We start from the raw sequence: 1,001,105 nt of genomic DNA, 5'->3' as shown, positions 1-1,001,105 counted from the left end.
TGGCGGGCCATAGGTGCGTGGTTGTCATCTGGGAGAGTAAAATGGAAGGGAGGGATCAAAAGAAGAGAGAGAGAGAGGCTGTGGAAGTGTAGAATTGTATTTGGATAAGAGAAACACCGAGGCCCGGGGAACGGGAAAAAAGAGAAAGAACCAATTTCTATCTCATTCCAGGGTTGTGGGGCTTTCTCTGGACTGGGGCCTGCTGCTGCCCTGTTTGCACACTTTGGGAGGAGGAGAGCCATCCCTGGGCTGGGTAGCCAGCTCACAGGCGCAGTCAGAGAGAGCAGTCCTCTCTCTTGAGTGCTGCAGGAAGAAAGTATATAGCCCCCAAGGACAAAAGACCCTGCAGGCACCTGTCAACCAGAGGTCCTCTGTCGGCTGGCTGGGAAGAGGGCACTTCCCCAGAACCGGGTGTGTGTGGAATGAGATCCTTTAAGACTTTGCACAAAACGGCCTGCTCCTGCCCACGCAGCACTGTAAGGACAGCCTGAACATAGTGGTTTGGGACACCAGGTGGGTGGGCGAGAGACTGGGGTGTCACCATTTTTCTCTCCATCACCAACAAGGTGGGGCTTCAGGGAATGGACAGTGGGCCCATAGTGGAGGCGGGAGGCACCTACACAAAACCACGCCCCTCCATGCCTGGTATCTACCCAACAAGATTGACACTCACCGAACCAGAAGGCCCCTCCTCCAGACCAGCACAGCCACTGAGCTCCAAGGCACCATCAGATATCGGCCCAGCAGTTTTGCATTTTCTGATTTGATTCTTGGTCAGTTCTTACATATATATATATATATATATATATATATATATATATATATTGTTTTTGTTTTTGTTTTGTTCTTCTTTTTCTTCCTCTTATTCCTTCCCTTCTCTATTCTGGTTATTCTGGTTGTTGATTTGTTTAAGAAAACATTTTTAATCTATTCTTTGTGTCTCCTTCTTCTTTATTTTCCTCTCTCTTTTTTGGATTAAGCCGTATAGTTTCTCTGATTCTCTGGACAATTGTTTTTTCCTTTTCTTCTCCCCCACCCCTGTCATTTCTCTCTTTGTATGGGAGAAGGTTTCTTCCCCCTACTTTAAAAACATTTTTTTTCCAGGGTTACTTCAATGAACAAATCACAGCACACCTGGTGGAAGGTCCAAACCACCACTACGAGTAGGGAGATAAAGCAACCAGAGTCTCAACGACAGAGAGCACACAAGACATTCCAAAAACATTTCCTGAAGGGCCAGGCCCGGGACAGTGTATGACCCTCTTTTAATATAATAGTGCTCGCAGGTGCAGGACACATCATAAGCTATTAAAACACATAAGGGACAGAAAACTAACCAAAATGACAAAATGGAAGAATTCTCCTCAAAAGAAATCTCAGGAAGAAATGACAGCCAGAGACTTGCTCAAAACAGATATAAACAATCTACATGAGCAAGAATTTAGAATAATAGTCATAATAGCTGGGAAATAGCTTGAAAAAAAGTATAAAAGACAGCAGAGAATCTATTGCTGCAGAGATCAAGGAACTAAGGAAAAGTCATGAAGAATTCAGAAATGCTATAAATGAGGTGCAAAAGAAACTAATTGCAGTGACATCAAGGATGGAAGAAGCAGAGGGGAGAATAAGTGAAATAGAAGATAAAATTATGGAAAATGATGAAGCTGAAAAAAAGAGAGATAAAAAAATATTAGACCATGAGGGGAGAATTAGAGAACTAAGTGGTTCAATGAAATGTAATAATATCCATATTATAGGAGTTCCAGAAGAAGAAGAGAGAGAGAAAGGGGCAGATGGTTTACTTGAACAAATTATAGCTGAGAACTTCTCTAATTTGGGGAAGAAGGCAGACATCCAAATCCAGGAGGCACAGAGAACTCCCTTCAGATTTAACAAGAATAGGTCTTCTCCATGGCATATCAAAGTGAAACTGGCAAAATACAAAGATAAAGAGAGAATTTTGAAAGCAGCTAGGGACAAACCTGTCTTAACCCACAAGGGTAGACACATAAGCGTAGTAGCAGACCTGTCTGCTGAAACTTGGCAGGCCAGAAAGAAGTGGAAGAAAATATTCAATGTGCTTAGTAGGAAAAATATGCAGCCAAGAATCCTTTATCCAGCAAAGCTGTCATTCAGAATAGAAGGAGAGATAAAGGCTTTCCCAGATAAACAAAAACTGAAGGAGTTCATGACCACTAAACTAGCCCTGCAGCAGATCCTAAGGCGGACTCTGAGGGGAACGCTGCAAAGACTACAAAGTACCAGAGACATCACAAGCATAAAACCTACAGATAACACAATGACACTATATCCATATCTTTCAATAACTCTGAATGTCAATGGATTAAATGCTCCAATCAAAAAACATAGGGCATCAGAATGGATAAAAATACAAGGTCCATCTATATGCTGTCTATGAGAGACCCATTTTAGACATGAGGACACCTTCAGATTGAAAGTATCTATCATACTACCAGAAGTCAAAAGAAAACTGGAGTAGCCATACTTATATCAGACAAACTAGATTTTAGACTAAAGGCTGTAACAAGAGAAGAAGAAGGGCATTATATCATAATTATGGGATCTTTCCAACCAGAAGAGCTGACAATTGTAAATGTTCATTCCCCTAATTTGAAAGCACCCAAATATATATTCAATTAATCACAAACATAAGCAGTCTTATTGGTAAGGATATGCTGATTGCAGGGAACTTTAATACTACACTTACAACAATGGACAGATCATCTAGGCAGAAAATCAATAAAGAAACAATAGCCTTGAATGATACACTGTGCCAGATAGACTTGACAAATATATTCAGAACCTTTCATCCTAAAGCAGCAGAATACACATTCTTCTCAAGTGCATATGGGACATTCTCCAAGATAGATCACATACTGGGTCACAAAACATCCCTCGATAAATACAGAAGAATTGAGATCATACCATGCATATTTTCAGATCACAATGCTACGAAACTTGAAATCAACCACAAGAAAAATTTGGACAGCCTCCAAGTGCATGGAAGTTAAAGAACTTCCTACTAAAGAATGAATGGGTCAGCCAGGCAATTAAATAAGAAAGAAAAAATTATATGGAAGCAAATGAAAATGAACACACGTCACCCAAACCCTTTGGGATGCCGCAAAGGCAGTCCTAAGGGGAAAATACATTGCAGTCCAGGCCTATCTCAAGAAACAAGAAAAATTCCAAATACAAAACCTAACCTCATGTCTAAAGGAACTAGAAGCAGAACAGCAAAGAAACCCCAACGCCAGAATAAAAAGAGAAATAATAAAGATTAAAGCAGAGGGGGCACCTGGGTGGCTCAGTCAGTTGAGCGTCCGACTTCAGCTCAGGTCATGATCTCGTGGTTTGTGAGTTCGAGCCCCACGTTGGGCTCTGTGCTGACAGCTCAGAGCCTGGACCTGCTTCGGATTCTGTGTCTCCCTCTCTCTCTGCTCCTCTCCCACTCATGCTCTGTCTCTCAAAAAATGAATAAATGTTAAAAAAAATTTTTTTAAATAAAGTTTAAAACAGAAATAAACAATATAGAACCCCCCCAAAACAGTAGAACAGATCAATGAATCTAAGAGCTGTATTTTTTAAATAAACAAAATTGATAAACCCCTAGCCAGACTTCTCAAAAAGAAGAGAGAGAACCTAAATAGATAAAATCAGGAAGGAAAGAGGAGATATCACGACCAACACCACAGAAGTACAAACAATTATTAGAGAATACTATGGAAAAGTATATGCCAACATACTGCACAACTTCTACGAAATGGACAAATTCCTGGACACCCACACACTACCAAAACTCAAATGTGAAGAAGTAGAAAATTTGAACAGATCCATAACCAGGGAAGAAATTGAATCAGTTATCAAAAATCTTCCAACAAATAAAAGTCCTGGGCCATATGGATTCCCAGGGGGATTCTACCAGGCATTTAAAGCAGAGTTAACACCTATCATTCTCAAGCTGTTCCAAAAAATAGAAATGGAAGGAAAGCTTCCAGCCTCATTCTATGAAGCCAGCATTACCTTGATTCCCAAACCAGACATAGACCCCACTAAAAAGGAGAATTACAGGCCAGTATCCCTGATGAACATGGATGCAAAAATTCTCACGATCTCGCGGTCCGTGAGTTCGAGCCCCGCGTCGGGCTCTGGGCTGATGGCTCAGAGCCTGGAGCCTGTTTCCGATTCTGTGTCTCCCTCTCTCTCTGCCCCTCCCCCATTCATGCTCTGTCTCTCTCTGTCCCAAAAATAAATAAACGTTGAAAAAAAAAAATTCTCAACAAGATACTAGCAAATCGAATTCAATAATATATTAAAAGAATTATTCACCATGGTCAAGTGGGATTCATTCCTGGCCTGCAGGGCTGGGTCAATACTCACAAATCAATCAATGTGATGTACCACATTAATAGAATGTGCATCATCTGTCAATAGTTGCACAAAAGCATTTGACAAAATACAGCCTCCTTTCTTAGTAAAAACCCTCAAGAAAGATGGGATAGAAAGAACATACCTTAACATCATAAAAGCCATATATGAAAAGCCCACAGCTAATATCATCCTCAATGAGGAAATACTGGGAGCTTCCCCCCTAAAATCAAGAACACAACAGGGTTGTCCACTCTCACCACTGTTGTTTAACATATTGGGTTGGAAGTCCTGGCCTCAGCCAACAGACAACAGAATGAAATAAAAGGCATCCAAATTGGCAAAGAAGTCAAACTTTCACTTTTTGCAGATAACATGATACTCTACATGGAAAACCCAAGAGTCTCCACCAAAAAGCTGCTAGAACTGACCCATGAATTCAGCAAAGTCACACAATGCAAACTTAATGTACAGAAATCGGGTGCATTTCTATACACTAATAATGAGGCAACAGACAGAGAAATCAAGAAATTGATCCCATTTGCAATTGCACCGAGAACCATAAAATACCTAAGAATAAACCTAACCGAAGATGTAAAAGACCTGTATGCTGAAAACTATAGAAAAGTTATGAAAGAAATTGACAAAGGCACACAGAAATGGAAAAACATTCCATGCTCAGGGATTGGAAGAATAAATATTGTTAAAATGTCAATACTACACAAAGCAATCTACACATTCAATGTAATCACAATCAAAATTGCACTGGCATTCTTCTCAAAGCTAGAACAAACAATCCTAAAATTTCTATGGAACCACAAAGACCCCGAATAGTCAAGCAATGTTGAAAAAGAAAACCACAGTGGGAGGCATCACAATCCCGGACTTCAGCCTCTACTACAAAGCTGTAATAATCAAGACAGTATGGTATTGGCACAAAAATAGACACATAGACCGATAGAATAGAATGGAGAACCCAGAATTGGACCCACAAATGTATGGCCGACTAATCTTTGACAAAACAGGAAAGAGTATCCAATGGAACAAAGACAGTCTCTTTAGCAAATGGTGCGAGGAGAACTGGACAGCAACATGAAGAAGAATGAAACCGGACCACTTTCTTACACCATCCACAAAAATAAGCTCAAAATGGATGAAAGACCTAAAGGTAAGACAGAAAATCGTCAAAACCCTAGAGGAGTTTTATGACTGACCCTAGTTAACTTTTTCTATAAATGGCATACAGTAATAACAACTGTTTTGATGTCCTTGCTTGTTAATTTCAATATTTGCATCAGTTCTAGGCTCGGATATATGCAAAGGATGTATGTTTCTCCTGACACGGGCCATATTTTTGTGATTCTTTGCAGGACTCATAATTTTCATTGGATGCCAGACATTGTGAATTTTACCTTGGCCGTGCTGGGTATATTTTAATTGGGTTTTGCGTTGGTATGCGTTTAGATTACTTCAAATATTTAATCCTTTTGAGTCTTTCCTCGAGATGTGTTAAATGGTGTCAGAGCAATGCTCAATCTACTACTTACTCTGGGCACAAATGTAAGACCTGGTTATGCCGTGTCCTGTGATTCTCAGTCTTTTCCAGTCCCAATGGTGAGAAAAGGCACTATTCTAGCCCTGCGTGAGTATTGGACATGTATCTCCAATCCCTCCAGGTAGTTCCTTCTTTGACCACACAGAACTTCCTCACATGCAGGCACACATCACTAGTCTGTTGAAAATGAGGAAGGCTCTACAAATCTCCAGAGTTCTCTCCTTGTGCAGCTCTTTCTTCTTAGTTATGTTTTTTTCTGTGTATTATCTACATATGCTTGTGTAGATACTCACTATACATATCATAGACATATACATACGCGTACATGCATCCTATACATATGTGCATACATAGTTGTATCTATTCTGTACAGTTCTTGGTTGTTTCAGACTGCAGAGTAAATCCATTTTTTTTAAAGTTTTTTTTTAATGAGAAAGAGAGACAGAGGGCAAGTGGGGAGGGGCAGAGAGAGAGAGGGAGACACAGAATCAGAAGCAGGCTCCAGTCTCTGAGCTGTCAGCACAGAGCCCGACATGAGACTTGAACTTACAAACTGTGAGGTCATGACCTGAGCCGAAGTCAGACACTTAACCGACTGAGCCATCCAGGCGTCCCAACCATTTTCGAATTTACTTAGGATGGACAATTTGGAGTAGCTGTGTTGAGAGCAGTTATCCCTGCCTTTTTTTTTTTTTCTTTTTTGGGGACAACCATTATGTGTGTTAGTTACAGGTTCCTCATCTATACCCCTTATCAGATTAAAGATGACTACACCTTGTGTGCCACTGCTCTGAAGTTTATGAACACATCTTTACATCCTCGTGGTCACGGTCCGCACAATATCTTGCTACTTCATGCATCACGGGGGAGTCAAAGCTGTGCGCTTACGTTTACCCCTCCTGTCCTTGTGGTATTTACTTCTACATATTTTATAAAGCTCACGATACATTGTCATGTTGTACTTACACAGTGGGTTATATTAACTATGGCTGACGTCTTCTTTGCCCCATATTTAGCATTTCTGGCAACCTTCATTCTTGACGCATGGCAAGTTTCTCCTATTGTCCTTTCCCTCAATCCTAAAGTACTTTGTGACATCATTTTTCCACCCCTTTCTCTTTTTTTTTTTTTAACTTTTTTTAATGTTTATTTATTTTTGACAGAGAGAGAGAGACAGAGAGAGAGACAGAGCATGAGCGGGGGAGGGGCAGAGAGAGAAGGAGACACAGAATCGGAAGCAGGCTCCAGGCTCTGAGCCGTCAGCACAGAGCCCGACGAGGGGCTCGAACTCACAGACCGCCAGATCATGACCTGCGAAGCGAAGTCGGACGCTCAACCGACTGAGCCGCCCAGGCGCCCCATCCCCCTTTCTTTTATAAAGCAACCCAGATCCAGTGCACCAGGAAATCCTTTTCCTCTTTCTTCTAAATATCAACAGAACCCGAGCTCTTCTCATATTTTCCAATGTTAATACACTGACATAAGCTGCTCCATTCTGTTGTCTTAACTGTAGTCGCTGTCTGCTAAGTGGCCTTCTGCTTCCGCAGTGACCTCCCTACTCCCCAGTCAGCACAGCACCTACAGCCATCCTCTCAAGATACAATTTCATTGTTGTTTCCCCATGTGCCAAACTCTTCAATGGTTTCTGTTCCGTTCAGACTAAACCCCAACGGCTGACAATGCCCTGCACCTATCACTTCCTGTGACCTCTCTGACCGCGACTTCCTAGTCCTCTCTCCCCCTCCGACTTGACTCCAGCCACACGGTCCGTGTGCAACATGGTTTGACCTTTGGGGGAAAGTTTGACGGTTTCCTGCAAAGTAGGACCACAGACTACATAGCTCCGTCCCACTCTGGGATATTTAAACAAGAGAAATGAAAACTTTTATTCAAACAAAAACTTGTATCTCACTATTAATAATGGCTTTGTGATTAAGAGCCCCAAATTGGAAACACTCACATGGCCTTCAACTGATCAATGGATAAGAAACTGTGGTACATCCTTGCAGTGGAATACTATTTGTCAAGTGGAAGGAAAGGATAACCCACAGCAGTGTGGAGCAAGCTTCAATGCATTATGCTAAGTGCAAGAAACCAGACTCAGAATCTCCATATTGGATGCTCCATTTGTAGGCCCCCTGAGCTAACGTGGTGGCATTGACCGCAAGAGTGGTACATGGAGACTTTTTGGAGGGGATGGACGTGTTCTATATCTTCATATCTCAATTTGGGTTGGGCTTACAAGACTGTATGCCTTTCTCAAAAGTTGGCTAAAACCAAGAAAAGGAAATTTCTGCATGAAAATTATACCTCAGTTTCAAAAAGGGCTAAAGACATATTCAAATATCATTCCATAAAATTTGCATTGAATAAGTTATAGAAATATGAATATACATAATTATAGCCTTTGAACTATGGGAGAACTTAACTCTGTGGATTTAGCAATGGGCAGGCTGCAGATACTACATTAGCTCATCCTAACCATTATGGCACAGCAAGGATGCGTTCTTAATTAACACTAGAATCACATGGCCATTATATTTCCAATTTTTCTATTGTGTGGAGCTCACATATGTTCGTGTCAAAAATTCTAAGAATGCTTCTGCCCCAGGAATATTTATTGTCATGTAAATATCCCTGGTTGTGTTTTATAAAATCTTCAATTGTGGGCTTTTTTAAGTACTGTGAAGGTTAATGAGATACCGGAGTCAGCTGGACTGAACTTGTATTTTTAGTCACCTCCTGATTTCCAGTGGGATCCAGCTGCAGTTCTGATAAAATGAGGCCTGTACAGCACTTATTTTTATAAGGGAGTCAGCAACTTTGGAAAAGAAAATAAGGTACAGCCTGATGCTGTCTTCCTTTTATGCATTCTTGAGTGACAAAAGCTAGCTCTGTCTTATCGTCTAAGAAATACAGGGGTTTTTTTCCATCATCTTTTCTCTCTAGGAGAGCATCAAAACCATCCCATCCTGTCTACTTATGATATGTAGAACACTCAGCCTCAAAAACTGTTCTTATTTTCCATAGAGGGGCTACTTATCATTCTAGGGCCCCACCGTGGGTGAGGCTACCCGATGTAGGTATCTCTCCACGTAAAAATTTAGAGGAATTCTTGAATTGAAGATGCTCTGATGCCAGCAAAGGAGTATTTTGAGGATGACTGAGCTCACGATCTGAAATAAATATGTTGTGTTCATCGGTTGTAGTAATCCTTAAAGGCACACTTCATATCTGGCTCAGGAGGAAGAAAGTGATGAAGGTCTTCTGACCTGATGAAGAGTACGCTTAGGGTCCGATTCCTTGAATCCTTGCACTTTCACTTACTAGTTGGGTAAGTTTGGGAAAATGACTTAAAACCTCTTGGTGCCTTGATTTCCTCATTTGTGAAGATTGGTATCACACACTCCCAATGACTCCTTTTTGGAGCAGTTCAAGGAGCACATTCCCAATGACTCATTTTTGGAGCAGTTCAAGGAGCAGAGGATGATGAGTGAACACATATATAGTACAAATATGTGGACCCATTGTATCCATTTTGAGAAAGACAATAGCCAAGATCATTTGCCATGTAGTTTACATAAGTCCTACTCTAACTGAGCACTAAGATGGCCCCTTAGTTTTCCTGATAACTAGCAATTTAGACCCTATATTTAACTATCTTCAAGAACTCTGGTTGTTTACTTCCCATTACATATTTACTCTGGAAAATAGCACAGATTTCTCTGGGGAAGAATTGGGTGCTCAATATGCATGTGTTTGATGACATGACAGGATCCTTTCTCCAGAAGGCTGGTCTCCCCCTTGATCAATGGGTTATAAGACCATGAACTGCGTTAGGTCTGGGACCTGGATGTGATTTTGATTTTGTGATGTGCTTCTGTGATTTTCCATTCCAATGACTGATGTCAGGCCTTTGCTCACCAGATCAAATTTCTTCTTTCTGGTTTTAGAAATCAAGAAATACCCTATTAAGAACGCATCTACTGCCTTCCTGGAATATTATGATATATTTAGCCATAGCCATAGATTTGGTCAACGTACCATCGTTGTGACTCCAACCTTGACTCCCATTATATCTACTTTGCTTATGAAGGTTAAGTCTTAAAATCTGGCCTCTGCTAGTCCTGAATTCTATCATGTCCACGATATATCCAGGGGTTCAATTCCCAGGCCTGTAGAAGAGAATCTATCTCAAAGGTGCTAACAGCCCTCTCCTGGGTGCTTTCTTTATCATCCTAATAGGAAATATGTGCTCTCGCCTTCCAGGGAATACAGTCAAGTGATGGATTCTCAGTTTGAATAATGAATCCACTCTATCATTCTGGCCTCTTTAAGCTTCCTCAGTACTTCCTCAAGAGTACAAGAAGGAAGTTTTGAAATCTCTACTTGGATTACTGTTGGCTATTAATAAATCCAGACTTTAGAGCCATTCATAATATTACTAGTGGTAGTTTGAGACAGTTCTTCCCAGAATACCAAATCCAAAACATCTTAGTGCCCACATGTGAATGAATTCTTGTTTTTCCAGCATGATATTCCATGTTCTTGGGTTTAGGACTCTCAAACCTATCCCTACATGCACTCCCTCTTTTCCTGCTGGTATCTGTTAAGCAACTCCTATAATTCTTTTGAGATGTGCAGTATTTTTTTTTCTGGTTAAGGGATTATAATTTCCTTATTGGTTTTTGCTGAGACTCAGCTCTGATTGTTGTCTAACACTCAGTAAAGTGTGGTTGCATTAGGCACTGAAAAGAATAAGTATTATCTTGCACTACACAGCCCTGCGGTCGAAGAGATAGAAATCTCTTTAAAACTGCCATGGTGGGAGGACCTGGATAGCTCATTTGGTTAAGCATCTGACTTTTGATTTCAGCTCAGGTCATGATCTCACAGTTCCTGAGACTGAGCCCCACATCAGGCTCCCTGCTGACAGTGCAGAGACTGCTTGGAATTCTCTCTCTCCTCTCTCTCTGCCCCTCCTTGGCTCTCTCTCTCTCTCAAATAAATAAATATTTAAAAAATAAAATAAAACTGCCATGATGGCCTTCTGATTTTCATAGCACCCATGATGTCAGTAATTAACTGTGTTAAACCTTCCCTTTCCTGCTTGCTCCAATGCTGGCAAAAGGAGGTACCACACTGTATAATTCTTCAGTCATCTTTTCCTTTATATAGTTTAATACAGAAGCTACTTGATTCTTTAATGAAAATCTTACCCTCTGCTTCATGTGTTATTATCCACAGATGAACATTTTGATCATTGTAATGCCATTACGTGGCAGGGGTTATAAACACTGCACCTACCTGCGACAGCAGGTTTCCAATTGCTTCTAGAGAGTCGATCTTACAACTAAGTCTCAACCTCTAGGTCTGTTTTCTAGTACTACTCCTGGAACCAACTGTCTTAGCTCAGTTTCCCTAGTGAATGGCCTGAATCAAAGCTCAAAGGTTGATGGGCTTACTAGAAGATGAAATTCCAACAAAACAAGAAGAGCAGAAAAGGAAATAAAGCAGGGAAAGATTCAAGTTGGTGAATTATGGAGCCATCCAGACCTCCAGAAAAGATATAGCCCGCTGCCAGGTCATGTAGGGAGTGCCTAGTTAGGCTCTCAGTGGGAGGAATAGAATGGCGCGTGTGTTGGCTGTCTGCCATCTTCTCTCCCCAGTCGGTCAGATTTCACTGCATAAGGTGATGACTGCGCTGCGCTTTTCTGCATTTCACCGCCTGGCACTTCATGGAAGCTGCTCAGAATGTCATATCTCATGCTGTCTGGCATGGCATCTCACCCAAGACTAGGGTAAGAAGATCCCGAGTCTCCGTGGTCAGATCCAAAGGGCCTCAGTGCAGTAGCTACTGTGGTTCCAACCATTATTTGTATGACGAAGACAATGCAGGAGCCTGGTTCTCATCCTGGGAGTCCAGCGGAGCTAAGCTGATTATCCCTTATATTTTTCTTTCTAATACTTTTTCACGTAGCTGGGTTTTTTTTTTTGTAATACAATTATATCAAGGGTGGAAGAAATAAAGTGAAAATTCAGTCATACAGCCTTTGAAAGGCTAACTCTGATGCTAAAGAGCAGATTTGGGCCAAATAACAAGGACAAGGCTGACCTTAGGCAAATCCCTGGTTTTGATAGACATTTAATAGAATTTCTGTTCTAATGAGTGTCCTTTTAGTTAAAGTAATGGATCTCTTATTTAAGTGACAGGCATGTAAAACTGTTATTTGGTTTTTGGAAACCTGTATACATTGAATCATATGATCTAGAGGTTAACTATAAAGACATGTCTACATTTTTTTTTTTTAGTAGCGAGTCGTGAGTTGGCAAAGGAGGCTCACGCTTTTGCATAGAAACTTAATTGTAAAACAAAACAAAAATATACTTAAAAGGAGAAAAGCTTTATGGCACAATGATTTCTTGTTTTGTTAATTAAATATGGGCCTCAATGTCTGTTTATCTATCTGTCTATCTATCTATCTATCGTCATCATCATCATCTATAATCTTTCTTTATGCTTGTCTGTCTTTGTATACACACATACATAGATACCTATAGTCTTTCTTTCGATTAATCTTTCATTTCAAGGTCAAACACTCAGCTGGAGAAAAAGGGGGATTTAATTAAGAATGCTTACGGCCTCTAAAGGAAATTGCAGCTTCAAAATACAAACAGTTAGACATTGTTAATAGAAAGAGCCTTAAGGATTAACATCTATTAATAAGTTTTTTTGGTGACACTTACAGAATAACAACCTGCCACCATGAAGGTATTCTGAAAAGAACAGTAGATCAAAGTGACACCCAGTATTCATATTTTGACAAGCAGCTAGGGTTTGGAAAGCACATTGAGATACATATTAATATCTGGATTGAAAAAGGAATCTGTAACAGCGTTCTAAGTGCTTGACAAAAGCAGAGTGAGAGAAAATATTATAATCTCACAATGGAAATCAAACACCATTTAGTTAACATTTCCCATGTATCGGGCACAAGGTTAAACTCTACCCATATATTATCTCCTTTGATTTTTCACTGCATCTGTAAGTGTATGTATCATCATTTTACCAAATGAAAGCAAATTCCAGAGAGTTTTAAAAATTCATCCCATGGAGACAGTAGTTGAATGCAGGTCTGGGTGCTTAAGGCTCATGCTCTGAGGCACTGCTGTGGGAGCCCCCTCATTAGAATTGATGGTACTTCTCCAGTGTGGCACGTGCTTTGCAGTCATGATATCAGGAATCTTCTCAGCCACACTGTGTTCAGTGATGGGAACACTGGGTCTCAGTAAAGAAAAGAGGTTTTTCTAAACCACAGAGCTAGTGGTCAACAGAGGCCAGTACAGTTGAAAGCAACCTCATTCGGAATCCCCAACCTTTCCACTGCTCCGTAGTGTTGCCTAATCCCCAAACAATGCAGCTGGCTCAGCTTTGTGAAATCTGTCCATGGCTTCTTTCCACTCCATAGCTCATTTGATCCCACAAAATACATGTGCATGAGTGATTATAGTTGGATAAATATTAGCTAAGAGTCCCGATGATGACCGACATTCATTTAAAGGCACCATGCTTTTTCTCCAACTCTAAAAACTATCAGTGCTCTGCCCACCTGCCCAGTTTCCAGGCAAGGAAAAGTTTTAATCTCTCAAGCATTTCTGAATTCAAGTGGAATAGTAGAAAGTCAGGCTGTTACTTTGTTTTGCGATATCAACTTCAATGTTGAAGAAGAAGAAGAAGAAGGAGGAGGAGGAAGGAGGGGAGGAGAGGGAGGGGGTAGAGGGAGGGGAGAATGGGAGGGGAGGGGAGGAGGAGAGGCTGGCCATCTGAAGATCCAAAGGCAGCAGTATAAAAGGCAAGCTCTGCTTTCCTGATTCCCTGCAAGTGTTTGTCCCCAAATCTTAGCTCTCAACAAGGACTGAGGGGGTGAGGACAAGGGGATGGATCTATCATTTCTGATAGTGAGGGTATCAGACTGAGTCACCAAGAGAACCAACAGAGATTTTTATTTTCTAATGATGCCACCTAAAGCTGGTGATCATGTGGCAAAATGAGCTTTTTGAGCAATCGGTGGTGCGTATCACCCTTCTGGAAATCAATAGGCAACATGTAGAAAGAGCCTGCAAAATGTCTTCATCTGTTAGCATAGAAATTCCTTTCAGAAATCCCTCTCAAGGAACTGATTCCAAGTAACAATAGCTTCATGTGCCCAGATACTGTCCCGTTGTCATAGGGTGTTGGTGTGCTTGATGGACGGATGTCAACAGACAAGGACAAAAGCTATAGGTTCTTTTAATAGAGCTCAAAGATACGATTTACAGCAAAACAGCTCTGTCGAGCACAAAGGCAGCACTATCCCAATTAGAGGAGCTTGTTTCTCTGGCCTCGCCAAGGCCCCACAGAGGTGCTTACCCACAAACTGTGGGTGAGAAGTGTTGGGCTCTTTGGAACCATCCCTTTTCCGTTTTTCCAAGACCTGGACAGAGGGTAGAGAGTATTACTGATTCCCACCAGCCCTCCTGGAGACTAGCAACAAGGCTCTCTTCTCCCCAGAAGAAAGCAGCTGGTAACACTCTAGCACACGCGGGAGGTTTATGGCAAAACTGAATGAATCAAATGTAAATTTCCCTCCAGTTACCCACCGCAGCTGACTTATAAATCTGAACAGATCCTGTAACATGGAATGGAGTTCAAAGACATGAACTCGCTAATGTTGATCACGTTTAAGCTCCAAAAATGGCAGCATCTTACGGCTCAGTCTAATACATAATGGCGCATGCATTCAACAGAAAAGTATGTAACTGCTGAAACCCACGTGTATGAAGATTTCATATGCAGGGGCACCTGGCTGGCTCAGTCCATAGAGCAGGGGGCTCTTGATCTCAGGGTGGTGGGTTCAAGGCACATGCTGGGTGTAGGGCTAAAAAATTCATAAGCAACATGAAAAATGATTTTATTATCACATTAAGTTAAAAAGTGAGCAGAAATATTACAAATAAAAGACGGTCTCAAGCACGTAAATAAGGTTGCAAAGGAAAAACCCTGAAAACAAATGCATCTTTCCAACCCTCTACCCTCTCTTCTACTCTTCGCATCCTCAAAAACTAAAACACAGACAAACAAACCGAAATGTACTGAACTGAGAACTGGCCCACCTAACTATCAGTTTGGGCTGTGCCATCAACTATCTGGAGTTATTTGGAGGAAGAGCCTTTCAGACCTATCCATGCTTGGGTTCACTGGCCCATCCATCAAATAGGAGAGGGGTTCTACATGACATCTTAGGGCCCCAGAGCATTCAAAAAGTCAATTTAACTTGTGCCTTTTGGTGAACTATGACTCTGTTAGGCCCAGAAAGATGAAAAGCAGGGCATATTAAACTTTCTGGGATCCATGGAAAATAGAAACTGGTGCATTGCTATCCTCCCAAGTCAATTTTCTAACCTATTCAGGTTCATCAGCCTATTTTGTTACTCAGTTTAAAAAAATGTTCTTTAATTAAGTCATTTGAAATTGCTTAGCTTAATTGGATTCTTGATTCTCAGTGAGGCAAAAAGCCAGTAGATTTTCTTAGATGTCAACACATCAAGGGTTGCGAGGGGGATTGTTTTTGTTTGGGGCATGAAAACTGTTTCTTAACTATTTTACTTCTTAGTTTCTTGATATTTTGGTGTTATAAACAGAATCAGAGATAACTGGGTATATTCCAAGAACAGAGTTAAATGCTTCCATCAGAAAAAGTACTCCCAAAAGTATGTCACACCCTTTACTTTTTTATTATTTTATTATTTAAAAATTTTTAATGCTTATTTATTTTTGACAGAGAGAGAGAGAGGGAGAGACAGCATGAGTGAGGGAAAAAGCAGAAAGAGAGGGAAACACAGAATCAAGAGCAGGCTCCAGGCTCTGAGCTGTCAGCACAGAGCCCAACAGGGGGTTGAACCCACGAACCCTGAAATCATGACCTGACCTGAAGTTGGACGCTTAACCGACTGAGTCACCCAGGCACCCCAACACACTTTTTTTGGTCATTTTTGTTGGGTGGGAAGAGAAAGAGAGAGAGAGAGAGAGAGAGAGAGAAGGGCAGAAGGAGAGAGAATCCTATGCAGGCTCCGTGCCCAGTGAGGAGCTCGACACAGGGCTTGATCTCATGACCATGAGATCATGACCTGAGTATCACATGCTTTTAAAATAAGAATTTTGTTTAAATTGCACAACGACAGAAACAGGCAGACTTTGTTAGATACAGCCACTTCAAATGTTCAATTTGAAATAAGTTTTAATATACAACTTTTCCTTGACATGCTCAAATATCATGAGAATTTCTATTACCTTCCTTTTGAGTCTACATTCCAAAGTTAGAGTTGAAATTGACCAATTTATGCTTTCCCATCTATCTTGTTTACAGTGGAAGATATAAAATCAAACAACATCAATCCTGGAATACAATGTTGACATCCAGCAACATCAAAATCGATTCTCTCACATTTTGAAGAAATTTTAAAATCAGTATGTAGGGTTTTAAGGACTTTACTATTTTGACCACTACTTACGTGACACTTTCTGCACAGTGAACACCGCCCTGGACACGGGTACCCATCAGTGAACTCACGATCCAGTAGCAAAATCGGTTTTAAGAAAATAATTGCAAAAGTGATTATCATGAAGTGTGTGCATATTATAGTCATCTCTTCCCATCCAGAGGAGGAACAGGGCTCTCCAGAACATGCCCCTGAAAATAAGACCTTGTAGCCGACAACAGAGGAGTTAGTAGCCGGAACGAATCTCGTTCTCTCACACAAGGCCTATGAGAGACGTAGAATGTTGAGCTGAAAAGGAATTTGAGGTTTGATTGGTCTCACATTCGGATTTGACTTCCAAGGCCGGATGGCATGCGGATTGCAGTCAAAGCAGCAAATTTTCATACTCGGCATCTGCTACTTAATGGACAGGCAACAAGGGTGATCAATGGGACGGTTCCTTGACTCCCCTGGGCCAGTTCTTTTTATTTTTTCCCTCTTTTTTAATTTAAATTTTAGTTAGTTAACATTCAGTGCAATACTGGTTTTGGGAGTAGAATGCAGTGATTCATCACTTACCTCCAACACCCGGTGCTCATCATTACAAGTGCCCTCCTTAGTCCCCATCCCCCATCTAGCCCATCCCCCGTCCACCTCCCTCAAGCAACCCTCAGTTTGTTCTCTATCGTTAAGAGTCTCTGTGATGTGTTTCCTTCTCTTCTCTTTTTCCTCGCCTCCCATTTGTTCATCTGTTTTGTTTCTTAAGTTCCACAGACGAGTGAAATCACATCGTATTTGTCTCTCTGGTTGACTTATTTCACTTAACATAATACATTCTAGCTCCATCCATGTTTTGCAAATGGCAAGGTTTCGTTCTTTTTGATGGCTGAGTCATATTCCATTGTATACACTACATCTTTTTCTCCATTCATCAGTTGGTGGACACTTGGGCTCTTTCCATAGTGCAGTTGTTGTTGATAATGCTGCTGTAAACATCGAGGTGCCTGTACCCCTTTGAATCTGTATTTTTGTATCCTTTGGGTCAATACCTAATAGTGCAACCGTTGGATCACAGGGCAGTTCTAGTTTTAGTTTTTGGAGGAATCTCCATACTGTTCTCCAGAGTGGCTGCACTGGCTTGCATTTCCACCAGCAGCGCAAGAGGGTTCCCATTTCCCTGCAACCTTGCCAACACCTGTTGTTTCTTGTGTTGTTAATTTTAGCCATTCTGACAATTCTACTTATCAGTCGCCTTGTTCTACCATCACCACTGCCTCAGCGTGTTTCCTACTTTGCATAAAGTCTTTTATTTATTTTTTTTTATTTTTTAAAGTAGGCCCCATGCCCAGCACAGAGCCCAACATGAGACTTGAACTCACAACCTTGAGATCAAGACCTGAGCTGAGAGCAAGAGTCAGACACCCAGGACACTTGGGTGGCTCAGTCAGTTGAGCGTCTGCCTCCTGGTGTCGGCTCAGGTCATGGGATCAAGCCCTGAGACAGGCTCTGTGTTAAGCGTGGAGCCTGCTTAAGATTCTCTCTCTCTCTCTCTCTCTCTCTCTCTCTCTCTCTCCCCCTCTGCCTCTCTCTCCTCTGCTCATGCATGTGCTTCCTCTCTTTCTAAAAAAAAGAAGAAAGAAAGAAAGAAAGAAAGAAAGAAAGAAAGAAAGAAAAAGAAAGAGTTGGACACACAACTGACTAAGCCACCCAGGCACTCTGCACGAAGCTTTTTCTATCTATGATCTCATTGAACTTAACAACCTTGGGTGATGGGTACCACCCACCTTGTACAGGTAAGCTTGCAGCCACGGTTAATCACAGCTGAACAAGAGATCCCAGACAAGAACCACCCAACAAATCATAGAAAACCCACAAAAATGTAGGAGATAATAATAAATTGATACTTGTAGCCACTATGTTTGGGGGCAACGTGTTAATAGACAACCAACTGTTCCTTTCTGCTGGGGTTAAAAGCTTTCATAGGAGATGGGGACATTTGATGCTAAAAACCTGGACAGTTTCAGGCAAACCAGGGTGAAAACTCTAAACCTGCAGGTTCAAGAGTTTTAGTGAACCCTACACACAAGAAATGTAATGAAAATTATGCTTCAGTTATGCCTCAGAGGTTTTTTTTTAAAGTTATTTAAAGAATGGGACTCAGCAGAAACCCTCAATCCTCTGCTTCTGGAAACTTACAAGGTAGTGCTTGTATAGTCATCTTTTAATTGTGATTATTACTCTCAATCTCTGAGGAAGTGCCAGGAGCAGGCTGTGACAACAATTCTGTCTCCAGTTGTGCAGAAAATGCCAGAAATAAAGACCTTTGGCTCTCTCCGGTCACTGTGGCCCCACAGAAAAATCTGCTGATTAAAATCTCTCAACCAGTGTGGTAGAATGTACAAGAAATAAGCCACTGGACCAAACTCTTTTAGGTTTCAGGTTACCTACAATAATGGTCACAGGTTTAATTTTTTTTTAAGTTTATTTATTTTGAGAGACAGAAAGAGCAGAGGAGGGGCAGAGAAAGAGGGAGAGAGAGAATCCCAGACAGGTTCCGTGCTGTCAGCGTGGAGCCTGATGTGGGGCTTGAACTCACTAACCCTGAGATCATGACCTGAGCTGAAGCCAAGAGTCGGACGCTTAACCGACTGAGCCGCTCAGGCGCCCCAATAATGGTCACCGGTCTAAATATCTTTCCAAATATCTCTTGGTATCTTTGGATCCCCGATAAAAATCACTGCATGGCATACTCTTTCCCTTCCTGCACTGATATCATCCATCACTCACCTTCAGTCTTAATTCCCGCCTGTTGCAGAATCAATGAAAGTTCTATGTGTCAACATGTCAATAACTGTACCCATATCACTATAGTTTCAACTTACATAATTTTTAGCCTCTTATGATTGCCATATGGACTCTTGAGGATTAAATAATAGATAATATTTACAAGCATTTCCTGTGCTCTAGGTAACTAAGCACCTTACACAACTTATCTTACGCAACCTTCACAGGAACCTTAGGAGGTAAGTACAGTCGATTCCTACTATCAATGGCAGTTACGTTCTTGAAAGTCGATTCGCATTACTCACGGCAGTTGTTACTTTTTGCATCAGCAAACACTCAACTGGTATTTCTAGGGGAAATACAGGTTCAGGTTTCTGGGAGCCTCTGCGTGCAACATTTTTGTCAACTGATCAAGACCTAACCTTGGATTATGTGTGCCTCTGTTGACAGATACCTTATTTAATGTATATGGTTGATTCATTGACATTGAACTCACTGTCAACAAACAGCACTAGAATTTGTGACTGAAGCTTGTCTGATATGCTTAATTCCTCCAGAAGGCACATCACAGCATTCTTGAGCTCAGGAACAATAATTCATGCTTCAGCACCACACTGGGGGCATCTTAAACTGAATTCACTAACAAAAAGCACAAAAATGCAAAAAAACAAAACAAAAAAAAACAAAAACAAAAACAAACATGACACTAACTAGACCATAACAAGGACATTTGTTTACAATACAGGGGCTGAAACAAGAAGCTAGAGCATTGCCTTGTTCAACCTCAGCTGGAAACATGCACATCAGGGAACAAATTTTTCACCTCTCTGCACTTGGCCATGAGTGATGGTGAATACACCATGGGTGTGGATTTGGAGCCTACAAATAAACTTCAGCGAGTCAGTGAATTTGCAAATATGGAATCTAGGGGTAACGAGGATCACGTGTATAGTCATGTTCATGACCCACCTCTTACAGGGAAAGAAACACTCACAGAGTCGCTAATTTTCCCAGGGTTATATCGCTCCTACGTAACCGAGTCAGGACTCAAACTCCAGCATCCTGACTCCAGAGCTAAGCTTTTAACCACTGTGCTGTCTCCCATGATGCAGTACTTTCAATTGAATGGCACTCGGTTTCAATCAGCGATACTGAGGCGTAACAAAGAAATGTAAAATCTCGGTGGCTCACAACAACAGACACTGATTTATCTTGCAGCCAGATCTGTGGGTTGGCTGGGATTCTGCTGATCTCATTTAGGCTTAGCGGGGCCTGCGTCGGGCTGCAGTTTGGATTCGGGTCTGCTTCAGACTCCATTCTCCTTGAACAAGTGCCTACTCAAAACTTGTTCTTATCGCAAATAGCAGGAACGCAAGGGACCAAAGTGCTCAACGCAATGTATTTAATACAAACACATTTAAAGGCTCGATCCGTAAGTCCCTTCATGTTCAAAGCAAGTTACATGGCCAAGCCCAATGACCGTGGTTTTATCTACTCAAGTCACAGATACCCCAATGTCCCATGGCTCAGGCTGCAGAGGTAGAATTCTAACACAGAAAGGAAGGAAGAGTGGCAACAATGATTGTCTTCTAAACAACGTCTTTGGTTAGATTAAAAAAAAAATCACACTTTGGGGGCGCCTGGGTGGCTCAGTCGGTTAAGCGTCCGACCATTTCACTCAGGTCATGATCTCGTAGTTCGTGAGTTCGAGCCCCGCGTCGGGCTCTGTGCTGACAGCTGGGAGCCTGGAACCTGATTCGGATTCTGTGTCTCCCTTTCTCTCTGCCCCTCCCCTGCTCATGCTCTGTCTCTCTCTGTCTTGAAAATAAATAAACACTAAAAACAAACAAACAAACAAACAAACAAAAACATTGCACTTTTGCCAGGGCTCTCCCTTCTCTCTCTCTTTTTTAAATTGAAGTATAGTTAACATACAGTGTTATATGGGTTTCAGGTGTGCAATGTAATGGTTCAACAATGCTATATGTTGATAACTCAGTGCTCACCCCGATAAGTGTAGTCTTAATCCCCGTCGCCTTTTTCCCCCATTCCCCACCCACCTCCCCTCTGGGAACCACCATTTTGTTCCCTGTAGTTAACAGTCTGTAATTTTGTTCGTTCATTCATTTGTTTTGTTTCTTAAATTCCACATATGAGTGAAATCATATGGTATTTGTCTTTATCTAACTTATTTCACTTAGCATTTTACCCTCTAGTTCCATCCACGTTGTTGCAAATGGTTGAGATCTCATTCTTTTTCATGGATGGGGATTATTCCATTGTGGGGTGTGTGTATATGCGTGTGCGTATCACATCTTATTTATCCATCCGTCTATCCGTGGACCCTTGGGTTGCTTCCATATCGCGGCTATTATAAATAATGCTGCAATGAACACAGGGGAGCATTTATCTTATTGAATTAGTGTTTTCATTTTCTGAGGGTTCTTTTAGAAAGACAAGTGTTCATCCTAAACCCCTTACCTCAAGCTGAAGAACCATACTCACTCTCCTGATTCGTTTTGGTCCTGCTCTGGGACCGGGTACCTCTTGGCCTGAGAAGGATCCAGGCAGTGGTACCTTGAAGTTCAATAAAGAAGCCAAACACTCTGCAAATATGGTGTCAATTGTTACAGAACTGGGCACAATCGGAAAATTAAGTGCGTACTAGAGTTAAGCGTAATAGGCTGCCCACATGGAAGCGACAGTTCAAAGGTCAAAGACAATGTACTTATAAATCTTTGAACAGACCAGCCCCCGGCTGCAGTGGTTGTGGAGAAGGTCCTTGGGACAGAGGTTGCCGTGCGCATGCAAACTTCAGAAGATTGGCCAGGGGGCACCTGAGTGGCTCAGTCGGTTAAGTGTCTGACTTCAGCTCAGGTCACGGTCTTGCAGTCCGGGAGTCCGAGCCCCACGTGAGGCTCTGTGCTGACAGCCCAGAGCCTGGATTCTCTGTCTCCCTCTCTCTCTCTCTGCCCCTCCCCCACTCCCACTCTGTCTCTGTCTCTCTCTCTCTGTCTCTGAAAAATAAACATGAAAAAAAAAGAAAAGAAAATTGGTCCAAAACTGACCACTCAAGCCCCCGGTGCTTTGGCCTGTGCCAGTTAATTCCTCCTCCTTCTACCCTCTCTTAGCTTCCAGGAGACATCCATTGGCCCCGTTGCCATCACCTGACTACTGCTGCCTGGACCTCCTAACCCTGCATCCACCTGCTCCATTGCATCAGATACCCCATTCCTGGCTCCTTTGTGATCTGATACCTTCTAAGTTGAATCTGAGTCTCCTTTTCTCCTTTAGGACTTGCTTTGTGTTCTCCTCGTGGTAAATTGAGGAAAACCCTTCCATATAGTCTTACATTAATTATTAAATCTGTCCCTGTATGAGCCGGTCAAAACCCGGTTTCTTTCATTTGGTTGGCATTCCTGATTTACCTTGCAACGGGTATCAGGCCAGAGGAGGCAAGATGTGACGCGTGTATTCCCCTGCCCCTAAGCTCTCATCACACGACTGTTCTGTGGCATCCGATTGAGTGACGATCCCCTGGATGAGTAGTTCAGGGGCCTGCGATCTTGTGCTTCACCTCTAATCGATGACTTTGAGAAAACCAGCGCTCTGCTCATCTGCAAATGGGCTCTTCTAAAAATGTCTTTGATTGTCGACAACACTTGAAAAAATGAAATCTAAGGAAAGTACAAGATGATAAGAGCTGAGCTGTTCTGATTTAACACTGGGTGCTGGCCAGAGGTAGGAGGGAATGGGGGAGAAACCCACTTCAGGCTCTTCCTCTCCTGCTTGGGGTGTCCAAGACACCTTCTCAAGATGCTGAAGGCTTCACAGAGTGCAATTTAGAAACCAGGAGATACGACAGTGTCTGAACTCTAGTTTGGATCCACGGTTGCTGGAGTCTATATTTTCTTTTAAATTATGTATTGCACCTCGACTCTTGTCAAATCAAATAAAAATTCTAAATATCATCTCTTTTGATTTCAGTCCACCAACACAGAAGAATTAAATGAATCACACACCGGGTTTTAGCAATCTCTGTGCCACTCACTAGCTGGCTCGGGTCGCGTCGCTCATGCCCTGTGCTTTCATCAGTAACATGAGGGTCTCAGGTTAGAGGATCTCCAAAGTCCCTTATGTTTAGAACGCAAACCTTCCTCACCAATCCTTCCCCAGCGATTAGCAGCTCATTTGCTAGCACTGGTATAAAAGGACAAATTCTGGTGTAATGGGTAGGCGGGAAGTGTGTGCCCTCACAGCCCGAACACCACAAGCCTGTTTGTAAATATGCAAACTTCACATTCATGTCTACGAGGCCCCATTCGTCTTTTGGCATTTCCGATGAGTAAAACAACTCCAAACCAATTTGGAACAAGCAAAATATGTTATCATGAGATATTTGTTTTCTGGAACGATCGTACTCACAAAGTCTTTCTCCCTCCCTTCCCTCCCTCCCTCCCTCCCTCTTTCCCTCCCTCTCTTTCTGTCTGTTCTTTCTGAGTAATTACCAGGAAGCTGCAACTCTGGGATAACACAGATTCCAAACCCACGGAGATGGGAGAGCCAATGCACACGGACCATGTCAGAAAGGAAAAGGAAAAAAAAAAACGGGGAAGAACTAGAGGAGGAAAGCAAAAAACGTCCTGATTGACCAGAAACCAAACTCCCCCCAATCCCCCTTCTTTTCCCCCCTCATCAAACTTTCCAACCCAAAATACCCCCAGTAGTGGCTCCAGATGGCGAATGGCCGGCTTGCCATCTGCAGAGACAAAACAGCCCAGTGAAACTGCCATTTAAGGGTGAAAGTCATCAGAAATAGAGATAAATAACGTATGTCGGGATTGAGGGATTCGGTACAAAATCCTGTGCTGAGACACTGGGGTGTCTTTCTGTGGGTGTGTGTGGTTCACAGAGTGAAAGCTAAATCCTCCGACAAGCAGAAAGTAAAGAGTGGGGGACTCTTCGGGGCAGTAAATAGACGTTTGGTGCAAATCACACATTCCTGAGGAGGAGGTAGAGGGGAATCAACAGCTCTTGCCCTGCAGCATTTGGAGATTTTATGGGCCTAAACATAGGCATCACCCCCTGCAGCCTGGAAGTCCCCGTTCGGAGACTGCGGCTGTTGCATAAATAAAGAACATTAGGGCCAATTCAGAAAGCCAGCTGGGAAAAGGCCGCTGAGCATCGCATGGCGGTTCTAGAGAGTCTGTGATGGGGGTCATCCTCCAGGGGGATGGGGTGAGAACCGAGCCCCGCTGGCCTCATCTCCATCCCACACGCAGGGTGCATAGGAAAGGTTGTGGGCTTGCCAGTTAAGAAGACCTGACTTGGTACCTCCTCCTTGCCTGTCACTGACTGGGGTGCCTTGGGCAAGTCTCTTAAGCCATTTGTTCTCAGGTATCCCCATCAGTAAGATAAGGATCAGAGAGCCCCTGACTTGGCGCCAGGTCCCATTGTGAATGCTTCAGAGACATTAACTCATTTAATCCTTACAGCAGCCCTAGGAAAAAAGGTATCCTTATTAGCAGTGTTTTACAAACAAGGAAACTGAATCACAGAGAGATTAAGTGACTCACTCAAGGTCACACCCTAACTAATGAGCAGCAGAACCAGTGAGTTCTAGAAGTCCCGACTTGGGGTACCCACCCATCGCTCACGGTACTCCTGATCCCTGATGGGGATTTTGGAAAGCTCCGGACACAGTGGTTCGTGTTAGAAACTCAACAAATATTGGCATATTGGTTTTCTTTCTGGTCAATCACGTGTTCCTTTAATAAATATTGCTGCAGATGCTACTGTGTGCCTGTAATCATGCCAGATGATAAGGGTTAGCGTTTTTACTCTGTGTTCACTCAGTTAATCCTCATAACTTTCAGCACTTCTGATATCTCTCCCGGCTTTTATGCTGGCAGGTTCCCTTTGCTGGAAACGCTCTCCCCCCGTACGTCCGTGTGGTTCACTTCTATGCCGTCAAGGTCTCTGAAACATCGAACTTCATCATCCTCTCTCCCCTCGCCCTGCTTTATTTTCCTTTAGAATTCATGCAAACACCTGGCGTCGTTCTATCTATCCCTCTGTCTTTCTCACAGTGATGGAAACTTCATTAGAGCAGGCATTTTGCCTGTTTTTCTCCTGACCTTTGTCCCACATCTGCAGCTCCTAGCAGACACGGATTTATTGCATAAATGGATGATCGTCCCCATTTTACAGTTGCACGAGTGGACACAGAGAAGTTCATGAAATAACCCGAGGTACAGAGCTAGAAAGTGCCAGATGTGAGATCCAAAGGCAGGCAGCTCCCCCCGGAGCCCGTGTTCTTACTACCATGCCACTGCAGGGGATGCAAAGTCACACGACCCAGCTCCTGCCCTCCAGGACTCCACAGTGCACCGGCTCATACCCAAGAACTCTAGTGTATTATGCGTGCGTGCATTCGCCGAACATGCACGGAGCACCAGTCACAGGCTATCTTCAGTATCACTGGAGGGACACAGAACCATGTAAGACATTCTCTGCACTCACAGAACTTACGATTTAATTGGGCAAATTAGGATGTAGACAGTCTAGAAAAATATAAAACAAATGAAAAGGATAAACATTAATTGAAAACAAAAGTGGTATGTTACAGAACGCCTAAAAAGGAGAGCATTTTTTTTTTTTTAAGTCAACAGAGGAGGCAGTATTTTATTTAGTCTTGCACATGAAAAGAATCTTCATTCGGTGGGAAGAGGGATAAGGGTTGTAAGCCGAGCGTGTAGCCGGAGAAAATGAACTGAAGGATGAAAAACCGAAGGGTAATCTTTTTAAGAATTTCATGGAAGGGAAAAGAGCCATCAAAAAACCCCAAAAAACAACAACAAACAAAAAAACATCTGTTGAGACAAAGTCAGGAAGTTTCTTAATTTCCATGCTAGGGAGTTTGGACTTTATTCTGTTGGTTATATAGCATTGCGGGAGGTCTTTAGGGAAGAAAGTGCTATCTTTGAGAAGCATAACTGGCAGAAGGTAAGAAATACAAGAGCAGGGGAAAGGTACCACTATCTGGGAAACAGGATGGAGACTTGATTTAGGAGATGAACAGTGAAGAAAGAACGTGGAGGAAGTTGCATGAAGAGGTCCAATCTCTGTGCCTCTGTGTTAGCGGTTGAAAAGAGGAATGAGTTCAAGAGTTGGCAATTTGAAAACTGGCCGTATGAGACGGTAACTCCTTTAAGTGAAATTGAAAACATGGAAGGAAGGGAGGGGTCTGAATTGAGAGCTGGAGGCTAGGCAGCTAATCCACACAGGAGGCGCCAGAGCTGGGGCAGGAAAGCCAAGGCTGATCAGGCAGCCCACTGCTGGCTACCTGATTTCTTAGGTGATTCCTGCACTTTCGCACCCTCTCTCACGCCATGGCACCTGCAGAAAATAGTAATACTTGTAGGGCACACTGGGTAGACAGGAGGAGCTGGTTGTGCCCTGAAAACCTCATGCTGGCAGACTCCATCACCACCCCCCCCTCCAAAGCTCTGCGGCTGCATATCTGGCCACCTGCAAAACATTCAGGGCACATGGTTGAACCACAGGACACTGTTGAAAAACACCACGACACAGGATTTAGAGTTAAGGGAGCTTTCTTTGTATATAAGCAGGTAGTTCTTAATTTATAAGGAATGCCCTACTCCCCTTGCCGAGACGCTCCACGTGGCTTTAGTTCTTCTAGCAGCATGTGGACAGCAACACGGCACTTCTGGGGGAGAAGAAATACTGTACTTAAAATGACAGACTAATATGCTATTGTGGAGGTCGGGAATCACTTAAAAGGCCGACTACCTCTGACAGCTGCATGATTGTGGCATCCCAACGACGCCGGGTCAAATCCCCCATTGTGGACCCGAAAGTCCGATGGTCTCTAGGAGTTTAAAACTAAAAGAAGGAAAGAAAGAAAGAAAGAAAGAAAGAAAGAAAGAAAGAAAGAGGAAGGAAGGAAGGAAGGAAGGAAGAGAGAGATGAAAGAAAAAGAAAGAAAGAAACATTAGCCAACTATGACTATTGTCAATTGTTCTTAATCAAATCTCACCAAGAGCCAGACAACCCGTCACAAAAGATACGTCATGCATACTTCAATAAAGGGTAAAAGTATAGAACATTTGAAATATTTCGGGGCCAACCTTTTCTGTCTCTAAAAGTTGTATCTATTTTCTATATGATGGGCAAGAGGGGCCACCTCATTCTCTGTGCTCCGATGAAGTCATAAACACAGGTCTGGACATCACTTGGGCTTTAAGGAGCTAATGAAAGGTATCAGAATACCTGCCTCTTTTCAAGCCATGAGTTTTGGGTGAACCTCAGTGTGTCTGCCTTAAGTCCCCCTGAGTTCTGTCAGCTTGATGTCCACAACCAGATGGGACCATGAGGGGGTGGGGATGGGACCATGAGGGGGCGGGGGGGGGGCGGGGAGGGGAAGTCCCACCTTTGGTGGAAAGCTGAAAGCAACGCAGATAATTCCTGAACGTTGCTTAGCATCGTCTTGGATAAGAAGTTTGGAGACATTATTGCTTTCACTTAATGCCCTGAATCAAAGAAAAGCATGGCTGAGAAAGAGAAGGCAGCCCTAAGTTTTGGTTACTTCTAGAACACGTGAGGAGGTCACTGCTCTTCAACATCTTCATCAGAAAAATAATGAGATGGAAGTAACCACTGGTTTTCTGGAAGTGTCTCACTGGTGCTCTTAGTGACCCCTGGTGGAGATTGAGGGAATGCGTGGAGGCGGGGCTAACAGGGACATGGGCCGACAGGTCTCAACCCCAGCAGAGCAAGGAGAACAAAATAGCAATTAAATGCCCTCTAGCCATGTTGAAGAGCAACCCAGGAAGCAGAGGGTATGGAGCCCCCACTGATTGATTTTGAGTGAAATTGAGCAGAAGAGGGGATTGCAGGTCTTCTCAAAGTTTTTGTGCGTTGAGGGCAGCACGGCATGCTGAGAAGCTATACCCCAAAGCAACAAACACAGCCCAAATATCCCAGGAACACTTGGGAGCAGGGATAAAGCACTAACGTGTACAATGAAGTCAGCCCAGATTCCGAGTCTCCAGAGCACCTCAAGCTGTCTACACAGATAGTGCTTAATAGGGTGTCCCAGAGCATTTCCCACTCGCCGAAGTTCTTAGAATAATTTCGTTTCAAGACGGTTTATCCTCAATTTCAGGGATTAGCAGAAGGTCTCAGAATAAAAAAACTATACCACCTGACAGTTTCCCTTGAAGATAATGCCCAGATAGATTGTGAAAATCTGAACTGATCATGGCAGGCTGATTCTAGATATCCTCTGGTACTAAATTAGCCCCTCTGGACGGCTTCTAGGATGGAGTTTCTTACATCGTATTGTAATTGTTAGATTCCCTGACGAACTTGCCTACGGAAGGCCAAGAAATGATATTATTCATCAGTGTCGTCACAGCACCTGATAGAGAGCTTGGCACATAGAATATGTATAATACGGTTTTCACTGATGAATGAGTTATGGCGTCCTTAACTACAGTTGCATGCTTGCATCGTCCAAAATCAATTCTCCCTCGAAGCTACAAGGCTTTAGACAAGCCTTACTTCTTCTTATCTATGTATTTGTAAAATGAGGCTAATTCACCCGTCATTTCTTGACATGAGTCATTTGAGCTGACATAGCTCAGACAGACCCATCTTCCAAACACGAACTGTGGCTATGTGCCATTGGCTGGTTGGGTGGTAACGAACTGTCTCCAGCCCAAAGACGGATTGAAAATTCATTTCTTCCTTCTGGTTGGATTTTCTGGCTGTTTTAGAGAAGACAGTCCTAAGGCAGGGTTAAAAAGAGCATTCTTATGCTTCTGGACCCTGAGTTAACAAATGAGCGAGCCAAATATTTTAGCAAGCAAGAAACATAAAGAAAAACTCACCAAGTCAGGGTGGGGACTCGGCGCTAATCTAGCTGATTAGAAACAGAAACACCAGAGCAAAACCAGTGGAATAGAGAGAGGAGGAAGGGTCTGGGTTATGAGGAAATGGTAGAGATGACAGACTTTGAAACAAAAAGAGACACTGGGACCCACAAAGAGCCACATGAATAACAAAGACGAAGCCTATTCTTTAATACTTATTTCACAGCTACTATCCCAGGTCCTGTGTTAAGTATTCTAGAAAGAGACATGAAAAGATGTGGCCCAGCTTTGAAGGCACACACATGAATGCCCAAGGAAGGACACTAGGGGGCTGTGGTAGAGGCCAAGAGTGGGGATAATTAGACAGAGTCCTGGAAAGTTGGGGTCAGAGGGCATGCATTCTGAGCAGGGGGGAAAAAAAAGTGTTCACAGCCACAAATCTGTCAAAGTGTGTGACACATGTGGGGATTGTCAAGTAATGTGAGAGGAAGGTGGGCAGGGAGAATAGCAAGGACAGGAATGGGGCGTCATGTTGACACCCCTCGAATTTTGTATAAGGAGGTTTAAATATTTATCTAAGGTCGTGACAGGCTATGAACTTTTTCTTTTTTTTCTTTTTTTTTTTTTCAACGTTTTATTTATTTTTGGGACAGAGAGAGACAGAGCATGAACGGGGGAGGGGCAGAGAGAGAGGGAGACACAGAATCGGAAACAGGCTCCAGGCTCTGAGCCATCAGCCCAGAGCCTGACGCGGGGCTCGAACTCATGGGCCGCGAGATCGTGACCTGGCTGAAGTCGGACGCTTAACCGACTGCGCCACCCAGGCGCCCCTGAACTTTTTCAATCAAGTGATTATGTCTTTGCTTTAGAAGGAGGGAGACATTTTGAGAGCTAGAAATGGACATGCAGAGGAAGAAACATAACATAAACATCTCCCATCTAAGAACGCAGTTCGATTCATGGCAAAGTCAGTCTGATCAGTGCCCTAACCCCAAACATCTAAATATTCAAATAGCCAACAGGCATACTGTTGTGACATTCCAAAGCCTGCTGTATGTCATTCGCGTTCCCTGGAAGTCTGGGGATAGTCACATGCTCTCAATCTCGTGTTCACGTAGACTTCATACTGGGCTGGCTTCTGGGTGGCCGAGAGAGGAAGAGCGTGACCCAACCAGAGAGCAAACTCCTAACCAAACTTCAAAGTCAGGACCTGGTCCTCAAGGCTGGCAGATATCCACTGTCAGCCTGTCTAGTTGTCCCTGCTGGCAGCCACATGACAATATTTTAATGACTTGCCCCATTTGACTGACCCACAGTAAGAAGCCCTTTGATTCACTCTTATTTTCTGGAGGCAGACTCAAGGAAGGAACGCTGAAGCTTCCTGGTAGCAGAGAAGCTTGAACTCTGCTTTGGTGCCACAAAAACTGCTCGTTTTCCCCAAGTCCCCTGGGGAGAGAGCCAACAGCTTTGGGAATTCACCCAACATCATGCCAAGTCCTTACTGGGCATCCTTGAGTTTGAAGGCATCTAGATAAGCTGGGGTTCAAGCCCTAACGCCCCCCTTACTGGGCATGCAAACTTGATCAAATTAAAGCCTACACTTATTTCCTCACTGGTTCAATAAAGATAATGATGGTGAACACTCTATAATGTCACCAAGAAGATCAAATGCAATAAGGAAGGTTGCCATTGCTCCTGGTACATGGTAAGCCCTTAACGAGTGTTGGCAATTAAGAGTTATTCTATCATTTGAGAATGGTGACCACACATTTATTTTTGTATCCCAGAATCTAGCACAACACTTGATAACCAGTTGGCACTTGACCTTTTGTTACCCAAAGCTCTAGCAGACATCAGATGCCAAAGAAGGCTCTAGTCTCCTCAATTGTAAAATAGAACTACCCACACTCAACCCACACGCTGTTGTGCACAGGACACATGATAATTTAAAAATAAACACCCTCACAGGTCTTTGCGAATAAGGCAAGCCACCAGAGACAGTATTGGTGTGCCGTTTAGATAGTTTGTGGTCTTCTAAAAAATCAGCATATCTAACTGAATCAGGATCTCAAGAGCCAGCATCAGAACTGGTCCCAAAAAGCATGTTATGCCCATTTACTGGTGAATACACTGAGTCTCAGGATCAAAGAGCTGGCAGGGATCAGGACCCGGAGTGGAGAACCCAGGCTCCAATTCCAAATTGTATTTCCATTTCCTCCACTCAGACATGATGTCTCACAGGACATGATGGCTTTGAAGAAGTAACATAAACTTCGGTCTTACGGGACTGAACCCTTAACCTGTGGAATCTAATACAGTTTCTGGGTAGGTAGTGTCAGAATTGAGTTGAAGTTTCAGCCACCCCACCGGTATCTGAGAATTGCTTGGCACTGTGTGGAAAGCCACCTGCCCACCCCACCCAACAAACCCATTGGAATTGGGTACTTCCCCCATCACAAGTCAGCTGTGGGCTCTGAGCCAGTGGTTCTTCCTAAAGGAACCATGCTGGCAGGTCACCCACCATTCACACATCACTAGTAATTATACTGGGAGACAGAGACAGGAGCATAGGCAGTTCCAGCACTGGCGCTTAAAGCTTCCACCCAGAAGCCATGGCTGTCATTTCTGCTTACGTTTAACTGGCCAAAAGTCAGTCATCACAGGCATCCATAACTCAAGATGGTGGGAAGCTGCCATTCTGCCATATGCCCGGAGGCAGGACGGGAAGCATCCATGAACAGCATCAATGACTACCATAGTCTACTTCATTCTTCTTAATAACACTTGCTAGTGCCTGGAATTATATTTACTCTTTTTTTTAATGTTTCCTTATTTTTGAGGGAGACATAGCATGAACGGGGAGGAGCAGAGAGAGAGAGGGAGACCCAGAATCAGAAGCAGGCTCCAGGCTCCAAGCTGGCAGCACAGAGCCCGAGGCAGGGCTCGCTCGAACCCACAAACTGCAAGATCATGACCTGAGGTGAAGTCGGACACTTAACTGACTGAGCCACCCAGGTGCCCCTATATTTATTCTTTTTAAACATGGTCATTGTCTGATCCCCTACTAGAACCTGAGTCTCCAGAAGGCAAGGACCCAAGCTTTTAAATTCACTGTTCCTCCCTTAGCATCTTGAACAGTACCTGGAACAGAATAATATCAACTTCATACGTAATAAGAATAATCAACTTCATACATATTTGTGGATTATTAAAGCACTATTCAACACCGCAAGACGATTCCCAGTGAAAAATCAGGCCAAAGCATAGGGAAAATACTGGGTGATGTCTTAGTAAGCCCTGTAGAACTATAATTCAACAAAGTCTTTAACCACTTATTTATTAAATGTATTCTTCCATCCATTTACTCATTACTCAGCAAACATAACCAAGTCTCTGTTACGTGACTGGCACTATGCTTTAGTGCTGTGAATGGCACGACAAATGGGAACGAGTTCTTGAACTTAAGAACTAACCATCTAGTTAGGGAGACAGACAAGCAAACAAATGAATGCCACGCAAAGGCATCACCACCCAAGGAGAAATGACAGATTCTCTTTGAACTATTGGAAGAGAGGCTTCGCCCAGCCCTCCACCCCCTGCCCTGTGTAATAAAAGTGTAGAGTTAGACCGACTAAATTAGCCCGTCAATCTGGATATTTCTCTCAGGGCTCTAATTCTAACAACGTTGTCCAAATCATCCGTCAAGAGAAAACGGCAAAATTTTCCAGACAGGAGCTTCTAAGCAGTGTCTTGTTGGCAGAAGCAGAGCGGGGGTGATAATAGGGAGGGTGAACAAATTCTCTCGTATTGCACGAAGCACACATTTTTAAAACAACCAACACCTGCAGCTTATCACTGGCTAAAAGGAAGTGTTGTTTTGCAGTACCTGGGCTGTCCTTTCTCACCGGAACCACGACGTAAAAGGTACCATCAGGGCAGAGAATGGAAGCAATCAGTGAGAAAAATAGCTTGTCCTCAGAGTCACCAAGTCTTCCCTGGTGTCCCCGACCGTGCAAGCTGGGAGGGATGTAAGCGATCATACGTAAGCCCCCTTTTGCTTCTTACGGACAAAGATATGCCAGACCCAGAAAAGTTCCGAGGTCCAGGGCAAGAGCCATTCTGTGATAGAAAAATGCAGTCTCCTTGTTTTCTCAGCCTGAATAAACTACATTTTTTTCCCTCTTATCTTTTGAAATATTTATTTATTTATTTTTGAGAGAGAGAAAGACAGCAGGGCAAGGGCAGAGAGCAAGGGAGACCGAAAGTCCCAGTGCAGAGCCTGACGGAGGGCTCAAACTCACAAACCGTGAGATCAGGACCTGAGCTGAAACCAAGAGTCAGACGCTTAACCAGCCGAGCCACCCAGGCGCCCCATCTTTTGTCTTTTAATCAAGATCAGTCATTGTTTTCCTCCAGTTTCTAAAAGAAGTATCATCCATCAACCAGAACAGCAACAAGTCAATCCTACATACTTCACCCTTTACGTTGCCGTTTCGTTATTGTTGTCTTTATCCTTATTAGGCCAGGGGCCTAATAAAGACTTGAAGAGCTGAATAGATTATGGGGTTCAACCCAACTTCATATAAATTAAAAAAAAAAAAAAACCAGTACCAGCCTATAGAATAAATGTAAGAAAGACAGAATATTCCTGATTTTTTTTTCATGACAATTATTTAGACTTTTACATGACAAAGTAAATAATTTAAAAACTTGTTGTGTCAAGCGGTCATGAAAATGTGCCCCTCAGATCTCCTGCTCCAGGGAGCAAAGGTGGCTAATGATCCTAGCTGTTGTCCCTACTGTATATTAACGTTAATTCGGTAATACAGATCCACCATTGTATCTGTATTAAGGACAAGTTCAGCCAATAAGGGAGCATAAAAGAGAGACTAACACGGGCCCGCTGGGACTCCCAGTAGGTAACTTTGGTTTGAGGACTCATAGCAATTTGGATGAGCCTTTCTTGGAACAATCCTACGGTCTGAGACTTTTCTTACCCCTTCCTGCCCTCTCTCCTTCAAAGGTGTTGGACCCGCATTGCAGTCTGGAAGCTCCCCCACCTTCTCTGGCTTTCTCCTTTTTAACTTTCACAGGTGTCTCCCCCAATAAATCTCTTGTGTGTCTAATTACCTCTGCTTCCCAAAGGACTCAAACCAACACACGCGTGTGCACGCGTGGTATGCTTCAGTTTCCTTGCTGCCCTGAGCCCTTATTCTGTCTGTCTACTGGCCAGCCCAGACCCAGACGTAACACAAAGTAAAGATAATTACCTTTAATCATACCTAACGCCGAACCCTGGGTGCATGAGTTCGAGTGTCATTTAATCTCTATAGTTAGACCAGAAAAAAAAAAGTTTAGTTATTGAAAAAAGTCTCAATAGCTTTTGTCTTCCTGTCCGCAAGAAGACGGCAATAAGATATGGTACAAGAATTGACACATTTAAGTATACACGTTACCTTATCTAATAGCAATTTATAAATTATAAAATTTAAACATTTTTAATTCCTTATGCTCTTAGACTAAAGTCGGAGTGATAGTTATTTTTTTTAAATTATGGACCTCCAGTTCAATATGCAGGATTAACATTCTAAATCTATTTCTTCCTCCCCTCAAAACCTTTTTTTAAATGATAGTGTTTTTGCCTTTTTAAATGTAAAAACCTGGGGCGCCCGGGTGGCTCAGTCAGTTAAGCATCTGACTTGGGCTCAGGTCATGATCTCACAGCTCATGGGTTCGAGCCCTGCGTTGGGCTTCTGGGCTGACAGCTCAGAGCCTGGAGCCTGCTTGGGATTCTGTGTCTCCCTCTCTCTCTGCCCGCCCCCCCCCCCAGCCCCCACTCACACTCTGTCTCTCTCTCTTTCAAAAATAAATAAACATTTTAAGAAGTTAAAAAAAAAAACGGTAAATGTAAAAACCCAAAAAGACAGAGAAAATGGGGAAACAATAGAAGAAAAGCCTTGGAATATTTAGGAAAAAAAGGTGAGCAGAGAAGCAGGGACTGTAAATGAGGGGAAAGCAAACTCTGGCTGGGTGCTTTGATGGGGAGACTGAGTGAGGGATGATGCCCATTTCACCCCCAGGAGCCTCATAAGGATGAGCACGGAGACACAAAACACGTCAGAAGGCAGAACGAAAGGGACTTGTGGGAGTTCTGTGCATACAGAGTCAGTTAGATCCCACCTCCCGCCCCCACTGGCCCTGGAGGAGACCGCAGATTTGTTTCCTGGGGAGACTGGACATGAGAAGACTGAGGCTCAGGGACAGCCGGTAGAGTAAAGGGGGTCGGGGAGGCACAGGACTGAAAAAGTGGGATTTGGGAAAAGCCTTCCCCTGCCCTCAAAATGAGAGGAAAGAGTTCCTCTTCTCGTTCCTCTCATGTAAAATATTAGTGGGTTACTACCTGGAGAAACCCACAAGTCTTCGAGAGAAAAAAAAAATCTGGAGATCACCATAAGGAGGGACAGTTCTCAGTGGTTCTGGAACCAAGAAGAGGGATCCTTCGGTAACAAATACTTAAAAATGTTGAAGTGGCTTTGAAAGTGTTGAAGGTGCCTCCTGGTTTCTCCTTGCTGCTCATAGTAAAATGTGAGGTGCAAGAAATGTCCTGAAGAAGAAACTGTGAAGCAAAAGGGAACCAGCCCCGGATTAGTTGGGTTAGTCCCTGCCTAGGTAGATTGCAAAGGAGGTTAACGTTAGGACATTCACTGTTGGGGGGCGCCTGGGTGGCGCAGTCGGTTAAGCGTCCGACTTCAGCCAGGTCACGATCTCGCGGTCCGGGAGTTCGAGCCCCGCGTCAGGCTCTGGGCTGATGGCTCAGAGCCTGGAGCCTGTTTCCGATTCTGTGTCTCCCTCTCTCTCTGCCCCTCCCCCGTTCATGCTCTGTCTCTCTCTGTCCCCAAAATAAATAAACGTTGAAAAAAAAAATTAAAAAAAAAAAGACATTCACTGTTGGGAGGGCAGACTTTGGAGAGATGACCAGTGGTGTGGCTGGACAAACTTTAGCTGGAGAGCATAAGTGTCTGATGAATCCATTCAGTCATCTCGGTCTGGATCACGTCACGGTGGAGCCTAGCAGTAGATAGGCCCATTTTATGGACAGAAGATTTCAGTCCCTTCTCTAAATTATGAGATGACAGATAACCAGATATTTAAGAGAAATCTCTGACAAATGTGAAAGACCAAAAGAATCCAACAGCAATGACAAAAGAAGGAAACTGGAAGACACGAAATAATGTACAAGCTAGGAAAAAGTAAACTCTTCCCAACACATACACAAAATAACCCCATCTGGAATTAATATCCTGAGAAAGCTAAAAGATCCTGTTGCCTTCGTGAAATAAGAGTGAGCTATTGGGAAAAAAAAAACGAAAAAACACAGAATATTTTTCAAAGTACTTAAAATATAAAAATCCAATGACTGAAATTAAAATAGCATGAAAACGTTGGAAAATAATGTTGAGAAAATCTCCCAGAAAATAAGCTAAGAGATGAGGTATATGGAGTACATGAATATCAGAGCATCATTCTAGAAGGTATACTATCTTAAGAATGGGAGTTTAAAAAGGCAAGAGATTGAGACACAGTGAACAGAGAGAAGAGAAAGGAGGAAATTAACAATAACAAAAACTGAAGTATGGTTTCCCAGTATTGAAAACCCAAGTCTCTGATATCGTATATGTCTGGGGCTGAACCAGAAAAAAGAGGCACACACTAAGCATATTATTAAAGAATTTCAGCATAGCAAGGATAAAGAGAAAATGTTAAAATCTCCCAAAGAGAAAGACAAGTCATATATATAGGGTGAAAATTTCCCAAAGCAGTCATCTTCTTGACAGTTAACACTGCAAGTTGGGAGTCAGGATAGCAATGTTTTCAGTATTTTGAATAAAAATCATTTCAGTGGAGAAGTGTCTACACAGCCAATCTATCAAGCAAACTTGAAAGGAGCAAAAAGGAAGTTTCAAACGCGCAAAGATACCACATCAAAATTCATTTGCTATAACCTATCTTCATGAAACTATTAGGGAAAATAACCAGCAGCAGACCAAAGTAAGCAAAGAAAGAAGGCATATGATTGCGGCTCTAGGAGACCCAACATGGGCAAGTGATAGAGGGAAGGCCGTTGGTGATACTGTAGGGAAATGGATCGAAGGATGATGGTGAACGAGCAGCGGAATTAGGCAAATGGTCATGATGGCTCAGAGACTGTTCCAGGGAAAGAGGGGGGCTAATGATTTAGCCTGTAGGAAACATTAACAAGTGTGTGGAAGACGTGATGATCATTTCCCCAGATAAACGGAACCTTGTCAAGACAAGAGATGTACTCATACGGCGTGACGCAGTTCAGCAAAGAAGATGTGTGTCGTCATTATCGTGTAAATTCTGGTCTTTAATTTACTGAAAGATTAAGATAGCTGCTGGGAGGGGAAATAGGAAGCTATAGAAAAGCTTAGTTTGCCTCTGTCATTTCTCAGTGCCTAGAACTATTTTCTAACCAAAAATATAAGAATCCTCAAATGTCAGCATCTAATACCTCCACATTAGGTATGGAGACAAATGCTAGGCAAAAAAAAAAAAATCCAGAATTCTTGAAGTTACAACCTTGAAGGAGATGACCCGGGGTTGACAGGTAGGTACCAGGGACATTTTAGGACTATTTGCCTATTTAAAGCATGGACGTGTATGGCTTCTTCAAATTATAAATTAGTTAAAACAAAATACCTGGCCCAAATATAAAGTACCCTCCGCTAATCTGGACACAGAAAGTATGCCCCCACCCCCCGCCATGCCACAAATACATCTTGTAAGATCTGGCATCTTTGGAAATAAGGACAGACAAATGTGTAGGTATTTTAAGTAAAACCAATTGAGTGACATTGATTTCTATTGTTAAATAACTAATTTTGTGTGTATATTTATAGGCATGTGTAATATTTTCCGTTCGATCCCTTAGAACATCAAGAAAGAAGCAAAACTTCTCAGGCATTCCCCTGGTACAGCATAATGAACTAGCATTTTGCATTCAGAGGACAAACTTTTATTACTATCGATCCCAGCTATGGAAACCATAAACATCAATATGGTACATTCACTTCTCCTTCAGGCTTGACACCATGGTAGAACTAATTCTGTTATTTGAGTTAAAATTTAATCATAATGGTGTGCTCAGCACAGCAAACCCAATAAAAACCAAAAAAATGGATTAAAAGAAAAATAAATTGCAGGAAAAATAAAAACATTTTCCAATGCTTAGCTCTTCTGTACAAATGTTAATTCTTACTTTTGAAAATTCAATCAATTATGGAAATAATTATATTCACTTATCTAGATGATTTTAAAATTTGCAGGTCCAGAGAAAACGTAGTTTTTGCATTTTTTTCCCCGACTGATGGGGCAAAAATTGTGGTGTGCATTGTATACACATATGAACGAAAACTGATGAGCATTAAAATTTTTATTTTTTATTTTTTTAATGTTTATTTATTTTTGAGACAGAGGGAGACAGAGCATGAGTGGGGGGGGGGGGGGTTTGTGCAGAGAGAGAAAGAGACACAGAATCTGAAACAGGCTCCAAGCTCTGACTGTCAGCACAGAACCCGATGTGGGGCTTGAGATCATGACCTGAGCCAAAGTCGGACGCTTAACTGACTGAGCCACCCAGGCGCCCCTGCATTAAAAATTTTAAACTAACTCTTCTCTGTAAACAGATCTGGGCTCTTGATAAAAAATAATAATAATAATGAAAGTTGATTTATTTAGGCAACAAACATTTATTACGTATCTCCTCTGTGTCAGGCCAAGACTCTAAGTGCTGGGGTACACATGCTTATTACGGATGCCTAGCTGTTATAGTTCAAAGTTTTCCGCACAATGGCCCTTGCTATGGCTTGTCAGTCCTTGAATTTTGCTAATTTTACAAAGCTATGCGTTAATGGGGACAGTAATTCAGGGTTTAGCTACAGCAGAGCATGAGCGCAGCTGATAGAATGGATTCACCTCTCCATTTCACTCCACTGCAGTGACAACAATGGGTGAGTTTGCACCCTGAGTCAGGTGGATGACAAGCAACCTGTATCTTTGCATTTAATTGTAACAATGACCTTCTGAGATAGCCTCTGTAACCCCCGGTTTACAAATACAGAAACTGAGTTTGCAGATTTAATCCCCCTGGTGGGCCCAAGATTTAATGTTTTCCATTTTCCTATCCAAAATGGGCTTATTTCCATTATGCATCTGACCTCATTTCAATTCGCATTTCCTTGCGTATCTCTGTACTACTCAAAATTCGCCATCACAGCGTTCACTGGCTTTAGGACAATTGCAGATTTAATTGACCCGCTACTTGTCTGTGCTTTCTTGAGGTCAGGAACTGTAAATATTTTGGTCATTTCTGTGATTCTTGTGCCTGCCACATGGTATTGAATAACAAATATCGAATAAACGAGGGAACGTGCCAAGGACTCAGATACTGCAACCTCAAAACTGGTGCTTTTACCAGCAAAGCCACTTGTATACCCTGATTTTAAGGATGCTTCCAGATGGTGTGGACTGTTTGCTCAGAGAGGTGAACTCAAGTTTGTTAATTTTCCTGTGTCCGTCTGTGTGTCCGTGTGGGTTGTACATGTGTGTGTAAATGATTTCGAACGTTATTATTGGGACCAGATCTTTCCAGTTTAGTATCATGGAGGTGAAATTATGGTGGGACCCAAAAGGAAGCCATCTTCCCTTAATATTGGCTTTACTCTGACGGTTTAAGGACTATAACCGATGTCTTTGTAATCGTTTAGGACAAGCACTATAGCAAATCATATTTATTTGTAGTTGTTCACTGAAAACCAAACGTGTACAAATCTGCCGAGTTCCCCTTCGTTTTACCCCTTCTTTCTCCTTCCCTTTTCCCTCTTATTTTCTTTTTCTTTTGTTTCCTCTCCACTTCTAACACTAAGGACTGGTAACTTTTGGCGAAGATCACCTCTCCGAGTTTCTTCACCTGTACCATGAGGATAATGCATCCAGCCTACCGAAGCAAGGATTAAACAAGCGAATGTATGAGGAGTACCCAGCCTGTGGGATGCCAGTCACCTTTCCCATCCAGCCTTGAAAGTTGATGGAGACTTTATACACACCAGGTTCCGTCCTAGGCTCTTTTTTCCCAAAGATGGGTATAAGGCATAAATAACTTTTGTCCGAGGAAGAGCAAGTAATTCGGGAACAGAGATGTGGCTAGTTTTCATTTTTATTTTGTTTTCTTTGGACTTGTCCTCGAAAGAAGAATCATATTGCCATTCTGATTGTAGATATATAAGAGTCTTTAAAAGAATGACCTAGATTTTAACATCAGGGTGTTTCCTCAGCTAGGTTTTCTTTGACTGGCAGAGCAGCACGGATTCCCTTTCTCTGAGAACCAAGTGATACTCCTCCCTTGCCAAGGGAGGGATGGCAGGGAGAGGAAGAGAAATAGAGATGCCCCATGAAACAGTCATGACGAAAGTCATTCGATGGCTCCCCAGTGCTGTCAGAGGTCAAGGCCAAGGTCTACACACAGACTCAGTGGTATACCTGCTCTGTTTACCAAACACACTGATTGATTCCAGGGTGTGCCATAGCGGGACAAAACAGATGAAATGGATGTCTTAAGGAAAAAGACATAGCAACTTAGGAATCAAAGACTAGGCTATGGATTTCTTGACTCAAACTGCTAGATGTTTGTATAGGGACACAGGGTGACAAATCATTGTATTCCCCCAGGGAGCTCATTCTCTCCCTGAACAGGTGGAGGTAGGTACCGGAGAGTCAGCCAAGTGAGGTTGAAAATCTAAGGCCAGTTACTTCCTCGCCAGCAGAACGAAGCTCACTCCTCAGCCAAGAAAGGCTGTGCTTTTCTTCATAGGTTCACCAGGAATACAGGTTCCAAGGCCATGCTGAATGAGTTCAGATCCCAATTCTGCCAGTTATTACCGAGGCGATTGTGCGCAATAAGCTATTGATATCTCTGTGTCTGATTTTCTTCATCGTTAGAAATGAGGATGTTAACAGTGCTTAACTCCCAGAATTGCTGTAAGAATTAAACAAGGGGACTGATGTAGAGTCACATGGAGAGTGTCTTGTAAACACCCAATAATGTGAGCTGTGACGATTGTCAGCAAAATGGAGATAATAATATAATTCACGTTATTGGCATTAAAATCCAATAAAATAGTGGATGCCGAATTCCTTTTAAAGCCTCAAAGTACTGAATGAATATAAAGTATTATCACTTGCCTTATTATTTTTACACATCTAAGTGATTAGAGTACCTCAACAGCTATTATTTCCATTATCACTAACTTATATAAAATGAGTGGGTTGGCCCACACCATTCCTAATCCTCATCTTAGTTTTGACATCCTCTCACATCCCAGTTGTCAAACAGCAGCCGATTTAAAGAGCACATTTTAAGCATACAATGAGCTACGGCCTATGATTTCCTATTTGGCATTAAAAAAAATCTACCCAACTAAATTGCTGCTACTATTTTGGGGGAGAAACATGTCAGGACTTAATTAGCTGGTACCATCAGAAAAAGGAGCATTTCTAATATGTGGATGAAATAAGCAGGACAATAAATTATTCATTTCATCAATTAGTCATGCTTCGTTAAATTTCATTGAGTAAGTTTTTGCTGAACAATCTCTATGTGTATCAGGTCTTGACCAAATAGAGGTACCGGAGAGAGAGAGAACACAATCAACGGAGGGTGAAAATGTTGCCCTATCATAATGCTATACGTGCCAAAAATATTTATGGCCCGTTTCTCAATAGTCTCTTCTTCTCTTTTATTTTCCTTAAGCTTGCTTTTCGCCCCTTTGCAATGCTTTCCAGTAGCATTCCACTATAAAACCCATGAGGAATAGCAGAAGGTTTATAAGGAGATAATAGTCCCTCTTGTTCTATGGTTATAGAGGAGACAGTACTCTGCATGGTTCTGAAGAAACAGTGGTTTGAAATATTTACCAAACGCCAGGTGTATACTTCAGTCAATCGTGGAGACTTACGAGAAAATGTAGAATCCTGTTCTCTCTTTCTGGTATTAAATATATCTCAGCAATGCAGCATTAGCCTTAATTCACAGCCTGAGGGATAGACAGATAGGTAAATGAACCAAGGAGATTCCAGATGTAGACCCACACATATCTGGTCAATTGATTGTTGACAAATTTTCCACGGTAGTTCTTTGGAGAGAAGAGAGTTGATTTAAAAATGGTGTTAAGGGGCGCCTGGGTGACTCAGTCGGTTAAGCGTCCGACTTCAGCCCGGGTCACAATCTCGCGGTCCGCGAGTTCGAGCCCCACGTCGGGCTCTGGGCTGATGGCTCAGAGCCTGGAGCCTGCTTCCGATTCTGTGTCTCCCTCTCTCTCTGCCCCTCCCCCGTTCATGCTCTTTCTCTCTCTGTCTCAAAATAAATAAACGTTAAAAAAAAATTTTTAAAAATGGTGTTAAGATGAGGGGCATTGGGTGGCTCAGTCGGTTGAGTGTCTAACTCTTGATTTTGGCTCAGGTCATGAACCCAGGGTTGTGGGATTGAGCCCCATGTGGGGCTCTACACTGAGTGTAGAACCTACATAGTACTCTCTCTCTCTCTCTCTCTCTCTCCCTCTTCCCCCACACTCTCTCTGCCCCTCTCCCCCGCTCACACTCTCTCTAAAATAAAAATAAATGAAAAAATGACAAATGGTGCTAAGATGACTGAAAATCCATTTGCAAAATCAAACTGAACCTTGACCCTTACCTCACATCTTATGCCAAAACGAATTCAAAATAGATCCACTGCTTGAGATGTAAAAGCTAAAACCATATAAATTCTAGAAGAAAACATAGGAGAAATATCTTTGTAACCGTGGATTAGTCAAAAAAAAATAAAATAAAATTGAAATGTGTTCCCCCACTCACACACAGATAGATCAACGGAGTTGGAAGCCTTATGGGCCCAAGCTATTTGAATAGCGGACTTTCCTCAAATCCCTAGGTCACCTCTAAGCTGTGCAGAAACAAGACAAGCCCTAGAAAGCCAGGATAAAAACACCTGAGCAGACACACCTGTAGCCATACATGTGGGGGGTAGAGACTATGCAATTAAAATCCAAGCAAGTTCCTAAAAAAAAAAAAAAAGAAGAAGAAAACATAATGGCAATGAAGAAAATACTCTTAATTTCTTTTCAAAGCACAGAATTATTTAGATCAATACTTATCCTGCCGAATTTGAATTGTTGGCCTTATCTGATATATAAACATTGCCACGGTATTATAAATGTGAAAGGTGTTTATAACAAAGAGGTGTTATAAGCATGAAAATAATAGTACAATGGGGGAGGAAAGAAATAGAGCCATATTGTAGCAAAGTTTATATTTTTATCAAAATTAAATGTGTGTTATCCTGAATTGATTGTGTATTTTAGACCCTGTCTGTAGGAAATTAGCCATATCCCTAATGGCTAGTTACAGTGAACATCATTTCATAGGCTGATTTGCCATCTCTGTGTCTTTGGTGAAATGGCTGTCCATGTCTTTTGTCTATTTTCTAATTAGCTTGTTTGACTTTTAACATTCAGTTTTAAGATTTCTTTATATATTCCAGATACTCGTTCTTTTTTGGGTATATAGCTTGTGTATTTTATTCTAGTCCATACCTTGCCTTTTCATGGTCCTCACATGGCTTTCACAGAGAAAAAGGTTTTAATTTTGATGAGGTCCCATTTATCAGTTTTTCCTTTTATGGACCATGCTTTTTGTATAAAGTCTACGAACACATTGCCCAGCCCTTAATCTCAAAGATTTTCTCCTAAGGTCACTTTGTTGTTGTTGTTGTTGTTTTGTTGTTGGGTGGTTTTGTTTTGTTTTTTGTCTTTGAACCATCAGCACCTATCAAAGTACTAAATGAATGTTTTGGTGAAATTCCACAATGGCTTATTCATTCTTTGAATAAACAAATTTATTGGCTACCACAATATTCTAGAAAATGCACTGTGGGAACAAATCCAACAGCAGTGATTGCAAAGATTCTCTACAGGATGGACAGTCTTTAGAAATGAGGCAATCCTGTTGCAAGGGGAAATAGGGGATTTGTCCTGAGGTATAGAAAGTTCATGGCTTATATTTAGATTGTATCATTGTAAGGACATTTCAAATTTCTTGAGGATGGAAAGATGTTCTGATGGAGACTATGCAAAGGGTTTTGTCACCATTCTGCATACACCTGAGACACCCCCTGTCACTGCCACTGCTGAACAAGATGGCGGCAAATGGAAGCTTGGAACCACAGAGGAGGCTTGAGTCAGAAATTCTGCTTCTGTCTCCAGGGAGGTGAGTTTTGAATAAGGACTCAATTTGAAATAGAGGGGAGAGTACCCCCTTCTCTGTTCTTGAGATACCAGATGGTTGGATTATTTATAACAACTGACCTGAATCCTCCTGTCAGCCTAGCGTTGCTTGAATAGCTGTCGGTAAAGTGGAGGAAGATGTTCTCTACTTAAACATCACTGAGGGCTGCCTGCTTATCTCCCACTTCTAAGCTACAGCGTAGGTTGGAATGGAAGCAGGAACACAGGCACAGGACGATGCTACCTTTCAGTTATTGTGGCAAGAGTCATAATTGCCAGTCCCCATCAATCCAGAAAGCAGCTTATTTTTTGGATATAATGCAATAGAATAAATTCTTTCTTTTTCTTTCTTTCTTTCTTTCTTTCTTTCTTTCTTTCTTTCTTTCTTTCTTTCTTCCTCCTTCCTTCCTTCCCTCCCTCCTTCCTTCCTTCCTTCCTTCCTTCCTTCTTCCTTCTTCTCTTCTTCCTTCCTTCTTCCCTTCTTCCTTCCTTCCTTCCTTCCTTCCTTCCTTCCTTCTTCCCTTCTTCCTTCCTTCCTTCCTTCCTTCCTTCCTTCCTTCCATGAATATTCATCTCTCATGTTTTTTGCTGTTTTAAAAAATATTTTTCAAGAAATATTGTCATAGGTCTGTTTACAGAAATTAACCTACATCCCCCTCCCACATGACTCCGTTCCTGGAAACAATAAGTCTACACTTCACCTTGAATAGAGTCAGGGCTGAGAGTAGCAGATCCTTTTGCTTGTGAGGGAAAAGTGGATTTAAATATACATGCATACATACATACAGACGTATTTATGTATGACCAGAGAGAGGTACATATGTATATACATACATAGCAATAGTTGCTCTAGAAGAATCAAGATGTGAGCTGTTGAGAGGATACAGATTAGGAAGCAGCCGTTTCTTCCAGAAATGAATAAATCTTCCAAAAAGGAAGCTGATATTTGAATTTGACATTCAGAGATTGTCAGGAGTATGCTTGGACATCAGGAGAGGAATTTCCTAGTAGAAGTAGAAGCAGACAGAAAGGTAGGATAAACCGAGTAATTTGTGATTCGTTCCATCAGTCCAGAGACTGGAGTATGTAGTGAGCAGTGGTGAGACATAAGATCAGAGAGATGTGGAAACCTTAGATCAAGGTCGGACTTTTTATAAATTTTTATTTATTGTTGAGAGAGAGACAGAGTGCGAGCAGGGGAGGAACAGAGAGAGAGAGAGGGAGACACGGAATCTGAAGCAGGCTCCAGGCTCCGAGCTGTCAGCAGAGAGCTCGACGCGAGGCTCGAACTCACAAACCGGGAGAGCATGACCTGAGCTGAAGTCGGCCGCTTAACCTCCTGAGCCACCCAGACGCCCCTCAAAGTCAGTCTTCTATCTCATCTATACGGAATAGTATGGAACCCCCTGAAGTTTGTGAACGTAGGAGAAGCCAGTTCCAATGTGACTCTTGGAAGACCACTCTGGGTCTGCAAACCAGCACGCGCTTTTAACAGACTATCTCATCATATCCCAAAAGAAAGGACCCCCTCTCCTTTTAAAAAAAATAATGACTACTATTTGCCAACACCTCTGAGAATATTGTCCAGCCCCTCCTCCCCTAACCTCTTGCTTAAATCTGTCTTTTCCTGGAGTCTCTGGTGTTTGTCCTCTTAACTGGTTAACACCCCTTTTGTCTCTCCTTTCAGGTTGTTATTAGACTGACCAATAATCCACATGTGGCTCAGGCTTGCCATATTATATCAGCTCTCCCTCTCTTGCAAGCTGTGCCTCCTGCGGTCCTGTCCCACCCCAACTCAGGGCTGCTTTCGGGACGATAAGAATGTCTGGCCAAGAGATACAAATAGACACCAGCAGTGAGATGCATTGCAGCAGGAATGGACTGAAGAAATAATAATGTGGCTTTCATATTTGAGTAACTGTATTGAGCCATTATCGCCCTTTCTTAGAAAGACATTCAAAGTCAATATTATTGTCATCAGTTCCATTTTATGGAACGAGGAAACTGGGAAAGGCTACCTTTCTACAGTTAATCAGAATGAACTCAGAAAGGTTAAATAACCTGTCCAAGTTTACACAGTAAGTAATTGTATGCCTGGGATTTGAACAACAGTCCGGTCAGTGGATTCTCAACTACAGTGCTGCATCTGGAGATTTCCACAAAGGTCCAGGGAGCTGAGACAGGAGGAATGGCCGTGAAGAGAAAAGTCTTTGCCTGAGAAAGCATTTTGGGTAGAATATGTAGGAACTAATGTCCAGCCTCCTGACAGTGGGGCCATTTGAGCAAATGATCACGAGGGTTCTGGACACAACGGGAGAGTGGTAGGCTCATCTAGGGTCCAAAGAGCAGCTGACGGCAAGCTCTCCAGGGAGGGCAAGGGGCATACTGTGGGAGACTCGGGCAACTGCTGGCCTTCACTTCGGCACTGCCCATTTCCCCCCAACAAGCAGGAAGATCTTTCTAAGCGTCACAGCGAGCATGCTGTAACTCTGTTCAGAAATTTGCAGTGTCCTCCCCAAATGGCTTGGGGCTTGGGACCTACACCAAGCTTCTGAATAAGACCTAGACTCAGCTTCTCGATTTTCAGTGAATCCCTTGATACGATCTTGTTGCAATGCAGATTCTGACTCAGGGGGTCTAAAGTGGGATCCGGAATTCTACATTTCTGACTTGCACCAAGGGGATGCTCATGCTGCTGGTGCACAGACCACACTTGGCTTATTAAGGACTAACTCCTGCTTGCCTTCAGAGCTTCATCAGTGGACTCTGCCCCTTACCCTCCACCACACTGAACTTCTCCCAATCTTATGGATGTGCTGAGCTCTTTCCTGGTTTCATGCCTTGGCTGTGGCGTGCCATCCCTCTGGCTGGAACTGTCTTCATCTAGCTAACTCCTCGTGTCTTCAAGCTCAGCTCAGATGTCGCTTCTTCCAGTAAGCCTTCCCTGTTTCTCTAAGACTGAAATTTATACTTGCTATTTTGCCCCAAAGTACCCTGGAGAATACCACGTAAGGCACTGAATTATAATTACCTGTTTTCTAAAATATCTATCTATCCATTATTACATCGACTACGGAGATGCGGCTGAAGATACCGTCCATCAGGTCTCGCTGCACATTTCTGTCAAAGTCAGTTACACTTGCTATATCTATAGATATAGATAGATATAGATATAGATGATATAGATATAGAATCTCCATCCTCTGGATACCTATGGTGTGTAATCTCCATGACATTTCTTCTTTCATCCTCAGAGTCCGGAAAAGTACCTGACCTATGAATAGTACTCAATAAATGTGTCGAACGAAATGAAACGAAGGATGGCTGCATCTTTGTCATTGAGTTAGCCATCGCCTGGGGGTCTAGTCACAGACAGGTAGAACTCAGCTACTGGTCACGACTCAGCACAAGTCTCCAGAATATAGGAAACATGAGACAGTTTAGTACAAGGCGTTAGTCCTAAGGAGTAGGAGTTGGAAGGAAGTCCAGCCCATATCCTGGACCAACATGGAGTGGAGGAGGGGTCTGGAAAGAGAGGCATGACCTGTGAATCACTATGGTGCTTGACCTTCATGAAGAATTGAAACACTGCCTGGTCTCCGTGGGGGATAATATGGAAATTATCCCCCAAATCGGGAAACCGAAGGGGTTGGGATGTGTCCTTTCTTTGTCCAGCTTGGTGCTGGATCTGTCGGGTTTCCATCTTTCTAGCAAATGTTATCAGAGGACCCGCTAAAGGGGTCAAAAATGGTATTGCAGAGGAAATGGGGTTGTGCGGAGGAAGAACACAGATGAATGAAAAGCTCTCCTGGAAGAATTTTCTAACTAATAAAAATGTCCCAGAAAGGAATGGAATGCCTAGGGAGAAAAACCACTTGCCTAAAAATATGAATAAATTCTATTCTGGGTGGGGCATGTTTAATTAGAGGGATTCAACCTTCAGAATTCAAATGGAGACAAAGGAGGAGAAAGAGAGGGGAGGTTTAGACCACATACGCTGATGTGTTTGGCACAGTGCCTGCCCCAATGGAGGTGCACGGTAAATATTTCTTGAGTTACATTTAATGGACAGAAATCCTAGGAGGTAATAGATTCCTTTTACTTCTCGGTTGAGTAATCACTGAAGTGGAAGAAAATCTTGCAATTTCCTCAGGAAAAAAAAAAATAAATGACTCTGTCTGATACAGAATTAAGTAATTCTTATTTTTGCCACATGTAGTAGCTTCTTTACCTGTTCTTACATTCTGACTTTCAAAGCAGCCTAGAAAGTAGATTTATCTGGCACAGGCCCAATTTTAGGTTTTAATAAGTCTATTGTCTTTTCTGAAGCCATCCAACTAGTTAAAGGCATAAATATGATGGAAACACAAGGCCAGCATCGCCCCAGAGCACCATGGGTCTTCATTTCCTTTACGCAGATGCAGTCGATAGCGAGAATAGGCTATTTCAGTCCAGTGGGCTAAATGCCGTGGCCCATATTGAAAGATGTTCTGTGATACAGTTTTATGAAGTCCATTATTACATCGACCAAGGAGATGCGGCTGAAGATACTGTCCATCAGGTCTCACTGCACATTTCTGTCAGAGTCAGTTACACTTGCTGGGTACTTTCCCTGTTTTGACCACAAGGACTTAATCAGAACTATTTTCTTATACAGCTGCTAGAAGTCCTAGAGCCTTGTACATGGTCTGCCCCATTCTTGCAGTAGCCAATACGGGGCATTTATGGAAGTCAAGTTTCCGTTAACCTCACTGCTGCTTTACGTCGTATCTGCGCTCTTCTCACTCTCTTCTCTCTCCTGTTTCATTTCATTTCATCTTTTGGTATTTTATATAATCTTATAACCTACTCAAGTGTTTTAAGTAACAAGGCAAAGTAGAAATAAATAAATGCATCGTTTTTGATTTATGATGAGGAATCTCCAAATGTTCATCGAGGACGCAATCACCAGGTGAATTTGGTGCCCTTAATTACCGTATAAAGCGTTTTGCCTAAAAAGGCAGGATCCCTTGGGTTGGAGAATCCTGTTTGCTAAAATCCAGTTCTCTGTTTCACGTATGCAGAAACTACATGGAATATTTCAACGAATTTCACTGAGACTGGGGCCTCTTTTTAGAACATTAATTTCTGAAAGGCTTATGAATAATTATACAGAAAAAAAATCATCGTTTCTGTTAAAGGAGCAGTTCTAACATCTAACATTTTGGCAAATGTTAACCACCCTCCTCATACTGGATCCAATACCTGACCACTATGAATTCTTCAGAACCAAGAATGGCAATGTGCTCATTAACTCAGTTTTCACCCACACACTTCAACTGAGAGAATTAAAACTGTGCCAATTTAATAGTGACTCGTAAATTTGTGCTTGTCCTTGGCAAGACTTCCCCTGAGTCAGCTCTCTTTGCCTAGGTATTCAGATTGGCCAATTCCAGTCATCACTGGAGAGAATTAGATTTCATCATGGTATGCTTGGGCGAACATACGACCTTGATTGACAGAGATCATCTGTAACATGGAGTCCTGCTATATGTGGAAATAGGACACCTGGTACTTTAAGAATCTCACTCTTGAGAATTTCCTTCATTCTGTAGTAAAGCCTTAATTGGATGCAGTTTGCATGCGTGTTTTGTTTATTCATTGATTCAACACATTTTATTGCATACCATGGGCAAGATATTGTGCTCAGCACTTTTTCAGTTCAAATAAGTGAGAAAATAGGACCTTCGGTCACCAAGCAACTCTACCCGTGGCCACATTGGACCACATTATTATTTTTTTTAATTAGCTGAGAAAATTCTAGTCGCATCACCAAAATGAACACAAAGGCGGAAAGGAAGTGAATCAGCTCCTCAGAAAAGTGTCCAGTCTCTAGGGGCCCTTGCAGTGTTTCAGCAGTAACTCTGTAAACTTTCATTTGGAACCAATTGTTTAGCAGTTAATAAAGAATGCCGATGACTAACCCATCTGAGCAGCTCAGTGACAAGCCCAGCTGCTCAAGAGGGGGAGTTAATAGCTCCCTGGACAGTTCTGACTTAAAGGTTAATGCATTCAGCATCCAACCTTGAAGTCACAGACATGTAACCATAATCTTCTCATTTTTAAATTATGGAGTGTCACCAAAATATATGGAATGCACTTGAAGACTCACTTGGGAAAGATTGCTAGAGCTAAAATATACAAACAACAAAAACAAAATCACTAGAGCAAAGTTACAGCGTGGTCGGTGGAAGAGACGGAATGTCAATTCAGGAGAAGACGCATCGAGATCAGAATCCCAACTCTGTCGTACACGTGCTGTGGGACCTTGGGCAAGTCAATTAACCTCCTCTCACCCTTGATTTCATCATCGGTAAAGATGGTTGTAACAATCACGGTCTTGTGTGGTGGATTGCAAAAATGACTGAAATTTTCCATCATTCCTTGTATTATTATGATTTTTTTGCCATGTGATGTTGCAGGAACTCCTATGAAAATGTGGAATCTATCTTTCTGCCTTTGGATCCAGGGTGGCCTTACAACTGGCTCCGGCCAATAGAATGCAGAGAAAGATACTCCATGCTAATTCTGAACCCAAGCCTCAAGAGGAACTATAGATTTCTACCAATTTTTAAAAAATTAATTATCTCTCACATAGCTGCGTGCTGATTGGGTTCAGCTGGGTTTTCTTCTGTTTCACTTGATGCTGTCTGGAACTTGTAGTTATTTGGGAGCTCTGCTGGAATGGAAAACATGCTAAATGACTCACTTATATGTCTGGATGTCAGGTGCCTCAGAAGGGAAGGCTGAGATGATGGGGCAAATGGTATCCCTCCTTTCCCCTCCTCTCTCTCTCCTCCTTCCTTCTTTCCTTCCTTTTCTCTTCTTCCTTCTTCCTCTTTTCCTCCCCATTGTTCCCCTCCTCCTCCCCCCTCCTCCTCCTCCCTCCCATCCTCCTCCTTCTCCTCCTTCTTCTTCTTCTCCTTCTCCTTCTTCTTCTTCTTCTTCTTCCTCTTCCTCTTCTTCTTCTTCTCCTCTCTCCTTCTCTCTCCCCTGCCTCACTCTTTCTCAACTCAAGGCCTCTCCATGTTACCTTTCTGTTGTATCCCCATGCAATCTTTCCAACATGACCACTGGAGTCTTTATACGGCAGCCCAGGGCTTTCAAAAGGGTCAAAGTGGAAACTGTCAAGCTTTCGTAAGGCTTGGACTTCAAATCAGCAGTGTCGCCTTCTCTGCATTCTATTTGTAAAATTAGTCATAGGACCAGCCCAGATTTGAAAGCAACTGTAGGAGGACATGAATACCAAAGGCATAATTCACTGGGGACCACCTTTGAACACTAGCTGTCACATCATTTTATACTAGCCAGCTCCAGCCTATTCTCTAGGTACCCTAAGACATGAGTAAGTCCAACCAAGATTAGCCAAAACTGGCCCAGAAGATCTGTCCAGTTCAGCCCAGCCAAATATGCCAACCTAAAGAATCATGAGTTCAACACATGGTGGTTGTTATGTAGCAATTGCTAACCAATACACTCTTCTTGGTGTATCAAAATGTAAGTAATGAAAATGTAAGGAAATATAGTCAATGAAAGCACTTAGAGCCGGCCTCACATATATTAGGTGCTTATTTTTTAATTCAATTATAATGTTAAGAGTGTTTATATGAGCCGTCATTGAAGACGGTAGTTTTGGGTATAACAGTTCCTAACTTGAAGAAAAATTCCTACCTAAGGCAATAGGAAAGAATGTCATTTAGCATAAAAACACCAGATTAATTTATAGCTAACATAGATGAAATATTTAGAAAATAAGACCAGGTGAGACAAAATTTACTTCAGGGACAAGATGTTGTCTACCATCATTTTTTTATGCTCACAAGATTCGACACTGTTTTTCTTCAGGTAGAAGATTCGTGAAAAATACCTGTTGAATTGAGTAGAAGTGCTAGGTTACATAACACAGTAGGTTTTGAAGCTACAGGAATGAATTAGTGGGATGTCAGAGATAACAAAAATGGTAAAAAACAACCCCCAAACAACTAAGTGTTGACAAGGAGAATATATGTTGAGGAAAAGACCATAAGATTCATTAATTCAAACCCGGTTTGAACCTTCGCTGTGTTTCTCTGTGGCCTTGGCACGTAACAACTCCTGTGAAATTCAGTTTTGTCAGCTGTAACGTGGGGCTAATAGTGACTATTATGAAGGGCTATTGAGAAGATTATATACACTGGTTAAAAAAAATCATACTATAGGGCAGACATGCTCTAAATAATAATGCCATTGCTATTAACAATATTCCCATTTAAATTGTTACCTTAAAAATATTGTTGACTATTCATTATCCCCTGGATTCTGTTTTTGACTGCACTGGAAAATTAGAGCTCACTCAAGAAATCCACCTTGTGATTCTCACTTATGAAAGCTCTTGGCCTTGGATAATCAATTAGAACCTATTCAACATTTATAGCACGGAGAGCCAGGCACATCCATCAAGTGAAAGGGCAGGGGAGCAACAAGCTTTCAAGGAGGATTGGCCAAAGAGTTATGATTCATAGCAGATACTTGCACTGCCCTCTCAGCAACAGGTACTCTGAAAGGGGACACGACCCTGCCTTCCAGTGGGAGATGGGATTTGTGTTCAGAGGTCAATCCAATTATCTTCCTAGCCTCCCTTGAAAAGAATGAAGGTATATCGGCACCAGCCTTTATCCATCCGGTTTTTTCAGTGGGCCTGTGGGTGGACAGTCATGGCTGGAGATTCGAAGCCTTTTGGGAAGTTAATAGCAAAATCCCCTTGAGGATGGATAGGGCTGGACTCTGCAGCTTTCCCTATAACTTGTAGCTCTACAGAAGCTAGTAACTAGTGGATTGGGTCGGGGGCGGGGGGGGGGGGGGGGAAGGGGGCGGCGCGGAGTCATGAGCCCTGGATGGATTTCCCTCAGATCTCAGAAAAGCCTGGATTTTTACCTATGAGAGGCACAGAGAAGTATCAAGCTTAGACCTTTTGGCAGGAGCCGGTTCTCAAAGTTGTTATTTGAAGGGTGTGTGTGTGTGCATGCGTGTCACAGAAAGAAAGAGAGAAGGAAATGGGGGGGGGGGGGTGGAATAATGTCCTCTAAGCTCTAGTGTTCTACTCTGAAGGGACATACCATTGTGGCTGCCCTTAGGCTCCAAGACAAGTAGTGCTTACCAGCAGTATGGCCCGGAGGGAGGTGACCTCTCTGAATTTATTTCATCATATATAAAATGAAGATAATAACTATCAAGAAGGGATGCTTAGGAGACAATTACTCACAAGGTATTAGGGGGAGAAGCTCCAAATCACTTCCTGGCCTAGAAGGAAAAACGAGCTTGGGTCTTCAACTATTACATTTCTTTTTAAAACAAATATAAGGTGAAGCTATGTTCATGACCCTGGGGAAAGGATATAAATGAATTATTTGTGCTTGATAAAATCTGTGCCTTCCCGAAAGCACTTTCATAGTCTCAGCCATTCCCTGGGGTAATTATGGGGACTAGGGATTTTAAGATACCCCAGAGAAGAGGAAATTGAGAACCTACCTCCTTTCCCTTTTGAAAATCAGCATGATGAGCATTTCTCTGTTGAATTATAATTGTCCACAAGTGGCCTATCTGCAGGAAAGAACTCCACGCCCCCACGGAGGAGTCAGGGCAGCATATCTGAACCACTCATACATGCTCAACACCAAGGTGTTGGAGTTTCACGTCACGTAGGATGGGCTGGAAGCCCTCCTGCACCCTGGCTCAGCATCATGCTTTGGGATAATTACTAAATGTCCAGGTGAGAACAAAAAGGACCACAATGTGGCTCAGATGTGATACTCCACTGTGAGAATCAGAGGGAATGAGATGAACTCAGGCATCAGTACAGCAGCAGCCCAGACAAAGCAGGACCCATGTGGCCACAACCAAAGCCATTGGTATTAGACCTGTACCACTTTCTGTTTTTCTCCCTGCCTTTTGTTTGGAACATTTGAGACTGAGAAAGCTCCCAGAATAATTGGAAAATTTCAGGCCTGGAGGACAGTCAGTTTGTAAATACCGGAATTTCTGCTAACAAAGGCAAGTGGAGGTCCAAGGACCTGATTGGAAAACAAAGCAGATACATTAATATTTACAGTCCTGACAATAAAATGGATCAATTAACCGCACGGATATTAGGTTTAAAGCACCCGGCACTTGCATGTGTGAGATAAATTGTAGACATTGTCTCTACTCCTACTCTCAAAATCATAGGTATCCGTGAGTGTAATTTGATTCTCTAGCTCAGTCTTAGAACAAGGCAGGAGTAAAGCAGAGAGACTCAACGGACAGAGATGTCAACATTCATTAGGGTTAATAGTTGAAGGTCAAGTACTCTAAGGATATCAAAACATCTTCTCTTTACTCTTTGACAGTAGCAAACACCAGAAGAAGCAATGAGTAAGGGCGGATTGACAGAGAGCCGAAAATATTGACTTTGGACTAAAGTGAAAGCCACAAAGTCCTGACCCCCCCCCCCCCCCCATCGCAGTCCTGTGGGAGTGGTGGGTATGGCTTCTCTCACGGGGAATCAATCACAGCTACCCGCACAATGTAGCGCTATTCACCAATGGCACAACAGGAAACAATCACGGTAAAAGCTGCCAATATTTGACTGCCATAATGTGTTGGGCACCATCTTAAACATTTTCAACGGATTATCTCATTTCAATCACACAGAATCTCATGAGACAGTTACAGTTATTTTCTCTAATTTCAGGTGGGGAAGCCACAGACTAGAGAAGTCTACAGATACGCCATGTCATACCAGTAGTGAATGGTCAAGGCAAGATTTGGACCCAGTCCATCTGGTTGCATTGCCAAGCTCTTAACCCATGGGACGTGGCATCCCCTACATTGAAAGGGCATGGGACTTGTCATAAGAGGCTCTAGATTTGTATTTTGACCCAGAGCTCTTGGAACAACTGACTTAAAACTCCCTAAGCCTTAGTTTCATGTTTTATGGCTGCAGGATGACAGATAACATAAAACAAGTCTTTATTCTGAGTCTCAGCTTCCTGAGCTGTAAAGGGGAATAACAACATCTCTCTGTCTCTCCCTCTCTCTGCCTCCCTCCCTCGTTTTTTCTTGAAATGGTTGTTATTGACAAGTTTGGATCCCTGACCTTGAGAGGCTCACAGTTAAATAAGGAAACAGATTCACATACAGATGCGATGATATAGAGATGACAAAGAGGGAGTGGCCAGTTGGCCCTGATCTGGAAAAGGAGGTGACAGTCAAGGCCTTAAAGAAGAAAGGATCATTCAAACCCGTGGACTTTTCACTGTCGATGGACTGGCTTTGGGTCCCACACTCAATACTCTGATTTTAATAAATTTCCTATCTCTGTTCTAACATGAGACCACAGGCACTCACCCAAATTTATCTCGTGGCTGGATTAATAATAAAAATAATATCAACACTTATGCTGTTTAATGAAAAGTTAGACTTGGTAGAATGTAAGAAGAGAGAAGCTGCATGCCTTCTTCCTTCAGCCCCCTTAAAACTTCTCTGTTGAATTATTTGTCCCTTGCCCCTGGAGAGAATCTGGGAGGACCAAATAACATCGAGTTCCAGTTACATTAAGCACCGTATCTAGGTGCTCTCAGCTTCAAGAGAAGTTTAATTTCTCCCAGAGAGTTTCCAAAGAATTCTTGGAAATAATAATTCCAAACAATTCCAAATAATTCTTGGGGTGATGTACAAGATGAGTACCGTCCCTTAAGAACAATGGGTCGAACTCCAGTTGTGACCAGTCAGTTGTAGGCACTGCCATACTTAGTTCCTGTGGGTTATGGGTAGCACCAGAGGAAATCATAGTCATTATGTCTAACCAGCTCCTCATCAATTCTGCCCGCTCTAGTGAACTCAGCTGGAACATGTAGGTAGTACTTTCCCCTGACATGACTTTTCCCTTTTCCCTTGAAGAGACTCCCCTTCCATGCTTCCCTTCCCTGGCTCTTTCCTAGCCCCACCTGTTCATCTAAGCACAGAGCACATTTGAGTCAGAAGGCACCATCATGGGTTATGCTACCATAGTGCCATTTGGACGAGAGAGAAAAGTAAGCATGTTTCACAAGAAGGAAAGGGAACGCTTGTGCCCTTATGCCTCTGCATGGAGACTTTCACCTCCACAAACTATGGGTCCCATATGGTCTCAATGGCCCATGTATGATGCTCCGTTCTGATGGCCCCATATGGTCTCAATATGGGCCTCATGTATGATGGCCCCAGTGCAGTCTGAAGGACTCTGGTTTTCTTGACTCATTTTTTTTTTTGTTGTTTTTTGCAATAGTATATGAAAGGACAGTTCTTGGGTTGTGTAGAATTCAATCTATGGGCAATTGAGATTCTATCAGAGACTCAGATGATATATATATCCCCTATTAGCTTCAGGAAGTGCCATTGTGACATGCCAGCCCATCTTTTCATACTTTGAAGCTTTTGTTTGTTGTTGTCATGGAGGGTAGGTCATCACCCCTTGGAATACCTTAACCATCTTAAGGTTTATTATCAGACATTTGGGGTCACAGCTCTCTTCACGATCCCCTGTGTCATGGCTAGTGAAACTTGGAAGGCACATGAAACACAACCCGAGTCTTAATTACTTACATCACGGGTAAAGAAATAAGGGCCCAAAGAAGGATTCATATTATTTCCTCAGCTTCATGTCTCACAAGGTCTCTCTATTTCAGAACACATACTCCATTCATATGAAAAGAAAGTACATAACTCTACGTCAGTGCCCTCCATCTTACTCTGCGCCTTTGCAAACGCGATTTCCTCCACCAGCAATGTTTTTTTTCCTTCTCATACCCTCTCTGATCAACTACGTAACTTACATTCCTCTTTCATGCCTCAACTTAGCTTGTACTTCCTTGGACAATGCTTTCATGGCACCCATCTCCACTGCCTGAATTAGGTGCCCCTCATACTCATAAATACTGCCATTGCTCTAAGAATATATCCCCAGCAACGCGCTTATCCCTGTGCATTGTGAGGGCCTGTTCATGTCTTTGGTTTTCGTACCAGCCTGTGATTTCACAGGGAGCAGTGAGCAACGCTATGTTTTGCTGGCCTCACACAAAGCATGAGCAGAGTAGGGTTTGACTCACTGAATGAAATACTAACTGAAAGACTCTGGAAAACAGCTCAGGAATTTTGCCTCCTTGTTTGGGAAGCTTGGCTCTTCCTTCTCTGATACTTCCCTTTCAGGACATTGAGAGTCCAGCAGACATAGTAGCTAATGCTTGAAAGCAAAGTTTTGTTCACATTCATTTTTAGCCCAGCGTCCTGCGTATAGGATACTTTTAAATCTCAATATGATTAATTTTTATTTTTGTAGGTAGCACTGGATGACTATAAAAGCCAGACAGGGGAATGTATATTTAAAGAAGGTATCACAAGGGTGCCTGGGTGGTTCAGTTGGTTAAGCATCTGACTTTGGCTCAGGCCATGATCTCACGGTGCCTGAGTTTGAGTCCCACGTCGGGCTCTGTGCTGACACCTCAGAGCCTGGAGCCTGCTTCAGATTCTGTGTCTCTGTCTCTCTCTGTCTCTCCCTCACTCATGATCTCTCTTCCTCTCTTCCTCTCTCTCTCTCTCCCTGTCTCTCAAAAATATGTTTTCACTCATATGTTGATCCTTAACAGAAGACCATGGGGGAGGGGAAGGGGGAAAAAAAGTTACAGAGAGGGAAGGAGGCAAACCATAAGAGACTCTTAAATACTGAGAACAAACTGAGGGTTGATGGGGAATGGGGGAGAGGGCAAAGTGGATGATGGGCATTGAGGAGGGCACCTGTTGGGGTGAGCACTGGGTACTGTATGGAAACCAATGTGACAGTAAATTATATTTAATATTAAAAAATCAAAAATAAATAAACATTAAAAAAAGAAGAAAATATCACATACTAGGTAACTTTTGAGGTGAGTTTGAGAAATGTCTTAACTTGGGTTCTCTGGAAAATAGAGCCTGAGGTGAGAATTTAGTGCTACTGCCTTATTGGGAAGTACAATCCCAGGGCAGCAAAAATGGGGCAAATAAGAAACGGGACAATCTGATCAGGGGTTAATATCCAAAATGTATAACGAACTCATACAACGCAACACCAAGAAGCCAAATAACCCAATTTAAAAAAGGGCAGAGGAGCTGACTAGACCTTTGTCCGTGGCCAACAGACACATGAAAAGATGCTCAATATCGCTCATCATCAGAGAAATGCAAATTAAAACCACAATGAGGTTATCATCTCATACTAGTCAGAAAGGCTCAGACTAGTATCAAAAAGACAAGAAATAGAAAGTATTGGCATGGATGTGGAGGAAAAGGAGCCCTCGTGCACTGTTGGTGGGAATATAAATGGCGCTACTGTGAAAAACAATATGGAGGTTCCTCAAACAATTAAAAACATAAATACCATATGATCTAGTAGTTCTACTACTGGGTATTTATACAAAAAAATGAAAGTACTAATTCCAAAAGATATATGCATCTCTATGTCTATTGCAGCATCGTTTACAATAGGCAAGATAGGAAAGCAACCTTAGCGTCCGTTGATAGATGAATGGATAAAGAAGGTGTGGTATATATGCAATATATATAATTATATAATGGAACATTATTCAGCCTTAAAAAAGAACAAAATCTTGCCCTTCAGAGCAACATGAGTGGACCCAGAGGGTATTATGCTAAGTGAAATACGACAAAGAAGGACAAATACCATATGATTCCATTTATCTGTGCATTCTAGAAAACAAAACAAATGAACAAGCATACACAAAACAGAAAACAGTGTCATAAATACAGAGAACAAACTGTGAATTGCCAGCGGGGAAGGGTGAGGGGATGAACAGAATAGGTGACGATTAAAAGGTACGTCCTTCAAGCTATAAAATAAACGAGTCATGGGGATGAAACATAGAGCACGGGGATATGTTCAATAATATTGTAATGGCATTGGATGGCAACCATACTTGTCGTGGTTAGCATTAAATAATGTATACAATTGTCGAATCACTATGCAATCACTAATAAAACATTGTGCGTCAACCACGCTTCAGTTAAAAAAAAGAGGAAGAAACGAGCTAAGCAAAGAAAGCAAGTGCAAAATGATACGTTGCCACATCCACCATGGTTTCTTGGACGCCCTCAGCCCATCACTCCCCAGCTGTCCCTCCTTGGCCACACAGTCTGCCTCTTGGCTGGCAGAAAATCAGAGTTGATGCAGTCCGACGGAGAGAAGACGAGACAAGAATTTATCTGTTAGGTTCTTCCCCTAGTCCTTATTCCTTCGATCAAAGTATGCCCCACAGGTATTTAACTTTCTTGTAACTCCCGGCCCCTCTGGAAGAGAATGGGTACGGTGTTTCAAACAATAAGTGAGGCATAATCGTGACGAGAATTCTTGTAATGCATTGGTGTGCAGGACACATCTGGGGACTGGTGAATAATCCAGAATGTTGAGAGAGAAAGCCACATTGGAGGCAGCTGTGGAAGAATGGCAGGAATCCGACCCTGACGGCTTCTAAATGGCACGTAAAGGAGCTGGAAGAAAAGACAGTGCCAAGTGGCTTCTAGCAATATCATAATAGAGCTAACCCTTGCACAGGTCTCACGATGTGCCGGAAAGGGGTAAAGTCAGAGTCTGAATGAAAGCAGACTGGCCCCAAAAGCGTTATCTCTTCATCCCTGTACTGAACCACATCATTCACGGAGTGTGCGGCAAAGTGATGGCAAGGTCAGGTGAGGGGGCCTTCTCAGAGTCTTTGTTTCAATGATTAATCGATTTACTCAGATGCCAGTGTTTTCTCCAGGAACTGCTGGGGAAAATGTTGCAGTCAAAGCTTGCACCTGTTAATTACTGCACCTAAACAGCAGGGTCCAAAGTCATCATTGTGCGCCGTGGATAATTACAGCCCCACAATTGTAAGGCATCCTCTTGGCGCTTTTTCCACACAAATGTGCAGGCCTGGATGCTAAACAGGTGATGATGATTTGCAAGAATAATAATAAATGCTGGTGGGGGCACAGGTAATTAAGAGATTTGGGGCTGCAAACAACGTGTTCTGAGCAAGTCTGGAAACAGACCAGGAGAAACTGGGGAGGCTTCCATCCAGGCTAGACTGCATCTGAAAAGACTGACCAGCACATCCAATGAGTGCAATTTCTTTAATGCATGAAGGAGGCAGACATTAGGATCAGGATGGGGAAATTAACACATGCCATTTCCGGTCGAGCAAACAGGCATCCTGTCCACCTCTGGCTGGGCACGCAGGCAGGAAATGAGCAGGACTTGGAACAAGACGCTGAGGTGAATGGAACGCCATAAACCCATAGCTGATAGACATAATGGGGATGGCTAGAGACATCTGCCAGGCTGGGATGAAAGTGAAGCACCGAAATTAAAACAGATTTTCAAATTTCATTTAGGAACTTGGCATGTTAGTGATCCGAGAAGACAATGAACCATTCAGAATTTCATGTCCAAAGTCAAGCCTGTTGGCTACCGATATTTTGGGCTTATACATTTTGAAGTCAAGCAGATTCAATGATACTGGACTCCATTTTACCTTCTGACAGATGTGCCCTACATCTGAAACCCTAAATTCATCATAAGAAATCTGTGAGACAAACCTCGAGTGTCTTTGCGAAATTACTAACTTTTAGAACTTTTATAACAGATTTTTTAAATCTTGTTATTGCACAGCTATTGTGATCTGAATATTAAGTCAGAAACCTTGCTCAGAGCATTTCACATAATCTTCGGCCTAACGCTTTGGACCACATGCCATTATTCCCACTTTGTAAGTCAGAAAACTAAGGCTCGAGAAAGTTGAAAACTTCAAGTGAGTAACAGAGTTGACATTCAAATACATATCTTTATCACTTCAAAATTTGTGCTATTTCTGCTACGTCGTACTCACTTCCTGAGTTCCTTTCCTAGGCAGATGAGTGGCAAGTTTGGAAAACCGGTATCAGGTCTTCAAATCTTTCTGGATTATTCTTCACCCCACTTATACCCCTCTCCCTTGGTTCCACCAACTCCTGTGTTCCGGTCTTCCCTTTTTCTTCTTGGTGAAGGACTTAGATTTGCAAAATTATTTTGAAGATAGTACAAAGGGTTTCATATACTTCAAACTCAGTTAGCTTCTTATTAATATCTTAGAGTAGGATGGCACATTTGTCACAATTAATGAACCAATGCCAACACCTAATTACTTTTTTTTAATTATTTTTTTAAGCTTATTTATTTTTGAGACAGAGACAGAGCATGAACAGGGGAGGGGCAGAGAGAGAGGGAGACACAGAATCGGAAGCAGGCTCTAGGCTCTGAGCCATCAGCCCAGAGCCCAACGCGGGGCTTGAACTCACAGACCGCAAGATCGTGACCTGAGCTGAAGTCGGACGCTCAACCGACTAAGCCACACAGGCGCCCCACCAATACCTAATTATTAACCAAAGTCCGTACTTAATGCAGACTTTCTCAAGTTTTCCCCAAAGTCCTTTTTTTTTTTTTTCCAGTTCCAAGATACTGCCCAGATTATCACCCACCATGTAGTATTCATATCGCCTTAGGCTCGTCCTTTTTGTGACAATGTCTCAGGATTTTCTTGTGATAGGTGACCTTGACAGCTTGGGGGATTACTGGTCATATATTATAGAATGTACTTCAGTGGAGACTCACTGTTGTTGGAATAGAATTCACATGGCATAAAATTCAACTTTGTAGAGTGATTGCAACAATTCTATTTCTTAGTCTTTTCTTCTTTCTGCTTCCTTTTGGGCATAGGTTGTTCCAGTGGGCCCAGCATCTTAAAAGTGGGAGGTTAAGTAACTCATTTGGGATATAGAAGGAGAAAATTTTCTTTTTCCATAGAATAAGCATTTATAGCTATAGACTTCCCTCTAAGAAGTAATTTAACTGCATCTCACTGGTTTTGATATGCTGTGTCTTCATTGTCATTGATCTCCAAGAATTTTCTTTTTTTTTCTTAATTTTTTTTAATATTCATTTATTTTTGAAGGAGAGGGAGAGACGGAAAGTGAGCAGGGAAGGGATGGGGGGTGGGGTGCGTGGGACACAGAATCTGAAGCAGTCTCCAGGCTATGAGTTGTCAGCACAGATCCCAACATGGGGCTCAAACCCACACACCGTGAGATCATGACCTGAACCGAAGTCGGTTGCTGAACTGACTGAGCCCCTCAGGCGCCCAATCTCTAACCATTTTCTAATTGCCCATGTGGTTTCTTCTTTGACCACTGGTTATTTGGGAGTATGTCTTAATTTGTATATACTTGTGGTTTTTCCAGACTTCCATGATATTAATTTCTAATTGCATACAGTTGTGATCACATAATCATACTTTGTATGATTTCAATTCTTTTTAAGTTTATTGGGATTTGGGGCAGACCCAAACATGTCCTCTATTCTGGAGAACATTCCATGTGTACATGACAAGAATCTATATTCTGCTGTTGTTGAGCGATGTACTCTGTGGATGTCTGTTAGGTCTAATTGGTTTATGTTGTCATTCAAGCCTTCTATCCCTGCTCCTCTGTCTAGTTGTTCTATCCACTTTTCATAGTGGAATATTGATGCCTCCCCTATTATTGTTGAATTATCTACTTCTCTCTTCATTTATGTCAATCTTTGCTTGAATACTTTGACAAAAATAACTGAAGTATATTGTTATAATTTCTTTTTTTTTTTTTTTTTCAACGTTTATTTATTTTTGGGACAGAGAGAGACAGAGCATGAACGGGGGAGGGGCAGAGAGAGAAGGAGACACAGAATCGGAAACAGGCTCCAGGCTCTGAGCCATCAGCCCAGAGCCTGACGCGGGGCTCGAACTCACGGACCGTGAGATCGTGACCTGGCTGAAGTCGGACGCTTAACCGACTGCGCCACCCAGGCGCCCCGTATTGTTATAATTTCTAAAGCAACTTCACCTTCAATTTTAGTAACAAAACTGTGTGGATTACGATTTCATCTCCTTTTTATGGGCAAGGAAAAGAGCGTCCCCGCAGTTCACACAAATAATAAACAGCAGCACCAAGACTCCCATCCAGTCTTGGATGTCTCCCGCTCCCGAGCCATCTTCTCAATATCACACCCAGCCAACCAACTAACTGGCTGCAGACCTGAGGGGAAGCTCAGCCAAATGCAGAACTGTCCAGCTGAGACCAGCCCAGATGGCTGACCCACAGAATCGTAAGTTAAATGAATGGTCGTTGTTTTAAGTCACTCCATGTGGGAATGGTTTGTGATGGAGCAACAGCTGAGACAGTCCTCCTGTCTGCTGCCTACCCGCACTGAACCCGAGGGTCAAATTCTGTTTATTGCTATACTTGCATTATTTTCTTTGGGTACAGACGCATATTTTTAGAATTCGATCAGAAGTCATCCAAGACATTTGGGGTAGGTTTATGGAAATATAGTTGGCACACAACATTGTGTAAGTGTAAGGTGCACGATGTGAGGGTTTGATGCATGTATACATGTGAAATGACGACCGCAATAAACTTAATTAACAGCTAAAGCTTTCATCACTTCACCCAATTACCATTTTTCTGTGCGGTGAAAACATGAAGATCTACTCTCTTAACAACTTTCAAGTGTATAATACAGTCTTGCTAGAGCACTTGTCATCGTACGTCAGACCCCAGAGCTTCTTCATCTTCCAACTGGCAGTTTGTACCCTGTTTTCCCATACCTCCCGGCCCCTGGAGACCGCCATATTGTTTTCTGTTACTATGAGTTCCACCTTTTAGATTCCACATATAAGTAAGATCATACAGTATTTGTCTTTCTCTTCCTGACTTACTTCACTTGGCATAATGCTCTATATGCTCTATCTACAGGATTTCCTTTCTTTTTGTGGCTGAATAATATTTTGGGGTGTGTGTGTGTACATATGTATATATATGTACATATGTATATACATATATATATATACATATGTACACACACACATATATATGTATATGTATACATATATATATACATATGTACACACACACCTATATATGTATATGTATATGTATATGTATACATATACATATGTATATGTATATACATATGTACATATATATATATACATATGTACACACACACACACACACACACACACACATATATATCTTCTTTATCCATTTATCCATTGACAGATACGTAGGTTGTTCCCAAGTCTTTGTTATTATGAATAATGCTGCAATGTACATGGGAGTGCACTAATCTTCAAGTTAGTGATTTCATTTCCTTCAGTTGTATATCTGGGAGTAGGAATCCTGGACCCCATGGTAGCAAAAGTCAGGGATGATTTAACTAAAACGAATGCAGGAACTTTCTTGTTTCCAGCTCCCTTCACTCAATTCTTTTGCCGGCTTGGTCCCTATCGACAGGTCAGTTTCAGGTCTGCATGATTAAATACAACAGATTTGTTTTGGTGCAGGTTTTAAAACTATTTGTCCATATAATTTATCGTCAAATTGGCTAACATACAATGGGTACTTGGTTTGGGGGGTAGATTCCTGTGATACATCACTTACATACGACACTCAGTGCTCATCCCAACAAGTGCCCTCCTCAATGCCCATCATCCATTTTCCTCTCCCCCAACGCACCCCCATCAACCCTGAGTTTGTTCTCTGTATTTAAAAGTCTCTTATGGTTTGCCTCCCTCCCTCTCTGTTTGTAACTATTTTTCCCCTTCCCCTCCCCTTCTGTTAAGTTTCTCAAGTTCCACATGAGTGAAAACAGGCTGTCTTTCTCTGACTGACTTCTTCCACTTAGCATCAAACCCTCCAGTTCCATCCACGTTGCTGCAGATGGCAGGATTTCATTCTTTCTCACTGCCCACTAGTATTCTATTGTACACATAAACCACCTGAAGATATTTAATTCTGATCAAGAGTGCCCATATGATTTGAATGTGTGGTCCTACGTTTCAAATATTTGAGAACAGGTTGTTGCCTAATAAAAGAAAAAAAAACCCAGTGCTATATTGTCCCCATTTCGCAGCACAAGTTGTTGTTGTTCTTCGTTTCTTTCTTTTTTTTCTTTTGTGTGGGAGTGTGTGTGTGTGTGTGTGTGTGGATGTGGGTGTGGGTGTGCACGTTGGGGGAGGGGCAACCAGTCCTAAAGCTTCTAAGAAGAGTTCAATTCAAAATATTCCCGAATAAAAAGTGAGTTGTTTACTCACCTCTACACTGCAACAGCTGAGCACACTTTTTGTTTTCCAAGAGCATCGCAAAAGTAGCTTTCTCTGCTTAACCAAGAAACTTCTAAAACAATAATTTAAAACAGGTTCAAATTCGGTTTCATGCTTTGTGATGTGGGTGGCTGGGAGAGAGTAGAAAGTGGTCTCTGACCATTGGATTCGTTAATATTTTTTTTTTCTCTGTTGGGAGCTTTCATTCCTAATAAGGTCAGACAGAGTTCTGGGAGCCTACAAGTAAACTCCTTCTCCCCAAATTTCCACCAAACCTCAGTGAATGCACTGGGCTGTGATTTAAAAAAAGAAATAAGCGGGGCGCCTGCGTGGCTCAGTCGGTCAAGCGTCCGACTTCGGCTCAGGTCACGATCTCGCGGTCCTCGAGTTCAAGCCCCGCGTCGGGCTCTGTGCTGGCAGCTCAGAGCCTGAAGCCTGCTTCCGATTCTGTGTCTCCCTCTCTCTGACCCTCCCCCGCTCATGCTCTGTCTCTCTCTGTCTCAAAAATAAACGTTAAAAAAAAAAAATTAAAAAAAATAAAAAAAGAAATAAGGAAAAGAAAATGACAAAAATCATTTGGGGCTAATCACTGATTGCTTCCACATTAAAACATTCAAGAGACAGAAATTTAATCCAATGTTAAAACTATTTTCAAAACAAGAGGATTTTTTTGTATTGCCATACATTACTTTAGTTCACATTCTTCACAACTGGAAATATAAGTACATGATAGCTTGGGGAAGTGCACGTACTATTCTTTTATGCAGTATGTAATTTGTGCTGATATATACATATGAATTATGTATACGTACTATATATTATAAATTTCACACACACGGTGTATATACATATATACAGATATCTGTTAATAGAGTTAGAGAGAGAGAGGTAGGGAGAGAGAAATTAATGCCATGACGTATATTCTGGTACTCGTCACACTGAAGTACGTATGTCATATATATGCATAAGCATGCAAAAGGCCACTTTCTAAGCTGCTATTGTGTGCCAGAATTTTGGGAAGGTACCATACAATCTTGTTGCTTAAAACAGTAATCCCATGGGGTGCCCGGGTGGCTCAGTCGGTTGAGCGGCTGCCTTCGGCTCAGGTCATGATCTCGCGGTTTGTGAGTTCGAGCCCCGCGTCGGGCTCTGTGCTGGCAACTCAGAGCCTGGAGCCTGCTTCTGATTCTGTGTCTTCCTCTCTCTCTGCCCCTCCCCTGCTTGCTCTCTGTCTCTGTCTCTCTCTCAAAAATAATAAACATTAAAAAAAAAAAAAAAAACAAAAAACAGTAATCCCATGATTTAAACATTTTCACCCTCAAGGCGCCTGGGTGGTTTAGTCGGTTAAGCATCTGACTTTGGCTCAGGTCATGATCTCATGGTTCGTGAGTTTGAGCCTCACTTCGGGTGAGCCCTGCTTCTCTCTCTCACTCTCTCTTTCTCTCTCTCTCTGTCGCTGTACTCCTCACTCACTTGTACCCTCTCTGTCTCAAAAAAAAATAAATAAAACTTTTAAAAATAAATAAACATTTTCACCCTCACCTGACAGATACCGAAACCAAAGCCTAGAAAGGTTCAGTGAGGCCACCCTCATAGGAAGTGCTTCATCTGAGAATCAAAGCCAGGTCAACTGAATTCCAGAATCCGAGCTCCTGGCCAACCCTGCACAGCCCCTCTGGCTCTGCTGTGGGAGACAGAGGAGGTCAAGGAAGCCTTGGGAAAATAACGCTCCCTGATTTCAGATTTCAGAGCTGCAGGGCAAACAGGAGAATGAGTGGCAACCTGTTCCAGGCAGGGGCTCACTCCTGATGAGCTGCCCAGAGGCAGAGGTAAAAACCGGATCCTTTCATCTGTTTTTGTTTGTGTTTTTTGCAATCTCCAAAAGAAGGAGATAAGCAGAGATCCCTGCTCTTGGGAAGTGATTAGAATCATCACACTGCAAGCGTCTGGAGATGGAGAAAATCCACTGACCCAGAAGGAGAATGCTTCAGCTCTGTGAGTTTCCTCCTCCCTGTCGAGGGAGAAAAATAATATAGACATCAGTCTGATCTTTGATACATTTAAGATCAGAAGTTGAAACTGATAGCCAACCTGCAAAGGCATTTTGTTTGTCCTGCAGGGTGTTGCAAAACACAAATGGAATTAGCTGCCTACGTGAAAAAGTGAGAGATGTTGCACAAAAGACTCAGACTTCTGCTTTCTCTTTAAAAGGCCCAAGATTGCCCATGGGCTGGGTCCTGGCCGCCCCTTCAGGCGGTTTATACACTTCCTTGTTAACCACTGTCCCACCTTTTTCTGGCTACTATTGTTTTCTTACACCCGGCCTGCTTTACTCTTTCATTCCAATTTCCAGGTCCTGAATGCATTTAGTGTTAAGACCCTTGGATAAAGATGATCAACTCATTGATTCTTCAGTCCTAAAACAAAACAAAATGTCAGCATGCATGTCCCCAGAGTAACACTGAGTGATATCAGAACTACTGCCTACTTGCATGGGTTTGATAAACATTTGGCAGGTCACGGTGCCGGCATTGTCCTGTATCAGACTGTTGAATGGTGACGGTAACACTGCCTGGAATATGAGTGGGTGCAAGTCGGTGAAATTCCATCTGAGAGCTCGCGGATTTCAAAATCAAGTCTCAATGACTCTTAAAAACTGAGACTAAACTGAGGGTTGATGGGGGATGGGAGGGAGGGGGAAGTGGGGGATGGGCATCGAGGAGGGCACCTGTTGGGATGAGCGCTGGGTGTTGTATGGAAACCAATGTGACAATAAATTTCATATTAATAAATACATAAATACATATATAAATGCATAAATAAATAAATAAATAAAGTCTCGAGAATAAAATTGGATCACAATGATATACCCCTGGGACAGTAATATTTCCCACTTGTGGATGGCCAGATGGAATTTAGAAGTTGCTGCTCTGATCACTGAATAAACATATTATCTGCGTGTACTGCCCAGCAAATGTACCCTGACTTGTTAATTGCTTGGCCGCTCATTACTAATAATTGAAGAGTAGAATGCATTCTCACTGTGTAATTCAATTCTACACTTACCATTCAGGATAATATTCCCAAGAGCACTTCTCATGAGGAAACGCGTTAATGTACAGCTCTCTTAAAAATAAAAGCAAGAGTTCTTGTAAGTGGAAAGAGGAGATCTCTATGGGATCCAGAGGATGTATCAAAATAATTGTAATAGGGAGTACGAAAAGAATGAATGCAGGAGAAACATATTTATTGCGAGCCAGTCATGTGCCACACGTTGTGGTAGGTGTCTCGTATGAATTTATTTTATATAAACGTGCCAGTCAAATACGACTCCTAGTGTGAAAGGTGAAATGAAATGGAGTCACTTGTGTCAGGGGGTTTTACAACGGAGCCTGGACAAACCAAGAGACAGACTCTTAATGATAAAGAACCAGCTAGCCGTTACCAGAGGGGAAGTAGGTGGGGCGTATGGAGATAATAGATAATGGGGATTAAGAAGGTGCACTTACGGGGTGCCTGGGTGGCGCAGTCGGTTAAGCGTCCGACTTCAGCCAGGTCACGATCTCGCGGTCCGTGAGTTCGAGCCCCGCGTCGGGCTCTGGGCTGATGGCTCAGAGCCTGGAGCCTGTTTCCAATTCTGTGTCTCCCTCTCTCTCTCTCCCTCCCCCATTCATGCTCTGTCTCTCTCTGTTCCAAAAATAAATAAACGTTGAAAAAAAAAATTAAAAAAAAAAAAAAAAAAGAAGGTGCACTTACAATGAACACCAGATGCTGGATGAAAGTGTGGAATCACTAGATTGTACACCTGAAACTAATATTACACTATGTGATAGCTAAATACATTTTACATTAAAACTTAAACAATAAAATGGAGATAGAGAGATAGAGAGATAGATATGATAGATAGAGCCTGGAGGCCACTTAGGAGATGGGCCTTATACAAGTCCTCACCAGTGGAACCACGAACTTTTGAACGGGGCCAAACCACAAAGAGTCCAAGGATTTAGCCCAAATACCTGCAAGTTGCTATGGTAACAGGCTTAGCTTTGCGATAGCCTTAGCAACCAATGACGGTTGACCCTTGAACAACACAGGAGTTAGGGACACCAACTCCCTTACACACAGTTGCAAATCCGTGTGTAACTTTTGACCCTTCCCAACCGTAACTACTAAGGGTCTGCTGTTGAGTGGAAGCCCGATCTATAACAGAAACAGTCAACTCACCCGTATTTTGCATGTGCATTATAAACTGTAGACGTTCAGCTTCTCCGGGCCTCTCTCCAGCTTTCTCCAACTTGCAGACGGCAGACTGTGGGACTTCTCAGCCTCCATCATCACAGGAGGCATTTCCTTATGATAAATCACTCTCTCTTTCTCCCTGTCAATAGATGAGAGAGAGAGAGAGAGAGATTCTGTTTCTCTGACCATACAAAGGAGGATGTGTCAGGTAAAGGAATTCTCCTATACATACACCCAGCACTCTACCATCTTCAAATGATTTTGCGGGGAAATACTCCATCTGATCTGGGGAAGCACAGTAACTGTCCGCGGAGGTACTACTCCACTGACTTTACGCATATGAAATGCTACACGTTAAAGTTAATATTGTCATATAATAGGTGCCCAATAAAGCATAGCTATTTATATCTTTGCCCCAACATTTCATTGGTTATAGAGACCATGCCTGAAAATAATGGGCGTGATTTAGATTTTTGGATGTATAATCAACCATCAGTGAAAGCATAGAAAGGACTGGCAGATGATGATTGCTCATTCACATAACAGTTATTAAGCACTCACCCTGTGCCGGAACTGCGCTAAGATACAGGTAATTGAACAACAAATATGATAGTGCACATACCCATAAGAAGTTCATAGTCGCATTGAAATGCAAAGGGGAAAACAAAGGATCGTGACAGATAGAAAAGTGGGAGGGAACCCCTTAACAAAGTCTGCCGGGAGCAAAACAAGCTTGCCTGAGAATCTGAGGCTGGACCTTGGCACAGTGCACAGTTTTAAAGAGTTAACGTTCACCAACTGGGTAAAGGCGAGACAGGATAAAGTCATTCCTTCAAGCAAAAAGATAAGCCAAAGACTCGCATATGCGGAGGCCCAGAGGTATGAAAGAACATGAACCATTCAAGAGACAAGGGCGGGGGAACTAAGGGATGAAATCGAGCGAGAGAGAGCATGCCCAACTTTGAAAGGGTAGACAGGCATGCATGCTTTAGCACTTTTCCTGTCGAGAGCCTGCACTTAGAAGGGAACATTAATACGTCAGCCAAGGGCACATCCTCAGGGTCCAGCCCTGTGCCAGTCGCTGGATAGGATACAGAAATTAACACACGACCGTGACTGTGATCAAGAAAAGGTGGAGTTCAACCCCCATGTGTATTGAGCACTTATTATGTGCTACATTCTGATAATCTAAACAGGAGAAATGCCACTAACATCTTTAGGCGAGGTTTTGTTTCGTACACATTCCTCACCTTTTTTAGCAATCAGCATGTACTGAGGATACTGAAGGCTTTGCCAGGTGTTAGACGACAGGCTCCATTTGTAAGAGGGTGTAAATTTGAAGCACTGTGATAATAGCGAACGAGTATAGACTCGGGAGTTGGACAGATCTGGGTTTGCATTCCAGATCCGCTATTTTGCCATCTACACTTCTTGGGCAAATTTCAGCCGCAGTATCACATTAAATCAAGATGTCAACTCCCAACACATAAGTGCCTTGATGCAATTAAATAAGATGACTTATGTAAAGGTGCCCGGCATAGCACATGACAGGCACCCAAAACATGTTAACAAATCCATCCAAAAATTATTTGTGAGCATGATAATCAGGATGAGTCCCACATACCTGTAAAATGATTGTTATTGAGGAGCTCCCTTTCTGTCACATGTGGGTGGTCTAGGAGAGGCTGTCTCCTACTATTTAAAGAAATACATGGGGCGCCTGGGTGGCGCAGTCGGTTAAGCGTCCGACTTCAGCCAGGTCACGATCTCGCGGTCCGTGAGTTCGAGCCCCGCGTCGGGCTCTGGGCTGATGGTTCAGAGCCTGGAGCCTGTTTCCGATTCTGTGTCTCCCTCTCTCTCTGCCCCTCCCCCGTTCATGCTCTGTCTCTCTCTGTCCCAAAAATAAATAAACGTTGAAAAAAAAAAAAAAAGAAATACAGGGGTGCCTGGGTGGCTCAGTCGGTGAAGCGTCCGACTTTGGCTCAGGTCATGATCTCACAGCTCGGGAGTTCAAGCCCCGCGTCGGGCTCTGTGCTGATGGCTCAGAGCCTGGAGCCTGCTTCTTCCGATCCTGTGTCTCCCTCTCACTCTGCCCCTCTGCTGCTCGCACTCTGTCTCTCTCTCTCTCTCAAAAATAAATAAACATTAAAAAAATTTTTTTTGAACAAATACAGACTCACCAAGGGATGACAGATTTTTCAAGGAAAATTTCATCATCTACGAGGGTAAGACTTCCTGTTCACAACATTCCTCTTGCATCACATCTCCCATCTGACCCCCTCCCCGCCCCTCAGTGGTTTCCACAACCGCCTCCACTGTCCTGTAGGGATGAGCACCCAGATAAGTACCAACGTCCTTCTCTGCTACTAACCACTGATCAAAAGAAAGAAATCTTGCCATTTGCAACAACATGGATGGAACTGGGGGATGTTATGCTAAGGGAGAAAGTCAGAGAAAGACAAATCTATGATTTCACTCATATGTAGAATTTAAGAAGCAAAACAGATGAATGTAGGGGAAGAGAAGGAAAAATGGGATAAAAACAGAGAGGGAGGCAACCCATAAGAGACTCTTAAGTACAGAGAGCAAACGGAGGGTTGCTGGAAGGGAGGCGGGTGGGGGGATGGTTAGATGGGTGATGGGCATGGAGGGGGGCACTTCTTGGGATGAACACTGGGTGTTTTATGTAAGATGAATCACTAAATTCTACTCCTGAAACCAATACTACACTGTTTGTTAAATAACTTCAATTTAAATACATTGAAAAAATAATAGGTAAGGTTAGCAGGATTCTCCCAATACCTCTTGGCTCAGAGACCAGAGGAATTTCTATTCCTTGATATCTGAGGGTAGGGGTATCAGAGAACACGTACATGTTGTAGGCAGAGGTCTTTCCCGAGAGCCCTCATGAGTAACCAGGGAACCGTGTACCAGTCCCATTGAACACAAACTCTGCAGGGCCCCAGAAACACAGGAGCACTTGCCTCAACCCAACACTCCTCTTGCTCCCGTGCCTTTCTCCTTTGCCTTCTTTTTCTGTTAGGACTCTGGGAATAACCCAGCTGAAAGCCAGTCTTTCCTCCTCTCTCACCGCCATCATTCATTTCATGTATTAGAGCAGACAGAACACGAACTGTATTTCTCCTCTCCTGCTCTCAAGTACTTACAATCCCCCAGCACATTGTGCCACTATCCCTGTAGGGTAGGCAATACAACCAATCGCATGGGGGATTCAGAGCAAGCCTGATTATCCCCCATTTTGCAACCCAGGAAGCAGATCCAGACATACGAGGTCAACGGCCCAAAATCACATGCGAGCCAGCACTAGAAGTGAAGTTGGAACCCAGATCTTTGGATGCCAGAGCCCCGGGAACTCCCACTGTTTCAAACTACCCCTGGTCCAAGTCTGTTTATGTAAATAATGTGTGAGACAATTTTTAAAAAGAGGTTAGAGAAATCTCTTTCCATATCAAAAGAGTTGGGTGAGGAGTAAACAGTATCTAGTATATTAAGGTGTGGTACCTTTCTTTTGAGCACTGGCTAAAAGACGCAACAACAAAACAAAACAAAACAAAACAAAACAAAAGAACTGGGTCCAATTGGAATCTAAGATATAGCCACGAGCAATAACGATGCAGAGAAAGTTGCCCCTGTTACATTATCTGACTATAATGGAGAAAAGAAAAACTGAAACCAGCTAATAGCACCAGGAATACATGGGAACTAGAACAAGAGTGGAAAAAATGATGGCCAGAAATTGATAGAACAGACTTAACGACAGCCAGGGGAAGAGTGAAGTCCAGGAAGGAGTGGCTGACAAGAATTAATGAAGAGTTTAAAAAGGAACCGTGCGAGGGGATGATGTCCGTGAAAAGCAGTCACACTGGGGAGATGGCAAATTTCTTCTGACTGTGTTGGACCGTGATTAGAGCATACTTTTCTCCTTTCTACGATGATCAGCATCTCCTGATGGAAATGTCAGCTGAAATCCAAACCTTTCCTGGAAAAAAAAAAAAAAAAATTAAAATGTCTTCACTCAGGTGTAGGGAAAAGCCATGCTGGAATTCCTCACTTTCTTCCAGAGAATATTCATGTCCCATCTTGATGGGTTACTCTTCATTATCAAATTTAAACCCGTCTTCTGAAGACTCCTGAGTTAAAGGAGTTGAATAACTTTGCACGACGGTGATTCAATGAACCGAACTTGCAAATGGCTATAAATATTAAGAGATACACTTTGAAAATGAACAGTCCACAAGCGTTGTGACCACAAAAACTGATCTCAAAACCCACAGTTTTTGTGGAGTATAATTTTTGTCTTCTGGAAAATGAGAATTATAATATCTACCCCAAAGGATTTCAATGAATATGAAACACATTATCAGGCATTGATAGGTGCATCTGTTCTGAGCACCTTGTAACAGCTTAATAAATGTACGTCCCTCCCTGCCTCCCTCGTCTCAAGTTTGTTAAACTGGTTCTTGCCTAACGTGTGCCTAACGTGTGCCTTTTATTTTCCTTTTCTTATTTGTTTTTCCGTTTTCCTTTTCTCTTATGTCCTTCCCACATAACAATTTTTACCTCTATGGGACACAAGGGAAATATTTTTCAGACTATATCCTATTCCATTCCATTTCCATGAGGAAAATGCATCTTTTTATTAATACAGAATTAGACTTTCATAGTCTGAACCACTGTGGTTGTTCTTATAAGCTGGGTATGTCATTCACTCACAGGCACCGTTAGAACTTTTTCAGACAATCGAAGGCACGTATTTTCACCTTACACCGAGGGGACAGGTTATAAGCTGGCACGTCACAGCCCACCTTTGATTCTTCTGCTGGGCTTGAAGCAACAAACTGCGTATGGATTCTCCTCCCACTGAGAATCTAGACCCAGTAACCCTGACATTGGGAAACGTGAAGACTTCCTTCAACCCTCTTTATTGTTTTTTTTAATGTTTATTTATTAGTTTTGAGAGAGAGTGAGAGAGACAGAAGCAGAGAGAGAGAGGGAGACATAGAATCCGAAGCAGGCTCCAGGCTCTGAGCGGTCAGCACAGAGCCCGACGTGGGCCTCAAACCCATGAACCGCGAGATCATGACTTGAGCCGAAGTCGGATGCTCAACCGACTGAGCCACCCAGGAGCCCCTAACCCTCTTTATTGTTTTTCCTATAGTTGGGGCCCACATTTCAATAAAGTGTGAAACAAAGGGTCTGCTATAATTGATGATTAACTGTCCTTCCTTGTATCACCCTTTTGACGGGGTCAAAGTGCAAGCAGCCACACCCATCAGGTGAGAGACGGAGTCCCCAGCTCATGGCATCGAAGAGACCTGAGGCGGCAGGCAGGGCTGAGTTTGGGACTGGAGAACAGTCTCAGCGGGCCCAGCTCTAGGACCAAGCATGATGGTTCACAGGAGTAATTGAGAAACGTGATCCTTCGGGTGAAAGTAGGCTTGTGTCTACTTGACTTTATTCTGAGAGACACTCACTCTAACTTGACCTGAGTCTGAATCACTCCCCAACGAAAGCCAACCTTTCCCTCACTTGAGGTGAAAAAATCAAGCTTCGGAAGCCACCCTCAATAAGCTTGTTGTGTATGTCCTCAATCCTACTTGGCTGCAAATAATCAATACTCAGGGTGTCTGATACTGGATGAAGAGCTTGCAACCTCAGAACATTAAAGTGACCAAGAGATCTTGCCCTTAAAAAGGACTCTTCGCTCAATGGACATGACCACTGATGCCTAATTAAATGATGGCTTTGGTGGTCCCTAAGAAGCACTGAAAAGCACAAGCAGAAAGAAAGGAGCCCAAGATAGAAAGGTACCGATTTTAGGAAACACTTAACTCCCTCCACCCCCCAAGCAGCCGGCATTTTACAAAAAGCCGACAACAGTCGAGAATAAGTCATGTGAGAAAAATGGAGTTGTGGCCCCGTGTATCAAAGCATACAGTGTTTGGAATCAGATAGTTGTAGGATTGAACTCTAGCTCTTTTTTTTTTTTTTTTTTAATTTTTTTTTTTTTAATTTTTTTTTTTAACGTTTTATTTATTTTTGAGACAGAGAGAGACAGAGCATGAACGGGGGAGGGGCAGAGAGAGAGGGAGACACAGAATCGGAAGCAGGCTCCAGGCTCTGAGCCATCAGCCCAGAGCCCGACGCGGGGCTCGAACTCACGAACCGCAAGATCGTGACCTGAGCTGAAGTCGGCCACTTAACCGACTGAGCCACCCAGGCGCCCCGAACTCTAGCTCTTTAACCGACTGTATTTGTTTACCTCTCTGATGGTAACACCACACATGAGTATATGTATATAGGTATATACATATATACGTATATGTTACCGTATATGAACATATACATATATATGTTACCATATATGTTTATATGCAGGTACTTGGTAAGTATTAAACGGCTTTCCATTTGTCTTTCCTCTTATGTCCTCAACTGTTGACTCCTACCTTAAATCTTCGCTAAGTCAGATGAGCTGTGTCTGTCCCCCAAATTTAGAGACAGAGACAATGGTAAATACATAGTCAAACATAAATGGAAATGAGCTTCACAAAACAGTATCAGCATCGTGTCGAGTTTTAAGCATATGAGGATTTAAATAGACGGGACAATACTGCAAAATGAAGGAGTGAAGGAGTAAATGAATTGAATTGTTCTAAGGCCCCTGCCTTGTCAGGGGGGTAGTCAAATTATCCATTTGCCTTACATTCTAATAAGGTGTTTGTGTTTTAGTCTCCAAGGTAACCCCTAAAGTAAAGGTAAAATAATCCGTAACTAACCAGTGGAGGTGGGTAAAATAAAAACAAATCGCCCGACTGATCATAAATAAATAAATAACCAAGCGAAAATAGAAGGTAATAATGAAATAAACAAATGTATAGCATCAGGGAGGAGGATACAAAGAAAAACAAAATAGCTCAGGGCTTATAAAAAGTGAGCAGTGCGGGCTTCTGTTTTAAAGTCATCAGGAGTGGGGCGCCTGGGTGGCTCAGTCGGTTAAGCGTCCGACTTCAGCTCAGGTCACGATCTCACGGTCCGTGAGTTCGAGCCCCGCGTCGGGCTCTGGGCTGATGGCCCAGAGCCTGGAGCCTGGTTCCGATTCTGTGTCTCCCTCTCTCTCTGCTCCTCCCCCGTTCATGCTCTGTCTCTCTCTGTCCCAAAAATAAATAAACATTAAAAAAAATTAAAAAAAAAAAAAATAAATAAAGTCATCAGGAGAGATCTTAGCCATGAGACGGAAGTTTTGCAGAGAATTGACTGGCCTATAGAAGCCAGGCCTGCAAAGATATAGTATAGGTAGCCAGGCCTATCTCTAACTAGGCACTGCCTACAGAAGAGACAAAACCACAAAGGTGGAATTGAGCTTGGCATCTTGGAGGAACAGCAAGAGAGCTGGAGTGGTTGTGGGGTTGGACTATCCTCTCCTTGGCACGGAACCTGCCCTGCACAATATATTCCCAGCTTACAGTGCTGTGTCAGAACTCTAGGGGATAAATATTTTCAGCCCTAACTTGCAGAGGAGGAGATTGACACGCTGAGCAACTAGGCGAATCGAGGGGCATGACTGTGTATATCTTCTTCGCTTGGGTTTTGCAGACAAACATTGGAAAGTAGTCTGCCACTTACGAGAGCGACAGGGGAAAATAAGTGAAGCCTCACCTTGCGTGTTTGCAAAATAAAGAAGAGATAGCATAAAATGCCAGGGTGCGATGCGTGAGGACTAAATCAGATTTACAGCAAGTACTTCGCGAGATAGGTGAAATATATTGGTCAGGATTAACCTGTAAAATTATTGTCTAAGTTAGCCCCTACGATAAAAAAGGCAGGTGATCCTAACCCAGATTGTACTTCACAGAAGCCTCTGCTCCCTCCACCCCATGTCACAGTCTCCTGAAATACAAGTGGAGGCCACGAAGCTCTGGAAGAGAAGCTGGGACGCAGGGCTGTGAACAACAGGGAGACGAGGTAAATTCAGGCTGAGGGAATCGGGCTTCACCAAAGGCTTCCCAGAGGGAGGCATCTTGGAACTAGAACCTAGAGGATGAAGAGCCTTTTTGCCTCCCATTTTCTCTCATAGACTTTTGCTCTTGGAGAACTCAATTATGTTCTTTCCTGCATGACACGGCTAATATGGTTTCATCTTTGAAGGAATGTAACTACTTATGTATTGTCAGCTAATTGTTTTTTATGGTTACGGCTTGTCCTTCTTAATCCCTGAAGAGCAGGTAGCTTGCTGGGAGACAGCCCATTTTTCTTTTCATCACAATAAAGTGCCTGACACTAGGCTGGAGTGACATATGTGAAAGTTTTTCCCATGGCATTGGTATACAGTAGGCACTCAGCAAGGATAGCTGGGGTACAGCACATAATTAATACCCTTCATATGCTTATTAAGTTTATTTTGGATGGTAAATGGATCTAAAGATAGGAGGGAATTGACCATGTGGATGATGGGCGGATGGATGGATGCATGGATGGATGTGTGGATGGATAAGTATAAAGATACCTGAGTGGATAGAAAATGGGGAGACACCAGTGAGTTATTGAATTTCCCAACAATATTCATGGATTGTGCTAGCACTTTTGAGCTGTGCCTGATGTGTTCAAACTTCTAATGCATGTGGGAAAAGGCTTATAAAATTCATTTACTCTAACTTTTCTCCTAACTGCTATTGAAATGATGGATATTTCTTCTGTTCTCTAAGACTTTTGCTCCAGCGTAACATCAATTAACTAGGATATCAAATCACCTTTCATATATTTTTTCAATATCTTCAGCCTCCCTGTCTTTTTTTTTTTTTTCTGTCATAACAAATAATCCACTATTCCACAACGGGAGTAAACAATCCCCAAGAGGTAATCATACTAGTGATGATAATAATAATAATACAGAAAGTTGTTTACAAACAGAAGGAAAAGTTGATTGAAAAGTTGTCCATCTTGAAGGCAAACGTCAAACACTAAAAGCGAATATTTCAAAATTAGGTGGCTATGCTGGGAACATAGCTCGGCAGGAGGACACATGTTTAGAGCTAGCGAGACCTAGGTTTAAATTTGAAGCTGCCACTTACTAGCTGTGGGATTTAGGGAAACTTCCTTAATGCTTTTTAACCATCTATACTTTGGAGATACCATTCCTTCATGCTATGGTTGATGAATAAATTAAATGAAATAAACTAGTTTGTCCAAAAGACTCAATTTAATGCCGGGCACATACTAAGTTCTGAATAGAGATCAGGTGTTATTATCTTGATTCTTCTATGAAATTCATTTAAAATGGAGTTATCTAGAGCCAACTTAGATCTCTTATAGCACCTTACAAGTTATGAGCAGTATACACTCCTATTATTTAAATTTTATTTAACATCCCCATATTATAGTCAAGAATCGGTACCTCGGAGAGGTAAAGTAACTGACTTAAGTTCACACATCTGGAAGTAAAAGGAGAAGCCAGCGTACTGGACATTGCACGCCATGATCTTTTTTGTACAGACGTATTTCTTGGCTTCCTCACTCACATTCCACAATCTGTTATCAACAGGAGATATACCCACTGGACCAGAGCAGAGCCCACAAGACCTCCTTAGCATCTAGATTTCACTCTTACTTAGTTCTTAATCCTCACATCCCCCCAACAGCAGGACTGCAAGCCATAGCTCAGTATGGCAGACGTGTAAGTAGGTTAGGCGTCTGGTGCTTCCAACAGATCGTGGCACTTTATGATGGCCCGTGTGTCAACTCCTCTCCTTTGTAAAGCCTTCCCATGAGCTTCCATGTCTCAGCACAACAGTTCTCAAAATCAGTGAGTGTTGAAACGCCTGAGGATCTTCTCAACCCCCATCCTGAGAGATTTCGTTCCGTACGTCTTAGATAGGATCTGGAAGCTATATCAGCTGCACACTGGAGACCCCCTGATGCACAGCATGAAAACATGTATTTGTCCAGTATGGGTCAAATTTCTCAGGGTGTCTTCAAATCCTTCCATTATTTTGCCCTCAACTATCTCTGCAGTCTGAAACCCCATCCCTTCCCGCTTCGGCAATGAAGTTTCACCAAGGCCCAATTATTGGGGGAGACTTAGGACACACCATGCTTTCACCTCTTGTTCTCGTGTTCAGGCCACCTTCTTGCAACCCGACCTGAAATCCCCTTTCTCCTCTTCCATGTGAACTCCTATTCATCCTTTAAAACTCATCTCGTCCATTCCTTCCAGATACATCTCTGTCGCTAAACATCCACGTTATTTTACGATAGTCTGTTCATGTGTTCACCACCCTCACTAGATGACAAGCTCCCTGAGGACAAAGATTGGGCTTCTTTCATCTCTGGTTATATAGCACATCTATGAATAAATAAGTGGTGGAGATTAAGAAAGGCACTTGTGATGCGTGCTGGGTGTTGTATGTTAAGTGACGAATCACTAAATCCTAAACCTGAAGCTAATGTTACATGTGTATGTTAACTGATTGGAATTTGAATAAAAACTTGAGAAAAATACATACTTGCACCCATAAGCACATATAAAGCGCATATATAAATAAATATGTACACACACATATATGAATATACACACGCACACACACACACATACATGTTGTTTCTCCTGATCCTTCTCAGAATCCAAGCTTGGAGGAGACGTCTGGAAGATGTTTATGTCTTCTTCAAGACAGAATTATCATGGTCTCTCCAGTCGCCAGTGAAGATGATTTAAGATAAGGACAGGTTGGGGCGCCTGGGTGGCTCAGTCGGTTAAGCCTCTGACTTCTGCTCAGGTCACGATCTCGCGGTCCGTGAGTTCGAGCCCCGCGTCAGGCTCTGTGCTGACAGCTCAGAGCCTGGAGCCTGTTTCGGATTCTGTGTCTCCCTCTCTCTCTGACCCTCCCCCGTTCATGCTGTCTCTCCCTGTCTCAAAAACAAATAAATATTAAAAAAAAAAAAAAGATAAGGACAGGTATAAGAAAAGTGATTTTTTTTAACTGTTCAGGAAGGGAAGATATGATTTCTCATATATAGTCAATTCCATGAGCTGGGTACTGCATACCTGAGACATCTAAGACAGTTACTCTTGTGACCTTAACCTGCTTTTCTCATTTTCTTATACACCCAGTTCAGTTCCCCTTCTTGGAATTTCCCTGCCCATGCTGCTGAAGAAATGTCTAGAACTACGTGTTTGTACCAGATTATGCCTCACACTTGCCAAAGATAATTGGATGAATCACAGAACTGTAGTCCTGCAGTTGAGCCTCACTTTTGAAAATTGAGCTAATAAACACCAAAACGTGGGAAGGAAACCTCTAAGGTCATGTAGAGTGGATGGGTTTGGGCTCGCAGTTGACAGTGTTAATGTAAATCTATGAAGACTCAGAAACAAATGTTTTATCAGTAGGACCCTGGTCTACAAGGGAACCCTACAGAGAACACAGTGAAGGAGAAAATGTACCATCTCAGAAGAAGAGAGTGGCTGCCTAATGATTTTGATTATAACCAGAACAATGCTCATTGGTTAGGAGCAATCAATTGCTGCTACTGAAATTGAATGCAATTAATCATATGGCTTTGAGATGCTCAAAACCAATCCCATTACATCATGAATAAGAGTACCTGAGAAAAATGAATTAACAATGGGAAAAACAGGCATGAATAAACCTCTAAGTACTTTTGACTCATGTTTGAGTCATGGGCATTGCCTGCATACCAGGAGAAGGCCCTTTTGAATCACCACCATTATCCACAAAAATTTAATGAGGCCCATAGACAGGTGGAATTATAACAATGGCGCTAAGGTTAGCGAGTACCTGGATGTCCACATTAGTCATAATTTGATTTGTCTGAGGAGGAGACACAGGGTTCTTAGGTGAAGAAATCTGCTGAGGGCACATCAAGCTCAGATGCTTGTTTATGTCTCGCCCCATTTATTTCATAAGCTTTCTCTTTGGTGTCCCCACGACAAGCCTTCACCACGCGGATGCCACATTCTCCCAGTGGCCCGAGCGATCTTTTCAGAACCCAAGTCAAACAGTATCCCTTCTCTGCTGATAATTTTCCAGCTCTCACAGCATGGTTCTCAAACTTTCATGGGTGTAAAAGTCACCTGGGGAAGTTGTTCTACATACATGACTGTGGCCCACATTCCATGATTCCAATACAGTACGTCCCTGGTGGAGCCCAAATATGATATCTAATTGGCAACTCAGGGGATTTTAATCCAGCAGGCTAGAGATATTTGTATGGTCTTGTATGTGGCAATGGCTCATAGCATAGAGCCCATAATCCCTTTGCATGGCAAACAAGGAGCTGCATGACCTAACATTGCCCATAACCTGGCCTCATCTCCCAACTCTCTGTGTTTTACTCCATACGGCCTCCAGCAAAACCAAACCTCTCCAGGCTCCCCAGTTCCCCCACACCCTATCAGTGTATTTTCTCTTGGTATTCCCACTCTTTGGAAAGCCCTCTCCACTCATGTCTACCATGACTGGGTAAACGGTCGTGCGGGGTCTTACTGTACAAGGGTGAGTAGCTGAGGGACCTCAACTAGGAATGAAACACAGCCTGTCCCAGGGCTATGTCAGTCTGGTTGCAGGGACACTCAGAGGGCATATACTTTGGGGAACTCATCTACTCAAAGAGAATGGCTTTTCTAATTCTGGAAGTGGATTTGTGTCGGAGGAAGCTCTCAATTCACCTGGGTACAATTAGGTTCATTCTCAAGACAGCCCATTGCCACAGCTCGCTGGGTTGGGACCATTCCTCTCCATCCCTGCAAAACCTCTGTTCTTCACTCACCCCATACCACTATAATCACTGTGTCTGTTCTTGAGGCTGCGGTCACCTCAAATACCTGGCTTATGGTAGTTGCCCCATAAGTACGTGTAACAATGAAAGTAGCTCCACGGAAATTTCAGTCACTGGCTAACATTTCTGAGGCTAACACAAGCAACTGCTCTGGTCTCCACTCCCCTTTCAATATCCTTCAGCATATGTCATTGAAAGACAACCCTGTGCATAGTATTGCACCTGTCTCTGAGTATGGAAGAGAACTCTTTTCTATCCTGATCTTAAGATCGGAGTTCCTTTAAGTCTGTCCCTGAGTCAGTACTTTGGCTCCCTTGAAATTCATCTTCAGCCACGCCTTACCTCTTGTACACTGGCCTTCCCCTAGGTCCTCCAAGGTGGCCCACACTCGATCTCCATGGGGCCTTCACCCATGATGCTCCTCCATCCACCCCCATATTCTTGTCCACTATTAAAACAATCCATTATCCTTCAAGAACCGGCTCACGGTACATCTTTCCATTCTACTCCAAACAACACTTTTCTTGAGCACTAAATGTGGAGATGCCCCAAGAGGACATGTATGATTTCCCACCGTGCAAAAGTTGAGAAAGAGTGAGTGAGTAGCACCTAGCCCTGGTGCTTCCCAATATGCCTTACAGCCCGGCATGGGCTTTCCTTTGCACAGAGGGGCCTGATCACCATACCCTGTGCTCATGTGGTTTGTCTCCACCGTAGGGGCCCTTTTCCTAATTTAAACAAAGACTCGTGGAGTGGAAGCCTTCTCTTTTGCTTCTGTAGCACCTTGGAGCTTTCCTTGATTATAGCACATGGGATTCTAATTAGTATTTTTCTCTTGTTTCTGTTAGTACCCTGTGGGTCTGTTGAGGTCCGGGACTTTGCCTTACTAATCTGTGCATTCTCAAGCAAAGTGGTTGATTCAAAGGAGACACACAAGGGACATTTGTCAAATCACTGAAACTGTAAAGCTGGAGAAGCCTCCGAACCAATTGTAAATGTCCAGCCCGCTGATGCACTCGATCACTCGTGCATTTATTTATTTTTTATTAATTTATTTTTATTCACATGAGCCACGCTGGTTCCTAGTTTTCTCAACTATAAAATCAGAATGATGATCTCTCCTCCGATTCTTTCACTAGAAAGTTGAAGGTCAAAAGAGATAATGTTAGAAAGGCACCTATCCAACTGAAAAATAGGAAAAAATGCACTATGATGAACAAGGTTTTCAGACACGTAGACACATGTTAGCATTTCTTCATCTATGGAACTTTGGCATCCACGGACATTAAAATTTAAAATAGCAATATACGGGGCGCCTGGGTGGCTCAGTCGGTTAAGCACCCAACTTCGTCTCAGGTCATGATCTTGTGCTTGGCGAGTTCAAGCCCCACGTCAGGCTCTGCACTGACAGCTTGGAGCCTGCTTTGCATCCTCTGTACTCCTCTCTCTCTGCCCCTCCCCCACTTATGCTGTCTCTCTCTCTCTCTCTCTGTCTCTCTGTCTCACACACACACACAAAATAAACATTAAAAAAACAAAATAGCAATATCCAAGTAACTTTCACAGAACTGGGTATTTCACAGAAACAGAATTCTGTGGTTAGTTGAGTTTTTGCAACAATGCATTTTTTTCAAGGCAAGCTTTCTGACTGTAAGATTTTCAGAACCTTTAATAGGGCGATGCCATCATCGTACATGTCTGAGGGGTGACAGAGTGAGCAGGTTCTCCAGACTTAACTGACCAGAGAAACTTGTTGATGGCGAATTCGCTAATAAACCAGTCTCCCACCCCCAGAGCACGATTTGGAAACAATGGTCAGGAAAGGATTCTATTCAGACACACCGCTTTGGAAAACCTGGCACCGAATTCCACCCAGCAAAGGGATCAGTCGTTCACACTTATAAAATGAAAAGTTCTGGACAGCTAATGAAACTCTCGAAAGACACGGTAGTGTATTAGATTATTTCCCTGAAGCTCGCTAAAGCCACAGTATGTTTCAAACACAAGTTTATTTTTACATCTGCAACTGCATTTTGAAGTAGCTGAGATCCACTGCCGCCATCATTTTCTGTATTACCTTTGCCCCTCGCTGTTTTTCTCCATCTTTCTTAACCCCTGGCCACTTAAAGATAGACTCTTCTCTGCAGGGGGAGGCCCATCTAGAAAGTTACTGTCAATCAACTTGGTTCAACGCTACTGTCGAGCCAATTTATCTTGCCCCTTCCCTTTCTCTCCTCTCTTCTGTTCTCCTTTCCACACACCTATCGACCCACAAACATGTATCTGACGCCGTGTGAGGTGTTGGAAGTACGTACATGACTAAGACCTGTTCTTTGGTTACGAGAAGCGTAAATGGACAGATGTGTTGAGAGACAGAATCTACGAATGGACAGTGGTCAGCCCATTTATAAAAATAAAACTCTGACCCACAACCTGCAGCAACTGGCCTAGGAAACCAACTTCTTACCCATAAAGAACAACCTGGAAAGCCAACCTTCTACAAGTCAGACTTGCAGCAAGTCCAGTTGCCTTCTGCAGTGACGATCCAGGAAAGCTAAACAATAACTTCCATAACAATTAGTCCCCAATGGCCAGGACTTGATTAATAACTGGCAGCTTTCCTGATTTCTGCCCCTGCATCCAGTTTATGGCCAAACAGAGAAAGTCAAACACGCACCCCTAACCAATCACACGGAACCCCTCCTTTCTAGTTAGCCTGTCTCCGGCTTCCCCACGTCAAGAGCCTCTGATCAGGAAATACCTAAAGCCTTCTCTTTTTTCTACTCTCAAGTGTTTACACTCCCCTGCCTGTCTTTGAGTCTGTGCCAGAAGAGCAACGGTAGCCTACCCCCTTGCTATCGCAAGGTCAAAAGAAACAGCTTTTGCTTTTCTCTTTTGGTTGGCCTCCGTTTATTCCCACAACGTGAACAAGGAAATGTGCGATATGATCAGCTTAGAACAGAGGGATGTACAAGATACACTAGGTACACGTTCGCGCACACAAGACATAAGGAAGCGTCAAATCTTCTGCAGAGGATCGAAAGAGGAAGTAAGGTTGATCAAGGAACTAGTCCCAGAGAGATGCCTATGCGCTAAACTGGACTAATAATGTCACCACACCGACAAAAGCAAAGAAGGAAAAATGTGAGCGAGAGAGACACATGGGCTGGCAGGAGACACGTGTGCTGGAATAATAAGGGTTAACGTTTATTGGCGACATACTGAGTTGCAGACACAAGCTCTGGCGACTTACTCAATACCATTTTGAATTACTTTTCATGATTACGCCCATCAAACAGACAAGAAAACTGAAGCTGAGGGTCACAGAAGTAGTAAATGCTGGAGTTACAATACGAACCCATACATTTTGAGTTCAGAGCCTTGCTGTTAAATCACCATCGGATGTCTGGAATCTAGCAAGAGGGGTCGATAGTAGAGTCAGATGAAGCCACATAAGGAAGCAAGCTCACAGACGTCTCTTATGCCCCTGTTAAGTGTGCAGACAGTCCTCGATGCCTTCCGTGGCCACCCCAATTCACTCTCCTTTTCTGTACCATAGCGTGCACTCTTGTGGCCTTGGCATTTCCTTGCATGTGAGCTGCCCACAGCCCTTGAACTGGTCCCAGCCCTGGAACGGAACAACCTGACTGCTCTCATCTTCTGTCTCCCAATCCGATGGCGAGCTGTCCAGTGGCTGGCAGGGCATTATCGACTTCTCCCTTGGTGCCTAACATCGGACTCCACACAAAGCAGGTATTTCTTTGGGGTGGGGGGGGGGAGGGGGGAAAGAATGAACACCTGTAGCAGCATTAAAAGTAGTAACACGAGATTTTATCATGTATAGAGCATTTCCACATACCCGGCTGATTTAAGTTCTATTTTAGATATAAGGGAACTGAGGTCCAGGGGGTAGTTTAATAACATTCAAAGTTCACAGCAAAGCAAGTGGCAGGCATGAAAGTTGTGGAGGTGACATCTTCCAGTTTTCCCTTTCGTCGTAAGTCATTTTCAAAAATGCTCCAGCAGGGGACAGACATTTGATGGAATGGAGTCTGTATCGGCTGCATTGAACACCCACTTCCTGACAACTCCATTACCATCCCCGGAAGTTAGCCCCGATCCGGGTTTCCTTTGCTGCAGCAAAAGAACAGCTCCTGGAGGCAAAGATGGGTAATGCTGGTCGAGTTGCTTAGAAACCCAGAACATTTTTAAATATGCCAGGTCACTATCCTACAGAGAGACCAATGATATGTCATGTCTCCATAGTAACTCACTATAAGCAGGATGTGAGTTGAAAATAGAGGAAACTGAGAATGGTAATCAGTAATAAACCTAAAGACTGCTGAGTAACAGCTGGTTTGAAATGGTTAAAATACTCAGGGAGAATCAGTCAGCAGAGCCTGAGATCTGGGGCTAGGTCAGAACTGTATTCCCAGGACTGAAAGGCGTTAAGACCCAAGAGAACACCACAATTTTCTGAACTGTACGTTTCCCACCTGAGAAGTGAAAGTGGTAAGTATTATCCGACTGAACCCCCAAGAATGTTGTGACGTAAGGCCTGCACAGATATAAAATGTTTTGTTTTGTTTTAGTTTGGAGAGAGCACAAGTGGGGGAGGGGCAGAGAGAAGGGGAATCTGAACAGGCGACTGACAGCAGCAAGCCCGACGTGGGGGCTCGAACTCAGAGCCCGAGATCATGACCTGAGCCAAAGTCCAATGCTCAACCAACTGAGCTACTCAGGGACCCCTTGATACAAAATGTTTTTAAGGCATCATTAGTATCCTTGTCTTCAAAAGGGCACCTTATCTCACATAATCTGTGACAGTAAATAAATAGAAGTCCAAATTTTAATTTGGCTTCTATCATGCAGTAGAATTTTCTGTGTGCAATAGATTATCCTTCAGACTTTGCATGATTGGGCTGATGTTAAATTAATTGGTTGCAGGAAAGAACAGGTATTTGGAGATTTGAAACTGATATTTCATTCCATTTATTCCCTCAATTATTCGTATGATTCAGAGCAAGTCGTTTGGCCTCTTAAACTTGTTTGTTTCTAATGTAATGGTAGTAATATTAAGTACCACCTTTAGACTCTAACAAATGGGCCTCGGCCCAAACCCAGTGCCTCGGTGGGCCCAGGGCTTTGGAGTGCTTTCTCAAGTCTCCCTCCAGTGCCTGGAACCAGCTAAGGTCAGTAGTGCAACCCAGACAGAGGACCCTAATCCCAGACCAGGACATGTGTGGGCCTCAGTCCCCATTTCTTGCCTTCAGAGCACTATCTGACCATCTTCCCTGTTTTGGGTCAACCAGATGTCCCAACTTCCTCTGGCCTGTGTACCTACCTGGCCATTGCACCAATCGGCCCCATTTCTGGGAGGATGGCCTGGTGAGCACATCATTCCTACTGGCCAGTGTGATTTTTCTTTTATAGAGTGGGCTAAGGTTGACCTGCCAGAATTGTACTAACATGCTGATTTGGGGTGACTCTCATTCATGCCAAACACAGGACAAGTTCAGGGCGCAGGGCAAGCAACGGGTTAACAGGGTTCACTGCCAAGTCTTGGGCTCATACAGCATGTTACAGATCTGGCATCAGCTGCCACTCATCTATCAACCATGGTACATCCTCCTGTCTCAGCACCTCAGGAATGGCTGGGGTAGAGGTATAAGATATTTACCCTGTGTACCCTGTGCCGCTGGTACCCTGGGTGGCCACCCACCCCCATCACTCGCTTTGTGGCATGTGGTTAGGCAGTCGTCAGGAGTGGAGCAGGCCTATCTCATGAAGGTCTTTGGAGACCATTTTTTGGCAACATCAGCGAGCCCTTCGAGTTGTTTGCTTCTCTTGTCTTTGAGAGAGGCAGTAGGGTGATGCTCTCACCGGGGTTGGTTTTAAATCGTTCCGGACGAAAGACAGACATTTATTGTACTAATTGGGACGCTCTTGCTCCACCCACATTCTTACCTGCTGGTGGCAGTACGTACATGGGAGGTAGGAGTGTGGTCAACGTTAAAAGAGATCACATTCTAGGTATACACGCAGCCATTCTGGCCTTAAAAGTTCAAGAGAAGGCATACGGTGGGAAGGTGTACTGTCCTACCTTTACGATATAAAACTCTGTTCATGTAACATGGTCATAAAATAAAGCATCATTCCAATTTTCCTGCATACTCTGGGTAAGACTCGCCTCTGTTGTCATCATTAACAAAGCACAATAACGACGTTGGAGAGTCATTGGAAGCCAGTATCCAGAGGTGGCTTGAAGGGAGATATTGTACTTTGAGTTATGTCACAATCTGTAACTGGTGGTAAATGATATTACGGAACTACAGAGGTAGTTCCAAAGAGCCATGACATTATGAGTATGCTACGTGTTTCTTGCAGTGGGAAATATACAATTTGCAGCAATTCAATAACGAACACAGTGAGAAGGCTCCTGGACCTTAATATGGAGAGATGGCGTCCATGTACCACGAGGATCTTAATGTGCCATGATTAGAGAATAAACAAATACATAGTCTCTGTCCATTATTCTAGATCTCCATCAATAAAAAGCTGTGCTTCAGGTGAATGTGTTAACTTTTTAATGTATGTTTTAATCAGATTGCATGTATAGATAAAAATTCCCACCAAATATGTTTACACGGGGCCTCAGACATCATTGGATGACCCTGACATTGCCTATGCTTTTGCCATGATAATAAAAATACTGCTAACAATAATGATAATAGTAAACAAGTTAAGAAGTCAATCTTGACATATGCATTTCCCTTAATCCCTAATGGGATTTCCTAATGGGAAAAAGCTGACCATTTCTTCTTTTATGCCGCCTTTCTTCCTATTCACTGTGCCAGGAACATAGCACACTGCTTCTTGACATACATCCACACGAGTTTGGTGTATGAGCTTCAGAATGGGGTCACATACAGTTCTTTTCTGAATCTCCAGCACGTATCATTAAACCTGGTGCCGCTAAAAACACTCAATAAATGTTTGATGCATGAATGAATAATAGTGATTTAATTCATTTGTAAGTTCTAAAGTGAGATAAAAACGACAGTATGATTACAGTAAGCTTATCATTTCCTGACAGAATCATCCTTTAGGAAAGGATGAGTCAAAATGCCGAATTGAGGAAAGGATGCAAAGGTACAGAATTTATTTTTCAAGTGAAAAAAAGAATTAAAAGATATTTCATAGCAGGTACCTTAATCCAGTATTTCTATGACTCCTACCATCTCTTTGCCACCAGTAGATTCAGCTAAAATGTTTTATAAACACAGATTCCTGGAGCCCAAAGCAGTCCTACTGAGTCAGAATCTGTGGGCTTGGGCTGGGTAGTGATGAGTACGGAGGAGGGCAGTAACATACATACGTAACACATTTTTCAGTTGGTTCTTTCATACCCCCATGTTTGAGACTCATTTCTGGAGATTTGTGTTTTCAACATGAGATTTGCCATTCAGTTTCTGAATCCCATGAATTCTTAAACCTTTAATTAAAATTAAACAGAATCCACTACTGGGAGTCTCCATGAGTCATAAATTGGAATATGTCTCTTCATGACCAAATTAGACTTTTTAGAGCCCTGCACCTGCTCCTATGGCATCCCGTTGTTTTGGTATTATAGGATTTGTTGCATTTTACCTTAATTGCACGTGATAGTTTTCCTTCTTGTCTGAGGATATGGACCGTTTTGTTTATCACTGCCACGTTCAGTTTATCACTAATCATGAAAAATCAAGCTCTAAAATAATTAGAATATATATTGAGGAATATTTCCATAGCCTTGATTTGGATATAGATTTCTAAGACAAGAAAAACGAAAGCGGAAGTCATATTACAAAATGTTCACACACCAGACTACATTAAATTGAAAACCTTCTTTTGACAAAAGACAGCATGTACTGAACATGAGAAGATAAGATGCTGATTCCCATAGGATCCAGCAATCCTGTTTCTGGGTTCCCATCAGAAAAAAAAATGCAATCGGGGCACCTGGGTGGCTCGATCAGTTAAGCATCTGAGTCTTGATTTCAGCTCAGGTCATGATCTCACAGTTGGTGAGGTCAAGTCCTGAGTAGGGATTCTTTCTCTCCTCTTTTTCTGATCTCCCCCTGCATGTATGTGCACACTCTCTCTCTTTCTCTGTCTCTCAAAATAAACTGAAAGAAAGAAAGAAAGAAAGAAAGAAAGAAAGAAAGGCAGTTACTATCTAAAGAGGCATCTGTCAAAAAATAAATAATACATAAATAAAGAGGCATCTGTCAAAATAAATAAATAAATAATAAATAAATAAAGAGCCGTCTGTCTTCCCATGTTCACTGCAGTATTATTCATAATAGCCAAGACATGGAAACAGCCTACACGTCCATCGACTGGTAGACACACAAAGAAAATATGTGGTATGTATAAAATGAAACATAATTCATCTATAAAAAAAGAGACTCTTACCTTTTGTCGGGCGAATGTGGTAACCGCGACACTACGGAAACCTAACTGGAGAATCTTACCCTTTGTGACAACATGAACAAAAAAGCATCACGCTAAGTAAACTAAGTCAGAAGAAGACAAGTTCTATATGATTTTACTTAGATGTGAAATCTACAACAACGGAACTCATGGAAACAGAATAAATTGGTGGTCACCAGGGGCAGAGGGGAGGGAGGAGGCAGGTGTGAGGGAAATGGGTAGAAATTGTCAAAGGGTACAAACTTCCAGTATTAAGATGAATAATTTCTGCGGATCTAACAAATGTGTTGCACGGTGACTATAGTTGACAATACTCTATAGTATACTTACGGGATACTATAAGTTGTTGAGAGAGAAAATCTTAAAAGTGCTCATCATGCACACACACACACACACACAATATGGTAGCTCCGTGAGGTGATGGATGTGTTAATTCACCTTATTGTGGTGATCCTTTCCCAATATGTATGTATATCAAATCATCATGTAATACGCCTCAAACTCACACATTGTTATATGTCAATTTTATCTCAATGAAGCTGGGGATAAGGACAAATTTCTCCTTTTTGTAGGCACACCAGTCACATTGGATTAGGGAGTTACCCTACTCCAGGATGACCTCATCATAACTTAACTAATTATATCTGCAATGACCTTATTTTTAAATAAGATCACATCCCGAGGTCCTGAGAGATTAGGACTTCAAGTAATAAATTTGGAAGGGCTGGTCACAACTCAATCCACAAAGAAAATGCAAGCTCTGTGAGGATAGCAACCTTTTCTTTTGATCACTGCTATGCCTCTTAAACTTAGAAGAGGGCCCAACACCGAATAAGTGGTCAGTGCATATTTATTGACTAAATGCATGTATTAATCAATCAACCAATTACACCTACTTCTCTAGCTCCAAAGTCGGTGCTCTCTCCACTATGCAATTCTGCCTCATCTTCTTTTTATCTCATGTATTGCAGCCTCTCAAAAATTTATTCCTAATTAATCTCTCTGTAAATCTGCTCTCCCATTACTATTACAATAATCATCGCAATTAATCATTAACTCATAGCTACTACGATAATCACTAGCATACTCATTAGCTAAGCATTAAAAAGTTGTACTTTTTTCACTAGCATAATTATCATGAATTTTATATCATTCCAGAAGTGTGTGATTCTTAAGGAAGAGCAAAGGGGAAGTAAGTAGCAAGACATCAAATCTGCATAATAGTTGCCTTTGTAATGTACCGCCTGGTTTCCTCTCCTCTCAGGGCTGAAGCAACCCATTCCTTACCTGCAGGGTCATCTCTGTATGGACCTCTGGGGTCAATCCTAACCTACACAAGTGCAGATTTAAGGAACTTCTCATTAGACTGAAACACAAGTCATAGTTTGGGGCTTTTTTTGTTTTTTTTGTGCATTTTTTTTTTTTTGGTTTATTTATATTGAGAGAGACAGGGACAGAGACAGAGAGCAAGCAGAGGAGGGGCAGAGAGAGAGGGAGAGAGGGAGAATCCCAAGCAGGCTCCACACTGTCAGTACAGAGCCCGATGAGGGACTCAAACTCACAAACCATGAGATCGTGACTTGAGCCAAAATCAGGACCGATTGAGCCACCCAGCGCCCCACAAGTCATAGTTTAATAAATACATGGATAAATGATGAACTGCCTCCAAGAAAATGATCTTCAGGAAAAAAAAAAAAACCCAAAACTTCTAATGTGCCTAATATTTAGGGAAAAGTCCAGGTTCGGAATGCAGAACTGACACAAATAACTCTTCTAATTCCCAAGTAGTAAGAGGTGAAGTTCTATTCATTCAATCAAAAAGAAAAATGTTTGGGGGAACGTACTATATACCCAGCACGGTGCCACGGAATGGAAATACAACAGAAGACAGGACAGCCGTGTTTGCGACCTTTATGGAACTTGTAGTCTAGCAGAGAGGAGAATGCATCCTTGAGACAAGTGATTACACAAAAAAGTAACTGATATCAATTGTTAAGAAGGAGAATACAAGATAATTTAAGAGTGTATAACAGGAGAAATACTATTTATGGGAAATCAAGAAAGGCTTTCCCCAACAAAAGGTAATAATGATTTATAAAAGGGAATTAAGGACTACTTGGAATCTCTGAGATGGAAAGGTAAAATGATCACTTGCAATGGTCGACCAACAGGATTCACCATCGCTGGATTGTAATTGAGTGAAACCAAAGGCTGTGTCCAGACAGTATAACTGAAACACTGCTGTGCAGGTGTATGCACTTGCCAAAGGAAACACAGTCCATTTTTCTCTCTTCTTGGAACCTGCTCACCCTTGCAAAGTGAGCAAGGGTTCAACAACCATTACTACTGGCTCGAAACTTCTGAGGTCCAATATCTCACTAAGAAAGGCCCCACTCTGGCCCCACTCCCTCCTGATGGTGTACCAAAGTCACACAAGCTTCTGCCTAGATCCCACATCCAGTTATGTGCTGTACGTGTTTTCTCCATGAGAGGTCACAGGTGCTGTAAGCCAGACAAGTAGTGTCCAAGGGGCCAAGGATGGATAGATGTTGTCCCCTTTCCGCTTTTATTTGAATATGGATTTGAGCTAAGCTTCCATAAATCCAAATCTGAATGATCAAATCCTTTAGAAATAATAAGTGTCCTGGCACGTAGGTATATTCGTATACAAGAAAGAGAACACCTGTAGAAATTTCTTGAACTAGGTTCAGATATGCAAAACAGTTCACATTTAGTTTAAGAGGTGGGATTAAGAAAAACATAGCTGTGGGTTTGAATCATGGCTCTACTGCTTAGTGGCAATGTGACATTCTGAAAGATTCTTCAAATCTTTGAGTTTCCGTTTCCTAATCTGAAAATGGGGTTAATAATTACACTTACACAGTCTGAGACAAAAGAAGATAAAGCATGCAAAGTATTAGAGACAATATAAGTATCTGAGACACTTTATGTGTTTAATAAATATATATATGCTCTCCAATTATTATTCATGGTAGGATTTTTTTTATATTGTGTACCACTTAATGACAAAAGCAAGCCAGAGAAAAATAACGTTTATAACCCCTGGGTACCTACATTGCATCCCTGTTCTTCCAGGAGTGGACCCAGCCTTGCTTTTATAACATCTGATATATTAGATATATCTAGACGCCTTCAGAAATTCTCTCAGCCTCAACTGTCTCCCAGACCCATACCCCCTAGCTCTCTCCCAGCAACCACCGTAGACTTCTCGTGTGCTTAGCAGATCTATGGCCAGAGGCTGACCAGTTATGTGCTTGGAGTCACTGGCTTTTCTTGATTTTCCTATGTGCTGTTTCAGGTGAAAAACCACACTGTAAGTCATGGGACCTGGGTTCCCCAATAGCTGTCAAAGGGACAAACCAGGTGTGCAGGAGAATTAACTCCCTATGGGGTAAGACTTTGACCAGAGGGGCATGAAAACAGGGAGAGACTCTAGTTAATTTTCTTGTTTATTACTCAAATGGACAGTTTCAGTGAACTTATCCAAAGAGCCCGAGACCTACAAAAATGCTCACATGGCCAAACAGGCACACCCTCATAGCAACCAAGTGAGTCTCTTTGTGGCTTATCATGAAGCATCAGCCAGTGTGATCAACGCATTACTTTGCATTGCTTCCTTACCCTTCCCTGTTCTGTTCTTCCCTTCACTTTTCTCTCACTCTCGCCACCCTAGTTTTCTACTTTCCAAACGAAGCATCCCCACTAAATTGTTACCTCAGTTGCTGTTTCTAGGAAACCCTGCCTAAAACTATTGGTGACAAGAATAGTTCTACAAAGCAGACTATCAAATAAGATTTGGGACTGGCTTTCTTACTAGTCTACTAGCAATGAAATCTCCATTTGCAGGGGTGAGTGGGATGCACTGGCATCATGAGTGTAGGCTTTCATGAGGACAAGACTTTGAGAGATGGAGTAGATGTGATGCTTAGTCAATTTCCTGACAAAGAAAATATAAGGATTATGGAGTAGAGTGGTTTTGGGGGTATGGGCACAAGAGACTTTGAAAAACATATCCCAATTCTTCTAATTGCCAACTTAAAGCATGCTCTAAAATCCAGAATCCTCTATGATACATTAAGAAAACTTTCATCCCTTACAGCCCGAAGACAGATTATGCAGTAAATCAGGTCGTAGCGATGTAATAACTGCAAAGAAGACTAAATAAACAGTCTCAGCGAGTCTCATATGTCAAAATCACTACCCTGAAAAGGAAAGAGTAGACTATTCAGACCTGTGATCGGAATGTGTGTCTAGACAAGCCTGGGAATCTTGGACCCTAGTCCTCTGAACACTTCTCCTGGCAAAAGAAGCCTTGTACTCTTTGCAAGTGAGAACTTCTCTTCTCTTGTCTGAATCCCATGCAACGGATTCACCTGAAACTAGTGTCTCGCAAGATGATGCTTGATCTTCTAGCCCTCTCATTGCTTCTCTCTCTTCTGGTCTGGTAACCAGAGTCAGGGCTAGCAGAGCTCCGTAAAGGAAAGGCTACACTTGCAAGATCTAGCTAACCTACCCTGGCAGGACCCGAAAGAACACATATGAGAGTGGGTCTTGAGGGTAGCAAAGCAGAATATAACACTGGATAGGGAAGAATTCACTGGCATGGCGGCTCTTCCCCAAGACTTGAAATCCAAGTCTAGATGGACTTGGATTAGTCTTGAAATCTAGACTAATCTAAATAGCTTGCTTATATGAATGTCTATTCAAAGCCTGGCCTTAAGGATGGGTTACAGTAGAATAAAGTGCCAAGATTTCTTTGGCATAATATCAAATAAGGAGTTTCTATTGGATTTGATTCCGCTATCGCCCCAGAACAACACCCTTGCTGCTTCTCTGGCCAGACAGGTCTTAACGGTGGCTTGCTATCTTCCCACAGCTGCAATCCAGGTTGCTATGGCTGTCACAGCCAACACGAGAAGGAACCACACATGGAGCATCAGCTGGAAAAGAGACACTGGCCCACCAACATAATGGCTAAATGGTACCCATGGGGACATCCAGTCTATTTTGCTGGAGCAGAGCATCTTCCATTTGGCGGGAGACATACGATGACTTTACCAAATGCCTCACAAGGTAGCATTTGCTTTTCTTCAAGAGTTTTCCCCAGGAACCTTCATTACATCCAAGTGAATAACAAGGGTCAGGACTCAGCCCAATCTGAGTGAAGAAATCTAATCCCTGCTCCAGGGAAAATAGCCTCCACGCCAGAAGATCACATCAGAATGATCAGGGAAAATAGAATGTTGCAATGGAATGCAATGCATTCCCCAGGAAAGCAGTTTATTCCTTTTTTTTTTTTTTTGAGAATGAGGCATTTTATTGAGGATACCACAAAGCCACAGGGCCTTCTGTGATGGGAGGGTGTGACCACAGACTACGTACCAACGACATCACACCCATCACACACCCCAGTCACGCACACATGAGAGCCTCACCAGGCATGAGACGTTGCACACGCGCTCACATGGGCATCTCGCACATTCCCTAATTAAATAAGTGTTTATCTGCACGTAACCTATACTGTGGGTCAGGCTGAAGACCAGCTCTGAAAGGGGGGGGGCGGTGCCCAGAACACAGGGGAGTCAGGCACAAACACTGATGGCTACAGTCAGGTCAGGCACAGACTGGCCACTTGTTCATCGGTCCACTTGCTTCTTCCACCAAGGCAATGAGTAACGTGATGAAGGTGGAGCGGGCATCTTTAGAAGTTCGGCAGAGACTACTCTGTAGACTGGAATTGGGGGTTCACTTCTAGTTTGGAATTGCCTCCTAGAGAAAATCACCGGTTTATCCTTTCTTGGATCCCCTTGCATAGGGGTTGATAACTAAATACGTTCTCAAAAAACTGCCTCCATGTTTCACATAGATAAGCCAGCTATAGAAATTGTCTGTTGTGGAGCTGAACTTAAATGAACTCTGTGGTCTCTGTTTTCTTTATTCTAGTTTTATTTTAAAACACTTAAGTTTTTAGTACATCTCTCCCCAAGAAGTTTTTATTTCCAGAATAATCTGGTAAAAATAATGTCCATAAAATGACCTCATGCCTGCCTATCTGTCTCTGCAATACTATTTTCTCCACCTTGGCACTGGCTGGGATAGAAAATAGCAACTTTGAGCTCTTTGGTTCATTAAAAGCAGAAAGAGGCCACTGGAGCTCTTCTTTAGATTCTCTTCATTGCAATGGATGCAACTTTCAAAATTGGGGACAAGTCATTTTAAGCGAGCCACTGCAAAGTGGGATATTTCTATAAAATGGCACTGTTTTAAAGGATGCCCAGAAGCTTTTTTTAATTCTCTCAATAAAACCTCTTCCCACTTGTTTTCTATTTATAAAGACCCCCTCCATTTCCTCACCAAATGTTTGAGTTTTAACTCATCTCAACACCTGAAAGCCCAGCTGTCTTTGACACAGAGAAAAACAACCTCCTGTAGAATCTGAAATGGCTGCTCAGAGGACTGAGTCTCAGAATTCAAGCCTGTTTGCCCCCCTAGTGGCCCAGTGGCCCAGGAACTTCTCAAGGTAGAATGTCAGACTTTCATCTATGTGTATCCCATGACCAGCACTGGGTTAGCAATATGGGAAGCACTCAGTGAATCTTGCTGAGACCAAGACTAAGACTTGTTCTAGACATGTGAAGTTAGCAGCATGCCATTATTAACATCCTCACTTCTGTTAGTGCTTTCTGTGTGTCAGCCACTGTTCTTAGGGCATTGCATATCTTCCTTCATTTGACTCTTATAACCTACCCTTATCCCTAATTTCTAGATTAAAGAGAGAGAGGAAGGGGGGGGGGGCATGCTGTAGTTGGATGGTTTGTCTAAGGCTTTATGTAATAAAGCTTCCAGCCTTCTAAATCTCAGCTTAAGGAATGTGGATTACATTATTCATTTTGCAAATTATTCTTGGACACTAAACCATGTTCCTAAGACTGTGCTCTGTGATCAGAAAGATTTGCTCAAGACAGACCTGTCCTTGTCTTCATAGAGCTTGCAGTCAAAGAATCAGCGGTTACCAGTGCCCATCACAGAGGAGCTGTCCAACAGCCAGTAAAAACTAATACCCCTATTAGTAGTAACAAAGACATCATATATCTGTGTAACCCTTCGAATTTTACCAGTGTTTCTGTGGGCATTCACGCATTTGTCCTGAGGCGGATCATTGTCCTTCTCACCTTGGAGATTAGGCACTGAGGCTGGCACAGGTAGGAATTGCTGGAGGGCCACAGAATTGGTCAATAAAAGAGCCATGACTGGAACTAGAGAAATGACTGTAAAGGTCGGATGCAAAGAGTTAATCCCCTCTGTTGGTGCACAAATGAAAGAAGGCATTGCAATTCACAGGTAGCTCACAGCATGCGGTGCATAAGAAAGAACAATGAATTTAAAGTCCTACTAGATCAATAGCCTTGTGATCTTTAAAGTCACTTTATCCCTTTGTCTCTCAGTTTCCCAGGTAGGATTATAAAAACTAAGCTAAGCCAATTAGTGTATTCTTTCCCTCTGACCAGATAGATCACCTAGGGAAAAATATGTGACATAAGCCGGTCCAATCATAGTAAATCTTAGATAATACTACAAATGTTGAAACAAAGATGCTCTCTTTCCTGCAGGATATGAAAATGAAGGCATACGGTGCTAAGAAATTATTGCCAACAATTTTTTGTCTATAAGGAAAATCAAATTTACGTTGAAAAACGCAAGGGGCACCTGGGTGGCTCAGTCCGTTAAGCATCTGACTCTCGATTTCAGCTCAGGTCATGATCTCATGGTTTATGGGATTGACCCCGCATTGGGATCCGCGCTGAGTGTGGAGCCTTGACACTCTCTCTCTCTCTCTCTCTCTCTCTCTCAAAATAAATAAATAAACATTTTCTAAAGAAACTAACCCAGAAGAAAGTGCCAAGGAAGCAAGGAGTGTATAGATCTTAGCAACATTTATTTGTGCCTCTGTATCAAGCTGTGCCTGAAGCTGGGAATTGCCGAAAGCAATTAGGTAATGCAAGCAATTAAGTTTCCTTTATTTTTTATATCAGTTTGCATTAGGTTCTATATTACTGCGACCAAGGCAGCCATACAACTAGGGAAGCCGGTACTTAATGGTGAACTCATGAGGCTAGAAGAAGCTTACAGAAACAGAAAACTCTTGGGACAAAGGATAATGGCACAGTTCACAAGACTAATCTAGTAAAATTCCTGCCATCCCATTTCTCTCTTCAACCCCTGTCCCATTGGGGATGTTGGTGGACCAATGAATGGCAACAGAGTGGTGACAGATAACCAAATGGAAGCACCAAGTGAGGCTTGGTGTGTTGTCATGTTGAAATATGAAAGGTCTTTGTGAAAGTCTTTCTCTCTGAGTCAGCCTCAGCCTGGATATGACCTGGCTTCTCGGCATGGAGGTGCCATATGAGCCATAAAGTCTCCCAAGATTCAGCCAGGCAAACCAGCTCTGCCTCTTGTATCTTTTATACTGAATACAAGGGATAATTTCTTAAAGGCTAAACAAGCCTGGCGTGCCACTTGGAGCAGTTCATTAAAGAGAAAGGCACAATTTAATAATTCAACGCTATGAAAAAAAATCTGTCCTTCCTATGTCGGCAAGGTTAAAAGGAGAGCTAATTTTATGCCCCAAGGATTCTGCAAGACTCCTCACTGGCCTTGAGTGGGCTTTTCTTGTAAATTATACCTCAGTAAGTAATTCACTGAGGTAGACAGATGCATTCTTGGATTGCCCATTATTTTCTCTGTGATTGGCTTCTCAGTCTTACCTTCTCCAGTAAAGAAGATGCCTTTAATGAGACTGATGTACGGTACTATTTGCTATACTCTGAGATGTTACAGTACGAGGCTTCTATTTTCTCCATCTGTATATCCAAGCGCCCAGCAAAGAGCCTGTGACATTGTAGTTGTTCAATAAACGTTCGATGAGAGTAAGTAACAGAAAGTTCTACTCCACAAAGCTCACTCGTCAAATCAAGACTGATAGGTAGACTCTGTACCCAGACACATTGTCACAGTGGATCTCTGCACACCACCATTGTCCTAGTGCTTGCCTCGTTTCCATTGTTAATGGATCCATTTATCCAACCAATTTTACATTCATAGCATCTCTCAGGGGTCAAAGAAAGTGATAGAGTCTAAACATACAACAAAGTTTAAGACCTTTCCCAGGAGTCCCTAGTTTTAGGGGAGATAGAGAAGGGAACAGAAGTTAGAGCACTTGGTAAGTTTCCTTACAGCTGATATGTATTCCTGTGATGATGGGTCAACATCCCACTTACCATATCTTGAGTGCCATGGAGTCTGGACTCAGGTCTGGTTTTGCCCACAGTGGCATCCTCAGAGCCTACCTCAGCTCCTGGCCCAAGGCAGGTACTTAAATGCTTGACTGAAAATAACTGGTGTCAGTTCTAGTCACTGTCCTCCAGCCGGTGTAGAAAAAAGCTGGATTCCAATTCCTTCAAAGACCTGAGGAGAACATGAAGTCTTCCATGAGGTCCTGGCACTTACGTCCTCAGGGTCCTTTCTGGCTCCACATTCCCGTTTCGGATGAATGATGTCACCTTGCGTGTCACAGTGTCTTCCAGTAATACTTTTCTTCTTTCTCATCAGACGGAACTTTGCCATCGATGTTCACGTAAAATCAGCCCAACAATGTCAGTTACATTTGGCCACTGTGCGGGTAGCAGATTCTCCCAAACACAAATAGAAAGTGATCCTCTGACCAGGCTGGACCCACAGGTGCTTCAGCTGTCAGACAGGCACCACTGACAACATCCCGTGGAGCTCCTGGTCTTTCCACCTGGTGGTCTTCTTTCATTGTCTCTCCTTTTGTCTCTCATTCATCCCTTCCAATCGCCACCTTTCCTCTAACTTCGAATTATTTCTGTTCAATTATTCAGACTAATTGCTTATCCCTGGGCCCTCTCTTCTGATCCAGATCCAGAACCATCTTTCAAAAGTTCTAAGAGAAACCTCAAAATTTCAATCAAAAGTATCCACTCTTATGGTTTTTTTAAAAAATATTCATAATATAAAGCATTGAGGCAGCATTTGGGGGAATACAATAGGACAGAGCTCAGAACAGAGAGGGTCCAACTCCCATCTTGTGCCATCTTGTCAAAAGGCTTAACAGAGCAAGTGAATTCTGAACTGAGCCCTGAATGGTGAGCTATTATATTCCAGGTTGTGAATGGAGAGATGTACTCTAGACAGAGGTATCAGCATGTGAAAACGTGTGAAGGAGAAGGGGGCAGTGCCTAGGTAAATAAGTCTGCATAGCCAAAGACCGTGATTCACAAGTCAGAAGCAGGAGATGAGCTATCCGTAAATAGGATGGGCTAGATCAAGAAGTACTCAGAATCCCATCTTCCTTGCAGTACCCTTTTCTTTCCTTTGGATGCCTTTTTGCCCTTCCCTTCCTCCTTTCATCTTTCAGATCTTCTCCTTTCATCGCTATGTGAAAACTTAGTCTTTGAAAATCCATGACACTGAGAGGGAATAGGAAAAACCATGCTGCATTTAAATAACAATAGATTGTACCAAAAGCTAGGAACAAGGTTTCAAATGTGCTCCCGGAGAACATTGCTGGCGTGACCATATCGTTAGGCACTTTTATCTCCCATCTGCAGGTGAGGAAACTGAGGCTCAGAGAAGTTGAGCAGTGGTCTCTAGTACACAAGCAATATTAAAAATCATGACTCATTTTCAACTCTGCATGAGTTCCAAGGTCTTTCCATTACACTGTGACGTCTCCTAAGGAGCAGCAGACCTTCACAAGAATACTGTCCTACCCGGTGCATTCTAATGCAATTTCAACAGTGAGACAAACCAAGAACAGCATAAAATACCCGCTGACATGTCTCTGCTCCTTATGGCTTTCAAATTAGTCGACACAGATTTCATAGTAAATATTGACACGAGTTTTGTCAGTGAGACTAGCAAACTCTGTTTCACTCAAGTACTATGTTGTAAAAGAATGGCTCCAGTGGTAGAATGTGATGATATAACAGGTTTAACATTTATCGATCACCTAGTTTTCACCTATGGCAAGTTTTGCCCTTATAAACTTTTTCAATTTTTACCACCCTTTTACAAGCTACCTATCGTTGTCCCCAAACAATGTGGATGACGAATCCGAGACGCCGAGGGATAATGCCACTGGTCAAGATCATGCAGAAAGTCATTCATTGCTGAGGTTTGAACACATATTTGTTCATTTATCAAATATTTACTGAGCAACTACTATGTGCCCATCCCTTTGCTAAGTTCTAGGGACACAAGGCTTCTCCCCACCCCAAAGACAACAACAAAAAAAGAATTACGGATTTTACAGTGTAATGGAAAGTCAGTCAATGGAAAAAGAAACACCGCCACAGGGTGATGATTGTTATGGTGGGGATGTACTGGCTGTTTATTCACTGTATTAGTCTGGGTTCTCCCAAGAACCAACAGGAGATGATAGTTAGATAATATAGATACAGATATGAATATATAGATTTATTACAAAGTATTGGCTCATGTAGTTGTGGAGGCCAAGAAGTCCCAAGATCTGAAGTAGGTAGGATCCACAGATCCTGAAGGTCTAGAGACCCAAAAGAGCCAAAAGTATTGTTCTAGTCTGAGTCAGAAGGCCCGACAAACATAAGAGCTGATATAGTGTAGTTCCAGCCTGAGTCTGAAGGTGGGAGAATTCCCATGTCCCAGCTGGAAGAGTCAGGCAGAAACAGCAAATTCCCCCTTCCTCAAGCCTTTTTCTCCTATTAAGGCCTCTGGCAGAGGCCCATCCCATTAGGGAAGATGATCTGGTTTATTCAGTCTACTGATTCATATGTTAATGTCATCAAGAAACACCTTCACAGACACACCCGGAAATAATGTTTAATCAAACATCTGGGCACCCCATGGTCCAGTCAAGTTGCACATGAAATTAACCATCACGTTCGCCTTCCAATACAATGCATGGAATTTCAAGAAGGAAAACTCGTATACTTCCTCTTACCCAGTTTAGAAAACTCAAAACTCTTTGTCTGTAGAAGACTCTACCAATATATGGCACACTTCAGTGGGTTTCAATGCTCTGTGTCAAGGAGACACAGAGCGGTAATTGATTCAGGGAATAGCATTTAATTCACCCCCACATAATAAGTAAGCCCTCTTCCAGCACTGAGGATGTATGGGCAGGAGTCAAGCCATCTCAAGAATTAAGCCGTAAGTATAGCAAAAGCTTCAACTGTATAAGATAGAATAAAATGAGCTGCTTTATCATATTGTACGGGAAGCAAGGAAACTGTCGTCAGGTGGTTATTTCCACTCCCAATCCTACATTAGGAAACTGAAATCAGAGAGCTGAAAGTCTTGCTCAAGCTCACATAGTTTGTGTCAGTGGCAGCACAAGATTACACAGGTTCTTCTGACCCCACCTGCATTGTTTTTACCACTACATAAAGACAAAGAATTAGAATGAAGGCTGGACTCCACCAGGGGACTCTGCTTGTAGAAATAAAGTTGGCTCAATAAACAGCCAACATAGTAGAGTTTAGAAACCAATGGAGTCCGGTTATAGGGATAAAGCTGGTTCAATAGAGGACCAACACAATAGAGGTTAGAAGCCAAGGGAATCAGGTTATAGGGATAAAGTTGATTCAATAAAAGGCCAACACAGGGCAGATTAAAAGTTTACGCAGTGGACATGGCTGCCCTTTGAAGTAGACGTGTTCACTGGACGTGTTCCAGTAGGAATGATCAACACCTGTCCAAGATGGCTGGAGTGCATTCCAACTGGGAATAAGGACTATGTGCTCACCAAGGTCATGGATTGTATTCTAAATCCCATTTCACTCCCTTGCTTCCTTGCCATCGGAACAGGAGGCAAAAAGTCAGACTTGTGGGCTTTTGGAAGGCATGTAAATGGTTCTAGTTTATGTATATATTTGCAGAGTCTAGGACAATGCTTAGCACATAATGGTGCTAAAAACTTATTTTTTGATGAGTGAATAAACGTAAATAGTGACTTAAGTCACTAAAAAAGTATGAGCAAGGGGAGAAACTTCTTCAAATCTCTGCCAGACAAGGGAATAATCCTTCTTAATCTAGGTATATAGATTTCAGAAAGACGGAAAATATTTCTAATGATGTGTCAAAATCATCATTCAGCTTTATCATCTAATATCTCATCAAGTTTAGTTATTCCTTGGAAATGTTTTTAAAGTGGTGGTATTGCTTTCTTCTCTCAGCTTCGCATGCTCCCGGGAAACCCAGCAAATTTTTCCAGGCACCGCATTTTCTATAAACCATTTATTGAGCTCTTTCTGTGTATCAGGCACCTGACTAAGAGTTACTCCTGCTTCTGTTTTTCAACTCCTTCAATGGATCTACACGCATGAGGCATTTCTAATCCCCATTTCACAAATTAGAAAACAGGTTCTAAAAGGCAATTCCCACAAACATCACAGAGCTAATAATTGGTGTTGCTGGGCTAAACTGATGTTTATACAATTGCAAAGCTGTTCTGCTAAGGCGTCGAGAGGTTCGTAGGCACTGAGTGTTCATGAGTGCTCATGAGTCCCGCCTCACAGATGATAAGATCAATTTTACTATGGGGCAAACGTCCTATTCCCCTGCATGAATGACTGCTTGTTGTAATTGTGTAAAACAAGATAAACGGGGAGGAACTTTTTCATTCTTAGCATTTTACCGGTAAGGGGTAAGGGGCTTGGTCTTCTAAAAATGTTTGTTTTGCTTGGTCTAACAAGTTCTCTTGTTGTGTTGGGTTGAGGACATCAGGAATATCTTAGAGGAGGTTAAATGGTGGGTGGAGAGGTGGAGTAGAACTATTTTAACTTTAAAGGATCCTCTGCCATCAGTGCTTTTATGACTTTGAACCAACCACTTCGTTGCCCTGGGATCAGTTTCCTCATCTTCTGAAAGTGACACCTTGGAAACAAATAATCCCTAAGAACTCAGCCAGCACCCATAAGCTGAAGCTCAGCTTCTTCTGGCACGTGTCTGAAAAGGCCACAATTTATGACTGCTCTAAGACTCAGAATTCCCCCATCTGAAAAGATGCGTCCAATGGCTAATCCACCAACTGACTGAGGAAGCCCCCCAACCCATTGTAAGTTGCTTTTGTTGACCATGTACTGTATTAATGGAAAAGAGCTGTGAAGAAAGAAGTTCAAGATGAACTCGGGGTCGTCCAAGACGTCAGCAATACTGAGTGTCAGATGTGTTCAGGGTTGGGGAGGCACACAACTTGTGGGTGGATTCCTGCCTCTTACCAGCCAGGTGAATGCTGGTGACACCCTACCCTGTGTCCACGGCCCAGATCTCCCCCATTCTGGCTTGTAGAAACCACCAGATTATCTCACCGAAAGCTCAAGTTGGACACGACTAAAATGGAACGGATCGCTTTCATCCCTTCCCCAAATCCGCAGCTCTGGCCTCTTCGCAGGGAATCTATAACAGGGTTTGAAAGACCCATTTTTCCAGTCAACCCAGCGTAAGCCCGGCCTGGCTATTGTGTACTGTTGGTCTATGATACACACATGAAGCCATTCCCTGTAATGAGTCCCGGAACATACAAAAACCAAGCGTGTGTGAAGGTGAATATGAAGAAGACGAGAAGGGCGCCAGATAAGGCAAGAAGAGGTGAGGAGAACAACAGGCACAGAGAGGGAGTAGGTGTAGACGGGATGTGTGTTGCCCAGTGGCTTGTTTTCACACCTCACACGTGAAAGAAACTGTGACAAGAAAGGGAGCTCAATTCTGACATCCCAAAGTTTGAGGGTCTCTAAGTGAAGGGTTAGAGATGGATTAAAAGGACCTGGGAGTAAGCAACTCCTGGGTCCTGCCAGGAGTCATTCACAGTGAACTGTTCCACCTTCTCCTGTTCGCCTGTATTTGGTAGATCCCAAGAGATTGCAGGAAAACTGGACCAGCTTGCAAACGAAAGGCTTCCCATGCTTTAGGCTTATTATTATTCACTGGAATTCTCTGTTGGGTATTTGCTGGGCACCAGTGAGAAAACATTCACTGACTAGCCCCCAGACCCAAGAGGCATAGAAGGAATGGATGCTGTAACAAACTCCAACACTTTAAGATACTAGCCCCCTGCAATCAGCAGCATCCGGGCTCGGCACCTCAAAATTGTGCTCATTTTGTCCCGTGTGTGGAAACCTCCCTCAAAGAGAAATGGTAAGCTAAAGAAAGCCAACAATTTCCTGCTTTTCTCAGGGATTTTAACGAATGTATCCACCTCCCAAATTAGATCCTGAGAATTTTCATTTTTGAGATTTTCTGCTATTTGAAGAGTAAAGAATGGAAAAAGAAAGTATCGAGTGGGAGTAAAATCTCTCACCCCCAGGAATGGAATGTGGACGTCATTCAGTAGAAGTGCATGGTTCCTGATCGTTAAGGGGAAGACCTAGAAAATCTCCTTTCAGAGTCAAGATCTTCTAAAAGCATTTGGTGCTTAATAGAAGAAATTCTCAGTTCCACAGTGCCTGTGCCCCCGATCCCTTGGTACAGAATGAGAAACACTAACTAATGTTTGGGGATAACTACCATGTTCTATAGGGTGAACATCAAATCATATGTTGTTTACTAAGTTATTTATAGAGCAACTCATGCATTAGTCCATTCAACATTTCTTTATAAATCACCTAATGGATTTTATTCTCCAGTGACCATTCTAGGAACTGTTTCAGGATCTGAGGATCCAACAGAGATCCAAATAGACCAAATTCTTGCTCTCTATCGATGAGAGAGCCAATAATTTGGAGTGCAGAATTTATACAAGAGTTATTTTGAGACACCTCCGGATTAAAAGAAAAAGAAGAAAATAGTATCTTACATCCCATAGGAGGCTGTGTCAACTTGATGCAATGGCCCAAAGTCTCTCAAGGTTTCCCACCATTTTCCAGAGATTAATAGTAAAAGTAGATAAAACACAAACTATTTGAAAGGATTACCTCGTCTTTGGAGAATATGAAGAGGAGCTTCTTGGAGAAAGCAAGCATGAGGATACCTTCTGTCAGTGTCAGTTTTAACTGCATGGTAGGAACATGGTGGTCAAATGGGGGCAAGCATAGATGTTGGGACTGTCCAACTGGCTTTCTTCTGGGAATATGGTGGGTACCTTGTAAAGCTTGCCCTCGGGTACCTAAGCCCTTAATGATGTAACTGTGAGTTATGAGATTGAGATCAGGATGCCTTTAACCAAGTAGAGGAAGACTCAAGAGCAGTGGAAACAAAAGCCTTCACACTGTATCCTGCTCCATCAATCCAGGTTCTTCAATATTGAACTATCATTGAGAGTCTCCCTGTAATGACCCCTTATCTCAGTCCTCGCTGACCCCAGGGAGTGCCTCATTGTAAACACAGGAGGGAACTTTGGAGGACAAGAGATGGTCCCATAGGAAGACCAGGAGAGAAGAGGAACAACGCAGTTTGCAACAGCAGACAAACGTCAGAGAGCGAGACAGAGTAAATTTCAGGCCCTAAGATGGCCGAACTTGGGCAGGTTTCAATAATATGTGTATAGTGTGATGAGAAACACCCCCTGTGTATGCTGGTTCCAGACAAGACACCAAGGAACGGTGAGGTGGACCTAAGGGCTGTTTGAATGTAGTTTAGCAGCAGGATGCCAAATATTTCCGTAACAAAAATGTTCCTTTCTTCCAGACACATTCTTAAGTCCTAATGTTATCCTTAGCGATCTAGGACATTCGAGGAATGGATCCAATCTCCAGCAAAAACCAGTGGAACGTGGGGCTGCTCCCAAAGCTGTGCCTTTTCTCCTTTGTCAAAGTTCAGTTGCCTATATTTGTGTGGGTCTATTTCTGGACTATTTGTTCTTCCCCATTGATCCATCTGCCTCCTCTTCAACCAATGCCATGCTAACTTGATTAGTGTAGCTTGATATAGTGAGCCTTGAAGTTTATTTATTAATGTGAGCCCTCCAACTTTGTTTCTCTGCATTAGTACAGCCTTGGCTATTCTAGGTATTTTGCCTTTCCATATAAACCTTAGAACCTGTCGTTTCCAATATCTGAAACCAGAATTCTGGGATTTTGCCTGGGATTGCATTGAATCTCTGCAACAGATGGAAAAAGCTGACATGTTAATGATACTGAGCTTTAGAAATGCAGGAGCATGGAATGTTTCTTGGTCTTTCTTTGAGTTCTTTCATGAGGTTTTTATAATTTTTCATATTTAAATCCTGTATGTATTTTGTTGATTTATAACTAAGCTTTTCATTTTTTGGTGCTATTGTGAATGGTATTGCTTTCCAATATCAAATTCCAACTGCTCATTGCTGATATATAGGAAAGCAATTGGTTTTTGTGTATTAACATTGTATCCTGTTATGTTGCTATAATTGCTTATTACTGCCAGGAGTTTTTTCATTGATTCCTTAGAATATTCTACACGGACAAGCATGTCTTCTGCAAATAAAAACAGTTTCATGGCTTCTTTCCCAGTTCGTATACCTGTATATATTTTTTTCCTTTTTTTTTTTTCTTTTGGAACTAGCAGGACTTCAAACTATTGAATAAGAATGGTGAAAGGGGACTAATATTCGTGCGTGTGTGTGTGTGTGTGTGTGTACATGCGACTTCTTCTTTATCTATTCATCTGTTTTTTTGTTGTTTTTATATGTTTATATGTTTGTTTTTAGTACTCCATTGTGTATATAAACCACAATTTCTTTATCCATTCATCAGTTGATGGACATTTAGGCTCTTTCCATAATTTGGCTATTGTTGAAAGTGCTCCTATAAACATTGGGGTGCAAGTGTCCCTATGCATCAGCACTCCCGTATCCCTTGGGTAAATTCCTAGCAGTGCTATTGCTGGGTCGTAGGGTAGATCTGTTTTTAATTTTTTTGAGGAACCTCCACACCGTTTTCCAGAGCGGCTATACCAGTTTGCACTCCCAGCAATGGTGCAAGAGGGTTCCCGTTTCTCCACATCCTCGCCAGCATCTATAGTCTCCTTATTTGTTCATTTTAGCCACTCTGACTTGCGTGAGGTGATATCTCAGTGTGGCTTTGATTTGTATTTCCCTGATGAGGAGCAACATTGAGCATCTTTTCATGTGCCTGGTGGCCATCTGGATGTCTTCTTTAGAGAAGCGTCTATTCATGTCTTCTGCCCATTTCTTCACTGGATTATTTGTTTTTCGGGTGTGGAGTTTGGTGAGTTCTTTGTAGATTTTGGATACCAGCCCTTTGTCTGATATGTCATTTGCAAATATCTTTTCCCATTCCGTTGGTTGCCTTTTAGTTTTGTTGATTATTTCCTTTGCAGTGAAGAAGTTTTTATCTTCATGAGGTCCCAATAGTTTATTTTTGCTTTTAATTCCCTTGCCTTTGGAGATGTGTCAAGTAAGAAATTGCTGCAGCTGAGGTCAGAGAGTTTTTTTCCTGCTTTCTCCTCTAGGGTTTTGATGGTTTCCTGTCTCACATTCAGGTCCTTTATCCATTTTGAGTTTATTTTTGTGAATGGTATGAGAAAGTGGTCTAGTTTCAACCTTCTGCATGTTGCTGTCCAGTTCTCCCAGCACCATTTGTTAAAAAGACTGTCTTTTTTCCATTGGATACTCTTTCCTGCTTTGCCAAAGATTAGTTGGCCATACTTTTGTGGGTCCAATTCTGGAGTCTCTATTCGATGCCACTGGTCTATGTGTCTGTTTTTGTGCCAATACCATGCTGTCTTGATGATTACAGCTTTGTAGTAGAGGCTAAAGTCTGGGACCGTGATGCCTCCCACTTTGGTCTTCTTCTTCAAAATAACTTTGGCTATTCGGGGTCTTTTATGGTTCCACACAAATTTTGGGATTGCTTGTTCTAGCTTCGAGAAGAATGCTGGTGCAATTTTGATTGGGATTGCATTGAATGTATAGATTGCTTTGGGTAGTATTGAAATTTTATTTATTTATTTACTTTTAATTTTTTTAACATTTATTTATTTTTGAGAGACAAAGAGAGACAGAGCATGAACAGGAGAGGGGCAGAGAGAGAGAAGGAGATGCAGAATCCGAAGCAGGCTCCAGGCTCCGAGCTGTCAGCACAGAGCCTGATGCAGGGCTCAAACCCACAAACTGTGAGATCATGACCTGAGCCAAAGTCGGGTGCTCAACCGACTGAGCCACCCAAGTGCTCCAGTATTGACATTTTAACAATATTTATTCTTCCAATCCATGAGCACGGAATGTTTTCCCATTTCTTTATGTCTTCGTCAATTTCCTTCATTAGCTTTCTATAGTTTTCAGCATACAGATCTTTTACATCTTTGGTTAGGTTTATCCCTAGGTATTTTATGATTCTTGGTGCAATTGTGAATGGGATCAGTTTCTTTATTTGTCTTTCTGTTGCTTCATTATTAGTGTATAAGAATGCAACTGATTTCTGTACATTAATTTTGTATCCTGCGACTTTGCTGAATTTATGTATCAGTTCTGACAGACCTTTGGTGGAGTCTATCGGGTTTTCCATGTACAGTATCATGTCATCTGCAAAAAGTGAAAGCTTGACTTCATCTTTGCCAATTTTGATGCCTTTGATTTCCTTTTGTTGTCTGATTGCTGACGCTAGAACTTCCAACACTATATTAAACAACAGCGGTGAGAGTGGGCCTCCCTGTCGTGTTCCTGATCTCAGGGAAAAAGCTCTCAGTTTTTCCCCATTGAGGATGATATTAGCTGTGGGCTTTTCATAAATGGCTTTTATGATGTTTAAGTATGTTCCCTCTATCCCGATTTTCTCGAGGGTTTTTATTAAGAAACGATGCTGAATTTTGTCAAATGCTTTTTCTGCATCGATTGACAGGATCATATGGTTCTTATCTTTTCTTTTATTAATGTGATGTATCACATTGATTTGCGAACACTGAACTATCTATTCATCTGTTGATGTAACCTCGGGTTGCTTCCATAATTTGACTATTGTCAGTCAGTGCATAAGGCTGCAATAAACATGGGGGGGGGCATATTTTTGAAGTGGTGTTTTTGTATTCTTTGGGTAAATACCTAGTAGTGGAATTACTGGATCATGTGGTAATTCTATTTTTAATTTTTGGAGAAACACTTATATTGTTTTGCACAGTGGCTGCACCAGTTTGCATTCCCACCAACAGTGTACAAGTGTTCCTTTTCCTCCACATTTTCACTGACACTTACTGTTTCTTGTGGTTTTGATTTTAGCCATTCCAATACATGTGAAGTGATATCTCATTGTGGTTTTGATCTGCATTTCCATGATTATTAGTGATGTTGAGCATCTTTTCATCTGTTGTCCATCTGGACGTCTTCTTTGGAGAAATGTCTGTTTATGTCTTTTGCCCATTTTTTAATTGGATTATTTGGCTTTTTGGTGTTGAGTTGTATAAGTTCCTTATATATTTTGGATACTAACCCTTTATGAGATATGTCATTTGCAAATATAGTCTCTCATTCATCAGGTTGTCTTTTAGTTTGTTGATTGTTTCCTTTGCTGTGCAGAAGCTTCTTGTTTTGATGTAGTCCCAGTAGTTTATTTTTTATTTTGTTTTTCTTGCCTCAGGAGACATATCTAGAAAAAATGTTGCTACAGCCAGTAGCAGAGAAATTACTGCCTGTGCGCTCTTCTAAGATTTTTATGGTTTCAGGTCTCACATTTGTATGTTACTTTTTTATTCTGTCGGTATGATAATTACATCAATTAACTTTTAAATGTTCATCCACCCTCGCATACCTAGAGTAAATCTCACTTGGTCATGGTGTATAATCCTTCTTTTAGATTATTGATTTGCAATATCTTGTTGAAGATATTTGCATCTATGTTACGAGAGATATTGTTCTGTAGGCTTCCATTCTTGTACTGCCTCTATCTGATTTTGGTATTCTTGTAATGCTAGCCTCATAGAACGATTTAAGAAGTGTTCCCTCTCCTATTTTCTGAAAGAGATTATAGACAAGTTTGACAGAGAATTTCTTCCTTAAATGTTTGGTAGAATTCACCAGTGAACCCATGTGGCCTTCTATCTTAGTCCAAGACTGGGTAGCTTATAAACAGCAGAAATATATCACAGTTCTGAAGGCTGGAAGTCCACGATAAGGTGCCAGCCTGTTTCATGCCTGGTGAAGGTCCACTTCCTGGTTCATAGACTGTGTCTTTCTGCTATTCCTTATATGGGTAGGAGGGGTGAAGGGGCTCTCTAGGGTCTCTTGTATAAGGACACTAATCTCATTCATGAGGGCTCTGCACTTATTATCTATCTTCCTTAGTAGTTGTATCTTTCCAGAAATTTATCTATATCTTCTACATTATTAAATTGTGGGCATGAGTTGTTAATAATATTTGTTTATAGGGGTGCCTGGGTGGCTCGTTGGTTAAGCATCAGACGTCAGCTCAGGTCATGATCTCACAGTTCGTGGGTTCGAGCCCCGCATTGGACTCTGTGCTGACAGCTCAGAGCCTGGAGCCTGCGTCGGATTCTGTCTCCCTCTCTCTCTACCCCTTCCCCACTCATGCTCTGTCTCTTGCTCTCAAAAACTAAATAAAACATTAAAAATTAAAAAAAATTGTTTATAGTCCTTTCAATGTCCATGGCATCCATAGTAATGGCCTCTCTGTCATTTCTGATATTGGTAATTTGTCTCTATTTGTTTCTTCTGTCTTCTTTCTTGGTTAGCCTTACTAGAGGGTCACCGTTTTTATTGATCTTTTTAAAGAGCCAGCATTCAGTTTCATTGATTTTTCTGGTTTTCATTAAAAGTAAATTTTTAAGGAAGTAAAACACACATACATACACGGAAACTTCCAAATAATGCACTGATTAACAAGGAAATTAAAAGTCTCTTAGACTATTATAGAGAAGACAATTCATGCTGTACAAATTGAACCCTGTGAGATGATGCCATCTTTTAAGCCCAAAATAATTTCTTTTATGTAAAGAAATGGAGTGAGATTGGAAAAGAAGTAACACTGGAAATAAAGCAGTCTATTGAAGAAAGTAGAAAATGGATGACGATACTAACTTAAGGAGATCAAAAGGCAAGACTCAGGTGGAACTCGGGAATCAGAGACCAACAGAGTCCTGGGTCTAAACGTGTTAACTTTACTGGTGGGTAAAGTGAAATTAAGAGAAAGTTGCTGGACCAATGGTAACAATCAGTGTCACAACTAATTTGAGTTCATATGTGAAATATTCTGAATCTTCAACTACATTGCACTAGGAAAGGAAGGGAATGAGATTGGATATAGGCAGGAAGGCAGTCAACATATATGAACCTTTGGTAGGACTAACCCTTGAGGGGAGGAGAGGGAAGGGGCAGAGGTGAATTTTCCTGTAAGCAAAGAGACCTTCCTGAGAGCTAAGGTGTGCCACAGGCTGCTGTCAATTCCCAGTGGAGTCAGGAGGTTAGCAGTTGTCCAAATTGTGTTATAGCAAGACCTCTGCAGAGAAGAAGGTATGAGGAGTAGGATTGAATCCAACCACTCTGAGATATGAAAATGGCCCAGCAATAACTTCACATGCACTTAGGGACCTGAGAGGAAGTGCACATAAGTGAAATTGGCATATGTTAGCAATAGGGTGTAATGGTACTTTGGCAAACTGATGAGTGACATTCGTTTGTAAGAATCTAGTCAATAAGGACAGAATAGTGTGAAGCTGTAATTTGCCATGCCCTTGAATTCGTCTCAGGCTCATTGGATCCCAAGCTTTCAGCAGCAACGTTAGCTCTGTCTTCCCCCATCAATGGACTAAAGCTGATTATGTACTGCCGTCCCAGAGAGAATTGGCTGAAAATTAGTCAGAACCAACCACGTGGAAGGAAAGAATTATTGATTCCAGTTGAAAGAGGCTGACAGCTGATGCCTAACTCCTCATTGCTGGAGCCAGGTCCAATCTGGCAAGATGGCAACCATATGCATCCGCCCATGATTAGACCCCCAAACCAGAGAGACCAGCTGTGTTGTTGCCAAGGCATTGACAGAGGAGCCAGAGCAGGTACCCGTCAAAAATGCAAAAAACAAGGGGGTGTATGTTAAGACCAGTAAAAGAAGGAAAGCACTGACTTTCAAATCTAAAATATTTTTTTAAGGCCATAAGCATGGGCTGCGGAAAGAGGTCAAAAACAGCAGAAAATGTTAAGGAAAGGAGCCCAAGGTTTGACATAGAGAGGGAGCTCAGGGTGAAATCTGAATTGTCCCAAATTGGTGACATTTTATTTTTCATTAGGTACTAGCTACATGATGGTCCACTTTATTGTCTTGTTCAACAAACATTTATTCAGCGATCACTGTGGGCTAAGCACTGACTTACGATAAAACGGTCCATGAGACAAGGTCCTTCCTTCACGCCACAGGAAGTCTGTTAGAAGAAACAGCCAGAGGGGCGCCTGGGTGGCGCAGTCGGTTAAGTGTCCGACTTCAGCCAGGTCACGATCTCGCGGTCCGTGAGTTCGAGCCCCGTGTCAGGCTTTGGGCTGATGGCTCAGAGCCTGGAGCCTGTTTCCGATTCTGTGTCTCCCTCTCTCTCTGCCCCTCCTCCATTCATGCTCTGTCTCTCTCTGTCCCAAAAAAAAACAAATAAAATTTGAAAAAAAAAATTAAGAAAAAAAAAAAAAAGAAGAAGAAACAGCCAGAAAAGTTGTAATCACAATTCTGTGTGATATTATGGAGCGTGTGGTATACTCTGTAAAGTACCAAAACTTTTCTTGGATGGTCAAGGAAAGCTTCCCAGAAGAACTGATCAATTAACTGGGAGCAAAACTCCTGCCAGGTAGGAGTCAGTCTGGTAGAATGGGGTTGGGAGTGTTCGTCAGGCAAAGCATAAAGTCTGTGTAAGAGAAAATCAAGCACATTGCATGAAGTACGTGGCATTCAGGGCGATGACATCTCAGTGTAGATGTGTGTCATGCGTGTGTGTGGATGCAAGTCTGCGTGTGCAGGACAGAGGGGTGTGTGTGTATGTGTGTGTGTTCGCCTGCGTATATGTGTGTGTAGGGACCAAGTAGTGAGTGGTGAAGGTTGAGTGGTGTTCCGTGACCAGATCCCAAATGACCCACTGTGCAATGTTTGGTCCTTGTCCTAAGAACAATGAAGAATCTGTGGCTCTTCAGCATGTTTATTTGCAAGGATGCGGGTTTTGTTTTTTGTTTTGCAAATGACATTAACCCAACTCAAAATGGTCAGTAGAAGAAACTGGGTCACAGACCTGGGAGGGCAGCTGAATAAAGAGGTTTAGCCGGAATCAAAATCACTCCACGCCATAGAGCTCTACATAGTCCTTCTCACGTTTGGGCCTATCGGTCTTCTCTACCTTGGTAGACATGGTTCTTCACATGTGGACACGTGCAGCCGGACGGCTATAAAAAGAAGGAGGAGAATGTGGTAGGCAGAATGCAAGCATTTAATTAGGTCATGTTATACAGCACAGTTGACCTTAAGATAGAGAGATACACGAGTGGGACTGATCTAATTCCATGAGCTCTTTCAAGGCAGAAAATTTTCTCTATATGTTGGCCGAAGATGGAGTCAGAGATTCCAAATCATGAGAGTATCTGATGCGCTGTTTCTGGTTTGAAAATGGTGATGTGGCAAGGAACGGGGGCAGTCTCTAGGAGCAGCCCCCATTTGTTGACAGCCGGCAAAGAAACTGGGGCCAAAATGCAATAACTAAACCAATAAGCATGCCAACGAGGGGGCACCTGGGTGGCTCAGTCGGTTAAGCATCTGCCTTCAGCCCAGGTCACGATCTCCCGGTTCATGGGTTCGAGCCCCGCGTGGGGCTCTGTGCTGACAGCTCAGAGCCTGGAGCCTGCTTCGGATTCTGTCTCTCTCTCTCTCTCTCTCTCTCTGCCCCTTCACAGCTCACACTCTGTCTCTCTGTGTCTCTTGAAAATGAATAAACATCAGAAAATTTTTAGAAAAATAAAAAAAAAAAAAGAATGGCGACGAGAATAAGCACAGAAGTGGATTTTTTCCCAGAGCCTCCAGATGTGAACTCAGCGCAGGAAACACCTTTATTTCAGCTTCATGATTCCAACCTTCTTCAACCCCAGCAGAGAACGCAGCCACAACATGCCAGCCTTCCCACCTACGCAAGTGGGAGCTGCTAAATCATTATTGCATAAGCCACTAAGTTTACGGCAATTTGCTTTGCAGCCATAGAAGCTTAACACAGAGAGCCCTTGCCCCTTGAATCCTGCCTCTGCCCTACCTCCTGTTGGGTTTCAGAAAACTGCTTTGATTGACTTAGCTTGTGGCATATGCCTAAATCTGGGCCTCCCGCTGCGGGCAGAGTAACATAGGATTCTCCGATTGGCTCAGACCAAGGTGGTAAGCCACCCCTTGACCAGCCAATTGAGTCACAGCAGGAAGAACATCTTATAAATAGTAACTCTCATGTGAATCATTGTCAAACGTGTTAATGAGGCAAAGGATGAGCAGGTAAGTGGCTGCTGTTCACAGGAGATAGAAGGAATGTATGTCACAGCAAGGGAGAAGCGTTTTCCACATCACGATTGAGGATGATCATCCTGGTTGAAGAATGGAGAGAATATTAGCCGTGGACCAGACCGGAGACTGGAGACGTGAACAAGACCTAGACAACACTGTCTTCAGTGTGAAAACTCTGAACAGTCATCTCACGAAGGGATGGCTGTTACCTGAATACGAGCGGTGGTTCTAGAAAATAACACACCACCTAGCCTAGAGGCCGCCACAAACTAGGCACTCAAATTTTGTTGAGTCAATAAATTCGTGAATAAACGTATGAGTAAGCACGAATGGATGAGTGAGCGTGGAAATGGCGATGGCTTCTGCAGGTATTAAAGAGACTTACCCCAAATCAGATCAAAGCACTAAGAGAATCCATTTTTTAAAAATGTCTCCGTAGCTGTGCCAACTCTGTCTTCAGGGTCACAAATCCCAGGCTTCTTCGACAGAGCAGGCACGTTACACTGTGCACATCAGAACCCTCAGCGCCTTCATGCATCACTGGGGCATGATTACATAACACCCTGGATGCCTTCAATCTGCCTTCACAGACCTCTTGCTGTTATTTATGAATCACTGCATGCTGACATAACTTTGCATTTCCTCCTCTGCCATATGTCTCCAGTCCCTCGTCATCATTGCTCATCACCAAGGTAACCCCCTCTTGCAGCCTTTCCATTAATTTGCATGACTAAGACGCCTTCCCCATCAAATGAGTCCCCTTGTCCTCTGGCGCCTGCGGTAGCTGCCTTTGCTGAAAGCCCTCTCCTGGGCTGTGACCTTGTTTCACTCTGCTGTTTTCCACCTCATTAACACTGAAAATGTCTTCCGAGGGGCAAGGTACTTTCTCCCCATTAACTCTCCACAATATGGCCATGTGTTCAGATGAGGACCATATTAAGTAGCCAGAATTGGAAGTGAAGGGCTGGACCATTGGATTAGGGAGCGTCAGTTATTCTGGGTAAATTATTTGGTTTCTGCTGCTCAGAATGACTAATGTCTGGCTTGGGGCTGTCTTCTCTTTATCTATCTTGAGGGTGCAACACCTGAGTAGTATCGATGTTTCCAGTGAAGACCCACTCGTAGCACAGCAAGGCTTGAGGGCAACGACTGTGTTCAACAAAAATTTAAGAGGCTTTCGTGTATGTGGTCTTATGAGAAAGACTAAACAAATAATGACTTCTAAAATAAGCATGACTTCAGCTTTAATGGAGCTTCCAATTGAGTGGGACGATGAACGCTGGTCACATACTCAGACAAAGATAATAATCAGCTGTGAGAATGCTCTTTAAAAATATAACAGTTAAAAGGGTGCCTGGCCGGCTCAGTCCATAGAGCGTGCAACTCTTGATCTCGAGGTTGTGAGTCCAAGCCCCACACTGGGCGTGGAGATTACTTAAAAATAAAATCTTTCAAACGTTTTTAAAAGATAGTAGTAAAGAAAGTCTTACTGTCAAGAAATGACATTTGACCCAAGATAGGAAACACAAGCAGGGATTAAGTAGCTAAAAGGAGAAGAGAGGTCAGTGATCTTCCAAAGCTCTTCTGAATAAATTCATTCTCCCTTCCATATGAAAGCCGCCAAATAATATATAGATTTATCATATCCAAGTTTCTTTGTTTTTTCTTGAACGGAATAAGGACGTCATGCTAAGTCTAAAGCTCACTCTGACCATCTAAATCTTCTTTCTCTGGGTTATTTCTAATTTGTTTTCTGATGTCCTGATTGAATTTTCTCAGTGTCATTTCAGGAGTGGAGTCGATATAAAGAAGGAAATGAATATTTCTTGACCACTAATGTGTCAGACACCGTATTAGGCACTTTACATACATTTTATATAAACTTCAAGTGAGTGAGTAGTTACCAACTAGACTATTTTATAGACGATTCCACTGAGGCCATAGGATGCATCCAAGACCACACAGCTGAAGGTCTGTCTATGTTCTTTTTTAAGCCCTTACTATTAAAAATGAGCCAATAAGATTACATCTCATATCGAGAAGCAGAAATCCTGCATACTCAATTCCCATACTCTCAACCTCTTTTCCTGCCTTTCTGTCCTTAAAGATCCAAATCAACAGCCTCACTAAACTACCTGAAATGGTCTCAAATGCTCAGTGCCCTCCTGGGTCATTACTTCTAAGCACACATCCTAGTGTTTCCATGTCTGCCCCTTCCTCTGAACTCTTACTCAACAATCAAGGATGATACCTTCCCCAAACCCTACCCTCAAGCTCAATTAGCTGTTCCTGCTGTATGTTTCCTATGCCCAGAATTTATTCCTTGCATGGCACTTTTACACTGTACAGTAATCTCGTGATTTTTTGTTTCCTGGAAAGACTGAAAACAGCATTACCTTTCTTATCCATGAACCCGGCCTAACACATGGCATATTTTAACAGCTCGGTGTATGTGGATTGAATTAAAATGCCTTTAAGTGAATCAAGTGCGTTGCATTAGGCTCCACTGTGCCTTCTGTATCATGAGAAAGCAGGAAACAGGAAACGGATGTGCTGCAGACTCTCCCACCCTTTGGCATTGATCGGCAGGTCAAGAAGGGCAATAATGCTCCTTTCTAATGTGCTGTGTGCCAATTTCTGAAGAAGCCTGCCCTTCACCCTTTGCAAAGCATCTGTCAACTCATATTTCGTGCCTCCGGGAATAGTGACATGGAAACCAGCTGGCCAGGTCTATCACTCCGCCGGCACAGGGAGCAGGACAGGAAGCCACCGTGCAATTCCCCAGTCTTGAAGCAGCACTGATTCAGCTTCCAATACTGCCAACCAGTGACCCTGACCCTGACTGAGCCCCCTGTGTAACATCAGAGCAGAAAATACGAGTCTGGAAAATGACGTGCTCGCTCAATCCTAGATCCTCCACTTTGGCCATGACCGGACTTAGATTCGACCAAGATAATTTGAACATATAAGGTATGCTAGACCCTTTTCCTTATTCGATCATGGCTATCCCTTATATCCTATTAGCTCAATAGTATCCCCATTTCAAGAATGAGATGCTTAAGTTTCAGACGGAAAGTCACCGCTAGGACAACAAGGCACCTGTGGAACAGGTCATCGTTTCCTAGTGTCACCTCACCCTCCCCGTCACCTTGGGGACATTCTGGGAACTCAGTAAGAACCTTCCTTTGCCTTGCTCCCCAGAGCACCCAGCCTTTTTCTGTCCGTATCCATGGCTTGGTCATGATTTTCCTTCTTCCTGGAATATGCAATCTGGTCTAGACCTGTACTTCCAGAGCCATCTTTAGTTGTAATTGGTCCTTTCTGCCAGTAACTGCACCCGCTTCGTTTAATTTACCTTTATAAATCTCTGCAAGGTATGTGTCACTCGTTCCATTTTCGAGCTGAGGAAGCTGAGACGTAGAAAGATCGAACAACGTGCCCCCAAACATAGCTAATAAAGAGCACAGGGGGGATTCAAATTTAGGCTGTGCAATCCAGAGACACGGCTTTTAATCACCAAGCTGTACTATTTTGCTAGCTGAGCTACCGCTCATCCACAAAGCCCTCTTTGACCTTCTGGTCCACAGAACTCTCCCCTTTGGGGGAGTAGAAGCTCCGGATCCAAAGTGCTGAGATTCGATCCCCAGCTCTGTCAGTCACTAAGTGTGATTTCTAGCCAGTTACTTGACTTTTCCCCATTTTCCATATGTGTAAAATTGAAATGTTAATAGTACCTACCAGAAGAGGTAGCTGTATTGCGTTAATTTACGTATAGCATTTAGAAGATTGATCCCTACATGTTAAGCACTTTTAGGAGTTAATGACATTACCATGTCCACTATTGGCACGGTCCACTCTCTACTGCGTATTCTGTCTTCCCTCTTCCACTGTGAGGTAGCTGGGAGCAGCGATCTTATTTTATTTGTTTTCACACTCCCATACACAAAGGTACAGAATAGGAATTTAATAGGTGCTTATCGAATGATTGATAGCACGAGAGACCGGGAAGATTCTTTTCAGTACCTCACCAAGACTTGCACTACTCTACATCAGATCTCTCGGCAATTTTCCCTGAAGTTTAAATAAATTTTTTAATGTTTATTTATTTTGGGGAGACATAGAGAGACAGAGGGCAAAGGAGGGAGGGCCAGAGAGAGAGGGAGACACAGAATCCAAAGCAGGCTCCAGGCTCTGACCTGTCAGCACAGAGCCCAACGCGGGGCTCAAACCCACAAACTCTGAGATCATGACATGAGCTGAAGTCAGACACTTAACCAGCTGAGCCACTCAGGCGCCCCTGACTTAAAGTTTAGCAAACTTACCAACCTATTTATGCTAAGAAATAACTGATAACAATTAACTGTTGAGTCATCCGAGTTTCCTCACACCTCATCCCCAGAGTATCCGAATTTCAGAAAAAGATTCCATTTTTCCATTGCTACAACTAACATTTATTGAGCACTTACCATGTGCTAGGTACTGACCAAAGCACTAAAGGATTATACAAAGATAAATAACCTATGGAGTTTAAAGGCAATAATTTTCTTGTAGGAATAGAAAGAGTTTCACTCGTAATCAGACTACAAGAAAAGGAGTGAACTTGGAAGGGGGTGAAAGCCAACATTTCTTATTTACATTTTATGTGCCAGGCATTTTACATATATTATCTCATTTCATGCTTAGAACAATTATAATTAGGTAGGTGCCATTATCCCTGTTTTACAGATAGGAAAACTGAGATTCTAGGGAGTTAATTAAGTTGCCAAGAGTAATACAACTGGTAAGTGACAGGGCTAGGGTTTGAATCGATACCCATGATAACGCTGGTAAGTATCCTCAATGAGATAGAGCAAAATACCAGAGGAACACAAGGTATGGAAAATAACTCAAGGTTTTTATCTTTCCTCGGTCCTTTTCCCTTATCTACAAGGTATTGGTTAAATAGGTGATCTTAGAAACTTCTACTTGAAATAGGACCTTAAAGATTGTTGGAAGCATTGCTTTTCAGATGCTCCCCCCCCCACCACCGAAGTCTTCCAAGAAATATTCAAGTGCTCACTAAGTTGTAAATTGACTCCCAAGACTTAATTATCATCTGTATGTGCGCTTTAGAGCGTCATGGAACCTCTCCTTTTCCGCCTTTCTCTTCGTGATGGCCTTCCTTCCACTCTAAGCTAGAGAAAGCGTAGCCCTCAGCCATCCAGAATCCAATCATTGGAGAGTTGCTCCAGATATAAATATCTTTGGGGCACCAAATAAAGCAAGTGTGAAATATCACCTTCATGAAAGACTCCTTTGAAGATTCATTCTTCCACCAAAATCTCGTCCTCACCAGGAAGTCCTTTGATCTTTTGTGCAAAAAGCAAAGCATGGCTTTAGGAATTGGGTGATTGAGACTTTTTGACATATTCTGAAAGCAGGAAAATAGTTTTGGTAGTAGGATTCATGGTGACTTTTCTTTGATGACCGAAACTTTATTTCTTCCATCCCTGGACTATTGTGACAAAAATTCATTGCTTTTGTCAAGAGTCTTAGGAGAGCAAGTCAAAGAAAGCAGGTGGCATGTTTGAGAAACATGGAACCATGGAAATGGCATTTTTCATATATTTAGGTATAAGCGATTGTTTCCAGCTATTCTCAGACTCCTAAAGGTATGTCATCAGCTGGAAAGGAAAAAAAATACTTGAAAACAAGATAGATGTGTGATGCTAATTCTTTCAAATATAACGGAGATACATGCTGGGACTATAAAGGTTTTCAGGTTGTATTGGATGAAACCACCAAATAAAGATTTTATGTGACTTTTTTTAAATTGGGTGTGCATTGGTTAATTACATAGTTAAAACATATTCTATCAAATCATAATATAAAAAATAATGATAATTGCAATCTCATTTTATTGCATCTCACAAAATGTTTAATATTTTCTATTTCCTGTTAACAAAAGGTAAAGTTTCATGCCATTTGGACAAATTAGTTTTTAGCGATATGATCATGTCCCACGAATTGAATGGAATTACTTTTAAATTTGTGTATTGTTCTTATTTAATTATTTTCAAAGCCAAATGCTGTAGTTCAACAAATGCTTATAACGTGTATTTACTGAAGGGGCCATAACTTTCACGGTGCAACTTGCTCACAATTTCAGCTACATCAGATTGCCCTGTTGCAAATTAAATAATAAGAAGCAGAATACAGATTCATCTTGGTTTATTGCTTAACATTGCTAAACCAATTACGTTCGCTCTTCATTGTTTTAGTCATGATAGTTAATCATGCATCTTTTAAGATCAGCCTATAATTTATTTTCAATGTTTTTTATTTGGAGAGGAAAGGAGAGGATACTGTTTGGCTTCAGGACAATCCCCAATCCACCACGTGACTATTGTTTCTTGGTCTTTTATTCCCACACCTCCCGTCTTCACTTCCTTCTGTTCTAGCTTAGGTTGCATGGTCCGTCATGCAAATCACTTCCTCTCAATTCCTCTTCCTCCTTGATCCTTTGTCAAACTCACCTGGAAGAGTACCATCTAGGTTAAATGTCTCTCTACCTGCTTAGTTCCTGATCCAGCTAAGCTGAGCAGGGCTGGAAAAAAACCACATAAATGTGCAGAGACAAAAGTCCCTTTTAAAATTCCACGGTCACGCTCCTCGAGTGGACTCATAATCCTAAAAGCAATTCTGCTACATCTCCCTGTGGAGTTTCATTCCCAGTCACCTTCATGACTATTTCACACCTTCTCTATCCTCTGATCTGCAAGTTCCCCAGGGTCACTCTTATCTGGTGGCCTCACTTCCCATTTCCCTGAGAAAATAAAAACAAGCAGAAGAGAATTTCTTGCCTCCCACTGACCTCTGCAACCTGACTGCATTCTTACCCATACAGACTCTGCCTTCCCTTCAGTTTCTATAAATGCATCCTCCAAGCTTCTGTCCTAAATCAGCCATCAACTTGCAAACTAGCTATCAGCCACTGTCACCAACTCTAGGATGTATGTCCAGCAACTTCCCTCCTTCCGTCTCTGCATCATCAATATTCTTGTTCTATTAGATCATCCCATCATCACAGAAATATGCCTTAATACTGTCAGTCGTGACAAAAAAAATTTTTTTAACCTTTTTCTTGACCTACATATGTCTCTAGCCATCACCCTTCTTTGCTTCCCTCTATTTGGCTTTGGAAATACCCTTCTCTCTTGCCTCTTTTCTTGAATTGTTAGCGGCTCCTTCTGGGTCTTCTTTGCTGGCTCTCCTTCCCCTCCCTCAACCTGACCTTCGAAGAGTTCCAGAACTTAGTCTTCACAACCCTTCACCCCCACCATGATCCCAGCCAACGTCAAGGCTTTACATGCCTTCACATGGCCAGATGTCAAGTGTTTATCTGCAGCTAAACCTCTCTCAACTGCCCACTGACTCCAAACTCCTGATTTCTCCCTCAAAACCTATCCCCCACACAACAGTCTTCCTTGTCTTGTGAAAAGGTAGCTCTGTTCTCCCATTGGTTGGTCCAAACTCCTTGCTTTTGACCTTAACTCTTTCTTTCTTTCTTTCTTTCTTTCTTTCTTTCTTTCTTCTTTCTTTCTTCCTTTTTTCTTTCTGTCTCTCTTTTTTTTTATTGAAGTATAATTAACATACAGGGTTATATTTATTTCAAGTGTACAATATAAAGATTCAACAATTCTGTACATTTCTCAGAGCTCTTCAAGATAAGTGTACTGTTGACCCACTTATCTATTTCATTCATCCTCCTACCCACCTCCCGTCTGCAACCACCAGTTTCTTCTCTGTATTTAAGTCTGTTTTAAGGTTTTTTTCCTCTCTTTGTTCACTTGTTTTGTTTCTTACATTCGGCGTATGAGTGAAATCATGGTATCTGTCTTTCTCTGACTGATATTTCACATAGGATTCTCTTTTTTTTCAAAAAGCACATTCAGTCCATCGGCAAATCCTTGATTTCTACCTTCAGAAACATGCCATCTTACTGATTTGTCCACCACACATTTTCTTATGAGAGCTGCATCACTTGTCCCCTGGGTTTCTCCCCCATCTCCCCGCCTCTTCTCCATCCTCTCGTGTCTTTTCTCCAGTACGGCAACCAGAGTCTCTGCTCAAAACCTTCCGTGCTCCCATCCTACTCAAAGCAGAAGTCCTCAGGTATGGAACGACATTACGTCATTAGCATAGTTTCTTATATGCTGGTTGCCTCTTAAATTTCAGGGTTTAGGCAGTCAGGGACTATGTCTCACTCATGTTATGTCCCCGAACATTTGCCACTCTGAATTTACATAATGTGTAAATATTTACAATATGCATTCAACAAATGGAAAGCCATCAGATATTCCATCCACTAACCACACAGATATATTCTCCAAAGGAACAATACGCATGGTCCTGTTTTTATGCATAGGCATTTTACTTGTTAACTTTTGTGGGTTTCCTCCACCTAATTGTAAGCCTGTACATCTCAACATTCTGAAAAGCTTACCCATTAAAACATCTGCCATCAACCCTTGATGTATTATTTCTTAATTATTAAATTTAACGGTGATACGGCACAAACACAAAACAATCGAATGAGAGATTACAGTGTGCATTGCAGGAAAGAAAAGCAAACAACGGCTAAAGAATTCTGTTTGGGCTATGTGACCTTGGGAAAATTGCTTTGCTTCTCTGGGACTCAGTTTCCTCCGCTAATAAAATGAGAAGATTGTTTGAGTTTGATTCCCGATGCTAGGACCCTATCATTTAGAGAGTATGAGTTTGTTTTCTGTTCTTTTAAACTTCAGGGGAAGGATAAAAACCCACAAAGAAGGCATCCTTTTATCAGAAACATAAACCATCGTGTTACGAGGACATGGATGTCAGAAGACAAACTGGTATCCGTGAGAAACCATGCTCTCTCGCCATTGCTTAATGACGACACAGGAGCGTGGGAGTGCAAGAGGGAGCTATGACAGGTTATTAACTTCTTTCCAGTTAAGGGCTCCGTTCTAATTTGCATTCCTGAATATGCACAAAACAGCATTCCGCTGAAAAAGAATTTTGCCAGTTGTGACAAGGCCTTCACCAAAACTGTGACATGAGTGTTGAGTGAGGAAGTAGGATTTCCTTTTTCAAACAGGGACGTTGAAGAGCCCTCAAAGGATCTGGCAAGGTTTCCTGTTGGCTCTGTGGGCAAGTGTCTCACTCTCTAACAATCATCTCATGCGGAATCCATTTGGATTGGCTTCCTGTGGCAGTGGGGCTCCATGTGACATGGCTAACGACTTCTGCTTCGTATGGCAGCGGAAAGATTAAGGGACCAGACGCAGATCATGTATCTGCCATTAACTGTCTGTCTTGCTGAGCGAACCGCTGAACATCTTAGAAACTGAATTTCCCAGTATGAAATGAGGACGTTGATGCCATCCATGTTATTTGAGAAGAAGATAACATCATGACTGTGACACCACTTTGGAAGCACTGAAGGGCCAGCAAATCCAATGGCTTTTTACTAATTCACAAATGTGAGACTGTATTATTGCTAGCATCCAGAGTAGATTGAAATGAAAACAATATCATTGAATTTTGATTATATATTCCAATAATGAGTTGGGTTGGCATGGAAAGTAAGATGATATCCACAATGGATTGCCTACAAGTGTTGGGGTAGCGTACGTTCCAGACTACTAGGTAAGAATGCAGACCACCCCTACTTGCATAAATGCCAAAGAGTATCTCCAGGGTCTCTGTAAAGCCCACTATGGTGTCTTGTTAGGGTCACTAAACATTAAGACTCACAATCAAGTAGAGGTGCTTGGGTGGCTCAGTCGGTTAAGCCACCGACCTCGGCTCAGGTCATGATCTCGTGGTTCGTGAGTTCGAGCCCTGTGTCAGGCTCTTCGCTGACAGCTCAGAGCCTGGAGCCTGCTTCGGATTCAGTGTCTCCCTCTCTCTCTGCCCTTTCCTCGCTCTCTCTCTCTCTCTCAAAAATAAATAACCGTTAAAAAATTATTTTTTAAAAAAGGCTCACAATCAAGTAGAGATTTCAGTCACTGCATACAACAAAGAGTAGGACTTTACAGAATTAATCCAGGAAATTTACTACACAAACAGCAATAGCCAAAATAATAACTACAAACAGCAATAATAATAATGAGGGGAGAGGATTTTGTTACCAGAGTTACCGTGCTGTATTAATTTAAATACCCAGTTTTTAACAAAAAATTAACACAAATGCCAGGAATAAAGTATGCCCCATGCTCAGGGGGAAAAGAAGGACAACCAGTAGAAATAGGTCTCGAGGGAACCGAATGTTGAACTTACTGGACAAAGATTTAAAATCATTTATTTTATAGATGTTTTAAGAACTACAGAAAACCATGTCTAAAGTATGAAGGAAAGTATGAAAACAACAATGCCTCACCTGATGGAGAGTATCAATAGAGAGACAGAGTCATAAAAAAGAACCAAAGAGAGGGGTGCCTGGGTAAAGCATCCAGACTCTTGATTTCGGCTCAGATCATGATCTTGCGGTTTGTGAAACCGAGCCCCATATGGGGTTTGACACTAACAGCAAGGAAACTGCTTGGGATTCTCTGCCTCCCTCACTCTGCCCCTTCCCCTCTCTTGCACGTGCATGCTCTCTCTCTCAAAATAAATAAACATTAAAAAAAAAAGAAGAACCCAACAGAAATTATAGAGTTGAAAAATACAATAACTGAAATGAAAAATTTATCAGAATATTTGAGCTGGCAGAGGGAAAAATTAGTGAATGTGAAAATTGGTCAATTGAGACTATCCAGTATAAGAGACAGAAGGAAAAGGGGCGTCTGGATGGCTCAGTCGGTTGGGCGTCCGACTTCAGCTCAGGTCATGATCTCGCGGTCCGTGAGTTCGAGCCCCGCGTGGGGCTCTGGGCTGACAGCTCAGAGCCTGGAGCCTGCTTCGGTCGAAGTCTGTGTCTCCCTCTCTCTCTGCCCCTCCCGTGCCCATGCTCTGTCTCTCTCTGTCTCAAACATAAATAAAAACATTAAAAAAAAAATTCAAGAAACAGAAGGAAAAAAAATCAATAAGGAAAAGTTAACAGAACCTAGGACGTCCATGGGACAGCATCATATTAGCATGTGGATACTGCAAAATGGGAGTCACAAAAGGAGAAGAGAGCAGAAAGGGGAGAAAGGTTATTTAAAGAAATAATGGCTGAAAACTTCCCAAGTTTGATGAAAAATACTAACCTCCACACCCAAGAAACTCAAACCCAAGTAGAGAAGTTCAGAGATCCACAGGTGGATGCATCATAGTCAAACTGTCAAGAGACAAAGACAACGAGAGAACCCCGAAAGCATCAAGACAGAAACATGTCGTGACGTACAGGGAATCCTGCATAAGGTAAACAGTTTATTTCTTACCAGAAACCATGATGGCTGAAAAAGCAATGAAATGACGTATTCAGGCTCTTGCAAGCTCTCTCTCTCTCTCTTTCTCTCTCTCAAAAATAAATAAACTTAAGAAAAGAGAAAGTGATAGAGAGAGAAATATCCTCTTCTTATAAGACCACCAACCCTATCCGATTAGGACTCCACTCCCTTGACTTAATGTAACTTTAATTATTTCCTGAAAGCCCTATCGCCAAATATAGTTACACTGAAGATTAGGGCTACAACATTTGAATCTGGGTGGAGTACATAATTCATTCCTTGGAAATGTATAATAGCATATTCTATTATATTCATGTAGAGCAGTAGTGAGCAGTTAAAATATCCTGAAGTCAACCTGCCCCCAACCTCTTCTATGGAGTCTCATTCTGGAGCTGGTGTCTTTGACCTTGCTCTTTGAGCTGAGTTCCCAAGGTCAGGAAAATATGTGGACTTATCACTAGTAATCCATAAATCAGCCTCCACTTTCCCATTCCTCTTGATTTTGCATAAGGAGCCTCTTGTCCCAGCCTGACAGTGGTAGAAATAGAAATGTACCAATTAAATGATTGTTCTGCTTATCAAAATCCTCATTAGAATCTATTGGGCAGGAACTAATTTTCCCCTCTCTTATTTTCATGAATATACATAGGATTGAAACACTGAAGCCAAATACACATTAGTCAGACTCTATAACCAATGTGAGGGTGGCTCTAATTTATCTTTGAAACATTTTAGGGCCTGTGGAAAAAAAGGGAACAGAGAGAGAGATGACAAAGTTACCAAATATTCTTATAATGCCTAATAGTTTAGAAAGAACACACATATGTATTTTTCCTTGTGAAGGTGGTCACTACTTCGCAGACAAGGCTCTGAAATGTTAATTTCCCCCAAGATAATTCAGCCCTTAAATCACCAATGGCGTGAACTCGCTCCATTCGCTAATGCTAAAGCGTGCTTCTCTGTTGTCACTAACGGCATCGAAAAGTCAAAAGCTTCATTTTTATTTTGCTCTGCACTTTACACATTATTTTGACACCCGCTAGCTTTATCTGCTCCCAACAGCCCTGTGAGTTGGGCACAAGGAAATTGAGGAAAAGGTGTTTTCAGGAGACTGACTCACTCAGGAAAGGCTCCAGTTGATAGAGGTTAATTCTGGGCGTCAAACAGCCTGTCGTCGGGGCGCCTGGGTGGCGCAGTCGGTTAAGCGTCCGACTTCAGCCAGGTCACTATCTCGCGGTCCGTGAGTTCGAGCCCCGCGTCGGGCTCTGGGCTGATGGCTCGGAGCCTGGAGCCTGTTTCCGATTCTGTGTTTCCCTCTCTCTGCCCCTCCCCCGTTCATGCTCTGTTTCTCTCTGTCCCGAAAATAAATAAACGTTGAAAAAAAAAAAATTCAAACAGCCTGTCGTCATGGGATTCGCAGCATCCAGCCCACTCCTTTGCTCATCCGCCCCTGAAGCCTAGCGTGCCCTCCTCCTTTCTCCTGCCTTTCCTGTCCACTCTCTGTTCCTCTCTCAAGGTGCAGCTGGGGTCTACGATTTTCTGGGAAATAACGCAATCACTGGGCTGCTTACGGTGACCCTCTCTGGGCTTCTTTGTCCTTAAGGAATAGTGCTGGGACCGCACGAATCATTCTGTGGGATGATTACGTGTTTCTGATATGTCCCTCCCACTAGGGTGTCAGAGACTTGAGGGCAGGGATGCTAGGTCTCGTATCTCCTTTTCTACTCACGTGTGACACAGGACCTGGGACATGGCAGGTGCTCAATGCATATTTATTGAATCAATTGGAAGGGGAAGACATATTTAAGAACCATCTACAGTGGCAGCCTCTCCTCAGTAGATTCTCCACTTTCTGAACATAGGGATTTAAGGGACTAGCGTAAAGATACATAGCTAGTAAGTCATTAAGATAGTATTCATAACATCTATACTGTACCTTATTAGTCAGGGGGCTCCGGGTATCTCAGTTCCTGCCATAACAAAGTCCCACAATGGTGTGGTGGAAACAACACAAATTTATTTCTCATAGTTCTGGACCACGGAAGTTCAAGATCAGAGTGCCAGCGTGGTGTAAGGGCCCCCTTCCGGGGACTTGGTAGACTTTCGATTGTATCCTGCAGTGCAAGGGGCTAGATACTTCTCTTGAGCCTCTTTTTTAAAAATTTTTTTTAAGTTCATTCATTTCAAGAGAGACAGAAAAAGCGAGCAGGGGAGGGGCAAAGAGAGAGGAAAAGAGAGAGAGAGAATTCCAAGCAGACTCCCCACTGTCAGCACAGAGCCCGGTGCAGGGAACGTACCAACCATGAGACCATGATGTGAGCCAAAACCAAGAGTCAGACTCTTAACCAGCTGAGCCAGCCAGGCGCCCTTCTCTGGAACATCTTTAATGAGGCACTAATCTCACTCATGAGGGTTCTACACTCATGACTTAAGCACCTCCCAAAGGCCCCACCTCTTTTTTTTTTTTTAAACTTTTAATGTTTATTTATTTTAGAAGGAGAGACAGAGCACGAGCAGGGGAAGGGCAGAGAGAGAGGGAGACACAGAATCCGAAGCAGGCTCCAGGCTCCGAGCTGTCAGCACAGAGCCCAATGCAGGGTTCGAACGCACAAGCTGTGAGATCATGACCTGAGCCAAAGTCTGATACTTAACTGACTGGGCCACCCAGGCGCCCCAGGCCCCTACCTCTTAATGCCAGCACATTGGGTGTTAGGATTCCATCATACCAATTTGGGAGAGGTACAAACATTCTGATTGTAACATCAGAGTAACAGAACTAATGGAGGGTGTGTATGTGTGTGAAAGAGAGAAAGGGATGGGCAGAGAGAGATTTTAAAGAATTGATTCATGAGATTGTGGAGGCTGGCAAAATCTGGAAGTAAGCCAACAGGCTAGAGACCCAGGGAAGTGTTGAAGTTATAGTTCCAGTCCAAGGCAATCTGCTAGCAGAGTTCCCTGTTTCTTGAGGGAGGTCAATCTCTCTCCTCTTAAGGCTTTCAACTGCGTGGATGAGGCCCCCCTACATTGTGGAAGATAATCTGCTTTACTCAGGCCCTATTGATTTAAATATTGGTCTCATCGGAAAAATAGCTTTACAAAAACATCTAGAATAATTTTTGGCCAAATATCTTGGTACCCTGGCCCAGCCAAGCTGACATAAAATTAACCATCGTATCATCATGCAATCATCTTTAAGAAGAATGATCTAGCCTTTGGGGAGCTAGATTCCAGAGGTGAGGGCACGTCCACAGTACGGAACACTAACTTAGACACTCACTAAAGTGAAACTTTGTACTGTTCCAGATTGGAACCCACAGTTGCCCTAGAGGATGATGACGGAACTGAGTTCAATGAGGACAAAGTGGCGTAGGGTACAGCACCCTCGACTCTATGGACATTTTGGACTGGATAGGTATTTTTTTGGAAAAGGAGGGACTATTCCTTTGCAACGTAGCCTATTTAGCAGGCTCTCTGGCCTCTACCCACTAGACGTCAGTAGCACCTTCCCCCCAGCTGTGCCCACGACAACTGTCCTCAGACATCGGCACATGTACCTGGGGAGAGAAAACCGCGTTCAGCACAGAGCCACTGAGTTAGGCGTCGTGCTTCAGGGAACTCTAAACCACTTTTCCCCTTCCTCTGTTGACGGACCAGTGTGATAGAAACGTCACAGACTTCGACGTAAGAGCTGGACGTGCTTGGATTCAAATCCCAGCTCTTTCACTTGCTGGCTTATGCAAGATGCTTACCTCATTGTCCCTGGCAGGACGAAAGCGACAGCAGCCATCCATAGCTTTATGAAGCACCATCGGTAGCACGTGGAGAAGTCCATTCATATCGCTCCTCTTCTTTCTTAACCATAACGGTCTTTCCACCTGTTTCCAGAGCCCTCTACTCATTTCATGGGTGGATTTTTTTTTTTTTTTTTTCTGCCTCTGCACCAAAAGCACACTTTCTGGAACCACGACAATGCTAATTAAAACCGGGTGTGCGTATACCCATGTGTAAACTGATAAACTGATTCCGAAATTGTATGGAGTCGCAAGATGAGAGTAGTTTATGCTCTTAGATGTGAAGCCTTATTATAAAGCTGCAGTAAATAAGACAGTGTGATAGAGACACAAGGGTAGACAAATAGACGAACTGAAACAGGAGGTTTAACAGAAGTTCTACGTATTTATGGCAAAAGTGACAGGACGCTTTAAAATTTTTGTCTTAATGTTTATCTATTTTTGAGAGAGAGGGGAGGTAGGGGCGGAGAGAGAGGGAGGCACAGAATCCGAAGCAGGCTCCCGGCTCTGAGCTGTCAGCACAGAACCCGATGCGGGGCTTGAACCCGTGAACCACAAGATCATGACCTGAGGTGAAGTCAGACACTTACCCAACCGAGCCACCCAGACGTCCCATAGAAAGACTCTTTTAAATAAAAGGTGTTAATCCATTGAATATCTACTCAGGAAATATAAATCTCAAATCTTACATATAAATGATCAATTCCAGATCCACTGTAGATTTACAAGTGAAATATAAATCAATAAAGCTTCTAGAAAATATATTTATGATCTTTGGGTGGGCGAAAATGTCTTAAACAGGGTGTGAAAAGCACTAACCATAGGGGAAAGAATGACAAATGTAGACTGTATTTGTATTAAAGACTTCTGGTCCTCACAGTTACCATTAGGAAAGCAAAAGGCAAGCCAGGGACTGGAGGAAGATCCTATGCATATCAGTACCAAGGGCTCGTATCTAGAATATATGAAGAACTCCTATAAAGCAGTAAGAAAAAGACAAATAATCTTACAGAAAACAGGGCAAAGGATTTGAACAGGCACTTCAAAAAAAAAAAAAAAGATATATGCAAATGGTCCATAAACATGAACGTGTGCTCAGCCCCATTAGTGATGAGAGAAATGGAGATGAAGATCCTAAGATACCACCTCATATTCCTACAACGAGTAAAATGGAAAACTTCTGTGACACCGTGTTGGTAAAGATGTAGAAAGGGCGCTTGGAAACTCTGGTCTGCTGTTGGGAATATAGTTAGAACCGCTTTGAAAGGTAGCGTTATTTGTTATGGTTGAACGGTATAACCCCGATGATGCGGAAATGTCATTCCTAGACACATAACAAATGGACTCATTGCACATCGGCACAAAAAGACATGTAGAAGATTGCTCAAATTAATGTGCAATGGTCAAAAATGGGGGGAAACAGGGGTGCCTGGGTGGCTCAGTCAGTTAAGCTTCCAACTTCGGCTCAGGTCATGACTTCATGGTTCGTGAACCCCGCTTCGGGGTCAGAGCCTGGAACCTGCTTTGGGTTCTCTGTCTCCCTCTCTCTCTGCCCCACACCCACTTGCGCTCTGTCTCTGTCTGTCAAAAATGAATAACCACACCGAAAAACAAATAATTCAGGGAATAAATGGGCAGAAGACATGAATAGACACTTTTCCAAAGAAGACATCCAGATGGCCAACAGGCACATGAAAAGATGCTCAACGTCGCTCCTCATCAGGGAAATACAAATCAAAACCACACTCACATACCACCTCACACCAGTCAGAGTGGCTAAAATGAACAAATCAGGTGACTCTAGATGCTGGCGAGGATGTGGAGAAATGGGGACCCTCTTGCACCGTTGGTGGGAATGCAAACTGGTGCAGCCACTCTGGAAAACAGTGTGGAGGTTCCTCAAAAAATTAAAAACAGATCTACCCTATGACCCAGCAATAGCACTACTAGGAATTTACCCAAGGGGTACGGAGTGCTGATGCATAGGGGCACTTGTACCCCAATGTTTGTAGCAGCACTTTGAACAATAGCCAAATTATGGAAAGAGCCTAAATGTCCATCAGCTGACGAATGGATAAAGAAAATGTGGTTTATATACACAATGGAATACTACTTGTCAATGAGAAAGAATGAAATCTGGCCATTTGTAGCAACGTGGATGGAACTGGAGAATATTATGCTAAGTGAAATACGTCAGGCAGAGAAAGATACCATATGTTTTCACTCCTAGGTGGATCCTGAGAAACTTAACAGAAGACCATGGGGGAGGAGAAGGAAAAAAAAAGTTAGAGAGGGAGGGAGCCAAACCATAAGAGACTCTTAAATACTGAGAACAAACTGAGGGTTGATGGGGGGGTGGGAGGTGGGTGATGGGCATTGAGGAGGGCACCTGTTGGAATGAGCACTGGGTGTTGTATGGAAACCAATTTGACAATAAATTATATTTAATATAAAAAAATGAACATTAAAAATTTTTGTAGAAAGATTTAGTTTACATGTATTTTTAAATACATTATAAACAAAGGATAATACTAGGTAAGATATATAGAAGACAGAACAAAAAGAAGCATATTGGGGGGCACCTGGCTTGATCTCAGGGTCGTGATTTCAAACCCCACATTAGGTGTAGAGGTTACTTAAATAAATAAATCTTCTTTAAAAAAAAAAGCATATTGGCAAATGAAAATTTACAGCTGGAATAAATTCGCTATGAAAAAAGAATACAGGCTTTAGTTCACAAAACAGGGGCTAACATGTTATATATTGCAAGCCCTTCTAAAACGAAGAGAAGGAAAAATGTCAAAATGAAATCCATGATCAACAAATAACCAAACATAGACCAAGAACAAGGCAGGAGAACCCTTATAAATAGTAATAGACGAGGCTTAATTCTGAGTAAAAAGCATCCACTTGGATAAAATGGAATACTCTGTTAAAATAAAGAATAATTATTTTAGGGGTGCCTGGGTGGCTCAGCCATTTAAGGGTCAGACTTCAGATCAGGTCATGATCTTGCGGTCCGTGAGTTCAAGCCCCGCATCAGGCTCTGTGCCGACAGCTCAGAGCCTGCAGCCTGTTTCAGATTCTGTGTCTCCCTCTCTCTCTGACCCTCCCCCGTTCATGCTCTGTCTCTCTCTGTCTCAAAAATAAAATAAACGTTAAAAATTTTTTTTAAAAAAGTAATTCTTGGGGCGCCTGGGTGGCGCAGTCGGTTGAGCGTCCGACTTCAGTCAGGTCACGATCTCGCGGTCCGTGAGTTCGAGCCCCGCGTCGGGCTCTGGGCTGATGGCTCGGAGCCTGGAGCCTGTTTCCGACTCTGTGTCTCCCTCTCTCTCTGCCCCTTCCCTGTTCATGCTCTGTCTCTCTCTGTCCCAAAAAAAAAAAAAAAAAAAAAAAGCAATTCTTTTAAAAAGAATTATTACACTATATGCAGAATATGTAGCAGCCTTTCACTAACCAAGTTATTTGGCATCCAAATTCACAAAGCAAAACCTAAAGGGACTATAAAGGGTAAAGACAGAAATATAATAAAACTTACATGGCATAATTCATCTCCTTTAGCCCAAATTAGATCAGAGACCAATAGTTAAGTGAGTCTATAGAAGACTTAAGTTAAAAAAAAAAAAAATAGAGCCTATTTATTTATGACTAACTTAATGCCCCGCATTTAGAGAATAGAACATTTCCCTTCAAGAGTCTATGAAACATTTATGAAAATCAGTAATATATTAGGAAACAAAGAAAACTTTAATAAATTTCGAAAGGAATAAGAATATAGATAAAGTCTCAGATCACAGGACAATACGGTTTTTAGTTAATGTCAAAACTAGACAAAATATCCCATCCCATCCCATCAAAAAGTATAAAACTTTCTGAAACCGTTGGAAATCAAAAAATAAACTGACAAAAATTAATACAGGACTAGAAATTTATAATAATAAAAACACACGGCAGACCTGTGGGATTTAGTTACAGCAATGGTGGAGGAAAATTCATTATCGCAATATAAAACAAAGAAAAAAATGTAACTAAGTAAATTAAGCATTCGTCTGAAGAAGATAGATTAAAAAAAACAGTACTGGGGCACCTGGGTGGCTCAGTCTGTCAAGTGTCCAACTCTTGATTTTGGCTCAGGTCATGATCTCACAGTTTGTGAGATTGAGCCTCACCTTGGGCTCTGTGCTGACAGCATGGAGTCTGCTTGGGATTCTCTCTCTCCCTCTCCTTCTCTCTCTCAAAATACATAAATAAACATTCTTTTAAAAAGCAGTGCCAATACATTTAAAAACCTCATTCTTGCAGTGGGGGCAGGGGGGAAGAGACAATGAACCAGATAAAACATAACCAAATCAAATTGAGAAAGCAAACACACAAATACAAAAACAACGACCTTTTTTTTTTTTTTTTTTTTTTTTTTACGCATACAGTGAATAACAAAGAATTACAAAAGATCATTCTGTCAGGTGAAAAAATAAATAATTTTCTAAGGAAAGATATATCACCAACCCTCACTTCAGAAGGTATAGGGCATGTGCACAGACCCATCATTATAGAAGAAATAAGGACATTTGTCAAAACAATCACCCCCCTCCCTCAATAAAGCATCAGGCCCATATCGTTTTACAGATGATTCCAACCATGACGGAACAGAACATACACAAAAAAGTATAGTATCTTTATTGAGATATTATTGATATTATTTAAGACGTGTAACATGATGATTTAATACATGAGAGTGTATTATCACAGGACTGAAGGCATTGCCACAATACAAAAAAATCTGAACTAAAAAAAACAGAGTTGAAAGGTGGTTGCCAAGGGCTGGGGTACTGGACGTGGGGATGTGATGGACAAAGGGTACAAACCCATAACTAGGAAAAGTAGTAAGTTCTGGGTGTCTAATGTATACCATGGTGACTATAATTAAAAATATATTTAAAATGCTTCAGGAGTGGGGCACCTGGCTGGCTTAGTCAACGGAGCATGTGACTCTTGATCTCAGGGTTGTGAGTTTGAGCCCCACGTTGGGTATAGAGATCACTTAAAAATAAAATCCTTAAAAATAATGTTTCAGGGGGCACCTGGGTGGCTCAGTCGGTTGAGCGTCCGACTCTTGATTTTGGCTCAGGTCATTATCCCAGGGTCGTGGGATCAAGCCCCACCTTGGGCTCCATGCTGAGCCTGCAGCCTGCTTGAGAATCTCTCTCTTTGCCCTTCCCCACTCATGCATGTGCATGCTGGCTCTAAAATTAAAAAAAAAAAAAAAATTAATGTTTCAGGAGAAAAGACTACAAAATATTTTTATTTTATTTTATTATAATGAATCTAAGGGGGCGCCTGGGTGGCGCAGTCGGTTAAGCGTCCGACTTCAGCCAGGTCACGATCTCGCGGTCCGTGAGTTCGAGCCCCGCGTCGGGCTCTGGGCTGATAGCTCAGAGCCTGGAGCCTGTTTCCGATTCTGTGTCTCCCTCTCTCTCTGCCCCTCCCCCGTTCATGCTCTGTCTCTCTCTGTCCCAAAAATAAATAAAAAAACGTTGAAAAAAAAATTTTATAATGAATCTAAGAAAGGTGATGAATGTGTAAGGAACTTTTTTAATGAGAGAGAGAGTGAGGTGTTTTTAAATAGTCTTAGAGTGCAGATCTTTCTAAGAAACACATAAAACCCAGAGACAATTAAGGAATTAATACTTTCAACTATACTAGAGTTAAAAATCTCCACATATAAAAATTGCCATAAAGGGGGCACCTGGGTGGCTCAGCTAGTTAAGCATCCGACTCTTGGTTTCGGCTCAGGTCACAATCTCACAGTTTCGGGAGTTTGAGCCCCACATCGGCCTGCTTGGGATTCTCTCTCTCTCTGCCCCTCCCCCACTCGTGCTGTCTCTTTCTCAAAATAAATAAATAAACTTTAAAAAATTGCCATAAAGTCAAAGACAAAAGGCAAACAGGAGAGAAAATATTTCCAAGATAATACAAGGTACTATTTATGTAAGTGAAGAGTTTTAAATAGATAAGAAATTAGCATAAAAATAGGCACAGGACAAGGACAGAAATTTCACAGAAAAATAAATAAACTTTGCCTTTGAACATAGGAACACATACATGCTTACTATTAGTCGTAAATCTTAAAATGCAACAAAACAACAATAAGCTGTCATTTTTTACTTATCTGTTTGATGAAGATTATACAATTGGCATGGGGGAGGGGTGACTGGCGAAAGTGAATCCGCATAATCCCTTTGAAAGGCAAGTTGGAAATGCACAGTAACATGAAAATTCCCTAAACCCACCAATTCAGCAATCCCATTTGGAGATATTTATCCTACAAATGTCATGGGCACAAAGAAACATGTAGAAGAGCATTTACTGCAGTGTTGCCTGTATTCGCGAATTCTGGAAATAACCTAAATGTCCATCAAGAGACAATTGGTTCAGTACATCTTGACAACATCCATACACAATGCGATATATTGCCGTCACATTCTGTAGGTATTGGTAGGAAATGTTCTCCGCATCAGATTGCTAAGGAAAAGAAACAGGATGCAAAATAGTGTGCACCGCATGAACATATACGATATGTCAAATGCATTTGCATCAGTCATATTTCGGAAAGCTAATGGACTCTGGGAATAGTAACTGCCTCTCAGAGGGATCGGGGAAACCCAAGGTCTGTGTTGACAGACAAAGATTTAACTTTTGCTGTGTATCCTTCCGAATTTTCGCATATGTGTGGTTTCATATTTATTTAAATCCTAAAAAGAAAATAACCAGAGTGATGAACACAATGTGCCCCAGATAATTCTGATGCAAAGCCAGGTTTGGGCCCCTTGTCCTAGACTAAATCTGTGCTCAGTCATTTGACACCCCTGAAACCTAATCCCAGCGGAAGGGAGGATGTGCAACAGGTTACTGTGGCCTCTAGACAAGTAACAATTGCAAGGGTTATGCTGTGAGCCAGGGCCTCTGCTAAGCCCTGTGCATGCATGGTCTCATTGGGTCTTCATCACGAAGGGATGGAACGAGGTCTCGTTGGGTCTTCGTCATGAAGGGATGGAACGAGGTCTCGTTGGGTCTTCGTCACGAAGGGATGGAACGAGGTCTCGTTGGGTCTTCGTCACGAAGGGATGGAACGAGGTCTCGTTGGGTCTTCGTCACGAAGGGATGGAACGAGGTCTCGTTGGGTCTTCGTCACGAAGGGATGGAACGAGGTCTCGTTGGGTCTTCGTCACGAAGGGATGGAACGAGGTCTCGTTGGGTCTTCGTCACGAAGGGATGGAACGAGGTCTCGTTGGGTCTTCGTCACGAAGGGATGGTACGAGGTCTCGTTGGGTCTTCGTCACGAAGGGATGGAACGAGGTCTCGTTGGGTCTTCGTCACGAAGGGATGGAACGAGGTCTCGTTGGGTCTTCGTCACGAAGGGATGGAACGAGGTCTCGTTGGGTCTTGTCACGAAGGGATGGAACGAGGTCTCGTTGGGTCTTCGTCACGAAGGGATGGAACGAGGTCTCGTTGGGTCTTCGTCACGAAGGGATGGAACGAGGTCTCGTTGGGTCTTGTCACGAAGGGATGGAACGAGGTCTCGTTGGGTCTTGTCACGAAGGGATGGAACGAGGTCTCCTTGGGTCTTTGTCACGAAGGGATGGAAAGAGGTCTCGTTGGGTCTTGTCACGAAGGGATGGAACGAGGTCTCGTTGGGTCTTGTCACGAAGGGATGGAACGAGGTCTCATTGGGTCTTCGTCAGGAAGGGATGGAATGAGTACTAATACTGTTCTCATTTTACCAGGAGGACCATGAGGAGTAGAGTCTGGATTCTGAAACAAGTCAGTCTACCTCCAGTCTCACTGCCTCGCCATGCTGGAACCATGAAGAACAGCCATCATTTCCCCGTGCAGAAAACAACGTATTATCATAATGTTTCAATCCCACTCAAGGAAACAAAGTTTTGCAGAATGTCTGGAGCGGAATGTTCAGCCACCTTAGGCCAGAAGCCTACCGTTACTAGCTGCTGCCACATACTAGCTATTATCTGAGGCTCTGGACAAGTCCTTTTATCTCATCATCTGTAAAATGGATAGTATACGGTACAGCAAGCATTAACTTGCTTAGATGATCTCCTTTACTATACATCAAAAACTTAACGAAATAAATATTGGTGTGTTCCCCGTTTTACAGGAGGTATTTTATCCTAGGTAAGATCAAGTGAACCACTATAAAGGGCCACACTCAATCCGCCAAGGCCCCTGGTAAGGGGGACTGTAAGTAACTCTTCCAATAATGAGCAGGGCCTTTGGAAGTGATACAGAAACCAGGTAACTTCTAAAATCTAATACGATAATAGCCCTGCAGTCCATGTGTTAAAATTCTTGATTTCTACCATGTTATTTCTATTTCAAACAATTATTCCTCATTAAGAGGGTAAATTCTAAACCTTGACAGCCATCATGTTTAGAACTGCCAAGAGCGGGGTGCCTGAATGGCTCAGTTGGTTAAGTGACTGCCTTCGGGTCAGGTCATGACCTTGGTTCATGGATTCCAGCCCCACATCCGGCTCTCTGCTGTCCGCGCAGAACCGCTTCAGATCCTCTGTCCCCCTTTCTCTCTGCCCCTCCCCTCCTCCTCTCTCTCTCTCTCTCTTAAAAATAAATAAATAAAAATTTATAAAAAAGATCTGCCAAGGGAAAGATGTGTACCTTCCACCCACTCAAATCCAGAACTGAAAAAAGTTGCCACGGCTTTTCCCAACCAATACTGACTGAGACCAATTTTATACTCCACATGAGGTGCGGTAGTAGAGGAGTTAAGTTCGTCCGCTAGACTGTGAATTCCTGCAAAGTCTCCATGGCTGTTGTAGTACTGCCTTGAGCCTTTGTCCAACAAGCATTTGTTCACGGCTAGGCGGATGGATGGATGGATCGATGGCTAAATGAATATAGATTTTTTTTTACTGAAAATGGCAACTGCTTATCTTAGTTTATAATATAAAATATAATCCTTTTATAAAAGGCCATTGGTAGAAGGCAAAAGGCATAGGATTTGGAGTTCAGAAGCTTGGGATTAAAAATTCAGATACTGACTAGGGCTATTACCCTCAGCAATTTACATATACTCCATGAACTCCCAACTTCCTCCTCTTTAAAGTGTCAAATATCGGGGCGCCTGGGTGGCGCAGTCGGTTAAGCATCCGACTTCAGCCAGGTCACGATCTCGCGGTCTGTGAGTTCGAGCCCCGCGTCGGGCTCTGGGCTGATGGCTCAGAGCCTGGAGCCTGTTTCCGATTCTGTGTCTCCCTCTCTCTCTGCCCCTCCCCCGTTCATGCTCTGTCTCTCTCTGTCCCAAAAAAAAAAAATAAATAAACGTTGAAAAAATAAAAAAATAAAAAAATAAAGTGTCAAATATGAACACACTGTAGTCTAGTCATATCTTATAAAGTAGTTAGTTTCTGTAGTCTATAAATAAGACAAAAAAACAAAATTACCCTTGAAAACCTCTTAAATCAGGCACAGAATATCATATACATAGCTTTGTGATGCTGTATCATTTCCCGATACAGAGCCAGCTTCTCAGTTTACAGTTTCTTTGACTGAGTACCAGAAAAATAGTTCATATTTTAGAGCCAAGGGTATTAAAAAATGCCTTCACTGCCTTTTTTTTTTTTTTGCCCAGCATATGTAAATTAATTCTAATACGTTAATTGTGCATATGGGATAACTCTTCTACATGTGGTTTCATGTTTTATATATTGGCTTTGTTGAGGTACAATTAACATACCATAAAACTCACTCTGTTAAATTATACAACTCAATGGCAGTGGTTTTTAGTATATGTACTGAGTTATGTAATGACCACCACTATATAAATTGAGAACATTTTCATTATTCCAAAAAAGAAATCCATACTTTTATAGTTGCTCCCTCAGCCCCTGAAAACTACTGATCTACCTTCTGGCTGCATAGATTTGCTTATTCTGGACATTTATAGACATAATGAGACAATGTGCGCCCTTTCATGCCTGGCTTCTTTCATTTAACATAATGCTCTAGGGGGCGCCTGGGTGACTTAGTCCGTTGAGTGTCCAACTTAGGCTCATGGTCTCACGGTTCATGGGTCCGAGCCCTGCATTGGGCTCTGTGCTGATAGCTCAGAGTCTGGAGCCTGCTTCGGATTCTGTGTCTCCCTCTCTCTCTGCCCTTCCTCTGCGTGTGCTCTCTCTCTCTCTCAAAAATAAAGTTTAACATAGTGCTGTGTTCACCTTCACCGAAGCAGGTATCAGAATATCATTTCCCTTTCACAGCTGAGTAAATTCCATTGTTTGGATTTACCGCATTTTACTGATCCATCCATCGCTTCATGCATCTTTGCATTATAGTCACTCTTTGGTTATTAATAATATTGCTACGCGTGCGGCGCCTGGGTGGCGCAGTCGGTTAAGCGTCCGACTTCAGCCAGGTCACGATCTCGTGGTCCGTGAGTTCGAGCCCCACGTCGGGCTCTGGGCTGATGGCTCAGAGCCTGGAGCCTGTTTCCGATTCTGTGTCTCCCTCTCTCTCTGCCCCTCCCCCGTTCATGCTCTGTCTCTCTCAGTCCCAAAAATAAATAAACGTTGAAAAAAAAATTAAAAAAAATAATAATAATATTGCTACGCGTAAGTGTGGGAAAGTTTTGGTGTGGACATAGGTTTTAATTCTTTAGAGGAACTGTCAAACTGTTTTCCAAGGTGGCTTCACCATTTTGCATTCTTACCAACAGTGGATGGGCGCTCCAATTTCTCCACACCCTCAACCAACCCTTGTTACTGTGACTTCTTAATTCCATCTCTCCAAGTGAGTAGAAGGTAATAAATTGTTCAGATGTGTTTTTGATACATGTATCAAAAAAACAGATATATATCTTCTCATAGGGTTATTTATTTTTTTTTTCAACGTTTATTTATTTTTGGGACAGAGAGAAACAGAGCATGAACGGGGGAGGGGCAGAGAGAGGGAGACACAGAATCGGAAACAGGCTCCAGGCTCTGAGCCATCAGCCCAGAGCCCGACGCGGGGCTCGAGCTCACGGACCGCGAGATCGTGACCTGGCTGAAGTCGGACGCTTAACCGACTGCGCCACCCAGGCGCCCCAATTCTCATAGGGTTATTATAAGGATATAGAAGCCTGTGTTAGCCAGCGAGCAGCTATAAAATATTTGTATTATCATTGGTACTGAGATATTAGGCAAGGTTCTTCACAGTAAAATAAATAAATAAATAAATAAATAAATAAATAAATATGTATAAGCAAAGAGAGACTCTATGATAAAAGTAGAAAAATAATTTCTTGGAAGACTATCTGGGGGCCCACAGAATCAAAAGGAAGTATGGATAACATGGCTTAGAAGATGGTTAGGATCCATGATAAGCCAGGAGGGAATCTGATACCCTACCCACCATGAGGCTCTCAGCAGCCACTGCTGTAGAAATAAACTTTAAATATTTACCTCTTAGTCACTTATCCCAGACCAAAGTTCTTTTTTTTTTTTTTTTTTTTTTAAGTAGACTCCATGCCCCATAGAGGACTTGAACTCAAGATCCTGAGTCAAGACCTGAGCTGAGATGAAGAGTTGGATGCTTAATCGACTGAGCCACCAGGCGCCTCCCAGACTCCAAGTTCGGAGAGGAAACATTGAATTGCCAGTCTTAGGTGGTTTGTCCATTGTCAAGAGGAATTATCTCCCTCCCCTTAGCTTCCATGGCCAAATCAGAGCCAAAATTCTGATTACAGAGAACACATGGAAAAGCACACCATAATAGTTTAGTAAATGTAGATCTGTTCCTCTTCCTTTCCCTGTGACGTATGTGCCTCTCTCTGGGGCAGTGCTCACTAATACATACTGATGAGCCTAGCCCATGCCTTCGAAAGGCTGATAGGTCTCAAAGACTCCATTAATCCCAGGAGAGTTTAGTTGATTCCCAAGGGCAGTAGCCTTTCCAGGCTTTTAGTATTTGGGATTTTTTTTGGTTTTGTTTTGTTTTGGAGTCAGTGTTTAACCTTGCCACACATTAGAATCACCTGTAGAGCTTTTAAAACTACCAGTGCCTGGGCCCTATTCCCAAACATTCTAATTCAATTGGTCTCCGGTGGAGCCAATAGTTTTCTGAACTCCCCCAGTTGGTGAGGTCTTGAAAACCGCAAGTCTGGAGAAAATGGTTTTATCCCATCTGTGTTTGCTCTTTCTCAAAACTCCCTTTTCTCAGTTGCTGAGATGGGCATTTCAGGGGCACGTGCAACACGAAGAGAACTTGCCAAAACCCCCCGGGGAGGAGTTAGCCACGTGACGAAAGGGGAAAGCATTCAGATAGAAAAACCATCTCAAAAATCACTGTAGCACTTAGACTTCCAACTTGGAAAGCAAAAAGAGAGCAATTTTCTAACTTCCTAATGAACATCGCACTCAGCCAGCTGTCAAATATACAAATAGACTAATTTTTCATTCTAATTATTTGGGGACATTTTTCCTGGGCGGCATGATTATGCGGCTAGAAATCCTAATTCTCTGTGTTCATTAATTTGTAGGTTAATAATTCTCAAGCCCGGAGCTTACAACACACTGTGGCTGGGCTCCTTCCTAATGCAGCCAACCAGTGCGTTATTTCTGCCTCACAAACAGTACTGAGCTATCCAATCTCGTATAAATTCACAGTCCACCATCTTTAAGGAGAAGGTGAAAGGAACAAGCCAATTAGGAGGAGGTCAAATAAACGTATGAGGAGTTTCATCCTGTACCTGCCAGGCTCCTGATAGCTGAGGCAGAAGCAATGCTAATCAAGGAAAGTCAGGAGTCCAATGTCAGGGCAAGCAAGCATAAACATCACTCTAGTGGGTGAAGGCTGAACAACAGTGTGTACAGAAATAGGAATCGTGTGATAATTTCTGTTGTTTTCTCTCTAGGATTTTCCTGTTTGTGTTCTTACTTGTCTGTTTTGTAATAACACCCTGATTTTCCTTTGGGGAGTTATCGCTCCCGATTGCACAACTTTTTAGTGGGACTGTCCATCACGTTGTCCAGCCTTCCTTTAGCCAAAGGGGTGGAGAGGTAACCTAAAATGAAGCCAATCTAACATTCTCACCAGGGGATACGAGTGTTAAGGCCAGAAAAATGGACGGAAAGTGGCTGGAATTGATTCATATTGCCCAGTATTTTCTGCTCCAATCATCAGGGCTGACCTGGGTTGCCTTTCAGAAGCCTCGCTGTTCCGCTTTCCTTGTGATTCTGTTAGATACTCTAGATTCTTCCAACGAATTTATATTTGCTTATAATATATAATTAATGTAATTATAATATATAAATATTTATAATATAATATATTTTGCTTATAATAACCAGAGTTTATTTCTGTTGCTTGCAACAACCAGAAAAACCTAAATAATTATATTTGCAGGACATGATAGAATATGCTACAGTAACAGACAACCCCCCAGCTCTCATTGCCTTAAGACAGCTGTGTTATTCCTCATATACAAAGTCTCCTTTGGGTCCATCTGACTGTCTGGGACAGCTGTCCCACAATCCCAGCCACCTTGATCTTATGACCAAGAGGAAGATATTTCTTGGTATTTCCTACTTGTCTCTTAACAACGGAAAGAGTTTTGAGCTACACATTATTAAATACCTCACCATGTACATAATTTTGGATCTTGATTGCAAGAACTAAAACGACCACAAGGTACCTCAAGAAATTGGGGTTTATCTTAAAGGGCCATGGAGGCAGACATTTCAGGGACATTCAGGATCCATGATGCCATTTTTGCTTTATTATCAGCAACAGCTCATACCTCTTCCTTCCATTGCTTTGCCTTCAATAGCCCTCTGCTGGGTTCATGGCTAATACTTTCCTTGTGGCGTTTTCATCACACCTCTACTAACTACTGATTCCTCCCCACATTTTCTCAAATTCCAAATAAAAAGCCAATTCATGGAGGAAGTTTTTCATTATCTCTTTGTTAGAGTCCACCCCATCCGACCCCAAACCCACCCCACCACCACCCTTGCGCTCAGGTCCTCTCTTAAATCATCTAGATTGATTGTCCTGGAGTCAAATGCCAAGTACATTCCACTCACCCAAAGAATAGTCTAGGATCATCTCCCCTAGTGGAGACCCAGGAACAAGGCACACTAATGAGCTACTCTTGTAAGACTCCTACAGTTTCAAGGGGCACCATTGGGAAACAATGGAGTCTTCCCTCTTTTTTGCTTGGTTAGTCTACAGAATTGTCACTTTCGTTTATCTTTTAAAAAAATGAACTCTTAGGGGCACCTGGGTGGCTCAGTTGGTTAAGTGTCCAACTTCGGCTCAGGTCACGATCTCACGGCTCATGAGTTCAAGCCCCGCGTCGGGCTCTGTGCTGACAGCTCAGAGGCTGGAGCCTGCTTCATGTTCTGTGTCTCCTTCTCTCTCTGCCCCTCCCCCCGCTCATGCTGTCTCTCTCTGTCTCTCAAAAATAAATAAACATTTTTAATAAATTAAAAAAACCCAACTCTTAGTTTTGTTGATTTCTTTTATTATATTTCTATCCCATATTTCTTTTATTTCTGCTCTAACCTTTCTTATTTCCTACCTTTCACTAACATCAGGCTTAGTTTGTTCTTTTTCTAGTTCTTGGAGGCAAACATCTAGGTTGTTTATTTGAGATTTTTTTTTAACATAGTCATTTATTGCTGTGAACTCCCTCAAACTGCTTTAGCTGCCTCCCATTGTTCTGGGGATGTTGTGTTTTCATTTTCATTGGTCTCAAGATATTTGCTTACTTCCATTTTCATTTCTGTTTTGACTCATTTGCTGTCCAGGAGTGTGTTGTTTAATTTCTACATATTTGTAAACCATCCAGTTTTCCTTTTGCTATAGATTTCTGGGTTTTTTCCACCGTGGTTAGAAAAGATACCTGATATGATTTCAATCTTCTCAAATTTGTTGAGACTTGTTTTAACACATCATCTATCCTGGAGAGTTTCCATGTGTGCTTGAAAAGAATATATAGGGGCGCCTGGGTGGCTCAGTCTGTTGAGCCTCCGACTTTGGCTCAGGTCATGATCTCACGGTCTGTGGGTTCAAGCCCCATGTCAGGCTCAGTGCTGACAGCTCAGAGCCTGGAACCTGCTTCAGATTCTGTGTCTCCCTCTCTCTCTCTGACCCTCCCCCATTCATGCTCTATCTCAAAAATAAATAAACATTAAAAAAAATTAAAAATAAATTATAAAAAAGAGAAGAATATATATTCTTCCATGGTTGAGTGGAGTATTCTGTATATGCCCGTTAGATCCATTTGTTCCGTACTGTTGTTCACAAATATAAATTCAAACCCCACCCCAGCTGAGTGTTCCCAAAACACTTGATTTCTTTGGCTCTCTGATACCTCCTCCATAAAATGTGGATAACCAGTTGTATTCACATAATTTTAAAAGATCTATGAGAGTCAAGCATTGTGCCTAGTCAAGATCTAAGAGAGTCAAGCATTGTGCCTAGAAGTTGATGAGCATTCATATGATGGCCCCTATTTATTTTACTTTGTTATGAGGCAAAGTTCTATATTTTACTTTGTTATGAGGCAAAGTTCTATAACAACTAAGAATAAAATTTTGAAGACAAAAAAGATTAAAATTCCAGGTTCATTTTGCCCAATACGAAATCACCAGATGGTAGGCTGGTTTGTTACCTACCCACTCCTGCTGAATAACCTCATTAATTAAATAAAACAACAAATGCAATTTGGCTGATATTATAGACCTTTAAATAAACTATACCTTAACAAAGAAGGTTGGGTGATCTACCTACACTCGCAAAATAGTAAAATTATGATTCTAAATGAAAATACCCAGTCCTACAATAAATAGGCATAGGCATTAGGAGTCAGTTAAGTTTAAGCTATTCAACAGTGCTACTGCTTTGATTATATCTGTGTTTTAAGTTTGTTCTGACTTAAGTAATGCCAACTATTTCCCCACAGGTATGTAGTCCTTCATAGTTTGCAAAATCATCTCCCATAAAACACATCACCACATACCTATGAAAGAAGCTAATAAAGGTTTCAGGGTGGCTCAGTCAATTGAGCGTCCAGCTCTTGATTTCAGCTCCGGTCATGATCCCAGGGTCTTGGGATCAAGCCCCGTGTCAGGCTCTACTCTGAGTGTGGAGCCTTCTTAAGGTTCTCTCCCACCCTCTCTCTTTCTTTCTCTCTCCCCCTCCCCTGCTTGTGCACCCTCTCTCTCTCTCTAAAAAAAAAGAAAAAGAAAAAAGAAGGCTTCAACCTCAGTTGACTCACCCTTAAAGGGTCGGATAATACCGATCCCCACAAAATTACTCAAAGCAATAAAGGCCATCCCGTCTCCATGGTGTTTAGCATAGTATCTAGCCCAGTACAGGCACTCGATTGGTAATGAGCCCATTTCTTCTTTTCTGCCAGCTCTATACTAAATATCATTCATGCATTCATTCATTCATTCATTCATTCAATAACTCCTGTATTTATACAGCAAGAAATTATTGATGTGCCAGGCTCTATGCTTGGCACTGAGAATAACAAGATGAATACATTTCTGGCTCTCTTTCTTCTGACTCCTTTCTCTCTGCCGCACTCATTTATTTAAGCCTCTGAGGTTTTCCCCTGGAAATTGAGAATAATCCTTTTGCTGCGGTTATTACATCATCTACTCAGTTGGAAAAGGTCCCTCCCTGCTTCATCCTCTGCCCTTCCTTTGGCACCCATTGGCACAGCTGTTGGAGGAAGTACATTCCTCCTCAACAGATTGGACGTTAGCTCCGTAAAGGCAGGAGCCTGTCTCTTTGCACCTTGTGTTTTGTCTTCGTGCTCCGCCATTGCCCATCTTGACTGCTGTGTCCGCCACCTGTGATGGGTCCATCCTTCATGCTCCATCCAGTTTTCCGCTTTTCTCTTAGTGTCGGGAACACTCTGTCTGATAAAGGTCATATTAGCCATCCAAACATTTTCAGTGAGGCAGGATCACTGTCCGTGTACTTCCCATATATTTGGTAAATGTACTCCAGGAACTCAGTGGAATCCCCATCAGGTTGTTGTCGTTGCAATTCCTGTGTTTTATTAAGGCTCTTTTATTTAGGACCCCCCTCCCTGAGACCAACCAAAATGCACTTCTTGTAGTTACTCAGTCCAGACATGACCCTGTCATTGGGAGCCCAATTCGGTTCCAACAGGAAACGACAACACCAGCACGGGAGCTCCACCGGCATCCTATCTTTTTTTTTTTTTTTTTTTCTTTTTTAAGTTTATTTAATTAGTTTGAAAGAGAACATGAGTGAGGGAGGGGCAGAGAGAGAGAGGGAGAGAGAATCCCAAGCAGGCTCTGCGCTGTCAGCTCACATACTGTGAGATCATGACCTGAGCCAAAATCAAGAGTCAGACCGAGCCACCCACGTGCCCCCCCCCCGATTGGCATCTTCTAAATGGACCCACTGGGCCTCTTCCCAAGACTGCTCTATCACGAATCATTTCTCATCTGCCATGAGAAGCATATTTAAAGAGTTTGAATATCCACCCAAGAGGGTCAGCGAGTAGCAAATATTAAGGCCAATAATAGCTCAGTCATTTTAAGGGGGGGGGGGTCATCTCGGTGGCGGAGAGGGTGGGTTATTGTTCCTCCCATTGAACAGTTCTGAAGTAGAAAAGCAGTTGTTCATGCTAGTTTATACCACAGGCAGGGAACCCCCCTGCTCTGGCTGGAATTGCTACCTGGCCAAATTGAGTCCCTTGCGGGGTCTTATAAGGAAAGACTCCTCCAGGCCCTGGTGCTGCACTGGGCTCAAACCGAGGAGGAGTTGAAGTCGCGGAAGGTTCTGGAGGCTCAAGCATTTCAGCAGGAAGAGGCAGGAGTGAAAGGGGAGGTAAAAGATTTAGAACATGTGACACATCGTGTCTTCTTCCTCCCTTAAACTTCCCCCATCATCTTGTAGGACTAAGGGAAGAGCCTTGTACCCTGGTCTCTGTAGCATCAGCTTAGATCCCTCCCTGTCAGTCTCTCCGCTCAGAGGAGCATAAAGGCCTGCACGGCTCTCCTTCTCTTTGCCAGCTCTCTGGCAATACAACTGCGATTGCAAAATAGCATGTGATTCGAGGAGCTGTTTAAAGCCTATCCAAAGCATACTGTGCTACGATAGAAGATTGTTTTCTCCGACACAGGGGAATGACTGAAATTGGACCTTTTCTTCAAAATGCTCCAAGACGGGCTGTCTGCTGGAATAGACATCGATTTCCCATGACTGTCCCACACAATCACAAAAGAGCTGCTCTCCTGACAAACCAAAACCAAACTGGGTAAAAAGTCCAACATGCATTCTCACTCACCTGAACAGCTGCCTCGAACAACAGAAAACAAATGGCCTGGGGCCACAAAAAAGGATTTCCAGGTTGTACAAGCCAGAGCAACTCGCCCAGAAGGGGTCTTCTCCTTCCAATGGAAAGTGCTGGGGGCAGCCCACACCATGGTCTGACACCAAGGGACTGTCCCCAGAAGGAAGTAGTTCCTGCAGTTGGCCGGGAACATCCCCAAATTCTCTCCCCAGCAGCCGGCCCACCACGAGCAGCACACTGATGGCTGGCTTCCCAAAATTGTAATGGGATCCGGGCCCGATCTGCTCTGCTCCCTGCAGGACAGGCCAATTAGTCAAGAGACAAGGGCTTGGGGCAAGGCAATAGGTTTTATTCAAGAAAGGCTGCTAACCAAGAAGATGGCAGACTGATGTCCCCTAAACTATTTCCCCAGTGCAGGTGGGGGCTTTTAAAAGGGAAGGGAAGTCAATAAGAAAGAAAGAAAGAAAGAAAGAGAAAGAGGAAGGAAGGGAGAGATGAAAGAAAGAAAGAAAAAGAAAGAAAAAAGAAAGAAAGAAGAAAAAGAAAGAAAAAAGAAAAAGAAAGAGAAGAAAGAAAGGAAGGAAGAGATGAAAGAAAGGAAGAAAGAGAAAGAAAGAAAAAAGAAAAAGAGAAAGAAAAAGAAAAAGAAAGAAAGAAGGAAAAAGCAAGGAAGGGAGAGATGAAAGAAAGAGAAAGAAAGAAAGAAAGAAAGAAAGAAAGAAAGAAAGAAAAAAGAAAAAGAAAGAAAAAAGAAAAAGAAAGAAAAAGAGAAAGAAAAAGGAAAAGAAAAAGAAAAAAAAAAAGAACTGGCTGAAGCTGCCACTTGTAGGCTTGAGCAATGGGTCAGATGTGTTCAAATAACACTGATCAGGTTCTTCAAGTTCCCTAAAAAACTTAAACAGAATTGATCATCATGAGCTTGTCACATGCATGGGGGTTGACATGTAAGAGTGTGCTGATTAGCTTGTTTTGTGGAAAGCATCCTGTGTGTCTTCAATGCTCCCATTAAAATCTAAAAGTCAACTAGTTCCCCAGCAGGCTTACAATATGTAATGATTGCAATAGGTCTAATACGGAACAAGGAGGCAGGGAGAAGGGTTTGAGGCAAAATGAATTCGAAATGGAGTCAGTCCTGCCACGACACTTGTTAATAATATAAGCCAAAGGATCACGAGGAATGTAATTGTCCCATCCAAGGCAATGAAGAAGAAAGCACTAGCTGTCCCTGAGGAATTCCAAAGTTGGCTTTAAGGAAGGTGAAATGCCTAATTTCCAATGACAGAAGAGAACCAATCCTTTCCTGACACCGACAGTCCCCCATCGACTATAAATCCTACAACCATCTCCACAGTTTACCCTCAGGGTCACAGATTCCTCCGGGCTGGTGATCACTAAAGCTCTTACAATTACCCTGGAAACCAACCTGCAACCTGACTCTCCATATCTGACAGCAGCTGACTCCTTTTTCCTCCCTCTCCGCGTCTTTCTCTCCCTCGCTTTGTAAAACTTGTAAATTGACCACTAAAAATGTTCGTCATGTGGGCACTCCAGAAATATTTAAACCAGATGAACGTTTCTAACAAGAATAAATCAGATTATAAAGTGTTCAAGTTTCATGGAGCAAAAACGTGCTCCAATGGGCTTTATAGATAATAGTAATGAATTAAAGACTAATTTAAATTTCCAAAACAATAACTCCTGACGCTTTGTTTCAGATACTCTAGAAAACAAATTTTTCTGACCACAACTATGAAAATATGTTGACTCTGAGTTAGTTTAGAGGTTGTTACTAGGTTAACGGTGATTTTAAGAGACTCTATGGTTGAAATTTGCTAACAGAGATGATCTTAAGTGTTCTCAGCACACACACAAATCATAACTATGTCAGGGGATGATGTGTTAATTAACTCGAATATGGTGCTCATTTCACAATGGGTGTATATATCAGAACATCACATTGTACACCTTAAATATATACAATGTTTTTATTTTTTTATTTTTATTTTTGAGAGAGAGAGAGCGCAAGTGAGGGAGGGGCAGAGAGAGAGAGAGTGAATCACAGATCTGAAGCAGGCTCCAGGCTCTGAGTGTCAGCACAGACCCTGATGTGGGGCTCGAATCCACAAACCATAAGATCATGACCTGAGCCGAAGTCAGACGCTTAACTGACTGAGCCACCCAGGCACCCCAAATATATACAATTTTTGTCAAGTGTGTTTTAATAAATTTGAGGACAGAAACACTTATACAATAATGGTTTATAGATGAAGTGGTATAAACATTACACTTTTTAAAAATTCATTTGACTGTTCCTCTCATGATGATTTTTTGCACAAATTAGAGAGGCTTAAAAAATTTTATTGTAAACCAGCTCTGTCCTTTCCCGGATTTTGATGACACGTGAAAGTGATTTAATACAACATCATAATGTACGTAAGATGGGGTTTGTTTTTCTACAATTTAAACTTTTTAAATATGCTTTATTGATTTTAGGTGAATTCTCACCTTCAAAAATTGTTTAAGCCTATAAAAATAGAAAATCCTCTTTAGCCATGCGGACTCACTTAGTTCACTCTGATGGAATCCCTACAGCCCCACAGTGTTACAAATCTTAAAAGCTTCATTGTCAACTTATTCCTGATACTTGCACAATGGTCGACTCTAAAACTACAACTGAACTCAAGTAAACGATTCATAAGCCAGGCTCTCTGGAGATGTGATGCTTTGTAAAGCTGAGCTGTTACATCATATACTGCAGCGATCGATTGACAGGTTGGAAAGGATGAACTCCAGGCTTTAATTATGGTTATAAGCCTGTTTTGTTGTCGTCGTTTTGCAATGTGGTACACACACACACACACACACACACACACACACACATACACACACGCCATGAGATCTGCCCTCTTCGCAAATTTTGAAGTGTGCGGTATTGTTAACCTTAAGCACGGTGCTGTGGAGCAGGAGTGTAGACTTTTTTTCCATCTTGTGTGGCTGGAACTCAGCCTGCTTCACATTCTGTGTCTCCCTCGCTCTCTGCCCCTGCCCCACTCCGTCTCTCGGTCTCCCAAAAAGAAAGAAACATTTAAAAAAATATATTTAAAAAAAGAGCGTATAATGGCAAAGACGTGTCTGCATACAGCTGTGTGCACGTATGTGCGTGTATGCTGCCCCCCCTCCCCCGCCTTCCAGGCACTTCAAATACCCTCACGGAGTATTTAAAAGTCCACCACCAGGACACGAATTGGATTTCTTCCGATAAGAAGCCAGATGACAGTGTTTCCCAACTTTATTTGCCTGGCCCCATACAGTTACATCAGAAAAAAAATGAGGTCAGACACCCAGGACTCCCCCCCCCCCCCACAAAATCCAACAGAGGATAATTGTTATTTCGGGAGAGAAGAAGAAAGCATCCCAGGCAAAATTGGAAAAATATCTCTTAAATCTGCATTAAGACTTCAATTAATCATTATGCCAAGGGGAAAAAAAGTACATAGGAACTCTGCAGCTACTTAATAACCCATGAATATAAATCAGAGACTTTCAATTGCTCTTTAAATAAATATTTGGACACTCATCGTTATCGATAATTATATAGCTTATCTGACACAAGGGAAAATTGAAGGAAGCAGTTTGGGCTTGAGGTTCATTTAGCTCTCCACCGGCTTGCTTCTCTAAAGGACAAGCCCACCAGCGTGGCTGCCTAAATGGCTGCATTTGCGGGAGTTTTCCAACGACCCTGCTTGGCAAAAGATGGTTCCTTCCGTGACCTTCCAGCTTCTGAAATCCTAGTTGTCAATTCTTTGAATGAAGTCAAAGATGCTTTTATTTATTTGGACCAAGTAATCGCCGTACATTCGAATTAACTCCATTGTGAGAGTTAGCTTTCCAGGTGTCCCAGGGCTGAGAAGATGATATGTGTGGCCAAGAAAGAGGTGCATCCCTAACCCCGGTGGCTCTCTGAGGACATCTCACCGACCCCTCCGCCTGAGACGAGGAGTGTAAATTTGGGTTCAGACCGCAAACACCTAAGGCTTTTACTTTTTAATTTTTTTTAAAAAAAGGTATTGGAGTATAATTAATATACAATGCTACATTAGTTTCAGGGGTACCACATAATGATTCAACTTCTTTATACCTTGTGCCGTGCTCACCACAAGGGCGGCGACCGTCTGTCCCCATACAGGCCTATTACGATCTCGTTGACTATATTCTCTATGCTGTGCCTTTTATTCCTGTGACTTATTCATTCCATAACTGAAAGCCTGTATTTCCCACTCCTCTTCGCCCATTTTGCCCATCCCCACACCCGCCTTCCCTCTGGTAACCATCAGTTTGTTCTCTGCATTTATAGGTCTGATGCTGATTTTTGCTTTTTTCATTTGTTTTTTTGAGATTTCACGTATGAGTGAAATTATATGGTATTCGTCTTTCTCTGTCTGACTTATTTCACGCAGCATAATATCCTCTATCCTCTATGTCCGTCCATGTTCTCCCAAATGGCAAGATCACGTCCTTTTTATGGCTGTATAATATTCCATTACATATATATTTGCACACCACGTCTTCCTTATCTATTCATCTATTGACGGATGCTTAAGTTGCTTCAATTTGTAAATAATGCTGCAATAAACATAGAGGTACATGTGTCTTTTTGAATTAATGCTTTTATTTTCTTGGGATGAATACCAAGAATTATTGAATCATATGGGTAATTCTGTTTTTAATTTTTTGAGGAATTTCCGTACTGTTTTCCCCAGTGGTTGTACCATTTGCATTCCCACCAACAGTGCACGAGGGGTCCTTTTTCTCCACATCCTCATCAATATTTATTTCTTGCTTTTTTTTTTTCAATTGTAGCCATTCTGAGTGGTATGAGATGATATCTCATTGATTTGCATTTCCCTAATGATTAGTGATGTCGAGTATTTTTTCATGTGTCTGCTGGATATCTGGGTGTCTTCTTTGGAAAAATGTCTATTCAGGTCCTCGGCCCATTTTTCTAAATTTAAATTCAAGTTAGAGGCACCTGGGTAGCTCTGTTGGTTAAGTGTCCATAGAGGTACATGTGTCTTTTTGAATTAATGCTTTTTATTTTCTTGGGATGAATACCCAGTATTCTTGATTTTGGCTCAGGTCATGATCGCATGGTTTGTGAGTTGGAGCCCTGCCTCAGGCTCTGTGCTGACAGTGCAGAGCCTACTTGGGATTCTCTCTCTCTCTCTCTCTCTCTCTCTGCCCCTCCCCTTCTCACACACTCTCGTTCTCATTCTCAAAATAAATATTTATTTATAAATAAATAGATGATAGATAGAAAAATTCAAGTTAGTTAACATCTAGTGTAGCATTGGTTTCAAGAGTAGAACTTAATGATTCATCACTTACATATAATACTCAGTGCTCATCACAAGTGCCCTCCTTAATGCCCTCACCTATTTAGCCCATCCCTCCATGCACCTGCCCTCCAGCAACCCTCAGTTTATTCTCTATACTTAAGAGTCTCTTATGGTTTGCCTCCTCTCTGTTTTTATCTTATTTTATTTTTTCCTTCCCTTCCCCTATGTTCATCTGTTTTTTCTTAAATTCCACATATGAGTGAAATCATATGGTATTTGTCCTTCTCTGATGGACCTACTTCACTTAGCATAGTACATTCTAGTTCCATCCATGTTCTTTCAAATGGCAAGATTTCATTCTTCTTGATCACTGAGTAATATTCCATTGTGTGTGTGTGTGTGTGTGTGTGCATACATATATATATATATATATATATATATATATATATATGATCACATCTTTTTTATCCATTCTTCAGTGGATGGACATTTGGGCTCTTTCCATACTTCGGCTATTGTTGATAGCGCTGCTATAAACATGGGGGTGCATGTCCCCTCTTTGAATCAGCATTTTTGTATCCTTTGGATAAATACCTAGTAGTGCAATTGCTGGGTCCTAGGGTAGTTCTATTTTTAATTTTTTGAGGAACCTCCACACTGTTTCCCAGAGGGGCTGCACACGTTTGCACACCCACCAGCCGTGCAAAAGTGCATCCTCTCCAACATCTGTTGTTTCTTGAGTTGTTCATTTTAGCCACTCTGACTGATGTGAGGTGGTATCTCAGTGTGCTTTTGATTTGTATTTCCCTGATGATGAGCGATGTTGAGCATCTTTTCATGGGTCTGTTAGCCATCTGGATGTCTTCTTTGGAAAAGTGTCTATTCAGGTCCTCTGCCCATTTTTTAATTGGCTTGTTTTTTTTGTTTTGTTTTGTTTTTTTGTTTTTTTTGCTGCTGAGTTACATAAGCTCTTTATATATTTTGGATATTAAATCCTTACCAGAAATGTCATTTGCAAATACCTTTCCCACTCAGTAGGTTGCCTTTTTGTTTTGTCGATGGTTTCCTTTGCTGAAAAGGAGGGCATTTAGAACAACAGACCTGGGTGGATGGAGTGGGGGGTGGGGTAGGGCATCAGAGGGGAGACTTTGGTGACATAAAGGTCTTCGTTTCTTCTCACAGTGACTTCTTCTGGAATTTCTTGACCACTGGAAGTTATTTCCCTCTTGTACTCTTTTCTGTCTTTGACCTCCCTTTGGGGAATCTCGTTCTCCCTCTGACCCCATTCAAGGAGCATTTACTGAGGCCCCATGATACGTGCTGGATACGGAACACAAACATGAGTGAGGCAGCCACGGGCCCTGACTTCACAGAGCTGTAACCAGGAAGGACAGCAATTAGCCACCAAGTAATCCGGGGAAAGGAAGAGGAAGAAGAGGAGAAGGAAATGAGCAAACACGGGAGCACAAGAAAACCTTTATTCCAATAACACAGCTTCTTCCCAGAGGCGTAGAAAGCTCATAGTCCCCATGTAGGCCCCTCATTTAAGCCGTCATGACCTTTCTCACCTCCGTGCTTTTTCACACACTGTTCCCTCTGCCGGTAATGCTTTGCACACCACCTCTGGCCCTGAAACTCCCACTGATCCAAGAACCAATTTAGATGTTCTCTTTCCAGCGAGCCCCTCTCCTGTCCCTCCATCACCCCTGCCCCAGACGGAGTCGTTTGCTGGAGTCGATGCTGGCACTTAGCGCACACAACGCCATCCTATGACACGTCGTGATATATTCTGATGACTACTTACGCGATATATTCTGATGACACGTCGCGATATATTCTGATGACTACTTACGCGATATATTCTGATGACACGTCGCGATATATTCTGATGACTACTTACGCGATATATTCTGATGACACGTCGCGATATAGTCTGATGACTACTTACGCGATATATTCTGATGACACGTCGCGATATAGTCTGATGACTACTTACGCGATATATTCTGATGACACGTCGCGATATAGTCTGATGACTACTTACGCGATATATTCTGATGACACGTCGCGATATAGTCTGATGACTACTTACGCGATATATTCTGATGACACGTCGCGATATAGTCTGATGACTACTTACGCGATATATTCTGATGACACGTCGCGATATAGTCTGATGACTACTTACGCGATATATTCTGATGACACGTCGCGATATAGTCTGATGACTACTTACGCGATATATTCTGATGACACGTCGCGATATATTCTGATGACTACTTACGTGATATATTCTGATGACTACTTACGCGATATATTCTGATGACACGTCGCGATATATTCTGATGACTACTTACGCGATATATTCTGATGACACGTCGCGATATATTCTGATGACACGTCGCGATATATTCTGATGACTACTTACGTGTATGTCTGCCCTACCAAATGGTGACGCTCGCAGGCAGAAACTGTGTGCTGCTCATTTTTGTATCCCAGGATCTCGTGTGGGACGTGGCTCAGAGCTGGTGCTCAATAAATCCTTGTCGAACAGTCGTGGACTGAAGCTGCCTGCAGATCTCGACTAAGACAGGGAGTGAAAGGAGGAAGCTGGCGTATCTCTCACAGGCCACCACTCTCCCCCTTCCCTTATCCTCTTTTCAGGAAGACTTTATTCCTAATCCCAAGAGAGGCTAAGTAAGTATTTGCTGCCTACAGTCTCTGCCTGGGGCCTCGCACAGGCTCGCTACATTGAACTCACTTTCCCTCCCTCCCCCCTTCTTTCCCTCCCAGCCAGCGGGACTGGTAAGTAAATCCCAACGCAGAAGCATTTGCAGAACTGGCCACAAAGAGAGGACAGTAAAAGCCAGGCGCCCCTTGGGAAAGCAGTTTCCTGATTTTTCAAAGCTCACCCCATTTCTACAAACTCGAAATGCCCCAGTTTCCAATTCCCTCAGCTGAGATCTCTAGGCATCCAATGTCATATGCCTTGAAGCTCAGTCACGTCTTTCCTCCTTCTTCTCCCAAGCCAAAAGCAAAGAACCTCCCCTATGCCTGAGACCTCATCTCTGGATGTTAATAATTCAGCTCATATTTATTAAGTGATCACTGGGTGCGAGATGGAGTGTCATGGGCCATACGGGAGGACGGAATAAATGACATAATGGAATCAGAGAATGTCATAGTTCAAAGGGACTTAGGGAAATACCAACGCTGTTGTTCCAGAGAGGGAAACTGAGGTCCATGAGGAACAATGATTAAGACCTGGGCTGTGTTCTTTGACGGGAAGTAGTTCATCGCCCTTCAGGGAGACAAAATGTAAATACAGAAAAAATTAAGCAAAAACACAGCAAAGTTCACAGGCCTTTTAGATGGATTGTCCAATGTCCTCCGTATGCATTTATATGGACATCTGGAGGGTTAAAGTTGGGCAGAACGGAAGGGACAAGTGCTGTGATGTCAACACTCACTCATTCTTTCTTTCCTCCTTTTATTTATTCCTTTAGCACTTAATGAGGACCTAGTAGGTAGTTGACCCCCGTCCTAGGTGCAGAAATTTTAATGAGAAACTAGAATATCATGGTTTTCAATTGGAGGCCAGGCACTATATCAGACCCTTTTAAAGAAGTTAATCACTTCTAATCCTTAATTAACCCCACTCAAGGGATCTTATCGTTACCATGTGATGGGAGGGGGCAGGGGCTGGGGCTGAGAGTAGTAAAGTACATTTCCCAAGATCACACGGCTAACAAGGAATAGTTCAACCAGGATTTAACTCAGTCTACTCCAATGCCAGAAGAAAAAAATACGAGAGGAAAACAATACCCCCACTTTCCGTCTCAAAATCTCCCAGCATCTCGTTTCCTAAAGAGGCTGTGGTTAAATTTAGCACCCCACAGTTGCTGCTCAGGCCAGTCTGCGTGGCTGACTGCAAGATCCGGGGATGCTGCTCTTTGATGAGGGCATAGGAACAGACCGCTGAGCCACCCCGGCCCAGCACAATGGGGGCTCAACCGGGCAGTGAGTCAGGCAGGAAGCCCTCCCCAGCGTCAGGCACAAACAACCCAAAATAGCTGCCCACTGGGCATGAGGCTTCAGTAGCTGCCCCACATGTGCCAGCCTGTGAATTGGAGATGGCAGTGAGCTTGACAAGATAGGTCTGAGCCAAAAATAATCCCTGTCTGCTCCAGAAGGTTCCTGGGGAAGTGAAAGAAAAACTTCAGGTAGAAGCAAATTGGGAGCACTGGAAACTGACGAATTCACTATAGGTCAGAAGAAGCTCTATCCTGTGTGTTACCCATGACCAGCGGATGGGGCATGTCTCACCTGGGACCACGTTGAGCATCCCCAGAGGCCTTTAAAATTTTTTTAAATATCATTCTGAGGTCCTAAGCAAAAGAGAAAATAGACCGATTAGATTCAGAAGCCAGATTTCTCGCTGAACATGAAAAAGCAAGTGGGACCTGAAATTAAAAAAAAAAGAAGACATTCAGGCATTCAGACACCAAATACTTAATTAGGGCCAACAAAAGGGTAGGCCATGAACTTGGCACTGGAGACCCAATGATCGGCAATGCGTCCCTGAGCGCTGAGTTTCCAAGTCCAAGCTCCTCAACCAAATCCTCAAGGGTTGGAAGAAGGCATAATGTACTAATTAGGTCTCCTGGAGTCAACAGTAAGAGAAACACAACTCAGGTTAGATTAACGGAAACAAATAAATTTTTTGATTCATGTAACAGAACTCAAGGGTTGGCTTCAGGCACGGCTGGATCCGGGGGCCAAAGCAATGTCACCAAACTGTGCCGCTGGCTGCATTTCTCTGCTCCGCCTTTCTCTCTTTGGGTCCCATTGCGGGAAGATTTTGGGTGCTTTTCCAGTGGAAGGGGGACATACTTTAGGTGGACAAAACAACAGATGTATACAGTATTCGTGTAATAAGAACTTTCCTTTCCTGAAGGAGTTCCCAGTCGCAGCTGAATTCTATTCCTGGCCCTGCCATTAAAAAGCTGAGTAACGCCGGGGTTCCCCGGGTGGTTCAGTCGGTTGAGCGTCCGACTTCAGCTCAAGTCATGATCTCACGGCTCGTGGGTTCGAGCCCCACGTCGGGCTCTGTGCTGACAGCTCGGAGCCTGGAGCCTGCTTCGGATTCCGCGTCTCCCTCTCTCTCTGCCCCTAGCCCACTCGCATTCTCTGTCTCTCTCTCAAAAATAAATAAACATTAAAAAAAGATCCTTAAAAAGCTGAGTAACACCAGCCTTTCCTCTCCTTAGAGCCTCAACTTCTCTTTAAAAAAATGGAGGGATGTTCAAATCTCTCCGTAGTGGGATATTTTGTCCGATTAAATTCCATACAGAAACCTGATACTCGGTGGCACGTCAGCCACACAGGCACCCGCTTGTGTTGAATAGCAGGGAAACAGGGGAGGAGCATTGCCCCCAACTCTCCTGGGGTAACCCCCCGAGGCTCTTCTCTTGAGGACTTTGTGGAATATATCGACAACATCTTTTGAGCATTTTTGAGGTATTGCGCACGGCGGAGGGAAATGGCAGATAGCGAGGATGAGAAGGAAGTAAGCCAAAGGAGCATTGTCCAATGAATTGTCATTCTAGGCAACTGAAACTGAATCCCCCTGGGTCAACGGTGATACAACATACACATGCCTCGGACTTAGACCACCCGAGGTGTTTATCCACTTAGTTCCATCAGCCTTTGGCCGAGGACTGCACCCATAGGATGCGATGCCTTGGCAGCTGCAGGCTGCCCTGCTCGGGTGGCCAGAAAGGGCCCTCAGGCAAGAAGCAGCAAGAACTGTGTGTTCAAGGAATAGGGGAAAGGCATCAACAGGGTCTATTACAAGAATTAAAAACAATTATTAAATCAAATCGAATCGAATCTAATCTAATTTAATTTAATTTAAAAAAATGTGTTCAACATGCATTCATTGAGAACTACTCTGTTCCAAGGACCGTGTTTAGGATTACAGTAAATAGCAAGACGTCCTGCCTTCAGAGAGGTTACCATCTGACAACGGGTACAGATGTGTCAAGAGAGGCTAGTATAATACGACAAATGACAGTGCAGGAAGCGTGGGGCCACACAGCAGGAGGCTCGGGCTAGTGTTGGCAATGGAGGGAGTCAGGAGGGGGCTTGTGGCAGAAATGACATCTCAGCTGTAATTTTCCAATGGATCACTCACCCACTCTCACGACCACATTGGCCGAAATGGGTATGTTTGCTGGGGATGCCTCTTGTTGTCGATCAAATTGTGAACCCTAAAAATTCGTATGTTGACCTCATAACCCCTAGGACTCCCCAAAGTGACGCTCTTTGGAGATAGGGCTTGGCAGAGGTCATTAAGTACAGTGAGGTCATCAGGGTGAGCCCTACCCCAGTACGACCGGTGTCCTTATATAAAGGGGAGCTTTGGGGACAGACACGTGCTAACGGTACGGCATGTGAAGACCGGAATTTTGCTTCCACAAGCCAAGGAGCTGCCAGAAGCTGGATATGGGCCTAGGACAGATCCCTCCCTCCCAGCCCTCAGAAGGAAACAAGCCTGTTAACACCTTGACTTTGGACTTCTGGTCTCCACAACCGTGCAACAACTCTCTTCTCTTCCTTCAGCACCCAATGTTTGTTAATTTGTTATGGCACCCCAAGGAAGGGAACACACCTTCTGTCCCCCGAAGTCTTCAGGAATCTCAAGCCTTGTTCATTAAATACGGACTAGTAGTCTACTTCCAAATGCCCGAAGAGCACCAAAATTTCTGTGGCCTTTGCTTCTGTTGCCGGCACTGGACTTAGTGTAGACAAATGATCTCCAAGTGGGAAGCCATCCCTGCCCGTAGAGGGGAAAGACCTGGCTGGTGGGGTGGTGCCCCCTCAGAGGGCATGTACGGAGAGCAGCGGTGCTCTGCCCACAGCCAGGCGACAATTAGCTGTGGTTGTCTCGCTCCACCACGGGCAGGCCTAGCCTCCTGCCCTTCCCCGACCCAGGGGCTTTTCCAAAGCACATAAAAGATGCATCCCCCACAAAGGGTGATAGGTAACATGGTTTGCCTTGGACCGAGGCGGTTCTCAGGATGCAGCACTTTCTGTGCAGATTGGGACAAATAGTTCACCCTCCCGAAACCTCCCAGATGCTCTGAAAGTTGTGGCTCCTTGTTCTGCTTTTCCCTGCTCGGCTCTTACTAAAAATCGCAGCTACCACACCAGGGCGATCTGACCGGGTGGGGTTTCCAACAAGGGTGTGCTGCAGCCAGCTACACGGATTTGGGAGAACTGGTGGTTGGATAGTCAGGAATGTTCCACCCTATTGTAAAACCATAGATGTTATTAATCATTAAGTTAGATAATGTGTAATTCAATCAATTATACTCAAAGGTAATAAATATTCAAGAAGCACCACTTTCTAACCATTTTACTCCAGTTTAGTATTGTCTATACGTCTCTTAGAGTTATTTGTGCATCTGCAGAATGGAAAGAGTGCATACTGATGGACTCCTGGACATCTCTTTGGAACCCTGCATTCAGGGACATCATATCGGTAGCCCGAATCGGTGACGAGGGTGGGAGCGTTTACATCACAGAAATTGGAAGGTCCTATTGTTGACTGGGCTTCAGAAGGTGATGAAGAGGGGCGCCTGGGTGGCTCCGTCGGTTGAGCGGACGGCTTCAGCTCAGGTCATGGTCGTGCGGTTAGCGAGTTCAAGTTCGCAGTTAGTGCTGTTGTCAACATGGAGCCTGCTTTGGATCTTCTTCCCCCCACCCCCCGCCCCTCCTCCCCCTCTTTCTCTCAAAAACAAATAAACATTAACAAAAAAGAAGGTGCTAAAGAAAATAACTATGTAAGTTAAAATTAAAAGTGGGTCATATCTGTTGCCAATTACAAAAAACAAATTAAGGAACTATTCTTCCAGGGTTCAAAAACTACTACCAGTAAAGAAGACTCTTATCATTTATTTAGTCATTATACTTTCATTGTACCCATGAACATAAAGGAAAATATATGTACCTACTCACGTGGAGAGCTGACACTCATCCATAAATTGCAGGGTCAAGAGCTCGGACACAATCAACCCAAAACATTTTCTGACAATTAACTGGCTGTATGGGATTTACAATAAAGAGGATTATCTGTTTTTATTATTACCGATACGATGTGTGCTATACGTCTTTCACGTCAGTAGAAATGATCTAAAACTTACGAACGTTGATATGTGCGCACCTTTTGACGAGGGCCGGCTGTTGAACATTTGCTGGCACGACACTGACATCCAACCCCAGCCACACATCGTGCCAGGACCAGCTGTCCCCCCGTGAGGCAATCGCTGCAGTCCCCAGTGGCACCCACAGGTAAATATACCAACCTCCCTTTCTCCTTGGCGCTTTCTGTCTAGGCAGGACCCGATGGAGATGATCTCCAGCCAGGAAGTAAGATTTGCTGGCTGACTATCAACGCGACAGGCTTCAGAGAGCCTGAGTGCTCTTCCCCGGGGAGGCTACTCAGCTGCCCCTTCATGCCCAGAAACTTAGAGCTTCAGACCCAGGGGACTGAAAAGGGTAGCTTGACTAAGCCATCAAAGGGTCCCATCGAACTTTACGACTGCGTGTCATTATCGTAAATGAGAGAGGCGGACCCAGAGATTCTTTCCAGAACACAGGAGAGTCATTCTGTAGTCAGCCACTGCTTCAACCGCTGGAAGTAGGAGACAGACCTCCAAGGACAGACTCTCTGGAATTTTTAAAAAACGGGAATTAATATTATTTTAAGCCCTACCTCACCAGTCACTTTGATACAAATGCAGAATGCACAATGGCAGAAGATATTGCTGTGGTCTCGGCAATACGACGTCCCCTGGAGTAAAAGGAAAGAACTTTCTCGAATCTAGGGATGCTCAGATAAAGGGCTGTGACTTTACAGGGGGTGGAGGGCCCATATCCACTAATCTGCAGAAATGTGCGGAGCAGGGTGTGGGGAATGACAGGGGAACGCGTGGGGAAGGGGGTCGGTGAAATTTCCGTGCTGAAAGGGAGTATGGCTGGTCTCCAAATGCTGTCTTCCTCCCTCACCACCTGCTCCTTTCTTGGCTAACTCCTGTTCAGGAGATCCCACTCTAGGCGTAGCCTCTCTCAAGAAAAAATCCTGATTTTAAACCTTCCACTTCTTTTTTACAAAATTTTTATATGTCTTTATTTATTTTGAGAGAGAAAGAGAGAGAGCATGAGCAGGGGAGGGGCAGAGAGAGGGAGAGAGAGAATCTCAAGAAGGCTCCAAGCCCAGCACGGAGCCCTGCGTGGGCTGGGTCCGGCAAACTGCAAGATCATGACCTGAGTCGGAAGGAAGAGGCAGACGCTTAACTGATGGAGCCACCCAGGCGTCCCTAAACCTTCCGCTCGGGAGTGAATTTCCCTCCCACAAGCGACGTTAGCCGCCTGCATGCCTCCCTCTCACACGGGACGGTGGGTACCTATTTATTTGTCTGTCTCTCCCACTAGACGGCAAGCTCCCCCAGGCCAGGCCTCTCACCACGTTGCCTCTAGTGCACAGTTTGCCTGGCATTCCACCGGTGGACGCGGAATGAACTTGAGCCCAGAACTCTCTGCCACCAAAGCCTGCACACCACCGAGGGTGCCGTTGCTCTGGGACTCGAGTTCACCACCGGGGCTGCTGGTGCCCTCTGGCTTTCCTTACAAGCTCTCTCACCGCTCAGACCCCACTCTCTGCTCGCCCTCACCAGCTTCCCCGGGCCTTGTGAATCACCAAACCTGGCTCCCCAACCTCACCTCTGCTGCCGTTCTCACAGATGCCAGTTTGACGGGGGGTGATGGGTGAAGGGAATCCATATACCCCTGCCTCAAGACACGGGGTTGGGTCCTAGTTCCTGTGCTCTGGACAGGCAAGCATCATGGCGTCCCGGAACGGGCAACGGACTTGAAGCTCGCACACTCTACCTCAGTCCATTTCACTGGGAGACCAGGGGCAAGTCGTTTCACTGCTTTGAGCCTCCGTTTCCTCAGCTGTACCATACACAGGACTACCCCTGTCTAATTCATGTGCGTCGCGGTAAGCCTCGGTGAATACCGCATCTCGGCACGTGTGGCGTCTTATGAACAACGTGCTACCTGTGGGTACACGTGGAGCCCAAGCTCATTGTGCAAAAAGCACTGTAGATGAAGAGACTGCACGCTTTCGATGGCAGTCCAAGAACGCTGCGTCCTCGGCCCCCCTGACACCTCTCCAGTCTCCCAAGGGAGGTCCGATAGGATTCATTCTTCAGGTCAACCAGCTTCTCCCACGGGAATCCATGATCCCTGAAATAGCTTCTCAAAGCCAGGCCTCAAGTCACCACGCTAGATTGGATGCCGGGCTAGAGGAAGTACTAATATGAACCAATCCAATTACACAAAGCTCAAATGCCGTCTCTTCCCTGAAGTCTTCTCTGATTCAAACTGCCTCCCAAACCACCCAACAGCAAGACTCTGGACGCCCTCGCATCCTCCTCCAAATCTGCTCCCCGCCCTCGCCCCCCTAGGATTCCAGCTGTCCCTGAAGGTGACCAGTAACTTGGAGACATAAAAACAAACAGGCCAGAACAGAACAAGTTGAAGTGAAAATGTATTATTAGCCTCCACTTAATATACCTTGTGCAGGTGGGGCTTCCAGAAAGCGGCCCTTTACAAAGAGAGTGATAATACCAAAATGAGATGGTAAGTACCACCTGGGAACCGGAGGACCCAATCCCATCGATACCGCCACGGTATTTAACGGGACAGGTTTCAAGACGGCTCCATGCGCAGAGTATAAAGTCAGAGCTACGTACCTCCAATCCTAGCCTCAGTTTTATACCATTTATGTGATTTGGGGCAAGTCATTTACCTCACTGAGTCTCAGTGTCTTCATCTGTAAAACGGGAGGTGGTAATCGTTCGTAGCTCGGAGAGCTGTTGTGGCTGTTAAATGAGGTAATACTTGTTGAGGGCCAGACGTCAAGGAAATGATCCTTGAGCGTTAGCCGTGTTTATCGTTACTGTTTATTTCAGAGACTCGGATTCAAATTCTCGGGCCACTCAATGCCGTGACGTAGGCAGCTACAGCAACCTCTCTGGGAAGGGTTTCCGATGGCCCCGTGCTCCCCAGATGGAAGACGAGTCTTTCCCCTTTGTCTTGCATTTTTTGACACTCGGTGTTCTACCCCGTGTCCTAAAGCATGCTGTACATTTTCCACACAGTACTCATTCATGGCCTTGAATTATAGTTCTTTGTCTTCCTATTGAGATTCCGACTACCTCAAGGGCAAAGGCTCGGTCTCATTTGTGTGAGAAGCTCTGGAGAGCTCTACAAAGTATCCAGCACAACAGGGAAGCTGAATGTGTGTTAGGCTAATTAAAAAGAAGGACTATGAACCCGACCTTGCTCAAAGCACTCGCCGGGTAACTCAGCATGCCAAACTTTGTGCTAGGAAGTCTCTTTCCTCATCAGTCAGGAATACATTCAGGTACATGTATAAGCCAGCTAAGAGTGGCTTCTACAAACAGGGTTTATTTTTCGCCCACTTCCTAGGCGGGAAATTTTAGGTTTGGCTTCTACTCGTTTATTTGGTGCCATCTGGAGCCTGGAGTGTGCGATCTTTCTGCTCTGCAGTCTTCAGCTTTGTTCTCACGTTTACAAGATGGCTGCCACAGCTCCAAGCAACACTTCTACATTCCAAGCAGAAGGAAGTGGGGAAGAGACACCAGTCCTTTCCACCTCGTTTTTTTCAGGAAACCAAAAACTACTCCAGAGACCCAAAGTACAACTCCACTTAGGTCCTCCTTGCCAACTCCAGTATGGGGACGCTGTGAAAATGTGAGTATTTAGCTGGGCATTTGCTTTTCCTAAAAAATAAGCAAGTTTCTTCCCCCTGGGGTGTGAGGGGGGATATATTAGGAAGGCACGTAAGAGTTTCTGCTGCATTCCATGAAAACCTAATGGAGGTGGTGCTAATGACTCCAATGCAGAACCTGAACTTGAGTAAAGCCATCTAGGGAAGTGGAAATAGCTGGTCCCTAAAAAGCCGACAAGCTCCCGACTTACTGTCTGTGCTCTTTTCCATAAGCCACATTGAAAATGAACAAGAAAAATATACCTAAAGTTCTATTAATATATGTTTAAAACACACAAGCCTTCAGATTATAATTTTCTTATTCTTTTAGGAGGAGTTTGTTTCCGAAAGGAGGCAAACCCTTGACTCTCCTGCCACAAGCCTCAAATCCCAACCAAATTAGCCTCCACCCCTATTTTCTGCGTGCTTTATAAACCAGTCTGCCTAACTACTAAAACGTGTTCAGCCCAAGTTTTGAGAGTTGAAATGAACCACAATGAGGTTTTAAGAATTGTGCAGGGTGAAGAAACCATCCAGATTGACAAAAATAATAGCTTAATCCTGTTCATTTGAAGAAAACCTTGGATGAGTCCATTCAGCTGGAACTTTCTGACAGCTTAGAGCAATAAAATGCCTTTGTGGTCTCCCTAATCCATTTTTAATTTTTGAATAAAATTAATAACATAAATACCTTGGAGTACAAGCCGCCTTTCTTCCTAAGGATATAAGGCCCTTTCTCATATATATTCCCCACCTGTCTTGGCCAAAGCCTGGTGCAATTCGTAAAGAATAATTGTGTCTATTTTGCGGCTAGGGAATTAAGACACAGGGAAATTACAGTCACTTGGGAAAGAGCAGGCACCTGTTAAGAGTAATGCTGCCTTCTCACGTTTCCATTCTTGTTCGTCCCCTTCCCAACCAAAGAGAAAACTCTCGGTTTATTTGCTCTGGAGCTTTAGGTTCTCGGCAATTTGCCTGGTGCAGTTTCCTCATGCAAAATGGACAGGAGCATTTACACCGTTAAGGACTGGCACCTGGCCAAGACCCCCATGTATAAATCTGCCCCAGAAATCCACTGGCAGCTTCCCCTTCGTTCAACTCTCTGCCCCCTGAAACAAATACTTTATACACCTGATCGCCAACCCACCCCCAAGTTTTTCACCCTCCGTAAGATCTCATGCCCATAAGGAGAGTTGGGAGGAGTGAAAATGCCCTGTGCCAGCACTTTCCTGAAAAGGCAGAAGTGTTGAGAGAAGTTTCTGTCTCGCGGGGACATTGGAAAGAAGGGATGAGCTCTGCCCACCCTCCCTGTTGGCCGTGTGGTGAAGGTAAGCCTAGTCCCTCTGGCTTAGCACAAAGAGACAGGCTTCGGGAAAGAGCAAGACCGAGTTCAAGTCCTAGTCCTTATACTTGGGACCCCAGGTAAGCTGCTTGATCTCTCTTGAGTGTCAGGCACCATGTCTGTGAAAGCCGGTGTTGAAGCCAGGCTCACACAGAAGTCGCGTGAAGATTAGCGGAGATCGTGGCTCAGTGGCTCAGCAGGCATGTAATGGGCCTCCCAGATCCCAAGCAAAGTGAGATGAAGCTGCCATCATGGGCTACATCTTGTCTTCAGAGGCCAAGAGGGGGCTGTGCTGCAGGCAGAGGATGCTCTGTACTTCAGGCTGGAGAAGCTGCAGGCAGGATGAGCTGGGACGAGCGCTGGTTCAGATAACTCATCCTGGGAGCACGGAGACTCAGCCCTACAGGAAAGCAACACAGCCCTGGAAGAACGAAGTGAGTGGCCAGGGCCCAAAGAAAAGGCTGGGAATTAAACCTCCTCAGATCCCCTCTCTCCTCATCCACACACCCCCCCACCCCCTCCTCCTGTTTTCTGAACAGAGCCCCGCCCCCTCATTTAAAACAACCCCATCAAGAAGGTCTGCTAGATGGAGCAGAACTGGCTCCCAGGGAAATAGAAAGGACTGGAATGCACCAAAACCAGCCTCAATATCACTAAGGACCCAGGAAACGGGAATCCCAACAACAGCGAGCTGTCTCAGGAGGGTTTAGAGTGAGGGGGGCGGGGAATGTCTCCTGAACAAATAAACCTTTGCGTAGACTTTCAGGGTTGAATATGGCTCTTTGGGTATGTCTCGAGACATCAATAAGTCAAATGGCAAGTTTTCTTTTCCTTAAATCCTGAAGTAATGCAGCAAACAAACAGATCTACCTTCCGTTATTTATTTTTTACCTAAAAAGAGCAGAGAGGACCAACCTAACAATAACCTGCGTAAGAACCAGCTTCCTGGTGTGGGAGACCAAAGGTTGCGGGGTGAAGGCACTTTCTCGAGGTCTCTGCAGTTAGCGAGAAGCTCAAAGGGGGTGAATCCAAGCACATGGGGCTCCCCTGGGATCCAGGTTCCCACTGAGTCCGACAGAAGACAATGTCTCACATCTCACAGGGCACAAGTGTCTCTCCCTCCTTTCCCGCTCTCTCAACACAGAGTCAAATGACTCCCAGTGAAAATGTCATTTGGATAAAAATATTAGAGACATATTAAGGCATCTAAAATTGCACACAAGTCAAAGTATATGCAGTATTGTATCTTCTGGCTCCCCCTCAGGACTGTCATCAAAACAATAATGCCGCCATTTCCCACCTCCTACATTAACTCCACCATAATCAGAACACGGTAATAGATACACTTGAAACGAACACAACATTGTGTGTTGACTACACACGCAAAGAAAAGAGGAACCCAGTAATATATTTGCCTTTGCCACACTGGGATTTGTGCACTTATGAGCAGAAATGAGAACACTGGGTTTCAGAGAAACAGGCTCGTACCATTTTGGTATGACGGGTCGGGGATCTCTGGGCTTTAACTTAACTAGCAGATGACCGAAAGCCAAAGGTCCAGGTAGCACAGTATCACTGAGCCCACTGGGAAAGTCTTCCCTGAGCTCACCTGCCAAAAACTCTCCCCTCTACTCCAGATACCCGGAGCACCCACTGCTGATGTCTTCCAGAAGTTTTTTTAAACAGATGTTTCAGAGTAATGAAAAAAGAATAGGCATAGACAATGGAATATCACTCACCTATCAAAAAAAAAGAAAAGGAAATCTTGCCATTTGCGATGATGTGGATGGAGCCAGAAGGTGTTAGGCTAAGCGAAGTATGTCAGCCAGAGGAAGACGAACACCATATGATTTCACTCCCATGTGGAATTTAAGAAACAGAACAGATGAACATGTGGGAAGGGGGTGGGGGAAGAGGACAGAGGGAAACCACCACAAGAGACTCTTAATGATAGAGAACAAACTGAGGGTTGATGGAGGGAGGTGGGCGGGAGGTGGGCTAGATGGGTGATGGGGATTAAGGAGGGCGCTTGTGATGAGCACTGAGTGTTGTATGCAAGTGACGAATCACTGAATTCTACTCCTGAAGCCAATACTGCGCTGTATGCTAACCAACTAAAGTTTAAATTTAAAAAATATATACATGAAAGAAAACCCGGCCCATACTTTATCACATGAACGCAGCAGTCTTACTATGTCTGAGATCCAGACCGTAGGCGTGACATAGGCATCACTGCCTGAAACTGTTATGACACAACCACAGTCCCTAACATTTCGGTCAACAAATCATTTGATGATCACTTTGAGGACATGACTCCTGGCTGTTGTCTGAAACCTTTTTATGATACCACCTGGTAAGCGAGTAGTAAGATTGGGTCTAGGAAGATCAAGAAAGACCCAGGCAACTGAGCCCCACAACAGAAGCGTCCATCACCACAGCATGGACATGGAAGTAACAATGAAGATGATGGGGACCTGAGCCCGTTGCCTTCTCCATCCCGGACCGCCACGGAGGAAATGGAGCGATGGACGTGCCTGCAGCTCCCACTTGAGCGTGCGCAGTCTAGAAGAGCCACTCAACAACCTCAGCCACGTGAGACAGAGGAACTGATTCCCACTTGCAGAGAGACACGGGGCTGGCGAGTGACGCGGGCGTTCAGAGCAAGGAGTCTGCATCACGTTCTCTCAAAGCCCGAAGGCTGCCATCATGAAGGACACGGTCCGTGCAGCAGCCCCAGTGATGCCAAGTACATGACGATTTTCATTAAGCAGGTTACATCACGTGGTTGCCAATCAGAGGTTGGAAGAGAAGAACACACAAGAATAGTGGTCGGGATAATGACTGTTAGAAAATAAGGTCTTCGCAGAGTGCCTCTTGTACTTAAAACCATCACAAGTTGCCCAAGCCATAGAAAACTGTGATAGAAGCTGTAGACCCACAGGGGCTGAATCTACAATAAAGAATCCCAACCCTCTAAACAAGGGTTGCAGGAGTCGAGAAATATTAAGACATGAATCTATAAACAAGTTTCCATTTGAACAATAATCCAACATCCTGGATTCTGAGATGAATCATGTCAGTGTCCAGGAAACTGTCTCCAAACACTTGTCTGTTGGGTTACAAATCCCTTTCACTGAAAAGCAGTCCCCTGGTAATATTATTATAGTCCAGGATTAAATATTATGAAGGTAAGCAAGAACACTTAGCCTATAGTGATGGAATTGCTCCAAATATTAATGTACCATCAACCACATACACGGAATTCATAGACGTAGGTACTGTCCTGAGAATCTGAGAGGTGCCCTCTTCCATAATGATGGGGCCAGAAGTGGATAACCACGGAGCTGATGAAGTTGAAGCTTTAGGATTCCTCACCTGAAAGGCTCCTTCCAAGGCCCTATACCTAATTTTATATTGATAATTTAGTTTTCCTTTCCTTAAAGAAGGTGACAGTTGACAGGCCTACAGGATGCCCAGGAGCTGGTAAAACATCATTTCTGGGTGTGTCTGTGAAGGTGTTTCTGGAAAACATTAGCATTTCAATGTGCAGATAGAGTAATATAGACCATGCTCACCAGGGTGGGTGGGCATCATCCAACCTGTTGAGGTCAAAATGGAACGAGTGGAGGAAGGTGAATTTCCTTTGTTTGCTTGAGCTGGGACATCCATCTTCTGTCCTCAGACAGACGTTGGTGCTCCTAGGTTCTCAGACCCAGACTGAACTATGCCACCAGCCTCCCTGATTCTCTATGAATATGGCAGACTGTGGCACTTCTCAGTCTTCGTGTTGCATGAGCAATTCCTAAAACAAATAAATAAGTGTGTGTGTGTGTGTGCGTGTGTACTTGTAAGAACCAATAGGATTCCTATTGGTTCCATTTCTCTGGAGAACCCTGGCTAATACCAAGAGTGGTTCTAGTTTTGTATAAGTTTCAACATCCACAAAACCTGGACCTGCCCCTGGTCATGGAAGAAAGATCTCTTTGGAAAAATGGCAACCCAGAAGATACCTGTAGGTTTGTATCAATGACACGGAATATTCTAGAGCAATGACAGTTGTGTGATTTGAAGGAGGTTTGGACCAAGTCGCCTCAAAATCCTTATAGATGTTATATTTTGATCATGCAAAAGCATGAAATGGCAATAAAAATAAATTGTTGTTGGGTTTAACTTTCGTCTTCTACCTTTGTTGGATTTAAGGATATACTCTCTGGTTTTGGTAACCTAAATGATGCTTGCCTTGTATTGGGAAAAAACATAGACTCTGTCAAATATATCAGACAGAAACTTCATGCACCTGTTCAGAATCCCTCTTTTCTTCCCCCAATAGAGAGTCCTGTGGCCCAGACAATACCATCAGCTTTGCTGAGATCCTCAAAGCCAACAACAACCGTGAGCCCTACTCTTGCACCGAAAGAATTGCAATAACTCTCCAAAGTATATCCACAACATCCCAAGGAACACAGTGAACGTTGTGGCAGCTGTACCTACCTTGTGGGAAAAATATAAGACACAACAGAAAAAAAGTATTGGCCTGGGGGCCATCACGCTTTTCTCAAAATTTTTAATGTTTCAGAAAGATGCTAGAAATGAGTCCTAACAGTTGGACAGGGGAGCGTCTTAAAGCCTGGACTTAACGATAAACTCTAGTAAATGATGTGGAGAAACCGGAACATCCTTGCCACAGTATTGAAGACACAATGAAAAGGCTCAGGAAGGGAGGATCGCTAGAATGGAATTATCATATAAAGCCTGCAAGCCCACATCTGACTGTTCCTCAGGAGAACCCAGAGTGCACTTCCTTCGTTAGGGAGGTAAGCAATGCACTGACAGGAAACCAGGCAGTGGCTGTCTGCTGGAGGTCACGGCTGCCCACTGGGGTTGTGGCCGTGGAACTGAGCTCTCTAACATCAGTGGGGATGATGGAAGCCCAGAAAGGAAGAGGCCAAGAGGCAGTACTTAATGCTTGTAGGCCAAGTAGCAAGGCTGAGTGGCCTTCAGAGTGCCTGACTTGTAAGACTCATGCTTTTCCTACAAGGTGGATAGATGGAGTGCTGACTAGCATGTTATCAATTTATACATATAAATTTATATATAAATATAAAAAAATATATATGTGTTGTCAAATTATATATATGATATCATGTATATGTTACGCATGTACATGTATATGTTATGCATATTATATATATATATATATATATATATATATATATATATATATATATATCAGCAGAAAAATCAAGAGATGGAGACCCAAAAGCTAACAACAGCTCCTGATATGAAAAATTTCCCACCTCAGCCAGTTTCTCAATCTAAATTAACTCAAGGCACAGACCCCACTGATGGAAGAGGGAAGTGGAGTCTCATGGAGAAAGGACTCTACAACTCTACCACATATATATTAAGTAACTATTCCCCAACCCTCTCCCTGAGGGAACCTGCGGCCATTTGCCAAAGTAGCCATGCTTTGAGGAAAGAATATCCATAACTATTGGACAAAATATCTGTCCAGACACTGATACCAGGCCCAAACATCAACATGCTTCACAGGGTAACGTCAAGATTTATGGCGATTCAGGTGTTCAGTGAAATTTGGCCAAATGGATCCAGGTTGTCATTGCCCTGAGTCCCAAATATACAACTGGGTTATACATATTTGGCAGCTGGCAAAACCTTCCTACTGGTCTTCTGGCCCATTATGACCCATTATGGTATAAATATCCAAATGGAAGATCCTGAAACTGCTCCCTTTCCATGCCAAGACCGTGCCTCAAAAGCAATACTGCGTTCCTAGGGGAAGGGCAGCAAATGGTGCCATCCTCCAAAGAAAGAGCCAGAAAAAGTGGTGACTATATCCTATTCAATTGATTTGTCTTGACTCTGAAAAAAAAAATATACATGTATATGTGTGTATATACATATATATGTGTGTGTGTGTGTATACATATATGTGTGTGTGTGTGTGTGTGTTGGATGCTTAGCTGAGGCCCTATCTGAGGAACAACACTGTGTGGGGTAGCTACGGTTCTCTGAATATGGTACAGGCGCTGAGCCACCGACTACCACGTAACTCTGGGTCTCCTATACCTGGGATACGCAAGCCCCTGAACCAAGCGTGGAGGGACACGCCCCTCCCACCATCCCTCCCAGTGGAACACGCTCTTCCTCTCACACTCTAAAACCAGCACACATATGCATTAACTTACCTACTATGGAAATGATACACACTTGGGAGATGAAGCACTGTCCTTCCATAAGCAAGCCACATGCAAAGTCAAATAACATTGCCCGAGGAACAAAAAACCGTATCAACTCATTTTTTATATGCCTGAATGGTTAACGGCATTAAATAAGACCCTCATGCATTCCTCTTTGCAATGAGGATACCCTCAGATCCTTGTATAAGCAGAAAGGATCCCAGGACCGAGCCCTCCCTCTCTTCCGATCAGGGTTTGGACCGGTAACGCCTGAAGCTTCTTCCTTCATTGTCCCTCTTCTTTTTTTTTTTAAAGTTTATTTATTTATTTGGAGAGAACGTGAGACAGCACAAGCAGGTAAGGGGAAGAGAGAGAGGGAGAGAGAGAATCCCAAGCAGGCTCCTCACTGTCAGCACAGAGCCCCACACGGGACTGGAACTCAAGAGCCTTGAGATCCTGACCTGAGAGCCGAAATCAAGCGTTTCTCGCTCAACAGACTGAGCCACCCAGGCGCCCCTCCCTTTTGTTTGCCTCGAGTAACGGAACAATTATGTTTCTTTTGCTCTCTCCCACTTGCTTTAATAGCCAGACTCACAGAAACCAACTAGAAGCGTGTTTACTGGGGCCTGGGGGAGGGGAAATGGAGGCACCGGTTAAAGGTCACACAATTTCAGGGTCTCTGTGAGGCTACCTTCATGCTTTCAATTGTTAAGAGTCAAGATCTTTTGGTCTGATTGACAATCTGTCCCTGTAAAATGGCTTTGAATGTGTTCTCTTGTTAATTACGTATTGATTTCCCAGTTCAACTCTCGAGACAATCTTAAATTCTTATTTCCGGGTGGTGGAAGCCTTAAGCTACTTTAGGAAGAGTGAAATGAGAGGCTACAGCAGAGCATTGCTGACCAAGGACCATTTTTCACACTAAGACATGAACGACTCCCTGGAAATTTGAGCCAGTTGAATAGAAGGTAGAGGCAAGGAGAAGAAAAAGACTGAAGAGAATGGAGGGAGGGAGGGGGAGAGACAGAGAGAGAGAGAGAGACAAAGACAGAGAAAGGAAGGGAGGGGGAGAGAGAGAGAGACGGAGGGAAGGTAAGAGGGAGAGAGAGGGAGAGGAATGGGAAGGGACCATAAAGAAGACACAGCCATGGGGCGCCTGGGTGGCTCAGTCGGGTAAGCGTCGGACTTCGGCTCAGGTCACGACCTCACGGTTTGTGAGTTTGAGCCCCGCATGGGGCTCTGTGCTGACAGCTCAGAGCCTGGAGCCTGTTTCGGATTCTGTGTCTCCCTCTCTCTGCCCCTCCCTGACTTGTGCTTGCTCTCTCTCTCTCTCAAAAATAAATAAAATGTAAAAAAAAAAAAAAAAAAAGAAAGAAAAATAAAAGGAAGACACAGCCACTACGGTCTCCAGGAAGGCTTGTTTTGGTATAATTTTCTGAGAACAGTGTTCATGAAGAAATGATTAAAATGCAAAGATAAAACAGCTTCACTAGTGATCTATACAGCACTTTGTATGAGGCACCGAGCTAAGCACTTTTTTTCATCACCTATATGGTACTTATCGTGATTGTTCACACTTCACTTACAAGAGAAATGAGGTTTAGAGATGTTAAATCGTTTTCCTAAGTCATACAATGAAGAGGCAAAGCTGAGACCCAACCCTAGGCAGCCCTATTCCAAACCTTCTCTCTCAACCTCAGTGGAAATGGCTCCCCACCCCCACCACTCCCAGCCAATGTGAAAAGACCTATCTATTTACCCCCAGCGATGCTGTGCTTTTACTGATAAAATTGCTTTCTGAATATAGTCTGATTTTCCATCATTTTTATCTTAGTTGTACGTGAAAATTCTTCCCATCAAATTATTAATCCATTTCTTTAAGAAGTGAATTCTCTAAAAATGGACCACATGCTGTCCTGACCAAAGAGATTTTATGCAACCATCTACTTATCCACCATTTCTGCAGGAGTCCGTCCCCACACCCGTCAAAGCACCTTTATGCTCCATGAATTCTGGAAGTTTCTTCAAATAAGGTGTACTACAGCTGATAATGCTTTCTCAGCTTCTGTATTTGAAGGGGCAAGTGCACCCTCAAAGTACATGGGACACATTCCTGCACTTTTCTTTCTTTTTTTTAATGTTTATTTTTGAGAGAGAGAGAGACAGAGCATGAGTGGGGGAGGGGAAGAGAGACAGGGAGACAGAATCCGAAGCAGGCTCCAGGCTCCGAGCTGTCAGCACAGAGCCTGATGCGGGGCTTGAACTCACAAGCTGTGCGATCATGACCTGAGCCGAAGTCGGACGCTCCACCGACTGAGCCAGCCAGGCGCCCCCCTGCACTTTTCTTATGTTAAAGTCTATCCCACACATATCTCATCTCATATCCTTTCTGATCAGTGGGAAAATGAGTGCTATCGTTTTAAAAATTCACCAAGAAGGAAAACACAGGCCATGTATAATCCAGGGACACTGCACAAGTGGAAGTTTTATGGTGCAGTTTGAAGAGAATAGATCATGATCCCAGAAGAGCCTTGGACTGAATCCCAGCTCAGCCTCTAGCTGGCTTTACGGCCCTAGGACAACAGCCAATCTCTCTGAATCGCATTTTCCCTGATCTTTAAAGAATCATAATGGCTGTGTTTGTGTCTTCATTAAAAAATAACTAAGATGGGGCGCCTGGGTGGCTCAGTCGATTAAGCGTCCAACTTCGGCTCAGGTCATGATCTCGCGGGTTCGAGCCCCGCGTCAGGTTCTGTGCTGCCAGCTCAGAGCCTGGAGCCTGTTTCGAATTCTGCGTCTCCCTGTCTCTCTGACCCTCCCCCATTCATGCTCTCTGTCTCAAAAATAAATAAACGTTAAAAAAAAAATAACTAAAGATGTCCTCAGTTTGCTTCAGATAAAGGGAAGCATAGAAAACTGGGGTGGAGAAAGGCAGCTTTCTGGAGGAGACTAAGAATAACTGTGGATCCCGGGGTTTCTTTAAGACCAGAATGGGGAGACCATTCAGAATCCACGGAAGCTCTGTCATCCTAATTCCCTAGGGTCCCTAGGGTCCACGTGGCTGTGGTCACCCCCAGAGCAAGAGCACGTGACTCTTCACTCCAGGGACACAATAGCGTATCTCAGCTACAGTGGCCTCTACCTGCCCCTGTGTCACATCTTCCCTTTCCCCCATGACCAACTGCTGGTTCTCCCTGAACTTTGCAGGGTAACCTCCTGAGAAGGAGAATCCGATTAGATATCATCTCCACTGTAGTCAGGAAAAGGGTAACAGCGCTCCAAATTCAGTCCCTCTTGCTCGAGGAACGACTAAGGATCAATTCCTTCCTCAGGAAATGTGGGTGTGGCAGGAACCACACAATCTATCTTCCAAGCACACCAGTGGAAAGGCTGTTATAATGGGGCATGTAAAATGCCTGTCTTATAATTGTCTATACAAGAGATTATTACTATTTTGAAGAGAATCAAAATTGGATTCCAGCTCTCGGAAAACAGTAATTATGTGATGGATAGCCAGTCCTTAATTGAATGCACTATGCATGCCAAGGCACTTCCCTCAATCCCACTTCATCCTCGCAATAATTGAGAATCCTATCCTTACTTTAGAGAAAAGTGAATTCAGGGTCAGATGACAGAGCCGACCTACGGACACAAAGCTAACGATCTTGAATCCAGAGCGTTTCCATTGGAAAGTCCACAGCTATCCATACTGCCTCGGAGGAATGCGAAGCATTGTTCTGGGAGCCTTTTGGCCTTGCCGAGGTGACTGAAACTCTCTGGGCCTTGGGGTCCCATGGACCTAGGCAAGAAAGTGACCCTCAGCGATAAAAGACACTGGGTTACGAATGCGAAAATCTGGCTCCTCCTCTAGGCCCACCGCTTGCTGGATGTGTGGCTTGTACAGACCTGTCTCGAACTTTCTAACCCTTGGTTCCTTGAGCTGTACGTTGGCAGAAATATTACACGCTCTGTCAGCCTCACCGTGTGATTGATAGGAGGATGGGTTTCCAAATGAAACACCACTTGGAGGCAATTGCCTGGTAACCACTGAAATACCGTATGGATGTGAGTGGTAATTATCCAAAGTCCATCCGAACGAACATTTTATTGTTTGCAATCCTACAGTGGTATTGTTTAATGATGTTCCTCGGCTCACCTTGAATTATTCATTCTGTCTCGTATAAATCCGCTGACCACGTCCAGAAGCCAAGCGCTGTGAGAGGAATAGGAACACGGAGATGAATCAGGCGAGGTCTCTGTTCTCAAAGCTGTTCACGGTGCAGAGGGAGAGCGAGGCAACAGACAGACGCGTTCTGAGCCGCTTTGGAAACTGCTGTCTCAGGGGTAGAAACAGAGCAGCACAGGAGCAGAGGTAGCGAGGGGGTGGGGGGTGGAAGGTCTGCCTGGGAGTGGTCGGAGGAAGCTTCATTTGATCAAAGCGACATCTCGGCAGGATGGAAAGCGAGAGAGAAAGATGGAGGAGAGACCCCTGTGATGGGGCGGATTCTGCCAAGTAGCACCCGCACCCCCTGGTCTGTGTGCATTCTCCTTCCCTTCCTCTTCGGGAGAGGACCTCCTAGGTCCCTGCTGGGAATAGGACTACCCGGAAGTTTACGTTCCCCGCCTCCCTGGCAACGAGGTGTGGCCCTGTGACAACAAGAGGGGAGCCCAAGTGATGTGCACAACTTCCAGGTCATCTCCTGGAAGACAAAAGCCCTTGAACTGGAACGTGGAGGAGGAGGAGGAGGAGGAGACGACGTCCACCCCGGGCAATGACAGCAGCTGGGAAACCACAGGTCGGTAGGGCAGAAGGTTCCCTGGGAGCAGAGGTTCCTGTGGAGCAGAACTGCCCACTGACTCAGGACCACGCGCCTCTGTCTGTTCCATAAGAAAAGAATAAATATCTTGTCTTGTTTTAAATCCTTTGATTTTTAGTCTTTTTTTTTTTTTTTTAAGTAGCTTAACGTGTTACCCAACTAATGCATCCCGGTAGAGGGAAAGACCCGGAATCTTGAAGAGATGAGCCATCACCGGTATGAAAATGATTGAAAGTGTGGTTTGGTAGCCGCATCGGGACACAGGTGCCCACGAGGGTGTGAAATGATCCACAAGAGGGAGTCTGGGCCTGAGCAGTCAGGACAAATGTCCGCCAAACCTGGAATCTTAAACTCAGTCCCCTGGGAACCTGGAAGCCAAAGAGTTTCTCCTAAAACCTCTCCTCCTGGGGCACCTGGGTGGCTCAGTTGGTGAAGCGTCTGAGTCTTGATTTCGGCTGGGGTCATGATCTCATGGTTCACGGGCTCGAGCCCCACGTCGGGCTCCATGCCGACAGTGTGGAGCCTGCTTGGGATTCTCTCTCTCTTCTCTCTCTGCCCCTCCCCTGCTCTCACTCTCTCACAATAAATAAATAAACTTAAAAAAACAAAAACCTCCCCTCTTGACAATCCAACACTCAAGATCCTGCAGCATGAAGAGGGGAAGGAAGGTGGAAGGGGATGGGGAAGGGTCGCATGCCGGATGGATCTTTTTGATCTCTTTGGAACGAGGCTCCAGTGGCCCTGGGCTGAGGTTCTCGTAGTCTGCAGAAGCAGCTGCAAATCCAGACAAGAGCCCTGGAAGAAACATCTCTGGATTTTGGAGCACTGCCCACCCCTGCAGCCGTCTCCTCTCAGCTCCTGTCTCCCAAGAACAACCAGCTGCTTCTTTGCGGGATGGGGAAGAACGGGGTAAGTGGAACCGAGTGGACGTTGTGTGGGGGAAAAGGGCGTGGCCTGCACGAGACCCTTGTAAATGCTGTAGGCAAGGCTGAGTCCGCTATGTTAGTGGGAACGGGGATAATTAAAATTTCCTAGATTCTGGACACCAGACCTGCTCTGTCTGTCTCAGGAAAGCAAAGGACCACCCTTATCTAAAGGGGGCCAAGTCCAGCCAGGGAGAAAGCTAGAGCCAAGGCATGTTATTTGCCTGACAGGTGTGTGTTAGCCACAAGCTGCCCCACAGCTATCATTCCCTCCAGGACCCTACCTCCCCGTCTACTGGCTGAACCGCCTTTTAATTTTTTTATGTTGTTTTTAAAGTTTATTTATTCATTTTGAGAGTGGGGGGAGAGACAGAGAGAGAGAGAGAGAGAGAGAGAGAGAGAGAGAGAGAGAGAATCCCAAGCAGGCTCCATGCTGCCGGCACAGAGCCCGACACCGGGCTCGAACTCACGAACCGCGAGATCACGACCTGAGCTGAAATCAAGAAGTCAGACGCTTAACCGACCGAGCCACCCAGGCGTCCCAAACTGCCTTTTAATAGCAACAGTGCTAAAGTTTCCTTCACACATGTAGGTTTTCATGAAAACCAAACAAGGTCTGGGGAATGAAAGGAGTTTTGATTTACATTCCCTGCCAGCTGTTACGAGATTTTCAACACATTCCCGACCGGTGCCTTTGACGTCCAAGTACAGGGACACTGTGCTGATTATGGGGCCTGATTTCTATTCTGAGAGAAACTGTTAATTCCTTCTTTCTGTTTCCTCCAGTACTTTTCCATTCCTGCACCAATTACCAGAGGCCAGCTTCCCCTACTATTACACAGAAGCACTGGCCCAGTTGTGATCACCATAAAGAATTCACAATTTTTTCTGAGAATAAAACCCTGCTGGTATTTTTGTGAACGGTTTTTACGGTCGTCATGGCGGTGGCTTTGTTCGCAAAGGTGGTAGTGGCGATTCGATTGTTAAATAGTGGCCGACGGAGTGAGCAAGAACGTGGCGTGAACCGTGCTACCGGAGGGCCAGGGAGGGGGGTGGTGGCGACAAGACGGTGGCAGAGGAAATGCTGCGACTGAAGAGGGGCGTTGGCACAGGTGGTGACGGTGGGGGCACGTGGGGAAGATGGCCCTGGCAATGACGGTGGCAGGCGGAGGGGTATCGGTTGTGTTAGCGGACGTGGCGGCAGCTGCGGGGCAGATTGCACGGCAGGAACGATGTGAGACCTTGGCTCTGAGAGCCGGAGGCTGATGATGGAGCCAGTTTGTTGGTGCAAGTGATGGTCGGTCATGAATGCAGAGATGGTGGCAAGTGTAGCAGTGGGGAGACACATAGGTGGTGATAGAGAAATGTACGTGAAATATACACACGTCTATAAGCCTGTGTGTGCCTGTCTGTGCGCGCACACACACGCATATAATGTTTCTCACACAATTTTGTTCACCAAACTGTTTTAAGACTTCTCTTCTCAGGGGTGCCTGGGTGGCTCAGTCGGTGAAGCGTCCAGCTCTTGATTTCGGCTCAGGTCATGATCTCGTGGTTCATGAGTTCGAGCCCTGCATCTGGCTCCATACTCCCGACAACGCAGAGCCTGCTTGGGATTCTCAATCTCTCTCTCTCTCTGCCCCTCTCTTGCTCTCTCTCTCTGAAAATAAATAAATAAGCTTAAAAAAAAAAAAAAGATTTGTCTTCTCAGCCAAACTAAAACCAGAGCAAAGAGCAGCTCGTCTTTCCTCAGAAAGACATTTCCCTGCATTAATTCATAAAAAAACAAAACACGTGACAAAACCACCCCAAACCCTGGATGCATCGTTGGCCAGAAGAGCTAACAAGCTAGTGTTTGTCAGGTACCATCTGTAGTGACGGACTTCCAGCCGAGCCATTTTTTTTCCTCAAAGATCTTGCAGAAAGATAGAGTGGTAGGGAGGGAGAAGAGACTGTCCTAGGCACGAAGATGGAGGGAATTGTGTTGGAGATCCCAAGGCTACACCTAGGTTCAGCGATTGACTGAAAAGACCCGCAGACTCAGCAAACAGTTGTACTTCCTTTTTCTTTCCTTTCCTTTCCTTTCCTTTCCTTTCCTTTCCTTTCCTTTCCTTTCCTTTCCTTTCCTTTCCTTTCCTTCCCTTCCCTTTTCTTTCCTTTCTTTCTTTTTCTTTCTTTCTTTCTTTCTTTCTTTCTTTCTTTCTTTCTTTCTTTCTTTCTTTCTTTCTCTTTCTTTCTTTCTTTCTTTCTTTTTTTCTTTCCTTTCTTTCTCCTTCCTTCCTTCCTTCCTTCCTTCCTTCCTTCCTTCCTTCCTTCTTCTTTCTTTCTTTCTTTCTTTCTTTCTTTCTTTCTTTCTTTCTTTGCCAAATGATCCTTTACTGAAATATTTTCCTTCACTAGCTGAGCATTCCACGGCACCACTACTGATATCATCTGTGACGTCATGAGGGGGGCGGCCATCAACGTTGCAGCCCACAGACTGGGCGGTGCCCCGGAACCCTTTAATGTTTCCAGAGAGTTCCCTGGCTAAAGATCAGTGCTGCCTCTGTTGGGCAATGTTGACAATCTCATCAAAAGCGGTATTTCCACTGCGCTTAATGTTTTTCTGCTTCTTTCTGTCTCTCGGCGGTAACTTGAGGGCTTTGACAATCAGGACAGAGGCAGAAGGTACCATTTCAATCCAAGCCGGCCTGTGCTGAATGGTCAGTTTCACCGTAATCCTCAGACCCTCCCAATCACCGGTTGCCTTGGCGATGTCATCACCAACCTTTTTTGGAGACAGAACCAGTGAGCCGATCGATCTTCAGAGCCAGGGCAGACGCAGCACCTACTTCACCACCAGTGCACGTCAGGTAAACAACTTTGATTTCATCGGGGTCGAACTCAGGCGGCATGGTGGAGGCGGCTGGTGTCGGATGAACCCAGATTCTGGACGACCAAAGACAGTTGCACCTTCACCTCCTCCAAGCCGAAGGCCAAAAGTGTACTCCCGTCGAAGATTTATTACAGTGAAAGGATACAATGCAAAAGTGGCCAAAAAAGAGAAAGCACACGGTGCAAAGTCAAAAGGAAAATCCCTTGCAAGCCTCCAAGAGCCCTTTCCCAGTGGGGAGGCACAAGACATGCTTAATTTCTCCAGAGACAAGTAGGAGGCATGTGACAACACATGAGAAGTGCTGTCTTCCACGGACGCTCATTGGAAGTTCAGTCACCAACGTTGGTCACACAGGCATCCTCTGCCCGGCACATACCGGAATTCCAGACTCCCAGAAAGAAAGCAGGTGTTCAGCATAAACCCAGTTCCTGTACAAACCAGTTAGGCACAATGAGCCATTCTTTCCTTTCTGGAAAGTTTCATATCCACGTAGAGACTGTTTACCAGCTATGTTCCAAGACACCAACGGAGGGTCAACGTTGCAAGCTATGTTTCTACAGATAGCATCTCATCTTTTCTGCATAGGAGTCCGTACAAGAGAGAAGCTGGTGGCAACGGCTGAGAACCGGCCTCAGACACAGAAGATTTGTCTCAAAAACCTCATAAGCTCTTTGCAGGCAAAAGTGCAGGTGCGGCAACACTGCCCTTGACCTTATTGGGTTCCTGGATAATTCCAAAGCCCCGGGGATACCTTATCTTTAGTCCAGGCAAGGACCTTTGCTGGTATCACTTTATATTTTTCCCTCAGCTCTGACTCACTTCTCCTCTCACTCTCGCTCTCCCCACCAGCAGCTCCACACAGAAATGTGCCCGGAAGATGTCCATAGTAAATCCACACACCTGTAAAATGGATATAATAACACCTGCCTTGCTGACCTCGTTTTGGTTTTGAAAAGGAAAAAGAACAACAAAAAAAGATGCCTTAAAAACACCCATCAGAAGCACTATGTAAGTATCAGCTACATTATTCATTGTGATTGCTTTTCGGCCAAAAATCGCTTCTAACATATTTGTTTTAGGTTTCTGTGCCGTCTTTTTCATCCCTCCTGACAAATATTGGAGCAGGAACGCTGGGTCCTCCTCTGTTGTGAGTTAAACTGTACCACTCAGAAAAGACAGACTCAACTCCCAGCCCTGGTACTTGTGAACGTGACCTTATTTGGAAATGAATACTTTCTTCGCAGATGTAAAAAAGATCAAATGAGATCATGCTGGATTGGGATGTGCCCGATTCTGATGACTGATGTCCCCCTAATAGAGGAAATTCGGACAAAGAGGAGACACACAGGGACAAAGTCATGGACATTGGAGGAAGAGATCGAAGCGATGTATCGACAAGTCAAGGAACACCAGTGATCGCCAGCAACCACCAGAAGTGAGGAAGAGGAAGGAAAGATCCTCCCCCAGAGCCTTTGGAGAGAATGTAGCCTTCCCCAGATCTTGAGTTTAGACGTCTAACCTCCAAACTGTGAAAGAGTAAGTGTCTGTTGTCTTAAGCCTCCCCGTCTGTGTTAGTATGTTTCAGCCGTCCTAGGAACTCACAATTCATTGCCAGCCCCACCGCCATATCACTTAGTAGTTTTGGCCAAGATGCTTCAACAGGCCTTTGTATGCTATGCTCCAGCGGTCAGTCAGAGCACATATTAGCCTTGAGTCTGTGGGCTGTGGAAATAGCGAGACCTGAGCCATACCTCAGGAAACACCGAGGGAGCAATCCTAAGGGCGCCCGTAAATGTGGCTGCAGTGTTATACTCCTGGGTTTATGAGTGAGAAAACCAAGGCTGCAGGTGATAAAATGCCTCAGCTCTGGTTACACAGTAAGTTAGTGGCAGAGCCCAGGGGAGAGCGTGGGCCTTTGGCCTCTCGGTCCAGGCCCTCTCCCTCTCCTTCATATGCAGGATGCCCTTCTCTGTTTGACCCACGGCGTCAGAAGGAAGCAAAGAATAAGGAAGGCAAAACAACCTGTTAACGTTCTGGAGCAAAGGAGCCTGCTGCATGGTGCGTGATGTATAGGAGCTTTCGGTGGCAATAAATCATCTCTCTGTGTGTCAGCATCAGAAATGAAGGGCGGGAGGTGTTTTCAGGGGTCAGATTGGTTGGTTCGCTGTGGTTCAAGACCAGACACTGCTCTCCCATTAATTTTAACAGGAACTCAGTTCGGAGGGATTGATGACCAAGCAGTACAAAGAGTGATTTGAGTTACAGCTCGGCCTGGTCGTGTTCGGGAGGCAAGGGCAGAATGTTTCATTTTCCAGACTGCTGACTTTCTTTTTAACTCTCCTTCCCTAAAAACATAAATAAAGGTGAGACATTGAAAAACGATCCTGAGTTTCCTGGTGGTTGAATCCCACTTGTAATTTAAAGAATAAAAACACTGGGGCGCCCGGGCGGCTCAGTCGGTTAAGCGTCCAACTTCGGCTCAGGTCATGATCTCGTGGTCCGTGAGTTCGAGCCCTGCGTCGGGCCCTGGGCTGACAGCTTAGAGCCTGGAGCCTGCTTGGGATTCTGTGTCTCCCTCTCTCTCTGCCCCTCCCCTGCTCATGCTTTGTCTCTCTCTTCCAAAAAAATAAATAAATAAAAACATTTAAAAAAAATTTAAAGAATAAAAACAGAACAGTCAGAGAAGATAACCTGAGAAGGTCTGCAAAGATAGAGCTCTGGATCAGGAGGTGAGGGTTCTGCCGTGCCCCCAACTCACCAGTGGATTCTGGAAGCCACTTCCACAGCCTGGAAGTGTTTCCTAACCTATAATATGACAGCAGCAGAATCCGTGATCCAGCTGAGGGGTTCTGGTGTCACACGTTCTCTGGGTACATATCCTGACTCCATGGCTTACCAGCTCTATAACCTTGAGCCAACACTCAGTCTCTCCGTGCCTCAGTTTCCTCATCTATAAAACAGGGATAACAGTAAAGTCTATTCCATGAGGCTTATTTGGGAATTTAAGAAAGTAGCATTTGTGATGTGCTTAGAACAGTACCTGGAGCACTGCAATACCTTATGTGTCTGTTTAATGTAACAAGGGTGTGGACCAAGATGCTTTACAATGATTCTTTCTGCTTCCGCACTCAGAACTGGTTTCTGATTAGACACGTGGGGAAGCGAGGGAGGTGCCTGGGCACTGAGAATCTTGGGAAGGCTGAGGTCTTGAGAAGACTGAACTTGACCGGAAGAATACTGCATTTGAGTTGGGGGGCTTGTGACCTGGTTCCTGCTTTGCTGAGGACCCACGAGCATGGTCTCAAGCACATCTCCACATCTCATAAAACAGGAAATTAGGGGTGGACTGTCTTCGATGTTTTTTTTTCCATTTTTTGAATTGATTTTTAAATTGGGAACCAACAACCAAACTACAGGTACCCAGTAAAAGAACTAACTTCCCAGGGATATGAGGGGGACGGGGTGTGGTTCTGAGGCCTAAAACGTGCCATTCACCCACTTTCCCCAGAGTTCCATGCTGAGAGCACACTTGCAAATATAGTCAAATGGAAAACCGTATATTCGGAAAACATTACTACTGGCCACACAAAGGCCTGGAACTTGAACAAGGTGTTGGTGAAAGCTGGACTGCAGAAAGAGATGTAGGCTTATGACTGAAGAGGGACTCCCTACCCCCATCCATAATCCAAATATGGGTGCCCACGTGCTGGTAGGTGCCTTCAGGAGACAGAGATGGGCAGGACAGGGTCTGCAGAGCCAGGTGGATAGACATGGCTGACTGATGCTCTTGACTTCAGCTGCATTTTGCGAGGACTAAGGAAATAGTGCATGGGAAGCACTTACCACAGTGCCTGGAACATAGTAAGTGGCAATCAATTATAGTCATTATCCTTATCTTCCCAAAGTCACTCTCAGGAACCTTAAAAATGCACCCGGTTCTGCTTTTTCATACAGAAGACTTCCTGGTAATCTCCTTTTCATTATTTCAGTTCTCTCTAGGGGTCTCAAACTACAAATCTAATATTTTATTTCCTTTACAATCAAGCCGGTATTCCTCTGGTTCAAAAGAGATGTCTACCACTTTAATTTAAGGCCTTCTTTTTATTCTCGGAGACAACAAGGACAAAAAGACTCTCAGGGTCCTGCGTGTAAATCTCCATGTTCTTGAAGGAAGAGACTATGGGCCTTGGAGGCCAATGCTTACTTAGAGGCAAAGGCCCAAACGTCCATGGGAAAAAATGGGCTCATTTCTTGTCATAAAAGTATTTTGTTATATAACCAGAGGTTAAAATTACCCTAGAATTCTTGGCTGAGTATTCTACCGTGGTGACGCCATGCCAAAGAAGAAATAAAAAAGGAAAACATTTGAACGTGGTAGAAAGATGCCCCTATCAGCTTATTCTATATTTGTAGAGACCTGGAAATAATTCAAGTACCTAGTATTAATATATCACTGTAGATGCATATTCATTAGCAGTCAGGTCACTTGCAGAAGGGTCACTGTCTAAATCTCCACGGCATGTCCATTGTTGCCAGCCCAAGCCATTTATTTGTTCATTCAGCCTTTCCATCAACCGAGTACATTTCAAAGCTTATTATGTGAGAGACACTATGCTTGACCTTGGGAATATAATGGTAAACAGGACGTTCTGATCCCTTCCCTCACTGATCTTCATTCCCAACAAAGTAGCTAGGAAACTAATTAAATAAGGAATTATAAGGAAGCATGACAAAGGCTTTAATCTGGTAAACCATGACAAATGGACAGAACTGAGATTTGAACCTTGGCGATCTGGCTTCAGAGCGCACGGTTTCATTGTTATGTTGTCGGTCACTTACCGTGGTTAAACAGCAAGGGAGAGAGAGAGAGACAGAGCTAGGATTCATCTCTGGGCAACTTGACCCTTCCACAATCTTCATGAATCATCACTGTGCTCAATACTTCACAATACGGCTCAATACTGCTTGGTTTCAGGTGCCTGTGAAACAGCACCTGCAGATGCGTAAGCAGCACATCTGGTACTCGGGGAAAGAGACAGCTGGAGACACGGACTTAGGAGTCAGCAGCAAGGAGGAGCTCACCAGCAAAGGAGAAAAAGGCCCAAAGCAGAACATGGGAACAGCAATATTCAGCCGACAGGCAGATGGAACAGAAGAGGGAAAAAGACAAAGACAATTTTGAGGACAGAAATGGAAGAGGGGGAGGAGGGGGAGGAGGCAACGGAGGAGGAGGAGGAGGAGGAGTGTGATAGGAAGAAAGCCAAGATGTCAAAAAACCAGGAGAGGATGATGGTCAGCATCAAACGTTGATAAAAGGTCGAGACTTAGTACCTACCGCAGTCACTGCTAGCCTTGGAAAGGGGACTTTTGGAGAAGTAGCAAAAGAGAAACCCAGATCTGTGTGGCTTGAGTAGAGATAAAGAAATGAGGCAGTGACACAGCAGAGAACGTATGATTTTCTGATGGTGAAGTCCCAAGGAACTGGGGAGGCAGAGTCCTGGGGAGACAGGAATGACCACAAAAGGGAGAGTCATTCCATCCACTCTTAGAGAAGGGAACAGAGAAAGGCGGGGGGCTGACAGTGGCTAAAACTTACTGAGGTGCAACCACTTTAGAAAGCCATTTGGGAAAGGGCGCCTGGGTGACTCAGTCAGTTAAGCGTCCGACTCTTGGTTTCGGCTCATGTCATCTCACAGTTCATGGGTTTGAGCCCCGTGTCGGGCTCTGCACTGACAGTGCAGAGCCTGCCTGGGATATTCTCTCTCTCTCTCTCTCTCTCTCTCTCTCTCTCTCTCAAAATAAATAGATTAATTTAAAAAGAAAAAAAAAGCTATTTGGGAATTCCAATGAAGTGATCATACCCGGACTGCTGTAGACTGAATGCCTGTATCCCCCAAATTTCTTTTGTTGAAACCTAATCCTCAAGGTGGCAGCATTTGGAGGTGGGGCCTCTGGGAGATGGTCAGGGGGTGGGGGGCGGAGCCCCCATGCACAGGATGAGTGCCCTTGCCAGCGAGACCCCAGAGAGATCCCTCCCCTTCTCCCTGGGAAGACACAGTGAGGTGTTGGCCATCTGCACCATGTAAGAAGGACCTCCCCAGAATGGGCACCCTGACTCCCAGCTTCCAGAACTGTGAGAAATATAGGTTATTTTGTTGATAAGCCCCCTGCCCATAGTACTTTGTTATAACAGCCTGAATTAAGACATTTACCTTGGCCAGACAGTTCCTCTCCTGGGGACACACTCAGGAGAAATGAATGAATACGATCCACAAAAGACCTATTCAAGAATGTCCACGACCACATTTTTCATAACAGCCAAAACCTGAAAATAACTTAAATGTCGGCGAGCCGAATGGGAAGTGAACTTTGGCATATCCGTATAAAAGAATGCTACATGGCAATTAAAACGGATGAACCACGGCCCCATGCAGCAACAGGGATGAGTCTTACAAAGATTACACTTCAGCAAAAGAAACCAGACACAAAAGATTGTGTGCTGTGTGATTCCACTCACACGAAGTTCACAAACAGACACAACTCATCTGCGCATAGAAAGCAGGATAGCAGGGGCGCCTGGGTGGCGCAGTCGGTTAAGCGACCGACTTCAGCCAGGTCACGATCTCGCGGTCCGTGAGTTCGAGCCCCGCGTCGGGCTCTGGGCTGATGGCTCGGAGCCTGGAGCCTGTTTCCAATTCTGTGTCTCCCTCTCTCTCTGCCCCTCCCCCGTTCATGCTCTGTCTCTCTCTGTCCCAAAAATAAATAAACGTTGAAAAAAAAAAAATTAAAAAAAAAAAAATAAATAAATAAATAAAAAAAAAAAAAAAAAAAAGAAAGCAGGATAGCAGGTGCCTGAGGCAGCCTGAGGACCAGGTTAAAGAAGGGGAGGGGGTGTGGCAGAGGAAAAGTGACTTTGAAGGGGAACAAATGAACTTCCTGTCTCGACGAGAACATTCCTTATCTTGACGTGGGTGATGGCTACCTGGATACATACATTTGCCAGACTTAATCAGATTGGACTCTTCAATTTTGTCCCGGGTACCATATGCAAATCGTATCTCCATGAAGAATAATTCGCAGGCGATATAATTGGGCAACAATTAACTACAAAGGAATTATCCGAATTAACTAATCTGGTCACAATAACTCCACAAAGTAACTACCCCTACGGCCCACTTTTACAGGTGAAGAAACAGAGAAGGCTGAGTCCTCCCCGAGGCCATGCTTCAGGGAAGGGACACACCGACAAGGAGAAATGTGCAAGCTCAGTGGCAAGAAGTTAAAGACCTTCTCGGATATCCACTCGTGTCTCCTATAGGCGAAGACAAGGCCATTGTTGAAGGCGAAGGGAGGACAGGAGAGCCAAAGGTTTGAGATGGAAGGAGAAGATTGCAATTGCTTTTAGGAAAAAAGAGAAAAAGGAGAAACAACTGTCAGAAGCAGCGCAGTGGGAGTTGGGTCGAGCGACATTTGCCTTCGGTTCGTCTTTCATCTGACAAAATAACGTGCTTCTCACAAGGATTTTATACAAACGAAATGCGTGTAAGTGCGTCACCAACTCGAAAGCACTGTATACACGTATATTTTTCTTTTGAACTTATTGAACTCACAGAAGAATGAGTCCCCACGAGCCAAGGAATAAATTATTTTTTTTTTTCAAAATTAATTTTATTCTAGTTTTCATGTTTACTGACTTTTGAGAGACAGGGTGCCAGCGGGAGAGGGGCAGACACAGAATCCCAAGCCAGGCTCCAGGCTCTGAGCTGTCCACACAGAGCCTGATGCGGGGCCCGAACTCGCACACCGTGAGATCGCGACCCGAGCCCAAGTCAGACGCTGAACTGACGGCGCCACCCAGGCGCCCCTCAAAATTAATTTCAAAGCACATTTTCCAGTGTGATTTCTTTGAGGTCTTAATTTTTCTCTCTCCAGCCTCAGGTAACCACTTACTCATAGGTTTCTGCGTGAGCTGCAAAGTATATCAGAGCCGCATAGGAGGGAGACCCCCGATCCTCCCCGTCTCTGGTAGGCCCGCCCCTCTGCAGCAGGAAGACTCCACAGAAGAGTCTGTCCCCCTGGTCCTGAGCTCTGATGCCAGGAAAATGAGCGTCTGCTGGGGATCACTAGTGACACACTTCCTTCCAAGCAGTGAGGCTAGTGAAGGAGCTAGGCCACACCGTTTGGACTAACACTGAATCTGACCGGAATCTAGATTAAAACCCACAGATTTACAGTATATTGGTATGTCTATTTCCCTCTCTCCCCCATCTCCCTTTCCCATTTAACCCTTCGGTACATAAGTCATCGTCTCTTCTCTATGATCTCGCTCTTCGTCTACGACCTTTCCAAACCCCTCTCCAGACCTTCCCCCAAGAGAAGGCTAATTAGACCACAGGCATCTCCATCTTGAATTACCAGTTCGTTCATTTGCAAGTGTTTTTTCCTTGTTTTTCTCACATAGTATCATTACATGAGGTGGACCCCTTATCGTCAGGGCAACACGGAGTGAAAGAGTGACACACGCACACACAAAATACAACTTTTTTTTAAATGTTTTTATTTTTATTTTTGAGACAGAGACAGAGCATGAGCAGGGGAGGGGCAGAGAGAGGGAGACACAGAATCGGAAGCAGGCTCCAGGCTCTGAGCTGTCAGCACGGAGCCTGAAGCGGGGTCGAACTCACGGACTGTGAGATCATGCCCTGAGCCAAAGTGCTTAACCCACTGAGCCACCCAGGCGCCCCACAAAATACAACTCTTACCTGTACTTGTTCTGACCCCATTGTGATCTTGACCGTCTTTCGCTCTTAGGGTTCAAAAGAATGTCAAGCATCCCACAGTTCTGCCACTTTCTCTCCTGGTTGGGCTCTGCCTTTCTTAGGTTTGGCTATTTCACAGTCTTTTTTCCTGAAGAATTAATTTAACTACTTTTTTTTCCCTACCAACTAGCCTTATTGCCTTTCCCTTTCTGTGGAACACATTTCTTTACAGAGTAATAACCCCTTCTCCAGGAGAAAGGACAGATCCTCTAAAGTCAGACTTCGAAGAATTAAGAGGGAGAAAGAGTCGGGAGTTTCCCTCCAGGTAACACCTCTGTTTAGTCTTAAAGGATGAAGGCGATCATCCAATAAGGCCTCAGGCATTGCAGCTGGAGGGACCGCAGAAGAAGCTCCGTTTTGCTAGAACTAGAAATCCAAGATGGAGCTCAGCATCAGAAGGGGCTGGGTCAGGGTGCACCTGGAAGAGAGATGACGGACCTCCCGCCGAGAATTTGACTTTCATCCTGATGCTTTCGTTCGCGACACAGGCAAATTGGGGGCCAATTCCATCCTTTGCTCCGTTCAGAGTTTCAGAGGACAGGAATCACAGCTTCTATTTCAGTTGTCAGAAAGTCAAATGCTGGGACCAGGCAGGGGACCCTAAGGAAGTCAAGAGTATTTGGTATGTTTTCGTAAAACCTCATGTGGCCCCCATACTATCTTTCATTCCCCACTTATCCTAGAGATATGGGTATACAGAATCAGTTCTCTTTCATAAAATGAACTATATACATGTAATGACAAATGGCTGCTGATATTCGAACTAAGTCCTGGGAGCAATCGAATGTGGGGGAAACACAGTGAAACTGACACTGCACAGGGTAGCCTTACTCCACAACAGCCAACTGCTATCTCCTGGGAAGAGATGACCAGCATTGCCAGGGCTCCCGAGTCCTCAATCCTCAAAAGAAGTTGGGCATCTGTATTCGCATGTAAAGTTGGTCTGGTTCTAAAGACTGGCTTGCATTTAAACAAAAGAAAACAAAACAAAAAACACCCTGTAGCCCAGGGAAAACACACCTACAGAACAAACAACATGGGGCTTGCTAGTTTGCAACCTCTGTGCCACTTTCTTTAGCTTTTCCAACAGCGCGCCATCACCATGGGGACTCCATAATGTTTACTGGGTGGATGAATGGGAAGATGTGGGTCGTTCTCGTTCCTGCTCCAAAGTCAGTTCCCTAGCCTTCTGAGTCAAGGACCTGACTCATGACTTTGCCGAAGTCGGATGCTTAACCCCCTGAGCCACCCAGGTGCCCCTAAGCATCAGACTCGTGATTCTGGCTCAGGTCATAACCTCAGGGTTCGTAGGTTAGACCTGCGGCACATCGGGCTCTGCGCTGATAACGTGGAGCCTGGTTGGGATTCTCTCCCTCCTTCTTTCTCTGCCCCTCCCCACTCATGTGCTCTCTCTCAAAATAAATAAATAAACTTTTAAAAAAAGGAATTAAAAAATGTTAGACATTAAATGATTCTATTTGAAAACTCATTTGCAGAAAATAAGTTTATAAGTTTATAAGGTAATTTATACCGTGTCCATTAAAATCACTTCTCTATTATGTAAACGTTGAAAATTAAGATAAAGAGTAAATAATTTCATATATACGCATGTACTTTAAACAGTTTTTTTCCAGATAATGCATTTTTTTTCAACGCAGTGTTCCTTTTTAGACATTTTCACAACAAAAAAACTCAGAATTCTTTCAAGGTCTTTTTTTTAACGGAAGTATAGTAGACACACAATGTTACATTAGTTTCAGGTGTGCAACATAGTGATTCAACAAGGCTTTAATTTCTTTTGTAATTAAGAAAATTGAGAGACCCACGAGAAGAGTGACCAGGATAGAGGGGCTTTTTTCATGAGTTAATATTAAATGTAAAAGGAAAATAATTCAGCAGAACTATTTGTGCAATCAATTGGATTTTGTGCAATTTGAAAGACCTTTAAATTTTGGTTGATTTTGTTCAAAATAACCTGGCAATGTTCAATCCAAGCATTAACAAATGGGGGGCCCAAACGTCCGTATTTCAGAGTGGTAGGTAATAGCAATTGCTGAGAACAGAGCCTGCAAGCATTAAGACCTTGATGTCTATGTAGAATAAATCATGGAAGGAACTGAGCAAACTATATTGTGAGAACTCCAGTGGCGTACAAGATTTAATTTTGGAACTCTGAATATTTTAGGGTAATGTTGTGCATATGTAATTTCATGCATTTGTTTTATAACACAAATTTCTGGATGGCTCATTGGCTAAGGGTCAGACTCTTCATTTTGGCTCAGGTCATGATCTCATGGTTCATGAGATCGAGCCCCGTGTTGGGCTCCTCACTGAGCATGGAGTGTGCTTGGGATTCTCTCTCTCTCTCTCTCTCTCTCTCTCTCAAAAATAAACATTAAAAAAACTTTTTAAATAAAAGAAAATATGTCTAGTTTTTATATTTAAATGTCCTCCAAAAACTTCATATCAATTTCTACTAGCAAATACTTTTTAAAAAACTGCCTCTGAGTTAAAAAATTATGCTGGGGGCACCTGGGTGGCTCAGTTGGGTAAGTGTCCCACTTGGTTTTGGCTCAGGTCATGATCTCACTGTTCCGGATTCGAGCCCCGTGTCGGTCTCCCCACTGACCACGAGGAGCCTCCGTGGGATTCTCTCTGTCTCTCTCTCTTTTCTGCCCCTCCTCTGCTCTTGAGAGCATGCGTGTGCCTGCTCTCTCAACATAAGTAAAATTTAAAAAAAATTATCCTCAAAACGGGATTTCTTTTGCTCAGTCTTCCCACACCTATCAGTCACATGACTCAGTCTAGCAGAATGAGTAAAGGGTGGAGAAAGGCCACGCATACATTCAGGGGAAATTCCTTCCTCCAACACATCCTACGGTCCAGCTTTTTCTTTTTCTGTGGTGACAATATGGCACTAACATCCCAGACTTCTTTCTTCCCAGCTTGGCAACTCTAAGAGAATGGAAACATCTTTCTCCCAATGTCCATGTAACAACCCCAGAGAATGTATCTGACTGGTCTTGCTTGAGTCACCTGTCCACCCTAATCCGATCACTACAGCCAAGAGAATTCAGCCAAGGCTGAATCATGCACCTACCCTTGGGTTGCAGGGTGCAGGACCTATGTCCAAAAGAAAGGGGATGTGAAAATGTGCTGAACCATCTGTAGTGCTCATCATTCTGAATAGCATTCTGAATTTGGAAATACACAAATACTGTCATATTTGAACTTTAGAACCACCCCATGGTAGACCAAATGAAAAGGCAATGGTACCTGTAATTTAGACTGCAGGGCCTGGCACATCATAGGTACTCCATGAATGTTTGATGGATGAATAAATGGGGCAGCGTAGACAATCCCATGAGCTGGACACTACTCTCCTCACTTTACAGAGAAAACAAGGTCAGAGAGGTTAAGGAATTGTGCGAGTTTACACAGCAAACAGAGGATCCGGGAGTCAAACCTAGGCCTCATAGGCTGACATCCCTGCCTGGGGGGTTCTTGTCAGGACTGATGATTGTTTTGCACCAGAATTCAGGCACCTGGTGCCCATCAGTATTCTCCTGAGCCACTCCTGAGTTGCCTTTTCTCCCACACCTCAAATACAGAAGGTCTAGACAACAGAATTCTACTCCGGATCTAGACTCTTCCCTTCCAAGAAATTCTCAGACTTTAAGATTCTGATTTAATAGGTTTGGAGTGGGGCTCAGGAATCTGCATTTTATCCCAGAGCTCTGAAGTGGGAGATCTTGCAGAAGTCTGCACAACCAGCAAATACGACCACCACAGCCTCCAGAAAACAACGCCCTTTTCATTTCCGCCTTCCAAATGCTGCCCAAGTTCCTCTCACCGGTAAAAACCTACCCAGAACTGTTCAAGGAAGGAGATTGTGATGCCTGCCACGTTGACCACACACAGTCCAACACACACACACACACACACACACACACACACACACACACACAGACCCTTCCGTATCCCGTTTCAGGAGACGTACAGAGGGACTGTCCATAGATGATCACTGATTTGGAGTCTTCAGAGTTGGGTAGAAATTGCCCAACAAAACCATTTGCCTTCGCTGCACATTACTGCTTCGATTCCAGCTGTAACATTCCTGCCACACGGTAGTTCAGATGTTTCTTACAAGCCTTCCGCTAGGAAGCATGTGCTTCTCTGGAGGCGTAGACCATTTATTTTGATCCCAAATCCATGTACCTGCGGCTTTCACCCACTGGTCCTGGTTTGATCCCGAAAGCACACACATATCCAATCTAATCATTATTCAAATGGCAGCCCTTCAAACATTTGACGTCACTGGTCATGGGGTCTGGAAACTTCTCTTCTCCAGCCTATTACCAATTTTAAATATGTCTCATTTGACACGGCTACAGTCCCTTGAGCATCTCAGCTCTCATTTATTTAGCCAATACAATATTTGTTGGGCATCTTTGGTTGCAAGGAACCAAAGTGCATTCCAGAGAAAGAACTAGGCAGCTTGAGTTCTGATACTGGCTCTGAGACTTAGCTCAGTGTGTCGCTTGGGGAAATTTATCTCCTATCGACACCATGAAAGGGTTTGCTTAGATTCTCTTAGCTGTGTTCTATAACATCATCTTCTCTTCTGCATTTCTCCCACTGATACCTCCTTCTCCTTTTCTCTTCCCTCTGAATCATTGTTTTTTTTTTTTCCCCTGCCTTTCTGGCCCCTCTGGCTCTTCTCTCATCTTGCACGGTCCCTGTGTTTCACTGATTCTGTTTCTCTTTGTCTCCCTATATTTCCCTAACTCTACCTCCTTCCTGTCTCTCGGTCTACCTCTGTCTCCTGTATCTTTCTCACCTTGAAGAATAGTGTGTGAACAAGAACTTGCAGGAGGGAAAAATATCAAAACCAGGACAAAGTATCTTTGAGTGAGGTTCTCAGCAGCTGATGGAAAGTTTTATGAAGCCAAATCCAGCCCCATTAGCTGGATCTGTGCATCAGATTCCCAGACCATAGCCTCCTCCGCCAACCTAGCAGGTGATATAAGACCTGGGAGGCCAAGGATACAAAAAAAAAGTTACTCTGCCAAGAGCTAATGGACTATGAAATGAAAATGCCTGGCCCACCTGCTCCACGTGGCCACCTCACAGTGGGGACCCGCAGCTGGCCCAAACCAATGCTGAGGAAAGGCAGGAGGAAATTTGTCCCGGAACTGAGTCAACAGAAAACACCAAGAGAGTCTGCCAAATGCAAATAGCTCGAGCCAGGATTCTTCCCTCACCTCTGCCATCCAACCCTCCAAATGTGCCTCCAGTGTGAGGTTCGAAGGACCCCGAAGAGTCAGCGGACCTGGATTTGATTCACAGCTTTGCCACTAATTGACTGTGACCTTGGGTAGGCCATTTCTCCTTTCTGGGCCACCATGTTCTCATCTATAAAGGGAGAAGCACAAATCCCATGAACTAATTCTAGAGTTGCTTTAATTGTAAGGTTGTTGCCAAGGGATTTGGCCAATTTTGTTTCCCTGTAATTTAGTTTCTGCCACCTATCCATAAGCAATTATACTGCCTTTCCTTAGGACGAAGGAGCCAAGCAAGAAATAAACGACAAGAGGGAGTAGAGTTGTGAAAAGACGCGTATTCCTTCATTCTTACAAAGAAACCTAAGTAAGCTACCTAAGAGGCAGGGGCTACAGACACCTTCTTTGTGCTTCACAGATACTTGATCTACAAAGCACGGCTTCAGATTTCTGCTTTGTCTCTGTTTCAGCGTGCTAAATGCACCCATCATGGTGTCAGCCCCTTCTGGCTTCAACTACTGGCCTGCCTGTAATCCTCTGCTCAGGGAAGCAGCACTTCCAGAGTCTTTGATAAGGGAAGGCTTCTGCTTGAATCAAGAAGGAAATCCGGCCCAAGAGATTCCATCAGTAGCCTGGTCAGTGATCCTTGGGGGCACCCGGAGCAAAGTACTGAACGAGAGGGAGAATCATTAGCAAAACCACAGTAAAACTCCCCTGTGAAATTCAGGGTGGAGGTGATTGAGAGAACTGGCCAGCCACCAAAGAAAGGAGAATGGAGCAGGACTGGAAGAGCCATGGAGGTGCCTAGAGACAGACCATCTACTTCATGAGCAAGACAGAAATAGGAGTCACTGCATCCAGGTGGCTCCCGGCAGCATCCATCGCACGTGGGCAAATTTCCAACCTTCAGGAACCCGTTCAATGGTCTCGTTTTCTTATGGTGGCCCGAGGATAAGTGTGGCTGGCAACCCAAGGAGTCTCACCAACACACTTGGGTGAGAAGGGCATTCAAGCCCCAGGCGCTGGCACTAAATTCCTTAAAAGTTTAAGCAGGTAAGTAGCCAGTGACATTGGTGTGACCTCTGAAAATGTACACAAAATTGTACCTCTGGTGGGGCAACCTAGAGAAATTGGCAGCTTCCCCCAAACCTAGAAGACCTTCGTGCAACAAGTGTAAAAGAAACCCTACAGGCCATTAGTGCATTCAACTCTCCAACCTACGCCGAAGTGACCGGGGTTTTTTTTTTTTCGAATTAAACAAAAACAAAACATGCAAGTGAAAAGTTCAAATCTCTTAAGAAGGAGAAACGTGTTTGCCCAGGGTTTCATTAACAGCTGCCCTGTAGACCTTCCAGTCACATTCCTCGTCTCTTGGGGACAGGGCTGCAGTGAGATGCAGTCGGATATACCTACGTTTCAAAAATCGGACACACTCGGTCGTGTGACACTGGGTGGCAGTTGTTTTCGTCCCACTTTCAGGAGGCTGGCTTCCCTTGGCATTTTGCTCTCCCCACCCTTCCAGTCTTGCAATCCCCGCTGAAATGTTCTAACTCCCTGGCAGCCAGGAGGGTACGAGGGAGGACACGTGAGCTTGGGCAGCCAAGCAGAGGACCCAGTTCACCTGAGCACCGTTTTGGGCCTAGGAGCAAACACGTAACTTAAGCAAAGTTAATCAGAGTCATTCCTTAGGGTTGCCCAGAGTCAAACCTTTGGGTTGGAAGTGGAAGAAATGAGGCCTAGCTTTTCAGGTCACAAAACTGGTAATATATGAAATGAGGTTTTCTAGTAGGTGACTTCCCTCCATAAGGGAGGGGATAGTTGGAGAAGGAGAGAAGAACAATGAGGCGTGAGCAAATTATCTTGCTGGAGTCCCTAAAGTATGGGGCTATCAGATGCACTTTTAGGCATCATCATGTACAGAATTCTGTTTCTTCTGTGCCCTCAATACCTCCCTATGAAGTGCGGAACTTTCCCTCTATATGTCCACAGGTGTTCTGCTTCAGGTAGATAGAGGATAGGTAGAGCCGTAGATATAGAGATATAGATAGTACAGATATGTGTTCTCCTCTGTATAAACGGGAAAGGGTAGATATAGAAGACTGTGGGTTGACCAGATAGTTTCAGGAGAGGGAAGCTGAACCAAGAATAAGAAGGAGCGAAAGAAGGAACGGAATCCTGCCATTTGTAGCAACGTGGATGGAACTGGAGTTCCAATTCTAGTTCCACAATACTGGACAGTGTGATGCTAAGTGAAATAAGTCAGGCAGAGAAAGACAGATACCATATGTTTTCACTCATATGTGGATCCTGAGAAACTGAACTGAAGACCATGGGGAAGGTTGTTCATGATGACACGGGGTGCAAAAAGCAACCGCCTAAGAATAGAGGACAGGACAGTAAGAGGAACCGTAAAAAGGCGTTTTTTAAAAAATGTACTTATTTATTTTGAGGGAAAGAGAGAGTGAGCATGAGTGGGGGAGGGGCAGAGAGAGGGAGAGAGAATCCTAAGCGGGCCCTGCGCTGTCAGCACAGAGCTCAATGTGTGGCTCAAACCCACAAACCGGGAGATCATGATCAATGCGTGACTTGAACCCACAAACCGGGAGATTTCAGGCCGAAATCAAGCGTTGGACGCTTAACCGTCTGAGCCACGCAGGTGTCCCAAAAGGCATTTGGGATTTAGGCAAAGGATTTAGGCCATTAGATCGTCATCAAGTTTGAGGAGGGGAAAAAAAGATGTCAACTAGTTTCAAGGGTATCTACGTATCCCCAAACTCATCTAGTTGTACACGCGAAATATGTACCACCTCAATCATTTTTCAAAAATCCTACATCTTTGACTTACAACAAAAACACACACACAAAAATACACAAGCATAACAAAAGCCCTAAATAAGAAAACGAGCAAAAATAGAAGTACAATCATGACAAGTGTGTATTTTTCGATACACTCCTACCAGAACTGCAGGAGAACTGAGCAAAGCTGCAGATGTGATTCTGTCATTTTTTCGTGGTGCTTTATAGGGCACAGAGCACTGTCTCAGATGTCAGTGGGTTTGTCCCTCACAAAGAAAAATAAAGTAAAAATAAAAGACGGGGGATGCCGCCCGACTCTTGATTTCAGCTCAGGTCATGATCCCAGGCATGCCGAGCCAGGCATCGAGCTGCTTAAGATTTTCTCTCTCTCTCCCTCACTGCCTCTCTTGTGCATCATGCACTCTCTCTCTAAAATAAAGTCAAGCAATAATCAAAGATGGGGGCACCTGGGTGGCTCAGTTGGTTGGGCTTCCTTCCGCCTTCAGCTCAGGTCATGATCTCGCTGGTCAGAGTTCAAGCCCCGCGTCGGGCTCTGTGCTGACAGCTGGGAGCCTGGAGCCTGCTTCTGATTCTGTGTCTCCCTCTCTCTCTGCACCACCCCCCCCCCCCCCACTGCTCACACTCTGTCTCTGTCTCTGTCTCTGTCCCTCTCAAAAATAAATAGATAAACATTAAAATTTTAAAAAAATTAATAAAAGATGGGTGAGAGCAGGGATGTTTAGTCTATACCAAGGTTATCAAAGTTTACCTTCTCATTCGTTATAAAATTAAAACATGTTTAACCACCCCAAGTTTCTATACTTCTCAAAAACATCGGGGCGCCTGGGTGGTTCAGTCGGGCGTCCGACTTCGGCTCAGGTCACGATCTCGCGGTCCGTGAGTTCGAGCCCCGCGTCGGGCTCTGTGCTGACAGTTCAGAGCCTGGAGCCTGTTTCAGATTCTGTGTCTCCCTCTCTCTCTGACCCTCCCCCGTTCATGCTCTGTCTCTCTCTGTCTCAAAAATAAATAAACGTTAAAAAACAATTTCAAAAACATCAAATGTACTCTCACATATTAACCGTTTCTCTGTTGCTGGATACTGGTTGTTTCCAAATGTTTACTGTCACACGTGACTCTTTGATACAAATACATGGGCGGAAGAGCTGTTTTCCACTTTTTTCTTTTAGGCTATTAAACGTTTACATTGTCTCCAGAAGGGCTGTGCCCTTTCCTACTCACGTGTACAGATCCCCTGCCTAGAAGGATCACGGGTCAGTAGGACCCGCTCCAAATTCGTTTTCCTGGCTCACCTCAAGCATCGCCTGGCCCATACTTCGAGGCTCAGTAGTGTGATGCTCCCATATCCCCCTCCCCGGTCCCCCAGACCTGATGCTACCATAGTTTTTGTTGTAATGTAGGTTATTTATTTGACTAGAAGCTCCCTGAAAGACCAGTTGACTCAATGCCGTCGTATTTCTCGCGTGTGCTAATCTCAATGGGAGTGAAAGGCCTTCCGAGCTGGAATGCACCACAACAAGGTTAAGGGCGTCTTCTGTATCCTGAAAGAGCCCCAGTGCAGCCAGAGCGGTGGGGAGCACCAACCAGCATAGCATTCCCCGTGCCTCTCTTTCTCCGCTTCACCCCTGTGCCGTCTGCTCAGAACACGCAGCCAAAAGGCCAAAGCTGACCTCAGCAAACGCCTCCCTGCCCTTTCCTCCCCCGGAGTGTGCTATAGCCGTGGGGAAGGGCTCGCTCGCAGAGAAACGTGAACAGACTGTGACTTCCCAGTAAGATAGGCTGTTATTTCCTGGCCGTTCTAGAATCTCAGTAAATCATCCGTTACGTAGGCAAGGCCCAACCCTTGGGCTGACAAGCCAACTTTTTTCTGGGTTATAGCGAAGAATGGAAGGAAGACGCGGCCGGCCATATATTGTTTGTCATAGCAAGCCATGCTGACTAGATACGTTTTTTTTTTTTTTTTTTTTAATGTGTATTTACTTTTGAGAGAGAGACAGAGAGAGACAGGGTGTGAGCGGGGGGAGGGGCAGAGAGAGAGGAAGACACAGAATCCGAGGCAGGCTCCGGGCTCCAAGCTGTCAGCACAGAGCCCGACGCGGGGCTCGAACTTGAGGAGCGGGAGATCATGACCTGAGCCCAAGCGGGAGGCTCAACCGACTGAGCCAGCCAGGCGCCCCTGTGCTGACTAGGCTATCGCAAGTATCAGGGTACAGAGATGTATAAAGCTCAGAGCCTGCCCTCCAAGATCTAGAGCCTGATGGGCAGAAGGTGGCTTGCTGAAAAACCTTTGACAAGTGGCAGGTGGGCGGGGCCCTGTTTGACAGCAACTGCCAGTGTCTGGGGGAGAACACACTTACCAGGGCTGATCGCATTATTCGATTTTCATTCGCTCTCAACCAGCGCTTGGATGCCATCTCAACTGTCCTGGAACAGCCCCCGGGATCAGCGTGTGCATTGGACTTTTGCTTACATCAGCCCCGGGACTAAAAGCTGTATGTTTCAGAGCAGTTAGAGAAAAGTCTCTGAGCAGAAAACTTCAAACGTCGAGCCAGAGGCTGTTTTTTGTAACACTGATGAAATTTCATCTTCAGGGCTCTTTGCTCACACGTGCTCCTTCTAAATATATGTATCTTTGCATAGCTAATTTTGTATTTCAAATTTTGTATGCTGGTTTGTTTTTTTTTGTTTGTTTTCTGTTTTTTTTAAAGAGACCAGCCTAAACTGTATCAGCTTGAGACGCTCTCCCTGTTTGATCTTGTCAGTGTTTCTTTTTTTTCCTTTAGGGCCCACAGCAGACTGTAAAGTACCTTAGCCACTGTTCTTCCCCGTGAAACGCCGGATCTTGCTCAAACACGGACTCTGGCTCCGTAGGTGAGGGCGCGGGGCCTGAGACTTCGTTTCTAACAAGCCCCAAGCGATGCCAATGCCCGCGTGGACCACACGTTATTGTAGCAAGTTCTTCCAACAGGGTCTACACAGAATCACCCCGTAGGTCCAGCAGAGTTTTTCCTTGGACAGACACCCTGTGTGAGCTTACTACCTCTCTTGCCGCTGCGTGTGGCTAACTACCAGTGTTGTGTTCCATCCTGTCTCGTGCTAACCCTGTCTTCACCGCCTTCCAACCCAACCGGATCAGATTCCCGGGTTCCCTCTTCCGTGGAGGCCACTTGGTTAGAGTCAGACCCGATACTAAATCATGACTGGGTCAGGGCGCATGGGTGAAAACAACAGATCTCATTTCACGCGGTGAAAGCAGAGAAGAACCGATTATAGGGCACGAAGTACCTTACAGGAGTCCTAGGCGGTGAGCATAGATGTATTCTAACAGGAACAAAGAAGCCAGGGGACATGAACAATTTCTCTTCTGGAGACCCTGCGGTTCAGCTGTCTACCGCTCGGGGTTTATGATGCTAGAGACCAGAAGGCAAGTCAGTCCTCAGATCCTGGAGAACCGAACATGCTTAACCACCGCGCGTGTCAAAAGCTGCGATTTCCCTGCCTCGGCTGACACCTCAACTGGTCCGGTACAGAAGCTGGGCGGCACAGGAGCCCCAAAATGTAGCGTTTTGCTTCCTACACGGAACGGGAAGACAGGCTCGAAAGGGATTCGAGTGGATGCTGAATGGGCCAGTCTGCAGAAGCTGGACACTCAACCAATGTTCTAGAATAAATGAATGGATGTAGTCTGATTTCCTTTGTTCACTTGTGGCCCCTGATCTCCATGATAACATCACCTGACACGGGCCTTCGACTTATTCCGCGCTCACTCTGGCTCTACCCCCATGTGACTATTCATCTCTAAACTCCATCACCCACAGACGACGGTGTCCGGGTCCCTTTAGTTCAAACTCTCGGGAGAGAGAAAGGGTTTCCACTGGCCAGTAAGTCCGTTCTTCCTGGGTCACGTGTCGATCTCACCTTTGCTATTACAGAGGTGGAAATGGTAAAAATCCCATATCCTCAGCCTGCCTTTTCTCCTGGGAAGGGGAATTTCCAAAAGAAAAGGACTTTGAAGTACCAAAGTTACCCTGGAGGCTGTCAGCTATAATATCTGAGCTCAGTTTTAAAGGAGGATTAGCGATTCTCAGAATGGACAAAGGAGAAGACCTTTAGAGGCCCCGCAGACAGGCACAAAGGCACAGAGCCTTGAACTAGCTCATCAAGCATTTTATGATGAACCGGGTCTTTTTTTTTTCCCCACTGAATTCCAAATATCTTTGCTAATATTTGCCTTTCCCAAAACTTGCAAAGCAAATATTGGCTCTCTTTCCACAGCATACACTGAACTTAAAAAAAAAAAGGTAACTCTTATCTCTACCCTGTTCCCTTCATCTTTCTGCTTCTTCATAAGCCTCTGACAATTCGGAGGCACATTATATAACCTCATTAAGAGTTTCCCCATTAGGGGCGCCCAGCTGGCTCAGGGGGTGGGGCGTGCAACTCTTGATCTTGGGATCATGAGTCCGAGCCCCACACTGGGGGTAGAGTTTACCTATAAAAATAAAAAAATAAAATAGGAGAAGGTTTAAAAAAAAAAAGTGTCTCCATCTATAACATGGGGACCCCTGAACCTACTTCTAGGTTATCGTGAGAAGCAAATCGAATGAGGCATGTGAAAATACACATTGAACCCTAACACTCCTGCATCGATGGCAGTGATGGAAATGGTGACGGTGGCTCTAGCCCAGACTTTTCCAATGCCTCTTGACATTTCCCGGTTACTCCCTGTGTGTCCCTCAGGCAGCAAAGGATGCGAGGCAGGATGTGGCTCTAAGGAGCATCACGGCTTCCACCTGTGCTGGCTCAGCGGGTCTGCTACAAAGCTTGGCCCAGATGCCAGCGTCTTCACCTCTCAGCCCTCAGTGGGGCCTCGTGCCCACTCAGCCCTTATTCCTGGGACGGCCGCAGCTGCTCACCACAGAACAACCTAAAATACAGTCTAGGCTAAGCTGGGGCCAGCACACGTGCTTTGGGCTGCTACTGAGACTCAAGGGCAGTTAAAGCTGGAAGGACCTTACATGCTCTAACCTTGCCCAAACTCCATCTTGTCCGTTCCCAGCCAACGGCACCAGCAGTAACTCAAGCCAAAACTCTGATATCTGTCTTTCTTTGCCCATCTTCCCCATGCCCATCAGCGAGTTCTTTTAGCTCTGCCTACAAAGTATATCCCAAATATAATCACTTATTGAAAACTCCATTGCTGCCCCCTAGTTCAAGTCAAGCTGTCATCTTGCCTGCACTGTTGCAATGCCCCCCAAACTAGTCTCCGTTGACCCCCTTGCGCGGTAATCCATTCTTGGGAGAGGCTAGGGTGGCCTTCTTCTTTTTTTTCAATTTTTTCTTGTAACGTTTATTTATTTTTGAGACAGAGAGAGACAGAGCATGAATGGGGGAGGGGCAGAGAGAGAGGGAGACACAGAACCGGAACCAGGCTCCAGGCTCTGAGCCGTCAGCCCAGAGCCCGACGCGGGGCTCGAACTCACGGACTGTGAGATCGTGACCTGAGCTGAAGTTGGATGCTTAACCAACTGAGCCACCCAGGCGCCCCTAGGGTGGCCTTCTTAAAACAAAACCAGCTCAGAGGGTCCTTCTGCTTAGAACTCTGCCATGGCATTCTATGGTAGTTAGGTCAAAATCCATGATCTTTTCCATGGTGGACCCTTCCTCTCTTTCTGGTATCCCTCTTTTTCCCCACCTTCCAACCACATTGTCTTCTTCTGTTTCTCAAACAGGCAGAGCTCGTTACAGCCTCAGGCCTTTGCACTTTGCACTTTTTTTTGCTCCGTCTTGCACAGGGTGGGTACTCACTAGGGGTTTGGGATGGATGGATGGATAGATGGATGGATGGATGGATGAATGGATGAATGGATGCATGGGTGGATGGATGGAAAATAAAGTGATATCTTATAACCTCTATGGTTTTGTTCTCACAAATAGCACTATTTGTGGACTGGATGCTTTGAGGAACTTGGATCAATAAAGTCAAGGGAAGTCAGAGGATTGGGGAATCCAATTTTTAACAATGTTGAGAATGAGAGGCCAGATGTCAGGCAGCTTCTCATTTGGCCTGGCAGTTATGGGGAAGATATTGAGATCTTTCCAACCAGAAACCAGAGCCTGCCCTGAAGGAAAGAATTTGTTAAAGCCAAGGTAAGTCAAGACAGGCTCGAGGGCATGGACTTTCTCCCCAAACAGCACTTCTGTTTCCTCATAATAAACCATTAGATTGTAGCCCTGACAATGATGGAAATTCAGAGCCTCTAAGAAGCCATTATTCACCTTCCAATAAAATAAGTAGAAAACACTGATGTCATTCTCAGTTGCAGAAAGCAGATCGGAATGAAGGATCATCTTGAATTGGAGCTTTTACACTTCACTATTTCTTTCTCTTTCCTTAAGTATAACTTATTTCAAACTAGAACATTTAATTGCCTTCTAGCAACACCTTGAGGCAGGTCACAGACCAGAGAGAATAGTCCTGGATCATAGCAATTATTGGCTTCTGCAAAACCTAACCAAGATCTCACATGTTCTCACCCCCACTCCCTCCCGCTATCTCTCCCCAAATTACAGTGAATCTTGAAGTTGATATGAGATCTTCAGGATGGGGTATCAGAGGGGCCCTTCAAATGGCAAAGCACCAGAGTTCTCTATTACCAAATCATCTTCCTTTTTCTCTTTTCGAGAAGCATATTCTTAACTTCTTAGAGTGGAATGAGAAATTTAGAGTGCAAAGGAAAACTGAGTAGGCTTTGAATCCCTAACTCCGCTACTGTCCAGCTGTGTGACCTTGGAAGAGCTAATTTCCTTCCAAGGAATCATGTGTGGGAGAAGGAAAACAGCAGGGCTAGGAGGAAGAAATATGAGAGACCATATGTAAGGGCACATAACATGGTTCATGGCATGTAGCAGGTGCTTAAGAATATATCCTTCCTACCCTCCACCCTAATACTAAGTATTCCTTTCAAAACGCAAGGACAAGCCCAGATGTATGGTCAGGTATAGAAGAATAGGTGATAGATTATATAACTTCTCTTTGCCTTAGTCTCCCTTCTGTAATAATTCAACTGTTTACATAGGATTATTGTAAGCATCCAGATGAGTTATATGTGACATACTTATAACAGTGCCCAGATCGTAGCAAGCCCCTTATAAGTGTGAGTTAGGATTATAGGACAACCTCACTTTATTGAAATGCCCACCTGTTCTGTTGTCTGTCTTTCATTTGGATCATGATTATTCTTCTGTAGCCCAGGGGCCTCAGCACACACTTGGGGTAAGGTAAAATCTTTTCTGGGTAGGGCTTAATGATGCCAGGAATAGCCAATCTAGTGATGGAAGTCAAGTTCAAAGTGGAAAGGAGCAGGAATGCCCTTTTCTCAGTAGGTCTTGGGCTTTCTTGGAACTGGATTTCAGGGAGTCTAGAAGTCTGAGCTGTGCTCCTAAATTATTATCACAAAAAACAGGTGTGGGGCAAGGATTAATGGAGCCCCAGAGTCTCAGACAAGCATGCCAAATTTTACCATTCAGGTTACCTAGCTTTGGGTTGTTCTCTGCCTGTATCCTTCTTGTTATTTTTCAGCTAGCCAGGGTAAATGGCTACTGTCTTAAATACCAGCTCCATTCTGCAGGCAGAAGTTGCTTTATTAGCTGAGGACTGAGAAAAAGTCTGAGGCTGCATCTGGGTTCACCAGGAAACACGGCCAGAATTGACTGGCATCATCAGCCAGGTGTAAAAGATCAGAGAGGGGAACACATGGGTCCACTGGCGTGGTCTTCTTTGGTCTGGGTAGCCCTGCTTCAGGGCCCTGCCTCAACCCTCCTGCAGCATCAGAAGCGAAGAAGTCGCCAAACAAACAAAACAATTCATGTGACTCAGCCTGACCTGCTAGGGGCCCGTCTCTCCATCAAATAATAGTTCTATCATGTTTTTCAAATTAATCTTCTCAACCAATGCATGACGGATCCAGTCACTAAGACAACCGGTGAAGAGTAACCGATATTCTTTCACACCACGGTCTCTGCGTGTACCTCTGCATTCAGACCAAAGTACCAGGGAAAGTGTCCCGGGAAGAACCCAGGATGTCACATTCTTGGCTTTTATGTTTTAAAGAGCCACAAGACGGGGCTCAATCGGAGAGACGGAGCGCTCAGTAGGAGCATGCACTTCGGGCTGGCTGGCTTCAGACAGGGCTGGCCCTGCCACTGGACCCACACGTGGGCAAGTCACTTAACCTCTCCATGCCTCGATTTGTTCAGACATCAGGTGTGTAAGAACCAGAGTACTTCCCTCAGAGAGTCATGACCATCATATTAAATACATAAAACACTTGGAATAGTGCCTAGTACATCAATGACAGCTACGTTATTTTGGGGAATGTAAGCTAAAAGGACTTTTCCTTGCCTGCCACAACTTGACTAAAAAACATGACTGAGGGGCGCCTGGGTGGCGCAGTCGGTTAAGCGTCCGACTTCAGCCAGGTCACGATCTCGCGGTCCGTGAGTTCGAGCCCCGCGTCGGGCTCTGGGCTGATGGCTCAGAGCCTGGAGCCTGTTTCCGATTCTGTGTCTCCCTCTCTCTCTGCCCCTCCCCCGTTCATGCTCTGTCTCTCTCTGTCCCAAAAATAAATAAACGTTGAAAAAAAAAAAAAAAACATGACTGAAAAGAAGAAAAATATTCGAGAAGCTATACCAGAGCTAGATACTGACAGAATATTAGAAAGAGAGGGCCTCATCCGATCCTATCGCCCTCCCCCATCTGGAGTCAGCACCAAGGATGAGCAAGGGGTTTCCAATAGAACATCTCGGAAAGACTTGTGGTCCCTTCCGGACACTTGTGCTCTCTCCCCAAGTGGGTACCCAAGAAAGGAAGTGTGTCCCCAGAGTCGATCTCCCCGTTGAGCCAGTGTGGGGCAGGACTAGGCTGGGAGAGAGCCCAAGAGCCCCCTCGGTTTTCCCACAGCCCACGGGAAGTGGAGGGAACAACCCATCCTAATCTTTCCTAGGAACCCACAAAGGGCGAAGCAGGGACGGAAGACAGAGTCCTCTGGCCTGCACGGCCCTCACACTCAGAACAAAGAGATGAGCGTCGGCCATCACCAGACCGTAGACAATTCATCAACGCTGATTTGTGAGACTTGTGAGTCGCAACCTGGGAGGCTGGAGGCTGGCATTTGAAGGGCTGTTCCGTTTGGTTTAGTATGGTATACATCAACACTCAATGTGCAAAATGTGGCGTTCCAGCATGGGTGACTTCTACATGGTGACAATGGTCACTCATGGGAGAAGGCTCCTTCACATCTTTCTCTGCACCACTGAACGGCTGTTTCATTCTGGCGCCCCACCCCTTTACCCACACCCCTTCTTTTTCATGATCTAATTTCCCAAAGGCAACAACCAGCGCCCTCCCGCATTTGCTCCTGGGCTCAGAACCCTGTGCGTCTATTTCATGGGTCAGGAAGTGGCCCGGTCAAGACGTGACGCCTGTGGTCCCGGTCCCAGCGTGGTCCCGGCCTCTCACATGCCTGTTCATCTCTCACCCTCCACACAGGAGATGGGACACAGGAGAGTGAGGGAAAGAAAGCTTGCTACCAACTTCGGTGTTCCCACCACGAGCTGCGTGCTCTGGAACCAGTTTGTTTCTCTGTGACATAAATGTATTGGACCTCATTGTAGCCAAGCTTCTTGGGAGCTCTAAGAGTCCCTGACTTATTGTCATCCACTCAGCTGCCACTTTACCTTCCCTACGCTGCCCTTGGTCTCCTCTCCCTTTGACTCCTGCTCGTCCGTGCACTTGGCACTGGGAGTGACCCATGGCCCATCCCTGAGAAAGCATTTTGCCAAACTAGACTCAGAAGAAGAGCTCCCGCCGGCTGCTGCCACCTCCCGCCGTCTCCCGGTGCCAATCAGCCATGACCACGACATTTGCAGAAGGACATTTTTAGAAGGAGCCCTGTGCAGAGGGATAGGATTGCATAATCACTCCGTTTTAATGAAGGAGTTGGGGGGGGGGGAGGTGGAGAAGCAGGGAGATCTTGGCACAGACACAAGGTTTTAACGAATTGTTGAAGTCAGAACTCTCGGTGTGGAGATTCGAGACAAGATACAGGGCCTGGCAAATTTCTCATTTGCCATGGAAATACGTATGGGAGCACTGGTGCCCAAACAAGATTGTTTTGACTGAATCAACTAGACAGTTAAGTTAGACAGCTGGTCAATTCAATTGACTATTTACTTGTATGGGCTTTTTTTTTTTTTTTTTTTTTTTTTTTTTTTTTTTTTTTTAATCTAACTCATTTATCCACTGACTGGCTGGTTATTTTCCTAGATTGGTTGAGTAAACAAGTATGTAGGTATCTTTCAAAGGTCTGTTCAAACGTCCTTGTCACTCTGGTCCCAACAGTTAAAAGCGGAAGCCCGTGGAACTCTCTCCGGAAAACTCATAACACTGTCTAAGTACCTCCCTTGTCACCTATCATTTCTCCCTTGGACTATATCCCCCTTCTCAGTCCACAAGCTCCTCAACAGCAAGATCCATGCCTGATTCATATCTGTCCCCTTGACAGTGATGTTTTAATGCCAAGAACATGGTCCACATTTAATAAATGTTTATGAATGAATGAGCGCATAGAAAGTACCACGTTGGCATAGTGCGAATCTCTTTAGAAAAGTCTTGGGTGCTTAATTATTCCTTTATTCAACAATAAATACTGAGAAATTACGAGGTGCCAGCTACTTTTCTAGGTACTGGGAAAACAAGCGATAGATAAGAGACAAGAGCCCTGCCCCTTGGGCTCACAGGGCACTCAACTGATTTTTTTTTTTTAATGTTTACTTATTTTTGACAGGGAGAGAGAGACGGAGCATGAGCGGGGAGGACCAGAGAGAGAGGGAGACACAGAATCCCAAACAGGCTCCAGGCTCCCAGCTGTCAGCACAGAGCCCGACGCGGGGCTCGAACTCACGGACCGCGAGAACGTGACCTGAGCCGAAGTTGGACGCTCAACCAACCGAGCCACCCAGGCGCCCCTCAACTGATTATTCTTAAACATCAATACCCCTGAAAGGAAGGTCAGGAGGTCTCTGGGAAGACAAAGAGTGTATCACGGGCACCAGTTTGGGATTCCAGCAAACACAAGGACTCCGATGCCTGAACTTGGGTGGCAGTGCTAATGGCTACTATTTAGTAGAGACCAGTTCTGTGTCAGGCACTGTGCCTGATGCTCCCCATGCGTATAGCCTTTCGTCATCAAGCTAACCATGGCAGGAGCAGGAAGCCAAGGCTTGGAGAACTTGCACAACTTGCTTTTGGACTCCGTGTACAGATGAAGGAGGGAGAATTTGAGTGTCTCACAAATGTCCAAAAATGGCTTAACTCTGGGGCACCGGGGTGGCTCAGTCGTGGTTCAAGGGTTCGAGCCCTGCGTCATCGGGCTCCGTGTTGACAGTGCGGAGACCCGCTTGGGATTCTCAGTCTCTCCCTCTCTCCCTACCCTTCCTCTGCTTATGCAGGCACACTCTCTTTCTCTTTCAAGAGTAAATAAGTGAATTAAAAAAAACCAAACATTTAAAAAGTGGTTTAACTCTAAAACTCGGAAAGAAAAATGCTAGGTATTACTGTGGTGATTAACGGACGTTTGTAGGATTTTTATTTTTATCTTCTCTCGGTTTTCAGTTTAAAAAATTACCCTTAAGGAACATGTATTAATTTGAACATTTAAACATAAGCATTAGAGAAAAGTTTTAGCGGTAATGTGGTGATGCTTCTGATAGGGCTCATACAGTAAACAGCAATTTCTTTTTTTTAAATTTTTTCATAAAAAAGTTTTTGATAGAATTTATTGCCAACTTGGCTCACATTCAGTGTGTAAAGTGTGCTCTTGGTTTTTGGGGTAGATTTCTGTGGTTCATCACTTACACACAACACCCAGTGCTCATCAATGGAAATCTACTTGGCAATGAGAAAGAATGAAATCATGCCATGCTGCCGCCATTTGCGGCAACGTGGATGGACCTGGAAAGTACGACGCGGAGTGAAAGAAGTCAGTCAGAGAAGACAGGTATCATATGCTTTCACTCGTATGCGGATCTTGAGTAAATAGCAATTTCTAAGGAAAGTTCTGGAAATGGGTGAGTTAGTCCCTAGATTGTATGAGTTAGAACTCACCACGGGACACCAATCCTCTGGATGTTGGACAAATGTAAGTCTCGTTTTTTTAAGTCGTATCTTGAATATTTTCCCCCAAGGAGACCAAGGACAAGAAAAGGGCTAGCCACCTACTCAGAGTGATAGAAGCAATGCAGGAATGGGGTTTAGGAAGAGAAGAAACAAAAATTAAGATTAGACCTAATTTCTGGTCCAACGTTCTAGAGAACAAGCATGGTGCCTTAGGAAGAGCACAAAGTGACACAGTCCTGGGACTCAGTTTTCTCATCTATATGATGGGAATGACAGCACCCTATTGCTTAGAATGAGAAAAGTACCTACAGTGCCTGGTCCTATTCCTGGCTCATCTTGGCCACCCCTTCTATTCTTTTATTCCAAGCCAGCGTGGACATACCTGCAATAAAGAACAATGATATTCACAACCCACTTCTCATACCTTCCTGATTCTTTTGTGGAAATGGCTTCTGGGGGTTAAAAAAAATAGGGGATGCCTGGGTGGCTCAGTGGGTTAAGTGTCTGACTCCTGATCTCAGCTTGTCTTGATCTTAAGGTGGTTTCAAGCCCCACACTGGGCTCCACACTGGGCGTGCAGCCTACTTTGAAAAAAGATAGGGGAGGCTTCTGGGGAAAACTGTCCCAGCACCAGAAAGATCCCATTCTTTAGAACAAAGAGAAGTGACAGCAGCACTTTCTTTTCCAAGGTAAAAATACAAGTGCCTTCCGTGTGACACATCCTGCACTCCAGACTTTGCAAAGTGGCTTTTATGAAGAATTTCCGGAAAAAAAAAAAAATAAAGCCACTCATTCCTTTGACTCTAAAAGATGAAACTTAACGGTGTTTTACAGGTTCCAAAGAGTCCCATTTCTGCTCTGGCATTCTGCCCACCTCTTTAGAAAATATAAGTGCCTGTGCAAGGTTTCGAGGAACATCTCTCCCCCAACCTCTCTGTGAGGTTCTGTGATGCTCCTTAAAAGAACAAGGCTCTCCTGTCCCAACTGGTGGAAGCAAAAAGCCCAGATACGGTAGCCGGCCTGAAAGCTGAATGATACCGGAGACACAGCTTTCTGCATCAGCAGGAAGATTTTCTCCAACGTTCTTGGCCCTGCCAGGATGATGCCTGGGAGACGCCCCGGTCCTTGGTCACCCTTACTCCCAGACACGCCTCTCTCTTGTGCTTTATCTACTAAGACAACGTCCCTGCTGCAAGTTCCCCACACATTCCACAGGGAAGAGGCACGGGACATTTCTCTCTTCCCCGCCACGTTTGTTATTTACCATCCTTCCGCTAAGGACGCTTTCTTTTTCTTCTTGGCAAACACCAGCTTGTCTTCCAAGGCCCACCTCACCCATCACCTCTTCTGTGCAGCCTTCCTCCAAACCCTCAGGTCAAATGGATTAACTCCCAACTCCAGGCTCCCACGCTGCCTTTTAATCTGAAACGTCGTCTTCATTGTGCACCATTCTGTTTCGAGAAGCGAGAAGCAGGTGCAGGAGGGAATGAAGGCATTAAGGTTGCTGCTGTGGAAAGCTTTCTCTTCTCTTCACCGTCCTTCTGTATGGAAGATTCTGCCTCGATAGGCTTGGCCTTCTGCCTCCGCTCCTCCCCACAGTGGTGGAGCGAGCGTTGGAGGACAAGCCCATCGGCCCGATGTCTCAAGAAGCTGGAGGTAGCCTCACGAGCACCATGAACATTATTCTTTTGGTCTCTCCTATCTCCTGGGGACCAGCGAGAAGCAGAGATCTGGGTGTCTCCTTTGGATGCTCAAATTTTCCCTCAGACGGGCTCTTCCACGGCCTAGGCTGGAGGAACCAGCAAGTTCATCTTGGCTCTTCAACTAAGCAACATTCTCCCCAACCACACGTTCTCATTCATCAAGAGAGGTTTCGTTTCTCCGTCTTCCTGCCCAGTTTGCCTCATTTTGCAACTGGTTAGGAGGTCTGGTGGGAAGAGAGGACTGCTATATTTTGCAGGCTCTGGAAGAACTGCCTAGACAGGTGGGAGCTCCAGGACGCCCCAATGAACTTACGGCACGTGTCTGTTTTGTCTGCCTGCCTAGCATTCATCCCATGGTGTCGCACCCGCTTGTGATGGGACGCACAGGAGAGGCGATCCGAAATGAAGGCCATCAGCCCGGTTGGGAACAAGATGTAGCTGAGTAGGCAGCTCTTGTGCTCCTGAGACAGGTTCATGCTGTGGGTATAAGAGACATTGGTGCACGGGTGGAAATTAAAGCAACAGTGGGAAATCCCGTTCCCCCCACAAAAGGTGCTCCAGTTCCGAGAGCATCAGGCACTTCAATCTGGAAGCTTCCTGGGGGAGCTGCGGCTTTTCTGTGACTTTTTCCATACATGCTGACCTTGCTTTCAAAACCCTGGAGGTGGTGGGCCTCCTTCTCTGGCCTCACAAGGTACATGCATTTTCCCCCATGCTCCTTTGTCATCCCTTCGGGTGACAGTCCCCTGATGAGATTCAAGGCCACATGCTGGACATTTTGGCCACACTCCTCAGTGAGTCGCTGATTGATTTCAAGGCAATGTTGACCGGCGCGTAGGTGGCCATCTGCCCCATAATCACACCCTCCCCGCCAGAGACACAACCCACAGCCCGGTGCTCCCGTGATAGTTCTGATGATTGTGCCGCGTTTCAGAGTTACGGAAGCCTCAGTCGGTTAACAGTCGCCTGGCGTAAGGACGATGAGTGAGGAGACAGGTTATAAGAGAAGGAGGTAGGAAGTCAGAGACTAACACTAAAGAAATAGAGGAAAGTCACCAGGGCCAAAGGAGAAATTGAAAGCATGCAGTGAATGGGAAACAATCTCACCAAAGGAACCAAAACGGAGGCTCTTCTCTATGGCTCCGGAACGTTCCTGACCTTACTCCCGCCTAAAACGCCTTGCCACCCCTCCCCCCTCCCGTTTGTAGCATCTTCTATCTTCCCCGTTTTAGGAGAAGCCACAATCCTCAGCCCCGTGGCAGGTGAGACTTCCACCCTGTTCCTCCAGGGCAAAAACAGGAAGACGGAGCCTCTTTGTCCCACTTGCTTCACACCCTCCCCTGCACCCCCAAGAGTAGCTAACCCAATCGGTGCCGATCAGAGCCCCAGCCATGTTTCACCGAGGGACCAACGTGCCAGAAGTTGCCATTTCGCCCACGGTGCAGCCGGCCTCTGACGCTCCTTCACTGCCTGACTTGGGGTGGTAGGAAGGGCTCCCCTTCTACCTCCACTCCCCTGAAGTGAGCCCACCTGCTCGGGTCTTCCTTTGGGTGGACAGTGAAGGCCTGAGATTGTCTGGGCTTCTTAGTTTACAAGGTAGTCCTGCGATGCTGCAGGGAGTCGGCTGGGCGTCCCCTGCTTTAGAAGATCCGCCTCTCCCCCCACACAGGCTCCAAAGTCTGGATGTGGGGAAGACACATAGCCTACTCCGGCCCTCAGACCACATTCTCCAACACGGTTTACTGGAAAACTTGTACCGTGAGGCTTACGTGGCATTTTCTTGCCGCTCTAATAACGTATTTCTTTGACCCCCATTCAACTATCATGGGTTTTGACCCAGTTGGGCCACAATAGCTGGGGCATGCTGCAAAACGACCGGGAGGGCTTGCTAAACCACCGATCGCTAGCCACCATCCCCAGAGTTTCTGAATCAGCAGGGCCATGGATGGGGCCTGAGAATGAGCATTTCTGACAAGTTCCCGAATGAAGCTGCCAGTACTGATGTGGGGACCACACGCTGAAAGCCATTGGATTATACCCAGGAAAGGAGGAAAGGTAGCCAACATCTTTTCATTAATACTGGCCACATTTGTAATTCCTCGTGGAATGAAATTTCTCCCCCCTCCCCCCCCCCATTCCGGGAGGGCAGCGACTTTGTCTATCTTGTTTGCAACTGTGTCTCCGGCGCCTTGCACAAATCAGCAGCTCGGTGATGATTTGTGAATGCATTAGGCCGAGCACCTGTCCTTATTAACGGGGACACCTCGGGGCCCCCGGGTGGCTCAGCCGGTTAAGCCTCTGACTCTTGACTTCGGCTCAGGTCACGATCTCCCGGTTCGTGAGGTCAAGCCCCGCATCGGGCTCTGCACTGACAGTGCAGGACCTGCGTGGGATCCTCTCTCTCCTCGCTCTGCCCCTCCCCCATCTGAGAATAAATAAATAAACTTTCTAAAAAATGAGGACACCTCTATCACACAAGAACACTCAGTCCTGCCACAAGGCAGTGAAGTATTATTACATAGAACCCTCGCAGGAGGTGTGCAGGAACATACCGTAAGGCTTCAGAGAGCTCCCTCCCCAAAGCTGCAGCCTGGACATCATTGCCTCACCTTGTCCATTTGCATGAAAACACGCCTTCCGCTCAAACTGGAAGAGGAACAGAAGGAGATATTTCCTTGTTTAGCCGGTCACGTGAGGGGGTCTGAGCAGTCAGTGCCTCCCGCTTCCAGCCCTTGGTGAGAAAACAGCGCTCTGCGTTAATTGTTATTAAAGACGATGGCCATAGTGCGCCTCGTAAATTGTCTGCAGCGTTGCTAACAACCCCGAATGCCAATTGTTCATCAGTTTGTTCTGGGTACATTGGCATGCGGCTCAAGCTGTGATGAAGGAATGGTCTCAGAAACAAATCAGATTTGGTGCAGGAAGCCACATCTATATTTCATGTGCCTGCTTCTGCAGGACCGGCTCAGTAATTGGTTTAAAAATATCCGTGACATCTGTTGATTCTTCTACTTTTAAGTGCGAATATTTATCTTTGTCTCTTTTGCAAAACATTATGCTGCAAAGTGGAGAAAGGGGAGAAAATGTTGCAGTAGCTACAGCTAAAAAGCTTTGGTCCCTCCCAGCACTCAGAGCTCAGATCGATTTGCTACTCAGTCTGGCCTAATACAGAATCACAGCTCCCTCAGACCCTTGTGGGAATGAAACAGACGATAAATAAGTACATGGTATGACTATAAATGAGCACTCACTCGCTCGTACGTATGTCAATAATTTCCCAGTGTTGAAATGCAGGGGTTTATAATTCCAAATTTTTACATTTGTATCCCAGAACTAAGGGATCCCCAAACAAAGCCACGCCCCATCTAGCTTTCTCACTTGGGGAAGTCTTTCTGGAAAGCCTCGATTGTGCTCTGGCCAGTAACGTTAGATATAAAATGGGGATGATAGGCGGAGCCAGAAGTAGAATCCAGATCTGTCCATGCCTACAGTCTAGGCCTGGATGCCTGACTGAATCTTGCCCATTTTCCTATCATAACATTTGACTTTTTCTAGTTCATTTCTAAGCGTGCCCATATGTCCTTTAAAATAAAATTCACGGGGAGCCTCGGTAGCTCAGTCGATTAAGCGTCCGACTCTTGGTTCCGGCTCAGGTCATGATCTCGCGGTTTGTGAGATCGAGTCCCATGTTGGGCTCTGCGCTGACAGTGTGGAGCCTGCTTGGGGTTCTCTCTCTCCCTCTCCCTCTCTCTCTCTCTCTGCCCCTCCCCTGCTTTCTCCCTCTCAAAATAAAGAAATAAACATTTTAAAAAGGGGTAGATTTTTTAGAGCAAGGAAGGCATACGCTGAGGGAAACAGAAAGCCACATGGACACTAGACCCCCAAGAAAGGTGGGAAGATCATAGGGTCACAGTGTTCCCTGACTTCTGCTCTTCTCGTGTTTTCAATAACTCTATATGCCGTTAATTCCCTTTACGTAACGACTTTGGGCTTCAAGTCCCCAGAGAAGTCTCTGTTTCCGAGATGGACGGACAAGGGTTCTCTTCCCAGCCCTGCCACCACGGAGCGCTTCCCTTGAACTGGTGACTCCCCCTTCTCCATCTGTCAGATGTGGGGGGTTGGACTTGGCTGAATCTAAGTTCCCCTCCAGCTCTAACATGCTGGGAGCTGATAACAACAACAACAACAACAACAACAAACAAAAAAACATTCACACTAGGAAAGTATCTTCTGGCCTCTCCCTCCTCACTCCCTGACCTCAAAGCTGAGGGGGTTTCGTTTACCTTGTCAGTAGCAGCCATCACACTGAGAAACTATTTTTTACTGGTGAAACTGTATCCAGAACCAGGAAGAGGCGGATGTCAGACACACTCATGGGTGCCCGTTCATCCACCTTCCATTTCCCCTAGAAATTGACTTAACGCCCAGAAACATTTCAGTTAGTGGCTGGCTACCCGTCTATTGCCTTCTCCCCAGTGAAACCCAGTAACTTTCCCTGGACTCATCCTTAACCTACTCCAGAAAGATCTGTGCAGGCCCAGGCAGAACATTTGGGTAACTTTGAACACCGTGCATTGCTAATATTTCTTACTTTCCTTGCTGGCAGAAGGCAGCAGGCAGAGGACAGAGACCCTGTGGCCTCCCTGAATTAGGTTAGAGTCCTACCGTATTAGTCCGCTCAGGCTGCTGTAACAAATACCATCGGCCAGGTGGGTTAAAGTATAGACATTTATTTCCCATGGTTCCAGAGGCCAGAAGGCCAAAATCAAGGTGCCAGCAGATTCGGGCTCCTGGTGAGAGCCCTCTTCTTGGCTTGAAGACAGCTGCCTTCTCACTGTGTCATCACAGGGCAAATAGCCAGTCCTGGTCATTCTTCGTCATCTAAGGACACTAATCCCCTCTTGGGGGCCCACCCTCATGACCTCATGTAACTAATTACCTCCCAAGGTCCCGACCTGAAATACAATCACTCCTAAGTTTAGGGCTTCAACACTGAATTTTAGGGGGACACAAACATGCAGACCACAGCACCTGCTTTCTCCCTTCCTAGCTGGGATTCGGCTTACACCTCCTCAAGGACCTCTTCCCAGATACCTCTCTCATTCTAATGTCACAACGCTACGTGTGTCCCATTATGTCACTTCCTACCGCATCATGGGTTATCACGTGGCACAATACACCTCGCTCCCCAATAGGGAGGATGCTCCATGAAGGTGAGAACACGTAGGTCATTCACAGCTGTAACCCAGGACCCAGTGCAAAGCAACGTAAGATGAAGAAATGCAGGGTCCATGAATCTGGGACTTTGGATAATTTAATTAACGTCTCGGAGCCTCGCGTTCCTTGATAACAGTCACCTTGCTCTGCTCTTATGAAGGTTAAATGCAGTTGTGCATGGAAGGGATTAGCCATTAGCTATTGTGGGGAAGGGCTTGTACTTTGAAGATGGACAGATCTGGTGTTGGTTTGCTGTTGTTTATTTTAGATGTATGTTTATTTTTTTAATTTTTTTTTAAAATTTACATCCAAGTCAGTTAACATACAGTGCAATAATGATTTCAGGAGTAGATTCCAGTGATTCATCCCCTATGTATGACACCCAGTGCTTATCCCAACAAGGGCCCTCCTTAATGCCCCTTACCCATTTAGACTATCCCCCCACCCCAACCCCTCCAGCAACCCTCAGTTTGTTCTCTACATTTAAGAGTCTCTTATGTTCTGTCCCCCTCCCTGTTTTGATATTATTTTTGCTTCCCTTCCCTTATGTTCATCTGTTTTGTATCTTAAATTCCAAATATGAGTGAAGTCATATGATATTTGTCTTTCTCTAATTTCGCTCAGTGTAATACAATCTAGTTCCATCCATGTTATTGTAAATGGCATTCTTTTTGAATGCCGAGTTATACTCCATTGTACATATAAACCACATCTTCTTCTTTTTTTTAATGTTTATTTTTGAGAGAGAGAGACAGACAGAAAGAATGTGAGCAGGGGAGGGGCAGAGAGAGAGGGAGACACAGAATCCGAAGCAGGCTCCAGGCTCCGAGCTGTCAGCCCAGAGCCCAACGCGGGGCTCGAACTCACAGACTGCGAGATCACGACCTGAGCTGAAGTCGGATGTGTCACCGACTGAGCCACCCAGGCGCCCCACAAACCACGTCTTCTTTATCCATTCATCCGTCAATGGACATTTGGGCTCTTTCCATATTTTGGCTATTGTCGATAGCGCTGCCATAAACATCGGGGTGCACGGGCCCCTTTGAAACAGCACAGCTGTATCCTTTGGATAAATACCTAGTAGTGCCATTGCTAGATCGTAGGGTAGTTCGATTTCTAACTTTCTGAGGAACCTCCACGCTACCTTCCAGAGTCGCTGCACCAGTGTGCACTCCCACCGGCAGTGCAGGACCGATCTGGTTTTGATCCCAGCTGCCCCACTGACCGGCAGTGTGATCCCGGCGAGGTGGCTTCACCTCTCTGAGGCCTTGTTTAGTTTTTACATCAAATGGGAACATCAGGGCTGAATTCACTGGGCTAATGTCAGTATTCAGTGTAACACCTAGGGCAGCGCCTGGTCCACAGAGGTGTGCTGAAACATGTGCTCCTGCTGATAGACACAAGGCAGGCGGGTCTGCAGGCAACCATCTTGGAAGGGATCTCGGGAGGTTCTGTTAGAGACTCAAGGTCCAGGTGGCTCAACCTGGCTTCCTGCCTGCACGGAAACATCCACCAGCATCCCAGCTGCTCCTGTTTGCCGGCAATGTTCTTGCTTCATCACGAGGATGAAAACAAGGCAGGACTGGCCTCTTTGCCTCCATCGATCCACTGCACTGCGGTGCTCCCGGGACCAGCAGAGTGACTCCTGTGTCAGCACCAGTGACGGGAGTAAACCCAGCCGGAATGAAAATGTGACTAGCTCTCACACCTGCGGTGGAGGGCGCTTATTTATTTATTTTTAATTAATTTATTTTTTTATTTTTTTTTTATTTAAAAAAAAAATTTTTTTTTCAACGTTTATTTATTTTTGGGACAGAGAGAGACAGAGCATGAATGGGGGAGGGGCAGAGAGAGAGGGAGACACAGAATCGGAAACAGGCTCCAGGCTCTGAGCCATCAGCCCAGAGCCTGACGCGGGGCTCGAACTCCCGGACCGTGAGATCGTGACCTGGCTGAAGTCGGACGCTTAACCGACTGTGCCACCCAGGCGCCCCATAATTAATTTATTTTTATATAATTTATTGTCAACTTGGTTTCCATACAACACCCAGTGCCCCTCCCAACAGGTGCCCTCCTCGATGCCCATCACCCACTTCCCCCTCTCCCCCACCCCCCATCAGCCCTCAGTTTGTTCTCAGTATTTAAGACTCTCTTCTGGTTTGCCTCCTTCCCTCTCTGTAACTTTCCCCCCACCCCTTCCCCTTCTCCCTGGTCTTCTGATTAAGTTTCTCAGGAGCCACATATGAGTGAAGGGTGTTTAGAAACAAAACTCCTATGTGTTTTCCTGAGGTGCGGGCACTGCTCTTTTCTTATTTGTGTGACAAAGAGAAAAAGCTCTCGGGTACGTAAGGGAAGAAAGGAATGTGCGGGACGCCAAGATTTCCTCACATGATCTCAAAGGTCTCCTCAGTTTGGGAATTGTTTGATTCCAATAGCACCGTGCCAGGTAGTTTTAGGGGCCACTTCCTGTCCTGATTCCTGCTTTCCTTGTGCCTTCCTTACAAGAGAGACCCTCCTGCTTCAAGAAATCAACAGTCCAGCCAGGGACCAAGTGCTGAACTCGTGGTATTGCTTTTCTTTATGACCCTCGATCATTGGTATGGTCTTCGATTTATAGCTCAAGACACAGGAGCCCGAAGAAAGGGGCAGCATGCCAGGGTCCGCAGGTGTGAAGGGGGCATTGTGGGTCCCATGTTCTTGTACCCACGATGCTAAATCCCTGCCTTCAGTATTTTGCTCAGCAGAGAAAAGTGCACGATGACAGGAGAGGGAGAATGGAACCATCCATGGAGATAAACGGAAATGGGGAACCATGGAGACCCCGGAGAGAGGCAGAAATGTGTGTGTAACTTTCCAGCTCCCAGGTCCACGTGGCCCAACGGTACATTGTTTCCTGCATTTGACATCCATGAACTTGCCTCTCACGTCTCCTAAGACTCCCCCTTGACTTAGGCTGGCTTTAAAGACCTTTGGTTGACAAGAACATGCTAAGAACCCAAATCAGAATCACAGAGACGCATAGACATCATAGGAAGGACAGACTGTGTACCAGGCTCTGGGAATCATGAGTCATTTGGTTTGGCCGCAGTGATTTTTTTTTTTAACGCTTTATTTATTTTCGAGAGAGAGGCAGAGTGCGAGCAGGGGAGGGGCAGAGAGAGAGAGGGAGACACAGACTCTGAAGCAGGCTCCAGGCTCCGAGCTGTCGGCTCAGAACCCCCAAACGATGAGATCATGACCTGAGCCAAAGTCAGACGCTTAACCCACTGAGCCACCCAGGCGCCCCTGACTGAAGCAATTTTGGATTCAACAGTATCCCAGTATGCCCCCAATGGACTAGATACTTAGTTACTAAACAGACAAAAGTCTACAAAGGAACATGGATGTCCTCTCAGAGAACTTATTATTTATTCGTTTATTCTGCCACTTGCACCTGTTGTCCCAGGAGTAACAGTCTGGAAGCCGATGTTGCAGCACTCTCTGGCCGCATCTATGCAGGATCCCTCCACCTCCTTACTTGCCCAGGCCTGCTGCCTCAGGCAGGGCCCCTGCCAAGCTTGATTTACATAAGGTTCTTCTGTGTATGTATGCAATCCTGGGACTCCACGAACCCTCAGAACTGGAGCAGACCTTAGAGGGCATCCATCCATCTTCCCAATGTGCAGAAAGGCAGCTAAAGTCAAGCCAGGTAGAGTTACCGTCCCGAGGCCCACTGTTTGTGGGGGCCCCGCTGCGGATTGGCCCCAAGTCTTAAATGGAATGGATTTTCAATGGTAGAAATCCTGAATTCGTAGGAAACTTCTGCAAGCGTTTGAACTCATGCCACAAAGTGAAGAATTCGCGTTGTTCTTGGCAGCCATGCAAATTGTAACTCTCAGCTACATCCCATGAGGACACGACCATGGGTCAATCGCTCTATGATCCCTGAAGCTCGCTCCCAGGCTGTCATGAGTTCCGGCTGCACCTCCAGTTTGGAAGGGAACAGGCTGGATGGCCAATCTCAGACTTCCCTAGTTCCAAGGAATTTTGAAACTCATCCCTTTGCGCACACTGTCAGGTTCCCCTCTGTAGCGTCTCTGGCAGGCGGACATCCAGCCCCTGCTGGGATACCTCTGAAAATAAACAGTTTGCTGCTTCGTGAGTCACCACGTATACCTACCAGAGAGCTCAGATGGCTTTCCGGTATGAGTGCAGTTTTCCTCCCTGAATGTGACGGGGCAGCCCTGCATCGTCCTCCAGCCGGGTCTATTCCTTCAGCTCTCTGAAGACCTTCCGGCAATGCCAGTCTTTTCCATTCCATCTCCTCCATCCACACCCCACTCCTTGACCAGCTCCTCTGTGAGCGCCCACTTGCTTTTTCTAACCTCCGTTTCCACTCCTGCACTTTTCTCCAGGAAAGAAAAACAGGCATCAGAAAATTAGCTCTGGACTGCCAATTAGCCTCCCTAGGAGTGCAGAAGGAGCGGTTTATCATTTTGTCTTCTCAAAGTAAATTAGTACCATTTACCCTTCTCGACGTTACATCCTTTACCTGGATCTTCTTCATTAAGGGGTCGCACCTGCAATCCTGGTTAAGGAAATCTATGTTTACTCAGGGACTTCCATGAGGACACCGTGTGGAACAGAGAGAAGGCGACGGGCAGAGTGACTGAAGTCACCAGCAAGGAGAGCAGCAGTGAGGGTGGCTCCAGGAAGCAGGGGGAGAATGATTTGGTGGACACAAGGGAATGAACAGTGACCAGGGGTCTCAAGAAAGCGGACTGCGGGGGGGGGAGGGGTGCTCACCATTGTTTGTGGCCCATCTGGCACCGCTTCTGTCTTCCTCTGCTAACTTCTTCTGTGATCACCCCACCCAAGTGGCCAGGTGACCCTGGCTGGCCAGACACCGGGACAGAAACAGGTTGAGACCAACTAGGATGGAGACTTACATAGACCTGATTTAGAAAACACTGCAAAAAAAAGTGGGGGTGCCTGGGTGGTTCAGTCTGGTGAGCAGCGGACTTCAGCTCAGGTTATGATCTCGTGGTCCATGAGTTCGAGCCCCGCGTCAGGCTCTGTGCTGACAGCTCGGAGCCTGGAGCCTGCTTCGGATTCTGGGTCTCCCTCTCTCTCTGCCCCTCCCCTGCTTACACTCTGTCTCTTTCTCACTCAAAAATAAATAAACATTAAAAATTTTTTTTCAATGAAAATAAACATTCCAGGAGTGTCTGGGTGGCTCAGTACGTTAAGCATCCAACTCTTGGTTTTGGCTCAGGTCATGATCTCATGGTTTGTGAGTTCGAGCCCCACATCAGGCTCTGTGCTGACAGCCCAGAACCTACTTGGGATTCGCTCTCTCTGCCCCTTCTCTGCTTGAGCTCGTTCTCTCTCTCTCAAAAGTAAATAAATAAACATTTTTTTAAAAAAAAAAGAAGAGAAGCATTCCACTTTTCCTTGGAAATAATGAGCTGTGATGATTATATAGTCCTAGAACCAATGGTCTGTGGCTCATCTTTCCTGCCATGTAAAGAGAGCCATCTGGAGAACGAAATCAACACATGGAGGAAAGTTGAACAAGGATATTGTGGGATAGACAAATCCATGATGATCCCATTTCAGCCCCTGGATCTCATCACTCCCGAACTCACATTTCTGAACCTGAGACATTCCAGGTATAGGCAGTTATAAATCCTCATTTTACCCAAGCCGACCTTCAACCAAGAGTCCTGGCGAACACATGGGTTGAGATAAAAATCAGACCACACTGACAGGTGTAGGAAGAATTCCTCAAAGAATGTGAGGCATGAATTTGGCACACAATTTGGTACCCACTACCAAGGCTATGGCAGATCCTTGAATGTACCACTCCAGGGTTGGAAAGTTCGAGCTTTCCAATTATCCACTGAGAATTGCCAAATCGTCTCTCAGGAAAGGGAAACATTTTAGCCCAAAGGAAAGAAAAGCAGCAAAGCTTCAGATACTCACAGAAAGGTGAGCACTGTGTTCCCTCAATTATTCAGGTACCATGAATACAGCATAACAGCCGTATGTCTTGGGTTGGTAGGCTGAGGCAGTCTCCCGCAAAATAGCATCTGAACAGCCTTCTCCTGAGGCCCATGGGCAGACCCTTCTAGGACCTCATTTCGGACCCTCTTTGTGGAAATCGACTTACTCGCTTAACCGACATTATCTTGGCGCCTTCTGTGTTTCAGGCACTGCGCTTGGCATCGGGAAACAGCCATGCACAAGGACAGCAGAACCGCTGCCCTAAGGGCACTCACAACGGAGTTGGAGACATAATTTAACAAGCCATCACAATGTCACTGTGCTAATAAGAGAATAAGAGTTCCAAGGGAACACATAACGAAGGTATCTGTTTTCTATCGCTGTGTATGAAATTACCATCAACTGAGTGTTTGAAAACAGCACGCAGGGATAACCTCAGGGTTCTGTAGGTGGGAAGGCCCAGTGGATTGGGAGGTTCTTTGCTCAGGGTCTAGGAGGACAGAACGAAGGTATCAACCAGGCAAGGCTCTTATCCGGAGCTCATTCAGTTTGGCAGCAAAATTCTGCTCGGTGTGGTGCTGGCACTGAGGTTCCCGTGCCCTTGCTGGCTTTCCTAGGGGGGTGGGGGTGGGGGTGGGGGCGGGGGTGGGATGCTCTCTGCCCTTGGAAGCCACTCTCATTCTTTCCCACGTGGCTCTTTACATCTTCAAACCGGAAATGACACTTTGAGTCTTTGAATCTAACATCCCCTTTTGCCTTCCTCTTCAACCACCGGCCAAAGAAAGTTCTCTGCTTTTAAGGACATAGGTGGTTAGATTAGGTCAACCCAGAAAATTCCCCCCTTTTAAAATCGACTAACATAGGATTTTCATCAGATCTGCAACGCCTAGATTATCGTTTGACTAACTCACCAGGGAATGAAAATCTTGAGAGCTTCTTTAGAATTCTTACCACAGCAAAGCACCTAATCCAGGCTGTGGGAGTCACGGAAGGCTGCCTGGAGGAAGTGGTATGTGAGCTGAGCTCAGAAGTTAGCTAGAAAGCCAATAACAGGCAGAGCAAAGTTCCCAGTGAAGAATCAAGGGAGATCTAGGCACATAGGAGAATAGGTGGGGGAAATTCCGGATGGCTGGAGTGAAGCTTAGAGGAAAAAGCAATGAAAGATGAAATCAGAGGGCAGAGTAAGGACACCATCATAAAGTTTCTAGCAAGCGGGGCGCCCGAGTGGCTTAGTCAATAAAGTGTCTGACTTCAGCTCAGGTCATGATCTCACAGCTCGTAGGTTCGAGCCCCACATCTGGGCTCTCTGCTGTCAGTGCAGAGCCTGCTTCAGATTCTCTGACTCCCTCTCTGCCCCTCCTCCACTCCCAATTTCTCTCTCGTTCTGTCTCTCAAAAATAAATAAATAAATATTAAAAAAAGAAAAGGTTCTAGTAAGCTCTGCCCCACCTCCCACATCTCATTCAAGTGCATCAGGTTGGATAGACCTATGTTAGCTGCCGCTATATCTGAAATTAAAGCTTTTAGCTTTTTAGCCTCTGCAGGAGGCTGTGTGAGTACAGCGTTTCCGAGTCCCATACCCCGTAGGCACTAACAAAATGTTTCCCTTCTCCTTCTCATCATCTTTTTGTGTTCCTGTTTCCCTCGAATCCTAATTCACAAATTCATTCTTTCACAATATACTGACTGAGCATCTTTTCTGCCTGGAGCTGCTATGCACAGAAGATACGAAGATAAATAGATCCGTGTGGGTGCTTCTGAGGAGGCCACAGTCCAGAGGGATAAACTGATATGTAGTGTCAACAAATAAATCACAGAGCGCGCAGGTAATATCGTGATGGAGGTCGTGGGGTTTGGGAAGTATCCCTTCATAATTTACCCAATAATAATAATAATTTACCCATTAATACCCAACTTGTGGTGTGGATGTGGCCTCTAAAATAGTCAACCTGCAGGAACAGAGAGCAGAATGGTGGCTGGAAGGGGCTGGAGGAGTGGGGGAAATGGGGACGAGATAGTTGGTATTGTATACTTGAAACTTGCTAAGAGGATTGCTGCTATGTTTGGGGGTTTTTTAATGTGTGTGTGTGTGTGTGTGTGTGTGTGTGTGTGTGTGTGTGAACCAACCGATCCACCCAGGCATCCCAAACAGCTGCTCCGTTAAGTGTTCCGAACACCAAAAATAATGCTCTCCGGACGGAGTCTCCTCTCCCTCTGCAGAGAGGCTGACGGCATCTTCCTCATAGAGCTGCCGTGGGGGTGATATGTGTATTAGAAGTAAAGCGCTCAGGGGCACCTGGGTGGCTCATTCAGTTGAGCGTCCGACTTCGGCTCAGGTCATGATCTGGCGGTCTGTGAGTTCGAGCCCCACGTCGGGCTCTGTGCGGACAGCTTGGAGCCTGGAGCCTCCTTCCGATTCTGCGTCCCCCTCTCTCTGCCCCTCCCCCACTCACGCTCTGTCTCTCTCGGTCTCTCAAAAAATAAACGTTAAAAAAAGCAACACACACACACACACACAAAATTTAAACAAAAAGAAGTAAAGCGCTCAGCACCCGGCGTGGTGCATGGTTCAGGTTTTTGGAAGTGGTTGCTGATATAATTCACAGAACCAAGGTTTCTATATATATTTATAAAGTTGCATTAGGTGTACAAAACTGCCAATTTAGCAGGATTCCCCTTATAGGATTCTAGAGAGACCCTTTTCTCAATGTCTGTAGCTCATCTTAATGTTTTTTTAACGTTTATTAACTTATTTTTGAGTGAGATAGAGACAGCGCAAGCAGGGGAGGGACAGAGAGGGAGCAAGAGAGAGAATCCCAAGCAGGCTCCACGCTGTCAGTTCAGAGCCCGATGAGGGGCCCGATCTCAGGAGCCGTGAGATCATGACCTGAGCCGAAACCAAGAATCGGGTGCTCAACGGACTGGGCCACCCAGGCACCCCTGTCTGTAGCTCATCTCCGTCCAGCCTTTCCCTCGATGGCACCTGCTACAGTAACTGGGCGTATTAGACAGCACCTGCTTCCCTCCCCTTGTACAGACGGGTCCTCAGGAAAGTCTCCCACTTTCTTTCTAGCACAGCTCTTCAAATACGGGAAGACAGTGCTGTGGTCGGCCCCTCCACCTCTGTCCTTCCTTTCCATCTTCTTTCTCTCCCCGTCCTTCTCTTTTCCCTCGCATCCTTCCTGGCTCACTCCCTTCTTTTCTTAGTAAGAATTGCTATCGTTAAGGGCTGGACACATGTGCTAAGCACTCTACACAGATAATGTCAACGTTTGCCTTACGACAACCAGTTTAGTGGATACTATAATCCCTTTTGGCTTGTTTGCTGTTGACAGACCTTGAAAGGAAGGCTCAGAGTGGTGGCGAGGGAAGCCCAAGGTCACACAGCTAATGGAGAGAGGACCTGGAGTTTAAACATGGACTCCTAAGTCAAGTGGTTAATTAGACCTTTATTCTGTTTCTTATCCCACTATTTCAAAACTACAAGACAACGATCTTAAGCAGAATGCTTGAGGTCATTTCCCAAAGCGCACACGGTCGGAAGTGACTTTTAGGCTATGAAAATCAATCAAGGCAGCATTTAACCTACAGATTACAAAACCTCCTGACTGGAAGTGTTGAATTACCTTTCTACACCCAGATTGGTCTCAGCACGGGACCAGATATCGAGCTTGGCACACGACGGTCAAGTTGCAAGGGACCGTGAATGTCCACTGTGCGCGGCTGCAGAGCTGAGCTCTCACCCAGGGTGCTCCAGGACCAACTCCCCCCTCACGCTCAGCAGCCCCGCCTCTAACTCTGACCCCTTTATGGGGCACACAGATGCACCGGCACCTCCCATGTGCCAAGCACACACCGGGCATGTCCCCGTAGGCTGTTTTGTAACAGTGGAGAATGGATCTTCGGATTCGCTTTCCCCATCGGCACCCTGAGGCTTCAACACTATGGCACGCGGCTCTTACAGAGCTACGTACAGGGGCGCACGTATTTATTCAGGCAGAGGCTCGCTTGTGGGGGCAGAACGTATCGTCTTCTTCCCTGACTTCCCAGAGCCCATCCCAGGATACAGCAGGTGCTCAAGGCACGTGTGCCATGACGAAATCGGGCACATCTCTCCTCTACGGACTCCTTCGACAATGGCCTTAAGGCAGAGACAGGAAGGAATGGGTCTCATTTATAACGTCTCTAAAGATGACTGTGTCTGTTATTTATTCTTCCTGTGGCATAGCATTGTAGCCATTCATCACGTGTGCCAGTTCAGTTATTAAACAGCAGACTCAGGTAGGGTGAGTTATTTGCTTCAGTGTGTGTTTCAATTCCTGAGATTTATGGGGTGTGCTCCTGAATGCACACAGTGGAAGGAGGAGCCCTGGGGTTGATTGTGGCGGGGGGCGGGGCACGGAGGGAGAGAACTTGAAGTTGATAGAGCTTGCTCCTGCCTCCGTATCCTTGTGGTCCCTAGGATGGACCCACCCTTGCTGAATGGAATCAAGGGACAGGACATGGGGTTTTAGTACTTTATAAAAAAATGTTTTTTAATGTTTATTTTTGAGGCAGAGAGAGACAGAGCATGAATGGGGGAGGGGCAGAGAGAGAGGGAGACACAGAATGGGAAGCAGGCTCCAGGCTCCGAGCCATCAGCCCAGAGCCCAACTTGGGTTTCAAACTCATGGACCGCGAGATCGTGACCTGGGTCGAAGTCGGACGCTTAACCGACTGAGCCACCTAGGCGCCCCAGTACTTTTCAAAATAATCCTTATCTAGAGAGCAGGGCAGATACTCCAGCTTTGCACCAGACAGACCTGAGTTCAAACTCCAGCTTCACTAGATGACCCTCAGGTAGGTCACTGACCTGCTCTGAACCTCAGTTTGGTCATCTGTGAAATGGGGGGGGGGGTGATAATCCCTTTTTTCTTGTGTCACAATGAAGATTAAATGAGATGACATACTGAAAGCACTTAGCCTGTGCTCCTCCGCTAAATATTTATTCATTTATACAATGTAGGTGGATAGCCAAAAGGACAAATTTCCCTCAGCTGCAATATTTGTCGGCTCGAGCCATCATCGCAAAATACCGTAAATTGGGTGGCTTACACAAAACTAATCTATTCCTCACAGCTCTGGAGGCTAGAATCCCAAGTTCAAGGTGCCAGCTGATTTGGTTTTGCAGATGGCCACCTTCTCGGTGTGGGTGTGTCCTCACAAAGTGGGGACAGCTCTCGAGCCCCTTCCTCTTCTTATAAAGACACCAGTCCTGTTGGGTTAAGACCCCACCCTTATGGCCTCATTTAACCTTAAGTGCCCCCCAAAGACCCTATCTCCAAATATAGTCACATTGGGTGTAAGAGATTCACACCTCTTCACACCCTTCACAATCTATGGATCTGGCGGGGGGGGGGGGGGGACACAATTCAGTCCATAGAAGCTACTCTTTGAGAAAGTTGAGCATTAGAGGGAACCAGTCTGGAATTGGAAGGACCCGGGCTGCAGGCTAGGCAGGCAGTTGGCAGAGCAATGCCCTGGTTTGTCCACTTAGAAAACTCTTCCTCAGGGGGCACCTGGGTGGCACAGTCGGTTAAGCGTCCGACTCTTGACTTCAGCTCAGGTCATGATCTCACTGTTCGTGGGTTCGAGCCCTGCCTCAGGCTCTGTGCGGATAATGTGGAGCCTGCTGGGGATTCTCTGTCTCTCTCCCTCTCTCTGCCCCTCCCACACACTCTCTCAAAATAAACAAATAAACTTAAAAAAAAAAAAACACCTCTTACTCAGGCTCAACAGCTCTAATTTTTCTCTCCTCTGTGAAGACTCTTCTAACCTCTCTCCTCAAAACCAAGTACTTCGTCCTTTGAAGTAATACACGACTTCTTTCATGTATTAACTAACGTCTCACTCTGTATTGTGTAACTATTCACTCCTTTGTCTCCTCCACTGCAGTATAAACTCCTCCAGGGCCAGGACATTATTTTGTTCACCTCTGTGTCAGCCACGGTTATGACAACAGTTCAATAAATGGTGGATACATGGATGGACGGATGGATGGACGGATGGATGGAGGGATACATGGATATGTGGAAACATAGATGGACGGATAAATGTTTTCTCAACAGAAAGGCCAAAGGAGATTCTGAGGCTCAAGAATCTCAAGCAGGTAGCTGGTATCAGAGAGTTCTATCAAGGAGGAAGGAATCTCTCTTACTTCCTGAATTGGGTTTTAGGGCAAAGTCCCAATGTCTGGGAGTAGAGCTAGCAAGAGTGTGGCAGGGACTAGTGCCAGGAAAAGACTGAGGTAGAAGGCAGTTCACCAGAGAAGGAAAGAAGCAAAACCAGAAGGCAACTTCAGGAAGAAGTTCAAGGCAGAAGTCGCAGATGTAGCAAAGACCGTGCACCATCGGCCAAGCAGTAGAGAATCTTGAGCATGAACAGTGGATACCAGAGATGCAGGGCTGGTTAAATACTCCGCGATTTAAGGCAAGATTGGTCCTGGTAAATAGAATTTGAGCCACAGGTCTCAAGCTCTCAGTTATTAGAGTCATGAGACATGATCTACATGGTAGGCTGGGTAAGACAAAGTCCTTCGTGTTGGCCAAGGGCTGTGCTGGCCTCTGATAAGTGAGGAAAAGGCTAAACAAGCTTTGATCTCCTTGAGGCTAAAGACGTTCTACACACCCTCCGTGCCCGAGTGGGGCGGCTCAGACCCCCTGTGCGGGATAAGCTCAGCAGACAAGGGGTAGTTTGGTTTGAGATGGTTCTCTCTTCCTGTGGAAAACAGAAAACTTAAGTGGGAACAATCTAAATTCGGAAGAACAAAAGAGTGAATGAAACAAAATAGCTACCATTGACTAAGAGCCAGCTGAGTCTTTGGAAAGATGTTCCCTGTTCCTGCATAGCCTCTCATGTAACTGTTCACAGCAACCCTGTGAGGTGGGCAATGTTGCACTCACTTTACATGTGAGGAGATAAACTCAGAGAGGTTAAGTGACTTTGCCAAGATCACAAAGCTCACGACTAGAGAAATTAGGGGGAAAGCCCATTCTCTACATTGTTCTATGTTGCTTCTTCAGTATTGTGGGAGGCTGGATAATAATAGCCCCCCAAATATACCCACGTTCTAATCCCCAGGACCTGTGAATGTGACCTTATCTGGACAAAGGGATTTGTAGATATGATTAAGCTAAAGATCTTGAGATGAGATTATTCTGAACATCTGGGTGAGCACTCAATGTAATCACATAGCCACGAGTGTGCGGGGGGGGGGGGGGACAAGAAGGTCAAAGGAGGAAGTAAGAAATATGACAACAAAAGGTCAAAGGAGGAAGTAAGAAATATGACAACAAAAGCAAGAGGCTGGAGTGATTCTAGAAAGATCCAAGGAGTGCAGACAGCCTCTGGCAGCCAGCAGAGGCCAGGAAATGGATTCTCTCCTAGAGCCTCCAGAGGGAACCAGGCATGCCTGGTTCTATCAAGCTGGTTCACTCAGCTTCCGCCCAGTGAAACTGACCTCCAGAACTGTAAATACTGTATTTATGTTGCTTTAAGCCACAGCAGCCATGGGAAAATAATACAAATAATAAGATTAAAAAATTGAAAGATGGATGCTAAAAGTTTCTAGAGAAATTTTTTAATTATTTTTTAAGTTTATTGACTTTGAGAGAGACTGTGGAGGAAAGGCAGAGAGAGAAAGGAAGGGAGAGAATCCTCTCTCTCGAAACGATTCAAGGAACTGGACCTCATGACTATGAGATCCTGACCTGAGCCCAAATCAAGAGTCAGACACTCAACCAACTGAGCCACCCAGGCGCCCCTACAGAAATTTTTGAAAAAAAAAGGTGCTGGAACACCTGGGTAGCTCAGTGAGCTGAACATCTGACTCTTGATTTCAGTTCAGGCCATAATCTCATGTTTTGTGGGATCAAGCCCTGCGTTGGGCTCCACGTTGACAGCACAGAACTTGCTTGGGATTCTCTCTCTCTCTCTCAAAATAAATAAACTTTAGGAAAAAAAGAAAGATGTCAACTGATTTCATAATGGAAGATGTCATCGAGAATATGGCCTCCAACTTCAGCTGAAAAATAAAAAGTGTACTGATGACCTCCCACTCCTCCTAAATTCACAATATGCCCATTTCAACTCAACGGAGGCATTTTTCCCCCTGAATTTTCACGTATTCTTTTTTTTTAACGTTTATTTATTTTTGAGAGAGACAGAGACGGAATGCGAGTGGGTTAGGGGCAGAGAGAGAGGGAGACACAGAATCCAAAGCAGGCTCCTGGCTCTGAGCTGTCAGCACCGAGCCCACCGCGGGGCTCGAACCCACAAACCGCGAGATCACGACCTGAGCCGAAGTCGGACGCTCAACCGACTGAGCCACCCAGGTGCCCCTCACATATTCTTATAACCTATCTCACCACCCGAAAGCGTCACAGCCACTTATTCAAGTACGGCACAGGAAATGACATCCACTCGCCATTCAGGTTTGGGTGGTGGCCAGCCAAGAAATCCCAAAGCTGTTCACTGCTGGTCCGCTCGGCCCAGATGAGAGGTGTGTAAGGAAGCCCTCCCAGAACCTCGATCCTATTCAGCCCTTGCCATTAACCTTGTCAATCTGGCAGAACAGTGGTTATTTTTAACCACCTGTTTTTTCTATAGGGAAACTGGGACCCAGAGAAATCTGGTGCTCTGCTTAGCATTACACAATGGAGCCAAAATTAATGCTACACAGAAGAGCTCTGGGTCTATGTATTAGCCTGCTCAGGCTGCCATAAGAGAGTATCACAGACTGGGTGGCTTAAACAGCAGAAAGTGATTTTCTCACATTTCTGAAGCAGGAAATTTGCGATCAAGGTGTGGGCCGGGATGGTTTGGTTTCTACCGTGGCCTCGCCCGTTGGCTTGTGCAAGACCATCTTTCCTCTGTGTCTTCACATGGTCTTCCCTCTGTACCTGTGTCCTAATTTCCTCTTTTCAGGACACCAGTCAAACTGGATTAGGTCACCCTAATGACCTCATTTTTTAGCCCATTATGGTTTATTATAAAAGGTATAAATGAACATTCAGAAAAAGAGGTACATAGCGCACAGCACAGACACTTCTGTCCCGTGGAGTTTGGGTGATGCCCCCTCCCAGAACATGAATGCGTTTACCAACCTGGAAGTTCTCCAGACCCTTCTGTTTAGAGCTTCTGTGTGGAGGCTCCATTATATACTCATGATGGAGGAAGTTGTTGGCCGCTGGTGATTATCATGATCTCCAGCCCCTCACCCCTCTCTGAAGGGCTGAGGGATGGCATTGAAAATTTCAACCCTCTAATCCTGCCTTGGTCTGGTTTCTGTGGTAAACAGCCCCCACCTGAAGCTATGGAAGGGCCCACCAGGAGTCGCTTCATTATTCATTAGCATTCAAGAAGACACTCATTACTCTGGAGATTTCATGCCTAACGACCTCATTTTATTTTTATTTTTTTATCAAAAAAGTTTTAATGTTTATTTTTGAGAGAGAGAGAGAGGGAGAGAAAAAGTGCAAGCAGGGTAGGGGCAGAAGAGGGAGACACAGAATCCGAAGCCGGCTCCAGGCTCTGAGCTGTCAGCACAGAGCCCAATGCGGGGCTTGAACCCACGAACCGGGAGATCGTGACCTGAGCCGAAGAATCGAAGAATCGGACACTTAACTGACTGAGCCATTCAGGAGCAACCCCCCCCCCCCCCGCCCCAACAACCTCATTTTAATTTAATCACCTCTTTAGAGACCTTATCTCAAATACAGTCACATCCTGAGATACCAGGAGTTTGAACTTCAACACGTGAATTTTAGGGGGATGTATTTCAGCCCGTAACAGTCTTTAAGGTTCTGGACCTATGTTACTTTCTGTCTCTATCAAGCATCTCCAAGAATGACACAGTTACCTGTCCACAAATAACACCAACTAGCGCAGCCTTCTCAGGGTTAGCATCCCAGAGTTCTGGATTTCTACTTGGCACAGCCTAGCTTCAAGGAGGAGACACGGGGGGAAGAGTCTAGGCTATCAGAGTCCCAGACTAGTGACTGCACTCAAGTAATTCTTACATAACGGATACAGGAAGAGCCCTCTTCTGAAGCGGTGAAGCCTCCGCTGTCTGACAAGCAATTTGAACTCACAGAAAGCGGGATCCTGCAGTAAAATCAAAAGGGATCTATTCTGGTGCCTCCTCAGTAAGGGATTGCTCTATGCTTCTCTGACAGGTGACCTTTAAGCAAATGCAGTGCAGCCAGATTGAGGGGGCTCCTTCCCAGCAGGGACTGTGAGCGATGCGAGCAACGTGCCAGCCGTCCCCTCGTGTGCCAGCATAGACCCCATCACGGCTGAGGGATAAACAAACATCCCTTTACGAATGTGACCCCAGCTGGTCAAGCAATTTTCCAGTTTGATTACGTTTTCAATTAAGTTTTATTCTGAACAATATTTGGAAGTGATACCTGTGGTTCCTGCAAATGAAAAACCAAATTGCTCTGGCAGATTTAGATATTTCCTATGTGGACAAAAAAGGGGAAAAAACCCCAGCACTCAAGCTCTGGATGTCATAACCATTATGCCTCCAGGCAAAGACATTTTATAGTGCTTCCCACACCTTCCCAACCCTCTGCTTCCCCAACATACACACTGACACGTGCGTGCTTTCCGTGAACCTCAATTTCTATTTCTGATAGTGGCAAGCAATTATTTTTCTTTCTTGGAAAATCGGTCTAAGTCCTTAGGTTGAGAAAAGGGCCACTGTAGACCAGTCCATGCCAAAGACAACGTCTGGAATTATACTAGAAGGAGAGATAGGAGAAGACTGGAGAACTATTCATCTCTCTGTCTGTCCCCTGTCCCTCTGGCCACCCCCCATGAAAGCTGAAAGACAATGACTTCACAATGAATAATAACCACATCTATAATTGAAGGAGTACTGACTATGCACCACCCGCTGCACCGTATTCTTCACAAGTAATTTCCCATTCAATCTTTACAACAATTCTGTGTTGGTGATGCCGTTATGAGGCTCATTTTTCAGGTGGGAAACCTGAGACTGAGCAACTTCCCCCAAAGAAGCAGAGACAGTGATAGTGGCTGTGTTGGCAGAGTAATAGCTCCCAAAGATGTCCAGCACCTGGGTGGTTCAGTCGGTTGAGTGTCTGAGTCTTGATTTCGACTCAGCTCGTGATCTCAAGGCTCAAGGTGAAATCGAGCCCCGTGCCCGGCTCCATGCTGACAGTTCAGAGTATGCTTGGGACTCTCTCTCTCTCTCTCTCCCTCTCTCTCTCTGCCCCTCCCCGATTATGCTCTCTCTCTCACACACAAAAAAAAAAAAAAAAAAAAAAAAAAAAAAAATCTCAAAATGGGAAGATTATCCTGGATTACCTGGGTGGGCCCAACAGTAATCACAAGGGCCCTTAAAATAGGGGAAAAGGAGGGAGAAGAGTCAGAGGAGATGTGATAACAGAAGCAGAGGGCAGGAGAATGTGGTTGCTGACTTCAAAGCTGGCAGAGGGGGCCATGAGCCAAGGAACGTGGGCCGAAGCAGCTAGAAAAGGAAATGGACCATCCCCTGAATCTTCCCCAGGACACAACTCTGCCCACATGGCTTTGAGGTCAGTTCCATGAGCTTCATTTCCTGTGCTGACCCCCAAAACTGCACATAATACAGTTATATTACTTTAAGCCACCACATTAGTAGCAATTTGTTACAGAATCAATAAGAGACCACGTGCTGACCTAGCTCTCTCCTCTCGGGTCCAAAAATTGAGCAAAGAACAGCCTTCCATGTTTGTCGAAATCCTGCGGTGGTGGAGGCTCACCGCATTCTTTATCTCTTTGCACCCCCAAGGGCTCAGCGTTAGAGGGAAGGTCTGCGGCATCAATCGTACTTATCTAGGAGGGAGGCAAATGAGGATTCGTTGGGGTGAAGGACGAGAAAGCCTTATCCTACTGGACCGTGTGGGCTTCTTTGGGGCAGTGTCTACCTACACCGGGGACAGAAGAGACATCCAATAAATGTTGAGCAGTTGGATACACAGATGCGTGGATACACTGGTAGATGGACAAATGGCATGCATACCTCGCACGCAGAAAGTGCTCAATAAATAGCCACTGTTATGTGTTCGAGGCGAGGGCTGAGGGTATCAAGGTCACGATAGCAAAGGTGATCATATACCACCCTTCCTATCGTTCCTACCTCTCCAAAGAGTTCCCAGGGACACAGAGATACACGTGGCAAACGGGAAATTAAGTACAGTGCTACTCCACTGAGAACTGTACTGCCACCTGGAATCCCAGCTCAGGGCTCTGGTAAAGACACACGACTTAGGCTGGTGTAGGACAGATCCTCTACTTCTCCTCCCTTTAGGACCACCCCACCACCCCCACCACCTTTCCTACCCCAGAAAGCCTTAGAACCACACACTCTGAGACGATAAAGTGGGTGGAAATATTACCTGGCCTGTACAACCAAGCTCTGGGTTGACTGACGCACAGAGCCCCCCGTGAGTGGAAGGGAGCATTAGGGACCCGCTGCTATGCGCAGACCCTGGGCAAGGAGCGGAGCTGAGAGGTCTTTCCAATACAACCATGGGCCATTGTGACTTCACCTCTGCCTAACCAAATCAACTGCTTTTCCTCTGGTGAAGAGAAAATGTAAGAGGCTGGGGCAGAAACAGGTCAGGCAAGAGACAAAGGCAGAATTATTGCTCTTTTTATCATTACTACGACTAGTTCTGATGATGGACGGATGGACGGATGGATCCTCTGATACCCGTGGATCATAATGAAGAGGAAGCCAAGGCAAAATACGTGGAAGGTAGATTCTCTGTGGTAGCCCAAGGTTCTGATGAAAAGTATTTACCTGGTGTAGCAAACCCAAGTGGGGGTCAGGCTGTATCAACATAAAAAGGAGGGAAGGGTTGCTGTCACCTGAATACTTACCCCAGGCCGGGCACTGTGTGTCACACAGATAAAGTCTCAAAACAAATGCTGAGGGGCGCCTGGGTGGCTCAGTCGGTTGGGTGTCCGACTTCGGCTCAGGTCATGATCTCACAGTCCGTGAGTTCGAGCCCCGCGTCAGGCTCTGTGCTGACAACTCGGAGCCTGGAGCCTGTTTCAGATTCTGTGTCTCCCTCTCTCTCTGACCCTCCCCCATTCATGCTCTGTCTCTCTCTGTCTCAAAAATAAATAAACGTTAAAAAAAATTAAAAAAAAAACAAAAAAAAACAAATGCTGAGTGGAAGGCATTATCATCTAATTTTAAGGAAAAAAGTACAAGGCTTGTGGATGTACAACAACTTGCTCATGATCACTCAGCTGGGAATTGAGAGAGCAAACATTCAAACAGGTCTTTTAGCTTCAAAGCCATACTCTTCCCAAGATTCCCAGCGAGTTCTGCTTACAGTTAAGTTTAGCTGACTGGGGCCAGTCAAAGCAGACTGTTCAACAGCAGACTGTTCCTTTTGTCTCCTCAGCGCCAGTTTTCCCTTCTTCGGATACGAGCCCCTAGATTTTCCTGTGGGGAACGCCCCTCCCCATCTCTAGACATGTGGCTTGACCGGGGCTGACCCCTGCCTCCAGCTCTAGAGATGGTCATCTGTCTCAGGCTGGTCACATGATTGATGCTGGGAGGGACATGTATAATAGATGTCAATCACAGAACATTTGTGGGAATTGTTGGAGGATCTCTCTCTCTTTCTCTCTCTCTCTCCCTCTCATCTCATCTCACCTCAAGTCACTGAGAAGACAGGGGAGAAACTTGACACAACTGGGACCAGCACTAGGGCGAGACTGCCTGAGAAAGAAGTCAAGGTAGGAGGGACGGAGAAACTCCCAATGACGACGTGTGAGTACCTAGATCCGGCCAAGCCCAAAGTCAGTATTTCCTAGTCTTTGTTCGATTGCAAGAGACTATACCATAACTCATTTTGTTCCAGTGTATTTGAATTCAGATTTTGCCACCTACAACGAAAAGGCCTAAAGAGAAGCATGGGCAACATGATTTGGGTTATTTTGTGCATTTACCTAGTTTCCAAGTGGTAAGCTTATTCCTCAAGGAAGGAAAAGTCCAGGCCTCTGGAATAGGAGTCTGGTCCTAACTGTGCAAGGACATCAGGGCCTAGCCACACAGACTCGGTTTCCAGAAGACATTCAGTCCTCACCAGGCACTGGAGTGCCAGGCCTTGAGAAGAGAGCAGATGCTGGGGCCTAAAGATGGTATAGCCTGGAGGCGGTGAAGACGGCAAGCCAAAGTTCACCCTACCATACACACACCGTGTTCACGAGCAGAGACTGACTTCAACAGATGGTTGGACGGAGGCTTCTGATATACTGCCTGCCCCTGTTGGGTCCAAGTCATGAACTCAAGCAACCTAGGATTGCAGTTGGTGCCCAACCCCAAACCCCATGGTGGGAAGATGGGCAGAAAAAGGTTGAAGCTGAAAAGCAACAAGTATGGAAAGGGGAAAAGCAAGGGACTTTAGGGTCAACATACACCCAAACGCCTCGGCAAGTTCCCACAGGACACACTGATCTTAGAAAAGAAGTCAAGAGGTTATTATAAGGAAGGGCCAGGAGTACTTGCAGGTAAATTAACAAGGTTACACTTTGTAGCCTCTAGGGTGGAGATGATGGTGGTGGTGATGGGGGTGGTAGTCATGGTAACGGTGATGGTGATGGGGGTGGGGGTGGTGATGGTGGTTGTCGTAGTGCTGTTGGTAGTGGCTGAGGTGGAAGGACAGTCACCATACGTAAAATGTTTATTATGATCCCAGCATTGCATTAGCCCCATTATTTCATTTAATTCTTACAACAACTCAATGAAGCGTGTATTATAAGCCCCATTTTACCGATAAGGTAACAGAGTCAGGTTACATGGCTTGCCCAAGAGCATAGATAGTGAGTGGAAAGAGAAAGAATGTAAAGCCCCAGAGCACCTGACTGCAAAACCAGAGCCTTTAACCACTAGGCTTAACTCAACTTACACACAGTTCTTGGAAGCCTTTGGTCCTCTCCGCTGCCCCCTATGCTTCTCATCGGGCCTGAGCATAACAGTGATGCAGTACTTTGCGTTTCCCTAAGTTCAGGGCAGTTTTCAGCACACGGTTCTCTACACCTGTGCTTTCTAATCTTTCAAATAAGACAACTCCGTTTTAATGTCTACGTATCTTGTTGATCCCGATATGGGCGTACTTGTCTTTTTAGTACCCTTGACCAAATAAATAAATAAATAAGTAAACACATGAAAAAGAGCTACTCTAATAGCACACAACCTAACCATGTGGATGATCACAGTAGCATCTATCTATATTCGAAGAATAGTTAATCATGTATTTTATTTAGTAAACCTTACTTATTCAGGCCACAGTCGAGGCTTCATGCATGGAGGAATTGGCCAATAGCTCAGTGGGTGGCCAATTACCACTTCTGGATGTTGTTTCACTAGTTCCTTGGGACTTTCCCATGAAGAATGTAAAAGTAAATGGTGTTGATCCCTCAGGGAATGGCAGTGGGGTGGACGCTTCACCAGCTCAGCAATGTACAGAGAACTGGAAGCTTCTGTTTCCCCTTGTCACCCTTGGGGCTTTTGGGGGTTCCAAAGGTTTGGTTGACATAGCCAGGAATTAGGCTTTTTATCCCAGCTCATTTACTAACAAACACTGTATATCTGTAGCTCCGGGCATGAACTCCCATCCCCAAGAGCTTGGTTTCCTCGCCTATACAATGGGACCCTTGAGCCAGAAATCTATGGGTTCTTTCAAGGTGCAATGTCTGATGTTACTTATTCTTTTGCATCTGGTATGTTTCCCCAACCCCACTGCTTCAGCATCCATACTGGCCACCAAAAATAACCTGTATGGGGGTGCCTGGGTGGCTCAGTTGGTTAAACGTCTGACTTCGGCTCAGGTCATGATCTCGTGGTTTGTGGGTTCAAACCCTGTGCTGGGCTGTGCTGACAGGTCAGAGCCCGGAACCTGCTTTGGATTCTGTGTCTCCCTCTCTCTCTCCCCTCCCCCCCTTCTCTCTCTCTCAAAACAGTAAACATTAGAAAAGTAACCAGTGTGTTAAAATACAATGAAAAAAACTTCCAATAGAGAGGGTTTTTTTTAGAATATAATGTTCTACCGGAGAACTCGTGAATAATGCCACTGCCTTATTGAATCAATAGAACAGTTCATCAATCCCCTTCCAAAAACAAATGTGAGCACGAAAGGGCAATACAGTCTTTTGAAATAGTAGTTTGGGCTGTTTTAATGTTCTGGCCTATTTGCCTCTCCAAATATAAGAAGATACCGTCAAATGGTCTCTAGGGTACAGGTCTCGCCTAGACCCCTTGCCGCAGCATCGCCTCTGGAGAACGAGACGGTTCTCTTCGCACAGAGCCCAGGAAAGGATCTGACTGATGGTAAAAACCCACAAGATGTTCAGCTTTCCATTTTTTTTCATCAAAACCGTCGGCTATACGATCCAGATTCATTCTGCAATGCGTCCTCAACACGTGGCCAGTCCGAGCCGGCCGTCGGATAGAGCAGTGCTGTTCAAAGACGGTCCACATGTTAAGGATGGGAACTGAGAGGAAATATTTCGAAATATTTAAGGCAATTTGATATCATCACAATATCCTAGCGTGTGATCTTGTCTCTAGTAATTCATTTTTTATTGTAACGTACGAAAGTACTGCTCTGCAGAAGATGGGAACTTAAACAAACCTAATCCTCACTACGCGTATTCTGAAAAGCACCGAATGGGGCTTCGCTTATGTAACGGTAAAGGAACAGTCGTTGTGATTCAAAGTTCGCTCACTCAACACGTTTATCAGCCTTCACCGGGGCGGCGTGTCTGGTAGCAGGAGCACAGGATTCAGAGTCAGAATGCGTGGGTCCAAATCCTGGCTCGGACACTTAGCAACGAGGTAACCTTCACAAGTTCCTTAACTATTTGTGGGCCCAATGTTCGTATCCGTAAAACGTTTGGGCTTGCGTACCAGACTCATATAGTTGCCAAGGACGACTGGATGAGATAAAGTACATAAACTTGACTTAATGCATGGCAAGCACTCCGTCAGTGGTTGATGGTAAAAGGAAGAGTGAAGCACCCACCCCCCAGATGCTAGTTAGGTGATTGAATAAACTGTACCCCTATCCTCTGCAGGAAGACAATGTAAGTAAATCACCGCTATTAGTGGGGGTAGAGCCGAGGGAGCAGTAAAGGGGTGCATGATGGAGGGAGGGAAAAGAGAGGAGGACAGTTCTGCCTACGTGTTCAGGGTGGGCTTTACAGACAAGGTTTGCACCTAAATAAGGAAGGGAAAGCTTAGTGTTCCGGGAAGACAGGGGAAGGGGTGGGGAAAAATGCCAGGCAGAGAGAATAGCATGTTCAAAGGTCCGGGGTGGCGACATAATGGTAAATCTTAGCCCCTCAACAGTTCTGCATGGCTGGATTGTAGAAAAGGGTCAGAAATGGGGAGTCCCTTCAGAAAAAGGACGGGCATTCTTTCTTATAGGCTTCCCAGTGCTTACCACACACAGTCCCTGTGCACCGCCTCAATAAATGCTTACAGAATGAACGAGGCTGAATGTCAGACGCGCCGTGCTGAGAGTTTGGACCTTGCTGTGAAGCTAATGAGAAGTCACGAAAGGTGATGTGGGGAGTAGAGGGGGGACCACGGTGCTGATTTGAAAGATGGATCAGAGGTGAGGGAGGTGGGGGTCGGGGAGTCCAATCACAGCAGCTCGCTGAGATGGAGTTTTGTCATTCTCTTTCGCTCTGATTTACAGATGAGGAAACAAACGTTCAGAGAACTCACTGACTTGTCCAAGCGTCCATAGATTTCACGGACCCAGGTCTTCCTGACTTGGGTCCCATGCCTACCCTCACTTAGCCCACACAGGCTTCTTTCGGTTCCTACCCACAATCCTGTTTGCAGCAAGGAGAGTTCGATCTAGGGATTCCCTAACTCACTCTCAACTTACCGAGACGTAAATACCAGAAAGGAGAAAAGGATGGGTTTTCAGCCATTAGAGCGTGGCTGTGTGTCTGTGTCTGTGTATCCGTGTGCTGGAACATCAGCTACAATCCCCAAAACCCCTGGCAGAGGGAACGATGCCTGTGTGCACATATACCACCAGGGACCAACAGGGATGCAGAGGAACTCACCTTCGGGCCTGAGAGCAGACGAGCCTGAGCTGTTCAGTTCTGTAATAGGAGAGAAAGGCCAGTGTTCCCAGACGCAGCTGAGAAGAGGGACACGCTTGGGAAGGGATGGGAAGGAAAGAGGCGAGGACACACTCCAGGGAGAAGGAAGCCGAGGAGGTGGTAACAAGGCCAGTCGCCAACGTCTGGAGGCAACAAGAAGGTGCTGAGAACTGGACCCCATCGGGATCCTGGCTTCTAAGCTCAGCTCTGGTCTTGACTCACTGTGTAACCGTGGGGAGGTCGGAGGTGTAGAGCACAGGACAGCAGTCCCTGACTGTCGCAATATGCGGTAATTTGCAAACCCGAACCTTAAAAAATAAATGCGATGGGGCGACTGGGTGGCTCAGTCGCTTAAGCGTCCGACTCTTGATTTTGGCTCAGGTAGTGATCTCGTGGTCGGTGGGATCGAGCCCCACATCGGGCTCTGCACTGCCAGAAAATTCTCTCTCCCTCTCTCTCTCTGCTCCTCCCTTGCTCTCTCAAAAGAAATTTAAAAAAAAACATGATGTAACAAAAGGTAGATGCTTACTATCGAGAAAGGCTGAACTAGGCTCAGAGTTGTGTTCTCCCGTTTCTTACCTGTATGATCTTGGAAAACTACTTTCTCTCTCTGAGGCTCAACTGTCTTCTCTGCAAAGGAAGGACAACCATGGGGCCCAGCAAAGTTTGGGGTAAAGACTAAATAAAATCATGCATGAAGGGGCTCGACCAGGCGTCTGGCTCGCAGCCCTCAGTGGCTGGGGGCTGCGATGGTGACAATGAAAAGTAAGATGGAGGGGAGGGGGGCAGAAAGAACAGAGGGGAGCAGGAGTGGAGGAGGAGGGGGCGCCCCAGAGTCATCGCGCAGACCGCCTGGTGCCCTCCTGGCACATAAGCGTATCTCAGTACCTGTTAGACCTCCTTCTCCCTCTCCCGAGCAGCCTACACGACATCATCAGTCCTGAGACTGAGACCCCCGTGGAGCAAAGAAACAAGTCTGTCAAATGGTTCTTCAACCTCAGGACACAGAGGCAATGGCACCACCTACTGCACAACGGAGGTACTGCCTCTACTCCTCAAAGGGCTCTTTGGAACAAGCCTTTTTTTTTTTTTTTAAATGTTTATTTTTGAGAGAGAGAGAGAGAGAGAGCATGGGGAAGGGCAGAGCGGGGGGGGGGGGGGGGGGAGGGACAGAGAATCCCAAGCAGGCTCTGCGCTGACAGCAGAGAGCCCGACAGGGGGCTCGAACTCAAGAAGCGTGAGATCACTGAGCTGAAGTCGACTCTGAACCGACTGAGCCACCACCAGACAAGGCTTGCCTCCTGTAGCCTCCCGCCTGCTGTACCCCCTGTGCGGCCACGGCTGACAACAGGCCGAAACGTGGACGTGCGGCTGTGGACAAGAAGATGCCACACAAAATGTCACCTCCACCGGGCTCTGCTGTCTCCCGTCCTACCACTTCTCTCTCCCTAAAACGTAACTGAGACGGACAGATGTTTCACAAATTCCCTTATCTCAACAGAATCCTAGATCAATGTCCACAAGGGGAGAGCTAGGGAAAGGACAGAAGCCACATCCTATGGGATGCCTGAGCTAGGTCTCCAGTGCTGGTTCCCAGTTTACCAACTCCCAAGCTTGCCCAGCACAAACACGCTCTGGCTTTTCCCAGCACAAACACGCTCTGGCTTTTAGGGGTTGCCGGAAACCCTTCTCTAGGAAAGCACCCTCTCATGCCCTTCCCCTGCCTTTAATTATCCAAATTCTACTCATCTCTCCAGTTCTCACTGACTTCCCTTTGCTTTTTTTTTTTTTTTTTTTCAACGTTTATTTATTTTTGGGACAGAGAGAGAGACAGAGCATGAACGGGGAAGGGGCAGAGAGAGAGGGAGACACATAATCGGAAACAGGCTCCAGGCTCTGAGCCATGAGCCCAGAGCCCGACACGGGGCTCGAACTCACGGACCGCGAGATCGTGACCTGGCTGAAGTCGGACGCTTAACCGACTGCGCCACCCAGGCGCCCCAACTTCCCTTTGCTTTTAACACAATGCTTCAGGGGCACCTGGGTGGTTCAGTCGGTTAGGCATCCGACTTCAGCTCAGGTCATAATCTCACAGTTCGTGAGTTCGAGCCCCACGTTGGGCTCTGTGCTGATAGTTCGGGGCCTGGAGCCTGCTTCGGATTCAGTGTCTCCCTCTCTGTCTGTCCCTCCCCCACTCATGCTCTGTCTCTCAAAAATGAATAAACTTAAAAAAAATTAAAACAGTGGTGACTCACAGGGGCACTGGTATCCCAATGTTTTTAGCAGCACTTTCAACAATAGCCAATTCATGGAAAGAGCCCAAATGCCCAACAACTTATGAATAGATAAAGAAGATGTGGTTTATACATACAATGGAATACTACTTGGAGATGAAAAGGAATGAAACCTTGCCATTTGCAACAACATGGATGGAACTGGAGGGCATTATGCAAAGTGAAATAAGTCAGTCAGCGAAAGACAGATATGATATGTTTTCACTCAGAGGTGGAACTTGAGAAACTTAACAGAGGATCAAGGATACGAAGTGGTGCATTTTGTGTACGGCTGAAAAGAGACCACTTACACGTGTAAATAAATTAGAGGATGTTTTAAAGCAGGACATCGTTAGTTGCAAAGACGTATATTTGGGATTGAAGATGCAGAATGGATTGAGGCCATAGGGGCAGGAGAAGGGGAAAAGATGGGACTGTGACAGAGTTTCAGAAATTTCGGCGGGTGGAGGGCAGACAACGAAGGAGGAAATTATGACCAGGCTCACTATCTAATCAAAGCCACAGCTATGGGAATGAGGAGGCTGTGTTTGAGAAGCATTGACTCAACCATGGGTGAGGGGAAGGAAAAAAAGAAAGTTAGGGAGGGAGCCAAACCATAACAGACTCTTAAAAACTGAGAATAAACTGGGGGTTGTTGGGGGTTGGAGGGAGGGGAGGGTGGGTGATGGGCATTGAGGAGGGCACCTGTTGGGATGAGCCCTGGGTGTTGTATGGAAACCAATGTGACAATAAATTTCATATTAAAAAAATAAATAAAATGATAATTATTAAAAAAAAGAGAAGCATTGACTCAAAGTATTAAGAATTGTCCATAGCTGTGGTCGGGGGTGCCCCGAAATTGGTGAAGAAATCGCAATATTGTGTCAGCATAAATTCCGGGAAGACAATGGGCATCGTTATCTTCCTTCGGGGTTTAGTACAAAGAGCGTGAAATTTGGAGACCGATAAGCTTGTGCTCACATCCTGGGACCACTATTAATGAGTTTTATGGTGCTGGGCAAATGAACTGGCCTCTGTGAGTCTCAAATTCCCCGTGTGAAAATGAGACAAGCAAATCTTGCAATTGTCTGAGAAATAAACGAGATGCCACAGAGCAAACACTCAACGCATGTTCCTTTCTTCCTGGTACTCTTTTTGAGTCTGTGCCAATCCACTTACCCAATAAAATATCTCAACAAGGTCCCTGAATACCACACAATGTGGAACTGATATCAATGTCAGCTGACACAAAAGGAGCTCTTCAAGCTCAGGGTTATCAAAAGAAACCCCTACGAATCAGTCTGTAGATAGAGATCAAATTGTAACCTTGAGCAGGAACATACTGAAATATGCTGAAAAAACTGCAAATAACATACAGGGGTCACAGGCAGGGGAGCACGGTATGGATCACCTGCTCGTTCCTCCTCACAAGTGCAGAGACCTATACCCTTAGCCAGTATAGCAGGGCGCGATCTGTCCCAGGTCCACGTCCATTTCTGCGGCCGCTGCCCTGTCCTCCCTCTGCGCCTCCAATCCCAGCTGTCAGCACTGACTTCAACTGTGTCAGAGTCATTGCTGAAACTTACAAGCTTTCTGCAAACATAGAAATAAATGCTATTCCACTGCTCTTGCTTACACAGGAACAGTTAAGTGAAATGGCTTCCCTTTCATCAATATATTCTTTCCTTTTTCCTCTTTATGAATGCCTTTATTCCTTTTTATCCTCATATTCACCTGATCTCCCTCCCAACGGAGAACTATTCTAAAATTTTCAAACACATTCTGTTGCATTTCTGTTTCATTAACAGATCACGAGATAATGCATTTGGTCATTTTCAATTCTGCTTCCCCCTTGACTACCATCACCAGCCTGTGAGCATCTCAGTGATGGGCTCATGCCTTATTCATCTTCGTTTCTCCGTGGCTTAGGACAGTTTTCCACATAGTAATTCTCCAAGATAGATAGATAGATAGATAGATAGATAGATAGATAGAGGGGCGCCTGGGTGGCTCAGTCGGTTGAGCGTCCGACTTCGGCTCAGGTCACGATCTCGCGGTCCGTGAGTTCGAGCCCCGCGTCGGGCTCTGGGCTGATGGCTCAGAGCCTGGAGCCTGCTTCTGATTCTGTGTCTCCCTCTCTCTCTGCGCCTCCCCCGTTCATGCTCTGTCTCTCTCTGTCTCAAAAATAAATAAATGTTAAAAAAAAATAAAAAAAAAAGATAGATAGATAGATAGATAGATAGATAGATAGATAGATAGATAGATTCAAGTTCTACAATGTTCCAGAGCCTTAAAGCCTATAAGGCATATCTTGCAGATGTTGCAGGCGTGGTTCTAAACCCCCACAGTAAAGTGTGTCAAATGAATTCTCTGGTTTCCCAGGGCATATTAAAGCTATGCTTATGTGACTTAGCTTACTGTAGCAACTAAGTGTACAATAGCGTTATGTCTGAAAAAGCAACGTTCATACCTCAATTAAAAAATAGCAACCACCTTCTGAGCTTTCAGTGAGTCGTAATCACTGACAACAGATCACCGTAACGGATACAGTAATGGTGAAAAGTCTGAAATATTGTGAGAATTACCAAAATGTGACACTGAGACAGGAAGCCAGCAAATGCTGTCGGGAAAAATGATGCCAATAGATTTGCTTGACGCAAAACTGCCACGAACCTTCAGTATGCTAAAAAAACAAAAAAACAACAAAACAACAAAAAAAGCAGCATCCATGGAGCACAATAAAGGTAGGTACAATAAAACAAAGTACGGCTGTGCACAGGCGAAAGGTTCACGGCACAACTCAAATGATTTCATTACACCCGCCAGTGCAACCTGAGAATGCCTTCCCTGAACCCACTGCAAACTGAATGTTAAGAACCACTCTCGGCTGGGGTGCCCGCGGGGCTCAGTCGGTTAAGAGTCTGGCTCTGGATCTTCGGCTCGGGTCGTGATCCCACAGTTCCTGAGTTTGAGCCCCGCATTGGGCTCTGGGCTTGCAGCACAGAACCTGCTTGGGAAACTCTCTCCCTCCTTCTTTTCCTTCCCCTCCCGCCCCCCCACCCCCAGCTTGCACTCTCTCTCTCTGTCTCTCTCAAAATAAATAAATAGACCTAAAAAAAAAGAAGAAGAAGAAGAAGAAGAAGAAGAAGAAGAAGAAGAAGAACCAGTCTGGGCTCTGAGAGCAGACATGAGAAGTAAAGACAGGGCTTTGGCACAGAGCCATGACTGTTATTCTTATTATACATGTTCCCAGTTGATTTCTCAGCCTTTTTTGGTGGCCGGATCTTTTCACAAAGGTGGGAGGAGGAGTAGTATTATAAGAATTTGCATGTTAACGGAGCTGCAACTTGAAAGTAAAAAGTTATCAGGGATTCCTAGATGAAGGTGTTAGCTACGCTTCTCAATTGTTGAGGCCACATTATGGACAAGTGTGCTTCCGTGAGCGTGTGTGGGAGCAAGGGGTGGGTGTGGTGTACATGGGATACACACTGCTGTGACCATCGGGGTTGAAAACATTGAAAAGCACCCAGACGGGTTAATAAATAGCCTCCCTCAAATCCCACCCTCCTAGCCCAAGCCCCCCTCTCTTTCCGCTGGACTCTTTTGTAAGTTTCTGGACCTCCCTGCAATTCAATGGCTGAAGAGTGTTCCTGGGGGCATGGATGTCCCAGGACGTGCTCAGGTAGCAATCTTCCTGCCTCCGTTCTTGTTGATCATACCCTGGTTCTTTTGTCCTTATTTTTCACCAAGTTTCAATAAAACTTGATTTGCTTCCATTGTCTCGCCATTGACAGAAAACTGGCAAAAAGCTAAAACGTTTTGTGTTTACAAGGATAAACAGCCTCTTCACCCAGAGAAGTGAAAGCCTCAAAGGACCCCGGGGAAGAAAGAAACACCCTCCCCCACATGCCCTGAGCTGCCCTTGTTGCTTTAGACAAAGCCTCAGTCCACTGGCCAGGGACCCTGTACGTGACCGGCTCAAGGTAAGGGCGGAGAAAGCAGACCAATTCATTCCCATGATAGAAAGATGAATAGAAGCTATACCAAGGGCCAAGTGCCTGGATTTTACGGGATGCTGGAACCAGGTGGCCACTTATTAAAAAAAACAAAAAACAAAAAACAAAACAAAAAACAAGATTCATTTTAGGCACAGCTTTTTTTATGTTTTCTTTTGTTTCTAAATCGGTAAAAGAAACCCAGTCCTAGAACCCGCGCTCATTTTTTTTCAGTTTGTTTTTGTGTAAATACAATTAAGTGATCACACTGCTGTATACTTCATTTGCACAAAGTTCTGTGCCACACGTACTCATGTAGTAAAGTTACCCCTCCCCGTTCCCAGGGGAAAAACCTCCGGGGGTGCCTGGCTGGCTCAGTGTGTGGAGTGTGTGACTTTTTTTTTTTTTTTTTTTTTTTAGAGAGAGAGAAAGCTCAAGCACGCACGAGAGAGAGAGAGAGAGAGAGAGAGAGAGAGAATATCTTAAGCAGGCTCCATGGGGAGCCTGACATGGGGCTTGATCCCACGACTCTGGGATCATGACCAAAGCTGAAATCAAGAGTTGGACGCTCAACTGACTGAGCCAGCCAGGTGCCCCTAGAGCACACACCTCTTAATCTCAGGGTCGTGAGTTCAAGCCTCATGATGGGTGGGGAGCCTACTTTAAAAAAACGAAAACGAAAAAACGAAACCAAACTACTCTGGAAGATAATTTTCACTGAAACGTAACCGAAGTTCATTACATGGACTGTGAGAAAATTACAAATGGTATGAAAAATAGGCTGTTGGTTCTTCCCAACAGATGCAGCTGTGTGTGGGTGCGTATGATGGTGTCTGTGTCTGTGTGACTCTTCCTCGTTCCCTCTGCTTCTTCGAGGGTCCCGTTCTCCTCCAAATAAGGCTTCAGTGCTTACTCCAGGTCGTTCAGGGCCATCGTGGCCTCCCAGTGCCCTCTCCATATCCTGACCCACACATTTCAGCTCCCACTTCTAACCGCCAGCTTCAAATTCCTGGTGGCAGGCACCACGCGTACTTTTCCAGTCAATGTCATTTCACTGACTTAGCCACCCGGACCTGGCTTCCACGGCGGCAGGGGGAGAGGCGGCGAAAGGTCCAGGCTCCTTGGAAGGTATGGGGACGGTATGGATCTGCACGGAACGGATGGTTTTTGTAGGCATTAATTCTGAACTAACTCGTGGGAGTTCGCGTAAGGTCCGAAACATAGTCAAGAGCCAATAAATCCTTTCTGAATCGGACGCTGCGAGAAGCTAGAAACTGGACCAGTGGAGCCAGCTACCATGTGTGACATTGAGCCTCACGGAGGCTGTGGGCTTCCGGATCTCACGCTGCAGAGAGGAAGCAGAGGATTTCGGGTTTTATGGGGCTCTTGTGAGGCTGAGGTAAGAGATGCTGGGCACAGGGTGGTGGAGACAGTGGATCTGGAGGGCCATCAGACCTGCTCTCCCACTCCACAGGGTTGGGGGCAAATCACTCAACAGCTTACATCCAATACCTCCCCAAAATTGGAGATGGGGCTATCGGAAACCAAAACAAGCAAATCTGAAGCAAGCTCTTGGGTGGGCTGAAGGGGGCCGCCCAGCTGGAGGTGCCTGTGAGGCTTTTTTTTTTTTCCCCAGAGCAATGCCAGCTGATTTCCATGAAGAAGCATCTGATTGGCTCAGCTTTGGTTTGTCTCTTCCCCAAACCAATCAATCATGGCCCAGGGACAGCGGGTTGGGGAGAAGAGGGTTAGGGGCGGCTCAAGCCCTGGGGCAACCGTGCTGGGTCCAGATCAAATGACATCAAGCATTTACTTCCCTCCCTGACACATAACAGGCATTCAACCTAAGATTTTTGCATGATCGTGCTTTGCAAAGTGTAAGGAACTTGCTTCCTCGTCTGCTAGAACTTTGCTGAACTTATGCCACATTCCCCAGGGGAGAGAAAAGTATAGGAATGGCCCCTGCCTCCAGGGATCTTGGAGCCTTCATGAGAAAAGCATCAATACAGAATTAAGGGTTTGAGCTTATGATAGAGATCACAGGTGTCAAAAGTGATAGTGAAATACCTTTTTTTTTTTTTAAAAAAAAAAGACAGGGGTGGTGGTAAATGAAAGGGAATTCTAGGAGACAAATAGAAGTTTTGTAAGAAAAATAATTTGGAAAACATCGATTTTGAGGCTAGACTGGAAAGTGATTTTCTGTTCCATTTCCTTAGCCGTCTCATACCCATAACAAAAATAGACTTATTTATAATGCCATCGATTGCCTTGTGTATAGAACTAAGAATATAAAATAGGAGGGGGGTGCCTTCCATTTTGACAAATGCGGAAATAACAAGGAGAATGTACTGAACATTCCTCCACTGCTCCCTCTGGACCTTTTCTGTTCTCTTCCGACTCCCTGCCTTGCCGAGCAATTTAGTTTTATCCCCACGAATGAAGCAATTCACATGATTTGAGTTTGGCTTTGTTTGTGTATTACTGAGAAATGTCCTATACCTCTATCATCCATTACCTTGAACAACATCATGAGGACTTTTGAATATAAATTTAAGAAAAATGCACCACACACACACGCACACACACACTCCACACTGAGGCTATAGTATTAAGAGATAAATTAACATTCCCACTAATCTAAGTCAGGCTCTTTGCCTGTTTGCAACATGGAAATAGAAACATCTCCTAATAGGATGAGAGGGCTGCGCTCTGAATATGCTCCAGCCTGTGGATTTTTGCTAGGACTCTTGCCTTCTCACCTACACTTCATAGTCTATCTCACACAGGCATTTCAATATTGCCGCATCCTGATTTCCTGCAGCGAGAGGCGATTTCAATAATGAATGGCCCTACAATGCAACGAGACCTTAGGGTAGTTTGGATGTGACATCTTCGAAAGAGGTGGCTGTTGTACAGCTGAGAGGCTGGAGGGGTGTGTGTGTGTGTGTGTGTGTGTGTGTGTGTGTACGCACATGCAAACGTGTGTGTTATGCTGAGGCTTATTTAAAGCTCTTTAATCAAAGAGCTAGCTGGTCCAGGGAGAGTCATTCCAACCTTGTCTTTCCTTTATTCTACAAAAAAATACATACATATATAGCCAACATTTTTCATGCTTTCTCCCAGGTATTTTGTGCCTATTAACCCATTTAATCCTCAAAAACATTCAAGAAAGTACATATGATTATTATCACTGTTTTATAGATGAGAAAACTAAGACCCAGAGAGGTTAAGGAAATTGCTCAGACATAAGAGCTGGTGTGTTCTGGAGACAGGATTTGAACTTGGGCGATTTGGCTCCAGAGCTCATACTCTTACTGAATCCGTTCACTACACTGGCAGAAGACATTCTGGGGTGCCACTGACACACACATCAGAACCCAGGAGATTATTCTGAAAAAGCTAATTTAAAAGATAGTCATGAATTAAAACACTCAATTTCAGGGCACCTGGGGGGCTCAGTCCCTAGGCATTTGACTTTGGCTCAGGTCATGGTGTCACAGTTCATGAGATCAAGGCCCACATCGGTGGATGAGCCCGAGCCCTGCCTCGGGTGAACATGAGCCCCTTCAGGTAAACACAATCCTTATTCAGGTGAACCCCACTTCTCTCTCTCTCTCTCTCTCTCTCTCTGCCTCTCCTGGTATTCTCTCTCTCTTTCTGCCCCTCGCTCATTTACACTTTCTCTCTTTCAAAAAAAAAAAAGCTTCTAAAACACTCAATTTCAGCTCCTGGCTCCAGGCAAAATGGCTACACAGATCAATGAGAAACACTTCTTCCCCTCTGCCCCGCCTCCTCTCAATAAACTTGTACTCCAATGAACTCACACCAATGAACTCCCTGCTGTCCTAGTAGAAGAGCTCATACCCCACGGTATTCTGCAGAGGACTGGCCTCACTTAGGGTATCATGGCCCTTTGCGGGTGCCATGATTATTATTATATCTTTAGGTTGTGTTCATCATGTGCCAGCTTTCTTCTAAGTACTTAACATACATTATGGGATCGAAACCATGCCATCACTCTGTGTGGGTTACTCCTGCTACCCACATATTACATATTACACACTTTGAGAAGCCAACACTTGGAATTCAAGGCTGAAATGTTATCTTGCATGTAAAGCCCACTGCTCAGTGCCTGGTGCATAATAGGCACCCCAAAATGTTGGCAATTATTATTCCTACCACCCTCCTCATTTATCATGATTTTATTTTTTTAATGTCACTTTAAATGGTCTCTACATAGCTCACTGGGGATATAGTTCATATTAGGACTCAGAGCCATGTGCTTCCAAAACTTATGCCATGACTATATCCAAAAATTGGCAACAAAACTGTGACAGGCCTGACAGCATCTGAAGACTGGTTAATAGATAGAGTGTGTTCAGTGGGGTCTAGATAAGACTCAGGGAAGTCGAAATAATATTCTGTATATTCTCTTTTGCACTGGAGCCAATAGTTGAAACTTGGGAGGGGCAAATGCTTAACTCCACTTAGGGTACATTGTCATGATCCCCTCTGATCAATATTGAAATGGGATTTCCTTTGTTTGCATCCTATGGAATCTTAAAGCAGAAGACATGTAACCATTATCAGAGACTCTGGGAAGACTTTCTGTAAGGTAACGCCATGGAAGGGTTGGCTTCAACTCCTGCTTACAGATTTGAAATTCAACAATTTATAAAGGTCACGGTGCAGCCCAGGAAACACCCATTCCTTGTCCCAATCCAGACACCAAGCCACGGCCTTTTCTTTTGTTCATCTTCCACTCCACCTCTTCTAAGACTCAGGAGCTCAGAACTTACTTGATCAGTTAATGGTGCTGAGGTTTCTGGGTTTGGGTGAATCAATACGTCACCCCTTGTAGTGAAAACACACACACACACACACACACACACACACACACACACACACAGAAAAAGAAAATAAACACAACCCAAACTCTTAATTGAATGAATGAAACATGTTTACTAAAGACAATTAGAAAATATAAAGAAAAAGGTAATTCTCCCGTAATTCCTATGAATGTGTGGTTGTATAGTTTTCCAGTCCTCTTTTTTAACTTTTCCAATGTAAAAGATGAGTTCTTAAAATGCAGAAATGGCTTTAAATATAAGCATGTTCTGTGTAGTGACAGACTGGAAATTATACATATTTTCATTGCAGTATACCAACCACTGAGCACTTAACTCTGTGGCAAGCATTGTATCAGTTATTAGCAACATACAACCAAATAAGTCAAGATCCCTTCTGTCAATACGCTCACAGTCCGGTGCAGGAGACTGAAAAGTAAATAGAACCTAGTCAAGTATGCCTGTAAGGAGGGTTGTGGTAAAAAGAAGCACGTATGGGTTTATTAGGCCTCCTAAAAAGAATAATTGCCATCATCACACAAATTATGGTCATCATCACAGGAACTAACAGCACTCAAAATCTTCACATTTATTTTAGCTGATTTCAACTTTAAGACAACCTTCAGAGTTGGCAAGCATTTCTGGTTTTATCTCCACTTTTAGGAGGAAACACAGAAACGTAACGAAAGACCGTGGGCTTTGAGGCCAACCAGACTTGCGTCCAAATCTAGATCCAGGCTCTGACCAGCAACCTGGTCCTAACTCAGTTACTGAATGTATGCAACTACTTCCCAGGATTGGTCTCAGATTGATAAGTAGTATCTATAACGTGCCCGATGCATGGTGAAGTACTCCCTCAAAGGCAGCTTTTATTACCGACCAAAGCTCAGAATGAGTCAGTGACTTGCTCAAGGTCATGCAAGCAGTGGACAGAGCAGGCACACCAAAGTCTCTGATGCTAATCCTGTCTCCTTCTAGACGGCCCCAATTATAATGCTTAGGTAATCATCTATAGTTGGCAGTGGGCAGTGCCAGGAATAGAACAGGTACCGCATGTGATCTGTATCTGTATCTATGGATGCATTTAACATTAGTTTCTTTTTCTCTCTTAAGCGTTCAGAAAAAAAAAAAAAAGGTTACATCAAAGTTGTCTGATATGTTTCCCAGTAAAAATCTGCTGCCCAAATCCCCAGTCCATGATGTCAACACTAGAAACTACAATTAGAAGAGGGAATTAAACCTGTAGAGAAATCCATCCGAAAACTACAAAATCTACAAAGTCGTTCCTAGGACATGGCCCATTTGCCTTCTTGGCTGTGACTCCACCCTCCCAGGGACTGGAAAGAAGAGCCCACTGGGGACCTCTGAAGATACCAGCTAAGCATCTGTTTCAGTTTGGCGGGCAACGAGTTCCTTCTACAGAAGATGTTCATCTTCCTGAGCACCTGTTTAAAACGAAGCAGGACCGATAGAGAAAAGAATGAACAGTGATGGAGAAAAACCCCCGTGTCGACCAGGGAACTGTTTCCCGACTGTGAGTCAGCAGGGTATCACAGTGTTGTGTAACGTGAAGGCACAGTGCCAGAATGAGCCACAGCATCTGAGAATAACCACAGAATCTGGAGTTGGAAGGCCCCTTACAGCAGTCTTTTAGGAACAATTTTTACAGGGGCGCCTGGGTGGCTCAGTCGGTTCAGCGTCCGACTTTGGCTCAGGTCACGATCTCACAGTTCGTGAGTTCAAGCCCTGCATTGGGCTCTGTGCTGACAGCTCAGAGCCTGGAGCCTGCTTCTGATTCTGTGTCTCCCTCTCTCTCTGCCCCTGCCCTGCTTGCACTCTGTCTCTGTCTCTCAAAAAAGTGAATAAACATTAAAAATATATATATAAAGAAAAAAACCAGAAAAAAATTTTTACAATGCAATCGACAATAGGAAATATACTTCCCAAGTGCAACTCCATATACACATACAAATAAAGGAAATACATAAAACTCTTAAGAAATAATGTCTATCCTTACTACATGCGACGCATTCTAATATTGCCTATTTTAACCTATTCTATTCTTTTTCACTTCCCATTAATTTCTCAAGATGCTAACGGATAACAACCTACAGTTTGTGACAGGGTGGGGTGGGAGTCGGGGTGGGGGAGAGAACTGCTACGGAGAATATCTCATTCGATTCCCTGTGCAATACCCATGACAGATTCTGATTCATGCCAGCACAAGGTAATCTTTAGGAAGGTCGAAGTCGGGGCATCCAGGTGGCTCAGTCAGTTAAGCGTCCAACTTCGGCTCTGGTCATGATCTCAAGGTTCATGAGATTGAGTCCCATGTCGGGCTCTGCACTGACCGTACAGAGCCTGCTTTGGGTCCTCTCTCCCTCCCTCTCTCTCTGCCCCTTCCCTGCTTGCACTCTAAATAAATACATAAACAAACAAACTTAAAAAAAAAAAAAAAGGAATGCCAAAGTCATCAAGAAACTTGAGTTTACGGATAACGACACGACAATGGAAATACCGCCCACCGTTTAGAGCACATACTAGGTACCAGGCCCTACGCTTCTCTCAATGTCTGTACCATTTCGTCCTCACAGCAATGCTTTGCATGGTTCTGTCATCACTTCCATCTTACAGATGAGGAAACTGAGGCCTCCCCCAGAGGCTAACTACTTGTCACATATGGTCATCTAATCCATTTAGAGCTCAGCTCTTTGCAGGTGAGGGGGACCCGGACACCAAGGCTTCTGTGATTTCACCCTGCTTTCTGTACAGGAAGCATGGCGACCCGCGACCGGCCCCAAATGCCAACACTGATCCAACGAAGCATCCCTGCCTCTCCCCACTCCTCTTTCCTCCGCCCTCAGCCCTGTTGACCTTTACTGCCGGTGTCAGAAGCGCTACAGCGGCTCCAGGCATAATCCCACCCGACTGGCATCTAAAGCACACTGAGATACCACCTCACGCCGGTCAGAGTGGTTACAATGAACAAATCAGGAGTCTATAGATGCTGGAGAGGATGTGGTGAAACGGGGACCCTCTTGCACTGTTGCTGGGAATGCAAACTGGTATAGCCGCTCTGGAAAACGGTGTGGAGGTTCCTCAAAAAATTAAAAATAGATCTACCCTATGACCCAGCAATAGCACTGCTAGGAATTTACCCAAGGGATACAGGAGTGGTGATGCATAGGGGCACTTGCACCCCAATGTTTATAGGAGCACTTTCAACAATAGCCAAATTATGGAAAGAGCCTAAATGTCCACCAACTGATGAATGGATAAAGAAATTGTGGTTTATATACACAATGGAATACTACGTGGCAATGAGAAAGAAGGAAATCTGGCCTTTTGTAGCAACGTGGATAGAAATGGAGAGTGTTATGCTAAGTGAAATGAGTCATACAGAGAGAGACAGATACCATATGTTTTCACTCTTAGGTGGATCCTGAGAAACTTAACAGAAGACCATGCGGAGGGGAAGAAAAAAAAAAGAGGTTAGAGAGGGAGGGAGCCAAAACATAAGGGACTCTTAAAAACTGAGAATAAACTAAGGGTTGATGGGGGGTAGGACGGAGGGGAAAATAGGTGATGAGCATCGGGGAGGGCACCTTTTGGGATGAGCACTGGGTGTTGTATGGAAACCAATTTGACAATAAATTTCATATAAAAAAAATAAAGCCGGAAAGGAAGAGAGGAGGAGGACGTTTCCGTCAATGTTTTTAAGCTGGAAAACCCTTTTCTGAGAGACCTCAGGATTCTTCTGTTTACATCTCCTTGGCCAGATGCCAGGCACGAGCTCGCCTGGGACCAACCACGGCCATAACCGCTGAGTCCTCTAAGGTGGGCTCATTGCTGCTCGTACGAAATCATGATTCTCTCGGTAAAGACAAGGCATGGCCATGGGGAGAGCAACTCACAGTGTCTGCTTACCTTGGCTTTTTAGCATGTGGATCTTACCCACTTTTTCAGTCACATCTCTCCCCACTTCCTCCCAAGGCTGAATTACCCAAATTGTGCGGAACCTTTTTTTTTTTTTAAGCACTTTTAGTGTGCCGTGCCTTTTTTTTTTCAATATATTAAGTTTATTGTCAAATTGGTTTCCATACAACACCCAGTGCTCATCCCAAAAGGTGCCCTTCTCAATACCCATCCCCCACCCTCCCCTCCCTCCCACCCCCCATCAACTGTGTCTTGCTAACCTTAGGTCCTTCATTATTCTTCTTTCCTTTCTCTTGAAACATTCGTTAGCTCACCCCCATCTCTTGTGCCTAGCTACCCCCTACCTTTCTTTAAGGTCTCGGATAAAATGTCCTCTCCTGCGGGAAGAGGTGCCTCTCCGACCCACTCTCTCTGCTGGGCTGACATTGACTGAGTTCAGACACCAAGTCTTGTGCCCTCAATCCCTCCCAAGGTAACTGGTTTGTAATTAATGTTTATTTTTTCTTTTTATTTTTTTAATGTTTATTTATTTTTGAGAGAGAGAGAGAGAGAGAGAGAGAGAGAGAGAGAGGGAATATGACCAGGGGAGGAGCAGAGAGAGAGGGAGACACAGAATCCGAAGCAGGCTCCAGACTCTGAGCTGTCAGCATGGAGCCCGACACGGGGCTTGAACCCACGAACGCTGAGATCATAAGCTGAGCCGAAGTCCAAGTCTTAACCGACTGAGCCATCCAGGCGTTCCAATAAATGTTGACTGAATGAGTGAGTAAAAGTCACCATTATTAAGTAGAAAGGGTGCTGTATTTTAATATCATCTATTTTGAATATGTGCCAGAGACTTTATCAGACAATCATACATCACATAACAAAATTGCAAAATATATTCATCCTGATTGTATTCAATCAAAGGGATCAAGTTGCACGTTCAAGGCCACACAGCTTGCAAATGACGGAGACAGGATTCAAAGCCTGTCCTGATTCTAGAGCCCAGGGATTTTCCCCTCCACCACACTGCTGCCCGGATCTCTTCCAGCCCTAGTTTGTGGTATGACCTAGAATAGGGGCTGACAAATATTTTCTATGAAGGACCAGACAGTAAACATCTTAGGCTTTGAGGGACAGAGAGTCTAATCAACCTATTGTGGCTTGAAAGCAAACATGGAGAATACATAAACACAAATGAGCGTGGTTGTGTCCCACTAAAAATATATTTACAAAAACAAGTAACGGCTAAATTTGACTTACAGGCTGTAGTTTGGAGACCCCTGACCTAGAGCAATTCAGCTCCTTTTACCTAGCTTTGGGTTCTTCAACAGTAAAGTGGATGTTTGGATTCTATGCAACTAAGATGACTTTCTATTCAGAAACCCAATGATGAATTATTGTTCTGAAGCCCAGAAAACATCCTGTTATTAGTGATAGGAAGCATAAATGTAAAGGTTTACTCAATTAATACGTATGCTTCCAAAAAAATCAAAGAGAAATACACAGAGAATCAAATGAAGAGTTTAGCCAATATAAACTAACAGCGCAAAGAAAGGAAGGGTTAGCTACCTGTATGTTCTCCTTTATGCTTGCTTTATATTAAAGCAAATGCTTGCTTTGGCATTTTCTGCTGGATCGAATAACCTAACACCTTTTGAAAATACGATCTTTCAGGGCGCCTGGGTGGCTCAAGTTGAACGTCCGACTGTTGGTTTTCAGCTCAAGTCATGAGCTCACAGTTTGTGAGTTCGAGCCCCACGTTGGGCTCTGCAGCGACAGTGCGGCGCCCACCTGGGATTCTCTCTCTCTCCTGTGCTTTCTGCCCCTTCCCTGCTCGCACATGCACGCTCTCTCTGCCTCGCTCAAAATAAATAAATAAATAAGTAAATAAATATTTTTTTAAAAAAGAAAGAAAGCATAGTCTTTCCATTTTTAGCCTCTACCATCCCTAAGAACACAAATTCCGTATTTTCTCTAGTCTTAAACATCGATTCTTGCTTTGAGAAGTTTGGAATTCCCACATCCAGGAATAACTGTGAATAGGGTTGACACAGGCAAGCCGAAGGGACCCCAGGAGAGAAGTAGCTGTTTTTCTCCTTTGTTTCTTTTCCTGCTTCTTTTCTTGCTAGGACCTGCACCCCCAGCCCACTCCATACATGCCTTTTATCACAAATAGCGTAAGGGACAGGAAGTTGGAAGGACCAGGTGAGAAGACCTGACCTGACGAAGCCATCATATGTGTATTCCAGACCACGGGAGCTAGACATCGCTACACCAAGACCCTCTGGCTCCAAGGAGAAACACCTGGGCCCTTGTCAGGGTTCTAACCATTTCCTGGATGCCCCGGAGGACACGTAGGTATACCAGACCGCCATCCTCAATAAAAACCCTAGACCCGGAACAAAGACAAGACTCATGCTCTTTTCCTTTCCAAGTCTCCTGGTTGGTCAATCTGTATCTGCTCTCTCCATCTCTTCAATAAAGTCCGCTTTCACCTCCTGTTGGCTCGCATTTGATTCCCATCCTGCGTGAGGCCATGCCAAGGACCCTCTTGGCTGGTCCTACCAGTCCTACGGCTGGTCCCCCTCTGGTTCCTCAGACCCGGCCAGCCGGCATTAGACATATTCATTATAAATCTTCAGAAATCCATAAAGAAATATTTACTCATAAGATTGTCGTGAGTATTAAAGAAGATGATGTGCCCGGCACAAAACCGGACGGAAAGGAGGCGTTTCGTACACTGTGATTATCGGTGTGGTTATTAATATTCTTGGTTATTTTAACACTGATGTCAGAGGGGATGCCTTATTCATGAGAACGGCGGTCCTGAACTGGAGGCAATTTTGCCTCCCGAGGGCTATTGAGCTATACTTCAGGCATCTTTGGTTATCACAAGTAGGGGCACTTCTGGCATCCAGTGAGTAGACACCAGAGATGCTGTGAACATCCCCCATGGCACAGAAGAGCCGCCCACAGCAAAGAATCACCACAATCACAGGGGCAAAGAGAGCCTGGCACAGTCCCAAACATACCACAGAGCGGGTTGTCAACAAATGTTTGCGTTTGAAGGAATAAATAAATAAATGAGTAGATGAGTAAAGACAGTCACCATCACGGTCACATTTTGCCTCTGCCTTATACTTTGCTAAGGAAAACTGGGTCTGTTGATTCCATAATATCTGATGGATACACACACTACATTAAACGCTCCCCGTCGGCTGTGACCTTGTATGTATTGTTCAAAGCTAAACCTCCAATGGAAGGCAGAGTAATGACACACAACCTCTCTATTGACACTGGGGGAATAAATGGGAGTCAGAGAGTAACTGGGCCTCCTTTGCCTATGTACTAAAATCATTCATTCAACCATTACTTGAACTCTGCTTTGTCTCGCCTCTGTCCTTGGGGCTGTAATGATAAGAATTTCCTCGGGGCACCTGGGGGGCTCAGTCGGTTAAGTGGCCGACTTTGGCTCAGGTCATGATCTCATGGTCCGTGAGTTCGAGCCCCGCGTCGGGCTCTGTGCTGACAGCTCAGAGCCTGGAGCCTGTTTTGGATGCTGTGTCTCCCTCTCTCTGACCCTCCCCTGTTCATGCTCTGTCTCTCCCTGTCTCAAAAATAAGTAAAACGTTAAAAAAAAAAAAAAAAAGAATTTCCGTCTCACTCTCCGTCCCATCCCCATTCCACCCCCACCAAAGGGAAGGGTGGCACCTGAACCAAAAATTCCCTGTCGCTCTCAGCATTTCCACCAACAGGAAAAAAAATATCTGCGCAGCAAACCCCAGCAGCACAGAACAGCCCTGCTCGCTCCACACTGACAGGTTGTATGCATTTTTATGGGGTAGGAATAATATGTGGAGATAATTATGCAGAGAGAGCTGAGGCAGAAAATACAGGAATGGTGGCTGAACATGTAAGCACATAATAACTGGGGAATTTCACGGAGCTCCAGGTGGCCAGAGACTTCAGGCCCCCAGGGGATGATATGAGTGTTGTTTGTTGATAGAAAAGGCAGTTACTACAGGAGGTTTTTTTGTTTTCTGTTTGCGTTTTTGTTTTTGTTTTAAGCCACTGCCTTAAAGGAAGAAAGAGAAACACAGAAACATCAATTTTAAAAATCCCCCATCTGGGAGATTCTGTCTTACCACGAAATATTAACCTTGGATTTATTAACCCTTGGATGCCTACAGATGTACTGGAATCTACCATAAGGGAGGAAAACTTTTCCCCTTTCCCCTCCTAGGATCTTCGATCGGCCTACTCGCTAAATTGACATGAGACACATTAATAGGAGGAAAACAAATTTAATTTTGTACGTATGGGAGCTCATGGAAACAGGACACTCAAAGAAGTGACCAAAACAGGCCGCTTTTGTGCCTCTGAGACCAAGAAACAATTATTCGTGAAGATGGGACAAAACAGAGGGGTTTGGGCTTGGGGGGGCAAATGAACGAAGAAATAGCAATGTTCCTTATTCCCGCAAATTCTCTGTCTCAGGCAACGGATGCTCTCTCCCCTCTTGGTACAGGGAGGATACCTCCACAAGGCAGATTTATTTCCAGCTTTTAAGGGACAAAGGAGGTCACAGTGTCCTTGTATCTGCTGTTTTGTAGGTAACTTTAATTCAAAATAATCAGTATGCTGAGGTGAAGTATTCAGGGATGGCCTATTGTCCCCACCATACATCCTTGAAAGTTCATGATGTAAGGTTGTTTTTCAGATCTCGGTTTTTCACTGGATGTCTCTCATTAGATTCATGACCAAAAGAAAAGTTAGCAACCACTCAACCACTGCTCTAGAACCGCTCATTATAGCGATTAATGTTTTTGACAACTTAATATGAGCTAAGCATTGCAGTTAAGAATTGTATATTTTCTCTTTTCATTGCAAAAACAACTCTAACGTAGGCTCTTCTACTGTCCCGATGTTGCAGGTGAGGGGCAGAGCCTTGAGGAGCTGCTTGGACCAGAGCGAGTGTGGAGGCCAGGTTCCAACCACAGTGCTCCAACCTAAGTCCAATGTGGCCCCACCCACAGCCCACTGGTGCCACTGCGGCCACGGCTGAATCTCATTTGCTAACTGTCTACATGGCTTCGGGAAGGTGATCTAGCTCCTCCGATCGTTCCGTCGGGTTATCATGAAGACTTCATACCAAGAGTTTAGCAAAGTGTGTGTTACACAGAAAACAGGTCAAGGCGCCTGGCTCGGTCGGGTAAGGGTCTGATTCTTGGTTTTGGCTCAGGTCATGATCTCACTGCGCTGACAGTGCGGAGCCTGCTTGGGATTCTCTCTCTCTGCCCCTCCCCACCCCCTCTCAAAAATAAATAAATAAACTTTAAAAAAAATACTAAAACAGGTAATAGCTGGTAACTACGATTATACATTCCAACTATTTAATTTCCTACTGCAGAATGAAATCAGGAAGCACCTTGGCAGATAATCCGCATTCAAGGAGGAAACCTCAAGTGTCCTCCTGCGAATAAGGGGTGATTTCGGCTGTGCCTCAACTCCTCCAGCATTGGAGAAGCCGCCCTGCCCCAACCTGACAGGGGCCATCTGGAAGCAGGCAAACCCAAGGACACCAGGACAAGGCGATGATCAATCCAAACTTCACCACAGATATTTGTGAGCCTTAAAAACGACATTCAGCTGCTGCTGCACTTCTGGTTTTTTTCATTTGCTCCCGAGCGGTTCATCCAAATGAAATAAGAAAAGGGAAGGAAAGTTGAAGTTCTGTCTCTTGGTCAGAAAAATCCTGACGAGATCACTACCGAAATCACTCTCTCCGTGGAGTCGCATGAAAGGATCAAGCAGGCATGGGCTTTGAAATTTGACAAATCCTAGCCCTGAACCAAGCAAGCTGTGTGACCTTGTGTTTCAGCTTTGCTGACCATCACAACATGCAAGTGTAAAATGAGGTGAAATGTGGGGCGTCTGGGGGGCTTGGTCGGTCAAGCGTCTGACTTCAGCTCAGGTCATGATCTCGAGGTTCGTGAGTTTGAGCCCCACGTCAGGCTGTGTGCTGGCAGCTCGGAGACTGGAGCCTGCTTCAGATTCCGGGTCTCCTGCTCTCTGCCCCTCTCCCGCTCATGCTCTGTCTCTCTCTCTCTCTCTCTCTCTTCTTCCAGAATAAATAAACATTTAAAAAAATGCTACGAAAAATATGAGGTGAAATGTTGTATGTTCACTACACCGGCATTAAAATGTTATTAAATGTATGTATTCAGGAAAAGAAAAATGAGGTGAAATGGCCACAACAGCGTTGGCAGGGGAGTCAGATGAGATCACACAGGACACTTGGAAAACAGCTGAAGACAGGCTCTGCTGTCCAACAGGCCTCAGTTCGAATCCCGACTCCACCATTTCTGAGCTACATGATGGAGCACGATACTACACCTCTGCGAACCTCTTCCTCCTCCCAAGATAGAACAGTATGAGTCCCCACATCACAGGGTGGTGATGGACATTAAGTGAGCTGCTGTGCAAGTAGAGAACTCGGTAAATTGCCTGGCACAAATTTAGGTGTTCAATAAATGCTAACCACTAGGTATAATAAATGATCGTCCTTCACAATTTTTTTACTGAGCGCACATTGCTGATGACTACTTCTTTTTAATTTTTTAACATTTATTTATTTTTGAGAGACAGAGACAGAGCACAAGCGGGGGAGGGGCAGAGAGACAGGGAGACACAGAATCCGCAAGCAGGCTCCAGGCTCCGAGCTGTCCGCACAGAGCCCGACGCGGGGCTCGAACCCACAAACCATGAGATCGTGACCTGAGCCGAAGTCAGACGCTTAACCGACTGAGCCACCCAGGCGCCCCTGCTGCTGACTACTTTTGAACTGACCTGCACATTCAGTCATCCAGCATATGCTGAGGAAGTACCATATGCCAGATTTCACACAAGACTTTACACACCACCTTTAAAAGATTGGAGCTAATGCCTGAGAAAGAAAGCAACACAGAATTCAGGGGGATGTAAACAGTATCCTAAATATTTGAAGAACTATCACATAAAAGAGTTTAGCTTTTTTTTTTTTTTTAGTTTTATTTAATTAATCTCTACACCCAATGTGGGGGTCGAACTCATAACCCCAAGATCAAGAGTCACGTGTTCCATGTTCCTCCAACTGAGCTAGCCAGGTGCCCCCAAAAGAGTGTAGTTTTCATCTCGACATCTCCAGAGAAGAGAATGAAGGCCAAGCCATGAAAAATTAGGAGAGGACGTATTTTTGTTTTGCATAAGAAAGACTTTCCTACTGAATAGATCCATTTAATGACGGGACTGTTAATCTTGAAAAGCAGTGAGCTTCCCATTATCAGAACTAACATGGTTTCATGGACTTCCATTCCCTGCCGATGGACAGATTGGGTTTCCAAATATGCCATGCTATGTCACAGGTATCTCTGTGACTCGCACATGCTGCTCCCTTCCCTTAGAAAGACCTTCTCTCACCATGTATACATCTCCTAGTCAATACTTGAAGTTCTCAGGATCCCTCCCCAAAGTTATCCTACCTGCTGTGATGCTATGAGTTGTGTGTCCTCTACAAAAGCATTTCCACTGTTTAATTTCTACAATCTATGCCATCTTCAATTTGGCTGCTTTGGGGGCCAGGACTATGTCTCTCACCATTTTGTGTCCTTTTAGGGGCTGACACTCTGTCTGCACATGGGATCCTCAATCAATAAATGCTCAATGATAATCAGTACATTTCTGTATCTTGAGAATATCACAGAAGAAACGCTTTAAATCATTTTAGATCACTTCTATGTATGGTCTGTGTCAGTCGGGAGAGACTAGCCGTGTACTAAAAAACATACAATCCCAAATCTCAGGTATTAACCCCTATTAATTCCTCACTCATCCAGAGTTATCCATAGATCGTAGGCTGGGTAACTCTCCAGTGCACCTGTACTCCATGCGGTGACCCAGTGATTGAGGATGCTTCTCTTTTAAATTTTTTTTTTTTCAACGTTTATTTATTTTTGGGACAGAGAGAGACAGAGCATGAACGGGGGAGGGGCAGAGAGAGAGGGAGACACAGAATCGGAAACAGGCTCCAGGCTCCGAGCCATCAGCCCAGAGCCTGACGCGGGGCTCGAACTCCCGGACCGTGAGATCGTGACCTGGCTGAAGTCGGACGCTTAACCGACTGCGCCACCCAGGCGCCCCTGAGGATGCTTCTTGTTGTGACTTCACTGTCTCAAATCAAGGCCTCTGTGATCACCATGGCACTAAAATAAGGATTGGACGGGCGCCTGGGTGGCTCAGCTGGTTCAGCATCTAACTTCGGCTCAGGTCACAATCTCACAGTTTGTGGGTTCAAGCCCCACATCGGGCTTTGCACTCACAGCGCAGAGCCCGCTTGGGATTCTCTCTCCCTCTCTCTCTCTCTCTGCCCCTCCCCAACTTGTGTGCTCTCTCTCTCAAAGTGAATAAATAAACTTAAAAAAAAATGTAAAGAGAGATCGGAGAATCTCAAAGATGCTTTTTCCTGTATCAGTAAGAAGTAACACACTTCACTTCCACTCGCACTCCTGGCCAGAACCACTCCATGACCTCACCTAACCTCAAGGGGAACTGGGAAATACAAATTTCCATAGTCCTAGAAGGGAAGACTAAGAAGCAGGATTTGTTGAATTCATTAAGTATCATCTCTGCCACACGGTCATTGAGAGAAAGTATATTTTTTAGAGTGCTATCAATGTTTACCACTCTTCAAAAATAATGTCTTCAAGCCATTTAAAGTATGTACTGAATTAATGCAAATTGCAGAATATCCATGTCCCTAAATCTTAGGTAAGAATTAAAAGCTATATTAGAGAAAAGGTTTATAAAATATTAATATGGAAGTGTTGTAAAATAATATATAGAGCACATTTTCCATTTTGTAAAAGAGTGATTTTTGTGCACACAGACATAAGAAGGCTCAAAGGATGTACACCAATGAGTTAAGTCGGGTTATCTCCAGAAGGTGCCATTCCATATGTTTCCATTTCCTTCCTTGTGCTTTTCTGTATTTCCTTTTTTTTTTTTTTTTACAAGAAAAAATTATTACTTTTGTTATCAGGAAGAAAAGGAGTTTTTCCTTCTAATTTACCAAAGTAATGTACCTGCTGAGCCAAGAAACTATTAAATCACTCAAGAGTGGAATTATCTTTCAGTGCTTTTTGTCTGGGTACTCCGGGGGATTCGTGAAATCCGCCCAAAAGGAGCAGGGCTTTTGCCTTCTTCTAAAATGAAACGTCTAAAAATAATACCCTGCAGAGTTCAGACTTCACAGGTGAGAAAAGCCAACCCCGAATTTAAGAAGAAAACTCACCAGGCTGTGAAAATTTACAAGCACGGACCGTGCCAGGTGCAGGGATGGATGAGGGTGGCAGATAACCGAGCAGAGGCCCTGCGATGGCCGGAGAGGTCATCAGACCCATCGGGCGGGACACACAGAGAGCCTTGCAAAACGTGTAGCTCAGATGCACTTGAGGAAAGGGACAAGAATGTGGGAGAAGGTGAAAGAGAAGTCGGAAAAGGGGAGAAGGAGGGGGACTGGGGAAGAATGGGAAGACAGAATGAGCGATAGAATGTGGGAAAGGGGTGAAAGGGGAGTGGAGAGAGGAGAGAAGGGGACAAAGTGGGGGAGGCAGAGACTAACAGTCTGGGTTTTTGAAGTCCGCTACACCTCACTCCAGATCTCGTCCTGCCGCTTGCGACCTGTGACCCTTTTAACACTTGGTCTTTCGACTTCTCGTTTTTCACTTATTTCTTTGCTTGTTTTTAATCCACGTAATGAATGTGCTTAAGAAGCCTGATGGTTTCATGCCGCTAACAACTATCTAGCTGCTCTCTCCCTAATCCCATTCCCGAAGGAAACCACTTTCACCTTTCTGGGCATTTACCTCTCAATTTCCAAAGGATAGGCCACATCGAAAGTTCTTTTTCTTCTTCTTCTTCTTCTTTTTTTTAACTTTTTAAAAAAGATGTTATTTTTAAGTATTCTCCACACCCACAACCCTGAAATCAAGAGTCTCATACTCCGCTACCTGAGTCAGCCAGGCGCCCCGGAAAGTTCTTAATTCCTCCCATCTGACACATGACCTACTTGACTTCCTACTCAGGAAGATGATAATTTCCCTCCCCCCATATGGCCAGTCTCTGTTTCCCTGCCCCATCCCCCTGCCACTCCCAGATACAGAGACACTCACTCCCTCTGTGCCACCCATGTCTCAACTTTTGGTGAAATTAGCACTCTGTTTGATATCAAAATACCATTGTAAATAATGGGGGCACCTGGCTGGCTCAGTAGCACATGTGACTCTTGATCTCAGGTTCATGAGTGAATTTGAGCTCCACATTGGGCCTAGAGCTTACTTGAAAATATGTATATGTTATTCTTGGGACACCTGGGTGACTCAGGTCAGTTGAGCACCTGACTTTGGCTCAGGTCCTGGTCTCACAGTTCGTGGGTTCGAGCCCTGCATCAAACTTTGCATTGACGGTGCAGAGCCTGCTTCAGATTCTCTTTTTCCCTCTTTCTCTGCCCCTGCCTCGCTCGCTCGCTCTCTCTCTCTCTCTCACACACACACACTCACATATATATATTATTCTTCTAAAAAACAATTTTATTTTTAAGTAATCTCTACACCAATGTGAACTCACACCCCCCATGACCAAGAGTTTCATTCTACTCTGACTGAGCCAGGAAGCTACCACAAAAAATATATGTATATATGAAATTCATTGTATATGGGACAGTTACACTTTCATGGTTGTTTGACTTTTTATTTTTTCTCATTTTTATGTGCTTGGTTTTATGCACTAATGCCTAATTTTTCAGGTTTAAACACTACACAAGTATATTCATCTTTTAATGGGTCACACATCAGGTGATCTAGAAGCTTCTTTTTCCCTTGGAGCCATCTCTGTGAAAGCCCTCTCTACTCCCTGGTCCAACCTAGAGAAATCGCTTTTCCAGGCCTGCTAATGAGATATCATCCTGGGACGGGCTCTCATCATCAACATGGAGATTGTCTTTGTTTCTGTTCATTGTTGAATCCTGTTTGCTCAACTGCATATCTTTTTAAAGCTTGGGTTACACTCTCATTTAGGGGGAGAATATCCTCAAATTGTATCCTGAAAGAGTCATACAAAGCAACTTTTTCAGAACTTGAATGTCCAAAAATGCCTTTTTTCTATTCTTCTACTTAACTGGTAGTTTTGCTGGGTGAAAGGAAAGAAAGAAAGAAAGAAAGAAAGAAAGAAAGAAAGAAAGAAAGAAAGAAAAGAAAAGAAAAGAAAAGAAAGTTCTAAATGGAAAATCATTCTTTTTTAGAGATTTTGTGAAAATATTACAGCATAGGGAGTTCAGTCCATGGTATTGTAATCATATTGTATGGTGAAAAAAACAAAAAAATATATTATCCAATTAGCTATTAACTACTGGCTCTGAGGTTGAAAACTCTGACACCCTTCTGATTCTTCACCTCTTTCTTTATGCAAACTGCTTTGAGGGCTTTTGTCTATTTGTTTTCTGTATAATTTTTAGATGCTATTAGGTTCTTTTAATAATCCAGATCTCTTTCAGGGCTCCTGGGTGGCTTAGTCTGTTAAGCATCTGACTTCAGCTCAGGTCATGATCTCACAGTCCATGAGTTTGAGCCCCATGTTGGGCTCTGTGCTAATGGCTCAGATTCTGTGTCTCCCTCTCTCTCTGCCCCTCCCCCACTCGTGCTCTCTTTCAAAAATGAATAAATGTTAAAAAAATTAAGAACCCAGATCACTTTCAATCTGGAATATTAACTCATCCTTTCTAGGAAATGTATTAAACTTTTCTTGAGTAAATTCCTCATCTCTATTTCTCACTTCCTTTTCTGAACTTTCTATCATTCATATTTGGGACTTGCTGGTCTAACTCCACTTATTTTCTTATCTTTTCTAATTTCCTCTTATTTTCTTTTTACTCTACTTTCTGGAAAACTCCTTCAACTTTATTTGCAATCTTATTCTCGGAGTTTTTATTTCGGATTTCTCATTTTAACTTCTAGCTTTTCAAAGCATGCTGTTCTTATTTCATGGATGTGTTGACTTACTTATTTCTTTGAGAATATTAACTTATAACTTTTGCTTCTTTTAAACTTCCTCTCCTCCTTGAATTGACTATTTTCTCCAAGTTTCACTTTTCTTCTTGTGCCTCTTTTAGTTGGAGCTTTTCTTAAAACCTGGTGATCTTTGGCTGTTCATTCACTTGAAGAATGAGGCACTAAAGGTAACTGGGCAAAGCTTATTGGGTGGTAGCCTTCAACAGGGTAACGGAAAAGGGCCTGGACTTTCCACGTGGGACCGCCAACTGTCACTGTCTCTAGGTTATTGTGGCAGACAGTTTTCCCAGAGATAAATTCCCCAATCTCCTGCCTGAGAGAAATAAGCCCAGCTGTCAGCGTTCTCACAGCGAAGTGGGGAGTAGACTGAGGTCTTACTGTTTAGGATGAAAACTTTCATGTAGTTCCTCTTGTCTCAGACCAGCATCCTTGAATTCAGCCAGGCCTGATATTCCAGGGTTAAGTCCTCTGGTTAAATACCCCCAGAGAGTATATCACTAACTGTCTTTGGCTAGGAAGGGGGGAAATGTAACAATCCAAATAATTCTAGAATGAAGAAAGAAAGAAAGAAAGAGAGAGAAAGAAAGAAAGAAAGAAAGAAAGAAAGAAAGAAAGAAAAGAGAGGAGAAAAGAAAAGAAAACACTTTTAACCAATCTTACTGTTTTGCTACCAGTGTACCTATCTGTGGCTTATTTTTTTTATTTTTTTTTTATCTTTATTTATTTTTGACAGAGAGACAGCATGTGAGCAGGGGAGGAGCAGAGAGAGAGGGAGACACAGAATCTGAAGCAGGCTTCAGGCTCTGAGCTGTCAGCATGGAGCCCGACATGGTGCTCGAACTCACGAACCCTGAGATCATGACCTGAGCCAAAGTTGGACGCTCAACCGACTGAGCCACCCGGGCATCCCTTTTAAAAAAAAAAATTTTTTTTTTAATCTTTATTTATTTTTGAGAGAGAGAGAGAGCGTGTGAACAGGGGAGGAGCAGAGAGAGAGAGTCTATCTGTGGCTTATACTTCCCAAGCTGTTCCAGCCAGGATTCAACTGCACAAATTAACCTGTGCCTTGGCTTCCTCCTTTATGGATACTTAGCATTCAGCTTTCTCTGATATGGCCCCCCAGACACACTCGCCATCTGCTATCCACCTTCTGAATTTTCGTTGGCATCCCTACGTCATCTCCGTTTATGTGCTCTTGGTCCTTCGTGGGTCAGATCTTTTTTTACTCTAATTTTAGTGGCCAGAAGGCAAACAGTATTTCATCTACCATGTTTAAACAGTGTATGCCCTCGATTTATTTGTAAAATGAACATAATAGTACTGATATCATTCATTTTTTATTTATTTACTTTTAAAGCTTATTTACTTATTTTGAGAGAGAGAGTGTGAGTGAGGGTGGGACAGAGAGAGCGGGGGAGAGAGAACCTCAAGCGGGCTCCACACGCAGTGCAGAGCCCAACACGGGGCTCTGCCTCACAAGCCATGAGACCATGACCTGAGCAGAAGTCGAGAGGCAGATGCTTAACCAACTGAGCCACCCAGACACCCTATATCATTCATTTTTTAAATGAAACTAATGAAGTTTGGGGTGCCTGGCTGGCTCAGTTGGAAGAATGTGTGACTCCTGATCTCAAGGTTGAGTCTGAGCCCCAGATTCGGTATAGAGATTACTCAAGTAAACTTTAAAAAGTTAAAAAAGAAAAGAAAAGAAAAAGAAAAAGAAAAAGAAACTAACAAAGATTAAGGTGAATGAGATAATTCAGTGTTTGTCAAACTTCAGTGACTAAGGTACCACCTCATGGTTTTTCCTTATTTTTATTTTCTCCTAATATTTTCTTTAGATTTTTCTATAGCCTGACTTGTGATTTTTTTAGCTAAATAATATCATTTTAAAAGGAAACTTTATATCACAATCATCAATAGAAAGTTAGTACACAACTATTAAAATTTTAAAAATGGCTATCTATAGCTTAAAAACATCTCCCCTCTCATCATAGGTGTCACACGTTAGGAAATGATGTGCTTGTGAGAAATACTGAAAACAGTGCATAAATGGGAGGCATGAGAAGAATCAGAGTTTCCTCCCCGGCCAGTATACAATTCTGGACTCGTTTCCCTGGAGACCATACACAACACACAACCTGCACCTTACCATATTTACCTTTTCTCTGATCTAAAGTGGTTTGAGTGGTGCCCCGCACAAAAGATACGTCCACGTCCAGCATCTAGGAATGTGACATTATTCGTAGAAAGGGTCTTTGCAGATGTAATTAAGGGTCTCGTGATGAGATCGTCCTGGAGTATGCAGGCAGGCCCTACATCCAATGACAAGAGTCCTTGTAAGAGACCGAAGAGGAAACACAGAGAAAAGGCCACGTGAAGACAGAAGCAGAGATGACGCTGTTTTCCAAAGCCAGGCAGTACCTGGAGCCCCCAGAGGCCAGAAGAAGCAGGAAGGGATTTTTTTCCTTAGAGCCTCTGGAAGGCGGGTAGCCTGCCGACACCTTCATTTTTGGACTTCTGGTCTCCCCAGCTATGACGGAATGTATTTCGGTTGTTTTAAGCCACTCAGTCTGTGGTAATTGGCATCCACGGGAAACAAACATGAGACCCCAAATCTGGCAGAAACCACGTTGGGTAGTAAAATCTTGTCCCTGAGCTGGATAAACAGACTTTGGCAGCTCCTCCCTGCAAACTCCTAAAGCGTGTTTCAGAGGCTCTTGGCTCTGCATCTGGCATCCAGGATTCAGCAGGGAGCATCGGTCCCATGACTCTGCAAATGGACACGGTGCATGGAGTCAAAGCACCAAACCGTGGTTTCCATTAGCATGAAGTCTGGAAACTGGGCAAAGGGAAATGTCTGCTACCTCTGTGCCTGGGGACCAGGGATCCTGAGCCGGCAGGAGACACAGAGACCGATATGATGTCGATTTCTCTAAAGTTCTTGAAGAAGGTATAATAAAGGTCCACAGATCTGGCTCTGGAATGAGCAGTCAAATGGCCAGTTGTATTAGGAGGAATGTGCTCTTTCTCCAGAACAATAGAAAAATAAATCCCTTAGCAAGAGCCTCAGGAAAGCTTATTACTTTCATAAAATATTTTTTTCTTTCCTTTCCCGGGCTTGGTAAAGATTAAAAACGGAAGACAAATTACACTTCGCTGCTTGTTTTTATGTGTGCGAACCAAAAAATTCTGTAAAGATTCAATTAAAAAAATCAATAAAGCTTCTGAAAGAACTATGTAATCTGAAGTTCCCCAGTATAGACCATAATGGGGGGAGGGAGGGGTACACAGAAAGCTTGCAGAATCACTAATTAAAGAAATCGGCTACAATGGAATCATATTTCCCTGAAATGGTTCTGAATCATCAAGTCTGGGGGCTGGAGAAGGGACACAAGAGATCATTTTGTCATCTTCCAACTCAAACGCTAAACCAGAAAAATCCTTGTCTGTTCTTTTCCATAAGCCTCCAGAAAAGAACAAAAAAAAAAAAAAAAAAAATTCACTCTCCCTTGACAGTGCAGCCAGTGAGTGAGTCACTGAATTAATAACCACCGAGCATTTATTTTGCACCCAGTTCGATATTAATTGGAAAGAATCGGTCTTTGGTCAGGTTCAACAAATTCAGGTTGGAATGCCATTTGTTGGCAGTTCTATCACCCATCAACTACATATCAAGTATTAACGCGTCTACTTTTCACAACTGTTCTTTGAAGGAGTCATTCCTGTCGTTCTCTTCTTATGGAGAAGAAAAGAGATCTCGTAGAAAGCTAAGATATCTCAACCTAGTGCATGAAATCTAACTTGTATGGTTCGATCTTTTATGCTTTTTCCACCTCATGACACGCTTACCTTCTGCTTCCAGATGATTCTCAGCAGGTGCCTTCTTTTTTTTTTACGTAGGCTCTACATCCAATAGGGAGCTTGAACTCACAACCCCCAAGATCGAGAGTCCCTTTGGGGGGACTCTTCCAACTCAGCCAGCCAGGTGCTGCACAAGGTGTCTTCTTGAGACAACAGAGTATAGGCACAGAGCAAGTATATGAGAACTGCCTTCATAGGCCCTTGTAGATAATACAGACTCCACCACCCACCGGCTCAGCCATGAGAAATTGTCTGACCGCTGAATCTGTTTCTTCATTTAAAAAGAATCAGAGTTATGCCCATACTGAGTTGTACATAGTGAATAAAATACCACATATGAAAAGTGCTAAGCAAACAGCCAAGCACTCCATGAAAAGGTGAGCTACTGTTTTCATCTTCTCTGAGGGGCCTCTCCCCTCCACGTTGTTGTACCTCTTTTAAAGCAGTTAGTTCCTGGGGCACCTGGCTGGCTCAGTTGGCTGAGCGTCTGACTCTTGGTTTCAGCTCAGGTCATGAACTCGCGGTGGTGGGATTGAGCCCTGCATCAGGCTCTGTGCTGAGTGTGGAGCCTGTTTAAGTTTCTCTCTCTCATCTCTCCCACTATCTCTGCCCCTCCCCTGTTCGTGCGCCCTCTCTCTCTCTCAATCTCTCAAAAATAAGTAAATAAACTTAAAAAAAAAAAAAGGCAGTTAGTTCCCTCCACATGACCTGGTTATTAACCGCTTGGGTGTCTGGGTCTCCGACTAAATTTTAAACTCCTTGAGGACAGGTACCTACCTCATTTTCTTTTCCTCCTACCCCACAGTGCCCAGATTAACATCATGTACAGCACAGACTTGCATAAAGATGTGACAAATTCATTAAAGAATAAATGGCTCTCATATACTGCTCTCGGGGCTGTAAGTGGCACACCCGTTTTAGAAACTACTTTAGCAGTATCTGTTGCTGTGGAACACGCACAGAGCCAGTAATCTCGCAGTTCCGTTCCTAGGCATATACGTGGCAGAAATGCCTACGTGTACACAGGAAAACAAATACGCGCCGGCAGGACGCTTCGTGATAGCCAAAAGCTCAACACGGATCGCATGCCCAGCCATAGTTGAGTGGACGAACTGCCGTGTTTATGTAATGGAATATCGTACAGCAGTGAGACCAAGTGAGCTGTGATTCCACGTAACGACATGGATGAGTCTCGAAAACATAACCCGAAACAAGAGAAACCAGAGATACGGTAGCACATACTGTGCAATTCCTTTCACATAAAGATAATTTAATGGATGGCATTAGAGGCCAGGACTGTGATTGTTCTTCGTGAGGGGTAATAACTAAGAGAGTTCTAGAGAGCTTTGGGGTGCTTTTCAGGTTCTGTTTCTTCATCTTGATGATGTTTACATGGGCCCCACTCAACTTCTCAAAATTCCTCAAGTTTTGCACTTTTCTATATACATGTTTTATATCAACAAAAAAGCCTTAAGAAATGAATACATAATGGGGCACCTGGGTGGCTCAGTCGGTTAAGCGTCCGACTCTTGGCTTCAGCTCGGGTCATGAACTCACGGTTTGTGAGTTTGAGCCCCGCGTCGGGCTCTATGCTGCCAGCGGGGAGCCTGCTTGGAATCCCCTCTCTCCTTCTCTCTCTCTGCCCCTTTCCTGCTCGCTCCCTGTCTCTCAAAATAAATAACTAAACTTAAAAAAAATTAAAAAAAAAAAAAAGAAATGAATACATAACGAACAAATGAAGGCATCAAAAACAATGGAACACAGGGGCGCCTGGGTGACTCAGCGGGTTGAGCATCAGACTCTTGATTTCGTCTCAGGTCATGATCTCACGGTTCATGAGATGGAGCCCCGCGTCGGGCTCTGCACTGACGGCGTGGAACTTGCTTGGGATTCTCTCTCACCCCCTCTCTCTCTCTGCCCCTTCCCTGCATGTTCTCTCTCCCTTTCTCAAAATAAATAAACAAAGCAAACAAACAAAAGCAATGGAACACAGTAAAAGGAAGATTTAATAAAGACCAGGATTTGGAAGAGACCCAGAATGGTGTAGCTCCATAGGACCTCCATAATCCAGCTGTTTCAGACTTTTCTCACCTCGTATCTTCAATCTCCCATATACCGTGTCCTGCCGCAGATAACGATTCAGCGTGACCTACACAGATGATTTTATTGCATTGACTGCAAATTCACTGCAGATTCTTCAGTTACCTTGCATTTCCTGACCCCTTAGGGTATGATGTTGAAATCATTCAGGATATGCTGGCCAAAGGATTAGGTCCCAATGTTAGTTTGAACCTATTCACTTCCTTTTAAACTATGTGGATTTACTTTTCCTCCTAGGAGTAACTCAAGGTCCCAATGTTAGTTTGAACCTATTCACTTCCTTTTACACTATGTGGATTTACTTTTCCTCTTAGGAGTAACTCAAGTAACTCAAGTAACCCTAACCACCTCAATCACTTAAGCTAAAGGAATTATATTATTTTTAGCTAAAGACCGTTGTTACAACAAAAATGTTAAACACACAACAAATGGGGTGCCTGGGGGGCTCAGTCGGTTAAGTGTCCGACTTCGGCTCAGGTCATGACTTCACGGTTCGTGAATTTGAGCCCCACATCGAGCTCTGCACTGAACGCTTGCTCAGAGCCTGGAGCCTGCTTCGAATTCTGTGTCTCCTTCTCTCTCTGCCCCTCCCCTGCTCGCACTCTGTCTCACTCTGTCTCTCAAAAATAAATCAATGCAATTAAAAAAAATTAAACACACAGCAAAGCTATGTCCCCACTTGTCACGGATTGCTGGTGTCTTGCCCACGTGACCCTGTTCCAGCTGTTACCGTACAGGACTCAGTACGTCTGCCATCTGTCCCTCAAAATGCAGCGTAAGAGGAAATGCAGAGGCCAGGGCTCCAGTGGCAGGATGATTTATGTATTTATATCCCTTGACACCAACGTCTCCAACTAATGTCTTTACATCATTTATGTCATTTCTGCAAACTCAGATGGCCGTCATAAGAAGTGACCCCTGGCAGTTATTCCTTGGTTGACTGAAATGTACGCTATCATATTCTTTGATTTGCTTGCAAGGAAGGAAGAGGTCATCAATTAGACAGCTAAGAAAGACTTGTATGAGAAGCTATCCTCTGCAAATTTGACTGATTGCTTGCTTGGAGTTGTAGGATGCAGTGGAAATCAAATGCTCAAAGAAGTCCAGGGCAATACTTCATACGAGGGTTCTTTGTTTTGTATTTTACTAGCCACACCCACTTTACTTTCTTGAACTGAAAACCATGGCCGTTCCTCTAGTTGCAAAGATGGAACTATTAGGACTTGGAGGAAAATGGCGATGTTCTCCAGGGGCCTTGGCAGCTCTCGCGTGTTCTTGTGAGTGTTCTAAGTATTAGAGACACATGCTTTTTTCCCTAACTCTCCAATCCTTTCCCCTTGTTCTCTGATCAAATTCCTAAAGATTACTCAAGATTTTCCTTAGTAAAAGAGGTTTCCTAGACCTCCTCAGAAAGTTGTAGGGGCTCTAGATTTGTGCCACCATAGTCCTTTGCACATGACTGGATTAAAGCCCGTTAACCTTGATTTGTTTAATCCTGCCCATATCTTTCTGCCCCTACAAGAGTCTCCGTGTCTCACAGATGAAGGAGGGTTATCACAATATACCTGTTACCCACCATATGCACTAAGCATTCCAAAAATGTCTGCTGAATTATCCTCCTTACTGCAGAGAAGTTCTCTTCAAAAGAAATAAAAAGTCTCAGCAAAGTCCAAATATATGCTCTGTTTCAATTTTTCTATCACTCTGTCACAGAAAGAAAACAGACTAGTTTGATGTATCGATTCTCACAAAGCCACAGGGCTTTTTCACCCCAAACCCTGTGTTCTTATGGCTGCCTAGGAATTGATTTCTGGTGATAGATTCAGTTTGTTTGTTTATTTGTTTCACGGCATGACATGTTGATGGACCTATATCACGCCACACTAACCTTTTTCTCCTTTCATGGAAATGGACTTTAAATTGCCCCTTTCCCTCACTTTGTCCATGTTGCCCAGTCTTCATGGATCATTTACAATCGCTGCTCGTGGTTGTAATGTCCCACCCGGTCCTTGGGTAAATACAATATTGCTGATTGAGATGCATCCCACTTACTTAAAATGTAACCTAGGTTTCCCCAGGCCGTGCCAGCATTGCGGTTAAAACATGATTGTCCTAACGCTAATAAAGTCGTGTACTTCTATTTCACAAATTATGGTAAGACTCCATCTAATTCAAATTGCCCCCCACACCAGATTCCTGGGGGTCACGGAGTTTGTCTCAGATCTTTGCGAACAAGTCCTCCAGCCCTACCGTGCGGACCCACCATGTCCTTCCTCCTTTGTTCCTCTTGCTCTGATATCTCCTGTTGATTCTGGCCCTGGAACCATCATGGAGCTGCCCGATGTCTTCTGTGGTTCTGTTAATACCCGCTAAATACCCACTAACACCCACTCCTCCATTTGAGATAAAAGCTAGTTCGACTAGCTCCCAGGTGGCTGGGTCTGTGCTGTGCTTGGGAGTAACTCGGGACCGGGAAAATTCCCAGTCCCCATGCAACTCTCCACCACAGCAGCCTACAAACAGCACTACCTTAGGGACTCCACATCTTATGGCGCTTTGCTGGAACAGTTCTTTCAGGTTTTATCCTCAGTCCCCTCTTCTTAGGATCAGGCAAGAGCATGGTAGGTAGGTCATGAACAAGCTCAGTGGCAGACATGGGCACTATTCAAAATGACCTTGCACTCCTATATAAACCACTGTATTCCAGACAAAATCCTTTGTCCAGACCCTGTCTTTGCTCAGAGTATCTTCCCCAAGAGGCTCCTAGTCCATGGTGACTTTACAATGCTCGTGGGCATGTTCCAGAGATCTTTAGACACGGCAGTTACATCTGCATCACAGCATGACTGTAGTTTGGGATCAAGATGAGCCCCTCTTTACATAATAGAGACCTCGCAGCTACACCTCTGTGTTGTGTCTTCCGATTGCCCCATGCCGTAGGTTTCCCTGTCCATAGATCACACACCATGTTTAAAATTGTTCTGTTTCTGGGACTTCTGTTACCTGGTCAGCTCAATTCGATTCAGTAAGAATATACTCAGCACTTTCAATAAGCCAGGTATTTGCCAGTCCTATGAATGCAGCGATAAATAAAACAGGAACCCTGTACCCCAGGGCTAGTTTCTAGCCTCCTGGAAAGACGATTATTTACCATGAGGACTATAACTTTTACAATAGTAGTTAACTACAGATGCCATGAGAGCACAAGAGGAAAAATGTACAAAGGTTTTGTTGGCTTGGAGGTCAGAGGAGGCTCCCTGAAGGGGATAATGCCCAATCGGAGGGCTGAAGGACAAGTAGGCACCCCCTGAATCAGGAAGGTGGAAAGAACATAATGAACCAAGATGCTGAGGCATGAGCCTACGGAGTTCTTGGGGCAACTCCAAGTAATTGGGTATTACTGAATCACAGGTGAAGGATTAGGGAAGGGTAGTGGTAGGAGGTTGTATCTATTTGTGGCTGCTAAGGCTTACGACCACATCTTTATATTTAGTGCAATCCCCAGCTCCAAATCATGAGGATTTGCATCTTCTCTATGAGGTTTGCCAAAAGAAAATGTAACAATCCTAACCACCTGTCACTTAGATAAAAGAAGAGGCAGTCTTTCAATTAGGAAAATACTTGTCACGAGGGAAAAGCAAACAGCAAAGATAAAAATAGTTTCTGCTGTAGGTTCTTTTATCACTGGTGACCTACCTTCCACAGTTTTCTACTTACTGTTTCTGAAGGTCTTTAATGGTTGAGCACCTATGCCCCAGATTATTTCCAAGAAAGAGAATTCAGATGCCGGTACTCTATCAGTGAGGCAACCTGCCAAGCTCCCATCTTTGACCCAGATGACTCGAATAGCTATTAGGTTTGGTCAGATTTTTCATATGTTTAAAATTAGAAGGCTTGGGACACCTGGGTGGCTCAGTCGGTTAAGGGTCTGACTTTGGCTCAGGTCACCATCTCACGGTTTGTGGGTTTGAGCCCCATGTCAGGCTCTGTGCTGACAGCTCGGAGCCTGGAGCCTGCTTCGAATTCTGTGTCTCCCTCTCTCTCTCTCTCTCTCTCAAAAATAAATACATAAACATTTAAAATCAGAAGGCTGTTACCCAGAGTAAATGGGTCCCTATGAATCTGTTAGTCCAAATATGTAGTACAATACAAACGAGAGGGGTGCAATGTTAAATTAATTAGGATTGGCTAACCACTGTAACAACAAACAAGCCAGCAGATTAATACAATAACCACTTTCCCTTGCTCACGTTGTAGCCCAATATGGTGGACAGGGAGCCCTGATCCACACATTTATGTATCCAGGCTTCATGCACCTTGTGGCATGACCATCTTCAACAGTTGGTCTTTAGAATTGCCACAAAAGAGGAGTGTCAAAGGATCCCATGAGCAGGAAGGGTATATAGCTAGACATGGCATGCAACACTTTTGCATACATTCTGACTTGTGGAACTTGGATGCAGAGTCTTAATGGAATTGCAAGGGAAACTCGGAAATACGGTCTTCCTGGGTGCCCAAGAAGAAAATGAAACAGTTCAGGCCAAACACACAGCGCTGCTTCAAACACATTAAGGGAGAAGAGAGAACGAGGGCTGACCACTGACTTTTGCAAAGTTGATGGCTGACACAGAGAAGCAAAGAGAAAACATGGGAGTTATTGCCCCATTATATCTTTGTGTTGAACACCGGACCATTTGCAGGTGATGGACACACCATCCTAGGCATGCAGAATGGCAGACGAAAAACTTCTATACTTCTGTGCTGGGATATTTATGTTTGTGAGTTCAACATTTTTTTTGAATGCTTATTTATTTTTGAGACAGGGAGAGACAGCATGAACAGGGGAGGGTCAGAGAGAGAGGGAGACACAGAATCTGAAACAGGCTCCAGGCTCTGAGCTGTCAGCACAGAGCCTGACGCGGGGCTCCAACTCATGGACCGCGAGCGAGATCATGACCTGAGCCGAAGTTGGATGCCTAACCGACTGAGCCACCCAGGCGCCCCAGAGTTCGACATTTGAAAGAGGTCTGGAAAGCTGCTGGAGCAAACCAGAGAATGGAGTATGGAACTTTCTAAGCTCTAAGAGTTTGTGAGTTTTACTAGCAAATACTACAGTCTGAGAGATGGCCTTTAATATTTTCCATTCTGTGTCTATTACTTTTAAGACTGTTGGCAATTTTTTCCCATATAACAAGATGTCACATTCATAAGAACACTTGGCAACACCCATCTCCAAGGGCTGTTCCTCACTGCCCATGGTTGCAATAGAATCAAATTAAATTCGGGAGAAAAATGTACCTTTTTATCATCCAGGAGCAAATATCTACCTAATGATAGAGCCCATGTAACATTTACACATAGATCTAAAACATTAGCATCTTGGGGAAAATGACAGAAAACTAAGAAGGTCATTTTGGCTCATTAGATCAGCTTCTTGCAAAAAGCTTCACAGACCTTGGAGCTAATTCCACATTTTTTATGTTTACCATTTCACTGACTCACTATTTTGTGAAGATTAGCTTTTCTTCAATACCCCTAAAAAAGTCACAAAACCTCTTCTTATAAGCATGAGATATTATATGAAATACAAAGCAACAGAATAGTTTGTGGAGAGGCATTGTATCTCAAGAAATACATTTACGATGCCGGTGTGATACAGTTATTTTGTGTAGGAATTTTATATCTCAACATTCTTTCCCTTTCTGCCTTCCTTCCTCTACCTCTTGATAATTGTCATCATGAAGATTATTATTTTGACAGACAGGATAATGCATGTCAGTTTCTCACCATGCTGGCATAGGGATCAAGTGAGACAACATACACGTAATCATCTTTGAAGTACGAAAATGTTGCAGTGACTCTATCACTTGGCCCTATGCAGGCAGAGTGGGCCTCTCTCCACAGCCCTGTGTGCATTGGCCCATGACAGCCTTGTCCCCTTGGACCGTGAGTATCTATCATGGAGTCAGAACTCTGGGACAGACACGTGTTTGTGACTGGCTGGGGAAAGGGGTGCTGTGACAACACAGTGGGCATGCATGCGAAATGCGGTAGGCACCAAGTAGGGCCCCAGAATCAATCCATACCCCATCTGAGCATAGAGTTGTCAATGTCCTCTATCCTTAGGCAGGAAGACGTTAACTACCTCTCAGCCTACTTTCCGACTTAGGTCCATACGCTGGCAAGGAGAATTTCGCTTTTGCCCCCAACTCCAGAAATGTTGGAGAAAATTCATCTGATCTGGTCAATTTCTCCCTCCACAGGAGGTTGGGAGATTAGAAAGAGCATATGTTTTAGACCAGAAAGATCTATTTTCTAACTTTTTCTTCCATCCTCTTTGTTGTTTTTTCTGTCTGAGAATGGGTTGTGAGACAAGATTAACAAGTCTCCACACACCTGGATGGATAAGGGTACAGATCCAATCCATGGGCAGGTCCTTACTTTTCGATTTGGAGGAAGGTGGGAGGCAGAGGAAGAGAGAGGTTTATTTGAAAGAATCGATTCACATGTTATAGAGGCTGAGATTATAGAGGCTGCAGTCAGCAAGGGGAAATACAGGATGCCAGTTGTACAGTTTCAGTCTGAGTCCGAAGGCACGAGGATCAGGAAACCCAATGGTATAAGCTCCAATCCGAGTCTGAATCTGAAGGCAGGAAATGACCAATATCCCAGCTCAAAGACTGTCTGGCAGAAAGAATTCTTTCTTACTCCTTCTGATCAATTCAGGCTTTTGGTTGTTCTCAGTCTACACATTTCAACGTTGTTCTCATCCAGAAACACCCTGAGACACAACCCAGAATAGTTGGCACACAGACACAATGTCTCATCCTTTGCTAGGGAATTATTTGTCCTACGTGATTAAAGCTAGTGGCGAGACCACTGTTTGACTCCTCATCTCTTCTCAATGGGTTGGAACCCAGAGCAGAGGCGTGGTGAGGAGTTGGCTGCAGCAAGCAGAAAGGACCCTGTGCTGGAGAGCCTCGGTGATCACATGCGAGCAGAGTCGGGAAAGGCAGGCACTGGTAAAACCAACCACCATGTAGTCCTTCAACTCCACAAACACATATCCCATCCCTAGATAAGTAGGCAAATAAGATAATAAGTATATGCCTAGAACATTTGTTATAGGATAAATGGTGCTAAGAGATGTGCCTACAGGACAGGAGAACTCAACCCTTGGCGCCTTCAGGGTGTATCTAGATGATCCCCCCCAACATAATGGTTTCTTAGTTTCTTGAAAGTCTCTCCTCCGATGATCCCATCCCATCTTCATTACTCAAGCCTAGGAGCTCATCCTCAATCTCGTCATCACCCATAATGAACAACTCCGATTAGTTCATGCCCCCACCCTCCGACCGCCACCTTGTAAGTTCCACTCACTCATCCAATCCCTCCACCTCCCCCTCCGCAGTGTCCACTCCACTGACCCTCCCATTGACTTTCAGCCCTTAACATTCTGTCCTCCTCCAGGGGCACCCATCTGACTCTTGATTTTGGCTCAGGTCATGGTCCCAGGGTCGTGGGATTGAGCCCCAAGTCTGGCTCCCTGCCGAGTGCAGAGCCTGCTTAAGATTTTCTCTCTCTCAGGCTCCGGGGTGGCTCAGTCGGTTAAGCATCCGACTTTGGCTCAGGTCATGATCTCATGGCTCGTGAGTTCAAGCCCCCATATGGGGCTCTCTGCTGTCAGCACAGAGCCTGCTTCAGATCCTCTGTCTCCCTCACTCTCTGCCCCTCCCCCACTAGCTCTCTCTCTCTCTCTCTCTCTGTCTCCCTCAAAAATAAATATGCACTTTAAAAAAGAAAAAAGATTCTCTCTCCCTTTGCCTCTCTCCCTCCCCCTCTCTCTCTAATAAAATTTTTAAAAATTCATTAAAAAAAAATTCTGTCCTCCCAACCAGTTTCAATGCTACAGTCAGTTAGCATAGACCTGTGGTTCCTTCACCTCTCTGAACCACCCCTCACTTCACTCGCTAGAAAAACCACAAAAATCAACCAATCCATTCATGCTTGCCCTTGTGCAACTGAACACGCCTGGGGAGAAAACACCCAACCACTGTTAAATTGTTAAATCGACTGATGTCGATTTAAATCTATGACCAGGAAAAATCAGTCCATCAATCAATCAGTCAGTCTAACACCAGGAACTCAAAAGGGGCCTTAATACTGCTCAGCAATCATCTCAACCTTCCCTGCTCTACTCACTCCTCCACACTCCTAGATCACCATTCTAAAACTCCTCTCTCGCCAAATCTTTGCCATTGCCTCTCCTAAGCTCATTTTCAGTGGATAAGCTTGCTTTCTGCGTTGAAAATGGAAGTAATCAGATGAGAAACCCCACACCCTCGTACACATCTGCATTTCCCTCTAGGGGGTGACCATGGATGGGCTTCCCACAATCCTATCCAAGGCAGAGTCTTCCTCTTGTGCTCTGGACTGCATCCCTCTCGATAACATCTCTCCCACCTTTATTTAATCAAACTTCTCTCTTCTCTAGACCATTTATCTCCAACAGCTAGTGCTCTATGTCCTTGCTTCCTTTTACAGCAAACCTCCTTTAAAGTGTTCACTATATTTGCTGCCTCCATTTTCTCTCCTTAAATCCATTCCAGTCAAGATTTCAACTCCTGGCACCCTCAACGAAAGTGTTCTTTTCATGGCTGCACAAAGATTCTCGCGTTGTTAATCCACTGGTCAGTTCTCGGCCTTTTTACCGGACCCATCAGCATCGGCTGACACCACTGGTTACCTCCTCCTGCTTGACTTTGACACCTCTTTCTTCATTTGGCTTCCAGGACGCCACACACCCTTTTGTGTTTCTATCTAAAGGGGTGATCATTTTTGCTCAGTTGTCTTTGCTCCTTGCTCCCTACAGGTTCTTCCTGAAGTGTCCTTGCGCTCGGCCCTTGATTTCCTTCTCTCTTCTGTCTCCACTCACTCCCATGTGATCCCGATCCCGTCTTGTGGCTTTAAATACCAACTATACACCAACAGCTCACAAGTTCTTATGTCCAGCCCAAGCCCGTCTTCTGAACGCTAGACTCATATTTTCAACTTCACATCTCCACCGATTTGTAAACTAACATGTCTAAAACTTAATTCCTCATCTTTCCAACCCCCCCCCACAAAAAATGTGCTTTCATACACAACCCTCTTTATCTCAATCCATGGGAACCCCGTCACTGTGATTTCTCAGACCAAAAACACTAAAGCTCCCCGTGACTCCTTTCTTTTACTCTCCGATGTCAGGAAATCCTACTGGCTCTACCTCCAAAATACATGCACCGCCATCTCCTCACACCTGAATGGCTTTAATAATCTCCTAACTCATCTTCCTTCTGCTACATTTGTTTTCCGATGGTCTATTCTGGACACAGGAAGCAGAGGGGCCCTTTTTAAACATTAAGTCAGATTAAATCTCTGCTCTGCTCCCAATTTTAGAATTCTTACAAAGTCCTTACTCTAGCCTCCTGCGAGACCTTTCCTGATCTGGGCTCTGTCACTCCCTCGACCTTGTTCGCTCTCTCTATTCCAGCTACTATAGCATCCTTGCCCTTCTCTAGATATTCCAGACCTACTCCCGTCTCAGGACCTCTGTACTATCTATTACCCCTATCTGGATTATTTCTGCCCACATAAGTCCCTGGCTCACTTCCTCACCCCCACATGTCTTCACTACAATGCCACCTTCTTGGCGAGGCCTGCCATGGCCGCCTATCTGAAATGGCACTCGCCCCCCTCAAGTGCCATATTCCCTCACCATGTTCCACACTTTCTTTTTCTGTAGCACTACCACCTAACGTTTTGTGAAATTTACTTATTATGTTTATATTTTGTTTCCCTCCGCCTGGAATGCAACCTCTCAAAGAAAAATACCTATGGCACCTTTTGTTCACTGATGAATTCTAAGCATTTGAAATGGAGCCTGGCACATACGAGGCACTCAGTCAACATTTGTTGAATGCAGGAATGAATTCACAGACGCATGAATAAAAATAAATAGGAATTTGTGGGTAACGGGAATAGCAATGAGGCAGGAAGGAGCCCATGGCGAAACGTGCCCAGGGAGAAACCCCTGGGAACAGAGAAGGCTAAAGACTTCTAAGGGTGAATAAAATTAAATTTTCTATCATTGCCTCGCTGCACTATAGCCTTCTTTTTGGTGGTTACAAAAATGGCCATGAGTTCTTTAACACATCTCCCATTGAGAGGTAGGGGTCTATGTTCCCCATCCTTGAGTAAGTGCAGGCTTGTGGGTGCTCCGAGCAGAGGCTGGATCACACAAGATCGATCTTACGTTTTCTGACGGGTTGTCTCAAATGGTTGCTCTGGAGATCCCCCCTCTTGGAATCCAGCCTTGCTGTGAGAAGCATTAGCCACATGAAGAGGCCGTGGGTAAGCGTCCCAGTGGACAGTCCTAGCTGGGCACAGCCTTTGAGTCACACGCAGATGATTCAGGGAACCCCCCGACCCTACTCCACTCCACTGAAATTGTCACCCCCAGTTGAGGCCTCACGTATTGGGGAGTAGAGAAACCCTCTCCACAGGGCACTGCCCGCATTCCTGATTTTTTTAAAAAACAATGACCATAATAAAATTACTGCTGTTTCATATCATGAAGTTCCAGGCGGTTTGTGACATGGCAGTAGTTAACTGGGACAATCCCTCCTCCAGAGTCACACGCGGGACCAGTGTGACTGGAACACATGTTTGTGGAGAAGAGTCAGTGAGGGCAGAGAGTAAAGAACCAACCCAGAAGGTGAAACTAATTTAGAGACAAGAGTCTTCCAGAAGCCAAACCTCAGGGGCAGCCGTGACCAGACAGAGTACAAGTCTCTAGAAACTAGCAGAAATTTTGAGGAATCTGGACCGCATGGATGGTGCGGAAGGGGCTTGACGTCAGTGATGGCAGGTGGTCACCTGAGAGGAAAACAGAGGGTTTTGCATGTTTGGGCTGATTCTATGTTAGGTATTATTCAGGATCCAAGCGTGGGGTGTCGGAGGTTGCCCCGGTAATCCACTGCATCTACCAGGTGACCTTATGTCTCTCGCTGGAAATCTGGGCCTCTTTCCCCCACCCTTCTCTCTCCTTTGTCTAATCCTGGGGACAAAAGAGCAGAAGTAGTCAAGTGAGTGGCTTGGAAGTCAGCTTTCTGGGTCCGATTGTCCATCTGTAAAGCAGGGAGGCACCCAATTTTCAAACAACCAATGATCCCTCACTGCCTTAGAACGCCATCAAGGTCTGCCCACTTTCATGGCCCCAACATCACTGCTTTTCCCTCTTACCACTCTGATGCCTTTGCCTTTCTTCTTCTATCTGCACCGACTTTCCCCCCAAGTATTTGCTTCCTCTGCCGGCAATGTCCCCCTTCCCTCACTCTGTAACGTGGCCATCTGTGAATGAATGTCCTCCGCAAGGCATGCTGAAATCTTAGTGTGAACCACTGACAGAAACCTCAACTCTCAGACTTTTTTCCTGCTTTATTTTGAAGTAAAAGGGGGCGGGGGGAGGATGAAAGCACACCCACATCAGGAAAAATTTTTTACTCATTTATTTTGAGAGAGCAGAGGAGGGGCAGAGAGAGAAGAGAGAAGGGAGAGAGAGAATCTCAATGATGTGGGACTTAATCCCATGAACCGTGAGATCCTGACCTGATCCGAAATCAGGAGTCAGAGGCTTAACTGACACCAAGGCACCCGTAGAGACTGTTGTCAATAAGTGATTCCCAGGGGTCCCTGACTGGCTCCACCGAAAGAGCATGTGACTCTTGATCTCAGGGTCATGTGTTCAAGTTCCATAATGGGCGTGGAGCCTGCTTTTAAAAAAATTAATAAAAATAAATGATTCCCAGCTTCTTCTCTAAGAGCAGTTTATGGTGAACAACTTCCTGCTTCCGGAGGCCTACACTGGCCGACTCCTCTCTCACTCCTTCCTCCCAGCGTACAGCGACTAATAAGGAAAAGGTCGATATCACAATTGTGGGGGCACGTTTGTCCTCCCCACCCTAACCTCCTTGACACCTGCCAAGATGACACACACATGAACGGAGCACACACATGTGCGCGCACACACATCAGAGTGTGACATCATCATCTCTGACACACTATGTATTGGTTGTTGTTGTTTGTTGTCTGCTTCCCCCGCCTCCTGTCACCGAATTGTAAGCCCCCTGGGACTTAGTTTTTTGCTCACTGTTATATGTCTAGTGCATATATTATGCAACTCATAATAGGATTCATTCAATATTCAACAAGTGTTGAATGCAGAAATGAATGAATGTAATGAATGATGGATGGATGACTGAATGGTGAAAACAACTCACTAAACTTGTAAGAGCAGAAGGGTTGCTACTTATTAATTATGCAATCTTAAGCAGGACTTAAATCTTCTAACGAATGGATGATGGGTGGGTGGATAGATGGGTGGGTGGATGGATGGATAGATGGATAGATGGATGGATGGATGGTGGGTAGGTGGATGGATGGATGGTTGGATAGATGGATGGATAATGGGTGGGTGGACAGATGGATGGATAGAGGGAGGATGGATGGGTGGGTGGATAGATGGATGGGTGGATGGATGGATAGATGGATAGATGGATGGATGGATGGTGGGTAGGTGGATGGATGGATGGTTGGATAGATGGATGGATAATGGGTGGGTGGACAGATGGATGGATAGAGGGAGGATGGATGGGTGGGTGGATAGATGGATGGGTGGATGGATGGATAGATGGATAGATGGATGGATGGATGGTGGGTAGGTGGATGGATGGATGGTTGGATAGATGGATGGATAATGGGTGGGTGGACAGATGGATGGATGGAGGGAGGGTGGATGGGTGGATGAATAGATGGATGATGGGTGGATGGATGATGGAAGAACCCACTTAAGTCACTTAATCAGTAGTTCTGCTACTTCCTAGCTTCACAGTCTTAACTCAGAACTTACACCTGTGTGGGCCTCAGTATTTTCATCTGTGAAAAGGGCAGAGCAGCATTTTAAAAGACACACAAAAGTTACAGAAGAACTAAGTCTACCCATACCTCCCTGTGCAGCTCTAACACCATCATCACCATGTAGACTTTACCTGTTCCTCCAACAGCATCTGACACTCCTCTAGATTCCTCTACACCTTCTATGTGTCCTTAGTATGCATGATCACTGAGGGCCAAGAATGTGCTGTGGAGAAGAACAGAACTTAAAGACTGACTGAGAAGAGATCCCTGGAAGACTAAAGGGGGCCTTAGGAGAAAGCTAGAAATGCACTAGGTGGCATTAGAAGGACTTTTTGACAAAATGAAGAAAATTCACAGGAAGAAAGGAAAATAGAGAAGGCAATAAGGGGAAAAAAAAAAGCAGTAAATGCAGCCTCGACCTTCTTGAAATCAGAAAATTATCTGCATGAAAGTGGTAGAATTTTTTAGAGCAAGGAAGGCATAGGCTGGGGGAAACTAGAAGCCCCATGGACACTAGATCCCCATGAGAAGGATGGGAAGGCCATAGGGTCATTCATTACAGGCAAGGGCACAGGAGGGGATGCTTATGTGTCAGTGACTTTCCTGTGTCCCAGTAGAAACAGCAGCATTTATTTACAAAATGAACAAATTATGCAGGGCACCAGAGGCGGGTCTCAGGACTCAGCACAGTGTGGAAGGAGAGGGACCCTGTGTGTGGTCACCGGTATCCCAGTGAAGAGGAACAGTACCACCTAGCGTTCAGCAGCTTGCACCTACCTAGCTTTTAACATTTCACGACTGAAAGAATTTGAGAATCTCGTTCAGCTAAAACATATTTTGGACTGACGTATAAACAGTTGATTCATTGCCAAGAATAAATGATGCAGTCATTCCTTTTATGCTTTGAGAGAGGAAGGATGGATTGGAAAAGAGAAAGAGGGTAAGAGGGTGTTGAGGGTTCCAATTATGGGTCAGGATACAGCCCTGCAGAGCCTGTAAAGGGAGGCAATCAACCCACACAGGAGATCTCAAAGGCTTCTAATTTTGCAGAGGGCTGTCATTCAACTGGGCAAGGTTAAAGGGGACGTGTGTAGTGAGCTGTCCATTGTGCTAAGGCCTAGGGGACACAAGAGGGAGCTACGCCAAAAAACCCAAGATAGAAGTAAACATCAAAGTCTGTGGAAACAAAGAAGGGAGCAATTAACTTGACATGTATAAGGGACCGGGCGAACAGGGTCCTCTTCCCAGCTGTACCATTCCCTCACTGTGGGTCCTCAGACGAGTTACCTTAAGTCTCTCCGAGCCTCAGTTTCCTCCATGAAAATGATGATGGTAATAATGACCACACCGTATTGCAAGGATTAAAAAATGTATTTGAAAGAACGTAACACAATGTCTAACACCTACAAATATTCACTAAATGTGAATTCCTATTATAGAGGAGGCTTCAGGGAAGGTGTCATTGGACAAGTGACTTTTGAGCTAGATCTAAAAGAAGTAAGAGTTTCATTTTCTCGGCTGAAGAACTCTATCCCCCCTTAATTGAAGGAATAACTCGAGATGGATGTGCTTGGAGCAGTGAGGACTGATCGATGTATGTACCCCTCCTTCTAGACAGATAAATGACTTACTACAAGATGTCAGTGGGTGACAGCTGTCACAGGCAGATCACCCAGACCTCCCAAAGAACAAGCAGGTTACGCCCAGGTGGAGATAGCATACTTTCTGTTGCCAATCACCCTTCTCTGCAGAGCCATGGGTTGAGATTGGAGGCTGTGTCCCTGAGGGTGTTCACAGGCTGTGGCTGAAAACGGCAGGTCAGGGAGGTATTTACTACAGACAGCAAGAAAGGTTATTCTTGCACTTTCTGAGAGCAATCTGCTGTTTTTCTGCCTCTAATGGATTCAGAAGGCATTGTCACTGCAGAAGACCAGGCTGATTCCACCCCAAAGATACTTCTCAATAGCACCTGTGCTTTCCCGGCTGGTGCACAAGACACATTTAAAAATTCCTCGGCTTTAACGATGGAACTTGCAGATTCTTCCACATCCTAATCGATAATCACCGGAACACTTCAGGAAGGAGGAAATAGGTATCTGTTGTGAAAATGAACAGGCTTCTTTCCCTACACACGGCCAAGAGCAGGAAACCAGTTCTGCACATCTCTGTCTTGCTTAGAGCGCCACCTGCCGGTCCAGAGAGGTGCCTTCCTACCCAGGAGATCTTTTCCCTGTAGGAATCCTACAAAATTCATGCTCCTTCACAACCAAGAAAAATAGAGATCAGCACTGTACTAGGCATCAGTACATGCCAAACAAAGTGCAAGTGGCATATTCAACCTAAGAGACATCTTATTTCCAGCTAGGAGGGCAGGAAGAGACATCAGAGCAAAGAAATCAATTTGTGAATATATCAAAGTTAAACTTAACTCAATGTGAAAGCAATAATCGAGCCCAGCAATATATGCCTAGCATCGTTAGGTGCTGATAATACTGAAGGGGATACAGTGTTTTACCATCACAGAGCCAACTTCAATAATGAGTGACAATTAAAATACAGAGTGAGGGGGCGCCTGGGTGGCTCAGTCGGTTAAGCGGCCGACTTCGGCTCAGGTCATGATCTCGCGGTCTGTGAGTTCGAGCCCCACATCGGGCTCTGTTGCTGACAGCTCAGAGCCTGGAGCCTGCTTCAGATTCTGTGTCTCCCTCTCTCTCTGCACCTCTCCTGCTCACTCTCATGCTCTGTCTCTGTCTCTCTCTCTCTCTCTCAAAAATAAATAAACATTAAAAACATTTTTTTTAATAAAATAAAATAAAATAAAATAAAATAAAATAAAATAAAATACAGAGTGAGGGGGCGCCTGGGTGGCTCAGTTGGCTAAGCGTCCGACTTCAGCTCAGGTCATGATCTTGCAGCTCGTGGGTTCAAGTCCTACATCGGGCTCTGGGCTGACAGCTCGGAGCCTGGAGCCTGCTTCGGATTCTGTGTCTCCCTGTCTCTCTGTGCCTCTACCACCAGCTCTCTCTCTCTCTCTCTCTCTCTCAAAAATAAATATTTTAAAACTGTTTAATAAAAAAAAAAATAGAGTGATCATGTGACCCAATTATAAAGAGTATGAAGGGAGCCTAAAGAAGACAGAAGGTTGAGGGGTCTCTGAGTACAGTTCTTAAAAAGCTAGACAGGTAAAGGCAAAAAGAGGGAATGAAAGACGTGTTCAGTTTGTGGGGATTAATAGATATATTTAGGGGTGTAGATCAGAGCAGGGGTCATCCAGGGGGTGCCCCAAATCACTGATGGGGAGGCCCCAGCCGCACAGCCTGTACCGTATCCCCTCACGCCCCAGCCAGGGCTGAGTGGACTAGGAGGGAGCGCATTACCCAGCCTGAGCTGGGACGTTAGAACAGAGACTTCAGGGTCTCTGATTGGGAAGAAAGGTGTCTAACTTGAGGTGTCAAGAAGCCAGGACTGGCTGTGCAGGTGAAGCAGAAGAGAAATCAAGTCTTCAGGAGGAAAAAAAAAAAAAGTTCCATTCCGGTTCAGTACCTCTCTGCTACTGTTGTCTCTCTCCTGGGTTATTTTAGGAGCCTCCCCTAACACGCGTCCCTGCCTCTGCCCTCGCCCCTCTCAGTCTCCTTTACGGCAGGAGGTGACTCCGTCCCGACTCTAACCAGACTCCTTCGGTCCTTCCTTAATTGTGTCCTAGCGTCAGACCTCAGAGTCGAGACCTAAAACAATTAAAAAAAAACCCACATGGCCTCCCCCAGAATCACCGATCTAATCTCCAGCTAACTTCCCTCTGGCTCTCTCTGCCCTTCCCCCCACGCCTCTCTGCTGTTGCTGGAAATGCTGCCTCAGGGCCTTTGTGTTCCCTCTGCTCTCATCCTGGAATCTCTTCCTCCAGAGGGCCAGAGGGCCGGTAACGCAGGCATTCACCCCTTTAAGGTTTGTTTGAGTATCAGGGCACCAGGGTGGCTCAGTCCATTGAACGGCAGACTCTTGATTCCAACTTGGATCATGATCTCATGGCTTGTGGGATCGAGCCCCAAGTTGGGCTCTGTGCTGACAGTGAGGATCCTGCTTGGGATTCTCTCTCTCTCCCCCCCTCCCTCTCTCTCTCTGCCCCCCGCCCCCCCCCCCCCGCACGTCTGCGCTCTCTCTCTCTCTCTCTCTCAAAATAAATAAACTTAAAAGAAAAGATTTGCTCAAATATCAACTTTTCAGTGAGATCTCTATTCCCCAATTAAAAATTAAAACGCTGTATAATATCTCCTACCCCCTGTCCTTGCTGTATTGTTCCTAGAACTTATCACCATCTGACACACTACAGATTTTCTTTACTTAGATTGTATACCGTCTGGCTTTGGCCCCACCACCACCTCCAACTGTTACTAGAATATGGGGAAGAGATTTTAACCAATTGGTGCTAATTAATGCATTAGTGGAGTAGACGGGTGCATGGAGAAAGCTCCTTCTGGGTCCTAATTGTTGTTCTAGCTCTTAATTCACCTGCTCCTGACCCTGCCACATACCTGCCATTGGGTCCTAAGTAACCCCTCTGCACTTTATGAGAAATTCTTCTTTGGTTGCTTAAAATAATCTCAGTTAATTTTTGTTGTATAGGCAAACTAAAAAGTCCTACTGGATAAAATGAGAGAACAGTCTTTGAACATGCTCTATCTGAAATGACTTGTCCTCTAAATATCCTGAAGCCTTGCTCCTTTCCGTCACTTAGGTTTCCGATCAGGTGTCTCTGTTATTATAGAGGTCTTCTCTGACCATCTTCTCTAAAATAGCAACCTTCTAGAATGGATCTCAAGTGTTCTCACCACAAAAAAAAAAAAAAAAAAAAAAAAAAAGTACCTATGTGAAATGATGGATTTGTTAACTAGCTTGATTGTGGTAATCAAGGTATATGTACATCAAAACATCATATTGTAGGACCTAAATATATAGTTTTTATTTGTCAATCATAGTGATATACAACTGGGAAAGAAAATAAAACGGCGCCCTTCTGTCTCCCCATCACAGTCTATTCCGACCCAAACTTCACGTCTCTTCGTAGCACATATGGCTAGTCTGATGATATATTTATTTGTGTACTGCTCCCTCCACTGGAATGTAAACTCCAGGAAAACAGAGACATAGGGTTTTTATCGCTGGATCCTCTGTGTTTAGAATAGTCTAGCACCCAGCTCACACTCAGTACCTGTGTGTTCATCTATTCCACAAATACGTTTAAAATGCCAGTCACCGTTCCCAGTGCTGTGGAAACACCTGCCCTGCAGGAACCTACGTTCTAAGAGGAGATTTTTGTTAACTGTGAAGTGAATACACTCAGAGGTGAGAAATGCAGAGGCTGTGTTGAAGTGTTGCTGGACCTGAGAGTTGAGACAAGAACTGAACTTGAGAGACCACCATGGAGACCCTGGTGAGTCGTAGAAGGTTTTGGTTGGTTGCTTGCCCAACATCCACCTCCCCCCCCACACCAACAGAACACAGATTTTCTACTGGAGAACTACCCTCCCTCCAATTTCAGCAACACTAGATCGATACTACCTTCAGCTCTAGGAGCCGCGCTTCAATAGACGTAAGCAATCAGCATGTGACCCTTTGGCCACCAACGTTGGTTTGCAGTAGAACATGTGACTCAGTTCAAACTAGCAAGGCAGGAAGAAATATTTGTTGAAGCTTCTGGGCAGGAAGTGCCTCTCTTTTCCATAGGAACTAAAGGAAAGGAACCGCTTTCCTGTGGATAGCCAGGTTGAAGCTGTGTGTTCCAGAACCCTTGCAGCAAACATGGCTTCCAGAAGCTAAAGAATGAACAGTACAAGGTGGCATGTGGAGGGCAAAGCAACATATAGAAAATGGCAGAGTTCAGAGAATTGCCCTGATGATGTCAGAACCCCCTAGAACAAACTGCCTGAAGCACAACTTCTGAAGTTTGCTGTCCTACGAGCAAATACACGCCCTTTATGGATTAAACCAGTTTAATATTTGTCAAACTAGGAAAGGAATACATGCTTGTTGAAACATGAGAAATAGTAAAAAAAAATACGTAAGACAGAGCTAATCAGCTGCTTCTATGTTCCTTCTCACCCTATCTTCTGAAATATCCAATATTAACAGTTGGATGTTGGTATGGGTTGGAATGTGTCTCCCCAAAATCTCCTATGTTGAAGTCCTAAGTTCCAATATCTCAGAATGTGACTCTATTTGGAGATAGGATCTTTAAAAAGGTAATTAAGTCAAAATGACGACTACAGGTGGGCCCTAAACCAATAATATTGGTGTCTTTATAAGAAGAGATTAGGACAAACACACAAAGGGAAGACCATGTGAAGATATGAGAAGACAGCCATCTGCAAGGCAAAGAAAGAGACCTCAGAAGAAACGAATCCTGCCAACACCTTGGTCTTGGACTTCTAGCTTCCAGAATTGTGAGAAAATGAATTTCTGTTGCTTAAGCCATTTAGTATATGGTACTTTGTTATAGCAGCTGTTGCAGACTAATACACATTTGTATCTTTCCACACCTATCTCCTTGCTTTCATCTACACCTACAACGTATCTACACACAACCATGGATTCTGTCTTTGTTTCTATCAAAAGGTTCCTACAATACACCCGCTTTTGTCACAAAAAGCATGGGTACTGCTAAAAATCAGCTGAGACCAGTCCATCTCACCTATTTCCTAATTTTACATGCATGTGCATGTAAATAAATATAATTTCATATAAATGCCATTATATGCAACTTGGGGTCTGGAGGAAGAGTTTTTTGTTTTTCTGTTTGGTTTTCTCGTTTGTTGTTTGTGTGTTTTGTTTTTGTTTTTGTTTTTGTTTTGGGGGGGGGTACTGTTTTCTTTTACTTTCATTTCTTCCCCAAGGTTTGTCTCTCTTCTTTTCCTTCATACCCAAGATAAACCAAATGAACAACCTCATGTGTGTCCCAGCACCCACACTTTTCTCTGATACACGTAATCTTTTTATTGCCAAGTTATAGCATTCCAACCCAACTGCACAATCTCTAGGAGCTGATGGCTATAACACAAAGATGTGCCTTCACCCCATCCGGTCCAGTCCCAGGGTGGATCTCACGATAGTTCACGGTGGATCTCATTATGCCTTAGGGCTCAGGGGTTAAAATGAGAGCCCCAGATGTGGACTGTGCCCAAAGCCAGAAGCAGAAGAAACATGGCTGACCACAAGTGACCTTATGATTGCCTTTGTTAGCACACAAGAGACACCTGCTGGAGACCGTCAAGATTGGTGGGAAAAGCGAAATTGTGCCGTGGCTGCTGGATACCCTGTAGTAGTCGGAAAGCCCTACAAAAACTGTTTTGTTCTCCCCAATTTAACTCTCCCTGCCCCAACGTCGGCGTTTAGATGATAACATGGGAACAGACTAGTCTCCGAAAACAGCTCAGACGCACTGATGGCAATCGGTTGATCCTGTCTTTAGTGTAAACATGACTTATCTCTGTTAACAGCAAAATTACACAACCATGTTTTTGTGCCTTTATAGATCCGTAAAGTATGAGAATGAGACAAGAAGTTCCCATTTACCTTCCTTTTAAAGACTCGAGTTATGGAACCAGTCCTGTTGCACTTTGCTCAAGGTGATCTGTCTTCAGCAGGGTAAAGGCAGAATAGATCAGAGAGACTCCAGACCCAAGGAAGCGCTGTGAAGAAAACAGTGGAATTTCACACAGGATGGCCTCCAGGTACGTGCCATTCAGAAACCAGCTCTGCGACCGCTGAGCTCACAGTTTTAGGCCACACATCCACACACCAGCAGCCTGTCTGTGCCCTACCATGAGCTTTATTTATTTTATTTTTTTTTTTTCAACGTTTTATTTATTTTTGGGACAGAGAGAGACACAGCATGAACGGGGGAGGGGCAGAGAGAGAGGGAGACACAGAATCGGAAACAGGCTCCAGGCTCCGAGCCATCAGCCCAGAGCCTGACGCGGGGCTCGAACTCACAGACCGCGAGATCGTGACCTGGCTGAAGTCGGACGCTTAACCGACTGCGCCACCCAGGCGCCCCACCATGAGCTTTATTTTATGCAGCAGCTGATTCCACCTCTTTCTCCAGCGTGAGATAAATGCTCATTTGGGCTCGCACACTAGAAATATCCTGTATTTCAGAAACAGAGTGTTGGGGTGCCTGGGTGGCTCAGTCAGTTAAGCGTCTGGTTCTTGATTTCGGCTCAGGTCCTGATCTTGTGATTGGTGGGTTCGAGCCACACATCCGGCTCTGTGCTGACAGTGTGGAGCCTGCTTGGGATTCTCTTTCTCTGTCTCTCTCTCTGCCCCTCTGCTGCTTGCTCTAAGACGCATAAATAAACTTTAAAAAAGAAAGAAAGAGAAAGAAACAGGGGCGTCTGGGTGGCTCAGTCGGTTAAGCGCGTCCCACTTCAGCTCAGGTCATGAACTCGCATTTCGTGAGTTCAAGCCCTGCACTGGGCTCTGTGCTGACAGCTCAGAGCCTGGAGCCTGCGTCAGATTCTGTGTCTCCCTCTCTCTCTCTGCCCCTCCTAGCTCATGCTTTGTCTCTCCCTCTCAAAAATAAACATCAAAAAAATATTTTTTAATGAAAGTTTTACAAAAAATAAATAAAAGAAGACAAAATGGAGGGTTTTACAAATAGATAAACTCTTCAAAAGAGATTCTGAATAAAAGATATGCACAGGTTAACACATGTGAAGATGGAAAAAAAACAATGATAATCCTCTCAAGCAACAAGTGCAAATCAGAACCATAATAAAATATTTGGGGTCAATAAAACAGCAAAATAAAAGGTAATGTAGTGTTGGTGAAAATACAGGGAAACTGGATTGTCACACAGTCGATGGGAGAATAAATTCGTACAAGCTTTCCAAAAAGCAATTTGATAATTCATAAGCAAATAAACACGTGACTACTTTTGAACTGCAACTCTGTTTATGGATGTTAATTCTGGTATACAAATATTTATTGTCTTAGTAAGCTGTTCATAATACACGAGGCTGTTTTTCTTTATTTTTTAATTAGGCTTCAGACCCAGCATGGAGCCCAACACTGGGCTTGAACTCACAATCCTGCGATCAAGACCCTGCGACGAGAACTGAGCTGAGACCACGGGTCAGAAGCTTAACCAACTGGGCCACCCAGATGCCCCAATATATGAGGTTTTTAAAAATATGAATGGAAGAAGCTTATCGATGGGGGCATCAAAGGCAAGCTGAGGACAAAGCACAAGCTGACATGCCACACCCCCCCCTACACCCCCCCACCAGGTGGGACACCTGTGACATTCTTCAGGCTCTCCTGGCTACCCAAGAACAAAGGAAAGGGAAAAACAAGTGGTTAACTGATAGAGATCACAGTCCTGCGGGATGAGTCTCAATCAGTCTGCAACTTAATGATTTACAAAAACAAAACAAAAAAACAAAAAAACAAAAAAAAAACAGGCAATCTCCAGAAACCTATAGTCACAGTTTCCTGGAGCCCTAACATCACCCTCCCGTCCAGTGATGCAGGGAAAGAAGACAAAAAGAAAATGTAAATGAAATTAAATTCCTTTGTAAACTGGAGCCCACCGGACAGATGCTTGAGGCTGGTGGAGTAGAACATTTCTCCAGCAACTCCCTACTGTCTTCATGTTAATGCTTTGCTAGGGGGAAAAAACCACCTCAGCTTGACAATAGCTGGGCCTCCAGTATCTCAGGAGTTCTCTGTAGCACACGAGGTTTCTCTTTGGAAACCTGCCTTTTGCCTTTCCTTCCCCCAACTCCACAGTATTTAACCAGTCACCCCTCACCACCCCAGTGCAGCTCCTTCTGCCCACAGGTCCTGTCCCCGGGCTCTAATAAATCGTCTTTTGCACTAAGGAACTCTTAGGAACTCCTTTTTGGCCATCGGCTCCTGACCCTCACCCTCCCTCCGAAACTTCATCACCTTCCTTGATGTAGTTTTAATCCCAAAAGGCTAGAGGGATTCAGATCATTCTAAGTGCCTACTGACTGCACCTTTTAAAATGCTGCTACACCCACTGGTCACCATCGAAGCTACAGTAAGGAAGACAGTAGGCTAAAGACTTACTGCATTGGTAGACCGCTAATTCACCTTGTGAGAGTCCCAGACCCCCTGCTCTGGATGTTTTTAGCCTTCTCGTGCCCTCAGCTTGGACAAAGCAGTTGGCTTTGGAGTTAGACAGACTGGTCTCACACTTGTCACTCATGATCCATGTGTGAGGTCAATTGTCAGGCTTTGGGCCTCAAGGTCCTTATCTGCAAAAGGGGGGGTTATGTTCCCTGCCTCGGGGGGTTCTGCAAGGATTAACTGAAAGAGTGCACATTAAGTGCCAACCATGGTGCCTGGCGCTTAGGAGTAAATGGGCAATAAATATCCCCGTATGTGTGCAGTTGGGGACTGTCCAGAGCAGCAGTGAATTTCTTGGGCCTGTGACGGAGGGGCTGGCTAGTGTCTCCACTGTCCCCTTGTGAGTGAAGCATGCGATGAGTATGGTGTTCTCATGGGTCAACAGCCATTCCTGGTGCTTTTATTTTTACTGCCTTTGTAGCAGAACCTTGATAAATTACAGCTATTTGCACGAAACTGGATTGCACAAATTGGTATCTGTGTCCATGCTTTGCTTCAATCTCATGCTGAGGTAATATGATTATTACAAAGTCTGTGTGTGTGTGTGTGTGTGTGTGTGTGTGTGTGTGTTTATTCTCTTACTACGGTCAGGGTCTTTTCATCCATTTCTTACTTAGTAGACAGTAAAATCCTTTGGAAATAAGGACACAATGTTAGGGAAGCACTTCTTTCTTTCTTCTTTTCTTTCTTTTCATTAAAAATATTGTTTTAATGTTTACTTATTTTTGAGACAGAAAGAGACTGAGTGCGAGCAACGGTGGGGCGGAGAGAGAGGGAGGCACAGAATCCGAAGCAGGCTCCAGACTCTGAGCTGTCAGCGCTGAGCCCGACGCGGGGCTCAAACTCACGGACTGTGAGATCATGACCTGAGCCAAAGTCAGATGTTTAACCTACTGAGCCATCCAGGTGCCCCTCTTTTTTTAATTTTCAAAATTATTATTATTATTATTTTGCTATAGCACTCCTCAGTATCTGAAATGGTCGTATTTATTAAATGCTTAATTATTCACTATCTTTCTCATCCACTAGACTATGAGCTCCTTGAGGGCAGAGAGCACATCTGGTTGTTTTTTCACTCCCGTTCCTCTAGTACCTAGATCAGTATCTGGAACATAAGTGGTGTTCAGTAAATACTTGTCAAAAGAGAAATGTAAAAGGAGAATATGCTCTTGTGAAAAGATTTGACCAGCCTGAACCAGAGGAGCCACCCATGAGGCCCAGCTAATACGCTTTTTTGAAAAATTACTAGGTTACTGAACATCTATTAAAATCCTGAACAGGGGCACATGGGTGGTTCAGTCAGTTGAGAATCCAACTTCAGCTCATGTCATGATCTCACGGTTCATGAGTTCCATCCCCACGTCGGGCTCGCTGCTGTCCCAGCTTGGGGCCCACTTCGGATCCTCTAGCCCCCTTTCTCTCTGCCCTTTCCCTGCTCAGGCTCTCTCTCTCTCTCTCTCTCTCTCTCTGTCTCTCTCTCTCTCTCAAAAACAAATAAACGTTAAAAGAAATCCGGAACTTTTGCTTTTCTGGAAAATTACGTGACTTCTGGGAGCACAGTACAAACCCAACTTTTACTGTAAGCAACTGACACTGCTTCTGGGTGATGTGGACTCTTCTCCCCAGTTTCATCCCCACTAATGTGGAGAACAAAGGCAAAAGAAATACAGAAAAATATTAAACTTTCTGGAGCGCCTGGGTGGCTCAGTCGGTTAGGCATCGACTCTTGACTTCGGCTCAGGTCACGATCTCACGGTTCGTGAGATGGGGCCCTAAGACAGGCTCTGCACTGAAAGTGTGGAACCTGCTTGGGATTCTCTTCTCCCTCTCTTTCTGCCCCTCCCCAGCTCATTCTCTCTCTCCCTCTCTCTCTCTCTCTCTCTCTCTAATAAATAAATAAACTTAAAAAAATACAAATATTAAACTTCTTTGTAACTTACATCCCGTTGACAAATACTTGAGACAGACCAAGTGACCTTCCTCCAAGAACTCAGCTGCCTCAATGTGAATACTTTGCTAGCAGCAAAAGGCAACCTTAGCTTGACATAAACCTGACCTCCAGGATCCAGTAAGTCTTCTTCAGCATATAAAAATCCCTTCGGACTTCCTTTATCTCTGCCTATGCCCCGAGATATATGTTAACAATTATCCTGCAAACATATGGCCCACTGATACATATCTGAAGGGTCTCACGACTGAGACAGTAGTAAATGACCTTGTCCCAATAGCAGCAAGCCACTCAAGGGCCTAGAAACCTTGCTTACAAATTCCTTAGAGACTTACACTATCTCTAACCCCCTCCCAGCTTGAAAGTATATAATCAGTCACTTCTCACAATCCCAGTGTAGCTCTTCTGCCCACGGGTCCTGTCCCCGTGCTTTAATAAAACCACCTTGTTTGCACCGAAGACGTCTCAAGAATTCTTTCTTTCTTTTTTTTTTTTTTTTTTTTTTTTAGTTTTATTTATTTATTTTGAGCGAGAGAAAGAAAGAGCAGGGAAGGGGCAGAATCCTCCCTTGAGGTGGGGCTCAAAGCCACAAACCCTGATATCTTGACCTGAACCAAAATCAGGGGTCAGATACTTAACTGACTGAGCCACCCAGGCACTCCTCAAGAATTCCTTCCTGACTGTTCGCTCCCAGATCCCAACATTTCACATCACCTACCACCAAGTCTCCCTCTAGAGAACAGAAGAAAATATTTAAAAAAAAAAATTTTTTTTTTCAACGTTTATTTATTTTTGGGACAGAGAGAGACAGAGTATGAACGGGGGAGGGGCAGAGAGAGAGGGAGACACAGAATCGGAAACAGGCTCCAGGCTCTGAGCCATCAGCCCAGAGCCTGACGCGGGGCTCGAACTCCCAGACCGCGAGATCGTGACCTGGCTGAAGTCGGACGCTTAACCGACTGCGCCACCCAGGCGCCCCCAGAAGAAAATATTTTTAAAGTATCCCTGAATCCCAACATCCTTAGCAAACGCTCCTTATGCTTTTACGAAGTTCTTCGAGATTTCCATTGTGAAAACACGGTCAGATTTCATAGTTGTTGTTCATGGTGCAGCAATATTGTAGCAAGATTACAAACACATAGACAGTCTAAAAATATCTTTGTACATGGTCTGGAGAGAGATCTTCCAGAGTATCCTCTGAAATATCATTCAGAGTAAAAATGCAGTGAGGCTGTGCTCTCATTATTGTGGGTTTATTCCTTCTTCTCATTCACTTGAAGGTGAGAACATACTGACGACAAAGATGCCCTTAGGCTTTTGTTCTTCTACAAAGAAGTTTCCATGGAGTTCAACAGCTCTCAGTGAATCATTGTAAGACACTGTGTTAACTTCCTGTAGCACACCAGGGCCATCAAGGATTTTCAACACCTCTTAAGGAATGCAGAAACAAAATAGTTCTAACGCATACAAAAATTTTTAAGAAGAAAAACATAGTAAACGGCAGGGGGAGAGAAAAATTGCTAAAGGCTCCCTGCATTCCCCGTAAAGTTTTAATCAGGCACAATTCTGTTGAGCCTGGAATGGGAAGAGAATAATGAGCTTCTATTTCGGGAGGTTATGATAATCAGAAATCCTGACAATACTGATTTACTGCGAGGCACAAAAAAGCCATGGCCTCAGCTGGCAGGGTTGAAGTGCATCCAGTTCCAATCTCTGTGAAAAGGGGATTGGTGCTTGACTAATACACCAGATCCCTGCATTCCAGAGCTCATGACTGTCTAATCTATAAGGACTCAGGCACAGATTTCCTGTTTTTCCCCCATCTTTTCTAGTGTTTAAAAAAAAAAATCTATTCATTGATGCAGTGGGGAAGAAGCTGAGAGGACACACAGTCCACATCCTTTTTTCAACCAGTGGGGATACCGAGGCAAAGGAAAGTTCTTTCAAGTTCAACAAATAGGATGGACCCACCAAACGGCAAGGAGTTATTTCTACTCTTTGTTTTTAAAATGATAGGATAAATTAGCAAATTTAAAAGCAGCAAATCCTACCGTTCTCCTCAGTAGACAAGTTTCACCCATGTGTGCATAAAGAGTTTCGCCATTGGCATAACAAAGATGGTTATTTTCAATAAAATCGATATGGCTTGATCATGAGACCGGATGTGGAGGCAGAGGACGATAGAAGGTGCAGACCTCTAGAAATCTGATTGGGGTAATCTGACATAGGTAAACCCCTTATGCGTTCCGTCATACCGAGAAACATCCCGACAAAGAAGGCAGGACCTCATTTTCACAGCCTCCTTTTCAGCTAGACTCAGCCACGTGACTTATGCACCACCAATCAGATGCTCCAGAACAAGATGCCTATTCAAAAGTGAGAAGTGGGGGGGGGGGGGGGGGGTGGATGCCTGGGTGGCTCAGTTGGTTAAGCGTCTGACTTCAGCTCAGGTCATTTATCTCATGGTTCACGGGTTTCAGCCCCGCATCTGGCTCTGTCCTGACAGCTCGGAGCCTGGAGCCTGCTTTGTGGATTCTGTCTCCCTCTCTCTCTGCTCCTCCCCCACTCGTATTCATTCTCTCTCTCTCTCTCTGTCTCAAAAATAAATTTAAAAAGTTCAAACAAAATCTGGATGGGTCAGTTGGCTAAGTGTCTCTTTTTTTTTTTTTTTAATTTTTTTTTTCAACGTTTATTTATTTTTGGGACAGAGAGAGACAAAGCATGAACGGGGGAGGGGCAGAGAGAGAGGGAGACACAGAATCGGAAACAGGCTCCAGGCTCTGAGCCATCAGCCCAGAGCCTGACGCGGGGCTCGAACTCACGGACCGTGAGATCGTGACCTGGCTGAATTCGGATGCTTAACCGACTGCGCCACCCAGGCGCCCCTAAGTGTCTGACTCTTGATCTCAGCTCAGATCTTGGTCTCAGGGTCATGGGTTCAAGCCCCACATTGGGCCTCACTGTGGGCATGGAGCCTAACAAAACAAACAAACACACAAATAAGAAAAGGTGAGTAATAGAAGGAGGCTACCGGCACATGGAATTTATTTTTCCAGAGAAACTGGAGAGTAAAGTAGGAGAAGTTCAAGAATACAGAGGCTGGCAGGAGGCCTGGGTGGCTCAGTCCCTTAAGTATCTGACTTGGGGTCAGGTCATGATCTCAAGGTTTGTGGGTTCAAGCCCCGCATGGGGCTCTGTGCTGACAGCTCAGAGCCTGAAGCCTGTTTTGGATTCTTGGTCTCTCTCTGTCTCTCAAAAATAAATATACATTAAAAAAAAAAAAGGTTTTTTTTTTTTAAAGGAAAAAAAAAAACTTGGAATGTGTATATCAACCCTTTCGAAAACTAGAGAGGTCTTTCGTCAGCTTTATGACCTAGAACTGTCTTTCTCAAAGACCTGGGAGCCCTTTCTTTGTAGTGTAGACATGAAGGGGGATACCCCTGTTCCGGTTCCCACCCCAGCCCCTTCTGTCTGCCTCTATTTCTCTCAGAGGGTGGGAACCTAACTTGAGTGGGTGCCTTTTTCCAAGTTGTAAAATTATCTCCTGTCATAAAGATATCAGAAGTTTGTTATTCCTCTGGAAACAACCAATTAGCTAACGCAGAGGGTCGCCCCAATTACCTCGTAAAGTCAGGATGAAGCATGTGTGACAAATGGTGCCATCAAGTCCCCTGACCTGGGGACTAGGCGTTGTCGTTTATCTGGAGAACAGGCAAGTAACGGGTGGCATCTGCTTGGCCGTGGAAGAGGGTGAGACCCCTCCTCGCGATCACTTAGCAGAATGCGCCGACGTGCGGCACGTTCTGCTTTGGCACTTATTTGATAACAAGACTGTTTTCTTATCCTGCTACCTCTGCAGAGAGGTTTTCTGGGTTCGAAGATTTTGTTTTTAATTGTATTTCCCAGGAGGAGGCGCTCTGTCGGCCCGGCTGAGGTCCCCGATGACAGCCAGCTGCCCACCGTGGGAATGAGCCAGCCTGGATGTCAGGCCCAGTAAGCCCGCAGACGACTGTAGCCCCGGCCAATATCTGACCGTAATTACACGAGAGACCAGGCCAGGCCCCCTGGCTGGACCAGTCAATCGTAGAACCATGAGCGGTAGCGACAAATTATTGTTTTAAGCCGCTAAATTTTAGGGGAGTTTATTCTACAACAAGACATTACCAAAGTCACAACTAAGAGCTGACTGATACGTACAACCCCTTCTTCTGTGTGATGAGTATCTTCAGAGATAGGGGTCTGTTCCATCTCAAACACCTTTTGAAACGGGTGTTAACTTTTTGCACAGAGGGAGTTACTAATACCTATTTCTCTCAAATCGCTTTTTGGACAGATTGCAGTTTCAATCAAGTAAAAACAACAAATTGGATGCAATGCATGTCAGTCGAAATGAACTGAATGTTTTTATCTAACAACTGCTTCTAAAAAGCATTTTCTCCTGTTTACACACTCCACAGGTTATTTCCCTACAGTTGAAAGCCAATACATGGGAAAGTACAGGCAGGAAGTACCCAGACTTTTTCATTTATTCAAAACCATTTCATGCTTCTGTTCACGGCAGGTAGCACCATGTCGGGATCGTGTAACAATTGTTGGGTTATGTTTCCACAGATGCGGGGTGTCTCCTGAGCCTTGACTTTCCCACACCCCTGACATAATACTGACTCGCAGCCTCCACAGCAAAAGCAGTCCAGACGCTGCCTTTCTGCTTTTTCCAGGATGTGTAAATGCCTTTTAGTTGCAATTTAAATTGAATTTTGGAAACTTAGAACTGGTTTCCTTAGTTAACCTGGACCTTCCCAGCATGATTAGTCCCTGACACAGAGGCTCAGGAAGCACAGGTTCACGGCATCACTTTCCCATTCTTTTCCCCATCCATTTTTAAATTTTTTTTTTAACGTTTATTTATTTTTGAGACAGAAAGAGACAGAGCATGAACGGGGGAGGGTCAGAGAGAGAGGGAGACACAGAATCCGAAGCAGGCTCCAGGCTCTGAGCCGTCAGCCCAGAGCCCGATGCGGGGCTCGAACTCACGGACCGTGAGATCATGACCTGAGCTGAAGTCGGACGCTTAACCGACCGAGCCACCCAGGCGCCCCTCCCCATCCATTTTTAAAAGCCTCATGGCAAGAATCAGCAGACCATCCGTTTTTGGAGAAAGGACTGGAAAGATGTAGTGAGTGACAGCCAGACCACAAAGTCTGTTGCAGGCGACCACCTCGTGCTCTGCACTGATGGCGTGGAGCCTGCTTGGGATTCTCTCTCCCTCTCTCTCTGCCCCTCCCCCATTCACACACACGCTCGCTCTCTCTCAAAATAAATAATAAACTGTAAAATAAATAAGTAAATAAGCAAGTGAGTAAATAAAAATAAAAACACAAAATGTTATGGGCGCACCTGGGTGGCTCAGTTGGTTAAGTGTCCAACTCTTGATTTCGGCTCAGGTCAGGATCTCACGGTTCATGGGATCCAGTATTGCCTCAGCTTCCTTGCTGACAGCACGGAGCCTACTTGGGATGCTCTCTCTTCCTCTCTCTCTCTCTCTCTCTCTGCCCCTCCCCCTCCCCCACTCATGCTCTCACTCTCTCTCTTTCAAAATAAATAAATAAACTTAAAAAAAAAAAAGACAAAATGTTAGTGTGCACATCCCAGGGTTGCAGGGCAGCCTAAAAACAAGAATGTAGGCAATATCCTGAGTACTGTGTCTGGTTCCTTGCACAGGAGTAAATCAGTGTCACCTTTGATGACTGTCACATCCAGGGCAATACTGGGAGCAAGTTGGGGGCACTGTGCTCTAAGAGAGATATCACAAGATGTAGAACAACAAGAAGAGAAGGAGGACAAGGAAGAGGGGCAAGAAGAGGAGGAAAAGGAAAAGACAGAGGAAGGAGAGGAAGATGGCCAAAATGATGATGGGCCTTGACATAATGAGAACTGGGCAAGAGAAGAGACATCACATCCGGAGGGTATAAAGCATGAAGGTCGTGAGAACCTAAATGCCTCATTGCTAAGGAAACAGACCTCATCATTCAGCATTTACATACTGAATGCTGATCTTGTGCCCAGCATGTTCGCAATATTTTTAACAAATTTGTTAATGTTATTTATTTTTGAGAGAGAGACAACGAGAGAGAGAGAGAGAGAGAGAGAGAGAGAGAGACGGAGTGCAAGCGGAGAAGGAGCAGAGAGAGAGACACAGAATCCGAAGCAGGCTCCAGGCTCTGAGCTGTCAGCACAGAGCCCCACGCGGGGCTCAAACCCACAAACCCACAAACTGAGAGATCGTGACCTGAGCTGAAGTTGGACGCTTAACTGACTGAGCCACCCAGGAGCCCCGGCATGCCCACAATATTAAATGTAGATATGGTTACTTCCTGCATGGAACTTACAGTTGAGAAAGGGTAATATCAACCAAATACTAATGAAAACACACGTTTGATGTTCTGTTGTCTTTTGTACATTTAGAGTCCCTTGAAGTCCGTGGCATGACCTTCTCCTGATACTAAAGCAAAAGGTTATTTCTGAGTCAGTGGGAGATAAATTAGACATCACTGGTATTTTTTTCTTTATACATTTAGCTTCTGCGTTTTTCAGATTCTCTGTGATTGGTGTGTATGTCTTTTAAAAACATATCTTTTCCATTAGACAGATTGTATTTTCCTCTCCAGCTGGAGTCATTGGCACCTACAAAGATTTTTGGTTCATGCGATCAAAAACTATTTTCTCCTACTCTGCATCATTATAACAGCATTTGGAAATTGTAGTTGGTTTATGTGGGCTTATACTAAAGTTATTAACAGAATGTCTTAATATGACGGGGAAGATGTGTTTTATTTCATTGTTAGCACAATTACAAAACAAATAAAGAAGGTCAGATTATGTGAAGAACAATTTTACTGAATATTAGAATAAATAACTACAGGGGAAACTATCCTTAAAAGATTTGCAATTAAATTGGGCAATTTTCAAACTGACTTAATAAATGTGTAAACCCTGGCACCTGTCTAGTCATAGAAAATTGTATTACTTTACCTCCATGGTGAATGAACAACCATATCAACAAAATCAATGACATTTCTCTTTCCTTTTCCTCCATGGCTCATTCTTCATGCTGTGTTTGTTTATCTGAGTCATCTCCCGGTCCCTTATGCTCATACTTATGCATCCCCCCAGGCTTGCCTTTTCTGGTATCATTTGAAAGTGTACAAACTTCACTGTGGTTTGGGGCAGTTAGTCGCAAACTAAGCTTAATAGCAAAATGAGGGATTCCATTTGCCATTGCTCGTGACTCATGGGGGTTTGGGGCCAGCTAATCCCCTCTTGCGGAAAGAAGATTCCTATTCATTTTGCTGCTAAATATCTATTCCTGCAGACTTCTTTCCTCTCCACCTCATCTTTTCTTCATTTCTTCATTTTTACTCAGGTAAAAATTCTCTCTTCACCATTAATGATGATCATTAATCACCACACTCAAGGACCTATTCCTTTCCCCATTACAGACTTCTGTAAATGAGACATCATCTTCCTTTAAAAAGCAAATCTCAAATATTTTTTTAATGTTTACTTTTATATTTTTGAGAGAGAGAGAGCAGGGGAAGGGCAGAGAGAGAGGGAGACAGAAAATCCAAAACGGGATCCAGGCTCCAAGCTGTCAGCACAGAGCCCGACTCGGGGCTCAAACTCACAAATTGTGAGATCATGACCTGAGCCAAATTCAGATGCTTAACCAACTGAGCCACCCAGGCACCCCAATCTCAGATTCCTGAGGTTTGACAATTTGACGGGAGAACTTCACACGGTTGGGGAAGCTGGACCTGTAAGCCCTACCTTCTCCTAAACCTCACCTTCCTCTTTGAGAGACGCTTATCTCAGAGAGACCCAGTGGTGTCTGTGTTTTCACCGGGAGCCAATCATTTTTTAACAGTCTCTTTCTCTATATGACAAAAATACATTTAGTAATAATCTAAAAAAAATTTTTTTTTACCATTTATTCATTTTTGAAAGGCAGAGAGAGACAAAGCATGAATGGGTGAGGGGCAGAGAGAGAGGGAGACACAGAAACAGAAGCAGGCTCCAGGCTCCGAGCTTTCAGCACAGAGCCCGACGCGGGGCTCGAACTCTCAGACCACGAGATCATGACCTGAGCCGAAGTTGGCCACTTAACTCATTGAGCCACCCGCGTGCCCCTTTTAGTAATAATCTAATAATCAATAAAATCAAATATAATCTTGATTGATTTTTTTTCTTAACTTTTAATTTAAGGGGTGCCTGCCTGGCTCAGTCAGTAGAGGGTACAACTCTTGATCTCGGGGTCATGAGTTCGAGTTCCATGCTGGGTGTAGAGATTACCTAAAAATAAAATCTTTAAAAAAACATAAAGCAAGGGGCGCCTGGATGGCTCAATCGGTTAGGCGTCTGACTTCGGCTCAGGTCATAATGTCATGGCTAGTGGGTTCGAGCCCCACGTCAGGCTCTGTGCTGACCGCTCCGAGTCTGGAGCCTGTTTCAGATTCTGCGTCTCTCTCTCCTTCTGCCTTCCCCCACTGATTCTCTCTCTCTTTCAAAAATAAATAAACATCAAAAAAAAAAAACAAAAAACAAAACACATCAGTATGACTGCTCTGGGGGCTAAGGAAGAAATTAAGATAAGGCCTTTTAAAAAAATAAAGCAATTAATTTAAAAAGGATCTTTAAAATTAAAATATCATTCAAAATCAGTAAAATAGTTCATGTATAAACTGAAATGTAAAATGGTTCATGTATAAACTGAGATGTGCCTTTCCAAACAATATTATGTATCAGAGTTCACAATTTGCTGTTTTAAAATTTAGACACAAATAAAAGCTACAAGTTGTCACTTAGAATTGAAGACCCTCAAGTTTGCCTCTTAATGTTCACAGTCAACGCGCTATCATTTATTTCAATTTTACTAAATAGTAAATTGTTAAATAGTGTTAAATAGCGTTAAAAATTTTTAAATAGTGTTACGGAGATGTGTCGTAACACAGGATTTGGCGATGGGAACAGAACCAGAAGCTAGCTCGAGTAATTTGGAATCGCTCTGAACCCACTCTCTGAATGTGTGTCGCTGTATCCGTATGCGTGGAGGCTGATTTTTATAATTGGGAGCTCTTTAAAGTATTCCAAATTGAATATTATGTTTTATTGTAAGCAATAAAAATGTGCCAATTACATGTAAATTACTAGAACTCACAGTAACCACAGAAATTGATTAGACCTTAGACAAAAAACTTTTTCAGAGGGCATTTTATCACTGACTTTTTTTTATAATAGCTGGCACATGGTGATAATAAAAGCAAACACACTTTTAATATTTTTTTTTCATCGTGGTCAAGTCCTCTACAAAGAATGCCTCTTTTTATAGCCTGCGTCTGCAATGAACCACAGCCACCCGCGGCCTGGCCTTTGGTAAGCCAACGGAGAGGTCTTCTCCAGCCCTTCTAACTCATAAGCAGATCTCCTTCTTCCTATTCCCATTTCTTTTTATCACAGGACACTAATCCTTTGCTTTACAGCACTTAACACAATTCATAATTAGATATTTGTTCACGTACTTTCTTATTGTCTACCTTACTGTGCTGCAATCACCGTGAACTGGTGATAGTTGGCTGTGTCTATCCCAGCACCTGTTGGATACCTGGCATATAGCAAAGACTCAATACATTTTTTAAAATGAATGAACACATGCAAGAATGAATAAGCTAAAGTCTTGTTCAGTTAGCAGTGGCCGGGGGTGGGGGGAGAGGGGAGCGCAGATGAGATAATGTAATATAAGATTCTAATTTATCCAAAAATAAAGCAGTGATGTGGCATGACTTGGTGTGCCCTGACCAATATATCTACTCTAATTAAAATCATGAGAGATGGAAGTATATAAATCAAATGTCCACAGGTGAGAAATACAACTAACAGGAAGGGCAGGAGTTTGCAATGTTTCTTGTATCAAATATAGATGAGAAACCAAACCAAGGTAGCTTAGTAAACCTCAGGACTGGGGCCAAGAGAATTGATATACGCTTCAAATGTTTAACTCATTAAACATGTGAAATAAGTCATACAGCATGGTGAGTTATTTGGAAAAAGTCCCTAACGGTTGGGGGAAGGGAGGGAATGGACAGGTGGGAGCAATGCCTCATCTGTGCAAAAGGATACACAAAGAGTGTCTGAATCTTTGAGTCTGGTTCCCCTCCCTTAAGACCATTTTATATGAATCCACCAAAAATGCCTCTTTGGTTCTCCTCTTTCTACATGATATTGCTGATAGTTTCCTCTGTTGGCTAAAAATTTCTCTTGTAACTGAATCTGATGGAATGACTACCGGTTGTGTGGTCAGGTAGAACTGATACAGCATCCTGGCCCTGACAGCTCCCTGCCTCAGTTTCCTCATCTGTAACAAGTAGACAAATGACACCCATCTCACAGGGGGAGTGCGGGAATTCAGTGACAGATGGTGTTAGATTAGCCTGTTGTAAGACTTAGAGGCCCAGCTCACAACAATCACCTTCACTGTGCCTTTCACCCACAGGCGTGGTCCTCAGACATGAGATGTATACCGTCCACAGGGCTGTTACCTAGCCAAATTCAGTCAAGCTCAGTCCAGATCAGTGCCGCCATCCAGGGGACACATAAACTCATGACAACTAAGCATGATGGTTGTTTTAAGGCCCTGAGGTTTGGGGCAGTGTGTTTGTAGAACTATTTATAGCAAGAATAACTGCTGTGCCATCTGGATACCTCAGCTGATTGAAACAAGACGTGTATCTGACTCAAACCACACCGTGTATTTTCCGGGGAATGTGGGGCTAGAATGAACAGAGAAGAGTTCAACGCGGGTTGCTGGTATTTTGAGTACGGCAGATAAGAAAATCTGAGAGCTGTGGAATGACCATCTGTAGTCACGTGAACCGCGTAGCAAAACAATCCTTCTGCAGAGGAAGAGGCAAGAGAGAGCCGTGAGGAAGGTACATGACTTCCAATGTTCCTCATGACTTTCCTTTTAAAATGTATTTCTTTATTTTGAGGGGCAGAGAGAGAGACAGAGAGAGACAGAGAGAATGCCAAGCAGGCTCCATGCTGCCAGCACAGAGCCCAATGCGGGGCTCGAGCCCACTAACCCTGAGATCATGACCTGAGCCAAAGTCAGACGTTTAACCGACTGAGCCACCCAGGTGCCCCCTGATGACTTTCCTTTTAATTCCAAGTCATTTTGAGCTTGCTGCATCCTGTCTTTGTATTCTCATAATAAATTCCCTCTTCATGTGTGTGTGTTTAAACTAGATTAAAGTGATTTTGATGCTTGCAAATCAGATTTGTTTAGATACAGATTTTTTTTTTAATCTAGAAAATTACCTTGTATAGAGCAGGTACTTAAACAACAGTTCTAAGATCAACAATTGCATCAATTAGGTCATAGGTGAATTTGGTTTTCCTATATTTGGCTCAATAAAACTTTTTTTTTTTTTTTTAAGTAGACTCTACACTCAATATGGGGTTTGAACTCATGACCCTGGGATCAAGAGTCACATGCTCTATCCGCTGAGCCAGCCAGGCATCCTGGCCCAATAAAACTGTTTGGTTTTTTTTAATGTTTATTTATTTATTTATTTATTAATTATTTTTTTTTTCAACGTTTATTTATTTTTGGGACAGAGAGAGACAGAGCATGAATGGGGGAGGGGCAGAGAGAGAGGGAGACACAGAATCAGAAACAGGCTCCAGGCTCCGAGCCATCAGCCCAGAGCCTGACACGGGGCTCGAACTCACGGACCGCGAGATCGTGACCTGGCTGAAGTCGGACGCTTAACCGACTGCGCCACCCAGGCACCCCTATTTTTGAGAGAAAGAGCATGAGCAGGGGAAGGGGCAGAGACAGGGGGACAGAGGATCTGAAGCGGCCTCCATGCTGACAGCAGAGAGCCCAACGTGGGGGTCAAACCCACGAACTGTGAGATCATGACCTGAGCCAAAGTCAGATGCTTAACTGACTGAGCTACCCAGGCACCCCAAACTTTTGTCTTTAATATACTTTACCAATATAAGTTCACGCATTGCATTTCTTCCACTGTAAAATGCCATCAATTGCAAGATAAGCTATGGATTTAATCATAGTGTTTTGGGGAGAAACAAGAAACTCAATGAATGTAACTGTATTTTAAAAATCAATCAACAGAACATATATCGACCTATATAATTATAGCGTATTTCATATTAATTTCACAATCTAAGTTTGACTTTAAGCCTGCTTCACATTCAGCACCCAAAGGTTCTTCTGAATCACATGTGTCTCTCAACAGCTCTGCGTATAATCATGCAGACATGCTGCTTTTTCATGAACTTCATCTTGGCCTCTATTGCAACTGTTGCTTTGATAGCATTATTTGGAGGCTAATCCAAGTATACAAGAGTTTTAGCTACATTTGTTATTTGATTAAGTTCATAGCGTCATGTTTGTGTGTGTGTGTGTCACGTATTTTTTCCCTTAAATGTACTCTTGCCGAAAGTAAAACAGTTTCTCTTAGGACCAGTCAGAAGCATTTACAGATGGAACTGTGGATGATGAATGATGGCTTGCTGCATGATTTAGTCACAGCAATTCTCCTAGCTTTGCAAATTCTCGTTGTTGTTATCAATGTTCTAGACAGATGTGAGATCTACATGCGGAGATTGGCCATTTCTACTGTTTTTAGTTTTATTACCTGCATACGTGGTAACTTCTGTTTCATTTATTTAAAGTTTATTTATTTTGAGAGAGAGAGAATGCACGGGAGGAGCAGAGAGAAAGGGAGACAGAAAGAATCCCAAGCAGGCTTCACACTGTCATCACGGAGCCTCATGAGGGGCTCCAACTCATGAACCATAAGATCACGACCCGAGCTGAAACGAAGAGTCGGACGCTTAGCCAACTGAGCAACCCTGATAACTTCTGTTTTAATGCTGCACTCTAGCCTGGTCCTTTTGAGCTCATTTAAACAACAACCAGGAATGCACATTCACATTAAAATTCCACCACATGTGGTCCTATTAACGAGAGCAATGCTGGAACAGTCCACTGGGATCGACTTGTTTCAGGAAGAAACTTACACCGCTCCTTCCAAGGCTGGCCAGTTTCAGCTGACATCAAAAACATCAGGTGGATCCTTATTCCAGAAACACTCAAAAGCAAAAAGCATACATCTTAGCATTGAGCAAATCTGGTGCTCTGATTTTATAGCTTAACTCTTTGAGCCCTGAGCATTGCCTGATCTCACATTAGATACCTCCAAGGTAGGATATGTATGTTCTCTCTGATGCTCCCAGCACCACTGTACTAGCTTCTGTGCACATTTTGGATGCAGCAGGGTAGTTCGAATCGTGCACTAGCCAAAAGTACAGGGAATTCGTGTCTCCAGGTGTGAGACTGTGATTCACAGGAAATACGTATCTGGTCATTCACATGACCAATATATTGTATTTGGTGGTCGTCTGTGGTTCCTAGTTCACGGCTACTAGAATCTTTGGAATTTCCTGTGATGAGTGTGATAAAGATGTATTTTGTTATGTTCACAGGGTGACTTTTGTGGGTTTTTTTAAGTTTATTTCTTGAGAGAGAGAGAGAGAGAGAGAGAGAGAGAGAGAGAACGTGCATGTGTGAGCGAGCACACAAGTGGGGAAGAAGCAGAGAGAGAGGGAGAGAGAATTCCAAGCAGGCTCCTGACAGGCAGCGTGGAACACAACACGGGGCTCGATCCCAGGAATCATGAAATCAGACCCGAGCCAAAACTAAGAGCTGGATGCTCAACCTACTGAGCCACCCAGGCGCCCCAGGAAGGTGACTTTTGGAAAGCCCCAGGGAAACCCAAGGGTGGGGACTGGTGGCTAGGAGGACCAGCCACGTAAATAGAGGATTGGGACTTTCAGACCTTGCGCCCCCACCCCCCCACCACCAGGGAAGGCAGAGAGGCTGGAGACTGAGTTCAATTGCAGGTGGCCAATAAGTTAACCAACCATACCTGTGCAATGAAGCTTCCACATGAACCCAAAAGGGCATGGTTTGGAGAGCTTCTGGGTTGGGGAAGACGTGCAGGAAGAAAGAAGCGTGCCTGGCGAGGGCATGGAAACTCTGAGCCCTTTCTCCACACTTCGCCTTATGCATCCCGTCCATCTGGCTGTTCCTGAGTTATATCCGTTTATAGCAAACCAGTGAGCTGTAAGGAAAACGCTCCTCTGAGTTCTGTGAGCTTCTCTAGCAAATGACACTAAAGGAGGGGTTTGTGGAAACTTCTGACTTATGGCCAGTTGGTCGGAAGTACAGATGACAGGGCAGACTTGCAAGTGGCATCTGAATTGAATTGCCAAGGAGGGGTCGCGGGAACCTCCAATCTGTAGCCGCGTGGTCGTGATGCAGGTTGTCTGGGTCCAAGGACCCAGAGGAGGTCCTGCAGGACCTTGGCTTTGGGCAGGATAGAAATTAAACATGAGCTGATAGGAAGTAAGAGCGGAGTTTACAAAAGGTAGAGAGAGTGGAGACATAGAGTGTCTGGGAGAGTCAGAAAGGAAAGGAGAGCGGGTCTCCCTTTCGCCTGTGATCTGTCTGGTGCACACGTCTTCTCAGGCATTCGGGAACAAAGATGAGTGCTCAGGTGTCCTCCATAAGTCACCTGTACCCTGGATCCAGAGCTCTTGGTGAGTCAGTGCTCTTGGGAAGTTCATGGGGACCCTGCCTGGTCAAGATGTTACCTATTATGCTGGAAGACATCATTAACTCCTTGACCTCGACAAGGAGGACATTATGTGCCCTGTAAGGTGTGTATAAGGTGGGGGTGTAGGTCCTAGCAGGAATAGAAGCAGGAAGGGGCACCTGGGTGGCTCGGTCAGTTAAGTGTCTAACTCTTGGTTTTGGCTCAGGGGCCGATCTCATAGCTCATGGGTTTGGGCCCTGCATTGGGCTCCGTGCTGATGGTGTGGAGCCTGCCTGGGATGCTCTCTCTTCTTCTCTCTGCCCCTTCCCTGCTCTCTCTCTCTCTCAAAAATAAATAAACTTAAAAAAAAAGAGTAGGAGCAGGGAAAAGGAGCAAAAAAAAAAAAAAAAAGTGGCTTTTCATGGAGTCCCTCTGGTCTCCCTGTGTCAGGCAGAAGCAGAGGACGCAAGTCTAGGCTCGGGACGCGTGTCCGTGGCCAGGGATGGTGTGCCATGGCAGCGGCACTTTGTAGGACCGAGCTCTTCGCCCAAGGACACTGTCGCTATCCGGGGTAGCATCAGAATTGAGCCGAATTGTGGGACCCCCAACTGGTGTCCAGAAAACCGCTCGTCAATGTGGGGAAACCCTCCCATGCTCCCTCCCCTCCAACAGTGGTTCCTAAAATGCCGGGTTTGTCCTAATTCTTGCTCTTTTAAAACAAAAACACTCTGCAGTTGAAAATCCAAGATGCAGAAACACCTACAGGCCACTCAGACTCCTTGAGTCACCAGTAAGAACAGCGTTCCCCAACATTCTGGTGTTCCACCACAACTAGCTTCAGCCACCTGCTTGCGGGACTTTTTTCTTTTATTCTTCTCATCATTTCCAAACAGATCTGCCCCTCCCCACCTTCATTTCATTGGATAAAAAACTGTGTTTGGCTGCCACCAGGTTCCTGCTTCAAAGGCTTAAAGTTCTGGCTTTGTTTCCAGCTACCCCTCCCCCCACTCAAGGCTCAAGGTAAGTCTGATTAGTAGCGATATTGTCTAACTGCAACTGTTACCTTATTTGAGACAAATTCAAGAGGCAGATGTCTCTGTTTCTCACTCTCAACTGCTACACAAAGACTGGGAGAGCACAGTTTACGGACAAAGATTTCCTTTACGAACTTCACCAGCATTGCACATCCCATGGGATGTAATCTTTTAAAACTAAGTTTTTAAGTTTATTTATTTTGAGAGAGACAGAGAGAGAAAGAAAGAGAGCGTACGCCAGAGGGGAAAGGGCAAAGAGAGAGAGGGAGAGAGAGAGTCCTAAGCAGGCCCTGAGCTGTCGGCACAGAGCCTGACGCGGGGCTCCATCCACAAACCGCGAGATCCCGACCTGAGCTAAAACCAAGAGTCAGACGCTTAGCAGACTGAGCCACTCAGGTGTCCCTAAGAATTATTTTAACTTACTTGAAAACAATATTCAACTGTCACAGTTTATTTCCATCTTCTCAAACACAAGAGGAAATCCGACAACTCTGCGGTGATCCATGAAAGAGGACTTCACCTACTTCTGTTTGGACCTGGAACCTTCCTAACTGATTCTTTGCAGCTTATCTCTTAACTCAGGCAAAAGACCCTACGGGCCAAGCATCCTGTGATGGGAACAGAAACCACCCAACCTAACAAAAAGGACTGCCCTGAGCCAGCCAGACTGCATGTGACCCCAAGACACGGATCGACTTGACCTTCACTGCCTACCTGCACGTACTCACTGACCTGTGTCCCACACTTTCTTCCTGTAAACCTGGAAGTACTTCTGGCACTTTGGAGACTGTCTTTCGAGACAGATGTTAGTCCGCAGTCTTCCTGGTGTGGGCCTCATTGACACAAATTCCTTTCTGGTTTCACCTCCATTCGTCCCATGGCGAGCGGCTGAATTTGGTCTGTTTGGGACCCCTGGAACCAGGTGCCCTTGCAACCTGGCACCCGTCTACAATTACAATCGCAATTTCTCCCCCAAATGAGAACTGATACGAAACCTACTGGCTTTCCTAAGAGTCTTTGAAACAGTTGGAAAACATAATCGCTCTTCTGAAGGGCGTCACAGTTCCTTCAGCAGAGCAGACTGGAAGAGAGGCCATAATTGTTGTTACCTTCTGTTCATCTCTACCATCGCCTGCCAGGCCCTCTGATTTGCTCCGTGGTTGACTCTTTGGACTGTCTGTAGTTAGGAGTTTGGGCTTGGGGGCCCATGAACATAAGTTCAAATTCCAGGGCCATTATACCTACTCAATCTCTCCAAGCTTCACATATTAAAGCAATGGAGATACTCATCTACTCAATTTTTGTGAGGACCATGTCAGAAAATGCGTGTAAAGTTCTTAGCACGCTACTTGGCACAAATGAAGATCTTGATAAATCATACCTCCCACGATGATTTTTCTACAACGGGATTAATTAGCTACAGTTGTCGTGATAACTAATAATAGTTACAACTAATAGTTATAACTAATAACTAATAATTATGTAGTGATGATTAGCAATTGTGATTATGGGGTGCATAACTAACCACCCCAAACTTAAAATAAGTGGCCTTAACATACCTATTTTATTTAGCTCACGCTCCTCTGTGTTGACAGTTACGGCTCGTCTCAGTGGGGTGGTCTGATGTTGGTCTGGCCTAGACTCATTCTTGAATCTTTGCTGAGCTGGTGGGTTTGGCTGATTTACGGTGGCCTCATCTGGAATGGATGGAATGACTGGGGCCTCCCCTCCAAAAGGAAGCCCAGTCTTCACATTTTCTATGTCTCTGCCTGCCCAACGTTTGTCACTGTCCCATTGGCCAAAGTTGCAAGGCCCGCCCGGATTGAGTGGAGAAAGAATGTACTTCTGGGAGAAGTCAACTGCGAGAATGCATACAGCCAGGGGAAGAAATTGAGGCTGTTTTTTCCAATCTACCACAAAAAGCCTCTTCCAACACTCTGATTTACCTGTTTGCTTCTTGTCTCTATGTCCTTGAGGTTTCTCTCTTCACTCCTTCCGTGTTTTCTTCTTTTTCTCCTTCAAATGTTTACTGAGCACCTAATCTGTTCAACATAAAGGAGATACAGCAATGAATAAGATTTGATCCCAGTTGTCACAAAGGTCTTGGAAAGGACCTCACTGCCTACGGTGCCACGATATTTAAAGGAGTAATTTTTTTCTCTCTTTTAACAGCACCACTACACTCTGTGTTAAATGCTAAAGCTAGCTAGCATTTTGGTTAAGTGACAATAAAAGAGAATGCTTCCCTCTAATTGTTTAAAATGATAGTGTTTCTAAGGAATGGTTTCCAGCTGTTTTGGCTGATTTAATCAAGAGCTCTTAATTATCACCAGATTTTGCTCCCTATCCATTGGCAATGTCTTTACAATGCACAGAGGACTATGATAGTAGGCTAATGGGAGGATCGGGAGGTTGTGCCTCGCACGGTGTTCTAGTTGGCACAGAAAGGGTTGGTAATAACCTTCTGGATTAGAGGTTTGTCCTTTTGATTTGTTTTCATGCATGTTTGCAACTAGTTTGGGTAGCATATGAGTGCAAAATTTACTCTAGCATTCAGAGGGCAGTGATCTCAAAATGCATGAGCTTAACTGGCATCAGAAAGGGCTCAATGAGGTATATGACTCTGAATTAGAGCCTCATCTTGCTTAATTCTTTCCTAAGGCAACGGAACTCAACCTGGCTGCTTACAAACACCCGGGAGCTTTTAATCTAGGTCCAGGCCTAGGCCATGCGGCAGACTAACTACTTTAGAATCTCAGGAGTAGGACCCAGGGATGGGGCTTATTTAAAGCCCCCCCCCCACCCCGGGTGATTCCCAAAGTTCAGTCGAGCCTGAGAACTACTGCCTTGAGGAGATCCACCGAACATTACAACACAAGGGAACATCTCTTGATTTTGAAATTGAGGAAAATTAAGTCCAGGGAGGTCATGGATTGTCAAAAGGTCAGGGAAGGGGGAAGGCAGGATTCAAACTCAGGTTTTCTAAGTCTAACGTCTGTGCTTTTTTATGCCTCAGAAGAACTGGAAAGGCCCAAGTCACTATTAAGCAATGGCAGAAATAAAATGGAACAAAATGACACAAAAAGGGCACGTCATTGATATAAATACTAAACAATAAAGGAAACGAAGCAATGAGAGCATCACACTGCATCACGATGACCTTTTGGGAATAAACTTTTGGGAGAAGCCTCCTTGTAGTTAATTCCTATAAGCTGCCAATCTGCTGGCAATTACCTTTGACCACTAAAACATGTGCTAATTAAAAGTGCATGGTCTCTGTGCCTGATTTAGAAATTGGAACAAATAGCCGACTAAACTGGAAGCAGCTATTTTGGGCAATTTGGCTAAAAGCTAATGTTCCATGGGATGTCAATGATGATCTTCCCAGTATCACTTTAACTGACAGTACCAGGCAGGCGTTCTTTCTGGAAGAGGAATCTAGCAGCCCATCTCCGTGTCAGCAAGACGTGATGTGCACGTACAAGCACTAGGCAGTGTGGGGACTGATAGAGATGGATAAAGCCCAGTTCCTGCCAGCCCAAATTGGGCTTCAAAAGGGGAGCACTAGCAGAGGGGATGGAAGGGTGTTTGCCAAAGGGGAACAGAAGGAGTGGTCCCGGAGAGGCTACCACACTTAGATCAAGTCTAAAGAAGGGGGTGGCCGAATCAGTCCTCTCAGAAAAAAGGGGCAGAAAGGAGCACAGGCAGAAGGTGAAACAGAGGATTTGCGAGGGCACGGGGGTCTGTATGGTAACCGTGTTACCAAAAGCCCACGTGTAAACCCGAAAAACACTTATGTATGTTGTATGTGATCCTATAATTATGACGCAATTATTCCTGACTTTCAGCTGTCCTTCCTCCGAATCCTTTGGCTGCTGATTTTATTCCTGGCAACAATACAAACCAAAAGACCAAGGGGATTTAAAAAAAAAAAAAAAAAAAAAAAAAAAAGAAAGAAAAAAAGAACCAAACTCATTATGGGCCAGACTGTCTCAGGGCCTTTGGGATTTGCATCATTTTTCAGTAATGTAAGCAGAGATGTCTGTCCTTTGGAATCATATCCTCCTTCGGCTTACAGGGCACTGTGCCCTTTGGATCTCTTCTATCTTTCTTTGGCTCCACACCCTCCCTCGGCAGGCTTTCTCTGACTCCTGGCTTTAGCCTCCTGTCTGTGGGCCAAAGCTTCCCAAATCTCCAACCTTGAGATCCCTCCACCTGCTTCAGCCTGGTATGCCCAGCTGCCTTCAAAACTATTCACTGCCTTCAGAACTAAGCAAAGATGCCACATCGAGCTTAATGTGTCAAAGAGAAACTCACATCCTCTGTTCACACCCCTCCCCAAAGCAACATTCCTTCCCAACTTGTCTACTGCTCTCCCAGTATCATTCGTTTCCTTATTCCAGCCTTGGAGTTACATAACTAACAGATGCCTCTCTTTTGGTCCCAAGCCAGTAGCCGACAAATCCCAGGGATTTTTCTGCTGCAGTAAGATTCAGCTCATTCCTTTTTCACAGCCACCACTAAGACGAGGCACCGAATGCTCCCTTCAGTGTCAGTCCTAAGGACTCCCCTCTATGGTTAATGTCATGGTGTATACTCCACAGAACCCGGCTTCTGATTATTTAATGTCACTGTTCTCACAGAGAACCTAGAATGGTTTCCTAAAGGACAAATTTCAAGCTTGCAAAGTTGTTCATTAACTAGTTCTATCTTACCTGCTTTCTCCCCCCATATTCACCGAATACATATGGACGTTGTTAAGTAGTTATTAAATTAAAATGTCCTAGCCCCCAAACGGTGTGCCAGGCAGGGGATACAGAAATACGGACTATGGTTTTTGCCAGTTTCTGAAATGTGCCTAGTTCGGTGGTGGACTATAAGCACTGATGGCAGTTTAATTAGGAGTCAATGGGGAAAGTGGAGAGGCAAGTTAAGATACTGTGAAAGTCTCAGGGCAAAAACTGAGAGCAGGAAAGATGTTAGAGATGATAAAATATGCACCAGTGTATTGAAGTGTCCTCCAAGTACTTGGTAGTTTGGCATTTACCCTTTAGCAAGAGACAGTCTGGTGTATATCCACTGTATACAATCTCCTCTCATCTGCTTCTGTGACTCTTTTTTATATTTATTTATTTATTTTTGAAAAGGAGCAAGAGAGAGAGAGCACAAGCAGTGGGGGGTGGGGGGGGGGAGAGACACACACAGGGAGACAGAGGATTCGAAGCAGGCTCTGCACTGTCAGCACAGAGCTGGACGCAGGGCTCGAACTCACAAACCCTGACATCATGACCTGCTCTGAAGTCCCATGCACGACCCACTGAGCCACCCAGCCCCCCCCTGCACAGTATCATTTCTTAACCTTAGAACGCTGGCACTGCTTTCAAAGAAGAAGTTTCTCAAATTTAAATACTTATTTGAAACGTGTCGTTCAGTGGATTTAGTTCAAGACCTACGAATCTGCTTTTTGACAGGTTCCCAAGTGAATCAGGCATCAAAAAATCCTGAACCTCTTTGAGAATGTGTTTTAGACCTCTGTGGCTTGCTTCTATTTCTCCATGCATACGGTGCACTGCCCACGGGGCCTAGCAAAGTCTACGTGCTGTGCCGAATGTTGTAGGCTCCAGCTGTCCGCTCAGTTTGGTGGCTATTGGACACAACGATTACTGATGGCACTCAAGAGTCAAAAAAAGTGGCTCAGCCAAGTGGCGTATAATGCCTCCTGAGGCTTACAATGTCTCTGAAAGTCACCAGCAGGAGCAAGAGGAAATTACATTTTCTGTCCTCTCAAAAAAAGTGCTCAGCCATCACCCCGAACGACCTCAGCGCGTCTCAAATCATGCTTTCAGAGAATCAGAACGCACTGCAAGTTCAACAGTTTGCTAAAAAAAAAAAAAAAAAGTCTACTCATGCCCTCGATGCAATCACGCACACCCTCACAAACATTATAAGGCGGTGCAACAAATATCGCTGACGTACCGAGAGTAAGGACTCATGCAAACGACAAAACGAAGCTCGAAGTTACTCTAGACGACACTTTCTCTCCAAGTCCCCCACCTCCGCCCGCGCCCTGCCGCTCGGGTCCGTTCCTGGGCGGGGCTCGGCCGTAGGGCGGGGGCGGGGCGGGGGCGTCGGCGGCGTGCTGACGTCAGAGCGTGGGGACGCCCAACGCGGCGTCCGGCGCGCGGCTGGGCCGGCGGTGGCGGCTGTCGCTGGCCTCGTTGCGTGAGCCCCGGGGTCGGCGTCCGCTCCGTCCGCCCTTCGCCTTGCGCCCGGTCGGGGCCTCCGCGGCCCGGCGCCGGCCCGCCATGGTGCCGTTGGCGCGCCCTGCGCGGCCCCGCTGAGCCTGGGTGCGGCGGCGAGCGCGGCTCGGGGTCACCATGCCCACCCGTGAGTGGCCGGCCGAGGGTCGGGCCGGGCGGGGGGCGTTGGGAGGCGGCGGCCCGCACAGCGCGCGCTCCCGGGTGGTCCGCTGCGGCGGCGGGGAAGCCGGGCCGGACTGGGGAGAGCCAGGAAGTGCCAGCCGCCCGGCGAGTTACTTTCGTTTCGGCTCAGCCTGCCCGCGGGGAGGCGTGAGTCCGTTGCACGGACGGGGAAACTGAGGCCCGAGCGTTAAGCATGCCCGGGGAGTAAGTGGGAGAGCCGGAGTAACCTAGACCTGTGGGACTTCGAAGTCACCGCGGTCGCAGCGCCGTCGCCTGCTGACTTCCTCGGGGGGGGGGGGTGGGCAGGCGTCGCCTGGTGGGACGCGGGGTTCCTGGGGGGTCCGGCCCGGCCCAGAGCCCCTCCTCCAGGCTCGCGAAGTCCCAACAGCTTGAATTTCTCCCCGTTGGTAACTCGCCGAGGTGGCTGAAGTAGGTGCTCTTTTGGGAACTTGTTAGGCTTCTGTGCCCCAAAGTGTGGCTGTTGGACCACCTGCTTCAGATTCACTTGGCTGCTGATTACAAGTGCTGTTTGGGATTCTTCCCAAAGCACATTGACCCCGCAGCTCGGGCCCCGGAATCTCTGCGTGTTTAATAAGTGGCCTAGGTGTTACTGAGGGACTCTGAAGTTTGAAAAACATTGCATGTTGGGGACATCTTGGACAGACGGGGTAGGACAATATTACTAATGACCCATTTTAAAACGACCCGGAGAATTGCATTGTGACTTGAAACCTAGTGGCCCATATGTGTCTGTGCAAACTAAGGAAATTCCCTAATTTTGCACGGAGAGGAAGCATGAAGATGATTGATTTGAAACTGTTTTCAATTAGGGCTCTTTTGAGTAAGCGTTTCATATTGTAAAATGTGTAAACACTTGAGAAAATACGCTTCCAGTTAGCTCACATTTTTTAGAATTCATAACTCCTAACTGTCCTTATTTTGATAGGCATTAGGGACACTGGATTTCCAGGTCAGCCTCAAATGCATGTTTTGTTTACTGGTGGGTAAAGAGGAATTTTTTTCCGGATATTGAAAAAGGTTTATGTAATGCTGTGGCAAATCTTTAAATGATCTTGATGGAACGATTACTTTTAACCCGCCCTATTTATGTGGATAAGGTGGATTTTGTGTTCTGAACACAGTAATGTGTGTCCTTAACTCATGGTCTTGAAGTTTGTGTTCCTTAAATATGTCAATTTATGTTTTAATTGTATTCCTCTAGATTGGAGGAATATCATCATCATCATTATTGTTATTTCTTTTATATTTATGATTTCTGAATGTATGTTCTTGTTATCCAGGAATATTTGAGATGAGCATTGTGCTAATCTTACTTTGAGAAAGGAAAAGGGAGAGGCGGTGTAAACACCTACTCTTGAAAGTTAAGGCTTCAAGTGGAATTTATTGGTAAAATGGCAATATAAGTTATGCTGTGAAATTAAATTTTTAGTGCTAAGATTATCTAGCCTCATGGAGTGGATTCAGAAAACTTGTCTCTCTTTTTTTTTTTCCCCCAAATGTTAATTTATTTTGAGAGAGAGGGTGCCTGTGTTTGCACACACGAGTGGGGGGGAAGGGCAGTGAGGGAGAGAGAGGATCCCAAGCAGAGCTCCATGCAGGACTCAATCTCAGGACCAGGAGATCATGACCTGAGCCAAAACCCAGAGTTGGATGCTCAACTGATTGAGCCATTCAGGTGCCCCAGGAAACTTGTGTCTTTTAAAATATATGATTTACAATGCAAAATGAGGCAAGGATGAACCATGGCGTATTTGCATAGTTAATGATGCGGATTTTATGGCCCGATTGGAAGGCTAGTGAAATGTTTGAGTTATCTCTCATTATCGTTGGTCGTATTTATTGTGGTACAGTTTCTGTGATTGCGTAAACACCTAGTACCAGCTGGCAGGACTCAGGTGAAGTGGTTGAGTTCACGTTGCCTTTTGTCCCTCTTCGTGGCCAGAACCACCAGCATTGCTGGGATAGTTCAGTGGACCGTGGTACTTCTTAGAAATCCTGCGTGGAGAATAAATGTCAACATAGGCACTTTCTTTGGGGATGTTTTTAGGAAGGAATCTCTCTCCAAATCAACTGAACTTTTTAATTTATCTTTTTTAAATGTCAAATGAGTTCAGAGGCTCATTTGCAAGCTGGACCCGTTAATCCTTTAAAGCTTTAGTGAATAAATATATTGCTTTTCTCTTGGGGATGAACACTAGGGTCTCTCAGACTAGAACTGTGAAAGTGACCCTTGCTCTCAGCCTTCGAATTATTCTCCTATTGCTGTTTGGTTGCTAATTTGGAATATTGATACTCTCAGTCATTGAAACCAGTGTTAATAAGCAGAATCTGATGGAGCGTGGTATACCCCTGAAGGCTAAGCAATTGCATTATCCCATGAATGTTAACTAGTAGCTTGTTGGAATTATTTTGAAGAGCCGGCAACTCTTTTGCAGAAAGCAGCTACCTGGAAGGATGCCTGACAGGAAGCTGCCGCGACAGGAATAATTCTGTGGTTATGTCACTATATTCAGCCAGTCGTTTGCAGTAATCACTAAGCACAGATTTTAAGAATGTTTCACTAAATGGTCTTTTCAAACCTACAAGCCTACAATTTGATACATCATGTCTCTAAAGGCCTTTATTTCAGCTTCTCCTTTGAAGGGCTGTGAAGAAACATTTTGATCTTAAAGATTGTCAAACCCTGAGTCGGAATTGGAGTGGAAGCGATGTTACAGCTTAATCCAGCCATTTTATTTTCTTTTTCGTTTCAGGAGCCTGAGACCGCCACGAGCCTCAGTGACGTGGCTAAGGTCACACCTGGAACAGAGCCAGGGCTCCAGCACACATCTAGTCCCTAGAATCCTTCACTGCGAGGAGTGTAGATGAGGTTTAGTTTTGGTGTTTTAGCACCACGTTGATAGTAGTTTACCCTCCCCCCCCCCTTTATTCCCTGCGATTACACGAAGATAAAAGTGAGTTTAGCCAAAACTTAAGTCAGGCATGTAAACTTCTAAGAAAATTTGACATTTTTGCCTTTGCTTCTGTCTGGCCGCAGGACTCCGGGCAAAGAAGGCTGAGGGTTTCACCGGTGTAGTCAGCGGATACTTGGTTCTGTAGGCACAGTCTTCCCGTTTTAGTAAAACTGCTTATGTGAAAGGGGTTCCCGAGCTGACAATTGCCTCGAAACTGGTTCAGTAAAACGTGCTCTTTTATTATGTATGTAACATTATTGTATGTTGGCTAAGGGGAACTGAAACTCGTAACCATTGTTTGCTACAAACTATACTTTCAGTAATTTGTGGTTAATGCTTTCTTTTCTCATTTAGATGTTGGCATTGATATCTGGTCAGATTTGTTAAGCTGTGGTAACGTGGTCACTTCATGTTTGTTTTTTTCCCCACCGATGAGGCTGATTATATTTGACTTATTTTTCAGTCTGTTATGAAAGAGGTGCAAAGTACTGACGAATTGTGAAGCGAAAGATGCATGCTGGGTGGAGAGGTTCCATTTAGAAATGCATTATCAGCAAATGACGTATTCGCGGCTTGTGAGCTCTTTGTGTTCATTGGTTCTGTGCACCTCTCCTCCCCCTTCCACCCAGCACCTGTGTGTACTGCCAGAGTCCCAACTGAAGAATTTTCTTTCTCACAGTGACCTTTGGCCTGAGACTGGTGACTACTAGATCTCTTCTTTCAGTCTGTCCCCACTCATGGGGCATGGGACATCGAAGAGGGTGTAGATGGTGGGAGGTAAGGCTGGAAGAGATAGGAGCCAGAACTTGAAGGATCTTGTATGCCATGAATGAACTTGACCAAAATTGTGTTCATGCGGTCACAGTCACTGACTACCCTCTTTATAGGCATACTGGCTATTTCCAATATACTGATTACTTTATAGAAACTTAAAACTTGCTGTTAGTAATAGAGAATGAATTATTGAATGCTGTTGTGTGCCAGGCAGTATACTTTGTGCTTTACGAGAAATACCTTATTTCATTATTTTCTACTTTGTGGGAAGCCCTGATTGACATATTATGGAAATGGAGAGATTGAAGTCCAGGAAGAGTTAAGCATTTGCCTGATTACAGTGAATGGTAGAGCTGGGATGGGAACTAGGTGGGTCGGGCTTCAGAGTCCTAGCTTGTTTTCATCCTACACTGTTCTGAGCCAGGCAGGAGTTGGGTCTACCAGATACTATCAGATTCACCATTACTTTTGCTCAGCTCTGTGCTTAGTTACATAACAGGTGCTTGGTAAACGTTGAATCAGTGAATCTTAACTGGAGTCACAGAAGCTATTCTTTGGATACCAAAACCTGAACTAAACATTTTCCCATTAAAACAGTGTTATGAGAGTTCTATAATTCATGATTAGGTTCTTAGCAGGCCTGCCTCTAACATTTGTCAGGCTAAGAATACAGATGGAAGCTTGAAAATTGTAGTCTTAATCAGGATTTCTCAAACTTTGCTCTGTTGATGTCTTGGATTGGATAATGAATGTTTTGTTTGGGAGGTGAGGGCTGCTGTGTGCTTTGTGGGGTTTAGCAGCAACTTGGCCTTTACCCACTGGAGGCTAGTAGTAAATCTCCCTGTTCCCCAAAGTTGTGGCAGTCAAATCTGTATCCAGACATTGCCAAATGTCCCCTGGGGGAGTCATCATTGTCCCTGGGTTGAGAACCACTGATTTAAATATTTAAATGTTATAGATCAGGCTCTTCCTGCAGCCCAGCCTGCTTTCCTATCCAGGGTCCCTGTAGACATTGCCTTCTCAACCTGAAGGCCCAAAGGAACCTGCAGTCTGATCTAGTCAGTAGTGATCTGTCAGGTCAGGTCAGAGTCAGGGTCAGGAAAGACCCTTGACCTTGTCGGGCAACTTTGGGGAACCTAGGCAGGTTCCCCTTTGCCCATACCTTGCTTTTCCATCTCAATATTTCCACACAGTTCTAAGTACCTTCCAGAGCTATACCATGTGGATACAGGGGTAGGTGGGAGGAGTAAACCCAGCTTTCTGGAGAACTTATCTGCCACGGTGGGTGACCTGGAGTGAGCAGCTTGAACCAGCAAGTGCATCTTTCTCTGGTTTTCTAGGCAGTGATTTCTAATATTGCCTCTCCGCTTGCTAGCCCACAAATCCCTCTAAATGAAAAAAAGCCCATTGTTTTGGGAGGCAGAGGCCAATGATGGTACTATGTCAGGAGAAAGCTACATATTACCCATTACATAGCTCTGCTTTGGTATGGAATGACCCAGTTGTCATTAACAGCCTTCTGTAGGCATGGGATGGATTGCAGTGGACAGATCTGATTTCATGTAGTCTGTCATATCCTCCCTTTGCATATTTATTTACTGCTGTCCACCTTCCTTTAGGTATTATTAGATAACATGATTCCAATTTTTACTAAAGAAGGAATCACTGTGTAGGTATTTTTATTGTACTTATGAATCAGACAGTCTTTCTGTATGAACAGCTAGTTCTGCTACAAACTCCACTTTAAACTCCTTTGGAGTAGCCCCTGTGTAGACAATGAGTACCTCCTTATCCGATAGTGTTAGTAGAAGGTTTTATTGATGTTGAAGGAAACAGGTTCCTGGCATTCTCAGAAATGGAGAAGAGAGCACAGAAAATCCCAGTATGGCTCCCCCCACTTTAAGGAGGAAAGTGTCGACCAGTAGATAAGATGTGAGCTGTTTGTCTAGGTTAGGGCTTCTTCAATATTTTTGCAAAACAAACCCTGTTGAGAATCTGATGAAAGCAGATTTTCATATAAACTTTTGCATAGTTTCAAGAGATTCAAAAGCATCCTGAGACGTATCCCCTGCAAAAATGGAGATCACCAGAATGGCAGTTGTTCTTCGACTAAAGCTTTGTAATTCAGGTTGTAGAAGAATATCATCGTTTGCCAAATATATCATGCCATTTTTAATTTTATTTGTTTGTTTTTGAGAGAGAGTGTGTGCGCTCGTGTGTGTAAGGACGCAAGTGGGGGAGAGAGGCGGAGAGAGAGAGACAGAGAGAATCTTAAGCAGGCTTCGTGCCCAGCACAGAGTCCGACTGGGGGTGATCTCAGATCATGACCTGAGCCGAAATCAGAGTCTGATGCTTAACTGACTGAGCCACTCAGGTGCCCCCATGTCATTATTTTGTAAAGACTTAGACTTGTTGGTTCTAATTTTTATTTTTTAAATTAAAAAAATGTTTATATATTTTATATGTACTTTATGCACTTGTGTATGTTTTATATTTGTATATGTTTGTGTATATTCTAAGTACTTTTTTCTTCTACTTTATTGCCCCCTATTTTACATGCTTTTTATAATTTTTTCTTACCTCTCAGCTAGCCGACTGAAACCTTTTCTTATAATGTGGATGAATATTCATAAAGGCTTTTCTAAATTCAGCATGTATAAAGAGAGTTCATTTAGGAACTGTAGGATCACCGGAGAGGGAAAAATGAAATTGAATTGAATTTTACAGCTAAAAAGAACATTTAGTGCAATCATTAAGAGGAGGGTTAAACCAAGTAGGTTAAGTGTGAGTCCTGGAGGGTGTTCACAGCTACATACCCTTCATGCTGCCTTCATATGGGATAGAAGGATATATGATGGAAGTATTACTAAAATCTGTGGCTAAAGATGTAAAGGATTTAAAGCTAATGTTAAACATAAAAAATTCAATATTTGCAGTTTTTTTCTAAACCAAGGAGAACACCAATTCTGTGTGGTTAAAGCATACACCTATGCTTATAAAAGTCTACGTACAAACATTGATAAAGATTTTGGGGGAAATGATTACATTTCATTAATAAGGAAATGCAAATTAAAAGCTGGAATCATTTTCGGATTGTCAGGTTACCAAAGACTTTTTAATAATAACAGGCAAAGGTGGTGAGGTACAGTACAAAAGGTAGAAGTTTAAATTGGTACAGATTTTTTGGAAAGTTATCTGCAATATTTTATCAAGTGCTCTAATACTTCTGTTCATTGACCCAGTAATTTCACTTTTGGGAATCTATCCCTAAGAAATTACTGAAAACAGACTGTACCAAGGTTTCTGCACTGAGATGTTTATCGCAGTAATATTTATAAGATGGTGAAAACACAGAAACTTCTGTAGCCAATAATGAGGAAGTGAAATTGAATGAGGAACATTAATGCAACCATTAAAAATGATACTTTTGAATGTGCTGAGGTTATGAATTATTTTTATTTTCTTTGTAATTTGTGTTTTTCAGATTTTCTATATAGTTAGCAATCAGAAGAAGGTGCTTAAGGCTCTTTACAGCTTTAACGTAATTTTTAAAAATTTTTTAAATTTTTTTTAACAAAACTGAAATGAAACATTAAAATACTGCCCTGAACTGGCTTTTGCCTTAGCCCACGGAAAAGAATTTTGATTGATCAAATAGTGTTGGTTGTATATATATCTGGCTTAGGAGAACACTGCGTTTGTTGTCTGACTACAATTGCTGTCCTATGCTGGGAGATGTAAAATGCTGGGGATTACTTTGAACAGTGGTTGGTGAATAATGTTCTTTTTTTTTTTTTAAATCATTGGTAATTTAGTGTGAAAGGAGGAAGAAATCTGATTTATTAAGTGGTGGTTTCAATCATGAAAACCTGAAAGGTTAAGATGAGTCATTATGTGTGGGTTCAATTTATTAGGAGTTTGCAGGGTCTTTTTGAGTCGGGGCGGGGAATGATTGTGTGTTCTAGAATGAATACAGTTCTAGGGAAGTATGATCGTAAAATGAACGCTGGCAATTCCTCCTATGATTAAGATGTCAAACCTGTCAAAATTCTCTCATTTGTATTTGCCGGCTTCGTGCAGTTCTTGAAATGAGCTTGTTCTTGCATATGCTCTAAAGCAAACAGGAGCTACTGTTACTTTTCCTCTTTCCATGTAGGCTGTCATATTCTTCCTTCTGTATATTTATTTACTGCTCTTTAACTTCAGGGATTATTAGATAGCATGATTCTCTTTTTATTAAAGAAGGAGTCACTACTCAGATTTTTTTCATCGTACCTCCGAATTAAGAGTTTGCTGTGTTCTAAAATCAGGCATTAAATTTTTGCTCTGCAGTCTTCAAACAGACCTCTGTCCTCCTAAATGCTTTTTATTAATTTATTTATTTAGCTTGTTTTTATTCTTACCTGGTGGGTTATTCAGCTGTACCTTTTTCTTTTCACTAGCTGAACTCCAGGGTATTCCTGCTGCCGGAGTTTTCTGGGTAATGCTAAGTGTTCTTCACACCCCTGCTATTTAATTGACTTTCTGAACAGCTGTCTTGGCAATTTGCTACAGAGTTCTCTGTGCTGTGGATGCACTTAACTTTAAATGGATCTCACTCCTGCTGGGCAGAGAAAATGAAGTACAAGGTGTTCAAGTCTGCCATTGTCAATTCCTGGGACTTCATAAACTTTGTGGAAGGTACTGTGTCAGGCTGAAGGACTGGCCTGGAAGTTGAAAGGAGCGGCCCATTTATGAATATGACCCAAATGGACTTATGAACTTAGTTATAAGTATTTTTACTAGCTGTTTGACCTGATAAGTGGAAAATGATAATACCTCTCAGGGATATTTAGATGTAGTAGAACTTACGTAATTGTGCTTTAGAGGTAGAAATACCTCGTGAACGTGTTATTAGAATCAGTATGTGTAAGGGCAAGGTAGGTGCTTCTTGGATTATTACCATTTGCTGTCTGAGGTTCCAGGAGGGCTTCTGCAGACAAGAGAGCACTCCAGGCAGATGGGTAGTGGCTGGGATTTGGGGTCTGAGCCCCTGTGGCCTTCTCTTGTTCTCCTAGCTGGGCTGTACTGTGCAAACGTCAGAGGTCCACTTTCTTCTGCAGTTCACAGCCCTGATTAGAAACAGCTTACATGACTTGTCCACTCCTTGGTTCACCTTTTCTCTTGGTTCCATCCTGGTTCTTTGCTTGGTCTTCTGAGGATGGGAGCACCTTTGGGAGGCTCTCCAGGTTTGTCTTACTGCACCAGGTGCGTGAAATGGAACAATTCAGGGGCAGGAAGAGAGTGATGTACGTTTGCTTCAGTTCAGTTCTGTTTCTGTTACCTTTACAAAAGCTCCGTTCCCTGGCACAGATTCTCCTTGTTGGTTCCTAAGAATCCATGTTACTGATCCACATCGGAGGCTTGCACAAGGGAAGCTTGAGCTACCTTTAGAGCCAAAATTTTCAAAGTGTCTTCCATGAATGTATAATAGGGACTGTTGAGTGAGCAGGTGGGCTTCTCACCTGACCCAGCCACAGCTGGAGTAGCTTTTTGTGGGATTCTGCATTCGATTTCTGTAGGGAAATAATGTTGGCTGCTTTTTAAAAATTTAAAATTTATAATCTTAATAGAATATGCCCTCAGACAAAAACATAAGATGTTTTAGAATTAAAAGCTTAGGAACTGAGGGGCGCCTGTGGCTCAGTCGGTTAAGCCTCCGACTGTGGCTCAGATCATGATCTCGCTATCCGTGCGTTGGAGCCTGCGTTGGGCTCTGTGCTGACAACTCTGAGTCTGGAGCCTGCTTTGGATTCTGCATCATCTTCTCTCTGCCCCGCTCCTGCTCGTGTTCTGTGTTCCTCTCTCTCAAAAATGAATAAATATTTAAAAAAAAAAAAAAAAAAAAGAAAGCTTAGGAACTGAGAGGCAAAAACCAAGCCATCGACCTGATGGCGTCTCACCTTTTTTGCTCTGATGACCTCCAGGAGTGGAACTGTCTGATTTCTCCTTGTAGTCGTTTCAGTCATACAGTCATAGGTGCTGTCAGTGTGTTATTGGAGTCACAAATGTTCTCTTTCGGTTTTCTCATTTTCCTTTGGATTTCTCTTAGGGATTCATTCATTCAGCAAATTATTTTAGTGCCTATGTTGGCAGGGCACTACTGGGTGGGGAATATAGAGATGAATAAAGCAGTCTCTAGCTTTAAGAAGTTAATAGAACCTTGTGTAGATGGCTGTAACACAAAGGACGTGGTAAGCACCCTAAAATGGTGCTGTGGAGTCTAGAGAAGAGACTGCAAGGGGAAGGTGAGTGCAAGGTGCCATCAGAAGCCCGAGGAGTGATAGGAGAAGCATGGATTTGGGGAAAGTGTTTGAGGTGAGTCATATGGGGGGAAATAACTAGCAGCCAGTTGAAGTAAGTCATTGGTACTGGGGAAAGTGAAGACTTGAAGGTGTGTGCGTGTGTGTGTGCGCGTGTGTGTGTGCGCGTATTTGGTAATTTTGTCTTTTAATCAACACATTTATTCAATCCCTACTACGAGTCAGTTTTCATAGACACTGAGGGTACAGCAGTATGCTCATACTGGGCACAGTGGGCGTCATCATGGATGTCATGCCTGCTCTCATGAAGCTTAGTCTCGTGGGGAAGACAAGTCCAGAGCACGTAGTTACGCTGACCGGGCAGGGAGCTTTACGAGCACCTGTACCTGTTTCCTTTACCACTGTATGTAGCTTTTGCTTGGCCCATGATACACATTCCGTGTATGTTTGTAGAGTAACTCAAATTACTAAGAGAAACACAGATTACTATGGAAACACATAAGCAAGGTTGGAGGGAGAACTGTTAGAGGTTATTAAAGTACAGTAGCCTGAGCGATGGGCTTTGGACTTGGATGATGGTAGTGAGGCAGATTGCAGTGGACCAGTCTGTATACTGCTGGGGAAGTACAGTTGATAGAATTAATTGGATGAGGGGTTGAGGGAGAAGGAGGAGTCAGAATTCCTCCAGAGTTTCATGCTTGATCACTGGGGTGAACTGCTCTGGTTCATGCTTGATCACTGGGGTGAACTGAAAGTCATATAGGGACTTTCTGGAGGAAAGAGCAATTGGGGAAATTAGGATGGAACCTGAGTCCGTTTTAGGCTGTGATAAGTGTGTGATGCCTGAGAGGACATTCAGAGCGCATTTGTAGTGGGTGAGATTACTGAAGGATAGGCTGTAAAGAGAGTAAAGAGGCTCAGGGCAGATCCTTGAGGAATGTGTCCACTTAAGGCTTAAATAGGCAGAGGGACCAAAGAGGGAGCAGGTGGCACATAAGTCAAATACCGCTGCGACCAGTGCATGACAAGAGCTGTGTCAGACTCAGATGAAGGTCCATTTATTTATAGTAGCATCTGAAACATTCCAATATAGCAAGAAAAGGGGGGAAAGGTGTCTTACTGTTTGATCTGATGCTACGACAGTTTGTGAAGTCCTAGGAAAGAAATCTTAATTTAAAGCTTAGGGATCGAAAGACGATTGTGTATCGAAACCATGGTATGTACCGTCCTGTCCTTAAGTCCTTAACTGTCTTGTCACTGCTTTCTGGCTGGGGGAAGGGATCGTCATTCTAGGTTGAGAGGACGTGAACTGTTCTATGATTCCTGCATAAACGTGCTTAATTGTGCAGTTTGCAAGGAGAAATGAAGGCAGCTCCACATACGTAATAGAAAAATTTTCATGTGGAACTGAATTGTTAGTAACTGTCTCTTGTTGTCTTTTTTGGAGTTTCATTATTATGTGTGTGCGTGAAAGAACCGAATGCTTTGCTGGCAGCAGGTCCGGTGCTCACGTAGACTTGTCGATGAACTGCTTTCTCTCTCAGACGTGAGAGGTGTCTGCACTTGAACTGTCCCCTGAGAGCCTCCACTAGCTCTTTAAGTTCTCCACACGATTTTCTCCCCTTACACAGCTAATGCTGCTCTTTTTTCCCTCCGTCCATTGTTTTCTGTGTATTTGCTGACTGTAACTCAGTAAGCAGCCTCCATTCTTCTTTTAGAGAGCGTGAGGGAGGGAGAGGGCAGAGGGAGAAAAGAAAGAGAATCCCGAGCATCTCCGTGCTCTGCGTGGAACCCGACGCGGGGCTCCACTCCACAACCTTGAGATCATGAGCAGAAATCAGGAGTTGGATGGATGCTCACCCCGACCAAGCCACCCAGCACCCCTTGCAGCCTCTGTTCTTTATTTCAGCAGCATAGAAATATTGCTGCTCTTTTTGTTGCCTTGATAGGGTACAGCAGCATGCTGGTTAAGGGCTGAACAGCTTTTAAGAATTTTAATTCTTGTATAGTTAGCATACAGTGTGGTACTCGTTTCAGGTGTACAGGAGAGTGATTCAGCAAATCTGTACGTCACCCAGTGCTCATCAGGACAAGTGCACTACCTAGTCCCCATCACCTATTTCTTCTGCCCCCTATCCACCTCCCCTCTGACCAGCATCTTGTTCTCTTTGCTTAGGAATCTGTTTCTTGGTTTGTTCCTCTCTCTTTTTTCCCTGTGCTTATTTGTTTTGTTTCTTAAATTCCACATATGAATGAAATCATACGGTATTTGTGTTTCTCTGACTTATTTCGCTTAGCATAATTCTCTCTGGCTCCAGCCATGTCATGGCAAATGGCAAGATACTCTTTTTTATGGATAAATAATACTCCATGGTGTGTGTGTGTGTGTGTGTGTGTGTGTGTGTGTGTGTGTGTACTCATACGTACATACTACATCTTCTTTATCCAGTCATCTATCCCTGGACACTTGGGCTGCTTCCATAATTTGGCTCTTATAAATCATGCTGCTATAAACATAGGGGTACAATTTTAAAGGGCTGAACAATTTTAAAAGCTCTGTATCCAGTGATTCTGAGGACTAGGAAGGGATGAATATAATTAAGTGTGGTTTGGCTGCTGAGCTTTTGTTGGAATGGCAGTTGATTCCACCATGCTTAATTTTTTTTAACCTAAAATTGCATTGTATTTCAGCCTGCTAAACAATTTGAGTATTTCCATAAAAGATAATTTTCCATTGATTCTTTAAAATTCTCCAGTATAAGTATAATTAAATATAAATAGATATATAAGTATAATTTATATATTTTATAAATATATAAAAATATAAATACATTTCAACAGTTGCAGTAATAAAGTGACTAGTACAAATATATACAGATTTACAGGTTCTTGGTGTATAACATCACAGAAAGTTGCTGGTATTTTTTCTTCCATGCATTAGTAATAATGTTTTAAAAAAATTTTTTTGGGGGGAGGTGCCTGGGTGGCTCCGTCGGTTAAGCCTCCAGCTTTAGCTCAGGTCATGATCTTGCAGTTTGTGGATTCGAGCCCTGCATCAGGCTCTGCTGACAGCTCAGAGCCTGCAGCCTGCTTCAGATTCTGTCTTCCTCTCTCTCCGCCCCTCCCCTGTGTGCACACACACTCTCTCTCTCAAAAATAAATAAACATTAAAAAAAGTTTTAAAAAATTGGTTAAAAAATTTTTTTTGATGTTTATTTTTGAGAGCGCAAGTGCAAGTCGGGGAGGAGCAGAGAGAGAGGGGGACAGAGGAGCCAAAGCTGGCACTGCACTGACAGCAGGGACCCTGATGCGGAGCCCAAGTCTGATGCTCAGCCTTACTGAGCCACCCAGGTGCCCATAATGTCTTAGTTTTGAAATCGAAAATTTAGTAATCCTTGGAAGTCTTACGGGGCGTCAGATTTTACTTTATGATTCACTAAAAAATATGAGAAAAGATTAGATTGCCTTCTTAGCATTTTGATTAACTAAAAATCAATTGTATGTACTGACTGTGATGATAATGTGTGTGTGATAAATTAAAAGAAGTCTTAGGCTTTTGACTTTGTGTTACTAAAATCTCATGATTGGAGTGAATACAAAATGTTTAGAGTCTCCGCTTTAGTTAGAAGTTTGGGGAGACTATATCAAACACTGAAACTTGGAGGTAAATTAGGAGCTTAATATTTTTTTATTCAGCTTTTTACTTATTAGCAAGGCTTATCAACAAGTCTGTGGTATATTTTGCTCTCTTTAAACTTGGGATAAAAAATAACTTACAGTATGCATTCTGTTTAGGTACATAATTAATGGCGCTACCCCGTCTTTTCCTTTACTGTTTAATCAGAAGATGTAAACATCTCAATTCAGATGAAAATCTTTAACATATGGCATAGATTCTGTGGGTGTTGTGAAATTTATAAGACTCGGGGCTGTTGGTATATTAAATGTATTTGTAATTGTGGAAGTTACAAACATCCCCAGCAGATTTAACACTTTTGTTACTCTATGACTAATGGGGAAATAGGAATTTGTTAAAATTTAAGTAGTTGTGGGATTTTAAAGCTGATTTGAATTTTGCTTGATATAATTTATATTCTCTTGTGAAATATTCAGAGGGTTTTAATTAAAAATAATGCATATCTGGGGCGCCTGGGTGGCGCAGTCGGTTGGGCGTCCGGCTTCAGCCAGGTCACGATCTCGCGGTCCGTGAGTTCGAGCCCCGCGTCGGGCTCTGGGCTGATGGCTCAGAGCCTGGAGCCTGTTTCTGATTCTGTGTCTCCCTCTCTCTCTGCCCCTCCCCTGTTCATGCTCTGTCTCTCTCTGTCCCAAAAATAAATAAAAAAAAAACGTTGAAAAAAAAAAAAATAATGCATATCAACCTAGTTAAACTGGAAAAAGTTTCAGTCATTGTCTCTGGTAGATTCTTTTTGCTCTTAAGAGTGACAAATTATTATGTTTTGATTGAAGGGTTTATTTTTCTAGACTATAGTGCCTTAGTTTTTAAAAGTAGAAATGGTATTTGTTGGTGCTTTTTGGAAAAGAGCTTACTTTAAAAAGTTCAAAAACCATCACCTATCACTTTTCGTTATCCGTGTTTTCATTTTGTATAGTAAGGTAGCAGTAGGGTTTTAAACCATGACCTTAGTGTTACAGATGACATGTTAAGATCACAATAGGTCTAATGAGGGAAGTAATTGATTTTTAAAAACACCTTTATTGAGATATAATTTGCATCCCGTAAAGTTGACCTGTTTTAAGTGTATAGAAAGACTGGATCTTTATATAAACCAAAAACCCTGGGAATTACCTGAGCAGTGATTATAAACATGAATTTCCAGATGCCCCACTTTTTTTCCCCTCCAGATTTTGTTTCAGTAGGACTCACATTTTGATAAATACTAGGAGGCTTGCTAAAATGAAAGGTCTGAAATTCCAGTTCTTTTTAATCTCCTCATTGTAAAGAAGGTATTTTTATCTGTGCGTTTTTAAACTTGCATAGTATACCTTTAAGTTTAAAACTCTGAAATCATCCAGTATCAGATTACCATAATCACAATATAGTCATAGTTACCGAGGGGAGAAATCACTGTACTTTCTTCTCTGCCTGCTCTGTCTCTAAAGCAAAGGATTCCCATGTTATCGTTACAAAGTAGTGGGGGCTCTGGCTTCAAAACCGGATATTGCTTCAAGTACGGGTTTGCTGCTAGGATTTGGGGAAAGGTTGCACAGCATCGTTTCCATCATTTTCCTTATTGATTTGGGGACACTTGTGCCAGAGCGCGATGTTGTTACAAGCGGAAACTCAAGTGCACAGTGAATAGGAAAGCCTTTTAAGGAATCCCGGGCAGTGGTCATCATGTGGCTGTTTGTGAAGTCCTGGGGTTCTCCCCGCCTTTTCTCAGTAGTTGAGTCCTCCATGCAGCTCTTGCTTAGTCTCTGGTGTGCTGGAAATTTAGCAGTGACTTTTTGTGGAGGCGCTCTAAAAGCGTAACAAAAGCGTCTCCTTCTTTCCCCCTACGTATTCTTATATTCTTAGGGGCATCTTATTTCCTTTTTTTGTTTGTTTGTGTTTATTATAGCACAGGGAAAGGACCCATGAGCAGAAAGAGCTGCTTCTTAGGGACATTTTAGAGCTCAGAATAACATATAAGTAGGAAAAGAAGATAATTTCTAGAAGTGGAATGTTTTGTAATACGACACATTCTCAGGCTGGGTGTCACTTCTCCATTCTCTGCCATCTGACTTGGTTTTTGTACCATGGTAACAATAGTATAGTCTTTTGCCAGCTGCATAATATTTTGACTGTGTTACTTCAGTCTCTAAACGGTTCAGTTTTTTTTTTCTTTTTTTAAGCCATTTCAGGAAGACAGTGCGGTGCATAAACTGTTAAGAGCACAGGCTCTTAAATGGATTCAGCGGTTCTAGCTGTGTGACCTTGGATTAATCTTTCTTTCTTTCTTGCTCTCTTTCTCTTTTTTCTTTCTTTCTGTTTATTTTTGAAAGACCAAGAGAGACTGAGCACAAGCAGGGGAGGGGCAGAGAGAGAGGGGAGACACAGAATCTGAAGCAGGCTCCAGGCTCTGAGCTGTCATCACAGAGGCCAGCGCGGGGCTCAAACCCACAAACCGTGAGATCATGACCTGAGCCGAAGTCGGACGCTTAATTGACTGAGCCACCCAGGCGCCCTGGACTCTTACTTTTGTGATCCCCTATTTGTAACCTGTAAATGTTGATGATTCATAATAGGGTTCTTGTGAACATTAAGGAAGATAAAATCAGGAATATAGTAGATATTCACATATTTGTTAAATGCATTTTGAAAGAATCAGACCGGCAGATCAGGAATAAGAGCAGGGATCCTAGGGTAGATTAGGCCCCACGGTCATTTGGTTAGGTCTTCAGGTTTTCTACTCTTTGCACTATATCCTTGAAACCAGAATTTGTGTCTCACTGACCTTGCATTTAGCAGTGGGTGTTGTGTTAGTTTGCCTGGGGCTGCTATAACAGAGGAGCACAGACTGAGTGGCATAAACACTTTATTGGTTCACGGTTCCGGAGGTCAGAAGTCTGGAATCGGTGTTGGCAGGGTCTTTCCCAGTGCTGTGAGGGCAGCGTGTGTTCCAGGCCCCTCTCGCTGACTGGTAGATGCCCCCCTTCGTGTTCGCGTGGAGTTCTTTCTGTATGTGTGCCTGTCGCTGAATTTCACCTCTTTTACAGATACTTGTCGGATTAGGGCTGCTCTGATGACTTTATTCTAACCTAATTACCTCTGCAGGACTCTGTCTCTTAATAAAGTCACATTCTGAGGCACTGGGAGTTAGACTTCAACACCAGAATTTAAGGGGCGATACATTTGAACCTATAATAGGTATTTTTGAGACGTGAAAGTGAAAACTTTTTAGTTGTAAGTTTCCATTTTTAAAACCATGCTTATCTAATAAACTTTGATGTAAGCTGGTGGCATAGTCACTTTTTCTTTTACCCAGACCAAACAGTCATTTACTTAAACTTAAGTATATTTGGCTCCAGAAGAAAATTGGTGGAATTGAGCAAAAATTCTTTTTTTTTCATATCTGTTATTTTGTATGCTTCTGCTGGGATGGGGAAAGAATGAGTTTGAATGACTGGAATATCAAGGAATGAATTACAAACTCTGGGGGCTGACTTCAGGTCATTTTGGCATTGGAATCGATTTCAGAAAGGGCACATCGCTGCTAAGTAGAGAACTCATGGGTGTACATGCCATATGAAATTTTACTTGTGATAGTTTCCCAAGGCCGCTGGAACAAGGTACCACCAACGGGATGGTTTAGACAACAGAACATGCTCACTGTGCTGGAAGTTAGAAGTTTGAAATCAGGGTGTGGGCGAGGCCCTGCTTCCCGAGGCTCCAAAGAAGAATCTTTCCTTGCTTTGTCTAGCTCTGCTGCTTGTTGGCAGGCCTGAGTTCCTGGTTTGTGGCAGCATAACTAATCCCTTCCTGTCTTCTCCTCGCCTTCTTCCCTGTCAGTCTCCAGGTCTTTCTCTCTTTATAAGGATACTGGAAATTGATGAAGGGTGTGCCTTAATCCGGTAGGACTTCATTTTAACTTGATTAGCTGTGCAAAACCTGTTTCCAAATAAGATTACATTCCTAGGCATCAGGTTAAGACTTCAACGTATCTTTTTTTGGGGGGAACACAGTTGTTCCCACAGCATTTGTTCATTGCTTTAAAAAGTTAGCTTTACTTTTAATTTCTTTCTCTAATCTTTTAAGTATTCCTGACTAGTAAATGGACAACTTTGTTACCACAAATTAATGTACTTCAGCCTGATAACTCGGAACTGTCCACTGTCCTGACTGCTAACCCATTGCCTTGGTTTTCCAGGTAGAGAGTTATGGTTCATTTTTTGACTGTCTGTTTTAACTGTTTGTTGCAAATTCTTATTTTTTTAATTTCTCTTTCTTTCTTTTTCCTTTCTTTCTTTCTTTCTTTCTTTTTCTTTTTCTTTTTCTTTTTTGAGAGAAATAGAGTGTAAACAGGGGAGAGGGGCAGAGAGAGAGAGAGAGAGAGAGTGAGAGTCTCAAGCTCAGCTTGGAGCCCCACTCAGGGCTTGACCCCAATCCTGGGGATCATGACTTGAGCCGAACTGACTGAGCTACCCAGGTGCCCACGTTGCAAATTCCTTTTAAAGTTTCTTTTGTCTCATGCTTTCTTTATCAACTCAGTGTGATGAGTTATATTTGAAATTATTGAACCTCTTCATTTATAACCTGTAGTAGATTTCACTTCTAGGAGTCTGGTAATTGGAATGCATATTGACTACTGAATGCCTATAATTTTTTAAGATGGATTATTCTGTATAGATAGAATGGCATAAACAAATGAATGGGAAGAAAAAAGTTTGGGGCTTGATTTGAGAGCTATGAGTATTCACAGTTTTTATTGTGAAAGATGTCACTTATTTGGAAAGTAAGGCTGAAAAGGTGGAGACTGTGTCTAAGACCAACCTGGCAATGAAGCATAAACAAATTAGAGAGATCCTTATTTTGGCAAAGTTCAACTGACTTCATTTTTAAAATCTTTAAATAAATATGTGTGTATAGCTAAAATCGGCTATGAAATTAATCATGTCTGTTTTATAAATGAGTTATTTGGATTTTTTTGGTGTATTCTGATTAAACTGTCTTATACATTGTCTAATTGTGGATACTATATTAACCATCTTTTCCAGTATATTCTCAATATTTCTGACGTACAGTGAAATATTTCATATGTTCTTTGTGTTCATTTTGCCTTATAATTTCACGGCCTTTTCAAAGGCATATGGAAAATGTCAGTTTTTCTTTTTTTTCCCCCACTTTTACAAACTGAAAATGTCACATTCAGACAACTTCTGAGGAGGAATAAAGGCTGTTTCTGTGAATCTGGGTTTGAACCAAAAACTTCAGTAGACTTTCTTGTTACCTGCATGGCAAGTTAATGTAGAAGGAGAATACTAAAGCATGAAAATGAGGAAAAAATGGCAACCGACATCAGCTAACTAGGTCAGCTAACCAACCTTCTTCGCCAGAGTGCAGTGTGGGAAGCACTGCGTCCTCTAACCCAGCCGTATCTTCAGCTTTCCTTAGAAATCCGTGTCCTTTGACTTACAAGGAAGTGGGAAGAGTAGCGAGTGTAGATGAATGAAATAGACTCTGAAATTGTCCTTTGTAGATTTAGTAGTTTTTTCTTTTCTTTGAGTAATTAAAAATCTAAAATCTGCAGCACAGTGAACATTTTTATGTTCAATTTGAACATTTAGCTTGTGTTCTAAGTTCCTGTTGACTGCTTTACTGTAATTGCTGTATCGTGCTAAGAGTTGCTTATTCACATAGCCCTTCATAGGTCATAAAAAAGAATGTTTAAGGGTGCCTGGGTGGCTCATTCAGTTGAGCGTCCGACTTCAGCTCAGGTCATGATCTCGCCGTTCGTGTGTTCGAGCCCCGCGTGGGGCCCGCCGTTGTCAGTGCTGAGGCTGTCAGCACAGAGCTCGCCTCGAATCCTCTGTCCCCTCTCTGCCCCTTCTGTGTGTGTGCTCGCACTCTTTCTCTTTTTCAAGAATAAGTAAACATATAAAAAATGTTTAGTAGATTGTTTCTCATGAGAACTAAGGACCAGTATTACTGAAGTATGATTATTAGCTTTTTACACCATGGGAATAATTTCCAGATCCTGCCACCAATAATTTTGTATAGTCAGAAATGATATTAATTTACATCTAATTAAACTAAAGCTATTTTAATAGAAATCTGAAAATCTGATTCTATTACTTTTTTTTTTTAAGTTTATTTATTTTGAGAGAATTGCAAGCAGGTTCTGCACTCTGATGTAGGGCTCAAACTCATGAACCGTGAGATCATAACCTGAGCCAAAACCAAGAGTTGGACGCTTAACCAACTGAGCCACCCAGGCACCTTCTGATTATATTTTTAAAACTTTACTCTTTATGCTGAGTTTTGTACATTAAATGCTTTCAGGTACAGTTGTCTTAAATTATATGGGTTTTTTTCTAATGTTTAATTTAGAGAGAGAGCATGCACATGAGTGAGTGGGGCAGGGGTGGGGCGGGGCGTGGCGGGGCAGAGAGAGACGGGACAGAGGATCCGAAGCCGGCTCCTTGCTGAACAGCAGAGAGTCCAGTTTGGACTCGAACTCACAAATCCTGAGATCATGACTTGAACCAAAACCAGACACTTTAACTGCCTGAGGTACCCAGGTGCCCCTTAAATCATGTTTTAATAGAAAGATCTCCATACCTTACTTTGTCTTTGATTCTGCATTTTCCCTCATAGCTATGAAGGTAATTATCTTACAGTTTTTCAATGAGTGAGTTAAAAAAAAATTTTTTTTTGATGTTTGTTTATTTTGGGGAGAGAAAGAGAGACAGAAGCTCAAGTAGGGGGAAGGGGCAGAGAGAGAAGGAGACAGAATCCGAAGCAGGCTCCAGGCTCTGACATGGGTCTGGAACTCATGAGCCGTGAGATCATGACCTGAGCCGAAGTCAGATGTTTAACTGACTGAGCCACCCAGGCGCCCTATCCAAGTGATTTTTTAAATCCTTTGGCACAGTCAACAGACTACACTCATAATTACATTAGTTTCATAATGCCATTTCCCTGTCGACACATTTTGGATCGTTCATATTGTGTACAAAGTGAAACTTCTTGTCCATGTGTCCAAGATCTAAAGTTTCAAGGAGAGAGTGTATTAATATGTGCATTTGTACAGCTGCTTCTAGTTTATCTTACTGCTTTTTTCTCCTAGGCTCTACAGCTGAATCAGGAAGGTTAGTGATTTCGATACTCTAGGACAGCCTTTGTTTTCCTCAGCCTTTCTGGAATACCCTGTTACCTCTGTTTATTTTCTTCCTGTTCAAAGGCTGGCTCACAGTTCAGCTCTTTCGCAATGAATAGCTTTTTCCTAATCGTTTCAGCTCACAAAAATCTTTTCTTCTTCTGATCTCCACGGAATTGCCTATTCTACTTACTTTACGTTCATGCTTGGCAGAGCTCACTGTTCTCATCCTCTAAGAAGCAATCTTAGGCTTTTCTAGTTGGAATTTAATTTCTTATTTCGCTTATATTTTGTTAATACTGTTTATGTGTAGGTCTTTCTTCTACCCTTTCAAATGTATGAGTTCTTGTTAAGTAGTATTTTCCATTGCTGGTCTTTTCTGTACCTTCTGCAGTACCTTTTATAGTACCTTTCAAGTAATTGGTAGTCATTAATGATTGTTTGCATTTGGGCAAGAACGTCCTGTGCATTCAGTAGAGAAACGTTAGATTATTTAGACTGACTTTTAGTTCGACAGCAGCTGGTATATTATCCTGCGTGGAAGCTCTTAGGGAATTATCAGTAATTTTGCCTACTTCTATCCTGAGTTCTGTTCTTTGTGGGCATCCCATGATGTCATCATTTTTACATGATGTCCTCTCAGTGTTTGAGTAATACCTGATATTTTAACATTTACTGTTTGATATTGTGCGCTAAGCATTTTTTTTAACTAAAAGGTTTTTGTTAAGATTTATGAATTGCATTTAGTAGCTTCAAATATGCAGTGCCACAGTCCGTCCACAGTTGGTCAAACCAGTTTATTTTTGTAGTTTATTTTTTGCAGAATCTGTGAAGTAGGGCAAAACTCTCTTCAGTTAACAGTAAAATACCTTACTGGCTGTTGCAGGAAGGTAATGCATTGTGCCCATTTCTGACTAAAATGTGATGCAAGCATCCAGAGAATTCTATAGAAATGCTTATGAAGAAATTTTGATTTGATTTCAAAGTTCATTAAATAGAAAACACAAAAACAAAAATGATACAAATATACTTTTACAAATATCCCAGTGGAAAAATTCTCAAGAACAAGTAATTTGTTTTGTGTGGTAGAAGAAATTTTAAAACAAACAAAACCTCCAAATCTTCTCTCCTTCTGCAGACTTTGCTAATAAGGCACAGAACAGAGATCAGCAGTGTATACCGTGAACATTACCAGGGTCATGTTGCTAGGCAGCATGGCTTCAAAATTATGCATGCTTTGAAAATCAAGAAATGTACAGAATGGAACATTGGCTCAATATTAGTTCTTTTTCAGAGCACCTGGGCGGCTCAGTCGGTTAAGCATCCAACTCCTGATTTCAGCTCAGGTCGTGATCTCATGATGCTGAGATGTCCTGAGATTGAACCCTGTGTTGTGCCCTGTGGTGGGCATGGAGGCTGCTTAAGATTCTCTCCCTTCCTCTCCCTATACCCCCCCCCCCACGCTTATTCATGCACCTGTGCTCTCTCAAACAAAAATATTAGCTCTTGTTTATTTTAAGGTTTTATGTTTAAGTAACCTGTACACTCACTGTGGGGCTGATCTCTACACCCTACATGGGGCTTGAATTCACGACCTGGAGATGAAGAGTCACATGCTCCACCGACTGAGCCAGCCAGGCGCCCCCAGTTGGCTGTTTTAGAGGCTTAGTTTGTTGATCACAGATTACAGTGTTTTAGTCACAGAGTCTCAGAATGTATTATGTTGATTTTATTTATTAAAAAAAATTTTTTTTAATGTTTAATTTTGAGAGAGACAGAGCACGAGTGGAGGAAGGGCAGAGAGGGAGGGAGACACAGAATCTAAAGCAGGCCCCAGGCTGTCAGCATACAGCCCGACGCGGGGCTCAAACTTAACAAACGTTGAGATCATGACCTGAGCTGAAACCAAGAGTCAGACGCTTAACTGACTGAGCCACCCAGGCACACCTATTATATTGATTTTAAAAGGTTATTATTTATCCCTTCTGTGATTTCAAGTTTACTTAACTTCCTTATAAGCCTGTTGATATATACACATGTATGTACATATATGTGTATATATCGTTAAGATCAACAGACTGCGATACAGCTTTTTTTAAAAAAAAAATTTTTTTTTTTTCAACGTTTTTATTTATTTTTGGTACAGAGAGAGACAGAGCATGAACGGGGGAGGGGCAGAGAGAGAGGGAGACACAGAATCGGAAACAGGCTCCAGGCTCTGAGCCATCAGCCCAGAGCCCGACGCGGGGCTCGAACTCCCGGACCGCGAGATCGTGACCTGGCTGAAGTCGGCCGCTTAACCGACTGCGCCACCCAGGCGCCCCGCAGCTTTTTTTAATGTTATGGTACCACATTTTAAAGACAGTCACATTGACAGCGATGAAGTTTAAGAAAGGAAAAATGTGTTTGTACCTTATTTTTTTGTATGATCATGGAATAAAACCTTAAAGCTTTATTGTGCCAGAGTTATGCAAAATGAAGTATCATGCCATACACATGATGCCACATACTAAAAATTACATTTAAACTTTACTATTCTTACCTTAGACAGTTACTTGGGGCCTGTAAGGCTTTAGACACGGAAGCAAATATGGGCATCAAAATCCGTATGATGTTACTTGGTCATAAGGTGGATCTTACATATGCTCATAAGCAAAATAAAATGGCTTTTGGTGAGACATAGTCTTAGGAGCCAGAATAGGTTTATTAAGAACTCACAGGGGTGCCTGGGTGGCTCAGTTGGTTACGTGTCTGACTCCTGGTTTCAGCTCAGGTCAAGATCTCATGCTTTGTGAGATTGAACCCCACTTGAGGCTCTGAGCTCACAGCAGGAGCGTGCTTGAGAGTCTCTCTGTCCCTCTCTCTCTCTGTCTCTCCCTGCTCCTGCAAGCATGCTCTCTCAAAATAAATAAAAACTTAAAAACGAAAAGAACTCCCAAATCTTCAGTTAAATTATTCTGTATGTGTTAGTGGTTGTTATTTATTGATTTGTACTTTTAGATGTCTATTGGAAATTGAATTTTCATGTGTTCATTATTTCAATAAAAAAAAAAAAGCACTGTTAGGTAGATGAGTAAGATATAACCCCCAGTCTTCGGAAACCAAACTACTGCCAATACATGGAAGTAAGTGCGGGAACAGATATGGATGTGAGATTACAAAGCTGTGAAAGCCTTGTCAGTTCCCAGCCTTTTAGAACTTCCTGTTCATCATCATTTCCTGAACATTCTGACAGTAGTTCTGTAACCACAGTCTTAAAATTGTCTTTGATGATGAAAAATAGTGTGACAACTAGAGTCTTTTGAATTTTACCTTTCTAGATTAAGAACTTGAATACACGCTTCTTGCATTTCTGGCACCTTGCAAGCAGAAGATACTTCATAAACCTAATTTGGTTGGTTGGCTAGTCATTTGAAATAGTTAAAGTATTCTTTGAATGTCTGTCCTGGAAGAACTCCTCAAATGTGGCCCTTCTGTTAAACTGTATCTCCTGTTAGAATAGGATGAGTGCCTAATTCTCGACCTTATTAGGAGAACGGCCTGCTTTTATCATATGTTCAACACTAAGTGCTAAATGAAGGGTAGGGATTCTGCAGACATGGTAAAATTTCCTTCTGATCGTTATTTTAGTAGCACTTCTGTTTTGCAGTTGTCTCATTCTAGTCAATTTTTATTTTTATTTTTTAAATTTTTTTAATGTTTATTTTTGAGAGAGAGAGACAGAGACAGAGAGCAAGTGCACCAGTGGGGGAGACGCAGAGAGAGGGAGACACAGACTCTGAAGCAGGCCCCAGGCTCCGAGCTGTCAGCACAGAGCCTGACGCGGGCCTCGAACTTGGGAGCCGTGAGATCATGACCTGAGCCGAAGTGGGACGCTTAACCGACTGAGCCACCCAGGCGCCCCTCTAGTCAATTAGTTTATCCTTCACTATTTACTCGAAATGTCAGAACATAATCCATTTCTACATTTTAGGTAAAAGATTTGTATGTTACTGAAAATGACTTGAAACTGTTGAAGTATTAACTAGATCTTTATGAGAGATATTTTATATTATCTGTTTTTTTAGTGAGATTACAATCTTACTAAACAGTACAATCTTCCTATTTTAGTAAGTTTACAACCGTGAACCGTGTGATCAGTCTCTCTCCTACCTCAAGTGTCCAGTCTCCTGGACAGTGATTTGTAGTCTGGATATTCGTACTCGCCACTGGTGTCATTTGTGTTTGGTCAAAATGTTTAATCTATCATGAAATTTTAATTCACATTACCATTAAATCTGAGATTTTTTTGTTTTTAAAAATGATCTTATAGAGTGTTGTTTGAAGTTCTTGTGTCCTTTATTTACGTCATTGGTGCTTTTGTAGAAGGTACAAGATTTGGAAAACTTCTTTGTTTTTCTAACACTGTTCTTTCATAGTTTTCTTTCCGTTACTTCGTTGTCTTCTCTGTCACTTCCTCCTCTGCTGATCATCCCTTACACGTTTGCCTTACCAGCGTTCTCCCAAACTCCCTCCTGTTTTCCTTTGGCGACTCCCAGCTAGCTGCTTTGCTATTGCATGTTTTTAAGTTTATTTGTTATTTAAAAAAATTTTTTTAATGTCTTTAGTTTTGAAAGAGAGAGCGTGAGCGGGGGAGGGGCAGATAGAGAGAGAGAGAGAGAGAGAGAGAGAGGGGAAGAATCCGAAGCAGGCTCCAGGCTCTGAGCTGTCAGCACAGAGCCCAATGTGGGACTCAAACTCACAGACTGAGAGATCATGACCTGAGCGGAAGTCAGACGCTCAACCGACTGAGCCACCCAGGCGCCCCTCTCACTCTATTTTGTCACTCATTATTGAAGTTGGCTCTGTCAGCACAGAGCCCGATGTGGGACTCAGACCCACGAACTGTGAGATCATGACCAGAGCCCAAGTCGGCCGCTTGACCAACTGAGCCACCCAGGCATCCAGGTTATTTATTTGTTTTCAAAGAGACAGCACTGTGAGCTGGGGAGAGGCAGAAAGAGGGAGAGAGAGAGAATCCCACAGAGCCCGATGTGGGGCTTGAACCCACATACTGTGAGATCATGACCTGAGCTGAAATCAAGAGTCGGACTCGTGTGCAAAATAAAATTCTTTCTCTCCTTTTTGATACCCTCCTCCCACCCCAGGATGTATCTTCCTCTGTTCCTTGTTGGTCAGTGACACCACCATCCAGTCGTGTGTCCAAACTGTCCTATCTCCTTGTTATTTTGACTCCTCCTTCTTACCTTCTATGTTCAGTTGGTTTCCAAGTTGGCTTCATAGGTTTGTCTAGCCTTCTCTCTGAGGTTGCGGAACTTTGTGTATTTGCAAATTAAAACCACTCTTGTTTAAACCTCAGAGCTTTCACGTGTGTGGCTCCATCCACCTGGAATGATAATCCTCCCCTCTTTGACTAATTCCTAGTGTTTCTTCAAGACTCCGTCGTTACTTCTTGCGGGAAGATTAGATGTTGCACCGCTGTCCTCCCATAGCACCCTGGTGTGCCATAGCAGTCATTACACAAAGTAACAGTTCTCTCTGTGATGGTCTTTGACGACTAGAGCATGAGCTGCTGAAGGCCAGAGACTGTGGCCTGGGTTTGTGTGCCCTGCATTCAGCCTGGTACCTGGGGCGTGGTAGGCCTCATTATAAGCTTGCTAAAAGAATACATGGGATCGAGTATACAGGCTTTTCCCAATCAGATACATTTCTGAGGCATATGTATTTGTTGTGATTTTAAGAGGGTTGCAATGGCACCTTTGTCCCCCTCTGAGTTGGGAACCAACTGAGAGAAATCTAAAACTCAGTCTAATGCAAGTCAATATATTAGCTCTGTTACTAGTAAAGCTGGGTCAGAGGATGTGACTTGACTTTTGTCTGTCGTCAGGCTTGTTTATCACTTGCCCTCCAAATCTGGACTTTTTCACGGTGTGTCCAAGGGGCAATCCCAGGTGGGCAGAGCAGGCATACTGAGCCTTCTTCAGGGAGAGCATCCTGACTCCAGCTTCTTGGTGACCCCATGTGGCCATGTGGAAACAGGTTTCCGACCCAAATACACTTCTGCGTGATACCAAATATCACATAGAAGCAGGAAGAGTGGCTTGCAGAATGCAATCTGGAGAGAGACCCTCAAGAGTACATTTGTTCATTCATTCAACAAATAAGATGTGGAGCGCTCACTGTGTAAGTGGCGCTAAGAATGCGGGTTTGGTTGGGGCGCCTGGGTGGCGCAGTCGGTTAAGCGTCCGACTTCAGCCAGGTCACGATCTCGCGGTCCGTGAGTTCGAGCCCCGCGTCGGGCTCTGGGCTGATGGCTCAGAGCCTGGAGCCTGTTTCCGATTCTGTGTCTCCCTCTCTCTCTGCCCCTCCCCCGTTCATGCTCTGTCTCTCTCTGTCCCAAAAATAAATAAACGTTGAAAAAAAATTAAAAAAAAAAAAAAAAAATGCGGGTTTGGGGTTATGTTTAGGGCATGCCTAGTTCCTTCGTCCAGACTCCCCAGTAAAATAAGACATTCTTTCTCTTTCTTTTCTTTTATTTAGTGTTTATTTTGAGAGAGAGCGCGTGTGTGTGCCCTTTGAGAATCTCCCTCTCTGCCCCTCGCCCTGTGTGAATGCTCTCTCTCTCTCTTAATAAGTAAACATTAAAAAAAACAGGAATTCTGGTATCTCATCCTTAGAGATTGACTCAGAAGTCCTGGGTGGGGTCAGAGAGTATTCAGTTAAAAACAGTGCTCCAGGAGATTTTTCTTCAGCTGGCTTGTAAAGCACCCTAAGAAAAGCATTGATTGTACTGTGGGAACCTAGTTTGCTCTCCTAGGATTTCTTGTGAGGTGAGCTTATGAAGAGAATAAACACACTGACACAGTAGACGACTTGTGAGTGTTGACTTTGTTAGGGGAGTTGAGGACAGTGGTAGTTGTTTTCTGGTGTGATAGTGTTATGTGTATGGTGGAAAAGGCACCATAACTGGGTATACGTAATCCTCCCCAGAGACTGAAGGTGAATTCAGTCTGTTGCCGTCCTTATGATTTTGTGTGCATCTGTCTTTCGTTTTTAGTAAAAGAATTCTTGTTTCTGTAACCTTAATTCCTTATAATCTTGCATTTATTTACAATTCTTGATGTTAGCCAATTTTGTGAATTAACACATCTCACAATGCCTAGCTTATTAGAACGTTGACTGTGGTAGGCATTTTATAAAACATTTAATTATAAATGTCCAGGAAATTTATCAGTTAATGAGCTTTATACAAAAATTATTGCAACTGACAATTGAGATATTAAGGTTGTAATTAATTATCATATACTAGAAAAATTAAAGGTAGGTATACTCAATTTTTTTTTTTTTTTTTTTTTTTTTACTAGTTTTCTGTTTCTTTTTTTCTTTTATCTTTATCTTCCTTGGCTGGATTGTTGCTACTTTTCCCTTATTTTGTATTTAAAAAAAAAATTTTTTTTTAATGTTTATTTTTGAGACAGAGAGAGACAGAGCATGAATAGGGGAGGGGCAGAGAGAGAGGGAGACACAGAATCGGAAGCAGGCTCAGGCTCTGAGCCGTCAGCCCAGAGCCTGACGCGGGGCTCGAACTCACGAACCGTGAGATCGTGACCTGAGCTGAAGTCGGACGCTCAACCGACTGAGCCACCCAGGCGCCCCGAGAATCTTTTTTTTAATTAAATTTTTTTTAATCTTTTTTTTAATTAATTTTGAGAGAGAGTGAGTGCTCCTGAGCAGGAGCGGGGGAGAGGGAGAGAGAGAGAATCCCAAGCAGGCTCCGCATTGTCAGCACAGAGGCCAATGCAGGGCTCAATCTCACCAACCATGAGATTATGACCTGAGCCAAAGTCAAGAGTCAGAGGGTTAAGCAACCGACTGAGTCACCCAGGCACCCCGAGAGAGGGAGAGGGGGAGAGAGAGGGAGAGGGAGAGAAAATCTTAAGCAGGCTTCACGCTCAGTGTGGAGACTGATGGTGGGGCTCTGTCCCATGACTCTGGGATCATGACCTGAGCCGAAATCAAGTGTTAGTCACTCAATCTACTGAGCCACCCCAGGTGCCCTAATATTTTATATATCAAATAAGGGAATCCCATACCATTTCAGTTTTCAATTCTGCCTCATCTCATTACTTACCTCTGGATGTTGGCACACAGGAGTGCTGTGCTCCCCTTCCAAGACTGCCACCTGCGCACGTTTGAGGAAGGCCTGTGGTGTGCAGGGTCCAGGGATGTGGTCTTAGAAGTAGGGATGGACCACATGCTACGTCCTGACTGTGGTGGAGACAGGTGTGAGTGCTTTTCTTACCTGGCGGCAGCTCTGGTTTCAGTGTCATCCGTTGGATCCTTATTGTTGTGGAAGCCAACGTCCGGTGAAATGAAGAGACAATTACATTTTCTGATTTTGATATTTGTGGTAATTTTTTTCTGTGTGTTAATTCCAGGAGGTTTTCAAATGGAATCTTGGAGGATTGCATTTTCTAAAAGCCAGGATTATTCTATATTTTATTGCTTCTGTTTTGGGTAACTGCTGAGGAATACGTTTCGAATTAAGTATGATAGTGTACTATACTGTAAAGTTAAATGTAAGTATAAGTCCATAAATTGACTAAGTAGGAGAATGTTTAATACATATTTTTTCTTTAGAAATTGTGACACTGGGGGGAAACATGTTAAGTGTAGACTGGTCATTTGACTCAGAGAAAAGCTGTTTTTTCCTGTGGACAGTGGGTGTCTCCATGTAGTTTTGAAAGTATGTCAGAGATGTGTCTGTGTGATGCTTGTTGTAGACCAAGTATTGCAATGTAATGGAGAGAGAGAGTGTCTAATTGGGCCATTAGTCCCAGTATTGCCTTTGTTGTCCTCTTTTCCACGAGGGTTCTGTGCCTGGGGATAAAGGACAGGTAGTGAAATGGAGAATGAAAGGAGAGAAGGTATAGAATTACAAGTGGAAAGAGTTGTGTAATAAAATATTCCTCTAATGGATTAAAATCCTCTTAAAAGGAACACTTTCCTGACGATAAGACTATTTTGTTCCCGTTTCTCTGACCCCGTATCTAATTAGTCACCAAACCCTTCTGATGCCTCCTTTGTGCCGCCTCCCACATTCCTTCCTTTCTAAAAGCTGTGGGCCATTAGAAGATGCATTTTGGTTTTCCCATGTGTCATGCTCCGTAGTGAACTCTTGCATTGTTCCATCGGACTGTAATTGTCCTTCACTGTCCCCAGTTTATCCTTATAATTGAGTGCATTGGTTCTGCGTGGCAGCTCTCGGCTGAAGTCCGTGTCCTGTATAAAGCCTCTTCATGTGAGCTCCTGGTGCTTTCTGAACCTCTGTGGGTGACCCTTACACACTGGAGATCCCTTGTCCTTATCCTTTAATGTTGTCCGAATCTTGCCTTTGTCTTCTTAAGTAGATAGTTACATTTTTCTTTTTTCTTTTCTTTTTTTTTTTTTTTTATGTTTGTTTATTTTTGAGGCAGAGAGAGACAGCATGAATGGGGGAGGGACAGAGAGAGAGGGAGACGTAGAATCCAAAGCAGGCTCCAGGCTCTGAGCTGTCAGCACAGAGCCCGACGCGGGGCTCGAACTCACGGACCGTGAGATCATGACCTGAGCCGAAGTCGGACGCTCAACCGACTGAGCCATTCAGGTGCCCCGATAGTTACGTTTTTCATCCCATGTAGTTCTTCACACAGTGGCTGTGTACACGTTGAAGTACAGGCATAATAACATCCATGTTGTAGGCTTTGTATATAGCATGTACATGTATGTGCATATGTATATTTCTATATCAAGTTTTTGGTACTTGGGACGGGTATGTATGAGTGGGACTGTAATATTGAGTCCTTTTAATTGTATGAAGCAAACATCTTGTTCTGACACTAACTGAATACATAACTTGAATTTTAATTTTAACTTTGGAGAAAATTTTATGTGATGCTGCTGACCCTTAAAGGATTCTGGATACATAGAGCTACAGTTATTGAAGTGAGAGATTTTTAGAATCTTCTAATAGAAAAACAGTCTGTCCCTTTTCACCTTGATTATGGATGGCCTCCTGTAGGACTAAAAATAATGCATGAAGTGTTTAAAATGATTCAGTTGACATTGGCCTCTGTGTGTTGGAGAAATTCTATTGTTTTGGCATGTATTTAGCGTTTTGTGATGGACAGTATACTTTCTTGATGATAATTTTGATTCTTTCAGCACATATGTGAGCAGATACTAAGTTTGTTTTATCTATCCGTGAACTCTGGGTCCTTATTCATTTAGTGGAGGAATGTTTTAATAAATATCTGCTGGGGCGCCTGGGTGGCTCAGTCGGTTGAGCGTCCGACTTCGGCTCAGGTCATGACCTCTCGGTCTGTGAGTTCGAGCCCCGCGTTGGGCTCTGTGCTGACAGCTCGGAGCCTGCTTCGGATTCTGTGTCTCCCTCTCTCTGACCTTCCCCTGTTCATGCTCTGTCTCTCCCTGTCTCAAAAATAAATAAAAACATTAAAAACATTTTAAAAATAAAATAAAATAAAATAAATATCTGCTATATGCCAGACATGCACAACAATGAGTAAGATGTATGGACTTTGTGTTGGAGGGACTCCTGTTCTGTGGTAAAGACCGACATGTAGATAAATATGTAAATTACTGCAGTTGTAGAAATATACATTGAAGGCATAAAGAATCAAAATCCTGTAATCATAGCTGTTCCCATTTAAAAGTATGAAATTTAGTAAGCCTTAAATATGGCATTGAATTCCCAGTGTATTACTTGTAAGAATTGAGATAATGTAATTGCTGTGTAGAAGATGCAGATACTATTATATTCTGCTTCTGTAGATCATAAAAGAAACCTAATTTAAAGTCATACAGTTGGTTCTCATAATAGGGTCTAAGCATTCTTCAACTCCAGTGTCAGTGTTAGTAGTAACTTACTTTTGTTTTAGAGGATAGATTTATCTCAGGTACCCAGTGCTGTGTTGGTGTTTAGTAATAGAGACATTAATGGTTTAATAATGGAGACATTAATATTTCTAGTTAGATTTAAAAAATTTTTTTTTCAACGTTTATTTATTTTTGGGACAGAGAGAGACAGAGCATGAATGGGGGAGGGGCAGAGAGAGAGGGAGACACAGAATCGGAAGCAGGCTCCAGGCTCTGAGCCATCAGCCCAGAGCCTGACGCGGGGCTCGAACTCACGGACCGCGAGATCGTGACCTGGCTGAAGTCGGACGCTTAACCGACTGCGCCACCCAGGCGCCCCTCTAGTTAGATTTAACTTATCATTGGATAATATAGTTTATTGAAATAAGTAGCTTATTTTAAAAGGAGTCTTGGGGCACCTGGGTAGCTCAGTCAGTGGAGCGTCAGACTCTTGATTTCGGCTCAGGTCATGATCCCAAGGTCGTGGAATTGAGCCCTGCATTGGGCTCTGTGCTGAGCGTGGAGCCTGCTTGAGATTCTGTCTCTCCCTCTGCCCCTGTCCCCTGATCATACTTGCTTTCTCTCTTAAAAAAAGATAAGGAGTCTTTATTAATTATTCAGAACTCCTTCCCACCCCACCCCCAAACTCACACCCCCATAGCAAGCAAATGTTGTCACAAAGTACTCACTGGTGGGCCAGCCACTTGGAATACTGTCCCATTAAGCAGAATTCTCCCAGCACCTTTGTGTGCTCGTGTGCCTGATTCGACCTATTTTTAGTTCAGCTGTGAGGTTTTCTGTTCAACTAGCTACTCAGGTCCTTCCCTGAATGCCTCTGTGGGTAAAGATGGGTTGGAAATTAATTCTAACACCTCACCATCAAATTCTAACACAGAAGAAGGAGGCTGCCAGAGGTCAATGCACCTCACTCCTGCCTGAGATGAGGGCCAGGGGACATCGGTGAATCCGCATGAGAATGATGTTAGTAGGGAGTTAAGGAGGAGAAATTATCTTGGGGTGCCTTTAAAGAAGAAATGGTTAATTTAGGAGTATGCAGAATTTGCTAAAAAATATATTACATGTTTTTACGTGGCTTCTATGTTGCAGGCACTGCTTATGTATATTATTATAGTATCCCTAACCCTGAGAGCTAGTACTCAGCCCATTAATCAGGGAGCCCCATGAGCCTGCCTGTGTACTCATGCAGCTTGGCACTTCTTTGGGGTCAGTTTTTCTGTTTCCAGCTGCACCCATGTTCCATTTTCCCATAATTCTCTCACTTGAGACGTGCTGTTTGTACTAGCGTATCATAAGTAAAGTTCTGAATTCCTTCTCCAGGAGAATAGTGGACTCCCTTCTCCTTTTGTACTGGAATTAAATATAAAGGAAGAATCCTGTTGACTGCTCAGATTTGCCAACTGCTTGAGGCATTCTGTGATACGCTTAGTCCTTTGGAAAGAGAACGTTGAGAAGGGGTTAAAAATAGGGTGGTCTGGGGTTCAGACGAGTTTATTGGAAGGGATTAGAAGCGAGGATGGAGAGAGATTGAAGGAACGCTTTAAGGGAAAAAAGCGTGTAAGTAGCTTTATTTTTTTACTTCTTAAACTCTGAAAACCTGCTTTCATTGAACTAGCCACACGTACTTTTGTAGTATCTTGTTTAAACTCTTTGGTCTTGGCAGCAGAATTTGATATGGATATTATCAAGTTCTTGATAGCTTTACACTTGATGTCAGCAGCCAGTAAGATAAGTCACAGTGCATTAGTGCCCTCTGCTAATTAATTGCAAGTGATGTGAACTAGGCACGTCCTGAACAGTGGTGTAAGGATCCAGAAGCACAAAGATCGACTAGAAAGTAGTCTCTTACGACATGAAAGACTACGTTCAGGTACCTGCAGCTGAATTCGAAAAGCCCTACGAATTGACTTCGGCAAGGGAGTCATCCCCGTTTCTGTGGCTGAGTAGGTCAATGATTTCAGTTTACTTTGCTTCTTGTGATGTTTACAAGTACAGTGTTCTCTTCCTTAAAGTAGTTCATGTTACTTCTTTTGTGATTACTGTTGCCACAGTCATTTTGACATTATATTCTCTTCAACATGTTCTATAGAAATATGAGTACATTGAAAGTTTGAAGCCTGGTTTCATATGTCGTCTCTATAGTTGGTAGCTTTTCATTAATAGTAAGTAAGTAGTCAAGAAACTGTTTTGGTATCATTTTGGGTCTTCTGGAGAAACTCATTGTGATCCTTTCTTTCCCTGCATGGCTGCGCATTCCTGGTCTGTTCGTCACACTCATTCCTGCAGTCACGGTCGTGGTTTGGTTTAGCAACTGTCTAGTACTTGATTGTAGTGTGGCTGTTACCCTTTGAAGCCATCAGATCTGGGCTGGAATCTAGGCTCCGCTGCATTCCTTACCAGCAGGGTGCTATTGGACAGATGGCCTCCCTGAGCCTGTATCCTCGTTTATCCAAGGGAGATGGTAACCACTTCAGCAAGTGGGTGTAGGAGTAAGTGAGGAATGTTGTAAAATACTTTGTATAACGCTGCACACGTCATGTTCAGAAAATGACATTTTACTGCCTCCGCCCCCCCCCCCAAACTGGTACTGATACTGTTATGAAAGCTTATTGTGAACCATATGCAGAATTTGTTGAGATTTTTTTTAATTAAAAAAATTTTTTTTAATTTATTTTTGAAAGACCGAGACAGAGCACTAGTGGGGGAGGGGCAGAGAGAGACAGACAGACAGACAGACAGACAGAATCTGAACAGGCTCCAGACTCCACGTTGTCAGCACAGAGCCCAATGCAGGGCTCGAACCCATGAACCATGAGACTATGACCCGAGCCAAAGTCAGATGCTTAACTGACTGAGCCACCCAGGCGCCCCACCCCAATTTTTTTTAATGTTTATTTTATTTTTGAGAGAGAGAGAGAGAGAGAGAGAGAGCAGGGGAGGGACAGAGCGAGAGGGAGGCCGAGAACCTGAAGCGGGGTCCGGGCTCCAAGCTGTCAGCACAAAGCCCGACACAGGGCTTGAACTAACAAACTGAGAGATCGTGAGTTGAGCCAAAGTCAGATGGTTAACCAACTGAGCCACTCAGACGCCCCAAGATTTTTTTTAAGTTTATTTATTTTGAGAGAGAGAACAAGAGAGGCAGAGAATCCCAAGCAGGGCTTAATCTCACGAACTGGGAGATCATGACCTGAGCCAAAATCCAGAGTTGGACGCTTAATGCACTGAGCCACCCAGGCGCCCTTTGGTGTGATTTTTGAATGATTGGTTTACAAGCAAAGGTTTTCATACTGTCTTTAAGATTATCTCTAGGGCCCTCAGGCACCTTCTGCTTACCCATTGTAGTACTTCTCTTATTGCATTACTAATAATATCTACCTTTTATTGAATGCTTGGTATATATTAAAACTTTCATTTTTTAATTTTACCAGTAAGTATGAAGAAGGCATTTATTACACCATTAAACTGATGAAGAAACATAGGCATAGTAAGAAAAAGTAACATGCCCACCCAGCTAGACAGGAAGAGACCCTGAGGTCACCTTGGGCCTGTCTGACTGCAAAGCCCATTCCCTTTAACACCATCTGGCCTGTTTGGCATTTTCCTTTTTACTCCCGTTTCTTGCAGTGGACCTGAGCTTCCTGAAAGTAGGAACTGGATTTTGTGTGTATTCCAAGTTCACATTTTTTCTAAAGCCTCTGTAAAAGCAATGTGTACTATCCAAAAGTGTCAGTGTAAGTGAAACCTAATGGTATTGAGAATCTTTTCTTATCGAAAGTAACAACATACCATTTTGATGGGGACCTTGAAGCAGTAAGACTTGCTTTTCAGTCCGCTGCCAGTCTCTTTGCCGCCATAGCAGCTGGAGTGTGCTATTTTTGGCCTTGCGTAAGTGTTAGCAGAGCGCCCATCTTGATCTTCTTACCAGGTCACAGGCGTTTTTCATCATTGCACTCCCTAGCTCGGTGCTCTGCATAATAAGCACTCGATACGTATTTGATTTTAATTCTTCAGTGTGTTAATATTTATCTGAAATATTTTTATATTGTCGCGGACAGAAGTAGAACTTTTGCTTACTTGGCTCTTACCTCCCTCCCCTCCCCACTTCTTTTCCTCTAATAATAGGACCAGTGTTTTTTGCTTTAGGATTCTAAGAAGAGTTCAGGTGTTTTGGTGTTAGTTAATTGAAAAATTCGGACTCTTTAGAATTTTTTTTCTTCTGTTGAAGTAGAAAACATTCTGAACAATAGCATTTTTACATTATCAGCACATAGTGCCAAGTATATATTGGTGAAATTAATAAACTATTTTTTAAGTAAGTTTATAAACTCAAGAGCAGGGATCTTTTCTCTTTTATACTTTCTTGTATGTGTGGCATCTGGTATGGTCTTAGGCAGATAGTAGGTACAAATGCAATATTTGGGTGTTGACTGATTTGACCACGGGTATCTGTGGTGTTGTGGGAAGAACATGGGGTTACGGAGTTAGACATGGGATGCTCACTTAGCCACTGCTGTTGAGTAAGTTACTTGGTCAGTTCTGCTGTACATCCCACTCCTGTAAAGTAATGGTAATAATGCCTCACTAATTTGCTGGAAGTGTTACATAATGTATGCACAATACTCTGTGATCACTAAAGATGCTGTGCAGAGCTTAAGTCAGTCTTGTTTTTATCAGTGCTTTACTGACTCTGCTCTGCTGCAAATCTGTACTCAGTCTTACTTGTTTTGGCCAGTGCTGGGTACTCCGTTGACATTTAGTATGTGACTGCATGCATGAATGGTACATACTTCATGAGCAAAGTGAGATCTGGAGAAGTTGTCTCTTGCATAATCTTACTCTATGAGATAGTAGTAAAAGTCTGCTTAGATGTAGTTCTTTTAACTTCTAGCTCAAGCGGTCTTTCATACTATATTTTGGTTTGTAAATACATACAAATGTACACATAAACAGAGACACACATACCCTAGTTTCATAAATCATGGGAAGAATTTTATAGTGCCTCCAGACCAACATTCCTGTTACTAGCTTTCAGGACAAGAAAACTGATCCCTCTCAGTTACATGGTTCTTTCCAGATAGCTAATGTGCTTTACCCAAGGCCATGTAGGCACTTAAGTGTAAGACTTGGAATGTACCCAGATATTCTGGATCCCGATCCATTGCTCTTTCCAAGATACCAACACCTGAAACTATAATAGAGCAGGCTTGGAGCAGTTTTGAAATTCCTGGACTTCCCTTTGAGGTTTTTTTCCCTCACTAATGTAGTTCCTCATATGATGCCTTGTGTAGGTAACACATACTGAGTGTTTTTGCCAGCCACTAGGAGCAGACCTAGTATTTCAAGACCGCTGTGACAGGTGCTGTAGGTGGATTGGGCCAGGCAGTGGGAGAGTGGGGTGTGCAATGCAGAGAGTAGTGGGAGATGAGATTAGAAAGGGGTGATGGGGGTATGGATTATGTGTTTGCTTAAAGGGTGAATTTGGTAAGTTTTGTGTATGTGTGTGTACAAGCGCACACTTGCCCCCAAATGATTTGAAATGGAACTTTGGAATGGTTCATTAATATATTCATTTTGATGTGGTGTCTTTGGGGAGGGGAGAGGAGATTTAACTTTTTATTTCTTAATCGGTAATTGAATTCACATGCCTTTTTTTTAATTATTATTAGTGCCAGTTTGAAGGTTCTATTTTAAATAACTCATTAATATTCAGAAGCCTGAATTTCTAGGTCCGTTTACAATATGAATAATCTCGGTACTTTGTGTTTTTACTCTGTTTTGAACAGGAGTGTGTTGCTGCTGTTCTGCTTTGCGTCCTCGCTACAAACGCCTGGTGGACAACATATTCCCTGAGGATCCAAAAGTAATTTGATCTACATCTACTGATCCTTCTCTTTGCTGACCCATCCTTCCCCCCTGCTGACCTCCCTAAGGTTTCCCTAATTTCATTTCTCTACTTTTACTCCTAAATCTCATCCTGTACACTGCTATTTTTGTATTTCTCTTTTTCTACTTCAAAATGACCCATGCTGGCTTGTCTAATTTTCACTGATCCTTTTCGTAGATCAGTCTAAATTTGGCATGACGGACAGATGGCGTCCTCTTGTCTAGATAGTTCCTGTATTTAAGTGACACTTGACAAAAATTTATGAGCTGGTGCCGGATTATTTGTACGAAATGCTAAGAATACAGCTGTGAACACAGACCAGGTTTTCTGCTCTCGCCAAGCTCACAGACAAGGAAATTGGCAATTACAGTGCTGTGTGAAAGAATGTTATGATGAAGCACGCCGTGCTCCTGGAGCAGGTCGGAATGATACCTAACGTGGGCTTGGAGAACAGAGGCCTTCAGGAAATAAAATCTGCACTAAGATCCAAAGAATAAATGGGTTGGCCATTCAGTTTTCAGAAGAGAATTGAGAAGTAAAGGAAGCATGTTCCAGGCAGAGTTTGTTCTCTTTTTACTTAAATGCTTTAAAATGTTTTATAACCGTTAAACTTTATTATGGAAGATTGCAGTTTTCAAAGCAACTATATTTGAATGATTTTGTTTGACACCGTCCTGAATTTTCTAAGTTTCCTTTAGTCCAGGGTTAAATGGATATGAACAGAAAAATGTTACATGGGTTTGATTTCCCAAATTTGCTTTAAAATGTAGTCAGAGTGCCTGGCTGGCTCAGTTGGGAGAGCGTGTGACTCTTGATCTTGGGGTTTTAGGTCGAGTCCCATGTTAGGTACAGAGATCACTTAAAAATTAAAAAAAAAAAAATCTTAAAAAAAATTAAAATGTAGCTAATTACAGAAACCTTTGGTGATCTTAACATTAATTTATATATTTCATGGTATATGAGATATCTCATTTTAATGAAATCCGATTTAAACATTCAGCCATTTAGAAGAGGTTAATCAATTACATACTATTGACTGCCAGATATCCTGGATAATTTGTGACAGGTAAAAGCCCTAAGATATGATACGGTACCTGCCTTACATAACTTTCCATCCATTGACTGACATAAAGCAAAAGCGTACTAAATATTAAATCATAATGCATAAATTAGTAAGCAAAATGTTAAGTAAAACAGGTGGTAAAGTTTTTGCCTTTAAAGCAGAGAAGTTTTGCTGTGGGGTGGCAGTCTCTGGGAAGCATTCTCAGAGGAAATGAGATTTGCTGAGCTTTGAAGGATGTATGCCATCTGGAGAAGTGAGATTAGTCTCTTTGTTGCAAGTGAGGGGCCTGAAGAGAAAAGACAGAGGAGTGCAGGAGAAAGCAAGGGGTACATTTGAGGTGAAGACCCTTGAAGTGAAGGTTTAAATAGCTTCATTGCAGAGGGTAATGGGTGGTAATCGTGCTGACCATGATTTCTGATCTGAAATTCCAGACATGTCATTTAATAGACTGAATATTCAAGTCATTTCGTTGAGGAGTCTGGGACATATGGTTACTGAAGATAAGGTGCAGGCCAGATTATAGAGGAATGTGAATGACAGACCAGGCTTCTACTTTGTCTGCTTTAATTCCTCATAGGCAGTGGGGGACTTTTGATCACGGGAGTGCTGATAGGTGGATTAGATTAGTGATGACAGGTAGAGAATTTTTGCCAGCTGTTGACGGATTGATTGATTGCCAAGTATTAAATAAGATTTGTTTAAATGGAGACTTAAAAAATTTTACATGAACCTTGCATACATGTGGCAATCATAACCCAGTTGACCTTATTTGTTATTATTAATTTATGCAACAACAAAAAAAGATCTTGTGTGTCTAAAACAGATCAGGCAGTAGGTGGCCAGAGTGCAGGGGTCTACAGGTTACAGTCCCTGCCTTCAAAGAGCAATCTAGTGAGGGGGACAAATAACCAAACTGTTTCTTATCATTATTAGCCATGTGATCTTGGGCAGGTGCCTCAGTTTCTCATCCTGAAATGGAAATTATAAATAGTACCGATTTTATAAGGATCTCATGGATATTAAATGAGTTAATAGAATTCTTGGCTCACCCTTTCTTCCCTAGTGCCTATGACAGTGCCTGGCACATGGTTAGTGCTTGATTAGTATCTGCTTCACGAGTGAAAAACAGCGTGACGGAACACAGCGATGAGTGCAGTGCGCTGAGCTGAAGGAACGTTCAGAGGAGGGGCCTCTCAGCCAGGCTTGGGAGGGGGGTGGGAGGGCGCCCCGAAGGCTTTTGGGAGGACTTTGAGACCTGCAGGATGAGTAGGAGTGAGTCATCCCGGTGAGTCAGAGAAGCATCCTTAGGCAGAGGTGAGTTGAGTGACAGGAGTCCACAGACCAGTCAGACTGCTTTTTATAATGCTAAAAGGCGGAGCAGTGGTAGCCTGGAGAGGGAGGAGGGCTGCAGAGGAGGACATGACGAATCTTCTGCAAATGATAGAAATGTTTTGTGTCTTTTGTGTCTTTTTTTTTTTTACTGGTGGTTTCATAGATCTACGACTCTCATAGTTCAAATTATATACTTGGGTGTAGTTTATTTTTTATCTTATTTTAAAAAATGTTAATGTTTATTTATTTTGAGAGAGAGAACGAAAGAGCAAGAGAGAGAGTGTGCCAGGGAGGGACAGAGAGAGGAAGAGAGGATCCCAGGCAGAGCTTGATGGGGGGCTTGATCCCACGAACGTGAGATCATGACCTGAGCCAAAACCAGGAGTTGGCCACTTAACTGACTGAGCTACCCACGTGCCCCTTGGGTGTAGAGTATTGTGTATAAATTATTCCTCAATAAAGTCAGTGAGGGATTAAAAAAAAAAATGGATGAGAGGCAGTCATATTTAGCTGATGATGTGGAGGAACCAATACAGAAGGAGAAGTCAAAAAACCAGGAGGGGCCACCTAGGTGGCTTAGTCTGTTGAGCATCTGACTTCGGCTCAGGTCATGATCTCATGGTTGGTGAGTTCAAGCCCGTCGGCTTTGTGCTGATAGCACGGAGCCTGTTTGGGATTCTCGGTCTCCCTTTCTTTCTGCCCCTCCCCCGCTAGTGATCTCCCTCTCCCTCTCCCTCTCCCTCTCCCTCTCCCTCTCCCTCTCCCTCTCCGTCTCCCTCTCTCCCCCTCTCCCTCTCCCTCTCCCTCTCTCCCCCTCTCCCTCTCTCCCTCTCCCTCTCCCCCTCTCCCTCTCTCTCTCTCTCTCTCTCTCTCTCTCCCTCTCCCTCTCCCTCTCCCTCTCTCTCTCTCTCTCTCTCTTTCTCTCTCTCTCTCTCTCTCAAATAACCATTCAAAAATTTTTTTAAAACCACCACAACAACAAAAACCCAGGAAAGAGAGAGGCTAACTGATGGAGTCAAATCCTGGGCCGTATGAGGCAGACAGAAAGAGCATAAGCAAACGTTTCTCTAAGATGAGTCCTTTGGAAATAGGGGTCTTTTGTTTTGCATGGGGTAGGGTTTCTTAATTCAGGTTCTATTGACCTTCTGATCTAGTTAGTTTTTTGCTGTTGGGCTATCCTGTGCATTGTGGGATGTTTGCTAGCATCCCTGGCCTCTACCCGAAATGCTGGTACACCCCGTGCCCAGCTGTGACAACCCAAAATGTCTCCGGACATTGCCCCACGGGGTGCAGTCTCCCTGGTTGAGAACCACTGGTCTGGAGGGCACTGAGAAAACGGGGGTGGAGGGTTGCCAGTAAATTCTACTCCAATGGCTTCCATCTTCTGAGAAGGAGGAGAGGAGCTCATTTGATGTCAGAGAGGGAAGAGAGGTGGCCGTAGGAGCAAGTTTGAGGACAACCAAGTAGGTAAAAATAGGAGGGATTGACCCCATTGGTGATGGAGCAGTAGTAAGGCAAAAAGCCAGAGAATATGGAGGGGCCAGTAGAAAGCGCAGATTTATAAAATTTTCAGTTGTAGATTCACCATTTAACATAATTCTTTTTTTTTTTAAGTGACCTCTACACCCCATGTGGGGCATGAATTCATGACTCTGGGATCAAGAGTCGCGTGCTCTTCTGACTGAGCCAGCCAGGCGCCCCTAGCATAATTTTTCCGTCTTCCTTTCCACCTCCTCTGACAATCCTAAGGAACCCTTAGTTTCTTGGGCTATATATGACCAAGAAGTTTAGGCTGAGAATTGATTTGTTGTCTAAGGGTGGGGAGAACCATCGGACCTGTGGCCTGGGTCTCCCTGTAGAGGGCAGAGACAAACGAAAGTTTTCTGATCCCACACCAGGGGACTCTTGTTTTTTTTAGTATGTTGGATGAGCAGAGACACACGCAGTCCTTAATACATTCTCATTTATTAATTAAGGCTTTGTAATGATATCAGCAACTCTGAATCATTTTAACAACATGTTCACTGTCGTCTATGTAAAGGAGTAAAATCGACTTAACGTAACTGTAAAATTTTAAAATCGAAACAAATTTGTTTGAAATCTTTCCACATTTTAAAATACATCTCATTCCCTGCATATTGCAGTTAGTTGAGCAGTCTCTATTTAGGAAGGTGTTACAGTAATTCATCACTTATGAAGGTATATTTAAATGTTCTGCCTAAATGGGACATTTGTTTAACTTTCTGAAAATTCTGTATCCAGAATGCCATAAAAGGAGATTATCGCCAGAAAGTTTCAGCCTAAAGGATGGATTTAATCACAAATCCAGAAGGGGGCATGTGAAGCAAGCAATGCTTGGAAGTAAAAAAAGTATCTATGAAGATGTGGACAGCCTACTTACCTCATTCTTCTTCTTAACTTTTAGGATGGCCTCGTTAAAGCAGACATGGAGAAATTGACATTTTATGCAGTATCTGCTCCAGAGAAGTTGGATCGAATTGGTTCTTACTTAGCAGAAAGGTTGAGCAGGGATGTTGTCAGACATCGTTCTGGGTAAGAAAACTAATCGCTGCTAATACTGTATCTCTGAAAATGCTTCCTAGGCTAAATCATGCTATGAATTGTTTTGTCATGAAGTCACACAGAGATGCTCTGTGGAGGATAAAACTTTGTAATATTTTACAGGGAAATATGTCATACCATATAGATGCTTGCAGCTTTTAGTACTTTCCTGATGGTCGTGGGTTTTTTTGTTGTTTTTTTTTTTTAATTTTTATTTTTTTTTATGTCTATTTATTTTTGAGAGAGACAGTGTGAGTGGGGGAGAGAGAGAGAGGGAGACACAGAATCAGAAGCAGGCTCCAGGCTGCAAGCTGTCAGCACAGAGCCCCGTGCGGGGCTCGAACTCACAGACCATGAGATCATAACCTGAGCTGAAGTCGGCCACTTAACCGACTGAGCCACCCAGGCGCCCCCTGATGGTCATGTTTTAAGAATAGACTCATGTAAGTTAATGGAGTGGCCTTTAGCTTAAACATCCATTAGTTTTTGATATTTTAATATTTCTCTAATGGAAATAGTAGAAATTGACTCTCTTAGTGCATTAATGCGATATTATAATTTAAAAATCAGTCCCTAAATTTGAAACAAACAGAAAGACTCTGTTAACCAACCGATTTTTATCTATCAGTGGAATAATAAAAGAGATAATGAACGAGAACTACATTAGGCTTAGATATTAAAGGTCCAGAGTATGTAAGCATGCTGATTTGGAACTGTGCTGACTGTATCCCTACCTATAAATAAAGGTCTGCCTTCTTAGTCTGTTCTCTGTGGATGAACAGTACTAACTTGGATAGTTTGGATTATAAATAGTTTTCCATATTCATTTTATGATCCTAGTTTTCTAGAGAACTCCATTCTTCAAGTGATACTGGTTTTCTCTGCTTCCAAATTATTAACTGCTTAGAACACTATAGTGAGTCTTGATACAAAAAGTTCTATAATTATTGAAGCAAAGGTATCTAAAGTCAATTTTCATTTGTGGTATGAGCTTTAAAATCTGATGAATTATAGGGTCGAATTATGAGCTGTTTACTGATGATATTCTGTTGTTGCTGGTAATGGTTTTGTACACTTACATTTACAAATACAAGTAGATTATATTGGAAATTTTAGGCACATTGCTTATAGTAACTTTTGGGTTAGATACAGAGATAATATGGTTAGAAGTCTGGAAAATGGTAGATGTCCATGTTTACAAAGAAAAATGTACGCAAGCTAATGTTGAAGCTCTGGAAGAGTTTGGAGAGGAGGGAAAATGGTGCCATTTTGTATACTTCAGCATGAGGGTTATTGTATAATCTAAGATCGTTAGTACTTGTGAGAAGTAAGTTGTCACTTAGAAACTACTAAATTTGCCTTTCTCTGTCCTGCGCATTTACATTTAATTATTCCAGTAAAGAGCACCTAGGAGAATTTGGAGAGCTAGAAATGCTCTGACATTATTGTTCTCTTCTATTTAGGTATGTTTTAATTGCTATGGAAGCCTTGGACCAACTTCTTATGGCTTGCCATTCTCAAAGCATCAAGCCATTTGTAGAAAGCTTTCTGCATATGGTGGCAAAGCTGCTAGAATCCGGGGAACCAAAGCTTCAAGTGCTTGGAACAAATTCTGTGAGTAAAACTATTCTCTAACTTTCAGATTAATAAGCATCTTGAGAATTGGTCTCTTAGAATGTTTTTGCCTGGTAAAGACACCTGCTCTGGTCAGGGTGGTGGGGCAGACAGCACAGATGTGGAGGATTAGAACACTGGCTCAGTGGGCGGAGCATGTGACTCTTCATCTCGACGTGTGTGTTGGAGCCCCAGGTAAGGGTATGGAGACTTTTAAAAAATAAAATCTTAAAAAAAAGAAAAAAGAAAAGAAATGGCACCGTCTCTATCTTTTTTGTTGCTCCTTGTGAAACCTGCACTACCACCTGATCATAAAGAGCATTGGGAAATCTTTTGGCCATAAAGTCGTAAAAGTTCCTTATACTCGAAGGCAGCAGGAGCTGCTTATGTCAATGACGCCTTGGTCTGTACTCTAACTCGTGACTTTCAATAAATGGAAAGAGAATAAAGTTTCTCCTTCTAAAAATTTTCCAGAACATTCAGCTTTTGAATGGTCATTTAAAAAATTTCTGATTTATTTAAAGTAATATGCTTATCGTAGCAAATGTGGAAAGTTAAGAAAATATGAAAGAGTAAACAAGACGTTTGTAATTCCAGTTTCCGGAAGTAATCCTTCAGTCTTTTTCTTTTTTTAAAATATGTATTAGAAAGTGGGGAACATGTTATAGATAGACTTTGTGTGTTTTTTTTCCCACTTAGATTTTTTTTTAACATTTCCTGATATAATTTAAGGTTTATTTTTATGAAAAATATAAATCCTCAGTTTAATCTTTTCTGGAACATCACGCAGCCAGTGTGTAGTGTGAGAATCTTGAAAATTGGAGTCCGACCCCTACCCACCAATGCCTGCGTCACCACTTAACGTCAGTGTGGACAAATGATTTCACCTCTTGAATTTCAGTGTTGCTGTCTGTAAGATGGGGAGAAGGATATCTTCGTATGGGGCTGTTTGAATGATTAAACGGGAACTTGTGTGAACCACCTAGCACAGTCTCTGGCACAGAGTAGGTAATGAATGTCTGTTTAATCGCAACGAGGAGTAGTATTTGTGGCCCTTTTCTAGATAATATGAATCATAAAATTAGCATTTAAGACTGGTGACTTAGCTCCGGCAGAATTAATTTAGAAATGCCTTGGTATCATTTCATTTTCTCACATCTGTTCTATTCTTATTTCAGTTTAGTTTTCAGGAAAGTGTTGGTAAATCTGGTTGAATAATTCTTTTGGTGACAGCCTTTCGAGCCATCAGTCTGTATCCTGGCAGGTGTTCATATATATTTAAATTTGTAAGTAAAGTCACAGTGTTGCTTTAGGCGGTCTAGTACCCAGAAGTAACACATCACTGAGGGACTGGAAAGTTAATGAGAAAACAAAGTACACAATAAGGAACCTTAGGGCCAGGTCTGTGAACATGTAGGATATTTAAAACTTCCCAAATACATAGATTTTTTTTTTCATATCTAGAAAGGAGGTAGAATAAATTTTACCATCTCAGTACTTTTCTTCTCTATTGAGTGTACATTTCTTTCAGTTTATGTTCCCTTTCCTTGACTCATCTAAATGGTATAAGTACTACTCACGCAGGTGTTATGTCACAACTGTCAAGGAAGACTTCGTGTCCATGATTAAGGAGTAAAATTTTCTGCAGGTTTGGTTAGGCCCAACTGAGGTTATCATTGAAGCACTGTCTGTATCTAGGAAATGTAGAAGAGCTTTAGAGGAAGACCTTTCCTTCTCTCAGAGAGTGGGCTCACTCACTCAAACTGGATTAAAAAGTTAAATTTAATACTTATAATGCTATATTCCTGATTTTCTAAAGTTTATTAAAAATTTCCTTTTTTTTTTTAATTTTTTTTTATTTTTTTATTTTTGAGAGAGAGAGAACACGAGCAGGGGAGGGACAGAGAGAGGCCGAGAAAGATTCCCAAGCAGGCTCTGTGCTGTGAGTGTAGAGCCTGACGTGAGACTCGAACCTACGAATTGCAAGATCATGACCTGAGCTGAAACCAAGAATTGGACACTTAACTGGCTGAGCCACCACAGCGCCTCCAAAAGGAACTTTTAATTTTTAATTTAATTTAATTTTTAATTTTCTGTTTCTAATGTTTATTTATTCTGGAGAGAGAGACAGAGCACAAGCAGGGGAGGGGCAGAGAGAGAGACACCGAATCCGAAGCAGGCTCCAGACTCTGAGCTGTCAGCACAGAGCCCGACACAGGGCTCAAACTCACAAACTGCGAGATCATGACCTGAGCCGAATAGAGGCGCCTTGGTGGCTCAGTTGGTTAGGCATTCGACTCTCTATTTCGGCTCAGGTTATGATCTCAGGTCATGATGTTGCAGTTGGTGAGATTGAGCCCTGGGTCTGGCTCTGTGCTGTCCATACAGAGCCTATTTGGTATTCTGTCTCTCTTCCTCTCTTCCTGCCCTTCCTGCGCGCTCTCTCTTTCAAAATAAATAATAAAGTTAAAAAAATTCCTTTTGTATGTATGTGGCACTTGTGATATTTTATATATTTCATTTGCTACTTACTTGGATAGTTCTTGTTAACGTAACAAATATTGGATGAAAGTAAATGTGTTCCATACTTTCAAAAAGGTGATAACATGTTTATATTGTTGTTTTGTTTTTTAGTTTGTCAAATTTGCAAATATTGAAGAAGACACACCGTCTTATCACCGACGTTACGACTTTTTTGTATCTCGCTTCAGTGCCATGTGTCATTCCTGTCATAGTGATCCAGAGATACGAACAGAGTATGTATTTACTCTGGGACACAGGGAGCGGTTTATTGATGAGTACTGTGTTTGTATATTTCATAATGATTACCAAAGGAAGTGGGAAAATACTATACGTGCTTTTTTCCTAAAATAGGACTTTCTGTGGCTGTTTGAAGGATTGGGTGGAAAGAGTGGTTTCTCAACTTAGAGTAAACTTCGCAGTCTTCCCTGTCACCTGGAATGCCCTTTCCCCCCTCCCCTGCCATCCCATCATCATTTCTTGTTCCTTTTGCTCTAATCCAACCAGTGGTGTCTTTGCTGTTCTTGAACACATCGGGCGCAGTTCTCCTTCAGGGCCTTTGGACTAAGTGGTCTCTGCCTCGGATGATACCCTGGCTACCCATGGGGCTGTCCACCCTCCTTTGCTCAGCTTCCTGCCCACACGTCACCTCCTCAGGAGAGTCCTCCCCTGCTTACCTTTTACTTACTACATATCAACCCTCCCATCCCATTCCCAGTTCCTCTTTTATCTTCTTCTCATCTCGGTTTCTGTTCCTCCATAGAGTATGAATTCCAGGAGGACAGAGTCCTTGCTTTGAGGGCTATTCTATCACTAGCACTTTGCATAGTGCTGAGCACATAAGGGACTCTCGATAAGTACTTTTTGAATGAATACATAAGTGAATTGAATGAATGAATGTCTGTTACTGAATGTTGTCAGTCTGAAGTTATCATAACAACCGATTTGGGTATCTTTAAACATTTCTTCTAGATACTTCCTAGTAATCTGGAATCAAATACTTCTCTACAAACACAGTCTATAGATTGATATTTATGTGGAAATGAGAAGCTTTAAAGTTAATAATTACAATCAAAATGACCTTGGTAAATACATACAGTAGTTTGAGCTTTACCATACTACACTGATACAGACTAACCCGAATTCAGACAGTTATTATAGGCAGTTCATAGTCAAGATTTAGCTCGTTTGTAATTTTTACTTTTAAAATAAGGGAATGTGCGAAAATATAAAGAACTAGCTTTTAGTGTGCATGCTATATTGTTTACACAAACCAAAAAAAATGTGAGAAGTTATTTTAACTTGGAGAAAGAAAGCTGAGGTGATTTAATAGCTCTTATCAGATACAAACATGCTGTCTGACACACTGTATGTATAATTCTTCCTCAGTTTAGTATTGGCCATTTAGAGTTGCTGCTGTACCTTTATTAGGAGTGTAAAGCCTTAGAAAGGTAGAGATAACTGTAATCGTCTTGTTAATTTCCTCTTTCTTCCAGCCACGATTAAAATCTTTTTTTTTTTTCCTACCTGAAGGACATTTAAAAAGTGTTTTATAAAATTTGTCCCTGGAGTGCCTGGGTGGCTCAGTCGGTTAAGCGTCCGACTTCGGCTCAGGTCATGATCTCACGGTCCGTGAGTTCAAGCCCCGCGTCGGGCTCTGTGCTGACCGCTCAGAGCTTGGAGCCTGTTTCAGATTCTGTGTCTCCCTCTCTCTCTGACCCTCCCCCGTTCATGCTCTGTCTCTCTCTGTCTCAAAAATAAATAAACGTTAAAAAAAAAAAATTAAGAAAAAAAAATTTGTCCCTGTTCTCAGAGACTGACATTAACTTGTTAATGGGGCAAAAAGGTATAGATTGGCTAAAGAAAAGGACACTTTTTTTCAAGATTTTGACCATTTTGTTTTCTTAAAGTAAATTTGCATAATGCAGAATTTGTTTGGTTTGGTATTATAAATATTAGTAACCTCTACACAGACATTTCTCAAATTTTGGTTGAAGTGAATTTTACATATAAACTAGTGTAGGTGAAATGTGTTTGTGATATCCATAATATTTATGAAAGGGTACATTTAAGAAGTTCAAAAATTTATTATTTATGGTGTCTTATTTTTAAGTATTTACTGCCCCCTAGTGAAAGATTTTGTCTTGTGAACATATTTTCATGTAACATTTTTCTTTAATATTTACAAAAAGAAATTTGAAGTTTTGTAAATACAAGTGAAAAGCCTTGGGGTACATTTTTTTAATTCTGGGTCTTCCCAGAATTGTATGATATTTGAAATTCCGCAGTGACATTCCGTTTGAATGCTGAAACAAATGAGTAAACTAAAATGCTTCTAAGATACTTACAGGGTTTGATTTTTTTTTTGTTTTGTTTTTTGCCGCAGGTAAAAGTCCTTTTTACTTTTTTAAGTTTTTTTTAGGCATATTAGTATTCCTATTTAGCTTCTCGCGTAGTTACTTATAATTTCCTTTATTTTTAGCAAAACTATATCAAATAGAATTCAGGGGGGCTAGAATATGGGGCTGAACACTGTTATGATTTTCTTAAGATATTTGCCTTGTAGAAATGGTTCCCACCTGTAAAGTTGTACATCATAATCGTAAGCTCTAATTTCCTGAGCAGCCTTCAGTTAAGGGTGCAATCATCATCATCGTCATCAAAATGATGAACAGTAGTAGGGGCAGCTAACGCTTACCGGGTAACTACTGTGTGCCAATTTACTTAACATTTTATCGGCTAAACACGGTATGTGAATTAACTCATTTAGATCCTTATAACATTCCTGTGCCCCAGGCAAGTTCTATTTTACTGATAGGGAACCTATAAAATTCCTTTAAGGTCATGGCTGGAATATATTGGTTAGGCCAGATCTAGATCCAAATTGGAGGCCAGCTGTGTAGCCGTAGACGCCGTCGGTAGTTCACGCCTCCTTTGAATAAGGGCATCGCCATCTGCTGGGTCTTGCTGTGTCACGAGGCGCCGACCCACCCTCCTCCTGGCGTCTTGTTTGTTGCTGTGCTCTGTCCCACCTTTGCTCCGTCTTCTCATCAGCCGGGGGGTAGCAGCAGGCACACGAAGCAGACACTGTGGTAGTAATGCTGGGCTTGCCCACTTGTAGCTCTGTAAGAGTCTCTCGAGACTTTGTTTTAGAGAGTGGCATGTGTAGGTACAGCTTTGAAATAGGCAAAGTCTGTCTTTTTTTTTTTTTAATTAAAAAAAATGTTTTATTTATTTTGGGGGCAGAGAGTGAGCAGGAGAGGTGCAGAGAGAGGGGAGTACACAAAATCCGAAGCAGGCTCCAGGCTCCAAGCTGTCAGCACAGAGCCCGATGCGGGGCTTGAACTCACAGACCTTGAGATCATGACCTGAGCCAAAGTCGGACGCTCAACTGACTGAGCCACCCAGGCACCCTGGCAAAATCTGTCTTTCTGTCTCCTGTTCACTCTCTTACCTGCTCAGTATCCTGTTCTCCATCTGCCATTCCTGAATGCCTGTGTTATATCCCCATGGCTTTGTAAAGCATGGTCACCCCCTTCCCGGTATCTTTCATTCTTTAAAACCTACAGCTTTTGGAAGACTGCTGACTAAGCTGAATAAATCTCTGTTGATGAGTATTTCCAGTAGTAGCAAAAAAGGAAGTAAATAACAGTCAAACTGGGCCCAAAGGAAGTTGTTTTTGAGCAGTTGGGTGACCAGGTTAGCACTGTTGGTGAGATTTTTCCTCCTCAGCTTTTGTATCCTACTTTTTAGTCATTTTTCTTCTCATTCTTAAATCTAAAGGCTTTTTTTTTTTTAACGTTTATTTGAGACAGAGAGAGTGCAAGCGGGAGAGGGGGTGGAGAGAGAGGGAGAGGATCCCAGCAGGCTTCACTTTGTCAGCGCAGAGCCTGATGTGGGGCTCCAGCTCACAAATGGTGAGATCATGACCTGAGCCAAACTCAAATCTACTGAGCCTTCCAGGTGCCCCCAACAGGATTAAAAACATAAATAATTAAGAGTGAGGAAGAGCTTGAGGAAGTTGAGGGTTGTGGGTGGGGAGGGGAGGGGAAGGGAAGGCAGCCATCTCGCACTGTGTGGGTAGATCTTCAGTCACCCATGGACGGGTGTGTTTAAAATGGCTGAGCTGTTTGTACTCGTGTCATGATAGCTCTCATGTGTCACAATACCTTTACGGGAACCAGCTTAGTTTTCTATCCCCCTGGACTGCAGGAAGGGAGAGGCCCTTTGGGAGAAACACTGAACAGGTCTGAGGAAGCACTGAAAGGTGTTCAGGAAGAGAGAAATCCTGTTTTTACTCAGCTTCCCAGATTTCTAGGCAAAAAAGGAAAAGAATCTAGTTCACATTAGTTTGGATTATTGTTGTTCCTTAGGAAGGCCTAATGCTTTTTGATTGCATTCTTTTTTATTGAAAAATAATACATAGACTTGATATTAGTATATCTTATAGTCCCTTTAAACTTTAAGTGCAGATTTTAAAAAGATGTTATTCAAAGTAAATCTTGGGGTGCCTGGCTGGCTCAGTTGTTAGGGCAAGAGACTCTTGATCTTGGGGTTGTGAGTTCGAGCCCTGCATTGGGGCTAGACATTACATTAGTAAATTAAAAAAACCAAAAAATAAAGTAAATCTTTTTTGGAACTGCCATACCTCTATCTTAGATTTTTGAGATTTTAATTTTTTAGATTTATTGTATTATTTTCATATTGTTGACTTGAGATAATATTTACTTGGTCTTGATTCTTTTAACTAGACAGCCAGAGCAGACGTATTTAAATAACTTTTTTGGGAGGTGCCTGCAAGGAGCTCCTGCAAGGAGCCTGCTTGGGATTCTCTTTCTCCCTCTCTGCCCCTTCCCCATGCACGCTCGCTCTCTGTCTCTCTCTCTCTCTCCCCCCCCCAAATAAATAAACTTTAAAATGTTAAAAATAAATCATTTTTTTTCATGACACATTTTTTTTCTTTTTTGTAGAATCCGAATTGCTGGAATCAGGGGTATTCAGGGAGTGGTTCGCAAAACAGTTAATGATGAACTTCGGGCTACCATTTGGGAACCCCAGCACATGGACAAAATTGTTCCATCCCTGTTATTTAACATGCAGAAGATAGAAGAGGTTGACAGGTATTTAATAAAGATTTTCAGGTTGCGGGTGTGTTACTTTTGTACATGTGCATGTGTGCTTGCTTGCCCGATAAGAAAGTTGTGTCTTTGGTGTTACATAAAGAGTGGTCTCATAAATGTGAGGGAGTTTAAATATGTGCTCTTTTGAAAAATTACTCATCTTTAGTGATCACATTAGGCTTAGTGGACCACAGATTATTACTCATACACTTAAGGTTTTATTTCTTTTAGAATAAATTTACACTTGCTGCTTATTATTGAGCATCCAGTCGTACTAAAAGCTGCAAGTGTGAGAAGTGGAAGTTCTAGCCGAACATCTGTTATTCTGTAGACCTCCAGGATGCTCTAAGGTGGTTAGATCTAACCAAAATAATAATGGTAATAATAACCGCTATTCACCGTTTTAAACAAAAGGTTAGGCTGTGTTTATTTCCTTTATTCTTCTAAGATATTTGGGGATAAAGAGAAAACATTTGCACATTGCCGAGGACTCCAGTCTGTTAGCTGTTACAACTAGTGTCGGAATTCTTGCATACGGTTTTCTTCATTTCTCCTTTTCTCCTCCAGTCGCATAGGCCCTCCTCCTTCTCCTTCTGCTGCTGACAAAGAAGAGAACCCTGCCGTGCTGGCTGAAAACTGCTTCAGGGAGCTGCTGGGTCGAGCGACTTTTGGGAATATGAATAACGCTGTTAGACCAGTTTTTGCGTAAGGAGTTGATATTGTCCTGGTTATTTGTGATCGTGCCATGTCAATTCTGTGCTAATTCACTTACAGAGGACACATTTTGCTGGCATGAGTGCATTACTGGTAGAAAGTGTAGCATTGTGGGAGGGGTATAGGCGTGAGTCGGCCGCCGTATTTTTGAGTGCCGTTCCAGCACTGTACCAGCCTTTCCCCTGAAAAATGAAATCCGGTCAGTGCTTGATGTCATATGCATCATTCATTGTGAATTTTTCTCCCAGGCCTTGAGATGCATATGCAGAGTAAAATATTCAGCAGTGTCCAAATGTGATGTACCTCTTTTTAGTAACTTCTGTGGTCATTTTTCCTAGTCCCTGGTTCTGTTTCGTGGCTTGCTTTTTCCCGTGGCTGGATTGCCTTAGTGCACACGCACTTCTCTAAATTTCATCTTACACCTGGTGACTGGTCAGAGCAGGACTATTAAATATCTCACGGGTACTTAGACTCTCCCCCCAGGGAAAATACATGTGTGAACTTTGAGTTTCTCCACAGAAACATTATCGCTTAGGCCTTGTTGTCAAGCCTTCGTACTTGATAGATCTACTGTATCTACCAGATGATGATAGATCAGATGATAGATTTACTGTATAATAGGCTGTGTAATTTCTGGCCGTGTTTGCTAGTCTTTTGTTCATCGTTTGCCTCATCCTTTTCCCTTCCCAACTAATAATGTCTTCAGAGACATTATTTGACTACCGATTAGACTATGGTATTAGACTTTATACAGACTACTGGAACATAGAATTCTTTATTAAAGGCAGATATTTAAGTTAAAGTTGAGCTTTAGTTAATAAGAGTCTATAAACCACGAAATTGTACTAAAACTCATAGAATCATTAGATTTCCAAAGGGATCTCTGATTCTTCACTGCCTGAAAAAGAAAAATTGAGATTTTGTGTTTAATGACTCTGTGGACATATGGAAATGCTACTGAGGAAATAATCAAAATGGTGTCAGCTGTAACTAAAGGCAGATTTATTGTTCAGTATCCAGACATGCTGATTTAATAACGGAATTCTGGTTTTTATGTTAATACTCTTATTAAGTGAGAGGTAATCTCTAAGGCCTTAAAAATCTAGAGACTGATTGTAGAAGAAAGAAGCTACTAAGTTAACTGTGCTTGAGTTGGGTAACGTGAAGTGGGCTTTATTTTTACTATGTAGAACTTAGTGGACTTAAATCCTGATCAAATGTTAATTAAGTTTTTAATTAAATGTTAATTATATGTTAGCTATTAATTAGCTAATTAAATAGTAAATGCCTAAGATACCATGTATTTGGGGGAATAGATACATAAATAAAACTGTCCTCGTCTTCAGCAAACTTTTTTTTTTAAGTTTATTTTGAGAGAGCGCTCTCATGCACACGTGTGTGCACAGGGGAGAGGCAGAGAATCTTTTTTTTTTTTTTTTAATTTTTTTTAAATGTTTATTTTTGAGAAAGAGAGAGAGAGAGTGCACGTGAGTGGGAGAGGGGCAGAGAGAGGGAGGGAGACACAGAATCCGAAGCAGGCTCCAGGCTCCCAGCTGTCAGCACAGAGCCCTATGTGAGACCCAAACCCAGTAACCTCGAGATCATGACCTGAGCCGTAGTTGTTTTAGGTCTTCTCCCTTTTTACTTCCTGGCTCCTGAGCTCTCTAACGCATCATTCATTCCTTTGCTTCTCTGTGCTGTGTTCTAAGGTACTTTTCCAGATTTACTCATGAATTCTCTCTTCCTGCCTAATTTGCTGTTTAAACTGGTATTTAGTTTCTAGTTTGGCCCTGTATCTTTTATAAGTGAATGTTGTATTTGGTTGTTTTTTTTTTTTTCAAATCTGCTTGTCATCTTTGGTAGAGTTTTATTCAGTTGTCAAATTTTTATCACCTTTTTTTTTTTTTACTCTTTAAACCTAAAAGTAAACTTATTTTAAATTTTGAATCCATTAATTCCAGTGATACCTCCAGTCCTCAAAGATGAGACTCTGCCTCTCCTTCAAAGTGGCTCTTTAAATCCTAAGTTTGAGCTCACATTCAATGTAACTTTTATTTGTGGGACTTCTTTGAAGCCTGGATTTGTGGTGTTTCCTCCATAAGAGGCTTTATTTATTTTGCTTCTGCTGAAGGCACAGGCACAGGTGTTCTGCAGGCATCACTTTGAACTACATCCCTCAGTTTTTTGATCCACATGGATATTGTGAATTCTGGTAAACCACAGTGAAAGCCTGAGTACTGGGTGTATGGTTGAATTCTTTGGAGAGAATTCTATGGTTCCCCTCAGAGCCAAGACCAATGCGTGCTAGTTTCTTGATAGTTTTCTACAACAGAAAGTTCCCTGAGGCTGTCATCATTTAGGGGTCCTAAAATGATGCAGGGATTTCTGGTCTAATAGCTTGCCTTTCCTGAGTGGGCCCTAAGCTTGCTCTCCGGTCTCCTGTGTATATAACCCTTTACGTCACTAGCTGTCAGCCACCAGAGATCTGAAGATACGCCTAGGACAGCTGCTGACTTCACTGTAACTTAACCTCTCCAGATTCTTGCCTTCTGCGGGGTTTGAACTGAGGGACTTTCCTTTCTTGCCAGCTCATCTAGGTATTTCAGAGTCATATATTCCAGCCTTTTATTGTTGTTGTTTTATGAAAGGATCTGGCAGTTGGGGAAAATGTATCATATTTCTGAAAATGGAGACATGAACTTTCTTTTAGATAGTATTCTTATGATAGCTTTGCATATTGTCAGCTTCTAGAGGAAGAAAGCAGAATCGAAAAAGAAACTCTTTAACTTTCTTTAATTACAGGCATTTAGACCATCACAAACTATGGGATCCCAATGAATTTGCAGTTCACTGCTTTAAAATTATAATGTATTCCATTCAGGTAAGAATTGGTTAAGTATTTATCATATTTATATAAGTAATTTTGTTTTTGTATTGATAAGCATACCATTAGAGGTAGGTATACAACATGTTCTTAGTTTCGTTTTTTGTCTCATTTTAATTTACCACTTATTTTCTTATTTGTCAAGATGAAAAGATATTTAATAAAAAGTAAAATATCTTGTGATGATGTTTATGGTGCGTATATTTAAATATATTGTGTATTTATGTTTCACTGATAAACTGGTAATGGAATTGAAATTCATTACAGCAGCATATAGCTGGTAATAATCACTAGCATTTATTGAGTTTATTCTGTTAGAATAGTGCATGTATCAACTCCTCCAGCCTTTATAGAACCTAACGATGAGACACTCGACTCGACTGCAGAGGACCACACCTTAGATTTCCCCAAAACCTGAACAGACCCAGGTAGCTCTTAATTCAAGTGGGGATTTTAAGTCTTTTTTTTTTTTTTTTTTTTTTTTTTTTTTTAACACAATCCACATTTTTTTCTGCTTTAAAAAGTCGTCCTTAGTTCAAAGGAGATATGGTAGTAAGAAGCAGCATAGCTTTTACTGTAGGTCATACGAATATTTGCATCCTAGATGTGCTCTTTACTGGTTGTGTGAACTTGGGCAAATTATTCAGTCCCTCTGAGTTCTAGGTTTCTCGTTTCTGAAACAAAAATTATATTCAGGCACCGAATAATTCATTTATATTTTAAAATAGAAGTACCATTTATGAAGTGCTGGCTGTACTGTGTCCTGTGACTCTGCCAGTAACCTATATGCTGTCGTTTGATCCTCATTTTGTAGGTATTGTTATTATCCCTCCTTCGCAGATCAGAAAACTAATCTTTCGAGAGGTCAGATACCTCACCCATGGGCACGCAGGTAGAAAGTGAGGTCAGGATTGAAATTGTGGCCATTCTGTTCCACAAGTTTTGGTCTAAATCAACCAACCATTAAGTTAAAGTTAGCATTCCAAATGTGAGTTTTTGATAAGTGGTAGTTACAATAAAGCTGGTTTGGATGTGGTAGGATAATTTTAAAAATTTATTTTCTGCTTTTATTGGGTTGTAATTGATATATAACATTGTGTAAGTTTAAGGTGTACAACATAACGATTGGGTATACGTATATATTGTAAAATGATTACCACAGTAGTTTATTCAAGATCCATTGCCCCACATAGTGTTTTTTCCATCTTGTGAGAACTTTCTTGTAACATTTTATTATTTTTTTATTTTTTTTTTTAAAGTTTATTTATTTTGAGAGAGAGCAGAGGAGGGGCAGAGAGAGAGGGAGAGTGAGGATTCTAAGCAGGCTGTGCACGGTCAGCGCAGAGCCCGATGTGGGGCTTGAACTCACAAACTGTGAAATCATGACCTGAGCTGAAATCAAGAGTTGGACGCTTACCCAACTGAGCCACCCAGGCGCCCCTTATCAGAACTTTTGAGATTTTTTTAATTTAATTACTTAGTAGGTTAGAAGTTGATCTGACAATCTGTAGACGTAATTAAGACTGTTCTGGTCTTTTGTAGTCTTGTATTTCTTCATTTGCCCTCCTCGTTCACATTTTGTTATTAAATTGTTTTTTGCAAGAAGTAAATTAATAAAGTGAAAAAAACTTAAGGAGTTCAATGAACACTTGCTGATTAAATGTTAAGAAACTGCTGACCCGCAGCATATTTTTGGAAATAGCTTTAAGTATAGCATATGTTTTATGAAGTCCATTAATCAAAAATTAAATGGTCGTACCTAGTAGAATGGGAATTTGTTTGATAAAACTATCCTGATATAATTAAAACTTCTAGTAAAATTGTTTTCATTGCTGTTTACCTTAGAATTGTTTATAGGAATCATTCTTAGGTGACATTTCAAACTCTTTCCGTAAAATATTAAACTAGCTAGTCTGACCAGAGTTCATATTCTTAAGGGGTTACAATAGACGTAGTTTCAAACAGTTTCCCATATAATAGGACATTTGTAGCAAAGGGAGAATATTTAAAGCTCATCTTCTGTTCTAAATTGACTTGTTAAAGGTAATAAGATGTGGTGATTAAGAACCAGGCCCTGAAGTTGGACCAAGATCCACAACTCGGCCTCCTTAGCGTTTCTGTGTGACCTGCTTCACTCGTGCCGTGAAATGCACTGAGTGATTGGGGTTGGCTGCTTCCTGGTGTGGATAAAATGTGATAACACATATCCGGTGTTTAGAACAGTGCCTGGCACCTGCTTCTGAATCAAGTGTTTTCTGTTGTCATTATTGTTATGCTTAATGTTGTAATAATATGTGATCCCAGGAGTCACCAATTAAACGGTGGTAGTGGCTAGATTGAGCACATTTCCTGTGATAGACACAATTTTAGGTTCTTTACACAAACTCATTTAAGTGCCACAACAATCCTATGAAATAACTGTTTTTATTTTCTAAATATTGTAGGTGAGGAAAACTGAGGTACGGAGAGGTGAAGTAGTCCTCTCTCTTTTTTTCTTAAAGTTTATTTACTTTGAGAGAAGGAGCGAGCAAGTGTGGGCACACAAGTGGGGGAGGGGCAGAGACGGAGAATCCCAAGCAGGCTCCGCGCTGTCCATGCATAACCCGCAGCCCGTCACAGGGCTGAATCTCACGAACGTGAGATCATGACCGGCGCCGAAATCAAGAGTCGGACGCTCACTAGGCCACCCCAGCCCCCGGACGTAGGTGCCCCAAAGTAGTCCTCTCTTAAGTTATAAGCTGTTAAGGTATAAAGTGATGGAGCCTGAATTTGAATTTGGGCAGATCTGACACACTTAACCACTCTATCCTGTTGCTTCTTAAAGCTGCTCATACATTAATATTGTTTTAAAATTCCCTGTGAGGTGAGTTGTGTGGCAGGTACGCAATAGCCCAGTAAACCAGTGTCAGAAACTTACAACGCGAAGTGTAATCCACCGCATTGCTGTTTGTGCTCCTTTTCCAAGGTGGTATTCGCAAGCGGTTGTGAACAGGTGCTTTGCTTTGCTTTGCTTTGCTTTGCTTTGCTTTGCTTAGAATAGCCCTGCTTTATGTGGTGATTAATACTCACTCACTCTCTGAAGTGTCCGGGTTTGGACAGATCAAATTGCCATCCTGTTTATAAGACAAACTCTTACTTGAGTGAGCTTCATGCATCAGAAGCACCCAGCTTCCCGTGTGAGAAGTTCACTTTTGTGTTTTGCGTAAGTTTTGGCATTCCTCTGTTTTAACATAGCAGAAAGTAAAGGTGAAAATGTTTACCTTGGGTTGTTGTAAAAGTAGATGTGTTGTGACAGAAATGCCAGAAATACTTGGAGACGAATTCGGTTTTATTGATAGAGATGAAGAAGTTTTTTTTTTTTTTTTTTTTTTTGCTTTTGAGCAGAGTAGCCATAATGTGGGGCTAACATAATACTGCTTACTAGTATAAAACCACCCATTCCAAAGGAGGAAAAGGTGACCAGTCTGAAAATTCAGAGAGTGGTGAGGCCTATCAGAAGGCAAACACAGACCAGGAGATTCAGGGCCATAGTCCTTTTTATTTGTTTGTTTTTGTTTTTTTACAACTTGGTGGTAGACCCACTCATGACTCCTGGGTTAGTTATTAATTTAAAACAACACAGCTTTGCTACTCTGTTAAACAAAAAAAAAAAAAGAAATCGAAGAGTATGTAGTTAAACACTTTCTATATATTCTATTTTAGATTTAAGTCTCAGTAGCATTCATTGTGATTGATCAGATTTATCTGTGATAAAATTTCCTTTGTAAATTATAAATCGCAAAGCTTCTGATATCTCCTGGATTTAAATTTAATCAGGTGTACATTGATAACATTTTCCTTTTGGTACTGGCTTTTGATGAGATGGAAGTTTTGACTGTTTAGCATTAGATATCCATAAGGAGAAATAATATTTATCGAGTTTGGGTAAGAGAAAAGTGCTATAAATGTCATAATCTTGTTTATTTTTAAATACTGTATTTGTCCTATTGTCAAATTATAAGAGTATATAAATGCCTTTGAAATTACAGAGAAGTATGAAGAGAATAAAAACCTGTCATGAATCCTGGCTACTGTTGATATTTAGGTGTATATAATTCTAGTTCTCTATGTATTTTTAAAGAAACATTAAATTTTATTAAGCATAGTATTTTGCAACTTGTTTTTTTCATCCAGGGTATTATAAATATTTTCCGGTATCCCTATTTGTTCTTAAAAAGCATGGTTTTTAATGGCTCCATATTGTTTCGTAACACGAGTCCCAGCCTCCTGTAATTGGACATTTAAGTGTCACATGGTTTTTCACTCTGAGAATTCTGCCAGTGTGCGTATAACTGCTCATACGTTTTTCTATACTATTTTGCTTCTTTTAGGCTCAGTATTCTCACCACGTAATTCAGGAAATTCTAGGACACCTTGATGCTCGTAAAAAAGATTCTCCACGGGTCCGAGCAGGTATCATTCAGGTTCTATTAGAGGCTGTTGCCATTGCTGCCAAAGGTTCCATAGGTGAGTGTCCACCAAAAAAGCCCACAAAAAACCAAAAAGCTCAAATAAAAAAATTAATGCATTAATCTGTTCCAGAGGTTTTTTTAGTAGGTATAGCAGTGTATGGAAGACTCTTTAAAAATACCTTAATGTTTTTTTTTAATGTTTTCAAATGTGCTGTAATTTCTCTTGAAATTTTGGGGTCGCATGATTCTCAGACTTTTTTAGTGTACATGCGAGCATTTTCCTCCATATCAGCTTCTCCTTCCCTTCTTCCTTTTTTCTAATAAAGATTTTTGAAAACCAATTATATGTTACACGTTTGGGAGGATCTAGGTTTAAGACACTTATGGTTTACTTGGAGTTAGACAACTCTCTCTAAGGCTATAATTCAAGGCAGAATTTGTTCACATACCGTAAGAAAACCAGAATGCAAACCAGGAATGGAAAACAGGTTGGTAAGAGCAAAATGTTATGTAGCCCGTTTGGCTAGAATGTGTGGTAGAATGGAGGAAGTCAGAGAAGTTGCTTTAACGTTGTGGCCAGGTCGTGGACATAATTATACCGTTGATTGATACTCTTAAGAGAATTACTGTAATCATCAAAGATATGTAATAGGATAGATCATCTGGCTGCAAAACGTAGGGCACTTTGGAAATAACAGGTGGTTGTCATCATTGTAGGCACTAGGGAAAGAACTTGACCTTGGAGGGCAGCACAGGAATGGGAATGTAAACAGGATTCAATAACTGACTGACTACAGGGGTAATAAGGAGAAGGGACAGGTCATGTCATTTGAAGAATGGAAGAGTCCATAGTAGAATTACTGAAGTTAGAAGAAGAATCTGGTTATGGTTTCATTGCTTCAAAATCAAAGTAGAAATACATTAGCTACTCAAAAACTCTAATGTTCATTCAGTGTCAGCTAGGGAGTGGGCCTTTTGGATATGGACTTTTGTTGCTCATCTTGTAATTTATCTCAAAAAGATGGAAGCCGTCGTTTAACTGGAAAGTTACTATTTTGAAATATTAAATGAAACATAATATGTTGACTTATCACATTACTGTCTATTATGTACGAGGTACCATGTGCTAAGCTCTGTACATTTAAAGAAGTATTTGAACGTGGCTCCATGTCCTAGATAGAGAACATTGTAATTAAGAGTTGAAGGTGGACATAAAAACACTGATTAAACTATAGTGTTGTAGATGCAGTGACACATATGTGCAGAGTATTTATAGAACTGAAAGCAGAGAGCAGATTTCATTGACTTGAATCTGATGAGTTGGCAAGTTTCTAATAATGGAGGCAAATTCCTTCTTCAGCCTCAAAAGTTGCAAAATAAATTTCCAACTTTACAGTGGGCTATAGTACTGTAATCCCGTGGATTCTGACACAACAGTTAAGGTAAATATTGTCCTAATACACATTATTTGTCTAGTACACACGATTATATGGATGGAAAGTTTTTGGTAATATTTATATGCACATACACATTTTGTGTGGTTTGTACCAGAGGTTCAAGTGGTGAGTTGCCCAGAGATTCCCAGTAAATAACTGGGAAACTTTCTTATTTAGGTGTTTCTCATTTACTTTTTCACTACTCTGGAAATACCCAAAAATTTGAGAAATAGGAGAATTGGTTTCGAGTACATAATACTGGAAAAGCTCACAGTAGTGTTCATTTCCAGGACCCACGGTGCTGGAAGTCTTTAACACCCTACTGAAGCACCTGCGTCTCAGTGTTGAATTTGAAGCAAATGATTTACAGGGGGGATCTGTAGGCAGTGCCAACTTAAACACCAGTACCAAAGACAATGATGAGAAGATTGTGCAGAATGCTATCATCCAAACAATAGGTGAGTACGTTTCAAAACTATCGTGTAAGATCATGATTAAGAAAGCTCTCACTGAGAGTGGTCTCTTACGGTACATTAGTCAAAGGTGGATGAATGGTAGCTTAGACTTTTAAGAAACTTTATATTCAGAAAATAAGCAAACATAAGAATAGGACAAAGAACACTGTATACCCTTTGTTCAGATTCATCTGTTAATATTTTATGCTATTTATTTTACCATTTACTCTCCCTCCCTGCATTTCTCCGTGTGTGCACACATGCGTGTATATGTGCATATATACGTATATGTCCATATACAAATATAGACATGTAGAGAGAGGTAGGTACGTACATCCTTGTTTTTTTTCCCTAACCCATTAGATATTAAGTGCATATACACTATGGCCTTTTACCACAGAGTATTTTTCCAAAAAATAAGATATTTTTCTTATATAACCAGAGTACAGTTATTAACGTCAATAAATTTAACATTGGCGCAGTACTATAATCAAACTTCTGTATTTCAGTTTTGTCATTTGACCTAATGTCCTTCAGAGCATGTTTTTCCTTAGGTCTAGGATTCAGCCTAGGATCATAAATTGCATTTATTTCTAATATTTCTTTAGTTCCTTTAGCCTGGAACTTTTCATTTATTAAATGTGAGTTTTTAACTGTACACCACCCCCTTTGTAAAAAGAAAAAAAAAATTCCCATTTGTGTTTGTCCAGTGTTTGCCCATGGTTAAGTTTGTCTGTGCATTCCTGGTTGGATGCTCCATAAGAGAGAAAGTTCTTCTCAGAATGTTACATACAGAGGTGCACGGTGTGCTTTTGCTAGTCATTGGTGATGTTCGTTTTGATCACTCAAAGTGTTCTGTCTCTCTGCTCTACGGTTTCCGTTTTTATCCTTGCAAATAATAAACGGTCTCTGAGCATATACTTTTAGACCATGCAGATGTTCTGCTTTTCACCCAGACCTCCCCCTGAATTTAGTAACCGTTCATCCTTCCTACTGAACCAGTCTCTACCGTAATGTTGCAAGTGGATGGTCTGTCAGGTGGCACTCTGTGTTCTGTGGTGAGCGGTCCTTTTTTCTCCCCTGTGTATGTAGGTAGGAGTGCAGGTATTTATATCTTTGTTGGTATGAGCTTACGGACTTGTGTTTTCATGCTGCATAATTCATTCTGTATTATTACATCTTGGTGCTGAAGTTGTCCCAGATTTGGCCAATGGGAACTCCCCTCTTTCCAGGTCTTCGTAACATCCCATTTCTTTTGAGCACCGCCTTACTGGTTTAAGCTGTTAACGACTCATTTTATATTTCTTGCCCCAGCCATGGGATCCATCATTTCTCAAAGAGCTGTGGTTTCTTTTAGTGAGGAATGGTATTAGAAACCAAGATCTGGTACTCACTGACACCCTGGGCTTTAATTTCCTATGTCTTTTGTTGTTGTTGTTGTTGTTGTTCTTGTTGTTAAACATGATTAATGTACAAAGGGTAAAAGAATAAAGAACTTCAAAAAAAAAAAAAAAAAACATGGTACACCTGGGTGGCTCAGTTGGTTCAGCGTCCGACTTTGGCTCCTCGTGATCTCACAGTTCGTGAGTTCAAGCCCCACATCGGGCTCACTGCTGTCAGCACAGCACAGAGCCTGCTTGAGATCCTCTGTCCCCCTTTCTCTGCCCCTCCCCAACTTGTGCTCTCATTCATAAATAAATAAATAAATAAATAAATAAATAAATAAATAAAACTTTTAAACAGCCATGAGAATTTTGGGGGGGAAATAAAATGATCTGACTGTATTTAAATACAAAGTAAAGTAAGCAAATTCCTATTCTACTTTAACCTCCTCCTAATATCTTTAGAATTTCCAGATCACGTTTTAATGTAACTGTGTGATTGGTATAATAATTTCAAAATTGAGTTTTGTTTCTGGGACTTAGCACCTAATTTCTGATGGTTACTAATGGTTTCTGCTAAAAATAGAGTCATATATAAATTTATTCTGGAGCCCCGGTTGTGCCTTCTTTCTGGGTAATTTCCCTTAGAGTAGGCTACTTATATTTATAATAGTCCTTTGGAATGTTTAATACAAAGTTTATTTTTTTTATTTTATTTCTAAAGTTTTATGGACATGCATATGTGCATTATGGGTCTGCATTCTGCACTTAACTGTTGAGCGTGTGTATACACCAGGCCCTGTACTAGGGCTTTGTGATGCATGTGACTCTCCCCTTGTGGATGAATATGGTTTATCTGTTTGGTGTAGTACCTGTTTCACCTAGCTGTGATTTTTTTTTTTTTTTTTTTTTAATTTTTTTTTTTTCAATGTTTATTTATTTTTGGGACAGAGAGAGACAGAGCATGAACGGGGTAGGGGCAGAGAGAGAGGGAGACACAGAATCGGAAACAGGCTCCAGGCTCTGAGCCATCAGCCCAGAGCCTGACGCGGGGCTCGAACTCCCGGACCGCGAGATCGTGACCTGGCTGAAGTCGGACGCTTAACCGACTGCGCCACCCAGGCGCCCCTAGCTGTGATTTTATCATGTGCACGGGAATCGTCTTCATGAGGGCAAGGGCCCATGTGTGTCTTATTCAACACACTGACACATAGTAGGTGCTTAAGATTTTGGGGAGTGAAAAGACCAAAGAGAATGGAGGCCATTATTAATTACCATGACATCTCAATACAGCAGAGACATTCTAGATGTTGCTTAAAGCAATTTGATCAGTGTATTGGTAAACCTAGCTTTTATGATGACTCTTAAATTTATTTGGCTTGTTTATGGATTTTTATGATCTATTTTTTTTTTTAACATTTATTTGTTTTTGAGAGAGAGGGGGTTGCAGAGTGCGAGCAGGGGAAGGGCAGAGGGACAGAGGGAGACACAGAATCTGAAGCAGGCTCCAGGCTCCGGGCTGTCAGCACAGAGCGCGACCTGGGGCTTGTACTCTGGATCCATGAGATCGTGACCTGAGCCAGAGTGGATCAGTTACCCGACTGAGTCACCCAGGCGCCCCGGATTTTTTGTGATATTTTAAGATAGTATATCAAATCAATTCTTGTTTTCACAGAATTAATTAAATTGTGACTTCTGACTAATTCAGTGTTACTGTTTCACTCTAGAATATTTAATTTATTGTTTTTCAAGTATTTTGTTACAAAATAAATATACAGCAGACACAAGCAATATTTCTGTGATATAACACATTCAGAATAACATGAAAATTAAAACATGAGAGAAAAGAAATGCAGTGTGGCACGGTGAGTAAGATTTGTATTCAGTCACACTTCTGATTTCCTCAATATTTTCTTTGAGAAGTTCTCAGTACTCTGGTACTTATCAGGTCACGTGGATCATGCTGTTGGACTAGGGAGCAGGGCTGCTGTGCCTTTGGCACTTGAAAATGCGAGGCTGTTGTCAGCTCCTTTTTTTTATGGTAATCAAGAGTGCAGCTCCCTGCCTTGTTCCCCCTGGGGGCGGGCTCCTTAGCACTTCTGCTAGGTTCAGATACAAACAGTGGCTACAGAGAATGAGTTCCTTTCAGGACTGTCCTCCCAGTTGAGTATGTTGGAGACTTCCTGCCCTTGTGGTAATGACTGGCTTGCTTGGAACAGAAAATCAGTGTCTGGTTTTATACAATGATTAGGAACATATCTAATTGGGTTCTTGGAAAGTTAAAGGACCTTACAGGGAGGGAGGAGAGTGTAATAATAACATGGGCTTTGGAAATGAATAGCCCTCACCCAGGCCTTCATGTTAGGTGTGTAATTTTTTTTTGTTTGAGGGCTAAACCTCTCATTTCCTCATTTCCACGAGAGGCAATGAAGGTTCATAACAGTACCTAGACTCATCAGGTTGTGTGAAGATCCAAATACCTCTTAAATATGTGCTCTTGAAGTATTAGAATGATATTCTTTATATAGATTGAGCAGTGTTAAGATCATGAGATTTTTGATTGCTGAAGTGTATGATCATGGGGAAGGACTTTATCCCCAGATCCAATCAGGTGATAAATAGAACAGTTTGAGTTTGCATAGTTTGTAAATTCCAGTAATAGAAACTGAAGAGTTAAATTGAGAAACTATTCTTCAAGAAATATTAAAAATGAGAAGGTTTTTATAATGATTATGTTGCATTTTAAGAACTGAACAAAACTAGCATGATTTGATACCTGTTCTGGTCTTTCAAAGAAACAACAAAGTTTGAAGTTTGAGTAAGTGATAACTAAATGTCTTACTTAAGTCTTTTAAACTAGGAAGTAAACCATTAAAAGCCACAGCAGATAAATTTAAAATATCCACAAGACCTAAGAGTGCATGAGAAAAATGACAAGTAAATAAGTTATTACTATTTTTTTTGCATTAGTTGAGTTATACGTATTGAATTAACCCACTGGGTTAAAATGTAAATCTGGTTCTTTGTAATGACATTCTACAACATCTCAGCAATTTTAGGAAGCCAAAGTAGTGACCAAATTTTTTACTTCTTCACCAAAATTACCAAAATTGGCCTAATTACTGACTTCCTTACCAGAAAAAGAAGTTAAGCTCACAATATGCAAACAAGAATTTCATCAGAAATACTACCAAAGGTTTTTTTTTTTTTTTCCGTCCTTTTTCTAAAGGTCCAACTCAAATCGATGATAGTTTGCCACTGTAAACTATATGCAAAAGACTGTCAGACATTTACTGTTTTATCTAAGTATTAGTCTGTACTGCACATCTTCTACTATACATGATTAAGTGATTTTGGACAAAAGAAATTAGAATACCTTTAGAGTTAGGGGCACCTGGGTGGCTCAGTCGGTTAAGCGTCCGACTTCAGCTCAGGTCATGATCACATGGTCCGTGACTTCGAGCCCCGTGTCAGGCTCTGTGCCTATAGCTCAGAGCCTGGAGCCTGCTTCAGATTCGGTGTCCCACCCACCCTCGCCCCTCCCCCTCTCGCACTCTGTCTCTCTCTCTCTCTCTCAAAAATAAAATTAAAAAAAATAATAATATTAGTGTAATGTGTAACCGAAAGACATTGTTTTACCACATATTGAAAGCTTTGATTAAAAATGTGTTATGATTTTGTATTATGGAAAAATAACCTTTTCAATGTGTAAGATTTATCCTAACTTGATCCTAATATTTTCATAGGATTTTTTGGAAGTAACCTACCAGATTATCAGAGGTCAGAAATCATGATGTTCATTATGGGAAAAGTACCCGTTTTTGGAACATCCACTCACACTTTGGATATCAGTCAACTAGGGTATGATTATGTAGTTTTCCTATGTTCTCAATCTATAAATTTTAATTTAATCTTGGGTTTAATTTCATTGTGATGTTATAAAATGTTTTTTTTTAAATCATTAGTAATAAAAATCCTGTGGGAAACATTGTTTTTATGGCACTAGATTGCTAACCAGTTGCATCAACATTGTGTGATTTTAGAATCAGTTTTCAATATATCATACATTCTCAAGTTTTCTGTGTCTTATATTGAGTAGGTTGAAGGTTAATTTAGCTTGGACATTGTCTTTGTACCTACGTGATGTAGGGTAACACTTCAGATTTCCTGTCATAATTTTAAAGATGAATGTCGCTTTTGCCAGAATGTTGACTTATTCCTAGAATTTTAGAACTGAAAGTGATTTTAAAGATCATATGTTTTGGGGCGCCTGGGTGGTGCAGTCGGTTAAGCGTCTGACTTCAGCCAGGTCACGATCTCGCGGTCCGTGAGTTCGAGCCCCGCGTCGGGCTCTGGGCTGATGGCTCAGAGCCTGGAGCCTGTTTCCGATTCTGTGTCTCCCTCTCTCTCTGCCCCTCCCCCGTTCATGCTCTGTCTCTCTCTGTCCCCAAAATAAATAAACGTTGAAAAAAAAAAAAAATTTAAAGATCATATGTTTTGGCTTCCTCATTTTATAGTTTGATTTGATTTTACAACATGCTACAGCTTTAGTTTGTAAATATTTGTGTGTTTTTTTTTTTTTTTTTTTTTTTTTTAACATTTATTTTATTTTTGGGACAGAGAGAGACAGAGCATGAACGGGGGAGGGGCAGAGAGAGAGGGAGACACAGAATCGGAAACAGGCTCCAGGCTCTGAGCCATCAGCCCAGAGCCTGACGCGGGGCTTGAACTCACGGACCGCGAGATCGTGACCTAGCTGAAGTCGGACGCTTAACCGACTGCGCCACCCAGGCGCCCCAATATTTGTGTGTTTTTAATTTAATAAAGAAATGATAGTCTCAATTTGATTTATATTTCTTTGACATTAATTAGATAACCTTTTCCAGTTGTTAGCTCTTTTTTTGAATCATCTGTCCATTCCTGCTTATGGATACATGTTAAATAGTTACCATGTCAGTTATATTCAAGATAAATACGTTCTCCAATTTGTAGCATCTTTTAACTGGGGTTGTTCCATTGTGGGCTCATATGGTTGAATATCATTACATTATTGGTCTGTTTTCTTTGAGAGCTAATAGCTTTTTAATTTCTGTTTGAATTTTTGTGTTTGTGTTTTACATAGAACTCTTTAATTTATATGAAATTGACTTGAATATAAAGTGAGCCATGACTTTAGCTAGTATGAAAACAGTCTGTAACCAAAATAGAGTTTTAAAATTAACCAATAAAGGAAATAATGTTAATGTCGATAACTATTAATAAGATAATACCAGTATTTTGTATATCTTAGGGATTTGGGAACCAGGCGGATTCAGATAATGTTGCTGAGATCTTTACTTATGGTAAGGCATTTAAGATAAGTGAAGAATACACTTCCATTATTGAAGAGGTTAAAAGAACAGCTTGATGTTATCAACATTTTCTTGTACTGTAAGATACTATCTATTTATGGTTAGTCTTTTCCCTATGGCTTATATTCTTAAATATTTTATTTTATTCTTTTACTGTTTATTCTCACTTCTATCATCTTATTTTGACCTCCACAATGACAAAACATATAAAGGGTAGAAAGTATTGTGTTTCATACACGAAGATGCTTGGGCCCAGAGGCTTGGAGCTGAAGACTAGAACTCGAATGTGAAACCATGTTCTTGTTACAAATCAGGCCATTTCTTTCGTACACTGACCAAATAATGACTTCTTGTTTGGATAGCAATTCAGCTATAAATAGCTAAAAAGGAAAAGCATACCTAATATGTGAAGTCCTCTGAATATTTTATAGTAATTATTTTCATCTTTGATTTGACTATCTAGAACAAACTAGGAGCTGATTATTTGGAATGTGTGTCCTTTCCAAATCTTTATCTTTAAAGATCTTTAAAATCTGTTTTAGGAAATCTTCATTATACACATGATCCCATTTTTTAAAAGAAATATTTCATACCTAGAGATTAGGAATATCTTTTGTGTTTCATTTTTAATTCTGGTTATTGTGCTTGCCTTACAGAAGTTTTCAAAATATGCCAACATTTATCAGTCCTTTCATATGTTTTGTGCCTTCTTATTTGTATGCTGTTTAAGAACCCTTACCTCCTCGGGGCGCCTGGGTGGCTCAGTCAGTTGGGCGTTCGACTTCAGCTCAGGTCATGATCTCACAGTCCGTGGGTTTGAGCCCTGCATTGGGCTCTGTGCTGACAGCTCAGAGCCTGGAGCCTGCTTTGGATTCTGTGTCTCCCTCTCTCTCTGCCCCTCCCCTGCTCATGCTCTCTCTGTGTCTCAAAAATAAAAACATTAAAAAAAATTAAAAAAAAAAAAAAAGAACCCTTACCCCCTCTTATGATACTAATGCATTTTGTTTATATTTTTTTATAAAAGTTTCTCAAATTTGGCTCTTTTTTTTTTAATTTATTTTGAGAGAGAGAGAGAGAAAGTGCATGCTTAAGAGCAAACAGAGGAGGGGCAGAGAAAGAGAGAATCTCAGGCAGGATCTGTGCTGTCAGAGCAAAGCCCAGTGTGGGGCTCAGTCGCACAAACTATGAGATGATGACCTAAACCGAAATCAGAATCAGACACTTAACCACCTGAGCCACCCAGGTGCCCCTAAAATTTAGTTTTCCATAGCTGCATCTTTGAAGTTGATTTTTGTCTGTGATGTGAGTCTTGGATATATTTTTAACTTTTCTAGGTGGGTAGCAGTTGTCCTACCAATTTCCTTGCTTACTTATAAAATCACCTCCGTCCGAGGGATGCCTGGGTGGCTCAGTCAGTTAAGCCTCTGACTCCTGATTTCGGCTCAGGTCGTAATCTCACGGTTGGTGAGATCGAGCCCAGTGTTGGCCTCTGAGCTGAGTGTGGAACCTGCTTGGGATTCTCTCTTTCCTTCTCTTGCCCATGTTCCCCTCTCTCCCTCCCTCTTTCTCTCCCTCTCTCCCTCTCACTGTTTCTCTGTCTCTCTCAATAAATAAATAAACATTTAAAAATAAATAAAATCACCTCAAATTGTAGTAAGTGCCCAAATGTAAATGTCAGATGTTCATATTTGTAATCCTGAATGTAGAGATTCCCCACTTGGAATTTCTTTTGTTTTTAAGCCTTTTCATTAAAAACAAGTACCCTGAATAAATCATCTTGTCTCTAATCCTAATTGTACCACTTAGTCACCCGAATGAATGTCTATGTGGTATGGTTAAAATGTTTAATAGCATTTAAGTATTTTCTCTTTAGAAGCTTTAAATTTGGAACATGGAGATAACATCCGGAAATGTCAGAGCAAGTAATGAATAAAGTACAGCTTTCCAAAATAAAAATGTATTCCTGTTAACCTAAACTGTTTACTTTAGAAGAAAAATTTGCCAATTTAAATTTAAAATTTTGAGGTCTTACCTGTACTATTTGCTACCTAATACCTTGTGTCCATTTAGTACTGACTACCTGTCCCATAGATTCTTAACCCTCTCTGAGCCTCTTTTCTTCACCAAATGGGGGTATACACTGATGCCTGCCTCATAGGGATGAGGAGAAGATGAGGTTAATACTCATACAGTACATCTTTAGATTCATGCCTGGCACATGGTAAGCATGTGCTTGTATTAATTTTATTCTCTTCATTATGGTATTTTTGTAAATTCAGTAAAATCCTCACTACCTTAGAAATTTCCTCTTTGTTTTTCATTCAGGCTTATGTTCATAATTGCTGTTTCCCTAAGTTTATGGTTCTTATAAAAGAGTTTGAGCATTTTATCAAAGAAGGATTCATGACAAAGGTTTTTTGTTGCTTTGTTTTTCCTCCCTGTAATCAGGTAACCTCTGGATATAAAGCAAAGACAATTGTTACTGCACTGCCTGGGTCTTTTCTGGATCCTTTGTTATCACCATCCCTCATGGAAGACTATGAACTGAGACAGTTAGTCTTGGAAGTAATGCATAACCTCATGGATCGCCATGACAACAGGGCAAAACTTCGAGGGATCAGGTATTGGGCCATTTTGAAATAGGCTTAATGATAATGTTTTTAAATTTAATGTATTTAATATTGTGATTTTTTTAATCTGAGATTTTTAAGATTTATTCAAAGTTTAATTGGTATTGAGGCAATTTAATTATTAATTAAGAGAGCAAATGTTTAAAGGTCTTTTAATGTATTTGCAGAGATCTCGTCTATTAGTAATCGCTAGTTATGTGACTTTTATTTTGGCTTTGCTTTAAACTTAGGAATGACAGGAGTCAAGATGATTTTATGAAATTCCCCTTAATTGAGGTTGGTAATTCAGTAGTATCATTACATATAGGCTTATTTCAAATGCTCATTGAAATGTGTTGAAAAGTTCAAATTCCTGAGTATAACTAACTATGATATGCCCTAGAAGGTACGATTTTATAACTAAATGTGCTATTCATGAAAAATTGATCTGTTGTCTCTAGAATAATACCAGATGTAGCTGACCTAAAGATAAAAAGAGAAAAAATTTGTAGACAAGACACAAGTTTCATGAAAAAGGTAAGATTATTTTCATAAAAATAATGCATGATATAAGTTATAGCTGTTTGACTTGTTAGGTAGTTATATATTGATCTGTGACCTTAAAAGGAAGCCATTCAGGTTTGGAGTTGGAAGTCTCAAGCTGCCATCTTTTTTTTTTTTTTTTTTTTTAAGTTCGTTTTTGAGATGGGGGAGGGGCAGAGAGAGAAGGAGACACAGAATCTGAAGCAGGTTCCAGGCTCTGAGCTGCCAGCACAGAGCCCAGTGCGGGGCTCAAACCCACAAACTGCGAGATCATGACCTGAGCCTGAGCCGAAGCTGGATGCCTGACCAGCTGAGCCACCCAGGCGCCCCCAAACCATCTTTAGCCCTTCCACCTTACCACACCTATCTTGACAGTATCTCTTCTAGCCTGTGTTTAAGCATTGTTGGATGCTACGGTAGTTCTAAATTCTTCCTTTGAGTAAAATGTCTCCCCGTAATTTCTGTCCCACACTCCTCTCCACCCCAAACACACACACTGATTCCACTTTTAATGGCTTATTTTTGAAAATACTTATCACTATTGAAGAAATAAATATAATGAGTGTTTACTGTATTAGGCATTATTCTGTGCATTATTTGGGATATGAAGATGAGGTAGGCAGGATTTCTGCCCTTCTAAATCATACTTAACTAGATTTTCATTATGATTACTTAAATTTATTTATTTATTTATTTAGAGAGCAAGTGCACGTGCAAATGGGGGAGGGGCAGAGAGCAAGAAGGAGACACAGAGAGAGAGAATCCCAAGGAGGCTCTGCACTGCTAGCACGGAGCCCAATGCCGGACTTGAACTCACAAAGCTTGAGATCGTGACCTGAGACCAAAGTTGGACACTTAACCAACTGAGCCATCCAGGCGCCCCCCGATCACTTAAATTTTGTAGGTTTCTTGGCTGGTAGCTGAATTTAGAAAATCATGACACTTTAAAGTTATTTAGCATAGTGAATAATTTTTCTGTGTATTCTTCATCCAAAGCTTGAGTATTTGCTAGATTCTGAGCTCCACATTGAGAGATACAACAGTCTCCATGACACAAACATGCCAGCTGGCTTCAAGATAATCCCAGTCATGGTGGATAAGTGCTTTGGTCTTTAGAGGTGCAGGGAACAGCAGACAGCCCCATAGGAAGATAGATGCAGACGTCTATAACACCCGTTCTTTTTTTGGCTCATTACTAGGCCATGCTTTGTCCCTGTCACCATCTTTTATTTTGCTATTACTGTTGACTGCTGTGTTTCAAGTTAATGCCCCTACAGTTTATTTTTTTTTTTTTAATTTTTTTTTTTTTCAACGTTTATTTATTTTTGGGACAGAGAGAGACAGAGCATGAACAGGGGAGGGTCAGAGAGAGAGGGAGACACAGAATCGGAAACAGGCTCCAGGCTCTGAGCCATCAGCCCAGAGCCTGACGCGGGGCTCGAACTCACGGACCGCGAGATCGTGACCTGGCTGAAGTTGGACGCTTAACCGACTGCGCCACCCAGGCGCCCCGCCCCTACAGTTTAAAACTTCATTGAGGGCTCGCTCGCTCTGTCTCTCAAAAATAAATAAACATTTAAAAAATTGGAAAAAAAAAACCCTTCATTTGAAAATGATTTATAGGGGTGCCTGGGTGGCTCAGTTGGTTGAGCGTCCGACTCTTTATCCCTCAGGTCACGATCCCAGGGTCATGGGATTGACCTGTGTCAATCCCTGTGTCAAGCCCTCCTGCTCAGCATGGAGCCTGCTTCAGATTCTTTCTCTCCCTGTTTCCCCCACTTGCACGCGCTCTCTCTCTCGCTCGCTCGCTTTCTTGTTTTCTCCCTCTGCCCGTTTCCCTCACTCACAGATGCGTATGCTCTTTCTAAAATAATTTAAAAAATGATTAATGAAATACCGTCACTGAATTAATGGGAGTAAAATGATTCTTTGTTTGGCTATGTTATATATGAAAAAAATGGTTAATAAATAGGGCAAAGGCATTAACTCTTTCCAGCTTTTACTTTTTCAGTATTTCTTTATATTATCCAGTTAACAAAAGAAGTTGTTTCTCATCACTGAAGAAATTTTAATCATGATAAATAGAATGAATTTTGAAAACTCATTGATAGTTAACTTTTAGGTTTTGACTTTATATAATGACATTAATCAATCCTGAATTTGAGGACTGGATTCATTTTATTTTATCTAGTATGACAGTAACAGAAATACTCCTTTTCGTTGCTTAATTTTGCGAGCCAACCAGTTTGGAAGGGTCCAGTTGAACTGAAAGATTAGACTATTATTCCATGTCTAAATTATTGAAAGTTTTGAATTTTTAAAGTTCTCTGGATTAGTTATCCTTCCATTTTATAATATTAAATAACTGGCAAAGCATTTGGTACTGTTAGTATGAGCCATTTCTTTCTGGTATATCGTAGTGTAATCTGTTCATTTTTGTCAAATTCAATTTTATCTTTATAACTGGACAGCCTTTTTCATTTACCTTCCCGTTTATTCTGTGAGTCAAAATGTTGCTTGGTTTCTTATGCAACTTTAACTGGCACCTTGTGGCGATATCAGCAGAGGCCTAAAGGAAATAAAGTTGGGGCTGTCTAGTCAGGGGATGATGGATCGCCCTCTGGATATCACTACCCAGCCCAAGACTGCTCCATCCCCGCGCCTTAGGGACATCTTAGGCTTTGGGTCTGTGTTTGGAAAACCGCGTCCCAGGCAGGAAGCTTCACAGTTGACGTTGGGAGGCGCTCCTTCGCCTCTCATTTCCTGACGCGGCTGCACTTCCGGGCACAAGGAAGAGCCGGCGCTGCTCAGTGTCTGGTGCCCAAAGCTCTACTCCTGACCGAATGTCGCCACACGGGGGAGCTCTCGGGAACGTTGTCGGCAGTTAAGGGAATCCCGCAGAGGAAGAAAGTACGAGTTGTTTTGAAATGTAGCAGGTGGGGGCACCGTGCGGTTGGCCCAACAGCGGAGGCGCCGCCGCGCCCGGCCCACCACAGCCCCGTGTCTTCCTCGGCGGGAAATCCCTGTTCTTTCATGAAAACGGACTCGTTGCCTTTCCCCCCCCTTCACGGTTTGCCACCTACGTGTTCATCTGTAGCTCCCTGAACAATACAGTGGTAGGGTTTTGTCAGTTTTTGTATTTTGTATGAAAGGAACCAGGCCGTGTCACGTGTACTCTTAGGTCTCCTTTCGTTTAGCTCGCGGACCACGAACACACTAAGTTACGCATTCTCCTGTCGGGGACGTGTGAATGGTGCTTAGTTTGGGGCTGTCGTGGACCGGGCTGCCGTGAGTGTTACTGTATGCGTGGTGTGCGGTGGGCAGCCCGTTTCTCTGAGGCCCGTAGGAGAGGCCTTGCCAAGTAAGGGGTCATGGGTTCTTCAGATTTGCTAGACCATGCCAAACCGCTTCGTGAAGTCCTCACGCTGATTTGCACTCTGTTATCGTAGTACGTAATGTTCGATTTTCAAGTTATCTAACATGATGGGTATGCAGTAGGTAGAAAACCACCTTGAATCACTTAAGGAGCCCGGTATCTAAACTCCCACGTGTGCGAGCTTTAACATTGATCGTGTTCGGGAACCACAGGATTCTGGAAAGGGTCGGGGAGGGCCCAGTACATACACCATTGTCACACGCCCAAGCATAGAACCATTTTAGAGAGACTCTGGACTCAGGAGACTGTGCTGGTCTTGCCCATCGGCTCTTTCCCCGACGTGAACAACCAGATGAATCTGCTGAGAAACAAGTCCGGAGTGTTCAGGTCAAGTCCCCCCACGTCTGAAAGACTAAGCCCCTAGTTCTTAATCCCGGCTGCATGTCAGAATCACCTGGGGAGCTCTGTGCTTCAAAAATACCGAGGCTTGGGCTTCGTAACCATAAATCATATTGGGATGGGCAGCGGGGAGGGTAGAAACACAGTGGTCATTCCAGTCGCCCAGGGATTGTAGCTTCAGTTCGTGTGGAGAACCAGTGCAGCGAGTTGAGTTCATTACCACACGGTGACTTTAAATGGGAAACACGCTCCTGTTTTTGTTAGCTCTCACTTAGCAGTTGGCCCCGTACCCAGGAATGCTTTGGATAGGGAAAGCTTCCGTATTCTGTATCAACTTACTTAGATTAGTTTGGTTTGGGGGGACCCTTTTGCAGTCCCTGGAGTGGGATAACCTCTCCCTCGTATAGGGCTCTGGGCTGGCCTTTGGTCCCTCCATCGTCCCTCCACGGTCCCTCCATGCCAGAGTATAGCAGAACCTGCGGGTGCTCCTCCCTGACAGCCCCTAAGCCGCCTCACAGGAGACTGCCTGTGAAGGCCAGGAGCCCGAGTGCATTTCCCCGGAGCCAGATGTTTTGTTTTCTTTTATCCTTGCCAAGGCTGTGTTGCAGAAGTCTCTCCCATGATTCTGTCAGCTGTTTCACCTTTTTCCCGAATCAACCCATAAGTTGCTTTTGTCTTTTCAAATGATCGCTAAAAGCATTTTCATTTTTTACACTAGCACTGTTTCCTACTTGCTGTTTTTATTTATGATTCATTCTTCAACTCTGATGTTAGCTTGTAGTTCGTTTGTTGGTATTGATAGTCGTAATACAATATGATCATCTGATTATCAGCTTCAGTTTCTCTTCCATGTTTAGTTACGTAATAAGACCTACTGTGTAGGCGGTTCTGGGCATGGGACATCTGTCTGTACTACACTTTAAGCAAAGTCATCTTTTTCCTCTCTCATTTCCCTTTTCAGAATGGGCAACAACTATATCGGCACATATATTTGGGCTGTAAAGAGGAAGACAATGTTCAGAAAAACTATGAGCTACTTTATACTTCTCTTGCTCTTATCACTATTGAATTGGCCAATGAGGAAGTGGTTATTGATCTCATTCGATTAGCCATTGCTTTACAGGTATGCTTTTGTCATCTTTCATTGAAGAAAACATTTTTCTTTATGAACTAGATACCATCTTTATGGTGGTGTTGCCTTTATCCAACGTCATTAATTTCATTTTTATTTTTTTAAGTTTATGTATTTATTCTGAGAGATGGAGGGAGAGGAGAAGGGGCAGAGAGAGAATCCCAAGTAGGCTTTGTGCTAACAGCGCAGAGCGCAACTCAGGGCTCGAACTCATGAACCGTGAGATCAGGGCCTGAACTAAAATCAAGAGCCGGACACTTAACCGACTGAGCCACCCAGGACATGAAATTTAAAAGGGAGGCGTCTACTTTTAAATCTAAAATACTTGGGACGCCTGGGTGGCTCAGTCGGTTAAGCGGCCGACTTCAGCTCAGGCCATGATCTTGCGGTCCGTGGGTTCGAGCCCCGCATCAGGCTCTGTGCTGACAGCTCAGAGCCTGGAGCCTGTTTCCTATTCTGTGTCTCCCTCTCTCTGACCCTCCCCCGTTCATGCTCTGTCTCTGTCTCAAAAATAAATAAACGTTAAAGAAAAATTAATTAAAATAAATAAATAAAATAAATAAATAAATAAAAAATAAATCTAAAATACTCAAGGTTATGATCACATTCATTCTTTTAACAAATACTGAGTGAGCATCAGTTGTGTGCTAAATTTGTTCAAAGCCATGGGAATACTGTGATGAAAAAACAGCACGCCCCTCTGCCCATGCTCTCGGTCTGGCGGGGGAGAGGGTCAGTCCATAGCCGTTACGAATGTAGCTGTTTAATTGGAGTGTAAGCGTTATGTATTAAAAGGACGGCATGTAATGGGAATACATATCAGATGTGTATTTTAATATAAGATACGTGTATGTGTATGTGTGCATATATATACACGTGTGTCTTTTTGTGTATTTCCTGCCCCCGACCCCAAAAGACTTTCCTAAGACAGAGCTATTGAGAGATTTAACTCCTCTGTATATGGACATTTATTTTCCTTTTAGAATTCTTTAAAAAATAACTTCTTATAAGGTGACATTTTTATGAGCACTCCAAACGACCTGCCGTTTTTCAGCATAGTCATAGAGAAAATGCTGGTGGAGCGTAAGACCTTGATCTGTCAGCCGTGTTTGTTTTTTTATTAAAGGACAGTGCGATTATCAATGAGGATAATTTGTCCATGTTCCATCGCTGTGGAATCATGGCTCTGGTTGCGGCCTATCTCAACTTTGTAAGTCAGATGATAGCCGTCCCAGCGTTTTGCCAGCACGTCAGCAAGGTAACGTATTTAGGAAAGTTCTTCAACTTGATTTCTATATAAAAATGACTGATTTTCTTCCAGAGATGATGATTTTCGATTTTGATGATTGTGTCAAATTATAAAGATAATGCTGTAAAAATGTGCATCACTTTTTTAGTAGTGACTAATTGAAACTAAAACTACAGCTAGTGTTTATATTTTCTTTGGTGCCTGTTGTTTTATTAGAACTTTTTTGTGTGGTGGTCAAGTAGAATACGTGGTTGTCTTCTAGAATAAGTCACGTGAATTCTTACATAATTGTTTTCCCTTTAAACCATTATGAATCTTAGTATCGAAATTATTTTTTATTATACTGGTTTATACTATTTTAGTTATTGTTTTAAGCCAATCTGTTTGAGCCAGATCTCAGAGGTTGAATGTTTTTTTTAATGTCTATTTTTGGGAGAGAGAGCATGTGCACATGCACAGGGAAGGGACAGAGACAGAGGATCCTAAGCAGGCTCTACACTGTCAGCAGAGAGCCCAGTGTGGGGCTCGAACTCACGAACCGTGAGAAGTCGGTCGCTTAACCAGCTAAGCCACCCAGGTGTGCCTCCACAAGTTGAATTATTGGAGAAAACATTCAACTATGTTCAGCTTTTTTCAGCAGTACCTCATTTAATAGCTACTTGCACAATTTAATACATGTTTCACTTACCTGGCAGAGAAAGTCCACTCTAATTTTTATTCTTTAAAGATATCGGTCAAGGAGAGCCTTATTTTTATAATACTGGAAGCACATCTCAGTCCACGCTAAAATGTAGGTGTTCAGTGCATTCTAAGAAAGAAAACATTGATTCGTTAAGCAATTGTTTGAGCTAATACTTGATGGCTGTCATGAGAGATACAAATGTTACAAAAGCAGATTGCCCCCTCCAAGTTGCCCCCAGTGGGGTGGAGGGGACAGATCCCAGAAGCGCAGTGAGACCTCATGCATGGGCCCCAGAAGATGGCACAGGAGAGTGAGGGCCCAGTGCTTGGTCCAGGGCAGCAGCATTTGAGAAAATAGGTGTTCTTATTCTGTTGTGGTAGGCTTCATCAAATGTAATATGTTCTTGTTGTTTTTTACTATGTGTATTATTTTATTCTCATGGTTTTGAGACCTCCTGAAGTTTTGAAATAATAAATGTGAAATAATTTGAAATAATAAATGTGAAAATAAAATGAGCACTTGGGCTCTAAAATGTAGCTTAAATTCCAAAATAAAGTGCCGGTATTTTTAATAAATGTTTAATTTCTCTGTTTTTAGTTTCCCGAATTTTCAGAGCCAGGTTGTGAGGGGCGAGGTTTTCATTTTGTTTTGGTTTGTTTTTGGATATTTTTCAGGTGATTGAAATTCGAACTATGGAAGCTCCTTATTTTCTACCAGAGCATATTTTCAGAGAGAAGTGCATGTATGTTGATTCTTTACATTTTAAGGAAGGGGTACTACTGACTTAGAAACCAACCAATGGCGATTGTCAAGGATTACACTCCTGCTAGGATGGTTTCTCGTGGTTTATAACAGTCGTTTTGGATTTCTGTCATTTAACACATCTGACTTCTTCCTTTGCTATAACAAAGTTCTTGTACATTATAAATGTAGACTCATGCACACATGGAGTCTATCCTTGGTGAAAAACCTTACCTTGCCTTTTTTTTTAATATGGAGATATATCTCTAAAATATAACATGTTCTCATAGATAAAGAAGCCAGCCTTTAAGTGAATACAATACCCTGTTCGAGACTTTCAGTAAAAGAGAACAGTACTCGTCGCATGGTGGGAGAGAGAATGTTTTAAGGAGAGTCAGTGTTATGCCCTGCATTCTCCCTTGCTCTTCAAATGGAAGATATATGTGAACAATACTTTATTCAAACTTGAGGCTGCCAAAGCAGTGCGATGCTGAAAGTGTTAGCATAAGATAGTAAATGGCAGTTTGAACAGAAAGTGAACCTGGATGCTCGTCTTGGGCAAGTGCTTCCTAGCATTTAGCATCGTAATACGTGCTTCACTCATCATCAGTGAGCTGCACTTCTGATTTTCTTCTCTCAGTTTTAATTAGCATGGAAGTTAAAGATGAATTGATTCCTTTTCATCATCTGATGTGTGAAGACCCACAGAATAATTAAGGCTGACTTGCCCCATTGGGATGTTACTGGAGAAGGAATCCCAGCCGAATGCTTAACATATGGGACCACAGGCCGTGCGTTCTTGTGGTCCAATTAGTCACCAAAACGACACCGATTTTTCTGTTACTAATTACAGTTTAAGTTGTGTTTATCGTTGTCTTTAGGCATTGATCTGGAGTGCTTGCGTGTTAACTTATTTGTGCTCAGTAATTTAAATAATTCTGGTATGACTTTTGTTTTGATCACCCTGACAGGCTTCCGAAATCTTTAGAGAAGCATGACAAAAGTTTATGCTTTTTGACCAACAAGATCGCGGAGTCACTAGGCGGAAGCGGTTACAGTGTCGAGAGGTTGTCGGTACCATATGTGCCGCAAGTAACAGGTAAAAGGGGAGGGCAATTCGAACCCGACTCCGGTGATTACGTTTCAGTAACGTTTCCATGAACCCAGTTAGCAAGGTGCTCACTTTACAGACGCTTAAGAGGTTTCTCAAATGCTTAAGAGGTTTTATTTTCGCTTTAGAATTTTGCGCTTGAAAACCTTTAGCCAATCTCTTAAAGCCCTGTGATTTTATCATGAGCGGTTTGAGGCCTCACGTGATTGTTACTATACTTAATACATCAGTGTCGTACTTCAGATGAAGAAGCAAATGGAAATCTTTCCTCATTAGCCCATATTGTGTTTGGTTTATGGAAATTTATGTAACTTGTTTAATTAGTGATCTGTGCCTGTTGAGCTGAATGAATTAGGCAACTGTGGTTATTGGAAAGAGTGCAGACTGTTTGCTGTGGAAGAAACCTTCAGACGCTTTAATAGGTTTTCCTGTGTGTGCCGTGTATTTCTTTCTGTTCCTCTCATTGCCTGAAATAATTCTTGTTTTGAAGGCAAGACTGCATGGTATCTTGCATTTAATTTTTACCTTAAAAACGAAATCCAAGCATTTCTGTCCTACGCCTCCATTTTCATTTGATAATTGGATAAACATTCAGTTTTCTAGCACAACTAGTTCTTGCTTTGGAGTTACCTCTCTTGTATATGAGAACTGTTTGGTTTGAGTTAGGTAGCTCTCTGGATTAATCACTAAAAGTAGTACGATCTTGGTAACCAGCTGTCTTTTTTATAATGTGGATCCAAAATAGATACATTTATTACAAGGATATTTCATAATCATCTGAGATGTTAATGAATGCTTTTGCATTTTCTTTTACGTTCTGTACTGTAAAAGATTCTATACCTCATTCTGTAGTCCTTGCGGATATAAAAGTGCTAAGAATAAAACATCAGTACCGTTTTATAATTCAAAAGATTTTTTTTAAAAAAGACTTTTAAAATATTTCATTCTTATAATTTGGATTTAGCTCTCTTTCCTTCAGACAAAAAACCTCACAAACCCAGGCGCAAGCGCAAAGGTAAATCCAAGTGTCAGTTCGGCTTTTCCCCTTCCCTCCCCGTCCTCTAGGAAAATAGCTTCGTAAAATTTCCCTTGTAGAAATGGAGCCAGTGGCCTGTACATTTTATATGGTTATAAGTTCAGTTATTAAGTTTCCCTTCACCTTCCCAGTAGCCATAGTGTATTTTCACCCCCTGCTATTTCCTTTTACCATGTTCCTTTAACTCTGTAATGAGTAACAATTTTTAATGAAAACTATGGTGCTTTTTGGTTTTTTAACAGATGGTTTGCTCTCCCCCCTAACCCCCCAAGAGACATATTCTCTTTCTTAATGCCTTGCTATCATTCACTGGAAGAATTCTGAATATTTTTCAGTGTGTACTTAATTATGTAACTGCATAGAAATCCCTCAGTATGAATAAGATTTTTTAATTTATAAAGATTTTGATAGTTCTTAAGAGAGAGGGAGACAGAGTGTGAGCAGGGGAGAGGCAGAGAGGGAGACACAGGATCCGGAGCAGGCTCCAGGCTCTGAGCTGTCAGCACAGAGCCCGAGGCGGGGCTCGAATTCAGGAACCACAAGGTCATGACCTGAGCCAAAGTCGGACACAACTGACTGAGCCACCCAGGTGTCCCAAGACTTTGGTAGTTTAGAAACAGTCTGTGGCACATACGTCCTGCCTTAGCGCAGAAAGAGTCCGAAGATGCAGGGATACTTTATGGTATGATCAATTGGTTATTAAAATTTCTTTGTGTTGTGTAACCATCTGATATTTATTTTTAAAAGTAGGGGATTTAAGAATAATACCTTCAATAGAACGCAAAACGTGTTTAGTTTCTTGTGTACCATGCGTCTATACCTGTCATTAAAATATTAGCAGCTGTTTAGTGTGCCTTAACTCCATGCCAGTCACTGAGATAAGTGCTTGTATTCATTTTCTCATTTAATCTTAAAAATGATGAAGAGGGTAGCATTATCTTTGTTTACAAATGAGAATAATGAGGTTGAAATGAAATAATTTGATGAGGTAACACCACTAGAATGCACTGCCTTGCCTATTCAGGTAGGTGCTTAATCTCTTGATTTTGCTAACTCTTTTCCACGTACATCAAGATTGTTCAGTCATCCCTATTGATCCAGATGGATTTTTTCATGCATTCCACAAACCCTGACTGATTGCCTACTATATATCAAACATGGGGATTTTTGAAGATAGAGTGATATTATAAGGATTAAAATCTAGTAGAGAAGGCAGACACATGATTGAAATGTAATGGCAACTGGTTTGAAAGAAAGAGGAATGGTCTGCCTAAAGTTTGTCGAACCATTGGTGACTGACATCTAGTAAGCAGTCAATGAACGTAAGGTAGTTACAGCATTTTTCTTCTATCTCAACCCAGAATTTGAGTGAATAGTGCATGTCTCGGCATGTGTGAAATGCTCCTCCAGGAGGGGTACAGTAATACCCCTCAGCTAGATCAATCAGAGGTGCCAGTGGCTGTAGTAAACTTGTCTAATTAAGTACCTAGGAGTATTTACAGTTCTAGCTTCTGCACAAACAGAAACAGGAATGAACGAGATAGGTAGAAGCCTCTACTTTCACAAAACTGATAGTCTTCCTCAACGGGGTTCTTCATCTTGGACCACAGAACACGGAAGAGGTTTTGAGTGATTCTTTTCTCAGTTTTCCCAAGATGGTGTTTTACCAGTTTTGTGCCACGTGCATAGGAAAGAAGCTAATTCATGATACAGTTTGTCTCCCAACAGGGTAAATAACTGGGCAGTCACAACAGACCTTAACGGCTCCGATCAGAGAAGTTCAGGGGTCCCAGGCAGCAGTGAGGAGAGCATTCGGTCCAGGTTCGATGGGCCAGCGATGTCTTCCACAGGGAGAAATTCCTAGGCTGAGCCTGAAGCGAGTGTTAGACACGTGTTTCCCGCAGAAGTGACAGCACATATGAAAGAGTGGAGGGAGGCAAGAACATGGCTTTTTCAGGGAATTAGTATTAAATAAGTCTACTTGGACTGAATTGGAGGAATAGAGTTGGAAATTGTAGAACCAGGTCGACTAGTTTGCACTCTTCTGTGAGCAGTGGGGAGTCATTGAGTGATTGTCAGCAGGGGTAGGCACTGTAGAAGTATTCCTCTGTTGTAGCTTAGCACAGTGGAGACGGAGCACCGTCTTTAGAATGCTCTGTATTAATCTCCAGGAGAGATGACAGAGTACAGCCGAGTGGGTGGATTCTAGAAAAACGTACAAGAAAGAATTTGGAAGCAGTTGATTAATATGGGAGGGCAAAGAGAAAGCCAAAGATTTTGTCGGGGTTTCTGCCTTGGACGCTTGGGTAGGTGGCACCCCCCTGAGGGCAAGAGTGGAGCGAATTTGCTGCTTCATTTATTTTTGTCATTTGCTTTTGTTTTGGAGGGTTGGGTGATATGACTGAGTTTAAGCAAAGAAAGAAGAAACCATGCATTTCAGATGTAACTGTCTATGTGTAGTTTTGGGTCTCAGATGATAGAAGGAAGGAGTTTTTATTAACAAATGAATAGGAAAGAGTGGCTAGTTTAGGGGATTGGCCTCTTGTCGAGTATCTTTGACGCCATCCCAGTCGGGGGCCCTGTAGTCGGAGTCAGGGCTGGGGTTTGTGTGGGAGTTCGGAGGTTGTAATGAGAATTTTGAAATTAGCGGAATAGGGGACGCTACAGGAGGCCCAGGGAGGAGGCCTTCTCGGGGTGAAGGAGTGAAGAGAAAAAGAGGACGCGGGTTTGGCTCTGCCTTCGCCACACGGCCTTGGGCTTGTCCACTCATCTCTCATCTGTGAAGCAGGAACTGTAGCTGAGCCTTTTGGCTTAAATTGGTTAGATACGTGAAAGCACTTTTAAAAACAACAAAATGCCACATAAACATAATAGTATTAGTCGTTTTTCAATTTCTTCATTTTTTAGTCGGGATTTTGAATTTTGTTAATTTGTCCTATTGATCAAAAGCATTTATAACACAAGAATACCTTTATCTGTGTTATCAAAACCTTTGTTATATATCAATCAGTATATGCTTATAAAAGTATTTTCTCCTTTGGAGAAATAGTAGAGGTTCTGGTTTAAAATCTTTTTAAAAAAGGGATTGTCTTCTATATCACACTGACTTTTTATTCCATGGTGACAGTGACTTTTTAGTTGTTTTTATTCTGTAAATATGCATCAGCTCTAGATGGAATTTTGTGTTTTTTCTTTAGGGCCCGGAAAGTTGTATCTGTATGAGTCGTATTAGCATTAAACTATGACACTTTGAATTTTGTGTAAATTACGTGTGAAATTTCATTTTGCCACAGGTAGATTTTTAATGGAATCGGAGTGGTATAGCAGCTCTAATTACATTTGTGACTTAATATATACAGCGAAGTCGGTTCCTGTGTCTTACTTTTTTATAGAGCCATGGGAAATTACATTGAGAACAATTTCATGTAGTTCTGTGCCATTCTTGCATTCACACTGTCTCCTCTGTTTCTTAGCCATTTCAGTGCAGTTACGTACGTTATACACAGATAAACCAAGTGGCGGCAAAACATCACTGAAGGAAATTGGGCATAGCTCTAAGAATTGCTTCTAACATCCAAGTTCTAGTTAAAAACAAAAAGAAGAGATGATGATTACCACCGTGAGTAGCAGATCCAGGGTGCAGAGTAGCAGGCGGGATGGGAGAGTGGAGAGGGCACGGTGTCTGGGAGTGCCCCAGCCCCCCTTGAGGAAGGGAAGCCTGGGTCTCTCCATAGGGTGTATATATCAAGACACTGAGGTGGTGACAAGGCGGTTCTCTGGAGTCAGCAGAACAGTCCGTCCGAGAGGCTGCGGTGAGGTGGCATCTCAGGAGGCTGGGGAAGGGTCAGGAGCAGATGCAGGTGGCCCATGGGGACGAACGAGGGCATCATCCTTGTCAGCTTCCATCCTGGGAACTTTGTATATGAGATCTGATTACAGTTGGCACCTGTAAGCAGGTGACTGTGTAGGTCTAAAGAAAAAAGTTGTGAATATACAGCATTAGAGTTTCCCGTTACTTTTTTTTTTCTTCCCTTTAAAAATGTTTAATCTTCTTAAATCCACTCCCTCTGGACTATGTTCTCATTGATTTTGCCACTCAGTGATTCCTTTCCTGCGCCCATGCCTCTCTTCCCCCTTTATTTTTATCTTGGGCTTAAAGCTGACTCTTCCATACCATGTATCAGCCTATATATTTTAACCTAGAAATCCTTTTATGGGGTTCTTTGTGAGAAGCAGGTTGTTCCTCGTTGTGAGTTCTGAGGAGACCTTGACAGTTGGCCAGCTTCGAGGGCAAAAGCAAGTCAGCCATGACAGTGCCACTGATTCCATTGTGTTTGCTAATTTATATCTGCGTGGCAGATGCAAAGCACAGAGTCTGTCACTGAGCCCTGCTGTGGTTGATGAGAGAAGGTGTCTGTTTACATGTCTTAATACAAGGCCCGGGAAATGTTAGAAGGGCAATAATGACTGAAAGGTGATGGGGAAAGAGCAGTCGTAATGGATAGTAAATTTTTGTAGGTAGAGGAAAGAGGGGTAAGTAGAAATAATTGGAGTAATATTTAATATTATAAGGAAGTGATATTCAAGTAGGCCTTGAAAGACGAGAATTTGTATAGTGGTGAGGTTATAAAGAAGGGCAGGTAATAAAGTATTTCCAGTAGGGTTTTCTGTTTGTAGGAAAGTATGGAAGGTAGATAGGCCAAAGTATGCTCGGAGATGGGAGAATAGCACATTTAACTTGAACGCTAGATAAATTAGGGGGCAGTTGAAGTTACTGCTGGTAAGTCCAGAACGGCTTTTTAATTCCTCAAGAGGTGGGTAGCTTGGCGGAGTGATGTGGTTAGTGTTTTAAGGAGCTTATGATGTGATGGTGACATACAGGGAACATTACAGAAAGGGTTGCGATCAGTCAGGATGGACTGGGTCAGTGATTCTCAACTGAGGGTGATGTTGCCCATGCCAATGAATATTTGTGAGTCCCGGGGACATTTTTAGTTCTCACCACTGGGGCAAGGAGAGGTGGGGTAGCCCTACTGGCTTCTAGTGGGAGAAGCTGACATCGTGTAATACACAGAAACCCCAGCCCGAGAATTATCTGGCCCAGAGTGTCAGCGCCAGCGCTGAACCCTGGCCAAGTTATGTTGTGGTAACAAACTTGTAGGGTCTTGGTGGTTTAAAGTAAAGATGTGTTGCTCAGACTAACTGTGCGCGACTTCATGATCCCATTCGGAATCCAAGCCGAATGGGGCAGCTGCTCTCTGGAGCACTGCTTATACTGTATCGGCCAGAACTAGTTACATGGTCCCTCCAAACCACAGAGAAGCTGGAATTGCCTGCAAAGAGGGTGAACTACCACATGTGATTAACAGTGTTAATTACTACCGTGGAAAGCTCTCTTGGAGTAGAAAAGTAGTCGGTAAGAGAGAAACCAGTTTCTTCATCTCTGCCGGCCTTCATTTAGTTCTTCATTCTTGACCCTTTCAGTAGAAGAAAACCACAGTCTGTACAGAATAGGGTTAGAAAGATGGGGTATTGCCAGCATATGAAGTGACTGTGCTGTTAGACATGGGCTCTAGACCTGAGCTTCCCAGCTGTTGTTGGGAACATTCCCGGTGTGTGGATATTGATCTCCTCGGCACTTCTAGTAGCTGAGTGGGTCCTGGGGCCACCAGAGCCTGCAGTGGAGGCAGCCTCTTCCACCTATCGCTGACATGTTTTAAGCCCAATTTCAAAAGCTTGGGAAGCTTTACATTAGTCAGGGAGCCGTATTTGTTTTAAAATTATAATTGAGACGGAAAGTGATTTACTCTGGAAACAGTACACATAGCTGTTCATATAGAAGGGAGAGCAATTAGATCATCTAGGAAGCCATCCTAAGAATTGAGGCGAAAAAGATGAAGGATATTAATGACGACACTCTTGAAAATAAATAGGTCAGTGTGAGATAAAGATAGTTTATTAGAAATGCTAAAATTGGGTTTAGAACATGTGGAATAGAACTGATGAATAGAAAATTGGAAATAGTGAGCTGGAGCTCAGAAAAGAGAATGTACTTGTCCAATTCCAGCCATGGTTGAATAAACCTCTAATTCTGTGTATCGGGATCCTCAAAGTGGCTTCCGTTTTTCTGATGAAGCCATGACTATTGGATGTTCTCCTAGCACCCTGTGCTTCTCCATCACACCTCATCATTTGTGTAATTGTTTGTTTTCGGTCTTCGCCTTTAGTCTGGAGTGGACTTCATTAGGCAGTCTGCCCCTCACGGCGAACATGGTGCCTAATCACTTAATAGATGTGCTGAATGCGGAAAGAGAAAATTGAAGTAGGAAAGCATGTATGGAAGGAGATTATAATAAAAAAAAAATTGAAATTTCCATGAAGTAATTAGGCAGGCAGGGGGCTAAGGAGTAGCCATTGAACTGACTGGTTAGGAAGACACAGGATTTTTATGAAAAAAGGCCTCCTGAGAAGAGCAGTTGAGGGCAGGATTGTAACTCGGTCTAAGAAGACGAGGCGGTGGAAGGAAGATGAGAACAGTTGGTGGAGACCAAGCAAGTGAGCCAGTGTGCAGAAGGGAGGGGCAGGGGGCTGCGCTGGAGCATTGAAGCCAAGGGAGGGTTTTCGGACCAGGTGGTTGCCTTAAGCTACAGGTCAGGAGCCAGTGGAGTGGAGTGGCCGGGAAGGGTGGCAGGGAGCTGCTACCCGGGGCAGCAGGCCCTTTTGGTCCACAAGTGTGGTTCGTGGCATCCTCACAGACGTGGGCTCCCGAGTTGCCCCCTGGAACCAGTTAGTGCACAGCTTTCGCACTTTTGAGGAAACATGAGAGCTATAGGGGCAGTAGTGGGAGTTTTCAGCAAAAATGAACATACCCCATTTAGATTCTGTAATCCCTCCCTTTAGTGTTGACTTTTAGTTTTGATTACATTATCAGATAATGGTACTGTTGCTGTTCTGAATACCCCTTATTGAAAAATAAAACTATTAACCTTATTTCAGTTCACCCCACCAATTTTATTTTTTTAATCTGCTTGATGAAATTTAGGAGTCTGAGAACACAGTGCTTTTATTTAGAAAGAGTGAAACAGACTGTCTTTAACTTTCTAAAATTTTTTGAAATCTGAAGTAGAATTTATAAAGGACATACTATTTCTCACTAGCAAATAATGGGGAAAATACAATTTTTATTTTAGATGAAGATCGACTTTCTAGAAGAAAAAGTATTGTGGACACCGTATCCATTCAGGTGGATATTTTGCCCAACAGCATCCCTTCTGATGATGTGGTAAGTTGCTGAAGGTGTCCGGCAGAGGGCTTTCTTGAGAGAGACGTCAGTGTAAAAGAGTTTTGTGCCCCTCCAGGCTTTTGAACAGGAGCAAATAGAACTCTAAATTTCCCCCCAACTCAACAAAACTATTAGTACACTAATCCGATTTAGCCTTGAGCTTATTTTTTATTCATTTTATGAAACTCAGCTATCGGTAAAGATGCATAAACTTAACAGTATGTATTATGATGTCATTAGATCTTACATTGTAATTTAGTGTACTAAAAGCATCCGTGAAACAGAACTAAGTTTTTTTATCAGTAAAAAATACCACATAAGGCCTGTTATTATAAATTAGGAAGCTCTCCAGATCCTGTTTATTTTTAAAGATTTATGAAACCCAAATTTTGAGAATAAACGAAATTGTACAATCTCATGCGAAGGCAAATATACCTGAAAGGTTTCAAAGCCTCATCTATAAGGGAAAGTTTTTTTATCATTTGATAGTAACTGTAATGAGTTTCATGTAGGCTATGCTGTGTCGATGCCAGATGTAAGGACTGTGGCTTATTTGAAATGTCAGATTTGATGCTCTCCTCCTGTTTCAATGGAGCACAAAAGTGTACCCTCCTGTGCTTTAGGAAGAAAAAGCAGCTAGTATTGTCTACGACTTACTCCACACAAATCGCCAGAGAATTTTTTGATAGTCCGATAGAAATGCCGGAATACCAGCATGTCAAGCCAGCCTTCTCCTTGGGGCTTGCTTGCCTTCCTAGGTATTTCATTATTTCTCATGATACAGTATAAAGAAGAGATCATCCGTCTCAGAAAGGGGGAAGGAATTTGCCTGAATTCATGCTTTCACCTCCTTCTTCCCCACTCCCCCTCCCAATCCTTGTCAGCTCACCTTCGGGAATTAAAACTTATTAGTGGCCAGGCCACAGCTGACTGACTTACATCTTTTTATGCTGTTCAGTGCCCCACAGTAAGTAGAATTAATCAGCTTCATTAAGAAATTATAAGCAGAATGTCAATAGCAATTGAAGAGGCAGTTAGTATTCATTTTGAAATGTGGCAGATGTAATTTCTTGCCAGTTTAAGGCTCAAGAAAAATCATCTTTTCTAAATTCACCTCTTCAAAGCCATTTTAATTTATATACTTTTTACTAGTCAGGAAGGTATTGTGCTAGCTCTGTGTTTTAATGATCATGAATTTCCTGCTGTTACCTTTTGAGGGAAGAAATCAATCCAAAGCCTTAGTTTATATATTTTATCAAGAGTGTGCAATACATTTTATTGACTAGTATTCCATCCTCCTTTTGTTAACCATTTTTATTTAAAAACGTATATATATATAGCACTTCAGATTATTCTAAAGAGTCCATCTGTTATGATAAAATGAACTGAAGAAGCATTTGTACAAAGACTTAACTATAGTAAGATTCTTACACATAAATTTTGCAATTAAAAGTCCATTAATACATGTGTTAGCTTGTTAAAGATCCTGTTTTCTCTTTGCTCTAAGTCCTAAGTCAAATATGCTACACACTGAGCTGAAAAGTTAAGTACAGGTTATTAGAAGATTTACCTGAGCACGTTGCAGTTTCAAACTCGTTTACCATTATGGAATATGATTTTGCATTATTAGGAATGACTGTTCAAATACCGGAAGACAAAATAACATTCCCTTCTAGGCCAGAACTAATTAATTTCATGGTATGGACAGGAGAAATTCACATCAGTTAGGTGTTCACCTAACAGTTGATGGTGTAACAAAATATCAAACTATGGTTAAGTGTATTTGCTAACAATCAAATAAGAAAATCGCTCATTAAAAAACATTCTTGTATTTGATCGTAATTATTTGAAACTTTATGTACATAATCTCGGTTCATCCTCAGATACATCCCATGTCTGCTTTTAGAGCTTGTAACTTTTTTCCGAAAGTCAGATTATATAGCTGAGATCCTAGCAAACTTCTGTTTCCCTAAATAAGGACTCAGATTGTTAGCAGTAGTCTATTGAAATACCTGGGCTACTTGAGGTTTGTCACTAGTAGTGTTTGCAATTCAAACCTTTGCCCACCATGAATCACTTAGTGAACTTTATCTAAAAATTGCCCTAGATAGACAGATAGATAGATTAGAGATATCTATATACCTCTTATCTATATATTTATATAGAAATCTATATATCTATATAGATATATGGATGGAGATATATAGATGGAGAGATATCTAAAAATATTCAAGAAGATAAATGGCTAACATGGAATAGAAATGTCTCTGCCTCCTGAGATAAAATTATCAGCTTGACTAATAGCATAAAGCAGCATTGACATGATTCTTTGATCTCTGAGCATTATGGGCATGACTGATATGCATAATGGATATGAGTAGAACCTGAAATCACCACTTGGTTCTTCTCTCTAAAAGATAATAGTCGGTGTTTGATTATTTGGGGGAATGGATGGGAGGCTGTATGTGTAACATTGCATTTTGAGTGCATATTGAAGTTTTCTTCGTACAAAATTAAAGTCGCTGGCTGGCTGCAAAGAATTCTTGTTTAGTCCAGGACCAACAACAGACCCTTATTTTACATATTCATACCCTGCCTTTTCCCAAATGCAAGTAAAGAAGCTTGCATGTGTGCTAACAAAATAAGTCTAGTGTAATATCAGTCAGAGGCTGCTCTCCTAGGTGCCATAAAATTACTAAGGTGTCCGTGAAAGTAACAGAGCACCTGGACCGATCAGAAGAAGACCAGACAAACAGCAGATTTCACGCAGCCCCAAGGGCGTTGTACAGTCTAGGGTAGAGTTACAGATCGTGAATAAGGTTCAGGTTACCAAGAGTAAAAGGGGTGTTGAAACTCCCCGAGGCTTGTGCCTTTGCACCGTTTCTGCAGAGCCCCAGTGCAAGCGGTGTGTGCAAAGGCAAACACACTGGAGTTTGGTCAGGCGCCAGTGAAGGGGTGGCTTGTCTTCAACAGCTACTTGAGTGCATTGGAGTCTCAGGCTCGTTTACCATTATGGAATCTGATTTTGCATATTAGGAATGACTGTTCAAATACGAGAAGACAAAATAACATTACCTTCTAGGCTAGAACTAACTGTGTGAAAAATACGAATCATTAAACATTGGTATAAAGCAGTTGGTCCTTTTTCCTTTTTAAATAGGATTCAGATTCACAGAAGGGAAGGTGGGAAACAAGATGGAAGCCAAATTACAGAAGGCTTTGACACCCACCTGAGGGCTTTGTATGTAATCTGGTAGGAAGTAGGGACACCCTGGAATGTGGGGAGTGTCGTTATCGGAGCTATGCTTTCATGAGAGGAATCTCAGAAGCGTGACCAGGCTGAACTGGAAAGAAGAAACTGGAAGTAGAGAGGCCAATTAGTACATCCTTTTAATAGTCTCCACCTTGAGTAAGGAGGGCCCCGGGGTAGCCAGGCTGGAGATATGGAGGCAGGAGGGCAGTCGCCTGTTCTAGAGCAGAATGGGCAGGGCCAAGAGGTGACTTAAAAGGAGTCGGAGAAAGGTTAAAAAAAAGAAAGGAGAGGGACATCATGATCATGCGAATTCGGGAAGACAAGAACCCACAGAGAAGAAGGGTTTTTGGAATAAAGTACTTCAGCTTTTCACGTACCTGGGACCAGACAGGTAATCGTGACCAATTATGTGTCACAAGAATGCTGGCCTTGTAGCTTCTTCGGTGTTCTTTCTCCTGTACTGTAGCAGTTCCTCAAAAGCCTAAAACTCCTGACCAGTTGTAAGAATAACAGTGGTTTTTTTTTTTTTTTATTGAGATATTAGATTGCTTCTAAGTACCAGTAATGAACGAGCCAGAGCCTAATCCTGTGTCTCTGCTCCAAATATCTAGAACAAAGCAACTGAAGATTCCCAGGTTTAATCTGACTTCACCTAGAAATATGAGCCCTCAGTGGGAAAACGGAGGTAGTGGAGCCCTTGCTGCTTGATTTCCCGCTAAAGCCTTTGAGTTACAGAGAAGCTCAGGTGCCCGGCACGAAGTCTTGCTTTCGTTAGTCTTGCCGCCTTAGCCTTAGCAAAAGACGCTCGTGAGCTAAAATTAGGGACGACCAGAGGCCCAGGCAAGTACGCAGGTATCATTTCTTCACTTTCATTCGGAGGTACTGTAGTAGCTGGGTGTGTTACTCCCAAAAATGCACTCGTGCCGTAAAAACTATGACTGCCTTCTTATCATAAGGCAGTTGATTTCATGCCTTTTATGAAGGGTAGTTTTGGAGAGTAGGTCTTGGTGGTTGACCTAAGAACATCCAGAATGTAATTATTTTAAGATGTTGATTAGCTATAGTCATTGAACACTTGCCCGAGTAGCGATTCTTGCTTTTTCTTAAACCGTGTTAAAATTTTCAGTTTATTTTTGAATAGTAAACTGTACGTGGCACCGATAATATAGACGGTGGAGGGGTCTTGGTTTTCATGTTTTACATAGCTGGACCGTATGTACACTTGGTCTCTGCCTTAAATACCTCCAAGCACCATTTGCCTACGAAGCCTGGCTCAGCCAGCGGAACTCGGGCCTTACCCACGCGGCGATTGGGGATTGAGTTCTGTGACTCAGTGGTGCTTCGGCTGCCGGGAGGGGGTTGATGCCGCCAGCCTCGCAGTAGTCACTGCAGTAGACCCTTGTCACCACCAGGGACAGAGTGGATGTAATCACAAACCCGGCGAACACAAAGAAGGAAAAAATCTGTTGAAATCTGTTCTTAGATACTTGTAACTGGGTGAAGGTATTATTTGTGTTGACCTTTCGTAACTCTTTGTTTTACGCCAAATCACTTTTCCCTAGGTTAGTAACACTGAAGAAATCACCTTTGAAGCACTGAAGAAAGCAATTGGTGAGATTTTCGTTCACTCTCCTGATGCTTTGCCGGCTGGCTCACCGCTGTCCCCTTCCTGGATTAGGTGCCAGCGTGAACACACACGGCATGGCGTTTCTGTGTGGTTGTGTAATGGATTTACTCAGCCACATTTTTTAGACTTTTACACTTGTCCTGTCTTGTCATAGGTTATTCTTTTCCTTTGCAAAGAGTGACTTTCTTAGAACTGAAAGCACATCACTATTTCGATGCCACCCTTATCTGGTGACCAACTTGCGGGCTTCACGAACTTCACGAAAACAGCATGTTTCCTTTTGTAGGAGAGAGAGGGATGAAAATTCTGAAAAGACCTGAGAAAATTAAACAGTAACTTGTAACAGGCCTGTCATGTAGTGACAAGCGTGTTTCCAACAGGGTGAGAGAAAGAAGTGGCCTGAGGTCGTCAGGAGGCACGATAGCACCATGTTAACTCGTGCGGTTTTATAGGCGAGAACATTGGGGCGGAGAAATTAAACTCTCCTGAGGTCACATCGCTAGCAAATGCTGACACCAGCTTTCATACCCACATCTCACTGATTAATCTTTTTACTTCACATAACATAGTACTGTGGTTTTTTTTTTTTTCCTCTTTGGCCTTTATGGAAATAAATTATATCTGGTATTTTGCCTCTTTTTTAAAAGTTTGAAGTGGTTCCTTCAATTAAGTTTTGTTTTTTTTAATGTTTTACTGACTTTTGAGAGAGCACAAGCTTGGGAGGGATGGAGAGAGAGAGGGAGACAGAGGATCTGAAGTAGGCTCTAGGCCCCGAGGTATCGGCACAGAGCCTGATGTGGGCTTGAAACCCACAAACTGAGATCATGACCTGAGCTGAAGTCAGACGCTTAACAGACTGAGCCACCCAGGTGCCCCTAAATCAGGTATTAATAGAAATTACTACTAGGCTAATGGTGCCTTGTTCACAATTCATTTCTAATTGGCAAAGCAGTATAGAGTGGGAATTGGCTCTCAGAGATGTTAGTTTAAGAAAATCGGTGTCCAGGAAAGGTGGAGTGCTCTAGCACCCATCATACATGAAATGAAATCTGACCTTTCCTGGCTTAATCCGTGAGAGGATTTTTTTGTGACTGTAAGACCATGGCAAATTTGCCAAAATAAAATTGAACTCCGTGAGCGACTTTGAACCCCCATTGGAAATGTACAGTCTAGGGCAGTGGTTCTCATAGTATGACTGTGGCTCCTGGATAGCCAGTGGTGGCTCTTTCCGGGGACCGTTCAAGTGAAAAAGTATTTTCATCCTAACATTAAGGCACCGTTAGCCTTATACTGCATCGGTCAACAGGAATACAGGCAGTGGCATTACGCTAGACCGGCAGTGGTCGTATTCTTCAGCACACACGGTTATTTTAAAATGAGATTTTATTTAGGAATGCTCTTAATTATAAATTATTTTATTACATCTCAGCGCATGGGTACGTATCTTTGGGAAGTACACATAGAGCACGTGGATTGCCTTGATACGCAAGCTTACGCTAGTCGATTTTTATAAGGAACACCATTTTTACTTAAAAAAAAGACTGATGGAAAACCTATGGTATCTGGTAGACATTTTCTGGAAAATAAATGAAGCTGTGACTTCAAGAGAAAACACAAAACCATCCTCACTGTATTTGCTTCTAATGATAAAATCAGCACTTTGAACAAAATTAAAATTTTGAAACTTTTGTCTACGCTGGAGAGTTTGACAGGTCCCTAATATTTAAAGACATTTCCAATGAGATCAGCTGTAATAACTAACAAATATGATTTTAAAAATTGTATAATGAAACACGTCTGTATTTAGAGAACCTGCATAAATCACTGGGTCATTATTCCAAATGAGCGTTGCATGATGTTACAAAGTCGTGCATAAATAAGGATTATTCGGAGTGCAAAATAGATGAATAGATTTTACCATGACCAGTTACAAGAAATGTATTAGTAAGATTTCACATTTCATATTGCACTTTTTTTTTTTCATACTCATGTATTTTGAGAGAGAGAGAGAGAGAGAGAGAGAAGGGCAAACAGGGAGGGGCAGAGAGAGAGAGAGCAAGAGAGAGAATCCCAAGCAGGCTGTGTGCTGTCAGCATAGAGCCTGATGCAGGGCTCAAACCCATGAACTGGGAGATCACAACCTGAGCCAAAATCAAGTCACTTAACCAACTGAGCCACCTAGAAACCCCATATCACAACTAACTTTTAAGAAAACTACCACTTCTCGAGGACTATTGGAGTGTGCAAGAAGAAATTCTCACAGTTTTGTGAAAGGCTGTTAAAATACTCTTTCCCAATACATATCTGTGTGAGGCTGGATTTTCTTTACATACTTCAACGAAAATAACACATTGCGGTGGATTGGCTGCATTTGCAGATAGAATCCAGCTGCCTTCTGTTAAGCCAAGACATTAAAGAGATTTGCAAAAATATAAAACAATGCCACTTTCTTCACTCAATTTTTCATTTTGAAAAGGATGGTCATTTTTTTTTCATTAAGCAAATCTTGTTTATGTTAACATATAATGGTTTCATTATTTTTAAATGGTTTATTTATTTTTTTTTTAATTTTTTTTTCAACGTTTATTTATTTTTGGGACAGAAAGAGACAGAGTATGAACGGGGGAGGGGCAGAGAGAGAGGGAGACACAGAATCGGAAACAGGCTCCAGGCTCTGAGCCATCAGCCCAGAGCCTGACGCGGGGCTCGAACTCACGGACCGCAAGATCGTGACCTGGCTGAAGTCGGACGCTTAACCGACTGCGCCACCCAGGCGCCCCTAAATGGTTTATTTTTAAATGAATTAAATATTTTTAAAGTTTCTCAGTTTTATAACATGGAAAATATCAATGGATAGAATACATTTTTAGAATACTACTTGATTTCCTTGTAACTTTCAAGGATGTAAAAAGGACTCTTGAAGCCAGAAAGCTTGAGAACTGCCTAATGAGCATGGAAAACAAACTTGCTGTCTCCAGGCCAAGTTTAGGTGGAAATATTTGCAGAAATTGAATATTTAAGACCAGGTTGTATATGCCTCATCTTGCCCAAGTCCCCCTTATTTTCTGCTGCTTTTACCTGACCTGATTTAAACATGTATGTCTCCTGCCTGGCCTCTGGCACATTTGAATTGCTTGCCCCAGTCTAGGGAACAGCAGAGAGGTGGTCATAGTTCTCTGCTGATAGTCATTCAGAAGTATATACATTCTTCACCTTGGTTAATCTACCACAATTTCAAAGGAAAGTATGTAATGCCTGTTTCCTTTTGACCTGCTCTTTATGCTGTTTCCACTTTTTAAAACTAGCTAATTATTATCTGCAGTTATCTACCTGAAAAGCAGGCTGGTTTAAAGAATGTTGAAGACAGTGCATTTCGTTCTATGAAATTCTCCACCAGGGGAGCCAAACAACAACCTGAAGAATTGATGGGGCGTTAAACAGACCATTAATAAGCCAGAAAGTGTCCCTATTTTCATATTCTTCAGCAAATATACACACTAATCAGTATCAAGACAGGCATTTATTTACTTGACTGTCTCACAAACTTTGGTTGGACCACCCAGCATGTTAAGATAAAATGTCTTTCCAAATTGTAAACAAATGGAAAAGGCTACAACAGTGTGGTTCCAAAGGACTCTGTATTTCAGTTGTGCCATTCAGTATCAAGTATAGCAGACTTTTAATTTCGTATCTCCTATGTATGAGGGCATGAATATTCATGAGGGGATCATCTTTCAGGAAGGACCTTGAAGTTGTTTCACATGGAGGGAGTTGTCACCCTCCTATTTTGGTAAGAGAGACAAAGGGAGTCTTTGACAAAGGATCTTTTACTATGTGGCTTTAACCCTTAGATTAAGAAAAAACAATTATATATATGCGCTTTCTAGCCTTCTAGACATTTCATGGAGGTTGGGTCTTTTGCTTTTTTTCTTTTAAAATTAGTCCTGTAAATTACCTTTATTTTTGATTTATAGATTATTTGCTTTTCTGGTTATTGACAAGTTTCAATAAAAGTCTGTATTCCCTTTAATGGGTCTTTGTAAACATTTCTATAGATACCAGTGGAATGGAAGAACAGGAAAAGGAAAAGAGGCGTCTTGTGATAGAGAAATTCCAGAAAGCACCTTTTGAAGAAATAGCAGCACAGTGTGAATCCAAAGTAAGTGAAGAGTTGGTAAAGGGGGTGGGGGTGGGGTTTGATTTTTGTGACGTTTTGGTGATTAGTTGGTAGGTTCTGAACTTTACGCAGATCAGCGGGGCACGGGGTAATGTGTCAGATAGGGACTGAGGGCTGGCAGCCTGGCCACGAAGCCTAAGTGATGTCTTCACGTAACACAAACTGATGGAAATGGCAGGTCGCAAACCACACATGGGTGGTTCCTGTGGCCGTGGTACTTGTTGTGCAGTGGCTCTCCGGGATTTTGCTGTGGGTATTTTGTCTTGTGCGTCTGTGGTTTGTTTTTACGAATGAGACTAGGAAACGGATGAAAGAAACTTTACATTCAGTTCCAGCATGTGAGATAAAACCAAAACATGAAAGCCTTCTGTGCCATGAGCCTCATGGTTGTACTTATGCTTTGTCTTTTTTTTTTTTTTTAATGTTTGTTTGTTTGTTTATTTTGAGAGGGAGTGTGTGCACGTGTGGGGGAGGAGCAGAGAGAGAGGGAGAGAGAGAATCCCAAGCAGGCTCTGCACTGACAGTGCAGAGCCCGATGCAGGGCTCGATCCCATGAATCATGAGATCATGAGATCATGACCTGAGCTGAGATCAGGAGTCAGATGCTTAACCACCTGAGCCATCCAGGCGCCCCATATGTTTTGTCCTTTCAATTGCATTTGTGTTATTACAGGTGGGTATTGGGGAAATAAAATAATCCTTTCTTAACATTTTTTTTTTTTTCTCCCTTATAGGCAAATTTGCTTCATGACAGACTTGCTCAAATACTGGAACTCACCATACGGTAAGGATTTTATTACTACAAGAGCAATAAAGTCACAACAAAATAGAAACTGTTAAACCCTTGTAGAGTTGTGGCTGATTATGTTTAAGTAATTGTGCTTTTCACTCAGGGCAAACATGAGAACATGAGATCGTAGAGGTGCCTCCATCTTGGTAGTCATTCTGCTCCCTGGACAGACCTTGGTAGCATTGCTTCCAGTGTCTTCTACCTCTCCTAGCTTCCCTTTTTAGGTCCCTCCTTCTCCCTCCCTTCCCTCCTTCCCTCCCTCCCTCCCTCCCTCCCTCCCTCCCTCCCTTCCTTCCTTCCTTCCTTCCTTCCTTCCTTCCTTCCTTCCTTCCTTCCTTCCCCGTGGTCCCAAAAGATCTGGGTAATTTGGGAGACTCACGTTCTAATGATAAGCTTAACCAGATAATTTCTCATATTTAACCATTTTGATCTGCAAAAAAACTGCAGTTTCATACGGTTCAACCTCACAGTTCTTTCCAGGGCAAGACCGATTGTACCTGTGTGGATGGCTCACTACAATTGCTAAAGTTTCCTTGGGTGGTCCTAAGTCGTATCCATTTTAGTCCTGTTGTAAGTTATTTTATGTCCTAAACATTTGGTACCTAACACATTTGGTCACTCGGCTACTTGCTTGTGTTGGTTATTAAGTCGCGAAGCCCAAGACGGAGAAGCAGTGGCAGGTTCAGAGGGGCAGTGGCAGGTTCGGTCTAAGCAGACAAAAGCGCTCTTCTGCTGACCTCAGTGTGGAAGGGGACCTTCGTCTGACGTGGCACCGTGTTGGAGCCAGAGTTCAGAGCTGTGCTTTCGGAATTTTTTTTTATACATCAGCGGTATAATTTATATTTTAACTTGATTAGCTAAGCCTGCTTTGCTTCATCTCCAGTGTTCTGTAAACAGGAGAGGCAGGTACGTGCTGTGTGGTCCTCGTGTTCTTTTAGTTCAGCCTTTCTTCTGCCATTGTATGCGAAGTATGTTGTCATCAGTATCACATCTCATTCTAGGCATTCCCCCCACCATTCCTGCCACCCTCACTAAGCTACGAATTCCTCATTCACAGAATTTCAGAGCAGAGACTGAGACAGTAGTATGCAGTATGTGACATACCTTAGATTCAGAGAAAATCGATGTGTGTGGACACTTACTTACCTGCTGCCTGTTAATTATAACAGTAACTGTCTAGACTGTAATTGATCTTACACTACATGTTTTGTATCTGTTCCTTTTGCTCATTTTCACGACAGCCCTGAAAAACTTAGGTAAATGGCTATTTTTTCATTTTCTGGGTAAAAACTGAAGGCTTTAGAGAAATCCAGTAACTTGCTGAAGGTCATCCAGCTACTGAGTGGAAAAATCCGAATTCATATCCATAACTCATGTTCTTAAAAGGAATGTTGCTAGGACCCACCATATTACATTTAATCACACTGTCCTAGCTATGTGGCTTTAATATTTTAGAATAATGATTATGGCTAATTCTCTTTTATTGGCATTGCAAATCTAATAGCATTTATTGAACCCTTACTAATAGTTAATATTTATTGAACGCTTATGCTGTTCTAGGCACTGTGCTAAGTACATTATTTCATTTAATATTTATAACAGACCTTAAAAAGGTTAGTGATTAATTTTACTTGACAAGTATAGAAACAGACACATAGAAGTTAGGTAATTCATTCAAGATTACCTAATTAGGAAGGCGTACTTCTGGATAACTTACACAATAGAGTTTTGGGTTTTGTTTTTTTGAAAGATTTTATTTTTTTAAAGTAATCTCTGTACCCACTGTGGGGCTCAGACCCACAACCCTGAGATCAAGAGTTGCACGCTTCACCGACTGAGCCAGCCAGGCACCCCCCAGAGTTTTTGGTCTTGTTTGATATATTTCTTCTTGTTCATTTGCCTACTCTAATCACCGGACAGGGAAAAGGATTTGTATTCTCAAGAAAAGAAACAGAACAGTCTTACACTTCAAACTCCATCGTTCTTTCGTTCCCTTTGACCTTAGTGCAATGAAAGGAAATTACAAGAAATGCAAAGAAGTGTGAAAATACAATAAGAATAAACAGCCCCACAGGTGATCCAGTTATTGGAATTAGTAGACAAGAGCCTAAAAATACACACACATGCACATGTGCCACACGCACACACACGCCAAAGAATTTAAAGGAAAAGATCTACATGTTTGAGCGGAGAAAAGGAAACTGAAAAAGAACCAGATTGTAATGCAAGAACGGAGTGACACAGTATGTGAAAGACAAAATTTCATAGGATGAGGTATCAGTATACTGGACATTATAGAAGAACACTCCTACGTTGCTCACGGGAGAGAAAATGTGCAATCACTGTGTAAGACTTTAGTGGTTACTCACGGAGTTACACATATACCTGCTCTTGACCCTGTAATCCCATTTCTCAGTACTTACCTGGAGAAATGAAAACTTATTTCCACAGAAAGACATGTACATGAATGTGTTAGCAGCTTTTTTCATAATTACCAAATGTCCCTCAACAGGAGAGCGGATAGACAAGAGACAAATAGGGCTATCTTTAATAGAGTGAGGTACTATTCAGCAGTAAAAAGGAACGCGTTTTCTTCGGTTTTAAACAAACAAAAATGAGCAAAAGAAACCAGACAAAAGAGTATAGCTTGTGTGGACCATTTTTACAGGCTGTAAGAAATTCAGGAACCAGCAACACTGATCTTCAGTAGCAGAGATCAGAACATAGTTGGTAGATGTGGGCACATGGGAGTAGGGAGAAACTGACTGGTTAGGGACACAGGGGACCTTTTTGTTGAATGACAAAAGTGTTCAGTATCTTTACTGGGGTATGTTTACACCAGGGTATACATTTGTCAATTCTTGTTAAACAGTACACTTAAAACCTGCATTTCACTCTGAAAATTAACTCTCAGTAAAAAATAAAGGGATGTTACAAACTCTGGAATGGTGATTACAAAGTAATTGTTAGTTCCCAGAAATAGAATAATATACCAGGAAAATAGAATCAACTGAATAACTTGAGAACTGTTTACAGTTAGATAGTATTTGTGTGTACATTAACTAAATTCATTACCATATGGATGGTAATTAAAATTTATTTCTGTATGTTCATAACTCTAAATCACTAACAAACTCAACAGAACTGTATATGACTTATATGAAATAATTATAAATCTCTGAAAAACACACAAGAGCACTTGACAAATGGAAACTCATACCTTGTTTTGAATAGAAAGTTAGTATCTTAAAGACATTGTTCTCTTCAGATGAACCTGTAGTTTCAGTCAGAAATGTTCACACAGTCATTTTTTTATTCTTGAACAAATGATGCCAAAGACAGTGTGGAAAGACTCCAGTATAAAGCAGTGGGGAGCATGCTGTGGAAGAAAACAGACAGGGAGCTTGCTGGGTAGGAAAACATGATCTAGATCTTTGGTACTGACAGAGGATTGGACTTATGTGCAGGTAGGGGGAATTCCAGAGAAGGGTTTGGAAATACAAATATCTGTGGTAAAGATAAGAGTTTAGATTTTCAGGGAAAAGAGAAAAACGCTTAATAAATCCTGTGTGGGCAACTGCTAAAGACTGGTGACCAGCAAAGGAGGGAGCATGGGGGCATTCTTCACGAGTTTTACCAAAACAGAAAATTTTAACCCATTGTTTAGAAATACACATAGAAATACTAGAATTTATACAGGAAATTTTTTTAACTTTTTTTTTTTTTTTAATTTATTTTTTGAATTTACATCCAAGTTAGTTAGCATCTAGTGCAACACTGATTTCAGGAGGAGATTCCTTAGTGCCTCTTCCCCATTTAGCCCATCCCCCCTCCCACAACCCCTCCAGTAACCCTGTTTGTTCTTTAGCTTTAGCAGTCTCTTATGTTTTGTCCCCCTCCCTGCTTTTACATTAGTTTTGCTTCCCTTCCCTTCTGTTCATCTGTTTTGTCTCCTAAAGTCCTCATATGAGTGAAGTCATATGATATTTGTCTTTCTCTAATTTTTTTTTTATGATCTTAGTGTAGGGAAAGTTTTCCTTAGCATACACAAAACCTGGAAGTCATAAAATCATATTGATTTCTTTGGTAAGATTTTTAAGCATTTAGCAAAACAAAACCCAAAACACAAGGTTGAGACTCAAAACATAAACTCTGGAAAAGTATTTGTTTCCCACACACGCAAAAAATTAGTTTCCCATATTAAAGAGACAAAAACATCTGAGTACGACAGGTTGTGGACTTACAGAGACAGTTTATTTTAAAGGAAACAAAATCTACGAAGATACTTAGCACTGGTAGTAACCCAAAAATGAAAAATACGAATGAATTCCCCTCTGCCTGCCAGATTGGCAAAGATTTAAAACCAAGAACAACAAAAGCAAAAGAGAACAGGTACACTCCGGATGGAAATATAAATGCTGGTATTCTGGCAATATGTATCAAAGTCAGAATTGTGAGTATGCTTTGATTAAGAAATTCTCCTTGTAAACTGAAGACAGGATAAAATTGTGTACGTATAAGACCTGTGAACATTATTTATAGTAATGGAAAGTGGAAATGAACTTGCATTTATCCACTGGATCCGATCAGTTGCAGTATATCCACATGATGAGATACCATGCTGTCAGCAAAAGAGGACAACATATGTACATAAGGAAGATTTTTCTGCTGGTGAAACAAAGCAAGTTTGAACCAGAATGGGCATAGTGTCATCCTGTTATTAAAAGTCACATCTGCATATATTCAAGAGGCAACGTCTGGCTTAGACTTAAAACCAGCTTGGTATCCCCACCTCTTTTCCCAGCTAGCCTTGTAGCTGGCTGGCAGTGTGACAGGAGGAGTCTTGCTCTGCTGTTCGCGGGTAGTTGTTGGGATGCTCGGTGAAACGAACAGCCTTTAAATGGACCTGCTGACAGTGGCTTGTTCTTCTGTTTACAGCCCTCCTCCTAGTCCATCGGGAACACTGACCATTACTTCTGGGCATGCCCAGTACCAGTCTGTCCCAGTCTATGAGATGAAGTTTCCAGATCTGTGTGTGTACTGAGTGGCTCATGAAGACCTCAGCATAGGATCTAAAGCCTATAAATGAAGGCCCCGCTGAGTTTTCAGGGTTTACTTTAATGTGTGTTAACATGCTTCCTGGGAATAACGGTGAGACTTCTCTTCAACCAAATCTTGGCACGTACCGCATTAGAAACGGTGGAGCTGTATATGGTTGAGAGTACTTTTGAGGGTCGGTTTCTGTCATGATAGTTTCTTTTGAGCTTCCTGTTGGCTTCCAGAGTTGGAATTGGTCTCCCATCATTCCATAGTTCAACAGTGTATTTTAAACTTTTCACAAACAGGTAATTTTAAAAGATTATGCTTTCAGAGGGTTGAAGATGCATCAGGTGTCTACTGTATTTCTTAAACATCTACACAACTGCTTAGAAATAGAATTGCTTTTGTGTCTGGTTATCTGCAAAAGCAAATACATACAAATATATTGCTGATCTTGGGGCTGCAAAACTGTTCTGTGGCTTGTTGTCCCCATGTTTTAGATGTTGTGATCTGTAGTAACATGTGCTAGGCATTCCTCAACTTGTTTATGGTAAGAAGACATCTCTTGAATAATATTCCTAGAATATGACCAACCCTAAAATCGCCATACTTAAAAAGCGTCTAGTTTTCGTAATACTGTGTTGTCTGCCAAGAGTTGACCATTCTACTTGAGAGAAGCTTAGAGCTTACTCTTGGCATACCAAACCGTGCAATATTTTTTTACATCATAAGATGTATTAGTTTACAGAATATACTTTGAAACTATAGTAGTATTTTGCTGTGGCTCCATTAATTAAATGAGATCTGTATTTAGTGTAAGAAAAAAAAGACATTTAAAACAGCTACTAGTTCACCTGTGAAGAGTGTGTACATTTTGATTTCTTCCAAAGCACATTATTTACATTTTTATATTGTGCGTTGTTTTAAATCTTCGTAGTCAAAAGATTCTCCAAATGAGCTTTTAATTTGTAAGATTTGAACTGTAACTTGTATGCATCTGTTTAGGATTTGTTATATTACACTTGAAAAGAGTGCCTATGGCTTTAGTGATCAAGCGTGCTAAGGATTGTCAGCGGAAGCTTCTGTTGATTGAGGCCACCGGGACTACACGTGTAACATGTGCTCCCAGCCCCACAGTGTTTCCTTAAAATTATGTGCATTTTAGTGAATTCCATTACACAGAGAAAATGAGCTACTTTCTTTGCAACTCATATAAAATTCTCTTAGGTCATTTTTATAGAATAACCTGTTTATAATTATATTGCCTTTTCAGATTCAGTTTCTTTTTACAAAGAACAATATACATATCAAACATTGTAGCTCAAAAAACAATTCAGTTTTTACCTTTTTTGTTTGAAAAACTACAGTTGAGAATGGCATGTTAGAGGTTTGTGTATATGGTTGTTGGGCACCTTTGCAAGGAACAGAAAAATGTACGGAAGTGGCAAAAGAACAAGCCTGCCTCCAGTTTTTTAATAAACTGACGTACGGGGTCTCGAAGCCTCTTGCAAAAGGTCCTAGCTGTCTAGACCCATAAAATGATACTCGGGCCTCCCGGGCGGTGTCGTGAATGTTTATCTGCAGGATAACAGTGCAGTTGGCACAGGGGTTGGATGACCTTACTTCAGCTGCCACTGGAACTTTGCCTCTTGATCAGGTAAAATGTGTCACCACATAATAGGCCAAGTTTTATGCTTTCTATTCCCCTTTTTTTCTTCTCTATTTTTAAAGAAGGGTGTTAATTTTTGTGCATTTAAAAACATCTGAGCAGGGGGACACACAGAAACAACCATCATCCACTTGGATGTCATTTTATAGATGAACACTGTGTGCTTTTGTATGAAAATATATATAATTTAGTGGTATAAGTAAAGGAATTATATATTCATTTGCACTCAGTGCAAAACAAACTTTGCTCTACAAAATTTCATGTTTCTCTGTGATTTAAAAATGCATGTATTGCATGTAGAGGAAAACCATTTGAATTAATGTTTCTCACCCCTTTCTCTTGGTCTGTTTGTAAACTGTTGATGTGGGTTTTGCGGGGTTTTTTTTCTTGTTGTTTTTAAATCACAGTAGACTTCTATATATCCTAGATAAATAATGGTTCCCAAGAAGTGGATCTTTGCGTTATTTGTCCCTTCTAGGAGACCATAGGAGATCCTGCGGGTAGGGGGTCACGTCCAAGCCAGTTTGGAGACTGAAAGTTTACGATTTGTTGAAGTTCACTTGTATGGCTATATTTTTGTAGATATTTAAAACTCTTAATAAACTGTTAATCATTCTGTTTTTGCTGTGTACACTTGCCTCATTTTTTTTTCCTTGACATTGAATAGCTAACATATAAATGTTCCTTAGATTTGTGTTGCCTCTGACTGGTTAGAGTTTGTCATTGGAGTTGACCTGAATATACACGCACGCGTGCGCACACACACACGGTACACCCCTTGACGCTTCTGTACTCGTTATCTTTTAGAATAATACTACACTTCACCAGCAATTAGCATCTCTCTTCTTTCTGTCCAAAAATGGAACTGATTTGTCTTATTCATGCCAGTATATGTAGCAAATGTAACAAAGTGGGCTTCTTGTAATGTAAAAATTCCCATTGCAATTCCTATGGAAGCAATAAAACAAAATCAGATTACTTCTGTGTAAGTACATATTTATAATAGTGACTGCATTTACCAAGTCAAGTTTAATATTTTGCTTTCGTTAAAAATGAAGAGCTCTAGGAGGAATCAGGTTGCCAGGGGGCCGCATCCTCACATACGTCGAAGAACCAGAACGGCAACTGCCAGTCGTGATGAGATGTGGCGAAGGTGGAGCTCTCGGTGTGAGCCGGGAAAGCTTCGCTGCCCTCTCTGCACCAGGCTTCTGGTTTGCATCTCTCCTTGTCGTATAAATTCTCTCCGAAAAAAAAAGCGGCTCCAGGTCCCTCCGCCCCCTGGTTCGCTGATGCTACTTCCGGGAAGGTGCTGCATAGAAGGAGCAGCCTGTGTTATGTGCTGTGTCACTTGCTTTTCTTTCTAGCCCTAACTTGTTGGATCCTGTCAGCCATTCTGATGAATACTGATCTCAAGCACCAAGTTCAAATGAATGAAAAAGCAGAGCCAAGACAGAGCATCAAGCCCTGCCTTCTGTTCCGCTGTCTTTGCCTTGTACTTGCGCTTTGAGTCACAGGCAGACTCTGAGGAGGGCACGGTCATAGGCTGCTGTAGGAGAACCCGGGCTAAGACACAGGCTTGCACGCGGGGATTGTTCTGGGCGGCGGTCCCAGCAAACCTGGCCAGGGCCCGGAACAGTGCCGTGCAAGGAGAAGGGCTCGTTAGGGGTATTCATTTATGAATTGTGTGTCACTGTAGGTGACTGGAGGTCCATCTCAGCTCTGCCCACCCAGGTGATGAAAGCCGGGGAAGCGTGCCTTTCATTTTCCAGGGTGGCCTGTTGGCAGTAACTACCCCTTGCCCCGCCCCCATTTCTGGAATGTGTACCTGAGCACCGAGTGGTTTCCCACGGTGCCCCATGCTTCCTTCTCAGAGGAGTTCTGTGTCAGATCGCAAGGAGAATGGAAGTTCGGAAGGCAGATGTCGGACCCCACCTCTCCGAATGAGGCAGGTGGAAGCCTATGTGGAACCGGTTGTCACCGCGGTGTGCGGGTTAAGAGGTAGGGTTGGATGATGTAGAGTCAGGTAAAAGGCGTTCAACAGAGTACTGTCTAGTTTTGTATTTAAGCTAGGAGCATCAGATTTATAATTTTACACTTCCTTTAAATCAGTCAAGGGAGGGACTCTTAAAGATGGGAGATTTTAGGGCACGTTTGCATGTTGATTAGATTGTCATAGAAGAAAAGGGATAAATTGATTTTAAAAGGAAGTATTTACAGGGATCAAACCCTGGAGAAGGCAGTAGAGTGTTGTACGCAGGGCCTTGTGGGAGGGATTGACCTTCGATCCAGATTAAGGAGCACTTCATTGTAAGGAGACGGAAGAGAAAGACTACAGGTAATTTTGTAGCTTTGGCAGCAGGAAAGTGAGAGCGTTCCCATTAGAAACCTTCACTTTTTCAGGGTGGAGTGTCAGCTGAGACCATTGTTGCTGGACGATTCTCTCTGTGTCTCTTGTGTCCGTGCTGGTCATGTGAGCATGCAGACACCAACAGCCTTTATTTAGCCTGGACCACCTCCCCCAGAATGTAGTATAGCAAACAGACTATGGGAAGGTAGGGATGGTGTCTCCCTTTGGAGCCAAGGGCAGGCCTGCTCACTTTCATGTAGAAAGAGAATGTGTTCTGGGATAAAGGTCAGGTGGGCTTACAACCAGGATAGTTTTAGGTTACCTAAACTCAGCGTTCTCCCATGTAATGAAGCCGTGTGTGTGTGTGTGTGTGTGTGTGTGTGTGTGTGTGTGTGTGTCGTGTCTGCATCAGGGCTCAAGGGAGGAGCATAAATGCTGCTGGGGCTACTGCCTTTACTGTAGGTAATGAAGTCCTTTGTCTCTGACCCAGGTGTCTCGTGTCCTCTGCCAGCATCCTTGCAGTGCACATCAACTAAGCTGCAAGGAGGGTGAAATCTCAGGCCCTTCACGGTCCTCCAGAGTCATGAGCTGAGTGCGAGGGGAAGGTGTGGGGAGGTCTGAAGAGAGGAGCTAAAAGCAGACAGTTGTCCTGGAGAGCAGGAACATCAACTTTTTAAGAAGAAGTTGAGCACCCGCATGAGGTTTAAAGGTTGTCAACTACGAGAGTGAGGTGGGTCACGTCAGTTTTTCTTTTCCCTGAGCAACAACCAGCCGCCTCCGGTGAAGATGTGAAGGCAGATGGTCGCCATACAAGTGGTAGGCTGGCACCACGACTGCCAGTGGGAGCAGACAGTTGGTAAATCGCTTTGGGCTAAAGGAAGGAGGAACAAGCCAGCAACGTAATAGTTGGAGAAACTGCCATCAGCGACCGGCCTGCCTCTGCCATCGAATGCGTGCTGGCTGATGCCAACCGCTAGCACCTGCATTTCTTTGCCTGAAGGCTTTCTCTGGGCCCCGGAGCCCACTTCGCTCCCACGTGCCGCAGGCCAGAAGGCAATCTCTCCCTCCCCAGGAGTATTGGCTGATCTGCTAGAAGCCGACGTCCTGATCTCTCTCCTCTCTCCGTGCATGTATTCTACTTCCAGCTGTACCTGGTTTGCTAAGGCACCTTTCATTATCTTTCCTGTCCTGTTTCTTTGGTCTCCGGTCAGGCTTTCCCTCACTTTCCAACTGAACTTGCTCTCAAGTTCTTGTCAGAGGGTTCGCTTTGAGAACCCAAAGTTTAGTTTGGGAGAACCCAAACTTTGGCTGCTAGTTAAAGTCACCTGGTTGAAAAAGTGCCAGTGTGTTGGATTCATTGAAAGATGTCCTCACGTGATTGCCTTGGAAGGCAGGGAAGGATGTCCGCTGTTGGCTTCACACCACAACCTTTCAATTTCTTACCCTGGCCTCCCAACTTCAGAATATTTGTCTGCCGTGAGAAGGCCAGCAACACTGAACTCTAGCGGGTCCTGAGGAGCAGACAGGGACTCTTATCTCCCTACCAGACACGTGGTTTGTGGGGGATTGGGAACCTAGGATGTGATATGAACCAAGGAGTTTGTGTTCCTACCAAATATTGTGGGGGATTCTGGTAATACCCTGCCTTCTGCCTGGTACCCGGTCAGGTGAGTGGGTGGATGGAGGGATGGCTAACGTTTCAGATATTTTACAGCTACCGTGATACTAATTTGCCTCTGTCAGCATGGGCATTTAAACCCCCAAAACTTCCAGCCACTGGGATAAACCCTTTAAAAACAAACAGACAAAAAGTCCAGGACCTGAGACAAGCGTGAGCAGTGATCCTTCCTGGTGGTGGCCATGGCCCATGACACATGGCCACTCGTAACAACTAGAACGGCAAGTATGTTTTCAGGGCTCCTACAGGAAGGTGTGTTATCTCAGTTCTTCGTAGACATCCCCGGCGGGTCATTGGTGTCCCGTAGGTCATAAGATCGATTAAATAACGCTCCTTTGTTTTTAATAGAAGAAAAAGTCATCTTCAGTTATCATAGAGTGGAGATGATAATTTTTTGCTCCGTGGCTCTGTCTTACATTTGACATCTACCCATGCACCGGTATCTACATGTCGTGAAAACCAAACCAAAACCAACACTGATGGGAGTATTTATTGAGATGCCAAGGAAGTACAGAGCCCTCGTCCGCCCCCTCTAAATGCGCATTCCCACGTGGGCTGACACTGCCGTGCCAGGGTCGCCCAGGCCCTCTTCCCCTTGAGCCTGTGCTGAGGACAGAGAGGAGGATGCCTTAACGGGAGGAAACTACAGGGTGTGCTCGTCACTTCCTCTGGGGATCTGTCTGGGGCCATGTTGCGGCCTGGTCCCCACACCACCCGGCGGCTTCCCCAGAGACCTTCTGCTTCTTCTCAGGCCCTCCACGTGGGGCGTGGCCTCCTCGCTGTTCTCCTCAGAGCTGGAGCTGAGGGAGGAGGCCGCAGGCCCTCCGTGCGAGCTGTCCTCACAGGACGGCCTGTGGCCCTGGCACTCTCGTTTGCCCGAGGACTTGAGGCTTCCGTTAAAGAAGGCAGAGGCCATGCACTCGGCCGCCGTCCGGTCACAGGCACAAAGCAGCTTCGTGCACAGGCTCTGCCCCACACCTTTGAGGGCGAGAACAGAGTAGCAGACGTGAGGGAGGGACGTGGCCGGCCTGTCTGGCCCTCCGCCCTGTCCCCCCACCCGCCATCTTGTTACCCCCTGGCATCCAGCATACGTGATCTCCCTGCTGGGAATGTTCTCGCTTTCTCCTGGTTAACTCCTACCCGTTTGTCAAGACTCCCCTTGGCATCCGCTCCTCGAGAAAGCTTCCCTGACGCCCCTTAGTAAAGGGGGGGGGGTCTTTCCTGTGGACACTCATCAAATCCTAACTATGGTTCTACCTTCCAGCACGTTGTGTGTTAATAACATTGTGCATTAATCATCTGTTTCCACCTTCCTCTCCTGCTGGACAGAGGACCTTGCTGGCAGAGCCCATGTGCTCAAGCACCTAAGTAAGTCGATCCCTGACACCCATTTGCTGAGTTAGCACTCGGGAAATACTTGTTGGAAGGAACCGTTACTTCTCTGGGCCAGACTTTTCGCCTTCGTCAAATGGAAGTAGTTGCTGTCCAATCTGTTTTAACGTTGCCAGACAAAATACGGGATGCCCAGTTAAATGTGCATTTCAGACAAATGTGTTCGTATAAGTTATGTCCATTCAGGGCATGCTTACACTAAACAATTATTTGTTTATCTGAAATGCAAGTTCATGGATTTTTATTTGCTAGGTCTGGCAACCCCACCCGATTTCTCGAATGTTGCATGGCATGGGGTTGGGGGTGGATATCATGTGTGTGATGAGGAAATGAAGCCAGTTCTAAAAGCGGGCTCGAGGCGGTGAGAGTGACGCTCGCTCACAGGGACGCCAGTTCTCAGACGTCCCTGCTGAGGCTCCTGGGGGAGGGGGGAGGGGGCCGTAGGCACATCTCTCCCATTGGCCAGGGCTCTCCCTTTTTATGGGGTTCCTCGGGGGTCTCACTTGGGGAAAGATTTCTGCTTCTTAGGAAGAGAAGAAAAATGCCACGAGACCCTTGAGCACTCGAGCACGAGGACTCTGTCCTCGGTCCTCGGCAACATGGTTTTCCGGGCCTCACTCCTGCCACTGATTTGTTTCTGCCTGTGTGACCCTGGCCTTGGCCACCGCCTCATAAAGGGGAGACTCGGCGCCCCTTCAGAGGATAGTTGGGCGTATTAACCGTTAACACACCCTGTGATCTCAGACCAGCACGTGGTAGGCACTGCATATGCACGGGCTGTTGATGTTATCCCTGGTCCTCTCCTCGCCAGCTCTGCGGGCAGATGGTGACTTAGCCTCTTGAACTTCAGGGCCCTCGTCAGTATAGGGTCCTAACTGTGCCTCACGGTTAAGAGTGTTAAATCACATTCTAGATGAAAACGTGCTGGGGGACCATCAGTAGGCATGAGCCGTACGTGACGCTGACATGAAGGAAGGGAATGGCTCGCTGCACGGGCCCGCGGCACTTACACTTGGCTGTACCGTCCACGCACTCCACCGGTGACCGAGGAAGCCTCTCGAGCAGGCAGCCCAGCCTTCTCACCTGCTCCAAGCAGCAGTGGTGGGAAAAACAGCACCTAAGACCAGGGACAACCCAGCTGCCCAAGGCGCTCCTTCAAGGCCTGCTTCTCCCACAATCCCTGCAGCAGTGAGAGAAGCCAAGGCCGCCTTTCCAACGCACATAGGACCACCATGTGTGGCTGTTTAAGTTGTGCAATGCACAAAGATGCCACATCTAAGACCGTATGCATCTTATTAAAAATGTTCTTTTTTTGTATTTTTATCACAACTCTGTTGACTGCAAAGCTTTTCCTTTTTATTACAATAATTTGCCCACAGGTGGAAATAGTCTTGAGGAAGGGGTGCTGTCTTTCATTTACACAAAGGAACCACATGGATTAGTGACCCCACTGCCTCCAACCTTTCACATAATAGAATAATTAATCCCACATCCATAGGGCACCCCCTTGGCCCCCAGCCTTGAAAGAGAGCAGAGCATAAATGAAAAACAGCATCTAGAAAAGTGTCCCACATGGAGCAAGACCTCGGTAACCGTATGGGAATGAATGAAACAGTGTCTTGCTTTTTAGCCTGATAAAGCCTCACAGTTGCCAGTGTTAGCCACACGGACATCCGAAAGCATCTTGTGACACCTCCAGCCCATAGGAGATGCCACTCCCCTGAAATCCTCCCTTTGCAACTCGTCCCAGCCTTAAATGGTGCTCACGTGCTGTTGGAGACCACAGCCAGAGCAGGGCTCAGTCACAGCCTTTGGTAACGCTTGTGCTCAGCCAACGTATCAGCTTTGCCTGTTGCCAGCAACCCCAGTGTGCCTGTCACATTAGCTGGTGGCTGGAGGTCCACGTAGGCAGCCCCATTCAGCTGTTGTTACGGCTGAGCCCCACTGTCTGGTGCGTGCACCTGCCCGGGGTGGGGGGTGGCGGGTAGCTAAAATAATTGTTAAAATCTGAAGGCAGTGAGTGAATGAATCAGAAATCACGTATAATCAAAATGCCCTTAAAAGTCACCCCAGTTGCCCAGAATGTAAAGCATACGTGGTTTTGAAAAGACCCCCTTGCGGAAAATGGTATCAGTTTGAGAACCTCTTCCTCGGTCAAGGCTATGGCTGGCAGTGTTGATTCCTTCCCTGTGAATGTCAAGGAAGCCATATTGACTTCCTTGGTCAATATGCCTGGTCGTACCTCATGTTTTTGTGCAATATGGCCAGTGGTCAGGAGGCCTCCAAAAGCATCCCCCTATCCTTCCTAGGTTTCTACCCCTTGTCCCATCTGCCTGAGTGCTGTGGCCTCAGGGACAATAGTATTTACGTTCTCTGTCTTGGAGAGCGGAGGGCGAGCTGTTGAACTTCCGAGTGTAGACAATGTATGATTGTTATACACTCTGCTGGAATAAACACGTCTTCCGTGTCACCCGGTGGGAAGGAAGTTCGGAAGGTGGCCTGTGCAGCCAAGCCCCTTGCTTCCTCCCCACGAGATTCCCTGCAGCGGAGCTCGATGACGGGGTGAGGGCAGAAGGGCCCGTGGAGGTGAGTGACACGGGCGCCCAGACACCATCGCACCTACAGGTGACATGCCCCATGTGCCTGCCATCCCCGCTTCCAGGATGGTCTGTGGTTGTCGATTTCCCTTCGGTGGCCCCCCCATCCCAAGGGGCCTACGCCTCTTGAGCGCCGAGCTCTCCACTGGCCGGCCGTGGGCCTGGGCGGTCCTCATGTGCAGTCGTTAACGCCGTTATCAACTCTGCCCTCAGAATATTCCTGCAACTCCTGTCTAGGTCGGCTCCTGCCCCGTTTCCTCCGTCCCCTCCGTGGCATTTATCGCATTGCTGGTCTTTTTGTTGCATTGCCCGTCTCGTGCCCGGTGCAGCACTATTTGCTGTAATGGCACTGGCCGCGTGTTTCGATCTGCTTGGTTCGGGTGTAACCATTTGTGTGTCTCCCACATCTAGCACGGTGCCTGGCACCGAGCAAAAGCTCAAGAAATGCGGGCTGAGTGCATACGCGAGTGAATGGACATACTCATCAATGCACGAGGTCGCTGAAAATTCTTCCAGGAGTGGCGGCTATAAAACGTAGCGGTTAGACTTCAAAGTTATTGAGAAGCTGAATTTCACTGTGGCCACCTGCAGGGCACCCTGAGCTGGGGGGGGGGGGGGGGGCTGCCAATGTAACGTGTTGGTCGTTGCAAAATAGGCAGATTTGGGGTCGTTGCAAAATAGGCAGATGGACTCTCTTAGGGCAGCAGGGCAGTACCTGGGGCAGAGCTAAAAGAGCTCTAGACTCCCCACCTGGAAAGGTCCGGACCCGTGTGGGTCTGCCCCTTCGTAGCTGAACGGCCTTAGTCAAGGCTGAGCCTCAACTGCTCATCAGGAAACTGGGCCCATGATGGCAGCAAGCCGTCCTGAGTGGGCTAGTGCTTCTCTGTGAAGCCGCGGCCAGTGGGCCCTCTCAGCGACCGCTGTCCCGCCACCCTCGCTCGTCCCTACCTGTCCAGGGCATCCCTCGGCTCGCCTTGTCCTTCTTGCCCACAGTAGCAGCCGTAAGCTTCAAATTCCTCCGGGCATCGGGACGTCAGACAAAAGAGCATCTCTCCCAGCTGAGGCATCGCTCGCGTGATGTTCCTGCTTCCCAGGTGCAGGAAGGTGACCCTGTCACAGGCTGGCGAGACGCAGGACTGTCAGGAGAGCAGGGAACCCTGGGACAGCATTCACGGTGATTCACGTGGGTACTGAGGGTCCGGGGAAACTCTGTGTCCTTGCCTCCCCCGTTTCCTGGGAAAATCGCCACCGCCAGTACACCCCCCCCCACGCCCCCCCACCGCCCTGTCTGCTGTGTGGCACCAGTTGTGTTTCAGAGAGCAAGCCTTTCCCTCCAGGCTTCTGCGGCCCTCGCCCAGGCTCCTGGTCAAATCCCCCTGAGGGGTAAGGGGGCTGGTCAGGACTCCAGGTGCTTTTCGGCCACATCTGATTATGGAGTGGAGGGACTGTGTCCACCTGAGGCCCTGGCAGGGGCCCAGCGTCCTGGGGGCGTCCTGGCCGGCCTCCCAGGCTTCCTGACCCCACCAGGAACTCCCGCCTTCTGCCAGGGCTCTCCCTTCAGAGGCCTGGATTTTCTTTCTCTGCCTCCGCCTCTGTCCTCCTCCTGCACCCTCCTCCCCACCCCCATTCCCTGCCTCCCCTGCCTGCAGCTTTGGCCAACTTAGGCTACGGTCCACCGTGCAAACCCCGCGATCACATGGTCGGCGGGGGGGAAACTGAGGAACCAGGGGCCTTGCGAAGGGCTCCCGGCCCAGCCTCCCACTCAAATGCAGCTCTCTCCACTGCTCTGCTGGGAGGAGGGGAGAGAAAGGGAGGGTTAGGAACGCCCCGGTGTTTCTTTCTTTCCAACAACCGCGGTGTGGGTAATGCCACCCACGCTCTTCCCCCGGGGACCAGCGTGAGGGGTGGGAGCACGAGACCAGCGGGCCCCTTTCCCCGGCTCAGCAGCTGAGTGGCCACAGGCAGGTCAGGGCCTGTCTGTGTCTCCTGAGCTCACCTGGCAAGGAGTGGCCCCTTGAGGTAGCACCGACAGGAGGTCACAGCGTGATACCGTGGCCCGAAGGGCTCTGCTCCCGACCCACGTGGAGGATCTCAAGGCCGAGAGAGGCCACGTGCTTCTCTGTCTGCTCCTGCCTACCTTTTCCAGTTGTCTCCCCTGGGCCACTTTTGATGGAGGACGCAGCAAAACCCAGAGACTTCAAGCCAGCGGGGACGATGGTTACACCGGGTGCCGAGGCAGCTGTCTCTGCGGATCCTGAAAACACACAGCGTGACGGCTCGTGTTCAAAAGGTGGCCCAAGAAGACATTTGCAGGTGGACACACGATCAAGGCCAAATGCAGACGGGTGTTTCAGGAGAACAAAGTGTTCGGGTAGTGTCCTCGATCTGGGTTTGCAGACGTCAGGGCTGAGTCTTGGGGATCCGCGGATGTTGCGTGGGAATTTCCAAATGCCCGCGATAACCTCGAAGCGGACAGGAGCCCATGCCACATGGATGACCTCCCACAACGAGGACTGTCACAGCCTGCCAGGCCTGTGTGTGTTGTGTTAACCGCCATGCACCTGCCAAGCAGGGGGGCCTGGCATGGTGTTCACAAGTGAAGGAGTGGGGCCCCTCAGGTGGCTCAGTCGGGTAAGCGTCCGTCTTTAGCTCAGGTCATGATCTCACGGTCCGTGAGTTCGAGCCCCACGTCGGGCTCTGTGCTGACAGCCCCGAGCCTGGAGCCTGCTTCGGATTCTGTGTCTCCCTTCCTCTCTGCCCCTCCCCTGCTGACTCTCTGTCTCCCAAAAATAAATAAACGTTTAAAAAAAATTAAAAAACAACAAGTGAAGGGATAACAAGCACGGTGCATCCTGAAGCCAGCCCCTGGTACTCAGTAGTGTTGGCGAGCAGGACCCTGCCTCCGACTCCTCGGAATACGGGAGCAGCTTCTCGCCACACTCAGAGTTAGGTGCCAGGTCCTTGCTGTGGCCGTGAGGCGGCCAGGGGTCTGGCCCTGCCCATTCCCCCACCCCCAGGCTCCCTGGCACCGTCCAGATTTGCTCTGTGTCTGCCCCATCTATTCTTTTGGCCAGAGGTAGGGATGTCTCCAACCCAGTCTGGTCCAGACAGAGGGAGCCTCGTGGGCTCCGCCCCCACCATCTGTGGACCCAGAGCGCTGGGTGAGGCTGGGGCATCTCAAGGGCCCCCTGACTTGCAGTCTTTCCCCAGATCCGCCATGTTGGTTTGCTTCATATCCCTGGGCTTCTGTGTCCTTGCTCAGCACTCCGTTCCCTGGGGGTTGGGCACACAGCTTTAGAAGCCCTGTTGTAACCTCTGTCTGACATCATGCCCCCCTCTCCAATCCCGTAAACAGAAACCCACGAGCGGGTTTCTTTCCATCATGTTCCAAACTGCTGGGAGCTGACAGATTCTCTCCTTGACCAGCCTCTAGCCGGCCTCCTCTGGGCCTTCTTCTTGGCCAAGCCTCAACCTTGACCTATGAGAACTTCAAATTCACGGCACAAACTCTTTCATCCATGCCCTGCCCCCACACCAAGGAGACGCTCACCAACCCCAGCCTGGTGTCCCCAGGATGACCCAGCCTCCCGCTTCCCCTTGACTTCCTGCCTGAGAAAGCTCAAGGCAGCCAAGAGAACTTACAGCTTGAGACGCTCACTGACCCAATGCCCGCCTTTCCCTAAGTTTTCAGAAAACAACCCCCTCCCCCCATTTTGGAATTTTTTGCTTCCCTGATTCTGCAGGAGCTCCCAATAGCTGTCCGCCCTCCCATTCACCCTCTCAAAGGCCCTCTCACCTCCACCCAGATCCTAGCCAAGCTCAGGGACCCTGGAGTCTCCCCTCCCCACTGCAGAAACCTGAATAAAATTTGTCTTGCCACTTTTTTAAGTTTATTTATCCATTTGGTGGAGGGTGGGGAGGGGAAGAGGGAGAGAGACAGAGAGAGAGAGAGAATCCCACTCAGTGCAGAGCTCAACACAGGGCTCGATCCCACAAACCATGAGATCATGACCTGAGCCGAAGTTGGATGCTAACCTGACTGAGCCACCCAGGCGTCCCTAGCCTCTCTCAATCTTAATTTCCCCATTTCTAAAACTATGTTAATAATACCTGTGCTAAATGTTTATTTATTTTGAAAGAGAGAGAGTACATGCGAGTAAGGGAAGGGCAGAGAGAGAGAGAGAGAGAGAGAGAGAGAGAGAGAGAATCCCAAGCAGTCTCTAAGCTGTCAATGTAGAGCCTGATGCGGGGCTCGATCTCACAAACTGCGGGAGCATAACCTGAGCTGAAATTGAGAGTCGGACCCAGGGCCACCCAGGTGCCCCAATGATACCTGTTTTGTGTGTGAATAATCCTTCTAGCCGAATGCCTAGCAAGGAGGCAACGGTCTACAGCAGCCGTTAGAATCGCTCGGGGAGGGTGATGACACATCTGGTCTGGGGTTGGAGGCTCTCCAGGCGGAAAACTCTATCGGCAGATGGAGCCCCAGAAGCCCGTGTGTCTCTCTGCTGAGTCTGAGCGTCCTGCTAGAAGCCCTCCCCCTCTGAGGAAGAACTTTCTGGATCATTGGTGCTAATCAAACGTGAGACCCCCACCTCATCCCCTTAGAGGAGGGCCTGTGGCATCCCTCACCCTGCCTGAACGGCCACCCCAAATGCCTCTCGCTCCCCAACTCCCAGGCTGAGAAGGTCACTGTGCACCTGAGGGCAAAGTCGGTCCAAGTCTCAATGCCCTCAGCTCTGACACTGGGGACCCACCTCCATAAATTCGGTTAAGGTTTGGGAATTCTGGAGGCACCTGGGTGGCTCAGTTGGTTAAGTGTCTGACTCGATCCTGGCTCAGGTCATGATCTCATAATTCATGGGTTCAAGCCCCACGTAGGGCTCTGCTTGGGATTCTCTCTCTCTCTGTCCCTTCCCCTCTTGCACTCTCTCTCTTTCAAAATAAATAAACTTAAAAAAAAAAAAAAAAGATTTGAGAATTCTGTCCAGGCCTGGTCCAAAGCTCCCGGAGTGAGAGGCCAGCCACTCTTGGGTACAAAAACCACTCCTTTCAATTTTCCTCGGAGGGGAGAAGGAGGAAAAATGAGCTACCGTGGGTCTTTTTTTCTATTAAAACAATAGAGGTTTTTGTTTGCTTGCTTTTATTTATTTTTTTTTTAATTTTTTTTTTCCAATGTTTATTTTTGGGACAGAGAGAGACAGAGCATGAACGGGGGAGGGGCAGAGAGAGAGGGAGACACAGAATCGGAAACAGGCTCCAGGCTCTGAGCCATCAGCCCAGAGCCCGACACGGGGCTCGAACTCATGGACCGCGAGATCGTGACCTGGCTGAAGTCGGACGCTTAACCAACTGTGCCACCCAGGTGCCCCTGTTTGCTTGCTTTTAAATAATAGTACACGGTATTAGTCATGGGATCCACAGGTGAGGGCCAGTGTTTCTCCAGGGCAATTTGCTAACATGGGGCGAGCCCTCCAAGGATCACGCCCTCAGTAATTCAGCTTCTCAGCATTTGTGGTGACAAATGAATCCGAAGTGGTGGGTTTAAAGCCTAAATCTATTATTCACAATAACAGATGTTAGAGATAATTGGCTAAATACATTTATGGTCTTCCGTACCAGAAACTGTGGTACAGCCGCTCAAAATCATGTTATAGGAACATATTTAATATCAGGGGAGTATCACCTCATTAAAAAGATTTTTTTTAAATGTTTATTTTTGAGACAGAGACAGAGCATGAGCAGGAGAGGGGCAGAGAGAGAGGAAGACACAGAATCCGAAGAAGGCTCCAGGCTCTGAGCTGTCAGCACAGAGCCCGACGCTGGGCTCGAACCCACCAACCTCCGTGAGATCATGACCTGAGCCAAAGTCGGATGCTTAACCGACTGAGCCACCCAGGCACCCCGTCGCCTCATGTTTTAAGTGATAACAGCTCAGACTTGCAAAGCCACGGCACCAAGAGATCTTGGCTCATGTTAATTCATGTTAATTAAGGTCATAGAGCTGCCCCTGCCGGTGGGGAGACAGTAGAGGGAAATGCCTCCAGCTGTTGAAAGTGGCTGTCTGTATAATGTGACATTACAGGTGATTTAAATAGAAAACAATACACAGTTTTCTATATTTTTCTAAAAGCATCTCTTTATCAGGTAGGCTTCCCTTTCTTTCTACCCTTTCTTCCCTTTCTTTCGAAATGGACCTACCTTTTAACTTCATTTGTCTGCTCTTGGGAGAGGGTGTAAAAGGGAGTTGGTTTCCGTGATTGTTCCATGTTTTAGAAGACACCAGATCCCATAAACGTATAGGGATGACGGTTATATGCAGGCGGGAGGACCCGGTGTGCTTACCCGGAGCGGGTATGGTCTGAGCAGCTTCTGCGCCTTGCTGGCCTTGGCCCGCGCCTGCCCACAAAAAAAGAGAGACGGGATGAGTGTTGACTCCGGTCTGTCCCACCCTGGCTTCCAGAAGCGGTTGCCATCCCACGGGCACAGGAGGCAATGTGCTCGTTGCTCTGCCCCTGGTTACCTCCCAGGAGCTGGTGGTAATGGCTGGGTCGCTGCTAAGCCAAAGAGACTGCCCTCCCCAGACACGGCCTTGCTGGCAAAAGCAGCCGCGACCTGCAGGTCTCAAAGCAGGTGCATCTTTGAGCTACTTCTGGAGAAGCAGACTTCTCCAGAGTTTCGACAAACAAAAACCTTTTTTTAACCACGTATTTTTGAACGAAGAAGAACAAGGCAGCAGAAGGGCTCTAGTTGCCTGCTATGTGGCTTCCGGAGACTGCTGAGCCCCGGTTCCCTGCGAAATGAGATTGTTGTTGTTTAACTGCGATTAGGCTCCTACTAGGCTATAGACTGGGTGTTTGTGCTTCCCCCAAACTCATGTGTTGAAACCTGATTCCCAGCAGGATGATCTTGGGGACTTTGAGAGGCGATTAGGTCTGGAGGGGGGAGCCTTCATGAATGGGATTAGTGCCCTTATGAAAGAGACCCCACAGAGCTCCCTGGCTCCTTCCACCATGTGGGAACACAGCAAGAAGGTGGCTGTCTAGGAAGCAGGCGTCCCTGAACTTGACCATGCTGGTGTCTTGAGCTTGGACTTCCAGCCTCTAGAACCATGAGACATAAATTGCGTTGTTCACAGGCTACTGACATTTTGTTGTAACAGCAGGAACAGACTAAGACCTACTACAAGCCAGACACAGTATTAAGTGCGTTGCTCGTCCTAAACAACAACCCCACAAATTAGTACTGTGCTCACCCTCACTCAGAGATGAGAACAGGGGCACACAGAGAAGACAGGTCACTTACTGTAGGTCATGGAGCTAGGAAGTCACAGAATGCAGTTCCCGGGGCCACTTGGCCGAAGGTGGCTGTCCTAACCACTGAGCTAGGGGGCTGTTGCACTTCTGGCCGTACTACAGAGAGCCAGTGGTGGTAACTCCCAACACCATGGGGGAAGGAAGGAAACTGCCTTAAATTCAGTGTGTCAAAGGTCAAGATTGCCATGGTGATACGTCGAGATCAGGCTCACGAGTCTACTGATGTGGACACATAAAAGTGGACACAGAACCTCCGAGGTTCTAAGCCAGGAAGATGGTTCCCTTCAAAGTAAAATTCGCAGGCTCAGAATGAACGGAATACTATGCTGTCCTACCCCAGGCAAACGACTGCCCCTCAGAGCGCCTCCTTTATCTGTCAAATGGGGTCTCCTAGGACCAGGGGGATGAACCCAGAGGATGGGCGTAGGGGCTTAGGAACAGGCCGACACATTGAAGTCCTCTGTGATGTCGCTGCCTGTTAACCAAGGAATCTGTTTATTCATTCTTAGTAATTAGTAAATGGTTATTATGAGATATGTATGCTTATTAGTAAAGAGTCCATGGTTATTCATCACCACAAGTGAAGTAAATGATTAGATTACTTCTTCCGAGGACACGTTAGCCTAGATGTTTTTAGTGACGAGGCTGTTCTCTGTGAGTCACCACGACACGGAACAAGACAGAACGACAAGAGACAGAACAAGTCTTACAACCTGAGACTGGGTTAGAGACCACTCCAGCGAGTCTGGTACTGAACCACCTGTAACTTTTAACCTCCCAGAGCCTCAGTTTCCTACATCATCTGGAAAGTGCGTATACTAATGTGTCTTCTGGGGCCCATCAAAGAGCCGTCATCAGAACTGAGCATGTATATTTAGATGGCATGTCGCCACCGGATCCCGTGCTGTCCCCTCCTGCGGAGTCTTCTCTGCTTACTTGTCCTGGAGGGCGTGGTCAGCGGGTCGGCTCTGGTCTCAGTAGCCACTGTGGAAAGAAACCACTCAACTTCAATTACCCGCCCAGCTCAGCACGTAAGCCAGGCAGGGGTCGCCTGCAAACAAAACAGCTTTGGGGGCCGAGGGACTGGGGGGCTGAGGAGAGGAAGCCCATGGTGGTCTGATGAGGAATATGGACACGCTGGTCTCCATTAAGTGTTCGAGGGGCCACATTAGCACCAGACCTGCTTGTAGGCAAAGAGACCAGCCAATGGCCCCTTTGGAGAACGAGACACTATGTCCCCTTGCTGGAGCAGGTCCACGGGGGAAGGCACCCGAAGGGGGGGGTGCAGTCTAGCGGTAAGGACAGAACGCCATACAGGCCTCGAACCCCAGTCCGCCACCCAGCTGCATGTCTTGGACAATTTCTCTCTCCAGCTCACTTTACCATCTCTGTGTGGAGTTGATGATTTTACCAGGTTGTGTGAGTGTTAAATGAGATTTAATATTTGAAGCAAATTGTCCGGTGTCCTGCATCGCTTTTCCCACAGCCGCACCAGACTTCCGAAGAAGACACTGGCCCAGAATCCTCCCATGCTCTCTCTCATTTAATCCCCTGTCACCCCGGAGGACTGGTGTAACCATCCCTTTCCAGGGGCTGGTAAACCCTGGCTCAGCCCTCAGCCTGTTTTTGCAAATAACGTTTTAGCGGAACACGTTCACACCCATCCAGTTACCGATGTTATGGTTCCAATCCAAATGACCGAGTTGGGTCATTGTGACAGACACCCTATGGCCCACAAAGCCTAAAATATTTACTATCTGGCCCTTTACAGAAAAAAAAAAAAAAAAAAAAAGGCCAGTCGCTGCTCTCTGAAGTGAAATGGAAGATTAGAGAGGGCGAACCATACTTTCAGAGTCCTACAGCCGAAAAATGGGAGAGCCAGGAGTCCATCCCAAAGCTGCCGGACTCCAAAGCATGGTTGTTGCATGACACGATGGTGAGAACAGTCACGGGCCCTTTGTCTTTTTCCCTTGTGACTGAAGCTTCTTCCTGCATTCAGGCTCCCTCCTTTCCTGGAGGGCATTTGTGGGCACTGCTAGGTCATGGGTGTGCGTGCCTAAGTGCTGGGGGACCGACGTGTGAGTGCACGAACTCTCTTTCGCCAGTTAGACTCTAGGTTCCTTACGAAGCGTGTTTTCTCTGCACCATGCCCAGGGTGATGATGGCTCAGGCTGCAGAAAGTGGAAAATGTGCCAACTGAGGGTTATTCGGAGATTGTCTCGTGGGCAGCGAAGCCCGAGGCATAGCCTCGGTTCCTGATGGAAGTGGCCACTGTCGGTCATGCGGGAATGGTTGCCATGTGGGCGGGGCACAAGGTGAAGCTTTGGCTGGGTTCGGGTGCCATTTCCTCTTCTCCTAGACCTGGAGTCCAAGGCACGGGCTGCCCGAGAGCTGTTGGGGATGAGATGCCCTTGGACATGGAGGGCAGCCGGGGATCAGCTGCACAGTGAGCTTGTGCGTCTTTTCTCACGGCAGCAGCCACGGAGGAGAGAAAGGCTCAAACTTCTGGGAAGGTGGCGGTGCAGGGCGATCCCCCTGAGGCATAGAATTGCCAAGTGTGGCAAATAAAAAATACAGGATGCCCAGTTAAATTCAGATTTCACGCGAGCGACAGATCACTCTTCGGTATGAGTATATCCCATGCAAATTCTGCGACATACTTATACTAAAACAGTATTTGTGGCTCATCTGAAATTCAGCCTCAGGTGACCGAGGGTGACTATCATTCTACCAAGGTGGGAAGAGGAGTGTGGGAGAAAGCAGAGCAAAGAGAGAAGAGATGTGGGGGTCGGGAGGAACTGAGTGGCTCTGGAATGTTCTTGAGCAGTCTCAATGCAATCCCGGGCAGGGGGCATTTTAGGGGAAGTAGTCCCAGCAGGCAGGCAGATGGCACAACCACAGCGTGGGTATTTGGGCTACACGCCGGCCCCCTCGTGCTCACCTTCTCCCGAAACGGGCATCGCACTGGTGTCTGCGGGGTCCACAGGAACCACTGAAACAGAAAGCCCCGAAGCAATGACTGATGGAACACTGTGCCCAGACCAAGTGCCACGGGTCTCAGAGGACAGGCTGGGACTGCTGGCCCGAGACGGGAGGGGGCCGCGAGAGCTGTTGCCAGACAAGGGCTTTCGTTCTGTCTCAGGGTTTCCCTGTCTCCCCTACACCTCCCAGGACATAGGATGCTTACAGGGCCCCAGCACAGAAGGGACTGCAGCCCCTGCTGGGTTCTGGCCGGGGAAGGTGACCCTAGCAGACCCAGGTTGTGGCAATGAAAGGCCTGCAGACCTCGAAGGTTTGTGAACCGTGATATCCCGACTTAGAAAGACCTCCGTTCAAAAGGGAGGCAGACGGGGGGCGCCTGGGTGGCTCGGTCAGTTAAGGGGCCGACTTCGGCTCAGGTCATGATCTCACGGTCCGTAAGTTCAAGCCCCGCGTCAGGCTCTGTGCTGACGGCTCAGAGCCTGGACCCTGTTTCGGATTCTGTGTCTCCCTCTCTCTGACCCTCCCCCATTCATGCTCTGTCTCTCTCTGTCTCAAAAATAAATAAACGTTACAAAAAAAAATTTTTTTTTTTTTAAAAAGGGAGGCAGACGGCACGGAAGAAAGAGAACCAGACTCAGAAGATACATCGAAATAGGACACGCGCACACACACCCATAGCCATACATGTGCGCATGCCTACACCAGCACACTCCTGCGCACGTGCATGCTCACACGCGCGGGCGCGCTGACCTCAGCTTCTTTGACAAATGCCGCGGGGCTGGGAGGGAGACCCCAGCCCCAGGAAAGAAGGGGCGCTCTGCCAAAGCGCACCTCGAAATTCCCATCCCCGAGCACCCGTGGCGTCAGGACGGAGAGGCCGTGCGATCTTTGGTGAACGAGGAACGTCCGGCGTGAGCTGAACCCTCGCTTTTCCCGTAAGACACATGTTTTAGAGTAGGAATGAACACTTGCTGCCTTCAGTAGGCGGCCTGTCTTAAGAGGAGGGACAAAAAATAGCCTCCCCTGCAAGGAGCCCCTGTCTGGGCCCAGACTGCCCTTTCTGCGGTAAGTTCTGGAAGGCAGAGGAGGGAGGAAGCCTGTCTGCTCTTTGGAGGCCTCCGCGGCCAGGAGCTCACCCAGCCACGAGGAGCCTTTTCCTCCGTCAGAGCACTGGACCCTGTCCTGCCCTCATTGTACACCAGGGCCCTGACTCTAGAGCAAGAGAGAAAGCACCCGGGGTCTACACCTTAACTGGATTAAACGCACCCCTGTCCACGTGGCAAAGAACGATGTTTGCATGAGGGCCGTTTGCTGTTGGATGTTTGAACTGGGTTTCTCAGCAGTCATGCTGTCTCCTGGGCAGGGGAAGGTAGGGGGGGACATCTCCCAGTGCCACGGGTCACTCAGGCAGGCCCGGCGGGGATGGGGGGGTGGGGGGGTGTCTCCTAGTTCCAGCTGTAGCCTGGCCCCTGTGGGCCGAGGAGCAGCCTCCCTAGGAGGCCTTACCTCTGGGCGGAAGCGTGGTCCGCTCTCTCGTGCTGGGCGTCTCTGCAAAGAAACACATTGGGAAGCCTGTTCAGGGCAGCGGATTGGGGGACTGTCGGAAGGGGCCGGACTTGCATCTGAGGACACACGGCAACTAAGGCTCCCGTGCCGGCTCCCGCCTCAGCTTGTCAGGCCCCACCACCGACGCAGGGCCCAGTTCTTCCCACCTGGAGGCTGAGCCAGACAGAAGGAAGTGTCCAGAAGGTTCAGGGAAGAGTTGATGCTGGACTGAGCCAAGCACTCTATGGCAACCTTGTCGCAGGTACACAGCAGGTGCTCGCAAGGGTCCCCGGACTCTGTGCACGGAGCAAGGGCAGAGCAGGTGGGAGGATGTCACTGGGAATCCCAAGAGCTAATGCGACCTTCCACCCTGACCCCGATCTGCCTGCCAGGGTCCCGCTCCCCCTGTGGGCGTCCTGCTCTCACCGTGTTGGCTCCGTGAGCTTCGGCTGCGCAGGCCCAACCTGGGTTCTGTGCCCCCTCCTCTCACGCTCACCCCCGACCGTCGGGCCTCTACTTTCGACCTGTTTACAGTGTGACCACATGTCCCCACCTCCACACCCCTCCCTGGGCCAAGCCCCCATCTGCTCGTGCCTGGGCTCTGTCAGTGGCCTTCCCCCGCCCCCGCCCCCAAACCTACTGCCCTGTCCACGCTCATTGAGGACAAGCCTTTCGAGACTCAGGGCAAACCATGTCTTTGCGGGGGTTTAGAACCTTCTGACAACTTCCCAATGGACGTAAAAGCTGCGCTCGGAGCTCATCTCCTTCCTGCTTCCTCACCCCCTTTCTGACTGTCTGGCCTGTCTCCCAAGCACGGGGGGCACCGCGTACATCGAGGCACACCCACAAGCCGCTGGCATGGCGGTGCCCACCTCCGGGACGGCCGCCAGCTTGCTTCCCGCTGCTCCTCAGTCTTGGCTCCGCGGGCATCTTCTCAGGGGGCCTTCCCCCCCCCCAGCCCTCCCCTGCTTTATCTCCCTCCACGGCTCCTGTCGCTAACACACTCTAGCACTGGGTTCTGGTATTTTTACAGTGCCTGGCAGCCATGAGGAGATTTGAGAAGGTCAGGATATCCCCAGGACCTAGATATCCAGTGTGGGTAGGTGCTCCCAGTGTAGGTAGGTGCTCAGCATGCACCTGCCGAATGAATGAATGAATGGATGGATGGACGGTGTTTTCCGTGCTCACTGTGCAGGGATTTAGGCTCATGCCCCTCCTCACTCCTTTCCCGACGCGCCACACTTCAGCCAGTCCTCGCTAGCTGGACTTTGGGGTCAGTGGAACCCGGGTTCAAACCCTGACGCTGCTACTTAGCCACTTATGTGACTTTGGGCCAGTTGTTTAATTTCTCTGAGCTTTCCTGCCCTTATTTGAAAACAGGGAATAATGAGTCCATCTCATAAGATTGTTAGGACAATCGCATCTGCTGGGTATAAAGCCTTTGGCACATGATAGGTGCCCATAAAGAACGGCTCCAATGTACCGTGCCCCCAAGGTGCCATGCTCGCCCCCACGCCTTTGCCTCTTCTAATTCTTCTGCCGGGATCGTCTAGGGACGTGAAATACAATCCCTGGAGTGACATGGTGAGCAGGGTGGCGAGCTGAGATTTGAACCGACTCAGCAGCAACCACAAACCTCATCCGTCCATCACTCCCTCTCTTACGCTTCCACTGCTGACTTGTTAACATAGGCCAGTCACCGTGGTATCTGTTTCACACGGGAGCACTGTTTACGTTTAACAAAGGTACCCCTGTTTTACCTTGAAGCATTGTTTAACTCAATTCTCAAAACACATCTCTGCACGGGGTTTTCTCCTCCCCGGGCAGAGGTTCTGACTTGTTGAGTGACTGTTCCAACATCACACAGTGTGGGAGCTGCAAGCCATCTGCTTTCCCAAGCTCCCAGGGTGGCTACAGTATAAAATCGTAAATCACACAACCTGCGGATGGGCTATTCTCTCATGTCAAGAAGCATTTATGGTGCCTCGACTCCATGAGAGGTACAGATGCCATAGATCCAGCCCTCGAGGGGCTCGGAGCAGAGGCGATGATGTTGTCCGTGGCAGTGATGATCAGGGGGGACCCTGGGAGCCCTGGGCCTGGGACTTCCGAGCTGTCATTTCTCAGCCCAGCTCCCTGAGACACCGGGAGATGCTCACCACACGTGATCGTCTTGCTGACGCAGTTGACATCTGTGCTGAGCTTGGCAGGGTCCTGAAGACAGTCCATCTCGGCGGCTTCCTCGTAGCACCTGCGATGCTGGAAGCAGCAGCTGCGGCAGGTGGGGGAGGCCAAGGTGAGAGCGTGGGGGAAAGTTAAGAGAGGGGAGTCTGCCATTGTGGTGTCTCTGGATGATTCCTGGCAGTGATGTTTCCAATAGAGCTCTTTGCACACACACATGCATACACATGCGTGCACATACATCTGGGTGATGTCACCCGTGCAGCAGGTGCTATTATCATTATGAGCATTTATATACGTGGGGACTGAGACGTACAAGGCTCAGTAACTTGCCAAGGTCGAAGTCAATCTCAGAGTGAGGCTGACACTAAAATGAGGGTCAGGAGGCTCTTGTAATGCACACAGGAGGTCAGTGGAGACCAATGTAAAGAAGAAAAAGTACACAGGCAGCTCATAGCTTTGGGCAAGCTATGAAATTTCTCCAACTGCCTAACTCAAAAATTTGGGGGATTCAGGGAAACATCCATCAGGGGCGCCTTGGTGGCTCAGCAGGTTAAGCAACCGACATTTGTTTTTGGCTCAGCTAGTGATCTCATGGTTCGTGAGTTCAAGCCCTACATTGGCTCTGCACTGACAGGGCAGGTCCTGCTCGGGATTCTGTCTCTCTCTCTCTCTCTCCTCTGTCTGCACCTCCTGCACCCTCTCTCTCTCTCTCTCTCTGCCTCTCTCTCTCAAAATAAGTAAATAACCTGAAAAAATATTAAAAGTTAAAAAAAAAAAAGAAAACATCTATATAGATCTTACCGTGAGGTAGGCACTCAATAAATGATAGCAATTATTCTTGGAATCTGCTATGAAGGTTCAAAGTAGAAACATCCAGTCTTCCAGGAGTTTGGAGATCCCCACCCCCGTCCACTGAACTGTGTAAAGTAACCGAAATTGGGCGTGGCCCGTCATTCCACCGGTTGGGGGGGCCATCACTTCTTCCATCATTGAGACTGTGGTGGATTGCTGCTTCATTTCTTTGACTTCTGGCTAGGTGTCCTACGCATTCTAATAAGTCTAATAAGTAGAAAAAGTGGTAAGGGAGAACCTGAAAGGAAAATACATTCCCAGAAATGGTCCGAGCACCATGCCGCACGGATCAACCTCTTTCTGTCGGAATGTCAGTGAGCTGGTTCTGGGAGTCAGTTTGCTCCTGGTCCCAAAGTTGGGAAAGTGCCCTTCTGGTGCAGAGGCAACTGACATCCTCTCTTGGAGACGTGGAAATGAGAGAGAGCTCTTGCTTGATTCCGAAGCTGTTTTTCCTGCTCCAGCAAGGATATATCACTTTTTATGTAATTACTTAATTTTAATCTCCGAAAAGCAATTGGAGTTAATTTGCGGAGCTCCTACTATGTGCCCAGTGCTGTGGTCCACAGTGGGGGTGCACAGAAATGACATGGTGCAGCTCCCCGCCCCCACCCTCCCGCTTAGAGTTTGTTGAGTGGAGCGTGAGACAGACCGTGTGCATGCGCTGTCCCACGTGGTGGGTGTAGGGCAGGGAAGGGCAGGTTTGGGGAGCATGGAGGTTGCATTCAAAGAGGGTGTCCTAATGGAGAGACTCCGGGAAAGACAACGGGCTGTCCCATCTGCTACTAAGGGGAGTCCTTCCCACTTCTATGAGAGCACGCACTCTGTCACGCTGGCTTTGGGCACAGGTGCACACGAGTGGGTGGGGACATGGATCCCGGGGTAGAGGTGCCCTCCCGCTGCCAGTAAACCTTTTGCCAAATCCCTGCCAACACTTGATGCATCTAACATTTTAACTTTTCTTCCTAACCTGATGTGTAAAGGTAGATGATTTGTTGTAATTTCCCCTCCCTTGTGTGCAGGGAGGGCACGCACTGTCACGGGGCCCCTTGTGTCTCCTCTATAACCCCCACTAGCTACCTACGTCTTTGAAGCAGGGATAGGATTCTGTCTATGTGTATATGTCAAATATTTATTTATATATTTTAAGAGAGAGAGCGAGAGCGGGAGAAGGGCAGAGACACCGAGAGAGAGAATCCCAGGCAGGCTCCCTGCTGTAAGTGGAAAGCCTGACGGAGGGCTCGATCTCACCAACTGTGAGATCAAGAAGCCCTGAGCCGAAAGCGAGAGTCAGACGCTGAACCGACTGAGCCACCCAGGCGCCCCGAGGATTCTGTTACATTAAGCAGAGTGTCCATGTGGGATTGGCGCACGTTTGTGCGAAAATGAAACGGAAACCTTCGTAGTTACTTGACCCCTGCTGGCCAGGACTGTTCTGAACAAAGAATGATTTTCCTGGGGAGCTTGTTTAAAATTCAGACTTCAGGTTCTAGGTAAAGGTAGTCTTGAGTCGGTCGGTCTGGGATGGGCCCCTGGAATCTGCATTTTAGCAAGCATCCCGGTGTTTCTGATACAGGGGGACCCCACTCGTAGAGTCACTACTCTGACGCTTTGCATGTGAGACAGAGCCAGGATCCTGACAACTTCCCAGGACGTGATACATAGCCATGGAAAGATGAGGAAACCAGTCGCTTCGCAGGGGAGGAGAACTAAGCTCCTGACAGCTTTCCCAAGTATCAGCCAGGCCTCCCAGAGCTCACCTGTCAGATGCGTCCACGGGCGGTCCCTCCATCTCAAACCTGCAGGCACAGCCGTAGTCCTCCAAATCCCGGGGGCAGAGACCGGCCACACACTTCATGCCATTCACGAACTGGAGGAGCGCGGGGAAGTTGGTGAGGACGGCCTGCAGCCAGGTGAAGTGGGAGCCCAGGCAGTCTGCGGGGAGGGGACAGCAGGCTGGGCGCCGGGGACCGGGGTCCAGGAAGGAGCCCCTGTGCCCAGGACTTCCTGCACCGCGGCAACCTACTAAGCACCTACTGTGTACTCAGGGTCGTTCTGGACAATGGGAGGGAGGCAGGTTTGTGAGCCGTGGTCCCTGCTGGTCACCTCCAATAGTCACGTAACCCTTCTTCCTTACCCACAAAGCTGAAAGGCGCTCAGCGAAGGTGAGCCCCTTCCGCAAATCCCTGGGGGATGTGTCATGCTCATTCTGGGTTTGTCATGCTAATAATCCCGGCTTCCATTACAGTGAGTGGCCTAGGGCTGAGCACGTGACCCAGATCTGGCCGAAACCAGGGGAAGTCGGTTAGAGACTTTTGGGAATTGTTTCTTTCATAATAAAGGACAAAGGCATGGAAGACATCCTTTGGATCTACACCTTTCTCCTTCCTTGAATATGGGTAAGGATATGTTGGCTGGGGCTGTGGCAACCACCCTGTCTCCATGAGGCCCCAAGCCTAATATCGAAAAGCCAGCATGCTTAGTTGGAGCGGTGGAGGAAGAATGGGCCTCTGACACCTGCTGATACCTCCGACATCTGGGGCTTTCAGACGGCTTCTGTGAGATGATTAAATGCCTTTGTTATTTAAGTCACTATGAGTCTGATGAGTGGACCCCAAATGATACAGTCGTGGCCCTAGAGAACGGAACCAGACACTAATAATTTGGGGGCCCCTATTATGTGCCAGAAACTGCTATGTGCTTTAAATAGGACAATAGTTAAGAGTGATAGCGAGTCACGCCTTAGAAAGCATTCGCTTGGCCCATGATCCCATAAACTTCCCGTTAATCTGGCAAGGCAGATGCCACTCTGTCACTTCTGTTTCATAGGTAAAGAAACTGAAGGTCAGAGATATGCCCGAGGTACCAACCAGCAACCAATGATTTGCCCTAAACACGAACGTTCCTGCGAGCAAAACTGGCAAGAGAGGGGCGCCTGGGTGGCGCAGTCGGTTAAGCGTCCAACTTCAGCCAGGTCACGATCTCGCGGTCCGTGAGTTCAAGCCCCGCGTCGGGCTCTGGGCTGATGACTCAGAGCCTGGAGCCTGTTTCTGATTCTGTGTCTCCCTCTCTCTCTGCCCCTCCCCCGTTCATGCTCTGTCTCTCTCTGTCCCAAAAATAAATAAAAAAAAAAAAAAAAAAAAAAAAAAAAAAAACTGGCAAGAGAGCAATTTCCAGGTTTTTGACCTCGAGCGGCACACCCACCCTCCCCATTCTCTGCCTTTCTGGCTGCAAGACAGTTAAGCGCCAAAGGGGGTGTGACCCCACAGCCATGATTCTAATGCGCAGGGTCACCCGTGGGAGCTTGGGGAGGTCCACAAGGGGTCTGTGAGGACTATTCCCTCCCAGACTCTTCGAGTTTTTCCTGCCCCATTCAAACTTCCATTCCCAAGGTTTGTTTTCACATGGCCTCGTCGGAAAACGAAGAAATGATTCTATACGGAGGGAAAAAGCTACTCTAAAGTTCACATGTGTGTGTGTGTGTGTGTGTGTGTGTGTGTGTTTGTTTATGTAAATATGCATTTTCACTCAAAAACTTAGTGGGCACCTGCACTGAGTCACATGCACACCTCCAGTGCAGTCCTCTACCTGTGTTGTCTAATCCCACAGCCGTTCAGAGCTCCTTGCTCCCTGTCAATCACAAGATAGCCTTATTTGGGGGGTACTTTCGGAAAGCAATGGTGGGAACCATCACGGTGTCCAGCAATCGATAGACACGGGATAGAAACGTAATTGATAAATGGAGCCCTTGACCCTCTTTGAAATTCTTAGGCTTTACGTGTATTTGTTAGCTGGGGAGAGAAGAGCCAGCCACTGAGCTCTGGACTCAGAGGGGAGCGTCCCCCTTGTGACCTGGGCACGTCACATACCTCTCTTAGGCTCGAGGGCACCAGGGGCGCCATTCTCTCCCCCCCCCACCCCCACCCCGCCGCCCGGGGTGGGGACTGATCAGGACTAACAAAGTCAGGACGATGCAGGCACCTCGCAACCCAGTGACACGCAATGCAATACGAGACACCACTACTCCTGTCGGAACCCGGATCACACGGTTCAGAGCTTGGCTGGGGCAGCGGGAGCAAGGGAGCCCAGAGAGCAGCGGCCAAGGCCCTGGTAACTTCCTTAGATTTCCCACACTCACACACCCCGTGCCCCGACACCTGGCAGACAGAAGCAGTTTGGCATTTCACTTACCAAAAATGTCGGCCACACTTTCCACGTTTTTAAACGCCCCTTGGAAGGCTGTGAGATCTAAGTGGAAAGCAGAGGAAACAAGTCGGCGGGCCCTTCCCCTGCCCTGCCTCCTCGCCCCGTCCCGCCCCTGTGAAGAGTAAGAAAAACCTTTCTCTTTCTCTAAGGACGGATTTGACCTCGGACTACCTTTCTAGTAACGCGGGTTACCATGGAGATGCCATGGAAGTGTGTTAGTAAAGCAACACGGCCCCTGGAGGGCGAGGTGTATCTGGACAGGCGGGGACCCCGGGTGAACTATAAATACCTAGTGGGGAGTCATCGTGTGGGGACCCCCTCAGTGTGATGACCCTTGCCACTGAGCATGTCTCTTCTGGGCATCCTGGAAACGGTACCTATGAAATCGTTACTGGAGATACTAATTCTACTAGAGAATAAAGCTTCTAGGCCGGGGCAGGTCCTGTGGGTGCTCTCCGTGAGCCCCATTCCCTTGCATCTGAGCTGCTACCTGGGGGGGGGGGGGCTCCTGGGATCCTGATGCGCAGATCGCCCAGGATGCTCTCGCTGGAGAGAAAGGGCTGTCATGGCCTGCTGCCACACGGGGTTTCCCGGCCTTGTTCCCATCAAATGCCAAGCATGCGCTGTGAGTCTATACATCTGTTACAAGTTCTCCCCGGACTGGGCATCGCCCTTGGCCGGGGGGTTATGGCATTTGGAGAGGGGCCAGATTGTCATTTGGGTCTGGGTGGGACCGATCGCTTTGCTTGCATGGGCTCATGCACAAATAATTTGGTTGACTCAGCTCGCCTCTCTGAAAGCCTGGAAGTGAACCCTGAAGTTGGGGCGAGTGTGGCCGGCTGGTTCGCTGTGCATTGTGTCCTTCAGTGGTACCCGGTTTAAGAGCCCACCTGAGAAATCTTTACCCTGTCTCACCAGGAAGACTTCCCCCCCTCCCAAAAAGCCAGTTATGGATCTTCCTTTCTTATAGGTTGAGCCCTGGAATGCATTGTCTTTCTTTCTCTCTTTACCTTGCCTTCTAGGAGTCTCAGAGCTCAATCTGAAGCTAAAATACCGTGACCATCTTACCCCCATGATCAACCCATTTACTTCCATCTCCTGTCCCCCTTTCAGATGACTTTTATCTTTTGATGGGAGCTCTAGTGCTTTGTCTCCAAAGAGAGAGCCATGGTGGGTCAGACATCAGGGGAGACAGTTGAGGGAGAGGCTTTTGAGCCCCATTTGAATCACTGTGCCTACAAGAGCCACAGCAGTAAGTGGTGTATTTATAGAAAGGGTCATTTTCTCTGCCAGTATCCCAGACAACTTCCTTCCCAGCTAGGTCTCCCAAGAAAAGTTCAAAAAATCCTTACTGATAGTTTTTGAGAGTCCTGGAGGCAGCTCCCGTGGAAGGTGTGGGGTGTCCAGAGGATGGCCCCCTATAATCGAGAAGGACAGCAGTGTTAGCAGGAGCAGTGTCATAACCCACTTGCTGGGAGGGGCAGCCAGCAGGCAAGGGGATGAGGGGACGCAGGTAAATTCAATTCGACGTATATTTTTCTAGGACCTACTCTATGCTGGGTCTCTGGGGTAGCTGTTGATGAAAATAAGGTGGTCCTACTGTCTCACATTGGTTGGCCTTAAGAATGGCCTTCTGATGGACAAAAGACACGAGTAGACACTTTTCCAAAGAAGACATCCAGATGGCTAGCAGACCCATGGAAAGATGCTCAACATTGCTCCTCATCAGGGAAATACAAATCAAAACCACGAGGAGATACTCCTCACACCTGTCAGGATGGCTAAAATGAACAACTCAGGCAACAACAGATGTTGGCGAGGACGCAGAGCAAGAGGGTCTCTTCTGCATTGTTGGTGGCAATGCAAGCTGGTGCAGCCACTCTGGAAAACCCTATGGAGGTTCCTCAAAAATTAAAAATAGAACTACCCTATGACCCAGCAATTGCACTACTAGGTATTTATCCAAAGCATACAAAAATGCTGATTTGAAGGGGCACATGTACCCCAATGTTTATAGCAGTGCTATCAACGATAGCCAAAGTATGGAAAGAGCCCAAATGTCTATCAACTGATGGACAGATAAAGAAGATGTAGTAAGGACGCCTGGGTGGCTCAGTCAGTTAAGCGTCCGACTTCGGCTCGGGTCATGATCTCGCGGTCCGTGGGTTAGCGCCCCGTGTCGGGCTCTGTGCTGAGAGTCCAGAGCCTGGAACCTGCTTCAGATTCCACGTCTTCTTCTCTCTCTGCCCCTCCTCCATTTGCACTCTGTCTCTCTTTCTCAAAAGTAAATAAACATTTTAAAAAAAGAAGATATAGTAATATATATATATATATATATATATATATATATATATATAATGGAATACTCGGTGATTGAAACAGAACAAAATCTTGCCATTTGCAACGATGTGGATGGAACTAGCGTGTATTATGCTAAGCAAACTAAGTCAATCAGAGAAAGTTAAATATCATATGATTTCACTTATACGTGGAATTCAAGAAACAAAACAGATGAACATTGGGGAAGGGAAGGAAAAATAAGGTAAAAAGAGAGGAGGCAAACCAAAAGAGACTCTTAAATACAGAGAATAAACTGAGGGTTGCTGGTGGGGTGTTGGGTGGGGGGATGGGCTAGATGGGTGATGGCCATTAAGGAGGGCACTTGTTGGGTGGGCACTGGGTGCTATACGTAAGTGATGAATCACTAAATTCTACTCCTGAAATAAAAAATAAAAGAAAAAAGGAAAACAAAAAGAATGGTCTTCTGGCTCAGGATAGAGAGGTTTGGGGACTCATCTGGAGGCTCTTGCTGCATACAAAGCATACCATTTTGACTTAGGTTGCATGTTTGGAGTGCCTTGAGATGAAAAATTGGGGGAAATAAGCACAAGCAAGGAAAGGACCCCACCCCAGGAAGCCTCTAATCAAGGACAGGGCTTTCCCTCTCTATCGGCAAGCAAAATGACCAACGACCGCCAGGGGTCTGTGCACCCCGAGACTCAGCTCCCGACCCTGCATTTATCCACAGTGGAGTCACGGTGAAGGGATGCAAATGTTGAATTGCATGAGCTACTCAGGCAGGGAGCCAGCTGGACTTGGCCTTTTCCCAGCCTTGGCTGTCTCCCCAGGGGCCTGGAATCCTCATTACGGAGCAGGGGGTCTACGAGATTCCGGAAGGGTGGGAGCAAAGGCCGTGATAGCAGATGAACTTGGATCTGCAAGATCTGACACCATGGATCAGACAGGCGCTGTGAAGCCTGGAAAACGTGGATAACTGGCCGGTGCACCGTGGACGCTCAAATGTCACGGCAGCCATTCGTCATTATTAATTATTACCATTAGTACTGTTATGAGCAACTCCTTCCACTCGCTGCCCCCTTTCCCCTCCACACTAACAAGTGGTTTGCCTTGCTTGGCCCTCACCTTCATCACCGACCTCATCATCGCCCCCGTGGACTTATCCTGGGGACGCAGACATCGTTAGCAGGTGCCTGTCTGCGGGGGAGCAGCCCCCCCAACTACCAACCCCGTGGGCTCGCGCTGGGTCCCTCTGCGGCCAGGCCCTCCGGGGATGGGTTGGAGGGGACGCAGCCTGGCTCCCTGGCTCCTCGCACGACGAACTTCAGCACGATGAGCTCGCCCCAACTCCGGCCTCCCTCCCAGGGGGATGTGCTCTGCGGCTGTGGCCAGGCGCGTCCTCTCCAGTCCTCCGGATTCCTGTTCCCCCCGAGGGGCATTCCCTCCAGCCCGAGAGCCATGGGCTGTACGAGGACTTGACCCGCGGACAGACGTTCCGACCCGGGGAGACCCAGCACTTTCTTCAGCTCCAGGTGGGTCCTACCGCGGAGCCCGCGTGATTGCTCTGGCACATTCCACGTTTGGTCTAATTGCCTCGGACACGATTTCACCGGCATGCCAGCCGACGGCTAAGAACATCCGCGGCCCACTTCTGCGGCAACGGTAAAGTGCCGCCGGGTCCTCGCTCGCTGGCTCACGGGTACTGCCCCGGTGTTCTGGCCGGTGGAGGTGGTCCGCTCGCAGAGAAGTGCTCGCAAGCATGCGTGCCCCCCGCCCCCACTCCCAGTCCTCTCAGGGTGTCGACACCCACACATTTCATTAGCAGCTGCAGAAGTCGCCGTGGATCTTCAATTGTGGATCCCAGAGGACTGGATTCGTTCACTCGCCCGCTCCAGAGGGATGGCAGTGGGGGAGACAGGGGGTGGGGTGTCCGAGGGGATGAGGGGGACAACACTCGGCAGAATAAAACGGATTCTGGCTCGGCGAGAGCACTGTTCGAAGGGAAGGCAGCTGGCATCCGTTCTGTTCCGGAATCTGTTTTGCAGGCATCCCCTCCAGTCCCGCGCTGCACCCGGGGCCGTGGGGCCCCCTTCGCCGTGGCCGTGTCACAGACACCGAAGCCGAGACCCGTGGAGGGAAGGTCTAGCTTCTTCCGCCCGGACACGTACGGCTTCCCTGGATCTGCCCCTTCCTCACTCTGCCAAACCATCTCCGACTTTGAAGCTGATGCTTCCAGGATGCTTATCGTTTTCCAGACCCCAAACGAATTCTTGCTGTCCCGGCTTTGCTTGTGCGGTGCCCTGAGCCTCGGACGCCTGCTCCCTTTTGTGTCACTGGCCCTTACATTTTCACGTTCTGCCCAGAGTTCCAGAGGGCCTACCCGACCCCCAAACCGGGCTGGGTTAGGGACACTTTCCCTGGCTCCCGTAACGCCGGGATGCCCTTCTCTCGCTGCCCTCGTGACCCTGGGTTGCAATGACCTGTGTCGGTGACCATTGCCTCCACTAAACCAGGGGCTTCCTGAGGGTAAGAATGCTGACAAATGTAAGCGCGGTTTAGCAGATATCTCTGCAGTGAACGAATGGGCAGCCCGTGGTTGAACTATGCCCTCAGATGGCCAACTTATCAGCCAGTGAGTGACGGCCCAGTGGAATCACGGAATCCTCGCCTTGTAACCTTTAAGCAAAATCAGCCATTTCTAGAGAGTGGAAGGGCGAGGTCTGTCGGCGGTTATGAGCGGTGTCTCATACGATGAAGTGTTCTGCCCGGAAGATCAGCCAGGAATGCACAAACCCCACCCGTGTCCAGCCGCCTCTCCCGCAGGTTCTGGCAGGTGGACGCACAGAGGACGATGGGGAATGGGCACCACTTCTGCTGTGTGATGGGGGTCTGTGTCGAGCTCCCTGGTGGGGAAGGTTCAAGGGTATCTCCCTCTCCTAACAGGCCTGACCACCATCCCACCGGCCAACACTTTGGAGTCACGAGCCAGCTCTCAGCGAAGAGAAGAGAGAGGGCAACCTGGCCCCGGGCGTGCTGAGGGGGCCGCTCCCACCCCTGCCACAGGGGTGAGGAAACACCCCGGAGATAGCCGTGGAAGTGTACAGAGACCCTCCACCCTGTCCGCACGCCCCAAAGCCTTGCCTCGACATCTGAGTCAGACGGCCTTGGGGGTGCGGCTTCGAGAAGGCGCCCGGCAGAGTTCCGGCTCTGTGCCTGCGGTGCTCAGAAGCCCAAGGGGGCTCTGCACAGAGTTCACGTCCCCCATGGCTGCTCCCAGCCATGACCCAGCAGGTACACCCCAGTGGCCCAGCTTCCTGGGGCACACGGGACATTGCTTATGGACTCCTCCCTAGCGGCCTTGCCAGACTTTCCTCAGACCCAGCTGTGGTCAAGGACGCACCCACCTCTCCTGTCCTGGTTGCAGTCCTGCCATCCCCCAGGTGTTTCCTCCAAGGACGTCGGCGGTCTGGGCATCCGTTTCCCAGAGGACCCAGACCAAGGCACCACTCCCGCCTCTTTGAGACTAGGCGTGCGGGCGGAGGCCTCAAGCACAGACGGGGGCGCCTGGGTGGCTCAGTCGATTCAGCGCCCGACTCTTGGTTTTGGCTCAGGTCGTGATCCCATGGTTCGTGAGTTCGAGCCCCAAGTCAAGCTCTATGCTGTCAGGGCAGAGCCCGCTTGGGATTCTCTCCCTCCCTCCCTCTTTGCCCCTCCCCTGTTCGTGCTCTCTCTCTCTCCCTCTCTCAAAATAAACAAACTTAAAAAAATTAAAAAACAAAACAAAACAACAAAAAACAGACCTCCCCCCCCCCCCCCCCCCCCCCCCCCCCCGCAGCGCCTGGACCAAAACCTGGTGAATTTGTTGGCTGGGTAGCGTAGAATCGTGGTGGTCACACACTCACCCCTGCAAAGTCGGGGCTGCAGGTATGGGACATTTAAATACACACGTGCATGTATATGTTTGCACTTCAACTCTCTATGGCTCTAATTTTTTTTAAAAAATGTTTAACATTTATTTATTTTTGAGAGAGGGAGAGTGTGTGTGCAACTTTCTATGGCTCTGATTTTTTAAAAAAATTTTTAACGTTTATTTATTTTTGAGAGAGAGACACAGAGAGTGTGTGTGTGCAAAGGTGTGCACGGAGAAGTGGCAGAGAGACGGAGACAGAGGCGCCAAAGTGGGGCCATGCTGACAGCAAAGAGCCTGATGTGGGGCTCGAACTCATGAACCGGGAGATTGTGACCTAACCGACTGAGCCTCCCAGGTGCCCCAACTATGGCTTTAATTTTTTTTTAATGTTTATTTATTTCTGAGCGAGGGAGAGAGAGACAGAGTATGGACAGGAAAGAGGCAGAGAGAGAGAGAGGGAGACACGGAATCAGAAGCAGGCTCCAGGCCCCGAGCTGTCAGCACAGAGCCTGACATGGGGCTCGAACCCACAAGCCGAGAGATCATGACCTGAGCCCAAGTCGGACACTTAACTGACGGAGCCACCCAGGTGCCCTGATGTGATCTCATTTTAAAGGATAGGGAAGAGACTGAAAAGCTATAGAATATTTCATAGTTTTATCATAAAAAATGACGGACACCAAGGCCATAGTTGGAATTTGAACAAGACAGTCAGGGTCTGGGTACAGGTGGAGCCACTGGCCCTGGGGACCCAAATCACGACAAAATGGCTTTAATGAGGGAAAAAAAAAAAAAATCATCCGCGAAGGAGCTAAATTATCAATAGCAGCCCGTCAACTTCTGGAAGTGGGAGTGCTCCTTTGTCGTGCAGGGAAGGTCTGGGGCGGAGCTCGGGAGCACCCAGAGCTGAAGGAGAGCTTTGGGGTCCTCCATGAAGTGCCTACCCTATAACGGGTGCTCACCGATTTCCGGGGAGCACGCAGATCTCTGCGTGTCCTCTAACTCGGGTCACGGTCGAGACCAATTCTCAATAATGTTGACACCCTCACTACCGTGTTTGGAAGGGAACCTTGCAGAGGGAGGCTCAGCGTGTTGGTCCCCAGTTTACCCGAACATGAGGAGGGAAGGAAGAAATGGCTGGGTAAACGGGTGACGGCAGTCACTCGGGAGCCAGAGCAGTCGTAGGAAGGAAAGAAAGAGGTGGGGGGCTTCGAGAGCCGCACCAATGTGCAAACGAGAAAGGAGGGAGCCGGAAGTCTCGGAATCGTCACCACGACTCCACGTGAACTGGAAATGAGTGCCCGGGCTGCCAGGGAGCTTGCTCGGATGTCTTCAGGCTCTGGTGGCGTGGGACCCCGGTGCGGGGTGGAGGTGCCTTTGCAGCAGACACACCTACACAGGGGTGTTTCCTGTCGCATGTGGAGAGGACTGACACACTCCGAGGAAACGAGCGAAACACGGGCCAGCAGCCGGCGAGCAAAGGCAAGACGAGATGTACCATCAGGGGGAGGAATGGTTGAGTGGCCACCCTGCCTTGTGCTCTCCCTGGATCTCCTCCTCATCGCCCATCCCGCACCTCATGCACCGGGCAAGGTCCTCAAATATCAGCTGAATTAAATCTGTGGCCCGTCATTACTGTTTGACTTCCATCCCTCCCAGGCAAGAGGATAAAAGTAGTAACAAGCAAATAAGATGACATTTGACAACACTCCCCAGTGTTCATGTTAATTACATAACAAGCCAGAAATTCGGTGGAAAATACCGTTACTCACCGCCGTGAGGGGCCATCAGCATACTCAGGAGAAGCACGATCATAGCGCGAGGGCAAAGGAGGGGCTGAGGCATCCAGGGAACAGCCTCCTGAGAGAGAAGTCGGTGGAAGATGATGAGTACGCTTTCGGAAATCCCAGGAAGTAAGAACGCCCACGAGCTCTTTGTCCCCATAGCGCATTGAGGTAGGAGAAAGCCCTAGGAGGGTTTCTGTCCCAGCTTCGCCACTAACCAGCATCAACTAATGACATTCAGCAGATCACCTTCTCTCCCTGAGAGTCAGTTCATCCATCTGCAAAATGGAATCTGAACCCGGGCTCCTTGAGGCCACAGATCTGGTGTCATTTATTCATTTTCCCCATGGTCCCTTATTGTGTTGCGGCAGGCACATCGCAAGGATCCCAGAATGCAAAGTGAGCGAAAACCGCTCCTTATCTGTGAGTTGTTCACAGAATAATAGGGAAGGGAGGCAGCTGAACAAGGGCTATAGTTTGACTTTTGTAGACAGAGCTGTAAATAATCCATATATTGGGCTACCGGGGCATTCTGAGTATATACCTTCAGTAGTCTGACTTTGAACCTTACCAACGCTTGACATAGGAATAAATTTGGCAACCACAAGGTGGCGCTGCCTGCCAACAAACGGTGCTTTCCTGAGGGACTATTTCTTCCTTCCCCATGGCTCCTGAGCGATTTGAACGCCTGGTTGCTGTCCTAGCGTTCAAGAGACCATGCCTCAGGGACTGCCATGGGGGTCGTGGCAAGGGGGCAGAGTCCAAGAACTGACCGCATTTCAATCATAGCGCCCCGTGATCTGAGCAAGTCAACAAATATTTACCTTCAGTAGGCACTTAGTGCAAACAGGTCAACCATGTATTTAATGGGGAAGGAAAAACATTAAAGACCAGAGGGATTTTAGATAATTTTAACTCCCTGGGAACATAACTCCTTCAAGAATGTCAGATGGATGGTTGACTTGTGCATAGAACAGAGTGTGAATGATAGCACAGTGTGATCGTGCTACCCCAGGGGCAACCACATGGCTGCTGGGTGGGGTTGTACATGTTGTGCACTGGGCAAGGGTGTCGCACTGAGGGGCACATAGGGGCTGAAATGCATCCAGTGTTCAACTCCCAAGTTTGCCCTCTGCCGGGCTGCATCAGCCTGGAGGAAAGAGCACTTTCTACAGTTTGTCCTCCCAGAGACAAAGGCTGTCCCATGTCCTGGTGGCCCTACAAATGGACCCAGGGCCACAGTGGGCCACTCTACCTTGTGGGCAGGGATTTGTACTGTGGAAGGTGTCCCAAAGGAGAAAACATTGGTAGGTCCTGAGATCGTTACTCTGTGGACCTTCCCCAGGGCCTAGCATAGCCTCTAGTAGCTATAGAATAAATGTTTGTGGAACGACTGCGGAGGGCAGAACGTGAGTTCTTGGAGATTCCCACTGAGCTCAAGCATCTTCTAAGACTCTGGTTATTATCTGATGGACAGAATGCTCTGCTTTAACCTTTTGTAGCCACATAAATTCCTACAGCAGGTTAACGTTACAGGTTGGACCAGCTCTCTGATCGTTCCTGCGGAGATTTGGGTCTGAATGTCTCCTTGTCAAGGCCAAGAAACCAGGCTGAAACTTCAGGGCGAGGCCTGGGATGTCTCCAGATGGAAAGTGGCCACCCTGGAAACTCTGTGGGTGAACAGCTGAAGGCATTCTAGAAGGTCATACCCACTGAAGTCATACCCACAAGACTGAGGCTGATGTCATCACCTGGTACATTTGGTATCCTTGCCACCACAAGGAGAGCATGCTAGGAGGTCTTGCGGTGGGGTCCCCTCCCTCAAGAAAGGGAAAAAAAGCCTCAAGGCAACCTGGCTATATGTGACAACATCCTTCATGACCTTGTAACATGAGACCATTTAATCAAACTGCATGTTTGCGTGTTACCATATATGGGGGACAAAGAAGCAGAAAACACATTTAAAAAAACGACTCCAGGTGGCGTTCTGGGCTCAGTTCTTCGGGTACAAACCCAGATGAACCGTTTCCTGGGGGAAGAAAAAGCCTCGGTGTCACGACCCTCTGTGCGAGAATCCTGAGACAGTCGGAGCTTGGAGAAGGTCGTTCAACTCTCTTTACAGATGAGATCATTGAGCCCCTGAGACTGGCAACTTATGGTCACAATGTCCCACTTCCCATGAGCTGGGAAGTGCTCATGATAATAACATTGTCACTTATGAGGCTATTGTGAGGGCTGAATGAGCTGATCCATGCAGGGCAGTGACAACAGTGCCTGACGGAGAGAAGTGGCTGGAAAACATTAGTAATTACAGCCACTGTGTCTGGCACACAGGAAAGACTCAGTAAACAGCAGCTGTTACGATAAAGGCCCCTCTGCCCTGTTTGAGTGGAAGCCCCGCCCCCCGTCTGGTGAAATGAAGCAGGTGGTCAGTTTCGTGTAGCGCCTGCTGTCCCTTTTCTCCTAGGACACTCACTTCCGGGAGGCGATTCCCCTGGGTTGTCCTGCCGCTCAGAGGAGACAGGCTGAGGGTGATGCTCATTGGAATTACAGAGACCTCTACTGGATTTTCAAGCATGTAACTATTAGAAGGGAAAGGAACAAAAGTGACCTTATTACAGACAAAATCTTGGCTCAGCTCCAATGTGTCTTTTTTAAAGTCGGGAGGGGGGCGGAAAGGGAGTCGTTGTTTAACGGGCACAGAGTTTCAGTTGGGGAAGATGAGGAAGTTCTGGAGAGGGATGGTGGTGAGGGTCGCACAGCAGCGTGAATGTACGTAACTTAAAAATAGTTACAATGGTAAATTTTAGGTTGTGTGTATTTTGCCGCAATTAGAAGCAAAGTAAGTTATAAACTTTAGGACCTTAATCCCTTTATTTATTTATCTATTGTTTTAAGAAGGCCCCACGCCTAATGGGGGACTTGAACTCATGACCCTGAGATCCAGAGTCACATGCTCGGACTGAGCCAGCCAGGCGCCCTGTGGACCTTATTCCTTTAAACACTACCTTCCATTACCGGGTCATTCTTTGTGTCATGGGCCCCACCACGCGTGCGCCTTAGACTGGCATATAGAGATTTGACTAGCACACGCCTCACTTCCTTTCTTTTTTTTCTTTTAAATGTTTTACTTGTTTTTGAGAGAGAGAGAGCGTGAGTAGGGGAGGGGCAGAGAGAGAGAGAGAGAGGGAGGGACAGAGGATGCAAAGCAGGTTCTGTGCCGATGGGGCTCGAACTCACGAAGCACTAGATCATGACTTGAGCCAACCTCAGAACCTCAACCGACGGAGCCAGCCAGGCGCCCCACGCCTCACTTGCCGTGCAGGGACCTGAGGCTCAGAGACGTCCGGTGAGGCCACAGTCCCCTTTGCCAGGAGGCACCACTGCAGGGGGTGCCACCACCAGGCACAATATTCGGTCCGAGGCCAGACCCGCCCGACAGTGCCATCCTGATCGCGGAACCCCCAACAGACAAGCGGGCTCGCGATCATTCGCGGTAGGACTGTCGTGACTTTTGGGAGCACCCGCTTGGGAGGCCCTTCGGAGTGGCCAGCCACTGGCTGGCGTGCAGTGTGACGCTGTAGTTGGCAATCCCGAGCCGAGAGCCAAGCAAGGGGAACCTGGGTGCCAGCCGGAGGGGACAGCACGCGCTCAGCCCTGAGCCATGGGGAGTGAGACCCGAATGCGGGGCGTGCCCCTCGGGGTCTGCAGGTGGGCGAGCACAGGGCCACTGCGGAAGTCAGCAGCCTTCTGTGGGTCGAGCCAGGTGCCTCGGGGGTGGGGCTGTGTCCACCTTCAGGAAGAGCTGCCTCTTCCTCATTTACCCAAGGAGGCCTCCGGGGCCGACGGTAAACACTCACTGTCCTTGGGGAAATGAGGGCTCCCCTGGCCTTGCCTCGGGCCCTGGCTCCTGAAGACTGACTCCAAGGCACTGTGGGAAGTGTCTAAGAGCAAGACCTGTCTAGCTGGCCAGGCCTGGGGTGGGCTCGGCCTTTTATATGTTGAGCATCCTGAGCCAGGCACTGACGCTGCTTGGAACTCGTTTCCCTGGGCACTAAAATGCCCATAAGGGGGTTCTTCATCCGGGTATCTTGAGGGTTAGACGGGGCACCGTGCCTGGTGTAGGCCAAGTGCTCGGTAAGTCTGGCCCCTTTCCACACCAGGTGCCCTGGGGAGAGACATGGGCGCACACAGGTTTGCACGCCCCTCGCCGATGGGATGCAGTGTCCCCAGGGACACGCAACAGGTGCTGTCCCTCTGACGTTGCATCTTTTCGCACAAGGGCTCAGGGTGACCCGATTCCCAGCGACGTCCTGGCGTAGCACCCAGGTCTCAGGTGCCCCTTGAGAGCACCCCCACCCTCCCTCTCTTCTGCCATCCATTTCTCCCCCCCTCCAACCTGTCATCCTTCTCTCTCCCTCCCTCCTCCTTCCCTCCCTTCCGCCCTCTTCGGCTCCCTACCCCTCAGGGGAAAGGGGGTGCGTACCTCGAAGGTCCCACTTAGAAGCAGCTGGATGAACGATGCTCGACTTTGAACAAGATGGAGACCGAGTCCTTTATATCCCAAGGGAAGACCCTTAGTCACGTGATCCCTCCTCCCCCCCCCCCCCCCCACTCCTCACGGGGAGAGGACAGCTTTTCTCGCAGGTTGGCAGGTGGGAGGCCTCTGAGGGGGACGGGGACATCATAACGCTCTGCCTTGGAGCAGGTGAGGCTCCATATTAAGAGGCCCGTCTTGAGCCCCAGAGGAGAACCAGGCTGTAATCAGAGAACAATAGCTGCCCTGTTCCACACCCCTACCTCACCTCCAAGGCCTGGGGGCCCAGGGATTGTGTCTCGGGGTCATCAGGGGGACTCTGGGGGATGAAAGGCTGATGAAATTCACATGGGCTCTCCTGACAAAGAAGGGCAGGCTTTGTCTGGTCTAGTGAATTCCCCAACAAGGGGATCTCTGGGGGATTCTTCTTATATATTCCTGACCTCAAGGCCCGGGAATTTGATGCCTCTTTCCTTAAGGGGTTTCCTGCCCCAGCTGTGGGGTGGGGTGAGATGGGGCTTGATAGACACGCTAGGATCGGGTACCAGCCCTGCCTCCTCCCTAGCAGCGGGACAGTGACCTGTCGCTGCTCGGATGCGGCTCCCGCCTGCATTTCGTGGGGAGAACCCTGCCTTGGAAAACAAGTGCTTATCGAGCGCTGTTATGGGCCGTACGTGTTTTTATGGGATTTTTGCCCCTGTCGTTTTCACAACAGCACCACGGCAGCGGACCCCGGCGAATCCTACGCTCAGGATGGTCACGACAGCAGGGACTCCACTTCCCAGACTGGACAGCCCATGTCGAGGCGGGGGCATCTATCTGAGCTCACGGTGATGGGATCATTCTGGGTGGGCAGGCTAGCCCGCTGAGAGCCCTCCGAGCTGTTCCCCTGACCCTCCCTGCTGGGCTCATCCGACGATTCGATCTGGGGTCGCTGAGCCTTGGTGGAACCCACCGGAGGGCTTCTGCAGATAATTAGTTGCTCGTGTGCCTTAAAGATTTGTTTATAGATCATTAGTTATTGTTCAGTGTCTCGTGAGCACTGACGATGAACGGAGCTGCCCCAATCCTTTCCCACCAGCACAGAAGACGCCTCATCTCTAAACTCTTAAGTCAACAGGCAGCATGGCTCAGTGCCGAAATTTCTCCCTTCCCTCCCCCCTCCTCCTCCCTTCCCCCTTCCCTGTCTGCTGCCTGTTTAGCTTGTATTCATGAATATGAGTTTAGCTTGGGCGTGAATGAGACAGACAGAAATGCACCTGTGCCTTTGCCCCTGGGAAGAATCCTGTTTAGTGATGTTATACGTGTAACGGATGCTACACCTGTAACTCCTTCATCAGCGGGCAGTCACGGCCCCACCTTTTTTACCTCATCAGTGAACCCCTGGTGGCCACATAGGCACAAATTATTAAGAACTCTAGTGTGGCAGCACCCCCAAGGCCTCCTCGTTGCCCTAAGCATCCCCCAAATCAGGACTTATTCAGCTCGGGGGAGGGTCAAACCTCCCCTTAACCTCTAGGAGACCATGGACTCTGGACTCAGCTCTGTTCAGTTGCTCTTGGGTCCTGTTTTCCTTCTGTCATTGCCCCTGTTGTGGCAGATGGGGTGACTCTAGAAAACTGGTCCTGTGTGGTCCTCTGAGCCTTTGTCTTTACTTCAAGTTCAGATCCCTGCACGGGCCTTAGAGGTCCTCCACATGTGGGCTTTTCTAAGTTAGTCATGCTCGTGGGGCACCTGGGGGGCTCAGTCCGTTAAGTGGCTGACTCTTGATTTTGGCTCAGATCGTGATCTCACGGTTCGTGAGTTCGAGCCCTGCTGTTAGTGCGGAGCCTGCTTGGGATTCTCTCTCTCTCTCTGTCTCTCTCTCTCTCTGCCTCACCCCTGCTTGCGTGCTCTCTCTCCTTCTCAAAATAAATAAATAAACTTTAAATGTTTTTTTAATGTTTTATTTATTTTTGAGACAGAGAGAGACAGAGTGTGAGCAGGGGAGGGGCAGAGAGAGAGCGAGACACAGAATCCGAACCAGGCTCCAGGCTCCGAGCTGTCAGCACAGAGACCGACGTGGGGCTCGAACTCACAAACCGTGAGCTCATGACCTGAGCCGAAGTCGGACGCTCAACCGACTGAGCCACCCAGGCGCCCCTAAACAAACTTTAAACGATAGTCATGCTCAGTCATAATCCCCAAGATGTGGGATGGCTGGGCACCCTCCGGTTTCCCCCACAGACAAATAGCCAGGGTGTTGGGACCAAGTCTTTAGTCCCACCTTCCCTGATGATAAATTACTCTTTGGGGGAAACTCTGGGAGACTTTCTTGGCCACAGATCCTTGATTAGTAATATCAACTTTATCCATTCGAGAAGGTCTGGTCAGGTCAACCCCCACCTGATGAATCGTGCTCATTTTTTGGTTCCTATCCAGGTATGGTCCCTTTGCCCTAGGAGATTTCCCGTGTCCTCCTCAGCTTTGCAAACGAGAGGGCCCTTTGCAGGCCCCCAGAGTCGTGATGGCAGGTGTAGTTCATGAGCTTGGCATTTGCATAACTTTGAGGGCCTCCCAAGTGTTCCAGAGGTTAAAACTAAATCTTTTCTGCGCGTGATGAGAGGAGGGAAGTCTCTTCCTGAAGTTCAAGTTCTACCTTTCTGAGAGCCTTGTTGTCCACAGGTAGTCGGGGCAAGGGCACTCAAGTGTCTACCAATGGGGGGAAATCGTTTCTACTTGGACTGTGAATGGAGTAACTTTTCTCACCAAAGGGCAGGCATGGGTCAGAGAGGGTGGGACACCAATGCCCGGGCCGCATGTTAACATGAAAGACTGGAGCTCTGGGCACAGCAGTGAGGGAGCACGGGGTCCACACGGGCCATTGGAAAGAGCAAGTCTGCTCAGTAATGCTCTGCATGGGGACTTGGCACTCACAGGGGTGTTTGCAGCTACTGCGGCCTGGGGAGAAATTAAAAGGGACTGGAACCGATACAGGGACACCTTAGCCCGTGGGTGCCTGGGAAAGGGTTGACTCAGCAGGGCTACGGCATTGAACCCTGCATCTTCCAAAGAAAAGTCCAGCCCTGAACAGCTCCTGGGGGTTAACCTCTGAACCCTCACCTGACAAGAGTGTCCGTAAACCTGGAGCTTTGGGTCATGCCAGATGCTCCAAGCTAACAATACAACTTATAGCAGGGGCCTTGGGTCACGGCGTGTCGGCTTGACCTGTGGAGAGCCCGAAGACAGAGTAAGTTCATGCCTCTAGGCTGATCCCCAATTAAAGCCCTGGACTCCATGGCTCGGGTGAGCTTTTCTGGTTGATGATACTCCATACGTGTTGTCACACGGCATTGCTGGAAGGATTAAGTGGTGCCCGTGCAACTTCACCGGAGAGGGCAACGGGAAGCTGATGTCTGGCCTCTCCCGGGCCCTGTCCCCTGCACCTTTTACCTTTGCTGACTTTACTCTCTAGGCTTTCTCTGTAATAAGAAGGAAATGTGAGCATAAAAGCTGTTCTGGCTCCGGGAGTCCTATTAGTGAGTCACAGAACCTGAGACCCCCAAATACAGCGGGACCCACAGATGAGAAATCGACACAAGACATCAACAACAGAAAAGCCACACTTCCTCCGGGGGAAGGTTCTCATCACCTGCTATTTAGGGGCATGGAGAATTATCGGGATCCCATGGTCAGCGAGTCTGATTACTTGTATATAATGAAGCGTGGGTTCGTGGTGTAGAGAAATCCTATGTGACTCTCTCCAGGGTATGGGCTCCCCTTTCCTTATTTATCATGTTGTCTTCCTAAAATCCCAAGTGTAAGTCACTCTGGGTACTGTGTCAGAGTCTCAGGGCCTGGACTCATTTGTTCTGGCTGCTGTGATACCCCTCAACCCATTTCTCCCGTCTCAGGATCTCCGTAAGCATCACGGGGGATTCTTGACCGTGGATTTAGGTTTCAGGGCAGCTCTAACACTTGGCCTTCCCCCTTCACAGGGTTCACAGGAAAGAAAGAATTGCTACTTCCCCAAAGAACCTCTTTCAGTTAATTGATGATCTAGCTGGAGCCTGGCGAATTCTTCACATCCAGCCAACTTGGGCCAGGGGCCAGGGTGAAGGGATGTCGTCCAGTTTATCGTTAGGTCCCATCATCTTTTCAAGGCCTCACACGGACTGGCAGATATTCTGGAGGCATTTTTGTTTTAAGGCTGGAAGAGAAGAAGAAGAAGAGGGAATTCAAGGTACTGAGAAAGAAGGAAACGCTACAGAGGCATAAACTCTGGTCCCACAGTGATGGCCCAGGCTCCTGGGGAGGGTGGGGGGGGGGCAAGGGTGTGACAGGGCAGTGGGTGGGGACTCAGGAGTCTGTGTCAGAGAGGAAGGAAGTGGGCCAGACGCCCTGCCGGTTGGCAGCGAAGTCGAGAAGGGGACAGCTCTCCAGTCTCCACTCTCCGCCTGGTGATGGCTTCAGGTTACCCAGCTGTATCTACCTCGTGTCCCCAGTTTGCAAAAAGCTACTCTAAACTCATTAACATGTTGTTCCCTAGATGGAATATGTTGTTCGTGTGGAGATTTTCATGCGGCAAGAGCGAAAGAAGAACTATTCGACTATAAGTAACGACCAAGATTTCCTGCTCCCCCTGCCCACCCCCGGGTGAAGGGATTTGGACTACTGAGCCCCCCACCCCCACCCCACCCCACCTCCACCCCAAATCTTGGCTCTTGTGCTGCAGCATAAAGGCAATGCAAGTCCCATGTGGTTCCACGACTTTTAGGAGGCCAGAGTCCTTCGACTTGATAGTCCAGGTAGATGGCTAAACCGTCACCTGGGCGGACCAGATATGCCAGATCAGCCACTTTTGTCTGCAGGGGTGGGAGGGAAAAAAAGCTCGAGTCTGGCCTCTCCGGGAGTAAACGGGGGCTTTGCTACCATCTAAGACCAGGAGAGGGGTGTCATACACCCTACTCGTAGCACCTCATGCTGCCTTCTTATTCTTGGATTCTTCCTACTCATTTGCTTTGGTCTGAAATTTGAGCATTCACATGGGGTCTCTTTTGTTTGATCTTTCTTTGTCCATTTGTATCCGTAGCTTACATGGGAGTCAGTGAGGATGAGAAACTTGCCCGAGATCACACAGAAAGCCATAGTGCTTGGCTGGGCTGACTCCCGCTTTGTTTTTCTTCCCCTATACCTAATTGCAAGCATCCAACAGTTAGGTGAGCAGGAATCAGAAATATCCTCCACTCTTTCTGTCTAGAATTGACGACGACCGCCTGAGCTGCACCCGCTCTTTTTGGTCCCTAACGAAGACGGGACAATCACTGAATTCTAGAGCTCCTTGAGAGAAGGCATTTATTGCCAAGCGCCAAGGTCAAGCGTCTACTTACTGTGTGAGTGGGGCACCCTTTTCACCCTCTGACAGATGTATGTTGCATTCTTCAGAAACCAGGAATAGTATTCAAGACAGTACCTAAAGATTCCAATCAGAGTGGAAAGCAAACGTCATCCCTTGTGGCTAACGGAAGACAAGCATAATTTACAAAGTCACGGGTGCCTGGGTGGCTCAGTAGTTGAGCGTCCGACTCTTGATTTCGGCTCAGGTCCTGATCTCCCGGTTGTGAGATTGAGCCCCACTTTGGGCTCCGCACTGAGTGTGGAGCCTGCTTGGGATTCTCTCTCTCTCTCTCTCTCTCTCTCTCTCTCTCTCTGCCCCCCCTCTGCTCCCTTCCCACCCCCCTCAAAAAATAAATTAAAAAAAAGTCATAGCGGCCAATTATTCACAGCAAGGAGGCCCTCTCTATCTTTACAGGGTGTGTGGGGGGGGGGGGTGGGGGCAGAGGATGAGCCTGAGAGGCGGAAAAAGTTTAGACTTGGGAGTGAAGAGGCTGTATTTTTAGTCCTGGCATCTTCCCTTACTAGGACGTGTGGCTTCAGGCTGTGTATTCAATTCCGTGGGCCTCCGTGTTTCCATCTACACACGAGAGGAAACCATAGCGCCCACGCTCACCGGTTACCTCGAGGATTAAGCGAGGTAACACTTGCCCAGTTCCTGAGCAGGGCCGGGCTCGCCACAGGTGCTCAGCAAATGATGGTGTTCGTTTATGTATTTGGGGGGTGAGTTGGGGCAAGAGCGCAGGGCTGTTCCTGTGAACCAGGCAGCGAGTACTTGCGAAGTAATATCCCGCCCTGGGCCGGGCTGCAGGGATCTCTTCTCAGGGCTTCGGGGAAAGAGCGCTGGGCACATGCCTAGGGAGAAGAGCTCTCTGTGCCGCCGGCTCACCCCGGGACCCCGGGTCTTTGCTGCCCGAGCAGCTCCTCGTGGGATGCTTAAGGGGGTGCGGCCGACCAGCTTCTACTTTCCCTCCCATCGGCACCATTCTGTGAGTCCAGCAGACTCTGGGGAACAACTAACTGCTCGAGGAAAGCCGGCTGCAAAGACTCCCCAGGCTCCATCACCCTCAATTTACAGGACACAGAGACAGGGAGGGAACTGGGGCATGGGATGAACTGATTTGCCTGAGGACGCGCTGCTCTCAAGAGACAGGGCTGGATTTGTACCCCGGTGACCGGCTTCGTGCCAGAGCACAGCGCGATTCTAACGGGGCTATCCCCACTTTGCGGAAGGAGGCACTGAGGCTCAGAGAGGCTAAATGACTAGCCTCCATGGCTTCTAAGTGGCAGCGCCTAAATTTTTTTTAACCATATATTGAATTTATTATGTAAAAAGCTCACGCAAAACACCGAATGTCAAGAGATAAGAAGAATAAAACATCATGACGAGTCTAGAGAAAGAGAAACGAGAGTGAAAAATGAAAGAGTAAAAACTCGTAACTCATAGAAGTGGGAAAACCCTCCAAACGCATTCAAACTTATTAGTAATCAAACAACAGTTTTAAAACAATCGGATACTGGGGCGCCTGGGTGGCGCAGTCGGTTAAGCGTCTGACTTCAGCCAGGTCACGATCTCGCGGTCCGTGAGTTTGAGCCCCGCGTCCGGCTCTGGGCTGATGGCTCAGAGCCTGGAGCCTGTTTCCGATTCTGTGTCTCCCTCTCTCTCTGCCCCTCCCCCGTTCATGCTCTGTCTCTCTCTGTCTCAAAAATAAATAAAACATTAAAAAAAAAAATTAAAAAAAAAAAAAAACAATCGGATACCATTTCTGATCCATAAATTAAAAAATTTAAATGATCGCATCAGTGCTGGTGAAATTGTACGCCATTCTCGGTTGGAAAGCAGTTTGGCAATAGGCACCAAAAGCTTTAAGAATATTAATTCTTTTTAATGTAAGGTCCCTCTAAAAATACTGACCTTGGGGTCCAAATTATCTGGATTTAAATCCTGGCTTCTCCACTTACCAACTGTGTAAACTGAGGTGACTTAAATTAACATGCCTCAGTTTCTTCCTTTCTAAGATGAGAATAATTCTGATAAGTATCTACTTTACTGGATTATGAGGATTAAATGAATCAATACTTGCGAAGTTTTGGGAATAGTGCCTGGCACCATGTGCTGTGTAAGTTTGCTAAATGTGAATAGATTCAACTATTTTAACAACTTACTCCAAGAAATTGCCAGTTGAGAAAAAGCTTTATATACAAAATTATAAATTATCACTATGTATAATAGCAAAAAAAAAAAAGCTATAATAGAGGAATGGTTATATCATTGAAAATTAAAGAAATATGCATTCATTAAAATTATGTTTATGCCTAAATTTAAACCCAGGTCTGTTTGGTTTTAACCCTGCCCCTCCATACGGCACACGAACCTACCTACTAGCTTTGAGGGCCTGGCTCTGTGGCCCTAATCCCTCCCCACCCCCCTACCCCCAGTTAGCTTGACAGTGTGCAGGTGTGGCCAGATTTTCTTCTAACAGCCGCAAGTTGCTTAGAAAGCTTCCAAAACAGGGGTGCCTGGGTGGCTTAGTTGGTTAAGCATCCGACTTCGGCTCAGGTCATGAGCTCATGTTCGTGAGTTCGAGCCCCGCGTCCGGCTCTGTGCTGACAGCTCAGAACCTGGAGCCTGCTTCGGATTCTGGGTCTCCCTCTCTCTCTGCCCCTCCTCCCACCTCTCAAAAATAAACATAAAAAAGAAAGCTTCCAGAACAGAGAGAACATCAAACTACCCTGGGGATTGGGTTCAGTGTGTTGTGAATGAAGGAAGAAATGCACAGCTCAGAGCAGTAGCTGAAGCTATGGGAAGAGTGAAAACTTGTTTGCACGAGCTTACCAGGAGCCTGAGAGAGCAAAGTCCTTCTGGAAAGGGACCTATGCCGGGGACAGTGGCCGGTCACCCTTGCTGCAGCCACATTGCAGATCTCGGTGGACCTACAATGTTCCAGGCTGCCCATGCTATCTTTGCACCTGCTTTTTGCCTGGAGCGTCCCCTCCCATTTCCTGGCCCAGAAGCTTCTGTTGATTTCTCCATACAGCTCTAGTCCTTAGTTACCCTGGGGCCCACAGCGCATACTGTGGATCTGCTATGGCGCTTCTCATAGTTTTGCGATTTCTCTTTGCATGGCCGACTTCCCCACTCGAGCATGATTTTTTGATCACAGGGGCTGTGTGATTCAACAAACACACTGAGTAAAGCCAGCCTCCCACTCTGTCATTCGTAGCCTGTACTCAGGGTTTAGGAGGAGATTACAGAACAATTTACTATTAAGTTAAAATACAGGGAAAGGAAAGGATAAGCTCAGGTTCATAGATGCTTCATTTCTCTAAGTTTCAACTTAAAACTCCTCTCTGGAAACTTCTGCCTTCCTCCTTTATCCTTGCACCCAGTATTTGCTATATAGATAGTTTTTTAATGTAATTTTTCTCCAAGGGGATACAATGAATAGGTTCTGCCTCATGTGTAACTTGGTTCTGTCCCTTACTGTGTTATATATATATATTTTTAAATGTTTGTTTTTATTTTTTGAGAGAGAGTGAGAGAGACAGAGTGCGAGTGGGGGAGGAACAGAGAGAAAGGGAGACCCAGAATCTGAAGCAGGTTCCAGGCTCTGAGCTGTCAGCACGGAGCCCGACGTGGGGCTCGAACTCACCGACTGTGAGATCATGACCTCAGCCAAAGTCGGATGCTTGACTGACTCAGCCAACCAGGCATCCCTACTATGTTATATTTTGATTTGTGTTTATGACCATTGCTTTCTCTCATCTATGAGCCCCTCAGTTTCTGGGTCTATTTCTTTTTCTTTTATTTATTTATTTTGAGAGAGAGGGAGAAGGAGAGAGAGAGAGTTCCAAGCAGACTCCGAGCTGTCAGCATGGAGCCTGATGTGGGGTTTGATATGGGACTCAAACTCACGAACCACAAGACCATGACCTGAGCCAAAGTCGGACGCTTAACCAACTGAGCCGCCCAGGCACCCCTCTGGGTCTGTTTCTGATTCATCTCTCAATTCCTGTGGATCAGCCTAAAAGATAATTACTAGAGACTCAACTCGTGTTGTTGATTTGAAAAGCTGGTAGAAAAAAGTTCTAGCCGTGGTCTGATCCTGTAAGAAAGCATGGCTGCAATGACTCCATGTTGCTTGCTAACACCCTCGGGTCTATGGACCTTGCTCACCTCCCTCTCTGGGTGGAGGAAACATCCACACCGATTGAGGGATTCAAGACAAGGACACAATGAAAAGAGGCTGCAAACCTGCACAGGGTTCAGAGCCAGTGGCTGATGGAGATTTGAAAAGCTGAAGGGTCATGAGTGGACTCTGAAAGTGACATTAAAGACCGGAGAGATTGGCCCCGGGCCACCGGAGCAGAAGTATTCAGCCACATTTGTTTGGTTCTGGATTTACAACCAATAAGAAACTCCAGAAGAAAGGGTAGAAAGTCTGCACTCTCAAGGGCGGGAAACTGCCCACGCCCAGAACTTCTAATATGAAACCCTGTCTGCCTTCTGAATTTCTTTTTACAGTCTTCACGTTTGGCCAGCAAATGAGTGTCAGGGATTTAGAAAGATCTGGAATGTAGATGGGCATACCCTCTGACTATTCTCTTCTGGCAGATCTCACCAGGCTGAGGCCCCTGGGGACTCCAGGACCCCACGAAGTCCTGTGAGATCATTGCACCAGGTGTGACGGAGCTCGGCTCAGCTCGACTCGACTCAACTCAGTTGCACTCGTGGTCCTGGGGACCCAGAAATGAATGAGGTTCCATACTGGCTCGCAAGGAAGTGATGGTCTAGTAGAAGACTGGAGAGTCGATTCCTTGACGTACCCCTGTCACCTCTCTCTGCCCGGTCACCTGGTGGCCGGCAGAGCATCCACACGGCATAAGCAGCCTCTAAATACTGACTCTGGAAGGTGGCAACTGGCCCAGGTTACCTCATGGCCTCCATCCTGGGGTCTCTCTTCTGGCTCATGCAGAGGCATTGCTGGAAAAAGCGGCACAGCTCCATCAGGCAAGGGTTGAGCTTCCGGATGGCCAGGGGGAGGGGAGCGGCTGTGACGGCCCCCTCTTCGACCAGCAGCCGAGGACACCCTGGAAGATGCAACCCCAGACTGCTGAAATCAACAAGGTTTGAGCAAAAGCATCTTCTCCCTGTGCTTTAGTAAGTAGAGTCTCCCCGGATCTCAGGTGGCTCTGAGAGGGACAGGTGAGACAGTCTTGCTTCCTCAGTGCCCGGAAGAGCCGCCGTGAGAATGCACGAGACAGGTGGGGAAGGTTTCACTGAGAGCAAATATTGAAAAAGGATCTAGGGGCGCCTGGGTGGCTCAGTCGGTTGAGCTTCCGACTTCGGCACAGGTCATGATCTCACACTCCGTGAGTTCGAGCCCTGCGTCGGGCTCTGGGCTGACAGCTCAGCCCGGAGCCTGCTTCGGATTCTGTGTCTCCCTCTCACTCTGCCCCTCTCCCACTCGTGCTCTGTCTTTCTCTGCCTCTCAAAGATAAAGAAACATAATGGAAAAAAAAAGGATCTAAAGCATTAAACAGCAATGGATCAGGTGGAGGCATTTCCAGCGTGAGGGGTAGAGGATATGGTGACTCATATCAGGCAAGGGGATGGTTTGCTGGGAACTTCATAGGGAAGTGGAGAATAATTTGATGGAGCAGTGGGTATGGGGTGCGTGTGTGTGTGCGTGCATGTGAGTGCGCGTGAGCGTGTGCAGGCATGGGTATATGTGTTTGGCATGGGTATGTGGGCACGACTGTGTACACGTGCATGGGTATACGTTACCAGATGATAACCGCGAGGATTAAATGAGAAAAAGATTTGTACGAAGCATGTTGCAAAGTTCCTGGCGTGGAATAAACACTAGACGGTAGCGATTATTATTGATTTACTAAAAATGTATTGAACATTCCCTGCTTGTCGGGCAGAATAGACACAAGAGATACAACACTAAATAAGAAAGGAAAAGAGGCTTCCTCTTACAGAGCTCACCTTCTAGTGATTCGAAGATTATACTAGGATATTGATAATAATCTTCCAACAAAGAATCACCAGCTGCTATCAAGAAAAAGGATCTAAAACCTGGAAATAAGTTCTGGGTATTGTTCAGCAGACTCTGTGGGGATTATCTGGTTATATAAGAGTGTGTGCCTTTGACTGATTTATTGAGTAGGTTTTTACCACTCTGAAGAGGTTAGCTGATAGCAATGTAAATGCATTTTATGTGGTAAAGGTGCAATTGATTTTTGTCCAGTAAAAAAAAAAAAAAAAAAAAGAATTTATTGCTGTAGGATATCGGTTAGCAAATTTGCTTCCAAATTCCTAGGATCGATTATAAAGATCCCTGTTCCTCAAACTCTATTGAACAAATCTTAATTCATTAATTAATGGTTGAATAATATTTCTGACATGTGTTCATTTCTTATTTTTGTGAGTCATGTTTTTACCTTTTTGCAAATTAAAATTTAGCAGTTTTATAAGTATATATATATATATTTATTTTTATTTTTAATTCCAGTGTAGTTAACTGTGTTATATTAGTTGCAGGTATACAATATAGTAATTCAGCAATTCCATGTATTATTCCGTGTTCATCAAGATAAGTGTACTCTTGGGGCACCTGGGTGGCTCGGTCGGTTGGGCATCCAACTTCAGCTCAGGTCATGATCTCACGGTTTGTGAGTTCGAGCCCCACAATGGGCTCTGTGCTCACAGCCCAGAGACTGGAACCTGCTTCGGAGTCTGTGTCTCTCTCTCTCTCTCTGTCCCTCTCCCTCTCACACTCTGTCTCTCTCTCTCAAAAATAAATAAATACTAAAAAAGAAGATAAGTGTACTCTTAATCCCCGTCACCTATGTATCCCATCCCCCGCCCCCCGACTTCCCCTCTGGTAATCATCTGTTTGTTCTCTATAGTTAAGAGTCTGTTTCTTGGTTTCTCTCTCCCTCTCTCTCTCTCTTTCTGTTTTTTTTCCCTTTGTTTTGATTCCTAAATTCCATATATGAGTGAAATCATATGGTATTTGTCTTTCTTTGACTTAATTTCATTTAGCATTATACTCTCTAGCTCCACCCGCGTTGCTGCAAAGGGCGAGATTTCATTCTTTTTATGGCTGAGTGCTATTCTATTGTGTATGCATACAGCATCTTCTTTATCCATTCATCTATCGGTTGTGTATTTATTAAAGTGGAGAGAGGGCTTATAGTGTTCGAGAACGATTTCATTAAAAACGTAGGAAGGAAATGTATTTTGAATTTTATCCTGAGTCAATCAGAACAGTAAACCCTCCAGGGCATTTGTCAATTTTTGTAAAGATGCTATGACTTTTTGCTTTAACTTACTGAGCACGTGATACATATCAGGTACTTTCCTAAGTTCCGTACCTACATTATTTCATTTAATCCTCATGAAAGCATGTAGTGTGGATATCAGAAGTACTATTTTATAGGAGAGGACACGGAGGGTCTGATTGATTCTTCAGTTTGATCAGTTCTACAGCAGATAGTGACCTTGGCAAGACCTGAGTCTGGAACCTATGCTTGTAACCACCATACTTTACGGGCTGGACATCCTTAACATTCCTGAGGCTCAACATCCACATCCCCTCTCCCCTTCCCAGCGTCTCCCAGGCTTCTTCATCTCAGGAAATGGCACTTCACCGCTCAGTCGTTCAAACTTGGGAATAACGTTTGGTGACCTCCTGGTGATCACTCTACTGTCATTGCATCCTCTTGATTCTGTCTCTTGAGCACCACTCGAGTCTCCTTATGCACACAACCAGCTCCTAGCTCCAGCCCCCATCATCTGTGGCTGTGGTTAGTACAAGTCTCCTCACCAGTATCTCTGCTCCTCCCCTCCCCTCTTTAGTCTCCACTCTGCAGCCAGAGAAAACTTTCTGCACCACAAACCTGACCATGTCCCTTCCTCTTGTCCAAGGAGAGGTCCACGCTCCTTCCATGGCCCTGGGGACCTCCCCCTTGCCAGCCTCTGCACCCTCACTCCTCATCATTCTTTCTTGTAGCATCAGAACTCCAGCCACAGGGAATTTCTCAGCCCCTGGGAAACATCGTCCTTTCCTGCCCCAGTGCCTTTGCATAAGCTGTGCCTCTGCGTAGAATGCATATTTAGAGGCAGCCCTGTGCAGATGCCTCTTTCTTTTTTTAATTTTTTAGATTTATTTATTCTGAGAGAGAGAGAGAGAGAGAAAGAGACAGAGAGAGAGAGAGAGACAGAGAGAGAATCCCAAGCAGGCTCCATACTTAACATATGTAGCCCCATATGGTGCTTGAACTCACGAACCGTGAGACCATGACCTGAGCCGAGATCAAGAGTCCAGATGCTTAACCGACTGAACCACCCAGGCGCCCCAGATGCCTCTTTCTTAATCAGGGGAAACTTCTTCAACAATTCCTCCAAATGGAGCTAATCTCTCCTTCTCTGCATGCACACAGCATTTACCTCTTTTTCTCTAAAGAAACTTCTCAATCTCTCCCTCAAACTGTGATTATGTTGTACAAATGGAGCATCTTGGGAGAGATAACCTAGAAGGTTGGGATGAGCACAGGCTTTGGAATTAGACAAATCTAGGCTCAAAATAGAGTCACATTTTATCTGTAGTGATCACCGAAATTGCCTCATGAAGATAACACTACCTACCTTGCGGAATTATCGCAAAAAGAAAAAGAAAAAATAGGCTTAGCACGGTGCCTGGGAAACAGTAGGAGCTCAGTAAACACTCATTGAATGGATGAATGAGTAAATCTCAAAAGACTCTGCGGCATGATTTGTGTGTGTGTGTGTGTGTGTGTGTGTGTGTGAATGGAAACAATCATTTATTGGAAGTCGTCAAACCCCTTTATTTTATACGTATATTGCTTATCAGATGGATGGTTGGATAGAAGGATAGAAACACAGAGATAGATAGATAGATAGATGATATACAGAGCTATATAAGTAGATATAGATACAGAAAAAGATATACATACAGATAGTTTTAAATACAGTTAACTTGTTTTCTGAAACTCAGGCTGACAACTGCCCTTATCTGCTCCAATAATGTGTTTCTTTAGAACCTCTGGGGGAAAATGGCTATAATTTGGGCCGGCAGTATAATCATGGCTTTGTGTCTGAAAGGCCCATTCACCGCAGGTTGGGCGGGGGTTGGAGGCAGATCTCTGCTGTATGAAAAAAAGAGGCTGTGTCGTCCCCAGGAATTTAATAATGCTCCACTGACATATGACTGGAGAGTCCAGGAACATTCAGAAAACTAGTATAGAAAGGCGTCCAGGAGTAGGAGGGGCCTGAGGATTCAAAGCCGCTTTGAAGGACTCACTTTGTATCAATTTCTGTCATACAGAACAGAAAGGAAGGGAGTGAGGCATCCCAAAGTGGAAAGATGCAACGCATCCCCAGACACCGAAGCCCTGGGCCTCTGTGAGGGATCTCGAAAACCCAGCCATTTAGCCCTGGACATAAGCCTCCTCGAGAATTCCATAAAAACGAGGTGTCAGAGGTGGGGAAGGCAGGGTGTCCTTTAAAATGGAACAAAAAGCAGGGCGCCTGGATGGCTCAGTCGGTTGAGCGTCTGAATTCGGCTCAGGTCATGATCTCACGGTTCGTGGGTTTGAGCCCTGCATCGGGCTCTGTGCTGACGGCTCGGAGCCTGGAACCTGCTTCGGATTCTGTGTCTCCCTCTCTCTCTTCCCCTCCCCCACTCACGTTCTGTCTCTCTCTCTCTCTCTCTCTCTCAAAAATAAAAAATAAAAAAACATAAAAAATAATAACAAAATAAAATGGAACACGAGTAAATTGCACCTGGGGAATGGAGGTTGAGTTTCGGAGTCATCCTTTACCCCTTACCCCTTCTGCTGCCCCGTGGACATCAGGCTCATTAAAGGAACAGCCTCTGTTTGGCTAAGCGCACAGCCCCTAGCTCAATAGGCGTTCACTCGATACAAGTTGATTGGATGAAGTTATGCGGAACTCTGTCGTTCCAAATCTCTTCCCCACACATTACCTTACTCAATCCAAAACCCGGGAGGGATAAAGACAGTTTTAGTGCCTGCAATGATTGTTATTATTCCTACTTCACAGTCGAGGGAGCTGAATTCCTGAAGCTGAGCGCAGGAGACCCCCTCTGCAGTAAATGGCAGAGCTAGGATTGAATCCCAGCGGTCCGAACCTAAATTTATCAAACAGACCTCTTTTTGTGGCACGACACAACCTCGTTCCAAACAAACAAAAGCCACAGAGCGGCGGACTGCTGGTACGTACTAGAAACCTGGTGGGGTCCCGGGGCCAGGGCTGGTTCCTCTCCAGGGGCAAATGGCCAGGCCAACGGGGCGTCACCTGCAGGGGGCGAGAATGGCCTCGCAAAAGTCAGCGTGAACTGGCCTTGGGTTATACACACAACCGAAGAATCATAGCACCTTCAGGATGAAAAGTTCTTGAAAGTTCTCTAGGGAAACTGTGGCCTAGAAAGAGGGAGTGCTTTATGCAAACCACAGGACCATTTCATAAGACAGCAAGACTTGTAAACCAGTTCTCCTGCCCCTTTTCCCGGGAGAACCAGTAAAGTACAGTGACCAGGTTAGTCAGCCTGCAGGCTCTCCTGTCCTCTTGAGCCCCTGCCCCAAAGCCACACGGTGTTGGGTTTCTCTTCCCAGATGCACGGTCTTACCTGTTTGTGGGTATCTAGGGGCTGGTGCCTTGGTTGGATTCGGGGTCTGTGTGCCAGGGGTGAAGGTTCCTGGGAGGAAATGAGAGAGGTGTAAGCTCGTGGTTTTTGTTTTTGGAATTTTTCAAAAGTTTATTTATTTTGAGAGAGACAGAGAGAGAGAGAAGGGGGTGGGCAGAAAGAGAGGGAGAGAGACAGAATCCCAAGCAGGCTCCGTGTTGTCAGTGCAGAGCCCCATGCTGGGCTCGAACCCATGAAGCGTGAGATCATGACCTGAGCCGAGATGAACAGCTGGACGCTTAACTGACTGACCCACCCAGGCGCCCCGAGCCTGTGTTTGATCTCGGGATGCCCGATGGGGGGAAGAGGCCCTATGCCACAGGTCCTGCCCTAGTCAACCAGCGGCGGTTATTAAGCCAGGTACCTGGCAGGGCAGTAAGGATGCAGACCGGAGGAGGAGATAGAACTTGCAATGGCGGCACTCCCAGGGTAGAGGAGGAAACGGGCAACGGATGCCATGGGGAAGCCGCCGATCCTGGCACGAAATGAAGAAGTGGATGGGACGGCAGTGGCGTGGCACGGGCAGCGTCCAAGCACCGCTGCTCCTGGGCGAAGCGAACGTGCTTTTCGCTCCTCTGCGTCCGGGCACAGGCTCAGTGCACGCTCAGCGCATCTTCACCCTCAAGCATGGGCTCATCTCAACGATTCTCTTGATCATGCTCATAAAGTCGTGGTGAAGGGCCACCTCGGGGCATGATCCTTGCGGTCAAGATCCTGGCCCCCGGCCAACCTGATAACACAGCCTCCTGGCAGGGGGTGAGGGAGGGGGAGATTGGTCAGGGGTGAGGCTGACCCACACCTGAGCAGCGAATGGGGGGCTGGGGACGGGTGACGTCTTCTCTGAGACCCAAGAAGTACAGTGGTTAGCGAGCAGATCAGGTCCATGGGCAGTCTTGCCATTTTCTCCAAGCGGGCCAACAGCTATTTTGGATTCCTCTTCAATTACGGGGCTCCTACTCATCAGCTAAGCCCCTGAACCCGGAAGGCGTCAACTGATGCTTGCTACCGGGGCGTGTTTCTGTGCGGTTCTAGAAACTGAGCCGCTCTCGGCGCAACCCCAACACAGAGTTCACTAGTCTGTGATCGCTGGTTACAGTTGAACGAAAGGACCGCAGACTCGCAGGTGATCAGAGACGAAAGGGACCCAGGGCGAGAGCAGAGGCATGCTCCGCTCTGGCGGTGTCCCGTTTGCCACTGCCCTTGGGGAAGCGCGTCTCCGGGGGCTGTGGCCATGCTGCGCTGTGGGTGCCGTGGGACCAGTTAGTAGGAGCTGCCATTGACTGGGTGGGGCCAGGGTGCTGTGTGCTGAGATCAACACGTCACCCGGGCCACCCGATCCAATCCTCACAGCCACTCTGAAAGCAGGTATCGCCTCCCCCGTTTTGAAGATGAAAAACCCAGGCCTCAGAGAGATCAAGAGAGCCGCCTAAGGACAGACAGCAGCAACGGTGGAATCAGGGTCCCAGCCCAGCTGTGTCTGAAATAAAGACCAGAGCGCATGGCCTCGGGCCATGCTGGATGCTGGCATCCAGCTAGCCCAAACCAAAGGCGTTAGCTTTTAGTTTCCCTGTGCAATCATGTGAGGTGCTACTCCGATTACAGCTATCAAAATTGCATTTCCGCGTCTGTTTGCGCAATTGCGATTTCGAGCCTCAAGTCGAGACTTGGCACTTAGGCCCTTTCTTACGAAATGTAGGTAGTTCGACACATTTTCCTGAGTGCCTGCTGTGTTTCCTGAGAACTGGAGATTAAAGACTCAGGCCCTTGAGGAGAGTGTGGCCCAGAGGGAGGAAGGGCCAGTTAATGGACACTAAACACCAACGATGAGTGTTATGACATAGGGACTCTGGTGAGCGTGGATGGAGGGCCTTGGGCTGCAGGTTCCAGAGGAAGTGATTTCAAAAACAAATACAACAAAACATGTATTTGGTTAGAGGAGTAGAAAATATAGAAAATTCATGTCAGTGGAGTGAAAACAAATTAAAATCATAGCTACTTCCTGGTTATAGTCAAGGTTAATATGTGGTGAAGTTTTTTCAGTCTTATTTTGTTCTATGTTCTATTTTCTGTGTATATTTATTACACACCCATAAAAACAAATACACGTAGAAATATAGTGTTGGGATCACATTTGACAATTTTTCTCTTGCTTTTGTTAGAACTCAGGCTTTCCTGATAGTAAAAATGATTACGTATTAACGTATATACAATTATATTTGTGTACATAAGTAATGAACATGCTACGTTACATTGCATATACAGCTTGTATATGTAATTAATGTAATAACATTAATACATAATAATACTCCACCAAAAAGGCAGTCGCATTCTCTGGAGTGAACAATGTTGGCTCTTACTGGTCACACGTTTCATGGACAGTGAAACCCAGGGAAAAGAAGACATTGGAATGTGGGCACGTAAAAGAGAGAGGATGTGGGAGATTCCTGCGAAGAAGGAGTTTTCATTCATTCATTCATTCATTCGCTCACTCATCCAAGATGGGAAGAAAAGGGTTGGGGTAAAGAGAAGGAAGAGAGGGTTCACCTTATGATTATTAATTATGGTGCCAACTTATGGTTTATTACTTTTCTGTGTGTGCATTACATTTTAAAAATTTAGAAAATGTGGGGCGCCTGGGTGGCTCAGTCGGTGGAGCGTCCGACTTGGGCTCAGGTCGCGATCTCACCGTTCACGAGTTCGCGCCCCACATCAGGCTCTGTGCTGCCAGCTCAGGGCCTGGAGCCTGCTTCCGATTCTGTGTCTCCCTCTGTCTCTGTCCCTCCCCCTCTCATACTCTCTCTCTCTCAAAAATAAACATAAGAAAATATAAAACAAATAAAAATTTAGAAAATGTTTTAAAAACGGACAATGCTAACTTCAGTGAACATCCCCTCTTACCTGAGGCTGGGCTGGCCTGGGATGAGCTGCCCTGTGTGGATGCTGCCCCAGCGGGTGGCCCAGAAAGGCTCCACGTGGTCATGGCCTCTGCAGGAGATGTGGGTGTGGAGGACGATGTTTCCCAGGGAGGCCCTCCGGGTGCTTTCTCACCCATGGTCTGAGCCCAGGGCACAGGTAGGTTGGAAGTCCACGCCTGACTGCTGGTTGTCACCCATGGAGTCCGGGCCACCCTCCTGGTAGCTGCACATGGGGCAGTAACAGAAGACTTTTAATTCTTGACCATTTTGATTCAGGTATAAAATTACCAAAACGTTGAAATGTTACCAAATGTAATGTGCATGCATAATACAGATGACCCAGGGACTTACGCTCTACCCTGACCTGGAATAAATGGACCACGGTAAACTTTATTTTCCTAATTACCAACAAGAGAGACACGTCCAGGGGCACCTGGCTGGCTCAGTCAGTAGAGCATGTGACTCGATCTCAGGGCTGTGAGTTCGAGCCCCACATTGGATGTAGAGATTGCTTAAAAATAAAATCTTGGGGCAACCTGGGTGGCTCAGTCAGTTGAGCGTCTGACTTCACCTCACGTCATGATGTTGTAGTTCGTGGGTTCGAGCCCCGTGTCGGGCTCTGTGCTGACAGCTCAGAGCCTGGAGCCTGCTTCAGATTCTGTGTCTCCCTCTCTGCCCTTCCCCTGCTCATACTCTGTCTCGCTCTGTCTCAAAAATAAACATAAAAAAAATCTTAAAAAAAAACGAGAAAGAAACCTGCAAATCCCTTGGACGTCCGAACAATCAGCTAAAGTGTGTGTTCGGGGGCAGTGGGTTCCCTCAAAGTTAAGAGCACATTTCTCATCTCATGATCTAGAGGAAAGGTTAAGGGGTTTGAGGTAAGGAGACCTGGAGGGGAAATTCTGTTCCTGCCTCCCCCATGTTGTGAAATTTGGGACAAATGACTTCACATTGTTTTTTGGTGTTATCATCAAAATGGAGATGATGATAATGCTACTGATAACAATGCAATATCACGGCATTTGAGGAAGAACTTCTCTTCTCTTCTCTTCTCTTCTCTTCGTGGCCTTTTAAACAATTGCTGGGGGTTCTCTCTTGCTCATTTCCATGATAGGAATTAAAATAACTTTTTTTCAAGTTTTTAAAAATAACCCGTTGGGCTCCTGGGTGGCTCAGTTGGTTAAGCAGCCGACACGTGGTTTTGGCTCAGGTCATGATCTCACGGTTCGTGGGTTCGAGCCTTGCATCTGGCTCCCTGCTGACAGCATGGAGCCTGCTTGGGAGTCTCTGTCTCTCCCTCTTTCTCTGCCCCTCCCCTGCTCTCTCTCTCTCTCCCTCTCTCTCTCAAAATAAATAAACTTAAAAAACAAAACAAAAAACTCACCCCCTTGGAAAACTTTAACTCTATAAGTTAAGTTGGGAACAAATGCCATCTTGAAAATATTCAGATTTCTTGGGGCGCCTGGTGGCTCAGTGGGTTAAACATCCAACTTCGGCTCAGGTCATGATCTCACGGTTCGAGAGTTTGAACCCCACATTGGGGTCTGTGCTGACAGCTCAGAGCCTGGAGCCTGCTTTGGATTCTGTCTCCCTCTCTCTCTGACCCTCCCCCGCTCACACTCTGCCTCTCTCCCTCTCCCCGTCTCTCTCTCTCAAAAATAAATGCACCTTTAAAAAATTACAAATTTTTAAAAAAATATTTAGATTTCTCATCCAGAACATGGTATATCACTTCCTTTATTTCACTCGATCTTAGCCAAAAGGCCGAGAAGTGATATCACATCATTTATTTAAATATGCATGTATTTCTCCCATTAAAGTTTTATAGTTTTTTCTTGTATAAAACCCAGCACTTTTCCTGCTAGGCTTGTAGCTATTTTACGATTTTTCTTGCCACTAGCCATCACATCATTTTTAAAAAATATTATTCTAGGAAACTTTCTAATTATGGGTAATTGTCAAGATACTGGCTATGGTACTAACGACTTTCTGGTCGGTGAAGTTGATTGCTTTTCCTCATTCTTGTTTTCCTGCTTGCCTGACTCCCATCAGTTCTCACCTTCTCCCAGAAGCCCCTTCACTGGGCTCCCCAGGACAATAGCTCTTTGTAGGCTAGATGTAACTCTCAGTTCACATGCCTGTGTCTCCCTCCCTGGTTGGCGAGCTCAAGTACGAAATGAAACATTGATAGAGCTGCGTTTTCAACAGCCAGTCTGGAGTCTGGTAGTAAATACACGTCTTGATGAGTGGGTGGGTGAATGAATGAATGAATGAATGAATCTTATGACTGGTCCCTTGTCAGAACTCACTGAGGCACTATTGGCTTTTAACGAAAGAGTTATCTCAGTTGTATCTTGTTTCCAAATAGCACGAGCACGGCTTTTCATCTTCAGTGACACCAGTGATGGTGTCCACAAAGGTGGTGGGGAAGGAGGAACCCCCTGGCACGCCGTCCGTGGCAGATTTCCATGCTGGCATCATGTCGTTAACATATTCTTGGCATCATTATCCAGCCAGTTTTAAATCAGCCTAACGCTGCCATAAAAGTCCACCATTTAGTGTTCATTTCAGAAGAGATATTGCTAAGTGCTTTGCCAAAATAAAAATACCTTATCCTTCAATGTACTTCACTTGTGTCAGATATTCTTACTGATATGCTTATTGGGGGATGCTGAGTGAGAGGGATCAGGGAGACTTCTGTACTATTTTTGCAACATCTTGTGAGTCTTAAACTATTTCAGAATAAAAGCCATACACGTGAGGGTTAGCAGGACATTATGCCAATGATATTTGGCGCTTTGGCTTGTCTGTATGGAATCCATACTGGCTCATGTCGCTCTCTTATTTAAGGGATGCTGAGAAAGAAAGAGGTCTCTGGAGAAGGGAGAAAGGAAGGACTTTATTTATTTATGTGAGCCTAGGGGGACTAGGAGGGAGATACAGGACAGGAGGGGAAAGGGAGAGAAAGCTTCTTACCCAAGGCTGGGGTTGGGGAGGCGCTGCCCCGCGTGGCCGTGGTCCTGGAGTGAAGCTCAGGAAGGCTTCCTGGGTTCTGGGTCTGCTCTCCCTTTGCAAGAGGAGTTGTCTCTGTCCAGGGAACAGTTCTCAGAGAGGACACTCTGGTGCTCTGGGCTCCGTGCGGGGGGCTTGTCCTTGGTAGTGTTTGCTGGCTTGTGGGTATGGGCATTGAAGTCACAGACGAGCCCTTGGTAGCTGTACGTGAAGGGAGATTGATAGTCAAGGGAAGCTTTCATATGGTTGACACTTTGGACACAGAACCGTCAAGCCCCTGAAAGGTCATTGGACAACAAATGTACTGAATGCCGAGTTTCGAACCTTACTTGGAACAGTACCCTATATCACCAAAGAGGAGGGTTTCTTTTTGAACGGCAAAGTAAGCTAAAATATCAATTTCCAAAAACACTGTGTGAGGAAGCACTGTGAACAGAATCAGATGGTGCCAGGAGGAAGCTTCTTGAAAGACAGGCTCTCACAGAGATGGCAGGAAGGCTCAATTCAGGGGGAAATCTACCCGGCCTCCTTGGGTGCTCCGTGGAGAAATGGAGGACGGGGCTCAAGTGTTAATTTTACCTTCTCTCTCCAGTTGGGAAGACTTGAGTGGTGGGGACGGCACGTTAGGATGACAGGCCCCCACTGGCCCATCGGGTCCCTTCTGGATGGACAAAGGCCGACCTGCTCACTGGTGAGATTTCAGCCCCTGCTTGCCCCTTTGGCGGGTCATTGTGTATGGAACATCCTGTGCAATGGTTAAGATGTGGCCCTGCAGCCTTATTTCTTCTCTCCTGCCTTACTTCTGGGCTCAGTAATACCCACATGCACCAGAGGCCCGGTCCTTGTTTCCAGGTGAATTGGACTCATGGACTCATGGACTCCCAATCAAACCATCACTCAGCCAGGTGACTGACTGGCTATCAGGCACATTAACCTTGTAACTATGAGTCCACTTGTACATATTTTCTCTCTTCCCAAGCATTTGTACTTTATAAAGGAGCACAAAGAAGACACACAGTTGAGACTGGGGTGGGAAGGTCATGGAAGGACTCTAAAGAAGTGACATTCACTCAATCCTCAGATCTGTCCTCAGAATCAAGTAGGAGAAGGGAACCCACCAAATGCCCATTTTATCCCCTTATCAAGCAGCCTCGTTCCACAAGAGACGAGCTTCCTTCCTCAGCATAACTAAGATAAGTAAATGCAGCTACAAGATGCAAATCACGGCAGCCAACTCCAGTGGAACTGGAGATTTACTGTAAATTTCATTTCATGCCGAGAAACCCTGATGAAGAACCTACTATGTACATGATACATGCCAGGGGGAAGGGAGAGGGGAGGAAGATTGTGGGGCTGAAAAAGATTCGGTGTCTGCCATCAATGACCACTCAGGGAGCAGACACACATGGAAAGTCACCTGTGATCCAACCTGGAGTAACACAGAGTCCAAATGACGTACAAGCGCCATGGTGCAGAGTCATAGAGATAGAAGACAAATTTTGATTGGGAGATTTTTAGGAAGGGGGAGGCAGCAGCTGAGCTGGGGATTGACAGATAAGTTGGGTGCTGAAATATGGAAAAGTGGGGAAAGAGTTCCAGGCTGAGCAAGGCAGCAGAGGCATGGGAGGTAGATGCCATCTGCAAGAAGAGGCAGGAATTTCAATGTCATTTGAACAGAAGATTCAAAGGAAGAGAGCAGATGAGGCTGAATATAATTCCAGAAAAATGTATACTCCAAGCTAAGCACTTTGGACCCTCTGATCTTGACTTAGTTCTGAGCAGTGAGGAGACAAAACCTAATTGTATTTCAAGACTATCACTCTTATGGCAGTAAATGGGTATTTTAATTTTTTCTTATGTTTACTTATTTCGGAGACAGAGAGAGACAGAGCATGAGCAGGGGAGGGGCAGAGAGAGAGGAAGACACAGAATCCGAAGCAGGCTCTAGGCTCTGAGCTGTCAGCACAGAGTCGACGCGGGGCTCAAACTCACAGACCACAAGATCATGACCTGAGCTGAAGTCGGACACTCAACCGAGCCACCCAGGCACCCCAATGAATGGATATTTTAAAGAAATAAGAGGCTGGGTCCAGGAAAACTGGCTCAGAGGCTATTTTAATTCGAAGGTAGATGGCAAGGACTGGAACTGAGATAATCACGGCAGCAGCCGATAATCTTGGAGGACCAGCCAGATTCAAGAAACTTCATTCAGCTAGAAGTGACAGTTAAGTGTAGGGACAAAAGAAGGCTTAAAGGTGGTTCTAAAAAGGCCACCTGGTGCCAGGGAAAAGGCCAGCAGATGGCTAGGTGCTTTCAGAGGCGTAGAGGACAGTTGGGTAGCGGCTGAGTACTATAGGGTGACAATGTCTAAACAAGGTCACAAATTCAATTACCTACAAAAGCCAGGTAGTTAATATGAAAAAAAAAAAAAAGCAAGGTAACAGGGAGCAGAGAGGGCTCTGGAAAAAAGGAGAAAGGTGTCCCTTCTAATAGGAGGGATGGGGACAGAGGCTACTCAACTCCCGTTGTTTCTTGGTCACCAGATCTTCTTTTGTAAGAGAATCCAGAGATTACTTTTCTTTAATGGCCAAAACCTTTGATTTTAGCACGGTATAGCTAACCCGTGAGGGCAGAATTCAGTCTTCAGTCTGCCGGCTGCGCCCCTGGTCTGGAGACGACAGTAGGAGTCTGGGGGGTTCACACTCACCTGGACCACCAGGCATGCTGCTGGTAAATGTGTAGTTGATAACAGGAGATTTCTCTGCCACCTCCCAGAAGTCAGAAAGGTTCCGTCCTACAAAAACCACACCCACAGGATCAAATCTTGGGTTCACCTGCTGGAGGGTTCGGCTTATGCCTCAGCTCAGAGAGCTTGTCAAAGAATGGCTGCTGGTTCACCTGACTTTCCTGTCATCATACAGATGAAGGTGCAGTCGGATTCATTTGTCTGACTCACTGGAAGACAAACGAGTACACAAGGCTTAGCAATGGTTCCGAAGCTTTAAGTCTTTGGCTGAAATGAAAATTAAGCTGGAAATCCCTAGCTCAGGATGTTATAGGAAAATAAGGATAACTCCTTCCTTTTAAGGCAGCCCTGATTTTCTGGGGTTTTTTTTTGGGGGGGGGCGTACAATATAATATAATGGCTAAGGACACAGCCTCTGGGGTCAACTACCAGTGTTACAACATCAGCGCTGCCATTTATCAGCTTTATGGCCATGAGCGAACTGCTTGACCTCTCTAGGACTCAGTTTACCCATCTTTAAAATGGTGAATATTTGAATTCCACACTCGCTTCTGTGGGCTTTCCAAATCCCCCAATCTCCATGGGATGGAAGGTTTTGTGTGAGTTTGGGTATCAAGTATGGTGCCTGGCAGATGGAGAATCTCGGTAAATCGTCATAATAATAATAATTATCGCTGGTAATGGGGGTCTCATTATTATATACATTAGCATAGGAAGCAAGAGCATGGGCTTTAGAGAGCCAGATTGCCTGGGTTAGAATTCCATTTCTGTAGAATAATCTTGGGCAAGACACTTGACCTCATATGCAATAGTTTCCTTACCCGTAAAGTGGGGATAAACATGTAGTTATTCCACAAGGTTGTAGTTAGGATCCAATGGGGGAAAACATGGAAAGCCCTGGAAGAGTCCTTAGTGGCTAATGATATCTATTATTATTTCTCTTTCTGGCTCCCCACTGTTTCTAGCACAGTAATTGCTGCATGGTGCAGCACACCAGCCTTCTGATGAGTCCATGTGCGGGCAATTGACTAGAAATGTGCTTTGCACAGTGGGTCCCCGGGGGAATGTGAATTGCCTGGGGGTTATATGAGGCCATCTTGTGAAAGAGGCAGATCCTTCTCAGCTGTATGCCGGACATGGGCTTAGGCTGCATATAGATCGAATTCTACATTCTGAACTAACCTTGAGCAAAACAGGAAACCTCTCTAAATCCCCGTGTTCTCATCTTTGAAATGGGAGTGTAGCTATCCAGTAGAAGCTGTTTTCTTGAGTCTGCCTGGATTCCCCTAACTTTGAGCCTCGGACTCTTCCTCCAAGGTCTTTGATACCAGGAATAGCTCTGACTGAAAGACCGAGTCTTCAAATACTAGTGGTTGCAACTGGGCCACACTGATTGTCTAAATAAAACACCCACAGAGGTTCCGGGCAGCCCGGCCTGTGCCAGGGCTTGGGGTGGGGAGTCTACCAACTTTGACTGATATACCCTTGATGGACGCCAATTCGCCGAATCTCCAATTTTTCAAGAGTTTTCAAGATGAACACACCTGAGAGGATTGAGGTTGACTTGAAAATCTCTGTGAGGTAGCTGGTAGAATTTCCAACGACGTCCACCAGCAGGGCCGTGAAATCTGCAAGAAGGATCGAGGAGGTTTACGGTTCCGATCCGGAGACTTGGGCGGAAAAGTGTAGTGTGTTTGGACTTTTCAGAGTAAATGTTACGAGTTTGGTTTTGCTCAGTTTGTTGAGGGATGTTAACGATCATGCAGAGAAATATTACTAATTATAAAGATGTCTCAATTCCAGGAGAAAACTTCTGGATCCACCATCATTTCCCCTCCCACTGCCCTCTCCCTCCGAATCCCTCTATGCCAACACCAAACGTCTGCGGAAAAGCCGCATTACTGAATAACGGTTGTTCTCATTTGTGGTCCCCTATTATCTCATCAAATTGCTTTAGTATACCAAATCGATTCGACAGGAAGCGACCCCACAGTTAGGCAACAGGAATTTACATAATTTTGGATTTTCAAAAAGTGAGGTAAACGTTAATGGTGGGTTATAAAGAGACGGGAAGCCTATACAAAATAGAACCGGGGACTTCTGCTCCTGTGCCCACTTGTGAAGAATGCTGAGGGAGGAGGTTGGGAGAATGTCACATTTCAGGCTCCAAATCTTTGTGAACTTTCTCTCTGAGCAGGATTTGAACAGGGCCATTGCTTGACACAGTGGGTGCCATTGACCAATGAAAGCTCCCGATACATGTGCAGGCAAAGTGCTGCGACTTCCTCTGCTGTTCGCTTGTGGTTTTCCAGGATCCAGTGCACGTGTGGCTTCCAAAACGGGCATGAATTTTAGGAGCCCCAAACAGTAAGGGGGAAGCTTCTGGTGTCATCTGGACAATTTCCTGTCATGCTTTGGAAAACACTTCCTTTACTCAACGGGATTATGAGCTTCAGTGGGGGGCAAGGTGACTTGAAAATATAGAACACAGAGGACTGAAAATGCGGAACCGGGAGCGGTGGGAAAATGTCACGTGACAACCAATGGAATGTACGGCCCACGAGGCCAAGAGGAGGCGGACATTCCTCTAAGGGAACCAGAACCATCGTGTGATCTTACCGCACCTGCACGGTCACACGCTCAGTCTCCCAGAGGGGACAGGCGGTCGTACACAGATGCAGATGTGGCCACGTGGCCATGCAGAAGAACGCCTCCTTCCCGTGTCTCTTTAGACCAGCCTGTCCTTGGTCCCGTTATGGAAAGTGAGGAAGGGTGGCATTTCATGACTCCTTCCATCCATTTCCTTCCTACTTCTTAAATGTCTTTTTTTTTTTTATTCATTTATACCATGAATATTTATTGACTGTTTGCAGGGTGTCAGACACCTGCTCGGGACTGAAGGATTGTGTGAGACCCCATCTCTGCCCTCCTGAAGCTGAGATTCGTGGGAGAGAGAGACTCAGAGGCAGAGCAGTAAACGGCAATCTGCTACTACCATTGCATAGAAGCTAAGACCGGGTTTCTAGAGGCCGGACATCAAGGATGGAATCCAGGCGCTGCCCAAGTTTCGGAGAGATCATGGAACTTTCCCAAGGTGCCAGAGGATGTGGTGGAGCTTGAATTTGAACTGAGGTCTATGTTGGGCCAAAGTGCCCACTCTTCCCACTTTTCCCACCGCTGCTCGAGCAATCCCTTACTCAACACGCTGCGCGAACTCTCCCTTCAGAATGGCTGTTTACAATCCCCTTATTAGGCTTGGAAGAAAATCAGCTATCATTACCTCACCAATATTCTTTGTTTTGATGAAAATCTGAATCATCTAACTTAGTAGCCATGCCTCCAGATGAGTGATTTCTGACTACTTTCACATATAAACAGAAAATAGGGGAAACAACCTTTTGCCTATCCAATTGGTAATGATTTAAGAATGTGACTTAGTACTTCATGTCGGCAAGGGTGGGGGAAAGACACGCGCTTTCAAACGTTACTGGTAGGGGTCTAAACTCATGCAAGGTGTCCAGAGAACATTTTAGCAATTTGAATCACTGCAAAATTGTTTCCCTGTCAAGGACGATATCCTCCAGCATAATTGGGCACGTACTCAAGCGATCGTACACAGGTACAGCGTTGTTGATAATCGTACAAACACGGGGGGATAAACTAAGTTTCTATCAAGAGGAGACAAATTAAGTCCTTATGGTACATTCTTGCAACCAATGCTATGAATTCATACGAAGGATGTGGCATATTTATATTCATTGGAATAGAACGGTTTTTAAGACATACTGATTGGCTTAAAGGCGGATTATAATGCTACATAGAAAACATGGTAGATACGGAAGGTTTTCTCTCAATATCCATTCTCCCACCTTCCTTTAGCAAGAGAACACGAAATTTCAGTTGGGCACAACCGGGTTTAACGTAGCTTAAAAACGACATTTTTGAGCCTGTTTGCCCCGGGGGGTGTGGCCATAGGGCTAAATTCTGGGCAACTGAATGTGGGAAGAAGCATGTGGAAGGTTTCCAGACTGTGAGTTTCTATAGTGGGCGGGCATGTCTTCAGTTCCTTTCTTCCTCTTCCTTGTTGCTGGGATGTGGATGCGGTGGCAAACCATCCTGGACTATGAGAACAAGGGCAATGCATCATGGGAGGCAGGGCAACAAGCTAGAAGGACCCTGGGCCCCCTACACCATCATACCATCAGAGCAGCCCTGGTATATTTACCCAGATGGCCACACACAAAAGCTATTACCTTCTACCCTCTGTAAGCCACCCTGTTTTGGGGTCATTTGTCACACTAGCCGGGCTTATATTCTAAATAATATACAGAATGCAAAGTTGGGTGGGTAGATGGATGGGGTAGGTGGGATGGCAGGCAGGTAGGCTAGATAACTAGCTGACAGATGGCTTAGGCAGGCAGGTTAGAGAGGTGGTTTAGACCACCTTGGGTAATGGGATTACCTATGGATGTTGGGACATCAGGTGTTTCTGATTAAAAAAAAAATTGGATGTTTTCATTTATTTTTGAGAGAAAGAGAGAGAAAGAGCACAAGCAGGGAAGGGGCAGAGAGAGAGGGAGACACAGAATCCAAAGCAGGCTCCAGGCCCTGAGAGCTGTCAGCACAAAGCCCAGCGCAGGGCTTGAACCCATGAACCGTGAGATCATGACCTGAGCCGAAATCAAGAGTGAGCTGCTTAAGCAACTGAGCCACCCAGGCACCCCTCTGATTTTTTTGATTATACTGTCCCTGCCATCTGACATTTTGACTTCATAATACATTATTTTCTTCAAAAATTTTTTTCATTTAAGAGACAGAAAGCATGAGTGGGGGAGAGAGGCAGAGGGGAAGAGAGAGAGAGAGAGAGGGAGAGAGAAAGAGAGAGAGAGAGAGAGAGAGAGAGAGAGAGAGGCTTAAGCAGACTCCATGCTCAGCATGGGACCCGACAGGGGGCTCGATCCCACGACCTTAGGATCATGACCTGAGCCAAAATCAAGAGTTGGACCCTCAACCGACTGAGCCACCCAGGTGCCCCAATAGATTGTTTTCCAAATCAAGAAAATTTAAGCTGTTTTCATTTAGAGAAATAAAACAAATATGCAGCAAATACATCCTTACAGGAGGGCCTTAAGTCAAAGTTGAGGATATTCAAGAGAAAACAATCTGGGTCTGAAGATTATCCACAAATCCATCTTCCCTACAGATACTGAGCAGTGACAAGATGCCAGCCTGTGCCCAGCCTCTCGTGGCAGCGGTCTGGGGGGAGTGGACATCAGCACATCATAATGTGTCGGCCGTAAACCTTGTAAAAATCTCTGTGGCTTACAGGAGGAGCCATATGCTATTTTATCAGTGGTGAGGTTCCAGGGATCAATTCTTTTCAAATCATCATTTCAGGTATAGGGAAATATGCTTTGGCTCGCCAGGTAGAAGTAGAAACTCTTTCCTGGCAGGGGCACTGGCTCCAGGCTCCGAGCTGTCAGAGCAGAGCCTGATGCGGGACTCGAGCTCACAGACCACAGATCGTGACCTGAGCTGAAGTCAGACGTTTGAGCCACCCAGGCACTCCCCTACAGTCTCTTTTTTTAATCAACAACCAAAGAGATCCTTTTTAAAATGTAAGTTAGATCATATCACTCTTCTGTGTGGACAATCACATTGGCTTACTTTTTTTTTTTTTTTTTTTTTTTTAATTAAAAAAAAATTTTTTTTTTCAACATTTATTTTGGGGACAGAGAGAGACAGAGCATGAAAGGGGCAGGGGCAGAGAGAGAGGGAGACACAGAATCGGAAACAGGCTCCAGGCTCTGAGCCATCAGCCCAGAGCCTGACGCGGGGCTCGAACTCACGGACCGCGAGATTGTGACCTGGCTGAAGTCGGATGCTTAACCGACTGCGCCACCCAGGCGCCCCGGCTTACTTCTTTTTTTAAGTTTATTTATTTATTTGGGGGAGGAGGAAGGCAGAGAGAGAGGGAGAGAGAGAATCCCAAGCAGGCTCCACACTGTCAGCGAAGAGCCGGATGTGGGGCTCAACCTCACGAACTGTGAGATCATGACCTGAGCCGAATCAAGAGTCAGCCGCCTGCCCAACTGAGCCACCCAGGCACCCCCACACTGGCTTCCTTCCAGGGTGAGAATCCAAATCCTCGCAGTGGACTATAAACTTCTACTCGATCCCCGATACCCTCCCTGCTTTGCCCCCACAACCTTGAGCTCATTTCCCATGACTGTCGGTGCTGGCTTGCCTGCTCCAGCCATGCTGGCCTCTCCAGTCCTCACCCCGCTGTCTGGGCTTTTGCCTGGAACTCTCAGTCCCCGGATACCACAGGGTTGTCTCTCCACTTCCTGCCTCCTTAGCAAGGACTTTTCTGACCACGCTATACACTGCAGCTGAGCCCATTACCACTTCCCTCCTCACCTGTCCCCTGCTTTATTGTTCTCACGATCATGCTATCGGCCAACATACCAGGTGTTTTTGGTGTATCCATTGACTGTCCCTTTCTATAGAGCCCAAGTTCATGAGAGCAGGGGGTGTGCACCTGCTTTGCTCAGTGGGGGCCCTCAAACCAGAAGAGGGTCTGGCTAACAACATGCGCCCAGTAAAGAATTACTAGATGGGCAAATGAGCATTGAGAGAGTAATTCTCAGTTTCACCTTGCAGGATTCTCTAAACAGAAGGAGCACTGAATAGTTTTAAATTCCAATTATAAAAGTAGTACGTGAATATACTCGCATTGAAAGAAAAAAAAAAAGACCAGATGAATCCAAGCCCCCTTAATCAACCCTCTTCTGCTGCAAAACACGCAACACAATCTTCTTTCATGGGGTAACCACTTACCTGGCATCAAGGTATGTGTCTCTTCACCAATGACCGTGTATTCTATGCATTATTTTGTAACTCTCTTTTTCTAATTAAAAATGTCACAGAGGCGCGCCTGGGTGGCTCAGTCGGTTAACTGCCCAACTCTTGATTTGGGCTCAGGTCAAGACCTCACAGTTTGTGGGTTCGAGCCTTGCATCAGGCTCTGTGCTGACAGTGCAGAGCCTGCTTGGGATTCTCTCTGTCCCTCTCTCTCTGCCCCTCCCCTACACACACACTCTCTCTCTCTCTCTCAAAATAAAGAAAGAAAGAAAACTTAAAAAAAAAAAAAGAAAAAAAATATCATGGAAATGTTTCCATACATGGGCCAAATCTGGCCACACCCATTCATTTATGCAATGCCTATGGCTGTTTCCCAAAGTTTATACACGCAACTAACCATTTTTCTAATGATACGTAGGTACGTTGTTCTCCCCTTTTTCTCTTAAAACAACGCAGCGTGAACATTTTGTTCTTGCCCGTTTGTTCAGTCATCCCTATTTCTCTAAGATAAAAACCAAGGAAAGCACCTTCTGTGACAGTGAAGTGTGCACACGTTTAAGCACAATAGATATTACTGTCTTATTTCACTCCAGGGAGAAAGGAAGTTAATTCAAATTCATCTGAAAGGGCACAAGCGACATCAGGAAAGCCGCAAGCCTGGGGGGTGGGGGGAGTGGCTCCACCCACCTGATAAGTCATTGGTCCGGTTGTTCAGACAGTAACAGTACCGGGTGGGGAACCTGGCCGGGTCCACAGCCTTCAGGTTAGAAACTGTGAAGAGACACGATCCACACGGCAATCCTGAGACAGAAACCTGGCCCTGCCGGCCGGTTGCTCACCATCACCTCTGCCCAGCAGAGCCGGGGGGCACTTACTGTTGTAAATGGCCACGGAAAACTTGTGGAAGGCCACGGAACTGTAGGAGGTGATGCTCAGCAGGGAGAAGAACGTCTTCGTATCTGCCAGAGATAGTGAGATAAAGAAGTCAAATGCCTACTGACAATAAGAATACTACCAATTAGTAAATAGATAAGAGAAATTAAAAAGATGATGAGGGGCGCCTGGGTGGCTCCGTCGGTGAAGCGTCCGACTTCGGCTCAGGCCATGATCTCTCGGTCTGTGAGTTCAAGCCCTGCGTTGGGCTCTGGGCTGACAGCTCAGAGCCTGGAGCCTGCTTCGGATTCTGCGTCTCCCTCTCTCTCTGCCCCTTCCCTGCTCACACTCTCTCTTTCTCTCTCTCTCTCTCTCTCTCAAAAATAAAATACACATTAAAAAATTAAAAAAAAAAGATGGTGAGCAAATAATAAAAATAAATGACAAAAATATACAATAAAGGAACAAAAATGGAAGTTAATGCGCAAAATTGAATATAAGCAAAACCCAAATTGCAGAAGGACCTGTCCCTTGGCTGTGTTTCCGATCTGTCCCTAAGCCCTGGTGGCTCTCTCGCAGGGCAGGTGTGATTAGAAATGTCTGTCCGGGTGCCATGTCTGGGGTGCAGCTCGCTCTCAAGATGTTGGCCAGCCTCCTACTTCATGTGGATGTTTTCAATCTCATCAGGGGTCCGGGAGGACACCACGCCTTCCATCTGAGCAGGGAGGAGCCGGCATGCAGAGATGTGACGTGTCTTGCCCAGACTGCAGACCCTCCAGAAGGGAACTGGGCACAAGACCAACGTGTGCCTGGACTGGGCTTTTTAAAAAAGGTTATCCTTAAAAAAAAAATTTTTTTTTCAACGTTTATTCATTTTTGGGACAGAGAGAGACAGAGCATGAACGGGGGAGGGGCAGAGCGAGAGGGAGACACAGAATCGGAAACAGGCTCCAGGCTCTGAGCCATCAGCCCAGAGCCTGACGCGGGGCTCGAACTCCCAGACCGCGAGATCGTGACCTGGCTGAAGTCGGACGCTTAACCGACTGCGCCACCCAGGCGCCCCCAAAAAAATTTTTTTTAATGTTTGTTTATTTTGAGAGAGAGAGAGAGAGAGAGAGCGTGCAAGTGGGGGAGGGACAGAGAGAGAGGGAGAGAGAATCCCAAGCAGGATCCACCTGCCAGCCTGGAGCCTGATGCGGGACTCGAAATCACGCACCGTGAGGTCACGACCTGCGCCGAAATCAAGAGTCAGATGCTCAACCCACAGAGCCACCCGGGAGCCCCGACCGACAAAGGGTACCTTTTAAAGCTCTGCTCAGCATCCCGTTCACCAGCTCTGTCAGGTTCAGCGCGGACAGATCGACTGACCTCGCGGGCAGTTCTAGAAGAGATTTGCAGATACTGTCACCAGCAGGCTTTTTTCGACAACAGAAGTTCCCCGATGCCGACATTCAGGCACCTGTGCCTCGTCTTTGGACGTTTCCGGAACTCATCCCCACTGCCGGGCACATGGAGTCCGGAGATAAAAGGCGGTTCTCGTCCTCAGGAGGTGACAGCCAGCGGCATACATCATGACAAGTTAGAGAAGACAAGTCCCCGTGAAGACGGGAGTGCTCCCTTTGTGAATAATTTATCTCTGCATTTGGGGACAGTAGAGATCGGTGGCGGATGCCCACGCGTGATGGGAAGCCCACGGAAACGGCAAGGTTTCTCAACCCCACTGCGTTTGGAACTGACTACGTGGTCGAACAGACGATGCCCTGGCTGGGCACCTGGCATCACTCGGAGAAAAATGTTTGGTTTTATTTATTTATTTTTTTGATTCTCCTATTCTGATGCTCGGACTCCCTCTTCGGAGATCCGGATCTAACAGGTCTGGGACGCGGCCCAGACATCCGCACCAAAATCAATCAACCAGTGGGTCACTCCCCCAGATATTGGGAGTGTGCAGCTGAGTGGAGAGACCTTGCCAGGTTAAGACCCGCCCCTCGCAGGCTCTTTCCTGAAGATTCGGGATAGCAGTAGATGAGGCGGAAAGAATGGTTAATGCTCCTCTTTATATTTTCACTAACAAGGTGGTTCTCAGTGGTTAATGCTTGGATAATTGTGTGGATCACGCAATCTAAAGACTGAGGCTGTGGGGATTATGAGTGGGGGTCTGGAGACATGGGGGCGGGGAGGGGGCTCCCTTAGCCGGCCCGCCCACGGAGCCCCGAAGGGAGGAAGGGACTCACCTGTGGTGTCGAGAAAAGCCACCCCCTTTTCCTTCCTCTCTTCTCCTCCAAGGCCAGACACTGGGGAGAGAAAGACTTCGGGGGAGACACGTCACTGGAAGAGACTTAGGGGCCTCGGCGCAGGGGCCTTGGGCTTAGAGAAGGGTGGAATCACCTGCCGTGTGAGAAGGCAGACTCCTGCCCCCAATACTCGAGTCTCCTTAGGCCGACCTTGGCCTAGAAATTCACATTTTAATAAACAGGCAGGTGATCCCCAGGCAGGGGGCCTAATCTACCCCACCCCTTTATGGATCTGGAAGCTGAGGCTCAGAGTGGAGAAGAAGCTTGCCTAAACAAGACAGCCCAGAACCTGCTTCCTAAGAGCTGCAGACAAGTGGCCTTGTCATGAGAGCAGGCCACTGGCCGGCTTGGTGAAGTTCATGCTAGTGAAGAAAACGTCACAGGAAATCTTGAAATGCCTAAGCGTACGTTCATTCTTTATTCATTCAACAAACACTCACTGAGGGCCATGCAGTCATGCTGGGAGTTGAGAGAGAGAGAGAGAGACAGGTCTCCGCCTCTGTGGGGTTTGCTGTCTGTGCCCCGGGCAGGAGGAGGGTAATCACACGTGAGAGGCAGCAGACGGGGCCCAGCAGGATGCCAGGAGCTCCTCCCTCAGGACGCCCAGCCTGGTCTAGGGGGCACTCGAGAGGGCCTCCCTGTGGAAGTGGCTGGAAAGCCGTGACCTGGAGGATTGGTGGTTTGGGGTTAGGTGGCATTATGAACATACCGTATTTGTTTCTATTACTGTCGGAATGATTATGTTTCGTGTTACATTCTGGGGGGGGGTGCTTTATGCCCATTTTATAGATGGAAAAACCAAGGCACAGACAGGCTGAAAACCAAGTTCCAGAGCTACAGAGCAAGTCAGGATTCAAGGCTGGCTTAGTTACCCGTCGTGCCGAGGATGGCTGCCTCTTTTTCCTTTTGAATGTCTTTGTTTCCAGACACTGAAATAAAAGTTCTCATGAACGAAACAGGATTGTGGAAACGCAGCCGTGCACAGTTCGTAACATCCTTTGCAAGTATCTTGTCCGACATTCCCTTTGAAGGATGGGGAAATTGAGGCCCAGGAAAGCGACGTGATGTACGTAGTTATACCCCGTACCTGACCAGTGGCCCTGTTTCCTCCTTCCCTTTGCCTCTGGCAACCCCCTTTCTACTCTCTGCTTGTAGGAGTGACGATTTTAGATACCTCCTAGAAGAAGAGGCATCATGTAGTATTTGTCCTTCTGTGACTGGCTTCACGTAGCATAACGTCCTCCAGGACCATCCGTCATGTATATGGCAAGATTATCTTCCTTTTTAAGGCTGCATGATATTTCACTGAATGGACATACCGCATTTTCTTTATCCGTTCATCTGTGGACGAATGCTTTGGGGTGTTCCCTGGCTTTTCAAGGACTCCAAGCTTCCTGGTTAACTACTGGAGCGTTGAGGTCAGAGGCAGGTGGGGTCCATGGGTCCCCTTCCGTACACACGGTTACTGGGGGGAGTGGGTGACGCGATGACAGTAGGAACTCTGAGACAGACATTTGTGATCAAGCAGGTCAAAAGCTGGCACACGGCCTGCTCTCCCGTCTGGCGCTCTGAAGGGCACTCCACCTGAAGAGTCTACAGGAAGCCGCCCCAGTGACAATTGTGGCAGCCGCCGACCTCGCCTGTGACCTGGCCGGGAAGGACAGAGAGACCTCCGTGCCGGTGAGGGGTTGGAGCTCCAGGCCACAGGGGTGCTACAGGCTGTGAGGCTGGCTGGCCCTGTGCAAACTTTCCTAACCGAGAACCCTCCCTGAACACCACTCCTTCCACCAAGGAGACATTATGTCCATCATTCCTTTGTGTAATTGCACACCTGTGGGTGGATTTTGATAACAGTATTTGACGCGTGAACGAAACACCCCTGAGGCAGAAATTTCTAAATAGGATGCCGTACAGAAGCATTTCTCAAATAAATGGCCAGACAGACAATAGAAAGGGACTGTTCCCTTTTTGGATGAAAAGACCACCTTAGCGATATCTGTAAGAGAGAATGTGTTGGTAGTTTTCATATTTTTTGCGTGCTTACTAGTTTAACCACGGTTCATCCTTTATGATTACCTGTGGAGCACAAATTGTCCCCATTTAAAGAGGAGAAAACTGACAGCTCAAATAAGGAAAATGTTTATCAAAAATTACCCTACATATGCACAAGAGATCGGTACCACTTTTGTCCTCTGGGGAAGGGAAGAGCTTGGCTGGGGACCATTTTCACTTTGTACACTTTTGTTCCTTTTGCGTTTTTGCATCTGGAACCACGCGAATGTACTAATTAAAACTAAGTAAAATTACGGGGTGTCTGGGTGGCTCAGTTGGTTAAGTAAGAGTCTGGCTCTTGGTTTGGGCTCCGGTCATGATCCCACAGTTCGTGCCTTAGTTTGAGCCGTGCATCGGGCTCTGCGTTGACAAGGAGGAACCTCCTTGGGATTCTTTCTCTTCCTCTCTCTCTGCCCTTCCCCTGCTTCAGCTCTCTCTCTCTCGTTCTCTCAAAATAAACAAATAAATAGGGGTGTCTGGTTGGCTCGGTTAAGCATCCGACTTGGCTCAGCTCATGATCTCACGGTCTGTGAGTTCGAGCCCCGTGTCAGGTTCTGTGCTGACAGCTTGGAGCCTGGAGCCCGTTTCAGATTCTGTGTCTCCCTCTCTCTGCCCCTCCCTCACTCATGCTCTCTCTCTCTCTCATTAAAAAAAGTAAATAAATCAAAATTTTAAAAATAAAGAGTAATTCCCCCGCTGTGCGCCCCCACCCCCATTATCTTGCTTGTTTGCCAACAGATTGGAAAAGGCAGCCAGGACCCTGCCTCCTGTGTGCTCCTTATGTTGCAATGCATCCACGGTCGTGCTGCAGAGCAGATTTTGCACCACCAACAAGAAAAAGAAGAGGCAAGGAAAGAGGAATTTATTGCAAAAATGAGGATAGCCCATGACAATGCCTCCCATTGCGAAATCGTCCATTGCTGATCGAGCGAGGTGATCTTTGTGGATTTAATAAGATCACGGGAATCCAGGGGTCCCACGAGCCATAGAGCAAGCACAACTGCCAGGAACTCTTACTATGACAGTTAACGCTTAAGCTGCAGGCGCAAGCCCCATCTTACAGATAGGAACAGTGAGGCTCGGAGAAGCCAAGGAGTTTGAGAATGAGCGGGGCAGGCACACCCGCCCGTTTACCTGTTGGAGGAAGGAGGGTCATCACCTTTTCCTTCTTGGCTTCTCCTTTCACAGCAGACACTAAAATAAAAGAGCGCTCATCAGAGAAACTATAACCCAGGCTTGAGACGAGAAAGAATTGGATCCAACACGCTCATCTTAAAGACGAGAAGACTATGATCAGAAACGGCGAAGTGCCTTGCTTAACATGCCACGTGTAGTTGGCTCTTTGAGTTCAGTCACTGCGTATTTATTGATCGACTGTGACCATGTTACGTAGCAGCTGGACTTCAATAAGCTTCGCGTGTGCTGGGTGCCGGGGATACCATGATGAACAAGCGAGTGCAGACTGCATCCTTGTGGTGCTTATAGTCTAGTCGGGAAGGCCGACGTAAAGGAAAAGAAGACTCAAAGATATGACGACGAATGACGCGGAATGCTTTGAAGAGCGCCTTGAGGGTGTGTAACAGGGAGCCCGATTCATCTCAGTGGTCTGAAAGCTCTCCCTGGCAGGTGATGTGCGGCTGAAGGGTGAATAGTATTTGAGTAGAATGTAACCGGCTGGGGAGGGGGGGAGGTCGGCAGAGTGTAGATGACAGTGCGTGTGCCAGGGGACGCGGTGGGCATGAGTACGACTTTAAAGAACTGAGAGAAAGCCAGCGCTGAGGCGGGGCATCGTAGGAACCGGGGATGGCAAGGCGGGCGGGGTCGTGTAGACTATGCGAAGGACTTGGGGTACGCTCCAGAGAGAAGTAGGAAGTCACTGAATAACCTGGGGCAGGTGAAATGAGGGAGGAGCCTGGGAGGTGACTTGCCGAGAGTTGTGAAAAGATCGCCCAGGCTGGTGAGTGGAGAATAGGTCATGGCGAGACAGGAGGAGAAGCAGGGGCTGGTTTAGAAAGCTCCCTTCATGGTCCAGGAAAGAGAGGACAGTGGTTTGGACAAGAGGTGTAACAGTGGCGGGGAAGATAATGCTGTTGCGCAACAGAGACTCTGGTGCAGGAAGTCAGAGGGCAAAACCAGACATGGGGAATTCATCATCGCCGTTTCGATGGGACTCATTTAAGATTCTGGCCGGACATGTTAGCTGCTGCCATTCTCCAAAGCCCAGTGAAAACCCAGACTCGGCATATAGAACAGGCACTTCTTGAACTCAGACCGGACCCACCTGTGTTCCAAAGGGACAGAATGCACGTGAGGCCCACGCACAGCCTCACCGGAGGACCGGGTCCCGGGAAGCCCGGCATGTCTGGAAGCAGGCGAGCAGGCCCCTGGAGGAAACAGGTTGGGTTACTAAGCACACTGATGCAGAATATCCTTGAGAAAACCACCTGGGCAGTCATCAGAAACAACCCGCAGAAGGCTCTGAATAGTTCGGATTAGGTTAGGTTATGCTGCGGTAACAGATGAACTCCATAACCTCATCGGGTTGAATGGGGCAACAGAAATCGATTTCTTGTCTATATCAATACTGGCTGCACGTTGGTGACGAGCTCTGCTCCACAGTCCCTCGGGGAGCTTCACTGCCTTATAGCTCTCCGTCCGGTCCCTGCGGGGTCCTTCGTCGTTGGTTCACTGTGGCAGCGGAAGGGACAGAGTTGGAGGACTCTGCGGCCACTGACGTGCTCTGGCAGAAAGTGCCACGCTCGGTCCTGCCTAGAGCCCGTGCCAGAATGATTCCCATGGCCCCGCATAACTGCAGAAACCCGGGAATCTGGGAGGGGGAGGCGGGCATAGTCACAAACCAGGAATGCCTCTCCCATAGGCTTTCTGGCTGTTTGGCTGGGAGATTCGCTCCCAATACAGCATCACCGCTGCTTCTAAATAGGAAAATAGTATCCGAGTGTATGTGAGGGTTCGCCTTACGTCCTTGTCTACGGCACTGTGTGCCAGCCATTCTCCTGAGCATTTTCTTTATTTTTTTTTATTTTTAACTTATTTTTCTTTATTTTTGAGAGAGAGAGAGAGAGAGAGAGAGAGAGAGAGAGAGAGAGAGAATGAGCAGGGGAGGGGCAGAGAAAGAGGGAGACACAGAATCCGAAGCAAGCTCCAGGCTGAGTTGTCAGCAAAGAGTCCGACGTGGAGCTCGAGCTCCTGAACCTCGAGATCATGACCTGAGCCGAAGTTGGACGCTTAACCGACTGAGCCACCCAGGCGCCTCAAGAATGGTGTTTCTTCTAAATACCTCCCTGGACAGAGACGAACCTTACCAGGGAGCAAGAAGCCGGGGCTTTCTTGAAGCCCTCTTACTCTCGTAAACGTGTTTACTCTCCGAATCTATTTTCCTCATCTGCAAAATGGGGACCAGAAACCTAGCTCACTGGGTCTTTGTGAGGATTTAAGATAATGAGTCCAAGGCATTTTACCCAGAGCCTGGCACACGGTAGGTGCTCAACACATATACGGTCATCGTGTGCTGGTTGGTGACACAGGGACAGACCACACATGCACCTTCCCCCAAGCCAATCAGTACCTTAGAGGAGATGGGGACTGGAACACCTAATTCACACTTGAGGCCAACTGAGTTACATTCTCCATAGAGTGATTTACAATGGAGATGAGAGAGAGGGGCGGCGGGTGGTGGGGGGGAAGAGGGAGAGGGAGAGACAGAGAAAGAGAGAGAGAAAAAGAGAGAGAGAGAGAGAGAGAGAGAGAGAGAGGCAGGCTGGAGAATCCAGGACTTAACACACTGTCCACACTGTCCAGCAAAGGGGTACAGGTGAGCCAACTAGGTGAGGGTTCTTTCCTCCGGCCCCTCAACTACTGTGCAAACATTACTTCGCCTTTCTGCGCCTCGTGTGCGAAATGGCCAGAGTCACAGCCCATCTGGAAGATAATTCGTGTAGATGAAATGAGATGAAGGATCACAGCATCTAGCACGGTATGGTAGGTACCTGAAGGGGGTCGATACTTGGGAATCCTAATTCCTGTCTCGTTCTCTTACTTCTGGTCTCTTTTCTTCCCCCCTTCCTCCTCCACCCCCCTCCTGAAGCCCCACACAATGCCCGAGGCAGGAACAGACACAAATTTGTAGTAGAAAAATAATTATCCACATCTACGTAATGGATACACCTCCCTTTTTCGACTCCTACTTCCTCATGTTAATCACCACCTCCGTTTATGAAGAGTAGACACGCTGACCCTTATTACGGTGAGAAGGCATCTTTCTATTGATTTTGTTCTTGGAGAAAAATGTGTTTTTCTTTCTGTCTAGTTGTTTTGTTTTTTTTCTTAATTCTTTGCTCTTGGCCAAATCGACTATGCGTTTGGGGTGAGGTTGCTGAATCGAGCAAATGAAAACACAGGACACCCAGTTAAATACGAATTTGAGATAAACAATGCAGAATTTGTTAAGTGTATCTCTGGCAGTCTTTGGAGCTACGGTAGTTTGGAGAGTCGGGGAGTTTTATCAAAGAGAACTTGCTTTTACCACGGGCTTGATGTGGTACTGACCCGGGAGAATTGCTCCGTGAATTCTCTGCTGAATTAGACAGAATCCACGGACTGAATGTGTGAGCTGAGAATTGTGAGGATCCCACCCCTGGTCCTCAGTTGGCTTGCTCTCCTTTTCAAGCATTTCCACATTGTGTTTTTCATTTTTTTAATTTACTTTTATTTTTTGAGGGGGGGGGGAGGAAGGGAGGGAGGGAAGGAGGGAGAGAGTGGGGAGGGGCAGAGGGAGAGGGAGAGAGAGAATCCCAAGCAGGCTCCAGACTCCACATGGATCCCGATGCGGGGCTCGATCCTACAACCCGTGAGATCATGACCTGAGCCCAAATCAAGAGACGGGCGCTCAATTAACAGCCACCCGGGGGCTGCTAATTTCCACAAGAATTTCCACACCGTTCAGTGCCCCGACCCCAGAAAGGACAAATGAGAAGATGGAGAGTGATGCAGACTGTGTGCAGTGATTCATGAGGCCGGGGACGTGCCCTCCACTCCGCAGCTTATACAAACAGAACTGGCTGCGTTTCGCCTTTCTGCCAAACTAGGGAGGTCAAGCTTCCCTTGACTCCTCCTTGGGACCGTGGGCCATGGTGGGACACCCTGGGGAGGAGCTGGGTGTAGGTCAGAGAGACTTGATTTTAATCTTAAGTCAGCTATTGAGTAGTGCTGTCTGGGGTCAATCCCTCAACCTTCATTCACTCGAAAATATTTGCAGAGTGCATGGCATTGGTGTCACCAGCACGGACCCTGGAGCCTACCAGCCTGAGTCGGCTTCCAGGCTCTGCCATTTGCTAGCTGGGCAAGTCACTGAACCTGTCCGTGCCTCAGTTTCCTCACCCAATGCTGTCAGGAGGACTAACACATGCTATTTGTAAAATACAGTGAACAGTGTCGGGCACAGAGCAAGTACCATGTACGTGTTTAACACACAGAAGCAATAAAGATATCGGCACTCCAGTGGCAAACAAGAGAGACAGTATTCCCCATTCGGTTAGAGATACGATCCTCAAGATTACATCTTATCAAGACTGGATCCGATGTCCAAAAGTTTACCCTAAAACTAAGTTATCGTTTCCGTGCTTTCCTCATGGCCCTAATGGGATGGTTGTTCATGAATCATCGTCTCTTCAGTGACGTGGGCAGAAAACTCATCCGGTAACGATATGACAACGGTAATAATGTACTGACAAGGATCAGAATACGCTGCCCCCAAATATGCCACGAAGGCCACAGCTACAAGCCTCCCCAGAGCCTCCCTTACCTGGCTAAGTGCAGAAACTTCTGAAAACGAGGACTGTTATGAATCTCCCCTGCCTGGGGTTTTAAGGCCGTGAAGACAACGGAAAGTTGGAAAGTCACAGCAAGATGGGTCTGCATCAACCAGCTCCAGTAGAATAATCCTTATCTCCATCTGCTTCCCCATATTTTTGCCTTCCCACCATTCAGTGCCCTGGGAGTTCAAAGCTCTCTTCCTTTCCTGGTCACCTCCCCACAAACTTATCATCCTTTGGTCGAAATGATACGTAAGCCCCAGGGCCCAACCACCTCTGTGGTTTTTGTTTCATTTCTGTGAGGCCCGCCATATGCATATGACACAAACCTTCTCCCGTGGTCTGTTCAATTTGCATGGCCCCAGTCACTGAACCTAAGAGGGTAGAGCAAAGATTTTTTTTTTTTCCCCTCTCCGACAGTATAATCTATGGAACCTCCATTTGGGGGCATTGTTTCTGTTATTCTACCTCCTCAAGCATCCCGTGGGAGAGACACCGATATTCCCATCGTACCAGGGATCAGAGGCAGAAGCCCCTGCTCGTGGTCCCACAGCTCCTAAGCGAGAGAACCACAGTCTCTCAGATACCAAAGTCTGTTTCTTTGGGGCACCTGGGTGGCTCCGTGGGCTAAGTGCCCGACTCTTGACTTCGGCTCAGGTCACGATCACAGGGTTCGTGAGTTCCAGCCCCACATCAGGCTTTGGGCTGACAGCGTGGCACCTGCTTGGGATTCTCTCTCTCTCCCTCTCTCTCTCTCTCTCTCTCTGCTCCTTCCCCATTCATGCATGTGCATGCTCTCTGTCTCAAAATACATACATAAACTTAAAAAAAAGTCTGTTTCCTTTTTCACCACATTCCACTGCACCCTCCTCCCTTCTAAATACCATCTCGGTGTGCCACAAAAGGCCGGATGTTATAAAAAAAAAACAAACAGAACCGATCGTTTCAAAGTGCTCTGGTGGGCGGAAGCGGTTAGAAATCCAGTCGTGCTCCTGAGAGAAGGACTATGAAGTGTCGTCGTGCCCAGTGAGCCAAGAATCTGCCCGAGAGTCGCGTCAAGTGAATTCGCGATATGTCTGCGTTTTGGATGTAAACAGAGGGATCAAAGCTGCTGGGGCTTTAATTAAACATCACGTTGCTTCCAATTAACAAGGATCACAGATCCACCACGGTTAGTTTAACCGGCCGGGTAAACCTACCTTTGTCGCTCTACTTTGTGGCCAAAAGATGCCCAGTCTGATACAGAATAATCGCAAGGCCCAGGGAAGAGGTGAAGACTCGCACAGAAGTCCTATCCCGTTCGGGCCAGCCACGGTGAGAGCTAACGGGTCTCAACACATTATGGTCCGTTCGCTCAGCAACCTTCCACGCAAGTATCAGTTCCCTCTTCCTGAGGAGGACCCAGGGGCTTAGGTGTCGGATAACTTGCCCAGGGTCCTTCCACTGCTGAGTGACAGCTGGCTTCGCGCTCAGGCAGTCAGCTCCAAGGCCCGGGAGGAGGACACTGAAGGGCGAGGTCCTGCCTCTTCAAGAACAGTTAATGCAGTGGGCGCCCAGATGGCTCAGTCGGCTGAGCGTCTGACTCTTGGTTTCAGCTCAGGTCATGATCTCACAGTTCATGGGATTGAGACCCAGGTTGGGCTCTGTGCTGACAGCGTGGAGCCTGCTTGGGATTCTCTCTCTCTGCCCCTTCTCTCTCTCTCTCTCTCTCTCTCTCTCAAAATAAATAAACATTGAAAAAGTTTAAAAAAATTAAAAAAAGACAATTAATGCAGAAAAAGGAGGGAAGAATCTCCTATTTGTTGACTATCTGATAGGCTAGGACTTTTACACACGGTCGCTCACTAGTCCTTGAAGCAGCCTTGATTGTTCTTATTTTATAGTTTGAGGAGAGCGAGGCTCAGACAAGCACCTGGCCCAGCAGAAGGCGGCCGAAGGGCCAGGACAGGAACCCCAGGTCTGCGCCTCCACCAAAGCCTGTGATTGGTTGGGCCACTGGCTAAGAAAGTATAATTTGTAGCTGTTGCTTTGCTTTGCTCCCAGCGCTTTTTTAGGGCATTCATTTAACCCCATTCCAATTTTTTTGGTATCACAGATGTGAGGACGAGCCATCCTTACAGCTGATGACCGCACTAAGATTCTAATCAATAGCTTAAGGGAAAGAAACCAGAAAGGGACTGTGATCAAGGGGCGGAGTCTTAGCATAAGTGCAATGTAAAGATTGGGTGATAGAAACTTCTCTCCTATCATTCAGCAACCAGGAGCCCAGAGCTTGGGAATTATAGCAGATGCATTCCTTATCTGGCTTCACGCTCCGGGAAAGAGAGGAAGCCGGAGGGTTTAAAAATATCTACAATATATGACTTACCTGTCTCCTGAGTGGGATAAATGACTTCAAAGATTTTAAGCAGCCAGAAAGATTAACGGCTAAGCCAGAGCTGTGGGGTTTATATGAGTTCTTAGTGAAAGATACACAGGATGGGGGGGGTGGGGAAAGGCTTGATAACTTTGCTTTAAATCCTTCAGGAAAAAAAAAGAAAAGAAATAATAATCCTGCCAAAAACTCAGGGCGGTGAAACAGGATCAACCCCGTTAGAAAAAAAATGCCTCTGCTCAGGGCTGAATAGACTCCGTGAGCAGAATGACAGTGACAATGCACCGATTGAGCAGGGGGACAGGAAGCCTCTTCTGACAGTAATTACTCGTACTGAAGGAGCAGAACAGAATCACTAGGTGATGATTTTCCCTCCTGGTTGTAAAGGTCTGTTTGCCAAGCGTCCCCTGGCATGCGGGCCAGCGGAAGTCTCTGAAGAAATGGCTGGGACCGTTTGTCGATTGCAGCTGGTGCCCAGAGCAGGGCAGACAAGCCTGGCCCACTCACTTCATGTGTTTGTTTAATCAGGCCTAAGATGGTTTTACAGTTTTATTTTATTTAAAAATTTTTACCTGTTTACTCAGTTTTGAGAAAGAGAGAGGGGCGGGGTGGGGAGGGGCAGAGACAGGGCAGGACAGAGGATCTGAGGCGGGCTCTGCACTGACAGTAGAGAGAGTTCCCGATGCAGGGCTTGAACTCCCAAACTGTAAGATTGTGACCCGAGCCAAAGCCAGAAGCTTAACCGACTGAGCCCAATAGGCACCCTGGTTTTACAGTTTTAAATGGTTGAAAAAGAAAAATAAAAGGAAGAGGACTATTTCATGACATGTAAAAAGGATACGAAGTTCACATTTCAGTATGCACAAATAAAGTTTTATTGACACAAGGTGACGTTTATTCGTTTATATACTCTCCGGGGCTGTGTTTGTGCTAAAAGGAGAGAGTTGAGGAGTTGTGGCGGAGAAACACGGGCCACAAAGCCCGAAATACTGACTATCTTGCCCTTTATAGAAACCTTGCCAGCTCTATTTTTATCACCCAAGTTCAAGGTTGATTTTTCTTATCTGAGCCGTTGGAATTCCCATGAACTTGTCACCCTGCTATCACCCGTGCTTCCCTGAATGGATTTCCCTTATGTCATCCAGAGAGATCTTGTTTTAAATAACTTTGCTGAGGTAAAATTTACATACTGTGAGACGTAAGAGAGATGACTCATTTTCAGAAATACCAAATAAAAGCTATGCTGTCTAATTAACAGTAGGTCTGCAACCTATTGGAAATATGTACCAGCCCCAGTCCCTGCAATGGAGTCCCAAACCCTCAGACACTTCCCTTCCTGGTTTTCTTCCCCGGTCTATTTCTCAGGCTTATTTTTGCGGGCTTCGCAATGAGCATGCACCAAAGAACAAAGGGAGGAGGGACTGAAAGTCTCTGTGTCGCCTCAGGCAATGTACATTTGTTCCAATCAGACTACTTTTTGCCATACATGGTGTAGGGGTAAGGCTGTAACCTCTGTAGTACTCAGCCAATGAGGACCCAGGGGCGGGACTTACCTCTATAGTACTCAGCCAATGAGGAACCGGGAACATGACTTCATGCTAGGAGATAAATTGTCTGCTGTAACTGCCCCGGGTGAGCCTGTCCATCAGACACTCGCTCTTGCAAGAACATTGATTAAAGCCTTGCTTCGCTGTCCCCTGAGTCTCCGCATCCTTCCTTTGATTGGTCTGGTGGGCTTATTTCTCACAAATACTACTAAAATCCACCCATTTTCAGTGTACAATTCAGTGGCTTCTAGTCAATTTTTGTCCCTCCAGGAAGAGTCTTTGTGCCCATTTACAGCTAATCCTCCCACCCCGACTCCAGCTGCAGGCAACCATCTACTTTTCATTCCTGTAGATTTGCCTTTTCTGGACATTTCATATCCATAGGATAATAAATATGTGAGCAGAGATAAATCATTAAATATGTGATTAGAGATACCTAGGATAAAATTACCTCCTTCCCCTGGCCCACAAGGGCTCACACAGATGCCCTCTTCCTAAGTCTTTAGCTACAATCACACAGCACTTTTTCCCTTGTTCATAGCCTCGGAGTGACAGCCCCAAGAACTTTGCACTGGCTGTTTCCTCTGATTGGAATGCTCTTCCCTGGCCCTCTCTGAGGACTGGCTCTTTCCTCTCCTTCAATTATCAGTGTAAATATTGCCTACAATCGGGTGCCTCACCAAAGGATGCTATTGTAATTACTCTGCTTATCATTATAAATCCTAGTTATTCTGTTTATTTATCGGCTTGGTTCTCTATGGTCTGTTTCCCTGCCAGAGATGTCAGGTTCAGGAGATCAGGGCCCTTCTCTGCCATATTCACTACCACGTTCCAGGGGCTAGTGCAATGCATGACATAAATATTTCTTGAATGAATGAATAAATCAATTGTTCAGCTAGACCTTTGATAAAATCTCCTAACTGGTCTTTCTCCTTCTTCATCCATCGTCTACATTTCTGTCTAGTAGAAAGGTAATGCAAACAACACATGCAATTTAAAGTCTTCTAGTAGCCACATTTAAAAAGCAAAAAAGAGGGGCGCCTGGGTGGCTCAGTCCGTTGAGCATCCGACTTCAGCTCAGGTCACGATCTCGCGGTCCACGAGTTCGAGCCCCGTGTCGGGCTCTGGGCTGATGGCTCAGAGCCTGGAGCCTGCTTCCGATTCTGTGTCTCCCTCTCTCTCTGCCCCTCCCCCGTTCATGCTGTGTCTCTCTCTGTCTCAAAAATAAATAAACGTTAAAAAAAATAAAAAAAAAAGCAAAAAAGAATCAGGTGAGATTAATTTTAAGAATGTGTTTTAGTTAGCACAGTATATCTAAACTAGTATCTCAATGCTAAAATCGATATTAAAAATTATTGAGTTTTTTTTTTTGCACTAGGTTTTCAAAAGCTGGTGTGTATTTTGCACTTCCAGTGCACCTCAATGTGGACTAGTCATATTTTACATGCTCAGTAGCCACACATGGCTGGTGACTACCATGTTGGATGATGCCACTGTCGAAATCAAGTGATTTTTCCAGACCACAAAACTGACCATGACCGTCTTCAACGGCACCTCATCCCCTCTCAGATGGACCCCGGGGGCGCCAGGCTAACCCACACAGTGTTCCCCATGATCAGACACTGGTCCCCCCCTACCCTATTTTTTGCCACCCTTGACCCCACGCTTTCTGCTCCATCAAGAGCAGGAAGCCTGGGGTTCCTATTCAAACCGTGTCCTTGCTGCTCTCCTTTCCATGGGCCTTTCCTCGCGCCTCCCTCTCGCTGGAACGCCAGGAGCAAGGGAGAGAGGCAGGAGATGTTGCTAGAGAATTAGGAAGCCCTGCCGGCCAGGGTAAGGGCTTGGGATTTAATTTAGCTGCTGGAAGCAGCTCTGGGAGAGTTGAAGCAAAAGAGAGACATGATCTAATTCATGCTTTTAAAATAGGTCTTGGGGGGCGCCTGGGTGGCGCAGTCGGTTAAGCGTCCGACTTCAGCCAGGTCATGATCTCACGGTCCATGAGTTCGAGCCCCGCGTCGGGCTCTGGGCTGATGGCTCAGAGCCTGGAGCCTGTTTCCGATTCTGTGTCTCCCTCTCTCTCTGCCCCTCCCCCGTTCATGCTCTGTCTCTCTCTGTCCCAAAAATAAATAAACGTTGAAAAAAAAATAGGTCTTGGGGTGCCTGGGTGGCTCAGTTGGTGACGCGACCGATTCTTGGTTTTGGCTCAGGTCATGATCTCACAGTTCGTGAGTTCAAGCCCTGTGTCAGACTCTGCACGGACAGTGCAGAGCCTGCTTGGGATTCTCTCTCTCCCTCTCTCTCTGTCCCTACCCACCCCCCCCCCCCAAATAAATGAACATTGAAAAAACAGGTCTTTGGCTGCTATTTTCTCCCTTCATCTACCCACACCCCGAACTTCACCTTGTCCTTTTTATCTTCATTTCAGACATCTCCTTCGCTAGGAAGCATTGTTGGATTCCCACCCCTCCCATTAAGGGGATTGTATTAGTATTTGTCTTATCCTGCTGTGCTGGGTTGATCTCTTTGCTTGTCTGTCCCCCTCAGTAGGCTGTGTCCGCCTTCAGGGCAAGTCCCCTTGTACTTCAAGCCACCACCATGGAGTTTGACAGAGATGTGACAATTAGCACAGGTTTGACAACTAAGTGAATGAATGTTTGTTTTTCTGCCCTTGGTTTTTCATCTGGCTCTTAGAGGACTCCTCTTAATAGCCTTTTTATTTTCTGGGTCTACCACCTTTCATTCATTACTCTGCCCCCTTCAATCTGCATCTCAAACGATTCCTGGAATGTAGATGTTTGGAAGAGACTCATTGGATTTACCCTTTCTCACTCAAGCTTCGCGAGCTCTTCCTCAAGGCAGGTGTTGTGCTAAGGACTGTGGACACAACGGCGGATAGTTCTTGGTCCTTGCCCCCAGGGAGCTCACTGTCTGTGAGTCATGGATGGTGCAGTATGACTAGGGACACAGAAAAGTGTGACGGTTCCAGAAAGGGCCACCACCCCTGATCTAAAGTGAATCAAGGGAATCTTCTGAAGGGCCAGGATTTTAAATGATATGTGCAGGATAAGTATCTCAGAGCTGATGACCCGGGTAGACCAGTGATTCTCAGACTGGATCATGTGTATTAGAATCTTCTGGAGGGCTTGTTAAAGCCCAGATTGCTGGGCTCAACCCCAGAGCTTCAGAGTCTGGTCTGGCTGGGGCCAGAGAATTTGCACATCCGAGGAGCCTCCATTTGCTGCTGCTGTGATGGCCAGAGGAAGTAGCTGCACAGAGATGTGGAGACGTGGGAGAGGGGCAAGGCCAAATCCTGTCTACAGGGGTAACACAGGAGACTCCTTTCACCTGGTCAGGGTGCTGGGACACAGCTCTGACTAAGAGAGAGGGAGAGAGTTGAGATCTCTGCGCTCCAGACCTTCACATTTCAGTTTGCGGAGATCAGTTACCTCAAAGTCACTGTTCTCATCATGTCATCTCACGGTGAAATGGAGATCACAACAGTGGCCTCTGCAGAGGGTTATCATGACCGAATGGTCACAAAGCAAGAGCTTACAGTACCTGGTTCTTAGCGGACATTTGATAATTCTTACCATTACCGTCCTAGAAAGAATGCATTTCTGTGCATTTCGTTGATCCCCGGGAGACATACCTGTTGTGCTAACCATAATAACACTTCTGGGTGAGAAAAAAAGCCACAGCCCTGGTCCTGCTTCTGTGATTTGCTAGCTGTGTGGCTGTGGTAAATTGCTTAGCCTCTTTGAGCCTCATTTTCAGAATCTTAAAAACACAGTACAAAAAAGACAAATGCTGTATGGTTGTACTTACACGAGGTCCCTAGATTAGTCAAGATCATGGAGACAGAAAGTAGAATGGTGGTTGTCGGTGGTTGTCAGAACTGGGGGAAGGGGCGTGGGGAGCACCTGTTTGATGGGGACAGAGTTTCCGTTTTACAAGATGTGAGTGTTCCGGAGACGGATGGGGTGATGGCTGCACAACACTGTGAAAGTACTGGACACACGGAACCGTGCACCTAAAATGGGCACCATGGGCCCTCTCTACTCCAGGGCCCCCCTCCTCTCCTCCCTCTCAAGGCCCCTCCAATCAGGTATCAGACCAGCATCTCAGCAGGACTGACCTTGTCAGGGTCACTGTGACCTCCACACCGCCAACTCCTCTTGTTACTCAGCTTCTCGGTAGCACCTGGGGCCACCACTCGACCCTGCTCTTCGGGACCAGGTCTGCACTTGGCCTCCCTAGCACCACACCTTCCTGGTTTTCTTCTAGCTCAAGTCCTGCTCAGCCTCCTTTGCTGGACCCCCCTCACCTCCCCGACCTCTGGATGTTGCACGGCCCAGTCCTTGGGCGTCTTCTTTTTCCTCTCTGTGCTTGCTCCCTTGGGGATGTCATCTTGTCTCATGTTATCTACATGTTGTTGAATTGACCAATTGATAGATGATAGAGACGCCGACCCAACCTCAAAGGATCTCCTTAACTACACACTCAACTACGTACAAAGGATTTCCACTAGATGCCCCACATGCATCTCAAATTTAACAGGTAAAAAGTCAAATTCATGCCCTTATTGCAAAACGTGCCCCTTATTGCAAAACTGAGCTCTCACCTGGATTATTGCTAATGCAGTGTGGCTTCTGATTAATCTCCCTGCTTCTGCTCCTGCTACTGTTAGTGGGTTCTCAATATAGTGCCCAGAGAATTGGGCATAAATCAGGTCTAGTCACCGCTTTACTCAAAGTCCTGCAGGGACTTCTCATCTGACTCCGTATGAAAGCAAATGCCCTTTATAATGGCCCACGAGGCCATTCATGACCTGCCTTTTGCCTCTCTTATTTCATTTCTCACTCCTCTTTGTTCTGCTGACTCCCTTGCTCTCCACTGGTCTGACACTGATCTGCCCAGGACTAGAAGATAAACTGACGTGGAGGCAGGATACAAGGACAATTGGACTTTTCTCAGGGGAGACACCTTACACGACTTCAGGGAGCGGGAGCCACTGGGTCCCAGGAGTATCTGGGATAGTGGGCTATGAATGGGCTGCTGCTCCATTTGTGCAGATGGAAAGAGACTTTCTCAGGGATATCATTTTCATGCTCTTTCTCTGTCATACAGTTGCCAGAGGTGGGTAAACTTTGCTGGGAGGGAAATATATTGCTGTAGAGTGGATACTCTTCTCATAACTACAAAGTCAGCCACAGGCATTTCTGATGACTGATGTGGACTTTGCAGCACGATGACCTTCTAGCAGAAGAGCGGCTACCTACCCTGGTTCCTGGAGGCTACAGGCACCATTTTAACAATGGATCATGGTCATGGGCGCCATGACCGGCTTGTCCAGTGTGGGTCAAATTTGTCCTTTGGCTTACAGACTAAATTGTGGCAGTCGACCTTACCTTTGTGTATGTAGTGTTTTCAAGTGGGCTTATGTACCAGGTGCTTCTGTCACCCCACCTGGTGTCCCCTCTGCCCACCTCTGAGTTCACTCGTAGTTGTGGTAGACAGGTTGCAACATGCTGACATCTCCACTGGCCGTGTCTCTCCGCTCTACTGCCTTAGAGCTTTGGCATTTTGGAGCTTGCTCAGCTGTAGCACAGGGAAACCTGAACGAGTAGGAGATTTAACACCCCCGGGGCAACCCTCAACCAAGGAAGAATGGGAGTCAGTGGATGAACGCCCCAGATTCCTGTCTCAAGGTGGAATAATCCTTTGGTACATTTCACATGGTTCTTATGGGGTTCCTGATAGAATTGAGCCCAGTTACCTGAAGGATTAGTTTTTCCTTTATTGGCTTTTCTCCCTCCCTTTTACACTCTCCCCACTCTCTCAGTGGTGTTTCCTGGGATCACTTTCCAAATAAACTCCCTGAACCCACCATCTTGTCTCTATTCTTCTGGAAACCCAAATTCAGGCAACCTGGTATGTGGGTACAGCTTTTGACTGTCACTCATTGAACATTTGTTATGTGCTATCTCCCTTGCTGAGTTCTCTATAGATATCAGTTCAAACTTCCCACTTTCCAGATGATGAACTTAGGCATCAAAAGGTTCAGTAACCCCCCAGGGTTCCCCACTCCAACTCTATTCTTGTGAGAAAACTTCCCTTCCTACTTACTGACAATAGAGAGAGGCAAACTGATGTGTGCTTTCCTGACTTCCTCCCACCTCACTCACAGTCTCTCTCAGCCATCCATTTGTTCTTCCTCCCACATGGGGTAGGAGGTGAAGCCTCTACAAAGGAAGTAGCACAACGCTTGGGGGTGGGTGGTCCTGGGCTCTAATTGTGACTTATTCCACTTATGACTTATTCCTAATGTTCCACTTCTTGGGGTCTGACCTTGACCAGGTCTCTTTATGTTTCTGAGCTTTGAGTTCCTCATCTATAAAGTGGGAGCGATCAGGTCTAAAAACTGTGAAGGTGGGATAATATTTTACGAAACGCTGTACCTCCAGCCTTCGTATAGTGGTCGTTTCTGGGGAGTGTGATTCACATGTTATGGGTCCAAGAGTAATCCACATCACTCTTGCCTCCATCATAGTTTCTTTCTTGAGTCTTTATTCTCTCCCTCTCAATTGTTTCTTTCCTCACATTTACAGATATGCTCATGTCTCCTCTTTTACCCCCCTTCCCACAACCGACAACAGACTGTTGTCACTCCATGTTGCCAATGAGGCAAATAACACTCTGTCCCATGACCATTGAAATGTCTATTTATTAATAAGTGGTGCAGTATCTGTTTTAAGATAGAACATAAAAAATCAGGTAAGAAGTGTTTGCATAATATATATGGAAATCAACCGATTAAAGTTGTTCAAATATTGGCCAGAGCCAGAATAGAAATTACACATACAGTTTAAAAATTACAGGAAATCATATTATAAAGAGCACTAAAGGCCACTTGTGGAATAGTTGTGTTCCCGTGTAAGCCAGAATGTGAAGAAAGCCTACTTGTAGCATGGAGACAAATTCAGGGAGCAAGGCACCAGAATTTTATGCCATTAAAGGGGGTTAAAGAAAATACAATCCAAAATCAAATACAATGGATTCATGTCATTGGAAGTCTCGATCTACTCTGCAGAGATTTGTGTTTTCCATCACTGCTATGTTAGAAAGAAAAAAAAAAAAAAAAAAAAGGAAGAAAAGCCATATCCCACTGAAAGCAACGTAGAGAGCATTTTTCTCTTTAAAACAGGAAATGATTGACAAATCTGATGAAGTGGACCCATCTTGCTAAGGTGACTTTTGAGATGGGGCAGAGCCTGCCTCGTGTCCCCAACAGCAAAATCTCTGACACTTGAAAATTGGCTGCCACCAATCTTGGAGGTTGTTCTCGCACATGAATTCTTAACCCTCAAGGAATGTGGAGGGTGGAGCTGCTCCCTCTTCACCTGAAAAAGTATTCAGAGGAGGGCAGGGGCCCAATTATCAGATCAGGTTGACTTCCACCAGGACCTGTGATCTTTTGAATATTGAGGAAGAGAAACACAACTGTTCTGAGCGTTTGGCCTCCCAAAGAATGTTTTTGCAGACTCACCTGTTCTGCAGGATTTCAAAGCCCTGAAATAAAGGTATAGCCTAGAGATAAAAGACCAGAGGCAGGAAGGACATTTGAATTTGTTTGGATAAAACAATGACAGGAGATGCTTGGGGGCAGAGAATAAGGGGCATTTGTGGGATTACCTGCAGCCACACCAAGCTCTAAGAACTAATGGATTCCACCATGAACGAGGTGAAGAATTAATGTGGCATTATTTTCTGCCACTAGCAGCTCGATTGTGAGCCCACTCAAAGGAATAGGCAGGACCCACTGAACAGCCAAGTGGAGCAGCTGACACAGGGATCACTACTCTATCCAGGGAATCAATGGGTCTGATTGTTTTACTACAAAGTCAACTGGATATAGGAGGGCAAGTCTTGGTAGGGGACCACAGGGCATGATGTGGGAGCATTTCCATTGATGTAGGAGATTCAGTAGGGGGAGACATGAATTTTGAAGGTACATAAGCTTTGGTTACAAACCCAGCACTTCTATAATGAGTGACTTTTGGCAACGTATCCCCCCCCACCCCCTGCCCCCAGCCTCAGTTCTCTCGACTATACGAGGGAGACAACAACCCTACGTGGGGTTGTGGTGAGGACCGCAGAAGTCAAGAGAGAGACCATCACATCACATGCAACTCAGAGAGACAGTCTGGGTAAGTTTCTCTCCCTTTCCTTGACTCGTCTTGTGGGCAGAAGGAGAGAACGGAACACTGGAAGAAAACACATTCCCATTTTTCACTCCTCTTAGGCATCAGATTATAGTCCATTTGACAAATATAAGAGGAATTACAAAGATATTCCTAAGCATTAGGCCAGGCTTTTGACTGCTTAATTATAAGTCACACTCAGGTTATTCTTACATAGAGCCCATTTTTGACTTATTTCCCCTTGAAACTTATTTAAACCACAGAACAGGGCTATTTAGAGGCTAAGAAGACAGGTAGAATGACAGTCTAAAATTACTGCCATCATTCTGACTTTGTCTTAGAAATTTCTGGTTCAGTCTGACTCAGGAGACCTGGACGTCTATTTACGGGGTCTAGCAAGGGCTATCGGGAGGCCTACCAAATTCTGGCAAATCTATCCCAAGCACTACATAAGTGGAAACCAACTATGTTAATCCTCATTTGAGCCAACAGAGGCCTGTTTACTTTCTAAAATAATTTCCCAGTTACACAAACATAAGGTGTCTTAAGTTGGATCCTGTCTGCTTCTTTGCAACTTTTAGTGACAACCCTAGAGTGCCAGTTGTGATCCGGCCAACATGGGCATGTTCTGAGACAAAGCAGGAGACAGAGATCCCACTGCAAAGGGATACCTTAGTAGAACTAATGACTTGGGGTCATACTGATCCCCAAAGAAATCACATCCCATTTCCTAAAATCAAAAACACAGATTTTTTTTTTTCCCAAGGAAGAATCCTGCTAAATTGGCTTCTGGATGAGGATACAACCTGGGTGATGGCTCTGGAGCTGAATGAGTCCAGGGGAGGGGGCCAAAGAATAGAACCAGTCCAGGCTTAGCAGGACAAGGAAGGGACAGAGTTGTCGAGGCCAGAGAAGTGAAGGAGAGTGCTTGCATGGCCATGAGGCTGTTCTTTATCCCTTTTCTCAACTGCCCACAGCAGCCGTGGGTTTTGCCAGGCCTCCTGAGAGTCAGCAGGATCTTGGGAGAAGAAACGTTGTCATCTTTCAAGGCATGAGATCAATCATATTCCAGAGACAGGAATGAGTTCCAATCAATGCATCTGGTTTAGCAGTTTCCGGAGTGGGCCAGGAAGTTCTCATTCATCTTCTGGGCCCACCTGTAATGTTTTCTTCTCAGTTGTTACTTACCATCCGTATCTGATCTCTGATATCTGGACCAGGAGTTAGGAGACCTGGGTTCTTGATTCACTCTGCTGCCCAATCACTTACTCAGACACAGAGTGACTAGTGTGACTCCCTTTACTCTGAGCCTCTACTTCCTGATCTGAGCAGAGAAGTGGTTGTTCTTGATGATCAAGGACTCTTCTTGCTCTGAGCATCAAGAATCTATGAAATTGTATCTCCCTGCATCTATTATAATAAAGCAACCTACTGGTCACACTTTTCCTATGGGGATAACAAAGTTGAGGTTGTTAGAGGTTGGGAACAAATCCCCCCAGGGCGAGTTTGAGCGAGCTTGAACCCTTTCCTCTGGAAGTTCTCCATTCATTGCTAGGGTGCTGTCTGACCGACATCATGGCTTGGTTAACTTTCCTCATTGCAGACACTAGTTCCTTCATATTTAATTATCCCTGCTACTTGGCATTGCCTCCTAGAGATCATCCTTTGGGAGAATGGTCCAAGAGGTGGTATTGTGTGTCCAAGGGAACGGCCACAACCCAATCAACCGCAACCCAACAGTCCTGCCACCTTCATTCCAACATTCCTGTCCTTCCTCATTTCATTGATAGAGATGTACTTAAAAAAAAAAAGAAAAGAAAAAAAGCCATTGCAAAAGTGCCTGAATCGGGATTGTATCTCCACCACTCTTTTTCTAAAAAGGATTTCTTGGGGTAAATTTAGAAATCATAAATAATACCAAAGACTGAGGCAATGGCGTCCATTTACAGTATTAAAAAAAGGACATGTGTAAGAGTCCCCAGCCATCACTGTACTAGGGGCTTTAAATATATATATATCTCGATTGTCTCATTTGAACGTCAAAACAGACCAGGAAAGTCAAACACTTTTGAGTGTCCTGAGATTCAAATTTTCATCCAGGTCGTCTCTAGATCCTTTATATCTCTTTGAGATTTCCACTGCTGGTTTCCCAAGCCATGAAAGCTATAGAGATAGCCTGGTTCTTAACATGTTCTAATCTGGGCATCAGAGAAGTGGTATCTGCTGCTTTATTTAGGGAACTCTTAGCTCAGTTTTGAGTAGTGTAATATCAGTAACATAAAAACTTTGGGTGATTTGGATGCCAAGAAAGGACTTCTACTCTTTGAAAAAGTTCATCTTCAAATAAGCAAGCCTCCAAGGACAAGTGAGGATACGAGGCAAATTCCTAAGGATGCCTGGGGTTCAGAAAGCAAAGGAAATCCATATGGTCCTATGTGCCTTGGAAGCATATTCACAGAAAACAAAGGCCAGCTACGTGGCACCTTCTGGGAGAAGCTGGGGATATGCTTGTCAGTACTGCCCAAAGTGAAGTCAACTTAGACCACTGAACAAATTTCTTCTCTCACTTCAGGAGAATTTGATTAGCAGAGTCCCACTGGCAGAGTGACACTTTTCTCTTGAAATATATGTCTTGGCTAGTACCACAAGTCTCTCTTGGTCAACATAATGAAATGGAGGTAGCCCAGCTTCTTGCCTGGACTCAATCATTGTAGGGATCTGGAGAGGAGAAAGCTAGTTTTTTTCCCAAGAACGTTCTCAGATAGTCTAGAACTTCTTTTGTACATAGTTTATCTGGAGCTATAAAGCCCAGTGCATTGAACCCAAACTCAAAGTTCAGCCACTCAGTCTTCCCTGAACTGATGGTATCATTATCATTTTGATGGAGAATTCGTGCTTTTACTTTCCTCCATGCTCAATCTCCCACCAATTCCATGTGAGGAAGTGTTCCTATCTATGCAGATGTCTTCGGGGATAAAATCAGATACTTTCCATTCCTAGTAGACATAATTTGTAGGGACCTCCAATATTTGAGGCCACCAGATTCCTAGCTCTTCGGTGGCAAGAACTGTGGTTTTCTTAACTCTGAATTTCCAGTATGTTGCACAGTGCCTAGCAGACGGCGGTGCTTAGTAAATCTTGTAAATGGGTAAACAAATGAATGTTTTTATTACATTCTTGGTAGAGTGGCATGGATTTAGGAGAATGGTCTTGCAAATTTGAGTATATCTTATTATAGTGTCTAGGAACTGCCTTGCACAAAGATGGCAAGGCATAATGCATTCACTGCTGACTAATTAGCTCATTTTGAACTATTGTATATCTTGGTGTTTTCTAGATGTTTTCATTGAAACTAAAGCTTTGTTATATCCATGTTATATCTAAGAAGTCCAAGCTCTTAGTCCCCAGAAAAAGAATAGTCAGTGAATAGAACTTTCTCAGTTTGATGGGTTTTTTTTCCTTTGCCTCTCACAATTTTTTTTCTTAAACTTTTCGTGTTTGCTTGTGTGCTGGTGTTTGATGGTCAAAACGCACACTTGATCTCAACTGCTTTCTTCTCAGCCTGACAGGATCACCTCTCACCTAACATTTGGAAGATAGATTGATCTCATTCATTTTGATTCTGCTAAAAAATGACCTCTTGAAGTGTTCATATATCATAGTGTGACACAGAGAGACTGAACACCTATAATGGGATTATGGTTCCACTCGAGGAAATAATTCCCAGTTTTTATAATGGAATTAATTTGTCACAATTTCATGGTATTCTGCTAAAACGATTGCAGTTTTCCTGCAAGCTTCGGGACCACTGATAAATCTGAAGTAGAATAATCTTGGGCCACATTATTAGCCTGTTCTGTTGGATTTTTCCATCATGCTGTTCTTTTGTCTGACAAAAAGATCTTTGTGGAAGCACACGTTGTTTCTCCCCATAACTTAAGTTCAACTCTACACCTTGAATTTCTGCTTCATCAATGCCAGCCATGATGATGATGTTGTTCGTGAGCAGATAACTTCAACAGATTTGGCTTGCTTTTCTGGGATGACTTTTTTTTTTTTTTTTTTTAAGGGATATCCAAGCAGCAAATTCCAGAAGATCATTTTTTTTTTTTTTTAGATGGGAAAGAATAGCTTTTAAAAAGTCTTACCATTTAGTCATTCATGAAAAATGTGTTTTGTCTTCGTCTACACTGATAATGACAGCTTACTACATGTTGGAGACATGATGATAATTGACACAAATCCAATCTCTGTCATCCTGGCCTTATGATCCAGCAGGGGAAGCTAGGCTGTCCTCCTGTGGTTTAAGAGATAATACAAGCTCTTATCCTTTGTAGGTTTTTAAAAGAACCCAAGGCGGTCCTCTGACTTTGGATCCATGGTAACTATTTTTAGCTTGAGGATGAGAAAGTTTCACTTATCCTGCTGAGGACTCCATTGAGTTCCTGGCGAATGCATGTATTTATAAGGTACTGAGGCCAGTCGCTTCTGCAAGAATATTCATAAGGTAGGTAAAAATAATTGGTGCCTATGTGGAGGCTTTGATTCATTCTTCAGTTTTTTTGTTTGTTTCAAATAACTCATGTACATAAAGAAAACCATAGTAATGTGTTAGATGATAGAAGCTCAATCATTTGTAGTAAAAGATTCCAGGAAGGTCAGAAGCAAGAACCAAACCCTAAGGAAGGGGCATTGGGTTTCTTAGGTCATTAACTCCAATGGCACTTTCATGCATGTGTCCCATTCCCTTTGCCCTTCAGATTGTTAGAAGGTCAAATGGCGCACCATAGGGGAGGAGGTTCATATCCGAAGTGTGTGTTCATTCCTGTGTCTTTCCCACCTCAGACCTCAACGTCAATACCTCTCTGTGAGATACTCCATGTAAATGTCACCTACCCCTGACAATGCCTGCCCTGGGCCAAAGACTGCAGGCTTTGGTTGTGCCCTGCTAACGTCAGGGACCAAACCTTCATTATTATTGTACTCTGAGCCTTTTGCACAGTAGCTGTTGACATGGGGGTCGAAAGGAGCCCATCTCTGAGAAACTAGTTCTGCCTTCTAACACAGTACAAGAGTCCTGCATCAGGTCACGATGAAACCATCAACCAGGTATCTGCCACAGTGGAATATGCATGTAGATGGTTAGGCCCTTTTGATCCGCTTGATGGTCACCATGGTAACCACCCACAACCAGCGCTTAGATGTGGGATAACACCGAGACAGTGATACTGTGGCCTAGTCATTTAGCTGACCCCGCCCAAGCCTAACAGAAACCTTTCTCCATCAAAGTGTTTCAGAGAGTAGTGACATCTCGTAAGAGGCCACAGGAGGGCTTGTGCTTAATATGGAATACTCATCCACGAGGGCCGTGCTCTCAGGGGCTCTGTTCGCACTTTGGCTAATCTTACGGCTACGTGTGGTTTAAAAAATCTGGAGGAGTAGAGTTGGATGATTCTGAAAATTTTGCCCTTTTGCATATTAGCAAATGTTGAAGCTTACTTGTAGTGTGTGTGTGTGTGTGTGTGTGTGTGTGTGTGTGTGTGTTTCTGGATCCGAAATGCAACGCGTCAGGCAAGCACATTTTGCAATAAAAGCAAACAGCCCCCTCTTGCCGGGAAAATTGTGTTGTAGGCGCCTGCCACACGACAGGGAGGACAGGTATCTTGGCACAATTTCTAGATCCCATCGCATAAAGGGCAGAGTGGTGTGAAAGGAGGAGACCAGGGCATGGAACGAGTCAGCTGACTGGGCTTGGAGTCCCGGATCTCCAGGGGACGAGGGACCGACCCCGGCTTGTCTCTACAGGAGTCAAAGGTTTCTCATTTTTACAAAGGAGAACTTGGACCAGATAATTTCTGGTTTCTAATTTTCATCTGAGATGGATATTTTGTACAAGTATCAGGGGGAGGCATGGGAGTTGAAACCTCATTTTGAAGGCACTGAACTTAGCTCCTGCCCAGAGGGGCACCCTACTTCTGATACATTTCATTATCTTTGGCTACATAAATTGGACACAATTTGAACTTGCGTGTGAGTGTGTATGTGTGTGTGTATTTTCTCCCCGTCAATTCGTAACTCACTTGAAATGCTACACTTGGGATTACCACAGATGAGGAAACCGAGGCATGATACCAGACAATGGCAGACCAGGTGAGGTCCCTTTGAGAGCTTTGAGATGGTTTTGCTAGGTTTTCCTTAATCAGGTAATTCTTAAAATTCTTGCTTTTGGATAGGCGATGACTGCCTTGTTCCTTTCCTAGCGTTTTAGCTCAGTTGGCCACCTCATTGACACGCAATGCATTTTTGCTGAGCAAACTAGTTGCTTGCCGTAGAAAACAGTTAATTACCGAACTGTTTTACACAAAGGGGCAGTGGTTCGAGAAATAACTTAAACTACATTCCCCGCTTACCAAACCAAAACCCAAACGGACAAGTAGCACGGCTCGTCGACAATTTCTCCCCGTACTGGTCCAATCATGATTTAAAGTAAGAACAGCAGATAAATGTGTATCCTAGAAGAGATTAGCGGTACCATTTATATATTGTAAAGTCATGCAAACCATGCTGAAAAGGAAGCGGCTTCACTGTGGTGACCTGGGGAGGAAGAAGGCCCTGCCCGGTGGGAGGCCGCCGCACACATGCATGTGTTTTACGCAGCCACTGGTGGTCTCACTGCTAAGTGTCGGCTGTGAGAGCAAGTGAGCCATACAACGTGTGTCTACATTACAAGGAGGACGCAGCCCCTGACCCCTTTTAAATGGGCTTGTTGGGAGGGGTCCATACGGAATCAGAAATCCCGTCCCCTGTGGATGACAGAGGCAGGGAGCCACTGGGTGTGAAGGGGTCCGTGTCCGTGTCTGTCTCACCCTCGGCGAGGTAACGTTTCTCCCTCATCCAGCTCGACCCCCCGTTGGGGCCAAACACGTAATCGTCTCTGTCTTGGGAGATGCTGAAGCCACTCGGAGACCTCTCCAGCTCCTCGTGGTTGACCGACATCAGGGACAGGGGCGTGTCACTGTCCCGCGTGATGCTCCGTCTCTGCCGAGGGGAGACCCGGTCCGAGCAGGGGCCATGCAGTTCAGCCTGGGAGTGATAGCTCACTCGGGAGTCGAGAAGAGTCAAGACAGGCAGGACGGTGGGCCTTTTTGCATACGTCGTTGCTGAGGAGGAAAGCGTCGCCTGGACCTTTCCCGAACTGGGTCCTCCTCGGGGAAGGGTCACTGGGTCATGGGCAAAAAACCCGTAGGGGCCGACTTTGTCAATGGGCACCTGGTGGAAGCTGTAGGGGGCCTCGGGGGGGCCCGTCTCCGAATAGTTGCAGATGATGGTTTTCAAATCAGAATCTCGGTTGTTCTCCATCTTCTCCACGTCGGCCGGTGAGGAGGTGCCCTTGGTCGGGTAGTACTCCGTGACGTGCACCTGCAGCCTTTCCATGTGCTGCATGTGCATATCCACGAGGAAGTCCAGTTTCTTTCCCATGTCATGAACCTGAAAAATACACGGACCTGGGAATCACTGCCTTTGCAGGGCTGTGGGGGGACCCGTTACCAGGCGGGAGGAAATAACCACGGCGTCTACTTTTTGGAAAGCGAGAGGGTTCCTGCGAATCATAATCTTAACCACAGCTAATTATTTCGCGCTTCCTGACTCTGAGCCCCGAGCAGCCATTACCGCTAACCTAGAACCCACCTGACGGGGGCTTTCTGGGAAGGGAAGGCTGGAACCAGAGAAGTGACCCGAGGACAAGTTTTACCCGAGGAGCAGGTGGCCTTGCTGCTGACCGTGGGGTCAAGGAGAGGGAGTTCTTGATTTGCAAACATTCGCTTCGACAGAAGCATGTGGGTTTGAGTGTCCGTTCTTCCTCCGTGCGGTGTTAACAAAGATACGAGGGCAGTCAGTAGCAAGGGCTGTGCCCCCCAGAGCTGAGGGTCCACGCAGGGGCCTTGGCACGCGAGCCACCCTGAGGTAAGCTGTATCTGCTCCTACCCGCAAAACTGGGAACCGGCTCTGCCTTTGTGTGTGTCCCATGCGCATGTGTGTGTAGGCACGGGTGACGTTCTCTCCCCGACGACTCACGACCCCCCCAGGAAGCATGGAACCAGGTAGGGGTTGAGACGGCATCCAAGCCTTCCTGGCAACTAAGACTCAGAGCAGTTAGTAGGTACCTGATCTGCTTGGTGCCCGTTAGACTTGTTAACTCATCTCATTTCACCACAACCCTCGGAGGGGTTTCACCACAATCCCTAAGACTGGGATTACCTCTCTTCTACAGGTGAGGAAACAGAGGCCCCGAGAGAGGAAGTAGCTTGTCAAAGGTCACAGAGGCGATATATGGGAGAGCTGAGATTATAAATTAAAATCTTTAAATGAAAAATGATATTCTTGAAATGCCAGGAAGGAATAATCATTCAAGTTTCCTCTTGCCTCTCTTGAGCAGATCCAATTTGGGGTGATGAATAAAATAAGAAGGTTGGTGGGGACCCTAGCGGGAATTGACACTGCCATTTATCTGATGTGCACTTGAATGGACTACGCTCTAATATAAGCCCTGTGCTGCGGAAATGAGAGGTGAGCTGGGCGTGAGTGGCTTTTCTTTCTGCCCTGACCGAACCCACCCACAGCCCGCCCTGCTCCAGGCCTCCTCGCAGGGACCACACACTGACCCGGACTCTGAGGGAAGGATTAGGGACCCAGGACATGTGGGGAAGGGAACTATCATTTCTTAAGGGAGCACCGTGAGGCACGTGGGAACAGCAGCGATATTTGCTGAGTGTCTATCATACGTCGGCCACTCGTCTACGTAATTCGCGTGTACCAACTCATTCAATCCTCATAGCAACCTTATGAGGTGTTAGAATCCCCATTTTACAGGTGAGGAAACTGAAGCTCGGCACAATGAACTTGCATGTGACACCGAGCCAGTAAGTGCCAAATCACGATTTAATTTCTACACCCTTCTTCTCAACGGTAGATATCCAGACACTCAACCATCGTATCTCCCGATGGAAGAAAAAAATGACATTTGAAAATAAATTTTATATGCTTTCTTTTTTGGTAAGGAAAAGGAAAGACCTACCTGTCTTTCAACTTTCACAAACTTCCCCATCATGCTTTGGTCTTCGATTTCTGATGTGGACGTTCTGGCTACGTATGGTTCGTTCCTAGGAAAGAGCCAACGAGTCTGTAAGATTGTTGTATCTGTCTTTGCTTTGCCAGGCTATCTCAGCAGAGCAGGCCATGGTCCTGGGAGCTATCGTTCCCATGCTCATGCTGATGCAGTCTGGAAGAGGCCCACTCAACTCTGGAGGCACATGTGAGTCAAGAAAGGCTAGCATTTTCCTGCCTGCAGCACTGGTGTCTTACTTTCTCGGCAGCAATTATCTGAAGCCAAATATGAAGCTGTCTTAGGAGGCTTTGGGTCAAAGTTAATACATCAGCTAACTGAGCCTTGAGGGTTCAGTGCCTTTAAAGTATAGTCTTTTCTTTGGCTTTTAGCGTTGGACTATGGCGGAGAGCTTCTACTCCAAGGGGTGTGGGGTAGGGTGGGTGGGGTGGGGCTGTTCACTCTCTGAAATCCTATGCAGTGGGTATCCATATCTCCTCTGTTACAGATGCTGAATCTGGAGAACGATGCAAGAATGGATGCTGGCGGAGAAGGGGTTGAGATGTGCCTCAGACGGGTTCCATGCCGGTGTGGGTTACGATCTATGTAGAAGAGAATCTTCAGGGAGCCCGGCTGTTGCTCAAAACCATTGCATCAGGCACTTTGTAGGTAGCTGGTTTTCTCTCTCATAGGCTACTCACTTCTGCTACGTCCCTGGCCTGTCTCTGGCTGAGTGGTCTTGAATTAAAGCAGACGTCAGAAACTCGGGGCCCACGTGCTAATTCTAGCCCACTAGTGTTTTCCTTGGCTCAAAAAGTTTTAAGACATTTCAGCCATTTCAAAAATAAGAAAGGTCACATGACATCTGGATAGTGGGCTCTTCCTGACAAATTAGACTATCCGGAAACAGAGGATATTGATTCCTAACATTAGCACAGCAGATTGGAGTGACAATGACCTCCTTTGGTGACGGCAAGTGCCCTCCACGTCGTCAGGGCCCACACTCCCTTATTCTATCCCCAGGACTGAGGCTGAAGGTCAGATGCCTTCCATCATCACTCTTACACTCTCGCTTCGTTTCTAATAAGGAGCCTGGTTGTTATAAGGTGTGTGTGAGCTCTTAAGCCTGACTCCCTTCACTCATTTATGTTCCCTGCTTTGAAGCCCTCTGGGAGTAAAGAAGGTGTACATTCGGGCGTTGGCCTTCCGACGGGACTGCTCCCGGTTCCTCGGGACCTGTGCAAGGAACATTTCCAAACACTTTGTGTGGGACGAGCAGAACTTCCCTGCTGACGGGCACGCTCAGCCCGCGATGATGTGGCGAGAGCCCGCACATCTGATCTCCTTCTCTGGGACTGGGATCGGTCAACACAGGGCCGACTATGTAGGCAAAGCCAAAGGCCGACCGGAGCAAGAACACCTCAACTCTGCCCACATGAGCTATTCTTTCCATTCCGATAAACTCACAGGCCTCATCTTATTTTATAACACAGACATTATTATGTTCATTTTCATTAACTGTGGAAGGGAGTGTCCCCCATGTGGTCTGGGAAAAGGGGCGGGCAGTCTTTTGTTACAGAAACCTCACAAATGGCCACAAGCCGGACAGAAGAGGCTTCAAGCTCTTTTCTTCACTTTCCTGAGGGGAATGGCCACCCCACCCAACCATGAAGGGAGCGAGCTGAGATTTGGGGATGGGGATGGGCCACGCCGCTGGTCAGTCCACGTCTCCGCGCCCCACCTGGGAGATTGCTGGGATGGGTAGGTGAATGCTGCCCCTCTCTGAGACTTCTTGTGTTTTGGGGTAGACGGAGGTCCAGGGGTGAAAATCATGTCTATTCTGGAAGAGACACACAAGGAGGGGATTACATTACAAAGAGCATTACAGGTAAAGACAGGAGAACAACTGCTTCTATTCTCTCTTTAGTCAGGCAAGGTTTGAAATATACAAGAGAAAGGAAAGGGGGCGGGTAGGGGAAGAGGGAGAAAGCGGGAGCAAAGGACAGAGAGAATTTTTAACTTCCGTATATTATTACTATTATTATTATTATTTGGTCCAGCGATATGAGGGTATCTCCCCATCCCAGGGGAGACAGGCAGCTCAACCACAGAGAGAGGGTGAGGGTCACATCCTGTTAGCTCCTATAGGAAACGTGTGCTACAAGCCTGCCTGGTCTTCCAGGTCTTTCATTCTTTCCTCAAACATCTGACTAGCGAGTTTTCTTGACAAACCCTAGGCTTCGTGTTCAGTCGTGCACATCTCTGCTGTCCTGCAGGCTTCCTGGCCATTGGAGGGACAGATTCACACCCGCCCTGCACCTCACTTCCATTTCTGCGTGAGGCACCGGCTCCCCATCCATTTCACTGTGAACACAAATGGAGACAAATCCCCCCACTGCCCTGTGGGACTGGAACGGGTGTGGGAGCGACCTCGAAGGTTCATCACAGGCCCAGGACCACAAAGGCCACGCACTCCTCCGCTGACACGACCATGTACTCAATCACCCTTCTTTTCTCTCTGGTCACATATCAGCATGGCTGGGGATATGCAGTTGGCTACCCAGGTGGTCAACCTCCAGCCATGACTCTTTGGAATACTTGTGCCTAATAAATACTGAAAGCAACAGCAGTGTGAAGGTCTACACTGCGTGCATTAAGATGGGCCAATATTTCTGGGGCTCCTGGGTGGCTCAGTCGGTTAAGCGACCCACTTTGGCTCAGGTCATGATCCCATGGTCCTTGAGTCTGAGCCCTACACTGGGCTCTCTGCTGACAGCTCAGAGCCTGTTTCGTATCCTCTGTTTCCCTCTCTCTTTACCCCTCCCATGCTCTCTCTCTCTCTCTCTCTCTCAAAAATAAACATTAAAAGAAAATAAAAAGACGGGCCAGTATTTTGATCTGGTGTTGTCCTAGATGTCAGGCTCCCTCCATCTCTTAGGGAGCCATATTTGCAGAAATAGCAGCATGTTAGGCTCAGAACTCATTCGCAAATCTATTCATGAAGCAGGCATTGAGCACTGACTGTGTGCCCGCCACTATGCTAGGAAGTCACGGTCGATGTCCCAGGTATGGATTAAGCAAGGTCACAGATCAGCGTTCCTCCAACCCAACATCATCGTTAACTTCCAACTCATTCAATCTGATGGTCCTGTTAATTCTGCAGGACACTACGGCAGAGAAACATTATTCAGATGAGAAACCCAAGGTGCCGGCAGGACTGGACTTGTGTCCACTGGAAATCTTGCAAAGGCCAGGGAGCGAGCCTCCCACAGGGCTTTGGTTTCATGATGTCAGTTCTATGTCTTGACATCATATTGTCCTTCAGTTTTTTAAAACGGTTTTCACTAAATTCTATCCCGAAATCATTATTACACTATATTTTAACTAACTTGGATTTAAATAAAATTAAAAAATTAAAATAAAATAAAATAAACAACGTACGTGAATATTGACTGAAGTTGTAAAAAATATTAACATATTATTGTTACTGTAACATCTACGTTAACTAACATTAGGAAACACACACACACAAATAAAATGGTTTTTCTTATTAAAAGAATATTTTTACAATTCATTAAAGATTTGATAAATTTAAAAACTGGAAAAAAAATCACATATGGACTCTTTCTCTCGGTACAGCCACTGTAATCCTTTGGCGGAAGACGTAGTCCTTTTCTGTAGGTTCCCTATGGGGAGTACATGTATATATTTCTGAGTAAATGTATGTGCATGTGTTTTTGTAATCATATTGTACGTATATATTATTAGTGTCATGAGATCGATGCAGAGAATATATATCAACATAACCATTTGTATATACTTAAGCATATGTATATATGTCCGACTATTATTCGTAATCATATTGTGCATATATATATTCAAAGAGGACATAAGTTTTTAATCTCGTCCTATACATTTTCTAAATGTCATTTGATGGTTGCATAACTTTTTAATGAGAGCAGACACCATTTTTTTCTTAATCGGTACTTTTATATAATTGGGGAAGTGGAGTGTGGTGTGTCAGACAGAACAGGAGTTGTGTAGCCAGTTGGATCTCGTGTGACTTCCAGCTCTGCCACTGATTAATCTTGGGTAACTCCATTGCCCTTTGAGCTTTGGTTCTGTCATCAGTAAAAGGACACCCACAATGCAATACCTTATGAGGTTACAAAGGATTAGGCACATAGGTGTGGGTGCTCAACAAAAATGGTGGCAATTATTACTTGGGCATTGATGTGTTTCCATATTTTCACTCTTAGAAATAACACTCAAACATTTTCAATATAGTGAAAAATTTGTATTTAGAATTGGGCAAATTGATATCATCTCAATCTTGTTGGCAACATCCAAAGTATAATAGTCAGGGGCTAGCCAGACATACGCCTTCTCTCCACCAGGACCGATTGGGGTGTTGACCTTGGCCAAGGTCAATGTCATGGAGCTTCTTCACGGCCTGTTTGGTGCTTGTCGGCCTTGACGTACACAGTGCTTGATGAACGTTTTTGTTCTTAAACTTTCTCCCCGGCATTCTGGATCATTTCTGAGGGCCTTTCACCCTAAGGTTTAGGCTCATCTGGCTTTGAATCCTTAGTGGTCAAGAGAGCATCATTCCTCCAGATGCCACTGTCTTACCTTGTCTGAAGGTACTTGATCCTGGAAAGCATGTCGAGATGTCCTGCAGAATACTGCTCAATCACATCCTTCACGTCGTAAGGCCTCAAAGTCTCCTTGAATTTTTTTTTATAGAGACGGAATTGTAGAATTCTGCAAGGTGAGGTAGAGACATTTGTGCTTCATGAGTAGAGAGAGAAGGAAACTATAATTCAAGTCTAACAAACTCAGGGGCAGGGAGAGAAAAGAACCAAAGAGAAAATGACTTGATGGTGGGAAGTTCCAACTCATGGTCCCGGTTCCCTTCAAACCACCCAGAATGAGGCTGACTAGTGTCTCTTGTCTTCATGATTACCTCCCTTCAATCATCTGAATAACAATAAAATCATAGTAACAATAAGAGCTAACATTTACTGGGCATGCACTATAGGGCAGACACTGAGCTAAGTATGTTACGAACCATCTGCTAATAGATCAACTCGTAGATGGTACGGCTGTGGTCCAGAGAGCTCCAGCATCCTCCCAGGGCCATCTGGCTAATAATGTCAGAGCTGTTCTCAAACCGAGGTTTGTATGCTGACAAGTGTCATGCTCTTAATCACTGTGACACACTGCCTTCTATTTGAGGACAGCTGACAAATTTCTTCCTCAACAGCCTCTTTAATTATTTGGCTTGTGAGCGCCTAGAAAAGAGAAACTAGCTTCTGTTCTCAGGTTTTCTCAGTAAAGTGGGGCACCTGAAACTCATAGACGCTAAACCCTCATCTCTATAATCCTGGGAACCAATAAAGGCACCCCAGATGGCTAATGTTTCTTGAAAACCCCATCACGGGGTCAACCCCCACCGAGCACGGCGTCCGTTAACACCCCTAATTGTAGGCCGGGGCTAAGAAACACGGCCTACCCCAGGCCCCGCCCCCCCACCCCCCACCTACTTGCGCAGATCTCTTTCCGCAGGGCCTTCAGAGTTCCTTGTTTGTTATAGTCCACGGCAGCCTCTCAACACTATTTTGGCATATTGATTCTGCCATCCAGTTTACGTGCTGTCCTTTCCAACTAGGTGTCATTTGATAAGCCTGCCCTTTACACAGCTCGGTCAGCAGGGGGTGGCTCGAAGGCCAAATCTGCCCTACTGCCTGTGTTTGAAAGTAACGTTATGTTGGAACACAGCCACCTCCATTCACATATGTACGGTAAATGGCTGCATCTGTGTTACGAAGTCAGAGCTGAGTACTTGCAACAGGGTCAGACCTGTGACCCACGAAGCCTAAAATATTTACTATCTTCCTCTTTTTTAAAAAAAAACATTAATGTTTATTTATTTTTGAGAGAGAGAGACAGAGCATGAGAGGGGCAGGGAGAGAGGGAGACACAGAATCCAAAGCAGGCTCCAAGCTCTGAGCCGTCAGCACAGAGCCCAACGCGGGCTCGAACCCGTGAACTGTGAGATCATGACCTGAGCTGAAGTCGGACACTCAACTGACTGAGCCAGCCAGCCGCCCCACTATCTTCCTCTTTACAGAAAAAGTTGGCCAATGCCTGAACTAAGGCATCGATAAAAATTCTAAAAAGAACAGGGTAGAAGCCAGACCGTGGACCATCCCAGCAGAGACCTCTCTCCTGGTTGACACAGATTCATTCACTGGTTTTCTTTGAATAAGATCATTCAACCAGTTATGAATCTAGGTAGCTGTGCTTTTGTCCAGCTGTATTTCTGTCACATTGCACACGGGGTGTCATGAGATGACAGGTCAACGGCTTTGCCGAGGTTCACATATTGTGACACTATTGTGCTTCCCTGATCTACTGGGCTAGGACTCTGGCTGAAAATATCCCAACTAATTCTTGGAGAATCCAACTTAGTTTCTAGAATTCACAGCCACCATTGTAGACTGTTTGTAAGCCCATATGCTGATCAAAGTTTTCCGTAAGTAAGCATTTTTTTTTTAAATTTTCTTCTGGAATTCTGAAGCAAAACAAACACTGGCCAGGGTAGATTATAGTCTCGTCTGATACACACACACACACACACACACACACACACAAATCCTATAATTGACTATTTTGTTGAAAATATTAATGGATGAAGAGAGATAAGAAAAGCTATTTTGGGTAACAAGCCTATAAAGGAAGAAAACTCCATGTCAACATGCCCTTCCCCCTCTCCTAGACCTGGCCAAAGCCAGACAAAAAGCATGACAATTAGAAATACCGTCAGGAGCCTGAGCAAGAGTTACCCAGGATGCCTTGCTGCTGTAGGGATCATTTTTCTTCCAGCAGCATCTCCCTTGGAGTACTGACATACTCTTGGACCTGATTCAGGAGTTACTCAAGTTCCCACACACCTTCCCAAAGCCAGTATCCTGTGGGAATTGAATTGGGGCTTGGGGAGGCCCACTGTGGGGAGGAAGGGGCCTCACCTGACGGCTCGGATGGCGGCCTTCAGGGTGGGGATCATCTCTTCGATGAGGAAGTCATTCCCGTAAGCCCTGTCTTCTGCCATGGGATCACCTGTCCCAGCATCTGGGAGGGAGACACACATATCAACCAGCAGGCCACGGCGCTTAGAAAGGCTTGGGGACCCCATTCAGTCAGAGCCTTCTAAGCTCACCCGCCAGAGTCCTTGCCCCCACTTTGTGAAACCACGTGGTGTTCTCCAGTTGTGATGCCATTCAGGCCTTCGTGGCATCTCCTATGCTCCAGACAGGAGTCAGAGATGCCCGCGTTCAGGACTGTTGACTGGGGAGAAGGCCAGGAAGGCGGTGACGTGAGTTCTGTGGACCTGAGTGACTTCTCAGAAGCAGTAGAGGGCATCCTCATGGGGGTTACGATCAGACACACCTGAGTCCAGATTCAGTCACTACCCTTGAGACCTTGTGGGGTCACTTTCTGAGCACTGCTTATCCTCCCTTGTCATAAGCACAAGGGACACACCGAGGTATTGTTCCCACTGCCGCCTACTGGGCTCATTTCTATTACCTCTTCCCACCCCTTGGGGTGCTGAGGCCCCTGGGTCTCCAGATCACTCTGCACCTGGCCCCCTATGTCCTTCAAATTGACCTCCATGGCAATGCACCTCAATGTGGCTACGCTTTGGAACTATGGCAGTAAGCCCCAAGGCTCCCTGGAGGGGTCTGTGCAGACGAATGTGGGGATCCTGGCACAGAGAATAGCTACCTTGGGACCCCCCTGCTCCCTGAAGTGTGGGGATGTATTACAGGCGCCCCCAGCCCAGCGGACATGAATGAGATAAAGCAAGAAGTTGGTTCAGGAAGGGTGGAGACGGGCTGCTCTGCAGACTGGACAGTATTCAACCGGAGAGGGAGGGAGGTGAGGAAGGGGCGGGCATGGCAAAGGGAGAAGTGGAGGAGACAGAGTGAGGGAGAAGACAGGCCTCACCTTCAGAGCTCTGCCAGAAAGCGTAGGCTTTCATGCGGAAGGCGGTGCGGAAGCGTTCTTTATTGTTTAAGCCAACAGGCTTTGGTTCTTTAGGAGGACTTTCTTCTATGGCATCTACATTCAGAGGGGTAAATAGCTTTCCTTTAGTATTGCTACCACGAGGATTAGAAAGGCGAACCCGATCCAAGAGACCCAGCTTTTGGCTACAAAATAAGCAAAAGTGAACAATTTTCCTCCTTGAGTGCAGGCTTTCGTAATCACCCGGCCCTCTCCATAAAGACTCACACATTGACCTCCACGTGTGATGGGGGAGGCGTGCCCTCAGGGCTCGATCTGCCTTAGCAGCTCGGGGTGGCACAGGGCTTGGCAATTTATAAGCCATGACACCTTGGGCACGTTTCTTAACCTCTCTGCACTTCCCTTTCCTCCTATGCTTAGGTGGAGCTCAAATGACATACGGGACATCAAATGCCTGGCTCCCAGCAGCAGGTACCCGAGCTTCATGCCTTCCCCTGTCCCGTCATCTCTGCCTCCATAACTTCCTCCACTCCATGGTGCCCAGGTAGCAACTTTCACAGAAAAAGCCTTTCAAATGTTCCTCGAACAGTATAAACGACACGAATTACAGGAAGCAGGCACCCTAACCCGGTGGCCACAGACACCCCCGCCAAGGATGGGACTTGGGAGGCGAAGCGGTCCCTAAGCTTGGATGGGGGAAAACACCGCATCTTTACTCACTGAAATCAGCATATCTTTCAATTATGAATGTAGGCAATAAACCCCAGTACTATCCTCAGTGCCCCGGTCTTAACATGTGTCTTCCACAACAGAAGTCACAGAGCATTTGCTATCCGGTTCTCTCCGGGGACTGCTGTGCTCATAGTGTTTCAGAATTATGTCGGTATTCAAGCGGCCCCAGGTCTCATCATTAAATCCATCACCGAGAAACACAGACACGACTGCATCTCGGATGTGCACGTATTTTGACAGTTGTCAGTATCATCAGTGTCTTTTGTAACCGTATGCATTTCATTTATGAATTTAAGATGGGTATTCTGAGAAGGGGTCCCTGGACTTCATCATACTGCCCAAAGTGTTCTTGGTTCCAACCGACCAAGCAAACAAATGATTAATAAGTTCAACATAAAAAGCCCTTGTGCAAAAGCCAGCAGTGCCTTGACTTGCGTCCAACTTCACCCCTTGCCATCCAGGTGACCTTGGGCAAACCCGTGCCCTTTCTGAGCCTCAGTTACCTCATCTTTATTATTTTTTTAAGTGTATTTATTTATTTTGAGAGAGAGAGAACATGCACACAAGCTGGGGAGGGGCAGAGACAGAAAGGGAGAGACAGAGAGAGAATCCCTTGCAGGATTCTGTGCTGTCAGCACGGAGCCAGACGCGGGGCTTGAACTCACGAACCCTGAGATCATGACCCGAGTTGAAACCAAGAGTCAGACGCTTAACCAACTGAGCCTCCCAGGTGCCCCAGTTACCTCATCTTTAAAATGGGGACGACCACTCCCTGCTTCCCCCGGTTGCTATGAGACGATGTTTGTCAAGGATGTGGCACAGAGCTTGGCACGCAGTAGGTGACCTGTAAGTATTAATTTCTTCACTCTATTTCTCTACCTCCACCCCTCACCCTAGCGGGCATGAGGACAAAGGCCTTCTTTGCGGGATACCTACCAGAGAAAAGCCATCCTACAAGTTTTCGCACATCAAGACACTCCACGCGGTGGCTTCCCCTCATTACCCTACACAGGGCTTGGCACACAGTAGGTGCACCGCGTACTTGTGGCATACATGGTGAGTGAGTGAATATGGGTTTTTGAAGAAGGCTCTGCATTGGCCTGAGCTGATTTAGTATTTCCAAGGAGTCGGGTTATGACAGCCCCGTGCTTCCTGCCAGAAGCTGCTGGTGTCTCTGTGGCTCGATGCAGTGGGAGAGGTCAAGGGCGCGGGGGCCGCGGAGGAGGGCGGGACACTCCCCCTGCCCAGCAGGTGCCCCGCACTCTCTGGGCACCAGGTCCTCAATGGTAAGCGGGCCTAACAACACCTGCTGCGTAGACGCCCGGGGAGCATTACACGTGGTAACATCCGTAATGCTTCCTGCCTCCAGCCTGGCGTAGAGAAGGCACGAGGATGCGTTTGGTTAACAAATACATAGATGAGCATACAGATGGGCGGTATGGCCCCCTCTGGATGGTTCTCTCCCACCCAGCATTGTTACCTTAATAGTCTGACCGGGGTAGATTCAGGGGAACTCTAGGACACAGATGGCTTTATCCTCCCTGAGTCAAAGACAAAATTTTCGGAGTGGCTCTCCAGACCAGTTCTAGATGAATGACTGATAGGACAGGGCCTGTGGGCTAAAAATACTGGACGAGGCAGGAAGTTGGCTGAACAGACAGAAGGCTTTCCAACCCAGAAGCTCAGGACAGTCTCTTCTCAGGTCTGCTTCTCCTTGTCTGCTGCCTACTGACCGTGTCTCACTATCCCGCCAAGCAGATCCGTCCTCCCATCTGCACCGAGCCTCCTGTCTGGCCCTGAGTCCCCACAGCATGCCTAGGTGTGCCCACCTCCTCCAGCTGCTATGAGCCCTGCCTCTTGGGAGCCCCTTGTTGCCGGCTACTTTTAGAACGGCTTGAGCATCACCCGTCTTCCCTTGGAAATCAGGTACTCCCCACGTGGTCCAACAACACACTGCAGTGTGTCTAACACTGTGTCTAACACACCGTGTGCAGACCATGTGTTTTCACGTCGCGCCCCCCCCCCGCCCCCCCCAGCCCCTGGAACGTGTAGTCCCCGTAAAGCAAAGACCCGGCCTGGTCATCTTTGAGCCCATGCCCTGCCCTTCCTGTTCAGGGTAGCCGTGAAAATCACGGTCTTTGGGACAATTCCAGTCCGCGTGGAAAGGTCCTGAAACACGTGACCTGAGACACACAAGTCATGGTCTCGGGTCCCAGCTCCTCCCACGCACAGTGATGATGGCCCTCGTTGCGAGGGGCCGCGTGAGGGTTACGTGAGGGGCTGCATGGAAAGTGCTTAGCCGACTTCTGGAATGAGGATTGGAGAAGCCTTCAGTAAATGCTGGCTGTCACCATTATCTCGGTAAATAATTCTCTTCCCTCAGAAGCCATAGAAGGCTAAAGGATGGATAAAATTTCCTGAGCCACAAAATAATCATGTGTGTGTGTGTGTGTGTGTGTGTGTGTGTGTGTGTGTTTAATGAACTGAGATAAGTTCTCGGGGTTTATATATTATTTTACAGTGCTTCCTAATGCCAGTCTCACACACTCGTCATTATCACTGAATTTGACCTCTGCAGGAGATAAGTATATGAGGAGCTTAATTCCAGATCGGCTAAGCAAGTCAAAAGTAATGGCAGCCAGGGGGTCCTGGCTCAAAATCTCAGCAGAAACGCCCGAGTGTTAGAAAGTTAATGAGAGGACCCTCTTGGTTCTATCTGTGTAGGGATTTAGGATTTGCCCGTTTGACGTTTCAATGCTTCATTGTAACCTCTCACAGTCTGAGTTGCTTTGGCGATGTTTACTTAACACGCCATGGCCACAGAGGATGGTTTACGAGAGAGAGATTCCCACAGCGTTCGGAACCCAGAGGCATCAGGCACAATTCAGGAATCTCAGCTCTGATTTACTCCCGGCCATCACACCCAAGAGGCTTACGGAATTCTGCCTCCAGCAAAGTGGGTGATCAGCTTACTTCTTAATTGCGTTGCCTGGAATCCGAGACCCCAAAGGATAATCAGATGCAAGGCAAAGTCCGCTGCTGAAACTCAAACCCATCTCTGCCCTTCTCCGTATGGATTTCTAGCACATAATTCAGGCCTTGTGCTTGGAGGGTCCTAGAGGTCTTGCAAGAAAAGCCTCCCTTGGGACTGACATCAGGTTTTCTCGGATAGCTGGGGCCCCTGATTTATTAAGTGCAGACAATTGTTAAATATGAATTATAAAACTGGAAATGGATGTACCAGGGACAGAAAAGTAAAATCAAAGATTAAACTCTGCCCTGGCAGCAGCCATTGCCCTGGGCTCCTGCCTCAGGTTACCCCAGCCAGGTTAAACACCACCCAGTTCCTCGACACTCACGCTTCCCGCTTCCTGGCCTTTGCACATGCCATGGCCTGTACCCAGGAAAACCTTCATCTCTCCTTTTATCTAAATGATAAAAGAAAAGTCAGATTTTTCCTCTGAAACTTGACCCAAACATCAGCCCCAAGGCTGGCTTGCCCTCTTGGTCCAAGTACCTATCCATTCACCCACCCTCCCTCCCTCCCTCCCTTCCTTCCTTGTTTAAAGTTTATTTACTTATTTCAAGAGAGAACACACAAGCTAGGGAGGAGCAGAGAGAGAGAGAGAATCCCAAGCAGATTCTACACTGCCAGCACATAGCCTGATTTGGGGCTTGAACCCACAAACTACGAGATCATGACCTGAGCCAAAATCAAGAGTCAGGCGCTGAAATGACTGAACCACCCAAGCGCCTCCCCCCCACCCCCCCCATTCACTATAGCTTTTTATGGGCTTTTCTCAACCACGGCATTTGGCCACCATAGTGAAATCTTTGACTTACTAGGGACTCTCTCCCCAAAGCAGTGGTTCTCAACCAGGGACAATTTTGCCCCCCAGTGGACATCTGGCAATATCTGGAGTCATGTTTGATTGACATAACTTGGGGAATGCTCTTGGCTTCAGGTGAGTTAAGGCCAGAGAAGCTACTAGACATCCTACACACACACAGGGCAGCTCCTGATGATGAAGAATGATCCCACCCAAAATGCCCACGTTATTGACACTGAGAAACTAAAAGGTAAGCTATTTGTCTGCAACCCACAGTTTGGTCAATTATCCAGCATCTAACATGGAACCTTGCACATTGTAAGCATTGAAAGCATTATTATGATATTGAACGAATGAAGGAATACAACATTTGATCTTCTGTTAATCAAATGCATCCAATCTCAGCTGAGAGAGGAGTACTGTGTGGCGGAAAGAGTGGATTTTGGAGTAAGAGACCTGTGTTGAAACCTTTGCTTTGTAGTTAATATTTCAACTTTGGTCAAGTCGTTAGCTCTTACTGGTTTACTTTTTTCATCTGTCAAATAGAGCTAATGTTATTTATTTATTCATTCAGTGAGAATGCAGTCTACACCTGTAAGTGCTAGGCTCTTGGTAACTTGCTGAGAATACAGTGGTAACTGAAACAGACATGGTTTCCAGCCTCCAGTGAGCTTATGATGAGGTCAGGAAAACACACAATAAGCAAATGATGCATACATTGCTAGAAATCTGACCAGGAAACAGAGTGCAGTAATGGAGTGTAACAGGAAGTCAGCTTAGGTGGAGTGGTCAGAGAAGGCCTTTTGGGTGGATGGGAAGACCAGTTAAGTAGCTGGTCCCTGGAGTTTGGGATTAAAATGATGGTGGCCCAGATGGTGAAGCTGAGACCTGATGGGTGAGAAGTGGCCAGGCCTCAAAGAAAAGGGGTGAGCACTCCCTGGGCAGAAGAATCACATACAGGTGCAAGGGGCACGAGCACTGGGATTGTGTAGCGGAAGGGAGGCACACGATCAGAACATCGTGAGTGAGGCGCAGAGCGGCATGAGGTCAGAGGCCAGATTGGCAGGGATTCTAGAAGTAGGATTCAGAATTAAGGATGGAAAATAGAAATTTCTTTTTGATTTTAAGGGCACTTGGAGGCCATCAAGAGTTTTGAGGAGAGTATATCGGCTCTGCATTTTTTCAAATGTTTATTCTATTTATCTTTGAGGTGTGTGTGTGGGGGGTCACATGCATATGGGCAGTGGAGTGGGACAGAAAATCCCAAGCAGACTCTGTGCTATTAGACATGGGGCTCAAACTCACAAACTGTGAGATCATGACCTGAGCCTAAACTAAGAGTCGGATGCTTAACCGATCGAGCCACCCAGGCGCCCCTCAGTTTTGCATTTAAAAAAGAACACCCATGTTCACAGCAGTGCTATTCACAATAGCCAGAGGTAGAAACAACCCAAAAGTCCATCAAGGAAGGAAGAGATAAACAAAATGTGGTATATCCACATAATGGAATATTATTCAGTCTTGAAAAGGAAGGAAATTTGGACACATGCTGCAATTCATCTTGAAAATATTATGTAAAGTGAAATAAGCAAGTGACAAAAAGATAAACACTATATGATCCCACTTGTTGACTCTAGAGGAGTCAAAGTCACAGAGACAGAAAGTAGAATGGTTGTGGCCAGGGGCCGGGAGGAGCGGAAAATGGGGAGTTGTTTTCAATGGGTGTTTTTAATTCCCCACCCTCCTCATGTCACCTTCGTTGGGCATGTGTGTCTTGGAAAAGCTAATACAATTTCAATTAAAAAAAAAAACAAGAGAAAAACAAAAGTTGAATCTGGGATGTGTCAGGAAGGAAGGCATCCTGTCAAGCAAACACTTACAGACCTTGCCTTTCTTATCTGAAGCTACAATCCCTAAAATGGTTTCTGGGACACAGAAACATCTTAACAAATAGTCACTGAAAAAGAGGATGGAGTCTACGGCCATACCACCCTGAACGCGCCCGATCTCGTCTGATCTCGGAAGCTAAGCAGGGTTGGGCCTGGTTAGTACTTGGATGGAAGGGAGAAAAAGAGGATGGATGGGGGTGCCTGGGTGGCTCAGCTGATTGAGTGTCTGACTCTTGATTTCAGCTCAGGTCATGATCTCATTATGGGGCAGAGCCCCGAGTCAGGCTCTGTGCTGACAGCCGGAAGCCTGCTTGGGATTCTCTCTCTGCCCCTCTTCTGCACTCTCTCTGTCTCTCAAAAGAAATAAAGAAATAAACGTTAAAAAAAAGAGGATAGATGGATGGGTGATGAATGAATGGATGGTGAACAAACCAGGAGTACAGAGTCACTGCAGCTAAGAGAAGAGTCTTCTGGAAGAAGCGGTCAATCAGTCTCGTGTGATTTGTTGTGAAAGCCCCATGAGCACAGACTGAGTGACCAGCACAGAGCAGCCCATCCCACCTACAGGGGTTAAAGCCCTAATTTTTCCCCTTCTCTCCTTCATTCTTTCACCTTCCATCTCTCCAGATGGAAAGGGTGGGGCCTTACACAAGCTATGCAGCCTGCTTTCAGAAGGCTCCTTTAGCACCGTGGTCTGTCCCAAGAAAGACAGAGAAGACAAAGAGGTAAAAAAACAAAAACAAACAAAAAACACCTGTCACCATCCATGGGCCAAACCTTTGAGGCTTTGGTGTCCTATTTTTTTCTCTCTGAGAAAAGACCATGGATGAACGTTGCTATCTCGACTTTGTTTCTTTTTAACGAAACAGTAGATCTTACGTAGGGATTAGACAACGATCAAGGTGGAGTGGCATTAGGGGCTGGGGCGTGACATGGCCTCCATTGCATCAACACTGAGAAAGACAATGGCGATCTCTCTAGGCTCTCACACCGTTCATAGTAGAGCTGGGAGAACCAAGTAATTCATATACTTTGTGACTAGCTACAAAGTAAGTTTCCCTGTAGAGAAATGAAGACTCATTTTTGCCTTTTGTGAATTTTCCTTGGGACACCTGCATGCCCGTCTTCTTTACAGAGTTGGCATTCCTGGGGATTTCTCATATAGAAATAGATGGCCTGTGGAAAGATCATAGGCCTAGGGACCCAATGCTTGTTAGCCTGAAGGATGAAAGCATGAAGGACGGAAGGGACAAAATTAAGGTCTTAATCCCTCTCCTAGCCTGGTGAAAAGCCACTAGCCCTTGACAGATGAAAGCAAAGTGCCTCTGTGGATCCTTTCCTGATCTCCTGCTATAGGTAGAACTCCGAGCTCTCTTCCTTTGCTGTTCTCTCTATCCTTGTGTCTGTAACATTCCCATAGCAGCACCCTCAACACTACACTGCTCCTCTTTGGTTGAATCCTCTGCCTCCCCACTAGACAATGAGTTCCAATTTTCTGGGAATCTTCAGGGCCTAACATGAAGCAGGGCTGTTAAAGAACTGAAGGGAGGAAGGAAGGACAGAGGGTAAGAGGGAGGAGAGAAGTATCGCAGGGCTAGGATTCAAACCTATGTTGATGTGCCTCCTATACCAGACCTGAACAATGTGGAAAAGAATGTAGACACAGAAACCTAGAAGTGTGGATGCCAATCAGGAAAATAATAGTGAAAATAATAAAAGCAAACCCTATGTAGTACTCACCATGGGTAAGACTCTCTTCTAAGCATTGAATTCTCACAATAGTGCTAGGAGGTAGGTACTCTCACCATAACTATTATATAGATGGGGAAACTGAGGCAGAGAGGTTTGGCAATGTGTCCAAGATAATGTACTCAAGATTCTTAACAATGACCCATAACTCACAGTGTCCATCACACCAAAATAACATGGGTCCAATTCTGCTGCCATGGCCACAGACTCATAGCATACAGGACCTGAAGTGGCTTAGGGATCCCCTATTCCAACCTCTTCCTTCTAGTGATGAGGCAGCCTAGGTCAGGTGACTGGGGGCTTCTGTCTGGGTTGAGAAAGAATGGGGACAGATAAAGCAGGGAGGAGGAGGCAAGATCGTGACCGGGTTGGCTGTTGGGCTATAGCAACAGCTTCACGACTTGGAAATAACCCTGGTGTGTTCGTCTAGTTCTCTCTCATCTGGAGAGGTTTGCAAAGTTAGCTGGGCCAATGGCCTACTTGGAGTCCTCTGATCCAGTGAATCTGGGAAAATCTATGAGCACGATTTGGGGACATTTACAGCTGGTACTCAGAGGACACACAGACTCACACACTGATGTGAGGTCTCTCTGTTGCTCTTCTAAAAGAATTGCTTTCTCCATGTATCCAAATCTCATGTATGAGTAACATGCCAATTGGCCAGCACTCACCTCTAGTGAGCATTTGCTATGCACTGGGCCACAGGTACCATTCCAACCAGCCCATGAGGCTGTTCCTATTATTATCCCCACTTCACAGATAAGGACATGAGGACATGAGAGGCTGCTTGAGTTGCTCAAGATCACACAGCTAGTAAGTAGGGCAGCCAGGCATTGAGGTCTGATGGTCTAATTCTGGAGTCTGTTCCCAGCTCCTGTTGCTATGACTACCTCCTAATTCCACCAACTGATTATTTTTAGTCCCTGGTTAAAGAGGAGAGGACCACAGATCAGGAGGGAGCCAGGTAGACATAGGATCGAATTCTATTTGTGCGATTTGGGCTGGGATTTGTGTAAGTTGTTTCACCTTGCTGAGGCTTTGTGTCTTCATCTGTGTAGGGGATATTGGACTCTACCTCTCATAAATGTCCCTCTCAAAATCATGCGTCCTGGATCTGCTCAGACAGCTTCCTACCTTGTATGCAAGCAAATTGTGCTGGCCTTTGGCAAGTGTGAAAGGCTGAAGTGTGTTCCCCAAAAGATATGCCCAAGCCCTGACCTGATAGCTATAATGTGACCTTATTTGGAAACAGTCTTTTTGGATGTAATCAAGTTGAGATGTACTCATACTGGAGTAGGGTGAGCTCTTAATCCAACAATTTGTGTCTTTATAAGAGAAAGGAACGGGAGGTTTGGGTACAGAGAGACACAGATGTACACAGAGAGAAGAAGGCCACGTGGAAATGGAGGCAGAAAATGGAGTGTTGGGTCTGCAAGGGTAAGGAAGGCCAAGGATTACCAGCAACCACGAGAAGCTAGGAAGAGGCAAGGAAAGGTTCTTCCCCCACAGTCACTGGAGGAATATGGCTCTCGATTCCTTGATTTCTTGACATCTTGATTTTGGACGTCCAGGCTCCAGAACAGTGAGAGGATAAATTTCTATTGATTTAAGTCGCCCAGTTTGTGGTCATTTGTTATGGAATCCTCAGGAAAAGGCAGCAAAAACGAGGGCACAGTGGGTGCATGAGGACTGTTTTTAGTCTGATAACCAAGCCAGAGAGCTGCAACACATTTTTGTGTGCTACGGAATGATGCGCTCATAGGTAGACAGGGGCTACAATGAAGGGTAGGGAGGACCATCTTTTTTGCATACTTTAGCAAAGCCATAAATATGGAATTTCCACACAATTAGAAGAATTGAGAAGAAATCTCTGGTCCTCTACCAGCTTTTCCCCATGGAAGGAGGTGAATTATCTGATTATGGGGTGTGTGAAATAACCATTGACTCATCTTCTTGATTGGGTGAGCTTCTGTATTGATGGTCAGTTCTGTATTCAAGGTCATACGTGGTCTCTCTCTGGTTGTCAGTGCTCCATGGGGTCAGACAAGCAATGGCCCCAGGTGTCTGGCTGGGAGAGTGTCTGTTCTGTGTGGCTGGTCCTAAGGTGAAACGTAGCGGGAATTGTTAGGACATTCACTCTTGCTCCCAGAGCCAATCCTGCTTTGCCCAGCAAATGTGGCCTATATTTTGATCTGTTTTGGATTCCTATTTCCCAATTAGCTCATAATTCAGAGACACTCCCCCATATTCCAAAAAGAAAACTGAGACTAAGCCCTCAGGGCATGTTGGGGATCACTCTGGGGTTAAACGAAATTGGTCCAAATCTTATTCTGCAGCCTGGGACCAGTGTTTCAGGGACTGCACAGCGGGACAAAATATTAATAGCTATGGAATTGTGTCCAAGACTCTTATTTTGCTCTCGGTAACAATTTTCCCATCAGTAAAATTAGGGGATTGGATTCACTGATCTCTAAATTCCTGCATACCTTTAACAGTCTTCGATTCTAGGGCGTGGAAAGAGATTTATTGCCCACATCATCTGTCACCCTGTGAGATCAATTTCATGGGGCCAACGTCACAGGGAGAAAGTAACGTGTGAAATATACCTCCTCTCATGGCAGGAACTCCAGCCACAGAGAGCCAAGGAAGAGTAGAAGAAAGCAAAACAAGCCAAAGGGGACACCCGCGGTGACTGAGTACAGTTACCTAACTGTTCCCAATGACTTGAAACTACCAGCCGAGTGGCTGGGTCCACACATCACGGAGCCAGATGAACCAGATCCAGTTTTGTTCCTGCTACCGTCTAGCTGCAGGACCGTGTGCAAATCACTTGCCTCTCTGAACCTCAGGTTTCTCATCCATAAAAAAAGAGATTCAAAATAGTTATTTTCCCTATCAGGGCAGCTATGAGGGCTAGATGTGCTGAGAACTTAACCTGGCAAGCAGTAAGCCTTCTTCATAAATTCTTGCGATTGTATTTAAATTCTCTGACTCAAAGAATGATCCTCTACTAAATGTGAGAGCTCTGCAATGGGAAGGATATAACAAGATAGGAGATAAAGAAGATGGCTCAGATGAACATCCTCCCTCTCCAAAGATGGCTACAGAAGAGCTGAGTCCCGGACGCCGCTGTTCAGATTGAATTGTTTGAAAATACAAAGTAAACAGTATGGCTCAAGCAAGCAGTTGCTGTCAACACAGTTACCTGTTTTGAAAATTCACAAAAACACGATTTTCTATGAGACAAATGCCTCTAATTATCGGCTCTGCTGCGTGTCTACTGAATAGTTGCAATTGATGTTTAAAGTGATGTTCCTACCGTAAACTACCAGTCTTTTCTGGAATCATCCATAGAATAAATGAGCCTCAGTATGGTCTTTTGTTGATGTTCTTTAATGCAGTATTATTTTTAGGCACTTGAAAATTTTCAGGTGGAATTTATGCCTGTCATGGGCAGCTTCGTATTTGTCTGCTTTGTGTTTCGTCTCCGATACGCTGGGGAAAAGGACACTGTTCTGCTGGGGTACTGATTCCTGCCAACTTCAAGCAAGTGACTCTACTGTGAGCTGTCAATCATAGCATCTTGAACCCACACTAACAGGTGGATACAGGACCCAGAGTTTGGCCAGTAGTAGCCTCTTTTCTCTCTGGGTCATACAGATTGTCTGAGGCATGAGTATGTGACCCAGACTGGGTCAATCTAAGTGCTTCCCTGGGGTTTCTCAAACTGGAGTTGAGTGAAGGACAGATACAGAAAGAGGGAAAAACAGGTGGTCATGGGGCTGCTTGCATCCGCATCGTCATCAGTATGCAGAAGGGCAGCAAGAGAGTGAGACCAGAAAGGAGAAGTGGGGATGAGAGAGGAAAAGAGAAATTCCAGAAGACTTCCATTCCTTGTTTCCTGGGGATCTCACCCTCTTTGTTGGGTGACTATGTCAGCCATTTCATTTCCCTCTTAGTCCAACGCAGTTTCGACTGTGTCTATGACACTTGTAGAATAAGAGTTTGTCCATCCATCCATCCGTCCACCCATTCACCCACCCACTTTTTTCAGTGCGTTAATATCTCTTGAAAGCTAACCATGTCTCAGGCTGTGTTCCAGGCATTGTTTTAGGTGCCAGAGATAATGCAGTGAACAAAACAGAGCCCAACCCCTTGGAGGCATTTTATCTAGTACAGAAGGCAAACGAGAAACAAATACATAGTATATTAGATAGTCATCAATGCTAACAACGATAATGAAGTAGGATTAAGGGCATAGAGACTGATGGGGTGTGGGTAGAGGGTCAAAGAGGAACTCTCTCAGGAGGTGACATTAGACAGAGTCCCAACTGAAGTGAAGGACTGAGCTATATGAAAAGATGAGATAGGAGATCCTGGCCAAGAGGGAACAAATGCCAAGTTCATGTGTCCGTGAGACTCACTGAGCTCACGCTCTACCCCTGGGTACAAGGAGGGCATGGCAATCCAATGTGCCGCAGTGGGCTGCAGCCTGATACGATCTGGTCCAGTCACACAGACCCACCCTCCAAATCCCCACCTTGGCTACTTCTGTGCTTGGCTAAGGTGCTAGTTAACTAAATGCCTGAGCTCAGTCTCTACACAAGTAAAATGATGGTACAAAACTCCCTTCATTAAGTCATTTATGTATTCATTCAGCAAATATTTGGGGGGGGGTAACCCCCTATACTTCAGGCTCCGTGTTAGCTCATGGTCTAGAGAGGACGAGAGATCAAGTTTTGACTAAATACAGAACAGAAGCTTTCATAGGGAAATTCTGAGTCCTACCTGGGGCACCATGAGTGGTACAAAGGGGTGAGGGTGTGTGTGTGTCAGCTGCCTCTGTTTTTATAAGAATTAATTAAGACAACCTAGGAAAAGTGCTCAGCTCCTCATAAGCCCACAATAGAAGCTGGTTCTCTTCCTTCTGATTAGCCTCAGAATCACAGATCCCGAGAAGCATAAAATGATCCAAGCCAACCTCCCAGCCATTGTAGGAAGTCAGTGGGACCAAGGTTCCTCAAACAAGTCTGCACGAATCAAAGCAGTCAACATGGCCCCGTCCTCAGGACTAGAGAAGCTCATCTCTGTGTCGACTCTCTGAGGTGTGTGCGGGGGAGCAGGCTTAGTGAGCAACCACGGGCTTGAGCTCTTTCCATTAAGTTGATGAACTTCCTTTTTCTTACCCCAATGCAGAACCGAGATATGTTAAGTCACAGAGAACACTTACATCAGCCCAACAAATAAACAGAAGTGTGGACCACCCATGCTTGGAGGGGACAAGGAGATGAACTCCAATCTGGTTTTGGCTATTTAAAAAGCAATGAGTAAGACTGAAACACCAGTTAGCCGGAAACTTGTTGAAGACGCTAACACAAAGGTGGAAAATGGCCATCAGCGAGCAAACGTCGCATGCACGTGTCCACTGCTGACCACTCTCTCACCCTGCTCCCTGCCCTCTGGGGTCAGGGAATTGATGTCTCCGTCGACAGTTCACCCGTACCATCCTCTAGGCCTCACGCCCGGCCTCCCAGCTGTAATCACACCTGGTAGTTCACCTGTCAATCTGCCAGCCAACCCGTTTGCTGTGCAATCCCAAAATAATTGTGCCTGAGCCTGGACGAGGGGGACCGAGTGGCTTATGTAACTGACCTCGTTCTTCTTCCCCGGGGAGGATGAGCCAGCAAACACCTGGGAACTCTCACCCTGAGAAATCGTGAAACACGTTTTCCTTCTGCATCCCTAATGGAGCTCTGGAGAGGCATATGAACAGCTTGCTGAGACTCCAGACAGCCCCTTTCTGAGGACCGGGGCAGCATCCCTAGCAAAGCCTTAGAAGGCATCCACCCAGGCTCTCATGAAGCCGGAAGCGCATAATCCAATGCAATTTGGCTGAATCTTGTTCGGTCTGTATAGAAAAGGCTCTCAGGTGGATGTGGCAATTCACTTACAGCGTCAATGCCTGCATGATGCAGGATGCAAAACCCGGTTGGTCATGAGAGAAGGAGAGGACAAGTACCCCTCTGGCAGTCTTGAGACCCGCAATTTGGGGTGAGTCTGCCCTCTTCTACGAAGGGCGCCTCGGCTTCTACACATGTATCTGGGAGAAGATATCTGAGGTCTTCCCGCCTGCCTCTGTGACCCGCCGCAGCTGCTCTAGTGAATGTCCCCTGACGTGGTCATTGTCATTCATTCCTGCCCTCCTCTACCATCTCCCCCAACGTCCCTACAGTCCAAAACAGGTCCAGGCAAGAAACACTCCATCCTTTCGAAAACACGCACAAAAGAGCCAGGAAGTCCTAGCTGTTCTGTATGTGATTTAACTGCTGTGTCTGTCACTGTTTCTTCCAAGAGGAATTATGTCTGGGATGGGGCCCCATCATGGACTCCATTCAAGAGGATTTGACTCAGCCTCCCAAAGGTCACTGTCTTCAAGTATTCCCCCTATCATGTGGCCCAGGCTCCTGCTACCCTCTCTACCTGAATTCTGTCAGTTCTAGAAGGACAAATGTTGAACTTAGTGTCCAGGAGACTGCAAGGCCTCCCAAGTAGTTGCTCAACATAACAGATTAAATGACATCTGTATTTATAGTTATTTGTATTTATAAATATATAACTTAACTGACGTTTGTGAGAGGTATCTTTTTTTCTTTACAGTCTCAAGCAGGGTCCATAGTGTCCCTGATATTGTGACATCTTCTTGGCAGGGAGAGAGAAGGGAGGGGCACACAAGTGCTCATAATCCAGAAGCCCAACCTGCCTCTGCAGCAGTCTGTAGTGAGCATGGTTTACTGGGGATCATGAATTACAGTCTTGATTCACTTTTTGAGGAGCTGTCTGTGAACCCAAGAAGCAAATGAAGCAATATCCAATGGAAAGAATGTGGTCTTAATAGTCAGACCTGAGTCCGAATGTTGATCTTGCCTCTCAAGAGCTGTGTGACCCAAGAGGGATAACTCAAACTCTCTGAGCCTCCACCTCAACCCACAATTGGGGGTACCCGGGACTGTCTTACACTGCGGTTGTGAGGACGAAATGAGACAAACATAGGCAGGACTCCAGGCACAGAACTGTGTCTTGCTCACTAAGTGGCTGTGGCTGTGATCACAGCTGAGTTGTCCCTGAGTAAATTCACATGGAAACGGCAGAGGAATATGGTGGTCAGCGACGGCAGCGAGCCCCGAACTCTGCCTCATAACCGGCATGCTGCCCCGGGGCCCTCCGCCATATTGAACCGGACCCTCTGTCCCGCCATGGTGGTGGGAAGAAGGCGATTCGTGATCAGAAACGTACCTGGCTGCAGCTTCCAGCTGTTCTTTCCTAGGAGGGGATGAGAAAGAAAAACATAAAGAAAGTGTAAATTACACGAACAGCCTCCCCTCTCCCCACAATGTGCCAGAAGCTTCCCTTTGACGAAGATGGCGGTGCTCAGTGGAGCCGTAGGACAAGATGGTGAACGCGCCTGGGACCCAGTGAATGGGAACGGGTTTCCCCAGCCAGACCCCAGGCCCTGCCGCAAGGGTGTGGCTCTGCATTTTCGGGGCTCTTCTGGGCCGCTCGTTCGTTTCCTCACCCAGAGCGTGGCTGCTGAGCACTTCCTCTGGCCCAGGCCTTGTGCTGGGCTCAGGGGATTTGTGTAGCGGTGGGGACAGGCCAGGAAACCAGGAATTTCGTCACTCAGCAGCCACACACCCCATTGCTCTGTCACCACCACGCCACCATAGTCGACGTCACCACCATCATCGCTAATATTTATTGAGCAATAATTACTAGGCAGATACCATGTTAAGTTATTTTTATAGATCGACTCATTTAATCCTCAAAACAACTCTATGAGGGAAATGGTATTATCGTTCCCATTTCCCTGCTGACAAAACTAAGGCATGGAGAGGTTAAGAAAGCTGTTCAAGGTCTTACAGTAGCAGAAGTAGGAAGTAGTAGGAAGTAGCAGACTCAGGCTTCCAACCCAGGGGAAGCTCACCATCCTGACCACGAGGCCATGTGGGGTATGCGCACATTCCAGACTCTGAGCCTTTGCCCAGGCTCTGCCCAGAACTGTATTGCTGATCCTTCAAATTCCAGCCAGAGGGGTCCCTCCTGGAGTTTCTTACCCAAAGCCCCAGGGTCTAGGCTGAGCGAATCTCTTTGCACACGGCACTGTGCTCTGATCACACTGTTTCATAATCGCCTGGTAGTCTGTGAGCTGCTTGGAGCAGGCCCTCTGTCATTTCCAGCCCTGCCATCTGAGCACCCCATACCCTGGCACATGGTAAATGCACAATAAATATTGAATGAATAAGTGGACTATGGGAGAAATGGGGAGAGAATACGAAGCATCATGGCAGAGAAGCAGAGGGACCAGCTGGGGGGTTTCCAGCTCATGGCTCAGCTCCTCCACTAGTCCCAGGTGGCCTTGGGTGGGTCACCTCCTCTGGGCCCATCTCTCTGCCTGAAGCATGTGCACAGAAAGCGCTCTGCCTTTCTAGAATGCTCTGGATGTCTGACTCTGGAGGTGGGGAGAGCACTGAGAGGAGAAGAAAAGGGTGGGGGTGGGTGGAGGCCAGGAGGTGCGCTGGGGTGCCGTGGGGAGCAGTGTTAAAGAGACAGAGCCCCCCCCCCCCCCCATTTCTTTCTCACTCTCCAAGACAAGGATTCCATGCCGTCTCTATCGTCACACTTCCCACCTCTGGCTTCCCTCCCAGGCTATGAATTTGACTCACTTCTCACTGAGAGAGATCTTCCCCGTGTCCCATCACCAGGTCAGCAGCCACATACACCTGGCCCCGCGCCCTGGGCTTTCCTTCTGAGCACACGGATGCAGGTTCACACTCCACTCGTGCCCATCCTCCACTCGTGCTTCAGAACCCACGCCTCTGCCTGCTCTCTCCTCCAGTCCTTCTCCTTCCCCCCATATCCACATTGATCCCTCTCCATTAGACCCTTCCTGTCAAGGAAAATGCCCTGGCCCCACATTACTCTCCAGCTGTCATGTGCACTTCCTGTCCCCACATGCTCATTTCATGTCACTCTTTATTCCCTGTGAGCTGGCTTCAAGGCCCCAACAACCCCCAAATGATAAACATCCAGGGGCCACTTCCCCGTTCGTGTCTCCATCAACCTTGTGACAGGATCAGCACAGTGGACCCCTTTCTGTTGCCTGTTACATCCCCAATGCCAAACACAATACTTGCACTTGAGAGAGGCTCAGTAAAGGCTTGGTGAATGAATGAATGAATGAATGAATGAATGAATGAATGGGATAAAGAAATAAAAGATCTGTAACCACATTCCAGACAGGGTGTTTCAGCCCTGTGGTCACTAGCAGTGGCTTCCTGTGGGTTCTTAGTGTCTTCGTTTCCTGCTGTAACACCAATACTTCCTTCCGGGCCAGATTCAACCAGAGGAGATTGAACACCGCTGTAAACCAGGTGCTGTAAAAGGTGCTTCCACACATCCTATTCAATTTGACCTTCGCGACAAGAGTCTTCAGAAATAGGTATTATTGTCCCGGTAACCCTTGTCTCATCTTACTTTTACCCAATTTTCTCCCTGAAAAACTCTGTCTTCCCAGAGATAACAATGGGCTTTGGCATAAGACCTGGGTTCTCCTCTTTACTTACTAGGGGGCGACATTGAGCAAGCTAGTGAACCTCACTGTTGCTCTGGATTCTTCACCTATAATATTTTGCACATGAAAATGGAGTTACCTCTTCTTCTGCTCTTCCAGGGCATTCTAAAGACTCAATGACTTAGCATGTATGAAAGCGGACCCATGTTACTTGGCCAAAGGGAAGGATGACTGTGTCCCCCTTCTCCATTACTAAGCACTCTAGTGATCTTGCCGCTGGTCATAAAAGGAAAAGGTTCTGGTTATACATAAAATTAACTGGGTCTTCTTGGTCAAGAGGCTTCTACATGTGGGGCCTAAGTCTTATCTCCATTTTAGTTCTAATGTCTAATGATTTTAGAGCTACAATGTCCAGTATGGTAGCCACTGGTCATATCTATTTAAGTTGAAATGAAATAAAATCGAAAATGTAATTCCTCAATTGCATGAGTAACAGAGGCTCAAAAGCCACATCTGGCTAGGGGGACCACATTGGCACAGATGTACCGTAGATAATTCTACCACTGCCTTTAGGGAACCAAATGGTATGCAGGTTCCCTGTCAATGGAAGGCAACATGTAGGGTTTTTTTTTTTTTTTTTTTCAATTTTTTAATGTTTATTTATTTGGGGAGGAGGGGAAAGTGCAGAGAGAGGGGGACAGAGGATTCAAAGCTGGCTCTGCTCTGACAGCTGAGAGCCCAATGTGGGGCTCAAACTCTGAACTCACAAACTGTGAGATAATGACCTGAGCCAAAGTCGGACGCTTAACCGACTGCACCACCCAGGTGCCTCGACATGTAGTTTCTAATGTCTGCCCTCATCTGTGCTTGCACATAACAATGTACAACCACCATCCCCTAAGGTCCTCCCCGTACCGTCTCAGACTCCCACTGCCTACTTGCACTAAGGAGACACAGTCTCCCTGGGCCAATAAATCAGAAGATCTGGGCTTGGACTCATAGCCCTCTGAAGTTCTTTCTAATTCAGAAGCGATGAGTTTATAATTTTAAATAGTAACAGAAAATAAAAACCAAAAAGGCAATACCATCATCCATCAGCGCTAGGCCTAAACAGATATATCCTGCAAATTCACAGAGGACTGCATTGAGCCGGAAACGCTGATACGGCCCCTCTCCTAGGGCTGGGCTAAATAACATCATTCTTAACGTTTATTTATTTTTGAGACAGAGAGAGAGCATGAACGGGGGAGGGTCAGAGAGAGGGAGACACAGAATCTGAAACAGGCTCCAGGCTCTGAGCTGTCAGCACAGAGCCCGACGCGGGGCTCGAACCCATGGACTGTGAGATCATGACCCGAGCTGAAGTCAGCTGCCCAACTGACTGAGCCACCCAGGCGCCCCTAAATAACATCATTCTTCCAAGTCTTTCAGTGGAATATAAGATGATGCCACCACCACAGTAAACAGTCGGGCGGTTCCTCAAGAAGTTAAACAGAGGGTTACCAATTCCACTCCCAGGTATAAGCCCAAGAGAATTGAAAACTTATGTCCACACAACGAGTACATCAGCATAATGGCCAAAAAGTGGAAACCACCCAAATGTGGGTCACCTGATGAATGGATAAACAAAACAGAGTGTCTGTAATAGAATATTACTCGTCCATACAAAGGAATCAATTTCTGATACATAGGACAACTTGGATGAGACCTGAAAACATGCTAAGTGAAAGAAACCATACTTAAATGACCACATATTATAAGATTTCGTTTTTATATGAAAAGTCCAGAATAGGTAGAATAGAGACAGACAATAGGCAAGAGCTTGCAGGGGCTGGGGGAAAGGAGGAGCGGAGTAACTCCTAATGGGTTTAGGGTTTCTTTCTGGGGCAATAAAATGTTCCGGAATGAGACAGTTGGTGATGAATGCTCAACTTCGTGACTACACTAAAAAACACTAAACTGTTTACTTTCAAGGGGTACTTTTTAGTGTAAGTGAGACCCTCCTACAGCATATGAAACATACCTCAATATGTTTTTAAAGCATAAACAAGAGACAAAAAACGTATAGGGAACAGGTGAGGACACACCAATGAATTATCACCTTTACCGCTGAACGTATGGAAGGGGTTGGCGTTCAGGGACATTTTTTTTCCCAAGGGACTGCCTTGTTGCAGAACGGTTGCTAAGTGACTCTGGTTGGACTTGCTAAGTCTTGCTAGTGACTTTATACTTTTGTCCTTGAAAGAATGAAAGAAAGAAGTGTTCTCTCTCAGTTTAAAAGCCATTCCCCTATCACAGCAGCCCTGCAACACAGCATCTTCCTCCGAGTCTCTGACAGCCAGGACAATGCCTTATTTATAATAAATCAACCCAAAAGAATAGGCCTGTTGCCAAGACCTGGGGCTGCCCAGCAAACAGAAAGCATCTTGGTTCTGAGCTCAGTGTGGTTGCACATCGTCTCCAAGTCCAAGGTCACTCTGTCCTTTACCAGGGAGGCCGCCTGCCCCTGCGAAGGCTCTTGTGACCCAAAAGAAAACTGATGTCATCCCCGACCCAAAATGATGATGGCAAAAACAGAATTTTAGAATCAAAGGAAACCTCAGAGGCCATCACCTGAGCCAAAGGATCTAATGACAGGTAAGAAGACACAGTCTAGGAACCCAAGCTTCATCGCTGGTTTCTGGAAGCCTTGATTCTTCCGTCCCCTTGGCTCCTTTGCCAGTCGTAACTCCTTGAGATACCCCCCTCTTCTTATTCCCTTTCTGGTCCTCCACCCACCGTCCTTCTGAAGCATCTACCTTGGGCTAGGCCCCGGCTGGCTCTCACCCTGAATCCTGCACTCTTTTGCTCACCGGTCTCCTCGTCTCGAATCCTGAGCCTGTCCAGCCCGCCTCCACACCCTTCCTGTCATCTTCCTGAAACACAGATCTGATCATGTCATCCTCGGGCTCAAGCAGCTTCTCTCTGCCCTCAGGATCAAGTTTAGATTCCTTTGCTGGTCACCTGTGATTGGTGGACTGGATGCCCGGAGCAGAAAGCTGCACCTGCCACTATGGCCTCTGCAGGAATGAGATGGAAGGCAAGCAGGGGCCAGCTTTCAGGGCCCTGCAGCTCATGGTCAGGTTTTGGACTTTATTCTCCTTGTCACAGTCATCCATTGGAAGGTTTTATGCAGGGAAACGAGCCAGAAGAACCCAGGTCTCTTGAATTTCTGTAAATCTGTACCACAATCTGGCGATAGGGGTGAGGGGATATGTGAGGCTGGGTTCTGACACTGGTTGCAGGTCCCATGATAGGTGGGTGGGAGGGTGGGATGGGGACTGAGAGGGCCACTTGGCTGTGATCAGGTCGCACTAGAATCCCTGAAACCAAAGGCCTGTGGCAGAAACGGGCTTCAGAGCAGGGCCCAGCTCAGGGGTGAGGCTCAGGGCCCCTCTACTCTCCCTCCCAACCAGGAATCCGACACCAATTCTGCATTCCTTCCACACACGTAAACTCCCGGCTCAGGACGGCAGCGTCTACACCCTGGAGAAGCACAGTCTGTTTCAGTAGCCCAGGCAGTGAAGAGATCACGGGCTTTGGGGGCTTCTTGATGTGGCAGACATCGGCCAAAATGTCCCAGGCTTCTGAGCCCCAGCTTCGCCCCCCTGTGAGAGGAGCCTGGTGACCCGACCACTCAGCCTGTCGCCGGGAGGAGACCGTGAGCCACTCTGTCGGACTCGCCTTGGGGCATCTGTCCAAGATGCTTTATTAGGCCAGCACCATGGATATGGCTGGAGGCGGGTATAGCACCCGAGCTCCCAAAGCCCTCCACTGATTTTTTTAATGTTTATTTATTTTTGAGAGAGAGGGAGTGTGAACAGAGGAGGGGCAGAGAGAGGGGGGTGGACAGAACACCAGACACAGGCCCTGTGCTGTCAGCACAGAGCCCAACGTGGGCTCAAACTCATGCACTGTGAGATCATGACCTGAGCCGAAGGCAGATGCTCAACCAAGTGAGTCACCCAGACATCCGCCCTCCACGGATTTTAATGCCTCTTAACATTTGGGATCCTCTGGCCTGCTTCCTAGGCTGCCTGGGAGGGCTGATTGAAGTACGAACTCGGATACCTTGGATGGACTGGATATCTAGTGATTATTAACTTCTCTCTCTTCCTTTTTACAGGTGCTGGCTGTGGGCAACGCTTTTCATTTTCTCCCCCGAGGCCTTTAATTTAATCTACCGCCTCTAAGAACACAAAATGACATCTCCAGGTCATTGGAGGATTCCTCCTGCTGCTTCTTCCGCCTGCCTGTTCCCAGCATCTAGAACGGTCTGTGGGTGTACAGGCCATGGCCAGGCAGGGGAAGCATCCAGAACTGTGAGCGAGGCCCACCGCCCGGGCTTCCCACTTCCTCAGACCCCGGCCCTGCTCAAACAATGATCGAACCTTCTCTTCTCAGCCCCTCCACACTGTCCAGTTGGTAACCACCAGTGGCACACTGGGGCCACCTGGGAAGCTTTAAAATTACTGATGTTGGGGGGCCCTGGGTGGCTCAGTCAGTTAAGCATCAAACTTCAGCTCAGGTCATGATGTCACGGTTTGTGAGTTCGAGCCCTGCATCAGGCTCTCTGCTATCAATGCAGAGCCCGGAGCCTGCTTCAGATCCTCTCTCTCCCTCTCCCTCTGCCCCTTGCACTCTCTCTTTCTCTCTCTCAAAAATAAAAACACATTAAGAAAGTCCTGATACCTGGACTCCACTCTTGGCATTTCTGATCAAATAGCCTGGGGTGTGGCCCGTGAACTGGGGGAGTTTTTTGAGCTCCCAGGTGATTCGAATGTGTGGCGCAGTCTGGGAACCAAGCCCTGTTCTCCAAGAAACTACGGAGCCCACAGGCACAAATACAGACCCACGGCGGGGATGGTCAGTCACACCCTGAGCGTTCAGATAGGTGGTCACTTGCCTGAAGAACGGAAAAGAGACGACTGATTCATAGAACCTCCACGTTGCCACAAGATCAATCCTGTTTGGGTTGGTAGCATAATACCTCCAGGCAGCCTGAGGAGGAGAAGGGAGGGGCTGGAATGACCAGACAGCACTGAAACACTCACACAGAATCCCACAGGATTAAAACATCTGTGAAGCCCCTGACTCTTAAGAGTTTAAATATGCAATTGAGGTAATATCCAGAGAAGCCAGGCTTCCTGGCTTTTTGTAGCTCCTTGGGGAAGAAAACCTTCCCTGACCTACCATCTTGGAGTCATAACTGGGGCCATCGGGGTGTGGAGAAATGTGAAGGAAGGAGAGGAGGGGGCTGGGCATAAAATCCCCAGAAGGAGCAGGGTTTACTCTGGCTGCAAGGCTCCCTGAGACTTCTCAAACAGGTAGGAGGGTGCACACTATCTTTGTGCCACTTTGGGTGCAAGAGACGGCCTGGGAGATGAGGTTTCGATTCGAATATACTAGAACTTCAGGAATACCATGATGGTTTGGGGCTTGGAGGGTAACGGAACAGACCCTTAGAGACTGGGACTGGCCTGGACTCTTCACTACATGGAATAACATCGTGTACCATCTGGTGTCAGACCCACAGACCTGCAGAGACCATCCGTACACGAGGGTACACCGTAACACAGGTTCATGGTAGGCACACGTTCGGTCCCACGTAGCTGTAGTCGGGGGACTCCACCCTCCTCTTCTCTGTGCTCCCAACAACCCACAACACCATGAAGCAGAATCTCCCTCTGAGGTTTAAGCAGGAACACGTCTACTCTTCTCCCCACCTCTCACTATTCTCCCCACATCCAGCCCACAGGGCAGGAGTGATGGATCTGGCAGGCGTCCAACATCCACTGGTGCATGATGGTCTACTGGGCAGGACCAACGGCCCGCTGTCCCACACTGGGCACACGTAAGTCATCTCTTTCTGTCTTGGCTCACGGGTTCTCCCTCACTGGCAGATGTGAGGGGCCACATTTCCTTGTAGCTGATGAGCTAAGTCCTTGGACTCTAGGTCTGCTCTTCTCTGTGGGTCCCTAGGTCAGGAGAGGGGTGGGAAGTAGGAGGAGGAGAAGCCTAGTATGCACCCAGAGTCAAATTTTCCAATACGGTTAGTAAAACAGCTGATGCCTTGGTCCCTCTCGGAGTCCCATGTCTCTTTCTCGCTTGTCTTCAAACGTGGATGGGAGAACGTTGGGACTGTCACGTTGGTGCCACACAGACAGGACGCCCATAGCCGCCCACAAGCAAGCACGGTCCTGGGCTCTGTCCTCAGTCCCAGGCACGCCCACTGCGGTGCAAGCACACACAGCCCCCCCGGCCCCCCCACAGATGCATGAGCTCAGTCCCGACCCGGCTTATCCCCAGGAGGACAGACCTGAATGAGTTCAGCGGCCGGCTTCCTTCTTTTCTCAAAGTGCTTCTGCCGGTGCTGCTCCTGTACCTTGAGTGCCAGCCCCGACCCCAGGATGCCCTGGAGGGAGAAGTCAGGCCCGGGTCAGCCCCGCTGGCCTCTCTGGGGGCCCCACCCCCACTCCCAGGGCCACAAAGGCCCCCTTCTTCTCTGCCAGGGAGTAGGTTTTGGGTTAAGTGGAATCTCGGTGTCAGGGAGGCCTGGCTTCAGTTCCCGACTCTGCCGCTTTCTAGTGGTGAGATCCCTGGGCAAGTCACTTATCTACTGCACCTTGGTGTCCTGTACCGGGAAGTGGGCTAATAGTACCTTCCTCCTAATTTTGTTATGGAAAAAGTGAAATCATGTATAGGAGCTGTTTAGTAAGAAGAAGTATGACACAGAACAGATGCCCAGTAAATGTTGCGTGGAATTTAAAAATATTTTAGCCGCTTGGGGCGCCTGGGGGGCTTGGTCAGTTAAGCATCTGCCTTTGGCTCAGGTCATGACCTCATGGTTTGTGGATTAGAGCCCCGAAATGGGCTCTGAGCTAATAGCAGGGAGCCTGCTTTGGATTCTCTGTCTCCCTCTCTTTCTGCCACCCCCCCTTGAGCTCACTCTCTCTCTCTCTCTCCAAAATAAGTAAATATTAAAAAAATAATAAAAATATTTTAGTGCTGGAATTGTCCCTTAAGACTTCTACCGGAAGTTCCCAGAATTGTGACCTGTTCTGGTGTCCAGGTCGGCCTCACACGTGGATTACATGGATAGAAGCCACGTCCTTTTCAAGTTAGAGGAGACCATGTGGCACCCCCACAGCCCCCCAACCTATTCTAGATGAGGAGACCGAGATTCACGAAGGTCATATGCCCAAGATCAGAGAGCTTAGGAAAAACAGACAAGGTAGGGCTACCGCGGAGGACGAGTATTGCTAAAGAGGAAGGCTGGGAGATGAACCGGGGTGCGGGGTGGGGGGGGTGAGGAAGGGCGATTTTTCCCTAAGAAGTTTCTTTCCAGCCTCACGAGTAAGAGACAGAACCCACAACCCAAGAGCCTTGTGACTGTGGAAACTTGACTGACCTAACTGAGCCTCAGTTTTCTCATCTGGAAAATGGCGACAGACGCCGCACCAAACTCATGATGTTGTCGTGAAGATTCAATGACATGCTGTAGGTAAAGCGTTTGGCACGATTCCAGCACAGGGTAAGTCTGACAAGTGCTTTCTAGGACTGTTGCTACTGTGACGCTCATGGGCGCTGGGCTTTGGTGGGTTATTCTATCACGGGTCAAGACTCACTCTGGCGGGAAATGAATTGTTTTTACATAAGCCAGGACACGAAATGACAGGACAAGGGACAGGAGCTCACATTGACGAAGGACCTGCCACGTGCAAGGCACTGGGGAAAACGTGGGTGGGAGATACAATCTCAGCCCCCAGGGAGCTCACAGTCTGCGGTCGGTGGGGGGGGGGGGGGGGGGGGGCGGGGGAGGCAGCATGGGGTCAGAGATGCCTTTGCAGAGTCAGGCCCAGAGGAGGGAGGGACTCACTGAGCTTAGAGAAGGCAGCCTGGGGACTGGACTTGGAACAGCCCGGCGCGTGGACTTAAGGGCGTCTAAGGGGCTAACGTCCACCTGGGAGGTTCAGCTGGGGCCGGGTGGGTGGCGGAGGGGGTCCCGCGTGTCACTCTAGGGAAACCATCGAAGGTACTTACCGCTGGAAGGGCAAAAAAGGAGACGCCGATTAAGGAAAAGGTGGCTGCAATCAGGCGGCCCTCCCACGTTTTGGGCGTCTTGTCTCCGTAGCCAATGGTGGCCAGTGTGATCTGAAGAGAGAAGAAGTCAGACATGAGCCTTCGCGGGGAGAGGGAAGTCAGCTGAGCTCCACCTGTCGGCCTTTTGTACTGCCTGGGGATGTTTCCCCCATGGGAGACAAGGTACCAAGTGCCAAGTAAGTACGTGGGAGCCTGGAGACCACACCTGTTTCTAAGTTACGGATTTCCTACCTATAGTCGATCAGCCAACAAACATTTCAAATAATTGCAAACGCGTGCATGTGCATTCTTGGCATATTTACCTATGTGTGATTTTGGGTATGGCCATGTTTCCCAATGTATGCGTGCCTATGAGTGCGTTTATACATATGGTGTACGTGTGCATGGGTATCTGTGTATCTGTGCACTTGTCTGTGCCGATGGGTGTTGTATAGTCCTGGGTGTGTTTACAAGTGTAGTTGACTGTGCACACATACTTATGAATATGGAGAACGGGAAAGCAGAGCGGTTAAGCGCGTGGCCTCTGGAGCCCGACTGCCTGAGTTTAAATATTTTTTTTTTCAATGTTTATTTATTTTTGGGACAGAGAGAGACAGAGCATGAACGGGGGAGGGGCAGAGAGAGAGGGAGACACAGAATCGGAAACAGGCTCCAGGCTCTGAGCCATCAGCCCAGAGCCCACGCGGGGCTCGAACTCACGGACCACGAGATCGTGACCTGGCTGAAGTCGGACGCTTAACCGACTGCGCCACCCAGGCGCCCCTCGACTGCCTGAGTTTAAATCCCAGGTTCCACCACTAACTGGCTCAGGGATCTGTCTTGGCTTCATTACATACTTAACCGCTTCATGCCTCAATTTCCCCATTTTATTTTAATTTCTTTTTAATCTTTATTTTTGAGAGGAAGGGGAGGGGCAGAGAGAGAGACACACACACAGAATCCAACGCAGGCTCCAGGCTCTGAGCGGTCAGCACGGAGCCCGACATGAGGCTTGAATCCACAAACTGCGAGCTCATGACCTGAGCCGAAGTGGTTTGACCTGAGCCGACGCTGAACCAACTGAGCCACCCAGTCGCCCCCTCAGTTTCCCCACTTAAAAAAAGGGACTCAAAATAGAAATTGTGTTTAAAATATGTTAATACAAGGAAGGACTTTAGAGCAATGCTCTGGAGCAAAGTAAGCCTTCGGAAACTGCTAGTGTTCATAACAAGTGTCCCTGGTGGGTACGGGGCTGTGGGTCTCCAGGTGCGTTTGAAGGTCTGAGTGCACGTGTGTGCACCTGCCACTGCGTCTGTTTGCACACGCACGGCTCAGCGGATAACAGCCTACAACTAATGAAGCAAGGTCCCTGGGTGATGATGGGCGCTGACTATTCCCATCACTTGTAAGCACTAAGGAAAAGCCCATTCCAAGTGCGCGCACCTGTGCGTGCACGCGGCTGCCACCTAGGAGCACACCCATGCCACGCCCTCCACCTCTCTGTCTCTAACAGTCAGTCCCCATGGGGGGCCTTCAAGACGGTGACTCACCAGGCCCCACCAGAGGGCATCTGCATAGGTCTCGAATTCCTCCTTCATCTCTTCTCCCTGTGCATCCACCTCGGGCACGTCTTTCTCAACCAGGTAGACAAGAAATGAAGAAAGGATGAGCGTCAGGAACCCAATGTACCAGGCGGTGATGAGCTCCTGGGAGAGCAAGCAGTGGACAAGGGAGGTGGTCACTGAGAAGTCTCTGGATGCATGCTGGAGGCAGATACCCTGGAGGTGGAGTCCGGGCTTACGAACATTGTGACTGTGGGCGGGTTACGTACCTCCCTGAGCCTCACCTCCCGTCACCATGAAAGGGGATCAGTAATACGGTCATTCTTTCCTTTTTCTTTCTTTCTGTTTTTAAATTTGAGTATAGTTGACACATTGCATTAGTTTCAGGTGTGCAACATAGTGATCCCGCAAGGTTACACATTATGTTACGCTCGCCCCAAGTGTAGCTATCATCTGTCCCGCTACAGCTCTATTACAATGTCATCGGCCATATTCCTTATGCTGTCTTTTATTCCTGTGACTTATTCATTCCATCACTGGAAGCCTGTATCTTCCACTCCCCTTGACCCATTTTGTCCAACCCTCTACCTCCTTCCCTCTGGCAACCATCAGATTGTTCTCTGTATTTTTTTTTAATGTTTATTTATTTATTTTTGAGAGAAAGAGAGACAGAAAGAGAGAGACAGAACGCACATGTGTGAGCAGGGGAGGGGCAGAGTGGGGAGGGGGAGAGAGAGAATCCCAAGCAGGCTCCGAGCCACCAGTGCAGAATCCGATGCGGGGCTTGAACCCACAAACGGTGAGATCATGACCTAAGCCAAAATCAAGAGTCAGATGCTTAACTGACTGAGCCACCCAGGAGCCTCTGTTCTCTGTATTTAAAGGTCTGATTCTGGTTTTTGCTTAACTCATTTGTTAGTTGTTATTTTATTTATTTGTTAGAATTTAAAAAAATTAAATTTTAGTTAACATATGGTGCAATATTGGTTTTAGGAGTAGAATTCAGTGATTCATCACTTCCATACAACACCCAGTGCTCATCCCAACAAGTGCCCTCCTTAATCCCCATCACCCATCTAGCCCATCTCCCACCCACCTCCCTCCATCAACCCTCAGTTTGTTCTCTATCATTAAGAGTCTCTTACACTCTCTTCTCTACACCCCGCCCCCATACGTTCATCTGTTTTGTTTCTTAAATTCCACACGAGTGAAATCATACGGTATTTGTCTTTCTCTGACTTATTTCGCTTAGTGGAATACATTCTAGTTCCGTCCATGTTGTTCCAAATGGCAAGATTTCGTTCTTTTTTGATGGCTCAGTAATAGTCCATTGTGTATATATACCACATCTTCTTTATCCATTCATCAGTCGATGGACATTTGGGCTCTCTTTGTTGTCTTTTTTAGATTCCACTTACGAGTGGAATCGTATGGTAGTTGTCTTTCTGCTGACTTGTTTCACTTAGCATGATATCCATTAGGTCCATCCATGTTCTCACAAATGGCAGGATCTCGTCCTTTTTTATGGCTAATATTCCATTGTGTATATACACCATATTTTCCTCATCCCTTTGTCTATTGATAGATACTTAGGTTGCTTCCATGTCTTGGCTATTATAAATAATGCTGCAATAAACATAGAAGTGCATATATCTTTTTGAATTAGTGTTTTTGTTTTCTTTGGGTAAATACCCAATAGTGGAATTATTCGGTCATAGGATATTTCTGGTTTCAATTTTTTTGAGGATCCTTCCTACTGTTTTCCACAGCAGCTGCACCAAGTTGCATTCCCACCAACAGTGCACGAGGGTTCCCTTTTCTCCACATCCTCGCCAACACTTGTTGTTTCTTGTCTTTGTGGTAATAATATGGTCCTTCCTTCCATCATTAACAGAATGAGTGTATAGCTCTAGGAGGAGAGGAAGAGTTCTGTCTTCAGGGATCCTCAATATCACAGCTCCTGAGACTTCACAGGGACGTAGGGAGGCAGGAAAAACTGACAGCTGCCTCTGAGACAAGGCCCAGGACTCAGGAGACTTGATTCCGGGCAGAACTTCTCAGATCCAAGATAAAGCTCGGCGCTACTGGGAAATCAACAGCAGGGGTCGCTAGCGTGGCATAGGGAACCCAGCCCTGCCACTGATTTCCTGTGTGATCCTGGCAAATTATCCCCCTCTCCAGCTTTCGTTTCTTTATTTTCGAAATGGAAGTACCAGATCACAGTTCCTCAAAGTGACACGTGTACTCCTCATGGAAGGAAGACAGGCAGTTTTTATGTTAAAGAGTCACTTACTGATTTAAACTATATTAAAAATTAGCATAAATTAAAATGACCATAAAACCCATTATCTCGTGGATATTATCACATGATAGACTAGGACGTAGGAGTGAATGCACAAAAGTGCGTTAAGAGAAAAATGCTAAGAAACAGTAAGGACGGTGCAGGGATATGGCAAAGATTGGCCGCTCACCGAAGTTTCGAATACCCTGACCCAGAGCCTCTTTCGATTTCTCTCATTCTATTCCGATTTCAAAGGTCAGCACGGTAGGTTGGGCAGAAGAAAGTCAAGGTTATTGGCAAACACAGTCTGAAGATTAGGTCTGACGCCCCTGCTACGTCTTCCTGGGGAGCAAAGTGGGTCATATCCATATGCCCCATCTCTCTGACCTTCTGGGTCAGATCTCGCTGAGAGGGGTGCTTCGTGCCACTACTCACACTGGTCTCACCGCCCGCACTGCCCTTCCCCATGAAGAGCAGTGGGTCATCTTGAGATTCCCGTCACCTCCATGATGCAAGTTCCCCGAACATTCACTTGCTCAAGGAGACGGAGCTCATCTGTAGTTCCCTTATGCTTTCGCTACGTCCCAAGTAGACTTCTCCAAATCCGTAACACTTACTCTGCTCACTGCTTAGGTCTGGCTTCCCCCACAGCATCACGTGCACAGTGCCCTTTGGTGAGTTCCCTTTACAGCCCAGAGAGGTTTCAGTGGTGCAGGCAACCCAGCCAGCCGGCCATTCCCTTTGGTGACTGTCGGCCCTGCCGGGCAGGCTCAAGAAGAAAAAGGACCAGACAGTCACTGGTCCTTCCCCAGTGACTGTCTGGGCATGAGCTTCTCGCCTCGTTGAGCGCGCCTCTCGTGTTCCTATGTGTTGTCATACCCTCCGGCTCCCAAGTGCGAGTCAGAAGTTTCATCTGGTGCTTAGCTGGGGAAACTGCGGTCTGTTCATGAGCGCACAGGAAAATTGGTTTTGTTGGATTATTAAGAAGTAGCATAATGGGCACTGAAAAGGAGTGAAAATGTGTCCCAGTTCTGTGCTTTGCAGTCATTCAGAAGGCTCTTCATGGTAATTCTGACTTTACACGATTTTTCTCTGGTCACGGCCTGCGGCTGCCCCCCGCCCCCCCATCCTCTGTCCACAGACTCCTGCCCGTGCCTGAGCCACCCTGCGATCAGACTGGGACTGGGGGACTAGGGTGGAGCCCATGTGTGGGGAATGCCGGCAGCAGCTTCCTGCCTGTTCCTGAAGTCCACTGCGCAGGGGGCTCCAGGCTCACGTCAGACCCCACGTGAGTGAGAAGACAGCGACATTTTTGCGCGAAGTCACAGAAACTCCGGGCTTCTTTGTCCTGGCAGCACAGCCTGGTCGCAGAAACTCCGGGCTTCTTTGTCCTGGCAGCACAGCCTGGCCTATCCTAACCTTGAAATCCTCACCCCGTGCAACACGGGCCTCCACTCTGTGTTGCTGACACCCAGAGGAGCGAGTCGTGGGACCTGGCCCGGAGGACAGAGGTTTTGAATGAGTGGCTGAAGAGAAGAATTGACAAGTGCTCCTTCACCAGGCTTAGAGTGGGGAGTAAGGTTAATAAATGGGGAAGCGGGGCTGGAATCCTGGCATGTGCTCACTTCCTAAACGCACCACCTGACCTGGAAGTGAACGGCGGCCCAGCAGCCATGCTGCGGCCTAGGAACAGCACAATGCTAAGAGCGGGGACGTGTCAGGGGCAGAATGGCACGTAGGGCTTGACAAGCAGTTTCTTTTTCTGCCTTTGGTCTCCTGCCACGGAGATGTCATTTTGTCTTGAAGTTCGGCCCACCTGACCTCAGTTGTGGGGTCTGGCGGTGGCGTGGATCTGTCTCTTCCCAGGAACTCCATGGGAAATATGCAACAGTCTTCTATTCGAATCCGAGGGAACACAGGACAGGAATCGAAACCAATCATTTTCAGCCCTGATGTCTGCCGGAGTCGTGAATCAGCTCAGCTCCATGGCTACAAGGTTAGGTATTGCTAACGTATCCCCTGCCAAGAGAGTAAAAGGTCAGGTGGAGGACAGAAATCTCGAAAGAAAGCTCAGACCTCACCGAGTCCGGGGTCAGAGGGAACAGAGACAGAATAAAGCATGTGTGGCTTCATGAGGTGAAGGGCTCCAGGCGTTTCTACCTTTGTATTTCATTTTATTTCTATATTTATTTGTATTGTTTGTGAAGAAAAGCGTATTTGGAATAATAAATGAGCACCTACTATTATCCAGGCACTGAAATGTATCTTTTCTTGCGCGAGCAGCTAGGATTCTCATTTCAACTACTGAGGAAGCTCATAAAAACAGCATGTTCTAAATCTTTTCACCGTTTGAGGTGAGTGCATTATCATCCTCATTTTATACTTAAAAAAAATTATTTATTTATTTATTTATTTTAAAGCTTATTTATTTTGAGAGAGAGAAAGAAAGAGAATGTGAGTGGGGGAAGCACAGATTGGGGGGAGGAGGGAGCGACAGAGACAGAGAGAGAGAGAGAGAGAGAGAGAGAGAGAATACCAAGCAGGCTCTGCCCTGTCAACATGGAGCCTGATGTAGGGCTTGATCTCATAACCTATGAGATCATGACCTGAGCCAAAATCAAGAGCCAGACGCTTAGTCAACTGAGCTACCGAGGTGCCCCCTTCTTCTTCTTCTTCTTCTTTTAAAAATTTATTTATTTTTGAGAGAGAGAGAGAGAGAGTGACATAGGGGCAGAGAGAGAGAGAGAGGAAGAGAATCTCAACCAGGCTCTGCTTGGTGCAGAGCCCAAAGTGGGGCTCAAACCCACGAACTGTGAGATCATGACCTGAGCTGAAATCGACACTCAGAAGCTTAGCTGACTGAGCCACCCAGGTACCCCCTTTTTATTTTTAAGTAAGCTCCACACCCAGCACACAGCCCAACATAGAGTCCAACAGGGAGCCCAAAGCCGGGGGAGGGGAGGGGACTTGAACTCACAACCTGGAGATCAAGACCTGAGCTGAGATCAAGAGCCAGCCGCTCAAGGCACTGAGCCACCGAGGCGCCCCATCCTCATTTTATAAACGCAGGAACCAAGACCCAGGACGTTACAGAAAATCCCCAGTCACGCCAACAGAGTTGGGACTCCCCCCAGTCTGTGGGCGCCCTGAACCTTTCCCTCCCATCCCCTGCTGCCTTGCGCTGGCTCATTTCACCCCCTCGACGACCGGGAGGCAGAGCTATCCTCATCTTCCCTCTAGAAATGAGAAACCCGAGGCTCAAGGAGAGTTGAGCGCCTCGGCCACAGGGTGGAGCGGGAGAGGGCTTGAACCCGGATGTGCCTGCTTTTGCTGCTGTTGCACCCCTGCTTGTGCCTCTCTTCCTCCTCCTCCTCCCCCTCATCACCGGTGGTGGCACCGCGACCGCCCTCGGGGGGACACCGTGCGGGAGGGGAAGCCCCGCAAGGCACCACCCGGGGGGCGAGAGGCCCACGCGGTCTGGCGGCTTCTCCGCGCCACTTACTTTGCTGTGGGCGCAGATGGCGGAGCCCAGGAGCTTCCACGTGCCGCCCCTGCGGTCCATGCGGAGCATGCGCAGGATCTGCAGGAAGCGCAGGCTGCGCAGCGAGGTGGCCAGCACATTGCCCTGGTTTCCCACGGCAACCACCGGCACGGAGGCGATCAGCACGAAGATGTCTGGCAGCGGGGACAGAGGGGGGGCGGGGGGGGGCGGAGAAGGAAAAGAAGGTCAGGCCAAGACAGTGGAGCCGTCGCAGCCACTGGCTGCCTGCAGCCCCACACGTGCCGGGCATCGCTGGGCGAAACCGTGACACCAGTCGCACGTGGTAGGCAGGCTTAGTCTCCTGTGGCAGATGGAGAAACGGGAAGTGAGCGCGCGCGGCTTCCCAAGCCGAGCGGGGGACTGGGGGCAGGACTGTCAGAGCCTTTACTCTCAATCCCAGGGAAGCGGTTCCCCAAGGGTACCGCCCCTCCACCCCGGCCCCCAGAGGAGGGGTCAAGGCTGCCCCGGTTGTGGAGGTGAAGCCTGAAGCTCAGACGCTGTTGAAGGCAGGTTTCCCCTAAAAGCGGCACCAAATCCAGGCCTTGGCCGTGGGTGACGTGTGGGGTGATAATCTCCCAGGAGGCACAAGGGAGGGGAGAGGGGAGAGGGAGCCAGGGAAGGAGAAAGGCAAGGTGAGATGGGTGTGAGCAGGCTCTGTTCTGCAGGCGGAACACCTCCCAAGGTGGTCGCCCTGGAAGATGGGAGCTGGGACTTCGGTCTGGGGGCTCCTGCCCCTGCTGGTGGACGGTCACCCCTGGGGTGGTGAATGTCCCCACACTTCTGAGCTGTGCCACCTGGTGGTCTCCCTCGGCTTCAGGGAAGGCCCTGGCGTAGATTGTGGTAAAACATGAGGTCCACCCATGAATTGCGATGCTGGTGACTGAGAGCAGAGAGGCAGAGGAGACTGGGGGCGAGGGAGGCAATACCCATGCCGACCATGTCCCTACCCCACTGCAGAGGCCAGCAGGTAAAAAGGACCCCATAGCCAAGTCAATTTGGGGAAAAAAAAATCCATTAAGAAGGTTTTGCTGCTTTAGGACTTCCAGGAACCATCAATATGCGAGTATGCACGGTGGCTCTCAGTTATACAAACGAAGTACAATCTTTCCCCAAAGATTCGACCACGGGACTGTTGTTTTGCAAGAGCATCGGGTTCTAAGGAACACACTGGAAGCAATGTTTATCCGCTGGGTAAAGTCCAAGCTCCTGAAAACCCTGTGGCCTGGCCCTTAGGAGCCTTCCAGAAGCAGGTGCGGTTTGCTGAGCACACAGCGCTCTCTCACACCTCCATACCTTTGTCTGTGTTGGTCTCTTGGCTCGGAACAGGTCCCTCAATTCACACCTGGCTACGTGTGCCACATCCAAGTGTTGCCTAAATGCGCTTAACTTTTGGGAAAAACTTGGTGTCAAACATCTGGATGCCAATATGTCTGTATCCTTGGCTAGGCTTCTCAGTTTATCTGTGTGAAGTTATCCACTTACAATGTGTGTAGAAAGCAAAACACAACAGAACCTGGATGCGTGGCAAATGTGAGTCAGGCCTACGATGCGCAGAGCGAATGGGAGATTCTGGCCCGGTTGGATCCATTCACGCCCGAAATGGCAGGGTCTGAAGCTGCCTCGAATATGGAAGCCATGATGTTCACTGCCGGGACACCCACTCTCAGGTACAACACGTAGAGAAAAGCAACATTACCCACAAGAGCCATGTTATGGGAGAAGTCGAGATGAGGAGAGCAGAAAACACAGGCACCCCAGAAAGGAAGCCAGCAAGGATGGGGATGCTGGGGGTGGGGGCTCGGCTCTCCAGGGGAGGCTGGCAGGTGCACTGTCATTAGAAGCTCGGTCAAATCAGCCCCTCTTAGAATCCTGGAGACTCCTCCATGGGGAATGCGCTTGTCCTGGAAGGGTCCAGGCTCCACACAACACTAGGATGTTCTCCAACTGGGTAGGAGCCTCTGAGTTTGGGCACAAAGTCACTTCCCCTACCTCCTGCCAACACACACACACGTACACACACACACACACACACACACACACACACACACACACGTGACTTCTGGTCAGCACTTACATAGATCTCTCCAAAGAAGAAAAAGAAGTCAGCTTAACACTTTGCAAAAGACTTGAAAGGAAGGTAAAAAAAAAAAAAAAAAAAAAAAAAAGGGAAGGCAAGCTGGGGTTGCTATGGTCTGAATGTCTGTGTCCTCCCCAAATTCATATGCTGAGATCCTGCCCCCCAGTGAGACGGTCTTAGGAGGTGGGGCCCCTGGGCGGTGATGAGGTTATGAGGGTGGAACCCTCATAAGTGGGATTAGTGCCCTGATAAAAGAGCTTCCTGAGAGCTCCCACCCTTTCCATGGTGTGAGGACACAGCACAGAGACCAAGAAAAAGTGGACAGCCTGGGACCCAGAAGAAGGACTCGCCCAGAGCCCGGCACCCTGATCTTGGACTTCGGCCTCCGGGACCATGAGAAAGACATGTCTCTTGTTCCTAAGCCCCCAGTGGGGCGTTGTTCTAGCTGCCTGAATGGACAAAGACAGGGGCAGACAGGGTAGGAGGCCAAAGAAAGGTTAAAAAAAGTACGAAAAAAAAATCAGTAACTGCAAAGTTCTCCAAAGTCGTGTGCACGAGCATGCGCACACACGTGTACACCCACGTGCCCTCTCCTTGCATAAAAGTTCCGAGTCAGAAACAAAACCCTCAGGGATGCAACCTCAGCAGCAGATGGGCAGAAGAAAGAGCAGTTTCAGTCATGGTCAGGGCGGTGCCACCAGCTGTGGCCTCCAGGCAGCTCACCCTTGGCTGCGTGGACAGAAGTGTGGCACCTAGGACCGAAGAGGGGTCCAGCTCCTCTTCCCTGGGCTGGCCATCCATACCCAAAGGGCTGTGTTCAGTCCTGGGGGTTGCTTTTTAAAAGGGCGGTGAGCATGCTCGGAGAAGAGGTGATGATTCCAAGAACACGTGATACCAGGTGTAGCTGAAGCCACGAAGCACATTTTTCCACTGCTGGAGTGGAGACGAGGAACAGAATGATGGAACTCAATTATCTGAAGACAGTCAGAAGACTTAAGGTGGCATAAATACCTTGGAAGGTGGTGAGCGCCCCGGGACTGGAGGTATGCAAGTAGGTGACCACTTGAAGGCTGCTGTAAAGGGGGCGGGAGCATCCGGCGGGGTGGCACGTTGGACTTAGTGCCTTTGGAGGGCCTTCCGAGCCCTGGCGTTCTGTGACCTAGGAATTTGAGACTCCTCCTCCTCCCCATCTCTGTCGCTATATGATTTTAGTAGGATCTCCAGTTGGGAACATATGGGTCCATGCTGCACCAACAGGGGTAAACGAAAGTGATCACCTTCTCCGCTGTCAAAACGCCTGCACCCAGAGGGAAAGGTGTCAGGGACATCTCCCCAAAGCAACTTTTGGGTCAAGGCCCAGCAACATGGTAGGGAGGGAGGGCACAGGTGTTAGATTCTTCCAGACCTGGGTGTCAGGATGGAATCTGCTGCTTACTACCTGTTGTGACTGGAAAATGACTCAGCACCGTGAACCTCAGCTTCCCCCTCTGTAAAATGGGCATAACGTGGACCTACAGAAGGAGTTCTCAACCGGCAGTGGCGTCACCCCTCCCCTGCCCACTAAAGCCAGTCTGGAAGGCTGCGGGCAGTTTGGGTTGTCACAGTGACTGGGGGCTACCGAGTTTCGCGACTGGGGATGCTCAACATCCTATAATGAGCTGCTCCTTCACAGCCCCAATGCCAAGAGCAGCCCCCACCCCGACCCATTGAGAATCCCTGCCCTGTTGAGCCGTTAGGGCAAGCCGCGGAGGAAGGAATTCGGCATCCGGACACTGGAGCAGCTCTTCCCCATCGAGGTAGGGTCGGAGGCTCTGCTGGCTTCCAGAATACCACGTGATTTCCCAGGAGAACAGCGGCTGCTTAAAATTCCCTCAGGGAAATGGTGCACCCAAAGCAGGGGACCAGGGCCACAGGTGACTGGGGGTCAGGGCTTACCCAGCATGCACAGGGGCTTCCTGGCAAACTTCAGTCTTCCTCGCCAGCCTTTGTATCGGCAGCAACATCCGGCAGCCCAGATCCTCAAAGCAAACTCGGCTCCAAAGATGAAAATAGCAAATGTTTCCTGCGTTAAGAACATATGGAGAGACACTGATCGACCAGGACCCAGTTGTCTGGAAGGAGCGATTTCTGTTCCGAGGTTCTGAAGAATGGGATTTCTGTTGTTGCCATTTTGGTGGTGGACGGGGGAGGAGAGCACGTTATCACCTCCATTCGGTTTGGGACAGCTCCCGTGTCCACTCTCATGTGCTAACTGTCCCTAATATCAGCCTTGCAAAGTGCTCACTTGCTTTCCTCTCTCTGTTTTGGTTCCAACGGATCATTTTTTTCAAAGTCTCTTTTCTGGTACTACCAGCTCCTTAAGGGCAGTTAAACTGAAGAGAGAAGTATCAGTCTACTAATCTCACCCAGTGCCTGGCCCCTGGCATTGCTAATCATGGCCAACGGTTACTAAGCGCGGCTCCTGGGCCAGGCACCGCCTCAAGTGTTTTCTAACATTATCCTCATTTTACGTTTTGCGAAACCAAGGAGTAAACACATTTCTCCAGACTAGGAAGTGGCAAAGAAGGACTCCTGGACTGGCACTGAGGCTCAGAGCCCACGGGCATAAGCATCATGCTGTGCTCTCTCCCTGGACCCAGGGCCTCCTCCTTCCTTCCCGCCTCCCTTGTTGATCAGACACAGACACCTTTGCCCCCCTCTCTTTGGTGACCTCCTGGGACCCTTGGGGAGTTGTCGCTCCGTGATAATCCCCGAAACTTAGCTCCTGGAGCTAGATGGCTTCCCAGGATGCACCTGCTAAGGTCTCAGCGTGAGACGGTGTGGACTAAAATCACCTGAGAAGGAATTTGCTGAATCTGGTGTCACGAATGACATGCTCAGTGCAAGGCGAAGGTTCTGCCATTTTGTGGACCTTAACTGGGGGGCTGGCATCCCTTTCCTGTGCAGATGGTGAACACAGAGAGAAAATAGGCAGAGGGCCCGGGTGGGGGTGGGGGGGGCGGAGGACGTGGAGACTTTAATGCACAAATGGGATTTGGTACTTGGCCTTGAAGGGAGTCAGAGATCCTCAGGGTTCAAGGAGAAAAAGCAGAGGCGGGTTGTAAAACAAAGCATGTGTTTGTGTTAGCTTTCAGAGGGTTAGGAAGCCACAGTTTGTAATACAACTAATGTCTGGTTTTTGCTTTGACCTTGTTTGTGCCCTCTCATCTCTAGGATAACAAATGTCATTCCCCTCCACCTGTACCCATGGCAGACCTGACCAACTGACCCCGGCATTGCTTTCTCTTGGGCCTGGACTTGGTCACAGGCTCCAGGAAGCCAACACCAGTGGTGCCCCAGGGCAGCCCCCTTGCCCTTCACTGTGAAAGTCCGACCAGAGGTGTCTGCCCGGAACAGCACCATGGCAGGTGCGTGATCTCACCAGTAATAGCAGCCAGTCTCCTGAAACAGTCTCGTACTCCCTGAACGTGGTCAGCACGGCCAGAATCAAGCATCCCAGGACAATCAGGAACCTGGAGGGGAGGAAGGAGGAAACATCTAGTCCTGGCTTGCTCCAGAGGAAGGTGTCAGACAGGATGAAGCTATGACTTCCCTCAGACGTTGGCATGCGCTTTCTCTGTTATCCCCCTTAACCTCACAGCAAACCTGGGTGGCAGGTAGGAATTATCATTCAGTGAAAGAAAACAGATCTGAGAAAGTGTAAGCAGTGTGTTCAGCTCTACTTTACCAGCTGGTTAGTGGAACCAGTTGCGGGGAGCGGGGGTGGGGCTGCAGAATTTTTCAGACCAAGTTACCACAAAGCTTTGGCAAAGCAACAGGAATATAAATGAATTAATAATGTCTTTTGAACATATAGGACAATGGTTTTCAAATATATGAAACATTCTTAGTATAAACAAGTGACAAATTTGTTTCAAAGATTGATAAATTCAGCAAGGGCCTCCGCGATCATGTCTTAGTATTATTCTTTTTACAGACCATAGTTACTAAAGGAAACAACCTCTCTCATTTGGGGACCTTCAGAATTGTTTTTGAAATTACAAAGTGTTCTTCCTAATGGAAAAAAAGAGGAGCCACCCCAGTGAGTGATGCAGAATGCTGGTCCTAGAAAAGTCACAGAGAGGTCATCTTGTTCATGCGCCTGCCTCAGGCAGGAGCACACTGCAAATAATCCTTTGAAATTATCATCTACATAAATTCAGTGGTGGGGGAGGGTGGGGAGAGGGAGAATGTGTGTGCGTGTGTGTGTGCATGCTTCATTGTTTCAGCAAAGAAAAATGGCTCTCCCTCCCCCTTGGTGGAGACTCTCTGGCTCAGTGCTCAACACCAGGCTCCTTAGGGTCCATGGGTGAGGCTTGGTCTTCCACTCTATTCGACTCTGCTGGGTTCCCATCCACGCTTTGGTGGCTTCCTTGTGTATGTGGGTACCCACTTGTGCATTCATTCACTCATTCATTCATTCATTCATTCATTCAATATTTATATGGTAGTCACTGGGGACACAGAGCTAGGCTTCATAGGCTTATGATGAATAAGCTGGATCTGTCCTCCTGAGCCCACAGTCCAGCCAATCAGAAAGCCGTCTCACGCCACGATGGAAAGGACCACGACGTTGGGAGGTTTGGAGACATCTGCTCCTGGCCTTGGCTGGGGACCCGAGTCCTGGCTCTGACCCTTGGTGACCCGGATCACATTTTCTGATCAATTAGCCTGGTGATCGGCAGATCTGAATCGGTATTTCCAAGCTTTCCAGGAACCTAAACAAGATTTTCAACTCCGTCCTGCGTTTGGTCGTTTTATTTCAAACTTACGGTTCCGGACCCATGCCTGGAATCTGCCTACCCTGAATCCCAAATCTTCTCCGGTGGTGATGATGACGGTAACAACATCAGCCCCCACACCACCTGTTAGTGATCACCTACCACTGGCCACTGTCAGTGGCCTTCCTCACAGCCACCTCCCAAGGTAGACATGAACTCCCACTTGAGAGATGAAGAAACTCATCAGAAGGATTCATTACCATCTGGATAATCGTGTTGTCAGTAAAATGACCACAGAGTTTGGAGTTCAAAGACACAGGTTCAAAGGGAAGCTCTGCACTTTCTCTGTGATCTTGAGTAGCTCATTGGCCTGGGGAACCTCGGTGATCACATTCAGAGGATGGGAATAACAGATCAGCCTAGAGGTCCTGCTGCTGTGAGGGCCACAGGAGACAGTGGATGGGGAGTTATCTGCTCAACTGTACAGAATCATGCAAATGAGGCCTAATGCTCTCCGTTCACGCACTCGTCACTGGCTGGTTCCCCAGCAGGCCCTGGGGCACGTGGTCTCGGATGATGCTGCAAATCCACACTCTGGTTCTCTCAAGGCTTTATTTGATTCACTCACAGGCTCTGGAGATAAGCCCTAGGTTAGAATCCCCTTCCTCCTTTATGTGGTGTCATCTTAGGCAAGTTACACGACTTCTCAGCGTCTTGGTTTCCTCATCGATAAAATGAACCCAATAAAGGTGCCCACGTCCTCAACTGTTCAATGAGATAATCCACGTCAGGTGCCTGGAAGAGTGTCTTCATTAAATGTTAGCTATTATTTTTATGGTGATTTAACATCAATGTATCGAGTGCCTCTTCTGTCCCAGGCACAGCACTGGTTTTAAAGATACAAACATGCATAAAACCTAGCCCTCCTTTTCAAGGACCTCCCAGTGCAGCGGGAAAACAGAGGACAAACAGTTATAGAGGTTATGATCTGGGTGTCCACCACATGCTTCGGGAGCACAAGACCGAAAGCATCCAAGAGGCGGTGGCCAAGGGGTTGGGAGTATATCTGAGGCTTAGCTAGAGCTGGCTGTATGTCCCAGTTTATCCAGGACATTGCCTATTTTAGGTGTGTTGACCCGGAGCATGCCTCCCCGAGGGATCAGGAACAACATGGGCATGTGCAGAGTGCAAATGTTCATGGACACAGAACCCAGTGCAATCTTCTCCTTGAGCAAGAGATGTGGGCCTTTGGTGATCTGACCTTGCTGTCCTCGTACCCTTATCTTTAGCTGCTTCCCCACTCCCAGGCTAGCTATCCTGAATGAGAGCGTTTCCTCAAACTCCCTCAGTGTATGTGTGCCGGTCTCGATGCTCTTCTTCTGTGCCCATCCCCCCCCCCCCCCCAGCACCCTTTCATGCCCCTGCCGACGTCTTGGTAGCACCAGTCACGCCTTGCCTCTGGAGGCTTCTATGCCTTCAGCTGCTCTCTGCATGTTCCCCCGTGTGGCCTCTCCCCTGGGGTCCCGGAGCACCCTACTGCATTTCTATTCCAGGACTGAGCATAAGCCATTATCATTTTGCAATCATTTGTTTTCATTGTATATGAAATAAAACGTATTAAATTAACTATGTCGTGCTGAGTTTGAGGTTCAAGTGGAAATATCCAGCAGGCTGATCAAAATTCAAGCCTAAAGCTCAGGGGAAAGGTTGAGGGTGGAAACCTAAGTTCCTTCCTCTTACAGCCTGTGGTTTTAGAACCAGCAAAGGGGATCCTTTGGCCTTAACCCGCCGCGGAAAGGCAATGTCAGCCTGACTCCCATCTGCAGGGAGTGTGCAGACCCAGGCTGTAGCCAGCAGGGGGCAGCAAACACCAAGCATTTTCTCAGACCTCAAGGAATTCAAAGCACCTGCAACTTCAGGAAATTACTTTCTGAGATTGGAGAACAACCATTGATAAAGCTAAGAGCATCAAGAAGCCCACCTTAATCGGGGAAGGGGAAGATGCTCTTCGGTATTTCACACTTTTCAACTTACTCTTAAGATATGCACTTGATTTCAGACACGCAGACCAAATTGCCAGTCTCACCATGGAAACCAGATGTCTGTGGTCAGGCACCGTCTTCCCTCCTACTGTTTTGGCTCTCTCACTCCCCCACATCTCACCGATGACTCTTTTACTTCCTCTGTCACTTTTAAAAGTGTGTTATTTTAATTCCAGTGTCTCTAACTCACAGTGTGGTATTAATTTCAGGTGTGCAATAATATAGTGATTCAACACTTCCCTACATCGTCTGGTGCTCGTCACGACGAGTGTGGCCCTTAATCCCCTTCCCCCATTCCCCCACCCACCTCCCCTCTGGCAACCAGCAGTTTGTTCTCAAGAATCTATTTTTTGTTGTTGTTTGTCTCTCTTTCCCCTCTTTGTTTGTTTTGTTTCTTAAACCCCCACATGAGTGAAATCATATGGTATTTGTCTTTTTCTGACTGATTTATTTCACTTAGCATAACATCCTGTAGCTCTATCGATGAAGTTGCAAATGGCAAAATCTCATTCTTTTTTATGGCTGAATAATATTCCATCACAGGCGCGCGCGCGCACACACACACACACACACACACACACCACATCTTTATCCATTTGTGTACTGATGGACACGGGCTGTTCACCTATCTTGGCTATTATAAATAATGCTGCAATAAACACAGGGGTGCATGTATCCCTCTGAATTAGTGGTTTTGTATTTTGGGGGTAACTACCCAGCAGTGTGATTGCTGGATCATATGGTAGTTCTATGTTTAATTAAAAAAAATTTTTTAAGTGTTTATTTACTTTTGAGAGAGAGCAGACACACAAAGCATGAGTCGGGGAGGGGCAGAGAGAGAGAGGGAGACACAGAATCTGAGGCAGGCTCCAGGCTGTCAGCACAGAGCCCAACACTGGGCTCGAACTCACAAACCTCGAGATCATGACCTGAGCTGAAGTCAGACGCTTAACCAACTGAGCCACCCAGGCGCCCCTCAGTTTAATTCTTTGAGGAACCTCCACACTGTTTCCCACAGTGGCTGCACCAGGTTGCATTCCCACCAACAGTGCACAAACCTTCTTTTTTTTCCCCACATCTTTGCCAACACTTGTTGCTTCTTGTGTGTGTGTGTGTGTGTGTGTGTGTGTGTGTTTGCGACTCTTGTACTGTCGATTTTAGCCATGCCACTGACATCCCTGCTCCGCAGCTGTGCCTGTCTCCTTTACCCGACTTTCCCCTGACTTCTCCTCTCCCCTCTCCCTCCTCCCTCCGGCCCACACTCTCCCTCCTCCCAGGGCCAGCAAGTCAGGCCAGGGCTTGTGGCCGATGTCTGGGAGAGAGCCAACAGTGTCCTCCTGTCTGCGGGGTCCGGCTGTCCTGGCCAGCAAGGCTGGTCATGATCAAGGGTCTCAGACATGCCCTTAAATCAGACACCACCTCCTACATGCTTCCCCCCGAATCCTCTGCATCTTCCAGCCAAGCTGGGCTTGCGGAGGGCGGGAGGGAGGCTGCTTTGCTCCTGTGTGTGCTGTGTCAAGCGTAAGGTCCAGAGCTTCCGGTCCAGGCCCCTTAATACCAAACCTCGGTTGGGCCGCAGCGCAAGCAAAAGCGACTGAGGACCCACAGTGGCACCCGGGTTTCCTGCGCCCTCTTCTCAGCCAGGCCTGGCCTCCCTCGCAGGAACAAAGCTGGGTCCTCTGGGAACAAGACACGAGGCCTAACAGCTAAGTATTCCCCGGCCCCGGCTTCCCTCGCAGCGAGACAAACAGGTGGCGAAACTCCAGAATTTATCTGATAACTTCTTTTGCTCACTATTTTCTCTTTTACTCCTGCGAGGTGGGGTCACTGTCACCGTTATGTTCACATCCCCACTTTACAGATGAGGAATGGAGCCTCCAGGCCCAGGCAATGGGGTCATGATAGGAGGAGGGGCGGCGCTGCTGGGGGGACCCACCGGCGCTGAGAGCCACCGTGGGGCCTGGAGGGAAAATCTTCGGGAACAGGTAGGGAGGGGGCGGGGGCTGACGGCCCGGCCCTTCTCCTCCGGTCTCCCAGCTTGGGAACAGAGACGCTCAGTTGCATTTCCAGGTAGTTCCCTGAGGTCCCAGCTGGCTCCCGCTCCAATTACAGTTGCTCTCGGGCAGCTTCTAGAGCACCTGGAGCTCGGCCAGGGTCCTAGATGGGGGAAAGGCAGCAGCTGACTCTACTGGGCTCTCCTGCTTACGATCCGTGTCTGTCTGCCACAAAGTGGGGACCTGTAGAAACACTTTCCCCGGCCAGGTGGAGGCGGAACTGACTCCTCTAGGGAGCAGGTGTTGCGGGTGCCAGAGTAAGCCCACACGTCCCCATCCTCAGCAGCACAACTGGTTCTTGCTCTTGAGCAGAGAATCCAACCCCTCAGATGACGTCAGGATCCTACCGATCTTCAGCTGAAATGCCCCAAAGGTAAAGCACCCACTGTGTGCCAAGGATTTCCTGATTCCCTATGAGTCAGCCCAACAGCCTCTTAGAATCACAGCGACTGCCGTCTTGCTGGGAGATCCTCTCTCTTGCAGCTTTGATGACACAAGCAGAGAGGCCCAGGTGGTACAGAACTAAAGGTGGTCTTCGATCAATGGCCAGCAAGGAAGCGAGACACTCAGTCCAACAGCCCTCAAAGAACTGAATTCTTCCAACAACCACCAAAGGCAGCCTGGAAGAGGATTCTTCACCAGTTATACCTTCAGATGAGACCTCAGCCCCGGCCGACAACTTAATTGTGGTCTTTGTGAGAACCCCCAAGCAGAAGTCCCCGGATCCCCGCCTCCCAGAAACTGAGATAATAAACACATATTGTGTTAAGCTGCTAAATCTTGTGGTAGTTTGTCATGCGGTAATAGATAACCAATCCTAGCTAACCAGGATCTGAATCCTGGATCACCACCTAGAATCGAAATGACCTTAGATAGGTTTATTTTCCTCAGCCTCAGTTTCTCGTCTACAATGCAGGAGTAACAACACAAGGGATTTTTGTTACTGCATTCTTCATCCCAGCCTTTAAGAGATTATGCAAGGCAGCAAAAATCGTGACAGCCAAAATCCACTTCTCTGATGAAGTCTCCATGCAAACATCCTTGAGGATGTGCTACAGGCCAGTCCCTGCCTCCCCATCACGTACCGCATCCAACAGCACAACATGAACCATGTACACAGTGAGAAGGCGAAGCTCACAAAAGATGCAGGATTTCGTGAGGTTGATGGACATGACAACGGAGGGATGTTCTAAATACAGCACAGCCATTAACAAGTGACACTCTCACTCCAACAATTAAAGACAAATCAGCTGATACCTCAGAGCATTAAAAACCTTTTAGAGTCCAAATGTTGAGAAGATAAAATGCAAAGTCACATCGTATTAGCAAATAATTTGAGCATAGAAAATACACCCTCAGATCCACACTCAATTCCATCTTTGCTCATTCTACAAATTAGAGCACGGCTGCGATTACAACCTGTGTTTTGTTAATGATGAGATACAATACACACATTTTTATATTTTAATTGTATTTTCTAGTGAGATGTCTTCTTCACTATTTGGTGTGAAGTTTGGTTCCATTTTCAGCAGATTCCCTTTCTGTAGATTTTCACCAATGCCATTAACTGTGGAATAAAGGGACTCTCTCAACCTGCCTCATGGGATGGGCATGGCGGTTAGAAGAGATTCACGTATGTGAACTGCCTAGAATTCTGTTAAACATCAGGCATTCAGCAGGTGCTGCTTTCTTACCTTCCTTCTCGTCTTATGCTCATAGAGAGGAGTTGAAAAATTGACCTTAATACATATAGAAAGAAACCACTTGGTTTTTAAAAACTTCCATGTTCTTGAAATGAGGTAACAATATCATACACAAATAACCGCACACAAATCTGTGTTTATACCTAGCTATGCCCTATCCACACCGACCAACAGACCCACAGATGGGTAACACAGTAGATGCACATTTTGGCCATTTAGACCAAGAGATAGCAAACTATGGCCCTTGGGTCAAATCCAGCTTGCTGTCTATGTTTGTAAATAGTTTTTTTTTAATACCACAGTTATATTTACTCGCTTAGGTATTATCTGTGGCTGCTCTCGCAGAGTTGAATAGCTGCAGGAGAGACTGGCCCGCAAGCCTAAAATATTTACCATCTGGGTCTTTAAGAAAAAGTTTCCCAACCCCTGACCTACACTGAGAGCCAAGGGCAATTTAACTCCCTCAGTGTCACCTGAAGATACAGTCCACATCCGATGTGGTGCAGAAGAACTATTTTGAAACCTAAATTTTTTTTTTTAGTGTTTGTTTATTTTTGAGACAGAGGCAGAGCATGAGCAGGGGAGGGGCAGACAGAGAGAGGAAGGCACAGAATCTGAAGCAGCTCCAGGCTCTGAGCTGTCAGAACAGAGCCCGACGCGGGGCTCGAACTCACGGACCGTGAGATCATGACCTGAGCCAAAGTCAGATGGCTAGCTGACTGAGCGACCCAGGCGCCCCAAAACTATTTTGAAACTTAAAGCTTAGGGATTGAATCTTAAAAACCCCTTTGTTGAGATCAATACCAGAATATTTAACATGATTAGAGGAATACAGTAGGAACATAATGCAGGTTTATGGAGGAAAAGAAATACACATTTTGGGAAAAGAATACAAATTACGAGGGAACCGCGAGATCACGACCTGGGCTGAAGTCGGACGCTTAACCCACTGAGCCACCCGGGCGTCCCTGTCTTATTAACAGTGGCAACAGTCCGTTTGAACTTACTATGGCTGCCCCAGGAGCATATCTGTGGATGGAACTAATTGCACTACGTTGGACTGCAGGGCAAACTTCTCCAGACCTGACCAAGTATTCTGGGGACCTCCTGTCAGTGAAGAGGGTGGGCCCTGGAGCCAGACACATCAGTCCCTCAAGGTCACCTTACCACTGGGCTTCAGGCTCCTCATTTGTAGGGTGAGAATGTAGTGCGGGCTACCTAAGAGGGTTCAAGGAGGTAACAGATATAAAATGCACACAGCAGGCAGTGGGCATGCGGTAATTTGTAGTCGCCCTCCAATTTGCTGACATTTATGCTCATTTACCAAATATTTATCATTGGAGCATAAATTTGGGAATCAGGCATGAAATAAGTTTAAATTTTGACTATGCTATTTAACAGCGTGTGACTTGGGGTAAGTAACTTAACCCGTCTGGCCCTCCAATCCCTCAGGTTCGTTGTGGGGGTGATTATTCAATCTTGCAGAGTTGCTGTGAGGACTGAAGCACCTCAGTTTCTCCATCTGTTAAATGGGATAATAAAATGTTAAGCTAGTGCTTAATACATGTTAGCAATTATTATTATTATTAATATGATTGTTATTTTTATTAATTCATAAAACACAATGCCTGGGAAATTTATAGATTCTCAATGGGAGGAAACGTTACTACATTTGGAATTCATCAGAGACATGTCGTCTTTGGGTAAAACTAAGCAACAATACTAATTGTAAGACACATAATTGTAGAAACTACTAAAAAGAGGAAACTTCCAAATAAATTATGACAGCCATTGATTGTAATTCACAGCCTCATTTTAGAGATGTTAAAATGGGGAAAGACATATAGTTAGAATTGACAAAACAGACGTAGGTAACACTGCCTTATAACCAACTCCTCAGAAACCCTTTGGACGGGAAGAGGTGCTAACAAACAACTCAGGTGCGTCTGAGGGGCGGGAGGAAGATCCTATGTCCCCAGTGCTAGCGGGGCACATGCATTAAAGTCTGGGTCCGTGGTTTATTTGGCCTAAGCCCTTCTTTCTATTTTTATCACAGCTGTCATTACTCTGAGTTTGTCTGATCCTCCACACATTTCGCTGGAACCAGAGCTCCCATATTTTCATGGAATGAGATTTGCGGGGCTCACCCAAGCTAGCTGAGCGCCCTTCTGTCCCCTCCCACCCCCTGCAGGCATACCTGACCCTTCAGCAAATTATGTCCATTCTTCCTCTGATGTACTACCATACATCCGTTCTACTTTTCTGTCTCTTTGACCAATGCCCTGGTCAAGCTACATCGTTTTTCCCTCCAATCACTCCAGGGGTCTCCTGAAAGCCCTCCCGCAGCCCTCCACTGTTTCCCCTCCAGTTTCTCCTGAGAGGACCAGAGCTGTCCTTCCCTGCCTTATATCCATCACTCCCCACCCTCCATACACACACACAGTCAAGCATCATCTGAGCAACTTGGTTTATTAGAGAAGGGTCTGGGGCGGGGGCGGGGTGCAAATCTGGGTTTGGATTCTGGATCACGTTTCCAGCCATGTACATTTGGTCACATTATCTCGCCTTTGAAAACCTCAGTATCCTAATTTGTACAATGAGGCTAAGAAAACGTGAGTGGGAACACCTGCCAGGGCTCTGTGATCTCAGTGCAGGTGAAGAGTGACTATCAATGAACATTGATAACTTACAAAGTCCTCCCCACCATTCTCAGCGCCTGGACTGCAGACCCCATCCATTTTCTCTGCCAACTTTCAACCATGCTGAGTGGGTCGTATCATCTTACAGAACTTTCCTGCACGTACAGCACATGCCCAGAAAAAAAAAAATGCAGTATTTCTTTTATGCCCATCTAGGAAAGTGGATCCTGGAAGGCTAGAGAAAATGCAGATCTACATTTCCACTCAGGACACTTTACCAGGAACATTTTTATTGACTTTTTCATAATTTCTTCAAGACCTTATCACAGGATACATAGTATCAGAGAGCTGGATGGGGTTCAAAAGAGATAAGAAAGAAAACCTTGAAAAATCAGAAAAGAGAAATTTCAGGGGCTTACTTTCCTTCGTGGCAGGAGTCTGCATGGCATTACAGGGTGGAAAAACAAGGGCAGGATTAAAAATCCATAAGCTTCAACTAGAAGTCCAGTCAGCGTTGTCAACAAAATATTCTTCATTTCACACTATGGCTGGTATTTTTGAGGTCTGAATCCATCCTTCCAGAGACATCTACACTGCCATAAGAATGATACCGAACAACCTCAAGAGGATGTTTAATTTAACAAACACCTGCAGAGCACCTACTATGCTGTGATATTGGGACTGATGATAAAATATACACAAGTGGTCTTCATCTTAGTTTCTGGCACAGAGCTCCTAAAACCCTTGTAATTTCCTAAGTGATGAGAGGAACCAAGGGATCTTTTGCTATGTTAATGAAGTGACTTTGGACCCATCTATGGATGGGGGCTGGTGGCCAGGAGAATGAACCATGTGATCAGAGGGTTGGAACTTTTGGTCCCTCCTCCCCCACCAACCTCTGAGTAGGGCAGAAGGGCTGGAGATTGAGTTCAATGGTTTAATCAAGCATGCCTATGTAACGAACCCTCCATAACAACCTCAAAGGACTCAGTTCAGAGAACTTCTGGGTTGGCCAACACAAGGAAAGCAGCATGCCTGGAGAAGGCATAGAAACTCTGTGGCTTTCCCATATGTCACCCTGGACATCTCTGCATATGGCTGTTCCTGAGTTATACCCTCTTATAAAAAACCTGTTGGTTAAGCATCCAACTCTTGGTTTTGGTTCAGGTCATGATCTCACAGTTCATGAGTTTGAGCCCTCTTGGGCCCCACACTACTGGTGCAGAGCCTGCTTTGGATTCTCTCCCTTCCCCTCTCTCTTGCTCTGCCCCTCCCCACCTCCTGAGAGCTCTCTCTCCCTCAAAATAAATAAATAAACTTAAAAAAAATATAAACCTGCAATCTTAGTCAAATGTTTCTGTTTCTATGAACTAATCTGGCAAATTAATGGAACCCAATGAAGGGGTCATTGGAATCTCTGATCTATATGGCCATTAGCACAGAGAACAACTTGGAGTTTTGATTGGTGCCTAAAATGGGGCCAGGGGGCCACTCTTGTAGGACTGAGTTCTTAAATTATGGAATTGGATGCTATCTTCAGGTAGATGGTGTCAGAAGTGAGATAAATTGTAGGACACCAGTTGGTGACAGAGAATTGCTTGGTACTATGAGGATCCCCCCTCCCATGAAACAGAATGGGGTGCAGGGATCTTATATGTGCATTTTTGAAGCACCTATATGTATGAAGCACTAGAGGCAGTATGCCATGGTGGGGAGAGTGTGCCCCATCAGAGACTGCCTTCAATCCCCGGCCCTTCCTTTTTAAATTTTTGTGACCCAGGTGAAGTTGTTTAATTCCTCTTAGCTTCCTTATTGGTGCATTGGTAACACCAGTGTCCACCTTGCAGGACTATAGTACAGACTGGTGATAAAGGATGCAAAGTCTCCAGATGCACACTCTGGTATGTGGGAGGTTCCAAATGTGCTCAATGGTAATGTTGCCATGACTGCAAGTATTGGGCACAGCACCTTCTCCCAGGGAGGCCAGAGCAGAAACTATCTAGAGTAACTATACCTATAGATGTTCAGTGTAGGGTTACTGCTCTCTCACCAGAGGGTTGGGAAGGTCCATTGAAGGCTCGCTCCCCAGATGCCTTCCCCAGGCCTGCATGGAGAGGGTCTTTGGTCTATGAGGGTGGAAGGTGAGAAGGCGATGAGGGAATGGCAAACAGGTTGTATGGTTCCCCTTTACCCCTCTACCTTCTAGAAGTTAAGGGGCATATCTGTCCCAGGCTCACAGTAGATGCCAACATTGTTTCTTCAGTCCTCCTCATGTCTCCGGTGGAGCCCAGAGTCTAGAGTCCAGAGCATGTGCTCTAGGGCACCCCTTTCCTTCCAGTGTAACGTCTGCTTCAAGGGGCTTCCAGTCTTCCATTGCCACCCGACAGCTTTTTCTTAGGCACTTCTCACTGCAGGTGCAAAGGGTACCAGCCTCTTATCTGTTCCCGGTTATCTTGCTTACAGTTAGATCCCTCCATCCTGTGCATTTCACAAAATACCTTCTAAAGAGGACAATGGAGACCAAAATAAAAGAATCATCATAGTTAGGGGCCCCTGGGTGGCTCAGTCAGTTAAAGCATCTGACTTTTGATTTTGGCTCAGGGCATGAGCTCATGGTTTGTGAGATTGAGCCCCACATTGGGCTCTGTGCTGACAGCACAGAGCCTGCTTGAGATTCTCTCTCTCTCTCTCTCTCTCTGCCCCTCCCTCATGCTGTCTCAAAATAAATAAATAAACTTAAAAAAATCATTATATTTAATTCCAAGTCTAACAAGTCAACTCTTTTCTCCACCCTCCCCCCACCCTTGTCCCCTTTCCAGCCCAAGGACACAGGCATATACAATTTTTACATATTGCTTTGTCACAACATTATGTTCTACATTTTATCTTATTAAAGCATAAATATTCTTCCACTTAGCTATAAAATATTCAAAACCATCATGTTTAATGAAAGAGCAGCATTCAATGACATCAGCGCACTGAAATATATATAACTAGTCTCTTATTGATAGATATTTGGGTTTATAGCTTCCAGTTCTGTGCTATTATAAATAATGCTAGAGTAAATATCTTTGTGCATGTATATTTTCCTTGGTGAGGACCAATTCTTTAGAATAAATCCCCAGTGTATCTTGATTTTGAACATGTGTATGAATTCTTGATATATTCTGCCAGACTATTCTAGAAGGTTACAGGACTTTACATGGTCCCTAGGAACATATGAGGACCCTATTTTCACCCAGTTTTACCAGCAATGGTTATTACCATTTGCTACTGGACTTGCTAGTTTAAGAGGTGTAAAATAGCACTTGGGATTTATATTTTAAAGGAGAATAAAGTCTTGTACCTAAAGATTAAGGTACTTCTTAAGGGACCGCCAGCTGAGGGACAGAGGTTTTTGGAGAAAAGGGACCGAGCCTTCCCAGCAGCTCAGAAATTCTCCCAAGTAGGTATTTACCTTCTCCACCTACATGGTGGCCAAATCAGACACCAGCCTTTTCAACTGCCTTCAGGCTGAAGACAGTGGGAAGAATGCCAATGTGTAATTGGTGTATTACTTACTTTTCTCACCATGCCCTGGAGACTTTTCTCATTCAGATGTAAAAAATGGTCCTCTCAGACCCAAATCAAAAGGTGTAAACATCTTATATTTTCTTATCCCATTATCACTTTCTTACAAATGGCTCCACCAGTTCTTCTGAGAGCCAAACATAGAGACACAAAGTAAGATCTGGGTCCCATGCTGTTTTTCCCCCAGCATGACACAGCTCTGATTATTCTAGATTTTTTTTCCCCTCTCCTTTTGGAAATCTCATTAGAATGGAAACACTTAGTGGCTTCAAGTTTCCAAAATGAGAGATTTTTTAAGAAGTGTGTCCCATGCTAGCATTAGCATGGTGGAGACACATCTGTCTGCCCAGCTGCACTGCAGAAACAATGGCCATCATGGCTGATTGTTGTAGCAATTTTCTTCCCTCATTGGGCTCTGCGTTTATCTTTAAATGTTCCTGGATTTTATATTCATTCACTCAGTCTTTCATTCAATACATGTTTACTGAGCAATTACTCTGTACTGAGCCTTGTGTCAAGGTCCAGAGGTAACCCAAGATTCAAGTCTGCCCTTAAGATATTTATGGCATTATAAGGAAACCAATTATTCCACTGGAAAGTGACCACCATTAGAATGGATATGGAATGTGCTACTCTGCAGGGACAGAGGATGGTCAAGGGCACCCTAATATGTTCTCAGGGGTTACCAGCTGTTAGCTACAATTTCCAAACTGCACAGCATCCTGGACTTTGAGATCCCCTTCTCACCTAAGATCAGTCACTTGGAGAGATATGCAAGATCATTCACTACCCATGGGTGATAGGAGTTTTGTCAAGCTTGGTTTCACTTGGCTCTACTACTCCCAACATCTGGAACGAATGTCACACTGTAAATTGAGGTATGATATTTATCTGGGGGTGCCCTGAGAAAAAGGCACCAGTTGCTGTGCTTTTCCATGTAGGAAATGAGGGATGGGGAACGAATACTAGGGTCAAAAAACTAATTTCAAGTCTTTGCCACCAACTACCTGGGAGATCTTGGGCAAGTTGACTGTGAGCCTCAATGACCTCTTCGGCAAGATGGGTCTAACTGCTTAGAGCCACTGGAAGAGGTAGGCTGGGAGAATCAGTTAGAGAATGCATGCAAAATCCTAGCATTCAAAATTCTAGTGCGGTGCCTGGCACACAGCAGGTTCAGCTCAGGTTTATTCCACATCTCCTTCTCCTAAGACACCTTCTGGATCTAGAATAGGTTTGTGATGCTTATTTGCATCGGAGTCTAGAAGGTGCATCAGGGTGTGTTCTGGGTTTCAGGCTATCAGAGAGGAGGTAAACAAGACAGAGGAAAGCTTAGAACAGACCCTTGGGGTTCAATTATGGAGGAGTGGTGAAGGGCAGGAAGCAGACAGGCCATTTCTTAAAAACAATTTACCTATGTAGGAATGCCAACATTTGTTGGCATTTAGGCATCCAGACACACTGGGAGTAATTCCATTAGGCCCCCTCTTCATTGAGGATGACAGACAGTAGGATTTCGCACTCACTGGTCCTTGTCCCTCTCATTCATCAGTGACTCTCTGACCTCTCTGTGAGGTTCTTCCTCATTCTCTGAACCCACACAACCCTCTGTGTCTTTTCTTTTTCTTGTCTAGCAGCATTTATCAGAGTACTTGGGGAAAATGGCTGGTGCCAGGTAAGCACAGGCTGAATGGGAGCCTCGCCCTCCTTAGGCAAGAAGAGCTGGGTATAGAAAACATGTTTGTGTCGATGGAAAGCTATGATGTCAGTTATGAGTGTGCTTCATCCTGAAAATTATCTTTCAGCAAGAACCTTCTCCCCCGATGTAGTGCTGATACGGGTTTTCCAGGCATCACTCTGTCCTGGAACAATGGTTTGTAAAATTGCAAATTAAAATCACCTATCAATCTTAAAAAAACAAAAAACAAAACCCAAAAGCCAATGGCTTCCCTCAACCCATGAACCTCCTAATTTAGTTGTCCTGAGTGGGGCCACTGCTGGTCTGGTTTTTAAACTTCCCTTATGTGATAATACTGTGAAGTCACGATTGAGAACCACTTTCTGAAAAGAATAAATCACCAGCTAACACTGTGGGCTTTGGAGTCAGACTGTATGGATGTGGATCCTGTCTCCAGCTGGTGTATAGTCAAAGAAGGAACCTTCAGTGGGCACCTGCCATGGTAGTGCTGTGTCTCTGCAGTCAGAAGGAGGGGGTTCTGAATCATATCTGTAATGCTTTCTAGTAAAGATATACCAGGCAAGTACTTGATATCTATAGCCTCACTATTTATATAAATTTTCTAACAAATTATTACAAATCTAGCAGCTTAAAAGACACACATTTATCATCTCACAGTATCTGTGATTCAACAATCTGGGCACAGCTTAGATAGGGCTTCTGCTTTGGGCTGGAATCAGAGTGTGGGCCAGAGCTAGGTTCTCATCAGAGGCTTGACTGGGGAAGAACCTGTGGCCAAGCCACCTTGGGTTGGCAGCAGAATTTACTTCCTATGTTTGTAGGGATTCATGATGGCAGCTTGCTTCAAAGCCAGCAAGAGATACACGGATGGATGGATGGATGGATGGATGGATGGATGGATGGATAGAGCCTAGCAAGATGGTGCTGTACTTTTATGTTATCATGTACATCAGAAGGCATCAAGGGGTACACCTTAAAATCTACTTACTACCCTACTTTCATGTAGAAACTGGGGATATTATATATATCTAATGGGTCATTGTGAAAATTAAACAAGACAATCCATTAAAAGCACACGACCACTCAATGAATGCTGCTATCGTCAACAGCCTGCATAGAAGCCACTGCCTTCCAGCTTCCCACATCAGAGGTCATGGTGTCCTGCTCTGGGCTCCCCACAGCACACTGCACAGACCTGCCCTGTGGCAGGTGTGACACATTCTACTGTCTTCCACCCACCCGCCAAACCTGCTGGGCTCCTTGCTGAAGCCATGCCGTGTGTCAGTCGCTGGTCAAAATGCAAGACGGGCATCACTTTGTCTAATCCTCACAGCAAACTACAGACACACATCATGGCCATTTTCAAGATGGGCAAACAGAGGCCCTACAAGGTGTAAAGAAATTGTGCTTCAGTAGAAAACTCTGCTTTCTTCAGATCACACCCTTCCAGTTTATCTTAAGTCTTTCACGGTCTTTATTGACTTTAGTCTTTCCCTGTCTCTGAGCTACTTTATGCCGGTAAATTGTAAATAACAGATAGCAATGCAAACTAATGCAAATTCTGTCCTGTCTAATGAGGATTTAATTGATTTCTTTCTCTCTTGTCTTATGAAAAGGAAACCAATGTTGTCTCACTTGCCCATTCAATTCAAAAATTCCTGATCTATAAATGTGTCTGTTTTTCAGATTCCTTTTTGAGCCCTTTATAACATTTGTCTGGTTATGTCAATGACTGATAAATTAAAGAAAATCCTTAAAATATATTTTATATCTGTATGAGAATCATGAGTTTACTTTTTTTTTTTAATTATCTTTCAACAAAGGTTGCCTATATTTCCCAGACCACATGGCTACTAAGTGGTAAACCCAGCATTCAAACCCACCGAGGTTTGTCTGGCCATCAAAATTCACATTCTTTTTTTTTTTTTTTTTTTTTTTAATTTTTTTAAATGTTTATTTATTTTTGAGACAGAGAGAGACAGAGTGCAAGTGGGGGAGGGGCAGAGAGAGAGGGAGACACAGAATCTGAAACAGGCTCCAGGCTCCGAGCTGTCAGCACAGAGCCTGACCCTGGGCTCGAACCCACGAACCGTAAGATCATGACCTAAGCCGAAGTCGGACGCTTAACCGACTGAGCCACCCAGGTGCCCCCAAAACTCACATTCTTGACCTCATACCATAATGCCGCACACAGGGTAAATGCCCACTGATGCCTTATTTGCCCATTTGGCCGCCTGACTTCCTTTACTCATCACACACACACAGCAGAACCTCCCACACTCACTTTCCCATCTCCAGGGGTTAACCTAATGCTGGCCGTTCCTGAAAAATCCCTGCAGAAGTCCCTTCCCATTGGTTTCAGTCCCAAGAGCCTCTGTCAGTCCTTCCTCTAAAGGAGTCAACACCTGTCTCCCCATAAATTCCGCCCAGTTGTTGTGTTTCTCCCTTCTGAAGATAACACCACCTTTCTTCCACAAGTGGCTCCTCAAGCATTGGAAGGTGTCACTGAAGGCCCCAAGTCTCCTCTCTTTCCGAAGCAGGGTCCGTAAACCCGGCCTCCCGTGATAGACCTTTGCCATCTTTGCCATCCTGTTCATTCTCCTTGAGACACTTCCGTGTTCACTTAATGAGTGGTCTTTAGATCCACACACAAGGCGGTCTGACTGAGTCAAGGGAAAGGTTCCCCTTCTGTAGGTCCAGGCAGAGTGACTTTACGAAGAAGGTTCTTCTTGGGTAGGGTCTCACATCCGGTGCCTTGTCAGGCTTTAGTCCTCCAGACCTCCAGTTGCAGACCCCGTGCTCTTCCTGCAGACGGGTTCTTCTCATGTCACTCTGATTTGCCTCCAATGATGTCACCATTCACCCCACCCCCCACCCCCGGGCTGTGATGCTGGCTTTTCTCCACATAGGCATAAACTACTTGCGGTGACTCTCCTCGCCTCAACCTTCCTGGGATGCTCTTCTCCGTGCACGGCCTTGCAGGCAGTCACCAATGGACTGCCTGGTGCTGTGGACAGAAGAGGGGTTCTCCTTCAGGTCCCACCGCAGCCTATTAGGACAGCTTCTGAATTCACTGGAGTTTGGGGCACAAGAATGACACGGTTGACTTTTCAAAGTGAACTTATAGAAATACAGGCTTTGTCCCCCCCCCCCCCCCCGCCACAGTTGTTATTATGAAAGCTTGGACCATTTACCACTGCTTGTGGAACTGACTACCTCTTGGACCCAAGTCCTCTTATCTTTATCTTTCCTCAATTTCTTCTTCTTAGGCCCTGCCGTATCTCTAGCCACTGCAATCATTTTGGAAACTCTGTTCTGTTGCTGGAGCATTCAATGTCCACCTCAGCTTTGCCATTTGAATGACAGTCTTCCCAGTGGCACAGTGGACTTCACTAATGAAGGAGCCACTCTCCTTCTACAGCTTTCTATGACTCCCTCACCCTTCTCTAGCCAGGCCCTCTCAGGGGAAAGAAGGATTCTGGCTTAGGTTTCTCACCCCCCTCTGTCTCCCAGAGCCCATCTCTCAGACAGCTTGACAGTTTTCACCTCTCCATTATCTGAGAGTGGCTACAGATAGAATGGGGGCTCGAAGTCCCAAACTGACACCAGTGACACTCAGTTCCTCACACATCATCCCCTCCAGCCCTGAGAGAGTGGCAAAGGTTGTCCTTGGTCTGTCCCTCTCTTACTGACAGGCCACAGGCTCAGAGGATGTGGAGAGAGAGAGCTTTCTGAGCGGGCAGGTCTGAAGGCCAGCTATTGCTTCGGTAGACTATTGCAAGCTCTGGTTTGAAAACCATTCCAGCCACAGCAGAGAAGACCCCAGATCCATTTATCAAGGTCCCTGTGACCTCATGGGGCTCTAATGGGGACTGAGTAATCAATGCTTCTGGAGGCCGAGTTATGGGGCTGCATGGGCAATGTGTCATGAGTGCAGCATTTCAAATGGGATTTCTCTCTCTCTCTCTCTCTCTTTAGAGATGAGGACACTAAGTTTTCTCCTTGAAATGAGGACAAGGAAAAAAACACACACAAAGAGAAGAAAAATATGCAGAATGACTCAGAACTGAGGTGCCCAGCAAATGCATTGTATATATAGACTTGTCTTCACTATAAAGCAAGGCATGGAGGGAGGGGCAGTGAAAGACCCCGGACTGGAGTCAAGGGATCTGGGTTCTAGTCCTGGCTCTGCCCCAAGCTACCTTGGTGACCTAGGCCAAGTCCCTTTGCCTGTCTGAGCTACAATTCCTCCTAACAGCTAGGTAATTTCTGTAGATCCTTAACTAGTTCTAATACCAACACACAGACCACAATTTAAGCAAGAGATGTGCTCCTGAAAACACATGGGTAGACTTTCGTCCCCCCAACTGGAGTTGATTTTTAATGAACCAGGCCAATATTTCTTTCTCTTTTTCTCCCTATTTCCCTCCCTTCTTCCTTATTTTAGGAGCTGAATCCTTTCTTCAAAAGCAAATCTTCTGCAGGAGCCCAATAATTCCAACGGAAAATGTGTAGCAACTTTATGGGGAGGGATTAGGGGAGCCCTACTCACTTGCCGATCTTGACACCTCTCATCTCCTCCACTCCCCTCCTTCCAATCACACATGTGCCGTTTGTGAAGCACTGAATTAGGCTCTTTCCTTATTTGAATGAGTCCTCCTTTTGATGAATGCTTTACCTGGGAAAGCAAAAATGACTCCACCCCACAGGGGCTAACAAAGCACTTTCGTGTCATTATCTCGTTTGTTCTCTACCAATGTGCTGGGCTGGATGACTTATCCCACGCCATAGGTGAGGACACTGTCTCAGATAGATGAGAGGTGGAACGTGTCATTCCAGATCACGGCTGTGGCCCAGGTACCTGGCGACAGTGCCGAGGGCATAGTCCAGGAATAGTTATCGAGTGAATGGCAGCACAGCCTGCTGACCCTCTCCAACCAATCCCTGCCAAGGCTAGGGCTCCTAGTCCTTTTGACCTCTGCTGGTTCACAGGCACTGAGATTCTTTCTTGGAACATATGATCGCTTTTCCAAATATCACCTTATAAATGGGGACTGTTGGTTGGGTGTATGCCTATTCCCCCCTCTCCCTGCTACGCAACAGCAACGTGCTGTCTAGGAGCCATGCCATCATTCATAGCAGAGGGAAGTCTCCATCCTGCTTTCTTCTCCTTGGAGAGACAATTAGAGAAAAAGAGAGGAAGATAGGTCTTCCAAAGCCTTGAGCAGTTTGCTCTGAACGATTGTGGCGGATGATCCTCTGACTAAAGATCTTTTGCTGCTCCTCAGGCTTCTGCCTTCAACGAACTAAATCTGCTCTCCTTCTTTGGAAGAAGTAGGCCATGCACTGCTGGAACTGCTCAATCCGTGGGTGGGAGCAGAGGGCAGGAAGTGCCCACCAGATGAGGGTGGGGGTTACCCAGTGATGGGTGGGTCCCAGATCAGCAAGTTCTGAGCTGCAACTCATATTCCAGAGCTCCCTGTGAGATCAGGTTCAAGCTTTCCTCCACGGGACTTTGCCGAAAGCATCCCTTTGCATTCTGTAGCTTAGAGTGGGTTCTGGGGAACCTGAGGTAAGATTTGGAACTGAGGGCCCATGATTATCAGTAAATGTAATGAAACTGGGAATAGGCAAAAAAAAAAAGCATAAATAGCCACATCTCTCTGTATAATAAACTGTTCTCGTGACCCATGGAGCAGAGGAGTTGCATCTTGTGAAAGAGTTGTAGGTCAGAGGCTAGAGAAAGGGAAGAGTGGAAGCTTGAAGGAGAAAAGGGGACTAAGTCACATGAGAATATGAGACAGCAATGACAACAGCAACAGCAGCAATATCAAAACACAGCCCTGCAATGGCCCTGCAGCTCAGGAACGAAGTGCTCATTCCTTCACTGGATGATATCTGTGCAGATTTCCCAGCCAGAGGGCAACAGGCAAACATGGCCGTGCTCCCGCCTGGTGCTCAAGGGGATTGGGTAGAGGGGAGCAGACTCCCACTGGTGGTGTGGTATTGTTGGAACGCACTCCACTTGGATCCCAAAGGACAGGGAGCTTCACTGGGCATCTGGGTTTCACAGTTTGGGACTGCACAGACTCCAGGGAAGGGACAAGTACATAAGTAGCTCTTAATACACACAGGAAAAGGTGAAAAATGCCACTGAGGGGTGCACGCAGGGTGCTAGTGAAGCCTCGTGGGGGGAGAGAACACACCTCATCACTTGGTGTCTCCTGAGGGCCCACTGTTACATTCTCAGCCATAGTTAAACACAACAGTTATTAGGAACCAGTGAACTATATTACATTAAAAACAAAGGCAATACAAGCTCAAAATTCATCACTGCCTAATTTTTTACATTTCTCTGTTATCTGTGCCCCTGGGGTTATGCCTTTTGTTTTCAGTATGACAGAAATGTTATATAATGGTGCCTCTCTCTTCCTCATGCTCAGTGGGGTCGCCTTGGTAGTTTCAAGTTTACCACGGTGGGATTATTCATACCAGAGAAATCAGCAAACACTGCAAATCAGGGATCTTCCTTCCTCCCTACTCTGATCTGGTTGTTGACTGCTTACTAGCACCCCTCTGGAGAAGAGTCCTAATGAAGTGTCCTGGCAGGGTGCAGAGGAAATAAGTCAGACCACGTCATTCATTCACTCATTCATTCATTCAACACTGCTTACAGATCACCTACTATGTGCGAGGTACATGGAGTCATAATTTCTTCGTGGCTGGTTGTAACAGCAGGCTCAGTCAAAGCTGACTGGCCTAGCTAATTGAGCAGAGGCCCATGCAAAACACTGGAAGCCAAACAATTGAGCATCTTTCAATAAATGCATTTTGATGACTTTTTCCAGCTCACGTGCAACAGTGGCTCCAACTAATAGCTAACAAAGACCTGCCAAGGAGGGGTCTAGCCAGACCTGCTTCAATAAATAGATAAGGATCATTTAAAAGCAGCCCGTTAAGTGTTTGCATGCAAATGGCCCTGCCAGACTCCTTGAAAAACAGTTTGTTCTCCTAAGGAGGTTAAATATTTCCAGTCTTGTTTGTGTTATTAATTTGCTTAGCCAAGTGTGTGGTTGTGGGTGCATTTTTAATAGAGGATGCAAAGAAAGACCTTGCAAAATGAGCCTTATCCTTGAAACCTAAACGAGGCAAGTTTTCTGAATCCCATGAAAATGACCACAAAATAACCACAACTGTATCCCAAGAACAGATCTGTGCCCCATGCAGGTCAGGTAGCCCTGCTGTAACCTATAGGATGGGAAATGAAATTTAAAAATGAACAAACTCCAGGGCACTGCATGCCTAGCACCTAGGACAGTACCCAGAATCGGTGTAACCCACAGCTTGGGGGATGTAATAGAAGAATGAACAAACCTGGCCATATTGTAACTCTAGCACCTAGAATAGCACCTGGAACATGGTGGGCATCCAGTACATTTCTGTTGAATGAATGAATGCTCTTATGCCATAATTCGAACCCCAGTTTTGATGAAAAAGGTTCTTCCAATAATGGCAGACAAAAAGCAGTCACAGAAGAGGAAGGAGGAAGGGGGGTTTATCAAAAGAGACTCTTTTCATATAGTATCTCATTTAATCCTTACAAAACATCTGGAAGGTTTTATTATCTTCATTGTACGGATGGGAAAAACTAAAGTTAATCCAGCCAGCCAGCGCCTCACAGGTTAGGAAGTACAGAGGGAGGTCAAAAGCTCATCTGTTTCAATTTAAAATCCATGTTCTTTGTATACACTATGAAATGGTGACAGTTTTCCTGGAAATACTCAATTTGGAGAGAAAACTTTTCCCCTGCCCCACAGAAAATATGATAGATGTCCCTCACTGGAGAAGACAGAAAACGAAAAATTCACACCAGAATCACAGTGGTGGCCTAGCACTTTTTCCTCACTTTCTTTCCTGTTTCCTTGTCCACAGAGGAATGGTGTGTGTGTGTGTGTGTGTGTGTGTGTGTGTGTATGAATACTGTTTTCCTTTATTCCTTTATTTTCTTGGACATCAGCTTTTGTTTCAACAGTGAGCTCAGTGAGCTCAGTATTAAACTTACAGCATCTCTGGCCCAACAGTCTGTGAGGTGAACAGTATGGTTTCCATGGTGTGGAGCAGAAAATTCAGAAAAGGGAAGTGATTTGCCCAAGGTCAATCCCAGCAAATTCATTGAGGAATCTAGTGCAGACTCATCATCTGTTTCGAAGGCGTTTTTCTGCTAACGTTTCTCTGAAACTCCAGTGTGCACGGGCATTGCGTGGGGGCCTTCCTAAATGCAGATTTTGACCCAGTAGATCCGGGGTGAGGCCTGATAAGCTCGCAGGTGATGCCATGGTCTCAGGTCACATCTGATGAGCAGGTCCCAAGGTCAAGGTCAGTTTCATAGAGCTTGTTGGTCATGCAGGGTCAGTTCTCTGTTCTTTCTCCAGTTCACGGACCACACGGGGGACCTGACAGGGCTGGGAGAAGCCATCCGCCCCACTGGTGCCTGGGGGGCTACCTCTCCTTATCTCTCCTCTGTGTCTGTACCAAAGTGCTGTTTACCCCGGGGCCCCACAGCTTCCTGTTCCTCCCTCATCGCCCGCCCACCCAACAACTACCTCTGTAAGTGGTCTCTGAGCCTGTAGTCTTGGCCCTTTGAATCCATTTTCCATAAAACGGTCATTGTGAGCTTTTAAAACGTAAATCTAGTTGTCATGCTAGTGCTCAGGCTCCCTCCCGAAAGGGAAAGGCACCAGCCCTGCTGCCCTGCCCCATATCCTCTTTCAACAGGGCACCTCAGTTTTCATCTGCTGTGAATATTGTGGTTCAATGCAAGATTTCACTAAAAAGATTTTGCTGCTAAAGAAATGTGAGAATACCCCTGGCTAATCCGATCTATTTCTACCATTTCACAGAGGATGATGAGTCCCAGAGAGGTCCAGCTCTTTTCCTGTGGTCCCCCAGGAAGATACTTGTGGAGCTGGCATGAATCCTACAACCCTGCTGATATTTTCTTTGGTTTTCTGGTTCGCTTCCCAGTATACCACACTCCTTTTTTTTTTTTTTTTTCTATTTTTTCCCCCTCAGATATTACTTTCCTAAGATCCATTAAGTGAGGTCCTTTATCGGCTGAGTGCAATATCCTCACATCTCCAAATCTGCCTCTTGCGATTCCAAGCATGAAGAAAAGCAGAAAGAGTGCAGACTCTGAGATCCTAAGCTTGGAGACGGTTGGGAATAAATAAGCAACAATGACCCCAGCCACCACCTCCCTTCCAAAATTGGAGGAAGAGTTACCAGGAGGTACTGTGGCCAAGGTAAGCTGATTTTCAGGACATGATAAAGTGAGTGCAGAAGCTGATTGAAATTAGTACTTTGGGCTCTGAGCTGATGGAATTTTTTTCCCCTAAAGCATTATTCTTTTAAAAAATATCAAGAATATTCTGTGATGAAGGGAATGCCCCCATTTAATCACAAAGTACACCAAAAAGAGCCTCTGTTTACCAAATCCATTAAGCAAACCAGGATTCTGAAAACTGGTTAATTCCCACATCGGTCCACTGATCTCAAAACCATCCAGGGCAAATGGTTAGACAAGTGGAGTTAAAACATATTCCTTGAGTGACTATGCACATGGGAAAACCCACTATTTGCAGGGAAATAACAGACACTTGGTATATAATTGCTTGCTTTCGTTGAATGGTCAAGTTAGGTCCAGAGAAGGGAGAGCTCAGGGTGGGCTTAGAGCAAGAGAAGGTATTCTAGGTGGGCTTTGGGTTAGGGAGAAGAGAACATTCAGGAGGAGGAAAGTCTGAAGGTACTGAAATGTGTCTCTTTTGCTAGATACAGTAAGACGGTGTCAGGAGGGAGGAGAAACCTACGAGTCACAAGCAGGACATCTTGAAATATGAACCAAGAATTCTGTCTAGTACAGTCAGCCACAGGTAGGCTTAGGACAGTGTCTTTCATACGATGTGGAATGTATGCCTGGTTGGCATTCAGGGAACTTTTAGTAGTGTAAATATAGTTGTATGTTTAAAGCGGATTTGAAAGAACATAATTTAGCACATCAGATACATGACTTCACAGATAGTCTCGCTTAGGATTAAATTTATGGAGTAAGAACCACTGAGTTTCCTTAAAGAGAAAAATATTAAATCAATACCAACTTGGTTGTGACAAAAATCATGAAGGTGAACAGGAGTGGCTGGCAATTGACAAATACTTGGCTAAAGCTATGTATCAACGATCGCTATTGGTTGTCTCATCAAAGCATACGCTGTGTGTGAAAGTGCTTTGTAAATTCTGTTCCTTCACAAATGTGTAAATTTACATATTCAACAGATTAAATTAGATACTATAGACAATGATGAATAAATTCTCAGACAAAGGAGGAAAAAAGGAATGAAGGAAAGGAGGGAGGGAGGGAGGGAGGGAGAGAGGGAGGCAGGAAAGAGGGAAGGAAGGAAGGAAAGAAGGAAGGATTTTTCTGGACCCACTAAGAATCAGTGTGGTAGCCTGGGGATTCAGACAGGAACAAGACAGTTTTCTGTCCAGGAGGGAGGTAGGCAGTTACAGAAATAACTGTAATCCCATGTAAGAGGTATTTTCTTTAAAAAAATTTTTTTTAGTTTATTATTTTATTTTTGAGAGAAAGAGAGAGAGAGCGCGCATGTGTGTTAGTGGGGGAGGGACAGGGAGAGAGGGGGAGAGAATCCCAAGCAGCCTCCACTGCCAGGGTGGAGCCCCAGGTGGGGTCAAACCCAGGAACTGTGAGATCATGCCCTGAACCAAAAACCAAGAGTCGGACCCTTAACTGAGCCACCCAGGCACCCGTAAGAAGTATTTTCATGGAAATGTGTGCAAAGCACAAAAACATGCTGAAGTCATTAAAGTAGGGGTAGTTTGCAGAGGTGGTGGTATTTGAGTTTAGCACTTTTTGCCAGACGGGGCTTACAAGTAAGGTGTTTAAGGATTCTAGGGCGTGCATCCCAAGATACTACAATCACTGAAAAAGCATAAATGCAAGTCATTACTATTATGTTTTCCACAATGACCACTTTAAAAAAGTGCACATTTTGGGACTCTTCCCTACAGGCTCTGATACAGTATGCATGGGATATGGTTGGGTTAATCTGAAATTTGACATAAAACCCCAGGAGATCCTGATGCAGTAGGTAGCTATGTTGAAAGACTAACTTAGAGAAGGTGGGGATTTTATTTACTTTTGACTCCTCAGTATTGGGCACAGTGGCTTGCATATAGCAAGTGTTGAATAAATGTTCGATAAATGTAAAAAATAATAAATTATTAAAATCCAATAACATACCTAAGCTCCGGAATAATATTTTGTTTTCAAATGGATTTAATTTGTTGATCTAAAATGTACGCTTATATCCTTGTAGAATGTAATGGAGATAGCCCAGAGTTAAAATTCAGTCTCACGCAAAAGCAAAAACAGAATTAATTGCTTTTTAAAACTTAATTTTGTGGATTGATTAGCCCAGGCTCAGGCTGATAGTTGTTGGGCCCCCCTTCTGGCAGTGGAGACTCTGCGTGTCTATATGCCCTTGGAAGTGAGGAATCATTCTTTTGAAGAACATTCTGCCTCACTCCTCCCCAATTCTGACCTGTCTCCCTACTAACTGGTCACAGTTAAAGGGGTCTGATGCACCAGCTTCCATCAGCAGGAAGATAACGTAGCCTCAAGAACCAAACACCCAAGGTGTGCTTTCTCATTTTGCCATTCCCTCTATCTCCAAAAAGTGTTAAAATTAGATTCATTGTAGCTACTTGAGTCAAAGGGAATAGGACAACCTTTATTCTAAGTGGCTGAAAAATGAGCCAATACCTCGACCATGGTCAACTCCAAACACCTTGATGTGGAGACTTTTTGAGCTCTCAACCCTTTGTCCTAACTTTCCATTCTGCTCATTAGAACCCCCTGTTCCTAACATCAGCTACATAATGGTAATTCAGTTGTCAGAAAAAGGAGCGAAATGAAGGAAGGAAGTTAGTTAGAAATTAATGAGTGAATGCATGAAGGAAAGGTCAGGTCTCATTATTCAGCATCTACTGTGTCCCAAGCATTATGTGAGACACTAATATGATGATGGACAGAGCAGACAGGGCCCCTGCCCTCTCCAGGTTTACAATTTAAAGGGAGAGGCTGCATTAATCAAGTATTTATGATAAAGTTGAGACAGAAGAAACCCACCAGTATGTCCCCTATTTGAGGATCAGGAAGTGATCTGGAAGAGATCCCCAGCAAGGCTTGTTCTGAGTGAGCCCCAAGAGAAAAAAACTGCACTCTGTTGGTAGGAAGAACCTTGAGGAATATTGCTCCCCCGAGAAAAGACTTTATAAAATATTTTCACACCTCTAATCGAGATGGTATGAGGCGAATATAAAAGTAGCTAGTGCCGTGTCCCTTTGTGAAGGCAGAGGGCACTGAGATTTTAGCCACAATTCAATGCATTCCAGAGGAAGTCAGATACTCAATCTAGAAAGATCACTGGACTCATTTTCTGGGATTGAGGGGGTAACAGTGGCTGGGGAGGGAGTGCAGAGTCTCCACTTCTGCTAAAAACTCTTCAGGAGTAGGTAGGACCCAGTGCAACCCAGGACAGAGACGACAGGGTGGGTGAGGACGTGGGCTTCAGATGGAAGACCAGCGATGTTATAAGAGGCTTTACCCATGTGATGCCAACTGGGTGACAGGGATGTCCTGGAGCTTGCTCACACCATCTGGCAGGAGCCAATAATGAGCACCTCTTCCTGACTCTGATTTCACTCACTTTACACTGATAGCTTGAAACTGGCCACAGTGGGAACACATCTACCACAGGAAGTAGCAAATGCTGCAAACCAGGGCTTTTCTTTAAGAGAAGTTATCCCATATTTCACAGCATTCCACTGGTTATGGGGTCCAGGCTAACAGCCCACAAGACCTGTGTGGAACCAGGGATATAGAACCACAGCTGTACTCGGGTAGGATTGCTTCTTTGGAAGTAATGCATTTCCCCTTACACGGTGTCAGCAAGGAGACCCAACTAGCACACGGGTCATGGAACAAATGATCAGGAACCACTCCTTCCCCTGAGAGTCTGCGTTCCTGTGCTAGAAATAGTCATGGAAGGATTTAAGACTGCAGTGCTGATAACATACATATGAAAATTAAATACCAACTATGGAGTGTTTTTATTCATTCCTGGTGGAAAAGGAGGTGTGTGTGTGTGCGTGTGTGCGTGTGTGTGTGTGTGTGTGTGCATGCACGTGTGCACACGCATCCGCGCAAGAACCTGGAGGCAGGTCCGGAGAATCATGGTTTAGTGGTTTATCTAAAATAAACCAAAGAATTGACAAGTGGCCAAGGCCCAAATTGGAATAACTTCTAAGAAATACAGAGCCAGAATGCCATTATTTTACACACTAGGCATGGTGTTCTTAAAAATAAACCCGAGTTGTAGCTATTAAGGACTGTGCCATTTTGCAGAAGTATAAAGAGAGGCATCTCGAGGCTACTGCAAGGTCATCCTGGGAAGACAGTGGGGGTATCAGGTATCAATGGGCTCCTGGAGCTGCACTCCACAACAAGCAGAGGACAACAGGTTTCATTGTGGATCCCGCCAAGACCGAATCAATGAACACGAACTGGGTGAGGAGGATATCATTCCGTGCCCACATTTTGGCAACACTCTCTGCGTGATAAAAATAAGAGTAACTAACATTCATACCAGGATCTTGAGAATTTCACATCCATTATCCTACTGAAGCATCACAGCATCCTTAGAGGAAAGTGTCATTGATTTCATTTATCAGAAGACAAATTCTCAGGGAGGTTGTCCCTTGTCCACGGTGGCAGAGAGAGAAGTGACCCACACAAGTCAGTACGTAATCGGGTGCTTAATGCATATGAGTCCCAGAGGATCCAAATGATGGTTCTTGTTTCTTCCCCTGAGAAAGATCCATACTCTCATAGTTGACTCAGAGTTGAGGATAGGGCATTGGGACTCAAGTGCGATGTCCTACTTTGCTCATCGCTTTCCAGCCTCTGGTCACACTGGACTCTCACATCTAAGATATTTTCAAAGTGCTATGACTTCATATGTGCCATTTTCCCTGTTCTAGATCCCCTCTTCCCATTCTCTGTCAGTCGTAAATTCAAAATTGAGCTTAACTGTTCCCTCCTCCATGAAGTCTCCCTTACACTTCCCAAGAGGGTGGGATTCCTTCTTGCCCTCTGTCTTCCTTTTACTGTGATCCCAATTTTACCCTTAGGGACAGAGCTGTTTGGAGGTTGTTACAGGCTTAATTGTGTCCTCAAATTCATATACTCCCTAACTCCCAGGACCTCAGAACATGAATGAATTTGGGGACAGGGTCTTTAAAGACTGATTATGTTAAATGAGACCCTTGGTGGGCTCCTAATCCAATCTGATGGTGTCCGTATAAAAAGAGGAGATGTGGACACAGAAAGAGACACCAGGGGCTTGTTCATACAGAGGAAAGTCCACGTGAGGACACAGAGAGGAGGTGGCTGTCTCCACACCAAGGAGAGAGGCCTCAGGAGAAACAAGCCATGCTGACACCTTGATCTTGGACTTCCAGCCTCCTGAGCTATGACAGGATACATTTCTGTTGTTTAAGCTGCCCAGTCTCTCTATTTTGTTATGGCAGCCTGAGCAAGCTCATACAGGGACCTGTCAGCCAGTGCTTTGTGGTAACCTGAACCCACTGCAGGGTGACAATGATCAGGGCCAATGGCCCTGTGCTAAGGGCATCTCTAAGGAGGTCTAAGCTAAGGTGGTCGCTGACACTCTTCCAGCACTCTGAGGAGGCAGACGCAGTTCATGTCTGATTCCTCATGTATTTTCTCCTGTAACGTGGTGGTTCGTCCACCTCCCCTATCTTTGGGTTACAGTAAACACACCCTCATCACAGTTGCCCGCTCCCTGGCCTTTCTGTAGCTCTCCTACCAAGCACAAGTTTTGTTCTCATGTGGAGTCTGGCTGACTTCATTCCACATTTTTGTACTTGTCTCTCATTACCAGGCATCAAGCCTTTGAGAGAAGCAGGCCTTCTCCTAACCTCTCGGGCCCATAGCATTTACCAATTTTAAATACGTTCAGTATTTGAGAACGCACAACTAAGTCTGTTTCTGCTTACCTCCGTTCACTGTGCCTGCCATGCCATAGGCAGTCAACGAATAAACGAGCGATGTGAAAATGCGATGAAATATCCCGAAGTCCCCCACCCGGTGTCTGGCACACAGTCGGTCTTCAATAAATGTCAGTTTTCTCCCTTCGATCGTGACAACCGATACTGAAATCTCAGCCCTCCATGAGATTAGAAGGGAGTTCCTCTTTTCCCCAAGCCCATGATAAGCTCTGCCACCATTTCTACTCTCGCTCACCTGTAAGAAAATGACAAACTCACCTCCCGTTGCCTGGGTCTTGCAATATCGCCCTTGCCTCACGAACCGTAGATACAGCTCAGACTCAGACTCAGAAGCGAGGGAGGTAGAAAGCACGACTGAGTTTGCGCGGAAGTTAAAAACCATAAAACCAAAGCCGGCGGGATTGTGTTTGGTTCCATCAAGAGCGAAGAAGCTGCATTTGATGAAAAACCCCCCTGCTTGTGCAAAATCGTGTCGACAAAGTCAACGCTACTGAAATTAGCCAGAGGGAGCGCCTATTAACTTGTCACACATTTACTCAAGGTTCAGGCAGTTCCGCCTCTGGGTAAACTTTTTTGATTTACACCAGTCGAGCCCACGTGATCTCTCAACTAGTGGGCTTTTTCGAGAACCCAAAATTTTCAGGCCTCGAAGTGGCAAATGAATAATTTTCTTAAGTCATATGGACAGGGGGTACTATATTACACTAAATAATTCTCTTATCTATCCATCTGTTCACTCATTTATTAAAGAAAATATTTACTGAGCACTTACTATGAATCTGGAAAAGAATTAGGCATGGAGAATACACGACTGTAAATACTTTTTTAAATGTTTATTTATTTTTTGACAGAGAGAGAGAGAGAGAGACAGGCATGAACAGGGGAGGGGCAGAGAGCGAGGGAGACACAGAATCGGAAGCAGGCTCCAGGCTCCGAGCTGTCAGCACGGAGCCCGACGCGGGGCTCGAACTCACGGACAGCGAGATCACGACCTGAGCCAAAGTTGGACGCTCAACCAACTGAGTCACCCAGGCACCCCAAACAGTTCCTTCTTTTAAGGAGCTCCCAATCTAGTACCGATGTCGGAGAGATGCAAGTTTTAAATTACTTCATAGAAATGCTTAGAAAAGTGTGTACAACATAGTGAACACTCAAAAAAGTGCAGTCCTTATTTTTGTTGCTATCTGGTCGAGACTGAGACAAGAAAACGTTTTCAATACATGGTGGTCAAAGTGTAAGATAAGGGTAATCTTGGGATAGAGGTGCAAAGAGTTAGCTATACCAGCCAGGGGGTATCTGGAAGTCTCCCTCCGGGGTTATCCACTTAGCTGATTCTTAGAAGGAAAGGAGAGGTAGACAAAGAAGAAAGGAAAAAAGTTCTAGGAGGTGAAACCAAGAAGATAGAGGCCAAATCCTAAATAGCTTGATATGTCACGGTAAGGAACGGAGCATTTATCTTGCAGATAACAGGGAGACACTGAAGGTGCAGGCATCCAGAATATATCACTGTGGCATTAAAAATTATTTTGAGCTAAAGGCATTTAAGAATCAAAAGGTACAGAAAAGGGCTATGTCTGAACTCCACCCTCTACCCCATCTGCCGAAAAGCAGATCCTTCCCAAACAATTCAGCTGTCATAAACCCCCCTTCAAGGGAAGCTTACTATACCGGGGAAGACTGAATTTTATCACAGCAAACTAGAAGTCCCTACTGGGATGAGAAATCGCATCGACAAACAGTCACAAAACCATCTAATGCCCGTCTATTCCCCAGGACCCATCTATCTTTCCAAAAGTCATTCCTCTTTCCAGAAGTGCCCTTCCTCCCCTTCCCCTTCGCCTCTTAAACTCCAAATTCTAATGGCTTCTTTGAGCCAGATTTTCTGCCATCTGCATACATGGATAGAGTTTGCCTTTTCTCCTGTTAATCTCTTTTGTCAGTTTAATTTGCATGTCCCACTGAAAGAATCTAAAAGGGTAGGGGAAAATTTTTCCTCCCTGACAAAGGATTTTAAGCAGGGGGAGGGCATGCAGCCCTGATCGTATCTGTGTTTCCTAAAGATCTTTCTGGATGTGTAGCGAAGAAGGACATGAATGGTGCTGCTAGCATAGCTTTCCGGGGAGACGATTGGGATGGGGGACTCAACCAAGCTAGTGGCCCTGGACAGCAGGAGGAGCCTGACTCAAAATCCTTGGAAGACTTACAGTTAATTGACTTCACGACTTCAGTGAGGAGGATAGAGAGTGGAAAACAATAGAGGTTGGAGGACGGTGTGGCTAGGAGCTGCCTTTCACTGACTTTTGGTACAGGAGCAGGTGCAGAAGAAAGCTGGTGAGTTTAAGTTTGAAGGTTGTGTCCACGGTGCCTGTGAGGTGGCTTCCAGGAGGTGATAGTGAGTGAGCAAACACGGGCTAGAGCTCCTAAGAGAGCTTACCTAGAGCTAGAGGTTTGGAAGTCGTGAGCTAACAGGTGGTTGGTTAAATTGTGAGAACGGACAGGATCAATCAGGGCATTCAAGAGCAGGGGGTGGTGGTAGGGCACCCTCGGGCCTTCCATGAGGTGCATTCTTGTCGCTGAGCAAGGAAGCAAACACAACATCGCCCCAGGATGGAACATGGCAGGACAGAGTGAAGCCCCAGGCTGAACGCATTAGGACTAAGGATGTGCCGCGATTCTCCTACAAGGAGATCGGGGGCGAGGAGAGCACGGGCAAATATATCAACCCATATAATTGGCATCTTTCACAGAACATTCCAGCAGCACCGAACTGCCACTGGCTTTGGGAAGGGCAGGCCGGGGTTTGATCGTTCACCTTCCATCTGGGAAGTCAGCTCTGTCAAAACCATGTTTGTTTCTCTGCCTCAGGGCCATGTTCAACCTAGCTCACCTGTTTACAGGTGACAGGACCAAACACCCCTCCCAGCATCTCCCCTGATGCTGCCTCCTTGGGTGGCGGTGGGGTGGGGGGGGGGAGATCCAATCAGCACTCTAGTCTGTAACCCTGCCAGGGCTCCCGCAGGAAGTGCCCCTGGAGGCTGCAAAGTCCTCATTTGCACACCGACAGTTACTTCTTCAGTTTCCCAGGCCAGGATAAAAACAGCTCCGTGCCTTCCAAGATGAAGCCCCCGCTAGAGAAAAGAGAAATCACACCCACGCCCAGCCGAAATTCATCTTCCATTTTCTCAGCCTGTCACTGCCGAGAAAGAGACAGCTGCTATTGCCAGCACAGGCAGAAAGAGAAAAAAAAGAGAAGTAAAAAAAAAAAAAAAAAAAAAACAACCTCCAAACCCTCACCATATTAAGTCACAGCAATTTTCTTACAGTGTCTCCCTGCTTCTCACTCAGGAAGGTCCCTGTGACATTATTTTGAAAGTTTCTAGAGAGCAGGGAGGTGAGAATCTATCCCGATCCACATGCAATGGGGCAAAGGGAAGGCATAGTCCTTGAAAGTCATGCCCACACTAATTTTTGGAAAGAAAGCACTCTCTCTCACTGGTTGTTTCCAAACCTCTTTTTTTTTTTTTTTTTTTTTTTTAACATTTTGCTGGGGCCATATATACATTAGGTTGTTCTCCATATCAACCGCCCCTATCCCTCCAGAATCACGCCTGCTTCTCACCAAGAACGCTTGCTTAGTGGGATGGGTGGAATTTTGTCCCCTCCCACCCACCCACACAAAAGGTATGTTGAGCTCCTAACCCCCACTACCTCAGAACGTGACCTTATTTGGAAACAGGGTCTTTCTAGAGATAATCAAGTCAAAACGAGGTCATTAATCCAGTATGACCGGTGTCCCTATATGGGGAATCTGGATAGAGAGATAGGCACGCACAGAGAGAAGCAACGTGAAGCTGTAACAGGGAGCAGATGGCCGTGTGACCGAAGTGGTGTATCTACAAGCCACGGAACGCCAAGAATTACCAGGAAACACCAGAAGAAGCAAGCAAGCATTCTTCCCCAGAGCTGGCAAAGAGAGCACGGCCCTGCCCACCACCTTGTTTTCGGACTTCTGGTCTCCAGCCCATGAGGGAGTAAGTGTCTGTTGTTTTGCACCCAGTTCATGGCAGCCGTAGGAAACAAAGGCATAGAAATGGCTGAGTCTCTGCGGGTGCCTTTAAGCCTTCCCTCCGACTAGTGATATCCACCCCAATCCTCTGGCAGATTCCAGGCCACGCTTGTACTTTGCATGATGGCTCCGCATCATCACACCCTTTAGCTCTTTCCTCCTGTTCTTAGCAATGATGGCCCTGAAGGTGGCACGACACTTCCAATGTTGAATATTCCCAGAAAGGAAATTTGCGTTGATTGAGCTCCCACAGCATGCCAGGCAAGGTGCTCAATGCCTTGGACGCCCTGTCCCTCACCACCTCCCTGTGGACAACAAAGACAATCTTCTTGATAATGTCCAGCACAGGGTAGTAGGTGAAGGTCACCCAACCAGGAAGTAGAGACACATAGATTTAGATCACAGGCAAAGGACTCTGGAGCATAGGCTCATCCCCCTCTACCACAGGAAGAGCTACCCTTGTTCTTGTCCAAGTCCGTATTCCTGTTTCTGCAAACATGATCAAGCTACTTCAAGCATTACGGTAACAGCAGAGCTTTGCAACATTCAATATGCAACAGGAATCACTGGGAGATTTTGTTAAACAGCAGATTCTGATTCAGTAGGTTTGGGGTGGGGCCTGAGAGACTGCATTTCTGACAAGCTCCCACATGATGCTGGCCTCTGTACCATGCTTTGCCTGGTGAGGATTTACCCCAACGGACTCCAGAGCAAACAGTTCTACGCTTTTGTTTTTAATTGTCCTGTGGATGAATTCACCACACGCCTTTGCTGTCTGCTATGCTTCCAGCACTGTGCTAGGTAATATGGACACAAAAAAGAATCAAGAACTTAATTTTAAATTCCGTTAGGCCATTGGCTACTATGCTGACTTATTTTCCGTTGTTCAGACAACATAGTGGGCACATAGCAATTGGTCAACAAATGCTTACATTCCTAACTTCTAAAGTACAGCACTCAAGTAACAAAAGCATTACTGCCACCCCTGCGACAGATGTTCTCAGCCAACTAGTAGCATGCACTCTTTCTTCCCTTCACTACTAATGGATACCCAATTTCTGTAAGAACAGCCCAAACACTAACACCCTCAGCTTCCCTGTGGATTTGGTGGTCATGTGACAGATCTGGCCAATGAGATGGGGCAGGAAGGCTTTTGGCTTTCCTTATAAAAGACCTCCCGTGTCTTCTTCCATCTTACACGTGGGTTTAATGCCCGTCGATGCAGTGTTTTATGACAACGAGACAACTAGTGTGAGGGAAAAGCGAACACGATCATTCAAACGTGGCTCTGGCATCACTGAGCTGCCGAGCAAACGTCAGCATCTGCCTGCCTCTTATTCCCTGTTCTGTGAGAGAAACAAAATCCTCTCCCATAAGCCAATCTTACTGGTGACCTGTACCACTGCCTGAAGGGTTCCCAAACACCACGACCCCTTCCTGGGAGAGGACATTCAATCATGGCACCAGCGGAGGTAAGAGTGGGCTATTCAAAACTAAGAAGCCAAACCACATCAGACATTAAAAACTCCTGGTTTCAAAATCAATTCCAGCCAAATAACCTGGAGCACAGTCCACGACTTGGTTTGGATTCTCCCAGAAGCAAATCTTCCGTCCTGTTTTCATTTTCCCTTCGCTTTTCTCATCCAGGCTCTATTCGCCCATTTCCTAAAATAACTTCAGCTTGGATGCTGGTATGAGAAAATGCTAAATCCTAGGTTTGCCCCACAGCTGCCAGGTCAACCTCGATATGCTGCCAGGGTGTGTGGGGAGCCTGGTGCGTGTAGGATGCATTCCGGGTTATCTTTGAGCTGCAGGCTCAACATTAGCATTAACTCAGAGCTAATAAATCACCTGGACAGCCCAGTCTAAAAGCATCAATGGAAGCGTGGTTTTCCCCTTAGATTTCTGGTGCCAACGGGAGGGAAAGCAGAGAAAACATCCTGCTTCCACCGTCCATCTCACGCATGAATACATCTCTCTTCTTCACTGCTTGAGAGAGATGCCAATCTACAAAGACCCTTCATCTCCCTCTGGTTCAGCCAGCGGACACCCACAAAAATGTTTGCCTTCATTAATATTTTATAGACACTTAATATAGATGTATAACATAAATTAGATCCTTATGCACATACACTGGAAGGGCATCTTATGTCAACTAGATTGTAAAGGCAGAGAAAAGGGCAAAAATTCCTTCAACAGCAAGTAATTTAAAAGAACCTCGAGGATCTCCGAAATTTCTCTCAAATCATCAGAACCTCGCATTTCCGTTTCAGCTGAAGCAATAAAGGAAAAGGTCTAATTTGACCCATGGGAAAAGTGATGAAGCGAATAAATGGCGTAACCAAATAATTTATTGTCCAAACCAGACCACGTTTGACAGTGAAAGGTAGAGCTATTCATAAGTGTGCTGGGACAGCAGCAGTAAACTAGAACAGACCTCAACAAACCAGGACATGTGGTCTCCCTATAAATCAGGATGGTCGTCTTTAGTTTTCTCCCAAGTGTGCATAGCTGACTGCGGATCACAGACGTGTGCAGAGGAGATGACCTCAGACTTGCAGATATGAAATGAAACAAATGACTCTGGGCATTTGTATAGGCCCCTGTGGTTCCTATGGCATCTCATATTTAGGTCTCCCTTGGTCTTTCTTCCTTCCAGGTCATCACCTTCCTAAGGCGGATGTTAATATCTCCCTTTGATAAAAGGGGACACTGAGACTCAGAAGGGTTGTGATTTTCCCAAGGCCACACAGCTTGGCGGCAATAAAGTCAGAACTGTGCACAACTGTCCCATCTCCGTAAAAAGTGTTTTCCTTGGTGGCTGGAAGCTCAACCTGCTCTCCCATTCCAGGTTTGGGAAATTAACTCTGTAATGGCAGGGGGAAGCCTGAACCGAGTTCCTGAAAGCCAACCTCAAGGTGGGGCTGTCTTCTGGGGTGGGTGGGGACAGTGGCTGGGGGGTGGGGGACAGGAAGATCTAACCCAGGAGCTCTAGAAACAGAAAAAATACTTACAGAGCACACCCTACATGGTGGGCGAGGTGATGGGACGCGTGTGTATTTCACCTTGTTTGGTTGTCATAGCTAACACATGAGGTGGCTTGTCATCTTCACATTGGGAAACTGAGGCTTGGGTAAATTAAGTGACCTGCCTGTGGTCAGGCAGCTGACCAGTAGCAGACCCAAAGCTAGGCTGTCCATCCCCATACTTGTCACATCAGGCCACCTGATCTGGAACACTGGAAGCCCCAGGAACCCCTGCTTCTCTCCACCACCACAGCTGCCCTGCTCCACCCGCCATCCAACCCACCTGGACCACTTCGGGAGCTTCCTTGCCTCCCCCATTCAGTCCATGCTCCACACAGTGGCCAGAACCACCATTTCCAATAGCAAATCAGCTCTAGTGGTGCTGGGCGCACTGCCTTGTGAATATACTAAAAATCTATGAATTGTATACTTTATAAAGTGGTCGATTTTGTGGTATGTAACTTGTATCATTAAAAAAAAAGGACACTGGGCCACCAATGCAATAACAAGCTATAAAATTAAAATAAAAAGTAAGTCATACCCCACCGTTCTCCTGCTTAACCCTCACCAGCGCACTGCATTTGGAGTAGCCCACAGCACCTGGTGTCCTATGAAACTCTAAGAGATCGCACTCACCTCCCCCGTCATCCACCTGCTTGACTCACTCTGTATCAGTTATTCCTTGGACACACCGTATAAACTCCAGGTTCAGGACATTTGCATTTACTTCACACTGGGTCTGGAATGTGCCACGCATCTCTATGGGACTGCTTCTTCACCTTATTTGGATCTCAGTCATTCCCTGGAGACGCCTCCCCACTGCCTCCTCATATAAAATGAGCTAGCACGTCCCCAAGCCATTCGCAATGGCATCATGCTGTTCACTACTTGATGGCACTCAGCCTTGTCCGAAATCATCCAATGTATGGGTTTACATGTCGTTGTCAGCCCAACCCACTTGGCATGTGCTCCATGTGAATGGGTCCATGCTGGACAAATGGGATTCTTCTTTGGATGAATCCATCAGAAGTGCCCAATTCTCCTCGGTGCTGCCGCCTATGCTAATGTGACAGTGGAATTGGGCAAAACTAGAAAGACAGTAGAGTTACCCACTGGGCTCTATTTAACTCATCACTCCTGGCAAGGGTTTTCAGAGCCCAGGTACAGAAGTACAATTGCAAAGGGCAAATGGTTTTCATTTAGAAAATATTTGATTCTACCTGGGAGTAAATACTTCGGAAATCCTTTCCCAAGAGACAATTGTTTCCCAAATGATTCCGGCTTAACCTTGACCTCCATCGGGTGATTCAATCCAAACACACAAAACAACCAACAAATCTTTGAAGCTTGCAGAGATTCCAGTATCTTTTCTTGTGAGTTAAAAATAAATAGAAGGCAGTGTTGACCCTCAGAACACAGAAGCCTGACTGAGAACAAGGCTGAGACTAATGTGAACAAAATGAAAACAACAAAATAACCATGGCCACCACTCGGTGAGCATGTGCAAAGTAACACGTGAGAGGCTAATTTGTGTCATTCTTTTTACCTTTTTAAAGTTTATTTATTTCCTTTTTAAAGATATTTATCTTGAGAGAAAAAAAAGAGAGCAAGCAAGGTAGGGACAGAGAGAGAGGGAGAGGGAGAGGGAGAATCCCAAGCATGAGATCACGACCCGAGCCGAAACCAAGAGTTGGACACTTAACTGACTGAGCCACCCAGACGCCCCATGTGTTATTCGCTAAAGGTCCTTGGTGACAGGCAGAGTCTGAGGTGACCTCCAGGATTCCCCGGCCCCAGCATAATTCTTGGGACTGAATGTGATTGATGGCCTCCATCCCTGTGATCGGGCTATCTTATATGGCACGGCTGACTTTTAGGGAAGTTGTCGGGTGGGCCAGACCTAATTATATGAGCCCTTTAAATCTGAGACGAGGGGCCAGAAGAAGTCAGAGCTTTGGAGCATGAGATTCTCCACTGCTGGCTTAAAGGAGGAAGGGGGCCACGTGGCCAGGAATGTGGGTGGCCCCAGATGGCTGAGAATGGCCCTTGGCTGCCAGCTAGTGAGGGGACAGAGATCTCCATCCTGCAACCCCAAGAGCTGAGCTCTGCCGACAACCCGAATGGGCTTTGAAGAGGGTCCAGCTGCGAATCAGCTGGCCACCACCGAATGTCAGCCTCGTGATGCCCTGAGCGACAGCCCAGCCACACCATGCCCAGGGTCCTGTCCCAGAGAACTGCCAGCTAGTAAAAGGTTCTCACTTAAGCCACTAAGTCTGTGGCAATTAGTTACACAGCAACGGAAAATGAATACGCTCACGGCAACCTTACAAAGCGCATGGAGTCACGTGGCACAGCGGGGAGCGGCATAGGACAACGGTTGTGCTCAGCTAACATCCACCGAGACTTACTCTGTGCTCAGGGCCGAGCACACAGCATCTCCATTGATCCTCACACTGAACTCTACAAGGTAGGAACCAGTGTGTTTCATCTTTGTCTGCAGCTCAGGAAACTCACGAACATTCACCTCATTAATGGCACTGGCTCCGGATTCTGCCCTTGGAGCAGAGGCCGGGTTCCTACTCGGGGTCAGTCTGGACCCAGCTCTGGGCACTTAACCAGAACACGGCACCACCTCCCATGGCCCATGCAGGGGCAGCAGGCAAGGACTTCACCGAACAGGAAGGGGCCCGACCTGGGAGTAGCTGGGGGGTGGTCCAGGCCAGCGGGGCCGTGTGAACACAGGCCCGGAGATGTACAGAGATGGGAGGAATGTGGAAGTGAAGGCTGGGTGGTATGCTTTGGATTCGTGCTCTAATGGCTAGGGTTTCTTGAGTGCAAATGGCAGAAGCCAGATTGAAAGGCACCTACGAAATAAAGGGGATTTATTGTTAAGACAAGAAATGAAAACCAAACAAAAACTAGGGTGTCTCCTTGGATTGCTGAGCTAAGTTGAAGTCGTTACAAGAGCCAGGCTCAAATGCCCCCTCTTTCCTTTCTGCCTCATTTTGTGCAGTGTCCTCCTCCCCTTCCTCCTCTTCCTTTTCTTCCTCCCCCTCCCCTTCCTTTTCTTCCTCCCCCTCCCCTCTTCTTCTTCTTCTCCTCTCTCCCCCCACCCCTGCCACATTCCCTCCTCCCCCCTGGATTCTTCAGGCAACAGAATCACCAACAGCTTCCCAAATATGTGTCGCATTCCAAGCTCCCAGAAAGAAAATGATAGCACCTCTTGGGCCTAAGACTGAATTCTCAGCGGGGGGAATCCACTGGCCCGGCTTGGGTTAGGGCCCCCCACCCCCAGCCCAATCAGCCATTTCCATGGGGTCACAGATCCTAATACAGAACCTTCTACTGCATGAATGGGGAAGGAAGAGGGAAAGTCCTAATAAAGGGATGCTGAATAAAGAACCATAGGTGGACACAGCAATGGGGCAAGACAAGAAAAGGCTCTGGAGAAGAATGTGGTGGGGACTCATGAAATATCTTATGTGTCAGGCTGATGAGCTTACCCAATGACTAATTAATTGATGGACAGAAAGGCTTGGTAGAGCCTTATTTATTAAGGGACTAACCCATTATAAAGAAAGCCCTGGGCCTCTTAAATCATTTTCTTTGGAGGATCAGCTATTCCTCCATAAGTCAGTCCAACCCTGAAATTTTGGGAATTCTGGAAGAACTACCGCTGCCCTCTGCCCCGCTCCCATCCTCCTTCTGACTTGGTTTGATCCCATGGGCTGATAGCTTCTGCAAATACACCCTGCTCTTGGCACATTGCTAAATCCAACAAGATATAATCAACCGCGTCTTAACACATGAATAAATAAAAGCCGTGTGAGAGATGGAGGGAATTTAACACCTCTGTACATACCTCTATGGTTACTGCTTGGAGAATTAAAGCACATTTCATGAAAGCCCCTGACTTAGGAAGCTGGTGACATAGGGGATGACACAATGACACTCCAAGTAATTAGAGAGGAGGAGGCTGGAAGGACCCTGTGGGTCCCGGAGCAAGGATAGTGGATATGAATGTGAAACTGGCAGGCAGTGAAAGCCGGAAGACCACAGCCGGTGCTGCAAAGTGCCATGCCATGGGTGACCCTTGCAATGATTCTAGTGAAATGTGATATTTAGGACAGTCTCAAGTGATTGAAGGAGACCCTACAGATGGCCAATGATCAATTGATCACAGAAAAACTCAGTGAAAGATAATAAGGCAATTCCTGAATTTGAATCTTGAGCTCTACGTTGTCATTGATGAATGATCTCGGCCACTTAAACACTCCGAGTCTCAGTTTCCGTGTCAAGAAAACAACACCTGAGTTGCTGTGAATATTTAAAGGTCTGGTGTGATAACATAAAGAACGATCTTTGACAGGAAGAGCTCATTAAATATATGCCAGCTTTCTCATCTCCCATTTCCCTTCAAATCATGGCCCCAGACCAGTTCGTTAAATCCTGGCTCTGCCACTTAGTTTACTGCCCTGGAAATGTTCTGTGTCTAAAGGGTATTTTTCAGCTCAAGTCTAATGCGCCATTTCCAGATGGGCCAGGAGACACGGCAGGAACTTTGTCTTCACTACCAGCAGCTCGTGCCAATAAGTGTTGAAACACAGATTGAGAGAAGGGACCCAGCAGCCACTCCCTCCTCTATTGTGTTCACCTTCATTCGGTATTTAACCCAGAAAATAGAGCATACTGTCCTCCAAACGGGCAGCCGACACCAACCCTGATGCCTGGGCTGTCACAGGAAGCCCATGGGCTCTTGCCTAGTAACAGCGTCTCGGCACTACCTTGCCATCGGGGCAGAGACTGTTGTCTTCATGGACGCGTCTAGCATCTCGCTTTGTGCCCGGCACATGGTAGACTCTCAACGAGTGTTTGTTGAATAAATAAATGAGTTAGTGAGGGTCTGGTATGTGCCAGATGCTATATTAGGCGCTTCACATGTAGCAACTCCCTCAGTTCTCATGACAACCCTACGAAATAACCATAATTATTATAAACATTCCATGGATGAGGAAATAGATGTTAAATAAGTTGCCCCAGGTCACGCAGCTGGAAAACTGCCAAGGCCCTCATCACTGCGCTTATCTGCTTCTAAGTGCAGGGTAAAATTCTTCCTACTTCATAACAACATTAGGCAACGATACCGTTTTAAATAATTATTTTGTTATTATAATCATTATCCATCGCCTCCTTTTGGCCTTGGAAAAGCACTGAATGGTAGAAGGCAAAGGCTTATTCCCATTTGTCACAGAAGTGAAAAGCGGAGCGGGAATTAAACCAACTTACTCAAGACAGTATCAAATATTACACAGCCAAGGGCATCTGGATAGATCAAGGATATTTTAATTTGCTCAGGAACTTAGTCTTCTCTGCACAACCACTTAACAACAACATCAAGTTCCTTCTGAAGCAGGAAGTAATCTCAGCTCATTTTCCCCCCATGCATTAGTGGGAAAGAAATGTCTCTTTGAGCCATGTAGATTGGCAGATACCTCCGATGTGGGTAAGTCAAGAGTTGCTGACCTGAGAGGTGGTCGGTTAATGCATCTGCTTGTTTCTGTCCAGTAACTTTTTAGTATTCAATCAACAAGCACTTACTGAACACCCCTTATGTGTAGGTCACTGTGCAAAGAATTATGGTAAGGGGTGAGTGGAAGACATTCCCACCCTTGTAAGAACTAGGAAGGGTGATGACATCCATGGCACTCCCCTATGATGCACTGGCGACCTGCACTCCTGGTCTCCTCTGACCACCAGAACAACCTCATAATACTGGCCCTGTTTATGCTTAGAGATGTCAAGGGACCTACCCAAGGCCACACAGTTGGTAAGTGGAAGGGCTGGGATTTGAATCAAGACTTCTCCGATTCCAGAGCTGCAAATTTAACCTCTATATTACACCACCTTCAACAGCAGAGCATCTAGTTTAAGAAAGATCTATTTCCTTGTTTCTGCTCCTGACAAGATAACCAGTAAGAAACTCAAGCTGATAAATATGCTAAAAATGTAAATTCCATGGCTATTCATTTACTACTGGCTCTCCAGCACCTAGGATAGCGCCGCACACATAGCAGGTACAAAATGCATACTTCCTGAAGGAGTGAATAATTGAGTCAGTTTCTGTAATAGAATTTCCTCAGTTTATCATAACATCTGACACTGCATTTGGGCAGGGGGACGAAACAGCGTTTACACTGATGTATAGGCATTTGTTTACCCCAATCCTGTGGAGCAGACTTTCCCAGTTTCACAGATAAGAACATAAATCTCAGAGAGAATAGGAACTTGCCCCGAACAAATGACTCTTCTGCAGTGACACTGGGATGCCACCTTGGTCCTACTGTAATATTTTACACAAGGAAAGAGTGGCAGACTCTGAATGCTTTTGAGGAATTATAAGATAAATCCCTGTTGTATGAGGAACTCAGCAGTAGTGGATAAAAAGTATCAGGACAGGAAGACACTAGATGGGAAAAAGAGAAGAGCCGTGTGATTAATATGCCAGTCCAAACGTGATACGTGCCATGAGGTTTCTTTCTTAATGCTGAGTGAGCCCTTTCTACAGACAAGCAGCCTGAGGCTTTGTAAGGTTAAATGGCTTGCCCAAACTCACGAGGCCACAAGTGGTACAGCAGGGCTGAATCCCCACATACCAGATACGATACAACCTCGCCAGTCTCATGATGAGTCTCTAGTCCCACACTGGAACTCTCAAAAGGAGAAAGAACAATATGATCTGAAATCATGCCCAATGGCTTCCTGGAGGAGGTGACAGTGGCTTTGGTTGGCAAAGCAGAGCAGGTGAAAAGGGAGTAGGGAGGGAATTTCAGGCAGGAAAACTGGAAAGGTCTGGAAGTGGGGGGAGGGGGGAGGAAACACATGTAGAGCTCTGATGGGTTTCAGCCAGATGGGAAGCAGAGTAAAAAGTAGTAAATAAACAGTGATTCCTTTTCTCACCCATCTGTGGAGATTGTATTGGGATCCTCATCAAGTAAGACAAGAGTTGCTTCAGGAAAACAGCAATCGCTTTGGATGCAGAGTTGGTCTCGGATCCTGATTCCCATCTTAATGGCTGTGGGTCCCTGAGTAAATTACTTAAACTCCCTGAGCCTCAATTTCATAGCAAGATCAAGCTGCTAACGGTTCGATGTACACAGTAAGTGCTCAATAACTGTTCACTTCCGTTTATTCCTTCTTTTTAGTGAACCTGTAAGAATAGAAATGCCCAACAATCATCCTTGTTTCCCGGTTCTACACTCTTAGCATAATGTATCGACCCCACAATTCAGGTATTCCCATTGTCGAACTGTGCATATAAGTCTATGCTTCACTGAAAATCTGAGGGGAGATCAGTGGCAAAAGGCTTTCACGGAAACTTCGCTGCTGAAAGGAAAGCCGCAGCCGAGCAGAAAAGGCAGGTGTCCCGGATGTCATTGTGCTGATTCAAACACCAATGAGGGTCCGATGAGGGACCGAGGTACTTGGTACACTTGGTACCCCAGAATCCCAAGACTGGCTAGGTCCAAAGATATCAGATGGTGCAGGCTTCTCAAGCTTTCCGGATTCTCCATGTTTATGCTACTGGTACCATTAACTCCTTATTTTTCTTGGGCTTCGTGGTTTAACATAAAAGGTACTTTCACGTTTATTTTAAAAAGGAAACTGTATTATTACTTGCTACAAATAGGAGGAAACTGTAAAAACAGGTGCAATGAAATAAACAAGACTGACTAAATTACAACCAGATACTGTTGCCCGGTTAATGTTCTGAGGCCAGGAATTCTCTCTCTTTCTCTCTCTTCCTCTCCCTCTCTCTCTCTCTTTATTTATTTATTTTTTTTTTTGCTTAAGAAAAAAAGAGAGAAAAAGAGGAAGAAAAGAAGGAAGGAGGGAGAAGAGTAGAGAGAGGCAGGGAGAGAGGCAGTAGGGGATAGAGAGGTGTTAAAAATATACTGTCACCAAAATGAGACTTTCTCTTTTTAACCAGAAAGACTGAAAGAACAATAGGGTAAAAATTCTTACACTGTGACTCCATTTCATCTGGCTTCCTGTTTCTCCACTTACTTTTTAAATACATCTCATGGAGAAGATCCATCTTGGAGAGAATACGGGCCTAGCCCCTAACTGTGCCCACGGGAGACTGAGGTCCTGGCCTCAGGATCTTGAACTCAAGTCCCACCGCATAGAAATGAGCTTGATGTCCTCTGCTCCCTTTTCCAGTCGGCAGAGAAGCCTCTCTCATTTCTGCCCATGTCATCCCGTCATTGTTTATTGGCAACACTGGAGCATTGAGGTAAATGTCTTTTCATTATTTATAGAAGCACAGTCTTTATTGTAAGAGGAACACGACCACAGCACTGGAGTTAACCAATGGAAAGGAAGGATGAAAAAGCCACCCACGTCCTGCTAACTTATTACATTGGCGTCTTTTCTGTTGGCATTTCTTTTATGCATTTACGTAATAGTTGCGATCAGAATATGCATTTTTTTTAGCATCTTGAATGGTCTTGTCACATCTCTTACGGCATGTAAGGTGTCACCTCAAGTTTGAAATCATGCCTGTCCGTGTCGAAAGCCTGGGGAAAGAAGTGAGCTTCCTCTGGGATGGTTTTCAGGTGTTGTCTGTCCCTTAGTTTCCTCATTTGCAAAGTGGGGGTGATGTTAGCGTACTTGTTCACAGGGCAGTGGTGAGGGTTCAATGGGACGATATACGGGGAATACTTAGAACAGGGACTTTCACGTAGAATGTGCTCTATGCAAGTTCCTCCTGTCGTATTCTGACTCAGTTTATCTTATCTGTGTGGAACTGGTCAGATCTCAGTGGCTGTGCAGGGACCCAAGGCTGACTTCTGAAAGCTGAAATGGATTGAGTTCCTATTCAAAGACTGTCAGCACTCCCTTCCATGTGGGCGTCCCTGGGCCTGCAGGATCGAATCTGCACCTGCCTTTTTCAGGTATAGCCCTTGCAGTTTGTTCCTATTTGTAAGCGTGTTGCTTAGGATTATCATTCCAGAAAACTTCTCTTCATGCATCAAAGCCCTCGTCAGATGTGCTCTCCTACAGAAAGGCTTCCCTTCTTCCTGAAACTCTTTCTTCTTATGTCTGTAGCCTATATGTGCATCAAATGTTACATTTAGCAATTGAACTCCTAATACATAAATGGACTACATTTATGGCTTTTAAAACAGACAGATATGGTCAACAAATTCTGGAGTTTTGAAACCACCCTTCTCCCTACCAACAAAATAAGAAAATAACTATTGTTTCCTTCAGTCATCTTGCAAATTAATCATTTACGTGACATCGGTTAAGATGTCTCTTACATACCTGTATCATACTCAATGTAGCATTTTCCTAGTCAGCATGTCTTAGATATTTAAGCGTATTAAAACATGCAGACTTCCTCATGCTTTCTAACTGCTGCACAGCAGTCCATGGCATAAGCTTGTTACAATTTATTTAGCTATTCCCCAACATATATGTTGTTGCGGCCTTGAACATGTTTTCCCGGGCAGTTACCACTATTTGCTCATTGACACTATTAGCCTGTGAGCCTCTTGGGAATAGCATCTATATCTTATTTACCTCAGTAGCCTCTTAACTTAGTAGAGTGTCTGTTACATAAGAAGTGCTCAAATCGGTCAATGAATGAATGAATGAGTGAATGAATGAGAAAATCAAAGGATCCCTCCAGAATCCAGACATAGAAATGAGAAGGCTTTCTTGGGGCACCTGGGTGGCTCAGTGAGTTGAGCATCTGACTCTTGGTTTCGGCTCAGGTCATGATAACACAGCTTTGTGGGTTCGAGCCCCACATCGGGTTCTGCACTGGCAGTGCGGAGCCTGCTTGAGAGTCTCTCTCTCTCTGGCCCTCCCCCACTTGTGCTGTCTCTGTCTCTCTCAAAATAAAATAAATATACTTTAAAAAAAAACAGAAATGAGAAGGCTTTCTTGGTTTTTCCTTCTCAATACACTGACCTTGAGGAATCAGAGCATGGGCTGTTTTCCACATGGGACATGGCTGGGGGCCTTCAATTATTTTAGGGGAGCCCAGCTGCTTACAGTAACAGACTGCCTGTCCCATTTTCCAATTTTTGTGCAAATGCCCAGAGCCCTTTGGGCACAGGCAAAGGGAATTTAAATAAAACCAGGAAATAAATAAATCATTGCTTCAAAATAGCCAAATGGGATATTTCCAATAAACCATTTCTCTACAGGAGAGAAGGAACATGGGAGAAAAAAAAAATGCCCAAAGCAGCAAATTTATGAAGAAGCTATAAAGTTAACGGAAATAGGAGGTTTGCAGAGAAATGTGCTGGTTTAGCATCCCATCACCAGGGGGATTGCTGGGGTGTTGGTTTCTTTTATGAGGCAGTCATGAAGTTGGAAATATAAACACTTTAAATCATTATTTAGCAAGAGGGGAACAATTTCTTTGGTTCGGCAAGCCTGATCCCTGCCCTGATAATGCCCCCTTGTTCATTTGTTCTCCCTCCCCAAGAAGCTGGAAATATTTGATAGATTGTTCCAGTCTGTGCATTTCCCATGGCAGGGCATTACATCAGATTATTTAATGGGGTGTTCCATTTCAGAGTTGAGACAGTGTGTTCTCTCTTACTTCCCTGCCTTTATTCGTGCAGTCCCTTCCGCCTGGAATGTCACATTTTACTGCTGTTTTTCCCAACCCACTCAACTGAGCCCTCAGGTCTCAGCCCAAGCATTACCTCCCCCAGAAAGTACTCAGCACCTTGAAGAAGTGTATCGCTTATATCTAAGCACAGGCTACACAGGTGCCATTCTGTGCATGTGCTTTAAACACGGAGTCTCACGTTTATAGTTTATAAAAGAGGGGAATGTTGACATCTACCTCATAAAGTTCATGTAGGTAATGAGACGTCGATAAAATATGTGCCAATAGCCACTGCCTAGGAAATTATAGTCATTGTAATAATAATTGTCATTAGACTTTTATCACTGGTTGTGGCTCTTGTTACACTGTGCTGTGGTCCTAGACTTCCCCGCCTCTGTGAACTCCAACCGAATTCTACCCTTTTCCATGTATAAACGTTTCCTCTCCTCTTATTTTACCAGCATAATAAACCTAGGGGTTACACCGTGTACGTTTTCTGTTTTGTTTGGACAGAAGAGAAAATGAGGTTCGAAGGGTCTGAGGGACTTCACCAGGGTTCCCCAGGTAAAGCGAAATCCAAGCCGGTGGCACAACCCTATCACCATCTGTTAACTCGCATTAGCCACCCTAACGCCTGGTTTGCTAAACAGATAAGGGAAATGACTATTAAAGGCTGAGAATGTGCCACTCTGCATGATCATTTGGAACGAGGAGGGAAAAATGAAAATAACAGTAAATACACTATTTAGCAGGTGCCAGGCACTGGTCTCAGCAGGTCACAAACGTTAACTCATTCACCCTAACCCAAATCCTAGTGGTAGGTACTATCATGACCCCTGTCCACGGAGGTGGGCCTTGAGACATTGAACAATTTACCAAAGGCTACACAGCCCATATATGGCAGCTCTCCTGATACCAGAATCCACCTTTTGTGGCTCCCGAAAGCTGGTCCACAGACCCTTTCCAGTCTATAAACTTCCATACAGAGATAAAGATATTACACAGGATTGGCAGTGTTCTTTTTCTAAGTAAGCACACAAATAAGCATATGAATATGCTTATAGACTCATTAATATCTAACCCATATATATATGTGTGTGTGTGTGTATATATATATATATATATATATATACACACACATACACACACACACATACACACACACACATACACACACACACACACACACACATACACTCATACACTCATATGCTTATTTATGTGTTTACTTGGAAAAAGAGAACACTGTCAATCCTGTTCATGTTAGGTCTCCAACCTCACCTCCCCAATTAAAACCAGAAAGTGGCTAGAGCAGAGATTCTTTCATCTTGGCCTCTAGGAGGAGCTCATGACGCTCTCTGCCCCTCTGGAACTCAACGCAACTCCAGGGCCAAAGCGAAGGGAAGGCTCAGATTCCAACAACTTCTGTTGGGGATTTTCTTCTAATAACCATGCCTCTATAATTTTTGCTTATTCTTACACTCCCGTGTAGTCAGTCTGTGTGATTCATGGGGGGCTGCCTCTCCATACCCCCACCAGGGGTGGGCACAGACCCTGGATCCGGGCAAGCAGCAGATTCCTTCCCCATCCTGCCACAGTGATCTCAAGTTAGCTCAATCAGGGGAAGTGTGGGATGGATATTTGCTGGAACTACAAGAAAAGAGGTATCTCTCTGCTGGGATGGCTCACTGCTGGGACATCATTCCTGGAGCTGCGGGGGGCAGTCTTGCCTCCAGGAGGGAAGAATCTGACAGAGGATAGAGCCCACGTGGAGAAAAGCAGAGCGGAGAAACAGAGATTCCTGACAACACAATCTGAACCCTTCGACTCTGCCTGGCTGGAAGGATCTTCAGCAATTCTTTATGGAAGAATAGAAAGGCTGACCCTGTGGAATAGAGTCTGTGAATATGACCTGTGTTTTGGCCTCAGTTAACTAACTACCTAATGAGCCTGCGGTTATCACTACACAGAGTGGGACATAGTATATGTTAAGATATTTCACAAAGTCCTACGTTTCCGAAGTGGGCTCAAATTGGATGACACCTACCTTAAAATTGGGACTGGAAGATTGAGGGCCTCAATGGCCTAGCTGCATATGAACATGAGCAGATTATAAAAACAATCTCTGAGAGGACAATTGGCCTATCCACGGACCATTTCCCCAACTCCAAGAGGAGTGGGTGGGCCTCAAGTTGGGCCCAAGTCCTTCAAGACACTTGCTACCTCGAAGAAGGTCACTGGCTTTCCTCTCAGATCAGGGCATTCCTGACACCTGCGGCCCCTCCCTGGCCAAATGCAAGAGCTTCCCTTCGCATACTCCGGAAGGTGGCCTCAAACTCATCCCTACGCACTAACTACCAACATTTTGGCAGCGGGAAACTTAATCGAGGGAGGGTTTTGTGAAGTCCAGTTTATCCACTGCCCCAGATATTCTAAAGTCAATCCTGAGACCGGACAAGATCCGTATGAAGACATGTATTTGTCTCCAAAAATCTATTTTCATTGAATGGTCTGGAGGCAAGGAGTACACATTGTTGGTTTTTTCTTTTTCCCCCTGATGGAAAGGACCATGGCTAAAACACAGGATCCCAGTTAGCATTATCTGCTATCTGCCTCGAGGTCCCTGGGGATCCTAAGTGTGTCCCAATCTGACAGATCCTAATGGCTTTATTTTAATCCCAGGCCATAAGCAGTTAGAGAGTGACACCGCTCCAGGTAAAACACCTCCTTCTTGCTTTTGCCTTTGTCACTGGTTTTTAAGACTCCGGCCACTCCATTTTGCCATCCTCATCAGTAAAATACTTAAACCACCTGGAAAAGCACCTTTTGACGTCTTCAGACAAAGATGTCCCAAGAGCTTCTACACTTCTCTTTCAAGAATTTGCCCACTCGTCTGATCAAGCAAGAGCACGTATTTATGAAGGGTATTCTGTGTGCCAGATACTGTGCTGTTGGGATAAGCCTCCCCAGATGCTTGCATTCTGGCGTAATGCAGGGGTCACTCCCAAGAAGCAAAGACTCAGGAGTTGGAAGTGAGATGTGGTCTCCGCTCCTGGCTCTGATTCCAGCTGCCAGCCTCGGACAGATCACCCTCTCTGGGCTTTTGTGACCTAGGCTATAAACTGGGGCCACAACGCCTCCCTCAAGAAGTTAGAAGGATTTAGTGACATCACAGATGACAAGGGCCGAGCAAAATGCCTCGTGATATGGCAACAAGCACTAACATCACGAAGCACCAACTGTGTGACAGGTGGTTGAATGCAGGTACTGATGTGATCCCCATCTTACAAAAGAAGAAACTGAGGCACAGAAGAAACAGGCCCAAAGCCTTGCTACCGATAAACGTAAGCTCCTTCAGGTCGTGTGACTCCGGAAGCAATATGTTCTCCTGCAGCCCCTGAAACACAGTGGCCCTCGAGTCCATGTGTTGGTATTCTTTTTCCTCCCCTCCTGCTTTATAATCTTTTTTCTTCTCTCCTTTCCTCAGTGGGCCTAGAGAAAAGGTGTATAAGAGCCACCTGACATGTTTTGTCACTATCCAGTCTTGTCCGGGCTTTCCCTTTACCAGTACTGATAATGCACAGCATCCAAAGTACTCAACCATGATTGATTTCACAGTGACCTGGAAACCCCTCCATCTAGTCCTGGCCTTTGGGCAGAACCTTACAAGAATTCACTGTAGAAGATGAGCTTCTCTTCCACTTGGAGCCCTGAAGAAAATCCCACAGGCTTCTTCTGTGACCTACATTCTAAAGTTCAAGTGCATAAATAGCCCAGGTGGAGAAAGCAGATGGGAGCTATTTTCTATCAAGAAGACGGAGGGGGCGGGCTTTGGGCCAACCAAATCTGCTAAATCTTTCAGCTCTTGCTTCTCAAAGCAGGGCCCACAGACCAGCATTACCTGAGAATCTGTTGAAACGCAGAGTCTCAGGACTGACCTCAGACCTACTGAATCAGACTCTGCGTTTCAATCGGATTCACACACCCACTGACAGGTAAGAAGTGCAGCTATGAGGAGAGGGGAAAGGAATGGAATGAGCTGGAGAATGGCCGTCTTCCCTTTCCACTGCCTGGGGGTGGGGAGTAGAGGCACTCCATTTTAAGCCAATGACCGGTAACCAAGCAATCTAGAAATTACAGGGACTTTTTTTTTTTTTTTTTTTTTTAAATTTTTTTTTTTCACATTTTTATTTATTTTTGGGACAGAGAGAGACAGAGCATGAACAGGGGAGGAGCAGAGAGAGAGGGAGACACAGAATCGGAAACAGGCTCCAGGCTCTGAGCCATCAGCCCAGAGCCCGATGCGGGGCTCGAACTCACGGACCGCGAGATCGTGACCTGGTTGAAGTCGGATGCTTAACCGACTGCGCCACCCAGGTGCCCCAGAGGGACTTTTTTTTTATGTTTATTTATTTTTGAGAGAGAGAGAGGGACAGAGCATGAGTGGGGGAGGGGCAGCGAGAGAGGGGGAGACACAGAATCTGTAGCAGGCTCCAGGCTCTGAGCTGTCAGCACGGAGCCCAATGCGGGACTCAAACCCACCAAGTGTGAGATCACGACCTGAGTTGAAGTTGGATGCTCAACTGACTGAGCCACCCAGGCGCCCCAGAAATTATAGGGACATTTAAGGAACAAATTAACAATGCAAAGAAACCACTTGTATAGACAGATTAGGGATACTAATCTAACATATACTAATATAACATATAACTAATACTAGCATAGTGAGGCGTACCAGTCTAACTCCTGAGGACGCTACCAGGATCACAGAAGTACTGGATACATCATCACAGTATATGCTTCTGTTAATGCCTTTGTCACATCACATTTTCATTACATGTGCCTGTGTCCTTCAGACTGTGAGCTCTCTGAGGGCAAAAAGTATAACTTATTTCTCTTTGCATTTCCAAAGACTAGCAGGGCAGGTTTTAAGAATAAATGAACGGAAAAGACTGTTAAGGAATGGCAAAATAAGAACGTCCGAAAGTCTTCTCCTCCGTTAAAGGAGGGGAAAACTAACATCAGCTTTTTTCAGAACTCTGTAAATTAGCCAAAGGCTTGAAACAATCCAGGAGTATTTATTCGAGGAAAACAGCTGGACCTCAGTAGAAATAGCAAGCTTTTGCATTTGAACGTCCTTAGTCCCATTTCCCCCTTTCCAGCCCAATGAGAGCCTTAAAAACCAAGAGTCCTACAAGTCAAAGTAAAAACTTGCCTCCGGAGGGGACAAAGTGGGGTTACAGTACCTGCAAAGCCCAATTAGCAGATAGCTGCCATTACTTGACCTTTCTGGTAGTTTCCTGAAGAATCTGACTTGCAGAATCAAATCTATATTTGACCTAACTCAGGGCTTACACAACGAGAACAGCTTTTGCCTAAGAGGATTTTGCTGAAAACAATCCATGGAAATTGTTAAACACTGCATCTGGTTGAGGTGGCAATGACAGTTGGGGAAAACAATGCACTAACCAAAAACCTTGAAGGAAAAATCTGGGTCACAGAGGTTCCTGCATAGTCCTGCAAACGTAGAAGACCAGGCACATTTTTAGGGCTGTGCACAAGTCCAGGGCTTTATGCACGGCTAGGAAAGACCTGATAAGGCCCTAAGCTCTCACTTCTGGTTGATTTTGAGGCTCTGCACAAGCAGGAAGTGAAGGCTAAGGTGGAATTATAAACTGCCTGCCTGAACACTGAAGGTATTCCCCAGCATGCATGCAGAATCCCTCATCGAAGGCAGAGAGAACTTCCCTATGAATAAGAGGGAACTTATGGCCCTATGAATTTAAGGAAATTCATAAGAGAACTTTTGGCCCTATGAATTTAAGGAAATCCCTGTTCAGTCACTAGTTTTTGACTAAGCCAATGTTCATACCTGAAAAAGAATACAGATTTTACAGAATTAATTCAGGAAACTCACTGAATAAACACCGGCACCAACAACAAACCCCAGGGGTATCTGATTTCGAGAGTTGACACATTTTATTATTTGAAACGTCCACTTTCTAATAAAGAATATGAACCATGCAAAGAAACAGGTAAGTACTGCTCATACATAGGAAAAAAAAAAAGAGTAGAAACTGTCCCCATGGAAGCCTCGCTATAGGACTTACTAGACAAAGATGTTAAGTCTCATATTTTAAATGTTCCAATAACTGGTGGAAACCATGTATAAAGAACTAAAGGAAAGTTTGAGGATGATGTCTTGCCAAGTAGAGAATGTCAATAAAGAGATAGGATATCTATCTATCTATCTATCTATCTATCTATCTATCTATCTATCTATATGTTTATATATATAAAAGAACAAAACAGAAAAGGACATTAAATGGAATGAAATATTCACTAGAAGAAGTCCACATCAAATCTGAGAAAGAATAAGTCAACTTGAAGGTAGGCCAATTGAGATGATTCAGTCTGAGGAACAGAAAGAAAAGAAAAATGAATAGAGACCTGCAGGGCACCCTCAAGTGTATCAATGTATGCATAATGGGAGTCTTAGAGAAGAGAGAGAGAAAAAGGCAGAAAAAATATTTGAAGAAATATGACTGAAAACTTCCCAAATTTGATGAAAAATATTTATCTACACATCTAAGAAGCTGAATGAAGTCTAAGTATGATAAACGCAGCAAATCACACCCAGACATCTCATAATCAAACTTTCAGCAGCCTGAGACAAAGAAAAAAATTTGAAAGCTTCACAAGAGAAGCAACTCATCATGCAAAAGTCATCTGCAAGAAGAATCACAGCTGATTTCTCATCAGAAACTACTGAGGCCAGCAAAGTGAAAGGCATATTAAAAGTGCTAGAAGAAAAATATTGTAAACCAAGAATTCTATATTCAGCAGAACTGTCTTCAAAAATAAAAGAGAAATTGAGACAATCCCAGATAAACAAAAACTGAGAGAATTTGTTGCTAGTAGTCCTGCCCTTCAAGAAATGCTAAAAGAGGGGCGCCTGGGTAGATCAGTCAGTTAAGTGCCTGACTTCTGCTCAGGTCATGATCTTGCGGTTTGTGGATTTGAGCCCCATGTGGGGCTCTGCACTCCCAGTGTGGAGCCTGCTTGGGATTCTCCCTCTCCCTCTCTTCCCGTCTCCCACTCATGCTTTCTTTCACTCTCAAAATAAATAAACTTAAAAAAAATGCTAAAATAAGTCTTTCAAGCTGGAATAAAAGAACGTCAGACAGTAGTAATTCAAATCTACATGAAAAAATAACAGCAGCAATAAAAATAACTACATAGGTTAAAGATAACAGACTTTACAGATGTATTTTTTATGTGTAGCTTTTTTCTGTATTTGATTTAAAAGACCTAAAAGGCAATGCGTAAAGCAATAATTATAAATCTGTGTCCACGGGCATACAATGTATAGAAATGTAACTGGTAGGTCAATCAATGGTAGCACAAAGGAAGGGGGAAAGAATGGAGCAAACTCAGATAAAATGGACAAGTTGCTAGAAAAACACAAACTACCAAAACTGACACAAGAAGAAATGGAAAATATGAATAGATGTTAACAGGTAAAGAGATTGAATGAGTAACCGTAAAACATCCTCCCCCAACAACAAAGTCCAGAACCAGATGCCTTCAGTGGTGACTTCCACCAAACAGTAATAAAAGAATCAACACCACTATTTCATGAACTCTAATAAAAAACAGAAGAGGAGAGAACTCTTACCCATTCATTCTATTGCCTTGATACCCGAACCAGAAGAAGACCTCACATGAAAACTACAGATCAATATATATTATCAATATAGACGCAAAATACCTCAACAAGATACTAGCAGCTGAATCCTGTAACAAATGAAAAAAAAAAACATTATGACCTGGTGTCATTATCCCAGTAACACAAAGTTGTTTCCACATATGTAATCAGTCAATGGAATACATCACATTAATAAAATAAAGGACAAAAACACCCACATCATTATCTCACTGGACACAGAAAAACCATTTGACAAAATCTAACACCTTTCATGGGAAAAAACACTCAAAACTTAGAATAGATAGAATTCTTAGAATTCTAAGAACACTTAGAATCTGATAAAAGTCATTTGTAAACCTACAGCTAACACCATACTTAATATATGATAAAAGATGAATGTTCCCTTCCCCAAATCAGAAGCAAGATAAGGATGTCTCCCTATTTCTATTAACATTGTACTGGATGGAGGTTCTACCTGGGACAGTTAGGTGAGAAAAAGAAATAAAAAGTGGCCACATTGCAGAGGAAGAATTAAGCTATCTCTATTTGCAAATGAACATGATCTTGTATATAGAAAATTCCAGGGAATCCACTGAAAAACTAATAGAACTATCAAATGAGTTCATCAAAGTCACAGGATACAAGATCAATATGCAAATATCAATTGCATTTTTATACACAAAATCAATGAACAATCGGAAAATTAAATTGAGAACACAATTCCATTTATCATGGCATCGAAAAGAATAAATTACTTAGGAATACATTTAACAACAAAAGTGCAACACTTATACACTGAAAACTACAACACGTTGTTGAAATTTTTTAAATTATTTTTTAAGGTTTAACTAAATGGTAAGACCTCTTTGTTCATGGAGTAGACAATATCGTTAAGATGAAAATACTCCCCAAATTGATCTATAGACTCAATGAAATCCCTGTCAAATTTCCAGCTGTCTTTTTGCAGAAATTAACAAGTTGAGATCATTGGGTTCCAATTTGACCTGTATTTCCAATTTTTCTTCTCCAGTTATGCAGGTGGGTTCCAAATATAATAAAGAGGTTGCGCAAAATGCATAGTATGTTCTATTTCTTCTTTTCTGTCTGAACTGTGGGGATAGAAGTGTTCTGTTCTTCTTTTCCAGAAGAAATAAGGATATTTATTCATTCACTTGATTATTACTGAAGACATATTATGTGTAATTGTTCTATGGGCTATACAGCCATGTATATGCACCCATACACGCATGAACAGAGAGCAGGAAGAAATTCCCTCCTCTCAAGGAGCTTACATTCCAGTGGGAATATAGACAATTAAAAAATGAAAAATAAATGCATATTATATCAGATATTTATAAGTGCTATGGAGAAAAATTTAGCCAGATAAAAGGGAAAGGGGGAGAATGTCTGTGGGGGCATAAAGAATGCTTGGGAGTGGGTGGTTGGGGTGGTGCTATCTGGAAAATAGCTTCTAAGAATGAGGGGAACTTTCGATCCTGAGACTGTCTTGCTTCTTACCATGAAATGCTTTCCACCTTACTCCCATCCTTGGTTAAAAAAAAAGCAGCGAAAATCAAATGGTATCTGTTTGGAGCCTCCACAGTTGTTCAGGAATCTGTTCCTGCTTTGAATCATCCAACCCTTCATCCATCAGTCCGATCACATTTTACCATCCCATTCAGTCTTCCATCAAAATCACTCTCTAAAGTGTACATTCGTTGGGTTTTAGTAAATTCACAAAATAAATTACCACTACCTATTGCCAGAACATACCAAACTCATACCAACTCATCATTCCCAATAGCCCTAAAACTTAAATCTCTCCGAGGGAGGCCAGAGGCAAGAGAGACGCTGGGGCCTAGGAACAGGCATGCAATTTAGCGCTGTATCTGGAGTGGGTGGAGAAAAGTAGGGGGTGCGGTGGTCCCGAAGTCATCAATCCATGCTGATGTATTGGTTTTCTCCCTGAAGACTGAGCTGCCTCCTCCTTCTTACCCTCACGCTTCCCAGAACAGCCACCTTCACATACACCTGCCTCTCCGCCCCACCAGGCTCCATTTTGGGAAACGGCCTTGCACCACTCTACGCACGTGCAGCCCATGCTCCTGCAGGCATTCTTTGGTTCTGTGACTGGCCCAGATCCTCATCCTCAGCTCTGCAGCGGTCTTCCCAAATGGTGGCGATTGTTTGGAAGCTTGGAAGAGAAGGGTCATAGGCAGGTCTTCCCTCCACTTTCTGTAGAAGAGGCAAGCGGCAGAATGTGTGAGTAGCAGGCGCCATGGGGGTCCAGCTGCAGGAGCAGATGTGACTTGGAGTACAGGAGAGTGCAGCGGAGATAGTTTCAGGGGGCCTGGGGGTGACCTGGCCACTCCCACTGTTTCCAGCCATCATCTGCACAGTCGCCAGAGGCCATGTCGACACTAGGGTCGGGGAATCAGGTTGCTCTTTCGGCCACACAATAAAGCTCTTTACATGGAGTGTCAGGGCACGGACGAAGGGGAAGTGAGCGAGACACTCATCTCATGCACGAACAGTCACAGCAGCATTACTGGTAATTGCCACAAGTGGATATGATCCAGATGTCCATCCACTGACGGGTGGATGAACAAAATGTGGTCTACCCATACGGTGGAGTCCTCTGTGGCAACAACAAGGAAGGAAATACTGACACGTGCTACAATATGGAGGAATCTTGGAAATAGCGCGGGAAGGGAAAGGAGCTGGACACAGGTATACATCTGGGAAGTAGGGAATGTCCAGAATAGGCAAATCTACAGAAAGAGAAGTGGATGAGTGGCTACCACAGTCTGGGGAGAAGGAATAATGGAGAGTGACTGCTAATGGGCATAAGGTTTCTTTTGGGGCTGATAAAATGTTCTACAGCTCACTTTGATGAAGGTTGTACAACTCCGTGAGCATTCCAGAAACCACTGAAATGGACACTTTATTTTTATTTTTTTTTAATTTTTTTTTTCAACGTTTATTTATTTTTGGGACAGAGAGAGACAGAGCATGAACGGGGGAGGGGCAGAGAGAGAGGGAGACACAGAATCGGAAGCAGGCTCCAGGCTCTGAGCCATCAGCCCAGAGCCTGACGTGGGGCTCGAACTCCTGGACTGCGAGATCGTGACCTGGCTGAAGTCGGACGCTTAACCGACCGCGCCACCCAGGCGCCCCTCAGCAACCAAGATATTCGATAACCATATTGAAAAAGTCAAAATTAATGTAAAAACCCCACGATTAAATGACAGGATCTGACCCTGCACTTCACATGACTGGTCCGCACTCACCTTCCCCTCACCCCCACCCTGTGTAGCCAATTCACGTGTATTATAGTTACCTCTGCAAAGGGATTACAACCTGAAGAAGGGATCCTCGAGGGGCTTCTCCTTCTGTATTCGTAGTATTTTATTTCTCCAGTTAGGTGGTAGGTTCTTGTATTCTATACTCCTCATGGTTCTTTTTTATTTTAATATTAGAAAGAATTGATCCATTAAAGTTTTTAAATATCTGCATCCGGGCCATGCACCTTGCACCACGTATGCTGTTAAGGATGAAGACATACGCGTAGGAGGGTGGGGCAAAAACACAAGGTGCTCCGGGCCCCCTCTGCTACCATAGAGCTGCCCCAGCAGCCTTGGACAGGCTATTTCCAGACTTCACGTACACGAGGGAAAAAGAAACGGCTCTGTTTTGTTACCTAGGTTTTATGTTTTACACACTGAAATACCAACACCATTTATGAAGTTCTATCTGTGTGACGGACCACCGGCTAAGTCCTTTGAATGAACGGGCTCATTTAATTTGACCAATGACTATCTATATAAGTGGGTACAATCACTGTCCCCATTTTAGTCCAGGGACAGGAGGTGCTGAGGTCTGAGTAACTTGCCTGAGATTCTGCACCAAGTAGAAAGTGGAACTGGGGTTAATCTTCTATCTGACCCTAAGGCCAATGCGCCCTGCAACGTGTAACTATCTCCTACTGAGGCAGGATTGAGCTGGCATCACACGTCTTCATCCTGCTGGTCTGGTGCTGACCTCACCTCTAGCTTGGATGGTGACGGAGGACAACTTGGCTGGGCTCGTCCAGCTCTTACAGCTCAGTCCTGGGCCTGGCATCTGCTTGGCAACCCACCCACGTGTCGGCAGTTCTGTGTGCTCTCCCAAGGGCTGACTTCCTGGGGCTGGAACCCCATCTCCGGGCCCAGAGCCCTGCTTCCCATAAGGAGGCTGATCTGATGCTGTTTGCTCTACTCTGCGTCCCCACTGCTGTCCAGTTTCCTGGGGAGGTGCCATGTTCCACTCCCACAGGCACTGGCCCAGCAAGTTGCTGCTAAGATACCTCCTGGGGCTGGGGCTGGTTTCGCCGGCCCGTTACCTTAAATGCCAGAGACAGATGGAGACAAAAGAACCCACGCTTGGGCTTAGACCTGTGAGCTGTGTGACTTTGCGCATGGCACTTAGCCTCTCTGAGCCACAGTAGTCCTGTTTGTAAAATGGGAATAGCTACCTTGCAGGGCTGTTGAAAGGGCTGGCAGTAAGAAAAGCATGGGGCCCAGTCAAGTGCCTAGCACACAGTAAACGCTCAACAAATCACAGCTATTGTTAAGGCATTCTAGACTAAGGACACTTAGCCAATTTCTACTGAATCTGATGGTTTGGGGATGTTACTGGCCATTTATTCTCTTTCTCTGGATGAACCAGTTCCTCTGTATTTCCAACCAGAAAATCTGTATTTGCTTGCAAAGCAAGGCCACCCTGTGTCAACCAGTATTCTTAGAATCTCAGGAGGTGGGTGTTAGTGGTGCAACTGTATCTCCTTGGCAATGAGCCCATCTGTACTTCCGGGCTCTCCCAGGACACTGAATTGTAGGGCAAGGGGAAGGGTAAGGGCAAGGGGGCTTTGCATTCCTCCCAGGCCTCGCTGTTCCAACAGGGTCGGCTGTTTCCAGGGCCTCTAGCTGGCCTTCCTAGCCCCCAGACGATGTCTGAGACGCACAGCCAATTGCCATGGAGACAGGGCTTTTCCTAGGCTCGTGTGTCACACACTGTGCATCAGCAGATTTTAGCTGTGACACACGCAAATCCAAACTGACGTCAGAGCACACCACGACCTCCGCGTCTATGGCTCATGGAGAGCTTAGTTCATCTGGCTTTTTAATGGCGTCATGCGAGTCCGTTTGTCTTAAATCTCTGGGGTTTTTTTTCCCTCCCTAGAACAAGGTGAGGAGACACATACACACGCTTTTAACGTCAGTGTCTTTTTCTGTCTCTCTCCGCTGTCATCATCTAAACTGTGAGCTCCTTGGGCTTCGGGCTTCACCCTTTATTTTCCTGTCTCTTCTATAGCTCCAAGGAGGCCAGCCAGGTGGGGCAGAAAGAGTCGGGCAGCCTGGCTCAGTTGTCACATGCCAGCTAGAGACCTTTGCTAGCCAGTTTATGTCTCAGAGCCCTGGGTTTCTCCTCTGTAAAAAAGGGAGTTTCATGTCGCACCTCCCAAAGTGCAGTTGGGAATGAATGATACTATTTATCTAAAGTGCCTTTCAGGGGCGCCTGGGTGGCTCAGTCGGTTAAGTGTCCGACTCTTGATCTCAGCTCAGGTCGTGATCTCACGGTTTGTGAGTTCGAGCCCTGAGTCACGCTCTGTGCTACCAGCATGGAGCCTGCTTGGGATTTTCTCTCTCTCCCTCTCTCTCTGCCCTTCCCCTGCTCATGCACTCTCTCTCTCTTAAAATAAATAAATAAATAAATAAATAAATAAATAAATAAATAAATAAATAAACATAAAAAAAATAAAGTGTCTTTCAGATAATAAGACCTCGTTCAGTGCTGCCTCATTATGTACAGAGTGAAAGCATTTGCTGACTGAGCTGATTGGTGGATAGATCTCTCTGGATGTGTTCTTTACAGAGGCAGAACAGAAAAGTTCCCCAGGAGCATAAATGATGGAAGACCAATCGTCTCTGGACTATGTTGGGGGCTCAAGAGCAGGATGAATAGGGGACTAACATTTACTGAGCGTCTCTTCTGAGCCAGGAGCTGAGATTGCATTTTATCAAATAAACCTCATGGTGTCTCTGTGACCATGCATTATTGTGCCTATTTTATGGATAGGAAAATAGGAGCCGTGCTGCAAATTCTTCATTACACCTGTTTGTTTGTTTTTTTTAATTCTTTTGGATGTTTGGACTACAAATCCCAGCCTGCCTTGCAGTGGGTGTGGCCAGTGGAGTGGGCGGAGAGTGAGCAGGTGCATCAAGCCTGTGGCATCTGCCTCTCCACCCTGCCCCTTCAGGCAGGAAGCAGAATGTTCCAGAGGTCTGTAGGAGTGGTTCTCAAACTTGAGCTGCTTCAGAACCCCTGGAAGGTGTGTGGAAGCCCAGATTTGTGGGCCCCACCTGAGTTTTTGATTCAGTAGGTCTGGGGTAAGGCCTGAGACTTTGCCTTTCTTCTTCTTTTTTTAATGTTTATTTATTTATTTTTAGAGAGAAAGAGAGAGAGAATGAGATAGAGAGAGCATGAGCATGACTAAGGGAGGGGCAGGGAGACAGTGGGACAGAAAATCCCTAGCAGGCTCTGTACTGCCAGCACAGAACCCAGGAACTGTGAAATCATGACCTGAGCCAAAATCAAGAGTCAGACCCTTAACTGACTGAGCTACCCAGGCCCCCGGACAACTTGCCTTTCTAACAAACTCCCAGATGAGGCTGTTGTTTAGTGCCACACTTTGAGAATGTCTGTTCTGAATCACCATATGGAGGAAACTATCCCTCTGGTTAATACTTGAAATTTTGTGTTATGTATCTGAAATTTGAGGGCTTATCTATTACAGCTGCTAGAAGGACACTAGACATAAAGGCAAAAGAAAAGACTGTGTCCATGGGGAAACGGATAGTTTTGCAGGCAACAAAAGCTGGCAGATGGGGAGTGTGGAGCCCTGGGATTCACACCCAGATGTGACCATCTCAGATACTTCGGGAGTAAGCTCCAATACGCTCTCTGTGGACTTCAGGCCTGACGCCAAGAGCCGCATTCCAATCCCACCGAATATGAAGAAGTGGCTGTATTCGGCTCTGGGGGACACAAGCAAAGACACAAAATCGCCCACCTAACCAGGGTCCCTGATTGTGTGCCATCTTTGTTACTGGAATTCAGCCATGCTGCTTCCTCTCACTTCTCATTGCCTGAGCTCAGCTCAGGGGTCAAGACTGAAACTGGAATGTGCCGTCCATTTCTTCTGTGCAGGGCACTCTTTAAATTCTTTGCATGTATTTTCACACTCAACCCTGGCACGTTCTTCCTGGACGTGCACCATGGCTTTTTAACTCACAGCTGGCAGATCAACCCTTTCAGAGCCATGCCTTGAACACGTCACTCCCCTGATCCAAACCTTCAGGCCCTCTGGACAGCCTACAGAGCAAAGTCTAAACTCCTTAGCAGGACTTGAAATTCTCTCCAGAATCTCACACATGGCTCCTTGTCAATCCTCAACCCTTATTACAGCCGGCATCAGTAATTCCTAAATGTTGGCATACATCAGCACTCCCAGGAGGATGTTTGACCCTCCTTAATGAAAACAGCGGGGGACGGAGCCCAAGAAGCTGAAGTTTTGACAAGTTCTCTCGGTGATTCTGGTGCAAATGCTCTAAGAACCGTACTTTGGAAAACACTGCTTTTTAAAACACTAATTTATTGTTACTCGTGGCATTAACACAACCAACCCCCTACTCCCTGTTGCCACTGGACTTTACATCAGAAAGAAACTATCCTTTTGGTTAAAGACATGTTCTAGCAGCTAGAATTCTCTTACGCGATGCATACATTTTGCCTTCCCCGCCAGACCGTAAGCCTTTTGAATACGGTGCCCCGTGCGTATTTCTCTCCTTTTCCTAACTCCTGTCCTCTCCACCTCAAAGCTGGACCTAATCCAAGGCCTCATGCAGAGCAGTGGCTCAGAAAATACCCCTTAAGTGAGATTTCTGTCTTTGTGTATTCAGGCAACAGCAAGGTGGGGCAGGGCATGCAGGGTAAAAGAAGGTGGTTTCCTACTTGCCCACACCGACCCGAATAGAGAATTTACAGTTGGATGATGACATCTGATAATTCTGGAATAAGTGAGTGGATAATCTGGCCAAGTACTTTCTAAGGGGCTCCTTATTTATGGGACCCCTTTCTCCAACCTTCCAACTTTCTTATTGAATGCCTCAGCTTCCCTAGGATCTCAAAGCTTTATGATTTTCTGAAAAAAAAATTTTAAGCAGACGTGAGTATTCAGCTTTGCTAAAGTAATCAGAGAAAACTTTAATTTGGTGTTTCAATTAAAACTCTGGCAATGCATATTGACAGTGCTAGATTGAAAACTGATGGTTGAGAAAAGGCCGTTTTTCTAAAAATACCAAGTCAAGATTTCTCTAGTTTCCAACTACTTGAAAGAGAATCTCCATATGCAGGGAGTCCTGCTTGTAAGCATTTCATTGCAGAAACGGGCACATTTTGTTTTCCAAACACGCTTATCCGAGGTTGTCCTTCCAAGAACTATGGGCAACAGAAGGCAAAACCCCACCACCTCCCTCTTAACTCTGATCGTGGGCAAGGCGTTGAGTCTGGTCCTCAGTTTCCTCATTTGTAAAATAAGGAGGTTTGGACTCAGGGACTGGCAACTACAGCCTATGGGCCAAGTCGAGCCATTGCCTGGTTTTATAAATAAAGTTTTATTGAAACACAGCCACGCCCATTCATTCTGTATCGTCCGTGGCTGCTTCCCCAATGTAAAATCAGAACTCAGCAGTTGTAACAGAGACCCCCTGTGTCTGAAATATTTCATATTTGTATACTTTTACAGAAACATTTGCCAGAATGGTTTGTATAGAATATTTTTATAGAATATTTCTTTGTAGAAGAGATTTGCCAGCCCCTGGATCAGGTGATGGTCTGTATCCTTTCCATTACAAAGGTTTAAGAGAAGGTTCATTCATTGATTTACTCACTCAAACTGAATTCGAAATTCTAAGATGGGACCCAATACTATTCATTTTAGCAAGAGATTCATCCGCACACTATAATTTGAGAAGTTCTGGTTCCCAGTTGTGTTGCAGTGATTTGTGACCTGTTCTCATGAAACACTTAGACACCAAGTAAAGATAAGGAAGAGTGATCACACATGCCAATAGGCATGTATTGTGCCCCGATTATGTGCAAGGCTAATAACTCTTTTCGGCACTGGAGATACAGAAAGAACAACTTGGACCACTTCTCTGCTGTCATGAAGCCAGCCTTGTCTACAGGAGCCCCTAGAAACGACACACCAGGGCCTGGTTCAGTGCCTGACGAGGAGAGGGCACTGACATGGGTTTATCAAAGGCAGAGGTCCTATGTGGTCATTGACATTGTTATTTAGCCTTGACGTGAAACTGACATCATTGTGCAGTGGTGATTTAGGTAAGAGGGACCTAAAGATTGAAAAGGGGACAGGGGGGCTGTCCCCACATGACAGCCCTGAACCCTGAGAGCCCACGGCAGGGCTAGTCAAGGAAAGAAGCCCATTTAGGTGCAGTGAGTGGACCAGAGAAGAACAGGAAGCAGAGCCTGAGAGGGAGACAGGGTCCACGCCATGCAGGTGATCGGCCAAGGTAAGAGGTACAGGTTTCCCTGAGGGGGGAGGAGGGTCACTGGAAGGTTTTAAGTGGCGTCAGGACCCAAGACCACATTAAATGGCATTTCTCAAGGACAGGGTAAGGACCCAAGTTTTCTTTGCTTCCCCAGGGCCCTCAGGATCCTTAACACAGCAGTCATTCCATAAATATCTGGGGAATGAGTGAGCCAGCAAACAGACAAAAGGGGGCTTGGGAAACGCTTTCTAAGCTACAAAGCATCATACACATGAATGGGTGAATGCTACTTCTTAAAGATCACTTGCGGGCCCTTTCCAATCAACTAAAAGCAAACTCAGTGACTTCACTGTGAGATCCCGGGGAGGGGGGCAGGGAGGGGAAGAGAAGCTAGGACCTGCCCCTGGGAGGGACGGAAGCCCAACCGGTTTTCGGCACCCAGGCTCTGGGAGCCGGAAGGCTGTGAAGTTTCTACCCTACAAGATCAGCACGGCCACCTGGGGGCGCTACAGTGGACTCTGTCCACGTGCACTCACTCCCACTGATGACCTCTGGAGCCCACCTTCTGGGACCACCTCCTACTGGACCCAAACAGTGAAACTAACTACCACCACTAACGACTACGACCACCGTCTATACAGCTTACCGAGAAACTTCCAGGGGCTACCACGGCACTGAGGGCTTGTCAGCATGACCTCATCTCGCCTACGCAGTAGCCTGGGGGGTGGGGAAACACCTAACGTGCCTTTGAATCGGGGGCCTTTTAGGCAAATGAGCCAAACCGTAAAGAAAAAACAAACTACAGTTTATTTGTGGAAATGCAAATAATCCTAGCGGCTGCATGTATTGCACCTTCCTGCATGTCGGAAACGGTTCTTGGCACTTGTTGCAGGATCACCTCACTTCAAGCTCACAGCCATGCCAGCGTGTGGGTGCCCTCTACCAACTTAACAGAAGAGGACACGCTAAGGTGGAAGGGACTTGGGAAAGGTCACGCAAGGAGGAACAGCAGAGCCGTCGACAGAGCCGAGGGAGCGTCCCACCTGTCTGCAGCACCTGCGGCGGTGGGGAGCCCATGTCCCCCCACAGGGCAGCCCATCCTGGCTCCAGGCTCCACCACGTATCAAACGGTCCCCTTATGTTGACTCAAGATGGGTGTCCCCGCTCACTTCCACCAGGCGTTTCTATCCTGCTCTGTGCCTCATTTCTATCCTGCTCTGCCTTCCTCCGAAATATCAAAACGCTCCCCACGGTTGGCATCATCAACCCCAAGACTGTGAATGCAGAGCCGAGTAGGTGCCCCAGAGAAAATCAGACAGAGCCAGGCTGCAGTCCCCACTCCGCCATTCAGAGCTGGGCGACTGTGCCACTCAGCTCCCACGAGTCTGTACAATAGAGATAATGGTCACCGATGACAATGCCTGGCTCAAAGCAATGCTGTGGGACCAAGATGCTGTTATGCGTGCACGGAGCCAGGAGCAGAGTAGGTACTCAATCAATCATCCTCCACCTTGGTCCCCTTAGCGCAGAGTGAACATGTCACGTCAATAAAACACACTGAAGGAAAACGCACCAGAACTGGCTTGAAGATGTCAAAAAAGAGTATTTTTTTTTTTTAAAGAAAGGCAAAAACTTGCTCGAAACTGTGTGCTAGAGAATATGGTGAGCACTTTTGTGTTTTCTATTCTAAGTTTACAGCCTATAACGTAAATGTCATCAGCCTCCTTTCACAGGTGATAATGTCTGGGACTCAGAGATGCTGAGCAATTTGCCTGAAGTCACACAGCTTCTTTTTTCTTTTTTCAATTTTTTTAAATGTTTATTTATATTTCAGAGAGAGAGAGAGAGAGAGAGACAGTCAGTGTGCCATCAAGGGAGGGGCAGAGAGAGAGGGAGACAGAGACAGAATATGAAGCAGGCTCCAGGCTCTGAGCTGTCAGCACAGAGACCAACACGGGGCTCAAGCTCATGAGCTGTGAGATCATGACCTGAGCTGAAGCTCGACACCCAACCAACTCAGCCACCCAGGCGCCCCGCAAAGTCACACAGCTTCTAAGTAGCAAATTCAAACGCAGGACTCTTGACCTGAATCTGGCTCTCTTCCCTCCACCGGTCTTCTTTCCACTCCAACGTCTGTCCAACCAAGGTTATTGCCAGTGTTTGCCCAACTCTGGAGAAGAGGTGGATCATACAGGCACTGCAGATACACGGGGAAGCTGGATACCCAGGTTTGCAAAGTAAATCCTGAAAAGTCTTGGAGGAGGGACCTGTGAGGCTGCCAAATTAGTCCGAAGGAGGACTCTACAGAGGGGGAGGGAAGGGAAGACCGGCTGGGGAGACAGATTTTTGAGCGTCTTTTCGCAAAATCTAAAAATTACTAACCTTCTACATGTCAAAAGATTTTTTTTGTCAACACATGTAAAAACGCCCTGCTGAGAAGGAGCCCAAACGAGCAGATGGGTGAGTTCGCAGACTCAAAGACGTTGGAGTTGGAAAAGTCCCTGCTGACAGTCTCCAAAGGACAGGCCCAGAATCCCCACACCTGCCCTGCCGGCTGTGAGCTGGGCTGGGCTAGATACCTTCCCCGGGAGCCTGCAGGCTGCCGGCCCGGGCTGCAGTCTTGCTCTCTGGAAACCAGGGCAGACAAAGGTCTTTTTGCTTCTTAGAAGGTTCCTCCGCCTCTGCTGTCCGCTCCTACCCCTCTCCTCTGCGTCTCTCCGTTTTCCGTTTGATGTCCCACGACCTCACTTTCGCCCTCGTGGGGTCGGGGTCACGCCCGTCTGTGACAGGTGGGGACTGACTCAAGGCCACAGAGCTGGAAGTCAAATGAGTCAGGACACAATCACGCCCAAATCCATCTGTCCTCAGAGACCACGAGATTTCCACAGCACCACACTGCCTCTAAGTAACTAGAGAATTTCTGTTTCATGCTCCAGAAAATGGCAACTCAGAGATGTCAGGGAAGTTCCTTGCAAATGGGATGATAAGATCAAAGGTAAAATTTATATACAGAAGCAGAGCCATAAATCTCAGGATCGTTCCACATTTGGGTTGCATTTTGGTTCTGAGCTTCCCGTGGCCAAAGCGAACAAATAAATAAAAATAACAAAAATGAGATTACGCAACCAGCGTCATCCACGGGGAAAACTGCCACCCATGCCAGGATGACATGTGTTTGCTGGAACTTATGCCTGAAAAAGCAGCTTTCTGTGGGGCCAGTGGCTCAGGGGCAGGGAGACCCGTCACTCCCAGCTCCCCGTGGCAGTTTCTTTGGGCGGGACCGGATCGGAACACCCGTGCCAGCCTGGTGGGCACAGTCCGGTGGGGCTAAGGCAATGTGGTCCAAATGCAGGACTCCCGGCTGCCCGGCCTGGGGCAGTGAGAAGACGAACTCTCTCCCTGACTCAAAGCGTGGCCTGAGGGCCAGCAGCATCAGCATCACAGGGGACGGGAGAAACGCAGGATCTCAGGCCCCTCCTGACCCATGAAATAGAACATGCACTATGATGAGATGGATGGCTGATGTGTATGCGTTGAAATTTGAGAAATACTGCTCCCCAGGAGCGCCTAGCTGGCTCAGGCGGTTAAGCATCTGGCTCCTGATTTCTGCTCAGGTCATGATCTCATACTGGGTGGGATCGAGCCCCGCGTCGGGCTCTGTGCTGGCGGCATTGGAACCTGTGTGGGATCCTCTCTCTCCCTCTCTGTCTCTCTCGGCCCCACCCCTACTCTCTCTCTCTTCCTCTCTCTCTGTCCCTCCCCCTCCAAATAAATAAATAAACTTTAATGAAAGGAAAAAAAAAAGAACTAATGTCCACGGCAAGGGCTTGTGAGTACGTCTTCCTTAAGAACTGTGGTGTTCGCTGAAAATACAGATTTCCAGGAATTCCAAAGAGTTAGACCCCTGGTTCTCAAACTTGGCTGCACATTAGTGTCACTGGAGGGGCTTTATAAAAAATAAAGACGCTAGAGTCCCACCACCAGAGATGCTGATTTATTTGGTCTGGGGTGCGGCCCAGGCAACAGGATCTAAGACTTCTCCCCGCGGTGAGTCTACCGTGCAGCTCGGGCTGGGAACCACTGGACCCGAGCCCAACGGGCCCTGCTGAGCGCCTCGTGCTGAGACGTCGGTGGCCAACTACTTAGCGAGATTTAACACAGACTGTGTGAGAGCCGGGGTTCCTACTCCACACCAATTAAATGAGAATCTGTGGACACGAGGATTGAGCCTCCGAATGTTTTTCAAGTTCCACAGATGGAACCATTTGCAGCCCAGATTGAGTCCAGATTGAGGCTCCCCGACTGAAGCATCGGGCACACGGTAGGTGATTTTTAAAGGTTATGGACTGTTCCTTAATAATAAATGAGTGTGCAGGGGCACCTGGGTGGCTCAGTCGGATAAGTGCGTCCGACTTCAGCTCAGGTCATGATCTCCTGGTTTGTGGGTTCGAGCCCCGCGTCGGGCTCTGTGCCGACAGCTCGGAGCCTGGAGCCTGCTTCGGATTCTGTCTCCCTCTCTCTCTGCTCCTCCCCTGTTCGTGCTCTGTCTCTCTCTCTCAAAAATAAATAAAAACATTAAAAAATTTTTTTAAAAAAGTGGGTATTGTGTTTGTTACAGGATTTGACTTAGATAAGTTTTTCCAAAGTGTGATTCCTAGAAGGATCATAGAAGCTTCTCAATGGGGCGCCCGGGTGGCTCAGTCGGTTGACCGTCCGACTTCAGCTCAGGTCATGATCTCACAGTCCGTGAGTTCAAGCCCCGCATCGGGTTCTGTGCCAACAGCTCAGAGCCTGGAGCCTGCTTCCGATTCTGTGTCTCCTTCTCTCTCTGCCCCTCCCCCGCTCATGCTCTGTCTCTTACTCTCTCTCTCTCAAAAATAAATAAACATCAAAAAAAAATTAAAATAAATTTAAAAAAATCAGTAAGTGTGCCCGTGTTAGGCTGCTAAAGATCAATGAATTCACTCAGCTAGTCTACTCCCGGCTTGTTCTCTGTATCAGCAGAGGCTCATAGCACTTAGCCTCTGAGGGTACATTCCAGACCTCTGAGTAGGGCTGATAAGCTTAGGAGGGCTGGAGGTTCTCTGCACGGCCCTCGAGACACAATCCAACTCTAAGTGTCAGCCAGGCCTCTAAGTGTCTTCCTCCACAACGCCAAGTTCTAGAATATTTACCCTTTAAGTATCACTAGGCCTGCAGAAGGTTCCAGTAGCCCCTTAGACCTAGATAGCTCAGCATCACCACTCACATGCCAACAATGTAACACACTTCTGTGAAATATGAAATCCCAGTGACCAATGTTCTTGAAGGGAAGAAACCTGAAATCTAGTGACATCTGTGACATGAGTACCGTGAGACTTCAGAGCAGTGACTTTTCCTCCAGACTCAGGGTCCTGGTAAAGGTTAATTTTATGTGTCTACCTGGCTGGGCCACAGCGCCCATATATGGAGTCAAACGTGATCCTGGATGTTTCTGTGAGGGTGTTTTTAGGTGAGATTAACATTGGAATTGGTGGGCTTGGAGTAAATCGGATTGTTTTCCATAATTGCTCTCTTGTTTGCAATTCCTGCAGATTTTGGACTTTCCAGCCTCCTAATCACAGATAATTCTTTAAAACAAAGCTCTTTATACACACACACACACACACACACACACACACACACACACACACACACAATTGGTTCTATCTGTGGCTTTGGAGAACCTGAACTAATATAGTTCTCAACTATAAAGTGGGTATTGTGGGGGCATCAGTCAGGTAAGCGTCTAGCTTCATCTCAGGTCATGATCTTGCGGTTCGTGAGTTTGAGCCCCGTGTCCAGCTCTGTGCTGACAGCTCGGAGCCTGAAGCCTGCTTCGGATTCTGTCTCCCTCTCTCTCTGCTCCTCCCCTGTTCATGCTTTGTCTCTCTCTCTCAAAAATAAATAAAAACATTAAAAAAATTTTTTTAAAAAGTGGGTATTGTGTTTGTTACAGGATTTGACTTGGATAAGTATCTCCAAAGTGTGATTCCTAGAAGGATCACAGAAGCTTCTCAATGGGGCACCTGGGTGGCTCAGTAGGTTGAGCGTCCAACTTCAGCTCAGGTTATGTTCTCATGGTTCGTGGGTTCAAGCCCTGCGTCGCGCTCTGTGCTGACAGCTCGGAGCCTGGAGCCTGCTTCCGATTCTGTGTCTCCTTCTCTCTCTACCCCTCCTCCACTCATGCTCTGTCTCTCTCTGCCTCTGTCTCTCTCTCAAAAGTAAATAAACATTAAAAAAAATAACAAAAAAGAAAAGTCAGAAATATTTACTCTCTGGCAGTTTACAAAACAGCTCACTGACCGCTGCCCTCATGGAACTTTACCATATCCTTCGTTGTGAGTAAATAGATTATTAATACAGGAGCATTAAGAGTCATCCACAGAATAGCCCTTGTTGTTAGTAAGAATCAAAGGCATTTTGATATGACACATGTGTGACAGATATCTCAAAGAGGCATTTCCACTTCCCACTGCTTTGTAATTATGGCCGTTATTTGACCTTTTGCCTGATCTTGTTCCTAACGTATTAATAAAGATGCACATATGTTCGTATTTTTTAGAATGGTTTGTTTTGAATTTTGATAACTGTATTTCAGGATAATTGGCCGCTTTTGTAATCTTATTAATTTTATTTTATGCATCCGAAGACATCTTCCTGAGAATGCCATGGGCTGGCTGCCAAAAGAGTCCCTCGCAGACGGCACATAACAATGCTGATCAGCAGACACTGGCTCCCGAAGATCGCACTCTGGAAACCTTTTCCTTGAGTGCTTTTTCACTTCCCGAAGCCCCGCAGAGATAGATAAGAGAGGTGCAGAGTCTGAAATAGGACTCGTAACTGACAATTCCGATTTGGACGGGAAGACAAGCATCGTTCTCATGAAATCAGTGTCACGACCATGACCTCACTGTCCCTCTCCGCATCTCTGGGCTGTCGTCAGGAATGTGATTTTACAGACGAGGCAATGGGTCCCCCAGACTCTTCTTGGCCCTTGGTTATGTCCCAGCAACAGGGGCACTGGCCACAGTGATGCGAGGCCAGACTTCAGGTCTGGATTTTGCTGTTCAGAGCCTAAAGGATCAACGGCTTATCGTCTCTGTTTCTTTCCAATAACTGGGACCAGGAGGAACCCACCCAAGTCTGAGTGTAAGCATGCCTCTGACCTGCCCCCATTAAACCCAGACAAAATAGGGGACTCTTCTCTGAGCCTTGTTTTCACATCTGCAAAGTGGAGATACCACTACCTGTTCTGCTGCTGCTGAGACACATAAATATGTGCAGTAGATCCTAGAACAAGGCAGGGGTGAGGGGTGCTGACGCCCTACGCAAACACCCTTCTGTAATTTCTGTCTCCCCCCAAACCTAGCTGTAATGGGCTACGGTTGACTCGAAGACTTACTGATGACATAAAGTCAATTAGCACAGGGCCACCTGGGTGGCCAGGTCAGTCAAGTGTCCGACTCTTTTTTTTTTTTTTTTCAACGTTTATTTATTTTGGGGACAGAGAGAGACAGAGCATGAACGGGGGGAGGGGCAGAGAGAGAGGGAGACACAGAATCGGAAACAGGCTCCAGGCTCTGAGCCATCAGCCCAGAGCCCGACGCGGGGCTCGAACTCACGGACCGCGAGATCGTGACCTGGCTGAAGTCGGAGGCTTAACGACTGCGCCACCCAGGCGCCCCAAGTGTCCGACTCTTGATATTGACTCAGGTCATGATCTCACCGTTCATGGAGTCAAGCCTTGCATCAGGCTCTGCACGGACGGCGGGGAGTCTGCTTGGGATTCTCTCTTTCTCCCTCTCTCTGCCCCTCCCCCATGCCTGTGCATGTACATGCTCTAAATAAATAAATAAATAAATAAATAAATAAATAAAATAAAGTCAGTTAGGACATATTTTGTATGTTATATGTATTATATACTGTATTCTTACAATAAAGTAAGCTAGAGAAAAGAAACGTTATTAAGAAAATCATAAGGGGGGCGCCTGGGTGGCGCAGTCGGTTAAGCGTCCGACTTCAGCCAGGTCACGATCTCGCGGTCCGTGAGTTCGAGCCCCGCGTCCGGCTCTGGGCTGATGGCTCAGAGCCTGGAGCCTGTTTCTGATTCTGTGTCTCCCTCTCTCTCTGCCCTTCCCCCGTTCATGCTCTCTCTCTGTCCCAAAAATAAATAAACGTTGAAAAAAAAAATTAAAAAAAAAGAAAATCATAAGGAAGAGAAAACACATTTATAGTGCTATCCTACAAAAAACTTGCATATAAGTGGGCCAAAGCAGTTCAAACCTGTGTTGTCCAAGAGTCAACTGTATACACACATCCATATATACCTGCATATGAATCTATATGCATCTCTATATGCATACGTATATATACATATACATACGTATATGTATATCTATATACATACGTGTGTGTAATCATAGATCTATATATGACTATACATGTGTGTACAAAATGTACACATATATACACGTATGCACATACATACATACAAATATGGTTGTCGAGGACAGTCATGGATTTGACCAGCTTTGACAAATTCCACACGGAATTAACAATTAAGATAAGGGTACCGACCGCCATTCAGTTGCTTATTTAACATAATTTACCAAACACCCAATATAAGTCACACCAGACTCAGTTCTGGGTGCTAGGGTACCACCACTTAGTGAAAAAGAAAAACCAAGCCTCTAGCTCCACAGAACTTAGGCTTCAGTAGGGGAAGGACAGACAATGAATGATGAGCAAATCCTGAAGATAATTTCTGAGACAGAAAAGCTCTATGAAGATGTGCCAAACAGTCATGACTGAAGAAGATGGGACATGTTCACTTGGGGGGTCAAAGAAGACGTTTCAGCGGAGGTGACATTTCGGCTGAGAGATGAAGGTCCAGGGAGCTGGCCATGAAGGTCTGTAAGGAGTACATCATGGAAGACGGAATACCCTAGTATTCCAAAGATCTGAGAGTGCAAATGAGATCATCACGTTCAAGAAGAAACTTGAAGGTCCAAATGAGATCACCACTATCATCACGTTTAAGAAGAAAGGCCACTGTCTCTTCAGTGTAGTCGGCAAGGGGGACATGGGTAGAAATGAGTATGGAGAAGCCTGGCTGGGCTTGTGGGCCAGGGTTAAGCGCTATAGGGTTTTGAATGGGAAAAGCAGAAGTGATGTGACCTTTTTAATTGTCTGGATTCCAGGGGGACAAGAGGGGCGCAAGTGCCAAGGATGGCTGTTGGGTCTGGAACGGGCAGTGGAGGTCGGGGCAGGGAGCTCCATTCGCTCAGCACCGGCTCTGTTCAGTGGCAGACAACCCAGTGGGCGAGATCTCATGGTCTTTCCAGTGGACAGACTCGAGCCCGGAGACGGGGCCTGAGCGCCTCTCTCGGATTAGACCCTTCATGCCACCTGACCTTCCATGAGGACAGCCACGTGTCCTGAAAAGACAGAGGAGAGGGACCTCGGAGGCAAACCTCGGCTGTGTGCACCATTCTCGGGGTGCAGTAGCCCCAGGAGGTGCTCTGGTCCCCCAAGAAGAGCCTGTCCCTCCTTTGCTGACTTACTCCGGGAGAGTAGCACTGACGTCCCACCAGAGCCATGCCCCAACCTACCAAATGTACCTTGTATATATATTTATACACAAATACACATATACAAATCTCCTCCTCCTATGTATCTATGATTCATACATATGTACCTACAATTCATGGGTATATATACGTATACCTCATCTACTTCACTCCCTAGTGTACCCGTCCATGGCGACATGTGCAGTGGCCCCACCTGGCCCCTGACATTCACCCGTGACTTAATAGCAATGCACTGCTACATGGGAGAACTTCCCAAGGCAGGGCTTTGTAGACCTTCTCATGCTCAGAGCCTTGTCGTGGCTTCTCATGGCCCACAGGGTGGCTCAGCTCACTCCGAGGCCAAGGAGCTCCCACGACCCACCTCCGGTCTGACTCTTGTCACTGATGGTCCCGAAGCTCTGGGGACTTCCTCTTGACCTCTCTTCCCTGCTCCTTACCTATGCCCCCCACTCCATCTCAGTCACCTTCCTCGTACCCTTCACCCATCTCTCTCCGACCCCTCCTTCCAGCCGTGGCTCAGATGTACCTCCACTACAAGGCTGTCTCTGATGGCACCAGGTTGTGTGCCCCCAAAGCACCCTGTCCCCAACGCACCCCGTAAGACTCCCTGGAAACATCCACCCTGTTGGCACCAGGAGGTCAGGGACCGGTTCTGCCTCCCCAGCTTCTAGCGCAGTTTTAGAAAATAAAAACATCTACCCCAGTGGATGTAAGGGAGATGTCCTTAACAGCAGGGCCTGAGGTCCTCGAAAGCCTTATCTTCCAGCCCTTTATCCTGTCCTCCAGCAGGAGAAGCAGGACCATGTGCTTCTCCCGAATTTTCACAGAATGAGAACCTCGGCACTCGCTCAGGAAGGGAGTCGGGGAGAGCAGGCTGCCATCCTGTTCCCAGCCCCATCTGTCCCCCTGCCCAGTTTTGAGGGACTGAACACAAGTCTGTTCCTGGCACACTCTCACCGTCTCCCCGGCTGCCTCTCAAGAGCACAGTAGGCGGGGTGTTGGTCTCCTCCTCCCTCCCACGATACGCATTCCCCCCCTGCTCCCCCGCCAAGCAGCTTTTGCTGTTGCATTCTCCCTCCTGTTCCCCTCCAGGAGAATTCCATTTCTAAGATCCATGCTTTGCCAGGGCTGCTTTGCCAGGGCTCCCTCTCCCCGCGATGCCTGCCAGGCCATCTCCAGCTCCAAGGCAGGCGCCACCAAGCCCTCCCTTCCCTCGACATCGGAGGTCAAGAGCTCTGCTGGCCTGAAGCTTCCAAAATAGAATTGCCTTGTGACCTCCACTTAGCAGTTGCCCTCCTGATGGGCAAACCTCCCTGTTAGGTGCCAGCGGCCTGGCCCGGTGACCACAGGGATGCTCAGAGGCCACAGGGTCTCAGCAGAGGGCTGGGGGTGAGGAATGCTGGCAGGAGGGAGGCAGGCAGCCGGAGGGAGCGAGGGAAGGAAGGGCTTCATTGGGGAAGCCAGGAGGAGACTGGGCAGAGGGAGAAGAAGGGAGGGCAGCGGCCGGGAGGGGGTCCCGATGGGAAACCGAGCATGAGCAAGGCATGAACAAGGGACAGAAGCAAAACTTTCAATAACTGTGTTTTTCGTTATGGAAGCTCGCTATAGCCTTTCTTGCTGAATATCTGCTCCACTGTTTCCAAGGATCCGTCTGGGGTTTTCCTCCAGTTAAGGTGTTATTATTACTTTTCATTGTCCGGAGGAGGAAACAGGGGCTCAGAGAGACAAAAAGATCAAGTATCTGTCTTTGACTCTCCAGCAGAAAGCTCAGCATCAGGGTAGGAAGAAGGAGGTCCTATCAAATGCTTGTCGCATGAAAAAATGAATACATTAATGGATTCAACATGTCTGACTCCAAATCCCGTTCTTTTCCCATTATATTTTCCTGCATTTCTCTCAGCAGAAAACACACACATGGAGGACAGACCAGCAAACAGTTGAAGCGAACAAAAGTGATTTATTCCTATCCGTATGTTCTTCTGCGTCTCGCTGGCAGGGACCCCAGTGCTGGGCGGAAGAACTTCTTCCTGGTTTCACGTGAGTCGTTAACGGTGATCGGTGTGGCCCGCGGGCTGCTGACCCCCCAAGAGGTCACAGCCACTTCCCATCACCTGCGCTCTATGCCAGGGTGGCCACTGGGGAAAAGTCACCGAGGACACATCACACTGGTTTGAATGTGGCCTGAAAGCACTGAGAAACATACCCACCCAGAAGGTGATCACTGAGCTCTCACCCACTTGGCTCTGTCAGAGCAGAGCTGGGGCACCTCCGCCATCATTGTCAGTGACCCGGTTCCTTACGATGTTAGGAAAACGCAGGCTCAGGATCCCAAGACCAGTAGGACCCGGGCTAGAATCCCAACGTTTAAATGCTTACTCACTATCCCAACACATATATGTCAGGCCTCCACTTCTATGCCAGACACTAGGTATGCAGACGGGGCCCCTTTCCTCACAGAGCCCAGAGTCAGAGGAGGAGATGCATGTTAGCCAAGAGGGCAGACAGAATTACAAACCGTATTACACGCCATACAAAGAGGAGGCCACGGGCTATAGGATGTGTTCTGATGAAAAGTGGGCCAGAGGGTCTCTCCACGGCAGTGCGTCTGGGGGCTGAGGAGGACATTCAAGCACAGGGAGGCATTCCTGGTCCAGTGACGTGCAGGTAAATGTACCTTGCACCGTAGGTTACATTTCCAAAGGAAGAAAAGCAAGAAAACGTCAGGCTATTATGATTCAATAATAGCAATAACCATTTATTAACACGTACTATGCACAAGTGCCTGTCCAAGGTGATGTTGGAAGTGGTCAACCTGTCAACTTTTGAAGCTCTACAGATCTCTGTATGTTTTCTTTGGAAAGGAGCGCCCCCTGGAGATGAGAAAAAGGGAGCTGTGCGTGGACAACTTTCCATAGGGTTTTTATGAACATCTTCCCGTGGTAAAGAAGTTCAAGTCCTATTGACTAGACTTAGGATTACTTTGTTTTGATGAAAAAGTACCATAGATATGACAACCTGATGTTACCCTCTCTAGCTTTCTAACAGAACTATTTCCCATGTTATTAAAAATTGTATGGATTGGGGCACCAGGGTGGCTCAGTCGGTTAAGCATCCGACTTCGGCTCAGGTCATGATCTCACAGTTCGTGAGTTCGAGCCCTGCATCGGGCTCTGTGCTGACAGCTCAGGGCCTGGAGCCTGTTTCAGATTCTTTGTTTCCCTCTCTCTATGCCCCTCCTCTGTTCCTCTGTTCATGCTCTGTCTCTGTCTCAAAAATAAATATTAAAAAAAAATTGTATGGAGTCTTTTTCCATGGCCAGGTAACAGTCCAAAGAGTGCGTGAGAGTGACCACACCCCCAGCAAGGGTGCCCTCAAGGGGCTGGAGGAGATTCACATGGCGTGTAAAGGGGTTGGGGATAAAACCACAGGGAGAGGGATGCCTGGGTGGCTCAGTCAGTTGAGCATCCAACTTCACCTCAGGTCATGATCTCGAGGTTCATAGGTTCAAGCTCCACATCGAGTTCTATGCTGACAGCTTGGAGCCTGGACTCTGCTTCATTTTCTGTGTCTCCCTCTCTCTCTGCTCCTCCCCCCCCCCCCCACCTCACACTCTCTCTCTCAAAAATAAATAAATAAAACATTAAAAAAAACCCACAGGGAGTGGCTGGAACCAAAGCCAACTTGAGTCATGAAGGCCTAACTAAACATACTCAAGTTCATTTAAAAAAAAAAATTGACAACCCAGAAATTCTGCTTCTACATATGCACTCAAAAGAATTACAAATGGGTATTCAAACAAAAACTTGTATGCAGTTACTACTGTTTAAAAACGTACATAATGGCATCACTGGCCATAATAGCCTGAAGCTGGAAATAACCCAAACGGCCATAAATACATGAGTAGATAACAGAATGTGGTATACCCATATAATGGAATATAATGCAGCCATGAAAAGAAATGAGGTACTGATATCTGCTATAACATGGACACACCTCAAAACACATAATGCTAAGTGAAAGAAGCCAGATACCAAAGGTCACATCTTGTATAATCCCATGTACATGGAATACCCAGAAGAAGGACATCCATAGAGACAGAGAGCAGATTCATGGTTTCCAGGGATCTGGGGGAGTAAAGATGGGGAGTGGCCAGTTATGAGTTTGGGGTTTCCATCAGGGCAGATGAAAATGTTCCAGAGGCAGATAAAGGTTATGCTTGCCCAACATCGCGTAAATACTAAATACCACTGAAATGTGCACTTTAAAATGGTTAGTTTTTTATGAGAATTTTCCATACTTTTAAAAAAGTAACAAAAAGGCCTGTTTCTGGTTTGGCCTCTCTGGCTGCTACCTTGTGAGCACTGGAAATTCTGATTTATTTAGCTACTTCCTTCTTCTTGATTATATCAGTTATTTCCTGCTTTTCACATTATAGATATGACTGCAATGGATCTCTTTATGCGTGATGTCTTCCCATAGTTTGTCTTATCCCTTTAGGGTAGATTTCTGGAGGCAGGATTCTCAGGATAAAATATATGGGTATTTTCATACAGCAAAGTGGTTCTCTACCAAAGTTGGGTTAACTCAGCCTCCCATGAATGGTACGTGAGGGGTCTTCTCATCCTACCCACGTTGGCATTCCCACGTTACTTACCATTTCAAAAAACTGCTTGTATTTACAGGACATGAGGTATCTAGCATCTTCCCCTTCAGTCTTATAATTGTTGTTTTTTTTTTTAATTTTTAATGTTTATTTGTTTTTGACAGACAGGCAGAGACAGAGCATGAGCAGGGGAGGGGCAGAGAGATAGGGAGACACATAACTTGAAGTGGGCTCCAGGCTCTGAGCCATCAGCACAGAGCCCGACGCAGGGCTCCAACTCTCGAACTGTGAAATCATGACCTGAGCCGAAGTCGGACACTCAACCTACTGAGCCACTCAGGCACCCCTCCCTTTCAGTCTTAAAAAAACCACATCAACTTCCTTCAGAACTTCCTGTTCAGGTAGTTCTCCCGTGTAAATGTGGCCTCCTCTCCTGTTCTGGGACCACCTGTTTACCCCCAAGTCCACATAAATCGTCCTCATTGCCTTGGCCCATGCTGTTCCTACTGTTTAAAATGCCCTTCCTTCCACCCTCTTTTGCCTTACAACTACCTACAAATTCATCAGTCCTGTGTGGCACTTCTCCACAGCTCTCTGACTCTCTGGCACCATATTGTGTCTTATCTCTGCTTGCAGAGTACTTTGTCCTACCTCTTGAGCAGGCAGCACATTGTGTGGGAGTCCTTATGTGTCTGTGTTGTTATCTGGATTTTGAGATCCTTCAGTACAGGACTAATACTTATGAATCTCTGAGCTGAACTGAACTCACTCACGCAGTCCTCGACCTGGTCTTCCATACAATGTTGTCAGTCTATGGATGGACCCAGGACATCTCCACAACATGGGGACACAGCTGGAATGTTGAGGGACCATTCCCCATGAAGGGATAGTGTCTTTATTCACATTCTTGGGTGGCAAGGCCTTGTGCTCGACACACAATTCTCCAAGTTGTGACAGGAAGCAAAAGACAGAAGTTCAAAGTGGCAAGGGTTTGAACGCCTAGGGTTCAAATGATTGGAGTGGATTTTAACATGATTTTGAAAAGGAAAAAATGTCAGCTGAGTGCAGAGGACATGGGATACGAGAGCTGGGTTGAAAAATAAATCGCTCAGATATGTTCTCATTTCAAGGTTATATGGATACTCTATGGCTGGGTCCTCACGAAACGAGAATCTGCATCGAGGAGGCTGGGAGTGGGAAAGAGTGGTCTGTGTTAAATTAAAATGTGTTAAAAATTAAATTAAAAATGCATAGATCCTAACAGTGAGTGCTTCTCACACAGCATGATTTACATTATCAATATCGGGGCATGGAGTTTCCTGACACTGCTGTAACAGATTACAGGGTCTTGGCAGCCTAAAATGACGGGAGTTCATTCTCCCTGAGCTTTTGAGGCCAGAAGTCCCAAATCAGTATCACTGGGCTGAAACTGAAGTGTCGGCAGGGCTGCGTCCCTCTGTAGGTTGCAGGGGAGAATCCACTACCTGTCTCTTCCAGCCTCCATGGCTGCTGGCATTCCTTAGCTTGCAGCCCCATCACCCCAATCTCTGCCTTGTTGCCCCACTGTTGCCACCTTCCCTTCTACCTGTGTCCTATCTCTAATGCCGTCCTCTTACAAGGACACGTGTGATTGTATTTAGGGCCCACTGGGAAAATCTGAGACCATCTCCCGATTTCAAAATCCTTAATCACATCTGCCATTTCTTTTTTGTAATGCTTTTATATGATCTTCCTCCTCTGTCTCCTTGTTAAGTTACAGACTTTCCAAAAGTCTCAAATGTCCTCTGACCTGCCCTCTCAACTGTCTTATTCCACGTGTGACTTCATCCTCGGTAGCAAGCAGAAACATCCTAATATCTCCAAGTATGTCTAAGTCGCGATGACATGACTCTCTTCTCTTTTATAGAAGTCTTCCTTGCTTGTTTAGAAACGGCCTGTTCCCCACCTGTAGAAAAATGGTTTTGTAATATAGTAGACTTTAATGCACTCAGCTAATGTAGAAGCCAGGCTCAAAGTTCATCTGTGAGAATTAGCCCCTCCTTTTTGATATCAAATCCAAAATCCTAGTAAGAAGTAGAAAATTCACAACCTGGACTCCTGCCCACTATGTTGACTAGTCATTAAATTATAAATGTTAAAGTACTGTTACTCATCTTAGCATCCTCTCTGCCCAGCCAAGGACTTACATCTAGTAAACAAAGGAGGTGAGGCAGGAGAGGAAGACTGAGGCTATCCCAGGCAGAAAGTCCTCATGGATCTCGGTCAGGATGTTGTGATTATTCTAAGAACAATGGAAAGCACTGGTATGTTTCATTTGGAGGTGGGGGCGGGGGGGGGCGGGGAAATAGATGAGACACAACCTGACCTGCATTTTCACAGGGATCCCTCTAGCCGAGATTCAAACGGCTGCAGCAACAATGTCTGGCACGAGAGCCATTCTGGAAGCTGCCAACGATCAGACTTGAGATTCAGGTAGCTTGAACTAAGGATGACAACCACGGGTGGCATTGGAGAATAGAGAAGAGAGAGACCTCAGGAGGTAGTTTGGAGGTAGAGCCATGAAGGCTTGGTGATCAGTTGGATATGGAAGATGAGAAAGAGGGAGATTTCAAGGGTGTTTTGTAAGTTTCTATTGGAGAATGGATGGAAGTGTCACCCACAGAGCTGAGAAAATACTGGGAAACCACAAGGTTTTAGAGAAAAAGATGAAGTTATCTGAGGGGTGACGACAAGAAGGCAAGGAGATGTTCTGACTGAGAACAGATATACAGATATGTAATTGTGAGTGGAATGTGCACGGAAGAGAGTGGGGGGTCTTGCGTGTGAGATTTCGGCAGGGATGTGTTCCGCCTGGGAAAGATGGGGGCCTCCAAGACAACAGAGAACAAACAATCAGAGAGAAAAAGGTGGGGGAGAGAGAGAGAGAGAAGGAAAAGCAGGATATATCGTTTCATGGAAGATAAAGGAAGAGATTTCCAGAAGTGCTGAATGCTGCTAAGGTATCAAATATGATGAAGACTGGAAAATGTCCACTGGGCTTAATGTCCCGCACTAGAGACCTTGGCAAGAACTATTTCGGTGAATGGTGGAAGAAAGAAGCCAGACTGGAGTGCGTGGGGAGGAAACGGAGGCAGCAGATCCAGAGAATGGCATTAAGGATTCACGGAGCTGGTAATGCTTATCAAGCGCTCGGCACAGCACGAACACCTAGCAGGTGCACCATAAATGTTAATTTCTTTGCCTTTCTCATCTGAACACAAATAGACTTTCCCTTTTGGATACTGAGAGAGATGAACACAAATGTTCCTTTCACAGCTTGGGAAAGGACCAATAAAAAGAATTCTCCATCGCCAAAGTTTAGCCTGCTGATGTGAAATATGCACAGAGGAGCCATTTATTATTGTTGTTGTTTTCCAGGGCATTTCCAAAGTCAGGTCATCCAAATTATATCGTGATAAAGGCAATTTATTAATTGAGGTGAATTAAGTTTTACATTTCTACTAGACTTTTCAGACATGTTTCTCGATCACAACTAACCACACTTAGTTCAGATAATATTGTCCCCAAAGTGTATCTCTGATTGTTTACAAGATTCACATTGTCTATTTTATTTACTAAAAATCCACAAGAGGCTTCACTTGGGGAAAATAAAGGCTTTTGCTTCTTGAACAAAAGGTGTGAAAGATGCTATCCATGCATAATTGGATGAAAACAAAGTATTGAGCCCCATCTAAGGAGAGGACCCCAGAGCCAAGATCTCCAAATTATTGGGGCGATCCATTCACTCAAACCATCTATAACTGAGGTCTGGATACCAGGTGAGGACCCTAAGGGAAAAAATAATTTTAAAAAGCCAACAACAACATTAAGCCTGTCTTAGAAGACAAAATGAGGACAGATAGCTTGGCCTCCATGGGCCGATAACAGAAGAGAGATAACAAAGGAAATATCCTTTGTACAGACAGTCTAGGGCCCGACTGATACACACAGAACAGGGGCTGCTGCTGGGGAGATTGTAGGACCAACTGTCCCCCAAAAGGCCCCATCCCACCTTAGTCCTGTCCAAATGCCCAAAATTGTTCATGACGCACCCAGTTAAGGGTTCTGGAGTCTCCTTTTCACATACTGATGTCTAACTTTCTTTCCTTTTCTCATTTTAATTAATTAATTAATTATTTTTTATTTTAGAGAGGGAGTGCAAATGAGTGGGGGAGAGGTACAGAGGAAGACAGAGGGAGGATTCCAACCAGGCTTCACACTCAGCGCAGAGCCTGATGCAGGGCTCGATCTCACGGCCCTGGGATCATAACCTGGGCCCAAATCAAGAGTTGGGAGCTCAACCGACTGAGCCACGCAGGTAGGCCCATGGGTTGTAATTTTCAAATGATATGTTTGACTGACCTGTTGCTACTTTAAGTGATAAATATTAAAATAATCAATTACATAAAAAGCGGAAAAGGTTTGAATCTCACTGTAGTGAGGAGTTCATGTTGGCTAGACCTTACATGTCTTGGTTTCCTTAATATCTATAGTAGGTAATTAATAATAATAGCTACGTATCTCACAAAGTGTTCCTGAGACTTTGATATCTTAGGCAATTCTCACCCAACCCAAGAAGCATGTAGTAAATATTATTATTCACCTCCACCATGGAAATGAGGAAAAGGAGGTTTAGAGAGGTCAAGTCACATGGCAATAACTTACAGCTGTAATCCAAACCCATTCAATCTGACTCCAGAGAATAAGTTGTTGACTATCACATTACAAATGTTCATGGGCAGGTAGGTGGATATACAGTTGGAAGGAAGGAAGAAGGAGGGGATGTGGGGAGGGAAGAAAAAAGGAAGGAAGGGAGGAAGGGAGGGACACAGGACAGGTGGGGATGATTGGACAAACGCATAAATAGATGGATAGTGAGATGGACCAACAGAAGGAAGAATGGGTGGGTGGGTGGGTGGGTGGACTGATGCATGCAGAGTTGGATAAATGGCTAGTCATTTGTCTTAGGCTCAGTAAAAACCATGATCTTCCCAGAGGACTACCACTAGTGATTTAACACTGATGTTTGCATGATTTTAATCCAGTTTCACATGAGAAAATGATTGGCCAGTTACTGAAATGCTATACCTCTTATTACATGGTGACTGGGTTCCATGTTGAAAGGTTCATGGTCATGCAGTTGGGCTTGAGGACTTGTCAGACCTGAAGAGGGAGGTCCTTCTTGGTGTCAGTCCATGGAAGGGTTAGGTCTTCAGACTGGGACATTGGAATGAAATAGAAGGCATTGGGTGGGAAGGAGGGTTCCATTTCTCTAGTTCCTGATGATGAAAGAGTCATGCTGTGTAGGGCAATGCTCCAGAGACTGAGTGATAAGACTCATGCAAGGGTGTCCTTACCTTCAAGTGTCATACCAATTGGGAAAGAGATGATGAGTTCTAGAAAGGACTAGAACTCTCTCTGGAAAGCACCAGAACTCTCTCCTTCATATATGCCATTACTGGAAGTAAATTCCTCATAGGCTCCGAGATTATCCCTCTAATGTTCTCCCTTGGAGTTCAGTAAGGTAGTTTTGAAAGATGAGTTTATTTCAGTGATGCTAAAAGGGTTTGGGGGCAAGGGGTTTAGGCTTCTGTGGGCCATTACTGTGGGAAACAGTGCTTCTGTGGGAGCCCCCTGAGGATGAAAAGGACAATCAGAAAGAAAAAGTTTGAAACTGGAAAGTTAGGATTCTTGGTCTATCTGCCCTCTCCATTGGGAAATTCTCATTCTGGGGCTAAACTCTTAAGATTTTCAGACTTACTTCATAACCCAGGGAAATACCTTCATAAGTACTTGTGGGATGTCTGAATGATCAGATCCTTTGTATTTCTTGAACTGTAGACATCCAGACTTATGGCTGACCCCACACTGGCAGCTGTTCACCAAACATTATCTCTCTGAGTGGTGTATTTATACCCCCCTTGTCTGCAGGAATGTGGAACAGATCAACTGCTGGCAAGAGGAAGAATTTTCATATTGAGCAACTACTCTAGGTCGGGTATTCTTTTTTTTTTAATTTTCTTAACGTTTATTTATTATTGAGAGACAGAGTGTGAACAGGGGAGGAGCAGAGAGACAGGGAGACACAGAATCGGAAGCAGGCTCCAGGCTCTGAGCTGCCAGCACAGAGCCTGACAAGGGGCTCGAACTCACAAGCCACAAGATCATGACCTGAGCTGAAGTCGGACACTCAACCGACTGAGCCACCCAGGCGCCCCAAGGTCGGGTGTTTTTATATATATTTTCTCTGCACATTAAAGATACTGGGCACTTGAAATGTGGCTATGATGACTGAGACTTGAATTTTAAATTTCATTTAATTAACTTTAATTCATTTAAACTGAAATCGTCATACGTGGCTAGCAAGTACCATATTGGGCAGTGAAGAACAGCACACCTCCAACTTTGCAGAACATTCTACTGGACAGTGCTGACTGAGGACAGCAAGTCATTTGCCTTACAAGACAGAATATGCAGATAGCCAGGCCAGGATGTGAACTTCGGTCTTTCTGATTCCAAAGCTTCATTTTTATTCTATGACCTTATGCGACCTACAATTCTGATTTCATGGACAATTTGTTGACCAATAATTTTCCTTGTCCAAGGAGGTTTAACCTGGCTTTTCCTAGAGCCTTCTGCATTACAGCCCAAATACAAACTAACTTTATGTTGTAAACATGTTCTAAATGATTTAGAACAGTAGATCAGTCATGATAGGATAGTTTATGCTGCAATAGCACACACTCTCCGAATCTCTGTGGTTTCATGTAATCGGAGTTTAGCTAGGAATTTACCCCAGGGATACAGGAGTGCTGATGCACAGGGGCACTTGTACCCCAGTGTTTATAGCAGCACTTTTAACAATAGCCAAATGATGGAAAGAGCCTACATGTCCATCAACTGACGAATGGATAAAGAAGTTGTGGTTTATATATACGATGGAATACTACTTGGCAACGAGAAAGAATGAAATCTGGCTTTTTTGTAGCAACGTGGATAGAACTGGAGAGTGTCATGCTAAGTGAAATAAGTCACACAGAGAAAGACAGATGCCATAGGTTTTCACTCTTAGGTGAATCCTGAGAAACTTAACAGAAGACCAGAGGGGAGGGGAAGGGGAAAAAAAGTTACAGAGAGGGAAGGAGGCAAACCATAAGAGACTCTTAAACACTGAGAATAAACTGAGGGTTGACGGGGGGTGGGAGGGAGGGGAAAGTGGGGGATGGGCATCGGGGAGGCCACCTGTTGGGGATGAGCACTGGCTGTTGTATGGAAACCAATTTGACAAGAAACTTCATATTAAATAACTAAGTAAATAATTTTACAAAATCAGAGTTTATTTCCATCTCGCTCACATCACAAGTCCATGTGGGTCTGGACAGTGAGCTACCCTGAGGGATGCTATACTATCACCTGGTCCCCCACAGCTCCCCTGACGCACTGGCTCCTGACACTCCCAAACAGAACTGATGGGTCCGTGTTATTCTCGTTTCGTTGGCCAAAGCTGGACACAGGCCACCCTGGAGTATACTTTAGTTGTCAGAGTGCTTGGGTTGTTCTGATTCTGAAATCATGACCATTTACGTGCTTGTTCCCCTAAGAGTTTTTGTGGGCATGCAGACTGCCATGTTGTCTATTCAGCTCTCTGTTAGGGGGGAATGTGTCTGGGAAGCAGTGTGGTTTCGGTCCACAAGGAGTCTACTGGCTAATAGGGGACGCATAGGGTGACCAGCCATCCCAGTTTGTGAAGGACTGAGGAGTTTCCTAAGACATAAGACTCTATTTTAACTTATTTCATTTCATTTCATTTTAAGTTGTTTGAGAGAGAGAGAGAGAGAGAGAGAGAGAGAGAGAGAGAGCGCACAAGCAGGGGAGACGCAGACGGAGAGAAAGAATCTTAAGCAGGCTCCATACCTAGAGCAGAGCCCAACATGAGGCTCGATCTCATGATCCTGGGGTCAGGACCTGAGCTGAAATCAAGAGTTGGTCACTTAATCGACTGAGCCACCCAGGCACCTCAAGACATAAGACTCTTAGGTGTTAAAAAGCAGGATGGTCCTCAGCAAACTGAGATGGTTTGGCCAACCTAGGATAAGAGCCACTCAGTCAACCAGAAGGCAAAGCCGGCTGGGATTGGAATCTTGTAGCAGGAGCCAAAGAAACCCTGGACCAGGGAATGGCAAACCTTTCCTGTAACGGACCACAGAGTAAAATATCTTGGGCTTTGTGGGCCATATGGTCTCTGTCGCAATTATTCAAATCTATTACTGTAGCAAGAAATCGCCCGTAGATAATATATAAGCACATGGGCATGGCTGTGTTCCAGTAAAACTTTGTTTACACAAAAAGCTGGTGGCCTGGAGGCTGCAGTTTGGCAACCCCTTTCCTGGACTCTCAAGGGCCAAGGGCATTTCAATAGTGCGTGATTGGGAGCAGTGGACACGTTACAGAGCTCGCTGGTCTGTCATTATTCAATCTTAATTTACCACCTGCCTCAGTCTAGGGGCTGGGTTCAGGGCTCCCATGTGAATATGCTGCAGGTGATCTCTTCTCTCCGGGGTTTGATGGGCACTTCCATACAAGTAAATGGGCCATCGTCACGGGACAGCATGGGGTGTCTTCAGAGATGGGGCACCTCTCTGAAGAAGGTAGTGGGGGCCGGGGGCGGGAAATAACGAGGGCGTGGAGACGGATCACTGGAGGGGAAGCATGTACCAGGCAGAGGGAACTGCATCCGCCAACGTACAGAGGCCGGATGGAACATGGGCCGTTTGGAGAATTGCAAATAGTTAAAGGTGGCTGGTAGGCAGACCTGGACGTGGAGGGCACCCTAACACACGAATTCAGAATGTCTGCTTGCTGGGAGGTCTGCAGAGAATGTTTGTTATTTCTTTACTTTTTATTTTAACTAAAATTATTTACAAACGGAAACATATTCTATGTGGCACAGAGTTCAACAGGCTACAGAATAAGGTCTCCCTTCTTCTCTATTTAGACAACTGTTCCCATTTCCACAGGCAACCAGTGCCTCTAGCTTCTTATATATTCTTTCAGACATATTCTGTGCAGACAGAAGAAAATATGCGTGCACGTTTTTTCCCTCCCAAATCATTTCCCACACAAATGTTACCAGACTACACACTTTCCTACATTTTTGCTTTTATCGCTTAAAAATCTAACCCGGAGGTGGTTCCAGAGCATTTGTATTCATATGAAAGCTAGATTCTCGAGACGTTCCGATGGTTGTCCAGGGTCAAGACTCGTGGGGGGAACTCATTATTTTAAATGCGTGTCCCCTGTGCCAGCAACATTCACGGCATATTCCAATTGGCTGGATCAAGAGAATAAATGAATGAGGTAAGAGAAGGGAAAATGCATTTTAAGATGCAACAAGGATGGAAAAAGAGGAAGGAAGGATCTTATTAATATTTAATCCCTTGGAGGCATCTTGCTCCAAGATCTGAGAAATGGCATGTCCTCGTTTCGGAAAATGGAATATAATTAGGGAGGTGCCCATGGCTCTCAGCCCGCATGTCCTATTACTTCCTCCAGAATTGGGCACATGACTTTTTAAAAGTCTCAACAAGTAATTCCTTCCTGCCTCTCTGAAAAATGAAGCAATTTAAATTCTGTTTTTAAGGTCACAGAACTGAGCCCAAGGCCGGGCAATGATGGAGATGCTTTTCCTGTGGGCGGAGGGACGTTGGCTTCTAAAGAGGCTGCGTGCCTTCCTCCCTTCTCACAACTCCCTGGGCATCCTCCTGTTCCAGAACCTGTAGCCCTGGGTTGTCAATATCTATTATGTATCTGTTTCCCTGACTAGTGGGAAGCCCCATGTGGGCAAGGATTACATCCCTTCCAACTATACATACCTCTGACGTATGATAGTAACACACACAGCAACCTGAATGCAACTGCAATGAGGGCAGATTCAAAGAATGTGTCTATTAAGGGAAGAGAAGGGAAGGGAAGGGAAGGGAAGGGAAGGGAAGGGAAGGGAAGGGAAGGGAGGAAGGGAGGGAAGGGAGGGAAGGGAGGGAGGGAGGGGAAGGAAGGAAGGAAGGAAGGAAGGAAGGAAGGAAGGAAGGAAAGAAGGAAGGGGAAGGGAGGAAGGGAAGGAAGGGAGGGAGGGGAAGGAAGGGAAGGAGGAAGGAAGGAAGGGAGGGAGGAAGGGAGGGAGGGAGGAAGGGAAGGGAAGGGAAGGGAAGGGAAGGGAAGGGAAGGAAGGGAAGGGAAGGGAGGGAAGGGAGGGAGGGGAAGGAAGGAAGGAAGGAAGGAAGGAAGGAAGGAAGGAAGGAAGGAAAGGGAAGGGAGGAAGGGAAGGAAGGGAGGGAGGGGAAGGAAGGGAGGGAGGGAGGAAGGAAGGGAGGGAGGAAGGAAGGAAGGGAGGGAGGAAGGAAGGGAGGGAGGAAGGGAAGGGAAGGGAAGGGAGTATGGGAAGGAAGGAAGGAAGGAAGGAAGGAAGGAAGGAAGGAAGGAAGGAAAGGGAAGGGAAAGGAAGGTTGGAAGGGAAGGAAGGGAGGGAGGAAGGGAGGGAGGGAGGAAGGGAGGGAGAGGGGAAGGGAAAGGAAGGGAAGGGAAGGGAGGAAGGGAAGGAAGGGAGGGGAAGGAAGGAAGGAAGGAAGGAAGGAAGGAAGGAAGGGAGGGAGGAAGGAAGGAAGGAAGGAAGGAAGGAAGGAAGGAAGGAAGGAAAGGGAAGGGAAGGGAGTATGGGAGGGAAGGAAGGAAGGAAGGAAGGAAGGAAGGAAGGAAGGAAGGAAAGGGAAGGGAAGGGAAGGGAAGGGAGTATGGGAAGGAAGGAAGGAAGGAAGGAAGGAAGGAAGGAAGGAAGGAAAGGGAAGGAAAGGAAGGGAGGAAGGGAAGGAAGGGAGGGAGGAAGGGAGGGAGGGAGGAAGGGAGGGAGGGAGGAAGGGAGGGAGGGGGGAAGGGAAGGGAAGGGAAGGGAAGGGAAGGGAAGGGAAGGGAAGGGAGGAAGGGGAGGAAGGGAAGGAAGGGAGGGAGGGGAAGGGAGGGAGGGGAAGGAAGGGAGGGAGGAAGGAAGGGAGGAAGGAAGGAAGGAAGGAAGGGAGGGAGGGAGGGAGGGAGGGAAAGAGAAAAAGAAAAAGACAAGACCATGGATCATCATTCCATCATGGAAGGTGACACATTTACTGCATTTCCTGCATTTTCCCTTCCCGACAGGGAAAGCCCTTTGCTGCCATTTCACGTGGCAGAATGTTGAAGCAGCGGCTGCCCATATGACAGGAGTGCCCTGCGCAGAGATAAGAATACACGGATTTGTTTCACGATCTCTATTTTTGTTCCCTGTAGGAAGGGCTATTTCTGTCTTGGCTCGGAGGGGGTGCGGAAGCCAGGCGCGCCCTGGTGTTCACAGGCTGTCAGAAAGTGGCAGTTTGTAAAAACAGGTCCCTGCTGAGAGATGCCCCAAAGGTCTTTCAGGGGCTGGAGATGGCACTGGGAAGGCTGCAACTCGGGGACACATCAGCGCTTGGCACTATGACCCCGTGACCCCATGACTGTTACATCAGAGCCAGGCAGGGTGGGGGGAAGCACTGTGGTTTCCAGAACTACCTTGGGAACCTCAGTCCCACCCAACATGCACTAAAACAGAATCTTGGAGGAACCCCCGCCCCCCCCCCCCCGCCACCCACCGGGGAACTAGGTTTTAAACCGAATCTCAAGTAACACTCACATAACGGGACTCCACCCTCCCGACCTCTGGTGTGTTAATTCTCTTCCAGGACCCCAGCAGCCTCATCTGTAGTAGGTTAAGACCGGCACCACCAATGACCTGGTAGGTTTCGTGTGGGAACCAGAGAGGACGACGGACAAGCACTTTGCTTGCAGAAAGCACTAGCAAGGGTCTCCTAGCATCACGATGGTGGTAAGTATCCTCGTGAATTTGCTGCCCTAACAAGGGATTACGCCAGCCAGTGAAGAGTGAGACACGGCCAGCTTGGCCATTTTTCTTCCAACTGTGGTAGAGAGAAGGCTCATATTCGTCACTGCTTAGCAAGTCAGACTAAGAGGTGATGGGCTTCCTGGGTCTCTCTCTTGCTCTATATATACTCCATGTCCCTCTAATGTACAGGGTCTCCCTCCAGTGCTGCCCTTGCTCACACACAGCCCAGTGGCCTGGTGTCTTATGGCCACCCCAGTTTCCCAGGAACCCCAAGCCCTTGGCCCATGCTGTCAGCTTCCCTGTCATCATCCTTTGCTTTTATTTTGCTCTGCTCCTTCCTACTTGGGGCACGTAGACACAGATCTCCTGCTCAAAATCCAGCAAAGTCTCCTCGTTTTCCAGTGCACAGACTCCGGGTGTGTTCTCCAGGCTTCCGGGCCCTTTGGAACTGACCACGTGGCTCACCCATCCCACCTCATCCCCCTCTGTCTATCTATCCATCCCATGATACTCCACTCCAGTCGGGCCAGCACGCCCTTCTTGCTGTAAAATGGCCCCTGTTCCTTCCAGCCATCATTCCACCCTCCCTGACTGTCCAACTCTTTTGCCCCCTTCCTGCCCTCAGCCTACCCGGCCAGCAAGGTCCCACTCCATTCCATTTTCCTCAGGGAGCCGTCGCTGATGGCTGCAGCCTTCACAGTGCAATTGACTCTGAAATCCTACGTGATAATAAGCCCGCAATTAAACAGTTCATGAAAGAACTATTTACTGACCATCTACTAAGTGACAGGAAGGGCCAACCGAGGGGGATAGGAACTAAATGGAGAAATCGAAAGGAGGTCTTGCTTGGTGACTGACAGGACTACAGGGGTGAGGGAAAGGAAGGCATCCAAGATGACTCCCCAACTTCCTGCCTCATAACTGGATGGGGGTGCTGCCATTCAGTGAGATGGTAACATATGGATGGAATCATGCTGGTGGGAGGGGGATGCAGATCAGTTCCAACTGGGACACTTGGAGGAGCGGGGTTCAGCAGAAAGCTGACTCTGTAAATCGTACAGTTCTGGAGCTCAAGAGCACTCTGTCAAATTGAGAAAACCCACGATGAGCTCACAAATTAGCATGTAGAAGAATAAACGCAATAGACCAGGTGGAAACAGAGCTACAAGAGCCCAGGGGAAGGAGCAAATGCCAGGGTATGTGGGGAATCTTCTAGAAAAGGTGACATTTGAGCCGGTCCTTGCAGGACTAGTATAGGCTTAATGTATGAATGGGCAGGAAAAGATCTGTGGGATGAAGGAACAGCACGTGCAAACGTACCGAGGTTCGAACAAGGACAGAAAACTCCAGATGGTCAAAATGGCGGAAAAGTAGAGCGCATGAGGGAACTGAGGGCAATGGTACTGGGGCAGATGACGGGGTTGCAAAATAACAGCCCTTGGACGAAACCTGACCCAGAGATGTGCTTTGCTTGGTCTCGCAAAGTGAGAAATCAGCGATTTTACACCAAAATCTAGATTTCGCTCTTCTACTGAAAGAAAAAGGAGAGCGTGGGCTTTTCATTCTTCCATGTGACAACGGTCAGATGCAGCAGTGGCTGCTCCCTTTGAAAAGCTATGGGCTTTCCAGTTTGTCAAACCCCCCACTCTTGATCTTACCCACCCGGCCCTCACTGGCATCTGAGACTTGACCTATTGCCACGGCTAGAACACAACGCTAAGGAATTTGGACTGATTTCTGAGGGTAACGCAAAGCGGCTGAAGCACAAACAGTCACGGTGGACAACACAATGAAGACACGGGGACAGGGTCATTTCCTTTGAGTCCCTTCACCCGGAAGGGTTGACCAGAGACTAGTCCTGAATAGACGCCATCAGAATGTTCTCTGGACTACAGAGTCATTTTCTTAGGATTCAGCTGTCCTCCCTCTTCCGCTCTCAAATCCATTTGTAACAATGCCGTGTCCCAGATTGTGAGTCAGAACGCCTTTACCCTGTTTTACCAGGAAATTCACACTTCCCAGGGCCCCTCAGCAGGGTGGTTCTTTGGCCCATGGCAATCCTGGACACCCAGAGATGTATGTATCTGTCCAGAAGGCAGCTGGCCACCTTTGCACACTGCTCAGGAGAACCTGCTGCATTATACCACAATCTTCAGGCACTGCTGACCCGCCACCCCACTGGGGAGGCGTGCTGGCAGACGCGTGATGGCTGGGAGAAGAAAGGCTCAAGTCAAAAGACAGCAGGCTTAAAATACTCCTAGCCAGAGCTATTGATCGCCCAAGAACAGGAGTGCACAAGGAACCCAAGAGGGAGGCAGGCAGGCCTGAATTTTTCTCTCAGCAGAGATCTTGTTGATCTATAGAATTTAAACCTATGAAGGAAATGGATGAAATTAGCACCAACAAGCCCAGGGTCTAGCATTACCATTTCAGTGTGTGGAAGGCAGCAATGATGATAAAACACTTGTTTACAAAACTGTTTCTTCGTACCTGCCGAGTGCCTCCCACGGTGACTCAGTTCTTTTCCTGAAAGACCTCACACTCTGCTAAGAAATGTACATGATTAAGCAAATAACTTCAATGCAAGTTGAAAAGGACATGGGGTGAGATTTACTGGATATGATGATGACGTGTATTGAAAATTGGGCTTGAGGACTCTAGAGTCTTCATGAAGAGACCCTGGAGCTGGATCACGAAGGATGAGTAGGAGTTAGCCAGGAGGCTGAGAAGAAGGGTCTCCAGGCAGAGGAGGCAGTCATGTCACGGAGCTGAGTGTTTTGGGGGCCACTGAGAACTGAGCCCCGGTCCTGGCTCCATCATTTACCAGCCAGGTCACCGTGGGCATGTTACGTAATCTCACCAGGACTCGGTTTTCTCATGTCTATACTGCAGATAATGAAAGTAGCCCTCGTGAGGCAATTTAGAACAGCACTGTCTCACACAGTGACCCTGGCTGCTGGTGGCCATTTAAATACAAATTCACTAAAATTAACTGAAATTCTAAAACCTAGCTCCTTATTATGTATAAGAGTGGTAGTAACATGCTCAGTAGTCACGTGTGCCAAATGGCTACCATATTTGCCAATACAGATTATAAAACTTCTCCAGAAAGTTCCGTCGGGCAGTGCCGATGTAGAAAATAAGAATTCTGGGTACAAAAGACACCTTGCATAACTGTTTGGCATATAAAAATGTTCAACAACATAATATATTTTCAATACATTATATTATGTATTATTATTACGTATTATTATATTATGTATTATGCATATTATATTATGTTAAATTATATCTACGTAATATATATGATTATAATTTGCAAAGGCTTGGAGCAATAATTCTCAAAGTGTGACAACGAAAAGAGGAAAGTGACACGTTGCTGTGACGCAAATGAGGAAGAATTAGTATCCGTGGGGAAATGAAGCAGTGGGAGAGGGAGCGAGGACCATCTCTCCCTTTCCTGACCATCTTGTCTGGGCTCCCTTGCTGGCTACCTTCTGATAGGGTTTGGCTAATGGAAATGAGAGAGAAAACAGAAACCAGTTGGTTTCAAATGAATCATGGCATGCAATACCAATTAAGCTCACACAGTCCTGTATGTTCCAAGATCCTAAGACCACAAACTGATTTAGCAACAGCTCTGGATGAACTCCCAAGTTCCAGAGATAAGACCGCTGACTGCTCCGGTGACCTCCCTGGTTTCCTGGCCAATCTCTGTCCAGGCCACGCTCACTAACAACTGCCCTAAAACCCCCCTAGGAGCCTCACAACCTGACAAATACGTTCCCTAATGATTCTCCTTTGAGATATTCTTGAAACACCGGTTCTTGGGTTGGTCTTCCTTGCTCATCGTGTTTACTAAACCACCTCTCCCGGGTGGCGGGGACAGCAACACAAGCCAATGACAGGAGCCAGGAGGTTGGGGAGCAAGGTGAGCCCCCCTACTCCCCACCCAATTTTGGCACCAACTCTGGCAGTAGTTGTATCGCTCCATGCCCCCAACGAAAGCTTCTCTGTTTGGTGGCCCCCGCTTTATAAATGACAGCCACAGTGACTCCAGTATCGTTCTTCCTCCTGGCCCTTCAACCGGGGGTGGTAATGGCTTTTGCAGTTGCCGGCCTCTGGGTGCTTCACTAGCCTACCCTTGCCTCAGCCCTGCCCACGAGCTGCACAATATCCCTTCACTAAACAGTCTTTACTGCTGGCTAATTGTTTCTTGCTGACAGTGCAAGGTTCTACTTATTGTCAGACAATGTGCTAAGCTCCCTCCCCTTAAAACAATTTAAGGGTTGTTTCTCCTTAAATCTGCACAGTAGGTACTCAACTCTTTACAGAGGAGGAAAGGGACTCATAAGGTTGAGTGACTCACCCAAGGCCACGCCAATCAAAGCACGGTACAGGAACACACACCCGTCCAATTCCAATGTCTGCATCCTTTGTATTAGCTTGCACCGCGCCCAGGTGTGGGTGTCTGAAAAACGCCTCTCCTTCTCCTTCCCTCAGGTGAATATTTTCTTGGCTCCTGGAAGTTGTTCTCAGCATGTTTGTTTTTGTTTTTCTCTCACTCCCCACCCAGGAAGCACTTGCCATTAAGCTTTCACAGCCACAGAGACCACATGGTGACTCTCAGAGAGGGGCAGTAGTTCACCCCGGAGGCTCAAACCCATTTCCAGCTGAGTGTGCATAGGTGTGACACAGCTAAATCACACCAATATATGCACATCCGAACTTATTAAAAAGAGAAATTACTATAGGGACCAGACAAGCTAGGAAGAGGTTGTGCAAATTGTAAGTTAATATAAAAGAGAGCAACCTCTTTGTAGAGAGAGAGACCAGGTAACCTTAGAAAGACTGCTATTTAGGGCAAAGTGTCATGAGTGATAGCCCTCATTATATACACACACAAATTGCTCCGTGGAAAGAGGATCATGGACTATTACCTGGCTTAACAAAGACAGACAGAGCCTCCACAGCATCCCTTTATATCTTGAGCTGGGAAGTGGAAGAAGACTGCAAAAACGGTCCATGGGATTATACACGGAAATAAACAAGACAGGACACAAAAATGGCTCAGAGGTTGGGAAAGTCTTGGTCAGCAACACTGGTTTAATGCGTGGACCACAGAATTTGTGGGGAAGGTTGATCCCAGTATTATACGCAGCTAAAGCCGATCCAGCCACCTAGCCATGAAAATATTCTTTATGAACCAATGGTTCAGCATAAAAGCATGGAATCCAAGAGGTGAAATCCTGGAACCCAAGTTCGCAGCACCTTGCAAACAAGTGTAGGATTGGGCCAGTAATAGCTCCTGTGCAGGGTGAAGAGGCAGCAACTGGGCTGTGCAGGACCTGTGTTCAACAGCGACACCACGTGGCAGTGAGAATCCATAGTGAGAGTGGAATGAGAAGATTTCCCTATTTTTTCCGCCCCCGCTGGGGCCATTAAGAGCAAGACTGGCTCCTTTGCAGACCACGTAAGCCACTTGAGATTGTGGCTAATTCAAGAGGCAGCTTCTAGTCATCCTGCTAATAATAAGTAATAAACTAGGAAGGCAGAAGTGAAGCTGCTTATAGAAATCACTGGAAACCTACAGCTTAGTTCTAGGGATATCACTTGCTGTGTGAGACTCAGACCAAATCACTTCACTGCTCTGGGCCTAATCAGCTTATCTTTAAAACATCCTTTGCCAGGGGTGCCTGGGTGGCTCAGTTGGTTAAGCAGCGACCAACTTTGGCACAGGTCATGATCTCACGGTTCATGGGTTCGAGCCCCGCGTCTGTGCTTAGAGCTCAGAGCCTGGAGCCTGCTTCAGATTCTGTGTTTCCCTCTCTCTTTTGCCCCTCCCCTGCTCGTGCTCTCTCTCTCTCTTTTTTAAAAAATAAATAAAAACTAAAAAATTAAAAAACAAACAAACACACATCTTTTCCCAGATCCAGGACTCCTCAGAGGACTGTAAGCTCCATAACAACAGGGCCAATGTTATTTTTTTTTTTAATGCAGAATCCCCAGAACCCAGGGGATAGCACTGGCTCATAAATACTTGTTTAATTGAACGGAATTAGTGATCTCAAGCATGATCTGTTCCTCAGTAAACTTAGTCTTGAGCTAAGTGCAAAAGAAGAGTCAGCTTTGGGCCAGGATACCGGTCACTAAAGGATTCACAGTAGTGCTGAGTATACAGAAGAAGGCCCATAAATGCCCATCACTTCACCTTTTCCTTCTTCTTGTCTTTGCAAACTTCAGTGTAATTTTTAGTATCCTACATTCTTGGGCATGGAAAAAGACGTGCAAACGATCTCGTTCTGGGGCATTTTAAGCTTTTAAAAGCCAAAAAATGGTATCATATAAAAGAAAAGCACAGAGGAAGGCTCAATATGTAAATCCCTTTGGTCAGAGCTATTCTGATTGGTGGGTGTAAGAAGGGCGGAGCCTCTGTGCTTGGTGGCACATGTGAGGGAGGGGCCTCTGTGATTGGCAGGGGAACAAAGGGAGGGGCCTTGGCCACAGGCCTCCCCCCTCTTCCCAGGCTTGGGGGCCCAATCAGTCTGAAGAATGCTTTGCATGATGCTGAACGCAGTTGGAAAACTGCTCTTGTAATCAAGCTTTAAGTCTTAGAGCTGCGGAAACAGAAGATCAGAAAGGTTATGTGACTCTTGAGGAGTCACAAAGCTCCCTTATGGTTCTCTTTATGCTCCCCGGTGACAAAAATGCATCCGCCAGCTTCTTTTCTCCCCGGGCCAGCTGGTTTCCTCCCATGAGAGCCCCGTCTCCTCCTCTGGCCCCCTGAGGATGACAAGCATGCTTCCTGTCCTAGAAACAAGCACTAAGGCTTCCTGGGGCTTCCTGAGAATTGTCAGTGTCAGGCCTGCAGGGAGCCACAGGCAGGAAGGCTGAAGAACAAAGAAAGGCAAGACATCTCCAGGAGGCTCACAAGACAAGCAGTCCCAGGTTTTAGGTTGAATAAAAATAGAGCTGGACCCTGCGACTGCGCTTGACTTCCAGCCTGGGTCCCTCTCTTCCTCCATGGCCTCCTTCCTCATCAGAATCTCCAGCTGCAATCCTGCCTTTGGACAAGCTGGTCCAGTGAGGAGGAGAGCAGATAAAGAGGGCAACTCAGCATCCACAGTGACAAACACCCCTGGAGAGAAGGGTACAGGGAGGGTTGCAGGAGCACAGAGAGAAGGAGTCAGCTGATGGGAAGGGCCAGACAGGGGACCTGGCTCTGGAGGGTCTGGAGACACAGACAAAGATGGAAGGCATTTCCAGAAAGAATACAGCAGCAGGGAGAAAACTGGGGTTCCCAAAGCTAAATCATTAAGGATGCATGCAAAAGCCATACATAAGGCAGATGTGGGAATCAGGCACCGTAATTCAGAACCGCTTATATTTATTTTTATAATCATTAGTATCAGCAATGAGAGTGCTTGCAGTGGGGTAGGCCCAGTGACTGACATGGTTCGCTTGCTCGTGGAAGTCATGGAAGTCTCACAATACCCCCATGCCATAAGAATGTTGTCACCCCCACTTTACAGAGAAGAGAAACAGAGGCTCAGACAGGGTGAGTAAATAGCTCAAGATCCCACCGCTAGGAAGTTGCGGAACCAAGGTCCAGGTCTATCTGATCGTTAAGTATTATCACCTCCTGCTGCTTATCCAGTCCATGAATATTTATTAAGCACCTACTATATGCCAGGCACTGTTCTGTGTTTTCTGATATTGATTCTTGGTATTTGATTTAGGGGCCGATCTGCAGGTGCACAGCTACCACAGGGAGCACCATGAGCATTGGAAGAGATGTGTGTGCGAATGACCCATTCAGCGCTCCAGCAGGACTGGCACCCCTGAACACGGGCCCGCATGGACAGGCGTGCCTCAGAAAGTGAAGCCAGTGCCAGCATTTGTTGCCAAAAAAATCACTCACGTTGAGTAGCAAGGACCATATGCAAGAAATCCGACTCTCACCATATTCTAGATAAAGGAATGAACTTGTACCTGTATAATAAGGATTCTGCAAACAAAAAAAGTGAACAGAAGAACGGTCTGAGAAGGCAGGGCAGGGGTGCCTGGGTGGCTCAGCCACTTAAGGGTCGGACTTCGGCTGGGGTCACGATCTCGCGTTCCTGAGTTCGAGCCCCGCGTGGGGCTCTCTGCTGGCAGCTCAGAGCCTGGAGCCTGCTTCCGATTCTGTGTCTCCCGCTCTCTTTGCCTCTCCCCTGCTCACACTCTGCCTCTCTTTCTCTCTCTCTCTCTCAAAATTAAATAACATTAAAAAATTAAAAAAAAAAAAAAAGAAGGCAAGACAAATCTACATCGTTTTGATCACCAAGTCCTTTGAATAGGTCCCTCTCTGGGAGTTTGAATCCCAGCTGTCTCACGGAGAACACTGAGCGGTGAAATACTGAAATTTGAAGGGCCCTAGATCCCTCCCAGGCCTTCCCAAACGTCCGTTGGTCAGACACCCTATCGCCGTCTTTGTCTTATCCAGGGAGACTAGCTGCACTATTATTTATATTTTTAAACCAACTTTCTTTCCCACTTAAATCCAATGACAGCCTAAGAAAAGGAAGTCTGTATCACAACCTTTACTAGGAAAGCCAGATCCCCTCACATAAATGAGTTACTAGAATAAATGTGCTGACCCCAGAATGCTAAGTTCAAAGCAATTTAAAAACCGAGGTAATACATGTGCACGTCCCCTCTGTCTGGGGGGCGGATGCAGAGGAGAAGATTGGAAATAAACGCTGCTCAGACCCCTGGGCCGCTGCTGCTTTGCCAGGACAGGCCTGCAGACTTCACGTCCTCACCCGGGATTCCTTCTAGTGCTTTCCTGCTGCCTAGCGATTGCCCTTTCTCACTTACTAGCTCCTTGTCCGTCTGTATTGCTGTGAGCCCTCAGGCCCGGGTCCCCTTACCCTAAAACCCCCCAGGGTCCACTTCCAGTGCTGGCTACTCCTCTCCGAGCAGGATCTGTTGCTCATGCCTCTTAAGGCTCCTTTCTCTCCATTCTCTGTGGGGACTGCTGGGATGGGAGCATAGCATTCCACTGTGGTCCCCATGGTGAGGGCCTGGGGAAAAGGAGGAGCATTGAGGAGCAGGAGTGATGGGGTGCCAGGAGATGAGCCCCACTACCCGGGTTGGGTGTTTGCTCCCGTAACTGACTGATGCAAGCTTGGTCATGTCCCTCAACAACCCACCCCCCCCCAACCTGCATGAAGGCAGAGGAGGAGGGCTCTCAAGGGGGGTGCTGGGCATCACAGGCAAACAGCTAAACATCCTGATTAGGAAGTTGGAACTTTCCCAATTTTTGTATTGGGGCTTGAGGTGACTCAGGCGGTGGGGGGTGGGGGTGGGGCGCATGGAGAATGAGTCCGGTAAACCCATCCAAAGGCAAGACCCAGTGATGAGGCTTCTGACCCCAGAAGCTATGTGCTATGTGCTCTATATAGGCCACTGCACATCCATTACACAGGTACTACATGAGATCAAAAGTAAGAGGCCACCAAAGAATCTGGAAATTGAGAAATAGGACTGCCCTTTGGTTACTAATTGATTTTAAAAATAAGCAAAAAAATAAAAGAAATAAAAGTAACCTTAGCCTTCAAGAGACAGAAAGGTTAAGATGGTATCTGTCCAGGAAGCTTTGCCTACACTCTTCCTACTCCTCATGAAAGTACCAATGACTCAGGAAAAAGGCAAACTTTCTTAACTCAGAACTATACCAAAACCCAAAAGTGATAAGTCAATTAATGTCAGCATTTGGAAAGAATTTTCATCAACTCTATTTGATGAATTCACACATGTAAAGTGCCTGGCCCATGGAAATACTAAGTAATTGTTAACTGTTATTAGTTTAACTCAGAGGAGCTAGACTCAAGAAAGACTAAGTGACCTCTGAAGACTTTGTCTTCTGGAAGAGAGAGGCCCAGCCAGGCTGAGAGGTGCTGCTGTATAGTGGGTTGAATAGTGTCCCCTCAAAACTTATGTCCATCTAGAACCTGAGAACCTACAGATGTAATTAGTTAAGACAAGGTCATACAGGAGTAGAGTGGGTCCTAAATCCAATGACTAATGGCGTTGTAAGAAGAGGAGAAGACACACAGACAGACATAGGGAAGAAGTCCAGGTGAGACGGAGGTGGAGACCGGAAGGAAGAAGGCCACCACCATGGCCAGCAGCTCAGTGAAGCTGAGAGAAGCCAGGAAGGGGTCTTCCTTTGTGCCTTCAGAGGTGGCCCGGTAGACCCTTTGCTTTCAGACCTTTGGCCTCCCAAACTGTGAGAGAATAAACTTCTGCTGTTTTAAGCCACCCAGTTTATGGTACTTCGTTATGGCGGCCATAGGGAACTCATACAGGACGCATTTGCCCTCCTCTCTCTACTGACGGAGAACCAGGCTCTGTACTCACTAGAAAAGTCAGCAGACCTCTTTCTGCTTGTGAGCACTGCTTTATGAATCAGCCGACACTGTGTTCAGTCACTTCCTTCCTCCAGTCTTTTCATCTCCAGGGAAAAGCCAAGGCAGAGAACATCAGGGCACACGCTGTGTCCTGGGGGGATGGGCTCACTGCAGAAGAAACATCCACTGGGATTGGAGACAGGAAGAGCTTGGGCAGTGGTCCTCCATGTGCCGTGGACTGATGGAAAATCAGACTGACTGCCGGAAAACAGAAGACCCCATCACAGTTCATCACATCTGCACAGACCAAATGCCTGGAAGCCCCTGAGACTGGGCCAGGAGGCACGGTGCCCACCGATCTCCTCGATGTATACCTGGCAAAAGGCTGTGACCGTCCCTAATGTGGCAGTGAGTGAGGCCACAGGTGGTTCCCATAAGTCTGCCTGCTGCCAAGCTCTGGGCTGGAAAGAAACCCCTTATGTATAGATGACAAAAGGGAAAAATACGAGAAACACAGAATCTACGAACAGAGCAGTGTGATATGAGTGGAGGAAAACATTATCCTGAAGTCTCAAAGCCAGAAGATACCTCTGACAGAGATGTGCTCCAGGAGCCCGAAGAACATTTTCAAAAAGCAAGAAAAGCTTTTGCAGTAGGATTCGGGAGAACCTGGTCTCTGTGAAACAAGAACAGAGTCTTACAAGGAGAGAACCTGACAGAAGGGAGAAAATATCTACATTAAGGAGCTGGGTGAAAAAGTCCTCCAAAATGTTAGTGTATGGATTGCAGAAGAGCAATTGAAAGGGATAACCTGCAACCATCAAATAGGGTTTATGGCAGAAATGCTACAGGGTTTAAAATCAGCAAGTCAGTTAATTATTCATAGCAACAGAACAAGTGATCCACTTTATTATCCCTCCTTGGGGGAAAAAATCTTGTAAACTAAAAACAGAAGAATGTTTTGTTCACATGAGAAAATATTTTGACTGTGAGCTATGACATGGGATCCAACTAGATCATGGACAAGACAAGGACCCATATTATCATCAAAGTAATTTTATAGTCTCATTTAAGAAGGAAAAATCAGAGGAATTAGAAATCAAAACTAAGAGTTCTGGATTTTGCAAAAAGGGAGAGCAATATACCATTGTTTTTAGTAACATGACTGTCTATCTCCAGAAATAGAAAGAGGTAATGTTTATGGAGTCCTCATGAGGACTTGACATTGGTTAACACTTTAGGTAAAGTTCCTAAGTGAATCTCCACAATAACCCTAGGAGGTAGGTGCTATCGTAGACTCAATGAGCAGATAAGGAAACTGAAAAACCGTGAGGTTAATTTGCTCCAGATCACACCATAGTCACTAGGGAACCAGCTGAGTTGGCTCTAAAATCCACCTCTGAAGGAGTCCTCCCAAGCAAACCAACTGAAAACAAAACAAACAGAAAATAGCAGCCAAACCAAGCACTGTAACTAACAAGAGACAAGAGTGCAAAGTGGCTGGGTATAAAAATAAATGCACGTGCCCAAAACAATACATTTCCTACACGTAAACAGAAACAATAAAATTAAAAAAGTAATTCCATTTAAATTAGCATAACCAACAATAATAACTCCAGCAACCACATAATGAGGGAAAGAAAATCCTAACACCAAATGTTCAGATCTCTAGGAAGACATACAGAAAAAAAAGTGTTTCTGGAAGAAAAGATGTTACTGTAAAGATTTTGATTATTTCCCAATTAATTAGGCTTAATATAATTCCTCCCAAACCCCAAAGATTTTGGTGGAGGATAGACACATGGTTAAACTAAATGATTCCAAAGTAACATGGGAGAATATGCCAGAATTTTTTGAAAAACAGGAGTAAAGGCAGGGGCCTTGTCTTAAAAGAAAATGATAGTTATTAAGTATCTTTAATAATCCAAACAGTACGTTGCCAGAATTATGATGTGAAGGCAACAGAGCAAATTACATGAAAAGAGGCCCCGGTAATGTGAAGTTTGGTTTATGGGATAGCAGCGTCAGAAACCAAAGAGATCAAGAACAGCCCAGGAAATACTGTCCCAAGCAGTTAGCAAAATTCAGTATTCCCTCTAATCCAAACACCAAAATAACACCTAACAGAGAGTATGATGTTTGAGAGAAGTGTCCAAGAGAAGCAGGATCATATCAGATGAACAAGTAAGGTAATGACATTCACAGCAGACGGAGAAGATAGATAGGCAACCGGAAGGCACAAAAGAGCAGAATGTGTTCCGACATTTGCAAGAAACTGATTAGACAGAGGACAGAGTTCCTCAGGGAACACAATAGAGAGCAGGAGGAAAGCAGACCATGAAGGTAAATAGGACTGAAATCATGAGTTTAGACTTAATCCTGCAAGTGACGAGACCCAACTGCAGAATAATTTTCAGAAAATCAGAGACATGGTTAAGTATTTTATTTTATTAAAAAAAACTTTTCCTATATATACATATTTTCAAGTTTATTTATTTTGAGAAAGAGAGAGAGCACAAGCTAAGGAAGGACACACACAGAAGAGAGAGAGAGAGGGGCAGGGAGAGAGAGAGATTCCCAATGCAGGGCTCGAACCCACGAACTGTGAGATCATGACCTGAGCTGAAGTCGGACGCTTAACGGACTGAGCCACCCAAGCGTCCCTGGCATTTTAGTAAGATCACTTAGCTGGCAATGTGAAGGAGACACTGGACACAGTGAGGAGAAAACTGGACACAATGAGGAAGCCACTGCAAGAGTCTAGGTGGAACATGGGAAGGCAGGGAGAAGGGCAAGGGGGACACAGGGAAGAGGGTGGTAAGGTGCAGGTCACGTCTAGGTGACACAAGACTGAGAGAGCGGAGCTGACTCCAGGGGTAGGAAAAGGTCAAAGCTCGCACTCACAAGGTTTGACTTTCCCTTGTCTACCTTTAAAAAATGTTGGGGTTTTTCCCTGGCTTATTCTTCTTTGGGGTCTCTTGAGTTGTCATACAGGCCTTCGTCTGTGAGTACTTTCTTCAAGTTGAAAGATAATTTACTTCTCAAGATTGCACAGTTCCTGTTTTTCCTTTTAGGAGGGCAATCTGTGTCCTTTATTTTTCTTATAGCTGAAATATTTCTATTCGATTAGCTAATTTCTCCCTGAAGCCATATCCTTCACTTTAATAAGAGGAAAATGAGGCCGCTCTATGTATTATTAAACTTCATTTCAGGCCGAAATTGAATTATAAACTATCAGTAGTCTCTCTCTTGTATCACAAGTTATTGGTCTATGATTCATGCTTCTGAATGTGTTTCAATCTTTTAGAGGCAGTGGGACTGCCTTATTTTAAGGGACTGCCTTAAAATAGCCCGAATGTAGCTCAGTGAATATTTTTGAGGCATCTATAATTTTGGAAACTTTCATAGAAACATTTTTTACTAACAATGACCCTGGGACAGGAAATCTGCTTCAGGCTTTGAACATATGAGTTGCTGTTTGTGTCCCTGCTTATTTTCTTTTCCCGAATGTGGTCCTTTTATAAAAGACCCCATCTGTCCCCAGATAAATCGCAGTCATTAAATGGTCCCCTTTTATCCAAACTCCCATGATTTCAGTGGTTTGCTGTGGCATAAACACCCTCAGCACCATCCTGGTCCTGAAAGCTCCTATTTATTTATTTATTTATTTATTTATTTATTTATTCATTTATTATTATTTATGTATTTGCTTATCTATGTATTTAAAGCTCATATTTAAATGCTCCACCCACCTTGTCCACCTCGAACACTTTCTGTCTCTTCTTCGGAATCACTCTGACTGCCACCAACTACTCACCACCTCGCAGAGCTGGGTATTAGGAAGGAAAGGAGAAACAGTAGTGAAGAATAAAGTCTCTGAAGTCAGACCTGGTTTGAACCCCAGCTCTGTGATTTGGGGACAAGCTCCTGAGCTCCCCAAGATTCAGACTCCTCATTTGCAAAGTGAGGACAGCAGAAGGTCCTTCCATGTGGGCCATTGTGAGGCATGATGTGTGATCCTGGAGAAGCACTGGTGGGAAATTCCCCCAGCCCAGGGGAAATGCTCAATCCTGTACACGTGGCATCATGCAGCCTGAGCTCAAGTTCTGCTGAAGACTCAGCTGTGTGACCTAGGGTAAGCTGCCTACCCTCTCTGAATCTGTCAACAACCATTTCGAAACGGCAAAATGAGGGAACAGGTGTGATGCAGGCAGTCACGAAACTTATTTTCTGAGTGCCTGTACTATGTGAGATACTGCTGGGTGCCACAGAAGCGTCAGCTGGGCCTGAATCCATTGCCCCAAGGAATCCTGGGTCCTTGCCTTTAAGGATACTTAGATCCCATGACCTTGGAGAAGCGCTTTGGACTGGCCAGAGAAATATTAAGGTGTCAGCACAGGAAGCTGCCAAGGGGCTGGAGATGCAAAAAAGAGATAAATATTAAAGGCAAGGGAGGAAGGTTTCAGAAAGGCTGAGCTGTAACAATATTATGATCCCCAAATGCCCCTGAGATGCAAAGCAGTGGGGTAAACCATGGCAATCCAGAACCAGGGAGAATAATGATAGGGCATGCTGGGGGGAGCGAAAGGCGTGCTAAAAGGATGATGATATGTCTTCATGTGTCCCAGTGTTAGGAAATACTACAGAGGCCCAGACACATCCGATTGCACAGACTGCAGACTTTTGGGGAAACTGAGGCTCGAGAGATTGAGGAGGTTTTTCAAGTTCAAGATCCCACAGCCGATGTGATGGGAATTGGACCCTAGGCCTGCCTGGGTCTGCTAGATATTTTTCTCCAGAATCCTGGGAAACTAAAAACGTGAGGTCACAGGATTGGGTCCCCCCCACTAAGGAGACGCTCAAATCGACCAGGGAGATGTCCTCCTTAACGTAGCTCTAAGTATGAGGCCACGGCCGGCACAGTGATGCCTGTCTGCTGGCGGGCTCCTTTTCATCCTGAATCGTGGCCTCTGTGAGGACAGGGGCCTCAGTCTCACTCATCGTCCCTCCCAGCACCCCGCAGGCTCAGTACTTTTTGGTTGAGTGACTTAAAAGAATAAATCAACACAGGCGCCTTAAGAACATGCCTGAGATCAGAACAGAGAACAGAGGCAGACTCCTCACTGATCGGAGCCAGACTGGCCCCGTGGTGGGCCTGACTCCAGGCCGCGGGGTCCGTGAACTGAAGAGCCACCGGGCACCCGCCATGAAGCAGCGGCACCGCCTGGGGGTGATGGATGGCAGCCACACGACCCTCTGGGCTCCTGCTTGCTCGCACGCTCATCTATACCGCCTGGATCACTGGCGCAGCATGATGTAACGGGCTTTCTGTTGCTCTAATGGTCTGGCCTGTCAGTGTGGATTTATCACTGCATAGACGGGCACACCAGGGCCTGTTCAGGACTCGGCAAAGGAAGACTTTTAGCAAAATGAAGAGCTTACTCAGGCCAACCTCCTTCCTACCTTCTCAGGTCCTCAGAAACGACCGCCCCCTCATTCCCACGGCACCCGTGCTGACCAGCCTTGGACAAACTTAGTTCCCTTCCTGAACTACGTGTTGAATGAAGGAACGAAATAAAACATGAATAGATGCCCACCACGATGTCTAACGAATCCACAAGATTTTACTTCTAACAAACAGTAAGCTGTCAATCTTTAAAGTACGACCCTTAAAAAATTAATATATGGTTGGGTTTATACAGTTGCCAGGTGCCACAGCACATAGCATTTTATCTGGGGATTAACACTATGGGCTCTGAAGTCTGAAGGCCAAGGTCATATTCTTGGTATTATCATTTATCAGATAACGTGACTTTGGACAAGTTACTGGACTCTCAGACCTCGGTTTATTCGTCTGTTAAAATGGGGATGATAGCACCCATGTGCACGGGGCTGATGTAAAAAGCACCTGAGACAAACATATGTAAAGAGTACCATGTCACTGTCTCATTGGAATGCTGGCCTTGTCTAGTGGGAATGGCATTACCTGCCCTTTTTAGAGACAAAGCGACGGAGGCTCGGGGAGACTACATGTCACGCCCAAGGTCACAGTGTCACCCAGGACATCCAGCCCACCACTGAACACCAGCCTGAGCCCCCTTCCAGCCTGAAATGTACCCAAATTGTTCATGATCCTGGTAAACCTCTCTGACCTTCTCAACCCACCTAATTCCGAGGGCAAGAAGCAACTCACGCTCGACTCAGAGGAGAAGCCAGAGCTTGATCTCTCAGAAGGAAATCTAATAAATACATCCCGACAGCACCACTCGCTCTGAGCCAGGGCTCCTGAAATTATATTCAGCACCAAGTGGAAGAGGGAAGCCTTAATGAATCCAGGAGCTGATGTTATTCACAGCAGATGAGAAAACAAATGAATGTTCGTGCCCGGTGAAGCTTCAAAACATTTGCGACTGATCAGCACCTCCATCCACACCTGCTGAAGCCACTCTATCCACTTGCAAACGTGAGAACTTCCTCTTACCCACATTTCCACTTGTAAATGGTTTTCAACCATGGCTGCATATTAGAATTACCTAGGTGGCCTGTGAAAGATAATAAAAAAGCACATGTGCTCGAGACCTACCCACAAGGGACGTCAGATTCAAGTGGTCTAAGGTGGGACCTGGTCTTTGCATTTCTAAAGCTCTCAGGTGATTAAAACACGCAGCTGGGGGGTGAGAACCACCAAACTAGGTCATAGTTACTGAGTAGTTGGTTGGCTTGCAACATAAAGTTGTCCCATTTTGTGGAGTTGTAGAGACAGTCAGGGGTCAGTCAGCCACAGAAACTCACGATGCTTGATGCATACAAACTGTCCACCATCTCCCAGGTCCCACCAGGTTCTTATCACCCTACTACTACTACTAAGACAGGGTAGAGCCCTCCATTTCATCCTGTGAAAATCTGCCTAGGCACCACCATTGTGCTCTGCTAAAATGCTGTCCGTGGACCACCATCTTGCCCAGCAAAAACCCAGATCTGGCACCACCACCTTGGTTGGCCGTGGTACTGCCATCTTGGTTGGCCATGGTACCGCCATCTTGGTTGGCTGTGGTACTGCCATCTTGGTTGGCTGTGGTACCGCCATTGTGGGTCTCCCTGCCTTCATTTGCTCCCCCTTTATGTACACACAGAAGGATGCATCTAAGCAGAAAATCTGACTGTGTCACTTCCGGGCTGGACTCGGATTCCTACAGGATAAAATGCAAACTTCTCAGCACGACTCACAGTCTCAGCAAGGCCTTCACAATCGTCCCTGGTTTCCCAGTCGCATTATTTTGTGGCTTCCCCATGTCATTTACACCTGAGCCAAACTCTTCTGTGTTCCATTTCTAGAACACATCGTTCACTACCATACCTCTGTGGTTTGGCCCAGGCTGTTCCTTTCACTAAGAATCCCATCCCCACCAGTGTGCCAGGTAAAATCCTCCTTGTTCTTTACAATCTGGTCCTTACGGAGAAAGAATCTAGCCTCATGAAAGGAGTCCTGGGCAGGTAGCCCTCTGACTGGCCCACTCCTCACCTGTGCTTGTGGTCCCCCGCACCTCCCCCTCCCCCAAGCCCTGGGGGATGGGCACTATTATTGCACCCACATGGCGGGTGGAGGACCAACACAGAGAGGGTTTTTTAAAGCAGATATTCTGGAAAATGGCCTGGATGTGGCCTCAGGGCATGGTTTGGTGGGAGTGAGAGAGCCCAGAGGGGAGTGACAGAAGACAGGGACGATGGATGGAAAGTCAGAATCACACCATGGGCCTGGGGAGGGTGGGGCTAACAAAGACATTCTGGCAAACAGGCAATTCTTGGGGACACATTAACTGAGGAGCAGAAATCTTTAATGTACAGTTTTATTTGCTGTTTGGTGCTTAATTTGCTTCTCCTGTCTCTGCTGACATCCTGAGCTCTCAGCAAAGTCAACTCTACAGACACATGCTTCCAGAGAGAAATCTGGACAGAAGTCAAAGCAAGGGGCTGAGTCGGATGTCTCTGTTAGCTCAGAGGGGAGAAGGCAAGACTGAGACGGAGAAAGAAACCCTGTCCCCCACCACCATGTGGCAGGGATGTTGGGAGAGTTAAGAAGAATAGCTCATTGGGGGTTCCCAACATACCTGCATATGTGGAATAGAGGTAGGTCGGGCCTACATTTCATTTAAATCTCGAAGATGGGGTGACCCCAATGAATACTCGAAGATGCCAAAGCACAAGTCCAAGCCAGGCCAAGCCTTCAGACAGCAGGCAAATGGTTTCTGCCTTCACTGGTTCAGCTCAGATCCACGTGTATGGGAATCTTGGGGCAGGTGACTTCTTCTTCACTCCTCCGAGGCCAGCTCTGAGCTGTGCAGGCTTCCAAGCTTCCACACAACCAGTTAAACGCAGGCGTGAAGGCCTTTGGACACAGTTGGTGATGACCCATCGCGGGGAACGGAGCTTCCCAAAATAATTACATTTCTCCGTGCGGTCCGAGGAAAAGCACAGAGCGTGCCACTTGCGGGTTTATTAGGCTGGTGCGGAGTCGAGCACCCTGGGCCCATTGTTTCGGAGCAGTGATTATGTTTGCGGGACACACAGTGTTCCCGGTCTCTCTCTCCTGGACATGCCTTCGGTGGGGCTTCCTCTTCCCCTAGGAAGCGAGGAAGGCATTTTCCATTTGTACCAGACTCTGCCCGGTACTGAGCCTCACACGTGGGTTGACTCTTCAGCCCCCTTCTGCCTTCTTCCCCCCCAAACCAAGTCCTGCGTTTGTTCACAGAAAGGCGGGAGGAGTGTGGGGAAGTGATCCCATGGCCTCAGGAGAGGTGGCACGAGGCTGAGGCATCTAAGTCAGGGGTCAGTAAACTGCAGCCCACGAGTCAAATCTTGCAAATCCAGCCTGCCACGTGTTTTGCAAATAATACATATGTTCTCGGAAGACAGCCATGCCCATTCGTCTACGGATTGTCTGTGGCTCCTTTCGTGCTACAAAGGCAGAGTTGAGGAATTGTGACAGAAATTGTTGGTGGCCCACAAAGCCTCAAGTATTTACTTACTAGCTGGCCCTCTAGAGAAGAAGATAGCCGACCTCCGGTCCACCAGAAACATCCTGCTATGGGCACATCCAGATACTTCTCATTTAATCCTCACAATGACCAATGGTAAGCACTACTGTCCCCATAACAGAGTTATTTGTCCAAAGTCACACAGCTTCAAGAGTCGAAGCCGGGACTCAAGCTTGGATCAACAATAGAGTTACAAAAGTACCCAAGACCGCCCCTGCCCTCGATGCTCACAACCTCCTGAGGGAAAGAGAACACCGTCTGTTGAGAATTGGAGTTGCAAGGGGTCCCTGGGATGGGCCTGGGCCAATCTCCTCACCTTCTGATGGGGACACCAAGGCCCAGATGAACTGTGTGCACCTCGCCTTAGCTAGGCCCACTCGGCTGGAGCTGTGCTTGGTTTCCCCGGTGGGCTCAGCCCTCCCCAACTCACCATCCAATTCCAGTCAGGACACTGAGTACCCGAGTCCCCAGCCCATCAGACCGGAGAGTCTGTTGGCTGCCTATTTCCTTGGGTCTGAGATGAACTTTGGGCCGTCTCATTAGTGGTGATGTTCCTGATCCTAAATTGTGGGGCTCCTACCCCAAGGATTTACTTACTCCCCTTGTCACTGACCTATCTGCTATGACCCCAGCCTGATAGGGCCTGACACTGGCTTGAGCCAGGCTCCGCCCCAGGAGGCAGGGCATCTTTCTAAGGTGCAAATGCTGCAAGGGTCCCGCACTTGACTAACTGGCTGCCTGTAACCACAGTACCCCATATGTACCACCCCGACCCAGGCCTCGCAGCATCTCCCACTCACAGAATGGATGCCTAGGGACATCATCACCCAAGACCAGGATTCTCTTATTCTCCACGAACTATAAGGAGCTGGGTTTCCTGAGTGCTCTTCTCAGCCTTCATGATCCTGAACATCTTCCTTCTCTCCCATGCCTTCACCTCCTTATATTGATGACTCCCAATCCCTCTCATTAGCTTTGATCACTCTGCCGAGCTCCACACTCATGCATCCAACCACCTACCAGACTCCTCCACCTAGATATTCCACGGGCACCAAATCTGGTCGTGTGCACGCCTGAACTCACCAGACCTGACTCACCTTTTTTTTTTTCCTCCTGGATTCTCCATTCTGTGGAATCTTAGGGGTCTCATAGACCCCCCCCAAAACATGATATGTCCCAAACTTTATTGTTTACCCCCACCAAACCTGCTCCCAGCCCCCCCTTTTTAGGAAATGGCAGCGTCACTGAGTTTTCCACCTGAGTCAAAACTTGGGTTTGTTCTTCAAACTCTCCCTCATCTCTCACCTCCAGTAAAGTCTCTACATCGACTGCTTCCACCTCCACGTTTCTCGTCTTTCCCCCTTTTCGCCATGTGCCTGCACTAGGTGACTTGACTCCTATCACATGCTCAGCTGAGCCACGGAGATAAGCATGGCTCTCAGCCCCGCCCACCTGCAACTCGACCACCACCCTGCCGAAGTAGTCTATTTTTTTTTTTAATTTTTTAACGTTTTATTTATTTTTGAGAGAGACAGAGACAGAGTGCGAGCAGGGGAGGGGCAGAGAGAGAGGGAGACACAGAACCGGAAGCAGGCTCCAGGCTCCGAGCTGTCAGCACAGAGGGGGCTCGAACCCACGAACTGCGAGATCACGACCTGAGCCGAAGTCGGAAGCTTATCCGACGGAGCCACCCAGGTGCCCCCGAAGTAGTCTATTTAAAATACATCCGACTCTGTCCTTTCCTCCCTGACACTTAATATGCTCGCATCACTTACTCAAGGAAGCCAAACTCCTGATCTCAGCCCTGAGGCTCCCACGATCTGATTCCGGACACGCTCTCCATCACCCTCTCCCATATCTGCTTCTGCATCACCGTAGACAGTCTGGCAAGTACACTGTGCTTGTGCTTTCTCTGAAACTGTCGTCCTGCTTCCCGCGTCCGTATCTATCTAGGCTCTTGGTGCTACTCCCGCAGTCTGCAACACACTCTCTTTGACATTTCCACCTGAAATACCTTACACACCTTTCAATGCCATATTCAACAACCCCAGGAAACCCTCCCTGGTGTCTTGGTATGGCCCCAAATGCATGGCCAGTCCGGTTAGCCTTCCCTCTGCATGGTAGGCACACACCTCACTTCATGATAATGCCTTCCGCTGCATTGTCTCTTCTCGGCCAATCCATACAGTTCTTGAGAGGAGGGACTTTATTTGCTTATCTCTGTACCCCTAATCTCTAAACACAGTGTCTTGAAATCAGCAGATACGTGATACTCGAATTACGTGAACAAACGCACGAATGAACGAAGGGAGGCAGGTAGACAGTCTCCAACCCTCACTTCCCTTTCCTTACCTCATTAACTGCTTCTCTAAGGAAAGGCTATTCTGGAGGAAAAGGGAAGTGAACGCAGTTTAACATGAATTTCTTTTTATTTATTAAGGGGCCACTTTCTGGTACTACTAGGTACCACATGTCATGTCAACTTCTTTACATACAGATTACCTCAAATCATCACGCTGGCAGAAAAAGGAGGATGAGTTATCAGCTCCATTTTATTGGATGAGAAAACTGAGCCAGTCAGTGACCTTCTGAGGGTCTCTAAGCTGGCAGGTGACGGCACCCATGCTTCCAGAACCCAGCTTTGGTTGCTATAACCCGCCACTTTCCTGGGATTCAGCTCTACCGTTATTTCATTGTTTTGTGAAGCAAAGTTCGAAGCTTCCCAGCCTGCACAAATTGGGAATAATGTTTGTATTCACTGTCCTAGTTAATTTTTTTTTTCTTAAAAAAAAAAAATCAGGCCAGCGTGTTCCCTGGCCTTCATCCCGCTGTTTCTAGGATTGCCCCACACCATGGCTCAGTAGGAGCTGGGAGTGGGCAGAATCAACGCCCACGCAGGGACAGACTGGCTTTCTCCTGCCTTCTCCTGAGGCCCCTGGAGGGATGGGGGGTGGGGAGATGGGCACTCTGACAGTAATGAAGGGAGGGAGTAGCTAATTGTGAGGGTTTCAGAAAACGTCAGTCACATGGATGGAACGGATAAACAGTGTGCTGGGAGTGAGGGGACTGGATCCCTTCTAGGCTCCAACACAGACTTGGGCCCTTGGCCAAGACCTTTCTCTACTCAGGGACTCAGTCTCCCCATCTGAGAAAGGAGATGGTGGGCTGATACGGGATGAACTGTGTCCCCCTTCAAATTCATATGTCGACGTCCTAACCCCGGTATCTCAGATTGTGACCTTATTTGGATACGGGGTCTTTACAGAGGTAATTAAATTAAAATGAAGTCATATGGGTAGAACCTAATCCAATATGACTAATGACCTTATAAGAAGAGGAAATTAGGGCACAGACACATACAGAGAGAAGCCAGCTGGAGACACAGCTAGGAAATGACCCCCTATAAACCAAGAAGAGAAGGAACCAATCCTGCTGGAACCTTGATATTGGATTTCTAGCCTCCGGAATGGTAAGAAAATAAATGTTTAATGTTGAAGCCCCACAGCGTGTGGTACTTTGTTACGGCAGCTGTAGGAGACTAATACAGTTGGACATAACAGACATTCAGTCCCTGCACCTGCTCACACCATGGTCCCAATCAAGGAAAATAGGATTATAAGGCCAGAAAAGGTAGCCGAATATGGAACTGGGACTATTTAGTTTGGAGGAGAGAGGACTCAGGGAAACGCAACCTTTCTATCACACGTCCCATGCGAGATGGACGACCATGGTTGGGCCCCATGGGAGGAAACTGGTCTTAGTACCAGTTGCTATAACAAAACTACCACCGTTAAGACTGTGGCTTAAACAACAAACATTTCTTTCACACGGTTCTGGAGGCTGGGAGTCCAAGATCAAGGTAGATTCGGTTCTTGCTGAGAGCCGCTTTCTAGTTGGCAAGTGACCGTCTTCTTGCTCTGTCCTCACATGGCAAGGAGAGGGTCACTTTCCGGTGTTCTTTTCCTCATAAGGGCACGAATCCCATGGCATCATCACCTCCCAAAGGCCCAACCTCCACATGCCATCATATTGGGGGTTAGGGTTCAACAAAGGAATCTGATGGGGGCCGCAAACGTTCAGTCCGCAGCAGGCCCACAGACCCTGAATGGAAGCACAGGGAGAGAAATGTCACGTCAGCACGAGGGTGACCTTCCCCAGGATCGTGAGCCTCTCATCTCTGGGGGGTATTCAGACTGGATGGGGTGGGATGATGCCAAGGGCTCACGGCTGAAGGAGGAAGTGCTGTGGGGGAAGAAGTTGGCGCAGCATATAAAATAACATCCAAAAGCTTGCTCAGCAGGGAGATGGCTGCCCCACAGTGTGCGGTTCCACGGTGTGTGGAACCATGGAGTTCCTACGCCTGGGGACACAGGCAGGGCTCCCAGGCCACTTGCAGAGCGGTGTAGACCCCCACCCCTGGTCAAAGTTTATACCAACAGACCTGTATCCACCCTTAACACAACCCTTTGGAGCATGCACCGTGCCGTGTGTCAGACGGAAGGCAAGAAAGAGGCTAATGACACGGCAGAGAAAAGACCCGGTCCCTGCCCTTAGACGGTTAACATTCATTCATTCATTTGTTCATTCATTCACTCATTCATTCATTCACCGCATCAAAGAGCCTTCCCTGACTGTCTCTTCTAAAATAACACCTCCCGGGCCCCTTTCCCTGCTTAGGTTTTACCCAAGGTTTTACCTATACCCTCCGGTCATATTCTATATTTGGTGCTCATTTGTTTTTCCAACTCCCTCACTAACATGGAAGCACCAGACAAAGGGGATTTGATTGTTTTACTGGTTTATTCACTGCCCTACCCAGAACCCAGAAAGTCAGCAAATTACTATTGAGTCGGACTGTGTGCACAGCCACGAGGCAGGTGCTGGGCGAACAGTGGTGAATTTGGCAAATCTGGTCCTTGTCTTTATGGACAAGAAACACACCAAATGAAGGAAATTGAGAAAATAGCAAGAGCTAATACGGGGGCTTTCTGCGTGCCAGGTGCCCTAAGACCTTCCAGACCTTGTTTCTGTGGGTCCCCGTGGTTTCTATGAAGTTACATGCTGATAATAACAGCTCCCCGTGATAGAGGAGAACACTGAGGTTCAGAGAGATTCAGTAACTCGCTCTAAACTGCATGATAGGGAGCAGCTGGGCTTGAACCCAGACCTGCCCTGGCTCTAACCTTAGCGGCCCCCCTAGGGTCCTCCTCCTGCTGTGTCCCCTGCCCCTGCAAGGAGAAGGTTCTCCCAGACCAAGGGAGTTTGCCAGTTTGGAGTCCACATCGTCCCTTTTGTTTCACGGCTGTGCACCCAGGACTGTGCAAATCCTCTGCCCACATTTCAGGGGCTGGGTGAGCCTCCTCTTGGCTCCGGGGCAGCCCAGGCCCATGTAGAGACGAGGAGGTGGGGGGGAGGTGTTGGAGGGAATGCTAAATGGAGGGGACAGGCAGTGGTGGAGTGTGGACTTGTGAGCTGGGGGTCCACAGACATGCACACACACAAAGCCCCTGATGGTGAGGCGGGGGAGCGGGGAGGGAAGCAGGAAGCCCACGGTCTGGAGGGCCTCATTTCTACTGCAGCCCTGCCTCACAAATGCTGGGGGCGAGGGGTAGGTCTGTCTGTGGGACTCCGGGCCCGGGTCCTTAATCTCCAGGCTGTGTCCCAAGAGGACACCCTAACCGCACCAAGAGCCAGGCTGGTGGGGGGGTGGGGAGAGCGGGATGCTTGCTCTGGAAGCTTCTGCAGGACAAATGGGGTTTGACTTCTCATGCTCACCTGCACCAGGGAGGGAAGGGGTTGATTTCAGAAGGCCGGGAGAATGAATCTACAGGACCAAAGCAAACGCCCAGAAGGGGAAGTGACATGAGACACAGGCTTGTCTTTTACCCCCACGCCCTGCCACCTGCCCTTTCAGCCCACCCGGCCTCCTGCCCTGGGGGGGTGGTTGGCACCAGCCTGGCGTCATAGTCGCGCTGCCTGGGAGTGGACAGCGGGGGCAACGGGACCCTGATGCTGCGTGAGGGAGGACCGAACCCTCCCCTCTCTGCAGGCTGGCGGTTCTGTCCAGATGTCTGTCTCCCTCCCTCATTCCTGCCTTGTGCCTTCCCTGTAACTAAGAGACCTTTAAAAAATGTTTGCTCCGTCTCTTAAATAAAACTTTATATTCCACATTTTAATCAAAATCTGGTGATTTCAAAGTACCATAAAGTGCTGATGAGGACGTCAAACTCCACAGGAAAATGTCAGGAGGGAAATACGCTGGATGGACGGGTCTGGGCGGTGGGTTTTCGGGCTCTCTGTCATTACCCCCTTCTTTCGGCTTTCTGACTTGAAGTCAGAACTCTGATTTTCCTTTCCAGCCACTTTGCAGGGAATGAAATTTTAATGATTCAAACATCTTCGGGATTTTTACGTCCTTTTCTTTAGAGAGAAATCCCTACAAACCTAGGCGGCTCATCTCTTCAGCGTGAAGTGTTGACTGATTTCCACGGGTTGGCAAAAAGAACAGATTCCCCATCTTTGCCTTAAAAAGATCCGTGGGAACTAGAATTTTTAATCCCTGGAAACGTGTCCAATTTTTTAAAAATGTTGCAAACAAGAAGAGTCAAGAGAAAGGACAGGTAAGAGGAGGAAACAGGTAACATCCAGTAAGTAAAGTGATCTGGAACTGTTGAGGGTGGGGGTGGGGTGAGTCTGTGGGTGGGGGTGGACCCATGGCGGTAGGACAGACACAGACTTTGTTGAACTGGGTTCAAAATTCCATTCCACCACTCACTCTAATTAATTATGAACGTTGGGGGAACATTTGACTTTTCTGGGCCTCACTCTCCTCATCTGTAAATGGGGATAATAACCCTGAACTTCTTGAAATTGTGCTTGTTTCCATTTAGGGGATTAAAAAATCCAATTCCCCTGGCTCTAGTTAAAGCAAAGCCATGGAATCTATTTGATTTACCCACCCCTGGGAACCAATGAATGGCTCACCCCAAGAGAAAGGAGAAGATGTGAGCCTTCCTTGTAGCCGGTTTTAGATGGTCTGTTTCCTCATTAGTTGGTGAGCTCGTGGGCAGGTAAGAGCTAAAAACCACACCCCCAAACCCAGAACACAGTAGGTTCTCAGTTAGGATTTGCTAAGGGTTGGTAGCCAGCAAGGGAAATGAAGTCCCTGCATTCTGCTGGGGGTGAAGAGTAATAGTAAATGAATAACAACGTGTAATATATTATTATACATTAAGTTAATAATAAAAGCAAATAATATATCATTATTCAAGTTACTAATAAAAGAAATCATATATGTAGTTACCATAGAGTACAGCCAGCCAGCTGGGCCAGGTGGGAAGGAGGGGGGCAGTGCTTTAGAGAGGGTGACCCCAAACAAATTCTCTGGGATCCAGGCAGATGGCATATCGAGGGCAAAGGCCCTGTGGTGACAAAGAAGTTGACATGGTAAGAGAGAGAAAGGAGATCAGACTGGCCGTGCAGAACAACTCCTGTGCCACAGTCAGATCGGTGGCCTGTTGACAAAGCACCGGAGGATGTGCCGTATTCATCAGCCGCCTTCTGCTGAGGTGTCCAGATGTCTCAAGAGATCTCCACATGGTCAGGGCAGGCAGGTCAGCGGTCACGTGGGAGGCAGTCTTCAAGATGCCTCCACCGTCCCTGCCTCCTGGTAATCACACACTCGTACAGACTCCTCCCTACGGGTGTCACCTGGACTTAGTGACTTGCTCCGAAGGCACATTATAGGGCAGAAGCGATGGGACGTCACTTCTGAGATGAGATGGTAAGAAGACTGTGAAATCCTTCTTGAAGACCCTCTCATGAATTCTGTCACTCTCGATTGCATCACTAGCCCTGGGGGAAGCTGTCGTAAGGCAGCCCGTGAAGAGGCTCACGTGGGGAGGGATCGAGGCCTGCCAAAGTTGGTCACGAGGGTGAGCCTGGAAGCAGACCTTCCCCACACTAGCCGTCAGATGAGAATGCAGCCCCACCAGACAGCCTGACAGCAATGCATAAGAGATCTTGAATCAGAGACCTGCAGCTAAACCACAGCCAGGTTCCTGACCCAGACAAACTGTAAGGCAATTAATACTTTTTGTTTTAAACTACTAAATCTTGGAATTATTTGTTCAACAGCAGAACATAATATAGGTAACAAATGCAGGTCAGAGTGGCACTGACATAGTCACTGGTTTGCATTCCCATCTTTCCTACTGCCTACTGCCCACCTGGCTAATGCCCTGAAATAATCTTCTCAGCACAAACAAGTTGAGGCCAAGGTCAGCATGGGAAAGGAAGCAGGAGGACTAATAAGGATATTCTCTCCAGCTGCTACTTAGCTATGGAAGTTGGACAAGTTGCTTAACTTTTCTGAGCCTCACTTTCCACACACGCGGAGGGGAAATGGTGCCTGGCTCTTTCCCGGGATCATCTGAAGATTCAGACATGCCTCACAGCCTACCAAGTTCTGTGAGGCAGGCACTGTGATTGGGCCAATTTTCTCAGCGGTGAGAGACCGAGCTCAGAGAGGTTGCTGGGGCTCACCCAAGATCACCCAGCTTCCCCAGGGTGACGTGCCAGGACCTCAGGCCAGAACTCCACAGAGTCCCATTGGAGAGGCCAGCTGGCAGGTGTATTACGGTGTCTGGAGGTGCCACGCTCCTGCCTTCGGGGCACCCGGCCACGGCTGGACAGCTCTGCCAGGGCATGTGGTATCCCCACCCTTGGGCTGGGCTTCTCTCTGCTGGGACACAATGAAGCAGCCCCCTCACTGTGCCAGCCCCTCACCGGTCTGAAGTAGTGATCTCGTAGAGGCTTTCCTTACTCCCCCTGACTTTGCTCTAGGCCATGTCTCCCTGCTGGTTCCTCTGAACCAGGGTTTCCTGCTGAATCCCTCTCTATCCTCGGCTCTCCTGCTCCCAGCATCCACTTACGTTGCTTTAATACTAAGAGGTTTACGCCGTCCTGTTCCCGGCCAACAAGCCTTGGCTCAAGATGTACCCTCCACCTGGAACTCCCCTTGTCCTCTTTGGCCCAACTTGCTACTCCTTCTCCTTTGTTTAAATCTCAGAAACACTCTGGGAGCTAGGATTTATCATCCCCGCTTTACAAATAACGATTAAGGAGCATGCCCAGGAGGATACGAGGATCTGAAACCTGGCAGCCCTCTTCCTCTGGGTCCTGAGCCCAAACGCTGCATCCCCAACCTCTTCTCTGCTTGGCCAAATCCTCCCTGAACTTGACCTGTCACCCCTTCCTCCCAGCTGTCCTTCTTCCTCCTCATAGTTATTCTCAGTATTAAGCACCCTTCATCTTATCACTCCTGATTATCAAATCTTTTTTGGATCAGAGATGCCCCAATGCAAAACCGTCTCTCCAAAATGATCATATGCACAGGCAGCAATTCACAGGCAACAACCCTGTAGGGTTGTTCAGGTTGTGCACTGCACAAGGGCACAAAAGTCCTCCAGGACGGGCTGAAATGCCACTAAGCAAGCCCCGAGTCTCCGAGTCTCCTGGAGCAGGAATTCCATTTTGGCAATGAGCCTGCCCAAGGAGGAGGCCCCTTTTGCAATTATTCCTCCTGAAGATGTTGGGATCCACCTTTTTCTAATTTGTATAAAGCTCCTGTATGAGCTGGCATTGGCCATGGCCACATATAATTCAAAGGGAGCAGAGGCCCTGAAGCCTGTCCATGGACTGATCAGCAACATAACTGTTCCTCAGGTCAAGTGACACAGAGTCAGCTCCCACTTATGAATCATGGGCTGGTACCAGCATGCTCTGTGCTGGTCAATAGCCTGGGACTCCGAACACACTCTGTAGACACAGAATTCACACAGTGTCAAGGGCTCAGCACAACCCCCGAAGCTGTGGGCTCTGCATGGAGGAATCATGATGCAGAAATCGTAGCTACGGGTAAATGCATTTGGACTCAGTGCGAGGATAAAAACCAATGTGCCTTAGCCTATGCCTGGCATATAACAAACACTCAGTATACCCTATACTCTCCCCTGCCCCTGGCCCTTTGGGGGGTTGATTCTGTGCTACGAAACTGAACGTGGAAGTCTGACAGGACAGAAATGAACTCTGCAAAACACCGGCCAAGAGAGAAACCCCATAAAATGCACGAAATGTTCCTATCGTCCAGCTATTCTTCCAAGCAAACCTGACACAGGAAAAATGGGAACCAGTCGGGGCTATGTAGGGGTGAGCTGAGTAAGAGGGAACGGAACATGTAGTGGCGAGCCTCAGATGGTCAAAGCATTAGAGAGACAGATGACTTCTGTAATTTTCCCTTCTCTATGTGCTGAGAACCTTGGAGTGCTGGGCGGAGTATGCAAGGACCACTATGCAAACGTTGTTCCTTCTAGTCCTCACGACAATGATGTCGTGAGAGGAGGGGTTACCCCGCTTGAGAGACCCTGAAGGTCAGAGCTTCCGCATGGTCCCAAGGTCACACACTAATGTGCAAGGCAGAGCCGGACCAGGGCTCCCTGGCTCCCCGGGACTCCCCCTACTCGGCCCTACTCGGGGATCAGTGAGAGTCAGGCTGGCTGGGTTCAGATCCCAGCTCCACCATTCCCTAACTGGGTGAGTTTGGACAAGCCTCCTGCCCTCTCTGGGGACTGTAAACTGGGGGTAATGGTGGGACCCACCCCAGGGGGCTGCTGGTTGGTTAATCTCTGATAGTGTTCAGAAGAGTGGCTCGCACTTGGGGACTGTTCATTTCACTACTACTGCTGTTATTTCTGTCACTGCTCTTTGGAAGTCGGTGGTCTGACAGGGGCGTGCGGGGGGAAGCCGAGGGTGGAAGGGGACACTCGCTATCATCAGCCCCAAACGGCACCCGCCCATCCAGAATTCCCATCTGTGCTCTCAGGAACAGGCTGCTTGTTTGTCAGCAAATGCCCTTTCCTGTTGAAGAGATGTTGACACAGAGAAAATCGAGCTGCTTCGTGCAGGACACAGCCAGGCAGAAAAGTGGCTCTGGGGGGGAGCGACGGCGCAGAGGGTGGTGGGGGGAGAATGGATGCTGAGACCTCCCAGCGATGAGAGCTCCTAGGCTTTCTTCACCCCCTCCTCAAGGTGTCTGTCTCTTAATCGAGCTTATATAACGTGGGGGAGGCTGGCTGGCTCAGCAAACCTCAGGAGAAGCCAGTGCACTGCCCGAGGAGGGACCCTCAGCAAACCCATTAAAGGAGCTGCACACTGAGAAATCCCATTTCCTACAGTATAAGGGCACCTGGAATATGATGGAAAAGCCATCAGAATCAGAGATGTGGGACATGGAACGAGTTCCTGTCCTACCGTCCATCAGGCAGCTGTGTGGCCTCAGGCCAGTCTTTTACCCTTTCTGGGCCCCAGGCACCTCCTGTGAACAAGGCAGGGGCTGGACCAGAGCCGGACCAGGGCCCTCGCAGCGAGGACTGATGACGTTTTCAGGAGAACAAGAATCTACGTTGTCTATTATCTCTTAGCTCTTTTCCTTCCTCCGTACATTTGCTCCTGTATCCATCCATCCCACCAGTTTAAACCAGGGGACCTAGAGACCCCCTCAGCCCTCAAAAATCTAAACAGAGCCAGTGTGTCCTCAGCTATCCTAAATGCCTGGGGGGGTCAGTGCGTTCCCTCGGATACCCGCTGTAATGGCCTGAACAGTTGTGTTCCCCCAGAATTCACATGTTGGAATCCTAACCCACATGTGAGGATGTTAAGAGGTGGGGCCTTTGGGAGGCGCTCAGGTCATGAGCAGGAAGTCCTCATGGATGGAGCAGGTGTCTTTGTAAGGGACCCCGCAGCATTCCCTGGTCCTTCCCTTCTGCCAGGAGAGGACACGGCAAGAAGGAGGAGGATTGGAAGGAGGCCCTCTCCCCACCATGCTGGCACCCTGGTCTTGAACTTCCAGCCCCCAAACTAGGAGAAATAACTTTCTGTTGTTTATAACCTATGCAGTTTGTAGTGCTTTGTTTTGCTGCCTAAAAGAACCTGCTAATCCCAGGATTTCCTGCTGGGTGGGGTCTCTGTTTTGCTTTGCACCCCAGGGGACAAGAGTCAGCCTCTTCACTGGTTTCTTCAAAATATCCACTCACACAGGGGCGCCTGGGTGGCGCAGTCGGTTAAGCGTCCGACTTCAGCCAGGTCACGATCTCGCAGTCTGTGAGTTCGAGCCCCGCGTCGGGCTCTGGGCTGATGGCTCAGAGCCTGGAGCCTGTTTCCGATTCTGTGTCTCCCTCTCTCTCTGCCCCTCCCCCGTTCATGCTCTGTCTCTCTCTGTCCCAAAATAAATAAACGTTGAAAAAAATTAAAAAAAAAATATCCACTCACACAAAACATTTTATCAGTCGGGATCGTTAAGATTGATGGGGGCAGGTTATGGGGATGTGACAAGCACATGGCCTCTGTCTCCGGCTCCACCCTGTCTGGTCTCCCCAGTGCTCTTATCCTGACCATAAACCCCAATTTTTCCGCCTCTTGGGGAAGAATAGCCTCCCCTTCCCTCAAAGCCTGGGCCTCACGCTCCACACTGACCTTGGGAATGTAGATAAGGCACCTTCTACTGGCAAATTTACAAAACCAAATCCATAGGAGGGTACATGCTCAGGGGTAAAAAGGTCTTCTCTATAAAAATATTCTGTCTTTACAGCACAGGAAATACATCTCTGACACTGGTCATAGCAATGCTGTTCTAGACATGTCTTCCTGAGGCAAGGGAAATAAAAGCAAAAACGAACGACTGGGACTACATCAAGATAAAAAGCTTCTGCCCTGCAAAGGAAACAATCAACAAAACGGAAAGGCAACCTATGGAATGGGAGAAGGTATTCGCAAATGACATATCCCATAAAGGGTTGGTATCTAAAATCCATAAAGAACTTTTACAATTCAATACCCCCAGATCCAAAAAATCCAAAAATAAACAATCTGGTTAAAAATGGACAAAATATATGGACAGTTCTCCCAAGAAGATATACAGATGGCCAACAGACACATGAAAAGATGGCTCCTCATCGCTCATCATCAGGGAAATGCAAATCAAAGCTGCAATGAGATATCACTTCACACCGGTCAGAATGGCTAAAGTCAACAACACAAGAAACAGCAGGTGTTGGCGAGGATGCAGAGAAAGAGGAACCCTATTTCACTGCTGGTGGGAATGCAGACTGGTGCAGCCACTGTGGAAAACAGTGTGGAGGTTCCCCAAAAAGTTAAAAACAGAACTACCTGAGGCTCCAGTAATTTCACTACTGTTTACCCCCAAAATACAGACACACTAATTCAAAAGGGTATACGAACCCCCGTGTTTATTGCAGCATTATTTACAGTAGCCAGATTTTGAAAGAAGCCCAAATGTCCATCAAAAGATGAATGGACAAAGAACATGTGGTATATACATAGACACAGTGAAATATCATTCAGTCCTAAAAAAGAAAGAAAGCCTGCCATTTGCAATGACATGGATGGGGCTAAAGAGTATAATGCTAAGCAAAATAAGTCAGTCAGAGAAAGGCAAACACCATATAATTTCATTCCTATGTGGACTTTAAGAAACAAAACAAATAGACAATAGGACAGACAACACAAAAACACACAAAACAACAACAAAAAAGACAAAAAATAGACAAGACAAAACAAATAGGATAAAGGAGACTCTTAACTCTAGAGAACAAACCGAAGGTGACCAGAGGGCAGGTGGGTGGGGGGTTGGGAGAAACAGGGGATGGGGATTAAGAGCACACTTACCATGATGAGCCCTGTGTAATGTACGGAATTGGTGAATCACTATATTGTACACCTGAAACTCATATGACACTGTCTGAACTGTACTGGTATTACAACAAAAAAATTTTAAAAACAGGTATTTTCTCCTCTAGAGCAGCAGTCTAGATTTCAAGCAGCAAGATATAGTTTCCTTCATTGCACATATATTGAGCACCTGACCAAGCACCAAGCACTGAGCTGGATGCTGCATGGATACGGAAAACCGGAAGGAGTCCTCAGTCTCAAACTGTGCTATCCGATGCACTAGCCACTAGCGACATGCGGTTATTTAAATTTCAATTAATTACAATGAAATCAAATTTAAAATTCAGTTTCTTAGTGGCACCGGCCAAACTTCAAGTGCTCAACAGTCACAGGTGGCTAGTGGTTACCATATTGGATAGTGGAAATACGGAAGAGGTCCACCATCACAGAAAGTTCTACTGGACAGCCCTGGTCTAAAGGGAGCAAAGAGAGAAGGAAGAGAAAGCTATGCCGCCCGGGAGGCAAAGCTTCGAGCACTGTTGTAAGAATGTCCTCCTGAGCTCACATTAATGCCTGAGCGCCTCACGAGCAGGAGCCACTGATGAAATTCAACGGCAGAGGTGCCTGTTGGAGAGCGGACACGTTCACACTTTTCCAGGAGTGTCATCTATGCACGAGGATACAAGTTCTCTCCATCCTGAGGCATTCAACTCAGTTGCCTCCACTTCCCAGGTGCTTCTGCCCCTATCTCCTGAGCTTTTCATCTCTTTGCTCTGGCCTACCTTTGCGGACAGCCTACCTCGGATCGCAGTTGTGTATGTACATGTCTTATGCTCCCTCCTTCAGCTGTGAGGCCTTCTTTATCTTCAGGACCCAGCACCACAATTTCATAACTGAATAAATGAACAAGTCTGTGAAAAATGAGTGACTAAGTGAATGGATGAAAGCACACACAGTGGCCCATTCCACTGTGGGTTTAATCCAGTCCTGGTTTCTCTGTTGTAAACCTATCCATCATCTCTCTAATCTTAGAAAGCTATGGAAAAAGAGATACACGAGGCTTATCCACCTCTAATCACTTGGTATAAAACTCTCACACAACCATGAACTTTTCACTAGATAAAAATAGCTCTCGTGAGTCCCACTCCTTCTCCACTAAACGGGATGGCTTTGCATGCACAAAAACATCCTGCCTCTTCTACCCAGCCCCCCTTCTTCTTCCTATTTCTGCTCCTTCTAGACTTGGAGAAGTGTCCTTTCTGCTTATTGAACGAACTCTCTCCATGTGTCCTTGAGCCAATCAATAACCTCCAGTGGTTATTGATCCATCAATCACTGACCCCTCCCTTGCCCAATCTCACATCCACTGTTGCCCATGGTTGGTTTTCCAAAAATTCAGATAGGTGATGCTGATCTCCTAGCCTCTTTCTCTATGCCCTAAGCTCACTTGACTGTCCCTCGTTCAAACCCAAACCATGACCCTTTCTTTTTGCCATCATATCTCTTCAGAGACGGGCCATTCCTTCACCTCCCACTCACCCAGAAATCAATCACTCTCGCTCTCTCTCTCTCTCTCTCTCTCTCTCATCTACTGAGACTTCTCCCAGAAGGAATCACCACCCCTACTCTCATTACCCAAGTCATCATCTAATTTCCCAAATCCTTCCTTCTCGGGTGTTGTTTCAGAATGGATAGAGGGACAAATAGGGCACGGGCAGCCTGCAGGCAGAATTTGGCCTGTGAATCTGTTTTGTTAAGTTGATGAGGTATTTTAGACTGAAGATCATCAGCACAAAAATCCAGACTTGCCCTCTCTTGTGACAAATGAGATCTGGTAACACTGGGCTTCCATTCCCACTTGGTGGCAGTCAGTGGAAACAGTGTTTCTCCCTTTAGAGAAACCAGCCCTTGCGAGTTGCTCACAAGCCCCACTAATCCCTATTGTCTCAGTTGGGCATGTTACCCTTTTGAAATATTTGCCAGGCCCCTATGGACACTTGGGTTTCTAACTTCTGGACTACAAAGCTTCAAACGTATGATAATTTATTTTTTCCCCTTGTGGTTCCTTCACAATAAAAGTGTTTCAATACTTCTGGAGGTACGGTCATAAAAGTCTAAACATCACTGAACAAACACATGAAGCATGGATCATATGTAGTTCTCGCTCATGAGACAGGGCCTTTCTTCCCTTGTCACCAATTTTCTTACACGCCATACCTTAAAAAAATCTCCTGCAGGGGAGAAGAAGAAAGCACAGGGTCACTTCTCCAAGGGCCCTGAGCTGAGCTCTGTGAGCTCTTCCTACAGGCTGGCGCCTTGTCTCTGTGCCCGAAGGCCACAGCAAAGGGCAGGGCTTAACCTGGTCGTGCTCTAACATGTCCCCTGTAGAAGGCCTGCTTGCCTGGCCACCTCTCCATCCTGAACACTCTCCAATCCCCCGGTGGGCTACTGTGTTCAATGGGTTGGACTGCTCACTCCATTTCTCTCATTCAGTCACTCACTCATCCATCGTATCACTTATTCAGTCCTTGGTTAGCTACGATTTCACTGAGGGCACCCTGTGTTCCAGACCCTGTGCGAGGCAGGGGCAAGATGCACCTTTGCTGATATCCTTCCGATGGCGTAAACATCACACCGCCTGGCCTGCAGTACATTCTTCTGTGTGCAGGTCTTCGCACCACGGATTGGAACCAGAGCCCAGACTAAACCCATCTGTGTCCCAGGCACCAAGCTGGGACAGGAAAGCCAGGAAAGCCACAGAAATGCTACGAAATTAGATTGGGCCTATGGGCGCAAAGCAGGCAGAGACTGAAGAAGATGAAACTCGCTGACCTCATAGGAATTAACCTCAAGGCTCCAGCCTGCCTCATGCAGGGCCATCTGGGATGAGGTATGATGGTTCATTCCGGAAGGCAGGAAGAGCATGACCACCCAGGTGCTGCTTGCGGCTTCCTCAGGGACCTTCCAATGAGAAGCTGGTTTTCCAGCTACTCCTCCCGCCCAAGAGATACTCCCGCCCCGACTTGGCAAGCCAGAGGTGACATTCCTGTGGGGACCACCATGTGAGGTCCTGAATGACTTTGCATGTGGTTCTCCCAACATTTACAGTATGCACTTCTCAATTACATATATTTTCTTTCCTACCCTGGAATGAAAGGCATATCTGTGTCGAATCCGTTCAGTGACAAAGACAGGAAATGGAATAAGATTTGCAGACAAGAGGATACTCATGTTTCCCTTTTGAAGACTATGGCGGAACAGAGGACAAGTATTCTGAGAAGCTGCACATGTCCTCTGTGCTTACATGAAGCCCGTTGCTGGGCAATAATTGGCCTGTGTGTACAGGTACTTTTGGCAGGGGTGGGGGGGGGCGGATTATCCAAGCCTCTTTGGGAACATGATTTCAGTAAGTGAGAAGGTATATTATGAAATACACCCAGGGAGGAAGGAAGATTCTCCAGTGATACGCTGTGACCCCATCCAGGGATATCCAGGTAGGGAGGACAGTTCCACTACGTACAGAGTATGGTCGGATTAGTATCCCATCCTCCAATAACATAAATTTAGAAGTAACCCTCTCATTTGCTAAACACGTAGCCTTGCCAGTAGTTTCGTAAGTGTGTCATATTCAAAGACATTGCCAAAAAGCTGCATCCATGCACGGGCTGAGTGGGAAGCATCCTACCTCGTGTCATTTGAGGGAAACTGCAGTGCCTTCCTTCCTGTCTCTGTCTGCCACAAGCATCTACTCTCTTAGGAGGCAGTGGTGCCTAAAATGTTTGACCATAGACTCTCTCCTGAAAGGCCTCCTTAAAGAGACAAATTGATTTTTTATAGGATCATGACATTATATGGAGAAAAGAACAAGGTGCCTTAAATGAATGAATGAGTTCATTAAAAAAATTTTTTTAATGTTTATTTTTGAGAGAGACAGAGTGTGAGCGGGGGAGGGGCAGAGAGAGAGGGAGACACAGAATCCAAAGCAGGCTCCAGGCTCTGAGCTGTCAGCACAGAGCCCAGCGTGGGGCTTGAACTCACGAACCATGAGATCATGACCGGAGCCGAAGTCGGACGGACGCTTAACCGACTGAGCCACGCAGGTGCCCCTGAGTTCATTCTCAATATGAGGAAAAAGACATGGGCACTAGAGGAAGAGAGATCTAAATCTGACTGTAAATAATAGTACTGCTCTCGCACAGCTGTTACGTGGATGAAATGAGCTTGTGTGTGCAGAGTACTCGTCATTTTCAGAGCTGAATAAAACAGACATTTACTGAGTTTGTTGCAGGTACCAAATGCTGTCCTGAACACTCTACACATATTGACTCACTGGCTCCTTAAGAAAACCTTATGCAGTGGTGGTTATAACCCCACTATGTAGATGAGAAAACTGAGGCCCAGAAGAGTTAAAAACAGTGCCAAGGATCACATAATTCATCAGGGTCGGAATCCGCAGAATTTGAATGTCCAGAGCCCAGGTAACTAACACATAGTAAGCGACTTTGTCTATATTCTTGGTAAAGACCCAGCACAGGCCACAGGTGCAGGCATCAGGTAGCTGATGGGGGCACGTGCATAGAGATGATGGGTAAGACAAAGCCAGTGTAGAAGTAAGGGAGGTGGGAGAAGACCAAAGGGTGGAGTCCGGTGCCGAAAAGGGGACTGCGTGCTTTGGGTGGGGCAACTTGGTGGTGGGTTCCTGAAGGTTTGAAAAAAAGGGTGAAAAGACGTCAGGAAACAAAAGATGGGTGGTAACCCGAAGAAGAGGGCAAGGAGCTATGATAAAGTGATCAATGTCTCAAGGTCAGCCTAGCTGGCAACATACAGCTCCACACGGCCAATGGTTTTGCGGGACCAGTTTTGCGAGACCACGTTCCCGTTTGGTGAGCTGATCAAGGGTCACGGTGTGGCAATTCTGATTTGCTGAGGGACTTTGGGTGAATCCCTACTCTTCTCTGTCACGCAAGATACTGACACTTATGACCCTGATGAAATGTAGAGTATCACTGAATCGGTGATCAGAAATAAGGACTGGAGTTCTGGTTCAATTATAAAGTAGCTGCATTCACTCAGCTTCTCTAGTTTGTTGAATATGGTCATGCATACCTGTCCTGCCTCCCTGCCTTAGATCTGCCTAGAAGGATTAAAAAAATACAATGAAGGTGAATACACTTGGAGTTTGCACAGAATATGTAAAACTGTAGGACTGTGATGTTCCAAGAACCTGTTCAAGCAACTAGTAGGTACAGAGCACCCACAATGTGCCAGGTCTGGCTGGCTTCGCACTACGGATGTAGCAGTGAACAACACGGTCCTCCCCCATGAAACCTACATCGGGTCAGGAAGGCCATTACCACATGAATAATTCCTTGAGTACAGCTGTGATAGACACTATTGAGGGAGAATCTCACGTACACTGAGATCGCACAATTTGGGACGGGCCACAGTCTGGGTTGAATCCTACCCTGACACGTTACAATTGGGAGGTTTCTCTCCCCATTACCTAAATCACTTAGTCTCAGGGCCCTTATTTCTAAAATGCAAGAGCTTTGGAGAATAAGATGATAGGAGAATGAGATGATAGGCACAGAACTTGATACAAAATAGGAGTTCGATAAATACTTATTATTTAGTATCCACCAGGGCTATAACAACATTGACAATGACAATGATGATGGCCATGGTGATGGTAGTGATGTTAATGGTGTGATGGTGAGGGTGAGGGTGAGGGTTATGGCGATGGTGATGATGTGATGGCGATAATAACGGTAACAGTGACAATGCCAGTGACAGTGATGGTGAGGATGGTGATAGTGATGCTGGCCAGGGCAGGACCACAGCTGGTCCCTCCCCTCCCCACCACAGAGGGCACACAGGGGTTACTTTACAAGTAAATCTGGAATTTGAAGCCATATGGCACCTTGCTCTGGCTGTCGGGTTCCAGAAAGAGCAGACTGGCATTTCCACACTGGTTTTCTCCAGCTACGTTTCCTCTTCTGGCCTCTGCTCATGCAAGCATCACCTCACCCTGAGAAAATGCCAGCGCCTTTGAGGTGAGCACAGCCTAGGGAGGCGGGGGCGGGAGCATCTCTAAAGGTCAGGATGATTCAGCCGTCCTCTGAGAAGCCTCGGGTGATCCGGGAGGGTGATGCTGTTAGCACCAGGGAAGACTGGAGCTCTCCCCACCACTCTCCATCACGGCTCGGAAGCTTGACTCACCACTCCTTCCTCTTCCTCAGCAAGTCTAATGAGGGGACGTGGATGATTTATACAGCTGAGCTGCAACCGATGGTCCTCCAAAACGATGGAGCAAATTCCTCGATATCTGCCTGGAAAAATCTCCCGGGAGGTATAGGTTGGAAAGCAAACAGGTGCCCAAGAAGCAGCAGGGTATCTCACTGGCCAGCCTCACCCAAACTTCAGGCCAGAGTCTGGTGGGGGTGGGGAGAACAGGAAGCTGTTCCCTCCAGCCCAGCGCTCTCTGGGGGGATGGCCTGTGGGCAAAGAGGCCCCCAACCACACGGCACTGCTTTTTGAGGAATGGAAGCTGATAGCACCTATGGAGATGCTGGGGAGGAGGAATCAAGTGCAAAACAATTTGGTCAGCAGTCCACGTCACTGGCTGGTCTTGTTTTTACATAGTTGAACTGAGCTCGCTCTAACTGGCAACGCTGACAGCTTTGTCACCGTCCTCTCTCATCCTGTGTGGGCTGGTCCACCCACGTATCATATCAGCCTGGCTCCCGGAGACCCTGGGCTGGCTGATTTTAAGGATCCCTTCTGCCCCTAGGCTCCGTGGTTCTCAGAAAGAAGCACCTGCAAATTGACAGGTGTGGATTCGAATCCTGACTTGGCCACCAATAAACAGTGTGATCCCACTAGGTCCCCGGCCCTCCCTTTATCCATCCAATATTTCCTGAGCCTAGGAAGTACCCTCTGGTGACGTCCCAGACTATTTTTTAGTATTGTGAAAACTTATTTGTTGGCTTTGCTTTTTGCTTGCATGATAGTTAATGTCCTGCTGCTGGAAACACAGCAGTGAACCACATGGTTGTGTTCTATTTTGTGGAATTATTGTGCTAGTGAGGGAGGGGAAGAGAAAAAGGTGAGCCAAACACTCAAGCCAACACATAATGACAAGTGCTGTGAGGTAAGAGGACAGGACCCTCAGAGTGAAGAATAGCTTCGAGTGAACTTAGTTATTAGATGGCCACATCAAAGAGGGTCGTTTTTGGAGAAATGATGCTTACGTCAAGACAGGAAGGATTAGGTAAGGGTTAGCCAGCCAGGTAGAAAGAGAGTTATCCAGGTAAGAGGACCAGCACAAGAGGATGCTCAGAGGCAGGACAGGACTTGACACCTCTCAGAGCCTCTGCTGCATTTCGCACAGTGCCACTCACATTAAAATAGTCCATTATAGCGGCGCCTGGGTGGCTCAGTCGGTTAAGCGGCCGACTTCAGCTCAGGTCATGATCTCCCCGTTCACGTGTTCAAGCCCCACGCTGGGCTCTGTGCTGACAGGTCGGAGCCTGGAGCCTGCTTCGGATTCTGTGTCTCCCTCTCTCTCTGCTCTTACCCCATTCCTGCTCTGTCTCTCTCTCTCTCTCTCTCTCAAAAAAATAAACATGAACAAAAATTGTTTTAACTAGTGCATTATAAAGACTGTGATCTGTTCCTACAAGCTAACTGTAATTCACACCCTAGGAGAAGTGAATTACCATTTGCAGCTTCTAATCAGGAGCCAACACTTCGGGGATGATAATCCAGGGTATGAACTGCCCTAATTTGGAATCAACACGTTCAGAGGTGGTTACTTAACACTGAAAATATCTCTGTGTAAATTCGCACCGCAGGTTTGCTGGTTTGCATAGCGGCGGAAGTTAAGTTCTCCTGGGGGATACCTACGCTCGAATCTAGCAAAGGCTACAATTCAGGGTCTCCATGCTGTGTGGGAAATCCAGTGCTGCAGCGTCCGACAGAACTTCTGGTGAAGAAGCAACCGTTCTCTCTCTGAGCCGTCAATGTGGTGTCACTCACTGAATGACACCATAGAGCCCTTGGAACGCAGCTAGGGTGATGGAGACAGTAAATATTTAATTGTATCCAATTTTAATTAATTTACATGTGAATGGCCACACGGGGCTACTGGCTACCCGGCTGGACAGCGCAGGTCCAGAGCCTGGCGAATCCATCTGTCCTCCCCTTCATGGGAGGCTCCCCCATCGGACCGGACCACGAGGCTGGTAGGGATGCTGTTAGCATCCAGCAGCTGGAGGCCAGGCATGCTGCTGAATACCTCACGATGCGTAGGACTGACCCCATAGCAAAGAATCCTCAGGCTGGGAATCTCAAGAGTGCTGAGGCTGAAAAGTCATGGCAACTTAAGGAAAGCAGAGCAAGACTGACATAGGAAAGTCACTGTGATTAAGTCGGATGCTGCCCTGGACACAGGGGCACCCTGGTGCTTGGGGGAAGCAAGGCACAGGGAGCATGGTGTTGCTACTTAGCTCTGGGAATACCAGCTCTAACCACAAGATGGCGCCAGCAAGTGACAACAATAACTTCCTTCATGTCAAGGGCGCTCCTCTGTGTGTTTTGTTTTTTTTTTTTCTCTTTGATTTTATTTTTCCTTTTGATGGAGATTATGCTACTGTCACCTGTTAGGGCAGAAATACTCGGTGACTCATGTGTCATGACTTCATAGCTGGTTTCATGAGTTTTTGACAGCTCCATCATGGTTCCCACAGTTAAGGATTATTTTCTCTCTATGGGGAGGTTCGGGGAATCTGTGCCTATTCCTCACTGTCCTGACCCCCTAGTTCTACACTTAGCGCGATGCCCGATAAATTCCTGGATAAACGGTTTGGATTTATAGAAGGGTTGGCAGTAGGATTCTGACTGGGAGACTGGGAGGATGCAGGGGCAGGAAGAAGGGAAGGTGGGGAGGGGGAGGGAGGAGAGGGAGAGGTTTCTAGGCAGAAGGACTACCAGAAAAAAAAATTGATAGACAACTCGGGGCAGCTATTGGCAAATAGAAAGGGTCAAAACTGGGGAGCTGGGCAAACGTGTGTCCAAATCGGCTCTTGGGCAGATCTGGTCAACCTTTCTGTGTCATTCCGTCATCTGTAATTTGAGTTAGCACTACCTGCCTTCACAGACTTTGGATTTGTAATAGCAAAAGGGTGAGATCACAGGCAAGAGAGAACAGTGTAAGCTCTATAATGGCTATAGGTGGAGGTTTTCACTGCCTTGTGGTTACATGTGTGTGTTCCTTATCTGTCTACTTAGCTCCTTGGGGACTGTGACGATATTGTCTTTTCATGCCCTGCAGCACCCAGCTCAGGGCTTTGAATAAGAGGGGGCTTAAAAAAAAAGAGAGGGCTTGAACTGTGTACGCTATGGCAGATGTAGGAGCTTGTTTGATTTTTCTCCTGGTGCCCAACTTTTGCTGAATACTCACAGGATCGCCACTGTAGAAATCTGAAGAAAAGCTAAGAGGGATGGATACTTATACGAGAGGCAGCTGGCTGCCACATACCCTTACAGGATGGAACTTAGCATTAGTGTCTTTGCCATTTTCAGGGTCTCCCCCTATCATAGGCAGACTCACATTAACACAATTCAAAAAGATTGATGTATAAACCAGCATGCCGCGTAATCACTGCACAGCAAGAACAACTGCCAAGGATACTAGACGTTAGTTCCTTGGCTCAGGGCCGTCTCTCCTTGCAGGCCAGCTGCAAACCAGAAGTTGTCTGGGTGAGACAGGAAACAAAACACGTGGCATTAATTACATATTTGAGTATTTCCTGGCGCTGAGCTTCGGGCCAGCCTGACATTTCCACCTTCCACCACAAGGATATGCAGCCACTAAAACCGGACAGGTCGTGCTCCTGGGCCAGTGCCGCCTCTCCCTTGGACAACGCTCAGGGGACGCTTCCCTCTCTGCTCCTCCGACTCTCCATAGCCAGACTTCCGTGGTGGGTCAACCCCACTTCTGGTAGGCAAATTCTTTCCTTAGAGATATTCCTACCTTCTTTGAGAAGGCAGCCTGGTCTTGCTCTGCACGGAGGGACATCCTGCCTTGCAGGTCCCATCTCTCCTCTCCCGGGGGCTGAACTCCTCCTTAAGCTCGTTTCTTTCCCTTACCGCAGGGCTTGCAGAGTGGATCGGGCACCCCCAGCACTCCTTGGTCGCCACTGCTCTTTCCACTTCCCAGCAAACAGCCTCTGATGTGGGGAGGGCTGGGTGCAGGGCTTCAGCACCCCTGCAGCCTGCCTGGGGTATCTGCGCTGTCCCCGGGGCACCACCCTGGAGGACAGTCAGCAAGAGTATCAGTTCTCAAACAGTCCTCAGGGCAGCAACAGCATGAAGCTCTAGGTGAAGAGACAATGTGCCTGTTCTTTAGGCTACTTAATCAAGAACTGGTCTATTTGTGGAAATGTCACAAAGCCCCTCTAGAAACCAGATTGAAGTCGGGATGTAGAATGCCTCCCTTTACCTTACCGCAGAGCTGTGGGTTCAGTGAGCATAAATTATTGCTATAAAAAGATCTCGAGGCTATTTGTTACCTGTGGTGAGCAAGGCTCACACATCCAGTAAGAGCGCGCTCCTTTTTCTAGTAGCGACCGAGGTGCCCGCCAGACCCCCAGTGCCTCGCACCACCAGGCGCCACCACCGGCATGCTTGGGGAACTCCTGTCACCCCGGTCATGCTGGCCACACCCCTCCCGACTTACTTGTCCAGGTGGGAAGGTCCCGTCCTGTGGTGGGAGGGGCAATCATAAAGTCCTGCCTCTCTACCACAGCGATTGGCTCAGGGATTGACATGTGACCACGAGCCTGCCAATCAGAACCCTTCCCTGGAATTTCCAAATGAGTTGGAGATGAAGAACCCAAAGCAATTAGAAGGTGAGTTTTGAACTGGCAGCAATCACAATTCCACTCTTGTGGCAAAGCGGGTCTGAGAAAAGAAAGCTGGCAACCAGGAAGAAGTGGGGTATAAGAGAACACCGACAGGTTCTGAGTGTGTCTGGTTTTAACCAAGCCTGACTACCACGTGGTCTGTTGACACGAGCCAAGATCTTTCCCTCTGAACTTGAACTAGTGCAGGTGAGGGTTCTGCCACCTGCAAACAGGGAGTCCAGGCTCGTTGAACTTCTGGGGCACATTCACCCCCAGAAATGTTTGAGCCAAATCCCCTTAACTATCTCGGTTCTCAATTTGCCTTCGTAAACCAAAGATGGCGCAGACTCTCAGATGGCCCTCTGGGCTCAGGGAAGAGTGGAACGGTAAAAGGCAGGCATCGCCTGGGCTCCAGGAAGTCAGGTAAGCAGGGCTGTGAGGGCAGACCAACTTCAAATGTCAGCGCAGCCCCTTACGTAGGTGATACCTCAGGCAATCACACTTCCCCTCTGAGCCTCTGTTTCCTCATGTGTAAGAGGGAGACCATCACAGGAGTGATGGGGGATTTTATGAGAGTCTGAGCACAGTGCCAGGCACTGAGTGGAGGCCCCGTAAATGTTCCCTGCTAGTCAAAAAGCAGCAGAAGACATGCCTTCTGTTCTCAGGCCACTCACCCCAGCCATCAGGTTGGCACCACAGCGAGGGGAATGTAAGCGTCCATTCAAAGCCAAGTTTCTCCAAGATAAATGTTCTGGGAAGACTTCTGGGTTGGGGCAGGAGGCCTTGTCCCGGGCTATTGTGAGACGGTGAGCCCTGCATTCTGAACCACAGCCTCATCCCTTGTAAACAGAGAGAGCTGGGGTGCCCCCGAAGTCCCTTCAGCCCCAAATGCTGTGCTTTTCAGGACAAGTGAGGTGGTGAGTCCCAGTGGTTACTGAGAGTTCGTGTGTCCCTAAGCACTTTCTGGCCATTGCCCCCTTTAAGCCTCACCACAGCCATGTGAAGAAGGGACTTACTCTCCTCGTTTTTGTAGATAGGTAAACTGAGGCAAAGAGAGGCGAAGTAGTTTATTTACGTTTGAGTTGGAAGCAAGTGGGGGGAACCAGGATTCCTTCCCAGTCTGACTCCGGAACCTGTGTCTTAACCACTGCCATGGTAATGCACACACACACACACACACACACACACACACACTCTCCCCACCTACTGCTAAGTGTGATGACGCCCAGAACAGCTACTGTCGCTGCTCACGCAAGGCCGCCCTGGACGGCAGGGGCACAGAGCCGCCTCACCGGCCCCCTAACTTCCCTCAGACAGAAGCTCCCGCCCTGAGCACACTTTCCTGCACCGCCCCTCCTCACCGGTACTGTCATCCTAGGGACTGGGGAGCACCCAGCCAGATGTGCGTGGCACCAGATGGTCTAGCTTTGAGCTCCTAGGTTTGTCCTTTCCTCCTCCCCTGGGCACACATCTCCTGGGCACTGTTTTCTCGGGAGGTGGCATGGCAGTCAGGGGGAGCCCTGGTGTGAGAGGCAGGGGCACTCTGATTCTGGCCCCTGCTCCTCCCCTGGCCCACCGTGCGGCCTCGGGCTGTCTTGTCACATGTCAGGGCCTGTTTCCAGATCTGGTGCATGGAAACAGACGGCTGGGTTCAACCAGGGCATGGTGACCTCAGCAGTGATGACATTCAGGCTCCGCTAAGTCCTTGTGGTGGGGGCTGTCCCTTCGTGTTGTGGGATATCTGGCAGCATCCTGGCCTTTGCTCCCTGGATGCCAGTAGCACTTCTCTCCCATTGTGACAATCACAAGTGTCTTCAGACATTGCCAAGTGTCCCCTGGAGGGAGCAGAACTGACCCCGGAGGAGAACGGCTGGCTGAAATGATCTCCAAGGCCCCAGCACCCCGGGCTCAACATCACTGTCACAGTCACGTTTCTCAAACTTCTCGCACTGCCCTCTGACTTCCCCAGGCTGTGCACTGGGGCAAGTGTCAGAGGGAGTCTGTCCCTTCATCTAACGCATCTAATCGCTGGGACTGGGGTGGGAATGGCAGGACATCTGTCACCTCTTTCTTTACAGTCCCATTCTGGTCCCAGGGGAGGCCAGCACTCCCCCAGGAGACGGTGGCAGGCTGCCAGGTCTTTGGTGCCCACTACTCTACAAGGTAGGCACGATGCTTCAGAGGCCACCCATGGATACCTTCCTACTTTGGGGACCTGGCTCCCCAGTACACGAGAGCCACCAGCTAGACCCCAGTCCTCCATAGAGCTGGCCGGATGTACGTCCACTCTGCAGACCTGCCTCTCCCCCTTAGGGATGTCCCATAGTCTGTATTTTTGTTAACAGACCATTGTCTCATGGTCTGTTAGGAAGCTTTTTTGGCTCAGGACAGAGCCCCATTTCCTAATGAATCCTTATCAGCAACAAAGCTGAGACGTGGCCCCATTGGACTTCTGCGCTATTTCCCACATGCTTTACAACTGGGAGGAAAGTAAGCCGGGATGAACGCTTTCAAAAACCCCCACACCGAGCTTTTAGCAGATGCTAACTAAATATCTGTTGAGGTTGACTTGTTGACCGATTGCCTGGGAAGGGGTAGGGTCTGCAAGGTAGTGAGCTCCCCCATCACGAGGAGAGAAACAAGGGAAGAGGGTCCCTAACAGAAATGATACAGAGGCAATTTAAGCACGAGTTTAGGATCAGATTAGATAGCTTTTTAAATATGTGTCAGGTGGGAGGCTCTACAGCCCTGTGGCTTAGGAGAAAATGAAGTAGATCCAAAACAAATTTTTTATGATAATAGTAATAAAAGGCCCTGGGATTCTGGAAGTTGAGTCACTTACCCAGGGAGTACCGCGAACATCTTGAAAATCATCTTTTTTTGAGTGAGCCAGAGAATACCGCGTTACTCACCCAGTCAGGCCATCTGGCATGAGATTCACTTGACTTAAAACAAAAACAACACCCACTTCCTTTTATGTCCCTGTCTCAGTTTGGGTTTCCCCCAAAGGAAAGCCTGAGAAAAGGGCCTGGGGTGGGCGGTTCTCTGGGGAGGTGAGTCCAGGAAGCTAGAGTGAGGGAGCGAGTGGGGAGAGGGAGGCAGAGAGGAAAGCCAGCGTGGGCCTGTGCTGCGGAGAACGGCGGGTCCATTCCCCCAGCACCACCTAAGAAGCTCCCACAGAGTCTCCCAGAAGGATCCGCATGAAGGGCAGGAGGCTGGAACACTGGCCCACGTCTCTTCTCCCCCCAGTGGTTGAGTGGACGCCAGGATCGTTCACTGCCCTGCACCACAGACTAAGCTTGCATGCACGCAGGCCGTGCAAGGTCAGTCTGCAAGCGTGAGCTCACACAGAGCTGCCCCGGGGCAGCCACCGCTGAAAGGAGACGGGGGAGAGGGACATCTATCACCAGAGGCAGCTGTGGCCCCAAACTCACGGCCCCAAGTCAAGCCTCTCACCTGCCCTCTGTGGAGTCTGTAGTGCTCCAAACTCACAGCCCCGCCTCACGCTGGTCTCAGGCCCGTTGCCCCTCTGATCCTGGTAAGACAGTCTGCCTGCTCCACACTCTCATGGCTCCAGGGCCAGCCGGACCCCCGGAGTGCTGCATTTGAAGCCCTTCTCGAGGTCCCCCACCCCCACCCCCTGATTCATCTCAGCCCTGGCTGCTCCTTCTCCAGTGACAAGCTCCTCTTGCAAGGCGAGTCACCTGCCTCTCCTCACGCTGCTGTAACATTAACATATTTTGTCTTTATCCCAGTTCCTGGCACAAGGCTCCTTAAACTCTTGCAAATTCCTAAGTGACAGGTGGGTCTTTTGTCATTCATTCTGAGTCTGTGCCAATGAGGCATCTTGGGCGGGGCCAGGTACCCTCAGCAGAGGGCTGGTCACCAGAAGGACCAAGTGATAGAGGGTTGGAACTTACAGCCATTCCACTGACCTCTGGGAGGGGAAGGGAGGGTGGGCCACAGATGAAGCCCTACAAAAACTCTTGAACAAGATCTGATGAGCTTTCCTGTTACTGAACGCATCCACCTGCTGAGAGGGTCACACACTCCAGACCCGCGGGGACAGGAACTCCTGCACTTGGGACCCCTAGAGACTTGCCTTAAGCACCTCTTCCAGCTGGCTATTCCTGAATTATGTCCTTTTATAATAAACTAATAATCTAGTAAATAAATTGTCTTCCTGAGTTCTAGCAAATGAATCGAATCTGAAGAGGGCATTTGGGAACTCTGAATTATAGGTGGTAGGTCAGAGGCACAGGTGACAACCTGGATTTGCATCTGGCACCTGAAGCGGGGACAGTGTCGTGGGACCGAGTCCTTAACCTGGGAGATCTGAGGCTGTCTGCAGGTAGACAGTGTCAGAATCGAGTTACACCGTGGGACACCCAGCCGATGTCGCAAAATGGCTTGCGGAGTTCGTACTGGGCTTCCACACGGCCCTTCCTTAAAGGTGTCTGTGGTCTGGGCCCAAGGTCCCTCTGTCTAGAAGGCCCTTTATGTTCATTTCATCCAAACTCCGCCCATCCCCACGCCCACCTGAAACATCACTCCCCCCGTGGAAGCCGCTTCTTCATGGCTGTGTCTGTGGAGTCCAGCGACCATTCATCCGTCCGTGTTGCCACAAAAAAATGAGCCTCTTGAGCTCAGAGGCCAGGTGTTATCCCCCGAGTGGGACCCGGCACGGAGGAGACAGACGGTGACTCTGGCAGGAGGAGAGGACGACTCTTGTAAACAGCTTTAGTGCCTCCAGACTCCGTTTCCTCCACTTACAACGAGGGAGGGGACTGGGCTGAATCAGGGTTGACTCAAGTGTTTTCTGAGAAGCACGAGACCTTCAAGATGCCTCCAAAGAACACATGCTGAGGCCTAATCGGTTTGGGAGATGCCCCCTCCTCGGACCCCCTTTTGGGAGTCGCCGTGGCTCTGCTGGGGATCCTGGCCAGCTCTGTCTCAGGAGGCCGTGCCCAGACTCGTTCAGCCACAGAAGGCTTTTCCTGTAAAACCCAAGAGCATCTGGAGGAAGGAGAACATCAAGAAGGCACCCTGGGCACAGTCAGCCTAGAGACGTCTGGTTCCTTCTAGCTCAAGAATTCCACCAGCACCATCAACTTCGGACCAAACAGAACATGACAGACTTATTTATTTGATTCGGGGGGAAATGTTCTGATGGAGCTTTCCAGAGGTGAGGAGGCAGTGAGCTTGCCACCATGACGTGGAGGTGTTGAGAAAGCATGGAGGAACCCCGCCAGAGGTTAACGGCATCGATGTGGAATTGCAATATGGGAACCGGACAGGTCCGAGAATGTTCATTTTATGTCCAGGGATGTGCTTGTGGGTGAGTATGAACCCCAGAAATAAATACTAATTTGTGTGAATGCACGCTTTTCCTGGACAAGGACTCAGTGCTTTCAAAACATTTTAAAGGGGGTCTGTGAGCCCCCAAAGGCTCCCTGATGGTCCAGACTGGCAGTTCACGGTTCCATAGAACACACACACACCAGCAGCTCACAGAGGATGGAGAACAATGGGTCGGGGCCATCCCTGTCTGTCGCTGCAATTCTGCCTTCCGTGTGCTCATCAACAAATTCTCCGCACTAACTCCCCTGATGCTTGCCATCTCTTTGACCTTGGTCCTGTACTTGGCCTTTCCATGCCCCCATTTCTCCATCTGTCAGTTGGGAACAGCACACTATAATTGTGAGGGTCAAGTAGGATGAGAAAACGTCACCTAACATGCCAGTTGGATCGTAGTGGGCCCTCAACCACGTTACCCACCATTTAAAAGAGCAGGAAACCTCTCGCTCGTTGGTTTAAGCCTAAGAGGGAAAAATGTCTCATCTGTGATTCAGGTCCAGTTTATCCTGCTAGGCAACCTGTTCCTTTCTAACCGAATACTTTCTAATTGTTGGAACTGCTTCTGGCTTAGAGCACCATTCATTGTCTGCATCTCGGATGGGCTCATATTCCGGGAGCCCTTCCAGGCTCTGTCCTGCTGGGAGCTCTGGGGAAGGGGTGTATCATTCTCTCAGCCTCCTCTGCTTGGGTCAAGCTAGCGGCGACACCTTCGCTACGTGGCTTCACCGTGCACCTCGGACACCAGGGTCTTTGGACAAATGCTAGCGGGTTAGAGGTCCGTGGGCAGTGGAATGCTGGATTTCTGCATCAGGAAGAGAGCAACCAATTGAATCTGAGCACATACTCTGGAAAAAGACCTTGAGACAAATCCAGCTACCCCCGTGTGACCAGGTGAGAGAGTTGAGTAGTGCTTCCTGATCATATTAGTGATCATTAGAGAAACTAGTGATGATGCCACCGACATAACAAATGATTCGATGGGAGTTTCCAAAGCACCCTGATGGTCATTTAAAGGTTCTCCTTTGGCAAGCCTAAGTCAAGGTGCCCACCAGGCAGGTGACTAGGATCGCATTCATAGGAAGCCCGGGCCCAATCTCTGCCAACCCTCCCAGAACTTTCTCCTGCTTCCCTCCTACTCCCTTCCTGTGTTTACCCAGCTTCTGACTCCCATCTACTCTCCTGGGCCTGCACTAGCCCCTTGGATCTGATACTAATTTAGTTTCTCGGGCCCAAATCTGGACAGCTCTGTCTTTCTACCCTAAACTTCCATTCTAGATTCTCCCGGGTATTACTGCCTAACACGGCCTCAGCTCTTAAGATTCTAGGGCCCCTGACTGGGATACCAGCCACATGACGAAGCCCTTTGCTGTGGCCAGCGAAGCTCTCATCTCTCAGAGCTTCTGGTGTTGTCTCCTGTCCCCCCTCCCACCGGCACATGCTGGCTCCCTTGCCCTTCCTGGAATTAGCCAAGCAACCCCGCGGCCTAGATTTCTCTGCAGCTCCCTCCCTCGTGCCCCACCTCCTTCACTCTGTCCCCCATCCCATTTTCTTCTGCTTCATGGCCATCATGCCCACCTGACCTACGACACTGGGTCTCCCTACCGATTGTGTGTCTCCTCCAGCCAGGATGACAGCTCTGTGAGGGCTGAGACCTTGTTCTGTTCGTCGCTTCTGCCGATCACTGGAACAGTCCCCGGCACATAGTAGGTGCTCAGGAACCGCTGGCAGAACACGTGAAGGATCACGCTTTGCACCTCACAGAAAAGAACCGTCTTTGAAACGGGGGTCGGCCTCGATCGTATCCCTCCGGATTGCTGGCCGAGGCCTTCCACTCAGACAGTGCCGGGGGCGGCCCTCAGGCACTGGTACCTCTGCCCTGCAGACCAGGCTCTCCCGACACCCACCCCTCCTGCTCCCTCACCTCCTGCCTCCCTGGGGCATCACCTCAATTTATTTTCATCTCCCCTGGCTTATGCCTTTATTCTCCCCTTCACTCTTTGTCTCACTCTTTAGACCTGTGAAGGTCATGAAGCTTGTTTGGTGTCCCTGGGGTCCAGGACAGTGCTGGGCGCACAGCGGTCATTTGTAAAAGGGACTGTGCCAGAAAAGAAGGTGGGGAAGAAGGGTAACCTGGATTCAGCCTCGCTGCCCAGGCCCTTCAGGTGGTGCTTCTATCGGGCTTCTGCTTGGCTCTTCTTATGGGCTCAAGTCCAGAGTGTCCTTTCCTCTCCTCTGCTTTATTTTTTTTTTTTTCATTTATTTTTGAGAGACAGAGGGAGAGCCCAAGCAGGAGAGGGACAGCGAAGGAGACAGAGGATCTGAAGGGGGCTCTGCGCTGACAACAGACAACCCTATCTGGGGCTCAGACTCACGAACCGTGAGATCGTGACCTGAGCCGAAGTCGGATGCTTAACTGACTGAGCCACCCAGACACCCCCGGAGTGTACTCTCCTGATTTCCCTTATCTCTCCGGTTTTCATTCCACCCCCTCACTTAGCACCCAGTGCAAGTTCCCCAAATCGCAGCCAATGGTTGGCTTACCAGGCCTTACTTAACCCAAGACAGTTTGGACAACAGGCATTAACATCACCCAACCTAATACCTGACAGCCTATAAGAGCTGTGTCCAGGCCCTGTGATGCCAGACCCCAAAGGCTTGCCTCCGTGTTTTCTCACTTATACCCTGACTATCTTAGATGTGTTTATGGTCTATGGAAAGGAGCTATCATCAGGAAAATTGGAAGAAGACAATTTTTGTTGTTTCTCTTGTGTTGGAGGTCCCATCATGGCTGTGCTCTCCAGGGTGGAGAAGTCCACATTCCCTACCTCAAGACCTCTTACACAACAGCAGCCTCCTTGGGAGAAACAGGATTACTGATTAATCCAGTGACTGTGGGAGGGTTTTTGCACTGGATGTGACATTTAAAAAAAATTTTTTTAATGTTTATTTATTTTTTAGAGAGAGAGAGAGAGAGAGACATAGAGTGTAAGCAGCGGAGGGGCAGAGAGCGGGAGACACAGAATCCGAAGCAGGCTCCAGGCCCTGAGCTGTCAGCACAGAGCCCGACGCGGGGCTTGGACTCATGAACCGCGAGATCGTGACCTGAGCCAAAGTCTGAGGCTTAACCGCCTGAGCCACCCAGGTGCCCTTGGTTAGGAAATTTGATGACAGAACAGTAAAGTCTTGCCCAATCCTGTAATCCCAAGGGCAGAGAGAAGGAATTCACATGCATTCAGTCAACAATGAGTGGACACCTCCAAGGCCCTTTCGCACACACCAGCCCATTCAATCCTCAGCTGGGTATCTTTGTCTAGCACAAATTCTTTCATCAAGTGCGTATTAACCGCTGTGCTAGAAAACAATGGAAAAGACATGGTACTGGTGTCATAAGGGTAAAAAGACCATGGAGGGACCCAGCCTGTTTGGGGGGTTGGAGGTGGTGTCACAGGAGAGGAGTGTTGAATCTGGGTGCTGAGGGCACCAGCCAGGATTAACGAGTAGGAACTGAGGCCCCAGAGAGCCGTTGCCGTTCCCAAGGCCGCCCGGCTAGAAAATGCAAGAATAAGAATTAAAAGACATGATGATGGACACCTTCCTCACAAGTTAGTGTGGGGACCGAGGAAAATAACAGACACGAATGTGTTTTGCAACCTGCAAAGTCCTCTAAAGACGGAAGGCATTACGGTGACTCCAGGACCGTCAGAGGAATCTGGGGCCATTGCGGGGGACTCTTCACCAACAGATGGCTCAAGAAACAGAGCAAGCCTGTTCTGAAACCAAGTCAGGAAACAACCAGTGTGCCATTCGTGGTTAGAGGCTGCCTCCTGCTTTAGTCTTTGGTCCTCACCCCCAGCCAGTTAGCCCATTTCACAGAAGTACTGAGCAATGAATGCACCGCTCCGTGACACATGGCCCAGAAGCTGGGATGCTGGACTCTCCCACTGCTCTCGAGGGGCCACTCTGAAGATAAGCACTTTGGCCATGAATGGAACTGCGCCGGGAATACCTGGCCCAAAGCAGACCTCTTGGCTTCATGTGGGATTTGTTCTGGACTAACCTCCCCAGCCCCTCACCCCCAGATTCCCTGAACAACACTCCCCACCGATGTCCGTGCCTCGTGATAGCTCCCAGGCAAAGGTTTTTTATTTCCAACATGGCTTTTATGTATTGACCTTTTAAAAAAAAATCACTATTTTTTATCCTCTGAATTCTTCAGGCTGCTGACACCCGGATCACGGTTGTTTTAACTGTTTAGAATAGCAACTCTGTTTATCAGCCTGTGGAACTTCTATTTGTGGGAAATCTCTCTGATGCCTAAAAAAAGAGACCTGAAGACATGACAAATACCTAAAGTGGTCAATATTAATAGTAACCGAAAGAAACGAAAATGAAGTGAACTTTCTCGCACACCCATAAAATAAGTCGTGAAGGCGGTAAAACAGAATTCTCAATTATTGATTAAAGCAAGTACACCAGTAATTACATCTTGTAAATTAATGCAGGCATTAATTTAGGCTTGCAAACTGCCCACCTACATGTTTAAAACCCAGTCAGAGATATAGGTCCAGTAAAGTCATTGAATCTTACTTATAACGACATAATAACGGAACATAGTAACCCCCTTAAACAAAATCCAAGGGGAGAAATATTACGCAGCAATTAAAAGTATGTGAACAAAATAATGTCGGCCATATTAAGTAAGAATGTTGTAAAACACTTCTGTTTTATGTAAATGAAATGAGTAGGATGTTGGCCACATTAAGAATGTTGTAAGATACTTCATGAAATGAGTAGGATTTTGAATTCTCTGATGAAAAGTTGAACAAAGAGAAATCAAAAGAAGCCCTCTAAAAAGTATTAGTGTTTTATCTTTCGTGTGTGGCTTGGGTGAATTTTTCCTTATCAATCGTTTATCAATTATTTGTTTTCCAATACTTCAAAAGAGACTGCTACTAATTCCATACTAGAAAAATAAGCATAATTTTTTAAAGCCCTCAAAACGTCTCTCCAAAGCGTATAACAAAATCCTCCTATGTCTTAAATTAGGTCTACCAGAAGGTTCCAAACGCAGGATCTGTTCTTTGTTAAGAATGCCACATCTCTACCCGCGGACACCCTTTAATCCTTACCCCTGAGTCAAATTCAAAGCACGCTTTAAGGACCTGTTAAAACTCCACTTTGCCAAGTCATTTGTAAACGTCTACTGAGCACCTCTCAGCTCCAGTGAAAACAGAAAGGAATAAAGGAACAGTGGAAACAGAGAGGAACAGCCAAAGTCTGCCCTTGAGAAGTCCAGCTCAGCTGGGGGACACAAACAAAGGAGATGATGACACGATGAGGCAAATGCCCCCCCGAGGGTGGGTGACGCTCGCTTCTGAGGCAGTCTCAAAGGCACTGCTGGACGGCACAATCCCTGAGGTCCCCTGATGCCTGGAAGTAGGACATGTGAGAACCTATGAAGGGGCTATGGGATCGGTCAGGCAAAGAAGGGAGAGCGTGACAAGACGTTCAGCAAGTGCAAAGGCAAGCGGGCTTGAAGGGCCCATGGTCTTCATGTTCACAGCCGGCACGAGAGCGGATGTAATGAGCTGAGAAAAGACAAGAGGAGGCCAGGGTTTATGACCACGTCAATGAGACTTAGCAGTGAGGAGTCTGGAAGCATGGTCGGGACGCACAGCCGGTCTGGGTTTTGAGGCTAGCGTGAGGGGGGGGCAAGAGGTGGGGAATCCCAGCCGGCAATGATTTGAACAGTGAAGGGAAGGTGCTCTCAGTAAGTAAATACTATGAATAAGTCAGACAAAAGCAGAGCACGGGGTCAGAAGCCAGATTCAGGAGGAAGCCCTTCCTTCAGCAAAACCTGGCCACCGGCAGAGCTAACGAGATGTGTTGATTCAAATCCCTCCAAGAGTATTAAGTGGAACGTGAATTCGGAAGGATATTGGTGGATAAAATCCTCAAACACAGAAGGGTGCCACGTGGCAAATGGTTCTGGGAAAGGCTAGACGGTGCTGGACTTCTCAGAGCCTTTAAGGAGCTCATGTGTAGTATGACTCCATTTGGTGGATAAGCACTTCCCAAACTATGTTGCTATTGAAACTTTATTTCCACAGTTGTTTGGTATGCTTTGGAGCATACTCTGGACAATGTTACCAGGCCATGTTGTGTGTGTGTGTGTGCGTACAGGATGTGGTTTGATATAGATACACATTCACATAAAAAAAGACCCAAGAGCATTTGGAATGCGTCATGTCAAGGAGGGCTCATCAACGTGTCCCTAAAAATCCACATCTCGGAAGGTGTTGACCCAGGGTGACCTTCTGATGGTGACAGCTCTGTCACATCGACCCTGAGTGGCTTCTGTTAGCCTGAAGACTCAGCCCGGGGCCAAGAGCAGCAGCCCCAGCGAAAGGCTGCAGGGTGCGTCCTTCATTCACTACTGTTCCTTCCACACCAAGTTCCACGTCTCATCCTCCAAACCCTCCTGGTTCCCACTTCTTCCAGCCCTCCGTTCTTCCACCCTTTGTACTTTCTGAGTGCCAGGGACTGGTGATTCCACTCTTTATCCCTAGCTGACCTTATATTTCAAACCGGAATCTCTCAAAGAATCTAAACTCAGATGCAATTCACTCTTGTAAAAAGTCCGTGCGTATCATTGAAGTTTGTGGACTGCTCTTGGTTGTAACATAATTCACCTCTTCATTTGTGACTCTGATATTTGCGGAAAAATATCGTCCCCAAATGCCATTAGTTTCAACTCCTCGATCCATCTTTCCTGACACGTAGTCAATGATTCTCTGGCTCTAATTCATCACATCGGACATAATGCAAAAATTGAATTAAAACATTTCAGGGCAGGTGGAATACAGATTAGACATAGGATGTGGTTAACATTGCGCAAGGCAATACTGGAGCAGATGTAATTTGAAAACATTTAAGGAGGAAATTACTTGAGGAGGAAAAGAAAAAAAACACCCCAATATAGGTATCTAAGGGCTGGCAACGCACCTATATAACAGATAGCTCTGGGTTGATGACTTCATATTATGGAGCTACAATGGATTCCCTAAGCCTTCTCCATTGAGTATGCCTCTTTACCATGAAAAACTTCTCCATCATTGAGGGAGCTTGCCTTGTTGATTATGCTGGGAGGGCTCAGGAAATAAGGTGGTGAGATCCCAGGCTGGAGGACTATCAGTGCTCTTGACTGCAAATTCCAGAAGAGTAGATACAGGAGTGTTTGACTTCTCATTGTGTGTGAGACCTCACATAAACCTGGTACACAGTAGGTATTTGATACATACTTAACAAATGAGTTCAGTAAATGGATGGATGGATGGATGAACGGATGGACAAATGGGCAGATGGATGAATGGCATGCCAAGGTCAGCATGAGCTCATGGCTAAACTACTACACAACTACTCCAAATAATAATAACCATAGAATAGTGAACACTGATAATTGCCTAGGTACTTTTTGGTAGAGATTATTCCACCATATAGTGCATACTGTTTTTTTTTTTTTTTTTTTTGCCTTATTTTATAAAAAAAAAAAACAACTAAGATCTGGAGTTTAACATGGTCAAAATCACATAGCTAGGAAATAGCTATTGCCCATTCTCCACCTTTATCTGGCGATAAAGAATAGCAACATAATGACAATGTCTATTTCAATATGGGGAGCGAATATCAGTGAGAAGGTGGTAAATGCTGTTCTATCAGTCCTGCTACTGATTCTGTTTTGTGTTTCATTTTTTATCATTTGTTTGTTTCTTTTCGCCACTCATTCATTTTATAATTGTTCTTGTTTTACATCAGAGCCAAGCATTAAGACTGTACTGAACACATTAATGAATAAACGTGAAGCCTATTTTCTGTTGGGTTCCTTCTTAGGTAAAGAGGGCTTGACATTGATGGCACAGCTACTCTGCATCAGGCACTGTAGTAGATGCATCACGTGTGTAAAATCATTTAATTCTTACAATCCTATGAGGCCGGGGGGAGGAGCCAAGCTGGCAGAACAGCATGGAAGCTTTTTTGCATGTCTTGCGTCCATGAAATGCAGCCAGACCAACACTAAACCATCCCACACACCTAGAAAACCGACTGGAGGATTAACACAACAATCTGGACAACCTGAACCACAGAATTCAGCAGGTACGGGGTGCGGAGAAGTGAACTTGGGGAGCGGAAGGTGCAGGAAGGAAGTGCTTTTGCAAACAGAGAGAGGACGGGGACTGGAGTGGGGGGAGAACACGGGAAAAGCACGCTGCCCAAAAGCAGCTGGAGAGAAAGTGGAAAATTGGAAACCGCTGCAGGGACTAACCTAAAAAGGGAGAAAGGAGAAAGGAGAGGGTTTAAATTCCATTAAGACTGTAAACGAGGGGAGCGCAAAGGCTGCAACCCCGCAGCTCCCTACCTGGCGGTGCTCTGGTGGGAAGGGCGAATCCCCAGGAGCAGAGTGGGGTCCGGGAGGTTCTCGGGCCACACGAGGAAAAGCGGTTCCACTGCTGGAAGGACATTTGGTGGAGACTGTGGAAGCCTCCTGGTCCCGGCAGACCCCGGAAGGAGGCCACATTCGCTGGTGCTGGAACAAGGCCATTAAGGGTGAAGCCCGGCGCCAGACGTGCGTTGTGATTTTCCATCACCCCCGAGACGCTGCTTCTACACTGTCTCGTGAACATTTTCTGGGATGGGCTGGCACCTGGCCGCAGTCTCGGGGCACCGGCAACAACAGGGTCCAGCGGGCATTCCCGGGGGAGCCGATATTCGGCCGTTGCTCATTCGGCCGCTGCTCGGTGAGACCCTCCCACAGAGGGGCGGAGCGGGTCAAAGCCACAGTCCTTCGGAAGTAAGGGGCCGGGGAAAACAGCCGCATCTGAGACAAAACTCGGGAGAGAGGTACTGCCCGGGCCCGGTCACGGAGAGGGAAAAAGCGGGGAGTGGACGAGAGCTGAAGACGGAGGACCGGTGCGCGATTGCTGATCCGGGAGAACACACTGGGTGGCTGGGTGGCGCCATTTTTCACCGCTCCCGCGCAGGCGCAGGCGCACCCACGAGCCCCACAGCACTCCACCCCAGGAGGCTAGCAGCGCCATCTAGTGGAGAGCGGAGCCCTTACACTGAGCCCCGCCCAACTGAGCCAACCTCGCTCTTCAGGAACAGAAATCTCAAGAACGGCTTAATTTAAGGATGATAAAGCCCTACATAGACTGACTTCTAGGGGAAAACAAAGTAATTTCAGTCCTATTTCAATCTGTTAGCAGGTCCATCTATTCAATTTTCTTTCTTTTTCTCTTGTACACTTCTTTTTTTTGAATACAGAAAGAGAAAAAACTCACTATTATTTTCAATTTTTATTAAAAATATTTTTCTTTAATTTTTATTACTATATTTTTTACTTTTGTGTAAATTTTTTCAAATTCTATTTTACTTCCATCATTTTATTTTAGTCTACACTTCAGTGTATTCACCTTTTCAAATTTTCAAACGATCTCCTTTTTTTTTTCTTTTTTCCTCTTTTTAGTTTTTCTTTTTCTTGAATGCAGAAAGAGGAAAAACTTCATTTTTACTTTCAATTTCTATTAAAAATATTTTTCTTTATTTTTTTTACTGTATTTTTTGCTTTTATGTACATTTTTTCAAATTCTATTTTACTTCCATCATTTTATTTTAGTCTACTACAGTGTATTCATGTTTTCAAAATTTCAAACGATTTCCTTTTTTTTCTTTTTTTAATCTTTTTTCTCTTTTTCATTCCTTTTCTTTTTCTTGAGTACAGAAAAAAAATTCACATTTATTTCTCATTTTTATTAAAAATATTTTCCTTTAATTTTTTTCTACTATATTCTTTACTTTTGTGTATATTTTTTCAAATTCTATTTTACTCCCATCATCTCATTTTAGTCTACTTCAGTGTATTCATTTTTTCAAATTCTCAAACAATTTCCTTTTTTTTTCTTTGCCCTCCTTTTTTTTCCTCTAATCTGTCAAAGCACTTTCAACACCCAGACCAAAACACACCTAGAATCTAGCATCACTTATTCGATTTGTGTGTGTGTGTGTGTTTTAATTTTTTAATTTTAATATTTTTTAATTTTAATATTTTTTAATTTTAATTTTCCTACTTCATTAATTCCTTTTCTCCCTTCAAAATGACAAAACGAAGGAATTCACCCCAAAATAAAGAGCAAGAAGAAACAACGCCAGGGTTTTAACCAACACAGATACAAGCAAGGTGTCTGAACTAGAATTTAGAATCATGATAATAAGAATACTAGCTGGAGTCAAAAATAGATTAGAATCCCTTTATGCAGAGATAAAAGAAGTAAAACATAGCCAGAATGAAATTAAAAATGCTATAACTGAGATGCAATCATGGATGGATGCAGCAGCGACAAGGATGGACGAGGCAGAACAGAGAATCAGCGATATGGAGGACAAACTTATAGAGAATAATGAAGCAAAAAAAAAAAAAGAGGGAGATTAAGGCAAAAGAGCACGATTTAAGAATTAGAGAAATCAGTGACTCATTAAAAAGGAACAACATCAGAATCATAGGGGTCCCAGAAGAGGAAGAGAGAGAAATAGGGGTAGAAGGGCTATGTAAGCAAATCATAGCAGAAAACTTTCCTAACCTGGGGACAGACACAGACATCAAAATCCAGGAAGCACAGAGGACCCCCATTAGATTCAACAAAAGCCGACCATCAACAAGGCATATCATAGTCAAATTCACAAAATACTCAGGCAAGGAGAGAATCAGGAAAGCAACAAGGGAAAAAAAGTCCCTAACCTACAAGAGAAGACAGATCAGGTTTGCAGCAGACCTACCCACAAAAACTTGGCAGGCCAGAAAGGAGTGGCGGGATATATTCAGTGTGCTGAGTCAGAAAAATATGCAGACAAAAATTCTTCATCCAGCAAGGCTGTCATTCAAAATAGAAGGAGAGATAAAAAGTTTCCCCGACAAACAAAAATTAAAGGAGTTTGTGATCACTATACCAAACCTGCAAGAAATTTTAAGGGGGACTCTCTGAGGGGAGAAAAGATGACAAAATACATACATACATACATACATACATACATACATACATACCAAAAGCAACAAAGATTAGAAAGGACCAGAGAACACCACCAGAAACTCCAACTCTACAAGCATCATAATGGCAATAAATTCGTATCTTTCAGTCCTCACTCTAAACATCAATGAACTCAATGCTCCAATCAAAAGACATAGGGTAACATAATGGATAAGAAAACAAGATCCATCTATGTGCTGTTTACAAGAGACCCACTTTAGACCTAAAGACACCGTCAGATTGAAAATAAGGGGATAGAGAACCATCTATCATGCTAATGGTCAACAAAAGAAAGCCAGAGTAGCCATACTTATATCAGACGATCTAGACTTTAAAATAAAGACTGGATCAAGAGATGCAGAAGGGCATTATATCATAATCAAGGGGTCTATCCACCAAGAAGACCTAACAATTGTAAACATTTAGGTGCCAAACGTGAAAGCACCCAAATATATAAATCAATTAATCACAAACATAAAGAAACTCATCAATAGTACTACCATAATAGTAAGAGACTTCAACACCCCACTCACAGCAATGCACAGATCATCTAATCAAAGAATCAACAAGGAAACAATGGCTTTGAATGACACACTGACCCAGATGGACTTAACAGATATATTCAGAACATTTCATCCTAAAGCAGCAGAATATACATTCTTCTCCAGTGCACATGGAACATTCTCCAGAATAGACCATATACTGGGACACAAATCAGCCCTAAGTAAGTACAAAAAGATCAAGATCATACTGTGCATGTTTTCAGACCACAACGCTATGAAACTCAAAATCAACCACCAGAAAAAATTTGGAAAGGTAACAAATACTTGGAGACTGAAGAATATCCTACTAAAGAACGAATGGGCTAACCATGCAGTTAAAGAAGAAATTAAAAAGTATATGGGAGTCAATGAAAATGATAGCACCACAACCCAAAACCTCTGGGACGCAGCAAAGGCGGTCATAAGAGGAAAGTATATAGCAATCCAGGCCTTCCTAAAGAAGGAAAAAAGATCTCAGATACACAACCTAACCTTATGCCTTAAGGAGCTAGAAAAAGAAAAGCAAATAAAACCCCAAACCAGCAGAAGACAGGAAGTAACAAAGATTAGAGCAGAAATTAATGCTATCGAAACCAAAAAAAACAGTAGAACAGATCAATGAAATGAAAAGCTGGTTCTTTGAAAGAATTAACAAAATTGATAAACCACTAGCCAGTCTGATCAAAAAGAAAAAGGAAAGGACCCAAATAAATAAAATCAAGAATGAAAGAGGAGAGATCACAACCAACACAGCAAAAATAAAAACAATAATAAGAGAATATTATGACCAATTATATGCTAATAAAATGGGCAATCTGGAAGAAATGGACAAACACTACCAAAACTGAAACAGGAAGAAATAGAAAATTTGAACAGACCCATAACCAGCAAGGAAATCGAATTAGTAATCAAAAATCTCCCAAAAAACAAGAGTCCAGAGCCAGATGGCTTTCCAAGGGAATTCTACCAAACATTTAAGGAAGAGTTAACACCTATTCTCTTGAAGGTGTTCCAAAAATAGAAATGGAAGGAAAACTTCCAAATTCTTTCTATGAAGCCAGCATTACCTTGATTCCAAAACCAGACAGAGACCCCACTAAAAAGAAGAACTATAGACAAATTTCCCTGATGAACATGGATGCAAAAATCCTCAACAAGATATTAGCCAACCGGCTCCAACAATACATTATAAAGATTATTCACCACGATCAAGTGGGATTTATACCTGGGATGCGGGGCTGGTTCAATATCTGCAAAAAAATTAATGTGATTCATCACATCAATAAAAAAAAAAAAGGACAAGAACCATATGATCCTCTCAATAGATGCAGAGAAAGCATTTGACAAAATACAGCATCCTTTCTTGATAAAAACTCTCAAGAAAGTAGAGATAGTAGGAGCATACCTCAAGATCATAAAAGCCATATATGAATAACCCACGCCAATATCATCCTCAATGGGGAAAAACTGACAGCTTTCCCCGTAAGGTCAGGAACAAGACAGGGATGTCCACTCTCGCCACTGTTATTCAACATAGTACTGGAAGTCTTAGCCTCTGCAATCAGACAACACAAAGATATAAAAGGCATCCAAATTGGTCAGGAGGAGGTCAAACTTTCACTCTTTGCAGGTGATATGATATTCTATATGGAAAACCCAAAAGATTCCACCAAAAAACTCCTAGAATTGATTCATGAATTCAGCAAAGTTGCAGGATATAAAATCAACGCACAGAAATCGGTTGCATTCCTATACACCAACAATGAAGTGACAGAAAGAGAAATCAAGGAATAGATCCCATTTACAGTTGCAGAAAAAAACAAAATACCCAGGAATAAATCTAACCAAAGAGGTGCAAAATCTATACGCTGAAAACTATAGAAAGCTTATGAAAGAAATTGAAGAAGATACAAAAAAAATGGAAAAAGATTCCATGCTCCTGGATACGAAGACCAAATATTGTTAAAATGTCGATACTACCCAAAGCAATCTACATATTCAATGCAACCCCTATCAAAATAACACCAGCATTCTTCACAGAGCTAGAACAAATAATCCTAAAATTTGCATGGAACCAGAAAAGACCCCGAATAGCCAAAGCAATCTTGAAAAAGAAAACCAAAGCAGGAGGCATCACAATCCCAGACTTCAAGCTATACTACAAAGCTGTAATCATCAAGACAGTATGGTATTGGCACAAAAACAGACACATAGGTCAATGGAACAGAACAGAGAACCCAGAAATGGACCCACAAACGTATGGCCAACTAATCTTTGACAAAGCAGGAAAGAATATCCAGTGGAATAAAGACAGTCTCCTCAGCAAGTGGTGCTGGGAAAACTGGACAGCGACATGCAGAAGAATGAACCTGGACCACTTTCTTACACCAGACACAAAAATAAACCCAAAATGGATGAAAGACCTAAATGTAAGACAGGAAGCCATCGAAATCCTAGATGAGAAAGCAGGCAAAAATATATTTAACCTCAGCCGCAGCAACTTCTTATGTAACATGTCTCTGGAGGCAAGGGAAACAAAAGCAAAAATGAACTATTTGGACCTCATCAAAATAAAAAGCTTCTGCACAGTGAAGGAAACAATCAGCAAAACTAAAAGGCAACCAATGGAATGGGAGAACATATTTGCAAATGACATATCAGATAAAGGGTTAGTATCCATATCTGTAAAGAACTTATCAAACTCAACACCCAAAAAACAAATAATCCAGTGAAGAAATGGGCAAAAGACATGAATAGACACTTCTCCAAAGAAGACATCCAGATGGCCAACCGACACATGAAAAATTGCTCAACATCACTCATCATCAGGGAAATACAAATCAAAACCACAATGAGATACCACCTCACACCTGTCAGAATGGCTAACATTAACAACTCAGGCAACAACAGATGTTGGCAAGGATGAGGAGAAAGAGGATCTCTTTTGCAGTGTTGGTGGGAATGCAAGCTGGTGCAGCCACTCTGGAAAACAGTATGGAGGTTCCTCAAAAAACTAAAAATAGAACTACCCAGCAATTGCACTACTAGGCACTTATTCACAGGATACAGGTGTGCTGTTTCGAAGGGACACATGCACCCCCATGTTTATAGCAGCACTATCAACAATAGCCAAAGTATGGAAAGAGCCCAAATGTCTATCGATGGTTGAATGGATAAGAAGATGTGTGGTATTATACACACACACACACACACACGCACACACACACACACACACACACACACAAACACACTGGAGTATTAGTTGGCAATCAAAAAGAATGAAATCTTGCCATTTGCAACTACATGGATGGAACTGGAGGGTATTATGCTAAGTGAAATTAGTCAGAGAAAGACAAAAATCATATGACTTCACTCATATGAGGACTTTAAGAGACAAAACAGATGAACATAAGGGAAGGGGAATGAAAATAATATGAAAACAGGGAGGGGGACAAAACAGAAGAGACTCATAAATATGGAGAACAAACTGAGGGTTACTGGAGGGGTTGTGGGAGGGGGGATGGGCTAAATGGGTAAGGGGCACTGAGGAATCTACTCCTGAAATCATTTTTGCACTATATGCTAACTAATTTGGATGTAAATTTTAAAAATAAAAAAATTAAAAAAAAAAAAAAAACAATCCTATGAGGCAGGCATTTTTCCTGTATTTTACCCAGTAAAGAAAGACAATGAGTTGGGTGCTCGTGTGTGCTTTTCCTATCACAGTATTTGTTTCCTATCATTTCATGATGTAGCACCATGGTTGAAGTGGGGGAGAGCCAGAGGTGAACTCCCTGGGTTTTCAGGCTGGCTCTACCATTTTATAGCTGAGTATGACCTTGAGCACGTTACTCAACCTCTATGTGACTCAGTTTCCTCAGCTATAGAATAGACATGTTGGTAATGACATTCTTTGTGTCATGGTTTGTTATTGGATTAAGAAAGTAAATGCTAGTAAAACCTGTAAACAGAATTAAGAACAAAATATTTATATTGAGATTAAGTTAATTTTATAGATGAACACAGGCAAAATTGACATCTTTATGTAAAGGCTTTTTAATTCCAAAGCATGCCAAACCCTCCCATTTGTTTGGGGCTTTTGTTGACTACCTTCAGAGTAAAGTTCTTTTCATGTAACTCTTGCACGTTCCTTGTTAATTTTATCCTTAGATATTTTATCTTTTTTTTTATTGCTATGGTACATAGGTATGTGGTCTCATTTTCATTTTCATATGGATTTCCGTGTATTAATTTTTGCCCTCCCACCTTACTGAATCTCTTGTAGCATATTTAACTTTATTCTTTCATGTTTCAGGTATTAATCATGTTATCTGAAAATAGCAATAATTTTACCTTTTTTAAAAAAATTTTCATACTTCCAATTCCTTTCTCTTGTCTAATCACATTGGCTAGAGTCTCTAGTACAATGTTAAATAACAGCAGTAACAGTGAATGTTCTTGCCTTCACACATCATGACTCTGAACGTTCCAATGTTTTCTCAGTAGGTGTAATGCTAGCTTTTGAATTAAGATAGGTCTTTTTTATCAGGTAAAAAAAAAAATACATCAATTCTAATTTTACTAAGAAAGTTTTCAGGAAATGTATGTTGAATTTTGCCAAATGCATTTTCAGCATCTATCAAGATGATCCTCTGCCTGTTCTCCTCAGATCAATTTGCTACAATGAAAACTGTTATAGATTTCTTAATGTTACATCCCAGAACAAATTCCACTTGATCATGGGATCTCTTAATGTACTGCTGAACTCTGCTGATATTTTATTTAGAATCTTTGCTTGATATTCGTAAGTGGAATTTGGCCTACAGTTTTCTGTTTCTATGCAGCCTTCAATACGTTTTGGCACCGTTGTTATGACTGCTTTATAAAAAGAATTTGGAAGTTCTCCTCCTTTTTCTTTCAGAACTGAACATCCTAAAGGATGACTAGGAATTAGTCCAGGGGAAGATGTTGTGAGGATAAAAAAAAAAAAAAAAAAAAGGAAGCAGTACATCGAAGGCACAATCATAAGAAACCAACATCAAACATTATACGTGCAGAGAACTCTGAGCCTGAGGCCACAAAAGCCTGCAGACTTATCCTCCCAATCAACCTCTAAGGTTGAGAGGCAACTTCATATCATTATTTTCTCCTGCACACTCATCTGCAATTATTTCCTGTATTGGTATTTTTTTCCTTCTCCAGAAAGATTATGAGACCCTCCATTTACCCCGGAGAATAAGCTCTTAAATTAAACTCCAACAGCACACTGGTGTTTAAAGAGCTGGACTAATAAATTCATTTTCACATTTATTTAGTCATTCATTCACCCAACATTTATTAAGCCTGTTGGCAATACCTGAAAAAATCAGATACAGCGTCTCCACTCAAGACCTCCAAACCTAGAAAAAAGGAACGAGGATGGCTTTGTCCTAATTTTGCACAGTTAAGCTACTGGGTGGATTTTTTTTTCAACTCGAAAACAATTTCTGCCACGTATGTTTCTTCAACCTCTAGTGCCTGACGGCCAAAACTCAATGATAACATCAAACAAACAAGAGGCATCACTGGGATTAGTTGGAGGCAGTGCAGTCTCTGAGTTTCACAACTATTTCTGGTAGACCTCGTGCTGTGGGGTCACCTTGTACCTTCTGCCAACATGTCTTCCCCAGATCACTTGTCAGAATGAAATATACACACGTCACTGTGTTCTGTCGCAACGACATGGTTCCCAGCAGCTCTGCCCCTCCAAGACGTATTTCAGAATCAGAATGTGCCACTTCCAGAAAAAGAGAGCACACTGCTAGGTACAGAGTAGGTGCATCTTGAAAAATAGTGACATTCAAGTACGTGAACCTTGAGTTTGCATAAGGAATATGGGGTACCACCTCTTTCAAAGGGTCATCATGAGACATTGGCCGCCTTCATCAGGGATTAGCAAGGACTGAGTGGCAATAATGACGCTAAAAATACACATGAACAGACGGCTTACTCCGTGTTGGGTTTATAGTGTCTCATTTCTTTTTCACAAGACCCTTACTTGGTAATAACAACATTACCTACATTTTAAAATAATTTTTTTAGTTTAGGAAACTTTTAGATTTGCAGAAAGGTCGTGAAAAGAGTAGAGAGCCTACAGACCCACAGCCAATCTCCGTATTGTTGACATCCTATGTCACCATGGTGCTCTTATCACAAGTAATCAACTCATATTGATACATTCCTAATTAAATAAGTCCTATTTAATTCAGGTATCACCATTTCCCCCCCCCACACACACTGTCCTTTTTGGGGGTTGTTGCCTTGGGATCCCATTCAGAATACCACATCGTATTTTATTATGTTCCTTAGGCTTCTCTGGACTGTGACAGTTTCTCAGGCTTTGCTTGTTGTCGATGACCTTGGCAGTTTTGAGGGGGTAACCAGTCAGCTATTTTGTTGAGTGTCTCCCATTTGGGGTTTCTAAGGTGTTCTTCTCTTGAGCAGACTGGAGTCACGGGTTTTGGGGGCGCGGGTAGAGGGCCATTCTCATCACATCCTATCAAGGGTATACACTGCCAATATCACGTGTTGGTCTTGACCACCTGGCTGAGGTCGTGTGTGTCAGGTTTTGCCACTGAAAATCCGGCCCTCGCTTTCCCTCTTTACATACTGGACTAATCGGAAGGAAGTCACTGTGTGCAGCCCACACTTCGGGGGTGGGGAGCAGTGCTCTACCTCCTGGAAGAGGATTCTCTGGGTAGATTACTTGGAGTTGTTCTGCTCTGGAGATTTGTCTAGAAGCAACAATACCCCAACAATAATGAGCTCAGCACCAGCCAGATTTTGATTGTGAATACCATTGTCCAGTAAAAGAAACCAGAGATCTTTTGAAAAATGGCTGATTCTAAGCCTGTGGCAGCAACTATATGGGATGAGTCTGGAGAACCACCCAGCACTAGAAAGTAAAGACGTGCGCGCGCGCGCGCACACACACACACACACACACACATCAATGGAAGTACGTCAGAGGGACACAGGACCCACCTGGAAACTGGCCAAAGCTGTAGCAATCTGAGCAACAAAATAAATAATGCAGAATAAGACTATAACCCAAAGTATAAAATATATATCATGAGTCCATACTGACATAGATACACGACTGTATTGTCAGTTTTCAAAGACGAGGGAACTGTGGCTCAGTAAGGCTCAGTCACTTGCCCATGATCCCACAGCGAACAGGGGTGGGGCTAGGACTCACACCCAGACGTCTCAACCCTAGAAACGAGCTCCTATAAGCACATCCACACACAGCACTTGACGCTCCTTGAGATGCCACGCACACGGTGTTCAGGAAGGCGGGAAGTACGACCAGGCTCTCAATCGATGTCCACTGTTGCCACCGCCACTATTATCACCTCCCTCACCCTAGCACGGCTCTGTGCTTTCCCAACCGCAGGCCTTCCCCAAGCTGCTCTGTTTCCTCGGCCGACCCAGCCCATCACCGCCCGCTCCCCCATTCTGGGCCCTGCTGAAGTCTCGTCTGACTCCTGGCTGAGTCCGTGCTCCTGACTCTGCCATCGCTCCACATGGGCACCCTCCACTATTCATGATCGCCAGTGGTTTGGACCTGCAAGCTGACCAAGCTTCAATGAGCTACACGCAGTAGGCACTTAATAAATAACTCACAGCACGCATGCGTGCATGAATGAATGAACGGATGGGTGAATGAGTGAATGAATGAGTCTTGCAGAAACCTGACCCCGAAGAAGAAGCAGGCGCCAGTAAGGGTGTCCTGCAATGCTCTCCTGACGCCTACCTGGAGCAGTGCGTCCCCAGTGACTCCCGTGGGCCCGTGGCCCCTCCGTGGGAGGGGCAGTTGTCTGTAAGCTGCTAGCCTGCTCCCTCTGGCAAGCTCTCTCTGCCATTAGAGCCCTGTGCTTTCTCTTTGGCCTCAAACGGCCCCAATCAATAGGAAGAGGAGAGCAAGGGTGCTTGGCCGAATTCAGCGGCACAGCAATAGGGGATCCGGTTACACAGCTGGCAAGGTGGGGAACCACCCACTCCGAGTCGGGGCGGACGCCGAGGAGCAAAGCCCACTGCCGGGAATGCCCTTCTTACTGGTACCGCTAGAAATGATAACTGTGTTAGTAACAAGAGGCAGCATTTCTGGAACACTTAACGTGCCGCCAGGAGCCATGCAGAGTGCTTTCCGTGCCCGCCCCCGGCTACTCCCCACCACTGCCCTGCAAGGTCAGCTCACACCCGAGCCTTCTCTTCAGTCGGACTCTCCTTGAGGGCAGGAAGCGCCCTCCTTGTCTCGCTCAGGACACAAGGGCTCTCAGTAGTCACCCAAGTCACACTTGCTGATCGGCCGTGTCACAGGCCACTTGCTGGGCTTCCTTGTTCCTCTGGAGCCTTTAGCCAATGTGACCTACTGGAAATGAGTCCGAGTCTCAACGCAAACACTTAATAACTTGGGTGAGTGACTTAATTCTCAGAAGCTCTCTCCTTGCTCTCAATGCGACTAATAGCCTACCTCCTCGGGTTGTCAAATTTAGGCCACAAATATTTATTGAGCTCTGAGTCCCTGGTCTGAGAAGCCTGCGGGAGGCAGCCGTGTAAACCAAAGGCTTCAATAAAGTACAGCGAGGGCGAGAACTCGGCCACGCAGGGTGCAGCAAAACGTAGGAGGGAAGCCTCCACCTGGCCTAGGCCATCGGAGAAGACTTCCTGGAGGAGGGCACACCTGAGCCGAGATGGGAGGGAGGAGATGGAAACGTCTGGCAGGAGTGTGCTTCTGGCTATTTTCAACACACTGGTCCCCAGAGAAATGGGGTTGGTTAAGGTTAAGCCCCCTCTGAAGGTGTGCCCTGTTTAAAGCAGGAGGCAGTATCTTCCGGAGGCACAGAAGGTGCCCGTCTTCCTGCGCAGTCAGCACAAGCAGGCACACACACGCCAACACTCTACCCCCTACCTCCATCACGAAGAAAAAAGCCCTCCTATTCCTTTAAGACTCTAGGAGCACAGCTGGAGCCTCGCAAGCCTTGGCTCCAAAGTCAACAGTCAATAATTCCAGAGTAAATACCAGCCGAGGAGGCCTTGTGTTCCTTCAATGTCCCCTCTGCACACAGCAAACACACTGATGCCCGTGCCCTTTGGCGAACACCCGCCTTCAGCTCTGGCCTGTGATCCAGTCTCGAGGCCCACCGAGGGTGGCTTGTCACCACTTAAGACGTCCTTGTTCTGCACACGGAGGCACAAAGCCGAGGGTGAGTTGCCACCCTACCGGCTCCTGCCCCAGCCCCCAGGGCCCTCCACCCCAGAGGAATTCTGTTGTAGCAAAACTGTTCCCACCGAGGGAAGGCGAAAGGGCTTTTCTGTCCCAGCCTGTACCTTAATGGCGGGGTCCAGAAATAGATCTCGTCTCTGACGCTGTTCTGTCACTGACGCTCGCCGGCTAGGTGTTTTGGGCACCGTCCCACCTGTCTCCAAGCCTGGAGCTCCTCATCTGTAAGATGGGCACCCTAACAGTGCCCACCCCTCAAGGCTCTTCTGAGATTGGAGCGAGTGAGGACACTTGGAACAGGGGGCCTGGCAGGGTGGGCTCAAGGGGGCATAGAGCACTCTCCTTAGCATGACCTCCTGGGTTCCTTGCGGCAGAAATACAGGCAAACTGCAGGGCCCTGCTCCCGGAAGGAGGGGCTCCGCGAAATTAACCGTGGTTATTCAGGAGTAGGAAGAGCAGGGAGACACTGAAAAGAAAGGACCGGAAAATGAGCGGAGCCGCGGAATCTCAGAATTGCCGTGGCCGCCATCTCTGGTTGGGATCTCGGGCCTCTCGTTGAGGTGAAGAGCCTCCCCTCCAGACCCCTCTTGCTTATCCCCGAAGACGAGGTCAGCGAATTCCCACTTTCTCACAAGATTCCCTCCCCCACCCCCCCGCCCACCACGACTCCATGCAGACCTCTTCCATCAAAGAAGCTCCTCTCCGTGCAAGGAGAATGCAAGTTCAAAGTCACGGCGGCCGCAGAAGCGGGCCTTGAAAAGTTAGCTACCTACAGCCGGAATTGATAGGAGAGATGGCCTTGGACAGCTACACCTGGAACAGGTCACTGGGCCTCTCTGAGCCTCGGTTTACGTTTCAAGATCACTGGGGCGATAATAAAACACCTAACACGCAGGCCTCCGGGGAAAATGATGTGGCAAGACGTGCCTTACGCAGCTAACACGCACCCATGAGACATACTGATCTTCGTATGTTGTGTGGTATAATCGAATGTTGGGAGTGAATTTGTCCAGTGCTTTCTAGCCGTCAGGCCAGGACCTAAGCGCTGTATGGGTACTGACTCACCTGATTTTCACGCCAACCCTACAAGGTGAGTTCTTGCATCTCTACTTTACTCCCAGGAAACTGAGGCACAGAGGGGTTAAGCCACACGCTCAAGGTAACACGGCTGACAAGTGGCAGGTCAGGCCTCTGGGTGGAGAGCCCCCCACAGGCCCGGTGCAGTTTCGACCTTTGCGTGCTGCCCGCACTGTACAAGGTGGATGAATCTTTGGTGCTCTTTCTCTCCTCTTCGGTGCTCTGTCGGTGGACCAAGGTCGGCACCTGGCACGTAACAGACGCGCGGTGGGCTCCTCCATGTGCTGAAAGCAGACAGCCTGCCTTGAAGCCGAGTCTCCCCCTCCCCATCTGCCAGCTGGTTCTGACCAAGGATGAGCTCATCACTGGCGGCACATCTCCTCCCAGAAGCCCCCGCAAGTGGCAAAAACCTCCTGAGGCTAAGAGCCTCTTTGCCAGATCCAGCGTCCACAGTCTGCCACCAACCGTGGTCAGGGTACTCTCCAGACGCCATCTGAGACCGCCCCACAGGAAGCCGGGGGACAGGGGCCCACAGCCCTGGAACAGCTCTCAGGGACTGGGGCCTCCAACACCCACCCAGCAATGGAGGTGACAGGTCGTGGGAGAGACCCGCACAAACCACGGAGTCAGAGAGGCCTGGGCTTGAAGCCCGGCTCTGTGTCCTGCCTCGCTCTGCATCCTGGGGGAGGCCACTTTCCCTCTCTGGGCCTCAGTTGCCTCATTTGTAAAATCCGAACCCTGCCGGCCCCTTCCTTGTGATGTTGCCAAGATCAGCGAGAGGAAAAACACAAATGTCAGATTCAGCGCCACGGGCTGCAGGAAACGGTCCCTGTTAACATCTAGAACACAGAGTGGAGAAACTATTGAACGAAGTTGTGTCCTGGGCTGCTGGACCCTCCTCCTCTCCCTCCTGCCGCCTTTCTCCCACCCTTGGGCCCAAAGGGCCTGGACCCGACACCTCCCCCTGCTGGCACCCCCCGGAACTGGCTCTCCCAGAAAGTTAACCTTTCATCTAGCGGTTCTCAAAGTGTGACATTCTTATAGAGGCGCTTTTCGTTCATTGGATCATATCTATCAATATTCACTCTCTTCTACACTAAAACTGAGATATTTTAACATAAGCTTAATTCATTTAAAAATAATAAACGTATGACATTTTTGCATACACATCTTTTTTGAAAATAGCTATATTTCACAAAGCAGAAAAGGGCACTGTTTTGCCTCTCTGCTTACTCTCTTTGACGTCTGTCTTAACAGAAGACAGCCGGACGCTCACTCCTGCTTCTGCATTCAGGGTGTCCTGATGTAGCTTGAAACGTACGCTCCTGAGACAATGAGATTGGAAAAGGCAAATAAATTTTGAGTATTATGAAGAAAATACTTTTGACCTTTCAGACTCCCTGGAAAGGTCTCAGGAGCCCACAGGGTCCCCAGACCCCACTTTGAGAATAGCTGCTTTGCACCCATTCTTTGCACCCTGGCTGTCAAGTGATGAGGTTCCCTGCCAGTCTGTTGTCTGTTGGTTCTCTTTGCTTTCAGGGTAAGTATGGCCCCAGTTCCCCTGTCCAACAGCCTGTGGTGGGGGCACTGCCCCCCTCTCCACGGCCCTCCCTGGAAAGAATGAACAGCCACGTTCCCGCCTGTGAGCCTTTGGCTGGATCAGTCCTCCTCTCCGCAATACCGGCCCAGTTTCTCCTCCTGGTCCACCTCTTAACCTTGGAGATGCACCACAGGTACCCCTTCCTTTAGGAATTCTCCTCGCCCCCTCCCACCCCCACACCAGGTAAGTGCTCACCTGAGCTCACCTAGCACTCTTTGCATACCTCATCCCAGCACTCACCAGGTTGGAATAGGTTTTCCAGGTAAGGAATCACTATCACTTCCAGACTGTGAGCTCTTTGAGGGCAGGGTTTGACTCCGTGCGGAGGCCGAGGCCCGGCTAGTGTTAGACCCTCATGGAACCTTCGTGTCAATCAGTGTGCTTTATCTCACTAACCCTGCCTAGCATGCCGAGTTCATTTCCTCTCTCATCTGTCCAAATTCCCATCCCCACGGTTTTTATTCTAATTCTCCAATTCCCCACGGTTTTTATTCTAATTCTCCAATTCTAAAAGATGCACTTCCTTCTCCTCGCATTATTATATTTCTGAGATCAGGATGTCTTAAATTGATGTGTACATTTAACGTTTCTGCTTTCTCATCTCAAAAAGCCGTGGCTAACTTGACGGTCTATCTTCCAATCAGCAGCATTTTACTTTTTGTCAATATAATTCCTCCGCCCCAAATGCGATGCTGGTAATTCACAACTGTGCCTTTACCTGTGGGCTTCCATACCCCACCCAATGTTCCCACACGGTCTCATTAACTTGCTGGGGGGCAGGGAGAAAGGAATGGAAGCATTTCAGGCACAGAAACTTAACTGCTCAGAACTGACAAAGGGAGAAGGTATAGCTGGTCTGGAATCACATGATCTGGAAAAAAAACATTACTTTTGTAGATGTGACTGTCCAGATGCCAGAGATGCCCAAACCCTTTGGGTTTTTGTTGTTGTTATTGCTATTGGCTTTTTATTGTTGTTATTGTTTTGTTTGGTGGGGGGGGGGGTGTTGGCCCCCTTAGGTAACTTCCTTCATTTTTAATTTTAGTTTTATTTTACAGTGGTAAGAACATTTAGTATGGAATCTACCTTCTTAATGAATTTTTAAGTGTATAATAATACAGTATTGCTGTCCATAGGTACAATGTTGTAAGCAGATCTCTAGAACTTACTCATCTTGTGGAACTGAAGCTTTATGCCCATTGATTGGGAACTCCCTGTTTCCACCTACTAATGGCAACCATCAAGTCATTGACAGTTAACTTAACCAAGCCAGGACTTCATGTTCTGTGGGATAATAAATGCCCCTAGTGTACAAGTCCCCTTCAGCTGGGTTCTCTTTTACCTGCGGTCAGAGGCATCCTCGCAATCAGGTACTATTTGTAACCTGGTTTATGTGTTTGCTTTCCACCTTCTCTATCATACGTGGACATCTCTGCACATTGACAAACAGAATAATAAAAATTAATGTCTGTTGAAGGCTTACTACTTGCAATATTTTAGGAAGCATATTATGAGTACCATCTCATTTTTTAAAAATTTTTAAATGTTTTTATTAATTTTTGAGAGAGAGAGAGAGAAAGAGAGAGAGAGAGACAATGAGCATGGGAGGAGCAGAGAGAGAGGGAGACACAGAATCTGAATCAGGCTGTAGGCTCTGAGCTGTCAGCACAGAGCCCGATGCAGGGCTCAAAGTCACCAACCGTGAGATCATGACCTGAGCCGAAGCCAGACGCTTAACCGACTAAGCCACCCAGGCGCCCCGAGCATTGTCTCATTTTTAATTCCATGACAAATCTCTGTGGTCAGAAAGATTATCTTGTTTTTCAGATGAAAAGAAAACCAAAGTTTAGAAGGGAAGACTAACACGACAACTAAACGGAGGGGCCAGAATGTAGACCTGGGCCATTCTAGATAGTCTAAGTTTCTCCCCATAACCACAGCCCCCAGGATTCACCCCATCATTGACAACAGCTGCAAGACACCCCATGTTCTGTATGTAACCCAACTACCCCCAGCAGTGGCCATGCCCAGCGAGGCAGGGCCCTTCTCCCTCCTCCCTCCTCCCCTGCGCAGCCCCGTCCAGCTGGCCCTCCCTCTTTGCTCTCTTCCAATGATCCCGATTCCTAAAGATGCGAAACAGTAATATTCCCCGGTCGCTTCCTCCTCTAATTTTATGTAATAGGTCCCCTCAAATAGCAAGTCCTTAATTTTAATTGCATATTATGTTCTGTTTCTGAGGGCAGACAGACATCTTTTCATCCGGCTAATTGTTCAAGAGGCAAAGACATGGAACATATCGCAACAAATTAAGTATTTGCTAGTTGCTGTGCGACCTTCCCGATTTCCTTTCCAGGAGCTCCTGAGGAAATCTTGGCATCTTTAAAAAAACTATTTTTTTTTTTTTTTGGCTTAGCCTACCTGTGATGATATAAAGGCCAACAAATCCTGGAGCTGTATTATTACCAGGATGATAACAGTAATTAAGACAATGTAAAGATACACAGCCATGTTTGCCTCCATCTAAGAGGAAAACACACACATGATATTTACTGAATACCTTCTGTGGGCCAAGTACTGGGCTGGACACATGAGAAAATTCACCCCGTTCCCTCCTTCTTATTCAAGAACTACTTACGGGACTCTATCATCCCCTCGGATGAGAATGGAAGAGTCGAGAAGTAAAACCACGGGTCCCTACCAGGCGCTCAGCAGGGGCATCAGAAGAAGGAAGTTTTGAGCTCAGGCCAGTGTAAGCCCAAAGCCTGGGCTCTCTTCCAGCTCCCATGGACACAGTGGCCCCTCCAGCCTCACAACAGGTCCTATGAGAGTGAGGCAAACATCTCAACTCCTCCCGTATACATACGGTCACCTTCACAGGCAGGAAGCGATTCTCCCAACTTTGGTGGTCCAAGTGACGCATCACAAGCCAGGTGAAGAAGGTGCCAGTGCCCACACACAACAGCCCCTCGAGACTCAGAAGTCTGCCTCTCCGCCTGGCCCACTTCCCAAGCTGCCCAGGCCAGAAACTCTCCTGCCTGCCCTCTGCCTGGGCACGCCCGGGGTCTTTCCCCTGACACAGCTACCTGGCCAACACACACACACACACACATACACACACACACACACACACACACACGGTTACAGGAATTTGAGCCACATTCACCAGCTTGATTCCTGGAGAGTCAGTCTTCTTACTACGGAAGCAGGAGGTGCTAATTAGAAGGAAGAAGGCACCTCTGGACAGAGCCTGGATGCAGGCTTCTCCTGAGCAGTGACAGTCCTTCCCAGCAGGGCCCTGATGCGTTTACTACCATGTCCTAGAGAGGGTGCAAGGGTTCCCAGGCCACGACATCCCCCCCCCCCCCCAGTGTTTAAGGATTGCCAGTGGTGTTACTCTGCAAGGAAGGGGAGAGGACTTTGCTACACGTGGAAGATTCCTTGGCGAGCTAACTCCTACTTACGTCACCGTCAGCCTGCAACGAGAGTTTAGTCGTTTTTTTTACCCAGCATCTGCTACGTGCCGGGCACTGCTCTCGTGCTTGGGATACGTCAGTGAACCAAACGGCAAAAGTTGGCTGACATCCTAGCAGTGGCTGCAGAAGGAATAAACACCAGTGTCCGGGAGGCCCAGCAGCCTGGCTTTCACGGGGATGGGGTCCCTTCACTCTGGCTCAGCCCCTCTGGGTACAACGGAGGACCAGAGGGGTCCGGGCAGGCCTGACTGCGGCCGGGCTGATCCTGGAGTCAGAACTGGGGTGAGGACATCCGGCCACGTGACTGGAAACCTGCTAAGCTGGCAGCCCAACACTATTTCACCGCAAGCCTGAGGCCCACGCTGGGGGAGCTCCCCGTCCCGGGCTCCAAGGCACTCACTGGGCAGAGAACTTGACTCAGTCACGTAAATAACAACCAAAGGAAGAATGCATTTCCGGGAAGCCAAAGGGAGAAAGGGGAGTTGGGGGTGGAGGGCCCTGATACAAAGTTTGGAATCTCTGCCCATTTTTTTTTTTTAATAGCAATTTTATTGAGATAGGATTCACCTGCCATGATATTTTAACGGGGCTTTGTGCCACCTCACTGTGAGGGTCAGGCTTCTGAGAAGTGAGGCAGGGAAACAAGGGACAGGAGAGATGCTTTTAGCCTCAAGATGCTTTTAGATGCAGGCCCAAGCTGCCGAGGAGCTGGGGACAGGATAGAGGGAAGGTGGCAGGGGCCTGCTGTCCTTCACAGGTTGATACTGTGGACAAGGTAGGGGCCAAGGGGCCCGACGGCCCGCACCCAGATACTGGCTCTGTCACTTCTCAGCTCAGCGCCACTTACCTAAGATACCGACCCTCTGAACTTCAGTGTTGCCATCTCTGAAATGGAGTGAAGGGAGGTACTTCCCTCGGAGAGTTTGGGGGAAGACCAAATGGGACAGGGTCCCCAAAGAACCCAGCCCAAGCATCATCATGAGAAGCGTCTAGTTCTCCCAAAAATTCTCTCGTTGCAAACAGACAAAAATCCGGCCCCATGTCTTCTAAGAGCCCACAGCTGAAAACACCCCACCCCCGAACCATTCTGTCTTCTTTCCCCCCATAGCCAGCAACTCTCCTCTGAAGACCGCTGTCCACCTGCTCCATGAGGACACAGGGTAGGCGAGGTGGGGAGAGATGCTGCAGGGGTGGGGTGGTGTCACAGAGGAATGCCTCCAGCTGCCGCAGAGGCAAGGTGGCTCGCAGGGGCTGGGAAATCATGCACATCTTCCACGCACAGTGTGTTCCATCCGTAAAGGGCAGGGTCATGCTGGTGAGGGGCCAGGCGGGGCCCGGGGGGGGGGACCGCCAGCCTGCAGGCAGTGGGGTGGGGATGCTGGGAGCCCAGCAAAGGTCAGACAGAGCCTCAGGCTGCTAGAGAGGCAATGAGGGAAGGGGGGAGCTGGGGATTACAGCCAGGCCCACTCGCTTTAGGGCCGAGATGGCCCAGCGTGTGTGCGTTCACCCACTCAACAGACCTTGCTGGGCCCTGTGTTGTAGGACGTCGGCTGGGGACAGAGACCCTCTCCTTGAGCAGACTATTGTCAGGCTCCTCTGAGCCCTCTTTCTGACTAGGCCTTGACCTTGGCCCCTGTCCTGGCTTTAGCCTGGCTCAGCTCAGTCTTGCCAAATAATGCTGCCGGGTCTGTTTAGAGAGAGCATCTCCCGTGTGACACCTGTGACCACCCTGGATAGCTGATCGGGTTCCTCAGCCCCACACTGTCTGCGTCCCCGTCTGCCCTTAGCAAGAACCCTGGTAGGCTAATTTAGCGAGGACCACCCCCCAGCTTCACCTCTCGGCACAGTGATTTTCCATCAGCGGCACCCTGGTTTCACACAACCACCCCCACTCTGCCCCTAAAGCAGGGCCGATACAACTCATGCAGGGTGTCCAGAGAGGGGCTCTGGTGGATGGGGGCATGGTGAAGTAGGGAACGGAGGGCCGCCTAGTGGAAGAAGAATCTAGAGGCAGCTCTTCCTGTTTCCCAGCAAGGGCCAGGTCGGCCTTTGAGTCTCTGGTCCTGCCTTTCCCTCTGAGCACCACAAGGCGGGGGACCAAGCTGTGCTTCTGCTGATTCCCGGCTGTGTGACTTTGGGCCAGCTGTGTAACCTCTCTGGGCTCCAGTCTCTCCTCTGAAAAATACAGATCTCGTAAGTAAACAGAGGAAGAACATCTAGATGGTTTCCGTGTGAAGCGGTAGCTACAATGAGCCGTGATGAACGTTGTCAGACCTCCTCTGAGAGGAAAAGCCTCACTGGGGAGACTGGGAGTCAATGCGAGACCTTTCACTTATCATCTGAAAAACTCCTGTGCATCCTTCAAATCCCAAGTCAGAGCTCCCCTTCTAAAAGAAGGCTTCTCTGCCCTAAAGACTCCTCCCCAGACTCAGCAAGCCTTTGTTGGGTCTGTCTCCCCCGGCACTCGCCAACCCCGACCGACGCGCTGTGTTCGACCTTCTGTGTCCTCGTCCCCGTGGGCTACTCTGGCTGACTTACCTCTGTGTGTACCCATCGCCCAGCTGGCAGGGAAGGAAGGCCAACACATTTCAAAAGGTGAACAAACGAAAGAACGAATGAGTGATCTCCCCAAGAGGAGGGCAGAGAGAACAAAAGAAAACACGAAGCGTGTTGGCGTATTTGAAATTCTGGGACGGAAACAGACTCCTACAAGCATACAGACAGAAACGGACAGGCCATGAATAATGGAAGATTAAAGAATCAGGGCCCTGAGACTGCTCAGCACAGTGCATTAAACCTTAGAAAGTGGTAGAACGTCCATGCAGAGGTTAATGGGAAAAGGTTGCAAACCCAAGAATTCCTACCTGTCAGCGGGTCACTGAAGTGTAACAGCAACATGGAGCCATAACCAGAGAGTCAGTGGGGAAATACAGGTTCAAGGATCTTTTTTTTTTTTAATGCCAAAAGTAACTGCTAGGAAAATGGAGAGCAGGATTTACACCTTCCGTATCAGTATAGAAGTACGGAAGCAGGGTATTCAAGTCAGATTGAGTACCAATTCTGCTGCCTGGCGACCAGGGGCGACTTCTTTTACCTCGTGGTGCCTCACTTTACCATCTGTAAAATGGGAACACTGGCAGTGCCGACTTCACGGAGCTCCCGTGAGAGGGAGTTGAACAGGATGATGCATATACAGCATGTGGTCCTGTGATTGGCACCCAGGAGACCTCTGTGGATGCTGTCATGTGCCACCCAAGTGCCTCTTCAGGAACAAAGGACTCTCCTCCTCCCCCTGCAGATGCTGCAATGCTACCAGAACATCCAGCAACCAGCCTTGAGGAGATGGCCTTGGCTGAAGAAAACTCCTCGCCCAAGACCATGCTTCTTTCCAGAGGTGGCCCACAGCCAACGACTAACCAACACGGGGGGACAGAGGCCTAGCCCCCTTGCTCCAACTTGGGACAATCTTATGAACGATCATCCCAGCTCCGAAGATCCCGGTGGAGCTGGCCGAGGCCCACGTAGAGACCGCACCACACCCAACTTCTTGCTATGCTCAGTGCTGATTCCTCTTCCTTCCCACAAGTGCTAAGTTCTAACAAACATCCTGCAGGCTAATGTCCTCGGAGTTTGCTTTCTGGGGAACCCAACCTGCCAGGCAGGAGACCAACACAGAGATCCCATACAGCACGGTCACTTGAGAAGACCAACCAGCCACTGGGAAGCAAGGTGGATATGGCAGCCCCTCCATCCAGAATGGGCAGCCATTCCATTTGGAAGAATAGATACACTTCCTGGTCTTTCCTGCCTCCTGGACCTCAGCCAGCACCACGATCTAAGAACTTCTTTGGCTGACTAGCACTGGATCTCACATAACATCGCATCAGACCAAGGGATCCACCTTGGAACAAAAGAAGTACACAAGCAGACCTATCCCAAAACACAGGAGACCAAAGAATTGTAAGGAAATATGACTTACAGAAGCTTAAGATAAAACAAGATGATGATGACAGATGATCAAGTGGATAGTAAAAGCAAATAGGATCAAATTTCCTGAAAACACACTGAGAGGGTAAAAAAAAAAATCAAATCTAATATTTTTCTTTATCTATTAGCAACACACCTAAAACAAAGCGACAAAGTAAAAGGAAAAAATAAAATAAAGGATGAGAAGGCAGGCAGGGAAGATATTAGACTTTCTGAGATCACTTATATTATCTGGAAAGACCCTATAGGTGATTTTGATATCTACCTTCCTTCCTAAGAGAGCATACTCTCCTGAGTAAAAAGAAAATCGTAATGAGCACATCTCATATCAGAATGTAAAGGTGCTGTCCACTACTGTTTTCAGAGGAAAATACATAGCCTTCAAGGCTGGCAGTATTGGAGAAGTCCAGATTAAAATAAATGGAGTGAGGTTTCAATCGAGTAATTAAAAAAATCATGGAACATCTTAATGGAATTAAAAATATAAAAGCATACATTAAGAGTAAAATTGAAAAATAAGCTAAAGCCAGTTAAACATAAGCAAACACAATTTTAATAAGAAGCTTTTATAAGCGCAGAAATAGATACATTTTTAAATCACAAAACTGTGTGTTATAGCTGGTTCTGTGCTGTTATCTTTTTAAATGTAGATGAAATAGATGATTTTAAAGGAAAATCTGAATTACTAAAGTCAGTACCAAGAAAAACTGAAACTGAAACTAAAACTCAACACAGCAGAGAGATACAATAAAAAGTTACGAGTTCATTTAAGCCATCAAGGAATGCATCATGAATCATTCCTCTGGCTCTCAGGAAAAGCAGACATTCTCCCAATCCATTTTGAGGAGGAAAGCATCATGTGGAAAAACTAACCAAAACAGAATTTTAAACACTGAAAAATCATTCCATCAAATAGTTCTAGTTCAAAAATTCGAAATCAAATCCTAGTAGAAGAATCAAATGGCACATTAAGAAAACAAAGCTTATTACATCCAAAGAGGACATTATGCTTATTAATGCCAAAAATAATAAAGTCTTTACACCAGGAAAAGAAGACAGTCTATCATTAGAAAGGTTATTAGTGGGAGTCATTACATTAATAAGTCAAAGGAAAAAATCAATATAATCATCTCAATAAATGACCAATGGCAATTGATCAAATGTGATTTTTTTTGAGAGAAGGAGAGAGCCCATGCAAGTGGGGGAGGGGCAGAGGGAGAAAGAGAATCTTGAGCAGGTTCCACGCTCAGCACACAGCCCGATGCAGGGCTTGATCTCTGGACCCTGAGATCATGACCTGAGCGAAAATCAAGAGTTGGACACTCAACCGACTGAGCCACCCAGGTGCCTCTGTTCCTGGCATTTTAAAATTAGTAGCCCTGAAAGAATTCTTCACTATGAGAAAAATTGTTTAAAACCAATAAGAAACATCTCAATGCAGAAAACTAGAGATAATCTCACTGGGACAATGCAGAGAAGGAGAAACTCAAAGATAAAACTACATCAAACGAAAGTTTCACAGTGTAGATCTTGTACATAATGATGTGAAACTTTCAAAGAAAAGAAAAACAATGAACTTCAAAGACAGTGACAATTTGGAAAATGTATTTGCAGTATATCTAATAATCACAATGTTACTGTCCTTAATAAAGAACTCTTACAAGATCTCAGCAAGTTAAAAAAGAAGAAACATAAAGAGTTAAGTATGTATACATAATTTAAAAATTCGCTTAAGGGGCACCTGGGTGACTCATCGGTTGAGTACCCGACTCTGGCTCAGGTCATGATCTCGCGGTTCATGAGTTCAAGCTCCACATCGGGCTCTGTGCAGACAGCTCAGAGCCTGGAGCCTGCTTCAAATTCTGTGTCTCCCTCTCTCTCTGCTCCTCCCCTGCTCACGTTCTCTCTCTCATAAATAAATAAACATTTAAAAATGCTTTTAAATAATAAAAGATAACCTTGAAGTAAATAAATTGAAAATATAAAATAAAATATGAAAAATAAATAAAATAACTTAAAATAAAGTAATTAAAATAAATTTTAAAAAATGATGACGCAAGTAATTTTGAAGATTCTGGGTAAGAGGCACTATTATCATTTGCTTGGAGAAACTGAAATTGATTCGAAAGTTTTTGGCAAGAAATCTGGAAATAAGTTCTAAAATATTCATAAATACCCATACCTTGATCCACCTGTAGGAATGTATTCTGAAGAAATACACTTGAGAGCATGTGAGGACCCCAGGACAGAAGATGTTATTTACACTCGTTAAAAACTGGAAAATAATGTACAAGTTCAACAGCAAGGCACTGCGTAAAAACATTCTACACGTAACCCGTAAAAGTTATCACGTAGAAGTTACTATTGGAAAACAGGGAAGTTTTGTTGTTAAGAGAAGAAATCGTGTTGCCAATCACATGTAGAACATGACCTGAATTTGTGAAAATACACAAAGACCAACAGGGATGGAAGCAGATAAATGAAAGTTTTCATTCTTTCAAAAAATATCAAGCATCTACAAAGTGCCGGGCGTGGGTCTGGGGACTGTCACATAAAATAGCCTAGATGCTGGTCTTCATGAAATAAATGAATGGACCTCTTTCTGGGTGCTGGGACCGGCAGTGGTTTTCCTGTTCTTCTTCTGAGATTCTGTGCTTTTCCCTGTATGTTCTGTATGAAATGTGATTTAGGGGCGCCTGGGTGGCGCAGTCGGTTAAGCGTCCGACTTCAGCCAGGTCACGATCTCGCGGTCCGTGAGTTCGAGCCCCGCGTCAGGCTCTGGGCTGATGGCTCAGAGCCTGGAGCCTGTTTCCGATTCTGTGTCTCCCTCTCTCTCTGCCCCTCCCCCGTTCATGCTCTGTCTCTCTCTGTCCCAAAAATAAATAAACGTTGAAATGTGATTTCAACAGAGTTCAGTAGTTCTCATTCTAGTCTATAATTTGGACTTCACCATGAAGCTTCAGCAAACATTAACATCTCAGCTGATAAAATAGTTTTCAAAAGATGTTCCTGAGAAAATTTGCTATCAACTGGAAAAAAATAAAAGCGAAACTTGACCTCTCCCTCCCACTATACACAAAAATCAGTCCCAGCCTGATAGACGTCTCCATGGAAGATAAGACAATAAATTTTCCAGAAGAAAATAATGTAGATGATCTCCACGGCCTTTTTCATAAAGGAAATAGTTTACCAATTTCACTGCATTAAAATTAAGAATCATTGGTCATAAAACAAAATAATAGCACCAACACCATTAAGAAAGAGAAAAGTGAAACCACTGAGTGAGAAAAGATATTTGCTGCACATGTAACTAATAAAAGGCTTTTATCCAGAACATACAAGAGAAATGCAGGCAAACCAACAGCAAAGCGACGTGGAGATCGGAGCAATCACTTCATTAAAAAGGATCTCCGAATGGCTTTTTTAAAAAATTTCTTTTAATGTTTATTTTTGAGAGAGAGAGACAGACAGACAGACAGAGCGTGAGCAGGGGAGGGGCAGAGAGAGAGGGAGACGCAGAAGCCGAAGCAGGCTCCAGGCTCCCAGCTGTCAGCCCAGAGCCTGATGCGGGACCCGAACCTACGGCTGCAAGACCATGACCCGAGCCAGAGTTGGACACTCAACCGACTGAGCCACCCAGGCGCCCCTCCAGATGGCGTTTAACCAAATGAAAAGTGAGAAAAATCTCATCAGCCATGGGGCAAATGCAAATCAAAGCCACAAGGAGATATTTCCACATGCCCATCAGAATGGCTGAACTTGAAACGGCTGCAACATGAGGGTCATTGAGCTATGGTGTGGAGAACTCTTCTGTACCGTTACTAGTACGGACTCATACAGCCACATTAGGAAACAGGCATTATATACCATATTTGAAGATAAACATACCCTCGAGAGCAACAATTCAACTCCTAACACAGACCTTGCAAAAACATGTATATATATATATGCATCAAAAAGCATACACAAGAAAGTTCCTAACAGCATAATTTGTAATAATCCAATATGGCAATCAGTCCAAATGTCCATCCATGGTGACGGGTGGTGGGGACATACAATGGCATTCTGTACGGCAATGGAAATGAATGAGACACAGCAACATTCACTAACACGGATAGATTTCACCCACATAAGGCTGAATGAAAGAAACCAGATGCAAAATGGCACCTACTACATGGGTCCAATAACATAAAGTCCCCAAACAGGCAGAGGCTGACTATACAGTGTTCAGAATGAACACTCACATCACGAAAGTACAGTAAAACCCTGGACAGCAAGTGACTTGTTCTGCGAGTGTTCCGCGAGACAAAGAAACATCTATAATACATTTTAACTTGATAAACGAGCGATGTCTTGCAACACGAGTAGTACGCGATGCTGAATGTCACATGATCCCAACTGAGCCAATGGTTCTTCTCCCTCTCTCTCTCTCTCTCTCTCACTGTGGGATCGTAGGCGACCGTCTCCCATGCTCGGATGCTCAGTCTCAAGCCGTGGTATCTGGCAGACGTCGGTGATTTTTTGGAAGGCTGGAAGGTGCCCACAACTGGCGCTGGTGTATTTTTTTGTCACTTCAAAGCCACTATGGACAGTCCTTCGCTTTTCCAGTCAAGAGTGAGCTTAGGAATGCTGGACTCTAGGTCGGGCTGCCTGCAGATAACAGACCCTTTCCTCTGCTGCCTTGTTGCCAGGTACACGAAATACAGTGGATGACAAGAGTTTATCAACACGGTACCATAGTCAACATCCATTAGTGATAGTGAAAGTCGTCCTACATAATAAACCCCCTCTCTCTGGTCTCCCTCACACCAGCTACAAAGGTTTTCGAAAGTAAGTGCGGGTTGGGGCGCCTGGGTGGCTCAGTCGGTTGAGTGTCCGACTTTGGCTCAGGTCATGATCTCACCATTCACGGGTTCGAGCACCGCGTCGGGCTCTGTGCTGACAGCTCAGAGCCTGGAGCCCGCTTCGGATTCTGTGTCCCCCCGTGTCTCTGCCCCTCCCCCACTCATGCTCTGTCTCTCTCTTTCTAAGATAAATAAACGTTAAAAAATTTTATAAAAAAAGTAAATGCAGGTTCATTTGTTTATTTTTCTTTACATTTTGTGTTTTCTTTATTATTTTGTATTATATTACAGTATTGTAATCATTTTTATATGAATAGTTTTGGGTTGTGGAAGGAATCATCTGAGTTTCCCTTACTTCTTATGGGGAAATTCGCTTTGATATGCAAGTGCTTTGGGTTACAAGCACGTTTCCAGAACGAACGATGCTCGCAAACCAAGGTTTTACTGTACAAAGAAAAGAAAGTGATTGTTGCAAAAGCCAACACAGTGGTGACAATGGAAAAGGACAGTGTAGGAGGTGGCAACGTTCTTACATGGGTGGTGGTGACCCAGCTGTCCCCTCTCCGTGAATTCCCGAAACTGTACATTCCCGTTATGCACATTTCGTCATGGGTGTCATAATCACAATCAAAAGAGATACTGAGGGGTGCCTGGGTGGCTCAGCCGGTGAAGCCTCCGGCACTTGGCTTTGGCTCAGGTCCTGCTCTCACGGTTTGTGAGTTCAAGCCCTGCATCAGGCTCTGCAATGGCAGCAGGGAGCCTGCCTGGGATTCTCTCTCTCTCTCTCTCTCTCTCTCTCTCTCTCTCTCCCTTTGCCACTTGTGCTTTCTCTCTCTCTCTCAAAATAATAAATAAACTTAAAAAAAAGAGAGAGAGAGGTACCGAAGCAACAACAACAAAAATACTGATGTGGGGGCCCCCGCCCCAAGGTACTGAAACAGAATGTGAGGGGAAGGCACCGCTTTGCGTTTTCAGACACCCCCCGAGGTGATTCTCTTGCAGCCCGAGGGCCACCTAGCACCGACGCAACGCATGCGAGAAAGTCGTACCTCCCGTCTGTGTCTAAACTCAACTGTCCCTTCTGTCTCACCTCAGCTCTACGACCCTGAGCGCCTTCCTGTGCCTCTGTTTCCTCTTCGGTAAAACATGGGTGCCATAACGGTATTTCAAGGTATGCTGTAAGGATTACAAATGCCAATACCCGCAAAGGTTTTAGAACATTACCTGGCACATTTTAAGTGCTCAGTAAGCATTAGGTTGGCGTGTTAATAAGAATAAAATAGGAGTACGTGTTATTGTTTAAATGAGGTAATAGGGACGAAGGGGTCGAGAGAATGCCAAACATTCAGTAGGCCCTTACAAATGTTATTACTATTGAATGTTTGGTTTCCGTAATCTCGGGACAAACTGGGATTGCCCTCAGTCGGGGGCTGGGAACAGGGGCGGATTCCACTTCCGAAACGAGTGAAATATCATTCAGAATCCAGAGAGATGACCTAGTTGTGGAGTTAAGTGGATGCGTCCACCTGGGATGCATCCTCCAAATTAAAGTTTGGTAATTCCCCAGAGACGAAGCCTGGCTCCTCCTTTACTTTTCTCCCTTTTCATGTTTATTTATTTGTGAGAGAAAGAGAGAGAGAGCGCGAGTGGGGAAGGGGCAGAGAGAGAGAGAGGGAGACACAGAATCCGCAGCGGGCTCCAGACTCCGAGCTGTCAGCACAGAGCCCGACGCGGGGCTCGAACTCATGAACCGCGAGATCGTGACCTGAGCCGGAGTCGGACGCTTAACCGACTGAGCCGCCCAGGCGCCCATGATCCTTCTGTCTTGATTCGGCCGACAGCGGCTACCGTGTACTCTGAGCGGTGATGGGGGCTGACGGCTGGCCGGACTGAGGCTCGTTTAGTCCACGGCTCAGAAACTAGCCCTCCAGATCGGGGTATCAGAAGGCCAGATCTTCAACAGCACCCCGCCCCCGTTTACTGGGTGGGGGACTAGGGCAGGCACATAACCTCCGCAAGCCTCTGCATCTGCGTCTGCAAGAGGAAGAGGACGACAAAGGCAGCTCTCACGTGTCCTTGATGTTTTGGGGAGGCTGTACCAAGATAAGGGACACAAAAGCCCCCAACACACAACATGTGCTCAGCTACAAAACGCTTCACGCCCCCACGCCTGGCGGGTGGCTGGAGAATGACACCCATGCAAGCAAATCCGTAGGCTGATCTGGATTTTAGGAGCCTGTCAAGTTAAAACAAACAGCACCAAACCGCTTTGTAAGGCTGCCCCTGGGTACACAGTGCTCACCAAGGGAACACGGAGTCAGAAACATCCTCCCTCCTGGCCTGCGGCAAGCAGGAGAGAAAACATCCCGTTCCCCGCAGCAGGAGACTCCACACAGCTACCCCATTTCTCAACTTTCTGACCCCCTCGAGGCTTATTCTCAGCAAGTGCCAGCCAGCCTCCTGCACCACATCCCACACGGAGGGGGGCACCGTTCTGCGGCCACCAGTCTCGAAAATGGCTGTAACTGCTGTAGATACAGATGTCACATTGCCCGGGGAGCTGCTGTCTTGGAAACTGCCTCCGGAGCAGGAGAGGCTGTGTGTGGACACGGGGTGCTTCGTGAGCCAGAAAAAGAACAGTAAGGACCCATTCCAAAGCCCCCACTGAGAGCCGACCGGGATATGTAGCGCAAGGCCTCTGTGTCCCCAGACCGCACCTGCGACGTGCACGCCCACTCCTGTGTGCACCTGCGGCCGTCCGAGACCGTCATGGACTTTGATTACCCAGAAGCTCCAAGCCAGACGGTCTGAATGCCTTGGGCACTCGGCTTCCCCCTGGAGAAGCATGTCTGGTTACAGCGTCACTCCTAAGACCCACACCGAGTCCCTCTGTGTGCAAGGAGAACAGTGGCTCTTCAGCTCCTGGGTCCATCGTATTGACTTGTCTCCAAAAGAAACCCTCCGGAAGTCATCGTTGGTTCCCGAGTTGGGTTACAACTTTCCAGGGGAGAATTTACAGTTTTTGCCAGGACCTTCAAAACAGAGCCATTCTTCTGTCCTTCCAGCCCTGTCCACGGCCCCTCACCTACCGATCTCCACTGCTACCACTCAGCATCTTCCTAACGCCGCTCCAGCTAAACTAGCCTCCTTGCTGTTCCTCAGAAATGCCAGGCACATTTCCACCCCAGGGCCTTTGCACTCGCTGCTCCCCTGGCCCTCGAGTTTCTTAGCCCACAGGCAACCTGACTCACTCCTTCATCTCCCTCGACTCTTTGTTCAAATGTCACCTTCCCGACGATGCCTACGCTGATGCCCCTTGGTCTGCTTGGGCAGCCTCTACGGTCAAAAAACTGCGACATTCTCCACCACCCCGCTGCGGTCACCGCTTTAGGCTCTCCATTTTTACCATGGCACTTTTCACCTTATAATCCAATAGAGGGGTTTTTTATTGTTTTTTGGTTTTTGGTTTTGTCTCAACTACTCAGCTCTGCCTTGTAACACACAAACTGCCGTAGACACTACATAAATAATGAGCACGGCTGGGTTCCGAGATGAAACCTTATTTACACAACTGGATCGCGAGCTAGATTTAGCCGGCAGGCCACACTTTGTTGAGCGTCCTCCACTCTGTAACAGGGCCAGGCACATAGTAGGTGTTCAATAAACGTTTGCTGAACATACGAGGGAATGGAATAATGTCTCCAAGTGCCTGTTCTCGGGGGAGCACCGCGATTGGGCTTTCTTCCAAACATCTCCTTTTAGCCCCAGGACAACCCATCAGACGGAGGGCTTATGAGCCAAAGGACAGACGAGGGTGGCCCTGTGGTTCTTCCTAAGGTCCTGATTAAGTGACACAGTGGGGACCGAAGTGTTCCAGGCCGCCGCTCACCCCACCACTAGACACGTGCCTTTCATGCCGGGGACACGTTCCATGAAAATGCCAAGGCACGCTGAAGGTAAGGTTATAATCTTTCACCACCCACCACGGAGATATTCTGTCCTCATCGGTCCGGCCAGGGTGTGCCCAGCATCTGCCATGTCCCTTGATTGGCTCCGTGTCATACAAAACTCAGTCAGACTCAGGTCTACGTTCAAGCAAAGGAGCTACCCACCAGGCAGCAAATGTAGGCCACGGGGCCGGCGTGGCCGTTACAGACCCTGACTCTGACAGAGGGCCTGGCCTCAGGAGGAAAGGCCAGAAGTGCAAGCACTCTGAGGGCCTTCTGTGTGCGGGGCAGGGTGCAGCATCCTTCCCTGCCGCGCCAGGAGGAGGTGAGGGGCACCCACCAGAAATTCCAGACAGAGGCTGGGGAGGTTGAAGGGAGAGCAGACTTCCACCCTGGGGCTCAGGGAAGGTTTTAGCAAAAGGCCACCGTTAAGCCGTGGGTTTGGGGTCGTCAGACCTGGGACCAATTTCTATTCTTGCCCGTTAAGAGCTTATGGAGACCTCAAGCCCCTGACTCGGTGTCTCGATGTCTCAGAAAACAGTGATAAAACTAGTACAACCCCCATGCCCCGAAATTTTTGTTAGAAAATTTAATGGGTTGGGGCACCCGGGTAGCTCGGTCGGTTAAGCATCCGGCTCTTTACTTCGGCTCAATGATCTCAAGGTTCATGAGTTCGAGCCCCACGTCAGGCTCTGTGTTGACAGCGTGGAGCCTGCTTGGGATTCTCTCTCCCTCTCTCTCTCACCCTCTCTCTCCCTCTCTCTCTCTCTCCCTCCCTCTCTCTCTGCCCCTCCCCAGTTCCTGTGCATGTGTGTGTGCTCTCCCTCTCTCTCAAAGTAAATAAACATTTAAAAAAGATTAATGGGTTAATCTTTGAAAAATGACTTCCTGATCCAGAGTAAGTACCTAAAATGTGGCCACAACTGTTACCCTCATCATCCTGATTAAATGGGGCCCCGGAAGGCCGGAGCAGGGCTCAGCATGTGTGAGGAGTGCAGGCTGGAGAAGCCGTGGGGCTGCCCCGATCCTCAGGCCCCTGGTAATTGCACAGCCCAAAGCTGGAAAGCCCTCAGATTGGATCATTTGCTTATTTAACCAGCACTGAGCACCACAGACGGATTCCGTCTGCTGCTAAGAGGTGCTAAATGCAGCTTGGCCAGGGCTGCCTGGACGGCCTGGGAAGACAACGTGTGCTTCTGCCCAGAGATGCAACTTAACCCACACCCGAGGACCAGCTCCAAATGCACAGGGTGCGAAAGCGGGCTGAGGCCTGCTGGGAACGGGCCTGCATCCCTGGCAACCAGCCATAAAGCTCAATTAGCCAGCCCCAGCGACAGTCACGAAGAGCTCACAGACCGGGCACAGGGCTTCTAGGTGCTTCCGACGATCCCCTCGTAGCCCTGCTGTTTTATCTGGAACTCTCCATGCACGCCATGCCCTGAAAGAGGCATCAGGAGGGTCTCAGTAGCAAAGAGATGGCTTGAAGCCCGTTTCACATACCACAGCTCAGATCAAAGTGATTCCCTGCTCCGTTCAATACAGCTTTTGTGGGGCGCCTGGGTGGCTAAGTTAAACGTCCGACTTCAGCTCAGGTCATGATCTCACGGTTCATGGGTTCGAGCCCCGCGATGGGCTCTGTGCTGACAGCCCAGAGCCTGGAGCCTGCTTGGGATTCTGTGTCTCCCTCTCCCTCTGCCCCTCCCCTGCTCATGCTCTATCAAAAAAATAAACATCAAAAAAAAGTACAGCTTTTGCAACCAAAACGTAGCCCTTTTTTTAACCTGCCCCAGCATCTTCGCTCAAGGCAATTCAGAAACGTAAAAACAAACTCAGGAAAGCAGAGAGGCTTTTCATCACAAAGCGATAACACCAGGTGCTCAACCAGCATCTCATCCTCGGGAGCTTTCGGATTCACCACACATTACGGAGCTTCTACAACGTGCCAGGGTGTTCGCCGATGCGTCCCCCAGACGCTAGGCCCAGGCTGGGGCCGCAGACCTGAGCTCGGCCCCACCTCTGTCTACCATCCGTCTGAATGAGTGCCTTACTCAGTCCTGTCTGATTCCAGGGTCCCCATCCACTAAACGGAGCTGGATCTGGTAGCCCGGCTGGTTGTAACAGTCACAGGAGATCATACGTGAGGAGCCCCGGCACTCACCGTTGTCACTTTTCCTGCTGAGCCGGGCGCTCTGCTGGGCGCACTGCACCTGTTGCCTCCTTAATCTCCATAAGGAACCGCTACTCCCCCCACTTTGCAGATGAGGGTAACACACACGGGGGTGTCCGGGTTCAGTTTCCAGGGAGATCAGTTCTCCAGCCGCGACCTACACCGAGCAGTAGGGCTCTGCAACCAAGAGCTGATCCAGATCGTATGTGAAAACCAGTGATTACTGGGGCGCCTGGGTGGCTCAGTCAGTTGGGCATCAGACCTCGGCTCAGGTCAGAATATCCCAGTTCATGAGTTCGAGCCCCCGGTCGGACTCTGTGCTGACAGCACAGAGCCTGGACCCCACTTGGAGTTCTGTGGCCCCCTCTCTCTCTCTGCCCCTCCCCCACTCGCTCTTTCTCAAAAAGAAAAACAAACAACCATTAAAAAAAAAAGATGGAGAGATTACCCCAGTGTCCGTGATGACACCTAGAGTTTCGCCCCGTGTTTACTGTTATTCCCGTGTGTGGTTATGCCTCGGGGACGACTATGGCTTGGTTATGCGTGCTATCCTCCGATATTGGAGCCCATCAATTTCCCAAGTGGCTTCTTATTATCACTGCACTTTTCATAAAAAGCCCCACCACCACAGACACATCAAATCCAATTGATCCAGTTGGACGGTGGCTTAATGGGCTGAAGTCTCATTTTACCAAATCACTCCCTGAAACTTCAGTACTCAGTCTGGGGGGCTGAGTGGGGCTCACTGTGTCCCCCATGTGACCGCCTTGCGTGATGTCGACCATCATCTGTCATCCTGCCCGACCGCAGTACTCCCTTTCAACACACAATGAGCTGGACAGGGGCCCGGCTCGAGAGCAAAGTACCAGGTTATTCTCTAGCCCCCTGCTCCTCCCCACCTGGTGACCTGGCCATGTTTAACCTCCCTGGCACTCGGCTGCCTCCTAAGGAACAGAAAACCAGAACAAGAACATGGACACCAGGTAGAGTGAGGGGAGGAATCATGCAAAATCTCACACAGGGAGTGCCCAGTACAAAGTAGAAGCTTTGTCATGAAATGCTATTTTCCAACAGTGACCTCTAAGGGCCTGGGACAGGTTCTCCAGAGCCCATCAGCTGAAAATTTAAAGCGAGTGTTCAATAAATCATGCCTAACAAGGGGTTACACAGGTGACCCAGTGAACCTCCTTGGCTTGTGGAGCATTTAGCTTGAAAAGCTTTTTCTTTTTCATTTAATAATTATTTCAAAAGGTTAGGGGTGCCTGGGTGGCTCAGTAGGTTGAGCATCCGGCTTCGGCTCAGGTCATGATCTCATGGTTCGTGGGTTCCATCCCCACGTCGGGCTGTCAGCACAGAGCCTGGAGCCTACTTCAGATTCTTTGTCTCACTCTCATCCTCTGCCCCTCCCCTGCTTGTGCTCTGTCTCTCTCTCTCAAAAATAAATATTTAAAAAACTTTTAATGAAAAATAAAACAAGTTTTAAAAAAGTTAGAAAATAATTCCCAAACAAGTAACTTGCTCAAAGATGCAAATAAGATACAGGACTCAAATTATTATCACCTAACTCCAAGTTCAAGAATTTGTTTTCTTCGTATTCAGCTAAATGTCAGCTACCTACCCACCTGTCTTCTGCCTGTCTGCCTTCCCTCTTCCTTCCATCCCTCTCTCCTCCTGTCCTTCCCTCCCTTCCTCCCTCTCTTCTTCCCTCCCCCTTCCTTCCTTCTTCCTTCCTATCCTTCCTCCCTCCCTCCCTTCCTTCCTTCTTCCTTCCTATCCTTCCTTCCTCCCTCCCTCCCTTCTTTCTTTCCTTCCTTCTCTCCTTCCTTCCTTCCTTCTCTCCTTTCTTCCTTCCCCCCCTCCCTTCCTACTTTGAGTCCTAAGACTATCTTCTAAAAAAAGTAGATCTACTGTGAAAAAAATCAAACTTGTAAGACATTTACTCTGTGCAAAAGCCTCACAAGGTTATTTGTGCGCTGTATTTGGGTGGTTACTCAGAGATGGCTGGAGGAGGCAGACAGTGTCAGAGGCACACATTGAGTATCCAACTCTGGAGTTACACCAAATCCCACATCAATTAAAAAAAGAAAGTCACCAAGTCTCTAGGGAAATCAGTGTGCCTTCAAAGGCAAGCACAAGTCCCGGGGTCCCATCTTGACTCTCTACAAGCAGCTTCTGCTAAACGGGAGCACAGGTCCGATGGGCTGCAGGTGTGCTATTAGACATGCTAGCTAATTTTTATTTTCATTTTTTGTGTAATACAGTCTCCCCAAATTTTGGAGCGTCTTGGTTTCATTTTTGCATTTTTATGCCTTAAAAAAAAAAGTGTTATAGTCAAATAGAATGGGAAGAAACCAGATTACGGTGGCTTTTATTTTTTAAATGGCATTCTCCAAAATGATGTGCTCACTCACATTTCCTATGTTCTCTATGTGCTTTGCCAAAAAAAAAAAGTCTCAAATGTCAGAATCTCTTTGGGGGTGTCCCCCCAAACTCAACGTTTTATTAAAGGTTACTTGCATAAGCCTTTCCCCCTATTAAAATGCTATTTTAATTTTGCCGGAGATGTATAGATTGTGTAAATATTACAGGTTAAGTGGCTGGATTACAGAGAGACAGGAAGAGACTGGATGATGCTAGAAGTGGAGAGGTGGGTGGAACTGGAGGGGGTAAAGGGAGGAAGGAGCAAGACGGGGAGGGAGGATGATCCAGGAGCAGAAGGAGAGAAGGAAGGAAGCGGATAAACTATGCAGCATGTCAGATGCATTCACTGAGCTTCCTGGGGACCCCAGGTCATGCTGGGTCTGCCCCAAAGGAAAGGAGCCAAACGTCGCTTTGCGTCCCCAGACGGCCTGGGCACACCCCACCTCTGACCCCAGAGTGAAGCCACCGTGCCTCCACACACATAAGGACTCACCAGTGCAGCCCCACGTCAGGTGCCCTTTGAGCCGGGCCGCCTTAGGAATCTCCCAACGAAAGGGGAAGGCTTCCCCAGACCTCTGCCCAAACAACGGAAGGTGCCCCCAAAATGCCGGAGCACCTACCAATGACACAATATGCCGCGTGGTTGAGACATTTATTCGTAAGCTATGGCTCCGTGTGTGCAGCAGAGCCAACCTGCTTCGGTGGTTAACAACGTTGCAGTAAAAAGAGCTCTCGCCTCCGTGGGCTCACACGGCAGCCTGGGACTCGGCTCGTGGGCGGGGGGTGACTCTTCCTTCCAGTGCGTTTGAACATTTTTGCAGCTCTCCTGGGAGGCTGTTCTATTCGCAGGTAGGCAACAAGCAGGAAGATGATCTCTCCTGAAGCACCCGCTTTCTACAGCCTCTTACCCCAGCCTTGTCATCCTGGCCCTCACTGGTCATTTATACCTGAGACCCACAGGGCTAGGGGAGGGGAGAGAGAAGGGATCCCCAAAAAACCCTGATATTTCAATACCCATTTACAGTGTCCAGAATACCATGTAGATGGAGGCACTTTCTGGGTGTTTCTATCAGAATCATGACCACGATGCACCTATGTGCCACCAGAATCCTGCCCACCTCGAGGTCCCCAGTGACCAGACCAGGGCCTGCCCCTTTACCAGCTATTTGCCATTAAGTAAACTTTCTATGAGCCTCAGTGTTCTTTTCTGTAAAATGGGACCACTCCGGTCTATTATCTGCACGGGAGCTGGCGAGATGCTACTGGGAACCAAGTCGGCTCATAGTACCTCTCAAAAGTCTCCAGGAGCTTCTGGATTCCGCAGAGTGAAGGTCCAGGCTTTACGGTGGCCCTCGGGGCCCTGGTGGTCTCTACTCCTGGCCTCCTACCTCTCTAACCTCACATCCTGCTTTTGCCCTCGCTGGTCTCCTTGCTCCTAGTGCCCTCCAAGCCCGCTTCATCCCTCAGCCTCATGTGCTCGGTGTTCTCTTCCCTCCCTTCCTCGTGCTCTCTGCTCCAGCGGTCCTTCGGACAGGGCCTCCTCGCCACCCAGCGCATCACAGCAAACCACCCTCCCACCCCCTGCCCTCGCTGCTTGACTCCACAGCAGGAGGACCACTCGGTCCCCCACCACATATTCACGTGCTCACTCGCCGTCTTGCCCGTGACCCTAACTGAAACACGAACTCTGCCAGGGCGGGAATTTTTTGTCTGCTTTGCTGACCTCTGCCTCAAGGTACGTCCAACACTGCCCAGCGCCAACAGGCGCCTCATCACTGTCTGCGGAATGAAAGGTTATCTCAGACAAGAGTAGACCAGCACTCCATGGAGCGCGAATCAGGGGACAGAGAGCAGAGAGCAGGGGACGAGTCGGCACTTCTTGGGAGGTCCTGTCTGCTTCCTTAACCTGCCTCCTCACCTGCTCAGAGTAGCTGAGGGGAGACGAGTGCCAGAAGCTCTCTCCTAGAGGCGACAGTGACAGAAGCCAGCACGGCCTCTGCACTTGACGACCTCACTATGAGGAGGAAGGAAGCCATCTGAGAAAGCTTCCGGGAACAGCAGAAGCTTCCAGAACCGGCTTTGGAGGACAGCGGGGAACACAGGTCAGGGAGGCACATCTGGCTCAGGGACCAGCATGCACCAAGGTGGCACGACAGGAGAACAGAGAATCTCTCGTGATCTGTTCAGGCATCTTGTACCGACCATCTACCTTGTGTCCTGCCCTGTGCTCAGAGCTGAGCGGACTTTGGAGGCAGAGTCTGTTTTCGGGGGGACCACATGGTTTTGGCTACAGTGAGGGAGGAAGAGTGGGGAAGATCACTGTAGGATCCCACTGGGTATGGTAGTCGCGCTGGCTGATGGAACAGCCAATGCAGACCCCAAGGGAAGGGATGGCACGGCCTTACGTAGGACGGAGACAGCACGATGTCGCTGGGCTGACAGCGGTATGTGCTTACGTGTCTGCAGAGGTGGCAGATGGGGAGAAGACCAGTGCAAAGGCCTTGGGGACGAGGAACAAGGGCCTGAGCTGAAGGGGTAAAAAAAAAAAAAAAAAAAAAAGTCCGGAAAAGAACTCTGGGTTCCTGTCCACAAGATACTTGGGACATTCTCTTCCCAACCTCCGCACAGCCAGCCCAGCAGCGAGACGTGTCTGTTCTACCTTGAAACCCATATGGATCCACACGGATGGTGGGGAACAGCATCCTCGATGCTCCTCCCAGCTCTGTGCTCTTGGGCAAGTGACTTCTCTAAGCCCCAGCTCGCCCATCTGGGTACTGGGGACAGTAATAGGACCCATCCAATAAGGCCGCTGAGAGTGTCACAAGAGTCACTCCAAGAGTCACTCCAGAATATACGCTCAGGAAGGATTAGCTGTTATTACCTTGAATGCTTCCCCTCCTCCCCTGTGATTTCAATCCCATCACCTCTCGTCTGGAGCCCTGAAGGAGCCTCCCAAGTGCTACCCCAGCCTCGATTCTTTTTAATGTTTATTGTTTATTATTTCTTTATTTATTTTGAGAGCGAGAGCACGAGCAAGCGAAGGAGGGGCAGAGAGAGGGGCGGGGACGGAGGCTCCGAAGGGCCTTACGCTGACAGCAGAGAGCCTGACGCGGGGCTCGAACTCACAAACCACGAGATCATGACCTGAGCCAAAGCCGGACGTTTAAGCGACTGGAGCCCCCCAGGTGCCCCTGCGCTTCTATTTTTCTCTCTGTCTGAACAACAGGTCCTCTGGCCACATCCCACGGCACTCTCTCCATCCACCACCTGGTTCCAACCCATTGCCTTTTAATGAGTCCCTCCAACAAGCCAACCCCCTTCCTGTCTCAGGACCTTTGCACTGACTGTTCCCTCTACCCACAAGGACACCTGATTCCCTGACATAAGATTTGGCCCAAATATCAACTCCTCAGAAAGTCCTTTTCTGCCTATCCTATCTAAAAAGCCGCTCACCCCAGCGACTAAGGTTTTACTCTATTTCCTTTCATATTTGCTAAATCGATTCAGTGACCTCCCCACTCTAGGTTTTAGCTCCATTGGGGCGGGACACTATCTCGTGCTGAGTTTCCAGCTCAAGGTCTACTAGCTGCTTAATTAATATTTGCTGAAGAGCAAATGAACAACTATCCCAATTTCAGAGCTAGTCTCAAGGCAGGGAGCAGAAGGCATATGCTACCCCCAGACTTTATCATATAATTTAGCCCTCGGTCCTATTTTGTTTGGTGCTGTTCCTCATTCTTCCCCCTGGTAAGTCATCAAGGATCCACAACCAAATCATGCCTTCGACGTCTTTTAGGTTCACTGAAAATAACTCTCCAACCTTCAGATTTTGCCTCTTAGCCCAGTTTGTCTTCAACTACCCGATCATCCATTTGTTCATTCGCTCAATGTCTTGGCAAGCAGTCTGCTGTCTACACTGTGAGCTGGGCACAGCTGGAGACAGAATCGTGGGGCATCGCCCCTGCCGTCCCAGCACTTAGAGTGGAGACAAGCATGTAAACAGGCAAAGACAACGAGGAGAGATAGATGTTAAGGGAAGGTGCACGCACAGGCACCTCTCACGTTACCCCGTTGGCCTCAGCACGGGGCTGGTCGTGGCTCACGTGGTCATGGTCTGATTTGCAGGCACAGAGTCGGACCCCACAGCCTTGTGCGCAGGTATGCATCTCATACAATAACCCTGAAAGTGACATGTGATACCCTTAGACCAGCTGGCTCTCGGTAGGACGGCCGCCAGGGGCGCTGGCTACATGGAGGCAGAGCCAGCCACCTGGCCTGGAGATGCCACCATGGGTCCCAGCACCACGGTCCCACCCCAGCTCTAACTCTGGCCGTTAAGGAAGCCGGCCGATGTGCTGGGCTGCAGGGCCCAACTCTCTCGTGTCCCGTCCATAAGGAAAGCGATCACAGAGCCTCGTCCACATGGGCAGAGACAGCCGGGGGGGGGGGGGGGGGTGGGGAATGGACAGACAGCACGGTGAGGCTCTCCAGGGGTCTGGATGCTGTCCCTTCGCATCTGGACATGATGGCACTGAACTGCGGTCCTGTCCCTCCCACGTCTTTACACGGTCACACTGGCTGGTCCACCAGGACTGTGAGAAGCAGACGGTGGCCCGCAGAACTGTGGCTCCAACACGTTACCCAGGCCCCCGACGTGATCGCAGAGCTCCGTGCATCCTCAGCCGGAGGCCGCGGCCAGCACTCAGCATAGGCGAGCTGGGAAACCCTCTGCTCGGCTTCACAAAATTAGCGTGAAAAGGCTGGGGCCGGGGTGGCAGGGGGAAGGGCAGTAAGGCCACAGGGAGTCAGCAGAGGAACGCCTGTACCAGAACCTTCTCCCAGGCCCACCTGTGTACTTGCTTGTAAAATCGGGCTTCACCAAGCACCCTGCTCGGTCAGTTTAACCAGAACCCCCGCTCTCGACACCTGATCACTTTGGATCTCGGGTTCCTCGTCCTCCTCCACCCTCCAGGTGACGTCTGACCACCTTGCCTGTCTTCAGCGAGTTTCCTGCTAGGGTTTGGTTAATTGGAACCGTCCCCCCCACCATTACCCCTGCTGTTTCCTCTTAGCAATTTCCGGTCCGCTGACGTCTGCCCTGCCCCTTGGCTAAAAATTCCCACCTGCCCACGCCGCATTCAGAGTTGAACCCAATCTCTGCCCGCCGCGGTAAAATCCCATTGTGGTGGTCCCTACAGCTAGAGCGACTGTCCTGAACAAAGTGCCTTACTATCTTTGACAAGTGGCACTGAACATTTGTTCTTTAACAGGAGCCAGGGATGCAGCTGTGAACGGGGAGCCACGAACGTGGGAATCCTCCCAGCTCGGGGGCTTCCGAGGATCACAGAAAGAGAGGCCCCGATTCCGTAAGAAAGTTGGGTAAGCAGATCCTGCCACCACCATGTCCTGTGTCCCTTTTAACGGCATGAATATGATCCTGACGATGCCAAGAATTGGGAAGGAGGAAACACGTTTGGTTATAACAAATCAATGTGCAAGTGGAAAGCAATCAAAGCATCTCTTCCTTTCACTCCGGACTCTGCCCAGCCCTCCCTCCTCCGAATGTCAGCGCTAACGGGAAGCAAATGCTTGAGGCCTACAGCCAACCCTGCAATGCTTTCACTAGTGCTGGCCTGAGAGGGGAGGGACAGGGGCCACCTAGATTTGGTCAGCGGGACCTCGGAGAATCCAGAGGCTGAAACCCTCAGCACATGGCACCCCCGGAGGAAGAGCTGACTATGTCTGTTTCCTCTGGAAGCCAGGCGGGCATGTGGGCCGCTGGAAGAGGGTGGTGTGGGAGACAGGCGGGGCCGAGGCTCGGGAATACGAACCCCAGAGATCGCTCCATCCAGAACTGCGGAGAATCATCGGAAACCCTCCCCTTGCCCAGGGCGTGCAGGCATGCGGGGAGAAGGAGGGGGTGGTGTGAGTGAATCGTCCAGTGATGGGGCCGTCCATCCATTCTGCTCTTACTTCTTCCTGCTGTCTGTTGAACGTCAACTTTCCTCCTGGCTTGAGATTCCCAGCTTGAGAATCGACCCCCGAGCTGAGCACCATCCCAAACTGCATGGCATCTGGTGGCCAACGTCCGCTTGGTGAGCTCTTAGACTGAGTTCCCTTAATTCCCTCTTAAACATGCCTGATCACCGCCAAACACAAACCTCTAGCACATCTTAATTCCGAAAGGCACTAACGGCTGCTGTGACGGGATCTGGTCTTTCTGCCGTCACAGTCCAGTGTGACCTAACAGGTTATTCACAAGTGGGCTCATTTAAAGGCCTGGCATGCTGTTCCATGCATGTTTCCACCGGAGATCCAAGAGGTGGAGCACAGAGGACTTGGGGGGGCAGTGAAACCGTCCCGTGCGATACTGTAATGCTGGATACAGGACATTACGCATTTGGCAAGACGCACAGACCTGCAAGAGTGAACCTTAAAGGAAACCTTGGACTTGATGTGAATGATAAGGTTTCAGCATTGGTGCCCCGCCCCTGCCATGCACGATGTTAATAACGGGAACGTGTGTGGAGCAGGGAAGGCAACATGCAGGAACTTTCTGCACCCTCTGCTCACTTTTTCTATAAACCTAAAACTGCATTAAAAAATAAAGCTTATTAATGTAAAGGAAAAAAAAAAATTTTCCCAAAGCCAGAAAATGTTCAAAGGAGGACCTGTCACCAAGAGAGCCATGACCCGGTGCCCTCCTCTGGTCCTGGAGGGCCCTTAGGTCTGAGGAGACCCCGGGGCTGCTCTGAGCTGCCCCCTGACTCTGGAGTTGGACAGCCTCTCTGGTCACTCCAGCCAGAGCCTTCTGTACGGACCGCGGCCCATTCTGCTCTCCAGGGAGCTGGCTGCTCCAAATGCCGTGCCTGGCACATTTGAGCAACAGCGGCTTTGGGTTCATTAATTAGCAGTTAGGGTGTTTAAGCAGCATGAATCTGGCCTCCCTGCCATGCCTCAGAAACACTACTTTACAAGGAACGCCAGTGATCCACCCAAACCGTGTCAATGGCGAACTTCAGAAGCCCCCAGGATAAAAGCATCAGAATCCCTTTTCCACCGGCCAGTGTGTATGACTCTTTCAGAACTAAGGTGGGGAGTCATCTCCCCTGGAAGTTTCTGCTGACCCATACAACCTGGGGCTCGTGACTTTCTCCTGCTGTGTTCCCAGAGCAGCCGCGCTTAGCCTACTGGGGAGAACCATGCCTCTGTCTTCTCTTCAGCTTGGGACACCCCGCAGAGAATAAGGACCTGGATTTGTCCATCCTCTGGACATCTCAGAAAATGTCCTGCAGCTGGGCTCACTTTCAGCTGCTAACGCCTCACCATGGGGCCAGGGCCATAGGGTGAGCGTGACACTGTCCTCTCCCCAGGGCCACTCTTGATCCCTTCTCCTCAATTCTCATCTGATCCCAATGCCACCAGGTACTCTTCAGCTGACCTGTGCCTTGAGTTGGCCAACACAGCTCAGACTGGCCCCGTTTCCCCTAATCTCCCATAAATTCAGGGCAAACGGGGGAACATGGGAGTTTTGATTAGGGCAGAAGGAAGTAGGTCAGAATGGGCTCTGACGATCAGTGGTTCTTGATGGGAAGAAAGGTCACATACCAAAGTCTCCAGGGGAGGGAGGGCTCTGTCACTTGAGAATGTTCTCCTGATGCCCCATTCCCTTCTCCCTCCTCCCCTGGTTAGGACCTGGGATTGTAACGTATCCGCTCAAACAAAAAGGGTAATTCAAACACTAAGTGTTTCCCATGAAGGTATTTTGTAGATGTGAGTCAAGTCCCTAATCAGTTAATTTTCAATAAGGGAGACCAGTCTAGATAACCTGGGTGGGTCTGACCGGATCAGTTGAAAGGCCTTACCGAGCATAAGGTAAGGCTTCCCTGATAAAGAGCAAATCTCACCTGCAGACAGAAGCTTCAGTCTGTGCGGGAAGTTCCAGCCTGGCTGTCCCGACAGCCTCCCCTGAGGATTTCAGAACTGCCTGGCCAGCCCCCACTGTCACACAAGCCAACTCCTTGCAATAAATCTCTTAATAAGTATCTCCTGCTGGCTCTGCTTCTGTGGCTGAACCCCGACCGAGACAAGAACTAAAATTCTGGGTCGTCACTCCACCGCGGGACATTCTTGGCGGACAAGGCGAGGAAGAGAATATTCATCAAGCATTTCCCATGAAGGTCAGGCAATCTGTATATGACAAGCACCGATCTTAATTTTTGCAATTATCCCACTGTCCTGCTTTTCCAGATGAGGAAAAAGTGAAGCCTGCCAAGTGCCTCACCCACAATCCCGGTTACGGAACGCATGAGCTTTGAACACGTATCTCCGTGACCGCTAAGTCTGTACTTTCCGGCCACACCGAGGGCCAGGGTGAGGTCAGGGGAGGCGAGAGGGCAAGATGCAGGTGGCTGGGAACACTGTAGCAGATGAGACATTCTCCATTCTTCAGAAGTTTGCCATGGAGCTGCCCTGGGTGTGAGAAGGAGACGGACCCCACCCTTGAACCCTCAGTCCACACTGTGCAGGGGAAGATGCCCTGTTGCAAGAAAGGGCCATTTCCCTCTGTTCCCGGGGAACAGAGACCCCCAAGTCATGCGGTCCCCATCCCGCTCTCCCTCTAGCACCCAGCCTCCCCACGCACGGGAGATCACAGATTGCTTCTTGCTTTTGAGAAGCCCTTCTCGCACATGGGTTCAGGGTAAGAGAGCTGCTGAGGCTCACCTCCCCACTATCTGGAAGGTGACCCTCCAGACGTGGTTGACTAGTGATTATCCCGTGGCCATCAAACAACTCTGATAAAGCACCCACTCGGGGCCAGGGGCTGTGCTGGGCCAGCAAGGTGGGGTGCCAAAGGGAGCAGACAGCGTCCCACCTTCCAGGAGTTTGAACCTCACAGTGGAAACCGACAAATTCAAAGCCACCCGGCTGGCTCACGGCAAGATCAACACTGCAGCAGGGCCCCGTCATTCCTTCGTGTAACGTCTCCTCACGCACCAATGCCTCGATTCTGTGCTTTTCTAGCCTGTGGCAGGGATATGACGTCACAACAAAGATGGAACCGGGGACTCTCAAAAGGCACCGCAGAGGAAGGGGTCTTCAAAGGAACAGCTCCTCCCCCCTTAAAATATAACTGCGTCTTCTGAAAGCGTCACTTCCCTACAGCCTGCGGGTCAGGAAAGGCCACAGAGAACTGAAGAGTGAGACACGGAGAACAAGACACCAGGCAGAAATGTCCCAGGTGGGCGGCCGTGTGTGGGCGGCTTGAATTCTCTGTGCAAATTTTCCAATTTCACCAGGTTACAGGGAGGAATAAATCTTTTAGCTGAGGGAAGAGTGCTGCTTCAAAATATCTAACCCCAGGTACCGCCTGGACACTTAGCAATCAGAGCAGAGAGTGGCCTTGGTGAGGGGGACAATGGGTGCCAGGTGCTAACACTTCATTTATTTATTTGTTTATTTGCTAAGTCAAGTGGTGCTGGGAATAGAAATCTTGGGGGGCGGGGTAAGAAAAGGGGCTCAAGGACTCGGCAACTTGGGGCAACAACTTCTAAACCCACAGAGAGAGAAGAACATCCAACGGACCCAGTCAAGTGGTGCTGGGAATAGAAATCTTGGGGGGCGGGGTAAGAAAAGGGGCTCAAGGACTCGGCAACTTGGGGCAACAACTTCTAAACCCACAGAGAGAGAAGAACATCCAACGGACCCAGTCAAGTGGTGCTGGGAATAGAAATCTTGGGGGGCGGGGTAAGAAAAGGGGCTCAAGGACTCGGCAACTTGGGGCAACAACTTCTAAACCCACAGAGAGAGAAGAACATCCAACGGACTGGTGGCCTCACACATCCAGCCTTTTGAGCAGCTGATGTCCTTTCCTGCATACCCAAGCTCTGGGACTACTTCTGATGGGGAAGGAGAATGGACTCCCCCCCCCCAAAAAAAATCATTCGCTGATTTTTCTCTCCACCCTGGAAAGTGGGGGCTTAGAGTTAGATTCAGCTGGGGTTAGCCAGGTGAAACTAGATTCAGAAGAAATCAACGTACGTAGCCCTTCTTGTAACTAAGACCTGGGGTGGGGGGGGTGTCCTTCAGACCGCCTTCACCTCAGTCCCAGAATCAAGATGGCGCCATATTTTAATTCCTGCCCATCTCCATTTTCTCTCTTCCTTGGCCTTCTATGATGTCATTCCTTGTCCCTGGAACGTCTCACTTCCTGTCCCCACCTCCTGTCCCCACTGCCTCCCTCCATCACGTACTGAACGTGCCTACATGCTGGCCTGTCTCCCCCTCCCCCCCCCCCCACCGCCACCAGGCTGGCGGGTGTCAGGCTGCCACTGCCACCAACCACCCGGGCTGCTTATGAAAAGTGCATATTCTTGGTGCCACCCCCAGATAGTACAACTCAGCCGGTCGGTAGCAGAGCCCAGGAATCTGCATTTTCTACCTGTTCCCTAGGTAACGGAGGCTCAAGCAACCCCAGAGCATACCTCGAGCAACTGTGGGCAAAAGAAGAGTCAGGAGTGTCAAGGTTTCAGAGCGTCAGTGCCCAGCACAGCACGGGGAGGGGAGGGCTTTCAATAAAGAGATGTTGCACACTGGTTGGCGGAAGCTGCTGGGCGGGAAGGGGACAGATAGGAGTAAGTAAATAAATTAACTCAGTAATAAGGAACTTATCCACCTTCTCGATCACCCACCCATCCACTTAATTAATCAAGCTCCATGCCAAAGGGCTATAAAAAGTGTTGAGCAGACTACACATGTCAGGTAGCGTTGTGTTTTTTTCTTTCTTGTAAATCATCATGGACTAGACTCAGTAGGCTGCTTCTTAAAGATTCAGTGTAGAATGGCTTCCCCAAAATTCCCCCCAGGAAAACTCTGGCATAATACTCTTTGAAGATTCTTTTTTTTTTTTTTTTTTTTTTTTAACGTTTTATTTTTGGGACAGAGAGAGACAGAGCATGAACGGGGGAGGGGCAGAGAGAGAGGGAGACACAGAATCGGAAACAGGCTCCAGGCTCCGAGCCATCAGCCCAGAGCCTGACACGGGGCTCGAACCCACGGACCGCGAGATCGTGACCTGGCTGAAGTCGGACGCTTAACCGACTGCGCCACCCAGGCGCCCCTGAAGATACTTTCAAGAATCCGGCAGTATCCCCAGGCTATTTGCCAAATACTGGTGCGCTGCATTTGAATCTTCTGCTTCTACCTTCTGGGTGTACTGGAATCTTCCGTGTGCCCTGCTCTGGTCCTCCGGGTGTGCCCTGACCTACAATGACGCTGGTATCTGCCAGGCACAGGGAATCCAGGGATGGATCAAACATGAGCCCTGCGGTAGGCAGGCTTCCAAGATGGCCCCAGTCCCCCAGCCCCGGACGTGCACGCCTTGTATAATCCCCTCCCCTTGAACATGTGCAGGATTCGTGAATAGGACAGGATGGCACTCTGATGGTGATTTTACCTCGTATGGCAGAAGGGATTTTACAGATGTAATTAAGGTCCCCAATGACTGGAGTTCATCAAAAGGGAGATTAGCTTCGGCGGGCCTGACCCAATCCGGTGAGCCCACGACCAAGACGAAGAGCAGGAAGTCACCATGTAACAGAGAGGGCTCAGGAGGAGGGACGGTGACTGGCATCTAGAAGCTGAGGACGAAATCTAATTGACAGCCAGCAAGAGCACAGCCTCCGTCCTACGACCACAAGGAAGTGAATTCTGCCAGTAACAGTGACCTTGGAAGAAGACCGGAGCCTCAGATGAGCACGCGGCCCTGGCCAGCACCCTGACTTCTGCCCTGAGATCCTGCGCGGAGAATACAGCCACAGCGTGTCAGGGCTACAAGCTGCAGGGTCTTCGAGATAGTAAATGGGTGTCTGAAGCTGCTAAATGCCGCGTCATCTGTTATGCAGCAACAGAAAAGCTAACAGGATCCCTCCCCAGAGGAACTCACAGACACCCAGGGATGAAGAACAAGAGTCATCAATTGCTATGTTATATTGTTTCCAAGGTTAGACCCATTCATAGCTTTACCACTTTTCAAAAAGTTGTGCCCCGCTTGCCTTCCAGAGATTTTTCCCACTTATCTCTAATTCCATCCAAGCATCCATGGAATCTACAAACTTGTGTGGAGCTCCCGTTCTGTCCCTGAGCCATGCTAGACCCTGGGGACCCAAGGTGACTCAGCAACGGTTCCTGATCCTCGGGTCTAGAATTCCTGGCCAAAGAAGTCCTTTCCCTACTTTGTGCCACCTGCGGATCCCCAACACTGAGTTTAAATGCCACCTCCTAGATTCCACTTCCTAGATACCCCACCAAAATAAAGAGTTCTGTGCTCAGCATCTCCAGGGCAACCTTCATGCCTCTGCTTTCCACTTCCCGGTTCCACCGTGCATCTGTCTGGGATGTACATCTCCAGAACTATCTACAGAACCCAGTGCCTGAGATGCAGAAGAGGCTCAGGAAATATTGGTTGAATAAATGAGCATCTCATCTAAATCACCCTTGTGTCCCCTTCCCACCCGCTCTCAAGACAATTCCTATTCTAGAGGTCCATGTGGGTCAAGGTGAGAAAATACCTCAGGCCCTGAAACAATCTGCATTTCCAGACGGTCTTGGCTGATGACCCCAACCAGCCAGACCACTTTTGCTCACACAGGTCAGTTTCAGAAGTGCTATGCGTAAGATGCGTAAGTCAAGCCACATTTTAAAAGCGCTGGGGGTGCTGTTTCTTTAAGAGACGACTATAACGGGTCATTTTCTTTTATTTTTTTTAGTTTATTTATTCATTTTGAGAGAGAGAGAGAGAATACACTTCAGCAGCGAAGGGGCAGAGAGACAGAGGGAAAGAGAGAATCCCAAGCAGGCTCTGCACTATATGCAGGGCTTGAATCTATGAACCGTGAGATCACGACCTGAGCTGAAAATCAAGAGTTGGACACGTGACCGGCTGAGCCACCCAGGCACCCCTAACGAGTCATTTTAAAGTGGGGAAATGCTTAACATATTCTTGACATCAAGTTCGTTAGCATATAGTGTGGTATCGGTTTCAGGAGTAGAATTTCCTGAGTAGATTCATCACTTACATATAACAACACAGGGTTCATCCCAACAAGTGCCCTCCTTAATCCCCATCACCCATCTAGCCCATCCCCCTACCTACCTTCCCTCCAGCAACCCTCAGTCTATTCTCTGGATTTAAGAGTCTCTTATGGTTTGCCTCCCTCTCTTTTTTTATCCGAGTTTCCCTTCCCTTCCCTTAGGTTCATCTGTTTTCTTTCTTAAATTCCGCATATGAGTGAAATCACATGATTATCGGTCTTTCTCTGACAGACTTATTTTGCTTGGCATAAAACACTCTAGTTCCGTCCGCACTGTTGCAAAGGGCAAGATTGCATTCGTTTTGATCACTAAGTAATATTCCATTGTATGTATATAAATGGACATCTTCTTTGCCCATTCATCCGTCGATGGCCATGTGGGCTCTTTCCATACTTTGGCTATTGCTGACAGCGCTGCTATAAACATGGGGGTGCATGTCCCCTCTGAATCAGCATCTTTGTATCCGTTGGCTAAATACCTAGTAATGCAACCGCTGGGTCATAGGGCAGTTCTATTTTTAACTTTTTGACAAACCTCCATACTGTTTTCCAGCGTGGCTGCACCGGTTTGCACACCCAGCAGCCGTGCAAGAGGGTTCCCCTTTCTCCGCATCCTCGCCAACACCTGTTGCTTCCTGAGTTGTTAATTTATAAATTTTTTTTTCAACGTTTATTTATTTTTGGGACAGAGAGAGACAGAGCATGAACGGGGGAGGGGCAGAGAGAGAGGGAGACACAGAATCGGAAACAGGCTCCAGGCTCTGAGCCATCAGCCCAGAGCCTGACGCGGGGCTCGAACTCACGGACCGCGAGATCGTGACCTGGCTGAAGTCGGACGCTTAACCGACTGCGCCACCCAGGCGCCCCAACTGAGTTGTTAATTTAGCCATTCTGACAACCACCACTAATTTTGAAAGGATATAAGGCAGCTTAAATACACAGAGAAATCTGACAGCGAAACTCAAGATTTTCAAAAAGGAAGCATTTAATTTATTGGGAAGGAGAAGAGAGGCAGGCCAGGAGTCTCGGTTACCATCATCCCTGAGCCTCCAGAAAACAAAAGAGGTCAAAGAGGACAAAGAGGGAAAGACACCGGGCTTTCTACTGTTGCTGCCAGATGCAAAGAAGCAGCCCATCCACCTGGAGGGAGACACCTGTCCTCGGGGCAGAGGCTCATGGGAGAATCCCAGGTGAAGCAGCACTGTGTGTATTGTCACAGTGCCTGACACACGTCCTTAAAGAGCAAACTGGACAGTAGGTGCCACATGACCTTTAACGGCATCTCTGCAGAAATTCAGTCATATTTTCCCAACAAGAGTTTGGGATACACGGAACCTCATGGATGCCAAGGTCAGGTCGTTACGCAGAGAGGTATTTTTGGAGACCGCTTAGCTAATTTATAGGGAGGGTGACACTTGGCAGAACGGGACTCCAGCCTTGGTCTCGGCCAGGTCCTCATACAACAGCTACCACCTGCTCCCTGTTCTTCAAGGTGAGGTGCAGAGCAGCGTTTCTCTGACCTTGCTGTGCATACAGAGCACCTGGGTATCTCGTTCCAGCAGCTTCTGACTCGTAGGTGCGGGAGGGGCCCGAGGAGCCCCGTGGCTATAAAACTGCATGTGATGCCCAGCTGAAGGAACAGGATTCCAGGGACAGGTGCCAGGACAGCTAAGCGGGGCTGCACAGACAGCTGCTGTGAGGCCCGAGCCCATTACCTGCTGTAAATGCGAATGGGTATTTTCCCTGAGAAGGTGAAGACACAAGGAAGTGTTTTTTTTACAAAGAAATCTCTTGTGAATTCAATACCCTCGTGAAAAGGACTTGAGACCACCTGGGGGCACATGTGTCCCCTGACTTAGGGGACCCAGGAGGGAAAGGACACCGGGGAGGAGCTGGGCAAGAGTGGGCGGGCCTTAGCAGAGTAACAACAGTGAGTGGTCCAGGGGGCTTGATTCCTGGTGGGGGCGTGTCGACGTGGGGCCAGGGAGGTAGGAGTGTCCTGGGAGAAAGGCTGCCTTCTGCCCGCTGGAAAGGTGCTCTGGGAAGAGAGAGACCGGAGGTGGCCCTGGGCTGCAGAGGGGAGGGGGGACTCCCAGGAGAGGCCCCGTGGGAGGTGGAAAAGGCTTTAGGAGGGAAGCTCCCAGGAACCAGGGAAAGGCCCAGGAGAGGAGGCAGGAGAGTCGGGTACCTGCCCCAGCTCGAGACAAATAAATAGAAACATCAGCATCACCACAAGAGGCCTCCTGATCCGCCCCCTCCCTTCCTCTGCTGTTCCACCCACAGGAACCAGAGGCAGCCCCTGGGCTCTGCACGCTGAGACTCCAGGGGACAGCAGGATGCTCTTCTCTCTGAGCCAGCAGAGAAGCCATGGCCTAGAAAGGAGCCCGGAGCTCCCAAGAGGGTGGGGGTGAAGCGGGCACAGGGGGACGACGATGCAGCTGCTGCTGGTGCCCTGGGCACCCCTCCTGTCCAGTGGTCCGCTGCACCACTTCAGTGCCAGCATCGGATGAAGACCTTACAGGCCTTAGGCAACTGGGGTATAAACCCCAGCCTCACTCCCTACTAACCGAGTGAAAAATGGACTCACTCCACCGGCCCCCAGACCCAGAATGAGGACGAAATAGCCCATTGCGTGACACGCGGCACAGCGCTTGGGACACAGCAGCTGCTCAAATAGCCCCTGGCTGATTCCAGAAAAAAAAAAAAAAAAAAAAAAAAGCTTTGTGCTTTACAGTGGTGCTTCTCAGACGTGAAGGAGTTCGGAATCACCAGGGGTAGTGATGTAAAAATGCGAACTCCCTGCCCCCACCACCGGAAATTCTCCTTCAGTAAGGAAGCTGCCCTTTAACCTTCATCCCAGGTGATTCCGATTCAGGTAATCCACAAAGCACACTTGACCAGGAAAATATGCCCATGAAGGACATCACAAGAGGAGGAGGCAGATGGGTCATTTCTGCCCCGAAGGAGTGCCACACCATCTCCACCCGGGACCCCAGCATCCTGGCAACGTTTCAGGCACGGAGCAGAAACCCTGGTGTGAACACCACTGGCCACCTGAGCAATGTGAAGGTGAGAGAGGCGTGTGCATTTGGCACGGCACAGTCCAGCTGTCAGCCCGGACGCCCAGCAAGCTCACAGAACAGGGGGGAGGCCGTGGCCATGCTCCAGATGGATCCTGGGGGCCACGGGAGCACAGCATGGCCACCTCCCCTGCCTCAGGGCAGCAGGTAGGGGTCCACTGGTTGCTACCCAGCAGCATACCTGGGCTGCGTGTCATGTCTCTCAAAACAGGGTCCTCCAATCAGACCAAGCACTGATCTCCGTTGACCCTATTTATCTAAAGCAAAGTAATACTGGGGCGCCTGGGTGGCTCAGTCGGTTGAGCGTCCGACTTCGGCTCAGGTCATGATCTCGCGGTCCGTGAGTTCGAGCTCCGCGTTGGGCTCTGTGCTGACAGAAGCTTCTCATTCTCAGCTTCAGATTCTCATCTCCCTCTCTCTCTCTCTGTGCCCCTCCCCTGCTCACGCTCTGTCTGTCTCTCTGTCTCTCTCAAAAATAAATAAACATTAAAAAAAAGAAAAATAAATAAAGCAAAGTAATACTGATTTGGCCTGACAGGCAGCCTTGGGGTTCCTGTTCCTCCCATGTCAGCACAGGGAGGAGGGGAAGAGAAGGAGGGAGAGAGAGAATCCCAAGCAGGCTCCGTGCTGCCAGTGCAGAGCCCGACACAGGGCTCGAACTCAAATCCGAGAGATCATGACTTGAGCTGAAACCAAGAGTCAGATGCTTAACCAACTGAACCACCCAGGTTCCCCTCATTTATTCAGTATTCTGAAAACACCATGCTTTCTCACATGATCCTCAAAATCCTCCGTCATCCAGAAACCCCAGCTCGCCCTCAGCTCACCCTCCAAGTAGCAGTTGAATGGCCACCTCCTCCAGGAAGCCTCCCCTGACTGCCACAGGCTGGATGAAGTAGCTTTCAGCCAGCAGTTATTTATTAATCCGGCAGTGGGTTATTAAATACCTCCTGTACGTCACCAACCCCCTTCTTTGCGTTTCCGTAACATTCTGGGTGGCTCTCCATCCACCTCTGTCCTCTCCCGCCTAACACAGGGCCTGGAAGCCAGTACAAATGAAGCGAATGGCTCTGGAGTTGATCCTGTAATTCCCAGGAGATGCATGTGCTTCCCCCCCCCCCACCTGCCACCCCCCCCCCAGTGGTTAACAAACATCGTCAGACGTTGTCAAGGACACCGTGGGATGGAAAATACCTTCCTCTCTTGCAGAACAGAACAAAGCTTTTGCCACCCATGCCCGCCCCCCACCACCCCGGGGGAGGGGGGCGGTGGGCAGATTCGCCACCTCTGTTTTCAGAGGCTGAGCTTCCTGCCTGTCTCCTCCAAGAAGCAGGGCTTCCTCGGCGCGTCTGTGTGTCACGCGCCGTCTGCAGGAGCACGTGACTGGGGAATCCCATCTGTTCTCGCATGCACGCCCACCCACGACAAATGAATCCGTCTGCAGTGTTTGCCAGGAGCCGCTGCTTCAGGAGCAAAGGAGACCGGCGATGAATTATTCATGCCGAGAAGCCGCTGGCCCCAGCCTCCCAGAGCGGGTCCAGCCCGCAGACGCACCCCCGTGACGGCCGGGCTCGGGTCCCGCTACACAAAATAATAATAATTAACAATAACAGAAGCATCCACCTCGTCCTGAGTTCCTACAGCACGCCCTGTTGGGAGCTTAACCTAAATTATTAATTTTCACAACAGCCCTGCGGGGTAGAAGATAGCATCATCCCCGCTTACAGATAAGAAATCCGCACTGCAGAGGGGTAAAGTAGCCAGCCCCGGGTGCTCCAGGTTTCCCCGGGTCTCCAGAAGGGATGCTTCCCCAGGAAGAGGGAGGAGCATCAGGGAAAGAGCCGGAAGCCTGGGGAAAGCCCAGGGAGGGATCCCCTCCAGCCGAGCTGGGGAATGCCTGCCTTCCCAGGTCCCCCTCTGGATTTAACATTCAGAGTCCTACCGGCAGGTGGCTGACTCTGAGCCCTCCCTGGCCCCAGGCCTCTCAAATGCAGCTGATTTCCAGCAGCTTCTTTGCGGGAGAAGCCCTGTCACATCTGACGTGGCCGAATCGGTGATTCTGGAGGACGGTTAGGTAGGGTGGCTGGGGAGGACAGAGAGGGAGGGCGATCTCTAGGAGCTCAAACGCCTCGACACGGCTGTGAATGTCCAACCCCACAGACCGAGGGCGGCAAAGGAGAAGAGACAATGACCATGATGATCCTTTTAGGAGAGGACGGTCAAGTCGGCCAGAAGCACAGAAATACATTGAGGGAAAAAGCAGACACTTTGCTTGTTGGGAATGTATGAGCCTTCCAGAGTCACTTACACGATTCCACAGGCGATGGCAAAACAGAAATAAGCAAGGAAAAGACGAGTGGAAAGATGAAATCTGATGCATGGCAGGCCCAGCTCGGGCTCCGAGCCCCCAGCCACTGCCCGGGAGAGGCTGCAGGCAGTGCTGTTAAAGACACCTACCTGGCAGGGCCACAGAGCCACGCTGCTGTTCTCTGACTGGGCTGTGACACCTCACCAGCACAAACGGGGTTAAAGGTCCCCAAAGCTAGAGCAGGTGCAGAAACCCCTGGGAGGACTCTCAGCATCCCCCTGAACCACATACTGCAGGGACCTGGACTCCAGGCCGAGCCCACCCTGTCCTTCCTTTTCACCCTCCCCACCCCCCGCCCCCAACAGCCTGAGTTTCTTGCCAGACTGAGGATAGCGGGCCCCACGGCCTGCAGTCCAGCCTGGCCCGTGCAGTGAGCGTGAGATCTGCCGCCAGAGGATTGTCACAGACACCCCCATACTGTGAGCCCCGTCCCAGGCATCTTCCACGCGTCCCAGGAATGCCGGCCCCTGTTGTCTGCCCCTCTGTCTCCCTGAGTCTGCGAGTTCCCCCGGTCCCCAGCTGCTGAACCACATCACGGCACATCCAGCCCCCGGTCGGGCAGGGACAGAGCACAGGGCCCCCTCCCTAGCGCACCACAGCCTCCGATGGGATTCCATTTCTGTCTGCACTCCTCTGAGACCGTGAACCTCTCAAGAGCAGGGCTGGGCCCCTGGTCTGGGCAGAGTCCTGCCGGCCACCAAAGAGAAGTCACTGAAACTACGCCCTCTCAATGGGGCCCAAGCTGGTTCGGGATGGGGGGGTGTGGGCAGAAAACACCTTAGCTCTAACCATGGTCCATGGCCCTTCAAAGGGCTACAGCACGGGGGTAGTATATCTATAGGATTAAAATTTCATCTGATTAGGGGAAAAGGTCTATAGGCTCATTGCGGCGGGGGCGGGGGGGTGGCGCAATAAGGAACAAAAGGCTGAGAAACACAAATCCGAGCTATTCGCAGATCTGACAGTTCACCTGCCAGAGACCTCCCGGCCACATCTCTCATTTCTCAGAAGAGGGCCCAGGGCCCAGGGAGGTCGAATGACCCCTCCGAGACCACAGTGGCAGAGCGGAAATAGGACTCAGGCCTGGGGGTGCTGGTTCTGCCTCGAGACACCTTCCATCCCCGGGAATGAGATGTCTCGAGGCGCTCGGCTGGCTTTTGTCTTTGAATTTGATGTTTCTAAACAAGAAAGGATTTTCCTGGTAAAGAGAGATCTGTAAGTATTCATCTCCCAATACTTCTGCCTTCTCTTTCAAATTCCAAACCGGACGGCTCATTGGAATTCCAAAACTGGCCTTCTCCTTGGGATTCCAAACTCACCAGTGCTTACAGATTCCCAAAGTCACTCAGGAGAGGTGTTAAGGGAGCATCTCCTGAGCCCGAAGCTCTGAGGGGCCAGTGAGGGGTAAGACCGGGGCTGGGCCCACTCGGGAACCTGCAAGGCACAAAAAGAGAGTGGGAGGCACAGAAGCCTTGGCACAAGGAGAGAAGCTTCACAGAGCGGGAGCTCTCTGTTGCGTGAGACAGAGAAGAGAACCTTTGCCCAGGGGGCCGACCTATAGAACCAAGGTGTGAGTGTGCAGGAGTGTGGGGGCCCGAGACGCTGACAGTCCTCCCGGAGGAGCCACCACCACTGTTTGATGCTCCTTTTGCCCAGAGGAGAAATCCCTGGTGAACACGGCGGGCTACGGAGTCCAGGTTATCACATAGCGAAACACGGAAATTGGGGGAAACTTTTATCAAGGGACCGTTTGCAAAGGTGAGGCAGGGCTCCAGGACATCTCGAGGGCGGGCAAAGCCCCCTGGGATTGGCCACAGCAAAGAGGAGTCGCCACCTGTGTGCCCAAGCAGCAAGAGGAAGAAACCAGGGAGGCTTGGCACAGAGACCCCTCTCCACTGAGCCGTCCTGCCTCATCTTCAGGGGGCACTTCCTGCAGCCAGCCAGGCGGCAGACAGGCATCTTGACCTCTAGGGAATGTTCGTGCACACAGGAGCAGGAGCACCACTGGCAGCTGGTGGTTTGGAATAAGAAATCCGCTTTTGGGCTTTCTCTGCGCAAGGGCATTATTACCCACATTGAGTATCCCACAGGAAAACGAGGAGGAAACAATTACTTTGATGCCCGAGGACAAGATACACATGAGTTCAGATCAACGGCGTTCTGGACAAGGCCAGCATCAACGGGCATCTGGAAGGAAGAGATCTGTCATCTGGGTGGGTTTAACGAGATGCACTTCGGGGAGGCGAGGAGGGGAGCAGGATAAAAAGCAGGCATGGGAGTCAGTCCTGCGTCCCAACCTGGTTCCGCTTCCAACTGGCTGCGAGTTTAGGGGAAGTCATTTATTCTCCACGAGGAGTTTTAGCCTCCTCATTTGCTAAATTAAAAATGAAGATGCCTGTGGGCGGGGGGGGCGGGGGCAGGTGAGGAAATGGTACCTCTGTGGTGGGGAGGGCTCTGCAGTCAGACCGCGGTTCAAGTCCGAATCCAACCTTTCAAAGTCACGTGGCATAAGGCAAGTCAGTCTCGAAACCTCAGCTTTCTCATCTGCAAAATGGGTGTCCTGGCACCTACCTCAGAGCCTGAGGGCTAAGAGAGATCAAGGCGGACGCACAGCAGAAACACAGGAAGAAAACTCAGCATAAATGAGGGGGGCTCAGTCTAGAAAGGTCTACATTGGAGACCTTGTCAACACTGGAGGCTCTGGGATCTAAGGCATGGCGGTGCTCCTTTGAAAGAGGCAATCCCTTCCCGTCACAAGCTCTAGCCGGACAGAAGGCTCTCACCTAAGCCTCGGTCAGGCATCTTTGATCTCATTTTTCAGCAGTACAACATCCTTGATACTGAATCAACTGGTTCCAGCCGTACTTGAAGACAGAGCCGCCTGAGTAAAATTTAAAAAGTGTAATAGTTTTCATCTGAATATTGCTTTTAAGAGCATTACCTCCTTCTGCACGGCCACTGCAATTTCACTGATGCCCAAGGTCACAGGGGAAGTCCAGCAGCTTGAGTGCCGGGCTCCTGGGACCAGACAGAAGGCCCTTTTCAAAGTACAGCGCCCCCCCCTTTATCTGCAGGGAATACGTTCCAAGACCCCCAAGCGATGCCTGAACCTGCAGAAAGTACCAGACCTTGTGCAGACTGTGGTTTTTTTCCTATACCTACACATCTATGGTAAAGTGTAACGTATAAATGAGGGACGGTAAGAGATTAACAACAATGATAAAATACAATTATAGCGGGGCGCCTGGGTGGCGCAGTCGGTTAAGCATCCGACTTCAGCCAGGTCACGATCTCGCGGTCCGTGAGTTCGAGCCCCGCGTCAGGCTCTGGGCTGATGGCTCAGAGCCTGGAGCCTGTTTCCGATTCTGTGTCTCCCTCTCTCTCTGCCCCTCCCCCGTTCATGCTCTGTCTCTCTCTGTCCCAAAAATAAATAAACGTTGAAAAAAAAAATTTAAAAAAAAATACAATTATAGCAATATACTGTGGTAAACGTTATGTGAATGCGGTCTCTCTCAAAACACCTTGCTGAGCTGTACTCACCCTCCTTGTCATGATGAAACAATGCCTCCGCGACGACATGGTGTAAGGGGAATGATGTGGGCATTGGGACAGAGCGTGAGGCTACCGCTGACCTTCTTTCAGACGCTGTATCAGAAGGAGGATCGTCTGCTTTTGGAATGTGATTGACTGTGGGGAAACCGAGACCATGGAAAACAAAACTGCGGATAACTGGTGAGTACCGCCTTCCTCACCAAGAACACCGTCATGGCAGCCAGAGGCAAGATGGCCATGCCCACACCTACCTCCGCCGCTCTAGCTGCCTGTGCCCAAAGAGAGCTCTCTCTGCCGGTGAGAAAGGGACGAGCTATTTTCTACTCTTGGCTAGTACGTGCAGGGAACTATTGTAGGTGTGGTACGAGCTTTATTTCTTTTTTTTGTTTATTTATTTTGAGAGACAGAGAGAGCAGAGGAGGGGCAGAGAGAGAAGGAGACGGAGAATCCCAGGCAGGCTCCGTGCTGTCAGCGCAGAGCCCAATGCAGGGCTTGAACTCATGGACCGTGAGACCGTGACCTGAGCCAAAACCAAGAGTCGGGTGCTTAACCAACTGAGCCACCCAGGCGCCCCACGAGATTTGTTTCTAATCCTCCAGGATGGTCAATGTTAACAGCCCATTTCACAGATGGAAAAAAGGGAGGTCCAAAAGCCCTTAAGGCAACCGAGGAACATACCAGTAACAGCAACTGATGAGGCCTGCGTCTCAGCTCTGTGATGTCTGACTGTGCTCTTCTCAATATGCCATTCTCTCCCTTCAAAGATAAAGAAACCAACAGAGCTTCCCTGTTGGAATCTGGGGGCACCCACTCCAGGGGATGAAAATTTGGCTGGATAAATTCTGATGTGTCTAAGAAAACATCATCTCGTCACTGCAGCGTCCTGGGCACAGACATGGGTCGTCTGCCAGCCCTCGGGGCGGTCGCAGTCAGGAGGCCAACGTGGTGACATCCGCGGCCATCCCTTGCCCTTGAGCTGCAGGCACCCAGCGCCAGGACTGGATGTCTCCTGGGCTGACAGGCGGAAGTGTGTGGGCTGTGTGCTTTACTCAGAAGAAGACAGAGATTAACCAGATCCCAGGCAGCACAAGAGAGGTCACTGTGGTCAGAACAGACTCACAGAGGGAAGAATTCTCTAGACAAGCACAAGTGTTTACTTAACTGCTTCATGCCTTGATGAACAGCTCATACCAAACCACAGCGTGCTCGAGATGGGTTGACAAATGAGGCTGCACAACATCGTGTTTTGGAGCTTTCGGTGTGGCCTGTATTCCTCAAGGCTGCAAGGAGAATGCCTGCTTCTCCGATGAGGTCTCAGATGCTCCCCAGCACAGTGCAGAAGCCCCCCTGTTTCTCCAGGGCAAGAACCGTGCCTCCTTTCCCTTTAGAACTCTGCAACCCAGGCTAGCACATCATAGGTGCTCAACACACGTGCTGCTGAGGTGAACACGGAATACATTTAAACTTTAATCCAAACAGTAAATACGATGTTTGGAAGGCAAACCAGAAGGCAAGACCAGAATGTTCCAAGGGGAAGTTTGGGCAACAGACAACAAAGGTGAACGATTCAAAGGCTTATATAGAGTTCACGTGTGTACTGAGGAGAGCCTTGCTGGATTTTCTAACTGTTCTGATTAAATGTATGTATACGCATGGGTACAATATACAATACTGTGCTCACCTTATCTGTAGATATCAACAATAATGGATTTAAGGGGCACCTCGGTGGCTCAGTCTGTTGGTCAAGTGTCCGACTCTTGATTTCGGCTCGGGTCATGCTCCCAGGTCGTGGGATCAAGCCCAAGGTCAGGCCGAGCATGGAGCATGCTTCAGATTTTTTCTCTCGCTCTGCCCCTCTCCCCACTCATACTCTTACTCTAAAAAACAAATAAATTTAAAAACATGGATTGTAAGGTATTTGACGACAAATATATGCACGCACGTAATTGGTGTGTGGAAGGAAGCTCCCAGCGTAATGATAGCTTAAGCTCTGGTCCAAGAAAAGCTCTAAGAAAATGAAATCCCGATAACTTAGTCACACATTGTTCGACAAGAAGTCTCGAGAAACGGATGCTGGGAGCCGGCGAATGCTCTCCGATAACCACCAATTACAGAAGGGCAGGTGAGCAAAAGGACCCAGAGACTGAGACACAGGCAACATAGCTAAAAATGTTTCAAATCTGTAGGAAGAACAGGAGAACAATGCAAACCCAGAAGGAGCAGAAGACACCACGGTGACCAGAAAGAACCATGCTGCCTAAGGAGGAGGATGGAAAACAAAAGGGTGGTTTGCTTAGCACCAATGGCAGTCGGCAACAGATGAAAGACAGAAAGCCACCTTTTTTGCCTCTGTTGGTAATTCTGTCTTCAACAAAAAGAATGTTTCCCAGGGGGCGCCTGGGTGGCTCAGTCGTTTGGGCGTCTGACTTCGGCTCAGGTCATGATCTCACAGTTCGTGGGTTCGAGCCCCGCATCGGGCTCTGTGCTGGTGGCTCAGAGCCTGGAGCCTGCTTCCGATTCTGTGTCTCCCCCTCTCTCTTCCCCTCCCCTGCTCGTGCCCTGTCTCTCTCTCTCTCTCTCTCTCTCTCTCTCTCTCTCTCAATAATGAATAAGTGTTAAAAAAAAAAATTAAAAAAAAAAAAAGAATGTTTCCCAGGCTGGAAAATGAGGAACACACTGGAACACAGAAAAGGTAATACCACGATGTGAGACGCTGGCCCAGACAGACCCTCTCCCCTAGATCTGACTGCAGAATCTCAAACGAAATTTGTCTCTCAAAACAGGGAATGAGGGAGATGTCTGGATTCTGACAACGGGCAGATGCCAGCCCCATTTTGCAGAGGAAGAGTCAGGACGGGCCCAGGTTGACATCATCCTACAAGTACCTATGACCCACCTTCCGGTAGGACGGTTAGCTCCATAGTCTGGGCTGCACCACCAACAGCAGGAAAGAGGAAGGTCATTAACCTCCACTCAGAGCGGCTGCCTCCCCCACCCAGCTGCCTCTTCAGTGCCTCCACCATCTGACACCCACAGACAACGAACACCCACCATGTCCAAACCAGGCTCTGGGCTTCACCTCCAAACTGGGCTCTTGTCAAGGAATGGTACCCCTGTTCAGCCCAGCCAGAGATCCACAGGCAGTCCAGACCCTTCCTCCTTTACCACATCTACTCCCCGAATGAACCCAGAAAGCTCTGAGCCCCCTTCACTTCTACACCCTGGTCCAACCTACCATCCCCTCCCACCTGCATCACTGAAATGGCCCCCCCCCGCTCCCCACCCAGTCAGTTCTCAAAACGACAGCCAAAAGGATCATGCCACAAGATCCATTTTGCATTTGCATTTATTTTTTAATTATTTTAGTGTTTATTTATTTTGAGAGAGAGAGAGAGCGCATGTGCAAGGGGGGAGGGGCAGAAAGAGAGAGGGAGGGAGAGAGAGAGAGAGAGAGGGAGAACCCCAAGCAGGTTCCCCACGCTATCAGCCCAGAGCTGGATGTGGGGCTCGATCCCAGGAACCGTGAGATCATCAGCGGAGCAGAAATCCAGAGTCGAGTCAGAGGCTTAACCGACTGAGCCACCCATGCGCCCCTTTGCATTTACATTTGGTCTCATCTCCCCGTCCTGCAGGTCTGCTCCAAACTCACCTCTTCCTTCTCCGCTTCCTCCACGATACCCCAGCTCCTCCGAGTTTCCGGAACACACTGGCGTTCCCACCTCGGGGCTTCGGGACACGGTTCCCTCTGAGAACCAGGTTCTCTGCCACCAGCTGCTGTGCCCACACACCAGCGCTGGGCACGACAGCTCCATCCCAGGGCTGCCCCCTCCCCCCCTCCCTCCGTCTCGCTCGTCTCTGTCTCCAAGCCATCATGCCTCGCTGTTCGTTCATTGACTTGTTCGTCTGTCGGTCTCTGCAATAGAATCTCGGCTGCCTGGGAGAGGAAGTGATGGATCTTTAAGCCAAGGTCTGAGGACACAAAGGAACCCAGGGGTAGACGGTGGAGGGACAGAGGGAAGGGAATTCAGGTAGAAGGAACAGCGTGAGCAAACAGCACAGTCATGAAGCAGCACCTCCCGGAGGAGGGCGGGAGGGAGACGGGGGCCCAGGAGGCCTCACCTGCTCACAGTGGGAGCCCCTTCCCCGGACTCACACACTCCATCCACCGCATGGCTAAGATGCCAGCCCCTTCTCCAGGGGCACGGACAGGCCAGGATTCTGATGTGTCCTAAAAAATGGAGGACTGCCATATGCCCCTCTCTGCTGTCTGTGTGGAGCAGGAAAACGTACTGTGTGTGCCCTCAGGGGGCCACCGAAGCTGCCAGGATGGACCAGCTTTACCCTCTGTCCACTTGACTACATGCACGGGCGTTCCAGGACTTTACCCCAATTTCACCGAGTCAGGCCCACTGTCCAGCCACCTCGCTCCTCTCTGGACCCCCAGAGCGTGCAAGGCTTAGCTCCTTCCACCAAATGGGGCTCACTACTGAACACCCATCAGGGAAGGCAGAGAGGGACGGTGGTTAAGGGCGTGCACTGGAGCCAGACTCTTAGCTCGAGCATTCTATGGCCATGACACACGACCATGAGAGTTACCCAACCTCCCCATGACACCACATCCTCAGCTCTAACAAACGCAGTTCAGTAAGGACTCCTGCCTGCCAGGGCCGTCGTGAAGGTCAAATGAGGGACTCCCTTCGAGGAAGGCAAATGTATCCCCATTTTACAGCTGAATAAACGCGTTCAGAGAGCTAAGTAACTTACAGAGCCACAGTTTCATTCCAGAGCCCACATCCTGACCCTCTGAGCCACACGGACCCGTTCAGGCTGCAGGTCCTGGCCTGACCCACCCGGTCCATCCAGCGCTGAGACCCAAGCAGACCAGCGGCCCTGAAGGTCACCCGGGGACGTTGAAAAAGCATATTGGACATCAGCTCAGTTAACTAGAACTGTATCTTGAGCACGACCAAAACTAGGTCAAAAGAATTATTTCTGGGATTTAAAAAAAAAAAAAAATCTGCAGGAATATCCTAACTGTGCCTCCCATCATTTGCAGACACATGATCTCAAATGGAGAGCTTGTTATTATTCCTTCTCTTTCCCGCTGTGTCAAATCCCTGTTCCTGACGGCAGTGAGCCCCCGCCCCCACCCCCACCCCCCACCTGCCCCCCCTACCCCAGCTAGCTGGCTCCAGGCCCAGAGAAGTGGAGAGGCAGTCTGGGCTGCTGGTTTCCCGCCCCCACTCCTCGTTCTACCGTGCATTCCCCAGAGAAGACGTGCCCCCTGCCCCGCACCCTTTCTCCCCATGTTCCACCGCACCCCAGCCCCTACCCCTCCTGAAGGGTGCCATGTATATGACAACGGAGCCTCATGTCTCCAGGGAGCCGCCTTTGAGCTCAGGCCACCCTCCTCTATTATTTCATAATCCCCATCCCCACCCTTCACTTCACAAATGAGGAAACTGAGGCCCAGAAAGTAAAACAGATTGTCCCAAGGCCCACAGCCCCTTCGTGGGAGAGCACAGTAAGTGCCCAGGGCTGGGGGGCACCCGGGCTGGTCATCTTTCAACCCCACCAGCAGAAGGGGCCCTTGAGATACCATGGGTATTTTAGTTTCCTGGGGCTGCTGTAACAGAAGACCACGAACGTGGAGAATGAAAGCAAATAGGTTCATTCATGGGGGCCAGAAGTTCAAAATCAAGGTGTTGGCATGGCATGGCCTCGTTCCCTCTGAAGGCTCTAGGGGAGGTCCTTCCTTGCCTCTTCCAGCTTCTGGTCTCCAGTGTTCCTTGGCTTGTGGCCGCGTCCCCCCAACTCCCTGCTTTCATCCTTCATGGTCCTTTCTTCCTCCCTCCATGCGTCTCTCCCCTGAAAGTCTCTTATGAGGACACCTGTCATTGGGCTTAGAGCCCACCCAGGTAATCCAGGATGATCACATCTCAAGATCTTTAACTTAATCACATCTGCAAAGACCCTTTTTCCAAATAAGGTCAAGTCCACCAGTGGCTGGGGGTTAGGACATATCTTCATGGGACCACCATTCAACCCACTACAATGAACTTGTACTCAGGGACTCCAGGCACCTTTCGAAAGCAGGACTGGTGAGCCCAGCTGTGGGTAAAGACCCTCCGATCCAATTTACATCTGTCCACAAGGCAGAGTAGCACGTGGTTCTGCAGAAGGAACCTGCCCTCCAACGGATCCCAGCACACCCTGCCGAACAGTCACCGAAAGTCTCACGACACACAACGTCAGGACAACGAGATCGGCTGACCGCGTGGAAGGCTCGCTGCATCCCGGGCACTGCGCTAAATTGTTCTACGCGCTCTCCTTCGTCCTACGACCTCCATGTAAGGGAAGAAGTATGGAAACTCCATCACTTGTTAGCTGGGTGATTTCAAACACTTAAGATGATCTGGGCCTCAGTTTCCTCATCTTAAAAACAGCAATAACACAGAGGCGCCTGGGCGGGTCAGTCAGTCAAGCGTCCGACTCTCGATTTCGGCTCAGGTCACGATCTCACAGTTTGTGCTGATAGTGCAGAGCCTGCTTGGGATTCTCTTTCTCCCTCTCTCTCTCTCTCTCTGCCCCTCCACCCCCCCTCTCAAAATAGATAAATATTTTTTAAATTTTAATTAAATTAAAATATTAATATTTTTATAATTGAAATATTTTTATAAATTAAAATATTATTAAAAATAAAAATATTTATTAATGGTAATGATACGAACTTCCTGGAGAGGTCCTCAGGAAGGTAAAGGGGAAGGCGTAAGGGAAACGTCCAGCAACAGGGACACTCCATACATGCTGTCATCACCGGGCCCTTTATCACCACCATCACTACCCACGTCTTCATTCAGTGTCTGCAGAGGATTTTGTGAAAACTCAGTGCTACATCTCCCTTCCTAACAGCCGTGACCCCCAACCCTCCACAGGGCGCGCGTAGTAGTTATGTCCTTGGAGATGTGCCATCGAGAGTGTTGCTTCAAGGAGCCCATGGGGGACTCCGTCTGTAAAGGCTCACCACCCTCCGCAGCACGGGCACAAACTGTTGCACGCACGGTCACGTCCGATGACTCACGCGACGCCTGAAGGTCCACGAATCCCCGTCCCAGCCTGGGTGCTTACTTCGCTCTGATTCTTAGATGATGCCCGCATTCGCGTAGGGTGTCTGGGTTCTCCCAACCATCACAACATGACAAACACAAAGAGGAATTAAGAAGGGAATGAACTCCACGATGAAACAGTGCTCAGCTGTGACGAAATATAGAGAGTGACTGACGAGAGCAGGAGACGGGAAGAAACCCATGCTCCCTTTGTGATCCCACCGCAAGCTCTGGGTGGATGGGAGAGGCCTCAGCCTTGAGCGTCCTCAGCCCTGCTTTTCCCGGCTGGGGGGGAAAGGCTCAACATGATGGGCTGCCGTGACACCGGGTGACATTGGGAGGACCTTGTACGGCCCTGATGTCAACCTCCCCTCCCTGTTCTGCTCCCGTGAATAAGGTCACCGGCCTCTCAGGGGGACCAGGCACAGTGGCTGCTTCAGTTTCCTGCCAACCCAGAGTTATTGGAACAAGCCCATCACGTCGTCCCTCGGGAACCGGGGGCATCCCACCCTCTTGATACGACAAAGCCTGCCCCCTCCTTGGTCATGAGTGCAGCCCCCGTGGGGCCCCGTGGGGCGTGTGGTGTCCTTCTCCCTTGGGCTCTGAGCATGTCTGATAATAAAGTACCGTCGATCTCACCTGCCCAGTGCGGGGTTGTGAGCTCAGCTATTCCCAAAGCCCTAGGGCCGGACTCCCCACCTCACCAGCACGGTGATTAAAACTCCAGTTGGGTGAGCTTGGCCAAACTCTCTGACTCATGGCTTCCTCATCTTCCAAGGGATGATAAAACCTTCCCTACAAGGGACCGAAACTCAGACGCTAACTGTAAGGGCTTTCTTGCCCCCCTCTAATAAAATAAGCAAAAAAGCAAGGACATAAATTACCCCTGGGACCGGACTATGCATTCTGTCTTGCTGCCCAGCTTTCACACATGATCAGCGACACCTGGGTTCCAGAGAAAGGATGGATTATTCCTTTTACCTCCAATATCACACGTGTTATGACCCATCACATCAGTGGATAGCAGACCACAGATTAAAACTATAAAGCTATCCGCAGAAGAAAGAGCAGGAGGAAAGCCCTGTACACTGCAGGGGCAGAAAAGAGAACTCATCCTGTTCCGCAGAGGCAGAATCGACATGACTCCTGGCGTCCCCAGGCCCTGCTGGAGAAGGCTCTGCAAGCAGCAGCTCATGACTGATTGGCAATGCTCGTGATTGACTAGTGATGCCTGCCACGGGAACGGCAGTGGGTCAGGCAGGCAGCAGGTTGTTGGCTGAGGTGCCCTCCCTCCCTCAGCAGGAGAAAGACCACCGGCCTGGTTCACTGAGCCCTGGGCTTCTGGTCAGTCCACCCCTCAGGGCCTCAGTCTCTGTATGTATAAACAAAAGGACCCAACTAGGTGATCCCTGGGGTCTCACCGCCTCTTCCTTGTTCTGGCTCCTTTAATCTAATTAATCACATCACGGTGAGAGGCCAGGATGAGGTCAGTGATCTCAGGAAGGGAGAGAAGGAAACCACTCTGACCGCTCTCTTGGATAATTGTCTTACTTCTTGATGAACCCTTAAAACCCGACCAGATCTGATTCCAAAGGAAGCCTCTGCAGGAAAGGAATTGCTACAGACTGTATCTGCTGTGTGAACCAGCAAGTCCAAATGTAAGTGCACCCTCGTCCCAGGCAAGACCTGGGAAGTGGGCGGCCGGCCCTTGCTGGGCCCTGTGAGCACTGCCTCCAGAATCACCTTCCGGCTCAGGCAGGAAGAAAAGAGGCAGCAAACCCAAGTCTCCCAGCCCCACGCTCACAGTCCATGGCCTGAAATAGCAGACGAGCACTGGGGAGAAAATGGCCCAGGCCGGGCTCTCTCTTCCCCAAAGAGGCCCAGATCTCTTTTCAATAAAATGGTCTTTAATCGCTGTAAAGATTTTATAACAAGTTCCCCATGGACCAATTCTAGGCAATGCTTCCTAGCCACGATCTATCTCTCAGTCATGCCCACGTCCTCCTGTGCCTCCGCCCGGGGATGCTCCCTGGCCTCGATCTGTCTCCCAGTCTCTCCCCGGCTGTGAGCGTCTGCCTCTGTGTCCCCTTTGTCTGTCCTTCTCCAGCCCGGTCTCTCACATCTGTCTCCATCTCTGCATCTCGGCTCTGGGCAGGTCTGTTACCTTGCTGGTGCTTCCTCGTCCTCCTCCTCCTCCAGGCCTCCATCTGGCTCTGCCTCGTTCCTGGCCAGGCTGCCTCCCTCCTCCCCCTCCTCTCTGGGAGCCTTTCCCTTCCTCTAAGGCAGAGAGAGTCCCTCTGCTACCTACACGCTCCCTTCATTCTTCAGAGAAGCTCTTCCAGCTCGGAATGCCTGCACAGCGAGGTCCAAAATTCCTTGGAAACATACCCGCTAAGCTACTCTTGCAGAAGGTAACTTATTTACAAAACATTATCGCAATAATTAACACAAACAATTTAAAATAGCAACCACAGCCTCTGGTCCCCAAAAACCAGCACCTAGAAACATGTCCGTGTTCCCTTCTTGCCCACCAACTCACAGAACACACACACACACACACACACACACACACAGCTTCCTACAGTTCACTAAAAGCGATTAACCCTTAAAATGCTACCAGGTTTGTGATTTCCTTTAACACATCTTAAAAATGGAAATTACAGGGTGAGATACACCCATCTTAAGTTGAACATGTAAATTTATGTTTTTATAAAAAATATGGAGTGGGTGCCTGGGTGGCTCAGTCGGTTAAGCATCCCACTCTTGATTTCGGCTCAGGTCATGGTCTCACCGTGCGGTTCATGAGATAGAGCCCTGCACTGGGCTCTGGGCTGATGCGCGAAGTCTGCTTGGGATCCTCCCTCTCCCTCTCTCTTCCCTTCCCCCTCTCACACATGCACGTGCTCTCTCTCTCAGAATTAAATAAACTTAAAAAAAAATATGGAGCTCATATCTTGCCAGGAACATGACTTACATGCATTTTTTTTAAGTTTATTTATTTATTTTGAGAGAGAGCAAACAAGCTTGAGAGGGGCAGAGACAGGGAGAGACAGAATCCCAAGCAGGCTCCGCACTGTCAGCGCAGAGCCCAATGCGGGGCTCAAACCCATGAACCGTGAGATCATGACCGGAGCTGAAACCAAGAGTTGGACGCTTAACCGAATGAGCCACCCAGGCGCCCCTCATATGCATTTTAGAACACCTTTCCCACTGGCACAAAGCTATATTCATTCAGGTAAACAAGCAGATGTTAAGCACTCATTGTGTTCTGGGAACTGACGTTGTGAACAGGAGACCAGCCCTCCCCTATAAAAAGGTACTTGCACCCTGTGGGAGGAGACAGACCTCCAAATGGAACAGTACTGTATGATGTGATAAAGTAATAGAAGGGACACCGGACGCAAGTCAGGAGGACCCAGACGGCGACTTCTAAGCTTATTTCTTAAATGATGCGTTAGCCATTTCATGCCCAGAAATAGGGGGGTGACCTTGGCATCTGGAGTAAAGCTTTACATTTTTCTTTTTCTTTTTTTTTTTTTTCAACGTTTTATTATTTATTTTTGGGACAGAGAGAGACAGAGCATGAACGGGGGAGGGGCAGAGAGAGAGGGAGACACAGAATCGGAAACAGGCTCCAGGCTCTGAGCCATCAGCCCAGAGCCTGACGCGGGGCTCGAACCCACGGACCGCGAGATCGTGACCTGGCTGAAGTCGGACGCTTAACCGACTGCGCCACCCAGGCGCCCCAAAGCTTTACATTTTTCAAAACATCGTCTAAGAGCACATCCCTCCAGATCCCTCTGTTTTGATCCTTGCAAGCACAGTGCTGGGCACATGCCAGCCCTCCATCCACTCGACCCCATACCCCATTCTCTCAAACACTGATTGTTTTCTTATTCCAAAGGACACGTATTTCGAGGTCCACCCTCAAAGGTTGTGTCTCCATGTCGGGTCATGAAACACAAGCGGAAAAAGTCCTAAGAATGGGACTTTTCCAGACACCCTGTCCAGTTCCTCTGCTCACGGCCTTAGATTGTATCTAGAGACAAGTGCTCCCATTCATTCGTTCACTCACTCAGCAAGCAGTTACCGATGCCCTACTCCCTGCCATGACTTGTGCCAAGAACCGAACACAGACAGTAAGGGACGCGCTGTGCCCTGAGCAGCTGACCATCGTTCCGAGATGATCTCAACCAGAGACATTTCTTGCTTCTTTCATGAGCCACTTCTTCTTGGAGATCATGTTCAACGTGTGCTTTGGTTAGAGGTCCACCCAGACCTTCCTTTATAAGCATCATTTGGAGTTAGTTCGACTGAGCCATAGGCTACGCATAAGAATCACCCCCCAGAAATAACAAACAAAGACCAATCTCAGTCTCCACATCAGAGCAAATAAACCAGAATCTCTGTGTGGAGCAGGATACGGTCACAGAAATTCTAAAAGTGAGCAGTCCCCATTAGGAACTGCTGGACTGTGTGTTTCCATGGCATCCTTTCAACGTGCCATGTCAACACGTCACTGAATCGAGCTGAAATTCTTCAGTGCCAGCCCTGGGCCTTCCACCAACCTCCCATGGGACTTTGGGTAGGTCACTTCTCGTCTCCAGACTTGGGGAGTTTGCTTTTGCGTGAAATCAAGGATCCAAATTAGGGGGGTCTGCGGGGCCTTTCCAACCGTCACAGTGTGTGTGCCTACAGAAGCTCTAGCTGTTGTAGAACCCCCTCCTCCACTCCAGGTGACAAGCACCTGGAGCCTTGAGGACACCAGTGGGGGACCGTCACCACCAGCTCCTCCCTGTATACAGTAAAACCGTGGATGGCAAGTGACTTGTTCTGTGAGTGTTCCGCGAGACAAAGAAACATTTGTAATACATTTTAACTTGATAAACGAGTGATGTTTTGCAACACGAGTAGTACACGATGCTGAGCGTCACATGATCCCAACTGAGCCAATGGTTCTTCTCTCTCTCTCTCTCTCTCTCTCTCACTGTGGGATCGTGGGCAACCGTCTCCCATGCTCGGATGCTCAGTCTCAAGCCGTGGTATCTGGCAGACGTCGGTGATTTTTTGGAAGGCTGGAAGGTGCCCACAACTGGCGCTGGTGTATTTTTTTGTCACTTCAAAGCCACTATGGACAGTCCTTCGCTTTTCCAGACAAGAGTGAGCTTAGGAATGCTGGGCTCTAGGTCGGGCTGCCTGCAGATACAGACCCTTCCCTCTGCTGCCTTGTTTCCAGGTACACGAAATACAGTGGATGACAAGAGTTTATCAACACGGTACCGTAGTCAACATCCGTGCAAGCGTATGCAATGGCCCCCATGCAGAAGAAAATTCCACTGAGCCAAAAGATAGCAGTGATTCCGGTAGTGATAGTGAAAATCGTCCTACGCAATAACCCTCCTCTCTCTTGTCTCCCTCACACCAGCCACGACGGTTTTCAAAGGTAAGCGCAGTTCGTTTCTTTATTTTTCTTCATATTTTGTATTTTCTTTATTATTTGGTGCTATATTACCGTGCTGTAATCATCTTGATATGAATAGTTTTGGGTTGTGGAACGAATCATCTGGGTTTCCTTTATTTGCTTTGATAGACAAGTGCTTTGGATTACAAGCACATTTCTGGAACGAATCATGCTCTCAAACCAAGGTTTTCCTGTCTGCAAAACAATGAGTTTGGGAAAGAAAGTATCTGTTAATCTTGGAGTACTGCCCCGCACGGTAGCAGCAGGAAGAAGGGCTCAGCAGGGGGTGTTCAGCCTTACCAGTTCCTTGAATGTCCCCCCAGTCCTCCCCTGGCCACCAGCCTTGGGGCTCACGCCCCTTCCACTGCCCCTGAGTCCTGAATACACAGCAGAGTTGTGACCCCCTGGCTGAGGCCCTATGCCTTGCCCACCACTCCTCATGCTCCACCTCCGACCGGCTTGGGCTCTAGAACCTTCTTCCTCAGGCTGCCCCCAGGTAGTGGCACATCCAGATCATCTCAGCCTCCCAGAGGCCACTCGCATCCCCGGAAACCCAAGTACCACACACCAGGATTCTTCCGTCATACGAGCCCTGAGAGAGTCATGTCCTGACCACGTACATGGACTAGGAGAGGCTCCCACATCTACTGCTGCTCACGCGAGAATCACAACCTCCCAGAATCTGAAGGGACTGGGGACGATATGGTCAGTCATCTACGTCCAGTGTCTCCAACCTGCTACCACAGTCCTGCCAAATGCTCATCCAAGTTCTGTCTCCTCGGTCAGGGGAGCAACCCGTCCTGGCCAGCTCTGATCTCTGGGGAGTCCACAGACCCCGTGCATCGCCTGGTCTGGTTCCCCTTGGAGCCCACGGTGGACATATCTCACCAAGACAGATGTTCTCCCACGGGACCCAGCCTCTTCTGTCTCCCAGGACGATGGAGGCTGCTTCACCTCAGAGAGGCCTAATCAGACATGAGGACGGAGGTGTGTTGGCTGTTGTCCTTACAGGCGGCTCCACAGTCCCCAGAGTGGGAGGAGAGGGAATAAGGCTTGCTTTCTGGGTGCCTCCACGGATGCCTCATCTTTGTGGCCCTATTGGGACATATCTGCATCATTCTTGCTGGGGCCAGACAGCGGCCTGGGGAGCACCCCGCCTCACACAGAGATCATCATGTTCTCTCAACCCTGTCCATCTGTGGCTCTTTAAGCAGAGCCAGAGGCCTGGACTCACATCTCCTGGCTGTTCCTCACTCATTGTGCAACCTTGGGCAAGTGACTTTGTGTCTCCAGACATCAGTCTCACTTTCCCTAAAGCGAGTTTAACAAAATCTGCTTCCACAGGGTTGCCGTGAGGAACCATGGAGAACCATAGGCAAAACGCTTATTGATTTCACTTAACTCAACCTGATCCATGCCCAAAGATTTCCTGTTAATGCTCTATCGACCCAAAATGGAAATTCATGTTCCCAAGGGACCATATGTTCTTTATCTTTACGTCGGCAGCACCTGAGACAAGACGGACACTGGGCAGGCCCTCAGTGAATGTTAGCAGAGTGAGCTGGAATTGAATTAATTGGGGTTGGGGTAAGAATCCATGGCAACCCAGCTTTCCAGTGGCAGAGATGTGACCAGCTAAGACATCTAGGGCCGAGAGCAATGAACGAACATGGCAAAACCCGAGACATAACAAAACGGCAGTCTGTCGAAACATTGCACGTTGTTTTCAAGTCCAGAGTTTAAATCAATCAAGAATTTATTCAAATGCATTAAAGTCAAACACTACAACTAGGTTGAAAGGCATCCTCAATTTCCTACATTCTAACGTTATTCCAATTATGTCTTTGCCAGACTCCTGACTGGTCTCCAGGGACTTGCCCTTCCGTTCCATATTGGGCACTAAAGTTAGGGTGACCCCCTTCTAATGTAAATCCAATCACTCAGTCAACTGCTTAAATCACTCACTCATCCCCTTTTCTCCATCTGTAATCTAACCACTGCCCCTATCTTTCCCTCCCTGTCCTCCATACCAGACATACTGCCCTGAGTCACAATTTACTGTAGTTGCTCATTTAAATGCCTGTCTTCCCCACTAGACCCAAAGCTTCATGAGGGCATGAATTAGTGTCCCTCTTGCTTGATCCCCAGTGGCTGTCACGGTGCCGGGCACAGGTAGAGCACTCAAGGACTCTTTCTAGAACTGATGGCCCCGTTCTCGCTGAGAATAATCTGCCTTCCCCTTGAAAAGAAGAAAACACACAAACAGGTACAGCAACTGCACGACCCCAGATTCTGGGTGAGATAAAACATTAGTCTTTTCTCCACAGTGGAAGAAGAGTCCCCACTCGGGGTTCCTTTGGCTTTTCCAGTGTCCAGAGTCCATGGGAGAAGAATCTGAGCAGGCATCCCGAACTCTCCGTGAATGGGATGTCAAAAAAGCCGGCGCCATTCATGTGGATCCCCAGCCCCTCCCAGCTCCCAATTCAACGAAAAGCTCCCCTGGCCACCCGTTTGTGGAAAAGAACGCCCCACCGACATGTGCCCTAGTTCTAACTCAACAGAAACAGCTTAATCATCCTTCACGTCCTTTGGGTCAGCTTTCTTTTCAAGTCAGCGAGAGTGATCTGACCACAGAGACAGCATTCTAACTTTCTGAAACTTACCAGAACTTAAGATAGATGCACATGGAAGGGCAGGATACTGCCTTTCTGGAAGTTTCTGGAAGCAGAGGGAAGCTGATCAAAGTTTGTTAAATTGTCTTATTTTTTTTTTTAATTTTTTTTTTTCAACGTTTATTTATTTTTGGGACGGAGAGAGACAGAGCATGAACGGGGGAGGGGCAGAGAGAGAGGGAGACACAGAATCGGAAACAGGCTCCAGGCTCCGAGCCACCAGCCCAGAGCCTGACGCGGGGCTCGAACTCACGGACTGCGAGATCGTGACCTGGCTGAAGTCGGACGCTTAGCCGACTGCGCCACCCAGGCGCCCCTGAATTGTCTTATTTTTGTTAGTACATACTGAACAAAGCAAACTAACATCCGCACGGTATCTCAACGTTGCCAAATTGCGTTCGATCTTTCCATCCCCCTTTTTCTGCTCTATTTTTCTCCATAGTTCTTTTTTTTTTTTTAATTAGTTAATGTCTTTATGGAGGTATAATGGACATGCCATAGTTCTTATCTACGGCATGCGTCTCTATAACATATTTAACATACTATACAGTTTTACAAGCTGTTGCACCTATCCGCCACCTCTCCATCTAGAATGCTCATTCCATGAAGGCAAAGGTTATCTTCCTTTTCTGCTCACTCATATACTCTAAGCACCTAGAAAAGAACCTACACCTAGTAGATGTTGGATAAATATTGCCGAAGAACCAATCTGCTCATGTGGTTACCACAACCTTCAAGGGCGGATTTCTGTAACCCCGTTATGTCAAAGAGAAAAGTAAGGCCTAGAGAAGCTATATTGTACTTTGAGATTATCCAGGGATCTTTCAAACTAAAATGTGGCTCACTATTAATCAACCAAGATTTTTTTTTTTAAGTCAAACTGAAATAATATGAACGCAGGAAAGTTCTAGAAGCCAATTCATGTAAGATGAGGATCTTTTTTTTTTTTTTTTTTTTTTTTTGGGACAGAGAGAGACAGAGCATGAACGGGGGAGGGGCAGAGAGAGAGAGGGAGACACAGAATCGGAAACAGGCTCCAGGCTCTGAGCCCTCAGCCCAGAGCCTGACGCGGGGCTCGAACTCACGGACCGCGAGATCGTGACCTGGCTGAAGTCGGACGCTTAACCGACTGCGCCACCCAGGCGCCCCATAAGATGAGGATCCTTGTGGGGGCAATACTTTGACGGGAAGGACTGCGCATGCATGGACGAGACCAAACAATGCCCAGTATCGATGTAAGCTGCTGGAAGAGGCAAAGGGAAAGCGAAACACTGTGCCATGGGAACAGAGGAGGCTTCAGAAAAGAGGGGACCAGGAGCCAGCTGGAAGCCCCTGGATCTAGAGAAGGATCAATCCCACATGGAATCTATATGAACCTCTTTCTGCAAGCTTTTCTAGGTCTACAAAGTTTCTGGCCCCAAAGTTGAGTTCTCAGAACCTCCAGCCTGATGTGAATGGGATTCATTCTTCCCATAAATATTTACTGATCACACACTGGTACTAGAGGTACAGTCCCCATGCTGGGGGACACACGTGGAGCCTGGTGGAGAACACAGGCCCATGAGCCCATAGTTACGAGGGTGTGAGAAGCCCCAGGAGCCATGCACAGGGCATTCCGGACCACCGACCCAATGCTTCCACTGGTAATTATGATTTCATTTCTTTGATTTGATCTGATTTGATGTATTTCATTGTGAGTGTCAATCGATTCTTTAATTTGTCAGTGTGTTAACATTTTCGGCACAGAACAGACGCTCGAACGTTCTAGGAAATGAAATTGAATGAACAAATGAACGCAGACACAGGTAGGATGGGGCTCTTCAGATGATGGAAGAGAGGCTCAGGGTCACCACCGTGTCAGGTGACTTTTATCCTCACAAAGAAGGCAGAGGCAGCCATGACTCTCCTTACAGAGGAAGTGCTAAAGCTCGGGGAGCTTAGGTGACCACTGCACAAGGACAGGAACTGAGCGGGACGCCGGCCCAAGTTGACGCAACCTCAGCTCCACCCCCCCCCCACCCCCCCCCGGCAGGCTACCTTCAGCTCCTTCTGTCTTCACAGCAACTCTGGGGAAACTTCTGTTATCCTTGCTTTATCAATAAGGGACTTGACAGCAACATGCCCCAAATCAAACTGGATCCAAACCCAGACTAACGAACAGGAGCCCAAGGCAGTAGAGGAAAGCAAGTAGAGACGATGTTTTCAAGGAAAGTTCCCCAGGCTCCGTCCAGCCCCCAAGCCCTCAGCTTTTTCTCACCACTGGCCTGATAGTCAATTCTGATGTCCCCACCAGTTGGTTCCTGTAAAAGGGGCAGGGTCAACACTTATTAAATGGCTTTTTTAAAAGGCAATTCATAATCATCATATATTTATGCCACAAAATTTCTTTGCCTTCATTCCACCAAATGCATGAATTGTGTTTTATAATATAAGTTTTCACATACGATGCACTCTATCAACAAAATGCCAAATAACACAACCTTTCTTGAGTCCATGTAGTTCTTAGATAGTTTTTTTTTTAATTTTTTTTAATGCTTTTTCATTCTTGAGAGACAGAGAAACAGAGCATTAGTGGGGGAGAGGCAGAGACAGAGAGGGAGACACAGAATCCGAGGCAGGCTCCAGGCCCCGAGCTGTGAGCACAGAGCCTGACGCAAGGCTTGAACTGTGAGATCATGACCTGAGCCGAAGTCAGATGCTTAACCGACTGCGCCACCCAGGCGCCCTTGATAGTTTTTAATTAAGTGTAATTTGGAGACACCTCACTCTGCTGAGCGTGCCTGAGGCAGCAGCAAGTGGAATTATCAATAAAATTCTTTAGAGCAATCCTTAGATTTGCAATCGAGCTCTGATTTTTACATTACCACGTTCAAACACCGGAAGGGGTCACAGAAGATAAACTGTGACTACAGATGACATTGTGAGATATTTTAACTCGATCGACAGGTCACCGTCCAGGAAGTCAAATTTTCAGCATTTCCTAAACAGTATTAGATCTACGCAGGATACCCTCAGTTCTGTTTTTAAATCTGCATTCCAGCGTACGATGGGAAAAAAACAAAAAACAAAACCCTGAAAACAGCAGTAGGTCGCTACCCTTGTGCAAATCTCTCTTCAGACAATATCACGCCCTGATTTATAACAAACCGAAATGCAGCCTCTACAGAAATAAGTGTGGGAGTTATTTGCACACGAACCTTCTTTGAGCCAGGCCAACATTTTTGTCTCCTTGGTTCTGTTTCCTTATAATTTGCTTGGTCGGAATGTCATTTTTGTTGTGTAAGCCAGACTCCGTTTTGATTTTGTTTCTCTCAACTTCTAAACACAATCTCAAACCTTTTCAAAGTAAAACAGCCAAACGTAGATTTTTTTTTGTATTACACGGTTAAGATGAATTGGGAAGTGAAAGTTCACACCACATTTCTGTGTCCAGGACAAATTTAAAATGAATTTTACATTCTGCTAAACATGGCTTTTAAAATTTTCAGTATCATCAGATTCCCACATAGGGCCGGACACAGACCGGGGCCGGAGGAAAACACCTTCTGAGTCAAAAGGAAAGATTTCCAGCCTCCCCTACTGCTAATCGTCACCACGGGTAGATCTGGTGCCTTAAAACACTGCACCAGAGCATTGTGAAGACGGATGAGGCATGGATATTACTACACCCATTTTAAAGATGGAGAAGTGAGGCCCAAGGAGATGAGTGATTGGCCAGAGTCTCCTGGCAGTTCTTACCCAGAAGATTCCTCCATTAAGGCCCTGGTTGCCCCTGTCTCAATCCCCAGCGCCTGTGAGCATTGACGTTCCAAGACAAAGAGGAATCAAGGTGGCTAATCATCTGACCTTTCGACGAGGACGTTATCCTGAGTTACCTAAGGGGACCCAGGGTAATCACAAGGGTCCCCTAAAGTGGAAGAAGGAAGAAGGACGGGAGAAAAGAGTCAGACAGGAAGAGGCCCCTGTTGCTGGCTTTAAAGGTGGCGTAAGAGAGTGGAGGTGGCCTCTGGAAGCTGGAGAGAGCAAGGAAACAGATTCTTCTTCCGGAAGGAACGCAGCCCTGCCAACGGCTTGTCTGAGCTCAGTGCGGCCCATTTCAAACTCCTGCCCTGCATGTTGTAAGGTAACACATCTGTGTTAAGCCACTACGTTTTGGGCATTTGTTACAGGACGCCGTCGGAAACGAATACATGCGTTTTTTTCTCTTACTTCAATCAAGTCTCTGCTCAGAGTCACCTTAAAACACTGGGGCTCTGGGTGGCTCAGTTGGTTAAGCATCCGACTCTTGATTTCGGCTCAGGTCATGATCTCACAGTTTGTGAGTTCGAGCCCTGTGTCAGGCACTGTGCTGACGATGTGGAACCTGCTTGGGATTGCCTCTCTCTCTCTCAAAATAAATAAACTTAAAAAAAAAAACAAAAACAAAAAACAGAGAACTTCTTGGAAGCAACCCCTCCCTCAACACACACACACCCTCCACCCTTTCCCTGCTGCCTTCCTTCCTGGAACTTCTCACCTCGGCCTTGGCCCAGGTGACTCATTTGCTCATCTCGGCCTCCTGTCTGCACTGCAATGCAAGCTTCCTGACAGAAGTCTTTGAGTCCTCCCTGGCCCCTGTGTCCTTGTGCCTAGAGCCTTCCCGGGCACAGAAAAATGCATGGGAAGTAACTAATGAATGCATGACCTTGTTGCCCACGACCCCTCGCCAGGTTCACTTCCTGCCTCACTCTTGAAGAAGTCGGGGCTCAAAGTTACATGACCTTCTCCCCGCACCAGGGAGGCAGCAGGGCATGAGAAAAAAAAATACGTCCACTCTGCACTTTCTCAGTCTGGGATCACACGCCACCCCCGCCAGTTAGCAACCCAGGACCCTGGACGAATATCCTGCCTTCCTGCCTCACTCCTTCCTGGGGGACTGCGCCCTCACAGGACATTAAGGTGAGTGGAAGCCTGTAAATTACAGGGCCCGGCCCTACCAAGCCCTAAATCCAGAGCGACTCTGTGTGCGGGACCCCGAGTGACTTTCTGCTCCCAGTGACACCACACTGCCGTGAAGAACTAGGAATTCTGTGTCCCTGTTTGTTAAAGGCTTCTGGCCTGCCAGATCCACCTGCTGGCTCGTCCCTCACACCCACGCCACCGCCGAGAAGCGGGTCTCATTAGCCCCATTCCACAGATGAGACGATTGTGGCTCCAAGTATGTCAGCAAAGCCCATTGAGTTCTCCAAGGAGCTCTGTGCACCAGGCACTCTTTCTCTGCATTACCCTCGGTAGTGATTTGACATTCATGTTTTGGTTCCTTGAACGATGTCTGTTTTTCCCCACTGGCTGTAAGCTCCGTGGAATCAGAGGACCTTTTGGTTTGGGTTCAACATTGTCTCCCCCCAGTGCTGAGCGCTGAGCCTGGCACACAGTAGGTGCTAAATATACTCACGGAGTGCGTAAATGGCTACAAGACCAGGCTCTAACTGCCAACACCAAACTTCTCAAACACCAGTGGCTTCAACCAAGATGAGCCCCGGTTTCCCTCTCCATTCAATCCCGCCACAAGCCACCTGGAAAGCCTGCCCCAGGTGTCAGCCTGGGGCGGGGGGCCCACATGGGCTCCTCACGGGTCCTGCTAGTGTTCAACTGACCCTCTGAAGTCAGGACCTTCTCCTTCCTCAAATAAATAAATACCCAGGTAGAAGACCACTCCTGCAGTGCTGAAAGCATTTCGCTTCTTTAAATATCATGTTCCTGGGGCGCCTGGGTGGCTCCATCAGGGGAGCATCCGACTCTTGATTTTGGCTCAGGTCATGAACTCCCACTTCATGGGTTCGAGCCCTGCCTTGGGCTCCGTGCACTCAACGTGCAGAGGCTGCTTGGGACTCTCTCTCTTCCCCTCTCTGCCCCTCCCCTGTGTGCTCTCTCTCTCTCTCTCTCAAAATTAAATTTAAATAAAATAAATAAATAAATATCATAAAATAAATAAATAATTTATTTTTTAAGGCAATACTCTTAAGAATAAATAAATAAATATCATATTCCTGCTTCATATTTTATTTGGAATATAACCAGGCAACCTAAAGCTTTTGTAGAGGCTGTTTCTCTCTCCACCAGACTTACAGGAAAAAAAAATGACTTTGAGATATTTTTAACGGAGTCCACCCAGCCCCCACCCTTAACCCCCAACACCCATCTCTGTCCCAGAGAGAGGCTCAGGCCATAAATCGTCATCTGTGGCTGGTAATCCACCGGGAGAGGAATGACAAATGCTCTGTTTAGCCCTATTTCCAAGGAAATTAGAATTACAAATTGGAGCTATCACTAAGACCCGCTTAAGCATAACCTTTGGAAATAAAGGTGGTTGGGGTGGGGTGGGGGGGAGGACTAGCATTTGATGGGCCTCCTTCCTTGTCGGTTAGCTTTTGCAGAAATTCACCCCCCAGCGGAAACTGCCCCCCCCCACCAGCAGCACCAATTAAAGCCGGTGGCCCTAGGGTATTCGCTCCTGCTTTGTTCTCTGCTTAAAGGTGCCACCAAACCAGGTAAGCAATCTCTTTCAGGGAAAGGACAGAAAATTGCTTCTTTAATTGCAGAGATTCGAGGGCTAAGAATAATTTAATTGAAAAACAGCATTACTGAGAATCAAAGTGATGTGAAAAGGGGCCGGGACAGAGATGCCCACGTGTCACAGATGAGCGAGCACCTGGGTTCTCAGAAGGCGCGTGGAGAAAAGGGCTCGGCCAAAGATCGTCACCACCACCCGGCCAAAACCTCCATGTGTCCCCCAACACCCTTCCCCTGCTCTCCACCCCGGCCCGGGCCCAGGCCCAGACACCCACACCCTGATGGAACCACCCACAACAGCGCACAGTGATTATGCTACCTTGATTCACTTTCTAGGTTTTGCAGCAAGTAGTGAGATGTAAGGGCGGCAGTCTGGCTCTGTACGGAGCGGGTTCCAGGAGTCCTGGGTTCGGGTGCTCAGGACCCCAGTGTCAAAGTCACCCTGCCCCTTGGAGACTCTTCTCCCCGTCTGTTTGTTTTCTTTATTTACTTCACGCGTATTTTCAGAGCTAAGTGCCAGCCCATACTCTCAGTGCTTTATAAACACCAAGTAATTTAATCGTCACAGCAAGCCAAGCTTAACAAGCGAGACAAGCCCCGGTGACCCGTTTCTTCAGATCAGAAACCTGAGGCACAGAGAGGTTAAGGAACTTGCCCAACGTGACACAGCAGGTAAGTTCCAGAGCTGGGATCCAAACCCAAGCAGTCTGGCTCTGGAGCCCAACCTCGGAGATGATACAGCGTTTCTCTTTTTGGTTCAGCCTGTGCCCCTTCTGGCACCTTCTCATCCGCCTCTTGTGCTGTCCCTTCCGCCCTCACCTCGCCACCCGCTCGCATTCCTGGCATTCAGTGTGCAAGGTGGTACAATGATGTGTTTTCCCGCTACAAGCACAGCCTGTGTCCGCCCCACGCAGAGAGCCCCTACGCCCAACATAAACGGAGTCATTGCCATTATTCCAGGTAGGCCTCGATTCCTAATAGAAGGGTGGCCTTGTGTACAGGATGTGAGCAAGGGCTCTGCAGGCCCACAGCCCGGGTTTGAACTTGGGCAAGTCATGTTACCTTTCTGTGCCTTGGTTTCCTGATGTGTAAAGATAAGGGAATGGGATCATCAAACCTGCCTCACGGGGTTGTGCAAATGGAGGGGGCGGGGGCAGGGTGAGGTGTTAGTGCTGGTGAAACGCAGCTGGTGAAACAGGGCCATGCCACTCCACCGGCCACTCTGCAGAATGCCAGGAGGGCCACAGAGGCCACGGGGTTGGTGGCGTCACACAGGTCCCAACTCCACACCTGTTCCTTTTCTGTAAATGGAGAAAATAACTCCTGCCCATTTCCCCCAGTTACGCGGATTCAATGCAACACAGTGAGTGCGCAAGTGGCGTGGAAATTACAAAGCAATTTAGAAACTGAGCTTTATTCTTAGAACAGACGGCCTGGCGAGAAACCGTAAGGGGCCCTTGGACTTCTTCTTCTTTTTTTTTTTTTCAGTGTTTATTTATTTCCTGAGAGAGAGAGAGAGAAAGCGGGCACAAGCGGGAGAAGGGCACAGAGAGAGGGGGACAGAGGACCCGAAGGAGGCTCCACACGGACGGCAAAGAACACGGACGTGGGACTCGAACCCGGGAACCTTGAGATCATAACCTGAGTCGAAGTCAGACCCTCAACCGACTGAGCCACCCTAGACTTCTAAGTACAGACTACCACCTTCAACGTGTCTCCAGATAACACACCCCACGCTCAATCCACACCATCTCGAAATTCTCACTGCTTCCCACCCACTTTACCGACAGGGAAACTGAGGCTCGGAAAGGTGGACGGATGGCAGGGTGTCATGGGAACTCGTAAAGCAGACATTCACACTCAGGTCCCCAAAGTGCCTCATCGTGGTGTCACTGTCACTCCGGGGGTGGGGGGGGGGGCGGGGGGAGCCAAGAGCTGGCCTTTCAGAGAGGAGGAGTCCGGCCGCCAGGCAGGCAAACGAGAGGCACGGAGGGGAGAGCGGGCAGGGGCAGGGGTGCCTGGCGCTCTATGCCCAGCCCCACGGCAGCGCCTCTTCCTGACCTCCCTGTGTCCCCGGCAGACTGAGTCCACTGAGGCAGAGACGCAGGAGCTTCCCCTTCTGTATCCCCCACACCTTGCACGGCACCCCACGCAAACGCTCCCGAGTGAGCAGGACCGACCCAACTGGGGCACGAAGATCACGCTAAGAAGAAGTAAGAGAAAGGGTCCCCTAAGCAGTCAGGCCACGGAGACGTCTTGCCCAGTCCACCAAAACAAACTCACCGATTACTCCGCACCAAGCACATTTACACGTGACAACAACCCCACTTTTAGAGGAGAGGTTGCGTGCCTGGCCGCAAGTCACACAGTTAATAAATGCTTGACTTAATCCCAAGGCTCTGTTTGGAGGCCAGAACTTGGCCAATTTTCTCCACTCCCTTTCTGTCTGTCCGTAAAACATTCCATGAATCTCCAGGCAAGAGGTCTGTCCTTCATGTGCCTGCGGCCCAGGGACCCTGCCCGATACTGAACACAGACCACCGCGCTCCTTGGACTTGGCCAGAGTTGAAGGATACTTAATCGCCTGTGTCTGTTCGAACGCTGGGCTCTTTACAGATGAGGGCCCAGGAGGGACAAGCCAGGTTACCGGTTCCCTCTTAGGGCAGGAAAAGCACCAGATAACGTTCTGGTGCGTGTTTATTCCTGACAGCCCCGTGGTGGCTCCCAATTCCCATCTCGACATCGATCCACCCACCCTAAGCTCCTGTCGATGCAATGCTTTAACTGTGGCCAACGAGATCAGTGCCCGACAAATAACTAATTTGGGAAGTGCTGTGCGAAACAGCTTGGCAAACCACATCAGGCCTCACGTTAGCTTGACCTAAGGGTGCCCTACCTGGAAAGGGACAGAACGAAGGGGCTAAACCAAGCTCAGAAGACTCAGGCACTGGCCTCTTTCGCCACTAATAAGCTGTGTGTCCTCAGGCAACCCCCCCCCTCCCCTTTGTGGGATCAGGCTCTCCATCCCAAAGGCCTCTTCCAGCTCCAAAATTCTATGACTCTGGGACCCCATTAAAGCCATGCGTCCACATGTCAGCAGAAATTCCCAGGGAACGCGTAATTACTGGCACTTAACCAACCCATAGTTAACTCCAGCTTATTTCCAGAGGATTTACTACAACTCTGAAAGCTATTTTGCAAGGAAGCAATGTATATTCAATACTGTCAGCGCAAGAGGCAAGTTCTCTATCTCCAAGCCCATAAATTATCCGGGGTATCAGGAGGACACAAAGTACCCACGGCTTGTACAAGCAGGCTGCCTCCCAAACAGAAATCAGGATTTATAGAAAGCTATAAAAAATGTAGAGCCAGAAACGTGTGCGAGGGGTATGTGTGGGAGAATGTGTGTATGTGCGTGGCCTCAAATAGCCCAAGGGCATGGCCGATGCAGCTGGTGACGATGAACGTGACTTCTCTCCGACGCCAATCAACCAGCACTGCCTGAGCCCCCCTCCCGGGAGCAGGCACCCTGCTGGAGGGAAACAGGGTGACTCACAGGGGACCCGGCCCTGAACACACTTATACGTGTGGCACTCTCCCTCCCCCATGTGACGTTGAGTCATCTCAGAACCCCGTGGATGCTTCTTTCTTCCACAAAGTGAGAACCCCCAATCTCGTGTCACGGAGCGTTCTGAAGACGTCATAAGGCAACGCATGCAAGAAAAAGGGTTCTAAACATCAGTGATGGGGGGCCTGGGTGGTTCTGTCGGTTGAGCGTCTCTTGATCTCAGATCAGGTCATGATCTCATGGCTGGTGGGTTCAAGCCCCACATCGGGCTCTGTGCTGACAGCGTGGAGTCTGCTTGGGATTCTCTCTCTCCCTCTCTCTTCGTCCCTCCCCTGCTCACGCTCTCTCTCAAAATAAATAAACTTTAAAAAAAGTCCGTGATGGGACACCTGGGTGGCTCAGTCGGTTAAACGTCCGACTTCAGCTCAGGTCATGATCTCGCGGTCCGTGAATTCGAGCCCCGCGTCGGGCTCTGTGCTGACAGCTCAGAGCCTGGAGTCTGTTTCAGATTCTGTGTCTCCCTCTCTCTCTGACCCTCCCCCATTCATGCTCTGTCTCTCTCTGTCGCAAAAATAAAAATAAACATTAAAAAAATTTTTAAAAATTAAAAAAAATAAGAACTAAAAAAAGTCAGTGATAACCTGGTTATAAATAACTCTAACACAGAACAGAATGGGCAGAAAGATTCATAATAAAGGTACACCTTCCACCAAAAAAATAGATAGAAGTTGCTAAAAGCTTCCAGGAAAGGGCACAGAGAAGTCCCTGTAAGAAAGTAGAAGAGGTGGGGGGAGGGGGGCGCCTGAGTGGCTCAGTCAGTTAAGCGTCTGACTCTTGGTTTCGGCTCAGGTCATGATCTCACGGTTTCATGAGTTCCAATCCCACATCAGGCTCTGCACTGGCAGCGTGGGATTCTGTCTCTCCCTCTCTCTCTCTGCCCCTCCGCCACTTGTGATGTCTCCATCGCTTTCAAAATAAATACATAAACTTAAAAAAAAAAAAAAAAAAAAAGGCCAAAGGGGAAGAGACCTGAGCGAAAGTGAGGAGGAGCCTCTGGGCCCAGGAGGAAGGACAGACGACACAGTGCAGGGGGCGGGGGACAAGGAAAGGAAGGGAGAATGGAGGAAAGAGACATATCTGAGACCAAAGTACAGGAGAGCAGTGGGAGCAAAGAGAAGAGGAGAATATAAACCATAAGGAGTCGAGATAGAACAGGAAATCAATAAAAATGCCTGGAGTTGATTCATCAAGAGACAGCAGCCCGAACCCACGATTTAGAGCCGGGCCAGAAGCACCAGGAGGTCTGAGAACAGACGAAGGAGAAGTGGTTGCCTCTGGGAGGGGCTCGGGACTGGGCGAGGGTGGCCCTGGGCTGGGGGCTTTTCAGCTTGGGGTTTGAATCGCATACACGTATTCCTTCGATGAAAATAAAAGTAGCCGAGGGGCGCCTGGGGGGCTCAGTCAGTTAAGCGTCCGACTTCAGCTCGGGTCATGATCTCGTGGTTCAGGAGTTCGAGCCCCGCGTCGGGCTCTGACAGCATGGAGCCTACTTGGGATTCCCTCTCCCTCTCTCTGCCCCTCTCTCACTCTCTCTCTCTGCCCCTCTCTCTCTCACTCACTCAAAAATAAATGAACGTTAAAAAAAATTAAAAATAAATCAAAGTAACTGAGAACCTGTTAAAGAGATGGAAAAGGAAGTTAACACTGAGTAAGCCCTACACACCGGACATCGCCCTCAGCAACTTCTAAATGCTCTCTGGTTCCCTGTCCCAATAACACCACAGGCCAATCCTATCCTCTTTGTATTTTTCGTTTCACTTCACCTACTCCGTGCCATCATTGTGAGGATTAAAAGAGTTAACAGGGCATCTGGGAAAGCGCCTGGTGCTTTGTTAATGAAATCGGGTGAACAGCACCCCTGAGATCGACGGCACAGATACTGACAAGCACCCCTCCCTCTTCTGGGGAGCTGCTCGGTCCCCCGTTCCGCAGCTGCTGTCATGCTCTCTCATGACCCTCACTCACCCCCAAGGACACAGGTTGGGAAGGGGGATCCAGCAGCGGGCACCCGAGTCCCTAACCTGGGAACCGAAGAATCAAGCGCACTCCCTCCCCAGGGGCAGAGAGAGGGACAGGGTCCCCACCAGGTAGGGGGGTCCGCAGAGAGAAGCAGAGATGAGAGCACGTGTCTGGCCGGCCCTCTGGCCCCTGGCTCTGGGGGTTCCGGCCCCAGGTGAGCCCCACTCCCTTCTCCTGATCCTGCCCAGGGTTCCCTCGAGGTCCACAAGCCAACAAGCTCTCCAGGAGTCCTCAGCTGGTTCCTGCGGGGCTTCCTTTGCTGGCCTCCAAAAGCACGAAAGGGCAGCAGCGTGTTGATCTCTCCAGGGGTCTCCAAGAACAGGTGCAGAGCCCCGGGGTTCCTGCTGTGCAAGGGGAAAAGATGAGGAAGGAAAAGAAAAAGAACAGAGGAGGAAGAGCTGCTTCTAGGGGATTCTGCATTTGGGATGCTGCTGTTTTATAGCTCAGGAGAAACTCAGCGAAGCAATCTCTGGTCAAAACTACCCAACTATTCTTTCCATTTCCATCTTCCCAGCCCACGATCTGTGCCATTTGGATTTCGACGTCTAAAAATATCTCGCAAACTTCCAAGTGTGTTGGCATGAGCTGGTGGACTCAAATTTTTAATCCATTTGCAAATGTTTTTACACAGTTCTTTTTCCACCCGCCCCCCCTCAAATTCTATTTCTTGCTGAATCACTTCCATCATTCAGTTTGACATTTATGGTGAGCAGGAAGGAAATTATCTTGCACACAAATGTCAACCGTGGCCCTGAAGGTTCCTGAAGGCTGCAGGGAGAGGGTGAAAGAAAGAAGGGCCCCCACTGGTGGGAGAGTGAAGTGTGGTGTCGCTGATGCAGTGGGGGGTTTTGGCCTGGATTCTTCTCGGCTGCATCTGGCTGTGTGACCCTAAGTGGGATACTGGACCTCTCTGAGCATGTTTTCTCCCTCTTTTTTTTTTTTTTTAAGTTTACTTATTTATTTTGAGAGAAAGAGAGAGAGCGAGCAGGGGAGGAGCAGAGAGAGAAGGAGAGGGACAGAGAATCCCAAGCAGGCTGTGTACTGTCAGCACAGAGCCCGATGAGGGGCCTGAACTCACAAACCTGTGAGATCATGACATGAGCCCAAGTCTAACGCTTAACCGACTGAGCCACCCAGGTGCCTCTCTGAGGATGTTTCCTTAATGACAATATGGGGACAACGCCATTTCAGTGTAGCTGAGCTGCTGCAGTGATTTGATGGGTTAGACTACCACGTGTACCTCCGAGCCCAAGACAGGAGCTCAATAAATGGCCCCACTCTGAATTGGAGCCACCATCTTGGAACAGCTAACTACCGCGTGTATCTCTCCGCCATCTCTTCTCCACAGCAGCAAAGTCCTCCTTACAAAACCTAAATCCGATCACGCCATGCCCTGCTGGGAACTCAGAGGTCTTAGGGTCAGACTAAAATGTTCACCGTCTACACAGCCGTGTCCAAATCCCCGTCCTCCCCTCACACCGGCTTCCCCCACTGCCGGCCTCCAAGAAGGATGTTCTCATTCAGCCTCACATGGTTTTTTGCGTCTGACCACTGGGCTCAGAGGGGTTGACTTCACACTGCCTCCCACAGGCAAAGACCGCAGAGTGGGGGCAGGGCGGCAAAGCTGAGGGGGAAGAAGGAGCCTTCGTGCTTTCTCCTTCCAGAAGAGTCTCACGACTCCAAGCTCCTCCGCGTTCATCGTCTCCTTCCTTTTGTCTCTGCCTCTCCAAGGGCAAGAAACAGGGAGCGGTGGGTGGGAAGAAAGAAGGAAAGCAGAGTTGCAAAGGGTCATAAAGGACGGAAGAAAGGGTTGCTGTAGAAAGTTCTTTCCAGAGAAAGATGGAATTAAACCCTCCAGAAACCATCTGGCTGATGCCCTTTGTTGTGGGGCTTTCTGAACTTCTCTTCAGCTCTCAAGATGAGACTCAAGAGTTTCCTTTGGGAAAACTTCCCTGATGCACCCCCCGGGCCCAGGTGGCCTTCATCCATCCCTTCTGTGTGCCCACTGGGCTGGGGACACATTACATTCCACGTGGGACTGTCCTCACAGCTCCAATCCCAGAGACAGGGAATCAGCCAGTGCTCGATAAATGTCGAATGAATTAGTTAATGAGGGAGAAGGCCACGGCCATGTCCGGGGCTCAGGGGAGAATACGACGCAGTCATGGATAAACAGACACACAGGCAAAGATCTGACCAAAGAGGGTGCCTCTTGGCACAGTGCCCCAACCCTGGAGCCATGAGGAACAGGACTTGGCCAAGAGTCATGGCAGAAGTGGTAACTGTTGAAAATATTTAACCTGTGCCATTTTCTCCAATGCTTGATGAGATGAGCTCTGATGTCCTCGGTCCCCCAGCGCTAAGACCCCACGTATCCCGCAGAAAGACCGTGAGAACAGAACAAGGACAAGTATCCACCTGCTTGGAGTGTTGAGGGGTTCACCCGAAGCAGGAAAACGGAACAACGGAACATTTTCAAATCAAGTTCTTTTTTTTTTTAAAGATTTATTTATTTTTGAGAGAGAGAGAGAGATCATGCACGTGGGGAAGAGGTGGGGCGGGGGGGGGGGTGGGGAACAGAGGATCCCAAGCAGGCTCCGTGCTGCCAGCAGAGAGCCCGATGCAGGGCTAGAACTCACAAACCATGAGATCATGACCTGAGTCCAAGTTGAATGCTCAACTAACTGAGCCACCCAGGTGCCCCTCAAATAAAGTTCATTTAAAAAAAAATTTTTTTAACGTTTATTTATTATTGAGAGACAGAGAGACAGAGAATGAGCATGGGAGGGGCAGAGAGAGGGGGAGACACAGAATCCGAAGCCGGCTCCAGGCGCTGAGCACGAGGTCAGCACAGAGCCCGACGCGGGCTTCGAACCCACAAACCGCGAGATCATGACCTGAGCCGAAGTCGGACGCCGAACTGCCTGAGCCACCCAGGTGCCCCTCAAATAAAGTTCATTTGATACAGAACGAAACACCCCGGAGTTGGGAGGACCTCTAAAACCACGGGGGGTCCAAACACCCACAGCTGTACCTCATTTCTCACGCCACAGCCAAGCGCAGTTTTTTTTTAATTGCGGAAAAGTATACACGATGTAAAATTCACCAGTTTAACCACTTTTAAGCACACAGTTCAGTGGCTGTCGCATCGTTATGCAATGGCCAGCACCATCCATCTGCAGAACGTTCCGTCCTCCCAGAAGAAAACTCTGCCCCCCGGTAAACAGAAAGCGTCCCTTCGCCGCTCCGCGGCCCCCAGCAACCCCCATTCTCCTTTCTGCCTCTGTGATTTGGACTGTCTGGGCGCCTCATATACGTGGTATCACAAAATATTTGTCCCTTTGTGTCCGGCTTCTTTCATTGGGCACAATGTCCTCAGGTTCGTTCAGGTTGTTGTAGCACGTGTCAGGATTTCCTTCTTTTTTAAGGGTGAATAATATTCCATCGAAGTGCTGTTTCATCACCTCCACCGGAATGGACCAGCAAAGATGAATCACTCCCTTCCTTCCAAGACCAGCTCTCTGCAGTCGGGCCCAGCCGGTACCGAGTTCTTGGGTTCGTCAGGAGGCGGTTCTGCTGTTGCTTCTACCTGCTGCTCCCTGAGCTGGCCCGTGAAACCCCAGGAGGTTAGTCCTCACGCACAACACTGAACTTGGGATGTCTGGAAGTGAAGGTCACGGCCCTCCTCCCCTCCTCCCTCCAAGCTAGAGATACCCGGATCTACCAAGCAAGGCAGAGGGTTCAGGCTCACCTCTGGTCATCCAGCTCATCCCCCTCTAGACACACTCCAGTGAGTCTGTCTGTCTTGGCCAGTCTGTCAGTCAACACACACATGCTACGGGCTGGCCCCAAGCTGGGCCCGGGGCACCCAGGTGAACTTGACACGGGTTCTGCCCGCCTGGAGCTCACAACGCGGCGGAGACAGACAAATGAGTAAATAAATGCGTAACTTAGAACCTGTGGTCACCGCAGCTTTTGACAGGTGCTTCGAAGGATAGGAACACGGCGAGGACAGATGTGGAGGGGCTGAACAGAGAGGCCCCACCCAGAGACTGCGGAAGGCATCTTACACGAGCTGAGGGAGGGTCTCCCAGGCAGAGACAATGGTTAGGAGCAGAGGCCCTTGCCGAGGGGAGGCAGGACCTGATGTGCCCCGGGGAGGCCACCGGGGAGCAGCCTGGCGGAGACGGTGAGAGGGCAAGGGCTGGGTCCCTCCGGCCCGTGAACCTCAGCAAGGGGAGTGGGTTTTGTGCTAAGGTTAGCAGAGCTGAGGGGCTCTGAGCTGCAAGGGTATGATCTAACTCACATGGGAAGAGGACAACCCTGGCTTCACGGTGGGCAATGGAAGGAGGGGGGCCAGGGCAGAAGCCAGAAGCCAAGTCAGGGCATTGTAGGGTTGAGGCCAGAGATGCTGGGCTGCCACAGTCATCAGATGGGGCGCTTTGGGACCAGTGACCATGGTATCCTCAGCTATTATACCAGAGCCTGGGGCTCAGGACCAGGGGCCGTACCCCTGAGGGGCCCTGTAGGCTCATGGAGCCCCCAGCCCCTGGGCTCAGAGGCCAGTCAGCTCTATCCCGGTTCCCTCCAACCCACGGACACCCCCCCTTCCACAAGGCTGGTCCCTAACTGATCAGTCCCCACTGATCTGTTTACCGTCATCTCTGAGCACAGACAACCACTGCCTCAAAACTGGACTAGCATCCACACACAACAGACTCTGGCTGAGTCCCACTAATGGGCCAGGATCGTTTTGAGGAAATGGCAGGAGAGCGGCCCTGGCCCCGACCAGAGCACAGAAGCTTCTCCACAGGCTGCCGAGCTCCTGGTGTGTGTGTGTGTGTGTGTGTGTGTGTAATCCCCACGGAAGTCAGCCGCGTTCAGCTTTCCAACCTCCGCTTTTGATGCCCGCGTTCGGATCTGGGTTTTGTTTGGAACTCAGCTTAGGCGCTGCACGGCCAAGGGGATTAATCGACCGTGTTTGTTAAACACGGACCCCGTGCCCAGCATCATGCCTGGCACTGCTAGTGAAAAGAAAATATATCACGCATGGCTCTGGCCTGCAACAGAGCCACGATCTGGTCGGGGTACTCATGGCAAACCTCGCCAAGGCAGAGATTACTGAAGGCTGGAAGGGGTGCCAGGTCTGCTGGAGCTCGGGGAGAAGGGCCGGGAAGGCGCTCGGAGGGAAAGCAAGGGCTTGTCTTCAGGACCCTCCGAGCTCCCGTCCAGCCCCACAGCGGCCAGCTGTGTGCCGCCGGGTAAGTCACCTAACCTCTCTGGGCCTGCACGTCCTCACGTCCACACGGGGTCACGGTGAGATTAAAATCATGGCCAATGTGCCCGGATCCAGATGTTCTATGAACAACAGCAGTTCCCCCTTGACAGTATTTACCACGTGTCAGCTCTCTTCCAAGCGCTGTATATGCTGACTCGCTTTATTCTCTCAACACTCTGGGAAGGAAACATGGGGACCCCCCATTCTGCAGACGGGGAAGTGGAGACCTAGAGGGATGAAAGAATTGCCCAAAGTCACCTAGCGAGCCAGCGATCACTTTAGCGCCCCCCCCCCTCCCACTGCGCGCGCCGTCCTTCTTCCCCCTTGCACCCATGGAGCGGTGCGTGGAATGGGCTGGAGACGCCAGAGAAACACAGAGGGGACCTGGTCCAGGGTAAAGCGTTAACGTGGCTTTGCACGCCCACGCCCACGGCAGCATCATTCACAGTCCCCAAAACACAGAGGCAACGCAAGTGTCCTGGGGTCACTTAGACACACAACACGGGGTCCCTCCAGACAGTGGAGTATCCTCCAGCCTGAACAAGGAAGGGGATTCTGACACGCCCTTCAACACCAACCCTGAGGACATTATGCTAATGTCCCAAAGGGACAAATACTGTATGACTCCATTCTACGAGGAACCTAGAGTAGTCAAATCCATAGAGACAGAAAGTAGGATGGTGACAGCCAGGATCTGGGGGCGGGGAATGAGGAATGGCGAGTTAGTGTTTAAAGGGGCTGTGGCTTGAACGTCTGTGTCCCCCCACAAGGTGAATGTGATGGTAGCAGGAGGTGAGGCCTCTGGGAGGTCATGAGGGTAGCGCCCTCATCGATGGGATCACTGACTTATTAAAGACACCCCAGAGGGGCGCCTGGGTGGCTCAGTGGGTTACGCGTCCCACTTTGGCTCAGGTCACGATCTCGTGGCTTGTGGGTTTGATCCCCGTATCTGGCTCTGTGCTGACAGCTCAGAGCCTGGAGCCTGCTGCGGATTCTGTGTCTCCCTTGCTCTCTGCCTCCCCTCCGCTCACTCGCACACTCCCTGTCTCTTTCTCTCTCTCTTTTTCACAAAAACAAACATTAAAAAAAAAAAGACACCCCCAGAGAGCACCCTTGTCTTTCCACCACATGGGGACACAACAAGGAGCTGACTGGCTGGGAGCCAGGAAGTGGGCTCTCATCAGCCACCAAATCAGCCAGCACCTTGATCTCGGACTTCCCGGACCCCAGAACCGTGAGACAGAAAGGTTTGTTGTTTAATCCACCCCGCTGATGGGTGTTTGTCATAGCAGCCTTAACGGACTGACATCAGTGAGGGCAGAGTTTCAGTTCTGCAGGATGAAAAAGGTCCTACGGATGGACGGTGGGGACGGCTGCCTGACAAGGTGGGCATACGAATGCCACTGAGCTGTACCCTTATGGTTGAAATGGTGTATTTTACATCACGTGTAGTTTACTAGAACTGAAAAATTCGATATGGGAAAAGAAGGCGGCCCCTCTCCCACTGAGGTGGTCTGCTATGACTCCCTGGACCCTGATTTAGTTTTATTTCTTTTTTCAGCTGGTGTTTTTGGAGCACCTACTGTGTTTTACAGCTAGAATCCTAGAGACCTCGACAAATCATCAGCAGAATAGCAGATACACACAGCCCCGTGGGCGCTGGGCCCAGGGGTCTTTTTCTCCGTGGTTTATATCTATGCAGGCACATAATCCTTGTAACCACCCTTTGAGGTGGGTCCTATGAAACCCCCATTTTATAAATGGAACTGAGAGGCAGAGAAGGGACATGCAGTTTGCCTGAGGTTACAAATCTGGGATTGGACCCCTGCAGCCCAGCTGAGCCCCTCTGTTCCAGTACACCCTCCTCACCGGAAACGCAAGCCACGAGGTCACCCACACACCACCTTCCCATCCCGCTGAAGTGCCCAGGCTTCTGGAATATTGAGCTCCATCACAAGGGGTGGCTCTGTGCCTTGGTGATACCCCAGTAAACGTGCACGGCTCTGCTATTTCCAACGTCAGCATTTCCCGGTGCTATTTTTTTTTTTTTCCAGATGGAAGCAACAAGGTCCCCAGCTTAATTTGTTTCACGCAGTGACACTAATTAATGTTCCAAAAGCTGAGGCTGAGGAATTGAGGTATATGTCTGTGCGTGTGTGCGTGCATGTGTGTGTGTGTGCGCGCTTGGGCGGCATGTGGTTTGTATCCGGGTAACTCATTTTCCCCAACTTTTTTTTTAACGTTTTATTTATTTTTGAGACAGGGAGAGACAGAGCATGAACAGGGGAGGGTCAGAGAGAGGGAGACACAGAATCTGAAACAGGCTCCAGGCTCTGAGCTGTCAGCACAGAGCCCGACACGGGACTCGAACTCACGGACCGTGAGATCATGACCTGAGCCGAAGTCGGCCGCTTAACTGACTGAGCCACCCAGGCGCCCCTCCCCAACTTTTGAAATGATGGATGTGGGGATTTTACCCGAGCCAAACCATTGCAGCTCAAAAAGCAGTTCAGGCTTTCCTGAAGTCGTAAAAACACCATACGAACCCCACAAGCACGATAAATTCTCCAGCTTCCTCCATATATCTTTGCTTCGACTCATCTCTGACAGCGTGAATGCCGGGACTCTGAGGCCAGAGACATCAGCCACAGAGTGACGGCCTTTGGGGGCTAGTGGTTCTCAGCCAAGGGCACTACAGCCCCCATCAGAGCCTCTGGGAAAGCCTGGGAATGGCCTGGTTGATCACACCTGGGGGTTCTAATGGCATCTTGTAGGCAGGGCCCAGGATGCTGAAAATCCTGCGAGTTCCACCATGATGCTCCTGGTTGCTCCACCAAGAAACCCCAAAAAGTATCCAACGACCTCATTTTTCAGGGAAAGAAGGAAAGGCACAGAGACATGGCAGTTTCTTGCCCAAAGGTGCACAGCAATTCCAAGCTTAGAAAAAGCCTGACCCCTCCAGCCACACCTAATTCATCTTACGGCTCAGCTACCCCCGCCCCCCCTGCCCCACCCATCCAGAGTCCCCAGCCGCAGCCACTGGGAAACGGTCACACCTGACTCACCGTCTACCGTTCTCACTTCCAAGGCTCTGCCAACGTTACCCCCTCTGCCCTCAGCCCTAACCCGGACCCTGACACCACTGCATCGTTCTATGCCTAGTTCAAAGGCTGCCTCCTCCAGGAAGCCTGCCAGAGCCCTATCTCAGAACCAGCCCACAGCAGTCTGCCTTTATTTTGTCTTCCAGCCTGTGTGCCAATCTGCCTCTGTATGCGTCACTGGTTACCATTGCCATCAACAGTATGAAACCAGCTGCTTTACAGCCATTATGCCAGCCTATGGCCACGGGTCTGATGGGGCAGGTCCTATTTCACCATTCTACTGATGAAACACTTGAGACTCAGGGAAGATAAGCAACTTTCTGGAGGTCACGCAGACGGCAAAATAAAGATTTGCTCCCACATCGGAAGCACTGACCGAGAGGCCACCCTCGCCCCCCCACGGTCATGTGCACGTCTCACTTCTGTCTGGACAGGGAGGTCTTTAAATTTTTTTTTTTTTTTTAACGTTTATTTATTTTTGGGACAGAGAGAGACAGAGCATGAACGGGGGAGGGGCAGAGAGAGAGGGAGACACAGAATCGGAAACAGGCTCCAGGCTCTGAGCCACCAGCCCAGAGCCTGACGCGGGGCTCGAACTCACGGACCGCGAGATCGTGACCTGGCTGACGTCGGACGCTTAACCGACTGCGCCACCCAGGCGCCCCAGGACAGGGAGGTCTTTAAAGGCAGGAGCTTTGTCAAATCCATCCACCTTTACCTCATGGTGAAGCCTGCATCAATGATGTCAAAGAGCCCAGAACAAGAGCCCTGCTACCCTGTCCCCTGGGCCAGGGTCCATTCACTCCATCGGGCCATCTCTGGCCCAACATGACCTCCCTCCAGGTAGAAGGCGAGTCGGGAACAGGGCCACACAGCGAGAAGTCTCTTCCGGTTTCCCGCTTCCTACTCCACCCCCAACAACCAACTATAGTTAAAACACAAGTAGCTCCGATCAGACAGGGATTAATATCCTGTCTCTTCTTTCTGGCTCAGCAAGTCTGCTTGGGAGGCGGCAACAGCAAGGCCCATCAGGGTGTCCAGGGCTTCCAGAACCATGTCCCGTGCCCTTAACCACTCTGCATGGGAAAGGCAGTGGTGGACGCCCCTCTCCGCAGAGGGCCAGGCCTGGTAGCCATTCGAGCAGAGCCCGAGGACTGACATGACCGGAAGTCACTGATGACAGTGGGCATCTGTTATGGGCTCCCGGTGACAACGTACGGCAGGCATGTTGGTGTCTCCCTGGAAGCCACTCCTCCCCCTGCCCCTCCTAACAGAACCCCGTTTTGCCCAGCCGGATGTGCCGGACCCCAGTGGGTGAATCGGAATGGGTCAGGGCCATTGATGGTGGTTCCCTTGGCCTTTAGCCCATCAGTCCGTGGAAGGGGAGCAGGTGACCCAGTTCTGGTCAGTGATACATGAAGAAACGCGTACTGTCCCCTCCTCCCGTGCCCAAGGAAGCAGTCAGTGGACGCCTGGCTCTGGCGGAACCATCCGGATGATGGCACGTGGGTAGGACCTGAACGCCATCCCACAGCGACATCATCATGGCATGGACACCGGTGAGTACAATGGGGGTGGGGTAAAGAGAAATAGTGAAAACCACCCTGGACTTAAAAGTGCATGACCTGGGTCCAAATTTCAAGTCTTAACGGTGACCCGAGGCAGCCACGACTGCAACCTGGCAAGGCCGAACTTCCATATCTCCCTGCCAGGTTGGAGGGTTCACATGCGTGCAATGCCTCGCTTCAGAGCCCTCCAGTTTCCTTTAAAATCGACTGCCTTCTTTAGAAGAGTTTTCGACTTATGGAAACATTGAGACGATGGCACAGAGAGCTCGCGTATAACATGCACTCAGTTTCCCCCACTACTGACATCTCAGACTAGTCTGGTACGCTTGTGACAACGGACGAGCCAACGCTGATGCGTTCTTGTTAACTGAAGTCAGGACCTTTTTCGGATTTCCTTAGTTTTTACCCGGTGTCCTTTTTCTGTTCCAGAATCACATCCAGTGTGCCACTTTTCATTTAGTTTCCGTGTCTGCACCGGCTCCTCTTGGCTCTGACGGTCTCTGGGTCTTCCCGCGTTTCAGATGACCTTGACCGTTCTGAGGAGCATGCATCGGGTATTCGGTAATGAGACAGGCGTTTTTCTCGGCACCCCTGCTTCCTTACGAAACCTGAGTCAGGCTGCAGAACCCCCTTCTCCACACTCCTCTTAACCCACCCCCAATATCAGTTCCTTCCTTGTAGCAGAATGCAAGTCACGAATTCTAGCAGAATTTCATGTTCAGGGCAACAACTTCCAGGTAGAAATTACGATACCGACTTCAACGTTACTTTTCCTCACGGACATGTTTATCTTGCCAGGACTGCAAAAGAACAGCCATTTATCAGACACTGACCATGAGCCAAAACCAGGTTTTGGACTGTATGACAGTCATTTCTTTTCCTCCTTCCACCAACTAGGGGCACAAGCATGGTCCACGCTACAGAGGAAGAAACAGGTTTAGGCTTAAGCAGTTTGCTCAAGGTTACTCAGCCGAAAACACAGCAGAGCCAGGATTCAAAGCCACCCTGTTACCTGTTTCTGCTTCTATCACTTAAACTGTGCACCTCTTGGGGCTGGCACTGTTCCCCTTTTACCCAGCACTGAGTATCTGGTTGTGCCCGGTGGGACACTAGGCTCTGGGCTGCAGAGAATAGATATTGGCACATAAGAAATGGGCAGTGAGAAGGCCAGCCTTCAACCTCTTTAAATAGCCCAACCCAAGGTTCATCCAAATGTACGTTTCATGGTCTCACTTTCTCTTGCCTCTATTTCAGCACCATTCCTTCAGTGTGAGAATCAATCAGACCCTTGGGTTCTAAATGTGTGACGCAGTCATGGTCTCGGCCGTATGGAGGGAAACGTATAAAAGGAAAAATGGTCTTTAACCCTGCATGTATGTTGAAATCTACTCCTTGCTGATGGCAATCTTCCCTGATTCATTTAAACCATGTTGACAACTTTTCCTGAACCCCCAGGAGACTCGGTAAATGTATACACTAGAGTGGGTACCACGCCACTATATGATTATTTATTTACCTACTCATTCGGGAGCCCAACGAAGGCAGATGTATCGCCTATCGCTAGCACAAAGCCTGGCATTTATAAGGCCTGAAATCAACGTCTGCTGAATAATCCATGAGAGTTCCTTCAGTCCCATGAGCAGATGCTTGGACGCATGTATGTTACTCCTAAAGGATTAAGATTTTCCCAAGAAATATCTTCCCAACCATATAAGGTGTTAAAATCATGGCACAAAAAGAGGAGTTCAAGAAGAAATCTTAACATTCCCTCTAACATTCCAGGATCCTGAAGGTGAAGGTTAATTATTTCCCCCAGGAAGCCACAACGGAGCCAAAGGGTGGAATTCACAGGACCACACTTCACAACCAAGAGCCTCCCATTTTCTCAACAAAAGACATGTTTGTGAGAACAACGGGAATATCTATTTTAATCTTGTTTTTGAAAATGCTAATGCTTCTCACAGTATAAATTAGTAAGATTCTTCATTCTTTGAAAGTATCGCAAAAACCACTCAGAATTATACTGTCGGCAAGACCAAAGTTCTCCATCCTTATTTAAAGTAATTCGCCCTTCCGGGGCACCTGGGTGGCTCAGTAGGTTAAGCGTCCGACTCTCGATTTCGGCTCAGGTCACGATCTCACAGTTCGTGAGTTCGAGCCCTGAATGGGGCTCTACACTGACAGCATGGAGCCTGCTTGAGATTCTCTTTCTCCCTTACTCTCTCTGCCCCTCCGCTGCTCTCTCTCTCTCTCAAAATAAACATTTGAGAAAACTAATTAAGTAACTCTCTCTTTTCATTTCATGAAAATTACTAAACTGTGAACACACAGTAATCTCAACAAGGATATGGCTCCTTCCCCCAAAAGAAAACGCAGACAATGGCCAGATTTCACTGCACATTCGAGAACTCTACAATCCCGGCATATGGTAAGAGCTCAGAAAGGTTAGCTATCACTACATACTGGGCACTGAACTGACCTATTTACATGTACTTTTAATTCAGATTTTTTTCTTCTTGAATGGCTTGTCCTAAATGAAAAATTAATGAGGGAGAAAAAAACACTATAGAATTGCCATGACCCTTAGGCCACAAAGACTTCCTTTACTTAAGAACTACTGAGGAAACACAGAAACACTTGTGAACTTAAGTCACAATATTTCCTTCGCTTAGGAAGGACACGACGCGTGGCAGTCACGGCCGGTCCCCTCCCATACTTCCCCAGAACCCACGGGCAGCACCTGTCAGACATGGCCTTTGATAAATACCTTTGGTGAACAGCCCACACTTCTAAGGGATTTCTCTGAGAGGTAATACCCCGAGCCACGGATGGATGGCGTTTGAGGACAATTCTGCATCGTTCCACACTGCAGTCCGGGGTCCCCGGGGGCTGAGCTTCAAGGGTCCCCATGGTAACCTGCTTGAAAATGCATCCATTGGGGCGCCTGGGGGGCGCAGTCGGTTAAGCGTCCGACTTCAGCCAGGTCACGATCTCGCGGTCCGTGAGTTCGAGCCCCGCGTCGGGCTCTGGGCTGATGGCTCAGAGCCTGGAGCCTGTTTCCGATTCTGTGTCTCCCTCTCTCTCTGCCCCTCCCCCGTTCATGCTCTGTCTCTCTCTGTCCCAAAAATAAATAAACGTTCAAAAAAAAAAAAAAAAAGAAAATGCATCCATGGCCCTTTTCTCCTTCCTGTTGGATTTCCTTGCCTTTCCCCGATTTTACTTATTTCTCTCATTTCTTTCCTTTTTTTTCTTTTTTTTTTTGGATTTCTCTCCTAAATCGTGCATTCTCAACAGGGATGGTATTGCCTCCAAGGGGGCAAAATCAGTTCTTAGGGGAATGGCTGGGGAAAAAAAAAAAATCTTGTTCTTTTTATATAGATATACATACAGTACAGAAAGAAATATGCAGTGTATCTGCAGTATGAAAATGTCATGGGTGGGGGCAATTATGGAAAAAAAGTGTCTTAAAAAACTGCTCACAGAAGAGATCATGAAAGTAAGACTAAATAATCCTGTGTCGAATAAACCACTTGCACTGGGCTCCTTGGCCCCGGGAGCTTCTGGAAGAACACAGGCGAAGGTCCAATGTTAGCACTCTGCTGAGTACTTGGATGAATCACTTCATGTAATCCATTCAACAACCTAGAAGGCAGGGAGCGTTAGGTCCATTTTTATCAGATTGGAGGTAAAGTGACGTTTTGAAAACTACACAGCAAATCAGCCTAAGACCCAGGGTGAGAACTCCGGACCCCTGGTGGCTAAACTCTCAGCCACACCTTAGGACCATCTTGAGTGCTAACCCCAACGTGGCACAGGGAAATGACTCTATAAATGTCAGTTCCTGCTGTTCATGAAAATAAATCAGGTTTCCATGAATGGACTAAGTGGTGGTGCTGTCCCACAGGTGACATCATTTAAAAAAAATTTTTTTAAGTTTATTTATCTTGAGAGAGAGTGCAAGCAATGGAGGGGAAGGGAGAGGGAGAGAGAATCCCAAGCAATCTCCTCACCATCAGCATGGAGCCCGACGCAGGGCTCGAACTCCCGAACCGTGAGATCGCGACCTGAGCCGAAACCAAGAGTCGGATGCTTAAGCAACCGAGCCATCCAGGTGGCCCAGCCATAGGTGACATTATAAACAACCCAAATGGATTATAACATCAGTTACAAGATGATGGTTTTGAAAGCCCCACCTCAATGTTGAGCTCAACGGAAATCAGAGCCTCCTTGACACGACACTTGAGAGGACAGGAGGGTGTGGGGGTGGGGTGGAGAAAAGGTGCTCTGGGCCCTGGGAATTTCAGCAGAGGAGAAACCCTCCTCGGCAAGAGGCCACCTGGAGCCTGTGTATGGACGCCTGATCAGCCTGCCCCCTGGCTCGACTCTTCTGTTCATTTGATCCAGACCCTAAGCCAGTGCAACCCAGAGGAATTCTGTTGTAGCAAAACTGCTCCATTGGTATACAGCTGTTGGAGGGTCAGGAGCAGAAGCGAATGGGAGCCAGCCTTGGAAGAAGGTCTGAGTTCAAGTCTTCCCTTTGCCAGCAGTGTGACTGGAGGCACGTTTCTAACTGCTCTGGGCCTCAGTTTCCTCTTCTCTACAGTTCCTTCCAGCTCTGAAGGCCTCTAGGGTCTATAATTGGCCAAGTGCCTCTCTCAGTGCCGGGTCCATAAATCCCATACATCGCTGTCACATAACTACAGCTGATCAGTTTCACAGGACTTGCTGATTACGAAGGCCTTCTGGTTTCATTTTCTGGACCGACACCAGCAGGTGGAGAAGCATCCATGACTGACACATGTGGGGTGGGCCAAAGCAAAGGCTGGGATTCTAAGAAAGGGTAGGAGGAGGGAGATAAACAGTGTGATAGTGCTAAGTGATTTTCCATTAGTACAGATGGCCCGGACTGGATGAACACATTCCCCTAGCAAAGCGTTCCGAGTCACGTTAGGTAATATTTCATCCCATCCCTTCAAAAAGACACCCGCAAAGGCAGAAATGGGCTTGAACTGCTAAAGCAAGTTTTTTTTAAAGTTTATTTTTTATTTATTTTGAGAGACAGAGAGCAAGTGGCAGGAGGGGCAGAGAGAGAGAGAGAGGAGACAGAGTCCCAAGCAGGTTCCACATTATCAGCGTAGAAGCCAATGCGGGGCTCGAACCCATGAACCGTGAGACCATGACCTGAGCCGAAATCAAGAGCCGGACACCCAACCGACTGAGCCACTCAGGTGCCTCTAAAGCAAGCTGGCAAAGAATCTAAGGGCCAATGGCCCAGAAATGCTCTGTCAGGCTGCCCGCTCCTCAGGAAAGCCAGATTTAGCAATTCGTAAGAAAGGACTTGCTATAAGAGCTATTGTTACTAACACATATAAAGCAGGAATCTCATTAATGTTGCCCAAGGAGGGATATAATAAACTATGAAATGATGCAGGAAACATTGGTTATAATTGATACGCTGGATTTATAGGCCCCCAACTCAACCGTAACACTCTTACAGGGTCCAGGCGATTTTAAAGGTCTCTAGAAGGACAGGAGGATGGAGAAGAGGAGAAGGAGACCCTAGCCCAGGTCTTCAGCATGGAGGGAAGCCCACCACAGGAGGAATCCAAGAACAGCTGATGTACGGGACGCTCTGAGAGCCACACACACCTTTATTCTTCCTCAACTCCGTGCAAGAAGCAATCTTCTTCCTGAATTCCTTCCCACTTTGTTCTCCCAAGAGAACATTTCGAACAAACTCTTCTACTCCTCCGTGGCAGAATGAAAAGTCCCGCCCAACAAGGCCACAGTGTGGATGGCACCTGATGACACCTGAAAACCCGAGGTGGCCTGAAACCTCGGTACTGACATCACCTTGTCACCTGCAAACCTTGTCCTCATCAGTCTCCCCAAAGGTGACCATCTTAGGGAAGCTGACACCCCTGTAGATGTACGGGCTAGGTTAGTACATCTGGTTAGTTAATCTAGTTAATCTAGTCAGTTAGTTAATGGGTTCCTGGTATCGGGTAATGCAGCACAGACAGCAGTGAGGCAAATCCGTGTGTGAGCAGATGCTCCAGACAGAAAGGTCCCAACCATGGGCTCCCCTGATCCTTCTACGGCTTTAAGGAAACACTACCTCCGGGTGTTACATGACCATAGCTTCCAGAATACTCCCACCCGCATCGTCTCAAGGGATTCTCACATCAATCCCATGTGGCAGGTATTTGCAGACTGTGGGACTAGTGAGGTGTCCGAACCACACAGTTAATGCTGTTCTCCTAGTGGCGCATCCAATGTGTTTTTTTTTTTTAAGTTTATGTATTTATTTATTTGCTTTAAGAGAGAGAGAGAGTGCACAAGCGGGGAAGGGGCAGAGAGACAAGGAGAGAGAGAAAATCCCAAGCAGAACTCCACTCCGTCCGCGCAGAGCCTGCTGTGGAGCTCGAACTCATGATCCTTGAGATGGCGACCTGAGCCAAAGTCAAGAGTCAGATGCTTACCCGGCTGAGCCACCCTAGTGCCCCCACCCCAGTGCACTTCTGACAAACCCACACCTGTCTTGGGCCACCCCAAACCAGAACCACATGGCACCATGTCTGCAAGGGGGTCTTAGTCAATCCCCATTCGAAGACCTTTCCCTGGCTTCTCTTCACGTTGCCCCATTTGAAAGAGACGCGACAAATTTTGTTTTCATTCTGTCAACACTTGAAGACGCAGACAAAATAGAGAGCGCGGGGCCTCTTGATTCTTTGGAAAATACCGCAGGATCCCGGCTGATCTATGAAACTTTTAAACGCCAAGGGAATTATTTTTCACGAACACCAAGTTGAAAGGGGGAGCTTCCTAACCATGCAAGAATAAGAAGGTAGTATTCAAGTGTTTTTTATTATTACTTTAATATGAAATTTATCGTGAAATTGGTTTCCATACAACACCCAGGGCTCATCCCAACAGGTGCCCTCCTCAATACCCATCACCCACCCCCCCATCAACCCTCAGTTTGTTCTCAGTTTTTAAGAGTCTCTTATGGTTTGGCTCCCTCCCTCTCTTTTTTTTTTTTCCTTTCCCTCCCCCACGGTCTTCTGTTAAGTTTCTCAGGATCCACATAAGAGTGAAAACATATGGTATCTGTCTTTCTCTGTATCACTTATTTCACTTAGCAATGTTTATAGCAGCACTTTCAACAACAGCCAAACTATGGAAAGAGCCTCAATGTCCATCAACTGACGAATGGATAAAGAAGTTGTGGTCTGTATACACAATGGAACACTACTTGGCAATGAGAAAGAAGGAAATCTGGCCTTTTGTGGCCACGTGGACGGAACTGGTAGTATTCAAGTTAACTGCATGTAGCTTTTGGTTCTTCAAGCAGGAAAGGAAACTTAGTCCTCAGCTGGATACACAGGAGGACCTTCCTCTTCTCTCCAGCCCCGTAAACCTCCTTTGGAGAAAGCTCCCTTCACCCAACACAGGAGGCTCAACAGAGCGCGGCCTTCGTGCATGACTGGTTCCTCATCTGCATTCTCTCGCTGCATTGCTAGACTACCAAATTTAGTTGCTCAGGTCCCTCTTTCCAGAGGAGAATTATGGCTCATCTGCCTCCAGCGTGGCACCTGAATCAGCATGTGTGGTCTTGAAACGAATGACTTTAGCACGCCACGTTGCACCCCTGCGCTGTGTGTGTGTCATTACCCGGGCACAAGCCCCAGGTGGAGAGAAACGTGAGGCACGTTCTTTACAGCATCCAGGAATCTAAGAGAGCCTGTCCAGCTTGGCCAACGGTTTTCAGGCCTGGCTTCATCTGGAATCACCTAAGGACCATGCCTGGATCCCCAGAGACCAACAGTATCAATTTCTGGGGTGGGGCCTGGTTCTGTATTCATGTATGTGCTCTGTGCTGTTTGTGCAAGTTCAGTGTTTTTTAGAAAAAAAAAAATTTTTTTAAGTTTTTATTTCCTTATTTTGAGAGAGACAGAGACAGCGCGAGTGGTGGGGAGGGGCAGAGGGAGAGAGGGAGACAGAATCCCAAGCAGGCTCCGCACGGCCAGCACAGAGCCGGATGCGGGGCTCGAACCCACGAACCGTGAGATCATGACCTGAGCCAAAATCAGGAGTTGGACGCTTAACTGACTGAGCCACCCAAGGGCCCTTTAAAAAAAAAAAAAAGTATTTTTAACTATTTATTTTTTAAATTTAACTTAAAAAGTTAAGAGGAGTATAATACCCACATATACTCTCTTCACCGTGATTTTCCATCTGTTAACATTTTTGCCTCACGTGCCTTCCTCTCTCTTCCTATCTGTGTGTATTTTGTACACGTAAGTATGCTTGCATATAGTCTGTATGTGTGCTGAACATTTGAACATACGTTGAGATATTGCGACACTTCACCACTAAAGACCGCACCGTGCAGCTTGTGTAAAAAAAAAGAAAAATAGAACATTCACCTACATAGCCATGATGGAATTACCACACTCAAGAAATTAAATTTTGACATAGTGATGTTATCTAATATGGAGCCCATGTTCAAATTTTCTTAACTGTCCCTATAACCACACCCTTTATTATTATTTATTTTTCCCATCTGGGGTCCAATGAAGAATCATGAATTTCATTTGCGTTTCTTCCAATTGCTTTAATTCCATTTGCTTTACTGCGATGTAATTGGCGTGTAACATCAGTAAGTTTAAGACGCACCATGTGATTTGCGATACATATGTTTTAGGAAATGACTGCCACAGCAGGTTCATTAACATATCTAACACGTCATGTTGTTACCTCTGTGTGTTTATGTGTGCGTGTGATGAGGACTTCTGAGATCTACTCTCTCGGCAACTTTCAAATATATAATACAGTATTAACTATAGTCACCACGCTGTCCCGTAGGTGCCCAGAACTTACTCATCTTACAAACAGAAGTCTGTACCTTTTGATTATCTTCACCCATTTCCCCCCAACTCCTAGCCACTGGCGACCATCAATGCGATCTGTTTCTAAGTTCAGTTTTTTAAGATTCCACATATAAGTATTTGCCTTTCTCTGCCTGACTTAGTTCTCTTAACACAGGGCCCTCAAGGCTCATCCATGTGTTGCAAATGGTATGGTCTCCTTTTTTATGGCTGAACAGTATTCCATTGTGCATACTTACCACATTTTCTTTATCCATTCACCCACCCATTGGACGCGAAGACTGTTCCCTTGTCTTGACTGTTATAAATAATACTGCAATGTCCATAGAGGTTCACATTCTTTATTTTTTTTGTAATATTTATTTTTGAGAGAGAGAGAAAGACAGAGTGTGAGCCAGGGAGCGGGGGGCAGAGAGAGAGGGAGACACAGAATCCGAAGCAGGCTCCAGGTTCTGAGCTGTCAGCACAGAGCCCGACGCAGGGCTCGAACTCACAGACTGCGAGATCGTGACCTGAGCCAAAGTCGGACGCTCAACTGACCAAGCCACCCAGGCGCCCCTCAGCTCCTTTAACCGAGACAGGTCTCTTTGTTTTTACATCAGGGACCTTTGGAAGAGTCCGTGCCAGACAAATTGCAAGACTTTGCACAATGTGAATTTGTTTATTATTTCTTCATGATTGGACTCCGGTCATTTTAGGCCCCACGGCAGGTATGTTGTTCATTTCCACTGTATTATTCGGGAGGAGAGTAGAGTCCGTTTGATTCACAAATTGATGACCGGTTTGAGAAAAGTCTGCCAGGTTTTTCTTAAGGTACCTTCTCGCCTAGGTGGGTCACATGTATGTCAAAGTTTGAAAAGCCTTGTGCCTCAGTGTGTAGTCTGCAGACCAGCCACACTGCCTTCCCCTAGGAACTTTTTTTTTTTTTAAAGGAAGCCCTACGCCCAATGGGGTGCTCGAACTCACGGACACGGAGATCAAGAGTCATATGCTCTACCGACTAAGCTGGCCAAGCGCCCCTTCCTTGGGGACTTTTCAGAAACACAGCCGTACAAGGCGCCTCTCCCAGGAAGGCAGAGTTTCAGTCTCTCCCTGTTACCTGTCTTCCGCATCGTCTTCCGTTGGGGACAACAGTGACACGGTGCAGACAGCCCTGTGACCCAGGCGGGACACTCCTGCGGGATCCCCGTTCTGCCGCTCAGGTCGCTCCAAGAGTCTGAGCAAAACATGCAGGTTCTCAGAACCTGTTTCCACCTGTAAAGGGGAGACCCCGTAGTCTCCCTTCCAGTGCTGAGGCCACCTGACGTGAGCCGGGCTCCTGGACAGTGAGACACCGGGCACCTGCGGTCACAGGCCCGCCCAGCACACGGCCTCATGGGGGCCCAGAGACCTGACACTGAGGGCTGTTGCAGTCAACCCCTTCCTCGACGTCTTCATTCGACTCCGGTGGTTGGTATCATAAAAAAGTAGCATAAAAAAAGGAAAGGCAGAAGGAAGGCAAGGCATTCAGAAAACCACAAGAAAATAACATGAGGTTATTAGAGAGGGGAGAGGGGCGAGGGGCGTGGATCCTATGAGGGGGGCCAGGGGAAGGCAGATTGAACGCGACTGAGAGCGGGAGCAAAAAAGGAAACAATGTTTACTGAGTATCTGCAGTGCGTTGGAGGAGGTCACCGAGAGGACGTGACCGCCGGGTGACCCGTGAGCTGGACCTCACCGCCTCCCTCGACCTTGGAATGTGCGCACTGTCCACGGTTCCCACAGTGGGAGCTGAGCCAAAGACGCAGCCTTGAGAGTAAGGTGTTGCTCAGACGGCTGTACTGCGTATGGGACTGAATCCCATTAAGGACTCTCTGAAAACCTTTAAGATTCTGGAGGGCGGGTGGGGAGATCTGCTCAGCTTCCAGCACCCACAAGCCTCACAGATAAGTTCCCTTGCTTATTAAACCTGCCGGCCTATGGATCTGGAGTGGCCCGCCTCTCTCTTTGGTCTCTCCCTGCCCTCTGCACACAGGGCCAGTCTCAGATTTAACCCGGGAACGCCCAAGGTTGCAAACCAGCACAGCGTCATGTTTAGGTGTTATATATCATCACCTCAACTGAATGTCAACCCTGGGAGGTTCGCATGATTCTCTCCGGATCAGAAACAAAGAAACTGCAATCCAGGAAAGTGAGCAAACTGCCCCAGGTCCCACAGCTAGGAAATGGCAGAGTTGCATTACACCCAGGTCTGACTCCATGGGGGCGCCTGGGTGGCTCCATGGGTTAAACGTCCGACTTCGGCTCAGGTCATGATGTCACAGTCCATGGGTTCAAGCCCCGCGTCGGGCTCTGTGCCGACAGCTCGGAGCCTGGAGCCTGCTTCGGATTCTGTGTCTCCCTCTCGCTCTGCCCCATCCCCACTCATGCTCTGTCTCTCTCTGTCTTAGAAATAAATTTGAAAAAATTAAAAAAAAAAACAAAACTAAAAAAAACTCAGATCTGACTCCAAAGACCAGGCTCTCACAACCCAAGAAAGGATGACCCAATGATAGCACGCCTCATGCCTTTCAGGATGGCTATGATCAAAACAAAACAAAACAAAACAAAAAAAACAGAGAAACAAATGCTGGTGAGGATGAGGAGAAACTTCAGGCCTAGCACACTGTTGGTGGAAACATAAACTGGTGCCACCACTGTGGAAAACAATATGGAGGTCCCGCAAAAATGAAAAACAGTACAACCCTACGACCCAGCCATCCCACCTCCGAATCGTTATCCAGAAGAATTGAAATTAGGGTCTCAGAGGGGTATTAGCACTTCCATGTTTACTGAAATACTATTCACAACAGGCCAAGACGTAGAAAGGAACTAAATGTCCATCGACAGATGAATGGATAAAGAACCCGGACAATAAATTCCATATTAAATTTGACAATAAATTTGACAACAAATGTCATATTAAAAAAAAAAAAAAGTACCTGGAATCCTGATCGGCTTTTAAAAAGAGGGATCTTTAGTCAACATGCTGATAAGTCCACCAGCCGGGCTTTTCCTTTCCAGAGCAGCTGCTGGGTCCTCGGGCCCCACCTCTCATGATGTCCCAGGGCTCAGCCCACCTCAGGGTTAAGGTTAGGTTTAGGGTTGAGGTTAGGGCTGGGGAATGCAAACAGGGGGTATTTCTTGTGACCATTTTGTCCTCGCTCTGTCAACGGGTGAGCGAGTGATCATACCCGGCTGGCTGCAGGGGGTGGTGAGGGCAGCAGAAAGCGAGTGCAGTGTCAATCCAGCAAGATGAAGCCAGCATCTCTACACTGACAGGCTAGGAAGGGGGAGTCCCCGGAAGGTGCCAGAACAAACAGTGGTGTGTGCTTTTTTTTTTTTTTTTTAGGCTTATTCATTTTTCAGAGACAGAGTGTGAGCGGGGGAGGGGCGGAGAGAGAGGAAGACACAGAATCGGAAACGGGCTCCAGGCTCCGAGCTGTCGGCACAGAGCCCGACGCGGGGCTTGAACCCACGGACCGAGACATCATGACCCGAGCTGAAGTCGGATACTTAACCGACTGAGCCACCCGGGCGCCCCGGTATGTGCTTTTAGGGAGACCTTATTCATAATCAACCGATGAATCCTGAGGGCCTGACGTTGGGCTAATTTCACTCAGATGACAGCAGAGTGTCGTCATCCCCAACGTGCAGGTCGTGCGAAGTCACAGAGACTTCAGTCAGTCCGGACGGGAGCTCCAAGTCCAGCACTTTCTCTGCAACAGCAGAATCCTTTTCAGGCTCGGGATGCAGAGAAGGGACGGGCCACACTGGGGTCAAAGCCTGGTCTCCCACCCTTTCCCCCTCCTCCCCTCAGTCCATTTTAAGACTCCTGCGAGCTATTCTTATCACTAACGTCCTATAATGTTGATTGTGCCTATGTGTTGTGGTGACAATGGTGGTGACGGCAGGAAAGCCGTACAGAGCACAGTTTGGGTTCACCCGAGAGTATTCTTCCGCTCACCCGTATACTAAATCCTCACCGAGTAACCACCACGGACCCCGCAGCCCGCGGGAAACTGAGAACGAAGCCAGAGAACGCCACGGCCCAACTCTCGAGTAGCTCTCAGTTCAACGGCAGAGACGAGCAAGCAAGATCAACCCAATGCAATGTGCAAAATCCCAAAGCTGGGGGCACTGCAGAGGAGGGCAATTCTAGCTCAACATGGGGTGGGGACGGCCGGGTCGGCCGAAAGCTTCCCGGAGGAAACGACACCAGAGCTGGGCCATGGGTGAAAGTGAGTAGCCAGGAGAAAACAGGGATGGTCATTTAAGGCAAAGGGAGAAGACTGGGGGTGAGGGTCTTTGGTTTCCGCATCTGCTGTATCCTCTCTATTTAGGACAGAAGGGAGGGAAGTGCATCTCACAGAACTGGTTCATTTAAAATATAAAGAAAAGCTTGTGCTAGCGTGTGAACCCGTGGTCAGCCCAATTTCCTGGCCCCCCTCATGCCATTAGCTACAGCCCAGAACAGGATAATGGATGCTTCGGAGCACGAATTTCAGTGCCTTGCAAAACCCTGAATCATCAATGAAAAGTTCAATTTGTTCACTTGACTGCACTTCCTTCTGAGCTGGAGGAGGGGCGTACGATGCACCCACTAACTAGGTATGCGATTCCCGGTCCATCAGAGCCTGCATTCCCACCAGCACCTTAGCCCCCCTCCATGTTCTCCTGCCACTGTGCTTCCTGGGTTCTGACTGGCCCATTTTGATTCCAAATTCCATTTCGAGCCATTGCCAGCCGGAGCCAGCAAGTGAAGGCAGAGGCGTTCCTAAGAGCCCTGGGTTACCAATGGGGTGAGGGGCACCCAGGGATGCCTAGTGAAATACCCAGAGCCCCCAACTTGTTGGCAGAGGGTCAGAACTGGGATCCAGGCTCCCAAAACAGGAGTTGATTCACTGCATTCGGATGTGAGCATCCAGAGCAGTAGCTGTGTGATCCTGGACAAGTGGTCCCATTGAAGTATTCTCACTCTCATCTATAAAGCGTAGATAGTAATTCCCACCTCATAAGATCCTGGAGAGAGTTCAAAGAAATAAATGATCTGCATGTCTGAAAGCATCTGGTTGGGCATTCACCTCTTCCTCATCCCACACTGTCAGATTTTCCTGGCCTTCTCGGGGAAACTGAGGCTACAGGCTTTGGCAGTCTCAAACCTGCTTCCGCGTGATGGAATAATTTGAAAGAAGGATAAAATCGAGACTCTGTCAGTAACAGGCCTTAGCTATGCCTCCTCCAGGCTGAACAAGGCAGCGCAGGGGTGCTAGCTGAGAATGGTGGGAGGAGAAGAAAGAAAGAGGTACCCCACAAGCTGCCGTGGGACCCCAGGGTTGGAAGTCAGCCAATAAATGGTGAGCGCCACTTACATGCAAAAGGCAGGTCGAGTCTGGGTAGGTATGTTTGTGTGCATTCAAATCATTGTAGTGCCTTTTTTCGTTATCACATTCCAGTATTAATTTAACTAATTAGCCAATTTAACTGAACCCCCTTCAGTTCAGTTTAACTAAATACAGTGCTAGAAACAGAAATGAATGTATTTTCAGTCGCTTTTTACCACCTGAAGAAAGCAAGTAGAAGATTCTGGTAACCCTTCTCTCCAGCCACTAACACCTGCAAATTCATGCAGAAGTGGATGCTGGAGTCTGGACCATCCAAAATCCATGTTCTTGGCCGGATGCCCCCCCTCCCTCCTGCCAGCTCCTCCTGGCCGGATGCCCCCCTCCCTCCTGCCAGTTTCAGGGAGGCATCCTCTCCAGGCTTCTGCAACCTCTCCAAAGAAACCTGTTGCCAAGTCTGAGGTCCTGTGCAGACGCCCCCACCTGGTGGCCAAATCTGGAAAAGCAATTCAACCGAGGATGATTGGCAGGTAGCAACTCCAAGGCTCCCTGAACTCCCTGGGACCACATCCCTCAAGGGTCAAATGCAGGAGGACACAGAGGAATATCCACCACTGAAGGCACAGGAGGGGCCAAAGTTATGACCAATTCTCCGCGAAAATGCTGGTAACGTACAGCTTCCCAAGAAGCAGCCATCAGAATGACTAAGCCACAGACAGGAGGCAAGGGGTAACTGGAAATGCCCTGCCAGCCTGGGGTGTGCGGACAGTTCTGATTTCCTCTCTTGGGTGGAAAGTCACCATTTACATCCTCTCTCTCTCTCCCCAAGTATAAGATCTTCTGTCCCAAGTGTCAGGTGCAGAAGGGAGTTCCATCTTCCTTCTCCGGCAACGCATTTTCATCCTGACTAGCAAGGAGGCTCTTTCTAGGGGAAGGGTGCCTCGGGTCAAACCTCCAGCCCAGGCCCCTTCCCATGGCCCGCACCCCTGTCCAGCCAAGGCCAGGCTAGGGGAAGCAGCTGAGGTGGAGGGAATATCAGGGCCAAATCATGCAGGTATTCAGCCAAAATAAATTGCGGCCCTCATCTCTTGGCACCGTTAAGCCCCAGCTCTCCAGGTTCGATCCTGAGATATTCTCATTCTCTCGTACTCTCGCTCTCGTGTTCATTAACTTCCGTAAAAATAACCCAAAGACACACATTTTGACCAGTCCCAGCTCCCAGTTAGAGCAACACCAGGTTCTATACCAGGATGGAGCCCTAGGAAGGGCAGCACAAGCAAGCAACTGATACCCGCGCTCATGCCCACGCACGCACACGCGCGCGCACACACACACACACACACACACACCCCACTATGGGCAGTGTTCCACTCCCATCCCCAACTCCAAGATGCATCATCTAAACTCCGTAGCGATCCCAGGAGAAGGGACCCACCCCAAGCAGAAACAGAGCATAGGGGAGGATCCGCTTTATGCTGTTCAACCTCCACGTTAATTGGAAAAACCACATCATTCTTTTAAGCTTCCATACCAACATCCGGAGAAGGTGCCATAAATGCGCACCCGCGCGCCCACAGACATGCCAATCCAAGCTCCAAATTAGCTGGGTAATCACGCTTGCATCTTTCAAGCCCTGGTGTCCAACACCCAGAGAGTGGCTCACAGACACACGGACACGCACAGCGGAGAAACACTGAGGACAGACCGGTGTTCCCCCTCGGCAGACGGGCGCCCCTGGGCTTTGAAGCCCCGGAGCCCTCTCGGCTCCGGCCCCCGCCCCCGGGCCCAACCTGCGCCGCCGAGCGGCTGGGTACTCACACGAGCGCGTGGTAGAGCAGCGCCCAGCCCCGCGGTCTCTCGAGGGCGTCGTAGATCAAAGTTTGGATGCGTCGGTACTTGGCGTTGTTCCTCTTGACCGGGCGGCTCAGGGGGGTCTTGGCCAGGAGCCCGATGCCCTGCGGGGTCCTCCGCAGCCCCTCGTCGCGGCCGCCGCCCTCCAGCAGCAGGGTCCCGTCTTTGTCGGCTCCGGCCCCGAGCGCCAAGGTGACTTGCTCCACGTCGCCGGGCGCCAGCCCCACTTTCCGCTCCTCGTCGCCGGCCGCCGCCGCGTCCCCTCCGGCCGGGTTAGCGGCCCCGCCGCCGCCGCCCCCGTCGCCGCCGCCGCCAGCCGCCCCCGCCGCCCTGCGCGCCTTGAGCCCCATCTGCCTCGCCCCCGCCGGCCGCTTCGCCTTCTCCGCTGCTGCTCCGGGAAGAAGGGGCGCTCGGGGTGCGTGGATGAGGCGGCGGCGGCGGCTGCAAGCCCGGGAACTCCAATGCCATGATCCGCGCGCCGCTCCCCACCCACCCGCCCCTCCAAAAGCAAGCAACGGCGGGCCCCCCGGGGGGCTGGGGAGGCCGGGCAGCGGGAAGGGGGTCACATCCCGCGCGGGTCAGCCGCGGGACCCCGAGGGGCGCGGGCCGGGCACTGCGGGCAGCGGGCGAGGGCTCGCGAGGCTGGCGCGGAGGCGCTAGGGCGCGCGGCGGCGGGAGCCTGGCACCGGCGCTCCGGGGCGGCGGCGGCGGCGGCGGCACCCGGGCCGGCGAGCCCGAGACAGCATCGCAGTTTATTTACAAGCCCGGTGCCAACCGCCCGCCCGCCCGCCAGCCACACGCGCCGCCGCCGCCTCCGCCCTCCCCCGCGCTCCCCCCGCCGCGCCCCTCCCCGCCCGCTCCAGCCTCAGCCCCGCAGCCGCCGCCGCGAGCCAGCGCGCCGCGGGCCGAGCGCACGCCGCGCCCCCCCCCCTCCCTCCCTCCCTCCCTCGCCGGGGTGGGGCCCCATTGTCCCGCCCCGTCGCGGCGGGAGGCCCCCGCGGGGCCCCGCCTCCCCCTCCCGCCGCCCCCCACCCCTGCGCGTCCTGCGGGCCCTTGCGGACCCGTCTGCGCTGCGGTCGCCCGCGCGGGGCTGCCCGCGCTCCCCGGGGCGTTGGGGCTTTCCCCGGGGCGGGGCGCGGGGGCCAAGAGGGGAAGGGGAGGCGGGCCCGGGGTGCCGGGCGTGGGGCGGGGGGATTCGTCGGTCGGCCTGCGGCATCGGCAGCTTTACCTTTTCCTTTCGCCTCCCAGTCCTGCCGCTTGGCTTTGGAAGTAACATCCAAGTTGCAGGGTTGGCCGAGGCCCAGCGCGGCGCGAGCCCACCGACCCTGGGCGGCGCCCTGTTTGGTTTCTGGTTCATGGTGGCTACTGCTGCCCTCACCTCCCTTGGCCCTTGGCCCTTGGCCCTTGACCGCTCGGTGGAGCAGAGGGTTGAAGAGAGAACTCGTGGAATTGGCTTGGCTCCTAACGTGGGCTCCAGCAAGGCATTCCCTCTCTTGCCCGAGTCTCTGTTCATTCATTCAGTTACAAAACCCCAAGGGAGGGAGCTTCCACTGAGAGGGGCCATGTTCTCCCACCGGGACACAGCAGATCCCTGCGCTCCAAGAGTGCATTCTAGAAAGGTGGAAGACAGTACCGGAAAACAAACACAGTGTGATTTCCAGTAGCGGCCAGTGCTATGAGGAAACAAATTAGCCTGCTGTGTTAGAAGTGGGAAGCTTCCTTACATTGGCTGGTCATGGAAGGCCTCATTGTGAGGTGACATTTTGAGGTGAGACCCAAGTGGCAATCAGGGGCAACTAAGGAAATGTCAGGAAGAGCCTTCCAGGCAGCAGAACCCCAAGTGCCTAGGTGTGGCTGGAGCGCAGTGAGTGCAGGGGAGAGCAGAGGGAGATGAGGCCACTGTTGGGCGGGGACTAGATCTTGTTAAGTCACTGGCAGAGGACAGTGAGGGTCCAGCACTTTGAACATAACTCCCCGCTCACTCCCTCCCACAGGGCCACCGCTTTCATTCCTGCTGTCCCCTGGTACCTGGTGCAAGGCCTTCCCACTCTCTCCAGGCTCCCTGGCTGGCTTGGACAGGGTGGGGAGGGGAGGAGCGGAGAGCAAGGCCAAGTCAAGGAGCTATCCCTAGTGCATAAGAGAAGAGCCATCCGAAGGCCTGCAAAGGACTGCCAGCTCTGGATTGCCTGAGAGAGTTTGCCAAGGAGAAAAAGAGAGAGAAGGGGAGGAGCCAGGAGGAGAGGGGATGGGGGAGGGGACAGGTATGGAGAGAAAAGATGGGCAGGAGACAGAGAGGGGATGGGGAGGAGGTGGGGGAGGGTGGGGAGGGGAGGGGGTGAGCAGGGGGTGGGAGGGAGAGGGGTGGAGGTGGGGAAGGGGTGGGGAAAGGAGAGGGGAGGAGGTGAGCAGGGGAGAGGGGAGGGGAGAGGGAAGGGGTAGGCAGAAGAGAGGGGAGGGGTGGAGAGGGGTGGGGAGGGGAGAGGAAGTGTGGGTGCGGGCATAAGGAAAGAAGGTAGAGATCTGTATGAATGAATGCCAGAGGGGAGAACCTTAGAAATCTCGGAACCAATAAGGGTAGCTTTAAGAAAGGAGTTAAACTGTACACAGGCTGAAATCATTCAACAGTGTTGTATTGGCACAAACAAATAAACCGCTTAATGCCACAGAAGAGTTTGCCCAGAAAGTGACTCTCATATGGAAACCTAATGGAAAATAAGAGCCACGACCCGACTGAGAACGATCATCCGTGGGTCACTGGGCTGCGGGACGGACTTGGCACAGACCGGGTGGACTGGCTGATGGAAATGTGACCGCGCACAATGGGACCCCCACACACGTTTAGGAAGAGACTGATGCTCAGCAAGGAGCCGGGGGCTGGTCAGGAACCAGTCAGTGGAAACTGGAAGGAGGAAAAGTGCAGAGAAAGGGAGGAGCCTAAAAGAGAGGCGCTCCAAAGGGAAGCTCAGCCACCCGTGCTCATCCCCCACCCACCAGTGTCTGCACCAGCTTCCCATCCCAGTGCAATCCGGATGCCTAGGGAACAGTTCTGTCTGCATGTGGGAGCACCTGCCTTCTCTAAAGTTGCCCTCAACCCCGTCCTGTTTTGTTACCTTTATCACGGCCTAAAAGGATCCTGTTTGCATTTTGTTTACTTGGTCACTATTATCTCACCAGGCGGGAGCGGGGCCTCAAGAGTCCTACCCTTGAAGCCTAGAAGGATGTCTGGTGTGCTGTAGGCTCATGAACCAGTGATGAATACTGAATGCGGAAGGTAAAGCCCCAGAACAATGCCTGGCTCACAAGCGGTTGCTGTGTGTTTGTGTATGAGATTTTGGGTTTTGCCTTTTACTGATGTGAAAGTCTTTATTCTTAGAGTCTTAATATTCACCGTGACTTAAGGAACAAGGTGACAAAAACATTGTGACAGAACTTAAAACACAAAGACTCTCCAGATAAGCACAAAAGGAGACTAGTCAAGGACCCCGTAGAAAGAAGACGTCGTTACGGTGCAATTAGTCAAAAGTTCAGATTTTCAGAATCACAATTTGGATCCTTGGGCCCATGAAGACACTTCTATGTTGATGAGAGCCCCAGACTGTCAAATATTAATGTTTTGTTTTTTGTTTTTTTTTTTTTTTTATATATATTTAATGTTTGTTTATTTCTGAGGCAGAAAGAGACAGAGCATGAGTGGGGGAGGGGCAGAGAGAACGGGAGACACAGAATCTGAAGCAGGCTCCAGGCTCTGAGCTGTCAGCACAGAGCCCGACGCGGGGCTCGAACTCACAAACTGTGAGATCATGACCTGAGCCGAAGTCGGTCGCTCAACCGACTGAGCCATCCAGGTGCCCCAATATTAATGTTTTAAGATCAAGTGCAGGGGCTGTGTTCGTGCCTCCCATAAAGCATGAGGTAAAGTCAATATCAAATTCATAACCCTGATCCACTTAAATCCGGTGATAGGGAAACTGCCATGTAGTTTGGAAATTGATTTGCTCAATGGTTTTATAATCCAGTGTGGTGTTGTTCAGGTAGGAGGTTTGGAAATGTCACGAAAAACAGGATGCACTCACAGTGTCGTCTGGGGGACTATGTAATCTCAACAGCCTCTAGCATGGATTCCAGCTAACCACAATCAAATGACTATATTCCATTGAAAGGAATCTTCTTTGAGGCTTAAAGTCCCTGAGAGCCCCAGGTACCAGCTGGGTGTGGCTACCAGGACAGAGCTCAGGAACACAGAATCCAGAAAGGCAGGCTGGGGGCCATGGTACAAACAAGGCATTCCGCTGGCGGTTTTTCGTCCCAGTTGTGCATGACCTCAGTGTGTGACCTTGAAAACCCGACCAATTCCTAGTCTTCAGATTTGCCAACTGATACCCCTCCCCTATGCCTTTGATTTGGTTTTGTTTTCGCTTTTCCTGGCCTTCATCTTGTGCATTAGGGCCAATGAACTCCTCTCCTGCAGACAGGGAGACTTCTTGGGAATGTGTAAGGAGAGAGAGGTCAAAAGACCTTCTCCGAGCCTCAGTTCCTCCCCCTGTATGTCCTGCTTCCCAGGGCTGTCAGCCTCGAGTGACCAGATGGACAGAAACATGCTTACGGAGACTTGACATTCCAGTGGCTATTTCTGTAATCAAATGAGCAGGACGGAATCTCAGGTTCACGGGCACAAGCTAACGGGGGCCCTGCCTACCCTGTCACCCGGTTCCCTAAACACACGAAATGACTGTTTTAGAACATTTTTGTTTAAGCTTATTTATTTTCAGAGAGGGAGGGAGAGAGAGAATCTCGAGCAAGCTCCATACTGTCAGCACAGAGCCCCAAGCGGGGCTCGATCCCATGAACCGAGAGCATCACCTGAGCCCAAACCGAGAGCCAGATCCTTAACTGACTGAGCCACCCAGGCGCCCCTGTTTTAGACCACGTTTAAATTTACTTCCATTATTTGTTGCACAAGAAATGCCTAGTCGTTGTAGAGAAAGTATGAAATACCAAGCAGCAAAAAGGCAGCAAGCATAATTTGTCGTCTGGTTGCCCAGAAGTACCCTCTGTTAATATTCTGGGGGCAACCATTGCCAACACTACTGCACTTTGCCTGACCCGCAAACAGAGGGGACCAACGCTCAGCCTCCAGGATGGCACCTTCTCCGATGGTTCAGCCAGCCACCTGGTGGCAGATTGACTACATTGGACCTTCCAGTCGTGGTTGGGGGAAGATGTGTCTCCGGTAGAACAGACACATCTCCTGGATACAAAATCGTCTTTCCTGCCCATCATGCTTCTGCCAGTTTCACCGTCCGTGGGCTTAAGGATGCCTCACTATCATAGGATTCCATAAAACTGCTGCTAACCGAGTAGCAGTGTCCCCAAAATGCTTGCTCTGCACCTGGTTATAAATCTACCTCTGGGAGGAGCCAGTGAGACAGGTCTTTGCATCTCCTAAGGAGACAGACACCCATTGCCTTTTCGGAGGAGACCAGGCAAACTCCAATGTTGGGTCTTATCACAGTCCAGGCCAAAGGCTTCCCTCTGTGTATTCTTCACTCTTGAAAACTCAACCACAGCAAACTGTCAAAGGTGCTGTCCTCTTTCCTCACTCCATGTTTTTGCTTTGTTTTCCTTTTCCTGGATGTCATATCACTCTACATTAGGGCACATGAACTCTCGGTCCCTTGCAGGGGAGGAAGCTTTCTGGGAATGAATCAGGAGAAAGGCAAAAGGCACCCAGAAGATGAGGGCAGCTTACGGTATGGAATTTAGACCCTGATTCAAATTCTAGCCCTGACTCTGTGACTTGGAGCTTCGTGGCCTTGGGCAAGTTGTTGGACTCATACCCAGCCTGTCTCCTTATCTATAAAGTGGGATAATTTCCCAACCTCCCTACCTCGGACTCCATTTTGAGCTAGACCGAGAGCCCGTGATGTACCGGGCACATTTACTAAATTACTCGAAGGAGTCTGGACATAGGAATGTGGAAGGCAGCTCAAGCCAGGCGGGATGGCGGATGAATGAGCTCCAAGCCAAATGGCGCTCACCTTCACTCCAGATGGCAATAATTAAAGGACTTCGCTTAGATCGTTCTCAATTGGAGAAAGAGTTTCTTTTCCCTGCCTTGTATTTGCAGGTCTTACATTTACCTTTATATTTATTTTGGGCGTTTCTTAATATCATTTCTTTTCTTCTCCTTTTAAATATACAGGTATCCCCAGCTTTGCGAAAGTTTGCGTTATGCCGCTTGACTTTTACGAAAGACCTACCTGTGTTTACTAACTGAAAGAAATCTTAAAAGGCTTTCGCTTTTACGAAAACGGCAACAGCAACCACAACAAAAAGGCAGAAAGTGACAGCTTTCAAGGTATGCTCTGCCGTGAGCCATTTCAGAGACAGCACTCCTCCCCAGCGGGGAAGGTAGTGCCACCCAGCTCCTTCACCGGGAACTGCATTCAGCATCACGCCTTCCAACTGCCGGGGCGCTGAACTGTATCTGGGAACATCTGTGGTTCATCTCCATTTATTTTGTGCATCCGTTAGCAAAATGTGTCCTAAGGTATCAGAAAAGCCGAAGAGAGGTTTTCTTCGGGGTCTGGAAACGCTATTAAAAAAAAAAATCCTATATTAATTGCTTCTTTGCTTTATGCCATTTGGGCTTAGGAAAGGTTTGGTAGGAAAGGTCTCCTTGCAGATAGCGGGGGAAACCTGTATTGGGTTAAGATATTCACTTCATCCATTAATGAATTCATTCATTAATCCTTCCAGTGGGCATTTACTGATTTCCTGTTTCATGAATTGCTCTCTGTGGGTAACAGGAGGGAAAAAAAAAAGAAAATTGAGTATCTAATTCCATATTTAGTTGAGAAGATGAGATCAACAATGCAAATCAATTTTACTCATTTCTGTATCATCATCACATCTTGATGACCTGACTCATGGTACATGTTTATCCATCATCATCGTTACTTACATTAATTGAGTGCTTACTGTGTGCCTGACACTGGGCTAAGCTTTATACGGATGATCTCATCTATCCTAGCAGCAAAGTTATGAGGTAGGAATCACGGTTATTGTTCTCTGTATTAACCATGATGAAATGACACTTGGAGGGCTTAAGTACCCTGCTCAAGGTCACGTGGCTAAGAGCTGATGGCCCCAGGGTTGGGGCCAAGGTTATCTGGAGTCTGTGCTTTTAGCTACTGAGATGTACTGTCTGAGAATGCTGTTCCTGGCAGAAGGCTCGGCATATGCAAAGGCTGGAAGTCAAGACAATGCATGGAATTTCCAGGGCAAGATGTCTGCAAGTGTGAATGGAGCAGGGGCCCCGTGGGGCAGGCTTGCCTACATGCCAGGCTTATGAATTTGGGGACCTTGAGGTGCTTTAAGGATGGAGTGATGTGTCCCAGGTGGTTTCAGAAAGGGCTTTCTGATGACTCCGTAGAGGACAGGTTGAGAGTGGGAGAAACGAATTCCATGAAAACAGCTGCGGGACTACTGTGGTGCCCAGCTGAGATGCTGAGGTCCGGAAGGAAAGTGCTGACAGATCCCTGAGACGAGGGAAGGATGAGGGATTTAGGAAAGAGGGTCCGCACGAATTGGTATCCGGAAAAAAGCAGGGTCGTGGGTCACTTGGCATTTTAGAGGTGGAAACAAATTCACCCAGTGTCCCAGCCTCTCTGTGCTCTGACTGTGGGTTCCCTAAGCTGAGCATCTAGCCTCTGGCTCCAGCAATTGGCTCCCTGGGCAGTCTGTTCCTTTCTCTCTACCAAATTAAGCTCCTTCTCTCCGGGTCTTGATTGTTAAAACACCCTGTTTGCCCATGCCATTTACATATTCCGATTACCCACTGCCATTTCCCTGCTAATGAGCCCATGTACCTGCTTTCAAGAGCGTCTGGCCGGGAGCCTGCTTGCACAGGAGGGCTGGATACTGTGGGCAAAGACTCTATTCACAGTGTCTTCAGACAAGGAGTGTCAGGGCCATTTTCTCACCTCCTTCCAGTCCTGATGGACCAGACCTTTGTGCCTCATTACCCGCCCCCACAGACATCACGATGCTCCGTTTACCTTAGCGACAAGAAGAGAAGCTCCATGCCAACTGGAGACGCGCTCCGTGTTCTTACCGCAATCATCAAAGGCCCATTGTACCCTTAGCCAATCGCATGCACAGAGCCTATTAAGTCCAAGGTCTTCCTAATTTCCATCACTGAATTCTTTGCAGAGGGGAAGCTGATGCCTGGGTGCTAAGTAACTGGGCAGAGGATTATGGGTAGCTGCACAATGATGCTGAATAGGGAAAGCCTATTTTGAGATAGCCTGCTTTGGGCAAGAATCATGGCTCTGAAAAATGCTTGGTGTTTGACCCTGGACAGTTTAAATAACCAAGTCTCAGCCTCACCTGTAAAATAGGAATAATAATTACCTCAAAGGGATGTTTCCAGAGTAGGGGAGTTCACATTTATAAACCTTTGGCACTTAGAGGCACTTAATACATACTAACTGACATACTGTGAATACGAACATGTTCATTATGATAATAATAATTAATATGATATCCAAATTAGGACAGAAGTTTGGGGTGTCAAGTCCGGTGCTGTTCCGTCTTTGGTGATGCATTTTATTTCACAGCCCAGCCCACGTAATACGATCGACGTAGAAACAACCGAAACAGTGCTATCCTGATGCGATGATACCCTGTGATATTTGTTATTCCGCATTTTATGAAACACTGATGTCACAGCCTGTATGACCTTGCCAGCACTGCCGTCACAAAACGCCACAGGCTGGGGGACTTAAGCAGCAGAAAATTACGTTCTCACCACCCTGGACGTTGGAAGTCCAAGACCAAGTGCCAGGCAGGGCTGGTTTCTTCCGTGGCCGCTCTCCTTGGCTTGCGTCTCTCCCGGCTTCACGTGGTTCTTTCCTGTGTGTGCACACCCTGGCATCTATGCGTCCAACTCTCCTCTTCAGGGACACCAGTCAGATTGGATGAGGGCCACCCTAGCCGCCTCCGTTAACCTATGCACCTGTTTAAAAGCCCTGTCTCCAAAGACAGTCACGTCTTGAATCACTGGAGGTTAGAGAGTCAACCAACGAACTCGGTGGGCAGGGCGGGGGCGGGGGAGACAACACAATTCGGCGGTAACATGAACCCCACTCCAAGGACTTCACATTCCACTAAGGGATCGTGACCCCGGCCTATAAAATGTTAATCAGTTCCAATCTGTAGCCACATTCTTTGGTCTCTGCTTAAAGATCTCCAGCCAGTTGCCTTCCCAGGAATCCCATGGCTGTGTAACCGGCACCCCAACCACCTGCCAAGCGCCTGCTCTGTGGCGGGCCCCGTGCCAAGCACCTTTCCTTTTCCACCTCATTCAGTTCCCACCACCGTCCAGTGATGTAGGTTCCGCACAAATGCACCTTTAAGAATGTCTGTGAGTTGGGGCGCCTGGGCAGCTCAGTGGGTTAAGCGTCCGACTCCGGCTCAGGTCGTGATATCGTGGTCCGTGAGTTCGAGCCCCGCGTCAGGCTGTGTGCTGACAGCTCGGGGCCTGGAGCCTGTTTCGGATCCTGTGTCTCCCTCTCTCTCTGCCCCTTTCCCCACTCACACTCTGTCTCTCTCTCTCTCTCTCTCTCTCAAAAATAAATAAACATTTAAAAAAATTTTAATGAAAAAAAGAGAATGTATGCAGGTTGTCCGAATATTAACTGTAGGGATATATGTGGACTCTATGTAAATCAAAGAGCAGTGGCTGAGCAAAAACTCAGACCTAGATTTTTCTTTAATGCCCAGAAGGTGGTGTCCCTATTATTGGAAAGGTCTTCATGAGGAGACAAAATTTTCCTCAGGGAATGTGAAACTCACAAAAGACGCTATCATTCCGGTGTTTCAGAGGAAGGCAGTGATAACACAGGGTTAAACGTTGGAGGATCTAGGTTTCGGTCCCGACACTGGCACACTGGCTAAGCAGCCTAGGGGAAGGCATGTCGGATCTCTCAGACTCAGTTTCCCCTTCAGGAAAATGGAGATGTCATTCTGTATCCGCCCCAGGCACGGTTCTGCAAACTTAAGAGCTCTATTTTCCTCACCCAGTGGTGGTGAGGTTTGAAATTCACTCTAACCCAGAGGGCTTAATGTTGCATTACAGGTAGATTTGGGGGCTACGTTATTCTTGCCATCTGACCTGTCATTAATCTCTTTGAACCTGATTTTCCATTTCTATTATCTCTGTATGACATACATATTAAGTATTATGGCCATAATAATAACTTCCTCAGGAGGTCACTGAAAGATGAGCTCATGTAATATCTGCACAACATCACGTTAGGTAGAATTTCATCGTTTTGACTTTTCCTTTGATGCTACAAATAGATGAAGGCAAAGACGCAAAGAACATCTCAGCCTTCTTCCTCAAAGGCAGAGCAGCCTAGTGTATTGACTTAAGGCTCCCTTTGAAGTGGGTGCTCGTTTGTAAATTTTCTGAAACCGCCTCACGCAGACTTCATGGATGGGAGTTCCAGCCAGGGTTTTTGACTCGGCAGGTGGCATAAAGCCGTGGGGCTTCTGTGAAGTGTAGTGCACAGCACCTGACACCAGGGGGAGCAATTCCTAAATGGTAGCAGCCAGCGGGACCGGGACCAGGTGAGGAGGAAGAGGAAGAAAAATGGAATTAAGAGGAGGAGGAGACTTTGGGCCCCCACTTCTGGGGAAACCGTGCTCCCCCAGCCTGTTCCCCATCTCCTCGGCTTCATCGAGGCCGCACTTGGACGCAGCCCTGCTCTAGGAAGAAGTTCCAGGTTCTGTGATTCTGCGATTCCCACCCTGGTCTCAGGCTTCCCCGTGGGTGACACCCCAACTTCATCTTTGGTTGTTGGCCATGAGGTGTTTTTTCTGCTAGTTATTTCTGACAAACTTAAAAATAGAGCAACACATTAAAGTAATTTATGAAGGGTCGCCTGAGTGACTCAGTCAGTCCAACGTCCGACCCTTGATTTGGGCTCAGGTCATGATCTCATGATTTGTGGGTTCGAGCCCTGCGTCGGGCTCTGCGCTGACAGTTCGAGCCCGCTTGGGATTCTCTCTCTCTCTCTCTCTCTCTCTCTCTTTCGCTGCCCCACCCCTGCTCATACTCTCTCTGCCTCAAAATAAATGAACTTAAAAAAATGAATTCATTAAACATTATATACCATGTATTCGTTGCAAGTGCCCTATTACAGCTGTTGCCTGCTTCTAACTTCAAATATTTCTCAAAGTTCTTCCAGGAAAACCCCCTCTCATGGCCATGAGTATCGTGGCATTCTGTATCCGCCCCAGGCACGGTTCTGCAGACTTAAGAGCTAGACGTCCCCCTACTTAAGAAACGTGTTCCTCAACTGACTTTCAGCGGCCAGCACCCATTTGCCAGTGCAGGTGAGCGTGTAAAATATCTCCACGAAAGCCCGGCGAGTATTAGAAGTTTATGTCACGAAAGCAAGCATCAGAGCGAGCTCGTTCCCAAACTTAACCTTCGGCTGGCCAACCCTACTTTCTTTCACTTCTGGAAAGGGGGGTGGGGCCGGTGGTCACAACTGATCTCTACACTTAAAACCCGCTTGCTGCTGTATGTTTACATAGTGCCTCTGTGTCCACGTGGTTTTTGCAAGTCTTCGCACAACTCGACATGCTTATCACTGCTCAGCAAATATCCATCCTCCACAGCCATGGGAGCACCGTACTTCCCACTAATGTTGGGCTGGTTCCTGTCACCTGCTTTGGCTAGTGGAATATGGGCGGAAGTAAAAATGTACCATTTCCCGGGTGAGGCCTTAAGAAGCATCACGTGGTTGTGCTTCTTTGGGAGCCCTTGGCCCCCACTCTGACAAGAACGTGCTCCAGACAGCCGCTGCCCCCTCCGGCCTGGGCCCCCAGAATGAGGCGGAGGGGAGCAGAGCCCTCCCACTGCCTCTGCCTCCTGACCTGTGATGGATGAATAAATGCTTAGGATTGAAAGCTATTGAAGTTTCTGTGGTTTTCTATATCAGGAAACTTAGAAATCAGCGAAAGAGATTCTTTAGAGCCCTTTTGGTAGAGCACTGAAAGCCCTCTGGGGATCCTCTGACCTATAGATATCTGCACCTTTGGCTGACGATCTACGGAGGATGCTATTTTACCACTCCTTAGGGACAAAAGTTAACTCAGAGAAAACTGATAGCAGTGCAAATGGGTTTTGTGCTGGAGAGATACAATGGATTTGTGCGCTATAGAAAAGATAACCCCAAGCCTTATGTTTTATGGTCTTTTGAATGGTAACCTTCTGTGCATCTTTTAGAGAATTCATTGCAGCGTTCCTGACTGTCTGTATATCCCTCTGTTCTTGAAAATCTCCTTCGAGCTGGTCTCAACATCAATCACTCTCATTACTTAATGAGTTGTGTGAAAAAAAACCTTTGACATATATTCGTCTTATTGCATGAGAGTTAGGTCCGTAACATTACAATGAACCTCAGCAGTTGTTACAAAGCATTAGCTGACTGACACTCCAGGGTTCTAATACAGTTTCGGTCATCAATTCGTTGAGCAACTTGGAGAAGCTAAGCAGCCTATCCAAGCCTCAGTATCTTCATCCGTAAAGTGAGGGTTTGGGACAGATAGTTTTTTTTATTCAGGCCAAAAGCTGGTCCTCCCAAGGTCTTGGGGGTGGGTAAGGGAAGGAGAATGTCATAAATCCATTTTACAGTCAGAGATGCTGAGAGTCAGAGACGTTTAACTACGACCTCAAGGTCCCAGGACACCTCTGGCCTCCCATGGAGTCCACCACCTGTTAACCACACCAAAGGAACCACCAGCTGCACAGATAAAAAGCTTTCACGAGCCGATGTTTAAACTCTTGCTGAGAGAAAAGAGCAGTGTGTACGGTCTTGCAGACCGAACCTGAATCTTGGCTTCAGGATTCACACACCCTGTTTGGCAGCTGCTTAACTTCGGGCCAAGTGCTAACCATCGCTGAGCCTCAGTTTTCCAATATGTGACGTGGGGATACAACTGTGTCCTTTATACTGTGGCTATAAAATGACAAAAGAGACGTATGGGGCCCAGTGTAGTGCCCGGCACATAGGAGCAGCTCTACAAAATGCCAGCTTGCCCTCCGCGCCTTCCAGCAGGGCCAGAAGAATACTGCCTTGGGGCCAAAGCAGCCCAAGGTTCAGCTCCTGGCTCTGCCACTTTCTTGCTGTGACCTTAGGCGGGTTCAATCGTCCCCTGCCTTCATTCTTCTGTGTATGAAGTAGATATGCTGGTGACACTGCTTGGTGCTACCCTGAAGACCACAGATGTTCTGAGCACAGAGGGCTGCAACCCAGGTGCTAGAAGCATTGTTCTTTGTCACGAGCTGACGACAAAAACACACAGAGTGAAGGTCAAGGACAGCACCAACAAAGATCTTTGTATGGGATTTTGAACAGAACCTGCCTTGAAAGCAAAATCAACATCACCAGGGATTCAGGCCCGGGACTATAGATTTGGAGGGGAGGGGTTCCTATAATCAGCTGAAAGGGACAGAACTATGCAAAAGAGTTCCTGCTTAATCAAGAAATTGTGTAAACCCTAATTCCAAACAATGTTAATGGGAAGGATTACGTATTTATATGCCGTTCTGAAAGATTTATGCCGGTCTTAATGGCTGGAGATGTCCTTCAAATTTTCCATCTGCCTTGGACTAGGCCTAATGTGATAACAAACAGGAAATCGACTGGGCTAAAGGACATGCAGTTTTGTTTTGAACCATAAAATACATAAGGCTGCTGACATTGCATATTAATTAGCTGATCCTTTCCTTTCCAAATTAAGGCTCAGTTTTGTATTACTTGCGCGGGCATACAACTTGGCCCTGTGGCTTTGGATGCAAGGAGGTCTCATTCACTAAATATTTTTGGAGCACGTAAGAGTTCCCAGGATCTTCTAGGTTTGGCAAGGAACAAGGTAAGACCTAACCTAAACCGTGGAACATCTCTCACCATCTAGGAAGATGATGGAAAAGGATAAGACAAGAGAAAAAAAATGACTGCAGCCAATCGTGCCAGAAACATCTAGGCTTTTCCAGAGCTTCGCTGTGGTTTTGATCTCGCCGTCCCTGGGAATCGTGTGAGACTCACATTTTCCTCTTTGCTTTGGCCGGAAGAAGGCTGAGGACCAATTCTTCCTGGTCCTCTCTTTCTGTGCCTACGTTTAAAAACTCATTCATTCGTTTCATAAATATTTACTGAGCAACTCCTCTAGGCCGTGTCCTCTGTTAGGTGCCAGGAAAAGCTATAAACAGAAGAGGCAACGATTGTGCACTCAGAAAGCTTCCATTCGGGCATGGAGACTAACGATAGACATGACAAACGGGTGATTGTGAGCACGAGATCTTACTTCACGTTCCAGTTAGCTACTGCCGTGGAGCCAACCTCCCCACTCCCACTGGTGCCAAGCCACAGCCCGTTCATCACTCTCGTGGATTCTGTGGGTCGGCAACTCCGACAGGGCAGGACGGGGATGGCCTGCTTCTGCTCCCCAAACGCGGGCCAGAGCACCTGCACACGGCCCCTCTGCTGTGGCCACCTCAGGAAAGTTGGACTTCTCAGAGGGCAGCAAGCCTTCCAGCGGACGAGGCAGAAGCCGCATGGCCTTTTGTGACCCAGCCTCAGAAGCCACGCAGCGTCACTTAACAATGTGCTCCAACAGTTGAAGGAGTCAAAAGCCCCTCAGATTTGGTCATTGAGTCCATGGAAGGACTGTGAAAGAACTGGTGGCTATTTTTCAAACCACCCAACACTTCGAGGGCCAATATACCGTCATGGTGAAGGACTTCAGGTGGAGTTCAAAGCAGTTGAACTCAGACTCAAGCCTGTATGTTCACTTACTTAGCACACATTACTGGATGCTTGCGGTGCGCTAGCTCCTGTGTTAGGTGCTGGGGGGGCCCCGTATCGAAGAAGGAAGACACCGTCCCCCCTTTATTTGTTCTTAATCTCTGCGATGAACATTATGGAATTTTATGGCATGAACTGATTAACGCTTTCCTATTGTTCTGGCTGCCATATAGTGAATGGAATATCCAAGCCCAGGGTTCGATGGAAGGAAGGAGTGAGGGGCCATCTCAGGTGCGGGAGGGCTGCTGGTGGCTTGGACCATGGTGGTGATACTGGAGATGAAGCAGTATAGACAGATTTAGGGGTACAACATGGCAGGCAGAGATGTGAGACGTTCAGTGGGCTGGATAAGGAGGAATAGGAAGGATACTGAAGACAACTAGTAGGTTTTTGATGCAAGTAATTGAGCATAATGTGGTGTCATTTACTGATGAGTAAGATTAAGAAGAAGAGGGGTGTGTGTGTTTGTGTGTGTGTGTGTGTGTGTGTGTGTGTGTGTGGTGTTGAGGTGGTAGGAAGTCAAGATTATATCTTGGCCTGTTAACTGTGAAGGTATAACAGGCATTCTCTAGAGTATTCTCTATCCAGAATCTGTCCTAATTATTCCAAAACAATAGCCAGAGATGCCCACCAAGCTTCAAGCAAGTTCTTTACTGCATTATTTTTAAGTCAAAAACGAGGGGGCGCCTGGGTGGCTCAGTCAGTTGGTTATGCGTCTGACTCTTGTTTGAGGCTCAGGTCATGGTCTCACAGTTTCGTGAGTTCAAGCCCCGTGTCAGGCTCTGCACTGACATCAGGGCACCTGCTTGGGATTCTCCCTCTCTCTCTGCCCCTCCCCTGCTCACGCCCTCTCTGTCTCTCTCAAAAGAAATAGATAAACTTAAAAAAAAAAAAGTTCGGGGAGCCTGGGTGGCTCAGTCGGTTGAGGTCCGACTTCTGCTAAGGTCATGATCTCCTGGTGTGTGAGTTCGAGCCCCGCGTCGGGCTCTGTGCTGACAGCTCAGAGCCCGGAGCCTGCTTCGGATTCTGTGTCTCCCCCTGTCTCTCTGCCCCTCCCCTGCTCATGCTCTGTCTGTCTCTGTATCTCAATAATAAATAAATGTTAAAAAAAAATTTAAAAATAAAAAGCTGGAAGTTACCATGATGTCCAGCACTATGCGGTTGGAGGACTAGGCGTCCTTCAGAGTGCTGCTTAGAATGAGACCAGAAAATTCTCATTAAATAAGCAGAGGAAAGGACGGGTGGATGTTAACGTCAGTGCATTTATTACTGGTGTGATAAGCATCAGCAGGGAAATGGCCACGAAATACTTTTGGCAAACCCTACAAATCGTGGACATTTAGAATTGCAAGAAGCTTAGTGGGGCATCATTCCAGAAGCCATGCTCCAGAAAGATCATGAAGACTGGGAGTCTAGAAAGGTCTCTGTTGAGCCTGTGAAACTTGACCCTACTAGTGGGGCGCCTTCGGTTCCTGCCTGCCCCACCCTGAGTATGTCAGGTGGTATCTCAACCTTCCTGTCTTTGCTTCTGCTCTTGTTTCGCCCTTGAGCAGCCCTCCTCACCTGGCTCTCCAGGCAAACATCTACTCATCTTTCCAGACTCAGCTGAACATCATCCTCTGTGGAGTCTCTTCTGACCTCTCTCACCCCGGCTGGTTTTGGCTGCCTTTCTCCTCTGTGACTGTTTAAGCTGTGCCCTACAAGGCTGCCACCCTTGTGGCGTACAGCGATTCACTGTATTTATTTCTTGACTTGTCTAGGCTCCAGAATAGACCAAAAGCTCCTTCAAGACCGAGGGTCTGTCGATTATGTCTCAGTATCCCCAGTACCTCTCAACATGTTCATTAACTCACGATTCAAATTCGTCAAGTGCCTTCTAAGTTCCCTGCACTCTTTTAGGCACTTGGTGGGTAGGGTAGAGTGGCAGAGACTCCACTCCTTCGCCAATATCCCTTTCGTCCACGGTGGTAGGTTGTTAATCTCCGTACGTGGACACCCAACTAAGGAGACCACTCGTCAGCCTCCCTTGCAGTGATGTGGTCATGGGAACAAGTTCTAACTAATGGGATGTGAACAGAAGTGATGTGCACCCCTTCTGTGTCATGATCTGAAAGGGAAAGGCGGCTCTCCTTCCCCTTCCCCTTTTTTTTGCTGGTTTGAATGTCGACATGATGGCAGGAGCTGGGGCAGCCATTTAGGGTCATGAGATGGAAGCTACGTGCTGAGGTGGCAGGACATGAATTAGCAGCAGGCTAGCTTCCCTTCGCCATTCAGGCTCCCTCACCATCCTTGAGCTGCCTCCAACCTTATAGGAGAAAGAGAAATTAGCTTCCGGCTTGTTTATAACAGCGTATTTGGGGGGCTGTCAGTCCGTTTTGGCTGCTATAACAAAATAACATGGACTGGGTCACTTATAAACAGAAGAAATGTATTTTCACAGTCATGGAGGCTGGGAAGTCCAAGATCAAGGCATGGGCAGATTCAGTGTCTGATGAGGCCACTTTCTGGTTCATAGACAGCCGTCTTCTTACAGTGTGCTCATATGGAGGTCTCTGGGGTCGTCTTTATGAGGGCACTAATCTCATCACCAAGGCTCTACCCTCTGACCTAATCACATCCCAAAGGCCCCACCTCCCAATACCATCACCTCAGGGATTAGGTTTCACCATGTGAATTTGGGGAGGACACAAATATTCTACAATAGTCTACAGCAGGGCTCCTTTGTTACAGCACCCAACCCTATACCTCACTCATATAAATGGTCGTCTAAAGGAGATACGATCTCTGTACCAAGTGAACTTGCTTACTATAGACTCAGAGCACATGGCTTGACAAGTGAGCAAGTGAATGAAGGAATAGTTCAGGGTCTAAGCAGAGCCAGCCGGAAAAAAATAAAACCTAATTTGTCTCCATAGGCAGATAGCGTGATATGCTACGAGGCTCAACATTCTTCGGAGATTATGCTTCAGACAGTGGGCTAAGCGTTCCTGCTTCACTCCTCCATCGGCCTTTCCTTCTCTACACAAAGCCACGCACTGTGCTTATTCGGTCCCCTCCTGGCTTTTCCCAAAGCCAGAGCTGTAATGCAGGTGCTCATTACCTCTTACCTAAACCATGCCACCAGCTGCTGAGCCGGCCTCTCCAACTCCCTTCCTTCCCCAGAGCTGTTGCCATGGCAATTTTCCCCTGGCACAGCGATGATCAAAACCTTCCAGGGCTCCCCGTGGCCTTCAGGTAAAAGGCCAGACTCCTTCAATTAGCTCCTGGCGTTGGTCTCCCGCTCACCTTCGCCATTTCGCTGTCCCGCGACACGCTTTGCCTCCTCCTTCCCGGATGCCTTTTTTCCAGGCTGACCTCTTGCCCAGAATGCCTTCCTTCTTCATCCAGCCTCACCCCTCTCTCTGCCTGTTACAATCCTACCCTTCTTTCAATATGCAGCAAAGGCCTTTTCTTTATGAGACTTTTCTATGTTTTCAGGTCAAAAGTATTCTGCCCCCTTTCTGGACATTCCCGGCCTCCTGTATTCCTAATACGGCACTTGTCACGCTGGGATTAGGACTGGATGAGGGGTAGGGTGGGGCTGGGGGGGTGCGGAGATAAAACAAGCAGTAATTTAACAACAACAATACTAATGTCTAACCACTCCTGAGGACTTGCTGTGGGCCGGGCTTCTCCCCAGTGTTCTAGCTACATCAAAGCATCCACAGCCTGCTGCAGCCCTGTGGGGTAGGTACTATTGTCTCCACGTTAAGATGGGGAGGTCAAAGGCACAGCGAAGTGAAAGTCACCTGCCCAGGGTCACACTGCTGGGACTTTGAATCTTGACCTGACCACTTGCCAGACACGTGACTTGAGGCAGGTCATTTCACCCCTCTGAGCCTTAGTGTCCTCACGTCTCAGCACAGCACCCGTAGGACATGTCGCCCAGGAAGCCCACAGGCCAGGTCCAGGTAGGTGGTAGGCACTCAATTCATGCTCTCCTCTTGTCTGCAGGGTTATGGCTCCTAAGTCATATATCCAGGGCTTCTCACATATTTCCCTGAACATGCTCGGTGCCCGTGAGCTTCTGTTTTGTCTCAGTGGTCGGCGTCCCGGTCACGCTCTGTCCACTACCTCACAGCATGAAGTCCAGTAATGGGGTCATTGAGGCAGGGAGTGCCAGCTGGCCACTGATAATCCCTTCTTTAACCTTAGTAACAACAGTACATCTTAACCTAACACGGGCATTTGCAGGCTCTCTTGTTGCCAGACAAGACCTCACCAACACTGGAAGAGCAGAAGTGATGCCACGTGCTTCTCCTCCCCCTCCCCACTTCCTGCCCCTGGGGGTGAGGATTTGATGCTGAGTCCTCAGGCGCCATGCAGATGATGCATGAGTGATAAGATCCAAGGGCCTGGTCCCTGACAGCTTGCATTAAGACTGCCGGGGGAGACACTGGGCGCTACATGCAGGCGATGAATCACTGGAATCGACTCTTGAAATCGTTATTGCACTAAAGGCTAACTAACTTGGATGTAAATTAATAATAATAATAAAAAGAGCGACGCAAGAGAAAAACGAACTTGTGACTTGTTTAAGCCCCTGTTCTCGAACCTCTGACAGCCACCCAAACGGTACCCCAGCTGGCATGGTCTCACGAGCCCAGGAGGGCACGGCCGCACTGCTTGCTGGCTGAGTGACCAGGGGAAGGTCCCCCAGCCCCAGCTTTTACGACAGCAAAAGCACCTGTGCTACAGGGCTGTCGGGAGGATACATGAGATCGCGTGCACCAGCGGCTTCGCACAATGCCGGGCACGCACTGAGAACTCGATAAATGGTAGTGACTGTTATTCCAGGTCAGCTAAAATTGCAGCTTTCCAGCTCCCCAGCCTGGATGTAGCTGGGCCACCGTGCTGCTCCTGAAATAGCCAGCATGATGATCTCATCCTCCCTCCCGTCTTGATCGAATCGACTGCCCCAATGTGTTTCTCTCCAGTCCCTCCTACTGATGTTGTCATCGCCCTCCCCTCCCCTCGCCTGGTGCACAGCATGGTGGGACTCATCCCAGTCCCAGCAGGAGAGCGGAGGAAAGTCACAACCCCGTTACCAAAACGCGATCTGGACGGCTGGTGGGTCTGCCGGGCACATACTTGGCTCAGCAGGGGCCGAGGCAGGAGCCGGGTCCTTACCGAGCCGCCCTGGGGGCTGGCCCTCTCCTGGCACAAGGCACCTAATCCTCATTCCGCTCTCTGGGGTCCAGAGCTCTGGATACAGTTGCACAGACGCTAAGACCAAGGATGAGGGATGTGAAATGATTGGTTCAAGGTCACACATCTGGACAGTGAAAGACTAAGGTGGCAAGGAATGCATGCCCAAAGAGATCTCTAACTTTTTTTTTTTTTTTTTGACGTGTATTTATTCTTGAGAGAGACAGAGACGGAGCATGAGCGGGGCAGGGGCAGAGAGAGGGAGACCCAGAATCCGAAGCGGGCTCCAGGCTCCGAGCTGGCAGCACAGAGCCCGACGCGGGGCTCGAACTCACGAACCGTGAGATCATGGCCTGAACTGAAGTCGGACGCTCAACCGACTGAGCCACTCAGGCGCCCCGGGGTCTCTAACTTTAATTAGAATAGCTTGCCACTCAAGGAGGAAAGAGCACCAGGGCGCGAAATTGATCTATCTGGGTATTGGGAGGGGAGTTCTCTTCCGAGTAGTATTTCTGCCCTCCGCTTCCTGCTTTTAGTAATGAAGCCCCAAGAGCCTTCACTGCTGCCGGGACTCCCAGTTTTACCTCCTGGGCCACCCAGTTGCCATCCTACAAAAGTTGCTGCCTTTCCAAACAACATGCTCCCTGCTCCCCAGGTTGTATTTTGCTCTCAGGTTACAGTTAGGTGTGAGTAAAAGAGAATCCAGATCGTAGGAAAGGATGTTTCCTTCAATAAACAAAAATGGTACATCTGTGCGCAGGGCCTGTTGGGGACGTGCTGGGTCCTGTGGTTTGGAAGCCCTCGTCCTAGGACCCAGGGAGGGTCACAGGCCCACAGCAGGTGAAATAGGAGGACATCGGGGCTCAGGGAGGTCACACAGGCAAGGCGCTGTGCTCCCGGCCCTGGTGGCTACCCAAGCAGCTTAACTATGATCTGTTTCATATACGGGGATTTTACCTAAACCTTCATCTCGGAGAGAAGAAGCATGTGCGTGTAAAAATAACAAACAAGGGGCACCTGGGTGGCTCACACCGTTAAGCATCCGACTCTTGATTTCAGCTCAGGTCATAATCTCACGGTTCATGAATTCAAGCCCCGAGTTGGAATTCTCTCTCTCTCTCTCTCTCTCTATCTCTCTGTGCCCCCCACTGCTTGAGTGCATGCTCTCTCTCTCTTTCAAAATAAATAAATACAACTGAAAAATAACAAAAAAGCTCCCCAAGCCTTGGTATATTAGACAAATCATTCACAGGGGATAGAACAATCCTTGCTTCTAAGCCTTGATCCTCTGTCATGAGTTCTTAGGCAAATTCCCTTACCTCTCTTTCTTTGCCTACCCTTAGAAGTCAGTGCCCTCGTTTGCAAGATGGGAAATCCGAGTTTCAGTTTGGGGGGTTGTTTTGAAAACCGAGATGACATGTGGCTGCCATCATTAGCCCCCGTCCAGAAGTCTGGGATCCGTGTGGGTTCTCACCCTCTCTCCTGTCAGGACACGCTCTCAAGGAACCAAAAGCAACAGCCCACAGATACACCGTACAGATCCACTTAAGCCGGCATTTCTCAGGAAGCTTGCTCAGTAATAAAAATACTTGTTAATAATGTAGATTTCTGAGCTCGACCCACAACCACCACATCAAGACTTCTGCGGATGGGCCGTGAACTCTGAATCCACACTTTGAGTGAGCAGCCCCGGGGTAGTTGTTAACGCACACGGAAATAAAGATAATCCTGACTGGGGTGCCTGGGTGGCTCAGTCTGTTGAGCATCTGACTTTGGTCGGGGTCATGATCTCATTCTTTGTGAGTTCGAGCCCCTCATCGGGCTCAGGGCTGTCAGCGTGGAGCTCGCTTCAGAGCCTCTGTCCCCTCTCTCTCTGCACCTCCCCCGCTCACACTCACCATCTCTCTCAAAAAGAAAATAAAACATTAAAAAAATATTAAAAAAATAATCGTGACTTGGGTGATAAAACCCGATGGTACCTGCATAACCCAATGAATGGCTCAGGTGAAAAAGTCTGGTGCCACCAAATTTCAGCAAAGAAGGAGACCAAATGCTTGGGGTTGCCGTGCATCCTTGGGGAGGTTTACGGTGGTTGGGCAGCTGTGGAGAACCCTTGGGCAGCATTTACTAAAGAGAAACGGAAGGAATTTCTATGAAGCCACACTTCCTCTCCCGCATAGATACACTCGAGAGAAGCGCACGCGTGTGTCCACAAAAAGACACGTCAAGAAACACTCATAGTAGCTTTAGTCTCAACTCCAACCTGCGAAGAATTCAAATACTCATCAACAAGCAAGTGGATCAATGAATTGAGGCTCGTTCTGATTCTCACAGATCGCACGTTGGTGAAAAGGAGTGAAACACAAAAGAGCGCATACCTGACAATCCCATTGGTACAAAGAACAAAAATGGGAAAAACCAATGTATAGTTTTAGAACCGAGAACAGTGGCTTCCTCCGATGGATGGGTGTAATGAGTACCCAAGGGACTCTTCCAGTTGGTGAAAATGTTCACTGGCTGGAGTTTTTAATGGTCACATGGGGATATACATGATGTACGTTAAAGATGTGTCCCCTTTTCTGTATGAAAGTGAGTTGTTTTGTTTTTGTTTTTTAAAGCCGAACGTTTAAAGGAAATTAAAAGATGGTACTTAATCCTTTTAGCCATGGTGTGGCGCTGGTCTACACTGCTCTGGTCTCCCCACTGGAGCTGGGTCCGGTGGGAGGTGGGGGAGCCAGATGGTTCCTGTGGGCTGATGGCTTCATCTCCGGGCAGCTGCTGGAAAGCGTCTCCCTGACCCAAGCCCCCTTCCGGAGCCGTGGCTGGTGACACACTTTGTCACTCTTAACAGCTTCATTAAAGTGGCTGAGGGCAGAAATAACCCCAAGTCCAGACAGCTGGGAGCAAATAGATGCTACTCATTTTAAAGCTCAGCAAAATGTATTTTAGGGAAGCCCGAAAGAGCTTTACGGGGAGAGTCTGTCAAAAATTATCGCCAGCACCCGTCTCTGAAATGGCCCTATCAGCAACATCTTTTATACAAAATCAAAGCAAAACAGAATCGTTGCCTAGAAAGAAAATTTCAACGACATCCCAAGACTCCTCATTCGGAGGAATCAGTCCTCGACTCCTTCTAGAACATCCGCACCAAGGGATCGTCCAGCCTTTATGACCGACAGGGCAGCTCCTAGCCTCTCAATGTTTGCGACTAAAACCCACTGAGGACTTAACCTGGCTTCATTTCATTTAATCCCGACAACGTCCCAGCGAAGTAGGCACTATGTGACTACCTTTCCACAGATGTGGAGGCAGGATTAGCCAGATTAACTGACTTGCCCAAACCACGCAGCTGGCGAGGGGCGGGGCCGGGGTTCGTGCCCAGCTCTGCCTATCCAAGGCTAGACCACATAACCCCTCTCCTGGGTTCCCCTTCCATCCAAAGCAATTCCACCCTGTGACAGTTCTGATATTTGGAAAGATTGTCCTTATAATGAAGACAATCTGCCTTTTTTAATAGTCTTGCTTCCATGGCCTCTGCTGAGTTATTCTGCCTCTACTCCTTGGGGCCACACAGAATCATCTCTTTTTCTCTTACATGTGAGAACCCTCCAGATATTTGAAGAGAGCCTTCATTTCCCCCTTAGTCTCCTCTGTGCCACAGAAAACATGAATGTTACCTGACAGCCACCAAATGCAGGGACTGAGCCTGGGGGACTTCCAAGGCTAAAACCTGGACGGTCCCAGCACACCAGGCGATTGGTCACTCGACTTTTCAGGGCCTCCTAATGGTATTACCTGCTGCATAGATGGTGTTTTTCTTTACAGGGCTTGTTCTATACAACTACCATGTCATTCAAAACTTGTGTGGCAAGTGCCACACTCAGCTGGCTCAAACAAAAGAGGCTTCATAGGGTCCCGGAGCTGCGGAGCTCGGGAGTTCCCGGAGCAGTGGAACCCAGGACTCGAAGGCTGTGAGCAAGCCCTCGCTCCTTTCCACCTCTCAGCTCAACCTTCTTCCATATTACTTTTGCCATCAGTGGACCTCTGTCCAGGCTTTTATTCTCCTCACCTGGTGACCCCAGCAGAAATCACGCCCAACACACACAGTTTCAACAAAACCACAAGAACGAATCCCATTGGACTAACTCGGGTCACCTTCTTTGGCCAGGGGAAAGGACTACAATGGTTGAACAGACCTTGATCTCTTGTCTACCCATGAGCCATGGGATGGGGAGGGGGGAAACTCACCTAAACCATTTGAGCTGATAATAGAGGACAAGTGTTCCCTACAGGGGGTACTCTCATGCTTTTCTGAGAAAGCGGGAGGATGACCGCTGGTCAGGGGGGGACAGGGCTGGCCATGATGGCACCTCTGCTCGATGGGTCCCCTCCATCCATTGGGACATTGGAACAGCTGGGTGTGGCCTTCGAGCCCTTCCCGGTGTGTCCGTCACCCCCTCTCCGGTCTCCCCTCCCCTCCTCTGTCCCTGCCAAGCTCGAGACTTGTTGCTCCCAGACATGGGATCCCATTTCTCGCCGTCTACCTTTGCTTACACGCCTCCAGTTCCTAGAGAAAGTCTCCACGTGTTTAAGGTTCACTCCTTTCAAGAGACGTGTCTCCACCAAACCTCAAGCTCAACTGGTAACACCGCCCTTCGTATCACCCGTCTCCCTTATACATTCTTTCACGGGGGCAGCAGTCACTGGAATAAACTCACTTATTACACATCTGTCTCCGCCATCAGACTGTGAGACCCTGAATATCAGGGTCTGTGTCCTGTTTGTCCTCTTTGCTTCTCCCTTCACCTCGCCCTTCGCATGGAAGCCGCTCATTGCAGAAGGCGGATCAGAGAGATGAACAGTTGGATCCAAACAGTCGGAAAGCGTGAACCTCTCATTTCATCCCTGGATTGCCTGCTCCCGGCATCTCTGTGTGACAGAGAAATAAACATTTTGTAAAACTACCGTTCTTTGAGGTTTTCTGTTGTACGTGTTATATACAGATGACTTACCTTTCGTTGATAATCCACGAACTGTTTGCATAAAGGGATACATGCGTGCAGGTACGCGGGTGTGCAATTGGCGAAACAGCGGAAGTTAGATCCGCTTTCTGTTAAGCAGCTTTCAAACCGAAGTGTCTTCTTTCCCCTCTTGGAATGGCAACTCTCTCGGTTTTCGGTTTAGACGGTTCTCCACCACCAAGATGAAGCATGAATCGCTGTCTGTAATGTGTGCTCTGACTGAAGAGTGCTGGAGAACTTTGTTGGAGAGGAATGGCTGGCCAGTGAAGAAGGGAAGGTTAATGGTGGGTCTAAGTCGTTTGACAGGAGGGAAGTCTTCTGTCTCTTTGTACGAAGTCTTTCGTTCTGGGGTAAGACTTGCGCCTCCTGTTTTAGGCGGAGGTGAAAACTGACCCTGGTTGTCACCCTAAAGGTGACGAAGGGGTCAGATCTTGAGAGGCGTCCGCTTCCGGTGAGGCCTCCACTTAAAGGTGAGGTCGTTATAGTATCTCCATGGAAGAGGAGGCTTTATTCTCTCTTTCAGGGGGAATTCTCTCTTTTTGTCCTCTCAGCCCCAGGGTTTAGGAGAACGTGGAGTTAGAGGTTCTCCATTGCACCTGCCCAAATGTCCCGACGTCGGGTCTCACGGTCCCACTCTTTCCCTGTCATGGTCTGGACTCTAACATAGGACAGCGGTCTGGATTACATCTCCCTTCTTTGAAACCCTGCCTTGGCAACTACTCAGATGCTGGAGTTTATCTTCAGCACACCCTGCCCGCGACTGTTGGAGACGAGACGCTCCTTTATAAAACGGCCCTACGGTAGTCTGGCTTTGATGGTAGCTTTTGTTGGCAATTAATCACTCTTATCTTCTCTTTCTCATTTTTGAAGACGTGAATGCCATGAAAAGAGCTCACCCCGTACCGAACTTCTCACAATCATCATTGCCCCCACACCGGTCAAGAGCGACGGTTGTCTGACTTCTTAAGCTTTGCACCGCACCTCGATTCAATTAATGCTATGTGAAACTTCGGTAGTGCTGATGCCATTTTGTGTGGGATGGTATTACCGTACCTACCAAAAGCAGTGGGGTTCCTATTGCTTTCTGACTCGTGGGAAATTCGACTCCAAAACCTCATCTAGAGGGTCTGTTGCCTTGGATCACTTCTGGAACCCACCGTCTTAGCCTGGATTTCCTCAAAAGCAAAGACTTAGACTGAGCTTAACTGAATGGGGTGCAACCCCAGGAGAAGAAACAAGAGGCAAGGAAGAAAAGGAAGGAAGTGCATTTGGGCCATAGCTTCTCATCGCTGGTGGCTTGGTCATGTGGGGTATCTCTGGAGAGGCTGTGTGGAATCACTGCATCAAGGGGAGGAAGGACAGGGATATTTTTTTTTTTTTTTTTTTTTTTTTTTTTTTTTTTTTTTTTTTGGTGGGCTTCTGCTCCTCTCTGACCAAAATCCATCGCATAATGGCATCAACATACCTAAACATTTGATTAGTGGCTTTTGGCTCCCATGGGCGTCCACTGGGGAAACCAGAGTTAGGAAGGGTCTAGTTGGCTTCGATCAAGATGGCGGAGGCACGGTTCCTTTGAGGCCAGCCCTGAGAGGAGGCTGCCCTAACGGCAGTGTTAGGACATGGAACTGTGGCCCCACTGGCTTCACAACATGACGGTGGCGTGAGCTATAGGTCTCCTGGAGACAGAAAGCCACAAGAGGCCTAAAGCGTCGCATGTCCTGGGTTGGTGGTACCCATGCGCTAGCTGTTCTGCATCTGTTTCCCCAGACCCCCATTTATTCTTTGCTTCTCTCTGCTCTGTGCCCCGAGGGCTGAATTACTTTTTCTCTCTTTCCCTGTCTCTGCTGGTCGGATTCAGTCAGTGGGAGACACCAGCAGGGGATCAGAAAATAGAGCAAAGAATTGTGGAGGATTTCTCTGCCTCTGTCTCCCTGACTGTTGCTCTGATTTCAGCAGTGGCCGGAGCCCTCTGTGCCTATTGGATGGCCCTCCTCCCATGCTTCTGGTAACATGGGTTCTTCTTGTTCTTAGAAGCCGAGGATTGGTGACAGCTTCTTATTGTCACCAGTGTTTGGGTGTCTCAACATTCCTCAGTGGTATCCTTTATCCTGAACAGACTTCTGTACTTGGACCTTGATTCAATTCTCTTCAACATCCTGGCTTAAGTGCCTTCTGTTTCCTACAGGGACCCTAAGGCTCAACCGTCTTGGTTCATCTCAGGCTGTTCTGTTGTTTTATCAATTTCTGTTTGAGCTTTTACATTTGACATTAACGTTCACCCTAAGTTATTCTACAGCAGGAGAATTAGGACACACATCCTTCCCTTCTATGAGTCATGTTTTCTTACAGGTTGGGGTCTGTGTCTGACTTCTGCAGGCTGTGATCATTTTGTAAGTATATTTATTTCTTCTGTGCTGGGTTTGCTTAGTCACTGTGTCATTCATTTCCACTTGGCCAGTGCGGGGCCAGCTCTGGGCAGATGTTCTGTTTCCTCTGATACCGTGGGGCTGATCACTGACCCTGTTCTCACTGTATCTGATATCTGATTAAATTGTCCTCAAAGGCACATTTTGAGTAAGGAATGGGTGTTTAGTGCTCTCTCCATTTCTGCAAACTGGTAAGAATAGCTCAGATACATATGTGTGTGTGTGTGTGTGTGTGTGCACATGTGCACACAAACCTCGGAGAGGGTCACTGAGGTTCTCTCTCTCTTTCTGCCTTCTGCAGAAAGCCCTATGTCCTTGACACCTCCTCCTTCTTCTTGCCTGGGATGCAGAACGCATATGATGCTAGATGCATAGCAACCCTTGTAAACCAATGAGAATAAAAGCCACATGTTAGAAGAAGGCAGAATAGCCTGGCAGAAGGAAACTGATTCTTTCACAGCATCTTTGAGCCACTGCACTTACTTTTGGACCTTTGAAACATGAGAAAAATAAATCCCTTTCTTTTGAAAGTCACTGTGGTAGGATCAGTTATAACTCACAACTGAACTCAACCTACAGACACAGTGAGATCATCTGTACTTATTCCAATTTCATTCCTTTCAAGCCTCAAGGGCTCCCCTCTTGTCCACAGAACAGGACAAAGCGTGGTGAAAACGTGCGTATTCTGACCCGGAAGCACAACCAGGTCCAAGATACTGAAAAGGCTGCTCATTCCTTACCTCTGTCATTTCTCCTTTCTTTAATTTACCAGGAGAAAGATCGGGCAATCATATATTTAAGGAGGGGTTAAGACCGAGTGTGGATTTGTTTTTTCCACTCGGTGTAAAATTAACTCATCAACAGAGACAATGAGTTGGTGGAAGAATTTACTTACTATTTGTTTGATATTGACTAAGCCATGGGATAAGCCTTCCAAATCTCAGCTCCCTGGTCTGTAAACTAGGGAGAAAACACGGATGGCCACTGTATCTGTTTCCCGTTCTCACTGTCACAAATCGCCACAAGTTTAGTGGCTTAACACTACACAAATGGATTGGCTTACATTCCTGGTGTAAGAGGTCCAAAAGAAGACTTCTCAGACTAAAATAAAGTGGCTCCTGTTGGAGGCTCCAGGGGAGAATGCATTGCTTGTATCTCCCAGCTGGTCGTGCTGCTGGCACCCTTGCCCACGTCATTCCCTCTCTCTTCCGGTCCCTACCTCCTTGAATCACAGCACCCGCCCCTCCTCTGACGTCACGTTTCCCTCTGTGTCCCTCTTTTAGGCACACTTGTGGTTACACTCAGGGTCCATCCCAATCATCCAGGATTCTCTCTCCACCTCAAGATGCTCAGCTTAACCACAGCTGCCAAATCCCTCCTGCCATATGAAGTGACATCCACAGATTCCAAGGATTAAAGCTGGTCATGTGGGGGGGACATTAATCAGTCTGCCGCTCCTAGGACCGAAGCAAAATAGGAAGAGTGCAGGAGACGCTCGTGGAATCTCCAGGTCTGTTGATGAACATGAGCCAGAGGGACCCCAGCAAAGTCAGGAAGCACGACTCACTCCTCTCTGCGAACACACTCAGAGGATGTAGCCCCGAGTCTATATTTGGGGGTCCGACAAATGCATTAGTAAATGCATTCAGGAATAATGCTGGATGAGTACAAGGATGGCTGAGAAAGTGAACTGTGGGGGAAAGGCAGAGAGAGGAGGGTGACTTGGCACATTCCGTGCAGGACCTACGGCTCCTACAAGGAAGCCGGTTTGCCTACCTGGGTCCTGGGAGATAAGTGTCCCCTACTGGGCCACTCCCCTGTGATAGGCTCCCTGCCTGAGCTTACTAAAGGGCTCTGGGGCCCTGCAAGGGAGCTTTGATCTCTTGCTCACAAGGGAGGGAATGGATGCCCCAGGCGCTGGTTACCCCAGGGAGTGTGTCGCATGCTGGGATTCAAACCCAGCTCCCCTCTGGTCTGGAGTCTGGGGAGGTTTGCAGCAGACAGGAAGGCGGGGTCCTCGGGGGGGAAGGGGAGGGACACCCATCTGCTGAGTGCCGGTAATGTGAGGTCACTGCTCTCAGCACTTCCCCCCTGGAGGTCATAGCTTTGGAATAGCTCTACCGGATCAGCATAACGGGTGCCCCGACAGGAGCAGGCAACTGGGACCTGAGATATGAGGCCCACTGCTCCGAGTGGAGCACCACTGGATTTGAGCCCGAGGTGCCTCCAAAGCTGTGTTCCCAGCCTTTGGACGAGGGTGCTGGCATGGGCTGAGAATGAGGTCCCCGGTGCTAAGGAACGGGAGGCTCTTTCCTAGTAGAGCCACGATTCTCTCCAGAGAGTTGGGAAGACGTGATTAGGTAAGAAGAGTGGCAGTCCAGCCAAATCGAACCCTGGCTCCCTAGATGCACGAAGAGGAGGCCCTCTACCCCCGAGGGGGCAGCAACGGGCTGCAGCTCTAGCCCCACAGCTCAGGGCTGGGAGGGGACTGCACGTGGGGAGGTGTAGGCTGGTTTGGTAGGATAAACCCCACCCACCTCAAGGCTCAGAGGAGCAGAGGGAGAACACTTTGGGGAACAAGGTTCCCATTCCAGCGATGATTTGAAGAGGCGACACAGCAGGGAACCTCCAGGGAAGCCAAGTCAGTGGCGGTGGGGAGGCCAGGCCTCTGACAGGGGTGCTGTGTGACCTGAGACCGCTCTCTCCCCCTCTCTGGGCCTCAGCACCCTCCAATTCACCCTCCAAGCTCTGGGTTCTTTCGGCCCTGAGAGTCTGGGACAGCCAGCAACACAACCAGCCTCTGGTCACGGGGAATGAGTCAGTGTAAAATGCAGTTTTTGCGTCCTTCTAAGAGCATTTGGCTATTCGACAGTATTGACAGGAGCCTTTGATTTTCCTGGACGTGGGGAGAGCTCCCCTCTGGCTGATGTAATAACTTTGACCATCTCCTTTTTTTTTTAAGTATATTTATTTTGAGGGACAGAGAGACGGACAGAGAATGAGCAGGGAAAGGGCAGAGAGAGAGAAAGAGAGAGGATCCCAAGCAAGTTCCTTGCTATCAGTGCGGGGCTCAAACTCGCAGACTGTGAGATCAGGACCTGAGCCCCAATCAAGAGTCGGATGCTTAAGCGACAGGCACCCCGCCCCGCCCCACCCATCTCTCCAATTGTGCAGAGATCATAATCCGATGGCTTCAGAAGGGCCCAATTTGCCTCTTGGACCGGTTGTGATTAGCCGCCACTGCGTCTTCGAAACCAAAGCCCAAACCAACAACAAGCTGCCCTTACAGAGGGCAATGCCCTCACCGCCTTGCCATAGGCGCCTCCCTCCTTTGTCTGGGACCAGATGGCTTTTGAGTGTGTGCCTGCAAATTAGACACCTGATTTGCATTCCAGAATGCTGGTCCAAGCCTCCACGTCTCCTCAGCCTTCCCCATCCGAGGCAGGTGGGGTGCAAAGTGCAATTTGTGGGCTGCCCTTTCACTGAAGGACGAGCAAAAAAAAGAAAGAAAGAAAGAAAGAAAAGAAAAGAAAAAAAGCCTTAATCTTGCCTTGCCCTGTGGGGCTCTGCCCAGCGGCCAGGCCCCCGGAGGAGCCAGAGAGCAGCGGGAGCGGGATTCTCTCCCATTCATTATTCACACCAGTGCTTCCCTTTCTATTTTTAATGTTGAGCGTATAGCGGTTCCCTCCGCCAGCTATTTTTAGCAACGGTTGCTGCCAGCTGACGGCAGAGACAAAGGCACCGAGGCACCTTGAGAATGACAAATGGCAATCTGGGTGATGAAAATAGAAAGGCTATTTTTCTTCCTGGAAAGAAAGAGAAGCAAACGACCACAGTGGCAAAGTTGCCGGGGCTTGAATTGAATTTATAATTTGGAACACGCAGCCGGCCACACACAGAAAGGATTTCCTCACTCGGTCATTCTCTCCCTCCCTCCCTCCCTCCCCCCCCATCCTTTGTCCCAGATCAAATGCACCCTCCTTTGTGAAGCTCTCCCTGAAGGTCCTTCTGATGAGCCCTTTCTCTAGATACACCACCTCCATTAGTGCCGTCCTTTTCTGGAACCGCTTGAGGGCAGGGACTTTGATCTGGGGGGGGGGGGGCAAGGGGGCGGGGGTCCAGGACTAGCAGCCAAACCCACCGGGCACTCACGGAGGGGCCATTTCATTCTCCTGTTGCACGGAAACAATCTCACAGAATCCCAAGGTCAGACAAGGCTACTCTGAGACTCAGGGGTGGGGGCAGACGTCCCCCTCTCTTGGCTGAAAGGTGTTACCGTGACTTCTTTACCAGTCAGTCGTCCTCGCTCTGCTCTGCCCACTGTCCCGCCCCCCCCCCGGTAAGAATTAGTGAGATGTCCAGCTGTAGAATTGCACCCCCTTTCCGACTGCATCCAAACTAGAGCTGATCCCTGCTTCTGCAGACCAGCCGCAAATCTCCGAACAAACCCCCAGACCTAGACCTCGCTGCAATGAGTAATATACACAACTTGTTTAACTCTGCGGGTGGTCCTGGGGGCCTTTGCCGGAGGGACTTGACCTCATGGCTGGCACAAAGAGAAGGTCAATCGCGTTTGATGAATAATGGGAGTGGGGGGGGGGCACCCCCCCCCGGCCCCCCCCCCCCCCCCCGCAGGGACGTGAGCCCCCAGGCATCTCGTTTGACCCACCAGTCCCACCCTGCAAGCGGCTGAGGGCTGAGTAGTTACTTTGTGTGGCTCTGTGCCATTACCTAGTTCCATCTCACAACAATCCCATGAGGTAGGATTATTCCTATGGCTTCCATCAACTTTCTGACCTGCAAATAGATACTTCAAGACGCCAAGCACATGCCCTAGGTCAGCGAGGTCTTGAGGGCCAGACAATACCCTGTGCCAGGTCTGGCTGTGCTCCTGCCCATCGCAGCATACTGCATGCGCGTGTCTGAAAACGGATACATTTAAACGGTATCACAGGCTTGCATGTCCTAATAAGTATTTTAGTTTGAGGACTCTATCTACCTCTAAGGTGCCGAGCGTGGTGAGAAAAAGGTATATAAGGAAGGCACTGCTGGTGCCCTAGGGAACAGTCCATGCTAATGCCGTGTTTCCATCCTCCCTGCCGGTGACGGGCTCAGAAACCAATATCTGACCCGGTTCTAGGAACCGAGACGCCATGTGACTCCTGGGAAATGGCTTGCTGTCCCCTCAAAATGAACTCCCGGAGGACCTGGTCTTCTTCCTTCTCTCCATTTCGCCTGGTTGGGGTGTGACCTCCGAAGGTCGCTGCAGCCTCAGTGGTTCTCCGAGCCCAGGGTGAGGCCAGCCCCTCCTTCTGGGAGACACAGGTGTCCTCGCTGACCAGGCCGGTTCACCCTGGAGGGTCTGAAACTTGCATGTGACGGACCCTGTCTTGTTCATCACGGCATCATCACCGTCTCAAACAGTGCCGGGCACGTTGGAGGCACCCAGAAAATATTTGTGGGATGCACTGACAAACGGAAGGTGCTGGAATGACTAAAAACCAGGAGTCTTTTTGCAAAACTTCAACAAAGTCCAGCCCTGAATGATATTGTTCAGGGGTAGATGTTGGGGTGGGAGGGAGACAGACTGACTCACCCAGTTAGAGGGAGAGAAGCAGCCCAGTGTCCAGGCGGGTGGGGGAAGGGGGATTGGGGGGGTGGGGGGGGATCTGAGTTCAGGGCACTTGTTCCTCAGGGGGTGGGTGTCAACCCTGGGGTGCAGTGCACGCCCCGTGTAGAAGACGCAGTGAGCCATAAAGCTGATGGTCCCATCTTATTCCCCATCGTCCGGTCCACACATGGCGTCGTGGGCCAAACGCTCAGTACCACACTGTGACCCGGGGAATGTATTTAGAGAAACTCAGGATGAGGGGTCTTGAGAACTTCCAGGGAGCTGGGTATGTTTACACGGAAAAGGGGGAGACAGGGAGAGTGAGAGGGAAGAAATGGGAGTCTCCAGGGCACTATAGTCCCCCTGAGCGGTCACGGGCTCCGTTACTAAAGGAAACACCGAGAAGGGAGCGGGCGTGCGCGCGCATGCGCCCTCGCGTATGGTTGCAGATCGCTAGAATCACGTGTGCGAACCTCTAGAGGTCACAAGAGGAGGTCCTCCGTAATAATCTCCTTTAAGTGTGTCGCCTTTCCTGTCAGTGCTTTTCCCACTACGTTGAGATGGTGGTTCAAAGACTTCCTTGCACCTGCCTTTGGCCACCTCTTGCCATTGGGTTAATAAATTCCCTATCGTAATTATCTATCAGCCTGGAATCCCCGGGTTCCCCATCCGTCAGCTTTGCAGTTTCCATCTCTCTGCTTCTTCGTGGTCGCTCTGGGCTCTTGACTTGGATTCTTCCATCCCTGATGTCAATAGGCTGGTACTTTCAACTTGGGGCCCACAGGACAGTCCTCTTATCTTTCCACCCTGACGGCTTTTAACCTCTCACATTTTCCGCACAGCAGCCATTCCTGGGCCTGCTTCAGCCTGGCCCTACTAGGGGTAAAGGACATGAGTGTGGCCTTAAGAGGGACTGCCATGTGAAAACAGGCCCATGGGATGAAAACCACAGAGAGACAGATTGCAGCTCACTATTAAGAGGAAGCTTCCCATATTAGGAAGAGCAGCTCAAAGATACAGCGGACTTCTTTTTGAAGTAGTGAGATGCCCGACACAGGGAGCATACAAAGCAGAAACCAGAATTACAGAAATGTTCCAGAATACCATCACGGGTTATGGGAGTCTGGAGAGAGTGTTAGCGGCATCAAAGGGCTGTTAAAAGTAATTGCAGAGTCTGAATCCATAGGCTTCCTCTCTGGCCACCCCTCTCGCGAGTATATATCGTGAAATGTACAGAAATGCCACTGTGATTCAGAAAGTAAAACTTTATTTAAAAGGGTTACCGGACTTGTAGCAGCATAGTTTCTAGATCAATGGAAACTAACAATACAACTACTATTTTGTGGGGATCTGAGAGGTTTTTTGACTCTACAAGTGACCTTTAATTCTTGAAAGATTTGAGAAGCATGGTTTCAGTGGATTCAAATATCAGATAGGAGAAATCAGGTCAGATGACATTTACCTCCCTTCCAGACCAGCTTCCAAATGCTAAGTAAGCATTCACCTTTAGCTGACATTATTGTACAAAAGAGAGAGGAAAAGTAAGCAAGCTATTAGCAACAATGTGATTTCTTTGTGTGTGATTTATCGTGTTACCGAGAATAATGGATTGTTGAAAAAATATCTAAGGGCATGCCCATTTAAAAAAAAGAAGAAGAAGAAAGGAAACTGCGCTTAGTAATTCAATTGTCTACATATTTGTAACCGACATTAATTTAAGACTTCAAAAAAAAGAATCCATTTGGTCAGGCCACGCAAATGTCACTTATGTGGTCCTGAACTTTAGACTTTTGCTAAAGTGAAACACACAACACGCCCAAGTCTGAAGGAAGGAAAAATTCGTCATCGGGCATTTTCCAACCCCACTGAGGAGCTGAAAGAAACAGAGGCAGAAGTTACATCAGCCACAAAGTAGGACTTTCTGTCAACTTCCACAGCATTGCTGGATGGGCAAAAGCTCTCCTAAGAGCTGAGTGTGGATTTTCGCTTCTGTGGGGTTTGTGCTAGAGAACATGGTTGGCTTCTAACCTAGGAGGTCACACAGCATCCACAGAACGAAGAGTAGGCTTCTCGAAGCAAAATTTTAGTACATTTAAGGGAGAAATTACAAAACCTGCATCTATAGTAGAGAAAGGTCTTTGGAGTGAGCCAGGCGACCCATGTTCCAGCTCAATTCTGCACCCAGCCTCGGTCTTGGCCCCAGTTTTCCGTGGGGCTGCTTTAATCATATTACCTTGGGTGAGGCATGACGAGGCCAGGTGCAGTTCAAAAAAGAGAATCAAACTGCAAGGAGCAGACTCCCAGCTCCCTGGGGACATCACCTCATGCCACATGGGGTCACTCTGGACGTGGTGGGGTCAGCCACGAGGCAGAAAGGGAGGAGAGATCCGTGGGCAGGCACTTTTTATTGTGGTCTCCTTGGGTAGGGACATGCGAAGGCAGGGCAAGCGGGCTCCAGATTGGCTAGTTTGGTGGGCTCTGGGGCATCGGGCTGTGCCTGAGAGTCTGGTACCTGGCCCTGAGCTATTAGGGTGGCTGTGGTGACCCAGAGTATGAGACTCAATGGACTGCTCAGGAAGGGGAGCTAACTAGCCTCTGGCCAGCGTCCTACAGCTAGGTGGGCATGGCCTCTACAAACTAATGTGTTACGCAGGTGTTACACAGGCCTTGACCAAACCACCTCCCCTCTCGGGGCCTCAGTTTCCTCATCTTTAAGAACGGACTAAAAGTTCTTCAAACTCCCCTGAATTCTGAAGTTATTCCCTTTGACCAAAGCGCTTTCTGAGGTCATTTGCAACAGCTGCAAGAAATCCAGCGCTCTCCAGCTTGGACATGCTGAGATTCTAATTTAAAAAAAAAAAAAAAATTTTTTTAATGTTTATTTATTTTTGAGACAGAGAGAGACAGAGCATGAACAGGGGAGGGGCAGAGAGAGAGGAAGACACAGACTCTGAAACAGGCTCCAGGCTCTGAGCTGTCAGCACAGAGACCGACGCGGGGCTTGAACTCACGGACCGTGAGATCATGACCTGAACCAAAGTCGGATGTTTAACCGATTGAGCCCCCAGGCGCCCCAAGGGATTCTAATTTAATATTAACAAATCGTTTTCAGAGTATTGCCGGTGTTGTCTGGAATGCAAAACGCACCACAGAATAAATATGAAACGCAGATCTAATTTGTAGTCGAAGTGTCTGAAGCCCTGGCCGACAGGTGGTTCACCTTGGCAGTGTTTCTGCCTCAAGTACAGACTGATGCACCAAAGGATGTGCCCCGGGTTTTCCTCTGTCTTGTCTCCAAGGGTGTACTCTTCCCTGTTCAATGGATTGTCATCGTCTTGGGGATAATGAATGTCCCTGCCCATTCATTCATTCATTCAGTCACTCACCACCCACCAACTGACCCGAACATTCTATTTACCAGGTACTGTGTAAACACGGAGCATGCGAAAACAGAAAGCTAAGGCACCCCTTAGCAAAAAGCTGTGCGCCCCTCAATGATTTCCACATCTAGCTCGGGGAGCTCTTTGTCCCGACAAACATGTTAGGGGAAGTGACAGTGAAAGAGCAGAACTCAGGGCACTCTCACGGTTGTCCATGTGTCCCCAAGGAATGGCCACACACATTTCTGTGTATATGGAAAGTAGGAGAACGTTCTGGCCTTGTAGAAAACCAATGTGTGAAAGCAGTGATGTGTGGCTTTCCCTTTCCGGGCCTCTGTCTCTTCTTCACCTCTTCACCTCCCCTCCCCCACCCTGATTACCTCAGTCTCCACGGGTAAGCTACTTCCTGAACTCCCCCACCCCTTCCAGCCACCACAAACTTTACCAAGCCCATGGTTCATCAGCAACATCATGTTGGGGGGGGACAGCTCGATCAAGTTAAAAATTCAGACTTGAGGGGCACCTGGCTGGCTCAGCCAGTTAAGCACCTGACTCTTGATTTTGGCTTGGGTCATGATCTCATGATCATGAGGTTTGTGGGTTCGAGCCCCGTGTCGGGCTCCGTGCTGACAGCTCAGAGCCAGGAGCCTGCTTCGGGTTCTGTGCCTCTGCTCCTCCCCTGCTTGCACTGTTTCTTTCTCTCTCAAAAACAAATAAACATTAAAAAAAATAAAAATAAAATGGAATAAGAATTCAGGTTTGAGCCATCATTGTAGGCTTCAGAAACCCAGTCGTTTCTTCTAAAAGTTCATTCTTTCTTTCCCTTTCTTTTTCTTTCTTCTTTCTTTCTCCGTCCACCTGATTGCACAAGCCACCAATGTGGAGGCATCCTGGGCTCCTGCCTGCCCTCCTTCCCGGTGCCTCCATCCCCCATCACCCCTTTCGTGTGCCCGCCCCTCACCTCCACCCCTCGGGCACTGTTCTAGCTCAGACCCACACCGCCTGAGCTGGGACCTCTGCAGAGTCTAGGGAGGGCCCCTTAAGGCCCAGAGCCTTCCTTTTGGTCAATGCACTTTCCTCCCAACGACAGCAACTTAGACTAGCTGTCCCCGAAGCAGACACTGACGCCAGGATTTGGGTGCAGATGAATTTCGAAGACATGTTTGCAGAACCACCTGGTAAAGGAGCAGGGGAGGCAGAACAGGGATCTGGAAAAGAGTCCTGGGGTGGGGGATGTGCCATTTCAGGTCAAGTCTCCAGCCTGCTCCTGCAGGAAATGCTGGGGTATAAGGGAGTCCGCAGAGAGTCTGTCCCGACTCGAGGAGCCGGGCTTCCCTATCCTGCACCATTCGGTTCTCGGCTTGTGTGTGTGGGATGGACGCAGAGGCAGACATGAAAACTCAGGGACATCAGCTATTTCCCCAGTGCCCCGCGGGGTAGGTGGGGGAGAGGTGGAGCCAGGCAATCTGGGTACATGGCTGTGTCCCCACCAGTCTGGTCCCCCTGCTTATTCTTATTCTGTGCTCGGGGCACAGAGAGGCCAAGTGACTTTCCTGAGTTTCCACAGCCAGGTAGTGGCAAAGTCACAACTCGGCCCCCAGGTCCTCTGGCCCTGGACGCGGCAGGCGGCACAGGGCGCGTCTCAGAGAACGAAGCTATGGCCAGTGAAGCGGCCGCTGATGCAGACCGGGGATCCGTGTTGCCCTGGAACACCTCCAAACACCCTCGCCTCTCTCCTTCCTGGAGCAGGAAGCGTAATGGCCAAGCGAGGTCTGAGTTCTAAGGATGCGTACAGGGAGATCCTGGGAGCTGGGAGCAAAGGTCCCAGTGAGGAGGGAAAACAAATGAGTCAGCTCACCTCCCCCGCCGCCCCGATTGTGTGCCTGTTACAATGCAAGTCAGTTCATGTCCCTTCTTGCCTCTGACCTTCCACTGGTCTGTTTTACCTTGGACAGAAGCCATGTCTTTATGAGGACCTCTACGGCCCTCTGCAGCCTAGCCCTGCCCACTCCCCTCTACCTTTCTGATCTTACTTCCAACTCCCCCATGCTCACCTGGATCAAGCCACACCTGCCCTCCTCCTTCTAGGCTTCACACACGCTCAGTGCAGTCCTGCCTCAGGGCCTTTGCACTCGCCTTTCTCTCTACCTGGGATGCTTTTTTGTCAGATAACCACCTCCTTCCAGACATTATCCCCGGGGAACCCCATCTCAAGGCAACCTCCCCCGTTTCTTCCCATTACTATTCCCTGCTTTAATTTTCCATTTCTATCATAATTTTATTTACTTATGTTGATGATCTGTCCCGCCTCCTACCCTCCGCCCTGCCACACTTGGAAGCCCCCAGAGGGCAGATACTATTTCTCTCTCCCTCACTCCCCGTTGTATCCCGGTGCCTAGAACAGTGCCTGGCACACACAATGTCCAAGAGATTTGTTGTCGCAAAGAGTGAACTGCTCTGCGGGGTCGTGTCTGTGAAGTTTCCTCCCCCCACCCCCACCCCCATCCCAGAGCTGTGCTCTGAATCAGACAGGCTAGGCTCTGACATTGACACTCAGAGTTAATGACCACGTGGCCTTAAGTCAAGAATCTCATCTCGGTCATTGAAAGTCTCATTTTTAAAGCAGGTATTATTATTCATATCTCACTGGGTCTTGGGAAAACTAAGACGCAAAACATTGATACATGCGAACCACATGGCGGGTGTTGCCTGGGGATCCGGGATAATTTTAAAAATCTCAAATAACCACAGACCTGGGTACTTAGTCTCACCTCCGAAATTAGCTGTTAAGTGTGAAAAGAAGCTAGCAAGCTGGTTTTGCGGCATGAAGTCTGAGATGTTGCCTTATTATGTCAATCAACAGGTCATTTTAGTAGACGCATTAACAACATTTAAATAGAAATTTGGGAGACTTCATGAAAAAATAAGACATCACAGGGAGGGGGGAATGTCTTCATTGTCTAGGCTTCCCTTCCAAAGCACCTTAAGAAACCCTTTTGCATAGATAGTTCTCTTTCATATTTAATATTGTTTCCTCTTGACCCCCTCCGTACATTTATGCTGATTTAGTATGTATATTCAATACAGTATATTTAATAAAAAGCCTCTCATGTAAGGGAGAATCCCTCCCCTCTCATTCACACATTTACCCTGCTTCATTCATTCACGGAACAAATGCTTATCGGACGTTTAATGGGTGCGAGGCCCTGTGCTGGACCCTGGGGTATCACGGGAGTAAATAATATAGTCTCTGCTTTCATAAAGCTCACGATTTAGGGAAAGAGAGATACTGAAACCTGCATGCAAATATCAACGATCTAATACTGAAAGTGATCCAGGGGGATACAGAAAAGGCACATGAGAATTCAGAGGAGGGGACAAATTGCTTCCACGTTGAGTCATCCAATGGCACGTGGTCCCCTTTGGCAGAGATAACCCTCTCTCTGCTGGCTCTGTGTTGCACTCCAACAGAATGAGCGGGGGGAAAGGCAGGGGGTGGCTCGCGTACAGGACGGCCTCGAGCTGCCTCCGCCATCTCGGCCCCTCTGCCAGGTCTCGTGCGGGTCACTGTCATCCTCCTGCTTGCCACCGCCTGAGGCTTTTCCAGTACTCGTCTACGTGGTCATGGAGACAATGACGGATAAGACAGGTACAGCCGTGGAGATGCCCAAAGAAATGGTTTGGGAGCGGCATGTTTTGAAGTCCTGTTGTACTTGGCAGGTCAGTGTAAAACCAGTAAAGCTAGGAGACTCGACTGGCCACCTCCTCCAGGAAGCCAGTCTTGCCTCAGCTTCTCCTGGTTCGGTCCCCACCCCTTGCCCTGTCCTCTGGGTTCATCACTGAATCACTGTCCTGTGATCATGACTGCAGACCAGGGTCCCTTGGGCCTTCTTTGTCTCTCGAGAAACAGAAATCTTCCAGATCACAGAAAATACCGCCTCATCCACAGCATCATGTATTTCATTAGCGGCAATATTAGTTAACGGCATTTGTAACACAAAAAATACAATAAAATAGGACGAGGGGCACAGAATGAGGTGTAAATGGCTCCCTGACAAAGAGAAGACATGACTTAGACTAGCCATCGCTTCCCGCCTGAAGCCAGGGCGTGTGCATGGAGCGAGTCCTGACGGGTCCTTGACCGAGGGGGTCACACAGGATGTGAAATTGGATAGCGTTCACGGACTCAGGGGCGCTCTTCTGAGCTTAACGGAACCTAACATCCTGCCACGGGACTCCAGGTGATTCTGGAAGCACCGAGAAAGCAATGCCTTACGCTGAGCAGAGTTGAGATGCTAGAATTGCCACGGCGGGTGGGGAAGGCTCGGGGCAGGGGGCATCCCGGAACAGGTTCCTACATTGCGGAAGGCCCACCGGGTGATTCTCGCGAGGGCTCAGAGCCCAGACCATTGGCCACAAACGAAGAAAGCTGTTAGGAGGGCACCTGCGTCACGAGAAGTCGGGGAGCGCCTCTGTGGGCCAGGGCCAACGCAGGGGAAGCTATGAAAGAGCTTGGCTTGCAAATAGCCCTGGGGATGACGGGACCCCCCCCCCCAAACAGTGGGGGCCAGCTGGCAGCACTTAGCCATCGGAAACCAGGGGGTTGCAACTATTCCAAGGGTCGAGCAGGAGAGCCTGACGCCCAGAGGACTGGAGACGGTGACGACGATGGGGCATCCTCAGAGGCGAAGCGGACAGGGGACGACGGCAGTACTTGGCCGGCACCAGCAGAAGACATCGAGGACGAGTGACCACGATCTGGCCGCTGAAGGTTATTTGTTTGTGTAGCTGAAGGTTACCGGGTCCTACTAACCTCCCTCCATTCTAAGAGTCCCCTTGGGAGAGAAGCCCTCCAGGACGCTGGAGGCCCGAGTCCCCGAGCGTGCATGCGACGTGGATGCGAGCAGGGCGTCGGGAGGACCGGGGTATACATGTAGATGTGCTGCCCAGCTGCTTTTCCCGGGAAGAGCTGGAGGCCCGTTACGAGGGTGCGGGCAGCCCAAACCCTCCTCTAGCTTGCTCCTTCGGGGTTTGCCTGAGCTGCTTCCCCAAGGTCACACCCCTCCTAGGGCAGCTAGTGACCAAGTGAGACGGTGACCACCGCCACCCCCCCCCCACCCCTGCGTTCAACTAGTCCTTTGTAATTCTCCCACGGCTTTCCCCTGCCTTTATGAGTAGATAGTCCTCTGAAGAAGCCCTTCTTGGGCTTACCGTCATTGGAGAGCACCCAAGCTCTGACTGACACAACGGCCGATAAGACCAGCACATCCTCGGAGACACCCAGGCCAACGCTCTGGGGGAGGCACGTTTTGAATTTAGCAGGTTAGCATAAAACCGGCAAAACTCGGGTTACAAACAGAAACACAGGCCTGCGATCTGTATGCTGCCCTGAGGTTTCGGAAAGAGTTTTGCCTGCGTTCTCAGCAGCCTATATAGATGGGGCATTGTTGTCTCCTTCCACGCTGCTGACTGCCCGGCTTAGGTGTCACCCCCTGAACGGGCACCGACTGGCCACCCTCAGTCAGCCTGGAGTCGATGTCTTTTCCACACTGCCTCCCCTGCCAGGCTCAGGGAAACATTTGTTCTCTGGGGGCTTCCAAAAATATTGACAGTTCTTGGAAGAGATTCAACGCTAATTTGGGGGACTTTCTCTTTCTCTTTTCCATGGTGACAGCTTTCCTGACAGCATGAGGCCAAGCATTTCGGCTGTTTCAATGGTGAGTTTTGTTTTTTTGTAAAGATGGTGATGAGCTCATCTCTGTAGCTCTGTCTGGGTGGGTATGAGTGGCACAGACATCTCACACGCCAGGGCTGCGTAACGAGCTCTCGGGAGGACGATGAGCTCATCTGATTGCTACCGTGACCGTGGTCTTGGGGTCGGGCTGCCTTCTGCGTATCCGTGGCATCCGGGTTCTCGCAGACGGGCACCTTTGCTTCTGAAGATAGCTCAGCTGGCATTTTCTTTCCCAGCTGGCCATCGGCAGCTCTTCCCCGTAGAAATGATTCTTGCCGCGGACGCCTTCTCAAGCAGCGGTGGACGATGCCCTTTGTCCAGTGTGCCCTTTGCTTTCCTGTCTCCAGACCTTAGCTGTTCCCTCCCCCCGGAATGCCTGCTCTACTCCATCCACACGGCCAAATCCTCATTGTCTTTCGATCGCCATTGTCGCCACGAAGTCTTCCCCCAGCCTCTCACGTTGGATGTAGTATTCCCCTTATCCAAACATCCACAACAGTGTAGTTCTCTAACTTAGAAATAATATATGGGCAGTATTTCTGCTTTCTAGGTATTTCACACATACATTATCGATCCTTAAAACTTACTATGTTATCCCATTAGTTGCTGAAAACTTGTCAAAGTCATTGATTCTCAGTTCTCCCTGCCCCTATAAAGTTAGGTGAAGCCACGTGACTTGCTTTGGCCAAGACAACAAAACCGAGGGGCACCGGGGTGGCGCAGTCGGTGAAGCGTCGGACATCAGCTCAGGTCACGATCTCATGGTTTGTGGGTTCAAGCCCCGTGGCGGACTCTGTGCTGACAGCTCAGAGCCTGGAGCTTGCTTCGGATTCTGTGTCTCCGTCTGTCTCTCTACCCCTCCCCTGCTTGTGCTCTGTCTCTCTCTAAAATAAATAAACATTAAAAAAAAATAAAAACAAAGCAAAGCAAAACTGATATGTCATTTCTGGGTCAAAGCTTTAGGGGCCAGGGTGCAACTGGCCTCACCCTCTTTGACTCAACCCCGTAAGACCAGCAGTAGCCAAGGTCATGGCTACTCTGACAGTGGCCTGGATTCTTTGCTGGGTGCTGAGAACACAAGATGGTAAAGGTGGTTACAGCCTTGGAGATGCTCGTGGGCTAGCGCAGAGTGCCCAGGGGGAGTGTGTGACCAGTGCTGAAATAATGGCTATAATGGAAATGTTTTCAGAATAATGGAGGGAGGTGGGATGGAGACCCTAAAGGATGACTCGACGTTAGCCAGGCCCCAGAAGCAGGAGTGGGCTGTTCCCAGAAGCATGGGAAAGTACAAAGACAGGAAAAGAGCTTGCCACGACAAAAAAACATGAAGGAAATGAATGGCCTCCCAAAGAGATCACAATGAAAGCCAACACCCTGGTGCCTTTGTCAATGTGTATCATTATTACGGTGTCTTTATTACTAATGGCATAAAGGAAGCACTGAGTAAATGCTCATCCCCATGCCTCCCTCCCCAGGTCAAACTCTGTTCTGTGGTTGAGGTCAGGGACGAGGGCCGTTTTCATACTGTCTCTATAAATGTTGGGCCAGGAGACCTGGGTATTTTCTCCCTAGTGCCTGCCTCTTGCTTCTTCTTTTTTTTTTTTTTAATTTTTTTAAGTTTATTTATTTATTTTGAGAGAGACAGAAACAGTATGAGTTGGGGAGAAGCAGAGAGAGAGGGAGAGAGAGAGAGAATCCCAAGCAGGCGCTGTGCTGTCAGCAAAGAGCCCAATGCGGGGCTTGAACTCACAAAACCATGAGATCGTGACCTGAGCTGAAACCAAGAGTCAGCTGCTTTACCCAACTGGAGCCACCCAGATGCCTCACTGCCTGTTGCTTCTTTAGTCAATGCCCTCATTTAAAATTGTCAGTGGTGCCCCACTACCTTCAGAAAGGAAGTTCACGCTCCTGGAGAGGCATTCCGGCTCATTCCCAGCCCGTACCCAACCTACCATTCCAGGATCTAAGTGCATTGTGTTCCTACAGAAGCATGTGTCCTGAACTTCCAATTCTCTGGGTCTTTGTTGAATTCCTCCACCTTGAAGACCCTTCATCCAAACCATGGCCATCTTTCAAGGCCCAGCTTACGTCTCGCCTCCTAGGTGGAACCAGACTCTTGCCTGACTCCCTGCCCTCCCCACTGCAGGGTAAACCCCTCCTCTCTGTTACTGTTGTTCTTTGCTCTGGTTGTTTCTAAGAGGCTGTTTCTCCTTCGGTTTTTGGCACTTTTCCTATGATGTGCTTCGCTGTAATTTTTCTTTTTATTTATCCCATTTGGGATTTGTAGACATTCTGAAATCTCTAGCTTGATGTCCTGGGTCAGATTTATAAACTTCCCACCATTATCTCTTTAAAAATTGCTGCTGCCCCATTCTGGACCTTCTGTCCTTAGGGTCTCTGTTACCCTCTCTTCTGTATTTGTCTGTCTCTTCTCATTTGATTCTCCGTATCTTTCAATTTACAAGTTCTCCTCTGGGCTGGGCTTAATCTTCTGTTTGAGAAGCCCGTACTGTGTAATTTTAGTTACTATATTTTTTTCAGTTCTAAGATTTTAATTATTTGATAGTTTCTGATTCGTTGCCAAAATTCTCAATCCTATTTTTTATCTTCTGGCTGATGCATCTTTATTTTGTAACTCCATTATTTATATCACCTATGGTTTCTTTCCATTGCCTGTTTTGTTTTCCATTAATATCAGCTTGTGTCTGGCGTCTTTATTGAGCGACATACATTGTTTATGAAGAACTGGGCAACGCGGACGAGGGACATCGCGTGCTATGATTCCTGAGAGACAGGAAGTATGTGAGATGAGCCCAGGATTGTTCCAGTTTTCTGCCTTGGGGAACTTTCTAGAATATGGCAGAGGGAGATGAAATCCAAAAAAGAATGCAGAGGTCTCTGTGCTCTGGAGCTGCTATCGGGGGTGGAGTTTTTAGAAGGGGGTACCGCAGAGAAGGAGGGAGCCATACATATAAGGAGCTCCGGAATTAGGCACAGGGTTCACTGAAGTCTGACCAAATCCTAACGTGTGCATGCAGAGTGGGATTCTACACAGCCCAGCCGAAAATAACTATAGCGGAGGAGTGAGCTGCGTGGAGATTCTGGAGGCCTCCCAGTGCCGGGGACATAAAGGCGTTCAGACCAGCCAGGCAGACCTTGAAAAGCCACCAGACCACTCAGCTGACATCCCCCCAAAGCCCCGTGTACATCGGAATGCCCGGTGAGGTTATTTGGTGTTGGTTATGCATCGCATGCTGGGGGCGCGGGGAAGTTAACTTGCCCGTTCAGTTTATGGATCTTCCATCTGAGAAGAGCCACATTCAAGGAAGCGCACCCCGTGAGCCTCATCAGCACCCGGACCCAATTTAGATGATGGGATTCCGATCTCACAGCGGAGACTGTCATGATACGGGATTTGGGGGGGATCTTGGGAAGGGGTGAGTGCATTTTGCACGTGGGGAAATACTTTATGACCGGAAGTTGGACTGTCGTAGAGATGGCCACAGATTCTCACACGCCGCCCATCGGGGGCTGGACCCATCCCTCTTCCGCTGGCCGCTGAGAACAGCTCCTAGGCCAGCGTGCCCTCCTGGGCCTGTTTCATGTCTGTCTCGGGAAACCTGGATTCAAGACGGGCCCTCCTCTGTTTGACATGTCCCCACCAGGTGCTCTTGTCCTTCTATTGGTGATGTAGGGATAGACCACAGTGTGTTGGCCAAGCAGAAATTTCACTGAGGAATCAGCCTCTCCTTCTTGCTGGCTCTCACCAGTTTTTATGAGCCATTCTCTCGGCCCCTCTTTCCCTTGGCTCGTTAGATGATCAGAGTTAGAACTCCGAGGTCATAGGGCATAAACGGACTTAATATTCTTGCCACATCTTGGAAATGCCCTTTCAAAAAGAGGTTACACCCGCTGACTCAGCTCCAGCACCAGGCAGGAGAAGCCCCTGTGGCCGTTTTAAAGAGGAATCGGGGGCGCACGGATTTTCCCTGCCCTCGGAGAGTGACATCATCTCTTGGTGTTCCTGCCAAAAACGATTCCCTGTTGGGTGGACTGTGAAGCATGACTGTGTTTAAAAAGCCAATGAAAGGCTCTCAGAAAAGGGGATTTTGCAGTGTTTTCAAGTGAGTGGGAGGCCAGTTGGCTCTGGATCTGAGCTACGGAGATTTTTTGAAAAAAAAAAAACGAGAGACTCACACAAGGGTTTTCTCTTTACATCTAAAACCTCCAACAGAGCAGGAAGGCACTTGGCACTCAGGGGTGGTTTCCGAACTGGGTTCAAATCCTGACTCATTAGCTGGATGAATGTCATCGTTTACCTCGGTAACTGAGTTTCCTTCACTGCACAGCGAGGTGAGTAACACCTCTAAGTGTTGCCGAAGCATGAGGAAGCATACCTCCCACCCTGCCCTCTCCCCTGAACTCCAGACTCCACCTGCCCACACAACCCTCCTCAGGTATCCAAAAGGTGTTGGCAGCTCAGCACACCCAAGGCCGAGGCCGCATCCCCCCGCCCGACCACGATCCCCTCCTAACTCTTGCAGACCTGGGTTTAAGTCGACTCATCCTTCCCGTTTCTCAAACACTTCAAAGTCACTCTCGACTCCTCTCTCTCTCTCTCAAGAACACACACTCCATCTGCAAATCCTGATGTGTCTCTCCTGAAAACATGCACAAAATGCAGTTAACGTCTCCCAACCCCTCCCACCACCCCGTCATCTAAGCCAGCACGTCTCCCTCTGGGTTGTCACCAACACTTCCAGCAGGCCAATGGCTTTTCCCATTGCCCCCGCAGAGCAGCCAGGGCGGGCCTTTGGGAAAGTCTTACACCTCGCTCCCACCCTCCAGCGTCCTCCCCGCCCACTTCTGTCTCAGAAAGAAAGCAGAGCCGGCAGAGTCCTCTGAGGTGCCCTGTAATCTGGCCTCATTAACTCCCTGACGGCATCTCCCCCTGGAGGTTTCCAGCCATGTAGCCGCTCTGGTCACTCCTCCACGGAGCTCCGATCATTCCTACCCCAGGGCCTTTGCAGTTACTGCTAAATCTACTTGGAACCCCCTTGACCAAGAAGTCCATTCTGAGTCTGACAAGTCAGTTTATTCTTTGCCCAAATGCCGCCCTCGTGACCACGTTATTTTAAATGGCAGCCCCCGTGGTACCCTCTAGGCCTCTCTCTTATTTATTCCACTCCATTTCTCTTATACCATATGGTTGGCTTGTTTATTTATTTGTTTGTTTTCTGTTTCCCTTCAGTCAAATGTAAACTCCATAAGGTTGGAGATTTTTGCCCATTTTTTTTTTTATTGCTGTGTCCTTAGCCTGGAACACAGCAAGCGTTCAATCAATATTTGCTTGAATAAAGCGAAGGGCGCACAGCAGACACTTAATAAATGTTAGTTATTATTATTCTCATTTTTACAATATTAGATTAGCTTCACTTAACCAAGTATGTCATGTGAAGGATGTGCGGTTGAGCCTAATTTTCTGGTTTAACATGAATTAAGTCATTGTTGATGAAAGAACACATTTAAAATTATATTTTACAAAACAACTCTTCTCTAAAAATAGGGACTGACTAAAATGACTTTTACTTGCTTACTTAACACCCCAAACTCACAGAATGGCCTTCCTCAGATCTAATGAAAAAACAACGGCAGCTCTTTGGCCCTTGCCGGCAAGCGCCGTCTCTGCTCTCTCCTCTCTGGAGCTCCTAACAAATCTTATGGAGGGACAGAAGAGTGGAGAATACAGACCAAGGGAGCACTGCTCACTCACCTTCTAAGAAGTTTGGTTTCTCCTTTTAGATATAGGCAGAGGCTGGAAGTGTTCATGTGCTGCAATGGCTGACCTCCTGATTGCATCATCACCATCACCATCACCACCATCATCATCACCATCACCGCGATCATCACCATCATCACCTTCATCACCCCCATCATCACCCCCATCATCATCACCATCATCGTCACCATCATCACCACCATCATCATCACCATCACTGCGATCATCACCATCATCACCATCATCACCATCATCACCATCATCACCATCATGACCCCCATCATCACCATCATCATCACCATCACCATCACTATTATAATCACCACCATCATCATCACCATCACTGCGATCACCATCATCACCATCATCACCCCCATCATCATCACCATCATCACCATCACCATCATCACCACCATCATCATCACCATTGTCACCACCATCACCATCACCATCATCATCATCGTCACCACCATCATCACCATCACCATCACTATTATAATCACCATCACCATCGCCATCATCACCACCGCCATCATTATTTTGATAACTAAGAGTTACTAAGGTGCTTACTATATGCCAGTAGCTTTATATGAATTTTATCCTCACAACAACTCCATGAGATCAGCATTATTATACACCGGATCTTACAGAAGAGGAAACCAAGGCTCAAAAGAGGTGGGTAGTATTTCCAAGTTCATACAGCTACTAAGTGTCTCAGCAAGGATCTGACCCATCTTCGTAAGAACGCACGTCTGCCAGGGGTTTCTACTGTACTATCATCCTTCCTCAGCTACAACCTTCCTGTGAATTTTGTGGTCCCTCTCTAGCCTAGGGGCAATTGTTTCCGATCATTGGACAGATGGATCTGGCCTGAGTTTGTTCTTTTCTATGAACAGCTGAATGAGTACATTTTCATTTCAAATCAGATTTTTAAACCTTATAAGACTTCTAAGGACTGATATTGGCCACGTTGGGAATCACTGGAGTTTATGCTGGGGAGGAAATTCACAATCCAGGCTCGGCTGCCTAAAGACCTACCTGGAGAGAGTTCCACTTGGAGGCCCCCACTGAGCCCCGCTTTGTTCTGCTACACCCCCAGCATCTCTCCCATCCAGCATGGGGCTCCTGGCAGCTTAGACCCGGCACTGAAGGCAGGGCTAGTGTTTCCATGGTGCCAGGGAGTTGCCCTGACCTGTCCATTAACACAACTCACAATTGATCTAGTTGCTTGGAGACACAATGTGCTCTGTTTAAGGGGTGAGCCAGGGACAGAATGATTTCAATTGGGAACAACCAGCTCTGGAAGCCCTGTGCCCTGCGTGCTGGGGATAGCGCACCTGTGGGAGCAGGGTGATCGGAAGGACACTGGTGGGCAAGGACGACTTCACTTCTCTGACCCTAGGATTCTGCTGATGGCTAATGCAGACCTGCTGACGTTTCTGCTGAGTTCTCATTCCTGTCTGAAGTCAGCAGCAAAAGGGGTGCTAACTGCATTCAGGTAACACTTCAGAAGGTAATTTCACGCCCTGCCTCAGTGCTGATGAGGCACTATTAATTTGGGGACACTTTAACACCACTTCACTGTGCCAGCTTAGCAACCTGGCTAATTAATAGGGGGAAAAAAGGAAAGAATAAGGAGTTGATTTAAAGAGACATTGCAATGCAATATTAAAAAGTCACTGCAAATGTTCTGATACAAGGAGAGAGTTTGGGATTCTTTATATGTGGAGGTAAGATTATGATCTTATTAATACACAGATATAGAATTTTGTATATTTTTCTTATAAATCAGTATAGAATAGTATAAAGCAAGCATGTGCAGTGGGAACGGCATGGATTTGAAGTAAGATAGATCTGAGTTTCAATCCAGACTCTGTTCTTCCTAAAACAGCTGGAAGTCATTCAAGCTCCAGGAACTTCACATTCCTCATCTGTAAAATGGGGCTAAGACTTCCAACACGGCAGGGTTATTCTGATTGGAGACTGCTGTTGACGACGCGCTTAGTGTTGCGTTGGCCCCCTAGCAGGCACTTTATAAATCGTTTATCAATGATCGTCAAATATGATAATGTTCCAAACTAGTAGAAGCATTCTTGAAGTGGATTCTATGAATCCAGAGTTTTTTGGACATACCACTCCACTCATTGCCTTCCTGTACCAGGAATTGGCTGGATCGGACTCGAGAAGCCTGCTGGGTGTAAGTGGAGGGATGCTGTCCATCGTGAGCTCACCTGAGTGTCTGAACCCGGCTCAGGGTCAGCTGGCCCACATAAGAACCAGGCTTTCAAGTCCAGAATATCCAGCCCCTGGAGGTTTGGGGGGAGGGCAGTGAGACGAAAGGTAGAAACTCTGAGGGCAGCACGGGGGAGTCGTTCAAATTGCTGATTTTGAGCCAAGCTCTGTGCAGATTCTTGAGAACCACTCCTAATTTTTTTGAGAGAGAGGGCGCAAGTGAACGAGGGGCGGAGAGAGGGAGAGAGAGAGAGAATCCCCCAAGGGGAAGGGGGGTGGAGAGAGAGAGAGAGAGAGAGAGAAAGAAGTGGGGCTCACCCAAAGCGAGGCTCAGGCTTGCCCAATGCGGGGCTCGAACTCACGAATCGTGAGCGGGCAGCCTGAGCTGGAGCCCAATGCTTAACCAACTGAGCCACCCAGGTGCCCCGAAACACAATTTTTAAAAGGACGCATGTGTACCAAAATAAATGCAAGGGAGAGAGTTTGAAAGGCATAAACTAAATAGACTGGATTGGATGCCATGGAGGAATAGAATGGGTGTGGGGATGTGGGATTACAGAGAAAATAATTAAGACACATGCATGCATACAGACATGAAACACACCACATAGAGGCTTTGCATTAATTAATTATGACCTGTAATGAGCTGAAGAACATGATTGACTGTCTTCAGAAAGCTTAGATCCTAGGGGAGAAGGGAAGGTGAATCAATAAATCAATATTCATTCCTCATTTCTATAGTGCTGTTAGGAAATCTGAGGAATAATTCAGCCAACTGGAAGCAGAGGAATCTAGATTGGTAGTCACTTAAATCTTTTTCCACTAAATATGAGGAATCCTTAGTATTAGCAAGCACTGTTCCAAGCCCTTGGGGCCACCAGTGACCTATACGAGCTCATTCTGTGAACAGAACCTTATGTTCTAGTGGACAGGAAGTTGTAAAATCTCTCAAACGAACTGTCCCCATTCAGAGCTGCGCTCCAGGCCTGGCCTTAGGGTGGGGAGGGCATTAAGAGGCAAGAACTTTTATGTCCCTCATTAAACAACAAGCCTGTTACGATTAAGACCTGCTTTTTTCGCTTACGTCCCTCAGTGCCTGATTCATACTATGAACCCTTGAAATGGCTGTCGAGGGAAGGAAATCGAGGGAGACAGGGAGACAAAGAGGCAGGTGATCCGTGTTATTTCAGAAGGTCGGAGAAGATGCCAAGCATCGCAGAGAGCGTGCGGGAATATGTAACCTGCCACGACTACTCCTGCCTCGTGAAACCCGCATAGTCTAACACCATACATTCTTATGAGATTCCTTGTCCCCCTCTTCGTTAAGACTTCCTGATTTAGGTTTTTACCTCTAGCCTTAGCTAGGCAGCGACCTCTGAATTATTCCACTTTATTTTCTCATCTCCCCTTCCCCTTGGGGGATTCTCTCTTTCTCTCCGCCCCTCGTTCACTTGCGCCCTCTCTCTCAAAAAAATTTTTTTTGTGTTTCAGCAAGTGTGTAGTCTAAAAAAATACAAAGATTATACTATGTGCTTTCAAGGTCTATGTTTCTGCATGTACATCTAGCGCGCAGCCCCTGACAACTGAAAAGAAGGACATCCGAAGCATAGATATCATTATATTCATCCATTCCCCTGAATGTCGGGCCCCTCCAACTCTGTGCTGCAATAAACCACACTTCCCCGCGGACCTAGACGCGAGTCCTGCCGGGATACGCGTTGCAGGAATGACGGGCGTTGATTGGCCAGGCGCCTGCTGAGGGTGTATTGCCCGCTGGGCGCCACTTGTTACATGATTTGACGGCCACGCTCCCTGCACCAAGAGCTGCAGACAGGTTTCCAGAGCAGAGCGAGCGTTCCCCTTTCTCCACCTCTTCCCCACACTTGATGATGACAAGTTTTTCTATCTCCTTGTTTAATTGGTCTCTTCTGATTGCTGGTCACGTGTGCTTGTTAGCGTTTAGATTTTGCCGTCTGTCCACTTCCTAGTCCTTTTTTTTCCCCCGATCTAAGCTTCTCATGTGATTTAGACACTAACTTCTTATGGTTTGAGACTTTCAAATAACTTGGGATATAAGAGGTCGTGTTGAAGACGTCCTTCCCCTATGCTGAGATCCAAAATATATTCACCTACATTTTTTTCTATCACATTTATAGACTGGTATTTCACATTCACTTCTTCATTCCGTTTGGGATTTGGAAGTAGAGGTTCCTGATTTTTTTTTCCTTCCCAACACTATTTACTAAATAATCCAGCTTTCATCCATTTGTTTGTGATAATTTATTTGTGATTCCACTGCTGCCACACACCATGTTCCCAGGGTCAATTTTTCATTTCTTTCCTTTGTTTCTATTCCTTTGTCAAAATCACAATACTTTTATTTGTATTGTTTAATATGCACGTATGGTTATGGATTAAGGGAACCTCTTGGTGTGTAGCAAGGTGAGTCTGCAATTCATTTTGTTTCATTTTGTTTTGTTTTAGTTGATTTATTCTGAGAAAGAGAGAACAAGCAGGGAACAGGCAGAGAGAGGGGGACAGAGGATCTGAAGCGGGCTCAGTGCTGACAGCAGAGAGCCTGATGAGGGGCTCAAACCCATGAACTGTTAAGATGATGAACGGAGCCGAAGTCAGACGCTTAACCGACTGAGTCATCCAGGCGCCCCGTTTTGGCTTTTATTTTACGATTTGTCTTAGCCATTTGGTGACCCCCAAGTTCTGCTGCTGTTTTTATTGGAAGTGAATCGAATTAACTATTGAAGGTCTGACACATTTTTAATGTTTCATCACCCCTTCCCTGCACAATAGTGCATATACACTTGAGTAAGGGCTTTTTTCATGTCCATTAGATAGAAGCTGTTTTTGTCTCAATATTTTTGCATGTTTAGGATAATTCTTAGGTACTTGATAGCTTTTGCTGACAGATGGCAAACTTGTTTGTGAATAGCAGCCTGTATCCTATCCTACTTTTCATTCACTGTCGCTGATGTAGAGGGACACTATTAACCTTTTTGCATACTGATCTCACAACTGGGAAAATCTATTGAACTCAGTTGTTCTAACAACTTGTCTTTTTCTCTTAGGCTTCCTGGGAACATAATCACACTATCTGAAAGCGAGATCATCCCAATACCTCTTATTTCTTACTTGGTTGTTTTTATGTTTTGTTTTGTTTTGCTTTCCCATCAGAACATGCAGTAGCATGCTGACCCAGAAGAGAGGTGGGAAACACCCTTTTTCGTCCCGAGCTTAAGGAAGTGCCTACAAATAAGTGAATTTCACGAAGCGTCATGCTCGCTACAGGTTTTTGGAGGAAGAAAAATCTTAGCAGGTTAAAGAAATTATTTTTCTTAATGCCCATTGTGCTAAGAGTTTTTCCCTTTATTATGTTTTTTAAATTTCCCCTTTGAAAATCATAAATAACTATTAAAATTTAGCAAAACTTTGCTGCATCTACTGAGATGATGATATGATACAGTCCTCCTTTATATCGATTAATGTGCATTAAATTGATAGATTTCATGATGGTTAAACCATCCCTGATTCCTGAAGTAAAGATTACGTGCTAGTGGTGTGTAATTTTTAATACAATGGTATTGAATTGATACTGTATTTAAGAGTTTCATATCATTGTTCACAAATGAAATGGCTCCATATTTTTTTTCATGAACTGTCTTTATCTGGTTTAGTATGAAGATTATTCTAGATGGCATCTTAATAAGCAATTTTTTCATCTTTTGTTTGCAGGGGGACCAACTTAGATGGTCTAGACTATTTTGTCCTTTGAAAATTTTATAGAATTCTTATAAAACTGCTAGAGCCTCAGAAATTTGGTGGTGGGGGAAGGAGGCTGGGGAGGGAAGTTTTTGCATTAAGTGAAACTTTGAAAATTTTCAAGATTTTAACAGCTATTGATTAGGTCAAGTTTTCTACTTTTAATTTTTTTTATGTTTATTTTTCAGAGAGAGAAAGAGAGAGAGAGAGAGAGAGAGAGAGAGAGAGAGAGAATGAGTGGGGGAGGGGCAAAGAGAGAGGGAGACACAGACTTGGAAGCAGGCTCCAGGCTCCGAGCTTTCAGCACAGAGCCCAACGCGGGGCTCAAACTCACGAACCGCAAGATCATGACCTGAGCGGAAGTCGGACGCTCAACCGAGTGAGCCACCCAGCACCCCAAGTTTTCTATTTTTTAATGGGTTTTTGTCATTAAAATGTTTCAGTGTTTCAGAAATTTCCAATGTATCAGTGTCTAGTTTCCTTAGTATTTTATTGAAAATTTTAAATTTCTATCATATAGGTCACGGATTTCCCTCCTTTCCCTTTTTTTTGTTCTCTATTTTGTTAATTTGCATCATCTTCCTGTTTCTCTTGACCAGTCTTTCCAAATGAACAGTTTTCTTTATTATTTGCTTCTATTGTTATTCACAAATTCGTGGATTCCTGCCTTATTTTCAAGATTGATTTCTCTTCATTGTTGGGTACATTTATAGTATGTTTTCTAGCTTCCAGAGTTAAATCCCGAGTTTGTTTTAGCCTTTGATATATATATATATATATATATATATATATATATATTTTTTTTTTTTTTTTTTTTTTTTTTTTTTTGAGAAATGCACTTGAAGTGTCAAGAAAAACTGAGGAATGCTCTGGAATGGACAGATACAGACGACTGACTGGGTGGTCTGCCCGCACAACTTCCTGTGTTACTTCCGCCTTCCATCCTCTGATTCGCAACAGGACCAGCTGTCAAAAGTTGGCAATCCTGCGGATTGTGTCAGGTGGATTGAGACCAGTCGCTGCCCTGTGGACAGACAGAGCTGTGTCTGTCTGTCTGTGAATTCATGACAGCAATCCCTCCTGCCTCTATGCTAGCGACTCACAAGTTCCCCTCGGGACCAGTGGTAACATCCTACTGGCTCACTCATTAGTGAGTTTAATACCATCTTTGCTATTTATTTATTTATACCCACGGGGGAGTTATAAATTTACCTATTTAAAAAAATTGTTTTTTTTTTTAACAAAAGCTATAGATTTTCTTCTAAGCATTGCTTTAGCTTCATCCTTCAGATTTTGATCTATGATGCTTGACAGGGAGCTGACACTGAGATGAGCCCGAGTCTGGAGCCCTCGGGAAGCCCGGGCTACGTCAAATAGCATGGAAAGGTAAGGCCAGAAAAATAGTCACTTGTGAACGGCTCAGTACAGTATCACAGTTCACTGCTGCTCACAGAGAAATATGACCAAAGGACATTTAAAAAAAACAAAACGAAACAAAACAAAAACCTCTTTTTTATCTTTATCTGCGTGACCTAAGGAACATTAAATGGGATCTAATTCATAACTCCGAACAACCCTTCTAGATGGCATCCAGCGATCTTTATTTGGCCGTGCATTGATTGGTAACTATTTTTATTTATAGAGCCCGTCCTAGGAAGGAGAAGCAGCCGATGGTCCCCTCCCCCCACCATTGGCCGTATCTTTTATTCACACACCAACAGGAGAGGAACCACTTCCTGTTTTCTTTGGGAGCAGGGAATGTTGCCTAAACTTGGGTTTCGTGGAGGATGAGAGGCGCTGAGATGGCCTGTGTTCTCCTGACAATGTCTCTTGTCCTACACGTTCTTCCGGAAGCTAGCCACTCCTCCAGCAAGATGTAGGGACTGAGTCCTCTCCCCTTGAAGCTGGATCAGGGTATGACAGAAGTAAGCTGTGGCACTTCCAAGGCTAGGTCATCAAAAGGCCACGCACTTCCTCATTCTTCTGGGATGCTCGCTCTTGGAGACTATCCATCGGGCTCTGGGGAAGGCTAGACCAGCCTTCATGGACACGTGTCAGTGTTCCGGCCATCAGCCCGGCTGAAGTCCTGGTCAAAAGCCAACATCAACTGTCAAGCGTGTGAGTGAAGACACCTCCAGGTGATTCCAGCGTCCAGATTTCAAGTTATCCTGGGAATAAGAGAGAGAAGCTGGCTCCATCATCTGTATCTCTGACCTACAGAAACTGGGAGTATAGTAAAGTGGTTGTTCTTTGTCACTAAGTGTGGAATGTGTGTTATGTGGCCAGTGTAACCTGAATGGGCATTCTAACTTTTCCCTTTGGTGGTGGAGGTGAGCAGAGCCAGTAACCTGGTTCTCCATAACCCTGAGTGCTATCTGGGAGTCCCTGGGTCGCACTGGTCAGTGAGTTCTCCCTTCAACAGACCATGGGCAGGTGCACGACGGGCAGGTGCATCTTGCAGATGCAAGATGATGGCCCATCAAGTTGGTCTTAATTTGTCCCTGAAAAGGGCCCCATTTGTGTATAATTATCTCCACAATTGATGCTCTGGTCAAGGAACGGGTGCCTGTGTGTTGGCTCCTGCCTTCTCAGGGCCTCTACGCTGTCCCCGGACCTTGGCAACATCATCCGACTTCTGGGCAGCCCTGAGAGGGCTCACCTGTGCCCTCAGATTCAGCACATCGCCAAGCTCAGCTCAGTGACGCCGCTGACAGAGGGCCAATGCACACGTAACCCCCCGAATGGTGACGACCTTGGTATAGTGGGTTCGAGGTGCCGGGGCGGCAGGGGTGGGAGGGGGGGCGGTGTTGGGAGATGCGGCCTCCCAGCAGGATGGGGCCCAGGTCTTGTCCTCCAGGCAACAAAGGGGGTACTTAAGTCGAGGAGGGGTGAAGCGGGAGTCACGTCGACAAGCAGATGGCAGGAGAGTGAATGTGAGCTGTGGAAATGGATTTGGAGGAGACACGAGAAGCTCTTTTTGAGGCAGAATTGACAGGAGTTAGTCACCACTTGCACGATGAACACAGGACGCAGTGATGGTGTTTTCCAGTCTGGGTGAGTGGGAAGCGAGGGCGTAAAACAAAAGCCAGAGGGCGGGAGGCAGGACAAGGTGCGAGAAGATGATGGACAGGTGAGCGTTGGAGCAGGAGGAGTCAGGTGACCTTCAGGAAGGCATCGAGGCCCTGGAAGGGGGATTTCAGGAGCGTCAGCCTGGAGCTGGCATGGAAGCCACAGGAACGGGCCCAAGCGTCCCAGGACGGGGTGGGACGGACACACGGGGAAGAGGATGGGCCCGAAGGGGTCCCCTGGGTAGCGGCCTCACGCGATGACTGGACGGAGAACCGGGAGAGCGGGCTCTCAGAAGAGAACTTTCCCTGGCACCCGGTATGGCTCCTTGCACGTAGCAGGTGCTTCGTAAATGTCCGCCGAGCGAAGGGCCGACCGAGGCTGATCTCTAACACGAGGAAAGCGCCAGACCAAATGAGAGGCGCAAAAGTTAGGGAGCGAACTTGGAAAAGAACAGCTGCTTTTGGCAAAGGTCTGCTCCAGGAGTGCCAGACACGTTGGCCTGACAGGCGTCAACTGGAGACGGGCTAGCACTTTCCATCCAAATGTGTCAGGCAAGCTGTGACAGACTGCGAAATGGTGACAGACACACGCCGCGGTGCAGCCCCAGCTGTCACGCGGAGGGCAGCCGCCCGTGCGAGGGGAAGGAGGGCGCTGTCGCCCAGACCCTGTGGCCGGAGCAACGCTCACCACCCCCCCCCCCCGTGACGGCCACGGTCAGCGGCCTCTGGCCATTCACGGGCCACTCGCATGCGGGGGGACCCGCTGAGGGGAGCAGGAGGCAGAGACGGGGACAGCCATGCAGGGGACGGTGGGACAAGATGGTGGAGAAGGGACAGTTCTTGCTGCTCAGTGACACCTAAAAAGAGAAGCAGGAGGAAGAGTTCGTGGACTGGAGAGCATCTGGGCATCGGGACCCGAAGCTGGCACCCCACCGGGTTGGGGGGGCAAGGTTTTCTCTCTCCTGGGGCCCGTCCTGGCCCTGCAGAAACTGATGTGGGTGCATAGCCATGAGCCTTCCCAAGGTAGAAATGGGCGCAGGGAGGGCGCCTGCGTGGCTCAGTCGGTTGGGCGTCCGACTTCGGCTCAGGTCATTATCTCACCATTCACGGGTTCGAGCCCCGCGTCGGGCTCTGTGCTGACAGCTCAGAGCCTGCAGCCTGCTTCCGATTCTGTGTCTCTCTCTCTCTCGCTGCCCCTCCCTCACTCATGCTCTGTGTCTCTCTCTCTCTCTCTCTCAAAAATAAACATTTAAAACATTATTAAAAAAAGAAATGGGCACAGGGAGAATCTGCAGGGAACCAGAGCACCCACCCTGGAACTGCGGGCCATCACTCGCACGAACCTAACGCTGAATGCTCACCTCACCTCGCAGCAGTGATCGAAACAACGCATTCACGCCTCCTGCTCTGCCTTTCCCCTTCCTTCCTTCCTCCGCAGCCCTCACCTGCCCTGGAGGAACATGCAGGCAGGTCCTAGGGTGTTCCTCCTGCTCGGGGGTAATAGATGACCCTTCGGCGCTCAGTCCCTACTCGGTAATGAGACTGTCCCCCGCGACAGTCCCCTACCTGGCATGAACGTTTTCCACTCCTCTCCCTCCCCTGCCAGGGTCCCCGGCTGCTTAGGTTGGAAATCACAGCTGAAGAAGAGGGGACGTGTGGCCGTCCTCTCACCCTGCTCCCCTGCTTCTCAGCCGGACTCCTGGCTCTCCTGCTCCGTCCCCGAGTCCCGGAGGGCAGGGGCGGGTGAGGGCAGAGAGGCGAGAGGGAGTGTGTCAGCTCAGTTCATTGCGCCCTCTACCACAGGGTGGACCCTGGGAACGGGACCTCTAAGGGCCACACTGACAGGCCCCCTTGCTCCTGGCCTCTGGTTGTGTTTGGCCGGTGGGAGACCCTAGCAAGAGATTGGAGGGAAGGAGGAAAGTAAGGTCAAGGCATTATTCCCCCAGCTCGTCCCTGTCCTTGGCTGTCTCTCTGTGGCCAGGTGGCCACTCCCTCTCTTTACCCATTCAAGTCCAAGGCCAGGAGCTGCCAGGTGCAGGGAAGATGGTCGTCACACGGCTCGGTCAGGCTTCCTGTCCTGCCAGCCGAGGGGATAGGTGAAGCAGACGTTTCTGCCTCTTGAGGCCTTTTCATGGACTCTGCAGAGGCTCCCAGGTTGCCCTTCTCCTACGACCCAGATTCTGGCCGGAACTCCCAGCTTCTTTCCTCAGCCCCGCACACAGCAGCAGGCCTCCAGCCTCCTGCCTGGGCTCCTCACCCCTCGGGGCAGCCCACATGGACAGCACCCACGACACCCCACATCTGGTCCTTAGCAAAGGCTCGGGTGTCCTGCCCCCAGCCAGCCTTGGGAGAGGGCCACATTCCCCACTCCTGTGGCACAGCTTTTCTCTGCACCCAGGGGTGATTCTCCTGGCAGGATGGGACTCCGGCCCACCGTGGGCTTCAGGTTTCTCAGGCACGAGTCGGGCACCAGCCTGCATGTCCCCAGCTTCAGGAAACACTCTTCAAAGCTCCCCGGTGCAATCCTGTGAAGGTCATCTCACGAAGTTTGGGCTACAAAGGAGGAACGCCGAGTCGGAGGCAGAGCTCACAGAAAGGTAACAGCTCCCTCCAAAGACATGTGTTCGTCCTTCTTCACCCCAAAGTCCCCCGGAAGCCACACTCAGCAGGATCCAAGTGAGGACACGGCACGGGCCCTGCCCAAGGGTCTTAGAGCTCATGACCCCCAAAGACATCATCTGCCACAAAGCCCTTCTACCCTCACACCTCTTTGCATATTTCCCAAGGGAGTGAGTAGCTTTAAGATTCACGAAGTTGGTTTGCGTCTATCTTCTTTGAAAACATCGGCATGTGAATAGTCCCATTCGCTTGGGGAGGGAAAAGCCTTTCAAGGGGGAAACTGAGTCCAAAGTGACCTAGAGACGATCCCATTCTAACATACCGTTAAGCCATCTTAGGGCAAGCCACCTGATGTTTAGGGGCCTCAGTCCTAAAATGCGAGAGTGAGTTCAGAAGACTTAGCTTAGTTTGCTCGTGCAATCGATTCACATTTGTCTGCATCACAGAAAAATACGCTCAGTGAAACCCAAGGCCTGTTTCCTTTGGTTCACCATTATTCTCCCCACACTTGGTCCACGGGAGGCATATGCCTACTGAACGAAGAATGAGCAAATGCTTAGTTGAGAGGATTTCTCTGAAGATCGGAAATGAAATGAGTCTAGGGAAACATTGGGCAAAAGACCAAAAACGCAACACTATGAAATCCGAGGATGCTCTCTGGGAGCGGTGCGAATTTCCCAGCGGTAGGCGTGTCTTTTTAGGTCAAGCATGGTCGGGCCCAGCTCTCCATTGGCTCTCCCTTCTCTGATACTCTGCCTTGTTCAGCCTGCTCCAGTCCCACTGGCTTGCTGGCTATTCCTGAAACCACGTGCCATCCCAGGCCCTTGCACTCGCTGTTCTAGGTTTTTAGGACACTCCTCCCCCAGGATTCCACAAGGCTCACTGTCTCATGCTTGGATATCACTGGCGATCCCTGCCACACTGCCCAGATTTTATACTGTGCATCTCCCACCTGCTGCAAAGGGGCCTTGCGCTTACCCCAGATGACTGTGCATTGACAGACAGAGTTTTCAGGCATTATGGGACACTAACTCTGAACGGATGGTAATTCCTTGGAGACCCAGAACAGCAATGTGGTCCACGGTCAGGGTGAGTCTGTTTGTATTTCGGCTGGGGAGAGACTGGGAGGGGAAAGTTTTATTTTGAACCTAGCCAATTTAGTTCCTTTATATTTTCTCTAAACGCTGCTTAAAAATGGACGAATTATTTGTGTCTTTTGTCTTGCAGCTAAAGGCACTAGTGGAGACTTTGGCATTCCGCATGGAAATCTCCTTCCCTAAACCTATTAGGGCAGTGGGTACACTTACAATGTTTCCATGTTACCCCGGGCAACAGCTTTGCTAAACTCTCTTCCCGTAGGTAAGGTAGGTCTCCTTTCCTCCAGCACCGAAGAGCACCTTCCTCTTTCTCATGAGCCCTCATGGCAACCTCCTCAAGGCTGAGCTCAAGGTAGAGCTGCTGTGACCTTCTTGTGGCCGATAGAGGCACCCTGCTCGGCTGTCCCCAAGAGAGAACCCGCACGAGGTGCGCAGAGCACCCCAAGTCTCCCACTGCGGCCACCACTCTTTGGGCAGGTGGCTCCCAGCCAAGGACTGAGTGTGGCCGGGGGGTAGCTGGGCTCGACCGTCTTGACCCAACGGGCTCGTCCTCTGTGGACAATCCTGCACTAGAGCGCCTGTCTTCTCCGAGCTGTGTGCTGCCCTCCCAGGCTCCATTTAGCCCACTAGACTTCCACCTGCTTCCCTCTCGTTTTGCAGCTGTCAAGCCCGTACCTACAGCCTTAACGGCTTTCGCTTCCTACTCCTGCCAGCTCTCCTCCTCCTCACCCCAGGCATTACCACCAGTAATCACGAGAAGAAAATTGAAACACCGCTAAAATCATATTAGAGCATTCCGATTTGATCTGAAATTACAGTTTTAACTTCTGAGCTTGACCAATTTGCTGAAGCACCGATTTAATAATCAGTCCTTTTATCTCCGACTTCGTCTCTCTGCATTAGTAAACAGTTCTGAGCTGAAAAATCAGCGTCTTAATGTAAGAGTTCTATGATTTCCTGAACGTTTGTCCTAGCCAACATTTTCTTATAGGCAAATGAGCTGTAGCATGTTAAGGTATGCACTTGAACGTCAAACTGGTGTAAGAATATTACTGCATAAAGTAGAAGTGAGACACTGGAGTAGTGATGGTGACAAATAACTCTGTGTTTACCCCAAACGTGGCATACTACGCACTCTGCACTGAGGAAAACGGGATCGGGTGGGTCCGTCCACCTGGCCTGATGTTTCAGATCAACGGGGGCACTTCAGGGTTATCTTCAAAGTCTGGAGCTTCCTCACTTGGTATAATTTTGGGTTCACGTCGAACTCTTCGGGGCGTGGGGTTTTTCTCTTGAACTATGTTAGCCACATCAGGGAAGGAACGCTTGCTAGGATCTACTTCTAATTTCTCAATTCGCTTGCTTCTACAACAGAAAAAAAAAAAAAGGCAAGAGGAAATTGAGAGATGTCATTTTAAATTAAATTTCAAGTAGACTCAACTCATTCATTCATTCATTCATTCAGCAAACATGGGCAAGTGCTCTCCTTAGAGCATGGAGACAATAGTAAGAGACTGTCCCGGGTTTCAAGTAGCTTGGAACCTTGTGGAAGCAGGAGTCTGACCTGTGGAGAAGTAAAGTGCTGATGCATGGGCAGCTGGAGGGGAGGTCGGCTGAGAGGCTCTGTTCACCTGAGAATCTTTATTTTTTTTTCAAGATTTTTAAGTAATCCCTACACCCGATGTGGGGCTCGAACTCACAACCCTATGATCAAGCAATGCATGCTCTACTAGCCAGCCAGGTGCCCTGCACCTGAGAATCCTTAAATGATACTACAGCAGGCAATCCCCGCAGCCTGGGTCAACAGTAGAATCCCTGTAGGCAGGTCTTATGTAGGCTCAATGTAGCTAATCAGCCTCCTGGTGATGCAGACAATCCAGCCTGTGTGCTTTTTGCAGGGGCGTTTGTATAAGTTCAGGTGCCTAGAAATCTCAGCCCACCAGTTTCCCCCACAAGATCCCACCCCTGCTGTCGGCACCCAGTTCTTTCAGCAATGGCTATGTGGAGACAGGACAAGAAAGATACCCGTATTGCCGTCATTAGAAAATTCTAGATAATACAGGTCACTGGGCTGCCGCCCTGTCAATTTTGATCTGTAGGCCTGGGATGGGGCCCAGTACTTTGCATTTATATAAAGCCCCCCCCCCCCCCACCTATCCCCCAGGGATACTGATAATCAGTCAAATTATTTTGGAATCACTGCCCTGGTCACCCGGCCAAGCATTCAGTGGAATACATTAAGTGCCTCCCAGATTCTAGACACCAGAAATCCCATGGTCTGTGCAAATAGGACGTTTCCTGGTGACATCTAACAGTGCAGCAGAGAGCTCGAATAGAACATTTATCACATTATCATGTAATCGTCTCGTTACTGATCTGTTCTCCCCATTAGAACCAGCATTCTTGAAGCAATTATATTGTCTTTTTCATCTTTGGCATATAGCATTTGTGAATACTTGTTAAATAACGAAAAAAAAAAATACTCTACTACGGTGCAATCATGAAATTAAATCAGAAACTGTCTCTGACCCAAAGAGAATCACAGCCGGTCTCATCCGGGAGCCCCACACTGATGTCCTCAGACCAAATTTAGGCAACAGACACAAGGTATTGGGAGGAGGGGGGGGTCCGACTTTCTCTGGAAAGTGTGAACCTTCTGTTGTTTTACGGCCCATCCCCCCTCCTTTCTGTCAGCCACTTAGCCCTTGAAGGCACTTGAGGTTTCAATTCTTCTCAGAATTTTGGCGAATGCACACGGACCCGCTGAAGGACAGTATCATGGATACGAAGAGTATAAAGTGTAAATTTTCCAAAGACCCAGGTAGTACACTGTAAACTCTGAAGGAAATTCTAGTTTTTGAAGACCTACATTACAATCATTATTAAATATGGCTCTGCTTTTTAATTACTGTGCTCTTGTTTAAAAGGCTGCCATATCTATGACTTAATCAAGTAAATAGCGAAACCCGACTGTTATAATTATGTTGACTTTGAGGAAAAGCAGCGTCTCTCCTCATGCCTGGAAGTCCAGGCATGTATCTCTCGGGCCATAACGTCTGGATCTTCATAATAAAGAGTGAACTCAGCCCAGATGCAGTTCTCCGCGGCTCACCCACTTCAGATGTTGTGAGGAATAATTTGCACGCAGGACTTGAATCGGTCATGAGTCTCCGGGTAATAAACAGTGAGCCCATAAGGCCGGGAGCCCCAAAGGATCACACTAATCCCAAAATAAAGAGGAGAGGGCCTTTTCTCCCCTACTGTTTCCTCCCTTAATGTCAGGCACCCGACGTGACTGTTTTACCCACCACCTGTCTGTCAGGGCCAGAACCTCTGGAGTCTAGTCAGAATGACCGGTTGGGCAAAATGAGTATTTTCATCAATGGTGGAAGAAAGAAAAAAAAAAAAAAAAAAAAAAAAGACTAAAATCACCAGGCATAACACATCAGAGATTGAGTCCTTCTACTAAAGAACACAAGGAAAGAACTTTCTTCTGGTAATATGGTGGGCTAGCATACATGGACCAAAGATTCCCACCTCCCACTGAAAACCCTCGGGAGATCAGGAAAGATGTGATAAGATGATAAGGAACCACGAGGGCAGGATTCAGTAAAAGGAGGGACCAGAGAGGAAGTGGGTCCCTGAAGCCACCTTTGGCCTGAAGGCATTTGCTGAGCCCCTAAAGTGGTGCTTTGGTCTTGCTGGCCTTGCGGAGTCTGGGAACAGAGGTCAAGGTCCTGAGCATGCCAGGTGCGCAGTGACGGGACGCCCTCTCCCCTAGAAGGCTTCGCTCTCACATAAGAGTGAATGAACAGTAAACCCGTTGTGCCTGCCCCTGCGGGCACTGTGAGGGAAGTAGGACAGAGACGGGCTGGGCTGTCACCACAGCTGGGGTTTCCATGGGTTTACAGCGGCCACAGTTAAAACCCAGCCACCTTGAATTTAGCGTAAAGTGGTTCTGAACGGGCAGGGTCCTCAGGTAGCGTCTGCCCCAGAGCACAGGCCAATGCTCTCCGGGTGAGCACTTTTCGGGCCTCTGAGAAGCCCCTAGACTATCTTCTAAGAAATTTCGGGCAGCTTGTAGTAACAACAAACAAGCACTCAAGGAAAAAGGGCACTTAGCGTGAGAACCGGCAGAAGCAACAAGAACGCGAATAGAGACGAGAAACTTCAGATTTTGAATACGACAGCACGGATTATGAAACCAAGGAAATGCTTCAGACTTAACACTATAATGTTGAACTTTTCCTCTGGGATCGGCAAGAAGACAGAGACGGTTGCTGTCACCTCCCTCCCACTCCGTCCTGGTGCCTTTCCCTATGCACTAAGGCAGGAAAACAAAAGGAACAGGATTAGGAAGAAAGAAACTCCATGTTCTCTGTAGGTAGACAGAAAATCCAAAACAACTAACAAATGAATAAAATAGTAAGAGAGATCAGCAAGGCTGCTGGGTACAAAATCAAACACAAAAGTGAGTTATGTGGTGGGGGTGATACAAACGCTGTGAATATATTGAATCCCATTAAAAAGTTGTACACTTTTTAATACTCGAGACGATGAATTTGATGCGATATGTATTTTACCATGGCAAAAAATTAATCGCAAATCTATATCCTAGCAACAAAAGCATAGTTATGATAGCATCAAAATATCACACACCCAAGAAAATTAATACAGTATGTGTATATTAAAAAAAAATTTTTTAGTGTTTATTTGTGAGAGAGAGAGAGGGAGGGAGGGAGGGAGGGAGAGCACGAGTAGGGGAGGGGCAGAGAGAGAGAGAGGGAAGACACAGAATCCGAAGCAGGCTCCAGGCTCTGAGCTGTCAGCACAGAGCCTGATATGGGGCTCAAACTCATGAACTGCAAGATCATGACCTGAGCTGAAGTCGGACGCTTAACCGACTGAGCCACCCGGGTGTCCCCAGTATGTGTATATTTTAAATGAATTTAGACATAAACCTGTGGCCTTCACAAGAAGTAACTCAAAATGGATCACTGGCCTAAACACAAAAGGCAAGACTGCAAAACTCACAGAAGGGAGCACAGGAAAAGAGCTGACTGACCCTGGGGGCGGGCGATGCCGTTGTAGATACAGCAGCAAAGGCACGAGCCCTGAAAGAAGTCATCGGCGAGCTGGATTTCGTTAAATTTACAAACTTCTGCTTCATGAAAGACAATTTTGGGAGAATGACAAGACAAGCCACAAACTGGGAGAAAACATCCGATGAACAGCTGTTATCCAAAACATACCAAAAAACCCTCTTCGAATGCAACGATAAGAAAGCCGTGTGATTGAAAGAAGGGCCAAGGATCTTCACAGACACGTCACCAGGGAAGATGTGCAGATAGCAAATACACGAATGGAAAGAGGCTCCAGACCATTTGTCAGGGAAATGCATTTGTCCAAGTCCATGGAATGAATAACACCAACTTTGAACGCTAATGCCCACTATGAACTTTGGGTGATAACGACGTGTGTCAATGTAGATTTATCAGTTGTAATAAATGTGCCACCATCATGGGGAGATGGGGATAATGGGGGAGACTGTGTATGAGTGGGGGCAGTGGATATATGGAAAATTCCTGTGCTTTTAGCTCAAGTTTTCTGTGACCCTAAAATTGCTTTAAAGAAGAAAGTCTACTAAAAAAAAAAAAGACCTCGTGAAGAGAGTAGGAAGATGAGCCAAAGAATGGGCCCAAATTTATCACTCTGGCTCTACTTTATGATCTTGGGCAAATTAATTTCTTTGAGACTCAGTCCATTAGGAATAACAGGATTTCTCTGGTGGTTATTTTGAAGATGAAAGATAGGTGATGGATAGTATCATGTAGCACAGAGGAGGCACTCGGCACTCAACAAACCCATCCCGAGTGAGGTATGTGTCCCTCCTTGATCATACATACAGTGTCACAGGACCACAAGAGTTCACGGCATCGGTGACCTGCCCCACAAAACATGATCTCCTCCGGTCCCAAGGAACGGAACCTTACTCCACTGATCTTCCCCTCCGGTCACTCTGTCTCCACAGCATGAGGAAAGGGCCGCTCTGGCTACGAAAGGATCGATGGGCCTTTTCTGGCCCTCCCGGCGTATCACTGTGCCTACCGTCTTCCCATCCCTCAAACTGACAACCTGCCTGACCTCATTCCCACGTGCGGCCTTCTTAGTTCACGGGATCGCCCAGCCAGAGGCTGAGGTGGTGTGGATGGTCAAGTCCGTCAATGACTAAGGAGCACGCAAACAACCTTCACACAGACATGTTAAGTGTGGCTGCAAGGTGATTACTTCTCAGTAACAAAAATGAAAACAGCTTTACGGGGCGCCTGGGTGGCTCAGTCGGTTGAGCGTCCGACTTCGGCTCAGGTCATGATCTAGCGGTCTGTGGGTTCAAGCCCCGCGTCGGGCTCTGTGCCGACAGCTCGGAGCCTGGAGCCTGTTTCAGATTCCGTATCTCCCTCTCTCTCTGCCCCTCCCCCACTCATGCTCTGTCTCTCTCTGTCTCAGGAATAAATAAACATTAAAAAAAAATTCAAAAATGAAAACGGCTTTGCAAACAGACCGTAGGAAGTACTACCATAAAGAATTGTGCTAAGACATCTCTAGTCCTCAAGTGTCATCACCGTAATGGGGATTTTCCCGGGGTCTGAAGACCATCTTCCACACTGGCTGCCCTTCCCTGATCCTTCACAAATGGGAGTCACACTCCTTTCATGTGTGGATGCTGTTGGGGGGTAATTATGACCATGAATATTCATGCTAGCAGAATACCCTTGAACCTCTATAAATTACACTAATCTGGGAAATAGGAGACCAACTGGTCTCCAAGGTTAAAGCCAGCAACCCAGCTTTCAGAAGGAATTCAACTCCGTACCCGTCGTTCAAACAAAGCCCACGTTCGAAAGTCCACAAAACTTCCACAGTTGACTCGGGATGTTATGAATGCCTGACGGCTTCTATTATGCAAGACATAAATATAGCTCTCGTTCAGGTATTTTTGTAATGATAATTTCAGCATATACATTTGTATCACAAAGATAGTTTGCCTCGGTTCAAAATAGATTTTGCCATCTGGACGGTAACAGTCTGGAAATCACGACAAGTGGAAGGAAAGTCGAAAGGCCTGGGATTGTGCATTCGAAGGAAGCACTGAAATAATGAGAGCTTTGTCCCAAATGCTTGAAGGGATGCCACTGGTCACAGGTACTGAGCTTCGTTCTGAGGGCATTCAGGACGCACCGCCAGGATCTTCAGTTAGGAATGAGGAGAGGCTTCCTGTCACTGGGGGAGTACAGAGAGCGGGAGGGGTCCTGGTGTGGAAGAAGCTGAACCAGAGGCTCGCAGATGATCTGGGGGTAGGAGGTGGGCGGGAGGGCACATGATGGGGACTCTTGGTCCTGGCAACCCTGAGAGCTTTAGAAGCTCTGAAGTGACATCCGAGCCATGAAAGGGTAGCGTGAGCAGCATTCGACGAGGGTTCAGCAGGGCTGTCCCAACGTGTCAAGACTACCTGACCTTCAGGCATTCTAATTTTTTGTAATGTTTACTTATTTTTCAGAGGGAGAGACAGAGCACAAGCAGGGGAGGGGCAGAGAGAGACAGGGAGGCACAGAATCCCAAGCAGGCTCCAGGCTCTAAGCTGGCAGCACAGAGCCTCACGCGGGGCTCGAACCCACGAACCGCGAGATCATGACCTGAGCCGAAGTTGGACGTTTAACCGACTGAGCCAGTCAGGCGCCCCCAGACCTTCAGACATTCTAAACTTCTCTCCCTCATTTTGCCCATCTGTAAACCGAGGATAAAGATGGTGAGGATTAAGTGTGTTACTATGGGTGAAGTACACACGATACTGCCTGATAGTAAGTGCTCAGCAGATGTTAGCAGTCGTTGGTGTTGACCTCACCACTCTCACCATTATTGACACAAGAAATTGGGGCCTGTATGCCCACAGATTTGATTTTTAGGGATCAAGAGCCCTATAAATCCAGAGTCTAAGTTTTGGGAATAGACATGAACATTCACAGCGTGAATCATCTGTAAATGCTAAATAACTGTATCTTTGAGGAAGGTGCATTCTAGCCACCAAATGCCAATGAAGAGAACTATAAGGAAGCTTCCGACGGCTGGGGAGGTGGTACCTTTGGTTTGTGTGCTCTCTGCTGCTGTCCGAGGGACTCGTCCCAGACTCTGACGTTTGTCGCCAACCTGTGATGACTTCGTCTACCTAAAATAAAAATATAACACACACTGAGTGGTGCATTAGTCTTGGACATATCCTCAAAAATATACAACATTTTAAGTTTTGCTACATACGCCATGAAAGAGTCTAACTGTAAGCCCCTGCATGCGGTATGAGAAGGTTATATCACAGACTGGATCTGTCTTGCAAAGCCACAAGCTATCCTTCATTTGCCAAAGGCCAAGCAGGGGGGATATGGTGAATTAATTCACATAACGGATATTTTCTGAGAGCCAGAAACCTGCCAAACACTGCTTGGGGTGGTGGGGATTTAGGCGTGGTTGAGACACTGCCTCTGAGCAGCTCCCCTCCTCCACCTCCACCTGGCATGTGTTGCAGTGGAAAGCAGGCTGAGCTGGAGGTTCGAATCCCTCCCTTCCCAGCACACTGGACCCCCAGGTCATCCTTCATAAAATGAAGGGATGAGATATGAGCTCAAAGGCCCCTTTGGGTATGAAAAGCTCTGTAATTCTTCCACTTTTTTTTTCAAGTTTATTTATTTATTGGGGGGGAGGAGCAGAGAGAGAGGGAGAGAGAGAATCCCAAGCAGACCTCACGCTGTCAGTGCAGAGCCCAAGGTGGGGCTCGAACTCGTGAACCTGTGAGATCGTGACCTGAGCTGAAATCAAGAGTCGGACGCTCGATCGACTGAGCCGCCCAGGCGCTCTTTCTTCCACTTCTTTTAGGCCAAATAAGCTCAGTGCTAAGCATGTTGAGGTCTCAATAAATAAAACTGACTGATTTGATTCAATGAATGTATAGTGAAGATTATTCGCACCCAGCACCTCCTACTAGAAAGCTCAAAGATCTAAGACTATGGGGGCAGAAGAGAACAGGTGGCCACTTACTAGACCCTGACACGATTCTGGACACATGCCTGCCTATCCTAGGCAGTTCATGTGTTTTATTTCACCCCCACCTCCCAGTATAACTATAAGACAAGGATTATTTATAGGCAGAGAGAAGGAACTCTCCTCATGTTGTTTTGGTCCGCTGATCAGGATGGGGGCTTCTGCCTTTTCTTTCCTTTCTTTCTTCTTCTTCTTCTTCTTTTTTTTTTTTTTTTACAAGAGACAGAGCATGAGCCGGGGCGGGGTGGGGGGGGGGGGCGGGTGCAGAGACAGAGGGAGACACAGAATCAGAAGCAGGCTGCAGGTTCTGAGCTGTCAGCACAGAGCCCGATGCGGGGCTCAAACTCATGAATGGTGAGAGATCATGACCTGAGCTCAAGTCCAACGTTTCACTGACTGACTCACCCAGGCGCTCCGGCCTTTTATTTCCAGGGAGGAGAAAGATCTGGAGCGTGTACATTCCTCTCTCCATCCTATTCATCCTAATCATTTCCCTTTCTTTGGGGAGGAAGTGCTTTGTTGACTGGCCCCATCTCACCGGTGGGCAGGGTCATTCCCCTGCAGGTGAGGGACACCTGCTGCCCTTCCTCTGTTGGGCCGGAGACTTCACATGCTGCCCAACAGCGAGAGGATCCATGAGGACACAGACTAGGCTTGGGCTGTGAGGGTCTGGTCACCACTCCTACCCCCACCTGCTGGCTCGGGCAGGCTGCACTCACCATCTCCGTTTGGGAAGCGAATCGGAAGCCCCGAGGTAGCCTCAATTCTAAACCAGATTCTCCAATCCAATCTTTACCCAACTTCTGCATCAGGGTGCTGGCCAATTAACCAAATTAATAGACCGGGTCGTCGGTTTCCCATTAGGGGCAGAGAGAGAGAGAGAGAGAGAGGGACAGAAGATCTGAAGCAGGCTCTTGAGGGGACAGGCAGCAAGCCCAATGTGGGGCTCGAACTCATGAGCCACAAGATCATGACCTGAGCCCAAGTCGGATGCTCAACTGACTGAGCCACCCAGGTGCCCCTAAGAACCAGTGTTTTAGATAGTGCAGAGTATATTTATCTATCACATTTGACAACAATTCAATCCATGTTTGTATGTGTGATTTTGTTCCGCTCCCTTACACAGAGGAACACGCACACAGGCTTGCCTTTCCCTCCCCATAGACCTCACGGGAGGGCCCGTGTGCGATGCAGAAGGGAAAGATCTGCTGAAATGACACATTTCAACCTATGTACTGGACACCCGACCAGGAAAAATACCTTTAAGTACCACAATGGCGTGTGCAATGGCCAGACTTTTGCTGAGACTCTGGGAGGAAGGAACAATGGACACTGCGCGTACTAAAGACGCTAAATTTCAGGTCCAGAAGAGTTTGTTCGGAGACATTTTAAATTTTTTTTTTTTTTCAACGTTTATTTATTTTTGGGACAGAGAGAGACAGAGCATGAACGGGGGAGGGGCAGAGAGAGAGGGAGACACAGAATCGGAAACAGGCTCCAGGCTCCGAGCCATCGGCCCAGAGCCCGACGCGGGGCTCGAACTCACGGACGGCGAGATCGTGACCTGGCTGAAGTCGGACGCTCAACCGACTGCGCAACCCAGGCGCCCCTGTTCGGAGACATTTTAAAAGAGAGAGTTCCAAACGAAAGAGGCCACACAGTCAAGGACCACAGACGAATGAGGGGTAGTCGGCAGAACACAAACTTGTAGAATACTGTGGGGGAATCAGCAACTCAAGCCACCAGTGCGATATTTACTGAATACTTAAAGGAGGTAATTCATGGAAAGGTCTGCCCAATGAAGCAGATTCTATCATCGTCAAACACAGGTTTTGGGGGGAGGAGGTTAATCCTAAAATGTTTTATTTGCTATGTTTTAAAATATATTAATGTTATAATTTTGTTTTCCGGGCATTTCTTGCCGGCTAATGACTGATGCTGTATTTTCGGATGTTAACGACGGTAAGGTATGAATGTTAACACTCTTTGAATACGAAAACTTGATTGGTTTTTGTCCTTTTCTTTAACAGAATTAGTGTGATGGATTCAAATATTTCCCCCTCCTTCCTGGCCCATCCTTAACGAGACGGAAACACTTTTTAGGTGCTGTTGAGTCCAGTTCTGGCTTGTTAAACCATATTAATATCAAAGACGAAGGAAAAGATAGATACGAGGGGGCTAAACAGTCATCTCCAGTCAAGGGGAGCAGAGAGAGGCCATAGATGTTAGGGTGTTGGGAACTGGCACCTTCCTCCTGCAGTGTCTGAGGGAGACCAAAGCATCTCTGGGAGACGTGGTTGTGCAGAGCATAGTGTCCACTAGAATCTTCTGCAACGATGGAAGTGTTCTGTGCTGTCCGACATGGGGCTCCTGAACATTTGAGATGTGGTTAGTGCACCCGAGCTACTGAAGGTTTGATTTTACTTAAATTGAAGTAATTTTAACTGCCCAAGCCAGAGGGAAGGGAACATGATTACAGTGAGCCCCAGATGCATAGGTGGGCTTCCGATTCTTCTTCGGGGTGAAGGACGTCCATCCACACCAGTTACCCCTAATTCACCTGTAGTCCTTGACTCTGTGGCCTTTTCGGTTCTGGAACTCTCTGCTGCTTCCTTGACGTGCCTGGGACCTGGTACTCTTATGGAAGTATGAGAACCCGGAGCCTGTGTTCCACTCTCTCTGATCACTGTGGGGTCTAAGGTTGCTCCCCAAGCCTGACTCAGGACAACTCTAAAGGACCTTGTCAGCTGCAGAGCTCGCTGGGCGTCGGCTGAGGTCTTTGTCAGGCCTCCACGGCAGCTCGGTTTTCCCCTTTCCTGCTCCTGGCCCCTTCCCTCCTGCTCACAGGCAGCTGCCTGGGGGGCGCTCCCTCACAGGCGCCCTGCATGCTCCCCTCCATCTCAGACCTGTTCCTGGGGAGCCGTGGCACCTTTGCATTTTTAAAACTTTTTTTGAATATTTTAGTTACATTAAACGAGGCCAATGCTAGTGAAAAATCATTAAAATGTCAGTTTTAAGAACAAAGCTCTTGAGCCAAAAGTACAAATTTTGTATTGCTTCATGTTGTAAACGCACTAAAGAGAATGGGAGCATGTGCATAATTAGAGTCTTAAAACACCCCGTTTCTAACACTGTTATTTGTCACATAATAAGCTCAGACAAAGATACTCTGTGTTTATGGAAATGCAAATAGCATCACAAATTTGGAACTTCTCTTCACAGGGAATTTGCTGTGCACCAGAATCTAAATGTGTTTCTTATTTTTAAGAGATATTTTCAGCTTATTTAGTTCCAAAGATTCTTTTAAGTTTAAAAGTTAGAAGGAACTAAGGAAGCAGCACGAAGAAAAATATTAACACCAACATTCATATCAACGCCAAAATTCATCTTAACGCCAGTATTTATATTCACAGCAGGTAAAACACTTCCAATGAGCTCTGACTTTCCCCAGCAGAGGACCACGAGGTCCTGCAGTAGTGACCACTGTCTTCCTACCACACCCACAGCACCAGCATCGTTTTTCCTCTAGGAAGTGATGGTCATTAACATTAACCATCTTATTCATTTGCACTAAGTGTGTTTAGGGATGACTGATGGACAGCTGTAAGGGCCAAAATATGTTCAATAAATTAGATCAGGGGGACTAATGGTTTCCTGAATCCATAGAAAGAAATGTAATCAGCTTCCTGAAAATTCAATTGTGGGACAGGCACAAAGGTACAAATTAACATTTTAATGATGTGATATTACTTTAATTCTCACAGAGTCATGTGATTTCGTGCAGCTGAAAGTTGGGAGTGGACATGGAGGTAAGAACCAAGTCTCCTCTACAGAAGGCAGAAGTCGCTCCTAAGGCTTTTCCGCCAGATGACTTTCCAGTCTTTGCTGACACAGTACCCTGGGATGGCGTCTCATGACTTCCTGAGGCAGCACTCAGCGCAGAGACAATCTACCTCTACTTATTTTATTATTTTGTTTTGTTTTGTTTTATTTTATTTATTCCATTTTATTTTATTTATTCTATTTTTATTTATTTTATTCCATTTTATTTTATTTAATTTATTCCATTTTATTTTATTTATTTTATTCCATCTTATTTTATTTATTTTATTCTGTATATTTTATTCCATGTTATTTTATTCTATTTTATTCATTTTATTTATTTTATTCCATTTTATTTTATTTATTTTATTCTATTTTACTTTATTCTATTTTATTTATTTTATTTTATTCCATTTTATTTTATTTAATTTATTCCATTTTATTTTATTTTATTCTATTTTATTTATTTTATTCTGTATGTTTTATTCCATTTTGTTCATTTTATTTATTTTATTCCATTTTATTTTATTTATTTTATTCTATTTTATTTATTTTATTTTATTTATTTTATTCCATTTTACTTTATTCTATTCTATTTATTTTATTTTATTTTATTCCATTTTATTTTACTTATTTTATTCCATTTTATTTTATTCTATTTTATTTATTTTGTTTTATTTATCCCATTTTATTTTATTTATTTTATTCTATTTTATTTATCTTATTCCATCTTATTTTATTTATTTTGTTCCATTTTATTTTATTTATTCTATTCCATTTTTATTTTATTTATTTTATGTGCCTTGAGAACTTGTTTGGAGTTTCTAGCAGGGAATTGCAGCCACTCCTATACTCTTGACTAAAGAATGATCCTCCTCTGTCAGGGAAGGTCATTTTCTTGGACTGAGCAAAGCTTTGGGAGGGACACACCTGGAGCAGTGAGGGAGGAAGGGGACACCTGCCTAGCTGGCTAGATCAGCCAAACCAACCCTGGTGATCAATGGGGTGACAGATGTCGTAGCCAGATCACCCTCACATCCATTTTTTTTTTTTACCGTAGATTATTTATTTTTTTGTTTCAAGTTTTTATTTAAATGCCAGTTAGTTAACATACAGTGTAATATCAGTTTCAGGAGAATTCAGTGGTTCATCACTTCTGTACAATACCCAGTGCTCATCTCAACCAGTGCCGTCCTTTATGTCCATCACACATCTAGCCCATCCCCCTCCCACAGCCCTCAGTTTGTTCTCTGTTGTTAAGAGTCCGTTTCATGGTTTGTCTCTCTTTTTCCCCCGAGTTCATCTGTTCTATTTCCTAAATTCCACATATAAGTGAAACCATATGGTATTTGTCTTTCTCTGATTTATTTTGCTTAGCATAATACACTCTAGTTCAATCCACATCATTCCAAATAGCAAAATTTCATTCTTTTTGCTCGCTTAGTAGCATTCCATTTTATGTATATACCACATTAAAAAATATAACTTATTGTCAAGTTAGCTAACATACCAGCGTATACAGTGTGCTCTTGGTTTTGGGAGTAGATTCCCATGATTCATCACTTACATACAACACCCAGTGTTCATCTCAACAAGTGCCCTCCTCAATGCCCATCACCCATTTTCCCCTCTCCCCCACCCCTCCATCAACCCTCAGTTTGTTCTCTGTATTTAAGAATCTCTTACGATTTGCCTCCCTCTTTGTTTGAAACTATTTTTCCCCTTCCCTTCCCCCATGGTCTTAAGTTTCTCAAGTTCCACATCACACACTTGGGCTGATGAAAACTTGGGCTGAGTGAAAACATAGGATATCCGTCTTTCTCTTCCTGACTTATTTCACTTAGCATAATACTCTCCAGTTCCATCCATGGTGTTACAAATGGCAGGATTTAATTCTTTCTCATGGCCAAGCAATATTCCATTATATATAAACCACACCTTCTTTCTTATTAGGAAACTGTCTAAATCCGGGGACTGGTTCTTATTAGGAAACTGTCTAAATCTGGGGACTGGTCATCAAACTTATTGTACGAATTTATTGTCGATGGACACTTGGGTTCCTTCCATGTACAAAATGTACAAACATTTTAACAAAATGCTTTAACAAAATGTATGTGCTTTAACAAAATGTATGTGGTTGCTTTACCAACTACAGAAATTACTAAGACAATGAACCAAGACTACATGTGCTGTGTAAATTATAGTAACCAGACGCAAGGGAGAGAGACCCAGCTCTCGATCCTTTAGGTTGAACCACAGGAATTACCAATATCTGACCATTTTTGACCTACAAAACAGTGATTTTACATGGTTCAACTTAACTGTTATTTATATGAAGCTGAGTAAGAATGAGAAAACAATCGCTCCACTTTAGATGAAGGCTTGCTATCGTGGTAAATTAAGAGAGCAAATGGACAAAGAAAATGGAATCTAACCAGAGATGTTCATTGAAGAACAAAATATAAAACAATCCATCATTTAATTTTTTTCTTGTGAACTTACCCTGGTTTCTCAAATCACAGTATTTAGGAAAATCAGAAGCAAATTTCTCTTTCTGTTGGATTTTTACTTGGTACCACAGTTTCAGCTATTGCCTCTATTAAATCTTCTCAAGAAATATTTACTGAGCATCTATTATGTGCCAAACATAGGAGCAAGTGGTAGATATGGAAGGATAGGTTAAAAAATTATCCTTGATCATCTCATGAGAGATAAAGACACATTAGCAGTGAAAATGCATTGAAGGAAGTATAATTGACAGGTATGTGTGTACATTAAACATGGAAGCCCAAGGGAAGGGGGGATGTGCACCGGTGACATGGGGAAGGCTTACTGGAGGATGTGAGGTTTGATGTGAATTTTAAAGAATAAGGAGGAATTTGCCAGAAGCTGGAGATTATGTGGTACATTCCCTACATCAGAACATTCCAGAGAGAGACAGCAAGCCTGAACAAAGACAAGAAGGTAAATGACCACATAAACTAGCACAGAATATTGGGCAGATAATAGATGGAAAAAAGGCTGAAGACAGAGGTCAGGTCTTGAGAGACTTGATTTTAAGGTGCTTGGACTTCGCACAGGAGGTGACAGAGACTTTGCTGGGTTTTTTTTTTTTTTTTTCCTTCAACTCAGCTGAAGGGGCAATATTCTCAATACACTCTTATTTTCATCAGCCCGAGTGTGTGATGTTAACAAAAATATTAAGTGCAGTGGCATGATGGCTTTTGAAAGAAAGTGTTTCTTTTGTCGCTAGGTAAAAAATACACTGTTTTGTTTTTGTTTTTGCCATTACAGCTAAATTGCTTTCTCCTCACCCCAAACTTCACTCTGAAAATACTACTGACATGGAGTCTTATTAGGAAACTGTCTAAATCTGGGGACTGGTCATCAAATTTATTGTACGAATACGTAACATGCGAATTATTGACTAACTAATCGGCTCTTCCGGGCTTCTGTTGGTCTGTCCACTACGGATGTGTACGCGTTTCTCTGGCTTCCCGCTGTCCCACATAACGTAGGTTTTAGACTCTGCATTCAGGGTCCCCTGGCACCCACACACCCTCTTAGAAGGCATCATTTACACGAAGGGCAATCCATTATTCACAATTTGCCCCAGAATGGGAGAATAGGAGAGTTAAATGGAGATTTTTCCCTTAAAAGAATTTACCAGTAATAATTGGCTTTCGTACCCTTCGGGCCAGGCCTGTGCGGTATTTTAACGAGGGTGTGATGTGGTATCCAAACTCACAATACACATACTGAGCCTGCGTGCAGTTGTGTCCGTTTGTTCTCCTGTCTCTGCTCTGCTCTGGAGAGTTCTGGGTCACGTGGCTCCCAGCTGGGCCTGGCCAACAGGAAGCACTGGAGGGAGGCTGGAGAACCTCAAAGGAGGCTCCAGGTGTCTCTCCCACAATCCCTGTCTGCGTGAGCGACTCCACTCCATGGAGGGAGGATCTCCTCCGTGGCTGCCCAAGAGGCCTCTGCGGTTCCGGTTCCTTCCAGGTGACCTGGTGCGTGTTTTCCACCACCACCACCTCCTCCCTCTGTCCTGGGAGAGGAGGGACCCACCTGATGTTACGGCTTTCTGGCTGGTCTTACTCTCCCTCCTTTGGCATCTCGGATCTGCGTTTACCTGTGTAATACATTTCCTGAATTACTCCCGCAAGGTACATTCCTGTATACATTTCCTGTATGCATTTTCAGTGTTTCCTGAGTTTCCATCAGACCCTTAACTGACTTCCTCCGTGTGTCTCACACCTCAGGGTACTTGTTAAGACACACACTTCCACAACATCTAATTAGAATCCTCAGGATAGTGGCCTGGGAATCTAGCTTTTTAACAAGCTCTCTCCAGGTGATTCTGTGGATCGGGGGAGTCTTGAAAACAGTCTTGCTGATCCCACAGCTTCGAGGCTTTTCCGGATGCCATTCAGTTACACAAGCACATTTACGGGACGTGCGATGGAAAGCCATTGGTGGGTTTTAAGCGTGAGAATAAAATGATCTGACTTACGTTTTAAAAAGGTCACTGTGGCTTTTGTATGGGGAAGGAATCAAAAGGTGGAAAGGACAGAAGCAGGGAAACAGGGAGGAGCCTGTATGAGATGGTCCAGCTGGGAGATGGTACTATAGCCTGAACACGGCTGAGGTGGGGAGGCAGAGGTAAGTAACTGAATTCAGGGTATGTTCGGGCGGTAGTGCTGACGACGTGTAAGGGTAAGAGGTAGGTCAAGGATGCCTTCTAACCTTCGACTTGGACAATTGAGCCTACGATGATGCCATTTTCTAGGACAGGGAAGACCGTGGGAGGAGCAGGTCTGCAGAAAGCAATTATGGGTTCATTTGGCCATTTGAAATCAGTCCGGCGGATTTACTCTTTCAGGCGGCTTATGAGTTGGCAGGTGCATATAAAATGTCTTTGATTCTAAAGCCTATGCAGTTTGCTAATATTTAAAGCTCTTATTTTCCAATTAATAACTCTAGTTTGTATTTCCTGTGAGGTTGAACAGCACTTGGGGACAGCATTTTGAATTTCCCAATTGTAGTTAGTGGTTTACTCTGTATTTTATGCTTAATATTATTTCTAGGGACTAGTAATTAAATATAATTTCTGTAATTTTTTCTTTTGGAAATGAGAATAAGCTTTTTGGAGGGTTTTGTCTATTATGAACTTTTCAAATTATCTTAATTATATTGCTCAAATAATAAATGGTCTTACTCTTCATTGATCATATTTATCAAAGACAGAAATGGGTCATAAATCTTCTAGTAGAGCTGACTGCTTATCTGTCCTTATGTTTATAAGAACCTGGGCTTTCTACACTTAAATAATGTACAATCAATGCATATAAGGCCGTGAGTTGGATTTTTATTTTATATAATACTTTTATTACTGTAGAATAACTCTTATTCCATTTTATGCTTCTTTGCTTTAAATTGTCGTGTCTGATGCTCATTTTGCCATAAGTACTCTAAATTTTGCTTGCATTCACTTCATATAGTTTTGTCCATTCTTTTGTTTACGTATCTCCCAGGTCTTTGAGTTTCAGGAGTGTTCTTTTGAGCTGGATAGCATAGTGGATTTTACATCTGTTACTTTCTTACAAATATTCTGATTTTGTGTCTCCCTCCTGGTGTTTTTCCACTCCTAACTGTATTGACTTTTGTTTACATTTATTTTCTGTAATGCTTTGTAATTCACACATTTTAATTTAATTCCACTCATTTTCCCTGAGAATATTTATATTAAATTTCAACATGAACACAGTGCACTGAGAAGACCTAAACGTAAGACCTGAAAATGTAAACATCCTAGAACAAAACGCAGGCAGTAACTTCTCTGTCACTGGTCGTAGCAACACTTTTCTAGATAGGTCTCTTATCCAGAAAACAAAAATAATCTTGGGACTACATCAAAATAAAAAGCTTTTGCACAGTGAGGGAAGCCATCAACAAAACTCAAATACAACCTATGGGACGGGAGAAGACATTTACAAATGATATACCCAGTAAGGGGTTAATACCCCCCCAAAACAAGAAGCTCATACAACTCAACACCAAAAAAACCAACAGTGTGATTAAAAAATGGGCAGAGAGGGGTGCCTGGGTGCTCAGTCGGTTAAACATCCTATTCTTGATTTCTGCTCAGGTCATGATCTCACAGTCATGAGATAGAGCCCCATGTCAGGTTCCGCACTGGGTGTGGGGCTTGCATAAGATTCTCTCTCTCTCACTCACTCTCTCTCTCTCTCTCTGAAAAAAAATACATGGGCACAGAACCTGAATAGACATTTCCATATAGACATGAAAAGATGCTCAACATCACTGATCATCAGGGAAATACAAATCAAAACCACAATGAGATAACACCTCACACCTGTCAGAATGGCTAAAATCAAGAAGATAAGAAACAATTGTTGGCGAGGATGGCGAGGAGAAAAAAGAGCCCTCGTGCACTGGTGGCAGGAATGCAAACTGACATTGTCACTTTGGAAAACAGTATGGAGATTCCTCAAAAAATTAAAAATGGAAATGTCATATGATCCAATAATTTCACTATTGGGTGTTTACCCAGGGAAAATGAAAACACTAACTCGCAAAGATACACGCACACCTATGTTCACTGCAGCATTATTTACAACAGCCAAGATATGGAGGCAACGTAAGTGTCCATCAATAGAGGAATGGTTAAGGAAATATGGTGTATATACACAATGGAATATTACACAGCCATAAAAAAGATGAGATCAGGCCATTGAGACAACATGGATAAGCCTGGAGGGTATAATTGTAAGGGAAATAAGTCAGACCGAGAAAGACAAATACCATATGACTCCACTCGTAAGTAGAATCTAAAAAAAAAAAAAAGCAAATGAATAAACAGACAGAAAGCTGAAATAGACCTATGAATCCTGAGAACAAACTTATGGTTGTCAGAGAGAAGCAGGGTGGGGGATTGGAAAAATTGGTGAAGGGGAGAAGGAGGTACAAGCTTCCAATTTTGGGAAAAGGCACAGCACAGGAAATACAGTCAATGATACTGTCATAGCGATGTAACACGACAGACGGTAGCCACAGCTGTGGTGAACACAGCACAATGTACAAACTTGTCCAGCTTGAGTATAGTTAGCCCTGAAACTAACTATACTCAAATAAAATTTAAAAAGTTAATGGTATGTATTTGGTGGTTGTGAAAGTGTTCATATGTTTGTTCTCCCCTCTCCCAGTTTCCCTGTTTTCATGTTTTAATCTAAGTTTTAAAAATCATACAACTGTCTTTCTTATATCTTCTTCACTACTTCTTCCAAGGAAAATAACTTTCTGACTCATTTTGAAACTTTACTCAAAACATGGACAACTATTCCTATAAGACTATTGAAGTAGTTGAGGAGGGGGATGGTCGCTCAGTAGCAGAGCATTAATGGCGGGGGGGACCTGGGGACTGGGAATGAGAAGCCCTCCTTTGGTTTTCAATGCAAGCAAAACAGCAGGAGGTATTACAGATTCGATCCTAATTCTACACGAAGATATCCCTGGGGAACCTAATGCAGCACAAGTCTTACTTTTTCTTTGCATTTCCGAGAACCTACCAGAGCACACAGTAGGTGATCATTAAAATATATGGAATGGCTAGATGGATGGTAGGATGGGTGGATGGATGGGTGGATGGGTGGGTGGATGGATGGATGGATGGATGGATGGATAGATGGGTGGGTGGGTGGGTGGGTGGATGGGTGGATGGATAGATGGGTGGGTGGGTGGGTGGGTGGATGGGTGGATGGATAGATGGGTGGACAGATGGATGGATGGATGGATGGATGGATGGATGGATGGATGGGTGGACGGATGGGTGGGTGGGTAGACAGATGGGTGGATGGATGGATGGATGGATGGATGGGTGGATGGATGGGTGGGTGGATGGATGGATGGATGGATGGATGGATGGGGGGGTGGATGGATTGATGGATGGATGGATGGATGGGGGGGTGGATGGATGGGTGGGGGAGTGGACGGATGGGTGGGTGGGTGGACAGATGGGTGGATGGACGGGCGGGTGGATGGACGGGCGGGTGGATGGATGGGTGGGTGGATGGATGGGTGGGTGGGTGGATGGATGGGTGGGTGGATGGATGGATGGATGGATGGGGGTGTGGACAGATGGGTGGATGGACGGGCGGGTGGATGGACGGGCGGGTGGATGGATGGGTGGGTGGATGGATGGGTGGGTGGGTGGATGGATGGGTGGGTGGATGGATGGATGGATGGATGGGGGTGTGGACAGATGGATGGATGGATGGATGGATGGATGGATGGATAGATGGATGGATGGGGGGTGGGTGGATGGATGGATGGATGGATAGATGGATGGATGGGTGGGTGGACGGATGGACGGACGGACGGATGGACGGATGGGTGAATGGATGGAAAGATGGGTGGATGGATGGACGGATGGATGGATGGGTGAATGGATGGAGAGATGGGTAGATGGATGGACAGATGGGTGGATGGGTGGATGGATGGGTAGATGGATAGATGGATGGGTGAATAGACAGATAGCAACTAATAGGACTTATAGAAAAGACCCCTAGAGATGCCTGTTCTTGTCTCTTTGTCTACAAATGGGGAAGAGGCAGGAGTTCTATGAGAGCTGCGGCTTCATGCATGCTGGGTTCTGCTGGTGCTGGGCCTACCTGGAGGAAGAGGCATGTGGGGAGCCTTGGGAGATCCCACAGTACAACTATGACACTCATCTCTGAGCCAGTAACATAATTCCAAGTTTAAGCAGAAGGGAAGAGAAGCTACTTAAGAAGAATCTGAGCCTTTTTGAAACTGAGACTTAGGAAGTGAGGGGTGAGGGCAGATCTGGGCCCACAGGTGGTCACGGTCAGTGAGTGGATTCAACAGGGAGAAGACAGGAAGAACGCCCTAAGAAACCCACATCTTTTTTTTGGTCTCTTCCACAGTAATTCACACAGTGCTTTATTCACACTAAGTGCTTAGTAAATCTTTAATGGATTGACTATTTTAATTGATTAATAATTCATTGATTTTTCTAAAGTTTTTCATAATTTGGCAGGAAGTTTTTGAGTTCTAGCGCCTTACTTCCACACATGCTAAATAATTCCCTCATCTGATACAAAAAACTTTTGTATAACTTATTAATGGGTGTAGCATGTCTTTTCTCTACCACCGTTCTACTTAAGTATACACATGGCAGTGTCTTCCCCCATGCCTCATAAGTGATTTCTAAAAATGTCTCATAAAGCTTCCAAACTGCCTAAGTCCATTAAATACCAACCTGCACTGATGTAAGCCACTTACCTGATCTGGACGGTAGAGTAGTTGAATCAGTTACTGGGTAAACAGGACTCAGCAATAAGGCCCAGCCCTATGCCTGAAATAGACTTATTTTCCACCAATCCCACATCAACTACAGAGGAATTGGGTCAGTTGTAAGTTCTCCACCTTGTTACATGTTTCTGGTGTTTATATTTATTAGTTATCCATAATTCCAGTGTTGAACATTTAAAAATGTGAGGTTCAGGGGCGCCTGGGTGGCGCAGTCGGTTAAGCGTCCGACTTCAGCCAGGTCACGATCTCGCGGTCCGTGAGTTCAAGCCCCGCGTCAGGCTCTGGGCTGAGGGCTCAGAGCCTGGAGCCTGTTTCCGATTCTGTGTCTCCCTCTCTCTCTGCCCCTCCCTGTTCATGCTCTGTCTCTCTCTGTCCCAAAAATAAATAAACGTTGAAAAAAAAAAAATTTAAAAATGTGAGGTTCAGAGTCCCGGAAGAGAAAATTATTAATATAAAACTTCAGAATCTATATAATTTTTAATTTGCCTCTGGCATTGGAGGAAGTTTACATTAATCCAAATTCATTGTCGATATTTTAATAATTTCATTCTTTCTTAACTGTGCCCTGATTGACTTTGCTAAGAGAAGCATGTAATTCACTGAGTCTAATGAAAAAGATTTCTTTAAAGACAACAAAATGTTTTTTCTATTTAAAGAAAGGTCATTAACCCACAATATTAGAAAATATATAAATTACCATAGGAATGTTATTTAAAAATCTTTGAACAGATAAAAATACCTATATAAATTAAACATTTTTGAAGTATATTCCATCTCAAACAAGTACATACCTGGCAGCAAAAAAAATTTAAATTTTAGAAAAAATGATCAGAAAAATAAGAAAGATAGAAATATTGGCTATGATCCCAAAGACACCCAAGTAGTCTGAGGAAAATTTTAGAAGGTGCAATTACTGACATTTATATGTAAAATCAATATGACAGTTGCAGAAGACAGCTACATGGCTTTGAAATAAAAGTAGAATAAATCTAACTATCAAACAGTTCCTCCAAAATTCTTTTATACTTGTTAATGCAATCTTATCTGACAGTTCCCCCTGGATGATCATCTCCGCACAACAGCCTAAAATTGAAGACGGTATTTTATTAAGTTAGGACAAACATCAAGGATGATAATGATGCTTCAAAAGCAAAGACAATATCCTTTTACAGTCTTGCAAGAGATAGTCTCAGTGGGAGATATCCTCCATGGACCTGGAAAAGTTCATGGTTTTTCTTGCCAGCAGTAGTTTGGAATTGCTGGGGTGTTTATATCATCCCCTTCCCCCCGCCCCCACCATAGGTTCTCAGGGTCGGTTTATTACTATTCCAGTTTCTTCTCCGCTTAGGCGGAGCTATCCTGAGGTGTTCTGCAATATCTCCTAGAGCTTTCCCCCTGGGGTAGCTAGCTTCATAGAGCGCTCTCTGCTGGCTACCTTCCTTTCCTTCCCTACTTCCTGACCAGCAGTCCCTTACCACTCAAGTAAATTGCCGTACTCACATCCCTACACTAGGTTCCTCTTGGGGGAGACCTGAAATTAAAACAGTATTTTACAATCTGTGTCTCACAATTAAATATCTACAATAACTGTGGCTGTCTGAAGGTTCCCAGCAAGAAGGAAGAGCGGCAACCTGGCAGAACCAGATTCCAAAACACTGGTAGTGTTTCAACCGGATCCCATTCATGTCTCTGTGTGCCTAATTCATCTTTGAGTGTGCACTCGATAGTTACTTAAAAACTACCTATAGATGTGTGTGTGTGTGTGTGTGTGTGTGTGTGTGTGTGTGTGTGTGTATAGTTTAACATAAAATGGTTGAATGGATAGATAGATATTCACATACATATATATGACCAGGCATGGTACTCACCTGAGACTACCTTCACTCAAGTTCAAGGCTCAGTTAGGGCCATTTTGATAGCCATTGAGACAGGCTGCTAGACCTTCTGAAGGGCTGGCTGGCTGCTTATTCACCTTACTCTTAGGTTACAGTCCATCAGAGTCCCCTCTCAAAGTGGGTATGGTTTACCAGAGTCTCCACCCATAGACTTATGCTTTTTTCTTCTCATCCCTGTGTGGCCACTGAAAGCCATTCCTTCTGCATCAGTGGACAGTAACTGTTCACTGCCATATTAGGTAGTGATATTATTCAGGTGTTTCAAATATGCAGTCTACTTTCCTCAATTTTGTTCAGCGTCATTATTGCTCCTGATGACCTTGCTGGCAATCAGCAGATGATGTAGCTCTCCATGTCATTCAGAGTCATGAGATGAGGTGAGATTCCCGTAGGGGATGAGTATACATAGGGAAGAGAAGGGGTCCCAGAGTTGAATGACCGCCACACCCACTCTCTGAGGCCAGGGTACGAGAAAGAACCAGCAAAGCAGCAGGTAGTGGCAGAGGACATCCAGTGAGCAGGAGGACCCAGTGGCATAGGAAGAGAAGCGACTAAAAGTGGTGTATATCTAACGCCAAGTAAACAAACGTTTACAAATGGAGGGACCGATCGTGGTGTAAAAAGCTTCTGAAAGGGCAAATCAGAAGGTGAGGGTTTAGTAACGTGGAGGAGACTGGAGACCTCAAAGAGATGTTTCCACGGAGGGGAGGTGGGGGGGTGTGAATGCCTAGTTGGGGTTGGTTCTTTCTGAGGAAAGAATTGAAGCAGCAAAATACAGATGTCCGTTCCATGAGTTCGGCTGTAAAGCAGATGATGGCACTACCTAGAAGCGGATGGTTTTATTTTGTACCGGTTCGTTTAAAAGAAGGAAGATGTATTTAGCATGTTTTCTAATGCAAGATGTAGAAAGGGGAAATTCAATTCTTCTCTCTAGAGAGAAGAGAAAATTGTCAGAGAGAAAAAAGGTCTTTCAAGAGCCAGTGGCAATGGGACCCAACACACACACAGAGAGTTTGGATAGATCACAGCCAGGTGGTTGGCCGAGGAGGCCAAGCGAGGGAAGACGCGACCGTTGGGGTATGTGGAAAGGACTTTTTTTTGGCTTCTGTTTTGTTTCAATGTTGGAAGTTTAAGAAATGAGCTGAGGCTAAGAAATATGTTCAGAAAAAGGAGAAGTATGAATGGAACAGGAAAAACTAGCAAGATGAGCAGGCAGCCGTCACTACAGGTCCACTTGAAATTAATAAGCAGAGAGTAAAAGTGAGCTTAGGTCGGGTGTATCATACGTATATCCAAGTAGAGGGCAAGTGCGGAGAAATACGTGTCCAACTAATAAAGAGAAGGGAGTCTGAGACTGTGTTTTAGGATCATGGTCTGTGATGTTCACCTTAATGTGTGACCTTCACCTCCAGTGCTCAATATAGCAGACTCCAGCAAGATGTTCACCAACTGAAGCCGTAAATATAATTTGCCGTTCAGTTGAGATAGCAACTTCCTTAATCTCAGTTAATTATTCGGAAAGAACACCCAAAGGAAATCACGAAGCGTATGCTTGGAGTGTTCCTGTAACTTGTCAGTTGAGAATCTAGATGGGAGTTTAATTTAATGACTTGGAGCGAGCTTCTCAGTGAATACGAAATTTCTGTTAAATCTTGTTAAGCTGGACTGTAATGAGATCATATGCCAAATATTCCCAGGCTGATGATGGTAAGATTGTTTATGTACATGTAACTTAGTCTGACCACCCATTTAAGAAAACATTCTGAAGGCCAAGCATAAACTCAGGCAATGTGATGGGAAATAATTCCACATAAAATAGGATTACAATCCTATGTATGGGACCTAAAAATAAACCTCAGTAAATCTGTAGTAGCTCTGGAGAGAAAACCACACACATACCAAAAAAAAAAAGTTCTGAGGGATATAAAATAAGAATAATAAATGGAAAAACATACATTATTAAACATACGGTTTTGGTTATGTAAATATATTAATTCATTCCCGTAACAATCTATAGATTCAATAAAATATCAATCATAAAAAATGTTGATTAATAGAGGAAGGGACGTTACCAATTAATGGGGCAATATTAGTCACTAGTAACAACGAATAACATGAATTAACAGTAAACAGAAATGCAGTGTGTATTATGTCCCAAGTTCTTCTAACATACACAAAGCTACATATATTAATTTATATAATCCTCACAGTAACCTTTTGTGACATGAGTGATTATTAATATCATTTAATGGACAGGGAATCTGAGGCACAGAAGGATTAATAATTTGCCCACGGCCATACAAATGCTGAGTACAATTACCAGGGTTTAACCTGGGTTCTCTGGCTCCAGAGCCCCTTCCTTAATCATTTCCCCTGCTTCTTTTTTTTTTTTTTTTTTTTTTCAACGTTTATTTATTTTTGGGACACAGAGAGACAGAGCATGAACGGGGGAGGGGCAGAGAGAGAGGGAGACACAGAATCGGAAACAGGCTCCAGGCTCTGAGCCATCAGCCCAGAGCCTGACGCGGGGCTCGAACTCACGGACCGCGAGATCGTGACCTGGCTGAAGTCGGACGCTTAACCGACTGCGCCACCCAGGCGCCCCGCATTTCCCCTGCTTCTAAACTGCAATGACAACAAAAATCCCAACAGCACTTCTGGAGGCAGAATTAGATAAAACTATTTTAAAGTTAACCTGCATGGAAAAATAATAGGGAAATGGTTGGGGGAGAAAATAATTAAGCAGGAGATTCACGTTCCAATACTAAATGTATTTCATCTATTTTTTAAATTCTTAAAAATTTTTAAGGTTTATTTTTGAGAGAGAGAGAGAGAGGGAGGGAGGGAGGGAGGGAGAGAGAGAGAGAGAGAGAGAGAGAGAAAACATGAGCGGGGGAGGGGCAGAGAGAGAGGGAGACACAGAATCCGAAGGAGGCTCCAGGCTCTGAGCTGCCAGCACAGAGCCCAACGTGGGGCTCGAACTCACAAACTGTGAGATCATGACCTGAGCCGAAGTTGGGCACTCAACCGATTGGGCCACCCAGGTGCCCCATTAAATGTATTTCAAAGATGCACTTAAGGTATTCACTCACTGAACAAAACTTAACACCTTCTCTTTGTCAGGCTCTGTTCTTGGTGCCAGTGACAGAGTACCGATAAGAACAGACAAAAATCCCTGTTCTCATAAATCTTAAATTCTTGTTGAGGGGGATAGACAAAGAAATAAACAAATATATAGGCTGTTAGGTCATGATACAGTCTATGAAGAATATATAGCAGCAAGAGGGATAGTGAATGCTAGGGTAAGGAGGGGATGCTTTCTAGATACAGGGATCAGAAAAGACCCACGGATAGGAGGACACTTGAATAGAAACATGGAAAAGTTGAGAGAGCAAACCATGAGGGTATCTGGGGGAAGAGCATCCCAACAGACCGGATGCTAGGTGCAAGGGTCCTGTGGTAGAAGGCTGTTTGTCCTGTTTGTAAAATAACAGGGAGGCCAACATGGCTGGAATGATCGGAAGGTAAAGTGGTACAAGATGATGTCAGAGGGATAATGGCAGGGGGAGGTGGTCAGGAAGTTTCACCTTTAACTCTGAATGGTATGGGAAATGGGACTTGATCTGACTTACATATATTATAAAACCATCATTCTGGCAGCTGTGATGAAAAAGGAATTACCAACACTTCTCCAAAAAAAAAGACTGAGTTTGATAGAGGACACCCAGGGGCCATGTCCCTTGACTGGATACGTCTAATGTAATAAAAGGCTGCACACACTGGAACTGAGATTCTCTCTACCATGCCCCCAAAACTAAGGCTAGTGAATAAAACAGTGCTAGAACCTAAGGGGAAAAATGCCACTAACCAGTGAACAGGACTGCGAAAAAAACTCACGAAACAAAGTTTCCTACTCCTCTGCCTGCCATCTGAGCAGCGGATTGCCCGATGCTACCCTGCCGAGAGAGCTGGAGTACGTCTTCATCCACTACCGCACTCGTCAACGGTAGCCAAGACATTGGCCCTTGAAGTCATGGTGGACAAGGTACAGTAGGGGACGGCATCCTGGGAGACATGGCGCCCACAAGTGAAGTTATAAGACGGTACATGAAGACAGAGGAATTCTAGCAGCACGCTAGGGATTGTGACATTTGTATATCAATTACATCTATCCACAGGACACAGACTCAGTGGCGGATGTCGGGAAGCATCTGGTGCTGTAGATGGCAGCAGGAGGGGAAAGCCTCTTGGAATGTGGACCTGAGCTGGGAGGACCCACTGGCATGTCGGCAACAGAAAATTTAGCCACGACCCCTGAGACAGGGAGCAGACTCGATAAAACTTGCCTACAAGCACGCAGTCTGCAAAGATCCAGCCCCATTTAGGAGTAAGAAAAGAGAAAATTATTAATTTGATGTCTAAGACAACATGCTGGAGGAAGGGTCTGATGAGAAATATTATAGCATTTTGTGGATTCGATTACAAATTTTAAGTCCTTGGAAATCGTACACACCCTTGAATTTCCACCAATAAACACAATATAATCGTCACAACACAGACACAATCAAACAGGTCAGCTCTTTGCAGTATTCTTTACAAATATTATCATAAAAGGGAACCAAATATCAAAGCTGATCTTCTTTTCGTTAGAGTATCCCAATATTAAGAACTACTAAAGGGCACGTTGGGTATTTCTGGAACTAGGTTATCAATATGTTAACTAATGACAACACCATTTTGTGAATGAATCAAAATTGTACCTAAGGGTCTACCCGACTTTTACGAGATGCTTTACAATTCCAAGTCACTGCCTCAGTAATTATAATGCAGCCAGATGAAGTCAATTCCACAGTAAGTTAGAGGCCTGGACATATAAATAGCTCAGTAGTTTGGTACTTCAAGAGTTTCTATGACGATGTCAATTTTCAGTAATGCATACTTTTAATAGTACGCATAAGTCAAGTCAGGGTTCTGGATTTTTCACTTGTGATGATGTTTAAGAGAAGGGTTTTGTTCTTTGAACTTTATAGTCCTTGCAAATATCTCACTCATGAATGAAAACCAACTATTTGGGGGCAAGAAATTATTCTCCGCAAGATGTTTTCACTGACTATCTTTCAGTTTGAGGTGTGCAGTTTAGTGATTCGACAATTAAAGTCTTAGAGGAGAACACAGGCAGCAACCCCTTTGACATCAGCCGTAGCAATCTCTTACTAGGTATGTCTCCTGAGGCAAGGGAGACAAAGGCAAAAATAAACTATTGGGACCTCATCGAAATAAAAAGCTTTTGCACACAGAAAGAAAGAATCAACAAAACTAAAATTCGACCTACTGAATGGCAAGAACATATTTGCAGATGACGTGTCTGATAAAGGGTTAGTATCTCCAAAATACAAAAATCTTATAAAACTGGGGTGCCTCGGTGGCTCAGTCAGTCAAGTGTCAGGCTCTTGATTTCAGCTCAAGTCACGATCTCGCGGTTTGTGGGTTCAAGCCCTGCATCGGGCTCTGTGCTGGTAGTGCAGAGCTTGCTTAGGATTCTCTCACTCTCTCTCTCTCTCTCTGCCACCCCCCTCACTTGCTCCCTCTCAAAATAAGTAAACTTTAAAAAACTTCCAAAACTCAATACCCCAAAAAATAATCCAATTAAAAAATGGGCCGAAGACCTGAACAGACATTTTTTCCAAAGAAAACATCCAGATGGCCAACAGAGACATGAAAAGATGCCCAACATCAATGGTCATCAGGGAAATACGAATCAAAACTACAATGAGACATCACTTCACACCTTGTCAGAATGGCTAAAATCAACAACACTGGAAATAACACGTGTTGGTGAGGATGCGGAGAAAGGGGAGCCCTCTTGCACCGTTGGTGGGAGCGCAAACTGATTATCTACCTTTTAAAAGTAAGAGACATATAAAGGAATGCTAAGAGGGATTAATTGAATAATAATTTAAAAGAAATAACAACAGAGATAACGTGCATCAGTGTTTGTTTAACATAGTAGTCTAAAACCTTAAAAATAGATACCTCAAAGGAAAAATGTTATTTGTAGTTTATGAGTGAGAGCAAAATAGAACCATTGTGAGTCCCTCTATGTAAATTATCTCATCTTCAATGGCGCTCTTCTAGGATGCTTTTTAATAAGCCGCTTTTTATACTTTTCATGTGTCTTTAACATGAAAAATTTCATGTTTCAGTTCGAATGGAAGTTGCAAAAAAAAAAAAAAGGAGATTGCTGATCACAGCATCACACACATGTGTAGATCAGAGGACTGAGGTAATTAGGTTATCTCTCAGAGTTCCCTATGGGCTATCCTAATTAGCATACAAGCTCTTCCCTAACCGGTAGTAGTTACCAAGGACAATGTGATTCTTACGGCTGTGTTTGCCCTCTTATTGCCCGACAGCACATTGTATTTGCTTTTTTTTACTGACTCAGAGCAAAAATACATACTTGATGACCCATAATCGATCTGTTACAAATCTGGCTGTGGGAAAATGAAGGATTAATAATTATCGAAACTTTACTGGTTAATCAAGTTTATTCTCTGGGGCAGACACCCCATCCCCATTGTCCTGTTTTTCTTCAAGACCAGAACCCCATTTGACTAGCTCATCTACTTTGCCCCTTTGAAACCTGAGTGACTAGGGCAAAGCTGACCCCACCCCAGGTCATGGGAGGAGATAATAGTAACCAATATAAAATAATAGAAACCAAACAAAGTACTATTATCCCTTTGGCCAGAGATGGGTTTCATTGCCCAAGGTTAAGTTAATCAAGACTTGCTGGGCTCTTCAGCTAAATCGTCCTGATTAGTCCAGAGGAACTTTTGTTCCAAGGTGACGGGGAGGCTCATCTCTCTGTGTCTGTCCCTGATTCTCCGTTTGTCTATCTTCATGCAAGGGAAGGACAAGAGAGCATGCTGTCCCCGTGGCTGCGAGTGCTCCTCTCAGGAAGGAAGCGAGTCTGAGGACAAAGCTAACATATTGGAGAGACCCTGACCCTCCCCTGCCCGAGCCCTCCCTACTTTCTCGAGATGAAACACTTCTTTATGGTTAAAAGTACCGATCGCCATGTAATAGATGTGCTCGTGATACATGTCCCACTTGGAAGGACGAGGGGACTCACACACACCAACCCCCACCGCCACTCTGGCTGCAGAGGTGGGAGGGGGCTGCAGAGGCAAGAACAACTGGACGAGTGGTGACAGGGTGAGGTTCCCCGCCCCCCGCCCCTGGGGTCCCAACTGTGCCCCAGTCTCAGCTCTGTTCTCACACGTCCTGGTTCTCCTGCCTTAGCTGGGGTGAGTGGATCTTCTGGTTCCCTCAACCAAAAGCAGCCATCATTAGCTTTGATAGGTCAAGTTCCTTCAGGAGCCGACACGATCAGGCTGGAAATCCAAGTGACAAGTGACATGGCCTACCTTGGGCATGCAGATCACCAGATGCCCTGTCGTCTGAGATCGCTTAGCAGAGCTGCTGTCTGGCTTCACTTCGGCAGGAAGAACAAGCTGAAATGGCTGACGACAAACAGGAAGTTTGCGTATTACGGGAGAGGGTTACTTCAAGAGGCATTTTCGTTACAAATTCAAGATCCCCCGTGCCATTTTAAAAACAACGTGCTTAGACTTAGGAAAAAAAGAACCCACGTTCTATGGCTATGCTTGATATGCAGGAACTGTTCTACCTGTTTTAACGGACGGTCTAAAGAACAGTCATCGATCACAAACAGCAAAATAGTCATTGGTCCGTTTATGTTAACATGACTAATAATAAAGGATTTACAGATAAAACTCCTTGTCATGAACTATCAACGCATTTCCATTTTAAAGTCTTTATAGGACTCCTGTGAATGCTCATAATCAGCCAAAAATACTATTTCAAACATTATAAAATTACAATTGCTGTGAATGAAATCATTGACAATTTAAAGCGGGTACATAATTTAAATATAATCTCAAGCATAGGCTACCACATATACAATCATCTACTCAGCTTTGGAACAGTATTAACACAACAGAAATAAGTTAAAAATATTAATTTTATGGAGCTGCACCGTGGCTGGTCAACAACCATTCCCACCGTATACCACTCCCATTGTATGAAATCATGTGTCCAGGGGCGCCTGGGTGGCTCAGTTGGTTAAGCATCCGACTTCGGCTCAGGTCATAATTTCATGGTTTGTGGGCTCGAGCCCCACATCAGGCTCTGTGCGGACAGCTCAGAGACTAGAGCCTGCTTCGGATTCTGTGTCTCCCTCTCTCTATGCCCGTCCCCTGCTCATGCTCAGTCTCTCTCTCTAAACTAAGTAAATATCAAGAAAAATTGTTAAAAACGTTTAAAAATCATGTGTCTAAAAAGTAGCTCTCTGATTGGGCTTCTTTTTTCCTATTTTCATATTACTTTAACAATTTTTGAGGCAACCTAGCTGAGTTGCAGACTTAGCTTTTGAAATTGTTAACAGTCGACTGCATTATACTTACCTTCCCTTTGACCATGACCCGTACATAAGTTGGTTGCACATCTACATCGATTAAAGAGGTGTCCATATACCTTCAAAATCAAACATGTCCAATCTTAGAATTTTCACAAACATTAAGCTTAAAGAAGTGCAAATAAAAACTAACATTTAAAGAACCGTGTTAGGGGCGCCTGGGTGGCTCAGTCGGTTGGGTGTCCGACTTCAGTTCAGGTCATGATCTCATGGTTTGTGGGTTCGAGCCCCGCGTCGGGCTCTGTGCTGACAGCTCAGAGCCTGGAGCCTGCTTCTGATTCTGTGTCTCCTTCTCTCTCTGCCCCCCGCCTCCCACTTGTGCTCTGTCTCTCAAAAATAAATAAATGTAAAAAAAAATTTTTTAAAGAACCGTGTTAAATGAAAGAGAGGTTTACAATTTCCATGCTGAACAGGTCTTAAGAAGTTTGTCTTACGTTAATCCCTAAACCAAAGGAAATTCAATATATCAGCAATTTCATTTTTAGAGCCACAAGTACACTTGGCATTGATTGCCCCTCACCTAAAAATATCTGCGGCCTGAAACACCAGAGGTTTGCAAAGAAAAAAAACAACCAAAAAACAAAAAACAAAAACAGCTTGCCAGGTTCTTTCATGAATATTTTATTTTAAGCCCTTAAGACTGACATGAATAGCCAGGGATGTTGAGCCTACTACACGTGGGGCCTGCAGACCCCCACTCCCTCTTCCTTAGCTGCTCTCTGTCCCCACAGCTGTTCTGCAGCTGCCACAATGCCACCCCCCCACCCCTGCAAGACTGGCTTTGCTTCTCCCTGCCAAGCTACCTCCTGCTGATTAAGCAAAGTCTTCCATCTATGGCAGGGACCCCAGGATCGGCTGGGAATTGTTCTCCTTGGCTTTATGAACAAATCAAAGATTTAGGCTTCATCTCGCTTGTGTAGACAAACGATTATACGTATAATTGGACATTTAAAAATATTGTGTTGGGTGCCTCGGTGGCTCAGTCGGTCGGATGTCTGACTCGGGCTCAGGTCAAGAGCTCACGGTTTGTGAGTTCAAACCCCACGTCGAGCTTGTTGCTGTAAGCGTGGATCTTCTGTCTCCCTCTCTCTCTCTCTCCCTGCCCCTCCCCTGCTCACGCGCTTTCTCTCAAAGATAAGTAATCATTAGAAAAATACTGATTGTGAACTTTAGCGAATGCAGCGAGGATTCAGAAATCACAAACATTAAGGAGAACACCAGGGCCGCAGGCACAGGCCTGGGTCACACAGATGGTAAGGAATTGACCCCACCCTCTCTTCCTCTGTTACCTTGGAGAACATTCCTTAACCCCTCCCCGCCTGTTTCCTCACCTGGAAAATAAGGATGGGAAGTGCCCCGCCCCCTAAGATCGCAGTCAAGACCCAGGCATAGCGCCTAGTCTGGAGCTGGCGTTGACAAAGCATCATGCTTGTAATAATAAAAATAAAAATTCTCGTAACAATACCAAGGCTGGGCAAGGTCTCCCCAAACCTCGTTGAGTATCTACCACGCTAACGGATCACATCTTCTCGTTCACGCGTGGGGCCTCCTAAAGCGTTCATCTGCCCTTACCTACGAGGTCCTCGCGTGCTGTTTGCCTCTGCCCAAGACCACCTTCTGCTGGTCCTCTGCAAAGCCCACCACTTCTCATCCCGCAATCGTCAGCGCTCAGTCCAGCAGCTTCCCTGAGCATCCCTTATACACGGACCACCGGACTGCAGGACCCCTGGGCGCCACCCCCGGACTCTGGCCCTTCCTGTGCAGCACCCTGACTTATTAGACGCCTGCCTGTTTACTTCTGGCTCCCCCACGGGGCCGTAAGCTCTAGGACAGCAGAGACCGTCTTTGGAATGTGCCAGTGACAGCCTCCCGTCCCCGGTACATAGGAGGTGTTCTACTGATATTTCTGGATAGAGACAGAAAGAATATACGGACGAACGAATGAACGAGCACATGAACGAACGAACGAACGAATGAATGAATTTAACTTTCAGAGACACGTCCATGCGCCAATGAAGATCACAAGGAGTGTTAGTGTCATCAGTTCAGACAGAATCGTGGGAAGGGAAGGGAGGGATTTTACTACCTAGACAGGAGAAGTCGCACCACTCCTTGAAAAAGTACACGACAGGGGCATGAGGAAAGTCTTCGTTCGGGAATTGAACGTGAAGAGGCCAAGAGAACTACAAAGAGAAAGGGGTACACATTCATTAAACTCCAGGAATATGACCAAAAAATGGAAAGAACTAAAAGGATGAATGAGAGTGTTTAATGAAACACAACAGAAAGGGAGCTCGGGTTGCTGCAGGGTCAGAGGACACGAAATCAGGAGAAGAGCTCGGCGCTCTTTAAAGGCAGATGGACTGGCGGCACGTGGGCAGGAGAATTAACAGGAGGTGAGACAGGGCATCTTGTCCTGAGAAGAAAGGAACACACGAAGGACTAGCCCTTCCTCACCAGAGCCGAAGGTGGAAACAACCCAAATGGCATCAACCGGTGAGTGGGTGAACAGAAATGTGGTCCGTGCAGACAATGGAGTATTACTTTGCCGCAAAGAGGAAGGGAATTCTAATACCCACAACAACACAGATGAGCCCCGAAGATGTTACGCTACGTGAAAGGACACAAGACCACAAGTGATTGCGTTTATACGAAGTATCGAGAATTGGCAAATCTATAGAGACCGAGTGCAGGTTCGCGGGGGCCAGGGCACAGGGTACGTTTCTCATTTCCCTGTGAAATGAGTACTTAGTGGCCATGCGCTTCCATTCTGCGGTGATGAGGTTGTCCTGGGGCTCAGCGGTGGTAAGGCCTCACGGCATCGTGAAGTTACCGAGTGCCTCCGAATCGGACACTTGAAATGGCTGAAATGGCGAATTTTAAGTTATGTGTATTTTACTACAAGTAAACAAAGTGGGACGTCGGGCTGTGAGTACGTGTCCTGGCCCCTCTGATTACTGTAGTTACTTTGACAAGACTCGCTCTCTGGAAATTTACTCCCTTTTGGATAAATTTCAGGATAACAATCCCTCTTCCTTCACTGGGTTACTGGAAGATCAGATGAGATAGAGCCCACAAAATGGGCCTTAGAGAGAGGACTGTATTAAAATGCATGCATGTGAATGTTCACTGGCTCCCATTACCAGTATTCATTCATTCACTCACTCAGGCGTTCATTCGTTCCTGCACTCACACCTTGTGGGTGCTGGAGACATAAGGAGGGCCGAACAAAGTTCCTGCCTTAACCGCACATTTAAAAAAATGCAAGTAAATTAATAGTTTGTCAGGTAGAAATCAAAAAGCGCGAAGAGGTGGGAGGAAGTGCTGGGTAGGGGTAGGCACTGTTTTACATCGGATAGCGGGGCACAGGGGCCTCCATAATGAAGTGACATGTGACCAGAGGCCCGCAGGAAGTGAGGCAGCCAGCCACATGGGCACCCAGGGTGATGGCGGTGCAGGCAGAGGGATGCATGGGTGCAAAGTCCCGAGGCACCAGTGTGTCTTGAAAAGGCTGGGGAAGTGGAAAGACCCTATACGTGGACCCTGAAGTCAGACGCATGAAGGACAGCGAGCCGAAACCTTCGATCCTAAAGAAATGAGGCAGTGACGCAGTCAGAGGAAAAAGTGTCTGCTGGAGGTAAAAAAAAAAAAAAAGCTGCAGGGGGTACCCCTGGGTCTCTAAGAGGGGACTGGGAGGCGGGGGCCACCACCCGCTGCCTGGTGCTGTCACATCAGAGTGATTTGGAAAAAACAAGGAGGAATATAAAAGGACAGCGGCAGTAGGGAAAGCTGAGGGGCCCGTGGTATCAGCGTTAGGAAACAGCAAAGCTGTGACAGTTATGTAAACTAGGCCTGAGCGGCAGGGCCAGGGTGGCTCAGTCGGTTAAGCTTTAGAGTCTTGGTTTCAGCTCAGGTGGTGATCCCAAAGTCATGGGCTGGGCGAAGAGCCTGCCTGGGATTCTCTCTCTCCTGTCTCTCTGCCCCTTCCCCCGGTTCATGCGCCCTCCCTCACAAACAGGATTAAAAAAATTAAAAGTAGGGGCACCTGGGTGGCTCAGTTGGTTAAGCCTCTGACTTTGGCTCAGGGCATGATCTCACAGCTCGAGAGTTCGAGACCCATGTCGGGCTCTGTGCTGACAGCTCAGAGCCTGTCACCTGCTTCTGATTCTGTGTCTCCCTCTACCTCTGCCCCTCCCCTGCTCATGCTCTGTCTCTCTCTCTCTCTCTCTCTCTCTCTCTCTCTCTCTCTCTCAAAAATAAATAAACATTTTTAAAAATTACAAAAAAGATTAAAAGTAAATAACTAAACTCTGCCTTCCAAACAGAAAGTCCAAAGTTCGTAGCCCTGGGATTATGGGTTTATTTACCTCTGCCTTTGTTTTCATTTTCATGCTTTTTAAAATTACGGTAAGTTCTCGGGCTTAAAAAACAAAATAAAACTTCTTTGTTTGGCAAACCAAATTCCATTACAAAATACTTCAGGACTCAAGAGATGGCACTGAGAATGACACCAGAGAAGCCATTAAGTAAACCCATAATAAAATGACTTTACCTATAGACAGCAAGGTCCAGGATGATCTGGTTACGGTTTTCATCATCTTTCAAGGAGAAGTCAAGTCTAAGGAACAATCAATCCGTTGGGGGGAAGAAAAAAAAAGATGACGTCTTTAGCAATACTGTACAGGTATCCCACCCCTTATCAAAAGTAAACTTGGCAATAAGTATATACTAATCCCCGATGACAAACTTATTCTGGGAGGTGTTATTTAAAACTCTCAACGGAAACCTACAATACACGCATAAATTATTTATTTACCTTGTTGAAATGTGAGAATCCTAAGGCAAACTACATACAAAAACAGTAGCATTGGTGCAGAGATAGAGACATCTGGTGGTTAAAGCTTTCTTTTCGATTTCATTCAAGTTTGTTAGAAGCAAAACTAAAACGCTGGGATTGTTTATGGGGAAGAAAATGTCATATCTGCCTCCCTTACCCAGCGTTCTATCCCTTCAGTTTTAAATAGTCCTGTCTTCCTTCTTTGTCCTTGCCATCTTTTTTTTTCTCCTTTCATTGTTGACCTTTGCACCACCTTGGAAAATGCTGAGACACTGCCCATGATCTATCACCTCCATATAGACGAAGAAACAGAGGTTCAGAGGGGTTGACACAGCTGGGAAGGCGGCCATGTGAGCCTGGAGAGGCAGGATTTCAAAGCCCTACATCTTTCAACTATACCGTACGGCTCGGTCTGAGGTGTAACTTCCATAGTGTCAACGTACCATTCAGAATTATTTGGCTGATTTATTTTGAGCATTTCACTTGTCATACCATTCTGTAAAGTATATAGTAAAACAATATTAAAGGATGTATGCTAAATCGTTTGGAACAATTTGGCCATCAGCAAGATGTCTGTGTGGGGCCGTCCCTTTTGGTGCTTTCAATGACCCAGCCATGCGGGACTCCTTCAGTTGCTCAAATGACCCACCCCTTTGTGATCTCCTCTCAGGAGCTTTCTTATGTGCTGGTCCCTCTGCCTTGATTGCTTATGCCCCAATTGTCCAGCCAGCCAACTTGAACTCTCTCTTCGCAGATCATTTGAAAGGTAATTTCAGAGAGGTTTTCTACGGTAGAGATTGCTATTCATTCCCTCACGGTCCACTTCCCCTTTCTCCACAGTAATAGGACCCCTGATTTTAACTAGGAACATGGCCGTGCAGAATAAAGGTGACACTTTCCTGCACCCCCCGCAGCTGGATATAGTCATGTGATTTAGTTCCCCGAAGGAGAGCATTATATGGCACTCTCCAGGAATTTCCTTAAAGAGAGGGCGCATGTGTCCTTTTCTCCCTCTCTTCTTCTTCCTCCAGTTGGATGGAAGAGACTATGGGAGACCCAGTCATGAACTACAAAGACTACTTAGCAAGCTACTGCAACTCTCCGGGCAAGAGGCAGATGACACGTTCTAAGGTGGTGGGGGATGGCGTTAGCGAGAAGCCGTGGATTCAGGTGATTTTGAAGGAAGAAATGATAAAGTCACTGATAACATGACAGAGAGAAGAGCAAAGGATGAATCCAAGGTGGATGCTTGCTACTGAGTTGGAGAATGCTGGGGAACGAGATGGAAAGTGATCGTGGGGATAGAAATTAGGACTTCTGTTTCTGTCATGGTAAGTTTATAATACCTGTCTTATAATCACATGGCGAGGACAAATAGCTCATTAAACATCCAAGCCTTGAGTTCAGGGAAGAGGTTGGATCTGGTTGTAATGTACAGATGGTGTATAAAGCCACGGAATTTGGTGAGAGCTTCACAGAGTCAACGTGAAACAAGAAGGCAGCTGAGGAGTTGGCCACCACTTAGGTACATCACAAAGAGAATCTGGCAAAGCCTATGAAGATGAGCAGGTAATAAGGTCAAAGAATCTGAAGCAAAGGGAAGAAATTGCTGTAAGAAGGAAGATGATGATCAGTTTGGTCAAATTTGCTGGGTCAAGTACATAGGGCCTGAGATTTTAAATGATGTGACTGAACATAGGGATAATGTGACCACGGAAGACAAAAATGATGTGACCATGGAACACAGAGATGATGAGAACACAGAACATGGAGATGATGTGACCATGGAACATGGACATGATGATATGGACAGAGATGATATGACCACGGAACATGGGGATGATGTGAACACAGAACACAGAGATGATGTAAACAGAAAACATAGATGTGAGGTGAACAGAGAACAGAGAGCTGATGTGAACATATAGAAATGATGTAACTACAAAAGTTTTATGTGACAGGATATGCAGACATGGGTTTTAAGAAGGAAAGCGAAGTAGGGAACTGGTGACCGAGTCCAGGCATCTCCATGAGGAACAGCAGCTATAAAGAGGGGCAGAGAAATAGGGCTGATGCTGCAAGGGAAACTACAGAAAGGGAGCTTTCTTATTTTTTTTTTTAAGGTGGACAATATCAGGGCACCTGGGTGGTTCAGTCGGTTAAGCATCTGACTCTTGGTTTCGGCTCAGGTCATGATCTCATGGTTCATGAGTTTGAGCCCCAAGTCGTGCTGGATGCTGCTGGTGTGGAGCCTGCTTGGGATTCTCTCTCTCTTCCCACTCCCCGTCTCATGGTCTCTCTCTCTCTCTCTCTCTCTCTCTCTCTCTCTCTCTCTCAAAATAAATAAATAAAACTTAAAAAAAAGATACACGATGTCACAACATTCATATACTGATGACAGCAATTTGGTAGGAGGGAGAGAAGTGATCCGGAAGAGAAGGAATCATTGCAGAAGCAAGTCCTTTACAGGAAGAGGTTTGGGATCAGTCCACCAGCAGAGAGAGTCACTCTATAGGGGAAGTCTACCCATTGCAGAAGGAGGCAAGAGTCTGTGGACAGGTCCAGGGACACTGGGAAATTGGATGGGAAAACTTCTGATTGCTTCTGTTTATGGAGTAAGAAACAAGGTCCCAGTCACGACCACAGAATGGAAGTAAGAAGGGAGCAAGCAGTGTGAAAGCAGGCTACGGGAAATCAGAGGAGTGAATTACCCAAGAAAGTACAACATGATTGCCGGAAGTCCGCTAGAGATCTATGGTGGTCAATTTACAGTAAGACCGGCAGGTAGAGTTGAATGTTTTCTTCCAGCCTCACGAGGGCAAGTCCAGCAACAGATGGCATGGTAGATTTACACAGGGTTGAGGTTACAAGAGAGGACGCGGGAAGGAAAGAAGGACAAGGGACTTGAAGATCCACGTCAAGGACGAATCTCTGAGACGAACCATAAAAGCATAGCGGAGTGACAGAAGATAAGAACACGAGGGGAGGGGGGAGGCAGGCAGAAAACCAGCAGGCTGAACAGATTCCTGTTCTTAATGGGGCTTCTGATTGTTGGGAGTGCAGGGCGCTCCCCGGGAGCACAGGAGGTGGCGTCCAGTGGGACACTCGAGGGAAGATTCTGGAAGCGGAAGAGATATAGAAGATGGCAGATCTGAGAATAAGGGTGGATTGTGTGGCTGGCTGAGGGGGGGGAACGATGGCAGGGAGTGAGGCAGTGGGGCAGGGGAAAAAGCAAGGCTTTGGTGGATTGTCTACAAGTAGGACAAAGTCACATGACCAGTGATGGGAGGAGAGGCAGAGGAGGCAGAGAGAGAGAGAGAGAGAGACACTTGTCCAGGCGGGGGGTGGGGTGGGGGGGTGAACATGGTCTTCTGCAGCGAGTGGGGCAGAGGGCGAGCATGAGGGCTGGGCAGGGCTAAGTGCACGACCGCAATAAGGACAGAAGTGGTATTATCTAGATGGCCCCGGCTCCAAGGGGGCTGGGAAGTTTTAGGGAAAGGGAAGACAAATGGTCTGAGAGTGGCTACCAGGTTCAACTTTCCTCGTGGTGTATGTACGTGGCGAGGGAGAATACGGAGGGCAGCTGTGGAAGCAGAACCCTGAGTTTCCCTTAGTGAAAGAAGATAAAAGGGACGTTGAGAGACAAGGTTGAGGATCGAGGCTTTGCTGACCAACACATACTCCAGAGGGCACAGAGGCAGGGAAGGAGGGGTCAGCGGGGGGGGGGGGGGGGGGTAGAGAATGAGGTGTACAGAGCCACAGGGGACTAAGTTTCTGGTGGTGACAGATGACCCAGGAGGGCAAGGAAGGGTGATGACGGCAGGATGGAAGGTGGTAGGAGGAGGTGATGGGTTTCAGTTCTTCACAGAACCCCCCTCAATACGGTTAGCAGGAGGGGCAAGTAATGTGGGCAGTGTGGTGGGGGGAGAGGTGGTCTCACCAGGGGCCCAGAGCGCTCTGAGGGTCTCCCTTAAGACCCTGCTATAGGCTGAGAGACAATCTTCCCACTAGATTTCTGAGCTCAGTGAATGCAGACACCTGTCATATTCACTGCCATATCCTCATGCTTAGTATCGTGTCTCAGGCTACGTTCATTTCTGCAGGAGAGAGAAGGGCTGTGTGTGTGAGGGGCTGGTAGATATGAACTTGATCACGGAAGTCACTAGAGCTGGGTTAGCACGAGCAAGTCAGTCACACCATCTATTAGCTACGTGGCCTTGGACAAGCCACTCTACGTCTCCCAGGCTCAGGCTTTGAACCTCTGAGAAGGAAATACTGCCTGGCATGTAAGATTGCCACGCAGATGGAAAACATGATGCCTGGAAATGATCAGGACGGTCTCTTTATCCTGGTCCTGGTGTCGAAAACGAAGTACTGAAAAGAAACAGGCTTTGAGCAATGAAATGAAGCCAACGAGATTTAGTCCAAAGGCTTTTTGGTCAGTATTTTGGCTATAAATGGCTTTTTTTGTTTTTTTAAATTTTGCCTGCTTTCTAGTTTTAGATTTTAAGACAGCCAGATAGGGCAGCCATCATTACACTTGAGCATTTCCAGGTCGAATATTTTCCCTCTCTCATTAACGTCCCTGAAGGATCTCCATCAGTTTCTTTCCTCAGCTCTCACGTGCTTTGTAGATGTGTCCCAGAGCGTCCAGTAGAGGGACACATAGGAAAGGTACCAATACTCTCAGCCAGTTTGTTCGTGTGGCGCTTTACAAATTAATAGACCTAACAATAATGCACGTGGAATTTTCGGGCAGAAAAGCGTATAGGACCCAAAGTTTCCACGGATACATAACTAAGATTCCCACATGTCAAGATCATTTTCTGAACGCCAAGAAAATGAAATATAACGTTATGCACTCGAAAACATCAGAGATGTTCTACTCTCAACTATGCACAAAATGACATTCTTATCGGGCTCCTCGAGCTTGTGAAGAACACTTAGATATATTCTCCGCGAAGCAAACCCGCAACGGAAACCATCATCAGGACCACCCCCATGTGCTTGACTTCTTCAAGCCTCTCTTTGGCCTCACATACTTGGGGTCATTCACATTCAACACTTTTCCATCTTCAGTGATCAAAATCCTGGGTGGTTTCACTTTCTTCTTCTTTTCACTTGAGATGGGAGCAAAGGGCAGTGGGGAGAGAGAAAAACAACGTAAAAGGAATATTTTTGTGACACAGTTTAAGAAAAATTGATCAGGCATTTGTGAATACATGAATAATTCACCGTTATGAAGTCCATTCTGTTATTCCTATGCTGGGAATTGACAGGGCAGATTTCTTTATGATCGTTATCTATATCTTTAAGGCAAAAATGTGACCTAGACAATTTGGCAGTTAATTCAAAAGGGGGAAAAAAATCCTCTTTTTCATGAAATATCCATGAATATTTAAATTCATCTATTTTATGCATGATTTACCCAGATAACTGTCGATTCTCCATTGGTGCATATAGCCTCTGCTTTAGTTAAAGTTTTAATTTTTAGGGGTGCCTGGGTGGCTCAGTCAGTTGAGCATCTGACTGTTGACTTTGGCTCATGTCATGGTCTCATGGTTCATGAGATTGAACCCTTCGTGGCTGTCAGCAGAGCCTGCTTGGGATTTTCTCTCTCTCTCTCTCTCTCTCTCTCCCTGCCCCCCTCTCTCCCAAAACAAATAAATGAACTTTGAAAAAAATTATAATTTTTAAAATGCCAAGTAGATTCGACTCTATAGAAATAAAAATACCAGTACATGAGATTCTACATAAACAAATGTCTATCACAGAATTACTCATAGTGGCAAAACTCTGGAGCTATGAGGAAAACCCATCAACGGAGGAGTCAGTGGCCTAACTATATTCATGCTATGAAATATTTTGCGGTTGTTAAAAACACGTGTCTGCTCTTTACCTCACTGGTCTAAAAAGTGATAGAAAATGTTGATGGAGGAAAAGAAACAGTGCAGATAGGAAAGGCTCATGAGATAATATGAAAAATGTAGAGCGTAGTCCTAGCTATTTAAACATCACTGAAGATCTATAAAAACCTAAAAAAGCCTGTATGGACAAGCTCCACGAAACCACATGGGGGAATGTGTGTAGATGACAGAACTATAGGCAAGTCTTTGCCTTGGATTTCCATTCTTTTAATCACGATTTTGGATAGTGAACTGTATATGCAAATGTACATTTATTCACACTTTGCTGCATTTTAAGCTGGTTCTCCTGGTCCAGGTAAGTTAATGTGTCCATGTACCACATTAGTCTCCATGATGAGGACAATCCAGGGGCATCCTCCAGAAGAGGCAAGCATCACAGGGACCCATGGGACTGGGAACACCACTGTGTACTTGCACAGAGTGGCTTGGTCTTCTATCCAACCCAGCTGTATTTTTTTTTTTTTTTTAGGCTATCAGGGAGAGGAATTTTTTTTTCCTGGTTTCAGGCTCAATACAATGTATTATACAATATACTGTACTATGTATACATTTCAGGCATGCATACGTATATAGATATATTGCATATACATGGGTGTATATGTGTATATATGTTGGAAATACAATACACATTATATAAAAACGTGTAGAATTTCCATTGCAGAAGGTTCTTAAGTCTGCAGACCACTTTTACATTGATTGGCTCCTATGATTCTCTCAACCACACTGTGGAGTAGGGAAGGCAGGGAGAGAATCCCAGTTTAACAGACGAGGAAGGAGTTGAGGAGAAGTTGGGTATTTGCCAGCATCGCACAGAGAGTAAGCAGCAGAGTCGCCACATGGACCCACATTTTCTGATGTTTTCTGATGCTCTTCCCACAGCACTGGGTGGCCTCACCGTATACAGACCGCCAAATTTCACAAACAAGCATTTTGGATAAAATTCAATTCTCGTTTTTGTACCTCCCTATCTAGCTACTGAATAAAATTGTATGAAAGCAGCAGAGATTGCTAATGGTTGTGTTCACTCTTTCAGTTTCTTGCTCGCAGGTGACAATCACAGGGAAAGACACTGGGCTTCGCGCCTGTAACTGCCGTGCAGACGACGGTATTTCAGAGCTAAGTGATCCCATCCCCAAGCACACGAATTGTAAGCATTTCCGTAAGTGATACATTTTACGTACTAGATTTGAGCGATGACATGAAATGGAATGACACCGAGTCGAGCTTTTAAAAAGCTTCCCTGACAATCAGAGCATAAGCGTTCGAGCTTCTAACAAATCGTCAAGTTCGATCAAAACAGTTTCAGAAGTGAAAGCGTGCTGTTGGATGTCCAAGAGGGTTGTACTAGGAAAACAATGCCTCATAAGACTGCTTTCTAATTTTGCAAATTATGAGACACAACGGAACTTATTCGTCCCGCAAAGTGGCCTTTTCCTCGGTGCCATGATAATCAGTATCTCTAACCCGGGACATCCCTACTGCTTGATTCGTTGAAAGTTGTTAAAAAAAAAAAAAAAAAATTAAAGACATCCAGCAGCACTATCAACAATAGCCAAAGGATGGAAACAGCCCAAATGTCCATCGATGGATGAATGGATAGAGAAGATGTGGTTTATATATACAATGGAGTATTACTCGGCAATCAAAAAGAATGAAATCTTGCCATTTGCAACTACGTGGATGGAACTGGAGGGTATTATGCTAAGTGAAATTAGTCAGAGAAAGACAAAAATCATATGACTTCACTCATATGAGGACTTTACGAGACAAAACAGATGAACATAAGGGAAGGGAAACGAAAATAATATGAAAACAGGGAGGGGGACAAAACAGAAGAGACTCATAAATATGGAGAACAAACTGAGGGTTGCTGGAGGGGTTGTGGGAGGGGGGATGGGCTAAATGGGTAGGGGGCACTAAAGAATCTACTCCTGAAATCACTGTTGCACTAGATGCAACTAATTTGGATGTAAATTTAAAAAATAATAATAATAGGGGCACTGGGTGGCTCAGTCGGTTGAGCGTCCGACTTCGGCTCAGGTCATGATCTCACAGTTCGTGGGTTCGAGCCCCGCATCGGGCTCTGTGCTGACAGCTCAGAGCCCGGAGCCTGTTTCAGATTCTGTGTCTCCCTCTCTCTCTGCCCCTCCCCTGTTCGCGTTCTGTCTCTGTCTCAAGAATAAATAAACATTAGAAAAATTAAAAAAAAAAAACTTAAAAAAAATTTTAAAAAAGTAATAATAATAAAAATAAAATAAAGGTATCAACAAGGAGAAAAAAACAGAAAAAAAATTAAAGACATCCAAACAAGACCCTACGTAAAATGCCATAATTCAATGACATCCTAAAGAAGGCAGTTTGATATTAACAAATGTCAGTAGACACAATTCAACAGGAAACTGAACTTAGAAGCCAAGTCAATTAAGTGATGGCTAACAAAGATTGAACACAGAGAAGGAGTAAACCCTGTGCAATCAAGAAAATACAGTCCATAGCAGGGCATTGCCTCACTGTGGAATACCTTAATTTTTCCTGGTCTTTCCGTTGTTTTTCCATATGCCTAAGTGTTTCCAATCTAGATTCAGGAGTAAACAAAGAGGGCTTGTTCCAGAATTCCAGGTCATCCTCATTGTCCTTGAATTTCTTTTGGTTGTATTCCCCTTCTTGTCCTTCCTGGACATGGTCTTTGTGCTCTACTGAAAACGGGCTAGGAAAGAACAAACAGACACACAGAGCATGTGAGACCAGGACTGGATGTCTGAGTTTCATCCTAAATGCCGCCCCTTCAATCTCTTACACATTTTTCTTGTGTTGTCTTCGTACCTTTGAGTGACAAAACACATCTGAAAGAGAGCCAACGTAAGCCATGCTGGATGAACGTACTGTCCCAAATGGGACAGGCCCTCATCATCTAACATGGGGCATAGTGCAGTGATCGGAAGAGAAGCTCCCAGGCTGGTGGGATGTGAGTCACCTGTGGAGCCGTGTGAAGGGCACAGATGCCTCGACCTCCCACCAGAAAGTCTACTCAATAGATGTGGGGTTGGGCCCAGGAATCTGTGTTTTATGACAGCTTGCAAGAGGTTCTGATGATCAAACTCAGGGACCACTGGGCCTTCCCAGGCACCCCACTTCCAGGCTGGGACTCCTCAATTCCTGCCTCCACACTGCTCCCAGAGGAGTCTTGTCAACAGGCAAATTACATCATATTAGTTCCAGGTTCTTTAATGATGCCCTCTCTCCAAAATTCTCCAGTGGGATATATGAGATTCGTGGTATGGTCTTTTATGGACAACTTCTGATTTCATAGCTTTGTATAGGAACAGTGCTGTGTGCTCTTTTTTTTATTCATGTTTTATGGGTTGTCAAAGAGTTCTATGGTGTCTCTGACATCAAACGGGTATATGAGATATTCAACAGTCATTCAACGTGGATTCGAGAAATATTTCTTGAGCATCTCCTCTGTGCCCGGCACCAGAGATCCAAGCCTAGGCAAGACAGACAATGACAGTCCTTTCAGGAGATCCTACTCTAGCAAAAATGACACCGTTCACATAGTAAGCACTGGGGAACAGTGTTCCTCACCTCTCCCTGCAACATACACTCTATTTCGAAATAACATTGCATGAAAAAATCCACATGAAGCCTTGAGTACCAAGCATGGCAAGCAGGAAGCGCTCACTGAATGTTATGTTTTGTTATCGTTACTGAAACGAGATAACACAAAAGGCTCATTTAGTTGACCTTCAGATAAGATGCTTTTTGAAGGGATAAACCAAAAGTACTAGAGCGTGAGGTTTAAACAATATAAATAGAACAGAGAATAATATCTGCTGACATTTTTTTGCATATTACAAAATGTAACTAGTTTAATAAGCAAAATAATGCAAACTTCTGAAAATGAATACTTTGCCATATAGCTACAGTTCTCTATGGTGTTGAAAAGGCAATCTATTAAGGGGATTTATAATATCCTATCACATCCTAGGTAATCATCACTGAAATAATTGGTTCCATTTCCAGTTAAAAGAATTTGTTTAAAAAAAAAAGAAGAATTTGTTTTTGGGGGCGCCTGGGTGGCTCAGTCTGTTAAGTGTCTGACTTCGGTTCAGGTAATGATCTTGCGATTTGTGGGTTTGAGCCCCACGCCGGGCTCTGTGCTGACAGCTCAGAGCCTGGAGCCTGCTTCGGATTCTGTGTCTCCCTCTCGTTCTGCCCCTCTGCCCCTCCTCCACTCACACTCTGTCTCTCTCAAAAATAAACATTTAAAAAAAAATTAAAAGGATTGTTTTTTGCTGGAAAGTGACTAATTGGTTCACTTTTCTATTTTGTAAAATGTAAAAAGATAATAATACACATAAACATCATTGCACTTAAGAAAAACTATAGAAATATCAGCTAAATAACTTAAGTCTCCGAAGGCAAAATGCATGGAAATGTGAGCAGCCAGGAGACAAAACAGACTGATCTCATCAGGATACAAACAAACAATGGGCTCTTCAGCCACTTCCTTCACATCTGTGCTCTCAGAACTCTCTTCCCACTCGTGAGCACATCCCACAGCCCTATGGTCCTGTTTAGAAGAGTCCCATCTCTGCTAACACTCACTTTCGGGAATTAGAGGCCTACAATTTAATTTAATTTATTTTATTTTAGACAGAGAGGGAGTGAGTGGGGTAGAGAGGAGAGGGAGAGAGGGAGGGAGAGGGAGAATCCCAAGCAGGCTCCACACTCAACGCAGAGCCCGACATCCCACACCCCGGGATCGTGACCTGAGCTGAAATCAAGAGTCTGATGCTCAACCGACTGAGCCACCCAAAGGCCTACAGTTTAAACAAAACTTCACTTACATCCAAATCGAAGCCCTTGCCCTCCCTCTCCAAACCCCTCACCCCTCACCTAGCTCACGACTGGGCTGTGCACGAGGAGAGGGGCACGGGCTACGCCAACCCCCCTTTGCTCATCTACTCCTTACCTCTGTATCCCACCTCGCTGGCTTCTTCGGGTCCCCCGACTTCAGAAATTTGGGCCCGGGACAATGGATGGGGAGAAGGAGGCAAACATCTCATCTGACACTGATGCTCTTACACCTTGGCACCTGGCTCCCTTTCTAGGGCCGATGCCCAGTGACCAGTTTTGTCTTCTGAGCACATTTACTGGTTCTCAGAGACATTACAATGGCCTTCCAAGTACACTGTTCCCTATCAAAGCGACCAACATACTACCCAGCTGGTCATTTATGACAACTCAGCTTGGGCCACTGACAGTCCACCCCACGGTCCCTCACTGCCGCTACTCACTTGGACAGTATCCTTTCAAAGAGAGCCAAGTGCAGTTCCTTCTACCATGTGTACTTGGCCCACGGGGTATTCCCAAATCCTCGACACGACAGATGCGTGAGGCGTGAGTTGATTCCGTTGACGCCCACTCTCCTGACACTCCTGCTCTAGGCTATTCCAGGACACATCCCATCATTTCAAGTCTCCAGGCTGGAAGCAGGCTGCCTCTAGTCAAGGGGTTAGATGACTGTCTCCCCTTCTTGCAGTCGCCCCCTACATCTTTATGGCATTTCTTCTTGCAGCGTTAAAAGGGAGTGGCTCCCTACTCCTTTCTAACTAAGCGGATGATTCACTATTTTGATGACCGTCCGCCAGAATGTCTGGGTGTCTGTGCAAATAGGCTGAATGCAGTCATGGGAGGAACGGAAGGACCAGTCAGTCCTGTGGAGAAGTAATAGGGCAAGAAACCAACCCAGCCATGTGCTTCTACTCCATGCAAGCAACAGCCCGCCGTCAACATTTGTCAACTTGTATGAAGCAAGAATAGATGATCCCCAACACATTTTATGTGCCTGTTATAACTGACGCAAAACACTGGGAAAAATGCAGTGAAAAAAGAATATTACAGCATAAACTCATGAACGTAGGTTTAAATATTATAAATAAAATATTAGAAAAACGAATGCAGAAATCTATTACAAATATATCACAAAGTGAGTTTCTTCTGGAAATTCAAGGATGGCTTAATATTGGGAAATATATTAATGTGACTCAACACATTAATAGACAAACATGATTATCTCAATAGATGCCAAAAAAAAAAAAAAAAAAAGAAAGCTTTTCATAAGATCCAGCATCTGTGATGATAAGAGCTCTTCATCAACTTGGAATCAAAGGAAATTCACTTAACTCTACCAAGACCCCACAGCAAATGCGTTACTTACTGATGAGAAATTGGAAACCTTCCTTTTAAAGTCAGAACCAGATACAGATTCTCACTCTTACTGCTGCCATTTCGCCCTCTACTGGGGCCTTAGCAGCCACCATAAAGAAAATTACAAAGCAGAGGCCTAAGGATTGGAAATTCTTTAAAGTTGCCATTTATTTTTTTTTAAAAAAGTGTTTTTCCACATAGAAAACACAGGATCAGGGGCGCCTGGGTGGCTCAGTGGGTTGAGCGACTGACTTCGGTTCAGGTCATGAACTCACAGCTCGTGAGTTCGAGCCCCGCGTCAGGCTCTGTGCTGACAGCTCGGAACCTGGAGCCTGCTTTGAATTCTGTGTCTCCCTCTCTCTCTGCCCCTAACCCACTCGCATTCTGTCTCTGTCTCTCTCAAAAATAAATAAACATTAAAAAAAAAAAAAAAAGAAAAAACACAGGATCATCTACAGACTACGGCACCTTTTTAAAAAGGTCAGCAAGATTGCTTAATACGATACCAGTATATTCGCCTCTTTATCCAACAGCAAGAACCAATTACAAGGGTATTTTAAAAATGCCATTATACAAGATACTTAGAGATAAATCTAATAAAAGAAAACCTTTATAGAGAAAAATTATAGAACCTTATTGAAGGACTCAGAAGAAGGTCTAAATAAATAGAGAAAGCTATTCCACAGTTCAGCAAGGAAAGAATCAAAGTCATGAAGATGTCAACTTTCTCCTAATTAACATATAAATTGAATGCAATTTCAATCAAAATTACACTAGGGATTTTTTAGGGAATTTGAATAGCAGATTGTAAACTCCTAACAGAAAAGTAAAGAGCTAAGAACAGCCGAGATAAATCTGAAACATGGGAATACCTCCTACCAAATATCAAGATTTACCATAAAACTACAGATTAAAACCACATGAAGGTACATCCACGGAGCAGTCCAGGGAGCCCAGAAATGGACACACGAGTACGCGTGTAAAGGGTATATGGGAAGGGTGGTGTTACAGATCAGGAGAATAGCACCTTAATAATGGAGCAGACAATTAGCTACCCATATGGGAAATGACAGGTACCCTACTACCCACTGTAGTCACAGCTTAATTCCACACAGACAGATAGGACACTGGAGTAATGAAACGTTTCCTAAATGAAAAATTTCATAAGTGAGACCAAAAAATACAAAAACAAACTTGACTATATTACTGTTTTTTAATTCTATAAAGCAGAAGCACTTATTAAAATTAAAGATAAGTCAAAGGCTGGAAAAAGATATTTGCAAAGCACATAACACTAAAGAATCCGCATCTAGAATATGAAATAACTGTAAGTCAATAAGAAAAAAACTTAACAACTTATTTAAGGTAGGCAGAGGGCCTGAAGAGTATATGAATAGCCAATACAAATATAAGAAGACACTTAAGATACTGAAACTCACCGGTAATTCTAGGAATACAAATTAAATATTAGGTGTTACTTAACAAACAACTTGATTGGTCCATGTTTTAAAATATCATATTATCCTGGGGTGCTTGGGTGGCTCAGTCGGTTAAGCGTCCGACTTCAGCTCAGGGAATGATCTCGCAGTTTGTGAGTTCGAGCCCTATGTCGGGCTCTGTGCTAACAGCTCAGAGCCTGGAGCCTGCTTCGGATTCTGTGTCTCCTCTCTCTGCCCCTCCCCTGCTCACGCTCTGTCTCTGTCTCTCAATAATAAATAAACATGAAAAAAAGTGTTTTTAAATATCATATTGTCTAATATTGGCAAAGATTAGGAACTCTCCTATACTGTTGATATAGGAGTATAAATTAATGCACTTTAGAAAACAATTGGGCAACGACTATTAGGTTGAAAAATGTTCCTAATTAATGATGTGGCAATGTCACTGCTGAACGCTCTAGAGAAACTTTCATACCTTCATAAGGAGACATGAGCAATGTTGTCTGAAAGAAATAGAAGATGGGAAACACCCCAGGTGGCCACCCAATGAGGGGAGTCCGCACCTGGGCTGGTCTGCAGCTGACCCCAGCTCTGAGGGCCGTGTAGGTTGTTAGAGCTGGTGCACATCTGATTGGTCAGGGCCAATGAGTCACTAGCTGTTAAATATTTTGAACATCACCTCTGGGATAATCTGTGATTTGTTCATCCAATGGAATATGTTATTACAGAGTCAGAATGAATGAACTAGTTCCACCTGTCTTTATACGCAAAAATCTCAGCAACATAACATTGAATATAAAGCAAAGTTGTAGAAAGATATTGTTTGTGCTAAACGCACACACACGCACACACACAGCCACTCTTGTTCAAGGAGGCATAATTATATCACAAATATATCTAAAATATGGATGGGATCACATATACCAAATACACACTTAACTTTCAGGATGGCGGACCCACTGAAGAGGAAAGCAGGGGATAGACTCTCAGTGATGTTGTATCTTTTTATCGTTTTCATTTATTTATTTTTATTTTTTTTTCAACGTTTATTTATTTTTGGGACAGAGAGAGACAGAGCATGAATGGGGGAGGGTCAGAGAGAGAGGGAGACACAGAATCGGAAACAGGCTCCAGGCTCTGAGCCATCAGCCCAGAGCCCGACGCGGGGCTCGAACTCACGGACCGCGAGATCGTGACCTGGCTGAAGTCGGACGCTTAACTGACTGCGCCACCCAGGCGCCCCTCTTTTTATCGTTTTTAAAAAGATACAGAGCATAAATGAAAACTACTGATATTTATTAAGTCTGGGTGGAACTATTGTGTCTATTGATTTTTTAAATATTTATGCATGTCTGAAATATAATTATTATTTTCTCAAGATTAAGAGATTCTGTTTTCAAACTATTTAAAGCTTTCACCATATGGAATCAAATCAACTGACTGTGGCTGTAATTCACTTAAAATAAACAAGTGTGAAAAATTCTGGCTTGTAAACAAAAGACCAATTTAGAGGCTTATTAATCACATTAAAATGTATTCATTATATAATTCACAAAACAGAATATTTATGATGCAATCAAAATTGTTTGATTTATAATAATGCGATTTACATTTAACTTTTCTGAAATACCCGTTAACTCATCTTTCCTGTGCATCTTATAGAGATTTGTCTGAGGCTAATTTTAGATGCAAAGGAAATTTGGGAAGGAAGGAAAGCCTCAGAGAATTGTCACAAACAATGAGGTGTTCATACCCTTCCCCCCAAAGTCACATCACAATTTATTCTCCAAATCGATCACCTGAAATATGATACTGTGAACACTTTGGGAAGAGAAAAGCTGCTTTTAACTGAAGTTAAGTAGGAAGTAAACCCTTGTAATTTGCGCACAGAGTGGCACTGATGTCTGCGTACCTCTGTCCCTCGAAGACTGAGTGACTTCTCTCCTTGGCCTCATTTTCATCCTCTTCTCGAAGTTTCCTCTGAGCCTCTTCCTTGTCTTTGGCCCGTTTGAGGCAGTAAGCTTCCTCTTGCTCTCTGATTTGTTGTTCAATTACTGGAAAGTTCTGCAAGGCCTGAATCCTTTCTGAACGCTCGATTTCTTTACCGTCCAACCACTTGAATAAAAAACAACCAGCGTGGTGTAGTTATTCAAAAGTCACCATTTGGGGCGCCTGGGTGGCGCAGTCGGTTAAGCGTCCGACTTCAGCCAGGTCACGATCTCGCGGTCCGGGAGTTCGAGCCCCGCGTCAGGCCCTGGGCTGATGGCTCAGAGCCTGGAGCCTGTTTCCGATTCTGTGTCTCCCTCTCTCTCTGCCCCTCCCCCGTTCATGCTCTGTCTCTCTCTGTCCCAAAAATAAATAAACGTTGAAAAAAAAAAAAATTAAAAAAAAAAAAAAAGTCACCATTTGAATCACGTTGACTTTGACTGGAATACTGTAAATTTAGAAATAACAAATAATGCACCTTGGTGATATGGAATTAAAAGCAAAGTAATGAATGGGAAACATCAGAAACTTTGATCTAAATCAATGTCTATTTCATATAATTAACAGAGTTACAGAGTATCTTTATGGGTCAAATAATAAGTATGTTGTCTGTTGAAACCAATTATTGGTGACAAGCTCTCAAAATCTATTGATTTTATACCTGCTCACTATATAAAGAACATCAAAGCTTCAGGTCAGACCACAGCTCCAAAGTATAACGGTGCCACCTCGAAATGCTCTCTACAAAAGGGGCTCTTGTATATTAGACAGAGTTGGGCTCCAATACGAATGGGCCCATTTTCTACCCTCGACAACAAGATGCACCCAGTAGGTTGTCAATTGTTATGGTCACTGTTTATACCTGGTATTTTCAAAGTGATTTTCCAAGCTGAAATACTAAAATAAAAACACCAATTAAAATGTGAAGTTTCAAAGCTACTAGTTTAAAAACACCTATGTATTTTGCCCAGCCCCATTGTATAAAAAGAGGTAAGGCATTAGAAATGCAAGGTAGGCCCCTCAAGAATGTTCACCTTCTCATCCCTGTGAATGTTACCTACCATGGCAAAAGGGTCTTGGTAGATGTGATTAAGTTAAGGGTGTTAAGATGGAGAGATCATCCTGGATTATCTGGATGGGCCCGGTGGAACCACAAGGGTCCTCATAAGGGAAAGAAGAAGGCAGAAGTGGCAGGGTCAGAATCGGGGACAGATCAGAGGAAGCCACCACTGCCGGCTTTGAGGCTGGAGGCAAGGGCCACAAGCTCACACATGCAGGCAGCCTCCGGAAGCTCAACGTGCGGGGAAAGGAGTTCTCCTGGAGGAAGGGCGGCCCAAGGCACGCAGCCTTGCCAACACCTGAACATCAGACTCCTGACTCCGGGACTGTAGCGGCAAACATCTGTGTTGTCTTAAGCCACCACGTTTGTGGTAATTCACGACCACAGCAACAGGAAACTAATGCACAAGGAAAAACACACGAAGCTTGGGTAAAATAGAAATCTAACAAATTATCGGGATCGGTAAAATCATAAACCAAGATTACAATGCTGACATTTGGAAAAAGAATTTAAAATACGCTTTGGCCACAAGGACCCATGTGGCTGTTGTGGATGGGCTGCCGGTGTCGGGCACGTGCCCGACAGCTGTCACAGGCTTCTAGCCTGACCGCCACAGCAGCAACCCGGGGCTCGGCTGGGCTGGCCCCTGCACCCTTCCAGGGATGTGGCTCATAGTGCTATGAGCCTGTTTCTGTGCAGGGCCTGTTTCTGTGATATTCTGGTTCTCATCAGTTCATTTTGTTAGTACGTCACTGGATAATGAAGATCAGCTTGGGTTATGTTTGAGCTCATTTATCATTTTATTCTAAATATATGTTCTGGATTCAATTACCTGAGTGACTCATTCTCTTAATCAAAAACATTTCACATTAGAAGAAATGTGCTCCGTTACTCCAGCAATCTCGACTATGCAGGACACAGCAGTCTAAAAACAAACGTCCTCTGAGAATAGAAGAAAATGCCTATGGTGAAGCCAGTGCATCCGTGCGTTTTCTTGCAGAAGCGTGGGGCCACACGCAGGTCAGACATTCTTGGAATTACATGAAAGTTAACATTACTAGTTTAATGTAAGCAGGTATAGGATTTCTCTAGAACCCACCTGTTTTTTCCCCAGGTTCCAAAAATATTAGGTTAGGGGAGATACAAGATAAGAGATTAGCCACATCGGGTAGAGGTTGTCAGATGAGTTCCCTGAACCAGCAAGCATCAGTGCTGGGAGGTTATCAGAAGTGAAGAATCCTCGGGGCGCCTGGGTGGCTCAGTCGGTTGGGGCTTCCGACTTTGGCTCAGGTCATGATCTCGCAGTTTGTGGGTTTGAGTCCCGCGTCCGGCTCTGCGCTGACAGCTCAGAGCCTGGAGCCTGCTTCTGATTCTGTGTCTCCCTCTCTCTCTGCCCCTCCCCCGCTTGTGCTCTCTCTCCCTCTCTCTCTCTCAAAAATAAATAAATGTTAAAAAAGAAAAAAAAAGAAAAAAGAAAGAATCCTGTGTGCCACATCAGACCTAAAAATCAGAAACTCTGGGGTGGGGCCCAGCAAACGCCACCCAAGTATTCCAAAGCATAGCAAAGTTTGAGAACCGCTAACACAGAGAACGTGTTAAGAGAAAGCATTGATAAAAAGAAAATAATTATAAAAGCACAGTAGCTTAAAACAGTGTAATACAGAGGTATGTAGCTGTAGTAATCTCAAAAACTCTTAAGTTTTCAGTCTGCTATTAGTAATGATGAATGCCCTCCATGACTCTAATTTGCATTCCTCAACAAACAGTTTAGGGGCGCCCGGGGGGCTCAGTCAGTTAAGCAGCTGACTCTCGGTTTCAGCTCAGGTCATGATCTCACGGTTCATGAGTTTGAGCCCTGCATCAGACTGCACACTGACCGTGTGGAGCCTGGTCGGGATTCTCTCTCTTTCTCCCTCTCTCTCTCAGCCATGCCCACCGCCCAATCGTGTGCACTCTCCGTCTCTCTCAAAATAAATATATACACTTAAAAAAAAAAGAAAGAAAGAAACAGCTCTGTTAACAGCTTCAGTTAAGCTCTGTTGTGTTCTGAAAGGAGAAATGTATTTAATCGATTCTTCAGGAGTTTATTCAAGCAATCAAAACAACTTTAAAGCGTCGGTAAGTCGAAGGGTTAGTTTCGATTTTCTGGAATCTTCCCTCCTCTAAAACTACCCGTTCCCCGACAATGCCACGAATGAATCAGGCATCACTGCACCTGCTTGTTTTCCTTTTTCCGAGGTTTCTGCATCATTAAAATAAGCGTACCTTTAACTGCTGTAGTGTGGCCACCACGAACTGCCTGTAGCCGTCAAAGTCAGCACACGGGTTACCCATGAGAAAGAGCTCCTTCAGGTGGATATTGTGCCCAAGCGTTTTAACGCTGCTCAGTTCTCCAATGAAGTTTACGGTCAGGTCGAGTTTTGTCAGCCCTTCACATCCTGTTGAAAGGAGTGGAAAGAAAACAAAGCAAAAAAAAAAAAAAAAAAAAATCACACTGGTAATAAAATGTGTGTAACAGTTCATAGCAGAGACAACGGTTGGAATAGTTTAAGTCCGCGGATTAAGTGCATCACCCAAGTGGGTGTTCAGAAACAGCACCTCAAAGGGTTAGCTCTAACTCCTGTCTCAATCTGCATTTCCCTTTTGTCCCTGCGGCCAGGGGAAATCATTTTCCCTGCTCATATCTGCGAGGCCAGGGGGGAAATCACTTTCCCTGCTCATATCTGTGAGTCCTGGGCTGGTAAACATGTGCATTTGGTCACCATGTGGTGTGAAGAAAGCCAAGTACCAGCTGCTGCCAGGGAGCACCCGACATCAGGACGAAGATCCCTCTAGAGAGGACACCATCAAACTGTCTGAGAATTCTTCCAGGTAGGTGGGACACATCTCGCCATGAGGGGTGATGGTGGCGGGAGGGTTCCCCAAAAGGAAAAGGCGGTTCATAAACCCCAGGCATCAGAATTAATGTTCACGAAGTCACAGCGAAGACACAGAATGGCTCCAAGGCCACTGAGAACGGCACGGAAAGTATCAACAAAGGTAAAGAAGAGTTTGGTCCTCAGGGGAGTAACAGAAAAAGGGGTAGTCGCTGAAGCGGAGCTTGTCGTAAATCGGCCCCATCTACCTTCATTAGAGGGACAGCCGGATGCTACGGAGATCTGAAGCAACAGCCTTCACTCAGATTCCATGAGAGCTTGGTAGTTAGGAATGCAGCCTGGAGAATTAGGCAGATGGGGGTTCAAGTCCCAGCCCAGCCTCGTCCAGAATTCCATGTTTTCCTCCTATCTGGTCATATCCCAAACCAGAATCTTCCAAATGAGACAGTGCTAGCTCAGGGCTTCCAGATGGATGTAGGACCTCACCCTCCATTCATTCATTCATCCGTCCATTCATCCAGGAGTTACTGGGTACCCACTGTGACCAAGTTAATGAGCCAGGTCTTCAGGATAAAGTGGTTAAAAAAAATCCATGGCGTTTCACCTCAAGTGTATGTTTAATATAGGGAAAGGAGAAAAAGATGGGCATTCCAGGAAAAGAAGGTACTTGGTGCAAAGGCACCGAGAAGTGAATCTAGAGGAGACAGAACCAGAAGGAGGCAGTGTCCATTATTACATTATAAACCAGCCGAAATCAATATGTACTGGTTCTTCTTTTTCAATTCCCATCATTGTTCAGCCCACCGTTCCTGGCTGCCATCCCCAACATTCTAGTGGGTTTGTTCCTCTACAGGGGACCAAGGACCTTCGTACCGACAAAATTAACAGACCCCTCAATTCATTATGTCACTAGAAAAGTCTGCTGATGTGGCCTGATTAACCACAAATTCTCTCCTTTAGACATTTTTTACAGATTGATTTTCTTTGTCTTTTTAGCTTTATTTATTTGTTTACGTCTAAGTTTTTCATTGCAGTTAGTCGACATACCATGCTATATAGTTTCAGGTGTGCAATACAGTGATTCAACAATTCCATACATCACCTGTTGCTTATCACATCAAGTGCATCTCTTGATCAACCATGACTTCTCTTTGAAATGTTTCATCTGTCTTGGAAAAAGTGATACTGCTCTCTCCTTGTCCTCTTTTATGATGCAGTTTCTTCCTCTTGATCCCCATTATAGACTTTTCCACTCCATCAATGGTAATAGAGCCCAGATTTCCATCCTCGACCCAGTATTTTCTCTCCTCATGGCTCTCTTGACGACAACAGTTGCGTTCCTTGGTTTAACCAACCCCAAATTCTGATGAGTCCCAAACAATAACTTTATATCTGACCATCCAACCGAAAGTCATACTCTTATTTCCAAATGCCTGTAAGACATATCCCATTCGATATGTCTAAAAATGAATTCTCCATTTTTCCTCTCACTCTCCACTCCTCAAGACAGCTTTCCTGCCTCCTTGATGTCTAAATCCTGTCAACGTCATTGCCATTTTGGTATCAGATGTGTTTGTGGCCAAGAGTCAAGCCAGAGTTAACTTGAGTGCTAACCTAAGTTGTTCCCTTAACCCCTCCATTACATCAGTCACCAAGCCGTACAGATTTCAATGGCCACATTGTCCCACCTACTTCTTGTCCACTGTAATCCTGTGACCAACAGTACAGTTCAGGTTCTTATCCTCCTGTGCATGCAACATGGCATATTTCCTAAATCATCTTTCTATTTTGAAATCAGGAAGGATGGACCAAAAGAAGACAAAGAGTGACATTTCAAAGACTCCCAACAAGTTCAAAAATGTATATGTATTTGATTTTATTGTAATTGTTTCCATGAAGGACCCTCCAAATGTTCATTATGGTTTTCAAAGTGATAAATCTTAATTGTTTTTCTACTTGGCCTACCCATAAGACATGAAACCCCATCCGCCATTCTAATGAACAATTCTTGCTGAACTAGCCAGGCGTGAGAAAGGCTCTTCTTTGAAGTTAGGTACTCCTTCCTTTAACTGATTCCTCCCCTCCATCTCTCCTGTTCTTGGAAGATCCATGTCAGTGGCCCGTGGGGCTGAGAAGGTCATTGAGACAACACTGATCTCCCAAGGGGGAAAGCTCACACTATTAGAAACCCCACCTCTCCTTCCAAGTTAAGGTAAGGAAGAGGGATGGAAAAAGAAGACAATTTATTATATCCCGGTGAATCCACGATGGAGGGGGGTGCGGGAGGTATGCTAGCTAACTCTTGCCATCCAGCAAAACATAAAAATAAACAAGTGGATATCCATCTTTTTTAAAAAAATTTTTTTAACATATATTTTTGAAGGAGAGAGAGAGAGAGAGAGACAGAGCGTGAGTGGGGAGGGGCAGAGAGAGAGGGAGACACAGAATCTGAAGCGGGCTCCAGGCTCCGAGCCATCAGCACAGAGCCTGATGCGGGACTTGAACTCATGGACCGTGAGATCATGACCTGGGCGAAGTCGGATGTTTAACCGGCTGAGCCACCCAGGCGCCCCTATCCATCTTATGTCTAAAATTATACTGCAATTTACTCAAGTAGGTGGGCTGAGTCTGTATATCCATCTTTCCCCCCTCTTACCTCAAACCTTTAAAATTAAACAAAAAGTGTACATTTGCCAGCCAATATGATGCATCCTCCCTTCCTACTGCCCATCCCCCCAAACATATCCTCAAACTACCCTGCGCCCACTGCCTCCCTCTTAGAGCTGGAAGGTGGCGCCCCCATGGGAGAAGCGTCCAGGAAGAGGCCTGCGTGGGCTGTGGACTACAGCTCCCCAAACTCAGTCAGACAACAGTGACAATGCTGCCCTCTAGTGGCGGATGTGCAAAACATACCGGAAAACAACTCTCGGCTTCCTTTAAGATACTTTAACAAAAACAAGCCTTGGACAGGCCGACTGAGAGTGACAGTTTGAATTACTTCTCTGCCATCACAGACTGACATTTGACTACCACAAAACGCGCATACAGAGTCCAGTTTTTCATTCCACTTGTTCCCATGAGAACGTGGAATGGGGCTGTAGAGTGGCAGCTGGGGGAGAAGGACAGCTCCAGTTCTCATGCAGAAAAATGCCCATGATGGAAAGAGTCTCCCCAGTTCCAGCACTGATGATGGCTTTGGGGCCTTTGACAGTGACGACAGCTTAGGTTTTGAGGATGAACATTAAGAACGTATGATGAACACTTAGGTCATTGTCGGCACGTAACCTTGACAGCCACTGAAACAGCCATTTCTACGCTGGGCGGCAAACAGGCTAAAATCTACCACCCTAAGTAAAGTCCTCCTAATTTTAGCTATTGGCAGATGGGAGTGGGGTGGGGAGAGCAGCCTGCCTGCCTCTGCTCCGAGCCCCTGTACTCCAGGGTAAGGCCTGCCAGGCGGCGTGCCCAGCCCACAGCAGCCCTGCCAGCCAAGCGGGAGGCCGGATGTGGAAAGAGAACCTCACAACTGCAGAAGAAGCCGGCACTGGCCACCGGATCAGCCAAATCCTTTGTGATTGTGAGCAGACACCAAGTGTTACCAGACATCGCAAAATAAATAAAAGCACGAGACAGAAGCCTGCAAACTGAAAACAAGAAACCTTCCAGAATGTGGAGTGACAAGACAAAGAGGTTTAAATAAGGAATACAGGGTAAGAGGCATGGAGAATCGATCTAGGACGACCAAATCCATTTTAAGGACATTCCAGGGGAGGTGAGAGAAAAAAGGGGCTGGATATGTCTATTCCCTTGATCGTGGTGATGGTTTCACGGGTGTGTGAGTGTATCCAAACTCAACAAACTGTTCACTACCTATGTGCAGGTGTTTGTAGATCAATTATACCTCAATAAAGCTATTAAAAAAAAAAAAAAAAGGTTGTGCTCCAAAGAACATCAAGAAGGTTGACAAGAAGACCTCAAGACGAAAAGACGTATCTATAAATCATGTATCTGACCAGATATTAGTATCCAAAACCTATAGATAGGCCTTACAAATCAACAATAAAATGACAAATCACCTAATTAGAAAGTGGGCAAAGGTTCTGAATAAACATTTCTCCAAATAAGATACACAAATGTCCAAGCTCATCCGTCATTAGGTAAACGCAAATCAGAACCATGATAAGACACCCTTCACATCCATCAGGATGGCCCCTAGAAAATAAAGAAATAAATAAAAACAGGAAATAACAAGTGCTGGAGAGGATGTTGAGAAGTTGGAGCACTCAGAAATTGTTGGTGGGAATATAAAATGGTGCAACTACTTTAAAAAATAGTTTGGCAGCTCCTTAAAAAGTTAAATGGAGAGTTACCACATGATTCATCAGTTCCCTAGGTATGTACTAAATTAAGTTAAAACATATGTTTATGGGGCTCCTGGGTGGCTCAGTCAGTTAAGTGGCTGATTTCAGCTCAAGTCATGAACTCACAGCTCGTGAGTTCGAGCCCCGTGTCGGGCTCTGTGCTGACAGCTCAGAGCCTGGAGCCTGCTTTGGATTCTCTGTCTCCTTCTCTCTCTGCCCCTCTCCCGCTTCCCCTCTCTCTGTCTCTCTCTCTGTCTCTCTCTGTCTCTCTCTCAAAAGTAAATAAGCATTAAAAAAAAAAAAACACGTTCATGCAAAAGCTTATACGTTAATGTTCATAGCAACTTTATTTATAACCAAAAAGTGGAAAAACTCAAACATCTATCAAGTAATAAATGGGCAAAGTGTTGTGTATCCATACAATGGAATGTCACTCGGCCACAAAAATGAATGAGGTACTGATACCTGCCACATGTGGATAAACCCTGAAAACATGCTACAGACACAAAGGACCACATATTGTGCAATACTGTTTACATTAAGTGTTCAGAGAGGGGAAATTTATGGGGACAAACAGATCAGGGGCTAGGTAGGGCATGGAGGAAATGAGGAATGAATGCCAGTGGATACAGGTTTTCATATGGGGTGAAGGAATGTTCTGGAATTGGATAGTGATAAGGGTGTACAACCTTGTAACTATACTAAAAACCCTTGAATTGTATAATAGAAAAAAAGTGAGTTTTATGGCATGTGAATTATACAGCAATTAAAAATAAATGCTTCAAATATTTCAACTAAGAGACATCCTGAGAAAAAAATACGATTTTCCAAATTCATCTTATTTGATTTTTCATTGAGGTATAATTAACACACAGCATTACACTCGTTTCAGGTGTGCAACACAGGGATTCAATACTTGTATATATTGTGAAACGATCGGTCTACTTAGCATCCATCACCTTACACAATTACAGAAGTTTTTTCTTTGTGATGAGAACTTTTAAGATCTACTTTCTTAGAAATTTTCAAATATGCAGTACAGCATTATTAATTATAGTCGCCATATGGTGCATTACATGCTTATGATTTATTTATTTTATAGTTTTTTAAATATAATTTATTGTCAAGTTAGTTAACACACAGTGTATCCAGTGTGCTCTTGGCTTCAGGGGTAGATTCCCATGATTCATCACTTACATACAATACCCAGGGCTCATCCCAACAAGTGCCCTCCTCAATGCCCATCACCCATTTTCCCCTCTTCCCTGACCACCACCGCCCCCCTCCCAGCAACCCTTAGTTTGTTCTCTGTATTTAAGGGTCTCTTATGGTTTGCCTCCCTGTTTGAAACTATTTTTTTCCCTTCCCTTCCCCCTTGGTCTTCTGTTAAGTTTGTCAAATTCCACATATGAGTGAAAACATATGATATCTGTCTTTTTCTGACTGACTTTCTTCTCAAGTACACATGGAACATTCTCCAAGACAGATCACATACTGGGTCACAGAACAGCCCTCAATAAATATAAAAGGAATGAGATCATACCATGCATATTTTTAGATCACAATGCTATGAAACTTGAAATCAACCATAATAAAAAATTTGTAAAGCCTCCCAATGCATGGAGGTTAAAGAACATCCTATAAAGAATGTATGAGTCGGGGCGCCTGGGTGGCGCAGTCGGTTAAGCGTCCAACTTCAGCCAGGTCACGATCTCGCGGTTCGTGGGTTCGAGCCCCGCGTCAGGCTCTGGGCTGATGGCTCAGAGCCTGGAGCCTGTTTCCGATTCTGTGTCTCCCTCTCTCTCTGCCCCTCCCCCATTCATGCTCTGTCTCTCTCTGTCCCAAAAATAAATAAACGTTGAAAAAAAAAATTAAAAAAAAAAAAAAAGAATGTATGAGTCAACGAGGCAATTGAAGGAGAAATTTAAAAATATATGGAAGCAAATGACAATGAAAACACGACAGTCCAAACCCTTTGGGATACAGCAAAGGCAGTCCTAAGAGGAAAATACATTGCAGTCCAGGCCTACCTCAAGAAACAAGAAAAATCCCAAACACAGAACCTAACCTCACACCTAAAGGAACCAGAAGCAGAGCAGCAATGAAAGCCCAAAGCCAGCAGAAGAGAAATAATAAAGATTAGAGCAGAATTAAACAACACAGAATCCAAATTTAAAAAACAACAGTAGAACAGATCAATGAATCTAAGAGCTGGTTCTTTGAAAGAACAAACAAAATTGATAAACGCCAAGCCAGACTTGGACTCAAATAGATAAGATCACAAACGGAAGAGGAGAGATCACAACCAACACCACAGAAGTACAATTATTTAGAGAATACTATGAAAAATTATATGCCAAAATACTGCACAACTTGCACGAAATGGACAAATTCCTGGACACCCACACATTACCAAAGCTCAAATGGGAAGAAATAGAAAATTTGAACAGACCCATAACCAGGGAAAAAATGGAATCCGTTATCAAAAATCTCCCAACAAATAAGAGTCCAGGACCAGATGGCTTCCCAGGGGAATTCTACCAGACATTTAAAGCAGAGATAATACCTATCCTTCTCAAGCTGTTCCACAAATAGACACGGAAGGAAAGCTTCTGGACTCATTCCATGAAGCCGGCATGACCTCGATTCCCAAACCAGGCAGACCCCACTAAAAAGGAGAATTATTTTATAGTTTTAAGGTTTGTACCTCTTGGCTCCCTTCCTCTCTTTTGCCTGCTCTGCCCACCCCCACCCCTGACAACCACCGAATCTTCTGTTCTGTGTATCTCTGAGCTTGGTGTCTTGTTTTGTTTTATTATTCAGATTCCACATATAAGGAAGATCATACGGTATCTGTCTTTGGCTGACTTATTTCACTTAGCATCATGGCTTTGATGTCCGTCCACGTTGTCATAAATGGCAAGATTCCATTCTTTTTTATGGCTAAATAATATTCCATTGTGTACATGTGTACATCATTTTCTTTATCCAAAAAAATATCCTTTTATATGATAAATTTGAGATGTACTAGAGATATTAAATGTAAAAATACAATCAGTAAAACTAGAACTTAATGTAGAATGTATTTATATTCAGAAACTATGAAGAAAAAGTGAAAAGTTGAGTATATTAAAATGTAATACTTCTGAATGATGCTAGCATCATAAATGGAACAAAGGAAAAGTAGTAGACTCAAGAGAAAATATTTATAGCATACAGAACAAAACATTAACATCTGGAATGTATAAGAGCAACTAAAAAAGATAAACCAAAATAAAAATAACCAATAAATGTAAAGTAGAGATAAGAAATACAAATACTCTATAAAAATCTGAAGGATTATATGGACACTCAATAATAAGGGAGATATAAATAATTTAAATAAATATTTGATAACAATGCCTTTGTTTGTTTTTTTAAAAAAAAAGATTGCTTATTGGGGCGCCTGGGTGGCTCAGTTAAGTGTCCAACTCTTGGTTTCAGCTCAGGTCATGATCTCACAGTTGGTGAGTTTGAGCCCCACATCGGGCTCTGTGCTGAAAACCTAGAGCCTGCTTGGGATTTCTCTCTCCCTCTCTCTCTACCCTTCCCTGGCTTGCTCTCTCTCTCTCTCTCTCTCTTAAAAAAAAAAAATAAATATTAAAAAATTGTTTATTAAAATTATTAGTGAGGTTGTGTAAAAATAGGTACTCACATGGACTATCAGTACAAAAGTAAATTGATATAACCTTTTTGGGGAATAATTTGGCAATTCTTATCAAAATGTGCGTATTTAAACCTAGGAATTCCATTTCTGTGTGTTTATCCTATAAACACATGCACACAGAGCGAACTGTGAAGAATCCTCATTGCAGCCATGCCTATTATACAAAATGCTGGAAACCACCCAAATGCCCATCTGCAGAAAAACTGTTAGATAAATCAGTCTACCATCATTCTGGTAGAAAGCCCCCGTGGTTCCTGGATGTGAAAGAACAAGGTAATTTCACGAAGAAATCAATTCTCAAAACAATACTCATAGTATGATCCCATTGATAAAAAGCAAATGAAACAAAACTAGCTTGTATACAACCAAGGTTTATTTTTTTTTATAAATGTTTACTTATTTATTGAGAGAGAGAGAGAATCAGAGAGAGAGAGAGAATCCGAAGTAGACTCCACCCTCAGTGTGGAGCCCGATGCGGGGCTTGATCTCATGACCGTGAAATCATGATCAACCAAGGGTTAATTTTAACACCACTATCTCTGTGAGGGAAGCTGGGTTAGGAAGGCATGAAGTGGACTTCCATTTTAGAATTCATAGATCTATTATTATTTGAATTTTCACCAATAATTAATAAACGTAAGACTTTGGTAAAATGTTAATTTGAAAAGTACACCTATTGTTTAAGCAGTATGGTTTAAATCTAGATGCAAATCTCAATTTTAATTCATAATAAAATGTAAGAAGAAAATTCTTACCTTCCAAATTTTCAATTTTTTCAATGTTGTTTAAAGCTAAGTTCAAATATTCAAGTTTCTTGAGTTTGCTAACATTTTCTGAAAGATACAAATAATGTAATCAATTAACCTTCAAGATAAACGCTATTGTTACACAATCTACTGTGAAAATGATAAAGGGAATCTAAGCATTATTATGGTTATGAAAACCGTGTTGCTTTTTCGTGTCTGTACTTGGACATGAGAGATTGTTGGTTGCCCAAAGCAACACCCATATCTTTCTCCATAGCTCCTAATAGAACCCACTTCTGCTCTTGTCCCCAGCCAGCTCTAACTCCAGAGGCTGGCTTCACCAAGCTGGGCCAGTGCATAGCAACAGCATGTCCCTTGTTAATGACAATTCAGGAACTAGGCTTAAACCAACCAGCCCCCGGCAATCTCCTGGCAACATGTGATGCAGAAGACATGCAAATCAAGGTCTCCCGGTCAGATAAGAGGGAAAGGTCTATGTTCCATGCTTGGGGATGGACTTTTCCTTTTTCCTGCTGGATGTTATTAGGGAAGAAAGTGATACCCTTACAGATACTCACAGTCCTCTTACAGCCACGAGGAAACCAGCAGCAGGAGGGAGCCCGTACTGTGGTTGGGGAGCAGAAAGAAGGCATCACCGAACCCTGGAGACTGTCCTATCTCTGGGCTTACAGGTGGGTAAGATATGTGATTTCCTTACTGGTAAGCCGCAATGAAGCTGGGGTTTCCTTCACTTGAAATCAAACTTACCCTGATACATACAGGATTATTGTTTTTAACAAACACAAAAGCTCTTAGAGGCAAAATGATAAGCATAAATAAGTCAGAGAATTTCTGTAGGACGGGGACACTTAAAAATGCTAATAATACTGGGGCGCCTGGGTGGCTCACTTGGCTCATAAGCTTCCAACCTCGGCTCAAATCACGATCTCGCGGTTCACGAGTTCGAGTCCCACGTCGATCTGTGCATCAGGCTCTGCACTGAGAGCTTCGGATCCTGTGTCTCCCTTTGTCTCTGCCCCTCCCTCGCTTGTGCTCTCTCTCTCAAAGATAAATAAACATTTTTTTAAAAAACTGCTAATAATACCATAGCTAACATCATTGAGAGCTTATTATATGCCATGTATATTTCTAAGCATTTTGCATATATGATATCATTTAATCCTCTTAACAACCCTGTGAGGTAAAAATTACTGTTGTCCCCTTTTCCAAATAGGAATACAAAGGTGCAGAGAATTAATCACTTGTGCAAGGTTCAGTGGCAAAGCCAGGAAATCTTGACTCCTGAGTATAGCACTAAATCATGACACTACACCCTAAAAGCATAGTCCTTTCTAAGAGGACACGAATGTAGGAAACCCTGCTAAGGAATGTGGATTTGGGAATTCCTCACTTCAATAAGGCTCCTTCTGCCCATTTTCCATGGAGATTAGGAAGATCAAATATGATAAATTTATAGTTATCATCACCTTTATCATTGTTACATTTCGTTTAAAATTTAGAAAATGCCACCTACGTGTTCCCCGTAGACCTAAGAGTAACACTTTATCTCTCTAAGCCTCAGCGTACTCATTTTTTTAAAACGAGGATCTGGGAATAAATTACTAGAGTTTCTCTTAACAATTAGATGATTGTAAGTAATACTGATGTTTCCAGGAGGTTCTCTAGGCAACACTGGAGCATTCAACAGTCAACAGATTTGTGAAGCTCTGTGTGCAAACAGAGTGTCTAGTCTGCACCCTAAACAAAAATACCTGAAGTTATTACTGTTAAAACTACCAGCCGACAACAAAATACATGTTCCTTCCCCACATTTGTTACATGTATAACCTTCTAAATGTGAAAAGGGTCTTCTGATAAGGAAAAAAAAAAAAGGAAGATTTGTTTTAGGAGGATTTCTTAAACTATCTCTCAAGAATAACGGGCTGAAAAAAAAAAAAGGAAAACGGGCTAAGGAGGGGAGCCTGGGTGGCTCCGTCGGTTAGGCACCCCAACTCTTGATTTTGGCTCAGGTCGTGATCTCAGAGTTCGTGAGGTTGAGCCCCAAGTCAGGCTCCGCACTCTCAGCGCAGAATCCTGCTTGGGAGTCTCTCTCTCTCCGTCTCTCTCTGCCCCTCCCTCCCTGTCAAAATAAATAAATAAACTTCAAAAATTAAAAAAAATTAAAAAAAAAGAATAGGTTAAATTGGTCAGGGGGAGAAAAGGCTCTGCAGATAATAACGCACAGCACTCTTGGCAAGCGGGAGCGGGGGCAGCCAAACCGTGGTTCTAGCCCAAACCATCCTGGAAACAGTTCTCACCCATGGCCATAACCAGACCCACAGACTTGCCCTGGACCAAAGCCACCCCCCAGTGCAATCAGCTCTGCTCTCAGGTAGGCCTCAGGCTCACTGGGGAGCCGTTGCAAATGCAGATTTGGGGAGCCCCCCAGCAGGTTAAGTCAGGAGGTCTGGGAGGGGGCTGGAGCCCCAGGTTAACAAGACCAGGGGGGTCCTGGGCTCACCCTGGGACCATCACTAAGCACAGCCCCCCAAGCGAGCCCATGTGCACCCTGCAATGAGGAACAGAGCTTCAGGAGAGGCAACCGTTTTTTTTTTTTTTTTTTTTTTGCAAGCTCCTACCTCGAGGGCACAAGAGGCAGTCTGAGTCCCGGGGAAACACTTTTGCTTGCTAATAAAGTGCCTAAGTGCCTATGGGTGGAGTAGCACTGAAAAATCCCATTATTAGGATTTAAAAGAGTGTTTAATTCAAGAATACTTTGGAAGCAGAAATGTAAGCTTTCTCACAGCTCTGAAAAGGCCTGAAATACTATGCCGCTAATTAGTAATTGTGATGGACCCAGCTGTGGAGATTGAAATTTCGGGAACTCTTTTAGATCTCTACAATTAGGACGGCTCCTTAATGCCCCCCCCACCACCCCACAGAAAAGCTGGTGGTTTTCTCTAACAGCCTTTTTAATTGAACAGTGTGCCAGAGTTTCTAATCTCTGGTGAAGTGAAAGATGCCGAAAATAATGATCTGAAGAAAGATAAAGAATGTTAACAAATCTTCAAAAAATAATGCAGATTCCAGGCTTTTTTTTTTTTTTTTTGCAACCCACCAGGGTTTCTCAGCCTCAGCAGCACTAACACTGTGGGGCCAGCCTGGACACCACAGGACAGTTAGCGGTGTCCCGGGGTCCCGGTACAGGACATGCGGCGGCACCCCCCCCCCCCCCCCCCCCCCCCCGCCAACGCCTGTGGCAACCAAAACCGTCCCGGGCATTGTCAAACACCCCTGTCGAGAACCACACCGGGGCAAGTTCGAATGACCTTGCAGGCTGACCTCTGGTGCCAGTGCCAGAGCCACGACCCTTAGGTGACCCTTATGTCCGTCACTTTTCCCCCGCCTCTGCCCCGCCCCCACGTGGCCAGCCTGGGTGGATGACAACATTAACAGCAGTGGCAGCAGACAGCATCTGGGCAAGCGCGGAGCTCAAGAAGTAAGTGCGTTGTTTCACGCAGTCCCTGGTGTAGACACGGCAAGACTAAGTTAACAGACTCACCTGATTTCACACAGGTTTTTTTTTTCCCCCTTTTCCTTTTTGAAAGAGAGAGAGCATGAGCAGGGGAGGGACAGTCTGTGCTGTCTGTGCTGACAGCAGTGAGCCCGACGCGGGGCTCGAACTCATGAGCCCTGAGATCACGACCTGAGCTGAAGTCGGGCGCTCGACCGACTGAGCCACCCGGGTGTCCCCTTCACACAGTTTCTAAGTGGCCGAGGCAGGGATCAAGCCCATCAGGGCCTGCGCTCTCCTGAGTGTGGGAACATTCCTGTTTCCACCTGGCAGGTCCCCCTTCTCCCTGCCCCTTAACTCATTCCTTCCCCGGGGACCGTGAGGAGGGCCCACCCATCCGATGGATGAACTGGGAGAAGGAGCCGGGCAATGCCCGGTCCCCCTTTGTCCTGGCTTCTGGGCTCCCCCTGCCAGCAGAGAGGACATGCTCCTGTCCCCCTATTGCCATATGCAGGGGGCCTGCCAGCCTCTGGTTGCCCAGCCTGCATGTGACCGGGTAGACACATATAACCTGAGGGAGGTTTTAGGAAGCCGACGTGGCGGCGAGTCTCGGCCACCTTCTCCAAAAGGTTTTGTCAGTTACGATGCTGACATTCTGATTCGTCTCCCTGTCACTTCATTCCTAACTGGAGCAGTAAACAGGGGTGTGGGTGTGGAACCCTCTCGAGACCCAATACAGAGCACAAGGCCTCGCCCAGACACGAGCTCTGTAACCACGGCAGAACCAGCCACCACAGGGAATCTGACGAGGGTTTACTCAACTCCCACGCAACCCTTTCTGTTCCACGGAGCGGTGTGAAACCAGGACAAAGCCTGGATTCTATTTTCCTTCTTTCAAACTTTTACCAAACCCTGGCTACAAACGGGCAGGTCGACAAACATGCCTGAACATCGCAACTCCTCGATGGCGTCCCTGGAGAGGCTCAGGCAAGGGGACTGAGCAGCGTGGGAGCTCAGAGAAAGGTCCGGGCAGGCTCCCGAGAGCCGGCCGTGTCTGTTTGCCCGGGTGGTTCTTTGTCACCCGTGTCGTCTTCTTCTAAGAATCACCCTGCAACTTCCCCAGGTTTCCCCACTCAAAACGTCAAAGAAACCATGAGAACAAAATCCTGAACACTTACCAATTTTTCCAATGAGATTATTTTGAAGATAGAGGATTTTTAAGTCCCGGCACCATTTGTCAATATGCTCTAGTCTTTCTATTTCTTGCTGATGCAAGGAGAGCTCCTCCAGGGAAAAAATGACACAGTCATTGTGCTCGGAGTTCCGTCTAATAAGATCTTCTGTGACTGAAAGAAAATTTGTTATGTGTTACGTCTCCGTCCCTATGTTCATCATCAGGTTATGACATGACGAATGCGTTGGATTTTCTTCCCAGTTAAATGTCAATCCCCCAGGCCCGAGTGATTTTCAAAGGGGAAGAGAACAGACAAGTGTTGCCTTGTCTGGCGACACCATGGTGAGTCAGAGAGATTTTGCCTTTTTTGCACAAGGTCTACCTACATTTTGCTGTAGGGATGGAGAGAGAGTTGGTGGGTAATGATCATGAGAGTGTTGCTATGGCGTATGTTGACATGACATCCTGTGGTGCTATCATGCCAAACTGGACGAGACCCGCTAAGGAGACCACGACAGGGCAACTTGCGACTAAGTGGCACAGTCTGGCCACCAGGGGGCCAAAAACATGTAAGCAGCTCCCAGCCTTCAGTAAGGAAAGGTCTGTCCATTCAACTGACATTGATTAATTGAACTCGAGTTGGAGAGGGAGGAGGAGCACGCTAGATTTTGCACTGCAATCTTGTAGAGCAGCTACCCTGAGCTCTGTTTCCAGGAGGAATGAAAGGAGCCGCTCACGGGAGGGGGGTAGTAAGAGTCCCTGCCCCTCTGACCAGAGTGCTATGCGGCACGGGGGGGGGGGGGGGGCTGGCCTGCCACGGGTGCACCGAGGGAATGGGGACAATTCTCTGGTCCACGGTTGGAGCCAAGAGCAAGACGGGAATCCCCTTCCTAAGACACACCCAAGTTAAAGACGTGATGACAACGGAGACGCCCTATGTTTTCCAGCGCTATTAAAAAGATCATTAATCCATTTTAATGTCCCGCCTTTTAGATGGACAGTGGATTGGTACATGTCCAGCCCAAGAGACAACAAAGATTCATTTGTTGCCACGTACAAGTGCCAGGCACTGTCCTAAGTGCTTTGCATGTATTAACATACGAGTACGTATAGGGGGCAGATGAGGAATTGAGGCACAGAGAGGTTCAATAACTTGCCCAGGGTTTTGGACCTCTACAGGCTCCTCTAGCCGAGACAGAGTTCTTCACAGCACCCTCGGCTGCCAACGTCCACACCACACTCTTAAAGGTGGACTTGCCCTTTTGTTAAAAAAAAAAAAAAAAAAAAAGGAGTCGGGGAGGGGGTGCCTGGGTGGCTCAGTTGGTTCAGCATCCAACTTCAGCTCAGCTCATGATCTCACGGTTCGTCAAGCTCCACATCAGGCTCTGTGCTGACAGCTCGGAGCCTGGAGCCTGCTTCAGATTCTGTGTCTCCCTCTCTCTCTGCCCCTCCCATGCTCGTGCTCTGTCTCTGTCTCTCAATAATAGATAAATGTCAAAAAAACAAAAACAAAAACAAAAACAACAGTGAAAACAGCTACGAACTCGATCATCTGTGTGCAGGAGGCTGAACCCCTGCTATTTCTGGTGGTAGGAGATGGGGTTGCTTGCAAAGACAGCTCTTTGGAAGTCAGGGGAAACGTGAAGGTCTGGAGATTAAAACACCATGCTGTTCTACGTTTTGGCTCCACTAGCAGGCAGAGGTGGCTAACAGAACCCCAGCCGGGTCCCGGGGAGAAGCGGGCCCAAATGGCAGGCAAAGGGGCTAACAGGGCGTTCTGGCCAGTCCTGGCCCCCCGGGGTCCCTACTGCCTGCTGCACTCTGCTGTCTCCGGATGCCACGGCTAGTACGCGAACCAGCGTAAACAGGAAACAGCTTTCTGGAAACCAAACCTCTAACAGAAGGGCAGGAAAACTAGTCTCCACACATCCCACTCCCAAAGTTGGCTCTAACAGCTTCGGTCAAATGATAGTGGATGCACGGGTACAGCAAGCTGAGGACACAGCAAAGCTGTTGCGTGACGTCAACTGTATTACCTGCCTCTGTAATTATCTGTAAGAACTGTCTTAGCAACGATGCAACAGGGATGAAGGGGTTGGGACGGCACAACCAATGTTATTTCGGCGAATTCAGTGAAATGTGGGAATTATTCGCTACTACGGATAAGACCCTCAATTACCAGGAGGGTATGTGTAACCTTAACTACACCAATCCATGGAGCAGGGGGCTGGGTTTTTGGAGGCCTTGCCGCCATCAGATCTGAAGTCCACGGGGCCAGGAGGATGGGCCCATCCGGAGCCCATGCCCTTCCGTCTAGAACATGTCCCAGGTGGAGGAACAACAGAATTCTCTGCCCAAGGGGCCCCAGGCCTGCCTCCAAGCTCGACGCTGGCCACTTCTCCAGGTCCATCCCAGACCACACCATCAGGTATGCATCCCAAAGTGTCCAAGGAGCAGCTGTTTGCTGAGCTGTGGACGGATATGCAGGCTGAGTATCCACCTTCATACGTGGGCTTGAGGGGCCAGGATAGGGCCAGGGATGGGAAGAGAAGGGAGGGATGGCCGGGGAGCCAGCTCTCCCCAGCCCTGCCCCCCCCAGCTCTGGCACAGATCCCAAGGGGTTTGAGAAACGTATTAAATGTAGCCTTCTGGGTCGTTATAAAGGTCTCCTTGTCAAGGGTGGAAAATGCATTTTATGCGGCAGTTTGATTATAACTTGATACATGGGCCTTGTTATAGTCTTTCCCTGGGTCCCCAGTTGCCCCTGAAGGCTTAGTGGGTTATTCATATTGAAGATATAAACCCAACTGGAATCCCACAGAAGCCATCATCGGTAAGTACAGTTAAGTCGAATGTGTTCAGGGGAATTCTGAAAACACCTTGTTAAGCATCACCGTCTCTGGCCTGCAAAAGCTAACATCAGCATCTGCGCAGCCCCCCCGGGGGCTTCCTGGGTCTCAGAAACACTAAAGGTATCTCAGGCCTCTCCAGCTCTACAGTCTTAAAGGCTTTTCCGATTTGTCCGACCCTAAAGGCCAGCAGCTTCCTCTACGGACACCAAATATCCTTCCTACATTCCCTGGCTACACCTTTCCTAAAATTCAGAAACCCTTCTCATTATGCTATTGCATGTGTGAATTTGATCACTTCCATGCGATTGCCAAACCCTCCCTTTCAGAGGCATGTAGATATTAGGAAGGAATTATGTTGATCCGCATCTCCTAGCCGCAACAATTAAGATGATAAAAGTCACTATTAGTCAAAAGGAATGGGGGGAGAGGAGCCCCCGCCCTTAGCATAATCACTAATTGGTGTGTGCATGCACACACAGGAGGGACCGACAGTTGATCTGGCACCCCAGGGACGCCTGCCCAACAGCAACAATTACAGACAATTAGGACAGATGAAAAGAAAATGGAGAATCACAGAGGAAGGCAAGATCTCCCAGCGGCCTACTTCTGGGCTCTTCCATATTAAGCAAGCTGACGCGTGGCACACCGTTTTATGGCGCTCAGGAAACTGCTGTTACGCGGCACTGCCCGCCTGCAACGGCAGACGTCAGTGAGGAAACCAGCGTCCCCAGGAAGAAATGTGCAAGAGCGTCCACGCGGTGGATGGAGACAACAGTGCTCCGCGCCTCGCGACAGGAAAGCATTCTGCCCTTCTACGCACTGTGTAATTCAGACCAAACGTGCTGGAGCTCCCGGGAGCACGGTTCACCTTTGGGAAGCCCTACACCAAATACGACAGCACTGCATTTACACGAAGTCATTCCAGGGATTTAAAACTGTTTTGGAAGTCTCAGTGGGTCGTCATAACGCTATTTCGAGAGAGATGGCGTGGGCGATGCCCACCACACAGTGGAGGAAGAACATTCCCGGGTAGCGGATGAGAAACAGTGTGCTTTCACATCCTGATTTTGGAAAAATTCGCAGAGCAAAACGCACGACTTGAATGGATTCTGGGAAGTGTCTTGCCCACGGGGGGCTGCTAACCAAGATATGGCTGGAGCCGTCGTGGCGGGTAAAACCACTGACAGCGAAAACCACGGATTCGTACTTCTCTCGCTAGCAGAATGCTGCTAAGGATTCCGAGGGCTTAACCGAAACTCACCGGCCAGCCCAGGCTTCTTTTCGATTCCTTACAATGACCGGGTTCTCAACAACTCCAGGGAGGGCAATAAAATGACTTTGTGGGCTGGGGGCGGGGCAGAGGGCAGAAGGAGAAGGTTTCTGGAGTCCCGGAAGTTGTCAGGCTGCCGTTTCTACCAAGATTTTTCAGTGGCTTGAGCAAAGTTCTAGAAGCTTCCAAAGCCGCCAACTTAGTGTTCATTCCTTCAGGCTTTATATAGTGTTTTGTGAAGAGCCCTCGATTCCTCACTAGATTAGAATAAAGTCAATAATCTGTGTTCCTAGCAGGTTTTGCAGAATGTTTAAACATCTCGGAAGACGCAGCAGATATATTCATGACTTAACAAGAGACGAAGGGGTCACAAACAGGAGAAGGTCACCTCTTGTAGCATCTAAACTGTTCTTTCTTGTATGGTTTCCAATGGACACTTTTCTTTTTTTTTTAATTTTTTTTTTCAACGTTTATTTATTTTTAGGACAGAGAGAGACAGAGCATGAACGGGGGAGGTGCAGAGAGAGAGGGAGACACAGAATCGGAAACAGGCTCCAGGCTCTGAGCCATCAGCCCAGAGCCCGACGCGGGGCTCGAACTCACGGACCGCGAGATCGTGACCTGGCTGAAGTCGGACGCTTAACCAACTGCGCCACCCAGGCGCCCCTCCAATGGACACTTTTCAAAACAGGATTGCTCATTTGCTCTGCCTTTTTTTACTGACTCGAGGTCATCATAACGTGCAACGCTAGCCACACAAGACCTAACGCAACAATACCCTCTCGTGTCTATTCACACGGAGAGTGCTAGTAAAGACCATGGTGAAGTGCCATGGGGCAGTGACAGAAGTGTACAGAGGGAACAGGGAGGACAGAGAAAGGGGGGATCAGGGCTACTGAGTGACAGGAGGGACGTCAAAAGAGGCATCATGGAGAAGAAGCCTGAGCTGAGTCTTGAAACGTGAGTAGGTATTTGCCGGATAAACAGATGAGGAAGGGCGCTCCAGCTACAACGGACACTATGTTGCACTTCCCAGATCCCTCCTTCCAAACTGAAGAATCAGTTCCTCCAGCTGCTGGGAGTGGTGCCAGCGGACTGCCCTCAGGCTGCCCACTTTCTTCATAAGTCACTCCGCTGAAATGACACCCCGACCAACGCCACGCCCCTTCCCAGGAAAGCCCATATCCAACGACTGGCTGAAGAGGGGCCATAAGGGCCCAGCCCTCTCACCCAAGCTTGGGAAAATCAGAATGTCCATTTCCAGTTTAGATCTCCAAGTATCCGGGTGGGTTTGTGGGTAAGGCCTTTGTTAAAATGCATCATAGCCCAAAGTCCTTCCCCGCCCAGTCTTGCCTCCTTCCCTACCCACTCCAGTAACGTTCCGGAGTGAACCTCCTACACACTAATCTGCATCGAAGAGTCTGCCTTCCAGCCAACCCAACCTGGAAGGGTTGATATCAGAAGTGGTACGTGAAGGCAGACGCTAGCCACGACGGGCCTCCGGAGTCAGAGTCGGCTGCCCGAGTGGCAATGAGGACACCATTACTGGTGGTAGGTGGGGCACAGATGGTGTCGGGCACAAGGTAGCTGGGGGACGTTCAACACTTGCACTACAGTGTCAACCCATTTGGAATACTATAACACAAGCGCCATAAAGCAGGTGGATTATAAATTAGAAACATTTATTTCTCACAGTTCTGGAGGCTGGAAGTCCAAGGTCATAGCACCGGCAGATCTAGTGTCTGGGGACAGCCGGCTTCCCCACTGATGGTAATCTCACACAGTGGAAGGAGCAAGCCAGGTCTCTGGGGCCTCTTTCATAAGGGCAGTAATCCCAATTATGAGGGCTCCCTGCTCACGACCCACCTCCTATATGAATTTGGGGGGGGGGGGACACAAACATTCAACCTATAGCAAAGAGATCGCACCAGTAAGTGTGACGTGACACATTGGGCAATAGAGAAATACAGGGGACACTATAACTCAAAGGACAGCTGTATTGGGTGGCTGCTGTTGTGGACACTGTTGGAAAGGAAAGGCTAGACGTGATTCATCGGACAGTTAAAAAAAAAGCCAGAGTAGCACACTGGCAGCGTATAAAGAGGTTTGCTTCCTAAAACCAGAGGGTAGAGAGGCCAGAGAACAAGGACCAGGACTAAATCATAAGAGGAGCAGGAACTTCATGTTCCAGACATGATGGAGTCATAGGGACAGAAAAATCCAGGAAAGAAATATATGAAAACACACACACACACACACACACACACACACACACACACACACACACACCAAACACTGAACATCAGGAAATCCAAAGGGAAGTCAGAAAGTGTCTTGAACAGAACAAAAAAAAGAAAAGGTGGGACGCCTGGGTGTCTCGGTCGGTTCAGGGTCAGACTTCGGCTCAGGTCATGAACTCAGAGTTCGTGAGTTCAAGCCCTACGTCGGGGTCTGTGCTAACAGCTCACAGCCTGGAACCTGCTTTAGATTCTATGTCTCCCTCTCCCTATGTTCCTCTCCCACTTGCACTCTGTCTCTCTGTCTCTCTCAAAAATAAATAAATATATTTTTTAAAAGGCATATCAAAATGTGTGTGATATGGCTAAAACATAAGTTGGGGAAAATTAACAGCACTAATGCCTATAGTAAGAAAGGAAAAAGGTCTCAAACATTAGCTTCCTCCTTAAGAAGCTAGAAAAAGAATAAATTGAACCCAAACTAAGCAGAAGAAAGGAAGCAAAAAAGAAAAAAGATTAGACCAAAAATCAGTGAAATGCAAACAAAAACAATGGAAAAAGTCAATAAAAAATACATAAAAAAATAAAATTGGTAAACATCTAGCCAGACTGATCAGTAAAGAGAGAGAAGACATAAATTTCCATTATTAGCAAGGAAAGCATGACATCAGATTATACAGAATTAAAAGGCTAATAAGAGAGTAATCTAAATAACTATGCTAATAAATTTGAGAACTTATATTAAAAGGGAAAATTTCTTAAAAGACACAAACTACCAAAACTCAAGCAGCAAGACACAGATAAATCAAACAGCCCTGCATCTACCACAGTAGTTGAATATGTAGTTCAAACCTTTCCACAAAGAAAACCATAGCACAGGCATCTTCACTGATGAATTCTACCAAACATTTAAGAAAAAATAATACCCAGTGTACAAAAACACTTCTATAAAATGTACAAAAATTTAAGAACTTAAGAAAATTTAAGAATGCTTGCTAAGATAATTCTACAAAGCCAGCCTACCCTGAGCCCAAAACTAGACAAATACAAGGCCAAGGCTGACCACAAGAGATGCTTTTAAAGACCTGGGTTAACTGATAGAAACTGGGATGACAGACTCCTAAAACAATGAAGGTCAGTAGCAACACTTAACTTTAGAAGCTAGGTGGATAGATGTTCTAATGAGGGACAAGGTTGGAGTGGGGCCAGTGGTCTACATCCACGGAGGGCAATGGAGACGGTGAATAGAATATGACATTCCTAAGGACAAAATAGATGCTCAGCCAACAAAGGTACTACTCAATCTGTGCAATCAAAAGACAGCAAGGATTGATGACCAGAAAACGAAGGACAGTTGCCTCAATAAAAATTCACAATTTCTTGCCAGTCTCCAGACCTTAGTGAGTTTGGGGACCCGAAACGAGGGTTGCCAGATTTAGCGAATAAAAATACTGGGTGTCCTGTATTTTATTTGACAACATGTTGTCTAAAAGAGAGGCTGAGTCCCCAAGAATAGTTGGCAAGGATTCATCCAAATCCTTTCCAAAAGGCCTGCTGGCCATTTACTTGAGTGACAATACCCTGGGGAAGGGGGAATACCAAATCACTGGGACGCTTGGGGGCTCCAGGTCTGAGCTGCCATTAACATCTGGAAACAACAAAGCATTGCCTTACCACAGTGGGGACCTGTGGGGGCCAGGTAATAAATGGAATCATGCCCCCGACCAATTCATTAACACATGTTGAAGAATATTTGGGTTGTTTCCATTTTTTAGCTACTATGAAAGCAGTTGCTATAAATAGTCACACACAGTCTGTGTGTGTACAAAGGCTTTTGTTTTCCTTTTGTAATAGCTAAGGATTACACGGGTGGGAGACAAAGTTTTCGTTTAATTTTTACCAACGTTGGTCTAATTTTTTTGTCTACTGTTTAGAAAGGAGTGTGAGAACAAATACCAACTGGTTTAGGATTGGGGCTTTTCCTATTCACAAATCACCCACCCCCTCCACCACCAGGCTGTCAGCTCTTGCACGGAAGAAACCTCATCGTCAAGCACAGTCTCTTGATTTAAAAATACTCATTATGACACTTCCACCAGAAGTGAGCAGTTAGGCTGAACTGTACAAAATTGTCATAAAGGAGAGGAGAGTCGAAGATGGTGTTCGCGGGCAAATAAAGATGTTAATCCCCTCACGTTGCACATTCTGCGGGTGTATTTTTAAACACTTAGCAACACTTAGCCAAGTCGGTAAAACGGTTCTATTACTGCCTTCGTTTTGGAGATGGGGCTTAGGCCCACATGGGTGAAGTCACTCGCTCTAGGTCTCAAGGCTGCCAAGTGGAGGAGGGGGGCGCCGGCTTCCGTTCCCTCCACCCCCGGGTACGATGCCTAATAGAACAGTGTGGACGCTGCAGCCCTGAGACAGTGACTAGCCCGGGACCACCCGGCGAGCAAGGAGGCGCTTGGGCCCCGAACCGGATGTGTCTGACGCCAAGCCCTGGACCTTCCACCACCCCCTCTCATGAAGCCCCCGCCTTTCTTGCCCACCGCATTTTATGGACGAGGAACCTTGAGCCCCGCGGAGGCAAGGCTGCCCGCCGGGTCGGCGGAGGGGCTGGCCCAGCCGGACCTGAGGAGCGCAGGGTTGGGCCGGGGTGCGCGGGCGGGAAGGGGCGGCGGCGGCCCGGGTCCCCTGGGACGTGGGACGATGCCCGGAAGGGGGACGGTTGAGGGCGGCAGGGAGGAGGGGACGCTTACTCCGGCCCATGGCGCCTCTCGGGTTCGCGGGCCCGGGAAGAAGCTCGGACTCTTAGGACTCCGTATACGCTTCTCAGTCACGCCTCCGCGCGTCCACAGCGGACCTCGGGAGCCATGGCAACGAGGACTCTACGGCGGCCGCACGGGGCCAGGCGCCGCCGCGTTTCCCGAGCTCGCGAGAAGCAGGGAGCAGAGACTCCGCAACGAGCGCTGGCCCCTCCCCGTACCCCGTCCTCTTCCCCGTCCCCACCCCGCCTTCCCCGGACGGGTCCCCTTTCCCCAGATCGTCTGGACGGTCTAAAGAGAACCACGGACGCTCGCTTCCAGGTGGATCCGCCTCCCAGGCGGGCCTCCCAGCCCGCCCTCCACTTTCTCCTCTCTGGGGAGTTAACGCGCTCCGGAGCCAAGGGGGTCAGAATGGCGCCCCCACTGCCCTCGCCGGCGGGGCGGGCTTAAACTTCTCATCTGTAGGATGCGGGATAATCAAAAACTTCAGGAGATCCTGGTGGAGGTTTGATTTGAGTAAAGGAAAGACCCGTTTTAAAAACAGCCTCCCTGTAAAGGGTAGTTGTCCTCGTTGGATTTCATCTCCTTAGTCACAGCCCAGCACCGATCTCCTCCTAACAGGTGTTCTAAAAACACCACCCTCAGCAACTTTCCCTAGCCACCCACCACTTTGTGGCTGCCAAAAATAGAAAGTGCATCTCCTGGAATTCCCGTTACTCCTCTCGCATTTCCCCAGACCCCTTCCCAAAGTGCCCAATTCGCTTTACCCAATTCTGGACTAGGAAGGACATCAGTAATTCATCCTCGGTTAGCTTCATATGTTCATATGTCAGCGCTTTAAGGGATGACAAAGTTGTTTGTTTGTTTGTTTATTACCACCTTCACTCATTTTGTCCACCCCCCCCCCCCAGCCTCTGGCAACCAGAACTGATTTATTCTTTGTATCTCTGAGTTCATTTGTTTTTAGATTCTGCATATAAGTGAGATCCTAGAGTATTTGTCTTTCTCTGCCTGACTTATTTCACTTGATGTAATACCCTCCAGGGTCATCCATGTTGTAACAAATGACAAGATTTCCTTCTTTTAACGACTGAAATATATATATATATATATATATATATATATATATATATATATATACTATATAGTATATAGTGTATATACTATATACATACACTATATATATACTATATATATATATACACTATATATATATACACTATATATATATACACTATATATATATACACACACACACACATATAATCTTTTTATGACTGAGAAGTATTTCATATATATGTATAACCACATTTTATTTATCCATTCATTTTTTTAATTTTTTTTTAACATTTATTCATATCTAAGAGAGAGCACGAGCAGGGGAGGGGCAGAGAGCGAGGGAGACACAGAATCTGAAGCAGGCTCCAGGCGAGGAGCTGTCAGCACAGAGCCCGATGCGGGGCTCAAACTCACAGACTGAGAGATTGAGAGATCGTGACCTGAGCCAAAGTCAGACACTTAACCAACTGAACCACCCAGGCGCCCCTATCCATTCACTTTCTGATGGACACTTAGGTTGCTTTCACGTCTTGTGTATTATAAATAATCCTGCAAGAACACGAGAGTGCAGATATCTTTTTGAATTAGTGTTCTCATTTTCGTCAGATAAATGCCCAGGAATGGAATTCTGGATCATATGGTAAGTTCTATTTTTAATTTTTTAAGGAACCTCCATAATGTTTTCCACACTGGCCACCCACCAATTTACTTTACCACCAATAGTGCAAGAGAGTTTTTTTCTCCACATCCTCACCAACCCATGTTAATGCTTGTCTTTTCGAGAATGGCCGTTACAACAGGTGTGAAGTAATACCTCATTGTGGTTTTGATTTGCATCTTCCCGATGAGCACCTTGTCATGTGCCTGGTGGCTATGTGTACGCCTTCTTCGAAAAAATATTGATGCAGATGTTCTGTCCATTTTTAAATAAAAAATTGGCTATCGAGTTGCCTGAGTTCTTTACATTTTTGTCTATTAACCTTTTGTCAGGTACATAATTTGCAAATATTTTCTCCCATTCCATAGGTTGCCTTTTCATTTTGCTTGATGTAGTCCCACATGTTTATTTCTGTTTTGGTTTCTTTTGCTTTTGTTGTCAGATTCTCCCCCTGCCTAAAAAATCATTACCATGTCTGATGTCAAGGAACTTACTCTGGACATTTTCTTCGAGGAGTTTTATGGTTTTGTTTTGACTATATTATTATTACAAAGTAATTATTACCCCCTGTCCCTTTGCAAAGAGAGAGAGAGAGAGAAAGTATGTGTAAAATATTGTTTAAAAACTTCTTCCATCCCAATCTTAGTAAATAGTACAGAGTCCGTGGTCTCGTCTTGAAATGTATGTGATGTTTACATTATGAAACAAGATTCATAGAGTAACGTGGAGCGTAAAGAAATGTGTTCTTTCAGCAGGAACCTGTTAAGCATTCACTGTTGCTGAGTATTAGGGTTTGCCAAGTGGCGACAAGAACGTGAAGTGAGGCAGAGAGACAGGAGCCAGGAGGGTGGAGGGCAGGAGGGGCTGGAAAGCCAGTCAGTTTGGCTATGGGCACAATTGCATGGGGTGATCAGATGAGGGGTCATGGAGGCCGTGAATGCCAGCTCAACTAGAACAGAATGGTGGGATCTCAGGCACTATGTCCCCACAGTGGGAGAACCATTTGGAGCTCCAAGGAGACTCCCCAAAACACTCCAACTATCAATTTAGGTGACATCCACCGATCCTGCCCAAAAGCCTGGTTCTTGTCGTTTCACTATGTTTTGGAAGCAACACGTTGCCGGGCGAGGAGCATGAGCTCTGGCCTCGGAGACCCGGTTCAAATCCACAGATCTGGTACCGCGTGGTGTTAGGCAGATGACTCCACGTTCTTGAGCTAACGCTTCCCCCCTTTGTGTGTGGAGCTGACCATACAGGCAACGTATGGCTGTGCCACCGAGAGAGGGGTCTGTGAGCTGGCGTCTGGTTGCTCACGGAGGACGTGACATGCCATCGGCCACAGGCGAGGTTAGCAAACGGGCCTATGCCCAAGTGACAGCGAGAGGTTCATCAAGGCTAAAAAAGGTCTATTTCTGGCAGGGAGCTGGTCCCGGGGGATAAACCAGGTAGAAGGGTGGTTTCTGAGATGACAGAGGCATGAAGTCAGGACCAGTAGAAAGGACCTTGGCCTCTGGGTCACAAGAGACAAGAGGGAGATATTCTAGGACTCTAGAAAGTTCTCAAGACCAGTTGCAACCCAGATATCTGATATGTTGGCTCTGAACTTTCATCCTCGCGCTCAGACGGACTCACTCTTAAACCCTGTGGGCGTCAGAAGGGCCTGGAAATTTTCCTATGAAACTTAAAGTCTGTTACCTATGAAACTTAATATCTGTGAAGCAGGGGTCTTCTATCCATTTAGACGCAAGTAAACGAACAACGGAGCTGTGCTCAACATGGTCCCATGTTTTGAAAGTGTTAGCTAATTCTTACATTAACCCTTCGAGGTAGAAAGTGTTACCATCTACATATTGTCAATAAGGAAACTGAGGCCCAAGGAGATTATATTACCAGAATTTTATGCCCCAAACTGAATTCTCTCCTGCATCACTTTTGAGGGCAGGAGGGAGTTTATTTTTCATCTCTGAATCCTACCTCTCAGCACAACTCCTGATACTCACTAGGTGCCCAATAAATCTTTGTTGAATGATTGAATGAGCAAGTCAGTGAGCCAGTCTCTTTAAAAGCGTGGCACCCTGGATGCACACATCTCACGACTTAAATAGGATCACCACGGAAGTGTCTGTGTTTTAAGGGGATCTATCAGGTTATCCAGGAAGGGTGTCCCATTCTTTGGGTCATTGGACACGTCCTTGGCTTAATACCTTTTCCCCCAAATCTAGGATAGGAGCTCCTTTGGGGAGCAAGGTCTTGACGGATTGTTCTCCACTCTGGTGGAAAGGAGAAGAGCCTCGGATGATAAAGCAGAGAAACAGGAATATCTACTTCATGATTTGTCATGGGCCAGGCCAGGGTGGTTTTGATGTGTCCTCCCTCAGCCTAACATCACAGTCGCTCTGTCTCTTAGGAACAAAGGACCCATGGGGCACATAGGACAGGTGTACGATGTGCTGTGATTGTTACAGTCCACTGACAGAAGGGAAATGGGGGAATAAATCACAATGTGACAGCTCCAGGCAAATTGGAGTTTATTTTACTCAAACTGAATGAGATTGTTTAGAGTCACGGTGTGTGTCTATTTATGCAAATGATTATTCAAAACAGACTTGTTTCTTTGGCCCCTGGAAATGTAACTAGATGAGTGAGGCCTCCTGGGGAAATGACTACGACATTTTTGTGTACATCAGTAGGAGAAGTAAATCTCAGAAAGGGCTTTTTTCTTTTTTAATTTCCAATAACAGCAAAATGATCCTCCTTCTTCTCCTGCGTTGGATAAATTCAAGAGACGACCTAGAAAGCTTTTTGGTTCTTATTATTTTCATTATTATATATAATTTAGTATTTTTATGATGTGTCACAAATACTGTGGTTACATTTCAATGGTATTAATATTCCGCCAGAAGAGTTTCCTCATTGCATCTTCGTGACAGGTAAACCCCCAAGTTTACCAGCACCTCTATAATATCAATTACTTGCTTGCTTGCTTCCTTTCTTCCATCCATCAGCAAATATTTATCAAGTGCCTTCCAGGCACAGTTAGGAGAAATTGAGACAATGTATGTAAAGCTCTTAGAAGAGCACTTGCCATTTAGGAAGCGCTCAGTAAGGATTAACTATTCCTGTGGGTTGGTGGGGAGAATGGGTGATGGGCATTGAGGAGGGCACTTGTTGGGATGAGCACTGGGTGTTGTCTGTAAGTGATGAATCGTGGGAATCTGCTCCTGAAGCCAAGAATACACTGCATGTTAGCTAACGTGACAACATATAAAATTAATAAAAGGAAAGGAAAGGAAAGGAAAGAGAAAGGAAAAGAAAAGAGAAGAAAAGAAAAGGGAAAGGAAAGGAAAGGAAAGGGAAAGGAAAAGAAAAGAAAAGAAAAAAGAAAAAAGAGAAAGGAAAAGAGAAGAAAAGAGAAGAAAAGAAAAGAAAAGAAAAGAAAAGAAAAGAAAAAAAGAAAAGAAAAAATATGCATAAATATCTAAAAAAATAAAAATAGGGGCGCCTGGGTGCCTCAGTGGGTTAAGCAGCCAACTCTGGCTCAGGTCATGATCTCACGGTTCCCTGGTTTGAGCCCCGCTTTGGGCTCTATGTTGACAGCTCAGAGCCTGGAACCTGCTTCGGATTCTGTGACTCCCTCTCTCTCTGCCCCTCTCCCGCTCACTCTTTTCTCTCTCTCTCTCTCTCAAATAAACATGAAAAATTTTTTTGACATAAAAATAAATATGCATTATCAGATGTGAGTTCCTCAAACCTCAGACTCTCCAATGATTCCATACAAGTACAAGAACACATCTCAAAAGCAAGTGTAAAATGATTATTAAATTATTCTCTGCAAGTTTTCCATCTGTTAACAGATAAAGTGAGGTACACTAAAACCATCAAGAGTTTGTTTGAGCAAACATGGGTTTGAATCAGGCTGTGCCAAACTGAGTGGTCAGGTGTGCCTCCCTCCCAGGAGCTGGTGGACAAGTTTTTATAGAGAAGACGGGAAGCAAAGCAAGGAAATCATTGGATGGGCTTATAGCTTAAACAGTTGCCTTATTTGGGAAAGCCCCGTTGGCTGTGATTGGTTGTCTGTAGGTTCCGCCTCGGTCACCTTGAGGCATTTGTAGGAATTGACTCTGGCTTCAGTTTTGGCTTACTTACACAGGCTGCCCAGGCGACAGAGCCACCTCCGTGTACTTGGCCTCCTCCCGTAAGCACCTGAACACCTCCAAACTTTTTGCCTGTCTTTGCTAGCTTGATCCAAACTGCTGCCCGTCTCTGTTAGCTCAATACAAGTAAGAGTTGACCCTTCCGGAAGGCCTTTTACTAATCTGCACCTACTCAGAGGAGAGTCATCAGGGTATGCTCCTCCCCCACTGAGGATTCAACAATTCACTTGACTTTCTTGTTCCTTCGTCTGTGAAATGGGAAAAGTAAAGGGCCTGCCTGCTTGCGTTTCAGACAGGTTTACAAGACAGAACGTGTCAAGAGTTTGCCTCCACTAAATGCTCGGCCCGTCTCCGTTTTTGGTGTCACGCGTGAGGAAAGTTGGAGGGCGATGGCTTGTCCCAGGGAAGACCCCCGGGTACAGCCAGTGGTTAGACCAACAGGGGTCAGTCGTGCCTCCATCACCATCCGGAGAGTTGGACCCATCAGCACATGTTTCCACTGGAGGAAGAGGCTCTTGATCTTGGAAGGCTGCCGACCAAGTTTTTCCCTGATTCGTTTATTAGTTTGTTTCAAGTTCGGGGGTTTTGTCATTTTTTTAGCCCTTCCTGGAAGACAGGTAGTAGCAGGTGCTGAGCCCCCCCTCCCCCAAAAATTGGAGGAGCAAAAGCTAAAAAATTGTATGCACTAATTTAATTTTCTCTGAGAACTGGGCGAACAACAGCTTTGTTCCGTTTGAGTGTTAGAACACCCGGGGCCAGCTCACAGAAAACCCAAGATCTTGTCTGAGAACCACTGAGCTCTACCAACAATGGGCAAGGGGGGGAGAAAGTGAAATCCACAAAAATTAAACCTCTATCTCCAAAAACATTAATCCTGCCTTAATATAATCTACGAGGATACACTTGAAATGAGGACCCCGGGGAAATTTGCAAGCAACTGCCAATTTTGCTAATGATAATAAGTTTATTTTAATTGCTAATATATCCCTAATTACTCTAGTTCTAAAATGTTTACTTGGCTGCCAGTCATCTTTGATTTATGTTCTTCGTGGAAAGAGTTTGTCATATCAATCAACCCGTTTCAAGTTCGGGGGCAGCTGCTGAAGATGATCTCACCTTCCTTGTCACACAGCTCGGCTGGGTACCATTCGTCCAAAGGCAGAGAGAGGCCTTCCCCACCAAATCTTCTAGAATTCATAGCTTCCTGTTTCAGCTGGAGAAGAGTCGTATTTTTAAGACCGGTTACATAAGCAAAAAGGACTGACACTATCCATTCCAAACTCTCTTTTTAATCTGATCTCCTGCCTGTTCCATCTCCTGTATCTATCTAAATGCATGTGTGTGTGTGTGTCCAAATCATTGTTCCAGGAGCATCATGTAGTCCGTGTAAAGATTACTAATCTGGGGGAGGGGGTGGTGCATGACAGGATCCCATTGACCTATTTTCTCATTTTTCCCCTCTTTCAACAAACATGTGTCGAGCCCTTAGGGCTGGGGTGGCGTGGTAACCAAGACTGGCCAGGTCTTAACTATGCCACAGCCATATATTCATAGAAGGAGACGTACAGTAAACAAGTAGATAAACAAATGCTCCGTAAGATGATTGCATGTGATATGTGTTAGGAAAGAAAAATGGGGTGGTAGATTGAACTTGGAGGATGGCTACTTTGGGTGATCTGAGTAGGTCACATATCGGGTGAGTCCTGAGCATGAGAAGGAGCCAGTTACATGAAAAGCTAAGAGAAGACTGTTCCCAGGAAGAGAGAAAAGAGTGACTGGGGAGAGGCTGGCCTGCTAACAGACAGAATAAGGCAGCTCATATGATGGGGAAGATGTGCAGAGAAATGTTAAGGGGTAGGTAGGAGGCAAATAATCAGGTAGGACCTTGTAAGGAGACAGGATGTTATTCCAAACGTGATGGACACAGGTGCGTACAGAGAGAAGACCACGAGAGGACCCAGGGAGAAGAGCCTAGAACACACCCTTGCCTCACAGCCCTTGGAAGGAACCAGATCTACCAACACCTTGATCTCAGACTTCTCACCTCCAGAACCACAAGAAAACAAATTTCTGCTAGGTGGAAATTTTGAGAAGGCGATGCGGGTCTCTGAATGTGGAGCGGAGATCCGAACTGGAGATTTAGTTGGCCCGGTTCTAGTTTACAGAGGTGTTGACACCCATGCCCGTGGATGAGAACACTCTAGAAGTGAGTGTAGCTAGAGGAGAGGGCCAAGAGCTAAGCATGAGCATTCTCTGAATTTTGAAGTTGGCACAATGTGGAAAAATTAGCAAGGAAGACATAAAACCAGTGGGGTAGGAGGAGAAGCCAAGTAAGAGAATTGCTTCCAAGAAAGAAGGACTGACGAAATCTTTAAAATGCTGCCATGGGTCAAGTCGAGTGAGGCCTAAGACTTGATCACGGAATCAAGCATCGTTGAAGGGTGTCGCGGCTTTGCCAGGGGCTGCTACGGTGGACGGTGGGCTTATAATCCTGACTGGCGTGGGTTCAAGGAAGACTTGGAAGAGAAGACTTGGGGACAAAAAGTTGTGGAAGAAAAACCTACCGAGGAATTTTGCTGCTACTGGGAACAGAGCAACGGAGAAAGAGAGCAGTTATAAGGGATGTGGAGTCCGAAGAGGGCTTAATTAAGACAGGTGTTATGATAGCACATTGGCATGCCACTGCCTAGAAGAGAGGGCAATTCTTGGAGGAATCTCCATAAATAGAGAGGAGGGGGCGGGCTGCAATCGTGAGTGGTGAGTCGGCCTTAGATAGCAGCAAGGACCTTCCAGCCACAGCACAGGGAGGGAGCAGAGTAGGAGCAGATGCCCGTGGGTGGATGAACACAGTGCCAATGGCTGGTTGAGTCTTCTTAGCTGTTTCTATTTTCTCAGCGAAATAGGAAGCAAGGACATCAGCCAAGAATGGCTTGGAAAGGATGTCTTGAGGGTTCCAGGCAGAAGGATAAGGTAGCAAATGGCCAGGCTGGGGACGGGGAGAGTGAATACATAGAATGGGCTAAGATGATTGCCAGGCATCACCACACACACCTCGAGGGTTGTGGTCATGCATTTAAAGACAGCCTCCCGCGTGTTTCCTCGCGAGCCATCTTCAGTGTGGGGAAAACTGTGTAACAGGCATAGCTTCAGATGCAACCAGAGCTGTGGGTTTACCGAGAAAGCACAATGAGTGGAGGGACATGCGGGGGAGCGACAGTGACGACGGCTCATGGGACCTAAGGTGAAGAGGTGCAGAAATGAAGACACCATGGAATGGTATCAGGACTGATGGAATTTGACGTGGTAGCATTGAAAAATTGTTGTAGGTGAAGAGGTGGTGAGCTGAAATAGCAGTGGTGGTCAAAAGTGGAATGTCTAAGAGGTGGCTGGGTGGCTCAGCCGGTTGAGCACCCGACTCTCGATTTCAGCTCCGGTCACGATCTCATGGTGGGGGGATCAAGTCCCGCATCTGGCTCTATGCTGGGCATAGAGCCCACTTAAGATTCTCTCCTTCCCCCTCTCTCTGCCCCTCTCTTGCTTATGTGCCTGTGCATGTTTTCTCTCTCTCTCTCTTTCCCTCTCTCTCTCTCTCTCTCTGTCTAAAAAAAAAAAAAAAAGTGGAACGTTCAAAATTGAGACGATAGAGGAAGTAACGGCAGGGTCCAAGGTCTGATGGTGATAGTGTGTGACCGTTTTAAGGTGGAAGACCAGATTACAAGCACAGAAGCAGTAAAGGAAGTGAGAGGTCAGACAAGAAACACGTGAAGGATGCTCGACATTAGCCACCAGGGACTGCAAATCCATCCGACGGTAAGTACCACTATACTCCTTTAGGGCGTGGCTGAGATCAGAAAGATAGATGTCACCAAGTGTTGGTGAGGACTGGGAGAAACTGGAACCTTCGCACGCTGCTGGTGGGGATATAAAATGATGAAATGCCTTTGGGAAATAAGTTGGCAGTTTCTTAAAACGTTAAACATAAATTTACCGTGGGACCTAGTAATTCGATTCCTAGGTATCCACCAAGGAGACATGAAGACGTCTATCCCCACAAAGACTTGTGTGTGAATTTCCTAGCAGCCTTATCCACAGTGGCCAAGAAGCAGAAACAACACAAATGCCTGTAATGAATCAATAAATGAAATGTACTTTACCCATATAACGGGGTATTATTCTACCTTGAAAAGAAATGAAGCGGTAATTCATGCTACAACATGGAGAAACCGTGAAAACATTATGCTAGGTGGAAGAATCCAGACCCAGAAGGTCACATGTTGTGTGATTCCATTTATATGAAATGTCTAGCAAAGGCAAATCTGTGGATATGGGAAGCAAATTAGGGCTTGGCTGGAGCCGAGGGGTGGGAGTGAAAAGTGACGGCAAATAGGCAGTCAAAAATGTCTTAAAATCGGGCTCTAGTGCCGGTCGCCCAACTCGATAAATTCATTAAAAATCATTGAGTTGGGGGGGGCCTGGGTGGCTCAGTTGGTTGAGCGTCTGACTTCAGCTCAGGTCACGATCTCACAGCTCGTGAGTTCCAGCCGTGCATCAGGCTCACTGCTGTCTGTGCAGAGCCCGCTTTGGATCCTCTGTCTCCCTCTCTCTCTGCCCTTCCCCCCCCAACTCTCTCTCTCTCTCTCTCTCACTCTATCAAAAATAATAAACATTTAAAAAAAATCATTGCGTTGCACGCTTGAAATAAAGGAATTTTATAGGATGTAAATTATAGCTCAATAAAGCTGTGTGTGTGTTTTTTTTCATCAAAAATGAAACTAAAAAGGATGAAGGAAATCGAGTGGCCTGAGTATTCAAGGGGATATCTGTGTGTGTATTGACATCTCCAGGAAGATTGGCAGGAGTCATTCTAGAAGGAGTAACGACCGGGGAGGTGCTACCGTCTTCAAGAAAGAGGGGTCAATAGTCGATGCACCAAGAAATGGCAGCAAATGATGCGGTCTGATGGCCTGAACTCTAAAATCAGAGGTTTCACGGCAACCGGGACAAAGATCCAGAAATGGCCATGAGAAGCAAGGACACCCAGCCTGCTGCCAGGTTCAGGGATACGACGACTCTGGGAGAGAAATCTCAGTGCACATGCTTATCATTTATAATGAATCATCACAACAGCCTGGTGAGGTATGCAGGGGAAGATCCCGGACTAGGAACCGGACACGGGACCCTAGTCTCAGCTCCTCCAGTGGTTACCGATTGACCTCAACTTACCCTCTTGGACCTTCAACCATAAAATGAGAACAATAATCACTCTCAACGTCGCAGCGTTGTTCTGAGGGAGACCCAAGAGTATTGACAAATCCACCCCCACGTTTCATAATAGGAGGCCACAGAGCTGTTCTTCGCAAATACTCTCCATTTTTTGCTGAGATGGAGAAACCTGAAGTTCAGAGTGGTTAGGTGATTTGTCCAAAGCCACACAGCACTTAAAGAGAAGACAAGAGTTTTATCTCCTCCCATCCTCCACGCTGCCTCCCCTTGGCAAAGCCTCCTCCCAGGAGCAGCACCCCTCTAGGGTTCCTATGCCGACTCTGAGAGAGGAGTAATAAGTAAACATCCCATTTCAGCAGTGCCACAACATAATCAAATCTCGAGAAGCCCTAAAACTAAAGTAGACTAAGCCTGGTATACAGAAGCCTCTTGGAAAATCTGGACTCAGCCATTGTTTCCACCACAAGCCATGGACCTCCTGCTCTCTTTCTCTGCACCAGCCACACCGTAAGCCTCGCCATTTCTGTGCTGAATCATGTCCGGCCATCGGCCCTTTAAACAGTGACTTACTGATTCCTTTCTATTTTCCAAGAAGTCTTCTGTGCACTGAGGATTCAAAGCATTCCTGACCCGCTTGGAGCTTTTATTCTGGTGAATTCAAGAGGCCAGAGCAGGAGGAAATCAAAGACCAAAACCAAAGCAAGCAAATAATAAACTCCATATACAAATGAACAGGCAGGAAATGAGACAGTTCAGTTTCCGGGGGGGGGGGGGGGCGGCGGTGGGAGTGGATGGGGAGAACATTCGTAGAGTGGTTGAGCAGGCTTCCCCGCAAAGGTGGTATTTGCCTGATGAGAGGGAGCTGGCCTTGAGAAGTTCAGGGAGAAGAGCGTTTCTGCCAGAGTCTGGCAGGTGCAAAGGCCCTGAGGTGGAGGTGGGCTTGGTGTATTATAGGAACAGAAAGGAGAGCAGTGCTGTGGCCATGGCATAGTGAGCAGAGGGGAATGTACTGTGGGATAGAGTGTCTTCAGCAGAAACGTGAAGTGATCTGATGTACCTTTGAAAAAGATCACCGTATGTAGCCGTTGTGTGGAGGACCGGACTATCGCCTGGATGATTAGAATGGGCACAGGCCAGCTAGGAAAATTTCTCCCTTCAAGTAAGTGCCTCCCTGGTCTTCAAATGTCCCTTCCCATTTTCCTCCGCTTCCAAACTCATGCCCCTTCTTCACGAGTATGTCAGTAGGCTGCACAATAGCCAGAAGGCGGAAACGGGTCAAATGCCCATTGGTGAATGAATGGAGGAACAAAAGTGATGCATGCTTACAAGGGAATATTATTCAGCTGTACTGAATAATCAGGAGTACCGATACCTGCTATGATGTAGACAAACCTTAAAAACAGCACGCGACGTGAAAGAAACCAGACACAAAACGCCGTGTATTGTACGGTTCGATTTATATGAAATATCCAGAAGGAGTAAATCCATAGACAGAAAGCAGACTAGCTGTTGCCAGGGCCTGGGGGACGGGTCATGGAGACTGACTACTTGAGGGACGTTGAAACTGTTTTGGAGCTTGATCGAGGTGGGGGCCGCACAACACTGTGACTGCACTAAATGCCGCTGAATTCTGAACTTTCAAATGGCTCATTTTATGTCGCGTGACTTTCACCTCAATTAAAAACTTTAAAGGAGAGAAAGCGGGCATTAGGTGTGTTTTTCTGGCAGGCAGGATAAATGTATTCCGACTGACAGCAGTTAGGAGGAAGGATCTTTTGGAAAGACACCGATTCGTCAGAGACTTCCAGAAAGAGCTGGACAACCAGGCAGTGGGGGGGGCTGGCAGCAGGTTGAGTGCAGCCCTGGCTGAGGCCAGCTCGTCCCTGTCCCCGGCAGACAAGAGAATCTGATCGGCCAAGCTGTGCCCCGTGCCTCCGTGCTCCCCACTGTCTGCGATGTGGGTATGAGATCACAGCCTTCCCCAAACCCACAGACTGAGGGCGGCGTCACTGAAAGAGGGGAAGAAGGGATAAGAGGCAGAACAAGACAACAGATGTCACCACAAACACCCTTCAGCGCGGCGCGTACATTCTTTCACTGCATCTGTCTGGACAATGTTTGCAGCTGGCACTGCCCGGGCCCTGGGGATAAAAGTGGTCTCTGCCCTCCTGGAGCTTGTAGTCGTGAGGAAAGATGGTCACCAGCCCTCCGCCAGTGGGCAGGATGCTGCGCGATGGAGTACAGAGGACACCAGGGAAGCTTTTCTGTCTGTCTGTCTGTAATCCAGGCAGACGTAGGAACTCCATATCTTCTTTAGGGCCTCTGGGGCCACCTCAAGTCGCTTCTGTCTTATTGCTCTTCATACTGGTGTCACTGCGTGTCTGTCTACGTCACTCATTGGACAGTGAGCCCTGAGCTGCATGGAGCTCAGAACTAACACAGGGGCTAAGAGTTGGGGAAAAAAAAAGAAGGAAGGAAGGAAGGAAGGGAGGGAGGAAGGAAAGAAGGAAGGAAGGAAGGAAGGAAGGAAGGAAGGAAGGAAGGAAAGGAGGGAGGGAGAAGGAAGGAAAGGGAGGGAGGAAGGAAGGAAGGAAGGAAGGAAGGAAGGAAGGAAGGAGAGGGAGGGAAGAAGGAAGGAAGGAAAGAAGGAAGGAAGGAAGGAAGGAAGGAAGGAAGGAAGGAGAGGGAAGGAGAGGGAAGGAGGGAAGAAGGAAGGAAGGGAGGGAGGGAGGGAGGAAGGAAGGAAAGAAGGAAGGAAGGAAGGAGAGGGAAGGAGGGAGAAGGAAGGAAGGAAGGAAGGAAGGAAGGAAGGAAGGAAGGAGAAGGAGGGAAGAAGGAAGGGAGGAAATAAGGAAGGAAGGAAGGAAGGAGAGGGAGGGAGGGAGGGAAGAAGGAAGGAAGGAAGGAAAGAAGGAAGGAAGGAAGGAGAGGGAGGGAAGAAGGAAGGAAGGAAGGAAGGAAGGAAGGAAGGAGAGGGAAGGAGGGAAGAAGGAAGGAAGGGAGGGAGGGAGGGAAGAAGGAAGGAAGGAAGGAAAGAAGGAAGGAAGGAAGGAGAGGGAGGGAAGAAGGAAGGAAGGAAAGAAGGAAGGAAGGAAGGAGAGGGAAGGAGGGAGAAGGAAGGAAAGAAGGAAGGAAGGAAGGAGAGGGAGGGAAGAAGGAAGGGAGGAAATAAGGAAGGAAGGAAGGAAGGAAGGAAGGAGAGGGAGGGAGGGAGGGAAGAAGGAAGGAAGGAAGGAAAGAAGGAAGGAAGGAAAGGGAGGGAGGAAGGAAGGAAGGAAAGAAGGAAGGAAGGAGAGGGAGGGAGGGAAGAAGGAAGGAAGGAAAGAAGGAAGGAAGGAAGGAAGGAAGGAAGGAAGGAAGGGGAGGTAGAGAGGAAGGAAGGAAGGAAGGAAGGAAGGAAGGAAGGAGAAGGAGGGAGGGAGGAAGGAAGGAAGGAAGGAAGGAAGGAAGGAAGGAGAAGGAGGGAGGGAAGAAGGAAGGAAGGAAAGAAGGAAGGAAGGAGAGGAAGGGAGGAAGGAAGGAAAGAAGGAAAGGAACAGAGGGAGGAAGGAAAGAAGGAAAGGAGGAAGGAGAGGAGGGAAGGAAGAGGAAGAGAAAGAAGGAAAAAGGGGAGTGGGGGAAGAGGGAGAGAGGAAGAGGAAGGGAGGAAGGGGGAGGGAGGAAGGAAGGAAAGAAGGAAGGAAGGAAGGAAGAAGAGGGAAGGAGGGAGAAGGAAGGAAAGGGAGGAAGGAAGGAAGGAAGGAAGGAAGGAAGGAGAGGGAGGGAAGAAGGAAGGGAGGAAATAAGGAAGGAAGGAAGGAAGGAGAGGGAGAGAGGGAGGGAGGGAAGAAGGAAGGAAGGAAAGAAGGAAGGAAGGAAGGAAGGAAGGAAGGAAGGAAGGAGAGGGAGGGAGAGAGGAAGGAAGGAAGGAAGGAAGGAAGGAAGGAAGGAAGGAGAAGGAGGGAGGGAGGAAGGAAGGAAGGAGAGGAAGGGAGGAAGGAAGGAAGGAAGGAAAGAAGGAAGGAAGGAGAGGAAGGGAGGAAGGAAGGAAGGAAGGAAGGGAGGGAGGGAGGAAAGAAGGAAAGGAACAGAGGGAGGAAGGAAAGAAGGCAAGGAGGAAGGGGAGGAGGGAAGGAAGAGGAAGAGAAAGAAGGAAAAAGGGGAGTGGGGGAAGAGGGAGAGAGGAAGAGGAAGGGAGGAAGGGGGAGGGAGGAAGGGGGAGGGGGAGGGAGGGAGGAAAGGAGAACACAAGGATAAACTGGATACACTACATTTTAGTTTGTTTCCCACTTCCTTTTTGATAAAGGGCCTTTAAAACTGACTTTTGTTGTGTGGCCATCTTGAACTCCACACTGGGGGTGGCTATGAGATGACTTTCCTACAGGGTGACAGCTGATGGCTGCCCTCTCACTAAATCATAGCAGGGGGCTGGGCCTGACATCTGCCGGAGCCCTCTGCTTCCAACAGGACAATGGCAGCACGTTTGACCCCAGATGGCGGCTGTTTCCATGCCCAAAGTCCTTCTCACCGGGTGGCTTGTTTTCGTATCTCATCAACCTTGCAACCGAGACGGGTTTCTTGGATAAACACCAAGATGTTGGCAGTGGCCGTCTCTGAGTTGAGGGATTATGGGTAACTTCTTCTCTTGTTTATTTGAATGTTCTCATTTTTTGTTTAAAAAAAATGATGGTGAATCACTTCCAAATTATTCATTTCATGAAAGTGAATCCTTCCTCATGCCACTGTTTAAGCTCACTTTCTCTTGCTTGGTGTTCTCCATGACAGTTCAGTGATAGTCCCCTCCCCTTGAGAGAGAACCACAAGGCATGGCCTTAGGCCTGTTTTCAGAGAAGCTGTTACTATATACCTAGCATCGGGGAAGGTGGGCCGCTCTAGGATGTGGTTCTTGATTTTTCCTTTCACCAAAAAGGGGGAGAAAGAGAAGAAGAAGCTGGTGAGGCCGCTGGCACTGAGATTCAGCTCTCTCCCCTTGCCCACAGCAGAGCCCTTGTAGACTCAACCCGAGTGTCACCCACAGGGAAGTGTGCCATTTCAATCTGCTTTGGGGTGGAGGATGGGTCACCTTCCCTCTCCACAATGCAAATGCAAGATGACCTTCTGCATTGAAAATAAAAGTCCAGAGGCACCAGCCTTGGTCTCCTCCCCCACCCTCACCCCTACCCCCGCCCACCTCCCACTCCTGCATTTCATTTCCTTTGTTTTCATTTCTTTTAAGGCTCCCAAAGGGTAAGAAAATTTTTGCCAGCTTGTAGTATCCACCTGCTAAATCGCTCCCCACCCCCTAGGTACCCACCGGGTCTGGCTCCCTGGCAGGTGCTGGTTGCAGCTGTAGCCCATTTCACCCAGCACGGGACAGATGGAGGGGTACAGCCATCACAGTGGGACAGGGTTTTTTTTGTGTTTGTTTTTTTTTTAAATACGCGATCAGACCTTCATCGGGGCCTGGTAGGGAAGTGTGGCATCGAGGCAAAGTATGCCAAGGTAGCAGGTGTCTGCTCCGCCGTGTTGCATGAGCAGTAGTGGGATTCCTTTTGGGGAGGAAGGGGGTGGTTGGCATCCCCTGCGGCACAGGCAGATCGTTTTGCATCTGAGTTGCTTTGAAGTAAGCACCGACCCTGCCCGGAGAAGCATTGAGGGGAAATGACACTGGAGTCTCCAAGACCTGAGCGGAACCCGGGCTTCAGCGATCATGAGTTGTGGGACAGCACGAGGCTCGCATTCTGAGGTCTGCCTTCCTCACCTTTAAAACGTGGCTGTGGAGGAGTCTGCGAGAGCCCGCGGGGCATCCACATGCTCCCCTACACGTCCCAGCTCTCCCCCCCCCCCAACCCATGGTTGTGTACCTCTCACCTTCACTCGTGGTGCGGAAGGGAAGGGATATGTCCCTCCCCAGTCTAAGGCAATTAGACTTGGGCAAGCTTGAAGGCCAATGGCTTGGTTAAAAGATAACGGAGAGCCACCCAGTCCACATTAGTCGTTAACTGTTGTCTGGTCATGGCAGCTACAATATGAAGCCAACCTTGGCAGGACCTCGGTAGGGATTATAGAGAAGGCAGGTACAACGTCTCGCATGTCGTACAGGTTCCATCAAAATGGCGGGTCTTCCCATGAGCCGACAGCTATGGAAGCTTACACGAGCAGAGGGCCTCCAGCAGACGCGATGGCGCCACGTGACCTCTCTCTCCTGTGGCATCTTGGTTGCGTCATCCCTCTGAGATTTGAGAATCTTGAGGTACGAGAAAGAGGGCAAAGGTCACAGGTTGGCTCTGGGCATTTAACCTCTTGCCTCCCGGGACACTTTTTCTCGAGTTAGCATTTCTGGAGAGAGTGACTAGGGCAATATTTAACCTTTGGGGTGCCAGGCCGTTCACCTGTAATGCTTCCAGCAGCAGTCAGTAATGGGCAGGGCAAGGGCCGAGGGGTCACACAGACCTGGGCGTGACTCCTAGACCCCCTACGTGCCCTCCTTGTGCTTGGGAAGGTTATCAAAGCTCTCTAAGCTTACTATAAAATGGTGGATATTATTCCTGCTGAATTTGTTGGGGTTATCCAGAGAAACAGAACAGGATGTATGATGGATGGATGGATGGATGGATGGATGGATAGATAGATGTAGATCTACACAGATCTGCATCTAGATATCTATGGATATATATACAGATGGTCGCTGACCGACAATGGTTCTTACGATTTTTCAACTTTGCATTGCCGAAGCGATATGCATTCAGTAGAGACCACACTCAGAATCTGCGCAAAGGGGCTTTGCAGATGGGATTAAGTTACGGATCTTAAAATGGAGACACTATCCTGGATTATCTGAGCGGGCCCAACATAATCACAAAAATCCTCGTCAGAAAGAGGCAAGGGGTCAAGAGTCGGAAAAGGGGGCGTGACAGCAGAGGCAGAGGGATGTGTTTTGAAGAAGAAGGTAGGGCCCGAGGGTCAAGGAATGGAGGCAGCTTCCAGAATCTGGAAGAGCGAGGAAATGGGGTCTTCTCTGGAGAGTCCAGAAGGAACGTAGCCTACTGACGTCTTGATGGGACACTCCTAAGATTCATTTTGGGGCCATCGGACCTTCAGAACTGTAAGATAATACACTTATTTTGTCTTAGGTCATCAACTCTGCGGCAACGTGTCACTGCAGTGATAGGAAGCTTAAATAATTGGGGAGGAAACGTCCCAGACACGAAAAGTCTGACATACTTGTAAACAATCATTTTTATTGCTGCATCTAACTTTGAAAGGTATTATCATGTAAACCTAGTGACCCTCTATAAAACCGTGCACAACACAGAAGACAGGCAACATAAGTAATTCTCAAGGTGTGCTTTCCTGACAGAGCATCAAAACAGCAGGCTCTCGGGGCGCCTGGGTGGCTCAGTCGCTTAAGAGTCCGACTTTGGCTCAGGTCATGAGCTCACGGTTGTTGAGTTCGAGCCCTGCATCGGGCTCTGCGCTGACAGCTCAGAGCCTAGAGCCTGCTTCAGATTCTGTGTCTCCCTCTGTCTCTCTCTGTCCCTTCCCCACTGGTGTCCTGTCTCTCTCACTCTCAAAAATAAATAATAAAACATTAAAAATTTTTTGAAAAAAAGAACTGCCTCGCTGGAGAACAGCATGCAGAACAAATCTGAATCGCAGGCCACATTTACTTCGAGAACAGGCACCATGTGAGAGCAATGACAGGGAGCGTCTTGTCCAACTCTTTCGCTGGCTGTACACTTGTACCGTGTTTATGCGTGTCAAGGCACTCAGGTGTTTTGCCTTTTTTTTTTTTTTTGACCCTTAAAGATCTTCTTCTCTTCTATTTTTAATAGCACATGAGTGAAAGGCGATCATGAATTCCAAGAAGGTTGCAACTTTGGCAAGGAAATGGTTCAAAAGAAGAAGGTGCTTTCCCAAAGAGAGGCTCTCTCCTGCCCATTTTCCACGAACCCTCATCTACTGTCACCAACTCCCATGAAGCTACTCCCTGGGGAGAATGAACTTTTTCTTCACTGCATTTTATGTGCAAACTGCAATTTATTTACTTTGATATTTATTTATTCGAGAGAAAGAGAAAAAAAGAGAGAGAGTAAGCAGGGGAGGGGCAGAGGGAGAGAGACAGGGAGACACAGAATCCAAAGCAGATTCCAGGCTCTGAGTTGTGAGCACGGAGCCCGATACAGGGCTCAAACTCATGAACTGTGAGATCATGACCTGAGCTGAAGTCGGATGCTAAATGACTGAGTCACCCAGGCGCCCATATTTACTTTCAAGTTGGTATTAATTAAACAGTTCAGCAAGGGATAGGTGTTTGTAGGCAGGCCCAGGAGTTTGCATTGTTAAAAGCGCCTCATGGAATTCTCTAGATGAAAATTCATGTATGAAAACAATGCCTCAGGGAATAAGAGGGGACCATCTACCCACGTGGTTGGTTCTCTATCACATTTCCCAGCCAGTTCCCTTTCAACTGCTAGCGTTGGCAAAGTAAAGACGAATTGATATTATCTTCCTGAGCAGATTACAATTTAGGAAAGCAAAAATGAGATTAAAAAAAAAAAAGACACATAACCAAATTAAAATGGTTTTTTCTCAATAATGTAGTTGCTCACTCCCTTCCAATAAAGCAGTTGATTCCAAGCAGACTGCAAATCAGACAATTTCTGGATATTCAGATTGAAGTCATTCGTCAGAGACCGTCCTACGTGGTTGGCAAATTTTGGCAAACCTGGAGCAGAGAAAAGAGAAAAGAAACACATGATTCATCCAGATAGACAGGAAATGCGGTAACTGCTGAAATCACTGTGCACACGCACACACACACACACTAGCTTGAGTAATCATAATTAGGAAGAGTAGAGCCTCAACTTGGAGGAGCTTTCATTTTTATCCCAGCTCGGTGCTTACTTAACTACCATTTTATATTGTTTTCTTTCCCCACCTGCACCACTTCCTCTAGAACAGAAATCCTTACAGGGTAACAAGTGGGTTTTCCCCATAGTCTATTCATTCATTCGCCAGTTACGTAAGCACACATTCCAACAG

The 1,001,105-nt window shown here is 46.2% G+C and overlaps 6 protein-coding genes, 4 long non-coding RNA genes and 1 pseudogene across 17 annotated transcripts; 2 read left to right on the top strand and 9 right to left on the bottom strand.

Annotated features, from left to right (window-relative positions):
- Positions 1 to 156,196: 156,196 nt before the first annotated feature.
- On the bottom strand, positions 156,197 to 173,505 carry LOC123585443. The gene is made up of 3 exons (XR_006706165.1): positions 173,494 to 173,505; positions 157,174 to 157,182; positions 156,197 to 156,331 (listed from the first exon to the last, which is right to left on the bottom strand). It is a non-coding gene; the product is annotated as an uncharacterized LOC123585443 (long non-coding RNA).
- Positions 166,220 to 170,732, bottom strand: LOC123585444. The gene is made up of 2 exons (XR_006706166.1): positions 170,559 to 170,732; positions 166,220 to 169,219 (listed from the first exon to the last, which is right to left on the bottom strand). It is a non-coding gene; the product is annotated as an uncharacterized LOC123585444 (long non-coding RNA).
- An 8,116-nt stretch (positions 173,506 to 181,621) lies between the features above and the next one.
- LOC123586607 lies at positions 181,622 to 186,087 on the bottom strand (annotated as a pseudogene).
- Positions 186,088 to 192,541: 6,454 nt separating this feature from the next.
- LOC123586606 lies at positions 192,542 to 251,308 on the bottom strand. Its single transcript, XM_045455828.1, has 8 exons — positions 251,160 to 251,308; positions 245,143 to 245,189; positions 244,348 to 244,496; positions 243,780 to 243,961; positions 223,807 to 224,035; positions 216,983 to 217,076; positions 213,033 to 213,109; positions 192,542 to 193,053 (listed from the first exon to the last, which is right to left on the bottom strand). The coding sequence occupies exons 1-7, from the start codon at positions 251,306 to 251,308 to the stop codon at positions 213,048 to 213,050; spliced, it is 912 nt and encodes a 303-aa protein (XP_045311784.1). The 3' UTR covers positions 192,542 to 193,053; positions 213,033 to 213,047.
- Positions 251,309 to 323,716: 72,408 nt separating this feature from the next.
- Positions 323,717 to 430,016, top strand: EFR3A (EFR3 homolog A). Of its 5 annotated transcripts, none has more exons than XM_045453656.1 (24): positions 323,829 to 324,069; positions 361,688 to 361,764; positions 366,609 to 366,736; positions 368,209 to 368,359; positions 370,994 to 371,115; positions 375,850 to 375,999; positions 376,567 to 376,704; positions 379,516 to 379,594; positions 383,968 to 384,103; positions 385,775 to 385,942; positions 391,068 to 391,182; positions 392,612 to 392,663; positions 395,121 to 395,293; positions 395,743 to 395,818; positions 400,561 to 400,722; positions 401,858 to 401,989; positions 403,337 to 403,404; positions 404,375 to 404,502; positions 405,479 to 405,529; positions 412,741 to 412,832; positions 417,648 to 417,696; positions 421,768 to 421,871; positions 422,624 to 422,673; positions 427,618 to 430,016. In XM_045453656.1, the coding sequence occupies exons 1-24, from the start codon at positions 324,060 to 324,062 to the stop codon at positions 427,721 to 427,723; spliced, it is 2,517 nt and encodes an 838-aa protein (XP_045309612.1). In that variant the 5' UTR covers positions 323,829 to 324,059; the 3' UTR covers positions 427,724 to 430,016. The 5 variants fall into 5 exon arrangements, 4 of the variants coding, with proteins under 4 accessions (XP_045309614.1, XP_045309612.1, XP_045309615.1 ...); XM_045453659.1 differs by having other exon boundaries at positions 323,841 to 324,069; positions 361,688 to 361,834; XM_045453658.1 differs by lacking the exon at positions 405,479 to 405,529 and having other exon boundaries at positions 323,717 to 324,069.
- A 4,040-nt stretch (positions 430,017 to 434,056) lies between these two features.
- On the bottom strand, positions 434,057 to 460,534 carry OC90 (otoconin 90). Its single transcript, XM_045455827.1, has 14 exons — positions 460,326 to 460,534; positions 457,837 to 457,902; positions 456,470 to 456,526; positions 454,039 to 454,213; positions 451,405 to 451,517; positions 449,413 to 449,541; positions 449,207 to 449,248; positions 447,660 to 447,710; positions 445,655 to 445,702; positions 443,748 to 443,801; positions 439,540 to 439,656; positions 438,351 to 438,522; positions 435,816 to 435,922; positions 434,057 to 434,391 (listed from the first exon to the last, which is right to left on the bottom strand). Exons 1-14 carry the CDS (start codon positions 460,396 to 460,398, stop codon positions 434,057 to 434,059), a joined length of 1,539 nt encoding a protein of 512 aa, XP_045311783.1. The 5' UTR covers positions 460,399 to 460,534.
- Positions 460,535 to 471,113: 10,579 nt separating this feature from the next.
- HHLA1 (HERV-H LTR-associating 1) lies at positions 471,114 to 508,241 on the bottom strand. Its single transcript, XM_045456148.1, has 16 exons — positions 508,163 to 508,241; positions 507,016 to 507,075; positions 503,770 to 503,829; positions 502,836 to 502,916; positions 501,538 to 501,621; positions 501,350 to 501,433; positions 495,343 to 495,426; positions 493,951 to 494,007; positions 493,754 to 493,846; positions 491,017 to 491,253; positions 488,024 to 488,263; positions 485,069 to 485,137; positions 484,663 to 484,737; positions 479,321 to 479,477; positions 474,383 to 474,465; positions 471,114 to 473,202 (listed from the first exon to the last, which is right to left on the bottom strand). The coding sequence occupies exons 1-16, from the start codon at positions 508,239 to 508,241 to the stop codon at positions 473,159 to 473,161; spliced, it is 1,587 nt and encodes a 528-aa protein (XP_045312104.1). The 3' UTR covers positions 471,114 to 473,158.
- A 14,096-nt stretch (positions 508,242 to 522,337) lies between these two features.
- KCNQ3 (potassium voltage-gated channel subfamily Q member 3) lies at positions 522,338 to 841,420 on the bottom strand. Its single transcript, XM_045453655.1, has 15 exons — positions 840,524 to 841,420; positions 579,737 to 579,827; positions 578,251 to 578,377; positions 574,200 to 574,372; positions 568,405 to 568,560; positions 566,816 to 566,926; positions 565,092 to 565,187; positions 563,679 to 563,773; positions 556,459 to 556,485; positions 540,948 to 541,150; positions 539,969 to 540,071; positions 537,570 to 537,701; positions 534,679 to 534,777; positions 532,911 to 532,995; positions 522,338 to 531,322 (listed from the first exon to the last, which is right to left on the bottom strand). Exons 1-15 carry the CDS (start codon positions 840,904 to 840,906, stop codon positions 530,588 to 530,590), a joined length of 2,616 nt encoding a protein of 871 aa, XP_045309611.1. The 5' UTR covers positions 840,907 to 841,420; the 3' UTR covers positions 522,338 to 530,587.
- A 5,480-nt stretch (positions 841,421 to 846,900) lies between these two features.
- Positions 846,901 to 848,784, bottom strand: LOC123585439. The gene is made up of 2 exons (XR_006706162.1): positions 848,428 to 848,784; positions 846,901 to 847,151 (listed from the first exon to the last, which is right to left on the bottom strand). It is a non-coding gene; the product is annotated as an uncharacterized LOC123585439 (long non-coding RNA).
- A 5-nt stretch (positions 848,785 to 848,789) lies between these two features.
- LOC123585440 lies at positions 848,790 to 852,499 on the top strand. Its single transcript, XR_006706163.1, has 3 exons — positions 848,790 to 849,625; positions 851,803 to 851,959; positions 852,164 to 852,499. It is a non-coding gene; the product is annotated as an uncharacterized LOC123585440 (long non-coding RNA).
- A 49,631-nt stretch (positions 852,500 to 902,130) lies between these two features.
- Positions 902,131 to 981,115, bottom strand: DNAAF11 (dynein axonemal assembly factor 11). Of its 4 annotated transcripts, none has more exons than XM_045453652.1 (12): positions 980,982 to 981,115; positions 971,868 to 972,035; positions 967,185 to 967,262; positions 957,752 to 957,924; positions 954,353 to 954,555; positions 947,310 to 947,495; positions 943,904 to 943,981; positions 938,577 to 938,642; positions 934,014 to 934,083; positions 932,955 to 933,050; positions 909,505 to 909,590; positions 902,131 to 902,731 (listed from the first exon to the last, which is right to left on the bottom strand). In XM_045453652.1, the coding sequence occupies exons 1-12, from the start codon at positions 980,989 to 980,991 to the stop codon at positions 902,554 to 902,556; spliced, it is 1,392 nt and encodes a 463-aa protein (XP_045309608.1). In that variant the 5' UTR covers positions 980,992 to 981,115; the 3' UTR covers positions 902,131 to 902,553. The 4 variants fall into 4 exon arrangements, with proteins under 4 accessions (XP_045309608.1, XP_045309607.1, XP_045309609.1 ...); XM_045453651.1 differs by lacking the exon at positions 980,982 to 981,115 and adding an exon at positions 975,320 to 975,350; XM_045453653.1 differs by lacking the exons at positions 902,131 to 902,731; positions 980,982 to 981,115 and adding exons at positions 908,299 to 908,676; positions 975,320 to 975,350.
- Positions 981,116 to 1,001,105: the final 19,990 nt, after the last annotated feature.

The sequence above is a fragment of the Leopardus geoffroyi genome, chromosome C3 (genome assembly GCF_018350155.1).
Source record: "Leopardus geoffroyi isolate Oge1 chromosome C3, O.geoffroyi_Oge1_pat1.0, whole genome shotgun sequence".
NCBI classification, from domain to species: domain Eukaryota; kingdom Metazoa; phylum Chordata; class Mammalia; order Carnivora; family Felidae; genus Leopardus; species Leopardus geoffroyi.
Note: the sequence above shows the minus strand (reverse complement) of the source record. Positions and strands in the feature narration are given on the sequence as shown.

Excerpts from the sequence above, each read along its gene's own strand:
- LOC123586606 (XM_045455828.1), bottom strand. The coding sequence starts at position 251,308 with ATGTTTCGGACCTTACGCGAACTCCCACGAGTTAGTTCAGAATTAATG. Across the intron at positions 245,190-251,159 it reads CCTGCCGCCGTGGAAGCCAG|CCGCACGTCCACGTTTCGGC; the intron begins GTCCGGGTGGCT and ends TCTTGTCCACAG. Across the intron at positions 224,036-243,779 it reads GTCTGCTCTCAGGCCCGAAG|AAAAGTGCAGGAGTGGAAAC; the intron begins GTGAGTTCCTCT and ends TCTTTCCTGGAG.
- EFR3A (XM_045453656.1), top strand. Across the intron at positions 385,943-391,067 it reads TGCTATCATCCAAACAATAG|GATTTTTTGGAAGTAACCTA; the intron begins GTGAGTACGTTT and ends ATATTTTCATAG. Across the intron at positions 404,503-405,478 it reads ATATGTGCCGCAAGTAACAG|CTCTCTTTCCTTCAGACAAA; the intron begins GTAAAAGGGGAG and ends ATTTGGATTTAG.
- OC90 (XM_045455827.1), bottom strand. The coding sequence starts at position 460,398 with ATGCCGGTGAAATCGTGTCCGAGGCAATTAGACCAAACGTGGAATGTG. Across the intron at positions 457,903-460,325 it reads GCAATCACGCGGGCTCCGCG|GGGGCCATCCTCTGGACACC; the intron begins GTAGGACCCACC and ends TCTCGATTATAG. Across the intron at positions 434,392-435,815 it reads CGTGGACGGTACAGCCAAGT|GTGTGGGGCAGAGCCTGTGC; the intron begins GTAAGTGCCGCG and ends TCGCCCTCAAAG.
- HHLA1 (XM_045456148.1), bottom strand. The coding sequence starts at position 508,241 with ATGCCGGGCTTCCCGGGACCCGGTCCTCCGGTGAGGCTGTGCGTGGGC. Across the intron at positions 502,917-503,769 it reads GGCTTTTCTCGACACCACAG|AACTGCCCGCGAGGTCAGTC; the intron begins GTGAGTCCCTTC and ends AATCTCTTCTAG. Across the intron at positions 493,847-493,950 it reads TATGATGACAGGAAAGTCAG|GACGGAACCTTTCTGACTTC; the intron begins GTGAACCAGCAG and ends TGGTTTTTGTAG.
- KCNQ3 (XM_045453655.1), bottom strand. The coding sequence starts at position 840,906 with ATGGGGCTCAAGGCGCGCAGGGCGGCGGGGGCGGCTGGCGGCGGCGGC. Across the intron at positions 579,828-840,523 it reads CTGCTCTACCACGCGCTCGT|GTTCCTGATTGTCCTGGGAT; the intron begins GTGAGTACCCAG and ends CCTCCCCTCCAG. Across the intron at positions 556,486-563,678 it reads GTCTCTTTTCCGTTCTTCAG|GAAAGAACAGCTGGAAGCTG; the intron begins GCAAGTGACCAC and ends ATCCCCTCCTAG.
- DNAAF11 (XM_045453651.1), bottom strand. Across the intron at positions 957,925-967,184 it reads AAAAATTGAAAATTTGGAAG|GATGTGAAGGGCTGACAAAA; the intron begins GTAAGAATTTTC and ends TCCTTTCAACAG. Across the intron at positions 934,084-938,576 it reads CTGGACCTTGCTGTCTATAG|GTATATGGACACCTCTTTAA; the intron begins GTAAAGTCATTT and ends TTGATTTTGAAG.